The 816659-nt window shown below is 32.8% G+C and overlaps 9 protein-coding genes and 2 long non-coding RNA genes across 20 annotated transcripts in view; 7 read left to right on the top strand and 4 right to left on the bottom strand.

The window, feature by feature from the left end:
• Window positions 1-85194: 85194 nt before the first annotated feature.
• LOC145333544 (uncharacterized) lies at window positions 85195-86411 on the bottom strand. The gene is made up of 2 exons (XR_013884532.1): window positions 85956-86411; window positions 85195-85424 (listed from the first exon to the last, which is right to left on the bottom strand). It is a non-coding gene; the product is annotated as an uncharacterized LOC145333544 (long non-coding RNA).
• A 13859-nt stretch (window positions 86412-100270) lies between these two features.
• LOC145333029 (uncharacterized) lies at window positions 100271-343423 on the top strand. The gene is made up of 24 exons (XM_080178178.1): window positions 100271-100489; window positions 100808-100871; window positions 173429-173491; window positions 178527-178620; window positions 182733-182828; window positions 183421-183748; window positions 212765-212862; window positions 221074-221135; window positions 221780-221977; window positions 242272-242377; window positions 265534-265603; window positions 272841-272896; window positions 279222-279307; window positions 281598-281750; window positions 281888-282351; window positions 290352-290644; window positions 306261-306300; window positions 315332-315653; window positions 315885-316016; window positions 316715-316869; window positions 327869-327930; window positions 328286-328450; window positions 329169-329249; window positions 341620-343423. The coding sequence occupies exons 1-24, from the start codon at window positions 100381-100383 to the stop codon at window positions 341650-341652; spliced, it is 3330 nt and encodes a 1109-aa protein (XP_080034304.1). The 5' UTR covers window positions 100271-100380; the 3' UTR covers window positions 341653-343423.
• Window positions 343424-345783: 2360 nt separating this feature from the next.
• On the bottom strand, window positions 345784-395236 carry msps (msps cytoskeleton-associated protein 5). 3 transcript variants are annotated; one of them, XR_013884415.1, is made up of 53 exons: window positions 395135-395236; window positions 394751-394827; window positions 394363-394450; window positions 394123-394184; window positions 393741-393809; window positions 393121-393204; window positions 392314-392397; window positions 391544-391628; window positions 391302-391345; window positions 390797-391042; window positions 390390-390495; window positions 389780-389925; window positions 389208-389402; window positions 388740-388856; window positions 388490-388566; window positions 384716-384781; window positions 384341-384431; window positions 383811-383897; window positions 383383-383492; window positions 383038-383099; window positions 382763-382866; window positions 382117-382302; window positions 381416-381557; window positions 380936-381062; window positions 379902-380067; window positions 379206-379318; window positions 378691-378934; window positions 377764-377888; window positions 377062-377440; window positions 375929-376088; window positions 372459-372567; window positions 372122-372156; window positions 371524-371645; window positions 370787-370987; window positions 358184-358264; window positions 357598-357712; window positions 356981-357279; window positions 356573-356643; window positions 356293-356337; window positions 355746-355872; window positions 355099-355226; window positions 353417-353492; window positions 352799-352884; window positions 352117-352208; window positions 351706-351804; window positions 351164-351289; window positions 350532-350770; window positions 350148-350236; window positions 349716-349901; window positions 349165-349299; window positions 348623-348728; window positions 346870-347436; window positions 345784-346568 (listed from the first exon to the last, which is right to left on the bottom strand). XR_013884415.1 is itself a non-coding variant. In XM_080178179.1 (52 exons), exons 1-52 carry the CDS (start codon window positions 395169-395171, stop codon window positions 347290-347292), a joined length of 6393 nt encoding a protein of 2130 aa, XP_080034305.1. In that variant the 5' UTR covers window positions 395172-395236; the 3' UTR covers window positions 345784-347289. The 3 variants fall into 3 exon arrangements, 1 of the variants encoding a protein (XP_080034305.1); XR_013884414.1 differs by having other exon boundaries at window positions 346838-347436; XM_080178179.1 differs by having other exon boundaries at window positions 345784-347436.
• LOC145333034 (uncharacterized) lies at window positions 358469-369380 on the top strand. 2 transcript variants are annotated; one of them, XM_080178183.1, is made up of 3 exons: window positions 358469-358665; window positions 358811-358969; window positions 367592-369380. In XM_080178183.1, exon 3 carries the CDS (start codon window positions 367593-367595, stop codon window positions 368877-368879), a length of 1287 nt encoding a protein of 428 aa, XP_080034309.1. In that variant the 5' UTR covers window positions 358469-358665; window positions 358811-358969; window position 367592; the 3' UTR covers window positions 368880-369380. The 2 variants fall into 2 exon arrangements, with proteins under 2 accessions (XP_080034309.1, XP_080034308.1); XM_080178182.1 differs by having other exon boundaries at window positions 358469-358969.
• On the top strand, window positions 369716-370287 carry LOC145333038 (uncharacterized). Its single transcript, XR_013884421.1, has 2 exons — window positions 369716-370015; window positions 370161-370287. It is a non-coding gene; the product is annotated as an uncharacterized LOC145333038 (long non-coding RNA).
• Window positions 395227-555806, bottom strand: Ns4 (Nucleostemin 4). The gene is made up of 22 exons (XM_080178181.1): window positions 555779-555806; window positions 422277-422364; window positions 421893-421954; window positions 420586-420670; window positions 419603-419728; window positions 408071-408171; window positions 407201-407313; window positions 405706-405866; window positions 404932-405023; window positions 404472-404592; window positions 404096-404261; window positions 403577-403670; window positions 403129-403219; window positions 402467-402570; window positions 401493-401633; window positions 400850-401009; window positions 399950-400010; window positions 398417-398834; window positions 397962-398263; window positions 397404-397476; window positions 397177-397226; window positions 395227-395794 (listed from the first exon to the last, which is right to left on the bottom strand). The coding sequence occupies exons 2-18, from the start codon at window positions 422343-422345 to the stop codon at window positions 398716-398718; spliced, it is 1866 nt and encodes a 621-aa protein (XP_080034307.1). The 5' UTR covers window positions 422346-422364; window positions 555779-555806; the 3' UTR covers window positions 395227-395794; window positions 397177-397226; window positions 397404-397476; window positions 397962-398263; window positions 398417-398715.
• On the top strand, window positions 425584-432632 carry CHOp24 (transmembrane p24 trafficking protein CHOp24). Its single transcript, XM_080178186.1, has 9 exons — window positions 425584-425813; window positions 426428-426500; window positions 427052-427109; window positions 427646-427763; window positions 428175-428245; window positions 428970-429073; window positions 429600-429671; window positions 429860-429919; window positions 431141-432632. The coding sequence occupies exons 1-9, from the start codon at window positions 425776-425778 to the stop codon at window positions 431156-431158; spliced, it is 612 nt and encodes a 203-aa protein (XP_080034312.1). The 5' UTR covers window positions 425584-425775; the 3' UTR covers window positions 431159-432632.
• LOC145333035 (vesicle transport protein GOT1B) lies at window positions 432701-451525 on the top strand. 6 transcript variants are annotated; one of them, XM_080178184.1, is made up of 14 exons: window positions 432705-432841; window positions 435350-435425; window positions 435902-436006; window positions 436449-436525; window positions 437228-437351; window positions 438347-438423; window positions 440073-440110; window positions 440215-440272; window positions 441264-441330; window positions 441709-441758; window positions 442920-442997; window positions 443608-443695; window positions 443974-444043; window positions 444239-445745. In XM_080178184.1, exons 2-14 carry the CDS (start codon window positions 435372-435374, stop codon window positions 444334-444336), a joined length of 984 nt encoding a protein of 327 aa, XP_080034310.1. In that variant the 5' UTR covers window positions 432705-432841; window positions 435350-435371; the 3' UTR covers window positions 444337-445745. The 6 variants fall into 6 exon arrangements, 2 of the variants coding, with proteins under 2 accessions (XP_080034311.1, XP_080034310.1); XR_013884417.1 differs by lacking the exons at window positions 435350-435425; window positions 435902-436006; window positions 436449-436525; ... (7 more) ...; window positions 443608-443695; window positions 443974-444043 and adding exons at window positions 446199-446251; window positions 447674-447744; window positions 449317-449371; ... (2 more) ...; window positions 450788-450928; window positions 451244-451525 and having other exon boundaries at window positions 432701-432841; window positions 445745-445836; XR_013884418.1 differs by lacking the exons at window positions 435350-435425; window positions 435902-436006; window positions 436449-436525; ... (7 more) ...; window positions 443608-443695; window positions 443974-444043 and adding exons at window positions 446199-446251; window positions 447674-447744; window positions 449317-449371; ... (2 more) ...; window positions 450788-450923; window positions 451244-451525 and having other exon boundaries at window positions 432701-432841; window positions 445745-445836.
• Window positions 451703-454636, top strand: LOC145333039 (single-pass membrane and coiled-coil domain-containing protein 4). Its single transcript, XM_080178187.1, has 4 exons — window positions 451703-451808; window positions 452419-452487; window positions 452961-453021; window positions 453783-454636. Exons 1-4 carry the CDS (start codon window positions 451778-451780, stop codon window positions 453805-453807), a joined length of 186 nt encoding a protein of 61 aa, XP_080034313.1. The 5' UTR covers window positions 451703-451777; the 3' UTR covers window positions 453808-454636.
• Window positions 463381-720058, bottom strand: PAPLA1 (Phosphatidic Acid Phospholipase A1). Its single transcript, XM_080178180.1, has 33 exons — window positions 719972-720058; window positions 701267-701377; window positions 701017-701103; window positions 622482-622523; window positions 579121-579292; window positions 575154-575201; window positions 566522-566586; window positions 550753-550844; window positions 547964-548015; window positions 545028-545119; window positions 539413-539474; window positions 539051-539114; window positions 538408-538520; window positions 535833-535905; window positions 526799-526889; window positions 526467-526501; window positions 522153-522256; window positions 521276-521417; window positions 496929-496974; window positions 496271-496326; window positions 495788-495826; window positions 495241-495312; window positions 494487-494525; window positions 486301-486410; window positions 479195-479235; window positions 470662-470738; window positions 470375-470451; window positions 466651-466732; window positions 465710-465776; window positions 465085-465258; window positions 464684-464818; window positions 464279-464355; window positions 463381-463785 (listed from the first exon to the last, which is right to left on the bottom strand). The coding sequence occupies exons 3-33, from the start codon at window positions 701083-701085 to the stop codon at window positions 463632-463634; spliced, it is 2562 nt and encodes an 853-aa protein (XP_080034306.1). The 5' UTR covers window positions 701086-701103; window positions 701267-701377; window positions 719972-720058; the 3' UTR covers window positions 463381-463631.
• Window positions 720059-791560: 71502 nt separating this feature from the next.
• The window catches only part of LOC145334636 (uncharacterized), a 29768-nt gene continuing 4669 nt past the window's right edge, over window positions 791561-816659 (top strand). For both annotated transcript variants that reach the window (XM_080180170.1, XM_080180171.1), the window contains exons 1-19: window positions 791561-791722; window positions 792030-792096; window positions 793029-793103; window positions 799303-799388; window positions 799740-799821; window positions 800857-800927; window positions 801824-801914; window positions 802458-802507; window positions 803037-803088; window positions 807519-807569; window positions 807859-807934; window positions 808513-808570; window positions 810666-810767; window positions 812539-812668; window positions 813008-813075; window positions 814263-814348; window positions 814769-814835; window positions 815255-815327; window positions 816368-816433. In XM_080180170.1, coding sequence (XP_080036296.1) covers window positions 791685-791722; window positions 792030-792096; window positions 793029-793103; window positions 799303-799388; window positions 799740-799821; window positions 800857-800927; window positions 801824-801914; window positions 802458-802507; window positions 803037-803088; window positions 807519-807569; window positions 807859-807934; window positions 808513-808570; window positions 810666-810767; window positions 812539-812668; window positions 813008-813075; window positions 814263-814348; window positions 814769-814835; window positions 815255-815327; window positions 816368-816433 — 1389 coding nt within the window. In that variant the 5' untranslated portion in view covers window positions 791561-791684. The remainder of the gene's footprint in view (window positions 791723-792029; window positions 792097-793028; window positions 793104-799302; window positions 799389-799739; window positions 799822-800856; window positions 800928-801823; window positions 801915-802457; window positions 802508-803036; window positions 803089-807518; window positions 807570-807858; window positions 807935-808512; window positions 808571-810665; window positions 810768-812538; window positions 812669-813007; window positions 813076-814262; window positions 814349-814768; window positions 814836-815254; window positions 815328-816367; window positions 816434-816659) is intronic.

The following is an 816659-nucleotide window of genomic DNA, read 5'->3' on the forward strand; positions in this document are numbered from 1 at the left end:
ATTCGTTGGCTCAAAATTTTTAATTATTTTGTTCTTAACTAGTAGTGTCTTAACCAATAGATATTATACATGATTTTATGTCAAACGCTATCTTTGTCTTGAAGTCCTAACAGTGCATGGAAATGAGCTGCACCTATGTTGGGCCAAGGCATTTCCCCAACCCCGACTATTTATGGAAGCTAGTAAAAGTGGCGACACAGATTATGACGTCAAAAAAAAATAACCAATGAGAGGCCACTATAAATTTTAACATTGGTCAATTAAAGTGTATACTAGCCTCTCATTGGTTATTTTTTTTGACGTCATAATCTGTGCCGCAACTTTTACTAGCTTCTATTTATGTCGCGCACCTGACTTAGTATCAGTAGGAACCATCTTTAACGTCTGTAAGTATGACGCGGTGTTGTGCCAAGATTTGAAGCTATTACCTTCCCGACAACGTGGTATGCCTAAGTCGCGGATCTACAAATCTGTTTAAAACATATAAAGTGATCAAAATATTTGGACCAACTGCAGTTCACGGTAAAATATTCCTGGTAACGAATATTTCCAAATATCTATGAATTTTAAAGGCTGCTAGCTGCCAAACGGCTGAACGTACAGATCATGCCCGCATACTGTTTTAAGCGGCATAAGAAGGCCTACAAATAATCTTGAATAGCCATAAATCAATAATGCATAATTATCTCGCAGTGCAGAGAAAAAGGTGAAAAATACCTATTTTTTTCTTAAGTGAAGCTTTCCCTGTGCATTTTCATATATAAAAATCTGTATTTTAGATTTCACTGATTGAATAGTAAAATGTGGACTTAAAAAGACAATAGTGATGAAAAAAGTGGTATTTTTCATTTAAAATACATAAATTGTATTGTGTTTTCTAGCCCGTTCCAAAAATTCAATAAGATACATAAAGTGGACAAAACGCATATAAAAGCTTTTTAATAATTAGGGTCGGTCCGTCCGTAACGTTTAGCTATTTTTGTTTATTTAAATGTTGTAATTGTCCTATCGATTTCAAACTTGCATGATGATTCCTATAACAGTTAGGTATTTTTTAGAAAGCGCATCAACACTATAATCGTTACCAGAATGTTCGTACGTCTGTTAAAATAACCTTTTCTAACAACTTTTTTGTATGATATAATTATCCCGTTCATCTGATTTTTAAATACTGATTCTTATTACAACAAGTCACAATGTTATAAGCGAAGCATTTCTATAAAGAAGTCCTAAAAATGTAAACAGTAACCTCTATTTAAGCAGTTTTGCAACAAATATACTTACAATTTTGTTTATACTTCTACATTTATGTTATCCTTATTCAGTTCTGACACTCTACAGGTGTTAATGTTCGTTTGTCCTAATGTCTTAGAGCTTTCCTTTTATGGATGTTGTCATTCTTGTTTAAATATAAAAACTTCAAGCAAGCCATACTAAAAATGGTAAAAATTAAAGTAAAATAATCTTTTTTTTTGCACCAGTCTATTGGTCACACAAAATATGCATATTTTCAGACATAAAAGATCTCTCTTGGGTGCTCAAAAAAGTCAGGGGCTTGAAATAATTGTAGTTCTTTTACTATGGGCGATTTAATTAAATATTTTTTAAATTCTAGGTTTCTAAATGATAGAAAGCATTAATTAAAATTACTGTATCCATAATCAATGTACATACTTACATTTTGGGACTTAAATATAAAGATGCTTTGCTTATGATATTGTACCTTGTTGCTTAGGAATCAGATGAATAGGGTAATTATTTCATACAAAAAATTGTCAAAAAAGCTATAATCAGCATGTACGTACTGACCTCCTGGTAATGATTATACAGTTGCTACGCTTTCTAAATTTCACTAACTGTTACAGTAAACATCATACAAAGTTTGAAATCGATAGGACAATTTTAACATGCCTAAATTAATGAAAAGGTCTATATGTTACTGACTTTTGAAATTTTGGTTATTTTTCAGAAATGAATTCTTTTACATGAATTCAAAGGACTTACAGGTAACGGTTGTGCAATCAAAGCTTCAGTCCTCTTTAGAAAATTGGGCATCACGATCATTTTATTGAAAATATGATTGCCATGGTAACTTTTGCTGTTGTTTTAAGAAACCGATTGTATCTGCATTTTTATACACTCCAGTTTACAGAAATCAATTCTTGTGCCTCACCGTAAAACTTTTCCCTTGTGCTTAGTGTGACTAGTCATTTTCTTATGCAAATTTTTAGTTGTACAGCTTCTAGACAATTTACCTAGGGTGTAATAATTATTTATTGCACGGTGTTATAGACAGCTTCCCGAGGATATTAAAATGGAAAATCAAAAGATTAAACATAGTTTCGATGCCGCAGAAGATGGGCCGAAGGCCAGGATCCTAATAAACTAGAATCAATTTTGGTATTAAATAGGTAATCATAGTTATGTTAATATTTATGGAAAATTGTCTGTAATTCGTTGTGTTACATGATTGTTCAGTGTGGCAGAAAACCGGTTCTAATCCAGCGGATATTAATCAAAGCCATACTGGGAAATCATTTTCTCGTTTAGGTTTAATTTTCAGGTATGGAGAAGTCAATGGCGATATAATAAATTGGACTATTTATTACAAAGTCTTGTAATAATGTTTTCTTATTCGTTGGTCTAACCACTTAAGGGACTTTTGTTGGTTTTTGATTGGTTGGTTCATTAAGCCGAGCGTAAAAAATTTCAACAACTAAATTACAGATGGGGTAGTTTTGTATATCATCATTAGGGAATAACATCAATTTATCGGCCATTGTCTTATTCCTTTAGATTCATGTATTAATTCCCTCACTGTTTTTCTGTCAGCTATAAGATGGTTTAAAATAGGTTAGGTTAAGTGTCTACTCCGACGTTTGTCACATTATGCTACCTTTGACAATGTTTATCCTTGTGTACACACTTGTCTATATTTCTAGGGGGGTGTCATTAACCTCCGCATATCTTTAATACAAAGTAGAATGATGTCTGTCCGTCCGTCTGTCTGTCCGTCTGTCCCTTAAGATCTCGGTAACCACTGAACCGATCGGATTCTACTCTTCAGGAAATATATCTACTGGTCCTGTGGTGGTTTTAGGCTATTTTCTTGTTAGGTGGGTCACCCCACCCCCCCCCAAAAAAAATCTCCCCGCCATTTTTTAAAAATTAGAATAGTGGTGGAGTGGGGAATCTCCAGGTAATAAAAGATGTAATTATACATCTTGGGGCAAAGCCCCTAGAGGCTAGGGGCGAAGCTGCTAGTCCTATAATATAAAGTAGTAAGGTTTTTGTCTGAAGATTAGGATTTTCATAACTAATGATAGTGTTCTCTTTAGGGAACTTTACATTGATCCAGGGATGCCTATTTGATTTCTAGAATTAAGTCTTGAGATGGTTTTAGGCTATTTTTCAAACATTTCTAGGTGGTGGACAGCCTCTAGTCATCCATAGGTTATGAAACACACAAAAAATAATGGATTGTCAAACTTACAGAGTTAGTTTTATAGCAGATGTTCAGAGGAAAATCTCGAAAAGGGAAAACGATGGAAAGAGAATATGTAAAATTTAATCAATAGAAAATCACAAAACGTATTTTTTTGTTTTTTGTAATAGCATGGCTTTAATTCAGACCAATGAAACAGACCAAATTATTTGTATACTTTATGATTTCTTCACCAAAAATTATTAGTCTATCTTAAATAGCAGCCAAGAATATCACATTCCCCCCAATAGCATTGCAGACGGACTGACTGACATACTTCGTGCATAATAAAGCAGCTTCGTTAATAAAAAGGCCATAGTATATTGTCAGACTGAGCAAAGGGGAAGAGGTTATTTAGGTGTAGTAATAACATATCGAATCTAATGAAGATGATTAAAGTCCCTCCACAGATTATGACGCCATACGATAGAATAACCAATGAGAGGCGATTTTACCATTGGTCAATTACAGTGTATACTGGTCTCTCATTGGCTATTCTATCGTATGACATCATAATCTGTGGAGGGACTTTATTTATCTTTGAAGCTGATGATTTGATAATGTGATACACGTGCGGAAGTGAAGTCACATCTTTCTGGGTATATATAAGCACAGAGATGGGTTTTTGAAAGAAGAATGCCGCGTTTTATTATGAAATTATTATGAAAATGCCGCGTAGGATTTAAACAGAGTACACAACTATTTATTTGATTATTTCGCTTTTGTTGGTACGGCTTGTTTACAAGAAAAATAAATAATCTTAAATCCATTTTTTCTATATATTAATTAATGCATCTTTTTAGAGCTTTATTAGACACAGCTATCCTCAACAGTTTAGCGGATTTTTAAACAACACGCTCCAAGCGGTCAATGGATCCTAAAAATAGACATACTTGCTGAATCATACCTGGTTTTACCTAAATTATACCTGCTCCTTCTTCGGGACTATAGGCTTTTAAAGATTTTCACTTAAATTACCCTATTATTTGACTTAAAAATAGCGTTCGACAAGACATCCTGTCGCTGTTTATAAGATTTAATACAAAAAAGATGTTATTATTTTCTTTTAAGGCCATCCAAATGTTTTTTATTAGATTTAAATTTAACCGATATAATTATTATTGGTTCCCTCTACCGTTTCTATCCATATTTCATGAAATTAAAACCATGAGAAAGAGTTGACGAGAAAATAAGAAAAGTGTTGAGAGGATAAGTAAAAACTAAGTTAATGATAGAGGTATAGTATTAAGACTAAAGTAATTTTATCTAATATAAGGTTTAACAAGGTTAGCCTCAAGAAAAACGTAAATAAATAACGGTGGGACAAAGTAAATGATCAGTTAAGTTGTCATAATAAATAGGAAATAGAGGAATGGAAATAAAAGAAAAGAATGATAGGAGAATATATAAGAAAACCGAGAAACCCTTAAATATCAATATAAAAATGTAGCATGACCAACAGACTGACAGACAAAGTAAGTTGTATGCTGTTTTAAGGGATATCTTCACAAAAATTGACTTATCTATCTGAAATAGTATTGGTTAAAATTAAATTTTACCATATTGTTATGGACTGACAGACAAGATGAATTATAAAGTAGTTCTGCTACTAACCCGCAACTATGGCTCGTCATGTAGCGCATCCGCTCTTCGTTGGGGATGTGATAGGTTCTAGTACAATTAAAGAAGTTAAAAATTGTTCCTACTGTTACTATATTAGGTGCGCGGCATAAATAGTTAGAGTAGGGAGACAGGGATCTAAAGGGATAAGACAATGACTTATAAAGTGATGTAAATCCCCAATGATGAAACACAAATTTACCCCTTATTTAGCTTACACTTAGTGGTTGAAAAGCTTGGAAACTCAACTTAAATACCAATCAATCAAAACTTAATAAAAGTCTCTAAAGTTGTAAGCCAACAAAAAAGAAAACACTATTTTAAAACTTTTGCTACAGCCCAATGTCCCCTTTCCCTTCTCAGACAAAGTGTTGGTTGTCTGTTGAATGTTACTTAAATGAATATCCATCAGTCGGCGGTAGAGCGCGCGGATTTTGAAATCGAAGGATAAACTCACCCCTATTAGGTAATGTTTTCGCTATTAAAAACTTAAAACACATAGATGTATTTATGTTCAGTATACTCTGCTAACTTAATTTGAAGTCAAATAAGCTGATCATATTTCTACCATCCACTTTCTTATATTATGCCTGGAGTAAAACTTCAATTATATAGGTTAGTACTCTAGCCTATAACTTTTCCTCAAGATAAAAATACAGTTAATCTTTTAGATGATTGTAAATTTCTTTGCTATTAATTATAGCATACTATTGAAAATCGGTATGCAAAAGATAAATTTCTTGTCAAGTTTCACAATTATCATTTTTATCTTTTAATATGATAAAAAGTAATGCATAATTTAATTTTCTATTTTTATCATTGGTGTTGGGCGTTATATACCAAAAATATTTGATGCAGTTATCAGTAAGTATATAAACAGCAGGTCAACAGTCTTTAGATTTATGAAATAATATCAAATATGTATTAGATGGTAGTTCACAGCACAAAAAACGCGCGAACAGAGGTTAGTGGGTTAAACTAAGCACTACTTTTATTCCTCAAAAAATGTAAATCACCCTGTGATAAACATGCTGCTACTTTTGTTTTCCATAAATTGTTACATGTCTTTTATTACTATAAATAAACATATGGTTGCCCTTTAACATCCAGGGGATTTGTATTCAAAATGGAAGGAAAAGGCAGAAAAATAGCCTATATCCATTCTGAGACCGATTTAAATTTTCCATTATTTCGAGAATTCAATCAATTCATTAGTTGTTGAAATCTTAATCTAGCTACAAACAAAAAACCTCTTAAAACTTTGAAAAATAGAATAAGTATAATATACATTTTACATTTGTGCCAATAAAAAAATTTGATCCTAAATTCATATTAGTATATCATACTGTAATCTTAGGCAATATAATTATTTTTTAGGAACCGCTATTCTTGACTAGCTGGAGATTTAAATGCACACTAGATCATTTTCTGATAATATTTTTTTCTTATTGCCCTGTAATTTACTAATTACATTTCATATTTTGTTTTGATATCTATTTCAGCTTAAAACTGTAGTCATAATGTCACCAATCCTACTTTATAAAGAAGTAAGTTTTTTTTAGGTCATGTGAAGGAAACAAAGTTGCGGGTTTCGTAGTTTTTTAACAGTAGCTTTTGAAAGGTTATATTAGGTTAGGTTAGGCGATTGCCCCATAAGGTTAGGCAATTGGCCCCGCGGGGTTAGAGCACCAGCAGGAGCTAGAAATAAGATAAAAGCTAATGTGAAAATATGACGAAAACCGCAACTTTGTTTCCTTCCTATTAGCCAGTTTTTTGTATAAAGCTTAAGATCTGAAAAGTTGTTAGGTTGTACTTTTCAAGAAAGCAATAAATTTTTTTTTAGTTATTTTAGGCTATTTTCCTCCTCCCCCGCCTTCCCTAGAGGATCAGGTTGACCAATTAGTAATCTTATAATGTTAAGTAGTAAATTTTGTGAATGTATGAATTAACATTCTGATATTTGAATGGTAATTTTGTATAAAAACAAGTAATGTAAATAATGGTAGAAGCAAACGCTGTTAACAATTTTATCAATATATTAAATACAAATGACTCCTTTTTTGAAATAAAACTTTTAAACAGCGACAGGATGTCTTGTCGAACGCTATTTTTAAGTCAAATAATATGATAATTTAAGTGGAAATCTTTAAAAGCCTATAGTCCCGAAGAAGGAGCAGGTATAATTTAGGTAAAACCAGGTATGATTCAGCAAGTATGTCTATTTTTAGGATCCATTGACCGCTTAGAGCGTGTTGTTTATAAATCCGCTAAACTGTTGAGGATAGCTGTGTAGACATTATACAAATTGCTGAAATAATAATTTTAAAATTTTGAATTCCTAAGTTGTATACTCTGTTTAAATCCTACGAGGCATTTTCATAATAATATAACAATAAAACGCGGCATTCTTCTTTCAAAACCCACCTCTGTTTACTGTATAAATATACACGTATAGGGATAAGTACTCGCAAGGAAAACTATTTGCCTCAAAACTTTTGACAGTAAAAGAAATCATTATAACGAGATGTTTTGCAGTTATAAAATATTTTTTTACCATTGATAATTTGCTGGGAGGGAATGGAAATTAGGCTGTTTATTACACTAGTCCCCAAAGTTTTATGATAACGCTTTTTTATTGGTTTGCTTAACAACATTGGGGACTTCCGTGAATTTTGATTGTTTTTAAGTTGAGTGTTCAAACGTTTCAACCACTATTTTTAATCTACATAAGTGGTAATTTTGTGTATCATTACTTGGAATGTACATCAATTTATCGGCCATTGTCGTATCTGGTCCCCAAAGTTTTATAATCACTTTCTCTCATTCGTTGGCTGTAAAAACTTGATTGTGATGTTTAAATGAGTAGTTTTCGCTTTTTTAATCTAAGAATTTTAATCTACAAAAGATGGCCGTCACTTGCACTAGAAAAACCCTTCTAGTTAAAATGATCATTATTTTAAAAAGTTCTTGATTAAATTTAGAGATTTTTTAGTATTTTTACAGTTTGTTTTATCCAATGTATCCTTTAAACCAACATCATATTTCATGAAGTGGTAAGGTTTTTTTTGTCTTTAGCTTAATATCTCAATAACTAATACCGATTCATATATCAGTTTTAGGATAACTTCGTATTGGTCCAAGGAAGGTTTTAGGCTATTTATATGCCCTACCCCGACGAATACAGATCACCTGGACGGGAGGGGCGCATCAGCTAGTGTTTTTAAAGTTAGAGTTATCATGCATTTTTTGGGGGTATAATCGTCTTTGATTTTCTAAATGCATATTCCTTCTATCTTATTTACATTTTACTTTCTTAACCAGTTGTTGAAAGAAATCTTTATTTATGTTTACCATTTACTTTTATAAAAGTAACAGGATGTCTATGAGATTATCTGTCTATCTATCTGTTTGTATCGAAGGATCTTGAGAGCTGCTGAACCATTATCGTTCTTCTTTACCATGAAGCTTTTCATATGTTTCAGGTACCAACATTCTGCTAGGAAGAACCCCCCCCCCCCACCCCTTGGACGACTTTTTTGAATCCTTAACCTATGAAACAAAGGAATGAGAGAAAATAGATGTCTAATAGTGATGGTTTTCTTCTAGTGACATTTTAATTTTGACGATTTAATCATAGTCTTTGCAAAATAGCCTAAAACTTACCCTGGCCAAAAACTGTGATAGTTTATGATCCCTGTACCAATGAGTATACCGTATATGATTTACTTGGTACGTCGGACCGCCAGTCATGCTTTAAAAACATAAAAATATATTTCTTTTTATGCCAAATAAATATTGTTAGTTTGTTATTGCTACGCTACTTATTAATATAATCTTACTATTTTTCACCTAATTTGTTTTTTTTGCTGCACTAGTTTTAAACATTATTGTGTTTGTTTAAAACTGCTCATCATTTTCTTATTCAGTTTGAAAACAATGCTACTTATGTACTTTATCTTATGTTTTTGTATCCAACTGTAATTATTTTGATCTTGTTATAGCTGCGCTACTTATGTTTGTTTTAAAATACTCATCATAATTATCAAATTCTTGTACCAATTGAAAACTATGCGAATTTCTTGTTCCTGCGCTACTTATGGACCTACACCTGCGCACACGAACTACTTTGATCTTGTTATATAGCTGCTCTACTTATGAGCATAATTGTGTTTGTTTGCATATAGCCCGTGAGAACCATACGGATTTTGATTTCAATCTATTTGAGCATATTTAGGGGTCCAAACTTGCAGCGCCGTATCATGAAAAGGACAATTTTGTCCATAGGTAGCGCATTGATAATAAGATGACAAAATGTTTAAGTAAAAACAGTATATTTAATGCAGTTGAAATAAAATATGGCAAATTGCTAATTTTTTTACCCCCCCTCCAAATATTTACCCCGGTGTGGTAAAATTTTTTTGGGGGGTAATTTAATAAGGTAAGAAGGTACGTACCTCATAATGAAATACTATTGAATATTTAGGAGTAAAAATGCGCGCAAAGCGCACAAATTTTTTTTAATTCGCCTAGGGCACCCCCAAGGTAGAGGTAAATTTTAAATGGGGGGGGGGGGGTAAAATGAAAAATATTTTGGGGGAACCCCAAAATTCGTTGGGGGGGGGGGGGGGGGGTAATCACCACTTTTCAATGATATGTGTTGGAATGGAAATATAAATAATAAATATGCTTATAAACATCCAATAAGTACTATGTTCCACCTTCTAATGCTCTGTGTAGGAATGGAAAAAGATGCAAGTGCACTGCTAGAGTGTATAAGTCTTTGTGGGCAGGATATATAAATATTCAATAATCCCAATGCTACAATTTCCATGGTTCAGCAATGGAAAAATCTTTGTGGACAGGACATACAATATCCAATAATCCCAATGCTACAATTTCTGTGTAGGAAAGTTGCAACGGCACTGCTAGAATGTCTCTGTGGACAGAACATATAAACATCCAACAACCCCTGTGCTACACTTACAATTGCTCTGTGTAGGAATGGAAAAAGTTGCAACGGCGCTGCTAGAATGTCTGTGTGGACAGAACATATAAATATGCTTATCTTCATACGGAAATATACTTTGCGACACCGTACCAACATACGCTATGGTCCTTTTTTAAAAGTAGCTCAGCTACTCTATATATCAGGGGTAAGTCCAACCATTCATGAATGATGATTTCAAACACAAAATTTCGAGTGTTATTTACTCAACATAAGAATGAATTGATTTCATATTATAACAAGGATGACAACACATCCATAAAAACGAAGCACTGAAACGGTAGGACAAACGGACAGTAACACTTATATAGTAAAAAATCTACATGTTTAAAATGGACGTACGGACATTCTGGTAATGATTGTAGAGTTGCTACGCTTTCTAAATCGTACCTAACTACTAAAGGAATCACCATGCAAAGTTTGAAATCGATAGGACATGCCTAAATTAACGAAAAAAGCTATCCGTGTGTGACGGACGGACGTACCGACCCTAATTATAGAAAGGCTTCGCTTTTAATAACGTCATTTGATTTTATATCAGCTATGGGTACTTTTATTAGATGCAGTATTTAGCAGCTTACATAATCGATTTTAATCTATAATACAAAGTAGAACGATGTCTGTCCGACTCCGTCTAGCTGTCTGAAGCTTAAGATCTAAGTAACCATTTAACCGATTGGACTCTACTCTTTATACCTACTGGTCATGTGATGGTTTTAAGCTTTTTCTTTGAGGACAGGACACTTTTAAAAATACAAAAAATTGGTAGTCCCCCTAAGTGCCCTTAGATGCCTCTAAGGGCGTAGCCGTTAGTAGATTATACACTATTAAAATAAATGACTAATTAATTTTAGTTTTTTTTATTAATTCTGTTGTAGATATTACTGGTCATAAAAAGAAAATTTGTGATTATCAAAAAGTATAAAAATATTTTTTTTAATAAATAAATTTGACTTTTTTAGCTTGACCAACATACTGAGGGACAAAGGAAATTATTTCCTTGTATTCATTCGAATCCGGTGGATAGGAACCGGTTCTCATCCATACGAAAAAACTATGTCTAGCATCGTATTATATCCAGCTTTCTACGAATTTATAAAAATTTACAATCAAAAGATTAAAACCAGTTTTTTAGCCCGTGCCTTCGGCACCTCGGGGCTAAAAAACTGGTTTTAATCTTATAATTGTACATTCTATATCCGCGGAAAGCCGTTTATAATACGATGCGAGAAATAACTATACTGGATGCTTTTTATATTGGTATCTTTACCCCAAAAAATCATCGGCCTATCTTAAATAACAGCCAAGGAAATCACATTTCCCCCTTCACGATGCCGGCCGACGAACACAAAGTTAAATATAGGATAGCTTAGCCAATAATAAAAGATATTATCTGCAATTATTGTATTCCGTTATAGTTATCAACTAAGAAAAAAATTCTACTTCATGTAAAAGTTTTCTGATCCAAGAAATTTGAAATTCCATTGCTATTTACGGATTTTAAGACATTAACAATAGACGATAAATCGATAAATATCCCCAATGAAAATAAACAAAATTACTACTTCCATAAATTAAAATTGTTGGTTGAAAAGTTTGGATACTAACCAATCAAAATTTTAATAAAAATATCCAAAGTTTTCGAGCCAACTAATAAGATAACGATGATACAAAACTTTGGGTACTAGTGTAATTTACAGTCCTATGTATCCTCCCTCCCTGGTTGCCATATGTTAATGGCCGTATTTAGAGGGAGTTAACTATTTACATACAAAGAAACTTTTTGAAAGCGAAGCTTTTAAATAATTAGGGTCGGTCCGTACACAACGGATAGATCTTTCATTAATTTAGACATGACAAACTTGTCCTATCGATTCCTATAACAGTTAGGTACGATTTAGGTAGCGTTCAACTCTTTAATCGTTAACAAAAAACAACAACTTTTTTTATGATATAATAATACTATTCATCTGATTTTTTAATGATTATTCCTAGGACAACAAGGTTCAATATTATAAGCGAAGCATCTCTATAGTAAAATTCTGAAAATGAAAGTTTGTCCTTTTTTAGAAGCAAGACACATATTTTTTGTATTTATGGTATGACTGTCTTCTTATGTTTTTCATATTCAGTGATTTATTGACAATTCCTGTCTCTTAATGAGTGAAATAATTTGATTTGCTTTTTTTTTATAAATGTGGTTTGCCAAATAATTTCTCGCTTACCGCTGAACCGATATGGTTCTTCTTTACAGTGTACCTACTCAAAAGTTTTTTTTTGGCTAGATAACCAACACAATCACCCATAGAAAAAAAATGACTCCAGCCCTAAGTTTTGTTACTGTTACCTTATAAAACTAAATTGAAGAAGGGGAGGTCGCCTCCCCTATCCTACCTCAAGTGCCCTTAGAGGCCTCTAGGGGGCGTAACTGCTAGTGTTAAACATTATATTAGTTTAGTACCGTACACTGCAATTCAGAGCTGGATCTTTAAATCATTTTATTGGTGAGCCAGATCGGGGTGAGCCGAATTTCAGCCAATCACAGCGCGGCATTTCATAAAATGCTGTGCTCTCATTGGTGGCTCACCCCGATCTAGCTCATCACTAAAATGATTTAAAAATCCAGCTCAGGAGAGGGTTACGAGACTTTGGTGTTTCAAAAAGGGACTATTGAAGGTAGACAGCTGAAATTTTTAGTGAAGATTTCTATGAAATATGCGCATCTAATCTATACATTGTTTTGTCTGCATGTCTGTCGGTCAAGCTTCAAAAGATGTGAATGTTATTTTTTTTTAGGTTTCTTGATTTTCTTTGAGTTTTTGCATATGCTCTCTCATTTTATTATTGTTATTAGTCCTGAACATCTGCTTTATTGTCTGTTTTTCAATTCCAAGAATTTTTGTGCTTAGCTACTTATGGATGTTGTCATCCTTATTTTACCAGGTATTTACAAACTTTAGGGTTATTTTTGGGAGAAAAAATGAAATCTCCGTCTGTATGGAAGGGATGAAAAAATTGGCTAAAATGATGGGTATTTAAATGTACTGTTTGTATATGTTAAATATGTATGAATCATTGAATAAACAAGGATGACAACATCCATAAAAGCAAACTCTGAAAAGAAGGACAAACGAACATTAACACTTGTGGAATGTCAGAACTGAATAAACTTAATATTAAGTCTATACAATATTGTAAGAAAATTTGATTAAATACACAATACTGTTCAAGGACATACTGACGTTTTTAGGATTTGATTTATATAGAGATGCTTCGCTTATTACATTGTGCCTTGTTGTAATAGGAATCAGTATTAAAAAAATCAGATAATTGGGATAATTTTAACATATAAAATTTTTTTGTCAAAAAAGTAAAAAAATCATCTTGTTTTAAATGTACTTACGGACTTTCTGTTAATGATTATAGAGTTGCTTCGCTTTTTACGTCGTACTTAACTGTTACAGAAATCAGCAGACAAAGTTTGAAATCAATAGGACAATTCTAACCTGTTTAATTTTACGAAAAAAGCTAACCGTTCCGGACGTCCGGTTGTAAAAATTATAGAAAAGCTTCGCTTTTAACAGCTTGTAATCCTCAACTATGGGGTATTCTTTATTTCTTCTCTGAGTATTTGTATGCAGGGCGGGAGGGGACATTAGGCAATTTATTATACTAGTCCCCAAAGTTTTATGTTAACGTTTACTTTTTCGTTGGCTTGATAACTAAGGGGACTTTTATTGATATAATTAGTTGGTTCATTAGTGTCCAAACGTTTCAACCAATAATTGTAATCTTAAGAAGGGGTAATTTTGTGTATCATCAATGTGGTGTACATCAATTTATCGGCCATTGTCTTATCCCTTAAGATCCCTGATTTGTATGTGAAATTTTGAGGGGTAAAGGGATCAGCAAAAAAGTATTTTGTTTGAGGACAAATTACGATACAATATAAAACATTAAATTATTTAGGTCGACTGTATGGCATAAAAAAGTGTTAATGCTAATGTGGTATCCGCCTAGGGTAAATGGCAGACACCAGAGTTCGAATAAAGACTACGGCAGTGTGAACAGACGTGGACACCTTACTATAGAGAAGCTATGCTTCTCTAGCATTCACTAGACAAGAATCAACATCTATTTCAGTTGTCACTTTATTGAAGGTGTAAAGGATACTGAAGCTATATACAACAAACAATAACTACATGGATAGGAATAAATGATCATAACATAAAAGCATTATAATACATATACAATAGTCAGTTTGGGCAATCATGATTCCCCATCCCTGGAAAGGGTGGGGGGGATTAAGAATACAGTTAACCATAATATAAATACATATGGATTAGGAATAAAGATAGTTAAAGATAAATCATACAGTAAAACATAGATAATTGCAATGGTTAGGTAGATGGCTATCCCTGTCTGGGGCAGGCAGGATAGCCCATGGAGCAGCACAATAGGTAGATAAGCATAGAGGGGTTGAGTGGTAGGTCTGGGTACTAAAGAGGGAAGGTTTGATGATTACTTGTGACAACAACAGTCTGTGTGGGGGTGATTCTATCAGGTGAGGGCAGGTTTAGATCCTTTATCCTCAGGGTTGAGGTGGTGCTGATAACTTGGTGGTTGAAGGGGAAGGTTCCGGTGCTTAAGATGGGAGAGGGAGGGGTAACACCCCCTCCCTCCATTTGCAGGACAACTGAGAGATGAAACCAGTACCGTTATCTGACATATTTTCAGGTGGCCTTATAATTGTAGAATAACAGGATTTAGCTAGGTGCGTAGCATCACTATAATGTCCTAGTTTCTGCATGGTCCAGAGCTGCCGCATACCACAACTCTCCCCTCGGAAGGCTGGAGGGGTTGTCTGCACCGCCAGACTTCCGACAGTGGTTGCGGCCTTCAGTTTGTTGTCCTTGTGGAATGGGTCCGCCAGGATACCAGTTGCTGGACGGTGGTGGACTCCAGCCCTCCCCAGGTCTAACGGAATCGGCTATATCTGCTGGAGTAGCTGGTCCTGTTGGATATTCTGGCCGTTGGATGTGTACCTCTGAGGCCACCCTGTCAACCTCCAGGGGTGGCACAGCACATGAGGGGGCTTGGACCAACAGCCGCCTGGTATACACCTCTTCAGGTTTCTCCACTGGGCTGGTGGTCTCCATAGTGTTGGTCACCTTGCTGCTGGCAGGCTGGCTACTGGATGCAGGCGCAGTTTCTTCGCCCTCGGGGCTGGTCAGGTTCATTCGGCTTCCAGGGTCTCTGTCAACGCGGGCAGGTGGTGGTTGCCATACTGTAGGAGCGTTGCCTCCTTCAGGCTCATTCTGGACATTGGCAGGGTGGTGCATGGCAGTCCGACCTGCGGGGTAGGGAAAGGTAACAGTCCCTCCTTTATGCCGGCGGCTGTCTTGGATCTGCAAGGGTGGCTCCGCTCTAGTTGGCTGGGAGACAGGCCCATCCACGAACACTGCTGCTGGTGGACTGGAGGCACCAGGCTCCGTATTTCCTCCCCTAGCCTGAAGGGGTCCAGGCACATTGTCTCCATCTTGGGTAGACATAATTGTTGGAGATCCTCTACTTCTATGGTTAGGCTCGGCACTTGGCGCACCTAGTTGTGTTACTCCCCAGGCAGCGGTCAAAGCTTCTTCAGTTTGGCTGGTAATGGCTGATACCCTGGCTCCTGGGGCAGATGCAGGGGGCGCAGGCAAGTTTGGCCCAGCCCAAACTTCCTGGTACACCAGTGCAATACAATTACCCTGGCTTGGTTGAGGGAGGTAGACAGCTGGATGCAGTTGAGGGTGTGGGACGGCTGGACTCTCCCTGCTGGCTGGGGGCTCTGGCTGGCTGGGGGTGACGGGTGTCACCCCTTCCTCTGGGGCTGCGGGCTCCTTCCGGGGTCCAGGTATCTCGGTGGCGGCGACGGTTGTCGCCCCAGGCACCAGTGTGGGGACGCTGGATAGCACCCCCCAGTCTTCACAGGGGTCCAGGTCTCTCGGTGGCGGCGACGGTTGTCGCCCCAGGCACCAGCGTGGGGCGCTGGATAGCACCCCCCAGTCTTCACAGGTGGCGGCGACGGTTGTCGCCCCAGACATCATCTTGGTGGTGCAGGGAAGCACCTCTCGTTCCTTCCAGGTGGCGACGCCGGTTGGCGTCCCATACATCGACTCAGACTCGCTGGCTAGCGCCTCTTGCCTCTCCCACTCGGCGGCCGCCAGGGCCTCCTCGTCCACCGTCCCGGTGGCGCTGGGTAGCGCCCCTCGGCTCTTGCTGGGGGTGACAGGGGTTACGGACACCGGTCCCCTGTGGTTGCGGCTGCGGTCCAGGCCAACCCGGTTGGGTTCAGCCGCTCCTCCCAGCACGTTGATCCTGGCCACCATGGTCCCAATCTGAGACACAGACTCCTGGGTAGCCGCGGCCCCAGCGGCGGCAGCTAGTTGGGGTAACGGCTGGGCATCTCCCTCCAGGTGGACCTGGGTGGCAGACTGGTTGCATGCGGGTTGTTGGGCGGCCTGGTGTTTCTTCATTGCCCGGTCCCAACCGGTTCTACACTTGGCGGCTGTGTGGCCGTTGAAGCGGCAGCGCCCCTTCGTCCAGCTGAGTCCCATCAGGCCGGCTTCCCCAGGGTGTATCAACCTGCCAGGCCTCTCCTCCTCCAGTTGGGGCACCAGCTGACAAACAGGGTCTCCCCTACTAGGGGTCAGGCGGTGCCGGGCTGCTTGTGGTGGCTCCTTGGTTACATTCAGCCTCCTCCCCATACACACAGGTTCCTTCCATCCAACAGCGGCTCTCCTCCCCTGGGTGGCGAGGCCAGCCTCGGCCTTAGCTTCTGCAGGTGCTTCTCCACATGAGGGATCCTGCCTCTGGGTATGCCAGGTGGTTGGTAGCAAAGGCCGTTGATGGTGCCAGTCGGAAAGGGGGCTATGATCTCTGGGGGGTACCTGTGGCCAGTGTGTGGACAGGTACCCACAGGTGGACCAGCAAGGCCCAGAAGATGCCATACTGATGGTAGCCTGAACTGTATTCCGGACTGTCAGCAGACTGTTGGTAGCCACCTGAGTTGGGCCAGAGTTGCCAGCTGGTATGGCGTCCCTGCCAGGCTCCGTCAGTTGCTGGTGGGGAGCCCCTGCGGTGGTTCTGGTTTTGGCAAGGGGTGGCCTTCTTATTGACTTCCCTGGTTGGAGCTCTGCATCCTGGTGGGCCTCCATCTTCAGCAGCATGGGGGAACTTGGCTGGGACATGTGCAGTGGTTCAACAGAGTAGCGGCATCTGGTCTTGGAGTGTGGGGGAACAGCCTCACTGCTGCTGGTCAACCCTGCTCCCTCCGTGCTGGGTAAAGTCTTCCACTGCAGCAGGTCACCAGCCCCCATCCTTAGGCCGGTCCCCAGTCGTTCCATGCCTGGGGGCTCCCAGGGAGGCTTGGGTGGCGGCTCCCCATCCTCCAGCTTGGTGAGGCCAGCGCCAGGGAGGACCTTTCCACCCCAGAAACAGGTGGTACTGGCCCTAGGGCTGGGCCCCGTTGGAGTCTCAGTTCTGGTGGTAGTGTCCATCTTGGGGCTGGCCACTAAGTCTCTGAAGCTTGTCACCTTCTCATTAGGCCCAGTTGCATCGTTCAACACCCCCAGGAGGACACCTACAGGTTCAGCAATCCCCAGTCCAGTATTGCTATTTCTCGTGCGTGGAGCACCAACTGAACAGGAGCTGTGCAGCGGACATTCAGTCACCCTTCCAGACAAGGGCATCTCAGGGACCAGGGGTCTGTGACCTGGCATGTGTTTGATGTTCACTGTACTCAACACAGTAGGCCAAAGTAATAACAGAAGTAGTATCTTGTAGATATAGAAGCAGAGTAGAGTAGCCGCGCCGCAAGGAGGTTCGAGCCGGCTCACCCCTAGTATAAATACTATAGCTGTGTAATTAGGGTGGTAGTCCACGTAGCCGTAGGCTCGGTCCTCCTGGCTCAAGAGTTTCTGTGGCTGGCGCGCCCCCATGATAAGTAGCAGGGTGTTGGTCTGTTGGTGCCAGCGTCTTGTTTAACTGTTGAGCCTGAGTTGTTCTCCTTTCCAGTATAGCTCTTGATTTCTGTGGTAACCAGCGGATCTTAGCTATATTCGCCCTTTAAAGGTAACAGGGAATATGTTAGGCATCCACAGATGTCTCTAGGAGCGTATCCACTAGTAGATATATGGATAGGTAGGCTATCTATATATATACATGGCTACACGCCCATATATATATATATATACGTGTATAGGAATATCCCCAGAGCTAGCTAGCTTTTCCTCCTTGCTCCAAAAAAAATCACGCTTCCTCTGTATATAGTTCACAACTATGAGGGTCGATGGTCCAGGTACACACCACCACTGCCCAGTGTGGGGCAGCAAGTCAGGCTATGTCCACAGGGTGGGCGTACTTTCGTTCAGTTACCATATCAGTTTCCAGTGTTGTTTGGTGAGGTTAGTATTCACTTGATTGTACCCATGATACAAAAAAAACAACATTATTTATCACTTGGGTATTTATATATACATATATTTGTTTCACTAACCACTCAGCTTTGAAGTAGGGTTGGCAGAGCTAGGAGATGTTGAGGGTCTGAGCGGGTTCAAGGAACTGGTTTAGTTTTCCTTATCACACTGTAGACAGGGAGGGAGGAGCTTGCAAGTTTTTCTCCTAAAAAAATATCTCTGATGTATGCTATAGAATGGCCCCTCTCCTGTGTGGGTGTGTGCGTGAAATCTCCTGTCCTTGCAACGCGCGTCCGCACCGTCAAATCCGCGCACACGGGGAAAACGCGCTCTCACCCCTCAACTCGCTCTCTCATTGGTCAGCTTCGTCCGTTGGATTTATGATATTTTCCGCACTCTGTTGCGCTACCCGTGAATGGCGCTCTGTGTGTCCGATCGCTAGCCCCACACTACAGACGGACTTAGTCTAGTGTGGGTAGGAAGGGGGAAGCGCGTAAGGGGACGGGGGTAACTCCGTCCGTTCCCCCTGTGAGGGAGGGGGGTAACTGTGGGCTGGTGTAATATTGCCTTTTCTTCTTAATCCTAGGTTTATCTATTATATCACCCTGATTGTATTTGCCTTCAATGGAGAGGGGCTTCTCCCCTTCCCTTGGAATAAGGGGTGTATTGTTATTGTGCTGTGGGCTTGAGATGTTTTGATTGTATATCAGGATCTTTATTATATTACATCTAGATTCTATTTTTGTCCTTATCACAATTGCATAACAGATTTGTTTACCAACTCTGTTCTATTTTTAGCTGTTATCACAATACACAATAATCCAAGCCTGGTCTATTCTTAGATTTATCACAACACAACAATTTGTTTGCCAAGCTTTGCTCATAAATCTATTGTTTGGCCATCACATCAGGGTGGTAATCCCTGCAATGTAACATAATATCTGTTTTTCTAGATGGGTGGCTGCGTTGTAGCTTCTCAGGATACTTGGAGTTGACGTAGTTTTTCTCTGTTCTGGTGAACTACACTCGTATGTTGGCTCGCAGCTTGCAGCTATGTGGCGTGTTTCAGCCTATCGGCAGCAGGGAATGTCCCGTCCTGCTAGCGCCGCTTATCCAAATCCAGCTGATGGCGGCAGGGAATGTCCCGTCCTGCTAGCGCCACTGGTTCGGATCCTGCTATCTCTTGCAGTAAAATTGGCCTATTTCCAGCCGTTTACACTTATTTGGCTTGTTTCAGCCGGTCCGCAGGCCTGTTTCAGCCCTTTTGGCGCTCAATTCTCCGTTAGATATCAGCGCTGCTCGCGGTTATTCGTCAAATTTCGCTGTCTCGCTTCCACAACTGCCGGATGCAGAGTTAAACTTTGCTGTCCAGGGTGGGTAATTCAGGTTGCTTGCGTCAGTTTTGCCAGATTCACTGCTGGGAGTACCTTAGCCTCAGATACGCGTCTGCTCTACACTTGTGGTTCGCCGTAATCTCACACAGCTGTCACCAAAGTTGTGGTATCCGCCTAGGGTAAATGGCAGACACCAGAGTTCGAATAAAGACTACGGCAGTGTGAACAGACGTGGACACCTTACTATAGAGAAGCTATGCTTCTCTAGCATTCACTAGACAAGAATCAACATCTATTTCAGTTGTCACTTTATTGAAGGTGTAAAGGATACTGAAGCTATATACAACAAACAATAACTACATGGATAGGAATAAATGATCATAACATAAAAGCATTATAATACATATACAATAGTCAGTTTGGGCAATCATGATTCCCCATCCCTGGAAAGGGTGGGGGGGATTAAGAATACAGTTAACCATAATATAAATACATATGGATTAGGAATAAAGATAGTTAAAGATAAATCATACAGTAAAACATAGATAATTGCAATGGTTAGGTAGATGGCTATCCCTGTCTGGGGCAGGCAGGATAGCCCATGGAGCAGCACAATAGGTAGATAAGCATAGAGGGGTTGAGTGGTAGGTCTGGGTACTAAAGAGGGAAGGTTTGATGATTACTTGTGACAACAACAGTCTGTGTGGGGGTGATTCTATCAGGTGAGGGCAGGTTTAGATCCTTTATCCTCAGGGTTGAGGTGGTGCTGATAACTTGGTGGTTGAAGGGGAAGGTTCCGGTGCTTAAGATGGGAGAGGGAGGGGTAACACCCCCTCCCTCCATTTGCAGGACAACTGAGAGATGAAACCAGTACCGTTATCTGACATATTTTCAGGTGGCCTTATAATTGTAGAATAACAGGATTTAGCTAGGTGCGTAGCATCACTATAATGTCCTAGTTTCTGCATGGTCCAGAGCTGCCGCATACCACACTAACATATGTTCGACATCCTACTATATAAAGTAGTAGGTCTTTTATTGTCTGTAGCGAAGTATCTTGCTAACTGCTGAACCGATATGGTTTTCCTTTACAGTGAAGCCTCTCATAGGTCTAGGGGAGCTTTTTAACTATTATTTTAGTTGATATCTCCCCATCCTAATAAAAAATAACTCACCCTAAATTTTTATTTTTAAAACATAAATTAAAAAAGTGGTGGAAGCCGACTTCGTCCCAACCTCTTCCCACATTAAGGGCCGCTAGAGGCTTCTAGGGAATTAGTGTTCTAATAAAGCTATGCCTACAAAGTTTTGTAAATAATAGAATTAATACAAGGTTTTATTTGTAAGTAAACAGTTTAAAATCTTCCAAGGAGCTAAATATGTAAAGCTCTCCTAAAATGAAGAACTTTATTCGTTGAGTGGTTCAAATATATTGACGGACAGACTAAAAACCTCACATGTTATAAAGGACTAGCGACTACGCTCCCCTGAGGCCTCTAGGGACAATTGAGAGAAGGGAGGGGGTATTTTTACTAGGGGTTACTTTTCTTGTGAGGGTGGAAGTTACCTTCCACAAATAGTTCCTTTTTGGACCTACAAGAAGCTTCACTGTTAAGGAGAACCATAGCGGTCCAGTGGTTAGCAAGATCTTAAGCTACACACATCCTGTTACTTTAATGTAAGGATTGGCCTTCCTTATTTTAACTTACATATCCTCTTGTGCCTGGAAGTTGTATATTATTTAAAATCTATGAGGTATCCCGCCGTGATAGTGTCGTAAAAATAAAATTGAAACCTCTCTACTAGGATATATAAGTTGGAAGGAATTTTAATGTTAGGGGGAGATTTGAAAACTGCATCAAATTTTAAGGATATCTTATAAAATTCATTTTTCTGTATAATTCTTTATCTAAAAGCGGAAATATAATTTAAGTTAATTAATTTTGACATCTGTAATTGGTGGAATTAAAAAATCTGCGCTCTGATTGGAGAAGCTAAAGTGTCGTACATCATTTACCTAATTAGAGCGCAGGTAGTTTCCAATCCACCTATCCTATTGGTCAAAATTAATTAACTTAAATTGTATTTCCGCTTTTAGATAAAGAATTATACAAAAAACAAATTTTGTAAAAAATCCTAAAAATTTGATGCAGATTTCAAATCTCCCCCTAACATTAAAATTCCTTCCAACTTATATATCCTACTCTCTACCCCTAGTCGCATCTTCATGAAGCAAATTATTTTAAACATTTTTCTCCCAGCGTACCCTTTTTTACGTCGGTATATATGGGTAAAAGTCTGTTTATTTGTTGTGGCTAATTTTTCAATGCTCGCACAATGTGTTCCTTAAAGCTTAGATTCTTTATTCAACAAATAAATGTAACAAGATGTCTGGGTGTATCGAAGGATCTTGTTAACAGCTAGACCTATATGGTTCTTATTTTCAATGGAGCTTCTAATAAAACCTTGTATTTGGGGGGAGAGTTTCTCCGACCTCAAAAAAGAACTCTGCCTGTCAAAATTAATAGTTCTTAATACACTATCGGCTACGCCCCCTAGATGCATCTAGGGGCACATATTATATCGCCGCTAAATGGTGTTAGTTATTTTCTTTGCTTATGGCCAAAAATATCCGCAGGGTGGCGTTATTTTTTTTATTTTTGGTCATTTTTCTGGGGAGGGCTGTAAACCTTACCAGGACCTATGAGAAGCTATCCTGTAAAGGAGAACCATAATGGTTCAGCGGTTAGCGAGATCCTCCGGTACAGATAAACAGACATCCTGTTACTTTATTATAAGAATAATTTACAATTTTTCAAACTTGATGATATCTTATAATATGCAAGTAGAAAGGTTTTTTTGTATGAATCTATAGATTTATGAAAAAGTTGATTCGAATTGACTGTACCTATGATAAATGTCTTGCGTTGGTTTTAGGCTAGTTTTCTGACCTCCCACGACCTTCTCTAGAGGCCAGGGGCGAAGAAACTAGAGGCTTACATATAATGACATGAAATTTATACAGCTAAATTTCAAGATAAATGCTTTAATATAAATCAAAAGAAAATAGAACCTATTTTATGATAAAATGTTAATCTATAAATTAAATGATTAAGAACTTACATAGGCTTTACTTGATATAATAACGACGCCATAAAGATAAACCAATTTTTTTAACAGTTTAAATATAAATCTCAATAACTTCTTTGTATTATTTCTATTATAAAAGATTTTTTCTTGTTTCAAGTTTTGGAAATATTTATCCTTGTACCTATTTTCTTTTGGTTGATTTTTTTAAAAGGATATTGTTAATTTAATATTATGGTCTTTTGTTTCAAAACTATTCTCACTCTTTTAAAAAGTTATTTCTATTTATGAAATGTTTTTTTTCCAGCATGGCTTCGAAACCAATTAATATCCAGTGGATTAGAAACGGTTCTCAGCCATAATAATGAAAAATCATGCATACTGTCGTATTAAAGATATTTTTCCACGCAATATTACCCCTTATGTAGGTTAAAATTAATGGTTGAAACCTTTGGAAACTCAACTTAATGAACCAACCAATTATAATTTATGAAAGACCAAAAGTTTTTAAGCCAATGAAAGATTCGTCAAATGGGGTGCTAGATCGATTCATACATTTTTAAGTTTTCATAATTATCTCAACTCCTATTCAAGATAGACGGCTGAAACTTGTAGGGATTAAACACCTTAAAATGCTGCCTAAGTTTATCAAGTTTTACTGAGATTTGCTTATTGGTTGGGGTGCTAGTTCGATTCCTGGATATTTAAGTTTTTTTGATTTTCTTTACTCCTATTCAAGATAGACGGCTGATATATTTAGGGATTAAATAAGTTAACAGAATACATATCCCAACAAAGTTTCATTAGAATTTGTTTATTTGTTGAGGTGCCAGATCGATTCCTAGATTTCCACGTTATAAATCTTAAAAGGTTTCTTGACTTTTTAGTTAAATGTTTTTTTTTATGAAACTGTTCTATAGTTCATTTTTTTCTGGATATCCATCCATAATTTTTGAGCTTCGCTACTTATGGATGTTGTCATCCTTGTTTAATTTTCTATTCTAACTTTACCCCCTTTTTACTTGATTGAATCAGGGATACAAGGATAACTAACTTCCTCCTAAATATTTTTATGATAGATTTTTATGAATGAACCAGAACCGGTTCTATTCCAGTGGATATTAATCATATCCATTCTAGAAAAAATTTTTTTTTCATTTTCCCATCCCTATATCCTAGATAATTATTGTATGAGAGTTACTATCAATTAGTCCTATGATCAGTAGGAATACTCACGATGCCTCTGTCAGGGATATAGAGATAGTTACTATCAATTAGTCCTATGATCAGTAGGAATACTCAGGATACCTCTGTCAAGGATATAGGGATAGTTACTAACAATTAGTCGTATGATCAGTAGGAATACTCACGATGCCTCTGTCAGGGATATAGAGGTAGTTACTATCAATTAGTCCTATGATCAGTAGGAATACTCATGATACCTCTGTCAAGGATATAGGGATAGTTATTAACAATTAGTCCTATGATCAGTAGGAATACTCACGATGCCTCTGTCAGGGATATAGAGATAGTTACTATCAATTAGTCCTATGATCAGTAGGAATATTCATGATACCTCTGTCAAGGATATAGGGATAGTTACTAACAATTAGTCTTATGATCAGTAGGAATACTCATGATGCCTCTGTCAGGAATACAGGGATAGTTACTATCAATTAGTCCTATGATCAGTAGGAATACTCATGATACCTCTGTCAAGGATATAGGGATAGTTACTAACAATTAGTCTTATGATCAGTAGGAATACTCATGATGCCTCTGTCAGGGATATAGAGATAGTTAATATCAATTAGTCCTATGATCAGTAGGAATACTCATGATGTTTCTGTCAGGGATATAGGGATAGTTACTATCAATTAGTCCTATGATTGATCAGTAGGAATACTCATTATGTTTCTGTCAGGGATATAGAGATAGTTACTATCAATTAGTCCTATGATCAGTAGGAATACTCATGATGCCTCTGTCAGGGATATAGAGATAGTTACTATCATATAGTCCTATGATCAGTAGGAATACTCATGATGCCTCTGTCAGGGATATAGGGATAGTTACTATCAATTAGTCTTATGATCAGTAGGAATACTCATGATGCCTCTGTCAGGGATATAGGGATAGTTACTATCAATTAGTCTTATGATCAGTAGGAATACTCATGATGCCTCTGTCAGGGATATAGAGATAGTTACTATCATATAGTCCTATGATCAGTAGAAATACTCATGATGCCTCTGTCAGGGATATAGGGATAGTTACTATCAATTAGTCTTATGATCAGTAGGAATACTCATGATGCCTCTGTCAGGGATATAGAGATAGTTACTATCATATAGTCCTATGATCAGTAGAAATACTCATGATGCCTCTGTCAGGGATATAGGGATAGTTACTATCAATTAGTCTTATGATCAGTAGGAATACTCATGATGCCTCTGTCAGGGATATAGAGATAGTTACTATCATATAGTCCTATGATCAGTACAAATACTCATGATGCCTCTGTCAGGGATATAGGGATAGTTACTATCAATTAGTCCTATGATCAGTAGAAATACTCATGATGCCTCTGTCAGGGATATAGGGATAGTTACTATCAATTAGTCTTATGATCAGTAGAAATACTCATGATGCCTCTGTCAGGGATATAGAGATAGTTACTATCAATTAGTCCTATGATCAGTAGGAATACTCATGATGTGCAATTAGAGGGCATAGTAGTTGACAGCTTTTTCCAACAACGAAATTATTTCGGGGGATAATAAAAAATCCTTTACGCGATTTTCAGCTGTTGTTGGGGGACAAAATTGACGACCTTTTTACCCCCCAAAAAATATTATTTTAGATTTTTGGTTAAAAAATGTCATATAAATAAAGAAGATAAAAGACAAGGATGACAACATCCATAGCAACGAAGCTCTGAAATTATAGGACAAACGAACATTGACACTTGTAGAGTGTCAGAACTGATTCCTGAATAAGCACGATTTATAAGTAAATTTGTTTCAAAACTGCATAAATACAGATACTGGACATACCTACATTTTTAGGACTTCATTAGAGAGAAGCATCGTTTATAACATTGCACTATGTTGTCCTAGGAATCAATATTCCAAAAATCAGATAAATTTTCGCCAAAACATTTAAAGAGCAGCTTTGCTTCTTATAATTATTTTTAACTTTTTCCTTTATTTTTACAAATTGGGAAATAAAATAAAAGTTTACTTAATTAAAAGAAAAATTTAATTGTAAATCTGTTATTTTAGTTTCTATGCAGGTATGTAGGGATAAGACAATAATAATAAATTTTAATAAAGCAAAAGAAAAAAAAATATGTCAAATTAGTCATTCATTTAATACATATGAACTTTTGCGGATTAAATTAATAAGAATAAGCTGATTGAAATTTTTGGACCATAATTTAACCAAAAAGAGTATAATTTTTTTAACCCCCCCCCCCCCCCCTGTAAAAGTCCAGACACGAAAATGTTTTAAAGTCTTTTTATTCCTCCGTGCTATGGCGTTAAAATATGATGAGCGTCTTTTGCCCTCAAAGACTTTCTTTCCCCGACCCTCTCAATAATTCTTACCCCAATTTATTAATACCCCCCCCCCCCTCCCTTCCTTTTTTATATTTGACCACGGAAACGTCCGTGCTTTCCCGTCCCCGTTTGATTCCATTCAGACTCTGACCACATTCGTGTGGTATGGAGTCAACACATGTACACACACAAAAAAACACTAAAAAAAGCTGACTTTCAAGAATAAAACTCTTTTTAAAAAAATCAGCCTTTATACCTTATTTTAAGTTTTTTTTCACATAAATGTTTACAAAGTTAGCTCTAATGGTCAAGCCAAAACATGGCCGAAAAAATCCGTTTCACTGGGCCTATTTTCTGGACTTATAAGACCTGAATGTTGACTATTTGTAAAACCCTGCTTCTCCCTCCCCCCTCCTAATACTCCTACTACCCTTTTCAGTTAAAATTCATCATGCCATCAAAACTCACCACTCTTCCACTTTTAGTTTCATTTCAATTATTTTATGTTAAATTATGATTTTTTATCAAAAGCTGACTCTTAACCAAAAAGCTTACATTTTCATAATTTTATGTCTAAATCTAAAATTTTGAATTTGGAGAATTTATAATATTTTTGTAGAAATGTGAAAAAATCTCAGTTGAAACATTCTTGGCATGTTTGAAACCTGTTTGATTGCCCCTGGTGTCTTGACCGATAGTGAGTGCGCAGACGCGAAGCATGAAACGGGTGCGCCACACCGTCGGATGGTTACACAATTAGGATGGTTTTGCTTGGTAGCCATTTCCATAGTGTGTTTAGATATATAGAAGATCATATTGACTGCCATATAATTGGAATTTCCAGGTTTCAGCAGGAATAAGGCATAAGCCAACAAGCAAAATAAATCTGTAATAATTTTTTTTTTTTGGGGGGGGAAGATAAAAAAGTTTGTCAATTCTAATAAATGTTGCCCCCCAACGACAGCTGAAAATAATGTATTGGTTTCTTTATTTTTCTCTGAATTCATTTCATTGTTGGTATAAGATGAGTTTTAAGTAAGCACAGGTCTCCTTAACAAAACCTTAGATTTAAAAAAATCTCGAAAGAAACGGACAACAGGGCCTTCAAATAGGGTACAGTAGTGGTCAGAATCCGTTGGAGATTAAATCTTAGCTGCTCCTTCTTGCCAGATATTGCAATTTGATGTTTTGTGGTAAAAATGCCTACAATTACAAGAATTCCAAGGATATTTGCATAAGTAAACACCTTAATTCATCAAATAAAAAGGGTGAGTTTAACATTTGAGGAGTTTATATGTCTCTGCATATGTAAACTACACAGTCCCTCCCCATTTAGAAATTTTGTTTCTTTAAAGAAATTATTTAATGAAAAAGGTACATTGTTCTGTTTACAACTTTAATCTAGAGGCTGTTACCCTGGAACCAGTAAAGAAAACCTCAATTCTAGTTTACATATAGCTAAAGTTAATATTTAAAATACTCTAAACCCCCCCCCCCCCCTTTCAACCCCCTCTTGCAACCCATAAATTTTAGGGGGGAGGGCAAAGTAATAGTATTATGTTTTACTCAACCTACCTGAAATATTGAAAGAAAACATTATATATGTAAGATTCTTAGGCCCAAAGTTTCTGGAAATATTGTTGACTACACCTCCCCCCCCCCCCTTACCCCTAATAAAATCTAATTGGAAGTGGGTAAAGAGGCAGAAGAGTTCTTTAGATAGCACTAAAGATATATATAAGCTTTAGTACTTAAACTTTAGTAGGCATCAAAATCTCTTGCAAACATTGCTGCAACCAACCCACTCCCTCCTTCTTAGACCACAAATTATTAGGAGAAGGGCAGTGGATATGGAAAATATTCTTGTTTTACTTTGAAATCACTAAATTATATTAAGCAAACTTTGGATTTAAGCTTTTTTGGGATATTAGTTACTTTTACAAATATTGCTGAATTCCCCCCCCCCCCTCTCACCATCTGTTGGAAGTAGTGGCTAGTGGCATAGGTAAATAATATTGTATATTATTTAGAAACCTCTGGAGATATTCAGGGTTAATCTTTTAACTTATGTAGGCTATATTTAATTTTATAAATATCTATTTCAACTACAACCCTCCTAATCTGGTACAATTATTTTGCTATATAATCTCCTCCAGCCTATTGGACTAAAAAAAAATTATTGTCAACATTGAATAGGTAATACATATAAAGCAATTTGAAATCTAAAAGTTTTATTCCAATTTTTGCTCCTTATTGCTATAGTGGTTTCTGAGTAAAACACAGGTGGTGAGGTAGTAGCTGGAGAGGGAGGGCAAGCAATATTTTTTTTATGGGGGTGGAGGAAATTGCGCAGCAATATAATTTTTCTGGATGGGGTTGGTTGAGGTTGGGGAAAGGTCAGCAATATTTGTTCAATTATGAAGTAATTATGGACCTACTAAAGTTTAAATCCAAAAGTACTCTATATCTTGAGTAATCTCAAAGTAAATCAGAAGGGTATTGCTATACTCCCTTCTATTACTTATTTGGAGGGAGGGGTGGGGGGGAGATTGTAAAGCAATAGGGAGGGAAAGGGGGCTTGGAAGGAGGTTTCAGCAAAATTTGTTAAAATTACTTTTGACCTACCAAAGCATATTTGCTTTGCTGCTACAATTCTAGTGGTTCCTTAGTAACACACCATAGTAGTACCCTTTCAACTGCAACCCAACCATTCTCTCTTAACAAAATTTTATGATTTTGATTTATGAGGGGAGAGGAAGAGGTCAGCAATATATGTAAAAGTGCTTTGGGTCCCACAACAATACAAATCCAATAGCTTTATATGTATCTCAAATATTTTCTAAAACACATTGGAATGATCTTCTGCCACCCCCCCCCCTCAAGTATGTCAGGACGAGGGGGAGGGGGAGAGAAGGTGGTCAACATAATTTTAAAAACCTTACATAATAATTTTTCCCACTATACTTCAATTAGTTTTTGAGAAACACATAATAGTATTACTATGCTCCCCCCCCCCTCTACCCTAAAGTTTGTAGGTTGTGAGAGTATGGGGGGGGGGGAAGCAAAATAACTAAAAGTAAATTGGGCCATATAAAAACTTAAACTGAAATTTTTTCAGGGAAACAGCCTTTAGGATAAAGTTGTAAATTGGGCAAACCTCTTTAAAGTTAAAAACATCACTTATAGTAGTAAAAAAATGTTCTAAATGGGGAGGAAGTGTGTAGTTTACAAATGAAGAGATAGCTAAACTCCTCAAATGTTAGACTCGCCCTTTTTATTTGATGAATTAAGGTGTTCACTTATGCATATATCCTTGGAATTCTTGTAATTTTAGGCATTTTTACCACAAAACTTCAAATTGCAATATCTGGCAAGAAGGAGCAGCTAAGATTTAATCTCCAACGGATTCTGACCACCACTGTACCCTATTTGAAGGCCCTGTTGTCCGTTTCTTTCGAGATTTTTTTTAATCTAAGGTTTTGCTAAGGAGACCTGTGTAAGATTAGCATGGAAACAGCAAAAAAAATTCCTGGGACTAAAGCTTTATTGCTGTGGTAGGTATGTTAACTGTTAATCATTTCCACATTACTAATGCAAGAACTATAAACTTTGTTTCTTCTGAAAATAAAACATTTATTGTTAAAAATACAATACTTCTGAACCAATCAAGACTCTTCTCTTTATTAAGGCAACAATCCTAATCACCCTTGTCATAGGCAAGCAATCAATACATCAGTTGACTGCCCCTTCACCCTTCAGCCACACTGGTTCCTTTTTACTTAAATCGATATTGCTATTAAAGAAAGTCTGCCAGAAATACACCATTCTAACTGCTGAAAGACTGCCACAAGTAGAAACAATACCTCAAATTTTAAGCCTTTAGCTTTGATAACAAAGAAAGAGGAATAGTCCCTTTTGTGGCAACGTTCCTTAAGGGGTGATTTGTTGTATTTTTAAAATGGCTTTTGATAAGTTATTTTAGGTTATATTGGGTTAGGTGATTGCCCCAAAGGGTTAGGCAATAGGCCCTGCAGGGTTATAGCCCCCCACAGGGGCTAGAAATAGGAATAAAGCTACTGTGGAAAAAAACAAAAAACTGTCCCTTAAGGAGCGTTGCCACGAAAGGGACTATACCCCAAAAAAGTTGTAGGCATTGTAAAATGACATTTTATGTACAATGAATTTTTTAAAAGATTTTCATTGCTCATGATAAAAATTTAGAAATTAAATTACGTCGCCTAGACACAAAATTATAAGCTTATCTTTGGCCAAAACTTAAGTTGCTGGTAACTGATTACATTTTGACAATAAAAACACCACATTTCATAGTCAAAAAACAATTTGGTTTAATTTTTGTTTGTAAGCGTAAAATGATAGCAGAAAAAAATGAAACTAATACAAACTCAGCTGTGATTGGTTGTTGATCTTATTCAGGCTTCTTCTTATTGGCTGGAAATAATACAGTACTCTTGGTACAATGCAAGTTAAAATAAATTTTAAAAATGATTTTGACTATAAAAATGGGTATTTTTATCGTAAAAATATAATTAGTTACTGGCAAACTAAATTTATGACAAAAATAAGCTTATAATTTTGTTTCTAGGATACGTAGTTTAATTATTAAATTTTTATAATGAGCAATGAAAATCTGTCAAAATTTTCATTGTACATAAAATGTAATTTTAAAATGCTTATAACTTTATGTTAATAAAACTGAAGGCTTCATTTTTAGGGTATTGGGTCTACTTGTGGCAGTCTTTCAGCAGTTAGAATGGTAAATTTCTTGCAGGCTTCCTTTAACTATCCATAACTATCTATATCTGTAAGCTCTGCAGACCAGACTAAGCAATCCTAGAATATGTCATACTGAACAATAGCTTTCAATATGAAACTTGGCTTTCTATGTTAGATATGTCTTTCAAATAAATTATAAAAAAAAAACTATTAAATAAAAATAAGATCTGGTAAGCAAAGCAGTGTTTAAAAAAAAAAATTTGATATACAAAATAAAACAAGGAACTCAAGCAAAAGAATGTTGATTCTAAAGAAGAACAATGATACAATAAAATAAATTAGATATATATTATAAAATGTAAGGAAAGTTGGATAAAATTAAAATATTATCCTTAGTTTAACTTCAGTGCTATTTGACATTTTTAGTTATGTTTTTTTCCCCGAAACCATGAATAATAAATGTAGATAATAGGACAATCATACAAAAATAAATATACAAACATTGCTTTACAATTAATAGTTCTTTTGTGTCTAATTTAGTAGTCGTCTATTTCATGTTTTATAAATAATCTATAATGTTCAAGTCTTTGCCATCTGTCAAAATAAATGGCTGCACCAATAGCTACATAAAACTATACGCGGCATCCCTAGTCTTAATAGTGGAGCGCATGCGCGCCAGCACACTTGCAACCTATGCTTCGGGCACCTTAGTGGCCTAGTAAAGTATTGAGAAAACTTTCACTTCCAGAGTTGAGAGTCTGAATACAACACAAATATGCCTCTCATCATACAATATCATACACTAATATATTGGCTGCTAGCATCATGCAAAACTCTTTAAAAAATTCAATAAGAAACAGAAATTAAAATGTAGAATCTTAAAAAATGCAATTTAACAAAATTACATATTGTCCCTGAAACTTAAACTTTAATTTTTTACTGGAAGCTGTCCCATATAAAACATAACTAACCTAATTTTCAATTTTGTAAAGTTAAAAGAAATATGTAAAATAATATAATTTTTCATTTTACCAACTAATATAAGGATTATTTTAAAAAGTATTAAGTTATATTTCAACAAATGAATTTGCACATCAAGAAGCTTATTTCAATTGGCTATCCCATAAAAGACACAAACACATAATGCTCCAAATTAGCAAAATTTTTAAAATAAGATACCTCATATTGAAGGAAAAAGCGGAAAAAACTGTTATAATTCATGCATTAAAAACTTTTAAAATTAATTGTGATGATTTTTTAAGGATGTAACTTGTTTATTGTTTAAAGAGCCAAATTAAAAATCAAACATATTGGAAAGGGTAAAGAATTGTTTGGGTTTATTATTAATGTTCCCAATAAGTAATAGATATAAAAAGATTCAAATTTAAATATGGTTTGAAAAAAGACAACATGAATGGTAAAAAAATATTCGTAAATAAAATGATTTGAATAATATGTGATATAAGAGGGAATGGTACAGGAAGAGAGAGAGAGAGCGAGATGGAGAGTGAGAGAGGGAGATAGAGAGTGAGAGAGATATAGAAGGAAGAAGAAATATACGGACTTTTAACATATGTGGGGGAAGGACCACATATGGGTGAGGAAGGGGGGTAACAACCTGTGAAGGATGTAAATCGGGAGAATATGGGGGGATATGATATGTGGAGGTGGGTGGAGGGGGGCGCGGATTGTATTATCAGTATACACATGTATGATGTGAGCGCCGCACAGCGTCACAGAGGCAAATACGCGCATACAACATACATACATTTCATTTAAATAAAAAAAAACAATTGTAAAAAGTGACATATTCTGTTAAATATATAAATATAAAGTGAGTTAAAGTACTCAAATAGTTATAAAACATTAATTTTGTCTGTAAAGAGATTTGACAATTATTATTTTTTTCAGTGATCTAAACGGTATCCAGAAGGGTATCGCAAATGTTATATGTATATAGCAGATATATGCATTTTATATCAAAATTTATAACAGTGATGTTTTAAAGCAAGTTTGCGAATGTGAATAGAAAAATGACAATTTTAAAAGTGTTATGAGTTAATATTTGGTTTTAGTTAATTATTTTTTAAGGCTTTGATTTGAAGTATTAAGTATGTTAAAAAAATAATGTCTATCTATTTATCTCATTAATATAAAAGTTATTGCTAAAAAAACTAAGTTATAGGCAGTTTTAAGATAAAAAAATCAACTGTTAAAAAGTTGGATATGTGTAGCTACTAACCTTTCTACATCTTTAGAAGATATGTAATGTTAGACATAATATATATCCTATGATATATAGTCGTAAGGATATTTGTCTGAAGCTTAAAATTTCAATAAATACTGATCCTATTAATCTATCTATTCTATGAAAACTTTGCAAAGTTCCAGGGATGGTTTTAGGCTATTCAAATTTTGAGATTTGATTTCAGTCTTAGGATGGCTTTAGGCTTTTTTGCTGCAACCCTTACTATTCGAATACACAGCTTCTAGATCCTTGGGCGCAGCCGCTAGTAAATGAAACTGAAAATCATATAGCAACCTTTCTATTTAAAGTTTTAATTTTAATAATATAAAAAAATAATACAGAAAATATACAATTTAAATTTTCTTTGCACTTCCTATTTTTTAAATTCTGACTTTTCCAAATCATAAATTGGAGGGAAGATTGTATTGTAGATTATTTGTATCATCAATAATCTTATCTCTCCCTGCAATTGCTTACATATTTTGAAATATAAATTCAAGAATTTGAAAGCCGTTTTTCAAGAAATAGTTTTTAAATAGATAAATAAAAGCATATAAATCAATATTTATATTCATTTCTTTGAAATTGACATGAATATGGATATTATCAATCCAAATATTGAATGGCACAAATATATATCATGCAGAGTGTCCCAAGAAAAAATGCACAAGTTCCAAAAAATACAGGATGATTCACAAAAAAGAAAAATTTTAAGATATTCATAATTCATATATTTTTCTAATTTAAATCTTTTATCTATAAAAGAAGTACAATTAATTTGATATTCTTTTAAAAAAGAAAATTGCTGTTTTTTTACTTAAAAATCCTTATATTTTACAAAAGAGTTGTAAAAAACCATTCCTTTTTAATTTACAAAACCTTCTTTTACTTAAACTTGTCCTGAAGTAAAGGGTTTTATTTTATAAAAGGTTTTTTGCTTAAAAATCACTTATACTTAATCAAATTTGGCCTTTTATCTAATCTGCAAAGAACGTTTGAAAAAGAAAAAAATAATCTTAGACGCCCTGCAAAACATGAAGCTAACCTCAAATATTAAATACTCTAGAACACCCTGTATAACATGAAGCTAACCTCAATTATTAAATACTCTAGGACACCCTGTATAACATGAAGCTAACCTCAAATATTAAATATTCTAGGACACCCTGTATAACATGAAGCTAACCTCAAATATTAAATATTCTAGGACACCCTGTATAACATGAAGCTAACCTCAAATATTAAATATTCTAGGACACCCTGTATAACATGAAGCTAACCTCAAATAGAAAATCAATAATAGCTTAATCTAAATTCTGAAAACTAGGACACCCTGTATAACATGAAGCTAACCTCAAATATTAAATATTCTAGGACACCCTGTATAACATGAAGCTAACCTCAAATATTAAATATTCTAGGACACCCTGTATAACATGAAGCTAACCTCAAATATTAAATATTCTAGGACACCCTGTATAACATGAAGCTAACCTCAAATAGAAAATCAATAATAGCTTAATCTAAATTCTGAAAACTTTGCAAAGACTAAACAAACCTAAACGGATAGGTAAATAATTTCTTCTTAACTAGAAAAAAAAACTTAAACATTGACATAATTATAATTGAGACAAAAGTATTGTTGTGTTATTTTTATACTAAGCTTTTATAAAACAGTAAATATTTATTAGTTTTAAGCAAATCAAAATTAGATTAAAATTCTTTGAAGATGAAATAACTCGCCCAAACTTTGTTCTCCTTTTCTGCCTGTGAAAGATTGATTCCTTGGCCACGGGATTACACTTATTTTCAATTTTTTTCTTCAATGGCAAACACGCACACAAACATACACAGAAAACCCACACATACACACATAAACACACAAAGTTTGGTATCAATTTTGTTATGTCACGAAGCTACTCAATTTTGCTTTCATGTCCAAAAAAAACCATGCATCTTAAGGGATAAGACAATGGATGAAATATTATTGTACATTTACAATGATTCTAAACAAAATTGTCCTTCTGAGGATTGAATTATGATTTAAAAGATTGAAGATACTTGTTTAAACCAACCCAAAGTTTTTAGAGTCACCGAATGAGACAACATGTTTTTAAAACTTTGGGTACCTTTATAATTCAGAGTCCAATGTTCCCTCCCCCCCCCCCCCCCCCTCAGTATGATAGAATCAGTGGTGTCGAGTTTGTCAATTTTTTGGATTGAAAAAAAGTTGTATATACTTTTATTTTTTGAGTTTTGTCAAAAATAACTTTGTTAGTGTTTTTATTTTTAGATCACAATATATTTGAAAATAAATATTTGTCTCAATAATGACTGATGGAAAAGATAATGGGAAAGTAAATTTTTATTAATACATTTTGTCGTAATAATGTTCATTTTGAATTGCCAATAAAGTTGTTTTTATTTTAGTCAAATTTAAAATATGAAGCAAATTTCTGAATTATCATTTTTGTGATATTTTTGCCAAACTATTTATAAAATAATCTTTTAATGAAGCTTATAGATTTTACCCAGGCGTAAAAACTGTAAATCAGCCAAACAGAAAATCAGATTTTGGTGAAACTTAAGTATTATGGTTTTAAGGCTTTTACTTAAGTTCTAGTTTTTACCAGTCTATTTAAAGTATTTAGTTTACTTATTTAGGTACTATTGGCTGAGCCCTTAGCATCTAGAGGCTCTTTGATCAAAGGGGTAGGAAGGGGACAGACAAATAGCCTATAACCATCCCATAAGCTATGTGAAGCTTCTCTATAATGGAGAACTCAATCCGTTCAGTAGTCATAAAAAAATCTTAATAGAATATAATCTTTATATAATAGGTTATCTATAAATTATTAAATTAATATTTAGATAGATATACCTAAGTTCTTCGATTTTATAAAAAATTCAGCTTAAATTTGAAAATTATAAGGTTTATTTTTAGAGGTAATAAAATGGCCAAGTTAAAAGTAACCACAGTAATCTTATTTAGGCACAGTCAGTTTGTTTTTACACAATTTTACTATGTACAGTTAGGTACAGGAATAGATTTATTTGTATTAGGAGGGCATATGTAACTCTATGCTTTAGAGAACTTAGTTTTCTGCAAATTACTTGAACTTTTTCATATATGTGAAATGAAAATATTGTTTTGATTAAGTACCATCATCTGTGCCCCTAGAATCTAGGGCTTTGTATTCGAAAGAGTGAGAAAGAGGAGAAAAATATACTAAAACCATCCCTAAAGTCCTATTTTAAGCTTCTTTAAAAAGTAGAACTAAATCAGTTTAGAAGTGATTGAAATCTAAATCTTCATAAAAACCTTACTTCTTTAATAAGAAATTATTGTGAATTAAATGCATACAGTGACATCCATTTAATTATAACTAAAACATAGTAATCTATTTTAGTATCTAGCTGTAGTCTATTTTTACTTTTCTGCAATTTCATTCAAATAGACTTCGTGAATATTTAAGAATCCCGGTAGAGTGCATTTCCTGCCAGGGATTCTAAGGGTTAAGACAATGAAATGACCTCAATGGTGATGAACAAAATTACCCCACCTGTAGATTAAAATTATTGCTTGCAACTAAACTAAACCAACCAATTAAAATTTAATAAAAGTACCCAACGTTTTTGTCCTAACCTCTAATTCCTGAGTTCTTTTTATAATTCATTCAGAAGTAAAAGGTGTTTATTTGTACTTTTTAAAGAATTATGAAATTTTGTAACTAAAACTAAACTAAAAGTATTGTGTTGCTATTCATTTTAAGAAAGATTACTCTAAACACTTACAAAGTAACACTATTCTGATAATGACATTATTACCCAGAGATTTTAAGATATAAGACAATAAATGTACATCCCCAATGATGATAAACAAAACTCTCACTTATCTAGATCAAAGTAATAGTTTATACAAATTTTAAAAGCAAACTAAAAAGAAAATTTCAGTCCAATGTCCCCTATCTGTAAAAGCTGTATCAACCTTTCATTAATTTAAGGAGCTAAGATTCTAAGCTGTTGTGTTTTTTTGCATTTATGTAATAATTTCCTACTGTGATGTATACGAAATAGCGGACGCGTATTCACACCGGACACCGACTTAGCAGTACAACAAAAGTACAGAACCGCAAAATGACTTGTTTCAATAAATGCAGATTACTGCATGTATAGTTGCACTCTTCAGAATAGTTTTGGGAAATTAATATCTAGCTTGTAATATGGTACACAAACTTATTACCCCTTCTTTTTGATAGTTCAAGACTGTGCCTATCCTAACCTTTTCGGGCATTAATTTTAAAATACAGTAGGGGTAATTTTGTTTATCATTATTGAGAATGTACATAAATTCATCGTCCATTGTCATAATCCTTGAGATCCTTGAATTTCTTTGCCAAAAGTTTTAAAACAATTTGTTTATTTGTTTTAAAAAATAAAACCCATATTTGTGTGTTTATTTTTATAATTTATTTTAGAAAAGTACGAAAGGAAAGAAAACATTTACAAATATGTCCATAAGAAGCAGTGAGTCTCTAATTTAGAGCATACTAGTGGCTGCGCTCCTAGAATCTAGGGACTTCATGTACGAAGGGAGAGGATGGTTAGAAAAAATAGCCCAAAACCATACCAAGACTTGAAACTAAAAGTAAGTTAGTCTAAAGCCATTTTAGGACCTATATGAAGCCTGCCTAAAATGGAAAACTCAATTCATACAAAAAAAATATACTACTTTGTATAATTGGATAATTGAAGTGAATTTTAAATCTATTATTAGGATAAGGAAGAAATTGTCCTTTTTACATAACCTAAGCTACATTTTCTTAATGACGTACGTTAAGACAAACCCTAGTTATAGAGCAGCCGCGCTACTTACAAGAAAAAACAACAACCACGATTTAATTTAGTTAGCGGAAATTCTTAATTATTTCATAGACGACATAAATCATTTTAACTAATTCCTTTGTATGTGCCCCTGATTTCCGCAGAAACATGATCAAAATCTGCACAACTATTACAGTAAAACAATAATAACTGAATGCCCCCACCCCGTAGACCCTGTGCCGACTTTCAAGTGGGTCTTTGAATATCAACCAATAGCGTCGGGAATGATAACACATAATACTCGCTAAAAAAAAGAGCAGAAAGCAGTTTGTTAGCAGACGAAAAAGGTCCCTACCACTTGAGCCAGTTAGTTGTCTGGGTTATATATTTATACTTAATGCATTTAGTGCAGAAATGGATATTATTACAACAGCACAAACTACCCTTACCACTTTGCTTTGCTGTTATCAGAAAAAAGGGGACATTGGGCTGTTTATTATATTAGTCCCCTACTCTTTATAATAACGTTTTCTTATTCGTTGGCTTTAAAACTTTGGGGACTTTGATTGGTAAGTTCAATAAGTTAATTAAGCTAATTGTCTACAGAAGGGGTAGTTTTGTTTATCATCATTAAGAATGTGCATCAACTTTTCGGTCATTGTCTCATCCCTTTAGATACATGTAGCAAAAATCCCGTATGGTTTATTTCCTATTGTGTCTTTTGCGAATATAGAACCCTATGAATGATACTATGCGGAAGTGAATACACACTTTTTCTTATTTTGAGGCAAAACCATTTTTATCCTCATCTATTTTAATCTTTAAAGTTGTCGTTTTCTGTGCAAAATGTTCCTTTTTTTAAGACCTTTTTGGTCTGAAGCAAAAGATCTTCCAAATACCTGTACCTAAAATGTTTTGCTTTTATGTGATTTAAGGCTATTTTTAAAATGGCAGTATTGCTGGAGTAGCTTCTCTCCTGCTTTGTTGGGAGGGAGGGCACATTGGATTGTAAATTGTACTGGTTCCCAAAGTTGATCTTATTCGTTAGCGCAAAACATTGGGATACATTTATTGGTTGATTTTAAACTTTTTAACCAATGATTTAAATTTAGAGAGAGGTGAATTTGTTTATCATCATTGAGGATGTATATCAATTTATCATCCATTGTCTTATCCCTTAAGATCCCTGAATATTTTTGAGTAGCCCTGATCGTTTAGTAGATGATCTTTTGCCCGAGACAAATTTTTACAAAATAGAAAGGTCGTAAAAAATAAATTTCCTTAACGCTAAAAAATAAAGGGATGCTCTAATTTATTTTAAATTTTCACCCTTAAAATCTAAATTTTTCTTTATTGGTTACAATGACAGTAGGTATGTTTTTCAATAAAAATATAAAAAAAAATAATTTAAAAAAGTGGAAAATAATTTTCTTATAATAAAATTCCCCTTTCTGTCATTACTAGGGGGCTATGGGACATTGGACGGTAAATTATACTGGTACCTAAAGTATTTTCTCTCATTTATTGACGTGAAAACATTGAGTACTTCAATTAAAACTTGATTTGTTGCTTAAACAAGAAGTGTCCAAAGTTTTCAATGCAATATTTCAATTTACAGAAGAGGTAGTTTTGTTTATCATTATGGGGGAGGTTTTCAATTTATCCTCCATTGTCTTATCCCTTAGATCCCTGCCTTTCTGTATTATTTTGTATTTTTATTTTCAATTGCGCTATCCCTGTAAGGCTGGGGGAGGGTGATGGCGATGTATTATCTCTTTCTTTTACACAACAACAACAACTATAGTTAAGTAAGGTGATCGACAGGGGGGTGGGGGGTGTTGGTTGGGGTTTATCCAATGAGGGGGGGGGGATAAGAGAAAGGCAAATCGCCGACTTTCATTTTCTCGTAAACCTTAATGATTTTCATAATTGTAAACCATTTTTTAACTTAATCTATCAAAAGCAACTAGCGACTTCGCCCCCATATATAGGGGCTAGAAAAATAGCCCAAAACAATCACAAGACTTAAAACGGAAAACAATATAGCCTAAAATCATCAAAGGGTCAATGTGAATCTTATCTAAAATATATAACACAATCGGTTCTGTAGTTATTGAGATCTTAAGCTTCAGACAAAAATATTCAGACAATATTATCAAATAGGATAATGCTAGGTATTAAAACTTCTGTTTACCATTTTGTTTTATGAAAATCATTAAAGATACTAATATTTACTCAAAAAATTCTAAGAAGGTATGCCATATACACAGGTAGGTATTATATGTAAAACTATTAGATAGGTATACATTATTTACCTCTAAAATCCGACAAATAGCCTAAAACTATCCTAGTTATAAGTATTAACTATTCAGAAAATCTTCTATATATTTTATACTCTACTTATTTTTCCCATTAAAAAGCTTAACTCTTTCTAAAAAGCTCAATTTTTTGTTGAAAAATGAAGATATTTCTATTTTTATGGGAGGCTATGAATACAAAATTAAGTTAGCTAAGTTAATCTTAGAGGTTTATTATTGACATACTATTTTAATAGTTTATTGTAGATTCGATGAAAAAAATGTACAAAGCTTATATTTTTAACATGTAACGATATTTAAGTAATTAAATGCTGACCATTTTTTTTTGTAGATATAATAACAACACAAAAGTTTAATAAAGTACGTTAAACGTATCGAAATATATTAAATTTTTTTGAAAATTTTTCCTTTTTTGGGTCAATTTTCTTTATGATTTTAAAGTTTTAGTAATTTTAGTAATTATAAGGTTTTTTGTTTTCCAAAAATTGAAAATAATTTAATTTAATGTATCCAGATTTTTTAAGAATTACTTTTTAAAGTCCAAAATATTTTATAAATATACTTGAAACCTTAACCTATTTAAGACCTCAAACTATTATTAAAAATTAAGGTACCCAAAGTTTTATACCCACATTGACTTAAAAACTTTGGGTACTTTTATTAAATGATTGGTTGGTTCCAAACTAGTAGTGTCATATATTTTCAAACTACAATTTTAATCTATAGAGGGTTTATTTTGTTTATTATCATTGAGAACTTTTATCAATTTATCATCCATTGTCTTATTCCTTAGAATCACTACAAAAGATTCCTAAAAGCAAGTATGATTAGAAGATTTTAGTGTGCAGAAGGGGAGTGCTTTCCCTTTTTTTACCCCCCTACTGAATCGCTGTGCACGCCACTAGATGAAAGTAAAGCAAATGGAAAGGGACAGTTTGAGCTGTTGCAATAATAGCGGTTCAGCTGTAGCGCTGGAAAGTGTCATGTGTGACGTCATAAAAATACGTCAAAATCTATCTCTTTTTTAGGTGTTTTCTTTTCCACTTCTGCTCTCATCCCTCTTTTTAGACGTATTTTTTTGACGTCACACATAACACTTTCTAGCGCTACGTTCTCATGAATATATATATATATTTTTTTATGGGGGGGGGGGAGGGTGCCCTATCCCTGTGTGTATGTGTGTGTGGGCCAGATGGAATGAATGGTTGGCCCCCCGACTGATTTAGGGTGTAGATAGTTGCTTTTTATCCCTCCATAAAATTATTTTACACTCATATGTTATGTACTCTTTATCAGGGAGGAAGGGAGGGGACATTGGGCTGTTTATTTCATTAGTACCCAAAGTTTAATACTGATGTTATACATTGGCTTAAAAACTTTGGGAACTTTTATTTAATTTTAATTGATTGGTTCATTGAGTTGAGTGTCCAAACGTTTCAACCACTAATATGAGGGGTTAATTTTGAGTATAATCATTGGGGATGTACATCAATTTATCGGCAATTGTCTTATCCGTTTAGATCCCTGACTTTGAATATAGTGGGCTCCTGCCAACAAATTATATAATTACCCTCTTAAACCAACAAATAAACTGGCTTGGTTACACGTTAGTGCTGGTATTATATCGAAAATATATGAGGCAATGCAGGCTTTTAATCAATGATGATAAACAAAATTACCCCTCCTGTAGATTACAATTAGTGGTTGAAACGTTTAAACATTTAATTTAATTAACAAATCAATCAAATTTCAAGAAAAGTCCCCAAAGTTGTTAAGCCACTGAATAGGAAAACAGTTTTAGAAAACTTTGGGGACTAGTGTAATAAACAGCCTAAATTGTTCTTTTGATTCGCATTATCATTTTTATGATCTTTTTACAAATAATATAAAACAAACTTTCATTTTTATATATTTTCACAATACATGATTTCTAGGAATTAAAATGAATATTATCTAAAAGTCCAATTCATAAAATTTATCAATTTATATTTTTGGTATGAATAATAATGAAGATGAATTGATGTACATACTCGATGATAGTAAACAAATTACCCCTCTTTTACATTAAAACTATTGGTTGCAAAGTATAGACACAAATCAAGATTAAAAATAACGAAATTTCCTAAGTAAATAAAGGAACTAGTTTTTTTTTGCAATAAATAAAAGGACGTTTATAGAATATGGCCTGTTCAGTTTATGAATCATTTTGATACTTATAAAAGTTTAACACACAAAATTGTTTATATTTGTGTAAATTTAGGTGTGAGTTCACTTCCGCATATGTTATCACATCCAAGGCATCTAAAGGGATAAGACAATGACTGATAAATTTGAGGCGTGTCTTCAAAGATGACCTGTAGATTGAAATTATTGGTTGAAACGTTTGAACGCTTAACTTAATTAGCCAACCAATCAAAATTCTCTAAAGACCCAAAGTTGTTAGACAATCGATTAATAAAACTAAGAAATATTATAAAACTTTGGGGACTAAACAGGATGGAAAGACCAAATTGTGCTGTTGTAATAATTTGCGATTTTGCTATTTTGATATTGTTATACTCGTGCGAATGTGAATAAACACCGCAAATTTAACGTGTTTTACGAATGGTAAAAAAGGATTTAAAGCTCATGATTTTTATCTTTAAATATACATTTATGAACGTTCAAATTAAAGATTAAATTTTAGGTTATATTAGATAATAAAATTCCTGTTGGGATAACAGCTATTGTTGACAAACAATTATAATATAGTTTATTTCGACTTGTCTGGGAGGAAGGGGATTTAGCATATATTTTTCATCCATTGCATTGTCTTATCCCTTAAGATTTACGTCAATATTATTTCTTTAGCCCAAAATTAAGCATTGCTACAAGAAACCAATATCTACCTTACAACTTTAGTGTTTAATCTGTTTTAAACATTGTACTTTTCTAGATTTGAATTAACCTATTTTGAAATTAAAATTTTAAATTAGTTATGTGAGTGTGGGGGGGGGGGGGGAGAAAGTAAATTGGTAGGGGGAAATTTTAAAGTATTCATACAATGACTATATTATTCTTACTCAAAAAAGCAATTCTTAAAAATCTTCTAATTTATTTTTGTTAAATCCTCGAAAATTTAGTATTTTCCTATATATTTAATGGTCTTCAATTTGTTCTTTTTGAAATTTAAAGAGTTCATGGTTAACATATTATCGAAATACTGATGTCGAGGCTGATATTTCGTTGATATTATGAACAATATTACACAAAAGTACTTTATAACACTATTTTTTTAAGTACAAAAATAATACATCATTTAGATTTTGGCAAAGTTTTCCTAAAGTTTTAATGCAAGTCGATAAAATGTCAATAACGACCACTTTTCTGCAGTTTAGTAGGGAAACCATAACATTGGTTTCTTTCAGAGATAGAGGGGGTATTGGGCTGTTTATTACACCAGTCCCCAAAGTTTCACAATAACGTTTTCTTATTTGTTGGCTTACCAACTTTGGGGACTTCAGTGAATTTTGATTGGTTGATTCATAAAGTTGAGTTTTCAGACGTTCCAACCTTTAACTCTAACTTTTAGAAAGGGTAATTTTGTATTATTATTTGGAATGTAATTCAATTTATCGGCCATTGTCTTATCCCTATAGATCCCTGGATTTCTGTGCTCTATAGTGGTGAAGAGCTGCATAAATGAATAAAATATTAAACATATTCACAAAATTTCAAATCTGTCAATATTGGGTGTTTATTTGTTTCTACCAATAAAAATTTATAGGTATAGAACAATGGATGATAAATAGATCTACCCTTCAAATTTTTAATTAAGGGAAAAGAAGGGTTGTAAATTGATTAAACCTGAATTTGTCTATCTTTTACTATAAAACACAATAAAAGAATAATATTCTCTAGTAATAAGCGACGTCTTCAATCTTAATTTTTTTTTCATTTTTAAAAAGACAATTAAATTGTTACAAAAGCACTATTAGATAAGTAAAGCTTAAAGAATACAAAACATAATTTTCATTTCAAGCATGTAAACTTTGCTGTCAATAAATTTTCGCGTATATTTTGGGACACCATTTATTCATTTACGGATTTGAAACGTCAAATCTTGAGGAAAAATTTATACAAACACTTCTACATTTTAGATATTGAAAAAAATTCCACTTTTAAAAGGGTTTTAAAGATGTGTTTTTAAAAAAGGGAAAAATGTGTAATTGTAAAGAAAATACCGAGATTATAGTTTTTCCTTTAATCAAATTTTAATTGGTACCATCAAATCTTTTCTTTTCGGGTATACTTGACTAATTTTAGAAAGCTGCTAGATAATAAAATAGCTTTCAAAAGTTAAAGAAACTAATCACGGACGGTCGCACGAACATACACTAGTTATAGAGTATCTGCACTACCTTAAAAATGGGGGGGGGGCGGGGGGGTGTCAAACACCACCCTTAAAATCATAATTGCCATACCCTCCCTTTTTCAACTCTCAAAGTAAATACACCCCCTCGGAAAAACCTGTGAACGCCACTGCTGGTGCCAACACATTATTGTGAGTATGTCCACTTTGAAGATAACCTATTGATAGTTTAATATGATACCATTGTTATATTTTGCCACTTCATTCGCACCTCACACTGTGCTAATTGGTCTTAAAAAGTTTAAGAATCAGTCTGAGTTCTAAAAAATACATAGTCCTGCATTTTGTATTATAAATTTATATTATGTTACACAAATCTTAACTATTAAAAAAAATATGACTTTTAGCAAAAATGCACAAAAGCAAAGAAATAATTAGAAATACTTTTTTTTTCGTTGCGCTTCCACCAACTTTTTTGATGGCTAAGCCCAGAGTGACGTACGAACAAATTTAGCCAATATCATCCTTAGCCTTTTTACAAGGGAATAGTTCTCTAGCACGACTTTTTCAGGGATCTAAAGGGATAAGACAATGGCCGATAAATTGATGTACTTCGCCAAAATTAGGCCTTTGTGCTTATTACAATTAGTGGTTAAAACGTTTGGACAATCAATTGAATAAACCATACCAATCAAATTCATTGAATGTCCTCAATGTTTTTAAGCCAATGTATGATAAAACTTTGGGGACTAGTGTAATAAACAGCCAAAGTTTTTTTTTAGCAGCAGAGCCTCTCAATAACTTCATTTTTACATGTTAGTTTTAAAAGCTATTGATCCATCTTACATATTACATCTTCTTAATTAAAGGGATGGAGGGCATAAAAACTTTGGGTACTTTTACTGAGTTCTGATTAGGTTGGTCCAATCTTTAAGTTTTAATATACAAAAGTACAATTTTTCAACGATAATATAAATCACTTTATTGTCCATTGTCTTATCCCTGCAAGGTGGAAACCCTGTGTACATATTATGTATTGGTAATATAATATGATCTAAACCTTTAATTTGCTGTTATATCAGCTTTGGTTTCAAGCCAGCTTATCTTTTCCATAATTTGATACCTAATACTGGCGGGTGTCACCCTCATTTCCGCATATTTTCACATCTGGTTGATAATAGATCTATAGTATAGATGTACATACAGACAACTACCTCCCTTTCTGTTTCAAAGACCTCTTTCTTCTGTTTCTAAATTATTTAATGCTACTTGGCTGTGTTAATATAAGCGACACCATTAGTTGATTTTCAGTGACCTAATAAAAGGGTTGCACAAGGTGGTTGCGATGGGGAGATACAGTTATTTAACCCTTTCTCCTTCTAGTGTTTTACTCTAATGTATAATAGCAAATAGTGGGTTGTCTTGAAGCTAGAAGGAAAGAGCACTTAATACTGATATTATGTATATGCGGTTCTGAGGATTAAATAATGTGATATTTGTGCGGAAATGAATACACACCTCTTAAGATTGTGCATTAGTCAGGGAGGGAGGGGACATTGGACTGTAAATTATACTGGTGTCCAAAGTTTTATATACACATTTGGGTACTTTAATTAATTATTGGTTGGTTAAGTCAAAATTCTTTAAACAAATGATTTTAATTTAGATAGGTCAATTTTATTCGCATAAGAACACCTCAATTTATCTACATTGTCTTAGCCCTTAATGTAATATCCCTGAAAGTACATTAATTAAAAAAACATTTTTACTATTTTCTATTTAATTCTCATAATGATAAAACATAAATTTAAAATCAATGAAAACAATGTTTTATCCCCAAAAAACAAAATTTCCTATGTATTTCTAAATGGATATCGTGAGGAAAATAATTATCAAAAAACTTTTTAAGATCTTGTTTTAATTGTATAGCTCATAATAGGTATCACAACATAGATAGATAGATATCGTATCGCAGGGATTAAGGGGTATGTCAATAGAGGAATAAATCTACCCCCTTTAAATAACAAAAACTTAAAATATAAATGAACTACAAAAAAGTATCTTTTTTTATTCTTGCTTTTAGGTTAGGTAACAGGGTTTTAAGGTTGTCTTTAGGGGCTAGAATTAAATTCTTTTATAAAGACATGTAAACAAGGCAGGAAGGCATTAATTAATATCCATTGACCAATCCCTACTTTCCTTAATTATTTTAACATTTGTTAAGATATTTTAGGGAAGTGGGGAAGTTTTTGATGTTTTTTGGAGGGAATGTTGGGTATGAATTAGGGGTATTATTAAACAATAAATTCTTTTCAGGATTGTTATGTTTTTGGGAATGAGAAGATTATCCTGTTAGAAGTTGGGGCTGATATTATATCGACCTAAATTTGGTTTTATGATGTCATTAATTATAACACTTGTCCTCAAAAATTTATAATAACGTTTTCTTATTTGTTGACCTAACAACTTTAGTAAATTTTGATTGGTTGATTCATAATTTGAGTGTTCAAACGTTTCAACCACTAATTTTAATTTACAGAAGGGGCAATGTTGTGTATCCTCATTGGAGATGTTCATAAATTAACGGTCATTGTCTTATCCCTCAAGATCCCTGGCAATAACTATTATAATATTAAAAGCCTTTTTAATCGACATAAATAGTGTTAAGTTAGGTCAATTCAAGACTCCTAGGGTTAACAGGGAATGATTGCTTAACTTTTAGGCACACTGCCAATAATTATCAAGAAGCCTCAAATGTTGGATCAAAGTTTTTATTGTAGTAGAGTAGATACATTGGACTTAAATTACAGTGGTGGTACCCAAAGTTTTATAACCATGTTATCTTCTCAATTGGCTGAAAAACTTTGGGTATTTTTATTGAAATTTGATTAATTGGTTCCAAACTTGAAATGTCCAACCTTTTAGTCTACAGAATAACTAATTTTTTCTATCATCATTAGGAATGTACATCAATTTATCGTCCATTGTCTTATCCCTGCTTTAGAGCGTCATATTTCGTTTAAAGATCAAGTATAACATCATTGAGAAAAAACTAGGGGTAGCAATTAAAAAACTACAACAGGGGTAAAGGGATAGAACAATGGACAAAAAAAATATCTTCCATCTATTATTTGTGTTAATTTTTGCTTTTTGTCAGGTTTTTAAGGGATATGATAGTTTCTGTGGATTAAAATTATTGGTTGAAAAGTTTTTACACTTGACACCAACCATTCAAAATAAAAATACCCAAAGTTTTTAAGCCTTAGGCCTCCTTCACTTTAAGAAAGATTAATTTAAACGTCATTGTTCTCTCCCTCCCTGGATAAAACTAGGGGTAGCAATTAAAACTAGAATTAGTATTGTTTAATTGTCGCTGCTCCCTCAAAACAACCAATTTTTTCTTTGTGCAGCTATTCTTTAATTGCAGTATGTCCGTTTGTCTAACAGTTCTTCCAGAGGTCTTTCATTATAATCCGTTATAGACTGCTGCTTACATATTTTCTATACAATTACTGTAGTAAAGTTTACTTTTCTTTTTGGCGTGTTGTTGCTGCGCTGCTTTTTAAAAACACCTAATTGTCTGTCATATTCTTAAAGTAGGGATAACACAGGGATCTTAAGGGATAAGACACAAGAAGATAAATTAAGATGTATTGCTTAAAGATATACAAATTGCCCCTTCTGTATTATTGGTTGAAAATTAGCTACAAATTTCAACCAACCAATCAATTGTATTAAAGTGCCCAATGTTTTTGAGCCACCTTAAGACTTTTGGTACCAGTATTAGGGGATAATGACGTGTTAAATCTACAACCCTTCTTTCCTCTTTTTATTAAAAGCTACTTTATGTTGCTTACATAAGATTTGGGGGAGGATTAAATTATAATCCATTCTCCAATACCTAAATTCATGCTAGTAGGTACTATTATTGGTTTATAGCACTTTTTTAGAGGGATGTTTTAAGATTTATCTAGTGCTACTTTTTTCAGTCCTGTTAAACTTTGTTGCTGTTACTATATCGACATAAATTAAAATATTCACTCAAAATTAGGGATATTTTTATTAATTAAGTGAAGATTTGCATTTAAAGGAAAAGGTAGCAGGTAGAAAAATAGCCTAAAACCATCCAGGAACCTTTATGAAGCTTTCATTGATACATCGATCGGATCAGTGGTTAGTGAGATCTTCACGGGCTAACAAAAATCCTTGAAATTTTGTGTCATCAAAAAACTTCCTTGTTTAACACGGTATCATTCGGTAGATTGACCATACTATTTTGAATCCTAAATACCCAATTTACTAATTATTGGCTGATTTTAAACTCATTGTCCAAGTCCAATTTAAAAACTGTATATTTTAATTTGACTTTTTAATTGAAAATCATTGATTACAAATAATAAATTTAAACTAACTATTCTAAATTTTATAATTAAAGTAATCTTATATAACTTTTTTTTACAGCAATTGTTTAAAAATTTAAATTAGGAAAAGAAGAGTTTTTTTTACTGTTTTAAGGGGGAGGGAGGGTATTAATAGGGCAAAAAAAGTTTTCAAATGATAGGTATATAAGTACAAAATTGTAAACCATATAATTATATATAATATTTTCATTTTTAATAACATTTTTTATCCCCATTTATGTGTACCTGACTTGCTGGTTATTCTGTCTTATTTCTTGTCCATTGCCCTATCCCTCTATGCCATGAGCATACTTCCCTAATTAGATAATTAGATATAAAACAGTCGTAAAGCGGATTCATTTAATTTCATTGAGTTTCTGGGAATTTTTTCTCAACCTAAAAGTAGCGCAGCTACTCACTTGCTTTAAGGTGTCTGTACGTCCATTCGTTGCGTTACTTTATCAAAAAGTGTTCTGTAAAACGACTGCAATGTTCATTTTCTGATGTTCATTGGTGGGTAGATTGCTAGGATTAAAATGCAGGGATTCTAGGGGATAAGACATCCTCTTTTGTGTAACTTTTTATTGACAGCTTTTAAAATCTCATTTACTTGTCTTGTTATTTCTGCGCTACTTATGAATACAAATATCCTTGTTTTTTATGTAACACATAAAACATAGGATAATTTCTTCCTGGGAGTATAGTAAGTCATTTTACTTTTACTTTGAAATTTAAGTATTAAGAAAAGACGCAGCATATAGTACCTAATAAAAATTGACGTCACATAATACAAATGACCAATAATAGGCCGGTATACATTGTAATTAACCAATGATAAAATGTATACTGGTCTTTTATTGGTCATTTGTATTGTATGACGTCATTTTTTACTGGGCACTATAAGCTGCTTCTTTAGAAAAATCGTCAAATAAAACAGTTCTTTTTCGTCACTGTTAAGATTCCAATGAGCATCTATTTACAATTTTAATTTTGGAAAATGAGATTCTTAAAAAGATAAGCTTCTGAAATTTGTGTAGATTCGCATGAGCAATAAAAATCATATTTATAAGTACGTCCATTTTTGTATATAATATAATAAATTGCTACTTATAGATGTTGTCATCCTTGTTTTTTCTTTAAATTTTTTGAAAAAAACATTAAGAAATTTTTTTATTGGAATTGAAAAATTGATTTTCTAAACTATCCTATATGTCATAAATGTGGCTAGTTTAGACAAATTTTTTGGGTTGTCTAGAAACCATTAACGTCTCCCCCCTTCCCCTCCAATCCATCCCCAAATAGAAATGGACGGTGGGGTGACTTCACGTCCGCACATTATCATATTAACATTGTAATTTATATCAGCAAAAAGACAAAATAGCGAAGGATATGTGACAATGGCTGATAAATTTATGTACATCCCCAATTATGATACAAAAAATTACCCCTTCTGTAGATTATAATTAGTGGTTGAAACGTTTAAACACTCTACTAAATTAACCAACCATCAAACTTCAATAAAAATCACTAATGTTGTGAAACCTACGAATAAGAAAACGTCAGTATACAACTTTTGGGACTAGTGTAATAAACAGCCCAATGTCCCCTCTCTTCCCGCATAATAGTAAATTAATAATGAAAGGTCTTTTAGGTGTAGTTATACTATTTTAATTGCTGTTATAATGATCTGGTAATGTGATACATGAGCAGAAGTGATTGCACATTCATGGACGTCACACATAGAGACATTATTTTGTGCCGTGAATATTTTTACCATTAGCATTACACACACAGACACACTCACACACACTCACACACACACACAGACACACACACACACACACTCACACACACACACAAATACATACACTCACACACAGAACACACACACACACACACAAACACACACATACAGATTTGTTTGGCAATTTTACACAAATCACTAGGAATTTTGAGGGATTAGACAATGGACAATAAATTGATAAACAATTTTATCACAAGTTTGGTTCCTTATAGTTTGTAAACACCAAGTTTTCAAGCCAACAAATGTTTATAAAACTTTGGGTACTAATATAACTTACAGAACAAAGGTCCCTTCCTTCCTGAAATTATTTTCCAAAACCTTTTGAGATTCACAAAGTTTTTTTTTCAAAGTTAAGTTTTCATTTTTAATGAAATCGGTTATATATCAACCAAGGTATTTTAATAAAAAATATAATTTGTTTTTAATGACAAAATATACAAAAATTAAAGAACATATTTTCTCGTATTCATTCGAATCCGGTGGATAGGAACCGGTTCTCATCCATACGAAAAAACTATGTCTAGCATCGTATTATATACAGCTTCGTCACCTCGGGGCTAAAAAAACTAGTTTTAATCTCATAATTGTACATTCTATATCCGCGAAAAGCCGTTTATAATACGATGCGAGAAATAACTATTAATGTTCTATGAATCTTTTTAAATCAAAGAAAGTTTATTTTTAAGGCTTGTCCGTTCGACCCCCCTCCCCATCTTAAATTTTAAGAGTTAGAGCCTTTTCTTCCCCCCATAAAATTCCCCCCCCCCCCCAAAAAAAAAAGCGCGCGCCTATCTTGGAAGTCATAGAGCGACTAATTGATTTTTCTACAAATGGTTTTTGATAAATTTTCTGACTTTATCATCATTTTTGTCGGTCTGGCCCTGTTGGACTATTATGCTGTTGTTATATCAACATAATACTGTAGTAGATCATGGAGGGAGGGGACGTTGGACTGTTTATAAACTGTCCCCAAAGTTTTATAATTACGTTTTCATATAATTTGTTGAGGTAAGAACTTTGGGTTTTTTTTATTGAATTTTGATTGGTTGTTTCATCAAGTTGAGTGGTGAAACGTTTCAACCACTAATTGTATCTTACAGAAGGCGTAATTTTGTGCATCTTCATTGAGGATGAACATCAATTTGTCGGCCATTGTATTATCCCTTTAGATCCCTGGTAGTAAATATTATTATTATTGCTACAATTAAATCAGTTTTATAATAACATGTCTATAAGATGTGATGATGTCTTACTTTATTTAATAAAAGTCGACAAACTTGTGTATCAACTCAATATCACTAGGGCTAACAGGATATTGGGAGAAATGTAGTTAAGATAGTTAATGTTGTTAGTAAAAATAATAATTATTGTTTTTTCAGGTCATAATTTTTTTAGATAGAATATTTCAATGGTTTATTTCTACTATACTTAGCTTATTTAGAAGTGGTTTTAGATGATATAATATCGACATGAGTTTGAGTGCTAATTTGTCTAATAATTTCTTGCTTCAATTGGCTCTTTTATCAAAAGGGGAATTATAGGACGTAAAATAGCATAAAACCATTCCGGAACCTACGTAAAGCTTCCTAAAGTAGGGAACCAAAGAGGTTCAGTGGTTGGGTTAATTTTAACAGATAAATACAAAAAATAACTAACTCATATAACACGATAGTAATGTCTAAGCTATCACAAACGCAGTTATATTACCATTAAAACTCCACTAAAAATGATCTTTTTTGCGATTGGATCATTCAACACCCCAAATTTTCGCTAACACACAAACTCAATATGTAAGAGGACATTGTATGTAAAAGTGTGTTTCAAATACCACAAAATATATTTCCCATTCACGATTTGAATATTTATTACACTAGTACCCAAAGTTATATAATAATGTTTCTTATTCGTTGGCTCAACAACTTTGGAAAAACTTTAATAAATTTTAATTAGTTGATTCATTAGGTTGAGTTTTTTAACGTGTCAACGGCTAATTTTAATCTACAGAAGGGGTAATTTTGTGTATCATCATTGGGGATATACAATACTTCAATTAATCGGGCATTGTCTTATCCCTTTAGAACCCTGGATTTTAGTACGATGGTGATGACACCTCGTATGTGTGTACATGGCGTAATTTCCTGTTACTACTACCATGTGTTTGTGTGTGTGTGTGTGTGTGTGTGTGTGTGTGTGTGTGTGTGTGTGTGTGTATGTGTGTGTGTATATATGTGTGTGTGTATGAATCATGCTACCCTAATATTCTGTGTATGGATGTGTGTGTGTTTTAAAAGACATGCTTATAATTTGAAAAAAAAAGTCAAAAAGGATTAGCAATAAAAAAAAACTTACATACATATCCTAGTTATAGAGCAGCCTTGCGATAAAAAAAATTATTTCTCTAAAAAAATTAATTTTTGAAAAACCAAAATTACAAAAATTTAATTTCTTTTAGCATGTAAGTTTACTATTTTAAATATTGGTTAGAAAATACATTAAAAGATATGTAATATGTTGCAAAAAAAACAAGAATATTTTTTTCCAACTTGCGTGCACATTCCCTTAATTTAGCTTATTATTTTCTTTGTTAATACCAATTTTAGCATGGTATTTTTATTACATCTTGATTGGTTGGTTGAAACTAGCGGTGTCAAAAGTGAAACTATGAATTTTAATCTTCAGAAAGGGTAATTTTGTTTATCACAATGGGAGTTTTACAACGTCGTATCCCTGCTTTCAGGCATAAAAACAAAGCATTTAATTTTCTATAATCATCAATAGATTGACAGAAAAGTTATAGAGCATCTTCGTTCCCTAGATTAATGTTTTCCCATAGTTTTGCTAATTTAAACTGTTGAAATAATTGTAATTTGCAGGCTAGCACCTCGCTACCACCCCTGTTAAACTAGGAGATGTAACGTTGACATTCTATTTCCATAACTTATTTTATGACTATTTAGCAACCTAAATTGACGACAAAAAATCCCCTGTCACAATATACAAGAATTCTATATCCATTAGGCAATTACATACTAATCAATTTTACTACAATTTTATATTGATATAATAACAACACCAAAGATTAACAGGGTATAGTTTCAATTAAATTTAATGATCAGTTAAAGTGCAGCTAAAACAGATTTTATTTTCTTCTCTTTAAACTCTTTTGTGTGCTGCGTTCCATAGAAAAAAAGTTTTTAGAACTATAATGGAACCATAATAAAACTATTTTCATATACACTAACGAATGCGCCCCTAGTATATTAGAGGTGTTAATTCGAAAGGCCTGAAAAACATCTCTAGACGTTTTAAACAAAATATTCTAAAACTATCCTGGAACCTATATAAGCTTCATAAAAATTGAGATCTTAATAAACAAACAAACAAAAACCATACTACTTATCATATCAACAGGGGACTAAAATATGTCATTATTAGAATAGAGTCAAGTAAAAAATGTGACTTTTTATAGATACCATAGACTATTCCCACAGTTCTATTTAACTATTTTTCTCTGTGTACATTAAGCATTGGTTGTAGAATTGTAAAAATTGCAGGGGCCAATATTCAACAATTTTATTTAATTTTCTTGGTTGAATTTTTTATGTTTTCATTTATAAACCACATTGGGGAATACTTTTGGGTTACAAACAAGGCAAAGTAGGTTAGATGTAATCTAGCAACTCATTGAAATAGCCTAAAACCTGTCCCTTTCAGTGTTGAAATTGTAAAAATGCAGATGCTTTTTATTTCTTTTCCCCGTGGCCTACAAACTGTTAATTACTTAGCAGTGATAGATCATCTCAAGACAAGTTTTCTCCCAATTTTACAATAATCATTTGAAGATAAAATTTACTGTTTTCACTTCTTATATCTTTTTAAAATAGTAGTTTGAAGTAAAAAAATATCTAAAAAATCCAGAAAGTCAATCTTAGAAAATGATATATTTAAAATTACAAAACTTAGGCGTTAAATCTAACTTATAGAGTAGCTTCGCTAATAACATTTATTTTTATATTGCTAAAATTGTTTTTGATATAATAAATAAAAACTTTAATATCAATAGAATATATAAAATAGTCTCAGGGTATCATGGATAATACAATGGAAATTAAATTCCTCTTCTCCTATTTTAATTGTAAAATTCTGTCTTTGATAATTTTGGGAGAAGAAAGGGTTTTATCATTATTTTATTTTTATTTTATCGTTTATTGCCCCCCCCCCCCTCCATTTTGCCTGATATAATAAATAGAATATGTTATGGGTATTAATTTTTTACTTGCAAGCCCCAAGTACATTACAGTGTTCCCCTTTAATCAGGGGCTTGGGGATGGGCAGGTTTTGTGCTGTTATTTAATCAACATAAGACTGTAGTCATAATATCATTATTAGAATATTGGTTTTGTTTAAGTAACATGACGTGTAAAGGGAGGGAGAGGACTTTAAATTATACTGGTACCCAAAGTTTCAAAAATAGGTTCTCTAATTTGCTGGTTTGAAATTATTAAGGACTTTTTATTGAATCATGATTTGGTTGCACAATTTTTCTACAATAATTTAATCTAAAGAAGGGGTAGTTTTGTTTGTAATTATTGGGCGTTTACCTCAAATTATAGTCTATTGTCTTATCCCTGCTCAAACTATAAAAAATGTCTATCTATCTATACTTACATCCATGAAATTTAAAAGATTATATTAAATTTTACAAGGCTAGTGCTTACTACTGCTTGATAATAGTTTCGATAACTGTTTATCTCACCTTTTCCCCTGTTAGCCCAGAAGGCATTGTGTTGACTTACAGTTTTGTAGTTTAATTTCGACAATATGGCTTTTCATTTAAGTCGACATTATTAATACTAATTATCATATACTAATTTGAAGCAGAGATCTAAAGGGATAAGACAATGGCCGATAAATTGATGTACATCCCCAATGATGATACACAAAATTACCCATTCTTTAGATTAAAATTAGTGGTTGAAACGCTTAGACACTCAACTTAATGAATCAACCATTAAAAATTCAATATAATTCTCCAACGTTGTTGAGCCAACGAATAAGAAAACGTTACTATAAAACTTTTGGAACTAGTGTAATAAACAGCCCAATGTCCCCTCCATCCCTGCATTATTTTGTTGGTATAATAACAACACAAAAGTTAAACAGAGTAAGCTTTAAATGTTTAAAAACTTCTTTAAAATTGTTTGATATTATTTTTGATTAGCGAAAACCAATGTAGTTTTTTTAAAGATGTTATTAAATGTCTTTTCTAGATTCTTTTTGGTTGCAAAGGTGCTTATTTCATACTTGATTTGTTTGGAAAAATTGTAATTTTAATGGTAGTGCTTTTTTATAACACTTTGACCACCTTTATTGGTTTGAAAAAAAAAACAGTTTTAATGCTTTAGAAATATTTTTAATTATAAGGACGCAAGGAAAGTGTTTTTGATATTTTTATTTTGTTTTAAACTGGTTTTATTGGAAAGGATGGACGTACAATAAATATTTAATGATAGAGTAGATGCGCTACAAAAAAGCGATGATTTAAGCAAGAAACTTAAAAGATGCACGCGCCCATCTTCAATATAACGTGCGTGCGTATGTGTGTGAGGTGTGTCTGTGTGTATGTGTGTGCACGTTCATATAACCCATCTCTACTATTCGTTTTGGTCAATCAATACCTTCCTACACACACACACACACACACACTCACACACACTCACATACACACAAAATCTCAAAATCACATTCACTTTTGCTTCTACCTTATTCTTTCAATTCACCAAATAACTTAATATTATCACTAGCTTCTAGGCGAGGGCGAAGAGGCTAGGAAAATAGCCTAAAACCATCCAAATATATCTATAAAGCTTCTCTAAAAAGTGAAATTAATTCGGACCATCAGTTTTCGAGATAATTAGCTTTAGAAAAAAAACCATACAAATTTATATTATAGGATTAATTCAAGTATCTTGTACGATGACATAGACTAATATTTTATTAGGCATTGTCAATAAATAGCCCAATATGACATTTACATTTTTTTGCAAGCAATTTATGTTTTAATTCCGTGGTTCTATTATTAATGTACGCATATACCCAACTATTCTAGAGTAGCTTCGCTACTAAAAAATAAACTGTTATTTTGGTCTTTTATGATTTGATAGTTTTATTTAATGCGTTTTTTTCAAGAAGAGATGATTAAATTATGAGCCTTAAAAACTTATTTTAGTAGCGGAGCTACTCTACAAACGTATGTTAATATGTACGTTTTTACAAAGTACATCGCTCTTAGGCTTCATGTATCACTTGTATTATATGGTTATGATATTTATAAAAATTAAACTAGCTTCAAACCTGCCTAACTGTAAAAGCTTAATTAAAATTAAATACTCAATTGATTCGGTTGTTAGCAAGATATCAACTTCTGATTTATATATTGCTGCGCGAGTTATGAATATAATTTTTCAGTTTTTGATGGTAAGTCTAAAAAGAGCCATTCTTTCTTATTCATATAAGTCCAGACATATATTTATATATATACATATAAATGTGTTTTAAAGGGTTAAAGGGACTTTCCTATTGTATAAATTAGTAAGATTTTTTGTCCATAAAGATATCTGTAACTACTGAAATGATTGTGTATTCCATTTTAGGGATGTACCTATGTCCCGGGATAGTTTAAGGCTATTTTATTTAAAATTGAAATCTTATGGTGCTTCTATGTTATTTTTGCCAATTTTTTGTTTTGTATAGAGAGTGTTGTACTTCGTAAATCAATAAGATTCTGACGTACATACGTTTATGCAGACATGTTACAGTTATAGGGTTGCTTCGGTGCTAAAATGAAATTAAATTTTTTTGCCTTTTTTTGCCTATGCCTTTTCCCCCAGTTAAACGTATGTACATAGATTATTACATACAATACGTTCCATAAGCAATCGTGCTTACTTCTCATTCAATGCCTTTTCTCTTGCATTACCCTGCTAACATTTAGTGCTGTTGGTATGTCGAAACAGTCAAAATATTGGGAATTTAAAACATAAATATGATAACTTCTTATTAATTGATGCTATAAAGTCGATAGAAAACCTTTAAAATGTATGTCAACTTAATGATTCCAGGTCTAACAGGATATGCTGACTCGCTTACCAACAATAGGCCTAAACTCATCATGATGTAGGCCTACAAATAAAGGGTTGAGACAATCATTATATCATAAAAAGTGATTTACTTTCATAGATTTTACTGGAACTTATATTGGTAACCAAAGTTTAATAAATTTGATTTCTTAAATTGAAATTTGATTGGTTGATTCAAACTAGCAATTTTCAAACTTTTTAACAAAGAACTTTAATATACAATAGGTAAGATTTTTTTAGGGGTCGTACATCAAATACAGCGTCCATTGTCTTATCCCTTAAGATCCCGATGTATAGCATTCTTTTGCTTAATAATAAGTAGATAAACAATTAATTTTGTTGCAAAGATGATTATTTTAATGTTTTTCCTACCCCTCCATCCCTGAAACCTCACAATAGGCTAAAATTCTTCACGGCTTTCTGCCAGAGCTTTCTAGACAAGGAGGGGCGCATATTGCCCCCCCCCCCCCATATACCCCCAACTTCTATATAATTATGTTTATTCTATACCATACATTTTAGAGTTAAAGTAACTTTGTTTAATTAGAAAAACAATTTGCCTTCTATTAGAAGCATCTTATATAGTATCCAATTAAAATGACGTCATACATACAAATGGCCAATGATAGGCCAGTATACATTTTTTATTACCAATGCAAAAATGTATACTGGCCTATCATTGGGCATTTGTATTGTATGACTCCATTTTTATTAGGCATTATAAGCGGCTTCTCTTTAGAAGTACAGATACTCTACAACTAAAATTTTACTTGAAATATCTTGTCTATTGACTTTATATTTTGTGATTTATTGGCATTACCTGCCAAAGATTGTAAAAATCTAGAAAATTGTCTTTATTTTCTAAAAATATGTACTTTAACATTTTTTAGCTATAACAAAACAAGAAGTTTTGTTTGTTTTAAAGGCACACCATAACATATTCTTTGATGATTAGAATTGGAAGGATTTAATTTTTTATGCATACATCTTATTTGCAAGTTTGATTAGTTCAATTCTTTATTAATTTACTAGCGGCTACGCCCCTAGAGGCCTCTAGTGTCACTTTAAATGTTTGGTTTTGAAAAAAAATAATACGATACCTTGCAATGTTACGTAGGAGTCTCTATTCGAGAGAAAAACAATTCGATTTATTGTGATGTCTCTTGGGAGGGTGGTGATACCCTCCCCCAAAATAGTTATAAACCTTCCCGGGAACTATAGAGAAGCTACCCTGTTAAGGAGAACCCGATCGGTTCAGCGGTTAGCGAGATCCTTCGGTACCAACACACAAACACACAGACAGACAAACCGACAACCTGTTACTTTAGTATAAGGATATAAAAGCCAAATATACATAAACCTTAGAGAGAGGGGACAGTATTTATTACACTAGTCCTCAAAGTTTTCTATTAACGTTTTCTTATTCGTTGGCCTAACAACATAACATTTCAACCGTTAATTTTAAACTATAAAAGGGATAATTTTATCTATCATCCTTGGGGATGTTCATCAATTAATTGTTCAGTGTATTCCCCCCTAAGATTTCTTGAGGAGCTAACACCATCTAAATACAATGAATTAAGTCGACAAAAAACATATCAATAATAAAGATTTGTTTTCCTCTAAAATATAAAGTAAGGATAGGGGGTGGTTAGCAGATTTTTAAAAAGTATTCATTTAGGTTTTGTTATTTTTAAAAAAGGTTTCATTTTAGATTTATAAAACAGTTGAATTTACCATTATTTTCTCGATATTATGTCAAAATTGAAAATAGCTGGCGGCAATAAAAAAGAAATCGTTTACCGGTCAAAAAAAATAGAGAGAAAAACTACTAGCAAGATGAAATATCTACAATTAGGGGGAGATATCTCTAAAAAGGGTCCCTGGTATATCATCTATAGATGGACAATCTAATTGCTCTAAGTAGCGTAGTAAAAACAAGTTAAAAACCAATGAACCAATTGAGTTTTCCATTTTATGAAAGCCTTACCTACGTCTTGGGTTGGTATTGGGATATTTTTGTAATATTACAAAGTGTCTCAAAAATCAGCCATGTGACGTCATAAAAATAAGGGAGATGAGAGGAGAAGTGGTAATGACTGGTAATCCCTCATTTTTATGACGTCACATGGCTGATTTTTGAGACACTTTGTAAAGTTACCTACTTTAAAAATTCAAGTCATTGGATGGGTGGATTTATGCTATTTTTTTAGCCTTACTTCTTTGAACACAAAGACCCTAGATGCTATGGGCGCAACCAATAGTATATTATACAGTAATAATAATCTAATAATAAATTATTTGTAAGCAATGATGAACAAAATTATAAAATCTGCTAATAAAAAGGATTTATTGTCATTATAGAATAGCTGTTGAATTATTAGGGCTCCTTCAACTTGAGTTTATTTTTTCCATGGTCAAAAAATTTAGGATTTCTGATTTGAAACAATTTACAAAATTTTGTATCAAATTTGATAATTTAAACTGCACATATCCAATTTTTTTTAGCGAAGCTAAACTATATACTTTGGGTTTGTCTGTTTGTCACTCCGATACATTGAGTTCAGAAATTAATTATAAGACTTAAATTTTGAATTAGAATAGCCTTAAACCAACCCTAGACCTATGTGAGTCTTCCTTATAATGGATAAACCAATCACTTCGGTGTTTAGCGAGATCCTAATGGACAAACAAACACTAGCCTTACTACTTTATATAATAGGACTTAATAATTTCATTAATTTTGTAATTGAAGTGCTACTTATGGATATAGTATTTCTTGTTTTTAGTTGGAACTATAGATGAATAGATAGATAGGTAGTAAGAAGGTCCAAATTGCTTTGAGAAAATACATCAAAACAAGAAGAATTATGCCAAAAAGTAGCGGTAAATTTAGACTTTCATAAGGATAAACGTACTGACATATCTGTAATTTATAGAATAGCTTCGCTACCGACAAACTTACAAAAAAGAATCACTTTCATTTAAAAAGAACTGAGCTGGATCTTTAAATCATTTTAGTGGTGAGCCAGATCGGGGTGAGCCAACTTTCTTCCAATGAGAGCACAGCATTTTATGAATTTGCCGCGCTGTGATTGGCTGAAATTCGGCTCACCCCGATATGGCTCACCACTAAAATGATTTAAAGATCCAGCTCTGTTTATATAAATTTTGAGAGATTTAAAGAATTGAGGATTTAATTACAAGTCACGGGACTTATGATTTCCTCAACAATTAGTAGCGCAGCTACTCTATAACTATTGTAATTACCAGCGACCTTTAGGGATAAGAAAATGGACTATAAATTGATAATCAGCCGTTCTGTTGAATAGAATTTTTGGATTACATTTTAGAAACCAATTAAGATTTTATGAAAGTACCCAAAGGTTTAGAGTTAACGATAATGAGTGATTGGTTATACTTTGGGTACTAGTATAAATTACAGTCCATTGTCTCTCTCTCTCTCTCTCTCTCTCTCTCTCTCTCTCTCTCTCTCTCTCTCTCTCTCTCTCTCTCTCTCTCTCTCTCTCTCTCTCTCTCTCTCTCTCTCTCTCTCTCTCTCTCTCTCTCTCTCTCTCTCTCTCTCTCTCTCTCTCTCTCTCTCTCTCTCTCTCTCTCTCTCTCTCTCTCTCTCTCTCTCTCTCTCTCTCTCTCTCTCTCTCTCTCTCTCTTCCTGTGTTTAACTTATCATGGATCTTAAGGGATAAGACAATGCATGATAAATTTATTTAAACCCACAATTATGATAATCATAGTTACCCTGTCTGTAGAAAAACAATGCAATTAATGTAAAAGTATGGAAATAATTTTCTCGTATTCATTCGAATCCGGTGGATAGGAACCGGTTCTCATCCATACGAAAAAACTATGTCTAGCATCGTATTTTAAACGGCTTTCTACGAATATAAAAATGTACAATCATAAGATTAAAACCAGTTTTTTTAGCCGGTGCCTCCGGCACCTCGGGGCTAAAAACACTAGTTTTAATCTTATAATTGTACATTCTATATCCGCGGAAAGCCGTTTATAATACGATGCGAGAAATAACTATTCCTTGTTAACTATAATTGTATACATGCTTCCTGTAAATTTTTTAACATTGAAAAAATTTCATAATTTTGATACTTTAGAGACATCAATAGAAAGTAGACAAACATCGTTTTCTTGTCCATAGATGCGAAAATTAAAATTAGTAAATCTGGGAGGGAATTGACATTGGATTGTATTTTATTATAAAAGTTAAAAATATTCTCCCATTCGTTAGGTTAGAAACAAACTGTCAAACAAATCAAATTTGCCATGGATCTTAAGGGATGAGACAATGGAAAATATATTGATATACTTCCCAAATAGTGAAGAAAAAAACGTCATTTCTGTAGATTAGACATTTAAGATTCTCCGAAAGTTTCAAATGTTTGGAGGCCATGTTTGTTACTATTATAGTCTTATGTTGATATAAAAAAAGCAGAGAAGTTTTAAATGGCTGAAGCCGGCTAGCTTGGTCATTAGCAAAGGCACCGCTTAAACGATCTACTTACTATTTATCTATGGTGTCTTATCACTTCTGCATTTTGTCAAATAGAAAAGTGAGACAATGAGAGAAGGTGTGTGTGCGCGTGTGTGAGAGAGAGAGAGAGAGAGAGAGAGAGAGAGAGAGAGAGAGAGAGAGAGAGAGAGAGAGAGAGAGTAGGTTAAAGAGAGATTAAAAGGAAAGGTGATGTTTGTGCTGTAGTAATATATTTCGGTTCAAAAATGGCCATTAAGCGGGAGTAATCGCACACCTTTATCTATTTGCTTAAGCTGGCGTAGTAATTAAGGTAGATATATAATGTTAAACTTTACTTAAAAGGTCATTACAGCCCTGATAACAATACCAAAGAATTCACATTTTGCTCATAATTAAAAGAGAAATTTTTAATTTATTCCTTCATATTCTCATTTAAGTGGTTTAAGTAAATTTTGAGAAATAATATTAGGCCATAGCCACTTTTATTCGATATCATAAAGTCGATACAAAGCGTTAGGTATTACAGATTAAACGACCTTTGTCTATAAGTCCTAACTATGCATGTGTTACCCTCACTTAAAACAGGGCTCGGCAACCGCATGTAAGCCTCACTGAAATCGTCATATTATAACTTTACAGCTGGATGTATAAATCTGTTCCTAAACAGACAATCCATCTTTTCGAATTCTTTTTGCACACAAGCAGATTTAAATTTTAGGCTTAGGCGCGGCTGCCGAGCCCTCTTTAAATAAATATTAAAAATATGGCCATGATAAGAGATAAAAACTATTAGCGGAATTATCTTTTCTAAATAAACTTGAAAAAAAGACCATTAAGACCAACAGTAGATTTTTTTAGTAGGGAAGCTACTTTATTTTTGCAATTGTCTGTCAGTCAATGAGATAGAAAACCGTCAAATAAGCTAACATCAATTAATTAAAACACACTGTTTTAATGTGTTTTTTATTTACTAATGAGCTTTGCTTTTTATATATGTTAACACCCTTGTTTGAAATAAAAAATATTTAATGAATTTAAAAAAAATGTAAATTAAATAGGTACAAATTTGTTTAAACTATTTAAATTTTAAATGCCTAAAATTTTGGTTATCTTATTTGCAGCTATTTTATTTTACTTTTATTTCTAAATTTTAGCAATTCATCTTTTTGCCGCGTTAGACTTCGATGCTATTATTGAAAAAATATCGAAATATGATCATAATTATTATTTAAAAGCGTTTTATGAATATGTCAAAAATATGACAGCCAGAAAAAACCTTTATTTATGAAAATTACATATTAGTCGACAAAAAATAATATATTTTATGTCAACATATTACATCTATATTTAACATGGTAGTAAAACATTTAAAATAAGAATAATGGTCAAAAATGTAAAAATTTGTTTTATTTTTATCCTGAATTTTTCATAATAATTTGAATCGATATGAATATAATATATTCTGTTATTAACCTATTTTTTCTATTTCAGATAAAAATGAGTGGTTGTCTGTTAGAAAACAAGGATGACAACATCCATAAAAGCGAAGCACTGAAACGGTAGGACAAACGGACATTAATACTCTTATAGTGTAAGAACTGAATAATCAGAATATAAATGTACAAGAGTCGAAGCAAAGTTGTAAGTAAAATTGTTGAAAAACTGCTTAATACAGATTAATGTTTATGGACATACTTACATTTTTAGGACTTGATTATAGAGTTGCTGCGCTTATAACATTATACTTTGATGTCCCAGGAATCAATATACCAAAAATCAGGTAAATCGGATGATTAGATAACATAAAAATTTGTTCTTAAAAAAGTAAAAAAATCATCATGTTTAAAATGGACGTACGGACATTCTGGTAATGATTATAGAGTTGCTACGCTTTCTAAATCGTACCTAACTACTACAGGAATCATCATGCAAAGTTTGAAATCGATAGGACAATTCTAACATGCCTAAATTAACGAATAAAAGCTATCTATCTCGGACGGACGGACGTACGGACGGACGGACGGACGTACGGACGGACGGACGGACCGACCCTAATTATAGAAAAGCTTCGCTTTTAAAAATGGGTGTTGGATGAGACAAAGTGATTTAATATGTGACAATATATCGTGATTAAAATAATATTTGAATAGGACAATTTTGTCTATCATTATTGGGGTATATCTCCATAAATATTTCTGTCTAAAATGAAGAAAGAGGGAGGGGACATTAGACTGTAAACTATACTGGTACCAAATGTTTGTAAATGTGATTTCTCATTCGTTAACTAAAAATCTCAAGATTTTATGACCATATTATCATTACGTTGGAGACTTCTCAAAATTTTGATTGGTTGTTACAAAATAATAAGAGTCCATACTTCTCCGCCAATAATTCTAACCTACAGAAGAGATAATTATGACGAAAGAACTTTTATATAAAACTTTGGGTACCAGTACATAAAGAATGGGGGCGAAGTGTGTATATTCTTATACTAAAGTAACAGGATGTTTGTGTGTCTGTGTGTTTGTTTGTAACGAAGGATCTCGCTAACCGTTGAACCGATCGGGTTCTCCTTAATAGGGTAGCTTCTCATAGGTCCCGAGAAGGTTTATAACTATTTTGAGGGAGGGTACCATCACCCTCCCTAGAGAAATAATAATAGATCAGAATTTTTATTTGAAGTATAGAGACTCCTACGTAACATTGCGAGTTGTCGTATAAAGAGACTATTACGCAACATATCGTAGAAACTTCAACGCAACAAAAAAACAAACATTTAAAGTGCCACTAGAGGCTTTTAGGGGGCGTAGCCGCTAGTAAATTAGAAAGTGTGTATGTACCTAAAAATGTGAAAACACCCAGCATATGTTTTTTATTATCTATTTGTTTACAATTTATCATCAAAAAGTGTCAAAACATTTTCAAAGCTTTCAAAGGAATATTTTTTTAGTAGTGAAGCTACTCTCTGTCTGACATAAACATGGTCTTCTCGTTTGCTGTGAAAGATAGGTGTCTGAAATGATCAAGTTTAACATTATAGAAGAAAATTTTATTGTTTTGGCTGATGTTTATGATATAACATGCATGTTTTATACCAGGCCTAGGTGGCGGAGACCCATTTCGTCTGCTATCAAAATGCTTTTTGTTCATTTTTTGGACTCGGCTGTGTCTTTATAACAATTTTGGTTATTTTAGTAATTGTCAAAAATATGAGCTACGCAAACTCTATGTAATGTCATCCTTGTTGGATAAAATTTAAACGGTGGACAGTGTTTAAATATTTGCTTAATACATCAATTTATTCAAAAAACTTATTTTTTCAATAGTTTACATTTTTTAATGTTAAGAGTCATTTATTTATTTAGAAAATCACTTTTTCCTTTTGTTATAGATATTTACGTTAAAAATGGCCGTTATATCAACATAATATTTTATTAAAATAATTATGTTATGAATCCCAATGATGATAAACTAAATAACCTTTCTGAAGAGTAAAATTTTTGTTTTATAAGTTTGGACGCTTCAAGTTTGGAACCAGCAAAATTAAGTACCCAAAGTTTTTAGTCAACGAATAAGATAAAAAATACTTTGTGTTTCAGTGAAATTTATATTCAGTGTCCCCTCTCTCCCTGACACAATGCCATTATATAAATTCGAAAAAGAATAGTTATTTCTCGCATCGCATTATAAACAGCTTTCCGCGGATATAGAATGTACAATTAAAAGATTAAAACCATTTTTTTAGCCCCGAGTTACGGGCAACAAAAATTGGTTTTAATCTTATGATTGTACATTTTTATATTCGTAGAAAGCTGGATATATTACTATGCTAGACATAGTTTTTTCGTATGGATGAGAACCGATTCCTATCCACCGGATTCGAATGAATACGAGAAAAAAAATTGTTAAAATAAAGTAAATTTAAAACGCAAAAAAGCTAAAAATTTGATTGTTTTTAATAGAAAAATCACAAAAAGAGAATTTATTGTCTATTGTCAAATGCCTCAAAAAATTTGTAACCAAAAAAACTTTGGGAAAAAAGAAAAAAGTTAGATGTTATTGTGTTTTCTAAAAGCTTTTTTGTCACAATACATTTTTTTCTCAAAGACATTAAATTTGTTAGTGGAAAATTTTATAACTTAAGGTTTGTTTGTGTTTATAAAACATTATGAACCAGTATAATTTAACAATCAGTAAAAACTAAAACTTAAAGTTTAATAAATTTAAGATTTTTTTAAAACCCCCAGAAATCGGATGACTATTAAAGCTATTAGGTCACTTTATGACCATTTGTAGATTTTGATAACAACAAAAATTGAAAAACAGGATAGGTGGACTTTTTATTGTTCTAAGGCGGTGTTTTTAAAATACAACATTTATTTTGACACCATTGTTCTAAAAATGTCGAATTTATAGCAATTCAAAGTATTCATTGCTGACGTTTTTAAATCACTTTCTTTTATCATATGCCTTTTATAGTTAAGAGACTTTGATTAAATCTGATTGGTTGGTGTGCAATAGAAGTGTCAACTTTGTAACGCTTTTTTAATAATGTCAAAATAGGTTTATATTAAAACAGCAAAAAATAACATTTTTCATAAACATTTTAATGTATGGGGGTGTATTAGGGGGGTGGGGGGGGGGGGTCCTGATGAAAAATACCGCACAGATCTTATGATAAGATAGGAACCTTTACTACACAAACATGTAGCTTAACACACACACACACACATACATATAATAAACACACAACTTTTGACCATGTACTAGAATAGTTTTTTTTATGTCATTGTTTTACAGACAGCTTTCCGCAGATATTAAATTTAAACATTATAAGATTTAAACCAGTTTTGTCAGGCCACTCGTTGCTTGCAAACCTGGTTTAATTTTAAGATTTTATTTTAGTGGTTGTGGAAAATTGTTTGTAATACGTTGTTATTCACGATTTTTCAGTATGGCAGAGAACCCGTTCTATTTCAGCGTATATTAATCAATTCTGAAACCATACTTAAAGATTTTTGACCGATTTTGGATTTCATGCCTTATTGAAATAGGAATCTTATATCTACTTACTAAAATTATATAGTGAAGGACATTGGACTGTAAATTATTCTGGTACCCAATGTGTTACAAACGCGTTATTTTTTCATTCGTTGGCTGAACAATTTTGGTACTTTTATTGTATTTTTGTTGCTTCAAAGTTGTCTAATGTCCTCCAATAGTTTTAATCTACATTGTATCAGACGAAAGAATTGTAGATTATTTTTATTGTCCTCTTCCTCCCTGTATGGAAAAAGGTGCACTATGTTCCTGATAATGACAAAAAATCGATATTTACATTTTGGAAAATACACTTTTAAACAATTGTTTAGTAATATACACAAGTTTTTGGAAATAAAACCGAAAGAATTAACTCTTTACTATGAAAAATAAGAATTGTATGTGTAATTATACCAAAGGTTTCGAATTAAGTTCCTTTTCATCATAGTAGACAACTGTTTTTTTCGGTCAACTAAACTAAATTTCAAATCCGTGTGGACGGTTTATTTTTAAAGCTGTCGTTAAGTATTACACATTTTTGGATTCGATATGCAATGCTTTAAATGTTTAGCCTTTAAAAGAAGTCAAATCTCCATTTTTTGTTGCAGTTGTAGGTACTTTTCTAGACATACCTGTTTCTTGTAAGATAAACAATTTTCTTAAAATGAAAATTTTACGTTTGGGTCCAGAACTAAAAATGGCATAGGATGGCAATAAAATCCTCTCGTATGAGTAAATTAGAACTATGTATAATATCATAGAACCTCAGCCTAATCTCCCGAAATCTCCCGAAGTTTGGTTTTTTAAGCTCTTAAGTAACTAGGGTCAACCAAAAAAATAACAATTTTTTAAGACATAAAAGTAATGTATTTTTCTTATTATTTAAAACACATATTCAGTTAAACTTAAAGTAAAGAAAAATTTTAAAATAAAATAAAAGATTATCTACTATTGTCTTAGCTCTTATCTGAACTATCATACCTCTTATTAGGGGGGGGGGGGGGATTTGCTCGATTTATATAAATCTTAGATCCCATTAAAGCTAGAAGTCTAAAATTTTATATGTGTTTTCCTTGATCAACAAAAAATATTCTGATTTTATATGTTTAACATTATCTACTCCCTTTACCCTTTTATTGAGCAACCTTTCACAAAAGGTTCTTTCATACTTATTAACAAAGAAGAACAGAGTAGAATTTATGTTGAATAAGATAGAAAATGTTTCCTGTAAGATAAAATAAAAATAAAATTAAAGTCTTACATATCTATGATCTAAAGGGATAAGACAATGGCAGATAAATTAATGTACATCCCCAATGCTAATACACAAAATTGCCCATTGTGTATTCTATAAATTACATTTAGTTGTTGAAATGTTTGGACACTCAACTAATAAACCAACCAATCAGATTCAATAAAAGTCCAAAAAGTTGTTGTGCCTACAAATATGAAAACACTGTTATAAAACTTTGTGGACTAGTATTATAAACAGCTTATTGATCCCTCCCTCCTTGCTTAAATATACACATATATTTCATATTCGGATGTAGTAATATAGGATATTTTAGTATTTTGTTAAGAGGAAATGCTAAGTTTAAGTCTTAAAAAATTATATTTTTGTTCTTTACCTGTATGATATGCAAGGTATCCTGGCATCCTGTGCCCGCCAGGATAGAGATATTCAACTTTCAGTTATGTGTCCTACCCATTTAAAACAAGTCACTCAGTTATAGCTCTCTATCTTTCACACACAGAAAATGAGACAGAAAATACCAGAAGGGGTGGCAACCCTCCCCCCCCCCCAGACTATTAAGGGTTAACAAACATTTTTATTTGGGTTATACAATATCTTTTGATATAATTCCCGTCAATGTAGCTCAAAAACAAAGGAAGTTACAGCTTCTGAAATGTGCTTATTAGACTATCTTTACACCCCCCGTTGACGCCCCTTGTGTAAAACCCCTAATATAAGTATTTTTCACCATTTTTTAAAAGATATATGTATACTAATTGCTATTTAAAGAAAATTTCATCAACATTTTTACTTATACACTCTTTATGTTTTTTTGTCATTTTTCGGGATTTCTGGAACACAGTGAGGTGGTTGGAAAATGAATAATTTCTTTTGCCTAGTTTTCACTTGTCATCCCGAGTTCATCAGGGTTGCCGCATTTTTATTGTTTTTTTCCACTTTTTTTTGTTTTTAAAATTTTTTTCAATGTTCTTAGATAATAATATACAACAAATTAAGATCTGAGCTATATGTCACAAACGGACAGACTGACGTTCTTATTAAAAAAGTAGAAAGCCTTTATTTGAAAAAAAATATTAATTTTAATTTAAAGTAGATAACCATGATTTATTAAAATGAATTGATATTGGGATTATAGGAGATCATCACAGCGGGCGAAAATGGACTAATTATGCAACATACAAAAATATCATAAAATATGGATGAAAAAGCTTTCTGCGGATATTAAAATGAAAATCATAAGAATTTAACCAGTTTTGTTATTGCTAACAAACTTGTATTGTTTTATTTTATTATTTGTAGACAATTGTCTGTAATACGATGCTATACATGAGTTTTCAGTATGGCTGGGAGTCGGTTCTAATCAAGCGGATACTAATCGGTTTCGATTCCATACTGGAAATTTCATTATTTTTTTTTCTTAAAAAAATCCAAATAAGTATGAAATTATATGTTAAATATTATCCTATTGTCCGATGTAATTTGTCGAGTGAAAAAAAAGAAATGAAAAAACGAAAACTTTTGATAAAGTTGTTCGTTCACTTCCGTACATTTTCACATTATTATAGTGTTTTTTTTACTCGCACTAGCTGCTAGCATCTAGTATCTATGGGTCGAGAAAGGCTAAAAAAATAGCTTAAACCATCCTAAGAATTAAATCTGAAAATAAAATAGCCTGAAACCATCACAGGACCTTTGTAAAGATTACATAAAGTAAGTAACCAAATCAATTCATTAGTTATTGAGATCTTAAGCATCAGGCAAAATCCTTACTACTTACGATAAAAAGATACAATTTAAAAAATAAGAGGGTGTTTGATAATGAGAGTGAATCATACAGAAGTAGGGGGAGCGGGGATCGTTTACGTGCTGTTGTAATAAACTGGCGGCAATGTTGTTCTAGGGGATTTTTCGGACGTGATAACACATCATTTTATTTTCTGACCGTTGGTATCATGACAGGGATATAGGGAAAGTACAATGAACGAAAAAATCTTTATAAAAAATTGGTATATTCTACCTTTGGAAGCTTACAAAAACTGTGAGGGAAGAAAAGTTGTAATTAAATTTCTTGTATTCATTCGAATCCGGTGGATAGGAACCGGTTCTCATCCATACGAAAAAAACTATGTCTAGCATCGTATTATATCCAGTTTTCTACGAATATAGAAATGTACAATCAAAAGATTAAATCCAGTTTTTTTAGCCCGTGCCTTCGGCATCTCTGGTTTAAAAAAAACTGGTTTTAATCTTATAATTGTACATTCTATATCCGCGGAAAGCCGTTTATAATACGATGCGAGAAATAACTATTATCTATCTTTGTCCTAATAAAATTTAAGTTAGCTCTTTTGAGGAAAAAAATATTGTTGATTATTTCAATCTCTACAATCATCTCCCTCCCTGTATATTTAATACAAGTTACAATAATTTTTAAATCATTGTTATAGTAACAATTTAGGTTCATACATTACAACAGATTTTTTTTATTTCCAAAACTTCCATAAAGTTTATGCTTTTTCGTACGTCTAATATTATTTCTGTTGTAAATGAATGATAGTTTACTGTTCTTTTTTTATCTTAAATAATGTTAGTTTTTTTTTCATGTGCTACTTTTGTTTTTATTCAATGTAATAGTAACCTTAGCCATAGCATCTAGGGCACTTTAATATAAGGGAAGACAGAAAATAGCCTAAAACCATCTTGCAATCTTTGTGAAGCTTTCCTAAACTGTAAAACAGTTAGACAAAAAACATAACTACTTTACAAAAAAAGGATATTTTATATTAGCTAAAATGTGAGCTATTTCTTTAATGTCAAAAAGTCCCTATTTATTGGGAAATGGTGGGGGACAATCCCTATTATTAAAACCGGGGTGTAATACAAGCAGTCTTACCACCCAAGAAAGAACAAGGATGACAACATCCATAAAAGCAAATTTGTTGTTAAAAAAGTAAAAAATCAACATGTTTAAAATGGACGTACGGACATTCTGGTAGTGATTATAGAGTTGCTACGCTTTCTACATCGTGCCTAACTGTTATAGGAATCACTATACAAAGTTTGAAATCGATAAGATAATTCTAACATGCCTAAATTAACGAAAAAAGCTATCCGTTACAGACGTACGGACGTATGGACGGACCGACCCTGATTATAGAAAAGCTTCGCTTTTAAAAATAACAAGGACAAGTAGTGCATCAATATCTTAGCTAACAATAGCAATATCATAGCTTTTTGAACTCTTACTAACCGCTGAAGTATTTTAGTTCCATTTAGGGAATGTTTTCTTAGGATTGTTTTATGCTATCTCAATGCCCTTCTAGCCTTAGATGTTAGGGGCTCAGAAACTTATATTGTCATGGACACACGGACGAATGGACGTTATTTGTAGAGTAGCTGCGCTTTTGGAAAAGTAGCCCAAGTTTTCTTTTCATTTTTGTGGATTTTGATATGTCATTAATATTGTATTACAAAATTCTTAACAGTAGTTGCCACCGTTTTATTGTGTCAAAAGAAAAGAAAAACAGGGAGGGAGGGGACATTGGACTGTAAATTAGAGTGGTGTCCAATGTTTTATAACCATGTTATTTTATTTGTTGGCTAAAACTATGTTTTTTTTTTAATTTTGATTGCTTGGTATTTATCAACATTTATAGTAAATATTATGGCTTTTTTTAAAATTTGATATTTAAAGTTTTTTATAATCTTAGAAAACTATAGGTATTACTCTATTCCAAATAGGTATAACTTAAAACTTATACATACACATAATTTTATTTATTCCACCTCTAAATATAAATTTTAAGAAAGGAAATGAAAAAGTCCTCTGAAAACTTGTAATTCATTCCCTCAGATGACAAACATAAAGTTTTATGTAATTTTAAAAACCTTTATACAAGAAGCACGGCGATCAGGGAATAATAGAAACTTATATCTACAAAATATAAAAAAATTAATTCATTCTAAGTTTATACCTAACCTATTACAAAAAAATAATTTTAATACATTTTCCAGCACCGCTTCGAAACCGATTAATATCCGCTGGATTAGAACCGGTTCAAAGCAATACTGAAAAATCATTTATGGCATCGTTTACAGACAATCTACCACGAATATTAAAATGAAAATCATTAAATCAATAATAGTTTTCCTAGCCTGGGCCTTCGGAACAGGTTTAATATCTTATAATTTTTTATTTTGATATCTGCGCAAAGCTGTTTATAATACGATGCGATCACTAACTGTTATTGTTTATACCACACTCCCTGGTTAAGTAATAAAATGTAAGAGACGTACAGAAGACTGAAAAAGTCACCCTGTAAAACTTCGAGCCTCCTATTATATCGCCACTAGTGATAATATCCATATTTTAATAGAGTTATAAGTTTATTTAGGTTTAATCTTAATATTTTTCGATAAATTTAAAATTTATTGTCGACACATAAGCTAACTAAACCTGTAAGTCAACCCAATGTCATCCAGATCAACAGGGAAGTTGGTGTTGAGTGAAACCATGATTTGAGCAAATTTTCCGTTTTCCTGCAATTCATTTGGATTCAATTACGACACCCACTTTTTAACAGGGGACATTTTTGGATAATCCCAAAATATATTTTTTACTTTAGATAAATACTAGCGGTTTCAAATCTAGCATCTAAATTGGAAGGGTAGAAAAATAGCCTAAAACTACTCCAAGACATAAACCTTCCTTGGGCCTATGTGAAGCTTCCCTAAAATGGAAAACCTAGTCAAATTAGTTATAAAAATCTTCAGCTACAGACAAAAAAAACTTACTACTTTATATTATAGGATACTGTTGCATTTTTTATTGACGTCATATTTACATTGTCATTTAGAATCACCACAATAAACCTTTATCTACCATGCAACGTTATTGTGATTGTGAAATTATGCCTATACACTTATGATTGAAAAAAAAATACAAAGTGGTTTATCCTAAAAAGGGACTTTTTTAGTGGGGCCATTCTAGAGATGTGGTATATTAATCAAAAACTTCTCTTTTTCAATGCAAAACATAATTTTTTAACATTTCACTGATTAGCTTTTCACTTTTTATTAGAAATATAAAGCTTAAAATACTTTTTAAAAAGAATTTGTTGAAAATGTGGCAAAATAACCCTTATGTGTACTGTACATACAATTTAACTTCTTAATGTAAATTACCAATTTTGATAAACATAAATAACTGTAAACTAAATGTAATTATTAGTTTAAATGTTTGAACAATGCAACCAACTAATTAATATTTAATAACAATACCTGAAGTTTTTAAGCCAACGAATAAGTTAATGCTTTAATCAATCTTTGAGTACCAGTAAATAGTCCAGTCCAATGTCACATACCTCCCTAACGATATGAGAAATTGAAAAGCATTCATGGCTTCCATATTTTTCTGACATTTACGTCGAAATTATGGCCAAAATTAGGCTGTAATATTATGAAACACTATCTATCACCTGAAGATATTTCTTGACATATTAACAGCACAAACTTTTGACTAAGAAGTAAATTAACCCATAAAAGATACTTAATTGAAGTGGCTTTTTACTTCTAATGAAATCGTACTTTTATTTAATAATTTGTCCATTTGTTCTTACAAATGAGGCTATAAGACATAATAAAATAAAGTGTTGAAAATTAACTCTTTAAGTGGACAGGGTGTCTAAAAAATATTTTTAATTAAAAATTATTCTAATATTTGTCTAAAAGTCTGTTTATGTGTGTTTTAATTCATGGACGAAAGATAAAGGGCGCTAAAAATGGATTTTCATTTTAATCTAAAGATGGGGTAGTTTTGTTTATTATAATTGGGGACGTACATCAATTTACCGTCCATTGCGTTATACTTAAATAGACACACATTATTTTGAATTATTAAGCCATTGACCTATCCCTTACCCCGTGAATGAGATTATCGCCTAATTATAAGGCATTGTGCCAAAAATAAGCCCATAAAAATCAATGTTTCAGTCAGTCCCAGGCTAGCCAGTTCATTATTTATAGCATCAGCTACTCTACAACTATAGATCATGTCTGTACGTCCATCTGTCCCAAATCTATAGTAACTGTAAGATATTATTTTTTTGTTTAGTGACGGATTGTAGAATTAAAGATAGTAGCTTAAAATCAAATTAACTTTTGGACATTGTACTTTAAATAAATCTTGTATTCAAATTAATATAAACCACGTTCCACATAAACCAATGATTTTGGATGAATATCAATTTATCGTCCATTGTCTTATCCCTTAAGACCCCTGTTCTAATATCTTTTTATCAAATGTATTATTGCTGCGCTACTTTTGGATAATATTGGCCTTGCTGTATTATACTTGGATCATATAGGAATCTTGATATATAGATAGATAGATATATTTACATGTTAAACATTATGGTCTTGCGTTGCCTTTTGAAATTCAGTTTAGTTGTCTTTTGTTGATATAATTAAAGCACATAATAATTTTTGCCTTACATAGTTTATTAATTATATTTAAAAATATAAATTCAATTAATTTGTATAAATTATAAAAGAAGACGTCTATTTGTATTTTAGTTAAGAACCCCTTCGTGACATAATTTCCCAAGGAGGGGGGGGGGTGTATAGTAAGAATGTATAAGGGGCCAAGGGGGGGGGGGGGCATGTGCACTCCAGACTAATAAATCAACTAAAGTAATTTTTAAAAAGGAAGTGGGGGGGGGGGGAATAGTCAAGGAACAGTACTTGAAAAAAAAACAGGGAAATTAATAATGGCCGAAATAAATCTTTACCATAATTTAATATGAGAATCGCTGCCTTTGGTAGTTTAAATTATTTGGAGGAAGAAAGGGGTGTAAATTAAATTAAAGTAATAAACATCATCTTCGTTCTTGATTTCTAATAATTCTTTCTTTCTTGTGAAAATTAAAGGAATGCTTATTTGTTATTGTTCGTTTGCATGTCTGTCTGTCTGTCTGGCTTTCAGTATGAGTTACATGTTAAACTTTACTTCTGTCATTGTATCAACTTGTTCTTATTTATTAGTTTCTTAGAATAGTGTAATAGAATTTCTTTTAAAAATATTTTTTTTGTTGTCATTTCGAAGAGAAAATCATGAATATTAGCAATTTCATGTCATTCTAGCAGCTACCACCCTATCATTTTGGTTATTTTTTCGAATTGGCCAAGAAAATATCCAAAAACCAGCTATTTCTGAGATCTTTAGCTTCAACAAAAAACCTTACTACTTTATATTATAGATTAAAAATATGTCAGCCAAGAACACCGTACAAACATAACAGTCAGCATTATAGATTAATATTGTAAGTCAACCCAATTCCTCCCGGTTTAACAGAGTTGAAATGTTCAAGACAGATAGACTGAATAATATGAATTGACCTGGATGTTTTTATTGCAATCTCTATTAAATCAGGGATGGAGGGGACATTGGACTGTAAATTACACTGGTACCCAATGTTTTTAAACCACGTTGGGTCAAAATCTTTTGATACTTCAATCGAGTTTTGTGGGTTGATTCCAAACTAGAAGTGTCTTAACATTTCCACCAATAATATAAAAGGGGTTATTTTTTTGGGTATGTATACCAATTTATTTTCCATTGTCTTATCCCTTGAGATTCCTGGTATTAAATGGACACAAACAATTTTGGGTCCAATCCACCACCCCCTTCATAAATTACATTCTTTCGGTTTTATCCTTGGGTTGCCCCTGTTAGCTTTTAGTGATGTTATTATATCAACTGATAGCCATGAATGTCAGTCATTCATGAACACTTTTATTAAATTCCACAATGTCGACACAATATTAGGTTTGGAGCAGGGGACATTTGACTGTAAATTACACTGGTACCCAAGGTTTTAAAAGCACACTTTCACATTTTTTGATATTGATGTGTTGGTTTAAAAGAGTTGTGTCCAAACTTTTCAACAAATAGTTTTAAGCTACGGAAGGGTTAATTTAGTCAATTGTCTTATCCCTCAAGATCCCTGAAAACTACACATAAGACCTCCTATAGCTTCATTTTAAGATTTCTTCTACAAATATTCAAAAATAAACATTGAATAATATTAGATTTCACAAAATACAGTTTTTTCCAGCAATTTTCTTGGTATTTTAAATTTTAATACCTAAAAAAACTAAGAATAGTAATTTTTCATAATAACTAGTCATTCAAAGCATTAAATTTTATCATTTTAAGCATTAAACAACGTAAAAAAGGCATAAAAACAGACACTTAGATACACATATATATACAGTTAGAGCCATGAAAGTATTTTGCTACAGCAGATAATAAACTCTTCCAGGGATATTAATGGATAAGCCAATTGACGATAAATTAAAATATGTCCTAAATGGGGATAAATGAATGTACCCTTCTTGAGATAAAAAATATTAGGAATAGTCCCTTTCGTGGCAACGCCCCTTAAGGGGCGATTCGTCGCATTTTTAAATGGCTTTTTATATGTTATTTTAGGTTATGTTAGGTTAGGTGATTGCCCCACAGGGTTAGGCAATTGGCACCGCAGGGTTAGACCCTCCCGCAGGGGCTAGAAATATGAGAAAAGTTACTGTGAAAAATACGAAGAATCGCCCCTTAAGGTGCGTTGCAACAAAAGCCAACGAATAAACTGATATAATTTTTATAACTTTGGGTACCAGTGTAACTTTAATGAAATCATTTGTATGCTCAAAACTTTGGGTAATTTCATTAAATCTTCAAAGTTTTTACCTGATAATCAAAATGTACTAAAGGGGCAATTTTGTTTATCTTAATTTGGGGTGGAAAGAAGAAACAGTATTTTGTTCTCGGATCTAACTATATATAAGAATTACGAGGCTAAATTTAGTTGAAAAAAGTGAAATATTAACCAAAGTTGTTCAGTTATAGAAGTAAAGTATTACATTTCAATATAAAAAAATATATTTTGATAACAATTTTAGCATTGAAATTTGTAATTTTTAATAGCAAAAATGGCATTAAGTTGAAAATTTCGCAAACGAAAAAATTGACTTTGTAAAGGTCAGATCCAGGGTGGGCCCTAACTTCCGCATATGTATCATATTATTGATTTCACAAAATCGCATATTATTACAACAGCACAAACTGTCCCCTCCTCTAATATTTAACGCTGGCCCTTTATTAGTCTGTTTATTACACTAGTCCCCAAAGTTTTAAAATAACGTTTTCTTATTCGTTGGATCAACTACTTTGGGGACTACTATTGAATTTTGATTGATTTGTTCATAAGGTTAAGTGTCCAAACGTTTCAATCATTAATTGTGATCTGCAGAAGGGTTAATTTTGTGTATCATCATTGGGAATGTACACCAATTTATTGGCCATAATCTAATACCTGAGGCTGGCTATTTTGTCTTTTTGCGATAATAAATACTTTATATGTGATAATATTCGGAGGTGAATGCACCCCCAGATCCAAAATGGCAATCTTTCCATTTTTCACGGAGCCATTTTTTCCCAAAAGTTGCCTCGCGTCATACTGTGTGTTCCCAGGGATACAGGGACAGGCCAATTGTCGAGACATTAACATTTTCCCTAATTTGAAGGGTTAATATATGATTTAAAGCTGAATATTTAAGGGGAAGATAGAGGTGCTGATTAATTTTTATGCTATTGTCGTTTCTCTCCCTGCAATTAATGCACACTTGCAAATGCACTTACACATACACACACACACAAAACATATTATATAGGTCTAAATTTCTATCTATAAAAATTTATGTGTTTGTATATATGTTTCTTTCTGGGAAGGAAGGGGAAGGTACATTGAACTGTAAACTTTTTTTTATTAACATGTTCTTTTATTTGAGTGTAGGAATAATTACAATTAATATGAAATAATCTGTTTTTCTTAACTATTGATTTGGCTGACAGAAAAGTAAAATTTCTGTTGAAGCCTACAAATAAAAATGTATTTAACCTCATTTTTCAATTTCAGATTATACAATGATTGGATATCTATTAAAAATGGATGTTAAAATGATTTAGTGAACTATAACCTGCTTGATTGGTATAGTATAGTGATAGTAATATTTTAAGTAATTTTTTTGACAGTTGTTTTTATTAAATCACTTAATGAAACATTTTTTATGAATACTTCTTTACCTTTGGGCAATTTTAGTAAAATAGTTTTTAAATTTTATCAATAAACAAGAAAGCCACAGTCATTTTTATGTTATCGGACGTACAGACATGACCTTAGTATAGATTAGCTTGCTGCGCTACTAATAATTATATTATTTTTTTGCAGACTTGTGTTTTAGTTTTTACTCATGGTCTAGTTATCTGTCACGCCTCATTTCATACTTTCATCCCTGTTAAACGTTATGGCATTTTGTTGACACGCTGTCATTGGTTTAAACATTAGAGTGAAACACTAAAGGGAGAAAGGGTTATGTAACTGTCGCTTATATTAACACAGCCAAGTAGCAGAAAATAATTTAGAAGCAGAAGAAAGAGGTATTTGAAAAAGGAAGGGAGGTAGTTGTCTGTATATAAATCTATACTATAGATCTGTTGGCTAAACCACTTTGGGGACTTTTAATGCATTTTTATTGCTTGGTTTATTAAGTAATGTGTCCAAACGCTTTAACCACGAATTTTTATCCACAAAAGGGGTAATTTTGTATATTGAAATTGGGTATGTACATCAATTTATCGACTATTGTCTTATCCCTTTAAATTCCTGTATCAAAGTGCTTTTGTCGTCTGTATTTCAATTTAATGAAACTTCATTATTAATAGAATCATAAGCGATAATTGGCCTTAAATTGAAGTCGACCTAATGACCGACGTCAAAAGCCTAAGTTTAAGTTGATTTAAGGCATTATGTCGATATAATTACAGCAGATAAGTTTAATAAGACATAACTTAGAAGCCTACCACTTTTACATTTATTTTTCTTCCTACTTTGATTTTTCTCCTTAGTCCGTTATATTTTGACATTTTTACTTTTTTCTATAGAAAAAGTGTTAAAATAAAAAAAGACATGACAAATTTTCCTTATACAAATCAGATTTTTTTTGTATATTCTTTTCCAATAGTAATAGCGCAGCTACTCTATAATTATGTCTGTTTGTCTTTTGGTGCGCTGGAGTAGTACTTATATGGTTTGAAATTTCATCATTTTTTGTCAAAGCTGCTCTAGCTATGAACATAATTGTACTGATATTTTATATTTTTAATTTAGCTCCTATATTTTTTTATTTAAAAAATACTATATGAAATGAAACTACTTTAAATCAAGAAGGGAAGTCACAATGACGGATAATTCAACTCTTCCCTCCCAATATCTTACAGTTACCAAGGGTAGACTTTATCACACAAAAATATGGCCAGGGAATTAATTTTTACGCCTATTGTCTCTTCCCTGACTCTGATTAGTGAAATTAGATAAAGTTGTTTAAGTCTGGACCTTCGTGTACGGGAATAGATTTATTGCGCTAAATGCCCAATTAAATAAAAAATCCGTCAAACTATAAAAGAAATTTCCACCAACAGATATATAGTATAGATGTATTATACAGATGACTACCTGCCCACCTTTCCAAGGATCTTTTTCGTCTCCTAGCAAATTATTTTCTGCAACTTGGCTGTGTTAATATTTCCGACACTATTGGTTGATTTCCATAGACCCAATTGAGAGTCAGCATTAGGTCCTTGGGGTGGGGAAATACAGTTCTATATCCTCTTCCTCCTCTAGTGTTTTACTCTAATTTTCAAACCGTAAAAGGAATATCTAGCAAACTAAGATTTTTCTTTATATTTAGGTAGATCCTAAAAAGCAAATTTTAACATATAGATGAAATGAAAAAAAAACTTTCCTTTCGTAACAAAACTTGTACACGTTTTCACCAATAATATTGTCGGATTGATACCTAACTGTGTTTCTATTAGTCTAATTACACGAATGAGCATCTAGACGTTTTAAATTTATTAGCACGGGGCTAATCAATTAAATTGTTCTACTCCATTGGATCTTAAATTGATAGAATAAAATCGTGGATTTCCTGTTAGACGATGGAGCTGTTATTATATTAACAAAAGACTGTATTAAAATGTAAACAATTGATGCTATTTCCTTTAAAATTCTTTTGGCATTCCATTGATTTGCAATTTGAAGAATTTATGTCTACTATATGGCTTCAAATAAGAGTGGACATAGCTGACAAAATAAAGACATATCGTTATTTTAAAAACACAATTCCCCACTTATGTTGACATAAAAACGACACTTTTTTGAAGGGTTACTTTAAGGTTTCTTGTCGTAATATATTATTGATATAAAAACATCAAAATTATATGTCAACAAAATACTTTCAAGTCTGACACGTGTAAATTGGAATTGCTTGTTTTATTTTCATGGTAATAGACTTTTTATACATGTTTGTCATACAACATTAGTTTCTTTTTAGACATTTGATTTCTTTATTAAGATTTTTTTATAAGGAAAGCTTTTTCATTCAAAATTTTACTCTTCTTGGCTTTTGGCTGTCATAATATCGATCCAAGTTCTTAAAAAAGTGCTCGACATATCGATCTACATCCTTATGTAACATAATATTAACACAGCCAAGTTGCTAAAAGAGCAGAAAGCAATTTGCTAGCAGACGAAAAAAGGTCCTTAACAGGGGGATCCTGGTAGTTGTCTGGTTATACATCTATACTATTTATTTTTTGACCTTGTTTGAAAGATTTGTTTCTTGATTTTTTTTATCTGAAAGATATGTTTGCAATTGTCCTAAAAAAATGGCCATATCTGCCTGTTTATGAGTTTAGATGACTATAAAACATTTGGCCCTGTAAAACGTTATCGTCGATATTATATCGACATAAGATATAATAATAATAGCATTATTAGAATAGTGTTAATTTTGTATTCCCAGTTGCCTTGTGTTTTTAATGTTAGCCATTACAGGAATCTAAAGGGATAAGACAATGGCCGATAAATTGATGTATATCCACGATGATGATACTCAAAATTACTTCTTCTGTAAATTATCATTAGTGGTTGAAACGTTTGAACACTCATGAATCAACGGATCAAACTTATTAAGCTAACGAATAGGAAAACGTTATTAGAAAACTTTGGGGACTAATAAACATCCCAATGTCCCCTCTCTCCTGTAGCCATTACCACTTTTATAAAATGACGAATTGTCGACATGAATTATTGAAATATGTCACTGTTAAGTCTAGTCTAGGTTTTATCCATGTTTTATGAACAAGGCCTTTTGAAGGCCTAAAATTTATCCTAAAAAGATAGGATGCGCAGACAAGAGGCATCATACAAATTCCTAACATAAAATATCTGTCCGTCTGTATCTTTCTTTTTTCAGGGGTTAAGGAATACCTCACAGTTCTATAGTATAGATGTTTATACATGTAACTATCCCCCTCCCTTTTCCAATGACCTTTTTCGTCTGCTACCAAATTGTTTTCTGCTACTTGGCTATGTAAATGTAGCCAACACTGCAATGGGGAAATACAGTTATTTAACCCTGTCCCCCTCTAGTGTTTTACTCAAATGAATACATTATATTACCTCATTTTTTTCGGTCGACATACAATTGTAATGGTTTATATATTTTTTTTAAAACAAACTTATTTTTGATTTAGTAACAGTAGAAAATTACAACAAAATAAGAAATAATCTAATCTAATTTTTAGCCAATTTTACTATCTTTTGTATGAAAAAGTCTATATGAAACATACCACAAATGTTTTGACAAAATGATATCTACTCTTACAAAAAAACTGAACACTATAAAAAATCATAAATTTATTTGTGTAAAATTTTTTAGTCTTTTTGTCCATAGGGGGAAAAACAATTTTCTCGGCTCTATTCAAGATAAACTTTTGATTTTTTGTGAAGTACAAAATATTTCCTAGCAATGACTTTTTAGTGGATTCAAAAATGGTTTTTTTTACAGTGTTTAATCGTGCAATACTTCTGTCTGTGAATTTTGATCTTTTTTTGCCCAGTTTTCTGTGGAATGTAAATTCGTACATCCTTCGTGTAGGAGGATGAGGCTAAATATATTAATGTCTGTTCAGTTTTGACATTGCTATGCTGTAGCAGGCCTGTTTGTTGGCCAGAGATCTTCAGGGATAAGACAATGGTAGATTAATTAATGTTCATTCTCTAAATTTACTCCTTTTGTAAATTAAATCATCGGTCGAAAACTTTGGACTCTGTTAGTATGAAACAACCAATTAAAATTTGTTAAAACTACAAAAAGTTTTTAACACTTTTGGGGGCCCTTATTATTTACAGTCCAATGTCCCATCCCTCCCTGCCGATGACCTAGAGGTTTTTTTTTTGCTGACATTCTATCAAAAAGATATGGTGAGTGTGAGTCACAAACTTTTAGTAAAATGTCCGTTTGACTGTCATTGGAGTTAACATGGTATTTAATAAATTTCGCCAAAATGTCACATCTTAACTTGAGAGTTACACAGGTAGGGAAGGGACCTTGGATTGTAGATTACACTGGTACCCAAAGTTTTATAAACAGTTATTCGTGGTTCAAAATCTTTGGCTTCTTTGTTGAATATTGATTGGTTGGTTCCAAACTTTTGTATCAGTTTTTTTTCAACCACTAATCTTAATTTCTACAGGGTAATTTTTTTATCATCACTTGATATTTATATGGATTTATCTGCCATTGTTCTATCCCTTAAGATCACTGGAGTTACTTCTCCTTTCAGGGAAGCAGAAAGGCAAAACATTAATTAAGGTTTTATGCCATTTTATTTCACATTTCTATGTTTTGTTATGTAATGATAAACATTAAATTTGCCCACCCTTCCAATTATTATAAATTTCCAACAACCCCTTCTTTCTAGAAAATTTCTCTCTTTTAATCTTATTCTATAATCCCCTTTACACCCCCCACCCTACCCAACCCTTCTTATGTTAATGTTAATTTCTTCAGAGCTAGGGACACTAGTTCTATAAAATAGTAGAACATGATATGCAAAAATTTTATATGAAAAATTTGTTTTTGAGTTATCCTTATAATAAAATAACATGATGTGTGTTTGTCTGTATATCTGTCTGTCTGTCTCTCTGTCTGTTTGTACCTAATGATCTCGCTAACCGATGAACCGATCAGGTTTTCTTCAACAGGGTAGAGTACCATCTCCCTTTCAAGAGAAATCGCCCCCAGAAAAAATCCCCCCCCTCAAAAAAATTAAACAAACTTTTTTTAACTAAAATTAAAAATGTGGGTTGCTTTTCACTTTTTCCTTTTAAAAAAAAAAATTATTTTAAATTGGGTTATCAAACTCGACCCTCCCCTCCTCAAGTGCCCCTGGAGGCCTCTAAAATCAAAATACACAAAAGTCCCTAGAGTTGTTAAGGCAACGAATAAGAAAACGTTATCATAAAACTTTGGGGACTATTGTAATAAACACTAAACAGCCATTTGTCCCCTCTCTCTTTGATTTGTTTTACCTAAAACATGTCCGCTATATTTACTAGCATCCGAAGAATTGGCTGGTTTAAATTCCTATCAACTAAATCTCATCTTTATTTTACTCTCTCTCTCTTTCTCTCTCTCATACTACCTAGATCTAGGCCTGTGGAACTGGAAGTTGTTGTGTTGACATACAATATCAATGTATAAAAAGTCGTCATAGCTGACAAATCATCGAAAATATCATGATTATTATGTCTACGATAGAATTCCCAAAACAAAGTATTAATACTTTAGTATTTCCGCGGATATAGAATGTACAATTATAAGATTAAAACCAGTTTTTTAGCCCCGAGGTGCCGACGGCACAGGCTAAAAAATTGGTTTTAATCTTATGATTGCACATTTTTACATTCGTAGAAAGCTGGATATAATACGATGCTAGACATAGTTTTTTCGTATGGATGAGAACCGGTTCCTAACCACAGGATTCGAATGAATACGAGAAACATATTGTTACTGACATACAGGATGAATAAAATATTAAAATGATAAAAAACATATAAAAATTTAAAATCTAAGGTTTATTATAACAAATAGCATAAAAGAATGACATGATCAAAATGCGAGATATTTTACTGAACTTGACCTGCAAGCTGGAGGATCCTGATGGTCCTGCTGGCACAAAGGCTTCTCCTGCTGGCGGTCTGTACAAAGCTGCTGCACAATCTGCTGGCTCATGGGCGTCCTGGGCGCAGTCTGGCTGCAAACAACAGTCTGGCAGTTCCAAATCTCGATTCTTAAAAAGAAGGTATAAGAATGGATAAACAAATTGCAGCACAATGTTATAGTGCAGCTGAAACAGCTAAAGCGTTGCAGCTAAAGGACAGATATGAAAAAGATATGGCAGATCAGTAGTTAAGTGAAAGAAGTAAAGGTAAGTCGCGGCGGCGGCGAATAAAGGCGGCGGCGGCGGCGAATAAAGGCGGCGGCGGCGGCGAATAAAGGCGGCGGCGAATAACGGCAGCTCAGTACTTAAGCAAGTAATTAAATAGTTAGGTAGATAATATAAAGTATAGCATTTTAATTAAAGATAGATTATCATGAAATGTTACATTACTCTAGCCAAATTGGATGGCTGCAAATGGCGGCGGCGGATACCAGCGGCGGCGGCGAATAACGGCGGCGGCGGCTAATAACGGCGGCGGCGGCGAATAACGGCAGTTCAGTACTTAAGCAAAGTAATTAGATAGTTTAGCCATCTTAGGTAGTTAATATAAAGTATAGCATTTTTAATTAAAGATAGATTATCATGAAAATGTTACATTACTTTAGCTAAATTAGTGGATGGCTTTACGTGGCGGCGGCAGATAGCAGCGGCGGCGGCGGATAACAGCGGCGGCGGCGGATAACAGCGGCGACGGCGGATGATAGCGGCGGCGGCAATTTGGGGCGGTTAATGACAGCTGCGGGGGCAATTGGCGGCGGCGGACAATGATAGCGGCAGCAGCGGCAATTGGCGGCGGCAGCGGCGATAATTGGCGGCGGCGGACAATGACAGCTGCGATTGGCAGCGGCGGCGAATAGCAGCAGCATAAGCTGCAAATAAACAGCTAATTGGCTGCAAATTTATGGCAAGAATTAATATTTTATAAGCACAACAACTTTATACAATTAATAAAGGACAAGGATGAAAACATCCATAAAACGAAGATAATTTAAATTTAACAACCTGATCTATATGTATTCTTTCCCATTCGGCAGTCAGAGACCAAATGGCCAGAAAGGGAGCGACCAAGGTTGTTTTGGGGAGAAACCGGTTTTGTGGAGAGAAATAAGATGCCAACTCCAAGCTGGCAGAACACATATATCTACTACAATGATATCATTACTGTGGTATAACAACAGCATGCAATGTTAACTCTCTCTTCTTTAAATTTAAATCTTAAACTCTACCTTTCTCATATATCTCTCTCTCTCTCTTACTCTTTCTTTCTCTCTGATTTGTTATTCAACCCTTTATCATATATGTATGTATGTGTGTGTGTGTGTGTGTGTTTGTGTGCGTGTGTGTCTGTGTGTGTGTGTATCTGTTAGCCTGGGGTTATAGAAATATTTGTAGGTATTGTAAATCTAATCATATGGAGAGAATAAGTACATATAAGTTTCTACAGGGTCTCTCTTTAAATCTATGCTTTTAAACAGAGAGGGGGACAATGGGCTGTTTATTACACTAGTCCCCAAAGTTTTACAATAACGCTTTCTTATTCGTTGGCTTAACAACTTTGTGGATTTTTACTGAATTTTGATTGGTTGGTTTATTAAGTTAAGTATTTATACGTTTCAACCACTAATTTGAATCTACAAAAGTGGTAGTTTTGTGTGTCATCATTGGGGATGTAGATCAATTTATCGATCATTGTCTTATCCCTTTAGATCCCTGGCCGTTAATACTTGTTGAATTCTTAACAGGGTCTTTCTTCTGATTATAAGACTATAAAACACAAACCAAAACTAAACTTTACATATATAATGTAAAAACGTACAGGGTCTTTCTTTAACTATTATTTTTACTACTTATAAGTGTTTTTACATGGTCTTTATTTATCAATGTTAAAAATAGAAAGCAAAAAAAGCATTAAAACAGTATCTTTAAGTTTAATTCTATCATTTTTTACAACAATTTTAAAATTCAATATATTTATAATTTTAATAATTATCTTTGTAAAGACCCGGTAATTGATAAACCAAGCATAAAAGCAATGCAAAGATTTAAGGGGTTGAATTTAATATTTTTTAGGGGGTGGAATGGATTTAATTTGTCCCTAGGTGATCTGTGATTATAAGCTAACATACACACACAAGTGACAAATGTATTATTTAACACCCTCCACCCTCCCCTCCCCCGCCATTTTTTTTCGCGTAATCTTTCAAAATGAGCCATTACTACATCACTTTTTTGTTTCTGCTTATTTTCAATTCAAATTTTGTCTACCTTTCCTCCCTTCATAAAAAATTCGAATTATCAGGGATCTTTAGGGATAAGACAATGGATGGTAAATTGATATACATCCCCAATAACATTAAATTAAATTACCCTTTCTATAGATTACGTTCATTGGTTGAAAAGTTTGAACATTACTTGTTTTAAAGACAACGAATTAGGTAACATCACTATAAAACTTAAGGAACGAGTATAATTTACAGTCTGATGTCCCCTCCCTCCCTGCTAAATATACAAATATATAAACCAAACATACATACACACATACACACACACACACACACACACAAACACTAATTTTTTTACACCCACAACTAAACAAAAATATAATTTGATGAATATTTTAACTAATTCTTCAATTTATTCGGGACTTCAAAAAAAGCTTAAAATAGCAGGTTTTCATTTAAGAAAAGTCATACTTCATACTTAATAACACAGATGTCCAAGTGGGGGGGGGGGGGAGGTAGGGTGTAAAAAGATGTTTACCCCCTCATTTTACCCTCCTAAAATTATTTAAAAATTTGTTAGATTACCCCATGCATATCTTTTAAATCCCTTATTTACACTCATCAATAAAGCTTTTTTCAAGCTACCGAAAAAATGTTTTAAATGTGCATCAAAATTTATTTGAATGTATTACTTTTCTGTAGATTGTTATGCTGTGTTTGTAATCAATACAGAAAGTAGTTTCATATTTGCACAAAGTTAGAGGCAAGTTAGTTTTTTAGATGAAAATTACAATTTCTCTTTTATCATAATTCCAAAATATAAAAATTCGGTAAAAATTTAAACATTTTTTAAAAATTCGGTCTAAATAATAGTTATTTATCGTATCGTATTATAGACTACTTTCCGCGGTTATTAAAATGAAGAGTTATACAGGGAGTAAGGGAGGGGACAATGGATCGAATATTCAATTTTTAGGAGTCTCAGACTTTGGGGACTGGCTTAAAGGGAATGTGCAAGAATTTAGCAGTTTCTGACTGAGTTTGGGGACTTGCGCAAAGAATGCCGCTACTCGTTATGTATGTTTTGAATATTGCAGACGGGGAGAAGGGATAAGGGAAGTGGGGGGAAGGGAAATAAACACTCATTGTGTTAGTTTGGAATGTAGCAGACGGGGAGAAGGGAGGTGGGGGCAAGGGAAATAAACAGAATAAAAAGGGGCAGTCATATTCTTGCTAGCAGCTGGCCGGGTCCAATAATCTTTTAATATAAAAATCACACCAAAAAACCTCAATATATTTCATCAAAAACAAGTTGTGATTTCACTTTACATGACGCTATGGAAATCTAATATTCAATTAACAATCCCTTTATAATTTCCTACAAATTTATTGGATTAAACTGGATTTCATGGCCTTTCTTTGATAACTCTTATATTGAATTAATTGCCCATTGTCCCCTCCCTTACTCCCTGAGAGTTATAAGATTTAGGCCAGTTTTATTAGCACTAAGAGGCCAACAGCAATGGCTAACACAAAACTGATATTAATATTTTTATTTTAATATTCGTAGAAAATACATGATTTTTCAGTATGGCTTAGAACTGGTTCTAATCCAGTGGATATTAATCAGTTTCGAAGCCATACTGGGAAAAGTTTAACCTGTGTCGCATAGTTTCCCAAATACTCAGAAACTACTCGATAGAAACAAATTAGTGTGAGACACTAAAAATTGGAATTTAGAAAATTTTTGGCAGATTTTTAACGGCCTCCAAACTTTTCTACATTATCTGACTTTCATTTTTTTGTGATAAAATACTTCCTTGTTTATTATCGGATTAAAAAGATTTTAAAACATATTTTTTTAAAATCACAATATTGATATTGCTGTACTTCTTAAAGACATAAATATATTGTTTTCCATATTGATGTAAATAAACTAGGGGCGCGTATAGGTAGTATTAAGGGGGCACCGGTTTGGCGATGATAGACTAACTAAATATCTTTTTTTGTACAGTTTATGTTTTGTACATATGTTTTTTTAGTTTTACAAATAATAGGAAAGGTTTATTTGCTATGTAGATAAAAACAAAATATTAGTATCACTTTTGGAATCAGTTTTTAAGTAGTTATTTATCTTGTACATTTTAAACTTGTGTATATTCTCGGTCTGCTGGAAATCTGTCATCAATTTGAGTGACGGCTCACGAATGTACATGTCATATGTCCGGTGGTGTATTCTCCCCAGGGATCTGGGCGATCAGGCATCGGGTTCGAGCCCATTTTTTCAACTTAATTTCTCAAATAAAATATGCTTCAATTAGGAATATGGTAACGTTTAGTGGCTGTTATCATAAATATCAACATAAAACTATAGTTATCAACTTATCATACAATTATTAGTATTATTTCACATGGTAGATATTGGTATCGCGTAGTAATCCCTGTTATTCCTGACTCTAACTGAGAGAGTATTCTATGATTTAGACAAATTTTACTCATATCTTGTAACCATTGTATTATTTGTATTTGTGTGTGTGTGTTTGTGTGTGTGTGTGTGTGTGTGTGTGTGTGTGTGTGTCATGTATGTCTTACTGTTACAAAATTTCTGATTTTACACAAGAATTAGAGTTAGAAAATCTTTATTTTTCTTTAACTTTTCAGCCAGTCCAAAAATAATAACTTTTGTCTTTTGAATGACTCTATGATTCTATTGTAAAATAAATCAAAACTATTTTTGATATCTTTTCATGAAATACACCTTAACAAATTAGGAATTAGCATTAATTTTCTTATAATAAAAGCTTATCATTAAAAAAAATAATAATGTAAGCAAGGGTAATTTTGTCTATAATTTGCGCAGCTACAACTTTTATTCTGTAGATAAGATATTATTTAAGTACTCGCCTTTGTGTATTATTTTTATCTGCTTGATTTTACCAAATTTACTTTGGAAAATTGACTTTTGACAGACAGACGTTTAGACTAAATCTATAGATAGATCTTTGCTGCTTTAATAAACAATTAGCTAAATAATTAACTAACAGTTGAATAACATTCTTGGCATACTTGTAATTTTTTATAATTGTCTTTTTAAGTATCATTAGCTATTATGTTAAAAATCAGCCATTTTGAAAAAAGCATGGCTGCCAAGTTTAATTTGTTTACTTTCATTTTTTAAAGTTATTTCCTTAATTAAAAAAAAGACGTCCATAAGTAGCCAATAATATCTTTTATACATATATAAAAAATAGTAAATTATATTTCAGTAATATTTGTTTTAATTCATTTATTATAACCATTTTTTTTTATTTAAATTTAAACTTGGTAGCCCTAAATTTACTAATTACTTAGTTAATAGAAAGGCATTTTTCTTTCTTTTTAACTACCAAAATGCAACTTGGAAAATTCCAAAAACAAATCATTAGCCACAGTAAAAGCCCCTGTTAGACTGATAACATGTTTATGACTAGATTTTCAATGGTTTATATCGACATAATATAATAACAGCAAAATGTAAATTCAATATGAATGAAACTATTATATCTTTTTCCTTTTTTTAGAAACCCCTGGTATCTTAAGGGTTTGTACTTCAATAAAAATAGATTAAAACCACATCAAGAACCATGTGAAACTTTCCTAGACTAAATAACTCAATCGGTTCAGTAGTTATTGAGATCTTATGCTCTTGACAAAAAAAACTTACTTTTTGTTATTTGTTATCTTGTTATTACTTGTCCCTGTTTTTTTAATTGTTTCATAAAGTTAAATTTTATCTTTTATTACATCCAATTCTTTTCCTCTTTCTAATGACTTAAATGAATATTAAAGATTTAACAAAAGAAAAGAAAACTCAGTTTAAATCTTCCCCCAAAAACAACCAAAAATATCCGCCAACTTTTTGACATATGTATAAAAAAATGACTGATTTTCTAAAAAAATATAAATTTTTTTTTCTGAATTCAATAACAGCAAATTATTATATAATTATTATAAAGATTGTTTTACTTTTAACTTATGCCCTTTCTTTCAAAATGTATTTAATGATTGGGGGAAAAATGAAGTAATGATATTTTTATCGAAGCATTGTATTTGATGGTTTTATGCTGTTTTCTGGCGACATTTGAATGTTGAGAAACTGAGAATATTTGAACTGGCAAGTGCTAGGGATACAAAGTAACAAAAAAAGTACAATTCACCAAAAATATAAAGTTGAATTAAAATTTAATATAAAAATTTATATAATTGTATTGTTTCCAGACGGATTTTAAAAGCTTTCAAAAAGGTGCTTTTAGTCAACATACTTTATTGTCTAAGTAATCATTATTCAAGTAAAAAAATTGAAGTTTTAATGGACCTTTTTGTTTATTTTGTATTACCCCGGGTGGCTGGGGCTCATAATAACTTCCGGCGTAGCCTTCTAACCCAATACAAACCATATCAAACTATGGTCCATAACATGGCAAAGTTTAAACCACATGTTATGTCAACATAAAGTTCTTGTCATAATGTCATTATTAGACAGCGTTATATGTTTCGTACAAGTTTTCCCATTTTAAAAATTATTACAACAGCATTTATTGTAGATTTGAGGTGTAGTAGCAATTTGTCCAATTCTAGAGCATTGTGCAGTGGTCTGAATTCAAACTTTTAGGTTTTCATTTACATTGTTCTAGAGACATTCGGATCACACACACACACACATACACACACACACACACACATACATACACACTAACACACACACACATACACACACACTAACACACACACACACATACACACACACTAACACACACACACAAACACAGAAAAAAACACTGCAAAGACAAAAAGTAACACTCTCCTTTTCTCATGACGAGATTTTGTCAACCCAATAGCATTGATCTTAATAGAGTTTTAAGCTGTTTTCATTGGTCTGATAAATACATAGATATTTTGAACAACAATAAGCAATTAATTACTGCTAGGTACATATATCTCCATATTAAGCCTTGTGCTGTTATACTATCAACATAATACTAGAGGCATAATATATCCTTATACTAAAGTAACAGGATGTCTGTTTGTCTGTGTGTTTGTACCGAAGGATCTCGCTAACCGCTGAACCGATCGGGTTCTCCTTAACAGGGTAGCTTCTCATAGGTCCCGGGAAGGTTTATATCTATTTTGGGAGAGGTTACCACCACCCTCCCAAGAGAAATCGCTCTAGAAAAAAATTTCCCCATCCCCCCAAAAAATCTTTTAAAATCTAAAATAATAAACTGGGTTATAAAATTCGACTCTCCTCTCCTCAAGTGCCCCTAGAGGCCTCTAGGGGCGTAGCCGCTAGTTTTAAATAAAGCAATATCGTTTATATGTCAGCACAACTTTTCAATTGCATTTACATTGAATTTTTGTAATTTTTTATGTAACTTAAAGTTTAGTCTTAAGTTAATCTTATAATATAAAAGATATAAAAGATTAGAGATAAAAACATTTTAATTATTAAATACCTAAAAAGGCTTTATATCCAAATTAAAAACGTTTAGCAATATCAGAAAAATAAGAATAATTATATCCATAAGTAGCGCTGCTAAAATGAGGAAAATGAGAGGAGAAGTAGGAAAGAAAACCCCTAAAAAAGAGATGGATAATCCCTCATTTTTATGACGTCACATTGCTGATTTTTTAAGACATTTTGTCCCCCTACACTTTAAGTGTCCGTCAGAAAGACGTACGTACATGCCATAGACATATAATAGCTGCACTACTAAAAAAGAAAGGGGTTATTACATGTAAAATGATTAGAATAAGAGTATGGTTATGGGGGAGGGGGGGTTGGGAGAGGGGTAGATTTCTCGAATATAAAATACTCATACCAAAAATCATGCCAACCAATGAGGTGTCTTCAAATCAGAGCATTTTAAAAACATTTTAATAAAGTGTCTAAAAGTGCAATGATTGTAAGACAACGTGTGTGTGTGTGTGTGTGTGTGTGTGTGTGTGTGTGTGTGTGTGTGTGTGTGTGTGCGAATCCACTTCTTAAATGTAATAGGGCAAGAATTGGTCTTTTTGCTAGGGAAACTATATGGTGGATCTTCACCGACGCATCTGCATTGTGTTTTATATTCGCAAAAAAACACAATAGCAATTATGAATAAGTAATGGTGTTTGCTGATGAAATGCATATTGGGGGCAGGGAAAGTTGTGCTGTTTTAATAATTATGATGATTTGATAGCGGAAGTGAACGTCATCCCAGCCTATATAACTTTTTACTCCTGACAAAAAGGCTCGCAGTTTTCCATAAAGGGTTATCAACATAATATCTGAACAACAAGAAATATAACATGATAAAGCTGACACGTCGGCACTCAAGGGTTAGGCGCCTGTTAGTTATATAACCTTGGTTCTTATGGGATAAGACAATGGCTACCACTGAAATTTACCGTCCAAAGGCCCTTACCCAATTAACAATACCCTGTAAAATTTAGAAGCTGAGTGTTGACATACTATAAAATTGTTTAAGTCGATTTAATAAAAAAAATTATTACTGACATAATATATATTCATGTTCATTTTTTTGCCACTAAGTTTAGTGATAATGATATCGTAGATATAGGTTAATAGTAGTACTTTATATTAATATTAATCAAAACTAACAATTAATATATAAGATGCTGTCGGTAATATGTCAGATCTGACCACCTAAGGCTACTTACAGTGAGAGGGGGGACATTGAATAGTTTATCACACTTGTCCCCAAAGTTTTATAATAACGTTTTCTTATTCGTTGATTTCATAACTTTGGGGACTATTATTGAAACTTAATTAGATGCTTCATTAATTTGAGTGTATACGTTTCTACGACTAATTGTAATAAAAAATGGGATAATTTTGTTTATCATGATTGGGGTTGTACATCAATTTATCGGTCATTGTCCTATCCCTTTAGATACCTAGGCTACTTTTAATTTTATGTAGAGAAAAGAATGTTCCTATTTTATTGAAACTAATGTTTCTATCCTGTAAAGCCTCCTGTGCACTGTGCGCTTGTCGTGTAATTCCAGGGCGGAGTCTTTTCTGTAGATTAGATAATTAGTATCTAGACTTAACCATATGCTCATACACTGACTCACAAACACACACACACACACACACACAAACACACAAAGATTCTTCAAAATATGAAATTTCATTATAAAATCAGAAGGGAATATTTATTCTGCAGAAAACATTTTTTTCTTAAACTTTCTTTGTTGGCAACAATCGCAGCATGTTATTGTTTACTTCATTCATGCGCTGGTCATCAAAGTTTTGCCCAAATGATCTCTCATTCGCTGACTTAAATAATCTAATTAAATTTAGATTGGTTGATACAAACTAACAGTGTCCAAACTTTTCTACTATGATAATTCAATCAACAGATCTATAGTATAGATGTATATATAGACAACTACCTCCCTTCATTTTTCAAAGACCTCTTTCGTCTGCTTCTAAATAATTTTCTGCTACTTAGCTGTGTTAATATAAGCGATACCATTGGTTGATTTTCAATGACCCAATAGGAAGGTTGCACAAGGCGGTTGCGATAGGGAGATATAGTTATTTAACCTTTTCTCCCTCTAGTGTTTTACTCTAATATTCAATCAACAGAAGGGAAAATTTTGTTTATCATAATTGTACATAAATTTACAGTCAATTGGCCCTTAAGAACCATGTCATCCCATATATTACAATGTACTGAAACAAAATTATTTGGGCCGGATTAATTTATCTTCTATGGTTCTATCCTTGTATTGTTTCCTATGTACTGTAAATTTGGCCAAGAATATTATTTTTCTTCTGTTCTTCATATGGTGTGCGTTTACAGCCGCAAGTAGTACGTTTTTTGTTTGTTTATCCACTGAACCCACTGGACATTTAATTTCTAGTGAATCTTCACAAAAATCTGAGTTAGGTTTTTGGTTATTTAAATTTTGATTGGATGGTTTAAAGCCATTTAAAGACATTTTGTGCTGCTTTAACAATATGACTTTCTGCTAACTTTTCAAAGTGAAATTTTAGCGGGAGTGAATAGACACACAATTTTGCCCAATAGCATTATTTTTCTTTCTTAATATATATAGGTCATAATAGTTAGTAAGCATTAGTGTCAGGGATATAAAGGGATAAGACAATTGCCGATAATTTTATGATCACCCTTAATGATGATACACATATTTACCCCTTCTGTAGATTACAATTTTGGGTTGAAACGTTTGGAGACTGAACTAAATAAACCAACCAATTAAAATAAGTAAAATAAGTCCCCAAGGTTGTTAAACCAGCAAATAAGAAAACTTTATTATAAGACTTTGAGGACTGGTGTAATAATCAGTTCAATGTCCCATCCCTCCCTGATTTAGTAGCCCTTCCAAAACAAAAATAAAGGTATTATTTAATGTAAAAATTAATTTAATTTATTTTCATTGACCTATCCATGCCACCTGAAAAGTATAAAGTCAATTAAAACTAAGGCGTGTAGTTAGTAATATTATTACATGTGCGGGGTGGGAGGAAATCCCCCTAAAATCACATTTGGGCTATCCTCACAACCCCCCCCTGCCAAAACAATCCCTTTTACTACTAGATTTGTATTTTACAAACAATTTTAGTTATTCATGTTGACTTCATGGCATTAAATACAAGTAGCTATAGCTGACTTATAACGACATGACAGTTAATTTTTACGTCGACATTGTATTTTAACTATAAAGCATTTTTTGTGGGGGGGGGGGATTTGTTGTCCATTAACTACAAAAAGGGGATATTGCCGCAAAGGGGTAATGAATTATTATTTGCTTTTAACTACTTTTTTTTTCTTCCAATTTGCTATCAAAGTAAAAGATCTTACCCCAAGAAAATTGACCTAAAACACATTTGCGCGTTTATGATAGGGTAAGTTTAAAAGACTTTTAACTGTTTTATTCACAGGCATACTAAAGATGTTAAACGCATCTGAAAGGGAGGGAGGTTTTTTTGGACTCTAAATTATACTGGTACCCAAAGTTTTATAATCAAAATTTTTGGGTACTTTTATTGAATTTTTAATGTTTGGTTATCAACTAGTAGTGTCCAAATTTTTAATAAATATCATAAAGGATAGTTTTGTTTATCATCATTGGGGTTGTATAGTAATTTAAAATCCATGATCCATTTAAAACACTGCAGTTTCTTACTGTTGCGCTACCTATGAACACAAAAGTTCTTGTTGAGTGTATTATTTGATGTCTGATGCTAAAGTATTTCATTAAAACCCATTTATATATCTGAATGTCTGATTCGCGGAAAAAATGTTCATGTTTCGTCCTTGTTAGACGTGAAAACATTGCGTTGACTTTTAATTCAATTTATTTTTGTCGACTTTTATTGGCGTCAAGCCAGTGAGATGGGATAATTGGCTGTTTATTACACTAGTCCCCAAAGTTTTTTAAAACCGTTTTCTCATCTTTTGGATTAACAACTTTTGGTAGTGAATTCTTATTCGTTGGATCATTAAGTTGAGTGTCTAAACGTTTCAACTATTAATTGTAATCTATAGAAGGGGTAATTCTATGTATCATCATTGGGGATGTATATAAATTTATTGGCCATTATCTCATCCCTTTAGATTCCTGCTTTAATCACTGCTTGTACAAATCAATTTCAAGTATAAAATTCTTAAAAATCTCATGTCGATATAATAAGAGCACTTTAGTCTAACATGGATATTAAACATATAATATTTGTTTTTGTTTTATGTAGAATTTTGAACAGTAGGTAAAGACTTACAGAGGCTTGTAATTTTAAATTTTCAACATAACTTCAGGGACCGTAAGGGATAGGACAATTTAGGATAAATTGATGTACATCTCCAATGATAATGAACAAAATTACCTCTTCTGTAGATTAATATTATTTATTGAAAGGTTTAAACCAGTCAATCAAAATTTAATAAAGGTTTTTGATTAACCCAATGTGAGGGCTAGGATATATAAGTTGGAAGGAATTTTAAAGTTAGGGGGAGATTTGAAATCTGCATCAAATTTTAAGGATTCTTTTTAAAAAAATTCTTTTTTTGTATAATTCTTTATCTATAAGCGGAAATACAATTTAAGTTAATTAATTTTGGCCAATAGGATAGGTGGATTAGAAACTACTAGCGCTCTAATTGGGTGAATGATGTACGACACTTAAGCTTCTCCAATCAAAGCGCAGATAGTTTTCAATCCACCAATCACAGATGTCAAAATCAATAAACTTAAATTGTATTTCCGCTTTTAGATAAAGAATTATACAAAAAACGAATTTTATAAAAAAAAATCCTTAAAATTTGATGCAGTTTTCAAACCTTCCCCTAACATTAAAATTCCTTCCAGCTTATATATCCTAGTGAGGTTGTTTGTTTTTATAAAACTTTGGGTACAATGATATTTCACAATCCAATATCCCTTCCTCCCTGAGCATAACCTACTTACACATATTGACAGGGTTAGAGGTATATGACAATGAACGATAATATAATCTTTTCACTAAAAGTTTTTAGCATAATCTAATAATTCTTTTTTTACAGGAGAATACTTCATTTTAAAAATAAATATTGTCCTTCCAAATTTGTTTTCAGTCTAAAGTAACACAAACATTTGTTTTTTTTTCTGTTACTTTTTGTATTTTTTTTATCCTTTCCTTTACCCCTTACATATTGTCTGAGTATATTTTTTTAGACTAGCACCCCTCCCATCCTTCGTTCAACGACTTTTTGAGGAGGGGCTTTTATGTCTTATATGCAGGGAGGGGAGAGACATTTTTCTGATACCTTAAGTTTAATGTCATGTTTTTTTATTTATTGGCTTAAAAAAACATAAATCTCGATTGGTTTGTACATACTTTCCCACCAATAATACATTCCTTAAAAGAGTTAATTTTGTTGATCCTAATTGGAAATTTTTCGTAGATTGTCTTATCCCTTAAAATCCCTGCCTGCCTGTATGTGAGTTGCGTAGATTATAATTTGCACCATTTTTTGACCATTTTTTGCTGTTGCCTTCAACTGACGCTTTTTAGTCTTAAAATGGTCCTCAATTATAAGTAGCGCAGCTACTCTATATCTAGGATTCGCATTTTGTTCGCCACAAATTCTTATGTATTTCTTTCTATTTTTAGAACATAATGAAATACTCTGAGTTGTAAGTAAGAAATTCTTGTTGAAATTTTAGTTAATTTTTAGTATTTATTATTTATCTGTAAAAAAAAGAAACATAAATAATAAAAAATACTTTAAAATGTCTCAATTTTTATATAAAAAAGTCAACTTTGAATTATTTTTCCATTCAATTTACGCCAAATTGGTGGTAGTGATTTATTTCATAATTTTTACTGACACTTTTTTATATGACAGGAGACACTTTTAGAATTTTCATTTTAGTAATTACTAATTATTGTCAGGGAAGTATGGGACAATGGGTTGTTTTTTACACTATTCCCCAAAGCTTATTCGTTGGTTTAACAATTTTGGGGATTTAGATTTAATTTGGGTTGGTTGGTTCATTTTATTGAGTGTCCAAAAGTTTCAATCACCTTTTGTGATCTACCAAAGGGGTAATTTTGTGTATCTTTATCGGGGATGTACATCAATTTCTCGGCCATGTAGTCAGAACGTCATTAGAATCATGTAATTTGAATTAATTATAGAGTAGCTGCGCTACTTAAAATGTCTCCTGTATAAAAATGGTTGACAATATTTTTTCTCTATTTAATTACATAATTTGAGGAAATTACACTATTTTTATACGTTGGATCATGTGTAATATACGAAATATGCCTTGGGGAATGTATTGTGATTGGCTGGTCCTACACTAATAGTGTTCTATTTTTTCAACCCTTAATTTTAACATATATGAGAGGTAATTTTGTTTATCATCATTGGTAATGTAAATCAATTTATAATCTATTGTCTTATCCTTTTAAGAGAATGTTTTTTTCAGTATGGCATCCAAACCGATTAATATCTGCTGGATTAGAACCGGTTCTCAGCCATACTGAAAAATCATGCAAAGCATCGTATTATAGATAATTTTACACAGTTATTAATATAAAGATCATAAAATATTTATTTTATTATCCGCGGATTTTCTCATATTGAACTTGATGCTTTATTTTTCTACTCTACTGTAGGCATTATCTCTTAATTGTCTTTATTATATTTGTAGATTTTTCAGTGATTTATGGAAAATAATTATATTTATGTATTTATTTCATTAGAAATAAAGAAAAATTATGTTCATAGGTAGCATAAATGTAACATAAAGAAAAAGCGTTTTTGTAGCGAAGCTACTCTATAAATTCAATAGCTATTCTGTCCGTCCGTCTGTTGAAGAAATTTTCTAACTCCTTTGGTCAGTCAGTCTGTATGAAATGCTCTAGCGGACATCTAGTTTTTAAATTAAAAATTAATCTGTTTCTCGTTGGATTGTGAATATACTCTCCTAGAAAACTTTACTATAAAGGAGAACCATATATGTTCAGCGGTCAGCTAGATATTTTGCTGCAGCCCAGACGGACATCCTGTTACTTTTATATAAAGATAACTTTGCTACTTTTGTTTGTGATTAACTTTTCATATAAAGTGAAATTGCCATTCAGCTGTTAAAGCCTAAATGATTTCTACGATGTAACTAACTAAGCGAAAATTTTTCAGATATTAAAATGTGGTTCCAACACAGTGTGATAAAAAATGCAGTGAGATAGAAAAATAAGTGTCGCAAAAAAAGTGCTAAAAAATAATTTTTGTGCTGCATATAATAATATGCTCAGCAGTGTGAAAAGTTTAAGTGGAGTTTATAGAGAAAATATTAGAATGAGACTCGATCATCCACCCCCAGCCACGCAGGCGGGCATACCCCCGGTCCCTCCAGGTAGTGTATTTAGCCCTCTGGGGCTCTATTAATTCTTACTGAACCTAACCTAATTCAGTCTAGGATAAAAAGAAACATTTTTTGGCTGCTGACTTTTTCTTAGTTTTCTTCTTTAAATATGTTTACAATAGGAAACTGGTACTTAAAGTTTTATAACCATTTTATTCTAATTTTATGGGTTAATACAAACTCGTAGTTTCCAAACTTTTTAACCAATAATTTATTTTATAAAAATGGTAATTTTTGTCATTAGGGGGGTATACATCCATTGTCTTATCCCTTAAGATCCCTGCATTAATAAGTTATTTATCTTTTTAGAAATGGGGTGTGACTGCGCCAATCTTTTGGACCCCTACCCCAACTCAACAACCTACACATTACGGTAAGTCACAACATGTTAACCACTGAACCGTTTGGGTTTACTATTTTAGGACATTATGAAGTTTGTTTTTGTCCTTAAAGACCTCACTAACCACTGAACTGTTAGAGTTCTTAATCTTAAGTCTCGGGATTGATCCTATTTCTTTATTGGGATGGGATGGTTTTAGGCTGTTTTTGCTCTTAACCTTTTACTTTGTGATAACAGCCCATAAATGCTAGGGGCCAGGTATAAAGTCTGCTGGATGTCTGTATGTGTTTTGTATATAACCATTGGATCTATTGGTTTTATACGAAGCTTTTAATTGTCCATAGTTTTAGGCTATTTTGTTCTTTTAAAAAAGTAACTTCCATAAAAAATGGATCCTATGATGTTGAAACTTAAAATTCCCAATCATAATCTAATATGTCTAAAAGTACATTTTAAACAATTTACGTGCATGTTTAAAAGTGTGCATGTGTGTGTGTGTGAGAGTGTGTGTGATTGAATGTTTTAGCATAAAATTTTAAAAAAATTGAAATAATACGACAATGTATTGTTAAGAAATAATTGTTCTCTTTCTTTCTTTCCCTCCTCTCTCTCTCTCTCTCTCTCTCTCTCTCTCTCTCTCTCTCTCTCTCTCTCTCTCTCTCTCTCTCTCTCTCTCTCTCTCTCTCTCTCTCTCTCTCTCTCTCTCTCTCTCTCTCCTTCGCTCTTTTCTATATCTCTTTTTTCATATTCGTAAAAAATGAAATGATTTATTTCGCCTTGAATGTCAGAATTATGGCCAAAGTTATTACATTTTTGTTGGACCATTTTTTTCTGTGTGTAAATCTGGAATCCCTGTTTTAATATTTTTGTTATACCCATTCAAATCCTTAATAGAATAGCGTTAAATGGTTGTTAGAAGTTTCTAGTAGTTTTATTAGCATTTAAACAGTTAGTCGGCCATGACCACTTTGTTCAAATTAAAAACTTTGGGTACTTTTGTGAAAACTTGATTAATTTATTTAAAATAGCAGTGTACAAACTTTTCAACCAATAGGGCTAATTTTGTTTATAATCATTATAATCCATCTCTATTTTAAATAAAAATGTAGGGTTACTTATTTTCAAATTTGGCCTCCCTGTTTAAGTTGAATGAGTTGAAGTGAGATGGACAAGAATTGTTTTAATTACTCCTCCCAGGGTTAATGGATGGTGAAATACCCACCCCTCAAAAAAAATATTACTTTGTTACTCTATAATAGTAAGTCATATTGAGAAAAGCTTTAATACTTATTTTTGGAGGGGGGAAGGGGGATTTTTGTTCCATTGTCCTATCCATGATTCCCAGATTCTTCCTTCACTCTTACACACTCAATGAGTTTTCAAACATTTTTGCAGAAAAAAAGCTTCTCTGAAATCTGCTTTATACTATATTCTTGAAAAGAAGGTGTATCAACTTTTTTTTTATAGCTAGCCGGTTCTTTTAGTAAGTAGTAGATGTAAAATTTTTTATAGAATTCAGATATGCAATCGTTTTTTTTGTAGACCTCTTATTTTTTAAGTAATTTAAGTTTTTTAAAAAAATAATTAAGTCAGTTTTAAGGTACTAAAACACAACAAAATAAAAGAAGAAAATGGCCAGTAAGAACAAAAATAGTAAGATCTTTAATTTGACACCTTACTTTTAAAATTCTGTTGATTAATTATTGAAAAAATCTATTTTTTTAACCTCGGTTTAATAAAAACTTTAGACCTAAATATTTTCTCAAACAGACATAAAAAACATGGGTTCATATATACCTTTAGAATCAGAAAAATATTACGAATCCATTGTAAGCAAAATTGAAAAAAAGGAAAAAAATTAAAAATTAAACAAATGGCCAATTGTGTTTTTTGTTCAGGCAACACTATCGTCTTCCCTTTTTTACCCCCTCTTTACCCCCTCTATACCCCCTTCCCATTTTTATACTCAATTCAAGAATTAAGACATTGCCTGTACAATATAATATGATATTTTCATATAATTCCTTTTATTGTAGTTTATATACTATATTGTAAACTTTTTTTTCAATTTTGCTTACAATGGATTCGTAATATTTTTCTGATTCTAAAGGTATATATGAACCCATATTTTTTTACTTGTGAAATGATAAAATTGAGTTCAATGTTTTTATTCTCGTGGGTTTAAAAAAATCGATTTTTTCAATAATTACCTGACAGAATTGAAAAAGTAAGGTGTCAAATTAAAGATCTTACTATTTTTGTTCATAATGGCCATTTTCTTTCTTTTTTTTGTTGCATTTTAGTACCTTAAAATCGACTTATTTTTTTTTTTTAAAACTTAAATTCCTTAAAAAATAAAAGGTCTATAAAAAAACCGATTGCATATCTGAATTCTATGAAAAATTTTACATCTACTACTTACTAAAAATACCGGCTAGCTATAAAAAAAAAGTTGATACACCTTCTTTGAATATTTTAAATTTTTTAATATTTAATTTTGTACTATCAATAAAGAATCATTGTTTAGACAAAATTCATTATTTTTTTGGGTCTACTAAAAGTAGTATATTAATAACCTATATATTTGTATAGCATAAAAAAGTGTTAACGTTAATTAATCTCTTTTTTACATAAGTATATTAATTTCTATGGATATTGTCATCCTTGTTTGCTATGTTTTTTTTTCAAAACAATTAATTTTTTAGTAAAATATATAAATGACCATGAATAAGATTGAAAAGGAAAAATATTTTTTTACATTAAAAAAAGTGTCACTAATTTGTAATTTTTAAAATTTTTGAATCAAAAAAGGTATTAATATTTAATTTCTTTTATATACTAAACATTTTTTTTAATATACAATTTCAAATATATCGCCACCATAAAGAAAATTACTATAAAGTTTCTTAAGGGATAAGACAATAATATATTACATCCCCAATGGTTACAAACAATATTACCTATTCTGTAGATTAAAGTTATTAGTTGAAAATTCAAGCAATAAATCAAAAGTTGAAAAAATTAATCAAATTAATTATGCAAACAGATAAAAAACAAGTTTAAAAAACTTTGGGTACCAGTGAATTATACCAATGTACCCTCCCTCAATGTATTTATATGCTGTTTTGGAATATTAATTTAGAGCAACGTTATTTTAATAATGACAATCTTATATCGATATAATACCAGCTCTTAAGTAAAGCATAAGTTTCGCCCCAGTTGTTTAATTTTTGCAATATTTTGTTAAGCAATCTAGATTTATAAAAAATTTCAAAATTTAAGATGTCTGCCAATTTCTCCTCCCCCTTTTCTCTCATACAGCCCCTGTTAGTCCTAGAGGTATTATATTGACGTACAATTTCTGTGTCGTTAATGACATGTTATTGAGATTTTTTATCATGTACTATACACTGACATAAAAAAACTTACTACCTGAAAGAATTATGCTATTTTTATGTAAAAAACTACTTTGTACTTTTTAAAATTTGTTCATAATCAAGATATGGAAAAAAAAGAATCAAAGACCAGATTTATGCCTTAGGGGTTAGAAAAATAAGATGGTAAATTACTTTTTTTCGCCAATTTATCACTATAATAAGAACAGTCTAATGATACGGGCATTGTAGTTTGGTAGTTCACCCTTGCAGGGCTGTCGTGTCCCTTACTTAACCTGACCTAACCTTAAATAAGCACCAATAACGAATTTTAACTTTGGGGTTAGGGGTTAGGGGGGGGGAGGTATTAACCATCCACGTCAAAACAACGGATGTTTCCAAATGTATGATCTATATGTTGGTTTTGGCAAGGGGGTTAGAACACCACCTGACTGACACATATTAGCCAACCATCCACTAAAAGGGGGGTTGGGGATATATCTCTGAAAAAAAATTTTCCTACATTTTTTCGCATTGTATTATTTACAGCTTTCTACGGATATAAAAATGAAAAACGTTAAGATTAAAACCAGTTTTAAAGCCTAGGCCTTTTTATGATTTATTTTAGTTTTCGTGGAAAATTGTCAGTAATACGATGCTATACATGGATTTTAAGTATTGTTGAGAACCGGTTCTAATTTGGCGGATATCAATCGGTTTCGAAGCCATACTGGAAAATCTTTTCCAAGTTCCTATCCCTGTCTTGCTATTGGTCGCAACTCTATAATTTGCGGATTTTTCCCTAATTGTTTTAGCACAGTTTTTTTTCACGCTATTAATCCGCAAGGGATTTCGGGATAGAACAATTGACAGGAAATTTACTCCCCTCTTAATTTGTATGTGTAGCACTAATATGCCAAAAAGATTACATTTAAGCTTAATTTTTATCTAAGAGAGAAAAGAAGCTCAAAAATATCCTATAAAATAGCCTAAAACCATTCTGGGACCTCTATGAAGTTTTCTTATAATAGAGAATAATAAGCAAACGGGGACGTGCATTGGACTGTAAATTATACTGGCACCCAAAACAAGAATTTAGACTTTTATCAAATCTTGATTGAGTGGTACAATATAGCAGTATCCAAACTTTTCCACTGATTATTTTAATCTACAGATTGAGTAATCTTGTTTATTCTAATTGGGGTTGTACATTAAATTATTAACCTCCTGGTAATAAGAGATACAATTTTTACGACTGAAACCATTGCATTGTCAACACAAGGGCTTTTCATCTAACAGGGATGATTAGGATTAATTTACAGGGAGGGAAGGTACATTGGTCTGTTTATTACACTAGTCTCCAAAGTTTTATAAAACGTTTTTTTTATTCGTTGGCTTAACATATTTGGACACTTTTGTTGGATTTTGATTGGTTGGTTTATAAAGTTGAGTGTCCAAACGCTATAACTACCAATTGTAATCTACTTACGGGGTTATTTTGTGTATCGTCATTGGGTATGTACATCAATTTATCGGCCATTGTGCTATCCCTTTAGTTCTCTGATTAATTCAGATGATTGTTAAGTGCTTGAATTAAAGAACTGAATTTTTTTTTGTAAATCAGGTATACAGGGAAAAGACAATCGATGGTTTAATAATCTTTCCCCTGGTCCCATGTCTAAAGTAGAAATTAAGACTTTTGTAGATGATACATATTAAGAGGAATATATGGTTTATAGACCACTACCCAAGTTTTATAACCACGTTATCTTAATTGTTGGCCCAAAAACTTGGGTACTTTTCTTGAAATTTGATGGGTTGATTCCAAACCAGTAGTGTCAAAACATAAAGATTGGGGGATTACATCAACTTAACATCCATAGTCTTATCCATTTAGATCCCTGATTTTGAATTGATTTAAATTGCATTGTCCTCTCCCTCCCTGGTTTCAAAAATAAATTTTATGAAAAACCTTTGATGGTTGAGACTTTTAGCTAGCAGTTTTCAAACTTTTATACTGTTATTATATCAACACAGCAATGTAGTAGGGTAATATTTGGATATTAACTTTAGTTCGCTTTTCACACTTGGCTCAAAGTCATGGATCTTAAGGGATAAGACCATATTTGATGTACATTTTTAATAGGGTTGGGCCGGATACTTTTTGGCCGGATACCGGATACCGGATATCCGGTTAGTTTTAATATCCGGCCGGATATCTGACCAACGCTCGATATCCGGCCGGATAACCGGATATCAGCCGGATATCCGTTATCCGGATAGTTTTAATATCCGGTAACCGGCCGGATATCGAAAATGGTCGGATATCCGGCCCAACCCTAATTTTTAATGATATTAAACGAAATTTCCCTTCGTTTGAACAGTACTAGTTTGAAACCAACCAATCAAAGTACCCAGAGTTTTAACGTCTTCATATAACTTTGGGTTCCTATGTAAATTACGGACCAATATCCCCTCCCTTCCTGGTTTAGAGTACAAGAAGAAAATTATAATTCTTTATTCCTGTTAACCCTGAGGCTCTGTGTTGACTTTAATTTTTATTGTTTTTTATGTCGACTAAAAAGGATAAGGGATCTTAAGGGATAAGACAATAGACGATAAATTGATGTACATCCCCAATGATGATACACAAAAATACCACTTCTGTAGATTAAAATTAGTGGTTGAAACGTTTGAACACTCAAATTTATATAACAATAAATCAAAATTCTTAATAGTCCCCAAAGTTGTATAGCCAACGAATAAGAAAATGTCATTACAAACTTTGGGGACTAGTGTAATAAACAATCCATTGTCTCCTCTTTCTCTGATAAAGAATGGCTTGACCGATGAATAATCAACAATAAGTTAGTATAATGACTAGAGTCTTATGTCGATATAATAACAGCTCTTTAGTCTACCAGGGCCATGCCATGACAAACGACTGGCTGACAAGGGTAATTCTAATTTTCTCACTAGTCAAATGTAAAAAGACACATTTTTATGACACGGCTTTCTGTGCCAGCGGTATAGTGATAGGACAATGGAATAATAATATCAAATAAATTGATCATGTACAATTAATTATGTTCAAAACTACCGCAGATTAATCAAGTTCAAGAAAAAAGAACAATTAAGTTTTATACTATAAAAGGAAGGGAAAATTTAGTAAACTTTTAATAATTTCAGATACCCCCCCCCCCCATAAGTAGTTTTTAATCTTCTCTAAACCTGTGTAAAGGAGAACCATATCGGTCCAGCGGTTGGCGAGACCTTAAGATACACCCACACACACACACACCCATACATACATACACAGAGATATCCTCTTACTTTTTCCCCCAAGGATTTGCCTATCCCTTTATTGCCGAAGAGAAAGTATTTTAGATGAAGTTGGTGTAATTATATAAAATCATTGATGGTCAGGTGGATTTTAAGCAGGGAGTTTAAGGGATAAGATAATAAATGTATAAATATAGAAGTATAATACAGACACTTACTTGTTCCAAGTGGCGGAAACCCTTTTCGCTGCTATATTTTCGACGCTAATAGCTGATTTCAAAGACCCAATACGAAAATTAGACAGGGTCCCAGCCCTGTGGGTAGATGATATGACAATGGTTGAAAAATTTATGCACTTTCCCAATGGTAATTAGCAAAGTTACTTCTTTTGTAGAATATTTTAACACTGCTCGCTTGAATCTGAGTTTTTAACGCGTGATTTTGGTAGTAGGAGTTAATTTACAGTCCAATGTCCCCTTCCTCCCTGGTTTTAAGGGGTGTGTAGGGGGATGTTAGAGGGTGTTATGGGGTCAATTTAATTACTTCAAAGATCCAACTACCAATTACTATTAAACGAATCAAAATTTACGTTTTTTTATCCAATTTTTATATGTTTTCAGATTGTTTATGTGATCTTTAAGGGCATAACAATAAAATAAAAGTTTTCATAAAAGAATAAATAATATAAAATGCCTTTTTGGAGATTTTAAAGAACAATTTCATTTTTTCCTGATACATGAAATTTGATTTCAAATCTATAAAATTACGTGAGTGTGTGTGTTAAGTGTAAGTGTGTTTGTGTGTGTGTGTGTGTGTGTGTGTGTGTGTGTGTGTGTGTGTGTGTGTGTGTGTGTATGTGTGTGTGTGTGTGTGTGTGTGTGTGTGTGTATGCATAAAACCTGATAAAATTGCCATTTTTCAGTTTCTTTTTGAATGTTTGAGAAAATTGTCTTATTATTCTGCATTTGTGCTTCAGCCCTGTAAAACGTTAGAGTTGATATTATATCATCATAAGACTAAAGTAATAATGTCAATGGAAAAACATTAAGTCGATTATATGGCATTTATGACCATTTATTAATGTCTTATAGTCGATAAAATTCATTGATATAATGCGTCAATACAAAGCATATAAGATCAACAGTGATAGCTGAGTCCCAATAGCATGTGCTGCCATTTCAGACGTTTTCATAGTGAAACATTTAGATTATTAAGCCAATTTTTACTGAAATGTTCAAAATATAATTTCATTGGTTTATTGCGAAAATCAGGCCTTTTTCATTTATTTGATATATCATATTATGATTTTGAAGCTTATTTGTATACTATTTACATCCAGGTAGAGGGGACATTGAGCTGTTTATTACACTAGTCCCCAAAGTTTTATTATAATGTTTTCTTATTAATTGGCTAAACAACTTTAGGGACTTCTATTGAATTTTGATTCATTAACTTGAAGGTCCAAAAGTTTAAACCACTTATTATAATCTACAGAAGGGGTAATTTTGTGTTTCATCACTGAACATGAATTCATCGGCCATTGTCTTATCCCTTTAGATCTCTGTCCAAATGATTTGCTATATCAAAATATTTGCAGTTTTAAACAAACATTTGCAAAAGATAATTTTTGCCAGCTACTGAGTTCTGTAATTTCATAATTTCAATTAAATTCCAATCTACAATCCATTTTTTTCTTTTTCCTTTAACATGAAATATAAATTATTTCTATGGTTAGGGGGGGGGGGGGGTAGGAAACATGAAGAATAAATATTTTGCTTTAGTTTAAACAACCTAATCGGCAAACTATTGCAAATTTTTTTGCATAAAAGAAAATATTTAAAGTCATTTACTAAGATATCTTAAATGGCTACACCGATCGTTTAAAAAATGTCAAGGAATTTTTCGAGGGTAGGTTTTAGGCTATAATATATTTTGGGGAAATTAACCCCCTTCCAAAGTCTAGAGGCTAGGGGCAAAGCCACTTGTAGTACAAATAAATTTACAGTTATCATAAATTAATTTTAAAAATATTTATAAAAAGTCAAATTGATTTTGAAATTGTGACATAATGTAGAAAACCATGTTTTATATAGGCAATGGATTGGGATAATTATTATCAGAATAGCGTCCAGTAGTGAAAGTTTAATTGTTTCTGCTTAAGGGAGGGAGAGGACATTGGATTAGAAATAATACTGGTATCACAAGTTTTATAAACAGGATCTCTAATTTGTTGGCTAAAAAACTTGAGGGATTTGGGCCAGCATATCCGAACTTTTCACCAACAATTTTAATCTGCAGATGGGGTAATTTTGTTGATCATAATTGGGCTAATATATTAATTTATCGTTCATTATCTCATCCCTTACGATTTTTCGACATGTTTTTTTATTAAATGATAGTCTATGTCAATTAATACAACTTTATTCTCATATCAAAAAAACATTAATTTCATTTGACCAGAGCTTAATTTGAGAAAATCAATAATAAAAACTACACATTTTAAAAAACGAAGCTTTTCTATAATTATGGTCGGTTCGTACGGCCGTCCGGTACGGATAGCTCTTTTCGTTAATTTAGGCGTGTTAGAATTGTCCTATAGATTTCAAACTTTGCATGATGATTCCTGTAGAAGTTAGGTACGATTTATAAAGCGTAGCAACTCTATAATTGTTGCCAGAATATCCATACGTCCTTTTTAAACGTGTTGATTTTTTATGTGATTGATCTGAATTTTTTTGAATAATGATTCCTAGGACAACAAATTACATTGGTATAAGCGAAGTAGTTTTTCAACAAATTTACTAAATTTTTTTCCCAAAACTATACTATACTATACTGTTTATTCACTTCTGACACTTTGACAAGTTTTAATGTTCGTTTGTCCTACCGTTTCAGAGCTTCGCTTTTATGGATGTTGTCATATCGTTGCTTTTAATTGATTTATGTCGTTTCATTGGAAAAGAAAGTTAATTTCTATTTTAATTTTTGACATCTTATTTTGATGTCTCCTCACTTAGGGGTTAAAACAATGGACGATAAATTGATGGACAACCCAGATCATGACAAAAATTCCCCTTCTGTTGATTAAAACTATCGGTTTAAAAGTTTGGATACTCGTCCTTCGTTGGATTAAAAGCTTTCGGTACTTATAATAAAATTTTAATTGGTTGGTTCCATAAATTCCCATGATAAAATCTAGATGGGGTATTTTGGTTTGATATCATTGGGGATGTATATCAATTTATCGTCCATTGTCTTATCCCTCAAGATGGCTGAATTTCATCGACTAAAAGTGAGTAGAACTTAATCGTGATAAAGTCAACGAAGCATTACTTTATTTGAACTTCATACATTTTGTTTAATTGTCGATATATGATTACATGGATGTTGCACCAGATTTTCATATACTCTAATAAAGTGATACTTCCAAGTTGGCTAAAATAAAAATACCCTATTTACCCCATCCCCTCCCTTCATACTGAACTGACCAATAAATAAGGTCCATATTATTAACTTAAATTGACTAGAAAAGTTTCCCTGCCAATATATTCATGTATTATATATCCATTTATGAGTAAGAAATTACGTAACTATAGGTAGCGATAATACAACATGCTAAAAGTGTTCCGTCAAAAGCACAAAACATTGATATAATATTATTTTACTAATAAGTAAACATTTATTATAAGTTGTACAATGCATATCTTATTACATACCTATCGAAACTTAATGTGTAAATTAATATTTTTTGGAAGATTTTTTTATGGCAGTTTTGTAGGCGCATTTACGCACGTCTATAGTAAGGAAGTTGTCGCGTCATTAGGACCTCTTACGCAAGTTTTAGCGACATTACATAGCGATACAATCACATTAGATTTTAAGGTTATTTAGCTTTTAAATTCTGTTGTAATTTAGGTATTTTTACATAAATTAGAACCCTATTTTTGTAAAAGGTACCGGCATCTTGCTATAAAAGGTTTAGATATAAAGAAAAATAGATTTTAGAGGCTTTAAATTCAAAATAACACTATTCTAATGATTAAAATACACTTAAGTTTCGATTTAATGGTACAATGTACATGCTCAATTAAGATAAGCAAAATTACCCTATATGTAGATTAAAATTTCAATGTAAGTACCCAAAGTTTTTAAGATTGAGAGAGCATGTTTCTAAAACTTTGGGTACCAGCATAATTTACAGTCCAATGTCCCCTCCCTTCCTACAAATTACAAACAAACTAAATGTCAACTATTTACTAATAAGGGTAATTTTCATTTTTAGTTGGGGAAGGTCTTTTGTTTTGAAAAAAAAATTGTCACATCATATTTTGATTAGCAGAAAAGTTAAAGGCAAGATCAATTTTGAATGTTTTTTTCTTTCTAATAATAAGAACAATTTGTCAATATAAAACTATGTTTAATAAGGAAGCATTTGTTGACATATATTTTTAATAGATTTAGTTTGGAACCAACCAATCAATATTGGATAAAAGTACCCAAAAAGACATTGGGTACCAGTGTAATTAACAATCCATTATCCTCTACCTCCCTGCATAAGACATGTGTTGATATAATAACAGCACCCTTAATTTAGCAGGAAAAATCAACTTAAATATATTCATGAAGAAAGGTATTATCTAAAATTAACCCTTTTTAAAAATCATAACAGTCACTGTCTAAAAGCTTTAGAATTTTTTTAAGCGAAGCTACTCTACAAGTAGGGAAGGCTTATAAGTACGTTCGGCCACCACACGTCCTTGCACAGTTGCTTAGTCAAGGGGAGAGTACGGACATTGGACTGTAAATTAGTTCCCTAAGTTTTAAAAACATTCTTGTTTTCTTATTCGTTAGCCTACAAACTTTGTGTCGAAATCTTTTGATATTTGATATTTGAACTACAAAACTTTTTTGCTTGTTACTGCTGCCCTTCTTATGAGCATAATTGTCCTCGCTTTTAAATCGATTGATGAGTTAAAAAATAAAATTTGTAAAAATGATTTTTTGACTGATAATTTCCTCCCGGCTGATTTTTAGAGAACTTCATACTTAGAAATACAGGGATATTAAAATGGAAGATAAATTTATCCTCCCCCAAAAATTCTTATTTTAAAACATTTGCATTTGGTAGCATGTCATATTGATTTAGGGGGGAAAAAAGTGGTTGTAGAATAATTTATTCATCCCAGTAAATGCATCACCCTATCTCTTTAAAACATTGATTTACAAACAAATCAACAACCCTTTCTTCCCCCCCCCCCCCAGCATATACCAGCTACCACCAAAACAAAATATTTGTCTATTAACCCTTCCCTGTCATAAACTTGTTTTGAAATTTTCCTCATACCGACGAAGTGACAAAATTTATTTGAAGTTGGTTAAAAAGCGGCAAAAAAAAGTTTGAAAACAATCCAAATTTTTCTTCCTATTTTGGGCATCTTAAAGTATTTCATTGTTTACGTGTTTACTGCGTTTAAGTATTTTTTTAGTAGCGAAGCTACTCTATAAGTTATTTTGTCTGTCCGTTGTTCTATATGCCTGTAAGATTTTGTTCGCTTTTTCTCTTCTTCTATTTTATTCTCCCTTTTTTTTCCCTTCTCATTTTTCCCCATTTTCTTCTTATATACAAGGGGGAAAGTCGGAGGCAAAACAGATTTTCTTGAGATGTAACATCCCTCCTAGCTGAGTCTATAACGTCTCATTCAACTTTAGGTACGGTAGACAATAATATTTGAAAAACGGGGTATGGGGGGGGGGAAGGGGGGGGGAGGACGAGGTGCCCTGATTGTGAGGTTTTTGCGTGCTTTAGGTTTGCGCAACTGAAACTGGTGCTTTTGCAATACCACAAAAAAAATCTGAAAAATATTACATACCGACAAATTATTTTAATAATATATGTCTAACTTATGGATGATAATATTGATGACATATAATTGACCATAAGACCTAATTCGTTTTTTTTCTATAACTATAAGTCTAAGATTATTATAATGAAAACACCAAATATCTTACTGTTTTTTTAAGATTAACAGATTTTAAGAAACACTTTTGAATGTGAGCATTGTATTGTATTATGTCTCTTAATGTTTTCATTTTATATAACATTCGTGGCTTCGCCTTTAGCTTTAAGGGATTCATATATACTTATAAATAGCCTAAAACCACGCTAATATTGTCACTAATGTCATAAAATTTGATAGCTGTTATTATATCAATATAAGACAAAAAAGTATAATTCTATTAAAATTGCCGTATATTCAATTTTGGGTATATATAGGTCTTGATTATTAATGCCTAAGTTTTTTTGCTGTTAAAACGTTTAAAAGGGACGTTCGGGCACTGGTAACGATTATAGAGTTGCTACAATTTCTAAATCCTTCCTAACTACTACAGGAATAACCATGCAAAGTTTGAAATCGTTACGGACTGACGGACCGACCCTAATTATAAAAAAGCTTCGCTTTTAAAAACTACTTGGGAGATTTGAACTGTTACTGACAAAACATCGTAAACGGTGGCAGTGGGGTTATGTAGTCTTAGACCTTTCAAAGCCCAATCCTTACACAAATGTGTTGAGTTAAAAGCTTATAGGTTTGAGGCGACAATGTTTAAGTAAAAAATGTATATTTGTTATGTCAGAATAAGCATAATTTAACGCTTTTCTGATAATGATGTCACCATTGAATATATTAATAGTTATACAGCCAGGCAACTCGATTGTTGATTTTTTTAAGGATTGACGCCGGTTTGATTTTCATCACTTTTTTGCCCTAATTATTGGGGTTTAGGTTAACATTTTAAAGACAGGGAAGTCAGTCTGAATTTTGGTTCATATAGTCATAAACACTTTAACATTACTGTAGGTTTTATGCCTTCAACATTAATTTTTATGTTGTTAATCATATGAATATGCTATCTTTAGAACCTTTTTATGTTAGGTTAATATGTAATTTATATTGTTTGCTTTACAAGTAAGAAAAAAAAAGTTTGAAGTTATATAAAAAAGCTGTTAAGTAGCAGACAAACAGTGCCTAACAAAATTATCATATTATGTGATTATGTGAATAAACATTGGGCTATTTTCCAAAGTTTTATAATAAAGTTTTCTTATTCGTTGACTTAACATCTTAGTGTACTTATATTTAATTTTGATTGGTTGGTTCATTAATTGTGATCTTAAAGGGGTAATTTTGTGTAATATCATTAAGGATGTACATCAATTTATCGATCATAGTCTCATCTCTTTAGACCCCAGAGATAAAGGTTTTATAAACACGTTTTCTCATTTGTTAGCTCAGAGACTTTATGGTCTTTTATTTAATCTCAATCTGTTTGTAAAAACTAGCATTCTCTACTAGCATGGTAAGTGGCAATTTTGTTTATCATAAATGAGGTTTGTATACATTGATTAATCGTCCATTATCTTATCCCTTAAGATCCCTTTTTATTGCTTTGCTGCTTATGGCTATAATTGGTCTTGTTTGATATTATTTTCATAGATTTTTTGAGCTGCAAAATTCAACAATTAGTAACTTAATATTTTTACTAAGTACATATTTTAAGAACTTAAACCATTTTTTGAAGGCTTAAAAAGAGAGAGAGAAAAAAAGGCATAAAATGCTTTTAACTGCAATTTTAATGGGCATCCTTGTTAAACATTTATGCTGTTATTATATCAACATGTAAACGATATATTAGTTGTTATAACATTCCCAATGATGAGACAAAATTAACCCTTCTGTAAATAAAAATCATTGGTTGAATAAAAAATTTGAACAATCAAGTTTTGAAGCAACCAATCAAAATTCAGTGGTAATACCCAAAGATAACATTGTTATAAAACTTTGGGTACCAGTGTATTTCAAAGTTTCCTACCTTCCTAAATCGACAAGACCATTAAATTGTCTGTCAATAATATCATATAGTTTAGCATGGTGTATGTGTGTGTGTTTGTTAAAAATGGGTTAATCCGACTTTAAAAGCATTATTGGTTTATTTTTCTTAGGCCTTTCTCTCAGGCATAAAGGGTTAAATAAAATTTTTAAAAATTATTTGGTGCAAGAAGGTTTGATATCAGAGAGAGAGGGGACAATAGGCTGTTTATTATACTAGTCCCTAAATTTTTAAAGTAAATATTCTTTCTTATTCGTTGGCTTAACAACTCTGGGTACTTTTAATGAATTTTGCTTGGTTGGTACATTAAATTAAGTGTCAAAACGAATCAACTACCAATTGTAAACTACAGAAGCGGTAATTTGTGTGTTATTTTGGTGATTCAATTTATCAGCCATTGTCTTATCCCTTTAGATCTCTGAGTCGTATATTTTTTACTAACATGAATTTTAGGGGAAACAATTTTTTGTTTGATAAAAAAATCAGACTTTTTAAAGTTCTTGTTGGCTTTTCCTTTAACCCTCGAAAAAAATCTCCCAAGTCGACATAGAAAGAGAGAGAGCAAAAATTGAGTCTGAAAGAAATTTTAATCCTGCGGTTTTGTGGTTCTAGCTAATGATTAAACGGGTTGTCTGTCTGTTTGTGTTTGTATGTTCATGTGTGTGTATAGGAAAAACAACGGGGGGGGGGGGGGGAAGGATTCATCCAAGTCTAAAAGATGAGTAATTCATAGTCTAACAGTTCATGGACTATGGGAAAGGTAATTTTGACAGAAAAATGATTTTGTAAAAATTAGAAGGGGACATTGGAATATAAAATATACTGGATCCCAAATTTCATTGTCTTAAAAACTTAGGATATTTTTATTATTATTGATTGGTTGGTATCAGCCAAAAGTGTCCATTCTTTTGTTAATTTTTGTGTTAGATTAAGCAGCAAAATAATTTTTCAACAATTGAAATATCCCTCCCTTTATTCTTGGCTCTAGACAGTGTTTTGTTGTATACTAAAAGAGAGAGAGGAGGCCTAACTTAGAATCTTATATATGCAATTTTAGGTTTTATACCCTGTTAGACCTAGAATTATTGTGTTGAATTGAACTTATGTCGACACCATAGTCTACATTTACCAGGGAGGCAAAGAACATTGGACTGTATATTGATTTGTACCCAAAGTAATAAATATGATATCTTAAAAACTTTGGGTACTTCATCATAATTGGGATTTATGAACCTTCAGAGTATAAACTTTTCTGCCAATTACTTTACTCATTATTGTTAATGTACATCAATTTATTGTCTTATCTCTTAAGATTCCTATAGGTGACAATTTAACTATATGTCGATATAATTAAAGTTATAAAGTGTAACAGGATTCTATCAAAGATGTATGAAAAGGGGGGGGGGGGTATTACTATTGAAGAAGCTATGTTAGGCATTTTTGGGCATAGATACGAATGAGTGGAGGGGGGGGGGGGGTAAATTATGCCTCAAAACAGACGATATAAGGTGAAACATTGAGTAAATTGATGGCGGGTGGGTTGGGGGGGCTGGGGGGTGGGGGGTGCACACCGGAAGAAAAAGTGATATACAGACATAAACCAGAGAGAGAGAGAGAGAGAGAGAGATGATAATTTAACTTTTATAAACAATTCCAGGGAAAAAGGAACAATGACAGTTCAAATAATTTTCAACCCTTTCATTCTCTCAATATTTCCTGCTATAAAGGAAAACTTTTACACTTATAAAAGTCCATTGTCTAATCCCTGGTACAATTGTCAAATTTTCATGAAGATTATGGGTTTTTAAGATTGTGTGTGTATTTTATTGTGTGGGGGAGGGTAATAAAATAGCCCAAAACAATCATAGAATGGAAAAATCATTAGGTTTAGGGGTTAGCGAGAACTTGACATAGAAATTTTTTTTTTTAATTCTGACATTCCTTCAACAATTAGGTATAAATTAGCATGGATGAACCTACTGTTTTCCGGTTCCAGGACAAACGCAGGAGTCCCAAACGTCGGAGTGGACAAACGCAGGAGTGTTAAAATATTAATTTTATTAAGTATTTACAGATTAGGTTAGGTTAGGATATGAATGAATAAATAAGCCCCCCGCAGGCCCCAGGGGTTAGGCATTTAAAAAACCTATAAGATGGTCTAAAAAAGGTTAGGTTAGTTTAAGTGTCCACTCCGACGTTTGGGACTCCTGCGTTTGTCGTAGGACCTTTTTTCCCCATTTTAAAGCAGAATCTATAGTGAAAGAATCATCCTATCGATCTTAAACTTTGAAATAAAAACGTATAATTTAAGTACTTATAATTTGCGCAATTTTTATTGCAAAATTAATTTATATAATTATTTTGTTATAGGTATGTTGATATTACAAATTTTAAAATCAAAGTGTAAGAACTACATTAAATAATGAATAAAGTGACGTGTACATGTATTGGCCTGGGTGGTGTGATGGGTTAAAAGGGGGGGGGGGGGGGTAGATTCAAAGATTTCAAATTTAAGGGGAGTTTTGTCATGCAAAAATGAATATTAATCTGTATGTATTATTTTTCTGTATTTTAATGTACAATATTTTGCTATTATTCTTAAATTGAAAAATAAAATTCCCTTTTTACAAACATAAAAATTTTGTTGATGGTTTGGCAAAAATAAGCAATAATCATGTTTCTTTTTATATCAAATTATTTTGCAATTTTGCTAATTATACACAAATTAATCAATTTTACACTTAAAAACTAAACTTTTTTCATTTTTTGTAATCTGATTGATTTATGTAATTAACGAGGACATTTATATACACAAGTAACAATGTTTGAAAGATAAATCAATATACATCCCCAATGATAATGAACAAATTACACCACCGTCGATTAAAATCTTAATTTAAAAGTTTCGACCAACCAATCAAAATAAAACACCAATTTTTTTCATCTGTTAAATAAGAGAACATAATGATTTACAGCCCAATGTCTCCTCCCTCCCCCAGTAAAAAATCATATCCTAAGCACTGATTTCACGGTACGATGGACAAACAGTTTGATTTAATTAATGAGTAGCTATGCTCCTAGCATATAATAACAGTTTGCATAGTCTGATTGATACTAATAATATATGTATTAAAGGGGTAAGTTTATATCGATAATATGTCAGCTATTACAACTTTTATGTAACACCATTTAGTCGACATAAATCAGTATTCAAGGTTTAAAGAAGCAGAGATCTAAAGGGATAAGACTTTGGCTGATAAACTGGTGTACATGCCAAAGATGAATAACAAAATTAACCCTTCTGTAGATTAGAATTAGTGATTCAACTTAATGATCCAACTAATCAAAATTCACTAAAGTCCCCAAAGTTGTAAAGCCAACGAATAAGAAAACGGTATTATAAAACTTTGGGGACTATAATAATAAACATCCCATTGTTTCCTCTCTTTCTGAAATAGAAGGCTGTTTTGCTGCAGTTGTAATAATTTAGCTGTTTCTGAAAGCCTATGCAGAATTGATAAAACACCGTGTGTGACTAAACCATGGAATTAGATCACCTTACTCTATAAATATTGACAATTTAAGTCCAAGCTTCATTGATTTACAGGGATCTAAAGAGATAAGACAATGGTAGATAAATTTATGTCAAAGGGAAAAAGGATAAGAGGATGAATACTCACCCCTTTTTCATTGCAAAATATTACTTCCCCCCATATAAAATAATTCGACTGCTAACAAGTGAAACCACTAGCGGCTTTTTGCATTTTAATCATAACCTATTCTAGTCATATATAAAAAAAATTTAACGTAAAACTGTCGACTATTCAAATTAAAAAAAAGTGTCCGTTGCTGACATATTATTGAAATCTACTTAGCTACTAACAACAATGTTGATAAAATAACCACACAAAAGTTTAACAGGATTTTCATGTAAGCTTTAATTTAAGTCCAGGTGGCCTTTGAATATGTATATGTTTTAATTTGGAAAGCCAATAACTTCCTTTCAAGGAAATGAAATTCTTTGGGAAAATATTTATTTGTCACGCGACTGACTAAGTACCCGTTTGTGTACTAATCACAGTTATGGAGGGAGGGGACATTAGTCTGTAAATGGTAATGGTACCCAAACTTTTCAAAGCAAATTTTCGGGTAATTTTATTAAATCTTTTTTGAATGGTACATACTTAAAATTTTTCAAACTTTTGTGGACAAAATTTAACAATATATAAGTTTGTACATCAATTTATCATCCATTGTCTTATCCCTTGAGATCCCTGAGTGTAATTATAAGTCAGTCCTGACCACTTTTAATGCCATAAAGTCGACAAAAAAAAAGTACTGAATCAAATCAATATCTGAAAATTCATAACATATGAAGTAGCTGTAAAAATTGAAACAAATATACAGTTAATATGTCAAACATATCAATCTATTTCCTATCTATCTATCTGTCCGTCTGTCTGTCTGTCTATCTATCTATTCATCTTCAATGCAGCGTAAAAATGTTATACTCAATTAGTATCATTCTATCTCTTCCTTTCTTTCCTAGTTAAACATCAGTGCTGTTATTATATCAACACAAAATTGCAATTATAATGATATGTCGATAATTTGTCAGCAATGAACATCTTTACAAATTGCCATGCATTTCTCCAGGGATCTTAAGGGATAAGAAAATTGACATTCAATGTATTTACAATGATGATAAACAAAAGCAATCCTTTGGTAGATTTAAGAATATATTGGACACTGCTAGTTTGAACCAACCAATCTAGATTTGATAAAAGTAACCAAAGTTTTAAATATCAACAAGTTAGAAAAATCCTTTATAAAATATTGGGTACCAGAATAATTTACAGTCCAATGTGCCCTCCCCTCCCATATTGCATTTTTTACACTCTTTCTCTCTTTTTCTTTCTAAGCAAAATAGAGAAAGTAAATAAGCATATGTCATTTCTCCCATGTACCTCACCCCCCCCCCCCCCACCCCCAACATATGCAAACAAGGATGTGCCTTTTTTCCCGCATTTATAACATTATTTATATTATAACCGCATATTATTAAAACGGCAGTGCTTGAGGGGACATTGGGCTGTTTATTACACAAGTCTCTAAAGTTTTATCTTATTCGTTGGCTTAACAACTTTGGGGACTTTCATTGAATTTTAATTGGCTGCTTCATTAAGTTGAGTGTCCGAACATTTCAACCATTAATTGGGTAGCATCATTAGGGATGTAAATCCATTTACGACCTTTGTATTATCCTGCTTTTTGTGCGATTTTTAAACTTTATGCGTACGTGACAATATACGGAATTGACTGCACACCGTAAACAAGATATTGACTTTGACTACTAGCTTTCTCATCCTACTAAAAAAATGTCCATGTAAAACTTTGTGCTGGTATTATATCGACATAACATTGTAGTCATAATATTATCATAAGTTTTATTTATTGATATATACAGGGCAGGCTTAGAAAATTACTGTCGATGTTATTTCATTTAATGCTTTTATGCGATAAGTCGATGAAATGTCAGCCATCGCCACTAGCTTTTAAAATGCCATATTAACAGTGAGAGTGAGTACATTAGAATTTAATTTACATAGTTACCCCAATGTTTCATAATCACGAAGTAATTTTTGTTGGGGGAAAAACACTCTTATATTAGGTAACACTGTTTTTTTCTGTTTTTCAGTTAAGATATCGCTAACCACTGAATGAACCGATTGAGTTCTCCTTTTTTAGGGAAGCTTTGTATAGTTCCTGGGATGGTTTTAGACTATTTTATACGATTGAATGTTAAGGGAATAGATGCTGTTATACTTTATTTTACACACATTGGTTAAAGTAGACATATTTGTTTGTTTTTCAACTTACCTTTATTGATTTAGAAATTATTTATTGTCCGATTTTTATTTATTTTACACTCGAGTAACACGTTCTGATACATTATACTAACCACTTGAGAAATCCTCTTCAAATTTCCAATTTTATAGTCGTATTGAACGTGGAGGTATTACACTGACAAACATATATTGTTTGTCGATTATGTAAAGTGGCAATTGTTGAAATTTACGATGTCATGTTAGCCTTCGTTGTAGTCTCTCTGAAGAATGGATATAAGATATTCGTGGACATATTGAAAGCAGAAAATTTGTAGTCAATTTAGGTTGCTATTATGGACCTCATTTATTAGTCAGTTCATTCATCCAGTAGGAAGGAAGGGGATGGGATAAATGGGTTGGATGGGGAGTATCGTTAGTTTAACCAGCTGCAAGCATCACTTAATGGATGTACATGAAAATTTTGGGTTACATCTAAGAAATTATATTATAATTCTCTGAAGTCTAATCTGGTCGTCTAAATGACATTTAGTAAAAGTTGCCATAGCTGACTTTTTATTGTCATTATGGCCTGATCTCTACGCGTAATTGGTCGATTGTGGAGTCACATGATATGATGGTTAAATAGGGAGGTTTTATTGAGCTGTTTATTACACTAGTCCCCAAAGTTTTATACGAACGCTTTCATATTCGTAGGCTTAACAAATTTGGGGACTTTCGTGAATTTTAATTGGTTGGTTCATTAAGTTGTATGTCCAAAAGTTTCAACCTCTAATTTTAATCTACGGAAGGGGTAATTTTGTATATCATCATTAGGGATGTACATTAATTTATCGGCCTTTGTCTTATCCCTTCAGATCCCTAATCCTGCCGGTGTTGTATGGAGTAATCTGTATTATATGGCATGGAAAATGATGTTCAACATTTTTTCTTCTTGTGAGAATAGCTACTCTTTAAGACATATTTTAAGACCTTATAATTTTATAACCATAATGTTCTTAGTCAGATTTTTGTGCTGTATATTGTACTGGTACCCATTCTTTGGTTGAAAAAACTTTGGGTACTTTTATTAAAGTTGTTTTCATCCAATAGTCATAATCTATAGAAGGGGTAATTTTGTTTGTTATCATTGTGGATGTGATCGTCCTTTGTCTTATCCCTTAAGATCCCTGAGTTCTGAGTAATTTTTGATTATTGCCTCGATGGACAAAACTGTTCTTGTTTTTGTTCTTTCTTTTATTATATGCATATGTCAAAGTGAGAGAGAAAAAGAGAGAAAACAGATTTTTCAGGGATTTTAATGGATAAGACAATAGACGAAAAAATTATATATATTCCAACAATGACAAACAAAATTACCCCTTCTGTAGATTAAAATTGTAGGTTGAAAAAAATGGACATTACATACCAATCAAAATTCAATAAAAGTACTCAAAGATTTTGAGCGAACCAATACCAACTTTGGGTACCAGTATAATTTACAGTCCAATGTCCCCTCCCTTCCTGGATTTTATAAAGAGAAAGGGGGGGGGGGGAATATAATAGTTGATTACATAAATGGATTTCTATGTATTAGTAACAATGATTTATAAATTGATGTACATCCCCAATATACAAAATTACCATTCTTTACTTCATACTTTTTGTTGGACAGTTTGTACACTACAAGAATGTAACCAACCAATCAAATTTAATAAAAGTACCTAAAGTTTTTAAACCAACGAATAAGATACAAATGGTTGTAAAACTTTGGGTACTAGTGTAATTTATGTCTAATGTTCCCTCCCTCCCTGCATTTTATCAACACGTTTATTTGACTATGTTAAAGCGGTCAGTTTCTCTCTCAAAATACAAACATCCAAACATGCACCCAACTCTACAAAGGATTGAAAAAATTTGGAAATGAAAAGAATATAAAAAAAGTTAGGAATAATATCATGGTTCGTAAAACTTCAAGTATTTTAATCCTTGTCTTATACCTCGGGGATGGAGCAATAGAACACAGGATGATAAATTGATTCTACCCCCAAATTTTGAAATTCTGTCTTCTGTGTCTGTTAAGTATTGTTGAAGAATTGCTGTAGATTAATTAGTCTCCAAAGTTTTATTGTAAAGTTTTCTTTGGGGACTTTTGAATTTTGATAGGTTTGTTCACTAATTTAAGTAAACCAATCACTAATTGTAATCTACAGTAGGGCTATTTTACTCCGTCATTTTTATGACGTCACATACTGATTTTTTGAGCGACTTTCTCCACTCACGATGTATATCAATTTATCGTACATTATCTTATCCCTTTAGATACCTGAATTGGTCTGAGCTGGATCTTTAAATCATTTTAGTGGTGAGCCAGATCGGGGTGAGCCGAATTTCAGCCAATCACAGCGCGGAATTTCATAAAATGATGTGCTCTCATTGGTGGAAAGTTGGCTCACCCCGATCTGGCTTACCACTAAAATGATTTAAAGCTCTGAATTGGACTTATATTTTCCTTTCCATCCTTGGCTCTGTAGTGTTAAGCTTATTCCGCTTATTCCGCTCTGGCTAGCCTGTGCAAAAATGTTAAGGCATTAATTTGCTCATCTTACGTTTGTATGGCACACGAAGAAAAAAATGTTTAGCCTCCAACTTTTCCGCAAAAAAAAATTTTTCATTATTTTCTTTATTGATAACAAAAACACTATTCTATTGGCCAAGAAAATGCTGAAATGTTTACGTCAACGTTCTCTTAATCGTTGGAGTAAAAAACTTTGGATACTTTTATTAAACATTGAGTGGTTGAGACAAATCTTTTTAATCAATAATTGCAATATCATAATTGTGTATATAAATTTTTATTGTCCATTGTCTTATTCCTGAAAATGATGTGTAGACTGTAGTAGCATAGCTCGGCTGCCAATAAATGGAACGGTACAATAAATGAATCCGGATCCCTTATAAGATGGTTGATAAGAAATTGGTGTTAAGTAGTGACTTAACCATTTCTAATATCTATATCTGTCTATACATTCATAGAGGAAGGTGTCATTGGGCTGTTTAATATACTAGTCCCCAAAGTTTTATAATAGCTTCACAACTTTGGGGACTTTTAATGAATTTTGATTGGTTGGTTCATTATGTTGAGTGTCCTAACGTTTTAACCACTAATTATAATGTACAGAAGGGGTAATTTTTTGTATCGTCCTTGAGAATGTGCTTCAAATTTATCGGACATTGTCTTATCCCTTTACATACCTGTCTATAAATTCAGTGGTCATTCAAACTTAAATTAAAAAGACAAATCTCAAATAAGCTTTAGGTTTTAATTTTAAATACTAGTAGCTTAAAGGGAAATTAAAATGGAGGGGACATTGGACTGTAAATTATACTGGTACCCAAACTTTTCTATTTCGCTTGCTTAAATACTTTGGGTACATACTTTTCTATCAATGATTTTAATCCACAGAAGGAGTGTGCACTGTGCATCGTCTATTATCTTATCCCTTTAGATTCCTGACATTCTATAGACAGACGGAAAAAAGTAGTTTATAGTAGCTGCGCTATTGAAAACAAAGAAAATTTTCGATGCTTAAAAAGATAAGTTTAATTTTTACAACTTATTCGTTATCACTGCATAAAGATGTTAGGCTGACAGCTTTCAGGCGAGAAACAGGGAGGGAGGGGATAATGGACTGTTAATTACACTGGTACCCAAAGTTTTATGATTGTTGGCTCTTAAATATGACTTTGAGTTTTTTTATTGAATTGTGGTTGGTCAGTTCAAACTTTTCAACCAATAATTTTATTCCACAGAAAGGGTAGCTTTGTTCAATGTCATTAGGGATGTATTCATTGTCTTATCCCTTAAGATCACTGCAAGAGAGAAAGAGATTAACAAATAAAACTACTGAAAATGGCTTTGAAATTGCCCCAATAAATCACCCAATACAATTTTTTTTCAAAAAGAAAGGTTTGCTTTTTCACAAAGTTTGAAAGTTCTTTCCCCTACTTTTTTGACAGACTAAAAATATAGTAAATTAAACATATAGCATTATTTTATTTTTTGATAACAATTATAGGATATTCATGAATAGTATTATGTATATCCCCAATGAGAACAAACTAATTTCCCCCTTTCTCTAAGTAAAAAATATTGGCTGAAAATTTTAAACTTTGAAGTAACAAATCAATAAGAGTAACCAACGTTTCTAAGCCAACATATGAGAACAGTTCTTAAAACTTTGGGTACCTGTGTTATTAACATTCCAATGTCCCCTCCCTACCTGGGAAGCAATACTAAAAATATGATTATAATGTCGAAACAATATGTTTTGTGTCAATAATGATCATTTTAAACTTTTAAAAAACATTCAAGGACCATCCCTTTAAAGCAATATAAAGACGTCACCTAGAAAATGTTAGGTGAAAATTACTACAAAGGGATAGTAAATTTAAAAAAAAGCTATTCCTGAAACGATACTAAAGTCATTAGATGCAGACTTTTTACAGTACATTTTAGGCTAACGCTCTCGTATAACAGATGTTCAAATTCTGATTTTGGGCGATTTTTCATGAACTTTGCTAAAAGAAACAGTTATTGTCGATAAGGGCCTTTTTTAAAAGATGTGTCAATTTTGACCTAATTTTTAGAAAAAGAACAGTAATAATTAGTGCAGCATAAAAAAACAGTATAGCAACCTTTTAGCATGACTGTTAAATGGTCAAATATTGTACATAAACTTACAAACGAACAAAATGTTTTGTCCCATTAGTAATAAAGGTATAAGTATAAATGTATAACACAGACAACTAACTGACTTAAGTGGTGGGAACCTTTTTCATCTGCTATCAAGTTTATTTATGCTCTTTTGTAGCGACTTGACCATGTTAATATTTCTGACGATATTAGCCGATATTCAAAGACCCAATTGAACTTTGGCACATAATCGCGCTCGTGCCACCTCTATTATTTTACTTAAATCCAATAGTAATCATTATTTTAAAATTCTTTTTTCTTCAGATGAATAATCCTTGCTTAGTTGGGAGAAGCTAGCGAACAAATAGTAAATGTCAAAAAATACAAAATCTGTCCTCACCCCCTGCTAGTGTGTGTGTGTATGTGTGTGAGTGTGTGTGTGTATGTGTGTGTACCTATTTTGCTAATTTTCTGGCCAAAAACAAAAAAAATACAAAGAATGTTTAAAATAAGGGGGCAGGGATTAATCTTCTAAAGAAAATTATGGTTTTATTATTTTAATATTTAATACTGCTAAACTAGTCTATTATTATATCGACACTTAAGTCAATAATCATAATTTAAATAAAATGATTTTAATGCCATAATTGCATGTCGATGATATTTTGTTTTAATTAGTTTTTTTAGTATATTTATCTATATACTGGTTTACGCTAGCAGTGGCTAGCAAAAATTTGCTTTTTTACTACTTCTAATGCACTGTGCTCCGTTTTAAATAAAATTGGACAAAAAACAAACATTTTGTTGAGATACAATATAAATTTTTTTGTTAAATATAAGATCTAAACTAGTTCCCAAGTTTTATAAAGACGTTCCCTCGTTCATTAGCTTAAAACCTTTATTATATCTTAATTAATTGATTCATGCTTCCCATCCAATAGCTTTAATCTACAGAAGGGTTGATTTGTTTATCGTAATTGGGGATGTACATCGTCTTATTACCTAAGAACTAACTAATTTTAGATTTGATTGTTTTTTAGTCAATGTTAACCCATTGTGACATTTTGATATACATCTTTATAAGGTTGAATTTTTTTGTGTTGGAAGGTATGGAAGAGAAAAAAAGCATAGTGGGCATTCACGTCCGCATATTATTACAACATAACAAACTGTCCTCCATAGACGTCAAAGGGTGCGTGTAAAGGGGTGTTTACCCCCACAACTATTGAACCATTCCTTTTACACCCCTTAAAAATTTAAAAACATACATTAGATTACTCCCCTCATACATAAGAAACTCCTCATTTTACCCCCCCTCAAAATAAAAAGCTGGGACGTCCTAGCTTTTCCCTTTCCCTTTGCCTTACTCCCATTACTTATTACCCTTTTTTATATATTGAAATGAATTTATTATTACTTGGATCTTGCACAAGATTAGCATGTACTCTTGATAAAGTGAAACTTGTAGCTTGCTAATTATTCCGTTTTTTGATTATTGTACAATATGCTGAAGTGAATTCACACACAGAAAAACTTAAGTTTTACAATTTTCTCTAGTTTGAAAGCAGTTTAGAAATGGACAATTTTTATGAAAATCTATTCATCTTTGTCGAAGACTTCTAATCATATGACTATAGTCTTATGCTGATATAATAACAGCATTACGCTTTAACTTGGCATATATACCAGCCAAATATGAGATTTTTAGTAAAAATAAAAAAAATCATCTAACTTTTTAAAGCAGTTTTTTAGTATTTATAATTGCCCTTGTTTGTACTTTTTAAAATTGAGTATATTCTTGGATAATTAGGTTCCAGTCATCGTTTTTTTGTAGAATTATTATCATTCTCCCTGTAGTAGATAGCCATGTTTTTTTTAAAAAAGAAAGAAAAAATTAACTTGATTCTACTGACCTCAATTTACCCATTAACCAGTATAAAAATCCAGGAAATGATCAATTGCAGATAAATTAATCTTTGAGTTTAGAAGTAGAAATTTGAATATTATCCTTTATTGCAATTCTAATAATAAGATTATGGCTATATTATTTTATAGAACTATATAATGATGAAAAACAAAATAGCCCTTCTTTTAAACGAACTATTAATTTTTTTCATATTTTTCAAAGTTTTTAATTCAACAAATGAGAGAATGTGTTTTAAAAAAACTTTGGGTACCAGAACAATTTAAATTCCTGTGTCCCCTCCCTCCCTGACAAAATATACTCCTTCTTTGCTAAATATTTACATAATGACAAAAAATGCTAAGGTGGGACAAAATAAAAACAAAAATGCCAAAATTTTCTACAAACATTGCAAAATTTTTGCTAAACATAAATTGCATGAATGGCAGGGAGGGAGGGGACATTAGACTGTAAATTGTAAAGGTGTCCAAAGTTATATTTATAAATTTCTCTCATTCGTTCAAAACTTGATAAAACTATGATTTTACAAACTTTTCAATCAATAGTTGGATAATTAAAAGAAAAAAAAGTAGCGAGTTTTGTCTTATTTTCAAAGTAGTTTTGTCCTATTTCTAGCCCCTGCGGGTCAAGCATTAACATTTACCTAACCTAACCTAAAATAACCTATCAAAAGCGACTGAAAATACGACGAAACCCGCTAGTTTTTTTTCATGATCCCAATAATTCTAATCTATAGAAAATTACATTAATCTAACTATCCCTTTAGATCCCTTGATCAAAACAAATTAAGTTTTCTTAAATTGAAAAAAAAGAATCAAATTTTTTGTTGTGATTCTTACTTGGTAATTGGCCTTTGACTTTTGGACTAATTACCAGTCTACTTGTAATAGCAGCGTTAAACATAGTTGCTGTTATTATATCAACATAAGTATGTCAATATTATGTCAAAGGAGGGACTTGTACCCAAAGTTTTTAACTTCGTTATCTTATTAGTTGAATTAAACACTTTGGGTACTTTTATTTAATTAATTGGCTGTTTCTAAATTTGTAGTGTTCATACTTTTAATAGTTATTTCTCGCATCGCATTATAAACAGCTTTCCGCGGATATAGAATGTACAATGACATGATTAAAACCAGTTTTTTTAGCCCCGAGGTGCCGAAGGCACGGGCTGAAAAAAACTGGTTTTAATCTTATGATTGTACATTTTTATATTCGTAGAAAGCTGGATATAGTACGATGCTAGACATAGTTTTTTCATATGAATGAGAACCGGTTCTTATCCACCGGATTCGAATGAATACGAGAAAACATATTTAATTTTTAAAATTTGAGATTTATGTAGATTTTTCGTTCATTGTCTTATCCTTTACGATCCCTGAATTTGGTCGACATAAAAAATGTAAAACATCATTTTCTCGTATTTATTCGAATCCGGTGGATAGGAACCGGCCCTCATCCATACGAAAAAACTATGTCTAGCACCAAATTATATCCATCTTTCTACGAATATGAAAATGTTTTATTTTTAACCGGAGCCTTCGGCACCTCGGGGCTAAAAAAACTAGTTTTAATCTTATAATTGTACATTCTATAACCGCGGAAAGCCGTTTATAATACGATGCGAGAAATTGATATTAAATGTGTTAGTTAACCATGGCAACTTTTATCAAACACTATATAGTCGACGTATACATAATGTTAACAAAATGCTTCAAAGTCTAACAGAGAATTCTAGATATGGGGTCTGAACAAGATTGTCCTCTGTGATAGGAACAGGATACCAATATTGACACAACAACGATTTACTACCTTGTTAAACTTTGGCCTTGGTATTATGTCAATAATTACATAAGGTTATTGTCGTAGTGACATTATAACAGGGATCTTAAGTGATAAGACAATGGAAGATTAAGTGATGTATATCCCTAATTATGAAAAACAAAATTACCCCGTATGTAGATTAAAAGTAAAGGTAACGTAGTTAAACCAATCAAAGTTTTAAGCCAACGAATGGAAAACGTGTTTAAAAATACTTTGGGGAACGGCCTTCCTTAAAGTTTAGTAAACTGTTTTTATGCCAATCGAATATAAAGTCACATTTATTTATTTAGCAAGTCGTCCCTATCTATTTTAAAAAGTACACTATTTTACTTCTGTTTATTTATATAAATAGCTCAATGTTTATTTTAAATAAAAGGTAAATTTGGACTTATTTATGTTGAACGGTTAATATGGTCTTATGTCGTTATAATAACAGCATAAAAATTTTTTATATGTAAGAGTTGGAGAGGGAGGTGACATTTGACTGTAAATTCTCTTGGTACCCAAAGTTTTATGGCTCATAAACTACCTTGTGTACCTTTATTAAAATATGATTGGTTGCTTTAAAACTAGTAGTGTCCTGATTTTACAGTCAATAATTTAGCTAAGGAAGGGGTAAATTTGTTTATCATCAGTAGAGATGCATATCAATTTATCGTCCATTATCTTAACCCTTAAGACCCCTGATAGGCATATAAACCAAAATACAGCACTCTCCTTTTAGATACATTCACTTTATTATCTAGTTAGGCCAAAATAGGATTAAACTGCTAATTATCACGGTAATAAAGACATAGGTAGAGCTTCCTATCCAAAAGAAATCTTTTTTTAATAGTAGCACAGCTACTATATAATTAGGGTTTTAATGTTCGTTCGTCCCTATGTTAAAGTAAGCTTAGCATGTTATTTCTCTGTGAGGAAGGAGACATGAGACTTTAGATCATTCTGGTCTACAAAGTTTTACAAACACGTTTCTCATTCGTTGGCTTGGTTTTATATTTTTTGTTGGGGTTGTGTATCAATTTATCGCCCATTGTCTTATCCATTAAGATTCCTGTTAATTCTCCACTATTTATTGGAAATTACATTTTTATAAATCGTTTTTATTTTATTTTAGGTATGCACTGCAAATATTTGATGAAAAATACATTTTGTTTTAATAATGTAAAATACAGCGTTTTTAGGTTAATAGCCGTTTTTCAGGGTTTTAATGGCCAATAATTCGTAATCGAAGTGAAAAAATTTCAATTCTAAAATTCTGCAAAAAAAAACCTATTTGGCTGTCCTAATGGGAATTTAAATAACCTTTAACCTACATATTTGAAGTGTTTATTCATCTCCACAAATGTATCATTAAAAACAGCCAGAGGTCTTAACGGATAATACAGTGGGCGATAAATGGTGCAAATCCGCAATTAGGATATACAAAATTACCCCTTCTGTAGATTATAATTAGTTGAGGTAAACTTTTGCACCAACCAATCATGATTTAATCAAAGTACCCAAAGTTTTAGGACCCAACATATTTAATTTACAGTCCAATATCCCCTCTCTCCCACACACATAAAAAACTTCACATTACCCAATTTTTGCGGATTTGATAGTCCACCGCAAGATATTTTTGAATGAAATTAACCAGTTTTCTTTTTTTTTGTATCAATTCCTTCCATGAGGTCCAACCCTTTTTTGCTAATCTGGTCTATTTTCACCAGGTATATAGTGATAGGACAATGGACAATAAAAAAATCCCTTTCTCTTTCAATATTTTAACTAGCGGCTACGCCCCCTAGAGGCCTCTAGTGGCACTTTAAATGTTTTTTTTTATATTTAAAATATGTCTATGCTGCGTTTGACATTTTTGTTTGCGTTGAACTCTCTTTCTAAAATCAAGAAACGTAAAATTTTTTTTGATTTTTTTTATGATTTCTCTTGGGAGGGTGGTGGTGCCCTCCCCCAAAATAGTTAAAAACCTTTCCGGGACCTATGAGAATATACCCTGTTAAGAAGAACCCGATCGGTTCAGCGGTTAGCGAGATCCTTCGATACAGACACACAGACAAACAGACAAACATCCTGTTACTTTAGTATAAGGATATATGTAAGGAAAGAAGTTGTGTAGATAATTTTATTTGCCATTGTCTCCTCCCTCCCCAATTATTCTTAAACTTTCCCTGAAATGAATCATTCGATAAGATATAAAGGGTTTGATTGGGTTTAGATTCGCAACTACTCTACAAATGTGGTTTTCCGTGTATCCGTCGTTAGTTCTGATTGTCCATTTGACGGTCTGATGGTTATGAATATAGAAGCTGAAGAAAGTCTCTCAAAAAATCAGCATGTGACGTCATAAAAATGAGGGATTATCCATCTCATTGTTATGGGTTTTCTTTCCCACTCCTCCTATCCTTATCCCTCATTTTTATGACGTCAGAATTTTTTTTTGAGAGACTCTTATCGTCTTCTAAATAGACTGCAGTATCTTTTCTTTATTGGATTATTGTAATCATATAATAATATAGATTACTTTTTTAAACAGCAGTTGCTTGATTTTTAATGTATTATACTTTAACATTATCTTTATCTATCCATGAAATGTAGAATTTAAAGCATTAAATTTATGTCTTTGTCCGTGAAACGCCTATATATAAATTTTTTCAATGTCCCTCGTTGCAAAAAAAAAGTTTGAATGCCTATCTTATCTATCCAACGATACTTTTTATCCGCAGTGGCTATCTGCCCTAACTATCTGGCTATCTAACTATCTATCCTAACTATCAAACTCTGTTAAAATTCTTCAGCTAGGGAGGTCTCTCTAATCCCCAAGGTTTTGTATTAAAGTAGTAATTTTAGATTTCAGTGCAAAAAAAAAGAATTTTTTATGTTTTAGTATTTACTTTTATTTAGAGTAACTGGTTTATAAAAAATATGCTGTTATTGTTATCAAAAAGAGAATCGAATACAATTATAATTTTTTTTCAGTTTTTCAAAATTAGTGGTTGAACACTCAACTAAATAAACAAACCAATCAAAATTTGATAAAAGTCCATAAAATTGATAAGCCAACGAATAATAAGACGCTATTATAAGACTTAAGGGACTAGCGTAATAAACAGCCCGATGTCCCCTCCCACCCTGTTTTTTTCTCATTAATTAATAGTGGATATGACTCACATATTATTAAAATTTCCTTAATTTAACCTCAATATGACTACATAGTCTCGAATTCCTTAAATATTCTACTTTAATATAAAACCTTGGCATGTATTGACATAATATAGAAAAGGTTTAACAACAAATCTTATCCTGCCAGATTTTTTGCTCAAATTCCATACTCGTATCTTAGACATTTTCAAACTTTAAAAAAAGCTTTTTATTACTAAATGATTCATTCAAAAAAGGGTTTTTATCTGGAAGGAAGGAGACATTAGACTGTTTATAACACTAGTACCTAAAGTTTTACAATAACTTTTCTTATTCGTTGTATCAACAACTTTGTGGACTTTTACTAAATTTTCATTAAGTTGAGTGTCCAAAAGTTTTAATCTTTAATTTTAATCTACAGAAGGATAGTTTTGTGCATCATCATTGGGAATGAACATCAATTTATCGGCCATTGTCTTATCCCTAGATTTTTATCAATATAAATATTTATTTTCAAGTGAAACATCCCTGCGAAACAATAAAAACTATTTGGTTATGCATTTTATAATGGTTTAAAAAGTGTATCAATGTTTAGGGGTTGGTCTTCGATTCCACAAAAAAATAAACCGCGAAACTTTTTAGAAATAAAATAGAACAAAAGCCAAATAAAGCTTCCCTAAAATAGAAGGCTTTACCAGTATAGTGGTAATTGAGATCTATATGTACAAACAAACAAAAACTTACTACTTTATATGTCAACTAGTGGCTTATATCCTAGCCTCTAGGGGCCTTATATTAAGATTTTAAAAAAACCAATCGTTTTAGGGATTAATGTTATTTAAACAAACAAAAATATGCTTCTCTACAAGCAATAAGCAAGAGGGGTAAGGGGTAATTTTGCGCTGTTGTAATAATATGTAAATATAGTATAATATGTGAGGAATTGATAACTCACCTTATTTTTAGTTCGACTTTTTAAGGTTTATCTGCCCCCTTTATCAAAACTTAATGTTTATATCAGAGTGCTCTATCATTGCTGCTTAAATAACTTTACACTTTCGGCAACATCATGAGAATAGAAGTACTTTATCTTTAATATTCAGATATTTGACTATTATGACGAATGAATCAGGAAGGAAGAAGACATCGGACTGAAAATTACATTGGTATCCAAAGTTTTATAAACACGCCCTCTTATTTGTTGGAATAAAAAACTTTGGGTGCTTTTCATTCAGATTGGTTGGTTCAAACTAACAATGTCAAAATATTTAATCTACAGCAGGGGTTACTTTGTTAATAATAATTGGGGATGTATATGTATATCAATTTATAGAAAGCAAAATATTCTTTTTATTTTGCTAAAATTTAGAATATAAATGCGCGTAAACGATTTCACACCTTATATGATACACATAAGTTAACTGTGATACGCTTTAGATTCATATAAAGATGGTAGGAAGGGATAAGATAATGGTAGAAAATATGATTGTATCCATACATAAAAATTATGGATTGTAAAGGATAAGACAATTGATATAAATAACTATGGTAAACAATATTACCCTTTGTAGATTAAAATTCACAATGGAAAAGTTTGACACTGCTAATTTGAACAAATCAATCAAGATTTAGTAAAAGATTCGCTTAGTCCTACGAATAAGATAATGTGTTTGTATATTAGCTTTTTTCATTCCTCCAGTCATTGCTATCAACATAATTTCCAAATTTTATGTACATTTTTTATCTGTTTATTATTTCAAATTGTCATCAATAACTTAAAAATATATCATATCTAATATTAAACTGTAGATTTTTTCTTGTACCCCAAGGTTTTTATAATCATGTTCTCCAATTCTTTGGCTTAAAACATCTATCACGTTTAAAAAATCTTTAATTGGTTGGTACAAACTTTTCAACTAATGCATTAACATGGTGTGTAAACATATTTGTCCATTGGCTTGTCATTTAAGATTCCTGAGGTGGATTCTTAAAAAACGTTTGCCCCACTAATCGCTTAGTGGGGCAAAATTGTTGTCGTAATAAATCCACCAAAATCACATTAAAATCTACAAAAAATAAACATAGAAGGGTTATGAACATAAGATTTTATTCAATTTTTGTAGATTTTAGATGATTTTTAACGAAAACAATTTTGCCCCACTAAGCGATTAGTGGGGCAAATTTTTTTAGGAATCCACCTCTGATTAATTTAACTTGTACTTTAATTAACAAATTTTGAAAAAACACAGGGAGGGTGGAGTTAATAACAAGTAAATGAATCTACATTATTGATTCTACAACCCTTTCTCCCTTCCAATAATTACCATCGACAAAATATTACACATATTCATTTTTGGGGAAACTTATTTGATCGCCCATTGCCCTATCTTTATCTACCTGGGGGTAAAAGTAGATGTTTAAAGATTGAACACATAAATTTAACTTAATGTGGCCAAAAGTACATTTTTAAACAGATTTTTCAACCCCAAAAAAAAAGAAATTAGATGTTCAAAATAGAAAGGTATTTTTAGGTTAAATTAAGTCATTAAGGACTTGGTTTAAAAAAAAACTTACTTTACTTTTTTGCCTTTTAGTATATCTGTCAATTTTATTTTAAATCTCATTTTTGTATTTCAACCGATATGTACAAGAATTTGCTGTACAAAATTGGACCCTGAATTAGCCAACACCGTATTTTACAGTCATATGTTGATATAATAAGAGCTTAAAAGCCAGGGATCTAAAGGGATAAGACAATGGCCGTTAAATTGATATACATCCCCAATGATAATACACAAAATTACCCCTTCTGTAGATTAAAATCAGTGATTGAAACGTTTGAACATTTAACCTAATGAACTAACCAATCAAAATTCACTAGAGTCCCCAAACATGTTAAGCCAACGAATAAGAAAATATTATTATAAAACTTTGGAGACTATTGTAATAAACAGCCCATTTCCCCTCCCTCTCTCTGTTAAAAGTACTAAATAGTAAATTTGATTTTGGACAATATTAGTTTTGTACTTAGCTTACACCTTTTGTGGTTTTTTTAAAGCCATTTTTTTTCAATGGTAGTTATGGCCTTTTTTACCATAAATTTCCATTTAACTGGCTAATCACAGGGGTGTATCGGCAAGGGGGTTAATTTAGGGACCCGCCCCTAGATTTTTTAGCACCCCTTGACCCCTTTTCAACACCCTATTCAAGTTTTAGTGGGAGTACAGCTACTCTGAATATTATGTATATAGGATTTCGCGCCAAAATTGAAAGTATTGTACTTAAATTAAAATTACTTACATCGACTTACTATTAGTGTAGTCAGGAAGGGAGGGAACATTGGAATGTTAATTATAATAGTACCCAAGTTCTTTTATTTGTTCACTTAAAAACCTGGGGTATTTTTATTTCATTTTGATAAGTTCTTTTAACTAGCAATGTCTTAACTTATAAACCAATAATGTTGATCCCTAATAAATATAAGATTATGATCTTACATATCTACTCTTTAATGGATGCTCTAATCCTGGTTTTAATGGATAAAATGTTTAAACTTTATGTGATTTCTAGAAGGAGTATAATTGACTGTTCATGCTAATTTAGCCCTTTCTAAATAGATCAATAAAAAACGGTTTTTTGGCCATTTTAAAAATCTTGTAACAGTTGAATTTTGGCTAAACTTGCTTAATATTTTACTATAAAATTTCAAAGGAATTGGCCAAATCTTAAATTTTGAATTACCCCACTTTTTTCTTCAATTTCTTTTTTAACTATAGCGACGTGATTTTGGGTTTAATGCGTTTTATGCTGTTAAAATAGGACTTTTTCACGTTTTTCGTAAATTGCTATTTTTTTATTGGCGAAACTTTTCTTTAAGTTACGATCAGTTGAACAAAAAATGAGATTAATAAAAAAATAGTAAACTGTACAACAGTAATATTGATTCAGTGGTTATTTTGTTATTAAATCTTTATTTAAAAAATTTATAGAGATATAACAGGGATCTAAAGGGATAAGACAAAGAACGATAAATTTATATACATCCCCAATGATAAACAAAATTACCCCTACTGCAGATTAAAATTATTGGCTGAAAAGTTTGGACTCTAGAATGGAACCAACCAAAAAGAAACGTGGTTATAAAACTTTGGGTACCAGTGTAATTTACTGTCAAATGTCCCCTTCCACCCTGATAATGCGTTACTTAAAAATATTTAATTTTTTGTTATAAATTAACATACATTTTTGATGTAATTATAGCCAACAAAAAACTTAAGAGCATAAAATTACGTTTATTTTATCTATATAAGCACTAAAAATGGCTTTTTGACATAATTTTCCTCCCTATTAAACATTGTCGCTATCATTATATCGACATACTATGTTTGTCCAAAAATAATAGGCACAATTAGGAATCTAAAGGGATAAGACAATGGACGATAAATTTATGTAGACTTCCAATTATGACAAACAAAATTACTCCTTCGGTCGATTATGATTATTGTTGAAAGGGTCTGCTAGTATGAACCAACCAACCAAGAGTAATTGAAAGTCCCCAAAGTTTTGAAATCAAAAAAAACCTTGGGTACTAGTATTATTTACAGTCCAATGTCCCCTTCCATACCTGGCAAATTAGATAGTATACATGTCATAGCGTTAATAAACAATCAGTCGACATAAATAGTCTAAAATTAAAGTCACTTTTCTACACTTAGTTTAGCAGGGCTCGGCACACTTGATTTAATTTGATTAATAGTCACTTTTATAGGCAATTTTGCTGGAAAAACTGGCAAAAAAAACTTGTATTACATTGTAGGTACAGGGATGGAGGGACATTAGACTTAAAAATACATTATGTAATCTTATTCGTTGGCTCAAAAACTGTTGATATTCTGATTGGTTTGTTGATACCTAAAAGTGTAATCTAACAGAGTGGTAATTTTGTTTATTATTAGCTAGGATGTAGTTTTAATTATTGTTCATTGTCTTATCCCTTAGGATCCCTGCACATGTATGACTTTATTTATAGCATGGACCACGGAGCATAATTAATCATTTAATTCATGTTTAAAAATGGCATAAAAAACTTGAAAAAAATCAGGATTTTTAATGTAGCTTCTCTAAAACTAATGTATGTCCGTATGTCTGACGGTCGTTTGACCACTAGAAAGCTTTTAAGAAAAGCATTATTGGCCAATGTCCCTTAAATCTCAAAAAAAGAATTTATAGAGGGGGGGGGAGGGTGATAATTAATCGCCCATTGTCACTTCCTGTATCCCTATAAAGTATATTTAAAACTGTATACATAAATCTTTGTTTAAACAATTACTTTTCAAAAATTATATTCCGTTTTTCTTTGGTGGGCAGGAGCAATTTTTAGGATGTTGTAGGGGTTTCTTCCAAGGAGCATAGACGTCCAAGTGGGGGGGGGGGTTAAAGGGTGTTTAGTGTTTACCCCCCTGAAACCTTTTTTTACCCTCCTTAAAACAAAACAAAAATATTAGATTACCCCCCTCAAATTTTTGAAACTCCTAATTTTACCCCCTTAAAATGTAAAGCTTGGACGTCCCTTACAGGGAGGGAGTGTACAATAGCCCATTAAAATCTTCCAAAGGGTAGGAAGACTATTGATGGTCCAATTTCAAATTTAGAGATTTTCCCCCCCATTCATTATTTGTCAACAGTACACAAATAGTAAATTTATTTATTTTTAGTAAAATAAGATTTTTTAATGTTTCTTTTAAAACCACAAGTACATCAATAACTAAATATTTATTAGTAATATTTTCTTAATATTTAAGTTTTGTTTTTACAAAACAAGGTCTTTTGGGACTTTAATAGTATCAAATTTAGTACTGTAATTATGTTAGCCATGGTCAATTTTTATTTAAGCCACATAAACAATTCAAATTAATGATCTTGTAAATACTTTAATGCATATTATTTTCAAGATGTTATATTTTGTCTTATTCGTTGGCTTAACAACTTTGGGGACTTAAATTCATTTTGATTGGCTGATTCACCAAGTTGAGTGTTTAAACGTTTCAACCACTAATTGTAAAATACAGAAGAGGTAATTTTATGTATCATCATTGGGGATGTACATCAATTTATCGGCCATTGTCTTATCCCTTTAGATCCCTGTTTAATATTTCTTCATATTTGAAGTAACAGAGTAACAAAAATTAAATAAAAATGTAATACTGATTTCTAAGTCTATATATTATTTCATATAACAGTACAATATTTCATGCCATAGTAGCCCTTGAATTTACTGTAACAGTATGTAAATAGATATCTCTAAAACAGCTTAATAATTAAACATTCTTATGGCAGATTTTTAATTAAATTTGACCACACTAAGTCAATGCTATATATTAAGGTCGACACTTTTGTTTTTCAGAGAGGGAGTATTGATTTATTGGTATAAACTAGCAGTGTACACACTTTTTCACACAATAATTTTCAACTAGTGATAAATTATAGGTAAATTTGAAGGAGTTTCATTAGTTATATTTTTAATTTGTCTACGTTTAATATAAAACCTTGATCAAGCTAAAAGCCTTAAGATATAAGGAACCGTTTTAAATGGTGGGTTATTTTTGGACAAAAAAATATTGATCTCGTTATCAAATGAACCGATTGATTTCTCTACATTAGGTGAGCTTTACATAGGTCTTTGGATGGTTTTAGGCTATTTCTCATGAGCTTCTTTATCTAAGGACGCAGCAGCTAGTCCTATATTAAAAATCATAAAATTAATTTTAAAATGTTGCACATATTTTGACCATAGTTTGTACATCCATGGATTTTTATTCAGTACTTCCAAATATAGATATTATTATTTAAACATACATCAACCTAGGAATATATATGCAGGGATTTTTAGAGATAAGACAATGAAAGATAATTTGAAATTCACCCCCAATTACAACCTCTGTAAATTAAATCATTGGTAGAAAAGTTTGGGCACTTAATAATTATATCAACCAATCTATATTTCATAAATACCCAAAGTTTTTAAGCCAGCCAGTTGAATTAGGGGGAGGGGGAGTGCTCCATCCCTACCTGATATAAAACACATACAAAGTTATAAAAAGGGTGTGGCTAGGGGGGGGGGGGGGGTTACCTACACGCCCTTTACCTCAAAATGTTGGCCAATAAGTAAGAATTACTACAAGATGACCATAGCTATAGTCTATACTATTCCGATTATTAAAAGATTATGTATTAAGAGCTAATATTATTAAAGATTATGAAATACATTTACAATAAAGTAAAAAACTAAAACAAATCTACGAAATAAAAAATGAATTTTAAGTGGGTGTTTACTTTAAAATTTTGCAGTCTGTTGTTTTCTAATTTATATGTGTACCAAAACTTTTTAGGGGGTTCTACAAATTATTAACAACTTTTTTGCTTTAATTATATTAACTAAAGTCATTAGTAGAAAACGGTTTTATGATAGAAATTTGTAATTGTAGTTGAATATTATGTCGATGTTTCAGCTATAATAACATCATGTCAAAAATTTGTCATCCACGACCGCCTAACACGATAAATTTATATTAGACAAGGAGGGGGCAGTGATCTACAGAGATAAGAAAATTTGAGATAAGCTAATGTACATCCCCAATGATGATACACAAAATTACCCCTTCTGTAGATAACAATTAGTGGTTGAAATGTTTATAAACTTAACTTAATGAACTAACCAAAAAAAAGTCCCCAAAGTTATTTATCCAACGAATGAGGAAACGTTATTAAAAACTCTGAGGACTGGTGTAATAAATAGCCCATTGTCCTCTTCCTTTTTGGGTAGAGAGGAGCGGTGTAAATTTGACACTTTGTGTCACCTGCCGCCCAAAAGCAATTTTTGAAGAAGTTTTCTTGTGTCTGTAGTTTGTCACCGAAGGCAAGATTTTAAATTTCACTGCCTGAGTTAGGTTAGGTTTATTCAGGTTAGAAAATAAAGGTTGAAACATTCATTATATTTCTATATATCCTATTATATAAAGTATTAAGTTTTGTGTCTAAAGCTTAAGATTTTAATAACTTCTGAACCGATTAGGAAAGCATCAAATAGGATCTCGGGTTGGTTTTAGGCTATTTCTTTGCCATTTGAATACCGAGCCCCTAGATGCTAGCGGCGCGCTAGTAAATTTGATAAAATGTCTTTTGGCTATGTTTTGATGTAGCTTTCCTTTACAGTAAAGCTTTCTATATGTTAAGAGAACCTTTTAAATATCCACATTCGAGAGAGAAATCGACATAATTTTCTTCACTTTGTGTAAAGAGAATCTTGTAAATTTTCTCGCCCAAGATTTCTAGGTTCTAAAAATTAAATTTATTCCTAAAGACGTTTTCCCGTTGTATTAATTAGAAAAAAAAATGAAATTTGGACCGACATATATATTTCCTCTAACTTTTCTGCTATTTAAAAACAGTTTCGTGCACAGCAATTTACTTGGGGGGGGGGGGGGGGGTATGAAACCATTATGTGAACCCATTAGGGGTGAAAAAGGGGAAGGCAGGGTTTCCCAATTTCAAATTTAGAGGAGGGGTGGTGTAAATAAATTATACAGCAATAAAAAGAAACTGTTTTTACTTGTAGAAAAGTTAGAGGCAAAGAAACCTCAATAAAAAATGTAAAGAATATATAAGTATGTCCATAAATAGCGCAGCAATTAAAAGTTAACATACAAACAGCCGAGTTAATACTTGTTTAAATTATATGAAAGCCTTGCTGTAAAATATATATGGGTCAGACTTTTTAAACAACATTGGCGAACACGCATAACTTTTTAAACCATGCCTTTTTAGTAGCGCAGCTACTCTATAGCTAGGATATGTCCGTACGTCATTTAAGACCATTTTGGATTAATTGATATCTATCTCCATTTTGACATTGTTGGCTTGTAGCAACCAATCAGCTACTCTATAGATGGGTAATGTCCGTACGTCCTTTAAGATCATTTTGGATTAATTGATATCTATCTCCATTTTGACATTGTTGGCTTGTAGCAACCAATCAAGAATCAATAAAAGTACCCAAAGTTTTTAAAGCAACAAATGAGAGAGAACGTGTTATATGAAACTTTGGGAACTGGTTTTTTATTCATTCTAATGTTCTCTCTCCATCTACATTTAATGAATAATAGTATGATATTTATTACAAAATTAGCAAAATTGTTGTTGCTGCGCTCCTTATGGGTAACATTTTTCTTGTTAAACATGCTTTTTGGACGCTATGTGCCGTTTTAAAATAAAATATATACGCATATTTGCAAACGGGGTCGCCAACACAGAAAACTAAAATTTGGAGGATTTGGGTTATATTGTTAGGGATCTAAAGGGATAAGACAATGACCTATATATTATACACAAAATTATCCCTTCTGTAGATTACAATAAGTGGTTGAAACGTTTAGACACTCAAAATAATGAACCAACCAATCAAATTTCAAGAAAAGTCCCCGAAGTTGTTAAGCCAACGAATAAGAAAACGTTATAACTTTGGGGACTAGTGTAATAAACACAACCCAATGACCCTCCCTCCCATTTAGGGAGATTTAGGTTAATTTGTGCTGTTATTATATCAACATAAAACTGTGTAATCTAGTCATATGTAATCTATAGTCGACATCTTTTAAAATTAATGGTTTGTCGATAGTATGTCATCCATCATCACCTATATTTTATGTCATATAGGAGGCGACATAAACTATCAAAATTGAATGTCGACAAAAAAAATTTGTAGGGAAAATTTGACGAAAGTTGGCCAACGCTAACTTTTGGCCGCTAGCAAAATTATTTCACATATTCGCAAAAAAAGGTTAAAGGGAAAAGCAAAGATTGTGCGCCTGCTTAGAATACAACAGCCAGGGTTGGTCAGCCGCCGCAACCGCTGGTTCTAGCCGCCTAAAGCTGTTGCAGCTGCTATAATCTTACACATTATACACTCAATCGTTTTAGAAGTTGAACATTTAATTTCAATTGAGCATGGCTCTTATAATCAATAATAATCCCCAATAATGACAAACAAAATTACCCCTTCTATAGATAATAATTCATGGATGAAAAGTTTGAAAATTACTAGTTTTGATGTAACCAATCAAAACTCAAGGTTATAAAACTTGGATACCAGTGTAATTTTTTAACTACTTTAGAAGTTTGAATTGCTTAAAAACAAGGTTTTTTTTTGCAAATAATATGAAACTGAAACGCTCAAAAACGGCTACCAAACCCTTAACTTAAAAGGTATAGAAGATAGATAGATAGACATTAAAAGAGATAGAGAAAAATAAGAGAGAGAGAGAGAGAGTGAGAGAGAGAGAGAGAGAGAGAGAGAGAGAGAGAGAGAGAGAGAGAGAGAGAGAGAGAGAGAGAGAGAGAGCTTGTAAGCTTGTATAGCAAGTTATACCTGTTAAACTAAGAGACATAATGTTGACATAAATTGATAATGTGTTTCTGTCGAAATTATGGCCATATTGAAGCAAATAATAAGAAATTTATATTAGCAATAATAATTATTAGTAAAGTTCTATTTCGATATAATAACAGCATTAAAATTCAACAGAGGAGTCTAAAGTTTTTTGCGCTAAAAACTTAGCATAGGGTATTTTGGTGAAAACTAAATGACTATACAACTATATTTTTATGTTAAAAGCTTTTAAAATGAATTTAAAAGTATGTTAAGCATACTAAAAATTTATTGACAAAGGGAATTAAGCTCCCAATAAAAGAAAGAAAGCATTAATTTTAAAGTGTACCGTCCTTTTCAGCTTGGTCAGTATGTGTGTAACACACACACACACACGCACACACAAACACATACACACACACAAAGTCCATTTAGACTTTTGGGAGGTCGATATATGTAAGACATATAACTTAAGTGAGGGAGGGGGGGGGGTGGATAAGGGGAAATGGTTACAAATGAAAGGGAAATTATACTGAGAGGTGGGGGAAAATGGGGATGCGCTGGTTGTCTGAAAGCCAGAAAGGGGAGGCAGATTCACCTGTTGGCAAGCGAAATTAAACGAGGGAGGACGGGGGTAGAGAAGGCTATAAAAGGGAAGTGGGAAACTTTCACCAAGTGGAAACGATGTTTGATTACTTCTCCCCAAAATTTCAAATTTTCCAAAAAATCTAAATTATTACTAAAGCGGTATTTTATCCACCTCCTTTGCTTCAATTTCATCATTAAACGCTCCTGTATCATATTTGCAATTGTGCCTTTTGCGAATATGAAAAACTCCGTGGTTTTATGACGTGGTAGTGATAGAACACCTGTGGTAACATTTTTTCATAACACAACAAGTATTTCAAGTATATTTAAACATCTTGACAAATAAATTTGCATAAAAACTTTTTGAAACACAACTTTATTTTGTCTTCTCTTGAACTTTCCCTTCCACAAGAGAATTATTAAAAACAAATAAATCGAACACAGTAATAGTGTCTGACTGATTATGACGTAACAAAAAAAATTAGCTAATGAGAGGCCACTATAAATTTTACCATTGGTCAATAACGGCCTCTCATTGGCTAATTTTTTTTGTTACGTCATAATCAGTCAGACACTATTACTGTGTTCAAATAAATCTCTTAAACGGTTTCCCTGTAAAATTTTAATTAATTATTAGGAAAGTTTTCTGGTGATTTTTGTCAGGGTTCAGGCTATTTTTTAGGGAGGTAAAAGGTATTTAGATACATTCTGCCCTGTATCAACACTATTACGAGATTTTACTAAACATACAAACAAATAAACATCCCATTACTCTAGTATATGTAAAAGTCTAAAAAAAATATCATGCTTAATACTATTTTGATAACTAGCGGCTAAGCCCCTAGAGGCTTATTTTAGTCTTAAGCTTAAGATCTCAATAATTTCTGAACCGATTGAGTCCTCTTTTTTTTTAACCCCTCTCTTCGAATACAGAACCCCTCGATGCTAGAAAATTAGGTAGCCGCTAGTTTAAATTCTCATTATTCCTTCAAAGTAAGCAAATTTCTACTACTCCAATTAAAAACGATTATAAAACAAAGCAAAAATTAGTATTCTGTTGAATATATGTTCTGATATTATATCGACATAAGTGGTTTCAAAATTACAAAAAGTAAATAACACTGCAGTGGTACAACAAAAAGTTTTATAATCACGTTATCGTATTCGTTTGCGCAAAACTTTGGGTACTTTTATGAACATTGATTGGTTGGTTTCAAATTAGTAATGAAAAAACTTTTCATTTAATAATTTTAATATATATAGAAGTGATTTTGTTTACCATGATTGTGGAAGTATATTAATTTATCGTTCATTGTCTTATCCCTTAGGATCCCTGAGTGTAAATATCTGGAATTATTGCCAAAAATTTATCAATGAAAAAAGTTTGATAAAAGTACTCAAGGTTTTTAAGGCAATGAATGAGATAACTTACTTATAAAACTTTGGGTACCAGTGACATCTTTCAGTTTAATATTTACTTCCTTACTCTTTTATAGTCGACACATCTTACAATGTCAAGACAATATCTCCAAGCTCAACAGGGTCTACCCCATGTCGTTGTTGTTTTAAACACTGGAAATGATTAAAGACCCAAAAACATTAAAAAAACTGCCATTAATGAGAGTGGAGGGTTTATGCAGGGAGTGAGTGGACATTTGACTGTAAATTATACTGGTACCCAAAGTTTTATTAAATCTCAATAATTGACGTGAAAACTTTAGGAACTTTTAGTACACTGTAATTTTTTTTTTCATTTAGTATCAATTGATACGCTGGGGTTGTATTAGACCTGGACCCGTAAGTGTGCTGTATTAACAAAATGAATATATAACACCATGTAGTACACTAAGTAATACTCAATACAGTATTGGAATCTTCCTTATATCGTAATGAGGTTTTTTGCTAGAACGTATGGGATGATGCTATACAGTAATGAAATGAATATATAGTATTATCTGATGCTAATTTATTTTTTATTTTTAACAGTGTAGTTTCTTGCAACTGGCAATGTCCAAACCTAATTTTAGTTTACAGACAGGGAAATTTTGTTTTTCATAATTTGGGGATTTGCATCTATTTATCTTTCATAGTCTTATCCCTTAAGATCCCTGAAAGTTTTGTTCTGTAGAGAATGGGGAAAAGATAGTTTTGGGATAAAGTTTAACTTGAAGTCGAGAAGATAAAACATTATGATAACCGGTTCTACCCTTATTCTTATTCCCCACTTTCAGATCCCAGATTTGGCGATTTGAGAAAAATTAATCTTTATATTATAGCGAATTAGATAATCTAGCAAGCATCGCTTTTATCTTATAGAGAAAATAGTAAATCAAACGGCAAAAAAACGGATATCTGAAATTTGCGTCACCCTGCCAATATGACGCATTACGCATGACCGCTACGACCGTGGCATTATTTTAAACCCAATCAGTTTTGGGGGGCAAATTAAAGTATAACAACAACATTTAACTCATACAACATGTCTTGTTGGGGGGGGAGTGCAACCACTGCATCATATTGTCCAGAAAGAGAGAGAGAGGGGATAATGGATGTTTATTACACTAGTTCCCAAAGTTTTAATCGTTTATTCGTTAACAACTTTGGAGACTAAGTGAATTTTGATCGGTTGGCTCATTAAGTTGAGAGTACATACGTTTCAACCACTAATTTTAATCTACAGAAGGGGTAATTTTGTGTATCGTCATTGGGGATGTACATCAATTTATCGGCCATTGTCTTATCCCTTTAGATCCCTGTATATTGTCATATTAGCAAAGTGTTTTATATTTGCAAAAATAAAGACACTAAGGGGTACTTTTAATCTGAAGAATAACTTTATTGTATTCACATTTTTAAATTGCCAAAAAACATTTACACATAATTTTAACCCTTTAAAGCTCTTACTGTTTGCCCCTTTATGGACGAGATTCTTATCATATTTTATTGGCCAATAAAGTTTCTCTCAAATTATCTCTGATAATGTTACTCTTACTGTATAATACTTTACTGTGCTTATATTTCCTTTAAAAACGGAGGAGACATTTGACTGTTAATTGTACTGGTACCCAAAGTTTTATACTCACGACTTTTTTACAAACCTCTAGTGTGTTAACTTTTCCATCAATAATTTCAATTTACAGCAGAGGTTAATACGAATATACATTTTATCGTCCATTGTCTTATCCTTTATTACCCCTTAATTATGTTAAACTGCACTACCAACATACAGAAAAAGTATTTTTATATATATAGTGAAAGTGCTATTCATGGTTTTTGATGAATTATACAATTTTTTACCTTTTCCTGAAAGCAATGTAGTGTTAAAAAGCTAATTATAGGTGTCCAACCCCCGCTAACAAGAGTTAGGTCACCTGTTAAATATTTGGATAGTGTTGACATTAAATGGTTTTGTCAGGAATCTAAAGGGATAAGACAATGGCCGATTAATTGATGTACATTAACAATACATGATACACAAATCACCCCTACTGTAGATTACAATTAGTGGTTGAAGCGTTTGAAAACTCAACTTTATGAATCAACCAATCAAAATTCACGAAAGTCCCTAAAGTTGTTAAACTAAGGAATAAGAAAACGTTATGATAAAACTTTGGGGACTACCATGTGTTAAAGTAGACATTAAATCGTTGATTTTATCATAAAGTTTTCTCTTTTTAGTTGAATTGATTTTGTGGTTGAATTGAAACCAATATGATTTTATGATTATGTCGATATAATACCAGCACCATAGTCCAACACGAAGTATAGTACAAGTACTTATTAGTCATTTAAATATCACATATACATAAATAATTCTCATTTCCTGTGTGCCACGGTTCAAAGGGTTTCCCTTGGTTTTCAGCGAAGCTGATCTATAACTTTAGGCATGTAAGTACGTCAATCATTGATTGAGCATTACAAATACCAGGGAGGGAGGGGACAGTGGCCTGTTTATTACACTAGTCCCTAAAGTTTTATTATAATATTTTTTTATTCGTTGGTTTAACAACTTTAGGGACTTTTAATAAATTTTTATTGTTTGATTCATGAAGCTGAGTGTTCAAACGTTTCAACCACTAATTGTAATCTACAGAATGGGTAATTTTGTGTATTATCACTGGGGATGTACATTAATTTATCGGCACTTATCTTATCCCTTTTTCAAATACTAAGGAAGGGACATTACATTGGAATTGAAACTAATACTCAAATTTTTAGGAACACTTTATCTTATACGTTGGCTCAAAAATCTTGTTTGCAATTTTTTGATTTTGATTAGTTGGTTCTAAGCTGGTAATATCCATACTTATAAATTTACCCAACTACCCTTATAATGGACATAAATGTAAACAAAAATACAAATATCTTGAAAACATTGTTATATATGTGGCTAATTCAGACGTCTACAAATTTGGGATCGGGTCGGCCAAACGACAAACAGCACATATAATTTGGACAGTGAAGACATTGAACTATTAATCATTCTCTCATTTGTTGGTTTATACACTTTAAATACTTTTTATTTAATTTATCGTCCATTGTCTTATACTTAAAGATTTCTTTGAATTTCATTCACATTCACAGGAGCTTGTAGCAAACGTAAATGTGCGAAAAAAGTTTGGTTTTATACGACTCATAAATATTTGTCAAAAGCACTTTTCTTCTTATATCCAACATGATTTGAAGTTTTTAAAAGTTTTACCATATTTTACAAGAGTTAAGTGAACTAATTTTAGATATTTAAACAAATAAAAACAAGCCTTAAAAATTTCTAAATAGTTCCATTTTTAACTCTTTTTCCGCGGGGTTATTTTTCAAATTTTAACTTTATTTATTGTTTTGTGTTGTTATTATATAAACAAAAGACTAACGACTTTATGTCATTATGAAAATAGCGTTATACGTCAGCAATGTCCACTTTTACTATAACCATTAAGTTGAAGAGCACCATCAAAATTGTATGTCATTGCTCTTTCACCCCCCCCCCCCCCCACTAAAAAAGAGTTAAATTTGGACATGTAAAGTATTGTTTACAATTTCATTTTTCCTTATTTTGTGTGGCCCCCCTAAGTTTTCTTATGAAATAGGTGGGGAGGGAGGGGGGGTATTCACTTCCGAAAAATATTCTGAAAGGGAGGGGATATTAGACTGTAAATTACACTGGTACCCAAAGTTTTAAAACTACACATAAATATTCAGAGATAAGACAATAAATGATAAATTTGTAAATATCCCCAATGATGATAAACACAATTTTTTGTTTGGATCCTGCTAGAGGAACCTACAAAACAAAATTCAATAAAAAGTAAAAAAAAACTTTGGGAACTGATGTAATTTAGACTCAAAGAGCAATGTCCCCTCTCTTCCTGATTTAGTAATAATATGCAGTTATGATGATTTAATAATGCATTAAATGCGCGGAAATGAAGGTATACCCAAATAAGAGGCATAAAGATTTCAAACTAAAAAGTATTTTGACCCTGTGGTACTTTCGCGTAGGATAAACAAGATAGGTAAATAGGCCCATATTAATTACACTGGTACCCAAAGTTTTACTAATATATTATCCTTATATCCGTTGGCTGTAAAACTTTGGGTACTTTTTTATATAGATTGGTTGGTTTCAAACAAATATTGTCCAAACTTTTCATCCCTTAATTTTAATTAATAGAAAGGTAATTTTGTTTATCATTAAACAAAGCCATGTAATCGGTATAAACCAATGAAATTGTATACCTATATAATATTTCACTTAAAAGCCCTTTTCTACCAAATAACGCTATTCTAATTTTACATAATAACAAAAATACCATATTTTTAAATTTTTACCGATCCCCAAATTGCTGAAAATTTTGTGGCATGCGTGATTAGTTTTTAATAGGTATACATAGCTTATAATTGTCTTCTAATTATACCATTTGGAAACTTTTTACTAGAAAAAAGGATTTAATTATATTCGATTTTTTATATTTGTATGTCTGTCTGTCTGTCTCTCTCTGTCCATTCGTCCGTAACGTATAGGTATAATTGCTTATCATATTTATATTCTTACATGATGATTTCTTTGACGATAAAGTATAATTTAAAAACACTGATGTTCGTATGTACTGCTTCGAATTTATAGATATAGTAATCCCTATTTTTTTATAACTTTTTATGCGGTTTTCAATTGAATTAGAAATTAGATAATAAAATTAATAAGAAAAGTAAAATAAAAATAGTTCGATTCTTTTAAATCAATAAAAATATAAATTGTTGCTTAACTTTTTTTTACAATTATACGTTCCTGTTAAGCTTTAGCGTTCATATTATATCGGCATATATACTTCATTAATTTGGTGGTTATAGGTTTCTTTTATTATGTAATGTAGTAAAAACAACAGATCTATAGTATATATGTATATACAGACAACTACCTCCCTTCTTTTTTTCAAAGACCTCTTTCGTCTGCTTTAAATTATTTTCTGCTACTTGGCTGTGTTAATACAAGCGACACCATCAGTTGATTTTCAATACCCAATAGAAAGGTTGCACAAGGCGGTTGCGATTGGGAGAGACAGTTATTTAACCATTTCTCCCTCTAGTGTTTTACTCTAATGTAAAAACATTAAATTTTCGACATAAACCATTTATATTGAAAGTCAATATGATGCTACCTTGCTTAACAGAGATATTGTTTGTCCAAACATAAGGCCCCATATAAATAGATACGTAATTAATTACCCAATTTTTATGATTATGACTTTGTTATTTCCAGTGATATGAAGGGATTAGACAATGGACAATAAATTGATGTACATCCCCAATGATTATCCCACCTGTAGTTGGCATTGAAAAGTTTGAACACTTTTAGTAAAAAAGTGTCTGAGACAACGAATAAGATAACATGATTATATAAATTTTGGTTCTAGTATAATTTTCAATCCAATATCCCCTCCCTCCCTGGTTATTTATATCGACATATGGCACAAATTAAAAAAAAAGTTTATTACGTGTTTTTTTGGGCCCATTTTTTATGTCCTTATGTACGTCTGTCCTACTTTTTATTAATCAACCTTATTTCCCCTATTGTAAAGTAGCGAAGATACCACACAATTTGGACATGGACGTCCGTCCTTCCGCCCATTTGGTCTGGGAAAGAAAGAATCAACTTTCCATTATGCCTTCTAACCAGATTAATATCCACTGTGCTTGAACCGGTTCTTAGTCATACTGAAAATGATGTATCCTATCGTATTACAGACAATTTTCCACTAATTATGAACTAAGAATCATAAAATTTAATACCAGTTTTGTTAGCCCGGTCCTTCGTATCCAAATTATAATGATTTAATGACTCCACAGAAAGTAATTTGCTTGTTATTGCTGCGCTACTTATGAACGTATAACTTATAACGTCCTTGTTCTCCAAATGATTTGGGCCCTGTGTTTATGATTGGGGAAAACAAAGAGAAAAATTCATTAATTACAACTCATGTTAAAGTTTAATTTAAAGGCAGTTTTCCTTTAGGTAACATATAAACCATCTTAATCAACCCCCTCTACATTTTAACTTTTTTGATGATTTTATGTTAATTTGAATGTTTCATAAAAGTATATTAAAATATACAATTTGCTTATATGATATTAGATAAAAGTTTAATTTTTATTGTTTTTTTAGCTGTGGGGGGTATTTTAGTCCAAAAGTATTTTAAAGGGATGCTACCTTTAATTTTTATTAATGATGTAAAATTGTTGTAACATTATTTCTCTTCCTCTGTGCTTTTTAGGGAATCATATTAATAAAATCAAAATTTCATATTATAACAGATCTATAGTATAACTACCTGTCCCCCTTTCCAATGACCTTTTTCGTCTGCTAGCAAATTGTTTTCTGCTATTCGGCTGTGTTGATATTCCCGACACTATTGGTTGATTTTCAAAGTCTCAATTTAGAGTCGGTACAAGGTACTTGGGATGGGGATATACAGTTATTTAACCCATTCCCCGTCTATTATTTTACTCTAATAGTATTATATCAAAATAATACTTTAATTATGGGTTTTATAAGAATAGCGTTATGTCGATATTATGTTTGCTATGACAACTTTTAATTAATGTCAATCGAACAAAACATTTAAAATTTTACGATTTTGATTTTATTTTCTAAGAATCTTTTTCCTATTCTTTGATGATTTTTTGGGTCTTAATTGAAATATGTTTTGGTTTTATATGAAAAAATGTAAAATTTATATGAAATTTTTCATTATTTTTTTTTAATTTTAGGTATGTATTTTATTTTGAAAATGAGATATAGAGTAGCTTCGCAAAGGCGTAAAGAATAGGACGATGGGCGATAAATTAATGCTAGCCCCAATGGAAATAAAAATTACTACTTCTGTGTGAATCAACCTGTAAACATTGTAAACACAAAGTTTTAGTACTAGTATAATTTACAGTCCAATATCCCCTCCCTCCTTGACTACCGCCTCCCCCCCCCCCCCCTCCCCCTCCTAACCCTGAAATTAATATTATGTAAAGTCTTTAAATGAATTAATAAGACCATTGTTCTGTTAAAACAATTAAAATTGCACACCACCAAAATTGCAAATTTTAAAACCAGGCAAAAAATGTGTACACCGTAGGCTGTGTTAAACATGGAGGTTCTTCGTTGACTTATAATATTAAAAGTTATGTAAAATGTAAATTACACTGGTACCCAAAGATCTTTAACCGTTGGCTCAAAAACTTTGGGGTCATATAATGAATTTTCAGTTTTTGAATTTAAACTATTTTTTTTTGCAAATTTTTCAAATAATAAGTTAATCTACACTATATACATTTATCGTCCATTGTCTTATCCCTCAAAATCCCTGATTATTCGATATAATAAGAGTTCTAAGTCTAGCACGGCATGTACAGTCTGTTTTAATTTTTCAAACCAATATATAATAATTATTTTAAATCATTCATGTTTCAGTTTTAAAGGATTTTGTGAAATAATTTTCAAAGATTTTTTTTTATAGTTTGAAAATTAAATACTGTGTCGTTATCTTATTAACATAAGACTATAGTCAAATAAGATTGGATCTAAAGGAATAAGACAATTGCCATTAAATTGATGTACATCCCCATAATAATACACAAAATTACCCCTTTTGTATATTTCAATTAGTTGTTGAAATAATTTATACTCAACTTAATGAACCTTCTAATCAAAATTTAAAAAAGTACCTAAATTTGTCTAGCCAACGAATAAGAAAACGTTATTATAATACTTTGGGGACTAGCCCAATGTCCCTTTCCTCCCTGCAAATCAGCCAAAGTCAGACACTAACACCCACCCACCTACACACAGACATTGTGTGTGTGTATGTGTGTGTAAAAAGTGTTAAGATTAATAAGGTTGTAAAAGTTGTAGAATGGCTAGTGTGCTTAAGTCTTGACATAGGTTGCCAAATTAGTATTTTTAATGCCAAAATTTTATAACACCAAATGCCATTATTTCAAAAGTTAAGTAAAGTTTCTTATATTATGGATTTTAAGAGATAAGACAATGGATGATGGATTGATGTACATTCACATTTATGAGAAACTAAAATACACCTTTTGTAGATTCAAATTTGAATAAGGGTTTATACATCCCAATAAAGAATTTCAAGTTTTTAAGCCAAGGAACAAGAGAACGCATAAAACTTTGGGGACCGGTATACAGTTTTTATGTCGTACTTATTATACATATTCAAAATCCTAATTTTTATAGCTATCGTCTTCTTAAGTTTGATATAATAACGTCCCAAAAATTATAGATATAGATTAAGTTATAGCTGTTTCAAAGATTTAAAGTTGCAAAATTTTCATATTTTGCTGGTTATTTCTTTGTAAAAAATAGGCCTTGTACAATGGTTCTCCAATCTTCTTAGGATTTGGCCGATTTTAGGCATTGTTGAGAGATGAGAGTTTCTGCAAAAGTTTGGTGGTAACTAATTGCATAAATTTGGCAACGTGTTTGTGAGTCTGAAAATTGGCTAATATGACTCGGAGCTTATAATGCAAATCATTGGTACAACATTACTAGCACAAACTATAACTTGCACACGCGGACAGACAGATAGACAGACAGACAGACTGACTGAAAGTAATACTTAAAAACAGATAGACTGTAATAAAGTTACAATTAACTATACCTTACACACATGGACAGACAGACTTAAAGACAGACAGACAGACAGACAGACAGACAGATGGTTAGACAGAAAGATTAAAGTTACTATTAACAACATTAATTTATTTTAAAACCTTTAGAATAAGGCTTCAACCTTTTAATTGTCAATATCAATAACGGCTTATTATTAAGCAAAATAATATAATTTGTCTTAATTATCATTTTATTGACATACTAAAAAGTATTTGTAATATAATGTATGATTATTCATCTTTTTACGATAATTTTAACTGCTTATTGCAAAAGATAAGAAGTTTGCATAATTAGATCAAAATTTAACCCATAACAATTTAATAAAGGTTAATTTTGTTTTTCATCCTTTGGAATGTATATCAATTTATCGTCCATTGTCTTATCCCTTAAGATAAGATGCCTAATATTCCTGAAATTTACCTAACAATATTCTAATAATAACCCTATAACTATCGTCTTATGTTGATATAATACCAGCATAATAGTTTGTCAGGGGAAAAATGACCTCTAGACAATATTTTACAACACATAGAATTCTATTCTTTCAAATATTACCAATATCATTTAACAAATTTTTATGAGTTTTGAAAAAAATATAATGTTTCTATAGATTTTAAAAATTGGCTCGTTCATTAGGTGCTAACTACTTTCATTAGACTTTAAGTAAAAACTGGTACTCAAAGTTTTATAACCACATTATCTTATTCGTTGGCTTAAAAAACTTTGGGTACCTTTATCAAATTAAAGAGAGTGGTGGTTCCCTCCTCCCCAAAAAACTATTAACCTTTCCAGGACATATGAGAAGCTACACTATAAAGGAGAACTATATCGGTTCGGCGGTTAGCGAGATCCTTTGGTATAGACAGACAGACATCCTATTACTTTATTATAAGGAGTATCTTATCCCTTAAGATTTCTGAATATAACCTAACCTAATAAACTCTGCTGTGCAATGGTATTGTAAAACAAATGCCTATTGTTTTCATGTAATATTTTGCCATAAGCGAAGCTACTCTTCTATTTACTTGCGTCCGTTGGTCAGTGTGTCGGTTGACAAAGCTGTCTGACCGTCATTTACATACATAAGCTTCTACTAGGGACTTAAGGGATAAGACAATGGACAACAGATAGATATACAATACATCCTCCATGATTATAAACATAACTATGTTAAATAAAACCGACCAATCAAATTAAATAAAAGTTCAACAATTAAGTGTTTTTAAAACTTTAAATACCTTTCTATTCTACAGTCCAATGTCCCTTCCATAAAGGATTATATTAATCTAATTTCTTTCAAAAGCTTCGCTTCTATCTATTAAATACAATGTCATCGTCCTTGTTTTTTGTTTTTTTTTCTCCGCTAATATTTTCATAATTGAACAAAATTATTGCCAATCTCAATATTTCAAATTGTTTTGTTTGCAACTGGTTTACACACACACACACACACACACACAGAAAACTTTTTGACACACTTGCCAAAATCTGATGAAATCATAATGTTTCAACAATTGTGTGCTGTTTTTATATTTACATAATATAAGTTCTTATTTCATTATTAGAATAGTGTTATTAGGTAGATGTAGGTTTTTAGAAGTAATGCTCAATATTGAGCTGTATCCCCTTCTATCTTTTTAAATAGAGTAGTAATATTTTTTGTCTGTCCTTTAAAATCTCAAAATCCGCTGAACGGATAGAGTTCTTGATGTAAGGTTTTACGCTATCTTATTATAAAATAAAAGTATAGGGTTGGTTTTAGGCCACTAGAATAAAATAAATAATTAATAATAATAACCACGTGCATATCATATTTCTGTGTAAAAATCTGTGTATTTTGTGTGTGTGTGTGTGTGATTTTTGGAGTGGAACCATATGTCGATGATTCTTTAACTCCTTTACACTGAAAATCACACACACACACACACACAGGCCGGCTCCCATTCATTTTTTCCCGCAAACAGGGAAAAGGGGTTGATTTTCTGAAAATCAAATAGACTAAGAGAGAGAGAGGGAACATAGGAATACAAATTTTACTCTTTCCTAAAGTTTTATAAATACGTTCGTTAGCATAAAAACTTTGGGGACTTTTATTTTATCTCAATTTGTCTGTCTTATGTTGATATAATAATAACAAATAAGTTTGACAGGATGTACTTTGATTTTTTAAAGTTAAATAAATTAGTAATTTTTTAAAACTTTTTCGTACTGTAATCTTTAGAAAGAGATTTTTATCAAAGAAAAATTAATTTACATTATTTCATAAGCCGTTATGTTTTCTTGATTATAATTACAGAATATTTATATAACATTAAGCATGTTTGAAAATCTTTTTTTGCTTCAGTTAAAAATCCCCTTCCAGCAAAAAATTGTCATTGCTTGCAAAAATTGCAAAAAACATTTATTTTTCTATTAAAAGGGGAGAGAAAATGTGCAAGAATGGACAGTTTAACGTAAAAAAATACACCATTACGGTTAAGTACTTGTTTGGTATGTTGAGTTCTGGGATTGATGATAAAAAATCCCCTTTTAACATAAAATTATAATGGGTTTTGTTGACTTTACATTATTAAATTGAAGCAACTTAACGTCATTCTAATGACAGTATGGCTACATATTTTTGATGACGTCATAACAACACAATTACTATTATAAAGCATAGTAAGCTATTTATTTACCTACTTATATTAGTAATAGTAATATATCCTACGGGAAGGCTTAGAAATTATTACTTTTACTAATAGCTATAATATTAGGGGGATGGAAGGGGGGGGGGGTGCAATATGGCAAAATCTTATTTTTGTGTATATAAGTCACTGTTGATCTTTTGGTTCTGTTATTATATCAACAAACATGACAATATTGTCATCAGCAGTGTCCAATGTTTTAAACCAATCGAAATTTTGTTCATTATCATTTGAACATCCAAATGTATTAAACCATAGGAATTAAATTTTAACGCGATGTCTCCAAGTTTCACTGGGGTGTCTGAAAATTGTTTGAAATGTCTAAATTATTTTGTTGTTGCAATTTTAGACTAACATAGAAAAAGTACTTGTAACAAATGTTTCTGTACAATAAGTAACTGTTCTTTTCATTATAATTGAGTATTAAATTGTTATTTGGATATTATTGTTATTGTCCTTGTTAAAAGCTACATATTTAAAAAAATATCTTTTTATCTTTTCTTATATGGCAAATTCATTTCGAAGATTTTTTTGCCATTTTTTTGCGTTAGCAAATTGTCAATTGTTCTGTTGGAACAGGGACCTAAAGGGATAAGACAATGGATAATTAATTATTGATGTACCAATTACGACAGTTTCCAACAAAATTACCCCTCCTATAGATTCAAATTTAAAATAGAAAATTTGTACAACCCAGTGGTGATTTAAGGAAAGTCCCCAACGTTTTTAAGAAAATTAAATACCAGTATAATATACAGTCCAATGTCCCTTCCTTCTCAAGTGTAAAAGACACTTAAAGAAAAACAGTTCTACACATTTAGACATACTCAGGGCTAAAATTTCTATTTTTGACCAATTTTTGGTTTATGTCTGAAATTTATAACAATACAATATTAAATAACAACAAAGACTTACATAACCAGGGATCTAAGGGGATAAGACAATGGACGATAAATTCTAAACCCCCAATTAGGCTACATACTGAAATCAATTATTCTTATTAGCTACCCTAATATATTATAACTTAGAGAGAAAGGAGACAATGGGCTGTTTATTACACTAGTCCCCAAAGTTTTACAAAAACGTTTCCTTATTTGTCGGCTTAAAAACTTTAGGGACTTTAGTGGTTGGTTGGTTTTTGGGGACTTTTACTGAATTTTGTGACTTAGTGTTCAAACGTTTAAACCATTGATTTGAATCTACAGAAGGAGTAATTTTGAGTGTCATCATTGGGTATGTACATGAATTTATCGGCAATTGTCTTATCCCTTTAGATCCCTGATTATAACTACAGAAGTGTTATTTTGTATATAATCCTTGGGGACGTACATCTATTTATTGTCCATTGTCTTATCCCTTAAGATTCCTGCCCAACACTGTATTTTAATCTTTGTCAAATCCCAAAAAAATCTTGTCAAATTTGCTTTAAATAGGTGTTATATTTCAGGTGATAGATATATCAATATACCCTCAAAATTTGTCTTATAATATAATAGGGATGATGCCATGTTAATAAACAGCAAAAATACAACTTGATGTAATTTTGTCAAACTGTATTAAAACTCTGTCAAAACTACAGTTATAAGTAGCTGCCAAAAATACAACTAACACTGGCGCATTTATACATATAGAAATATTATGTCAAGTGTCAAAAATCCAACCAATTTTGTCAAAAATACAACAAATATTGCCAAAAATACACAAATTTATGCAAAAGTGTACAGCTCATATTAAATGGGAGAGAATGATTTTTTTTTAACTTAAAAGATACAATATTTTGCAGAATTATATAGTACTATTATTTAAAAGTATGAAGTTTATGTAAAGGTGAAAATTTAAGAGAAGAGAAAAAATATTTCCAGCTAATCTTGTTATTTATGTCAACTTTATATGATCTGCTATTCTGAGGTCTTATGTTGATATTATACCAGCAACAAATTCTAACAGGATAATTTTAAAGGGTCCGTAATCAGAGAGGTGACATAGCACTCTAAATTACACTGGTACCCAAAGTTTTATAATTAGTTTATCTTATTATCATAGGCTTAAAAACTTTGGGTACTTCTAAACTATTAGAATACAAACTTTTCAACAAACTATTTAAAACTATTTGAGTAATTTGGGATGTTTATTAATTTATCGTCCATTGTCTTATCCCTTCAGATCCCTGGTCAGTAATAGAAAGGTGTTAAGTAGCCCAGGAATTTGGAAAAGTTATTATCAGGGATTAAGGATATATAACCCCCCCCCCTAACAAAAAAATATGTTTGTTTTTCTTTATTTATAACAATAACAGCAAAATGGTCTACACTAAATTGCATATACAACGTGAAACTAAATCTTAAAATAAATCTTAGATGTATATAGATCTTTGAGTCAAAATATTTTTTTTTTATTTTTTCTTTGTTACCAATGCTTTAATGCCTGATTTTTAAAGCTGTTTTGATTTAAATAAAATCCTCCATACATTAATGGTGCAAGAATTTTTAGTAGCGCAGCTGCTCTATAACAGGGCATGGGTATGTCCGTCCGTTTGTCACTTATTCAGAGTATGCTACGTAAAACAACCTTCTTTTTAGATTATTGCTGGATTTTAAAAAGTTGCTTTAAATTAGATTAATTATCTAACGAGTTTGTTATCTTCTGATTTGATTGGCATCCGGAAGGATGGTGTTAAAAATTATTTACTTTTAAAACTTTCTAAAACTAAGAATAATATTAGATAGCTTATTATTGCTGCGCTACTTTTGGACAAAATATGTTCCTGTTGAACTAAGTACCCGTTGTTTACATACAATAAACTTGGAATGCAGTTTATAAATATTCATGGATGTAGGGATTTGTGAATCACCTCCCTTTAAAATGTTTAAACTCTTTAGGGATAAGACAATGGACGTTAAATTGATGTACAATCCCAATGATTGCAAACAAAACTACCCCTTCTATGGGTTACATTTGTTGGTTGATATGTTTAGAGACTGCCAGTTTTGAAATTAAAATCAACCAATCAAAATTAAATTAAAGTACCCAAAGTTTTTTAAGGCAACGAATAAGATAACATGGTTATAAAACTTTTGGTACCGGTGTAATTTACATTTTTTAATGTCTCTTATTTGAAATTAATAAAAGCATAAGAATAGGATTCTTTTATGCAGTGCGATTTCCTATTCCTTTACTCAAAAAAATTTAAATAAAAGTATAGAGAGATTAGGGTTAAAATGAAAGAAAAATTTGACCAAACTTTATATGTTTAAAACTGCCTATTGTTGTTAGGAAATTCTTGTAAAACCAGAATGACCAGGGGTAGCGCAGCAATGACAAGCTAACATTATATTTTTTAAGAAGGTAAATTACACTGATTCCCAAAGTTTTTTGGCCAAAAAACTTTGGGAACCTTTATTAATTTTTGATTGGTTGGTTATAAACTAGAAGTGTCCAAATATTTCAACTAATGATTTGAATCTACAGAAGGGGTAATTTTGTTAATCAGCATTGGAGATGTATATTTCATATCAGTTTGGATTTCTTAAGTCTTATGTATTCCTTTATATCTATCTAATACATTAAATTCAATGCTAACTTAAGATATTTCAGTTAAAGAGTAGCTTCAAAGAAAATGGTCCAAATCCACTTTTCTTAATGGGTCATGGTTTAGCTCGCTCTTATTGTCATTTGCCTTTTTTATTTCCAAACTATTGTGATATATGCATTTTTGGAATGCAGGTTTGAACATAAAAAGGTGCAAGCGAGAAAGGTCAAAAAAACTATCCAAAAAATGACTAAAAGCATGCCTTTTTAGATGCAATTTTAATTATTGTTTTGTTCGTTTTTCAATTGTTTTCTTTTAAGAGTTTTAAAAGTTTTATAAAAATAAAAAAGTAAATAAGAAAACATGATTTAAATCGATTAAAATGGCTGAATTAAAGTGTTCGTTCTTAATTTTAATGGGGAAAAAAAAAGTTAAATTCTTTCATTAAACTATCCTTTTTTCAGGGATCCTAAAGGATAAGACAATGCACGAAAATTCACTTTCTAAAAATATTGACACTGCTAGTTCTTGATGCTGTACGTGTTGGTGCAAAAAATGGGGACAAATTTCAAATTGTTTTGGCGTGTGACGTCATACCCCCATCTCTTTTCTAGGGGGTTTCTTTCCTCCTTCCCTTTTCTTTCCCCTCACTTGTGACGTAAATAAACAGCCCCGTCAAATCAATTTAAAAATTGTCCCCATTTTTTGCACCAATACGTACAGCATTCAGTTCTTACCTACCAATCAAAATTTATTAAAGTATTTGATTTTTTTTTACCAATGAAATAGAGAATGTAACTTTGGGTACCAGTATAATTAATTATCCAATGTCTCATCCCTCCCTGATTTTTGCTAACTGTTTGGACTCAGGGATCTAAAGGGATAAGACAATGGCCCAAAAATTGATGTACATCCCCAATGATTACAGACAAAATTCCCTCTTCTGTAGATAACAATTATTTATTGAAACGTTTAGACACTCAACTTAATGAATCAACCAATCAAAATTAATTGAAAGTCCCCAAAGTTGCTAAGGCAACGAATAAAAAAGCATTATTAAAAACTTTGGAGACTAGTGTAATAAAAAACCCATTGACCCCTCCCTGCCTGACTATGTGGACTAATCTAAATTAATGTGCCTGTAAATACCTAATTTGAACCCTGTGGGGGTGGGGGATTTTACAATTTATGGGGTCCACACATTCCCACATATAAAACCACTCAAGTTCACAGAAAATTAAGTAATTGCATTTATATTTAAAGACAGGAAGGTAGAGGGTTTTGGCTGTTTATTAGTCCCCAAAATTTATAACAATGTTATATTATTGGTTAACAACTTTGGGGACTTTTAATTTATTTTGATTGGTTGGTTCATAAAGTTGAGTGTCCAAACGTTTTAACCATTAATTCAAATCTAAAGAAGTGGTAATTTTGTGTATACCTATTATGAATATCGCCAATTTATTGATCATTGTCTTATCCCTTTAAAACCCTGATTTAAAGATAATCTAAAGCAAAGAGTGATCTGTTGAAATAATATTTAATTTTGATATTTGACATATGCGTAAATGAAATAACACCATATTACAATTACAATTTATTAAAAAGGGTTGCTAACACTATGGCCCAATTGGTTATTCCTTTGGACAAAATTAAAAATTTTAAAATGTAGAATCTAAGATCTAAGATATTAGTATTCTTAAAGTCAAACAGCTAATAAACAATCTCTTCATTGCACGAACCTTGTCTGGAAGTCCTTACTAATGAGTTACTCCTGTTCGCCTACCCCTTAGACAGAATCAAAAAGACATACCCAAGACAATCAACAAAGTCTCATTTTTAAAATGAATTTCAATGGTTTAAAGTATTAAAGTATTTAAGAATTAGGGCCTCAGAAAGTGTGCTATGACAACCGTCAAATTATCAGAAATATAAATTATTGCAACATCACAAAATGCCTCTTTTCCTTGATTTACTGCTATAATAAAAGGCTCTCCAATTATTTTGATTTTTTTCTTTTTGCGAATATTAAGCTCCTTGGGAACGTAATTGCACCCCCTGTTTAGGGGATGAAGAAAATTAAATTGGGGAGGGTGGGTTTTAATAAGCCTTAATGAAATAAAATTATCCCATGGTATTGTGTGCTTAACCCATTTAATAGTTAGGTAAATGAATGTATTCGTGTATTTTGGAAGTGTGGTTTTGTAAATGGTTTTCTTATTTGTATTTCCTTCTATAAAAGTAACCGAATGTCTCTTTATCTATGTGTGTGTAACGAAAGACTTCACTAACCACTGAACCGATATGGTTCTCCTTTACAATAAAGCTTCTTGTAGGTTTAGGGAAGGTTTTTAACTCTTTAGGGGAAGGGTACCTCCATCCAAAAAAATATTTCTTTAAAATACTAAAATTTCTCCTTAACTGCCTTTAGGGGCATAACTGCTAGTATATTAAAAAGTACAAGTACCCAAAGAATCAAAATACCTTTTTTTCCCAAACACAAGTCCCTAATTTTCCCGTCCTTGGCGCGGATGAATATTAAAAAGACAATTTTTGCTAGCGAAGCTACCTCCAAACTATTACAAATACATTAGTCCATTTCTATGCTTTTCAAATAGAGTGTACTGTTATTATACAATTAAAATAACGTTATTTTAAAATATGTAATCACTTACCATTTTTTGAGATGCCTTATACTAGACATAGATTTATTTTTATTTATCATAATGTCGCTAATATATCAGCTATTAGCACTTTTATTTGTTGTCACATTGAAGTTTCATGTCAACTTAATGTTTCTAGGTTTAACATAGTATTATTCAGGAATCTAAAGGGATAAGACAATAGACGATAAATTGATGTACACCCCCAATGATGATACACAAAACTACCCTTTCTTTGGATTAAAATTAGTGGTTGATACGTTTGAACTCTTAACTTAATAAATCAACCTATTAAAATTCACTAAAGTCCCCAAAGTTGTCAAGCCAATGAATAAGAAAACCTCATTTTAAAACTTTGGGGACTGGTGTAATAAACAGCCAACTGTCTAATCTCTCTCTCTCTCTCTCTCTCTTTCTCTCTCTCTCTCTTTCTCTCTTTCTCTCTCTCTCTCTCTCTCTCTCTCTCTCTCTCTCTCTCTCTCTCTCTCTCTCTCTCTCTCTCTCTGGGTGTTATTTCTGCGCTACTTTTGGACATTTTTATCCTAGTTCGCGGCATTTCTCTGAAGTGAGAAAAAAGAAGAAAAGAAGAAAAATATAATTTTCTTATTTTTGGCCATGATTTTTCAATATTCATACCCCCCAGGCAAAAAATCAGCATTTTCCTTTTTTGGGGTGTATAACCAGCCCCCTCCCTCCTTCCCTCTCTTTAAAACTGTTATTATTTCAATGTAAGACTGTAGTTATGACGTCATTTTCAAAACTTTGGGTACCAGAATATAATTTACAGTCCAATTTCCCCTCTCTACCTTTTTAAACAACAGGAAGGGAAAAGACATTTGAGTGTAAATTACACTGGTACCAAAAGATTTAAAACCATATAATCTTATTCGTTTGATAAGGAAAACTTTGGGTACCTTAAATAAATTCTGATTGGTTAGTTAAAAAGTCCCAAGTTTTTAAACTGATATTTTAATCTACAAAAGAGGATTTTTGTTACTTGTATAACATTATTGGGAATGCACATATTTATCCACATTTATCCACCATTGTCTTATCCCTTAAGATCCCTGGAAGGGTATGGAATAAATCTTTGTTAATTGACATAACAGAATAAAGACTCAAGATGCAGGGATAATAATGTCACATTGTGTAATCAGAGGAGGGAAGGGGGGTCGCCCCAACAATAAAAAAGATCAAATTTGTAAAAGGCTCTGTATTCTAAAATTTGATACAACATTCCCAATACTGAAATCAGCCTCAAAATAGCCTCAAACCTTTTGGGACCTATGTGAAGGTTCCCAAAAAATGAAGAACTTAATCGGTTCAGTAGTAATTGAAATCTTAAGCTTGAGACAAAGAAACCTTGCTACTTTACATAATAGGATAATAACTTAGTCAATGCTGCATACTAATAATATCAATAAATATTATGTAATGTCAATATTATTTAAAGCCATTTGGTCGACAATAATAATGTTATTAGGATAACAACATATCGATAATATGTCATTCATGGTCACTTATATATAAGGCCGTTTAGTCGATATAAATCATTGAAGTAGAAGTAAATAACCAAAAAAATTTATCATTTTGACCTTTTTCATTTGCGGCTTTTTTCATGTATCTTATGAAAACTCGTGTTTAAGACAAGCAAAAAAGAGAGATAGAAAAGAGGAAAACAAGAAAGACAACATCCATAAGTAGGGAAACTTCTTTAGATAAACATGTATTCTTTAGTGGCATGAACGACATACCGACGGACCAAGTAATTATATACTGGATGCTCATTTTGCACATACTAGTACAGGGAACCTTTAATAAAAGTTTCAACTATATATCTTAAATATCAGCTAAGAAATTCATGTTTTTTACAGACTTGCAGATAAATGGAAATTTCAAAATATATAGAATAGCTTTGCTAATAAAAAGAGAGATAATTGAGACTTAAAGATAGATAATCATAAACGAAAGTTACAGTACATTTAAAAATTGGAAGAATTACGTCGACAAACCGTTTATGTCGATTACCATAGTGGTCATCATAGCTGATATTTTATAATATTATTATTGGCTTTAGGTACAGAATAGCATTGGTCAAACTTTCCCTCCAATAAGAAGAAGAAGTTTGTTTCGCATAATTGAGGATGTACATCAATTTATCAGCCATTGTCTTATCCCTTAAGAGAGAGAGAGAGAGAGAGAGAGAGAGAGAGAGAGAGAGAGAGAGAGAGAGAGAGAGAGAGAGAGAGAGAGATGGGGGGGGGTTAGTCGGTTGATTAAAACGAATATCTAAATTTTATTATCACATGGCGTTTTGCATTTTTTCAGTGCAGTTTCCTAGACGCTATAAACAAACATTTAGAGTAAAATCAGGGATCTTAAGGGATAAGACAATGGATGATAAATTGTTCTAAATCTCCAATGATGATAAATAAAATGAGGTTATCTGTAGTTTACAATTATTGGTTAAAAAGTTTGGATACTGATAGTTTGAACTAACGAATTAAGTTTGTGAGAAACATGACTTTTGGTACCAGAATAATTTACAGCCCAATGTCCCCAACCTCCTTGGTACAGTCGCAATGTTACCCCCCCCCCCCCCCCCCCTGATAAATTGGATGTCGCCTAGGAGATAAGTTAATTTAACAAGCATTCCAAGTTACCATTTACAATTCAAATATAATTAAGTTCTCAGATAAAAACAAAATATAACAATCCTTTTTTTCAGGAGCGCAGCTATTATATTATTGCTCATTGTCTCTGTCCGTCTGTTTATTTCTTTGTCAAAATAGGAGATACGGAAAGTGTAGGGGTTTCATTTCCCACTTCTCCTCTCATTCTTCCTTTTTAGGCGTATTTTTATGACGTCACACATATCCGTCAAAATAAATACTGTTAAAAAAAATTCATTTTGCCTTAATAATGATTTTTTCTTCTTTTAAAGTTTATTTTCTATTGAAATTCAAACCATGACCATTTTTAAGAGGCGCAAAAACGTTTGTTTTATTACTAAAATGACATCTAAATTTATTTTCATTTTTACGCTACCGTTCTATACTTAGTTGAAGTCTCTTTATAACTGCAAAAAAGTACATTTCTTAAAAGTATTCACGGTTTATTTATTATCGGAATGATTTATAGTTAAAGCTATTTGGAATTCTATTAACATCGACATTTCTCCTGCTAGTTTAAACTAACCAATTAAGCTAACCAACTAATGAGCCAACGTTTTTATTAAACTTTGGGTACCTAATGCCCTCTCCCTCCCTAATTACTACATTTTTATGTTGATATAACAACAGTATCTACATTTTTTACAGTAAATTTTATATTTTTATTCTTTGCAATATATATTGTCAGTTTTTGCCACAATAACAAGGATGACAACATCCATAAAAGCGAAGCTCTGAAACGGTAGGACAAACGGACATTAACGCTTGTTTAATGTCAGAACTGAATAATCAGAATGCGAATGTATAAGAGTCAAAGCAAAATTGTAAGTAAATTTGTTGAAAAACTGCTTGATACAGGATATTGATTATGGACATACTTACATTTTTAGGACTTGATTATAGAGTTGCTTCGCTTATAATATTGTACTTTGTTGTCCCAGGAATCAGTATACCAAAAATCAGACCAATCGGATAATTAGGTCACATACAAATTTGTTGTTAAAAATGTAAAAAAAAATCAACATGTTTAAAATGGACGTACGGACATTCTGGTAATGATTATAGAGTTGCTACGCTTTCTAACTCGTACCTAACTATTATAGGAATCACCATGCAAAATTTGAAATCGATAGGACAATTCTAACACGCCTAAATTAACGAAAAAAGCTATTTAAAAAAGTAAAAAAATCAACATGTTTAAAATAGACGTACGGACATTTTGGTAGTGATTCTAGAGTTGCTACGCTTTCTAAATTGTACCTAACTACTAAAGGAATCACCATGCAAAATTTGAAATCGATAGGACAATTCTAACATGTCTAAATTAACGAAAAAAGCTATCCGTGACGGACGGACGGACGTACGGACGGACGGACGTACGGACGGACGGACGTACGGACGGACCGACCCTAATTATAGAAAAGCTTCGCTTTTAAAAAGGATAAAACATCTTGATAACTTTTTTGCACCGTTTTGTCAAGATTTTTATACGGAGTAAAAAAATGAGGGGATTTTATGTTTCTTTTGAAGTTATCACTTGAGATAAATTTACACCTGGTTGATATAACGTATGTTAAACGTTGAAGTTTATGGTTAACCAAGTTTTTATTCGACAAAATTACTTTTTAATCCTTCTATAAAGACCTAACGGCCGCGCCCATATCAATGGGAAGATAAAAAAGCATAAAACCATTTAAAGACTTAAATTTTAAGATAAAATAGATTAAAATAAGTCTGCGACCTATTTGGAGCTTCCCTAAAATTAAGAATTAAATCGGTTCTTCTATTGGTTAGTGAGATCTTAACGGGCAAACAAAAAATATCCTTACTACTTTGTTGAATAAAATTATTATTAAATTTTAAGTTCATTTTGGGGGGGGCAATTTGAAAAAATAACATCATATTATTACTTGGTTGAATATTAACTAGGTATTAATAATGAACACAGCATAAAAAAAAACTTTATTGGTCATAATTATGACTAGTTAACTGACTGTAAATATGGAGGCAAAACAGTTTACAGTGAAGCAAAAGAGAAGATTTATTTTGTTCTGTAGCAATGATAATTTAACATATTTAGCGGATGTTATTGAACACTAGCTAGAGATTCATGTCTATAAATTCAAATAATGTGTCCTCTATCTCTAACTTTTTTTTCATTCATGGGGGGAAAGAGATATGAATTGTTATACCTTTTTAATATTTCATGTTGACTTATGTTCTTAAATAAAATGTTCATTGATAATATAATATCGAAAAAATGTTATAATGTTAAGATTATGAATAACATTAGACATTACTGCTAGTAACCTATAGCTACTTAATAATTTTATTCTATTAAAGATTGTTTTTTCTTTCTTTTACAACAGCATGCTGTTTAGGTTATCAACAAAGAAAATTATACAATATTTTCAAGAAACAGTTACTGTTGATTGGTCTTAACGAGTCAAAGTCGGTAGGACTTTTGATTTAAGAATCTTTATTCCCCATCTTTTTGATCTCGTATGGACCATTTCAATTTAAAATATTGTAGCAAAAAATTACTACGATGAAATAAACCTAATTTTTTACCTTCTTCTGTTAAATTTCTTTTAGTTAGATTTTATTAGAAATTTTTGGAGGATTTCTAAAACGGCCGTTTATTTAAACTGAACTGATTCTTTAAAATAAAATGTCTTTTTTTGCTTAGTGATTTTAAATCTCGTCCAAAAAAAGTTTAGAATTTTTAAAATGAACAAAAAAAATGTATAAAAAATTCATTAAAATTCATTTCGGTGACAGAAATCACACGAATTTAATCTTTTATTATTCCAAAATTCTTTTTGGGTGTTTTTGTACCCTATTTTATTGTAATAAATTTATACAATTGAAAATATGTAATATTTTGACTGGTTGAAAAGCTTCGGGAACAGTTGTTAACTGTAAATTATACTGGTACCCAACGTATTATAATCTTGGTCTATCAATCGAGTTAAAAAACTTTGGGTATTTTTATTATATCTTAATTGGTTGGGTCAAACTTGTAACAAATTTAATCATCAGATTTGGTAATTTTGTTTTTCATCATTTGGAATCCCAAGATTCTAAAATTTATGACTTTAGGGGGAGGGTGTACTTTTTAACACCGCCATAAGGAAAATCCGTATTAATTTACACTTGTAATTACCAAGAAAAAAAGAAGGGGGGGGGAATGTTTAGAATGTCGGAATGTTGGTATTTAGAAGGGGGGCATTTATTACCCTCCCGATATAAGTTGTAATCTTGTTTATACATGTTTATATGCCTGTTAAACGTTAATGCTGGCATTATATCGACATTATATTAAAGTAAATTGTCCAGGGATCTAAAGGGATAAGATAATGGCTGATAAATTTATGTACATCCCCTATGATGATACAAAAAACTATCCCTTTGTAGTAATGAAAATATAAGTGGTTGATAAGATGAAACAAACAATCAAAATTCACTGAAGCTCCCAAAGTTGTTAAGCCAACGAATAGGAAAACATTATTATAAAACTTTGGAGACTAGTGTAATAAAAATCTCATCGTCCCCTCTCTCTCTGAAAATGTCATTATTAGAATATTGTTAAATGATATACATGTCTATAATCACTTTAATAAAAAGTCGACATAATCTAATAACGTTGTATGTCAACACTCGAGCTTTCAGTCTAACTAGGTAAAAGTAGTCACATTTAGCATGGCCTAAATTCTTTATCAATACCAAACATTGCATATAAATATATGGGCTCAAGGGATAAGTAAGTGGAAGAAAATTAAGCAATGAGATTAATATTTTTGACCTAAGAAAAAATTGAAAGAAACACAATTTTACAGGCATAAGACATTAAAGGATAAATTAATATAAATCACCAAATATGATAAACAATAATACCACGCTTTTGGGCACTACCAGTTTGAATCAACCAATCAAAACTTAATAAATCAACCCTCAATTTTAAGACATTATTTAAAGTACAATGTCTCCCTCCCCGCTTTAAGGCCCATTTAAATATCCCTATATTGAACCTAAAAAAGTATACATGTACCCTGTATAGATAAGTCTATTTATGTTTGCGTATGAAAACATAAAGAATTTAATTTAGTAGCTAAAGGTGGTCCATTGTCGCACATGCAAGGCTTAAGCTTTGATATTAGATCGACAGTTCAAAATATTTGTATTTCAAAACGATAGATATTAAAGAGACTGGATGTCCGACCGTCTGTCTGTTTGTTCTTTCGTACCAAAGGATCTTGCTTACCGCGCTAAACCGATATGGTTCTCCTTTACAGGAGAGCTTCTCATAGATCATGGGAAGGTTTATAACTCTTTTGGGGGAGGGTATACCCACCTTCCCAAGAGAAATGACCACTTAATATATTTGAGTAATGCCGATTGTGAGTCATTAATGACCTCGTTATCATAAAATGCCACAAAAATGTCAGTAGGATTAACTGGGGTTCGGTGCATTTAAAAGTACATTGTAATAGTTATGCAGTCGTTCAAAACTATTTTTAACAGCCGGGACAAGGGAAATAGTATTCAAATTATTGGTCAAAAAGTTTAGACAAATAGTTTGTACTTATAAGGGAGGGAAAGGGACTTTCAAATGTGAATTTCACTGGTGCCCAAAGTTTTATAATCCCTTTTTTTCGTTTGTTAAAACTTTGGGTACTTTTAATGTATTGTAATTGGTTAGTTTCAAATTTTTCAACCAACAATTTTCAGAATATATTTGGACGTATTTCATTTCATTGTACATTATCTTAAATTATTAATTTTGCTGTATATAGGAATTTTAAAAGCTTTTCAAATGTTTTATTATTAAGTTTTAATTGTTAAAAATTATATGTTTTGCTAACTATGGATGTTGTTGTTCTGTATTGTATGAATCATTAAAGATGCTGTGAGTATTGGTGCAAAAAATATGACGTAACAAAAAAAATTAGCCAATGAGAGGCCACTATAAATTTTACCATTGGTCAATAACGGCCTCTCATTGGCTAGTTTTTTTGTTACGTCATATTTTTTGCACCAATACTCACAGCATCATCATTAAAAATTCTTTGATATAATATTGTGTTCAAACATAAAAATTAAAAGAATGTTATGCTTATTAAAATCAATGAATAAAACATACACACACACAGAAATTTTGCATCAGGATTTAAAAGGTCACTCTATTATAAAGACAGCAATAACTATTTTATAATAATAATAATTTATTTCAGGTTAAGGTTTAATGGTACAATCTTGCATAGGATTAAATAGTCCACCGACTATTCGGATTGGTCAAAGACACACGTGTCGTTGGCCCATCCGGTTTACAATTGGTATAACATACATTCGGTTATTTATATTTAAGAAGTTGAACAATCCAATCATAATGCTGTACATCAACCAACCCTACAGATAATGTCATAGGAAAGCTTATAATATGAAGCTTCCCCAATCACATTTGCGATTGTGGCCGAGTTGGCCGACATACCGTATGCGTTAGTCCCCTCGGTTATCGTCCTTATCCTGAGCCAGTACATTGTATCTGGTCCAAACATCAAAGGATAACACGAGTTCCAATGGTTGTGAGGTGGGGGGTGTGGAAGGGCTGAACGCCCTTGGGTTATAGGTGGATTACTTTAAAATATTCAGATGAATTAAAAACTAATTTGTTAGCATAGAAAATTTGTGGTGCCTTTGTTTATTGGTTATGTTACTAGGTAGAATTTTTTGTGGAGATGATTTTGTTTATCATAATTGTAGATGTACATCAATTTATCTTCCATTGTCTTATCCCTTAAGATCCCTCGTTAATTTATAATTAGAACTAGCAACTAGCGCCTAGAAGCCCTTAGGAACACTTAAGGTGGGAGGGGGAAAAGTCAGAGTTTTTTTTAGTTTAAAAATAAATATTTGGGGTGGGGTAATTTTTTTTTGTAGGGGGGTGATATCCTAACCAAAAATAGCTAAAACCATCCCTGTACCTATAAGTAGCTTTACTGTAAAGGAAAACCATATCGGTTCAGCGGTTAGCGAGATCTTTAGCTACAAACAGAAAAAGCTTACTACTTTATATAATAGGATAAAAGCTAGGACTGTCCTTTTAAGATTGTTACTGATTCATTTTATTTTATTAGTCCTGTCATCATAGGAAATTCCAAACATTTTAGCGGATTTTTAAAATAAAAGTTCGAAAATTATTCTGTTTTGAGGACTGAATTTTGTGCTGGCCAAAAAAACGTCATCCGTTTAGCGATCTCAAGGGATAAGTCAATAAAAACCCCTATGATTTTTAACAAAATTACCCCTTCTGTACATTAAAACTAAAGTAAGAACATTGCAATTAATTTGTTTTGTAATATACAAACCTTTAGTTAAATTATCCTAATTCGACATTCTTGAAATTGACCTCTAAGAAATGTGTAATGTTTTTGCCATCACAATTCCATGGAAAATAGATAAAAAATCTTCCCAGGACCATAATAAAGCATCCCTATATATCAATCTTAATGGATAAGACAATGTACAATAAATTCGTGTAACCTTCAATTACGATTAATAAAATTACCTATTCTGTAAATATTAGTGGAAATGTTTGGAGCTTATAGTTTGGAACCAACCAATCAAAATGCAATAAAAGTAACCAAGGTTTTAGACAATTAGATAATGGGGGATATAGAACTTTGGGTACCAGTGTAATGCCCCCTCTCTCCTTGGTAATATTTATCCTTGCCAATACGTGTACTTTTGTCGGCATTTCTTTCTTTGTAGTGGTCGACAAGAATTACTATTTCTATTTATACAGCCTGTGCAGTAAGATATATAAGTTTTCCGGAATTTTAAAGTTAGGGGGTGATTTGAAATCTGCATCAAATTTTGAGGATTTTTTATAAATTCATTTTTTCTATAATTCTTTATCTAAAAGCGGAAATGCAATTTAAGTTAATTAATTTTGGCATCTGTGATTGGTGGATTTAAAAAATCTGCGCTCTGATTGGATGGCGTAAATCATTCAACCAATTAGAGCGCAGGTAGTTTAAAATCCACCTATCCTATTGGTCAAAATTAATTAACTTAAAATGCATTTCCGCTTTTAGATAAAGAATACAAAAAACGAATTTTATAAAAAATCCTTAAAATTTAATGCAGATTTCAAATCTCCCCCTAACATTAAAATTCCGGAAAACTTATATATCTTACTGTGCTGGGAGGAGGCTTGTGGTACTGGTACCCAAAGTACAGGTTCTCTCATTTGTACAGCCAGTACAGAGAGATGGACATTGGACTTTAAATGATATGGTACCCAAAGTTTTATAAACACATTGTTATTGTCTTATTATTTAAGATCCCCTTGGGTTTAACAAAGGTATAATCAACTGTACAAATATCGACATTAGTTGTAGACAACCGGCCTCATTGCTTCATTGATACGTGACTTTGACTTTAACAATTTTTATTGTTTCTATTAATTTTCATTGCCACTTTTTTGCATTAATAGTGAGTTTCAGTTTTTTTCCTTTTAATTAGATTAAGAATTTTTTCCCCCTGGAATTTGAAAAATTCCTTTCTGTCTTGTTTTTTGTTATGTCCAAAACAAATAAAAGAAAGTGTCAAAATAGTTTTTTTAACAAAATAAATATCCCTTTCTGTCTAATTTTGTCATTGATTATTCCTGTCGTTATTATGTCACTATAGCTTTGTAGTTGTAATTGTATTAGAATATCAATATTATGTCATATATGACCACTTTTTAAATTGTAATTGGTTGATTTCATGGCCAATTTTTTTAACCATTTATTTAAGCTACATAAGTGATATTTTATAACAAAAATAAATCATAAACACACCAAATGACTATGAAACCAGTGAATAATTATATTTTAAAAATATTTCAGGTATGGTCTGCAACATTACTGTAAAGTCTGCAATACACAACTCAACAGCTGTAAACAAACCAGGTAACATTTTGATGCTTTCCCTTACAGTGCCTATTGAGCACTTTTTCTCTTTTTTGATAAATATTTAATTTGTTTTATAGACAGCTTTCAGAGGATATTAAAATGGGGTATTCCTATCCAGTTTTTTGTTTAGGAATGAATATTTCTTACCCGAGGGAATAAATGATGGACCGATAGGTCATCATTTATTCACGAGGGTAAGAAATATTCATTCCTAAACAAAAAACTGGACAGGAATATCATTCTCATTTAAACAAAAACTCATTTTTATGCTAGTAAAATGTGGTTTAATTTTGGTTTTTAAATTTCATTTATTTCCCTGGTATAATTTTTCTTTCTTTTAGTAATTAATAAAAATTCTAAAATCTTCCAAAAAAAAATTAAAAATCTTCTAAAATCATACCAGGGATATAAATGAGATACCAGGGAAATAAATGAATATTTACATCCACTATTTAAGGGGTTGTTTATATGGGAATGGGAAATTATATGATGAAGACTAGTTTTGTTAGCCCCGAGGGTCCAAAGTCTTGGGCTAACAAAATTATAATTTAATTAATTTTATTTTGTTATTCGTGTAAATTTGTCAGTAATACGATGCTATACTTGATTTTTCAGTATGACTGAGAACTGGTTCCAATCCAGCGGAGAGTTATCGGTTTCCATACTGAAAAATCTTTAAATCTGAGATGATCAACATATTAGGGGGAAAATATTTGCACTATAAAAAAAGTTTTTGTATGTCCTATTTTTTACCTAATTGAATCACATTTTTGATGAGATATATAATTCTAAGAACAAGACGATTTTGCAAACATAAAAAAGTTTATTTGTAAGAAAGCTTTTCTACAGGCTATAGAGACACTACGCGCACAAGAATTAAATACCAATTATTAATAAAACTACATATTATGTCCAGGAAAAACACCCCCAAACTAAAAATGACCCATATATCTAGCACAGTCCTATACAAGAAAAGAATTTCTGTCATTGACATAGACCCGAGTTCTAAAAAATAATATTTTAAAAGCAATTTGTCGACTAAATTCTTGTAAAAGTTATCATAACTGACATATTATCGACATGTGACTACATCACTATAGTCTTTTATTGATATAAAAAAAGCTTAAAATTAATTTTTCTCGAAATATGTCCCTACCCCAAATTTCTGTGTATCCCCTGAAATTCCTATGAAAAAAATCACCCCCCTCCCCAAACTAAGTTCACAATCAATTTGTTTCCAAAGTTTTGGGTAATGAACGATAGAAAGTGTTTATAAAACTTTGGGTACCAGTGTAATTTTTTCGCCCAAAGTCACCCTGATAATCATTCAAAAATTCAAACATCTCTCCTTTACAATTAGTCTATGGGATATAGAAAACAGAAATTAGCCTAAAACTTGGATTTAAAGTCTATAAGTCATTAAACCTTTATTAGAATAACACAAATTTGTAGATATAGGATTCTAGTAGTAAATGATCTTAATAATATTTAAGCAAAGATCACTTTTGAAGGTCCAAAAATAGAAATAGAAAAATTTTTGCCTTAAAAATTATTCCTTTATCAAAGCACCTCCCCCCCCCCCCCCCATCGACAAAAAAAGCGCAAAGATGTCAAATATATGTAGGAAATTATATACCCAGTATGATAGACAAGGAGCTAGGGGGTCCATAGCGGCCAGCAGCACTTTATTAAGGAGCGCAGCTACTCTATAAGAATGGTTTTTCCTTATGTAAGTCCTAGTAATTTAGAAAATGTCGTAACTTCATTGTTTATTTTAAATTCTTAGACAGAAATTGTTTGATATTCAAAAAGCTTAGTGTGCTATTAAGTGATTACTTTACAATACCTGCAAAAAATCAACTATTTAGAACTTTAAAAGACCTACAAAGTTTTCTCTATTTTCCCTGTATAATACTTTATTGTTCCTTTCAATCAAAACTGTTGTTAACTTGTTATTGTTGCGCTACATATTGACATAATTGTCCTTGTTGGGTTCTGTGGCGCACGGTTTGAGTCTCGGGGCTATAATCTCTTTTTTTCAAAAGTACTACTATATATACGCCAGGGATACGACACCCATAAAGAAAAACTTTTCCAGTATGGCTCCGATCCGCTGGATCAGAACCGGTTCTCAGCCATACTGTGAAATCATGTTTAGCATCGTATTACAGACATTTTTCCACCAATATTAAAATAAAAATCATTAAATCAATTGTTAGCCCACGCCCTCGACACCTGAGGCTAACAAAAATGGTTTTAATCTTTTATTTTTTCATGTTAATATCCGCGGAAAGCTGTCTATAATACGATGCGATAAATAACTATTATTTAATGCTACATACTCCACAATATCCTATTTTTATATGGTTGTTAAAAGCTATCCCTCATTTCTGGATGTTAAGCTATCTATGTATCTTTTTTCTGAATAGGTCATTTTAGCACATAGTAGTTTTAATTCGCTCAATCAAGAAAACCCTCCTCCCCCTCCCCCCAAGGGATAAATAACTAAAAAATTTTAATCGGAGAAATAAATATAGAAAGTATAGATGTTTAATCCATGAAATTGACCAATAGGAACACATGTTTTTTTTAGCAGTTAATATATTCAATATAATATAGTATATACTTGGATGTTACACCAGACTTTCATGTACTCTAATAAATTGCTACTCACAACTGGCTAAAATAACGTTATCCCCCATCCACCCATTTTACCCCCTCCCCTCCTACTGGATGTACGAACTGACCAATAAATGAGGTCCATATTAGCAACCTAAGTTACGACAATTGTTTCCCTGTCAATATATCCACGTATTCTATATCTATTCCCTTTCCTCCCTGGCAAAGTTATCAATGCATAACACCAACCTACAAGACAATAATTCAAAAAACCGTTTGCAGTAGCGGTTCAGCTTCTTTATAACTAGGGCATGTCCGTTCGTCCACAACCGTAATTCAACAGATCAGCGCACTTACACACGGTCAAAGACGCAATCACGCTTGCAGCAAAAAATTATTTGACTAAGTATCATTTAGATTACTGTTTATATCATAAGATTTCATAGCTTATTGTTAGTTCATTGCCGCGCTACTTATGGACGTAATTTTTCCTGTTTATATGATTTCGTTAGCAGCATATTTGTTAACCAAATCATTTTTTTACTAAGTTTCAAAACTCGTGTAATAGACAGACTACAGCTTTATAACATGATTTTACTGTAAAAATTTACAAACAAATTTTAAACAACAAGGATGACAACATGTATATGTTGCGAAGCTCTTAATTATCTATTTTAAAAGCAATATTTTATATGGTATAACATATTAACATAATTTTGAATTATTAATTCATAGAACAATTAGAAATAACTTTAAAATCACAGCATCCCTATAATCAAGTCTTAAAATGTAAGTATGTCCATATAGAGCATCCTGTATTAAAGTATTATTCTGATATATTGAAAATGTTTACTTTTTTCAAAATTTTATTTGTTGTTTTATTTACTTTTTAGATAATCTTTTCCTTGGTTTTTTTTAATTTTTAAGCATGAATCCATAGGGATAAGACAATTGCCGATAAATTGATGTACATCCCCAATGACGATACACAAAATTACCCCTTCTGTAAATCAAAATTAGTTGATGAAACGTTTGAACACTCAACTTAATAAACCAACAAATCACAATTCATTAAAGTCCACAAAGTTAATAAGGCAACGAATAAGAAATGTTATTAAAGGACTTTGGGGACTAGAGTAATGAACAACTCATTGTCCCCTCTCTCTCTCTCTGATTTTTAAGAGTGAATTCATATACATTGTTACAATTGTTTGTCTGTATTTGATGCATTTTAAAGCAGGGATACAGGGATAAGACAAAGGATAATAAAATCAATCTCTCCCCCTCCTCCTTTCCCAGTTAATATGTTTACAAAACTACTATTGGTGTCTGGTAAATATTAGGTGGTAGAAAGGGTTGAAGATTATTTTAACCGTCATTCCCAATTCCCTTTCTCCCTGATTTTTCAAGTAAATAATCTTCAACTAGGGGTGTGCAATTACGTTCGCAAAAATCTCGCAAGTGATCAGCTATATTTTCTACGGAGGAAGGGGATATTTGACTGTAAATTACACTGGTACTTAAAGCTTTATAGTCACGGTATCGTATTTGTCGGCTTAAAAACTTTGGGTACTTAAAATCTTGATTGGGTGGTACAAACTTTTAATGTTCAAACTTTTCCACCATCAATTTTAATATTTTGGGTAGCATTGTTTATCTAAATAAGTGGAATGCATCATTATATCGTCCATTGTCTTATCCATATAGATCTCTGATATATATAGTTTCTAATAAAATAATTATGTTCATATGATAACAGCACAAAAAATTGTAAATAGGAGAAAAAATATAATTTTTGCGCTTGTGATTAAACATTTTTGACAAGTCTAGCCATAGTTTTCATTAAAATATCCAAGGATTTTTAGTACAACTCGAATTATATAATAATGATATTATTTTCTGTGCTTTATTGTTCTATTTCTTTAATTATTAATGATAATTTCAAAGAAAATTAAGTTTTTAAACTAATTAATGTTGTAACTAGTTTCCTATAGGGGCTTGGGATATCGGAAAAATAGCCTAAAACTAAATCAAGACACTAATAAAGCTTCCCTTAAAAGTACAACAAATTTGGACTAGTATTATTTGAGATCTTCAGTTTTAAACCAAAAAACTTTTTACTATATATTACAAGATAACAGGTATGTATAATAAACTATCTAACTTTCTAGTATGGCTTCGAAACCGATTAAAATCCGCGTGATTAGAACTGGTTCTTAGCCATACTGAAAAATCATATATAGCATCATATTACAGACAATTTTCCAAGAATATCAAAATAAAAATCGTAAAATTGATACCAGTTTGTTTATAATCTTATGACTTTTCATTTTAATATCCACGGAAAGCTGTCTATAATACGATGCGATAAATACTACAATTTTCCTCACTGACATATTATTTTATTTTTTAGGATCCATGTTGAGGGTAAAAAGCACGAGAAACGCCTGGTCCATCTCAAATTTAGCATAGAAAGTGCAGACCTCAGTAGCCCCTCTTTATACCAGGTACATCTCAAATTTAGCATAGAAAGTGCAGACCTCAGTAGCCCCTCTTTATACCAGGTACATCTCAAATTTAGCATAGAAAGTGCAGACCTCAGTAGCCCCTCTTTATACCAGGTACATCTCAAATTTAGCATAGAAAGTGCAGACCTCAGTAGTCCTTCTTTATACCAGGTACATCTCAAATTTAGCCTAGAAAGTGCAGACCTCAGTAGTCCTTCTTTATACCAGGTATATCCTAAATTTAGCATAGAAAATACAGAACTTAGTAGTCCTTCTTTAAGTTTTTTTTCTATTATTTTTCAATTTTAGCGCTTCATTTGGACATAATGGTCCTTTTGTGTTTCTTGCTAACATTTAGATTTGAAGGACATATTAGTAGTAAAACAAAACTCGTGCTGAAATCCATAGTAATTGAATTCCCAAGCAATTCAAATTTTTGGTCATTTTCAAAATCTGCAAAACTTTGAAATTAGCAAAAAAATTTAAATAACCTCATCTAATTTCAATTCAAAATTAAATAACTTAAAAAAAACTATTCATTTGTAGAACAAATAAAGTATTATTATTCTATAATTAGCCTTTTATCTCATAAAAATAATACTTTCTTTTTAGATATATTTATCTTTGCTGAAAAGGCAATGCCGATAGTGGTTTTGTGTGGCTTCCAAATATTTCACATCTCTAACAATAATCATAGCAGACAATTGTTCATGTTTTATGGATATTATTAGTTGAGGATCTCAACCAAAAAGACTTAAAATGACTAGGTTATATAAGATAAAAGTGCCTTAATAGCTGCTTAAAAGCAGTCCAACCTCTTAAGATATTTTATACTTTAATATGCTTCATATTATCGGGAATGTTAACAAGAAATTTCAGCAGTCTATCTTGAACAGATGCTGTGAAATTCAAGTTTCCCCATACCGTATCAATTCTAGTTTAACATCCAAACTTTGAGATAGTAAAAAGTTTGTACAATTGAATGATAGATATTAAGAGGTGCGAATTCACTTCTGCATCGCTTTATATATTCGTAAAAAAACATATAATAAATTGATAATAAATGATTCAAAAAGTTTTTATATGATAAGAGTTATGTTTGGGTTTTTGCCTTTGTAATAATATTTGCTTTTAATAATTTGCTAATTTGATACATGTGCGGCAGTGTAAGAACACCATTTTAAGGATATGTGTATTTGTATTAGTAAATGTATGTGTGTGTATGTGTGTGTGTGTGTGTGTGTGTGTGTGTGTGTTTGTGTGTGTCTGTGAGTATTTTTGTATTAATATCTATAACCAGAGGCGTTTTTTTATAAATATTTCTTTCCTTTTTCAAGAAATGAAATAAAGAAATAAATAATATATATATATAAAGACAATTATTCCAATAAGTTAAAAAGAAGATTTAATTATAATACAGTAATCATATTAAAGAGTAATGACATGTTTCGAAAATGATGTCAAGTAAAAGTAAAACTTGGGCAATAGTTTTTATAATTTTCATTGCACTAAATAGCACAAAACCGGCCAGGACTAGTATCAAGCTTTCTTATATTATTTCCTAGTAAAAGTGGCTGACTCAGATTATGACGTCAAAAATATAAACCAATGATAGGCCAGTATAGTCTGTAATTGACCAAAGGTAAAGTTTATAGTGGACTCTCATTGGTTAATTTTTTTGACGTCATAATCTGAGTCAGCCACTTTTACTAGCTTCTAATTTCCTTAAGATCTTAATAGACACACAAACAAACATCTTGTTACTTTATATTTACTGCCTACTAATTATTGAATTTTACTCATAGGATTTTAGTGGATTTTTTTTCTGGGGGAATTGGTATAATCTCTCGTCCATTGCCCTAACCCTATATCCCTGAGTAACTTTGTGGTGGGATTAATTTAAAGGCTATTGTCCTATCCCACTATTCCTTGGAATTTTGTGTAACTGTTTAAACTAAGAATTAGTATATTGTTACACTAAGAGGGAATGATGGACCAACTAAAAAAGGGCGACTTTCATATTGAAACCTTTTTTCAAGGCTTTAAAACTTTAACAGTTTTATTTCGGATGCAATATTCCCTCCTCCATATAGTATTTATTTATCGAACCGTTTTATAGACAGCTTTCCGCGGATATTCAAATAATATTAATACCAATTGCTATTTTTTATTTTAAAAATAGCGAAAAATTTTGTACTTTCATGCTATTTATGATTGTTAACATAAGTATGGCTGTGAACCGGTTCCTATCCTCCGGATATTAATCGGTTTCGTCGCCATACCGGATGAAATATTATTAGAAAGTGCAGCAAATCGGTCAAACAAAATTGCTATATTCATGAGAAACGGTCAAATTGTCAACAAGAAAAGTGCATGCGTTTTGCAGTATTACTGCCAAGGATTACTTGCTAGCAAGTTGTAAAATTAAGAACAACAAAGTACGGCAACATATCGAATAGTTATAGGATTTTTGTTTTAAATTTACAATCTCTTGATTTATATGTGTTTGTTAATTTTCATATAATAACACAAAAAATCAGCTTTTTAAATAATTACATTTTATTTTTGGCCTAATTTAAAAGATGTAAATATGTAACTATTTTTATCAAAGCAGAAATTACCTACTTTGATAGAATATTCCTTGCTAAGGCAAAACCTACTTACATTACATACATAAATGCATAATAAAAAGGATGATAACATCAATTATAGCGAAGAATAATTTTTATCTGCTAACAAATTAGAGAGATATATAGAGAGAGGAAAGAAGGTAGCCTAAAACTATCCCAAAACTGAAATCTAAAAATAACCTTAAGTCATCTCTGAAACGAAAATTAAACACTTCTAAGATTGAGACCGAAAGCCAATTCTTTAGTTAACGAGATCTTAAAGATCAAACAAAAAAAACCTACTACTTCCTTTCAAGATTTAACTAACGGACATACGGCCAAAGCAAGTTGATAATATAAAGTGTATGTTAACTTTTTAGTAAACGCTCCCGATATTCATAGTATCACTTCAGGCAGAGGGGGGGGGGGGGTAAAAAGGCATGGGTTTATCAGAGATAGAAGGGAGGTAAAACGACTTTGTGGAAAGTGGAAGAAAAATATTTTATTTGAAGCTCTTTATAGCGTCTATACAAAAAACGATACCATACAAAACAGGCCAATATACAGACTAAATTACCGATGGTAGACCAGTACAATTTTTATTCGCAATATAAAAAGTTTTATTTTTATTTTTAACCTTTCTTTAAATTCCTGATTAAGGTTCCATGCATAGAGAAAAATGATACTTTAAGATGATTGATTATTTTCTTAAAATTTAGCAATTAATCTTCCGAGGGGGTGTATGGAGGGTGGGGGGGGGGGAGGGGGGTGTAAAAACTCGGAAGTTTTGACCAAAATTATTTAAAACTGTAAAATATTATTTCTTAAATAATTGTAGATTTTTTGTTTTGTTGTAAAAATAGAAAATTAATGAATTTTATGATATAAACAATATTTTAGTATTTAAATGAATGAATGTAAACTTGTCTTTAAAAAAACATTCATTTATGATTTAGAAATAATAGACAAAACGTGCCGAGGACCTAAAAATTGCTCTAGGTTCAGTGGTTAGGGAGATTTTATTATTTACTATCAAACAAATAAAAAAAAGTATTACTTTTTATGAAAGAACTGATAGTTGTGCCTCTAGCATCAAGGGTTCTTCAATGAAATAGCCTAAAACCTGTTAGAAACTCAAATAGTCCACGAGTTAGCGAGTTCTTAATAAAAAAAACTTTGCTTCTTCATTTAAACTAGTGGCTTCGTCCCCAGCAATTATGATAGGAAGGTCAGTAAATAGCGTAAAACCATCCTTGGATCTATGTGAAGATTACTGAAAATGTAGAACACAGTCATTTCATTAGTTAGCGAGATCTTAATTATTAAACAAACAAAAAATACTTACCGCTTTATAAGGGTACATGGCGTTTTTACAATTGGCAGAAAAACAGCTGAATGTTTTTTTGTCAAACTGTAAAAAAAACTCTGCCCATAATACAGTCATACTTAAAGTAACTGCCATAAATACACAATTCTAAACTAATAATCTTTTCCTAATTTCAGTCTAGTCAATACCTTGCAAGCCCCGTAGGGATGGGAGGAGTGGCACCCGCCATGCACAACAATGTCTACAACTACCCCCCTCCACCCACATTCCAGGTAAAAAACGCTGACCGTCAGAGAGTAGCTGTGTTTAGTGCCCTAGAAAAATAAGGATATATGTCACCGCTTTTGGCCTACCTATTCTATTTACGTCATAGTAAAGTGAAAGAGAAATGGAGGGGAGAAAGAAACCCCCTAGAAAAGAGATGTTGTATAGGGTATTTCATAGGGTAAACAGAATAGGTAGACCTAAAGCAGTGACATCTATTTCCATTTTGCTGGGGCACTATAAACAGCCACCGTCAGAGTCGGAAGAATGGACGAACTTTTAGTGAGCTTAACGATTCATGTTTAAACAGCGTTTAGTTAAAAATTGTGTATTATAGCTACTGTAATCAAAAGTCAGATAGAATGTATTGTTTCCCTCTTAATGCTAGAGGCTGCGCCCCTAGCATCTAGGGACTCTGCCTTCAAAGGTAAGAAAAGGACAGAAAAATAGTATGAAACCAATAAATGACTTAAACAATCACGGGACCTATAAGGTGTACGTAATGAGTTCAGCAGTTATCGAAATTTTAAGCTTCACTCAAAAGAAACCATACTACTTTGTCAGATGTCTTTTTCTTTATTATAATATTTCTATTTTTAGGCTCCGGCCTATTATTACCCTTCTGCTAACGGCCTCCACCAGTATCCGCCCGACTACGCCTCATCGCAAGTTCAAGTGCCGCAAAATCCGCAGCTCACCGCCGCGCAGGGCCCCCCACCCCACATGGTGCAGACCCAGCTGATGGGCGGCGCGGGTACGATGGGCACGCCGCAGCGCGGCGCCTCGCACCACTCGGTCACCATGGTCGGGCAGAACGGGCAGGGTCACACAGTCGTGAACGGTCATGTGACCAACGGACACCTATCGCACCACCAGACTGTGACCAGCCCGCCACAACACGGAGTTATGTCCCCTAGTCTCACCTCAGGTAAGCCGAATTTTACATATAGCTTTCCCCAAAACTTTTTTTAGTAGCTCTTACACTAAATTATTTGTTATTGACGAATTTTAAATATTTGGATAATTTAAAATTCATTGACAATAACTACCATCATTATCTTTCTGTTCAATGTTTTGGTTATATTTGATTTTTTACTACGCTTTCTCTTATTATTATATTGGAAATAATCTTAGATTAAAATATGTGATATTGAATAAAATTACAGTATTATCATGCAAATTATATGTCTTTAGAAATTAATCAAAATTCCTGTCGCAAAAAGTCCTCCAAAGTTGCAACAAAAAATGTACGAACAAATAGATTATGCCCATGTTTGGCACAGCTGCTAGATTTTCTTTACATTTTTATATTCGAGTCCTTTAGTTATTTGCAATTCTAACTCTACAAAACCCTTTGATAAGGTTTGCTTATGGTCGTTTGTAGATTTCATTAAAATAATATCTGAATTCAAAAAGAAACTAAATAGTAGAAGTTGTCTTTTTGTTTAGATATTATAATTTAAAGCATAACTTTATTTTATATGAGACTTTCTTTAAATATATTTTCTACATTCCAAGAGCAGAAGGACAATTCTGGCAATTATCTATAAAGCTTAAACATCCCTCGCGCAACTTTAGTTTAAGGCAAAAAAAATTCGGTGTGCTGTAACTTTCGCTGAAGTTCCATAATTGCAAAGACATAAAAGTAAATTTTTTTATTGACAAAGTAGACGTTTTTGAGCTACTAACTAGATCCCTTTTTTACCCCCCCCCCCCCTAAATTAATTATGAACCATCCCAGGACCTATATGAAGCTATATTGTAAAGGAGAACCATATAGGTTCAGAGGTTAGCGCGATCCTTCAGTACAAACAGACAGACAAACTCAGTGTTACTTTTATATGAAGATTTGCAGAATTATGAAAAATAATTTATTGGGATGGGGGGGGGGGTGGAAGTGAGGTTACACCCCTCCCGAAAAATGCATCTCCCCTTTGCCGGTAATTTGGCGACCTTTTCTAGTACTAACTCAGGGAGGGAGGGAGGGGATATTGGACTGTAAATTACACTAGTAACCAAAGTTTTAAAACAATATTTGTTGGCTCAGAACTTTAAGTAGTTTTTTTTAATTTTGATTGGTTGGTAAAAAAATAATCTCATTTACAGAGGGTGTAATTTGTTGGTCATCATTGAGCATGTATATCATTCTATCGTCCATTGTCTTATCCCTATAGATTCCAGGCACAAAGTACAAATCTATATCATAGATTAATCCATGTAAAACTCAATTTTTGGAAAATTTTAAAAACTTAATTTTTCATACCTTTAATGATAATTAGGTGAAAATGTCATTATCAAAATTGCGTTACATGAAAAATAAGCAGGGAAAGGGGGGGGGGACATTTTTACAGGTCCTCAAAGTTTTATGAACTTTATTCGTTAGCTTGAGAAAAATGGGACTTTAATTTCGAATGATCAGGAATTGTCCAAACGTTTCCACCATTAACGATGACATACAGAAGGAGAAATTTGTTTATCGTAATTGGGGATGTACATAAATACATCGTTCATTGTCTTATCCCCTACGATCCCTTATATTCTTACTGTATGTCGATAATATGTCAGCCATAACCATCTTAGAAAATGCCATGGAGTCGACTAAAACCATTAAATAAAAAAAATTGGTTTGGCGTATATTTGCCTCTACTTTTTCCACCAATCAAAGATGCCTTGTTTCAGTTACTTTGTTTATAACAATTACTACATCATACATTTTGTCCCAGCAATGAATTTTTAATCAGCGGAAAAATGAACTGCTATAATAAACTTTATGTTATCTAATTGAGAATTATTTGTCTATGGTGTATGAATGGATGTAGAATATACGTGGATATTATGACAGGAGAAAAATTGTCGTCAATTTAGGTTGCAATATCCCCTTCGCATTTATTGGTCGGGCCGTTTGTCCAGTAGGAGAGTAATGGATGGGGTAAAGGAGAGGGATGGGAGAGATCGTTATTTTGGCCCGTTACAGAGTTCGCTTCATTCAAGAATGTGAAAATCTGGTGTACTATCCAAGTGTTAATAAATCCATTGGTGTATGCATGCCTCTAGGATGCAAACGGATAGATTGCTTTATAGTTTAACTATATACAATCATTTTACATCAAAAACAAAATCCCAGTCGAACTTTAGCTGTGTGTTGACCTAGAATTGTTAATCGACAATCCAACACTTACTATAGGTTGTTTTAGCATATATTAAACTTTTGAGAAAAAAAATTGTTTTTTTTTACATTTTTATTAAGTTTTATGTCGATATAATTACAGCAATAACGTTAAACAGGGAAGAGATAGGAAAGGAGTAAGATTAAAAAGTAGATTTTTTTTAAATAATTTGAAATCCAACTCAAAATTTTAAGATTCAACCTATTTTATATTATACCGTAATCCCTTTAAACTACATTTTTTTCTATCTCCCATTCCCTTTATGCTAGGGGTGAAAAAAGGTAATGGATTTGTAGTAAAGTAGTTTTATATGTTTGACCCCCCATTCCCCATTAATTTTTATCCCCCTCCCCCCCGTATCTCCAATATTTTTGACCCTCTCCCCTGTATTATTGTTTGACCCCTCCATGATGGGGGTAAAAAATGGCCTGTAATCGAAATTATCCCGTGACCTTTTTCTCTCTCTATCTCTTTTTGCTTGTTTTTTCCTTTTATTTATCCCCTCTTTATTTTTTTTCTTATTTTTTAGTCTTTCTATCTATCTTTTTTTTATCTATCTCTCTCTCTCTTTCTATCTATCTATATCTATCTTTATATCTACTTATCCTTCTACCTATCCTCTATATCTTTCTTTATCTATCATCTATCTATCATCTATCTATCTATCTATCTATCTATCTATCTATCTATCTATCTATCTATCTATCTATCTATCTATCTATCTATCTATCTATCTATCTATCTATCTATCTATCTATCTATCTATCTATCTATCTATCTATCTATCTATCTATCTATCTATCTTTCTATCTATCTATCTATCTGTCTATCTATCTATCTATCTATCTATCTATCTATCTATTTATCTATCTATCTATCTTACTATCTATCTATCTATCTATCTATCTATCTATCTATCTTACTATCTATCTCTGCTGTCTACCTTATAACTAGGTATATTGTTAAAATCTTAATTCTTATGTAAATAAGTTATCAAAGCTTTTCTTTGTATATAGACCCTGTAGAACTTTATTGATACTGTTATATCGGCAATAATGATTTCCATTATGCATTTCTTAATTTAAACATATCAAATGAAAGGTCATCAGTGATCACTTTTCTAGATGTAGTCGACAATTAGTATTATGTCACCAAATGCCTCCACGTTTAACAGGGTGACTGTGTGGGGGTGTAAGGGGCGTAAACAAAATTATTCAATTTACATATTTTCTTAAAAACTTACTTTAGATGGAAATCTGGGAGGTAGGGAGTGGACAATGGCATTTTAATTGTACATTTCTTTTTCCTTGCAAACACTAAAGCTACTTGATAAGATTTAAGGGAAGATTAGATTATCGTTCATTGTTCTATCCCCGTATGACCCTAAATGGAATTACATAATTGATTTTTTATAGTCTCTTTTTTACTCTTGTAAATTTAAGAAAAATAAAATGTTTAATTTTTTTCAATTTTGGAAGAAACTTCATAAATCTCCTATGCCCAAACTACCTTAAAGCAGTCTATTTTCAAATAATTTTCTTTCAAAAATACAATTTTCAGATAGATATTATTCATAAATTGTAAACATTTGATTGGTAGATAAATTCACGGCAAAATAGTTTTTTTATGTACTATGTTACATCAAAAAAGTGTATTTTAAGTATTTAAATCCTTATATTTACGCAGATTAACTCATTATTAAATTGATAAACACCTTTAGTGTCTAAACTTTTTAGCCAATGATCTTAAACTACAGAAGAATTAATTTTCTTTAACGTAATCGTGTAAGTATTGTACATCAATTTATCGTCCATTGACTTATCCCCTAATTTACGTGATTTATTCCCTGAAGGTTTTGCTTTTCATCATTCTAATTATCGGGCTTGCTGTGCAAAAAATATATAAAAATTGGCAATGCAAAAGATTTTGCATTTTTTTGTTTTTGGGTCAATTTAGACCCCTAAGTTTTAATTTTAATAGTTTAATGTTAATAAAACTATAAGACTGACATATGCCCAATATTATTACCAGCTTGAATTGAATTGAGAAAGCTTGAATAAAGCGGAATATATTTTCTACAAAGAAGTGTGTTCTTACTGTGTAGTTAGCTCTAGCCGCGCGTTTTTTGAGATTATTACCAGCAATTAGGGATGGAGGGGACATTGGGGTGTTTCTTACACTTGTCCCCAAAGTTTTATAATAATGTTCTTATACGTTGACTCAACATATTTAGGGGCTACTTTGAATTTTGATTGGTTGGTTGATTAAGTTGAGTGCCCAAACGTTTCAACAACTAATTATAATGTATAGAAGGGTTAATTTTGTGTATCATCATTAGGGGTGTACATCAAAATTTCTTATTCCTTCAGATCCCTGACTAGTAATGCTGTTCTAATGATGGCTCTACGACTATTATCTTATGTCGATATAATAAAAGGACCATAGTCTAATAGAGAATCAGTACATTTATGATGGTTAATATCAACATCAAATTGAAATTTATTAGCAGGGATGTAGGTGATATTGGACTGTAAATTGAACTGGTTAGTTGTTTTTACAAGTAGAAGTGTCTAAACTAATCAACCAATGATTTATTATTTAGAAGGGTAAATTTTGTTTATTGTCTTTAGGGATGTAAATCAATTTATCCTGCATCGTCTTTTCCCTTAATATCCCTGGTTGTAAGAAAGTCCAAGTCATTCATAACTCTTGTAATGTTAAATATAATCAAATGTTTAAATTGATTTCTGGTGTGTTTTCACTTCCGCATGTTTCATAATATTTCACAGTGTTTCATAATAACCGCAAAAATACACAATAACAAAGTTAGCAAATATGGAGAGTTGAGCATAGGGGAAGGAGAAGTTTGCGCTGTTGTAATAATTTTGTGGTCATGATTAAATTACCATGTGCGGAAGTGAATAGCACACTTTGATTTCTCCCCTCTCTTCTCTATATCAAAAGGGCTGTGCCTTCTCTCGCAGACAGGCATAGGTAGAAAAAAAAAGTTGAAAGAGATAGATTCATCTTGGAAAGTTTGACTACTTAAAATGGTTATCTTTTTATATTTCTCTATATAAAGTTAGGTCTATTTTTTTACATTTACATAGATGTCACAAGAACATTTTTCTGAATGATTTGTGATTTTTCAAGTTACCATTTGAGAAATAGTTTAAAACCATAAATTACAAGAGTATTGTGATATTTCATAAAAGTAATACCAAATATCAACATGCTGATTTTGTCAAAATTAGACAATTTTCAATGTTGCATAGGTTCTAAAAATGTAGGAATCTAAGGGATAAGACTATGGACGATATATTTCATTCATTCCTAATGAAGATAAACAAAATTTCACCTTCTGTAGATTAAGATTCTTAGATGAAAAGTTTAAAACAACCAAACACAATTTTACAAAAATACTCATAGTTTCAACTTTCAGAGCCAACGAATATGATAACTTGTGTATAAAGCTTTGGGTAACACTGAAATTTAGATTCCAATGACCCCTCCCTCCCTGTAAAATAATAGATAATCATGTTTTGCAAAATTGCACTTTGTTCTTTGTTTTTCAGGGAAGCAATCCCTGTCTTTTTGTAGAAAGGATATTTAAAATCCATTAGACATTGTATTATTACATTCTATGTGTCTAACACACACACACACACACACACACACACACCTATACAATCATATAAATAGTAAAGTTATTAAAAATGGAGATATAGTTAATACTTCTAAATACCTATACCTGTATATTGGGGAAAAAGTGGACTTTTGAATGTAAATTATACTGGTACCCAAAGTTTTATAAATACGTTGTTGCACTTGTTGGCTTAAAAACTTTGGGTCTTTTATAAATCTTGATTTATAAACTTTTCTAAAAACAATCGGATTGAAAGATTTTGTAACTTTATCGTCCTTTTTTATATCTATAGATCCCTAAAAAATCTACGAAATAAATAGTACTGCCACTCTATAATAATAGCTTCATTATTCCTTTATAACTACTTATGCATTACCCATAATGACAAACTAACACACACCCATACAAGGGTGACAGATACCCAGCAACAAAGTACTCAAGTTTAAAAAGTACAAAGGCAAATAAACACTGAAATACTGCTTGGCTTAACATTTTTAAAAATTGTGTAAAGTACATTTTTGTAATTAAACTTAACAAACTTAAACCCTTATGTACGGAATATTTACTGTACAAAAAAAACCTAAATTTCCCCATCATTCCATACATTACAGGTGTTCAAGCCTTTCTGCTAAATCTTTATCAAATTTAAAACTCTTTAAAAACATATAATTCATTTAAATATATACAATTATGTGTTAGTACCCCAAATCATTAAAAATTAGGCAAAATAAGAAAAGTTGCGTTGGTTTTACATAAAGTGTTCATGTCTGACATAATATGGACAAAATGACATAATAATGGCATTATGTTGACATAATACCTAAACAAAGTTTGAATATAGTCCCTTTCGTGGCAACGCCCCTTAAGGTGCGATTCGTCGTATTTTTAAAATGCCACGAAAGGGACTATGCCCCAAAGTTTTTTTATGCAAAATTGAATGAACACTTTCAAAGTTTGTCCTAGTATGAGAATCTTAAAATCAAAAGAATTTTTATCAGAAACACGCCCAGAGAATATTTAAACTTTTATTTCTTTTGAGGAGGTGGGTTCGCCCCCCTTCCCCCTCCAAATCGCTATTCTAAATCTTAGATAGTGTTTTGAATAGCTTTACATGGCATATATAAGTTTTTAAGGGATCTTAATGAAACAATTGATGTATATACTTAATGATGATAAACAAAATTACCACTTCTGTAGATTAAAATCATTGGTTGAAAGATTTAGACAGTTTTATAAGTTTGGAACTAAAGAATCACAGTTCAAAGAAAGTACTCAAAGTTTATGAGACAAACAACAAGATATAAAACTTTGGGTACTAGTTTAATTTACAGTTGAGTGTCCCCTCCCTTAATAATAATTTTATCCTATCTATTGTCGTATTAAATCATTGAAATTCTATGTCAACAATAAAAACACTCTTTGTCTAACAGGGTATGGACATAAATATGGCACCTGGGATGCGCTTTATTGTAATTACATACTTAAACCTCATCAAAGAATTGATACAGCCTTTAAAATCATACATTGGGCTTGGCAGAATCGCACCTCGTTTTCCAAACCTTAGTTTTCTTTATATGTTAGTACGTTTGTATGTCCATCAGACGTTCTGATTATGATTTTTGGACCGAAATCTCCTTGTTTATGGAAAGATTTTAAAATTTAAAATGCTTAAATTGAATGAGTTATGTATTATACGTATATAAAATGGGGGTGTCAAAAATAACCAAGGAGGCACTCAACCCCCACCCCAACACCTAGCATATTCCTGTGCACGCACCTATATAGCTATAAAGGTGTATACATGTAACATTATAGTTACCATAATATCCTCTCTCTCCAAATATGTAAACCTACTAATATCTAACCATTTATTGTTTCATATTGTCGTTCCCATATTAAATGTTGGTGCTGCTATTATATCAACATAATTCTAAGGAATGAGTTAACATGTTTATAAAACTTTGGGGACTAGTATAATTTACAGTCCCCTTCCTCCTTAATATAGATAAATAACACAGGGATCTAAAGGGATAAGACAATGACCGATAATTTGATGTACATCCCCAATTATGACACATAAAATTACTCTTTCTATAATTATGACTTCTAAAATTAAGGGTTGAAACGTTTGAACACTCAACTTAATAAACCAACCAATCAATATTCAGTCAGATCAAAAGTAATAAACAGACCATTGTTTCCTCTTTCTGTAAATAACATGTCATCGGCAGACCTCAGAGTAATTAAATGTCAGCACAATGCCTCTAAGGTTACCAGGGTTGTTTCATATTGTCACAATTTCAAGTCGACGTATTTGGGCATAGAAAAAAAACGTGCTACATTGTTTTAAGCATTTTTTAAGCGTGCAAAAAAAGATACTTATTAAAAGTGAAGCTGATTTTTTTAGCTTTCTTTTTTTAAAGAAATTTTAATATCTACTTTATCTTTTGTGCTGTTAATATATCAAAAACGGAAGATGAAGAAAGTCCCTGACGTCATAAAAATGAGGGATTAGGAGAGGAGGAGTGGGAAAGAAAACCCCTAAAAGAGAGATGGATAATCTCTCAATTTTATGACATCACATGCTGATTTTTTAAGGGAATTTCTTCGTTTTCCAAAAACGATTTATAAGAACTTAAAATAAAAGAAAAACTATTAGAAAAATAGTTTTACTGGTGGCATGTAAATAATTTGTCAGTCATGACCTTTTTTTAAAAGTCTGGTTATTTTAATTGGCAGATAAGTTTAGAGCAATTTCCCTTTTATTCCCAAGAATGAAGGAGAAATTGGACCAAAAATTAAACTAGTACCCAAAGTTTTAAAGAAATGCTTTCGTTGGCTCTAACAATCTTGACATTTTTATTAAACCTCAATTCAAACTTTTCAACCAATAATTTAATTTCAATTTGCGGATGATTTAAAAATCAGTGTCGCTGAAAGGGTTGTATATTAGTTTAAATACCATAAACTTCACCCTCCCTCTGGTGAAATTATCTATGATTTGTTATTCCAAGATGTTATCAATACACCCTTCCCCTAAATCAATACTTAGATCTGTGTTTGTACTTGTTAAACTCTTATGCTGTTATTATATCAACAAAAGAATCCATTAGGGATAAGACAATAGACAATAAATTGATGTACTTCCATACTGATGATGGTAATTAAAATTACCTCTTCCGGAGAATAGATTAGTGGTGGAAAAGTCTTGACACTTTTGATTTGAAACCAACCAATCCAAGTCACTAAAAGTACCCAAGGTCATTAAGCCAACGTTGATAATAAACTTTGGGTACTAGTGTAATTTATAATACTATCTCCCCCTCTCCTCTGATGTCCAAACCATGTTGATTTAATAACAGCAGAAAAGTTTGGCAGAAAATCAACAATAGTATACACTTGCGCCCCCCCCCCCCTCCCAACTTGAATCTTAAGAAGAATTGAATGATGGAAACGTACCAAGATCTTAAAACTGATAAAGTCAACTTCGATTAGCTTTTGCAGGAGAAAGAGAGAGAGAGAGAGTTTGTGTGTGTGTGTGTGTGTGTGTGTGTGTGTTGTGATTGTATACATACATGAATTTGGACAGATATTAAGCGATTGAAATTTATTAAAATTATGTAAAGTTTGATGAAATAAAAACTTCAGATAATAGTCTAAAACCATCTAAAAAGTATAAAAAGAAAATAGCCTAAAACCACCCCGAGGCTTATGTGAAGCTCTCTAAAATTGAGAACTAAATCGGTTCAGAAATTATCAACTTATTTTACTATGACTTTGTCTTTATTCTATTAAATAAAGTAGTAAGCTGTAGCAAAGGATCTCGCTAACTTCTAAACTTCTCCTTTACAGTAAAGCTTGTATGTTTATATAATAAAGACAATAAATTTAACAAAAATTTAACTTTTTTAAAAGCTGTTTCATGAAAACACTCGTGTTTTTCATTTTAGTTTGATGTGAGAATTATTCCTTTTTTCCCATCACTTATGATTTGGTCAAAATTGAAGGGACTCTGTTAAACGTTATGGTTAGTATTATGTCGACATATATAGTCTTAATTTGTTATTTTTTAAGTAATAAAACATGATGGATTTTAGTTTTATTAGTCCCCTATTTGTCGATCTAAATTATTTTTAACACATGTCAATAAAATGCTTCCAAGTCTAACTGGGTAGAGAGGGAGAGGAGGGTTTGTTGAGGGGGGATTATTATGTCATTTCCCCCCTTTTAATCTTCTGACCAGTTTTTATTAGTAATCTTTGCCTTCCCCCCTTTCAAAATAAGTATTTTTTTCATGGATCTAGGAACAATAATTATAAGAAAAAATATTTTGCGTACACCTTTTCGGCAACTTAATAATAAGAAAATAGTTTTTTGTTATTTTGACTAATAAATTAAACTAATCAATAAAAATTTAAAAGTTTCAAAACCAACAAATGTAGAACGTGTTAGTAAAACTTTGGTTATTCATATGATTCTCCTCTCTTTCAACAGATCTATAGTATAGATGTATATACAGACAACTACCTCCCTTTCTTTTTCAAAGACCTCTTTCGTCTGCTTCTAAAATATTTTGTGCTACTTGGCTGTGTTAACATAAGCGACACCATTGGTTAATTTTCAATGACCCAATAGAAGGGTTGCACAAGGTGGTTGCGATGGGAACATACAGTTAGTTAACCCTTTCTCCCTCTAGTGTTTTACTCTAACTCCCTTTTTAACTTAAGAGACAATTAAGTTTTTAAAAACTTTTTTTTATTCCTTTATCCCTGCTTAAGTGAAGGTCATTAGTAAAATCATCTCCTTACATAAATTAGAAAATTATAATTTCATCACAAAAATTAAATAACATTGTACTTACTTTTCCAGCATTTAAAAAAAAGAACCTTATAGCAATTTATATTGAAAAGGTAATTTTTGGCAGTTAGTGTCAATAAATCACAATATACGACATTGCTCTCAGTTGTCTTTAGAGATAAAAATGGATAAGACAAATGATGGCCCCAATGAAGAAAAACAAAAATATCCCTTCTATAGATTTTAATTATTGGTGTTATGTTGTGACGCTGTTAGTTTAAATCAACAAACTAAGTGCCCAAAGTTTTTAAGCCAACAAATACTAAAACGTGTTTACAAAATTATGGTAACCTGTATAATTTACAGTCCAATGTCCCCTCCCTCCCTGTGTGCCTTTTAATGTTATTCTAATAATGACTAATAAAATTTTTATGTTGATATAAGAACTGCAATAATGGTTTACAAAATGTATCAAAAAAATAGGGAAAAAGAATGAAGGGAAAGAACAATTGATGATAAATTTTCCTACCCTCCCCCCATTGTTCCCTGCCTCCGTGGGCAGAATTTTATTTTGGTCATAAGATTTGGGCTATTTTATACCCCCCCTCTCTAAACCAACCCACACCCTAAAGCCATCTTAGGAGACAAAATAATTACATATTAACAACTTTTTTTTTACGTGAAAACACATTATTTTTATCCCCCCCCCCCCTCTAAATCCCACCCACTCCCTCTACTTTCTAATAACTTTTAGCCGTCTATTAAGTCATAATGTCATTAAAATATTATTATGTTGATAAAATGTCAGCCGTGATCACTTTTATTTGATTCTATATAGTCGTCATAATTTAATTTCTCATAAAATGTCGTTAAATCATCAAATTTAGTCGACATAAACTATCAAAATTGTTCGTCAACATAACCGTTCGAAGTCTAACAGGGAAGAATAATTGAGAAAATCGTTGTTGTGTCAATTCTGAGCTGGATCTTTAAATCATTGCAATGGTGTGCCAAATTTCAGCCAATCACAGCGCGGCATTTCTTAAAATGCTGTGCTCTCATTGGTGGAAAGTTGGCTCACCCCGATTAGGCGCATCATTGAAATGATTTAAAGATCCAGCTCTGAATCTATCATCTTACCATGGAGTGAGAGGACATTGGACTGTAAATTATACTGGTACCCAAAGTTTTGTATACGAGTTCTCTTATGCGATGACTTAAATTTTGGGTGCTTTAATAAATCATAAATCTGATAGGTTCTAAACTTTTCAGATTAAATAAATTTCCAATTTGAGGATGTATATCAATTTATCATCCATTGTCTTATCCCTTTAGAGCCCTGCAAGTTACAAAAGTGCCTTTTGATTTACCCAAGTGATGTCGTTGATAATTTACTTTTAAGATCTTTTAAGATTATAACATTTTTGACCCCCAAGTGTATCATTATGGTTTATTTTTCTCAACCTTCGGATTCGCCCCCAGAGTAAAAAAAAAATAGTTTTGGACAATTTTTATGAACTTAAAAAATAAGATTTGAGATAAGTAAATTATTATATGTTTTATATTATCATTTCAAATTTTCTTTTAATGGCATTTTTAGATAAAAAAAAAGTCAAGTAGCACAGCAATAACAAGCTCAACTTTATGTCGATAATATGTCAGCCACGAACACTTTTTATTTAACTAAATTCAATCGAATTATTTAAATGCTGCGCTATTAAAACAGTACAGCGTTTTTCTTCCTTGTTTTTTATTTTATGCAGGGAGTGAGGAGACATTAAACTGTAAATTACACTGGTACCCAAAGTTTTATAACCATATTCTTTGGCTTATAACTTTGGGTACAATATAGATTGGTTGGTACAACCAATGATTTAAATTAACAGAGGGGGCAATCATCAATTTATTGTCCATTGTCTTATCCCTTAAGATCCCTGATGTTATGATTCTTATAATAGATGATATTAATAGGCTATTAAGCACAATCCATCTTTTACAAAGAATTCGACTCGATGATTAGTCAACAAGAATGAACTTTTACAAAAGTACAAAGACGAAGAAAGTCGCTCAAAAAAATTCTGACGTCGTAAAAATGAGGAATGAGGAGAGGAGGAGTGGGAAAGAAAACCCCTTAAAAAGATATGGATAATCTCTCATTTTTATGACGTCACATTGAGAGACTTTCTTCGACTTCAAAAGTACATTTTATGACATATTCAGTAATTTTGATGTCAAAACAACAATGATGCAAGGTTGTGTGTCTATATATTTGTCGTTTGATGGTTGAAACAAGGACGTACAGACCTTACATCCCCTTCTTATAGAGTAGCTGCGCTACTAAAAATTTGCAAATTTATATGATTAAAATTTTGACCCCTAGCGATAATTCTCTGAATTCATATTATCCATCAATCAAGTTAAAACCTCACAGTATAGATTGGCGTTAGACTGGCCCAATTTTTTTTATTTTCAAACATTTTGGGCCTGTAACGTTAAAAAAATCTATGATCTCAGCATTTTGTTAAAAATAAAAATTTGAGTCAGGCTTATAATCTTTTTAAAAAACCTTAAATCAAAGATTATTGTTAGACTGGCTTAAAATTTCAAACACGCTATCTAAGGAAAAAAACTCCCAAACTTTTAATACTATGTCTAAAATATGCATTTAAAAATTACTATTTTCGAAAATAATGAACCAGTCTAATAGTTATCAAATTAAAGAGATCCATGTTGACTATTTAGTCCAGGATAACGTGGGTCAGTTTTTAAAACAGGAATAAGGGAAAATATTCCCATTTTAATTTCGTTGATATACTCCTACTGCACGCTAATGCCTTTATCCCTTAAATTATATCTTAAATGAACACATAACGTTAATTTTATAATAGAAATTTATGTGATAACATTTTTAAAATGCAACTGTTTATTGCTTTTTTGAGCGAAGCTACTTTTTAACTAGGATTCGTAAGGCTGTATAGACAAAACTTAGGCTTTTAGGGGCACCTTGAAATAAGATAAAAGAAAACTCTTCCTAAAGATACCTAAAAGAAACTTTACCGAAACGAAGAGCAATATCGTAAAGACACACAGACAGGCATACTGTTACTTCTATATAAGAATTCTTGATAATTTAATAATACAATGTTCTTTTTTTATTAATATGATTTTAGCTTGTCATTGCTGCGCTGCTTATGGTTATTATCATATTTGTTCATATAATACCTATCTTTTAATTGAAAAGAAAATGCAACCCTTTATTAGACATTGATTAATGCAATCGGTGTAGTAATGGAATGTTTGTTTGTCTTTCTGTTTAACATCATAGCAGGGATCTTAGGGGATAAGACAATTACGGGTAAAATATTATTAGTTGAAATGTTTAGACATTGTTAAATTAAACCAAATAATCGAAACATTTAATAAAGTACCTAAAGTACAACGACATCAATAAATAAATTTTCTTATTATTGAAAAAAAAATAATCATTATTGATATAAATTGTTTTTAAAGATGGACGAATTTATTAATTATCCTGGGGCCAAATATCCTTATACATACAGAGAGTCAGGTCCATCAAAATATTGGTGGCCCCACACTGTACCTGTATTATCAAAACAGCTAATTCATTGTATATATTAAAAAAATCATAGTATAGGTGTAAAGCCAGACATTTACTTGGATCCCCCTTGTTAAGGACCTTTTTCGTCTGCTAGCAAATTGCCCTTTTATAGCAACTTGGCTGTGTTAATATTCTTGACACTATTGGTTGATTTTTTTAAAGATCCAATTGAAAGTCAGCACAGGGTCCTTGGGATGGGAAGATACAATTATTTAACCCCATCCCCCTCCAAGTGTTTTACTCTAATATATAAAGATAGGTTCATGGGGAAGAGGAAGTTTTGCCGCTGTAGTAACAATTCAGTGGTAGTGTGGGACCACCCATCAAAATATCTTGCGTAATAATTATCAACTTTCACAAAATTAAGTAAAGTTTTAATTTTTTGACGCCATTTTAAAAAAAAAGTTTTGTTATACCAATCCAATAAAAGGGTTTGCCTCTAAAATGTGAAAATATATTGTGCTGTTATTATATCAACACAAAATTGTCATACTGTCATTTAAACGGCATTATGTCGCTAATATATCATACGCGATCATTTTACAAATTATGATGAAAACGCTTTTTTGATATGTTTAACTTTTTTATAAAAAGAAGTTTGACTGAATTAATTCTAAAATAAAATGCGGGTGTAGGACCCAGGGATAAAAAGGAATAAGACAATGGACGATAAATTAATGTACATATCTTCCCTCATTATAATAAACAAAATTACCATAACATCAAAATAATTGGTTAAAAAATTAATACACTGCACTGGTAGTTTTAACCAACCAATCAAGATTTAAGACAATAAATAGTTACTTGGGTAAACCAGTATAATTTACAGTCCAGTGTATCCTACCTTCCTGGTAAGACCACTATGAGTTAGTGTGTGTTATCACTTTCGCTTATTATCATATTCTCTAATTACTTCATATTGGCATAAAAAATAAATAGCAATTTTAAAGAGTGCTTTAACTCAAATAGTATTCTGGACCATCAAATCTTAACCACCCCCAACCCTCTCCCAATAGTTTTAATTTTTGAAGAAAAAACTTAACTCTAGTGTCTGCATCGGGGAGGGGGGGGGGTCTAATGTTTCAGAGTCGTTTTCTTTCGGCTTACTGTCACTCTTGGGCTCCAATAACCTTTACTTAACCTAACCTAACTTAAATTAAGCTTGAGATTAAAGTGAAACAGTGTTCAAAGGTCTTTTTGTGCTAATTGCTACGATTAATTTTGCAGTGTTGATAACATAGTGGTTTAGTGGGTGTGAGGGGACACCCTGAGAGTGACCACTACTGCCAAAAAATATGACCCAAAAGATTTAATTTTTTGCCTTGCTTATTCGGTTTCAAGGCCAAAAACGAACGAATAAGTCACTTTTCCATAAACTTTTATATAAAATGCAAAATTTTTTAGTAAATATTTTGTTTTTTATAAACTCTCTTTTTTATAAAAAAAAACTTTATTAATACATATAGATAAAATCAGTAAGAGAGGTGACATTGCACTGTGAATTATAATGTTATTCATAGTTTTGGGGTTGTATATCAATTTATCATCCATTGTCTTATCCATTAGGATCCCAAATAATTTGTACTTTGAATGAAGATAATTATCTTTTTAAGGAAAATTACGGATAAAAAGTTGATTATCCAAAACCGAGGACCTAAAATAGCACCAAGTTTTTGTATTTAATGAAATTTTTTTATCAAAATGTACAAAACCGCCACTCATCGTTAATCAGCTACCTTTAGAATAAATGAAATTTCCTCTCATAATTTACAAAATTACTTGTATCTGTAACCACTTGGTCTGGTAAAAAAAAGTACAAAATCAAAGTTGCCTGTCTTGGTCATTCATAAATCTAAATATGTGTCATTGATTCTGCCCAGGGAGGGAGGGGACATTGGGATGTAAATTAATTTCGTAAATAAAAAGGTATATACGTAAAACTATCTGAGCTCAAAACTATTTTGTTTATCATCATTGAGTATGTACTTCAATTGACATTTTTTGTATTTTTATAGGTAAGTCGAACTGAACAAAACTTGTAGATAAAGCGGCGAGAAAGGGAACATTGAACTGTAAAATATTCTAGTCCACAATGTTTTATCAAATATTGAGTAATACTAATATACCGAAGGGTTCATTTGTTTACTAAAATTGGGGGTATACATTAATTACCGTCCATTGTCTTATCCCTGCAATTATCATTATATTTTTATTTTGATAAATAAGTAATTTTTAATATACTTCCCGTAGACTTATTATTTCATGTAGCCAAATAAATTTTCATAATTGGTGAAACTTTTTAAAAAATATTTGTGCTATTTTTTCATCAACATATTAGCATTTTCGTACAAAAATGTCAGTCAAGACAACTTTTTAAATGATGAAAATCTTTAAAATTGTTAGTCAACAAAATGTTCTGAGTTTTTTTGACCATTTCTATAGCAAAGTGCGCCAATCTGTTCATCCAAGTATAAAAAATGCTGTCTGACTAAATTACTTTTAAAAATCTGCAGAGACAGACTGGCAGACATACAGACAGACAGACAGACGGACAGACAGACAGTCTAATGTTTTTTGTCCAAAAGTCTAGAAAATTTTAATGAAGGAATTTTCAACACAAGAAAAAATTATTTGATTCATTCGAATATTTTCGACCAGTAAAAATTAAGAGTTCTTTTTGCTTATTTAAAAAATAAAATTATAAATATTTTGTTGGGCAAAATAGTTATCTTTAGTTGAAATATCCCTTCTTCTGTAACATGTGTCTTTTAAAACGTTTTTTCCCCTCCATTAGCTTAATTTTTGGGAGATTTTATTTATGAACAAATCAAATCTTGAAAAGGATCAATTTCCTCCTTTTATTGGAAAAACTACGTTGATATGATTTTTTTCTGCTAACCAAGGAAATTTTTGTTGTCAATTTAGGTTGCTAATATAGTCCTGATATATGATCAATATGTTTCCTCCAATGTCACAGGTAGGGAGGGTTAAAGTCATAAGTGCCGGGGGTATAGTTATATTAGCCTGCTAGGGGAAAAATTTTATCAGGGTAAGCGAGAATCTCACACAATATCCACCTATTATATATCCATTGCATTGGTTAAGCGAAACTATTTTCTTTAATTGTGAATAGCGACTAATAATATTTTTTGCCCAAATCATGTTATTACCATTTGGACTAAAAGGACAAATTTAAACGTCCCTGTTAAGCTTGGAGGCATTTGATTCACATACAATTTTAAGGCACCAAATTTAGTATTTGTATTATAAAAGAACATCTACTACATAATCATAGACGTCCAAGGGGTGGGGGGGTAAAGGGGTGATACCCCCCCCCAAATAAAAAAGCTTGGACGCCCCTGTACATAATACTATTTCGTTCTTATTATGTTGGCTTTACATGTATATTGGTATAGTACCAGCAAAAAGTCAAACTGGGAAGTCTCTGGAATGCGTGGCTGAGGCACCTTTTGTCAGAAATCAATACACTGTGTTAAATGGCTAACCTCAAAAAAAGGCTTTTTAAAAAATTATTAGCTATTAAGAGCACTATACTATACTTAGAAATCACCTTTTTAACAAAAAGTGCTCTTAAAATTATTTTGATTGAGCAACCTAAGCCGTTGTCAAAATCAATAGGACAATTCTAACATGCATAATTTCAATATAAGAGCTATCCGTCCGTCTTGCTGTTTAGGCAGACGGACAAAGCCTTAATATAGAAAAGCTACGCCTTAAAAAATTACATATAAATTTTATACCCTCTTAAAAACAATGGAAATTTATGATACATTGTTAATAATAGTGTTTAGTTATTTTCAGGGACTATGGGGATAGGACTAAGGACAATAATTCCATCGTGTGCAATTCTCTCATTTGAATCTTGGAAGTTTGTGGGGGGGAAATAAGGGTTGTAAATTAAATATACTAGTAATATTCCCCTCCTCCCTGAATATTTAATATCATATTTTCTTATTACAGAAAAATATCCCAATTTTGGGGATAAATTTGCCCAAAGCAAAAAATTAGATGTACTCTAATCAAATTTTTATGTATAAAATTATGTATAAAACAGAAGGAATGGTGGGGACATTGGACTGGTACTTAAAATTTACCCATTCGTTGGCTTTAAAACACTCTGGTGACCTCAATCAAATCTTAATGAATGGTCCAAACTTTTCAACCAATAATTTTAATCTTCAAAAGGATTTATTGTGATTATCATTATTGGGGGATGTACTTCGACTTATCTGCCATTGTCTTATCCCTTCAAATCCCTGAGTAATATTTTCAAAACAAATTAGCAGTCCATTCATAACGTTACGGACGGACTGACGGACTAACAGACATAGCGAATTATAGAGTAGCTGCGCTACTAAAAAATGAAATATAACTTAATTAGAATTCACAATATACACTGCGTCATAAAACAAAATTTCATATTATCGCTATGCAAATAATGGATTTTAAGGCAATGAATTTAGGATATAATTTCTATTTGGCTTAGGGTTGATACGCTAGAATAACAAGGAATATAATGTTCATAAGGTAGCGCAGCAATAACAAGCAATTAATGTTTAATAATACAATAAAGTACATTAATAGAGTAAAAAAGATTATTAGGTTGTTTTGTAGCTATTGTAGGTAAATCTCTTTTGCAGATATTCTTTTTTTTTCTATGACTAAATGACGTATGGAAAGGCCTTAATTATACCGTAGCTGCGCTACTTATAATGGTTGGGACATAACTATATAAAAGAAAACAAGAATTGCTTTTATTTTAAGTTATGACTTAAACAAAAAAGAAAAACTTACTTGAGTGATATTTTTTATGTCTTTATGACCAATTATAAACACTACTAGAAATCTCTATCTACAAAGTAATGATAACAGATAAGTATAGCTACTTGAAATTGTTATATTTATTTAATATATGAAATAATTTTTTTTTCAAAAAACATTGGAAAAGTTATTTATTGCATATTCCTCTTTAACAGTCTTTTGAAGTTAATTAGTTTTTAGCTGATATATGTTAATACAAAAATATCAAAAATATAACGCTGATAAAAAAATCATACAGAATTTCTATTTTATTTTATCCGATTTTTCAAAATTTCAAAAAGAGACAAAAATAGTTGGAAATTTAAAAATTGGTTGATTTTTTTGAGGACACACTTTTTAAGTGCATGAAAGAAAACGAGTATACAACTCAAATAATTAGTCCGTATTTAAAAAAAAAGCTACAATAATTGCAGTTTTTTCTGGGGTGAATATATAATAAATGCATGTGTTTTCTCTCAGTTGATAAATGCATAAACTTTTTGGGGCCTAGGGGTGCTTGTTTTGAGGCCCCAAGGGCCGCTTTAGTTTGGCCACCCAACTACACATTGTTTTGCAAATTGCTTGTTTCTCCCAGTTTTTCTTAATTAGTTAAACTAAATAGGTTTAAGTTAAGAGTACTTTGTTTTCAACTATGCATTGCACTGTACTGCATTCTTTAATTGTAAGGGCTCGGCAACTGCAGCCATTGAAAAAATCTAGGGATCTTAAGGGAAAATATAATAAACGATAAATTTATATACAGCCCCAATAATGATACACAAAACTACCCATTCTGTAGAACAAAATTAGTGGTTGTAAAGGTTGGACACTAATAGTCTGAAACCAACTAACAAACTCAATAAAAGTATCCAAAATATTTTATAGTTATAAAACTTTGGGTACCAGTGTAATAAACAGTCCAAACACCCCTTCCTTCCTGAAAAAAAACTTTAAAAATCAGTTGGATTTCTAAACATATACAAATATACACTTAAATGGCTTTTAATTGCCGAGCCCCTGTTAATTACAGTAATTTTCAGATGTAATTTTCAATTATGGCATCTCTAGATTTATTGATTGTTTAAAGGCAGAAATTAAACAAATTATTTGTTGCAACTTTTGGGTAGTCATTTTTTGCATCCATATATATTTATTTGTTATCTATAGTTTCTTCAAAATGTATTTCGCCATTTCGAACCATTAAGAAGCTTCCCAGATAAGCTGATGAAATTACATACGGACATTGTAACAACTTATATATTACTAGTGACTGTGTTCTAAACAACTAAGGGGTCTATATTCCAAAGAGTATTTAAAAAGGTCTTAAAATCAAAAATAAAATAACCTAAAACCATCCTGGGACATAATGTAAAGCTTCTCCTATAAGAAGAACTCAATCGGTTGAAATCATAAGCTTAAGACAAAAACACTCTACTACTTCATTCAATAGGAAATTTTCTGTTTAATTTTAGTATTTCACAAAACGAAATTTTTATTTGTTTTACCCCAATGTGCATTTTTTGGCAAAATTGTGCATTTTGTTCCTGTGCAACCCACTGTGAGTGTAGAATGGAAACATTTGCAAAAACATAATGAGCTGTGCCAATCTTAAGATGGATAATAGCCCTTGCCCCATTTACTCAGGGATATCAAGGGATAAGACAATGAATGTAAATTTTATTACATATCCAATGATGATAAGCTTAATTTTACCTTCTTTGGATGATTGAAATCTTGAAAAGTTGAAAAGTTTAGGCATTCAATTTTGTTTGGTTAGTTCTAAACTAGCATTGCATTGTCCAAAATTTTCAAGCAATGTTTTCAATCTACTGAAGGGGTAAATTTGTAATACATCATTGGGGATGTATATAAACTTTTTCTCTATTGTCTTCTGCCTTAAGATCCCTGTATTTCATTTTGTTTAAACTCACTCTTACCCCCCTCAAACTCTCTCAAAGCCAGGGAGGGGGGGGGGGCATTTAATCAACAGTCCTTTCTTTCCCCCATATTAACTAGCTACCAAAAATAGAATCTAATGATTTAGGGGAACATTTATTTATCGTCCATTTTCCTATCCCTGTATCCCTGCAGAAAGTAAAAATTCATTGACTCTCTAAAAGCAAATTAGAATTGAAGCCATAATTTTTAAATTAGAAAATAAAAGTTTGTTTTATTTTTTAAATGGTGATCATATAATAAAATCGTATTATAGACAGTAATCCGCGAATATTAAAATGAAAAATTAACAAAACTGGTATTATTTTATTACTTTTATTTTTAAATTCTTCGAAAATAGTTTGTAATATGATGATATGCAAAGTTGACACATTACAATCTTTCCCGATTTTGTATTACTTTTGCGGAACATGATTCCAGTTACGTCATATTTTTCTTTTCCGAAAAAGGGAAGGGGGGAAGACAAAAAGAGATGGGAGAAAAGGGGGTTTTCCCCATCTCTTTTGAAGAGATTTTCTTCCCCCCTTCCCTTTTTCGGGAAAGAAAAATATGAAGTAACTGGAATCATGTTCCGCAAAAGTAATACAAAATCAGGAAAGATTGTAATGTGTCTGCAAAGTTTTTCAGTATGGTGAAAACCGGTTCTAATCAAGCGGAATTAATCGGTTTCGAAGTCATACTGCTTTATTTTTATCCATAATCAGTGCTAAAAGTAAATACTAACATAATACATGTAAAACTCTGGTGCTGTCGTTATATCGACATACAAGTGTAAGTCATATCAGAAATATTAACTGATTAGACAATGAACAATAAATTGATGTAAAGGGATGTTCATGATAAACAAAATTGCCCCTTCTGTAGATTAAAATTATTGGTTAAATATTTGGACATTACTATTTTGAAAACAACCAATCAGGTTCATTTAAAGTACAATAAAAGTTTTTAAGTCAACGAATGAATGAACGTGGTTATAAAGCTCGGTAGATTTGGTTTTCTAGTAGTAATTACTTAAAATAATGTTGTACAACACTATAACCAACTTTATACAATACAAGCTATACATTGTCGACTAAAACTCATTGCAAGTAAATGTCACTACAATGTCATCAAGTCTAGCAGGGAATGATGGCAGGAATCTAAAGGGATAAGACAATGGCCGATTAATTGATGCACATCCCCAATGATGCACAAAATATTTTAGCACTTAACTTAAAAGTCCCCAAAGTTTTAAGCTCATCAATAAGTTAAAATTGTTAGAACACTTTGGGGACTAGTGTAATAAACAGCCCAATGTCCAATCCCTCTCTGCAATGATGGGGTCTTTGAAAGATAGTATGATATCTCTTTAGTACATAGATTAGTTAATAGGCTAAATTGATTTTGTACACATAGGAATGCGGAGTTTTTTTTTCTTCTCAGACTTTTTTATTTGCCTCTTTTTGAGACACGATTCAAAATTATTTAATATGTTATATCATTCTATTACATAAATAGCGGCTACGCCCTAGAGGCCTCTAGGGAGTGTGGTGTCGACCCTCCTCTGCTTTCAATTTTAGTATTAAAAGAAATAAATCTTTTTCTAGGGGCGATTTCTCTTGGGATGTTGGTGGTACCCTCTCCCAAAATTGTTATAAACCTTCCTAGGAGAAGCTACGCTGTAAAGGAGAATCATATCGGTTAAGTGGTTAGAGAAATCCTTCGGTACACACAAACTTACAAACTAATTAGGACATTATTAAATTTTGATTGGTTGTTACAAACCAACTAATTTAGTTCACAGAAAGGGTAATTTTGCTGTTCTAATTGGAGTGTCCATACATTTATCTTCCATTGTCTTATCCCTTACGGACGTTCAGGCGTATTCTCATACCAGAGTAGCTGCGCTTAGAGAAATAAAGTCTGTGCCATTAAAGCTTCTATTATGACAAGGAACACTAGTTCCGTGGGTGGAAAACTAATACAATAAAATGTGCCCAAAAAATGCATCCAATCTTTTGGAGGCATAGAAATTGTTGTACTATAAATATGTTGCCAGGGAGTTAGGGAGGGGGCATTGGACTGTAAATTAATAAGTTCTCTTTTTAGTTAGCTCAAAAACTATGGGTACTTTTAAAAAGGCTTGGTTTGTTCAAACTAGCAATGTTTAAACTTATCAACCAGTGTTTTTGATCAATAGAAGGGATAACTTTGTATATCACCATTGGGGATGTACATTTATTTATCAACTATTGTCTTATCCCTTAAGATCCCTGTATGTTGTAACATGCCTAATCAAAACAAGGAGTTTTTTAGTCTGGGCCTTCGGCCCTTTGAGACTAACATTTTATCTTAATATTCGCGGAAATCTGTCAATAATATGATGCGATAAATAACTATTTTTAGATTTAAATTTTTTATATACTTTTATGTAATTCAAATTCTATTTTTTTTGCTTTAGTTTATTTTCTTTAACCTTCTAAACTAATTCCCTCCCTCTTATGTTTTTTAAAAGTTTTTTTACTGTGGAAAATTTATGGAATTTTGAAAAATATAACTTTTCTAGTTTTTCATTATTTTACGGTGTAGTAGCACATCTTCTTATAAGGTATGTTAGAATTTGTATTTAAGTAAAATTAACTTCGAATTCCTTCAAATGGACAGTTTCAAAAGTAAAACAAGTATGACAACATTTATAGGACAAATTTACGTTAACACTTGTAGAGTGTCAAAACTTAATAAGCGATATATTCATTTAATGGACCTACAGACTTTCTGGATGCTACATAGAGTTGCTACATCTTTTTAATTATACCTAAATGTTACTTGAATCATCATTCAAAGTTTAAGATCGATAAGACAATTCTAACATGCCTTAACTAATTAAAACAGCTATCTGTTACTTACAGAAATGATTATAAAAACGCCTTACATTTGAAAACTTTTAAAATTACCGCACAATTTCACTGTGCAACTTGACTGCCAATTTCTTGTGCAAATTCTCACTTAGTTATTTTTTGCATGATTTTTGCATGTGCCAATGATTTCATACTTAAAAGCTCGGAAAGGGCACTATACAGAACTATAAGATATGAACTTAAAAAGGAAGAAAAAAAAATAAGATTCGTTTTAGTAATGACTGCAAAAAAATTAATATGCCTTATTTTGTCAATTATCTACCAATTTATAAAATTGAAACATCTTATAAGCTTATAAAAATTTCTCTAATTATCTTACTTGTATGTATGTAATCCCTGAAATATATAAACTTACATGCAAAGCAAATTTTGTTAGAAAATTAGCTACAAAAGTTTTACAAAATGTTAGACTTACATTAGAGTGCTCAAAATAAAACTTCTTTTTCGTTTATCAGTGTTGATACTCTACAATTAAGAAATTAATTAGGTATCCTGTCAGTATGTAAGTCCATTTACGCTTATTAACAGTTATTTCTCGCATCGTATTATAAACAGCTTTCCGCGGATATAGAATGTACAATTATGAGATTAAAACCAGTTTTTTTAGCCCCGAGGTGCCGAAGGCACGGGCTAAAAAAACTTGTTTTAATCTTATGATTGTACATTTTTATATTCGTAGAAAGCTGGATATAATACGATGTTAGACATAGTTTTTTCGTATGGATGAGAACCGGTTCTTATCCACCGGATTCGAATGAATACGAGAAAATTCTTTATACATATTATGGTTGATTTTCAAAATACTTAAATTTAGAAGATCAGGGCTCGGCAGCCATGCCTCAGCCGCGCATAAGCCTTTAATTGAAACCCGCTTATGTGCAAAAAAAAAATGAAAGATGTATTGTCTGTTTAGGAACAGGTTTAGACATACAGCTGAACTTTAAATTTTAAATATGACGCTTTCACTAAGTCTTACTCGCACCTAAGGGGCGGCTGCCGAGCCACGTAATTGACTTCCAACGAAAAGTCTAGTTGACTTTACAATTAATATTTCGTCTAAAACGTTACAATTTTGTAATTGCTGCGCCTATTGTAAAAAGCTCTTTTTTATCTCTAATATTAAATGTACTCTAAAATAGCTCATATCAATAAATTGTATAAAATTGACTTGATTTTTATAAACTTAAAAAGTATTGTATAAAAAAAAATACATAATGGTTTGTACTCAAGTAATTTTTAGAAAGGAAAAAAACTAGTTAACCTCCTACTTTTCCACTGGTTAAAATTCATATTGGAATAGTTATTTATCGCATTTTATTATAGATAGCTTTCCTCGGTTATTATAATAGAAAAAGTATAAGATTAAAACCAGTTTTGGTATTTTTATGTAAATATTTGTGGAAGATTGTTTGTAATACGATGCTAAACATGATATTTAAGTATGGCTAAGAACCGGATTTAATCCAGTGGGTAATAATCGTTATCAAACCATACTGGAAATTATATTCTTTAAAATAAAATTTACCTTTCCTCTGTCTTTTATATCATCTAGAAATTAAGTAATTTCAATGGGTTGTCTCTTTTTATGCATGTATGTTTGTCTGTCTGTCCGTCCGTCCGTCTGTCTGTCCGTCCGTCTGTCTGTTCAAGTATGAGCATTCAATCATTATGAGAGAGAAAAATCTAAAGACTTTTGTTTCATGCATCTTTACCCAGTATTTTCAGGGAAGCTAGGGACCACCTTTAAAATAATTGACTTTTTATTTTGATGGTTTACTTTGACTATAAACATGACCCTTTATTGCCATATATAAAGTAGTAAGGTTCTTAGATATGTAGTTTTAAGATTTCCATAACTACCGAACCGACTAAATTTTCTATTATAGAAAAGCATTACATAGGACCTACGGTGGTTTTAGGCTATTTTATTATTAGATTTAGTTTTAGGATAGTTTTAGGCTATTTTTATGTCCTTCCCTATAAATTTTTGATACAGAGCCTCTAGATGCTAGAGACGCAGTTGCTAGTATAAAGATAAAATGACATCTTTTTTTTATACCTTGTCCATGCAAAAAAGCTACTCATGTAATATTCATTTTCTTTCTGCCCTGTTAAACTTATTAGCTGTTAGTATATCAACATAATGTATTAATGGTCATAATGCTGACGTTAATATGAGTCAATGAAATCATGACTAATCTAAACAAATGCCGAATTGTCGACAAAAACTATGAAAATTAAAGGTCAACATAAAATCACCAAGCCTAACAGGGTAGTTGGGGCATGACTGATGTGCCCCCGCTCTCACAACTATCTGATTCTCCTTAATTAATGCATTTTATAATCAGGAATAAAGGTTGCTCAATAAAAAAAAGGTTGATATTAAATGTCACTGCTTAAAAGGTTTTTATGGTTTATATAATATAAATATAATATAAATTATACTGGTGCCCAAAACTTAGTGAACATTGTTTCTCTTAGCTGGCCTAAAAACTTTGGAGACTTTATTTTATTATTAAAATTTGATTGGGTTGTACAACCATGCAGTGTACCAGCTTTTTCACCAATAATTTTAATCTGAAGAAGATCTCCAATTTATAAACAGTTTTAAATATTCTACAATTCCAATTCTCTTTGCAAACTTTAATCTCTTATTTTTCAAATGATAATTAAATTTTGTTACAAGCAATTCTTTTATGCGCTTTGCCCTATTTATTCTCAGTGATCTTAAGGGATAAGACAGTGAATGATAAATTGATGTACATCCCAAGTGATGGTATACAATTCAAGATTTAAGTACCCAAAGTTTTACAGCCTGTATAATTTGCAGTCCAAGTCCCCTCTTTATTTATTTTTTCCTGCATTAAATTTTTTCCTAAAAGTAATATAGAATGAAAGATAAATAAAAGTAGTCATAGCTTATATATTACTGACTTAAAGTTATTCAAATGGCATTGATAACAACAGCGTTATTAATTAAAAGTCGCATGGACATGTCCATAATTATAGAGAAGCTACGCTTCTCTTGATTGGAAGTACGTAAGAAAAATTGACCCAATTATTAAGATTGAATAATTTTTTAATTCATGCAATACATGTGATTAATTTTCTTGATTAAAAAGTGCCCCTACCACCCATTTTCGGTGTGCAATCGCTTCCGCTAAAATTATTAATACTATAATAGCTGCAAATTATTACTACACTATAAAAGCCCCTAACACTTTACTCTACTCTCATAATTAAACATCAAACCCCTAATCTAAAATGTATGCAATTTTGTCTTTTCGCGAACTTAATACACTGTGTGCATTTGCGCATTTACTAATCTGCGGAAGGAAAGGTACACCATCCTATTTTATATTATTACATTTATTGTACTTTGTATAGGGTTAGGTTGATTTCTAAAAATAAATTATAACTGTTAATATTTTCTTACTGCATACTAAAAATTTATAAAAAATTGATTTTCTAAATAAGGAACATTTTGAAGAAGAAAAAATACATTGCGTCTAATTAATAAATATTTAACCAAGAAAAACAAATGCTTTCTTTAAACAAGTATTCTATACTTTGCATTACATTAGTCCCCAAAGTTTTATAAAAACGTTCTCTCATTTCTTTAAAATTTTGATTGACTTTTGGCATCAGGCACAGTCTCAAACTTTCCAACCAATAATTTAATCTAAATAAAGGGTAATTTTGTTTGTCATAATTGTAGTTAACCCTAGTTAAAATTGTCCATATATTGACAGGCTCACTCAAAACCGCCCAGCTACCGCGGCATTTCGCTATGGAGCAGTTTCTATAAGTCGACAAATTTCCGTGGTAATTTAAAAACATTCTGTTGACTTCAGGGATCTTAAGTGATAAGACAATAGTCCACAATCATCATAACAAATCTTTAGTATAGATGTATATAAAGACAACTACCTCCCTTCATTTTTCAAAGACCTCTTTCATCTGCTTCTAAAATATTTTCTGCTACTTGGGTGTGTAATAAGCGATACCATTGGTTGATTATCAATGACCCAATAGAAAGTTTGCACAAGACGTTTGCGATGGGGATACAGTCCTTTAACGCTTTCTCCCTCTAGTGTTTTACTCTAATATCATGATAAATTAACCCTTCTTTAGATTGTAATCATTGGTTGAAAAGTTTTGACACTACGAGTCTTTACCAACCAATCAAGGTTTGGAGTGTTTGTTAGCATATAATTGCTACTAAATTTACAGACTTAACGTACAGCATCCATTGACCCTGCAAAACATAAACATTGATTAATGAAACCCCATTTTAACATAAATTAATTACCAATTGTAGTTGTGCTATCAAAACTCCATATTATCATAACCGCGGAGTTTTATTTTCACAAAAAAAGATAGAATAGCTAATGATTGAGAAAGTTTGTTTAATGATAATTTTAGGGTAAGGAATCCAGGGATCTTTAGGGATAAGACAATAGTAGATAATTTGGTCTACGTTCCCATTGATGATACACAAATTATACCCCTTCTGTTGATATTTGTTGAAAAAATACAAGTTAAGAATTAACCAATCAATATTCAATAAAAGTACCCAAAGTTAACTTGGTAATTACCTTTGGGTACCACTGTCCCTCTCCTCCCTGGCCCTGGGATGGAACAGTTTGTGCTATAGAAATAATTTGCGTTCCTAACATTTTTGCCTTTTTTTGTGGAAGTTATAGGACTCCCCAATTGAATGAGTGAATGAGTGCCCATTCGATCAGGAAGGGATATATAAACAGAAGAAACAAAATATTTTAACATAAATGAACTACTAGTCATCCATAGCAATAAATTCTCAATAATACTGCAGCTTCTTCCAATTATAAACTAAATTACCCCTTTTTTAGATTACAATTTTGTTATCAACTAATAAAGATTTAATTTAAGTACCCAAAGTTTTTTTGTGTCAATCAATGATATATCATATTTATAAAATTTTGGGTACCAGTATAACTAACAGTTCAATGTAATCATGTAATATTTGTGCCAAATTTAATGATTTTTTCTATTTCAGGTTTCTCTGGAAGCGGAGACTGCAAGTCAACGGAAACCTGTTCCTTAGTTAGTGTGGCCTCCTATAATTCTGCTCTAGCTAATAACTTCCAACAACAGGTATTTCTTACTCTTGTGCGTGTGTGTGTGTGTGTGTGCGTGTGTGTATTGGAGTGTGTGTGTTCCTTAGTTAGTGTGGCCTCCTATAATTCTGCTCTAGCTAATAACTTCCAACAACAGGTATTTCTTACTCTTGTGCGTGTGTGTGTGTGTGTGTGTGTGTGATGAGTTGTTCAACAGCTAGGATGTGTGTTTGTGGGCTTCCAATCGACTCTTTATAGAAATTGTGTCGTTATTTTATCAACATGTTGTTATAATGTCATTAGGTTGTCGATATGTCAGCAGAGACCATTTTATTAAAGACATATATTTGATATATGAAATTGTATATCGATATAACTTTGTATTTTATATGTAATGTAACGGTTTTAAAATAATTAAGATTTAATGACAATACCTTCTAAAAACATAAATAAAATGCAAACAAACAGTACACACAAAAACAAAATGCATATCGCTAAGAAAAATCTTCATAACATTCTAAAAAGTATTCTTTATACATATATTACAGCGATAAAGGGATTGGTAACTGGGTGGTAAATTTATATTAACTCAATTCAGGGATCTATAGGGATAAGACAATGGCTGATAAATTGATGTACATTTACATCCCCAATGATGATACACAAAATTACTCCTTCTGTAGGTTAAGATTAGTTGTTAAAACGTTTGAAGACTCAGCTAAATGAATCAAGCAATCAAAATTCAATAAGAGCCCCTAAGGTTGTTAAGCAAACAAATTAGAAAACGTTATTATGAAACTTTGGGGACTAGAGTAATTAACAGCCCATTGTCCTCTCTCTCTCTCTCTCTCTCTCTCTCTCTCTCTCTCTCTCTCTCTCTCTCTCTCTCTCTCTCTCTCTCTCACTCTGAGTTCAAATACTTCAAAGCTACTAGAATCAGTCCTTTTAAATTATAATCAATTAACTTTTGCTGATATAATAAATACACAAAATTTTGACTGTGCTGATCAAATTTTAAAATGGGAGGGCCTGCCTCCCCATTTTTCTTCTTCTAAAGATCCCCCCCCCCGGAAAAAACCCGGAGTGTTGCCACTTTTACCACTAGCAAAAATACAACCCCTGTGTTTTTGACAAAAAATGGGTGTGTTTTGTCAATTCTTTTTAAGCTGTATTTTTGGCAATATTTTTTTATTCACTGTCAAAATTACACCTTTAATACTGTCATAAACACAGTTTTACAGTCATTTTCACACCCATGAAATTTAATGTGGCTGTCAAATTCACAGTTTTGATGACAAAAATACACCTAAAAAAACCCTGTACACACTACTGCACTAACTTATTTACCCCTTTACCTCTACATCTTCCTATTTAGTTTTTCCTTTTGAAGATTTGTTAAAAAATAGGATTTCTAAGAACTATTTCAAAATGTGTACTACCTTGTAAAACGCAACATGGTTTGTTGTTGACTAAATATACGTATCATTAATCGAAGAGGGGGGGGGGGGATTGGATTACAAAGTAAACTGGTACTCAAAGATTTACACCCTCGTTGGCTTAAAATTTTTTTTCCAATCTAATTCAAGGGTTGTTTTTATTTATGTACATCAATATATCGACCATTGTCTTATCCCTTAAGATCCCAGAATTTGCCTAATATTTACGTCGACATAATGTTATGCATTTATAACTGCTACTAAAAACTGATATCTACCATATACATACGGGTATTATAATAATGACATTATACCTATTGTTTTAAAATAGTACATTTTGAATGATGTACAAATCTAGTAACCACGCGTGGTATGCCCAAAATGAGTTGCACCCAAATGTGGCAGCAGGCTAAAAAGCTTCCCTGATTAGGGCACACGCTATTTAGCTCAGTTTTAACCTTATTCGTCAGTCATTTTGTTGTAATAAGAACCAGGGGTGTAGGTATAGGCAACAATTCCTTTTGCTGTTATTGCATCAACATAAGACTGTAGTCATAATGTCATTTGCAAAATGTGTCATAGTATATCAGATTTTATCACGGGAGAGGAGAATTAAAGTGTAAACTACACTGGTACACAAAGTTTTATAACCTTGACATTGTTTTCGTTGGCTCGAAAACTTAAGGTTCAACGAATTTTAATTGGTTCGTTCAAACTAGTTATAATAATTGCAATCTACAGAAGGGGTAAAATTGTTAATCATCATTAAAGATGTACATCAATTTATTGTCCATTGTCTTACATGTTTTTTTACAAAAATTTCTCGCATAAAATAATTAAGGAGTCTTTTTTATCCGTTTATCCCAAAAATGTAATAATAGTCGTGCACTTTTGGTTAGTCCTCGATTACGCATATCATCAATTGTAAATCAATTGTAACACATTGTAGGAACAATTTGGCTGTATTATTGGTTTAAAAGAGCAGTCATTTTTCTCACTTCATGAAACATAAAAAGTCAGCTATTTATAAATAGTTAATTTTCTTAGAAAAAATCTTGCTGAAAGAAATTATAATATTCCAAAATTGCGTGATAATAATTATGATAAATGCGCGGATTTGATAACTGACCGAATTTTTCAGTGGGCGAGAATTGCATTGTCGAAAAAATAATATGAATAATTATTTTTTTTTCTTTTTTGTTTTATAACCATTTAGTTGAATTAGAGAAAACGACCCCTTATTTTTTTTTAAATTTGTGTGAATATGTTGAGATTATTGCAATAATCTGAAGGGACAAGACAATGGACGATAAATTATAGATCAGCTGAAATAAATTTCCTATTTGAGCCCTAGTTTCCTAAAGTGTACAGCAGATAACCCAATTATTGCAGACCCTATTTTCAGCGACTCCGGTCAAATGGAAAAGCGATTTAATGTTTAAACGATTTATACATTATACATTAAAAAATTTTAATTTTTCAAATTTTGATTTTTTTTGAAGTTTGAAGCTTTTTTAGCTAGTAGCAAATATTGAGATAGTACGCGGAAGCTACGCACACTTTCGGAAACTAAATTCAGTTCATCAAATTATATGATTCCCCAATGATGATAACCTTTTCCTGTATATAAACTGTAACACTTTTTAATTAAAAGAAATAAAATTTAAGTATTAAAATTGTAGATAATTGTTGTGAACTAAATAAATTTAATCTCTATGACGTAAATAATAGATTTTAACCACACTTGTAAAAATGTGATGTATTATTGTAATATTTTATATTTGTGGAGTTAGATTATAACCATAAAACAGATTACACTGAAATATAATATAGAAGAAAATTATTTTTGTTACCTTCATTAGCGGACTTATTACAAAACACTAGCGGCTTCGCCCCTAGCCTCTATGGGCTTTGCCCCATGAGGTAGTTTTAAAAAAATTTGGTTCCGAACCATACTTTCCGCCAATTTTTTTTTTTGAAGGGGGTAAATTTCATTTGGGGGGGGGGTTGGAGGTGTCCCACCCCCCAAGAAAATAGCTTAAAACCACCACAGGACCAATAGGTATATACCCTGAAGAGTAGAATCCGATCGGTTTAGTTGTTACCGAGATCTTAAGCTTCAGACGGACAGACATCAAGCTACTTTGTATTATAGATTATTGGCGAAAAAGTTTTGACTGTAACAGTAGGTCATACTTTATTTTTTAACACCATGTTGTTTAAGATCTCCGAAACCTAAAGTATCACAGGAGGGAGGGGACTATGGACTGTAAATTATACTGGTACCCAAAGTTTTATAACTAAGTTATATATTTAAAAAAACATTGGGTATTTGAATTAGATTTTAATTGGTTGGTTCCAAACTTGTAATTTCCAAACTTTTTAACCGCTAAAGAATGGGTAATTGTGTTTAAGATCATTGGGGATGTATATATTAACTTAACACATATTGTCTTATCCCTTAAGATCCATGAGTAGTAACAGTTATGATAAGCGTAGGCGAGCCATTGTCAAAATAAAATATTGGGATGTCAACCCAATAAATTTTTTACATGCATTTTTATTAGGCGATACAACTTTTGTACGTGTTACACTTTTGGGCTGTTATTACGTCAATAAATTAATTTAATCCTATTATATAAAGTAGTAAGGTTTTTTAGTTATTCCGTTAAGAACTCGCACATTGCCGAACCAGTTTTCCTTTTTATGAAGGTCAATATATGTCCTATGGTGGTTTTAGTCTATTAAACATAACAATTTTGATGTCAACACTGCACTTCTATGCTTAACAGGGAAAATATATGAAAAATGCATTTTAAGAAAATGTTGTGTTGGCTATTTTGAAAGTTTTTAAACCGGTCATTTTTAATCCTGATAGAAATTAGAAATCTGAAAGTATTTTCATTAACATTTTAAGAAATGACGTTATAGTTATACATAGGGATCTGAAGGGATAAGACAACAGACGACAAATTAATGTACTTTACACCCTCAATTATGATCAACAGAATGTGGATTAATATTGTTGGTTGAAAAGTTTGAAACAAAATTAAGTAATTGATAAAAGTACTCAAAACTTCAAGGTAGTGTATGAGAGAACATGATTATAAAACCTTGGGTACCAGTCATATTTACAGTCCAATATTTCCTTTACAAAAAGAGCTAATTCGGGATGTAAATTAATCTTCCATTGTCTTATCCCTAAAGATCCCTGAAAGTGAGAATGTCCATTGTCTGCTGCTTAATACCATTATTTTATTTAAGGATTACATACTTAACATTGAAAAATTAAAAATGAGGTTCTATCCAGAGTTAAGACATTAGACGTTGATTTTTTACAAACAAAGTAATTTCTAAATTAATGGTTTAAAATTTTGTACCACCTAATCATGATAATTAAATGAAAGTCCTCAAAGTTTATAACTTACCTAATGAGCTTAATAAAACTTTGGGTACCAGTATCATTTAAGTCTACTACATCCCTCTTATTTTCAATTTATTTTTTTAAAAAGGGCGGGATTAAGTGCACGACAGACATTTTGAGCAAAAGCACGCCTAGTTTTCTAGTTTTTAAGTAACAAAACCCTTGTACATAAATACATTCTTATATGCGAATGCCATTTTTAGAAATAATCGTGGTGATGAAAATTATGAGTTTTGATACAAAAAAAATTTCGGCTGTTTCCCTCAATTTGCATATGGACTACAAACAAAACTTTTGAAAGGTTGGGTTAGGTAAACTCAAGGTTAGAAGAATCCCATAGGGTTAGGGTCAGTATATAATAAGAGATATAAGTTTTCCGGAATTTTAATGTAGGGAGTAGATTTGAAATCTGCATCAAATTTTAAGGATTTTTTATAAAATTCTTTTTTTGTGTAATTCTTTATCTAAAAGCGGAAATACAAATTAAGTTAATTAATTTTGGCATCCGTGATTGGTAAATTTAAAAAATCAGCGCTCTGATTGGATGTCGTACATCATTCAACCAATTAGAGCGCAGGTAGTTTAAAATCCACCTATCCTATTGGTCAAAATTAATTAACTTAATATGTATTTCCGCTTTTAGATAAAGAATTATACAAAAAACGAATTTTATAAAAAAAAATCCTTAAAATTTGATGCAGATTTCAAATCTCCTCCCTACATTAAAATTCCGGAAAACTTATATCTCTTAGTATATAATAAGCCCTTCTATCCCTCAAAAATGAAAATGAGGAGGGGGGTTTTTGTGGTCCATTGATAGGTATGAGTGAAAGCACCAAATTTTCTGTAACTTCTACCCTAGAATCTTAACACACACACACACATACTCACACACAGATTGCTACTGAATGTGTGTGTGTGTGTGAGTGATTTTCAGAAATAAAAGGCAATTTAACAAAATTAAAGTTTCTTATTTTAAAAAAAAAACATGGTCTTGTAAGTCCATAAGATAGCCCTAGAATTAGATAGAGTGGGGATAATGGACTCTAAATGATACTAATACCTAAAGCATCATGAAAAAAACATGCTCTCATTCGCAGGGTATTTTAATAAATCTTCATTAGCTTGTCTATGTCCAAACTGGGCAATCAATAGTTTTATTCTTAATACGGGTTTTATTTTGTTTATTGGAGTTATGCATTTATCGTTCACTGTTTTCATCCCTTAAAAGACAACAATATATTTTCAAACTAAATTGATTATCCCTTTCAACCCTGACATAAAAAAGTAGTGTAGAAGTGGGGAGGTTAGATAGCTGCGCATTTTTATCCATGGATGGTGGATAGGTAGATAGTTTTTAATTCAGGATTAGATATAATAATCCGCCAAAATTAAATAGTCCATCTGATTTAAAGTAATGAAAAATGTTTAGACAATATAATTTTACCAAACAAAGCTTTATTCTTAAAAATTAACCACAAAGCTGACTTTCTATATGGATTTTAAAAAATGTTTTTTGTACAAAATGTGTCAAACTAATAATGGTGTCGGATATTTCCTACACTGTGTTACTATTAGTCCATTTGAGAGATATTTATATTGGGATGGTTTAAGGCTATTTTCTACCTCACTTCAAATATAGATACTAGATGATATAGAACATCAACCATTAGAATTTTAGATTTTGAAGATCTTTTGATATTGCAACCTTTATCCCTGGTTTTTAAACAGGCAAAACTGTGCATTTTTCTTGAATTGCATAGAACTACAATTTTGCCAGAATTCGGTGGTGAGCGCCAGGGATAAATGGATAGGACAATGAACGTTGAATTATTCTTAAAACTGTACCATTCTGTCAACTATCTTTATGGTAGCAAACGAAAGTGGTCCTTTCTGATATTTATATTCGACTTACCGCTATTCTAATTATTATGTTGATATAATAACTTCACAAAGTAATGGGTGATGATTTTTTTATCTGCCATTGTCCTCTGCCTCCCTGGTGGATGGTAATTCTTGAAAAAAATGGAGGAGCTATGTGGTAGAGAGGGCGTTAACACATTTCAACAAAAAAATAGCTTAAAACCTGTAAAAAATATTATCCTTTAACTTTTGAGTCATTTTATTTTAGATTATATTCTTGTTGATAATAATTACATCATTCGTCATACGATATAGGCATAGCTTAAAACCTGTCTTTTTACAACTTACATAATCTCCAATACAACTTGAAGCCTTTTTCGAGATCTTAAGGAACAATAAGATAAACAGATAAGCTTTTTGTGTTTTGCTATGTTTTTATTATCATTTTTTTGGTAGATTTACAAGAGAACTACTAAAGGATTTTAAGTGAACACGAAAAAATGTTTCAATTTTTACAGGAGTCTATTATGGATATGCATATTTTGTATTTAAACAAGGACAATCATTACCATAAGTAGCACAGTAACAGCATTTGATGAACTTGTTAAGTCACAAAAGTTTTATAAAGACGTGTTCTTATTCGTTGGCCTAACAACTTTGGGAGCTTTTATTGATTTTTTTATTGGTTGGTTCATTAAGCTGAGTGTCCAAAAGTTTCATACACTTATTGTAGTGTACAGAGGTGGTAAATTTGTGTATTATCATTGGGGATATATATCAATTTATCGGCCATTGAATCATCCCTTTAGATCATTGAAAAAAATATACATTTTATAAATTCACTTTAACGTACTGGAAGGTTGTAAAGTGTCTATAACTTTGCTTTAGTATCTTAGTCGGACATACTGACATACCTTAGCAATATGTCTAAAACACTCCTTTTTAATTTTTTGATTTTTTCTTTGGTGTTTTGAAGCTCATATCACCTCTTTTACCCCTAGCTTATACTGAAACATGCAAGCATAGACTAATTTAAATAGATTAGGAAGAAAAGTCAAAGATTAAAAACTAGTATGGTTCAACAAATGCCAGTTATGGTAATGGATATAGAATACGTAGGTATATGTATTGGCAGGGGAAAATTTGTCGTCAATTTAGGTTGCTACAATGGTCCTCATTTATTGGTCGAATGTTCACCCATTAGAAGGATGGGGGTGAGGTACAAAGGGTAGATTTTATTTCAGCCAGCTGCGAGTGTAATTTTTAACAGTAAATAAAGATCTTTTATAACATCCTAGTAATAATATATTGTTTGTTATGGGAATATGTAAAAAAAACTCATTATTTGAGCTTTTCAATTAATCAAAAACAGTTAATTTAGGCATATTATCATAGTATGTCAGCCAAGACCACTTTTATTTAAAAGATTGTCAAAATGTCGACAGATTGGCAATCGCATATATGGACGTACGGCAAAACCCTAGTTATGTATTAGCTTCGCTATTAATGGATATTCTATTTTTAGTCTGGAGAATCCAGCGAAGGACAAACAGACGGGCTCTCCAGAAATCCTCCAACTTCATACAGGTATTAGATCCTTATAATAAAGTAACAGGATGTCTATCTTTCTATCTGTTTGTACCGAAGGATCTTGCTAACTGCTGAACTGATGTGGTTATCCTATACAGAGCTGGATCTTTAAATCATTTTAGTGGTGAGCCAGATCGGGGTGAGCAGAATTTCAGCCAATCACAGCGCGGCATTTCATAAAATGCTGTGCTCTCATTGGTGGAAAGAGTATAGGTCCTGGGAAGGTTTATAACTATTTTTGGGGGAGGATTCCACCACCCTCCCAAGAGCGTAGCCGCTAGTCTATGAATACAGTTGTATAACCCAGACAACTACATGGATCCAGTTATGGGGACCTTTTTTGTCTGCCTGCAAATTGATTTTTGCTTATTTGTAGCGACTTGGCCAAAGATCCAATCGAAACGGGGTCCACAGCATTAGGACGTGGAGTTATTTAACCCCTTCCCCCTCTATAGTTTTACTTTTATACACAGTTATACCTTAATCATTGTCTGTTCTATTATAGATATTTTTTCAAATTAAGGGGTGTTTGGGAAACCGTAAACCCTCCATTATTTGATTTATCATCATTTGGATCAACAGAAATCCATCCTTTAATGTCTTGTCCTTAAAGATTCCTATTAAAACCCCCAACGTTTTAGGTATAGCGGAGCCGACGGACCGGCAAGATACGGCGTAAACGGCGGTGCTGGCGGTAACGTTTGCTTCCAAACCGACCTCCAGGACACGGCGAATGTTGTGACCCGCTTCAACCTGCCGCCGGTCACGGCTGCTGTGCGAGGCGTTATGTTCCGCGATTCAACAGAAAACGGTCACTCCAGGTCTAGCGGTCAAACTAGGTAAGATTTTACTATAAAAGTCATATATTGGCACTAAACTAATTTAGAACGTTAAGAAAAATATTGTATACAAAAATATCATCAAATGACAGTTTTATCTTGATCATTTTGAAAGGCATCCATGTAGGTCTTTTAAACATGCTTTTTCGTCTTTAAAAATTATTAATAACTAGAACATCTTTAAGCAATCGAATTTCCTCTTTTTTTAGAGTCTTTCTTTTTTTAATTTCCCTCTCTCTCTCTCTCTCTCTCTCTCTCATCTAAGCATGCTTAAAGATCAGAACTTTTAGTGGGAATAGAAAAGGTGATTTTTCATTTCAGCGAAAAAGTAAATAAAAATAAAGAATTCGCGAATTTCACTTTAGTATTTTATTACATATCCATATGAATGGCGTTAATATGTCAGCGATGAGCACCTTAATTAAATGCCATTTAGTCGACTTAAACTGTTTAAAAGGAAATAAAAGAGTAAACAAATCTTGTAAAAATTATCGCACACCCTTTTATTGATAACTCTTTAGTCAAAGTCATAGAAAAGAGAAAGGTCATTCTATTTCTACTGAAACAGTTATATCAAGGTTTTAAAATTAAGGTAGTTCAATAACTTTTTACTTTCATTGATTTTTGATTGGTTGGTTTTAACTAGTAGGGTTAAAACTTTTTAACAAATGATATAATTCTACAGAGGGGATAATTATGTTCATCATTTTTGAGGACGTAAATCAGTTTATCGTCCATTGTCTTATAGCTTAAGATACTTGATATGTCTTATGTTGATTTAAAAAGAGCACAAATTTGAAACAGATTATGGGTTGGTTGTCCGCTGGTGTTAAAATGGATTCTGCCTTTTATACTTTGATCCTAACTAGACAAATCCCAAGAAAATTGAGGGAAACAAAATTTCATTTTAAGAACTTAATTCCATAGAAATGATTAAAGCTGAAACTTTCTTTACTTTTGATTTTAGGGACAATTTTTCTAGAAGAACATAAAAAAATTAATGAAAAAGATTTTTTCACTAAATCAAAGAATTTTTAAATAGTCTTCAATAAAGACAAAATTTTTGGTATTTTCGAAATTTTAAATTTTTCGAAAGACCATGGGCTATAAATAATGTACATTCCCGATTATTATGATAAACAAAATTTCCCCTTCGGTATATTAAAATAAACACTGTTTAATACTGACTAATCAAGATTTAATGAAAAAAACACAAATATTGTAAGACCAATAATAAAGGAGAAAATGTGTTTATAAAACTTTGGGTACCACTATAATTAACAGTCCATTGTCTCTTCCCCCCCCCCTGATTTCATCTTTTTTTTATTTCTGGAGGCAAAATAGTTTTGTTCCAATGAAATATCTCTTTCTAAAACAACCTGCTTTGATCTTTGAAAAAGTATTTTATTTCAAATGAAAAGGTCCTTCTAAAAAGGGATTGGTTATTTTAGGAATTATTTGGGTAAATTCCTTTTTTTGAAAGTGTGGAGCATCCCAGCCCCTCTTTCTTTTGATTACATCTAATTATATTTCATATTCTTGTGCAGGGAGGGAGGGGACATTGGTCTTTAAATTATACTGGTACCCAGAATTTTATAATCTCTCATTTGTTTATAAGATATTGATTGATTAATATTTCCACCAATAAACTACAGAAAGTTTTTTTTTGTTTATACATAGTATAATTAGAGGTTTACATCAATTTATCGTACATTGTCTTATCCCTTAATATCCCTGAATATGCGCTTGCTTTATTTTATTTTTAAGGTAGGCTATATGATGTGGGATGTCTAATTTAGATAAAATAATTTCTACGCCTTTTACATTTTACATGTTGAATACTGGTTTTCAATCTTAAAAATACGCTCCATCCCCATTTAATTTTGTGCTGTTATTATAACAACAAATAACTGATACCCAAAGTTTTCTAGCCACATTGACTTATTCGTTTTTGTTTGTTGCGAAGGATCCTTAACCACTTAACCGATATGATTCTCCTTTACGAAGTAGTTTTCTAGTGTATGCGGAATGTTTACAACTATTTAGGGTAGGGTAACTACACCGTCCCAAGAGAAATCGCCCCTAGACAATACTCAACCCATTCCCCCCCCCGCAATAAAAAAAATCTGTTTAAAATAAAATTTAAAATAAGTGGGTTCAATTTAAACCCCTCCCCCCAGCATGAAGTGCCCCTACGGCCTTTAGGGGCGTGTCTGTTAGTATGTAAATAAAAACTAAAACATGGCCTGTCCTTTTAAAAGAAGTGCAATTGGGTGTAAAATTAACTTAGAGTTAATCAATACCAATCAAACACAATAAAATTCAGCAGGAATGTAGGGATAAGAAAATGGACGATTGAATTCTTTTTAATAAAAGGAACTAGATGTATGTGTGTCTGTCTGTGTGTACTGAAGGATTTCGCAATCGCTAAACCAATATGATTCTCCGTTACATTTTAGCTTCTTATAGGTCCTTGGAAGGTTCCTAACTTTTTTTGAGCCCCTAGAGGTCTTATGGGGGCTACTCTTTAATAAATAGAGGGTTTTTCAAAATTTAAGGTCTTTTTCTACCATTTGTAAGCTTGGAACTTTGGGGTTATATCTGAATCATGATTGGTTTGGTCACAGTAACAGTGTATTTAACGTTAGGGGTAATTTTGTTGATCAATATCAAGTGGTACATTAATTTATCGTCCATTGTTATATCCCTTCTTCCCTGGATTAATGTAAATATATTTGTCAATTTGTATTGGTCGGAAATTATTTGTGTGGGCGAGAAAATGGAGGTACAGAGGGATAAGTCAATGACCGATAAATTGACGTACGTCCCCAATAATGACACACAAGGTTACCCCTTCTGTGTCATTACCTCTATAAACAAACCGATCAAAATTTAATTAAGATTTCCTAATTTGTTAATACAACAAATAAGAAAACGTTATTATAAAACTTTTGGGATTTTTGTGTAATAAAACAGCAAATTGTCCTCTTCCTTACTGGATAAAATGGAGAGAGGGGGTTAATTGAGCGCAGCTGCTCTATAATAAGTAACCCTCTGTCATACTTACATAAACTAACTGCATTTAGTTTTAATTGACTGATTTTTTAAAATCAAAACTAATTCACTTTTACTAGTCTCAGTTAATTTTTTCTAATTTTCCAAAAAATATTTAAGCTTTTAATTGCTGCGCTACTTGTGGACATAACTGTTTTTGTTTACATAAAGATTTGAAAATTAAAATGCTGTGATAAAAAACTTCTTTCGCGTATTTCTAAAAATATCAATTTAGTTTTTAAGAAACAGTAATGATTTTTTAAAAAATAATTATAAAAAGAACTTAATGAAAACATTACTTTTCTAACATTATAATAAGTCATTTATTTCAAGTCTAGACTGAAGGAAAATAAATGTTTAATTTTAGGGATAAAGGGATAAGACACAGGATAATAAAAGCATCTGGGTATAGTCCCGTTCGTGGCAACGCACCTTTAGGGGCGATTCTTGGTATTTTTCACAGTAGATTTTCTATTTCTAGCCCCTGCTGGGGGCTCTAACCCTGCGGAGCCAATTGCCTAACCCTGTGGGGCAATCACCTAACCCCATATAATCTAACCTAACCTAAAATAACATATAAAAAGCAATTTTAAAAATATGACGAATCGCCCCTTAAGGGGCGTTGCCACGAAAGGGACTATTCCCAAGCATCTTTTCTCGAGAACTAGTCTACATCAATTAAGTCTATCAAAGGCGAAAATTTGCACTTCAAAACTTTGGAGGAAAAATCATTTTTAGTCTAAAGTCTTATCCCCTTGTACCTGCAAAAAAAGGGAAAACATAGAGTGTCCAAAATTACCATACTTTTTTCATTCATTATACACTTCTGTAGTTCATACAATATTGTCAATATAAATTTTTAGCAAAAACATTTAATAACCAATAGCCTTGTTTTACAAACACTTTATCTTATTCGTTGGCCTTAAAACTTACTTTGATTGTTTAAATGAAACCAGGAAGATGATTAAAGTCCCTCCACAGATTATGACGTCATACGATAGAATAGCCAATGAGAGACCAGTAAACACTGTACTTGACCAATGGTAAAATTTATGCTGGCCTCTCATTGGTTATTTTATCGTATGACGTCATATCTGTGGAGGGAATTTAATTAATCTTCTGAAACCAGCAGTGTTCAAACTTTTCAACCAATAATCTAAATTTACAGAAGGGGTAATTTTAATTATCATCATTGAGAAAGTATATTATATATCGTCCATTGTATTATCCCTTCAGGTTCTTGGCTACATGGTATAATGACAATTATATGGTAAACTATTAACTATGGCTATGTGGTAGATATTGCTTTCTATTAGTAGTAATTTTAATCTACAGAAGGAGTAATTTTGATTATTATCATTGGAGATGTACATAAGTTTATCGACCATTGTCTTATCCCTTCAGATTCTTGGCTACATGGTATAATGACAATTATATGGTAACTATTAACTATGGCTATGTGGTATAGTAATTTAAATCTACAGAAGAGGTAATTTTGATTATCACCTTTGGGGTGATTTAGCGTCTATTGTCTTATCCCTTCAGGTTCTTGGCTACATGGTATAATGACAATTATATGGTAACTATTAACTATGGCTATGTAGATATAGGTTTCTACTAGTACTATTGTTGATAATTGATGCACACTACTGTGTACAGTATGGAGTAAACCTTGTATATTTCTCACGCGGTAGATATAGGTTTCTACTAGTACTATTGTTGATAATGGATGCACACTACTGTGTACAGTATGGAGTAAACCTTCTATATTTCTCACGTCTTCTATCCCATCCATCATTATATAGGTACACACCGGGGATCTAAAGGGATAAGACAATGGCCAATAAATGGATGTACATTGTACAATGTACATCCCCATTGATAAGAGACACCATCTGAAGATTACAATTAGTGGTTGAAATGTTTGGAAACTTAACTTGATGAAACAAATAACCGATCAAAATTCATTAGAGTCCCCAAAGTTGTTTAGCCAACTTATAAAACTTTTGGGACTAGTGTAAGAAACGACCAATGTCCCCTTTCTGCTTGGGTACACACACGAAGGGTGGGAGGGGACATCGGAATGTAAATTACTTTGCTACCCAAAGCTTTATAACCAATGTTTACATTGCTTTTTCAAGAATAGAAAAAATTGAAAAAATTAAAAAAGAAGGGGACATCCGACATTGGTCTGCAATTTACATTGGTATCCAAAGTTTTCAAAGACATAATCTTAAAATCTTTGGGTTCTTTTATTGAACTTCGATTGGTTGGTTCCAAACTTATTCTGAGGTGCAACATCCCTGATTATTATAATATTTGCTTGTGCAAAGTAGCAGACAAACTTTTAAAGCATAAGTTTATTTTGTTAGACAGTATTTCCCTATTAAACTTAGAAGTATTTAGTTGACATCTAAATTTTAGCAGTTTATGTCGACCATATGCCATTTAGGTTATACATTAATTCATCTTTTATTGTCTTATCCCTTATGGTCCCTGAAAATTTTGCAAAACCATCACAATTACATAAAGTGGTAATATAGTTCGCGAATTTAGTCTCAAATATCGCAATAACATACACACACGCGCAAACACACACACACACACACACACATACACAAACAAGTATAAAGTATGTATGTATACATATAAATGAAATTTTTTCGCGTCACTGTTAAATTTTAGCAAGCAACTTGAGTTTGGTTTAAAGACCATTTTTGGCACATTTTTGCATTGCAAAATTGGGTTTGCTATTGCAGAAATCTCAATGTGATTTTAGGATTTTTAAAAATTAAGAAATTGACCGTCAGACCAATCCTCCCCCCCCCCTTTCTCTCTCTCTCTCTTTCTCAATTTTTTTGCCTATTAGACTGGACTTTTACTTTGAGGGCATATTTTTTGCAAGCTAAGATTTTTAGTAAGATTTATGCCATTTTTTAAAGCATGAATAAAAAGGACAGTTATATCCATGAGAAGCACAGCAATTTGGTATCATTTTTGATAATTAAAGAACTTTAAACTCTAATACAGTAATAAAAAAGAGAAAATCTAGGAAAACAACGTGGAATATCTTTTTATTTAGCTAGTAATTTGTTAAAAATAAAAGTCAATCATCATTACTAAGAAACCGCACAGTGTTTATTCAGGGAGGGAGTGGACAATGGCAGTTAATTTAATGTACAACCTATTCTTTTCCCCAATATTTTCCAGCTGAAAAAGAGGGAGAATTTCATAAATCTTAATAGGGGGAAGGGGGGTGATTAATTTATCTACCATTGTCCTATATCCCTGGTATATGTGAAATGTTGTCTGAACAACCCACTCCCCCCCCCCCCTCCACTAAAACTCATGTTTGCTATCTTCAAAAATCTTAAAAGGGGGGGTAGTATCCCCCCTCCTTAGAGAATGTATGTCTGGAATTGATGCATTTTTTTGCAGGGATTGGGATTAATAAAAGGACCAAAAAAAATGTGTTTGGTTTTTTTTTTTGAGGGGGGGAGGGTGATGGTTTTAAAACGAAGATTATTTTTGATTAACAAAAAATAATTTTATATTTTTTACCATAAATCATAAACCTTTATCCATTATTTTTGTGGATATAGAGAGAGATTCAGAGAGAGGGAGATAGAGAGAGAGATTGAGAGAGAGTGGTTTGTTGAAATTATAATGCAGATAAAACGCAATAGGCCGGCGTAATATTTTATTATATACTTTGTTATTAACAAATTACAACTCAATTTACTCTTTTAGGAATAGGTTTTTTTGATAACAATAAAAGCAAAATAACGTTTAACGCAGAAAAACAAAACATTTTGGTTTAATAATAATGATTAATTTCTTCCAGAATTTTTATGTTAGTTGCTTAACTAATACTAAGGGGTAAGATAATGGCAAATTAATCAATCTACTACTCTTTATTCCCTCTAAGAATGTAATAAACATGATTGGGACATTGTTTTCAAAGTTTATGGACACGTTCTTTCATTCGTTGATTTTAATCCGTTGGATATTTATATGAAATATTGTTTGTTTGGTACAAATATCAATCTTTCTCGTATTCATTCGAATCCGGTTGATAGGAACCGGTTCTCATCCATACGAAAAAACTATGTCTAGCATCGTATTATATCCAGCTTTCTACGAATATAAAAATGTACAATCATAAGATTAAAACTAGTTTTTTTAGACTGTGCCTTCGGCACCTCGGGGCTAAAAAACTAGTTTTAATCTTATAATTGTACATTCTATATCCTTGGAAAGCCGTTTATAATACGATGCGAGAAATAACTATACTCTTTAATCATCATTTGGGATGTATATCAAATGATTGTCCATTGTCTTATCCCTTTAGATCCCTGTTTATAATTTAATAGTTTAAATAAACAGAAATTATAATTACAAATAAACTTATAATTGAGAAATATATTAGAAACTTATAGGGTGTTTAACAAATCTATAGATTTTAAAAGCGAAGCAACTATAAAACTTTACAATGAGAGAGGGGACAATGAACTGTTTATTACATTAGTCCCCAAAGTTTTATAATAACTTTTTATTATTGGCTGGCTTAACACTTTTGAATTGTTTTATTTATTGATAATAGTTATTGCTGCGCTAATAATGAAAAATTTCTTTTTGTGTCATTTTAAATGAAATGAATGACTTTTATGTAAGAGTTTTTTTTTTTAATCATCCTAATTTAGAGTGGAATAGGACAAAATCTGTGTGAAAAATAAGGGATAGAGGGATTGAACAAGGATAGAATTAATCTTATTTTAATTCTCATGTATAAATCCAGGGACGCGCAAGCTTTTTATTAAGCTCATTTTAACGGTGGAAAATGAGGGGTTTCAAATGTATTTTTAAAATTTTTAGGGGGGTAAAATAAGTGTTTTCAAAGTTTGGGGGGGGGGGGGTAAACAACACCCCTTATCTTTTATGTAGTTTTCAGAATAAAGCTTCTTCTTTTTACATGTATATGCATTTGATGTGATATTTTTGACATACTATGTCTGAAAAGGAAGTAATTGGGGTTTTAAAATAAGGTGTTCTTGCTCTCTACGAAGCTCTGTTCTGTGAGCTTTGCTCTAGAAAGACAAAATATTGTAAAATTTTGGCAGGGGCAATTTTAGATCAAATAGTTAGCACTTCCAGGCACAAGATTCATCATGCATTGAACCTTAATTCCTAAATATTTAAGTCAATGAATGATAAATAGATGTACACCACCAATTATGGTGTGAAAAATTACATTATTTTTAAATTAAAATCATTGGTGGAAAATTTTAGACACTGCTAGTACCGATCAAACAAGATTTAATTATAGTAATAAATTTTTAATCCATTGAATAAGAGGACGTGTTTTTAAAAACTTTGGTTACTAGTATAATTTACACGTCAATGTAATCACCCTTTTGTTCTTATAGTTTATTGGCTGGGAAGTTAGGACTTTAAGACAAAGAGCTTATGCCTAAAAAGAACCTTAATCTACAGCCCTTGCGTACGCCATGTACCACAATAGTATGTTATATTGGCTGGCCAAAATAATATCACTACACACTACTAAACATATGGCACTTGAATCTCATACAGACAGGATAAATCACATAAAAGTTGCAAAATGCAGGTAGAGAGGGGACATTGGACTGTAAATTCACTTGGTACCCAAAGTTTTATAATCAAGCTCTCTTATTGATTGATTGGTTGGTTCAAATTATCCTAGCTTTTCAACCTATGATTTTAATTTACAGAGGGGATAATTTTGTTTATCATTATTGGGAAAGTAACGTCCGTTGTCCTATCCATTAAGATCCATTGGTCAAAATTTCATTATTAGAATAGCGTTACAGTGTGGTCAGTTATGGTCAAATTTCTTTGGTTTCCATTTTTCTTGATTTTCTTAAGTTTTCTAACGCTAACTTTGTTATCCTTGTTTTACACTTACACATACACACATAAACACACACACACACACACACACACATATACACAACTAAACTTTCATAAAAATAAATTAACCCTTATTATTATATCGATAACATTTGTAGTATACTTTTTAAAAGCGAAGCTTTCCTATTATTAGGGATTGTCCGTATGTCTGTCTGTTTGAACAAATATATTTTGTTAGTAATACAGTCTCTATGCAGTAAGGAATGCGTACTCTACGCTATTTTGCTCATTAAATTTCTTCATTAAGCTGTGTTACATTTTACTGTACCTTTTTAAAATAAAAATGTTGCTAGCTTGTCATTACTGCGCTACTTATGGATAAAATCATCTATTCTTTAATTGATCCATAAGATTTTAATTATAATGGTTATTTAAGTTTTTTTGTATTAATTAAAAATAATCTTTTTGTGGGCTAATTATTTAATAGTTTTTACACTATTTAAATTCAAACAATTTATAATGATAGGGTTGTTACAGAAGATTTTTCTGTAGCTTTTCTGCCAGTTAAAACAACATTCTTTAAAACTTTTCCTCTGTTTTCTTTATTGACCGCAACAACAGCATCTTATTGTACAATAGATTCAGAAAAAAAACATTATATATTGGTAATGATGTAAAATAACAGAGATTTTTAAAATATAAAATGACGGCTAGAAAAATCAATAACCCTTTCTTTCCACAATATTTTCCAGCTAAGACATAATAAGAATATATTTACCGACCACTGTCCCATCCATTCATTCCTGAATTGAGATTTAAAAAGGTAAATCGTATCCCAAGATTGAGATAAAATCAATCATAACATTTTTTTCAATGGAACTTTTTAAACCCCTCAGCTGCATTTATTTTGGAGGATTTTTTCCAAAAGTTTAGAAAATTTAATATTTAAAGTGGAAAGAACATTTTTAAAAACTTTGTTAATAATGTGTCAAGACATTTAATACATATGGCCAATATCGCTGATATATTTTCGACATAATAAAATTCTAATGATATTTTGATTACATACTTTTGTTGATATAATAACAGCAAAAAAAATAAATATTGCTATGTTTAGAGGTCCACAAATTAAGCTTTTTATTTGTCTTGAGCTGGTTTTAGTCTATTTTCAACCATAAAATTTCATTTCTTAGCACTTTAGAAACAAGACCTTGAATATGTCAAAAATTTTGGATCTGTTTTGACTTTTGAATACATGTATTTGGTTTAGACAGGGAGGGAGGGGACAATGGATTGTAAGATATTGTAGTACCCAAAGCTTTAAAAACATTTGATAAAACTTCGATACTTTTATTAAATCTTGATTGGCAGTGTCTACTGTTTTTAACCAATAATCTTAATCTACAGAAGGGGTAATTTTGTTTATCTGCATTGGAGAGTTATCATCCATTGTCTTATCCCTTAAGATTCCTGTGTTTATAAGATAAAAATCATAGGCCCAAACTTATGTATCTTAATATTAAAGGATTTTTTAAGCCTTCACCATTTAAACTTTGAGGGTGGGGGGAGAGAAAATTCTTCAAAAGAAAATCTGCTTTGCTTTTAATTTTATCTAAAATGTAACTTTGATTTATCTTAATTTTTTAGGCTTGTTTCTTCTGCGCTACTTATAAACCTAACTATTCTGGTTGTTTACTAAAATTATGAATGTACACAATACATGAAGAAAAAAAAAACATTTTAAAGGCCTAAAATTGAACAACAAATTAAAACAAAAGATGTTTAGAAATTATTTTTAAAAATAAAATGCAACAAACGATCCTCTTTAGATGCATAATACTCAATAGAAACAAGGATAATAGCTTACATTTGTGGCGCAGCAATATTAAATCTTGTAATATTTGGCAGTGATCTAAAGGGATAACACAATGGCCGATTAATTGATGATCCTTATTAATGATACATAAAATTCTTCTTCTGTAGATTACAATTAGTAGTTGAAACCTTTGGACACTCAACACAACCAATCAAATTCAGTCCCCAAAGTTGTTTAGTCAACGAATAAGGGGGCTGTAACTAAAATAGTCTAAAACCATCACAGGCCTCAAATTTCAAAAAAACATTCTTTGTTAAGTTTCTTAAAGTTTAAAAACTGAATCGGTTCAATGGTTCCAAGATTTTAATACAATATGCATAAAAAATCTTACTTCTTTATATAGTATGATGGACGTTAGACCACTTGCAAGAAATGCATAGAGTAGCTTCGCGCCAAAACAAAAGGAACACCAAGAATAATAAAAACTCATGTAAAGAGTTAAAAATAATAGATTTTGTTTTCATAGATTGATGAAGATAGGGTTATAAAGATAAATGCAAGTAGGGGGTAATTTTGTTTTTATTGGGGGTTTACATCAATTTATCGTTCTTTGTCCTATCTCTTAAAATTCCTACATAATGCATGTAGTCGACAATAATAACGCAATGTTGATAATAAATCAGCTATGATCACTTAAATATCAATATTTTGACAGGTTGTGTACAATATAATGCTATAATCGTCATCAACAAAGAAATTTACTGTTATTTCAAAGAAACCAGGTTTCGACTGGCCAACAAGTTGATGGTCGGTCGGTCCAAAAAATTCTATTGCCTAAGTGCAGTACCTTTAAGATGCATAATACATCTGTGTGTTTGTATGTGTGTGTGTGTGTGTGAGTGTGTGTGTGCCCTTTGATCATCGCTTTCATGGCAATCAAGTAACAAGAAAAAAGTGTGTTCAACAAATTTGAATGGCCATAACATGCATGGCTTCCAAGGATAGGCAGTTAATCAAAAATAATCATTATTCTATGTTGATAACGATTCCAGCATACTATTGTCATATGTTTGGTAAAACACAGAGATCTGAAGGGAAACGACAATTGTCGATCAATTGATGTCCATCCCTAATGATAATAAATTAAATTGCCCCTTCTGTAGATTAAAAGTATTGAATGACAAGTTTTGACACTATTCGTTTGAAAACAACCAATTAAAATTTAATAATAGTGCATAAAGTTTTGACCCTACGAATAAGATAATGTGTTTTAAAACTTTGAATCAGCCAAATGCCTTGAAAAACACAGCAAAAGTTGTTCCTTTAAATATTTCTCTAAAATTGTTGAAAAACTAATCTTCCAATTTTTCTTGAGAAAATCTAGGAAAACGAATCGCACAAATACCTGGCTTATCCCAATTTCCTGGCAAATACCTGTACAGGATAATCCTACAATTAAAATATTTTCACCTTTCAATACTCTTGACACTTTTAGGACCTAAAGATAAATATTTTTGCTGTCAAATACTAAATTTACTTTACTATAACTCCATTTCATACAATTATGCCCAATATATGTGGATATTATGACAGACAGTGTAAAGATAGCTTGCTAACATGAAACTTGTTTATTGGTCAGTTCGTTCATCCAGTAGGAGGGACAAGGTGCCCAAAGTCCTTCCGTTCGATGACTTTATTTTTGGTTCAAACCAGCAGTATCTTTTCCAATTTCGTTTAAATCAAATAAAATCAAACAACAAAATTTCTAAATAATAATTTAATAAATTTAGCATATGCTGTTAGAATATGATAGATAAACGATGATTATAAATCTGTAATAGCCTAATATTATGTCACTTTTGCTAATTGTATCACTTCAGGCTAAAGCCCCCCCCCCCCCTCTTAATGTTATAAATGGTCAATTCCCCCCCCCCCCCCTCTTAAATTGTCCATTTTAATGTACTGTGCTTTGTTGTAACAAGGATGACAACTTCCAAAAATGTGCACAATTCTCTAATACATAGTGTTTGTTTTGTATGCCTTTACCCTTTCCACCAATTAAGAAATGATAGTGATGTGTCATCATTTATATGGTCCAAAGGCCCCCTAAAACAACGATCTCCAAAATGATACAACTTCTGTATACTAAAGGAAAGTAATCTTGTTTCCATTTCAAAAAGGCATAAGTTTTCATGAAAGCTAATCTTATGTCAATGATAATTTTAAGAATATAATTATGATAAAACTTACAGACAAAAAAAGGTATAGAGTAGCTTCGCTAATAATAAGTTTGTGTATGGTAAATCAAATATTTTTCCCATAATTTCAAACAATTTTCTTTTAGTTTCCTCTCCCCCCCTCACCTTCCCCATCTCTCTCTATCTCTCTCTCTCTCACTTTCGCTCTCATAGTAATGACCATTAAGTTCCGTTTTCTTAGGAGTACAGGGAAGGGGTTGTAGAAGATATATTGACTCCAATCCTGCCTTTGGTATCTTTTTTACAAGGGGGATTGATATTGTAGTCTCTAGATTAATTTTCCTGTCAATATCCTCTCCCTCCCTATTAGAGTAAAACACTAGAGGAAGAAAGGGTTAAATAACTGTATCTCCCCATCGCAACCGCCTTGTGCAACCTTTCTATTGGGTCATTGTAAATCAACCAATGGTGACGCTTATTATTAACACAGCCAAGTAGCAGAAAATAATTTAGAAGCAGACGAAAGAGGTCTTTGAAAAAGGAAGGGAGGCAGTTGTCTGTACATACATCTATACTACACATCTGTTCCCGCCCTGATTTTTCTCCCACTGTCTTATTGAAACAAATGTCCTTAATATGTTGAAAGATAGATAGATAAATAGATACACACACACACACTCACACACACTCACACACACTCACACACACTCACACATACACACACTCACACACACTCACACACACTCACACATACACACACATACAGGCCTAAATTTTAAATATCCCAATTGAAAGACAATTGTAAATTAAGGACCCCCCATTTAACCCTAATGTATTCCCCCTGGCACCCCCCGGCGCCCCCTCTCCACCCTTCCCCGCTCCACTATAGTTAATTTCAATCCTTTTATATTAGGTGTGGGTTTAAGGAAGCCAAAAGAAAAACAGCAAAAAGTATAATTACTATAGTTATTAGCATGATATACTAGTTATATAATAGCAAAAGAACGGTTAATTGTAATTTTAAAGATGTAATATTTAAAAATTTGCAGGGTACACCCAAAATAACTTACAGACAAACTTTAGAAGACGTTCGGACAATGTCTAATTGTAGAGTAGCTGCGCTACCAAAAAGCTGTACGTCTATCTAGCATCTAATGAGTAGATAATTAATGTAGCAATTGTTTCAATGATAGCATTCATTATATAAAGAAATAGCACACTCAATAAAACTCTGGATAAATGGATGGGACAATGTAAAATTAGTCTTCCCTCAGTTTAAAGTTAGCAGGGATATAGGAATAAGACAATGGACAATAAATATTATTGTGTGGAGTGTTTCAAGTGGAAAATTGGGGATATAACTAATAATAAAGATTACTTTATCAACCATTTTCCTATCCCTTTCCTCCTTGTAAATTAAAGGGGAAGGTTTAATAAGAAAAAAAACTTTTTGGTTTCTATTTTTTGTGTCCAAACTTTTAACATTCTATAGATTTGCCATTTTAAAGGCGATTTTTTGTTAGAATTTTTGCAAAAAAAAAACATTGCACAATTTTCCTTTTAATAATTTCCAATCAAATATTTATTTAAAAGAAGAATTGGAGAAAAAATGTCTTTTAAACACATTTCTTTTTAAGTCCGTTTTGCAAAATTGCCTTTGGAAATGAATATTTTTTTGCAATCCTTACATACATTGAATTAATAGAGATGTACCAGCACTCTTAAAAATGATTTAAATTTTCGGTAAAAATAAATACTGCGGGGCTTATCTTGTTCTCTATAAAACCTAACCTAAATTAAACAATAATACATGAAAACCAATCCCCAATTTTTGAAAAGCTTTATTTAGATTCATGGCCTATTTTTAACTATTTTATTTCTAATTAAAGATTCTTAAGAGTCATATAAGTATATACGCATATATTGTTATATATTGTGTATTGTGTTTAATCGTTCGAAGAATCAACAATTTAAAAAAGAAATGATTCTAATTTGCAAGGACGTCCAAGCTTTCTTATAAGGGTGTACAAAATTTAATGTAGTTCAATTTTTGGGGGTTGGAAAATACCCCTAACCCTCCCCCCCCCCCTTTAATGGTTAGGGGGGATGGAAATGGAAGGAAATTACCCCTGAAATTGTACCTGATACGCTAAACGGACATACGGACGGACACAACTTCAAAGTAGAAAAGCTTCGAATTAATCTTTTTTTTTTACCGTGAACGGGAGAATTGTCATTTTGAATGACACCCGCAATTTTATGAGAAAAAAAAATTGCAAAATGAAAAGATTTTAAAATCTTTTTTGCTGCTTCAAATTGATATGTTAAAAAAGATAAAAACTAAAAGGATACACGTGTTAGACCTAGTAGTATTATATTGACATACAATGTTAGGTCATAGATAAAATTTTATCGACATTATAACTGCATACTTAGGTTGCAGGGATCTAAAGGGATAAAGCAATAACTAATAAATTGATGTACATCCCCAATGGTGATACACAAAATTAACCCTGCTGGAGATTAAAATTAATGGTTGAAATACTCAACTAAATGAACAAACCAATCAAAATTATAAAAGTCCCAATAGTTGTGAAGCCAACGAATAAGATAACGTTATTATAAAACTTTGGGGACTAGTTTAATAAACAGCCCATTGTCCCCATTCGCTGTCTGCTTATGTTGACTTAAAAAGAATAATTTTTACAGAATATTTTTTTCTATGTCGATATAATAGCAGCATCAAAGTTCAACAGGGAATTATGAAAGCCCTGCAGCTATAGTGCAGTAATTTCCTTAAAAATCAAAATCTTATTAATTAATCAGTCCAGTCAAATTTTTTCATATGTCTTAATTAATTTTGACACTTTAGTCTTTTTATGAATAATATTAAAGAAATATGTCAATTTTTTTAATGACCATGAGAGTGAGAAAAATATGGCTTCAAAACTGATTAATTTCCACTGGCTTAGAACCGGTTCTCAGCTATACTTTAAAATCAATTATATAGATCTTGTTACAACATTATAACCAAGTTTTATATTAACGTTTTCTTATTCGTTAGCTTATCAACGTTTGGGGACTTTGATTTGTTGGTTCATTAAGATCAGTGTCCAAACGTTTCAAAAACTAATAGTATTCTACAGACGCAATAATTTTGTGTATCATCATTGGGGATGTACATTAATTTATCGTCCATTGTATTATCCCTTTAGGTCCCTGAGAAGAGTGTGATAAATTTATTATTTTTTTTTGGGGGGGGGGGGGTGTTACTGTAGGCCATTGTTAACCCAAATGGAAATTGCTCAAAATGCATTGGAATTAATTTGTCAAGTAGGAAAAATTTCACTTTTATGCATTCTCCATGGCTTAAATTGGCATGAGCCACCAGTTAATGGGGGGGGGGTGCTTCTTACCTCCCCCCCCCCCTTAAATTAACTAGTTTGTAGTAGGTTTGTCAGGGAGGAAGGGGAAGTATTTGACTCTCTTATTCGTTGGCTTTTAAATTTTGTGTAAAGGGTTAATTTTGTTAATTTTCATTAGGGATTTAAATGATTTTTTTGTACATTGTATTTGTCTTATTAATAGGTTCTTTCAAATAATGCTTTTTATCATTATTTTGAATGTAAATAAATTTTTCATCCATTGTCTTATCCCCTAAGATCCCTGAGTTTAGGGGGGGAGGGGGGGGGAAGATAATTAAGGGAAAAGGTTGAACGGAGGTTAAGAGCCAAAGTCATGTTCAACTTTATTGCTTTCATTTTATCGACAACTCAATATTTTCTATAAGTACATCGTAGACATTATTTTTATAATAATGGACTTTATGTCGACGTAAATATTAGCCTTTTTAATAGCATATCAATTATGAATACTTCATGCAATACTGGGATCTATAGGGATAAGATAATGGCTGATAAATTGATGAACATTCCTAATGATGATACACAAAATTACCTCATATGTAGATTTAAATTAGTGGTTGAAACGTTTGAACATTCAACTAAATTAACCAACCAATTAAAATATACAGAAGTCCCCAAAAAAGTTGTTAAGTCAACAAATAAGAAAACGTTATTACATGGCTTTGGGTAATAGTGTAAAAAACAGCCCATTGTCCACTCTCTCTCTCTTCATACAATACCATGTCAACAGTTTGCCTTCAAGTTCAACAGGGAAGAGCCAAGGGTCGTCGATTTAGTTTCTCTGAAATCAAGTTTTTTTAGTCAGCTCGAATGACGGGAGGCGGGAGTTGGGGGGGGGGGGGGGGGGGTAAATGGCGTTAGGAAAGAAAAAGGGAACCACTGATTAATTATTTTTCATTAAAAGAGAAATAGAAGGATAAAAAAAAGAAATTAATAGTTATTTCTCGCATCGTATAATAAACAGCTTTCCGCGGATATAGAATGTACAATTATAAGATTAAACCAGTTTTTTAGCCCCTAGGTTCCGAAGGCACGGGCTAAAAAACTGGTTTTAATCTTATGATTGTACATTTTTATATTTGTAGAAAGCTGGATATAATACGATGCTAGACATAGTTTTTTCGTATGGATGAGAACAGGTTCCTATCCACCGGATTCGAATGAATACGAGAATAGTAGTTACATTTTTTGCCTAAATACTATGGCAAAATAAAGTCTTGATTTTTAAAATCCGCATTTTTAAGCGCAGCTTCTTTACAATTGAGGTCTTTCTGTAAGTCGCTACTTTCTTAGTCATAAAAATAAACAGTATTTGACTTGTCTGATTATAAAATTAAAATGTATACACTGAACGTTTTTTATGTTATTTGTTTGAAATTTTGCACACGCAAATAAATTAGGTTGGCGCTGTAGTAAAAAATTGCAACCGGCATAAGGGGGGGGGGGGGTAATTAACAATCCTAACTAAGACATAAAAGTCAATGAATGTTTTTTGGGTTAAATTTCGCCGGGGGTGTAGGGAAATGTTTCTTGAAGAAAAAAAGATCGTATTTGTATCCAAGCTTCCAAAATACACCCCAATTTATGTTAAACAAAATTACCCCTTCTGTAGATTAAAATAGAAGAAACTTGCTAATTTACAGCCCCCCTCCCATTCCTGAATGTTTGAAAATTATATTTTTGGCCAATTAAATCTGATTCCAACCCACTGTATCCCAAAAGAATGTCAACCCAAGTTTTTTACAAAGTTCTATCCCTGTAAAACTTTAGTTTTGGTGTTTATTCACTTACGCACATGTATTACATTATCATATCATCATAACTGCGAATTATTACAACATCACATAATGCCCTTTCTCTTTGCTTTCAATCTACGGGCTCTGTATTGAAAGGGGATGGTAGGGTGAAAGAGAATAGCTCAAAACCAGCCAAAGTGTATGATTTTAAATAAAAACTACTCTGGGACTTGTGTCAAAAATCTCTAAAATGAAGAACTCAATCAGTTCATTGGTTAAATAGATCTTGACAGGCAAACTAAATAAACTTACTACTTTATATGTATATTAGGATATATAAGTTGGAAGGAATTTTAATGTTAGGGGAAGATTTGAAACCTGCATCAAATTTTAAGGATTTTTTTTATAAAATTCGTTTTTTGTATAATTCTTTATCTAAATGCGGAAATACAATTTAAGTGAATTAATTTCGACCAATAGGATAGGTGGATTAGAAACTACCTGCGCTTTAATTGCGTGAATGATGTACGACACTTAAGCTTCTCCATTCAGGGCGCAGATAGTTTTCAATCCACCAATCACAGATGTCAAAATTAACTTAAATTGTATTTTCCTACCTTAATTGCCCCTAGAGGCTTCTATGGGCGTATAGGATTATATTCCAGCTTGTATTGCAAATATGAAACACAATTTCAGATGTGATAATATGCGGAAATGAATACACACCACCCTTCTTAGTTTAGCTTCTAATTAAACATTTACAAACATTTTTTACACACAAATCTTTTGCAAAGACGGTTTCCTTCGGCTTTTTTTGTAAGTAGCGCAGCTACACTAAAGTTAGGGTTCTGGGACTTTAAAAGATCCACAACATGATTGTTTAAAATGAAGTAATTTTTATTAAACCTCCCAAAATCATTGGGACTTTAGACTGTAAATTATACTGGTACCCAAAGTTTTATAAACCCGTTCTCTTATTCCTTGAATTAAAAAAGTTCGGGATTTTATAAATATTTTGAAATCTCAAGATATTTCAATTAATATTTTAGATTTACAGAAGGGTTAATTTTGTGTATTATCATAATTCAAATATTATTAGCTTGTTTTCGCTGTGCTTCTTATAAACATAAAAGTCCCTGTTTTAATTTTTTTACCTTCAAATGTCCTATTTTTTCTTTTATTTTTGTTCCTTAGTAAAATTTTTATGAAGCATTTAAAATAGTTTTTTAAGGCAATAGAATTCTCAATGTTTTGTATATATTTAATGATGTTTTTCTACACTACATATAAATGTTTTATGCATTTTTAAGTCATCAACACGTTCCCTTTTTTTAGGCCATTAAAAGAAGTTTTTGACCCATTAATGACATCAACAAGTAGTGCAAAGAATCCTAATTGGAATATTTATACCCCCTGTTCACTTTTGGGCTATTGTTATATCGACATAGGACTATATATTATACTGGTACCCAAAGTTTTAAGAGCTCAAAACTTTGGGTACTTTAATTATATATTGATTTGTTTCATGTTGTTATTATATTAACAGCCAACTTTTTTAAAATACGACTGTCGACAGTAATAAAAACGCCATAAAATTACAATGTCAATAAAGATAACTTTTTAAAAATATCCTAATATCTAAATCAAATGTCAACACAAAGTCACACAGCTTAACTGGGTTTATACTTTCACGAACCAATAAAAATTTTATTTTCTAACCCATTTTTTTCTACTTTTTAGTTCAAAGTACAATATTTAAGATTTAAAAGTACAAAATCACCAAAAAAATATTACAATTATGATAACATCCATAAAAGCTAATATAAAAATTCAGACGATAGGACAAACGAACATTAAAACGTGAAGAGTGTCTGAAGTTAATAAATCAACATGTTTTATTGGGACGTACAGGACTTTCTGGTAACGATAATAGAATTGCTACGCTTTCTAAAGCAAACCCGACTGTTACAGGAATCACCAATGCAAAGTATAAAATCGATAAGAAAATTCTAACATGACAAAATTAATTAACTATAAGACCTACCCTAATTAAAAGTTCTAGCAAATAAGTTAGAACTGATATTTTGTAAATTAAAATATCTTATGCTTTATTTTTCTCTGTTTCTGAATGTTTTAATTTAATAGAACAATTTTAACACTATTTATCTATTTTCAGGGGCCTAGCCGCGAGGTTGCGTGTCCGTTGCGAGGTGTGCAACCTGTTGTTCCCATCACCCAGCGTTCTAGAACATCATCTTATTGGTACTAGGCACAGTAAAAAGGTGAGTTTGTTTAACCTAACCTAAACTTTAAAAAAAACTTGTGGATTTTTTCATTTTTTTTGCATCCAAACCGAAACTAGATGTGACATGATACCTCCATCCATTTGGAGTTTGATTTTAAAACTTTGGGGGTTGTACGAAGTAACAGTGTCCAAACTTTTCCTCCAATGAGTTTTTTCCCAATATATGTAAGTATGTATGATATTCAGGGATAAGACAATGGACGAAAACTTAATATGCACTTCCAATCATGATAAACAAAACTATTGGTTAAATTTTTTATCCCTTCCCAGTAATATTTAACTTTGCTTCTAACTATTGAGAAGCTAGTAAAAGTGGCGGCACAGATTATGACGTCAAAAAAAATTAATAAATGAGAGGGCACTATAAATTTTATTATTGGTCAATTACTGTGTATACAGGCCTCTCATTGGTTAATTTTTTTGACGTCATAATCTGTGCAGCCACTTTTACTAGCATCAACTATTGAGCTAAAGATTGAGGTGTAGATTACCATTTCTCCCATTGTCCTTCCCCTCCCCAACTTATAACTGGCAGTGTGAAAATTGTTTAACATAAATGACAAGAGAACTTTTCAGTTCTTTGCCCAGTTTTTTTTTATATAGGTGTTGGGGGTGCGATCATTTCCCCATATTATTAGGTATGTCAATGAAGTGTTTTATGTTCGCAAAAAGACACAATAGCAAGTCTGTAAATTGTAAAAATCAAAGAAGAGTTAACAATGTGAGACTGAAGATCTTAAGTGATGAGAAAATGGACAACATTACTATTTTTTTGTGGGTTAAAATTATCGGTTGAAAAATTAGCACACTGCTGAATAGAACCAACTAAAAAAAGAATGTATTATTAAGACTTCGGGGGCCACTTCCAATGAAATTTATAGTCCAATGTTCTTTCCCTTCTAAGCTTGAGTTATTGTATTTTTTTATAATTTGGGGGAACTGATCGGGTACAGTTTTTGTTCAATTACATTTGCAAGAGGTTTTCTTGCCAGAGTGTGGCATCATTTCCATTAAAAAAGGCCTTTCATTTAATGATATTTAATAATATTTGCTATTGAACCAGGGAGGGAGGGGACATTGGGCTGTTTATTAAACTAATCCCCAAAGTTTATGATAACATTTTCTTAATCGTTAGATCAAAAAATTGTGGACTTTTGTCGAATTTTATTTGGTTGGTTCATTCACTTGATTGTCTAAAGATGTTAACCCCTACTTATAATCTAAAGACGGGGTTGTTTGTGTATCATGATAAGAGATGTACATCAATTAATCGACCATAGTCTTATCGCCTTAGATAACTGCATTATACTTTTATGTGATTATGTAACAATTTGCGGAAACCATAAAACACCTTTCTTGTCTGATATAATCAGAGATTTAAGGACAGACTTATAAAAATTGGAAATATGGGGTGATATTTCATCTGAAAAAAAAACTATTTGGTCATTACTTTAACATATTATTAGGTCTTATAAATATATACTATTTGATTGGCTGATTAGTTTTAGGCAATATTTTTTATTCACATAAAAAATCTATATACTTATCCTTTTTTCCGTGGAAACGTAAATAAAAAGTAGCCTATCATCGTTTTACAAGTTAGCCTTTTCTCCCTTTCTTTTTATTATTAAAATACATATGTATTTTATGTATCTATCTATTCTTATAAGTAATTTTTATATATTTACTGTATAATCCAAAAAGGGAGGGGAATTTGGGAAGTAAATTATTCTGGTACCCAAAGTTTTATGACGAAGTTATCTTATTCGTTGGTTCAAAACCTTGGGTACTTTTATTAAATTTTGATTAAAAAATAATGATGTCATAAAGTTTTTAATAGTTTTAATCTTCAGTAGAGATAATCTTGTTTATCAACATTGTGTGCAAATATATCAATTTATCATCCATTGTCTGTTCCCTTAAGATCCCTGAGTGGAATTCCAATGAGTGCAAACAAAAGTTACCCTTCTGTAGATTAAAAATAGTGGTTGAAAAACTTGGGTAATGCCAGTATGAACCAACCAATAAAGTCCCAAAAATTTTAAATAAACGAATGTGAAAACTTTTTAATAAAACTTTGGGTACCAGTATACTTTTTATCTAAATGTATACAAGGACGTCCAAGGGGGGTTAAAGTGGTGATTACCCCTCTACCCCCCCCCCCCCCAAATAAAAAGCTTGGACGCCCCTGAATATAATTGTCCCCTTCCTACCTATTTTGTACCTTCAAAACTTTGAACTATATAACGGACATAAAAATAATAAAGTAAATTAAATCAATCTACCTAACCCCCCCCCCCCCCACCCTATCTCCCCCTACTTTTTTATCCTAGACCATAGTTTAGATTTAATCAAGGGGCAGGTTCTAGTATACTTAAAAAGAAATAGCAAGTAGAGATCTTAGGGGATAAAAAAAGGTGTGATAAATTGATATACAGAACCCCCAATTATGATTGAAAAAATTATCTCTTCTGTAATGATAGCGACATACTAAAGTCTTTAGTTGATATAATATAAGATTAATGAAAACGAAGAAAGTCGCTCAATGTGACGTCATATAAACGAAGGATTATACATTTTTTTTTAAAGTTTTCTTTCCAACTCCTCAACTCCTCATCCCTTATTATTTGACGTCAGAATTTTTTTTAGCGACTTTCTTCGTCTTCAGGATTAATTTTCTTTTTAAATATAAGTCCCCGCTCCTTTTGGTTAAGATTATATCTGTTGCTAAAAACAAAATGACCCATTAGCGCGCCCTTTAACATCTGAGGTCCACCTACCCTGTACAACGTTGGTCCTGATATTATATCGACATTAGTCTATCGTCAAAATGTAATTTTTAGAATAATGTTATGCTTGTTATTAAAAGATACAGTTCCTTATAGTCGAAATAAACATTGGAATTGCATGTTAATGAAAGACTCTAAGTCTAACAAGGTTATCCAGGGCTTTTTTGCCACTCTTATCCCCCTTTTGTCTCAACTTTTTAGGTCTTTTCTCTCTTTCTAATTGTTTTTCTCGCCTCAATATGAAGGAATTAAGTATAAAAACTAAAAATTAACACTCAATAATGCCAAGTATCTAAACGGATAAGGCAATGAGGATGATAATTTTATATTCAACTCCAATGATGATAAACAAAATTACCCCTTCTGTAGATTTAAATTATTGGTTGGAAAGTTTCCTGAGCCAACTAATAAAAGTTCAGTGAACGTATCCAAAGTTCTTATTCTTTGACTTGCACTTTGGGTACTTTCATTAAACTTGATTGATTGGTTAAAACTAAAAACTAATAAGGTTAAAACTTTTACCCTTTAATCTTATAATTTTATACTATTGAAGGGGTAATTTTGTTTGCTATGATTAGGAGGATTCATCAATTTTTTAATATTGTCAAAATCCTTGGTAACATCACAATGTTGAGTTAAAAAATGAATTTTAAAAGGAGTTTTATTTCCCATTTACCTATCACCAAAATGCCTGATTCAAAACAGCATAAAACCTACCAGAAAACTACTTTTTGTGGCCATTGATTTAAAAAGGAATTTGGTTTCTATAGCTGCGTCCAAATCGATTTACGACTGACCCGAGAGAACGACGCTTTTTTGGTCATTTGGAAATTGATAAGGGCGTTTTTTATATGTTCGTTTTTTTTACATAACATTATTTACATTTTATTACATTTATAAAAAAGTATTTCTTAAAATCCATGGATGTTAAGGGATAAGACAATGAACGATACATCGATTTACATCCCTAATGATAACAAACAAAGTTACCCCTTCTGTAGTTTTGACACTTTTAGTTTGGAACCAACCAATCAAAAATTTAATAAAAAGAACCCGACTTATGACATTTTAATTGGTTGATTTTTACTACCACTAGACTTTGCAACCAATAATTATAATCTACATACGAATTAGAAAAATGCACATCTATTTATCTGTCATTGTCGAAAACAGTAAAAGTGTCTGACTATGACGTCAGAAAAAAATTAACAATTAACCAATGTGAATACTGGCTTCTCATTGGTTAATTGTTAATTTTTTCTGACGTCATAGTCAGACACTTTTACTGTTTTCGTCATTGTCATATCCCCTGATATCCCTGTAGAGGGTCCTACTTGACACCCAACTAGCAGTGTCTAAACTTTTCAACCAATAATTGTAAACTACATATGAGGTACATCAATTTATCTGCCATTGTCTTATCCCTTGCTATCCCTGTTGGGTCCTACTTGACACCCAACAAGCAGTGTCTAAACTTTTCAACCAATAATTATGAACTACATATGAGGTACATCAATTTATCTGCCATTGTCTTATCCTTGCCATCCCTGTGGGTCCTACTTGACACCCAACTAATACCCGCAATCATGTATTGACACTAGGCTCTGCATACAAATGGCCACAAATGTCCCAACAACAAATTTAGGGGTTAACACCCTCCTTAGAATGGTTGAGGGAGATGGAGGGGGGGGGGCATACCCCTCTAGAAAATGGGTAAATAGATAGATATAAAGAAACGTTAGGAAAATGCCTAAAAGAAAAATGAAATAATAAAGGTATTACCAACAAAATACTTTTTATTTAACGTCAGTCTGTAAGTCATTATGGGTGTAAAACGTTTCTTTACTGCTAAAAAAGATAGATTTGTTTTAAAGATTCCTATGACAATTAGGCATCTATTTAATAATTTACTTTGTCCATCTATTAAAGAAAAATTAAAAGTCAATTCTAATTGTTCTTCGGATGGACGAACGCACAAACATTATCTAATTATAGAGTAGCTAGACTGCTAAGAATTATTTTTTTTAAATTTTAACATCCTATATTCCTGTTTTGTTGACCCATCGACGCCTTGAAACATGAATAACAATTATTTTCTAGGCATAACTTAAAAATAAACAAGGATGACAACATTCATAAGTAGCGAAGCAAAAAAATTATGAATTGACAAACGGACAATGTGAGTTATAGATCAGATGTTCAGTTGTCATAACAAAGAAAAGAAAGAGAGAAAATATGCAAAAACTTTCACAAATAAGAGTTTTTGTTTTTTAAGCTTAACCAGCAGACAGACAAACAAAACAATGTATAATGTATATAGACTAGATGTCATATGAATCATCACTAAAATTTTCTGCTGTCTAACTTCAAAAGTAGCCAAGAAAATCTTATTACGGATTGACTAACTGAATGACGGACAGACAAAGTAAATTTGTAGAGTAACTTCGCTCTTTTAAAATAAATAGACATTCATAGAAGAAAAAAAGAAATTTTCTGTCTCTCCAATACACATAAATAGCTTCAACATGTAGAAGACAAGATCAATAATGTCAATAAGTAGCGGAGTACTAACAAATATGTTTTTATGTCAATGAAAATTAATCACATAACCAAAACAAAAATCCTATTCTATTATAAAAATAGTAAAGTTTTTATTTTTTTCGTCTAACTGAACCGATCAAGTTCTCCAATTTTAGGAAGCTTTACAAGACTACATGGTGTTTTTTTTAGGCTACTTTATATTTTAATTTAAATTGAAATGTCCTCAGCCATTAATATGGTTTCATATATATTAAAAGAAGCAAAGCTGGCCGTTAAATTTGACGTACAAACAAAATATATTGAAGCGAGGCTGCGCTATAGCATAGGGCGTCGTTAACCATTTAGGTTGCCAATCAGATAGAACAAACTTTTGGAGACAATATTCAATAACAGAATTTATTAGAGGGCCCAAAAACCCAGGGAGGTAGGGGACATTGGACTGTTTATTACACTAGTCCCCAAAAGTTTAACAATAACGTTTTCTTATCAATTGGCTGAGCAACTTTGGGGACTTTCCATAAGTTTTGATTAGTTGGTCTATTTAAGTGTCCAAACGTTTTAACAAATAACTGTAATCTACAGAATGGGTAATTTTGTGTATCATCATTGGGGATGTACATCAATTTATCGGACATTGTCTTATCCCTTTATATCCCTGCATTAAAATATCAATGTGTCGTTATTATGTCAGCTATGGCCACCTTTATTTACTGCAATATCGTCGACAAAAACCATGGATTTAGTTAAAAATTGTACATAGATAGTTTAGTCATATTTCCAATTGTCAACCTTCTAATGATAAGAGAATCTATTATAAACATCTAGAAAAAGTTGGATACGTCTTTTTCCCCTCATTTTTAAATGGCCTTTCGCTTTTTATGCATATTTAAATTTCATTTGGTCACTTTGTTGGGGATAATGATGACTTTGGATCATTAACTTTTTTGCCAACAACTTTGCGACCCGTCAAAAATAAAATAAATGTTTTCGTTGTTTATATATGAACTAGTTGTGCTCTTATAAATTAGGGGGAAAAGGTCAATAAAATAGCTTAAAAACATCCCAGAGCTGGTCTTTAAATCATTTTAATGGTGATTTAGATCGGGGTGCGCCGAATTTCAGCCAATCACAGAGCGTCATTTTTAAAATGCCGCGCTGTGATTGGCTGAAATTCGGCGCACCCCGATCTGGTTCACCACTAAAATGATTTAAAGATCTAGCTCAGGACTCTTTTTAAATCCTAAAATCAAACGGGACCTATGTGAAGCTTTCGCAGTCTAAATCGGTTCAGCACGAAGAAAAACAGTTTGTCACTAAAATAACGCTATTTCGATAATGTATCAGTTATGATTATTCTATTTCATGCCATATATCATATCAAAACTAACTTTTAATTACCTTAATAATTAATTAAAAATTGTTTTTTCTTCTAAAGAAATATCCCTTTCTAATTGTCATCATGTAAAGAAATTTGAACTCCTAATATTAAAAAGAAAAATAGCTGGGAACCATTTACGGTTGTGCTGTTTAAAAAGTTAAAAGTAATCCCATTTATTCTTCTTATCTTTAGCATTTCCCTGTTAGGCGTGGAAGCTTGTATTGACATACAATCTTGATAATTTATGTCGAAATACCATCAAACTTTTTAAAATTATGCAATGCAATTTTTAAATTGAGAAAATTACAATTGTCCTTCGTTGATATAATAACAGAACCCAAGACTATCAGGGTGGGTATTTTTTTTTGGGGGGGGGGGTGTCCCACTCTCCAAGAAAATAGTTATAAACCTTCCCGGGACCTATGAGAAGCTACCCTGTAAAGGAGAACCCGATCAGTTCAGCGGTTAGCGAGAACCTTCACTACAAACAAACAGACAGACATCGTTCTACTTTGTATTATAGATATACTATTATGCTTGACATATTCCAACAAGACTTTTGAAGGTTTTAGGCTGTTTTACTGACCTCCTTACTTTTCTTTACCGAAGAAAAATATTTAAGAGTAGCATAGCTACTGAAAATCGCCCGCTACTTTAAAAATGACATTTATGGCAAGCATTACATTGAGAGATGGCAGTCCATGTTAGTCTTGGAAGTGTTGCGTTGACATTTAATTTTAATGGATTATGTCGACTGATGACATATTAACGACATGCTTTTATAGAGCACTGCCAAAACTGTTTAGATTTGTGTCGACTTTATGGTTTAATTACAGAGTGGTCTTGGCTGACATGATATCGACTTATCGATAGTCTATTGATATGTTAACATAGTAACTAGAAAATTTATTCATTATTCTTTCAGTCTTTCGAATATTAAGAGGATAATATTAAAGCAATATAGTCGAAATAGACCATTAAACCTGCATGTCGATAGTATCGATTGACAGGTAATAACAGCCCTAAGTTTAGCAGGGGGGCATCGAAGAATGGCTTGCGCGAGTACACAAAACATTTTGGGAGTCAACCAAACAACCAGGGGGGGAGGGATCATTGGACTGTTAATTACACTGGTACCCAAAGCTGTATATCCAGAGCTGGATCTTTAAATCATTTTAGTGATGAGCCAGATCGGGGTGAGCCAACTTTCCACCAATGAGAGCACAGCATTTTATAAAATGCCGCGCTGTGATTGGCTGAAATTTGGCGCACCCCTTCTGGCTCACCACAAAAATGATTTAAAGATCCAGCTCTGGTACCCAAAGTTTTATATCCAGGATATCCTATTCGTTGCCTTAAAAACTTTGTTTACTTTTATTGAATTTTGATTAGCTGGTTTTAAACCATTAGTGTTCAAACTTTTAGACCATAAATTGTAATCTACAGAAGGTGTAATGTACATCAATTTATCTTCCATTGTCTTGTCCCTTGATATCCCTGCAAACATCTCACAACTTCTTCAAGAATATTTAAAAACAGTTTAAAATTTTATAATTTTTGCCTCTAATTTTTCTGTCAATAATAGTTTTATTAAACTATTGGCTGCGCCCCTGCTAGGAAAGAGAGGAAGGTTTAGTAGCTTAAAACCATCCAAAGAATTTAATCTAAAAGTTTTTTTTTTAAGTTTTAAACCATCCGGGGACCTAATTAAAGCTCTTCTATAATGGAGAACTCAATTGGTTCAATGCCCAGCGAGATTTTATCGGACAAATAAAAACCTTACTATTTAATACAACAAGATTATGTATTTATTTACAACATATTATTGTACAGTAATGTTAAATTTTTTGTAACTCTAACTTTGGAACTTTTAGTAAATTAACTTGGTGAAGATTTTCCTATAAGCATTATCAAAATAGCTTGAGATGGGTCACAAGTTACCAGGGATCTGAAGGGATAAGACAACGAACGATAAATTGGTTTACATCCCCAATGACCACAAACAAAATTACTACGTCTTTAGATTGAAATTATTGGTAGAAAACCAATCAAACAAGTACCCAAAGTTTTTATGCTAAAGAATAAAAGATTGGGTACAATTACAGTCCAATGCCTTTGGTGGCTGGATAATATTTAGGGGGATGAAAGTTGTGTAGATTAATTATCCTTTACATCCGTGGAAAGAAATGAAAAGAAATGTCGGGGTTTAAATAGATTATCCATTTTGGGCATTTTAATCCGGCCTAAATAAGTTGTTGGAAATTCGAACATTACGGCGTCCTGTTAAGCTTGTGTGCTGTTATTATATCAATATGTATAACAGCTTGTCGTTAGAATATCAGTAATTAACACTTTTAATAACACCATATAGTCGACAATAACTTGTCAATTTATTGTTTCTGACAGACAGGAATTAAATGAGTTATGTAATCATTTTCCTCCAATAAATCAGTTAATTTCAGGGATTATAAGGGATAAGACAAAGGAGGTAAATTGTTGCACGTACATCCCCATTTATGATAAACATAATTGCCTCTTTTGTAGATTAAAATCATTGGTTGGAAAGCTTTGACACTGAAAATTTACAAATGAAAGTTCCCAAAGTTTCTAGGCCCACGAATGAGAGGTCATGTTAAATTAGAGTCCAATGTCCCCTCCCTTCCTCCCTGGTTATTTTAATCCCCCCCAATAGTTTGCCAAATAGAAACACCCAATTAAAGCACTTACCAAGGGCAATTATGTCCACAAGTAGCTTTATAATTAGCATCTTATAAAAGAAGAGTATATTTTTCTGTCTGTGTATACCTAATGAACTTGCTAACCCCTGGACCGATATGGTTCTCCTTTACAATGTACCTTCTAATAGGTCCTGGGAAGATTTACAACTATTTTGGGAGAGGTTACTATCATTGCACCCCTAAAAAATAGCCGATAGCAAATTTAGAATTTAAAGTAATTTGTTTAATATATATTTCAAATAGCTACCAAATGATGAATTTTACACTAAGAAACATCAATTTGTCGTTTATTGTCCTTTTTCCGTTATTAGTTTTGTTTATTACTTATTATTTACACTATTTATGACATTTTCAAAAGAAATTTACAATTCTTAAAAATGCCATTTGTCATAAAAATTCTCTTTACTAGAAGTTTAAATAATAAATAAGCAAGAACATTTATGTTTATAAGTAGCGCAGCATTTTTTTTAATGAAAAAACAATAGATTATCATACAGTATATATAGAGAAAGTGTAGGGGGATTAGACAATGAACAATAAGTTGATATACATCCACAATTACAATAAACAAAATTACCCCTTCTGAGATGTAAATAAATTCGAACTATTGGTGAATAAATTCGTACTACCCAATTTATAAGTACCAACCCAAAGTGTTTAACCAACGAACTAGATACATAAAACATTGGGTACCATCATATACAGAAAAATGATTTACCCCCCTTTATTAATCCTTTTTTTGGGATAAACGTGTTCTTGATTTACTTGCAAAGTCCCGAAATAATTTGTATTGCTAAATAAGGAGAGACATATTAATGTTTGTTTATGTCGTTATTTTTGCAGGGAATCAGGGGAAAAAATGCTTTAAGTTGATTAGTTGGTTCTTAACCATTAAAATGTGATCTTTCATCAAAATAAAAACTAATTGGACTGTAATTCTTCTATTAATATTTTTCTTGAACTAACAGCATTTTAAACTATTAACAGAATAAAACTATTTATATCTGCTGGATTAAAACCAGTTCTCAGCTATACTGAAAAATCATGTATAGCATCGTATATCCTTCAATTTTCCTCGAACATTAAAATGAAAATCTTAAATTAACACCAGTTTTTTTAGGCCAGGTTTTTAATTTTATGATTTTTTATTTTAATATCCACAGAAAGCTGTCTATAGTACGATGCAATAAATAACTAATCCTGAAATCCCTGCATAACTTTCCATAAAAGGGGACATTTTTTACTCCATAACAAATTATGAAAATTTTTAGAAATATTTCATTTGTTTATTTTGTCCATTTTACAATATTTTACCATTTTTATCATAAAAAAGGTTTATTTTCATTTTAAGTAATGAAGCTACTCTATATCTAAGGCTACTCCGTTCATACTTTACTATTGCAAAGAAAATTGATGTTATTGATCATCATAAATTTTGATCTAAATTGCTTGATCACATTACAATAGTCATTGATTTATTAAAAATTTAATACACAAATTATCTAAAACATTTTCATTCATTTAAGCTTCTAAATTAAAATTACAATACCCTTAGATAAAATTAATTCATTTGCTAAACTTGTTTAGTAAAAAAAAGTAAACGAGAACGCATTTCTATTATTAGAATAAAGTTACTTAGCCCTTTACTTTATGTCTAGGGATGGTTTTAGGCTGTTTTTATGCCCATCTCATTCATTTCAAAATACGGAGCCCATTGATGCATGGGGTGCAGCTGCTAATAGCAAACAAAACATTATTTTAAAAAATTAGCACAAATTTTATGGACAAGAAATAAATTAGCAAAAAAATTGCTTCTCTGGCTGATTGGCAATTTCTTTTTAGCGCACTGACCCATCAATTTATGTTGAAACAAATGGCCGCAATTTTATTGAAGAGCTCCACCCTATGGATTACAATAGAGTTAGTACACTAGAGTGCTCGCAGTAGGGTTTAAGGTGTACATTTTATATTACAAACATTTGACATAATGAAACTTGAAATCAATATTTACTAGTTAAATCTTTTTCAAAAAAATAATTTGGAAATTTACATTTTTGTTGAGGGGGGAGGGAGTAGGCTTTTGGACAATCTATATTATTTATAATCAATATATAAAACAAGTATCTATTTATATACATCCCTATCAACTTTTATGCTGTTATTATATCAACATAAAGAGATATTTTATTATTATTAGAATATGGTTGCTTTACATTTTTAATATTATGGACGCTAAATTGACATACATCCTAAATGATAATAATTTTTTTGAAAAACTTCTATAGAATGAGATTATTGGTTTAAAACTTGTTTTAAACTAACTAAAATCAAATTTAAGAAAAGTTTTTAATTTTTTTGAGCCATCACCAAAGATAACATGGTTATAAAACTTTGGGTACAAGTGTAATTAACATTCAATATCCCCTCCTTCCCTGACTAATGCTTAATGTTTCTCATAATGTCCTTATAAATATCAGAAAAAGTATGAATTGTCGACACAAACTATTAAAAATATAAGTCAACGGAAGAACTCTTTGTCTAACAGGGATTATTGTATATTGTATATCTATATTTTATCCTATTTGCACCTAAATTGATTATTCTTTTGTTCAACCCTATATGTTTTTTTAAACCCAGTAAATTTGTTTGCTGCAATTATATCAACATAAGGCTTTAGTCAATTTGTCACTAGAAGAAACCCCGATGATATTAAACAAAATTACTTCTTCTGTAGATTAAATTATTGGATAAAAAGTGTGGACACTACTAGTTTAAGCCAACCAATGAATGTCCTAAAAGTACCCAAAATGTAAAGCCATCAAATGCGAAATCGTGTTCACAAAACGTTGGGTACCTTTATAATTTACAGTCCAATATCCCCTCCCTCCCTCCCTGCATTGTGCTACTTTTAATAATTTGTAGGTTTTCTAAAACGCCTTGTTTATTATCTGATTTTAAAATAAATTCTTCCTCCCTTTAGAGATAAGAGAAAAAAGATTTAAAGAGTTTGTGGCCTTTAGAACATGGACAAAAGATAATATATTTTGTCTTTTTAATGATTTCTTTTATTGGCGGAAAACTTAAGATTGCTAAAAAATTTAAAGAGAAATTGTTCTAAGAAAAGTTTTTTGTCTCTGCGTGTTTTAGTGCATTTGTTGTGTGTGTGTGTGTGTGTCTGTATGTGTGTGTGTGTGTTTGTGTGTGTGTGTGTACTGATCAAAAATGATTGATATATGGTTGGCTGTGCCAAATAGAATTAAAAACTCACTTCAATTACTATAATAACCATCAAAATTATCCACAAAAACTTTCAGCTGATTGAAATATTGAAAAATAATTTTAACAAAGAAGTTGTATCAACTTTTTTGCTTTTTATTTAAGATAGCTAGCCGGTTCTTTCAGTAAGTAGTAGATGTAAAATTTTTCATAGAATTCAGATATGCAATCGGTTTTTTTGTAGACCTCTTATTTTTCAAGTAATTTAAGTTTTTTTAAAAAATAATTAAGTCGGTTTTAAGGTACTAAAACGCAACAAAATAAAAGAAGAAAATGGCCAGTATGAACAAAAATAGTAAGATCTTTAATTTGACACCTTATTTTTAAAATTCTGTTGAGTAATTATTGAAAAAATCTATTTTTTTAACCTCGGATTAATAAAAACTTTAGAACTAAATATTTTCTCAAACAGACATAAAAAACATGGGTTCATATATACCTTTAGAATCAGAAAAATATTACGAATCTATTCTAAGCAAAATTGAAAAAGTTTTATAAAACTATTATAAAAAAATAAGTTTATTTTAAGAATCATAATTTTCGGCTTTGAAGGGTTAGCTTGAACCAAACCTGAACAAAACCTAAACAAAAGACAATGCAATGTAGCAGATATTTTTTAAACACAAGAAACAATAATGTATTTTTAACTGCATTGTTTTGAAGTTTATAAACAGACTGATGCATATTTGTTCATAATTTTTCATTCTTTACATGTTCTTTAATATCACTATATTTATTGTAGTATCTATTGTATATATTGTATGAACGTTCTCCTTTTTTTCTGGCAATTCTATAGGTTAATTTTATAGATTAAGCTTCCCGATTCGTCAATTTTTGCGATTTGTGATTGGCTAGTTTAGTAGTTACAATTCTTAAAATAAACTTTTTATTTTTTCTATTTTTTATTACAATTTTTTAAAACTTTTTCAATTTCGCTTAGAATGGATTCATATTATTTTTCTCATTCTAATGGTATATATGAACCCATATTTTTTATGTCTGTATGAGAAAATATTTAGGTTTAATGTTTTGATTAAACCGAGGTTAAAAAAATAGATTTTTTCAACAATTACTCAACAGAGTTTTAAAAGTAAGGTGTCAAATTAAAGATCTTACTATTTTTGTTCATACTGGCTATTTTCTTCTTTTATTTTGTTGCGTTTTAGTACCCTAAAACCGACTTAATTATTTTTTTTAAAAACTTAAATTACTTAAAAAATAAGAGGTCTACAAAAAAACCGATTGCATATCTGAATTCTATGAAAAATCTTACATCTACTACTTACTGAAAGAACCGGCTAGCTATCTTAAATAAAAAGCAAAAAAGTTGATACAACTTCTTTATAAATATACACTTTTAATGGTTACATAGTAACTTTACTAAAATGAAAACCCCAAGTTTAAATAATGCTAGTTGAACCAACCTATCAAGATCTAATAAAAGTTCCCAAAGTTTTTATGCCTATGCACTAAAAGGAAAACCCCTAAGTTTTGATACTACAAGTTTAAATAAGCCAATCAAGTTTGAATAAAAGTACCCAAAGTTTTTAGTAAGATAAAATAACATGTTTATAAAACTTTGGTTACCAATAAAATGTACAGTCCAATATCCCCTCCCTCTTTGTACATCTATCATTTAACGCAAGTCTAATAATGATATTCCTATAATTAAAAAAGATTTAATTTGCCAAACTAGCAAAATAAGTTTAAATATATCATTATAGTAAAAATGTTGTGTATCGTTGTAATTTCTAAATATAGACTTTAACGCTAGGTAAACAGGTATCGTTAATAACGGTAAAGTAAAATTTAAAAATATTTTGCAAAAATTAAAAAAGATATTTTGTAAGAATAGTGTCTTTATTAACTTAACACAAGAATATATTTGTCGATATTATGTCACTCACGACCACAATTAAGTCGACATAAACCCTTGAAATTGCATATTCATAAATTTTATTTATATTAAACAAAATTTTAAAATGAAAAGACCTCGAAATCTAATTTAAATAAAAAATCTTTAACTTATAAAACTGTTTATATATTTATGTACAGTTTTTTTTTCATTAGAAAAGCTACTCAATAGTTAAGATCTTTATGTAAATCCGTCAGTCCGTCATAGCGACTAGCGTTAATTGACGTTTTCTTTTTTACTGATTTTAACTACCAATTTTCTATTGTTGTTAACATGTTTTTGCTGCGCTACTTATGGACATATTCTTTTTTTTTATAAAAATGATAAACATTTTTTCCATTGACTGATCTCTCTATACTGTTTTATACAAATTTTAAATTTTCTCCCTTTTATCTCACTTTGGTAGTTTCGGTGTATATTTTAAATTAATTAGGAGATTTTTAAAAAAATTTTATTGTAACTTTTTAGTCAGCCACAGCCACTTTTATTTAAAGCAATTTAGTCGACTTAAGAATTATACCTTATGACTGATTTTTACTGCCATGCAGTCGACATATGACATTGTAATTTAAACTGGTACCCAAAGTTTTTTAACCACGTTATCCTATTCGTTAGCTCCATAACTTTGGGTACTTTAATTGAATTTGAGGGGTTGGCTCCAATTTAGTAGTATTCATACTCTTCAACCAGTAATTTTAATCTACAGAAGGGATAACTTTTGTTTATCATTATTGGTATGTAAAACAAGTTTATCTTCCATTGTCTTATCGCTAAATTGTAAAATAAGCAAAATAATTTTAATTTTGTCCGATACTTGAGATTCGAAGCCAAAGTGAAGAGGAACCATGGTTTGTCACAGGTCCTATTCCTCAAGTAGATCCACCTCTAGTATAAAATCACAATGATAAGCTACTAGAGACCTATATCTACTGTAATACAGTGTAATTTAAAGACTGCAGAACTTGGCTAAAGTGAACTTTGTTGATTACAACTATTCATACATCTATACACATTCAAAGGATTACTTTTTAAAACCAGGCATAAAATGGTTCAGTAAATTTACCGAAAAACAGGATATTTTATAGCAGGAAAATGGCCTAAAACTAGCTCTGAATAAATAAAAATCATATATCAATCTTCAGTCTCGCTGTTTTAGAGATTTTTAGGAGGTAACATTGGACTGTAGAGTGTAGGTTATTCATGTCTTCAAAGTTTTATAAACTAGTTCTTTCATCTTTTGGTTTTAAGACTATGGAGACTTGATTGGATAGTACAAACTAGTAGTATTAATCTTATCTACAGTGGCTCTATATTTAAAGGGTTTTAAAAAGGGCAGAAAAAAGCCTAAAACCATCCAAAGACCTAAACCTGGAAATGAAATAACTTAAAACTAGCCCTTTGTCAAGCTTACCAAAAATTGGTTCAGGGGTTCATAGAAATCTTAAGCTTCAGACAAAAAAAAACATTACTTCTTTATATGATTTACTTAACCCTTTATACCCGAGAGATTAAGTTTTTATTGCATTATTTCTCTGGATCAAATATACAAGTACTGAAAGTTGTTGTGCATACAATTCCCCATTTTATCATAATCCCAAAGTGTTTCATAATCGCAAAAAGGGATGAACAAAATGGCCCCTTTTCTAGATTCAAATTATTGACACTACTAGTTTTGAACCGACCAATCACAACAATGGTACCCAAAGTTTTGAGCCAACAAATAAAGTATAATATCGTTTAGAACTATGAGTACCAGTATAATCTATAGTTCAATGTCCTCTTAAATAAGGATTCTGTATAAAAAAAATCCTCTTATAAAGAAGAATATTTAAATACATTTTTAACTTGGTTATAGTTAGAGAAGCTTGATTTTGTTTAAAAATACATTTAAAAGGGTTATTTCGCAATTTTATTTATAGATATGATATGCTTTTAAACATACACTATAAAAGATAAATTCCCCGTCAGAAAAGTTTTATTACAGTTTTTTATGAGGGCGTGGGGGGGGGGGGGGGCACCTTTTGAGATTTATGTTTTAAAATATAACTTACCTTAACAAAATAGATAAAAAAAACTGTCATTGATACAAACAAAACCCCTATGTAAAAAAAACTTTTTTGGGAACACACAAACATAATAAAAATAAAAAATAAAAAAGTGGAATGATTTTTTATAGTGTACTATTACGATTGGGTCCAATAATTTTCTTAAGAACATTTTAAAATTTTCTAATCTATTGAAATGTATTTTTCTAAAGATTTTTTTCTAAAATAATTTAGAAAGTAGATAGCTTCAATTAAACCAAATTTAATTGAACCTCCACTTTCCCTTCTTAGAAATAGGTATACCTGAGAAGTAGATAGGTCTACTTATTGACCGATTGCTCAATTCTATATATTTGTGAGGGTTGGGGTGGGGGGGAGGGGAGGTGATTGTGTAATAAGTATATGTTTTAGCAAAAATGTGGTTATTAGTGTTCATTTAATAAATCCAATTTTTAAAAAATAATACGAGATTTAATTAAAGAAGCTATTAGGATCGTCATAATGGATATAGGATATACGTGGATATACTGACAGGAGAAAATTAGTCGTCTATTTAGCTTGCTAATATGGACCTCATTTATTGGCCAGTTCGCGCATCCAGTAGGAGGAGAGGGGATCGGGTAAAGAGGGTGCATAGGGGGTATTGTTATTTTAGCCAGCCGCGAGTATCACTTTTTCAGAGCACATGAAAATCTCGTCCAACATCCAAGTTATGATATATTGATTATCGTCATACAGTCAAATTAGCTGAATAGATGTACATATAATGAAGCTAATAACAGCACTTATTTTTTATCTTGTAACGTATGGACATCCGCTAGTGGTTGACTATTGTGTATTGACATACAGCAAACTCCGTAATTTAGTGGTTAAATATATGGGGCAGAAAATAATACACAATAAAGCATAAAAAAAAGTTATATTAAGTAGCGAAGCTTCTCTAAAATACATTTGACAATCAGCATCCAGTATACAACTCATTTGGACCATCAGTCTATCGGTTATGCTACAAATAACATAATATATTTAATAATCTCTCTCTTTTATAACACAGAACAAATTCGCTTTTACTCCCGTTGTCCATTTGTTGACACAGACCTTTTTGGGTCTCCTGTACTTTTGGGTGTCGTCATCCTTGTTGATTTTCAATAGCGCAGCTACATAAAATAAGCAGCTTAAAAAGTGATATGTCAATATTGTTTCAAAAGGACTTTCAGCTATTACTAGCATCTGTGCCTCTAGTATTTATGGGAGGAGGGGTGATAAAAAAGACTAGAACCATCCCAGAACCAATATGAAGATTCTTTAAAAGGGATAACCCAATCATTTCTGTAATTAAAAATGTTTAAAATGTCGATACGAATTTTAGAACCAATAATAGCGCATTGATTGTATACATCAGTCTTAACAATTTTGTATAAGTCACATAATGTCGATGAAAATTATAAATTTCACAAAGTCAACATTAGGCCTCCACAATAACAGAGTGAATATGTGTGTAGCAGGAAGGAAAGGGACAATGGGCTGTTTATTACTAGTCCCCAAAGTTTATAATAACATTTTCTAATTCGTTAGCTTAACAACTTTAGCGACCTTTATTGAAATATGATTATTTGGTTCTATAAGTTGAGTGCCAAAACGTTTTAACCATTAATTATAATCTACAGATGGGGTAATTTTTGTATCATCATTGGAGATATACATAAATTTATCTGCCATTGTCTTATCCCTTGAAATCCCTGTGTGTGTAGACAATGTCTTACCAAAGTTTCCCTGTACCAATTTATTTATAAAAATTTACCAAGAAATTCCGCCCCATAAAAAATTAGATATTCAGTCGAAAAAAAGTCTAAATATTATATTACAAGTTTGTAGTTATAAGTTTGTCGATATTATGTCAGCCATTAACACTTTTACTTCAATATCCTATCATATAAAGATTTTTGTTTCTTTGTCCGTTGAGAATTCGCTAACCACTGAACCGATTGAGCTGCCCATTCTAGAGATACTTTACGTAGCCCCCAATATGGTTCTATGCTATTTATATATAAATCAATGTCTTGGGATGGTTTTATGATATTTTAAATTGCCCTCCCTCAACTAGAAACTAAAGGCGCATCTACCAATTATTGGCAATTGCCAATTATGGATATACTATAAAATAAATTATAACTACAATAATACAATTGTGATAATGTAGAAGCAAAAAAATAAAATGGTCGAAATGGGTGCAACTTTTAGGGAACCGGTTTTTTTGTGGCATTATTTATGGTTTAGAGGGTACGAGGCCGTAATTTATTATCAAGTTTCTCTATACACAACTTGTTGTCGCTGAATAACAGGCATAAGACAATGGCCGATAAATGTATATACCTTCCAAATGATTATTACACACATTTTAGGAATTAAAATTACAAACTATTCAAAATTCAATATAAGTACCCAAACTTATTGTGCCAACGAATTAGATAGCTAGATAATAAAACTTTGGGTACCAGTGTAATTTACTGTGCAATGTCCCCTCCCTCCCTGCTGAATAGCAAACAAACTTTGTCGACATACAATTTTATTGGTTTTTGTCGTTTATTTGTCATTAATTAAAGTAATCATGGCTGACATATTATTGACATAACATTAAGTTCTTATGACATTATGACTACAGGCTTATGTTTATAAAATAACAACACAAATATAAATTAACATGTAATATAAGAATTAAGAACTTATTTCTTTATTTATTAGCAAATTTTAAAAATAGTAAATCTCAAGAAAATGTCACATTTTGTGATTTATTAGCAAGATTTCCCAAAATCTACGTTTTTTCTTAATAAATTCTTACATTTCACTAAAGATATAAATGAGAATAAAATCATTAAAAGTCTCCGCCAAAATGAACCAAAAGAACTGCAGTAGTAACCAGGGAGGGAGGGGACATTGGACTATAAATTTTTCTGGTGCCCAAAGTTTTATAATCACGCTAAATTATTCCTAACTAAAAAGTTTACAAACTATTTAAACAATATATTTAATGTACAAAAGTGGTATTTATGCTCATCATCATTGGGAGTGTATATCAATTTATCGTCCATTGTCTTATCCCTTGAGATCCCTGGTTTAACCCCTTTTTATTTCCTTTCCTTGGTTTACTAATGGAGTTACCTCTTTTTTGGCGTTGTCATAAACAAACCTTATAAAAAGCAGGTTATCAAAATAATAATGTATATAAGTAGAGCAGCAATAACAAGCTAAATTAAATTTTTGACAGTTATTGTCCATGATTTGCGAAATAGGACAATATCGTTGAATATCTGATTTAATTGGAGTGTTTTAATGTTTTCGAATTATCAAAATGGACTAATAAACAAAGAAGTTACAGTGTTTTTTAGTACTAGCGGAGGCTAGGGGCCTCAAGAGGTTTGATCAAACCAATTTTTCTTATTTTAGTTTTTTTTTAATATTTTTGAGGGGGGGTGGGGTATTTTTCCTTCTTTGGAAGGGTTGGGTGTGTCCCACCCCCCTAGAAAATAGTTATAAACCTTCCCGGGACCTATTAGAAGCTACCCTGTAAAGGAGAACCCGATCGGTTCAGCGGTTAGCGAGATCCTTCGCTACAAACAAACAGACAGACAAATAGACAGACAAACAGACAGACAAACAGACAGACAAACAGACAGACAAACAGACAGACAAACAGACAGACAAACAGACAGACAAACAGACAGACAAACAGACAGACAAACAGACAGACAAACAGACAGACAAACAGACAGACAAACAGACAGACAAACAGACAGACAAACAGACAGACAAACAGACAGACAAACAGACAGACAAACAGACAGACAGACAAACAAACAGACAGACATACATCTTTCTACTTTGTATTATAGATATGGACGTACGGAGCTACTCTAGTTATAGAATAGCTGCGCTACTAAGATTATGTTTCATTATGGGAACGCTTTAGCTTTTGTGTTTGAATTCGATGTACTGAATTTTAGTTTCCGAAAGTGTACTTAGCATCCGCGTCCTATCTCAATATTTATTACTAGCTAAATAAGCTTCAAACTACCCCAAAAAAATCAAAATTTGAAAAATTAGAATTTTTGATGTATAATGTATAAATCGTGTATACATTATATCGCTTTTCCTTTTGACCGGAGTAGCTAAAAATAGCGTTTGCAATAATTGGATTTTTTGCTGTACATATTTGGAAATTAGTGAAGAAATAGGCAATCCATTTTCAGCACATCTTGAAATCTTAACTATATATTTGTATCGTGATCAGGGATCTTAATGGATAAGACAATAAACGATAAATTGATGTTAATCCTTAATTATGATAAACTAAATTACCCTGTAACTGTATTATTGGTTGAAAGATTTGGACACTACAAGGTTGAAATTAACCAATCAAAACTCATTAAAATCACCCAAAGTTTTTTTTAATCAACTCAGTTATAAAACTTTGGGTACCAGAGTGTAATTGATCCCTGGTTGCCCCATCCATATACACGTGATAGCGGTTGTTCGTAGACAAATTTATTTTTTTTAAATGAATTATTATCAAAAATATTTTAATTGTATGTTAGGGGATATAGTTTATATTAAATTTAGTATGAAATATGACACTTTTTGCGTTATTATATTCTGCCAGTTAAAAAGATCTTATACGAGAAGCAATAAGGTTTTAATCGACTACATAGCTCTACTTACCTAATATAATGGATATAGAAAACGTGGATATTTTGACAGGGGTATTTTTGACATCAATTTATATTGCTAATATAGTCCTCAGATATTGATTAATACGTTCTTCCATGTTCAGTGGAAGGGGTGGAGTAAATTCATGAAGGGTAGAGGGATGTGTAGTATTGTCATATTCGCCAACTGGGAGAAACATTTTTACATTTTCTTCAAGCTATTGCTATCAACAGAGAAAAAATGATATCATTATTTTTGACAAGGTTTTAAAAACCCTAAAATCTTATTCATTGGCTCAGAAACTTTGGTACTTTTAATAAATTTTGATTGGTTATTTTAAATTTGTAGTTCATTGTCCTATCTCTGGGTTTATGTGATTGATTTAAAACTATTAATCATTATTAGGCATTGCTATAAATAAGTTATAAATTGTGCATTGTTTTAAAAATATATTTTAAACAAGGACAATTATGTTTGTAATTAGCGCAGTAATAACAACTTTTTTCTTGTTATTGATGCGCTACTTATAAACATACTTGTACTTGTTTAAATTTTATATTATGGGTAAATTTTAGGGGTCTCCAAAGTTGTGTAAACCCAGTTTCTTTCATTTGTTTACTTAAAACTTGGGTACTTTTTAAAATTTTATTTGGTTCGTTAAATTTAACAGTGTTCATCCTTTTCAACCACTATTGTAAGTCTCCTAAAGGGGTAATATTGTTTATCCTTATTTAGTATGTACATCAATTTATCGTCCATTGTCTTATCCCATAAGATAATATCCAAAAAAAATGAAATTTTCGAAAGTTTGAATGAAAATTCACACCAGACTTTTATTGACTTTATTACATGATTTAAAAGATATAATAAAATAGCCACGGCTTAAAATGGATTCATTATCCAAATTAAAATTTACTTAAAATTTAACTTATCTAAGCCAACATACAGTCACAAAATCATTATTTTAACGACATTCTGACTGTAGTCTTATATTTATATTATTACAGCATAAAAGTTTAACATAGTATAGCAATTTTTATGTCGATATAATAACAGCAAAATGTTAAGCAAGGATTTTTTTAGATTTCAAATCCATTTTATACTAGAAAGAAAAAATCCACATTTATAATTGTATAATTTGATTAGTGAACAGTTATTGTAGGGTCTCATGCAATCCGAATAAAATTTCACTTTTATTTACAGTATTTTTCTATAAAAAAAACATGACTTTTCTAAACACTTGAATCAAAAATATTTTCAGTATGGCTTCGAAACCGATGTATATCCGCTGAATTGGAACCAGTTCTCAGCCATACTAAAAAATCATGTTTAGCATCGTATTACAGACAATTTTTAAATCGGGACTAACGATACTGGTTTTAATTTTACAATATTTCATATTGATATCTACGGAGAGCTGTCTATAAAACGATGCGATAAATAACTATTTTCCTCGAACTTTTCAATTAGACATAAACATATTCTTTAAGAATTTTATTTTTTTCTTATATTGTTGTAAAATGAGAAAACAATACTTAAAATGCCATCATGGTAGGTATAGGTTTGGGTTCTTCAATTCAATCCTGATTGGTTGATTCAAACTATCAAAGTTTAAAATTTTCAAATAATCTGTACCAATCTACAGATTGGTTAGATTTGTTTATCCTCACAGGGGATGCACATAAATTAATCGCGCATTGTCTGGTCATTTGAAATCTCCAAATATTAATTCATCTATGTTTTTCAGGTAAAGGCATTGACAGTCCTGCAGAAGCTTCAGCAGAATGGAGTTCAGTTTAGGGCACATCTACATACAGGTAAGGAGAAAAAATGAAAAGCGCAGCTACCTTATAATTAGGATATGTCAGAGACAAAGCAGTAGCACAGCTACTCTAGATTTTTCCCTCTCTCTTCGTTTTTCCTAGTCACGGCATTAGGTTATTTTACAGAAAGGCTTCATAACCGATTAATATTCGCCAAATCAAACCGTTCCTGAGCTATAGTTTATCTGAAACGAAGAACAGAAACACCATTGGTTGGCAAGACCATTGATTACAAATAGAAAGACATCCTACCTCTTTAATACAAGGGTATTACTGTGGTATCCGCCGAGGATCAATGGCAGACACCGGAGTTCAATTAGATTACGGCAGTGTGACAGACGTGGGCACCTTACTATAGAGAAGCTACGCTTCTCTAGCTTTCACTAGATAATGATCAACATCTACTTTCAGTTGTCACTTTATTGAAGGGTTAAGAGATACTGCAGTTATATACAACAAACAATAATTACATGGATAGGAATAAATAATCATAACATAAAAGCATAAATAATACATATACAATGGTCAGTTTGGGCAATAATGATTCCCCCATCCCTGGAAAGGGTGGGGGAGAATTAAGAATACAGTTAACCATAATAAACAAGACAGATTCAAATCATTAATTCTAAGCGTAGGGAGGGGGTCACTAGACCCCTTCCCCAGGACTCGGGGGAGGGCCATTGACCCTCCACCGAACCCCAGATCAGGGGTGCCATAGACATGGCTCACGGTTGCCGAATACCACAACTCTCCCCTCGGAAGGCTGGGAGATGGTTTCCCTACCAGACTTCCGACAGTGGTTGAGGCCTTCGGCCCGCTCCTTAGGGCTAAAAATATATACAAACGATAATGATTCAATGGAATCCTAGTGGTGAGTATCTTCTTAGGGTTGATGGGCTCCCAATGTGGGATAGAAGGCAGAGGCTGCCTTGGGTTGGATACGTTGGTCAGCGCCGGCAGGTATCAGGTTTGGTGGTGGCACATTTGTTGCTGGGACGGTCAGCAGTGGGACCTGCGGGTTGTTGTTGGCAGCGGCTGGGGCACTGGCTGCCAGGTTGAGTGTCTGAGCAGCGGCCTGTCCTCCTGAGGGGCCGCGGGGCCTGCCAGAAGGCTGTCCTGGTCTACCTGGGCGGTCATGCCCGCTGTCCGTTGATTTCATAGACACCATTTCCTCGGCTGCTTCCCTGCCGATGGGAATGGCATCCCAGTCCACTGAAAAGTCCCGGGACTTGGCATGGTTGAGCCTGGCTCTAGCCATCGCCTTCTTATACAAGGCTGGGTGGTACAGGAACACTTGTGATATCGCATTCAGGGCTGCCCGGACTCCTCCTTGTGCTGCTGCCAGAGAAATGATGGTGAGGTCCCCCAGCAGTTTGAGGATCAGCAGCAGCAAGCACAAGATGGCGGCGCCATCTCCCCACTCGTGGATGGCTTGTCTAAATCCTGCCCAGACATCCAGGGCTGCCTCTCCTTCCTCCGCCAGTCGGTCAATGTTGTAGGACACTATCCCATGGTCTCCTGTGGCCGAACAGCTGCCTTGCTGAACGCAGGAGCCATAGGATAGGCCGGTCAGCATGGCACTCTTGTATGCTGGGAACGCCAGCAGTTGTTGCCAGTCGTTCAACTCAGCCTGTGAATACAAACCACCTGAACTGAAGTCATCTAAGGGGTCCGTCAACAACTGCTTAGGCGTATCCAGCGGGGGTGGCCTTTTCTTGGGAGCAGGGGTTAACTCTATCCAGCCTTCCTCTGCGTGCACAGTCAGGGGGTAGGTGGAGGAACAGGGAATCTTGGTGGCGTGCTCACTGTATACCCGTGTCACGGCGTCTACAAAACCGGTGGGCTCCACTGGCACTTTGTCCCAACACTCCTTGTGTTCGCGGACAACATACTTGTGCCTTTGGCAGGTCAGCTGCAGCAGGATGTCTCCCCTCAGTACCGAGAACGTGCTCCCCTGGACACGCACCGGGTGGGCCGGATCTAGTTGCTGGAGCTTCCAGCAGTTGGCCGCTACTTCTTCTGCTGCAGTGCTCCTCATGCGGGTTTCCAGGGTGAATCCAATATAACCTGCATGGATCTGTGCTTGGAGGGGAACGTCAACATCCCTGGCCGACACTCGGGGCAGCGCAGCTGCGGCTGGGTCAGCTGCCACAAACAGCGCTGGATGGTTGGTGGCATGGGCCTCGAAGTCGCAGTTCACAATTGAGGTGGGGCTGGTCATGTTGATGAAAAACTGGGCCTGATGGTCAACCAGATATGCATCCCTCACCAGGCTGGGCTGGAGGCCGCGGATCAGCCTCAAGGGGCAATCTCTTCCCAGGTGGTCCCACACGTAGGTTGCTTCCCCAGTGATACAGGACAGCTCTGAATGGGGACAATCGAGGGTCAGGTGGTCAGACTGGGACTCCACCCGTCCATCCTCCACCACATAGGTCTCCTCCTTGACCAGCAGCCGCCGCTCCTGGAGCACTAATTCATTGCGGTAGAGCTGGCCCTCAAAGTGGACGTCCTCCCCCTCGCAACCCACCCCCTCGGGGCTGTTGACGAGGGCGCCCACTACATCAACGGTGAAGAACAGGGGGTGGTTCAGCTGGAACGTCAGTGGCTGGGTCTTGCCTGGCAACGTGTATACTCGGTTCCTGGCCAGGTCTCGGCACGCTTCTGGGTCTATCTTGGTTGGCCTCATGAGGGTGGGGACCGAGGTCACCTTGAGGTGACCCCATACCCCACACCTGAATGTCCACTGGGACACGGTGAGCTGACAGCTGAACCCAGTGGTTTCCCTCACCTTGACTTGCTGCAGGACGTGGATGTCGTGGCCCAGGGGCACCTCCTGGTGTAGGGGCTCCGTGTCACACATCTTTTCTTTGTTGTAAGACGTGACATGGGTGGGGTTGGCACAGTCCCACCCCACCAGGACGTAGCTGGTTGTAGGCCACACGGCTGCCAGCAGGAGGCCCCACAGGACCATCCACCAATGGGAGAGGCTTCCAGGTAACCATCTTCCTCGTGCACGCGGCTGGGGATCTCCGGCTCTGGTCACGGCTGCTTCTTGGGGCTGGACACGGCTGGGCTGCTCCTGGCTAGACACAAATTTCCATTGAGCGTTATCTGTATGCGGCCGAGGCACCCCGATACCCTCCCCAATGACAGACTGGCAAGCGACTGGCACTTGCCTGGGTGTCGGCTCCCCTAGCCCTAAATGCTCCCTTCCCTGGTCCAAGGCATGCCCAGTGCCATGGGGCTGAAGTGCATGTGGCACAGGCTCGCCCTTACTCAATGCCCTCCCCTGCCCTAGGAACTCAGGTGCATGTGGCACAGGCAAGCCCTTATTTTCCCAATTTTCAATCTCCCCAGCCTCAAGTGCAGGGGGCACAGGCAAGGCTGGGTGTTTACAAGGTTTTGGATTCAATACATTTAACAAATTCAACTTATCCTGATGGTGAGCCGCTGGGTTCCCTTGGCTGGTAGAGAGCTCTGGATGGCATGTAGCTGGACTCTCCCTGCAGGCTGGTGGCGCTGGCTGGCTTGTAGCTGGGCTCTCCCTGCAGGCTGGTGGCGCTGGCTGACTGGGGGTGACGGGTGTCACCCCTTCCTCTGGGACCGCTGGCTCGTTCCAGGACTCAGGTCTCTCGGTGGCGGCGACGGTTGTCGCCCCAGACATCAGGTTGGAGGCTGGCTCGTTCCAGGATCCAGGTATCTCGGTGGCGGCGATGGTTGTCGCCCCAGGCACACGGTGGGAGGCGCTGGATAGCACCCCCCCATCATCCCAGGTGGCGACGCCGGGTGGCGTCCCATACATCGATGCAGAGGTGCTGGCTAGCACCTCCTGCCTCTCTCGTTCAGCGGCTGCCAGGGCCTCCCCATACACCGTCTCAGGGACGCTGGGCAGCGCCCCTCCACTCTTGCTGGGTAGGCTCAGTCGGGCAGGTTCCATCATGTTGAGGCTGAAAGGCTGGGGCCTCAGCACCTCTGGCTCGGCTATGTTGTTGGGCTGTATCAGCTCTGGCCCCAGATGGTTAAGACTGAAGCCTAGGCCAACCCGGTTGGGTTCAGCCGCGCCGCCCAGTACGTTGATCCTAGCTGGGACAGTCCCGAACTGCGGCATCCCATCGGCTCGGTCCGCAGCTCTGGAGGCGGCTGCTTGCGATGGTGGTGCTGGGGGCGCGCTCCCTTCCATATGGGCCACTCTGCTGGGCTTCCCTGGAGGGGCACCTTTGTCGGCGGTGCGCCTGCGGCTGGCTACCTGGGCCCAGTCAGCTCTACACTCGGCCGCCGTGTGGCCGTCATAGTGGCAACGCTCACACTTGGCAGAACGGTCACGGCGTGGCTGGGTGCGCCTCTCCTCTAGGCTAACTTCCACAGGCGTTGGACAGTCTCGAGCTCGGTGGCCTCTCCCCTGGCAGCGGTAGCAGCGGCCTGGAACCTTGTCATCTGGAGCGACCTTCCCCATCTGGTGGAGACCCGGAGCCAAGGAGCCAATCTCCATTGGCTCCGACTCGTCATATTGGGGCAACTGGATGCAGGCAGATCCAGTCAGCCCGTCGGTCGAGTCCACTAAGCACACACCTTCCTTCAGCTGCTTAGTAACCATGGTCACGGTGAACATGGCCTTGCGAGTGTACTCAGGTACACTCGCAATTTCATGGTTCATCATGAGGCGTTTTACATTGGCGTTACGAATTCCACGGTTTAATTCGTCCACCAACAATTCAAGATCCTCATGATTGTAGGCGTCCCTATACAAGGCGCACTTTGTTGATATGTACGCCTGTATAGGTTCTGTCGAGTGTTGCTTGTAGTCCCTAAACGCTTGTTTAAGCGTTTGGGACTCAAAAGCAGGGCGAAATAACAATTCACACTCGGTCTTGACCTGCTCGTAGGTCAAGGCTTGGCCTGCCTCGCCAAACAGATGGGACGCCATTTCCGCCGCTTGCCCTACCAATGACAGTAGTAGGGCGTTGCGGCGGTTGAGGGAATCATGAGGTGGCACGCGGTAAGCCGCCCATGACATCTCCAGTCGGCGGATATGTGCCGACCAGGACTGCTTGGGCGGCCCTCTATACTCCGGCAGATTGCTCAGCATCAGCTTGCGGTACTCGGCTGGGGCCGGCTGAGGGTCATCCTGGAGCCATCCTGGGGCTTGGTCACCTCCTGGGACTTGATGCTGGTCCATTAGGTCAACGGTGAAACGGCGGGCACAAAGTTATACAGGACTACAATGAATGGGTTGTCACTTGAGGCTTCCTAGCCTAACAGCCAACACTGTTTGTATCACTAGGTTGGGAGTTTTAATTGCAAAGGTATAACTTAGCTGTACTTATCAATAGTTAGGTGTTGAGGTAGATAGATGTTGAGGGTCTGAACTGCTGTCAGGAACTGATTGGGTTTTCCCTTATCACACTAGAGCTAGGAGGAAAGAAACTTGCAATTCTTTATTTGCTAAAAATACCCCTGTTAGATGCTATGGAGTAGCTCTGCTCTGGTGTGAAAGTGTGTGTGTGTGTGTGTGTGTGTGTGTGTGTGCGTGGAATCTTCTGTCCTTGTAACGCGCGTTCGCGCCGTCAAATCCGCGCACACGGGGAAAACGCGCTCTCACCCCTCAGCTCGCTCCCTCATTGGTCCGCTTCGTCCGTTGGATTTATGATGTTTTCCGCACTTTGTTGCGCTACCCGTGAATGGCGCTCTGTATATCCGATCGCTAGCTCCACACTACAGACGGACTTAGCCTAGTGTGGGTAGGAAGGGGGAAGCGCGTGAGGGGACGGGGGTAACTCCGTCCGTTCCCACTGTGAGGGAGGGGGGTAACTGTGTGCTGGTGTAATGGGGCCCCTGCTTCTTAATCTTAGGCTTATCTGTTATATAACCCTGATTGTATTTGTCTTCAAATGGAGAGGGGCCCCCTCCCCTTCCCTTGGAATAAGGGGTGTATTTGTTATTGTGCTGTGGGCTTGAGATTGTTTTGATTATATTACATCTAACTTTTATTGCTGTCCTTATCACAATTGCATAACAGATTTGTTGACCAACTCTGTTCTATTTTTAGCTGTTATCACAACAAACAGTAATCCAAGCCTGTTCTATTCTTAGATTTATCACAACACAACAATTTGTTTGCCAAGCTTTGCTCATAAATCTATTGTTTGGTCATCACATTAGGGTGGTAATCCCTGCAAATGTGATATAATATCTGTCTTCTAGATGGGTGGCTGCGTTGTAGCTTCTCAGGATACTCGGGGTTGACGTAGTTTTTCTCTGTTCTGGTGCACTACACCCGTATGTTAGCTCGCAGCTTGCAGCTATGTGGCATGTTTCAGCCTATCGGCGGCAGGGAATGTCCCGTCCTGCTAGCGCCACTGGTTCGGATCCTGCTATTTCTTGCAGTAAAGTTGGCCTATTTTCAGCCGTCTACACGTATTTGGCTTGTTTCAGCCGGTCCGCAGGCCTGTTTCAGCCCTTTTGGCGCTCAATTCTCCGTTAGATATCAGCGCTGCTCGCGGTTATTCGTCAGATTTCGCTGTTTTGCTTCCACAACTGCCGGATGCAGAGTTAAACTTTGCTGTCCAGGGTGGGTAATTCAGGTTGCTTGCGTCAGTTTTGCCAGATTCACTGCTGGGAGTACCTTAGCCTCAGATGCGCGTCTGCTCTACACTTGTGGTTCGCCGTAATCTCACACAGCTGTCACCAAAGTTGTGGTATCCGCCGAGGATCAATGGCAGACACCGGAGTTCAATTAGATTACGGCAGTGTGACAGACGTGGGCACCTTACTATAGAGAAGCTACGCTTCTCTAGCTTTCACTAGATAATGATCAACATCTACTTTCAGTTGTCACTTTATTGAAGGGTTAAGAGATACTGCAGTTATATACAACAAACAATAATTACATGGATAGGAATAAATAATCATAACATAAAAGCATAAATAATACATATACAATGGTCAGTTTGGGCAATAATGATTCCCCCATCCCTGGAAAGGGTGGGGGAGAATTAAGAATACAGTTAACCATAATAAACAAGACAGATTCAAATCATTAATTCTAAGCGTAGGGAGGGGGTCACTAGACCCCTTCCCCAGGACTCGGGGGAGGGCCATTGACCCTCCACCGAACCCCAGATCAGGGGTGCCATAGACATGGCTCACGGTTGCCGAATACCACATTACAACAACAACAAAAATTGTTTATTTATAATTAAAGTTATGTTTTCAAATATCTTTCTTTTTCAAGGAGACATCAGATGCGAGGTTTGTGATGTTTCTGTAAATTCGTCACATCAACTTCAGGTCAGTTTTCACCACTTTTTAAGTAGCGCAGCTACTTTATAATTAGGATTTGTCTGTATGTCTAGCCCAATTCATTTATACCAATAATGAAAATAATTGTTTAAAATTTTTAAAAGCTATCTTAAGAAATTGGCATGTTTAGGGATTTTTTGCCATTAGCTGCCTGGATTTTTCCTTTAATTTACTGTATAATGCTTTATTGTTCAACCTTAAAAGGATGGTCTTAAAGAACAATCGTATGTTAATATAATAACAGCATAAAAGTATGTAGTTTATTTTCAATTATACATTTGCTGGTTTTATAATAAACAAGAGAGAAGAATAGAATGCTTACAGCAGATAGAAAAAAACATCCATGTAAAACCTAAATCATTGTATTGACTCCAGTTGGCAGTGGATATTAGGCTGTTCATTACATTATTCCCCAAAGTTTCATAATACTTAAATACTTTTCTTATTCGTTGGCTTAACCACTTTAAGGAATTTTTATTAATTGGTTCATTAAGTTGAGTGCCCATACGTTTCAACCAGTAATCTAAATCTACAGAAGATTTAAATTTGGTTTTTATTGTTAAAGATGTACATAAATTTATCACCCATAGTCTTATCCCTTTAGATCCTTGGTTCTGACTCATAATTTCATTTTTATACAGTCATTTCGACAATATGTCATCTAGGAACACCTTAAATTAAAGTCTACAAAAAAAAATTGGGGATGGGGTTGCTTTCCAAACAATTCTGTATATCCATCATACATAGTTAGACCTAACTTAACAGTAATTGATCTTTAATTACAAAATAATTACAACTTTCATAGGGAAAATAGGGCCAAATATGTGCTTATCACGGTTAGGTACATCAATTGATTCCAGTGTTTTAGGAGTGTCAATTTTTTCATAATTAAAAAGGCCTTACACTAATGAATTACTATGTTTTGGGACAGTCATTGTAATACTTTCTTTTATAGATCTTAGCTTAATAGTGAGGAATCTTAAGTTATAAGAAAATGGACGACAAACTTGTGTCTCCAGTGTAGATCTAAAGTTATTGGTTGAAAAGTTTAGGCACTGCTAGTTTGAACCAACCAATCTAGTTCTAGTAAAAGGCAATGAATGAGAGAATTTATTTACAAAAGTTTGGGTATCAGTGTAATTTTCAGTCTAATGTCCCTCTTTTAAGGATAGAATTATACAAGTCCTGGACTGGTTTCAAGCTAGTTTTTTTTTTAAATCTAAGATGGTCCTAGCTCTTACAAGATAATAGTATATTAGCTTTTAAAATCAATGTACAATAATCCATTCTTTTATCTAAGCATATTAACTATTTATGAAGATTCTCATTCACCCTACCATCTAAAATTCTATGTTTTACAGTAATAATTCTTAAAAGAATGAAGATAAAAAGTTCGGTAAGAAAGGGTTAAAAATCTAATTGGTCTTCTTGCACCTGGGTGAAAATTGTTATATATTGATTTTTTTATTGTGGGAGCTATCTCCGAATGTTTTGTGCTGTTATAACATCAATATAAGCAATATTAATGCCTGCTGGATTAGAACCGGTACTAAGCCATACTGAAATTCAAATATATCATCGTATGATAGACAATTTTCAACGAATAATGAAATAAAAATCATAGAATTAATACCAGTTTATTTTCTTACTTGTTGGCAAACAACTTTTCGTACCAAAATTTTGATTGGTTGATTCATTAATTTAAGTGTCCAAACGTTATAACAATAAATTGTAATCTAAAGAAATGGTAATTTTGTTTATCATCATTGGGGATGTACATCAATTTATCGATCATTGTCCTATTCCTTTAGACTCCTGCTTAAATGCACTTTACCAAAGCATGTATTTTTCTATCAATATATTATCTAAGTATTTATAATTAAAGAAAGATAGATAATTTAAAAATACATGAATCGCTTTCATATTTTACACCCTGTTAAACTTAGAGGTGCTTAGTTGACTTTTAATACCTACGCCTTATGTCGACAAGAATTGGGTTTTCCAATTTAATTTCTAATGATAATAAATAGTTATAACCTATAAGTAATTAGATTTTATTTGTTTGTCCGTAAAGATCTTGCTAACAACATCTTAACTGTTTAAATAATTTTCTCGTATTCATTCGAATCCGGTGGATAGGAACTGGTTCTCATCCATACGAAAAAAAAACTATGTCTAGCATCGTATTATATCTAGCTTTCTACGAATATAAAAATGTACAATCATAAGATTAAAACCAGTTTTTTAGCCGGTGCCTTCGGCACCTCCGGGCTAAAAAACTAGTTTTAATCTCATAATTGTACATTCTATACCCGCGGAAAGCCGTTTATAATACGATGCGAGAAATAACTATTATGCTGTCGAAATAATTAGATCTGCCAAGTCTAACAGTGTGTACAGAAAGACATGTAATAAGAATCACAATCATTCTTTTCACCGCAAATTAGAAAAAAATGTGAAAATTCTAGAAAATGTTCGTCAACAAACTTTGAAGTCAAAGTGGACAAAATTTTGCTGTTATTAGTATCAACATAATTGTCATTATTAGAATATTGTTTTATGGTAAAAGGATACAAAAAATATTAATTTAATTTCATGTACTATTATTGTATCACAATTCAATGTACTTTTTTCATTTAATTTTCTTTTATTGATTTTCAACCCATTGTGAAATCTTACGAAACCCTTTCTTTGAAGAAAAATATCGACAAGAAATGATTTATCATTATGTAGTTGATTCCAGACAAATTATATCGACACCGAAATCTCATTTGAAATGCTTTTGGACGTTTAGACAAACGATCATTGATAAATTTAGAGTTACGACGCATTTAGTATTCAGATATCAGCATGTTGACTTACGGACTTTTTGGTGACGATTAAAGAGTTTCTACGCTTTCCAGATCATACCTAATTATTACAGGAAACATCATCAAAGTTTGAAATCGATACGTCGATTCTAACATGTCTAAATTGACGAAAAGAGATAACAGTACGGAAGAATGTACAGATCCTAATAATAGAAAAGCTTGGGCTAAAAAAAATAACGAAACCGGGTTTATCTAGAATTTTTGTCATATTTTTCAATGTTGATTTATCGACACATTTGTCAAGCTAGATTATATCAGGGCTCGGTAGCCGCAACGCAAGCCGCGACCTAACCGCAGTTTTATAACCGCCTGGCCGCATTTTTGAACTGAATATAAATGCCGACATAAATGATGTAGATTATTGATTTTCAATAATGGCATGTTGAAAATATGTCAAAAATGAGCTGTTTTAGATCTATATAGTCGACACAAATCAATTTAATTCAGGTAAGGATGGGATATTGGGCTGTAAATTGTGGTGGAACCCAAAGTATTATATACAACACATTCTCTCATTGCTTATCTTCAAAACTATGGGCACTTTTTATATATCGTGATTGGTTGGTTAAAACTATCATTATTCAAACTTTTCAACCAATAATATTGTTCATCATCATTGGAAAATGTATTGTCCGATGTCTTATCCCCTAAGATCCCTGAGATTACGACTTTTTAGCGGCTGCCCATCCCTGTAATGTATTATATTTGTTTAACATTTAAGAAATAAAAACAGGAAAAAATCGTGTCTTGGTCTTAAAAGTACTTTGTTAACTTCAAACAGACTAGAATATATTATGTTCATAAGTAGCGCAGCAATAATAAGATAACAGCCAATTTTTTATGAATGATAAGACAATGGATGATAAATTAAAATACATTCCCAATGATGATAAACTTTATTAACCTTTTCTAGTTTAAAAGTTTAGACAATGAGAAATTTTTTAAAATCATTCATAAAATATGACGTAGTAACAGACGGACGTACGGAACTGCCATAGCTTTAGATTAGCTTCGCTATTAACAAGTACTTTTTGATTCCAATTTAAAAAGACTTATTTACCTTTTTTGACCACAATTTAAAGATAAATTAATTGTCTTATTATATGTCGACCAAAAAAAAGTTAACAATATTATTTAATTTATTACAAGATAGAAAGAAAAAGTTTTAAAATCTTAATTAAACATGAAGTTCTAGTTGACATAAATTATATATATTGATACTATATGTTTTTAAAAGTGGTAATAACAAGAAAGAGAGTGTACAATGTCTGTTTATTACACTAGTCCCCAAAGTTATTTAATAACGTTTTCTTATTCGTAGGCCTAACGACTTTGGGAACTTTTATTGAATTTTGATTGGTTGGGGTAAATTTGTGTATCATCATTGAGGATGTACATAACCTTTATATCGACAAGTGTATGTCAACATAACAACAGCAACTCTACAGTCTAACAGAGCACAGATTCAGGCATCTAAAGAGATAAGATAATGGCTGATAATTTGTTATAAATCCCCAATGATAATACACAAAATTATCCCCTCTGTAGATTACAATTAGTGGTTGAAACGTTTGGACACTAAACTTGATTATCCAACCAATCAAAATTTAATAAAAGTCCCCAGAGTTGTAAAGCCAACGAATACGAAAACGGTATAATAAAATTTTAGGGACTAGTGTAATAAACAGCCTAATCCCCCCCCCCCCTCCTTCCTGATACAGAACGCTTCAGGATGAAATATATTTTGAAAAGAAAATTCTAAAATTACAAGTCCAAATATTATTATAACAATTAGAATCTAAAAAAAGTATGACAACATCCATAAGTAGCGAAGCCCAAAATATCATGGTCAGACAAACGCACATAGTCAATTTTAGAGCTAATGTTCATTGTTCAGTGGTTCACGTTTACCCAAAGTTCTTTTAGACAGACAGACAGAGAAAATACATTTTAGAGTAGCTTCGCTACTTTAAAGAAGAAAAGTGAAAAACATCATTACTAACGGGTTTCCTAAACGTAGAGGATTTTTCGTTTTCCTTTTTTTATGTTATTTAGAGAAGAAGGAGACAATGGAAAAATTATTACACAAGTACCTAAAAATTTATGATTGAGTTTTCTTATTTGTTAGCTAAAAAACTTTGGGTACTTTAAATAAGTCTTAATTGATTGGTTCATTAGCAACCAGTGTCCAAGAGTTTCAACCATCATTGGGGAAGTAAAGCAATTTATCGTCCATTGTCTTATTACTTATGATCTTTGACTTCATCAACATAATGTGTATAATGTGTCAGCAAAGACCTCTTTTATTAATACCCTATAGACAACAATAATGTTAATCAATTATGTCGCTAAAATTTCACTCAATATAACTTTTATTTTTGGCTTTAAAATATCAACCAAAATATTTTTTGGGAATATGGTTGTTTAAACAATCTTTAAAGGGATTGAAAATAAATTGTATCACCAATTTTATCAAAAATTATAACTTAACCCTGTTAAACAAAGAAGTAATGTGTTTTTATTCAAAACATAAGGATTTCACAATTAGTTAAAGTGGTAATGGCTAACATATTATCGCGGAGGTAGACAACATTGGACTGTTAATTACACTGGTTCCCAAAGGTTTATAATCATATACGTTGGCTTAAAAACTTTGGGTACTTTTATTAAATTTTCATTATATGGTTCTGAACTAGTAGTGTCAATAATTTAGAAGGGATAGGGATATTTTTATTTATTATCATTGGGGGTCTATATTAATTTATCGTTCATTGTCTTATCCATTAAGATTTCTAAAATATTAAGAATATATGCTATTCTGATAATGGTATTATGTTGATATAATAACAGCTTCAAAGAAAAACAGGCGAAACATTGGGTTTGTGGTTTCATGTTATTTTAACACAGCCATGTCTAAAAAAAGGTGTTTTCGACAATTTATTAGATGAACAATAATTTCAAGCTGTTTTTACTTTATTTTCCTAGTTTAAATTTATTTATTTGATTTAAAACATGCTGATTTATGTACGTCAGACTAACGGCTACACCCCTAGCCTTCTTTGAAAAATGCAACCAAAAGAACATAGCTTTTTCGAGATTTTTTGCTTCACACAACAGTAGTACAGTAAACTCAATACTCAATAATTGCTATCATAATTTACCGTGTTTTTCTTATTTTTGAGGAAATGCTTTATGTATACTTAAAAACAGATACCATGTTTTAAAGCTCACCTCATTTCTGGGCGTAAATGTATTTAAATTTTTAGGTATACTCAAGAACTGTAAACACATTTTAATGTTAATCTCTTTCTATGGCGTATACACGTAGATCTACTCAAAAACTGCTACCACCATTAAATGCTCACCTTATATTAGGAAATATATGTACGGAAATGTTGTATACTCAAAACTGCAAACACATTTTAATGCTCACTTTGTTTTAGGCTCACATGTCGGGTCACAGACACAGAGTGAGATGCGCGCGCCAGGGAATCAAAGCAACTCAGACTATGCTGTCTCCTATTAACAGGTAATATTGAGTGATTGGTTGGTAGACATACAAACAAACAGATGGCCAATCAGACAGACAAAAAGTCAAACAGACAGACATACAGCCAAACAAACAGTCAGATTTTTATAAAGTTAAAAACAATAAGCCTTACATCCGGACAGATAGATAAACAGACAGACAGAGATATAGATAGTTAGATAGACAGAGAGAGACAGACAAGTAATTCTTATAGAGTAACTTAAATGTTAAAGTACGTTTTGTTTTCCCCCAATTCTTTTTTTTCAATAACAATAACTCTAGCTAGGATACATTTCACCTTCAGACAACAGGGAGAAGGGATACGGCACACGAGGAAAAAATATTTTCTTTCAACTTTTCAACCATTAGAAATTACAGTATTTTTAAGATGATTTCATAAATATTAAAAAGGTTGGAATTCTTAGACGTCCCAGGGTTGGGGTAAGGGGGTGTTTACCCCCATCAAACTTTGAAACCAATAATTCTACTTTCTCAAGTGCTCTATCCCTGGAGAAGTTAGACATTCATATGGTTTATTGTTTAGCTTTTCAATATATATAATACAGATAAAGTTGCCAGGAGATTGGGATAGATCAATTGCAGATAGTTATTTTCTTAAAATGTTTTAATCAATATTAGAGTACATATAATGTGTGGACAGAGACGTCCAAGCTTCTTATTTTGAGTGGTAAATGTAAAAAAGAATTGAAGGGGACGGGGGGGGGGTATATACCCCTTTACCCCCACTCTTGGACGTCTATATGGGAAGAAATAGTTTTCTATCCAATAAAAGAACGGGGTAATTTTAGAACTTCATAAAACTTGAAAAGAAAACCAGATAATTATTAATTTTAAAAAAAGAGAAAAAAAAGTCTAAAGAAAGTGTATTGAAAGGTGTGGAATCACTTCCCTGTGTCATTATTTTTGCAAAAAGTCACAATAGATGAAATATGTTTTTTCAGGGACGTCCAAACTTTTTATTTTGAGGGGGAACAAACACCCCTTTACCCGGTCCTTCATGGACGTCTATGTGTTTAATAATAGGGTTTAATCTCAAAGATTGGCTAGCTTTGTGCTGTAGCAATAATTTGCGGTTGTGATGACACCACATATTATGGAATGGACAGACTATTGAGTGTGCATTAGATTCCGCACATATCAATGTATCCAATCATATTATTACAATAGCACAAACTGCCAGAGAGAGAGAGAGGGGTTAATGAGCTGTTTATTACACTAGTCCCCAAAGTTTTATATTTGTTTTAGTTTTATTATTTGTTAGCCTAACAACTTTGGAAACTTTATTAACTTGATTGTCCAAACATTTTAAAACACTAATTGTAATATATACAAGGGTAATTTTGTGTATTTACATTGCGGATGTACATCAACTTATCAGCCACTGGCTTATCTTTTTAGATCCCTGACAAACTGTTCCTTCATCCTTATGCCATTTTCAATATTAAACAACCCTATATTGTACTTTTTGCGAGTATGAAATAGTATATGTTGATATGATTTCACACCCATAGACTTGTGAGAGGGTCATTTATCAAGAAAAACGACACAAAATTCATTTTAACAATTTCCACAAGACACAACAATAGTAGAAGACAAAATAAGGTGGCCCATCGATTCCGCCAAAAAAACACAGCTAAACTATTAATACAGCATCAAATTTTCATTTTATATTTCAATCCGTTACTCTTAGCAATAATACGACTAGTTTGCTTTCAATGTAAAATGTCATATTCAGTGATTTATATACAACTAGCGGCTTCGCCCCTAGCCTCTAGGGGCTTTGCCATAAGAGGTTTGATCAACTTAATTTTTCGTATTTTAGATTTAATTTTTTTTTTTTTTTGGGGGGGGGGGTTGGGGGTGTCCCACCCTTCAAGAAAATAGCTTAAAACCATCACAGGACCAGTAGGTATATTCCCTGAAGAGTAGAGCCCAATCGGTTCAGTGGTTACTGAGATCTTAAGCTTCAGACGGACAGACAGACGGACAGACATCGTTCTACTTTGTATTATAGATATCTGGTCATTTTAGCGGAAGCGTAGGAACACTCTAAAATAATAATAATAAATGTCGCAAACTTAATTTTATAATACAATAGTAGAAAACTATTGTATGAAAGATTTTGTGTGTTTGTGTGTGTTTGTGTGCGCGCCTGTGTGTGTGTTTTATGTCAATAATACTTTTAATTTTAGTGAAATTAAAGCTAGAAACCTAAACTTTAACGTTCATGTTAACGGATAAAAAATTATCAATACTGAATATTTTTAAGGTTGCTGACCCCCTCCTCTAGCACCGCCCCCTCGTCCACGCCCAGCGAGGCGAGTGCGCCGGTCAGAAGCCATTCTGTGCTCGTGGGCAGGCCCAAGTTCGGATCCCGGCCCAACCTCAACCAGTCGTCTGCCAGTAAATCCATTAATTCCAGGTATGATATATTTTAATCACGATATATTTTTTATTAAAAAAACATTATTTAAATGAGCCACTACATGATACCTTAAAGCTTTTTATTTTAAGTTTAAATTAAAAAGACTTCTTCATTTTATTTTTTTTTAAATTTAGATCAACCAGATGGTCCAAACTTACCTCTTCTGGCTGTAGCAGCAAACAGCAGCTGTCGAGTAGCAGCAGCAAGCAACAGCTTATCCGCAAGAACAGCAATAACAACAACAACAACAACAACAAAATGTCGTCGTCTTCTCAAAATGGCGGGAACGGCGGAACCAGTTGCACCGGAACAAATGCGGGAAACAGTAGCCCCCGCCTGCAGGGCAAGCTGACACACATGAAACTGCACAGCGGCCGGCTTCCAGGCAGCAGCTTTGGCAAGTCAAAGCTGTCGGCGAGCTCGCGAAGCAGCCGGGCAGCTGCTTTCAAGCTGGCGGCTGTAGGAGGTAAGGCAGGTGGGGTGGCGTCCAATGCATTCATCAAGACACGCAAGGCCATCCGCCAGGTGAGACAGCAGGCCGCAGCTGCTGTGTCAGCTGATTCTCAGCTCGAGTCTACAACTGAATCTGAAGAAACAGGTATGTAAATTTTTCTGGCGCTTCGGACAATAAAAAATTGTGATGCTATTTAATGATTGGAATTGACATACATGACGTTTATTTTTCTAAATTTCAGTGTAGATTTTTATGTGGGTGGGTGTGCTTGTTATTATAAGTGTGTGTGTGTGTGTGTGTGTGTGTGTGTGTGTGTGTGTGTGTGTGTGTGTGTGTGTGTGTGTGTGTAGGATAAAGGCCGCACAAAACATGGTTAGGACTGGACAAGAGCCCTGGGGCAAAAGTATGGCCCCCAGCTCACACATACACTCTAAAAAAAAATATTTAAAGAGTTTTTTAAAATTTTCAATTCTTAAATTGTTATTGGTTTATTTCGTCTACATTACACTAAATAAAACTTATCCTAGCTGACAGATTATTCAATGTTATGTTCTTTTTGCTTGTTATTTACGTCAATATCATGACAATTAATAAAGCATTAAACCTCACGGTTAACAAAATTGTTTTAAATTTATAATATTTTACTTTGTTATCAGCGGAAAGCTGTCTATAACACAATGCGATAAATTACTATTTTAATAGCAAACAAATATGAATTTTCTGTTAATGAAGTTCCATATAATTTTTTTAGAGTGCCTAATCCTTGCTAAAGCAGAGCAAATTGGGACGTATGCCAATTTTTTCACACGATTCTGTGGGATCAGTTCACAAATTGCAATAAGGTTTAACTCCGTGGTGTCCATGCGAAACCGGTTCAACGTGTTGGCTGTTATTCTATCGACATATTACTGTTGTAAAAATTTCTGTAAACACACTCTTATCCGCAAGAACAGCAATAACAACATTAAAATGTCGTCGTCTTCTCAAAATGGCGGGAACGGCGGAACTAGTTGCACCGGAACAAATGCTGGAAACAGTATCCCCCGCCTGCAGGGCAAGCTGACACACATGAAACTGCACAGCGGCCTTTTTGAGATTGATGTTAAACAAAATTACCCCTTCTGTAGATTGAAATCATTATTTTAAAAGTTTGAACACTGCTAGTTTGAACAAACCAATCAGGGTACCAAAAAATTTTAAGCCAAATAAAATTTGGGGTACCAGTACATATAGTTTAGTCAAGTGTCCCATCCCTCCCTTTCATAAATTATTGAAATAAAATTTTCTAAAAGATAATCAAAAATCTAGTATTGAAATAGTTAAAATTGGTCTTAATGTCGAAATAGATAACAGAATAACGATTATATGTCAATTAACATTAACACTATATTTCATGGATTTGCTTTATTATGATATACAAATTAGTAATATTGTTCTAACACCATTGTTTTAACTTATTAAAAAGTAGTTTTTGAAAAAGAGGGAAATTTTGAAATAATATTTTAAAATGTTAAATTATAATTTAAAATATAATGCTTATATAGAAAATGAAGTTTATCCTTAGATATTTTAGTAGCGCAGCTATTCATAAATAGCCTTTTTCTATAAATAGAATGACGGACGGATGTATAAACTCTAAAAAAATTGTAACTACGCTTTTAAAAAAAGGGGATTTTTTGTATTTCTAAAATTGATTTGAAACGCAGATTAAGGCTGTTTTATTTTGTATTTCCACATTTCCTGTACATATTTCTTTTGTCCTTGTTAAAGGCAAACCTTTTCTTTAAATAAGTCTTTTTTATCAAACAAGTATAGATCTTTGGTTCCCTCTTTAAATTTTGCTAAAAGTGAAGCGATTGAGTTATTCTTTCGGGATGGTTTTAGGCTATTTCTAAATTAAAGTCTTAGAATGAATTTCAGCTGGGGTTAATTTAGTTCATAATTTACATATTTTTTTCATAAATTTATGCGATTTGCTTTTTATAGATATTGTCATCCTTGTTATTTCCAAAAATACATTTGTCCCGATTTAAGCCAAAAAACACAAATACAAACAGAAACACACATATACAGGCAAAGCCAATTTTTTATGTCAATATTTGGCTTATCAAAGGAGGAATCTTTTTGAAAATATTTTTCGGATTTAAAGATTTCTCCTTGCTAGGCTTTATATCTGCTATTTCTGCCTTTGCAGGCGTACTATCCCTTCCGCTAAAAGAAATATAGTAAACAAAATAACAAAATAATATCATCTATAAAAGTAAAGCTTAATAGACAAACGAACATTATCAAATTAGAGCCATTTTAAGGTTGAATAAAATTTATTAAACTATTTGTATATTTTGTCTTATATATAGATGGTTTAATAAGAAAATGTAGTCAAAAAAAGCTAAAAAAAAATTCATGATGTTTAAACTGGAAATACGTACTTTCATGTAATGATTATAGAGTTGCTACGCTTTCTCAATTGTACCTAATTATATCAGGAATCATCATGCAAGGTTTAAATTCAATAGGATGATTCTAACATGTATAAAAGCTTTCAAAAACAAATTTATTTTGAATTGATTGTACACTGTATTTGAAAATACAAATTCTGTATACCAATAGGAAGCTACTCCCTAATTCAATTTTATTGTCGTTTTAAGGTATTTTGTCGACAATCTAGCATTTTCTAGATAGTCACAACTAACATTTTATTTATTAAGAAACTTATGTATATTTATGACTAATAATAAGTACCAGGGATCTAAAGGGATTAGACCACAAAAATTGATGTACATCCCCAATGATTATAGACAAAAAACCTTCTGTAGATTACAATTAGTGGCAGAAACGTTTGGACACTCAACTTTATGAACCAACTAATCAAAAATCAAAAAAATTCACCAATGTTGTTAGGCCAACAAATAATGAAATGTAATTATATAACTTTTGGGACTAGCGTAATAAAGAGCCCAATGTCCCCCCCCCCCTCCCTCCCAGAATTAAAATTTCATGACTAACTTTTTATTCTTCCCCCTAAAAATGATAAATTTATCACCTAAAAACAAATATTTGAATGATATAATAATTACTTACCCATAGAAATAATTATACCTTTATATTAACTTTAGGCTTTTAAAATTCAAAAGAGTAACTTTTATTCTTTTTTTACTTTTATTAACTAAAGTAGTTAAATGAGTTTATACATGTTCAGATATATCTCGTAAATGGCTAAGACGATATCTCGAAGAATACCTAAAAAAGAAGTAGTAGGGATTGGTTTTAAGCAAATTTCACAGTCACAAAAAAAAGTAGGACCTATAGACAAAATTATAGCACTTAAAGAGTGGGTTGCTTGTATTAGCCTTTAAAAATAGTACCGCCAGACCCAGTGACGTCCAAGCTTTTTTTCAGGAGGGGGGTGGGGTAAAATGATGGATTTCAATGTTTACAGAGAGGTAATCCAATGTACTTTTTAAATTTTGAGGGGGGGTAAAATGAGGAGTTTTAAAGTTTGACGGGGGGTGGTAAACAACATCCTCCCCCCCCCCCCCCTTGACGTCTCTGACCGGACCTAATACTGTTAATTATAAAATGCTAAACGAAGCTAATCGCAATATCTATTCATCTGCTTTTAAAATGTATGGAGTTATCTTACATAGGAATGGGCAGTTATTAGAGTTAGGTGCTGGCTTGGATTTTGTGTTTTGGTGACCATTTGTACTGTCAACAAATCCAGGGATCTAAAGTGTTAAGACAATGGCGATAAATTGAATTACATCCCCGTGCATGATTACCCCTTGTGTACATTAAAATTAGTGGTTGAAACGTTTGAACACTCAACTTAATGAAACAACCAATCAAAAATTAACCTAAGTTTCCCAATGTTGTTATGCCAACGAATAAGAAAACGTCATTATAAAACTTTAGGGACTAGTGTAATAAACATTATATTGTTCCCTTTCTCTCGGCATCAAATAATAATACCCTGTAAATCTTTTGTGTTGTTATTATATCAACATAAGAATGTAGTCATAACGTCATTAGAATAATGTTATGTTGATAATAAATCAGCCACAAACACTTATATATCAGGCTCTTCAGTAAACTTAAACAGTTATTATAGAGTAACTTCAATACTAAAAAGTATGTTGTACCAGTACACAATAATCTAAACATGCACCTAACCGCATAATCTTATACTAGTTATTAAACACACAGCCGCTTAAAACTAACAAGAAGGATTATTTCCATATAATAATATAGCGTAACTTTAAAAGTCCTTTGTACTTTATTAAACAACTAGCGGCTTCGCCCCTAGCCTCTAGGGGCTTTTTTTCCTAAAGGTTCAGGGGATAATTTTAAAAATTTTGTTTATATTTTTTTAGATATTTTCTGTATTTTATAACTTTTTTTTAACTTTTTATAACTCTTTAAACTTTTTATAACTCATTATAACTTTTTTTTATACCTTTTTATATTTATTTATATAGATTTATATTTTTTAAAACCTTCGAATTTTTTAACTTTTTGTATGTTTTTAAAAATGTCTTTGCCATTATTAAAACCACCACAGGACCAATAGGTATACACCCTGAAGAGAAGAATCTAATCGGTTCAGTGGTTACCAAAATCTTAAGCTTCAGACGGATGGACGGACGGACGAACAGACATCATTCTTATAGATAAGTTACCTTATTGCTTTTTATATTAAATCACATAAATTACAAAGTAAAAATGTCCAAACTTTACTACCAATAATTCTAATCTAAGGGATAGTTTTATTTATCATAATTGGGGGGTACTTATTATTATAGTTTTCATTCTTATATCCCCAAAGATCTCAAACTCCTTTTATGATAACTATAGGAGAAAGGTGGCAAAAATAGTCTAAAAACATACCAAGACTTTTGATTAAATATAAGATCGTCTAAAACATACATGTAACAATGCGAATTTTTAATCAGTTCGAAGGTGTGCAAGATCTTAAAGAACAGACAAAAGAAGTAAAATTAAGGAAAATACAACTTATAGAGATGCTATGGATTTTACAACGAGACACAACTAACTTATAATTACATTCTAACAGTAACAAGGTCAATAATGTTCATCAGTAGTGCGGTAACATTTGTTTGATTTAGCAAGAAGGGAGGGGATATTTACTGTAAAATGGTACCCAAAGTTTTATTTGGATTTGACACTTTAGTGATTTTTATTAAATCATGATTGGTTGGTACAAACAAGCATTGTTTTAACTTTTCAACCAATGATATTAATCTACAGAAGGGGTAATTTTGATTAGTATAAGAAAGAGTTTACATTAATTTATCGTCCATTGTCTTATTCCTAGAGATCCTAGTTGATTTAGTAAGACGTACGAGCATACCCTTAATTATAGAGTAGCTACGCTAAAAACAGTATGTAAAAATGTTAAAAAGTATGTTAAAATCCATAAGTAGCGAAGCATAAAGAAATCATGAATGGACAAACGGACAAAGTGAGTTATAGAGCAGTTGTTCAGTAGGGATGAAAGAGAAAGAGAGACGGATAAGAAGCAGCCAAAATAAAAATTTCTCCATACGGACTGAAGGACAGACAAAGTAAATTATGGAGTAGCTTCGCTACATAAAAAAATGAGTAATTATTAGTACGTCAGTACCTTGTCAATCCTTGTAACCCTGTTAAGCTCGGAACCACTTTGTTGACTTCAGTTGGGTTATGTCGACAATATTCAAAGCAGACATTCAGCTGTTTTTGTCTAATATTTACTACCATTATTTGACTTTCAAGAGATAAGACTATGGACGATAAAAATTGTTAACAACCCCAATAATGATAATATTTCTTTCTCGCATCGTATTATAAAAAGCTTTCCGCGGATATAGAATGTACAATTATAAGATTAAAACAAGTCTTTTTAGCCCCGAGGTGCCGGTGTCGTATAGAACCGGATTCTAATGAATTGTTAACAGCCCCAATAATGATAAATAAAATTACATTTTTTGTAGATTAAAATTATTGATAGAAAAGTTTGGACACTTCAATTTTGGAACCAACCAATCAAAATTTAATACCCAAAGTCTTTGAGCCAATGAGTAAGATAACGTGGTTATAAAACGTCTTATGTTTATATAATACCAACAACAAAACAAAAGATATTTCGATAGTAAGTCAGCTGTGATCATTTTTTTACAAATTGTAAATAATTCTTATCTAATATATGCAATACCTATCTTTCTAATTAGTACTGCAAGCAAAAACAAAGAAATTATTATTTAGTGTATTTATAATGTAACTAGCGGCTACGCCTCTAGAGGCTTCTAGGTGCCCTTGAGGCGGAGTGGGGGATAAGTCAACACCCTCCCCCCTCAAATACTCAATTTTAGTTTTTAAAATAAAAGAAAAAAAGGGGGGGTTGCTTTATTTATGAACTTTCCCAGGTCCTATGAGAAGCTACATTGCAAAGGAGAACCACATCGGTTCAAGCGTGATCCTTCGTGACAGACGGACATCGTGTTACTTTTATATAAGGAAGAAAAGTAACTATTAATACACTTTATTTGAAATTAAAAATATTTTTTTTTATCAAATAAAAATTTTATTAAATATCTTATGGTATGTTTAATCAAATTCTTGAGGCTTAAAAAGATGAAAGGTTTTTTCCAGAGTTAAAGAATGGTTATAGATAGCTTCTCGTGGGTAGTAAAATAAATAAATTATAAGTTTAATTCCAGTTTTGTTATTTTTTATTCGTGAATAATCGACTGTAATGCAACGCGATACATGATTTTTTTAGTTAGGCTCAGTCTTCAGAACCGGTTCTAATCCAGCAATTATTGATCGGTTTTAGAGTTATATAAGGAATACCTCTAGGCGCATTCTGTTTTAAACTTATTATTATTATTATTGGTTTATTTCTTCTAAGCTTCTAAAATTAGTTTTATTTGATGAAATAGCAAAAATTAACTAAAATAAATATTTTTTTAACCCCCCCCCTTAAACCCTGAAAATTTTTGGTTTTGGAATTACATGGGTGTGCCCAATTCTCCCCCCTCCCACTTTCCATTACTTTTCTCTTTTCCTCATACCTCCCTTTTTATATTGAAGACTGCCTTTTAGAGGTTCTTCAATAAAGCAAAAATTATATCCACGAAAAGCGCAGCAAAATTAACATGAAAATAACAGTAAAGTATTGTACAGTAAGTGTAGAGAAAACTAAAAATATTACATGAAGAACACTAAAGATACAAAGTCATTTTCAATTAATTTTTCAAAATTTAAAATCCAAAAGTTTTATTTTTAAAAAAATATTATTTTATTTTAATCTAATAGACATATGGACATATGGATAGCATATAATTACAGATTAGCTGCAACTCTTAAAACTGTAAAAAGTAATGTTTAAAGCTACACTTTTAAATTTCTGCTATTTTTAATTTTAATTATTTTTTTGTGTCAACCCACCTCTCTTAAATTTGCTTATGTCGTGTGTCAACAAAGCCACTATTTGTATTGATAAAACTACAAGGACAAATTTGTTCAAATTATTGAAAAACATAAAATAAGTTAAAATTAATAGTTATAATTCCTATATTAAAGTAACAGCCAAGAATCTCGCTTACAGCAGAACCTATATGGTTCTTCTTCTCAAGAGAAATCGCCACTTGAAAAAAAAACACCCACCTCGTCCAAAATGACTATTTCTTTTATAACTAAAATTAAAAGTGAAGGGTTAACTTTCTTCAAGTGCTCCTAACCTATCGGCATCTAGGGGCGTAGTTGCTCGTATGAAATAAAGTGTTTACAGCTCCCATTGATCAGCTTCGTTTTCAAGTGTAGGAATTCTAAGCTGTATAAAACACGAGTTGTGTGTGAGAAAAAAGGCAGTTCCCTATTATTTGAGTTGTATTCTGTCTCTAAAAATAGGAGCCATGATATTTCTCTTTTAATTCTCATGTATCAAGTTAGGAGGTGGCACACGCCAAAAATATATAATAAAAACTTTTGAAATTTAAGTAAAATTTTGTCCAATAACCTTACATCCGATTTGAGGGATAAGACAATGGACGATAACTTTATGTACGTCCTCAAAATAAAATGAAAAATTGCCCTTTCTGTAGATTATTAATTTATTATTTTAATCTTTTTAAATTTTTCAGGAGGCGAAACTTGCACAGTCGAACGCGACGCTTCCCTAGCTAGCCCGCAACCAACCGCAGAAGATGCGGCAGCTGACCCTACTGCCACCGCCGCCGCTGCTGCTAGCGCCGAGCCCTCTGCAGAACCTGATCATACCTCAACTTGTGAGAATGGCTCGGGCCACCCACCCCCCGAAGAAAACAGTGACAAGGGTGAAAAGGAAAAATCCGCAAATGCTAACACTGAAAATAAACTTGTTGTTGATGAAACGAATATCAATGGTGATTCTGAATCCTCCCCTATATACGTCAAGGTAAGGACAATTGTTTTATTTTTAGCGTAGCTAGCTATTCTATAACTTGGATTTGATATTACTTAAGTTTATAACATTCAGAGATTTTAAGGCATAAGATAATGGACAATAAACTATTTTTTTACATCGCCAATGATGATAAACAAAATTACCCCTTAAGTAGATTACAATTATTGGTTGAAAAGTTTGGACACTGCTAGTATGAACCAATCCAATCAAGATTTTAAAAAGATACCCAAAGTTTTGAGGCCACTGAATTAGAAAGCTTATATGTAAAACTTTGGGTACCATTTAGCTCTATATTTAAACTAACCTAAACTTTAAAAAAAAATAATAAGTTTTTCTCGGTTGAGGTTTAAACTATTAATTTGAGAGAAATTGTCGAAATTTCCAAATATAATTGATTACAGATTTCTGATTATTTGATTAATATATTCAAATTTTAACATTCATAAAATATAATATTTTCTGTGTATTTTTAAATAAACAACAAGGATCAGTAAGTTGATAAGTCGTACGTGTAACGTAATCTTTGTCTGTTTATCTGTACCAAAGGATCTTGTTGACCGCTGAACCGATATGGTTTTCCTTTACATTGAATCTTCTCATCGGTCCTGGGAAGGTTTATGTTTAGTTTGGGGGAGGGTTCCAACACACTCCCAAGAGAAATGATCTCTCATTTTTGGCTTAACACTTTGGATACTTTTATTTAATCCTTTTTGGGTCAAACAAATTTATCGTACATTGTATTATCCCTTTGATTTAATTTGCTTAATTAGTCGGATTGACTGACGGTCCAAACTGTATGGAGGCTACGTTTTAAAAAAATCCCCTTAAGGTGTAAAAACTAACTTTGCTTGCCCTAATAAGTTTTTTCATTCATGAAAATTTGAAAATTTATGAGTGATAGATCTATTTATGAATATGCCCTTAAAACATTTTTTTAAGAAAGAAAACTTTCTTTTTAAAGAAGATTCGACCGTTTAGATATTTTTAATACAATTAAATACACGAATAGATGAAAGTGTTCTGGGACTTTTTCAAAAATTGTGTAGTTATAATATCATTAGATGTGCGGGGAGAAAGTCACTCAAAATATATCAGCCACGTGACGCTATAAAAATGAGATGACAGGTGAAGTGGGAAAGAAAACCCCTAAAAAAGAGATGGATTTATCCATCATTTTTATGACGTCACGTGGCTGATTTTTGAGTGACTTTATCCCTCTACTCATTAGATAATAAATTTGTCGATATTATGTCAGCCTTAATCACTTTCATTTCTATATGTCATTAAATAAAGGTGATAATGACTGAAATATTATCGACATTTAATATTTAATGTTATATTAATCATGTCGACTTATTGGCTTTAAAGAAATTTAAATGGCCCTTCTAAAACACTGTAGTTCAATCATGTACCTAACTTTTTAAAGCTCTCTATTTCTTATTCGCATGGTTCGATAGTTTTGAGGGTCATTTTATACATTTTTCCACTTCCGTTTAATCAAAAAATAGTTTATTATGAAAAAAATCTTAGTAATTTCATTTAGAATAGAAAAATATTTTCTATAATCATGAAAGTTTAATTTAATAAGGGCATATATGTATTATGTAAATACTCTAATAACTTTTTTTCTATTTTTAAAATAAAATGTTTGATGATTAAGATCTTGGAAAATACTTGTCCGAATTGGTTGTTCTTTCTAGAACGCTTTATAAATGTCTTGGGTGGTTTTAGGCCTTTTTCCTGCCAAAGACACTAGTGTTGTAAGAAGGTATTAAATATTCATTTTAACGAATTTTAAAGATTTTAAAAGAATTTGTGCTGTTTTTATCAAATAAAGACTTAGAATAACATTCATGATATCGAAATTGGTTACAGCATTCTGTTATTGTTATCAACAAAAATAATTTTTTAATAAGCAACATAAACTGAAATGTTTGAGTCTCTCTTTAAGAAGCAGTTTTATAGTACTAGTAGTGCTTTTGTGTGTTGTACATATACTGTAAAAAAAGTTATAAAATGGCATAAATTAACATTTTCTGAAAGGTTTTTGTGATATTACCAGTGGTTTTACCTTTAGCACCTATGAGGAAGACGACATAAAAAGACTTCAATCCTAAACACTTCCAAAATGGACGAACCCCAATCTGTCCTACTTTGAGAAAGACGATTTCAGTGACGTCATATACGTTTTGGGAAAGAAAAAGGGAAGGGGGGAAGAAAATCTCTTTAAAAGAGATGGGAGAAAAGAGAAGAAATTTTCTTCCCCCCTTCCCTAAACGTTTATGACGTCACTGGAATCGTCTTTCTCAAAGTGGGACAGATTGGGGTTCGTCCCAAAATGCCTCGAAGGCTGAGAAAGCTTCACTAAAATGGAGAACTCATTTGGTTTAGTTGTAAGCGACTAAACTAAACTTTCTTTTAGGACAATTGACGGACATTCTTTGTTTATAGAGTAGCTGCACTGCTAAAGAACCCTTATTTGGGATTCTAAGGGATAAGACAATGGACAATAAATAGATGAAAAATTCCAAATGATGCAAAAGCAAATTAACTCTTCTGTATATAAAACTAGCGGCTTCGCCCCTAGCCTCTAGGGGCTTTGCTCCAAGAGGTGACAAAAAAATTAAGGCGAAATTCGTTAAAGGACCAAGGAAATCTTAAGCAAAAAAAAAAAAAAAAAAAAAAATGGGGGGGGATTTTTTGTTTTTGGGGGGTTGGGGGTGTCCCACCCCCCAAGAAAATAGCTTAAAACCACCACAGGACCAATAGGTATATACCCTGAAGAGTAGAATCTGATCGGTTCAGTGGTTACCGAGATCTTAAGGGACAGACAGACAGACGGACAGACGGACAGACAGACATCGTTCTACTTTGTATTATAGATTATTAGTTTAATAGATATTACACTTCTAGTTTGGAACCAACCAATCAAAATGCAATAAACGAAATAAGTTTTTGAGCCAAGTGTGGTTAGAAAACTTTGGGTACTAGTGTAATTTACAGTTCAATGTCTCCTCCCTCCCCTACCATAATAAACTTTTCGGATCATGGAAAGAATACAAAGTCATTCCTAATTAGGACAGAAGTCACTGGAAATTGATCTAAGGACGGCTACTTATGTCCTTCATCTAACAAAATCTAACTTAAGGGAGGTGACTTATGTCCTTTATCTGACAAATTCTTACATTAGGAAGGCTGCTTATGTCCTTCATCTTGGAAAACATAGCAAATTCTTGTAAAACATAGCAAATTCTTGGAAAACTTAGTTTTTCTGTCCTTCACATAGCTAATTCTTGCAAAACATAGCAAATTCTTACAAAACATAGCAAATTCTTGCAAAACATAGCAAATTCTTGCAAATGACTTTGTTTTCTTTCCATGATCCAACTTTTCATATTTTTTAATGATTTTTTATAGTGTATTCAAAATTTCTCCATTGAGGCTAAATTAAGATATAAATCTTCCTAAAGATATGTTCTCATCATTTAACCGAGTTCTTTAGGCTACAGGGGGGATATTGCAACCCAAGATAAACATTATTTGGCTCCAAATTTTCTACTCTTAATCCTTGATTCAAATCGACTTAATAGCATTTACCAAAGATGCTGTGAGTATTGGTGCAAAAAATATGACGTAACAAAAAAAAATAGCCAATGAGAGGCCGTTATTGACCAATGGTAAAATTTATAGTGGCCTCTCATTGGCTAATTTTTTTTGTTACGTCATATTTTTTGCACCAATACTCACAGCATCTTTACCAAAAGTTGTATAGACTGACTCATCAAGCTAAAATTTGAAAACTCCTACAAATAAGTACTTCTGTCTGTCGGTCTGTGTTTCAGTCTGTAAGTCCTAATGGAACAGTCTTTTGATTGGCGCAGCTGTGATTAATCCTATATTTCATTTAGTGTGCCATCAATCCCGCAAAATCAACTATATAGGCATCTAAAGGGATAAACAATGGATGATAAATTTAAATACATCTCCTATAATTATAATCAAAAGTACCCCATTTGTACATTAAGTCTATAAGTTAAAAAGATTGGACCAATTAATCAATAATAAATAACAGAACTTGCTAATGAAATTTTGGGGAACAGTATAATCTACAATATCACATTCATGCCTGTAAAAACCCACTGTATTGTGTCTTCAAACACACACACTTTGTGGATATAAAAAATATGCGGTAATAAAAGCACACCACTTCATTTCTTTCTTTTCAAAACTATTGGCTTAACTATAGGTATTTATTCAGAATAGTTTATCAATTATTTTCATTTGTTAAATATTTTTATTATTTGATTTGTTAGTAGCAAAGCTATTCTAGTTTAGGTATGTACGTCTCTACATTTGACTGAAGGTTTCGATGATTGAAAAAAAAATCATTAAAATCATGTTTGATAATATTCTCAAATTTTAATTTGCGGATTTAAAAGAAATGTAAATTATAAAAAATATCTTGGAACAATGATTACAATATTTTTAGTTAATTTCCTTTTCTTTCCTTTGTATTTTTACCACTTTAAAGTTATTCAGCTACTCTATAATTAGTGTTTTCTGTATGTCTGACTGGCTGTAGCATTCTTTATTCAACAGACCATGGTACATGCATGCAACAGAAATACTTTACAAATCATTATTAGTTTACTAATTGTTAGGGAAAAGGACATTGGACTGTAAATTACAATGGCACCACAAGTTTTATAATTTTTTTGGATAATAAAAAACCTTAGGGTTCTTCCGAACCTTGTAATTAGGTAATTTTCTTTATCATTATTGGGGATGTAAATATATCAAATTTTCATCCATTGTCTTATCCCTTAAGATCCTTTTTTAATTTTGTATTATACAGTTTTCAGTTAATGTATCATCACTGTTTATACTGTTTATATAAATATTTTATCTTGTTATTGCTGCGCAACCTGAGGACCAAGTTTTACTCGTTTTTATCTTGCATTGCATTATTACTCATTACTAATCAACAAAGATGCATTCGGTCGTTATCAAAACATAACAAGGATGACAACATCCATTAGTAGAGAAGAATGTAATTATTAAATAATATACTCAACTATATACAGACTATCAAAGTTAGTTACATAGATTAGATGCTTAAGCAGCTTTTAAATTCTCATATCTTGCATGCAATTGCCATCGCCAGTTTAACGGATTGACTGACGGACAAAATCATTTATTGTGAAAATGTTCAATTGTCATAGGAATCATCACATGAAATGTCAGACATCTATCTTTAATAGTATACGAGTAAGTCACATTTTTCCTTTTCAATCTCAAATACAAATGACAATTGATCTATAGACAGTGTAAATTATAGATTAGATGTTTGATTGTCATAGGAATCTTAACACAAAATATCAGACATCTATCTATAATCAATATTGCTTTAAATTGTTTCTGCAGACAAACAGACAGACATATGAAAATATATAGTAGCTTCGCTAATAATAGATGCATTCGGTCGTTATGAAGACATAAAAATTCAAAAAATTTATTCAAAGATAAATATAAATTATATTTTTAAGTATCATAGACTTTTTTGAGTAGATATATATGTCTTAATTTGACGTACTACTAGTAGCGCAGCTACTCTACAATTATTTTCAATAATTTGGTAAAAATTATTAATATAAAGTACTTGAACACGGAGGGAGAATACATTGGACCCGTAATTATACTGGTACCAAAAGTTCTGTTCTGTTCTCTGTTCTGACAAGGTTCCTTTATTAAACTTTGGTTGGTTAATTTAAATTAGCAGTTTCTAAACTTTTCTACCAATAATCGTATCTACTTTTGTCTATTATTTTAAAAGAAGAACATCAGTTTATCATCCATTGTCTTATCCCTTACGATTCCTATATTTTTCCTTCATACTACTAATATAAAATGTTTAATTTAGTTTTGTAAATTTAAGTGTAATATTATAATGATAATTAAAAGTAGCTTAAAAGTTAATTAAAAGAGGGCACTACCAGGGATCTACAGGGATAAGATAATAGCCGATAAATTGATGTATATCCCCAATTATAGTACACAAAATTACTCATAATGTAGTTTAAAATAATTGGTTGGAACCTTTGGACACAAAACTTAATTAACCAACTAATCCAAATTCGATAGAAGTCCCAAAAGTTATTAAGCTATATTAAGAAATCGTTATTATGAAACTTTGAGGACTAGTGTAGTTGTATCGGAAAGGGAGCATTCCTTGTTTCATTCATCGTGCTCTTTGTGAAAATTTTCTATGCCTTTCAAACCTTACTCCGAATCAGAAAAGACGACATTTCCTCTAATTTTACCTCCGATAGTGCGGCATTCGTGTGCGAGAGTTTGTTGTTGTCTCCGTGAGCGCGTTTTCTCCTTTGTTTGTCGGAGAATGCAAAAAACGGATGTAGTGGGTCGATCGTCTATTAGCAGTTTGACTGAACGTAAAAGATCTCAAGTTGAATTGCGGTGATACAGAAATAAAAAGCCCAATGTTCCCTCCCTCCCCGAGGAATTCCTCAGGGAGGGGTGGGACATGAGACTGTAAATTACACTGGTACCCATAGTTTTACATCTACGTTATTGTTGGCCAAAAAAAATTTTTGGTGTCCAAACTTTTCAACCAATATTTTTAATCTACTTTGTAATTACCATTGGGGATGTCTTTTAATTTATCGACCATTGTCTTATCCTTTAATATCCCTGGCATTACTGTGGGTCGTGGTCAAGAATATCCCTGTTAGACTTGGAAGTTTTTTTTGACATAAATCTATAATGGTTTATATCGACGTTATGGATTTAAATTAAAGTGTTCATTACTGATATATTGTCCACACATACTATGTTTATATATCTGTTGATATAATAACAGCACAAAAGTTAACAGGGAAGGTGTAACTAACAAACTCAATTTAAGGTTTTAGTCCATTTCTTCAGAAAATTAATTCTAAACTGTTCAACATAATTGTTAAAAGATTAGTCAACTTAATTTAAACTCATATAGAGCAAGAAAATTAAAAAAAGTTAAAACTATCAAAAAAATGTATTTTCAAATTACTAATTATGGATATTTAGATGTGACCTCTATTGACCCATAGTGCACTTTTCCTTGTTAAACGTGGAAGTTTTATGTTAACATGCATTATCAAATTTTTATGTCGACAATAAACTTCCCTTTTTCCAACATTAAAAATTCAGGGATCTAAAGGGATAAGACAATAGCCAATAAATTGATGAATATCCCCAATGATAAGAGTCAAATTTACCCCATCTGTAGGTTACAATTAGTGTTGAAACGTTTAGACATTCAACTAAATGAACCAACCAATCAAAATTCAATAAAAGTCCCAAAAATTGTTAGGCCAACTAATAATAAAATGTTAGTATAAAACTTTGGGGACTAGTGTAATAATCAGCCCAATGTCCCCTCCCTCCTTACCTGGAATAATATTGAATTAATGACTTATGTTGATATAATAACAGCTCAAAAGTTTGACAGCATACGTACAGGAGTTCAGTGAAAGTTTAAATAAATTGCGTAGGAGTGTGGGTGTGTTTTAGTGTGTGTGTGTGTGTGTGTTAAAATGGCCAAAAATATTCACAAAAAGAAGAATTTAACTAAATTTCCTATTCTCTCCCCCCCCCCCCCACTCTCTTTTACTTTCTAATTTTTGAATAAACAATAGTTACTTATGGACATTTAGGTTTGGCTTTTGAGTCATTGTTAGTACACGTAGCAACTCTATATAACTATGGTGTGTCCATCCACAATGTATGTACGTCCTTTTGTATACTGTATCTTTCTTTAATATTAAGGAGGGAGGGGACGCTGGACTATAAATGATACTGTTCCCCAAAGTCTTATAATCACGTTCTCTCATTCGTTGATTGTGTTGTACAAACGAGCAGTGTACCAAACATTTCCATCAATGATTTTAATCTATAGTTAACAAGGATGACAACATCCATAAAAGCGAAGCTCTGAAACGGTAAGACAGTCGAACATTAAGTCTAGTATAGTGTTTTGAGAAAATAATACGTAAATTTATTGAAAAACTTTTTAAATATAGAATACTGTTTAAGGTCATACTGATATTTTTAGGACTTTTAAAAAAGTAGAAAAATCAACATGTTTTAAAATGGACGTACGGAGATTCTGGTAATGATTATAGAGTTGCTATGCTTTGTAAATCGTACCTAATTACTACAGGAATCATAATGCAAAATTTGAAATCGATAGGACAATTCTAACCTGTTTTAATTAACGAAAAGAGCTAACTCTCTGTGACGGACTGACTGACCCTAATTATAGAAAAGCTTCGCTTTTAAAAACAGAATAGTTTTTTCTGTTTCTTTAAATTATAATAAAATCAAATGCAATTTTAGCAACATAATTAAAAGTATAATTGTTTTTTGATAAATTGTAACATTTAATTAGTTTTTAAAGCATTCATTGTAATTTAAATAAAAGAGATTAGGAATTTTTTTGTGATGAAAATTTTTACACCCCCTTCAACAAAATTTTTTACCTCGCACCCCCTTCTCTTGGCTGTTTTAAGTTGGCGTAGACCCTTGTCAATGGAGGAGGGGGGGGGGTATCAACCTTACTTAATTTTGCCAGTGGGGTGTATGTATACACCCCCTTTCTGAACGCATCTATATAGAACTATTTAGGTACATTATTTTTCAACAAAAGCATACAAAAAAATAATATTATTACTCATATTCAAATAATTTTATGCATAGTTTGGTACTTTCATAACCTGGGTTGGCCGTTGCAAAGGCCAGTAATATTTGGATATAAACATTTCTTGATTTATTTTTTATCAATTCCCTATCCCTCTATCTGTTCTCGAGGTATGAAAGAGCATTTTTATGGCTAAAGTTAAGCAAAAACAATGACGTAACTAAAGATAGAACAAGCATTATAATATTACAATGTAGCGAAGCACATATGTATAAATAAAAAATTTAAGCCAACTATTTTTACTAACAGCTAAGACAATCACATACTCCCCCCCCCCCCCCCAAAAAAAATAGACATATGTCTTTGATAGCATCCGAGAAAAATCGAATTTTCCGAAAACATTACAAACGAACAGACACATAATTTAAAATATAGAGTAGCTTCGCTACTAAACCGGAGAAGAAAAAGATATTTTCAATCTCGTAATCCAGTTTTTGTTGTAATGAATTTCAAGAGTTTCACAGGGAGGGAGGGAGGGGACATTGGACTGTTTTTTTTACACTAGTCCCCAAATATTTACGATAACGTTTTTTTAATAGTTGGCTTTATGCAGGGATAAGGGATGGGAAACGTAAGAGAATATTATTCCAGGCCTATTTTCCAACTAGGCCTAAAAAACTAGTTTCGGGATGACGCAGTAGTTAGATTTGAAAACTATGAACAATGATGAAATAGCTATTATATGAATGCAAAGAAAAAAAGTATAGTATAGAATTCAGGTAGTTGATTTCACCAATCATAAAATATAATAAAAACTTTCCAAAGAACCAATATGTTAGTGGCTTTAAGTAGAATCCCGTTATTATTCGCCAACCCCCCCCCCCCCATTTAAAAAAAAAGTTTTTTTTGAGATGGTTAAATCTGATTTATTTTCAAACATTTTAAGGTGGGATCTACTTCACCCCAAAATTTGTATTTAGAAATAAACACCGCTTTAGCCCCCCAGCTTTAATAAATAAATTAAGTAGATTTGAATAAGTACATGGGTAACATTCTATCAACTAATTTTTCCATAGCATACATATAAATTAAGAATTTTTAAAAAAATTTATTTTACGTTAAATATTAACAGAAAAGTTTAATTAAGTGTGCAATAATTTTTACCAAAATTAATGAAAATTTTTTTTAACAAAACACAGTACACTTTTATTTACATATTGAACTAGTTTTGTATTTGTAATCATTTAGGTGGGTTATCAATTCCACATGAAATGTAACTTTTAAATTGTCTAAAGACAATGAGTTTTTCACATTGTTCTAAAGTATAAAATGTTGAATCCTACTCAGTCTTCAAAAAACGATCTCTCAATTTATGTTTTGCTTTATGGACATTTATTAATGTGTAGATTTAATAATAAGTTGATGTGATTGAACGTCATATATATTGTTGTCCTTCTGATAGCAGAAACTTTCCATTGTTGTCTTTCTAATAGCAGAAATTTATGTTTGCTTGAATTAATTTAGCCAATAATGAACTGGGGGACGCGTTTGTTATTAATAATTGGTTAATGCTAAAAGCAAGTTTCAGGCTATTGGATATTAGCCTACAGCCAATAATGAACTGGCGAAAATGAGTTGATTTTATAGGCAAAAAAGAAAAGTTGCCCCATCACTTTAAAAAGGAGACTGAGACCTAATTTTCGGTCAGGTTTCCCATCCCTCATCCCTGGCTTTATGACATTGAATTTTGATTGGTTAGTTTATTAAGTTGAGTGTCCAAACGTTACTAAAGGGATAATTTTTCTGTGTCATCATTGGGGATGTACCTAAATGTTTCGGCTATTGTCTTATCCCTTATAGTTGGAAGTTTATAAGAATTAGCATGTTGCTCTAACTGGCACCCCCCCCCCCCCCCCGGCACCCCCCTGGCACCCCCCAGCACCCCCCCGGTACCCGACGGTACCTCCCGGCACCCTTAGGGACCTTGTGGGGCGGGGACCATCATTCTAGAATTATTTAATTAACCTATTTTTTACTTGTGGCGCAGCTACTGTATTATATAGAGAAAGCCGCTCAATGTGACGTCATAAAAATGAGGGAAATGGTATCCACGTTCTTTCACTCGTTTTGGAACTTGATATTAATTAGTTAGTTTAAACTGAAGTATCAAAACATATTAATATTTTATTTCATTTTATGTAAGAGTTAATTTTATTTATCATAATCGGGGATGTACATCAATTTATCGTCCATTGTCTTATCCCTTAAAATATCTGATTATTTTTGCTGCGCTACTTATGAACTTTTAAGAATCAAGTCCCCAAATTTTGCTCCCATCATCTTTTTTTTTGACTTGACCATATGAAATTGTGAAAATTCATAGTTTGTGTGTGTGTGTGTGAGCCCATTTCCTAAACTTTTTTTTGCTTCTGGCACTAGTTGTTAACCCCTCCCCCCCCCCCTCATCAACTCCCCGTGCCCACAAATAAAATTTTCCCCACCCTCAAAAGTTCATAATCCCCCCCCCCCTCATATTTATAGCTATTTTCTAACTATATGTCCAAGTCCATACGTTTATCTTATATAAAAAATGTCATTTTTCGTGATTTATTGACTATAAATATCTGTAACATTGGACTGTAAATTATACTGGTACCAAAAGTTTTATAAGCACAATCTCTCATTCGTCAGTCCAAAAAATGTTATTAAATCTAGATTGGGTTGTACAAACTTATATCAGTGTCCAAACTTTTCCACTTATCTGTGCAGAATTGAAGTGTTTTTTTTTCTTCAGATAGAATATCCCCGTCCCTCTCATTAACATTTTGAAACACTTTTCTTGTGTTAATTCCCATCAATTTTTAGTCACCAGTTTTTAGCTTGGGATAGGGTGTACATAATTCATCTAAGAAATATAGGTATAAGAATTAAAGCTCCTTTTCGAGCACATAAACAACCCCCCCCCCCCCCCACCTCTTTTGTGCGTTTGTGTTTTAGTTTAGTTCATATTAGGTACTGGTTAGAATCCCACAGGGTTAAGAACACCGCGTTTATACTCTAGAGGCCCTGTAGGGGTTGGGCATAGGAGAAAAAACTACCCTTTCAAAAAGAGGGAGGTGTTCAGTGCTTAATATACACTTCGAGGGAAAGCAATAAGTTGATATATCCATCTATCTATATACCATATAACTTTAGTCTTATGTTAATATATTAACAGCACAAACGTTTAGAAAGCATATGCCTTTTCCCCTGAAAATCTACAAGGAAAATTATTTTTGCTCCCTCTTTTTGCACCAGGTAAAAATTCTTAAGATAGAAAGTATTACTATTTAAATTTTCTTGTGACTTTTCCCCTAGCATCAAGTGGCTCAATATTCTAAAGGTGCTTCGGAGGGTTAGTGATAGAAAAATAGCCTAAAACATGCATTTCAAAGATTTTCAATTCAGAAACTTTACTATTTTCTCGGCTACTATTTAAGATACATTATGAAGATAATTTTCAAAAAGTATCTAGCATACTTTGTCTGTCGGTCCGTCGGGCATGATACAAAATACCTAAAAATATTTTTAGAAAGGTTTCGTGATTTTCCATTATTCTTCTTTTCATGAACAGTAGTTCTATAGTTTACTTTGTCCGTTTGTCATTCATAGTGTTTTTTTTGCTTCGCTGCTTTCATGTGTTTTATGCAGCAAATCATTCTTATTACATGTCCAGTCAGGAAGGGAGGGGACATTGGACTGTAAACTACACTGGTTCCCAAAGTTTTAAAACCACGTTATTGCATTCGTTAGATTAAAAACTTTGGTTACTTTTATTTGAATTTTCTTTAGTTGGTTCTAAACTACTAGTTTACTTTTTGCTAAAAAAGTGATAATTTTGTTTGTCATCATTAAAATTCATTGTCTTATCCCTTTAAATCCCTGAAGTGCAGTGCAATTATTATATCAAACAATGATATTAAATATGAAAAAATCTCGACTTTTGACTGACGAAAATTTCTCTTTTTACAAACAAATTTTGATATCTTTACTTATGGTTGATACACGAAATATTTACTGAAATGAAAAATGTAATGATTTTATCCATAAGTAGCGCAGCAATAACAAGATAACAATATTTTTAATTGAAAAAAAAACAGTATACTGTATACAGTATGCTTCAAAACAGGTAGACTTACAAAGAGTGCAAATGTATGTCGACTAAATGGCATTAAAAGTGGTAATAGCTGTCATATTATAAACAAAAATAAAATTTAATGTTTTCTTAATGAAATCATTTCCTATTTATTTTCGACAATACTTAATTTATAAAATAAAAACCGAGTCTAAAATTTGAAATTCTATAAATCAAAATATCCAAAAATTCGCCCCTTAGACATTAGAATAAATAATCCATCAAAAAAAAAGTACTGGTACTAAAAGTAAAATAATGAAAAATATTGCATCATTAAGCCACTAGAATATCAATACATATATAACATAGAGTGTTTAATGAAGTTGTAAAGAAGTTAAATATCAATATACTTTTCTACTAATAATTTTTGGTGGGAAAATAGGGCTGTAAATCATTTTAATGCATGGTCTTTTCCCTCCCTTGATAGGTTATTAATGAAATATGGAAGCTGGTATAAAAATCCTAGGTTCTAGGCCCTCTACGAAATTCTAATAAAATAACATTAAAGTTTTTGTAATATCTTCGTATGCAGTTATAAGATATTATTTTATTCTATTGTTTAACGTCATCCAGGGATTAAGGGGTATTACAACGAACGATAAATTAATCTTTCAATAGGCTATAATTTACACTAGTACCCAAAGTTTTTATAATCACACTATCGTATTCGTTATAACAAAAACTTTGGGTACCTTTATTGAATTCTGGTTGTTAGTTTCAAACTTTTCAACCAATGCAATGCTTGTTTGTCTACAGAACGGTTAGTTGTGTTTATCAGCATGGGGGATGTATATCAATTTATCATTCATTGTCTTATCCCTTAAGATCCATTGTCTTATCACTATAACCCTGAGGTTAAAAACATTCATTACAAGTGAAATATTATCATATAGGTTTACTGGTGACGAGGGCTTCTTTACAATTAGGATTTGTCCGTCCGTCTGACCTTAAGGGATAAGACAATGGACGATAAATAATATATCTACATTACCATCTGTTAACCCCTCTGTTAATCAAAATTAGTGGTTGAAAAATATTGACACTTCTTGTTTAAACTAACCAATCAGCAAAGTTTTTTGATCCAACAAATGCACCCTCAACCTCTCTATCTTGTGAAAATATCATATTTAGTGATTTATTAACATGACAATGCATACCAAAAAAGTTCTTAGATTGTTATTGCTGCACTAAGTAATAAGTATAATCTTTATTGTACTTGTTTTTGTTTCACTCTTTAAAAAAATAATGCAAATTTGTAGATTTAGAGGGTCATTAAATCTGGCCTAACTTAAATATTAGGGAAATTGATGAAAAAGTATCAATTAAGATTATTAGAAAATGTATGATTACGGCTAATATAACCAACCATGTTAGACTTAGGTGCTAATGTTATATCAAAATATTGTCGAAATAAAAAAAATCTGGTAAATTAAATTTTACAACAGAATATCAATAATAATCATATTTTTACTAAAATAATATTAAATGTGAACATTATGACTCCTAGTTTAACAGGGTAAGGGTGGTACACACAAAAATGATTATTTGACAGTAAAGAAACAGGGATGTAGGGGATATTGCATTGAAAATTATAAAGTTATTATATCCGTTGTCTTAAACTTTGAGTACTTTTATTGAATTTTGATTGGTTGATTCAAAATTAACAGTGTCTAAACTTGGTGTGGTGATTTTTATAACCTCTTTGGGAATTTATATACATTTATTGTCCATTGTATTGTCCCTTAAGATCCGTGGTAAAGAAATCATTAATACTTTGAAAAAATGGAAGAAAACCATACGAAATTGTTTATTCTAAAGTGTGTATTCACTTCCGCATATTATCACATTCGCTTAGCGCTATATATTCGCATAATAAGACACGATCCTAAATTATATAAAGTAGTAAGGTTTTTTGTCTGAAGTTTAAGATTTATCATCATCATCATCAAAGGCTTTCAGCTCCGTCATAGCTCCGCCTCTAAGTTTAAGATTTTAATATTTAATGAACTGATTGAGTTCTTCTTTCAAAGAAAGCTTCATATGGGACCTGGAATGGTTTTAAGCTATATTTACAGACATGTCTTACTCCTTTGAATACAGAGCCCCTAGATGCTATGGGAGTTGCCGCTCGTCGCAAAATAGATTTAGATTTAAATGAGAGTGTGGAAAAATGGGAAGGTTTGTGCTGTTGCAATAATGTGTTATTCTGATGATGATAATGTGGAAGTTAATACACACCTTTTTTCCCTAATGATCAATAATATTATAATCCTTTCTATGACAATAATTTAAGAAACGCAGTAACTCTATAACTAGGATGTAGTAGTAAGTACGGACGTCTGCCGTTCAATGTAAAAATAGCCTGTTTAATGTTTGATTTTTGGATTAAAGCATGAGTAAGCATTATAAAATACTATTTTTGCCTGTTATTGCTGCGCTACTTATGGTCTTAAATACCAGGGAGGGAGGGGACATTGGCCTGTTTATTTCATTAGTCCCCAAAGTTCTAAAATGACGTTTTCTTATTTGTTGGCTCAACAACGTTGGGGGCTTTTATTGAATTTTAATTGGTTAGTTTGTTAAGTCAAGTGTTCAAACGTTTCAACCACAAATTTTAATCTACAAAAGGGGTAATTTTGTGTATCATCATTGGGGATGTACTTCAATATATTGGCCACTGTCTTTAGATCCCTGCTTAAATATACATTTTATGATAATTAATTATTTTTCTATTTTTTCAGACTCCGGCAGAAGAATGCAATATTGTTCAAAATAAAGAAGGTAAGTTTTTTTGAAATTAGGGAGGGAGGGGACTTTGGAGCGAAGTTACACAGATACCCAAAGTTTTATTACTACGCCATCTTCATTCGTAGGATCACAACTTAATGTAGTTTTAATTCATTTTGATTCGTTGGTCCCAATAATCTTAATCTACATAAGGAATAATTTGAATTAATTAATTAGCGAGTTCTTTACTGGCATATTTATATATTTCTGTTCATCAATAAAATGTATATGTATATGTATGAAATGTAAGCCACACGAAAAAAAAAATGATTTAAAAATATTGAAAATCATTCCTAAAACATTTTGACTGTTTTATCCAGGGATCGGCATCCGCAAATTTTGATAATTTGGATGAAATTGATAAAATGACGGCTGCATAGAGCGGCTGTTATGGCTTTGCTGTCGACCGTTTTTAGGGCCAATACATAATATTAAAAAAATAGCAGACTAGTTATTTTTTGGCAACAAGCCGCAACCACTATGGCTGCGGTTTTCTTTTTTAAATGTTTTGCGGACAAATAAATGCGGCAAACCATTGTTGCTGTGGCTGTGGAACCCTCAACTTTTATCTGTAAATCTATTTAGCACCAAACCCATTTTTGATGGGTAGACAACGCGTAACATATAGAAATATTTATTGGACAAGAAAAATGAGAATATGTATTTTCATTTTTTATATCGTTTTTTTTTGTTGCGTCACGGTTCGAATCCCACAGGTTTCTAATCACTAGAACCCAGGGAGAAATGGAGCCAAATAAAAGTGTCCACTAGAAAGCTCTTTTAAGTGCTTATAAAAATTACTTCATACAATACTAATGACCAATGATAGGCCGATACACAGAATAAATTTCCAATGGTAGGCCAGTATACATTTTATTTGACCTATGGTAGGCTAGTATAATGTCATTTTGTATATAGGCACTTTGTAAAGCTTCGGCCACTAGATTACTTGTTTCGCCTCTAGCTTATTGGGATCATGTATTTGCCCGTGGTATCTCGAAACATCGAAAGATGGCAGAAAAATAGCCTAAAACCATTCTGGAAGCTATAAAAATGAAAATTTATCCCAAGAAAAAACTATATTACCTCTAACTTTTCCACTCGACAAAAACAAAAATTACTTGATATATTATTTCATAAAAATGTATTTTTTTGACTGACGGAAAATTTTTAGGAAAAAAACATTAAACTCTTTTTATCCCTTTAACTATACATTGAAAGCTGGCTATGTTTCAATTATGATGTCGTATTAATAATTTATCTATATCAATGTATAGATGGCAAGATAAATTGTTTAAACACTGAGGTTTTCCAAATTTGTAACAATCATTAATTTTTGATTGGAGCTTATTGCTTAAATTAACATTTTCATTTATTATGATCCATTCAAAAAATGTAAAATCATTTAGCTTCCTTAGTTTTTTTCCCCTCTCCTTTTTTAGGGTTTATGTAATTTTATCATGATAGAATTGTCCTTTATTTTTAAACTTTGTTTAATGGCATAGTTGAAAATCTATTATACTTTTCAATAAAAGGTTTATATATTTTGTTGGAACAAAGTTACTATATATAATCAAAACTATATGTGATTGGAACTTTTTTTTTAAACTCTTAGTGCGGCTTTTATTTTTTCAATTTTCTCTATGCTTATTAACAAGGATGACAACGTCCATCTACAGCAAAGTTTATCAAAATAAAATCCCTAAAATACAAACACAATCAAATAAACTTACAGAGTGAGTTAAAGTGTATAAGACGGTAGAATACTCACAAAAATACAGCAAGGTAAATCACATAACTCCCTTACGGTCAGACGGACGTACTGAAAAAGTAATTTAAAGAATAGATCCGTTCTTTAAAAATCCATTTTAACCTTGCTAATTAAGGTTAATATTTTTTATGGGGTTTAATCGTTGTCTTGTAATTTGAAACTAGACAAATTTTTTCCAGGGGTGAGGATCCATAGACGTCAAAATAATTAGATTTAAATGTAAAATACATCAGATAACCTCCCTCAAACCCTTGAAACCCCTCATTTATTCTCCTCAAAAGAAAAAGCTTGGATGTCCCTTTGGATCATCATATTTAAATTTCCATTTGGGGGGGGGGAGTATTTAACCCCATGAAACTCTATTTTGCACTATTTTTAGGGGGTTGTAAATCCCAGCAATGGGATTTTAGTAAGCTGGAACCCAGGGGGGTGTATTCACCAACACTTATTTTGCCAAAGGAATTGTTCACTTAAAGTACAATATTTACAAAGAAATAAAGAAAATTTGGCGAAAAGGGGGGTGTAGGGTAAGAGATATAAGTTTTCCCGAATTTTAATGTAGGGAGTAGATTTGAAATCTGCATCAAATTTTAAGGATTTTTTATAAAATTCGTTTTTTGTATAATTCTTTATCTAAAAGCGGAAATACAAATTAAGTTAATTAATTTTGGCATCTGTGATTGGTGGATTTAAAAAATCTGCGCTCTGATTGGATGTCGTACATCATTCAACCAATTAGAGCGCAGGTAGTTTAAAATCCACCTATCCTATTGGTCAAAATTAATTAACTTAAAATGTATTTTCGCTTTTAGATAAAGAATTTTACAAAAAACGAATTTTATAAAAAATCCTTAAAATTTGATGCAGATTTCAAATCTACTCCCTACATTAAAATTCCGGAAAACTTATATCTCTTAGTGTAGGGAGGGGGGCTGGGCTCGACCATCTGATAAATATGAACAAGAGAAAAATATTTAATATATATTGTTATTGAATTATTAGGAATGCGTTAATTAAAAGAAATGATTTTTAGCTATACCAATTCTGTTATAAGAAGTTTTTAGGCACTACATCCCCGGGTAAAAAAATGTACATGGTATAGCATAATGCTTGCATCTTGGGTCATAAAAATACCACTAGCTTGCATACTTGCTTAGACAAGGATATGCTTCCCTGTAAAGTATTCTAATTAAAATGGGTATACCTATATTCTTCATAGGTTTATCTAAAAGAAATGATATAGCCTAAAACCATCCTGGAAGCTTCAGGAGGCTTCCTAAAATGAAGAACTTGATCGGTTGATAACTTTAAAACCTTGTAAACATGGTTTTGTCAGAGGGTGTAAATTTGAGTAGGAGAAAAAAGGCGGGTGGGGGGGTTGACTCTCCCCTTTGAAACGCACATTATACATTATTTATAAAGAAAGGTTTTTTGATTATAAATCCATGTTGCTTGCATACCAAAAAAGGTTATACTACATTATAATGAAAAAGAAAGCTTATTATGATATGCAAAAACAAAAATAATTTCGGCCAAAAATAGCGCAGCAACATTTTAACGAAAAAAACACATTCCTCCATTTGATGACTTTTGTCCATTGTCTTATCCCTTCAGATCCCTAGACATAATGCTGACCCTATAAAAGGATGCAATGCCTGGGCGCCATAAAGGGCTGGTTGTCTGAAAATTATATGTTTCATAAAATCTAAATATTTTTTATGAAGGTTGATGATTTGCGAATTTTTTTGCATTGCGATATAGAAATAAAAATGTCAACTTGAAACAATTTCAAATTAAAATAAATACAACTGGCCTGTTGATCTCAAGTGCTGTTATTATATCGACAAATTAAGTATGTATTCCTTATGCTATTATTAAAATAGCGTTACTCAGTATATTATTGAGACTATTAACATAGAATCGATATGCATTTTAAGAGTTATTAATGGCCGACTTAATATCGACATTTTAACAGTTCAATGACACATTTTTTCACTGGTTGACTACTTTTACATCATGCAATATAGTCCACATAAAACTTATGTAAAAGAATAGAAGTGGCATGAGCTTTATGTAACTGTTCTCCGAGGGCGGGGACCCTGTCTTCATTTTTATATTGGGTCGTTGAAATCAGCAAATAGCGTCTGTAATATAAATACAGCCGAGTCCCTACAAAAGAACAGAAAGTAATTTGCTAGCAGGCGAAAAAGGTCTCCACCACTAGGGCCAAGTAATTGCCTGGGTTATTCATCTATACTTATACATGACAAACCTATATACTAGAATGTCAACACAAAACCTTCCTATTTAACAGGGAATAAGTACAACAAGTAGACATATAATAGTTCCTTTCTTTACTGCAAGTCATCGCGGTTTTAAATTTCTTATTGCTCTCTTTTATTAGTAGCGCAGCTACTCTATTAATTGGCAATATGTCTGTTCGTCGCTAATTGAGGAAATCGTGTTTTCTTCAATCTTTTGGAGCCAAACGTTTCCATTTCATTGAGATAAAATAGAGTTTTTGTTTGAAGTAGTACAATTCATGTTGAAACTTTTGGCATTCTGTAAATGTGCAATTTTTGTCGACCTTCCTTCCTTCAAAGTGGCCATTGCTGATGTAATATCGACACAGTGCATTGACACTGTTCCTATAAACATAATTTTCGACAATGAAGTATGCAGTTAAAGAGTTAATATTATGTCAGCAATGATCACTTTTTATCCAAGTTATTTAGTCGACATATAGATAAAATTCAAAAGTATTTACAGAGTAAATTTGTAAAATTAGGAAAATTGGATCCTTTTGTCTCAATAAAGATCATTTAACTGGGCGAAAAAGTTGGAGAAAATAGATTTTCTATATATAAAAAAAAGACCTGCTTGGATTAGCCTAGTGAGTGATTTTAGAAATGATTAATATCAGATAAGCTGCACTCCTGCGTACAGGGAATTAATATTCTAGTAAGGCTCTCAAACCGATTTATATCCGCTGGATTAGAACCGGTTCTCAGCAATACTGAAAAATCATGTATAGCATCGTATTTTATATGCATTAATATTAAATTAAAAAACCTAAAATTAATACCATTTTTTTAAAGGGGCCTTGGGTCTGTCCAAACTGGTTTTAATCTTATATTTTATTTTTTTTCATTTTTATATCCGCGGGAAGCTGTCTAAAATATGATAAGATACCTAACAACAATTACTAGAAATGTCGACATTCCGTGATAAACATAGTTTTTATTGTGTTGAAATAGCCTAAAACCATCCCTAGATCTATTATTATGTTCTCTAAAATCTTAACGGACAAACAAAAAGCATGAAGTACTAGAAACCTTTATCGACCATTAATCACATTTATTGGCACTAGAACATTGAATATAATTAAATTGAAAAGGCCATTTCAATATTTCTCAGAAAAAATAGGCTGATTTTAGGAAAAATTTACATACAAACAAATCTGTACTGTTCATAGATTTATTTTTGTTAAAAACTTTCCATAGCTGCTTCTTGCCGAAATTTTGAAAACTCATAACTGCACTTGTTCTCCAACCAACGGGGTTATTTCACCGGCTGCAGGGCATAGGGGGGGGGAGGGAAGGGGGGTTAGGTTCATAGAAGAATGGGGTCATTGATTAGGATTTTTTAAGGGGGTATAAGAAAGGGGGGAAATTGGAATTTGTTGCTTTCCCACAAAGTGACAATCGACCTTTAAAAATCCCCACCCTTAATCTTTTATAAATAAGGATTGGTATTTGGGGTCTAACCCTGCGGGGCTTATACCTGCGGTGCTTTGCGCCTGCGATGCTACCCAGTATATCCTAACCTAACCTGTCCTAAAGTAATAAACAACTAACGACCTCCCTCCCTCAGCCCTTTATTTTTAATTTAAATTTCAAATTAAGGGAGGGCGGGGGGGGGGTAACTGTGTACGCCAAAGCACTCAAGGGAAACTGCCTGGAATTCTTTACAGGGGCACCGGCGGAGGGTGAGGGGGGGGGGGATTAATAAATGAGGCAGAAATGTTGCAGGGTGAATTTTATTGATCTTGTCGCAAGATCCTGTCTAGTACACATCAGATATACAGGGATGGAACTTTGGAGGATGAATTAATCTCCCCTTAGTGGTTGAAACGTTTGGACACTCAGCTAAATGAACCATCCAATCAAGATTCAATAAAAGTTTTCAGGGTTGTTAAGCCAGCTAATACGAAAACGCCATTATAAGGGAACTTTTATTTAACATCCATTGTCCTATCCCTCACTCCCTGCACACTAGAAGCTGTACAGAAGCAAAACAAAGATTGCGAATTAAAGGTTGCGAATAGTAATGCAGTCATTCGTCCTACAAAACATGTTTTTTTTTAAATTTATATCTAAGTTTTTCAAATGCTAAAAGATCAAAAATTCTTTAGGATTCAATAATTGGCGTTAAATTATTTTTTCATTAAGGTGTTATGCGATTTTTTGAAAAAGATTGTTTTTCTCTCTAGGCATAAAGATTATTGATTTTTTTACAAATGGTTTTAAAACTTCTAATTGATTGACCTTACTTTTATACTCCTTGCGGGGGCTGATTGCAATTTTAACATACGTGACCCCCCACACACAACACCCCCCTGTGACCCCCCACATATAACACCCCCCTTAATAAATGTCACAGGACACCCCCCCCTTGATGTTTGTAGGACCCCCTAATATAATGCAAGACATATGTTAGGCTGGGGTGGGCATTGATTTCCGCACAAGTAATACATTCACTAATTATAATAACCGCATAATTATTACAACAGCACAAACTGCATTCTTTCCTTTTCTTTATTATCCAGGGATCTAAGGGGATAAGACAATGGCCGATAAATTGATGTACATCACCAATGATGATACTCAAAACTACTCCTTCAGTAGATTACAATTAGTGTTGAATGAACCAATCAAACATAATTCAATGAAAGTCTCCAAAGTTGATAAGACAACAAATAAGAAAACATTATTATAAAACATTGGGTACTAGTTTGGGGAAGTGAATGACCACCGTTATAATGTACCCACAAGCTTGCAATTTTTTTCATACCAGTTGCATAAAAAAATACAGCGATGCAGGGAATGGCAAATTTAAGAGTTGTTTTTGCTGTTACTATATCAACATAATAATTGACGTACATTCCCAATGATAATAGGCAAAATTACCCTTTCTGATGATTAGATTTATTGGTGGAACCAATCAAGAACTAATGAAAGTTCTCAAACTTTATAACTCAAGAAATGAAAGAACTTATTTTTAAAACTTTGAGTACCAGTATCATTTAAAACTTTCAATGTTCGAATATCCCTCCCTCCTTGCTTTATTTTTATAGCGTTTAAAAATGTAGATATAGCTTTTTAGTAGTGGTTAAAATAACTATTAAATCTTTGAAACCCTTTTTCTCTGCTAAAAGGTCTAAGAATGTCAAAATAGAAAGATTTTAAAAATTTAAAGTGATATTTGAATTGAAAACATTATCTAACATGAAAAAAATAAAGCTAGGTATCCTTATATAAACGTAAAAGGATTTCGCTAAACCGATATGGTTTTTCTTTACAGTGAAGCTTCTCATATGTTCTGGAATGGTTTTTACTCAAGAGAAATCGCCTCTAGAAAAAAAGTACTTTTCAAAAAAATGAACCCAGTAAAAGTGTCTGACTATGACGTCAGAAAAAATTAACAATTAACCAATGAGAGACCGCTGTAAATTTTACCATTGGTCAATTACAGTGAATACTGGCTTCTCATTGGTTAATTGTTATTTTTTCTGACGTCATAGTTCGACACTTTTACGAGGTTCAAAAAAATTTTAAATCAATACAATAAGGTCGGCGGCCCCTCCCTTTCCTTCAAGTGTCCCTAAAGGCCTCTAAGTGCGTAGCTGTTATCCTTATACTAAAGTAACAGGATGTTTGTCTGTGTGTCTGTACCGAAGGATCTCGCTAACCGCTGAACCGATCGGGTTTTCCTTAACAGGGTAGCTTCTTATGGGTCCCGGGAAGGTTTATAACTATTTTGGGGGAGAGTACCTCCACCCTCCCAAGATAAATCACAATAAAATCGAAAAAAATGGAAATATTCCCGCCGCATAGTGTCGCTAGCGTAGTGGCGCTGCGTAGAGACATGAATTTAACAGCTGATTGACCATAAACAAATTATTTCTCAAATTAGATATTTAAAATAAAAAAATAAATTTAAATGCCACTAGAGGCCTCTAGGGGTGTAGCCGCTAGTAAATAGTATAGTAGTAGTTTAAATTATGACAATGCAAGACATTTTAATAACTTTACAACACTATATTCTGGATGAATGAATGTATTAATGTATCCAGTAAGATATAAACGCCTTATAAACTATTTGCGGGGGGGGGGGGGGTTAGTCAACACCCCTACCTCCCCAAAAAAGAGTTAAATACCTCTGTAAACCCCACTGTAATAAATTTCAATGAGAGTGCTATGAAATTTTTATTATACATTAAGTCAGGGGGGAGGGAGAGAATACTGGCAGTTAAATTTAATTTTCACCCTTTCCTCCCCCATTATAAAAAATAAAGGCGTATCGTTAAGTATCGTAGGGATCTTAAGAGATAAGATAATGGACATTAAATTGATTTACTTCCCCAATGAGAATAAACAAATTCACCCCTTATGAAGATAAAACAAAAGATAAACAAACTAATAAGATGTAAAAAATAACTAAAGTATCGAAACCAACAATTGGGAGAACGTGTTAAAAAATAGTTTGCTGTCGAGTGTTTCCTCCCTCCCTCCCTTCCTGGGTATTTGGTGCTTGTGCAATTTAAATTTGCTAAGCATTATATGCACTCATCCAAAATTTGCGAGAAATTTGCGAATTATTCTCTGTTGAACTTGGTTGGTATAGAGTTAACAACGATTTTTCGATAACTATCTTACTATTTTAAGAGATAATATACCTCATATCTTATGTCGACATTATGACAATTATGACCATTATCTTATGTTGATATAACAACAGCAATACAGTTTATCAGGGGGATAAATGATAAAATGTGTGCAGTTTATAGATCATTTAGTAAATGACGATAATAAATAATAAATTAATCAACGGTGTACAAAAATTTTCACTGCAGTTTTTAAACAGTCACAGCCACTCTTTAAAACAATACTTAGTTTAAAAGTTTAGTTAAAATCAAGTATTTTTTTAATTTAGTACATTTCGCGCCAAAAATAATTTTATTTATTGTTTCAGAATCAGGTGTTGACAACCCTGAGAGTCAACACACTGAAGAGCTTCACCACCCAACCATAATCAACACAGCTGCCACAGCTGCTGAGCAGCTGGCCAAGGACTCGCAAGCTGCTACTCAAGACCTTCCAATTGATGATAGTGAAACCAGCCATGATCATCTTGCTAAAGCCAGTCAAACTGACCCTTTAGTTGAGCCAACTGGCAGCAGCCGGGCAGCTGGTGCTTCTCCTGCTGCCTCCAATAATGTTGTCAAGGCTGCTGCCGCCGCCGAGTCAAAACAGCATTCCAGCTGCCATCAGTCTAGCCCTGTGCACCAATACAGGTATACACTTTTGTTTCTTAAATGACTATTTAATTGCCAAACAGTTATGGAAACTTCTATTGGATTTTGATTAGTTAGTTTATTAAGTTGAGTGTCCAAACGTTTCAACACTAAGTGTAATCTGTATAAGGGGTAATTTTGTGCATGATCATTGGGTATGTACATCAATTTATCGGCCATTGTATTATCCCTTCAGATCTTTGAATGTAATCGACTTTTATTAAATTTCAGGTACAGTCAGCAACGCCGCGGGTCTGGCAGTAGCAAGTCCGAGTCACGTGCTAGCAAGTCAGAGCCACGTGGTAATCACGTGACCCAAGTGACGTCACCCTCCTCAACACAGAGCAGCGGCAGCTCGTCTAGGTAACAGATCTACAGTAACTCTCCCCACTTTTTTCAATGACCTTTTTTTGTCTGCTACAAAATTGTTTTCTGCTACTTGGCTGTGTTAATATTCCCGTTACCATTGGTTGATTTTTAAAGACCCAATTAAGATTAGGCACAATGCATGTCATTACGATATGGAATTTGTAGTTATTTAACCATTTCTCCCTCTAGTGTTTTATTCTCTTAATATCTAGGTACCCCTTTTTACATGTTTTGGTAGTGCAGCTATTCTAAAATTAAAATGTGTCCTTTCGTTTTCAGTATGTCCTTCAGAAACTAAAATATCAATCTGAATGCAGTTTTTATTTTGGCGTTATCCTCTTAGAAATTTTTTTTTAATTTTTTTCAATTTTGTACCCCCCCCCCCCCACCCCCCCCACCCCCCGACTACCGACGAACAACTATTTTAGGTTAGGTTAGGTTTTAGGCTAGGGAGCCGAGCGCTGCGGCTAGGCAGGCAAGGGGGCCGAGCGCTGCGGCTAGGCAGGCAAGGGGGCCGAGCGCTGCGGCTAGGCAGGCTAGGGAGCCGAGCGCTTCGGCCACGGTTCATAGTTCGTTGTCGGGGGGGGGGGGGGGGGGGGTACTCAAATTTTCAATATTGAAAAAAAAATTTCTAAGAGGATAATACCCAGATATGTTTTTTAAGCTTTACTAATTTGAATTAAAATTTTTAGGAGTAGCCAGCAGCATTCTGAAGGAGCCGTAGCCAGGCGGCTGATGCCCGGCACCAGCAGCGGACATTCCCAGGGTATGCTGCGCAGGTTCGAGTCCTGTTACACCCTCAGCAGGAGAGACGAGATGGATAGCTACACCAGAGCTAACTCATCAGGTAAAAATGCGCGCCATTTTAGGATTTGCTTTCATTGAGATTTCGCGCTGGAGTCGCATTTTTTAGAGGAAGCAATTTTTAAGATTTGTCATTTTAACTTTTTTTAATCTATTAAGAAAATAATAGCATGTTATATTTTAGTAGATTTTATCAATCTAATTTTAAAACTGCATTTTTTAATACAATATTTCAATTTATTCTATTACAATCTTATCTTTAATTACTGCAATATCATCATATTTTAAGTTTTGTAATCTATTCTAAACAAGGATGATAATATCCATGTAAGCAAAGATTAACTATTTTCAAGAAAACTACACTGAGGTCCTAGCCTATCCCTGGACGTACTTACCATTGCAGGTGTAGCTGTAGAGTTGCTGCGCTTATAACATTATGCCAAATCGGCCTTAGTATTGCCATTTCGATTGTTAGATCAAGTTATTTGTGTTGGTGAAAAATCTTTAAATAAAAATGTTAGAAATGGACGTACAGACCTTGTGATAATGACTAAAAAGTTGCTACGCTTGAAAAATGAGGAAAAAACATATTTATGACTGTACTAAGTTATGATCTTAAGGAAAAATAGTTTTAATTTGGATTAAATGGCAGGGCTACAGTAATAGTACAATAGACGATAAATTTAAGTTCCTAATAACATTTTTATTATTGTGTATAATAGAATAGAAAGATAATTATTCATTTGATTTGCATTAACCCTTCCCTCCTTGATTAAAAGAGTAAAGTAGCTTTTTACTTATACAGAGAACATGATATTAAGCTGAAGCTATTCTAATAATGTCTAAAGCTTAATTTTAATAACTGCCCTTTCTTTATCCATTTTGCGCATGTTTTCTCAGGGGGAGAGAGGGGACATAACGTTTTCTCATTCGATAGCTTAAAAACTTTGGAGACTTTAATCAGAAAAGAGTTTTTATCCTATTATATAAAGTAGTAAGCTTTTTTTTGTCTGTCCCAAAAGATCTTGCTAACCGCTAAACCGATATTGTTCTCCTTTACAGTGAAGCTTCTTATAGGTCCTGGGAAGGTTTTAAACTATTTTTGGGGAGGGTGTCTTCCCCTCCCTCCCCCCAAAAAATGTTTTTTTTTCTCTTTTAAAACTCAAATTTAAAATGGGATGAGGTCGACTTTTCCCCCTCCTACCTTAAGGGCCCCTAGAGGCTTCTAGGGGGCGAAGCCGCTAGTATTATAATATAGGGGTTACATTAATTTTTTGTAAAGGTCCTATCCCCTACGATCCCTGGCGTTACTTAATGAAATGACCGGGCAAAAATAAGCTTACGCCCACACGTTTCATTAAGGCAGTAAAAGGAGGGTTAAGCAATTTTAGAAATTCAACATTTCATATTAATCAGGGATCTTAGGGGTTAGGCAATGGATGATAAGTAATCTCCATTAATCTAAATCTAATTTATTTGTTTTACATCATTGGAGTTGTATCTTGATTATCGTTTAATGTCTTAAGATTTTTTTCAGAATAATGCGACCCTCCTTTTATTTAATTATCATAAATTTATTTGAAAAAAGTTATGAGGAAAGGGAAAAACTATTTCTAATAATTGTGTAATTAAGTAGCTGCAAAATTTAATTTTTTTTGTTGGTAGCGCAGCTACTCTTAACCTAAGACTGTATGTCCGTCTTAACGTATGTCCATCCAGTATAGACTATTACGATGTTTCTCTATGTGCAGTTTGTCTCTCTTTTTTTGTAAAACATTTTTATACGTAATTGTCCCTGTTAAGTTCTAAGACTTAAGAATATAATTAATAAATTAAGTTCAGGAATAGTTATTTCTCGCATCGTAGGCACGGGCTAAAAAAACTGGTTTTAATCTTATGATTGTACATTTTTATATTAGTAGAAAGCTGGATATAATACGATGCTAAACATAGTTTTTTCGTATGGATGAGAACCGGTTCCTATCCACCGGATTCGAATGAATACGAGAAAAATATTTAAAAATTACTAAAAGCTTTAACAATTGACCTTAAGGGATAAGAAATTGGACGATAAATTGATAAACATCTCATAATCTGTAGATTTGAATTATTTGTGGAAAAGTTTGAACACTATTCGTTTAGACCAACCAACTAAAATTTTATAAAAGAACCCAAAATTTGGGAGAAACTAATAAAATTACTTAATTTTGGTAGTTTTAGCGATTTTAAAAACTTTTTTTTTTACAAATTTGTAGCAACGCCAAACCGGCTTGACATTTTGAAATTACTCCGGGGGAGATAGATTTATCTTTTCACTTTTATCTCTCTCTCTCTCTCTCTCTCTCTCTCTCTCTCTCTCTCTCTCTCTCTCTCTCTCTCTCTCTCTCTCTCTCTCTCTCTCTCTCCATTTCTCTTTTTCTCTCTTTCTTTCTCTCTCTCACAATCTCTAAAACGCTCTCCTTTTTAAGTTGAGCAGCTACTCCAAAATTAGGGTATAACTATGGCGAATATAATTTTGATTGATTGATTCAAACTAGCAGTGTAATATTGAAAATAGCCTAAAACCACTCTGGGACCTATGTGAAGCTTTCCTAAATCGGAGAACTCAATCGGTTCAGTAGTGATCAAAATCTTAAGCTTCAGACACCAAAAAATTTAGGTTTGTTTATTATTTAATCTTCCCATTATTTTTCATTCTTTATCTAATATCCGGTTTCTAACCCACAGTTCATACAGGGAGGGAGGGGACATTGAGCTGAAAATTTAATGGTACCTAAAGTTTTACAAACAAAATCTCACATAATTTGGCTTAAATACTTTGGGTACTTTTCTTTAAATTTTAATTGGTTGGTTCAAAATATCTTTGTCTAAACTTTTGCACTAATTAAAAACTACAGAAGGGGTAGTTTTGTTAATCACATTGGAGATTATATAAATTTATTGTTCATTGTCATATCCCTTAAGATCACTGATTGCAGTTGATGCCAAATTTTGCAAGTTAGTTTAATGTGTTCGATCATTGCCACAAAAAAGTTCTATATGCAATTTTAATATGTTTAGTGGCTTTATGGCATTAAATAAAAGGGGGGGGGGGGGGTTCTAGGGGCGATTAATCTTTGAAGTGTGGTGGTGGTTTGCTCCCTGAAAGTAGTAAAAGGCCTACCCTGACCTACGAGAAGTTACATTGTTAAGGAGAACCATTTCGGTTCAATGGTTATGGAGATCCTTATGCACAGACAGAAATTTCGGGTATACTATACATAGTCCCTTTTGTAACATCGCACCTTACGGGGCGATTCTTCGTGCTTTTCACAGTAGCTTTTCTCCTATTTCTAGCCCCTGCGGGGGGCTCTAACCCTGTGGGGCAATCACCTAACCCAATATAACCTAACCTAACCTAAAATAACCTATAAAAAGCCATTTTAAAAATACGACGAATCGCCCCTTATTGGGTGATGTTACGAAAGGGACTATTCCCGAAATTGCTATATTTTTCTTGGACACGATACCACACCAAGTTTAATAAACAAAATTTAAAGACAATAAATTACTTTAGAAGACCAAAAAGACTTTATTTATGCTGTTATTATGTGTTCTTAAATATCTCAAGAACAGCCTGCAACCTCTTTTTGCGCACTATTTTTCCATCAGGTTTCTTAAAGACACTCTCACCGTTTTAGAGATTTTAAGCAGCATAGATACATCCTCCACCAACACAAAGGAAAGTGGGAGGGAGGGGACACTGGACTGTAAATTTTTAATTAGTTCACTTTCCTACTAATAATGATTTTAATGTGCAGACAGGGGTAGTTTTGTATTTTATAATCGGGGTTGTAAACCTATTTATCGTCCAATTGTCTTTTCCCTTGAAATTGCCTAATATATACTTGTGTCATGCTAGTATGCTATAAATTGATAAATTCTATTTATAAACTTCATAAAACTTTTTATATTAGCGGTGTGTTATTTCTTCCGCTTAATATCAAATCAGCAAAAAAATATATTGCTTCACATTCACAAATCAACATAGGGATCTAAAAGGATAAGACAATACTCGATGAAGTGATGTACATCTACAATGATAATACATAAAATTACCCCTTCTTAGATTACATATAGTGTTTGAAACGTTAAAACACTTAATGAACCAACACACCAAAATTCAGTAAAAGTCCCCAAAGTTGATAAGCCAACGAATAAGAAAACTTATTATAAAGCTGTAGGGACTAGTGAAACAAACAACCCAATGTCCCCTCCCTCCCTGGCTGTATGTGCTGTTGCAGTTTTGCAGATTTTCTGTGAAACATTTGCGGAGGTGAACGCACACTCTACAAAATAATAATAACACTTTACTCTAAATGCATCAGTCTAAAATGATATTTCTGTTAGTAGCGCAGCTACTCTATAACTTTAGTATGTTTGTCAGTCCATAAATCCATACATTGCATAGTCAAGAATAAAGTCTCTACACAGATTTTCTACAGGGAGTTAAGGGGGGGGGGGGACATTGGAATGTTTATCACACTAGTCCCAAAAGTTTTAAGATAACGTTTTCATATTGGTTACAATTTTGGTTGGTTGATTCATTAACCTGGGTGTCCAAACGTATCAACCACTAGTTATAATCAACAGAAGGGGTAATTTTGTGTATCATCATTTTGGGGATGTACAATTTATCGGTCATTGTCTTATGTTATGTCTGGGTTTTATGTAAATTAGTTTAGATTATTATACCGTAATTGTTATCACAAAAAAATAGCTTTATACTAAGATAGGTTTACAGAAGGGATAATTTTGTTTATCCTCATTTGGGCTGTACACACACATCAATTTATTATCCATTGACCTATCCATATTTAATTTCTAAAAGTAAATACGTGAAATATGGTTTAAAAATATTTTATGATGATATAAGTTTTGAAAAATTATTTGATAATATTTCCTTTATGATTAGAATAGCAGCATTCTAAATAGAGGTATAGGATTAAAGGTGAATGGATTTATCATTACTTGGATCTTACACCAGATTATAATGTACTTTAATAAATGGAAACTTGTTGTGGGCTAAACGATCCTTTCCAACCACCCCCCTTTACCCAATCCCCTCCCTTCCTACAGAATGAACTAACTGACCAATAAATGACAGGGGAAGTAGCAACCTAAACTGAGGACAATATATCCCCTGTCATAATATCCACTTATATTCTACATCCATTTTATGTGTAGATTTTATGTCATTTATTACCACTTTTATTCAATAAATAGTGAATAAATACCAGTGAAATTAAATAAAGTTGTTTATTTTGTTTGTTGATTAAAACCACTGAACCTATTGAGTTCTCCATTTTAGGGAAGCTTTAAAGAGATGCCGGGATGGTTTTATGCTATTTTATTTTATAAATTTAACCTTATATTATTTTTTTTAATTTGAACATCTATATCTAATAGCTGCCACGAAAACCCCCTTCCAATATATCTTGTATAAGTATGTTATTATTGTGCTAAAATGGCCTATTGTTTTAGCATAGAAGTAGTGAGCGAAAAAAACAAGGATGACAACACCCATAAGTAGCGAAGGACAAATAAATCATGGATTGAAATACGGTAAAGGGCAAATGTTTAAATCAATAATAAATTTATTAAGATTAACATGTATTTTTGTATTTTGTAGCGTAACTTATAGACCAATGGAAAAATTAGCCGAAATAAATCATATTTACCACATATCGTTACAGACCGACGGACCTATAGACAGACAGAATGAATTATAGAGTAGCTTCGCCACTTAAAAAAATTATTCAGCACCGAACAAGGCCAGTTTTACAGCTAAAGTAATTTTGCTGGTATTGCTAGATTTAATTAATTTTTTAAAGTTTTATAACCGCTAATAGACGTAGCCGCATATATAATGCTCTATGTAACCCTTCTCAAAAACGTATACTTAAATTTTTTATTGTCGTTTATTAACTGTGCAATATAAGAAATTTTACACTTACAAGATTTTTAAATTCGTATTTAAAAAGGTTGTCTTTAAGACTTTTGTTGTCCTTCAAAATATGATATTTTTGTGTTTTTTTTGGCAAATTAGTAGGCTTGCTATTGTGATACTATTTATCGAACATAAAACTGTAATATTACGGACATACTGTGTATAAAAAGAATCAGGGCCTATAACTGCGGTTCCCTAACTCTGCACCCCTAAAAAATCATCTTTCCTTGCTTCATTTTTATATGGTCTTTCGAATAATTCCAAATAGTTCAATCACTTCAGCAAAATGTAATTTAACAAGGATGACAACATCCATAAAAGCGAAGCACTGAAACGGTAGGACAAACGGACATTAACACTTGTATAGAGTCAGAACTGAATAATCAGAATATAAATGTCGAAGCAAAATTATAAGTAAATTTGTTGAAAAAATGCCAGATATGGACATACTTACATTTCTAGGACTTTATTATATAGATGCTTCGCTTATATTATTGTACTTTGTTGTCCTAGGAATCAGTAATTAAAAAATCAAATCAATTTTATCTGATACAAATTTGTTGTTAAAAAAGTTTAAAATTGGACGTACGGACATTCTAGTAACGATTATAGAGTTGCTACGCTTTCTAAATGGTACCTAACTACTACAGGAATCACCATGCAAAGTTTGAAATCGATAGGACAATTCTAACATGCCTAAATTAACGAAAAAAGCTACCCGTTACAGACGTAGAGACTGACGGACCGACCCTAACAATAGAAAAGCATCGCTTTTAATATCAAAGAACCCTAACTCTGGGATCTTAAAGGATAAGACAACGAATTCACATACCTACATGATGATTCACAAACGTTCCCCACCTACACCCCCCTAGTCTTACAGCCCCAATGCTTACACCCCTTGTCTTACACCCCCGAGGCTTTTTGAATCTTATATGCACGTGTTTGCAAAAAAGAACCCTTTTTGATTAATTATACATCTAAATATTTTTGAAATAATTATATGTAAATAACAAATTAGGTAGTGAAAAAATAATTAATTTATCATAAAATTAATGACTATATGTTTTTTTTGCATACGTTTCATGGATTTAGGGAGAGGACAATGAATTATAAATTAATTTTCCCCAAATAATTTACATGTAACTATACCTTTAGCAGGTTGCTTAGATTTATTCTTGAAAGAAAGGGTTACAAAAAATTTATTTACTGTTATCCTTTCCCCTCTGTAGATATACATAACATAATTTGCATTGTGTTTATACATTAAAGTTAAAAATAAAAATTAGCATTGCTGTTAAACTTTTGTGCTGTTATTATAGTAACACAGGACTGTTGTCGATACTTTGTCAGCTATACCACTTTTAAAGAATGTATACTTAAACTATGAAAACAAGTTTGGCAATCGCTAACGCGCTAATTTTAAGCGCCAAAGCAGAAACGCCAAAATTCATATTAGAGCAAAATTTATATTTGCGGTGTTTATGAAAATTTTTGTCTGTTTACACAAAAGTGTTATACAACTTTAACCAAAGCAGGGATAAAGGGATGATAGGACACTAGTTCCAAAAGTTTTATAATAATGTTTTCTTATTCGTTGGCTTTTCTTTGGTGACTTGTATTGAATTTTGATTAGTTGACACTCAACTAAATTAAACAACCAGTCAAAAACTAAAGACCCCAGAGTTGTTAAGCCAACGAATAAGAAAACAATATTATAAAACGGTGGGGACTAGTGATATAAACGGCCCAATGTCCCTTCCCTGCACTGCACCCCACACCCTGGAAGTATTTTTTTAATGACATTTATCGCTCCCTTATTCCCTGCTAGACTGAAAACTAAACAGTTACATTTTATGCCTTGAAGCAGTTCCTTAGACAGACAACATTCAAAATTTTAATAACATTAACTATTTTTTTTAATCAAGGATAATTATAAGACTAAGTAGCGCTGCACTATTTTTATTATGAAAAATAAATGAAAACTATTTGCTTTAATGTTTTCCGCCTATCAAAATTAACATTTTTTTCTTCATTTTTCTTCAAAAACATTCCCAATATATAAATTTATCAATAAAATAGTCTAAAACCATCCCAGGACCTTTGTGAAGATTCCTTAATTTTTAAATTAGTTATCGGTTGTAACAAACAAACATAAAAACCTTACTACTTCATATAGAACTAATGGATACGCCCCTAGAAGCCTCTAGGGGCACTTAATGTAGGAGGGGGAAAAGTCGACCTCGTCTCATTTTAAATTTGAATTTAAAATAGTAAAAAAATTTTTTTTTTGGAGGGATGGGGGTGATGACACCCTCCCCAAAAACCTTCCCAGGACCTATAAGAAGCTTCACTGTAAAGGAGAACAATATCAGTTCAGCGGTTAGCGAGATCCTTCGGGACAAACAAAAAACGCTTACTACTTCTTATAAAACTAATGGATACGCCCCTAGACACTTAAGGGAAGGGGGGAGTAATCGAACATACACTTCAAAAAGAAAAAGTAAAAAAATGGGGATATTAATTTCTAGGGTCAATTTATCTTAGAAAGGGTGGAGTTACCCTTCCCTAAAATAGCTTTAAATAGCTTCACTGTAAAGGAGAACCATATTTGTTCAGCGGTTAGTATTCTCTGTAACTTGAATATAAAGAAAGGGTATTACAAAATAAATTTAATTTAAAATTAGGACAATCCTAATAAAAATAAACAAATGTTATTTCTTTACAAAACCTAGATTTCCCTCATTTAAACGGTTGATAGCCAAAAAAAAGTAATGTTTTCACTTTTAAGACTGTATGTGTAATATAAGAAACCCTGTTAAACCTAGAGTCATTATACTGACACAAAATCTAAATCGTTAATGTCGACAATATGCTCTTATTCGTTGTCTTTAACAGGGAGGGAGGGGACATTGGACTGTAAATTACACGGGTACCCAAACTTTCATAATAAAAAACTTTGGGACTTTTGTTAAATCTTATTAGGATTGTTTAAGTTTATCTGTGTCCACGCTTTTTCACCAATAATTTTAATCCAAAGAAAGGAGTAATTTTGTGTATTATAATTGGGACTGTACATTAAATTGTCGATGCAATAAGAGCACAAAGTCTATCAGGGAAATAAGGGGAAATTATTTTTTTGGCAGTAAACTGTAACTGCGACAAATTGAAAGGTTTCCAAATTTTGATTTATCATAATTGGGAATTAGAAACACCCAGGGAATAAGGGATGGTACAATGGACAATAAATTAATCTTAACCCTAATATTCTTGAGTAATAATCTGTTTTTTGTATCTTAAATTATAGGGGTAAGGAAGAAATGTAGATTTTTTAAACTGCCATTTTACCCTCCCTCCTTGAAAACTCTTGATTTCAAATATGATAATAATATAAATTTTTAGGATGTTTTAATTTTTATATTTTTCATGTTTATAGTTGATTTTAAAACAGACCTCAAATGGGGTTAAAAAATGATTATGCAATGGACGATAAATTGATGTAATTCCTCATTGAGGATAAACAAAATTACCCCTTCTGAATATTAAAATCATTGGTTGAATTATGAATAGTTAAACCAGTCAAATCAAGATTACTACAGTGTTTAAGCCAACGAATTCAAGAATGTTTTTATAAAACTTTAGGTACCAGCATGATTTATAGTTCATTGTCCCCTCCCTACCTGGATATTATTCAGGCCGAAAACGTTGGACATACTGACACCAAAATAATGTGGAGTAGCTTTGCTGGAAAAAAATTTGCCTAAAGAAATCAGGCTTGACAAATTTGTTAAATTGGCTGGTCATGAATATTCGGGAGTAGCGCAGCTACTCTACAATTTGTCTGTCTGTACGTCCTATATGGACAAATTATAACATCAAATGTGTTATAGAAATATGTATTTAAAATCATAATTGATTGATAATACCCTACTTATAAAATGGATGGATGTTATAATCCTTGTTTTTAAATTGGTTTCTCTTTTGCTCAATTTATCCCTAGTTAAACTAAGTTTTGATATTATTATGTCGACATAAGACTAAGTCAATTTTTACTGGAAATGTTGACGTAAAAATCAGACAAAAAATTTATATCCTATTATAAAAAGTAGTATTGTTTTTTTTGTCTGAAGCTCAAGATCTGTATTTTGACTGAACTGTTTGAATTCTCCTTTTTAAGTAAAGCTTCATATGATTCCCTGGATGGTTCTAGGCTATTTTATTTTTAGATTCAAGTCTTGGAACGGTTTTAGCCTATTTTTCTGCCCCTTCTTTGCATCTTTGAACACTGAGCTCTTAGATGCTAGGAGCGTAGCAACAAGTAGTTTACAAAATATATAGTAAGCTAATGCACAAATAGTCGACATAAAAATTGATATTCAATGTCAACATAAAGCATCCAGATTAACATGGCTAGACTGGCAAACTTTCTTACCCAATAGTGTATGGTTCAGTGGTTACAAAAATAGATACATTAGATCTGTAAATAAAAATGAGTTGTAGCCATTATAAAGCAGGGAGGAAGGGGACAATAGAATGTTTATTACAATGGTCCCCAAAGTTTTATAATAACGTTTTCTCATTAATTGGCTTACAAATATGAGAACTTTTAATGGATTTTGATTGGTTGGTTTATTGAGTTGAGTGTCTAAACTTTTTTAACCACTAATTGTAATCTACAGGCAGGTTGTTATTTTGTGTATTAATATTTCGGATGTACATCAATTTATCGACCATTGTCTTATCCCTTTATATCCCTGGTTGTAGCCATTATAAAGTGTCTCGTCCGCTTTGTACTGTAATATTTATCACTAGTGGCTTCGCCCCTATGTACTCTTGTTAAAGAAATTGGATTCGTTAGTTTTTCTGGAGGGGGTGTCCCACCCTACTGGAAAATAGCTTTAAACCAGTAGGTATATTCCCTGAGAATCACAACATCATCGGTTGAGCGGTTACTAATATCTTATTCTTCAGACGGACATATTACACAAAATTGGATATAATCTTATTTTATTAAGGAGCCATCTTTCAATTGTAATAATTTATCTGTTTTTAGGAGAAATTTATTGGTGCGATGTTTGTCATATCCGACTCAACTCAAAGTCACAAATGTCCCAGGTAAGTCATAATTTTTTAATAAATTGTCATAATTTTGTGATAAATTGTCAAAATTTTGTTATAAATTGTCAAAATTTTGTCATAAATTGTCAAAATTTTGTCACAAATGGTCATAATTTTGTCATAAGTTTTCATAATAAAGGCCATAATAATCATATTTTTATGTCAAGTACATAATGTCCAAAAAGTCATATGTTAAATTTGTCATATTTTTCTTGTTTCTTGGCGTTTTAGGTACAAATTTCGAATCCTAGCAAAACATAAAAGGCCTAATTTCACTAGTTTTGAATGTTTGATCTGATTTTGTTGGATAGAGACCTATGTAAAAAAAATATTTTTATTTCTTCTTTTTCAGCACATCAGCTCGAGCAAGCATCGGAAGCGCGTAAATGCGACGAATGCCGCGCTCCGCAGCGAGTCTTATTATTCACCAGTGGGCAGTTCAGCAGGCACAGGGGCCGCTCAATGCTACCATGGGCCCAGCAATACACAAGATAGGCCCTGCCCTCACTACACAAAGGTAAAGATTTAGTTAGGTTAGGCAGAGAATGGTGTAGTAGAGCCCAATAGGATTTGAACCCAATAGGCGTTGAGCTTAGGAATAGAACATCATGACTATGCTGATTTCTTTACTTCTGGACGAACCCGGTATTAGTGTCGGACTGATTATGACGTAACAAAAAAAATTAGCCAATGAGAGGACATTATTGACCAATGGTAAAATTCATAGTAGCCTCTCATTGGCTAATTTTTTTTTGTTAAGTCATAACCAGTCCGACACTAATACCGGGTTCCTTCTGGACCTAAGGAGAGGGTGTAGGAGGCCAGGAAAATAGCATAAAACCACCTGAATACATTTATAAAACTTCCCTTAAAAAATAAAGCCATTCGGACCAGGAATTTTCGAGAATTTAAGCTTCATGCATAAAAACCTTACTAACAAGCATTCAAATGTCCAAACAGATATATAGAATAGTCTCATAGATAAATATTAAAATTAAAAGGTTTTGTGATTTTTCAATTTAGAAATAATACTGCTTTCTATAAATTTTAGAAAATGATTAGACAATGGACAAAAAGGCCTCATATTGTTTACAAACATAATTTGAAATGACATAAGGGATTAATTCATAAATTATTTTTTATTTGGATGGTGCAACTTTTAACATGTTGATATTTTAGGATCGAGTGTTACGACTTTATTGGATGGGGCAACTTTTAACATTTTGATATTTCAGGATCGAGTGTTAAGGGATATTCCAATGCTGAACATGTTTCTGCAACGCTTACAACAGCATCAATACTTCCCCCCCATCAGGGTAAGTCCATGTTTTCTTAACACTGTGGATCTTAAGGGATATCCGGTACTTGCTTACATGTGGTAGACTGGAGCACCGAAAACGCCCCCCCCCCCCCCGCTTAGTTTTGACAAAAATCAAAAATAAGGGGGGGGTAGTTTTTTAATGTCTGGAAAAGGCAAGGAGGAAAAGTGCTCAGCAAGGCAAAGACTTAACCCCCCCCTTAATTTTGAAGAAAATCAAAAATAAGGGGGGGGTAGTTTTTTCACTGTGCAACACGCCAGAAAGTTGAGTGAGGTAAATCAAGAAAATCCAGTATACCAGAGGGGAAACCTTATTACAGGGATATTCATGTTTTGGGGCATAATTTCCTTATTTATTGACTTTGGCCAGTAAAAGGTTTTAATTTTGCCCAAACTTTCTGGCGTGTTGTACAGTGAAAAAACTACCCCCCCCCCCTTATTTTAGATTTTCTTCAAAATTAAGGGGGGGGGTTAAAAACTACCCCCCCCCTTATTTTTGATTTTTGTCAAAACTAAGCGGGGGGGGGGTTTTCGGTGCTCCGGTCTTCACATGTAAGCAAGCACCGGATATCCCTTCTGTAGATTACAATTAGTTGTTGAAAAGTTTGAACGCTCAACTAAATGAACCAACCAATCAAAATTCCATAAAAGTCCCAAAAGTTGTTAAACCAATCAATAAGGAAACATTAACATAAAACTTTTGGGACTCTTAATAAACATTCCATTGCCCCTCACCTGGTGGTTTCACTCAAAGTGCCTAGTAGAGCACAGCCCCTATATCCTATTTTAATATAAACTGTAAATAGGAAGAATTGGTTTTATTGTGTTTGTTTATTACTTTAGGTCAGGTTAAGTTGGGTTCAGAGGTTAGCCTTCAGGGTTTGGGCCCCCTGTAAAAAAAAATACACGAAAAAATTCAAAAATAAGGTGGTCGGTTCTTTTATTGCTCGCCATGCACTTAAAGTGAAATACGGTTCCAGGACAAACGCAGTAGTCCCAAACGTCGGAGTGGATAAACGCAGGAGTGTTGAAATATTAATTTAATTAAGTATTTCTATACAGATTAGGTTAGGTTAAGATATAAATGTACAAAAAAAATCCCCCCCCCCCCCGGGGTTTGGCATTAAAAAATAGGTTGGGTTATGTTAAGTGTTTACTCCTACGTTTGTCCACTCCGACGTTTGGGACTCCTGCGTTTGTCCTAGGACCTGAAATACCTTCATATCCAAAGTTATTTGACACTAAAAATACGCCTTTAGTTTAATAAACTAAAAGAGCCGATAAAAAGAAAATAAAAATGTTATCTAAATTCTTTATTTTACAATAAGCCATAATTACTTTTACTAGAAGTAAAACATGCCTAGCTATGTAATCAAGACTTATTACATTTGTTATTTATACCAAGTTTCAAGTTTTGTGTGTGTGTGTGTGAGTATGTGTGTGTGTGTATGTGAGTGGGTGGTCATATATGTATTGTCCATCATATTACAATATTTGAAAACGTTGCAAAAAGTTGATTTAACTCTCCTTCCCCTCCCCCCTCCATCCCTCTTTCAATCCCTTTTATCTCCTTTCCCTTTTTGTCTATTGATCCCTTTGATATCTTTCCCTTTATCCTCAAGTTCTCCACATATTTTAGTCTTTCATGTCCCTCTAGTTTTTTTTCTCTGAAAATTCTATCTTTTGATATGGAATGTGCGTGTTTTTCCTCAATTTTTTTTTTTAAATTTTTCCCTCGTTTTTTATAAATATAAAAATATATTACTTTATTGATGACAATCAAAGCAAGCAGTTCTGCAGAAAATTTTACTTTATTAAAAATTAATTATTCAATAAAAGAATTTTTTGTATGGAGTATGTTAATATGTCCAAATAATGTGATTTATGCTAAAAAAAAATAATCAAAACTATTTGTTCTAAAATTTTCCCTATTTCTTCCCCTTGGGCCAAAAAATTCTTAAAATCTTTTTGCTAGAAATAGGTATAAGGCTGGATTAAGGTCATTTTTTTTCTTTAAGGCTCGGCAGCCGCACGTTAGCCTCAGGAAAATTGACGTTTTTAACTGATAAAATCAGCTAGATAAGATAAGATAAAAAAATTCAACACAAATATTTTGGAACGAACCAATTAAAATTACTACGAGCCTTATAACGATATTATAAAACTTTGGGTACTTGTGTAATTTACAGTCCAATGTCCCCTCCCTAACTAATGATATGGTAAACCGTTTTTTAAGCTTTTTAGCGGGTTTAAATCAGCGATCCCTAACTTTTTTCCCTACATCAAAGAATGTTTTTTTATTTAGAATATTGTTTGAAATTTTAAAATCAGGAAGTTTTAATCTAAAGTTTAGAAATTAACATTTTCTAGTTGGGCATGTTAATATTATATTAATTCAAAGAGCCATCCTGCATTACCCGATCTAAAAAGAATGATTATGTTCATTTCATAAAAAGCAAAATAAGATTTATTTTTTTAATTTTTAACATTTATGTAAATTCTCTTTGAAAAGGAGTGGGTTTGATACTACAGTTGGGGAAATTAGTAATGCTTTGTTTTTACAATAACTAACATAAATGTATACAGGGAGGGAGGGGACAATGGGGTGTAAATTATACCGGTAACCAAAGTTTTTTAAACATGTCTTCTCAGTACATGATTGTCCAACTTTTCATGTAAAAATTCTAATCTATAGAAAGGGGTAATTTTGTTTATCATAATAGAGATGTACATAAATTTATTGTCCAATGTCTTATTCCTGAAGAATTCCTGGTATAATATAAAAATATCTTAAATATTTACAAAATTTAGTATCATAATTTTAACAATACGTGTTAATTTCGCTGACATCCAACTTTTATGGGTTTTGTCGACTTAAATTCCGTTTTTTTGTCGATATAAATACAAGTCTTTAGTTTAACAGTGATTCTTTGGTGTATTTCGCAATTTAAAACATAATTACTAAATGAAATATATGAAAAACATTGGAATGAAACGTAACAGCTATAATTTTAATAAGTATGACAACATCCATAAAAGCGAAGGACAAACGAACATTAACACTTGTAGAGTGTCAGAACTGAATAATCAGAATATAAATGTATAAAAGTCGAACGAAACAAAATTTTAAATCTGTTGAAAACCTTATTAAATACAGGATATTGTTAAAGACATACAAACATTTTTAGGACTTGATTATAGAGATGCTTCGCTTATAACAATGTACTTTGTTGTCCTAGGAATAATTGTTTAAAAAATCAGACCAATCGGATAATTTCATCACATAAAAATGACTTTCTGGTAACGATTATAGAGTAACTACTACAGGAATCATTTTGAAATCGATATTCTAACATGCCTAATTACGTTACGGACGGACCTACCCCAATTATAGAAAAGCTTTTCTAAAGAGAAATTATGTTTAAAAGTATTTAAAAAGAACTTCTGCTATATGTATGTAAATATGGTCAAGAAGCAGAGAGGAATAGAAAAAGAGTATACTTTAAAAAAAATTTATTATATCAACAAAATTTGATTCATAATGTAATTATTAGAAGAGCGTTATATAGTAGAGATAATTTGAAAAGATTATTTAGTATCATGTCATAAATGACATTTGACTGTAAATTTTACTGGGACCCAAAGTTTTAAACACGTTTTCGTACTCGTACTCTCAAACACTTTGGGAACCTTTACCAAATCTTGATTGGGTTGTACAAACTAACAGTGCCTAAACTTTTCAACCGATTATTCTTAACTTTTGGAATTGGAAGGGTTAATTTTGTTTATCATCATTTGGGATGTACATCTTAATGTCGATATTGCAAACGATAATGAACCGAGCTGGATCTTTAAATCATTTTAGTGGTGAACCAAATCGGGGTGCGCCAAATTTCAGCCAATCACAGCGCACCCAGATCTAAATCACCATTAAAATGATTTAAAGATCCAGCTCAGAATTATCATTTCTGTAGCTGAAAATTAATGGTTGAAAAGTTTGAAAACTTTAAGTTCGGAGCAAACCAATCACATTTTAAAAATACCCAAATTTATGAAGCCAAGGGGTAGTATAACGGGGTTACAAAACTTTGGGTACTATTTTAATATACATATTATTTCCATAAAAATAAGGGATTTTTTTTACAGTGTGATGTAAAAAGACTTGGTTAGCTTATATACATAGAAGAAATGAAGTATGAGGAAAAGCTAACTTTCCACGGATAAGAATATGAATTAACAATTTTTATAATGGACGATAAATCACTCTACGTATCTAATGATAATAGACAAAATTACCACTTCTATATATAAAAATAGTTGGTTGAAAAGTTTGGACCAACAAATAAAATTCATAAAAATCACCCAAAGTTTTTTATCCAACGAATTAGATAACGTGCATATTCATAAAACTTTCTCCCCTGGATTCCTAGAGAAAACTTATCACAATTCGCGCACGCACCAAACATGAAACATCGCATGCACATCCACAAGATTTTTTGTGCCCCCCATCACCCCCCCCCCCCACGCCTTGAAAATTGGAAGAGGATGAGAGGGGTGTAAGCAAAGACAAAAAGTTTTGGCGGAAAGGTCAAACGAAATTGAAATATATGATATAATTGAGCACCCGGGCCAAAAAACACACTTTTAATTTTATCATGTAATAATAATATTATGTTTAACTATTGCACTATTACAATAACGTTTTCTTATTCGTTGGTTCAACAACTTCGTGGACTTTAGTGAATTTTGATTGGTTGTTTTATTTAGTTAAGTGTTCAAGCGTTTCAATCACTAATTTTGATCTACAGAAGTGGTAACTTTTAAGGAATAATTAGAGTTGCAACTTACTTTAAATTGAACCTTTTACAAGAATTATCATGTGAAGTTTGAAATCGACAGGACAATTCTAACATGCTTAAATCAACGAAAAGAGCTATCTATTACGCATGGGCCAGCTCTAATAAAGAAAAGCTTCGGTTTTTTTTAAAAATGACACTTATGTTAAAATATTATTATTTTCTTAATTATAAGTTATAATAAAAATAGAAATAATAAAAATTATTTAACTGCAAGAAAATTATTTCAAGCATATCAATTTCAAGCAACTCAGCAATAGATTTATAAAATTAAACCTTTTTCAGTATGGCGATGCTGTGAGTATTGGTGCAAATTTTAAATTGATTTGACGGGGCTGATATTTACGTCACAAGTGAGGGGAAAGAAAAGGGAAGGAGGAAAGAAACCCCCTAGAAAAGAGATGGGGGTATGACGTCACACGCCAAAACAATTTGAAATTTGTCCCCATTTTTTGCACCAATACTCACAGCATCAGTATGGCACCAAATCCATTTAATATTCTTTACATTAAAATCAATTCTAAGCCATACTGAAAACTCTTGTGTCGGATAATAGAGAATTGCCACTAAAAATAAATATAAAATCATGAATTTACTATCCTGTTTTGTTGGACTCGGGACCAATAAAACTCATCCATAAACTCGTTCTACCATTGGCTAGATTAAGAGGGAGTAATCTGGATCATGATTGGATTGTACAAAGTAACAGTGTTCAAACTTTTCCACCAAAGCTTGCAATGTACATATAAGGGGAGGGAGGAGTAAGAATAGACTAATAAATAGCACAAAGCCACCCATAATTAAAAATAAAGCTTCCTTTTAGTGGAGAATTTAATTGTTTCGAGATATTAACCGACAAAAAAAAACTTACTTCTTTATAAAGTAGGATAATAATAAGTCCATTATTTAAAGGGAAAATGACAATATTTTTTTGGCGAGTCTATAAATAATGCAAAATTTTTACGACATGCACAAAACTTTTATGCATTTTTTTTGAAGAAACTGCAAATAGATTTTGAAACGTTATGGCCTGTTTCCTCTAGGTGTCAATTTATTTAGACCTGCTTATACTCTAAAATATGCTATAGGCTTATGTCTTTCAGTTATTAAATTTATTTCTCGCATTCATTCGAATCCGGTGGATAGGAACCGGTTCTCATCCATACGAAAAAACTATGTCTAGCATCGTATTATATCCAGCTTTCTACGAATAAACAACTGGTTTTAATCTTATAATTGTACATTCTATATCCGCGGAAAGCTGTTTATAATACAATGCGAGAAATAACTATTATTTTTATTCCAACTGTATAATATGCTGTTATAAATTTGATATATTGTCTTGTTTTCTGGTTTAAAAAAATAAGTTTTGGATCAATTTTGTTCTTTAGGTAATATTCAAGAAAAAATATATATAATTTTTGGGGGTGTGGCTAACCCCTCTCAAGAGATATGTCCCTATTATCCCCCCAGGGACGTCCAAGCTTTTTTTTATTTTTAGGGGAGTAAAATAAGATGCTTCAAAGTTTGAGTGTGGCAAACACCCCTTCAGACGCCTATGGTCCCCTCCCCCCCTTCCTAACATTATGTTATCAAATAAATATAATAGGGGGATATTTAGGATTCTCTTCTCATAGGACTTACCCCTGGAAGCAAGGGGCTTAGCCATTAGTAGAAAAAATAGTAATTAAGTTCTCATTAGCGAAATAGTTTCCTTTGACAAATATCTGCAAAAACTTTCCATTTACAATTTGAGCATATAAGTAGCTTTGCCCAGCGATTTTGAGGGATAAGACAATGGACTAAAATTATATTTATATCCCTAATGATGATAGACAAAATTACCTCTTTTTTAGATCAGAATTATGGTTGAATTGTATGAACCTACCAATCAAGATTAAATAAAAGTACTCAAAGTTTTAAAGCAAACACATGAGAGGATATGTTTATAGAACTTTGGGTACAAGTGTTATTTACGATCCAATGCTCTCTCCCTTCCCAATATTAAACTTTACAGCTGTGATTATATCAATATAGTAGTTATAAGTTTACTAACGGCTACACCCCTAGCATCTAGGGATTTTGTAATCAAAATAGGAGTAGAGGGGCAGAAAAATTGCACTAAATCATCTCAATACTTAAACTTCAAAATAAAATAGCCCAAAACCAAACAATATGTTACAATGTGAAGTTTCCTTAAAATGAAGAAACAAATCGGTTCTGTGGTTAACGAGATCTTAAAAAACAAACTAAAAACTTACTGCATTTTTTTGATGTGTACATTATTTTTTATGTTCAGATTTAATGTGTAAGTTTATTTGAGAAAAAAAATGTATGAACAATAATGCACTTTTACTATACATTTAAAGCTGTAAAAATATTTGTAAACTGATGCACTGTTAAACGTAGAGGCATCGTGTTGACATACAATATCAATTTCATGGAATTTCTCAGCGATCTGAAGGGATAAGACAATGGCCGATAACTCAAGTACATCCCAAATGATGATACACAAAATTATCCCTTATGTAGATTACAATTAGTGGTTGAAATGTTTGGAAACTCTACTTAAAAAATCAACCAATCAAATTTGAATAAAAGTCCCCAAAGTTGTTCAGCCCACGAATTATAAAACGTTCTTATAAAACTTTGGGGTCTAGTATAATAAATGTTCTCTCCCTCCCTGGGTATTTATACATACTTTTCAAACCGACAACTATTAGAATCGCCTGAATATTAAGGACTTCCAAACAAAGATCATGCAATCAAAGGGTTTGCTCTTTGTAATAGTGCCCAAAGTTTTATAAATACTTTTGGGAGCTTTTTAAAATCTTGATTGGTTGGTTCAAACTAGCTGTAGCCAAACTTTAAACCAATAATTGTAATCTTTAAAGTGGATAATTTTATTTTAAATCATTGGTGAAGTAAATAAATACAGTTCATTATGATAACAATATTCTAATAATGATATTATGACTTTGTGTTATGTTGATATAATAACAGCATCAAAGTTTAACTTGGTAAAGATATGCAATTGTTAAGTATAGTTCGTAAACTATTGCAGTAATAAAAATTTTATTCTAAGATTAATAAATTATCAAATTCTTTGACAAAAAAAACAATAACGATATCGTACATAAATGATAATATACAACTGAAATAGAAACTAAAGAAAGGATTTTTCTTTGTTGATAACAATAACTGCAGAAAATTGTACTCCAATGATGAGACAATGGACGATAAATTGATATAAATCCACAATGATAATAAACAAAATTACCCCATCTGTAAATTAAAATTATCGGTTAGTAAGTTTGAACTCTATCATATTGTATTTAACAGTCAGAATTCAAAGAAGAACCCACAATTTTTACAAACTTTGGGTACCAGAATAATTTACAAACTTTGGGTACCAGTATAATTTACAAACTTTGGGTACCAGTATAATTTACAGTCCAATGTTACCTTTCTTCCTAGGATGTATGTTTTTGAGATGCTTAGATAATGCCTTTGGTAGTGCAGAAGCAGATAGACAAACAAACACAAATTAATTATGGAGCAGCTCCGTTAATTTTTTTTCTTAATTTATCCTTTGAACGTTTTTTCTTAAAGCTGCACTTCCCAGCGCATTCCTTTGCAGGAAGAAGGGATAGTTCATTCGAAGAAAAAAATATGGTACAAAAATATCAATACACAATATTTTCCTATATTTTCGGGGGACTGTTGAAAAGACATTTAATTTTTTTGCAGTGCCATATACTTATCTCTGATTCCTTTGTTGTTAATTAGAATAATGGATATATAATACGTGGATATTATGACAGGGAAATTTTTGCGTCAATTTAGGTTGCTAGTATAATGTTCATTTAATGGTCAGAGTAGATTCCTTCAGTAGAGGGGAAAAGGGGATTGATGGGGGTATTATTATATTAGCCAACTGGAAGAAACATTTTATAGTAGACGAAAATCTGGTGCAATATCCAAGTAATTATATATCAATTATTAGAATGCATATTGGGAGTTTCTTTATTCCAACAAACAGTTTTATTATGAAATTATAATATTGTTTTTAAAAAAATTGGTTTAAGTATATTGAAAATTTCCATTCAAATTTGATTGTATATTTAATATGTTTTTGGCTGATTTATGAAATAATATTTGGCGTCATTTTGTAAACGTTTTAAATGCATGTATTGGTCGGGTGCAAAGGGTTAAAGACCAAATAAACATTAATGTGCGTTCTCTTCTGCAAATTCTTTCAGAATCGCAATAGTGAATAGATTTATTAGTCAAAGATGACCAATAAGACACAATAAGTCATTCAAATTAAAATAATTTCTAGCAGAAGAAGATTTTCGTGCATATTTAGACATTTATTATAAAAAATCTGCCATGTACACTTACAATTTAATAATATGGTCAGATTATTCCTACTATGTGTTCATTAGTTCAATACTCAATTGTCCATTAATATGTATACTGTCAAAAGCATTATAGCAAACTATATTAATTTTATTTATGATAAGAATAAATGGTGTTTTGTTGTTTTAGCAATAAGTTGCGGATTTTGTGGCTTGCATTTTTGTGTAAATCATAGCACACCAAATATGTATTTGCACACAGCTTTTATTTCTCTTTATTTTCTATTGATAACAATCTATTATTTATCAGGGAGGGAAGGGGCAATGGTGGCGAAATTTCTTTCTCCAATATTTACAGTCGACTTTACCAGGGAGGTACGGAACAATGGGTTGTTTATTAGACTAGTCCTCAAAGTTTATAATAATCTTTTCTTATTCGTTGACTTAACAACTTTGAATTTTGATTGGTTGTTTCATTAAGTTAAGTGTCTAAACGTTTCAACCACTAATTGTAATGTATAGAAGGGGTAATTTTATGATGCATCATTGGGGATGAACTTGTATTTATCGTCCGTTGACTTATACCTTTAGATCCCTGCGATTTTACACAAACTTATGGCTAGAAAGATGAATTTTTCGTACATTGTCCCATCCCTTTCTATCTGTTTGATAAGAATCTATTATTTCTATTACAGATTGTAAAGTAATACGCAAAGTTTCTACACAAAAATCAAATCAAAATGGCGAGGCGAATTTTAGGCCTTTGTGGTTAGTATGTTGGTCATTTAAGTTTCATTTGAAGAAAATCTATTCTGCTTTAATAATATAACTAGCAACTACGCCCCTAGAGGCCTCTAGTGGCACTGTATATGTTTGTTTTTTATTTCAAATATCAAATTTAAAAAAAAATTATCTATGTTGCGTTAAAGTCTCTAAGGAAAGACGAGACTATTAAAAAATTCCTCTTAGAAGGGTGATGGTACCCTCCCCAAAAATAGTTATAAACCTTCCCAGGTCCTATGAGAAGCTATTTTAAGGAGAACCCAATCGGTTCAGCGGTTAGCGAGATCCTTCGGTAAAATCATACAAACAAAAAAACAAACAACCTGTTACTTTATTATAAGGTTATACATTCTGCATTGCTAATGATTTTAAAGCTTGATTTAAAATTGTTGAAATAGTCCAATTTAGTTTAAACTTTAAAATTTTATTAAAATTTAGGTTAGGTTAGAAAAGGGTTAGATGAGCCCCCTACAAATACAAAATTGCCGCAGACCCTGTGTTTTAATAAAAAAGAATTTTTTTGGGGGGGGGTTGGGCTATGGTCCATTAATATGCATGAGTGAAAGCACCTATTCTTATACTGTCCTCTTCCCTAGTCGATGGGCCGGATACTTTTTTGGCCGGATACCGGATACCAGATATTCGGTATCCGGATAGTTTCAATATCTGGTATCCGGTCGGATATCTGACCCACGCTGATATCCGGAAAATCACTGGATATGCGGTCGGATAACTGGATATACGGCAGTAAAAATCAGCCGGATATCCAATAATTCTTATGACACCTTGTCTTCAATATCCGGTAACCGGCCGGATATCCGGCCAAATCGGATATCCGGCTCAACCCGAATAATTAGTCTACTAAATGCAGGGATATTGAGGGATAAGACAATTGGCGATAATAAATTTCTATACATTCCAAAGGATGAAAATCAAAATTAAACCAAACATTCAATTAAAGTTCTTAAAGTTTCTGAACCAACCAATGAAAGGGCATATTTATAAGACTTTGGGTACCAGTGTAATTATTAGTATAATGTCCCCTCCCTCCCTGGTTGAAATCCAAACAAAAACTTTACAGGTCATTATGTAGTCTAAACAAGGATGATAACATCCATGAAAATCCATGACAATAAAAAGTCAATAAACCCCTAATTATTAAGTTTTGACGCATATACGTCCAAGGGTGTGGGGGTTAAGGGGTGTTTGGACCCCCCCCCTTTTTACCCCCCTCAAAATAAAAAGCTTGCACGTCCTTGATCTAACCTTCCTACATAGTTTGATTTAAATAGGATTATTCTTTCATATAATAGCTATTAATTAGAAAAAGCATGATGAAAGCATTGATAATTGTAGAGTTGCTGTGATTCCATTTTGTAGAAAATCTTCGCTTCAGTAGAGAGAGGACTTTTTATGCGCTGATTTAATCAATATTATAAACATAAACGACCGTTTTAGTTTACGATAATGGGACCAAAAAAAAGGGAAATTTTAGGTAATCAGTAGCGCAGCAACGATGGGTAATAAAAATAATTAAAAAAATGTAATGGCTGACATATCATCGAGAAGACGTTATTCTAATGACACTTTGTCTTATGTTGATATAAAAACAGTAAAAATTATTAGAAAGAAGGGGAAAATGGGCTGTTTAATACACTAGTCTCCAAGTTTTATGAGAACGTTTTCTTATTCGTTTTGATTGGTTGGTTAAATAAGTTGAGTGTTCGAACATTTCCACCAATAATTTTAATCTACAGAAGGTATAATAATGTGTATCATCCTTGGGAATGTACATCAATTTATCAGTAATTGTTTTATCCCTTTAGATCCATGAAAAATGTTATACGTCTAATAATTTTAAGCAACTTAAAGATGAGTTTATGATTTTAGAAATTTTTAAAAATCTTACGTTGCCCTATTCTTACTCCCTGGGTACGTGGCTACCATAAAAATGTTCTTATCAGTAAGTTTATGTAGCAAGGTTATGTCTAGATATGCATTTTATCTCATTCATAAAGGCTTATAACCAGGGATAAGACAAAAGCCGATAAAAAGATGTACTTCTCAAATGATGATACACAAAATTACCCCTTCAGTTGATTACAATTAGTATATGGAACGTTGGGTAACTCAACATAATTAACCATCTAATCAAAATTCAATGCAAGTCCCCAAAGTTGTTGAGCCAAAGAAAATGTTATTATAAAACTTTGGGGACTTGTGTAACAGCCCAATGTCCCCCGCCTCCCCATTATTTTTATTAACAGTGCAACTACTCTATAACTCTGGTATTCAAATTTTTATAACAACAATATCTTATTCGTTGGCTCAAAAACTTTATCATTAATTCTTATTTTTTTTATTTCAGGACGAAGAGGAGTTAGAAAATGGACGTTGTTAAACATACAAAAAAAAACGGTGAAAAGACGACAGAAAAAAAGTTTATTATCAAAAAGAAACTTAAAACCGAAAATCCGTGAAAAAATTTCGTGGATTTTTACAATACAAAAATCCGCAAAATAACAGAAAAATTATCTGCGGATTTTTCTTGAAACCTGCATTATTACAAACATTAAAAAATATGAGTTTATAAACAAGTTTTTTTTATATATTTATATTATATTTTAAATATATTATAATCAGTGAATATTATGTGGAAATTTAGCAAGCGTTTTAAATTATGCTATCCCCTTTATTTTATTTTATTATACTTTTATAACTATATATTATGAATTTTGTTTTTATATTGTTTTTTTTTGTAATTAATTTGTATATGCGGACACTTTGTTAAAGTCAAAACTGTAAAATGTCAAAATTTGAAGAACAGAATCTTATTTGATTGTCTAGTCCGGTCCTTAAACAAACAAAATGTTATAGATGCTCATTTTATTTATTTAGTTGCTCAAAACTGTTATAAATCTAACTAAACAATGATTATTGCGAGAAAAAAAAGTTACCATTATTTATTTATATCCTTAAAAGTGCTCTAATTTTACCCTGTTTTGTTAACCTAGTTCATTTAAGATTTGTAAGAATCTAGTCAAAATGAATTAAAAACCTTAATATAAAAATGTAAAATAACATATTTGTTAAAAAGTTATAAAAGTACTTATATATGTCCCCTATTTCTTATAAAGCATAATATAATAGCAATTATTGTTTTAACATATTTTTATATGCTCAGGAATATCAAAAATTATTATTTTTTTTATTAAAGTTATATTATTAACATTGGGAAATTTTGGCCCAATTTGTTTAAAAATTCTATTTTTATCCCACAGTAATTCCAAGTAGCAATATGTAGTAAAATTAACAATGAGAAAAAATTTAAATTATATGTAAATTATAAAAATTGATACAAAAACATGAAAAAATATAAATCTTTGGGCATGATTAGTTATTTAAAAATTTCAACAGGGCTAACTCGAAGTGATTTTGTATCAAAATCAATATTGTATGTAAAAAAATTAAATTTTGTCGTGTGTAAAAAGTAAAACATACAATTATTTTTCTCTGTCTATGCTTTTTTTAGTCTATTTGCAATATATATATTTAGTTTTGTATTTCTGTCTACTACAGGGTGTTCCATAAAAATGTTCTTTTCCATTTATGACCTTCTTCATTGTTCTATTTATTAAAAAAGAAGAATGTTTACTGTTGCTCTGTTCAAATTCCTCAAATATATAAAAAAAATCCGCCAAAAATAATATTTTTTAATAAGCTTATTTTGTTTTCTTGAATTTTGAAAATCATAATAAATGAAATGCTTATTAAAAAATTTGTAAAAATTTCTTTTTTTTAGATTTTACATATTATTTCGTTATTTTATTTTAAATTGACTTTTTGCTCTGAAAATTCTTTGTTTGCGGCAATTTTTTTATATACTTGTGTGGATATGTATAGAGTATCAGGATTTCTTCTTCTTTTTTGATAGATAGTGTGATAAGAAATTGTTACATTGTCCGAAAAGAAGTTTTTAAGGATCACCCTTAAATTTATAAATAAAAACTAGGAATCTAAAAATGAAAATTATTATCTTGGAAAAACTGTAGGGAAGACATATTGATAATCAAAATATTAGTTCTTTTTGTGTATTATTTTTAAGATGTCTTTTTTGCTACTTAATTATTTTGTATTATATTATATCTAATAAATAATTTAACTTAAAAAAATATTTTGAACTTTTTATTTAGTAGCGAAGCTGTTCTTTAACTTACTGTCCGTCCGTTTGTCAGACGCTAACACTAAAGAGAAAATGTTATTTGTCGGGCATGCAAGGTTGCTAATATGTTCATATCACATTTATTGGTCAGTTCGTTCCTCAAGTAGAAGGGAAATGGGTGGGATAAAGGAAGTGAAAAGGGGGTGACGTTTTTTTAGCCAGCTGTGAGTATCAAGTTGTTAATGTTAGGGTTTAATGCAACCATCTCGTAATTAGTGAGTAAATGGCAATTAACATTTGAATTTTGATCTGAAAGTTTGCATGAATTATCCTTGGTAGGTCTATTTTCCTTAAATCGAACAAAAAGTTGGAAAAAGTAGCAGTCAAGCCGGTTTTTGGCTATTTTTAGGACAAATCCATCATTGGAATCAACTTTTTGAATGATAGTTTTACATTATTTGGTCTATAAATGATATTCTTGGCATTTTATAGCTTCTAACAGCCTTTTTTAGTCGATTCTAGCTGTTAAACAGCTGGTACTAGAAATTTTTAAAAAGTTTTTGGGTGTTATTATCGATATTTTTTCCGTAAAAAAAAACCAAAACGGCTAAACGGCTGAGCCGGCAGCCGTTACTTTTCCAACTTTTTATTTGATTTAGGGAAAAAAGACCTACCTACTCATGCAAATTTTCAGATCAAAATTCGAATTCAAAGTGCCATTTATACATTGATTACGAGATGGTTGCATTAACCCCCCCCCCCCCCTATCGATTATAACAACTTAAATATTAAACTTTATTTTTTTCCCTCTAATCTTAAGAATAACCTTGAAATCGCATGTAAGGAAAAATAGAGAAAAACATGGCAATAACACGCAAATTTAAGGGGAAAAAGTACGTCAATGTTTGTCAAAATGTCGGGATTATATCGAAATGCAAAGGTTTCTGGCTTTAACATAATTGTGGTCGTGGCTGACATAATATCTGACATAATTCTTTAATAAGAGAGGTCTTAATAACAGATCTATCTATAATACAAAGTAGAACGATGTCTGTCTGTTTGTTTGTCTGTGGCGAAGGATCTCGCTAACCGCTGAACCGATCGGGTTCTCCTTTACAGGGTAGCTTCTCATAGGTCCCGGGAAAGTTTATAACTATTTTCTTGGGGGGTGGGACACCCCCAACCCCCCAAAAAATGAAAAATACCCCCCAAAAATAATTTTTTTTCTTTTAAAACTAAAATTAAAATAGTGGGGTCGACTAAACCCCCCCCCCCAAAAAAAAAAAAAAAATCCTCACCCCCCAAAATTTTTTTTTTATTTTAAATCTAAAATACGAAAAATTGGTTTGATCAAACCTCTTGGGGCAAAGCCCCTAGAGGCTAGGGGCGAAGCCGCTAGTAGTATTATATACTAACAACTACCTTCCTGAGAAGGTGAGAAGACTTGGCTGTGTTAACATAAGCGACACCATTGGTTAATTTTCAATGACCCAATAGAAGGGTTGCACAAGGTGGTTGCTATGGGAAGATACAGTTAGTTAACTCTTTCTCCCTCTAGTGTTTTACTCTAATGTCTTACTCTTAATAACTAAAGGCGTTAAGAATGGTTTGTACTGCTACTATATCAGGTGCGCAACACAAGTAGTAGGGGGGAATGCCTAGGCCCAGAACAGGCTCAATTCATTACCATACAAAGATAGGACTTGCGCAGTTTTTAATTCCTATCTTCGAATAAGTTGGGGGGGGGGGGGGGGAAGTTTTGAAACATTTGCGTAAACAGTGAGTATAGGCTTTATCTTTGGACTGAGAGGATAGGTTATTAGGGATAAAATCTTTCTTACATGATAAATTTTTCCCAAGTTTTAAGACTTTTTGGATAGGCCTCCAGGTTTAGGAGCTGCAGGCCTCCAGGTTTAGGATGCAGGCCTCCAATTGGTCACTGGACGGGTAAAAATTTTAAAAAGTTTGAGAGGTCAACTTAAAAAACAAAATATGCATCTTTTTAAATGTTATTTACATATTTGAAGGAAAAAGATGCATATATTTTTTAAAAGTTTACTCTATCTCTTTCAAAAATACTTTAATTCTTATCTTTACCTGTCCAGACACCACCTGGAGGCCTGCAGCTCCTAGACCTGGAGGCTTATCCAAAAAAGCTTAAAACTTGGGAAAATTCATCATATAAGAATGATTTTATCTTTTATAACCTATCCTCTCAAAGATAAAGCCTATACTCACTGTTTAAGCAAATGTGTCAACCCCCCCCCCCCCCCCCCATTTGAATGTACCAATAAAAATATAGCGTTGTAGACGAAAAAGGTTAATTATAGAGCAGATGCTCGCTTAATAGGAATATCAAAATACCAGGAATTAATTATAAAATACTGTTTATTGTTATATTAATAAAATCACTTAGGTTACATAATAATTATACTTTAGATTAAATCACATGGTTACTTATTACTTTAACATATGAAGCGGGGATTATTGAATACATCTCGTAATTAAAAGATTGGGGACTTTTTTTACGAGAACTTTACAATAATCATCGCTCCCATTTACATCATTTTATATTTGGCCGCTGAAATTTATTTTCAAGATTTTTATAACCTGTACTATTTGACATAGCAACTTTGTTCAAATCTGGAAATATTTCTTGGCGACCATTTGTACGGTTACCGTACATTGTTCAACTATTTTCCGGTATTTTTTATGAATTGAGACATTATTCATAGATTTTTGTCAAAAATTAAAAGATTTTTTTTAAATATAAAAAACTAAAATTCAAAGTTATCTTTTCATTAATTTTTTATGATAAATTATTAATAAAAGTTAAATAGGCGATATTATATAACACCAAAGTTCTTAAACTTTTTAATAAAATATAAATGCATAGAACAAATTAAGCATAATTTCATAATTTTAAAACTGGTTTTAGTCATAAATGGAGGGAAAATAATAGCACTTTTTATTTGAATTTAACTAAATCTGTAACATTTATACTACTTTTAGAGGTCCATGTAGTTATATTGAAACTATTTTATGCTATATTCAGGTTTTAATCTAATTTTGACAATGCTTTTTAAGACAGTAACATAATAACTTGGCAGTAATAAGATACAAGTGGTATAGTAGTAAGTCACAGAGTTGCTTCGCTATATAAAAAAAGTGAACGTTACAAGCACAGGGTCAGGGTTAATACTATTTTTTTTAGTTATTTTCGTGTGACCCTGAACATGTAACACTCACTATTTTAGAACGGGAGTTGGGACATTTATACCACCTTCGCCAAAATTAAGTATTGTTTGCTTTGAGACCTATTAAATCTATTGACCAAAATAAGTGATTTCAAATTTTTTGGGCATATGCTCATATGGAAAATTTTGGCAAAGGCAGTAAAAATGTCCAACACATTTTTTTCTACCAATATGGTTTAATCTAACTCTAGAGTAGTACCTAGTCTTTTATTTTTGCATGGGGGGGGGGGGGGGGTAGTTGGTTGGTTAACTGAGGGGTGTTAGAGGCATTTGTGGCTGATAAATTAATGTTAATAAGGTCAGGATAAAATGGCATTTTCGAGGATTTAAGTAACAATTTAATTTTGTCATGCCTAAACTAAGATTTTGGCAAGATGATTAAAGAAGCAATTTTTATAAATAAGAATATTTAACTAGAAAAAAAAATAATTTTTCTAAACTTTCTTGATTAATGGTACATTATAAAGAATTCAACAGAGGGTATTTGTTGATTTAAGTCTGTGTCCAAAGTTGATAGGACAATTCAACCAGAATTTTCATCAAAACATAAAAATCACAATTTAATTACTTTGTTGTTTGTATTAGTCACAGTTATAAAAAGTTTCAGCTAAGTTTTTTTTTAGTAAGCGGCTTGGTTTTTAATTCTTGCCAGTCGTTCTTTTAGGTCTTCAACGTCTGGCAGCTGCGGCCGCGGCTGTCCTGCAGCACCAGAGCTGCCAGAATTGCCGTTTCCAGATCCACCGTTCTCCAGCAGGGTAGTTGGGTTCTGAAAAACATTAAAATTTAATTAATTTATTTATTTATATTTTAAGAAACATAATAGTATACCATGCAGAAATAGGTTTTACACAAGTGTAAGTAAAGTTTAATGGACGACCACTCAAAAAAAGGAGGCAGGGGGGAGGCAGAAGTACAACTTAGTGAAACCAACCAAAAATCTAAAGGATTTTACTAATAAAAGGGATAACGCTTAGCACTCAAATTTATACCTAGTTGCCTTTTTGTCAGGGAGGAGTGGGACATTTGACTGTAAATTACATTAGTAATCGACTCATTAATTTAGTTCAATAATCATAATCTTCTAAAGGCGCTATTTATTTATAATTGCAGATGTATCTAATGTCCTTTGTCTTATCCCTAAAAATACAGCAAGGCCCTAGAATTTGCATAGTAGTTGTAGTAAATAGTAATCGAAACTGTTAAGCCCCTCTCATTCCACTAATAAAAATGGGGTACTGCCACTTTTACTACTAGCAAAAATACAGCCACTGTGTTTTTGCTGTATTTTTTGGCAATATTTTTTATCCATTGTCAAATTACACCTTTTACTGCTGTCATAAAAATGACATTTTGTGTACCTATTGTAAATTGTGCAAATATCTGTTTCTCGATATATTATTTCACTCAGTGCTTATACAGTATAAAACGACACAAAAGAATAAACTGTTAAGTAGGCAAATGAGAAATAGACGGCCAATTAAATATTATGACAATCTGCAGAACAGGCGCAGGTAAAACTGAATTTAACCGCAGACTCAAAGAATTCAACAATCAACAGCCTGGCAGTCGTTTTTTCAATGTTCCCCAATGGAAACAAGTTGCATATAACCCTTTAAAACTGCAGATAAGAAGCCCTTAAAATGATTGGCTGATCAACCTTTGGAAAATGTAAATATGTCCATACTCATTTACTTACTCCATTAATGTCTTGTCATTTTTTACCTGTAAACACACATATACAACAACATCTAGTGCAGAAGAAGAAGTACAGAAGGACATCTAGTGCTCAATATTACAACTAGATTTCTTACCCTAATTCTATAAGAACCATAAGCAGCCGCCGCAGAGGGATGTAACTGCAAGGAATGTCTTGTGATAGCACCACCACCAACTTGGGTTGAGTAGCCACAATTTTGGAGAAGCCTAGGTATGGATTTGTAAACTATATATACCTGATTTCTATCGGCACCGCCGCTACCGCCGTAGGCGGATGAATGACGGGTGTAGGCACTGTGAGCCCCGGAGGAGTAACCGCTGCTGGCTGTGGTTATGTTTTCCCTGAAAAACATTAAATTGTGTTTATATGGAAAATCTTCCTTTTACTTCTTCAATGTGGTTTCAAAGTGGCTTCGTTTACAAGGGTTCAATATTTTTTTGTTTGGGCGGTAGAGAATGAGATAGACATTTTCTAATGAAATATCTCTAAAAAGTTAAAAATGCTAGATTAGAAATCAATAATAATAAACAGATACTTAGATAGGATAGATAAAAAAAATAAGTAAAGAAAGGTCAGGCCAACTTTAACTATAACTAATAAAGTGAAAAATGATAAGAATAATTCCAGTTATGCTAGCCTCCGAGCCAACTACACTGGTACCGTTTCAATTTTATGTCCATAATACGATACGATGCATGATTTTTCAGAATGTACCAAAACCGGTTCTAATTTAGCGGATATTAATCGGTTTCAAAGCCATACTGGAAAGATAATTACCTATAGGCTTGGATACCAGTCGAGGAGCTGTACTCTTTGTACCTCGATTCCTGGGACGTGTATGAGGAGTGCTCCTGCAGGTTTGAGTCCCGGTTCTCCTGGTCTCCGGTATCCAGACCTCCAGCAGCGCGTAGTCTAAACAAGGACAATTGTGTCAGAGAAAGAGGGGACAATAGGCTGTTTAATACAATATTCCTTAAAGTTTCATAATCACGTTTTCTTATTTGGTTGTTTAACAACATTGTGGACGTTTTAATTTTTTTTTTGATAGGTTTGTTTATTAAGTGTCTAAATGTTTCAAACACTATGTGTGACATACAGAAGGGATAATTAAGTATATCATAATTGGGGATGTTCAAAAATTTATCGGCCATTGTCGAGGATCTCTGTCAGACTTCCCTGATTATGCTGAACCTCACTTAAATTTTAAACAAACAAATTGAAAAACTACTCCTCAATCCACATTTTATTTTTTTTTAAAGAGGGGTAGGTGACACTATCAGGGAAAAACGCAATGATTTTATATTCTAATTTAAAGCAAAAAAACTTACTTTTTTAGTCTTTCAAGGAAAACTAGATGGGTTGGTTGAGTATTGTTATCCTGCAGCACAGAACCGGTTCTTGCCTGTGTGCTCATAGTGTACTGTGCTGTACTCGACTGTTGTACAGTTGTACTGCTAATTCCACCGCGGGCCAATTCCTCCTCCACGTTTTTCAACCCACGATCAATGTAGTCCCTAAAACAAAACAAAAAAAGGTTAGGTATCACCTAAAAAAAAAATGTTTTGCCTATTTCTTGACATCAAAATTTAAGATATTCATATTGGGCAAACAAAAACATCAAGTAATACCTAAAAAAATCAAGTCATAAAATAAAAAATATGAGATACAAATACAATTAAAATAAGCAAAGTACACATTATCACACTCAATAAGATTTTGGTTTATATGCAATATGTGGGAAACCGCCGCAAAAAGTTTACCTGAAATAAGTGCTGGATTTAGCCAGGAAAGGTTCCAGATCAGCATGAGGATTGTCCTGCTTAAACTTGTACAGTTCTTTCAGGCCAATCTAAAGAGATAACTCTATCGGTAAAATAAAAATCATCAATTTTATGAATAATTTTTTATTTTGATATTCGTGGAAAATTGTCTGTAATACATAAATTTGCAGTGTGGGTGAGAACCGGTTCTAATCCAGCGGATATTACTCGGTTTCGAACCATACTGGATTTCTCTTTTTTAGCACATATATACTTACGTAGTACCCATTGAGTTATAGATTAGAAGCTTAATGGCGAGTAATATGTCTGGACAATATTACTCGAGTTTTATGTTTTGTCCGGGGCAGGTTTATGGCAATTTACCTTGCTAAGTTCCTTTTGTCCAATCTTCTTGAAAATATCCGCCAGTGCCTCGTGGTCAGAATTGGAAAATCGCGTCGATTTCTTTCTCGCCGATCCTTCTTCGGCCCCAGGAGCGGCGGCAGCAGATGATCCTTTCTTCGCCTTTGCCACGCCGTTGGCTAACAGCTTGCGGATGTAGGCAACTAGTTCGCTAGTGTCGGGGTTGGGGATGCGGTCGATGCTTTGCAGAATGTCTTCGCCTAAAAAAAACAAGGATTACAACATCCATTATTAGCGAAGCACAATAACTATAAGTATAAGGATTAAGTGAGTTATATAGCAGATGTTTAGTTGTCTATTATTATGTACTGTAAAAGCTTATCGGTAAAATCTTCACCAAAAATTAAGAAGCATATCTTTTTATCAGCCGAGAAAATCACATTTTTACTTTAGCGTTACGGACGAAAGGACGTACTAAGTGAGTTATAGAGTAGCTTAGTTTTCAAAAAGGGATACTTTCATGAAGTGTAATCTTACCTAATTCTTTATCGTTAATTGTCGTCATTGTCTTCCAGTAACTTTCTTAGACGGACTATCGGACATACCCTGCTTATAAAGTAGCCGCGATACTATAAATTACCACCAAATCTTACCTAATTCTTGGACTAAGGTATGAATAACTGTCTTGATGGTTCTGATGGGCGTGTCATCCGCCATTGTCTTGCTATAGGAGGCGGGGAAGGTCTCTAGGAACTGATGTAGGGCAACTAAAACTGGTCCTACAATATAAAATAATTGCTCTATCGATTTAAAATTTTGAACAAAGATTCCTGTTTCGTTTCAGAACAATTTATATTCGCAGAATAGTTATTTATCGCATCATATTATAAACAGCTTTCCGCGGATATAAAAATGTACAATTAGAAAAAAAAATACCTAATAAAACTGGTTTTAATCTTATGATAGTACATGCTTATATTTGTAAACAAAATGGCTAATGATATAGTATGATGCTCTACATGACTTTTCAGTTTGGCTAAGAACCGATTCTCATCTAACGCATATTGTCAGTTTCAAAGCCATTCTGAAAACTATTATCATTTCGAGAAATTCATTTCAGATAAGATGATTTTATAAGTGATTCCTAGGACGACAAAGAGCAGAGTAGCCGCGCTACTAATTAACAAGATCGCACCTGGTTCCATAGAGGGTAGCCAGGTGGGAAGGCCACGGATGACCTTCCAAAGACACTTCATGATATGGGTACAGTATTTCTCCGGCAGCTGGGTACTTCCTATACATTTTAGAACATTATTGTTAGAATTGTCCAATTGATTTAAAACTTTATATGCTTGTTATTGTGACAGTTAGGTACAATTTAGAAAGGGTAACAACTTAAAAATCATGACCAGAAAGTCAGTATGTCCATTTTTGATATGGATATAATGATCCTATTCACTAAAATTTTAGGATTATTGATTCATAGGCCGGACGACTTATCATTATGTTATAAGCAAAGCTAAAATTAAGTATCAAAATTATCGATTTAGTCTTAAGGGAAGCTTTACCTAGGCCCAGGGATGGTCTAATGCTATATTGTACTTACCAACGCATTCATGCAGAAGTTTAATAAGCGCCACTGTCACATTATTGTGGTTGGATTTATCCACAATCTTTACTGTCAACACATTCCACGCCCTAAAACAAAATAATACATTAGAACCGGTTCTAGGCCATACAAAAAATATTCATGTATTGTATTGAATCTATTATGGACCCATGTCTGATGATTTTCCATACTAATGGGATGAGCGAGTTGTGGACTGCAAGGTTAATGATGTTAGTAAGAACTGTATTTGGTTCTATATGTTTGATCATGATGGAAGAAATAACGTCCAGTCAAATTGAATTAGATTTTTAGACTGTTTGTTAGCCTCGGTAACTTCCTGGGTAGTTATCTTAACTAAGTTTTCTTCTAGTTGGCCTTGCTTACTTTTTAGGTTTTTTTCTCATCTGCTTGCAAATTGTTTTCTGCTACTTGGCTGTGTTACTATTCCCGTTACCATTAGATTTTTTTCAAAGACACAGTTGAGAGTCGGCACAATGTACAGTTATTAAAACCTTTCTCCTTAAACTGTTTTACTCTCAATCCCAAAACTTATTAAAACCACGAGAATACCTGCCCCCCCCCCCTTTTATTTACATATTTTCAAAAATAAGGGGTTGGTGCTTTTCTGTGCTCGACAAAGCAATTTGAGGGAAATTACTGACAAAATAATTGTAATCACCTGATAAGTTGGGCGCCTTGACTAAGATTAACAACTACGGGATCATTTAGAAGAAGGACTATTATGTTCATCAGATCATGTAACACCTAAACAATCATAGAAGTTTTTTTTATTTGAAACGCAAAAAAACCGGTTATGTTCTTTCATCCTATACAGACGAACAAATATTTTTAGTCGATGATTATTGATCATTCCTCTTTCAAGTTTGTTTTTAAATTGAAAAACTAGAATTTTGTTTTTCTAGGGGCGATTTCTCTTGGCAGGGTGGTGGTACCGGGCATCTCTCAAAATTGCTATAAATCTTCTCAGGTCCTATGCGAAAAATAGTCGCCAAGAGAATCGGGTCAAAATAGATCATGATTCGAAAACTAGATGATTGAATAGTTATTTCTTGCATCGTATTATAAACAGCTTTCCACAGATATAAAATATACATACGAATAAAACCAGTTTGAAAAGCTAACAAAAACTGGTTTCAATCGTATTATTGTACTTTCTTATATTCGTAGAAAACTGGATAAGATACGATGCTAGACTAAATTTTTCATTATGGCTGAGAACCGGTTCTAATCCACCGGATATTAATCGGTTTCGATTAAAAAGAGTGTCTGTACTAACCTGTGTACTAGCTTTCCTGACAAGTTCTCTGTTACCATACAGGGTCATCAGCACCATGGTCAGGTATTGGAGGGTTCTAAAAAGAAAATGGTAAATTAAGAAAGTTCTCTGTTACCATACAAGGTCATCAGCACCATGGACACTGTGGACAGATATTGGAGGATTCTAAAAAGAAAATGGTAAATTAAGAACGTTCTCTGTTACCATACAGGGTCATCAGCACCATGGTCAGGTATTGGAGGCTTCTAAAAAGGAAATGGTTAAGTCAAAATAATCAATAATAAAAAAAAAAATAATAAAAAGTAGCTCAAATACCGAAAGAAGTTATATGATCTATGTTTTGTAAAATAACAAAAAAGATAAGTCCCTGCACTAAAAACAGTTAAGATATTTAATTTCAAGTATTTCATATTCATTTTCATATTCAAAATTGTTTAGCTTAGTTGTGTCAAGCACATATTTGTTCTACCTCCTGATATTTCTAACTGTTATAAGAGATCTCAAGGTACAGACAGATAAACAGACATTCTATCGACATAGTATATCAAAATAAGGCTTTGTTGAAGTCCAACCTACCTTAAACTTTCATTTTCATAACTACAGTGTGTTTTTTTTATGAGAACTTTTTTGAAAGCAATTTTACCCCACTTATAGTTATCAGAATTTAATGATTAATGGCTTATTTTCTTCGTTTTTTAAGGCAATTATAAGGACAACAAAAAAATATTTCAGTTTATATTTTAAAAGTACAGTAAAATCTAAAATTCAAAACTTAGGTGTCAACATATAAAAATGGTTTTAGCGCATTTTTCTTTAAAAAATGGATTTTCTGTAGTCGACTTTGGGGGGCCAGTACTCCCTCCCTGGTTGAGATATGACCTTCAAACTTTGATATGTTATAGTACATGTCCTTAATAGTATCTGTATACATTTTTAGCTCTATATCTCAACTTTGAAGTGTTTAGCAGCCATTCTTGCAAAAGGTTGATTATTTGAGCATAAGAAAAATGCGCTAAAACCATTTTTAGATGTTGACACCTAAGTTTTGAATTTTAGATTTTACTGTACTTTTTAAATAAAAACTGAAATATTTTTTTGTTGTTCTATTAATTGCCTTTAAAAACGAAGAAAATAAGCCATTAGTCATTAAATTCTGATAACTATAAGTGGGGTAAAATTGCTTTCAAAAAAGTTCTCATAAAAAAAAACACACTGTAGTAGGATCTCTGAGCTTTTTGTTCAGCATATATTTGTATTTTCTACTGATAAAATCGGTCTAGTCGTCATAAATATTTTTAGGACAGACATACTTTCTACCTCTTGACAAATGCTTTGTTGAAGTCAAACCTACCTTAAACTTTCATTTTCATTGCTGGTAGGATCTTTGAGCTTGGTATCCAGGACATATTTGTACTGCTTACTTACACACTAAAAACCTTATTATTCCAGCCGTCATTAAGATCTTTAGGTACAGACAGACTTATTGCCTCTTGACAAATGCTTTGCTGAAGTCATACATACCTTAAACTTTCATTATCATTGCTAGTAGGATCTATAAGTATCCCTAGAACCGACTGATCTAATCACTCTAGCTATTCAAGTTACGGACAGAAACAGCACACAAAACAGACACACAACCTTTTAAATTACTATTACAAATGCTTTGCTGAAGTCAAACCTACCTTAAACTTTCATTTTCATTGCTGGTAGGATCTCTGAGCTTGGTATCCAGGACATATTTGTACTGCATACTGCACATGGACACTAGGTGGTCGATACACGGTCCAAACAGATCTGATTTGGTGTTGTCCTACAAATAAAAGATTATGCATATTTCTGTCCTTGTTTCATTTGTTTATTGTCATCAATTTCAATGATAACTGTATAACTTAAACTATAATTCCCTGCTGGGAAATTTGCCAATAAATGTGGGCGTTTTACCCAGGAAGGAAAAAAGACACTAGTCCCCAAAGTGTTATAATAACGTTATCTAATTTGTTGACTTGATAACCTTAGGGATTCTTTGAATTTTGATTGGTAGGTTCATTGAATGTCAAAAAATTTCAACCACTAACTGTAATCTATAGAAGGGGTAATCTTGAATATCATCATTAGGGATGTACATCAATTTATCAGTTAAAGTCTTATCCCCTTTTTTTCCCTGTTTTCACATTTTATTGTGTAAAGTCACTAAATACTAAATAACCCGTCACCCCTCTTATAAAAAATAAATAGATGTTCGTTTAATTTAAATATAGGGTGAAGGAAAAGACAAAAAAAAAAGAAATGAGATAATACTATTTAGCATAGCTACACTATATCTACTAACCTTAAGAAGTACGTCAATCTCTGCCAGGGCTCTGATACAAGACTGTGTGTCGGGATTTATGATCTGGGCTATGACCGTGGTCACGGCCTGGCGGTCCTCCTGTACCGTGCTGGTGTGACCGTTTCGACTGAAAAAATAAATAAAAAAACTATTGTATGTTTAATAGTGAATTCATACGAAAATACATTCTAAAAATCAGCTATCGCCAAGATTATTATTGGTAAAAAAATTATAACTAAAATCTTCCAACATTGAGAAAAATTTTGAGTTCATAAACCTACTATAATAAAATAAAACTAATAATATTCTGTGATTAATTTATAAAGACGCTATAAAAAAAAACCCATACATTTTCAAACAAGATTTAAATTTTTGAAGTCAAGTTGTTATAAATTCAGAAAAAAATAACATACCTATTTTGAGAGTAAATATGTTAAAATAAAAATATTTTTCTCTAAAGTGCGAATTTTCTTATAAGTTTCTGTTAATATAAATGTTTGTCTAGAAACAGGTTTTAAGCATTCATATAAAGATTTAATGATAATACCTGTGGTTAATATGTTCAGGTGACATCATTCTCTGAAGGCCAGTTCTAAAAAAAATTACAATTAAAATAAGATAATAAAGGTGAAAATTCACTTCAAGTCCACTTTTAATCCCATGTTTAAGAAGAAAAACAAACTTTTTCTAGGAGCAATTTCACTAGAGAGGGTTGAGGTACTCTCCCCAAAAATAGTTATCAACTTATCAGGGCCCAACGGTTCAGCGGTTAACGATACTTCGCTATAAACGGACAAACATCCTGTTACTTTTGTTTAAGGATTTACCTGGTTACAGGTAGGGCAATAGGTTCAGAGTTCATAATATCATCCAGGTTATGTTCTATCAACTTTGGACCCTGAACAAACAGTTTTATTTTAAAATTAAATAACTTTATTATCAAGAAAGGAGGGGACATAGATCTATAAATCATACTCCTGCCCATTTGTAAATTTTGGGTGTTTTTTCTATTATCCTTCAATATCTAAACTTATCCACCAATAATTTTTATCTACTGGAGGGGTAATTTTATTCATAATAATTGAGAATGTATACAAGTAAAGTTTATCGTCAATTGTCGTATATCTGGTTTTTAGATAAAATATGCAATAAAAAATACAATTGCTAACCATAATAACTAATAGCATGCGAGTTTTTAATTTTAATCACTTTTAAATTTTTGCTTATTTGCCTACCTCACTTAAACGTTCTTTATCTCCTTCAATCTTGGCCAAATCCAGGGAGAAGACCCCGGACACCGGCCGTGTCGCCGCCCCTCCCCCAATCCTTCCCCCCTCGGGAGGTGACCGCTGGTACCTTTGGCGCGGGTCAGAGGAGTCGGAGCCGTTAGAGGCAACTGACCCGGCCCGACCACCTGGCCCAACGTTGCCGCCAGCACCCGGTGGGCCTGGTCGTGCCTGTCCTGGGGCGCCGGGACGCGCCAAGCCCATTTTACTATGGCTGCTTGGCTTACGGCCGGACTCTTGAGGAGGTGCTGAAACAACAAAGATCAAATTACATAATTTAGTTTATTTTTGAAATTGAATAAAAATAATGCAAAAAAGCTTTTTTGATTACAACATTTCTGTCTGACAAAAACTGTTTTTTCTAATTTAATCTCTTTTTCATGAAAAAAGAGGTATAACAGTTCTCACTAAGATGAAATACCTATTCCTTTACGTTTTGATAATCTTCTTAAATTAAATAAGTGTACCTTATGTATTTTCAAATATGAAAGAAGCTTAATCATGAAGTACAAGATACAACAAAATTTAATCTAACAATAATTTGCCTCGCAAAATGTTTGTATTACCTTGTGGTTCTGGTTCTTTGGGCCTGTTCTTGGCAGATCTTTTTATTCTTTCTTCCAACATGGCCATATCCTTTTCAGGGATGTTGCCTATCATCTTATACAATCTCTCTCCCTCCTAAATAACACAAGATTAGTCTTCATGAAAACTGATGCCTTTTTGAATTAAAAGATAAGAGACATGTGAAGATATTCAAACTTCATAGAACGTCTAAAAATTATTTTATGAAACCATTCTTTTGGAGGTCCAAAAAGACAAGAAAGGTATATTAGTACAACTATATGCTTTCCCCCCAAAATTCATGAAAAAAACATCCAAAAATTCTCTATTAGTATTAAGTAATATGTAATTACACTAAAATGCACTATTACCTACTCTTATTTTGTTAATGTTATTTGTTGTGCTTTATCTTTTATAAATATTAATTCCCTCGAAGTGACTTTTTGAGCACAGAAAATCCTCTCCTCCTAATATTTTGTTAGTGAATTTTTTTCAATATTGATTGTTAGGTTAGGTATTATTCGGTACTTGATACCTCCGCTGTTATAGAACCCGCAGCGGTTAGGAAAAAAACAAACAATGTTTTACCTTAAAATAAGCTTCTGTTACGGCATTGAGTGCTGCATTTCTAACACTTGTATCTCTGTCTGCTATTTGCTTGGCTATTTCCTAAATATAAACATAATTTAGTGCTATGTTTCTAACACTTGTATCTCTATCTGCTATTTGCTTGGCTATTTCCTAAATATAAACATAATTTAGTGCTATGTTTCTTACACTTGCGTCTCAATCTGCTATTTGCTTGGCTATTTCCTAAATATAAACATAATTTAGTGCTATGTTTCTAACACTTGTATCTCTATCTGCTATTTGTGTCATGTACGCTAATGTATGTACACTTTCAGGCCACCAAATTTGGAGAAGAACAGAGGCTGCCTGCGGCTCACTGCGGCAGACATCATAATTTCGCGGTTGCAAATAGCAAATTACAGATTTTCATTTTTCAGACCGCTTAATTATAATGTCTGCCGGCTCTTTGGAAAACTAAGCTGTCCAGAATTAACATCCAGGTACAGCTTAGTTCTTCAAATCATTAACCTTTCCACCTTCCCTATTAACAAATAATGTAATTGGGGGGAGGATAGGACAATAGCTTAGGCCGGGTGAAGTTTAGGTTTCCACCAAATTTCCCAAAATATAACTCTATTTGTTTAGGCCTAACATCAAGATCTTCCAATATTTCCAGACTCCATTAAATGCCCTGAGGCCCCGCCTGGAGACCCTAACCGTACTCCCGTCCTGGCCCCCTGCACCCTTTGGATAACCTCTGGTGAGATTGTGATAATTTGATCCTTCCCTGCATTACAGACCCAGGTAGTTTATTATTGCAAAAGCTGCTCTATAACTAGCCAATCTGTAAGTCTTAAGCCTCAAGGGGGATATAGCATCCTTCCCGCACATTGATGTTTACAGACTGTTAATCCTGTACAGCTGCTGAGGTGCTTTACAACTAAGTGCCACCCACCCATAGGACAACTCCTTGTCCTCTTATTTAACAATAACTGTTAAGTAATCCAAACCTGTTTTTCTCCCTACCCATAGGACAACTCCTTGTCCTCTTATTTAACAATATAGCTGTTAAATAATCCGTACCTGTTTCCCCCCTACCCCTTTTCACCTCCCTGATAGCTTGCGGTCCCTGCCATACTGCGCCATATTAAAGACATCAAAAATTCGGTGAAGGTTCTCCCCTCATCATTTATTTGTTGTAAAAACACAAAAATATAAAAACACCAAAAAAAAAAAAATATAAGCTAAAGAGAGGTTATAATTTAAATAAATAAATTAACAATAGCATTCAGTGGTCAATGAAGGAGATTTTTCTCACTAAACCGCCCGGAGCAATTACACGCTCAAGGCATAACACCCTCTATCATCCATCTAACTCACACCCCACCCCTTCTCACACCAAACGTTCACAATCCGACTCTGCGACTGTTGCGAGCCGTCGGCCTAAAACCGTCAGAGTTTTAGCCAAAAAACATAAACTCAACACCCCGTTTGAATTACGCGCCAAAAAACTCCTTAAAACAAAAAAAGCGCTACTTCAACGGCAAAAACCGGTTGACCGCAACTCTAGGCCCGTCGTTTCCTCACGCAGGCCCAGCGTTAGTCGCACCCCCCCAGGCCAAAACAGCCACCACCGTAGCCCATCCCCGTCACCTATCCGAGGATTCCCTACACCCCCTGCAGCTCCCCAACTACTTGCAGCCCCCCACTTACCCTCCTCACCTGTTGATCCACTGGTAGCTTTTCCCGTTATACATCCGTATAACGGCCTTTCACCACAAACCCCCACAACCCCTACAGATACTGAAGAGTTTGAGCTAGCCCCACAGCAACTAGATTGGGACAATTATTCCCCCATACCATCCTTCCAAAAATCAGCTTCAATTCTTGAAGAAGCTTTGGAACAACTCTATTCTGAAGATTTACAGAAAGAGGTTCAGGACGAGGTTTTTTATAACCCTGAACAGTTCCCATTACACGACCACCTCCCAGGCTCCGCTTATAACGCTTCTACATCGACACACAATATTAGTGTCGATCTATCTGCGCTTGTTACAGCACAAACCCCAACCATGACTGATGAGGCAACCAAACTCATCATCGAATGCGATGAGTGCATGATGATAGACGAAGACTGTCAGAGCATCATAAATAACCCTGACAGGTTTAGCATTGAAAAGCTAGACAATAGTCTATCATTGTTGGAAGAAAAAGCCTCGTCAATTCGCCACATCATAGCTTTCTTTCGCAACAGCCCAGACCCAAGGGTCACCGAAGCTGACATGAACAAAGCGTTACAGCTACGTATAGCCATGCGCTCAAAAATCGAGTTCATTCATGAACATCGCACATCACGTTTGAAAGCTCAACCGATTACGACGACTGCTGCTCCAGCAGTACCTCTCTCTACTTGCTCTGACGACTCGACTACCACTTCAGCAGTCGGATCCGAGGCAGGTACCTTACCATGTGATGGCCAAGTAATTGTGCCTCCAGCAGTTACGACTCAGGCCACAGCTGTTCCTGCTGCAACTATGCTCCAGCAAACAGCTCCCATCCCCAACCGCATAAATCCTACGACATATGCGGTAAAACAAGCAAGGGTAAAACAAAAAAGGGACCCCTTGCTTGTTGAGCTCGACGATCTCTGCGAAAAGTTCGGCGACCTTAAAACGACCGAAGTTAAGCAGTTAGGTCAGTTCAATAAACTTAATGCTCAATTCAAAGAGCTACTCGAAAAGGCACAGCGTTCCTTACATAAAGCCAAAACGCTTTGTGAGGACGCGATGCTTACGGACATGGAGGAAGATGCGACAGCATTGGATGCCCAGTCCACCACGCTCGAAACTGAAATATCCAGCGTGGAATCATACGTTGAACGCTTGAGGGACCGTTTCGGAGTGCCTATCTCAGGACACTCTTTCAATCAGCGTTCTTCCAACATTCCTATCCCTCACTTTTCTGGGGCCAAAACAGATAAACTTGACCTCTTTACATTCCAAAAGAAGTTCCAGATATACATCGACTCAATGCCTTCCATAGCAGAAGTCGAAGCATTGGAGATACTGAAAGAGAAATGTCTCCAAGGCAATGCACAGATGTTGTGCTCTGCCGAAAAATCCATTAAGGCCTGTATGAAGCAGCTGTCGTTCCACTACGGCAGCAAAACCAGCATCATAGCTAAACGCAAGGCCAAAATCATGGAACTTGGACCATGCCCTAAATACAACTGGGAACAGCAGATCACATGGATGGTAAAACTCCGTTCACTGCTTGCTGACACCCAAGAATTTGCAAAAGAAAATGACGCGGAGCAAACCTTGTATCACGGCAAAACAGATATTGCCAACTCCGTGTTGAATCTTCTTAAAGGCGACTACTTTAAGGAGATGTCTAGAAAATTCATGTTGAGTGCAGATGAGCACGGGGAAGAAGACGGCCAGTATTGCTATGAACAACTTCTCCTCTTTCTTGACTCTGAGCTCCGCCAGCTACAGTATCAGCTCAATCAACATGAAGGGGCATCCCTCCACACTGGCACCGCAACTTCTATCGGCAACAATGCCAACACAAACAGCGGCAGTTCCAGTAACAAACAGTCCAATCATGCTGGTAACAACCCGGGTCATAAAAACTCGAACCGGAGTAAACCAGCCTCCCAAACCTACACAGCCTCCACCTTCTCGGCCTCGGAGGACCCAAAACATCGCCAAAAAGGCAGGTTAGCCGACAAGTCGACTAAGACGCCCACTCCGCTCTTAGCATACACAGGTGCTGCTTCTAAGCCTGTATCGACTGATTGCGCGCTTTGTCAGAACAAACACACATATTTGTTCCAATGCCAGGTGTACATCAATACACCACACAAGGAGAAACGCCAACTCCACGGCAAGACAAAAGCCTGTCATAGGTGTCTCAGAATGGACGCCAACGTCAATTTCGACAATATTGACGAATGGTGGAACAATCACAAAAACGATTGTCGCACCACCTTTTACTGCCAAGCTGACAATTGCCAGTACGCATCCTCACACCGCGTGCAAAAACACATCCCCGCCTGCTCAATTCATGTGGAGCAGAATAAAAAGAGGTTAGGCGATTTCCGCAAATCATTGCCCAAGGATGTCCCTATAACATCTGGCAACCTTCTGTTCATGGATAACATAACCATGAACCTCCAAACCGCCGACACCACACCCGACGTTTCCGACCCCAACACTTTCCCTGATGTTGCTGCTCCCGGCATCTTCATGTGCCAAAACGTCCCTGATCTCTCCGGCAACCCGTTGTTTGTATTCTATGACAGCGGTTGTGGTACAGCCGCAGTTTCAGCTTCTGCAGCGGCTAGACTAAATGCCACAGAACACAGACCTGGACCCACCCTCATGAACGTAGCAGGTGGTAAAGTCGTCCATCTTCCCTATGGCAGTGACAAGTTCACACTGCCATTAGTCGACAGTGCCATGTCCGCAACTATAATTGCTGCAAAAATGGACACGCTGACGGCTCCATTTCCTCGTTGGGACCTCAAGGAGCCTTATGGTGACCTTGCAAATCATTACAAAGGCCACGAGCTCCTCCCTACCGTACCAGATGTCATTGGCGGAGGCCAAGTCGACATAATCCTGGGAATCAAGTACAATTACTTGTTCCCAATGCGCATCTGCTCATTGCCCTGTGGTTTATCTTTATACAGAAGCCCACTTAAGGGTATCGACGGCCACACAGGTGTACTTGGTGGCCCCCACAAGGCTTGGGCTAAAACAGCCGAGACTGTAAACTTTGTTGGTGCTGCTCTCTTCTTCACCAACGAGCTGTCTGCCTACCGCTATACCACTGAAACACTTCTGAACAGTGGCAGGAATTGGTGCGCGGATGACTCCAAAACCGACACCTTTCCGTATCCCCGTCCAATCACTGTTGAGGAAACAACAGACGAGGACGCTTCGCTGGATGTTCATACATACAGCACCAATATTCAACACGTCAAACGACATGAACGCAAGTATCTTGAGAGTGAAGAAATAGGCACTCAAGCACCTTACCGTTGCATAGGATGCCGTGGCTGCAATGACTGCAAAAACGGAGACATTCTGGAGGCAACCTCTCTGAAAGAAGAGGCCGAACAACTCCTAATAAAAAAGTCCGTCAAGTTCTCACCTGACGAACGCCGGATCGTAGCATCTCTTCCCTTCATTGCTGATCCGGTTAAGGAGTTACAACCAAACAAAAACAGGGCCCTCAAAGTTCTGGAGTCCCAGCTGCGAAAATTGCAGAAGGATCCAGAGGCCAAACTACAAGTTATGGCGTCACATGACAAACTAGCATTGAATGGCTATTCATGTGACATTGATGACCTATCCCCTGAGGAACGCGCCCTTGTAGACAATCTGCCAGGAGAATACTACCTCCCTTGGCGATTCGTCACTAAAGAAAACTCTCTTTCCACTCCAGTCAGGGTTGTATTTGACGCTTCTGCAACAACCTCGTCAGGTAAAAGTCTGAACGATGTCCTAGCAAAGGGCACAAACAGACTTGAAAAAATCTTAGCTCTGGACATCAATTTCAGAGCAGGCCCACATGCTTTCGCATGCGACATACGGATGGCATACAATCAGATTAAGTTGGATCCATCTGATTTCCGCTGGCACAAGTACTTGTGGGTTGATAGCCTTGCCCCTGGTGGCACCATCAGAACGCGCATCATGCGCACCATCATTTATGGGGTTAAACCTTCTGGCAACCAAACGGCAGAAGGTCTTGAACAGGTAGCTCAGTATGTCATGGACAACCATCCTGAACATACTGCAGGTGCCCAGGTTCTCAAAACCAAAACTTATGTTGATGATACTTCTGATTCAACAGACTCCGCAATTGAACTAGACAAAATCATTGCGGGAGTTAAATTCACTCTTGACTTAGCAGGCATGAGCGTCAAAAGCTTTGTCAAATCTTCAGCTGTACCTGAAGACACTGTGTCGAATGATGGCACACATGTTAGCTACCTCGGCTATCGATGGGCTCCACTTGCTGACACTCTCAGTCTGGACGTCAAACCTCTCTCGTTCGGTAAAACAAAACGAGGTAAAAGACCTCCACCAGTAGAAGGAAGTCTTGAAGAGGCTCTCCTACACAATTTCACAAAAAGAACAATCTTGTCGCAAGTTGCCTCTAACTTCGACCTTCTCGGACTCTGCACCCCCGTGACTGCTAAATTCAAAGCAGACTATCACGACCTCCTCTCTCACGCCACTGGTTGGGACGACGGTCTCCCAACCAAGTTGCTTCCCACATGGGTGACGAACATTGAAACGATGCAACAACTTGCGTCAGTTTCGTGCCCACGGTCCGTAATTCCGGCAAATTCTGAGCCCAAAGTTGATCTGTTAGTATCTGTTGATGCTAGTCAAAACATGGCAATCGTATGCGTGCATGTTAGGTCAAGGTCTCTCACAGGCGAGGTCACTGTCCGACTAGCTGCTGCCAAATCAAAGATTGTAACCGGTAGCACAATTCCTCGAGCAGAGCTCAGGGCAGCTGTTGTAGGCACCATTCTCGCAACAACCGTTGCCAAAAATCTCAAAAACAAGGTAGAAAAAGTCACCTATTTCACGGACTCTTCCGTTGTGTTGTCTTGGCTTCATCAAGATGCACGCCCTCTTTCTCTTGGCGTACGCAGCTGCGTCATCGAAATTCGCCGATTCTCTTCCCCAGACCAATGGCGACATGTTGAATCTGAAAACAACATAGCCGACTTGGGTACTCGTTTCCTCGCCACTATCAAGGATATCGATGCTAATTCTGAATGGCAAAACGGCAAACCCTGGATGTATCTTGATTACCAGGACATGCCAGCCCAATCCTTCCAAGATCTTAAACTGTCAATGGAAGCGAAGCAGGCCGCTGCCCAAGAGGTCAGAATCCTCCACGGTGATACGAAATCACCTCAGGAAAGAACGGCAGAGATAACCAAGTTCTCGAATTATCTCTACGACCCGTGCAAACGGTCATGGCCCAAGTCTCTCCGTGTCATGGCCATTGTTCGAAAATTCTGCTTTTTCGACTTCAAATCGTACCGTAATTTGAAGGCCCCCCCTCATCCAAATCCTCAGGTCGTCCAACTTTCGGACGAAGAAATCCACAAGGCGGAGAATTACTACTTTAGACTCGCTACTAAAGAAGTGCTTAAGTTCTCCAACTCAAAGGCCCACGGCAACAATGTCGTCACTGACGATGGCATTATCAAATACAATGGTCGTATTGTCGAGGGCACTAACATAGAAGACGTTGACAATATCATGCCTGATTTGTCTCCCCTCCACTTCGTTAGACCGATAGTCGATCGGTATAGCTTAATAGCATACTCCGTTATGCTGTACGCCCATCAAGAGCTTGCACTACACAGAAATGTAAACGCAACACTCTTAGAATCCAGGCACATTGCCTACATTCTTAATGGCAGAGATCTCTCCAAAGAGATCAGAGCGGCTTGCCCACATTGTCGTAGGTTCAAGGCCAAGCTACTAGAAGCTGAAATGGGACCAATCCATCAAAACAGATTGACCATTGCTCCCCCGTTCTACTACTGCCAACTTGACCTAATGGGTCCGTTCTTAGCTCACTGTGAACATAACCACAGATCCACAGTCAAGGTTTGGGGTCTAGTCTGTAGAGACCCAGCCTCATCCGCAACGGCTTGTTATGCTATGACGAAGTATAACACAGACGCTTTTCTTCAAGCTTTCCAACGATTCGTTCATCGTTATTGCTACCCTAAAAAGGTCTTCATCGACCCAGGTGCACAGCTCATCAAGGGCGTAGCAAAATCAGAGTTTTCCATGGCTGACATCACTAAAACGCTCAATGGAAAAAGCTGCAGCATAGAGTACGAGATCGGTCCCACTGCTGCCCACAATTATCAAGGTTGCGTGGAACGCTCAATCAAAGAGATCAAAACTTTGTTCCATGCAACATTCAACGGTCTCAAGCTGGACGTCATGTCCTTTGAGACCGCCTTTTCATACATTGCCAATGAAATAAACAACATGCCAATCTGCACGGTATCCAGAACGGAGGATATAGGTCACGCAGACCTTATCACGCCTAACCGTCTGATACACGGCAGGAATAACAGGCGTGCACCCACTGGACCAATGAGGGTAGAGCAACCATCCCGCCTATTGGAACAGATGGAACGCCTCTATCAATCATGGTGGCAGATCTGGCTGTATGAACGCCTTCCAGATTACATTCCAAGACCAAAGAAATTTGGCAAAACAGGTCCACAACCAAAGGAGATGGATATCGTCGTTTTCCTCCGGTCCCCAGATGAGTTGATTGGCGATCAACTCTGGCGCCTTGGTCAGGTCCTACACCTCATCACTTCTGATGATGGTATTGTCCGTCAGGTAATTATCCGTTGGCGGAAACACTGGAAGGAAGAGTTTCATGAAACCAGAAGAAGTGTCCGGCACATTGCCATCCTGTTCTCCGAGGACGAGCTCGCGCTAATTGACCAGATCAGATCCGCGGCCTCCAAGTGTGACGAGTCTTACACTTCGGAGCAACGCAAACAAAAAACCTCCCATTAAAACCATTCCTGTAACGGGATAACACAATGCATTGCACATGAGTTACACCCGCTAAACGTTGGCTGAAATTGCCGAAGATAATAATTTTAACTTCATTTGATACGCATTTCCAAGATTTGCATTTCTAATTTTAAACCTACTAATAAAGGCTGTAGTTGCCGAAGATAGTAATTTTACCCTCATTGACACGCATTTCCATGATCTGCATGCTTCAATTTTAAACCTACTAATAAAGGCTGTAGTTGCCGAAGATAATAATTTTAACCTCACAGACACGCATTTCCATGATATGCATTTGTGATAAATTTCTCATTCAAATAAATAAAGGCTGTAAGTGCCGAAGACATAAAAAACCTACCTATTAAATAAAGGCTGAATTGGCCCACCTCCCTGAATACGGCTGTAATTGCCTTACAAACCAACAATTAATATTAATAATGTTATTATTAAATATTAAATTACAACAAAAGAAGAATCCTACTTACAGGTTCACACACCTGTTAATAACGTTAATAATCATATTATTAAATGTTAAATTATAACAAGTAAATGATGATTAATGCCCTTAATAATTTTATTATTAAATGATGAATTGCCTCTAGAAGTTTAACCCACCTACGAGGATGATGGTTCTACATCAATAACCGATAAATTGATTCCAGCCGAAGAAAACCTGGATTAGTGTTATCAAATATTAAATTTAAATGTTCTTATATAATAATCATTATTTGCCAATCTTCCTTTAGCTTTACGAATGTTATAAACCATTGTAAACAATACACCCCATAAAAGCCTTCTCTTTCTCTTTTATAAACAAAATCTTTTTTTATTCCAGGATGGATTCCAACATTTCCGCCATCTCCAACAACGGCCCCGTTCTCAGCGCCCCTCTAACCAAACCGCTAGCTGTTGTTGAAAAAGATCTAAAGGAGAAGAGAAAGGAGCTGCTAGATCGACTACACCCAGGCTCCGTTACCCGAATTGAACCCGCTCTGTTCCAAAATGTCAACAACCCGGATATACGGGAGATGCTTGAAGCTGAAAATACATTATTGGAAGCTACCTTGTGCGCTCAAGAAAATATCAAAACTCTTGAAGAAAAAATTAACCAGGAACTGCACAAGATAGACGTCACTGACAACCAGGGTGGAAACTTCCTACCTAACGAGGAAGAATACGTTCAAATCCCGGCTTGGACTCTAAAAGGCACCCACTGTTCAAGTACCCGCCAGGTTAGGGAAGAGGCTCAGAAGAGAGCCCGCCTCGAGATATTATACAAACAAAAATTTCCCGAGGAGCCTAAACCCCCCCCGTGTAACATGGACAGTGAATTGACAAAGAGTATTGATAATCTCTATCAAATATTCCATGCTAGCCCAATGCCCACCTTCTTCGACAGATGGCACCAACTTGATCTGATACATGAGCTGCTTGGAAAGGATGATGTATCCGCCCCCAGATTCCAAAAAATGTACTCCCTTTACGTACAGGCGGAATACCTCAGAGGCAAGGAAGCAGCGATGGAAACCACACTCGCCCGTTTAGAGTTCCACCGTGAACAGAAGTTCTACGAATACAGAAAAAAGACTTCTGACAACATGCAAAATTCCATCAGCCAGATTCCAAAGCATAATAGTAAAATGCTCTACTGTAGAAATCAAGCTTGCCCTGACTGTAAGCACACCACCAAACCTTCTTTGAAAACCCACGGTCTCCAGAATTCTGGTTCAAGAAGGAAAAAACAAAAAGTTTCCCAGGTCAAACAGCAGGAACCCTCCACCTCAAGACAGCGCTCACGCTCCCGCTCGTCTACAAAACGGCGCTCGCCATCTAGGCGCCGTTATTCTACACGACACTATTCCCCAAAACGCCGTTCTTATTCTAGAAGGCGTTCTCCCCCGAGACAACGTTCACCTACACGACAACGGTCACCATCACCTGCTGTACGTCAAGACTACCGCCGACCAGCAGACTATGATGATAGATATGCACACAACCATATCAACACACCACAGGGTAGATACGTTCGTCACTTCCAAAGTGAGAGTCATCATGATAACACCTATGAACCCTCACGCCAGGACGGTTACGGCTATATACCTGTAACAGACCGTCTCTATTAAATCTCTATCAAAATTTTCTATTAAAAGGAAAAATGTGTCGATAAATAAAATTATATTTTCTCTCATCCTGTTTGTGCCGCTACAAGTTTCGTTTTATCAATTTTATCAAATTTTATCTAATTTCAGATAAAACCCAAACCACAATGAGTCTGCCATTCGACTTGCTGGCTAAAATTGGCAAGCCCTATGACCACCACAAATACATCCTGTATGAAGTCAGAGACATCAAAGGTATGTTAGAGTCCATCCGGCGTGGTATTCATGACCACACCCGGCTGTTCCCGGAGGATGTGGTAAACCGCCGTTACCTGGACGGTTTTGCCAGGCATATCGAGTATCTCGAGGAAGAGATTGATTCGTGGAGGATGTGGGCATTTAGTATGCCCCCAGAATTGGCCAGGCGCGAAGTCAGCATCCTTCGCTATGAAGTGCTGCTTCTTGCGTCAAAAATGGGCCCGGCCGTGGAAGCCCAGCATTTTGCCCTCTTCCCCGTCTGGAGCCCCCCCAAAACTACAACCCCCTGGCGCCAAATTTCTCTAACCAAAGTTAGAAAATTTAAAAAAGCCTCCCAGCGTGCCCGGAAGCAAGCCCGTGAGGCCAACGCGGACCTCTCAGCCGCCAAAAAAGAACTGGAGACCATGGACCTTTGTCTCCAATTCCAAAAATTAAAATTGTAAATTCATTTTTTCCAATGTGTTTTCCTTTTCCCTTTCTTCCATTTTTTATTCAAATCCAAAACCAATATGTCTTTCAGAAAAGACATAATAATTCCAAAAAAAAATGTGATGACCAGCCACTCCGAATGCCACTTCCATTTTTTAAAGGTCCAGCGGTGACGGCTTCGGGGGTGTATTGTCATGTATTCTTTTTTCTCCACTTTATATTGTACATTGCAGTGATCAGCCCACAGCCCTATGTTCTTCTTTTTCTTGCCGGGAGTGTCATGTACGCTAATGTATGTACACTTTCAGGCCACCAAATTTGGAGAAGAACAGAGGCTGCCTGCGGCTCACTGCGGCAGACATCATAATTTCGCGGTTGCAAATAGCAAATTACAGATTTTCATTTTTCAGACCGCTTAATTATAATGTCTGCCGGCTCTTTGGAAAACTAAGCTGTCCAGAATTAACATCCAGGTACAGCTTAGTTCTTCAAATCATTAACCTTTCCACCTTCCCTATTAACAAATAATGTAATTGGGGGGAGGATAGGACAATAGCTTAGGCCGGGTGAAGTTTAGGTTTCCACCAAATTTCCCAAAATATAACTCTATTTGTTTAGGCCTAACATCAAGATCTTCCAATATTTCCAGACTCCATTAAATGCCCTGAGGCCCCGCCTGGAGACCCTAACCGTACTCCCGTCCTGGCCCCCTGCACCCTTTGGATAACCTCTGGTGAGATTGTGATAATTTGATCCTTCCCTGCATTACAGACCCAGGTAGTTTATTATTGCAAAAGCTGCTCTATAACTAGCCAATCTGTAAGTCTTAAGCCTCAAGGGGGATATAGCATCCTTCCCGCACAATTTGCTTGGCTATTTCCTAAATATAAACATAATTTAGTGCTATGTTTATAACACTTGTATCTCTGTCTGCTATTTGCTTGGCTATTTCCTAAATATAAACATAATTTAGTGCTATGTTTCTAACACTTGTATCTATGTTTCTAACAAAAGCATAACTCTTTTTTGTGAATATTTCCTGTACAAATGAGCATCATGTCGAAGGTCTTTAATATATCGCATAATTTTCTCTCTTTTTGTTTTCTAAGACAACTAAACATCTGCTCTATAACTCACTCTATATTTTCTTCATTCGTTATTTTTATGAGCTCGTGTTTTCAAGGAAACCAAAAATCAGAAGTTTCTTATCTTAATTGTCAATATTCATAAAATCTAGGTTTTACCTTCAAGGAGCTGGCTGGTTGGGGGCCACACACCTCGAGGCCAGAGCTCCTAATGTGGTTGCCCAACTCCTCCAGGCACTCCGCCCTCAGCTTGGCGTTCTTGTTGGCCAGCCCAGTCATCAGGTAGGGGAACAGCTTGGTGGGCGTGTACAGCCCGCAGATCAGGCGCATTATGGTACGGCAATAGTTGCGGATTTGATCCTAAAAAAAATAATTGATGAAAACCATATAAATAAACCCAATACCATAGAAATGACTAGAAATAGTAGAAAGTATTGAATTTTTTTTGAATTGGTGAAAGAAGTGAACACTAGATGCCTTTTTCAAAAAGGCATAAAAAATACACCAAAATACAAATGTATTTAATATTATCATGAAAAAACGATTTATTGCTTTGAACTTTAGAAGTATCAATAGCAGATGCGCCCCTAGAAGCTGAGCATAATGAATGGTTGGGAAAGCAGAGGAATGTCCTATAAACCCAAAAAAGAGTTAAATCTATAAAATCAAATATCCAAAAAACCATCCCAGAAGCTTCCATAAAATGTAAAAACTTAATAGGTTCAGCTTTTAAGCTGCAGACAAAATATCCTTACAACTTTGATAACGTAAAAAAGTTTTTGTCATTCTTAATAATGGCTAAAATGAACTTAATCTGCTATAAAATCCTTTTTAAGTTCAACGGATTACTTTATATGATTGATCTGGGGTAATAAATGTATGCTTGTTGTACACACCTTAGGATCTCCCATCTTGTTAACAAGATATGGGATGAATGCGGACGCCTCTAGTTCATGCAGTACATAACCATCCTCTGCTTCAGACAGAAGGGTAAATACTTGAATCAGATACTCCAATCCTGAACAAAAATAATATGTACTGATGGATTTACTATTAAAGGGAAACTTGCTGTATGACCCCAATCCACCCCCTTTACCCCATCCCCTCCTACTGGATGAAAGAACTGACCAATAAGTTATGTCCATATTAGCAACCTAAATTGACAAAAAAATTTCTCCTGTCATAATATCCACGTACTATGTTATATATCAATTAGAACTCATAATATTTTAATTTTAGTTAAGTGAAGGGGGAGGCGGGGGGATTCATCCTTCACATTAAATTTTAGTTCTATAAAGAAAAGAATTTTTTTTATATTGTAGGATTAGTTTTTCCAGACTCTACCATACCCCAAAATCTTCCATAGACCTATAAGAAGCTTCACAGTAAAGGAGAACCATATCGTTTCTGCTATTAGTGATATAATTCGCTACAGACATACATCCTGTTAATTTTATAAAAAGATAAACTTGATAAATAAATATAGATACGTACCTTTTAGATTGACACTTGGATTTGTCTCAAAAAATCTAAAACAATTAATAATCAAAATACTAGTAAAAATTTTTATCCCCAGAAAATAACGTCTAATGTTAAGAATGAAAATAAAGTCATTTTTTTCGAAACATTCCGTAAAATTTGGTGCAAGCTTCCAGTCAAATGCGCTTATAAGGTCAAACTGACCTTATTTATGCGTAATTAATTATAATATGCGTTAGGTCAAAATTAAGTGCAGTTTTACCTAATAAGCGCATTTTACTGGAAGCTTGCACCCAATTTTACGGAATATTGTGAAAAAATACGCTCTTGAAATAAAAAATCCTCCTACTACCTCAGTGTAATCCATTTAAGAATGAGGTCAAGATTGGCCATAAGAGCGTCCACATCAGATGCTGCGAATTCCAACAGTTGATCCAGGGCCTTCAAGTGCTGCTTAAAATCTAAAGTAAATCATAAAAATTTACAAACTTTAATAAATACATAATATTCATACAACTTTAAGCATGACTGAGAGACACACGGACCAAGTAAATTGTACAAAGTATGCTCAACAGTTTAGGGAATCTTAACTAAACCAAAACTTTCAGTTGGCTATCTTAAAATGCAGGAGAAAAAATTAAAGGGATAGTGTGGTATCCGCCTAGGATAAATGGCAGACACCAGAGTTCAAATGACTACGGCAGTGTGAACAGACGTGGACACCTATACTATAGAGAAGCTACGCTTCTCTAGCAATCACTAAATAATAAACAGAGTCTATTCAGTTGTTCCTTTATTCAGGGTCTAAGGTTTACTAAAGTTGTACAACATAATATAAATACATATGGATTAGGAATAAAGATAGTTAAAGGTAAATCATACAAGTAAAACATAGATAGTTGCAATGGTTAGGTAGATGGCTATCCCTGTCCGGGGGAGGCAGGATAGCCCATGGAACAGCACACTAGGTAGATAAGCATAGAGGGGTTGAGTGGTAGGTCTGGGTACTAAAAGGGAAGGTTTGATGATTACTGTGACAACAACAGTCTGTGTGGGGGTGATTCTATCAGGTGAGGGAAGGCTTAGATCCTTTATCCTCAGGGCTGAGGTGGTGCTGATAACTTGGTGGTTGAAGGGGAAGGTTCCGGTGCTTAAGAAGGGAGAGGGAGGGGTAACACCCCTCCCTCCACTTGCAGGACAACTGAGAGATGAAATCAATACCGTTATCTGACATATTTGCAGGTGGCTTTACAATTGTAGAATAACAGGATTTAGCTGGGTGCGTAGCATCACTATAATGTCTTGGTTTCTGCATGGCCCAGAGTTGCCGCATACCACAATAGTTTCACGAAGTGCATTTAAAAAAAAATAGTGAACTTTAAGTTTTTTCTATTTTAAATAACGTAGTAGTGCATAATATAAAGTTATTGATTAAAATTAAGAGATTTTACCAGGGATTTTCCTTAAAAAATGAGTTTTTCATTTTTATTTTCAACTTCGTTGCGTGTTATATATGGCAAAAACTTTTTTGTCATAAATACAACTTTAGATAGCATTTACTAGTTAATAGAACTTTAAACTTTTTATACAATAAAATACACATAACAACAAAGAATGACCAATAAAATATTCAGTATGGTACTTAGAGTAGTGATCTTTTTATATGTCTTAGTAGAATATATTAGGCATTTGATAGATATGATTGTGATAAAGAATTTGAACATTGACCTGACCAAACTTTTTTTATTTGACAATATCTAAAAGAGTTAGTGATTTGCAACATAAATTACATGAGAATGGTCTTTTTATATATATATATGTTGTATGGTTAGTTGGTATTTCCGCGTGAGATAATGTGTATATTGTAAGTAAACCGGACGGTTTTCTTTATTTTTTTAAAAAAGAATGTATAGAAAACCTGTCCTATAGTGAACCGGACGTTATTTTTTATGTTTTTTAAGTAACTTGTCCCAAGGGGAACCCCTGTTCAATTTTTTTATAACTCTTGTGAAACATGTTAAAAAAGATTATCTAAAATTGGTGTTTTGGCTATACATATTTGGAAAAAAATAGACCATTCTCATGTAATTTATGTGGCAAATCTCTTTAACTTTTTTCGATATTGTCAAATAAAAAAAGTTTGGTCTGGTCAATGTTAAAAATTCTTTAACATATAATCATATCTATCTAATGCCTAATATATTCTACTAAGACATATAAAAGTTCACTACTCTAAGTACCTTAACTCTTTAAGCCGCCACCAAAATAAATTTTTTTATTGCATTTCTCGCCGAATTAGGCAATTTGGAATCATTTGAGACCATGTTATTTTTTTCAAAAATTTTTCCCCTTACAAGCAACCCTGTGGGGGGACTTAGTCATTTTTTTCAAATTCTCGTTTATCAAGGTATATCTTAAATACAGTGCTACTCCTGTGATTTTAAAGATATTGAAACAAAATCTTTTTAGGTTGGTAAGTAAAAAGTATTTGAATTAAGAAAACGGCGGCGGGACCGCCGCTCCCGCCGTCCGCCGCCGTTTTCCGCCGCCACCAAAAAATTTTTTTTATTGCATTTCTTGCCGAATTAGGCAATTTGGAATCATTTGAGACCATATTATTTTTTTCAAAAATTTTTCCCCTTACAAGCAACCCTGCGGGGGGACATTTTTTTCAAATTCTCGTTTATCAAGGTATATCTTAAATACAGTGCTACTCCTGTGCTTTTAAAGATATTGAAACAAAATCTTTTTAGCTAGGTCAGTAAAAAATATTTAAATAAAAAATGGCAGAGGTACCACCGCGGAAAACGGCGGCGGGACCACCGCTCCCGCTGTCCTCCGCCGTTTTCCGCCGCCACCAGAAAAAAATTGCATTTCTCGCCGAATTAGGCGATTTAGAATCATTTGAGACCATGTTTTTTTACTTACCCACCCAACACCTTAAAAGATAAAAGATTATGTTTAAAAAAAAAAAATTTTGGTGGCGGCGGAAAACTGCGGCGGACGGCGGGAGCGGCGGTCCCGCCGCCGTTTTCTTAATTCAAATATTTTTTACTTACCAACCTAAAAAGATTTTGTTTCAATATCTTCAAAATCACAGGAAAATTACTGTATTTAAATATACCTTGATAAACGAGAATTTGAAAAAAATGACTAAGTCCCCCCGCAGGGTTCCATGTAAGGGGAAAAATTTTTGAAAAAAATAACATGGTCTCAAATGATTCCAAATTGCCTAATTCGGCGAGAAATGCAATAAAAAATTTTTTTTTGGTGGCGGCGGGCGGCGGGCGGCGGGAGCGGCGGTCCCGCCGCCGTTTTTTTTTAAAGATACCAATAGTTGGGGTAATTAGTGACCCAGCCCAAAAGATTTCATCCAATTATCTCTAAAACTAAGGGAGTAGCACCCAAAATAAAATTGCTGGTATGTCGTGTGACGAGTCACCACATTTTACCCCCCCCCCCCTTTAAAAATCATGAGGGAAGTGAAATATTTCAAGATTGTTTGTGTAACCATATCAAAATATCCAAGCTTAAAATAAAGAGTTGCTACGATTTCAAATTGTTACATAAAAGATCATGAACTATTTGAAATCAATAGGACGATTCTTACATACTTTCAAAACTACTAGTTGCTGTGCTCCTAGTTGTATTTGAAGATTGTAAAAATAGCCTAAAACCATTCCAATACTTAAAAATCTATAAATTAAAATAGCCTAACTTATGTGAAGCTTTTCTAAACTAGATAACTAATCAATTCCATAAACTATCGAGGTCTGAAGCTAGACAAAAAAACTCTTACTTCTTTATATAAAAGGATGATACCTGAATGAAACATCATGGTGAAGAGGGACCTATTGAAGCTGGCAGCGGTCATCTGCTCCTTCAGCTGGTCCACAAACTCAGCCCGCGGGGTGCTGAAGTTCCATTTCAGGATCTTTAACTTGCTCTCGTCCTTAAATCTCTGGCTTTTCAGTTTGTTAGCCTGAAATAACAAGAAACAAGATTACAGGGGTGTATATTCTGCACAAGATTTATTTTTTCCCCCTGCTATAATTTTTTAAAATTTTTTTCCACTAAAGGGGAAAAAATGGAAAAATATTTACAGAACTCTTAATTTTATTCATATTTTCCCCCCTCTTACATATTCTTTTAGTTTTTTTACACCAAAGAGGGGAGAAAAATGGAAAAAAATGTTTACAGTTTTCTAAATTTTTACATTCCAACCCCCCAAACCACATATTTTTTTACCCCCTATTTAGCAAGGTCAAATTTGCAGAATACACACCCCTGCAAGATTAGTAAGTAAGTATCCAACTACTTTGGCAGATAAACACCCAATTACTTTATAGAATGTCCAAAAATGATTTTCGAATGCTTTAAACCTAAAAATTTAAAACTGATGAAAATCGGCCAAAAAATGCCGAAATTAATGGAGTGTTATACACACACAGGCAGACAAACAGAAAACTTTTGGAGATTACTGTTTTAAAGGTCCTGAGAGCCATCAAAATAAAAAAAAATATTAAAAGGAGTAGTTTCACGAAATGCATTTTAACTTAATTTAGTTAACCGCATATTTTTTGCTAGTTAATGGGTTAAACTATATTTATTTGGCATATATTTGAAAGAATTTCAATTTTCTACCACGTAGTTTTGAAAATATCAAGACTTGAAAATCGTCTTTTTTTTGTGATATATGCAATTTATGTATGCGGTTCACTAAATCAAGTTCAAATGCCTTTCGTGAAACTACCCGTGAAAAAAGGCAAAAATATTTTTAAAAAGGGCATACATAATATAACAAGGAGAGGAACAAAAAGAATCTACAAACCTTTATCCTCCAATATTTATAAGCTATTAAAGCTACAATAAAAGATAAAAAATCAATACTTTTAACTACATTTATAATTTGACAATTTTGGACGTTATCGTACAAGTTATAAGAAAGCTTGTACCTGGTACAAGGGAGAAGTATCTAAATCTTCTGTCGCCTTTTTGGACGCGCTCGGTTTTGTTAGCCCCAGCTTGGATTTTGCTACAGTTTTACTACCAGCGGCAGATGCTGGCTTGCTGCCGCCGGTTTTGATCGCATCACTTGACGGCTCCCGAACTGGCTTAGCTTTGGATGGTACACCGCCCGCTGGTTTGCCAGCTGATTTTGGCGGCGGTGCAGCAACGGCGGGCAATTCGCCGCGGGCTTTTTCAAGCAGCGGCGTGATTGTGTTCTTCGATACGGGCGACAGTTTTTCGGTGGCCCTCCGCATGGCCTCGAACCCGATGTGCTTCATGATGGGTAGAACACAGTCCTGGGCTGGTTTACGCACATCAGCTGATCTAGAAAAATTATAATCCTTTATTAGACTTTCTATTTTCAAAAGGATTGAAAGTTCAGTCAGACAGAAGTAATAAGAAATAAACAGTATTTTTAAAAAAGTGAAATAAAGAAATCAGTAGCCAGTAAAATGCAATTTAACCCATATTGTTTTTAAAATGACATTTCCTAGCGATATAACAGAGAAGTAAATCATAAAGAAAATGTTTATATTTCCCTGTAATCTTAACAAAACTTTAACCGTATAATCATAATGGATAGCCGCCGAGATGAAAATGAATTTACCAGAAGGAAAAAATGACAAAACTAAGATAATAAAACCAACCTGTCTTCAACCCCAGCATATAAAGGTGTGAGGCAGGCGATTAATTCTTCTTTAGGTAATCCCTTTCCATCAGACAGAACCTCGCTAAGCCAGGTCCAGATTTCTTGCTTCACAAATGGATTTCCCTAAAAAATACAGTTTTTTAGTAGCGATGCTACAATATATCTAGGATTTATTCGTACGTTCGTACTACGATCCATCTGTGAATAACACTTTATCAGCCATTCTATGCAATATATTATTTAAGCATAAACATTTAGTACCATAATATTATTTGTATATTATAACTGTGTTTAACTGTTGTTTTTTTAATCTTCACTAAATCATAGTATCATTACAAATTCACTACCAATATACATTGTACTAACATCAATGCTTTCTCTCAAAGTGCCTAGTAAAGCAAAAAAATCCTCAATCCCTTATCTTTTATATAAATTAAAATAAGTGGGGGGATCATAGCTCAATAAGCACTTTGTGGAAAAGCAAAATTAGTCTAGGGTTGGCAATCCGGAATCCGCCCAATTTTTAGGCCAATTTTGGAATCCGAATCCGGAATCCGTTTTTTAATAGCGGATTCCGGATTCTGAATTTGTAGGCTAAAATTAGCGTCTTGAGTTTTTTCTTTCAACTTCCCCTGTTTAAAGGCAAAGATAATCATCATTATATATAATATCTTTTAAAATCTGGTTTAATTCTCGGAAGTGAATTACAGAAAAAAAACAAAAAAATGAATTTTTAGGACATACGTAGCACTTAAATTTTTTAATTTAAAAAAAAGCGTTTTAAAATATTGCTAGAATCCGGAATCCGTTAAAAATGAGAATCCGGAATCCGCAACTTTTTTTGACGGATTCTTTTAAGAATCCGAAATCCGAATCCGGCCCAAAAATTCGACGGATTGCCATCAAAAAAATTACATCAACTCACCTTGGCAACTGCTGTGCTAACAATCTCATTGACAAACATATCCTTCAACGAGGTCTCCTTCACCATCGTATTCAGGGTGGCCCTAGCCGCGGCCCGCACAGTATTCTTGCTGTCGGCCAACGCGGCCAGTACACACGGCAACAACTGCGGGATTTGAACTCGTGTCTGCGGGCCCATGGCAATGGCGAGCTCCCCGACTAATTCCAAGGCTTGGGTTGCCAAGATTTTGTTCATGTCTGTTGTTCTGAATAGAAAAAGTAGTAAGATTTTGTTTGTTTGTCCCTTAAGATCTCCCTTAACCACTGCACTGGAACGACAGAGTACTCCTTATAAGGATAGCTTTAAATTGGTACAGGGATAGTTTTAGGCTAGACTCTTGTTTTACCTTGCTACCTACCTTTAAAAAAAAAACCTAGATGATGGGGTCGTTACTGAAAAGATTACCACATAGGTACTAAAGTTTAATCTAAAGATTACATTTTTGTCCATAATCCTATCCCTTAAAAAAATCATACCTGGGACCCAAAGCGGATGGGAGGCCTCCTAGATCATTTGTAATAAACTTGGCTGTGTTGACAATCTCTTTCAGTTTGTCTAAACCTTCTTTGCGGATTTTCCAATTTTTATCCTAAATTATTTTTCAGTATTAATACAGGGGTGTATATTCTACATGGGATCCCCTGCTCAGGAGGGGGAAAAAAAATAAAAAATAAGTGGTTGGAGGGAAAAAAAATGTAAAAATTAAGAAAACTGAAAACATTTTTTCCATTTCCCCCCCTACTTGGTGAAAAAATGTGTGGTAGGAGGGATAAAATAAATAAAATATAGAGTTCTTTAAATATTTTTCCATTTTTCCCCTACTTGGTGAGAAAAAACTAGGGGGGGAAGAAAAATAAAAAAAAAATTGTAGTAGGGAAAAAAAAATAAATCTTGTGCAGAATATACACCCCTGTATTAATATCATCCTGTTTTGTTATCATATGCTAGAGGCTACGCCACTAAAGGCCTCTAGGGGCACTTAAAAATATTTCATTTCTAATTTTCTAGAAACAGAAAACAGAAAAAAATGCGGGATATTTTTTTTTCTAACGGCAATTCTTTTAAGAGGGTAGAAATCAAGCAATAGCGAGAACTTAAGGTACAGACTAACAAACATCCTGTAACTTTTTAATACGGATAAGGTCAAGATCCAACTAAGAAAAGAAATATACCTTAATCATATCTAACAATTCTGGGGTAAGTTGTGCAGCAATATTATTCCTAGGCACCAGATCTTCAATAACGGCTCCACTATCACCCCCGTCGTCTCCCCCGTCTCCATCCTCCTCACCTCCATCAATGCCCCCACCTCCACCTCCTCCACGTGACTTGGGGCCTCTGAAAATAAGGAGATAGTTACAAAACGTATATTAAAGTACTTAATATGAATGATACAGATCTGTTGTGAAAGCAATCAAAACAAGACCGAAAACGGTCATAGATGCGTAGATGGAAATATAACTTATATGCTTTATACAGCATAAATAAATAACAAATTTTATTTATAAAAAGAGATATATTAATTTATTTTTCGTAGTAAGCTTTATCAATACACGAAAAAAATAGCAAGCAAATTGTGATTGGTAAAGTTACCATGTAAGAATATGTTTTGTTACCATAAATCAATTTCTTTGTATTTTTAAAGAGACAAGTAGGTTGCGGGTAATTTCCGTAAAAATGTGAGTTTTATGTTTAAAAACAGAAGTAGAACGATAATATTCTCTAAATATGTGTATTCCTTATTGAATAGAACCAAAGACAGATACCTTAAAATTGTTTTAAATACCTGAAATTTTCACCGAATGCTTTGCTAATGTCAAGCTGACAAAAATTTATTTTTAACATAAAATACAAAGAATTACCATGGACAATCAAATAATGTTTTTAAAAATTAATATCTTTGAAATAATTGCCATTATTTGTAATTTTTTAAACCCTTTCCAATATTTTTTTTATAATTCAATTGTCTATTTTGTTCTCATTGTCAGTTTGACATTAGCGAAGCATTCGATGAATTTTCCATTTTTTAACAATTTTTTTAACTTAAATTTTTTTTTGTCTAAAGTTCTTTTCAATAAGGAATATACATTATTAGTGAATATTATCGTTCGACTACTTTTTTTAAGCCTTAAAACTCACACCTTTACGGAATTTACCCGCAACCTACTGGTCTCTTTTTAGTTCCCGAGGAAGAAAATTGTCAAACCTTGTAGGTGCAGGAGTGGGCTGACCAGCATACTTCTCTATCTCCGCGTCTATTTGACTCAACACTTGCGGTTTCTCATCCTCAAACATGCGGCGGGCCATGGCACCCACGAACCAATGCAAAACTCCTTTAAAAGTAAATGGATATGAGTTTCTGAAGGGAAGTTTCACATAATATTTTCAGGGAGAAAAATCAATATTTTAATTTTAACAATACAGATCTAACATTATAGGTTCTAGGAACTTCGCAAAGGTAAAAAAAAACTATCATAAGTCCTTTAAAAAACATGGGAAGAAAAGATTTTTTTTAGAAATATTCGCATTTTTTTTATGGAAGGGTTTATCCTTTCTCTCTCAAAAAAAGTTGTGATAATAAAATTATCTGAAAAACAAAACCAAATTGGTATAGAAGTTGCTGAGATTTTTTGCTACACACAAACATACAGAGCGAAATGATTCTACTATATATAGAAGAACCTACCTAATAATCCAATGGAAGCCGTCCTAACGCCAGGGTTGGTTTCAGACAGGCCCTTCTTAATCATGTCCAAAGCTATCTTAGGTTGGACTCCCGCAAGACCAAACAACTTTAAACCATCTGCCGCCCAATTTAGGGCTTCAACCTAAACCAACAAAAAAGTGAAAGATCACACACACGGGGTGGGGTGGAGGGTGGGTGTTAAAATTTAAGCAATTTGCGTCAAAAGTATGCTTTGGCCTTTTTAATATTTGCACATTAAATAAACCAAAATATATTACGTGCAAAAATGAATGAAGATCCACAACTGAAAATATAAATAAGCTTTAGGTAGTCAAAATAAAAAAATGAGCTTCCACTTCACACGGTGCAAGATATTTTTGATATCGTGATTTTCTTGCATGCAGGATATTTTCAAGAAGCTCTTTGTATTTCTAATTTTCAAAATCACTTAGGTATAAAAGCTTAAAATTCAACCTTTTGAAATATATGCATGTTCAAAATCAAAATATACGAAAAATATCACTTCTCTTAAATTCAATTTTTTTTAAATCTAAAATATTGCCAGTAATCGCCGCGCTACTAACATAAATTAAACAAAATTTGGTATGAAAATGAAGAATAGTCAGCTATCGCATCGTATTATAGACAGCTTTCTGGTTCTAATCCAGCGGATATTAATCGGTTTCGAAGCAATCCCTTACCTTAACCGCAGGATTCTTCTGATTAAACGCGCCCTCCAGCACCGCTGAGAAAATTGTGGGAAAATGTGAGGAATCCGCTATATCATACAGGGTGTTCCGAGTGTTCTCCAGGTTTTTCTTGTCAGAGAACTTGTCAATGATTTCTGGGTACAGGGTGTCCCAGCCTTGCTGAGTTATGCTACTTTTCTAAAACAAAAAGTTTATTTCGTATCTAATCTTAAAATTGTAAAGTAACAGGATGAGTGTTTGGTTGTCCCTGTATCTTTACCATTCTCCCATATTGCTAGGCCGATGCGGCTTTCTTTAACAGTGAAGATTTTATGGCTCTCTAGAAGATTTTTTTAAAAATCAAGAGAAATTGCTTAATGAAAAAAATAAACAAAAATACTCTTATAAATTTCACATAGAAGTCTCTAGGGGTGCAGCAGCTTGTGTATAATATGAAGCATCAAACTATCATACAATATTCTAATTCATGAAGTAGTATCTTACTGAAAAACAAGAAATTTCGTCTAAAGAAAATCATTTTTAACTTCAACTTTTTTTAAGTCAAAGCAAGTACATCGTAAATCAAGTACATCTATGGGGTAGGATCAACTAAATCTTATTTAAAATATATTGCTTTCAATAAAAATTAATCTTTTACCTTAGCAACCAGAGAGATGGCTTTCAGTTTTAATCCAAGAACTTGGAAATTGTTTTCTTTGAGACCAGGCTTCTTTGTTGATAACAACTTTAGCACAATCAACCCTGAAGTGAAAAAATTCTATGATAAAAGTTGTGTCAGTACAAAATTTTTTTTCCCTATATTAATGATATATCTGACTTTACAATTGAATTAAATGATATCAATAAATGTAAGCCCCTTCAAGTTCAAATTATATTTTATCTCCTACACCATTTTAAGTAATATAAATATACCTGTTTTTATTTTCTCTGGTGCAGAATCAAGGGTAGACACTACGGTTTCCATTGCCGCCAATCTGAAGACAAAATATTTAAAGATCAATTTGTATATCCAATAAATATAATCCTGTATCATGAAGTTGTAGGTTTATAAATATATTGTATAATGTATGACATTTAAATCTCAACAATGTGTACAGAAATAAAGTTCCAAGCTTTTTGAGAGACCATTGTTTTGGAGGTCCTTATAAGGTTGAAAGCATGAGAGAGTTGATATACTTTTAATTGGTGGAAAAGTTAAAAACTATATGCCTATCTTTCACAGAGGCCTCTAGAGGTATACAAACAAACAAAGCCAACCTGTTTTTCCAGTTAGAGTCTCCAAGCCCTGACAGTATATCAGTACTGAACACTTCCTCACACCGTTCCTCCGCATCCTCCAGTGATATGTCGGGCTCCAGACCAATACTCTGAAATTTTTATTTTATTATTAGTGGAAAATTGTCTGTAATACGATACAATACTTGATTTTTCATCCAGCAGATATTAATCGGTTTCGAAGCCTGGCGTTATCCACTTAAAAATATTTTTTCTAAGAGGAGGGAGGGGTTAATCTAATATTATGCCTGATAATACGAGTAGCTGGTCTATAGTCTATGTAATATTTTGTGTTTTAAGACACAGATATGCAACATGAATAAATATAACAAAATCAGAAAGGTAAAGTGGAATAAACTGTTTTTAAAAAAATTTACATGAAGAAATTTGGTTCGAAAAAAGTTGAATACCTGTGATGAATCTGCACCGCTACCGCCTCCGGATTTAGCTCCACCGCCACCAGGTCCCGCCTTTTTAGCACCACCACTTTTAACAACCTTAAAATACAAACAAAAATGTTTATTTTTGTGGCGTGACTTTAACCTTGGCAATCTTTGTCAGGGGGGATTTTGGACTGTTAATTAAACTAAAGTTTTATTTATAACCATATTATTTTATTCGTTGGTCAAAAACTTTGGGCACTTTCATTGACTTGGGATTGGTTGGTTCAAAACTAGTATCCAAACTTTTCAGCCATTAACATAATCTACAAAAGTAGTAGTTTTGTTTTGTTTATCATCAAATAGAAACTACCTACTATTAATTTCAAATTGTCTTATTCCTTAAGATCCCTGATATTTGGTAGAAAATTGAAGATTTACTCTAAATATAAAACTACCATTGAAGTCGAACGATTCATTGATACAAACACAAAAAAAATTTTACTTAGAGCAAACAATTCACATTTTTAGTAGAATTTTTAAAATAAAAACGGAATTACCTTTTTAGGTGGACCAGCTGCGGATGTTGGTTTGCTGGCAGCGGCTGGCTTTGATTCAGCGGCTGCTGCTTTAGCATCAGGCTTTACAACTCTACACAGTTTATCATTAATTTATAAGAAAATTATTATTAGGAGAGGGAGGGAAAATAAGTAAGCAAGGAGGGGTTAAATCAGAATAAAATATTGAAACTATTTTGTTACTAAGTTCTACATTAAATGCGTTAATGTTAAAATATTAACTAGCATAATTTTATTTTTTTCTCGAGAAATCTTGAGAAAAAAAACTATGTGTACGTGGTGATATGGGGCAAAAATCTCCCATCTTTTGGATGAATGAACAATAACAAAATTAAATATCAATTCTAATGATTATTCCTTGGGCCGCTTGGTTTAGCAGCTGGTTCTTTCTTGGGCGCTGCAGTCGGTTTAGCACCTTTTCCACTGAAAAAATGGATTAAGGGGGGGGTTTTTAATGCAACCATCTCGTAATCAGTGAGCAAATGGCACTTAGAATTCGAGTTTCGATCTGAAATTTTGCATGAGTAATCCTTGATAGGTCTATTTTCCCTAAATCGAACAAAAAGTTGGAAAAGTAACGGCTGGCGGCTGGCAGCTCAGCCGTTTAGCCGTTTTTTGCCTATTTTTAGGGCAAATTCATCATTAATTACGTAGGAATAAACTTTTTAAAACATATTTCTGGTTTAATTCATGTTAAATGATAACAATAACCATTTTTAAAATTTTTAGTACCAGCTGCTAAACGGCTAGAACCGGCTGAAAACGGCTGGGAGCCGCCAAGAGTATAAAGGGTAGATAGGGCTTGTGACATGTCTAGGGGTAGGTTTCTATGGGTGCTGAGCTCAAAAATGCTACTAAAGATAGTGACGACCAATCCATATGGCAGCTGGGTAACAGCTGCAGCTCAGCTGCGAGCCGCCAAGAGTAGAATGAGTAGATAGGGCTTGTGACGTGTCTAGGGGTAGGTTTTTATAGGTGCTGAGCTCAAAAATGCTAACAAAAATAGTGGAGGCCCATCCACATGGCAGCTGGGTAATGGACGCAGCTCAGCTGGGTAACGGCCGCAGCTCAGACAAGATAGGCCAAGAGTAGAATGAGTACATGAGGCATGTGACGTGTCCAGGATTAGGTTTTTATGGGTGCTGAACTCAAAAATGCTTCTAAAAATAGTTTCGGCCAATCCCTATGGCAGTTAAGTAATAGCTGCTGCTCAGCTGCGAGCGGCTAAGAATAGAATAATTAGATAGGGCTTGTGACGTGTCTAGAGGTAGGTTTTTATGGGTGCTGAGCTCAAAAATGGTACCAAAAATAGTGGCAGCCCATCCATATGGCAGCTGGGTAACGGCCGAAGCTCAGCTGGTAGAGGCCAAGAGTAGAATGAGTACATAGGGCATGTGATGTGTCTAGTGGAAGGTTTTCATGGGTGCTGAGCTCAAAAATGGTACCAAAAACAGTGGCGACCCATCCACATTGCAGCTGGGTAACAGATGCAGCTAAGCTGCACGCCACCAAGAGTATAATGAGTAGATAAAGCCGTTTTTAGCCTATTTTTTGGGCAAATTCATCATTATTTACGTAGGAATCAACTTTTTAAAAGATAGTTTTGGTTTAATTCATATTAAATGATAGCAATAACCATTTTTAAAATTTCTAGTACCAGCCGCTAAACAGCTAGAACCGGCTGAAAACGGCTGGGAGCGGCCAAGAGTATGAAGAGTAGATAGGGCTTGTGACATGTCTAGGGGTAGGTTTTTATGGGTGCTGAGCTCAAAATTGCTACCAAAAATAGTGGCGACCCATCCATATGGCAGCTGAGTAACAGCTGCAGCTCAGCTGCGCGCCACCAAGAGTATAATGAGTAGATAGAGCTTGTGACGTGTCTCGGGGTAGGTTTTTATGGGTGTTGAGCTCAAATATGCTACTAAAAATAGTGGTGACCAATCCATATATGGCAGCTGAGTAACAGCTGCAGCTCAGCTAGGAGCGGCCAAGAGTAGAATGAGTAGATAGGGCTTGTGATGTGTCTTAGGGTAGGTTTTTATGAGTGCTGAGCTCAAAATTCTACCAAAAGTAGTGGTGACCCATCCATGTGGCAGCTGGGTAACGGCGGCAGCTCAGCTGGGAGTGGCCGAAAGTAGAATGAGTACATAGGGCTTGTGACGTGTCCAGGGGTAGGTATTTATGAGTGCTGAGCTCAAAAATACTACCAATAATAGTTGCGGCTCATCCATATGGCAGCTGGGTAACAGCTACAGCCCACAAGCCCTATCTACTCATTCTACTCTTAGCCTCCCCCAGCTGAGCTGCAGCCGTTACCCAGCTGCCATATGGATGGGTCGCCACTATTATTGGGAGCATTTTTGAGCTCAGTACCCATAAAAACTTACCCCGTCACAAGCCCTTTGTACTCATTTTACTCTTGGCCGCTCCCATCTGAGCTGCAGCTGTTGCTCAGATGCCATATAGATTGGCCGCCACTATTTTTGGTACCATTTTTGAGCTCAGCACCCATTAAAACCTACCCCTAGACACGTCATAAGCCCTATCTACTCATTCTACTCTTGGCTGCTTGCAGCTGTGCAGCAGCTATTACTCAACTGCCACATGGATTGGCCATCACTATTTTTGGTAGTATTTTTGAGCTCAGCACCCATAAAAACCTATCTACTCATTCTACTCTTGGCCTCTCACAGCTGAGCTGCGGCCGTTACCCAGCTGCCATATGAATGGACCGCCACTATTTTTGGTAGCATTTTTGAGCTCAGCACCCATAAAAACCTACCCCTAGACACGTCATAAGCCCCATCTACTCATTCTACTCTTGACCGCTCGCAGCTAAGCAGCAGCTGTTACCCAGCTGCCATATGTATTGGCCGCCACTATTTTTGGTACCATTTTTGAGCTCAGCACCCATAAAAACCTACCCCTAGACACGTCACAAGCCCTATCTACTCATTCTACTCTTGGCCGCTTGCAGCTGAGCTGCAGCTGTTACTCAGCTGCCATATGGATGGGTCGCCACTATTTTTGGTAGCTTTTTGAGCTCAGCACCCATGAAAACCTACCCCTAAACACGTCACAAGCCCTATCTACTCATTCTACTCTTGGCCGCTCACAGCTGAGCTGAAGCTGTTACCCAGCTGCCATATGGATTGGCCTTCACTATTTTTAGTAGTATTTTTGAGCTCAGCACCCATAAAAACCTACCCCTAGACATGTCACAAGCCCTATCTACTCTTCATACTCTTGGCCGCTCCCAGCCGTTTTCAGCCGGTTCTAGCCGTTTAGCAGCTGGTACTAGAAATTTTTTAAATGGTTATTGCTATCATTTAATATGAATTAAATTAAAACTATCTTTTAAAAAGTTGATTCCTACGTAAATAATGATGAATTTGCCCAAAAAATAGGCTAAAAACGGCTAAACGGCTGAGCTGCAGCCGCCAGCCGTTACTTTTCCAACTTTTTGTTCGATTTAGGGAAAATAGACCTACCAAGGATTACCCATGCAAAATTTCAGCTCGAAATTCGAATTCTAAGTGCCATTTGCTCACTGATTACGAGATGGTTGCATTAAAACCCCCCCCCCTTATGTAAAAAATATTAAGAAATTAAATTCTCTATAGAATTTGCATGGACGTATGGACAAAACGAATACTAAAGTTGATGGTAATAGTCTGAGCAAGCTTCACAAAAAATTCTAGCTGTCTATCTTTAGTATCAGGTGAGATAATTCATCCAGAAGAAATCAAATCCCCTTCATAGTAAAAAAGGGCATCCAAACCAGCTTATCGACAACGAAATTAATTGGGAAGAAATCACAAAACCTATACGTGGTTTTCAGCTGTTCTTGGGGAGGGGGGGGGGGGTCAACATTTATTAAAATTTACGACCTCTCCATCTACCCCCAAAATATTATTTAGATTTATTTCGATTGTTGGTTATACCTTATACCTGAATCCGAACAACATGTGATAAACGGAGTATTTGCTTATTACAATAGTCAGAGGCATCTTCAAAAAAAATTTCAGACACTATCTATAGCATCAGATGAGAAAATATCATATGTGAGTTGGAAAAACAGACATTTACTTGTTATAGGGTATCTGTATCCAAATAAAGAAATATAATTACCTCAACTCAATTTTTTCCGCCTTTTCCTTGATCTTTTCTTGCTTGAGATTATCAATATCCGGCATCAGAGGGAACACCTGACAAATTGTCACAGTTTTAGTTTCATAAGGGCACCAGGGAAAGGACAATACAAGATATATTAAACTTTCTTAAAATTTAAAAATTCAGCTGTTTATCTGAAATAGCAACCGAGAATTCCGGACGAACGGACAAAAGGAATAGAGTAGCTATGATACTAAAAATTTCATACCTTTCCCTCTCCGAGGAATTTGGTAAGAGCTCCAAGGGCTTCGGCACTAGCCTCTCTTACCCCGGGGTCTGATTCATTTAGGGTATCCAGTAGGGCTGACACATACCCTTTCAGTACCTAGACAATATATAGTGAGCAAAACAAATCAAGAAAAATATATACCTAGCCGATAGAAATATTTGCCATGTATATTAAAGCTGATGTAATTTCAAAATTCTTTTATTTCAAGACATTTAACCCTGCCAAATTTTGACAAAAAAAGGAGGTGGTTGTTTTTTCCTCTACCTAACTTTGTAGGGTTAACCCGTTCCCTATATTACCTAACCTAACCTAACCTAACCTAACCTAACCTAACCTAAAAGTACTAAACAAACAAACTTTATCCAAATCTTATGTTTTCATTCCAAAAATAAGGGGAAGGAAGGAGGGGTTCTGTGTTGCTTAACAAGACACTTAAAGAAAAATTACCTTTTTATTTGTCTGAAGAACTGGTGGACAGGTAGCGAATCCTCTGGCCAGAAAGCTGGCAGTCTCTGACTTGACTGTGGGTGTCTTGTGCTTGAGGGCGGCCAGACAATCCTCCTGAATTGCTTCCACCCCCAGAATGGGGTAGATTGCATCGCAACATTCTCGCAATGCCGTTACCACGTTTATCTTCTTTTCCTGTAAAATAAAATAAAGAAGTAAGGATTTGTTTGTCCATTAGGATCTCGCTAAACACTAGGAAGATTGAGTTCTTCATTCAAGTCTTGTGAAAGTTTTAGGCTAATATATGGTATCTTCCAACCCTTGTGGATTCACAGCATCCCTATACATAATACAGGGATCTTATTTAATAAATGAACGATAAATTGATGAATATCCCCTAATATGATGAACAAAATCATTGGTTGAAGAGTAAACACTGCTAGTTTTAATCAGTAATGACAATTTTTTTAGGTCCACGAATACGAGAACAAGTCAATTAAATTTTGAGTACCGCTGTAATTTACAGTTCTGTATTCTCTCCCTCAACACAACGTCTAATAGAATTCAAATACCTTAAACTTTTCAAGGAGGGTTGAGAGTAGATTATTCGCTTGATTCTTGAAGTTGTTTCTGAGACCCTTGGCCAGCCCTGTCAGGATCTGAGTGGCCACAGCTACCAGCATTACGTTAGTGTCCTTCGCTACAACTTTTTTCAAGGCTAAAAAATGAAATAACAATATTAGTTTTATAAAACTGATGCAATGAAAGAAATATTACTATCCATTCTAGAAAAAAATAAAAATCCAAAGAAAAATGACGAAATTACAAATAAATCAAAAGGCAGATATACATACTACTTTAAGCAGGTAGACTGTTAATAAATATGTTATAACTGTCCCAAATGACTAGAAAATATCAACAATTCTTTTTAATTTGTGAAAGATGTAAAAACTAGGTATATGTCTTTTTATTACCTATATCTACATTTTAAACCTCATTAAACGTTTTAAAGTTAAATCTATTACTTATTTTCAAAAAAATTATACGAGAATCTGTGGGTAAAATAAATAGACATTCTCTATCTTTTGAAGTCAAGTAAAGGCATACAAATAATGTTATTTTAGAGTTACTTAAAAAACAAAATTCTCAGCTGTTCATGATGAAAAATGGATTAAAACATACCTTTAACAAGCTCATGATAATCACCAGGCTGAAGTTTAGGATTCTGGGACAATGGAAGAACTGCGTCGAGACTCTCCTTGCGTAACTGCCATTTCTTCTCTTCAATCTAAACAAGGATGACGACATTCATAAGTTGGAAAGCAAACATCATCATAAATTAACATGAGGATATAAAGAGGTTTAGAGATGTGGTTTAGTAATCGTACAGAAAAGAGGGTAGAATTATTTTCGTTATAGAAGATTTCTCTTATTTATTCTAGTGTTTATTCCCCGAAAAATAAAATGAACCTTCCCTGAACTAAAAAGCTTTATTGTGAGGAAGAACCATATCGGCTAAGTAGTTTGCGAGATCCTTTGCTATAAATACACACATCCTGTTACTTTTAAATAAGAATTAAGACACATACCTGTTCAAAAAAGTTTTTAGGCAACTTTGACAAAATCTCGACGGGGTCCATCATTTCATACGGGTCAAGTGCTTCATCTACTTCATCTCCGCCCTCCTCTCCTTCCCCTTCGTCTTCTCCGCCGCCCTCAGCAGCCCCACCTGTCCTCTCCACCTGGCGAGGCGGGCCAACAGAGCGTAGCCAGCGCGTAGCCTTGGGTTGACCGCTTCCCTCTAACTTCTCAAATTCAGCTTCGAATTCGGTCATCTAAAATTTTGAATTGATATATATTTAAAATTAAGAGAAAGGTGCTTTTTGGTACAATAATATAAGGGTGGGAGGGATCAACTTATACATACATAGCTTTCAATGTACAAGTAGGTATTGGCAAGGGCAGTTGACAATTTACTCGTAATGACGTTTAATTTTTAGCCTTCTTATTCTCTTATTATCATTTTTAATGGAAAAAAATTAATAATCAAAAACCTATCTATGAAAAATATTCAAAATAATAAATTAAATCTACCTGAATTGGCTTCACACCCGTCAACTGACTTTTCATCAATGGACCTAAAATTAAAGTTATAATTATTTTAAAATTCCAAACAACATATAATAAGCTTTAAACATTTTTTTTTACTTTTTCCGTTTAAAACTAATATCAATGAAAAGTATACCTAGGATCGTCTTTCCTCCTACCCTGAAGTAACCCTAAAAGTGCTCTAGGGGTGTGACCGCTTGTTAATACAGAATAATACAAGTTGTTACCTATCCATTTATAAGACTCAATGACAAGTTTCTTCGCTTGTTCTCTCACATCTTTGTCTCTGTGGTCCAACAAGGGAATCGCAGCCTATAAGCAAGTAAATAATACCACAAAGAAATAATGGTCTGTCTTTGCATCTACACCCTTTTTGGGGTAGCCTTAAAGAACCAAATAATATGATAATGGATGTAGAAATAAATATGTGGATATTATGACAGAGGTAGGTTGCTATTTCTTCTGTCATTTATTGGTCAGTTAGTTTATCCAATAGAAGGTTGGGTAAGGGAAAAGATTGGATAGTTTAAGACTGCAACAAGATACACTTGATCAAAAAAAAAGAAAATCTTGTGTAAGATCCAAGAAATATAAAGGGATTTTTGCATGAAGTGCATTTAACAATTTTGATTGCAAGCATAAGTTGCAAGAGTACCACCTAACATACATAATTTTGTATAAAAATAAATAGCAATCAATTAGGCAACACCATATAGTAATGTTTTTGTAAAAACAGGACAGCCATATAAGTTGCATATGGTCAAAAAATATGATTTTCAAGTCTTCATGCTTTTAAAACTACCTGGTAGAAAATTAAAATAATTTAAAATATATATCATAGGTATAGATGTAGTTTAAAACTATTGACCAGAAAATATATGCATTTCATTAAATTCAAGTTTAAATGCACTTCGTGCAACTACCCCTTTAATATGATAAAGACATTGAAATTGTTAGAGCCGGGGCCTTAAATACCTCTATTCTATATTTATAATACCTTAATTAGCGGTGAGACTTTAATATATTTGGCACCAAAAGCAGCAAGAATCTCTGTCATGTTGAAAACACATCCGTAAACAATCTAAAACAATAAATGTATAAGTATAGATATATAATCTTGATAACCAACGAGATCCAGTGTTGTGGACCTTTTTCGTCTGCTAGCAAATTGCTTTCTGCTCTTTTGTAGCGACTTGACTGGGTTAATTTTTCCGACGCTATTGAATAATATTTAAAGACCTAATTGAAAGTCGGCACAGGGTCCATGGGGTGGTGACATGCAGTTATTAACTCCTTCCCCCTCTTATTTTTTTTTACTTCAATTAAAAAAAATAGTTCATAGTCAATTTGATAATAACAAAGCATTTGATTGGATAATATGATATGGTATTTTGCGTACTACAAAGGGTATTAAGTGCCAGGTATAGGTACAACTTTTTAATGGAAATATAAGTAACACACAAACAGGCAGTCTTCAATTCTTCAAGGCAACGGAAATGCATTTTTTTTATTTATGGAAGAAGTACACACTAGATGCCTTTTTTCCCTCAAAATTGCATAAATTAAATATCATAATTATAAAATTAAATGTAAAAATTATACTTTTGTTTTGTCTAATTGATTGATTGATTAGCCATAGTTTATTAGAGTTTGTTGGACCTAAGTAGTAATGGAGTAGGCTGAGACACTTTTGTATAGCCATTAGGGCTATCAAGCTCCACGTTCAAGCACATTATTACTAATAGATATAGTCTTAATAATCAAGAAATAAATCTAGAAAACTATCCATTTAAAAAAAAGTTACCTTGGGATTTTTCTGAGCAAGTCCAGCTATCAAGGCCTCAATAACCTTTTCATGTGTTTCTATTTCAACATACATCAGAAAGATCTGGTTACAGTAAAGTTGTTTAGATTTAATATTTGTAAAACTTTGTGACTTTTCTCACTAAATAAAAGGTAAAATCATGGAGAAAGGGGTTGTTGAACCATAAATTACACTGGTACCCAAAATTTTGAAACAACTCTTATCTTACTTGATAAAAACATTGGATAGGTACTTTGATTACATTTTGATAATTATTAATTATGTTTATTATCATTGCGTTATCCCTTAAGATCCATAGGTAAAAAGTTTTTTTTTGTTGTTTCTTATTAAGGAGGCTTTACGTCAATATTAGTTGAAAAAGAAAGAATGCCTTAGCCTGAAATAGGCATAACAGTGCAATTTCAAGTGTTAAAATCCATTTATAGCTTCATAATGCCTATTCAAATGAAGCTCTATATTAATTCATTAGCTCTCTAGGGTATTTCGAGATGTGTTAAATCCTTGTTTCTACTGGACCTTGTTAAATTGCTACAAAATAATAAAGGCCCTCACTATTGAACACAATTGTTCTTGTATTATAAAATATCTAAATGACTCTCCTGTGTCGCCATGTCCTTTGTTTTCGCCTTAGGGGCAGCCACACATTTTAATACTAAACCTTCAGCAACCTAAAAACAACATCTTAGTTTTAAAAATATTAATAAAGTTTAAAAGTTTTCAAATATGTACTTATTCATACATTAAAGAAGAAGTTAAATTACAGCATTATAATTAATATTATTTTTAAGTTATATGTTGAAATGGGTACAGAAAAATTATTTTCGGGAAATTCATATGAGCTTAATAAGAAAAAGTAAAACATAGTGAATCTAGATAACTCTAATTTAGGTTTTGATATATTTCAAGAGCAATATAAAGTATAGGCAAACAATATAGAAAATCTAAAAAAAATAGGAGGTAATCTTCAAGTAATATGTTTACCTCTGATGCAGTTTTGTTGGCCATTTTACAGTTTTCTGCAAATAACAGGACACAGTCCAAACCTAAAATATTATAAAGTTTCAAAATTAAATCCAGTTAAAGGAATACCTACCTACATATCGAATTTAAGGAAAATCCAGGTAACCAAAAACATTTTAACATAACAGAAAATCACGAAACTTTTCAGAGTACATGATTATCTGGTGTAAGATCCAAAAGTAATAATAGATGCATTCCTACCTTTTTCCTGTGCGACTGCATTTGAGTCTGTGACCATTTTCTTGATAATCCCCAAATATTTCTTCCATTTCTCGTCGTCTTCGTCCCACTAAATTAAAACATATTAAAGACGTTGAAAGTTGTAGCTAATGCTGCTATGGACAGCTCCTGACGACATTAATATATAGAGGATCTAAAGGGATGAGTCAATGTACAGTACATCCTTCATGATTATACACAAATTTACCCCTTCTGTAGATTACAGTTAGTGTTAGGATACTGCTAGTTAATGAACCAACCAGTCAGAATTTAATAAAACTACCAATACATTAACACTTTTTACAAAACTAGTGTAATTAATACTCCAATGTTTCCTTCCTCCCTGATAATTACTGGTATGAGTTTATACCTGTACAAAAAGTTTCTTAGCTTCCTCATATCCAGATATACGGGCTTTCCAGGCTTTGTGGATACAACGCTCATCAACTATACAAACCAAATTTTATTAGAGAAAATCATGAAAATTTAATAAAAACCAACAAAATAGCACCAGAGAAACCCCGATCCCCCACATAGAATTACAGATAAACAAAGTAAACAAAGTAGTTTCGATTCAATGTTAAAAATAACATTATTATAAGTTTAAGTAGCTAAACAAAAAAATAGGACTAGTAAAGCAATAAAGTATTATACAGTAAGTATATTCCCAAAAATTTTTAAAACAGGCCAACAGTCAAGAGAACAAACATATCCTAGTTATAAAGGAGCTGCGTTACTTCTGAATGATTACTACCTGGAAGCTTAAGAAACTCTGATTCGTCTTCCGCCATGTTGAAATTGTTCCTATGGCTTTTAGTAAATTAACTAGATCTCTACATATATATCTCTGAAAAAATATGCAGTATATATATTTTATCTTTAAAAGCCTTAAAATAATCAGGAACAAGATAATTGCATTGGTGGATATCTTATCTTAAGAAAAACTGTTTTCCCAAATTTTTCGTCAGACAGTAATTTTTTTCTCATTATAAGCTGATATCAAATTTTAGTGTTATGTTAGCAGCAAAAATGTCTAGAATTACTGTTGGATAAATGTACAAGGAAAAACAGTTTTTCTTTTTAAAAATCCTCTCTATAAAAAAAGCATTAAACTTGTTTTTAGAAAACTTATCAAGTCCCTTAACAGATAAATATTTTCCAAAAATTAAATTTCTATCACAGAATTAACTGAATTTTTAAACATAAAATAAAACAAAATAAATGTTTATCTCCTAGCTTACAATAAAGTGCGACCGGCAATAGGATTATTCAGAAACAGATCTTCCTCTCAGCAGTCAAACAACTTTGAAACAATGTAAAATAAAAATTTGAAACATGGCACAGCCTCATATAAAAAAAAACTTTTCTTTTTTAACACAAGTGACATTTCATCCAAAGAAAAACTGTTTTATTCCTACTTTCCAAAGGGGGAGGTCATTTTCTAGTAAATTCCGTAAAGGTGTGTGTGTTATAAGGCCTAAAAATAGTAGTAGAACGATAAGGTGCTCTATATATTTGTATTCCCTATTGAATAGAACAATAGGGAGCACCTTATCGTTCTACTACTATTTTTAGGCCTTATACCACACACACCTTTACACACTTTTACGGAATTTACTAGAAAATGACCTCCCCCTTTTTGCATTATTTTCTTTTTAGTAGCGAAGCTACTCTATAATTCACTTTGTCCGTCCGTCCGTCCGTCCGTCCGTCAGTCAGTCCGTAACGCTATGGGGGAAATGGGATTTACTCAGCTCCTATAAAAGATAGAATTCTGAAATTGTTTGACAACATTCCCATCATTAGGGAGCACAATTGACTATAAAACATCATTGGCGGTCGGACCGATTTTTAGCAGGTTTTAGGCTATTTTTATATTTTTCACATTTTTCTCCATATCTTCAGTGTTTATGGTCCGATTTTCAAAATTTTTTCAGTTACAGACATCAAAATTAAATTTCCCGTCGTTTAAAGAAACAACCATGAAGGCCAGACTGCCATTTTAGCAGGTTTTAGGCTATTTTTATATTTTCACATTTTCCTCCATATCTTCAGTGTATGGTCCGATTTTCAAAATTTTTTCAGTTATAGATATCAAAATTTAATTCCCGTCTTTTAAAGAAAACAACCATGACGCCCAGACTGCCTTTTAGCAGGTTTTAGGCTGTTTTTTTTATATTCTTAACATTTTTCTCCATTTCTTCAGAGTTTATAGTCCGATTTTCAAATTTTTTTCAGTTATAGATATCAAAATTAAATTTCCCGTCTTTTAAAGAAAATAACCATGATGGCCAGACTGCCTTTTTAGCAGGTTTTAGGCTATTTTTATATATTTAACACTTTTCTCCATATCTTCAGTGTATATGGTCTGATTTTCTAATTTTTTTAAGTTAAGGATTTAAAAATTAATTTTTTTGTCGTTTTAAGAAACAACAATGGCGGCCAGACTGCCTTTTATCAGGTTTTTGGCTATTTTATATGTTTTACATATTTCCCCATATCTTTGTTTATTTTGATCCAATTTTCAAACTTTTTTGGGATATCAGTATCAAAATGATTTTTCTCATTGTTATGAACATCTTTAACATAATTTACTTTGACCATCGTCCTCATACAAAATAAAACAAGGTTTCATGTTTATTTTATCCAATAAATCTATTCTTGATTTTAGTAAAAACCTTTTAAATCTACTTGTACGTATTCCCATCTACGATTTTTTGTGCTTCGCTACTTATGGATGTTGTCATCCTTGTTTAGGTAATAAAAAGGAATTTTCTTTGAGTGAATTATCCCTACGTGATTTTGTACAAAGATAATGAAAAAATAGTTTTACATTATTTGTGTTCCTAAAGGGATAGTTGCATGAAGTGCATTTAACGAGTTTGATTGCAAGCAAAAGTTATAAAAATGCCACCGAACTTATATAATTTTGTATTACAACAACTAGCAATCAATTAGGCACCTCCAAAATAGTCATCATGCAGTTCACAAAATTCAAGTTTAAATACACTTCGTGCAACTACCCCTTTCATTTGTTATCATAGATTAAAAATGAATATGAGAATGATTATAACATTTCTTGAGTTACAAAATTGCCTTTTTAAAAGCGAAATGTTTCTATAATTAGGGTCGGTCCATCCGTACGTAACGGATAGCTCTTTTCGTTAATTTAGGCATGTTAGAATTGTCCTATCGATTTCAAACTTTGCATGATGATTCCTATAGGAGTTATGTACGAGTTAGAAAAAAAGCAACTCTATAATCAAATTTTTATGTGATCAGATTATCCGATTGGTCTGATTTTTGGAATACTGATTCCTAGGACAACAGAGTACATTGATGTAAGCGAATCATCTCTATAATCAAGTCCTAAAAATGTAAGTATTTCCTTACACAATATCCTGTATTTAAGCAGTTTCTCATCAGATTTACTTACAATTTTGTTTCGTTCGACTTTTATACATTTAAATTCTGATTGTTTAGTTCTGACACTATAAAAGCGTTAAGATTAGTTTGTCCTAACGTTTCAGAGCTTCGCTTTTATGGATGTTGTCATCCTTGTTTAAATATGAATTAACCACATTTAATTTACTTTAAAAAAGTAAAACACAAAAAAAAACTTTGAACTGAATGACCATAAAAGAAGAACTTTTCAGATGGTTATAATGAATAATTCATGTAACCAAAATTGGAAGATTTTTGCTTTTTTTGTGAATTCTAACACACTGGAATTTTTTTTAAAAAATCGAGTGGGTATGATATATAAAGATAATAACTAACAAAGTAAGACACATAAATAATAATTGCCTCTATATAATTGCAAAAAAAAATCATTTTTTGCACTTGTATAATTATTGATTTGTTTGCAGGATATAATATCCAACTAAAAAAAGTGACATGGCCCTTCTAAAAAAAACATTATGATTATGCTTTCAACTTTTCTGCCAATCAAATAAAATTCTGTTTTAATGCATCTTTCTGCGTACAATAGCTGTAAAAAGAAACTAAAGTAAAACTGCTTCAGGTGCTATATCACTTTTTTTTTATGATCATGTTTTAAAATAAATGTATGATATGATAAAATCGTTGAAATATATTTGAGCCTTTGGTAATAAAAAAAACACATAAACTTACAATAAAACAGTAAATGTTTAATATTTGTCGCTTTATAATAAACTTATTTTTTTCGAAGGATGTCTCAAAATAGGACAATGGACGACAAACTAATCTAATGTAAGTACCCAAAGTTATTAAGCCAACGAATCAGAGAACTTGTTTATAAAACTTTGGGTACAAGTGTACTTTACCATCCAGCGTCCTTCCCCTCCCTGGCTGTTATGGAGATTTGGCGGCTAGGGCTGCAAACGGGTTACTGCCAGGTCTAAGATCCCCAGTATCATCATCGCTCTCACTGTCTGGTTCACTATCTTCATCATTCTCACCTCCCTCGTCACCTTAATGGAAAAAACAAGGATGACAACATCCATAAAAATTGGGCAGTAGGACAAACGAACGTTAACACTTGTAGAATGTTAAAACTTAATACAGAAGTTATAAATCTAGACATAATTGCATGTATGTATATTTGTGGCAAAATCACTCAATTACAGATACTCCTTAAGGACATACATTCATGTTTAAGACTGGATTATAAAGATGCCTCGCGTAAAATATTGTACCATATTGTCCTAGGAATCATTATTCCAAAAATCAGATGAATAGGATAATCACGTAAAAATCAGTATTTAAATAGACCTACGGACTTTCTGTTGAATTAGAATTAATATGTTACATACCCAACTATTACAGGAATCACTATATCAAGTTTTAAAATGATAGAAAAAATTTAGGTAATATTTTAATTTAATTCAAAGGGATAGTTTCATTAAATGCATTTGAACTTAATTTAGTGAACCGCATATTTTATGCTTGTTAAAGGGTTAAACTATATTTATATGGCATATATTTGAAATAATTTCAATTTTCTACCACGTAGGTAGTTTTTAAAATATCAAGACTTGAAAATCGTCTTTTTGTGATATAAAGAGGGGGGCGAAAGTGACACTTTTTGAAACCAAAACTAAAAGTCAAAGGAACTCAACTAAAAAAAGAGTTACAGGTCTGACATTATGCATGGCAGTAGCTTTATAGGGGTACAATATGGAACTGTGAAGAAACGGCGTCGCAACCGCCGAAAACCGCCGAGAAAAGGCAAAACAAATTTCGGCGGGAAACGGCGGTTTTCGGCGGTTGCGCCGCCGTTTCTTCACAGTTCCATATTTTACCCCTATAAAGCAACTGCTATGCAAAATCTCAGACCTATAACTCTTTTTTTAGTTGAGTTCCTTTGTTGACTTTTAGTTTTGGTTTCAAAAAGTGTCACTTTCGCCCCCCCCCCCCCTAAAAAAGACGATTTTCAAGTCTTGATATTTTAAAAACTACGTGGTAGAAAATTGAAATTCTTTCTAACAAAAGTGTCTTGTCCTACTCCATGACTACATAGGTCCAAACACAAAGAAACTATGGCTACACACATACATACACACATACACACACACACACAACTCACCTCCTTCTTGACTGTCACCTTCTAGATCATTATCATCTCCGTCAAAATCATCATCAGAACCCTAAATAAAACAAGATTGTAGGCAGTTTCCCTGAAATCGCCTAGTCGAGCACCGAACACCAAGAAAAGGAGAAAGTTTTTCGTTACATTGTTTATTACTGTAGTTAAGGTTGTGTTAGATTATAATGGGAACTGGTAGGTCCCGCAAGGTCAGGCGCCCTCCTCCTCTGCAGGATGTAGGCACAGAAAAATACTAACCCCCCCCCCCCCGCATCAAAACTTAGTTTAAACAAGGATGACAACATCAATAAAAGCGAAGCACTGAAACGGTAGGACAAACGGACATTAACACTTGTATGTATAGTGTCTTAACTGAATAATCAGAATATAAAAGTATAAGAGTCGAAGCAAAAGTGTAAGTAATTTTTTTGCAAAAGTGCTTGATACAGGATAATGTTTATGGACATACTTACATTTTAGGACTTGATTATAGAGTTGCTTCGCTTATAAAATTGTTCTTTGTTGTCCCAGGAATCAACATACCAAAAATCAGATCAAACGGATAATTAGATCACATAAAATTTGCTGTTAAAAAAGTAGAAAAATCAACATGTTTAAAATGAACGTACGGACATTCTGGTAATGAGTATAGTGTTGCTAAGCTTTCTAAATCGTACCTAACTACTACTGGAATCACCATGCAAAGTTTGAAATCGATAGGACAATTCTAACATGCCTAAATTAACGAATAAAAGCTATCTATCTCGGACGGACGTACGGACCGACCCTAATTATAGAAAAGCTTCGCTTTAAAAAAAAAGGAAAGGGGATAAATTAATTTATTGTTTAAAAATATTGTATATAACGGCCTAATCGTTTTATAGATAAATTTACGTTTACCTGCGAGTCCGCATCGTAAGCACCACTAGCCGCGGCTTCAGCCTCTCTTTTGAAGGCCGTAATACTTTCCGCCAGCTTTGTATCTTTATGATCCTTCCAGTCTGATTCAACATAATTGGGCGGGGTCATACCAAGGCAGACACGCCCATCCAGAGCAAATCTAGATAGAACAAGCAAATAAGGGATCAAAAGGGATAAGACATTAGACAAAGGCAAATAAATTGATTTACATCCCCAATGATAGTACACAAAAATCCCTTTTGTATATTTCAATTAGTGGTTGAAACGCTTAAAGACTCAACTTAATGTCTTCATAAAAATTCAATATAAGTCACTAAAGTTGTTAGGCGTTATTATTAAACTTTGGAGACTAGTCAGTAGTCACAGTGTTATAAACAGCCAAATGTCCCCTCCCTTCCTCAGCAAATAATAATATGAAATTAAAATACAATCTCAATTTAATAAGGACTAGATGATAATAAGGATTGGATAATTACTGGATTTCCCTTCGTAAAGGGTGCCAAAACTTTTTTCTTAGAATACAATTTGAAATGCGGGAGGGGGGGGGGGTTCGGAGGGGGGTCGACTTCCCTCTACCCCCACATCAAGGGCCTAGAATGTGAGAAATATTTCAAATACCTACCTAAGAATCATGTTAGCAGCTCTGTACACATCAGGCCTACACGTCCTGGCCGTGACGAAACCTTTCATAATTGCAAACTGTTCACAGATGTGGAAAGCAGTCCATGTTTTCTCATCCGCATCCTTCTCGATGTTCAGGATACTGAAACACAGGGGGATCAATGGCCGGGTGGGTGGTTAGGGTTAAATGGGTATCAATGGTTCTAGTATAGACTTGAATAGCCTTTGAGGACGGGATACACCATGATACCTTATTTTAGTGTATCTCTCTGAACCTTGGGATCTACTGCAGTTTACGGTAAAATATTGCTGGTAACGCAATTTTCCCAAAAATCTATGAATTTTAAAGGCTGATAGGTGCCAAACGGCTGAACGTACAGATTTTGCCCGCACACTGTTTCAATCGGCATAAGAAGGCCTACAAATAATCTGGAATAGCCATAAATCAATAATGCATAATTATCTCGCAGTGCAGAGAAATGCTCGAAAAAGTTTTACGTGTTTTTTCTTCAGTGAAGATTTCCCTGTGCATCATTGGATCTTGGCTATTCTAGATTATTTGTAGGCCTTCTTATGCCGCTTAAAATGATGTGCGGGTATGATCTGTACGTTCAGCCGTTTGGCAGCTAGCAGCCTTTAAAATTCATAGATTTTTGGGAAATTGCGTTACCAGCAATATTTTACCGAGAACTGCAGTAGATCCGATCATTGTTTAATGTGATATGCATGTTTTTTTTTATGGCCAAATGTCCTTCAAACAACCAACACTTTGATGGCACAACTTTTTTCTGGAAGTCTTAGCTGTGCATATTAATGAGATGCATCTGTTTGGGCAAAGGCATTTTCCTTACTGTTTGTGTCATTCATTTGACATAGCGGCAGTAGAAACAATTTTTTACATTTGTAGTTATAACGCGTTGTTACTGTGATAGTTATTTTAGATTGCGGACTATTAATACAAAACTATCTAGGTACCTAGGTAAATCAATCCTCTCAGCAAGGAATTGAATAGCAGAATAGGGTTCTCTCAACTGTGCTATGGGGAAGCTTCCCATTAAAACTTGCAATTGCTTTGGCACCTAAACAGTTAATACATAAAAAAAAAAAAAAAAAATTTCATGACAAGGATCCTTAAGTTTAAAGCAGATTATTAATCCAAAAAAATAGCTGAAAGGTATATATCAGAACGATTAATCTAGACCCTTTCTCACCCTAAAACTCTTCCAATGCAGCAGACAGGATTTTACCCAGGGGAATTTTAGAGAAGATTCCCCTTTCAAGTTAAAATCTGAAATATAACTGGACCAACAAGCCACCCCACCCCCCTAAAAAAAAATATTTATTAATCTACAGTACTTTCTTCCCCACTCCCTTATTCACATCTACCAGGGAGGCCAGGGTTGGAGACATTGAACTGTAAATTACACTGATACCCGAAGATTATAACCACATAAACTTATTTGTTGGGTAAAACTTCGATGGATTTTTTTTATTGGTTGGTTCCAAACTAGTAGTTTTCAACTTTACAACCAATTATTTTGATCTACAGGTGTGATTTTGAATCATCAGCTCGATATATTATATATCAATTTATCGTCCAATGTCTTATCCCCTAAAATCCCTGACAAGCTGCCTACCTTGGATGGAAAGACAAGTCCAGGACAGTCACAGAGCTGTACGTTCTGGGTCAGGTGAATGGTTTGAAAATGTTTTGTGTGGCCAGGCGTTCTAGCAAATAAACAAAACTTTTTCACTATAACTTTCATGTATCAAGGTGTACCCAAACAGTGGCGTATATTTTCTTGGGGGAAAAATTCAACTAGGTTAGAAAATATATACCTCTGACTGAATGTAAACTAGATTTGGTGCTTTCCCTAAAAATGCCTAGAAAGCTTTGAAACACCCTTTCCTTTAATTTAGAAATAAATGGTTCATTTATCCATGTGTTTATTATAGTTAGTCTCCAAAATAACCTAATATAATTGATTAAAACTTATCTATTTCCATATCTTCTTATATTTCAACAATATTTCAATAATAATAAAATATTGGTATTCTATTTTTTTAAGTTTAAGTTTTGCTTTCCTTGATACACTGACAACTTTTTTTCCCATTAAAGAATTGATAAGGCTAGATTTTCCAACATTAGGGTGTCCAATTGTACCAATCACAAGCGTACCTGAAAATGAAAGTATTTAGCGCAGCAATAACAAGATTTTATATTACATACGCATGTATGTATATTATTGTCTGAACAACAGTTGGTCACCAAACAGACAACCAACCATTTGATTGCAATACATTTGTCTGAACGTCCTGGAACTGTTCATCGTGATAACTTAAACCTGTTGATTGGCCAAGACATTTTACATACACGTACTATTTACGTCACACAACTGACATGGCAGCAGTAATTACCACTTTTAACGTCTCTAGTATGAAGCAGTGTGGTAGGTAAACATTCTCAAACAGAGATAAGGCACCTTGTAGCAATTTTCTATTTTAAAAAAAATAACAATTCTTTCTTGATAAGTATATAAAGACAGACAAACAAGACACATTTTACTTAAAACTTAGCCGCACTACTAATAAAATTCTACTAACCATCAACAATTGCATCGCCAGCTGCATCCTTAGTATGATCATATGCTTCATGCACAATCTTTGTATTAGTGTCCTCATCACCAGATATCTTTCTCTTCCAAGAGGACAGGTCTATTTGTTTGCCATACAGCTGATTACAGATTTCCCAGATTTCTTCAGAGGCTTCCTAATTATATTATAGGATCTAAGCACGAATTTTCAAACTACTTAAAGTATCTGATTTCAGATTTTCTGTTCTATATATGAAAAAAAGTAATTTTTAGATTATATTGGTAAGAATCCTTACCTAAATAACAACCTGTCAAGTTGTATTAAGGTAAAGACCGGAAGGATATAGTTATAGCGCAGCCTCGCTCCTAATAATAGGTATCCTTACCTTAACTATTGTAAAATTTGTCTTTTTCTTTCTGATTTGCAGGCCACGTCCTGTCTCGTGTCTGCCCACCAAGTTGTAGGAGGGGAAGGAGGTAAAGAAGACAATATGGATTCCAGGATACCTTAAGAAACAATATTTTCTTGTCTTGTCTAAAGTAAGTGTAGAGATGTGTATATGCGTGTGTTTGAAAGAGCATCGCAGAACTAGATGTACTATTACTTGGATCTTACACCAGATTTTCAGGTTCTATGATAAAGTGTACTCTGTAGCGGATCCCCCCCACCCAAAGCCCTTTACCCCCTCCTCTTTCCTCCTACTGGATAATCGGCCCAACCAATAAAAGCGGGAGAAAATTGCAACCTAAATTGACGACCATTTACATTCGCAGATATTAAAATGCACTAAAAGAGTTTTGCCTTTAAATATCCTTGCAACTGAGGAAAAGGAAATATGTACCTACCTGGATTGAAAATAATTCTTCCAAGCTGCCGCGAGCTCGGCTTTGATTAAATCAATCTTGTTCAACACTATTATAATCTCTTTGCCTCTCTCCTAAACAAAATATAAAAAATATCAATTAAATCTTTAGGCATATTATTCACTTTCAGTTTAAGTCTAAATCCTATTCTATAAAATAATAAATTGCAGAGATCTAAAGGGATAGAGGACTATGGCCGATTATTGATATGCATCCCCAATGATTATACACAAAATTACCTCTTCTGAAGATTTCAATTAGTGGTTGACACGTTTAAGCACTCATCTTAATGAATTAACCAATCAAAATTCAAGAAAAGTCCCCAAAGTTGTTAGGAAAACGAGTAAGAAAACGTTATTTTAAAACTTTGGGAGTGGGGAGGTAAAACGACCTCACCAATTTTTAAAAATCACAAATAAAAGGTCAAATAGAAGATCTGATATCAATAGACCTATTGAAACATGTCTAAATTAATGTTCTAAGGACAGGTATATACGAACGTACGGAGACCTATTAAAATTGTAAAAAAAAGCTTAGGTAGCTATTAAAATCACCTTTATGTATTGATATAATGAGGGTAGGCAGGGGGTTTGACAAGGGGTGGGGAGGTTAAACGACCCCTCCAAGTTTTTTTTAAAAAAAATAAAAGTTCATCTACATGGTCTGAAACATTTTAACATGCCTAGTCTAATTTCTAAGATACATACGAACGTACGGACAGACTGCTATGTAAAAAAGCTTAGAAATCAAAATTACCTTAATGTATTGATATAGTGAGGGTGGGAAGGTGGCAGGAGCATATCTGACATCCAGGATGACCAGCAGGATGTTGCTCTTCTCCAGAACTCGCCACAGTTGCCTCCAGGTCTCCAGGTTAAGCTCGAAATGACTCAGCTCACTGCCAGCTGTGTCTGCCGGTCAAAAATCTAGTTTATATTTACATAAAACGAAAACATGTCCGGAACCCAATTAAACCTTTCCTGAAAAAGAACCCAAAACTAGTAAAGATAACCATCTACTAAAACAAAAAATAAGTTGATCTTGAATTTTAAGAAATACAGCATTAGACAAAGTTTATTATTTTTGTCACGCAACTGACAAAATAGCAGCAAGTACTGTTGTAAAAGACAACTTCCTCTTCTGTAACAGACTGAATTGTTATCCAGTAAAATTAAAAAGTGCACTTTTTCAAAATACTTAGGAAAGTATTTCTAGATATAAATCAATATGATAAAAATGTGAACTTTCTTAAATTTAATTATCAAATGTACTTATTTATAATTTCAATGCAAAACAAGGATGACAACATAAAAAACATCAAATTATATTAACTAAGTGACAAAATCTATTTGTCCTGTCACCTATAATTAGCGACAATTATTTTTTTGAAAATCTGACCAAAATCACCATATTTTAAAAATTAAGCTACTTGTTCTTTTATCTACTTATCGACTCAAAACAGATCTTGTAACGACCGAAAATTTAATTTTGATGCAGCACAAATATTTTTTTTTATAAATCAAAACATTTCCCCGTTATCGTTACGGACTGACTGACGGAGAAATTTAAATATCAACACAAAGAGTATTTTCGCTGAAAAAAAATCTTTGTATTTTGTATTGTATGAGAAAGCTGATATGATTTCCTACCTCAGATTAGTGCATTAAGTAGGAATTATTTATTAGTAGCGCAGCTACTTTCTATAATTAGGACATGAAACTGTCCGTACGTCCTTAAAATTAATAAATAAAGCAATAAATACTACTTTTACTGCGTTTTACACTAAATAATTTTTTAAAAATCAGTTCTTTATCATACATAGAAAAATTTTCCCTTGTTCATTAGAATATAAAACAGATATATGTATGTCCATAATACATACATAATACATATATTTTGTAAAAGATGGTTTAAACCAGAAATATTCAGAAAATATTAGTTCAGAAATTGTACTTTATCTTACTATATAAACAAGTTTTGCTTTTGTCTGTCCGTTAAGATATCGTAAGAAAAAGAGAGCAAAAGTTCAATGGTCATCAAAAAAAAAGAGAGGAAGAAAAAAGAAAGAAAAGGAGAAGAAAGCTCAAATGATGAAGAAAAACAGAAAACCCCCAAAAAATTCATAAATAATATGTAAATTGTATATTGAATGGTCTCTGGTATCGTCCCACAAATAATCAATTAACTTTTAAATGGCCGCCGAGAAAATCAACCATTTATGATTGAATTATTGAACTAGATTTTCCTCCAGAGTTTGAACTTTCAGCAGGTTTATCTTGAGCCTCCGTATGATCCCCGTCACTACCATCATCAGAGAACTCCTCGGTTTCACTTAAATTTTCGCTTTGCTCCTCGCGTTTAGCACCTGAGGGGACAGTCAATATCATTAAAAGCGTATCTTTTCTACTATTAGGGTAGGTCTGTCTGTCCGTAGCGGATAGCTCTTATAGTTCATTTAGACATATTATAAATGTCCTATCGATTTTAAACTTGACATGGTGATTCCTGTTGTAGTTAGGTACGATTTAGAAAGTGCAACAACTCTATAATTGTTACTAGAATGTTTGTACGTCTGATTTTTAAATACTGATTCCTATTACAACAACGTACAATGTTATAAGAAGTATCCTGTATTTTAGCAGTGTTATCGTTCGTTTGTCCTACCGTTTTAGAACTTCACTTTTATAGATATTGTCATCCTTATTTGTTTAGTAGTTCAGCTTTTCTACTAACAAGGATGACAACATCCATTTGTAGCAAAGCACAAATCATGGATAGTAATATGGACAAGGAGATTTTAAGAGCATTTGATGATTTGTTAATATCAAGAATATAAATATATTGGAGAAAGTAATTCATTTTCATATTTTTAGGCATGTTTCACAGACAGGCGGACAAAGTAAATTTCTTACTGGATGCTTATTGGTATAGGTAATCTAATATTAATCAGCAGTATATCTTGAAAAGTATCTGAGAAAATCACATTTCCCTTATAGCGTTACGGACTCGCTGACGGACGAACAAAGTAAATTTTGAGTAGCTTCACTACTATTAAAGTATGACAGTCTGTTCGTTCATCACTCTAAAATTTTCTGGTTAAAACAAATAAATATTGACCATTCCTTTGCCACGTTTTCTTCTCTGTTGGGGTGGAGGTTCGAGTTTCAGCAATTTTGTGACATATTGTCGGAATATACGTTGCTCGTTCTGTTCCAGTTTTTCCTGTTATTCAGTAGTTTAAGATGTGTGTCGTTTTTAAATTATTTAAATACAAGCCTATGTAAAAAAGGGGCTTTTAGATTTCTTCATATTGTAGAAGTTTCATATAGGTCATTGAATGGTTCTAGGCTATTTTAATTATAAATTGTTTTAGGATAATTTCCTAAAGGTTATGTATGTTGACCACAAATCAAAAGAATTACAACAAAAAATCTTCAAGACAAAAAAGTAACTTTTTCTTAAGGACAAGTACTTATCCGCTTAGTAAACAAAGGTGAGAGTAGCTAAACTCCAAAAAAGTGTCTTTTAAATACCATATCAACTGTTATGCCTACCTGCAAAAAGTTGTAACAAAACAATGCTTAAAATCTGCTTACTAGAAGTATCATTCACATAGAGTAAATAATTAAATAATAAAGGAGTTAAATATCAATGTAAATACACATTTGATTAAATTTCAATAGAAATGCCTTGGCCTATCAATATGAATTAATAATTCAAATTAACATGCTCAAAACCCATAAATTAAGAGCAATGCTTTCCCAATAGAGACTTTATACATTGTGCTAACCGCTGTTATATCCAACGCATGAAAACACTAAAAAGAAATCCTTTACTTAAAAATGGGAATATCAATAAATTGAAAACCGTACAACTAAGGCTACATGACAAAGTATCTGCAATTAAAGGAAGGTTTGTTTAGTTAAGTTATTGTAATCTATTGGATGGTTATAAGATTATATAAACAGGCAAAAAGTTGAACAATTTTTTGTGTGAAATAAATATTGATGAGGTAAAAAGTGGTGCAGATTTCAACAAGGATCAAAATATTTAAATGTAGCTCAGCTAATATAAAGTTTTAAAAATATTGCGCTTTCCCTTAAAGTATTTGGCGAGCTCAGAATCGCCTATTTTTAAACTAAATTGAAAATAAGGGAATGGATTATTTTTTTCTTTATAGTTAACCCTTGTGAGTGCCCTTACCGTACGGGGCTTTAATAACCTATTGAAGTGGAAAAGTGAAATATAAATATTTGGACAGACAAACTATTTTTATTAGGTAGTAACTCCGCTACTCAAATTATTGCATAAGATAGTTGAAGAATGATTTTGCCGCATTTACAACAATTTAGTCTCATTTAAACTAAAATAAATTAAGAAAAAAGATATTATAAATCTTTATATGTATAAGTTATAAATAGCCAAATATATAAATCTACGTTAAAAATTGATCTATTTACAAAATTTGCATATTTTTTAGAATAATTAAAATAAATCATCATTTTAGGATAATTAAAATAATCAAGCAATTAAGGGCCCCATAAATTGCAACGATAAGGGCATTTTGCAGGGAATCGAACTTGAGTTCTAAAAATAAGATATGGGAAAATAGTTTGATTTTTAATGTAATAGGTATAATCATCACATGATAAAAGATACCAAAAGTCGATTTTAATTATCGTTTTAAGTCAGATCTGTTATGCTTTGTTTTATAGATGTTGTCTGTCTTCCTTGTTATTTGTATCTTAATCTGTCTTATAGTTTCTTTAAAAACTTATCTTATCCTTCTGACTAATTGTCAAATTTCTTAGTTGCGCATTTCTATTCTTTAGGCGCATTTATTTTTTGCACGAAGTTTGCGCTTTTTTTGGGCGGACAGGCTTCTCTTAAATTAGGGTCCGTGCGTTAATGCGTCATGGAATGCCGTTTAAGGCATAAAAGAATGGTATGGTTGTAATTAAATCAGGCTTTATTGTAAAAAAAAAAGATGCCCAGAAGTATGACAAAAAGGACAATTTTCAGTAAACCACTTTGTGGTTGAAATATCTCTTACAAATCTTTCACTATTTTGCTAATAAGACTATTTTAATTAGTTGATAATAATAGCCCTATAAATAATTGTCAAAACCAATGACATAAATCAATAATTTGTACACTTGTAGGCTTCGCTTTTATGAATGTCGTCATCCTTGTTTGCAGAATGATTTAACGGGGATGGAGCACAACGTATTTGTCCCTATTGCAAAGAGGGGCCCTAAAGAAATCGAAAAAATTGGCCTTGCCAAAAAAAAATAAAAAATTCAAAAATATGAGTTTAATGCCTATTATTATGTTAAGGGGATTTGTCTAAAGCTTTCAATCTCGGAAATGGTTGGTTGGTCTGATCAGTTAATGCTTTTATATCCAGGGATCTAAAGAGATAAGACAATGGCCGATAAATTGATATACATCCCAATGATGATACACCAAATTTCTCCTTCTGTAGATTACAATTATTGGTTGAAACGCTTGGTTGAAACTTAATAAACCAATCAAAATTCATTTAAAGTCCCAAAAGTTGTTAAACCAACAAAAAGGAAAGATATTGTAAAACTTTTGGGACTAGTGTAATAAACAGCTCAACCTCTCTGCAAACTTTTCCCCATATTTCTCAATTATTACCACAAAATAGCACTTTAGATTTTAAAAGGGAAGCATTTTTTAACAAAAGGTTCTATTCAATGATTTGCTTAGGATCTTTTTTTTCTGATATTAAATTAGGGCCCCTTTTTCAACCCACACGCGTGGGTTATTTGCTTTATTATTAGGTGCAATTTATCATTTATTACATTAAAATAAAATAATCAAAAACAATTTATCGTAAAGCGAAAAGATCAAGGCTTTAATTTTGTGTTTGTATTAATCGCAGCTTCTCAATATCTTGGTTATGTCCGAATTTCCGTCCGCTCGAAAAAATTAGCAATACGATTAACGTTCTTGTTTATGGGCGAATTTGATAAACCTAAATGATGAATTAAGTGTTCTATTTAACAATATCTTACTTTGTAATTTACTAATTCCTTTCCCCCTAACCACTAAGGAAAGGAGTTGAAGGATATGAAATAGCAAAAAACAACCACAATAACTTTAAAAATCTTCCCATAAGGACCAGCAATTTCTGAGATCTTCAGCTTCGAGCCCAAAAAAAATATAAGAAATGCAAAATGAAAAGAAATCGATTACTATTAGGTAGAAGATTGATTTAATTTCAAAAGTCACCCTCTTTAAACTACATAACAATATTAAAGTTTTGAAGTTTTACTTTCACCCAGGAATCTTAATGGACGATAAATTGTAATCCCAATTGATAAACAACATTACCCCTTCTTTGTATGAAAACTATTGGTTAAAAAGTTTGGCCATCAATACTTTTAACCAACCTGTTAATATTTAATACAACAAACGAGAAAGCATGTTTATATATATATATAATTACAAGTGTAATTTACATTCCATTGTCCCCTTCCTCCCTGACTTTCACCTTATTATTTAACCTTGTAATATATCATTGGTAATATTGCAATTTGCCAAGTTAGAAATATTTTTGTCATTAAATATTTATAACTTTAAAACTATTTTCACTTAATAATTTTCCAACCAATTGACCTATTTTTTTATTGAAATCTTTGCGTTGTGTTTCGCATAAAATAGTTGCAGTATAACATCTAACTGTTTTAAAAGATCGTATCCCTATAGCAAATAAATTATAGAGCATCTACGCTTCTAAAGACACTAAGCTAACTAGCAAGTGAGGTACTTTAAAATCAGGGAGGGAGGTGACATAAGACTGTTAATTTAAGTAAAGTTTTATAACCATGTTATCTTATTCATTAGCTTAAAAACTTTGGGTACTTTTACTGAATTCTGATTGGTTGTTTCCACACTAGTACATAAGGCCTAAACTAACAAGATGCGCAATTTAGTTTATCATCAATGGGAATGTACATTTATTGTCCATTGCCATATCCCTTGAGATCCCTGCTTTAAAACTCAATGATTTAATTTGGTAGTGTTAGGTAACCAAAAAATACCAAAATTTTTCAAACAAAATTGGCAACAGTTTAAAACTTCAGCATTGTTTTTAAATAAAATAGGGATGGTTCAGATTTGTAACAAGGACAACTTTGGGCAAGGGAAGCGCAGCAATAACAAGCTAGAAAACTTTTATTAAGATTGAAGTTAATGGGTAAAAAATAATATTAAAAGGTAGGGATCTAAAGGGATAAGATAAAGGCCGATAAATTGATGTACATCCCATTGATTATACACATATTTACCCCTTCTGTAAATTAAAATTAATGGTTGAAACGTTTAAACATTAAGCTTAATTAACCAACCGAGCAAAATTCACTAAGGTCTTCAAAGTTGTTGAGCCAACGAATAAGAAAAGATTATATAACTTAACTTTGGGGACAAGTGTAATGAACAGCTTATTGTCCTCTCTCTCTCTTTGATCAAAAGGTTTGCATGCGTAGAATGCTTGCACAAACGTCCAGATATTAAATTTCAGTTAAAATCATTATATAAGTCTTTGGATTTCAATGAAATCATTTGCATGGAAAATCCCTTTAATTAGGGTTGGCAATCCGGAATCCGTGATCCGGAATCCGCCTAATTTTTGGGCCAATTTTGGAATCCGAATCCGGAATCCGTTTTTTATTAGCGGATTTCGGATTCTTAATTGGTATGCTAGAATTAGCGTCTTGAGTTTTTTCTTCCAACTATTACTTTTTGAAGGCAAAGATTATCATCATTACATATAAATTTTTTTTCAAAATCTGGTTCGATTCTCGGAAGTGAATTATAGAGAACACCAAGAACATTAATTTTTAGAACATATGTAGCACTTAATTTTTTTTATTTTTTTAAAAAGCCTTTAAAAATGCTGCTAGAATCCGGAATCCGAATCCGGAATCCGTCAAAAGTGAGAATCCGGAATCCGCAAGGAATCCGCCACTTTTTTGACGGATTCTTTTAAGAATCCAGAATCCGAATCCGGCCCAAAAATTCGACGGATTGCCATCACTACCTTTAATAGTTATGAAACCCTTCCTTAACAAGGCAATATTTCAAATATTAAACATGACAAGACGAGAATGACAACATCCATAGGACACAAAGCCAAAAAAATATAAATATAATTGCAAAAAAAATGGTTAATAAAGGCACTTCCCACTGAAGCACAGTCTGCCAAATCTACAAGAGAAAAATATCTTCAAAGGCACCCAAGAAAACAATATTTTTATAGAGAATTCGAATTTATACCAAACCGAAACTGACATACAAAAGACCCTGATGTTTATTATACAGAGGAATCCTCACAATAAATTATAATCTTCTATCTTTATATAGAGTAGCATAACTAGGTACTAAAAACGTATTCCTTATAAGGACACAAGATCTTAAAGGATGCTAAAATCATTTTAGGATTTAAGTATTGCAGTTTTAGAAAGGAAAGAAGTTTTTTTCCACAAGGAAGAACATTTCCAAAGCAATTATAATGTTTTTTTTGTATTATCTATGCCTAAAAAAGTAATTCTATGAATTGTATTGGACTGTAAATTACACTGGTACCCAAAGATCTATAACAACGTTATCTCATTCATTGGCTCAAAAACATTGGGTACTTTTTAAAAAAATTTGAATGAGTTGGCGCCAAACTAGTGTCCGAACTGTTCAACCAATAATTTTAATAAACTGAAGGAGTAATTTTGTTTATAATCATGAGAATGTACATCAAGGGGGGGGGGAAGTTTTGACACATTTGCGTAAACAGGGAGTATAGGCTTCATCTTTGGACTGAGAGGATAGGTTATTAGGGATAAAATCATTCTTATATGATGAATTTTCCCAAGTTTTAAGATTTTTTGGATAGGCCTCCAGGTTCCGGAGCTCCAGGCCTCCAGGTCCTCTCTGTACAGGTAAAAATAAAAAAATAATTTTTTTTTGAAGAGTTAGAAGTCAACCTATGAAACAAAATATGCATATTTTTGAATGTTATTCACATATTTGAAGAAAAAAAAATGCATATTTTGTTTCATAAGTTGACTTCTAACTCTTCAAAAAAATAATTTTTTTTTTCATTTTTACCTGTACAGAGAGGACCTGGAGGCCTGGAGCTCCGGAACCTGGGGGCCTATCCAAAAAATCTTAAAACTTGGGAAAATTCATCATATAAGAATGATTTTATCCCTAATAACCTATACTCTCAGTCCAAAGACAAAGCCTATACTCCCTGTTTACGCAAATGTGTCAAAACTTCCCCCCCCCCCTTATCGTCCATTGTCTTATCCATTAAGATCCCTGAAAAATATAGTAAGTTGTATTAAGTAAGTAGCTACTCTACTAGACAATATGTACGATAGATTAGTAGGTGTATAATAAGTGTATATCAACTATAAAGTCACCTACCTACTGAATTATTAAAAATATGGTTATTAATCAATGTATTGTCTCGTATGGTAAAAGAATATATGGAACAAGAATAAAAATAAACCAAGCAAACACTGGCATTTCTAATTATTGTATTAACAAGTTTGTGTTTTCGAAATTAGAAAGATTCTTTTGTTTGTTCGTTAAGATCTAGCTAACAAATGAACCGATTGAGTTCTTCATTTTTAAGAAGTTTGGAGATGGTTAAGAGCTATTTTCTGCCACTTCCCTTTCAAAGAAAAAGATTTAGGGCGCTGTAAACATTTCAAGTTATCTCAATCATAGCTGTTTTAATAGAAAAACAAATCCCATCATATCTAAAGGATCATCAAAAATCCTTTTCAAGTGCAAATATAAATCTATTATATATACACACACACACTCACACACACACACACACACTTACGGGTTGCGTGGGCCGTGATAAGATATTCAGATTCAGTTCGCTATCGCACACTGGGCTAAAACGGGGACAAAATAAAACATTGACTAAGCGAAGTTTGTCTAACTGTAGCGCAGCAATAAAAATATAACAAAAACTATTAAAACTTTAGTTAAGAAATAGCATAAATAACTTAATGAATACAGTATATTTATGTTTAACTACATATCTATTAAATAGAAGCAATTCGCACAATTCTAGCCCACCGCGAAACAACATGAACAAAGATTAGGAGTGGTGGTTAATGTAAATTCGTATTTCTGCACTCCCCCCCCCCTCCATCCCTCACCCCCCCCCCCCCCAACCAAAACTATCATTATAGCTTGTCTAATATTGGATCTGTCGCGCAGCTACTCCTATCATTTACTGCTGTGTCAAAAATTGTTATGGGATAAAAGGTTTTTATTTACGTAAGGGTGGGATTTGGTGTATATTCATGGATCTTAAGGGAAATGACAATTGACGATTGATTGATGTACATCCCATATTATGTTGAACAAAATTTACCAAACAAATTATTGGTGAAAAAGTTAATGTAGGTTTTGTATCAACCAATCAGGATTGAATAAAAGTACCCAAAGTTTAAGTCAACGAATGGGATGAAAGTTTGGGTATAAATATGTCCAATGTCCTCTCCCTCCCTGGTAAAGACCATAAACAATCTTCATTGAAAGTTTTAGACCCATCGGTTCTGCGATTTGAGAAATTTTGTAAATCACACATTCATATGTATAAACTAAAACACACACACACACACACACACACACACACAACTAGTCATTTTAGAAATAATAATAGCTGTGCTACTTAACATCAATGTCATCCTTGTATCTGGCTGATAAAGTTGTATTTTTTTCTTGTGCATTTTTCATATACCCTGCCAACTTTTAGTTCATAAGAGTGACCATACGTAGTAACTCAATTTTTCCGCGCTGAGACCAACAGATTTCAAAGTTTAATATTGACTCCCTATTTTCACCTTTACTTAAAGCCAATTAACAATCTCCCTCGTTTTTGTACTAAACCTTAAATTACTACCTATATAACATGTTGATTATATACTTTTCTCCTCCAAAATATTGTTGAGTTATTAAGCTTCGGTACTTGTGGAATAAAATGGTTTATTTATGAAGAATCCTTAATTATCTTAATAAGGGGGGTTAATGCAACCATCTCGTAATCAATGTATAAATGGCGCTTACAATAGACCTACCAAGGATTACTCATGCAAAATTTCAGATCTAAATTCGAATTCTAAATGCCATTTATACATTGATTACGAGATGGTTGCATTACCCCCCCCCCCCCCCTTTATTAGGTAAGCTTAGAAAAATAGTTTATACCAATTTCAGCAAGATGCAAAACTACAGAAAGAAAAACTATATTTTGTCTTAATAACGATTAATATTATTCAGATACCCCCCCCCCCTCCCAAAGAGTAATATCAAAGTTTCTTAAATGATTTTCATTTAATAACAAAACCTTTATCCTTGAGTTTATCTCAATATCAGGGCTAGCCTTTGCTAACAAGTTTTTCTACAAATAAAAATGAAAACAAATAAAATTGAAACAAGGATGGCGACATCCCTAAGAAGCAAAGATCAAATTAAAAATGGTACAACAGATAGACGGACGAAATGAGTTATGAAGGAGATTCCTATTGCATTCATCATAACAAAAAATCATTAAATCTTTCGAACAATCAGACTGAAGTGAGCTAAAGAGCAGACTCAAATCCTCGATATGTCAGCCGTCTATCTAGAATTTTAACTAAAGGAATTTATAATTCATAGAGTAGCTTCACTACCAAAAATAAATAATATTGAAAAAAGCGAATATTTAGAAAACTAATGAAGAAGAGGGTGTGTTGCCTTTGCGGGGGCGAGGGGTAAAAGGACAGTCCAATAGTTTAAAATATTTGCAAGCTTTTATTGTTTTTACTTGTGCTTGAAAGAAAATAAGAAGTTCTTTATTAACCAAGTACAAAAATGTCCTCGTGTAAGGCAGAAATATCAAGCAAATTATCTTTAACTTGAAACAAGAACAATAAAATACAACACAGTAAAATTCAAAATAGAAATTCTGGCTGGTCACTGGACATACGTCTTTTTATAAGTGTTTTTATTCTCAAAGCAAAATCAAAGGACACTTATTTTGAAAGCTCATCAAACATGAAAAACAAAATAAAGAATGATAACCTTAGTTATTGAAATATATATATGGCCTGTACAAAGATGTTAGTTTAATAAAGTAGTCTTGGGTTGAGATGGATCAATAGCTTTTAAAAATAAAGAAAGTCCTTTTACATGAGCCTTAAGACACTAAGATAAGAATGAAGAAAAAAGACGAATCTAGCAAGTAATAGGAACGTAAAGATGAAATCTATAAGTATATAGAGAAAAGTGTGAATATAAAACAAACAAGGATGACAATATTAAAAAAGTGAATCTTCTCATTGAAAAATTGGTTAAAACAGCAACAAAAGAATTATTTTCCCCAATGATTTTAAAGCGATAGGACAATTCTAGCAAGTCTTAGTTCTTTTAACTTTTCGTTAAGCAGTTTAATCAGCTAGACATTAGGGACATTTAAAATGTAATAAAAATCAAAGAGAGGGTGGACAATGGGCTGATTGTTACAAAGTTTTATAATTATGTTTTCTTATTCGTTGGTTTAACAACATTGGGAACTTAGTGAATTTTGATTGATTAGTTCATTAAGTTGAGTGTTTATCGATTCAACCACTAATCTAATCTACAGAAGAGGTAATTTTAGGGATGAACATCAATTTATCGGCTATTGCATTGTATTGATTTATCCCTTTAGATCCATGTGTAAAAAAATGCAAACTACATAAAGATTTAAAGGAACAAAAATCCACGAACCATATATTATAAAATCGTTGAAAAATAGCTGTTTTAGTTTATTAGTATTCTTGAATGATAAACCTATGGTTAATCTGAACGAATATGTCACGCAAACTTTTCTTTGTTTTTTATTTAACCCAGATTTCATGTTATTTTAAAGTAGTGCAGCTTCTTTAGATTTACACCAGTGGCTGCTCTACCATTTGGGGGTATATTTTTAAAGAAGCATAAGTATTGCCTGTAACAATTCCTGGACCTATGTTAAGCTTCCTTAAATGGATAACACAATCGGTTCATTGGTAAGAAATCTTAACGAACAAAAAAATCTAACAACTATATGTAAAAGTATAATTACAAACATGTTTGGTCCAATAATAACTACTTAAACAAGTTCTAAAATTTGTTGTTTTCAGTGACAAATAGACTACGTAAAATATGAGGAACTATTATTATATCTTGATATTTTACAATCTAAGTACATGGTTAAATATTTAGATTCTTTTTAATAAATACCACTGCTAAATAAAAGAAGTTTTTAATCTTACAACCAGGAAATATTAATAAGATTACCTACTAATTTTACATTCGCAAAAAGAGAATCTTATGTAAAGTAAATATTATTTCAACACTTTTCATATTAGCGTTGATAAATATAAGATAATATCATATGTTATCTAAAAATATTGCACAACTTGAGACATAGGTGTCGAGTTACAATGTAGTTATAATCTTAATTTTAAATAAAATTAGATCCTATAGAAAAATATTTATTTTATTAATAAAATACTACCTACTTAGTTGATTCATAACTAAATAGTCTTAAAGGGTAAGTTTCACGAAATACATTTGAACTTAATTTAGTGAACCGCATATTTTTCCTGATTAATTGGTTAAACTACATTTATATGGCATATATTTGAAAGAATTTCAATTTTCTACCACGTAGTTTTTAAAATACGACTTGAAAATTGTCTTTTTAAATTGCATATATCACAAAGACGATTTTCTCAAGTCTTGATATTTTCAAAACTACGTGGTAGAAAATTGAAATTCTTTTAAATATATGCCATATAAATATAGTTTAACCCATTAACTAGCAAAATATATGCGGTTCACTAAATTATGTTCAAATGTATTTCGTGAAACTACCCCTTTAATTGATAATAGAAGCGTGTCTAAAACATAAATAACATTTCAACCAATTTTAGACTAGGTAGGAGGGGTTTCTTAATAATTATGGAATGTTGTGGGATAGGGAGGGGACATTGGACTGTAAATTACATTGATGCCCAAAGTATTATGAACACATTAACTTATACGGTAGCTCCCATATCCGTGGTACTTTCATTGAATTTTGATTTTAAACTACAGTAGGGTTAAAACAGATCTAAAGATAGGTAATAAAGGGATAGATAAAAATAAAACATCGTCTATTCTCAAATCATGGCCTGGGTGAGTAAAAATAAGTTATGGCTAAGCTAGAACCCAACCCGCCCTTCTTCCCATTCTTGGTAGTATCTCATCTCTATACACAAGAATAGTAAAGTCTATACAACAGGAGAAAAAAAATCCAGACACATATCTTGCCCTTGTCCAAGAAAAGTACCTACCTAGACCTACCATGGCGGATGTTTAGGGAAAATTTAGAAATAAAGTGAAAGTCTAGAAATCGATCTAGCACCTAAACCAATAAGCATATCTTATTGAAACTTGATGGAGATATATAAAATATGAACTTTATTAATCCCTGAAAATTGCAGTAGTCTGTCTTAAATAGGAGCCGAGAAAATCACGTTTCAGGCGGACGGACATTCAAATTATTGAGCAGCTTCGCTTCTAAAATAAAAATAAAAATTCAAGACACATATCTTGCCCTTGTCCAGGAAGAGTCCCATGAAGGCCGTTTCGGGAAATCGTGGGCAGGTTCAAAATATTCTTCTGTAGAAACTGTCAAATCTTCAACACGAGTGTAGGGTTGCAATGCTCGCTCCTTGCTTGCCTAAAATAAATACAGGGAATAAGAGGTTATCATCATTAAATGCTTACTTTTAATAAAAAATACATCAAATTGTTCTTTGAACTAACGAAAGCTATCCTGTACATGCTAATGTCAATCCTAAATCATAAATTTTCAAAGAAATCCGCATATTGAAATAAATATTACCCCTAATGTGCGGTTCAAACCCGCACATTTTTAATATCAATGTGGAGTTCAAATCCGCACATTTTTAATATCAATGTGGAGTTCAAATCCGCATATTTTGGTTCCTTATTTACGGTTCAAATCCAATCCGCACTTTTGGTCCAAAAATGTACGGATTTAAACCGTACATTAAGGCCAAAAGTAAGCGGATTTGATCCGTACATTAGGACAACTTACAGACCCGACATTCCGCACAATCCGTATATAGTAGCCACCCTGCATGTAAAAAAATAACTTAATCTTACTATTCTGATTGATATTTTTCAGAGATGTCAAACAGAGGCACATCATGCAAAGTCGGATTCAAATTCGATGTAAATCTTGTCTTAAAATGAATCCATAACCGATTATGACTGTACACCCTGTTGACCAGCGATGCGGAGCTGTTTGATTTTGGTGCGGATCCGGCTCCGACCTAAAATCAAGTCTATTTTCGACTTTTGAAGGTTTTAAAAGTTCAATTTTTGATAAAGAAGAACTTGAAAAACTTAAAAAGGGGCGTTTGCACACGACACAACAGAGTAACCAAATTAAAATTAATAAAAAATCTCTGTTTTCAGCTAACCCGGAGCCGTTTTTTAAAAAAATTACGGCTCCAGCGGCTCCAGCAAAATATGGCGGCTCCACAACGCTGCTGTTGACAATATAAATACCTGCAATTCAGCCTGTGATTCTTTTCTAAATTCCAAGGCATAACGATTTCGTCCATCTTTTCTTGCATCCGCGAGCGTGAAAGCACTGGTTTAAAGAATTTAATCAAAACTAAACAGTATTTTTAAAGCAAATCTATTCTTTGATTATGGTTGGAACGTTCGTCGGTCCATGAAGTTCTCTGGTTAATTTAGGCATGTTAGATTGTCCTGTTGATTTCAAACTTTGAATGATGATTTCTGAAAAAAAAGACCTTAGAAAGTGTAGAAAAGAAATTCTATAAGCATGAATAGAAAATAAGTGGGTTCATTTAAAACATATTGATTTTAGATCCTTTGAAAACAATTTCTCATATGAAAGAATTTTTGCATTGATCTGATTTTTTGAATTATGATTCTTAGGACAACAGATAGAAGCATCTATATAATAATATCCAAATTTTGCTAGTAGGCCCAAAAACCTAGTATTCAGGGTTGGCAGATTTCTCTTAGGAGATTTGTGGTGCCATCCCCCAAAATTGGAATAAACCTTCCCTGGACTTATGAAAAGCTACCCTGTACAGGAGAAACATACCGATTCAGCGGTTAGCGAGATCCTATGGTACAGACAAACATCCTGTTACTTTATATAAATGATTTAACCTTATATCCTAAAATTCCTAGGTAATAATCTTTAGAAAACAATAAAACCCAAAAAAACCGGATTTTATTAGTAAAACCCGGGTTTTTACCATTCCTGCCTGTATTTAAGAAACTGTGAAACTTATTTACATACAATTTTGTTTAAGCTTATAAAGTGCTGACACTCTACAAGGGTTAATATTCGTTTGTCCGTTCGTCTGATTTTAAATTGTGGATCTCAAGACTGATTGACCTAACTATGGAAATGGACATAACAAAGTTAAAGAGCAGCTGCGCTTATCCTTTTATATAAAGTAGTAAGCGTTTTTTGTCTGTCCCGAAGGATCTCGCTAATCGCTGAATATCGTTTTATATAAAGTAGTAAGCGTTTTTTGTCTGTCCCGAAGGATCTCGCTAATCGCTGAACCGATATTGTTCTCCTTTACAGTGAAGCTTCTTATAGGTCCTGAGAAGGTTTTAAACTATTTTTGGGAGGGTTTCTTACATCCCCCCCCCCAAAAAAAAAAAAATATTTTTTTACTCTTTTTTAAACTCAAATTTCAAATGGGACTAAGTCGACTTTTTCCACTTTCACCTTTAGTGCCCCTAGAGGCTTATAGGGGGCGTAGCCGCTAGTTTGACATAAAATAAAATGGTAACATCTTGGATCGGTTGAATTAATTTTTTTCCTGTTTTCTTTTGAATGATCTTTCTTCTTAATCAGAACATTAAGGTTTCCGGATGCTTTGGCCTAAAAAATAGAAATACTTTCTAAGTAACCATGATGTGAATATTAAAATAAAAGAATAGAGGGATCATGAGGTTATGTAACTTTGGCCATAGGGTAGAGATCCTTTCCCGATTTTGTATTCTTTAAAATCAGATAATAGCGCCATAAATATAAACCCAGCCAAGTCATTAAGTAACAAAGAACAGAAAGCACTTTTTTTGTTACACGACGGAAAGGGTCTCCACCACTTTGGCCTGACCAAGTAATAATCTTGATTTTACGTCTTTAATTATAAATTTATCATGTGAATACCGTTAATACAAGTTAAACAAAATTTACAAACCTCTTTTTTTATCTTTTTGGCTTTCAGTTGTGCCTTCTTAGCTTTACCACTGAACGGTTTTCCAGGCATTTTTATAATATTAGCATCACTTGCAAATAAATTCACTTTAGGTATATAAATAATCACTAGTTATTAATAGGTACTTAGTTTTTACTAAGTAGGTACTTATTAGAAATAATCAATAAAAATAAAAATCCATGGCATTAGTGAAAATAAATACATATTAATATTTAGGCTTAAAATCATTTCAAAACAATAAAAAAAAAGATACCAATAACACTTCTCTTAAACAAAAAAAGACATAAAATGAGTCATTGGAGAAAAAAAACGTTAGAAACTTAATTTGAAATATAAATGATCTAAATAAACTAGTTATATAAAATCTTCATGAATATTTGATAATTTAGGTAGAATTTTATATAAAATTTGAATGTAGTTATTACCTACCTACATTAAAACAAAATCCATTATAAAAACTTTAAAAATCCTCAAAAGGCATGGAAGTTTTAATTTGATTCTCCTGTCTAAAATCAACGTCAATTTCACTAAAATCACTCTACATGTTTCACTTGATATAAATCATACTAAAGATGTTGATTAATTTGAAATTAAATAACAAACTATTAACTAAGAAATAAATAAACTCGTATTTTAGTTTCACCCTCTCTCTCTCTTCTAGTTTTCTGTTTCCCTCGTTAAGTCGGTTAAAAAATTGAATTGTGCTAAAATCTCAGCTGATGTTATTTCTCTCTCTCTCTCTCTCTCTCTCTCTCTCTCTCTCTCTCTCTCTCTCTCTCTCTCTCTCTCTCTCTCTCTCTCTCTCTCTCTCTCTCTCTCTCTCTCTCTCTATTTATCTCTTTTTCTCTCTCTTTCAAAGTGAATCCATCTCTTTTTTCCCTCCAAAAAGCCTCCTTTCCCTTTCTGCTAGGGCAGCTCCAAATATTGCACTAGTGCCAACACATACAAATGTTATACCAAAATGAATGTTTCATAATATACCTATAAAACAAACTTTTAAAACGCATACTAAAATGTCACGCATAGGACATAGGACTATAAATGTTCTGAACCCCAAAGTTTTATCGACCTCTCCGCGAATTCGTTGGTTATTTGATAGTGATTGGTTGGTACAAACTTAGTTTAGTCTTTTCAACCAATAAGTGTAAGTCTATTTTTCTTAATTTGGGTGTAGGTTAATTAATTGTCCATTATTTAATCCCTAATAACAGTAAAATATTGAAAAATCTTCGAATAGTAAATATTTCGCGCATTTCCCAACAGTTTTGGCGCAATTTTAAAAGATGGTTTGGCAGATTTATTTGTAACTGTCACTTTCAAAGTAGACTGACTAAACACACTCGCACACACTTTTTTGGCATACAAGACTCATAAATAATGCACATATGTTCATTTTTTACACACGACACGGCTTTTTAAATGCCAGGTGGCTTTGCAAAATGATTTTTTGAGTTTTTGAAACTAAACAGAGAGAAATTTTATGTTTTTTTCTTCATAAATTGAGTGTTTGTGCTTCCCCCTTTTTAAAATATACTTTTTCTGAATGATTGGTAAATGTAAAAATCACGTTCAGCAGAAATAAACTACGACTAATCGGTCAAAAAAGGGAATACAAGTCGCTAAAACAAAGGTTATCGATTAATCAAAATTAAATTACGTTTAGTCTTTCATTTATGATTGCAAAAGTTGCATAAATATTTGGTATTTGTTATGCAATATGGTGGAATTTCAAAAAATACATTAAACGTGTCTCTAGGAGCATTTTGGCAAGCGGCCCAGGTCGTTCGGAATAAAACGTGGAAAGACAAGGATAAAAAGTCGATATGAGAAGTCTAAAGTGACACAGTTTGAGAGATCTTAAGCGAATTATGTGAAAAAATTCGCTCGTAGTATTGAATAAAAAGTAAAAGGGCTGATATAGAAAGCCTGGAGAGTTAGCAGACAGAAAAAATTAAATTAACCTTAGTTGTCAGCTACGGCCGTTAGATGGCAGTAGAGAGACGTAATATAGAGGGAGTACCTCTTGCGGCGTATTCGTGCATTATAAATGATATACAGGCTATATGAAGCGGCAGGGGCCGACAATGATGTACAGGCACGTTTATATACTCTTAACTGAGTGGTAGTAGAGGAGGACTCTACGTATGGCGGTACAGGCCAGATAAGTTTCTCAATTGCGGTAGGCAGATTGTGAGACGGAACGGTACAAGTTTAGATTAAAACCACGAGGGGTGGTTGTTGTCAAGCTGAGCGCGAAAGCAAGTAGTCATACACACACACACGCACACACACACTTACACTCGGACTACAGGGGCCGAGAGAAAGCTCGCTGTTTTACTTCATTCTTTATCTGACCATTGAACGAACAACATCTAAATACAAAAGTGAAAGAATAAAGAATAAAGGATAGTTGAAACATAGATTTATGCTACAAAGTCGCTTGTGATATTAATCGTTTAAGTTTTTTCTAAAAATTTATTTTTTGTAGCATTAGTTTCGCAATCCTTTATGAAACGATAATATTAATTGTATATGTAAAGTGAATTAATCTTTTTAAATGAGAAAGTAGATTTAAGTTTCGAGAATGGTTTTTTATAAGGATAAAATATTTCAGTTTAGATAGTGGTATGTAAATCAGAATTACCTAAGATTCAAAATTAAGCACGTTTTCGTAAAAAATCGACAAACGAACGTTTCAATTGTACGAATAAGCGTTCAACTGTGAATTTTTATCGAAAATTTTCTATCGAAAATGTGCTTATTTAAGATTGATGAACGAAAATTTGTTAAACGATTCGAATGAAGCACATAAGACAAAGAACTTATTCTGTTCCTATAAATCCTTTAAATTTACCATTCTCGAAACTTCTGGGTTACTTTAGATGGAACAGATTTACTCGTTCCGAGTCTTTCCGCGTTTTATTTCGATCGAGCTTCGGACAATATGACAAAATTGAGTAGGTACACGTTCCAAACGGATTTTTCTGGAATTCAAGCTATGAAATAATAATGTGAGGTTTTCATTGAAGTATTTAAAACGAAAAAGAAAATAGCAAATACGACTTTAAATAAGGTGTACAACTTTTTATTTAAAATTTGTATTTTTTATTATTAAAAAATATAAATAACTAATCTGAAAAGGCAAATTAGAAGTGGTTTGAATTTTAAAAATATTGCAGAATAAAAAAGAAAACATGTTTTAAAAAGTTGTTATCCCTTACTTTTTAGTTTAAGGTTGACGTGTACACAAAAATTTTCGTCTGCTACAGTCAAACTTCCAACACCGCTTATGTTTGCATCTTTCTTTGCTTCAATTTTCTTGACAATTTTGTGTGATTTATTGACAATTCTAAGGTCACTCTAAGAAGTTAAGACCTTTCTTAATCGCTGAAATAATAAAAGATTGTCATAAATGTTATATTTATGAATTGATATTAATTTAGTTATGTTTTAGATTAAGATAATTAAAATTAAATAAAAAATGTTGATTTTGTTATATTCTGTTGGTCTTGTTTTAAGGTAAGATTAATTAAATAAAATAGGTAGTAAGGTTTCTGACTTAAAATTTTAGTAACTGCTGAACCGATTTAGTTCTCCAATAAAGAGTAATTTTACATTGATCCCAGGATGGTTTAAGGCTAATTTATTTTTAGATTTAAGTTTTGGGTAAGGTTTTAGGCTATTTTTATAACCTTTAAATACAAATCCCCTAAATGCTAGAGGCAAAGCTACAAGATTAAAAAAGTCGAATGTCATTTGTATCACTTTTTAAAGCCACGTCTTAATTCTGCAATGATTTCGTCATTTTCATCGACCATGTTACATATAAAAAGACTTAAAATATTGTTATTTGTGTACGTGTATATATAGCTATATTTGATGTTGTTTTATCATTTTTTTTTTATAAATTACAGAATCATCAGCAATAGTATTAATTTTCGATCTCTTAACTTAACTTTTTTCTTTGAATCTTATATAGCTAGATTTGCTTACATTTATCTCGTAGATCAATTTATCTGCCAATGACTTATCCGGCCCTAAAGATACTAGGCATTAGAAATGACTACTCTTAAAAGTAATTAATATGTTTTGTTAGGTACCTACTTATTTAATAAATTTTTTTATATTTTTAGTTGTTTAGTAAGTTCGACAACATCATATTTTGTAACAGTAGATGCACATGCGGAAGAATGTTTCTTTGATAAGGTAATAGTTATTTATCGTATCGTATTTTATAGGCAGCTTTCCACGGATATTAAAATGTAAAGTTAGAAGATTTAAACCAGTTTTTAGCCCCGATAGGTCGAATGTTTGGGTCAACAAAACTGGTATTGATAGTATGATTTTTATTTTAATATTCGTAGTAAACTGGCTATAGAACAATACAAAACATGAATTTTCAGTATGGCTAAGAACTAGTTCAAATCCAGCGTATATGAATCAGTTTCGAAGACACAAATTACAAGATTTGAAATTATTTTAGCAGGAACATTATTTTACTTTCATTTATTTGATTCGGTAAAACTGACAAAAAAATATTATAGGTTTCAAATGGTTTGAATATACTTTAAAACACTGTTAATACTTTCTAATGATTGTTTTTTTTTGTACGTATCCTTTTATATTTTTTATGCCTTTTAATAAAAAATTTAAGCCATTGTCTAGCTCCTTAAACCTCCAAACAATTTGATGTTTTGCTTATAGTATGCCTATATAGGCATAAGTTGTTATGAAAACTAATTTTTGTTATATTTTAGGTTAAAGCTGGCACAAAAATGGGTCTCATGTTTGAAGTTGCTGAAGGAGGATTTTTAGGTTTGTGTTTTTGTTCTTTTTCGTAACAAGAGAGGGGTAGGTTTCTGGTAAAATCCGTAAAGGTTATGTGTTATAAGTAAAAAACAGTAGTAGAACGATAAAAATTTATGTTAACTTAAAAAAAAAAAATTTTGTCTATAGTTCTTTTCAATAAGAAATACACATATTTATTAAATATTATTGTTGTAATACTATTTTAAGCCTTAAAACACACATCTTTACGGATTCTACCAGAAACCTACCCCTTTCTTTTTAAAAAAAACAAAATTTATCAAATACCTACCTATCACCTAGCAAACACCTATCAATTTTAGATTAAAAAATAGTTTAAATAACAAATACAAAAGATATCATTTTTCGTTCAATAAATTAAAGGTTTAGGCAATAATTCTAAACATTTGCATGTCCAGTTCATATGAATATTTTATACCTATGAATCGATTAGATGAGTGGAAAATGCCGTTTAGAGACTTTGAAACGCATATCCGTAAAAATGTGCCATTTTTGGGATACCTACTATAAATTGTTATGTTTAGATATTGATGTTCGAATTGTTGGCCCTGACGCCAAAACTATTCACCAGGGAGAGAGGGAGAGCAATGGAAAGTATACATTCGCAGCCCATATGGATGGCACTTATCAGTACTGCTTTAGGTAATAATTTCATCTTTATTATTTTATTCTAATACCAATAGTTACCTATTATTTAGTACATGTACTGGGAAAAGCCCGCTTGACGTCATCTCTTAGTCCAATTGAAATAGAACGCATTGTAACAGACAATCTATAATTATGGACTAATGATTCCCTCTACTCTAGCTCCTAATATATTTAGGACACACTGGAATTAGTAGTAGGTGCCATTTTAATTTTTGTAGTATACATGGCAGGATTCATGATCTTATAGCAATTTTAACCATAAAAATATTTGTACTTCTCAAAAGAAGCTCAAAATTACATATTATTTAACTAAAACATACCAACATTAACAACCCTATAGTAATATATTCATTCATATACAGATACAAAGAGTAGGGATAAAATTGATAAATGTATTTCTTTCAGCAATCAGATGTCAACGATGACCCCCAAAATTGTGATGTTCAACATGGACATTGGAGATGCACCAACAGAAGGTAAAAACATTTTCATATGAATAGACCTCGTTTATTGATCAGTTCGTCCATCCAGTAAGAGGGGAGGGGTGTGGATGTATCATCATTTTATCCAGGTGCAAGGTTCAATTTATTTGAGAACATTTAAATCTGCAGGAACATACAAGTAATATTTAACGGATGGGAAAATAATAGAGAAAATCCATTTTGCTTATGAATGTATACTTAATGGTCTTAGTCTAACAGGGAGGGAGGTAACATTGGACAGTAAATTTTAATGATACCCGAAAGTTTTCAAAAAAAAATTTCTCTCATTCGCTGGCCTTAATCTAGGTTACTTTTATAAAAATCTTGATAAGTAGATTGAAACTAGCAGTGTTCAAACTTTCCTACCTATAATTTAAATCTTCAGAAGTTGTAATTTTGTTTCTCTTCATTGCGATTGTACATTGATTTATCGTTTATTTTTTCTTCCTTCAAGATCTGAGCAAAATATTATAATCGTATAAATATAACTTGTATACGTACCTAGTTGGTGGTCTAACCATTTTTTCGCTTCTTCTAACATGGTATAAAGATATTCTAATTGTTAAGTATTAGATCGGCATGTCACGTGTCTTTCTGTATATTAATAAGTTTAGATGTTTCATATTTTAAACCACGAACTAACTGGACTAATAGTGTAAATCTAGTAATTTTCTCCTGTCCTAAATCACCCTGCATTACTAAGTTTCTTGATATTTAGGAGGAGCAGAGGGCGACGATGCGTCCAGCAACAAGCTTGAGGATATGATCAGGGAGCTGTCTGTTGCCCTCACTGGAGTCAAACATGAACAAGAATATATGCAGGTTAACTAACATTTGTTAATTCTTAATCTGTGACACCTGCCATTTTCATTTTTGAAAGGGTTATACGGTTAAAGGGGCAATCTTGGGTTAAACACGAGAAAGATTAAATGCAGTTTAACCAACATTTGTTACATCTTAATCTGGGACACCTGCCGTTTGAAGTGGACAATCTGGGACACCTAGCATTGTCATTTAAAGGGTTTTATGACAAAGGGGACAAACTGGGGCTAAACACGAACAAAAATACATGCTGGTTAGGTAATAAACATTTCTACATCTTAGTTATGTGTGAAATTATAATTTATTTTTTGTTTAACTGAAAAAACTGCATGGCAAAAGTTAATTTTTCTTTCGAGCATATTTAGTAATTTACTTTATCTATTCATTGTTTACTTTACAAGTACAATAACTCGTAAAATGCACTAGAACTATTTTGGAAATATTTTTGAGAACATTTTTGTCAGGTATTTATTTTGTATTTCATTTAGGTATATTTTAAAACATTTATAATAAAATGCATTTTTAGGTTAGAGACAGAATTCATCGTAGCATCAACGAGAGTACAAATTCCAGAGTTGTTATGTGGTCTTTCTTTGAGGTAATGATAAACTTTAAGTAGGTGATCGGAACAATAACATTCCCCTGAAATTTCAGATAAAACTGTTGTAGTTATAATATTTTATCCAAAAACAAAACTTATAAAATGTTTATTAGTTTTTCATCTATAATAATATTACATAATGAAATTCTTAACCCAAAACACATACTTTATTCTCTTATTTTTAGGCCCTTGTTTTAGTAGCTATGACCGTTGGTCAAATCTTCTACCTGAAAAGATTTTTTGAGGTAAGCTTGTTAATTCATTTAAATGTTATTTTTTTAATAAAATAAAGGGGGTCATTGATTCGGTGGTTTATTGATTTTTTGTGATGTGGGGGAGTGTTTTCAGTATATTTTATAATCTAATGTTCCCCCCCTTCCTGCAAGAAACAGAAATTGAGTTTTTACAATTACCTAAATGCTGTAAAAGTTTATTTAAAAGTAGGTATAACTTTAATTAGCGTAATATATATATATACTAGCGGCTCTGCTCCTAGCATTCACAGGGTGGGGAAAAACCCAGGGTTTTTTAAAAAAGCCCAACCCAACCCATAAAAACCCCTAAAACCCTGGGTTTTTATGGGTTTTTTAGGGTTTTATTGGGTTTTTTCATTTAGGAGTCAAATACATTTGATATATTGATGAAATATTAATGTTTATGTTGTTGTAGGTAAAAGGTAAGCAAGATTTCACAATAAACTAGATAGATAATGAAGAAAGCTGGCATTCCGATCAATTATAAACCCTTATTATCAATAGTGCACAAAATATTCTATTAAGGGGGAGGGGAGGTAAAAGCTTCAAAACATGGAACCTACTCCTCTTTTCTTAAGCTGTCAACACCCCTCCCCCCCTCCCAGAAATTATTAAGGTCTTTTCCTTTTTACTAACACTTAATAAAACCATCTGCACGCCACTGTAACTATTTCCTTTCATAAATTGTTATGTTTTAGTTTAAAAAATCAATTATGATTATGTAATTTACACAATTTATATATCATCAATTTAGTAGCAAAGCGTTTTCTGAAATTAAGCTTTGAGAGAAAGTAATTTCATACATTTGAACAATAAGTAGAGCATCATTTATACAATTACTTCATATTTTTTTATGTTTTTTTAGGTAAAATTTGCTTTAAAATGTTATTAACTTATTAGGTCCTAGTCTTTGAGTAAATAGAGGTTTAATTTGTAAATTTTAACGTGAAATTTCAATGTTTTTTTCAAAAACCCATAAAACCTTGGGTTTTTTTTCAATGGGTTTTTTAAAAAACCCTGGGTGGGTTTTTTTGGGTGGGTTTTTTGTATGCCCACCCTGAGCATTCACCATCCCGGTACCTATAAGAAGCTTCCCTTAATTGGAGAACTCCATTGATTCAGTAACTTATTGAAATCTCAAGCAACAAAAGAAAAAACCTTACTACTTGATATTTTAGGACATTTAATAATTTTATTTGTATATCTACCTAGGTAAGAAGAGTTGTATAAGAAGAAAGGACAACTTAGGAAAATTTCATCATACTTTCAACAAGAACAACCTTATTCACACACAGAACACGCCTAAATCACAATTAAATAATAAACAAGGACTTTTACCTATTCTTATTAATTTATGAGCTTTGTTAATTTTGTAAAGTGGAAGGTTTTTTTATTTTTATGAGTATCTAATGTGTATTGTTTCAATAACTAGGTACCTAATTGAAAAAAGGTTTTAATTCAAACATTAGAATTTAGATTTTTTAAAATTTTAAGTTATGCTCAAGTGCTATTTACAAATAAAAATTATCTATTGCATTTTTATTGGAAGATTTAATTTTAAATGAATAGATATTTGCTTGGTTAAATACATTGTTTTACGGCTTCCTATTTAAATAAATTAGGGAAACAGGGATAGAATATTGGAGGGTAAATTAATACCGACCGCCCCCCTCCCCTCACAAAAAAAATAATTCAAAATTTTAAAGTATAAAATTCTAAACTTCAGAATTCTGGAAAAGTTTAATTTTTACACTTTTATTCTTACTACTAAAATTTTAAAAGCTAGTAAACATATTGGGTAAGATTAATTTATCATTCATTTTCTTATCTCTTCATCCCTGAAAGATTATGTGAATTTGCACAATGACTTAAAAATTGGTAGATTTTTGTTATTTATATTTGTGTGTTGATTTTTTTATAAAGTTTTTTTTAATTTAAAAACCTTAATGGTATTTTTTTTCATGTGCTGTTATTAAATTAATTTAAAGAGCAGGCATTAAAAGTTTTATTTATGTATTAAAGTTTAATTTCAATAGGTGTATAAAAAATGATAATTGGAATTTAATGAAATTAGAATTTTTGGACAATCCTTTATTGAAGACAATTTTATTTGATATTAAATTCATTCTTAAAGGTGATATGAGGTTGTTTTTCTCACCTTGTATACAAGAATTGTTAGTGTTCATGTCAAAGGCTTCATTTTTATTTCTTATAATTTGAAACTAACCCTTGCAAAAATTGTGAAAAACACTCCTCTTCCCTTTATGATTTGTTTTTAAGTTGTGAGAATGCCAACATGTATTTTTTTGTCAGTGTTTGTAAATATTTTATTTAAAAGTGTAAATATTTTTAATTGACATTTTTTAAATCATTCCAAATTATAAATGTACAGGCTTAATATGAAGTAAAAACTAAAGGTATTTACACAGATTTCATTTTTTTTCTCACAAACAGAAAGTTAGTTATTTATCTTTATAAGATAAAGAAAGTTATTTTTCATATGTAGTGAACAGATCACAATAATAAAACGTATACTGTGTTCATCTACAGACGGACATACATTATTTATATAGCAGATCAGCCACTAAATATACTTTTTATTTCATAGCAAGCCTAAATTCTATAGAAAGAAGGATGATATATATATATATATATATAGAATTGTTATATTTGCATTTTTTCATTGTTGTGTTAATATTTCAGAGTTTATTCTAATGTGAAAAAAGGTGAAGAGGTTTATTTTAACCAAAATGAAGAGATAAAAAAGAACAAAAAATGTTAAATAATACACAAGTGATTAAAATGCTAAAGTAACTTGTGAAAAAAAGTTAATAAAGTAATAATAGGACAAATAGATAAACTAAAAAGTTCTCAAAAATAGTCTTAAAATGATGCAAATCACAGACCTGCAAAGTAAGTTTTTTTCTCGTTTTTTTTATGTTAATGCAAATATTCTTTAATTTGGTTATGTTCGTACATAATTATGCCATTTGTTATGAGAGGGGGGGGGGGGGCGAAAGTGACACTTTTTGAAACCAAAACTAAAAGTCAACAAAGGAACTCAACTAAAAAAAGAGTTACAGGTCTGAGATTTTGCATGGCATTTGCTTTATAGGGGTAAAATATGGAACTGTGAAGAAACGGCAGCGCAACCGCCGAAAACCGCCGTTTCCCGCCGAATTTTTTTTTGCCTTTTTTCGGCGGTTTTCGGCGGTTGCGACCTGTAACTCTTTTTTTAGTTAAGTTCCTTTGACTTTTAGTTTTGGTTTCAAAAAGTGTCACTTTCGCCCCCCCCCCCCTTTCTTAAGCTTAGATTAATATTGGCAGTCGAGCCCCTCACTTTCAATTGTCATTTTATTCCTCTTGTGATCTCTCTTGAAAGGATGGTGATTTCCCTCCCCCAAAAAAGTTATTAACCTTCTCAAGGCTTATGGGAAGCTAGGAGTGCCAAATCGGTTCAATGATTAGTGAGATCCTTCGTTACAGACAGACAGATACACAAAAACATAGATCCTGTTAATTTAATGAAAGGACAATATTTATTGTTTATGTTGCGCTAGCATGGACAAAATTTCCCTCGTTTTTTAGGTTATAGTCTATTTTAAATGTTCTTTTAGCTAGATTAAATCACAATGCCAATTTTAAATTGAAGTTAATATTATTATCAATGTATTTATTATTATTTAATTTATCTTTTATTATTGTTTTGTATAAGATTTAATTTTGCCTCAAAATTGTCCGCCAGTAATGTTAAACATTTCTTAAATCAATCAATATGTATTTTCTGTTTTATCTACAATACAAAGTATTGTATTAAAATGTATTTATTCAAATATAAACTACCTAATAATGATAAATTGTCATGTTAATGGATAAAAAGTTTTTTTCAATGAGCTAAAGGTACCTATTCATGTTTCTCTTTAAAATCTAAAATTCATTCAAGTATATTTTTCATTCATTGTCTGAATAAACCAGGGAGGGAGTGGACAATGATATATAAATTAAACCACATCACTTAATTCCCCTTTAATACTTATACAGGGGTGTATATTCTGCACAAGATTTATTTTTTTCCCCGGCTACAAAATTTTTTATTTCCCCCCTCCCCCCCCCCTAGTTTTTTCTCACCAAGTAGGGGGGAGGGGGGAAATGGAAAAATATTTTAAGAACTCTATAGGTATGTTATTTATTTTACCCCTCCAAGGAGGGGGTGGGGGGGAATGAAAAAAAATGTTTTCAGTTTTCTTAACTTTTACATTTTTTTTTCCCCTCCAACCACTTATTTTTTTTTTCCCCACTCTGAGTAGGGGATCCCATGTAAAATATACACCCCTGTACTTATATGGAAAATACATAGTGGATGAGGGAGATTATTTTTAGTCTATAAGGGTTAAGATAATGACCAATAAATTAATGTACATCCCCAGTGATGATAAACTAAAATTTCAATTCTGTAGATTAAAATTACCTAGTGGTTGAAACGTTTGGGCACTACTTAATGAACCATTTCTTCAAAATTCAATAAAAGGCTCCAAAGTTGTAAAGCCAACGCGTAAGACGTTATTATAAAACTTTGGGGACTAGTGTAATAAACAGCCCAATGTCTCCATCCTCCCTGGTTTGAATGAAATTCTAAACTTTATGTTAGCTAAGTAAATCTAATTTAGAATTTTCTTTTTAAGTTATTTACTTTTATAATGCAAATGTACTTGCATATAGTTAGGGATAAGACAATGGATAATAAATTGATATACATCCCCAATGATGATAAATCAAAATTATCAAATCTGCATATTTTAATTGTTAGTTAAAAAGTTTGGACACTGTTGGTTGGTTTGACCCAACCAATCAAGATTTAATATAAGTACCCAAAGTTTTCAAGCTAACTACAAATAAAGTGTTTAAAAAACTTTGGGTACCTGTGTTATTTACAGTCCAATGCCCCCTCCATCCCTGCAAAAGGTCTTAAGTAAACTATGAAGTACACAGTTTATTTGTCTTTTTAATAACTTATCTTCACGAATTATGATTAAAATTATATTTTAAAATTGTAATGTTAAAATATACAATCTTTGAGTAATGGGATGGAATTGACACTTTCTAAAATCCAACCCTAAAGAAGTCAGCATAGTAAAAAGAGTTACATCACTGTGACTTAGATGCATGGCAGTTGTCTTATTAAAGAATTGAATAAGGGAAAAAAATCAGTTAAAAAAAATTTTTTTAATTCTTTTTGCTGAGCTCATTTAGGTTGATTTTACAAAAATTTTCTAACCAATATTCCAAATCTAAAATAGAACAGAAAAAAGGCTTTTTTACAGAGGTCCTAAAGCGCAACTTATGTTTTGGTAGTTTAAAAAACAAAAAAATCTAAGGCTGAAAAAAGCAAAGCTTTTCTACAATTTTTCTGTTCTATTTCAGGTTTGTTGGTTGGTTGACGGTCATGAATTCCTCCCCCCTCAGCTTTATAAGAAATTTTGCACAAGTCCTGCTACCATTAGGAATATTATGTTGATTTTTCATTCTTGTTATGGCGGTTTCCCCTCAAAGTGCCTAGTCGAGCCCCCCCCCCCCCTCTATATTAGAATAAATTGAAATGTAGGGGATGTGGGGTTTAGGTCTGGTTAAGTTGGATTATATTGGGTAGTCCCGCATGGTTAGGAACTCACGCATATGAGATAAATTATTTTAAAATTAATTGCGTTGTGGGGCTGGTAAGTGCTCAAATGGCACTTTGAGGGAAAGTGTTCTTGTTATTTTCTTTTGACTTGAAATTTCTAATGAAGAACCTTGTTATGTAATACCTATCCAGAGAGGGAGAGGATAATGATAGTTAAATCAACCTTCAACAATTTCTACCACTTCATATTTACCAAAATACAATATGTATCACACTTTGGTTTCGTTGATGATTAATTTATTTTTTATTGTCCTTCCCTATATCCCTGTAATATAATCAACTTATATTGTAACTTAGTGTTATTTTGTTCTTTGCCCCATATACTGAATAATTTAACTGTGACTATGGCGGTCAGAAGGAATTATCGAAGCTCCTTGGTGGCTACTATTATCAACAAGGCCAGTTGGTGATATTTCAAAATATTTTAGGTTAAAAAATAATCTAAAAAATTTCACAAATCTTTTCCAGTATGGTTTCAAAACCGATAAATATCTGAGGGATTAGAACCGGTTATTAAGAAAAAGATCCATGTTTTTTTTTTGGGTTGATTAAATAGCTGTTTTTTTTGGATATATTCAGGGATCTAAAGGGATAAGACAATGGTGCATCCCAAATGATTATACACAAAATTACCCCATCTGTTGATTTAAATTATTGGTTGAAACGTTCGAACACTCAATTTAATTAACCAACCAATCAACATTTACCTAAGTCCCACAAGTTGTTAAGTCAACGAATAAGAAAACGTTATTATAAAACTTTGGGGACTAGTATATTAAACAGGCCATTGTCCCTTTTGTCTCTGGGATATATCACTAACAAAAATCCGCGCATGCACAGATATCTGAGGAAGAAGAACTTTCTAATCTAATCAAATCTGGAGTTTGGTATGCTGTTAAAAATCTCAAGAACATCTCAGGAATATAACATTTATAGAATAATATGGAGGGAAATGTTGGTTAAATTATCAGATCTACTGCAGTTCACGGTAAAATATTGCTGGTAACGAATATTGCCAAAAATCTATGAATTTTAAAGGCTGCTAGCTGCCAAACGGCTGAACGTACAGATCATGCTCGCACACTGTTTTAAGCGGCATAAGATGGCCTACAAATAATCTGGAATAGCCATAAATCAATAAAGCATAATTATCTCGCAGTGCAGAGAAATGCGCGAAAAAGGCCTATTTTACGCGTTTTTTCTTCAGTGAAGCTTTCCCTGTGCATCATTGGATTTTGGCTATTCCAGATTATTTGTAGGCCTTCTTATACCGCTTAAAATGGTGTGCGGGTATGATCTGTACGTTCAGCCGTTTGGCAGCTAGCAGCCTTTAAAATTCATAGATTTTTGGAAATATTGCTTACCAGCAATATTTTACCGTGAACTGCAGTAGATCCAAATTATCTACACCCAGTTACCATTGCATAGACATATTCTGGGGTAGGATGGGTTGCATTTTATGTATCTCAATTGTGAAATGATAGAATGATCCCATTAATTTAAAACTTGATATAGGGATTCCTAGAACGATAAATCATGAAATGATGATCGTGAGTGAAGAATTATTTCGTTTCCATTGTCCTATCCCTGGAATTCAAATATGTAATGAAATATATTAAAGATGAAGGAATCGTTGGAAAGTTTGAACAGCTGTCATTGGACGCTGAAACGGATATGTTTATCAAGCGGTCAATCGAGCGTTCTGATTGGTTGTTCACCCAGCTGTATCATAACTTTGCTAAGGTACTAAATATGAAAAGAAGTATCAATTTTAATGATATAATAATGCTTTACCTGTATAAAATTAAAAAGGTATTTTGTATAGGAATGGAAATAAATAAAAAAAAAACACTACATTGTGGTTTTGGCCATAGATAACTCTAGGGGCGCGTATGGGAAAGAGTAAAATCAAGCTTCTATTTTTTAGTTTTTAAAAAGTAAACAAGTTTTTTTTTATGTTTTTTCATGGTTTTTTTACCTCACCAAATCAGTATAAAACCTTCTTTGAACCTTTTAAAAGCTTCACTGTAAAAGAGAGCCATTTTGGTTTAGCGTTTAGCGAGATTCTTCGCTATAGACACAGACGGATAGACAGCCATGCTGTATTTAGTTTCAATAGTTATTCAATAAAAAAAAGGCTCAAACCATGAAAACACCAAGCAAGCGTCTAAATTATAAATCTATCCTGACCGTCTTAGTGTGTGAGTCTGTGTGTAGCTGAAGATCTCACTAACCGCTAAAATGTAAAGCTTCCTAGAGGTCCAGGAAAGATGAAACTATTTTTGAGGAGGGTAGCTCTCCTATTACTTTTACTTTTTAAAACACTAGCGTCTTTGCCCCTAGCCTCTAGGGGCTTTTCCCCAAGAGGTTTGATCAACCTATTTTTAAAATAAATTAAATAAATTTAAAAAGAAAAAATAAATTTTTTTTTTGAGGGGTTGGGGGTGGCCCACTCCCCAAGAAAATAGCTTAAAACCATCACAGGACCAGTAGGTATATTCCCTGAAGAGTAGATTCCAATCGGTTCAGTGGTTACTGAAATCTTAAGCTTCATACAGACAGACGGACAGACAGACAGACAGACAGACAGACAGACATCATAATTCTACTTTGTATTATAGAAGAACGCAAAGTGGAGGGTCGACTCCCCCCTTACCTTAAGTGCACTTAAAGGCTTCTAAAGGGTTTTGTTGCTATTTATGATTCTTTTATCTAACTCTTACTTATAATTCTGCTAGGCTGTTCTAAGTTGGTTTTACACCCAAACAGATATCAATGCAATCCTAAATCGTGGCACAATGTTTGTTCTTTCAAGGTTTGATACAAACTTTTATAAGGGATAGTCGCACGAAGTGCATTCCAGTAGGTAGTTTAAACTACATCTATAGGAAATATATTTGAAAAAAATTCAATTTTCTACCCGGTAGTTTAAAAAAATAGGGTGAGGCGGGGCATTACCGGTAATTTTTTTGGTTTTTTGAAAAAAAAATGGGGTAAATATTAATATTTTTAAATGGGACCAAGACCATTAGAAAGCTTACGGAAAGGACTATCAGGTCCTAATAGGACGTTATCCTAGGACTTTTAGAAGTTTGTCATAATTGGACTCAAAGAAATTACCGATAAATGCCCCACGGTGGGGCATTGTGGGTAACGTCTTTTCAACCTAAAAAAAATCGATGAAAAACGGCCAAATGGCCAGTCAAACATGAATAATCATAATTAGTATAGGTTATAGGGATTATCCACAAAAATTTTCATAAAGATCGGACTATTCCTTCTATGTCAAAAATCATTTTTTTTAAAAGACGAGAAATTTCGATTTTTTTCTCACAAAAATTTTCTTAAAAAATAAAATTTAATTTTTTTATATAAAAAAACCTGTTCTATTCACTTTTTGGCCTAATTCTTAAAAAGCCCATATTGAATTTTAGATTTTACAAAAGAAAACCTGAAAATTGATATTAAAAATCGAATTTGAATTTTTTTTTCGACGTTACCGAAAAATACCCCGCGCGAACTTTGGTCATTTTTGAAAAAAATATTAACTCTACATTTAAGCTCTCAACGGATTTGGAAAGAGCGGGCAATTCTTAGTTCAAAAGGTTTTTACGGATCAGTTCTAGGTCTTACCAATTTTTGTGTAGGTCGATCTTTATACACCTAGGTGAAAAAAATTTTGAAGAAAAAAATTTTTCGTCCGACTTTGAGACCCAAAAAGTACCCTTAAAATTCATCTCACAAAAATTTCATTTCATACTTTTTTGTAGGCAATTTAATTAGGAACAAATTTGCTTTTATGTTTTTTTCTGTCAGTCGACTAGAACATGGAGAAAAATGTCATTTTCTGAAGGTGGGTAAAAAATTACCGGTAATGCCCCTTACCGGTTAATGCCCCGCTTGACCCTAGCAAATCTTGAAAATCATAATTTTTGAATAAATGTAGCATAAATGGCTGTCCTGTTTTCACAAAAAAAGCATGATAACTATTTTAGTCGTGACTAATTGATTGCTATTTATTGTAACACAGAATTATATATGTTTGATGGTATTCTTGTAACTTATGCTTGCAATCAAACTTGTTAAATCCACTTCATGCAACTATCCCTTTTAATAGAGTAGTTACTCTATAGTTGTTGTATGTCCGAACATGTAAAACTCGTTTTTTTCTAGCAGATTTAATGGTTAATGCTTTAATATTGTTCTTGTTTAACGTAGTGAACCTACTCCGTATTTCACTTTGTTTTACTAAGATTTTCAATTTTTTTATTATATTATTTATTCATGACCAATGAAGATTTGCTTTTTAACTCTGTTTGTCCGTCCATAATTTTTTTGTGCCTCGCTACTTGTTTTTCTTCTATTTATTAAATATTACATCTTTAAATATGCTCGATTTTATTTCTTTACTTATGTAAATGATTTAGAAAAAAAAATAGTTTGGATATTTTTTTTCTTTTTTAGGGATCAGTTTATTCAAATGACCGATAATTTTACTGGTGGTAAGATTTTTAACTTCTTAATAAATAATATTTTCCAAAATTTTCTTATATAAAAAAAATTAAGAGATGAAATCTTTAAAGTTGAAGACCATTTTATGATTCAGAAAAATTAATTGATCTTGGAGCTGGTGATGGACGGCCAACTATGGCTATGTTTTCTAGGCACACATTCATATTTGTTAAAAGAGAAACTTTTCTATTAATAGGGTTGTTACGTCCGTCCGTCCGTTAAGGTTAGCTCTTTTTGTTAATTTAGACATGTAAAAATCAAGGGGGGAGGGGGAGTTTTGACACATTTGCGTAAACCTGGCACCTAGGCTTTACCTTTGGACTGAGAGGATAGGTTATTAATGGCAAAATCATTCTTATATGATGAATTTCACGAAGTTTTAAGATTTTTTGAATAGGCCTCCAGGTAAAAATGAAAAAAAAAAATTTAAAGTTATAAATCAACTCATAAAACAAAATATGCATCTTTTTTTCTTCAAATATTGAATAATATTAAAAAAGATGCATATTTTGTTTTATAAGTTGATTTAGGTATAACTTTAAAAAAAAATTTTTTTTCATTTTTACCTGTACAGAGACCACTTGGAGACCTGGAGCTCCGGAACCTGGAGGCCTATCCAAAAAAATCTTTAAACTTCGTGAAATTCATCATATAAGAATGATTTTATCGTTAATAACCTATCCTCTCAGTCCAAAGATAAAGCCTAGGTGCCAGGTTTACGCAAATGTGTCACCCCCCCCCCCCCCCCCTATATACTGAATAATCTTTGGCTGATACTATAAGAGAATGTTATGGATGTTGTCATCATTGTTTTTGTAAATCTTTGTTATATTTAACTATTATAGTCTTATAAATAAATGTTCTAATAGGTTCTTTTCCAAGCCCTAGCCGCGTTAAATTAAAGATGCAAAAAAATATCTCTGAAATTACATTGTTGAATCCAATATGAACTAGAAAATTTCATGAAATCTTTGGCTCAGAAACCGACTAAGCTCTTAACTTTAAATTTTTCAGTATGTCATTCCTTAGGACCATAAACGACACCCTCCAATTTTAAGTGCTGAAAGTGCCTTAAATGAAACTCTCGACCTTACCCCCGTTATAAGGCATAGCAACGAAAAGGTCAATGTGTTTTGTGATTAGTTTTGAGGAAGTATATGCTACGGAAACCTCAGCCCCAATGAGGAAAATTCTTAGTGCCAATAAAATCAAGGAAAACATATTTTTTTGCGGTCTTTACATGTAATATTTTGTTCTTGTTTAGAATTATTATCATTCAACATTTCTTGAATTACACTGAAAATCATACTGGTCCCAAATTATTCTCTAATTCTTTGGTTTATTGTGGTATGCAATCAAGTAGTGTCCAAACACTTCCACCAATAATTTAACCTACAAAAAAGGGGGAATTTTGTTTATTAAAATTAGAGGGTATTCATCAATTGTCACATTTATGAGTTTTCTTCCTTTTAGTTACAATTATTATGCTTTAATTAAAAAAAACAATCAAAAATGATTTTATTGACTGCTAGAAAAGTAAAATGCAAACTGTTCTCATTTTTGTACCGTAAAAAACATGTAATTTCAAAAGGTTCTTGAGATTGAAAAGTGGCAAAACTCTGGTCCTTATGACATGATCAGGGATCATTTTGAATAATATAACTAACAAACAGAACAGACGAACCATCATTATTATCTTTAAATTAATTATAGTATACTTTACAAATGGGATTTGTCTGTTTTACCAAACCTATAGGTATTACTAAAATTCATTATAGACTAGGTATCTAAATATAAACTTAGGTTCTTTTAGTTTCCTTATTTTTACATTTTCTGGAATCTTCTACCTATCTATTATATTATATAATCATCTTTTCTATAAATGTTCTTTTCTTTTAAAAAAGAAACCTGTTACTGCTTTGCTTTGTAAAATAATTTACTTGTTAGAAATGTACAGTAAAATATCACATTCGATCCGAGAAAAACATATTGTCCCTTTCCTCTGAAGAATTTAGTTTTATACCCTGTTGATAGATCCAACCAGCGTTTCGGAGCCGTTTGATTTTGGTGCAGCTCCGGATCCAGCTCCGGATCCGGCTCCGACCTAAAATAAGGAAAAACTTTCCCCGCAAAAAATATTTTTTATTTTTGACTTTTGAAGGTTTTAAAAGTTCAATTTTTGATAAAAATGGACTTGAAAAACTTAAAAAGGGCATTTGCACATGACAAAACAGAGTTACCAAATTATAAAAAATATCTTTATTTATCTAGTCCGGAGCCGGAGCCGTTTTTAACGAAAATTCCGGCTCCAGCTAAATATGGCGGCTCCCGGCTCCGGCTCCGAAACACTGGATCCAACCCTACCTAAACATTACATAATCTAAAATCTCAAAGTAGGAAGGAAGAGTACAATAGCTGTTAATTCAACTGGTACCCAAAGACTTGATAACAAGCTTTCTTATTCGTGGGGAACTTTAACTAAATCTTGGTTGGTTTACACTTACAGTGTCCAAAGATGGATAGATATCCTTTTACTTCTATATTAGAGTAGATGAAGGGTTTGTGGTGGTCCAGTACCTATTCTAGGGATATTACTAAATGTTCAATAGTGGTCCAGTACCTATTCAAGGGATATTTATAAATGTTCAATGGTGGTCCAGTACCTATTCTAGGGATATTACTAAATGTTCAATGGTGGTCCAGTACCTACTCTAGGGATATTTCTAAATGTTCAATCGTGGTCCAGTACCTATTCTAGGGATATTACTAAATGTTCAAAGTGATACCTTTTGTATTGTACAGCATGTTAAATCTGTTGGACCGAGCCAGCACTCCAATTACAATTCTCAATACAGCAAAGCAGGCGCTCAAACCTCAAGGAAAATTGATTCCCATTCAATCTGATTACAATTGTTGTACTCTAATAGGAAGTTAGGGTTTGGACACAGGGAGGGAGGAGACATTTGGATAGTTATTACACTAGTCCTCAAGTTTATATTAACGTTTCCTCATTTGTTGGCTCAACATCTTTGGGGACTTATATATTGTAGTTTGATGAATTGTTTCATTAAGTTGAGTGTCCAAACGTTTCAACCACTATTTGAAATCTACAGTAGTTGTAATTTTGTGTATCATCATTGGATATGTACATCAATTTATTGGCCATTTTCTTATCTCGTTAGATTCCTGGATTGGACAAATATTGACAATATCAAATCAATGGTTAATTCTCATTTCTGTATCATTTTATTTACCTGGTTATTAAAATTATTAACAATTTATGGACTCATTGATTTTGTCCCTACCCCCTAGAGTAGTTTCTTATATTTTTCTCCCACTCACATAAAAATTGCCTTTTGTTACTTTTTCACAAATACGATGTAATCTATTACCATAAGAATAATTCTTTATAGATCTAAATACCCTAATCTAGCGGCACATCCTTAATACCCTTTTTTTCGATTATATTGAATCAATAAACCATATTAGGATTATTACTAATCGCTCTGGTGCTGCCATTTAAACCTTACGTGGAAGCTTCCCCTACACATAGACCCACAGAGCTTATGGACATCAAGGAAATTTGACAGTCAAAAGTAACAAAAATTTTCTTTTAATAGAACTGTTCTTTCGACTTTCTCAAACTCTTATATGCCTTTTTGGAAAACAGTCCTATAGTTTTTACTTCGCCAATTAATTTTAATACTTTATCGTCACTTATATGGCCCTATGGACCTCAAAAGCAGTAATAAATATCATATTATGGCATTTATGCTACTTATTTGATCTGTTTTCACCAAAAATGTTGTAAACTTAATATTGCTGCACCACTTATTGACTTAACTGTCATTTGAAGGGCAAGACTGAAGAAGAACAGCTGGTTTCAGCTGTACAGGCAATACAAGCGCAAGGATTTAGGCAGGGTGGCCACAAATTATGATTTTAAGATTATGAAAAGAATATTTGAAAAAATGTTTTTGTTACTTACAGGCCTATTTCGCTGTATGATACCATCAAAATCTATCCATACAATAACATAAAGTTGAATAAATTTTCTATTTAATTTTTAAATAAAAGAAATTAAAACTTTTTGACAACTCTGAACCACACTAGGCTAGTGAAGTGGTCAAAACTTCCATACTTGTGCGAAGGAGACCTCTCCCAATCTGTGTATCATCTCACTGACTACATCATGGTTTTCAAACATCAAGATTAAACTCGAAGGCAGGATTATTAAATTGTGGGGGATGTGGGGGCGGGCATTGCTCACTAACTTGGTTAATATTACATATACTGTTTCATTCAGGAGACATTGAACTGTAAATTATACTCTCTTAAATTGTATCAAAATTGATTGGGTTGTACAAAATAGTAATGTCTAAAAATTTCCTCAAACAATTTTAATCTAATAAACTATAATAAACAGTTGTGCATTTAAAATAAAATTAAGTCTTAATTAAATAGTATTCTTTACATGAAAAAACTCCAATTACAACATTTCTCTAAGATAAACTCTTTTCTAAATTTTAACAAAGAAGATAAATAGTTAATTATCGTATTATAGACAGCTTTCCGCGGATATTAAATCGAAAAAGTATAAGATTGTTAGCTTGGACTTTAGCCTCTCATGGTTAACCTGTCTTGATTTTATAATTTTACATTTTCATATTAGTAGAAAATTGTCTGTAATATGATGTTTTTTCAGTATGAATGAGAAACAGTTTTATTCCAGCGGGTATTAATCGGTTTCTAAGTCATACTTGAAAATGTACTTAATAAATATTTTAAGATTCTGTGATGTTCTCAATTTGTATGTTAATTTTTATAGCTTTGTTAAAATGTGATATGTTCAATAATGAAGTGTATTAGTTATTTTATAAACACTTGTAATACTGTATCATATAATTTAGTATACAACATAGGTATATTATGTTAATGTTAACTGTTATGCATTTATTCATTTGGATCTAGTTGGATCTTCTTAAAAAGAAATCTTCTAACTTTGAACAGTTAGTAAGACGTACAATTAATCTTACTTTGTTATCCAGACTTGATCCTGTTTTTTAAATATTTAATGAAATATTTATCCAAATAATTATATTTACATTGGCATTGTGTTTTAATAATATTTCATCAATATTAATGTTTTAAAAAAAACTTTTAAAAAGATGTCTCGTAGTGATTTGGCTGAAGAAGTGCATATTTAGTACTTTTCTTGTGGTTCTTTTGTCAGTTTCTGAACAGAGAGAACAGAGTTAATGTAGATATCCCGTAAAACCCGTGGCTGAAAACACACTAACTTAGAAACATTATTAAAAGCTAAAATAAATCCCTTTTGAAAAGTTAAAAAATGGATTAAAATCAAAAACTTTTGTTAGTCTTAACTAACTCCTAATACATGTTTATACATACTGTTTATATGAGTTTTATTTAGCTTTTTATGATGTTTTAAAAGTAACTTTTTTACGGGATTTCTACATGAATCCTGTTAATGGGCCCCTTTGCGTCCAAATTATTACGAATCACAAGGGAATAAGCATAAAAACGATCTCACCAGATGTAAGATAGTTTTTGTAATTGATTGCATGTAACTAAAGTTTTATTTTAACCTTTTTATTTTTCAGAGATTGGAGTGGGGTTGGCAGGATTCGGCGTTGGATTTCTATTGCTGGGTATAATTCTGTTATTTGACAAAGGGCTACTGGCCATAGGAAATGTAAGTATTTTTTAAGTTGTTAATGTAAAGTTACACTTTTTAAATGGATTTATTATTAACTGGATCTTATACTAGATTATCATGTTCAGTTGAATCTTGCATCTGGCTAAAATAACGAATCATTCATCCACCCCCTATACCCCCTGATTGTGTACTTTGACTCTAACATTATTAATCGCAATATTTCTTAAAGTAAGTGTTATAGACTTATTTATTTATTTTTATGAAATCAAACATGTCTTGTAATGTGCACTTCTATTTTGAACTTTGTTTTTTAAAAATGTAATTCTGAACTGTTAATTTTATTGGTAAAAATTTTCTTATTGTTTCTTTTTATTATTTTTATCATATTATTTTTTTAGATTTTCTTCATTTCTGGTTTAGCCTGTGTCATAGGGCTTGAAAGAACTTTCAGGTAAAAATCATTTAGGTTCTTATTGTTTAATTTATGTTATTGTATAGACTGAAGTGATCTAATGATGATAGGGATTAGATTCAACCCTAAATATGATTTAATAGCTGGAGGAAAATAATTTGTATTCACTTCATATTTATTATAGCCAGTTTATAGCATGAAACAAAAAATCAATTTACCAACTACGACACCCCCTCCAAACCCCCAAAAATGATTCCAATTTCAAAACAATTATTAAACTAAGAAGAGGTCTAAACTCTAAACATCATCTAAATTATTTATGTTAATTGCCTAGAGCCAGAAATACTAAAACTGTATAAAATGCATCTTACTTTTCAACTCTTCACAGTTTTGAGTTCGCTCAGTATTCTGTCAGAAATTTCGAGAAGAAAACTTTTATCATGTTAATTGGAAATCTGAGGCAATTTCTTCAGACTTTTTTTTAGTTAGATACTTAGTTGGATTATTGTGTACTTGAAAATTTTTCAGTAGAATACATAGTTGGATTATTGTATTCTTGAAGCTTTTCAGTTAGGTACACAGTTGGATTATTGTGTACTTGGACATTTTACAGTTAGAAACTTAGTTGAATTATTGTGTACTTGGAAATTTTCAGTTAGATACATAGTTGGGTTATTTAGTACTTTAAGATTTTTCAGTTAGGTACACAGATTATTGTTTACGGGGAAATTTTTTAGTTAGATACACAGTTGGGTTTTTGTGTACTAGAAAATATATATATAAAGTTAGATAGAAAAAGTGATAAAAGTGTGATAGCAGAGATAATGTACAAACATTTTAATCCGTCTTAAAATCATAATAGGTATTAAATGAATTTTTGCTATTATTGTTCATATATTTTAGTTCTGTCAAAATATTACAATAGATTGAGAATTTTACCTTCCTTTAGAATTTTAAATTCGTTTGTGTACCTATCTGTTTTAATAATAGATCAAAACTTTTAAACTGATTCTTTCATAGCGGGCTTTTGTCATAAATAAAGGGATTAGGAAATAGAAAAACATTTAAGTAATTTTACCTTGATGGGACATATTTCCTGTTGATTTTTTTCAACATTTTATATAAAGTAGTGCTTTAGGTAGATTTAGATAGCTTCAGAGCATTTTTTTTTGATTTACTCACGAGATGGTTTTAGGTTATTTTAATGCCAGAGGAGTATCCTCTAGTATTAATTAAAACATTTAGAATTTGAAATACTTTTAAAACTGATACACGTTAGAAGAACCAAAAAAAGCTTGATTAGAAATCCATGAAGATATCTTACACCAAATCAACCCAGACCTTTGAAATGTTTGGTGAAGCTCTTCCTACCTTTTTTTTTGAGGAGACGAGATGGGGGCTGGGGTGTTGACTTGATACAATTTAAGATAACAAGAGATGATTTCTGAATTTTATGTTTAGATTTTTCTTCCAAGTTCACAAAGCCAAGGGAAGCGCAGCATTCTTTGGTGGAATACTCATTGTTCTCTTTGGTAAGTTTGTCTTTCAAAAGAGGACAATAATTTTTTTTTATTAAAGTTATACCTAAGTCAGTAGGTAATAATACAATGCATCTACTGAGCTGTGGTCGGAAAAGTAATAAGCAAGAATGTGTTTACCACTTTTTAGTAGCGAAGCTACTCTATAATTCACTTTGTCCGTCCGTCAGTCCGTCCGTAACGCTATGGGGGAAATGGGATTTACTCAGCTCCTATAAAAGATAGGATGCTGAAATTTTTTTTTATATTTTTCACATTTTTCTCCATATCTTCAGTATTTATGGTCCGAATTTCAAAATTTTTTCAGCTATAGATATCAAAATTAAATTTCCCGTCTTTTAAAGAAACCAACCATGACGGCCAGACTGCCTTTTAGCAGGTTTTAGGCTATTTTTATATTTTTCTATTTTTTCTCCATATCTTCAGTGTTTATGGTCCGATTTTCAAAATTTTTTCAATTATAGATATCAAAATTGAATTTCCCGTCTTTTAAAGAAACCAACCATGACGGCCAGACTGCCTTTTAGCAGGTTTTAGGCTATTTTTATATTTTTATATTTTTCACATTTTTCTCCATGTCTTCAGTGTTTATAGTCCGATTTTCAAAATGTTTTCAGTTATTGATATCAAAATGAAATTTCTCGTCTTTTTAAAGAAAACAACCATGACGACCAGACTGCCTTTTAGCAGGTTTTAGGCTATTTTTACATCTTTCACATCTTTCTCCATATTTTCAGTGTATCTGGTCCGATTTTCCTAATTTTTTAAGTTAAGGATATAAAAATTAAATTTTCTTTCTTTTCAAGAAACCAACCATGGCGGCCAGGGTTTTGGCTATTTTTATATGTTTTACATATTTCCCCATATCTTTGTTTTTTTTATCCAATTTTCAAACTTTTTTGGAATATCAGTATCAAAATTATTATGAGCATCTTTTATGTAATTTACTTTGACCATCGTCATCAAACAAAATAAAACAAGGTTTTGTGTTTATTTTAACCAATAAATCTATTCTTGATTTTAATAAATACCCTTTTCCCATCTACAATTTTTGGTGCTTCGCTACTGATGGATGTTGTCATCCTTGTTTACGCTGCTTTTATGTCAGGCATTTAATTTAAGAGTAAGGGTAGAAATAGTGCCTTGTTCCCAATTAGTACGTACACAGTTAAGAAGTAAGATATACTTAGATACAGGGGTGTATATTCTTCACAAGATTCATTTTTTTCCCTGATGCAAATTTTTTATTTTTTTTTCCCTCCTAGTTTTTTCCAGCAAGGAAGGGGATAAAATGGAAAAATATTTTCAGAACTCTTTATTTTATTCATATTATACCCCGGCTCCTTCCACATATTTTTTAGTTTTTTCACCTTTTTAGTTTTTTAAATTTTTTTTACCCCCCCCCCCCCCTCAGCCGGGTCAAATTTGCAGAATATACACCCCTGCTTGGATACTCAAAATGAGACATTATATAATATATCTATCCCTAGCTCAGTACTTAACTAGGTTATCAAATCCTAGTTTTCCCACTGCTTTGACTATCCATGATTTTGAATCTTTTTTCAGGGTGGCCATTGATTGGCATGTTAGTAGAGCTTTATGGATTTGTCCTCTTATTTAGGTAAGCTTTTAATATTTGTAATTAACCAATTAAAGCCCTTCACCCCTCTTATTTGTAATTTGAAAACAAAAACTTATTTTTAGCCCCTGTGGGGAGCTTTAACCCTTAGTTATAGACCATATCACTAATGGGAATTACCCTTATGGGACTTTTCTATACTTTAACCTAACCTAAAATAATCATTAATAATACATTTCTTCTCGCCTTAATGTTTGTTTTTTAAACAGCTGCAATATAAATGCCTTTGTCTATTTTCACTAAAATTAAAAATCCATGATTTAATACAACGGGCCGGGTTAGGTATAGAATCTGTTCAAGCTTGTTCATTTAATTTATCATTTTACCTACAATTTAATTTTTTTATCTTTTTCAATATTTTTTAGTGGATTTTTCCCAGTAGCAATCAATTTCCTGCGCCGTGTACCTGTTCTTGGTTCCATACTCAGCATGCCTCCCATTGGCACGGTAAGTTAATTCTTGTACAAAAGTAACAGAATGTCTGTTTCTTTTACTTAAGTTCTTGCTAACAGCTGAACTGACATGGTTCTCCTTTACAGTAAAGCTTCTTATAGGTCCAGATAAGGTTTATAATTCTTTTGGAATAGGGTACCACTACCCTCCTCAGAAAAATCATCCATAGAAAAAAATATTCCCCCGCATTAAAAATTTACTTTTTTATATATCTAAAATGTTAAGTTCAGGGTTGAATCCCCTCCCCTTCCTCAAGTGCTTCCAGAGGCCTTAGGGGCGTAACCGCTGGATAAGATTTTTGTCACATTTATACACCAAACAGCATATTACTCAAAACTCTGTAAAAGTATATTTATATTTTTACCTATGTCTTTAGTATATGAAGAGACTAATTAATAGACTTTTCTATTTCAAGTTAAGAGTTCTTGAAGTTAAAAATATTTTTTTTACTCTAAAATATTTCAGTATTTGGACAGTTTGGCGGGAAACGACCAATACAAGCAGATGATCTGACCAATAGGAGCCAACTAATTAGTGTACACTTAAGGAATGGAAGCCGACATTTATATCTAAAAAGATATTTCAATGCAATGGTTCTTATTTTAACTTTAAAGAACTATTTTGCCTTCAACTTTTTCTTTAATTAAAAACAAAAAGTTTTTTTTTCAAAATAATGTGATAAGGATACTATAGGCAACTAACTCGATCCTGTCTGTAAATTGATTTCTGTAAACTATTTTTTGTAGCGACTTGGTTGTGTTAATGTTGACGACGCTAGTTCAATGAAAGTTAATGAAGTTCAAAGACCCAATTGAACGTCGTCACAGGTTTCACGGGGTTAAAACATACAGTTATTTAACCCCTTCCAAGAAATTTATCTTCCGATTACCTTTCTCTACTCATTGTAATAAGTTTGAATGAAAGCTTCTTCATTTATGAAGGTATAGAGTATCTGTGATCCAAGAAAATATTTCCAAATCCCGTGACAAGCTTCACTCTGGTCCATTGCAGTCTCATCAGTTCATCAACATTATTTTAAAACCAGTGTATTTTACCCACCTAGTGAAGATAAAGCTTTATAGTTAGGTTTATTAATGGGTTAATGTGTACTGGAACGAATAATGTTTTACCTGTTAAAAGATCTTACATAGATTTCTAAAAAAAAGTTCTTTTTACCCTCTATATCTTCTATTTTTAACTATACTTCTAAACCTACATCAGCTTATTACAGTAAAACCTTCATTGGTTTACTTTTCATACTAGTTAACGAATCCTAAAATAATTAAATTAAGTTAGGTATTATATTTATTCTATTAATAATATGGTGTCCAAATTAAGATCTAGCAGTTCATTAGCTCTTCTAATACAAAAAATATCCATTTATATACCTAACTAATCCAGTGAAAGCATAGTTTTTTAATCAACTTATAGTAAACATTTTATTTATTTAATTTATATAGGGCCACGTCGTCTCAATTTAAAGATAAGAGAATTTAACTTCTATAAATTAGTTTAAATCAACACATATCTAACAAGTTTATCTTTACAAAACTTAAAAGTAAGAAATTTTAAAATCATGCCTATTTTTGTAATTTTTTTACTTAAAAAAGGAAATTTTAGAAAAGGGATAGTTCTACTAAGAAGTCCAAAATAAGTGAGAAAATACCAATCAAATAAGAATTACATCTGTAACTTCATTTTTTACTATGTAGTTTTAAAAATCATGCATTGTAAATTATACCATTGTGATTTTTAAAACTTGTAAAGGTATCTTTATAACTTTTTTAAGTAGCTGATCTTCCTAAATTCCCTTCTTGGAAATTAATTTTAATATGTGTTGTATAAAAATTAAAAAGATGTAGATTAATGCTATTATGTAAAATGTAATTTTTTAATTGGTGTTTTATAATTGTATTAAAGTTTTCAGATAAAAAAATGCGCCAATTGAAGGGTGGCAAAACAAAAGGTAGGCGTTACTTTATTGATTAACTTGGATGACCTCTAGAGGACGGAATACACCAGTATTTTTAGCTTATTTTTTAACCAAATCTTGTTAATAAATTTCATGATCTCATGACAAAACCTTTACAGACAACCAACCCATTAAAAGCACGACCTTTGTGAAGAAGTCTTAAATGTTCATGGTAATGAGTTATGCCTTTTTTGGGGCAAAGGCATTCCCCATAATCTACTAATGGCACGTACATTACATAGCGTCAGTATGAATTATTTTTATCTCTTTAGTTAAGAAGAGGTGTCGGGCCGAGATTCGAACCTAGTATATACCCGACTGTGTGCGGATGCGCGAAATGTTATGCCACAGCCGTGGGTTATTTTATTGATTAGGAAAGATGATTGATTAATTAATGTGGAGAATCTACATAATAAGAAAAGTGCTAATAATTCAGATCTTTCTCAAAGCACCAATTGAGCACTGAAAGGCAATCCTTAAATAATAGTTTTATTTCCCATGTCTAACACCTGCGGAAGGGCCCAACCCTTTTGAGTTCTTTACCTGTGACTCCACGTTTAAAATTGTGATTGAATTAATGTTTTATGTGTATTTTATTTTTTAGAGAATGCTAAGGAGAAGCGGGAGAGAAAGAAGGAATATATGGAAATCAAAGAGAAGACATTTTCTTTAGGTGACTTTTAGTGTTTATATATTTTCTATAGGTAAGTAAATGATTAGATACTTGGTTGATGTCTCTATCAAAGATATTATTCAAATAGTTATTATAGACAGATTTCCGCGGATATTATAATAAAAATTAATTTTTTTAAAAACCAGTTTTGTTAGCTCTAAGAGGCCGAAGACCTTTGCTATCAAAACTAATTTTGATTTTATTTTTTATTCTAAATATTCGTGAAAGATTGTCTGTAATATTATATGATTATATATTTGATTTGATTGCTTAGAACTGGTTTTAATCCAGCGGATAATGATCGGATTCGAAGCTATTCTCAAGTGACTAAACCAGTACAGCCTGTCATCTAAAGCAACTGATTTCCCGATATTTTGGATTTTTAACAATCAATATATTTTATACCTATGCTTCACGCTCTAATTCAATGTTGTAGTTTTGTTGGTTTCCAATCATTAGGTATTTTTATCTAGTTCTTCCAATTCTTGGCGTCGTTTCTGCGTTGGTTATCGTCCTTGTTTTCTTTGCTACAAGGTAAATATTTTTCTCGTATTCATTTGAATCCGGTGGATAGGAACCGGTTCTCATCCATACGAAAAAACTATGTCTAGCATCGTATTATATCCAGCTTTCTACGAATATAAAAATGTACAATCATAAGATTAAAACCAGTTTTTTTAGCCGGTGCCTTCGGCACCTCTGGGCTTATAATCTTATAATTGTACATTCTATATTCGCGGAAAGCCGTTTATAATACAATGCGAGAAATAACTATTCTGCATCATATTGTACAAGTACATACTTCATCCGATTTTTGAAGGGATAAGAAGGGAAAAAGACGATAAATTGTTGTACACAGTAATGATGATAAAAACAATTATCTCTTCTGTAGATCAGATTTATTGGTTGAAAAGTTTGGAAATTCCTGTTTAAAATCAATTTGATCAAAGTGCCTAAACAGTGTAATTTTCGACCCTGAAAGGATTCATAGAACTTTGTGCAAGTTTCGAATACCCTAATAAATAATTTTCTGTCCAAATCCCCTCCCCCCCACCCCATCAATTATTTTTACGTAATGACACCCATTAAAAATATGGAGAGGAGGGGGGGCAAAATATCTCTAATATGTTAATTCAGGAATAAGGTATTTTCAACAATAAAATAAATCTTAAAAGTTATTTTTGTGCAGATAAAAAGGTCGTCTTTACTACGAAAAATCTGCTGAAATTGTCAAATATTTTTTCGATTTAATTCAGTTGTTGGTTACAGCTGATGTTAATTAATCATTTTTTCAGGCCTAAGCAGATTGCTGAATTATAAAATCCAAACCAACCATCCATAAATAACACCATGCAATCCAGTAAAAAATCTGCCAACCAGGCGCAATCTATCCGCAACTATTATGCCTACAAACAAAGGCATTATGCCAAGTTTTATATGTGTGGCTTTTCATGACAAATGTCTATAGGGGGTATGTTTCAGTCTTTTTTAAATATGCTTTTGGTTTGAGCTTAAATATTATCTAAAAGGAACAAAAAATATTTATCTTTTATTGTTAAATAGTAAGACTGAAAAGACCCCTTAATTTCAATTATTTTTTATACAAAATTTTATGTATGATTTATGGTTTAAGTTTGATAAAAATTTATAATTTTATATATTTTTATTGCACAAAAAATATAAAAATGTTATCTATGTAACTTTACAGTATGATTCTTAAAAAAGCTTATAGGGATTTAAAACTTTATTAACAAATCAACAAAATTGTATAGCGTATTAAGTTTTTTTCATGGCCTTATTGAAAAAAGATAGTCCTTTACTAAGAGTCAAAATTTACTTTATGAAATACAGGGTGTTCTAAAATAATCTTTTTCTCGAGAGACTAAAAATTCGCATTAAATTTATAAACATTCTAGTAATTTATTATTTTGATACATTTTTCTTGTCTTTAGGTGGATTTATCATAAAATACATTACAAAGGGAAGTTTTATTTTGAACATTCTGTATAATTGTTACAACATATCAAGTTCATTATCAAATAAAAATTGCATTTATTTGAAGGTGTTCAATAAATATATTTAAACAAATTTTTTAAAATTGTTATTATTGTTTGTAATTTTATACGTTTCAATAAATGCCTGTTTTCAATTTTGTTTAATGATTTCATTAGCAAAGCTACTCTATGAATAATTTATGTACTTACATTAATCTATTACTGGAAAGAAGTTGCGCCATTTTTTATTATGGAAATCTTATCTGGATAGATAATGTAATTTATTACCTAAATTGGACGGGAATCCACGATTTCAAGTGATCATCTAGAGAACCCAAAGCCATCATCCGCTATTAATGGGATGCACTACTGGTGGATATTAGGTTAAGTAACATCTAACAGATAATATCCAACCCTTTGATTGCACGACCTTTGTCTGAGAACTGTTTATGGTAATGAGTTGCGCCCTTTTATGTGCCAAGGCATTCCCTCTACTCTAACTATTTCTGTCGCGCATATGACATAGCAGCAGTAGGAACCATTTTTAATGTCTTTAGTTATGACGCGATGTCAGGCCGAAATTCGAACCTTTCACCTCCCCGACGACGAGCGGATGCGCTACGTGTTGAGCCACAGTCGCGTGTTAAGATGTAATTACTTGAATAAACAAATAATGAAAAACAAATCTTCATATAAATCTAGAACTGCAGACGAACAAATTGAGGAAGGCTAAGATTAGTAGGAAACGAGTGGCTACGCTCCTAGATGTGGGTTATCCCCTATTTCATTGAACTAGAAGGGTGTTATACGCAGGGAGGGGACAATGGATCAAATATTCAATATTTTAGGGTTTCTAACCTTGGGGACCAGCTTAAAGTGTTCGCGAAGGATTTAGACTGAATTTGGGGACTTGTGCACAGTTGCCGCGGAATTTGTTATGAATGAAACAATCAACACAAATTCTAGCAGACAAAAAAAATTTTATTGTATAAAATTATTTTGGCTGGTTCTAACAAATATTTTTTTCCCAAGAAAATGTTATTTCATGTCCAGAAACTCTACTGTGATATTTGTGTAATAAACAATCAAAAAACCTCTTGAATTTTGGTGGTAGTTAATAATATCTAGGTAGGGGATAAAGATGTTCCATGGGCAATTTTTCATGTGATAAATTACAGACTGAATGTTTACTTCATTGTGATGTACTTGTAACCAATTTTATAAGTAGATTCTTTTCTTTTTAGAAATCTTTCTCATTTTGAGTTATCTAATGTATATAACCCTATACACTTTACAATTTTCTGGATAAATATGGTTTTCATGGCTTTTCAGCGAAAACTAAAAATTGAATTAATTGCCCATGGCCCCCTCCCTTCCCCCTGGGTATACGATACCATTTTAAAAGTTTTTCTCATTCCCCGGTTTAAAAACTTAAGGTGGATAGTGAAGAAAATCGTTTTGATAAGTATACAATTTATTCTATATTAATTTAATACAATTTATTTATCTTTTTTTTATTAATTATTATTATACTTTGAAAGCCAAAAATATATAATTCTTTCAAAGAGAAAGTCATTTCATTTGGAATTTTTATATATATACAAATAAATATGTACATCACACCTATCTTGAAATGTAACAAGGAAAAATTAATCAATTCCAACTAAGACCAACACAGAATGAAAAAGGTCCTAATTCAAATAAATGTGATGCTAGTTTGAAAAAAATTTGAATTAAAATTAAACCCACTTATAGTTGATGTACAAGAATAGTTATTTATTGCATTATAGACAGCTTTTTGCGGATGGTAAAATAAAAAATATATGATTTATACCAGTTTTGTTAGTCCTGAGGGACCTAAGCTCCGGGATAACACAATTGGTATTAATATTGTAATTTTTACTTTATATTCATAGAAAATTGTCTATATTACAATGAGATAAATGATTCTTCAGTATGACTCAGAACAGGTAATGATCCAGCAGATATTATTTGTTTTTGAAGCCATAGTGAAAAGGCAATTATCATCATTTAAATTCAAAGTAAGTTTCTTTTTGAAGAAAACAGATGTGAAATAATCAAAATAAGATTCAAACAATTCTTAGTGTTTTGTGATCTAAGCAAAGCATTACATATAGATGACAATTACTCCTTAAAGGCAAAACTTTTAAAAAGATTCTGCGCTTGTTTGTCAATTTCTTGTGGGTAAAAATTTGATCTTAAAAAACTTGTAATAACTCAACAAAAAAAACATTTATTTTGAAACCATGAAAGACAGAATTTGGCCTTTTTCCTACTGCTTTGGTTTTGTATGGTATCAATAAAGTTGGCCATAATTCAAATCAAGTTAGGCGCATTGTATATTCTATAATCTATTCTAAATGGCTGTCCCTTTCAACTGCAATATATTTATATTTGTTTAGTTAAGGTAGAAAAGCTATGCTAAATAATATAATATGTAGTTTTGTAACAATAGTTAAAATTTGTAATTTGACGTCCTATTTTGATTGTAATTTATAATCTATTATAGGCTTAAATTGGGATTTCATAGTAAATGTAAAAAGCTATTTTTTGGTCATTGTAAACTTTAGTGGTTCAGAGAAAATCCAGGAATTGATGGATTAGTAAAAGATCACATATTTGTTTTAAAGCCAATCTTTTAAAAAATACCCTATCTCCCTCCCCCTTTTAAAAACTTTCCATTTTTCTTCCCTAAAAATCCTAAATATTAGCCATTTTAGAGATCTTATACCCCTCCATATATCCTAGGAGAAAACACAAAGATTGCATCACATTCAAAAGTGTCTTGGTTTTTGGCACATCAAAGTTTATTAATAGACTAACTAAAATAGTTTTGCTATATTTATAACTAAATAATATCAGAATTTGTCTTGTAATTATTAAAACTTTAATAAAATGCAATCTTTGATAAAATTTTAGTCTTTTAAAAAAATCAAGGTTTGGTTTTATTGACATGTTAAAAAATATAAAATGCCACACACTGCTAGAATTCAAATTAGGTTGAAAGTATGATTTACACAACAAATAAAATTTTCTTTTTTTTCTTTTCATAAACAATTTTTTATCTCCTTATAGTTATCTCTAAAGCTAGAAAATGGCGATTAATTTATCAACATCTTCTAAAATTTGTCAACAAGAAATTTTGTGTATATTGTACTTTCAGCTCCTTTTGATTTTTAAGAGAGTGTAGGTTATTTTATGATATTAAGGAAGAAATCATTTGAATTTAATTCATAGTATCTTAAAAAGAGTTGATTTTGTCTAATTTGTAAATTTGATTAACATTGCCATTAAAAGGATAATTAAATTGACACTAAGTTTTGTAGAAAAAAGCTTGCATTCTGTCAATTTCATTATCCTTTATGATTCCATTTTATGTGATGTGCCTCAAAATCTTAAAATGTGATTTTTAACTGTCTTTTAGTGTGAAAGATAAGTGAAAATTTATTTAACAAACTTTATTAAAATTGGGGGGAGAGATTGTTAAAAAATATAACACTGTAGAGAGACACGCTAATGTGACAATTTTTAGATGAAATATAGATTTAAATACAAGGACAATTATGTCCATAAAATATAATATAATAATGACTTTCAAATACAAGCATACAGCTGTACACAGTAAGTTTAAGGTAAAAATGAGAATGTAAAATTCCCCAACTAGTTGACCTATTTGATATAAATCTTAATCTTTAAAAGAGCAGAAATTTTTTTTTTGAAAAATTTAAGTGATTGCGAATGCTAAATTTAGATTTTTAACAACAATTAAGGAAACCTTTTTCAAAATACATTTTATTATTTTAAAGACCTGAGTGGAAAGTTTTAAATTCTGTTTTTAAAAAAAATTAAGTTTTTTATATGAAGGTCAAAAAACATGAAAATTGTAACATACCTAATTATACCTCAAGCTGACTGTGGTTAGGTAAAACATATTTACATAAGAAAACGAAGTGATCAGCTTTTTACGCTAAACCTCGCTCCTTTACATTGCATTTGATTGTCAAAAATATCATTTTTCTGCATTGCATATAATAATTTATATGTGTATGTTTAATAATTGGATCCAAGTCAAGTAACCTTAAGTTTCCCATCATACGTTTTTTAAAACAAATACAGTAAAAACTAGAAAATAATGCATGAATTAAGTTAAATGTTTTTATTCGAGCATTTTTAAAGCTGCGGAACATTTGTACTAATAATCCCACAGTGCGTATGAAGGTGCTTTGACTTTTGTGTCAGAACCTAAATTGGGACATAGTTAGGTAACTTCATTTCACTTCAATAAAATCTAAAATGCAGTCGTTTTTGATAAAATTAGATTTGAAAATTTTAAGTTCAATTTTCACTTCAATTTTGAACAAGTTTGCTTTAATAAAGTTTTTCATAAAACCACTCCTGAAGTAAGTTAAGGGGGGGGGGGGGGAGTTCTGACACATTTGCGTAAACCTGGTGTATAGGCTTTATCTTTGGACTGAGAGGATAGGTTATTAGGGATAAAATCATTCTTATATGATGAATTTCCCCCAGATTTAAGATATTTTGGATAGGCCTCCAGGTTCCGGAGCTCCAGGCCTCCAGGTGGTCTCTGTACAGGTAAAAGTTAAAAATAAGATTTTTTTTTGAAGAGTTAGAGGTTAACTTACAAAACAAAATATGCTTCTTTTTGATTGTTATTCACATATTTGAAGAAAAAACATAGGGTAAGGGGGGGGAAGTTTCGGTAAGGGGCTATTCTCGGTAATTTCGACCTACCTTCATTAAATGACCTTTTTCTCCATGTTCCTTTCAAATGACAGAAAAAAACATAAAAGCAAATTTGTTCCTTATTAAATTGCCTACAAAAAAGTATAAAATGAATTTTTTGTGAGATGAATATTAAGGGTACTTATTGGGTCTCAAAGTCGGACGAAAAATTTTTTTTTCCAAAAATTTTTTAGTAGGTGTGTAAAGATCGACCTACACAAAAATTGATAAGACCTAGAGCTGATCTGAAAAACTTTTTGAACTAGAAATTGCCCGCTTTTTCCAAATCCGTTGAGAGCTTTAAAATCGGGTTAATATTTTTTTCAAAAATGACCAAAGTTGGCGCCGGGGGAAAAATCGGTAATTTCAAAAGAAATTAAAATTCAACTTTTAAGGTCATGTTTTCATGTTTTCTTTTGTCAAATCTATTATTCCATATGGACTTTTTAAGAATTAGGCCTAAAAATGAATAGAACAGATAAAAAACAAAAAAAAATTAATTTTATTTTTTGAATCAAAATTTTGCGAGGAAAAAATCAAAATTTCTGGTCCTTTGAAAAAAAAATATTTTTGACATAGGAGGAATAGTCCGATCTTTATGAATTTTTTTGTGGTTAATCCCAATCACCTATACTAATTATGATTTATTACGCTTGTTTGGTCGTTTGGCCTTTTTTCATCGATTTTTTTTAAGGTTAAAATGTAGTCAAGATTTTTTGCAAAGATGACACTTTTGCTTCAAATTCAATTTTTGAGGTCAATTTTTAATCAATTTTCATGTTTTTTGGGCTAAATCTATAGTTCAATGTGAGCTTTTTTAGGATCAGGCCTAAAAAGTAATAAAATACGTTTTTTTCTTATATTAATTTTAAGTTTTAAAAAAAAAATTTTCGAAAAAAAAAATCGAAAATTCGCGTCTTTCAAAAAAATTCATTTTTAACATAGAAGGAATAGTCCGATCATTATGAAACTTTTTGTGGATAATCCCTATAACCTATACTAATTATGATTATTTATGTTTGACTGGCCGTTTGGCCGTTTTTCATCGATTTTTTTTAGGTTGAAAAAAATTACCGATATTTCCCCCGGTGGTGGGGAAATATCGGTAACTTTTTTGCGGTCAATTTCGGCCAACTTCTAAAAGTCCTAGGATAATGTCCATTTAGGACCTGATAGTCCTTTCCGTAAGCTTTCTACTGGTCTTGGTTTCATTTGAAAATATTAATATTTACCCCATTTTTTTTCAAAAAAACCGAAAAAAAACCGAAATTTCCCCCCCCTTACCCTACATATTTTGTCTCTTAAGGTGACATCTAACTCTTTAAAAAAAATTTTTTTTTTCATTTTTACCTGTAGAGAGACCACCTGGAGGCCTGGAGCTCCGGAACCTGGAGGCCTATCCAAAAAATCTTAAATCTGGGGGAAATTCATCATATAAGAATGATTTTATCCCTAATAACCTATCCTCTCAGTCCAAAGATAAAGCCTATACACCAGGTTTACGCAAATGTGTCAGAACTTCCCCCCCCCTTAATGTCTTTTTTTATCAGTTGCTTTGCTAAGGTCACGGAAATTCAGCCCTAAATAAATCATATATAGAGAGGTTTTATGACAGACTTTATAAAAGCAAAGTTGTTCAAAAATTTAAATAAATAACCTTTGCTTTTCTTGTCATGATTATGCGGTAACTCCTAGTGGATGAAAATTGAACTTGAAATTTTAAAATCTAATTTTCTCAAAAACGGCTGCATTTTAGATTTTATTGAAAAGTGAAATGAAGTTACCTAACCTGGGTAATGAAATGCACTATGTCCCAATTTATGTTCTGACACAAAAGTCAAAGCACCTTCATACGCGCTGTGTTCCTGTTGTGTTGTTTTAAAATATCTGTATAATAGTTATTTGGTCATTAGCTGCCTTTAAAGTTATCGAGTAAAAAAATATAATGAGTTACCTCTGTTACTTAACCCAATTCTAATAATTTAATAATAATATCAATTTCATAATATATTAAAAATATTGAATTGAATAAAATCTAATTTGTAATCTATAAATAAAATTTAACATAGTCATAAATAAATTTTTAATAAAATAAACAATTTTTTATGTAACATAGTATATATAAAATCTTTGAAAATTACAGAAGAAATTAACTTAATATAAATTATGCTATGTAATTTTCTTAATCTTATGGACAGTAAAATTTAATTTGATTTAATGATTTAAAATTTTGATTTTAGTTTTTATGTGAAAGATTTTAAAATTTTAAAACATCTACATAGCAGATATAAATATGAAAATAAAAAAAGAACAGAAAGAAAAATTTCTTTTTTTTCAGAAAGTATTTTTTTATCCTATTGTCTAGTTCTTAAAACTCCCTCCAATTTTGAAATTCTATTTTGTTAAAAAAATCAAAACAAACAAGGATGACAAAATTCATAACAAGTGTATCTTTTCTTAATAAGATCACAAATTATTTGCTTGAAATAACAAGGACAATTCTCCCGAAAAGTAGCGCAGCTGTTAATAAGTTTTAAATAATAGAACATTCAAGTGTAATACATACAACAAAAAATGCTAGCAAAGTGTTGAAAAAAAATCAAAGGCATTTTTGTTAAATAGCTTTGTGTCTTTTTAAAAGCGAAGCTTTTCTATAATTAGGGTCGGTCCGTCCGTACGTCCGTAACGGATAGCTTTTTTCGTTAATTTAGGCATGTTAGAATTGTCCTATCGATTTCAAATTTTGCATGGTGATTCCTTTGTAGTTAGGTACGACTTAGAAAGCGTAGCAACTCTATAATAATCACCAAAATGTCCGTACGTCCATTTTAAACATGTTGATTTTTTTTACTTTTTTAACAACAAATTTTTATGTGATCTGATCATCCGATTGATCTAATTTTTCGTATATTGATTCCTGAGACAACAAAGTATAATGTAATCAGCGAAGCAACTCTGTAATCAAGTTCTAAAAATGTTCGTATGTCCATAAACATTATCCTGAATCAAGCAGTTTTTCAACAAATTTACTTACAATTTTGCTTTGACTCTTATACATTTACATTATGATTATTCAGTTCTGACACTGTACAAGTGTTAATGTCCGTTTGACCTACCGTTTCAGTGCTTCGCTTTTATGGATGTTGTCATCCTTGTTTTTATACATTCCAAACCCGTCAATGAACAAGAAAGCTACGTGAACATACAAATCCTTGTTATAGAGTAGTTTCCCTCCTTAAACTGCGTTGGTTGAGAAAAAATGAAACATCTGAAGAGTTTAATCACTAATTCTTGTATTTGAAGGTATTTTATTTGATGAAATACATCAAACACTTTACCAAAGTCTAAAGTACATAAATTGAACTCTCAAGATTTAAAGTATATTTTAATTATTTAATATGAAAAAATGAATCGGCAAAATCCCATAACTATTTTCTATGATAGGTAAACCTAAGTGATAGAGAGGAGTCTTAAATTTAAATATAGTAGGAATTAGTGATGGCAATCCGTCAAATTTTTAGGCCGGATTCGGATTCCGGATTCTTAAAAAAATTCGTCAAAAAAAATGGCGGATTTCGGATGATGTGAGTATTGGTGCAAAAAATATGACGTAACAAAAAAAATTAGCCAATGAGAGTCCACTATAAATTTTACCATAGGTCAATAACGGCCTCTCATTGGCTAATTTTTTTTGTTACGTCATATTTTTTGCACCAATACTCACAGCATCGGATTCCGGATTCTTATTTTTGGCGGATTCCGGATTCTAGCAGTATTTTAAAAGGATCTTTAAAAAAATTAAGTGCTACTTATGTCCTAAAAATTAATGTTCTTGGTGTTCTCTATAATTCACTTTCGATAATCGAACCAGATTTTAAAAGATTTTATATGTAATGATGATAATCTTTGCCTTGAAAAAGAGGCAGTTGAAAGAAAAAACTGAAGACGCTAATTTTAGCCTACCAATTAAGAATCCGGAATCCGCTATTAAAAAACGAATTCCGGATTCGGATTCCAAAATTGGGCGGATTCCGGATCCGGATTGCCAACCCTAGTAGGAATGTTCAGTAATTAAACTCTTCAAACTATGGAATATTTTACAAATTAGAGATTTTTTTACCTTTAGCCAGTGAAATTTTTTTTTTATAAAACATTTTGATACTTCGATAATCATAGAATAGAATAATTTGTGTTAAAATACAAATTTTTCCTCTAAAAGAAATTATTTCAAATTGCAGAAAAGTTTCAGGTAAAATAATTCTATTTTAGATGTCATATTCCTTACAAAAACATTAATATTGAAGTTGATACTAATTGGAAAATAACAAACGGACAAAAAAGTTAATCCTAGAGTAGCTTTGCAATACAAAAAATAAAAGTAAACTATTATTGTATATTTGGAGGTAGTTGAACATTTTCTAACTCCGGGAAGAGCTTGGTAAGAATGAAGAAAGCAATGTCCTTGTTGCACCAGTAGCTGGTGTGTGACGTCACAGCGGCTATGTACGAGTTCCCGGATTCCTTCACTACATAGTCCATCCTGAAAATTATACGCGGAATTAGTACATTTATTTGATTGATTGATTTATTCTTTCAAACCGCATGTTAATAATACGCGGCAATAATGATTATAAGCCGGTTTCCTACACTACATAGTCCATCCTAAAAATTGCACGCGGCATTAGTTAATTGATCGAATTTTTATTACAGTGTCCATCCTGAAAATTATTCGCGGCATTAGTTCATTTGTTTGATTGGTTGATTTTTTCTTTCAATACATCATGAAATAATTCGCGCATTAACGATTATTAGCTGGATTCTTTTACTACATAGTACAAACACAAAATGAAATGCGACAATATTCATATCACTGTTATAGATTTTTAGTTTGTATTGATTGATTGACTCCTCTACTGCATAGTCCATCTTTAAATTGTACATGAAGTTATTGATTGATTGTTCGACTTCTCAGCATCAAAAAAATATTTTTGAAATTTGTTTACCCCGCGATTAAATAGATTGACGTCATTTACCTGTACGCTAATCTCTTGCCATCTGGAAGTCTTAATTCTGGACCGTACCTCATCCCGTTCGTCATGTGACCATTCATCTACAAAATACACAGGCATATACATTTTGAATTTAATTACTTGTGTTTCGTTAAATTGGACAAAAGACTCTTCAACCAAGGACGTCTAAGCGTTTTATATTAAAATTACATTTTAAGGAGTGAAAAAGCTTTAACATTTTTCAGCCATATTCTCAGAAATTTTAAAATTAAATTACATCAGCTAGAAGCAAAATTATGCATCTGTTTTAAGCACAAAGTTAATTACATTTAACAATAAAAATACCACTTTTCATTGATAAAATTCGGTTTAGAGCGATGTATTTTCTGCAGGCTTCCTTTAATACTTTAACAATAAGAAAGTGATTACCTGATCCTGCATTCCTGCGCCAGCCTGTTGCTGTTGCTGGTGCACAGCCCCGGTGGCCGCGCTGCGCATCAGATTCCAGAATCCCTGGCTGTTCTGCTGTTGCTGGGCTGCCTGCTGCTGTTGTGCTGCCGGATCCTACAAAAAAAAACGAGGGATCTTATGGGATTTATAGAAAATGGCCGATAAATTGATGTACATCCCCGAATTTCACACTTCAATAGATTACAAATAGTGATACATGGATACATTTGGACACCTATTTAAATAAACCAACCAATCAAATTCAATAAAAGTCCCCAAAATTGTTAAGCCAATGAATAAGAAAATTTCACTATAAAACTTTGGGGACTAGTGCAATAGATAACCAAATGTCCTCTCCTTCCCTGAAAAATGTATAATACCTGAGTAGCCGGATTCTGGAGGCCTGCAGCCACGCCGCTGGCCATCCTGCCCATGTCAATGTTAATGGCACCGTTGGCAATGTTTACGGGCAGGCCGGTGGGCAGCCCCTCCTGCCCGGGAGGATCACGTTTCACTGGCTGCAGGGGCAAACTGTTGTACGGCATCTTATCCGTCTGTGAAATTAGAAATTGATAAAAGGCCAATCACTAAGATCACGTACAACTCTAAGACTTTAAAACAGGATTAGAAATTGAGAACGCCAAAATACTCTTCATGTTGTTTTTTATTGATTCACTAAAGCAACTATTTAAAAGTTTTCAAAAGATAACTTTACCGGATCAAAAATGTTCAAAAATGTGTTTATCAAAATTGTTATTTATAGCTTTTTTGTTGAAAGTCTATAATAAGAGTTTGGTGAAATTTAGGGCATATTTACTTTTATTTTTAATTTAAATTGATTTTATATTTTTAACCTTCATATCTTTTAATATCAATTAATTATAGTAAGAATTGACTCAATAAATTCAACAATTATTCAATATTCTTTTTAATGAAATTTAAGCTTGTTATTGCTTCGCTCTCTTTATATTATGTACATAATTGTCCTTGTTTAAAATATTTTACCTGGTTGAAATTATAAATATGTAAGGGTTCTATTTCAGAATATATCTTCATGAATATTGGCTCTATTCTGAAAATTTATAAATATTTATTAGTTATTTATTTAATACTAATGGATGCGCCCATAGTCTGTAAAGGTGGTGGTGGTCGGTCGCTCGACATTTATTTTTAGTTTGAAAAAGTGTGAGGGCTGGTTGTCTCAGTGGGGTGGTGAAGCTCTCTCTTAGTAAAAAAGTCTGGTATAGTCCCTTTCGTAACATCGCACCTTATGGGACGATTCTTCGTATTTTTCACAGTAGCTTTTCTCATATTTCTAGCCCCTGCGTGGGGCTCTAACCCTGTGGGGCCAATTACCTAACCCTGTGGGGCAATCACCTAACCCAATATTACCTAACCGAACCTAAAATAACCTATAAAAAGCCATTTTAAAAATACGACGAATCGCCCCTTATGGGGCGATGTTACGAAAGGGACTATTCACAAAAAGTCTAAAACCTTCCCCAATCCAATTCAACTCTCTACATTTTAAATTTGATTAAGATGACAGGGTAAGAAAATCAAAAGTAATGATCAATAATTATCTTGAGGTAAAACAAAACTTTCTTTAAATTACTTTACATTCTTTATATTGACATGCTCTAAAACATGAATCCTATCTAATCCTGCTCCTTCTTGATAAAGTTTAATTTTCAAGTCTTAATTGGTTTCTCCAAAATTTTCAATCAAGTTTGATTTTGTTTATTGTAATTAGGGATGTACAATATATCAATTGACCTTCTATTGTTCCTCAAAATGAATTAAATGAACATGCATACAATGAAAGTTTTCATCCTTTGCTTTTATTACATAAAAGAAAAGTTGCTAATAAAAGAAATTTTATTCAATAATTCTTTTGAATTCCATGGAAGAGAAATAATGAAAAAGTACCATAGTTCAACTCTTACCTGTACGCAACAGGATCACAGGGATGATAGATATTATAAAGGTACTTGACAAGGTGACGCGGCAAAATGTGCTCATGCAGCTCTGTAAAAACATTGTCAACTTATAGCATTCAATCAATAACATTAACACTTGTACAAATAACACCAGAACCTAAAACAACGAATAAATAAAAAAAATTCTAGTTATAAATCAATCAATCACATTTTACTATAGGCAAATAACTATAGCATAGCTGTAAATAATACTCATGAAAAATAAATCAATTAAGTTTAGAACCATGTTACAAATTATGATGTTATAAAAGCGTTTGACTGCATCAACTTTAATACTTTCTTCACAAAAGAGAGAAAATGTGAAGGAATTTGATGGAATCCATTCTTTACACTTTTATATTTTTCAGTTTTCCATTGGAGGAGTGCAGAAACCCAAAAGAACCTCCCTCCCCCATTTTCCATTTTTAAGTTGTACCTATGATCAAATATATAACCTAACCTAACTATACTGTTTTCATTTTATTATTTAATGTTTTAGTGTAAATAAAACAAGGATGACAACATCCATAAAAGCGAAGCCCTGAAACGGTAGAACAAACGAACATTAATACTTTTAGACAGTAGAGTGTCAGAACTGAAAAATGAGAACATAAATATATAAATGTCGAATCAAAATTGTAAGTAAATTTGTTGAAAAAATGCTTAAATACAGGATAATGTTTTAGGACATACTTACATTTTTAGGACTTGATTATAGAGATGCTTCGCTTATAACATTGTACTTTGTTGTCCTAGGAATAAGTATCCCGAACATCAGATCAATCGGATAATTTTATCACATACAAATTTGTTGTTAAAAAAGTTAAAAATCAACAGGTTTAAACTGGACATACAGACATTCTGGTAACGATTATAGAGTTGCTACGCTTTCTAAATAGTACCTAACTACTACAGGAATCACAATGCAAAGTTTGAATTCGATAGGACAATTTTAACATGCCTAAATTAACGAGCTATCCGTTCAAGACGGACGGACTGACCCTAATTATAGGAAAGCTTCGCTTTTAAAAATGCTAATAGCTTCATGAGGATCATAAATTCGACAAAAATATCAGACCAATCATTACTTCCATTTAATACCTTATTATGGTCCAAAGAGAGTGGAGAGGAGGGTGATTTATAATAATGAAAAGATTTTTTTCACTCATTCAGTGGGAAAAAATGCCTTTATTTTCTCATTTCTCAAAAAAGACAATCTAAGAAGTCCTTTAATGTAGGTGTATAGAACACAAACCAAAAAAAGATAATTATAAATCATATAAAAAATATTTCGCCTTTAACTTTAATGTCTAAATTTTAATAAGGTGGATAAAAACAAGGATGTCAACAATACATAAGTAGCACAAAAAATCATAGAGTCTAAATAGTTTCTTGAGATAAAGAACACATCTCTACATTCCACACTTTTATAAAATAAATTTAAAAATATTCGGGAGAGAAAGAACATTTGCGATAAAATAATCTACAAACATTTCTTCCCCCAGTATGGGGCTGTTTATGCTTTAGTCCCCAAAGCTTTGTAATAACGTTTCTTATTCAATAGTTTAACAACTTTGGGGACTTTTAATAAATCTATATTGGTTGGTTTATTAAATTGAGTGTCAAACGTTTCAACCACTAATCATAATCTACAAAAGGGGTAATTTTGTGCATTAACATTAGGGTTGTACATCAAATTAACGGCCATTGTCTTATCCCTTTAGATCAAACCACACTGCTTCTATGTCCGGCATTTACAATAAAAGATAGGGCAGGAATAGTGCCTTGATCCCAATTTTAAACATGCACAGTTAAGACTTTCAGTCCTTAAAAAGTAAGATATACTTGAATACTCAACATGAGACCTTGTATAGTGTATCCATACCTTACTTAGTGGTTATCAAATAATATTTGTGTATCATCATTGGTGATAGACATCATTTTATCGTCCATTGTCTAATCCCTTTAGATCCCGGAATTTTCAAATAAAAATATCTGCACTTAAAACATTGGAGGAAGATTAATATATTGTCATATCCTTGTATACCTGGAAAATGTTTATATGCAGGCTGCATTTTTATTTGACAGGAACAAAATGAGAGTGCCCCAGTACACCAGCCCCCCACTCCAAAGCATACACATTGTAACAGTAAGATACACGATAATAGATAAAAGCGAAGCTATGCAAGAAACCTGTAGAACAAAAAAACATGAACAAAACAAAACAAAAATTGCCAAAAAAGTAAAAAATTAGCATGTTTTAAAAGGACGTGCGTACTTTCCGGTAACTATTGTAGAATTGCAACGCTTTCTTAACGTACCAAATTGTTACAGGAATTATCATCCAAAGTTTAAAAGCTAAAAGTCATTTCTAACATGCTATTGCTTATATTAATGAAAAGAGCCAACTATATCTACTATAAATGTAATCAGATCAATATAAATCAGTCATGGAAGCTGATACTTATAGAAATGCCTCGCCTCTTAAAGACAAGATGATAAAGTCTAAACAAGAAAATAGTATGTTAGGAACCTATTACACAGTAATCTATTCGTGTATCTGACTATTTAAATTAAGTTATTTTAAACAAAACTAAAATAAACCCCCTTCCCTCAATTCAAGAATACCACTCAGAGATACACAGGGATACGACAATGTCCAATAAATCAGAGAGAGATGGCACAATTGGCTGTTTATTAAACTAGTCCTCAAAGTTTTATAATAACGTTTTTCTTACTCGTTTGCTTAACAATTTAGGGGACTAGTGAATTTTGATTAGTTGGTTCATTAAGTCGAGTGTCAAAATGTTTTAACAACTAATTGTAATCTGTAGAAGAGATAATTTAGTTTATCATCATCAGGATTGTTAATCAATTTATCAGCCATTGTTTATCCTTGCCAATAAATATATAATTCAACCTTTGGTAGCTAGTAAATTTAATAGAGTTGTATTTTTTATTCATGGCCATTGTTCCTCCCCATTCTCTGACAAAACTATTTCCCGCATTCTTTAGAAGAAGGCAACAAATCTCTATTCAGGTTATACAAGTATACAGGAATAGGGCATTGGTTCCTAATTCTATTTTACCTCACATTTATGAGTGCATATTATAAAATAATCACTGATATGTACCCAAGTTACTTATTCTACTTCCCAACCTCCCTTATCCCCTTCCCTCCTACTGGATGAAAGAATTGACCAATATATGACAGGGGAAATGGCAAGCTAAATTGACGAAAATTTTTCCTCTGTCTTAATATCTATATTCTACATCCATTGTCCTGCATTGAAGAAGAAAGTATCATGGATTAAATATACTAATAAGAATGAAAGTTTTAGGCAAGATTAGTTATGAAAATAATCAAAATAGTAAACTTTAACACATAATTTTAAGTGATACTAGCTTATGAGCGAGTATCAAAGTTATACTTTTAATAAATGATTGAATGCATAAGTTACAAGACAATCATTCAACTAAGGTTTGTCTTTCATGTAGTAACATCTAATAAAAACTGAACGCCATAAAATTTGGTAATTTGCAGATTTTTCTCATAAAAATGTTAAAGTTGTTTCAAATAACTAACTTCAAATTCAAATACCATTAAACTAACTATCCTAGCTATACATAATTAATTAACTAAAAAGTTGACTGCTCTGCTTATAATTATTTAATTAAAAAGTTGACAATCCTGTATTTGTGGGATCCCGCCATCTTAGACTGAGGAACACAGGCAGGGGAGATCCAAGGCAAAACAGGTTTTCAATCCTAAAGTAACAACAACATACATTTTTGGGATACAATTACTGATTTGGTTATTCTAAAACCAGAACATAATGTTTCCTTTTCTAGTATTAATGGTATAACAATTTGCATACAATTAAGAGTTTAATTGTAAGACCTTTATTTGAATTTTGAAATGAATTGAGTGCCTGGCAACAACAAACAAACGTCACGCGTCTGACTTGATAAACCTACCTAAACATGAGCCCTGAGTCCGAATCTGGTGGCTTCCTGGGCATGCGGGGGTTTATGGGCACCCCACCTGGTCCAACCTAAATAATAATAATGATTAGTAAAAAAAAGTTTTTTGTATCCTTTTAACTTTACAAGGACATCCTAGCTTTTTGTTAGTGGGGGGATGGTGTTATAAAATCTTCATAGGTTGGATAATTCAAGTTTTAGGGAGGGGTAAAATGACATGCCAAAAATTAGTTTTTAGTCCCCAAAGATTATTACCCCTAGGGTAAATTGACTTGGGTAATAACCTTGTCCCCTAATTTTTATGGAGGTTAATGGAGTAACAACTCACATTTCAGTGAATTAAATTTTTAAAAATGTACCTTATTTGGAAAAATAAGGCTTTGAACATTGCCAATTTTTTTTATAGCTTCATATTGCTTTTATGGCACTTTCAAGTTAGTGTTAAAATCTAATATATTATTTATATGGAAGATTTTCAACCTTTTACTTAAAACTAATTAAAACTACTTTTATCAACATATTATTGATGTCTATTTATGTAATGTTGACTCTTGTATCAACGTATTTGAAAATATGTTACTCTCATATAAATCATAGCCTTTAAGTAGACAAATATCCGTACACATAAAACAAGAATGACAACACACATATAAACACTAAAGAGCCAAGCATATAATGTTAACCCTTAACAGTCGGGCCCCTTGCCGCACCTTAATCAGTCGGGGGGGGGGAGTTCAACGCCCCCCCCCCTTATTATCTCAGTTCCTATTAGAGCTAGAGTGCTAAAAATGTTTGTGCAAGTCCCCTGTGTTATGATGAATTTCCGACCTTTTATAAGTCTAAGTCAATTTTCGCTTCCTTCACACTTTTATTTAACAACCTTTGTTTTTAGGTCCTTTTTTACTCAAAAATTTCAAACGGCTGTAATTTTTTATTTTTAAAGCTAGAAGAACAATTTTTTTGCAGAAAATGTTTATTTTTATGTAAATTTTATATTTGAAATATCAAAATATAAATTTCAGCGGCCGAAGCTGTACTTGGCAGCTGCCAGTCGGCGGTCAGCGGGAAAACGGCGGCGGATCTTTATGAAATTTTAATACATTATTTAGACATATAAGAAAAGCTTAAGTTTAAAATTTGAAGTCTCTAAGTCAAAAATTGCGGCCACAGGAGCCTTTTAAAGATTTCTGGAGACCTGGAGGATCAGGACCTGCAGGATCATACCTGGAACCTGAAATTGACTTGAACACCTGTATTTAAGATGAGGATGTACTACTAAAGGATATTTTAGTAATTTGGTAAGATAAAATGCTTTGTTTAAGTCAAAAAAATATTTTTGTTCTTTACCTGGATGACCCTGCCAGGTTTGCTGGCATCCTGTGTCCGCCAGGATGGAGATTTTCAAAAAATTCCAACTCCCAGTTATGTGTCATACCCATACTTAAAAAGTCAAGCAGTTTGGGCTCTTTATCTTTCACACACAGAAAATGAGATAGAAAAAACCGGATGGGGGGGCGTTCAACGCCCCCCCCCCCGACCGTTAAGGGTTAAAGTTAACTCTAAAGTATCTCTCTGTATGTGCATGTTCTATTTTTTCTCCTATTAATTTAGCCATATATTAAGCTTTTATGATTTCAAACAACTGGACGTCGAAAATGGCTGAAAACCATCCCTAGACTTCTGAAAGAAGTATCTTAAACCAGCCCGGACCTAGGAAAAAACTTCTCTAAAATGGAGAAATCAATCTGTTCTTTGATAAGTGACAACTTATAGAAAAAACAATACTATTTTCTTTAACAGTATAGAACAAATACTGACGGACAGACATAAGGACGGACGCAACAAAATATATAAAAGTTTCGCTTCTTAAAAAAATATCTCCCTGGGGGAAGGATTGCTATGTAAGAATTTGTGAATGGACGAGTAAATCATCTCATTTGTAGCAAATCTTCCAAACAACAAGGAAATGTTCGTTTGGACGTTTTTTCCCCAATTTGAAGAGTCTCAAAATGTTAATGGCTCTGCCATATAATCCCAAGATGTCACCCACCAAGCCTCTTGGGTTAATACTTAATCCATAAACAGAAAGAAAACTCTTTTTAGGTTAACGATTTTTTTTAGCTAAATGTTTTATGGAAGCTTTTTTTAGTGCCTTTAAAAAATGATGTCATACTGGCCTATCATTGGTCAATCATAATGCATACTGTCCTTCCATTGTTCGTTTATTCTGAGTATTGGCCTATCATTAGTCATTTGTATTAATAGGCACTATAAAAAGCTTCGTTTTATGGCAGTTTGCATCCTTGTTCTTTCTTCACAGCTTTGAGAATGTATATTGACCAAACCAGTCAAAATTTCAAAAACTTTGAAAGACTCACTTACACACACACATACACACACACACACACACATATATATATATATATATATATATATATATTATACACTTAGTCATGGTTCCCGTAATGTCAAAAAGTGATAGGATATTTGTATGTATGTCTATAGCTTGCTCAGGATCTTCCTCACCGCCAAGGCTTCTTATAGGCTAAGGCTCCTTAAGGGTAATAACTATTAAGGGATTTAGGGGAGGGTACCTCCATCCCCCCTAGGGAAATAACCCCTGGAAATAAATACCAAACCCCAAAAATTACTTTTCCTTCCAAAAAGTGTCCTAAATGACCCTAGAAGCCTCTAAAGGTGTAGCTGTTAGTTAATAATATATTAACAAGGATGACAACATCCATAAGTAGCGAAGCACAAAAAATCGTCGATTGGAATACGTAGATTTAAAAGGTTTTTACTAAAATCAAGAATAGATTTATTGGATAAAATAAACATGAAACCTTGTTTTATTTTGCATGATGACGATGGTCAAAGTAAATTATATTAAAGATGCTCATAACAATGGGAAAAATTATTTTGATACAGATATCCCATAAAAGTTTGAAAATTGCATCAAAATATACAAAGATATGGGGAAATATGTAAAACATATAAAAATAGCCAAAAACCTGATAAAAGGCAGTCTGGCCGTCATGGTTGTTTTATTAAAATGACAAAAAATTTAATTTTTAAATCCTTAACTTAAAAAATTTGGAAAATCGGACCATATACACTGAAGATATGGAAAAAAGTGTTAAACATATAAAAATAGCCTAAAACCTGCTAAAAAGGCAGTCTGGCCGTCATGGTTATTTTGTTTAAAAGACGGGAAATTTAATTTTCATATATAACTGAAAAATTTTGAAAATCGGACTATAAACACTGAAGATATGGAGAAAAATGTTAAATATATAAAAAACAGCCTAAAACCTGCTAAAAAGGCAGTCTGGCCGTCATGGTTGTTTTCTTTAAAGACGGAAAATTTAATTTTGATATCTATAACTGAAAAAATTTTGAAAATCGGACCATAAACACTGAAGATATGGAGAAAAATATGAAAAATATAAAAATAGCCTAAAACCTGCTGAAAAGGCAGTCTGGCCTTCATGGTTGTTCCTTTAAACGACGGGAAATTTAATTTTGATATCTGTAACTGAAAAAATTTTGAAAATCGGACCATAAACACTGAAGATATGGAGAAAAATGTGAAAAATATAAAAATAGCCTAAAACCTGCTAAAAATCGGTCCGAACGCCAATGATGTTTTATAGTCAATTGTGCTCCTTAATGATGGGAATGTTGTCAAAAAATTTCAGCATTCTATCTTTTATAGGAGCTGAGTAAATCCCATTTCCCCCATAGCGTTACGGACTGACGGACTGACTGACGGACTGACGGACGGACGGACAAAGTGAATTATAGAGTAGCTTCGCTACTAAAAATACAGAGTTATAATAGATAATTTAGGCATGTTAGAATCATTCAATCAATTCCAAATTTTGCATTAAGATTTCTTAAACTATGAGGTGAGATTTGTTATACATTACATCAAATTTTTACCAAATTTGGCATGTTAAAATTGTCCAACTGATTTCAATTTCAAAAAAAAAAATATTATTTAATTAATTCAATTAAAATGGCAACTCTGATTTTGATTGATCTGAATTTATCAGGGATATTTAGGGATAAGATAAAGGCGATAAAATGATATATCTCCAACGATGATAAACAAAATTACCCCTTCGGTATATTAAAGTTATTGGTTGAAAAGTTTGGACACTAGTAAATTGGATCCATCCAAATAAAATTCAATAAAAGCATGGTTATAAAACTATGGGTACTAGTGTAATTTACAATACAATGTCCCCTCCTTCCCTGTAATTCATGCATTTTCTATCACATTTCGCCAGGTCTAAATTGCATTTTACAAAAGTTTTACAATTTTGAGAAATGAGGTTATGGTTATGGTGTTACAGCCTTTCAGTTAGGATATTTACGTTGACATTATCATCAACAACAAACCCAAATATTAACGCTATCATTATAATGACAAAAGGTTTAATGTATTATGTTAATACTAGCGTCTACGCCCCTAGAGGCCTCTAGAGGCACTTGAGGAGTGGGAAGTCGAATTTGATAACCCAATTTCTTATTTTAGATTTTTTTTTTTTGGGGGGGGGTTAATTTTCATTTTTAAGGGGGTTGGGGGTGTCCCACCCCCCAAGAAAATAGTTTTAAACCTTCCCGGGACCTATGAGAAGCTACCCTGTTAAGGAGAACCCGATCGGTTCAGCGGTTAGCGAGATCCTTCGGTACAAACAAACACACGAACATCCTGTTACTTTAGTATAAGGATTATATTATCCAGTTTTCTTTTTTCGCCTCTAGAAGCTTAGAAGGAACGGCGCATGTCTCTACTTTCAATTTCAGTGTTAAAAAATATTTTTTTGGCTTGGGGAAGGGGGGAAAGGGGTTCTTAGTGCGATTTCTATTAAGAGGGTGTAAATAACCTTATTAGGCATATTAATAAACCTCCGATGGACATATGAGCAGTAATTAAAATTTGAGATTATGTTAAAAATATGTTTTTTAGCGAAATCAAATGACCATTTACAGTTATAAGCTCTCTCTCTCTCTCTCTTTGTGTGGTTTGCAGGGAAATGGCATTCAAATAATTCTAAAGCCATTTCTTTCGCATAATTACCAGTCACCAGAGGCAAAACTTATAAGAATTGATGAAAAGATTAATTTATCATATATGTCATATCCTTATATCCCTGTTTTTCATAGATTGATCTGTGTATCAATTCCAGGGAGGTATGGCTGGGTCACCTCTAGAGAAAAAATACCTGCAATGTATATCCGTCCGTCTGTCATGCATCTATGCTATAATTAAATTTCAGTGACGTGCGAAGCACTTTGTCTAGGGGGGGGGGCATTTTGAAGATTTTGCAAAATTTTGCCCCCCCCCTAACGTTTTGGTCGCTAGGGGGAGGGGGGGGGTGATTGCCCCAAATGCCCCCTTCGGTTCGCACGCCACTGTTAAATTTTTCATTTAGTCCATTACAAAATGGAGGTACTGTAATTTATAAATGAAAATTTATCTCCCAAGTTACCTATACCTATCAAGAATTTAAAGGGATGTGACACTGGCCGATAAATTGATGAAGATCCCAAATGATGATAAACAAAATAACCCCTACTTAAGACGGCTGGACATTAACTTATTAAACCATTAATCAAAATTCAATAAAAGTCCCCAAAGTCGTTATTATAAAACTTTGGGGACTAGTGTAATAGCCTAATTTCCCCTCCCTCCCTGGATACCTATCCATTATCAAATCTTCTTAAATGAAATATATTATTATGGAGAAACTTTGTTTCAAATTATGAAAGCTTAAAACATAGATCAATAATCCTATTACATAAGAAGTAAGGTTTATTAGTTTGTCCAATAAGATCTTGCTAAGAAATTCAAGTATATATTAATGATCTCATGTAAGTGTCATAGGATGCGATTGGCTATTCCGTCCTGTAAATAAGAAAAGTGCATTCTGAATTTTTAAAAATAGAATAGAATATACAATAGTATACACAAGTAAAATGAAATAGGGAAATAGGCTATATGTATCTCTGTATTGAGTCTTTGAATCCAGCTTATAGCGTCGGAAACACAAATGATTCGCTACAAAAGAACATAATGAAAATTTCTAGAATACGAAAAGGGTCTCCACCATTTGGGCCAGGTAGTTGTAGCTTGTTTATAATCTATTCTTATACATTAATCGACAGGACAATATACTTATCGACAGGACAATAAAATTACAATAATTCTCTGAGGTAGACCTTACACTTAGAATTTTGTAAATTTTTAACTTTTTGTACTTTATAGAATGCTTGTAGAATCAAATATATATACATTATATCCTTCATATTTCAAGATTTACTGACAATGTCAATTGAGTCCATAAGAAGCGCAGCAATAGTAAGCTAACAATGTTTAAAATGGCTAAAAAATATCAAGGAGGGAGGGGCCATTGGGCTGTTTATTACAATAGTCTCCAAAGTTTTATAATAACGTTTTTCTTATTTGTTGAATTAACAACTTTTAAAACTTTTATTCTTTATTGATTGGTTGGTTCATTAAGAGTCCAAACGTTTCAACCATTAATTGTTATCTACAGAAGGGATAATTTTTTGTATCATTATTAGAGATTCACATCAATTTATTGGCCATTGTCTTATCCCTTTAAATCCCTGAAACAATAAACTGTTATCCAGAAAAATATAAAACTTATTGTTTTTTTCAGGACTGACGGACGTACGGAAGGAACTGACAGACCCTTGTTATAGAAGAGCTGCGCTACTAAAACCGAATAAAAATAGGCTTTAAGAAATGGGAGAGGATATTCATGCGTTTTGTGCAAAGGTTTTGGCAATACTCATGGATTTAAGGTATGGACTATGGACGATTATTAATCTTTTATGTGTAAATTTCAGTCTTTGGTAACTGGTAATCTATAAAGGTGGAAAAAACGGTTCCAGGACAAACGCAGGAGTCCCAAACGTCGGAGTGGACAAACGCAGGAGTGTTAAAATGTTGATTTTATTTCTAAACAAATTAGGTTAGGTTAAGATATGAATGAACAAATAAGCTCCCCGCAGGGGTTAGGCATTTAAAATGTTCTAAAATAGGTTAGGTTTGGTTAATTGTCCACTCCGACGTTTGGGACTCCTGCGTTTGTACGATCTGTATGGATAAGACAATGGACGATGAATTGATAGGATAAAGAGATTAAAATTATTGCTGTAAAGTTTGTAAGTAAGAACCAACAATCAAAATTCAATTAGAGTACCCAAAGTTTTAGACCCAATATAAGATATTGTTTGGGTGACAATGTAGTTTTCAGTCCAATGTCCCCGCCTCCCTGTAGAAAACTGCATCTTTTTGTGGAAAGGGATATTTTACCTGAAGAAAAACTGTTATGCCTCTAACTTTTCCTCCTGTATTATTATTTTGATTGCAGAAGACTTTTCTTCTTTTAAATATAATCTGTATTTATTGCTTCTTATTTAAAATATAATAACGTTTTCTTATTTATTTGCTTAGGAATTTTGGTAATTGTAATCAACAGAAGGGGTATTTTTGTGTTTCATAAATTTGGATGTACATCAATTTATCGGCCATTGTCTTATCTCTTAACAAATATCTTTTACATAAAGTGCATTAATATACAAACAAAACTTTTTTTTAAATTGTAAGACGAAGAAAGTGATTGTTTCTCTTGAGATGAATTATCCCTTTCTGATTTATTTGCAGGGGTGTATATTCTGCACAAGATTTATTTTTTTTCCCCTGCTACAAAATTTTTTATTTTTTTTCCCCCCTAGATTTTTCTTTAAAAGTAGGGGGGGAAATAGAAAAATATTTAAAGAACTCTATATTTTATTTATTTTATCCCTCCTACCACACATTTTTTTAGTTTTTTTAACCAAGGAGGGGGGCGAAATGGAAAAAATGTTTTCAGTTTTCTTAATTTTTACATTTTTTTTCCCTCCAACCACTTATCTTTTATTTTTTTTCCCCCCCCCTGAGCCGGCGATCCCATGCAGAATATACACCCCTGTTTATTTGTGTGTGAAAAATGTGAAGTTTACAAACACATCATGTGAAGCATTTCATATTTAAGAATACTTTTTAAAGCATAGCTTTTTTATATATTTATATTGAGGTCTTTCTTGGTGATGACTTATAGTTTATGTTAGAATTGCCCTATCAATTTTCAAGCGTGATTGTTTTTATTTAGAAATACACGAAAAATAAGTTGTAAACTATAGTTATTATCTTTTATACACCATACTGTTATCAAGTAAATAACCTGTAAAAAAAAAGTTTAATGCTTTCCAAAGAAGTGCACTAAAATTAATGAAACTTAGCCCTAATTATTTAAGAAATAATTGAAATTAGAGGTGGTAGTTTCCCTATGCATTTGGTGCTATAACCCCCCTTTATAACATAACCCAACCTGACCTATAATAAAAAAAAACTAAAAACTTTCCTCTCTCTCTTTTTTAAAATTTATTAAAAAATAAAGGTTTCTATGTTCAACGAGAAACTATAAGTTAAACTACATAAATTTATTACCTGATGGGAGTACCAGGCATATTCTACATCCTGGGTCCAACCTGAAATATTATTTCATTTTACTATCTGCTGAAAACGATATAATAAATATATATCTAGCATCCCTAGGCTTAAACCTAGTGATAAAATAGCCTAAAACCATCCCGTGACCTAAATGAATTAGAGTATTAGGTGGGAGAGAGACAAAATAAAATAATATCAAAATATTCCTAAATTTTGAAGTATTAAAGTGTTACCTTATGATAAACTACCATTGGTTTGTTATCAAGATTTATAAAAGTGTTAAGACCAATGAATGAGAGAAAAAATTAGAAAATTTTTCCCCTTTCTTACTTGGATACTCTATACAAAGCAACGGCGGGCAGAGAGATTAAAAAGGGTAGTGTAAATTTATTAGGGGATAAAAAAGGGGAGGGCATGCCTTCACATTTTCAATTTTAAGGGAGGTGTCGTAAACCCTTCTACATCCCCTAACCACACGCCACTAGTTCAAAGCTATCATCCTCATCTTCAAAGTATGAAAGTTCAAGTTTATAAAATAATTGATTAAAGGACCAGTAAAAAACATCCCTGCCTAAGAGATCTCATTGGACAAATATAAAACTGCAATTAATTTTGGTTATAGAATAAAAAAAGTGCCCCAATTCATATTTTCAATCCTGTTAACTGAGGACAATAGGGCTATTGTGTGATATTAGAAAGGATTCTCATGTTAAAAGAGTGACCCTTTACTCTCTTGTTGTTCTATATACATGCATTAGAGTGCCTCTTAAATCGTAAACATTTAGAAAAACTGCTAATTCGTAATTGCTTTTCCTAATAATGATAAATCTGATATTCTAAGCATAATTCAAAAGACAAATTCAAGATATAAAATGATTTTTTTTAGTCTTAAATGTTACAAAAAATAGTGATTGGTTATTTGATACACATTTAAACTTAAAAATGAATTAAACTTGCTGATGCGCCCCTAGCATTTAGGGGTTCTTTAATTTACGAGGTAACGTTGAAAACTTATTTAGTTCAGCAGATATCAAGAAGACAACAAAACCTTTTTAATTAATATAACATTTCTAACAGCCATTAATTTACCATTTTAAGATATTTTGAAACCTCCTAATATACAAACTCAATAGTTTGACTTTGCAAAGGCTTTTGATACTGTTCCTCTTGTGTGCTTATTAGATCTTTTCATGAAAATACCCTTTTTCGAAATTCAATCTTCTGCTAACCTAAAAAGTTACTTTAGGGGCCTAGAAATATAAGTACAAAATTTCAGATCTCTATCTCTACTGGCGACCTAGCGCCAGGCATGTAAAATATCAACAGATAACGGTAGCACGGCGGTTTTAACAATATCTCAGTAATGTGCAGGTTTTTAGCTCTTCTGCATATTTCATTTTAAACACATAACGCCAAAGATATTTTATCCAAAAAATCTTTTGTCAAAGTCTACTCTAGACCTAGCGCCAGTCAGTTTTCTAAAATCATGCATTTTATACCTGTGAATAATGAAATCGCCAGCGCTAGGTGTAGAGTAGACTTTGAAAAAAGATTTTTGGGATATCATATCTTAGGCCTTATGTGTTTAAGTTGAAATATGCAGAACACCTAAATTCACCTTCCAAGCCATTCTCTAAGCATTTTAATTTTTTTTTGAAATAACGGGATTTTAAAACTGCCTTTTGAAAAGGCCTAAAAAATATCTTTTTTGTCCCTTTTTTCACTGTATATAGTTACAACTTATTAAGATATTATTCTCAGTTAAAAAAAAATTTGAGCTTCCAGCACCAAAACCGGCAAAAACAGGCAGTTAAACTTCTAAACCCCTACTTAACCCACTGACAGAACCCCCTCTATCTAGGCTCCTGTTATAGATAGAGACGTAAAACTTTTTTCTGGTTGTTCATGTGTATTTTTAGAGAATTGTTTTTTCTATTCATAGCGGTCAGACCGCTCATTATCCGCTTTTTAGCGGCCAGTCGCTAAATATTAAAACAGCTGTAGAGCGGCCAATTTTAAAGCTAAGAAAACCAAATTTTATGACAAACTATTATTTTTTTATAATAAAAAAATACCTTTTCTGACCATTGCCAAAAAACGAGAAATAACGGAAACCGCCAATTTTGGCGGTAAAACGTCGGTTGGCAGCGCTAAATAATATTTTTATCTGTTTATAGTTACAACTTATTAAGATATTATTCTCAGTTAAAAAAAATTGGCGCTTCCAGCACCCAAACCGGCAAAAACAGGCAGTTTAACTTCTGAACCCCTACTTACCCCCTGACAGACCCCCCCTCTATCTTGGCTCCTGTTACAGATAGAGACGTAAAACTTTTTTCTGGTTGTTCATGTGTATTTTTAGAGAATTACTTTTTCTAGTCATAGCGGTCAGACTGCTCCTTATCCGCTTTTTAGCGTCCAGCCGCTAAATATTAAAAAAGCTGTAGAGCGGCCAATTTTTTTTTTTTCTATCTCATTTTCTGTGTGTGAAAGATAAAGAGCCCAAACTGCTTGACTTTTTAAGTATGGGTATGACACATAACTAAGAGTTGGAATTTTTTGAATATCTCCATCCTGGCGGCCACAGGATGCCAGCAAACCTGGCAGGGTCATCCAGGTAAAGAGCAAAAATATTTTTTTGACTAAAACAAAGCATTTTATTATACCAAAATACTAAAAAATTCTCTAGTAGTACTTCATTATATGAAATACAGGTGTTCAAGTAACTTTCAGTTTCCAGGTATGATCCTGCAGGTCCTGATCCTCCAGGTCTCCAGAAATCTTTAAAAGGCTCCTGTGGCCGCAATTTTTGACTTAGAGACTTCAAATTTTAAACTTAAGCTTTTCTTACATGTCTACATAACGTATTAAAATTTCATGAAGATCCGCCGCCGTTTTCCCGCCGACCGCCGACTGCGGCGGCTGGCAGCTGCCAAGTACAGCTGCGGCCGCTGAAATTTATATTTTGATATTTCTAATGTAAAATTTACACAAAAATAAACATTTTCTGCAAAAAAAATTTCTTCTAGCTTTAAAAATAAAAAAATTACAGCCGTTTGAAATTTTTAAGTAAAAAAGGACCTAAAAACAAAGGTTGTTAGATAAAAGGGTGAAGGAAGCGAAAATTGACTTAGACTTATAAAAGGTCGGAAATTCATTATCAAACAGGGGACTTGCACAAAAAAATTTAGCCCTCTAGCTCTAATAGGAACTGAGATAATAAGGGGGGGGCGTTGAACGCCCCCCCCCCCCCCCGACTGATTAAGGTGCGGCAAGGGGCCCAACTGTAAAGGGTTAATCAGCCAATTTTTGTATGTAGTCTTTTATTGTGATGATAAACAGATAAAAATATTAATTGGTGCCGCCAACCGCCATTTTACCGCTGAAATTGGCGGTTTCCATTATTTGTCGTTTTTTGGCGATGGTCAGAAAAAGCAATTTTTTTTTGTTATAAAAAATAATTGCTCGTCATAAAATTTGATTTCCTAGCTTTAAAATTAGCCGCTCTACATCTGTTTTAATATTTAGCGGCTGGCTGCTAAAAAAGCGGATAAGGAGCAGTCTGACCGCAATGACTAGAAAAAGTAATTTTCTCTAAAAATACACATGAACCAACAGAAAAAAGTTTTACGTCTCTATCTGTAACAGGAGCCGAGATAGAGGGGGGTCTGTTATAAGGGTTAAGTAGGGATACAGAAGTTTAACTGCCTGTTTTTGCCGGTTTGGGTGCTGGAAGCGCCAATTTTTTTAAACTGAGAATAATATCTTAATAAGTTGTAACTATAAACAGATAAAAATATTATTTAGCGCTGCCAACTGCCGTTTTACCGCCAAAATTGGCGGTTTCCGTTATTTGTCGTTTTTTGGCAATGGTCAAAAAGGTATTTTTTTATTATAAAAAATAATAGTTTGTCATAAAATTTGGGTTTCTTAGCTTTAAAATTGGCCGTTAAAAAATAATAGTTTGTCATAAAATTTGGTTTTCTTAGCTTTAAAATTGGCCGTTTCACCGCCCAAATTGGCGGTTTCCGTTATTTCTCGGCGATGGTCAAAAAAGGTATTTTTTTATTATAAAAAATAATAGTTTGTCATAAAATTTGGTTTTCTTAGCTTTAAAATTGGCCGCTCTACAGCTGTTTTAATATTTAGCGGCTGGACGCTAAAAAGCGGATAAGGAGCGGTCTGACTGCTATGACTAGAAAAAGTAATTCTCTAAAAATACACATGAACAACCAGAAAAAAGTTTTACGTCTCTATCTGTAACAGGGGCCGAGATAGAGGGGGGGTCTGTCAGGGGGTTAAGTAGGGGTTCAGAAGTTTAACTGCCTATTTTTGCCGGTTTTGGTGCTGGAAGCTCAAATTTTTTTTTAACTGAGAATAATATCTTAATAAGTTGTAACTATATACAGTGAAAAAAGGGACAAAAAAAGATATTTTTTAGGCCTTTTCAAAAGGCAGTTTTAAAGTCCCGTTATTTCAAAAAAAAAAATTAAAATGCTTAGAGAATGGCTTGGAAGGTGAATTTAGGTGTTCTGCATATTTCAACTTAAACACATAAGGCCTAAGATATGATATCCCAAAAATCTTTTTTCAAAGTCTACTCTACACCTAGCGCTGGCGATTTCATTATTCACAGGTATAAAATGCATGATTTTAGAAAACTGACTGGCGCTAGGTCTAGAGTAGACTTTGACAAAAGATTTTTTGTATAAAATATCTTTGGCCTTATGTGTTTAAATTGAAATATGCAGAAGAGCTAAAAACCTGCACATTACTGAGATATTGTTAAAACCGCCGTGCTACCGTTATCTGTTGATATTTTACATGCCTGGCGCTAGGTCGCCAGTAGAGATAGAGAGCTGAAATTTTGTACATATATTTCTAGGCCCCTAAAGTAACTTTTTAGGTTAGCAGAAGATTGAAATTCGAAAAAGGGTATTTTCATGAAAAGATCTAGTGCTTATATTTGAAGTAGTGCTGGGCTGCTGCAAGGTCAATGTTTGTATTGCATTAAAACTTTTCACAGAGCATCTTGTTAAAAGCAAAGCTTTTCTAAAATTTAGATGTATTAATTTTATTAGGAAAGAAAGAATTGTCTTATGGTTTTTAACTCTATATGGTTGTTTATGTGAAGATGTTCCATGATAAAGTTTCACACTTTTCTATGAATTTACAAAATTTTATTGCATTTTTTGGGTGTTTCAATATTATCATCAAATTTAGAGTGAAGTTATTCTACTGCTTCATAGCAAATAATAAAAAGTCATTATTACAAGCTTGCACAATTTTTACATTATTTACATAATAAATTATAAGATTAGAATTTATTAAGGTTTATTTACATTTAAGATTGATTAGCCTTTTTTTCCCCGCAGGCTAAAAGAGCAACTATCATTGATTTGTAAGCATCCTTATGTTTATTACCATTGTCTTTAAAAGAGTGGATGCAAAGACCTCCTAATTATAGAAAAGCTTCACTTTTAAAACACTAATGAGTTAATTGACATTATTGATCTAGGTTGGTAAATGATTTTAAATTATAGTAATTTACAATTTCATTAAATATTTAAACAATATAAAATTAAATTCCTATTCTAATGTATAAATTCTAGTATTTTCAAGCTTAAGTGTGTATTTGTTTAATTTGAAAAATAAAGCTTTTAATGATAGGTATACCCAAAAACTTAATAATTCAAGTTTAAATTTTTTTTTACAAAAGAATGTTCTAAAAAAGAGTTAAATTTAATATCCAAGTAAATAGTCAAAAATGTTGAGGCAATCAAATTGACTGCTATTTTCATTGCCAAAAACTTTCCTACAAACTTTAGATTTACAATCACTGTATCTGTCAGGGAAACAGGTCAAAAGAAATCATTACATCTTCTCCTTAATTATTCTTCATTTTTAGTAAAATTCTTCCTTTTGTAGCTCAAATAAAATAATAAAATCCATATCATACTTTTTTAATAGAGATTTTTTGCATGCTAAACTTAAAGTAATGATGACAACTTTAATTATTACCTTTTCTTTAATATTTGATTATGTTAGTTATAATTCTTCTTTTATTATTATTCTATATTTCTGTTATTTGATTATGTGAGTTATATTTCTTCTTTTTATATTACTCTATGTTTCTAATATTTAATTATGTGAGTTATTCTTCTTCTTTTGATATTACTCTATGTTTCTATTATTTGATTGTGTGAGGTATACCCTTGGGTTTAAAACCTCAACCTTTCCTTTCAAATTCTCTTCACACTGAAAATGGGTTCTAGAGTTGCTTAATACTTTTAAATCACAATATAGTTTTAAATAGCACTACTACTTTATAACTAGAGTAAGTTATATTTGAGAGATAGAGAAGCAAATTTCTTGTTTATTAGCAAATTATGAAATAAACCTAGTATAGTCTAAAATGTAATGTTTAAATAAAAATTGATAATTTATACACTCATGAGGTAATAGATATAAAGAAGTGAGAGGAATTTCTTAAGCTTAAACAGTATAATTGTAAATAACCATTAAAATACTGTTTCTAAAGTTTTAATACTTTAGGATATTTTATTGACTATAGATCTATTTATTTTGGCTAATTTATGTAAGTTAGACCTCAGAAGCGCATTTGATACAACAAGATAAGGAAATCAAAAGTATTATATCATTATGAAAATCGAAATATAATGTACCCAATCTTTCCTTGTCCTCCATCATAGTTCATCCATGGAGAGTTGGGTATTTTATCTGTATTTTACAGGTTCGAGCCCACCCAAGAGGGTAAATAGTGATTCTACTGTACAACATAGCGCATCCATAGAGAGCTAGGTACTTTATTCGCAGCTTTTAGCTCATCCTTTTGAAATTATTGAAAATTGTTAGTTTCTGTGTAATAAAAGTTGTCACAAATATAGGTATTACATAATCCTATCATATAAAGTGGTAAGGTTTTTTTCGTCTAAAGCTTAGATCTCAATAACTACTAAAACGATTGGATTCTCTATATTAAGTATAGTATGCCACCTAGTCGTTATTATACATAGAAATGTATGTCAACACAATGATTTCTCGTTCAACAGGTTTAGAAGCAAATCAATTGTACAACTAACCTGATAAAACATCATATGTTATAACACAGCCAAGGGAATGAGAAACGATGGAAACTTTTCCACCATTGGTTTCAAAATTCGGATGTCTCTCCGTAAACATAACATACAGCCTAAATAGAAATAATATTCATTAGTAGAGAAGCTACAATTTAACTTCTAATGTCCGACTGTCTGTATATCAATAAAGATCGGGACAGTGAGATTTCTCAGATGTCTCTAAATGCATATAACCTAAATTTTATTTTCATGGGTAATATCAAAAAAGTCTGAAATTTTGGCGGTTTCCCTCAAAGTACCTAGTAGAAGAAACACAACCTCCTTGCATAGACGTCCAAGGGGGGGGGGGTAAAGGGGTGATTACCCCGCCCCCCCAAATAAAACAAATGCCACTATGAAAGAAAGATTACCCTCCCCCCAAAAATTTTTTTTTATTTTCAAAATGTTACCCCCCCCCCCCAAATAAAAAAAGCTTGGACGCCCCTGCCTCCTTGTTTTAAGTTAAAAATGAGAGGATTTTTGTATTTTTCCTTAGGTCAGGTTAGATTAGGTTAGATTAGGTACAGGGTAGCCACGCAGGCTTAAGGCACCGCAGGTATAAACAAGGAGGGGTTGCGCACTGGCATAAAGATAAGAACTACCATCATCCTAATTTATATTTTTTTTTAAATCAGAAAGGGAGTTCTTCACTCGCTAGGCACTTTGAAGAAAAGCGCTTAAAATACTTTTGAAGATTTACTAAACCATGATCATTAAACATCTACTTTTATGAATTATTTGAATGTTTTTGATTGAAATAGGGAGGTAGAGGTTAATGTATGATAAATCGATCAAATCTAACCATCCAGAATAATTATAAACGTTAAAATTGATGCAATATTATTTACTAGCGGATACGCCCCTAGAGGCCTCTAGTTGCATTTAAATGTTTTTTTTTTATATTTTAAATATATAATTTGAGAATAATTTGTCTATGGTCAATCAGCTGTTAAATTCATGTCTCTACGCAGCGCCACTACGCTAGCGACACTATGCGGCGCAAATATTTAATTTTTTTTCGATTTTATTGTGATTTCTCTTGGGAGGGTTATGGTACCCTTCCCCCAAAATAGTTATAAACCTTCCCGGGACCTGTGAGAAGCTACCCTGTTAAGGAGAACCCGATCGGTTCAGCGGTTAGCGAGATTCTTCGGTACAAACACACAGCCACAAAAACATCCTGTTACTTTAGTATAAGGATAATGTACTTTCATAAACAATTTCATAATAACTAACTTACATGTTATAAGTCAACTTTTTTCTTTAAAATAAAACTTTAAAATTAAAGTTTTATTTCACAATCCAAGAATATGTTATGAAATTTATAATTTGGAATACAAGAAATTTATTGTTTCTTGTTTTGTAAATTAAATTAAAGGGATAGTACTAGGGAAGAAATTAAATGAGTTTAGTTTTTAAGATTTCAAATTAATAATAATTATATGAAATATAATATGTATATCCATTAACGAGAGAGAGAGAGAAAGAAAGAGGGAGAGAATAAGAGGGAGAGAGAGAGAAAGAGGGAGAGAAAAAGAGGGAGAGAAAAAGAGGGAGAGAATAAGAGGGAGAGAGAGAGAGAGAGAATAAGTGAGAGAAAAGTAGAAAAGGAAAAAGAAAAATAATAGATAACTAAATGTTTTTTTTTTCTGTAAAAGACTGAAGGACATAATGGCAGGCCCTAGTTGAGAAGTAGCAACCCTACTAAATATACAAATCATACATTTCATGGAATAAACTCTCTACTTTATGCACAGAAGAAAGAATAGAACAGTTAGAAAACACTTTTAAAAGATATTTGCATAGATATTAAAATACTATTTTATTCCGGTGCAAGGATAATTATGTCCATAAGTAGCGCGGCAATAAAAAGCTATCAAAACATTATATCCAAACAGACTCTTTAGTCTACTTATGATAGGCATTGGCAATATATAAATCACTCAATATAACAATTTAATTATAAGACTTATCGAACTAAAGTTATGCATAAATATTTACAAGATCAGTCAATGAATAAATTATTTTTGTCAATGGCCTTCGGTGCTTTTCCTCAAAGCATACTTGAAGTAAATTGAAAATGAGAGGGGGGGGGGGGGGGGGTAGTGGCCTAATCCCGTCGTAATGTGAGGCCTGTAGCTACGGTGCCCTAACCCTTCAAGGCTATCTTTTCTGGACGGATATGCGGACACATAGGTATTACTTATAGAGTAGAACATTAAAGTATTATTAAGTAAATTTTTAGTAGATAAAAAGAATCTATAACATTATAATTATGACACTAACTAACTTTATCGGATAGACAGACATATACCCTAGTTATAAAGTAGCGTCGCTAGCATAAGATAAACACTAAGAACCTTTTTCTTTATTTTTCATTCCCAACAAGGTTGTTACTATAGGTAGATTTTTAAACCAATTCGTTCCAATTTTCATGGAACGTGGGGGTTAAGACATCCCCGATGGTGAAAAACAAAATAGACCCTTCGGAGATTAAAATAATTGTAAAAACTTTGAAACTGCTAAATTAAACCAACCAATCAAGATTTGATAGTTTTTAGACCAATGGGAAATGGGAAAGCTTGATAATAAAACTTTGGGTACCAGCATAATTTACAGTCCAATGTCCCGTACCTCCCTGATTTCTTATAGATCACTGGTCATCCTTTATTTAAAAGCTTGGGTTTTAGACATTATTATATACGCGTATTGTATGTACAATACATGGTCAGGGATCTAAAGAGATAAGACAATGGCCGATTAATTAATGTACATTCCCAATGATAATACACAAAATTACTCATTTAATAGATGACAATTAGTGGTTGCAAAGTTTGGACACTTCATGACCAACCAATGGAAATTCAATAAAAGTCCCCAAAGTTATAAAGACTACGAAAAAAGAAACAGTTTTTAGAAAACTTTGGGAACCAGTGCAGCAGTGTTCTAAAAAGCCCATTAACCCTTTCCTCCCTGGTACATTGTACTATGTATATTAGGATATATAAGTTGGAAGGAATTTTATTGTTAGGGGGATATTTTAAATCTGCATCAAATTTTAAGGATTTTTTTATAAAATTCTTTTTTTGTAAAATTCTTTATCTAAAAGCGGAAATACAATTTAAGTTATTTAATTCTGACATCTGTGATAGGTAGATTGAAAACTATCTGCGCTCTGATTGGAGAAGCTTAAGTGTCGTAAATCATTCACCCAATTAGAGCGCAGGTAGTTTCTAATCCACCTATCCTATTGGTCAAAATTAATTAACTTCAAACTTATATATCCTAATGTACATCCTTAAAATGTTAAAGAATTGGATATGGCTCTTGAAGAAAATCAATTTTGCTTTCAACCTACCAGAAAAGTACCGGTAGGGATGGTACAGTGGACTATAAATCATACTGGTCCCCTATATTTTATCAACACAGTCTCTCATTCGTTTTCATAAAAACTTTGGAGACCATTCTTTAATCTTATTTGGATGATGATATCTTATTTCATTTGATGATTTTTTCCCCAGTTGCAGTATCCCTTCCCAAAAATTTCTACATTTAAATATATTTGCATCTAAGTTCTTTCTTTTAGTTGAAAAATAAAGCAGTAAGCATTTTATAAGGAATAGTACAATGGATGTTTAAATTGATGTACACTCCCAATAAAATGATAATGATATGAAACATTGGCTATAGTACCTTTCGTGGCAATGATCCTTAAGGGGCGTTTCTTCGTATTTACACAGTAGCTTTTCTTCTATTTCTAGCCCCTGCGGGGGGCTCTAACCCTGCGGGGCAATCACCTAACCCAATATAACCTAACCTAACCTAAAATACCAATTAAAAGAAATTTAAATAGGTTATTTTAGGTTAAATACGACGAATCGCCCCTTAACGGGCGTTGCCACGAAAGGGACTATTTCCCAAATATTTACTCTACTCTATGTTGATTAAAAAGTTTGTTACTGGTTGAATTTAAAAAGTAAAATTTTAGTTGGTGGGCTGGATCCCCTTCCGCCCCCCCATTGACCATTTTCTCTAGAATCCTCTAAAAAACTTTAAGTAAAAATATATAGGAGAAAAGAAAATATAACAATAAAGAAATAGTTATTTCTCGCATCATATTATAAACAGCTTTCCGCGGATATAGAATGTACAATTATAAGATTAAAACCAGTTTTTTTAGGCCCGAGGTGCCGAAGAATGGATTTAAATCAAACCAAAGACTAAAAAGTTTGTTCATTATCGTTTGGGAAAAACAAATTCAATAAAAGTATCCAAAGTTTTTGAGCCAACCAATAAGTTAAAGTTCTTGTAAAACTTTGGGTACCACTGTCTCCCCTGTTCCAGCAAACTTAAGAGATGTACAGTCAAACAATCAAATCTTACTGCGCTACTAAAAATAGAAAATCAAAAGAATTGTGAAATAATTCTTGTGGTATTTTTATATTCATATAATTTTCATTTGCTGAAATCTTTATATTCTAATATAAATTCCTTAGGAAAATAGATACACATATCTAGAGTGTACAAGATTATCAATTTTAACTGTCCACTTCTTTTAAAATCTAATAACAATAACAATTATGTCCATAAGTAGTACAGCAACAATTAGCTAACTATTTCTTTAGACAAAGGAAAAACAGATTAAAGAAATTAAGTTAATCTTCTGTTTAACTTATAAAATAAGTAATTTTCATGTTATTATACTGTTTACAGGCTCCTTTTCCCTTAGAATATTGTTAGCTTGTAATTACAATCTACTTTGAGACAATCTTTTTCGCCAACTAACGACTTAGCCTTTTACTCCTAAGAATATTTCTTATATGGTGGGGGTTAGAGGATATCCCTTTTCATTTATTTATTATAAAAAAATAATTGAGGAGAAGGAAGTTTTTCGAGGTCAGATAAGGAACAGCCTAAAACCTGCCTTTTTCTACTTGTAAACATTCTTGGAACTTGTGTATCTATCGTTTAACTGTTTTAGAGATTCTAATGGACCCCCATACAAACAGATATACACATATTATTTAAAGGATATCGTCTTTCTAAATAAGAGATAATTTTTATTCCTTAGGGAGATATATAACATTAGAAAGAAAAGAACAAGGTCCTTTTTAATTTGAGTTGACCAACCCTCTTCCCTACTTGTTACAAGAGTCTAAAGGGAAAAGACAATAGCTGGTAAATTGATGTACATCTCCAATGATCATACACAAAATTATCCCTTCTGTAGATTACAATTAGTGGTTGTAACGTTAAGACACTCAGCTTAATGAACTAGCCCATAAAAATTTAATAAATTCCCCCAAATATTTAAGTCAACTAATAAGAAATTGAAGTAATAAAACTTTGGGGACTGTGAAATAAACAGCCCGATGTCCCCACCATCCCTAACTTGTAACACTGTAAAGAAATATTCCCGTATGTTAAACTTGTATTATTTAGAAAATAGAATAGAAAATATAAATTTTAATTAATCCCTCTTTAAAAAATCAATAGATTATTGTAGAAATGGGGGTTAAGAAAAAAACAATTTAATCAACTTGGATAGTACCAAAAAAAGTGCAAATCCTAAAGTTTTGTAATTCTTTTTGCATAAGTTTCTTTCTTTCTACTTCTTTTTAGCACTTTTTTTTATTTCATTCCATTTTTAACATAAAACTAGGTATTATGAAATTATTCAAAATTTTAGTTGCAAAGATATTCTACAATGTAAAGGGTAATGGAGTGCTTCAATATTCTAATCAGCCAAGACAAAATCTTTATCATGAGATTTGTTTTCTAGAAATCTACTATAAATCATTAAGCTCATCGTATTATAGACAAATTTACAAAACTGGTATTAATTTTATGATTTTTGTTTCAATATTCATTGAAATTTGCCTGTCATATGAGACTATATTCAGAATTTTCCGAATGGCTAAGAACCGGTTCTAATCCAACGGATATTAATTGGTTTCAAAGCCAAACTAAAAAAGATCTTTTTCTAATTGTCATACTTGTTTTGTTCTATAATTCTAAGTTGAAGAAAATGTAAATAGAAAAGTTATTGCAATTTTTCTTTTTCTTTTGTTTTTAATGTTGTTTTATATCTTTCTAATATATTTACAATTTAACCTAATGTTGATTGAACCCCCCCCCCCCCCACTCCCTCTCCACTAAAATTTACCACAGACAAACAGTGAGAGTAGGGGAAATGCCCATAACCTGAATAAATTATTGCAACCTTAAGTAAAAGTGCGACTCTCAAAGGCTTGGTTTATTTTTCTAATGCCTCGCCCTAAAGCGATTTTTTCAAATTATCTTGATAAAGAGCTATGACCTCATTCATTTGATGTCATATTGCCGACTAAAACCCTTAAAATTTGTGTGGGGTTGAGAGGGGGGGGGGGGGATGTTATGCACAATTGCTCAAACAGGAAACTGCTAATATATATATTTGATTGGGAACTAATTTTGTTGCACAAACATGATTACCAAAATATGTTGCACTAATTTATAACTCTTTTTCTTCTTTTATTGGTAGCTTCGCCTCTACCTTCTAGGGGATTGGCTTAAAAATGGGAGTTCTTGAAATTTTAAGACCCCCCACTTCGCATTTAATTAGTTAAGATCAAAACAGAAATGTAAGTGAGTATATGTTTTTAGTTTGGGGGTGGGAATAAACCTTAACCCTCCAAATGTCCACCTCATGTTTAGCTTAAAACATGCACTGAGCCAAAATAAATGAAAATTGTATGACAAATGTCAAAATGAGACTGTATGATGTAAAAACCATACAACTTGACAAACGGTCGGAGGGACATACAGATATACCTTATTTATATGAAAGCTTTCTTCATCCTCAAATGTGTTGCATGTTGAAAATGAAAAGAAATGAAGAAAGGAAAATGTATGAAAGTCCAGAGAAATTCAGCAATAACAAGTACAGGCAGTTTTACTATTACATTATAGTAGTTAGGTAGCAAGGGGAAACTGGACTGTAATTTATCATGGTACCTCTTTTTTGCTACCTTAAAACTTTGGGTACTTTTATAATACCTTGATTAGTTGGTGCAAATTAACTATTTAGACAATAATTTTTATTTTATTATGAACCTTGGGGATGTATTTGAATTTAGCATCCATTGTCTTATCCCTTAAAATCCCTGATAATTATAGAGTAGCTGCACATTACCAACTCACAAAAGAAAACCTAAGTTAGTCCAGCAGATGTTTTCCTTTATTAATTACATCTATTTCTCATCTGCAGCTAGCTGTGCAAAAATTAACAACAAGGATGATCCATAAGTGGCGAAGCACAGATACAACCAAAACAGAGGCGTGCAGAAGGGGGGTGTATATGCACCTCCCTTAATAAAAATAATAGAGGCGTCATGGTAAAAAAGTTACCCGCGTCAATTTACAAATTCAGGGACGCTATTGTTAGACACCTGGGGAGTGGGGGGGGGGGGTCTGTATCCACCCTGACACTAAAAATACACCCCTCTTATTGACTGTAATACCCCCCCTTGATTTGGGATCAAGGGGGGTGTCAATATTCTGCACGCCACTGCTACAAAATATACTAAAACGTTTTTTTCTTTTGTAGAGAAGATGATTAAGATGACCCCTCCCAACTGTTCTAAAGTGCCCCTAAAGGCCAGGGGCTTTGCATATAATGAAAAAATGGTATTTCAAAAAAAGGGTAAAGCATCTTTTTGTGCTGTGGTAACAATATCCAGTTTTGATGATTTGTTAATGGAATCACACGGTTTTTAACAATATGCAAGAAGAAAAAATTAAAGTTCATTAACATTTAATTTAGAGGATTTATAGAGAAAGTTAAATGAAAAGTGTAAAAGAACTATGAGCAGGCAGGGAGGAGACATTGGACTGTAAATTATACATGTTCCTAAGATTTTTTTAAGAACATTACCCATTTAGCTTACAAATACTTGTTGCTAAAATATTTCCAAAAAATGTTGATCTACAGAATGGGCATAATTTATATTCAATCATCTTAACCCTTATGATCCATGAAAAAAATACTTTTGTCAAAAGTTGTTGAGGTAATTGTTTTTAGGAGAGGGGATGAGTTACCCTCTATACCCCCTTTGGACTACAGACTAAGATGAGCAGCTGCTATAGTGTAAGAAATTATTTTTACTTACCTATTAAGCTCTGTTTGTAAGGCATTCCATATTTCCATCCTAAAAATTTAAATGTAAAAAGTTTTTTTTAACATAAGCTTTATATAGTTCCCGGGAAAGTTTTAGGCTATTTTTCTGTACCATTCTCACCCCTTTGAATACAATGCCTCTGAATTGTAGGGGCGTCTCCGCTAGTATATTACAAAGAAGTAGTATTTCTGTGTTTCTCTCAGTCAGACTGTCTGTCACAATGGACGTCTTTATGTTTTTCAAGTCGTCCATAAACTGCTAGACCTATCCTTGCACAATTTTTCAGGGAAATTTATTCGTTTTAGGCTGCAAAAAAAAAAACTATGGTCCCAAGAAAAGAGAGCAGTCTACATTTGAGCCTGGAAGGGGGGGGGGGATAATGGAATAGTTGTTTATCGCATCGTATTATAAACAGCTTTCCGCGAGTAAAAAATGTACAATTATAAGATTAAAACCAGGTTTTTAGCCCAGAGATGCTAATAAACTGGTTTTAAATTGTACATTTTTATATTAGTAGAAAACTGGATATAATACGATGATATACAAAATTTTTCAGTATGGCTGAGTTCCAGTTCTAATCCTCTGGATATAAATCGGTTTCTAAGCCATACTGAATTATAAATTACTTAAGGTGTTTAGATTAATTAATGATTATTTTATACATAAGAACACTATCCAAAAATAATATCAACGGGTAAAAATATTTATCATAATTATGGTAATAATTAAAATTTAATAACAATACCTGTATAACGGACTTGTATAATACATAATATCCATAGCAGTTGAATTTAGTAAACTTCTAAGCCCACCTATCCTATAAATAGAGAAAAAATATGATTAATAAGTATGTATCGTAATTCTAAATAATATACAAAATAATAATATGTATTTATAAATGAATCTTGATTTATTTACGTTTTCTTGTGTAATTGATAATGATAATAAAGTAGCGTAATGAAAATTTGCACATCCAACAGAAAATTTTATCATGTTATCAAATTGTTATTTGTTGCATTGTAATATAGATAGCTTTAGCGGCTATTAAAATGAAAAATTCTAAAATTAAGACCAGTTTTGATAGAGCCGAGTGATTGTCTTTAATAAGATGCCATACATGATATTTCAGTTTTACAGAGAACTGGTTCTAATTCAACTTACATTAAACGGCTTCGAAGACACACTAGAAAAGAATTTTTTTGGGAAAATATGACGTTAGATAGATTTTATGACCGACTGAAAAGCAAAGCCTAGACGGAGAGTAGCTGCGCCATTAAGAAGTTTAAGATTACCTTTGTGGAGTTATTGCATCTACCAAACCTTGGTCCAATCTGAAAAAATAGAAAATCATCCTATTCATTTTTTAAATTTTTGACTGGAGGAAATGTTTGCGGTAATATAGTTTATGTTACTTATAGCTGCTATATCAGATGGGTGACATCAAGGGTAAATTGAGGAATTAAGGACTGGCTTGCCTTGGTTGTCTGTTAGATGTTACTCACGATAATACTCAAGGACATAAAATTTACCCTTAATTATCCTTGATTGTTTGGCCTGACACTTTTATTATAGTATCTTGGACAGCAGCCCTTTGCGTACGAGGTAACATTGTGCTTTCCCCCAAAAGTGCTATAACTCTGCAGGGCCTATATACCTGCAGTGTCCTAACCCTGCGTGACAACTATTTACCCATTATAACCTTACCCAACCTGCCCTAAAGTAAAAACAACAACAACAAAGAAATACTCCCGGATAAAAATACTTAAAGTCCAAACCTTAGATGATTTCTCCATTCAACTGGAAAGAACTCCACCCTCTGGCCAGATTGTTCCTTAAAAATATGCATTGTTTTAAATAGAGTACCTACTTTCTAACTAAGGAATGTCCGTCCGTTATATCGACTCTCCCTTACAATTATAAGCGTACCACTTTTCCATCCAGGTAATCTTCTTACTCCTTTTACTCGGGAGGGAGGGGACATTAGATTATAAATCGTAATGAAACCCAAAATCTTATAAACTAAACATGTTAATTATTTTTTTGTCTTCAATACTTTGGGTACTTTGAAACTTTATTAATTGGTTCAATGTATTAGTATCCAAACTTTTTAACCAATAATTTAGTTTTCATAACGAGTAATTATGTTATCATCATTGGGAATGTATATATTAAAAATCTGTCTGTCTGTATGTAAGTCAGACATTCTGTATAAATGTATCATTTGACGTGTTTTTAGTAGCTAAAATATATCATTTATTAGTGCCTGTTAGTTAGTCCCTTAGACACTATTTTACTACACCCCAGCAAGTTAAGAAAATAGAAAATAAAATGAAAGATTTTTAAAAAGTAGAAATATCTAATTTTATGATAGCTTGTTGTTGCTGCGCTACTAATGGACATAATTGTCCTTGTTAAATTTGTTAAAAATCTTACCATAAATTTGGGGAAGCATTTTGACATTATTTGTGATATGTTATCTCTGAGTAGAATACATTATTCACATTTAAAAATAGTATTTTTAAAAGTATTATGTACAAAAAATCTTCCAAAATATTTGTAAAAATCCTTTAGATTTAATTTTATGCTCGAAAAATTTCTAAATAAATATTTAAAAATTATATTTTGTTTGTGAGTTAACCTCTTATAGCAACCAAATCACTTTTTTATTTGGACATTTTAGTTTTTTATTGACCTCAAGAAACATCTTAATTAATCTTTAAGTTTCATTAGTTTAACAGCTTTTCTCGTATTCATGAATCCGGTGGATCGGAACCGGTTTCCATCCATACGAAAAAACTATGTCTAGCATCGAATTATATCCAGCTTTCTGCGAATATAAAAATGTACAATCATAAGATTAAAACCAGTTTTTTTAACCCGTGTCTTCATCACCTCTGGGCTAAAAAAACTGGTTTTAATCTTATAATTGTACTTTCTATATCCGCGGAAAGCTGTTTATAATACTGCGAGAAATAAATATTCAAGTTTTCCTCTGAAACAGAATAATTCTTAAAATAGTTTCTGAGCAACACTGTAAAATAATATATTGTATAGTAATATGGAGAATTTTCCATAAAAAAATAAGATTTGTTGGACCCCAGGGGCCTAATGCACGGGTCAACATTCATTTCACTATTCTCGTAGAACTATGTACAATATAATGCGATAAATAAATGTGCTATTCCAATTCAGGGAACCTATTACATTGACGACTTACTCAAACAGCTAAAAGGATTATTTTAAGATTTGGGGTAAGGTTAAATTATCATCCATTGTCTAATCCTATGCTCGTTGGTTGTAAATATATTGGTATGCTTTAACTTCTACCAAATATATCATATTATCAAATCAGCAGAATCGCAAGTTATTACTACATCACAAAATACCCATTCCAACTTGAGTTTCAATCCAAATATAAATTTATTTTGCAATTGCGTCTTTTCGCGAATATAAAACGCTTTGCGCATGTCACAACATGCGGAAATAATGTGACTCTAGTTTAAGCCAGGAGGTCTAGACTGTATTCAGACACAATCTGAGGAAAAGGCATTATAGGTGCATTACAGGGATAGATGGAATGGAATCAGGGAGAGAGGGGATATTGGAATGAAAATTACACTAGTAACTATAATTTTATAACAACTTTTTATTATTGGTTTAATTTAGATTGGTTGGTTCCAGGCTAGTGGTGTCCAAATTGTTCAACCAATATTTAATCTACAAAAGGGGTACTTTTGTTTATCATAAATGGGGATGTTTATATATATATTGTCCATTGTTTTATCCCTTTAGCTCCCTGAATAGAACCTAGTTCGAAAAAAAAACAGAGATATGAAGATAGCTAAATTAGAACAAGAAATACAACATCCAAAAGGTACAAGATTTTTAAGAAAACACAATGACATGTCATTAATATTTGTACGCACACAAATACTTGTAGCTTGGTCACTATCGTCTAAGGCTTTGATCGTGAAGAATCATAAAGAAAATAGCATAAAACTATCACATACTTTTGATAAATAGAGTAAATAGCCTAAAACCAAGAACTGTGTTGTATAATTTCCCTGAACCAATTGTAGCCTCAACGTAAGTTTTTTGTCTATAGCTTAAGATTTCAACTTCTGAACAGAATGAGTTCTCTATTTTAGAATGCTTTACATTGGTCCCTTAGAGGTTTTAGGCTATTTATCTATTATTTATTAAAGCTTTGAGATAATCTCAGACAAATTTTTGCTCTCTTCCCTGCCCCTTCGAATATAGATCTCCTAAATACAAGGGGCGTACATCTTTTTTTATATATAGTTATGTACATATAATAACAAAAAGACTTTAGGTTTCTGATGAACAAAATTTCTTTATACCTTTATCCTCCAAAATAAAATGCATAAAAAGATGTGTTTGGCAGCCGACATAATAGATATTGCAGATTTATATCATGTCAACTATTTAGTTTACACAATTTTTCAGAAAAAAATAAGTTTATTTTTTGAAAATGGAGTAGAGGGGTTAGGTTGTTTGGTTAGGGGTATCCCTTTTTCAGTATGGCTTCGAAATCGATGAATATCCGCTGGATTAGAACTGGTTCTGAACCACACTGAAGAATTATGTAAAGCAACTTAACTCAACTTAATTAACCTACCAATCAAAAGTCACCACTAGAGAGTCACCAATGTTGAAAAGCCAAAAAATCGCTATAATAAAACTTTGGGAACTAGTGTAATAAACAGCCCATTGGCCTCTCTTTCTCTCTGGTAGCCAATAGCAATCTGGATATGATAGAACACTGTTTGTACATATAAAGTATAAGTATAGGCCCATTTTGTTAATTTCATTTTTTGTTCTTCACATTTTAGATATTGCCATCCTTGTTTGAAATCAGAGATCTAAAGGGATAAGATAATGACTGATAAATTGCTGTACATCCCCAAAGATGATACACAAAATTACCCCTTCTGTAGATTCAAATTAGTGATTGAAACTTGTAAACATTCAACTTAAAAACCAACCAATCAAATTCACGAAAGTCCCCAAAGTTGTTAAGCCAATAAATAAGAAACTTTGGGGACTAGTGTGTAATAAACAGCTCATTGTCTCCTCTCTCTCTCTGGTTTAAAATACTGTAGTATTGCATTGGTGTATAAGAAGTTTGCATATAAAGTTGTTGCAATAATTTCTGCGATAATTACAACTTAAATTATCAACAGTTTTCATATTATCCTATCATTAACAAAATAAGTGTTTTTATTACCTCCCCTAAAAAGTTAAGCTATTCTATATTTTGGATTTGTCCGTAGATACTTAAAATAAAGTTTTGATCGTAAATTTACGCGTATTAAAATCGTTTGACCGATTTTAAGCTTTTCATGAAGATACCTGTTACAATAAGGCATAGCATCATAAGTGTAGCAACTCAATAATCATTGCCAAGAAGTCTATTTGAAACAAGTAATTTTTGACACAATAATTTAGATTTTACAAGTATCATCAATTTTGATTTTTTTTAACAGTGATTCTTGTGACAATAAGGTAGTGTCAGTCATAGGCGTCCAAGGGGGGGGGGTAATGGGGCGATTACCCCCCCCAAACGATTTTGGGGGTGCCATAGGCACCCCCAAAATTTTTTTTATTTTACCCCCCCCATTCAAAATTTACCCCTACCCTGGGGGTGCCGTAGGCACCCCCAACCATTTAGGAGGGGGTATTTACCCCCCCAAACAATTTTGGGGGGGTAAATACCCCCCCCAAAATAAAAAATCTCTAATAAAAAAAATTTTTGAAAATTTAAATTACCCCCCCAAAAAATTTTACCCCGGGGGTTAATTTTGGGGGGGGTAAACTAAATTGTGTGTGCGAATGGGGCGTTTGTCCATAGTTAGGTATGGAGACCGCTCTTCTATGAGTACTACTAAAACCTAATTTTAATGCAATACACATAGACATTCTCATCGTCGGTTCGTTTGTTTAGAATGCTTAACCCTCTATTCCCACAAGTATAATACGAATTTGGTTGAGCTGGTGGAAGCTCAACAAAAGACCCACGCGAAGTATTATGTTGCTTTAACCTAAGAATAAATGGTTGGTTTTGATATTCGATCAGAATTATATAAGTATATTAAGTATTAAGGAAGGAAAATGTTTTTATAAAGTGTATTTATATTACAAGTGCATAAGTTAAGTATGAAAATATTTACAGGATAAGTGTTAAAATTATAAGTAGAGTAGGACAGAAATGTGCCCTAAGTCCCAAGCAGTGAATTGTGCTAAGTGTTAGAGTTCTAACATAAGGCCTGAGCTCAATTCATGCTAAGTACTAAGGGGCCTAAATTTAAACTACAATGCATGCCAAACAACTAAGTCATTACCTTTTAAAGCCAGAAAGAGAAGTTGATGGTAGGAGAGTTAATAAATAACTGAATAAATTCAAGAGGTACATGCTATAACATTAGCTCTGGACCAGGATTTTAGTGTTTGTCTGTGCAATTAAATATCTGTGTGTTAATATGTGACGTAAATCAGGCATGGTTGTAGGCATACATATTTGAACTGGTTGTTTATATGATTACATTAACTATAAACATAATATCTTTAATAAACATATACTATTAGCAAATCACATACAGATTACCATGAATAGGCTAGCGTTACCCATATATGGTGTCATATAGGTAAAGATAGGCCTATGAATGCATAAATTGATACAAATAATGCCTTGGGCCTAGCTAAAGTAATTGTGTCTTGCCCCTGAGTGCTACTAGTTAATTGCAGGGCACGTGTCAATCAAAGGTTCATAATATGATCTATAAAGTGTTGACTTTATATCAAGCATAGATAGATAGTTGTGGATGCGAAGCATTTCTGTAAAAGTCTCATATGTACGTTCAAAGAATTTGAAAATTGAGGATCGCATCTCCAATGGGGGTAAGTTGTTAAAAAAGAAAAAAGAGAAAAAGAAAAAGTTTAGTAGTCCCAGTATATAGGCATATATAATAAACTATAAATGTATTCCAAGCTAAGTTAAATACGCTTTCCATTAAGAAAGTATGCTTTGCGTATTTTCATAGCTGGGTATACAAGATGATAAACCTCCCAAATAGAATACATTCTTTTCTTGAGGGGTTTAGTTTTATCTAACATTGTCACATCAATAAATGTTTTTGCGTTGGTTGTTCTGGATAGTTCAGCTTCTTCTGATGATGAACTAGGTGGTGAAGTGCTCTCGTTCGAAGTGTAGGTTGAGGTTGGGGGTGAGGTAGATATGTAGCCAAGGGCGTCCACTTGTGCTACCTCGTTTCCATTCTCGTCCAAGGTGATTGAGTGATTTTCCAGGTCATAGTAGAGTTGGTTGAGGTCATTTGTAGAGAGGGATAGTGTGCTGCTGGAGCTAATGTCACTATCGGTCTCCACTCTACTATCTTCTGTGGTATTCAGGGCTGTATTTAACAAGAAATTCCTGATGGTGATGGACAGGTTCTCTGAGAATCCATCGTACTCTGGTGTGGTGATAATGTTGTTGTTCTCGTCTATAGTGTCAAGGTGTTGACAGGAACACAACCGCAATCCGTCCAAGGTAGGGTGGTGGTAGGGCTCCAATACTCCATGATCATCTAGGTTATCTCCAGGCTGGTCCATGGTAGATCCTAAAAAGAGTTAGTGCGCATGCTCCAACCGGTTCCTTGGGGTATCCTGGCTATGGTAATCTAAACAAAAGAAGTTTTAATAATCTTTTATTAATCCTTTTATCCCTGGGATATTCTAGAAATTCTTTTCGTTACAGATAGACCTATAATGGATTGGTTAGTTATCTCTATTTCTGTTAAATATAACTGTTTCCTGAATATAAACAATATTTTATATAAAATGTATAAGTACAATTAGTATTTACATATCGTATTAATTTCTTTGGTTACATTACTCGTATGTATGTAAAAATATAAGATTTTACTAACAATAGTTGGTAACCCTTTGTTTGTATATTTTGTATATGTACATATGGTTTATACCATTGTTGGCATTAGCTGTATTTATGTTATTTTTAACATGAATAAATTTTAATCATTTTAAAGACTAATATCTTACATTACGTTGCTGTCAAGTGTACCTTTTAGACTTAATATCTACAAAATATATCGTTCGACGTCCGTAATTAAATTTTACGTAACAATAAGTTGTCAACCCTTTGTTTATGTTTGGGCGGTCAAAAGTGATAGGGGTTGGATTTGAGCGAGGTTATAAAAAGCTGGCGGCCCAGTAATTATGCTCATTTTATTAATAATTGTCTTTGCGAGCAGAGCTTGCGTTCGAGTGTTTAATTTCACCGCTAAATTCCAAGAGAATTTATATAAAAGTGATAAAATATAGTAACCCGTTTGTTTTATATGAATGTTTTTATGTTATAGATTGTTGATATGCCCATTATTGCATTCGTTAGCCGCTATTTAAGACTCAAGAATCTTATTTTCTTCGTCGATAAGGCCTTTATCACTGTATTTTTGATCGAAAGTGGGTTAGAAGCAATATGGGTATATCTTCAATATATGACAATTTTGTTTTATATGATATTTGTAGTTTTGATAGGACATATCTGAGTCATCAGGTAAATTGACGTACCTTGTTTTGTTTACGTTTTCCGTCTGCAAAAGTTAAATTCGTTCATCGTAAACAAAACTTATATTGACACAGATATGTTCCATCATTCTATTCGTTTTAACTTTTGATTACAGCATCCCCTTTTTATAATCAAAATTTATGGAGTCCTGATTCAAATCTCCTAGGACAGTTTTACTATAGGTTTTAAAATAAGATTTTCTTTTTACTTAATTCAATTATAATGACGCTAATTGATAGGTTATTTTCGTTACGAGTAACTCAACCATATTTAAAAATGGTCGCTTACAAAAATTATATTTAGCTAGCTTTATCGAAAGTGTTTTTAAAACGTCATTGAAAATATTCAGATTTAGCTAGTACATAAGTTTTTAATTGCTTGATACATCATAAGGAATATGTTTTTGATAGCTCAGCGATAGCTATTTTTAAGCGTTGAATCATGTAAAATTAATTACATATTCTTTAACTTAATTGAATCTAATAAAACAAAGTTTTAATGTTTGAATAGCTTAACGATAGCTATTTTTAAGCGTTGAATCATGTAAGATTAATTACATATTCTTTAACTTAAAGAATTTTACTTTTAGATGATAAATCAAAGTTTTAATGGTTAGGAGGTTCAACCATAGTTGCTTAGAATACAAAAAAAAATATTCGTGTGTACAGTCTTTTTCATAAAATTAACTTTACTATATTGCCTTTCAGAATCACTAGTCCTCTATTTTAAATTTACATTCGCTCATAATGTATATACCTGACAGCCTGGACGCGCATCAGAATATTAAGGAAAGATTCGAGGAATCAATGAGAGCGGCTGCGGCCACTCTTGCCAATTCCTCGTTTCTTGAAAACTCCTTAGACGACTCGAGTTCAGTGTACAGCGACCAGTCCGGGATGCCAAGCCTTGCTGATGTCGATGACTATGGGAGTACAAGTACTTTTGATTCTGTAGAGTCCGAAAGGGATCAAGGGGAGATGTTTGGCAACGAGCATCTCTCACTGATGCTTAGTAGAACGATACAAATCATCTGGTCTCTCCTCAATTCGGTGATGCAGAACTCCTGCGGTGACATTGGTGACGATGTTGCCGGAGGTGATTCTGGGTCTGCCGAGTCGAGGAGAGACCAGAAGACGAGTCTGGACACATTCAACATGGATGGCTTAATTAACATGTTGTTGGGTTTAGGCTTGTTTTCATGTGCTCTCATAGTGGTCTTCTTCGGTGCTGTAGGGCTTGAGACTCTAACAAGATTAGACAACACCTCAGACAGGTCGCTGGCTCGCTGGATAAGAGATGTATGTACGCGCCTCCGAAACATAGGCGTCAGGACCATTGAGCTTCTTCACTGCGGTAACAGGACCAACAGGACTAGATCAGGGGTTATGTCGCCAACTGTGGAGCCGTCGGACACCATGTATGAAGCCGCGTCCTCTGTGATGGATGATATTCTGTCAGATACACAGGTGAGTTTTCTTCTGTTGTATATTTCTTTTCTGTTTTGTATAAATTTTTTTTCTAGCCACCCGTTTTGTCTAATAAAGCATCATGTTGTTGCAGGGTTGTTCTGTCCTATTCTCACTTCCTCAACGTTGACTTTCGGCTCTTCCATATATATCGCTCACCGTTTATCGTCGTTTTATGTCGCCAGAGAAATCCGCTCGGTTACCGCAATTAAATTGAGATACCAGTTAACCTTTACTAAAATCTTAATTAGCAACCTAATATTATTTCCCTCTGGGAAGGTTAAGAGTTTGCTCGTGCCGCACGTTTCTCATTGGGGGTTTAAATGTTAGATCAAGACTTTAATGTTTTCTTTTGTTTTAGGCTCCCTCTGCTAGTCCATCGACTCCAGCCGAAGTGAGATCCAGAGTTGGGCTGTTTGCCGTACACCGTCTGTCTGCCACTGAGGATCGAGTTACTGGAAGTAATGTGCCTGCGGGATTGGACACCTCGTCGGGAAGTCCTGGCTTCCGTCCGTTGATCTTTGATCAAACAGAGCGTCTACATGTAAGTATCCATGCTTTAGTTTTCTATTAATTTTCAGAAAGAGGCCGTACATTTGTACACGTATCTAGAGGTATTTGCAACTAAAATTCTTTTATTGGTAGAATATTAATCTTAAAATGTATGGTTGCATAAGCATTTTTGAACCGATCTAAGATTTTAATTCTGGTATAAAGTGGGTTGAATTGCTACCTAATCATATAGCTTTACAGGATTTTAGGCATTCTCATTTCCTGATTTTCCTAGATTCTTTGTTGGCGTTGCGATTAAACTAATAAGATCTATTATATTTTAGGCGACCAACTCCATCCCCCTGACGCAGTTTTACACCAATATGGGGAGGTGTAATCGGGTCAGTTCTGAGAGGACAGCTGAGGGATCCAGCGACAGCTCTTCCTTGAGCTCTATTATGTGCCTTAGTCGCATTGAATCTCCATCTGCAGCTGATTTGTCTGTGGTAAGTTTGATAAGTTCTTATAATATTTCTCCGTTGCAAAAATTACGTAACTTAGACTAGGCTGTTTAGCTCAGATAGCTATGCGTTTAGACAATAACTTTACTTTAACTATGGTGTAACTCCTTCCTAATAGTTAATATCAAGATTCTGGATAAAGTATTAGTGATGTATAAAAAAAATGACTCACAAACATATATGGATAAGCGTTGATACATTCTCTTGTGAACATTTATTAAAATGATTGTCTAATAATGTCCCCTTTCTTAATTTTAGGATGCGGCCAGTTTAATCCCACTGGTTGACGATATCGAGGACGCCGATCTCCCGCCCATTAGATTTAATGCGGTGACTGATGAGATCGAGTACCCCACACCACTGCGGGTTCTCAGTTTAGAACGTCTGCGCCGCTCCATGCGTACTCCAACTCCTGCCATCTTGGAAGAGATAACATCAGCGGAGAGTAGCTTCAATTCAGCTACGCGTTCCTCAGATAATAACAGAACAGAGGATTCCGTAAAGTGGCGCTGTTAGCTTGGTTGAACTATGACATAGAAATTTTAAGACAATGACCAGTTTTAGACAACATGTGACTAAATTTACAGATTTTCTAATTTTTTTTATGTAACTAGTCAAAATAGTAATCACTATGAAGTAAAGACTTTTGTTATTAGACATTATGACCTTTTATACTGTACAAAGCCAAACATTAATTTACACTTCTGCCATTATGTTATGTATATACATGTTTAGTCTGTAAGGATATTTAGTATGTAAGGAAATGATTATAAGGTTGTATTTTCTTTATGCCCATAATTTAAAACTTCATTCAATTCTTAATTACTTTCTTCGTAAGCGAACTAATCCTTTTCTTTTCTCAATAGTATATTAACAACTGTAATTACAGCCTTATGTCGCAGTTTATTCATTCTTGTTAGCTTGTAAGGGTCATGTATATATAGATATTTAATCGAACTCGCACCTCAGTACCTTTTCTCTAAATTTCATTGATATCCATCCCTGTGCATTAATCGTGAATTTTAATTGTGCTGTGATATAGAGAGGACTTGTAAATAGCATATATATTTTTTTTTTGTAACCAATATCTAAGTAGACCGAAAGACTGACGTTAGACAAAGTTATTTACATACGCTTATTCAAGTATTTTTAAGAAAACTCATGTAAAGACTGTTTGTGATTCAAGTAATTAAAGTAATATCATTGATTGGATGATCTCATTAAGGAAGCTTTATTTAATTAGAAAGGCTTAGAATAAATAGCGTTTCCCTTTTAAATTTCAATACAATAGTCATAAAGTTTAAAGTCTCAAGGTAAAGTGTTCTTATGTCCCTTTAGATTTAAAACTAAGTCTTATTTCCAACAAGTAGAGTTAAATTTTTGGCTCCCGTTGGCTTGTCATTAGGCTATGTGCTTTTTATATGTACAAATTCAACATTTAGCGTTCAATTAATCGTATTAGCAATCTCGAAGTTTTATTATGTGCCATTATACAGCTTATGTCCAAATTATATTAACTAAGATGTTAAATTGTCAGAAAACTTCTTACTATCATAATGTTTTTCAACTACTGTAAAAATAAAAGTTTATGTTCTGTTTTCAAAATTGATTTAATTTTAAGTTTTCACCAAAGAAAAATATTTGTCAAAAAAAATTTTATACCTTTTCTAAAGATTATTTACTTTTGTTAAAATAAATATAGCGATTTTAAGTAGCATATACACTGTTATTTACTGATTTAGTATTTGTTGTGTACAACTCCCGTTTACGTAGCTACTCTATAAGTATTATTGTCTGTTCCTTAATTTAGTTAGATACATAATTAAAGTTTATTTTTACAAGGTGCTTAGTCTAGCTTACATTCACTTGGTTTATGATAACTTTTATAAATAACAAAATTTCTTGCTATGTTCTTTTTGATATCTCAACTATGATTTATGCGATTAATTTCCTATCGTTTTCAATAATTACATAGAGATATATGAGAATATAAGTATTTTACATCAATACACATATGTACAAGAGGTTTTATCATATGCAAAACTTTTATATCGTTAGGATACGTCCGTACGTCATTGTTAGAAATCAGATTATAAGAATCAGTTTTAATCTAGTTTACTCTTCGTGGATAGTGGGGAGAGTACAATGTCCAGAAATGAGGAGGACTGTGTCTCTCAGATTCTCTATTTGGCGTGCTACTGCCCGTAATTCGTCTGTTATAGTCTGTCGGCTTCTATACTCCTGCTGTCTATTCCGTATAACCAAACGGTTGTATGCGTCTCTATAAGTGTTTCTAAGTATACGACAATGCAAGTATCGTACAATACGACTAGGTTGGCTGATTCCACAACTAATTTTAAACGATAACATTTCTTTAATCATCGTAAGCAAGTTATAACAATATTCTACTAGGTTTGCGAAGGTCTCATGTAGAATTCGTTGTGATCTAGGCATAGGCTTTCGGAATCTAGTTTGCATTTTATAACTTTTGTAAAATATTCTGTTAAGACTTACGTGTTATGTGATAACTGTAGTACTTCACAAGGTTGGTGATTTCCTCACTTGTGGATATGTTATAGTAAACTGACTCAATTTCAGGATAAAATTTAAGTTATCGTTATTGTTTACTACTACTAAAATTCTGAGTGGGCGTTTCCTGTCCGAAGTTATAATTAAAGTTTTTGACATATTTTTTGTATGTAGAGTGGTTATAGTTTCTAATAACTAATCAACTCATCACAATTCAAGGCGTATATATATAGGTTGCCTATTAGTACTGCTATGTTTGTACACTTTGTACAATTTGTATTAAATGTTTTAAATAGTTTTTGTGTATATTTTAGGGTGCATATTTAACATTTGTAACATTCGTATTTTTGTACAATCTGTATCAATCGTTTGACTCTGTTTGCCTATACAGAATCAAAACTCTCTATATGCAATTTTTTTTATGTAAGTGTTTTTGAAGGGATCGACTCTTTAGTCGACGTATATTGCATATAGTTGGTCTCCCCTGCTGAAGAGAAAAGATGTATATTTTACCACTGGATATATAACCTTGAGTGGGAAAATTTACATGAATATGATAACTTAGTTATCAGATTAGAATAACATATTATCATATTGTTCACAAGTTTACAGGGTAAATGTAAATGTAAATTATGGTTGTGAACTTGTGCCATTCCGAAATCTGACATGTCTATCATTTATTTTCCTAAGTCGTCGACCTCCGGTAATAAATACGGAATCGAGTGTCATGTCCTCATCGGCACTTGAGTCCTCTATGTCCGAATCAGAGTCTAATGGTTTCTTATTTTGTGACGCTTCTTTTCGTGTTTCTAAGGGTGAGTGTGCGCGTATTCCTGGTTGTGGATCCTTTGAATTAACCGGGAATATAAGCGGAAGTGTGTCATTTTTAACTAATGTGGCTATCTCTTGATTTGTGAGTTTATTATAAGGCTTTGTAATAATATCCCTTATTTCCTCTGGGAGGGTGTCAAAATGTTCGTCCATAGGCTTGAACTTTTTGATTTCGTTGAAAGAGTATTTAAATATTTCAGTTCTTTTGTCTGAAATTCTTTCAAGCTTGCAACTGTTAGGGCTTACATCCAAAACTCTATAGGGTGAAATATGATAGATAGGAGTAAGGTTGGGGTTAACACCAGGTGTAATAGTGTGATTTCTAACCAAGACAAGATCTCCTATATCAAATTGTTTGTGTATGCGGGTTTTGTTAATATACTTTAGTCTTGCCTCCCTTCCCTTTTCAATAGCTTTTGCTGAAATGTCCAAGTTTTCTTGTATACCGTCCGAGAGGTCTTGCACATAGGCTTCTGTGCGAGCTATTTCAGGGTGATATTCATCCGGTTTTATTGCTCCAAAGAACAATTTAGACAGGGAGCTACGTGTCCCGAATAATAATTCCATGGGTGAAAATCCAGTTTTTGGTATTTTAGTGCAATTATATTGTCGGACTATTAACGGTAGTAGATATACCCATGAGGTTTTTGAGTCTTGCGCCAAAATTTTAATGATTGGCCATTTTATTACTTTGTTGCTAGCTTCCACCAATCCTTTAGAGGGTGAAAAGTACGCAGTAGAATACAAAACTCGGATGCCAATAGAAGCAAAGAATATCAAATTTTGCTTTTCTAAAAATGATTTTGCATTGTCGCACAATATTTGTCTGGGGGAGAAATTAGGATAGAAATAAAACATGAATTTGTTTATAAATTCACGGGATGTGAGTGATTTCATGGGATATGCAAGAATCATTCCTGTTAGTTGGCAGACTATAGTGAGGATATGATTATAACTACGATATGGGGGCAAGGATTGTATATAGTCAATACTTACACATTCAAAAGGTCTTGAAATTGTACTATAAGTTCCTACTTGTTCTAATTTTGTAGATGAATTTTGAAGTTGACAATTTAAACAAGATCTAGTGTAATTTCTAACATATTTCTTAAGGTTAGGGTGGAAGAAATTTTGCATATTCAAAAGCATTTTAATTTCTCCACTATGTACTAACAAAAGATGAGTATAGCATACTAATACTGGTAATAGTTTGGTTGGGAGATAAACCTTTAAATCTCCTTTTATTTTTGTAAACAGAATCGTGTCTTTAAGTTCGTAGTTCTGTCTTTTATAAGTGTAGGTGTTTGATTTAGAGGTTAGACAACGTGTGTAAATGTTAGAGTATTCATCTTTTTGGTTTGCAATTATATTTTCTATGCTAATCCTTTCTTTTAGGATTTCCAAAGGTCTTAGTACTTTGCCTATAACTCTATGTTCTGCGGCAAGTGAATTTATGGTGATTTTGGGTTTTTGTTGCTTTGGCTGTGGGGGTTGTTCATCATAACCCAAATAGTCGGGGTTATCCATAATGAACTGTGTCCATTCTTCAATAGTTCAAACTTTATATTGGGGTAAGTTATCTTCAAACCCAGATTTAACAAATTTAGGTAGGGCTACCTTTTTAATGCTTGGTAAAGTAGCCTTATATGCCCTTGTTAAGAAATCTGCCAAATTGTCTTCTCCTCTCAAGAAAGACATTGTTAGCTTCGGTATTAGAGTTAACAGAGTGGTATTCCACCTTTTCAACTTATTAACGGCTGTTAATGCTTTAGGATTGAAGAGATAATAAGCACACTTTGCGTCTGTTAACAAAGTACATTCACAGCTTGGACCTATTAGAGTTCTAAACGAGTTTGCTGCATAAATAATTCCTAGGATTTCAATGTCTATGATATGTAATCTTGACTCAGCAACGGTAATTTTCTTTGAGGTATATGCGATAATTTCAAACATAGATGCTAAAGATTTTAAATTAAAGCTATTGGTTGATGAAACCATTGCGGGTCTTACTATGTGTTGCTCTTTGTGTCCATATAGTAAAAATACAAAAGGGGGTTTTGTTTTGTCTGAACAGTGTTGAGTGACAGGTTTGGCACCCTCTATATTTGTGATAACTATCACAGGACGGTACATAGCTACACTAAGAGCTTCAAATATGAGTTGTTGCTAGATATACATATCCATGCTCTAGTTTGCGAATAAATTCTAAGAATTTATCCCTATCATTATTAAATACAAATTGAATATACTTTTGTCTCAACATCGTAGAACGTATAATTTTTGATGCTCTTTGCAGGATGGTGGTCAAAGGTGTTTGAACTTTATTTAGTTCTAAAAGCAATTGTAAAGATATCCCGAGACTATTGTGTACAGTGTCTTCAGGATAGCCCAAAGTTTTACTAGCCAAATATTCAAACTCGGGTGGTCCATCTTCAGACATACGCTTAGCATAATCCTTAATGTTTTCACCTTCATTCTGCAAAGGTAGGGGTAAAATTGGTAACCTATTATCATAAATAACATGGTGTACAGGATCATCGAAGTTTAGCCCAGGGGGTAGGGTTTTAGCCTGTAATTCTGGTGTCACTATTTGCGCTAAGACTGCTGAATATGAGCCAGTTGAGGTGCCGGCTGCATCTGATAAGATAATCTTAGGTGCCGATAAGTTAACTAATTTGCTAAAAATTGGTCCTGAAGCTAAAGCTTTCTTAATGTCTTCGAATGCTTGTCTTTGTTCTGGAGTTGGGACAAAAGTTTTACCTAATCTAGTAGATGTAAGTGAAGTTAGAATATGTGTAGGAGCCATAATATCAAATCTTAAATGTTTATGCATACTTTGTAGTACTCCCATAAAAGATCTCATTATAGTAATATCAGTAGGCATGGGAATATTTAGAAGTTTTTGTACTCGCCTTTGATCTACACAGCAATAATTATGTGAAATGAAGAATCCAAAGAAATTTACCCTACTTTTAAAAAGTTGTGATTTCTTTAAACTAATCTTTCCTTTATGCGTGTGTATTCTCCCCATAACTTTCTTCAAAATCTTAAAATGTATATTCAATGATTCTGATCTAGTTTTAGCTAGTTCAGTTGAGACAATGAAATCATCATAAATGTGTTGGACTTCTGGGATAGGTGAGTATACCATTTTAGCTAAATCACCGTCCATTACAACATTACCATTATCATCATAAACCAGTTCCCAGTGTAATATCTTTTCCATAAAGCGTGATAGACTTTCAGGTGAAGTCTTAATGCCAGTGGGTAAGGATGCGTGTCTAAAAGCTCCTAATGGGGTTGCAAACAATGTTAGGTCTCTGCAAGAAGGTTCTAGCGTTATACTATGAAAAGCGTTAGCCATGTCACTACTACTATGCACAAATTTATCCCTTAGTGACTGAATCAAATTTTCTGCTGTGGGTAGTAGTGCAGGTTCAGACTGCAGACAAGGATTCAATTGTTGAAAATTTACAATTAAACGAGGACAGCTCCCCTGATCCGACTTTGGAATCAGATAAGCTGGGCTTGCATAGTTGTTATAGGAATCCCCATCCAAATTAGCTCTTTCAATGGTGCCGTTCTTTAACAAAAACTCTAAGATAGATTGCATTTGCATTTTCTCTACGGGTGATAAATAATATAATTTCTTATGCTGGGGTAAAGTTTGACCAGGTTTTAGTCTAATTGTATAATTGCCCAGATATTTACTCATGTTACCTCTATCAGTAGAATGTGTAGATATGATATCAGGGTAAGATTTTAGGAATATGTCTTCTATATAATGTCTTACCTCTGGTGGATAGTCTGACAGCACCACAAGATCCTCTGGTTTAACAAACTGGTCCTTTGGCACACTATAGCCAGTAGGTTCTGTTACATAGTCCATGAGGTTATCAGATTCAGCTATATGTTTTAAGCCAAGTTCAATAACGTCATCACTATTCTCAAAGAGTTTATTCTTTTCAGGATCTGGTGTAGTTAGAATTTCATCAATATTAGAACGGTAGTCAGATAAGGCTACTCCTGGTACTGGAGTGTCATTGTTTATAGCTGTAGGATTCGGTATATATCCATCAGCTAAAGGAAAAGATCGTTCTACCAGATTGATGGCGCTGTATTTTGGTAGCTATAAGAGTTGAACTGAGTGGTTTCTGGTGTCTAGTGAGATCTGATTGATGGCTGGAGCCGTAGCTTTTTCTGCGTGTCGCTCCAGGGCTTGTACAATCTCATCTAGCTCAGTTGTCACAGATACATTGTGTAGGAATGATTGCGTAAAATCAAAGTCTGTGGTGATCTCCTTGACTACAAATTGGTTGCTTGGTTCCAAGTATCCGGTGATAACAGTGTTAGTGATTGCATGTTCTCGGTTGTTGTCCTCGGTTGTTGACAGTCAGTTGCGTTTGTCCAGGTTGAATTTTAATTCCTCCATTTCTATCATTGGCAATGTGGTCATCGCTGAGAATGACTTTTGTTCCAGGAGCTAAGTTGAAGAAATGGTTGATGTTCATTTCTATAGTCTGAGTTTCATTAGGATCAATTTTGTCTATTGTCCCTGTGCAGAGTTGTAACTCATAATCAGAACAGAACAGGCTATCTAGTACTCTCCCAGGATGGAACATAGAGTATAGATATGGTGCTGGCGGGTGGTTGTCCGCAACGAAAGTCAACCCTAATTGGAGATCTCTAATGCCATTCATTCCGATGATCATAGGTGTGACATTCTTGTGTTCCTCAGGTACAATCATAAATGGTACTGGTCTATAGATGCCTGAGAATTGTGTGAGACGAATCATGAGAGTTATTTCTCCAGCTACTGGGATTTTGTGTCCAGAATAGCTGACAAGAACCATGTCACTCTTTTCCAGATGGTTCTTAACCTCATTTTGTTGTACTCCAAATAACATACCAAAATAGCTGGTTGACATGATATTTCTGTCTGCTGCTGAGTCAAACAAAGCTGTCATGTATACATCGTAGTTTCCATTTGACATACAGCCGGAACAGTTCAGGTACATTTTCCTATTTTCATCCATGATAGCTGCAGAACTATCTACCGCTAAAATCTTGGGGTCATTAGGATCCATTCGAACGGTGATAGCGTTAACCCTACTTGTTCTGCCACGCTCTTTGGATTGTCCATTGGCTTTGGCGTCAACCCATTCTTCATATGCCTGTTTAAACACACCACCAGGTCTTACTTTACCACTATGGTACAGTTCCATCATCGCTGGTCGTCCAGGGCATAGGTGTTGAGCGTGGTATAGGTCTTTGCCATACTTCTTGTGACAGCTTGGGCAGTATCCGGATGTTAGTGCTGTTTGATATTGTCGTCCTTGGTCATCGCACAGTAGTCTGCATCCATCTGATATTTTGTGTGAATTTTGACCACATGCACCACAGTAGCGCTTATTGGATGTTCCATAGGAGATATGATAATCTTGTTTGGTGTTCTTTTGTGGTTGTCTATCTCTATTATCCCTGTTTTCTCTGTTGTAGGTTTTAGGATAGGCTGGTTTAGCAGTAACTTCTCTAACTGTTGGCCTTTTATAATAGCTCGACGTAGCGGCAACTTTAGCAGGCTGTTTGTCTCTATTCATTCTTGTATCCCTGTCATGTGAGTAGTTGGTGTTGTTTGTCTTTTTATGAAGCGATAAATCTCCATTGTAACTGGCTGATACACCATTCTGCTGTAGGTCCAGATCTAGGTCTTCAGTTCTAGGATACATGGAAGCGGTCAACTCATGATATGTAGGGGATCTTCCAAGATCATGTGTGAGATTGTGATGGTTTTCAGATGCTATATTGCGGCTATTTGTTGGTAAGCTACGTTTGAGTGCCTCCACTGCAGTTATGTTGAATACATTCTGTCTTTCCTTCTTGTCTGTATAATGAACAGCGGCTCTGCTGGCAAGATTCTGAATTGTACTGACAAGCTTAGGGAATGACATGGCTTTGGTTCCCTTAAAGGCTATCAGCTTAGCTTGAGCTTCCTGTGGGCTGATGAGTATATCATACTGTAGCAGTAAGCTATTATAGACACTTTCAATAGATAGTCCAAGATTGAAACTCTGCTGGATAGTAGTATATGCTTCGCCAGTTGTGGTTCTAAGCATAAAGGTTTCAAATTCTGATCTTGAGAGGTTACATAACTCCTGAGCAGTGTTCATCTCTGATAGGTAATCAGTAATGTAGGGTGGTTTGCCGTCTCCTTTGAAGCAATGCTTGAGAGGGAAGGTTCCATTGGCTAACTTAAGCTTTTGATCGTTGCTTAGGGTGCTCTTGCTTGCATAGCTGCTTGGTGGTTTAATTCCAGTTTGGTTGGTGAAGGTACTGAAATGTCGTTGAGTGCGTTTGTCATTCTCCTCCTGTACAATACGCTGGGCCTCTAACTCAACTTCACGTCTTTGTTCCTCTTTGTATTCCCTCATACTCTGTGTGTAGTTGGTACAGAAGTTCCTCATCATTTCTGAGTCCACACGTAGGTTGGGGTTACAAAGTCTTATTGTATCCAGGAATTGTGGGAACAGGAAATTTCCCAGAGGATCTGATAGTGTTGCTCTAACATATCGATCTCTGATCAGTGCATCTGGTGAGTCCTCGCGCATGGGTATGGATCTTACAGATTCCGTGTCTGGTTCTGGCGTCTTGGTTCTCTCACCATTCTGTTCTGGTTCCTCCTGGTTGGGCATTGGTTCCTCTCTTCGTGTATCATCTCCTGCAGAAGCTGCATCAGCTGACGGAGTTCTTCTTCCAGGCGTCGTCGAGCGTCCTCGACGTGGAGTGTTCGCCTTTTCAGCGTTGTCATCTTTCTTACTTTTATTAAATAATGGCATTACAGCTAGCTTAAAGCTTTTAAGCTTTCTATGAGTTCTTTAAAGAAGCTTATGAGATGTTGTACTATTTTAGGATTTAAATAGCAAAGGTACAAGAAGAAACTGACTAATGTGCTTAACGTTAAAACAATCAAAAATTGTTTACAATAGCAAATTTTTCTTTTAAAGTTGTTAAATATAGATGAGTATGTATTGTCTACTTCACCTACAGTTGTTTCTATGTCGTGAATGCTTGCGTGTGAGCTTTGAATCTTATTCTGGAGTGTGCGCTAATGCACTCTTATCCTTAATTAAGCTCAACTGTAGAAACACTTTTACTTAGACTTATTCTATATTTGCCTATAAAGCTAATGTGGGTTGTTTAGCTGTACAAATTAGCTATAAAGTTAAATAGAATGTTAAGGTTTGCAGCGAAGTTAATTTGGGTATGCTAATATACTATCACAAATTAACTGTTATTTGCTTAGGCGTCGACTTTTCCTAGCAAATGTTATTGTTGAGAAAAACAGCAATTTATAATCCTTGTTGAATTCTTACTCCACTCTAAGGATATGTAGCTTACAATCTGCTTATTCCTGTAAGGCTTTATGAATATAACTTACTAAGGTTCACTCCCAAAGGATCGTCTATATTCTAATAGTATTGCAACGGTTTTGCCTGAATATCAAAGATCTCGCACCCAATACTTATAGTTGTATTAGGGTATGCCTACCAATCCTACTAAGTATTATTCGCGAATTATTATGGGGCTTCACTTGTGATTTCAATCCTTATAACTATATTATTGAGACTCAATTTAGATTGTTATATATATGAATATAATCAGTTTGTTTTCAAGGTTATTATAGACCGGATGTGCTCCACTTAATTAGTGAGAACACAAAATTCTATGTGTCTTACTGAAGTGTGATATCCTACGCAAGGTGATCAATCTATACGCTGGAAGTTGTCAATCAAACTCTTTAAAGTAGACTACAAGGTTGGTGTTATTGCTTGGTCAAATATTATTGAAAATCAAATTAGCTGAATTAGTGCACTTTTTTTTTCTAAAAAAGGTAACAATTTTAGATTATAAAGATTATGAACTATATGTACACACTTTATTTTACTTGGTTATAGACTTTATGCTAATAATCCTAAGTAAAATTAAATTTTCTCAATGGTATAAAAAGAAAATGTTCTTTCTTTGTTTTAATCCGGATTTTTATAAAGACAGTAGAGTACTTCCAATATTACTTGCTACTTCTTTTAGAGACGTCCCAAGACTCCCAAGATAGGCTGCTGCAACCTTTTGCTGCGTTTGGTTACTAGAACTTTGTCTCTTATAAGTGTGCTTTTAAATTACATATAGGGCTTAGGTTGTTGACTATACTTTTAAATCACTAATATTCACTATCACTAATGATTGATGGTTTATAACTCTTCTCAAGTTGTCTGTAGAATTCTGGCGGCACATGAAATAGAAAATTTTAGCATTAGCAAAGCAAGTAAAAATTTAGTTTTCATGTCCTACTTATTGTTGAGTGAACTGTGTATTGTATTTATGTATGTGTTTGTAAGGAACATACAAATAAAAAATTTTCTAAGTTAAGATTGAATTAAAAACTTTCTAAGTCAAAATAAAATAGAATCACTCTAAGTCCAAAGTTGGAAAATTTTGACTAAGTCCGAAAAGTTTCTAATGAAATTATTCTAAGTACAAAATCAATAAATTTTGGCTTAGAAAAAAAATCTAAAAATATCTTAAGTACAAAAATTAGCAAATTTTGACTAAGTCTAAAAAAAATTTTCTTATTGAAATTATCCTAAGTACAAAGTTAGTGAGTTTTGACTGAGAAAAAAAATTTCTTTTCAGTGAAATTATACTAAGTACAAAATTAGTGAATTTTGACTAAGTCCAAAACTTTTCAATGAAATTATGCTAAGTACAAAATTAGTGAATTTATCTTGAGACAAAAGAAATAGAATTACTCTAAGTCCAGACGTGGAATATTTTGTCCGAGAAGAAATTTCCTAACAGTTCATTCACAAAGCTACTTTAGAGATTGCCTATAAGTCAAAAGAAATAGAATCACTCTAAGTCCACTGTTGGAGTATTTTGACTAAATGCAAATCTCGCTAAGTTAAGGATTTTAAGATATAAAGTATTAGAGTGTTAGAATTATCCTTCACCAAAAGAAATAGAATCTCTCTAAGTCCATAATTGGAATATTTTGGCTAAGACAGAAATACTCTAAGACAAAATTTTCTTTTAAGTGTGGAAAATGAAATTTGTTAATCTAGTTGGAAAAATCGTAATTATTACAAGTCCGAATTTTGGTAAATTTCCAACCAAGTTCACAGTTTCATAAAAATTACTATAAGTCCAGAAATTCGAGATTCTCTCTGTAACAAAAGAAATAGAAACGGTGCTAAGTCCAAAAGTGGAATATTTTGCTCAGAGTCTCAGGAAGTCTCTGGAGTTATTTCTTTGATTGCATACAGCAATTTGTCTACACTTATATCATTCCAACCGATCGATGTTGAGAATATCTTTGAGACTTTGAAATATTTTGTTTAACTCAAAATTTTGGAGGCAATAGTTATTTTGATACATCCGCATATAAATCAGAATTGCATTAAGAATATAAGTCCTAGGCATGTATAAGTAAGTGCAAATCTCAGAAAATCGGTTCTAACGGCACCAAAGTATTAGTACAGTTTAACTTGAGTATAAATGCTACAAGTTTGTAATAATCTTTTGGCCCTTTACTACGACTCAAGAGTACTAACTGCTTTCGGCATATTGTTTCAGAAACATGGCTCCAAAGACAATATGTATCCCAACTAACAGCGTTTCCCGTGTTCTATAGGATTTGCTCCTAAGTTTTCATTTAATAAGACAGTTCAAAATGGTCCTTTACAAATAGTATTTTGATAGCTTATAAATGAAAAGTTACTCCATGCTTGATTCTTAATAAGTTCTGGTTTAAGTATCAAAGATTCAAGTATTTCAACACTTAGAGAATTTCCGAATAAGTAAAAATCATACTAAGTCCGAAGATTTATATATATACTCCGCCACCTAGCACAACTCCTAAATTTCAAAACTCTGACTAAGTCCAAAAATCAAAATTTTGCACATAGCTCAATCATAGATTGTTCCAACCCAAGTGTTTTACTAAAGAGAGGCGGACATGGAGGTGCCGGTGTGCTGGTATTCTCTAGGGCCTCTAGAGTGTCAACCAGTGCGAGTGTCCTTATAGGGCGGCGACCAATGGCCACAAATATGCTAGCATTCTCTAGGGCCTCTAGAGTCTCAGCTAGTGCAACTGCTCGTACACGAGGCTCTCAATTGCATTTGTGTCGTGCCTTTCAGTCCCTATCTCTTCAAACGCCTCATAGTCCTAACCTTGCTCTCAAATAGTATCACAGGTTTTGGTAAATCCGATTTTTGCCATAACTACAATTATTCGATTTTGGTAAAAATACCTGCCTTAGGCGGTTCGGGTACGGTAAGGAAAAAAAGAAAAAAAAATTTATGAAGTATAATTTTTCTAAGATACAACCGGTAAGTTGCACCATTGTGTGTGCAAATGGAGCGTTTGTCCATAGTTAGGTATGGAGACCGCTCTTCTATGAGTACTACTAAAACCTAATTTTAATGCAATACACATAGACATTCTCATCGTCGGTTCGTTTGTTTAGAATGCTTAACCCTCTATTCCCACAAGTATAATACGAATTTGGTTGAGCTGGTGGAAGCTCAACAAAAGACCCACGCGAAGTATTATGTTGCTTTAACCTAAGAATAAATGGTTGGTTTTGATATTCGATCAGAATTATATAAGTATATTAAGTATTAAGGAAGGAAAATGTTTTTATAAAGTGTATTTATATTACAAGTGCATAAGTTAAGTATGAAAATATTTACAGGATAAGTGTTAAAATTATAAGTAGAGTAGGACAGAAATGTGCCCTAAGTCCCAAGCAGTGAATTGTGCTAAGTGTTAGAGTTCTAACATAAGGCCTGAGCTCAATTCATGCTAAGTACTAAGGGGCCTAAATTTAAACTACAATGCATGCCAAACAACTAAGTCATTACCTTTTAAAGCCAGAAAGAGAAGTTGATGGTAGGAGAGTTAATAAATAACTGAATAAATTCAAGAGGTACATGCTATAACATTAGCTCTGGACCAGGATTTTAGTGTTTGTCTGTGCAATTAAATATCTGTGTGTTAATATGTGACGTAAATCAGGCATGGTTGTAGGCATACATATTTGAACTGGTTGTTTATATGATTACATTAACTATAAACATAATATCTTTAATAAACATATACTATTAGCAAATCACATACAGATTACCATGAATAGGCTAGCGTTACCCATATATGGTGTCATATAGGTAAAGATAGGCCTATGAATGCATAAATTGATACAAATAATGCCTTGGGCCTAGCTAAAGTAATTGTGTCTTGCCCCTGAGTGCTACTAGTTAATTGCAGGGCACGTGTCAATCAAAGGTTCATAATATGATCTATAAAGTGTTGACTTTATATCAAGCATAGATAGATAGTTGTGGATGCGAAGCATTTCTGTAAAAGTCTCATATGTACGTTCAAAGAATTTGAAAATTGAGGATCGCATCTCCAAAATTTACCCCTGCCAACAGATTTCAGGGGGGGTAATTACCCCCCCCAAGCAAATTTTACCCCCGGGGTAAAAAATTTTGGGGGGGGTAAAAAAAATTTTCGGCGCGCTTCGCGCGCCATTTTACCCCCCCCAAACACGAATTACCCCCCCCCCTACAAATTTTTTACCCCACCCAAAATAAAAAGCTTGGACGCCCCTGGTGTCAGTCAAGTTTTAATTAAACATATTCCAAAGAGAGGGAGGGCGGGTGAGGGTTTATAGACCATCCACGGTTATTTTGTCTTTCATTTTAGCTCTTTGTATATATCTTATTATGCGCGGAATAAGGATTTTTAAGAGGCACTGAATAGAGTTTAGCAATCGGCTATAAGCTTAAAAGACCAATCAAATGGGATAATGAATTCAATTTGGTAAAGTTTTTGGATAACAAGCATTAGATGTCCAACTAAGACAATGCAACCAAAATTAACTTTCTTTGTTTCACAGGGATATGAGGGACCTTTGAAATTATGAAAATAATCAATTCTAATGAATCTACCTTTAATACCTACTAAGAAGAACGAATAAGGCTATGCTTTTCAGGGTATATAACTACTGGTTATGTAATCTTTGGGTAGAAAAAAAGGATGTAGATTTATTTAGTTCTTGATCTCAATCAATTGGAGTTTGAAATTTAAAAAGTAATGGTTAGGTTTATAAGCTTGCTTGTGGTGTAGAGGTTTACCCCCCTACACCTCCGTTATATTGGTTTATCCACCCCAAAATTCCAGTGATATGAGTCTTGATTAATCTAAGAATAAAAATTACAACCCCTTTTAGATTAAAAGGGGTGTAATTCTTTTTAAATAAATGTCAATATATGTGCCTAAGTACTGAAGCATTTCTACAGATGGTGGACTCGTCCATGATGCCTCCGACCCCGTGCACCACAAACACCATGTGGGACACGTCGGGCAAACGTTCCGCGGCATTGCACACCTCGCGGTAACCACGGAATATTCGGTAGCCTAAAAACACAGGTAAATTGATTGATTGGCGTAAAATAAATTCATAGATAAGCATAGATAAATAAATGGATTGATTGATGAATTTTTAAAGATATCATGTTAATTGGGTTTATTTATACACGAAAGATTCTAAATCTCTTGATATCATTTGATAGATATTATCATATAGATAGATACAAAAAGAATATAGAAGTATACCTAGAGGAATGAATATGGAAAGGTAGATAGAATAAAAGAAAGATACCATTACCTAGGTACTTGGCGATTTATAAAATTTTCCACACGGCCAGTAGATAGATAGATATAATAAGAAGAAAGATAAAGATAGATAGATACCTGTAGATTTTTTACTGCCCAAAGTTTCCACAAGTCCAGAATCAGTAGATAGATAGAAATACAGATAGATAGATACATAGACTATTGTAGATAGATAGATAAATATAATGAGAAGGGAGATAGATAGATACCTGTAGATTTTTTACTGCCCAAAGTTTCCACAAGGCCTCTATAAATCTTATAATCAGTAGATAGATTGATATCAAGATAGATAGAATATTAAAGATAGATAGATATAATAAGAAGAAAGATAAAGATAGATAGATACCTGTAGATTTTTTACTGCCCAAAGTTTCCACAAGTCCAGAACCAGTAGATAGATAGAAATACAGATAGATAGATACATAGACTATTGTAGATAGATAGATAAATAGAATGAGAAGGGATATAGATAGATACCTGTAGATTTTTTACTGCCCAAAGTTTCCACAAGGCCTCTATAAATCTTGGATCCTGTAGATTCTAGATGCATGTATGTTTCCTCGGGGGACATCCACTCAACCCTGCGGGCAAAACAAACAATTTTTAAAATGTCATCATGCAGAGTTTTGCAGGGATAAGGGGAAAAGGACAATTGATAGAAAACGATTTTTCTAATTACCACCGACATATTCTCTTTATTTTTAGTCTTAGGAGTGTAACTTTTTAAACTGAATAACACTCTGCTTTTCCTGTATATAAAAAATGTTGTCAGCTTTTATGAATGTTATGGACATAATTATAACATACTTTTGAACCTAGTAATAGTGTCTAACTTTTTATCTTTGTGACGTAACAAAAATCCATCTCTTTTTTAGGGGTTTCCTTTCCCACCTCCTCTCTCATCCTTCGATTTTTGTTACGTCACAAAGATAAAAAGTTAGACACTATTACTAGGTTCTATACTTTTAAAGAGTAAAATAAGTAAGTTGAATATAATGATGGGGGTAGTTTTTCATTGTTTGCACCAGAGTAGGTTAGGTTATATTGGGTACTGGGTAGCCAAACAGGGTAATTAGGCCACTGCATGTCTATGGCTCGCACTGGTAGCAGGGATCACTGGTAGGGACCTCTTCAGGTGTTATGCAGGTAAAATAAATTCTATTCTCTTAATGTTATAATTTATTGAGGAAAACCTTACATTATGTTTTAGAGTAAAAGAGTAGTGTAGTGTAAAAGAAATGTCCACACAAAAATTGAAACAATTAGAATTTCCCAACAGAATATCCATCTCAAACACAGCATAACAGACAGACGGACATAACAAGTTGTAGAAACATATTCTAGAAAAGATATTGGCAGTTTTACAGGCACACTTCTCATTACTCCTTTTTTCCCATCCACTATATTGACAACATTTAACTAAGTTAGTGAATGATAGCCTGTTTATAAGTATTTTAGTGTGCAAGCACTTCCGCATATCATCACTTAAAGTGATCACGAAGCAATTTTTAAAAATTTGATATATATTCAGAATTACTTAGTCATTTATAATTTAGATGAAATGTCTCCTAAATTTGATATAAAAAGTGCTATAAAACTTTGACTTTTAAAGTTGCTGCAGTACTCATACAATTCATTGATAAAATCATGTGTTGAACAAACTTTTAAATATGTTGGCATTTCTCTTAACACAGATGGATTTATTAAATTTCATACTCCTAGAATAAAAATAAAGTTCTGTTTTTATACTGTTGTTATCAATTTTGCTTAAATACAACTGAAAAATTATTAAATTACTAAAACGATTTTAATCAGCTTATTTTAAAGAAATCAGAACAAGTCTAGGAGTGTCCTATGGTGTTCTCTGTATATCATTATTCATATAAATGTATGAAAATTTAAGTTTTAAACATGATTTAAAGTTTAGGAGTGTCCTATGATGTTTTCTATATATTAATCTATATTCTAATGTGTGAAAATTGGAGTTTTCAACATAATTCAAAGTCTAGGAGTTTCCTATGATGTTATCTATATATTAATCTATATTCTTATGTATGTAGATTGGGGTTTTAAACATAATTTAAAGTTTATAAGTTTTCTAAGATGTTCTATATATATTAATCTATATTCAAATGTGTGAAAATTTGAGTTTTAAACAAAATTCTAAGTCTAGGAGTGTCCTATGATGTTCTCTATATATTAATCTATATTCTAATGTGTGAAAATTGGGTTTTTACACATCTGCCTTCATATTAATGGCGCACCTACTCTATAACTAATTTAGCCTGTACTATTGACAATATGTCAATAAATATAGACAGGTTTTTATTTTGTTTTTAATTATTAGCAAGCAACATTAGTGTACCTATATTAAAAAGATAGATATGCCTACATAATTAAGTTGTCTTTAGTTGTCTATCAAGGATTTTAAAAGGGGATGGGAGTGTTACACCCCTCAACACCCCCAAAAGCTTATATTATCTTATTCATCACCCCAAATCCTTGAATTACCCTCCTTAATTTATTTTTACCTTCTCTCCCACCCAAAGAACCTTGGACGTCCTTGTAAAGCATGTAAATATCAGGAATAGGTATAACAAACAAGCAAAATAAATCTAAAATAATATTTGGGGGGCAAATGGAGAGGTCGTCAATTTTACACTGTGTTGCCCCCCAACGACAGCTGAAAAACACGTAGGTATAGGTTTCCTGATTCTTTTCTAAATTAATTTCGTTATTGGTAGAAGCTGTGTAAATATACATCAAAAGATAAACAACTTATCCCCGCAAATTTTTCAGCAGAAATCCTGCCCCTGGTAGTTCTAAATTAAAGTGGGAAAAGAATGGGGTGTAGATTAATTAAAGAAAACTTTAGGTATTACCAAATTTCATCTAAGTTATAGTAAAGTTCTTATATGGCTTGATTCATCAAAGATTTCTAAAGTTTTCAATAATGTGATTTTCTTCATATATTTTTTTGTGTGTATGTATGTGAGTGGTTAATATTGCTTTTTCTTTAACAATTTAGAAAATATAAGTACTTATTTTAGGATTATACAGGAATGTGTGTGTAGGTGTGCGTGTGTGAGTGTGAGTATGTGTGTGTGTGTGGCTAGTATTGGTATCTGATACTGATACACATTATTATTTATTGGAAAGACAGGAACTACCAGTAAAAACAACAGAGCTATATAATTAGAAACTTTCAAACCTTCAGGAATAAGAATATAAATAATTAGATTAAGTTAATGTCCATTCTTATCTTCTTTCTGCTAGTAAAAATATTAGTTTTTGAGACAAAATGTTTTGTTTTTCTTATTTTCTGCAATAGATAGTTAGCAGGACAGGAGTGAATATGCGTTTATTTGCCAGGGGAATTTTCATGCGGAATAGTTTTTCTAGTGTCCCTTAATTGAAAAATTGATGCGCGAATCGCGCAATTTTTTTTGTGTATTAGGGGGGGGGGGTGTAGTGGGTTGGACGCCAAGAGGGGAGTATATATCCTCCTTAATTTTGTAAGGGAGGGAGGATAGACCCCCCCTTTTGTATAAGTCTCTGGTTCTATGTATATGGTAGCTTCAAGTCGTAGCATATGCTTAATTTTCAAGCATATATACCAATATCATACATCAATATTTCCTTTTTTTAGTACCTAAGCTACCTTGTAACTCATTTTGTCTGTTCGTCTGTAGGTTTGTCCTTGGGGATAAAATTGATTTTCATCAGAGAAAAAAGGGCTAAATGTGTTTATATATCCATGGTCAGTTAACATATGTATTAAAATTTAGGCTAATTGTGAATTAGAATCTGTGTCGTGCATGCACAACCCGAAAATTTTGACATCGCCCTGAAATCAAAATCTAGGGGGTAGAAATTATTATTATTATTGAGAAATCAAAACAAGCATCTCTGAATTTTTAATTTAACGTGCAAAGCGTGCAAATTTTTTAACACCCACCAAGTTGGAGGGGAATATGACTTTTTTGCCTTGACACCCCCTTAGGCTGAATTATGGGGAGTATAAGGGGTGTAGATCCTTGTCAGGGGGGGGGGAGTATCCACACCCCTCAATTTTACCAGAGAAATATGTAAGTTTCTCAAGCTTTTTGTTCAGATTCACTTTATCAATGACTAATAAGAAATACTCCATAAACCACTTTGTCCATTCGTCTGTTCGCAAGTCACAGATGTTGTCATCCTTGTTTTTACCATAAACTATGCATACACAAATATATAAGCTTATTGGATAAGGCCAATTACCTATTACTTAGGCATTTCTCAAAAAGTAAATATATCAAGATAACAAGGACACTTAGTATTAGAGTAAAAAACTAGAAGGGGAAGGGGTTAAATAACTGTATGTGCCCATCTTAAGGACCTTGTGCCGCCTCTCAATTGACTCTTCCTCAACCAATAGTGTCGTGAATATTAACACTGCCAATTAGCAGAGCTGGATCTTTTAATCATTTTAGTTGTAGGCCAGATCGGGGTGAGCCGAATTTCAGCCAATCACAGCGCGGCATTTCATAAAATGCTGTGCTCTCATTGGTGGAAAGTTGGCTTCACCCCGATCTGGCCTACAACTAAAATGATTTAAAGATCCAGCTCAGAAAACAATTTGCTACCAGACGAAAAAACTCTCTGAAAAAGGAGTGTATACATATATCTTTAAATACATCTATACTATAGATCTGTTGTTTTTTGTACGTTGTGACTAAGTGACTTATGGAATACCCTAGTTAAAGCTGCAGTACTGTTCATAGGTAGCGCAGCAATGTCAATAAAAATTACCTATATTCTCCAGGAAATTGCATCACATGGTGGACCTGAACAATTACAAGATTAGTATTCATGAAATCTTATGCCTTCGGGTACTTTTATTCAATTTTCATTGGTTGATTCAAACTAGCAGTGTTCATACTTTTTATATAATAATTTTAATATACAGACGAAGTAATTTTATCAATCTTATCCTTAAAAATCCTCGCTTGCTCCTTCCAGGACTAATAGCAAGCTTCAATGTAAAGGAGAAACATATTGGTTTAGCTGTTAGCGAGATCCTTCGTTAAATACACAGATATCCTGTTACTTCTATATATAAGGATAACACGGACAAAACCTACCATAACATCTTTTCTGGTGGAGGTTCTGACATCCCAGACATAATCTGACATCTTGTGCCCGATAAACTTCTTGATGTGCTCGGCTTCGATTCTAAAATAAAGCACGCGGCATTATTTACCAATTTGCGCAATTTCACGAAATTTCAACAATTTTGATGCTAATGTGGTTTACTTAGGCTTTTAGGGTACATTAGACTGTGCATCATACTGGTCCCCAAAGTTTTATTAAAAACGCTTTTAACAGTTATAAATCTATCTCAACCAAACGCTTTTCCATCTGGGGGCTCAAATACTTATGGCTACTGTACACAAAGTATGCTTCAAACTTTTTCGTCATTAATCATTTTCAACAGCAGGATTAATTTTGTTAAAAGTCATTTGGGATCATGGGATGAACATCAATTTAGCGTCCAGTGTCTTATCCCTCAAGATCCCTGAATTCTTGACTGCTATCCTTTCTATTTCAGCTGATGATAAAGATAGACGGATAAATTGTTGCTATGCATTTCATCTACAGAATTTTTGAGTACAAATGAACGCAGGGATGTTAAAGAATAAGACAATGGACAAAAAATTGATATATGTACATCTCCAATGGTGATAAACAAAATTATCCCTACTGTAAATTAATTGATGGCTTAAAACTTTAAGCAATGCATGTTTGGAACCAGCCAATTAAAATTCAATAAAAGTTCTTAACGTTTTTATGCCAACAAATAAGATAATGTGTTTATAAAACGTTTGTTACCAGTGTAATTTACAGTCCAATATCTCCTCCCTCCCTTAAATCTACGTCATGGACAAGAGGAATGTAAAATAAGGAAAATACTGAAAACCTATAATTCTAAATTAATCTGGGAAAATATTGTATTTTCCGCAAAGCAAAGTTGTAATTTGAATCAAGCAGTGTAGGAGGACATCAATTAAATGGACATTCCAATGCTTTAATTTATGTTACTTAGGGATCTAACGGGATAAGACATTAGCTCATAAATTGATGTACATCCCCAATGAATTTTCCGGTATTATCCTCTTAAAAATATTTTCTTCAATTTTTAAAATTTGTATACCTCTAAAATCCCTAATTAACCTAACCTAAAAAAGTGATAACAAGCAGCTTCTTAGGGGCCTTTACATAATGAAGAGAAGGGTTAAATTTTATTTTTTAAGATAAATATTTCTTCACATGAAATAAAGCCAACTAAATGAGTGACCCATTAATGAAAACCTATATTCTGTTTAATGGAATTGAATTGGCTGATATTTAAAGTGCATTCTTCAAAAGAGAGAGGGGACAATGGGCTGTTTACACTAGACCCAAAGTTTTATAACTATGTTTTCTTATCTGTTGACTAAACAACTTTGAGGACTTTGTTGAATTTTGATTGGTTGGTTAATTAAGTTGAGTGTTCAAAAGGGATAATTTTGTGTATCATCATTTGGAATGTAAATTAATTTATCGGCCATTGTCCTATCCTTTAAATCCCTGGCATTCTTAATGTCTCCCTGCCCAGGGATAAATGGATGTTAAAAAAGGTACATTATGTCATTAAGTAGCACAGCAACAATAAGTTTATACTTGAAAAGTCAATATAATATCATTTAAGACTGTTTTCCTATCTAGCGGTGGCGATCCTAGCATCTCTGTACTGGAGGAAGAACAATAATAGTTATTTCTCGCATCGTATTATAAACAGCTTTCCGCGGGTAAAGAGAGTACAATTATGAGATTAAAACAAGTTTTTTAGACCCGAGGTGCCGAAGGCACTGGCTAAAAAAACTGGTTTTAATCTTATGATTGTACATTTACATATTCGTAGAAAGCTGGATATAATACGATGCTAGACATAGTTTTTTCGTATGGATGAGAACCGGTTCCTATCCACCGGATTCGAATGAATACGAGAAAATATATTAAAACCATCACAAGTGTGGTAATACGGCAGCAGACGGACGGGCATTTTACAGAGTTGCTACGCAGTGGCTTATCAAGTCAAGCCTTCTGCACTAATCCTATTATATCACCATTCACCTCATGACCGCAGATGACCCCATCGGCAGCGGTCAGATTGGACTGGCTAAATAGGGGAGGGGCACGGACAATTAGCAACCCCGCGCCCCTCAGGCAACTATTCTACCGGGAGATGGTGCCTTCCCCTTTACTGCAGCTTACCCCAAAGATGTCTACCGCCGCGGGCTACGCCCTTGTCTCCCACACCCCCTTCAAACCTAACTCATTGTTATAATCTATTTTGTATATATATAGTAACCACCCATTGTAAATGTATTCAGTTTAAATATAATTTCTGTATGAGTAAATCCTGCTAGTTTGTTTTGGTAGAATACTTCAAGGCTAGGGGCTCGTTGGATTCGAACTCGCAACCGGTGAGCTGAAACTTACCACAACTTGGTGTCAGCTGTGAGATCGAGCCCTGCAGAAACTAGCCAATTCTACCTCTGATTGGACCCTTTTGCAAGTAAGGGGACAGTCAGCTGCCAACTGAGAAGCCAACTGAACCGCGAGACGGCCTTTTTAGGTCGATTTTCCATCATTTTGAACGCATTATGTAGGCCTCTGGCCTACGGCAAGCAGATTTAGCCCAGTGCCCAAGGTGCCTCTGGAGAGCCTGCCAATGACGTTTCCCAAGATTTCCAGCCCTCCAGAGCCTATCTTCTCCGCCGATACCTTTATCAACGGCCAGCCGTGTCCACCTGGCCCCCTCTACCTGGGGCCCCCAGCAATCCAATCGGCCAGGTCCGAGTCCAGGCCCGTCAAGTCGCAGTCTGATGCGCTCGGAGCCGCGCCCAGCCCCCAGGATTCAGCCTCTCCCGGCGCCGTGCCCGTCAAGTCGTGGCCGGACGCCCTCGGAGCCACGCATGGCTCCGATGCCTCAGCCTCTCCCGGCGCCGAGCCCGTCAAGTCGTGGCCGAATGCCCCCGGAGCCAAGGCTGGCCCCGATAACCCGGCCTCTCCTAGCGCCGTGCCCGTCAAATCGTGGCCGAACGCCCTCGGAGCCATGCATGGCTCCGACACCTCAGCCCCTCCCGGCGCCGAGCCCGTCAAATCGCGGCCGGTTGCTCCCGGAGCCGAAGCTGACCCAGTGCCAGCCACTTACAGGCTAAGTGCTGTCACTCCAACAAATGGCCAACCACCCCAACTCCGTACGGCCAAGCGGGTGGTCCTGCCTGGACGCGGCGTCATGGCGGTCCCTGTTGAGCTAGTGGGACACCGCACCAAGGATGCCATCCAGCTGTCTGCCCCAGAACAGAGGTTTGGGGAGTATCTTGTCATCCCAGAAGGCCTGTATGCACACAGGCCTGGCTCCGCCAGCGTGTTCCGAGTACTGGTGGTAAATGAGGGGGAGATGCCTCTCCTGCTGAACGCCGGCCTCCCCGTGGCTGGGGAGCTGGTGAAGCCCGACATTCTGGAGGTCTCCGACCGGCCTCCCCCTCGCATCCATTTGTTCCAAGAGCCTGTTGAGCCCCCAGATATGCAGCAGCTGTGGGCAGCCCTTGAGATGGAGGAGAACGAATTTCTGCGCAAGGACCCCCTGCTCAAGAAGGAGGTCTGGACCCTGCTGTCAGAGTACAGGGACGTCTTCTCCAACTCTACCCCAGGCTGCACTGATGTAGTGGAGCTACAGCTGCGCCTCAAGCCAGGGACCCAGCCGATCTGCCAGAGATTTCGTGATCTGAACCCACGGCAGGAGGCTGAGTTGGAAAAACAACTGGACACATGGTTGCAAGAAGGAGTCATAGAGCCTTCGGACTCAGCCTGGAGCAGCCCCCTGGTGCCTATCAAGAAGAAGGACGGGAGCACCCGCTGGGCCGTCGACTACAGGGCCCTCAACAAGTGTCTTGAGCTGGACAGCTACCCCCTGCCCAGGATCCAGCAGCTGGTAGAACGAGCTGGGGGACACCGTGTCTACAGTGCCTTAGACGCGGTGGCTGCGTACTACACCATCCGCGTGTCCGAGGATAGCCGGCCCTGCACCGCCTTCACCACCCCCAGAGGCTTGTACCAATGGAAAAGGATGCCCTTTGGCCTAGCCACCGCACCATCTGTCTACTCCAGGTTTATTGCAGGGGTCCTGAACCCATTGGGCACGGCCAACCTCCAGTCATATCTTGATGACGTCCTGACCTTTCACCAAGACACCTGGGCCCACCTGGCTAGGCTCCGGGAAGTCTTGGAAGCCCACCGCAGGGGAGGAATCCGCCTCAAGCCAGCCAAGACCAAGCTGTTCCGAGCCAAGGTAGACTATCTGGGCCACACCCTCAGCCGTGAGGGAATAGCCATGCAAGAGGATTATATTGACCGCATCCTTGACTGGCCGGCCCCCATCACCCCCAAGGACCTGCTGGCGCTCCTGGGGTTCTTTGGCTATTACTGTTTGTTCATCCCCGAGTATGCCGACCTCACCTACGAGATGAATCGGCAGAAAACGGCCAGGACACTGACCTGGACAGCCGAGATGGAAGCCCAGCTGGTACAGCTCAAGGACAAGTTTCGCCAAGCCCCCATCCGAGCGCCACCCAGGTTTGACCTACCAGCCGTGTTCCAGCTCACCAGGGACTTCAGCAGCCGGGCCATCTCTGCCATACTCAGCCAATGGCAGGACGGCAAGGAGAGGCTCATTGCCGCCGTGGGGCGCAAGACAACCGACCCCGAGACCCGCTATCCGTCCTGGAAGGGAGAGATGGCCGCCATCATGTATGGGATCCGGAAATTTCACGGCATCTTGTCCTACCGTAGCTCCCAGATCAACACTGATTCCTCAGCCTTGCTACAGATGAAGTCACTGAACACATCCACAGGGATGGTGGCCCGCTGGCAGGAGGAGCTAGCGGCCCTAGACTTCACTGTCTGCCACCGTCCTGGCACCCAGAATACCAATGCTGACGCCCTCAGCCGCCGGGAGGATGACAATATGCCGGCAGCGTCCGCCGAAGAATTAGCAGAACAGGCTGAATACCTCCACCACCTTTGCCAGCTAGGGGAGCCCGCAGCTGGCAGACCCTCCGCAGCACGGCTGGATCCGGCCCGAGTCTTAGAAGCCCAGACCCAGGATCCTCTCCTGCTCCGTGTCCGCCAGTGGGTAGCCGACGGAAAGGCCCCAACTAAGGCTGAGCTACGAGGCAAGGACCGGAACGAGCAGCAGTACGCCAGCCGCTTCGCAGCCCTGGGACTCGACGAGCATGGCTGCCTCACCACCACCGACCAGACCCTGACAGGGGAGAGGACAAGATACCTGCTGCCTTCGGCCCTCCAGCAGGACGCGTTCTTCCTGGCCCATGGAGCCCCCATGGCTGGGCACTTTGGGATGGACGCCACTATCGCCCACGTCGCCATGCATTTCTGGTGGCCCAACCTGTCCCGTGACGTCCGCCTGATGGTCCAGACTTGCCCTGAGTGTGTACAGAAGGTCACCAAGGAGAGGCTGAAGTTAGGAATACACGTGCCCTCCCAGCAGGGGTATCCACAGCAAGTCCTGTTCATTGACCTGGTGGGGCCCCTACCAGAGACGCCAGCCGGCAACCGCTCAGGATGGGTTCAGCCGGTTTGTCAGCCTCTACGCCATCCCCAACAAGCGCACCCTCACGGTGCCCGAAACCCTACTGCACCGCCACCTGGCCACGTTCGGATGCCCTCTGAAGATCCACTCCGACAATGGGATGGAGTTCACTGGCCAGGTATTCAAGGAACTGGCCTCCAAGCTCGAGATTGGCCTGACACATCCACCGCCCTACAACCCGCAGTCCAACCGGGTTGAGAGGTTCCATCGGACGCTCAACATAGGCATGCGGCTGTTCCTGGATAGAGATGACAACAACTGGGAGCCACACTTGCCTGCTATCGCCTTCGCCTACAACACCAAGGCCTGCAGATCCACGGGCGTGACCCCTTTCCTGGCCTATTTTGGGAGAGAGGCCAAGCTCCCGGTGGACCTGGTACTCCGGCTGCCAGACACTGAATATGCCTCAGTCCCAGCCAACGTCCAAGCCCTCCTGCAACGATACCACGCCATGTACGACGCAATCCAGCAGCGAGAGGAGGGAACCATCCGAAGGAGCGCGGCCGCTTACGAGGGCACGGCCAAATACGAAGTTGGAGACCTGGTTTGGTATCTGGCCCCCCGCCTGGTGCCAGGGAAGTCAGCCAAGATTACCAAGAGATGGACTGGCCCCTGGAAGGTAGTGAGACGGGCCACGGACGTCCACTACGTCATCAGACCCGCCTCTCCAACAGCCAAGATCTCGGAAATTACCGCGCATGTCGGCCGACTGCGCAAATACACAGGAGATGTCACCGCCCAGCAGATTCCAACGGACATCCAAGACGACCTGGACGGCGACGAGGACGCCACTGAGCTGCCGGCCGGAGCTGCGGCGTTGCCAGCTAGTGAACCAGGACAGTTTCCAGTGAACCAGCCGGCAGCCGCCGCCCCACAGCTTAGCGGCCAGGATCGTGACCCGGTAGAAGAGAACCTGCAACACCAACCCAACGAACCACCGCTGGCGCCGCCGGCCCCAGAACCACCTAGGGATGCAGTCTGGAACCCTGATGCGGACATGGAGCCCCTGCCTGCCAGCAGTGAGCCTACAGGAGAAGAAGCGGCCACTGAGATGGAAGTGGCGGCCCCAGATGACAGCCATCCCCATCCGGGTGGGAGCTAAGAGGCCGAGCAACCTGGACAAGATGGGCGCCTTCTTCCATCGTTGTCCCCCCCTTGGGAGCCTCTAGAGTGAGCCTAGGCCTCCGTGTTCAGTTACCAGCCGAGACAGAGTTAGTCCTGCAAACAAGGCCGAATTTCCAACGCCGAGGCCTGGCCGTCGCCAACCCTCAGCTGGAAGCCAACCGGGAGTTGACAATGCTGATATCCAACCACAGCCAGACCGAGCAGCGAGTGTCCCGCGGAGCCTGTATAGCCAGGGCTGTCCTGCACCGAGCTGTGCCCCAGGAAGAGGCTGCCGTTCGCAGGCAGAGGCTGCCGTATCCCCAGGTTCAAGGCCTGGTGGCTCGGGAGCCCCGCAGCCCTTGAAGGGGAGGTTGTGGTAATACGGCAGCAGACGGACGGGCATTTTACAGAGTTGCTACGCAGTGGCTTATCAAGTCAAGCCTTCTGCACTAATCCTATTATATCACCATTCACCTCATGACCGCAGATGACCCCATCGGCAGCGGTCAGATTGGACTGGCTAAATAGGGGAGGGGCACGGACACTTAGCAACCCCGCGCCCCTCAGGCAACTATTCTACCGGGAGATGGTGCCTTCCCCTTTACTGCAGCTTACCCCACAGATGTCTACCGCCGCGGGCTACGCCCTTGTCTCCCACACCCCCTTCAAACCTAACTCATTGTTATAATCTATTTTGTATATATATAGTAACCACCCATTGTAAATGTATTCAGTTTAAATATAATTTCTGTATGAGTAAATCCTGCTAGTTTGTTTTGGTAGAATACTTCAAGGCTAGGGGCTCGTTGGATTCGAACTCGCAACCGGTGAGCTGAAACGCTTCGGCTTACCACACAAGAACTAAATATTGGCCTAAAACCATTTTGTGACCTTTATAAAGCTTTCCTGAAATAGAGAACCTTAGCGAGATATAAAGGGGAAAACAAAAACCTTACTACTTTATATAATAAAATGTCATTAAAAATAATGGAAAGTCGATAATATTTCAGTTTTGATCACTCGAATAAAATGTAAGAGTAACGCCATGTCGATAATATAGATAATTTAATTGTAAGTCAACAAAATGCCCAACAATGATTAGACGTACAGAATTTTTGGTATATATTATATAGATTGGTGACTCGTTCCAAATTGTTTTAGTAATCAACATGCAAAGTTTGATTACGATAGGACTATTTTAACATAAAGACACACGGCAGATGGACTGATCATAATTGTAGAAAAGCTTGGCTTTGAAAAAAGATGATGATGCTTATTTATAAATAGCATTTGCCTTAGAAATTTTGAAGCTTAGTTGAGCAGACACTTCCAGAAAAGTTTATAACCTACTTGAGACAAGTTTCAAGGGTGTCAGACAATTTCACCAACAAATATTATAGAATAGATTAAATGGCAATTTATTTGTTAAATATCCTCCCCTGAATCCACAAAAAATAATTGATTCAGAAAATTATCGTTAAAAACCCAATTAAACTTAGTTAAACCCATGTAGAACTTTTTTTTTATTTTATTGGCTTTTAAGCTAAACTTTAATAACAAAGTTCAAACACTGTTTTTTCAACCTTTCTAGTTATACATTGACAAATCAATAATTTAAAGTTAAAATATATTTAAATTTAAATGCATATAAAAATACATATTTTTGTTAAAAAAAAATTACATTCTTGTTTTGTAGATCTTTATTGACCAATTTAGGTTTATATATTTTTTTAAAATCTGTAAATAAATAAGGAAATGACAGGAGCTAAAAATGCGGAGGGTACAAATTGAGGAATTGTTGGACATTTATTATTTGCTAGTATTAAAATAGCTGTCCTGCTAAAATTTCTAATATGCTACACAGATGGAACACCTAGTTTAAGTGAAAGTTAGAATATAAGGTAAAAAGATAGATCATTCTCAAGGAGGGAGGGGACATTGGGCTGTTTATTACACTAGTCCCTAAAATTTTATATAAGGTTTTCTTATTCGTTGGTCTAACAACCCTAGGGACATTTATTGAATTTTGATTGGTTGGTTCATTAAGTTGATTGTCCTAACATTTCAACTACAAATTGTAATCTACAGAATGTGTAATTTTGTGCATCATCATTGGGGGTGTGTATCAATTTATCGGCCATTGTCTTATCCCTTTAGATCCCTGGATCATTTTAGATAGGGAGGAGGCTTTTCTTATTCATTAGCTAATATGTTAATGTGCGAAATTGGTATTTGGAGGAAGGGAGGTGCCATTGGGCTGTCAACAAATTCATATAATTGTAATAATAAGCCGAACCCTGCTATTTAGCCCCTGCGGGAATTACAAACCCTGAAATTACATTTAAAGAAACTACCTGTCTGCGTGTTCACAGTCCAGTGGCTGCCAGGATTCATCATGGAACCAAGTACCTCGCATTATTTCTAATCCTAAATAATAAAATGCGGCTGAAAAGCAGTCAAGTAGCATCCATTTTGGCTGACAATGTTTTGTGATAAAATATTCCTTTTGGTTATTTGCGTGTCGAAACAGAGTCGACCTATACTTTCAATTTTAGTTGTAAAAAGGTACATTCCTCTAAAATAGCCGTAAACCTTTCCTGGGCCTATATGAAGCTTCACTGTAAAGGAGAACCATATCAGTTCTGTGGTTTGTGAGATCCATCACTACACATACAAACTAACACACAAACAGACTCAAAGACATCTTGCTTATTTCATAAATATAAGAACATAATTCTTTTCATACTATTGGCAAGTAATGTAATAAAATAGGTTAACAGCAATGCAAAAATGTAAAAAAAGTAAAATTGAAAATCATTATAGCAACAATAAAACTAAATACACAAAAAGTAATAATAACTCTGTTTAGGTAAAATTAGGGTTAAAGGAATAAGTAAATGTATTTTCAAACAATGGTAGAAAAAAATAAATCCATTTCAAACGGCATGTATGTCTGAAGGTAAAAATTACCTCGAAGGATCTATACCTTGTGTAAGTAGCGAAGATATTCTTTCAATCGAAATGTTCGTCCGTCTGTCCGTCCGTTATAAATGGAATGGGGGAAACGTGATTTTCTCGGCTTCAAGCACTAATATCCAAACTAAAGGAGTCAAGAAACACTTGGTCCTAAAGTCCTAACTGTGCATGGAAATGAGTTGCGCCTTTATTGATAAGGCATTTTCCCTACTTTAACTATTATTGTCTCACATTATCATTATTTAGTTTAATTGACTTTTCCCTTAATCTACTTATAGTAAAAACTCACTGGAATTTCAAACAAAAAGTTTTAAAACAAAGATTTTAGTTGGGCAAAGGGTAAACAAACAATTCTTTTTTTTGGAAAAATTAAAACAAGCCTTTAATAGAAAAGTTTTTCTAATAACAAGGATGACAACATCCATAAAAGCGAAGCACTGAAACGGTAGGACAAACGGACATTAATACTTGTATAGTGTCTGAACTGAATAATCAGAATATAAAAGTACAAGATTCGAAGCAAAATTGTAAGTAAATTTGTTGAAAAACTGCTTGATACAGGATAATGTTTATGGACATACTTACATCTTTAGGGCTTGATTGTAGAGTTGCTTCGCTTAAAATATTGTTCTTTGTTGTCCCAGGAATCAATATACCAAATATCAGATCAAACGGATAATTAGATCATATAAAAATTCGTTGTTAAAAAAGTAGAAAAATCAACATGTTTAAAATGGACGTACGGACATTCTGGTAATGATTATAGAGTTGCTACGCTTTCTAAATCGTACCTAACTATTACAGGAATTACCATGCAAAATTTGAAATCGATAGGACAATTCTAACATGCTTAAATTAACGAATAAAAGCTATTTAAAAAAGTAAAAAAATCAACATGTTTAAAATGGACGTACGGACATTTGGGTAATTATTATAGAGTTGCTACGCTTTCTAAATCGTACCTAACTACTACAGAAATCACCATGCAAAGTTTGAAATCGATAGGACAATTCTAACATGCTTAAATTAACGAATAAAAGCTAACTATCTCGGACGGACGTACGGACGGACGGACGGACGGACGGACGTACGGACGGACGGACCGACCCTAATTATAGAAAAGCTTCGCTTTTAAAAAGACATGCACTAGTTTTTAAAAATATTCTCTTCGGCAATCTTTTTATAAATGCAACTGAATGTCATTGTCTATCTGTATATCTGTGTATGTAGCAAAGAATCACGATAAAGGCTAAACCAATATGGTTCTCCTTTACAGTGAAGCCTAATATAGTTCCAGGGATGGTTATAATTCTTTCGGTGGAGAGGGTACCTCCCCCCCCCCTCAAGAAAAAACCCTTTCTGAATTTTTATATTTTTTCTTTTAAAAATAAAAATGAGTGTAGGGTCGATTGACAAATTCAATTTTATAAACAAAAACGAAACCTATATTTTGAAGAAAAAACGAGAAATCTATATAAAAACTGAGTTTTATCTTGGAACTGGAGAAAAGTTTTGTCATTTGTTGTATTAGTTGTAACCAATGAATTATATACCTACTTTTAAATACTTTTAGATAAAACAGATTCATTTGTTATACACTATTTATAATACATTATGATGTGCATACTATCTTTGTCAAGGGCGTGTATAGGGTTTTCCAGTTGGATGAGCAAAGCGCATTAAAAAATTTTACACTGCACCCTTAAACCTAAATTTAGAGGTTGTGTGAGCTTTAAGGAGTGTAATAGAGAAACAAAGTGGGTGTTATTATCAGGTGGGTGGATATTATCACCTTGTTGTCCACCAAATAATGGACATACTCAAAAGTCTACTAGGCCAATTTTGGAGTTTTTTTTTCGATTTACATATAAATAAACAGACACAGGGATAGAAAATTTAAAAGACGGACAGACGGCGAGACTCAGTGAAAATTAGAAGATTTATTGACACTACCTGTACTTGGCCAATAAATGGAGTTGCACTTCCATTGATTAAGGTCCACCAGATAGATTCCTCCCCTCACAACTATTGTAAACTCTTTCTCTTCCCGTAAGATTTCATCAGTTCTAAAATAAGACATGGTAGATTTAGGTTTCATGTAGTAAAGACGATATAAATATCAGCTTTGTTTATTTTTTTAACTTTGTTTATTGCTTATAGCGACTTAAACTTCATTATCAACACTTTCAACAAAAATTTTAGTTAACACCCTTGTTAAACATTTTTGTTATTATTTCATCAACATAGACTGTGATAAACAATCTTTGAACAGGTCATCTTATTTCTATGTCAACCCAAGAATGTTGTACATAGAATGAGGGATATTGATAATGGATATAGAATATACTTAGATATTATGACAAGGGAAAAATTGTCGTCAATTTAACTTGCTAAAATGGACAAAATTTATTGGTCAGTTTATTTATTTATTAGGAGAGGAGGGGATGGTGTAAAGGGGATTATTACATGAGTACATGATTATCTACTATAAGATCCAGATTATAATAAATCCATTCATAATGTCAAGATAAATCTTATATTAACCTGTTACCTCCAAGTTTAACAGGAACTTGCCTTTAGTTTATAATTACTATACCTGTAATGTAACCGTTTAGACAATTTTCCATTCCTATGATTGTGGCGGCTAGGAACCCTTCGACCTAAATATGGATTTAGACTTGTAAAAGACGTTTGACACTATCTTTACTTATTCGTTAATGAAAACATGTCAAAAATAAGTTGTAGCAAATTATTTAGATATGATTTTAGACTTGAATAAGGCTTTTGATAGTAAACATACTTCTTTTCCACTTTCCATTGACTATAACTCCCTTTTTTTGTACCTTCTCTCTATATATTTAAATACATACTACCTCTTACTTATTACAGTGACATTTTGCAAGCTTGTTGTTGCTGCGCTACTTATGTTCTTTATTATGCTTGTTAAAATATCTATACCTGAAGGATCCGTATGAAAATAATCTCGATTTCTAAACTCATCCAAATATTGGGCAGAGTCACTGAAAACAAATATATCATTAAATTTTTAGTAGCACAGCTACTCTATAAGTAACAGTGTCTGTTTGTACCACATGGCGCTTATGGTAGCTTAAATTTCACCCTCTAGCTCAAAAACTAGAAATATAAAATGAAGATACTTGAAAATATATCTGAAGCTAGCTCCTAAGATACAGGATTTAAAAGATCTGACTCTAATCTGATTGTAAAAAAAGCATGATTCCATTTTCATTAATTTTGCTACTATAATATCTTTTCTCCAAACCAATAATTGTGTCTAAGAGTAAATCTGGAAATATTATATAAAATTACTATTTAATCTGTTTGCTGTTTGCACACAATCCCTTAATGGGATCAAGAATCTTGAAATTGACAACCCCCTTCAAAAATATGTATCCTTAGATAAAAGTAACAGGATCTATATCTGACTGTCTGTATGTCAGTCCCGAAGGATCTTGCTAACCACTGAAACTATATGGTTCTCCAAACAGTGAAGCTTCTCACATCCAAGAATGAATAATAACTATTTTAGGGGAGGTTACAACAAACCTATAACTAGACAAAATTACAGTGTTGGTATTGAAAGAACATTTTTAGATGAATGTTTTAAATATATCAAAAAACCTTTATCCCTGTGTATGTAGCTATTCTAACATAACCTTACCTAAAATAAGAATAGAAAAAGGTTTCCTTTCTTTAAAAAATTGTATGAAGTCCAGATGTAATAAGGGGAGAAACCACCAATTGTCTTGATAACATTAAGATACCGCGTGAGTGATATATAATATTGTACACTTACATAAATTTATATATTTCCTGTTGAGCAAAAAAGTCTTCCAAAGAAACTACTTTCTTTCTTTTTACTATTACAGAACACAATTTTAATGAAACATTTATTAATATTATCATAATAACATTTATCTAATTTTATTTAGTAAAAACAACGTTCTTTTTAATGATTTTTTTATTGATCTTTAACTTAAAGATTCATGATTTAGCAATCTTCAGGAAGATACTACTGATGTTCATAATACAAATTGGATGATTTTTTTTCAAAAATGTTAGGAGATTTTCGTAATATATTTAATTTTTCATAATGTGACATAAATTTTTTAATCATTGATTTTGTATTTTTTTTTATACCTTTTCAACTTTTAGTGATTTGATGATTTAGGTTGAGTGTCCAAACGTTTCAACCAGTAATTGTTATCTACAGAATGGGTAATTTTGTGTATTAACATTTAAAATATGTACATCAATCTATCGGCTACTGTCTTATCCATTTAGATCCCTGGCTATGATTCAATTAAAATAGAGAGTTTCCCTTAACCTTCCGGGGCCTTTTCCTTTTCCATGTCTTCTCTTTAAATATATATATATAGAGGAGCCACGGATTAATTCAAGATGGAATAACAAAACTGGATCCAAATTCCAAATTGAATTTAATAGTTGTAGTAGCACTAGTAGCACAAACCATCCGATAATACAACACCATGAAAACATTGATTTTTTTTTCTGAACAGATAAATTTCGAAAGTATAGTCTAATTTAGTAATTTATTAAAAATATTTGTCATAAAAATGCTTATTATACTCTCCTAAACATTTTGTATGGTTCTTATTTAATAATATTTTTCTTTATTTTCACTGTATTTTTTTTACTATCCTTTTTCCATTACTGAACTGAAAAAAAGAACCTATCATATTTTAGATACCCGTTTTAAAATTCCAACACGAACCAAACCAATGGAACCCTGGTAGATATTTTATATTTTTATCTATCCAAATATGATAAACTGACGTTGCCAATATATTTAGGTTTTATCAACATTTATAAACACATCAATAACCATTCAATACATGTCTCACATAATAGGTTTTTTTTCCATATTTATTTTATATCAAATCAGAATTTTTTTTCGTAATAAATATTGATATTGAACCTGGTGAAATATTATATTGCCACCAACTTTTTACCAATGGCAAAAACAGAAAAAAAGGAAAAAAATATTTGAAAACAGTCTATTAAGACCTTGGAAACAATCATGATACAAACATCAGGAAAGCTTATTATTTGTCACAGGAAGGTTTTGATATATTTTTCTCATTAAGAAAGGTTACTTTCAATGTTAGAGAAGTGTTTTTTAAAGAGAAGTACCTCACCTACAAATATAAAACAAGAATAACATAAGTAGCAAAAATCATTTATCGACAAACTGGTAAAGTCATATAGCTGATGTTCACTGGTAATAAAATTGAGGGAAAAAAAAAGAACATAAACAATATCAGAAAATCACGAAACCTTTATTAAAAATGAAAGTATGACTTGCATGATTTAATATCAATTTTATTAGCCCGGCCCTGCGGCCCTTCTGGGCCAATAAAACATAAATCGATCCTGTAGTTTTTCAGTTTAGTGTCCGTGGAAAAGTGTAACTATTTAAGAAATAAAATCTGTCATTAAGTAATTTAATTATAGCAACCTTACGTACATACGGACATTATAGTAAGTTGAAGAGTAGCTGCACTACTAGAAATTTAAATATTTTGAATATGTCAAAATAAAATTTAGCGGTCACTTTTTACATTTATAAATGTACAACATTGGCAAAAAATGTAAACAATAGATATCTTATATTAGAAGCCAAATACATTTTTGAACCATTAACAGTTGATCTCTTTTATTTGGTAACTAGCAGCTGCGCCCCTAGCATTTCAATTTAAGATAGAAGGATAATAATAGCCTAAAACTTCCCGAAACAAGAAGATCCCATAAATTGAGAACTCAATGGAATAATTGGCTATTAAAGTTAATGACTTTATATAAATATTATCAATTTAATATATTTGTCACAAAAGCAAATCGTCTTCAGTTAGGACAAAGTTTTAGTCGAGATTGAAAAGTAGAACAAAATTATGGTGGTAATTAAATATCTAAAATAACTTTTTATATCTATTGACTTGAGTTCAGTTTATATTGGAGAGAATTTGGGAAAGGAAATAGTTAGATACATATATGGATAAACCCATAAGTACCTCTGGAATTTATTATTTAAAATTGATTTTAATTTCGGTACTAACATTTTAAATCATTTAAGTTATAAATATGCTGCTTTTTTTTTATTTTCCTTTAAAATATATGATGCGTTTAAACTCCGTTTAAAGTTCTATGTCTTTAAGGCCTGTATTTTCGGTGCTATGACAGTGCGGGGCAACCCTGTACCAAATGTAACCTAAACTAATTTAGTGTAAAAAAAAACTAATATTGGGTAAAACAATAGAGGGGAAAGGGGTTAAATAACTGTATGCTCCCACCCCATGGGACATGTGCCGACTTTTCAATTGGGTCTTTGAAAATCAGCCAATAGCGAAGAAAATATTAACACAGCCAACTCGCTACAATAGAGCAGAAAGAAATTAGCTAGCAGACTACAAAAGTCCACAACACTGGATCCAGGTAGTTGTCTGGGCTATACATCTATACTTAAGACATTTATAGGGTAAACTTTTAACATTATTAATAAAAGATATACAACTCCTTCAATTTTATGAAAAATAAGGGGAGGGTGGGGGGGGGGGGATTCACTCGACAGGAGATATCGCATTCCTTAACTTTCCAAATACACGAAGATCCATACATGTATCTAACTAGAAAAAAGGCAAAGCTAGGAAGAAAAAGAAATATCTGAAAATGACAATTTTCATGGCTTATTGAATCTCTCCTATAAATTGTGATACAAATCTCACAATTTTTTTTATAAATCATGGTGCAAAAAAAGAATTTATAGAAGAGATATTTTAATTTTAATACAGTGGTAGTTATGCCACTCTATAAAAAAAGCCTGTCCGTATGTCTGTAAGTCGCAGCAGCCAGTCATATTTGGTCGTGACGCTCTTAAATATTTTTTTAGAATGATATTATAATTATATTATACACACCCCACCACTGGTTGATTTTCAATGACACAATTGAGAGTGGGCACAAGGACAATGCGATGGGGAGATACAGTTATTTAACCCTTTCTCCCTCTAGTGTTTTTTATTATTTTATGTTTATTATATGAAAATATATATTCTTTAAATTTTTATCTGAAATTTGATTTTTACTCAAAAAAAATCTATAGAAATGAAAAAAATTATTTAATTATTCTAATCAGTGGCGTACACAACGTTTTAACAGTTAACAATTATGGGAATGGAAGGTGTACAATTTTAAGGGGGATGTTGACACCCCCATATCACACGTCAACGATTTCAATCAGTAGTGCAGTAATTAAGATAAAAAAGAACAATAATATTTAAAAAAAGATATTTACTATTCCAATTTCTTTTCAACTTGAGATGAAAATATCCATTTTTAAAATCTTTTTTTTATTAATGATCAATGATATAATTCTAAAAAGCCAAGTGCTATGTTTATAAGCATGATTTTTCTTTTTTGAAGTATTTAAGTTATATTTATAAAAGCAAAAATTAAACAATTTCCAAGAAAGCAAATTTTAAGTATACAGACCTATTATGGTCGCTGCACTTGTTAAATTACAATCATTAATAGAATGAATGATTTTAACTTCATTTAGTTAATTTATTTTATCTATGGTCTATTTGTTTATATTTGTCAATACAATTACTGTATAATCTGTAACTATTTGTTATTCAGTTAGTCTGTCTGTTTTACTACCGCTCTATTTTTTCATCTTTTCATCTTTCTTTCTATCTTTTGTGGGTCCTTGTGTCTTTCTATCTAATTTCAATGTTTATCTATATGTCTGTCTGTCTATCTTCTTGTCTACACTCTGTCTGTCTGTATATCTTCTTGTTTACCAGTCTGTCTGTCTGTCTGAATTCTTGTCTACTAGTCTGTCTGTCTTTCAGTGTGTACCTATAGGCATATTCATAACTATCACCACAATAACTGTCTGTACCACTGCCATCATAGTATCTGTCTGTCTGTCTACCTACATGTCTGTCTGTCTGTTAGTGTGTACCTGAAGGCATATTCATCACTATCACCACTATAACTGTTTGTACCACTTCCATCATAAAATCTGTCTATCTGTCTGTCTGTCTGTCAGTCTGTTATTCTGTCTGTCATTCTGTCTGTCCATCTGTCTGTCTGTCCATCTGTCTGTTTGTCAGTGTGTACCTGAAGGCATATTCATCACTATCACCACTATAACTGTTTGTACCACTTCCATTATAAAATCTGTCTATCTGTCTGTCTGTCAGTCTGTCTGTCCATCTGTCTGTCTGTCAGTGTGTACCTGAAGGCATATTCATCACTATCACCACTGTAACTGTCTGTACCACTCCCATCATAGTATCTGTCTACCTGTCTGTCTGTCAGTCTGTCTGTCTGTCAGTCTGTCTGTCAGTCTGTCTGTTAGTCTGTCTGTCAGTCTGTCTGTCAGTCTGTCTGTCATTCTGTCTGTCAGTCTGTCTGTCCATCTGTCTGTCTGTAGGTGTGTACCCGAAGGCATATTCATCACTATCACCACTGTAACTGTATGTACCACTCCCATCATAGTATCTGTCTACCTGTCTGTCAGTGTGTACCTGAAGGCATATTCATCACTATCACCACTGTAACTGTCTGTACCACTCCCATCATAATATCTGTTCAGACTGCGGGCTCGTCGCTGCGTCACCTAAACAAGAAGAAATTTATGCATAAGTAACGCAGCAAACAACAAACAAAACAGGTCCCCTAGTTGGCTTAAAAACCTCGGGGACTTTATTGGGTTAGACAAATTATCATTGTACAAACTTTTGCAACAAAATCTTATTCTACAGATGGGGTAATTCTGTTTATCTTGACCACTTATCGCATTGTAATACAGACAGCTTTCCGCGGATATTAAAATCCAAAATTATAAGATAAAGAACAGTTTTGTTATACCCGAGGGGCCGAAGGTCAGGACTAACAAAACTAATTTTATGATTTTTACTTTAACATTCGTGAAAAATTGTCTGTAATACAATGCCATACTGGTAAAAATATATTCAATAATATACTAAATAAAAAATCCTATCCGAAAGACAAATAAACTAGAAGAGGAGCTTCACAAATATAAATAAGAATATTACACTTTTTGTAATAAATGTTAAAAAGAAATGTAGTACATATTTATACATTATGACATCTGCATAAACGAATAGGCGAAATGGTTAATGCATTTTGAAGATATGCTAAAACAACCAATATAAAGCTTCTATGAAAATCTTGTTTGTCAGTCTTTAAATTATAATCTTGATAACCACTGGACCGATATGGCTCTCCTTTACAGTGAAGCTTCTAATAAGTTCAGATAAGGTACCTATTTTTGGAGAGGGTACCCATAGACGTTCAAGGGGGGGGGGGGGTAATGGGATGATTACCCCCCCAAATGAATTTAAATTTTCAATTTTTACCCCCCCTCCCAAATAAAAAAAAATGCCTCTATGAAATAAAGATTACCCCCCCCCCAAAAAAAAAATTTTATTTTCAAAATTTTACCCCCCCCCCAAATAAAAAAGCTTGGACGCCCCTGAGGGTACCTCCACCCTACCAAGCGAACGCATTCCTATAAAAATACCCATCATTAAAAAAACTTCTTTTCCCTCTTTTGCCTCTAGGAGCGTAGCCGCTAGCGTGTTTTACAGAAACATACGACTATCTTTCAATTAATACCGTTCTTTGTATAATATGAGATAGATTAAACTTCTTCTAATATTTTTAATCTTATGATGTAATTAGAAAAAAAGAGAAAAGTTATATTATACAAATGAGAACGACGTCTGTCTTAAGCTTGTAATCTCGGAAAGTGCTGAACCAATTGGGCTCTACTATTCATAGAATATAACAACTTGTATGATTGTTTTAAGCTTTATTTTTACAAAATGGAATTAAAGTTTAAGGGCGAATAGTACCACATCCCATAAAGAAGAGGCCCCTAGAAACAAGGGAAAATATCTATTTTTTTCAATAGATTTATCCCTATCTCCATGGTAAACTATGAATATAAAGAAAGAAAGTGCACCCAAGATTTGTGCACATACAGAGTACAGCAACAAAATTTGTACACATATTAAACATTTAATTAGGTCGGTTCTTGAATTGCACACCTTAACCCTAACCAAAAAAGGATAAACAAAAATTACCAGCAAAACGGAAAATGAAACGTTCAAATAAGACCTAGTGCTTAGTATAATCCATTAAAAATTAAATCCTAGCTGCTCCTTCTTGGTAGATATTTCATTTTTAATATTTAAGGTGAAAAAACACATACAGGGTACAGTAAAAACCTTCAAGTGACCCTGAAGTTAATTTTTTTTTGATTTTACAAAAAATGATGAGAAATTACAGACAACAAAGTCTTATATTTGATTATTAAAGGTGTTTTTTAATAAATAGTTCTGTCTTTGAACACCACAAGTTAATTTCCCCCCATAAATTTGGCTCCGTCAAAATTAAGGTCAGAAGCCTCTGATTCTTGTGGATTTTTTTTAATAGGTCCAGGCAAGGTGGGGCGGGCGGTGGGAATGCAACATCATCTCAAGAAAAAAATTAATCTCACCCAAAACTATTTTTCAAATTAAACTAGATTTGGGCTTGGAATCTACACTGTAATGTTTTTAGAATTCTAAATTTTCATGTAATTTTTTTAATTTTCAATATTTTGACAATTTATATAGCTGAGAACCCTGTATTTCCCAAACGTACACATGCTTATATTCATATATACATCACTTTCAAACAAAGTATATTCAATCAAGTTGATTCTTTTATTTTCTCATTTTTCCTTTTGAAACCAAAATAAAAAAAATTGCTTTTCTTAATGCTAGTGGCTATGCTCTGAATTGCAATTACTATTTGGGTATGGAGGTACCCCTCCCCCCAAAAAGCTACAAACCATCCCTATCCTATATGAGGCTTCACTGTAAAGAAGAACCATACCGGGTTAGCGGTTAGCTAGATCCTTCGCAACACACACAAAACACCCACTCACACACAAGGTAAGTTTTTATAAAAACTGATGCCTTTTAAAAACTAATTTTATAATTTTTATTTTAGTATTTATGGAAAATTGTTTGTAAAACGATGCTATACATGCAATTTCAGTATGGCTGAGAATCATTTCTAATCCAGCGGCTATTAATTGGTTTAGAAACCATACTGTTACATTCTACTAGATATACTTTTGTCGGTAATGCATCATCTCGCTGCCATTTTAAAAAGAAAAGGAATTCCACAGAGTATAATCTCATAGAGAATTCAGGTATTTCAGGATATGTCAATAAAAGAAAAACTATTGGTTGAAAAGTTTGGACACTACTACAAACCAATGAAAAGTGCTTAAAGTTTTTAAGCCAAAGATAATAAGATTACCAGGCTATTCAGTTTTGGGTACCAGTGTAATTTACAGTCTAACACCCCACACCCCACCCCCCTCCTCTCTAAGAGTATAAATAAGTAAATCTTATAGAAGGCAACTCTACTCTACAATTGTTACCTTGTTTCCCGTCCATCTTGTTTGCCAGATATGACGGTACCGTATCTCTATCCTGAAAAATAAAACCATGAAAATTTTGTATAGTATCAAAATTGAAATAACTTAAACAAACCACAATTTTTAATCTATTCTTCGATTAGCGGCGAAGCCCAGGAATCCAGGGTATCCTTATACTAAAGTAACAGGATGTTTGTCTGTTTGTCTGTGTGTCTAAACCGGTCGGGTTCTCCTTAACAGGGTAGATTCTAATAGGTCCCGGGAAGGTTTATAACTATTTTGGGGGAGGGTACCACCACCCTCCCAAGAGAAATCACAGAAAATAAAATTTTCTCGATTTAACAAAGAGAGTTCAACGAAACTTAAACGTCAAACGCAACATAGACATATTTAAATATAAAAAAAACATTTAAATGCCACTAGAGGCCTCTAGGGGCGTAGCCGCTAGTCTTTACTTAAAGTAGCAGAAGAGGACTAATACAATAGCTGAAAACCATTCATAAACTTAAATCTGAAAATGAAATAGCCTATAAACATAACAGAGCTGGATCTTTAAATCATTTTAGTGTTGAGCCAGATCGGGGTGAGCTGAATTTCAGCTAATCACAGCGCGGCATTTCATAAAATGCTGTGCTCTCATTGGTGGAAAGTTGGCTCACCCCGATCTGGCTCACCACTAAAATGATTTAAAGATCCAGCCCTGGACCTATGTGAATCTCATCTAAAATTGAGAACCCATTAGTTATTGAGATCCTAAGCTTCAGACCAAAAACTTTACTACTTGTAGAGTAGTTTTTTACGTTTAACGTTTACATGGATTGATTTTTAATAATAAAATTTAAAAAAAAAGATTAATTGAAATTGCAAACTACGAACGTACAGGTGGACAAAGTTAGTTATAAAGAAGTTTTACAACTAAAACCCCACTAAAACAAAAATAAAAGTAAAAACAAAAGTATCGAAGAAATATAATTTTACTTCCATCATATTAATGCTTCTATGAGATACAGGGATAGATATATCCTATTATATAAAGTAGTAAGCGTTGTTTGTCTGTCCCGAAGGATCTTGCTAACCGCTGAACCGATATTGTTCTCCTTTACAGTGAAGCTTCTTATAGGTCCTGGGGAGGTTTTAAACTTTTTTTGGGAGAGCGTCTTCACCCCCCTCCCCCAAAAATATTCCTTTTACTTTTTTGAACACAAATTCAAAATGGGATGAGGTCGTATTTTCCCCCTCCTCCTTAAGTGCCCCTAGAGGCTAGGGGCGAAGCTACTAGTGACATATAAAATGGAAACAAGAAACTAAAAATTGTAAACGAAAATAATAAAAGAATTTTCAAAAATAACAATTATGATTAGCCTAGCAATTACAAGAAAAAACACACATAAAAATTAAGGGAAGTTTTAACTTTTCATAAGATATTCACGATACATAACTTTTTTTGAATAAACAAGATCACTTATTGGACGACTTATCGGCTATTTTACCCGGAAACTATCAAATCTATCAACTTCCATTTAAATTAGAAGGAGAACAGAATAGTGTAACAGACATAAGGACATTCAGACATAATATCTTATATGGTATTACAAATGTTCGATGGACCTTTTTTTTATTCGGGAACCATTAAATACACCGTCCCTGCTTTTTACCTCGGCACAAAACTTTTAATGAGTTTTTGCTTTTCTTGGCAGATTATACTCACATGTCAAACTGAAGGCTTATTTAAAGAGTGAAGTTAACCCCATAAATATGAAATGACCCCCCACCCACACCTAGGGGGATTGTAAAATAATAAACCCCTCCGTCCTGATAAACATAAATTTTTCCCCTTGAAGAAGTTTTGACTTTATCATATTTTTGACACAATGGCATCGATAAAAATACTAATGTTGATATATTTACTGCAAGTAATTTTGACTGGATAAATTCTAGGGATAATACAATGGACGATAAATTAATGGAAATCCAAAATGGTAATAAAAAAATCATTTTTTAGATCAAAATGACAGGTTGAAAAGTTTGGACACAGAAAAAGTTTTCATAAAACTTTGGGTACCTATAAATTTAAAGTCCAATGTCCCTTCCCTCCCAGATAAATTCTTATTGAAAGGGGGGTTAATTTCAGGGGTTTATTATTCTAAGAAACTACTTTATTTCAAGGCACACACAATCCCCCCCAAGGTTATTGGATGGAAAAATTAGGATGGGTTGATTTTATGGCCCTAGGGTGTTTAGGATTAGATTGCTTTACCTTTCAACAGTTGAATTGAATTTAGATCTTTATTTAATGCTTAATCATCCAAAACAATCTAGTTAAGATTTGTTTAAATTTTTGTATAAATCGTATAAATCTCAAAATATTTAACTAAATCCAGTGTTTGATATGAACCATTTAAAGACTTAGAGATATGCTTACCTTTATAACATTTTACCAAAATTACATATGAATCAATATAAAAAAAAAGATAATACTCGGTCAGAATTACTATGGATACTGATAAAAATATTTTCAGTATGGCTACGAAACTACGATTGATATCCGATGGATTAGAACCGGTTCTGAGCTATACAGAAAAATCATTTTCGCCAAATGTTCCTCGGGGCCAAAAAAACTGGAATTAATCGCATAAATTTATATTAAAAGTTGTCTATGATACGAGGGGATAACTAACCTGAGTGAATCACATCTATCGAATAATACCCAAACTTTTTATGAGGGTTTCACTAACCTGAGTGAATCATATCCATCGAAGGGTACTCAAACTTTTTTTCAGGGTTTCACTAACCTGAGTGAATCATATCCGTCAAAGGGTACCCAAACTTTTTCCGCCGGATTCTTGTAGAACCATCGAACTTCTTCAGCACTTAGTTCACCAACCTAGGAATTTAAATACATTATTAGATTTGCTGATTTTTAGTTATACAATTTAGGCATTAATGTACGTTTAAAAATCAGTTCATGGCCGTTTCAGAATACAGTTTATATCTTTTATTTTTAGCAAATGCACCCTTAGCATCTGAGGAAGAACGTTTAGTGAAATGGAATAGAAAAACTTAAATAAAGTAGCTTGAAACATTTCAGGGCTCTATTAAGAGCATGAAATTTCGCTTCAGTGATTAGAAAGATTATTGGGAGTTTGAACGAAACAAAGTGTGCAATATCTATTAAAATGAAGTGTATGTTAGAATATTATTTCTCGTATTCATTCGAATCCGGTGGATATGAACCGGTTCTCATCCATACGAAAAAACTATGTCTAGCATCGTATTATATCCAGATTTCTACGAATATAAAAATGTACAATCATAAGATAAAACCATATTGGACTGTAAATTAGACGCGTACAAAAGTAATTGTTGCCATCAATATTTTTAACTTTTTAAAAACAACTTTTTTAGGATATCACTATCCTATTCTTCTGATTTTTAGACAACAAAGAATGATATTTTAAGCGAGGCATCTCTATAATAAAGTTCTAAAAATATAAGTATGTCCCGAAACAGAATCCATTATTTTTGAAATGCAACAAATTTATATACCAGTTTACTTTTGAATTCATATTATGCTTATTAAGTTGTGACACTCTAAACATGTTTATATTCGTTTGTTATACCGTTTTTTTCAGAGCTTCACTTTTATGGATGTTGTCTTCCTTGTTTACCTAGGGGAACCATGCTAATAAAATTCATACAGGAAAAATTTCTTTTTTAATATTGTAGATTTTGTTAGTGTTCTTGACATGGATTTGGACAGGATTGGAAGATTTGGAGTAATTTCCCGTAAACTGAAAATGGACCACAATGATACTTTATTAATTTACTTATAATAATAATACTTATAAGTTTTCTAATAAACTCCTCCCACCATTCTCATTTACAACGGAATAAAAACTGTAACTTACCCTTTTACCCACTGGGTCCTAATCCTATTGTACACTATCCCTGTGGTTATGTTTATAACCCTATCTAACCTAATCTAACACAAAAAAGCATCAACATACGTTTAAAAGTAACTTTAGTTATAGTTCTAAGGCTTTACGAAGGTATATTGCCAAGGCTTGAAAAAAGTTAAGGGAGGGGTGGGGTATTGGTCCACTTTTCAGTTTAATGATTTGTGACGAATTTGTGCAGGATTAATGGCAGACTAAACATCAACTGGTTCGGTCACATTCTATGCAATAAAAGTCTACTTACATTTTCATAAAATTAAATATTTTGATTTTTCAGATCTGCATTTTACATTTTCATAAAATTAAATATTATGATTTTTCAAATCTGTATTTGAGTCTTTTGATCACCAAATAGCATGGGCGATATTTATTAGATGCTGGGCCAAATAATTACATGAGTAAGGGGTGGGGGTTAAGGAACATTGGACCAGTAAAATACACTGGTACCTAAAGTTTGATAACCCTATTTTTTCATACGTTGACTTAAAAACTTAATTTAAATTGAAGTGTCCAAGCTAATTAACCTTAAGAAGGGTCATTTTTATTCATCATTATTAGGAATGTACAGCAATTGAGAGTGCATTGTCTTTTTTTTTCTACCCCATGATTTATTATGAAAAAGTAAGAGATGTGCCTTGTTCCATACAAAAAAACCCGGCTTTTATAGTTTTTCTTATGTTACTATGTGTTTTATTTTACTGATTCAACACTTGCTTTCAGAGAGAGTAGGGTAGGGGTTTCAAAAATAGCATAAAATCACCCAAAGATATGAATTATGGTTCTCTGAAAAGAATTTTCATAGATCTATAGATACTGACAACAAAAACATACTACTTTATATTACAAGATTATTAATAAAGTTACAATAATAGTTATTTCTCGCATCGTATTATAAACGGCTTTCTGCGGATATAGAATGTACAATTATAAGATTAAAACTAGTTTTTTTAGCCCCGTGGTGCCGAATGCACCGGCTAAAAAACTAGTTTCAATCTTATGATTGTATATTTTTATATTCGTAGAAAGCTGGGTATAATACGACGCTAGACATAGTTTTTCGTATGGATGAGAACCGGTTCCTATCCACCGGATTCGAATAAATACGAGAAAATGTTTTAATTTGTTAATAGTTTGCATATAATCTGATAAAATAAGATGCATAATAATTCATCTTCAGGTAGAATATCCCTTTCGGTGTAGGTTTGTGTGAAAACTGTGGCAGTCAAAGTTTATCAGGGAATGGAAAGGGATAATAATGACCCTGTCATAAATTCACCTATTAAAAGAACGTCATGTCTAACATAAGCCAACTATGACCACTTTTCGTTTAATTCAATGTATCTACAAAAAATAATTTAGATAATGATTATTTTAACGGTTATACTTATTTAGGATAGGACAATCGGAAATAAAAAAACTTCTTCTGAAAAATTGTTGTTGTTTATCATTGCTAGGGGGGAAAGAAAGGGTTGTAAAATAATCCATGTTTCTACTTTCTTAACAAATTAACTAAGATAAACAATTTGCTATGGATGTTAAAGAAAAAATTTCATCAATTTTCTCACGTTTCGCCTCCCTTGTCCCTGAAGTTTTTTGAATTCTTTGTGACATTATGATCTGCTTGATATGCAGAGTGTGAACGCGGGAAGGACAGGCCGGTAATATTCTTTTATTTGCCAGTGGACCATCCATAATTACCCCTCTGATAAGTAGAGCAGCCAATCTTAATTTCGATAATATTTGTTCGTCTTTTCGTGTAGCTGTGTTCGGTGTCATAGGAAAATAGGAATAGATGTTACAACTTTTGGCCTACCTGTTCTATTTACGTCAAAGTAGAGGGGAAGGGAAAGGAGGGAAAAAGAACCCCCTAGGTAGGCCAAAAGCAGTGACATCAATCCCATTTTTGCTAGGGCACTATAGACAGCTACAAGGAAAGACAATGGACAATAAATTAATGTTCATCCCCAATCCTAAAGATTTAAAACAAAATTTCATCCTCTGTAGATTAGTAAAACTATTAGTTTTAAAGTTTGTACACTGCTACTTTGGAACCAACCAATCAAAATTATCCAAAGTTTCTAAGCCAACAAATAGTTAACTTGGTTATAAATCTTTGAAACAAGTATAATTAACGATCCAATGTCCCCTCCCTCACGGCAAAAGTCACTTTGTAAAATTATGTTGTTTAAGAGCTACCATATGTCATGACTCTGCGCAACGTTCGCTAATTTTTTTACTTTTTACAACTTACTGGTTTTTCAAGGAAATTAAACCGTAAGTTTATATTTTTTTGTCTAGGTTTATAGTTAACTAGGGTTTAAGTTAGATCTAACCCAAATGGACTCTAAGTTAGTTTGTAAAAAGATATAATTAAATAAGGGTATGTTATGTGTGATCCAAAGACGATTAGAGAAATTCTAACGGACAGGCCAACCAAAATATCAAGGTTACAAGTACAAGTAGAAAAGAGAAACTAAGATATCTAATATGCTTTTTCTTTGAACAGAAATATTTAGAAGTTGTAATATTTTTTAACTTATTAAAAGCGAAGCTTTTCTATAATTAGGGTCGGTCTGTCCGTAACGGATAGCTTTTTTCGCTAATTTAGGCATGTTAGAATTGTCCTATTAATTTCAAACTTTGCATGGTGATTCCTGTAGTAGTTAGGTACGATTTAGAAAGCGTAGCAACTCTATAATCATTACCAGAATGTCCGTACGTCCATTTTAAACATCTTGATTTTTTTACTTTTTTAACAACAAATTTTTATGTGATCTAATAATCCGATTTATCTGATTTTTGGTATACTGATTCCTGGGACAACAAAGTACAATATTATAAGCGAAGCAACTCTATAATCAAGTCCTAAAAATGTAAGTATGTCCATAAACATTATTCTGTATCAAGCAGTTTTTCAACAATTTTACTTACAATTTTGCTTCGACATTTATACATTTATATTCTGATTATTCAGTTCTGACACTATTTAAGTGTTAGTGTCCGTTTGTCCTTCCGTTTTAGTGCTTCGCTTTTGTCTCAACCATGACACTTTGGTTGAGTATGACTTCCGAATTAGCGGGAAGTTCTCGAGATCTGTTGGCGAACATACAAACCCCCAATACCAGGAACCATCAAGTTTCAACAGCAGGTTTGATTATAGATTTATTGATGAAATTATTTCAAAGTCCTGAAATTACAAAATCAATTAGTTCATAATTCCAGTTATTTATAACCACGTAATCTTAATTGCTTTTTAAAAATCATTTTTCTCTACGGTTAAGAATCTTTGGAAACTTTGGCTTTAAAGGAAAATTATTTGGTTTAATAAATCATTGTTAAATGCAAAAATAAAGGCACATAAAAAAATACTAAAACATATATTAATCATTATTAAGTTTCATGTTTAGCTGGCTAAAGCCTTTTTAAAACTACATATAATCGTCCTATACACCATTCTTCTTAATAAAATTAACAAATTCTACCTGAAGTTCTTATGGTTTCAGATCCCTGGTATACTAGGGTCGTTCACGCACTATGAGACCAATGATAGGCCCAATTTTGTTCTCCGAAATCTTCACACACTCATATCTCATTCAAAAGTAACGAACGTGCGCATCCAAATATATAAACAATCCATACCGCGTCACTTTATGAAAGGAAAGTCAAAAAAGACGACATTTGCGCTTAATTCTAGGATAATGATAAGGAATTAATTTCGAACTTGATAAACACAAAGCTTCCTCGAAAAGAGGTTAAGACAGCTTTTATGGATGTTGTCATCCTTGTTTTTAATAAAAATATACTATTCTAAGATATGAAGATATATATTTTGATTTTATCAATCATTTTTAATTCGTTTTGTCTCTTGTAGAAGTGAATCAAGCAATATAAGCTTGGTCGTTTTGTACAAAAAGACATATACAATTATTCAGGTAGTAAATTAATTTAGGGGTCTTAAAGGAATAGACAATAACATTTTTTCACCCCCAATTATAGTAAAAAAATTATCCCTTCTGTAATTTATGATTAGTGGTTAAAATTTGAAAACTATAAGTTTTCCCCTATGAGTACCCAACGTTTTTTGAAAGCTATTTTACTTACAGCCCAACGCCCAGGGATCTAAAGGGATAAGACAATGGCCGATAGATTGCTGTACATCCCCAATGTTCATACACAAAATACCCCTTCTGTAAATTACAATTAGTGGTTGAAACCTTTGGACACCCATATTAAATACGCCAACCAGACAAACTTTAGTAAAAGTCTCCAAAGTAGTTGAGCAAACGAATAAGAAAGCGTTATTTTAAATCTTTGGGGACCAGTGTAACAAACAACTCATTGTTTCCTTCCTTCCTGCTAACGTCCTCTTTCTATACTTCAACCTTTATATATGATTTTGAAAGACAAAGTTTGGAAGAAGATGGGATAAAAATTGTCGACGGTTGGTGAATTTTCGACATATTGCCACAAAATTTGGATGGATGGGGAGAGGGATGGCTGAATATTTGTTTTCTATTTCCATAAAAATAGCTTTAAACCTGCCCAAGACCCATAGAAAGCAATAGTTTGAGATTGAAAAATTGTTAATTCATTGAAATCAATTTTATTATTTTCGAACCATTGAAAGAATCATTATTATGTTAAACACTTCGCTTTAGTCTAACTTACATTGATTATTTTTTTTTCTTTAAAAAAATGGAAACCAGTAAAAAATCATGATTACTGCACTGTCTATATGTATGTATATATTAATGTCAGAAAAAACCCATTTACAAGTATAAAAAGCTGCATATTGGTCATGGGAGGTTTTAGGCTTCTTTGGGAAGGAGCGGGAGAAGCCCTAACATCTCCAAAGAGATTCACTTTAAAAAGGTTGGATGGGGGGGGGGGGAGGCGACACCACACATTTTCAAAGAATGAAAAACAAAGGCAAATATGCACACAAGTTACAATACAGCAATAAGGTAATAGTTTTGTTTGATAACATTTCAACATTTTTTCTCTTATTAAGAAACATATACAATAGTTTTTAATGAAAGTGTTAGCCGTGAGTTTGCAAAAAAGGAAAGGCAGACTTAGCACAAATATTACTTTTTATTTGGGTCGGGGGTTTGCTAACACCCCCTCACGCACGCCCCTGTTCTTGAAGTATTTGTTTGTTTTGTTTGGAAAGAAAGTGAATAATATAATTAGTGTCTTACTCTTACAGTTAGATACACAATCAAAACACAGTGTTTTAGGATAGGTAATATGCGAATATTTTCTTGAATAATAATTTGGTTTTTTGTACAAAATCGAATATGGACTTTTAGCGAGACTGCTCTAGAGTTGAAATGAAAAGTAAGTTGCTTTGATAAAAAAGGAAAAATGAGAGGTCTGTTCCAAAAAATAATTAGAAACAATTGTTAGGGAATAAAAGGTTTCAAAAAAGGAGGAGCATTTTCCATCAAAGATTTCATTTTATAGCGCAAATAGTTTTCAAGCTAATTTTTTCTAGTTTTTAAAAAAGTAATGCCTTTCTTCAATGAAAAAAGACTACTGTTAAAACATACAAACTTTAAACATTTAAACAACTCCTTAATTTGCAGAAACCTTACCCTCTAAAATGACATCAACATTAATAAAAACTAACTAACTAGTGTTTATTAGCTATTCCAATACACAACAAACCATTTATGCATCTAGATATCTTCACTATGAAAACATTTACTTGCTACAGCCAATGTAAGGTCAGAAAGGATATATTATCTCAAAAAAATTTATTATTTTTCCATCTTTTCTGAGGGTAACAAAAACAATTTTAGTTTAGTATTGTGTTACCTTCATTAATCAAATAATAAATGTATTAAGTGGTGCATTATTTGCCAAATGTACCACTTTTCTGCACTACCTCTCCGATTTTGTTAATACTCTATATTTTGGTCCGTTGGGTCATTCAAGGATGCTGGATGGCCAAAAAAAGTTTCAGAGTCCCTGGATGTCTAGATATCTAGCTATCTATGAAGGTAGGTAACAAAAATGTAAAAAACACCCATTTTTTCACAATTTTAAAAATTAATTTTTTCATCAATCTTACATCCAATCTATACATTTTATACACCAAAATGATCGTTTATTCATGTAAAAAGCGCACATAATGCTATTTTGGCCAAAACTCTAATTTTACAGGGTGTCCAACAAAAAGTGTATTTTGGATATCTAGCGTAATACCCAAAATACCTGTCCGAAAAAAATCATTTTTTTTTGCTTAAATCCCGTGTTTTATCTGTGTGCATATGTGGTATATAACGGTTCGGACCACCCGGGACTATGAGGTTGTCAAATTTCACTTTGGGACACCCTGTAAATGTGATTTTTGCGTCTGTAGATCTAAAACTTGGTCAAAATTGGCTATTTTTTTCAAATTACTCTAATATGTGTCTTAGTATGTTTGGCCATAGTGTTTTCTGACCAGATCAATATTTTCATATTTTTTGGACACCCTGTATTTTCAAAAAAAGAGAAAAAATTTTTTAATTTTTTTAAAATTTTTTTTCTATTTTTAAGTTACTTAAAACTGTCGTATAGATACAGATTTTGACTAATAACAATAATATTTGCCTATTTTACAATTTTTTACACTTTTGGGACACCCTGTGCATGTTTTTGAAAAATGATGGTTTTTGCCCATTTTTTGGGGGAAGGAGTCGTTTTAGGGCCATAGACTATTTCTTCATTTTTGTAGAACTTTTCAAGACACATCATTTGTTATTTATGCCAAAACCGCAAAAACCGAACCGTTTTGCCGTTATTCACCGCCAAAGGCGGAATTTTTTTACGTTTTTGCCGTTCCGGAGGTTGTAATGGGCATTTGTGGTAAGAAAACGTTGATTTATCAAGATTCCTCTTAAATACTTTTATTTAGGTAATTTAATTTACTAAATTTCATATTAAGTAAAATTTTTTGTGCAGCTAACCGTTTTTCGTCGAGATGGATTTCAATTGTTAAAACAAGAAAATTAAGTGAATATAACATAAATAATTGCTATAACATAAGTGATAAAAGAAACATAAATCATGTGCATTTGAAATTCCTTTTGACAAAAATCGGTTGGATATACAAAAAAATTTACTTCACATGAAATTTAGTAAATTAAAATGCCTAAATAAAAGTATTTCACAGTTATCTTGATAAATCAACGTCTTCTTACCACAAATGCCCATTAGAACCTCGGGAACGGCAAAAAACGTAAAATTTCTGCCTTTGGCGGTGAATAACGGCAAAACGGTTCGGTTTTTGCGGTTTTTGCATAAATAATAAATGATGTGTCTTGAAAAGTTCTACAAAAATGAAGAAATAGTCTATGGCCCTAAAACGACTCCTTCCCCCAAAAAATGGGCAAAAACCATCATTTTTCAAAAACATGCACAGGGTGTCCTAAAAGTGTAAAAAATTGTAAAATAGGCAAATATTATTGTTATTAGTCAAAATCTGTATCTATAGGACAGTTTTAAGTAACTTAAAAATAGAAAAAAAATTTAAAAAAAAACAAAAATTTTTTTTCTCTTTTTTTGAAAATACAGGGTGTCCAAAAAATATGAAAATATTGATCTGGTCAGAAAACACTATGGCCAAACATACTAAGACACATATTAGAGTAATTTGAAAAAAATAGCCAATTTGGACCAAGTTTTAGCTCTACAGACGCAAAAATCACATTTACAGGGTGTCCCAAAGTGAAATTTGACAACCTTATAGTCCCGGGTGGTCCGAACCGTTATATACCACATATGCACACAGATAAAACACAGGATTTAAGCCAAAAAAAATGATTTTTTTCGGACAGGTATTTTGGGTATTACGCTAGATATCCAAAATACACTTTTTGTTGGACACCCTGTAAAATTAGAGTTTTGGCCAAAATAGCATTATGTGCGCTTTTTACATGAATAAATGATCATTTTGGTGTATAAAATGTATAGATTGGATGTAAGATTGATGAAAAAATTAATTTTTAAAATTGTGAAAAAATGGGTGTTTTTTACATTTTTGTTACCTACCTTCATAGATAGCTAGATATCTAGACATCCAGGGACTCTGAAACTTTTTTTTGGCCATCCAGCATCCTTGAATGACCCAACGGACCAAAATATAGAGTATTAACAAAATCGGAGAGGTAGTGCAGAAAAGTGGTACATTTGGCAAATAATGCACCAAGTATAAATGTATAAATGTATAACCCAGATACCTACCTTGATCCAGTGTGGGGGACCTTTTCTGTCTGCTCGTAAATTGCTTTCTGCTCTTTTATAACCTTGGTTGTATTAATATTTTCGACGCAATTGGCTGATATTAAAACCACAATTGAAAGTCGCCACAGGGTACACGGGGTGGGGACATATCGTCATTTAACCCCTTCCCCCTATAGTTTTTTACAAATAAATTTTAGAATCATATATATTTTGGCTGACAGAAAAGGTAGCAATAGAAATAAAATCTTGAGAATGAATGATTAACTTAGATTTAATAAGTGTAAAAATCGTATAGAACGATTCTGTAACGCTAAATTGACATTATACAAAAGTATATAAAAGTAGATATCTTTTTAGAAGAAAAAGAAGGAGTAAGATTAGAACAGGAATAATCTATACTAAGATAAAGGAGTATTGAATTTACTGAAAAAGAATAATATTTGTTTAGCTAAATAAAAAAAGGCACCAAACTTAAATCAAATATTAATAAAATAATATACATCTCAAATGATGATAATTACCCATTCTGTAGATTAAAACTATTATTTAAACTTTTGGATCCTCCAAGTTTAGAACCAAATCAATCATAATTCATTAAAAGTACCAACCAAGTTTTTTTTAGCCAACGAATAACAAAACGTAGTTAGTAAACTTTAGTAACTAGTGTAATTTACAGTCTAATGTCCCCTCCCTCTCAGGAAAATGTAAAAAAAGAAAAAAATAAGGAAGGATCGAAGGAAAGACCACATTAAATGAAATATCTACAATACCTACTAAAATCTTTCAAAATTTCTAATGATTTTCTTTTCTTTATCATAATACCATTGGTTACATATAATTTACTTATCTCCTTACCCCAGAATAAGGGATTAGTTTAATGTAAATCTGATGTAAGACAAAGTTACACGGAATACGAGAGAAAAAGAATTAGACACCCATTTGAATATCCATGGGTAGCGCAGCAGTAACAAGTTAAAATATCTATGATACAAAGTAGCTTGATGTCTGTCCGTCCGTCCGTCCGTCCGTCTGAAGCTTACGATCTTGGTAACAACGGAACCGATCGGATTATACTCTTCAGGGTATATACATATTGGTCCTGTGTTGGTTTTAAGCTATTTTCTTGGGGGGTGGGACACCCCTAACCCCCCCAAAAAACAAAAAAATCCTCCCTCCCATTAAAAAGGAACAGTAGGTGGATAAGGCATTTATAGCCAATTTTACTAAAACAAGCATGACAACATACTGACTTTTTTAGGATTTAATTATAGAGATGCATCGCTTATAATATTGTACCTTATTGTAATAGGCATCAGTACTCCAAAAATCAGATAAATCGGATGATTATATCCCATAAAAAAATTGTTGTTATAAAAGTTAAAAAATCATCATATTTAAAATGGACGTACGGACATTTTGGTATCGATAGGACAATTCTAACATGCCTAAATTAACGAAAAAAGCTATCCGTTACGGATTATAGAAAAGCTTCGCTTTTAAAAATAATAAATTGTTGGCAGGTATCTTCAAAAAATATATAATGATTAACGTGATTATAAACTAAATAAAAATCACATAAATATTAAGAGGCGTTGACACGAAAGGGACTATACCCAATATTTTTGTAAAAAGGGTAGACGAACGACAGGAATCGTCTTGCTATGTTTGAAATCGATAGTACAATCAAAACAAAAGCTATTTCATACGGACGGACGGACTTACCCAAATGTAGAATAGCTGAGCTACTAAAAAGTTAGAGGATCAGGTTTCCTTGAATTCCTTTCAGCACACTAAGTTCAATTACAGCCGTTTTTATAACTTTTTAAAAGCGAAGCTTTTCTATAATTAGGGTCGGTCCGTACGTCCGTCCGTCACAGAGGGATAGCTTTTTTGTTAATTTAGGCATGTTAGAATTGTCCTATCGATTTCAAACTTTGTTAGGTGATTTCTTCGGTAGTTGGGTACGATTTAGAAAGCGTAGCAACTCTAGAATCATTACAAGAATGTTCGTACGTCCATTTTAAACATGTTGATTTTTTTACTTTTTAACACCAAATTTCTATGTGATATAATCATCCGATTGATCTAATTTTTGATATGTTGATTTCTGGGACAACAAAGTATAATGTTGTAAGCCAAGCAATTCTATAATCAAGTCCTAAAAATGAAAGTATGTCCATAAACATTATCCGGTATCAAACAGTTTTTTTAAAACAAATTTACTTACAATTTTGCTTTGACTCTAATACATTTATATTTTAATTATTCAGTTCTGACACTTTATAAGTGTTAATGGCCGTTTGTCCTACCGTTTCAGTGCTTCGCTTTTATGGATGTTGTCATCCTTGTTTTATCTGCAACTGGTTTTAAAACTATTTTGAGATTGGAATGTACCTCCACACCCATATGAAAAATCGCAGCTTAGAATAAAATGCACTTCTCCAAAATTACTCCACCCCATGTTCCCTCTAAAGCCTCTTAAAGACTTTAGGGGCGTAGCCGCTAGTATTCTAGTATCAGGGATCTAAAGGGATAAGAAAATGGCGGATAAATTGATGTACATCCCTTATGGTAATACTGATGCAGATTAAATTAGTGGTTGAAACGTTTGGACACTCAAATTAAAATTAAAAAAGTCCCCAAAGTTGTTAGCCAATAGTACAAGTGCAACAAACAACAAATTGTCCCTTTTCTCTCTCTGTCTATATTTCAATTGTCCAGATTTGTATAAATGTCAGATTTATAGTCAATATAGGCTGTTTGTGGCGAGAAAACTATTATTACAAAATTATATTAGAAAGTTGAAAACATGGCTAAAGGTTTAACATGTCAATGTAGTCAATGTACTTTTATATTTTCTATTTGATCAGAAGTTATATTTTGGTCTCTCTGTTAAGATCTCAATAACCACTAAAATGATAGTTCTCTGTTCTATGGAGTCTTATAACCCAGGATTTATTCATAAGTCTTAATAAAATAAATCTTATTTGTAGGTAAAACAGCAATTTAATGGCAATTTTTGGTATAAAGAAACAATATTTTCTACAGATAAAAGAACTGTCTTTTAAAACTCCAGGTGTCAGGTTTCAGTCACATGACCTTATTATAAACGCAGTGCAATCAAAAGGTTATTAATTTACCCCTAATACTTTTAAGTGGGTTTCCAGCCCTCTAGAAATCTCTATTTTTACGGGTATGTTGTGTAATAACTGACTGAAAAAGTAATTTTCTACATAAAATGGCACAAGTCGCTGAGCTACTAACGGCTTGAATATATTTACTGTGCAAATAGTAAAAAATTAGAGTGGTACTCAGGGATCTTTAGGGATAAGACAATAGACGATAGATTTATGTACATCCTCAATTATGATACACACAATAACCTTTCTTATAGAATAAACTTATAGGCTGAAGCATTTACAAAACAAGTTTGAAACAAACCAATTACAATTCAATAAAAGTACCCAAAGTTTTTAGGCCAATAAATAAGATAATAAGGTTTTAAAACTTTGAGTACACTTCAATGTAACAGTACAGCACGCAGCGACTAGTGAATTCAATTATGAACAAATTGGTTGGTGTAAAATATCTAAAAGAACCCACTGATAGTCTGCAAATTGTGAAATTTGTAAATATAACCTTCGAGCTACTGAGCGACTAGTGACTTCGAGTTGGAACACACTGGTCGCTGTAAAATATCTAGAACAGCCCAGTAATAGTCTGCAAATTGTGAAATTTTAAAATTTCACCCTAAAGCTACTCAGCGACTAGTGACTTCAAATATGAACATACTGGTTGGTGTAAATTTCCTATTCCAGGCTTAAACTAGATTTACAACTTAGACCTGTGGATTTTTAATAGTGTTTATACTTTAATTTTAAAAGAATTGAAACATTTTAAATAAGGAAGCTAGAACTTATTAGAAGGCAGTAGTTTTGACTTTAAAATATGTACGAACGTTTTTTCATTCGTTAAAAAATATCAGCGTGCAAACTTTTCCACAAATAATTTTAAAATAAAGAAGAAGCAATTTGTTTATTGTGTAGTAAGAGTATTAATTTTAGTTTTTAAAAAGCTTACTACTTTATATAATACTAGCGGCTACGCCCCTAGAGCTCTAGGGGCACTTAAGGTAGAAGGGGGAAAAATGAACCTCATCCCATTTTAAATTTGAGTTTCAAAAGAGTAAAAAAAATATTTTTTTGGGGGGAAAAGGTCAAGACACCCTCCTCAAAAATAGTTTAAAACCTTCTCGTGACCTATAAGAAGCTTCACTGCAAAGGAGATCAATATCGGTTCAGCGGTTAGCGAGATCCTTCGGTTAACTTTGGAAGGAATTGTAAATAAACCATTAAATATGATATCGTTTATAAGTTCTTAAAATACAATTATAAACAAGAAAGATACAGTTAATTTACAAAATCTATTTTGCATAAAAGGAACAGGGACGTTATGACAAACAGACAAAAAACTTTTATATAGAGTGGTCGCTATACTGAAAAGTAAGACCATTGGTTATTTTGTGGTATAACTTCACATTTTGGATTGACCAATATACACTAAAAAACAAGAACGCATTTGTTAGTGAAAATAAAGATCAAATAACCTTCTACATAAAAAGGTTATAATTTATTTCAAAAGACACAAAAAATATTTTATAGAGTAGCTATATAATGCAAATTTATATAAACATTCTTAGTAAATTGATATATTTGGCAATATTCTTTTAATTTGTTAATGTAGCACAATGTATTCCTTATTTTGAAAAAATTCTTATTTTTTTATGTTAGGTTAAGCGAGGTCAAAAGACCCCTAAGTGAAAAGAACGAGCCAAAAATGGACTAGAATATACATTTATTATAGACAGTTTTTGAGGCCCTTAGTGATTTGGAGGTATACTGGAGTAAAACTTAAAGATAAAAACTAGAATGTATGTGGGATAGAGGGGTTAAATAAGGTCCACTAAAAATAAAAGGATTTTACATATAATTTTCTTATAAGGAATGCCTAATGTTGAAATGATAATTAATTGGTTTTAGTTAAGTAGGAAGGGCATTCCATTAAAAAAGTGGGGATAAAAAAAGTTTGAAATTGATACTTTTTGTGCATTTAGGTGCAAATTGGAATTAGTTATGGGATAAAGTAATAGGTAGATGGATTTTTAACAATAACAATTATGTCCAAACTTTGCGTAGCAGGTATAAGCTGTAGATTTTTACAGTAAATACTATCAATAAATTACTAAATATCACTTATTCTTTAGAAATTAATCTAATATTTACTATTACAATTTTTTTAAATCCGTTAATAGACAATAAAAATGCAGTTTTTTTACCTAACCTAAAATTATACGAATAGATTTTGTGGTGAAGGGCCGTAAGAACGTGTCCAAAATAGGTATAAAACAGCTATGCAACTAAACACAAAAACTTTTCCCTTTTTTAAAAGCGAAGCTTTTCTATAATTAGGGTCGGTCCGTCCGTACGTCCGTCCGTAACGGATAGCTTTTCCCGTTAATTTAGGCATGTTAGAATTGTCCTATCGATTTCAAATTTTGCATGTTGATTCCTTTAGTAGTTAGGTACGATTTAGAAAGCGTAACAACTCTATAATCATTACAAGAATGTCCGTACGCACATTTTAAACATGTTGATTTTTTTACTTTTTTAACAACAAATTTTTATATGATCTAATCATCGGATTGATCTGATTTTTGGTATATTGATTCCTGGGACAACAAAGTATAATGTAATAAGCGAAGCAACTCTATAATCAAGTCCTAAAAATGTAAGTATGTGCATAAAAATTATCCTGTATCAAGCAGTTTTTCAACAAATTTACTTGCAATTTTGCTTTGACTCTTATAAAATTTATATTATGATAATTAAGTTCTAATACTATACAAGTGTTAATGTCCGTTTGTCCTACCGTTTCGGTGCTTCGCTTTTATGGATGTTGTCATTCTTGTTTCGAACACATTTACCCTTTGAATTTGAAACTTACAGAATAAATTTTTTTATAGAGAAATAGGTTTTATTTTATAAAACGGCATAGCAATTGGTCTTTTAGGTTAAGTATAAGGATATGAAGCGGTTTTCCTCGAGTTGATTTTTTACATTACGGTAGGTTTTATTGTGTACTTGGTAGTCCTGCTGTCTTTGGAAATTGCAGGTATACCCCGCGATGTTAAGAACACCGCAAAACTTCCCCTTGTTTTCAACTTTTTTTTTAAAGAGGAGGGGGGGGGGGGTGTTAGTAACTAAAAGCTCCAAAGCTTTTATTTCAAGCATTTCTTGAAATAAGTCTGTAGGCTAGGCTAGGTTAGATAAGGATTGGAATAGTCCCGCAGTCAACACAAATATTTATGACTAACCTCCTCATGTGATCTGACTTTTGGCATGGCTTGTGGATTTAATCCGGGGATACCAGGATGCTGACCTGAAAAATACAATAAATAAATAATCACTTTTCATGGAGGAAGATAATGTTTATTTACCTTTTTGATAGGGGGTAAACTGAGGTGTTTCAAAGGATTAAAGGATGAAATTCAGAAGAAAAAAAATGCGGGGGGTAAAATTAAGGGGTTTTAATGCTTTGGTAAACTCCAAACACCACTTCACCCACCACCCTTTGGACGTTTATATTTTTAAAGATGTAATCATTGCATATTGTAATTGAATGGTTAACCTCTGTTCTCAAAAAAGATAAAAAAAAATTGAAATCTTGATTTTTTTGAGTTTGCTTTGACTGATGGATCAGTTGTAGAAAGTATTAGTATAGTGAACACAGTAATAGTGTCTGACTGATTATGACGTAACAAAAAAAAATAGCCAATGAGAGGCCGTTATTGACCAATGGTAAAATTTATAGTGGCCTCTCATTGGCTAATTTTTTTTGTTACGTCATAATCAGTCAGACACTATTACTATGTTCAGTATAGTTATTTCTGCTAATTTGTGTTACTTTGACTTCACTAAAGCATTTGATTTGATTTTTTTAGATAATGTCTTCACGAAGAAAATTTTAAAAAAATTAATTTCCGTTTTGTTAGCTCTTAGGGACTGACCCAAAATCAGGAAATCAAATTGTTTCAGAAACAGTTTAATCCAGCGGAACTTAATTGTATAAAGCAATACTGAAATAAAAAAATATTAAATGTAATGTAATTTAGTAGAAAATGTCAAATACTGCTGTTATAGTTAGAAATAAAAAAAAATCATTAAACTTTTTATTTGGGGAAAACGAATTTAACACGAATTTCTTTTTGTTTAACATATTTTTTTTTATTGTGAAACATAAAACTAACGTATTTTGCTACAATAAAGGTAAATGAACAATATTGTGTAAATCCTAGTAGTATAGTAGTATATTTCTAGTTGGGATTTAGAATGGGATTATTATTCTTAAGCAGCTAAAACTATGTTTTCAACTCTTATAGATCATAGTTTTAAAATTTTTTATACATACTATAATGAAATATGAAATAGTAAGTTTCTTTGTCTGAAGCTTAAGATTTAAATAAGTACAGAACCAATTGAGTTTTTTATATGTAAGCTTCCCAAAGCTCATATGATTGTTTTAGGCAGTGTTGCGGAGCCGGAGCCGGGAGCTGTGGAGCCACCATATTTTGCTGGAGCCGGAGCCATAATTTTCGTTAAAAAACGGCTCCGGCTCCGGTCTAGATAAATAAAGAGATTTAATATAAATTATAATTTGGTAACTCTGTTTTGTCATGTGCAAATGCCCTTTTTAATTTTTTTTTTTAAAATTGAACTTTTAAAACCTTCAAAAGTCAAAAATAGACGTGGGTGAAAAAATATGTCGAGTTTTTCTTGATTTTAGGTCGGAGCCGGAGCTGGAGCCAGAGCCGCACCAAAATCAAACGGCTCCGCAACGCTGGTTTTAGGCATAAGATTTAAATAAGTACAGAACCAATTGAGTTTTTTTTATGTAAGCTTCCCAAAGCTCATATGATTGTTTTAGGCATACAATTTCGATAACCACAGACTAAGGGGGGGGGGGGGGTTAATGCAACCATCTCATAATCAGTGAGGAAATGGTACTTAGAATTCGAATTTTGATCTGAAATTTTGCATGAGTAATCCTTGGTAGGTCTATTTTCCCTAAATCGAACAAAAAGTTAGAAAAGTAACTGCTAACGGCTCAGCCGTTTAGCCGTTTTTTGGCTATTTTAGGGCAAATCTGCCATAAATTAGGTAGGGATCAACTTTTTGAAACATATTTTTGCTTTAAATCATGTGAAATGATACAAAAACATTTTTAGATTTCTAGTACTAGCAACTAGCGGCTAGAACCGTGTGAAAACGTTTTGGAGCATCAAAGAGTATTATGTGGAGATAGGTTTCGTGATGATTTGCCTTGAAAATAGTTATAAAAATGGCTAAACGGCTGATCCGCCAGCCGTTACTTTTCCAACTTTTTGTTCCATTTAGGGAAAATAGACCTACCAAGGATTACTCATGCAAAATTTCAGATCAAAATTCGAATTCTATGTGCCATTTGCTCACTGATTACGAGATGGTTGCATTACCCCCCCCCCCTCTTGTGTTCTCTTTTTTAGTCAAGCTTCCCAGAGCTGCCAGGATTGTTAAAGGCCATTCCATTTTTATAAGTCTTGAGCCCATCCGGATCGTTTAAAGATATTTTTGTAGTCCCTCTCTCCGTCTTAGAATAAAAAGCCCGTAGAGGCTAGAAGTGTAGCTGCTAGTATAGTATTAAGAAGCAAGATTTTTGTCTGCCGCTAAAAATTCTCGAGAGTTGTACTTTTGAAGGGAAGCTTTATAAGTGACTGAAGATGGTTTGAGGCTATTTTTCTGTCCTCCTACTGAGAGGCTAGAGGTAAAGCAACTAGTTCTTTTATATAAGTTCTGTTTATAGATTTCAATATTGTTAACTACTGAACCGATTTAGTTATTATTTTTAAGGAAGCTTCTCGGGATGGGTACTTTATTTCTAGTTATAAGTCCTATATGCTAGGGAAGCTTAATTTATGTCATAGAAAGATTTCTTCTTTTTTTAGAGAATGTTAGATCAATAAAGGTAAATAACTATCCTACCCTAAAAATCGAAGAGAATCATCTAGAAAATAAAATAGAAAGCAAATAATAGAATACCTGCTTTAATAGACATATATCAATTCAAACTCCACACTGTATTATAATCAGAGACTTGACTTAGTAGAGAATTATGGCGATAGGATTTAAGAGGATTACAAAAAGGGACACCACATATTTATATTCTTTTAACATTTTGTTTTATGATTTTTTCAGAAAAAAAGTTATGTGTACAACTGGTAAAATGATTCCCTATAAACTTATGCTATTTTTTAGATGTTTTGGTGCTACAAATCAATTACATGTTAGCGATGTTTATAGCAAATAAAAATTAATCTTTGCAGCTATCTTAGCTGATTTTTTTCTTTAAAAAAAAATCAACCAATAATTTTTTGACAATCATTAACCAGCTGTCTAAAGTGTTCATCTGCAGCTTGCTTACAACAAATATTTCTTTGTTTTGTAATGGCGTGCGTAAAGAAGGTGTGAGGGGTTATAAACATCCCCTATCCTGGATTTAATATTAGGTAGGATTATAACTTTCCATTTATTTCATTACCCAATATGTAACACTACCCCTTACTCTCCCTACCATGGGAAAAATACCTCTCCAAAAAAAGTTTTTACTTGTTATTTAAAACTAAATTTGAAAGTGACCCTTGAGGCCCCTAGGGGCGTAGCCGCTAGTTATTAATAAAGTCACATAAAATTCATTGGTTTTTAAACTTAAAAAAAATGAGTTGTGTCACTTTAAATTGAAATAGTTAATATTAGTGCCAAATATTGGATTTTGTCTACTCCAAGCTTAATAGCTTCCTATACTCACTCACACACACACACACACAAACACAAACACACCTGCATTTATTATAGTAGTATCGCAGCAACTTAATAATATAGTCGGCCTGTATGTTCGTCTGTTGGATTGTCCGTAACAAATGTAAAGTTTGTACTGTCAATAAACAGATTTGTTTTACTAGCGAAATGTTGGTTTGTTCTCTTACCGTCTGTCTGACTGTCTGTTGCCGATTCTAGTTTTTAAAATTAAATCATTTGCTTTTACTTCCTTACCATTATACAATATATTCATTTCTTGTGACTTTTTTTGTAACCCTTTGGTAAACCAGTAGACTGCGGACATGCATACATAATTAAAGAGTAGCTGTGTCCTAAATCCTTAAATAACAATTTATAAAAATAAGGCAATCGTTTCTCGCCTTATTGGCACGATAAAAGTATAAAAATGTAAGCAAGAAGATAATATTTATGTTTCATCAGGAATTTTAAGAATTTGTGTATGATAATAAAAATAGATTTCATAATAAGAAAAAATCAGCTCTACATTTTTAAATAATTATTTTTTCCTTCAATTCTAAAATTAATTTCTATTTACTAGTACTAGCGGCTACTAGAGATTCTTTGATACAGACAGACAAACACACACACTAATCCTGATACTTTTATATAAAGATACCCAAACTTTGACAACCCCGGTTAAATACCTATTTTCTAGCAGACAATAATTACAATTTGGATTGTTTATCCTTTAAAACCTGGAATATTAAAGCCTTGGAATTATATTGGTAATGGCAGATAATAAATTAGAGGACTAACTTTCAGGGAGGGAGGGGACATTGGACTGTAATTTTCACTGGTACCCAAAGTTTTAAAAACACATTTTCTCATTGATTGGCTTAATAAGTTTTATTAAATCTTAATTGGTTGGTTTAAACTAAAAGTGTCCAAACATTACAACAAACAATTTTAATCTACAGAAGGGATAATTTTGAATAATTTACTGGAATGTTTATCAATTTACTTTTCATTGTCTTTTCCCTTAAAAACCCTGACTCACTTTACCTAAATTTAGTACAGGAGACAAATTCAGTCTAAAAAACAGGATTTATGTGTTGTTAACTGAAGTAAATTTTGACTTTATTGTGTGTGTCTGTTTGTACCAAAAGATCTTATCAACCGCCGCGCTGGACTGATTAGGTTTCTTTAAAACTGCAACTACTTACTTTTATTTTTGTAAAAAATAAAAAAAAATATTTCTTTGTTGAAATGTTTATTCCAAATCTCGCCTGGATTCTATTGATATTAAAATGCGTATGTAAAATCTTATATACTATCTTTGGATACATGGATAGGCCAGGGGATGATAAATCTAGATGAAATCATGCATGAGATATCTATTGTAAGGTTAATTTTAAAATCAATTGATTAAACATTCTCACAGCCATCATTTAATAACGAAGTTCTGCATTTGGTACTTGCAGATATGTTCCTTGAGGCCTTAAAAATATTTTCTTTTCAATCTATGATATTATTTTTTTCGCCGCTAGATAGGTTTAGTTATGTTTTTCTTGTGAGGGTGGTGTTACCCTCCCCAAAATGGCTAAAAAACCTGCCGAGGACATGCTTCACTTAAAAAGATAACCATATCAGTTTAGCGGTTAGCGAGACAGACAGACAAACAGACAGAGATCAAGTTACTTTATTATAAGATTAAATATTTCTTTATTATACTCTTTAATCTTTTGTACTTTAAGAATGTATAACCAACCACAATCTCTAAGTATCTATACACAAGCATATTTTTATTATTGAAGAAAAGATGAATTTATTATCAATTGTCCTATACCTTTCTCCCTATAAATCTATCTATATATATACAATCTTTCTTAAGATGCAGTCAAATATAACAATTTCCCAATATGTTTCACACAGTGCAGTGGTTCAATCGAGGATCTAAACGAAAAAGACAATTGCCAATAAATTGATGTACATCCCAAACGAATAAGAAAATGTTATTATTAAACAGACTTTTGGGACAAGTGTTATGAACAGCCCAATGTCCCCTCCATTCCTGGGGTTCAATTGTCCGGATTTTTTTAAAAAGCTGCACAGGTTAAACCTTACACGTAAACTCGCAGCATTTGCTTAAATGATAGCATGCCTGCTGGCTTTCGGGGAGGTGTCGGAATCAAGACTTGTCATACAAGAGACGTTAAAAATATGACACTTACTGATGTGTCAGGCGCGTGACACCAATATTGAATGTAGGTGGGTATGCCTTAGCCATTAAACAGGCACAACAGTTATTCCTTCCATTTGACGTTATCCACGTGTACATAAAAACTAAAAAAATTACAATTTTTTCAAAAAGAGGGATCGAAAAAATGGTAAACCCACATTCTAAGGAAACTGCCAAAAATGTATCTGAAATCTGCCTATTTAAAATTGTGCGTATATTTGTGTGAATGTATTGGACCCAAGGATTTAGTTCGGTTGTAACACATAAACCAGATCCCATAAAATTAAATAATCTATTCGAAATTTGAATTGAATTGCAAGATTGTGTACAAGCTTTTTGGGAGACATAATATATAAGGCAGAGATTTCGTAGGTTTTCTTATCTAACTTTGTTCTACAAATTTTATTTTTAAATTGAAATATCTAATAATTCAACTGAACCCTTGTGAGTTTTATCAAAGTTTAAATATGTTTTCAACCTCAGGAAGCTAACTATGCTTTAGATTTTAAGTTACTTTTTATGACCTTTAAAATATGATGTCATTGCTAATAATCAAGAAACCTACTTTTTGAGTATTTTTCCTGTTCAAAGTACTTTAATTCTATCTATAATTTTGTCACCCCATTGTGTAAAATTATGTAAGGGCGTTTCAAACCATCCAAAAAACATCTGGTTCCTGTTATATTATATGGTTCGGTTTCTGTACAACAAATTTCCAAATTCCCAGGTCCTCTACATAGCGCAAGTATGTATGTATGGACGGATTTTAAGTTTCAATTTTGAATGAAATGCATGAAATTCAAAGTCAACTTTTACCATTTCCCATAACAATGGATATAAAATTACAAAGATTTATAGAAAGTACAGCCGTGTTGGACTAAGAGGCATTGGGATGAAATGAAATTTCAATGGTTTCACTTCGACGATGCGATTTAAGCCTTTTATTTTTGTATAGGTCCTATAGAGAGACAAAAAGTGTCATTTTTTTTGCGTATTTTCCGAAAAGTTATGTGATACCGTTTAGTCAAATGCGCTTATTATGTCTAAAATTATGTGATTAATGTTGACTAAATGTGTATATATGAAATGGTCACAATTAAGAACAGATTGACTTTATAAGCGCATTTGACTAAACGCTAGACAACTCTACGTCAAAAACGTGAAAAAATGCCCCCTTTACAATAGCTAATTTTAACATGCTAAGCATCTTCTATTAAGCTTAGGATCCCTCACACTGTCTGTCTGAAATGCATTACATGTAAAGCTTATTTATTTAGTCAATAGCTTTATAGTTCTTTATAAATGAACCTAGTAAAAGTGTCTGAATCTGATTATGACGTAAAAAAAATATAAATAAATACTTCGATTTAGTGCAGATAAAGCTTAAAGTCAGTTTTTTGTATCTCATCGTCAACGGTTCGAAATCATGCAAAAAAATTATTGTTCTGTAAAACAATAACACAATTAAAATTAACCCTCCTCCCTCAACCCCCCCTCTTTATTTTCAATTTATTATAAAATAAGGGGTCGTTTTTTTTTGCTCGACTAGGCACTTTGAAAAAACCAACAAAAACTACTTGCTACCTATTCTAATTGGCAGGGATTAAAATAGTCTAGTGTATTAAATCTATTATCCTACCCTCTTTAGCCTTTTCTATCATTAAATGAACATTTGAAGTGCACACACACACACACACACACACACACACACACACACACACACACACCTTCGATAGCTTGGCTTAAAATTAAACTTTTATTTAAAATATTTAGGGACTTCGTCCCCTCGGGGCAAACAACATTGATTTTAATCTTATGATTCTTTTAATATCCGCGGAGAACTGTCTATAATATGATACGATAGATAACTATTCTTTATTTTGAACCAGGCTATCCTACATTTAACCTTACACACATTCTGCTAAACTTTTGAAGCGGAGAAACATTTTTGAAGAGAATTATAATTAGGGGCAGTTTTCCAAAATTTAACATTTTCAACTTCACATGCTCTGTTAGATCTGGTACAATTTTGTTAACATAAAATTTTGATTATTTATGTCGACAATTACTTTATATGCATTGTTTTACTAACAGTGTAATGCAGATTAAATGTTCTTAAATATTAGAAAAAAATACAATCAGGGGCGTCCAAGCTTTTTCATTTGGGGGGGGGGGGGGGGGGTAAAAATTTGAAAATAAAAATTTTGGGGGTGCCAACGGGGGGGGGGGGGTAATCCTTATATCATAGAGGTAATTTTTTTATTTGGGGGGGGGAATTGAAAATCCAGAAAACCCCCCTTTTCATTTTGGGGGGGGGGGGGTATTCACCCCTTTACTCCCCCCCTTGGACGTCTTTGACTACAATGTATAAATAACGTGGATATTAAAAGAGATTCTCGCATATACTGAGTATAACGATAGGACTTTTCCCTATCCCTTTACTTTTGAGGAAGACATTGACCAATATCTGAGGACTCTAATATCAACCTAGTTGACGATAAAAAATTCCCTGTCACAATATCCATGTATTCTATGTATATTCAAATTCATTGACACAACTTGACGGTCTTTGGCTGGCTATCTTCGAGATCTTAAATGATATAGCTTTTACAAAAACATCTAGCTAGTAGGCAAAATAATGCTTTTTAAACTACACAACATTTAGAACATTTTTTCGGATAAGATTTATCTATAAATAAATTTCTAATATTTTTTTTGGAAGGGGGGGGGAGTTGTTAATTAGAGGTAAATTGAAAAAAAAGTCATCTGATTCGTAAAAAAGAGAATTAAAGTAGTTTTTTTGTTGTTGCAAAAGTGGTATTATGGAGGGCAATATTCCTCCACCCCTCCCTTCCTCTAAAACAACATTAAACGTATTTGCAAAAAAAGGTTACCTTGAAATTGTCCTATCATTGGTATACTTCCAGGTACTTGGGAACCTCCTAAAATAATCAAATATAAATATTGGACCAATCAGAGAGCAAGTTTAGAATTTAAACCAATGAGGGAACAGCAACATAAAAATTTACATATTGAACTAATCAGAGAGTGAGTTCAGAATTTAAGCCAATGATGGAACAGCATCATCAAAATTTACATATTGAACCAATCAGAGAGCAAGTTTAGATTTTAAACCAATGCAATGAGGGAACAGCAAATTCAACCAAAAAAAACATGAGTTTTAATGATGTTTCAACCAATGAAATACACCTATTTCATATTTACTTAGATAAAAGATGACTAATACAAAACACAAGTGTCTTCGATTCACAGAAAAAGTAAAAAGTTACCGGATGAATTCAATTATTACATTAATTAATATAATAAGGGAAATAAAAAGTTGAACAACAAGTAAATACTAATTTATATGTGTTTTTTTCCTTTTCTAGCTGTTGCATCTAAAGAATAAAAGGGAGTCAGCATAATAATTTTTAAGAAATAATACAAAAGGCTTGATTTCATCGTATATTATAAAATTGTTGTTTGAAAAACAGACACACAGATTTTTTGGCGACGATTATGTAATAGATTTCTTTCTAAATTGTACCCAACTATCATAGGAAACATCATGCAAAGTTTGAAATCAAAAAATTCTTCTATGTTCTAACAAAATTAAATAAACGATAGTGCTATCCGTTACGGACCATACATTAATGGAAAAATTTGCTTTTAAACATCCACCGAGGTTTAAATGATGGATTTACAGTTTTCAGGAAAGCCTTCTGCAGTTTAAGACCAACAGTAAGGAACTTTAAAACTAAAAATGACATAATGACTATGTTGATTTAAAAACAGCAAAAAATTGTGAAAAGAATACTCTTTATCCTAGTGATTGCACGAGTAAGATTGTGCAAAAAATTGGCAAATATTTGTACAGCTCATGGAAGAGGGATATTATTGAAAGAAATAAATTAACCTAATATGTTTGCGTTTTCCCTTAAAGTCCCTTGGTGAGCAGAGAACCGCCCCTACCCCTTAATTTTGTTAAAAATGAGGAAGGGTGGGTAGCTTTTTGTTTGTTTGTTGATTATTTTAGAATAGGATAGGTTAGGTTATATACGGTACAGGATAGCCCCTTGTAAACATTTGCTAAACAACTATTTAGATTTTTTTCCAGTCCCTCTTTCTTTTACATTTTTTGTTATTTCCATCTTAAATTTCAATGAGTAAAACAATGGTTGATAAATTAATGTACATCCTAAAATATCCTTTCTTAACATTTTGACACTCTAGTTCAAACCAACCAATCAATTTTTAGAGCCAATGTATGATTTAGTATGTTTATAAGTCTTTGAGTACAAGTATGATATACAGACCAATGTCCATTCCCTTCCTCCCTGAGGCTACTAAATAAGTGCAAGATATAATCAAATACAAAATGCGCTACTAGCTCATTTAGAAATAAAATCAAATGAAATTTTCTTTTTTTGGATAAAAATATTTCTATTGAAAAAATAATTAAGATGTATTATGTGTCAATAAAGTATCGCAGCAATAAAAAATATATTTTCTAAAAATAGAAAAGTATTATTCAGTGCTTCCAATGTCCGAACAAGATAATTTAAAAGTCAAAGCTTTGGAATCAACCGACCATAGCTGCAATTTTTTTTATTTTTTCTCCATAAATCACTTTGTCTGTCCGTGTAATGTGGGGGAAATGTAATTTGTTCGATCGCCATTAATGACATTTTCTTGCTTCGCTACTTAAAGATGTTGTAAATGTAATCCTTTGAAATTTAACTTTGAAATTTTTTCCTCATGGTTTACGTTATGTAAGCCTGTTATTGCTGTGCTACTTATGAACATAATTGTCCTTGTCCTCTGTGATAGAATTTACCTTCCATGTTTGCAATTAACAAAGAAACTTTGGTGCTAAGTGTAATTTAAAGGTAAAATGTAAAGTTTTCGAGTAAAGTTGAGGATAATTAACTTTAACTTTTATGTCCGGCCATTTAATTGACTGGAAACCGATTAGTGTTTCTTCATTGTCAGAAATGTATAGCCAATAAATAGCGAAGCTTCAATATTTTAGATTAAAACACAATACTAAACTGTAGCTTGTGACTTATTTAGTAAATGTAAATTTAAAATTAAGCAATAGCAAAATTGTGAAAGAATACGTGGATTAAATAATATGGGAAAATTTGTCGTTGATTTTGGTTGCTAATATGGACCTCATTTATTGGTTATTTCGCTTATCCAGTTGGAAGGGAGGGTATGGATGGAGGGTTATTAGAGTACATGAAAACTTGGTGAATCATCCAAGTAATTATATAGCGAGATTACCAAGTCTTAAAATACCATACCCATTTAATTTATATCTTTAGTAAAGGTATAAATAACAATCTAAGAAATTTTAATTTAAGATTTTGATTGAATATGCTTTTTTGAAAGAACTTTGATTTGAATCACCACAGTATAAAGGGGGTAGGGTATTAAATTTGGGTAGGTTAGGTATTTGAGAAGTTTCAATCAATTAATTTGTAATTAAGTCATTACACTTTGATTCACTAATTATTGGCTTGTAACTTGTCTATTTGTCTACATATTGTTTAGTCAGTCTGTCTGATATTCGCTGTATATCTATGGACATGTAGCATGTTTGTCTGTCTAAATGTTTGTCTGTTTGTCTGACCGTTTACATAAATATAAATTTGCATTATATAGTCCAATTAATAAATGTATAGAAATCCAGATAACTACCTAACATATTGCTTTCTGCTCTTTTGTAGCGACTTGGCTGTGTTAATATTTCCGACGCTATTGGCTTCAAAGACCTAATTGAAAGTCGGCACAGGGTCCACTTGGTGGGGACATATAGTTATTTAATTCCTTCGCCCTCTATTGTTTTACTTTAATATCAAATTATTTGAAATTTAAAATGCTAAATTAAATAAAGTTACACAATCAATCTTACATTTCAGTGATCTTAGGTTAGAGATAACATAATAAATATATAACTTGTAGAAATAACCAATGATAAGTAATAACATTGCAACTTATGTAAATTAAGATTAATGGTTGATAAGTTAGAATGCTACCACTTTCAACCGACCAATCAAGCTTTCATAAAAGATTTAAACCAACGAATGAGAGAGCGAGATTAAAAAACATTGGGTGCCATAATAATTTATAATCTTAATGTCCCCTGCCTCTCTGTAAAACACTTTTGAGAGCCTTTACTGTCAAAACACACACTTATTTATCCCTTGAACTCTGAAGAAAGCTGGCAATAGAACATACTTGATTTGTAATTAACATTTATAAGGTATTGTATATAATTACCATGCATATAAAGGGATAAGACAATGGACGTTTAATTAATGATTATCCCAAATGTAGATAATCAAAATTGCATCTTCTCTAAAGAGGTTATATAACTTTGGGTACCAGTGTAATTTATAGTCCAATATCCCCTCCCTCCATGCTAATTACATTTACATCAATGATTTATTCATAAAGGGTATTAAACCAAAGACTCTTTAATTATAAAACTAATTAATAAATAATAGATTATTGACAGTACTTTAGAAGGAAATTAAGATTTCTTTTGCATAAAAATGAAATTTTCTGGCCTCATTACTATTCAAAGTTATACACTTCTGAATATGCTCAAATGTCGTGAAATCAAAGGATTTCTTGTCATTAATGATAAAAAATGCTAAATAAACAAGTCACCTCAAACTAGTAATGTATAAACTATTTAACCAATAATTTACATAAGGGTTAATTTTGTTTACACTAATTAGAGGTGAATATCAATTTATCGTCCATTGTCTTATCCCTTAAGATATCCTTGAAACTTCAATCTATGTTACTAGATGACTCATCACACACCTACGCCAACACACACACACTCACCTGCCAGCGGGGGCATAGAGTAGGGAGGCTGGTGGTAAGGCAGACCGGTGGCAGGATTCAGCTGGCCGCCGCCGCCGGCAGTTGTGGCCGTCAGGATGCCGCCGGGCTGCACACACCCCACACCAGACTTGGCCAGATCTATGTGTCTAAGCTCCTGGATGAATGCGGGATCCTGAAAACAAAGGTTGGTCAATTATGGTTCCCTAATGTTTTTATTTTGTAATTTTCCTTAAAACAAGTATTATTTTGTTTAAAGTAAAACAACATAACAACGTTAATGCCAGTAGAACACATAATTTCACTTATTATATGTTCGATTATATAACATTATGTATCCCATTAATAAATATATAAGAAAGTTTAATTATACAAGAAAAGAAAAATTGTTAAAATCAATTCTCAATTTCTCATATATATTTACTACATACACTGTGATAAAATTATTCCTATGTATGAAATTAATTTAAAAATCTTCCTAAATTTTTGTTTGCTTGAACTCTTTCTGTAGGTAATACAATTGTGAAACGTTCTGGTGATTTGATACAAATCGTTTTTTTTTTAATGAAATTGTAATCGATAAATAAATATTAGGGGAGTGCCCTAGTCAAAATCAGTTACAACTAATGATCATGTTAAAACTTCCAGAAAAAGGGATTGCAATAGTTGGGATATTAGTGCCTTATGCCTACTTCAGAGATTAATCTGTAAGTTTTACAAAAAAAAAACACTTTTTACCGTGTATGAATTTTGAAATGTCATGTTTTAAAGACTAGGATTAAATAGATTAAACTTTATCATGAAACAAATAGATTTGGCAACATCCCCGTTTTTTGCTTTGTGGACAACAGAACCCCTCCCCTCAACTTAATTTACAGCCCTTAAAATTGTCCCTGTGGGTAGCTTGAACCCTAAGAGCTTTAACCCTGCGGAACCGTAGCCCATAGGGGCTCTCCTTATCTTAAACTAACATAATTTAAAGTAAACCCTTTTAATACGTTCTTTTTACAAAAAAAAAGTTTGTTTGTAGTCCACATTTAATAAAACGGATATTGTTTGAAACAATCTTTAACAATTTGTTCATTTTGTTGATTTTTCTTTTTCACTAGCACAGCTACTCTATATGTGTATCTAACCGTAGGTTTGTTTGATTAACAAAGATCCATAAGAATAATGTAATTAACAGGTGTAAGGTATAGCCGACAAGGGAAATAAATCTGAAATATTAGTTTGGGGGCAGATAAAAAGGTTCCTACAATATGTTACCACCAAAAATCACGGATCATAATTGACTTACATTTTTTTACTCTTGCTAGATATGTCAAAAGGTTATAAGATATATACAGAAATAATCTAGAATATTGTTAATTTGTTATAGCTGCCCTACTTATGAAAATAATTGTTCCTCTTTCTTAGTATTTAATTTATATATCATGAAAACTTTTGAATATTAATATATTAGTAGGTTTATTGAGTGACTCAATTAAAATATAAAACCTATTTATAAAAAATTAACTATAAAAGATTAGAGGGACATGCGCTATTTGTAACTCTGCCCACAGGTCGGGTACAATGTCCCGATTTTTTATTGGGTCTTTAAAATGAGCTTATAGCGTCGGAAACATAAACACAGCCGAGTTCCTACAAATAAACAAAAAGTAATTTGCTTGCAAATGAAGCGGGTTTCTGCCGCTTGGGAAGGTAGTTATCTGGATTATACATCTATACTTATACATTTATCACTAACAGCAAGGTTGGGAAAAATATCATTTGCTTTAGCTTTTCTTAACCACGTCCAAGTATCATTTTCTATGAATCAAGCAAAAATCAAGAATTTTTGCAAATTAAATTTGATTACCATGCATGATCAAAAGGGATTAAGCAAAGCGGTGTTCCTTCAATTACGTACGTATAATTTCTTCGCTATTTTTAGAATAAAATAAATTGGATAATTCTTTCATAACTGAAATGCTTAACCCCTGCCAAGTGCCTCATCCCTGCGGGGCTACCTAATATCCAATGTATCCTTACTTAACCTGACCTAAAGTATTTAAACAAACCATTCCCAGCCATTAATTTTTATCAAGAAGGAAAATTATAGTGTGATGTATAGTCCCTTTCTTCCTGATTTAAGAGCAATGTATGTATTTTGTATTTTAGCTTTTAGTTCTTGTGTCAACCGTTTCGGAGCAAGACATTGCTCTGCAACTCGGCACGAACATAAAAGTGAATACTTGCTATTATATTTAATATTATTATTGTATGTTTAACTTGTCTTGAATTAATACACTTTATTAGAATATTTAGCTGTTTGTTCTTGCTATTGCTACACGTCATTTTGGCGCAGTAGTGTAGTACGAATCTACGGCTCAGATTTTCTTTTAATTGTATTATTTCTTTTCTTTTTAGTTTGTTCAGGTTTTTTTGTATCGAAACAATGGGCTTGACCATTGATGAGTGGAGGAAGTTGTCTCAGGATGAGAAGGACATGTATTTGATTAATGAGGTCCATGCTCTTGGGACTAGAATTGATAATGTGGCGGCGGAGCTGGGTGGGCGTATGGCGCCGCTGGAGAAGAAAATTCAGGAGTTGACGGATAATGTTGATACTAATAGTGCTGCGGTTACTGGACTGGCTACTCGGATGGACGATTTGGAAGATCGTCTTAATAAGGTGGTAGTGCCTAGTGTTGATAATGATATCAAAACCGAGAATGTGACAGTTGTGGATGAGTTTATGACTGGTCAGCAGCGAATTCTGGAAAAGATTGCCCAGCAGAATAGTTTGAATGACCAGCAGAATGGTTTGAATAACCAGCAGAATGGTTTGAATAACCAGCAGAATGGTTTGAATAACTCTATGCCGTGGCAGAGGACGGCTGGAGGATCTGGAGGATCTGGAGAATCAGAGGAGAAGCCTAAATTGTTTGCTAGTGGTTCTCGAACTATTTTTGGTGGAATGCAAGATAATGAAGATAAGATCATTAAACTTTGGGAGTTGTCTAGGGTTGATGCTGTGGATAATATCTACAATGGAGTTCTCATGTGGTGGCCGGCTCTTTCTGAGGTTAAAGCGGAGGATTTTAATACGCTCAATTTTTTTGAAGCTGGACTGAGTGAATCGCAGGTTAGTTGGTGTAAATCTCTTGTTTATGTACCAGATAGATCTTTGTATGTTTCGCAGGGGGAGGAGAATGTTCATAGGTACAATGAAACGTGTGCTAAGCTTGATGATCAGTTCAGAAAAAATGCGCCTGAATTTTTGGTAGACGATGATGTGATTTTCTTTGATGATTATTTGGAGAGGTTTTGGATGACTACTAGACGGTACCATATGACTAATCATCAAGTGTGTAAGGAAATTCTGTTTGATAAGTGTGTGGGTGTGAGAACCGCTTGTGGTTATACGCTAAAACCTGCTGATATGGAGAATAGACGATTAACATTAAAGGGGTACTTGTGTAAGATGCGAGAGACATTTTTACCACCCGACATGAAAAATGTGTGTAAAGATGCGTATTTGTGTGTTAAGCAACATGAGAATGATAAGATTGATGCATTTTTTGATAAGATATTATCATTCTGGAAACGTGCGTATCCGAAACCAACTGATGATATGTTTATGGATTTCTATTCTCAAGTGTGTAATGTGATCTTATCTCCACTTTTGGCTAATCAGATGCGTCAATTTTCGTTGGATTTGGAGCGTGACGGACAAGTGCGAATTATAACGAAGTTTCGGACAGAGTTAATAGTTAAAGCACAACTGATTGTTAAAGGGCTACAATTTAACCAAATTTCAGGGTCAATGGCTAGAGGATGTACAACAAACCAGATGGCTTTGGCTAAAACGATGGTTGGTGGCGTTGGTTCCAAGTCAAATCCTGTAACTATTGATCAGGTTAGTGATGAAGATAATTTGTCATACGAAATAAATCAATGTGAAATTGATTTAGCTGATGAATTTGGCGGACCAGCTGAACTTATTCCTTTAATTGGCGCAATTCAAGGTGGTTTTATTTGTTATTATTGCAATAGAAAAGGTCACATGATGAGGGATTGTTTTGATATTAGAGATAAAAAGTTGCCTAATCCTAAAGGAAAATACTTTTTGCGGTGGGGAAACAAGCCTTTCGTTCCTTATAAGACGGGGCAAAAGAGTTTTAAAAAGAATGAAAATAGTATTGATAAAAAGAAATTGGTTGGTGAAATTGAAGGAGAGGTGAAAGAAGAGGACGATACGAAGGAAGTGGCGTACGTTGATGGTTTAGGGGCACGCGATTATGAAGATGATCTTGTAGCGGAAGTCGAGGCATGGAATAATGCTATTATAGATGACATTTTATGGTATTAATGTTTTGTATGTATTATGATCATTAAAACCTTATTCCATTTTCTACTTGTTACGCGGCATTGTTTTGATTTATGCGCATTGTAAATAAACAACAACAAAACAAAATTAATGATAAAGAGTGAACGAAGCAACTCTAATATTGTGATAATTTATTTTGATGGTTTATTTTGAATTATGAAAAGATAACATATTGTTTATAGACGTATATGAAATTATGAGATTATGTTATAATAGAAATCAAAATAATTAATTTAGTTTTTGATTATGTTTTGTTGAAATTAGAAAAATTCATTTTTGTTTCAGACTGTTGTGGAGTCTAACAGAGATAAGGATAATAAAAAAGTGAAAATGGAAAAACGAATTAGGAATACAATTTTGTAAAATTGCTATTGAAAGAATATTAATTTGAATTTAAAATTGAATTAAATTTGATAAAAATGTGAAATTAGATATTTGAAAAGTATTAAATTTTGATGAAATGTGGAAAATTGTTTTAAAAGTTGAGTCAGTTATTGTGGTTTTAAGTATTTAATTTTAAAACAATTATATTGCGATTTAGTAATGTTGATTCAGCAAAATTTTTTATGAAGCTTAGAATTTCATGAAGCAAAATTGTTATAATGCATTAGATATAATTGTGGACTAGTCTCTCTCTATGAAGGAAGGGAGGGGTTGTCTCTCGGAGTTGGTATGCGCAAATATGGTGGAGCTGTCTCTCTTGTTTGAGGAGAAAGGGGGAGTGAACATATTTGCAAAGAAGTTTGCACTATCTCTCAGAGCTGGTATGCGCAAAATGGGGTGGTGTAGAGAGGTAGCTGAAATGATTATCAGGCGTGGGGCGTTCCATGCGCAGAAAGTTGAGCTGCGCACAGAAGCTGAGCTGCGCAAGAAGGTGCTCTCAGGTATGGAAATATATAGTTAGTTGAGTTTCAACTTTCAAAACTTTCATACATCAAAGTAGTGTGCAGGAGATCAGTTATTAACCTGATAATAATAGTTTTATTAGGTAATATTTTATTGAATTATAAAAGAATTGAATTTATGGTATTTAGAAAGATTAATTTAGTTGCTTGGTGATTGATAATATTTGATTCATGTTATATTTCTTAATACAATTTCTTTTATTAAATGTGTTGCAAGTTTATTTGGTCAATGAAAACATTTAAATATGGCATCTAAAATAATTGTATTTTATTTTAGATTGGTCGAGAAGAGTATTTGTGGTGGTTGAGAGATACTGTTATCATTATTTATTTGACGGTGAGTTGTTAAGATTTTGTTTTATGCTGTTAATATTTGATTACTATATATACATTGCTGTTCGAAAATCAGTCTTGTAAACAATTAGTTATAGATATTAATACTGATATTAATTCTTATTTAAAGTGATTTATCTATTAATTGGCATCTAAAATGTTTGTGATATTTTAGATTGGCCGGAGAGAAGTTTTGTTGATTGTGGATTAAGAGATATTTTGGACGTTTCTGTTGGTGGAGGAAATTTTGTCGGTGAGTGATTTGTTTTATTCTGTTATTCTGTTATTTGTTGTAAACAGATAGACAGTTGTGGTGGTAGAAGTTTCAACTAAGGGAAATATGTCTGAAGGACAGTTGTGTTATATAGCTCCTAGACAAGGTTACTGTAGCCGGAATAACTTGTTGATAAATGAAGGAATTACGGAGGTGGGAAAAAACGGTAAAATTATGACTAAAATTACGAACTTTGAAACTGTTAAGAAATCTGTTCCTGCTGGTACTTTGGTTGGAAATTTGTTTTTAGCAGAGAAGATAGCGATGGTGCAAGAGAATAGAGTTAAAGAAGATGTGTCAACAACATTAAAGAAGATTCGTTTTATTAAAGATAAATTGAAGTTGGATAAAGTTCCGTTTTTAAAAGATAATGTCTCTTTAAAAGGTAGAATAGTTGGTTTGTTTTTAAAGAATTTTAAGGCATTATCGATTGACCCTACGGATATTGGATCTTGTACTTTGGAGGAGTATGACATTCAGTTAGTTCCTGGAGCTCAACCTTTCAAAAATAGAATGATTAGACTTAATCCTCATCATGCAGAGAAACTAAAAGAACAGATTGATTTATGGTTGGAAACAGATGTGATAGAAGAATGTAATTCACCGTTTAATTCTGGAATCTTTGCTGTTAAGAAGAAAGTGGGAAACACTAACGAGGTGAAAGTCAGGTTTGTCCTGGACTACCGCTCGTTAAATGAGATAACTGAGAAGATATGTTACCCTTTGCCTAACATTGGTGAGCTATTTGACAAACTTGGAGGAAAGAAGATTTTTACGTCTATTGACCTTACTTCGGCGTATAATTCAATGCACTTGAAGGAATCTGTCAGGAAATATACAGCATTTTGTTCTAATGGACGGCAGTATTGCTTCAAGAGGCTACCGTTCGGATTAACCAATGCTCCAAGTGCATTTGTAAAATTGATGGATAGAGTAATGGATTTGAGTCCTGAATTAAGAGCATTTTGTCTAGTTTATTTGGATGATGTTCTTGTGTATAGTATGAATGTGGAGGAACATCTGGAGCATCTGAATATACTACTACGAACATTCTGTGAAGCAGGCCTCAAGATTAATCTTGGAAAATGTACATTGTTTGCAGAGGAAGTGAAATTTCTGGGCCATATTATAAATGCAGAAGGCATATTCATGGACACAGCATATATTGAAAAAATTAGGAATTGGCCAGTACCTGAAACAGGTAAAGATATTCAAAGATTTACTGGTTTCATAAATTATTATGGTTCATATTTCAAGACTTTTTCTGATATTACGGCACCATTGAACAAATTCAGAAACAGTAGTAAAATAGAATGGGATGAAAAAAGTATGGAAGCTTTTACAAAGACTAGAGAATTGTTCTGTGAAGAAATAAGTAAATCATTTCCAGATTGGAGGATGGAGGCTGAACCATTTGTGTTGGATACAGATTGGTCATCTACAGCTATGTCTGCAGTGTTAAGTCAAAAACAAAATGGTCAAGAGAAAATGATATCGTGTTGGTCACGTGTTTGTTCAACTCATGAAGCCAATTATGCAGCGCATAAAGGAGAATTATGTGCATTAGTAAATGCTGTTGAAAGATTTGAATGTTATTTGAGACACAAGAAATTTATCGTGAGGACTGATTCAGCTGCACTGAAACATCTATCTACTTGGAGACAGAACGGATATTTTGTTGGCCTCACCATAAGGTGGATAAATTTTTTATCCACCTTCAGTTATGAGGTTGTACATAGGCAGGGCAAGATGCATACTAATGTTGATATATTGTCACGTACTGCATTAGAGGATAGTAAAGATAGGATATCTAGATTATCGACGGACGAACAAGGAGAGTTAATATTGGATACTGTATATCAATTAGAAGATCCTAAATTATGTCTTATTGCAGGAATTGGAGCAGAGACGGCCAGTCAAATAGCGTCCAGATTGAAGGCGAGAGAATTCAGTCGTAGTCTGGAGAAGGATCCTGTTCTAGTTGAGGTGAGGAAATTTATTGTAAATAATGTCAAACCCACGTCCAGAGAATTGTCTCAAATGCCTTATCGTGGTAAACAAATATTAAGGTTTTTCGAACATTTGAGTTTTAAAGATGGTTTAATTATTTTGACTTCACCTATGCGGCTCCAGAAGGAATTTCAATTTATAGAACGGGTAGTGGTACCTATTGGAATGTACAATAAAGTTTTTTTGTTAGCTCATGCAGATGTTACAGCGGGACATAGGGGTTATCTGGAGACTTTGAGCAGGATTAACCGTCACTTCATTTTTCCCTATGTGTCTAAATATGTAGCGGCGGCAGTTGCAAATTGTGTTATTTGTTTGAATAGACGTAAAAAACCAAAACATAATCATAATATAGAATTTTCTCCTTTGGCTGGGGAGGCTATGGCAGAGTTGGCCATAGATGCTATAGGTCCTTTGAATGAGTGTGAATATAATGGAGTCATTTGTAAGCATATTTTAATAGTAGTTGACAGTTGTACTAGATATGTGTGGTTGTTTGCTATTGAAGATGTTAAAGCTGAAACAATTATTGAATGTTTGAAGTTTAATTTATTTTCTGTTTGGGGATTGTGCGAGAGAATCAGGACTGACAATGCACAAAGTTTCAAATCGAAAGTTTTTAGGGAAGTTTGTTTAAGGTTGGGAATTGAACAAATTTTTATCCCTCCCAGATCAGCTAATTCGAATTTTAGTGAAAGATACAACCAATCGGTGTATTCGTTTCTTAAGACTGATTTACGTTTTCAAGATGGAGATTGGGCTCATAAACTTAAAGCTACACAATTTTGTATGAACACTTCTTTTAATCGGAGGTTAGGATGTTCCCCGTTTTTCAAGATGTTCCTAAGAAACCCTAAACTTCCGCTTGACGCATTTGATCCTTTAACACGCACGAAAATTAAACATATGAATTTTTCAGAGTTATTGGAGTGTCTTGATAGAAATTGGAGAACTGGACAAGAGAGGACTGAGAAGTATTTACAGGTAGAAAATACAGAAAGGATAGGTAGGCCGATAGCTATAAATTCCTATTGTTATATTTATTATGACGTCACAACGATTGGTGTAGCTCGTAAACTCTGTTCGTTATGGGTGGGTCCGTGTCTAGTGACAAAAGTAATTTCTGACAGTTTGTTTGAGGTTCAACCCCTAGAAAAGTGTAGATTGAAAGACAAAGGGGTAAGAATTGTGCCAAGGGATAAAATATATGTTATTGAGAGTACTCTAGACTTGACTCCAGATGAAAAGATTGACTTAGTGATTACAGATGAGTTTTTCTCTGTGGACAATAACTTGAAAATAAACTATGACTTTCCCAATACTTTAAGAAATTTATCTTGTTCAGGCGTTTCTGAAGAGGAGAATAGTTGTGGCGCTAGTCCAGAGGTGGTTGGAAGGCGGAAGGATGGACAGGTAACACCAGATTTTTTGGAGAAATCTTTTTTGGGTGTTGGGTTGTCACAGCAAAGGTCAAATGTATCTCAGGATAAAGAAAATTTAGATGATTTAGTTGAGGATCTTAGTGATACTTTGGAGAGTACTCATATTTCTGACAGTGTAGATACGAATGATACAACTGAAAAAACTAAGTTAGACTCTACATATTCTACTATTAGTAAAGATAGTGTTTTTCATGGAGATTATGCGTCTGATAATAGTTTAATTGACAACAGTTTGGGTGTAGAGGATATTAACATGGAATCTGCTAGAGAATTAGAGTCTCGAATGAGTATTTTAGAGGACACTTTTCCAAAACTTCAGAGTAAAATTGTAAACTTGGAGCAAAGAAGGGGAAGTGTTAAACGAGGTAGAGATGTTGAGGAGGATGAATTAGATAGATCGTTAGATAATGCCAAATCGCAAAAAATGTCTGAAACTATTCCTGTGAAAGGTCGTCCTAAAGGTTCTACAAATGAAGTACAATTACAAAAATTGGATGAGGATAGACAGAATAGAGATAAAGATAGATTAGAACGTTATTCTGTAGCAGATGTAGTAACTCGGAACCTCGCAAAATTGATTAAAAAATAATATTTGTAATAATTTGTATAATATTTGCAGGAGAAGAGATTACCATGATAACCGTCGGGAGCGTGACGACAAGCGAGGAGGCGGCGGTGGTGACAAACATGACCGGAATAGACGAGATGGAGATCGTGGTATGCGAAAGAGGTCACCTGACGCCTGTAGTTCAAAAAGTGGACGTTCTGGACCAATACCTGTGAAGAAATCCAAGGATGATAGAGGAGTCAGGTATTTGGATATTTTGTTATTTGTTGTTGTGATGCAAACCTATTGTTGTATTATTGTTGGTGGTATGTATACGTCACAGGATCCACGGTTAGCGGCTTATGATTGTTCTCAAATAAGTGATGTTGAACTTAGATCAGCTGCCTGTTTGCATGATAGGATGGAACCGGTCAGATTTGTGGAATTACTGGGGTTAGCAGAAACCGATTTTATACTGTCGGAGGCTATTAGTTGTGAGGTTAGGCTAAAATTGGAGCGCTGGTTTTGCGGCACTGCGAGTCATGTGCACTTATTAGACGTGCCACATGAAAAACAGGTAGAGTTGAGTATGGATGAATGTAGAAGGGTTTTCCATTCTGGCAAGTATCAGCATGATGGTATTAGTTTCAAAGTGAACATAGATTTGCCAACTGTTCACAGCTTTACGGTTAATGGAACATTGTCACCTTTCTGGGATGTTGGTGGTGAAAATATCCAATGCAAGACACTGGGAGTATACGCGCATAACATGTGGTTCAACTTAGGTTTTGCTATTGGGACTTTGCATATATTAGTAAAAAATACTCCAGTTTTGATCAAGGGAAATGTTGTTATGGATTATGATAAAAAGACGATTGTGGCGAACTTTGAAGAAAATCATTTGTGGGCAACATCAACTTCACCTTATTTTCCGTATGTAGTACGAAAACCGGCCAGTAATTTTAAGGTAGTTTTTCAAGATACATTCAATTTAACTATGTGGAATGATCAACTTTTTGTTTCTAACTCGGAAAGGAATATTTTAGTTAAAATTATGGGAACCGAGAAACTTACTTTGCAGCATCTGGATTTTAATATTTTTGTAACAGAATTGGAGGGTATCAAGTTTTTGGAGGAACCGAAGGCAGCTGTTAGAAGTTATTTTGGGGATTTGTTAAAACAGGAGGCCAGGTTTGATTTGAATGCTATGTTTTTAGCTAGTAGAGAAAGGAATGAGAGAATGATGGAATTTTTTAGTATTTCTAGATGTGCTCAAACAGAAGTTAGATCAAATGTACAGTTGCATCATGGGTTCAGAATTATATACCTAGGAGAGATTGCTAAGTATGAAAAATGTACAGCGGTTGAAATTCCAGTAAAGTTAGGTGTGGATTATGGATGTGCAGTAGGACATTTGTTGGTGGAATATAAAGGTGAGACAGTTGGGATACAAGAATATAGTAGAATGATTGTTACAGAAGAGGACGTAAAATTGTTGAATTGTTCGCAAAGTCCGGTATTTTTGAAGTTGACAGCTAATTTGTTCATTGGGAATCAGGGGCAGGGACTCGAAATTCTTCACATTGCCAATGAGAAATCTGAACATGTGGGACAAAAGATTTTTCTGAGTGATGAAAAGGTGTTTATTGCTGATTTTAATAAGACTATTAGATATCAGGGCTTAGAGGATTTTGAGGATTTTAATGGACAAGCTTCTAAGTTGGATTTTGTTGATCATAAGTTGTCAATTTTCGAACAGGTTACAGGTTCTTGGTTTGGTTTAGAACATTTGTTTAAAGATATACTACCATTGTTTGCTAAGTTTGTATTGATTGTTTTAATGTTGTTGTTGGGTATAATTCCCATGTTGGTAGTTTTGTATTGCTGTTGCTCATGGTGTTATAAAAAAAGATTTACTGAGGAAGAATTTAATGCTAGATTTTAAATTCTTATGCTGTAATTTAATTATATTGTATTTTTTTGCAGGTTGGTTACGGCGGCAACAATGAATCAAAAGTTATTGAGCAACGAAGAAAATGGTCGCCACAAACAATCTGCGAATGAAGGAAATCAAGTCAAACCTGGTCTACCGGTGTCTGCGTTGGTCAGCAACTCTGCATCCCGGCTGGTGTTGGTAATGTCGCGCGTCGAGCTGCCGACGTTGAGTGTGGGCAGATCGACGAGGAATGTGTTTTTGAGCAGTGAGGACATGCCACTTGCAGATTTAGCTCGTCTCATTGATAATGAACCAAGGTTTAAATTGAACTTAATAAACATGCTTTCGTTGCAGTTAGAGATGGGGAGATGCATTAACTCAATAGACTGGGCTGTGGACAGGATCCCTATCTTCACCAGCCAGAACTCAAGACACTTAAACCTGATGGCGGCTGGTGAGCATTCTAAAGCTATAAACAGAAAGTTGTCCTGGAATGAGACAACTAGTTTGAATAAATTGAGTGCAACTATATTTCTCTCTAAGCTTGTTTGCGAAATGTTACCAAGTTTGGTGTTGCTTGCCAAGATTGAATACCTGGATGGAGATGAGAGAAAAAGCTGCCAAACGTTGGGAGAATTGTTACCCATAATCAAACATATGGGGGAACTAGATGATTGGCATCAACTTTCAAAAATTGACGTCATACCTGCAGATGGTCGAATGAGTCTTCAGACGGTGCTGAGAACGGTGGGTAATAGCATTGATGCGCGGTTGAAAACGCAGGTTGTGTCAGCTATCCGGCTCCTGGCACATTGGAAAGACGTTGTGAATAAAGTCTCCTTTATTCTGAAACAGATGCCATAAACAACTTTGTTCGAGTTACAAAAAGATTGGCTTGAAGGAAAGTCTGAACAGGATTTGAGTGCTAAAGTGTTTATTGACTCTATTCAGGTGAATGAATACATGAACTTATCGGTTTTCATTCCCCGCATCGTTAACGTGAATTCGGTGAGTTTAATCACCAGTGGAGAGATGCCAGCTGAGATACGTTATGTTAGATTGGATGGACAAAGAGACATAATTGAAAATCTTGTGAGTGCTACATATACAGGTAGTTTGGTGAATGATAAAGTAGACGCCAGAGTTTTGACCTGGGAAATGCAGATGCGCTGCAAACGTCTCCGTCCGACTCTAGCCAAGCAGATATTGTTATGTGATCCAGATACTACTTTAGAGAATGTAGTAAAGGAACTTAGATTGGAGTTGGATGGAAAAGTTCATACAAGTTTGTTGACAACCAATCTTGAGTGGAAGTTTAATCCTGAACACAAAGTAAATGAGTGGTTTGAGGGTGATTTCAAGTTGGTTACTCGGTTTGGGGGTCCTGTTTGTGTTCAGCAGGATCAGCCTTTGGATCCGAACATTCCTGTTTGTCTGGACCTTGAATTGTCAGGTCAGCAATGGCGTGTTGATGAACAAGCGATGGAGGAAATGAGGTTGGAGCACACGCCTGGAATATTGATGATGCTTGATAAATTTGGGGAGGAGGTTAGTCGTAAGCATCAAAAGATTTTGGATAATCAGGAGGAGGTTGATAACGTTGCAACCTCGATTTCAGTTGCGGTTAATACCGGATTTGAAAGATGTTTACATATGCTTGGTGATACTGAGGCAAGGATGCCTCAAGACGGCTTGTGTGATGAGACCGCAAAACTTGGAGTGAATGATGATGAAGCTATCATGCCTATGGACATTGAAGAATCTGGCAAGAAAAGCAGAGCGTCTGGAAAAAGAAAGTAATAATTATAGTTTACTGTGTATTAATTCATATTTATTTTATTTTATGTATTAAATATTTGTTGAGGCAGTAGTAGTCTCGAAAAGGTTTAAAATTAATGCTTTATATTAATGCTCTATAATGCCATGTTTTAAATCTGATGGTTATATGTTAATCAGTGTTTTATAATAACTATGTTAATCAATGCATTCAATGTTTGTATGTTAATCAATGCATTATATGTTAATCAATGCATTTTCAATGATTATATGTTAATCAATGTTTTGTTTAAAAAAAAAATGTTAAAAAGAAAAAAAACACATAAAGAAAAAAGGAATATAAAAAAAACACAAAAGAGTTCTAAGGAACCAAAATACTAAAAAAATGATTATGAAGTGTTTAAAGATCTGGAAATAAAATAAAAAAAAAAAATAAATAAAAAAAAATATGGCAGGTGTCATACCAGATCAATTATTATCTATTTTAATAAGCATTCAATGCTACTTATAATATATATATGATAATTAACATGTAACAAACATATTGTTATATTCAATCTGAAATATTACAGTTTCGAAATCCATGTGCATGTTAAAGCCAGGGAGAAATGTGATGTATAGTCCCTTTCTTCCTGATTTAAGAGCAATGTATGTATTTTGTATTTTAGCTTTTAGTTCTTGTGTCAACCGTTTCGGAGCAAGACATTGCTCTGCAACTCGGCACGAACATAAAAGTGAATACTTGCTATTATATTTAATATTATTATTGTATGTTTAACTTGTCTTGAATTAATACACTTTATTAGAATATTTAGCTGTTTGTTCTTGCTATTGCTACACATCAATAGTTTTGCTGCTGTAGTAATAATTTTTACAATTCTGATGACCTTTGACCATGCACGTGAAAACAAGTCCGTTTGCGTGAAAGATCTGAGAGCTGATCTCGGATCATTATGACAATAACTAGTTTGCATCATAATGTAATAATCTAAAGGGAAAGATGCATCACAAATGCAAATTTATGAGAAACAGGTTAAAGGGAATAGGAATGAAAAAAAAATATTTTTGCTCTTTTTAGCCACATAATATTGTAATAAAATCTTTACTCTAACCTTTCTCCCTTGTTTGATGATTTCCCTCAAAATGCAAAGTCAAGCATGTTAAACCCCTACCTCCCCCACTTAGAGCACTAAAAGTATAGATTTCTAAGAGATAGGTGTTCGGCATATATATATATAAAAACTTAATCGGTGGCTTAACAACCTAGGGTTACATTTTGCATTTTGATTAGTTGGTTCATTCAGTCTAGTGTCCAAATGTTGCAACAACTATTGTAATCTATAGAAGGGGTAATTTTGTGTGTTATCATTGGAGATGTACACAATTTATCAGCCATTGTCTTATCCCTTTAGATCCCAGCTCCCTTATCCTCATTGAGCATATCTTTATTCCTGAATAAACTTTCATGTTTGATGGGAGATAAATCTTTGTGAACAAATATTCTTTAGATCAAGTATTCCTATAACTACCTACCTAGTTATATGTAGTTAGATACATCAATAGAATATCGTGAATTGGTATTTATAAATTGGGTTAAAAGAAAAGTGTACTTTAATATGTGTTTAAAGTAAAAACTAGACGATTAAAAGAACACAATAATAACACTTTTAATATTCTTTTTCTCTTGATAATTGGTATTAAAGTAAATTGTATATTGTCAATAGAGGAAGGCTAATTTCATAGATGTCTTTTATCTATTTTAATTATGATTTATACATCTGTCTAACTCTAACCCTCTCTTTCCCATTTATGAAAATAGGATCATTAATCGGAAAGAAACTGAAATGTTGGTGAGGGGGTTTATTTATTAAGCTTCTAACTTCAAAACCTAATTGATCAAGAATATTGTCTTAGTGATCTATTAATGTGTCTTACTACCAAACTAATTTGTCAATTTAATAGTGTCCTCTAATAAACAGTCGTTTTTTCATGTACCTATTCATATATTCAGCAAGATAACTTTTCAAATACACAACCTCTCTCTTATAATAAGATCCATTCATCTATCTAACTGCACAATCCACTTGGTCAAGGGTTTGTAGGCAAACAGTTCTACCAAGATCGTTCACACAAATTAAAGATTTTAAAAATTCTTTTTTGATTTTGTTGTAAGTAATTAAATTATATGAGTTTAGTTTAAATGCCAGTACAAAAAACTTTTTAAAATAAAGGTTATTAAAGCTAGATTTTAGATAGGTAAGGTTCAGTAATGGATATATTATCACTTGGATCACACACCAGATTTTCATGTTCTTTAAAAAGTGAAACTTGCAGTGGGCAAAAATAACAATTCTTCCCTTACACTTCTTTTAACCTATTCCTCCTTCTGGATGAACTGACCAATAAACGAGCTCCATATTAGCAAGCTTAAATGAAGACAATTTTTCCCCTGTCATAATATCTACTTATAGTATACATCCATTGGTTTAGTAGACTTTTTCTCTCTAGGGGGACAATCATATAAGGAACAAACCCTCTAGGGGGACAATCATATAAGGGACAAACCCTCTAGGGGGACAATCATATAAGGAACAAACCCTCTAGGGGGACAATCATATAAGGGACAAACCCTCTAGGGGGACAATCATATTAGGGACAAATCCTCTAGGGGGACAATCATATTAGGGACAAACCCTCTAGGGGGACAATCATATTAGGGACAAATCCTCTAGGGGGACTTTCATATTAGGGACAAACCTTCTAAGGGGACAATCATATTAGGGACAAAACCTCTAGGGGGACATTCATATTAGGGACAAATCCTCTAGGGGGACAACCATATTAGGGACAAAACCCTCTAGGGGAACATCTCTAAAGTAAAATGACCCAGTATTTTTTATCTAATTAGATCATATAATTTAGTGTGAGGTAAAAGTCGATTTTTGTAATGCAAGGTTGTTATAATAATTATTTTTGGCTGCTTTCCAGGGACGCTACCCCAATTAGAATGCAATTTGCTGTTAGGCCAAAGTTTGAGGTGTTCATTCAATTACGCATAATCCTATTAAATAAAGTAGTAAGGGTGTTTTGTCTGGAGCTTAAGATCTCATTAACTACTGAACTGATTGGGTTCTCTATTTTAGGTAAGATTTGGTTTTAGGCTAGTTTAGTTCAGATTTAAATCTTGGGATGGTTTTTAGCTATTTTTCTAATCCTTCTCTGTCCCTTCGAATATGAAGCCCCTGAATGCTGGAGGCATACCCGCTTTCGTAATATCTACAAGCAAAAACTAGAGTGTGTGTTTTATAATAACAGTGAAGTAAAAACTAAGGAGCAATTAGTGCTGTTGTAATAATATATGGTCTGATGATTTGATGCTCTGATGCAAGTGCAGAAATGAGTGGACACCTTAGTTTGATGATATGATCTAAAGGATTAGTAGCACCTTATACAAACAAGAATGAGAAAAAGTAGAAGAAACAAAGATGACAACATCAATAAAAGCGAAGCACTGAAACGGTAGGACAAACGGCAAATAACACTTTTAAAGTGTCAGAACTGATTAATCAGAATATAAATGTATTAGAGTCAAATCAAAATTGTAAGTAAATTTGTTGAAAAACTGTTTGATAAAGGATAATGTTTATGGACATACTTACATTTTTAGGAATTGATTATAGAGTTACTTCGCTTATAAAATTATACTTTGTTGTCCCAGGAATTAACATATCAAAAATCAGACCAATCGGATGATTAGATCACACAAAAATTTGTTGTTAAAAAAGTAAAAAATCAACATGTTTAAAATGGACGTACGGAATTCTTGTAATGATTATAGAGTTGCTACGCTTTCTAAATCGTACCTAACTACTAAAGGAATCACCATGCAAAGTTTGAAATTGATAGGACAATTCTAACATGCATAAAATAACGAAAAAAGCTATCCCTCTGTGACGGACATACGGACGGACAGACGGACCGACCTTAATTATAGAAAAGATTTGCTTTTACAAAAAAATATAAATTACAATTAGATATAAAAATAACAGCTATAGACAGTATATAAACGCATTTTTATGGCGTCAATCCTAGCCTGAAGTAACTATAATATAATATGGTGCTTTTACACAAAGTGCATGTTGAGTACCGATCATTACCCCTCCTGTATTTAAAATAACTTAAACATGTTGGGTGGGGGGTGGATATTTTTTTCCTATTCCTATCCACTGTGGGTGGCCCTTACCCAGCAATACCAATGGCTGTGTGGCTACCCAATAAAATCTAACCTAATCTAACGTGACCTTAAGTAATAGACAAACAGACGAAAAACTAACCCTTCTTATTTAAGGGGTAGTTTCACAAATGCATTTGAACTTAATTTAGTGAACCGCATGTTTTTTGCTAGTTAATGGGTTAAACTATATTTATATGGCATATATTTGAAAGATTTTCAATTTTCTACCACGTAGTCTTGATATTTGAAAAACTACGTAGTAGAAAATTGAAATTCTTTCAAATATATGCCATATAAATGTAGTTTAACCCATTAACCAGGAAAAAAATGTGGTTCACTAAATTAAGTTCAAATGCCTTTCGTAAAACTACCCCTTTAATTTTTAAAGACAAGGGGGGATTTAAGTGCACTTTAAAGAAAGCAACTATAAAAAAATGAGGGTTTTCTGAAAAGTAGAATCCTGTTGGTCCAATGGTTGCAAAGTTAATAACTTTAACCAGATAAACGTACAGACAGACTTCATTCTACTTTGTAATATAAATAGGTTTGTTAGCCTATTTATAAGTTTATGTGTGGTTGTTTTTGACACCAAACATCTTATGAAAGATTATTAGATGGCACTGGGAACTAATATTTAGTGCATATTGTACAAAGAACCACATTTTATCGTTTTTTTAAAGAAGTCATAATTTTTTTTTCATCAACAGAATTAAAGTAATATTTCTTATATAAATGATATAGGATGAATGTCTAACAAATGATCTTGCTACCCACTGAAGCGTTTTATACGTCTCGGAAGGTCTAAAAAATCTATTTTGGAGGATTCTTATCCCAATTTTGTAAAACCTAAAATCTTTTAGATGCCTCTAAGGGCTCCTCGGTCGTTAGTTCCTATGACAGTATATATATTATGACTCCTTTCAATTTTAGTTCCTATTTTAGTTCAAATGTCATGTCATTGCAAGCCTATAAGTTTTATGGTTTAGAGTGTATGATTAGTTATTGTTTTGTATTGGTCTTTATTTTATGCAATTTAGTAGACAGCTGAAGAATATATCAATATTCAGGGGTGAGGGGTCATTTAGCTAGTCCCCAAAGTTTTGTAATAACGATTTCTTATTCGTTAGCCTTAATTTGATTGGTTGGTCGATATAGTTGAGTGTCCACACATTTCAACCACTAATTTTAATCTAAAGAAGGGGTTATTTCATGTAGAATTATTTTGGATGTACATCAATTTATGGGCCATTGTCTTATCCCTTTAGATCCCTGATCAATATAACAACTTTATTAATCCTGTATTCTAAAGAAGATGGTTTCTGTGTGAGTGTCTATAAGTTTGTTACTTAATATCTTAAGAACATTTAGAAAGATAGATTAACAAATGCTGAAAATATGGATAGGTTCTTGGCTATTTTGCAGGGTTTAAGTTATCTTTAAGTTTATCTTTAAGAGATCTTTTATTACAGCTTTGTAACTTTAGTATATAGAAATTTTAATGTCAAATGTGCAAAACCATTCATACACACATCCACACACACAAACACAAGCACATACACATACATAATCATAGAAACCAAAGCTTAGTAGATTGAAACCAATATTATAGGTAAGCCCAAACCATATTATTATATTATAGGATTAGATTATGGTTTTATCAGATGCAAACTGACAACAATTATCATAGTTTCAGTGGCAGTTTCCCTAAAAATGTCTAGTCCTATATATCAAAGTAATTGGATGTTTGTCTATGTATGCCCTATCCCTACGGGTTACTATGCTTGCAAGGTATGTCCAACCATTTCCTCACCTAAACTAAAGTTTTATAAATACTGTTTCAAAAAAAAAATCTTTTGTGGTCCAGATGCAATATGAGAGAAACGTCTGAAAAACTTTTTTTTTGTTTGAAGCCTAAGATTGCGATAACTACAGAACTGAATGAGTTTTCAGGAAGTTTTACTTAAGTCCCGGGTTGGTTATAGGCTATTTAATTTTAGATTTAAGCCTTATGGCGGTTTTAGACTATTTTTTGGCCCCTTTTACCCTATGAAGATTTTTTTCTAAAGTTTAAGATAACCACTGAAATGATTGAGTTCTCCACTTTATGAAATCTTGACATAAAACCAGAGATGGTTTTAGGCTGTTTAAATTTAAGTCTTGGGGTGGTTTTTGAATAATTTTTAGTTATTATTAAAAATAATTCTGTATAAAAAGTACATTTAAATGAAACCTAACATAAATAAGATTTGAGCTCAAAATTTGCAAAGAAACAAGATGAAAGGAATAAACAAAGGTCTGGTTAAAATCATGGAGGCAGGGATACGAAAATGGAGGGTATATTAATTCTCCCCCCATTAGAAAATTTGCTTTGCCTATGCATTTCTTATTTACTAAGTATATTTGCGATTACTTTTATTTAATGAAATCGTCCAATTTTTAACATGTACAAAACGGCCTGCTTAATTGCTTCAAGATCCATGTAAGATCTATATAGGAAATAAATGTCTATAAACGAGCTCAAGTTTTCCAAGGAATATATGATTAAAACTCATAGTGCTCCAATAATCCATAATAAACTCTCATTGCCCAGAACGATAAGACCCATTATTTTACTTTATTAAAAATAAATTCATTTTTTTCATTTCATGTTGCTATTTACCTTATATTGGTGTATTTAATTTCTAATCATAAAAAAGAAAATTTAAATTTGTAATATGATAAATTTAAGAAAACTATGTTTTAAAAAAATTCGATTGTGGCGACATTTTGTGTGTTCAAATATTAAACTAAAATTGTAATCATCATCATTAACCCTTTGGTGACGGTAATGTAAAGAAAAAAATATAATTTAAAAAAATCTTTTAAAAATCATTTAAATTATTAAATATTTACTTTCTTTTAGATAGTAATGCCGGGTGAGGAAAATAGATTTATTGAGAAATAGATATGCATATAGAAAACTAGCCAATAGGGAGATAATTATATCGAGCCAACTCTAGTAATATAATATATGCAAAATAACACAATATTATATTAATAACTCAATATATAATTGCTTGGATGTTGCATCATATTTTTGCCTACTCTATTAAAATGGTCCTTCCAGCTGGCTAATATAATGATTCTCCCCATCCACCCCTTTTACCTAATCCTTTATTTTCCTACTGAAGGAAAGAACTGACCAGTAAATAAGTAGAAAGTAGCTACCTTAATTGACGACAAAATTTGTAATAATATCCACAAATATCATATCCATTATTAGAGGTCAGGTAAGATTAATTCATCATCCATTATCCTATCCCGCAAATCCCTGGATTAAAATATGGCGGCAAAGATGACAGAGACAGGAAGAGTTAGGAATTTAGAAATATGTAAAAATTATAACATTTCCCGGTATGTCGTAGAAACCGAAAAATATCTGCTGGATTAGAACCGGTTCTCAGCAATACCGAAAAATCTTGTATGGTATCTTTAGTGAATATGAAATTAAAAATATTTTACAAAACTGGTTTTAATCTTATAATTTTTCGTTTTAATATCCGCGTAAAGCTGTCTATTGCATCAATAGAAAACTATTTTGTCAACATAAGAGTACAAAAATTGGGAAGGCCGAGGGCTATTTTACTCTTTTTCAAATCTTCAAGAAATACACCTTTTTTATTAAACCCTGTGCCTTCTTGTGCCTGTAAAAAAAGCTCTGGTTATATGGACATAGTTTTATGTCAACAACATTTAATACAATTGTCATGATTGAAATTCATATAGCTTTAATGTCAAACAATAAAATTCACTACAACAAACCTATATCAACCATGTGACTCTATTTTGATGATGACACTATAAAGTTATTTTTATGTTGATAAAATAACAGCATCCTTAATTCCTGAGAAAAAAGGAAGAGGAAAACAGGAAAGATAAAAAGAGAGATTAGAGGTGGATGGGGGGGAGGGGGGGAGGAGATTACTAAGTCTGATATCATGAGATTTGTGACTTCTTTAGCTCTCTCAAGAGAATTCTAAATTGGCCTGTCAACACACATACAACACATCTGCACTATGGGTTAGAATTGGACATTTTAAAACATAAATTATGATTCACTATGGGTTTGAATGTGACATTTTCAAATTCTAAGAATGTGCTAAATGGTCCACAATAGAAAAAAAATGTACATACAAGTAATATACTTAATTTGTCAAGAAACAAGCAATACAACCTCACTAGGGGTTAGAATTGGACATTTATGAACAATTTGAATGGTTCAAAATGGAATAAAACTGTACAGACAAATAACAAACTTAATTTGTCAAGAAACAAGCAACACAATCTCACTAGGGGTTTATGAACAATTTGAATGGTTAACAATGAAATAAAACTGGATATAAAAGTAACATACTAAATTTGTTTGTCAACCTCACTAGGGGTTAAAATTGGGCATTTTTGAACAATTTAAATGGTTCACAATCGAATAAAACTGGATAAAAAAGTAAAATACTAAGTTTATTTGTCAATTCATATACAACACAACCTCACTTGGGGTTCAAATTGTACATTTTTTAATTCTATGATTAAAGGAATGGTTAAAAATTGAATAAAACTGGACATACAAGAAATATATTAAATTTGTTCACAATCGATTAAAACTGGAAATACTGTATCATAAAAAAATTATCAAGTTTCAACACACATCCAACACAACTTCACTAAGGGTTAAAATAGGACATTTTATTGGATCCTTATTGTTTATAATGGTTGTCACCATGGACAAAAGACAACTTTTCAAAGTGATAGATTAAACAACAAGTTTCCTGAAGTTCAATGATGCAACCATAACAGCCCAACCATTTGTGAGATTTTAATGGGTACACAGAGGGTTAGCAACATTAAAGTTTCAAGGATTTTTAAATGGAGGGAATGGAGGATCAGTAATATTTGACATAAGATCATTTGACATAAATTCATTTCACATAAAACATTTGGCATAAAATCACTTCACATAAAGGTACATTTGACATAAAAACATTTGCCATAAAGGTACATTTGCCATAAAGGTACAATTCACACAAAAACGTTTCACATAAAGATACATTTGACATAAAGGTACATATGATATAAAGGTACATTTGTCATAAAGGTACGTTTGACATAAAGGTACACTTGGCATGAAGGTACATTTGACATAAAGGTACACTTGGCATAAAACGTTTCACATAAAGATACATTTCAAAGTGTACCTGAGGTAGTCATTTTTTTCCCCGAGCATGGCAACCGGTGAACAGAATCTCAGTTCTGCACCACAAGCCTTGAACGACTGAAGTTCCCATGTCTATACAGTCATATTTATATGAAAATATTTTTAGAAGATTTTTGAATTTTTTTTTGAAGATTTTCCCCAAGGTAATTTTGCTTTCTTTTAATAATAAATAAAAATTTCTAAAATCTTCAAAAAAAAAATTCAAAAATCTTCTAAAAATATTTTCATATAAATATGACTGTATAGACATGGGAACTTCAGTCGTGCGAGGCTTGTGGTGCAGAACTGAGATTCTGTTCACCGGTTGCCATGCTCGGGGAAAAAAATAATACTAGGAAATAAATGAGATACCAGGGAAAAAAATGACTACCTCAGGGAGAAAAAAAGAATATTTACATCCACTATTTAACCCTTACAGCTCGGGCCCCAATTCCCACCTTAATAGATCGGGGGGGGGGGGGGGGGGGCTCCAAGAGCCCCCCCCTCTATCTCGGCTCCTGTTACACATAAAGACGTAAAATTTTTTTCTGGTGGTTCATATGTATTTTTAGAGAAAATTACTTTTTCTAGTCATAGCGGCCAGGCCGCTCCTTAGCCGCTTTTTAGCGGCCAGCCGCTAAATTTTAAAACAGCTGTAGAGCGGCCAGTTTTGCAGCTAGGATGACCAAATTTTAGGACGAACTTTTATTTTTCATAACAAAAATATTACTTTTTCTGATCATCGCCGAAAAACGGCAAATAACGGAAACCGCCATTTTCGGCGGTTACGGCGGTAAAACGGCGGTTGGCGGCGCCAATTAATATTTTTATCTGTTTGATGTTGCTCAAGGATTTACCAAAAAAATTTATAGGTCTCTAGCTGTAATAGAAGCCACGATATTCATGATATATGTCTGTAGTAAAAGCCGGACAAAAATCGGTCACAAAGTCGGTCAGGGAGCGGTCAAACGGTCATAACACAACTTTTCTCAGAAGGTCATTGATATCTAAGTATTCACCAAAAACATTTTAGGTTACTCCTTATACACAAAAGTCATAATGTAGAAATTAAGATTTATTTAGATTTTTTTTCTAATTTTTGTGCTACCCAACCGACTTTGACCGGACACCACGACCGACACAGACCAGATATCCTAATAAAATCAACTCTTGCTGACGTATAATTACTAAACTTAAAAGGTCATGAAGTCACAGCACTCCATCTTACCTACAAAAAAAATGAGATTGAAAAAACTAGAGGGGGGGGCTCTTGGAGCCCCCCCCCCCGATCTGTAAGGGTTAAGGGGTTATTTATATGGGAATGTACCTTTATGTCAAATGTACCTTTATGTCAAGTGTACCTTTATGTGAGATGTACCTTTATGTCAAATGTACCTTTATGTCAAGTGTAACTTTATGTGAAATGTACCTTTATGTCAAGTGTACCTTTATGTGAAATGTACCTTTATGCCAAATGTACCTTTATGTGAAATGATTTTATGTAAAACGTTTTTATGTCAAATGTACCTTTATGTCAAATGAGTTTATGTCAAATGATACTTTATGTGAAACGTTTTATGTGAAATGAATTTATGTGAAGTGATTTTATGTCAAATATTACTGATCCGGGAATGGACAATGACATTAGGATTAAAATCACACTGGTACCCAAAGTCTTACATCCTTATCTAATGTGCAGGCCCAAGAGCTTGGGTACTTGGGGATTCATATCAATTTATCGTTAATTGTCTTATACCTTAACATCCCTGGATTATACCACTGTGGTAAATAAAAAATTGTTAGAAAATATGGTGAAAATATTTTTAACAAGCTGCTAACAACCTAACAACTTGCAGACTTCGTTAGTTGGGGTAGAAATTAACATAAAATCTGACTTTTCAAAAGAAAAATCAAAAGAAGATTTATATTTTTACAATAGGACAGTCAATAATATATTATACAAAATTAATTATAACATTTTAGCAACATTAAAAAATAGGTATTTTAAGTAATATCTATATGTTACTCTACTCACAAGGCGGAGACCCTGTCCGTATTCTATATTGGGTCTTTGAAATAAGCTAATAACGTCGGAAGTATAAATAAAGTCACTACAAAAGAACAAAAAAGCGATTTGATAGCAGACGAAAAGGGTCTCCAACACTTGGGCAAAGTAGTTGTCTGGACTATAAATCTATACATTTTTCTGTTCATGAATTTTAATGGACGATATGTTTATGTACACCTTCAATTACATTAAACAAATATAAAGATTATTGGTGGAAAAGTTTGAACACTAAATGTATGAACCAACCAATCAAGATTTAATAAAAGTCATCAAAGATTTTAAGCCAATGTATGATGATTGCGATTATAAATCTTTTGGGACCAGTTGGATTTACAGTCTACTGTCCCCTCCCTCCCTGCATTATACCCAGGAAGAAGGTACAATGAAAGTAATGAACCTCTCTTGAATATCTAAAAATTTCAAATGCTAATAAAATATAACAATTTTGGGGAAGAATAATTTCTCATCCGATGTCCTATACCTCTCAAAACCCCCCAAGAATGACTAATTAATAAAATACAAAAAAAAATATCACAAAATTTCAATAATACTTTTTCTAATTTCTGTTTAATCTTATACATTTTTAGGAAGAAAATAATGCACTTTCAAATGTTAACAGGGAATAGAAACCGCACAAAAAAACTATGATTCCTACTATAGACATGAAAGAATTACCCCCTGGATTTTAAACCTTTTATAACAATTCCTGTGACAATGAGATTGTGTAGCAACTTTATAATCAAGACAAGAAGGTATGGTCAGCCATTTTAAATAGGGAAGGAGGGAACTTTGGACTGTAAATTGCACAGGCACCCAAAGTTTTATAAACCAACTTCCTAATTGTTATCTTAAAAACTTTAATTTTGATTGATTAGTTCACAGACATTATAATCAATAATTTTAATATACAACAGGGGTAATTTTATCTAACAATTTATCGTTCATTGTCTTATCCCTTAAAATACCTGGCTTCAAAAAGATGGCTTTTTAGCAATTTTTTACTTTTAGTGCCTAAATATTATCTATCCTGAATTTGAGCAATTTTGAGAAATCTCATATGCAATATCAGACTGGCAAAAAATTGGCGGCTTCGGAACCGGCAACTATTTCTATTTCTATAATGGCCGAGCTTAACTGCTTCCCATTTGATTTACCGTTCTGTTGTTTACTTAAAAGATGCACATTTTACAAGTTAAGCTATTCTACAATTATGGTCTATACGTCAATAGGTACTTTTGTTGTATTTTTAGGCGTGGAAGAATTGTCTAAGTGTTATAAATCTTGATTACATTAAAAATGCTATTGTTAATAGAACAGATTTATAGTATAGATATTCCCAACACTGTTGGTTGATTTAAAAAAAAAACAATTGAGGGTCGGCACAAGGTTCTTGGGATGGGGCCATCCAGTTATTTTATTCCTTCCTCCTCTTGTGTTTTACTCTAACGTTGATAGAATTTTGGTAAATTGTTTAATTGTCAGAATAAATTAATCAAGCTGAATTATAATAGTAGTTTTACAAGATTAAAAAAATTGTTTAGCCTGCTATTCTAGATGATGTCATTCTTGTTTTTCATATTGTTAATGTTATATTTATTCTATTTATTTTCAGGTTATAATTTAAGCGGGAAGCAGGTTTTGGTCTTTAACCAGTATAGGTTCCCTGCACAAGTATTCTTTATTTTCCTTTTTTTGGGAGTTTTTTCCAGAGGCGATCTCTCGTGAAATGGTGGTTATATCCTCCTACAAAACAGTCGAAAACCTTCCCTGGACCTTAATGAAGATTCACTGTAAGTAAAAATCATATAGGTTCATTTAACATAATTGTATACTATTACTGACAAATTTGTATAAAGAGAAGGTTCACTACCAAATAGGAATAGCTACAAGCAGATGTAGAATAACAAATATAAACTTAAATCAAAAGCATTTCAGGGATTTGGATAAAGCATATGAAAAAAAAACAATCCAATCCAACTTTTTAAAAGTTTAATTATCCTCATTATAGCTAATAGTCTTTAATTTGATTGTTAACCCAACAAATAAGAAAAAGTTATTATGAAACTTTGGTGACCAGTGTAATAAACAGCCCAATGTCCAGAAATAGACAGAATATTTTTAATTGATATGTTATTTTTATCTGACAGAAAAGTTATCTCTGTCCCAGCTAACAACCTTCCTCCTTTAAAATGTTCTTTGAACAATTCTGTTTGCAACCAAAGCATGGGGGAGAGGACAATTGGAATTAAACTAATCTCCACCCAACTAAGCATATACCACAAAAGGCATGATTGTATAATATAGAAGAAATAGAGTCAAAAATGAATTTATTCCCGATTTTCCTATCCCTGCATCCCTGGCTAGCAACCTTGAAACTAGAGAAATATAAACCCAAACTGGCTCCTGAACTAAAATAAAATATTGCTTTCAACAATTTATTCTTAGCTAAATCAAATACATATGTAAGGCTCGTCTAAAACTTACTTTAGACACTTAAGATATAAGGGGGTACGGAGGGGGGAAGGAGTAGAATGTTATTTCATGCTAATGTGCTAAACTATGTTTTTAAATGTTGGAATAGAACAATGAAAGTGAATTTAATCTACAACACATTTTCCCCCCCACCAATTAGTAACCAGCTGACAATGTCAAAATCTTACAAAGACTACTTTTTTGTCTATTGTCATGTCCCTGTATACTTAAAGGTCCAATAATGAGGAACCTTGAAAACATGTGAAAAAACAATATTCAATATGTAATAATAGTCTTCTAGCAAAATATCTCATATTTTCAAAATAATGTATACATTTCAAAGTTATATTAACCTATTGGACTATAAAATAATTGAAAGATACGTCACTTCATTTGTTTTAAAAAGTATACCAGTAATTTTATTGTTTCATAAAGGACTGTTCATATAATTCATACTTAAATTGCCTCCAATATTTTGTAAATATTGTGTCTTATTTCAGAATGATGACAATTTTTATATTTTGTGCCTAAATTTGTCTGTTTATTATTTCAATAAATATATTTTATAATGATCTTATTAAATACATTTATAATTTAGAATAAACTTATTATAAATATACATTTGAAAGATCAATAATTCAAGTGACTGAACATTGAAGCATTTACTCTTAAAAAGATTTCCAACACAAGCCTAACAAAGGAGATGTTTATCTGACCACTCCTCTTACAGACAATGAATTTACCAATAACCTGTTCTACATTTTAGCAGCAAAGCTTCTCTATGTTCTATCAAGAAAAATATTTGTTGAGCTGACTTATTTATATGACATTTTTCTCTAGGAATAAAGGGTTAAGATGGAATATCAATTTTAAGTAAGTCTTATGATAAAAATAGTTTATCAGTGGCTAGTAAATTTTAGTGTTTGTAAACTTAGTGTCTATTTTCAATATTAGAAGAGATAAAGTGTCAAATGCCTTGCTTGCATCCAAATAGAAATATAAAACATTAAATTTAAAAAGCCTTGATGATATAAAAAAAAAGTGTGAAACATACAGTGTCAAAGGCACTGCTAACATACCAATTTTAATATGAAACATAAAGGGTCAAAAGTCTTATTAATCTCCAAATAAACAAGGATGACAACATCCATAAGTAGCGAAGCACAAAAATTAAGTATAATAATTTAAAGATTAGTTGTCAAAAACATGAATATTGGGGAAAAATCACGAAATCTTACAACATTTTTTTATATTTCTTTTATACTTGTATATCAGTACTATGACTAACAGACTGACGGTCAAAGTAAATTACATACTTGATGCTCAAAACAACGGGAAATTTAATTTGGATATTTAAAACTAAAAAAATTTTAAATCAGACCATAAACACCAAAGATATGAGGAAAAATGTGAAAAATATAAAAATAGCCAAAAACCTGCAAGAAGGCAGCCTGGCCGCCATTGATGTTTTCTTGAAAAGACAGGAAATTTAATTTTGATATATATAACGTTAATATTTAGGAAATCAGACCATAAACACCAAAGGTATGGATAAAAATGTAAAAAATACAAAAATAGCCTAAAACCTGCTTAAAGGCAGTCTGACTGTCATAGATGATTTCTTGAAATGACAGGAAATTTTATTTTGATATCTAAAACTGAAAATTTTTGGAAATTACATACTTGATGCTCAAAACAACGGGAAATTTAATTTGGATATTTAAAACTAAAAAAATTTTAAATCAGACCATAAACACCAAAGATATGAGGAAAAATGTGAAAAATATAAAAATAGCCAAAAACCTGCAAGAAGGCAGCCTGGCCGCCATTGATGTTTTCTTGAAAAGACAGGAAATTTAATTTTGATATATATAATGTTAATATTTTGGAAATCAGACCATAAACACTAAAGATATGGAGAAAAATGTGAAAAATACAAAAATAGCCTAAAACCTGCTAAAAAGCGGTCCGAACGCCATTGATGTTTTATAGTTAATTGGGCTCCTTAATAATGGGAATGTTGTCAAAAAATTTCAGCCTTTTATCTTTTATAGGAGCCGAGAAAATCATGTTTCCCCCAAACTAAGACATACGGACATACGGACATATGAACAGACGGATAGACGGACATTTCAAATTATAGAGTAGCTTTGCTACTAAAAATATGAAGCTTACAGTGTCAAAAGCTTTGTTTACATAAAAACAACAAAGCCTTGTTGGTAACCAAATAAAAATATTAATGATAAAGTGTTCAAAGCTTTGCTAGCCTCCAAATAGAAATGTAAATCATATAGTGTCAAAAGCCTTGTTAACATCCAAACAAAAATATTCTATTTTCTCCTGCAGTAAAGAATAAGGTTTCAGCCTATTATAGATTTATTTGTTTCCAACATTACAGTTTTTAAATGAAAAATTTTTTAGTTCCTTATACTTCTTATCCGGATCATGGAAAGAAAACAAAGTCATTTCTAATTAGGACAGAAGTCACCGGAAATTTGTCTAAGAAAGGCTACTTATGTCCTTCATCTAACAAAAATTAAGGAATGACTTTCTATGATCCTATTATCCTTGTAAGTTTTTTTGGTCTGTGGCTTATGATCTCAAAAGTAGTGAACTGATTGAGATCTCCAATTTAGGGATTCTTCACTTCGGTCCCAAGATGGTTTTAGACTGTTTAGCTTTCAGATTTAGGTCTTCTGATGTTTTTTCCAGGCATTTTGTACATTGGAAATATATAACAAAAATTAGATAAATTATTTTAAAACTGATCTTAGCCACTTTCTTTCCTCAATTTACTTTTTTTCTTCCAGAAATGATTTTTGGTAGCACATATTCTCAATAATTATTTATTATCTGCCAAAAAAATCTATTTCATCACATAAATTTGGTACTTTTATAACCTGAGTTGGCCATTGCAAAAGCTGAAAACATCAATTTAGGGCAATAATTTTCAAATCAGGTTTCCAAGGGTTATAAAGGGTGTGCAAAAAAAATGCGGACATTTTTAAAATTGAAATTGCGCGGCTTGTGTTAATAGTAGAAAAATGTTACGCATAGCGTTAGAACCGCTAGGAAGTCTATTTTTTGGAAATATAAGAATGATTCCTCTGCTACGTAGTTACGGAGCTACGTGTTAAAATGTCCCAACTGATGTAAAACTTGACTTGCGAGTAAATCATTAAAGATTAAATTAAAGGGTATGCAAATAAAAATACGTACATTTTTAAAATTCCAATTGCTCGGCTTGTGTTAATGGTAGAAAAATGTTTTACATACCTATGAAATCGCTATAAACTCTATTTTTTGGAAATATAAGAACCATTTATGTGCTACGTATAATTTATGAGCTATGTGGTAGAATCTCCCAACTGACTTAAAACTAAAAAAAAAATTTCCACTTTTCTCACATTTATCAATACAGCTCCTAAACTAAAAATAGCACAAAAATCATACTAATATTTCCAAAAAATAGAGCTTATGACAGTTCTAACGTTATACATAGCATTTTTCTACTATTCACGCAAGCCAAGCAGTTTGAATTTTAAAAATGTCCACATTTTTGCACACCTTTTTTTATCTTTAATGATTTACTCGCAAGTCAAGTTTTAAGTCAGTTGGGACATTTTACAACATCTCTCCGTAATTATACGTAGCAGAGGAATCGTTCTTATATTTCCAAAAAATAGACTTCCTAACGGTTCTAACGATATGCGTAACATTTTTCTACAATTAACACAAGCCGGCAATTTGAATTTTAAAAAGGTACATATTTTTTTATATACTTTAATCTTTAATGATTTAGTCGCAAGTCAAGTTTTAAGGCAGTTGGAACATTTTACCACATCACTCCTAAACTATACGTAGCACAGGAATCATTTTTATATTTCCAAAAAATAGACTTCCTAACGGTTCTAACGATATGCGCAACATTTTTCTACTATTAACACAAGCCGCGCAATTTTAATTTTAAAAATATTGACAGAATAAAGTAAATAAGTAAGTAGTAATTTAACAATAATGTTATTTACCCTTGATAAACATGAAATACTTTATTTCCACTTACAAATCTTTTGTATATAATATTATTAATTACTACATATGGACACAGGTGTTCTGTTCTTGTGTCTGATCTTGCATCCATCCATTGTTGTTGGAGTGAAAGGAATTTTATTTGAGAATCCAGAAAAGATAAATAGAATATTTTAAAATTTCTACTTTGCCATTAGCTTAATTTCTAGGTTTTGAAACTAGAATTTTTCAATTATTTTGTATTATATTTTTAAGATGAGAGTTTCAACCCCAGAATGTCACCATCATAAAACACTTGATGATAACTTAATCTTCCTCCAAATCCTTTAAAAAATTTATTTTGTAATAAATAGAGTTGGGGGCTTAAAAAGCTATTTTATAAGTTATTGTCATTTCCTTCCCTTGCAAGTTGCAAGATAATGAGATGTAAACTTAAAATGATTAAATGTTGAAAATCTAGAGATTATAAGTTTGTCCAATGTAAAGAGGCTAGCTGCCACAGTGCTTTTGAAACAGTACTAGGAAAAATGTCAAATGTCTCAAAATATTTTTTTCCTGACAAAAAAATTTATGTATATGACAAATTCTTATCAATATTCTTAGTAACATCCTTGATCTTATACAGCAAAAAAAAAGGTTTGAGCTCAATCACATCAAGTTTAGTCTGTTTTGATTTTCAATTCTAGGTACCAAAGCCAAAACCATTGAAGTCCAATGATAAAAAATAATCCCTTTTTTATTTCAAACTATGTGTGGTATGTAAGCAAAATGCTAATTTATGTTTGTTATAATATTACAGGTAGAGAATTAAGTGTTTATCCAAGCATATTATACTTTACTCAAGTAAGTTTTAGAGTAAGAATTTAGTGAATGGAAAGGAAAGCATAAACTTGTTTAAAAGAATGTTTATATAGGAAAGTTACGAAAGCTGTGAATTGTGGAGTTTAGAGGAATTATGGTATGATTTAATTTGAATTAAGTAAGTTTATAATCTTTATAAATAAAAAGTTCTTATTGATTATGCTTTCCGAGTTACTAAGTGTAACAGTGGATAAAAGAATTGATTAAAAACCCCTAAGCCTAATAGTAATTCTGTACTGGAATTTCCCTAAAAATATAGTCAAGGGGCACCCTGTATTTTGCCTGGACATGCATACTTAGAAGCTCTGTTTGTATTAAAAATCTATTCCTGGAACTAAAAATCGATTCCTGGGACACCCTGCATTCTGCCTGAACATGCTTTCTCTAATATCCCAGTATTGAACTTGAAAGTTCTAGCACACCCTATATTCTGCCTGGACATGTATAATTTAACAGCCCTGTATTAAACTAAAACTCTAGTCTTGGGAGGACACCCTGTATTCTACCTGGCATACTTTAGCAGCTCTGTATTGGATTAGAATTCTAGTCCTAGGACACCCTGTATTTTGCCTGGGCGTGCATACTATAGAAGCTCTGTATTGCACCAAAAATCTATTCCTGGTACACCCTGTATTCTGCCTGGACATGCATACTCTAGCAGCTCTGTATTGCACCAGAAATCTAGGGCTGCCCTCTCAAGGCCTGACTCTGTGCAATTCAAGGCATACTAATGTTCTATAGAGCTTCATTCAAACAAATAGAGGATTTAAAATAGATAAACTAATTCCTTACTAAATTTTCTTTCAATATGCCTTTAGAATATTTTTTTCATTATGCAAAAAAGTGAAGAAAATTAAAATATTTGATTTAAATAATATTAATGTCAACTGTTTTATCAAATTTATTTTTTAAAAGCAAACAATTGATGCTAATTAATCATCCAGTTTTATTTTTATCTAATATTCTTGTTCATATCATAGCAGGAAGGAAAGGAATGACAATGACAGACAAATTTCTATTCAATGGAATAATTTCAATTAGGGGGAAATTTATGAAATTTATAAAGCTGCTATTTATTGTTCATGTTAAAGAATAGAAAAATTATTCATTAGTTTACTAACCTTAGTCTACAGCACTAATAAGCTAGGGAATCTAAGAATAATGGAGAGTATTGATACATATATATTATACAATTGTTCTATCCCTGTAACCCTGGTTTGAAACCACTGTGATATTAATTCTGATGGGCCCAGGGGCTTAAGAAGGGCATTAAAATGCCCTTTACTGGTTAGATACATAAATAGGTTTCTGTAAATTGGAATAGCTGTAGAATATCATTACACAAATGGATTGCTTTGAATCAGGATAGTTAATGATTAAGGATACGTGATTATATTGCTATGCAATGGAATATCCTATGCAATTATGTCTTTTATTAATAAATCTTTTTACTCTTTAAAAACCTTAAAAGGCCAGAAAAAGAATTTAGGTTTATATAAAATGTTGAATCTTTTCTATTTAAATTCTTTTTTTAGAACTAAAATGCAATATGATTGATCATAATTGCACGAAGTCTCCATAATATTCCTGACCAGTGAACATTGAATTATATTTATATTATTTCTTTATATCCATAAGATTACAAGTTTTTACTGAACACAAAATATATAAAATAACAAAGATTAATTAGCTATGCATTAACTCTCCTATTAAAGAGTGACCCAACTATGTATCTAACTATAAAATGCCCTTCACTATATAGCAGTGCATTTCATTAAGGAAGGATTAGCCATTGGATAATAGGAAATGAGAAACAGTTATTGAAATTGAAGCTTTTCTACATATAATATTTTTTCTTTTGTGTATCTGTACATCCTTCCATAATTGTTAGCTATGGTATTAAAGTAATGCAAGTAAAAAGCTCTCCACTAATCTTTTTCTCATACTTAGCATGAAGATTTTCCATACATCAAATTTTAACAGGTAGATTTTTTTTATAACATAATTGTCTGTTTTTACACTTTTATTTTAAACCCCCGAGATTATTTGATTTACACATAGAACAGAAACTAATGGGTACTTTCTTAATGAACAATGAAAGATCCATCTTGTAATGTAAAAATATGAACACAAAATATGAATTACTTGAATTTAATTATTTCACTTATTTCAAAGAGAGTCATGAAGATTCCTATACAAATTGCCATTACTAATACATACACTTAGAAACTCACATTGAATTTTAATATGTTTCTTTACATTTCAACAACTTACCTACCTACTGATATTGATATCCTTGTTTAAGTTTAATAATGAGTTTGACTATGTTAAAAGTTATGTAAATAAATGCATCAACATCCCACAAAAAGTAACAGACACACACATACACACAAAAAATTAAATCAAACACACACACTTACACACCAGGTTATTTAAAAAATTAATAGGTATACAGGGATTGGGCTATGAGTGAATTATTAAACTAAAGATTTGAAGAATGGACATTTGTTTGGGCTTATTTCCTCTTTCTTTTGGTAAAATAAGATAACACAAAAATGTAGTTTGAGGACTTTTTAGCATTTATAGTCATTCCTTTATCAGTAGTTTTGACTAGTTTGTTAATAATATGTGCATAAATTAAATGCTTTGGATCAAGGTTACAAAAAAGTTATAATTTTATGGATAGTAGGTTTCAATCTACAAAAGTTATATTTTTATTGTGATAAAACTTAAACATTTTTTATTTTGTCCTTAATGTGACTGTTATAGTTTGGTTACAGCTTTATGAAAAAACAGCTGTAAAATAATAGATTGCTGACAGCTACAACTACATCAATTAATATATGAAAAAATAATCTGTCTATTAAAATTATACAGAAAATTAAGTATATTCTTGAAACTATCATTTATGAAGTCCATAACCTTTTGTCTTTGATGTAAGGTTGTAACCCTTCTTTCAAGATTACCAAAAACATAATATCTGTATCTTAGCCTTTGTTTTTTAACCTGCTTTTAATGACTTTGGTTGGTTGATGCATGTTTGAAAAGAAAACCATCTAAAATAGATATAACAAACTTGAGGTTCAAACCTAATGAAAGATAGGTAGGTCTATGAATTTTTTCAGTTATTGATTCTTTTTGACCTAATGTAGCAAATCAAGAACTCTTCTTCTAACACCAATCAGACAACCAACTCTTCGATTGCACAACCATTGTTTGTAGGGGATAGAAGAAAGTGTCATGTGTGACATTTTAAAAATAAGTCTAAAAAGGATTAGGGAAGAAATGGGAAAGGAAACCCCTATAAAAAAGATGGCAATTAGGCATATTTTTAAGACGTCACACACAACACTTTTTGCTGTCCCGATTTTAGGAGTAAGCATGTCAATGACTTGCTCTGTGATCAACCAAGGTTTTCACAGCAACTTTTGATAAAAGGCAGCTTACATGATCTTAATGTGTTACATTGAATATGATACTAAAACAGGATCAATTCCATGTCAAATTTAACTCTTCATCTCTATGTTCTAATAGCTCTAACACATGTTATAAATCATATTTATGCAACAACCTTTTCAATGCCTCATTTAGATTATTTATTCACTCTAAAGTGAAGGTACAGGTACAGTTTGATACACATGTAGCTTTATGAGTATTGGGAGGGTTTGTTTACAGTATTATACATGAATATATAATTGTGTTTTGTGAAATGTAGACCTTTTGTAAATAAATGATTAATGAAAAGTTTTTGATTAATTGTGTGAAAAAATCTGTTTTGTACATTAAAAGAGAATTTATAATTTTTTTTGTAACTATCATAATTTTTTCAGTGGAAATTGGTATTAAGAGTCAAGTCTTACATGATACTTTGGTTATTTTGCATTTTAATAGCAAAAAGATAAAAACATCTTTACAAACAGATCAAAATGAAGTTATCTTTATGAAACATTTATATCTTAAAGTACCATTGCCTTTCCAATACTTAGTAATCCATTCATAAACACAACTTAATATTAACCTTTAAAGCAAAAGGTACATGTGTATAAATTTTTGACTAATGGAAAACCAAAATAATTAATTTATGTAAATAAATCAACAAATGTCTACAAATAAAACATTTAAGAAAATGATTACATTAATAATTATCTTCATGGTAAAATGCTCGTTTACTATTAATTTAAATTATAAAGTCCACCTCAATCCAAGAAAAACCATTTTACTTCAACTTTAATTTAAATAACAGTTGGTTTTAAATCTTTAAACGTCTACATGAATATCTTAAATTATAGAATGTATAAGAAAATGATATTTGTGTCTGAAAATTTATTACTTAAAGAAAAAAGAGACATATCCAGATGCACTATTCCTCCCTTGGTTGAAACGCTCTAGATATTCAACTCTACTATGTTACAACTTCATATAACATGTACTGTCAATCTTATATAAAGTTCTTTTATCCTTTCAATAGGTTTTAAAATTAGGGTTCACAGTAATTCTTATCGATAGTATTAAGAGCATTTTAACTTTATATAATGCTAGCGGCTACGCCTCTAGATGTCTCCAGGGACACTGAAGAAATGGTTTGGGGTGGTGAAAGTTCTTTTTCTTTTAGTATTGAAAAAGGGAATTTTATTTTTTTATAGGAGTCATTTTTCTAACCTGATTTCACTTGGTCGAGTGAAGATACCTTCCCCCAAAATAGGTAAAAACCTTCCTTTAGCCCATGAAAAGCTTAACTGTAAAAGATAACACTATCGGATCAGAGGTAAGCGAGATGCTTTGCTACAGGCAAAAATGCTTACTATTTATGTAATTGAGGGATAATAAGGATTAAAAATATACCAAAGAAAAGTACCTTTCATACAGTCATATTTCAAAAGAAAACACTGTCTTTTTCACATCATTTTCGCAACAATAGATAACAATAATTAGATTGAACTAACAATCACATGATATTGTTAAAAAATCTTCTAATTCTAAATCTCATTGGTTTAAACACTTTTTTTGTCACATTTTTCTTTCAGGAATATTTAAAGTCCAATTTTTTTCTTACTTTTCCACCACCCAAACTAATAATACATAGCTAAAAATGAACAAAAGTAATAATTTTTACTGGCAAAAATCTTCCTAAACTTGTCGACACTCTAAAAAAACTCTATTTTTCTTTTAACATAAAATTTGAAATGCTATGCTAAAGTCTAAACTGCCATAATGTTATACATAATGCATGTATTACTCATTGTAATATGCTTGATATGCCATGGGTAGGGGCTCTGCATTGCGACTGAATAATGCTGCTGCCCATCTTTATACACTCCATATGTACCACTGACAAAATATTACATAGATTCAAAGAGGTTTCATGACAAACGCAGGAGTGACCAACGTCGGAGTAAACAAACGCAGGAGTGTCAAAATATTAAGTTAATTAAGTATTTCTATACAGGTTAGGTTATGTTAAGATATGAATTTAAAAATAAGCAACCCACAGGGGTTAGACATTTAAAAAACTAAAAAGAATGTTTTAAAAAGGTTAGGTTAGGTTACGTGTCCACATCGACGTTTGTCCACTCTGACGTTTGACACTCCTACATTTGTCCTAGGACCTTCTAAGATAATTTTAAATCATCTTACCCTTACAGATCGGGCCCCAATTCGCACCTTAATAGATCATAAATATGTACTCATTAAAAATAAACACCTAATTGTAACTAAATGTTTAATTTTAGTTTAAACATTTTTTATTATTTTGGTGGAGGTTCTTTTTTCTAGAGGTGATTATCTTGGGAGAGTGATGGTACCCTTGCCCAAAAAACTATGAGAAGCTACATTGTAAAGGAGAAACCTATCGGTTTAGAGGTTAACGAGATACTTTGAACAGAAAGACACACAGACAGATATCCTGTTACTTTTATATAATATCAATTTGTAACCATTTTCTAAAATTTGTGCAATGATTCGTTTTAAGCATTATAGATCATACATGACAAGGAAACAAAACAGTTAAAGAATAGCTATGCATCCGAAACGGCTCTAGAAAAAAAGACGCATTTTGTCATAAGAATGTGATAATAAATAATTAAAGAGAACCCTTTCTGATCTATAACTTATATACATATCATAGATCTATGATAGTATTGCATATGAGTATATTTCTATTCACTTAAGTTGCTGCTATTCTAATTAAGAGTTACATGAATAGTTCCCTACTCTAAATTCCTTTTCAAAATCTTTAAAAATCATAATTAATCAAAACTTATCTTCTATTTAAATTTTCATTCAAGAATGCAATGTTCTATTGTATTCTCCAAATTAATGACACATCTATAGTATAGATGTACATACAGATAACTACCTGCCCCCCTTTTACAAGGACCTTTTTCATCTGCTAGCAAATTGTTTTATGCTACTTGGCTGTGTTAATTTTTCTGACACAATTGTTTAATTTTCAAAGACCCATTTGAGAAACAGTACAAGTTCGTGGGATCGGGACACACAGTTATTTATCCAATTACCCCTCTAGTGTTTTACTCTAAAAAGTTAATGATCCTCCACGCAACCTCCCCCATTAATTACTCAGCCTGGCTTTAGTAAACTGTAATTGAAACATAACCCCTACTCTGTGACTCTATCTTAGAAATTATTAATGTAAGAACAGATTTCATGATATACTGAATACTTCTTAAAACTTGTGTATACAGCGCAGCTACTCTATAATATATATCTATAAGAGAACCTAGAAATCACATAAGAGAAAGTAATAAAAATTTATCTTTATTACAAAGTAGTTTGATGTCTGCCCGTCTGCCCGTCTGTCTGTCTGTCCGTCTGCAGCTTAAGATCTCAGTAACCACTGAACCGACTGAGCTCTACTCTTCAGGGAATGTACCTACTAGTATATAATATAGGACAATTATATTATCCATATATAGCGTAGCAATCGTATCAAGCTAACAAACCGATAAAAAGTTAGCAAAATAAGGACGTACGGACCAAATTGCCAAGTTATAGAGTAGCAACTTTAGTATTAAAAATATGAATTTAATGAAATGACATTACAAAAATAACTTTACATCGCTATGACATTTAAAACAAAAAAATTTCTCTGTGACCTTTTAATTACCTATCAGATTGTTTTTAAGATGAAAATTTACTTTTTCTCTATATTTAGAAACAAAGCTACTCTAAAACTAGACTTATCATACCCTGTGTACGTCTTACCGACAGTCATTCAGTATGGCTTCAAAACCATTTAATATCCGCTGGATTAGAACCGGTTTTAAGCTATACTTAAAAACAATACATCATATCGTATTATATCCAGTTTACTACGAATATAATAATGAACAATCATAATATTAAAACCAGTTTTGCTAGCCTGTGACTTCAGCATCTCAGGGTGAACAAAACTGGATTATTTTTATTATTGTACATTTTTTTATCCACGGAAAGTTGTTTATAATACGATTCGATAAATAACTATTGTAGAAATGTAAAAGAAAAAGTCAAAATATAAGTTCAAATAAAAAAATGGGATTTAAAATTGTTAAAATCCTTTACTCTTATTTCTCATGCTAAGAGAAGGAAAATTGAAGAAATAAAATATTAAACAAAATCGTTTTCAACTTTTACAGTTGAGAAAATTTACCTATGATCATGTGAAATCGATAAAAAATCTTTGTTGAATCTTAAAGAAGTGTATATATGTTTGTATCGAAGGATCTCGATAACCGCTGAACCGATCGGGTTCTCCTTTGCAGGGTAGCTTCTCATAGGACTCAGGAAGCGTTGCAACTATTTTTGGGGAGGGTAACCTCTTAAGAAGAATCGCCCCTAGAAAAATTACCCCAACCCAAAAAAATCAACTTTAAAATGACTAAAATTGAAAATGGGGGGGGGGGGTTAATTCAGATCTACTTTTTCTTTTTGAATCTAAATTTTAAAAAAATGGGTTATCAAATTCAACTCCCCCTCTTCAAGTGCCCTTAGAGGCCTCTAGGGCCTTAGCAGATAGTACATAATATTTGAATAGTCTATTTCGAACTTTTTCTTTAAGAATCTAATTATGTACTATTAGAACTATTTACACTAGTCTAATAATGATAACTATGAATACGAAATATATGCTTTTATGGTTGATGTCAATAATTTCAGAGAGTTTATAAGGTCTAGTTCTTAAGGAATTTTGCGTTAGGATAGATAACCCTTTAGAAATATCTCCCCCTATCTTTATCATTACTAAATCGTAATCAAAATTTTACTGTATAAAGAAACTAGCGGCTTCGCCCCTAGAGGCCTAGGGGCACTTGATGAGGCGGGAGTTGAATCCCTAAACACATTTTTTAAATTTAATTTTATAAGAGTAAAAAAAAACATTTGTGAGGGGGGGTAATTTTTTTCTATGGGCGATAACTCTTGGGAGGGTGGTGGTACCCTCCCCCGAAATAGTTATAAACCTTCCCGGGACCTATGAGAAGCTACACTGTTAAGGATAACCCGATCGGTTCAGCAGTTAGCGAGATCAAGGACAAACGCAGGAGTCCCATACGCAGGAGTGTCAAAATATTAAAGGGTGAGCAAAAAAATTCGTAGATTTTTAAAATTCAAATTGCGCGGCTTGTGTTAATAGTAGGAAAATGTTACGCATACCATTAGAACCGATAAGAAGTCTATTTTTTGGAAATATAAGAACGATTCTTCTGCTACGCATAGTTAGGGAGATACATGTTAAAATGTCCCAACTGACTTAAAACTTCACTTGCGAGTAAATTTTGGGACATTTTACCACCTAGCTCCTAGATTATTTGTAGCACAGGAACCGTTCTTATATTTCCAAAAAATACAGTTCATAGCGGTTCTAACGGTATGCGTAACATTTTTCTACTATTAACACAAGCCACGCAATTTGAATTTTAAAAATGTACGCGTGTCTTTTTGCAAGAATTATTGTCTAATATTTACTAATATACCCGCAAGTCAAGTTTTAAGTCAGTTGGGACATTTTAACATGTAGCTCCCTAACTATACGTAGCAGAGGAATCGTTCTTATATTTCCAAAAAATAGACTTCTTATCGGTTCTAATGGTATGCCTAACATTTTTCTACTATTAACACAAGCCGCGCAATTTGAATTTTAAAAATCTACGCATTTTTTTTTTGCTCACCCTTTAATTTAATTAAGTATTTCTATACAGATTAGGTTAGGTTAAGATATGAATGTACAAATAAGCCCCCCACAAGAAGGTCTAAAATAGGTTAGGTTAGGTTAAGTGTCCACTCCTGCGTTTGGGACTCCTGCGTTTGTCATAGGACCTCCTTCGGTACAAACAAACATTCTACTTATATTCTAGTTATATTAGTTTAGATTAATATTAAAGGTTTTGGACCTTATCAAGATTTACAAAATTTGCTAATTTAATTACTAAAATGTATGCTATCAATATATTCTTATGCAGTTTTCATCAAATATATACAAAAACATACACACACACACACATACACACACACACACACACACACACACACACCCATACACACACAAACACAAAGAAAGTTTAACATGTATTGCCGCAGTGCTGAAAAGTTTTATCTCCAAAGCTTTTATTCTAATTTGTGCTTTGGCCAAGCAAAATTGTGTATACTCTGTAGGATAGACTGTCACAAAATTGTGTATACTCTGTAGGATAGAATGTCACAAAATTGTGTATACTCTGTAGGATAGACTGTCACAAAAATGTGTATACTCTGTAGGATAGACTGTCACAAAATTGTGTATACTCTGTAGGATAGACTGTCACAAAATTGTGTATACTCTGTAGGATAGACTGTCACAAAATTGTGTATACTCTGTAGGATAGACTGTCACAAAATTGTGTATACTCTGTAGGATAGACTGTCACAAAATTGTATATACTGAACTCTGTAGGATAGACTGTCACAAAATTATGCATACTCTCTAGGATAGACTGTCACAAAATTGTGTATACTCTGTAGAATAGACTGTCACAAAATTGTGTCTTCTCTGTAGGATAGACTGTCACAAAATAGTGTGTACTCTGTAGGATAGACTGTCACAAAATTGTGTATACTCTGTAGGATAGACTGTCACAAAATTGTGTATACTCTGTAGGATAGACTGTCACAAAATTGTGTATACTCTGTAGGATAGACTGTCACAAAATTGTATATACTGAACTCTGTAGGATAGACTGTCACAAAATTATGCATACTCTCTAGGATAGACTGTCACAAAATTGTGTATACTCTGTAGAATAGACTGTCACAAAATTGTGTCTTCTCTGTAGGATAGACTGTCACAAAATAGTGTGTACTCTGTAGGATAGACTGTCACAAAATTGTGTATACTCTGTAGAATAGACTGTCACAAAATTGTGTCTTCTCTGTAGGATAGACTGTCACAAAATAGTGTGTACTCTGTAGGATAGACTGTCACAAAATTGTGTATACTCTGTAGGATAGACTGTCACAAAATTGTGTATACTCTGTAGGATAGACTGTCACACAATTGTGTATACTTTGTAGGATAGACTGTCACAAAATTGTGTATACTTTGTGCAATCTTTTATTAGTGGATTTTAATTTTTTAAACCAGTCTATTTTGTATAAATATCACTAACTCATGTTAAATGATGTTTGCTTTGTATCCTCTAGGAGTTTATTTTGCATCAGTAAACAAACAATTTTAATAAATATTTTTTCAAAAATTGTTTTATGAAGATAATTTATACATTTTTAGGTGGGGGGGGGGGGGAATAATAAATAGAACCGTATAGGTTAAGCAGTTAGTGAGATCCTTTGCTTCAGACAGACAAATAAATACACATCCATCATATTACTTTCAAGGATAAATCCTACCTGTAAGGACATCTGTCCCATTTGTTGGCTCAGGCCTGGATCCTAGAACAGAAAATTATTATTAGCAAGATTGGTTTTAATGAGACCATTGTTTTAGAGGTCCTTCGACCAATACAAACGACAATGAATTAAAAAATAATTGGGTGAAAAAGTATAAACTATATGCAATTATTTTTAAAGCTAAAAAATATTGAATTTTATTCTTTAATTAATATGTCTTAATGCATTATGGACAGATATCCCCAGATAGAAAAGCTAAAAAAATTGGGATTTACAATAATTCATTAGCGTTTTCGTTGTGTGTAATCGGGCAGAAACCGCCATTTCAAATAAAATAATAATCGTAAAAAAGAGTTGAAATTCTTACTATTCTTCTAGCTTTGAAATGAACAATATTGTCCTTGTTCTTAGCATAAACCAATAATTTGTTGTATGATTTGTAGTATTATAAATAATGCCATGATTTATTCAGCAAGCTTTAGACAAACAAGGATGACAAAATACCAAGGAGGGAGGGGACATTGGAATTTGAATTATACTGGTACCAAAAGTTTCATAGCCAAGTTAATTATTTTTTGGCTCAAAAAGTTTGGGTACTTTAATTGAATTTTGAATCCTGATTATTATCATTGGAATGTTCATTGAATATTATCTTATCCCTTCAAATCCCTGCAACGTCCAGAAGTAGCAGAGCGCATAAAATTTTTATTATTTAATAAAAACCTTTCTAAGAAACTTCCGTAATTTTTATAAAGTGTGTTACTTTTTTATATGTTTCATCATTATTTTGCCACAACTCAGTCAAAAATGCTTACAAAACATACCTTTTTCAACCTAAAGTACTCAAATAGTTCCTTTACAAGCCCCATCAATCAGTTTTGAGATATCTCCATATTTCAAGGAAAATTGACAAAAAAGGCAAATTTGGGTGTTACCTTTTTATATGCTCAGATACCATAAAATCAATAAAAAAATACTTATTTATACTTTTCTCTCATTTTTAAAGTTTGATTCTGTTAAAGTAAATATTCTTGAAGGGATTTATGCATTAATTTATACAGAAACATAATATTGGGTGGAAATAAATTGTATCCAAAAGTATTCCATTTTGAAAATAAGAAATTCAACCAATATTGCCCTAGAGGACAGCTGCTGACCTCTAATGTTCATGGTTTTGTCAAATACATCTTAAAGAAAAAATTTAGCCAAAAAAGTACTTAAAAAAGTATTTTAATGTGTTAGAAAATTAAATTGTTTAACTTCAAATTTGGGGATGCTGACCTTAAAGATGCTCTTACTGGTGGTGATGGTGATCCGTAAGGCATTGAAGTACATGAACATTATGGCAACACAACTATTGATCTATGTTTTGATTTTTATATTCCTAGCAGCCTCCAATCAAGAGAAATTCCTAAATGTTTTTTTTATTCTCAAATTCATAAGGTAAATACTGTGATTTTGAAAAATTCTTGTTATATTTTTTCATTGGAGGCTGCTAGGAATATAAAAATCAGAACATAGATCAATAGTTGTGTTGCCATAATGCTCATGTACTTCAATGCCTTCCGGGTCACCATCACCACCAGTAAGAGCATCTTTAAGGTCAGCATCCCCAAATTTGAAGTTAAACAATTTAGTTTTCTAACACATTAAGATACTTTTTTATGTACTTTTTTGGCTATTTTTTTTCTTTAACATGTACTTGACAAAATCATGAACACTAGAGGTCAGCAGCTGTCCTCTAGGGCAATGGGGGTTGAATTTCTTATTTTCAAAAAAAAATTCTTTTGAAGATCATTTCCACCAAATATTATGTTTCTGTAAAATCAATGCATAAATCCCTTCAAGAATATTTACTTTAACAGAATCAAACTTTAAAAATGAGAGAAAAGTAAAAATAAGTATTTTTTTAATGATTTTATGGTATCTGAGCATATAAAAAGGTAACACCCAAAACTTTTTTAAAAATTTTCCTTGAAATATGGAGATATCTCAAAACTGATTGATGGGGCTTGTAAAGGAAGTATTTGAGCATCTTAGGTCGAAAAAGGTCTATTTTGTAAGGTTTTTTGACTGAGTTGTGGCCAAATATTGATGAAACATATAAAAAAGTAACACACTTTACAGCACATGGACAACATGGACAAACTGAAAAAGATAGTTATGGAGCAACTTAGCTACTAAGAAAAAAGACAACCTCTTGGTAATAAATTATTTAGGCGTACATAAAGGGTATGATTAGCTGCAGGTGCGTGCACAGGGTTTGGTAAAGGGGGTTGGGTAACCCCCTTATGATTTTAAGATCCCCTAACAAAAGATAAATTAATGGAAATCATAGGGGATATGACAATGTACGATAGATTAATGTATACCCTAATTAAATTAATTATGTAAGAGATGGAACTCTGATAAATACTTTGTACCAACTAATCAATATCAAATAAAAGTACCCAAATATTTAAGTTTATAAGCCAACAAATGAGTGAACTAATTTAAATTTTTGTTCAATGTCCTCTCCCTACCTTGGGGCTAAGATAGAGTTAAACCTGAATAATGTAGAGGGGAGTATAAACTTGTAACCCCCTCCCCTCCCCCCCCCCCCTCCAACACACGCCCCTGATTAGCTATTCCGCAGAAGTTTTGTCTCCATAAATATTTAATCAAGTGCTCTCTCTATGAATAAATCAAGTTTCTTTTCTAACAACATGAAAAGTGAAATCATTTCAAATTAAAATTTTAAAATCTCATAGTTGCTTTGCCTATAGTTGAATCGTCACAACAAGGAATTAGGATTTTTTGTCTATAAAGATTTGTGGATGGTAATATTCTTAGTGGATATTTTTTACGGGGGTTAAGTACAGGGATCTAAATGGATAAGACAATGGCCGATGAATTGGTGTATATTCCCAATAATGCTACACTAAATTTACCCTTCAGTAGATTGCATTTAGTGGTTGAAACGTTTGAAAATTAACTTAATAAACCCGCCAATAAGAATTCAATAAACCTTTGGGGACTAGTGTAATAACAGCCTATTGTCCCCTCCCTCCCTGCGTTATGTACCAAATAATTTCCCAAATCTAAAAATAATTAATAATATGCTGCTCTCTACTTTTGGAAAACTTTGTCCTTGTGTATAATCTTTTATTAATTAGCCTGGAATGATTAATATATTGCATAATGCCTTGTTAAGCATCAATGCATAATTTCACATTGTATTATCAACCAGGTGGGCTCTATACACTCACACACACACATACACCTACACGAACATACACTTTCAACACTAAAACACAAACACAAGCAAACTTTGATAAGAGGTAGAATATGCAAATTTAAATCAAAGGTTAATAAATGTCAGGGCTCGGCGGCCGCATGGTTCTAGGATGCCTGACTGCGGATTGTTGAAGATCTGTTCGGCTGCGGACTGTAGACTTAGCGGCGGCTTATAATAAAGAAAAAAGCAACTGAAAATAATAGGTTGGATGCTTTGTATTGTAATTATATTTCTAAATTTTAGCCACCATATACCACAATATTAGTGGCTTATAAACATAAATAGCTGTATATGCAGCTGCGACTGCCAAGCCCTGCTAAATGTAATTTGCAAGCCTCTTGCAAATATGTCAAGGTTCAAGTATACTTTGATCCAGCAGGTACCCAGGGAGTAAGGGATACGACAATGGACGATGCATAATTATACCTTGAATTCTTGTGTAAAATCTTTTAATTTGATAGATGGAATACTTTGGGGTAATGAAAGGTTTGTAGATTAATAAACCAATATTGTCTGCACCCGTTCTTTCCTGCGGAACCCTCTAAAATTTTGTAGGAATTATATCAAAATATAGGATTCTAGGCAGTTTCCGTTATAGTTTATTGTTATGTTTTTATTAATAGACCCCTATCCTTTTATAAATATCATAAAAGTAACAAAAATGGATTTTTGAAAGAGGCATCCTAAAAAAGGGCATCTATTTACACAATAAATGTATAAGTATAGATGTTTAACCCTAGCCCAAACAATTACCTTGCCGAAGTAGTGGGGACCTTATTTGTCTGCTTGCAAATTGCTTTTTTGATCTTTTGTAGCGACTTGGCTTTGTTTATATTTCTGACACTTTTGGCTGATATTCAAATACCCAATTAAAGGTCAGGGTCTCCACACCATGGGTATTGTTACATATATATCGTGCCCCCTCTATTCTTTTACTTTAATGTTTACTAAGATAAATCATAAATGCACTGTACAGAGCAAAAATCAAAGTAGGTAAGTAGATGAAATTGTTAAGGTTTCAGTCTAAAATTTGAACATTTTTACCAAATTTCATTAGGTTGTATTTTTTCACAATTGATGGGATATTGCAGGCTAAATTTTAGTGATACACACTATTTACTTTATATCAAATTCTAGTATTAACCAGAAATAAGGGATAAGTCTTTGACGAAAAAAAAATTTCCAACAATTCTTTTGCCTAAAATTCTGCCTTTGAAAGTTGTTAATTATTAGGGTTTAAAAAGTTGTTTATTTAATCATCATTGACTTCTCCCTCTCTGAGATTTTGCAAAGTTAAAGTAAAAACAAGGATGACAACATCCATAAGTAGCGAAGCTCAAAATTTATTGATAGACAGCAGGAAAAAATAATCTTTTGAGTATGTTAAAAAGACTTAAATGAAATAAATCACGAAACCTTTTAAAAATGTTTAATATCTTTTGAAGCATTAAGCTAAGAAGAAAAACGTAAAATCTAGGAATCGATCTAGCACCCCAACCAATAGCAATTCTTTAATAAACATATGTATAATGTTGAATTAATTAATCCCTAAAAATTACAGCTGTTTATCTTGAACAGGAGTCAAAAAAATCATGAAAACTTGAAAAACTAGGAATCAATCTAGCACCCCATCCAATTATCATATCTTAAAAAAACTTTATAGAAATGTGTAGAATTTTGACTTGATTAATACCTAAAAGTTCCAGCTGTTTATCTTGAACAGGAGTTGAGATAATCATGAAAACTTGAAAAAACTAGGAATCGATCTAGCACCCTAATTAATTTACAAATATTGATTAAACTTAGTAAAATAAGTCGAGAAAATTACAAAAACAAAAAAATCTAGGAATCGATCTAGCACCCCAATTAACAAACAGATGGACAAAACAATTTATAGATTAGATGCGCATATGTAATGGGAATCTGGGAAATTTCAGCTGTCTATCTTGAATAGGAGCCGAGAAAATCACGTTTCCCCCACTTTGTCTCAGACGGACGGACGGACGGACAGACGGACGGACGGACATTTCGAATTATACAGTAGCTTCGCTAATAAAAAATATATCATACTTTTTTATTCAGGGATAGGATATTGATGTCCAGGATGATTTCCTTCATATAATAAGCGCAGCATATAGCATAATAATCAAGTCGAAATACGTTAGTATGTGGATATCAAATATCCTGTGTTTATTAGGTATTTAACGAAGTATTTAAATCAAATATTTGTTCAGGTTTTGTTTCTTTAAAATTTTATGTGTAGTCACTCAAGAATAAGGTATAACCAAGAAGCAAAATAAATCTATAATAATTGGGGGTCAGGTGTAGAGGTCGTTCATTTTAAGATGTGTTGCCCCCCAATGAAAGCTGAAATTACGCATAGATTACGTGATTTAAAAAAATTTATTTCGTTGTTGGTATAAGATCTAGATTTGTAATCATTCATTTGTCCGTTGAAGTTGTCATGTCATCCTTGTTAATCTAAAAATTAGAATATTTGATTGATAATTACAAATTCAAATGATATAATTACATTACCATGAACTTAAACATTAAATTCAATTAGAATTAGAAAACTTTCTTTCTACTAATATTTGATTTTGTAATAAGTCCTAAGGGAGAAGACAATTAACGATAAATTGATGTGTACCCAAATAACGACAAACAAAATTTCCCCTTCTGAAGATTAAAATGATTTTTAAAAAAGTTTGCTTACTGTGGGTTCGTACAGCCCATTCAAGATTTAATAAACCGAATGTGAGATCGTATTTATAAAACTTTGGGTACCAGTATAATTTCCCCAGTAATTATTTAAAAAGAAAACCCAGTGTCAAGAATAAAACTGTGGACAGTCCAGCTATTTACGAGATCTTACTGAATGAATATACAAACGTATATCCAATTTTTAAGTTTATAGATTTCTAAATAAATCCAAATGAATAAAGAAGAAAGGTTTGTTTGTCCGTTAAGATCTTGCTAACTACTTATCCATTTATATAGGGAAGCTTTGCAGATGTCTTCGAAAGGGGTTTAGGCTATTTTTATTCCTACCCCCCAGCATGCTAGCCCGGCTTTTAGCGGTTTTGGAAAGTAATTTTAATAGCTATATTATTAAATGCAGCCTAATTTCCTTAGTGGACCAAGATACATTCCATTGACTATTAATTTCAATAATTAATAATAAACTAGATGTTAGCCTATACTCTCTAGAAGTGGGTGGCGGTTGTCAAAAAATAGCTTAAAACCACCCTAAGATATTTAAAAAGCTTAAAACCAATCCAGACCTAAAACTTCTGTAATCTTTAGTTTCAGACAAAAAACTTACTAAGGATAATCAAGTAAATAAACAACTGTGGAACGCTAGGCTATTTTAAGAAAGACAAAATATAGTTTTATGTAGATATAACAACAGCACTAAAATCTAACAGAGTGTTGTGGCACTCACATTATGCTGGAACAACAATGAAATACTCCAAGAAGCTTAGTTTCTATTGTATGTAGTCTTTGAATGGCACTCACTTTAAACCTTTTGTTTGAAGGGTCAAAAAGGGGTTAATTTATTACAAGTTAAAATTGAAAGAAAAAGGCATTAAACCATTTTAAGTTGCCAAATTTCAACAATTTTAATGTATTCTTGATAACTTGTAATATTTTTTTTCTATTTATGACTAAAGGTAGGTATATGTTATAGTTATAAACCTAAATATAAAGTACTAATAAATAAAGGGGGTAATTTTTTTCGCGCATTGTCCGTAAAGTTGCGTGTAACCGGTTAGTCAAATGCGCTTATTAAGTCAAACTGTTATTAAATGATGACCTTTTTTAAAATATGTATACATTTCAAAATAATAAAAATCATTACAATTGAATTTAAAAATGCTTTTAGGTAGGCATTAAAGGAAAAAAGATATACTTTACAGGATCTAAAGGGATAAGACAATGGCTTAAAAATCAATGTACATCCAGTTGATTCATATAAATTTGTAGATTAAAATTGTGTATATTTTAACTAAAAAATTGTAAACAATTGGAAAAATCCCCAAACGCCTCCTTTCTTTGTAAGAGTTGAAATTGCATGGAGTTGCACACAGTATTATAAGAAAACAAAAGGCACAACTAACACTAGAATACCATTGCACACCAGGGAGGGAGAGGATAATTGCATGGAGTTGCACACAGTATTATAAGAAAACAAAAGGCACAACTAACACTAGAATACCATTGCACGCCAGGGAGGGAGTGGATACTGGTAACCAAAATTACAGTATTATAAGAAAACAAAAGCCACAACTAACACTAGAATACCATTGCACGCCAGGGAGGGTGGGGATACTGGTAACCAAAATTGCATGGAGTTGCACACAGTATTATATGAAAACAAAAGGCACAACTAACACTAGAATACCATTGCACACCAGGAGGGAGGGGATACAGGTGACCAAAATTGCATGGAGTTGCACACAGAATTATATGAAAACAAAAACCACAACTAACACTAGAATACCATTGCACGCCAGGGAGGGAGGGGATACTGGTAACCAAAATTGCATGGAGTTGCACACAGTATTATATGAAAACAAAAGGCACAACTAACACTAAAATATCATTGCACGCCAGGGAGGGAGAGGATAATTGCATGGAGTTGCGCACACAGAATTATATGAAAACAAAAGGCACAACTAACACTAAAATACCATTGCATACCAGGGAGGGAGGGAGGGGACATTGGAATGTAAATTACACTTGTACCCAAAGATTTAAAGTTTTTCGTTGACTCAAAAAAATTGGATGCTTTTATCTTAATTTGATTGGTAAGATCAAAACTAGTAATTTACAAAGTTTTTGACAATAAATTTCAACAACAGAAGGATTAAATTGGTAAAATTTATTGTTCTTTGTCATATTACTTATTATATATACATTGCACACATCTACACATACATCTCGAAAATATATATATTGAAAGACAAAAAAGAACTATTAATTTAAACAAAAAAAAATTTGATATTCTTATTTTTTAAGGAACTTATAACAAGCTTAAGACAATTTTGACGAAAAACAACAGTAAATGGTTGTATAGTAAGAATCACCTTTTTATTTACTTCCTTTAACGAAATGACAAACAGCCACTTTAGTTTTAGAGAAGATTCGCAAGTAAAAATACCTTTCATATTACTCATTTAGTGCATTTTTATGATTCTAAACAATTCACTCATCAATAGATATATAATACGTAGATATATTGACAGAGGAAAATTTTTCGTCAACTTAAGTTGCTTATATGGGCCTCTTTTATTGGCCAGTTTAATCATTCAGTATGAGGGAAGGAGATAGAGTAAAAGGGGTTGGATTGTTTTAGCCAGCTAAAAGTACCACTTTATTAGAGTACATGAAAATCTGGTCCATCATAATTTATGTATTGATTCTCTGTAAATCTACTAAAGGATACTTGTGGATGTGTATCAATTTATATTCAATTGTCCTAACCCTTAAGATCACTGTTCAAAAGAAAATACACTCTACTCATTGCTAATATATTACTAATGACTGTTTGCTTTTTGATTTCTTTTACACTTGATACAGCCTAATTTGTCATTTTTTTATGTGTGTGTGTGGGTGTGTGTGAGTGTGTGTGTAAGTGTGTGCGTGTGTGTAAGTGAGTGTATCTTTATTTTATAAGGATTAGGGATAGGTAAAAATCCTAGCTTTAAATTGAATTGCCTAACCTATAAAAATATCGCATCCCGCCCCCTCTACTATCATTTCTACTTTTTCTTTTAAATTTCTCCTTTTCTCTCAAATAACTCTAATGGCCTCAAGGGGCGTAGCCGCTAGTTTGACTTAAAGCCTATTTATTGGTTTTTAACTTTAGTTTTAGAAAATTAAAAGATTGGTTAATCTACGCCCCTTTTTTCTCCCCTTATATATATATAAAAGCTTTTTGATAATCAATTTTTTAATAAAAATCATGAAAATATGAATTATCATTCATTCTCATATCCCTAGATTCCTAGTCAATACTTTTTTTGTTGGGTTGTCTGTGTGTGAGAATGTGTGTGTGTGTAGGTATGTCTGTATGTGTGTGTGAGTGTGTGTTTGTGTGTGTATGTGTGTGTGTGTGTGTATGTGAGTATGTGTGAGTGTGTGAGTATGTGTGATTGTGTGTGTATGTATGTATGTATGTGTGTGTATGTGTGTGTGTATGTGTGAGTTTGTGTGTATGTGTGAGTGTGAGTGTGTGTTTGTGTGTGTATGTGTGTGAGTGACTGTGGTTGACAACCAAGAAAAGGAAAGTTAAACTCTGAATAATCGATAAAAAATTAATTGGATGTTTTACCAGATTTTTATGTACTCTAATAAAGTAATACCCCAAACTGGCTAAAATAACGATACACACACCATCCACCCTTTTTACCCCATCCCCTCCCCTCCTAATGGATAAACGGACCAACCAATAAATAAGGTCCATATTAGCAACCTATAGTGACGACAAATTTACCCCTGTCAATATATCCACGTATTCTATATCCATTATCTAGCTGAAATATATTTGGACTGGACATTACGATGGTACCCAAAGTTTTATAAGAAATTTTACTATTGGTTTGCTTAAAAACTTTGGGTACTTTTTTTTAGTTAAAGTTTGGTTCAAACGTTTAGTAGAAATGAGTTATTGGTTCTGAAGTTTAGACGCAATTAATTTTACACTAACAAATCAAAATTCGACTACCCAAATTTTGAGAGCCTACGAAGAGGATAACGTGGTTTTAAAAGTTTGGGTACCAGTGTAATTTACAGTTCAATATACCCACCTTCCCTGTAATTAAGGAATAGGTGATGTTTGATATAAGTAAAAGCAAAAGCAAGGGGCAGTTATTATAATTAAATACATGTTAAAAATGTAAATTGCAATAGCGCCCATAAAGATGTACAACCACGTCATATTTTTTGTTGGCTCAAAAACTGTGGGCACTTTTATTAAATTTGATTGGTTTATTCAAACTAAAAGTTACACAATATTTAAACAAATTATTTAAGTTGCAGAAGTGCTTAATTTAATGTCTCATCATTGGGTTTGTAGATCAATTTATGGTTTTAGTGATTTCCAAAGGGATCATTGTGCGGAAATGAAGGCACACCAATATATTCTTCATTACAACTTTCCTTGCTTTCAGAGAAAAAGAACAATTTTGTCCATAAATAGCGAAGCCAAAACAAGATACCAGAGCTGGATTTTTAGATCGGGGTGCGCCAAAGGTGATCCGGAGGTGGGCCGAAGGTGAGCCACAGCCACTGCTAAAAAACATTGATCTTTAACAGAATTTCGGCTCGGTGTTGCCAGATCGCAAGCAACACTCAATAAAATAGCGATCTTTAAATACTTTTTTTGGCTCACCCCCAGTACCGCCAATACAACTTTATAACTTAAGCCGGGTCAGTATGGTATTTTATATAAAAACAATATATAATTTATTTTTTAAATAATTATAACAATGTTTTCACGATAGTTTTGCAATAAAATATTAAAACTAATTGAAAAAAATATTAAATAATGAAATACGGATCACCCCAATCCAATCCAAATGAGTGTAACTGGTGCGCCAGAGGTGCGCCACTTGGTGGGCAGGATCGCCAATGCAATTTTGATATAAAGGTTGATATAAGGTGGGCCAATCTGGACCTCCTCTGGCGCACCCCGATCCGGCCCACCACTAAATGATTTAAAGATCCAGCTCAGAATATATACAACTAGCGGCTACACCCCTAGAGGCCTCTAGGAGCACTTGGAGGCGGGAGGGTGAGCCCTTCAATTTTTATGGATCTAGTGCAGTTAACGGTTAAATGTTCCAAGTAAAGATTATCTCCAACTTTTAAGGTTGCTATCTGATCCAATTTTAGTTTAAAAAGAAAAATATTTTATTTGTTTCAATAGTAATACTAGTCGAGGTAAATTTTAAACTAAAAAAGCTAAAAATCGTTTTATTACAAAATTCATCAAAACTTTAAAATTTGCATATTTCTTTACCCCTGTGTATTTATAAGCAAAGAATTTCAACTTTTCGGGTAGGTCCGTTGGTAACGTAGAGCTTTTATTATAATCCAAGCATTTAAGTTTTTCAAGTCCATTTTTATCAAAAGTTGAACTTTTAAAACCTTCAAAAGTCAAAAATAGACGTGGGGAAAAAATATGTCGAGTTTTTCTTGAGTTTAGGTCGGAGCCGGAGCCGCACCAAAATCAAACGGCTCCGCAACGCTGCAAAAACCGTAAGGTTTTATTTCCTGTCCATTAAATTCTTTCTAAACTATGAACTGAACATTCCCTATATTTCAGGGTAGCTTCAAACAGGTCTCAGGATGGTTTTAAGCTATTTTTTCTTCTAAATTTAAATCTGTTTTAGAGCTGTTTTTAATGGCATCCCTCCATAAATGCCTGAAGCGAAGCCGCTAGTGAGAGAAAAAGTACAGTGTTATTTTAGCACCATTATTATATTGCCAGCTATCTAGTTAATTTTAAATCTATTGTTTTATCATAAAAGAGCATTTCTAATTCTTGGTTGCACATCTAAAGAAAATATACAAGAGAACCATTATGACCAATGCTAAAAATAATGATTCACGTTTAAGTCAGACGTACAGATGAAATTCCCTGACAAGTAAAACCAATCCACACCTACAACTTCTATAATCTTTAGCTTCAGACAAACGCTAAGCTGTGGAACGCTAAAGACAAAATATAGTTTTATGTAGATATAATAACAGCACTAAAATCTAACAGAGTGTTGTGGCACTCACATTATGCTGGAACAACAATGAAATACTCCAAGAAGCTTAGTTTCTATTGTATGTAGTCTTTGAATGGCACTCACTTTAAACCTTTTGTTTGAAGGGTCAAAAAGGGGTTAATTTATTACAAGTTAAAATTGAAAGAAAAAGGCATTAAACCATTTTAAGTTGCCAAATTTCAACAATTTTAATGTATTCTTGATAACTTGTAATATTTTTTTTCTATTTATGACTAAAGGTAGGTATATGTTATAGTTATAAACCTAAATATAAAGTACTAATAAATAAAGGGGGTAATTTTTTTCGCGCATTGTCCGTAAAGTTGCGTGTAACCGGTTAGTCAAATGCGCTTATTAAGTCAAACTGTTATTAAATGATGACCTTTTTTAAAATATGTATACATTTCAAAATAATAAAAATCATTACAATTGAATTTAAAAATGCTTTTAGGTAGGCATTAAAGGAAAAAAGATATACTTTACAGGATCTAAAGGGATAAGACAATGGCTTAAAAATCAATGTACATCCAGTTGATTCATATAAATTTGTAGATTAAAATTGTGTATATTTTAACTAAAAAATTGTAAACAATTGGAAAAATCCCCAAACGCCTCCTTTCTTTGTAAGAGTTGAAATTGCATGGAGTTGCACACAGTATTATAAGAAAACAAAAGGCACAACTAACACTAGAATACCATTGCACACCAGGGAGGGAGAGGATAATTGCATGGAGTTGCACACAGTATTATAAGAAAACAAAAGGCACAACTAACACTAGAATACCATTGCACGCCAGGGAGGGAGTGGATACTGGTAACCAAAATTACAGTATTATAAGAAAACAAAAGCCACAACTAACACTAGAATACCATTGCACGCCAGGGAGGGTGGGGATACTGGTAACCAAAATTGCATGGAGTTGCACACAGTATTATATGAAAACAAAAGGCACAACTAACACTAGAATACCATTGCACACCAGGAGGGAGGGGATACAGGTGACCAAAATTGCATGGAGTTGCACACAGAATTATATGAAAACAAAAACCACAACTAACACTAGAATACCATTGCACGCCAGGGAGGGAGGGGATACTGGTAACCAAAATTGCATGGAGTTGCACACAGTATTATATGAAAACAAAAGGCACAACTAACACTAAAATATCATTGCACGCCAGGGAGGGAGAGGATAATTGCATGGAGTTGCGCACACAGAATTATATGAAAACAAAAGGCACAACTAACACTAAAATACCATTGCATACCAGGGAGGGAGGGAGGGGACATTGGAATGTAAATTACACTTGTACCCAAAGATTTAAAGTTTTTCGTTGACTCAAAAAAATTGGATGCTTTTATCTTAATTTGATTGGTAAGATCAAAACTAGTAATTTACAAAGTTTTTGACAATAAATTTCAACAACAGAAGGATTAAATTGGTAAAATTTATTGTTCTTTGTCATATTACTTATTATATATACATTGCACACATCTACACATACATCTCGAAAATATATATATTGAAAGACAAAAAAGAACTATTAATTTAAACAAAAAAAAATTTGATATTCTTATTTTTTAAGGAACTTATAACAAGCTTAAGACAATTTTGACGAAAAACAACAGTAAATGGTTGTATAGTAAGAATCACCTTTTTATTTACTTCCTTTAACGAAATGACAAACAGCCACTTTAGTTTTAGAGAAGATTCGCAAGTAAAAATACCTTTCATATTACTCATTTAGTGCATTTTTATGATTCTAAACAATTCACTCATCAATAGATATATAATACGTAGATATATTGACAGAGGAAAATTTTTCGTCAACTTAAGTTGCTTATATGGGCCTCTTTTATTGGCCAGTTTAATCATTCAGTATGAGGGAAGGAGATAGAGTAAAAGGGGTTGGATTGTTTTAGCCAGCTAAAAGTACCACTTTATTAGAGTACATGAAAATCTGGTCCATCATAATTTATGTATTGATTCTCTGTAAATCTACTAAAGGATACTTGTGGATGTGTATCAATTTATATTCAATTGTCCTAACCCTTAAGATCACTGTTCAAAAGAAAATACACTCTACTCATTGCTAATATATTACTAATGACTGTTTGCTTTTTGATTTCTTTTACACTTGATACAGCCTAATTTGTCATTTTTTTATGTGTGTGTGTGGGTGTGTGTGAGTGTGTGTGTAAGTGTGTGCGTGTGTGTAAGTGAGTGTATCTTTATTTTATAAGGATTAGGGATAGGTAAAAATCCTAGCTTTAAATTGAATTGCCTAACCTATAAAAATATCGCATCCCGCCCCCTCTACTATCATTTCTACTTTTTCTTTTAAATTTCTCCTTTTCTCTCAAATAACTCTAATGGCCTCAAGGGGCGTAGCCGCTAGTTTGACTTAAAGCCTATTTATTGGTTTTTAACTTTAGTTTTAGAAAATTAAAAGATTGGTTAATCTACGCCCCTTTTTTCTCCCCTTATATATATATAAAAGCTTTTTGATAATCAATTTTTTAATAAAAATCATGAAAATATGAATTATCATTCATTCTCATATCCCTAGATTCCTAGTCAATACTTTTTTTGTTGGGTTGTCTGTGTGTGAGAATGTGTGTGTGTGTAGGTATGTCTGTATGTGTGTGTGAGTGTGTGTTTGTGTGTGTATGTGTGTGTGTGTGTGTATGTGAGTATGTGTGAGTGTGTGAGTATGTGTGATTGTGTGTGTATGTATGTATGTATGTGTGTGTATGTGTGTGTGTATGTGTGAGTTTGTGTGTATGTGTGAGTGTGAGTGTGTGTTTGTGTGTGTATGTGTGTGAGTGACTGTGGTTGACAACCAAGAAAAGGAAAGTTAAACTCTGAATAATCGATAAAAAATTAATTGGATGTTTTACCAGATTTTTATGTACTCTAATAAAGTAATACCCCAAACTGGCTAAAATAACGATACACACACCATCCACCCTTTTTACCCCATCCCCTCCCCTCCTAATGGATAAACGGACCAACCAATAAATAAGGTCCATATTAGCAACCTATAGTGACGACAAATTTACCCCTGTCAATATATCCACGTATTCTATATCCATTATCTAGCTGAAATATATTTGGACTGGACATTACGATGGTACCCAAAGTTTTATAAGAAATTTTACTATTGGTTTGCTTAAAAACTTTGGGTACTTTTTTTTAGTTAAAGTTTGGTTCAAACGTTTAGTAGAAATGAGTTATTGGTTCTGAAGTTTAGACGCAATTAATTTTACACTAACAAATCAAAATTCGACTACCCAAATTTTGAGAGCCTACGAAGAGGATAACGTGGTTTTAAAAGTTTGGGTACCAGTGTAATTTACAGTTCAATATACCCACCTTCCCTGTAATTAAGGAATAGGTGATGTTTGATATAAGTAAAAGCAAAAGCAAGGGGCAGTTATTATAATTAAATACATGTTAAAAATGTAAATTGCAATAGCGCCCATAAAGATGTACAACCACGTCATATTTTTTGTTGGCTCAAAAACTGTGGGCACTTTTATTAAATTTGATTGGTTTATTCAAACTAAAAGTTACACAATATTTAAACAAATTATTTAAGTTGCAGAAGTGCTTAATTTAATGTCTCATCATTGGGTTTGTAGATCAATTTATGGTTTTAGTGATTTCCAAAGGGATCATTGTGCGGAAATGAAGGCACACCAATATATTCTTCATTACAACTTTCCTTGCTTTCAGAGAAAAAGAACAATTTTGTCCATAAATAGCGAAGCCAAAACAAGATACCAGAGCTGGATTTTTAGATCGGGGTGCGCCAAAGGTGATCCGGAGGTGGGCCGAAGGTGAGCCACAGCCACTGCTAAAAAACATTGATCTTTAACAGAATTTCGGCTCGGTGTTGCCAGATCGCAAGCAACACTCAATAAAATAGCGATCTTTAAATACTTTTTTTGGCTCACCCCCAGTACCGCCAATACAACTTTATAACTTAAGCCGGGTCAGTATGGTATTTTATATAAAAACAATATATAATTTATTTTTTAAATAATTATAACAATGTTTTCACGATAGTTTTGCAATAAAATATTAAAACTAATTGAAAAAAATATTAAATAATGAAATACGGATCACCCCAATCCAATCCAAATGAGTGTAACTGGTGCGCCAGAGGTGCGCCACTTGGTGGGCAGGATCGCCAATGCAATTTTGATATAAAGGTTGATATAAGGTGGGCCAATCTGGACCTCCTCTGGCGCACCCCGATCCGGCCCACCACTAAATGATTTAAAGATCCAGCTCAGAATATATACAACTAGCGGCTACACCCCTAGAGGCCTCTAGGAGCACTTGGAGGCGGGAGGGTGAGCCCTTCAATTTTTATGGATCTAGTGCAGTTAACGGTTAAATGTTCCAAGTAAAGATTATCTCCAACTTTTAAGGTTGCTATCTGATCCAATTTTAGTTTAAAAAGAAAAATATTTTATTTGTTTCAATAGTAATACTAGTCGAGGTAAATTTTAAACTAAAAAAGCTAAAAATCGTTTTATTACAAAATTCATCAAAACTTTAAAATTTGCATATTTCTTTACCCCTGTGTATTTATAAGCAAAGAATTTCAACTTTTCGGGTAGGTCCGTTGGTAACGTAGAGCTTTTATTATAATCCAAGCATTTAAGTTTTTCAAGTCCATTTTTATCAAAAGTTGAACTTTTAAAACCTTCAAAAGTCAAAAATAGACGTGGGGAAAAAATATGTCGAGTTTTTCTTGAGTTTAGGTCGGAGCCGGAGCCGCACCAAAATCAAACGGCTCCGCAACGCTGCAAAAACCGTAAGGTTTTATTTCCTGTCCATTAAATTCTTTCTAAACTATGAACTGAACATTCCCTATATTTCAGGGTAGCTTCAAACAGGTCTCAGGATGGTTTTAAGCTATTTTTTCTTCTAAATTTAAATCTGTTTTAGAGCTGTTTTTAATGGCATCCCTCCATAAATGCCTGAAGCGAAGCCGCTAGTGAGAGAAAAAGTACAGTGTTATTTTAGCACCATTATTATATTGCCAGCTATCTAGTTAATTTTAAATCTATTGTTTTATCATAAAAGAGCATTTCTAATTCTTGGTTGCACATCTAAAGAAAATATACAAGAGAACCATTATGACCAATGCTAAAAATAATGATTCACGTTTAAGTCAGACGTACAGATGAAATTCCCTGACAAGTAAAACCAATCCACACCTACAACTTCTATAATCTTTAGCTTCAGACAAACGCTAAGCTGTGGAACGCTAAAGACAAAATATAGTTTTATGTAGATATAATAACAGCACTAAAATCTAACAGAGTGTTGTGGCACTCACATTATGCTGGAACAACAATGAAATACTCCAAGAAGCTTAGTTTCTATTGTATGTAGTCTTTGAATGGCACTCACTTTAAACCTTTTGTTTGAAGGGTCAAAAAGGGGTTAATTTATTACAAGTTAAAATTGAAAGAAAAAGGCATTAAACCATTTTAAGTTGCCAAATTTCAACAATTTTAATGTATTCTTGATAACTTGTAATATTTTTTTTCTATTTATGACTAAAGGTAGGTATATGTTATAGTTATAAACCTAAATATAAAGTACTAATAAATAAAGGGGGTAATTTTTTTCGCGCATTGTCCGTAAAGTTGCGTGTAACCGGTTAGTCAAATGCGCTTATTAAGTCAAACTGTTATTAAATGATGACCTTTTTTAAAATATGTATACATTTCAAAATAATAAAAATCATTACAATTGAATTTAAAAATGCTTTTAGGTAGGCATTAAAGGAAAAAAGATATACTTTACAGGATCTAAAGGGATAAGACAATGGCTTAAAAATCAATGTACATCCAGTTGATTCATATAAATTTGTAGATTAAAATTGTGTATATTTTAACTAAAAAATTGTAAACAATTGGAAAAATCCCCAAACGCCTCCTTTCTTTGTAAGAGTTGAAATTGCATGGAGTTGCACACAGTATTATAAGAAAACAAAAGGCACAACTAACACTAGAATACCATTGCACACCAGGGAGGGAGAGGATAATTGCATGGAGTTGCACACAGTATTATAAGAAAACAAAAGGCACAACTAACACTAGAATACCATTGCACGCCAGGGAGGGAGTGGATACTGGTAACCAAAATTACAGTATTATAAGAAAACAAAAGCCACAACTAACACTAGAATACCATTGCACGCCAGGGAGGGTGGGGATACTGGTAACCAAAATTGCATGGAGTTGCACACAGTATTATATGAAAACAAAAGGCACAACTAACACTAGAATACCATTGCACACCAGGAGGGAGGGGATACAGGTGACCAAAATTGCATGGAGTTGCACACAGAATTATATGAAAACAAAAACCACAACTAACACTAGAATACCATTGCACGCCAGGGAGGGAGGGGATACTGGTAACCAAAATTGCATGGAGTTGCACACAGTATTATATGAAAACAAAAGGCACAACTAACACTAAAATATCATTGCACGCCAGGGAGGGAGAGGATAATTGCATGGAGTTGCGCACACAGAATTATATGAAAACAAAAGGCACAACTAACACTAAAATACCATTGCATACCAGGGAGGGAGGGAGGGGACATTGGAATGTAAATTACACTTGTACCCAAAGATTTAAAGTTTTTCGTTGACTCAAAAAAATTGGATGCTTTTATCTTAATTTGATTGGTAAGATCAAAACTAGTAATTTACAAAGTTTTTGACAATAAATTTCAACAACAGAAGGATTAAATTGGTAAAATTTATTGTTCTTTGTCATATTACTTATTATATATACATTGCACACATCTACACATACATCTCGAAAATATATATATTGAAAGACAAAAAAGAACTATTAATTTAAACAAAAAAAAATTTGATATTCTTATTTTTTAAGGAACTTATAACAAGCTTAAGACAATTTTGACGAAAAACAACAGTAAATGGTTGTATAGTAAGAATCACCTTTTTATTTACTTCCTTTAACGAAATGACAAACAGCCACTTTAGTTTTAGAGAAGATTCGCAAGTAAAAATACCTTTCATATTACTCATTTAGTGCATTTTTATGATTCTAAACAATTCACTCATCAATAGATATATAATACGTAGATATATTGACAGAGGAAAATTTTTCGTCAACTTAAGTTGCTTATATGGGCCTCTTTTATTGGCCAGTTTAATCATTCAGTATGAGGGAAGGAGATAGAGTAAAAGGGGTTGGATTGTTTTAGCCAGCTAAAAGTACCACTTTATTAGAGTACATGAAAATCTGGTCCATCATAATTTATGTATTGATTCTCTGTAAATCTACTAAAGGATACTTGTGGATGTGTATCAATTTATATTCAATTGTCCTAACCCTTAAGATCACTGTTCAAAAGAAAATACACTCTACTCATTGCTAATATATTACTAATGACTGTTTGCTTTTTGATTTCTTTTACACTTGATACAGCCTAATTTGTCATTTTTTTATGTGTGTGTGTGGGTGTGTGTGAGTGTGTGTGTAAGTGTGTGCGTGTGTGTAAGTGAGTGTATCTTTATTTTATAAGGATTAGGGATAGGTAAAAATCCTAGCTTTAAATTGAATTGCCTAACCTATAAAAATATCGCATCCCGCCCCCTCTACTATCATTTCTACTTTTTCTTTTAAATTTCTCCTTTTCTCTCAAATAACTCTAATGGCCTCAAGGGGCGTAGCCGCTAGTTTGACTTAAAGCCTATTTATTGGTTTTTAACTTTAGTTTTAGAAAATTAAAAGATTGGTTAATCTACGCCCCTTTTTTCTCCCCTTATATATATATAAAAGCTTTTTGATAATCAATTTTTTAATAAAAATCATGAAAATATGAATTATCATTCATTCTCATATCCCTAGATTCCTAGTCAATACTTTTTTTGTTGGGTTGTCTGTGTGTGAGAATGTGTGTGTGTGTAGGTATGTCTGTATGTGTGTGTGAGTGTGTGTTTGTGTGTGTATGTGTGTGTGTGTGTGTATGTGAGTATGTGTGAGTGTGTGAGTATGTGTGATTGTGTGTGTATGTATGTATGTATGTGTGTGTATGTGTGTGTGTATGTGTGAGTTTGTGTGTATGTGTGAGTGTGAGTGTGTGTTTGTGTGTGTATGTGTGTGAGTGACTGTGGTTGACAACCAAGAAAAGGAAAGTTAAACTCTGAATAATCGATAAAAAATTAATTGGATGTTTTACCAGATTTTTATGTACTCTAATAAAGTAATACCCCAAACTGGCTAAAATAACGATACACACACCATCCACCCTTTTTACCCCATCCCCTCCCCTCCTAATGGATAAACGGACCAACCAATAAATAAGGTCCATATTAGCAACCTATAGTGACGACAAATTTACCCCTGTCAATATATCCACGTATTCTATATCCATTATCTAGCTGAAATATATTTGGACTGGACATTACGATGGTACCCAAAGTTTTATAAGAAATTTTACTATTGGTTTGCTTAAAAACTTTGGGTACTTTTTTTTAGTTAAAGTTTGGTTCAAACGTTTAGTAGAAATGAGTTATTGGTTCTGAAGTTTAGACGCAATTAATTTTACACTAACAAATCAAAATTCGACTACCCAAATTTTGAGAGCCTACGAAGAGGATAACGTGGTTTTAAAAGTTTGGGTACCAGTGTAATTTACAGTTCAATATACCCACCTTCCCTGTAATTAAGGAATAGGTGATGTTTGATATAAGTAAAAGCAAAAGCAAGGGGCAGTTATTATAATTAAATACATGTTAAAAATGTAAATTGCAATAGCGCCCATAAAGATGTACAACCACGTCATATTTTTTGTTGGCTCAAAAACTGTGGGCACTTTTATTAAATTTGATTGGTTTATTCAAACTAAAAGTTACACAATATTTAAACAAATTATTTAAGTTGCAGAAGTGCTTAATTTAATGTCTCATCATTGGGTTTGTAGATCAATTTATGGTTTTAGTGATTTCCAAAGGGATCATTGTGCGGAAATGAAGGCACACCAATATATTCTTCATTACAACTTTCCTTGCTTTCAGAGAAAAAGAACAATTTTGTCCATAAATAGCGAAGCCAAAACAAGATACCAGAGCTGGATTTTTAGATCGGGGTGCGCCAAAGGTGAACCGGAGGTGGGCCGAAGGTGAGCCACAGCCACTGCTAAAAAACATTGATCTTTAACAGAATTTCGGCTCGGTGTTGCCAGATCGCAAGCAACACTCAATAAAATAGCGATCTTTAAATACTTTTTTTGGCTCACCCCCAGTACCGCCAATACAACTTTATAACTTAAGCCGGGTCAGTATGGTATTTTATATAAAAACAATATATAATTTATTTTTTAAATAATTATAACAATGTTTTCACGATAGTTTTGCAATAAAATATTAAAACTAATTGAAAAAAATATTAAATAATGAAATACGGATCACCCCAATCCAATCCAAATGAGTGTAACTGGTGCGCCAGAGGTGCGCCACTTGGTGGGCAGGATCGCCAATGCAATTTTGATATAAAGGTTGATATAAGGTGGGCCAATCTGGACCTCCTCTGGCGCACCCCGATCCGGCCCACCACTAAATGATTTAAAGATCCAGCTCAGAATATATACAACTAGCGGCTACACCCCTAGAGGCCTCTAGGAGCACTTGGAGGCGGGAGGGTGAGCCCTTCAATTTTTATGGATCTAGTGCAGTTAACGGTTAAATGTTCCAAGTAAAGATTATCTCCAACTTTTAAGGTTGCTATCTGATCCAATTTTAGTTTAAAAAGAAAAATATTTTATTTGTTTCAATAGTAATACTAGTCGAGGTAAATTTTAAACTAAAAAAGCTAAAAATCGTTTTATTACAAAATTCATCAAAACTTTAAAATTTGCATATTTCTTTACCCCTGTGTATTTATAAGCAAAGAATTTCAACTTTTCGGGTAGGTCCGTTGGTAACGTAGAGCTTTTATTATAATCCAAGCATTTAAGTTTTTCAAGTCCATTTTTATCAAAAGTTGAACTTTTAAAACCTTCAAAAGTCAAAAATAGACGTGGGGAAAAAATATGTCGAGTTTTTCTTGAGTTTAGGTCGGAGCCGGAGCCGCACCAAAATCAAACGGCTCCGCAACGCTGCAAAAACCGTAAGGTTTTATTTCCTGTCCATTAAATTCTTTCTAAACTATGAACTGAACATTCCCTATATTTCAGGGTAGCTTCAAACAGGTCTCAGGATGGTTTTAAGCTATTTTTTCTTCTAAATTTAAATCTGTTTTAGAGCTGTTTTTAATGGCATCCCTCCATAAATGCCTGAAGCGAAGCCGCTAGTGAGAGAAAAAGTACAGTGTTATTTTAGCACCATTATTATATTGCCAGCTATCTAGTTAATTTTAAATCTATTGTTTTATCATAAAAGAGCATTTCTAATTCTTGGTTGCACATCTAAAGAAAATATACAAGAGAACCATTATGACCAATGCTAAAAATAATGATTCACGTTTAAGTCAGACGTACAGATGAAATTCCCTGACAAGTAAAACCAATCCACACCTACAACTTCTATAATCTTTAGCTTCAGACAAACGCTAAGCTGTGGAACGCTAAAGACAAAATATAGTTTTATGTAGATATAATAACAGCACTAAAATCTAACAGAGTGTTGTGGCACTCACATTATGCTGGAACAACAATGAAATACTCCAAGAAGCTTAGTTTCTATTGTATGTAGTCTTTGAATGGCACTCACTTTAAACCTTTTGTTTGAAGGGTCAAAAAGGGGTTAATTTATTACAAGTTAAAATTGAAAGAAAAAGGCATTAAACCATTTTAAGTTGCCAAATTTCAACAATTTTAATGTATTCTTGATAACTTGTAATATTTTTTTTCTATTTATGACTAAAGGTAGGTATATGTTATAGTTATAAACCTAAATATAAAGTACTAATAAATAAAGGGGGTAATTTTTTTCGCGCATTGTCCGTAAAGTTGCGTGTAACCGGTTAGTCAAATGCGCTTATTAAGTCAAACTGTTATTAAATGATGACCTTTTTTAAAATATGTATACATTTCAAAATAATAAAAATCATTACAATTGAATTTAAAAATGCTTTTAGGTAGGCATTAAAGGAAAAAAGATATACTTTACAGGATCTAAAGGGATAAGACAATGGCTTAAAAATCAATGTACATCCAGTTGATTCATATAAATTTGTAGATTAAAATTGTGTATATTTTAACTAAAAAATTGTAAACAATTGGAAAAATCCCCAAACGCCTCCTTTCTTTGTAAGAGTTGAAATTGCATGGAGTTGCACACAGTATTATAAGAAAACAAAAGGCACAACTAACACTAGAATACCATTGCACACCAGGGAGGGAGAGGATAATTGCATGGAGTTGCACACAGTATTATAAGAAAACAAAAGGCACAACTAACACTAGAATACCATTGCACGCCAGGGAGGGAGTGGATACTGGTAACCAAAATTACAGTATTATAAGAAAACAAAAGCCACAACTAACACTAGAATACCATTGCACGCCAGGGAGGGTGGGGATACTGGTAACCAAAATTGCATGGAGTTGCACACAGTATTATATGAAAACAAAAGGCACAACTAACACTAGAATACCATTGCACACCAGGAGGGAGGGGATACAGGTGACCAAAATTGCATGGAGTTGCACACAGAATTATATGAAAACAAAAACCACAACTAACACTAGAATACCATTGCACGCCAGGGAGGGAGGGGATACTGGTAACCAAAATTGCATGGAGTTGCACACAGTATTATATGAAAACAAAAGGCACAACTAACACTAAAATATCATTGCACGCCAGGGAGGGAGAGGATAATTGCATGGAGTTGCGCACACAGAATTATATGAAAACAAAAGGCACAACTAACACTAAAATACCATTGCATACCAGGGAGGGAGGGAGGGGACATTGGAATGTAAATTACACTTGTACCCAAAGATTTAAAGTTTTTCGTTGACTCAAAAAAATTGGATGCTTTTATCTTAATTTGATTGGTAAGATCAAAACTAGTAATTTACAAAGTTTTTGACAATAAATTTCAACAACAGAAGGATTAAATTGGTAAAATTTATTGTTCTTTGTCATATTACTTATTATATATACATTGCACACATCTACACATACATCTCGAAAATATATATATTGAAAGACAAAAAAGAACTATTAATTTAAACAAAAAAAAATTTGATATTCTTATTTTTTAAGGAACTTATAACAAGCTTAAGACAATTTTGACGAAAAACAACAGTAAATGGTTGTATAGTAAGAATCACCTTTTTATTTACTTCCTTTAACGAAATGACAAACAGCCACTTTAGTTTTAGAGAAGATTCGCAAGTAAAAATACCTTTCATATTACTCATTTAGTGCATTTTTATGATTCTAAACAATTCACTCATCAATAGATATATAATACGTAGATATATTGACAGAGGAAAATTTTTCGTCAACTTAAGTTGCTTATATGGGCCTCTTTTATTGGCCAGTTTAATCATTCAGTATGAGGGAAGGAGATAGAGTAAAAGGGGTTGGATTGTTTTAGCCAGCTAAAAGTACCACTTTATTAGAGTACATGAAAATCTGGTCCATCATAATTTATGTATTGATTCTCTGTAAATCTACTAAAGGATACTTGTGGATGTGTATCAATTTATATTCAATTGTCCTAACCCTTAAGATCACTGTTCAAAAGAAAATACACTCTACTCATTGCTAATATATTACTAATGACTGTTTGCTTTTTGATTTCTTTTACACTTGATACAGCCTAATTTGTCATTTTTTTATGTGTGTGTGTGGGTGTGTGTGAGTGTGTGTGTAAGTGTGTGCGTGTGTGTAAGTGAGTGTATCTTTATTTTATAAGGATTAGGGATAGGTAAAAATCCTAGCTTTAAATTGAATTGCCTAACCTATAAAAATATCGCATCCCGCCCCCTCTACTATCATTTCTACTTTTTCTTTTAAATTTCTCCTTTTCTCTCAAATAACTCTAATGGCCTCAAGGGGCGTAGCCGCTAGTTTGACTTAAAGCCTATTTATTGGTTTTTAACTTTAGTTTTAGAAAATTAAAAGATTGGTTAATCTACGCCCCTTTTTTCTCCCCTTATATATATATAAAAGCTTTTTGATAATCAATTTTTTAATAAAAATCATGAAAATATGAATTATCATTCATTCTCATATCCCTAGATTCCTGGTCAATACTTTTTTTGTTGGGTTGTCTGTGTGTGAGAATGTGTGTGTGTGTAGGTATGTCTGTATGTGTGTGTGAGTGTGTGTTTGTGTGTGTATGTGTGTGTGTGTGTGTATGTGAGTATGTGTGAGTGTGTGAGTATGTGTGATTGTGTGTGTATGTATGTATGTATGTGTGTGTATGTGTGTGTGTATGTGTGAGTTTGTGTGTATGTGTGAGTGTGAGTGTGTGTTTGTGTGTGTATGTGTGTGAGTGACTGTGGTTGACAACCAAGAAAAGGAAAGTTAAACTCTGAATAATCGATAAAAAATTAATTGGATGTTTTACCAGATTTTTATGTACTCTAATAAAGTAATACCCCAAACTGGCTAAAATAACGATACACACACCATCCACCCTTTTTACCCCATCCCCTCCCCTCCTAATGGATAAACGGACCAACCAATAAATAAGGTCCATATTAGCAACCTATAGTGACGACAAATTTACCCCTGTCAATATATCCACGTATTCTATATCCATTATCTAGCTGAAATATATTTGGACTGGACATTACGATGGTACCCAAAGTTTTATAAGAAATTTTACTATTGGTTTGCTTAAAAACTTTGGGTACTTTTTTTTAGTTAAAGTTTGGTTCAAACGTTTAGTAGAAATGAGTTATTGGTTCTGAAGTTTAGACGCAATTAATTTTACACTAACAAATCAAAATTCGACTACCCAAATTTTGAGAGCCTACGAAGAGGATAACGTGGTTTTAAAAGTTTGGGTACCAGTGTAATTTACAGTTCAATATACCCACCTTCCCTGTAATTAAGGAATAGGTGATGTTTGATATAAGTAAAAGCAAAAGCAAGGGGCAGTTATTATAATTAAATACATGTTAAAAATGTAAATTGCAATAGCGCCCATAAAGATGTACAACCACGTCATATTTTTTGTTGGCTCAAAAACTGTGGGCACTTTTATTAAATTTGATTGGTTTATTCAAACTAAAAGTTACACAATATTTAAACAAATTATTTAAGTTGCAGAAGTGCTTAATTTAATGTCTCATCATTGGGTTTGTAGATCAATTTATGGTTTTAGTGATTTCCAAAGGGATCATTGTGCGGAAATGAAGGCACACCAATATATTCTTCATTACAACTTTCCTTGCTTTCAGAGAAAAAGAACAATTTTGTCCATAAATAGCGAAGCCAAAACAAGATACCAGAGCTGGATTTTTAGATCGGGGTGCGCCAAAGGTGATCCGGAGGTGGGCCGAAGGTGAGCCACAGCCACTGCTAAAAAACATTGATCTTTAACAGAATTTCGGCTCGGTGTTGCCAGATCGCAAGCAACACTCAATAAAATAGCGATCTTTAAATACTTTTTTTGGCTCACCCCCAGTACCGCCAATACAACTTTATAACTTAAGCCGGGTCAGTATGGTATTTTATATAAAAACAATATATAATTTATTTTTTAAATAATTATAACAATGTTTTCACGATAGTTTTGCAATAAAATATTAAAACTAATTGAAAAAAATATTAAATAATGAAATACGGATCACCCCAATCCAATCCAAATGAGTGTAACTGGTGCGCCAGAGGTGCGCCACTTGGTGGGCAGGATCGCCAATGCAATTTTGATATAAAGGTTGATATAAGGTGGGCCAATCTGGACCTCCTCTGGCGCACCCCGATCCGGCCCACCACTAAATGATTTAAAGATCCAGCTCAGAATATATACAACTAGCGGCTACACCCCTAGAGGCCTCTAGGAGCACTTGGAGGCGGGAGGGTGAGCCCTTCAATTTTTATGGATCTAGTGCAGTTAACGGTTAAATGTTCCAAGTAAAGATTATCTCCAACTTTTAAGGTTGCTATCTGATCCAATTTTAGTTTAAAAAGAAAAATATTTTATTTGTTTCAATAGTAATACTAGTCGAGGTAAATTTTAAACTAAAAAAGCTAAAAATCGTTTTATTACAAAATTCATCAAAACTTTAAAATTTGCATATTTCTTTACCCCTGTGTATTTATAAGCAAAGAATTTCAACTTTTCGGGTAGGTCCGTTGGTAACGTAGAGCTTTTATTATAATCCAAGCATTTAAGTTTTTCAAGTCCATTTTGATCAAAAGTTGAACTTTTAAAACCTTCAAAAGTCAAAAATAGACGTGGGGAAAAAATATGTCGAGTTTTTCTTGAGTTTAGGTCGGAGCCGGAGCCGCACCAAAATCAAACGGCTCCGCAACGCTGCAAAAACCGTAAGGTTTTATTTCCTGTCCATTAAATTCTTTCTAAACTATGAACTGAACATTCCCTATATTTCAGGGTAGCTTCAAACAGGTCTCAGGATGGTTTTAAGCTATTTTTTCTTCTAAATTTAAATCTGTTTTAGAGCTGTTTTTAATGGCATCCCTCCATAAATGCCTGAAGCGAAGCCGCTAGTGAGAGAAAAAGTACAGTGTTATTTTAGCACCATTATTATATTGCCAGCTATCTAGTTAATTTTAAATCTATTGTTTTATCATAAAAGAGCATTTCTAATTCTTGGTTGCACATCTAAAGAAAATATACAAGAGAACCATTATGACCAATGCTAAAAATAATGATTCACGTTTAAGTCAGACGTACAGATGAAATTCCCTGACAAGTAAAACCAATCCACACCTACAACTTCTATAATCTTTAGCTTCAGACAAACGCTAAGCTGTGGAACGCTAAAGACAAAATATAGTTTTATGTAGATATAATAACAGCACTAAAATCTAACAGAGTGTTGTGGCACTCACATTATGCTGGAACAACAATGAAATACTCCAAGAAGCTTAGTTTCTATTGTATGTAGTCTTTGAATGGCACTCACTTTAAACCTTTTGTTTGAAGGGTCAAAAAGGGGTTAATTTATTACAAGTTAAAATTGAAAGAAAAAGGCATTAAACCATTTTAAGTTGCCAAATTTCAACAATTTTAATGTATTCTTGATAACTTGTAATATTTTTTTTCTATTTATGACTAAAGGTAGGTATATGTTATAGTTATAAACCTAAATATAAAGTACTAATAAATAAAGGGGGTAATTTTTTTCGCGCATTGTCCGTAAAGTTGCGTGTAACCGGTTAGTCAAATGCGCTTATTAAGTCAAACTGTTATTAAATGATGACCTTTTTTAAAATATGTATACATTTCAAAATAATAAAAATCATTACAATTGAATTTAAAAATGCTTTTAGGTAGGCATTAAAGGAAAAAAGATATACTTTACAGGATCTAAAGGGATAAGACAATGGCTTAAAAATCAATGTACATCCAGTTGATTCATATAAATTTGTAGATTAAAATTGTGTATATTTTAACTAAAAAATTGTAAACAATTGGAAAAATCCCCAAACGCCTCCTTTCTTTGTAAGAGTTGAAATTGCATGGAGTTGCACACAGTATTATAAGAAAACAAAAGGCACAACTAACACTAGAATACCATTGCACACCAGGGAGGGAGAGGATAATTGCATGGAGTTGCACACAGTATTATAAGAAAACAAAAGGCACAACTAACACTAGAATACCATTGCACGCCAGGGAGGGAGTGGATACTGGTAACCAAAATTACAGTATTATAAGAAAACAAAAGGCACAACTAACACTAGAATACCATTGCACGCCAGGGAGGGAGTGGATACTGGTAACCAAAATTACAGTATTATAAGAAAACAAAAGCCACAACTAACACTAGAATACCATTGCACGCCAGGGAGGGTGGGGATACTGGTAACCAAAATTGCATGGAGTTGCACACAGTATTATATGAAAACAAAAGGCACAACTAACACTAGAATACCATTGCACACCAGGAGGGAGGGGATACAGGTGACCAAAATTGCATGGAGTTGCACACAGAATTATATGAAAACAAAAACCACAACTAACACTAGAATACCATTGCACGCCAGGGAGGGAGGGGATACTGGTAACCAAAATTGCATGGAGTTGCACACAGTATTATATGAAAACAAAAGGCACAACTAACACTAAAATACCATTGCATACCAGGGAGGGAGGGAGGGGACATTGGAATGTAAATTACACTTGTACCCAAAGATTTAAAGTTTTTCGTTGACTCAAAAAAATTGGATGCTTTTATCTTAATTTGATTGGTAAGATCAAAACTAGTAATTTACAAAGTTTTTGACAATAAATTTCAACAACAGAAGGATTAAATTGGTAAAATTTATTGTTCTTTGTCATATTACTTATTATATATACATTGCACACATCTACACATACATCTCGAAAATATATATATTGAAAGACAAAAAAGAACTATTAATTTAAACAAAAAAAAATTTGATATTCTTATTTTTTAAGGAACTTATAACAAGCTTAAGACAATTTTGACGAAAAACAACAGTAAATGGTTGTATAGTAAGAATCACCTTTTTATTTACTTCCTTTAACGAAATGACAAACAGCCACTTTAGTTTTAGAGAAGATTCGCAAGTAAAAATACCTTTCATATTACTCATTTAGTGCATTTTTATGATTCTAAACAATTCACTCATCAATAGATATATAATACGTAGATATATTGACAGAGGAAAATTTTTCGTCAACTTAAGTTGCTTATATGGGCCTCTTTTATTGGCCAGTTTAATCATTCAGTATGAGGGAAGGAGATAGAGTAAAAGGGGTTGGATTGTTTTAGCCAGCTAAAAGTACCACTTTATTAGAGTACATGAAAATCTGGTCCATCATAATTTATGTATTGATTCTCTGTAAATCTACTAAAGGATACTTGTGGATGTGTATCAATTTATATTCAATTGTCCTAACCCTTAAGATCACTGTTCAAAAGAAAATACACTCTACTCATTGCTACCCCCAACACACACATAAACTAAACGCTATCGGAATAACCATAGTAAATATGGTAATTTTTTTCGCTTTAACGATAATATATTGTATATTACCTATTTTTATTTGTCCACTAATATCTACTGTGTTTCAGATGTCCATACTTGATGTTAAGACGATTCCTCCTGCGGTGCTCCTGGACCAGCTCTGCTATGACAAACCTCCCTAATGATCAGATTAACCAGGATTACGGTAACTTAAACGATAACATTGGTCTAAATCTTATGAATCCGATTTACGGCGACTACTTTAACGATTTTGAGAACGAATTCGGAATAAATTGCGTTTTTTCAAGTGAACAAGGTATCGTACAGAAACTGAAAACATTCAATGAAAACCTTCTCAATATTTTTAGTATTAATTGTCAGTCATTACATTCTAAATACAATGATATTGTCTCCACTGTAGACTTCTTTAGACAACATGATATCCACTTAAATGTTCTGTGTTTTCAAGAATTATGGCTGAATAAGGATGTAAATATGGATTGCTATGGAATTAATAATTACGATTGGCATGTTAAACTCCGCACAAAAAGTAGGGGGGGAGGGGTGGGTATTCTAGTAAGCAAATATTATAAAGTAGATAAACTATTTGATAAATTTTCATTTAAAGAAAATATTCTTGAATCTATTTGCTTAAAAATTTCCCACAATGGACTAAAGTTTTGCTTACTAAACTGTTATCGGCCACCCAATCAGAGTAGTGCTGAAATAGAAGAATTTTTTGAACTTTTTTTGGACCTGATTGATAGAATAGCAGCTTTAAGCATACCATACTTCATTGTAGGAGATTTCAATTTTGATCTTTTCAAAATAAATAATATAAATAGCAACTCCATGAGAATTATTGAGTCTTTTTCCTTTAACGGTATCATAAATACCGTTACCAGAGCTACTAGAGTAACTAGAACCACTGCAACCCTTCTTGATTTATTCGGGGTAGGTAACTTTATTCAAAACCTAATGTCTTCCTTTGTCTTAACTTCAAAAATCTCCGATCACTTGCCAATTATTAATTCATTCCGAATAGACAGAGTAAATAAACCCAAACCTCCAGATTTCTTTGAAAAAAGAGAATTGAATGATGAAAACTTTGATGCCTTAAACTATGCACTCTACCACACTAACTGGAATCACGTTTTAAACCAAGACAACACAAACATTGCTTATGATAACTTTATTTCAACCTTTTTGAGACTTTATAATGAAAAGTGTCCAGTTAGAAAAAAACGAAAAAACAAACGTACCCAGCCTCAGCAGCCTTTCATGTCAGACTTTTTATTGCGTTGTAGATTGCATAGAGATATTTTGTACAGCAACTTTTTAAAAGACAAAACAATTGAAAATGAAAGTATTTACAATGTCTATAGGAATAATTACAATAGGCAAGTGAGAAGAGCAAAGATTGAATATTACAGACAACAAATAAGAGATGCAAACGGGGATGGGAAAAAACTCTGGAAAACCCTAAAGGAAGTCATTGGGTTTAGTAAATCTTCCCCTGAGTGCACATACCTTCAAGTAGGCCCAAACAAAATTGAAAATGACCAAGAAATAGCTAATGAATTTAATCGTTATTTTAGTCAGATTGGGTCTTCCCTAAGGCCTGAAATTCCTTCCACCCCCAAAAATTTCTTTGAATATTTACCACCCCCATGTCAAGATTCCCTCTTCTTTGAGCCATTGTACCCCTTCAAGGTTATTAATATCATTCGTAGTATTAAACCTAAGCGTTCCACAGACATAAATGATGTCTCGATGTATGTTCTGTCTCGCTGTGCTGATACCATTGCCACTCCCTTAACACATGTTTATAATTTATCACTTCAAAATGGCACTTTTCCTGAAAAAATGAAAACTTCCAAAATAGTTGTCCTTCACAAATCAGGTTCACTCAGCGAGGCAGATAATCATCGAGGAATTTCACTCATTGACAACTTTTCCAAGCCCATTGAAAAATATGTCTGTGAAACGCTGGTTAAGTTCTTGGAAGATCGGTCTTTTTTTAGCAACCGCCAGTTTGGCTTCATGAAAGGAATCTCAACCTTTCACAATGTATTGAACTTAAGCACATTGATCACCCAAGCACTCAGTCGAGACACTTCCTGTATGGCCATATTTTTGGACATAAGGAAGTGTTTCGACATGATAAATAGGGACATCCTTTTTAGCAAACTGGAGAATTCAGGGATAAGGGGGGTTGCACTTGATTGGTTCCGTAGTTATTATGCAAATAGGAAACAGCGTGTATATTTTAAGGGCCTTTTCTCCTCCACAATTGAATTCATTATCATTGGCGTACTTCAGGGGTCAGTCCTGGGACCAATTCTTTTTTTGATTTTTATCAATGACCTTGTTTCATGCAGTGAAGAGATCCTAATCAATCTCTTTGCTGATGACGCAGTGGGCTTCATTGAAAAGCAGAATATTATACAATTGATCAACCTTGCAAAGGAGCTTGTCCCCAGACTGACCCAATGGTACAATGCCAATAAACTTCTTATTCACCCCCGCAAGACCAAATGTATGGTCTTTTCCTCCCCCCGTGAGATACTCACCCCCGCTGAGCTCGCCGCTAAGACCAACTTTGAAGTCTATGTAAACATGAATAATCATAACGAAAATGATGAGTCAAAAATCACTAAGTTGGATCTTGTGAGCGGTACCAATGAGGGTAGTATCAAACACTTGGGAATTCAATTGGACGAGAAAATGAAGTTTTCTTATCATCTTGAAAAAGTCTATAGCAAAGTCTCTAAAATAATTTATAGTATGAAAGTAATGCGTCATTTGTTGGACAAGAAACACTTAAAGCTACTCTATTCTTCTTATATTAAGTCGAATATCGAATATTGTTGTCTCCTGTTCACTGCCTGTCCTATGTATCTGTTAGCACCAATCATTAAGTTGCAGAAGCAAGCCATTAGAATAATCGAAAATTTACCTAGCAGAGCTCACACAGCTGAATTCTTTAAATCTAATGGCATACTTCCATTTAACCTGTTAATTGAATTCAATGTTTGTAAATTTATGCACGCCTATAAATTAGGCAATTTTCCCAAAATTTTCGAAAACACCTGGAATTTTGTTCAAGACAGACATACGTATGGCACTAGGAACAGGAACAACTTTGCTTACGAACCGGGCACCAATAGAAACTTTCTCCTGCACGCCCCTCTTAACTCTTTCCCAACTATATTCAACAACCTTCCACTTGAAATTAAACTAATTGATAATAAAAATATTTTTAAGAAAAAATGTTTTACTTATTACCTAAACAAGATTGAGTTTTAAAAAAGCAAATATTTTAAAAAAGCAAATATTTTATTTTTGAAATTAAACTGATTGATAATAAAATTATTCTCAAGAAAGATATTTTACTTACTTATTACTTACTTTCTTAAAAAAAAGCAAATACTTTATTTTTTCTCTTCCTCTATTTAACAATTTTTTGTTCTAACTAAGTTTCTATTCGTATCTTTAGCCCTCGACTTTTTGTAAGCACTTAATTTCTATACCAAAAAAATAATAAAACAGCATTTCTTTAACCTCAAATCTCAACGAGTAGGTTCCGTAGGAACCGACATACATACCTATGTATAGAGTAGCTTTAGCATAGTTTGTTTCTTATCCACTTTATTCATTTTACATTTTATATTTTGACTTTGACTTCTTCTATTATATTATATATTTTTTATCAAGCAACTAACGAATCGCGCAACCTCTACCTCTATTTTATCTAATAAAAAAATAACAAAGTTTTTTCATAATTTTGACCAAAAATATATTTATTTATTCAAATTTAGATATCGAAAATTTTGTTTAATATATGACTATCGCTGACTGGACTGGTTAAGCTCATGTAGTGGGCATAGCCATCTACTCGTCGTAGTCGCTGGAGTCATCGACGTCGTCGGGTTCCTGTTGGAGGAGCTCCTCCACAAGGTCCTGCTGGACGGTGACCAAGCGGTCCATGGTGGCGATGGAATCCATGTTGGCCTGGAAGGAGCGGGCGTACGTGGGCATTACTGAAATTAGCCTCACGACTAACCCATAGTTGGAGTACATCATGCGGAGGATCTCCTCATCGATGGCATCTTGGCGGAATCTCCTCCACATAAGTCTGTCGCCCTCGTACACGACGCCCATTAACCTCCTCTTGACCATAAACCAGAGGTCCAGACAGCGCCTGTCTACCCCCGGAAATGGGAGTAGATCAGGCACTGCCGCGAGGTTCAGCAGCTGCTGGACGCCGTGCACGGGTGCAGGATCATCGATTTCATCGCTTGAGTTCAACATGGCGATGAGCTCCTGCACCTGGTCTTGGAGGGGAACATCTTCTTCTCCTCCAGCCTCCTCCGGAACTTCCGGCGCCCCATCCGGTAAAGCACCTTGGCCTTGTCCAACTTCCTCTTCTTGATCTGACATTTCTGAGACAATTGAACTTTGACCCTACCCACCCCCATATTTATACCCCCCTTGTGTCTTAATACCATACATTATTCAATCTTAATTTAACTTATTAATTAATAAATAACTTTCCCTACTTCCGATTTCCCGCGTATTCCCCCTATGCTTTACAACCAATTGTCTCCCACTCTTCCCCCCTCCCCCTATTTTTCTCCCCCCCAGTATATACCAAACGATAGGCGCCGCTCCGTCTGTCTAGCTGGAAGTCACGGCCGCGCACAAACCACCCACCACTCCCCTTCTAGTTTTTTCCCCCCCTCCTCCCCCTAACCTGTTGAATTCCCTGACCCATCTCCCTTATTTTAACCAGTTTCTCACTTCACTTTTTTTTATGCTAATGAAAATTAATCCATAGCGAAATATTAACAGACATCCTATTACTCTATACATCCTTCATAAAAAATAAAAGTTCATAGCAAGATATCTAGGATTTATTAAACAAATCAATGAATTTATGATAATTTATGATATTTTAATACTTTTACTTTTTTGGATAAAACTAAACTGTATTATTCTTCAAAAACAATTTTATATTTCAATAGCCATATCAGTAACTTTTTGCAGTTTTTTTCTGTTGATTCATTGTTGATTTTTGTTGATTTTTGTGAACATCATGTGGACATTTCCGCGGGTGTTTTTGCGGATATTTTTGCGGATATCTTGTATATAAAGTCGTAGAGAACTTGACCGTAACTGGTTCAAACCGGAAATGGCCAACTTCTGGAACTATAGCTGGAGACAGGCCCCCTCTTGAGCAGTTATCCGCTCAGCAATTTCACCCAATTTAGCTTCATGAAACTCCATGTCCTTGTTTGGGTTGTATAGTGTGAGGGCCAACTCGGTTTCTAAATAACCCTGTTGGTATAGAAGACGGGCTACCTCACGACGTACTTCGTCACTGACATTGTCACCATTAACTATATTGAGAAGTCGTTCATATGTTATTGTCAATCTATTGCGTAGCGGCTGCCACATTTGTTGGTATTCTTCCTCTCCGAACATTTCGTGTCTAAACAATAGTAAGATTTAAACCTCACTAAAGCAAAGCTATAACCAAATTACGCGCGCAATAGCACGCCACAGTCTTTTTTAACATGACCCACTTTCACCCTTTTACCTTCAAAAAGGGGTGGAATCAATGGATTAATGATACGTTTTCGCCTTCCCTTAAAACCCCCTCCCCCCCCCCCTCTTCCTCTCCCATTTTGTTGCCCCATTCACAGCCATGCTGTGACCAGTTCTCAAAACACAAAAATCAGATTCCGGAGGAATCGAACCATACATATTTAGGGACACACTCCCATTATCAAAATACCAAAATCAGATTCCGTAGGAATCGCATATGACCTATTCTTAGGATTTTTTATATCCATTCTCAAAAATAAAAATCAGATTCCGTAGGAATCGAAACCAACCATTACACCTTGTTCACTTAAGTACACGATATGATTATTATTAGGGTATTCTTGTCCTTTTTTGGACTTTTCTTTGGTTTTTTTTTGGATTTTTTGGATTGGACCAAGTGTTATCGCGAAATTTGCCGTTATCCTGTAATTATTGGTGTGGAGATGTCCTTAAAACCCGGACAAAACTCCACTCTATAATGAAAATAATTTGATATAAAGGAAACTGTCTATTTGGAGCTGAAAAGGGATCTCAACGGGAATAGCGACTCCTTATGGAGGTTTTGGTTCCTTAATTGTTCCGAATTCACGCTTGGAGAAGTTGCAACTGATAGTAGGAGGATGTCTGAAATACACAGCAAGATATTGTTTCATTGTTAAGATTATTATTTATTTGCACATATAACATTGTATCGGCTTGGCAAGCGTCAAAGTACACCAGTGGCTCCACAACCCTTAAAGGGTTATGCCAACTATCTGGTACAATGTTGCATGGAATTTTTATTGTAAAATATTGTCTCCATTCAATTTAAACTGGCCTGGTAACTAGGTGGAGATGAAGTTCGGCCAATTCCATGCTAGGTACTTAATAATTGTTATTATGTATATTATTATCTAACCTGCACCAAACACAACAAACCAGATGAATCAAACAAATCAAGCATAGTAACATAATTTATAATATATATCTAATAAAATATGTTGTACCTTTGAGGAAAATAAATCTTATCTTATCTTATCTAATATATTACTAATGACTGTTTGCTTTTTGATTTCTTTTACACTTGATACAGCCTAATTTGTCATTTTTTTATGTGTGTGTGTGGGTGTGTGTGAGTGTGTGTGTAAGTGTGTGCGTGTGTGTAAGTGAGTGTATCTTTATTTTATAAGGATTAGGGATAGGTAAAAATCCTAGCTTTAAATTGAATTGCCTAACCTATAAAAATATCGCATCCCGCCCCCTCTACTATCATTTCTACTTTTTCTTTTAAATTTCTCCTTTTCTCTCAAATAACTCTAATGGCCTCAAGGGGCGTAGCCGCTAGTTTGACTTAAAGCCTATTTATTGGTTTTTAACTTTAGTTTTAGAAAATTAAAAGATTGGTTAATCTACGCCCCTTTTTTCTCCCCTTATATATATATAAAAGCTTTTTGATAATCAATTTTTTAATAAAAATCATGAAAATATGAATTATCATTCATTCTCATATCCCTAGATTCCTAGTCAATACTTTTTTTGTTGGGTTGTCTGTGTGTGAGAATGTGTGTGTGTGTAGGTATGTCTGTATGTGTGTGTGAGTGTGTGTTTGTGTGTGTATGTGTGTGTGTGTGTGTATGTGAGTATGTGTGAGTGTGTGAGTATGTGTGATTGTGTGTGTATGTATGTATGTATGTGTGTGTATGTGTGTGTGTATGTGTGAGTTTGTGTGTATGTGTGAGTGTGAGTGTGTGTTTGTGTGTGTATGTGTGTGAGTGACTGTGGTTGACAACCAAGAAAAGGAAAGTTAAACTCTGAATAATCGATAAAAAATTAATTGGATGTTTTACCAGATTTTTATGTACTCTAATAAAGTAATACCCCAAACTGGCTAAAATAACGATACACACACCATCCACCCTTTTTACCCCATCCCCTCCCCTCCTAATGGATAAACGGACCAACCAATAAATAAGGTCCATATTAGCAACCTATAGTGACGACAAATTTACCCCTGTCAATATATCCACGTATTCTATATCCATTATCTAGCTGAAATATATTTGGACTGGACATTACGATGGTACCCAAAGTTTTATAAGAAATTTTACTATTGGTTTGCTTAAAAACTTTGGGTACTTTTTTTTAGTTAAAGTTTGGTTCAAACGTTTAGTAGAAATGAGTTATTGGTTCTGAAGTTTAGACGCAATTAATTTTACACTAACAAATCAAAATTCGACTACCCAAATTTTGAGAGCCTACGAAGAGGATAACGTGGTTTTAAAAGTTTGGGTACCAGTGTAATTTACAGTTCAATATACCCACCTTCCCTGTAATTAAGGAATAGGTGATGTTTGATATAAGTAAAAGCAAAAGCAAGGGGCAGTTATTATAATTAAATACATGTTAAAAATGTAAATTGCAATAGCGCCCATAAAGATGTACAACCACGTCATATTTTTTGTTGGCTCAAAAACTGTGGGCACTTTTATTAAATTTGATTGGTTTATTCAAACTAAAAGTTACACAATATTTAAACAAATTATTTAAGTTGCAGAAGTGCTTAATTTAATGTCTCATCATTGGGTTTGTAGATCAATTTATGGTTTTAGTGATTTCCAAAGGGATCATTGTGCGGAAATGAAGGCACACCAATATATTCTTCATTACAACTTTCCTTGCTTTCAGAGAAAAAGAACAATTTTGTCCATAAATAGCGAAGCCAAAACAAGATACCAGAGCTGGATTTTTAGATCGGGGTGCGCCAAAGGTGATCCGGAGGTGGGCCGAAGGTGAGCCACAGCCACTGCTAAAAAACATTGATCTTTAACAGAATTTCGGCTCGGTGTTGCCAGATCGCAAGCAACACTCAATAAAATAGCGATCTTTAAATACTTTTTTTGGCTCACCCCCAGTACCGCCAATACAACTTTATAACTTAAGCCGGGTCAGTATGGTATTTTATATAAAAACAATATATAATTTATTTTTTAAATAATTATAACAATGTTTTCACGATAGTTTTGCAATAAAATATTAAAACTAATTGAAAAAAATATTAAATAATGAAATACGGATCACCCCAATCCAATCCAAATGAGTGTAACTGGTGCGCCAGAGGTGCGCCACTTGGTGGGCAGGATCGCCAATGCAATTTTGATATAAAGGTTGATATAAGGTGGGCCAATCTGGACCTCCTCTGGCGCACCCCGATCCGGCCCACCACTAAATGATTTAAAGATCCAGCTCAGAATATATACAACTAGCGGCTACACCCCTAGAGGCCTCTAGGAGCACTTGGAGGCGGGAGGGTGAGCCCTTCAATTTTTATGGATCTAGTGCAGTTAACGGTTAAATGTTCCAAGTAAAGATTATCTCCAACTTTTAAGGTTGCTATCTGATCCAATTTTAGTTTAAAAAGAAAAATATTTTATTTGTTTCAATAGTAATACTAGTCGAGGTAAATTTTAAACTAAAAAAGCTAAAAATCGTTTTATTACAAAATTCATCAAAACTTTAAAATTTGCATATTTCTTTACCCCTGTGTATTTATAAGCAAAGAATTTCAACTTTTCGGGTAGGTCCGTTGGTAACGTAGAGCTTTTATTATAATCCAAGCATTTAAGTTTTTCAAGTCCATTTTTATCAAAAGTTGAACTTTTAAAACCTTCAAAAGTCAAAAATAGACGTGGGGAAAAAATATGTCGAGTTTTTCTTGAGTTTAGGTCGGAGCCGGAGCCGCACCAAAATCAAACGGCTCCGCAACGCTGCAAAAACCGTAAGGTTTTATTTCCTGTCCATTAAATTCTTTCTAAACTATGAACTGAACATTCCCTATATTTCAGGGTAGCTTCAAACAGGTCTCAGGATGGTTTTAAGCTATTTTTTCTTCTAAATTTAAATCTGTTTTAGAGCTGTTTTTAATGGCATCCCTCCATAAATGCCTGAAGCGAAGCCGCTAGTGAGAGAAAAAGTACAGTGTTATTTTAGCACCATTATTATATTGCCAGCTATCTAGTTAATTTTAAATCTATTGTTTTATCATAAAAGAGCATTTCTAATTCTTGGTTGCACATCTAAAGAAAATATACAAGAGAACCATTATGACCAATGCTAAAAATAATGATTCACGTTTAAGTCAGACGTACAGATGAAATTCCCTGACAAGTAAAACCAATCCACACCTACAACTTCTATAATCTTTAGCTTCAGACAAACGCTAAGCTGTGGAACGCTAAAGACAAAATATAGTTTTATGTAGATATAATAACAGCACTAAAATCTAACAGAGTGTTGTGGCACTCACATTATGCTGGAACAACAATGAAATACTCCAAGAAGCTTAGTTTCTATTGTATGTAGTCTTTGAATGGCACTCACTTTAAACCTTTTGTTTGAAGGGTCAAAAAGGGGTTAATTTATTACAAGTTAAAATTGAAAGAAAAAGGCATTAAACCATTTTAAGTTGCCAAATTTCAACAATTTTAATGTATTCTTGATAACTTGTAATATTTTTTTTCTATTTATGACTAAAGGTAGGTATATGTTATAGTTATAAACCTAAATATAAAGTACTAATAAATAAAGGGGGTAATTTTTTTCGCGCATTGTCCGTAAAGTTGCGTGTAACCGGTTAGTCAAATGCGCTTATTAAGTCAAACTGTTATTAAATGATGACCTTTTTTAAAATATGTATACATTTCAAAATAATAAAAATCATTACAATTGAATTTAAAAATGCTTTTAGGTAGGCATTAAAGGAAAAAAGATATACTTTACAGGATCTAAAGGGATAAGACAATGGCTTAAAAATCAATGTACATCCAGTTGATTCATATAAATTTGTAGATTAAAATTGTGTATATTTTAACTAAAAAATTGTAAACAATTGGAAAAATCCCCAAACGCCTCCTTTCTTTGTAAGAGTTGAAATTGCATGGAGTTGCACACAGTATTATAAGAAAACAAAAGGCACAACTAACACTAGAATACCATTGCACACCAGGGAGGGAGAGGATAATTGCATGGAGTTGCACACAGTATTATAAGAAAACAAAAGGCACAACTAACACTAGAATACCATTGCACGCCAGGGAGGGAGTGGATACTGGTAACCAAAATTACAGTATTATAAGAAAACAAAAGCCACAACTAACACTAGAATACCATTGCACGCCAGGGAGGGTGGGGATACTGGTAACCAAAATTGCATGGAGTTGCACACAGTATTATATGAAAACAAAAGGCACAACTAACACTAGAATACCATTGCACACCAGGAGGGAGGGGATACAGGTGACCAAAATTGCATGGAGTTGCACACAGAATTATATGAAAACAAAAACCACAACTAACACTAGAATACCATTGCACGCCAGGGAGGGAGGGGATACTGGTAACCAAAATTGCATGGAGTTGCACACAGTATTATATGAAAACAAAAGGCACAACTAACACTAAAATATCATTGCACGCCAGGGAGGGAGAGGATAATTGCATGGAGTTGCGCACACAGAATTATATGAAAACAAAAGGCACAACTAACACTAAAATACCATTGCATACCAGGGAGGGAGGGAGGGGACATTGGAATGTAAATTACACTTGTACCCAAAGATTTAAAGTTTTTCGTTGACTCAAAAAAATTGGATGCTTTTATCTTAATTTGATTGGTAAGATCAAAACTAGTAATTTACAAAGTTTTTGACAATAAATTTCAACAACAGAAGGATTAAATTGGTAAAATTTATTGTTCTTTGTCATATTACTTATTATATATACATTGCACACATCTACACATACATCTCGAAAATATATATATTGAAAGACAAAAAAGAACTATTAATTTAAACAAAAAAAAATTTGATATTCTTATTTTTTAAGGAACTTATAACAAGCTTAAGACAATTTTGACGAAAAACAACAGTAAATGGTTGTATAGTAAGAATCACCTTTTTATTTACTTCCTTTAACGAAATGACAAACAGCCACTTTAGTTTTAGAGAAGATTCGCAAGTAAAAATACCTTTCATATTACTCATTTAGTGCATTTTTATGATTCTAAACAATTCACTCATCAATAGATATATAATACGTAGATATATTGACAGAGGAAAATTTTTCGTCAACTTAAGTTGCTTATATGGGCCTCTTTTATTGGCCAGTTTAATCATTCAGTATGAGGGAAGGAGATAGAGTAAAAGGGGTTGGATTGTTTTAGCCAGCTAAAAGTACCACTTTATTAGAGTACATGAAAATCTGGTCCATCATAATTTATGTATTGATTCTCTGTAAATCTACTAAAGGATACTTGTGGATGTGTATCAATTTATATTCAATTGTCCTAACCCTTAAGATCACTGTTCAAAAGAAAATACACTCTACTCATTGCTAATATATTACTAATGACTGTTTGCTTTTTGATTTCTTTTACACTTGATACAGCCTAATTTGTCATTTTTTTATGTGTGTGTGTGGGTGTGTGTGAGTGTGTGTGTAAGTGTGTGCGTGTGTGTAAGTGAGTGTATCTTTATTTTATAAGGATTAGGGATAGGTAAAAATCCTAGCTTTAAATTGAATTGCCTAACCTATAAAAATATCGCATCCCGCCCCCTCTACTATCATTTCTACTTTTTCTTTTAAATTTCTCCTTTTCTCTCAAATAACTCTAATGGCCTCAAGGGGCGTAGCCGCTAGTTTGACTTAAAGCCTATTTATTGGTTTTTAACTTTAGTTTTAGAAAATTAAAAGATTGGTTAATCTACGCCCCTTTTTTCTCCCCTTATATATATATAAAAGCTTTTTGATAATCAATTTTTTAATAAAAATCATGAAAATATGAATTATCATTCATTCTCATATCCCTAGATTCCTAGTCAATACTTTTTTTGTTGGGTTGTCTGTGTGTGAGAATGTGTGTGTGTGTAGGTATGTCTGTATGTGTGTGTGAGTGTGTGTTTGTGTGTGTATGTGTGTGTGTGTGTGTATGTGAGTATGTGTGAGTGTGTGAGTATGTGTGATTGTGTGTGTATGTATGTATGTATGTGTGTGTATGTGTGTGTGTATGTGTGAGTTTGTGTGTATGTGTGAGTGTGAGTGTGTGTTTGTGTGTGTATGTGTGTGAGTGACTGTGGTTGACAACCAAGAAAAGGAAAGTTAAACTCTGAATAATCGATAAAAAATTAATTGGATGTTTTACCAGATTTTTATGTACTCTAATAAAGTAATACCCCAAACTGGCTAAAATAACGATACACACACCATCCACCCTTTTTACCCCATCCCCTCCCCTCCTAATGGATAAACGGACCAACCAATAAATAAGGTCCATATTAGCAACCTATAGTGACGACAAATTTACCCCTGTCAATATATCCACGTATTCTATATCCATTATCTAGCTGAAATATATTTGGACTGGACATTACGATGGTACCCAAAGTTTTATAAGAAATTTTACTATTGGTTTGCTTAAAAACTTTGGGTACTTTTTTTTAGTTAAAGTTTGGTTCAAACGTTTAGTAGAAATGAGTTATTGGTTCTGAAGTTTAGACGCAATTAATTTTACACTAACAAATCAAAATTCGACTACCCAAATTTTGAGAGCCTACGAAGAGGATAACGTGGTTTTAAAAGTTTGGGTACCAGTGTAATTTACAGTTCAATATACCCACCTTCCCTGTAATTAAGGAATAGGTGATGTTTGATATAAGTAAAAGCAAAAGCAAGGGGCAGTTATTATAATTAAATACATGTTAAAAATGTAAATTGCAATAGCGCCCATAAAGATGTACAACCACGTCATATTTTTTGTTGGCTCAAAAACTGTGGGCACTTTTATTAAATTTGATTGGTTTATTCAAACTAAAAGTTACACAATATTTAAACAAATTATTTAAGTTGCAGAAGTGCTTAATTTAATGTCTCATCATTGGGTTTGTAGATCAATTTATGGTTTTAGTGATTTCCAAAGGGATCATTGTGCGGAAATGAAGGCACACCAATATATTCTTCATTACAACTTTCCTTGCTTTCAGAGAAAAAGAACAATTTTGTCCATAAATAGCGAAGCCAAAACAAGATACCAGAGCTGGATTTTTAGATCGGGGTGCGCCAAAGGTGATCCGGAGGTGGGCCGAAGGTGAGCCACAGCCACTGCTAAAAAACATTGATCTTTAACAGAATTTCGGCTCGGTGTTGCCAGATCGCAAGCAACACTCAATAAAATAGCGATCTTTAAATACTTTTTTTGGCTCACCCCCAGTACCGCCAATACAACTTTATAACTTAAGCCGGGTCAGTATGGTATTTTATATAAAAACAATATATAATTTATTTTTTAAATAATTATAACAATGTTTTCACGATAGTTTTGCAATAAAATATTAAAACTAATTGAAAAAAATATTAAATAATGAAATACGGATCACCCCAATCCAATCCAAATGAGTGTAACTGGTGCGCCAGAGGTGCGCCACTTGGTGGGCAGGATCGCCAATGCAATTTTGATATAAAGGTTGATATAAGGTGGGCCAATCTGGACCTCCTCTGGCGCACCCCGATCCGGCCCACCACTAAATGATTTAAAGATCCAGCTCAGAATATATACAACTAGCGGCTACACCCCTAGAGGCCTCTAGGAGCACTTGGAGGCGGGAGGGTGAGCCCTTCAATTTTTATGGATCTAGTGCAGTTAACGGTTAAATGTTCCAAGTAAAGATTATCTCCAACTTTTAAGGTTGCTATCTGATCCAATTTTAGTTTAAAAAGAAAAATATTTTATTTGTTTCAATAGTAATACTAGTCGAGGTAAATTTTAAACTAAAAAAGCTAAAAATCGTTTTATTACAAAATTCATCAAAACTTTAAAATTTGCATATTTCTTTACCCCTGTGTATTTATAAGCAAAGAATTTCAACTTTTCGGGTAGGTCCGTTGGTAACGTAGAGCTTTTATTATAATCCAAGCATTTAAGTTTTTCAAGTCCATTTTTATCAAAAGTTGAACTTTTAAAACCTTCAAAAGTCAAAAATAGACGTGGGGAAAAAATATGTCGAGTTTTTCTTGAGTTTAGGTCGGAGCCGGAGCCGCACCAAAATCAAACGGCTCCGCAACGCTGCAAAAACCGTAAGGTTTTATTTCCTGTCCATTAAATTCTTTCTAAACTATGAACTGAACATTCCCTATATTTCAGGGTAGCTTCAAACAGGTCTCAGGATGGTTTTAAGCTATTTTTTCTTCTAAATTTAAATCTGTTTTAGAGCTGTTTTTAATGGCATCCCTCCATAAATGCCTGAAGCGAAGCCGCTAGTGAGAGAAAAAGTACAGTGTTATTTTAGCACCATTATTATATTGCCAGCTATCTAGTTAATTTTAAATCTATTGTTTTATCATAAAAGAGCATTTCTAATTCTTGGTTGCACATCTAAAGAAAATATACAAGAGAACCATTATGACCAATGCTAAAAATAATGATTCACGTTTAAGTCAGACGTACAGATGAAATTCCCTGACAAGTAAAACCAATCCACACCTACAACTTCTATAATCTTTAGCTTCAGACAAACGCTAAGCTGTGGAACGCTAAAGACAAAATATAGTTTTATGTAGATATAATAACAGCACTAAAATCTAACAGAGTGTTGTGGCACTCACATTATGCTGGAACAACAATGAAATACTCCAAGAAGCTTAGTTTCTATTGTATGTAGTCTTTGAATGGCACTCACTTTAAACCTTTTGTTTGAAGGGTCAAAAAGGGGTTAATTTATTACAAGTTAAAATTGAAAGAAAAAGGCATTAAACCATTTTAAGTTGCCAAATTTCAACAATTTTAATGTATTCTTGATAACTTGTAATATTTTTTTTCTATTTATGACTAAAGGTAGGTATATGTTATAGTTATAAACCTAAATATAAAGTACTAATAAATAAAGGGGGTAATTTTTTTCGCGCATTGTCCGTAAAGTTGCGTGTAACCGGTTAGTCAAATGCGCTTATTAAGTCAAACTGTTATTAAATGATGACCTTTTTTAAAATATGTATACATTTCAAAATAATAAAAATCATTACAATTGAATTTAAAAATGCTTTTAGGTAGGCATTAAAGGAAAAAAGATATACTTTACAGGATCTAAAGGGATAAGACAATGGCTTAAAAATCAATGTACATCCAGTTGATTCATATAAATTTGTAGATTAAAATTGTGTATATTTTAACTAAAAAATTGTAAACAATTGGAAAAATCCCCAAACGCCTCCTTTCTTTGTAAGAGTTGAAATTGCATGGAGTTGCACACAGTATTATAAGAAAACAAAAGGCACAACTAACACTAGAATACCATTGCACACCAGGGAGGGAGAGGATAATTGCATGGAGTTGCACACAGTATTATAAGAAAACAAAAGGCACAACTAACACTAGAATACCATTGCACGCCAGGGAGGGAGTGGATACTGGTAACCAAAATTACAGTATTATAAGAAAACAAAAGCCACAACTAACACTAGAATACCATTGCACGCCAGGGAGGGTGGGGATACTGGTAACCAAAATTGCATGGAGTTGCACACAGTATTATATGAAAACAAAAGGCACAACTAACACTAGAATACCATTGCACACCAGGAGGGAGGGGATACAGGTGACCAAAATTGCATGGAGTTGCACACAGAATTATATGAAAACAAAAACCACAACTAACACTAGAATACCATTGCACGCCAGGGAGGGAGGGGATACTGGTAACCAAAATTGCATGGAGTTGCACACAGTATTATATGAAAACAAAAGGCACAACTAACACTAAAATATCATTGCACGCCAGGGAGGGAGAGGATAATTGCATGGAGTTGCGCACACAGAATTATATGAAAACAAAAGGCACAACTAACACTAAAATACCATTGCATACCAGGGAGGGAGGGAGGGGACATTGGAATGTAAATTACACTTGTACCCAAAGATTTAAAGTTTTTCGTTGACTCAAAAAAATTGGATGCTTTTATCTTAATTTGATTGGTAAGATCAAAACTAGTAATTTACAAAGTTTTTGACAATAAATTTCAACAACAGAAGGATTAAATTGGTAAAATTTATTGTTCTTTGTCATATTACTTATTATATATACATTGCACACATCTACACATACATCTCGAAAATATATATATTGAAAGACAAAAAAGAACTATTAATTTAAACAAAAAAAAATTTGATATTCTTATTTTTTAAGGAACTTATAACAAGCTTAAGACAATTTTGACGAAAAACAACAGTAAATGGTTGTATAGTAAGAATCACCTTTTTATTTACTTCCTTTAACGAAATGACAAACAGCCACTTTAGTTTTAGAGAAGATTCGCAAGTAAAAATACCTTTCATATTACTCATTTAGTGCATTTTTATGATTCTAAACAATTCACTCATCAATAGATATATAATACGTAGATATATTGACAGAGGAAAATTTTTCGTCAACTTAAGTTGCTTATATGGGCCTCTTTTATTGGCCAGTTTAATCATTCAGTATGAGGGAAGGAGATAGAGTAAAAGGGGTTGGATTGTTTTAGCCAGCTAAAAGTACCACTTTATTAGAGTACATGAAAATCTGGTCCATCATAATTTATGTATTGATTCTCTGTAAATCTACTAAAGGATACTTGTGGATGTGTATCAATTTATATTCAATTGTCCTAACCCTTAAGATCACTGTTCAAAAGAAAATACACTCTACTCATTGCTAATATATTACTAATGACTGTTTGCTTTTTGATTTCTTTTACACTTGATACAGCCTAATTTGTCATTTTTTTATGTGTGTGTGTGGGTGTGTGTGAGTGTGTGTGTAAGTGTGTGCGTGTGTGTAAGTGAGTGTATCTTTATTTTATAAGGATTAGGGATAGGTAAAAATCCTAGCTTTAAATTGAATTGCCTAACCTATAAAAATATCGCATCCCGCCCCCTCTACTATCATTTCTACTTTTTCTTTTAAATTTCTCCTTTTCTCTCAAATAACTCTAATGGCCTCAAGGGGCGTAGCCGCTAGTTTGACTTAAAGCCTATTTATTGGTTTTTAACTTTAGTTTTAGAAAATTAAAAGATTGGTTAATCTACGCCCCTTTTTTCTCCCCTTATATATATATAAAAGCTTTTTGATAATCAATTTTTTAATAAAAATCATGAAAATATGAATTATCATTCATTCTCATATCCCTAGATTCCTAGTCAATACTTTTTTTGTTGGGTTGTCTGTGTGTGAGAATGTGTGTGTGTGTAGGTATGTCTGTATGTGTGTGTGAGTGTGTGTTTGTGTGTGTATGTGTGTGTGTGTGTGTATGTGAGTATGTGTGAGTGTGTGAGTATGTGTGATTGTGTGTGTATGTATGTATGTATGTGTGTGTATGTGTGTGTGTATGTGTGAGTTTGTGTGTATGTGTGAGTGTGAGTGTGTGTTTGTGTGTGTATGTGTGTGAGTGACTGTGGTTGACAACCAAGAAAAGGAAAGTTAAACTCTGAATAATCGATAAAAAATTAATTGGATGTTTTACCAGATTTTTATGTACTCTAATAAAGTAATACCCCAAACTGGCTAAAATAACGATACACACACCATCCACCCTTTTTACCCCATCCCCTCCCCTCCTAATGGATAAACGGACCAACCAATAAATAAGGTCCATATTAGCAACCTATAGTGACGACAAATTTACCCCTGTCAATATATCCACGTATTCTATATCCATTATCTAGCTGAAATATATTTGGACTGGACATTACGATGGTACCCAAAGTTTTATAAGAAATTTTACTATTGGTTTGCTTAAAAACTTTGGGTACTTTTTTTTAGTTAAAGTTTGGTTCAAACGTTTAGTAGAAATGAGTTATTGGTTCTGAAGTTTAGACGCAATTAATTTTACACTAACAAATCAAAATTCGACTACCCAAATTTTGAGAGCCTACGAAGAGGATAACGTGGTTTTAAAAGTTTGGGTACCAGTGTAATTTACAGTTCAATATACCCACCTTCCCTGTAATTAAGGAATAGGTGATGTTTGATATAAGTAAAAGCAAAAGCAAGGGGCAGTTATTATAATTAAATACATGTTAAAAATGTAAATTGCAATAGCGCCCATAAAGATGTACAACCACGTCATATTTTTTGTTGGCTCAAAAACTGTGGGCACTTTTATTAAATTTGATTGGTTTATTCAAACTAAAAGTTACACAATATTTAAACAAATTATTTAAGTTGCAGAAGTGCTTAATTTAATGTCTCATCATTGGGTTTGTAGATCAATTTATGGTTTTAGTGATTTCCAAAGGGATCATTGTGCGGAAATGAAGGCACACCAATATATTCTTCATTACAACTTTCCTTGCTTTCAGAGAAAAAGAACAATTTTGTCCATAAATAGCGAAGCCAAAACAAGATACCAGAGCTGGATTTTTAGATCGGGGTGCGCCAAAGGTGAACCGGAGGTGGGCCGAAGGTGAGCCACAGCCACTGCTAAAAAACATTGATCTTTAACAGAATTTCGGCTCGGTGTTGCCAGATCGCAAGCAACACTCAATAAAATAGCGATCTTTAAATACTTTTTTTGGCTCACCCCCAGTACCGCCAATACAACTTTATAACTTAAGCCGGGTCAGTATGGTATTTTATATAAAAACAATATATAATTTATTTTTTAAATAATTATAACAATGTTTTCACGATAGTTTTGCAATAAAATATTAAAACTAATTGAAAAAAATATTAAATAATGAAATACGGATCACCCCAATCCAATCCAAATGAGTGTAACTGGTGCGCCAGAGGTGCGCCACTTGGTGGGCAGGATCGCCAATGCAATTTTGATATAAAGGTTGATATAAGGTGGGCCAATCTGGACCTCCTCTGGCGCACCCCGATCCGGCCCACCACTAAATGATTTAAAGATCCAGCTCAGAATATATACAACTAGCGGCTACACCCCTAGAGGCCTCTAGGAGCACTTGGAGGCGGGAGGGTGAGCCCTTCAATTTTTATGGATCTAGTGCAGTTAACGGTTAAATGTTCCAAGTAAAGATTATCTCCAACTTTTAAGGTTGCTATCTGATCCAATTTTAGTTTAAAAAGAAAAATATTTTATTTGTTTCAATAGTAATACTAGTCGAGGTAAATTTTAAACTAAAAAAGCTAAAAATCGTTTTATTACAAAATTCATCAAAACTTTAAAATTTGCATATTTCTTTACCCCTGTGTATTTATAAGCAAAGAATTTCAACTTTTCGGGTAGGTCCGTTGGTAACGTAGAGCTTTTATTATAATCCAAGCATTTAAGTTTTTCAAGTCCATTTTTATCAAAAGTTGAACTTTTAAAACCTTCAAAAGTCAAAAATAGACGTGGGGAAAAAATATGTCGAGTTTTTCTTGAGTTTAGGTCGGAGCCGGAGCCGCACCAAAATCAAACGGCTCCGCAACGCTGCAAAAACCGTAAGGTTTTATTTCCTGTCCATTAAATTCTTTCTAAACTATGAACTGAACATTCCCTATATTTCAGGGTAGCTTCAAACAGGTCTCAGGATGGTTTTAAGCTATTTTTTCTTCTAAATTTAAATCTGTTTTAGAGCTGTTTTTAATGGCATCCCTCCATAAATGCCTGAAGCGAAGCCGCTAGTGAGAGAAAAAGTACAGTGTTATTTTAGCACCATTATTATATTGCCAGCTATCTAGTTAATTTTAAATCTATTGTTTTATCATAAAAGAGCATTTCTAATTCTTGGTTGCACATCTAAAGAAAATATACAAGAGAACCATTATGACCAATGCTAAAAATAATGATTCACGTTTAAGTCAGACGTACAGATGAAATTCCCTGACAAGTAAAACCAATCCACACCTACAACTTCTATAATCTTTAGCTTCAGACAAACGCTAAGCTGTGGAACGCTAAAGACAAAATATAGTTTTATGTAGATATAATAACAGCACTAAAATCTAACAGAGTGTTGTGGCACTCACATTATGCTGGAACAACAATGAAATACTCCAAGAAGCTTAGTTTCTATTGTATGTAGTCTTTGAATGGCACTCACTTTAAACCTTTTGTTTGAAGGGTCAAAAAGGGGTTAATTTATTACAAGTTAAAATTGAAAGAAAAAGGCATTAAACCATTTTAAGTTGCCAAATTTCAACAATTTTAATGTATTCTTGATAACTTGTAATATTTTTTTTCTATTTATGACTAAAGGTAGGTATATGTTATAGTTATAAACCTAAATATAAAGTACTAATAAATAAAGGGGGTAATTTTTTTCGCGCATTGTCCGTAAAGTTGCGTGTAACCGGTTAGTCAAATGCGCTTATTAAGTCAAACTGTTATTAAATGATGACCTTTTTTAAAATATGTATACATTTCAAAATAATAAAAATCATTACAATTGAATTTAAAAATGCTTTTAGGTAGGCATTAAAGGAAAAAAGATATACTTTACAGGATCTAAAGGGATAAGACAATGGCTTAAAAATCAATGTACATCCAGTTGATTCATATAAATTTGTAGATTAAAATTGTGTATATTTTAACTAAAAAATTGTAAACAATTGGAAAAATCCCCAAACGCCTCCTTTCTTTGTAAGAGTTGAAATTGCATGGAGTTGCACACAGTATTATAAGAAAACAAAAGGCACAACTAACACTAGAATACCATTGCACACCAGGGAGGGAGAGGATAATTGCATGGAGTTGCACACAGTATTATAAGAAAACAAAAGGCACAACTAACACTAGAATACCATTGCACGCCAGGGAGGGAGTGGATACTGGTAACCAAAATTACAGTATTATAAGAAAACAAAAGCCACAACTAACACTAGAATACCATTGCACGCCAGGGAGGGTGGGGATACTGGTAACCAAAATTGCATGGAGTTGCACACAGTATTATATGAAAACAAAAGGCACAACTAACACTAGAATACCATTGCACACCAGGAGGGAGGGGATACAGGTGACCAAAATTGCATGGAGTTGCACACAGAATTATATGAAAACAAAAACCACAACTAACACTAGAATACCATTGCACGCCAGGGAGGGAGGGGATACTGGTAACCAAAATTGCATGGAGTTGCACACAGTATTATATGAAAACAAAAGGCACAACTAACACTAAAATATCATTGCACGCCAGGGAGGGAGAGGATAATTGCATGGAGTTGCGCACACAGAATTATATGAAAACAAAAGGCACAACTAACACTAAAATACCATTGCATACCAGGGAGGGAGGGAGGGGACATTGGAATGTAAATTACACTTGTACCCAAAGATTTAAAGTTTTTCGTTGACTCAAAAAAATTGGATGCTTTTATCTTAATTTGATTGGTAAGATCAAAACTAGTAATTTACAAAGTTTTTGACAATAAATTTCAACAACAGAAGGATTAAATTGGTAAAATTTATTGTTCTTTGTCATATTACTTATTATATATACATTGCACACATCTACACATACATCTCGAAAATATATATATTGAAAGACAAAAAAGAACTATTAATTTAAACAAAAAAAAATTTGATATTCTTATTTTTTAAGGAACTTATAACAAGCTTAAGACAATTTTGACGAAAAACAACAGTAAATGGTTGTATAGTAAGAATCACCTTTTTATTTACTTCCTTTAACGAAATGACAAACAGCCACTTTAGTTTTAGAGAAGATTCGCAAGTAAAAATACCTTTCATATTACTCATTTAGTGCATTTTTATGATTCTAAACAATTCACTCATCAATAGATATATAATACGTAGATATATTGACAGAGGAAAATTTTTCGTCAACTTAAGTTGCTTATATGGGCCTCTTTTATTGGCCAGTTTAATCATTCAGTATGAGGGAAGGAGATAGAGTAAAAGGGGTTGGATTGTTTTAGCCAGCTAAAAGTACCACTTTATTAGAGTACATGAAAATCTGGTCCATCATAATTTATGTATTGATTCTCTGTAAATCTACTAAAGGATACTTGTGGATGTGTATCAATTTATATTCAATTGTCCTAACCCTTAAGATCACTGTTCAAAAGAAAATACACTCTACTCATTGCTAATATATTACTAATGACTGTTTGCTTTTTGATTTCTTTTACACTTGATACAGCCTAATTTGTCATTTTTTTATGTGTGTGTGTGGGTGTGTGTGAGTGTGTGTGTAAGTGTGTGCGTGTGTGTAAGTGAGTGTATCTTTATTTTATAAGGATTAGGGATAGGTAAAAATCCTAGCTTTAAATTGAATTGCCTAACCTATAAAAATATCGCATCCCGCCCCCTCTACTATCATTTCTACTTTTTCTTTTAAATTTCTCCTTTTCTCTCAAATAACTCTAATGGCCTCAAGGGGCGTAGCCGCTAGTTTGACTTAAAGCCTATTTATTGGTTTTTAACTTTAGTTTTAGAAAATTAAAAGATTGGTTAATCTACGCCCCTTTTTTCTCCCCTTATATATATATAAAAGCTTTTTGATAATCAATTTTTTAATAAAAATCATGAAAATATGAATTATCATTCATTCTCATATCCCTAGATTCCTGGTCAATACTTTTTTTGTTGGGTTGTCTGTGTGTGAGAATGTGTGTGTGTGTAGGTATGTCTGTATGTGTGTGTGAGTGTGTGTTTGTGTGTGTATGTGTGTGTGTGTGTGTATGTGAGTATGTGTGAGTGTGTGAGTATGTGTGATTGTGTGTGTATGTATGTATGTATGTGTGTGTATGTGTGTGTGTATGTGTGAGTTTGTGTGTATGTGTGAGTGTGAGTGTGTGTTTGTGTGTGTATGTGTGTGAGTGACTGTGGTTGACAACCAAGAAAAGGAAAGTTAAACTCTGAATAATCGATAAAAAATTAATTGGATGTTTTACCAGATTTTTATGTACTCTAATAAAGTAATACCCCAAACTGGCTAAAATAACGATACACACACCATCCACCCTTTTTACCCCATCCCCTCCCCTCCTAATGGATAAACGGACCAACCAATAAATAAGGTCCATATTAGCAACCTATAGTGACGACAAATTTACCCCTGTCAATATATCCACGTATTCTATATCCATTATCTAGCTGAAATATATTTGGACTGGACATTACGATGGTACCCAAAGTTTTATAAGAAATTTTACTATTGGTTTGCTTAAAAACTTTGGGTACTTTTTTTTAGTTAAAGTTTGGTTCAAACGTTTAGTAGAAATGAGTTATTGGTTCTGAAGTTTAGACGCAATTAATTTTACACTAACAAATCAAAATTCGACTACCCAAATTTTGAGAGCCTACGAAGAGGATAACGTGGTTTTAAAAGTTTGGGTACCAGTGTAATTTACAGTTCAATATACCCACCTTCCCTGTAATTAAGGAATAGGTGATGTTTGATATAAGTAAAAGCAAAAGCAAGGGGCAGTTATTATAATTAAATACATGTTAAAAATGTAAATTGCAATAGCGCCCATAAAGATGTACAACCACGTCATATTTTTTGTTGGCTCAAAAACTGTGGGCACTTTTATTAAATTTGATTGGTTTATTCAAACTAAAAGTTACACAATATTTAAACAAATTATTTAAGTTGCAGAAGTGCTTAATTTAATGTCTCATCATTGGGTTTGTAGATCAATTTATGGTTTTAGTGATTTCCAAAGGGATCATTGTGCGGAAATGAAGGCACACCAATATATTCTTCATTACAACTTTCCTTGCTTTCAGAGAAAAAGAACAATTTTGTCCATAAATAGCGAAGCCAAAACAAGATACCAGAGCTGGATTTTTAGATCGGGGTGCGCCAAAGGTGATCCGGAGGTGGGCCGAAGGTGAGCCACAGCCACTGCTAAAAAACATTGATCTTTAACAGAATTTCGGCTCGGTGTTGCCAGATCGCAAGCAACACTCAATAAAATAGCGATCTTTAAATACTTTTTTTGGCTCACCCCCAGTACCGCCAATACAACTTTATAACTTAAGCCGGGTCAGTATGGTATTTTATATAAAAACAATATATAATTTATTTTTTAAATAATTATAACAATGTTTTCACGATAGTTTTGCAATAAAATATTAAAACTAATTGAAAAAAATATTAAATAATGAAATACGGATCACCCCAATCCAATCCAAATGAGTGTAACTGGTGCGCCAGAGGTGCGCCACTTGGTGGGCAGGATCGCCAATGCAATTTTGATATAAAGGTTGATATAAGGTGGGCCAATCTGGACCTCCTCTGGCGCACCCCGATCCGGCCCACCACTAAATGATTTAAAGATCCAGCTCAGAATATATACAACTAGCGGCTACACCCCTAGAGGCCTCTAGGAGCACTTGGAGGCGGGAGGGTGAGCCCTTCAATTTTTATGGATCTAGTGCAGTTAACGGTTAAATGTTCCAAGTAAAGATTATCTCCAACTTTTAAGGTTGCTATCTGATCCAATTTTAGTTTAAAAAGAAAAATATTTTATTTGTTTCAATAGTAATACTAGTCGAGGTAAATTTTAAACTAAAAAAGCTAAAAATCGTTTTATTACAAAATTCATCAAAACTTTAAAATTTGCATATTTCTTTACCCCTGTGTATTTATAAGCAAAGAATTTCAACTTTTCGGGTAGGTCCGTTGGTAACGTAGAGCTTTTATTATAATCCAAGCATTTAAGTTTTTCAAGTCCATTTTGATCAAAAGTTGAACTTTTAAAACCTTCAAAAGTCAAAAATAGACGTGGGGAAAAAATATGTCGAGTTTTTCTTGAGTTTAGGTCGGAGCCGGAGCCGCACCAAAATCAAACGGCTCCGCAACGCTGCAAAAACCGTAAGGTTTTATTTCCTGTCCATTAAATTCTTTCTAAACTATGAACTGAACATTCCCTATATTTCAGGGTAGCTTCAAACAGGTCTCAGGATGGTTTTAAGCTATTTTTTCTTCTAAATTTAAATCTGTTTTAGAGCTGTTTTTAATGGCATCCCTCCATAAATGCCTGAAGCGAAGCCGCTAGTGAGAGAAAAAGTACAGTGTTATTTTAGCACCATTATTATATTGCCAGCTATCTAGTTAATTTTAAATCTATTGTTTTATCATAAAAGAGCATTTCTAATTCTTGGTTGCACATCTAAAGAAAATATACAAGAGAACCATTATGACCAATGCTAAAAATAATGATTCACGTTTAAGTCAGACGTACAGATGAAATTCCCTGACAAGTAAAACCAATCCACACCTACAACTTCTATAATCTTTAGCTTCAGACAAACGCTAAGCTGTGGAACGCTAAAGACAAAATATAGTTTTATGTAGATATAATAACAGCACTAAAATCTAACAGAGTGTTGTGGCACTCACATTATGCTGGAACAACAATGAAATACTCCAAGAAGCTTAGTTTCTATTGTATGTAGTCTTTGAATGGCACTCACTTTAAACCTTTTGTTTGAAGGGTCAAAAAGGGGTTAATTTATTACAAGTTAAAATTGAAAGAAAAAGGCATTAAACCATTTTAAGTTGCCAAATTTCAACAATTTTAATGTATTCTTGATAACTTGTAATATTTTTTTTCTATTTATGACTAAAGGTAGGTATATGTTATAGTTATAAACCTAAATATAAAGTACTAATAAATAAAGGGGGTAATTTTTTTCGCGCATTGTCCGTAAAGTTGCGTGTAACCGGTTAGTCAAATGCGCTTATTAAGTCAAACTGTTATTAAATGATGACCTTTTTTAAAATATGTATACATTTCAAAATAATAAAAATCATTACAATTGAATTTAAAAATGCTTTTAGGTAGGCATTAAAGGAAAAAAGATATACTTTACAGGATCTAAAGGGATAAGACAATGGCTTAAAAATCAATGTACATCCAGTTGATTCATATAAATTTGTAGATTAAAATTGTGTATATTTTAACTAAAAAATTGTAAACAATTGGAAAAATCCCCAAACGCCTCCTTTCTTTGTAAGAGTTGAAATTGCATGGAGTTGCACACAGTATTATAAGAAAACAAAAGGCACAACTAACACTAGAATACCATTGCACACCAGGGAGGGAGAGGATAATTGCATGGAGTTGCACACAGTATTATAAGAAAACAAAAGGCACAACTAACACTAGAATACCATTGCACGCCAGGGAGGGAGTGGATACTGGTAACCAAAATTACAGTATTATAAGAAAACAAAAGGCACAACTAACACTAGAATACCATTGCACGCCAGGGAGGGAGTGGATACTGGTAACCAAAATTACAGTATTATAAGAAAACAAAAGCCACAACTAACACTAGAATACCATTGCACGCCAGGGAGGGTGGGGATACTGGTAACCAAAATTGCATGGAGTTGCACACAGTATTATATGAAAACAAAAGGCACAACTAACACTAGAATACCATTGCACACCAGGAGGGAGGGGATACAGGTGACCAAAATTGCATGGAGTTGCACACAGAATTATATGAAAACAAAAACCACAACTAACACTAGAATACCATTGCACGCCAGGGAGGGAGGGGATACTGGTAACCAAAATTGCATGGAGTTGCACACAGTATTATATGAAAACAAAAGGCACAACTAACACTAAAATACCATTGCATACCAGGGAGGGAGGGAGGGGACATTGGAATGTAAATTACACTTGTACCCAAAGATTTAAAGTTTTTCGTTGACTCAAAAAAATTGGATGCTTTTATCTTAATTTGATTGGTAAGATCAAAACTAGTAATTTACAAAGTTTTTGACAATAAATTTCAACAACAGAAGGATTAAATTGGTAAAATTTATTGTTCTTTGTCATATTACTTATTATATATACATTGCACACATCTACACATACATCTCGAAAATATATATATTGAAAGACAAAAAAGAACTATTAATTTAAACAAAAAAAAATTTGATATTCTTATTTTTTAAGGAACTTATAACAAGCTTAAGACAATTTTGACGAAAAACAACAGTAAATGGTTGTATAGTAAGAATCACCTTTTTATTTACTTCCTTTAACGAAATGACAAACAGCCACTTTAGTTTTAGAGAAGATTCGCAAGTAAAAATACCTTTCATATTACTCATTTAGTGCATTTTTATGATTCTAAACAATTCACTCATCAATAGATATATAATACGTAGATATATTGACAGAGGAAAATTTTTCGTCAACTTAAGTTGCTTATATGGGCCTCTTTTATTGGCCAGTTTAATCATTCAGTATGAGGGAAGGAGATAGAGTAAAAGGGGTTGGATTGTTTTAGCCAGCTAAAAGTACCACTTTATTAGAGTACATGAAAATCTGGTCCATCATAATTTATGTATTGATTCTCTGTAAATCTACTAAAGGATACTTGTGGATGTGTATCAATTTATATTCAATTGTCCTAACCCTTAAGATCACTGTTCAAAAGAAAATACACTCTACTCATTGCTAATATATTACTAATGACTGTTTGCTTTTTGATTTCTTTTACACTTGATACAGCCTAATTTGTCATTTTTTTATGTGTGTGTGTGGGTGTGTGTGAGTGTGTGTGTAAGTGTGTGCGTGTGTGTAAGTGAGTGTATCTTTATTTTATAAGGATTAGGGATAGGTAAAAATCCTAGCTTTAAATTGAATTGCCTAACCTATAAAAATATCGCATCCCGCCCCCTCTACTATCATTTCTACTTTTTCTTTTAAATTTCTCCTTTTCTCTCAAATAACTCTAATGGCCTCAAGGGGCGTAGCCGCTAGTTTGACTTAAAGCCTATTTATTGGTTTTTAACTTTAGTTTTAGAAAATTAAAAGATTGGTTAATCTACGCCCCTTTTTTCTCCCCTTATATATATATAAAAGCTTTTTGATAATCAATTTTTTAATAAAAATCATGAAAATATGAATTATCATTCATTCTCATATCCCTAGATTCCTAGTCAATACTTTTTTTGTTGGGTTGTCTGTGTGTGAGAATGTGTGTGTGTGTAGGTATGTCTGTATGTGTGTGTGAGTGTGTGTTTGTGTGTGTATGTGTGTGTGTGTGTGTATGTGAGTATGTGTGAGTGTGTGAGTATGTGTGATTGTGTGTGTATGTATGTATGTATGTGTGTGTATGTGTGTGTGTATGTGTGAGTTTGTGTGTATGTGTGAGTGTGAGTGTGTGTTTGTGTGTGTATGTGTGTGAGTGACTGTGGTTGACAACCAAGAAAAGGAAAGTTAAACTCTGAATAATCGATAAAAAATTAATTGGATGTTTTACCAGATTTTTATGTACTCTAATAAAGTAATACCCCAAACTGGCTAAAATAACGATACACACACCATCCACCCTTTTTACCCCATCCCCTCCCCTCCTAATGGATAAACGGACCAACCAATAAATAAGGTCCATATTAGCAACCTATAGTGACGACAAATTTACCCCTGTCAATATATCCACGTATTCTATATCCATTATCTAGCTGAAATATATTTGGACTGGACATTACGATGGTACCCAAAGTTTTATAAGAAATTTTACTATTGGTTTGCTTAAAAACTTTGGGTACTTTTTTTTAGTTAAAGTTTGGTTCAAACGTTTAGTAGAAATGAGTTATTGGTTCTGAAGTTTAGACGCAATTAATTTTACACTAACAAATCAAAATTCGACTACCCAAATTTTGAGAGCCTACGAAGAGGATAACGTGGTTTTAAAAGTTTGGGTACCAGTGTAATTTACAGTTCAATATACCCACCTTCCCTGTAATTAAGGAATAGGTGATGTTTGATATAAGTAAAAGCAAAAGCAAGGGGCAGTTATTATAATTAAATACATGTTAAAAATGTAAATTGCAATAGCGCCCATAAAGATGTACAACCACGTCATATTTTTTGTTGGCTCAAAAACTGTGGGCACTTTTATTAAATTTGATTGGTTTATTCAAACTAAAAGTTACACAATATTTAAACAAATTATTTAAGTTGCAGAAGTGCTTAATTTAATGTCTCATCATTGGGTTTGTAGATCAATTTATGGTTTTAGTGATTTCCAAAGGGATCATTGTGCGGAAATGAAGGCACACCAATATATTCTTCATTACAACTTTCCTTGCTTTCAGAGAAAAAGAACAATTTTGTCCATAAATAGCGAAGCCAAAACAAGATACCAGAGCTGGATTTTTAGATCGGGGTGCGCCAAAGGTGATCCGGAGGTGGGCCGAAGGTGAGCCACAGCCACTGCTAAAAAACATTGATCTTTAACAGAATTTCGGCTCGGTGTTGCCAGATCGCAAGCAACACTCAATAAAATAGCGATCTTTAAATACTTTTTTTGGCTCACCCCCAGTACCGCCAATACAACTTTATAACTTAAGCCGGGTCAGTATGGTATTTTATATAAAAACAATATATAATTTATTTTTTAAATAATTATAACAATGTTTTCACGATAGTTTTGCAATAAAATATTAAAACTAATTGAAAAAAATATTAAATAATGAAATACGGATCACCCCAATCCAATCCAAATGAGTGTAACTGGTGCGCCAGAGGTGCGCCACTTGGTGGGCAGGATCGCCAATGCAATTTTGATATAAAGGTTGATATAAGGTGGGCCAATCTGGACCTCCTCTGGCGCACCCCGATCCGGCCCACCACTAAATGATTTAAAGATCCAGCTCAGAATATATACAACTAGCGGCTACACCCCTAGAGGCCTCTAGGAGCACTTGGAGGCGGGAGGGTGAGCCCTTCAATTTTTATGGATCTAGTGCAGTTAACGGTTAAATGTTCCAAGTAAAGATTATCTCCAACTTTTAAGGTTGCTATCTGATCCAATTTTAGTTTAAAAAGAAAAATATTTTATTTGTTTCAATAGTAATACTAGTCGAGGTAAATTTTAAACTAAAAAAGCTAAAAATCGTTTTATTACAAAATTCATCAAAACTTTAAAATTTGCATATTTCTTTACCCCTGTGTATTTATAAGCAAAGAATTTCAACTTTTCGGGTAGGTCCGTTGGTAACGTAGAGCTTTTATTATAATCCAAGCATTTAAGTTTTTCAAGTCCATTTTTATCAAAAGTTGAACTTTTAAAACCTTCAAAAGTCAAAAATAGACGTGGGGAAAAAATATGTCGAGTTTTTCTTGAGTTTAGGTCGGAGCCGGAGCCGCACCAAAATCAAACGGCTCCGCAACGCTGCAAAAACCGTAAGGTTTTATTTCCTGTCCATTAAATTCTTTCTAAACTATGAACTGAACATTCCCTATATTTCAGGGTAGCTTCAAACAGGTCTCAGGATGGTTTTAAGCTATTTTTTCTTCTAAATTTAAATCTGTTTTAGAGCTGTTTTTAATGGCATCCCTCCATAAATGCCTGAAGCGAAGCCGCTAGTGAGAGAAAAAGTACAGTGTTATTTTAGCACCATTATTATATTGCCAGCTATCTAGTTAATTTTAAATCTATTGTTTTATCATAAAAGAGCATTTCTAATTCTTGGTTGCACATCTAAAGAAAATATACAAGAGAACCATTATGACCAATGCTAAAAATAATGATTCACGTTTAAGTCAGACGTACAGATGAAATTCCCTGACAAGTAAAACCAATCCACACCTACAACTTCTATAATCTTTAGCTTCAGACAAACGCTAAGCTGTGGAACGCTAAAGACAAAATATAGTTTTATGTAGATATAATAACAGCACTAAAATCTAACAGAGTGTTGTGGCACTCACATTATGCTGGAACAACAATGAAATACTCCAAGAAGCTTAGTTTCTATTGTATGTAGTCTTTGAATGGCACTCACTTTAAACCTTTTGTTTGAAGGGTCAAAAAGGGGTTAATTTATTACAAGTTAAAATTGAAAGAAAAAGGCATTAAACCATTTTAAGTTGCCAAATTTCAACAATTTTAATGTATTCTTGATAACTTGTAATATTTTTTTTCTATTTATGACTAAAGGTAGGTATATGTTATAGTTATAAACCTAAATATAAAGTACTAATAAATAAAGGGGGTAATTTTTTTCGCGCATTGTCCGTAAAGTTGCGTGTAACCGGTTAGTCAAATGCGCTTATTAAGTCAAACTGTTATTAAATGATGACCTTTTTTAAAATATGTATACATTTCAAAATAATAAAAATCATTACAATTGAATTTAAAAATGCTTTTAGGTAGGCATTAAAGGAAAAAAGATATACTTTACAGGATCTAAAGGGATAAGACAATGGCTTAAAAATCAATGTACATCCAGTTGATTCATATAAATTTGTAGATTAAAATTGTGTATATTTTAACTAAAAAATTGTAAACAATTGGAAAAATCCCCAAACGCCTCCTTTCTTTGTAAGAGTTGAAATTGCATGGAGTTGCACACAGTATTATAAGAAAACAAAAGGCACAACTAACACTAGAATACCATTGCACACCAGGGAGGGAGAGGATAATTGCATGGAGTTGCACACAGTATTATAAGAAAACAAAAGGCACAACTAACACTAGAATACCATTGCACGCCAGGGAGGGAGTGGATACTGGTAACCAAAATTACAGTATTATAAGAAAACAAAAGCCACAACTAACACTAGAATACCATTGCACGCCAGGGAGGGTGGGGATACTGGTAACCAAAATTGCATGGAGTTGCACACAGTATTATATGAAAACAAAAGGCACAACTAACACTAGAATACCATTGCACACCAGGAGGGAGGGGATACAGGTGACCAAAATTGCATGGAGTTGCACACAGAATTATATGAAAACAAAAACCACAACTAACACTAGAATACCATTGCACGCCAGGGAGGGAGGGGATACTGGTAACCAAAATTGCATGGAGTTGCACACAGTATTATATGAAAACAAAAGGCACAACTAACACTAAAATATCATTGCACGCCAGGGAGGGAGAGGATAATTGCATGGAGTTGCGCACACAGAATTATATGAAAACAAAAGGCACAACTAACACTAAAATACCATTGCATACCAGGGAGGGAGGGAGGGGACATTGGAATGTAAATTACACTTGTACCCAAAGATTTAAAGTTTTTCGTTGACTCAAAAAAATTGGATGCTTTTATCTTAATTTGATTGGTAAGATCAAAACTAGTAATTTACAAAGTTTTTGACAATAAATTTCAACAACAGAAGGATTAAATTGGTAAAATTTATTGTTCTTTGTCATATTACTTATTATATATACATTGCACACATCTACACATACATCTCGAAAATATATATATTGAAAGACAAAAAAGAACTATTAATTTAAACAAAAAAAAATTTGATATTCTTATTTTTTAAGGAACTTATAACAAGCTTAAGACAATTTTGACGAAAAACAACAGTAAATGGTTGTATAGTAAGAATCACCTTTTTATTTACTTCCTTTAACGAAATGACAAACAGCCACTTTAGTTTTAGAGAAGATTCGCAAGTAAAAATACCTTTCATATTACTCATTTAGTGCATTTTTATGATTCTAAACAATTCACTCATCAATAGATATATAATACGTAGATATATTGACAGAGGAAAATTTTTCGTCAACTTAAGTTGCTTATATGGGCCTCTTTTATTGGCCAGTTTAATCATTCAGTATGAGGGAAGGAGATAGAGTAAAAGGGGTTGGATTGTTTTAGCCAGCTAAAAGTACCACTTTATTAGAGTACATGAAAATCTGGTCCATCATAATTTATGTATTGATTCTCTGTAAATCTACTAAAGGATACTTGTGGATGTGTATCAATTTATATTCAATTGTCCTAACCCTTAAGATCACTGTTCAAAAGAAAATACACTCTACTCATTGCTAATATATTACTAATGACTGTTTGCTTTTTGATTTCTTTTACACTTGATACAGCCTAATTTGTCATTTTTTTATGTGTGTGTGTGGGTGTGTGTGAGTGTGTGTGTAAGTGTGTGCGTGTGTGTAAGTGAGTGTATCTTTATTTTATAAGGATTAGGGATAGGTAAAAATCCTAGCTTTAAATTGAATTGCCTAACCTATAAAAATATCGCATCCCGCCCCCTCTACTATCATTTCTACTTTTTCTTTTAAATTTCTCCTTTTCTCTCAAATAACTCTAATGGCCTCAAGGGGCGTAGCCGCTAGTTTGACTTAAAGCCTATTTATTGGTTTTTAACTTTAGTTTTAGAAAATTAAAAGATTGGTTAATCTACGCCCCTTTTTTCTCCCCTTATATATATATAAAAGCTTTTTGATAATCAATTTTTTAATAAAAATCATGAAAATATGAATTATCATTCATTCTCATATCCCTAGATTCCTAGTCAATACTTTTTTTGTTGGGTTGTCTGTGTGTGAGAATGTGTGTGTGTGTAGGTATGTCTGTATGTGTGTGTGAGTGTGTGTTTGTGTGTGTATGTGTGTGTGTGTGTGTATGTGAGTATGTGTGAGTGTGTGAGTATGTGTGATTGTGTGTGTATGTATGTATGTATGTGTGTGTATGTGTGTGTGTATGTGTGAGTTTGTGTGTATGTGTGAGTGTGAGTGTGTGTTTGTGTGTGTATGTGTGTGAGTGACTGTGGTTGACAACCAAGAAAAGGAAAGTTAAACTCTGAATAATCGATAAAAAATTAATTGGATGTTTTACCAGATTTTTATGTACTCTAATAAAGTAATACCCCAAACTGGCTAAAATAACGATACACACACCATCCACCCTTTTTACCCCATCCCCTCCCCTCCTAATGGATAAACGGACCAACCAATAAATAAGGTCCATATTAGCAACCTATAGTGACGACAAATTTACCCCTGTCAATATATCCACGTATTCTATATCCATTATCTAGCTGAAATATATTTGGACTGGACATTACGATGGTACCCAAAGTTTTATAAGAAATTTTACTATTGGTTTGCTTAAAAACTTTGGGTACTTTTTTTTAGTTAAAGTTTGGTTCAAACGTTTAGTAGAAATGAGTTATTGGTTCTGAAGTTTAGACGCAATTAATTTTACACTAACAAATCAAAATTCGACTACCCAAATTTTGAGAGCCTACGAAGAGGATAACGTGGTTTTAAAAGTTTGGGTACCAGTGTAATTTACAGTTCAATATACCCACCTTCCCTGTAATTAAGGAATAGGTGATGTTTGATATAAGTAAAAGCAAAAGCAAGGGGCAGTTATTATAATTAAATACATGTTAAAAATGTAAATTGCAATAGCGCCCATAAAGATGTACAACCACGTCATATTTTTTGTTGGCTCAAAAACTGTGGGCACTTTTATTAAATTTGATTGGTTTATTCAAACTAAAAGTTACACAATATTTAAACAAATTATTTAAGTTGCAGAAGTGCTTAATTTAATGTCTCATCATTGGGTTTGTAGATCAATTTATGGTTTTAGTGATTTCCAAAGGGATCATTGTGCGGAAATGAAGGCACACCAATATATTCTTCATTACAACTTTCCTTGCTTTCAGAGAAAAAGAACAATTTTGTCCATAAATAGCGAAGCCAAAACAAGATACCAGAGCTGGATTTTTAGATCGGGGTGCGCCAAAGGTGATCCGGAGGTGGGCCGAAGGTGAGCCACAGCCACTGCTAAAAAACATTGATCTTTAACAGAATTTCGGCTCGGTGTTGCCAGATCGCAAGCAACACTCAATAAAATAGCGATCTTTAAATACTTTTTTTGGCTCACCCCCAGTACCGCCAATACAACTTTATAACTTAAGCCGGGTCAGTATGGTATTTTATATAAAAACAATATATAATTTATTTTTTAAATAATTATAACAATGTTTTCACGATAGTTTTGCAATAAAATATTAAAACTAATTGAAAAAAATATTAAATAATGAAATACGGATCACCCCAATCCAATCCAAATGAGTGTAACTGGTGCGCCAGAGGTGCGCCACTTGGTGGGCAGGATCGCCAATGCAATTTTGATATAAAGGTTGATATAAGGTGGGCCAATCTGGACCTCCTCTGGCGCACCCCGATCCGGCCCACCACTAAATGATTTAAAGATCCAGCTCAGAATATATACAACTAGCGGCTACACCCCTAGAGGCCTCTAGGAGCACTTGGAGGCGGGAGGGTGAGCCCTTCAATTTTTATGGATCTAGTGCAGTTAACGGTTAAATGTTCCAAGTAAAGATTATCTCCAACTTTTAAGGTTGCTATCTGATCCAATTTTAGTTTAAAAAGAAAAATATTTTATTTGTTTCAATAGTAATACTAGTCGAGGTAAATTTTAAACTAAAAAAGCTAAAAATCGTTTTATTACAAAATTCATCAAAACTTTAAAATTTGCATATTTCTTTACCCCTGTGTATTTATAAGCAAAGAATTTCAACTTTTCGGGTAGGTCCGTTGGTAACGTAGAGCTTTTATTATAATCCAAGCATTTAAGTTTTTCAAGTCCATTTTTATCAAAAGTTGAACTTTTAAAACCTTCAAAAGTCAAAAATAGACGTGGGGAAAAAATATGTCGAGTTTTTCTTGAGTTTAGGTCGGAGCCGGAGCCGCACCAAAATCAAACGGCTCCGCAACGCTGCAAAAACCGTAAGGTTTTATTTCCTGTCCATTAAATTCTTTCTAAACTATGAACTGAACATTCCCTATATTTCAGGGTAGCTTCAAACAGGTCTCAGGATGGTTTTAAGCTATTTTTTCTTCTAAATTTAAATCTGTTTTAGAGCTGTTTTTAATGGCATCCCTCCATAAATGCCTGAAGCGAAGCCGCTAGTGAGAGAAAAAGTACAGTGTTATTTTAGCACCATTATTATATTGCCAGCTATCTAGTTAATTTTAAATCTATTGTTTTATCATAAAAGAGCATTTCTAATTCTTGGTTGCACATCTAAAGAAAATATACAAGAGAACCATTATGACCAATGCTAAAAATAATGATTCACGTTTAAGTCAGACGTACAGATGAAATTCCCTGACAAGTAAAACCAATCCACACCTACAACTTCTATAATCTTTAGCTTCAGACAAACGCTAAGCTGTGGAACGCTAAAGACAAAATATAGTTTTATGTAGATATAATAACAGCACTAAAATCTAACAGAGTGTTGTGGCACTCACATTATGCTGGAACAACAATGAAATACTCCAAGAAGCTTAGTTTCTATTGTATGTAGTCTTTGAATGGCACTCACTTTAAACCTTTTGTTTGAAGGGTCAAAAAGGGGTTAATTTATTACAAGTTAAAATTGAAAGAAAAAGGCATTAAACCATTTTAAGTTGCCAAATTTCAACAATTTTAATGTATTCTTGATAACTTGTAATATTTTTTTTCTATTTATGACTAAAGGTAGGTATATGTTATAGTTATAAACCTAAATATAAAGTACTAATAAATAAAGGGGGTAATTTTTTTCGCGCATTGTCCGTAAAGTTGCGTGTAACCGGTTAGTCAAATGCGCTTATTAAGTCAAACTGTTATTAAATGATGACCTTTTTTAAAATATGTATACATTTCAAAATAATAAAAATCATTACAATTGAATTTAAAAATGCTTTTAGGTAGGCATTAAAGGAAAAAAGATATACTTTACAGGATCTAAAGGGATAAGACAATGGCTTAAAAATCAATGTACATCCAGTTGATTCATATAAATTTGTAGATTAAAATTGTGTATATTTTAACTAAAAAATTGTAAACAATTGGAAAAATCCCCAAACGCCTCCTTTCTTTGTAAGAGTTGAAATTGCATGGAGTTGCACACAGTATTATAAGAAAACAAAAGGCACAACTAACACTAGAATACCATTGCACACCAGGGAGGGAGAGGATAATTGCATGGAGTTGCACACAGTATTATAAGAAAACAAAAGGCACAACTAACACTAGAATACCATTGCACGCCAGGGAGGGAGTGGATACTGGTAACCAAAATTACAGTATTATAAGAAAACAAAAGCCACAACTAACACTAGAATACCATTGCACGCCAGGGAGGGTGGGGATACTGGTAACCAAAATTGCATGGAGTTGCACACAGTATTATATGAAAACAAAAGGCACAACTAACACTAGAATACCATTGCACACCAGGAGGGAGGGGATACAGGTGACCAAAATTGCATGGAGTTGCACACAGAATTATATGAAAACAAAAACCACAACTAACACTAGAATACCATTGCACGCCAGGGAGGGAGGGGATACTGGTAACCAAAATTGCATGGAGTTGCACACAGTATTATATGAAAACAAAAGGCACAACTAACACTAAAATATCATTGCACGCCAGGGAGGGAGAGGATAATTGCATGGAGTTGCGCACACAGAATTATATGAAAACAAAAGGCACAACTAACACTAAAATACCATTGCATACCAGGGAGGGAGGGAGGGGACATTGGAATGTAAATTACACTTGTACCCAAAGATTTAAAGTTTTTCGTTGACTCAAAAAAATTGGATGCTTTTATCTTAATTTGATTGGTAAGATCAAAACTAGTAATTTACAAAGTTTTTGACAATAAATTTCAACAACAGAAGGATTAAATTGGTAAAATTTATTGTTCTTTGTCATATTACTTATTATATATACATTGCACACATCTACACATACATCTCGAAAATATATATATTGAAAGACAAAAAAGAACTATTAATTTAAACAAAAAAAAATTTGATATTCTTATTTTTTAAGGAACTTATAACAAGCTTAAGACAATTTTGACGAAAAACAACAGTAAATGGTTGTATAGTAAGAATCACCTTTTTATTTACTTCCTTTAACGAAATGACAAACAGCCACTTTAGTTTTAGAGAAGATTCGCAAGTAAAAATACCTTTCATATTACTCATTTAGTGCATTTTTATGATTCTAAACAATTCACTCATCAATAGATATATAATACGTAGATATATTGACAGAGGAAAATTTTTCGTCAACTTAAGTTGCTTATATGGGCCTCTTTTATTGGCCAGTTTAATCATTCAGTATGAGGGAAGGAGATAGAGTAAAAGGGGTTGGATTGTTTTAGCCAGCTAAAAGTACCACTTTATTAGAGTACATGAAAATCTGGTCCATCATAATTTATGTATTGATTCTCTGTAAATCTACTAAAGGATACTTGTGGATGTGTATCAATTTATATTCAATTGTCCTAACCCTTAAGATCACTGTTCAAAAGAAAATACACTCTACTCATTGCTAATATATTACTAATGACTGTTTGCTTTTTGATTTCTTTTACACTTGATACAGCCTAATTTGTCATTTTTTTATGTGTGTGTGTGGGTGTGTGTGAGTGTGTGTGTAAGTGTGTGCGTGTGTGTAAGTGAGTGTATCTTTATTTTATAAGGATTAGGGATAGGTAAAAATCCTAGCTTTAAATTGAATTGCCTAACCTATAAAAATATCGCATCCCGCCCCCTCTACTATCATTTCTACTTTTTCTTTTAAATTTCTCCTTTTCTCTCAAATAACTCTAATGGCCTCAAGGGGCGTAGCCGCTAGTTTGACTTAAAGCCTATTTATTGGTTTTTAACTTTAGTTTTAGAAAATTAAAAGATTGGTTAATCTACGCCCCTTTTTTCTCCCCTTATATATATATAAAAGCTTTTTGATAATCAATTTTTTAATAAAAATCATGAAAATATGAATTATCATTCATTCTCATATCCCTAGATTCCTGGTCAATACTTTTTTTGTTGGGTTGTCTGTGTGTGAGAATGTGTGTGTGTGTAGGTATGTCTGTATGTGTGTGTGAGTGTGTGTTTGTGTGTGTATGTGTGTGTGTGTGTGTATGTGAGTATGTGTGAGTGTGTGAGTATGTGTGATTGTGTGTGTATGTATGTATGTATGTGTGTGTATGTGTGTGTGTATGTGTGAGTTTGTGTGTATGTGTGAGTGTGAGTGTGTGTTTGTGTGTGTATGTGTGTGAGTGACTGTGGTTGACAACCAAGAAAAGGAAAGTTAAACTCTGAATAATCGATAAAAAATTAATTGGATGTTTTACCAGATTTTTATGTACTCTAATAAAGTAATACCCCAAACTGGCTAAAATAACGATACACACACCATCCACCCTTTTTACCCCATCCCCTCCCCTCCTAATGGATAAACGGACCAACCAATAAATAAGGTCCATATTAGCAACCTATAGTGACGACAAATTTACCCCTGTCAATATATCCACGTATTCTATATCCATTATCTAGCTGAAATATATTTGGACTGGACATTACGATGGTACCCAAAGTTTTATAAGAAATTTTACTATTGGTTTGCTTAAAAACTTTGGGTACTTTTTTTTAGTTAAAGTTTGGTTCAAACGTTTAGTAGAAATGAGTTATTGGTTCTGAAGTTTAGACGCAATTAATTTTACACTAACAAATCAAAATTCGACTACCCAAATTTTGAGAGCCTACGAAGAGGATAACGTGGTTTTAAAAGTTTGGGTACCAGTGTAATTTACAGTTCAATATACCCACCTTCCCTGTAATTAAGGAATAGGTGATGTTTGATATAAGTAAAAGCAAAAGCAAGGGGCAGTTATTATAATTAAATACATGTTAAAAATGTAAATTGCAATAGCGCCCATAAAGATGTACAACCACGTCATATTTTTTGTTGGCTCAAAAACTGTGGGCACTTTTATTAAATTTGATTGGTTTATTCAAACTAAAAGTTACACAATATTTAAACAAATTATTTAAGTTGCAGAAGTGCTTAATTTAATGTCTCATCATTGGGTTTGTAGATCAATTTATGGTTTTAGTGATTTCCAAAGGGATCATTGTGCGGAAATGAAGGCACACCAATATATTCTTCATTACAACTTTCCTTGCTTTCAGAGAAAAAGAACAATTTTGTCCATAAATAGCGAAGCCAAAACAAGATACCAGAGCTGGATTTTTAGATCGGGGTGCGCCAAAGGTGATCCGGAGGTGGGCCGAAGGTGAGCCACAGCCACTGCTAAAAAACATTGATCTTTAACAGAATTTCGGCTCGGTGTTGCCAGATCGCAAGCAACACTCAATAAAATAGCGATCTTTAAATACTTTTTTTGGCTCACCCCCAGTACCGCCAATACAACTTTATAACTTAAGCCGGGTCAGTATGGTATTTTATATAAAAACAATATATAATTTATTTTTTAAATAATTATAACAATGTTTTCACGATAGTTTTGCAATAAAATATTAAAACTAATTGAAAAAAATATTAAATAATGAAATACGGATCACCCCAATCCAATCCAAATGAGTGTAACTGGTGCGCCAGAGGTGCGCCACTTGGTGGGCAGGATCGCCAATGCAATTTTGATATAAAGGTTGATATAAGGTGGGCCAATCTGGACCTCCTCTGGCGCACCCCGATCCGGCCCACCACTAAATGATTTAAAGATCCAGCTCAGAATATATACAACTAGCGGCTACACCCCTAGAGGCCTCTAGGAGCACTTGGAGGCGGGAGGGTGAGCCCTTCAATTTTTATGGATCTAGTGCAGTTAACGGTTAAATGTTCCAAGTAAAGATTATCTCCAACTTTTAAGGTTGCTATCTGATCCAATTTTAGTTTAAAAAGAAAAATATTTTATTTGTTTCAATAGTAATACTAGTCGAGGTAAATTTTAAACTAAAAAAGCTAAAAATCGTTTTATTACAAAATTCATCAAAACTTTAAAATTTGCATATTTCTTTACCCCTGTGTATTTATAAGCAAAGAATTTCAACTTTTCGGGTAGGTCCGTTGGTAACGTAGAGCTTTTATTATAATCCAAGCATTTAAGTTTTTCAAGTCCATTTTGATCAAAAGTTGAACTTTTAAAACCTTCAAAAGTCAAAAATAGACGTGGGGAAAAAATATGTCGAGTTTTTCTTGAGTTTAGGTCGGAGCCGGAGCCGCACCAAAATCAAACGGCTCCGCAACGCTGCAAAAACCGTAAGGTTTTATTTCCTGTCCATTAAATTCTTTCTAAACTATGAACTGAACATTCCCTATATTTCAGGGTAGCTTCAAACAGGTCTCAGGATGGTTTTAAGCTATTTTTTCTTCTAAATTTAAATCTGTTTTAGAGCTGTTTTTAATGGCATCCCTCCATAAATGCCTGAAGCGAAGCCGCTAGTGAGAGAAAAAGTACAGTGTTATTTTAGCACCATTATTATATTGCCAGCTATCTAGTTAATTTTAAATCTATTGTTTTATCATAAAAGAGCATTTCTAATTCTTGGTTGCACATCTAAAGAAAATATACAAGAGAACCATTATGACCAATGCTAAAAATAATGATTCACGTTTAAGTCAGACGTACAGATGAAATTCCCTGACAAGTAAAACCAATCCACACCTACAACTTCTATAATCTTTAGCTTCAGACAAACGCTAAGCTGTGGAACGCTAAAGACAAAATATAGTTTTATGTAGATATAATAACAGCACTAAAATCTAACAGAGTGTTGTGGCACTCACATTATGCTGGAACAACAATGAAATACTCCAAGAAGCTTAGTTTCTATTGTATGTAGTCTTTGAATGGCACTCACTTTAAACCTTTTGTTTGAAGGGTCAAAAAGGGGTTAATTTATTACAAGTTAAAATTGAAAGAAAAAGGCATTAAACCATTTTAAGTTGCCAAATTTCAACAATTTTAATGTATTCTTGATAACTTGTAATATTTTTTTTCTATTTATGACTAAAGGTAGGTATATGTTATAGTTATAAACCTAAATATAAAGTACTAATAAATAAAGGGGGTAATTTTTTTCGCGCATTGTCCGTAAAGTTGCGTGTAACCGGTTAGTCAAATGCGCTTATTAAGTCAAACTGTTATTAAATGATGACCTTTTTTAAAATATGTATACATTTCAAAATAATAAAAATCATTACAATTGAATTTAAAAATGCTTTTAGGTAGGCATTAAAGGAAAAAAGATATACTTTACAGGATCTAAAGGGATAAGACAATGGCTTAAAAATCAATGTACATCCAGTTGATTCATATAAATTTGTAGATTAAAATTGTGTATATTTTAACTAAAAAATTGTAAACAATTGGAAAAATCCCCAAACGCCTCCTTTCTTTGTAAGAGTTGAAATTGCATGGAGTTGCACACAGTATTATAAGAAAACAAAAGGCACAACTAACACTAGAATACCATTGCACACCAGGGAGGGAGAGGATAATTGCATGGAGTTGCACACAGTATTATAAGAAAACAAAAGGCACAACTAACACTAGAATACCATTGCACGCCAGGGAGGGAGTGGATACTGGTAACCAAAATTACAGTATTATAAGAAAACAAAAGGCACAACTAACACTAGAATACCATTGCACGCCAGGGAGGGAGTGGATACTGGTAACCAAAATTACAGTATTATAAGAAAACAAAAGCCACAACTAACACTAGAATACCATTGCACGCCAGGGAGGGTGGGGATACTGGTAACCAAAATTGCATGGAGTTGCACACAGTATTATATGAAAACAAAAGGCACAACTAACACTAGAATACCATTGCACACCAGGAGGGAGGGGATACAGGTGACCAAAATTGCATGGAGTTGCACACAGAATTATATGAAAACAAAAACCACAACTAACACTAGAATACCATTGCACGCCAGGGAGGGAGGGGATACTGGTAACCAAAATTGCATGGAGTTGCACACAGTATTATATGAAAACAAAAGGCACAACTAACACTAAAATACCATTGCATACCAGGGAGGGAGGGAGGGGACATTGGAATGTAAATTACACTTGTACCCAAAGATTTAAAGTTTTTCGTTGACTCAAAAAAATTGGATGCTTTTATCTTAATTTGATTGGTAAGATCAAAACTAGTAATTTACAAAGTTTTTGACAATAAATTTCAACAACAGAAGGATTAAATTGGTAAAATTTATTGTTCTTTGTCATATTACTTATTATATATACATTGCACACATCTACACATACATCTCGAAAATATATATATTGAAAGACAAAAAAGAACTATTAATTTAAACAAAAAAAAATTTGATATTCTTATTTTTTAAGGAACTTATAACAAGCTTAAGACAATTTTGACGAAAAACAACAGTAAATGGTTGTATAGTAAGAATCACCTTTTTATTTACTTCCTTTAACGAAATGACAAACAGCCACTTTAGTTTTAGAGAAGATTCGCAAGTAAAAATACCTTTCATATTACTCATTTAGTGCATTTTTATGATTCTAAACAATTCACTCATCAATAGATATATAATACGTAGATATATTGACAGAGGAAAATTTTTCGTCAACTTAAGTTGCTTATATGGGCCTCTTTTATTGGCCAGTTTAATCATTCAGTATGAGGGAAGGAGATAGAGTAAAAGGGGTTGGATTGTTTTAGCCAGCTAAAAGTACCACTTTATTAGAGTACATGAAAATCTGGTCCATCATAATTTATGTATTGATTCTCTGTAAATCTACTAAAGGATACTTGTGGATGTGTATCAATTTATATTCAATTGTCCTAACCCTTAAGATCACTGTTCAAAAGAAAATACACTCTACTCATTGCTAATATATTACTAATGACTGTTTGCTTTTTGATTTCTTTTACACTTGATACAGCCTAATTTGTCATTTTTTTATGTGTGTGTGTGGGTGTGTGTGAGTGTGTGTGTAAGTGTGTGCGTGTGTGTAAGTGAGTGTATCTTTATTTTATAAGGATTAGGGATAGGTAAAAATCCTAGCTTTAAATTGAATTGCCTAACCTATAAAAATATCGCATCCCGCCCCCTCTACTATCATTTCTACTTTTTCTTTTAAATTTCTCCTTTTCTCTCAAATAACTCTAATGGCCTCAAGGGGCGTAGCCGCTAGTTTGACTTAAAGCCTATTTATTGGTTTTTAACTTTAGTTTTAGAAAATTAAAAGATTGGTTAATCTACGCCCCTTTTTTCTCCCCTTATATATATATAAAAGCTTTTTGATAATCAATTTTTTAATAAAAATCATGAAAATATGAATTATCATTCATTCTCATATCCCTAGATTCCTGGTCAATACTTTTTTTGTTGGGTTGTCTGTGTGTGAGAATGTGTGTGTGTGTAGGTATGTCTGTATGTGTGTGTGAGTGTGTGTTTGTGTGTGTATGTGTGTGTGTGTGTGTATGTGAGTATGTGTGAGTGTGTGAGTATGTGTGATTGTGTGTGTATGTATGTATGTATGTGTGTGTATGTGTGTGTGTATGTGTGAGTTTGTGTGTATGTGTGAGTGTGAGTGTGTGTTTGTGTGTGTATGTGTGTGAGTGACTGTGGTTGACAACCAAGAAAAGGAAAGTTAAACTCTGAATAATCGATAAAAAATTAATTGGATGTTTTACCAGATTTTTATGTACTCTAATAAAGTAATACCCCAAACTGGCTAAAATAACGATACACACACCATCCACCCTTTTTACCCCATCCCCTCCCCTCCTAATGGATAAACGGACCAACCAATAAATAAGGTCCATATTAGCAACCTATAGTGACGACAAATTTACCCCTGTCAATATATCCACGTATTCTATATCCATTATCTAGCTGAAATATATTTGGACTGGACATTACGATGGTACCCAAAGTTTTATAAGAAATTTTACTATTGGTTTGCTTAAAAACTTTGGGTACTTTTTTTTAGTTAAAGTTTGGTTCAAACGTTTAGTAGAAATGAGTTATTGGTTCTGAAGTTTAGACGCAATTAATTTTACACTAACAAATCAAAATTCGACTACCCAAATTTTGAGAGCCTACGAAGAGGATAACGTGGTTTTAAAAGTTTGGGTACCAGTGTAATTTACAGTTCAATATACCCACCTTCCCTGTAATTAAGGAATAGGTGATGTTTGATATAAGTAAAAGCAAAAGCAAGGGGCAGTTATTATAATTAAATACATGTTAAAAATGTAAATTGCAATAGCGCCCATAAAGATGTACAACCACGTCATATTTTTTGTTGGCTCAAAAACTGTGGGCACTTTTATTAAATTTGATTGGTTTATTCAAACTAAAAGTTACACAATATTTAAACAAATTATTTAAGTTGCAGAAGTGCTTAATTTAATGTCTCATCATTGGGTTTGTAGATCAATTTATGGTTTTAGTGATTTCCAAAGGGATCATTGTGCGGAAATGAAGGCACACCAATATATTCTTCATTACAACTTTCCTTGCTTTCAGAGAAAAAGAACAATTTTGTCCATAAATAGCGAAGCCAAAACAAGATACCAGAGCTGGATTTTTAGATCGGGGTGCGCCAAAGGTGATCCGGAGGTGGGCCGAAGGTGAGCCACAGCCACTGCTAAAAAACATTGATCTTTAACAGAATTTCGGCTCGGTGTTGCCAGATCGCAAGCAACACTCAATAAAATAGCGATCTTTAAATACTTTTTTTGGCTCACCCCCAGTACCGCCAATACAACTTTATAACTTAAGCCGGGTCAGTATGGTATTTTATATAAAAACAATATATAATTTATTTTTTAAATAATTATAACAATGTTTTCACGATAGTTTTGCAATAAAATATTAAAACTAATTGAAAAAAATATTAAATAATGAAATACGGATCACCCCAATCCAATCCAAATGAGTGTAACTGGTGCGCCAGAGGTGCGCCACTTGGTGGGCAGGATCGCCAATGCAATTTTGATATAAAGGTTGATATAAGGTGGGCCAATCTGGACCTCCTCTGGCGCACCCCGATCCGGCCCACCACTAAATGATTTAAAGATCCAGCTCAGAATATATACAACTAGCGGCTACACCCCTAGAGGCCTCTAGGAGCACTTGGAGGCGGGAGGGTGAGCCCTTCAATTTTTATGGATCTAGTGCAGTTAACGGTTAAATGTTCCAAGTAAAGATTATCTCCAACTTTTAAGGTTGCTATCTGATCCAATTTTAGTTTAAAAAGAAAAATATTTTATTTGTTTCAATAGTAATACTAGTCGAGGTAAATTTTAAACTAAAAAAGCTAAAAATCGTTTTATTACAAAATTCATCAAAACTTTAAAATTTGCATATTTCTTTACCCCTGTGTATTTATAAGCAAAGAATTTCAACTTTTCGGGTAGGTCCGTTGGTAACGTAGAGCTTTTATTATAATCCAAGCATTTAAGTTTTTCAAGTCCATTTTTATCAAAAGTTGAACTTTTAAAACCTTCAAAAGTCAAAAATAGACGTGGGGAAAAAATATGTCGAGTTTTTCTTGAGTTTAGGTCGGAGCCGGAGCCGCACCAAAATCAAACGGCTCCGCAACGCTGCAAAAACCGTAAGGTTTTATTTCCTGTCCATTAAATTCTTTCTAAACTATGAACTGAACATTCCCTATATTTCAGGGTAGCTTCAAACAGGTCTCAGGATGGTTTTAAGCTATTTTTTCTTCTAAATTTAAATCTGTTTTAGAGCTGTTTTTAATGGCATCCCTCCATAAATGCCTGAAGCGAAGCCGCTAGTGAGAGAAAAAGTACAGTGTTATTTTAGCACCATTATTATATTGCCAGCTATCTAGTTAATTTTAAATCTATTGTTTTATCATAAAAGAGCATTTCTAATTCTTGGTTGCACATCTAAAGAAAATATACAAGAGAACCATTATGACCAATGCTAAAAATAATGATTCACGTTTAAGTCAGACGTACAGATGAAAGATAGATCCTAGTTATTGAGAAGCCTTGCTGGTAAAAAGCACGCACGAAATCAAATTATTGTCCTGATTATCTCTTTATAAGAAGAACACAAAAGGTGGGTCAAATAAATGCATTTCAGTGGTAACAGTGTATTTATGAAACAGCCAAAAAAATGCTAAAATTGTAAAATTAGCAATGTCAAAAATCAAACAAAGACATATTTATGTGTAATCAACAACCTAACCCTTATTTTGTCCTAAAATTATTATGGCCATATACATCTGGAGGGGGGGGGGGTGTATAATGAAGGTAACCTCCAACCTCCCCCCCCCCCCCCATTAAAACAAAATTCAAGTAATAGGTTAAAGCTGTTATTTTATACAATCTATTTAAGTTTTAAACCTAGGCATATTCTTTTCGGTTTTAGCTTAAATTAGCTCACTATTGAAATTTTTCACCCTCAAATAAACAAAGCTTGTACTTCCTTGATTATGCAAAACATATTTTAAGATTAAGATTTCTAGCTATTTCGTTTAAATTTCGTAAGTTATCAAATAAACTTGGAAATTAAGTCTATCTGTAAAATTTCGATGTTCCGGCTAAGTATTGATAAATTGTCCTACTAGGTTTGGCTTTTGAGGGTTATGTATGGGTTTTAAATGAATTTAATGATCCAAATACCCCTCCATGAATTTTTTTAGCTTTTTCATTTTGTGTAGTTTTGTTATGGAACTTGTTTTGAGGTGCATCCAACACACAGAATATAATTCTAAATTTCTATGGCACACTAAATTAAATTTTAGACCAGTAGAAGTATCAATAATAATCTGATCTAGTAAAGTAGCCGGATGCATAGAAACTGGGAAGTAAGGGGTGTTTCACTGTTTACACCTAATTATTTTATTACCCATAGAATAAGAAAAACATAAATTAGATATCCCCTCAAACCTTTGAACTTCCCTACCCCTTCTTTTTTAAAATAAATTGAAAATAAAAGGGGATAGAATTATTTCTCTATTCATATTGCATAAACCATCCGGAGCAACCTTATTCCCAAAATAACCTAACCTGTTCTGACATAATCTAATGAACAAATGAAATTGAGGGATTCTATGCTGTTAACTAGAAACTGTTAGAGAAACCGCCGCAAAAAAATATTTCTTACCTGTACATATGCGTACTGATATTGTTGACCAGTGGAGGGGATCATCTTGGCACTGGGTATGATGCACATCCACAACAATACAGGGATCTGAGGGGATAAGACAATGGACGATAAATCTATTTACATCATTTACAAGATTAAAATTATAGTTTAAAAAATTAGGAAAAGCAGCTTAAGATTTTAAGCCTACGAGTATGTATATAAAACTTTGGGTACCAGTGTAATTTACTGTCCAATGTGCCCTCCCTCCCTGACAATGCGCAGGGGTACCACAGATCCACCCTCAAGCAACACCTCTCTCTCTCTCACTCTCTCACTCTCTCTCACTTGATTTCACTCTTACATTTTCAACTCACCATTTCTAAAATAAAAATAGATTACTAATTCAAATGTTTAATTGAAAAAAGCCTAGGACAGACAGTCATCTTCTATCTTGAAGTAATCGATAACCTTCGAAATTATAGCCATATAAGTCCTACAGGGTTAGGGCCGCCGCAGTACTTAGGCATAGAACCCCCCCCCCCCCCCTTTATTTTCAAATTATTTATAAAATAAGATAAAGTGTTTTAGTGCTCAATAGACACTCTAAGGGAAAGCATCTAAAACCAAATGAAAAGAAAATGAGTGTGTACTTTTAATAACAAATAAGTTTTAAGTAAAAGAATGTTTGGATCAAGTGCTGTTTAGTATAAATTATTCCTGGATTAATTATCTCCATTAATGTATGAACTTCAAAGGCTGCTAGCAGTAGCGGCCAAGAGTCTAAATAAGCGAAAAAATGCTAATTTACGTTTCTTTATTTACGTGTTGGATTTTAGCTTTTCCAGATTATTTATAGGCAATCTTTTGTGCAAGCATAACATATACGTTCAGCCGTTTGGCAGCTAGCAGCCTTTAAGTTTATAGATTTTTGGGATAATCGATCCCAGGAACATTTTAGCGTAAACTTCACAAGATCTTGATGTTTGTATTGGTTTGTATCTGCATAATTATCTACTGCATCACTCAAGTAGACACTCAACATTTACAATTAAAAGAATCCTTCAAGATCTTGACTAGGCCCCGATAGACGTGTGTGCTGTTATTGTATCAACATAACATAGCAAATTTTAGATGTTTTGTTTATAATAAAATAACTTTTTAGTTAAGTTTTAATAATTATACTGAAGCTCTACGTTTAAAGCTGTTTTAAATATCTTAAGCAACACATAAATAAACACAAAAAATCTTAATGAAGCTTTACAAAATGTCTAAAAAATCAGCTATGTGACGTCATAAAAATGATGGATTATCCATCTATTTTTAGGGGTTTTCTTTCCCACTTCTCCTCTTATCCCTCATTTTTATGATGTCACATGGCTGATTTTTAAGGCAATTTGTAAGGCGTCATCTTATTGCTATAGTATGTAAAATCTTTTAAGTGCTATGTTTTAATGGATATTACTTGTTATTTAATGAATGATCTACAGATAAACATAAGCATCTTTTTCCTACTCTTCTCTTTAAGTTAAGTAAATAATATGGGTAGATACACGAATGAATTTTATTGTTTTGGAATAGCTAATGTATTATTGTTTATAGACATTAATCAGGAATCTTAAAGGATTAGACAATAGATGATAAATTAATCCCTGTATAAAGGCAAAATTACTAGTTCTAAAGATTTAAATTATTGGTTGAAATATTATATGAGGTTTTTTAATAGTCTGGGTACATGTGTAATTTATAGTCAAATGTTCACTTGAAAAAAAACCTACTACTTGAAGAAAAAAATATTTTTGAACAAGAACAAAACTAGTTATTTTACTCTATTTCTACATAGTAATTTTTTTATGTATATATACACAGTTTACTTTTTGTAGAATAACTATATTAATACATTATAAACCATTTGTTAACTCTACTGCAATACCTAATATTCTTGGTATTCTAGTTTAAAATGGAACCTATAATAAGTATCACTGTAAAGGGGATCAAAGGTTAACGAGATGCCTTGCTATAACCAGAGATAAAGACAGACATTCTGCTACTAAAATAGAATAAACCATTTATGAACCTAACTAAGATACCTAATATGCATGCAGCGTGTATAAAAGCAATGCGGTATTTTTCAAGAAAGAAGGGGCGGGAGAGGGGTAAACTGCGTCTAGACTAATCTACAACCCTTTCTTTCCCTAATATTTACAACCTAACCATGTCAGATCTTGATTGAAAATTTTTGTTATCGATCATTGTCCTTTTCCTTTATCCCTGTTTATATTTTATACTTATCAGCATCTTTTAATTTAATAAGATTATAGGTAGTAGTCCAATTTAGTATCATAAGTTTTGTTAACACGGGTCTCGGCTCTTTGGGGCTAACAAAACTGGTTATAACTTTATAATTTTTCATTTTAATATCCACGGAAAGCTGTCTATAATACACGTTTTGTTAATACGGGTCTTGGCTCTTTGGGGCTAACAAAACTGGTTATAACTTTATAATTTTTCATTTTAATATCCACGGAAAGCTATCTATAATACGATGCAATAAACAACTACTATGCCATCCTTTTTTTCCTTCAATATAAATTTTATATTCACAAAGAAGCCATTGATACATATGGGTTGTTGAAAAACAAAGTCTTAGGCTTTTACCTATTAGCATCAGACTATAAAGATAATTCGATAAATAGCTACAAAGAATAAGTGGCTCAACTTATTAAAAAATCATAGATACGCCTTTTATTTTTCTCTTATCCATACATTTTATACATACTTAGGTAATTATGTAAAAGCATTAAAGCCCTCTTTTTACTTCTGTAACAAATTCATCTTTTTTTTCAAAGCAGGTACTTCATGATATACATTTTTTTAAAACCTAGCAATTTTAAAGAAACCCTATAATAAAGGACTGCCAATTGTACCTCCAGCAACTGCAAAAGTTAATTTGATGTATTTTCGCCAATGCAAATGAAAAGGTATGAATTTAGGACTTTCTAAGAAACATAATTTTTTCCAGTGTGACTTCTAAACCAATTAATATTTGCTAGACTAGAACAAGTTCTCAACCATAATGAAAATCATGTATAACATGGTATTACAGAATTTTCCACGAATATTAAGATAAAATAATAGAATTAATACCCTCAGGACTAACAACACATGTTTGAATCTCATATATTTTCATTATAATCCCGCGGAATGCTGTCTATTAAAAAAATCGTTGAACAACTTTTCTCATTTTATTTTTAAGTAATGTTACATTTTTTGAAAATGTAGAAGGCATTATTGGTTCAATTTATTTAGGCGTTGAGTTAACCTTCCTTGTAATAGTTCGTTTCTTTTAAAGGGTCTTAGAAAGCTTCTTTGTAAAGGAGAGTCAGATTTTCATTACAGACAGACAATCATTCCATTACTTTTACTTGAAGATTATATTTTTATGTTCATTATTTATTTAATAAAACTCTCATTTTATAGCTAGAAAAGAAAGTATGGCCTTTATGTGCTTAAAGGTACCTGGATCCAGTGTTTAAGACCTTTTTCGTCTGCTGGCAAATTGCTTTCTGCTCTTTTGTAGCGACTTATTAATGTTTGCCACACTATTGGCTGATATTAAAAGACCCAATTGAAAGTCGACACAGGTTCCACGGGGTGGGGACATACAGTTGTTTAACCACTTCCCTCTCTATTACTTTACTTAAGTATTTTATGCTCTAAAATTTGTTGGAGGGGGGGGGGGGTAATTACCCCCCTGAAATCTGTTAACAGGGATAAATCCCCCCCCCCAAAATTTACCCTTGGGGTAAAATTTTTGGGGGGAGTAATTTAATAATGTAAAAAGGTACCTACCTAATTATGAAATACCATTAAATATCTAGTAGTAAAATTGCGCGCGAAGCGCACCAAAATTTTTTTTGTTAGGGAATATTTATTTTGAGGGGGTATTTACCCCCCCAGAAAAATTTTTTGGAGGGTAAATACCCCCTCCTAAACGGTTGGGGGTGCCTACAGCACCCTCAAGGTAGGGGTAAATTTTAAATGGGGGGGGGGGGGGAGTAAAATGAAAACAATTTTGGAAGTGCCTACGGCACCCCCAAATTCGTTTGTGAGGGGGGGTAATCACCATTTTACCCCTCCCCCCTTGGACGTCCTTGGCTAGAAGAATAGCCTAAAATCATCTCAAGGGGTAAATCTGAAAATAAATTAGCCTAAAACTGTATCACAGGACCTATGTTAAATTTACTTAAAATATAGAACCCAGTTAGTCTACTAGTTATTGAGACAAGAAACCTTACTACTTTATATAATAGGATTATACAAATCAAATTTATATAAGAAAAGCAAAGGAATAGAAACGCCTAGAAACAGTTTGCGTATAGTTTGTTTAAGAACACACAATATCTGATATTGGTGTTTTCTTAAACAAACAAAAATTACTAGGATGTGATTTAGCAAACATACTGGTTATGTGTTTTTATGTTTCCATTAAGATTGCATCTCGATTGTTTTGTATGTATAAGGAATATTCATATTGCTCGTCATCGGCAGGGTAGAGGCTATTTAGTGAGAATAGATAAATTTATTAGAGAGTTCCCTGAGAAAAAAAGCTACACCCCTAAACTTTTCTTGAAAAAAAACCCAAGGTTCCATGATAAGAATGTATAAAAACAAGCTTACGACATTTAATAAACAATAAAATCTATTTGATAATAATCTAAAGTCAAATTATGTGATCAAATTTAAGTTTCGACATTATACAATAAAAATTTTAATTCTTTTTTTTTTGAGAAATGACTAATTTCATTTATCATTGAATTGGCATACTAAAGTTTAATGAGTTTTGTTTTATAGGAAAATGAAATTTGTAGGAATAGTCCCTTTCGTAACATCGCCCCATAAGGGGCTATTCGTCGTATTTTTTAAATGGCTTTTAAAGGTTATTTTAGGTTATATTGGGTTAGGTGATTGCCCCACAGGGGCCAGAAATAGGAGAAAAGCTACTGTGAAAAATATGAAGATTCGCCCCATAAGGCGCTATGTTACGAAAGGGACTATACCCAAACATTTTTAGTAGAGAAGCTACTCTTAAATTCTTTTTGACGGTTCATCTATTGTTAAGTCCACCAGTCTACTGAACTGTAAGAGATGTAATATACTCAGCTGCTATATTGTAAAGATTCCCTATACCAATAAGCATCCATTGTTTATATAATTTACTTGATCCGTTGGTCAGTCAGTGTTGATAACAAAAATATGAACATTAAAATATATTGATACTCATCTAAAATGCGTTTTTATTATCAATTGATTTTGTCCATTTGTGATTTTTATGTGCTCTGCTACTTTTGGATGTTGTGAACTAAGGTGTTTTGTATGAATTGGTTGGTTGTCTGATGGATGTGTCTGTGAAAGCCGGAAATGTATTCTTGTTATTGGATAGGAGTGTCCACAATATCTTGGTAACATTTTCTCTTTATGTGCATTTGGTGGTTTCCCTCAAAGTGCCTTCATTTCTTTGACGTCACATGGCTTATTTTTGAGACACTTCGTAAAGATTCGCAGGGTCATGGCACTGCAGGTATAGGCCCTGCTGGGAAAGACCATGAAAATCTTTCTCCCGTTATTTTTAAAATTTTGAGAAGCGGGACACTATCCATAAAATAAAAGGATGACTTATATTTAATCCATTACTTATAACTTTGTGACTAATAACTCTAAGATAATTTTATAATTATTAATTTTCATAATTAGAATTGTTAACAACTAAACTAAAACATCATGTTAAAATGGACATAAAAATTTTCTGTTTATGAATATAGAGTTGGTACTCTTTTTAAATTGTACCTAACTATACAAGGAATCATCATACAAAGTTTGAAATCGATAGGATGATTTTAACCTTCCTTGATTGCTTTCATCACGAAAAATTCCCTAAAATACTTCAAAGTTTGGCGTGATTGCTATATCTAAGGATAAAATTGGTTGGTTTTAATAAACTTCCTTATGGTTTTACTAAAGGATATGTAGTATGTCATATAATGTATAAATCTAATGCATTAAGTATAGATGGATTTTATTTTTTCTTGCATGGGAAATTTCTTATTTCTATGATGTTTTTAAACTATTTTTTGTGATTTACCTCTTAAGTAGATTAAAATTATTGGTCAAAAGTTTGAACATTATTTGTATGAGGTCAACCAATCAAAATTGAATAGAAGTACTCAAAGTGTTTAAGCCAATGAATAAGAAACTGTGGTTAAAAATCTTTGGGTACCAATATGTTTAACAGTTTAATTTCCCTCAATCTCTACATTTCACTACTTTTGATAATACAGAAAAATTTATAAAAGTGATAACTTTTTTTACATCAATTTGTTAAACATATTAAATGTCAATGACTAATACAATTTTGCTTTAAAAGATTACTTAATATCATATGGCTATTATTAGAACTAGCGTGTTTTGATTATATAGAATTGTATTAAGTGTATCAAATACTCGATTTATTTTTATACTCATAAATATAAGGGATAATATGTAGATCTTTTGCCCCTTTATGAAAAAGGTTTATAACCATTTTTCAAGATGTTCGAATGTTACTAATTTGTCTGGTGTTTACATAGATATTTGTACAACAAATCGACAAATATGTCTAAGGCTTTTCGAATCATGGAAAGAAAACGTAGTAGCGGGTTTTGCTGTATTTTCATAGTAGCGCTTGATAGGCTATTTTAGGTTGAGTAAGGTTAGGTAAATGTTCAAACTCCCAAAGGGGCTAGATATACATAGGAGAAAAGGTACTGTGAAAATACGATGATTCCAGCTACTTCGTTTCTTTCCATGTTCTGGCTTTTATGATTAAGACATTATTTCTGTAAATCATTTTAATTTAAGTCAATAAATATTTTTTTTTAATGTGAATCAAACGTTTTGTGAAAGTCAAAGAGACATAAATTACACTCTTAAAATCTAAATAAATTACACTTTTGAAATAGTTAATTCATCAATCAAATCAAAGGAGATTATCAAAAGTACTGATACCACGTCATATCTAAAGATGTTAAACTGATGTCTCCTGCTGCTATGTCAGATACAAGACATTAATATTAAAGGTAATGCCTTCGCCTGTAAGCAGGTACAATTAATTTAAAACTATTCTTATAATCCCCTTGTGACTACAATACAATAATAGCAATTTTAAAATTTTAGGTAGATGCCTATTCCTCTATATTCTTGTGTGTTGTAGCAGCTAGCACCTTAATCAAAACTTGTAAATAGTTTTAATCAAAGTATTTACAACAGTGGGGCTCTTCAGGAAATTTCTGGGAACTTGAGCAAGTACTACACTATATTTTTTTATGAAGTTATATCTTACTAGTTGCTACGCCCCTAGAGGCCTCCATAGGCATATGAAGGAAGAAGGGGGACTCCAATTTTAATTGTAATTTTAAAGAAAAAATAAAATATTTCTTTTTAGTCGAATAAGGGCATTTTAAAGTTGTTATTTTTTAGGGCGTGTTGTGGTACCCTCCCCTGAAATAGTTACATGTAAAGTAATGACTTTTTTTTGTGCTGGATTGTTTGCTTCAATTAAAAGAAATCGTCTCAAATGTCGTACTGAAGTATTTTACAACTATCAGAGTAAAATTGCAACCTTTCAACAACTGACATCACGAAAATCCTTGTTAAACTTCAGTGCTGTTGGTATATCAATAATCAAAATAGATGTTAGGTCTTTAATTATTATAATATCATTATATGGTAGATATAAATTTCTAACATTAATCTTTTAATAATGTACATAATGTCGACGTAGAAATCTGGTAAATTAGCTAAAACTACAGCAAATCAATAATATGTCGGCATTTAAACTATTTAAAATTGTGTGTCAACGAATAGTTCAAAGTTCTATCTATTTGATTCTTTTACTTAAAGTTAACAAGAATAAAACTATGCATATCTTTGATTTTAATCGATATACTATGGTAATTGGCATTATTTATATGTGCACTAACAAATTATTTCATCTCAATGTTCAATTGGATAATATAGATATATATAATTAGGATCGGTCTGAACGTCCGTCTGTCCGTCAGTCCATCCGTCCGTACATAACAGTTATCACATATTGTTAATTTAGAATCGTCCCATCGACTTTGAACTTTGCCTGATGATTCCTGTAACAGTTGAAAACTCTATAAATGTTACCAGAAAGTCCCTACGACATTTAAAACAAGCTGATTTTTTACCTTTTTTGACAACATTTTTCATATTAAACCTTTATCTTATTCATGTGTTTTCTTATCCTTTTAGATCCACAAGGACTCTGATAGGAAATTGACAACTTATTCATACGTACTGTACTAAATCAATCATTACTTGGACTAATTTAACTAAATTAGGTTTTTTTTAGGTTTTTGATAATTCATACAACCCCCTTAAGTAATTCATTACAATAAAATACAATTTTAAAATTTATTTACTGTGTAAATATGCATAAATATGACGTTTTTACTGACAATTATGTTGATTTTTACTCAAAGCATATTTCTTGTAGACAATAAAATGATTATAACTTTCATTCTATATAAGATAAATTGATGAAATAAAAAGTACATTCAATTTTATTAAGCTGAAAAGTCACTTATTGATTTTAAGAAATAATATACCCCTTTGAGTTGGAGAGGGGGGGGGCGTTGAGTATTGAAATAAGAAACTAATGTAAATTTCTTTTCTACAGTGGGTTTTAATGATTCATATAGCAGCCAAACTGTTTTAGGCAATACCCATTTGTCTGTCTGTCCCTCTGTCTGTCTGTCCTTTTGTCTGTCTGTCCCACCACATGTCTGTCTATCTGTCTAACTGCCTCTCTTTTGGATTTCAATGAATCATCTAGCATAGCCTAATTGTAATTTGTTAATGCCTCAAAGACTGTCTGTTACTATTTACCTGTTCCTCTGTCTGTCTGTCTGTCCCTCTGTCTGTCTGATCATTCACAGGTTCTCTATTGGATTTTATCTAATTAATTGTCTATTTTAGTAAAACTATGATAATTCTTCTTGCCCGTCTGTCTGTCTATCTGCTGAGTTTCTACCCTCCTTGGTCTAACAGACTTATTCACTTAATTTATAAAAAATTAGATTTAACTAATAATAATATGGTGGTATCTTGAACCAAGAGATACACAAATAACCTTGTGTTGAAAAAAAAACAAATAAAAAATGATTCAATTTCTTCTATGAAGAAAAGTGTAATACATGTTCTTTTAATCTCTTTGTACATCAAAAATATGTTTCAAATTTATAATATCAGGTTATATTCCATTAATTTATTAACAACTAAATTTTTTGACACCCCACTTATGACTTTTAACAGCCCCTTTAACTAAAATCAAGGGTGATTTTATTAAGATTTTACCAAAACTACTTTAGGTAAGAAATTTACTACATTTTAAAATTTTTTTTATAAAAAGAGGATTGGGATATATCTCCCTCCCAACATTAACTTTAAAAACTATTGTAAAATATATTAAAAGTTATAAACATATATCTATCAAGACCATTAAAGGAATTAACTCAAGTTTAAGGGGGGGGGGGGCTTAATGCAACCATCTCGTAATCAATGCACAAATTGCACTTAGAATTCGAATTTCGTTACAAAACTTGGCATGAGTAATCCTTGGTACATCTATTTTCCCAAAATGGAACAAAAAGTTGGAAAAGTGACGGCTAACAGCTGGCGGCTCAGTCATTTAGCCGTTTTTGGGCTATAATCAGGGCGAAACTATCATTAATTGCATAGGAATCAACTTTTTGAAACATATTTTTGCTTTAAATATCCATTTTTAAAATTTCTTGTACCAGCTGCTAGAACTGGCTGAAAATGGCTGGGAGCGGCTAAGAGTATGAAGAGTATACAGGGCTTGTGACATGTCTAGGGGTAGGTTTTTATTGGTACTGAGCTCAAAAATACTACTATAAATAGTGGGGGTCCATCCATTTGGCAGCTGGGGCTGTTACACAGACTGTTAAAAACCTATCTAAAATTTAAAATTGCATACATAAATAATGCAATATTTGAGGCCATAATTTACTATAAATATGAACACTATCTGTGTAAAAACTTTGAGGGAAACCCCAAATAAAATTAATGGTCTTCTTATCAATAAAGGGGGGTTTGGTGCTGGAAGGTGAGCAAAATTGATATATATTGAGCTAAAATTTTGTAACTGCCTGGTCCAGTAGTTACTGCATCTAAAAGAAAAACAAAATTAAAATTTTTTTTTAAGTTAGGTAAGAAAAACTGCAAAAATGGAATTTGACTTTGCAGATTTCTTGCTACACCTTCATATGTTATAATTGAGACTGCTCCATTTTTTTGGTAAATTTCAGGTTTATATTTACATACTAGAATTGAAATTTTGTAAAAATCTTTAAAATTTAGATCACACAAAAGAACTAAAACAACATTCTTTTTGCAGATTTCAAAAACTTTGAAGTGCTCGTGAGGTCACAATTATTGCATCACAGAAAAAAATATTTAGCATGGGTCATTTTTTTGCTTAACCCATTAGTGCCGAACCTGGCATTAAAACCCGGTTCCAAAAAATGGAAACAAAACCGGTTTCCGGCTTCATAATTGCATCATTCTCAGTAGGAATCCCCCCTCTACTACCCTGGCTTTCATTTCCCCCTGGAGCAGGCAGTTTAGCTTACTTCCGTTTTCCGGTATAGCTCAACAAAATTTGAAAATCATGAAAATTCAAAATACCCCTTCTAACTTTTTTGTTTTTATAGTAAAGTCGCTGATTTTTTTCATGAAATCTAATGTTTTTTGGCAGTTTTCAGCTGTTATGACAGCGAAATCTAGAAATTAAAAAAGTGTTTTTAGTAATATGTCCATGACATAAAGTTATAATGTTAATTAAGAAAAGTTTAATTCCATGGAAATGTTCAATTTTTTATATCCTTATAAGCCATTACCCATTTCCTACGTAATTATTCCTGGATTTGCCCTGAAAATAGCCCAAAAATGGCTAAACAGCCATTAGCCATTAGTTTTCCAACTTTTTGTTCCATTTTGGGAAAAAAGATCTACCAAGGATTACTCATGCCAAGTTTTGTAATGAAACTCGAATTCTAGGTGCCATTTGTGCATTGATTACGTGATGGTTGCCTTAACCCCCCCCCCCCTAAGCTTAACTTTTTGTTAAACTTTGAAAAATAGACCTACTAAGGATTACACATGCCAATTTTCATAACAAAATTTGGATTAATTGATTATGGGATGGTTGCATTAACTCCCCCCCCCCCCTACATATGTATGAGAGTTTCCTCATGTCTCAATTTACTAATTAAAAGTTGTACAGTACAGTTGTACAGAATATTGCAAGATTTTTTTAGTAAAGTCTGGTAATTAATTTACCTAAAAATAGATAGCATAGAATTATCTGAATCAGTGACTTGCTTAAATACACCCTCCTTAAACACCCCCATCCCCACTTTATTTTAAGGGGTGTAAATTTATTTCCTTTACACCCCCTTGGAATTTATCGAGGGATGTATCTGAGGGTGTAGGCTCTTGTCAAGAGGGTGGACATGGGTGGACACCTAGGGAGGTGTATCCATCCCCCTTAATTTTACAAGGGTGGTGTAAACAACCCCTATACCAACCTTTTGCACGCCTTTGATCTTAACTATACTTTCACAGTACATAAAGTTGTAAATTCAGTAACTATTCTACAAAAATTATCTTCCTAAATTGATATATGATTTTCAGGGTAATCTCCGGTGGACTAAACATTAAAATTTTATGGAAAAAAAGATATCTTTGGAACATGCATGTCTTGAAATTATCCCCCCTTTGTACTCAATACGCATTATTAATTCTAAGTGCGTCAATTTTGCGTTTAAAGATACCCTTAGTTTAAGCATTAATTTCTCCAAAAAATGATGAAAAAAGATAAATTTTTTTTGATAAAATGATAAAAGTATATGTAAAATGAAATAACCAGCAAAAAAAATTACAAAATTACGTTAAATAGAATGAAAATTAGAGCGTTTTGTATGCCTTATAAAATGCGTATTTCTCATGAAAATTGTAATGATTTAGTGTATTGAGTAAAATATTTACAAACTTCCCGCTTTTATAAGTAGCTAGAGTCTTTGTGGATCCAAAGCGTTATCTACTGTTATTAATTGAAAAAAATCTTTGCTATATTATGTAAAATATTTCTGACAATATAATAAAATATTAACTTTATTAATTTCTGTCACTGTGAAAAGCAGAAAAAGCATAATTTATTTAACTATTAGTAGCGCAGCTACTCTTTATCTAGGGTTGTCCTTATGTCTGTTCGTCACAAAATAAGTAAGTTTAGGTAAATGACCATACCTGCCTTGTTTTGAATATATTAATTTTCTGTTTACTTGACATAAACATTATCTATTTATATTTTTTTTGGATTTAGAGTTTATTTTTGACGAAGACCAAAATACATAACTTTTGCACCATTTTTTACGTCATATTATCCATCTCTTTTTAGGGGTTTTATTTCCCACTTCTCCACTCATCTTCCTCATTATATGACGTCACAGGAATCAAAAGTGACACAAAATTTATGTATTTTGGTCTTCGTCTTTATGTTTGTAATCAAACAGGAAATAGCGTAAAGTGTCACCAAATATAACGTCAAACAATAAAATGACCAATGAGAGGCCAGTATGAATAACATTAGTCAATTACAATATACACTGGCCTATCATTGGTCATTTAATTGTATGACGTATGACACTTTACGCTGTTTCTTAAAACAGCATTAATTCTGTCACGAAAAGTAGAAATATGAATAATTTTTTATGTTTTTTTTCTTTGTTAAAAGTTTAGTCTTAAACTTTACAAAGATGGCAATAACTATAAATTTTTTTCTTCAAAAGATCTAGTAATGTTAGAAAAAGTAATTGGATAAAAAAATAAAAATTTGACCTCTCTCTGTAGTTATTCTAATCTGTTGGTATTCTATGCAAAAGGCAGTTCTATCAATAAATGGTAAAATTATCTTTAATTTCAAGGTGTTATAAAAGGTTAAAAGAAGGTGTATCAACTATTTTTTTTATAGCTAGCCGGTTCTTTTAGTAAGTAGTAGATGTAAAATTTTTCATAGAATTCAGATATGCAATCGGTTTTTTTGTAGACCTCTTATTTTTTAAGTAATTTAAGTTTAAAAAAAAAATTAAGTCGATTTTAAGGTACTAAAATGCAACAAAAAAAAAGAAAGAAAATGGTCATTATGAACAAAAATAGTAAGATCTTTAATTTGACACCTTACTTTTTCAATTCGGTCAGGTAATTATTGAAAAAAATCGATTTTTTAAACCCACGAGAATAAAAACTTTGAACTTACTTTTATTATTTCACAGGTAAAAAAATATGGGTTCATATATACCTTTAGAATCAGAAAAATATTACGAATCCATTGTAAGCAAAATTGAAAAAAAAAGTTTACAATATAGTATATAAACTACAATAAAAGGAATTATATGAAAATATCATATTATATTGTACAGGCAACGTCTTAATTCTTGAATTGAGTATAAAAATGGGAAGGGGGTAAAGAGGGGGTTAAGAGGGGGTAAAAAAGGGAAGACGATAGTGTTGCCTGAACAAAAAATATAATTGGCCATTTTTTAATTTTTTTATTTTTTTACTTTTTTTCAATTTTGCTTACAATGGATTCGTAATATTTTTCTGATTCTAAAGGTATATATGAACCCATGTTTTTTATGTCTGTTTGAGAAAATATTTAGGTCTAAAGTTTTTATTAAACCGAGGTTAAAAAAATAGATTTTTTCAATAATTACTCAACAGAATTTTAAAAGTAAGGTGTCAAATTAAAGATCTTACTATTTTTGTTCTTACTGGCCATTTTCTTCTTTTATTTTGTTGCGTTTTAGTACCTTAAAACCGACTTAATTATTTTTTAAAAAAACTTAAATTACTTAAAAAATAAGAGGTCTACATAAAAACCGATTGCATATCTGAATTCTATGAAAAATTTTACATCTACTTCTTACTAAAAGAACCGGCTAGCTATAAAAAAAGTTGATACACCTTCTTTGAAAATTTTGTTTTTGTTCTTGTGTAGTTTGCCATAGATTTTTGGGGATAAGACAATAAACAATACATTGATGTCTGTATATTACCTCTTCTAAAAACTGTCAGCAACCTTAATTATTGCAACCCAACTAAAAAAGTATTTTTTTGGAAGCTCCCGTCGCTTTGTCAAATACTCTAATATAACAAAGATTTTCAATTGGTGGTTGAAAGTTCAATGGCGGCTGCAATCATAGTACATCTGTATTAGAAAAGGGAGGAAGGGGACAGAGAAACAGCTTTCAACCTTCCAAATTTGCATGATATAAGAAAAAAAGCCAAAAACTGTCATATGACATCACTATGCCAAGATCTTAACATACAAACAAAACTACTTTATATAACTAGGATAATTCAAGTGGATTATTTCATATCCTGTTAAATGATGCGCTTGTTTGGGATAACCTTGGCCCATATTCAAATCTACTTACAGAAGAAAGTGAAAAGGATGCATTTTTTGAGTGTGTCATTCCATCCACAAAAAAAAACATTTTCTGCCAAAAGCTATAGAATTGAGAATTGGAGAAATCACTGAATTATTCTGGTTCCCAATATTTTGATAAAACTTTGGATACCTTTATCATAGCTTGATTGGTTGGTAAAAAACTAGCAGTCTTTAATCCCATCTACCTAATTTTTTAATCTAGAGAAGTATTAATTTTATTTTCCTAAATGGGAATGTTCCAAATTTTTTTAATGAACGCTTTCATTCTTTTAAACGTTATTTGATTGGTTAGTGTAAACAAGAAGTTTTTAATCCCTTCTATTTATATTTTTTATCTACAGAACAATTAATTTTGTTTTTCATAATTGGATGGGTATGTTTATCGACACATTAAAATCTTTCCCGATTTTGTATTACTTTTGCGGAACATGATTCCAGTTACGTCATATTTTTCTTTCCCAAAAAAAGGGAAGGGGGGAAGAAAATCTCTTCAAAAGATTTCTCCCATCTCTTTTTTTCTTCCCCCCTTCCCTTTTTCGGGAAAGAAAAATATGACGTAACTGGAATCATGTTCCGCAAAAGTAATACAAAATCGGGAAAGATTGTAATGTGTCATGTTTATCAATTTCTCGTCCATTATCTTATCCCTAAAAATACCTTTAATTTCATTTGTTATTATGTTTTTAGCGAATTTGCAACATTTTACAGAAATGACATCTAAGGGGAAATGATGGATCACCCCTTTTTTACTTTGCACCTGTAATAGAATTACTTAGATTGTTCAACACTGATAATAATGTTTATTTCTTAAGTATAAAACAGTAATAATTAGACATATAGTAGTATTTTAAATTTTAAATTATGTTGAAATAAAACTAGCTTAAAGATTGTAATTACTTTTTTGTAACCGAAATGATTTATTATTTAAGTACTTTTCATGGTTGGTGTACATCAATATTTCCAACTTAATTTCATTTTAGCATTCTATAGTTATTGGAATCTATTTTGGAAGCTGTACCTTAAAAAAGAAGGAGCTAGCAACAACCATTATAGGCTTCTAAAATAGCAAATTCGTTTGAAACGATAAAATATTCTTCCCCCCAAAAAACTAAAGTGATAATTTGACATTTGTGACTTAAAAACTGTTAATTAAAACATAATTTTCTTTACGTTAGACGGGGCTTATATGTTTAGCTTTCCCTTGTGTAGATATGTCATCCTTGTTTTGTTGCATTTAAGTTTTTATTTAAATTATGCGAAACTGGCCCAAGAATTTTACTTTTTTACTCCTACCTAACTTTTACAATTTTTTTTGCAAATTTATTGAAAACTTATTGGAATAAAAAAGTAATTTCTAAAGATATTTTTCTAATGGCTTATGTACATGTATCATTTTATCAAATAGCTAGAACAGCGAATTATTATAACAGCACAAATTATTACCTAGCATTTCCCATAATAAATTTGCCATTGTGTCATTTTGCGAAAATGAAATGCAATACCATTGTGAAGATTTAAAAAAAACAGGGATGGCAATATCCAACATGAGAAACGAAGCCCAGTCATATATGGACAAACGGACAAATTAAGGTATTGATCAGATGTGGTTGGTGGTCATAGATAATATATAGAAAATCACGAAACCTTATATAAAGATATAAATATATTATGTCTGTTGTAACATGACACACATACAGACCAACGTACCAAGTAAGTTTAATACTGGATGCCCTTTGGTAAGTAAAATTGTTACACAAACAATCAGCAGTATATCTTAAATATCAGCAGAGAAAGTTACATTTTCCCTATAAAATTACGGTCAAACTGACCGACAGACAAAGTGCATTATAGAGCTTAAAAGTTATGTTTTATACTGCAAATAAAGATAAATATACAATACATACATAAGGTATACAGATAATTGTTTTTTTCTGACTCTAATTGTTTGTTTCTAGTGGGGCGGAATAAGTTTACATCAAAAACTCATAACATTCGAAACAATACAATACTCTTGTTAGACATGGAGGTATAAAATTGACATACAATTTCAATTATTTTCGGTCTAGTACCCAAAGTTTTATAAACTTGTTATTTTATTCGTTGCCCCAAATACTTAAATTTTATTAATTAGTTCTAAACTTTTAAAACAACAATTTTAATTTACGGAAGTGGTAATTTAGTTTATCATTATTGGGAATGTATATCAATTTATCATCCATAGTCTTATCCTTGCATTTAATAAAAGGATATGTTGTTTCAAAAGATAATTTATCTGATATTTACATTGACATTATATTTTACAAAACCAGTAATTGCTTCAAACTAAAATATTAAATAAGTATTAAGGGTTTTCTCGTATTCATTCGAATCCGGTGGATAGGAACCGGTTCTCATCCATACGAAAAAACTATGTCTAGCACCGTATTATATCCAGCTTTCTGCAAATATAAAAATGTACAATTATAAGAATAAAACTAGTTTTTTTAGCCCCGTGGTGCCGAAGGCACCGGCTAAAAAAACTGGTTTTAATCTTTTAATCTTCTAATTCTATATCCGCAGAAAGCCGTTTATAATACGATGCGAGAAATAACTATTATTTTATTTTTGTTGTTTTATTTTAGGTAAGTTCACATTGATCCTAAGATGGTTTTTGGTTATTAATTTCTAGATCCAAGTCTTATGCGTTTTTACAGAAGCTAGCGCTGCAGCTGCTAGTGATAGATGTATATACAGACAACTACTTCCCTTCATTTTTCTAAGACCTCTTTTGTCTGCTTCTAAATAATTTCCTGCTACTTAGCTGTGTTAATATAAGCGATACCATTGGTTGATTTTCGATGACCCAATAGGAAGGTTGCACAAGACGATTGCGATGGGGATATACAGTCATTTAACCCTTTCTCCATCTAGTGTTTTACTCTAATACTCTTCCAATACCTTGCTGGTGCGCCTCTAAATCCGTATAAAATCCAACTAGCAAATAATTAATTTTCGCAAAAAGATACGTGAGCACATAAATAAGATGATTTATGTGAATATTGATAGTAAACTAATTATAGGATAGTTTGTGCTATTGTAATAATTTGTAGTTGATACTTTATCTTAAGGGATAAGACACTGGACGATTAATTGATAATTGATAATAGTGATTATTGACAATAAACAAAATTAACCCTTCTGAAAATTGAAATTGTTGGTTAAAGGGTTTTAGAACCATTAGTTTGAAACTTACCAATAAAAATACAATGCGACATTCATAGTTTTAATTTTATAAAATGTCCCCTTTCTCTATCGATAAATATGGGGAAGTGAATTCACCCCCCTTCCTTGTTGTTGTATACACTTTTAATAAAGTGTTTGTATACGATTATATTACACATTATATACAACACATACAAAAATATCTCTATAAAATAACAAGCTAAAACATACTTATAAAGAGGATTCAAGGACGTTCAAGCTTTTTATTTTAGGTGGTTGGGTAAAAAGACTTAATAAGGGGGTTAACATAGAGTCCAAGGGGGGGGGGTAATGAGGCGATTACCCCCCCCCCCCCAAACGAAAAAAAAACTTGGACGTCTATGGGGGTTAAATCAAGTTTTTTTGTGGGTAAAATGAGGGGCTAAAATTAGTTTACATCACCCTATTCCCGCTATAACAAGGATGACAACATCCATAAAAGCAAAGCTCTGAAACGGTAGGACAAGCAGACATTAACACTTGTATAAAGTCAGAACTGAATAATCAGAATGTAAATGTAAAAGAGTCAAAGCAAAATTGTAAGTAAATTTGTTGAAAAACGGCTTGATACAGGATAATGTTTATGGACATACTTACATTTTTAGGACTTGATTATAGAGTTGCTTCGCTTATAATATTGTACTTTGTTGTCCCAGGAATCAGTATACCAAAAATCAAACCATTCGGATAATTAGATCACATGCAAATTTGTTGCTAAAAATGTAAAAAGAAATCAACATGTTTAAAATGGACGTACGGACATTCTGGTAATGATTATAGAGTTGCTACGCTTTCTAACTCGTACCTAACTTCTACAGAAATCACCATGCAAAGTTTGAAATCGATAGGACAATTTTAACATGCCTAAATTTACGAAAAAAAGCTATCCGTTACGGACGGACATACGGACGGACGGACCGACCCTAATTATAGAAAAGTTTCGATTTTTAAAAGTACTTTAAGCAACTTTATCTTATTCGTTGACTCAAAAACTTTGCATACGTTTATTGAATTTTGATTGGTTGTTTTCAAACTAGTAGTGTTCATACTTTTTAGCCAATAGTTTTAATGAACAAAAAGGGTCCATCATCTTATCCCTTAGGGTCCATGAAGCTTTAATAAACAAATAAATCTTACCTTCGAGAATGTCCGAAAATTGGTTCCTGAGAAAAATGACTCTTTGCGCACAACGCTACATTTTATACGGTCAAGTCATTATTTTCTGAAATTTTAAACATTTTAAATTGATATCATATCAGTATATGTAATTGTAGCATTGAGGGATAAACCAATTGCGGTGATTATACTTTTAAAGACATATTTTTTTTACAAATTATTATATTATCCTTGTACCTTTAAGATGGGTTTTTGCCTGTTTTATTTTCAAATTTGAAACTTAACTTTTTTATATTTGGTTATTTTGTAGTTACACCCATAATAAATCACGGAGCAGCCCAATGCAACTTGTGCTAAGTTACTTGAAACCAGGGAGAAAGGATTACATTAAATCTTTAGTTGCTCTTAACTCACATTTTTTCAAAATACAAGTTTGATTTTATATATCTGTTAGTTTAGGTTAAATAGGAGATTGAAAACAATTGATAACGAGTAAAAGAGGCAGTGGTCAAAATTAAGTTGACTTAAAATAGACGTATGGACTTTACAATTTTAGTTATAGAATTGGAAAATCATCACCTAAGTCATAAAACAGCTGTTTTTTTTATATAAAAATAAGAGGATGTTGGTCAGGAGGTTTGTACCAAAATATCTCACTAACAGCTGAATCATTTAAGCTCTCCTTTACAGGGAAGCTGGTCATAGGTCCTGGGAATGTATGTTGGGTTTTCACCTTTAACAATTTACATGCTCATTAAATTATCCGTTTATCCGTGGTAAAAATGAACATTAGTGATAAAGTTTTGGACACTTTTCATAAAACTTTAACATTACACATTTATAGATTAGCACTGCAATGGACTTTGACGTTCTGGCAAAACAGATAAAAATATATTTAAAAATAGCTCAAAACCTGTTATAGGTAAGAATTTATCTACTTTTTCTTTTATACTTTTGTATTTTTATTCCTAATGTCTAACATCGTTCAAGTTAGAGCTCTTGAATTTTAGCTCTCTTAAAAATTTGTAAGTATATAAGACAACTCTAACTAATACTATTTATAATACATAGTTTTACTAGTTTAATGCATTTTGGATCTTCTACAAAATGCGCCAAAAAATATGATAAAATTGAAGTAACCTACATAAAGCATTATTGTTATACACATACAAATTCTTTGTTTTAAAAAGAATAAATATTCATTTATAGGCAAGAACCTCAAACAATTTACATACAACGTACATGCATGAATAGGGTTAGTTCAAATTGAATTTAATTATCGATAATTTTAGCATTAAAGTAACAGTAGAGGGGGCATAAGCTATATTTAACTCTGCCCAAAGGGCGGAGATTGTCCTGATTGTATATCTAAGATCTTTAAGATCAGCTAATAGCCAATTCCTTACAAAAGAACACAAAGCCATTTGCTAGCAGACGAAAAGGGTCTCCAGCACTTGGGCCAGGTATTTGTCTGGATTATATTTACCCTGTCAAACAATTTTTTGTTGGAGCACAAAAACATAACAGAAACTATTTATATTTGCAGTGCATTGTGTAAATTTATTAATAAAACTTACAGAATATGATAAAAGAATTTTTATGGGATTGGTTAATTGTCATCATAAGTATATAATTAAACTTTTACAAAAGAAAAAAAACCTTTTCAAATACAAATAAAGTAACCTAAAAATTTTAAAACTTGATTTTGATTTTCTAATTTTTTTTTCTTCAGGAAAGCTTTATAAATATCTTTTGGTGATTTAGGCTTTTCGTCACTCTTATTTTATGATTTTGACGAGAGACATAAAGTAGATTTACATCAGATGTGCTTTAAAGATATAATATTATTAATATTAAAATAGTATAGAATAGAATAGATGTATTGTATACAATATTTTAAGCACAGTTATTAGTGTTCAACCATTGCAACTAAAATTAATCTTATTTTAACAACTATGTCTTAATATTAAAATCTTTTCTCGTATTCATTCGAATCCGGTGGATAGGAACCGGTTCTCATCCATACGAAAAAACTATGTCTAGCATCATATTATATCCAGCTTTCTATGAATTTAAAAATGTACAATCATAAGATTAAAAACCAGTTTTTTAGCCCGTGCCTTCGGCACCTCAAAGCTAAAAAAGTGGTTTTAATCTTATAATTGTACGTGTTATTTCATTTTATGTTATAAAACCTTGAGGACTTAATAAACCTTGATTGGATGGTACAAACAAACAATATTGAAATTTTTTTCCCCTATTTTATAAAAGGCCAATTTAACGTCAATTGCCTTATCTATTAAAAGAACAGTAAACTTTAATACAGCCAAAAATATGAGATCTTGTAAAACTGTAATTTTATGATGATGAGTTAATTAGTATGTAATATATGCTTGCTTGTAATGTATAACCATAAAATGGCCGCCATAAATCCTAAATTATAGAACAGTTGCGCTACTAGAAAAATACTTTTTTGCGGACATGAATAATTGTCCAATTATTGGGAATAAGAAATTGTATACTGTGTAAATATACATGTTTCTATGTATCTATAGAGGTGCTTCTGTCTTACCGTAAATATTACTTAAACTAGACAAATTAAATCCATAAATAATGTAGCAATAACAATGTGATAACATAAAATTGTAATTTGATAGTTATAGAGTTATTGTTATGTTAGAGTAAAACACTAGAGGGAGAAAGGGTTAAATAACTGTATCTACCCATCGCAACCGCCTTGGGCAACCTTTCTATTGGGTCATTGAAAATCAAGCAATGGTGTCGCTTATATTAACACAGCCAAGTAGCAGAAAATAATTTATAAGCAAACTAAAGAGGTCTTTGAAAAAGAAAGGGAGGAAGTTGTCTGTATATACAGCTATAATATAGATCTATTATTGTTATAAAAAGCAGAAATTTTTAATAAAATTTAAAAATACTATGATCAACTAAAGCGTATTTCAAATGTTGACAAAGAAACAAACGGACATTCTTTGTAAAAGTGATCTAAAAGAATAATACTTAATTTTTCATTAGGTATCTTTCTATCAGTTTTAATAGATTCGATTAAACTAATGATTTTGTGAATAGTTTTCATTGCCAAAAAATGCTTTGACTGTATTGATGTTAAAATATATAGATACAGACGCATAAAAACGTTGGGTATGATAAAAAGAAAATGTTTGGAATAAAGAAATCAATGAATGTTTGTGACAATAATCGTAGTTACAAAAAGCACAGATTCTCTATAAGCAGGGATAAAGGAATAAAACAATGGCCGATAAATTGATGTACATCCCCACTGTTAATACACAAAATTACCTCTTTGTAGATTACAAATAATAGTTGAAACGTTTGGTCAATCAACTTAATAAACCAACCAATTAAAATCCATTAAAAGTCCCCAAAGTTGATATCTATAAGAAAACGTTTTTTTATAAATCGTTGGAGACTAGTGTAATAAACAGCCCATTGTACTCTCTCTCTCTCTCTCTCTGTGTCTAGAAGTCATTGTATGTGAAAAACACAGAATTATCTTCCAATTTAAATATTACTTCCTTGGTTTATAAAGTACACTCCTCTATATTTAAATGTATAATAGATTACTGTTATATTTTCATTTAAACTTTATTATTACTGTTTACTGCTTTCAACAAATCTATATCTATATTCATAAGCTGCGCTGTATATGGACAGTACCCTGTCCCGTTTTAGAAAAATTTTGTTAAAATTTTTGCCCCCAGCCATAATATGGTTGATTTATGCAAAATAATGACCCATGCAAAATATTTTTTCTGTAATGCAAAAATTGCGATGGTACAAGCACTGCAAAATTTTTTTAATTTGCAAAAAGACCTGTTTTTAAAGCTCTTGTACCATCTCAATTTTAAAGATTTTTTAAAAATTTCAATTCTAGTGTGTCAAAATAAACCTGAAATTTACCCAAAAAAATGGGGGCAGTCTCAATTCTAACATATGAAGGACAAAGGTGTAGCAAGTAATCTTTCAAAGTAAAAATTGCCAGATTTAATACACAAATAATAGGGTTAGGCCGGATTGGATGGATACAGATATCCGGCTGATCTATAATTCTGGATATCAAGTATTTAGGTTTATATTGACACACTAGAATTGAAATTTCATAAAAATCTTTAAAATTGAGATGAAACAAAAGCTTTAAAAACGGTCTTTTTGCAGATTTTAAAAAGTTTGTACCATCTCAATTTTAAAGATTTTTACGAAATTTCAATTCTAGTGTGTCAATATAACCCCAAATACTTGATATCCAGAATTATGAATCAGCCAGATATCTGTATCTATCGATTCCAGCCCAACCCCATTATTTATGTATGAAATCTGGCAATTTTTACTTTGGAAAATTACTTGCTACACCTTCTTCCATTATATGTTAGAATTGAGACTGCCCCCATTTTTTTTGGTAAATTTCAGGTTTATATAGACACACTAGAATTGAAATTTTGTAAAAAAAATCTTTAAAATTGAGATGGTACGAGAGCTTTAAAAACAGGTCTTTTTTGCAAATTTTAAAAACTTTGCAGTGCTTGTACCATCGCAATTTTTGCATTACAGAAAAAAATATTTTGCATGGGTCAATATTTTGCATAAATCAACTATATTATGGCTGGGGGCAAAAATTTTAACAAAATTTTTCAAATCCGGGACAGGCTAATGGACAGGCATAGTTGTCCTTGTTAAAAGCCAACCATTTATTTATTTAAGGTCGGTCCGTATATCCTTACTACCAAAGTCCATATTTTTGTTCAAACTTCTAAATAATGTTGTGTATTAAATGTTTTTGGTGATGCCCGTTTGTCTTACATTCTCATTTGGTAATCTCCGCCGTTAAGGATGTTATCATTCTTGTTATTATGTGTTTATTGCCAGAAAAATGGAAGTGATAACAAATAACTGAGTCAATGTTATTATTATATACAGCGAAGCTTTTCTACATGTAGGACCAAACGTCAGTTTTTCCGTTCCTGATGAAACAGCGTATAGTATCCAATAAAAATGACGTCATGCAGTACAAATGACCAATGATGGGCCAATATACAATTTACCATTGGTCAATTACAATGTATACTGGTCTACCATTGGTCAATTGTTTGTTATGACGTCATTTTTCATTGGACAGTATACGCTGTTTTGTCCTTGACGGATGGCTATGATCATAAATTTAAGTATAATAAGATTATATTATCGATTTAAACATTAAAAAAGGATTCCTATATAAGATAGGTATAATTTTGAAATCAAAGCAACTCGACAACCATGACAATAAGGTCAGTTAATTATGTTAATGTTCGTATGTCCGGTTGTCTGCTTTGTTGAGCTACGCTTTTATGGATGTTGTCGTTGTCGTCTTTGTCTATTATTTTCATTATTGCTTACCACGCATTAATACAACGTTTACAATAATATTATTAGAAAATACAGATTAATAGAGCTACTAGAACGTCCAATAGCAGGGGCGTTCAAGCTTTTTTTTTGGGGGGGGGGGTACTCCCCACTTTACCCCCCCCCCCCTTGGACGTCTATATCCAAGGGGTTACTTAACCGTAAAAAAATGGAAAAAAGGGATGTAGAAATACGTGGATATTATGAAATATTGTCGTCAATTTAGCTTACTAACACGGAACTCAGTCAGTTGGTCAATTTGATCACCCAGTAATAAGGGTTGGGGATGGATTAAAGAGGGTGGAGGGGTTCTATCTTATTTTTGTCCGCTGCAATTTTCCCTTTATTACTAATAATCTTGTGTAAGATCCAAGTAATTTTATTTTTTAAAAACAATGATAAAAATCAAACGTCTTTTTAAAGTCAAAGCTACACAAATATACATTTTTTTCAAGGGCTATGTTATGTCCATGTAAATAGCCTTAAACGTTATATTTACGAAGCTTTCCCGATAATGTGAACCAAGCCTTATCAAAATCTTGCTGTACAGTACACAGCTATTTGGACTTAATTTGATCCAAAGCAATAATTAGAAGAAAAAAATATATTAAAGATATTAATGATTATGTTTTTCATACGTCATATGTAATTAAGAGTACATAACATACAAAAAATAGTCAACATATTATTTTTTATCTTAATCATTAATTTTGGCATTTATTCTTTTCCTTATTGCTTCAAAACCGATTAATATCCGCTGGATTAGAACCGCTTCTCCATACCTAAAAATCATCGTATCGTATAATAGTGAATTTTCTAAGAATAGTAAAATGAAAAATCATAATATTAATTACAAAACCAGATTTAATCTTATAATTTATTGCTCTGTAGCTACTTTTCCGAAGCTATTTAATAATATTCAAAGACTCAATTGAAAGTCGGGACCTGTTGGTAGGGTTCATTTAGCTCATGCCCCCTCTATTCTTTTTAAAAGCGAAGCTTTTCTATAATTAGGTTAGGTCCGTCCGTCCGTCTGAGACAGATAGCTTTTTTCGTTAATTTTGGCATGTTAGAATTGTCCTATCAAATTCAAACTTTGTATGGTGATTCCTGTAGTAGTTAGGTACGATTTAAAAAGCGTAGCAACTCGTTATTCATTACCAGAATGTCCGTACGTCTATTTAAAACATGTTGATTTTTTACTTTTTTTACAACAAATTTTTGTATGTTAATATTACCGATTCATCTAATTTTTTGGTATACTGATTTCTATTACAACAAGGTATTAAAGTGTTTTAAGCAAAGCATCTCTATAATCAAGTCCTAAAAACGTCAGTATGTCATTAAACAGTAACATGTATTTAGTCAGTTTTGCAACAAATTTACTTATAATTTTGTATAGAAATGTGCATTAATATTCCGTTTATTCAGTTCTGACCTTCAACAAGTGTTAATGTTCGTTTGTCCTTCCATTTCAGATATTCGCTTTTATGGATGTTGTCATCCTTGTTTTTAATGTAAAGAGAAAAAACATCCATAGCATAAAACATAAGATTAAATATTTGCTATATTTTAGTATGAACATTAAAGATGAACATAATGTGGGAGGGGGCAATGGGCTGTTTATTACACTAGTCCCCAAAGTTTTACAATAACGTTTTCTTAGTCGTTGGCTTAACAACTTTAGGTACTTCAACTAAAGTTTAAATAGTTGGTTTTTAATCTAATAATTTTAATCTACAGAAGGGGTATTGTTGTGTGTCATCAATATGGATGTTCATCAATTTATTGGCCATTGTCTTATCCCTTTAGAACCCTGAGATGAACATATCGAATGTAAAAATATTACTGTTGTTGTGTCTCCTGAATGTATAAATATTAGGTCACACCAGGGAGGGAGGGGACATGAGGTTCTTTATTACACTAGTCCCCACTAGTTTTATATTAAACTTTTTTATTCGTTTACTTAACAATTTTGGGGACTTTAAACTAATTTTGATTGGTTGGTTTATTAAGTTAAGGTCCAAACGTTTCAACCACTACAGAAGGGATAATTTGGTGTTTTATAATTGGGTATGTACATCAATATATCGGCCATCGTCTTATCCCTTTAGATCCCTGAGGTCACACAGCCACACCAGATCAACTTTGGACCCCTGAAAACAATTATGTCCATAAATACAGCCACTGAAAGAAGCAGCTAAAAGTTCTTGTCATTCAATACAAATGACCAATGATCGGCCAGCATGCATTTATATTGGCCAATGATAAAATGTCAACTGGCCTATCTTTGGCCATTTGTATTGTATGACGTCATTTCTATTAGCCACTGTAAGCTGTTTCCAACTGAAAATGTTTTATATAAGGAAATTATTCTAAATTGTGCCACAGAAATGATAAAAAAAGTTTTCTAAAATACTTTTCAACTGTAATTATTTGATTATATTTTTTAATAAATTATTGCAATATTATTTGATTTACAACTTTAAATTTCACAATTTTCAGAGAAACTTAATATGACAATTAGAGTCATTGACCTCTCTTATAGCCCAGAATGGTTTATATCCCTGGCTATTAATTAATAAGACAAAGAATGATAAATTGATATGGATCCTAAATAAATAAATTACCCCTTCTGTCGATTAGAATTATTTATTCAAAAATTTTTGACTAACGAATTAAGATTTAATAAAAGTACCCAAAGTTTTTAGCCGACTGGTGTAATTTACACTCCAAAGTCCCCTCCCTCCCTGACAGTAGGGAAGACACACTGGTTATTTATAAATGGGGGACACGACATTATTTATTCAATGTACAAGAAAACATGAATAATTTTCGCTTTAACGTCACCAACACTTATATTAGTAGCGCAGATACTATACAACTAAGTTCTAGAATATGTCTGTATGTATGAAAACAAAATTAAGTTCTTCTTCCTTACTCATTGAAAAATAATTATTTTATAGAAAATATTACTTTGGAAATTTATTGACAACAACTGCCAAATTTGTCTAAACTGTACAATACTTTACTGTGTTATTGTGTATATATGACTCCTAGATACTATTCATATGGTCGACATACATTTGAAATAGTTCCATGTCGATATCGTCCTGACCAACTTTGTTAAATACCTTATCAGGGAGGGAGGAGACAATAGGCTGTTTATTACACTAGTCCCCAAAGCTTTTAATAACAATTTTAATCTACAACAGTGGTAATTTTGTGTATAATCATTGGAAATGTGCATAAATTTATCGGCCATTGTCTTACCTTATAGTCGACGACAACAACTATATGACATTTTCCATAAAAATTTTTAAAAATTGCTGTCCTACTAATGTACATAAACACTATTGTTTTAATATATATGAGCAAAAATAAGTTTTTGTATTCATCATGGTTATTAATACCCTTAATAGACTTTTAACATAAAAAATACACTTTTTTAGCATTGCAACATTGCTACTAAATTTCTAAATTTAGTTTATTCATTGAATTTATTTATTTTTGCTGTTCTTACTTAATCATAAGATTATTATTTCTTCTTCCTTCTTGATTATATAATCCTTATATTAAAGTAACAGGATGTGTATCTGTCAGTGGCTTAAGATATTGCTAACCGCTCAACCGATAAGGTTCTACTTTAGAGTGAAGTTGCTTTTAGGTTCAGGGAAGAATTATAACTTTCAGGGAGGATGCTACCACCATTCCCAGAGAAATCGCCCCTGGCCAAAAAAAATCCCCAATTTCACATTTTTGTTTTCTTTTTTTCAACTTACTCCCCCCCCCCCTCCCCTGCCCCAAGACGCCTCTAGGGACGTAGCTTCTATTTTAGAATATTGTACTTGCTTATATGATTAAAAACCTTTTCCCCTTAAAGATACGAGCTACCAATAGATTTTGGGTGTAAGATTGATATACACTATATTCCATTGTCACATCCTTGAATCCGTAAAGCGCCTGACCAAAGTATCCTAATAGAGAAGTATATATTGGGCAAACTTTATACATTTATATAGTCATCATACAAAAAACACAATACATTTTCTATACTGCTTATAGATATTATATCTAACTATTTTATCGGCCCCTAACCTCTAGAGAGTGTGAGCGCGTTAAGGAAATTGGCCTAAAACCATTCCAGGACATTTATAAAGCTTCCCTTTAAAGTACAACCCATTCTGATAAGTAATTTCAGAGATCCTTGGCTTCAGACTAAAATCTATAAAATTATTTTATGGGATTGCATTATGTTAATTTTATTTTATAAACTAGAAAGATAGTTGTATTTTTAAGAACGGATGGACGTATATAAACAGAATCCTCTAGTAAGTTATTGAGAAGCTGCACTTTTAGAAGTAAAACCAATGTTTTATTAATCCTATTTTATAAAGTAGTAAGATTTATTTGACAGTCTCCTAAGATAGTAAAAACCATTGCACCGATTGAGAATTTGCATGTAAGTCATATTTTATAACAATCATATAGCCATTTTGACAGTCATAAAGTAGCTGCGCTACAAAAAGATAAAATTATGCTAAAATGTATACACACCCATTTAGTTCCCAATAATGGTTGCTTAGAACAATAGAATCGAGCTGTGTTTGTTCTTAGGATAAATCTATTAACTCTGTCAAGTGATACCAGTCTACCCAGAGAGAGTGGGAACAATGGGCTGTTTATTACACTAGTCCCCAATGTTTTATAATAACGTTTTCTTATTCATTTGCTTAACAACTTTGAGGACTTTGATTGGTAGATTATTAAGTTAAGTGTACAAACGTTTCAACCACTAATTTGATCTACATTAGGAGTAATTTTATGTATATTCATTTGCGATTTATATCAATTTATCTGTAAATGTCTTATCCCTTTAGATTCCTGCAGTCTAACATTCAACCCTAAGTATTTATAATATACATAAGTGAAACAGTTAAGAATTTAGAAAAAAAAGGTTATTTAATATGTTCTATTAAAGGCTTGGCAAAAAGTGGAATTTGAGTGTCTAGTTCCTTAATTTAATCTTCACCAGATAGGATATCAATATCTGTAAATTTAAGAAATTTTGTAATTTTTCAACGTGTTTAAAACAATTCTGTAGAAAGAAGAAAATCTAAAAGTAAGTACAGTGCTAACAATTGCAAAAAAAATAAGTTGATAATCATTATCAATTGATAAATAGATTGCATTTTCTGCCATCAATGTGTAAAATAGTCCAAGAACATTCATGCCAATGAGTAGCGCAGCAATATTTATTTGAACAGAAAAAAAATCGTAGCAAGTCTGTGAAAATAAAAGCAAAAGTTTTTGCAGGTATTGTTGAATATTAATATTTATTTTACAGACTTATAGTATAGATGTATATACAGACAACTACCCCCCTTCCCTTTTCAAAGACCTCTTCCGTCTGCTTCTAAATTATTTTCTGCTACTTGGCTGAGTTAATATAAGCGACACCATTGGTTGATTTTCAATGACCCATTAGAAAGGTTGCACAAGGCAGGCGGTTGCGATGGGGAGATACACAATTATTTCACCCTTTCTCCCTCTAATGTTTTACTCTAATCAGGGGAGCAAAGTAGGAATGTATCAACAAACTTTTAAGCTGACTTACACCTATTTTACAATTTCTTAGCATGTTACTGTTTAAATTAGCTAAATATTTTTTACATTTTTAAAAATATGATAGACAAGATAGATAGAGAAGCTGTGCTGATAAAAAGTGCAACAGCTGGGTGCAGCAGTGGCAGAAAATGTCCAACATATATTTATATTTATATTTTCTTCCTTCCTAAACATAGGGAAACAATAGATTATAGAAAGGATTGATAAACCAGAGTTAATTTTTTTCTTTTTATGGAATTAAACTACTGATTATTAAATATGGTTATAAGATATTTTTGAAAGAGATTGAATTCCTTCCTCTTAAAATAGTTGTTGTAAAATGTCCATGGTCTTCTATAGTTTAATATCTTCTTGTGGGTATTTCGCATCTATTATATATTCATCAGTTTCTAGAAGCTAGTGGTCAAGTAAGAACACAGTAATAGTGTCTGACTGATTATGACGTAACAAAAAAAATTAGCCAATGAGAGGCCACTATAAATTTTACCATTGGTCAATAACGGCCTCTCATTAGCTAATTTTTTTTTGTTACGTCATTATCAGTCAGACACTATTACTGTGTTCGTCAAGTAACTATAAAGTTTTAAAGTAAAATGTCTGTTTGTCCAAAAGACAGATCTCTATCTTAGCTTATTTCTGTTTCCAGATAATCTTTCTACTGCCTTTTAACTTTTCATTGGAGGTGGCCTACTGTTCTTTGTGATATAGCCCTTTTATTAGAATTTTTAAAAAAATAGGAGCAACACATAGAGAACAATTGTATCTCTATTTTTAATATCCATTATATGCCGAGAGAGAGGGGACAATTGGCTGTTTTTTACACTAGTCCCCAAAGTTTTATAATAACACTTTTTTATTTGTAAGCTTTTCAACTTTTAGGACTTTTTGATTGGTTGGTTAATTAAGTTGAGTGCTCAAACGTTTTAACCATTAATTTTAATCTACAGAAGGGGTAGATTTTTTATATCATGATTGAGGTTGTACATCAATTTATCGGCCATTTTCTTATACCATTAGATCCCTGACTATATGGAGCAAATGCTCACACTTGCAAGTAGAATATAGAAAATTATTAGTAAATTTGTACAAATGGAAATAGGTGTTGCACAAAAGGTAAAATGTCAAAGAATAAGGTGATAGGTATATTTGTACTTATAAAAATTGCAAAAAAATGTATTTGCATGATACTTTGAAATGCAAATTTTGAAATAATAATTAATATTACAAAGAGTATAATTGTACAAATAAAAATAGGTTTTTCAAAAAGTATTTTCTAGTATAATTTACATGAATACTTTGATAGCTAAATTTTTATTATGGGAATAAATGTTGCAAAGAGTTTATTTGTAAAATTAAAATAGGTGTTGCAAATAGTATGATTATATAAGAATTAAGTAGCTACTAGATTAGAGTAAAACACTAGAGGGAGAAAGGGTTAAATAACTGTATTTCCGCATCGCAACCGTCTTGTGCAACATTTCAATTGGGTCATTGAAAATCAACCAATGGTATCGCTTATATTACACAGCCAAGAAGCAGAAAATAATTTAGAAGCAGACGAAAGAGGTCTTTGAAAAATAAAGGGAGGTAGTTGTCTGTATATACATCTATACTATAGATCTGTTGCTACTAGTATCACTTGCATGAAATGCTGCAAAGAGTATATTTCTACTAATAGAAATATATGTTGCACTGTGCATCATTAAATAAGAATTTACTTTGACGGAGAAATGTTTCTTAAAAGTATTTAAAAATTTTTCTCTATATTCCTGAATATTGCATCTTTTATTGCAACAATAAGAATGAAATTATTAAATCAAAGTGACAAATGAAATTATCAATGTGTGTACTTTTAGATCTTTTGAGAGTGCAGCTAATAAATAAGTAAGTCTGACTGTAAGACCGGAATTTTAAAGATTTAACAGAAAGGTATTGAAGTAAATGTAGAGTTTGAAATAATCAGAGGACGGTATCAAGACATTGATCATCAAGAAGAAAACTTTATTGATTAGTTCATTGAAATCGCAGAATCTGGTTCCTTGCCCATGGGAAGGAATAGAAAATCCCCCATCCTATTTTATAAAGTAGTAAGGTTTTTATTTTGTCTGAACTACTGTACTGATTGAGTTCTCTATTTTTAAAAGCTTCTTATAGGTCCCTGGATGGTTTTGGGCTATAATTCTTTTATCTAAGTTTGGATTACTTTACTTACTCCTTGGATGCTTCCTAGATGCTAGGAGCGCATTAACTATTATAGAAATTAAGTAAAGAGTAATAAAGTATCTTTCTTTAGTAAATAATAAGATAAGTGAAAGTTGTTAAAATCATCATTTACAAAGATAAGACAAGCTTTAATAATTTCTTTTACCCTTTTTGTCCTTAGTAAGGCAAACAAAAAAGTTAAAAAAGTTTTGATAAGCACAGCAAATCTGTACATAGTTATGTTCGTACATCCGTTCAGCAATCCGTTAGTTAGCTTACAAAAAGTCTAAACTAAATTTAACAGTGAAATAGGGACTTCCAAACATAGATTATGTCACTAAAAATTTTGGTAGTGTGTATGCTTTTATTGACTGTTTCGTATAACAACAAATTCTACTGCTGCAAACTATTTGCCTAGAGGCTAAAAAAGAAAAATAATCTACTTTAAAATTGAAAAAATATTTAGCTGTAGGTAAATTAAATGTAGATAACATAAAATTACTCTTTAATAGTTATAAACCTTCCTGGACCTATAAAAGCTTCACTGTAAAGAAGAACCATAAACAAAAATAATAATAAAAAGAAATAAAAAAGAAGCAAGGTTTTTGGTTTTTCTGTATCTAATTATCAGTTAGAATAGATTAATACATTTAATGGAAACTCTTTGTTTTTATTTTTTTTTGTTAAAAATCCTTTCAGTGCTTTTATAGTGAGTGTTGAGCTACTTCAAATTATTTCAAGAGCTATGTCTAACAGGGATCTAAATGGTTAAGACATTAGCCGATAAATTTTTGTACATTCCCAATGACGATACACAAAATTACCCGATCTGTAGATTAAATTTAGTAAGTGAAACGTTTGGACATTCATCTAAATGAACCAACCAATCAAAATTCAAGTCCACAAGGTTGTTAAGACAAGGAATAAGAAAAGGTTATTATAAAACTTTTGAGACTGGTGTAAAAAAACAGCCCATTGTCCTCTCTCTCTCTATCTCTATGATACCTAATGCTGCTTTGTAAGTTATATGACATTAGATATCAGACAAAAATAATACTTGTATGTAAAGTCATGAATTAAAAAGTTAATGAATCACCAAAATAAATTTTTCTTTAAAAAAACATATTAACTATATTAAGAAGTTAAGTCTTGCAGTGCCCTTTTAAGAATCACATTTATATCCTTGTAATAATAAACAGTTTGTTTGTCTGTACCAAAGGATCTCACTAACCGGTGAAACCTTTACAGTGTGGCTTGTCACAGGTCCTGGGAAGGTAACTATTTTGGGGGAGGGTACTACCACCCTCCCGATATAAACCCCCCCGTGGAAAAAAAATCTCTCTACTCTACATGAAAGAACAGAACAGAAAGTAACTCCAAAGTTGATTAGCAAATAAAGGAAATTATTGGAGTGCCCCATCAAGTACATATATAACTCCTAACTAATCAAATACTCTTATGTATAAAAGTAATCTTATTACTATCAAGCAAATTAAAATAACTCTACTCTTTATTTACTTATCTAACCTAGCCTAGACAAATAGTATGCTAATATTATATTTAAAAAGCTATGTGCACATACATGTTACTTAAAATCTCTGTAACTGCTGCCATTAGATGACTTTCAGGCAAGCTTTGTATTTGATTACGTTATTTCATTATTCAGCCTTGATAACTTTAATACTATTAATGAGTAGGGTTTTCCCTTTTTTTAGCGAAGCTACTTTATAATTAAAAATATCTGTATGTCTGTCTTTCCTTTAGAAACATTATGGGGAAGGGTGACTGATAGAATGATAGTTTAATGAATTTTCTGTTGAGATATTTTTAAGTGCCAATTTTGTAAATAGTGTCTTTATCAAGTCTTTAAAGTGCTTTTTAGTTCCATCCTTCCTTTGAATTACTCGAAAAATATGAAATATTTGATGGTCAATATGGATCAATATTGCCCAAATATATATTTCCGTAGCAAATATAGCTTAATCTTGCTCTATTTTCTATTATATTCAGGGGTAATGGGATTACTTTTAAAAAAAGGAAAATCAATATATTTTTCGTATGAAAGAGATAATGTGCACTTTGTCATGTGAAATATGTTTGATAGAAATATGATAGAAATATATTAGGATTTCATAGATATGTAGTTTATAGCAAAGGAATATAGAATGAATTTATTTTTAGGGGCACTTACAAATAACCAATGATAGACCAGTATACATTTTACCACTGGTCAATTACAATGCATACTGGCTGGCCTATCATTGGTAATTTGAATTGTATGACGTCATTTTTCAGGCACTATAAACTGCTACTTAATAATACAGCATTAAATCAAATTTGGCTAATTATCTCTAAAAACATTTTAAGGGCGTTTCAAAAATGTTTTACTTTTTTCAGCTTTATTTTGTCAGTTAGCTTTATTTTGTCAGTTAGCTTTATTTTGTCAGTTAGCTTTATTTTGTCAGTTAGCTTTATTTTGTCACAGTTAGCTTTATTTTGTCAGTTAGCTTGATTTTGTCACCGAGAAAGGACACACCATTTTTTTTACTCCCCAATATCCTACAACTTAAAGTGAAAAATGTCTAACAAAGTGCTTTTTAAATCAAAATCTGATATTACTAATTTTTTCAATAGTGAAGCTAACCAATCTCGCGAAATCAAGGATGGTGACCTAACAAATATTAAGCAGTTAAAGCTTAATAATCTTGAAGAAACATTACTTAATTTCTGTTTGAAAGCAAATCAAAAAATCTTTGAATTGGGTAAGTCTATGGAAAACCTAAAAAAGCATAATGGCTTGAGAGAAGGAGAGGAGGGCGTGGGAGGAGGTGCAAATGCTTCTGGTAACGGAGGAGGAGAGAGGAGCTCTAACCCTCAACAAGAGAGAGGTAGGGCAAGGGAGAGAGAGAAGAGGGGGCGTGAGGAGTGGGATGTCACCAACAACTTCAAGCACAAATTTAATAGACTTAACAATAGATTAGACTACTTAGAGAGTCAAGTCGATGAAAACGCAACTCGCCTTAGAAAAGGAACACTGATTTGTTCCTCCTCTAGCAAAGAGGGACATAGCCTACTACAACCTATTATGGCCAGGAGTAATGGTGCAAATGTTAGTACCAACAACAAATGCACAGAGGACGAACTTGTTCAAGTCTTGGAGCTAATACAGAAGAAATATAGGGTACAACTTGTACCCTCCAATATATCAGCCTCTCATTGGCTTCCCAATGGTTCCTTTATTATAAGATTTAATGATAGAGGAATTAATTCACCATGGCAGAAGCTGGTGGAGGCCATGGCTGAAGGAGGAGACAGGAATATCAACTTATTCCTAAACTTCAACCTCACCAGGAAGAGGTTGTCTTTACTGGCTGAAGTGCGAAGATTCAAAAAGGAGAAGAAAATAGAAAAATATGAGGTCAATGAAAATGGCCAAATATCCATCAGAGTGAGGAGAAATGGATGAAAGTAACTCAACATTATTCAAAAAAGTCTGACATTCAACCAAGTGAAATGATTTACACATACTCTAATTATAAACTTCAAACAACTGTAGAGGATTTGTATTCTCGCTCGTAAATTGGTATGTAGTTATAAAGTTATGTAGATACTACTGACACTCTAAATTATTTTCTCTGTTATTTGTTTTACAATATAACACACACACACACTCACGCGAGCGTCTCCTCAACATAATCACATTACACTTCCCCTTACACTTTTTTTTACTCAAACGCACACACACATAAAATTCCTCTTTTCTTTACCACACGCACGCACACGCACGCACACATACATTTATAATTATATACTCACACTTACATTTATTTGTATTTCTAATTTTTTTATCATTTATAATTTTATTACAATGTTTTTGTCAATCACTAAAAGTTTATTTTTTCTTTGTAAAATGGCTTATATTCTACTTTTCGTTTTGTTAATCCTTAATGGTTTTTTTCAAACATTTATTCTACTTATTGTTTTTATTCATTTTCATAAGTTTAATTTTCTTTTTCTTAACCCTTACTTTAAAATACATTTTTTTGGATTTCTTTTGCTTAAAATGTTTTATAAATGGAGCAAAATAGGATTCTGAATTTTGAATTAAACAGTAACTTTTTCTCAATTTTAAAAAATGAAACGATAAATGAAGATTTATTATTTAATCCATATGAAAATATTGATATAAAATGCCAATACTTTGATATTTGTAAAGTTATAAACCACTTAAAATCAAAGAAAGGTTTAAAAATTATAGGTTTAAATATTCAAAGCCTTCAATCAAAATTTATTGATTTTCAAGAATTTGTTGATGAATTCTTGAGGCAAGGTTGTTATCTTGACATTATATGCTTAGGGGAAATCTGGAATATAAAAAATGATGATTATGTTAAACTAAAGGGGTATGATTTTATATACAAATGTCGATCTCAATCTAATGGAGGTGGGGTTGGTATATATATAAAAAAAGGTATTGCATTCAAGGAAATAAAAGCTTTATCTAGATTTGAGGAAAAAATAATTGAAAGTTTAACCTTAGAGATTAGTATTGGGAAAAATGATAAACTTTTCTAACAAACGTCTATAGATCAAATTGTAAACATCCTAATCTAACTGAAAGTGAGCAGTTAGACAGGTTTATCAACTTGTTCTCTGACTTACAAGCAGATCTAAATAGCCGCAGATACCCTTCCTATATTATTGGGGATTTAAATTTTGATCTATTAAAATTTGAACAACATGATAAAACTAGATCACTACTTGAAAATAGCTTTGCAAATGGTTTCTTAGAATTAATCTCATTGCCAACTAGGATCACTCATACAAGTGCTACTCTCATAGATCATATTTATACCAATGATAATAAAAATAAGTTTGAGTCATTTATTATTACAGCAGATATTTCTGATCATTTCCCTACTTGCACTATTATTCTCGACAAAGTTAAAGAGTCTGGTCCTGTTTTTATTCAAACTCAAAATTTTAGTGAGGAAAATATTTCCTCTTTTAAATATGATATGTTAAATGCTGATTGGAGTTCTGTGTCTAATAATTACAGTGCTCAAGATGCATATAATAAATTCTATAGTATTTTTAATGAGTCATACTCAAGACATTTCCCATTTAAAAAAGTTAAACTAAATAAAAATATTCATAAAGTTGAACCTTTTATGACAAATGCTTTGCTTAAATCTAGAAAGACAAAATTTGAGTTATATGACATTAAACTTAGAGAACCAACTCAAGAAAACATTTCTAAATACAATGAATATAGAAAATGCTATAGTAAAGCAATTAAAACAGGGAAAAAATTGTATTTTCAAAAATCTTTTGAAGAAAATAGGAATGATTTGAGAAAAACATGGTCAATATTAAGGGAAGCAATAAGGAAGCAAAATGACAAAAGTTCAGTCATAACTGAAATTTTTAGTGATGGGGTTTGCTATAAGGAGGGGAAAGATATTTCTAACAAATTTAATGAATTTTTTACAACCATTGCAGATGATATTACAACTAAAATAAATCCATCAGATAGAGACTGCACTTATTATACCACTGCATCTGACTCCATATTTTCATTTACTCATATTCAGCCCAAAGATATAGTAACAATTGTAAATGGTCTAGAGTCTAAATCAAGCCAAGACATGCTAGGTGTTTCTAATAAACTTATGAAAAAAATCATTGAAAATATTGCTATTCCTCTCACTCACATTATAAATTTATCCTTACAGTCAGGCAACATTCCAAATGAGCTCAAAATAGCCAAAGTTTTGCCAATTTTCAAACTTAAAACAAAAGAATCGGATCTATTAAGTAACATGTCTAATTATAGACCAATAAGTCTTTTGCCAATCTTCTCAAAAATTCTTGAAAAAATAGTTGCAAATAAACTTACTGCATATCTTGATGAAAATAACCTTATTTACAAACATCAATATGGCTTTCAGAAAAAAAAGTCAACCATACAGCCCATTTTTCATCTAATAAATGAAATTGTAAAGAATAGTAATGATAAAAAGTATACAGTTGGAGTCTTTTGTGATTTACAAAAAGCTTTTGATTGCTGTTCTCATAGAATCTTGCTGGACAAACTTTCTAAGCTTGGAATCAATGGTACAGAATTGACATGGTTTAAAAATTACTTAGCAAATAGACAACAATTTGTTTACATCAACAATGATAAGTCTGATATGAAATATATTAACAAAGGTGTACCTCAAGGTTCTATTTTAGGACCCTTACTATTTTTAATTTATATCAATGACTTAGCTAAATGTACTACTCTATTTACATTACTTTTTGCTGATGATACCAGTTTTTTAATTTCGGGTAAAAACCTTCATGATATTATTGATATTCTTAATATTGAATTAAGAAAAATAACTTATTGGTTTAGAACTAATGAGTTAAGTCTACATCCATCAAAAACTAAATTTATGATATTTACAAAAGATGAATCAACAATTGACTTTGATAGCATTAGTATTAATCTTGATCACAATAATGATAACCAAAATGATCCAAATTTGGTACACAAACTTTCATATGTCAACTCAAGGAGTGAAACTCCTGCAATTAAATTTCTAGGTGTTTATCTAGATCCTAAATTAAACTTTAAATATCATATTGATATGATAAATAAAAAGATTTCACGCTCATTATTTGCTATAAATGCTGCAAAACATATTATTGGTGGAAAAGCATTGCAAACTCTATACAATTCACTTGTCCATAGCCATCTTACATATTGTGCCCCAATTTGGGGAAGTGCAGCAGCATCAACTCTTGATAAAATTGTAAAACAGCAAAAAAAAGCACTGAGAATAATCACCAACTCAAAATATAATGCACATACTACAATTTTATTTAAAAATTTAGAAATTCTTCCTGTAACTCAACAAATTGTCTATTCTAAATTACAATTTATGTTTGATTACGTTAATCATAGGCTTCCATGTTCTTTTGATAACTTATGGATTAGAAATAGCACAAGAACAACAAGAGTCCTTAGAAATAATCAACAGTACAATGTTCCATTTGTTAGACTTGAGACATTTAAAAAATTCCCTTACTCTGATCTACCAAAGTTATGGAATGAAATCATTATTCCTAATACTAATCCTAATCCTGAAAATGAAAATGATAATAATAATGACGAGGTTATTTATACTTTTAGCACTGTTATGTCAAGAAAACAATTTTGTATGAAACTCAAAGATTTTTTGTTGGAAAAACTTAATTTTATATGTAATAGAGAAAACTGTTCTGAGTGCATAAACAGATCTTGAAAATTGATTTCATAAAAAACCTAGTGATTTTTTTAAGTAGGGGGGGGGGTTGTCTTTTGGCGGGGAGGGGAGTGTTGTTTTTTGGCGGGGAGGGGAGGGTTGAATATAGGGCAAAGCTCAAAGTGGCATTCTATAAAAAATATTATTTTGAATTGAGAAATTTCTGGTTTTTTTTTTTAAATAATACAATGACAAAGGCTTGAAGTATTGCTTTTTTTCCTTTTTATGTTTTTTTTTCTTTCTCCTTTCTTTTTATAAAAACTTTACTTATTAATCTTCAATGATATTTAAAAACTTGAAATATGGTATTAAAATTATATACAACAATGATCTATCTTATTATTTTTCCTTTTTATTCTCTTTACTTTCATATTAATTTTGTTTTATTTTTCTCTAAATTCCTTCATATATTTTTTTTTTCATTTTTCTTATTATTTACTGATTTCTCTAACATAATATAAATGTTTATTTGTGTTTTTTTTTACTTTTTTTACCATCCTCACAACTCAATTTAACTAAATTAAAGTTTCAATTTTCCCTTTCACATTTAATTTGTTTTATATTCTTTTTTTTCTTTTCGTCTCCTTTAAAAAGGGGCTTCAGGAATCAAATACACTATCCCCATTTTGGTCAAGATAGTACTCCTGTAGCTCCTGGTGCATATCCTGAAAATTTTACTTCTTTTCCACCAATTTATATTTAGTTAATAATTAATCTCTTAGTATATATTATTTTATTTTGTATGAGACTAAACATCATAATGTAAACTCTAAATTGTCGATAGATAGCAGCAATTTAGAGTATTGTATGTGCTATCTCCTAAGCTAGGGGGTACCTGGCAGCACCAAATAAACATTATTATTATTATTATTATTATTACATATCCTTTTAGCCCAGATTATTGACAACACAAGAGAACATGTAGTTATAAATTATGTGGGATAAAATGTGCCTATATTTAGCTTCACTTACCATTCCTAGACACAAGTTGGCCTCGCAAATTAGCTCACCAGTTTTAGAGAACTTTTTTAAAGCGAAAACTAATCCCTTTAAAGTTTAGCTCTGTTTAATTTAGTCATATTTCCAAAACCTGCCTTAGTTCAATCTTTTCATTGTTAGTTGCAAATCAAAATGTGCCTTGCAAAAGTTGTATCTTTTTTAATTAAGCTAATGGATTAGATTTATTAATTTTATCAAATCATCAGTGGCAACAGAGCTCTTTAAAAATACTAAATCCAAAGCCAAAGATTATCTATTTCTACTTTTAATTCATAAACATTGAAGCCATAGTTATCAACTTATTATTTAACACTTGTTTCTTAGTTTACAATCTAAAATAAAGCTCTCTTATTTATTGATCTAAAAGACATTTCATTTGTATATGCAAAAAATATAGCACAACAATCCTTCGACAACAACTTTTCCAATGGCAGGAGAATTTGAATTTGGTGCCTGCTCCCTTTAATATTGAATATAAGATTGTGCAAGTATGAGAGTATTACTATCTAGATTAAAGCTCGTCTATCTAATTAATAATACTTTTAATTCTATTGATATATTTCTGTTTACTGGAAGAGTAAGAATATGAGAGTATTACTTTCTAGATTAAAACTCCTCTATCTAATTAATAATGAATCATCTTCCATTTATATTTCTTAGTATGCAAAAATTAACTGTTACTACATTTTTTTGCTGCTTACTCCCTTTAATATTAAATATAAGAGAATTGTGCAAGTATGAGAGTATTACTATCTAGATTAAAGCTCCTCTATCCAATTAATATTTCATTCTACATTTGCAAATGTATGCAAGCACTACATTTATGCATTTCAAGGAGGTAGGAGTCTGAAAATGGAATGAAAAATGGATTAAAAACCTGTTTTATGGATAAAACTTCTTAGACTCATAATTACTAAAATGTATTATACATTAAGATAATCAAAGTCTAAATTACATGTAAGCAATCACCCCGTGTCCTATTGTCCTACAGGAAATAGCCCATTAAATCTTTTTAAAAAAAATTTGGTTTTTGTTCCCTCAAAATATTTCTTGATACTTCTTTCCCTGATTTATATCCTTCTACTTTATTTCATATATCTTGGGATAAAGGGAATGCTAACAAAATAATTTTAATTTTTTTAAAATTTAAGTAAAGCTTTCTACTAGTTTTATAATCATTTTCTGGGGAAGGATAATTCCCTTATGTCACCCCTTCCCTGCAAAAATATATTCCTAAATTTTCTTTCTTCAAAAACTACAATTTTTAAAAGGCAAAAAAATCAATTAAAAAAACTTTTTCAGCAACCCTTTATTTTACAAATGGATAAAAATAATATTGAGACCTTGTGCTTATGCAATGTGTACATATAACTATTGATACTATGTTAAATAATATTATCTTTGATGCTACCATCTATTTAGCCAATTTGATGTATATTACCTTTTATTACCCTGGAGACTTTTTGGGGGACGGTTAGTTAGGTTAAATGATTGTTCTGAAGTGCTTTCATCCCTTACTCTGAGCCTCTATAAAGTTACTAGTATTTGTAGGGAGGGAGGGGATATTGAAATGTAAACTACACTAGTATCGAAAGTTTTTTAAACCTGTTCAATGGCTCAAAAATTAACTTTATTGAATCGTTGCTTTAAAATTAGTAGTTTTAAAACTTTTCAACAACGAATTTTAATCTACAGAATTGTTAATTGTGTTTATCATTAGTTGGAATATATATTAGTTTCTCCTCCGTTGTCTTATCTCTTTAGATTTCAAAGTATTTGATATAGCTTTTTTTACAATTAAATACCTTAAAAATTCAAAAAAAAATGTATTAATCTTATTGATTCGAAATATATTCTCTACTTACAATTAAAATAAGCATGAAATTTTTGCAAAAAAAATGTGTATCATTCTCATAAATTGCAGTTGTTGTCAGGGAGGAAGGGTACATTAAACATTAAATTACAAAGGAATCCCATTGTTTTATAAACATGATCTCATATTTGTTGGCTTAAAAACTATGGTATATTTTAATTTGGTATACTATACAGAATAGGGTAGTTTTATTTACCGTAATTGAGGGTTGTACATCAATATAGTGTCCATTGTCTTATCCCTTTAGAACCCTGGTTATCCCAACAGTTTGAAACAAAACAGAAATAATTTCAACATTATGAGATTAATGTAAGCTAAAATAAAAATATTTTTAGTAGTGTGGCTGCTCTATAACTATATGGTATATTCGACAGTGTGGCTACTCTATAACTATATGGTATATTTGACAGTGTGGCTACTCTATAACTATATGGTATATTCGACAGTGTGGCTACTCTATAACTATATGGTATATTCGACAGTGTGGCTACTCTATAACTATATGGTATAAATTTGACAGTGTGGCTACTCTATAACTATATGGTATATTCGACAGTGTGGCTACTCTATAACTATATGGTATATTCGACAGTGTGGCTACTCTATAACTATATGGTATATTCGACAGTGTGGCTACTCTATAACTATATGGTATATTCGACGGACTAAAAAATACAAATGTTTATAACATAAACTTAGAAATGCGGCGGTTTCCCTCATTAAGTACATGGACCACTTGAAACATATGTCGAGGGGATAGAGGCCTTAAGAGTTCCTGGAGGGGTTAGAAACATGTTTTAAATAAATTAATCTATCTCTCACTGACCTATCCCTGTAAAACTATCCTATTATATAAAGTAGTAAGCGTTTTTTGTCTGTCCCGAAGGATCTCGCTAACCGCTGAATCGATATTGTTCTCTTTTACAGTGAAGCTTCTTATAGGTCCTGGGAAGGTTTAAAACTGTTTGGGGAGGGTGTCTTCAACTCAAATTTAAAATGTGATGGATTCAACTTTTCCCCCCCCCCTACCTTAAGTGCCCCTAGAGGCTTCTAGGGGCGTAGCCGCTAGTTTTATACAAAGAACTAGGGAGGTCATTGGATTGTAAAAAATACTGCTACCCTAAGTTTTAAAACCACGTTATCTTATTTGTTGGCACAAAAACTGGTAGTGTCCAGACTTTTCAACCAATAATTTTTATCTACATAGGGGATAATAGTCTTTACCATTATTGCGAATGTATATCAACTTTTTTGTTCATTGTCTTATCCCTTAAGGTCCCTGATTAAGAACACAACTTGGACAAACATAATTAGTATCATTTGTGACAAAAAAATTACCAAGAAACAAGGATGACAACATCCATAAAAGCGAAGCACTGAAACGGTAGGACAAACGGACAATAACACTTGTATAGTGTCTAAACTGAATTATCAGAATATAAAAGTATAAGAGTCGTAGCAAAATTGTAAGTAAATTTGTTGAAAAACTTCTTGATACAGGATAATGTTTATTGAGTTTATGGACATACTAACATTTTTAGGATTTGATTATAGAGTTGCTTCGCTTAAAATATTGTTCTTTGTTGTCCCAGGAATCAATATACCAAAAATCAGAAGATCAAACGGATAATTAGATCACATAAAAATTTGCTGTTAAAAAATTAGAAAAATCAACATGTTTAAAATGGACGTACGGACATTCTGGTAATGATTAAAGAGTTGCTACGCTTTCTAAATCGTACCTAACTACTACAGGAATCATCATGCAAAGTTTAAAATCGATAGGACAATTCTAACATGCCTAAATTAACGAATAAAAGCTATCTATCTCGGACGGACGGACGTACGGACAGACGGACGGACGGACGGACGGACCGACCCTAATTATAGAAAAGCTTCGCTTTTAAAAAGTGTTCATGCACTGTTCGTGAGATCTTAAGCTACAAGAATTGAAGCGCAGATGCTTAATAACCCAAGATTGGATTAATAAAAAAGACCCAACAAACGTGTTTGGTTGCCTGGTAATATTTTACACTTTGTTTTTCATAAAAAAAAATAAAGTAAAAAGGACCTAAAAACAAAGGTTATTCAATAAATAATAACAAAGATAAAAAATATTCAATAAATACTCTTGACTATTTTTTACTTTACACAAAAATTTCTATGTCTCTAACTTTATTGAAAGCTGAGATAATAGGAATGTTATGGGTTATTAACATAATTAACATTAAAGTCTTAATACAAGTTATTTGGATTATAACAATTGGCATTTGAAAATCTACCAAAACTCTTTTATTACAGTTTATCTTTTATTAAACCACACACACACACACACATACACACATAAAAAGAGAAATAATATGTTGTATACACATAAAACTACACACAAAGATACAAAGACATGTGCAACTCAAATAATGCCACACAAACATCAGGGAGGGTATGGACAATGGAAAAAAAACTATTCTATGCCCCTTTTTTTCACCAAATAATTACAAACTATTAAAGTAACAGATCTATAGTATAGATGTATATACAGACAACTACCTCCCTTCCTTTTTCGAAGACCTCTTTCGTCTGCTTCTAAATTATTTTCTGCTACTTGGCTGTGTAATATAAGCGATACCATTGGTTGATTTTTAATGACCCAATAGAAAGGTTGCACAAGACGGTTGCGATTGGGAGATACAGTTATTTAACCCTTTCTCCCTCTTGTGTTTTACTCTAATATTAAAGTCAAGATTTAACACATGATAAGTGAGAGAAGATTAATTTTTATCCATTGTCACGTCCCTGTAATAATAAATTAAAGAATCCAGGAGGGAGGGGACATTGGACAGTAAATTACACTGGTACCCAAAGTTTTTTATCCACGTTATCTTACTTGTTTCTAATGAATTTTTGTTCCAAAGTAGTAGTGTTCAAACTTTTCAGCTAATAATTTTCATCTACAGAAAGGGTAATTATGTTGATCAACATTAGAGATTTTAATGAATTTCTCGTTCATTGCCACATCACTATATCCCTTCAACAACATAGAGAAACATAAGTTTTCCAAAACAAAAACTAACACATTGATATTAAAACCCATAAAGTTATAAGAACCACAACACACACACACACATACACATACACACACACACACCCTCTCTTTTGCACACACACACACACACACCCACATAGACATACATAATATATATATACACAAACCAACAAACATCAGCCACCAAGAAACACAGAAACAAAAGACCAATACTGTGGAGTGTCCTCTAAAAATGTTATTTTCTAAGCAAAGCTTTAATTCCGAATGTACTTCTGTCCGTAAGCCTATACTAATGGAAAACGAAATGCTATTAGATTTTTCTTGTTAGGAACTGTCATAACAAATAGGCTTCTTAGTTTTCTTTTGGAGATTCCTAACTTAGAGTTTGCTCTTTACCATCTTTTATTAATTGTTTTTAGCATGTCCGACAGTCCAAAGCAAGTTATATACTGAGGATGATTGGTAAGGGGTATCTTCACAAAAAACAAGAATGACAACATCCATAAAAGCGAAGCTCTGAAACCCTAGGACAAACGAACATTATTACTTGTAGAGTGTCAGAACTGAATAATCAGAATATAAATGTAAAAAATTCGAAACAAAATTGAAAGTAAATTTGTTGAAAAACTGCATATATTTTTGAAAATGTTTAAGGACATACTTTCATTTTTAGGACTTAATTATAGAGATGATTCGCTTATAACATGGTACATCAGATTAATTGGATAATTATAATGCATAAAAATTTGATGTTTAAAAAGTTAAAATTCAACATGTTTAAAGTGGACATACAGACATTCTGGTTACGAGTATAGAGTTACTACGCTTTCTAATTCGTACCTAACTAACACAAGAATCACCATGCAAAGTTTGAAATCGAGCTAACCGTTACGGACGTACGGGCCGATCCTAATTATAGAAAAGCTTCTCTTTTAAAATAAGAATCTATATAGCGTTAAGGACTTGTAGAGGGACTAACTGACAGACGAACGGGCGAACAGACAGATATAAATTGAATTATACAAAAGCTTTGATGCTAAAATAAGTATTTTATAAGACACACTCTGAAGAAACAAACACTCTAAGACGATGGCCAAAGACATTAAATATGGTTTTAAAAAACATGTTGTTATCATAATATTACATCAGAATAATAAAAACTAAAGGAATAAAGATTATTGTCATATTGGAGTATTATATAACAACGGACACTATTTATACTCGTGGAAACTGGACGTATTTTATTGACATACAATTGTATATGTGTCAACGTATTATGTCGTTATACAAGGGATCTAAAGGGATAAGACAATTGTTAATAAATTGATGTACATCCCCATTGTAATTCACAAAATTACCCCTTATGATTACAAGAAGTGGTTGAAACATTTAAAGACTCAATTTAATAAAGCAACCAATCAAAATTCATTAAAAGTCCCGAAAGTTGTTAAGCCAACGAATAATAAAACTTTGGGGACTAGTGTTATGAATGGGTTTCTCTCTCTGCTTTAATGCTTATCTACTAAAAAGCTAACCCATCAATAAGTGTTATAGTTATTATGTCAATTTAAGTATATAGTTATTATGCCAGTTGACTATCGATATATGGAGAGTATATTTTTCTTTTTATTTGTATCGATATAATGTAAACAGCTTTGTAAAGTGCTTATATAATATGCATTAGTTTGTGTATTGGCCTAACATTGGTCATCTGTATTGTATGACGTCATCTTATATAGGCACTCTAAAGAGGTTCATTTTTTTGTAAATTGAGATTTTTTAAAATTAGTATTTTGACATTGTCGTTTTTTATTTTGATTACTTATAATTAAATATATAGAGTAACTAATCATGAATTTAAAACGACTTGCCCTTTGTCGATTGGAATAACAACACAACTCGATCTTATGTTGATATAACACTAGCACAAAAGATTAGCAGGATATGGCCATTAGACTGGATTATGACAGTGTTTTTTCTATTTAAAACTAGCTCAAACTAACTTTTATCATCCAATACTTCTGTCCAATGCGATGGTTACAGATGATATATCGGCCATACGCATTACCAATCGCAATTTTCATATCTCAATTTTGGCGTTTATAAGGGAGTTTTTAGGGCTGAATTTTATAAGGAGGAGTTTGTTAAATATCACAAAACTATCTGAAATTGTGATCTGAAAATTGCGTCACCCCTATTTTATTGCGTATAACAGGTTATTAATAGATAACAAGTAATTTTAAGGAATAAGACAGTGAAAGATATATTGTTGTACATATCCCCAATGATGATAAACATATGCAATATTTTAAACCAACAAACCTAGATCTAATAAAAGTAAGCCACTAAGGAGCCCTATCACTTCGGAGTTTTATTCCTTCGTAAATCTAAACCCCAACTTATGAGCATTCTATATTTATTTCTGAATTATTTTTTCTAGACCATTGAAATCCAATCAAGTATCCAACTAGTTTGGGATAATTTATATATCCTGGGCAACTGTCTTCATATTAGTTTCAGGCATAAAGGAAATTTAAATTGGCAAATGGGCAATTTTGATACAAGCAGCGCGGCAATACTAAGGTTCTCAAATAGGATACAAGCATACAATAAGCTTTCATTAAGATAGCTTTACTCTAGGAAAGCCTAATATAGGTCCCAGCAAGAGATTAAGTTTAAATTTAAGTCTTGGTATAGTGCTATGGAAGCTAGAAACCTAGATTTCCAATCAATTAAAAAATCAGGGGGGTTGGAGGGGTTCTGTGCGCGACAAGACCAATATACTTCTCCTTTTATAATTGGTTGACACTACGCGCAAAAACCAGGATAAATTAGAAACAACAAAGCTTGGTGTTTTATCATGTACACAACAATATCATATTATATCGAAAGTAACTAGATGAGAAAATCCTTATATTAAAGTTAAGGATCTGTTTGCGTGTTTCTTTGTATAGAAGATCTTGCTAACCACTAATATGTCTCTCCTTGCTTCTCATCAGTACTTGGAAGGTTTATAATTTTTTTGGGGGGGAGGGTACCACTCACGAGATATTACTTCTTACAAAGGTGCCAAAACTTTTTCTTTTTTAAACTCCTAGGCACTAGCGATTGAAACAGTGGCAAGACTTTTTATTTAAATTTAACCACCGAAAGAAAAAAGTATTCTTTTTTGTTATAGTATTTTTTTCATTTGAATATGTATAACACATTTCAGGTATAGCACTTTTACGGCAGTGATTGAACACCCAACAAAGCTACCAGCTTCGCGTGTACACTAACTTATAATCAAAACAAGAATTTAAAAAATCAAGACCATTTATGATTTATGTTTTAAAAAATGTTAAGAAAAAGAATTTAAAATCTTATCTTCATCCCGGGACCTATGAAAAGCTTCTCAAATCAGTACAGCAGTTAGCAAAATCGAAAATGATAATAAAAAAATCTATCAAAATTAAATTAAAATTCTTTCTCATTTTTTATTATATGTAATTTCTATACATTGTTGACTATAGAGAAGCTAATCTCCTATAAATTAATATAAGACAGTTAGGGAGTTTTTTTATCCATTTTTATAGAAGCAGAAATATAATCTATGATTATGGTTTGGACCCTCTAAAACTGTAATCTACCCTTTCACTTTCCCCTCTCTTGGTGAAGATATCTTCAACGCCGATACGATTTTTGAAATATAAGATTCCACTTTTGTCTCTCTTGTTAAAGATATCTTCACCAAGAGAGGCAAAAGTGGAATCTTAAATTTCAAAAATCGTATCGGCGTTGAAGATATCTTCACCAAGAGAGGGGAAAGTGGAATCTTACATTTCAAAAATCGTATCGGCGTTGAAGATATCTTCACCAAGAGAGGGGAAAGTGGAATCTTACATTTCAAAAATCGTATCGGCGTTGAAGATATCTTCACCAAGAGAGGGGAAAGTAGAATCTTACATTTCAAAAATCGTATCGGCGTTGAAGATATCTTCACCAAGAGAGGGGAAAGTGGAAGGGTAGATTACAGTTTTAGAGGGTCCAAACCATAATCATAGATTATATTTCTGCTTCTATAAAATTGATTCAACTCCCTAACTGTAAGAATTACAGCTAGGAAAAGTAAGAGAGAAAAGAGACATTGGTACTGCAAGTGTAAAAAGTGTTTTTTATGCAAGGAGGGAAGGGACATTGGACTGGAAATTATACTGGTAACCAAATTGAATAAAATCTTGACTAGTTGGTAACACCAAGAATTTTAATTTACAAAGGTATAATTTTGTTTTTCATAATTGGAGACATAATAGTTTTTTTTCATGTCCCTTATCCTACACGTTAACCTTTTATGAAAGGTGTACTTTGACTTCCGCTGTTAATTCTCAAAAAGGCCAGAGAGAGTGGGGACAATGGGTTGTTTATTACACTAGTCTCCAAAGTTATTAAATGAAAAATGAATTTTGATGGTTGATTCATTTAGTTGAGTGTCTAAACGCTTCAGCTAAAGAAGGGGTAATTTTGTGTATCATCATTTGACATGTACATTAATTTATATGACATTTTCTTATCCTTTCAGAGTTTGTAAGTTTGTGCTGTTGTAATAATTTGTAGCTCTGATGACGTGATACGTGAGCGGAAGTAAATGGACCACTAAAACTAAAGATGTCAACGTTTGTACCATAATATCAATCTTCTGCACTCCATTTATTAACCTTTGCACCAGTTCTAAGGAAATATTACATGTCAATATAACTGTTGGTATTCTATCATCGATGTCAGGGAGGGAGGGGACATAAGACTGTAAATAACACTGGTACCCAATGTTATATAAGTGCTTTTTTTATTCGTTGCTTCCAAAGTTTTGGGTGTTTTTATTGAGTTTTGATTGGTTGGTTTAAAACTAGTAATTTACAAACATATCAACCAATAGTTTTGTTCTGCAGCTTAGTTTAGGGGAAGCTTAGTTTATCATCATTGGGGATGTATATCAAATTATCATCAATTAGCTTATCTCTTAAGATACTTGTATCAATATGCAATTATAATAAAAAGTTGTCATGGATGACATAATATCGACATATAGATTAAAATATAACACAACTGACAGGGTAAATTTGCCAATCGGGCATTTTATTCAGTCGGTCAAAAGGGAATCTTAAGGGGAAAGACAATTTTGCAACCTCAATGATGATAGATCAAATTACCCTTATCTATAGATCAAACCTAATTGGTGGAAAAGTTTGAACACGTCTTGTTTGTAATCGCGCGACATTTAATATAATCCAAAGTCCCGTCACTTCAACTGAATTATAGAAAAAGTTTTGCTTTAAAAACTTATGTTTTGGGAATTCCCCTAGTTTATAAAATTGTATGTTATTTTCTATATAATTTATAACCATTTAATATCATTAAGCATAAGGTGTTATAAAGTATTACTTAATATTATAGAGTTGCAAAAATATAGGGGAGATTAACAACAGATCTATAGTATAGATGTATATACAGACAACTACCTCCCTTTCTTTTTCAAAGACCTCTTTCGTCTGCTTCTAAATTATTTTCTGCTACTTGGTTGTGATAATATAAGCGACACCAGTGGTTGATTTTCAATGACCCAACAGAAGGGTTGCACAAGGTGGTTGCGATGGGGAGATACAGTTATTTAATCATTTCTCCCTCTAGTGTTTTACTCTAATAGATTAACTTATAAATTATACTGGTACCCAAAGTTTTATAATCATATCATCTTATTTTTCGGCTTAAAACGTTGAGTACTTTTAACTCATTTTAGTTCAAAATTAGTTTTCTCAAACACAACAACCAATAATCTTAATCTACATGAGGGGTAATTTGGATTATTATGTACTGAACATCAATTTTATTTTTTTATTTTTATAAGCACAGATACAACTAGGGTATGATTGTAAGTTTATCCGTTTGAACGTTACTTTGACTAGTCTTCTTATTATTCATAATCATATTTTTTTATGATTGCAGTTGCATATAAATGTAAAGCATTAATGTTTTAAAATTTATTTGTTAAAGATAGCTTTTGTTTATGAAATATATAGAATAAATTATCATATATTAGGTTATAGCCCTAGGACAATAAGACACAGTGGAAAAAATTAAAGAGTTCTTGAAGCTAGAACTTTCATCAAACTTAAAAGAAAGGTTTATTTCATGGGCTCGGCAGCCGTGTAACAGCCGCCCCGAAGCTTAAAATTTAAAGCCGATGATTAAAATTTTTTAAGGAGGGATTGTCATATTTGGGTAAGGTTTTGACTTCCAGCTGATTTTAAAAATTGTTAATTGTTAACTGCAGACGTAATTAATGTAATCATTTTAGCCCTTGTAAAAGGATATCAAGCAATGTGGACGTTTTATAAATCAAGCAACATTTATAAATTAATAAATACAAAATATTCATAACTTGCAAAAGGGTACAAGGAAAAATTTGGTATTTGTTGTGTTTTACTGTTTTACTTTAGGTTAGGTTAGATTATCCTTCATTGAGGGTTTCTATGCTCGCTAGGCACTCTGAGGGAAAGCACCTAAAATTATGTTTATATGTGTATAATTTTTCCACAGTGATTGTTGTTGGCGGAAAAAGCTGAAACCAAAAACCAATCTGAAGGAGAGAGAGAATTGTTTGTCAGCATTTTCATTTTCAGGAATTGAAGGATAATAGGGTGGTTATTTTTTTGGGGGGTACAAATGAAGATTGATTTACACCCCATCCCCCTACCTCTGAGTAGCCTAAAAGCTATTCATAATAAACCCTTCTGATAATTGTTCGGTCCAACAATTTACGAGGATTGCTGGACATACTCAAAATATACTTGTTTAGTTTAATATTTTACAGCTCAAATAAAGGGTTGTTTTTTTCTCTAACATTATTTTTTCTGTTTCGAATAAAGTTTTCTAAAGTTTAATGCCATTTTTTAAAGTGTCTATGTTTACTGAAATTATGTTTGAATGCTTTAAATTATGTCATTCATGACCCCTTGATCTCTGGTGTTGAATAGCTGCTTAGTTTCACAGCTTAAGATCAAAATTTATATTCTATTTATTATTATCAATGAAAATGCATTTTTCTTAAAAATAAAATTTTCATTGATTTGAAAAATATCTCCAAGTATGCACGTCTTGCCAAATGGATTAAAACCTGCCTTTCATAAATAAAAACTGTAAAATATTAGTAAACTGTAAAGGTTGTTAAAAAACCAATTCCTTTACATTTTGCAATATTACCCTACAGTTTTAAGTAATAAAAATTCATCCAATTCAGGCTAAAAAACTGACAATAATGAATTAATTTGAATGGTGAATCTACTTATATCCCCAAAACACCACAGCTAAAGTTCCAGACCTATTTTGCTATAAAATTATTTATTATTAAAAAATATAGAAAATATCATAAATATTGCAGTATCTAAAAACAAATGATATTTTTGAGGAATAAAAGAAAATTAAAAATAATTTTATTCTTTTTTGTTATATTTCAGTAATAAAACAATAGTATTTAATTATTAAAGAACTGAATAAATATTGAATGAAAACCAATATGTTAAATAGGAATAATAATGGCAATAATTTGGTGAACATCACTTCCTCATAGGGTCTTTTTTATTAATTTGTCAATTTCAAGGGAGAAAATTATTTTGGTGCCCAAAGTTATTATATCTCTATCTCATTGACTGGCGACGTTTTATCAAATCTTGATTGGATTATAGAAATAAAAATCATATAAACTAATAATTTTAATCTAAATCTAGAAGTTATTTTGTTTAGTGTGTTCTTCTATCAATTAGTATTAATAAATCACGATTTAACCCTTCCCATTTCCGTCATCACATCATAAAATATCCACATTTACATTTCTTTTGGCCAATGCAAAAAAAAGTTACAGAAATCACACTTTTTCGGAATTTAATGCACACTCAATAATTTGGATATTAATAAATGATCAGCAAACTCATGAATGAGGTTTTACAATTAATTGGTTTTCTAGGGTGTGTGTGTGTGTATGTGTTTGTTTGGGTAAAAATATAGGTACAACTCAAAAACCTGGGGGATAAGACAATAGACATCAATTTGATATTCATTCCCAAGGATAATAGAGAAAAGTACCCCTTCTGTAGATTGAAATTATTGGTTAAAAAGTATAGACGCATAAAGTTGGAAAATACAATCAAAATTTAATAAAAGTATTTAAAGTTTCTAGTGTAACGGTATAAAACTTTGGGTACTTACTAGTGCAATTTACAATCAAATGTCCCCTCCCTACTTATGAGTAAAGTTCATTTCAACTTTATTAGCAATTTAAAAAAAAATAACTAATCAATCAATAATTTTAATCTACAAATAGGCAAATTTGGTTATCATCGTTTTGAATGTATGTTTTGATTAGTGTTCAATGTCTTATCCCTTCAGATTTCTGCATTTCTTTAAACTGCTTCTCCAAATATATAAAGGGTGGTTGTACAAATTTTGTTAATTTATTTTCATATACCAAAAATGATGTGAGTTCACTTCCACAAATGTATCACATTTGCATATCATTAGAACCTCTCACTATTGCGATAACTTAAACTCAAGATAATAGCCAGAAAATTGATATACATCCCCAATTATAATAAACAAATTACCCCTTCTGTAGATTACAATTAGTGGTTGAAACGTTTGGACACGCATCCTCTAAGAATCAACTAATCAAAATTTCAGAAAAGTCCCCAAAATTGTCAAGCCAACGTATAAGAAAATGTTACTATAAAACTTTGGGGACTAGTGTAATAAACAGCCCAATGTCCACTACCTTCCTGCCCAAACTGCCGTTTCTACTTGCTATTGTATCTATTTACTATTATGAAAATATGTGGAAGTTTATGCACACCACAATAAATATTTCATGAGCAAGAACCATTAAGCAAAATTGGCGCAAAACTGAATTAAGCGTGTGTGTGTGTATATGTGGGTGTTTCAATGTTTAAAAGCGCAGCTACCATATAATTTGTGTTTGTCTGTAAGTTTCTCTATTCTAATAACTTAGAAACATAGTTTTGCTTTACGTTGTATAGCAGTCTAACGCCAAACAGCTTAAAACCTGACCTTGAACAATACTACACATTTCTGGAAATTGTTAGAATCTTGGAGAACAAGCAATTAAACACACACATAAAAACATAACTTACTACTTTTGTTATAGCCTACCTACAATTACATTTAAAGTAATTTATTTTTTTGCTGTGCTACTTATTGTTATAATTGTCCTAGTTAATTTCCACCCATTCATTACATTGGTATCAAGGAAAGGATAAAATTAGAGGTTTGGAAAATCAGCCTCAATAAAAAAAACTATAATTTTTGGCTTCCCTAATTTAAATACTTATAGTAAAGTAAATGGATCTCTGTCTGTCTGTCTATACCGAAGGATTCCTCTTGTATAATGTAACTTCTCTTTGATCTTGAGAAGGTTTATGATTATTTTGGGGAATGTACCCACCACCTTCAAAAAAGAAATCGCCCCCAAAAAGGAAATAAATCTCCAATGGCGTAGAATAGTTATTTCTCGCATCGTATTATAAACGGCTTTCCGCGGATATAGAATGTACCTCGGGGCTAAAAAAAACTAGTTTTAATCTTATTATTGTACATTTTTATATTCGTAGAAAGCTGGATATAATACGATGTTAGACATAGTTTTTTGGTATGGATGAGAACCGGTTCCTATCCACCGGATTTAAATGAATACGAGAAAATATTTTGTGCAACTAGATACCTCTAGGGAAATAGCCGCCAGTTGTTAATAATAATCTAAATCATTTTAAACAGAAATAGAACAACAGAGAATAATTAGGTATAGATGGAGGGATAAAAAATAGACAAACCATCCCAAGATTAAACTTCAAAAACACAAAGGCCTAAAATAAATCTTGTCTCATACATACATGAAGCTTCTCTAAAATGATAAACTCCACATCTGTTAATTGGTTAATAAGATCTTTAATATTTTTTTACTTTATATAATTTTATATGTTTCTGAAATTACTTTACCTTATTTAGTTTTTGAGTTATGTTACTTATGGATGTTGTCATCCTTGTTAACTATGAAAACTAAAATTTGCAATTCAAAAAGTTTTTACAAAAAATAAACCTAATTACTAATTCTCATCTCGCCTTAAAAAACGTTTCTAATGTTAAGTAAAGGTAGTAATCATAATATTTTTACAGAAAAGCTAAAGAATGATTCAACTGTAATACCCCTGCATAAGAAATTCTTTAGGAATAAACCCTTGTCTTTGATCCGAACTATCAAAAGTAAAAGAACAGAGGGGGCAGTGGTTAAATAACTGTATGTTTACAGGCTGGGGACCATGTGTCGACATTCAATTAGGTCTTTAAATATCAGCTAATAGCGTTGAACATATTAACACAGCTAAAAAAGAGCAAAAAGCAATTTGTTAGCAGACGAAAAAGTTACCCTTCACTGGGGTCAGGTAGTTGTCTGGGTTATACATCTATACTCATACATTTATTGTTGAACTAATAGTGAATACATGTTAAAAAAACGAGGATGACAACATCCATATAAAAAAAACCTCTGAAACGGTAGAACTTAATAAGCATAATATAATTAAATGTATAAGTTTTGACAAAACTGAACATAAAATTGGTTCACACTGTTAAATACAGGATACTGTTTAAAAGACATACTTAGGACTTAATTATAGGGATGCTTCGCTTATAATATTGTAATTTGATAATATTTGTTGTCCTTGGAAATTGAATCAGTATCCCAAAAATTTGCTACGATTTCTAAATTATACCTAACTATTATAGGAATCATAAAACTAACGTACAGAGCTAACGGTGACCTAACCGTTACTGATGGTCGGACCGACCATAATTATAGAAAAGCTTTGCATTAAAACGGAACATTTACTTATATAGAAGCTGCACATCTAAAAATAACATTAGGTCGGAGTAATATTAAAGTAAGAATATTTATGAGTCTCTTTTCTGTATAGTTACTCAAGAGGGAACCAGGGACTTTAAGGGATAAGACAATGGATTATAAATTGATGTACATCCCCAATGATGATAAAAAGATCCCTTATATAGTTTTAAATTATTGGTTTAGACACCAATCAAGATATATTAAAAGTACCCAAAGTTTATTAGCTAAAGAATAAGAAACCGTGATTATAAAACTTTGGGTACCAGTGTAATTTACAGACCAATGTCCCCTTCCTCCCTGGTTATATTATAGAGAACAGATATATAATGTATTGTGTAACATGGGCAATTATATCCATATGAAGCGAGCGATATATAATTACTTTACATCAAAACTTTACCTTTTTAAAATGAAATAATAGTTATTTCTTGCATCGTATTATAAACAGCTTTCCGCGGATATAGAATGTACAATTATAAGATTAAAACCAGTTTTTTAGCCCCGAGGTGCCAAAGGCAACGGCTTGATTGTACATTTTCATATTCGTATAAAGCTGGATATAATACGATGCTAGACATAGTTTTTTCGTATGGATGAGAAACGGTTCCTTTCCACCGGATTCGAATGAATACGAGAAAAAAATATCAATGTCCTTTCGTGTACAGATATACCAAATTGAACGTCTAGAAATTATTTTATGAAACTTACCATCTAAAGACATCTGATTTTTTTCAAAATAAGCACTGGAGTTAGACAGGAATGCATTTTATCACCTATTCTATTTATATTGGTCATTGACTGGGTGATGAAGAAAACCACCGAGGACAAAAAACGTGATCTCCAGCTGGGCATACTAGGACACATAGAAGATCTGGACTTTGCTGATGACCTGGCGCTGATTTCAGAAACAATCAACCATCTACAAGTTAAGACAGATAGACTAGTCAAATATGCAGGACAAGTCGGGCTCTTTGTTAATGTCAAGAAGACCAAAATTATGAATATACCTACAAACCCTGATCAAAGTATAACAATAAATGGTGAACAATTGTAACAAAGTAACAAATTCACCTATCTGGGGAGTGTTATCAGCAGTGAAGATGGCTCAAAAGCTGATATTAAAAACAGGATTGATAAGGCTAGGGTTGCTTTCAACAGCCTACACAAGGTTTGGAATTCAAAGAAACTTGCTCTGAAAACAAAAATCAGACTTTACAATAGTAATGTGAAATCAGTTCTTCTTTATAGGGCTGAATGCTGGAGAACTATGAAAACTGAAACAAAACAACTTAATGCATTTCATAATAGCTGCCTAAGAAGAATTTGCAAAATATTTTGGCCAAACAAAATATCAAACATTTAACTGTATGCCAAGACCAAGTGCAATAGTATTGAAGCAGAAGTGAAATATAAAAGACTAAGATGGCTAGGACATGTGCTCAGAATGGAACATAGCAGGATTCAAAAAAGGTGCTTAAAATGGAACCCTAGCACTGGTAAACGTAAACAGGGACGACCAAAAATGACCTGGAGGCAGAGCACTGAAAAAGACCTCTTTAAAAGGACTCTCCATAGAAAAAACAACTTTGGATTTTTGATAATCTAACCTGAAACTATTATTCTCTGTTCAATTTTAGGCATTTTTTGTTTTTGTGGCATCGCGATCGAAGCCCTTTGAAAATTTTGACCGCCCTTAAGTGAATCCTCCCGCCATTCAATTTGTGCTGCTTTAGTGATTTTTAGCTTCTATGTTGCCGCATTCATCGCCCTTCTCCGCCGCTACTCCGCTATTCATTGCTGCAAGTCGCGGTTCAATACATGCTCCCCTCTCCCTTGTTCAGAAATTAAGTGGAGGCTGGGGGATTTTGTGTATAGCGATGTAAGCGGTGTATAGCATTGTATAGCGGAGTAGTGGCGGAGAAGGGCGATGAATGCGGCAACTGCGATTTTATTGGGCGGAGGCGAACACAAAAAAGTGGCGGCAATATTGTCCAGCAGTTAGGAAGCATGAGTAGAGTGGAGGCAAAATTTATAAACCTTAGATAGTGTATGGTCTGTATATGACGTGGTTAATATATCCGCGGTGTCCGCGGAAACGCGGTTTTGTTTTTTAGCGGTCCATGGCGCACACTAACAAATTCTCGTTGTGTGTGTGTGTAGTTTTTTTGGAGTAAAGATACAGGTTGACATAGGAAAGGGAAGGCAGGAATGTGATAGGTGGGAGGGAAGGGGAGGGGGGCACCAGGTATTTGCAGACCTGTGAGATAGAAAATATACAGAGATTTGACAATGGAGATTAAATTGATTATCCCCCATGGTTAGAGACAAAATTATTCCCCATGGTTAGAAACAAAATTATTCCATCTATAGATTTAGATCATCAGTGCATGAAAAACTAAGTGGTAGTTTATACCAACCAATCATGATTTTTTAGTTTTTGAGAAATAGTGTTTGTAAAACTTAGGGTATTACAGTTGCTAGATACTAAATTACCCCATCTGTTTTTGGTATGAAACCAACCAATCAAATTTCAGGTAAAGTTTTGGGCCAATTAATAAGATAATGTGGCAATACAACTCCCTGAAAATATTATAGAAATTTTAGATGATGTAAAAAAACCAGATAAATAGGATGATTATATAACATAAAAATTGTTGCAAAAAAGTGGAAAATCAAAATTACCATTTCTGTAGATCAAAAATAGTGGTTGAAATAATCAAACACTCAACTTAAGGAATCAACCAATCAAAATTCATTGAAGTCCCAAAAGTAATTAATCCAACGAATAAGAAAACATTGCTGGGGATAGTGTAATAAACAGCCCATTGTCCCATCTCTCTCTGCATTTCTTATCTATCCCATGTAAACATTTTTCGTCAATTGTGCTATCCCTGTAGACAACTCTTCTATACCCAGGGAGGAGATAACATTGAACTGTAAATTAAAATTATACCCAGGGAGTGAGGAGACATTATTAGTCTTTACAGTTGTATATCACAATTGGTAATCTTGAAAACTTTGGGTTATTGAATTTTGATTGGTTCAAATTCAACCAATAATATTGATCCACATTAGGGGTAATTTTAATTATCATCATTGTGGATGTAAACGTTCATTATCTTATCCCTGAATTATATAAAAAGTTCCATTTTTATTTGTTACAATATAAATTTCATTTCTTTATTGAAGTTACTAACTACCAGGGATCTAAAGGGATAGGTAAGATAATAGCCGATAAATTTATGTTCATCCATTTGATTCTACACAAAATTTCCCGTTTGTAGATTACAGTTAGTGGTTGATGGACACTAGGTATACTTAATGAACTATCCTTTCAAAATTTAATTAAATTTCTCAAAGTCTAAAGTTGTTCTGCTAACAAATAAGAAAACGTTATCAAACTTTGGGTATTAGTGTAATAGACAACCCAATGTCCCCTCTCTCGTTATCAAAGTCCAATTGATCAATAATTTTGATTTATTTCTTTTGTCATAATTAGGAAATTTATTGTCCATTTTCTTATTACTGCTAAAAATTTAAAATACTAAATTAAAGTAAAACAGAATCATAGAATCCAAGAAAGTTGAGTACTGAAACCCTACCACACCCCAATATTTTGATTCAATTTGAGAATGCTGTGATGGAGGTAGCTTATTCTTTGTTTGTTTATTATTTTAATATTCATATTTTTTATCGTTCATTGTCTTATCCCTTGTGATTCCTTAATCAAAGTATTTGAAGGAATTCTCTAATATCATGGAAAAATGCATGTCGATAATATATCAGCCTTTAACATCTTATTGTAATTTTAAGGAAATTAAAGGGGGAGGAGGGGGTATTTTTTTCTATATGGGACTTATGGGAAGCTACACTGTAAAGGAGAACCATATAAGTTCAGCGGTTAGCAAGGCAGTACAGAGAAACAGACATATAATGATTCCTCTTATTGGGTTATAAAATAAATATTTTTCCAGTATGGCTTCGACACCGATTAATATCAGAAGGATAAGATTAGGTTCTCATCCAATCATGTATAGCATCATATTCCAGATAATTTTCCACGGGGCTAGCAAATCTGGTATTTATCTTATAAATTTTCATTTAAATCCACGGAAAGCTGTCAATGAATAGCTATTCCAGTATTAAAGTAATTTCTGCGGTTTCACAAATAACAAAACGAAGCATAAAGGGGAGGGGGTTAATGCAACAACTTCGTAATCAATGAGTAAATTGCACTTAGAATTCGAATTTTGATCTGAAATTTTGCATGAGTAATCCTTGGTAGGTCTATTTTCCCTAAATTGAACAAAAATTTGGAAAAGTAACAACTTGGTTTAATTCATGGTAAATTGTAGATGCCGCATCTAAGTTTCAAATAAATTGAACATGTAAACGCTACTTTTAAAGAAAAGCTTCCCTCCCAATTAAATTAAGTAAGTCATAATTATGTATATGAATAATTTGATAAACACGCTGACCTTGACAGACACACTTCCTTTAATTGGAGCAGAGCTTGCCCTCTGACTTTCAAGGCGAAAGTCATAGCTATCACAGCTCAGAATTAGGCAACCTTTATGCACTATTTGGCCTGTTTCTTATCAATATACACATATATATGGACCAAGTAGGCACACCTATTGTAATTTATCAATGTTGTATGTTTATATCCAACCATATACCTATTGTTAATTATCTATTTAACTATTTCTGTATATAAGCCATACCTAAGCCTTTTTCTCAGATAACTTTCTTATCCAAAGTATCATGAACAATTTTACGCTCACGCTAACTTACAAACACAGTCTAGAGACAGACAACACTCTAAATCCAAGTATTTAGTTTTCTTTATAGCTTGCAAACACTTTAAAACTCAGTTATCATTTAACTCGCAAACCAACTGGTTCTCCCTCTTCTCTCCTGGCTTAAGAAGGTAAATGGCTTAGTTTATTTAGCATGCATTGTTTAGTTTGAATTTAGGTTCCTTTGTACTTGGCATGTATTGTGCATATGACTTATGTTAGAGGCCTAACTATATGCACAATCATGACTTGGACTTAGGCACTTCTCATCCTACACTACTTACACTAACTATAAGTATTATGTAACATTAATATCTGACTGATCTATATGTAAATACAATTAACCTAATTAAACTGTTTTCTTTCCTTTTTATACTTTACTATACTTATCTTATATTGATTTAACATCAAAAACCAACCTTTACTCTTAGGTTAAAGCACTGTAATACCATGCTTGGGTATTTATGAATTGCCACAGATTCAATAAATTCTTATTATAATTGTGGGAGTAAAAGGACAAAGCATTCTATACTGACACTGATGTTGAGAATACTTATGGGTATTTTATTTAAATTCTATTTTTAAGCAGTACTCATGAGAGAGCATTTCCCACATTCAAACCCATGGGCAAGCGCCCCATTCACAATACCAAAATAATAGTGTATCGCTGCGATATGACTTAAGATCTTGTACATTCAGTCAAAGGGCCGGTCGGATCGCCGCCAGCCGTACATCCGCTGAACCGCCTGTGGATGAGCTACAAAAAAGTGGTAATACATGTGGCTGAGCCACAAACACACAGATCATTCCCTTTTTATGTCAAATCATCTAGGATTAAGCTAAAAAGGTGTTTAAGGTGTCTATAGAAAGCTCTTTGCATGCCCTAACAAAAACTGTACAGGATATTGGTTCTATCTCCAATATTTAAAATACATCTTCAAGATTTTGTATTTTTTAAAATTCCTGTTGCATAAAATGTGTTGTAATATTAGAGACCCCATATCATTTCGAGTTTATTGTCAGGCAATAATTCTGCATCTTCAGACACCTTAACCACCCTTGTAGGTCAATCCTAGCCAATTTGAGACAAGAAAAAATGTATTGAGAACTGGTTCAAAAACTGGCAGGATTTTTAAAATTAAAGATTTTAGGGAAAAAAATCACTTTTGTCAAAAAATTCCAATACCTGCGAATCAGAAATTACCTCTAATTTATGAATAAAGCTTAAAAAAAAACATAACAATATGATAAGAAGTATGATTTTAAAAAAAAGTTTGGATGAAAAAAAGGATCTTCTTTAGACTGATTTTTAACCAAATTCTAGTTGCGAGATCTTAATGGAACCAAGACGGGCATCATCATCATTGCCATATCATTCATTAGCGATCAAAATAAAAAGTTTTTTGGAAGTATGTTTTGTTTGGGTAGAAATAAAAAATTGACCAGAATGACCCCACGCTACCCTAGTTGATTCTTACATAATTAATGATAAATTTATCCTGAAAAAAAGAAAAAAAACAGCTAAAAGGCTGAGCTGCCAGCTGCCAGCCATTAGCCATTACTTTTTCAACTTTTTGTTCAATTTAGGAAAATAGACCTACCAAGGATTACTCATGCAAATTTTCAGAACAAAATTTCAATTCTAAGTGCCATTTACACATTGATTACGAGATGGTTGCATTAATCCCCCCCCCCCCCTTTGTACAAATGTTGTATTAGCCAACAAGTCTGGAAATAATCTAATAATATATTTTTTTTTAAAGCAAAGCCATTCTATAATTAGGGTCGGTCAGTCCGTCCGTCAGTCCATAACGGTTAGCTCTTTTCGTTAACTTAGGCATGTTAGTTGTCCTATCAATTTCAAACTCTGCATGGTGATTCCTGTAGTAGTTAGGTACAATTTAGAAAGCGTAACAACTCTATCGTTACCAGAAAGTCCGTACGTCCATTTTAAACATGTTGATTTAACTTTTTTAACAACAAGTTTTTATATGATAAAATCATTCGATTGATCTGATTTATCGAATACTGATTTCTAGGACAACAAAGCATCTCTATACTTAAGTCCTAAAAATGTAAGTATTACAGACAATTTTCCACGAATATCAAATTAATATCATAAAAATAATACCCGTATTGTTAGGACGGACCTTTTAATATCCACGGAAAGCTGTCTATAATACGACGCGATAAATAACTATTTTTGTATAATAAAGATGGTTGCGTCTAGCAGTAGCGATAAACTGTTTATTTTATGACTATTAGCCAACTATGTTTTTTTAAGCGAAGCTTTTCTATAATTAGTGTCGGTCCGTCCGTCCGTCTGGCATGTCCTATCGATTTGCATGATGAATCCTGTAGTAGTTAGGTACGATAGTTAGTAGTATATAGTTACGTAGCAACTCTATAATCGTTAGATTGTCCGTACGTCCATTTTAAACAAGTTGAATTTTAACTTTTTTTAACAACAAGTTTTTATATGATAGAATCATTCGATTGATCTAATTTTTGGAATACTGATTCCTTGGACAACAAAGTACATTGTTATAAGCAAAGCATCTCTATACTCAATTCCTAAAAATGTATGTTATCCTGTATTAGCGTAGTTTTTCAACAAATTTGTTTAAATTTTGTTTATAATTTTATACATTTATATTCTGATTATTCAGTTATGGCACTCTACAAGTGTTAATGTTCGTTTGTCCTACCGTTTCAGAGCTTCGCTTTTATGGATGTTGTCATCCTTGTTGTTTTATTGTCATTGAAAACGGGACTGAGAAATTTTTCAACCAACAATTAATCTTTGGAAGGAGTAATCTTATTTAATATCATTAGGGATGTAATACATTTTTCGTCCATTATCTTATCCCATTAGATCCCTGTTCAAACTCTTCAATTTATTTCTACAAAAATATTAGTATTGTTTACAAGTTTAATCATTGTTGGATATTATTTAATTATTAAAAAAGACATGTTAGAATAGTCCTATCGATTTTGCCTGGTGATTCCTCTAACAGTTGGGTATCATTTAGAAAGCAGAGAAACTCGATAATCATTACCAGAAAGTCTGTACGTCCATTTAAAATCTGCTGATTTTTTAACATTTTGACATTTTTTTATATAGTATGATTATCCTATTCATCTGGTTTTTGGAATAATAACAACAAGGCACAGTATTATAAGCGAGGTGTCTCTATAATCAAATCTTATAAATGAAAGAATGTCCCTACTGTTTCCTAAATTTACGCAGTTTTGCATCAAATTTATGTACAATTGTGTTTAGACTTAGAAATCAATGTCCTGCTGTTCAAGTTCTAACACTCTACAAGTGTTATTGCTCTTTTGACCTTCCATCCTTTTGCTTTTCGATCTTCACTTTTATGGATGTTGTCATCCTTGATATGATGAGTAGATTTAATAGCATTGTAAACTTCTATCCTTTTATAAAAGTAGCAGGTTGTTTGTCTGTGCAATGTGTAATAAAGTATCTTACTAATAATTGAACCAATATGGTTACCCTTTGCAGTGAAGCTTCTTACAGGTTCTAGGCCTTTTCTCTGCTTCTCCAAGCTACGTTGTCTTATTTTTTCATTTGTAGCATGAATTGTAATGAGGGGAGAGAATATTGCGTATGAAAATGAATAGGGGTCGGCGAGTTAAATCTCTGGAATGGAGAAAATGTTCTTTAGCGGCGAACATATATTGAGTGGAGGTAAAGTGTAGAATATATTGTTATAGCGGTAGTACAAATAGGCGGCGGACAAAATTTTCAAAGGGCTTCGATCGCGATGCCACAAAAACAAAAAATGCCTAAAATTGAACAGAGAATAATAGTTTCAGGTTAGATTTTCAAAAATCCAAAGTTGTTTTTTCTATGGAGAGTCCTTTTAACTTAGAATTAACATGGGGAGAAGCTGAAAATCATGCCAAGGACAGGACATCATGGAGGAACAGGGTGACCGTATTCTCTGGACTACAGAGTCCAAAAGAGAGACGCGCCTGATGATGATGATGACCATCTAAAAAAACTTCAAGAAAAAAGCCAAGCCGAAGATATGAAAATATATTTTGTCAGACATAATGGCTTCGAAACCGATTAATATCCAGTGGATTAGAACCGGTTATAATTCATATTTAATCATATACTTTTCATTTCAATATTCGCGAAAAGCTGAATAATATAATACGATGCGATAAATAACTATTCTAATAATTTTAGCAAAAAAACTGATAAAAAATGGAACGAAAATGCTCTATTTTTAGAAAAGTTTTTCTTGTGAAAAAAAATAATAATAATAATATGTAGTATGTAGTTCTATTCATTGTTAATAGTATAGAAGCATAACATTGTATTTTTTCTAGTAGCAAAGCAACTCTATAATTTACAATAGTCAGTCCGTCTGCCTGTTTGTTCTTTTGCAGTGTTTTTTTTTTGAAATATTTTTCTAAATATACAATCTACCACCAACTTTATCAATATGTCTTTCAAGATAGAAGATTTGTTAATTTGTAAACTGCTATAAGAGATAGAAGGCTGATTTTTTTGTTCTTCACGTAACTAGTGTTTCAAGCAGGGATCCAAAGGGATAAGACAATGGCTGATATATCTATGTTCATCCCCGATGATACACAAATTACCCCTTCTGTAGATTCTAATTAGTGTTTGAAACGAACCTAGTAATAGTGTCTAACTTTTTATCTTTGTGACGTAACAAAAATCGAAGGATGAGAGGGGAGGTGGGAAAGGAAACCCCTAAAAAAGAGATGGATTTTTGTTACGTCACAAAGATAAAAAGTTAGACACTATTACTGGGTTCGTTTGAAACGTTTGAACAATTAACTTAAAGTACGAACCAATAAAAATTCAAAGAAGTCCCCAAAGTTGTTGAGCCAACGATTAAAATAACGTTATTATGAAACTTTGGGGATTAGTGCATTAAACAGCCTATTGTCCCCTCTCTCTCTCTGGTTATTAGTATCTACTTTATAACTTACTTAGGCTGTGATTTTTATTGTTTTATGTTATTATGATATTTTTGTTACCTATGGATGTTGCCATCCTTGTTTTCTTTTGATTCTGTACATGATTGGATTATAAGGAGAATAGTAGTATGACTGACCTTCAGTTTAGGAGCGCAGCTTTTTTTTATAACTATATAGTATATAGTATATGTCAGTAAGTTAGTTTTTTCTAGCTTTTGGCAAAGTAATAAATAAAATATTCTAGGTTTTTAAAATAAATTCCAGTTAATATAAATATTAATTTATAAATCTAATAATTGATGAAAATTGAAATTGAAATTTGAAAGTTAACTACTAATGCAAAAACTAAACTTTAAAGAATTGCGATTCGTCAGATATCTAATCCAAAAAAATTATATCCTAAATATTAAATAAGAGAGAGAGAGAGAGAGAGAGAGAGAGAGAGGGACAATTTATAGTTAACTTATTCTACACTTCTCCCGTCCCAAATATTGCCAAGCTTCCAAAGGCAGTATTTACGCAAGCTATAAGAAAGAAATTTAACTTTCTAAGAACTTCAATTCATTTCATATTATTAAAAAAATGGATATAGAATACCTGGATATGTTGACAGGGGTAAATTTGTTGTCAATTTAGGTTGCTAATATGCACCTCGTTTATTGGTCACTTTGTCCATGCAGTAGGAGGGGAGGGAATGGGGTGGATGAAGGTTATTTGAACCAACTGTATGCATCACTTTATTAGAGTACATGAAAATTTGGTGCAACATCCAAGTAGTAATATATATCGATTAATAAAAAATTACAATAATCAAATGCGTTGTTTAAGTCAAGCTGCATAAAATTAATCGATTTTATTTCTAATGAAATTAAAGTTCAATAAGGAACGTAATATTACAGTAAATCCAACTTCCCCCATTTCATTGTTAAAATTATTGGTTGAAAAAATATTATTTTGTGTTCTTTGCCATCTTACAACTACCTCTTCTGGTATACCAATTCAAGCTACCCCAAGTCGAACCTAATTGTTTGCAGTAAATAGTGAAGATTCCATATTCCATTGTCCTATTATTATAATTGCATAAAAAAATCCTAGTCACTTCCACAGTTTTTAATTTCCAAAATATTCGGTCCCCCTATCATTAGTAATATGTTTCAGAACATTTTAGTTCTTATTTAAGATACATTTATTTGTATTGTATATATTTGTTTGTAATACGCTCAGAAAAACTTGTCAAATCAGACTAACTTTTATTGTAAAAACTTTAAAAAGAAAGTTTGTCCCTTTAAATCTCGCTAACTACTGAACCATTTAAATTTCCTTATTTAGGGAAGTTTTTTCATTACTGAATAAACTTTTTTTTCGGTCCCCTTTCTCTTCCTCAAATACAAAGCCCCTAGATGCTGGTGTCGAAGCTAATAATTTAGTATACAATGCTATATTTTATTGATCCTTATCAATTTTGTTGCGCTTTTTATGAACAAAATTGAACTTGTTATACTTGCTTTTTTTCTGCAATCCATAAAAATATGCAAATAGAGAAATAAAAAGGCGTACTGCATTGGAAAAATACAAATTATGGATAATATCCTTTTTTGGAGGAATTGGACCACTCTCTTGGTTTTAAAAAATATATTTTTATACTTCCCTTTCCTTTCTTTCATTAACCGAACATACCCAGGGTGGTTCAGAAACAGTTTTAGGTCCTTTTTTTTCTGTAAAATTATAGATCTTCTATTTAAAATTTCGTAGTAATTATGATAATGCATTATTTTAAAAAATTATGTCAATTTAAGGACAAATTAGTAGAAAAATAGCGCAGCAATAACAATTAATTATTTCAAAAATATATATTATCACAAATTAGGTTTAAACATAATTAGAAAATGTCACTATTCTATACTATGTTGAAAAAAGTGCCCAAGATTGTAAGCCAAAAAAATAGCCAATAATCATGTTTCTAAAAACTTTGGATACCAACTTTGATTAACAGCCCAATGTCCCCTCCCTTCCTGTAAATACCCGAAAGTATCGTAGCAGCTCCGCTACTAAATAAATTATCTTTTCTGTTGATAAAGACGATTGTTTGTAACCAGTTGTAAACTTTTACCTTTTCCTTTTCACTTGACCTAATACAAAGTTTGGATCCAGCGGGAAATATGAAATAGAGCCTTTTCTTTTCAACCTATCCTTTTTCGCGCATTTTTTGTTAGATGCAAGCCAACCATTAAATTTTGCAGCTTTACCAGGGATCTAAGGGATAAGATAATGGATGATAAATTGATGGACATTTCCACTGCGTATACACAAAATTACCGCTTCTGTAAATTACAATTAGTGGTTGAAACGTGAAGACAATAAACTTAATGAACCAACCAATTAAAATGCAATAAAAGTCTTCAAAGTTGTTAAGTTAATGAATAAGACTTTGGGGATTATTGTAATAAACAGTCCAATGTCCCCTTCCTCCCCGAGTTTTACAGAATACAGGAATGATGATAACATCTAAATTCACAGAGGTTAACACATAATAAACTGCTGGACAAAAGAATGTTAACAAGTCCAAAAAAAAATTTCGTAAATATTTTAAAAATTTCTTGAATTGGACATACTTACATTTAAAGGCTTATTTATAAAGTTGCATTGCTGTAAAAATTTGTGTCTAATTGTCATAGGAACCCCTATTTTAAATATCATATCTTCAGGATATTATCAATCTGCATTCAAAAACATTAATTTCAAATGAACATATTGACTTTATGGGTCGTACCTACCTGTTACAGAAATCATAAAACAAGGTTTGAAAGCAATAGGACGTATCTGAAATGCCTTAATTAACGATAATTGCAATCAGTTACAACATACGCAAGTACGTATGAACCTATTCAAAAGTATAAAAGCTTCTCTTGTTAACAGGCCTATCTTCTTATTTCCAACTTGATCTAAAAGTTTTTTCAGAGTTGTGGTATACTTTCATGTAGCATTAATAATTGAAGATAGTTATTATAAAAAAGCACATATATTTTTGGTGGCTTTTGAATTACTCATTCTTCAAAGAGGCCCTAAAATAGTTTATATCTATTCCAATTTAATCATTTTTTTTATATATTTTATTATATCATATCATATTATATTATATTATATTTAGAAACTATTATCTAGTATTGCTTTAAAAAGATAATTAATATTCGCTGGATTATAACCAGTTAATTTTTTTATTATTTTAATTTTACTATCTGTTTATAAAACGATACAGTGAATAAATAGCCTATTGATTGTGTCTTTAAAAAATTAAAATTTTCTTCTTAAAAAGTGTAAGAATTGAAAATTACAACGGAAACAGGAAATTGAAGTTTACAGGAGTGTCAATAATTCCACTTTTTAAAGCGAAGTTTTTCTATTATTAAGGTAGGTCTGTTAATACGTCTGTCAATATTGGTTAGCTCTTTCGTTAATTTAGACCTGTTAGATTTGTACTTTCGAGTTCAAACTTTGCATAATGATTCCTTAAACAATTAGGTACGGTTTGGGAAGCGACTTTATAATAGTTACCGGCAAGTACGTTTATTTAAAACATACTAAAACATACTTTATTTAGGTACTAGCGGCTACGCCCCTAGAGGCCTCTAGGGGCACTTGAGGAGGGGGAATTTGATAACCCAATTTCTTCTTTTAGATTTGAAAAGAAAAATTTAAAAAAATATTTTGGGGGTTTGAAATTTTTTTTGTCATTTTTAATTTTAGTTAAAAAATTTTTTTTTTTTGGGGGGGGGTATTTTTCATTTTTTGGGGGGATTGGGGTGTCCCACCCCCCCCCCCCCCCCCCCCAAGAAAATAGTTATAAACCTTCTCGGGACTTATGAGAAGCTACCCTGTTAAGGAGAACCCGATCGGTTCAGCGGTTAGCGAGATCCTTCGGTACAGACACACAGACAGACACACAGACAAACATCCTGTTACTTTAGTATAAGGATGATATGTATATCTTTCTGCGTGTCTGTCTGTGTAATTGTACTGAAAGCCCTCGCCAACCGCTGAACCCATAAGCCTCTTCTTTACATTTTAGCTTCTCCTAGGTCCAGAGAAGGATTTTAACTATTTTGTAGATGGTAACATCCCCCTCCCCGCCTCTCAAGTGCCTCAAGAGACCTCTAGAGGCGTATCCGGTACTGTGTATATATAAAGCACATATGTTCTACTTTCGACGATTTTGCAAAGCAAAGCTGCTATGTAAATTTGCAATTATATTTGACAATAATTGTTACATAGATCATAATTTTCCCAGACTTTGAAGTTTTATCTTGGGCAAGGATGAAAACATCCTAAAAGCAGAACAGAACTTATCAAACCCCTCTTACCTTTACAAATATAGAAAATCGACGCATTGTTTAGAAATATGAACAAAATTTCTGCTATACTTTCTTTTTTTTAATAAATTCTTTTCTTAAAAATATTTGTTCACTGTTCATTTATATTCGTTAGCTATTGTAAATTTGCAAAGCTGCGCTACTTATGAACAATGACATAATTATTCTTGTTAATTGTAAAATTTAGCAATAAATATGGATATTATGTGGCATGGATTTGCAAAGGGTTAGCAATCCATTCCGCAAAATTAATGAAAATGAAAGTAACAGACTGTTTGTCTGTCTTTGTGTCTGTTTGTAGCTTAAAATCTCGCTAACCGCTAAACTTATATGTTTCTCCTTTACAGTAAATCCTCTAATATGTCCAGAGAAGGGAACACAGTAATAGTGTCTGACTGATTATGACGTAACAAAAAAAATAGCCAATGAGAGGCCGTTATTGACCAATGGTAAAATTTATAGTGGCCTCTCATTTGCTAATTTTTTTTGTTACGTCATAATCAGTCAGACACTATTACTGTGTTCCAGAGAAGGTTAATATCTATTTTTGAAAGGGTGCCTCATCCTTCCAAAGAGAAATCGCCAATCGAATCTAAAATTGGCACAGGATGATTGACTTATCCTCCCCACATTTGCTATTATGCAGATTTGCGTATATGCAATACTTTGCGCAAATGATAACTCACTATTCGCAAAGAGCTTTCACATATATTTGCAAGACTCTATATATATCCAGGGATAAAGGGAATTTCTCCCCAATTCTTATGTGTGTCATTACGTCTTTTGTAGATTGGAAACATAATTAATTTATTTGCTATTGTTCCCTCCCGCCATATGATATTAACAAGGAGGAAGGGGATATGGGACAGTAAACCATACTTTTCCACAAAGTTTTATAAACATAATCTTTTATTTTATGTCTTGAAAAAAATTTGGAACTAAATAATTTAATAAGAATTGAATTGGACAACCTAGAGGTGTCTAAACTTTTCCACCAACAATTTTAATTTAAAGAATTAGTATTTTATTTATCAAAATAAGGACTGTATATTAATTTATTATTAATTGCCAATCCCTTTAAATCCCTGGATATTAGATTCAAATTGGAGAAAATTAATTTGTATTTTATTTGGTCTATTTTGGCTTTCATTGCAAAACTACCCTACAAGTCTATGTTAAGCTGATTTTGTCAGTCTAACTATTATAAGGCCTGTATATGTCATGTAATTTGGAAGCGTAAGCAATAAATGTATAAGTATAGATGTATAATCTAGACAACTACCTTGCCCAAGTGGTGGAGACGCTTTTTGTCTGTCTACAAATTGCTTTTTTTGTGTAGAGACTCGGCTGTGTTTAGTTGGGCAGAATTACATATACCTCATGTCGCCTCTATTCTTTTACTTTAATATTTGGGAAGTGTAAGCTGCTTAATGCATGTGAAAAATGTACTAGATGAGGCATCTAGGGGCTTTGTATTCAAAGGGGAAAAGATAGAAATAAACCAAACCTACCCCAAGACTTTCATCAAATTTTAAAATCCGTTCAAATATCATTTTCTAAAGTTTCGTAAAAATTTTGTTTTTCCTTAAGGAAAAATCAAAACGTAATGGGTAAGTGTGATGTAATGAGTTTTCTAATCATTAATAATTAATCATTATGTAAGGGTAATTAATATGATTAATATCTTTAAATAGTGAGTGCTTTAAGTTTACTTCTATATACCATAATTAGGAAAATTTAGAGATCTAAATGTATAGGACAATGGCTATAAAATGATGTACATCCTAAATTATGATACACAAAAATATCCCTTTTGTAGATCACAACTAGTGATTGAAACGTTTGGACACTCAACTTTATAAAACAACCAATCAAAATTCGATAAAAACCCAAAAGCCCACGAATAAGTAAACATTACTATAAAACTTTGGAGACTAGTGTAATAAAGAGACATGTCCCATGAGTAACGCTTGAAAAAATTATCATAATATAACATTAAACAGAATTGTATTTTTTTTTGAAGCAAAATTAAGACAAATTACAACTATTGAAATATAATAAACTATGAGATAGGCCCTAAACTCAAAACAAAATAAAATTTTTTTTATTTACAAGCATTATTTTCTCCCAAAATTAAAAGAAAGCTTAAAGGGGAAGATGATTTTATTGTGGATTCAATAAAATCTGAAGAAAAAAAAATAAGAAAATGCTTACAAGAGAACTTTATTATCAATACAAATGCCTAACTTTCTAAGATAAATTATATTACAATCTTTAATTAATTAATCATAATCAATTTATCAGAACAGAACTTTTATACTGTAGGAAAATGTTTTCCAGTATCGCTTCGAATCCGGTGGATGAGAACCGATTTTCAGCCATACTGAAAATTTATGTATAGCATCGTATTATATCCAGTTTTCTACGAATATAGGAATGTACAATCATAAAAAAAACTGGTTTTGCCTTCAGCATCTCGGGGCTAAAATACTAGTTTTAATATTATTTTTATATCCAAGGAAAGCTGTTTATAATAAATACTATGCGATACATAACTATTATCTTATATTATGTATCCTGAATGTCATTATCAGAATAGCAAGAATATTTGTATAAATGCTACGCATCTTAGAAGAATAAAGTGTTTTTCTGTAATAATGAGATAGCTGAATTTATCCTAAAAATTTTTAATCATCAGAAGGATAATTAAATTTATCATTATTAGGGATGTAAGGAAATAAATTTATCGTTCATTTACATTTTGAAGTTGCCTTCCATTGAAAAAGGTGTAAAAAGTTAGGACTTTTTTAGGGGGGAAGGGAGGGGTCCAGCCTTTGATTAAATGGTTTATATATTATCTAATAATAAGAAAATATAACCAGAAAATACTAGTTTATCTTTATATTCTTGCATGTCTTACAAGTTCAAATAATTCAAAGGTCAACAGTGTCTAAAAGTAGCGCAGCAATACCCAGGTATAATCATTTTCTGTAGGTGAATGATTTACTATTTCAAAACTGTTATAGCTAAATTATTCAAGTACATTAAACAGAAATATACTTTAAAATAACCTCCCACAAAATTGTCTAGCTTTCTGTTTTTAAAATTAAAAGTAAAAAATTAAAACTATTGGCAGAAAAGTTGGACACTGCTAGTTTGAACCTTCCAACCAATATTAAATTTCCTACAAAAATAAGACATGCTTTAAAAACTTTGGGGACCAGTAAAATGTACAGTAAGCTTTCTCTTTTGTAAGTAATTTTACATATAAGCATTTGGGGGGAAAATTAATTTATTCTCCATTATCTTATCCCTGTAAATTATGAATAACTCAGAGTTTGCTCACATCGGAAATGCAATCTATGTTTGAGTTAGGTGCACAAACGGATTAGTTTGTAGTGGAAAAGGAACTGCTATAGTCAGATACACAAACGGATTTTTTCTTTAGTGGGCAATAGAATCTAAGTTAGATACACAAATAGATTATTTTGTAGTGGGTAAGGCAATACATGTCAGAGTTAGATACAAAATCATATTATTCTTTAGTTGTTAACTGGTATGGTAAGGTTTAACTCCGTAAGTTATTGCAAGAATATCAAAGATATACAATTCTTATTTGTATATTGAATAAAGAAAAAGTTAAGACATATCAGATGTATGTGCTGTTATTATATCAATCTAGGTCTGTAATAGTTATTTATCGCATCGGATTATAGACAGCTTTCCGCGGGTATTAAAATGAAATACTATTAGATTAAAACCAGTTTTGTTGGCCACGAGAAATAATATTTTTGATTTTTAAGTATGTCTAAGAACTGGTTCTAATCCACCCGATATTTATTGGTTTTGAAGTCATTCTGTATAGATTATCATAAATCAGCCCTTCCAAAACACGATACTCTTTCTATGTAACTGACTGCGTTAGCTTCATTGGGCAAATATAAAAAGAAAATATTATCTAATTGTATATTTGTTATTCAATAATAATCATTAGTGTGCCTTCCCTTCCGCCAAGTGTGTTACAATATCATATCATCAGAACTGCATATTATACAGCACAAACTGCCAGGTAGGAAGGGGACATTCGGCAGTTTATTACACTTGCCCCCGAAGTTTTCTTATTTGTTGGCAAAACAACTTTGGGGATTTTTATTGAATTAGCTGGTACATTTAGTTGAGTGTTCAAACGTTTCAACCACTAATTGTAATCTACATAAACTGCCCCCTTCGTTGACTTCACTCATTATTTAATACGGCGCTTATAATAAAAGTACCTAATTGAGCACTAACACCCCCTCCCCCCCCCCCTTATATTTGAAATAATTTGAAATTAACTGCGATAGGTGGGGTAAATTTTCTTTTGTTCGTTTATTTCTTTAGTTCAGGGGGGATTTTTAAAAATCAGGGGGGAGGTATCAGTGTTCAGCAATCACTTTGTGTAAAAGCACCATTCTTATTTATTTATGACTTTATGTTTTTGCGATTATTACTTTGTGGATAATGATATGGGGAAATGATACTGCACCAATAATCATCAATAAACTTTTGATGAAAGGGAAAACTTATTACTCATACTTTTCATTTATAACTCAGCTTTTTTAGTGGCAAAGCTCAGACAGGGTGGAGACATTAGACTGTAAATTATATTGATACCCAAAATTTTCTAATTCTTTATTTGTTGGCTTAAAAACTTGTAGTACTTTTATTAAATTTGATTGTGTTCAAATTCAACAACTAATTTTAATATTCAAAGAGAGTAAATTTCTTTATAATCATTGGGTAGTTACGTAAATTTACCTACATTGTCTTATCCCTTAACATATTATTAGATTATCACCGTATGAGTTTTTGTTTAGTTGTGGGCCTTCAAAAAATTGAAAAACTACTAATGCTTATTGGAATGTTTTAAATTTTCAATACACAGTCCTTTAAACTATTATTTGGTGTCTTAAGGGATAAGACAATTGGCGGTAAATTGATGTACATCCTTATTTATGATAACAAATTAAACCCAATGAGTACCAGTATAAATTACATTCTAATCCATACCTCTCTCCCTAGCATCGCCTTGTTAAACAAACGAAGGTAGAGCGTGTTCAAATACAGGTTCATGCATAGAAATTTGCTAATGTAAAGCGCGAAGCGTGCATAGAAAAAATGACTTCTTCCGATGTTTTGGACCCCTCTTTAATATGTAATTGAAGGAGATTTAGGAACAAAACTTCACCCCATACTCTCCCCTTCCTAGTACTTCTAGGGTGGGGTATACCCCACATTTTTTTCCTCTGGCGGATAATTACACCCCTTCCAAGGGGTAGAAATACGCCTCTACACCCCCTTCCGCACGTTCCTTTGTGCAAATATGTATATTTGAAGTTCATGAAATGTAGGTCAAAAACGAGAAACTCAGAAATCAAAATCAAGTCTTCAAACTTTACATGGACAGGACAATGGACTTAAATTACTCTTCTCCTCTGTTCTTTTTGTGGGAGTAAGGGTTGTAGATTAAATTGCATTCTTTTGTCTCTATTTCCCTACTACTTCCTTAAAAATTTAACATCCTTCATACTTTTAAAAGTTTAATATTGATATCCTTATAAGAAGTAACATGATGTTTGTTTGTAGCGAAGGATTTCGCTTACCGCAGATCAATATGGTTCTACTTTTCCTTTAAGTAAAGCTTCTTACATGTTCATAACTCTTTGAGGGGAGGTTACATTCACTCCTCCCTCTTTCAAATGCCCCTAGAGGCCTATAGGGGCGTAGCCGCCAGTATATATAAAGTGTGGCTATGCCTCTAGCCTTTTATATCAACTTTAATAAAACTGTTAGACTTATGAATACTAATTTTGAAAATGAAGCTAAAGTTTTAATTTATTCCAGCCCTAATACTTTAGCACATATTTCCAGATTAGAGAGGTGAAACTGGAATGAATAAGGGATCATAAAGGATAAGACAATGGTCGATAAATTGATGTATAGTTATACCACCAATGATGATACACAAAATTATCCTTCTGTAGGTTACAATAAGTGGTTGAAACGAATGGACATTCAACTTGATAACAAACAAATCAAAATTCAATCAAAGTGCCAAAGTTGTTAAGCAAATGAATAAGAAAACGTTAGTATAAAACTTTGGAGACTAGTGTAATAAACAGTACAATGTCTCATCCCTACCTGGGTAAAACTAGAATGACTCAGGGATCCCAAAGGGATAAGACAATGGACGATAAATTGATATACATCAAAATAATTTGTTTGTACTCTTCTAGTTTAAATCAACCAATCAAGATCTAATAAGAGTATCCATAGTTTTTAGCCAACGAATGAGAGAACGTAGTTTAAGAACTTTTGGTACATTAAATAGTCTAAAACCGATCAACCATTTTCCACTTAATAATTTTCTGTTTTACTAGTATAGGTTTTAAATTATAAACACTAGGTGGGAAGGTTAAAGAAAATAGCCTAAAACTTTTACTAAGACACTTAGAAATCTTCCAAAAGAAATATTTAGCTTCAGTAAAAAAGAATCAATAGATATATAAGTATAAATGTGTCTGCTTTGCACTGAGAGAAAGTCTAGAAAACTTAAACAACTGATAAAACATTCAAGTCTTTTACATTAGTTATTTTCTTTTCATGAATTTTTTTAATTTTTTAATTTTTTTAAATAAACGCTAGTATAACAAGAACGTATTGATATACCAAAGTTATAGAGTAGCTACGCTACAAAAAAACATCCCAGCTTAAATTCATACACGATAAAAATTTAGGTCATACGAGTGTCTGTTTGATCCTTAATAAAACAAAAATATGCATAAAACGTCAGAAAAAAATGGAATGTAAGCCTGAATGATGTAAAATAATAATTTTTATGCACGGCATGCATAGTTACATATATACATCTAAGTATGAACAAGTATGAAAATAAAAACATAGAGCTATAACAATTCTATGTATCACTACTACTATGTATATATATACCATTCACTAAAATATCTGCAATATACAATTCTTTCACCCACTTTAAGCAAATATTTACTTTATTTCTCACCGAAAAGCACTAAATATCACTTGGTATGTATAGATTTTAATCAAAATTATTATTTTTATGCAATTTTCACTTTTAGTTGTACTTTAAAGGCTTGTTATTTATGTATAGTAGAATAGATAAATGTTGGAGCCCGGGACTAGTTCGCTGGCAGTATCTGAAACTTATACTAAACCATGCACAACTTTAGTAATAGAAAGAGAGAGGATATAGAGGTTACAATGTAGGGCGAGTGAGAGAGAGAGAGAGAGAGGGGTGAGATGGATGGTTTGAAAAGGGGTGGGTGAAATAGAATTATTGAGAGATGGGGGGAGGTGTAGAGGGGTGTAAAAGCTGCCTGGATCGGGGGGCACTGTGGAAATTTATTAGAAGTTCAAAACAAATCAGTAACAAATGTTTTATCAGAAAAAGTTAATAATTTTCTTCTTAAAAATTCAATATCATATTTTTTTTAAAAAATTTATAAATTAGTTTTTAGACGGTTAGACTAAAACAACGCAGTTGATAGTTTTTTTTAAATATTTTAAAATACTTTAAAATGAAAATAGGAAAAAAAGAACATTAGAATTAAGTATGAAACCCATTCCTTCCTTTTTTTGTTAAACTTGATGATTTTCAAATAGTTATAAACTTTCTTTTTATTGTTTTTTTTACACTGTGTAAGAAAGATAGTTTAAGAAGAAATATTGTGGGAGGGAGAGGGAGGGGTTGGTTTAAGTTAACGGAGTATCCCGGAGTAATTCAGAGCCTCCTTGCTCTGGGATAAACAATATACACTCCCATTCCCTTTTTTTAAAAAAAAATAGCATCCCTATAAGTATCCGTTTTTCTCACTGACTAAACGACCGAATGACATTAAAGAATTAAAAAAGAGAGGGCAAGAGATATATGTAATTCTACCCACTGATTTTGTATTGTAATCAGCTAATATCGTCAAAAATATAAACACAGCCGAGCACCTAAAATAACAAAAAACAATATGCTAACAGACGAAAAGGATCTCTGCCACTTAGGCTAGGTATTTGTCTGGAATGTACATCTATATTTATACATATTTTGACTGACTATGAAATGTTGTATACCGCTATTAGAATAAATACTATTAGAGTGCCCTTTTAATAGATAGTACACTATACCATTTTTAGCCTTGTTTTAAAGAAAGTAAAATCCCTACAACTATCTCTTTCCCTCTATGACAAGACCTTGCATATAGTATTTTAATGTTTAATTGTATGAAGAAGATATCTTATAGGATAAGACAATAGAAGAAAATTTTATTTGCATCCCCAATGAGAATAAACACTTCTTTAGAAAACACTAATATATCAAAAAGTTTAATTACTGCTGGTTTGAACTATCTAATCAGGATTTGATAAAAAAAAAACATTATGTTTTTTTAGGCTAACAAATGAGAAAAGTTGATGATACAGCTTTGGGTAACAGTATAATTTTCACTCCATTGACAATATCAAATTTTCTCATTGGCATACTCCGTAAAAAGTGTAACAATTTGTTTTAAAAACTTGAAAAAAGTATTCTAATTTTCTAATTCTTTTTAAATTGTTTATTGTCTATATATCCTTACTATTTAGTTACTTACAAAATACCTAAAATCTTTAAAATGCAAAGGGTTCGCAAACAATGCAGTATACATTTTAAAATTTACAAACAATTAGCTCTATGATTTTGAAATATAAATAACTTTTTGTGCCATTCATATTTTATGGATTTTCCAATGTTTCTGACACTTTCAAAATAGATATGAACTCATTAAAGCCGTAAAATAATATTACTTACATTTTCATAAAAAAACTCACAGCATTTCGAATTAATTTTCTCTCTCAACAACTTTTACTTATATTTTTCATACTTTTATCATATTTCTAACATTCTGTCTACGCTGCTATGAATGTTTTGCATAATCTTATCCTTGTATTTACATACATATTACCCCTCCCCCCCCTCCCTCTCTCTCTGCTATACCCCCTGTGTCTCTCATTAATTCTCCCATCCATTTATCTCTCTAGTGTTCTATTTCTAACATTGTAAGTTACATCCCTGAGTTTTATGTTGCCAGATTTTTTTATGATAAAAAGGACCATTTTATTTTATTACAAAAAAAAGGAGATTGTTGATGATCTCATCCTTGTATTTACATACATATTACCCCCCCCCCCTCTCTCTCTCTCTCTCTCTCTCTCTGCTATACCCCTCCTGTGTCTCTCATTAATTCTCCCATCCATTTACCTCTCTAGTGTTCTATTTCTAACATTGTAAGTTACATCCCTGAGTTTTATGTTGCCAGATTTTTTATTTCAAAAAGAGCCATTTTTTTAAAAGGAGGTGGAGACATTTTTAAAAACTAATCTACGACCCTCCCCATCCATAATTCTAACCAAAGTATGCATAAGAATGGAGGAATGATTACTTTAGCAACCATTATTATATCTCTACTGAAAAAATGATTAAATAAAACAATAAAAATTTGTAAACTTCTGGCAATACTGTTTGAGAAACTAAGTATTGAAGTATCATTAGAGATATATAATACTATTTACATGTGTATATGCTTTACTTACACACACACCCACACACACACACACATACACACACACGCCCTCAAACACTCAACACCAACTAAATATCAATTAATTACACATACACACATACTTACAAAAACAAACACATAATAAATGTTTCCGCCCCGCCCCCTACCCCCTTTAACTTATAGTATTATTGTCTTTCTAAAAATCATTTTTGTCCGGCAAAAAAACGTTTTTATCATTATAGTTAACCAAAAGTTGCTTAAACAAAATGAGAAGTTTGGCTTTTTCTTGTTTATTAGCGGACTTTAAATATATAAGAGAAAAAATACTCCAAATTAATGGGGCTACATAACAAAAAATCCAAAAGTTAGTAATGGGGTATGTTTTGCGTATTTTCCGTAAAGATATGTGTTACAGTTTATTCAAATGCGCGTATAAGGAACAGTTTGACTTAATAAGCGCATTTGACAAAACGGAAACACACAACTTTATGGAAAATACAGGAAAAAAATGATCCACTTTATCAAAAAAAACCTGTTAATAATTAAAAATTCTGTTCTTCAAATCAAATATTCATAGCTTCTTATTGCTGAGCTACTAAATTTATCTAATACAATAAAATAAAGTAAAAAAGAAAATGAAATATTTTGTCTGCTTGTAATTTTGTTATATTGATGAAGATCATTTGTTTTGTTCAATTAAACCATCGCAGACTGTTAGATTTACAGAAGAAAGGGCTGCCTTTTTTAGAAACAAAGCTACTCTTTAATTGTTAAAGATATCTCTTAATATAAGTTCACCCATAATAGGTTGTTTTGTAATAAGGATGACAACATCCATAAAAGCGAAGCTCTAAATTCAGAAACGAATGAACCTTTTTTACTTGTAGAGTGTAAGAACTTAGTAAGAAGCTTGAGCGTTAATTTGTAAATCTAAACAAAATTGTGCATAAAACGGGATACTTATAAGAACTTACTTTTGTAGAAAGGACGGGCTGTCCATAGTTATAGAATAACTTTGCTTTTACAACTGTTGTTATCTATAAAATGTTGAAAACCAAATTAAGATGTTAGTTTCTATTGGTTTATGTGCAATTTTCTTATGTCGCATTTACTCTTAATTGAGGTAAAATTGATTAAAATACTAAAAAAATCAATAAAATCATGAAATTGTTCTCTTTACAGCCCTAATGAAAGCTTTGTAACATATATTATAAACATTTGGGATCTACTGCAGTTCACGGTAAAATATTGCTGGTAACGAATATTGCCAAATATTTATAAATTTAAAAGGCTGCTAGCTGCCAAACGGCTGAACGTACAGACCATCCCGCACACTGTTTTAAGCAGCATAAGAAGGCCTACAAATTATCTGAAATAGCCATAAATCAATAATGCATAATTATCTCGCAGTGAAGAGAAATGCGCAAAAAATGCCTATTTTACGCGTTTTTTCTTTAGTGAAGCTTTCCCTGTGCATCATTGGATCTTGGCTATTCCAGATTATTTGTAGGCCTTCTTATACCGCTTAAAATGGTGTGCGGGTATGATCTGTACGTTCATCCGTTTGGCAGCTAGCAGCCTTTAAAATTCATAGATTTTTGGCAATATTCGTTACCAGCAATATTTTACCGTGAACTGCAGTAGATCCAACATTTGGGTTATTATCAAAAATAAATACACAATAGATCTCCCAGTTAAAGAGATCTTATGCTTCATCCAGACTTCAACGTCTTACATTTTTACAAACTATCGGCTACGCCCTGAGAGGCCTCTAGTCAATTGTTCTTTTAAGTATCGGCTAGGGGTGATATTTCTCCAGGGACCCTCCCCTAAAATGGTTTAAACCTTCCCTGGACATATAAAGGAAAACCATGGTTCAGAAAGTAGTAAGGAAAGTAAGAAAATAACCTAAATCCAAACTTAGATATAAGAATTAAATAGTATAAAACCAACCAGGGACCTATAAAAAGTTTTAATGAAATGGAGAACTCAATCGGTTCAGTAGTTATCAAAATCTTAAGCTGCAGACCCCAAAAAAAATTTGTATAATAGGATAATCCCTAGTTGTATAAAACGTTAAGGGGTAAATATTAATTGAGGAGATGCTACTCATCTCAAACAAGGGGGAATATAAACTCTATCTACTTTTGACATAAATTACAAATAAATGCGTAAACAATGTTATTCTTGTTAGAAGCGAAGCTTCTATATAGCCGAGTTTGTATGTAAGATCAAAATAGATAATGCCTTTCTTGTTTATTATTATACGTATTTTTAAATTAAATACTTACTATATTTCTTTTAATAACTTTTCTTAGACCTTTTCAAAATAAATATTATAATTTTAAGATTTTTTTATACAAAATAGATGAGTTATTTTAATTTTTCCTGATCAACATTTTTCTCTTAAAGCATTTTTTGACACCATACACCTATCATAGAGGCCGCATTTTTAGAGATAATGAAAAACACCTTTTACAAGTTTGATGTGCTTTTGTACAGAGAACAAGGACATATAATTATTTTTTCTGTATTCCTTAGGTTGTCTCTAAAAATCGAAAAACTCAGTTTTTTTCTGACTCACCCTGTACATATAAATTAAGAATGTTTAAAAAAATAATTTTACGTTAAAAATTAACAGAACAGTTCAATTAAGTGTGCAATAATTTTTACCAAAATTAATGAAAAATTTTTTTTAACAAAACACAGTACACTTTTATTTACATATTGAACTACTTTTGTATTTGTAATCATTTAGGTGGGTTATCAATTTCACATGAAATATTTCTTTTAAATTGTCTAAAGACATGAGTTTTTCACATTGTTCTAAAGTATAAAATGTTGAATCCTACTCAGTCTTCAAAAAACAATCTCTCCGTTTATGTTTTGCTATATGGACATTTATTAATGTGTAGATTTAATAATAAGTTAATGTGATTGAACGTCATATACATTGTTTTCATTCTCATAGCAGAAAATTTCCATTGTTGTCAATCTAATAGCAGAAATTTATGTTTGCTTTAATTAATTTAGCCAATAAGGAACTGGAGGCAGCGTTGGTTATTAATTAATTGGTTAATGCTAAAAGCAAGTTTCAGGCTATTGGATATTGGCATACAGCCAATAAGGAACTGGAGGCAATGAGTTAATTTTATAGGCAAAAAAGAAAAGTTGCTCCATCACTTTAAAAAGGAGGCTTAACCTAATTTTCGGTCAGGATTCCCATCCCTTATCCCTGGTACCAGTAAAGTTTACAGTCAAATGCTCCTCCCTCCCTTAGATTATTTAAACATATGATTACATAACTATTATTATTCTAAGAAATCTGTATTTTGTTATAATATATTATTACTAGCGGCTTCGCCCCGAGCCTCTAAAAAATAAAGTACTACTGGAACTGCCACTACTAATTTCAAATATTTTAAATATTGGGGGGGATTTTTTATTTTGGGGTGTTTGGGGGTGTCCCACCCCCTAAAGAAAATAGCATGAAACCACCACAGGACCAGTAGGTATATTCCCTGAAGAGTAGAATCAGTGGTTACCGAGATCTTAAGGGACGGACAGACAGACAGACATCAAGCTTCTTTGTATTATAGATTGCCGCGCTATTTTAGGACATATTTGTGCTTGTTGTTGATAAGAATAAGCATAAAATAATAATTATAATCTGCAAGGGTATGAATCTGGTATAAAGGAATAAATAAAATGGAACTTTAGAATCTTTATAAAAAAAATGTGTATACTATTAGTTTGGAAACCAACCAATCAATATTCGCTAAAAGCACCCAGAGTTTTTTGAGCCATCTAATAAAGGAAACATGGTTATAACTTTTTTGAATAGGTTCCTCAGTTTGACTGCTTGATTACAGGAAGTGAAAGGACAATTGCCTGTAAATCACACTGGAATCAAAAGTTATATAACCACCTAATCTTATTCATTAGATCAAAAACGTGGAATAGTTTTATTGTACTGTGATTGGTTGGTTCCAATAAGTTAATCATCAGAATGCTTATCTCATTGGGAATATATATCAATTAATCATCCATTGTCTTATCCCTTAAGATACTTTTAAAAGTTTTTTTTACTATTCCCTATTCCTCTGATATGACCCTTTCTTATGTTATTGACTTTCTATGTTTGTATTTGACAGATATTTATCCATTTCTTTACTTTATCATACACAATACCAGCGTTGCGGAGCCGTTTGACTTTGGTGCGGCTCCGGTTCCGGCTCCGGCTCCGCTGAGCCGTCTGTGATGATGGCGGCTCCGGCTCTGACCTAAAATCATTAAAAACTCGAAAAAAAAATTTCTATCCGTCTATTTTTGAATTTTGAAGGTTTTAACAGTTTAATTTTTGATAAAAATGGACTTGAAAAACTTAAAAGGGGCATTTGCACATGACAAAACAGAGTAACTAAATTATAATTTATAAAAAAAATCTCTTTATTTATATAGTCCGGAGCCGGAGCCGTTTTTTAACGAAAATTACTGCTACAGTTCCGGCTCCACGGCTCCCGGCTTCGGCTCCGCAACACTGCACAATACAATCCTTTTTATTTGGGTATATTTTTAATTAGCATATCATATCTTTAAGTGTTCTTCTCATTAAATATTATTGATCTAGTGTAGTTTACGGTAAAATGTTATTAGGAACAACTATCTCTAAAAATCCATAAACGCTAAAGGCTACTAGCTGATTAACGACTTGATATACATGTGATTCCCGTGCATCGTTATGAGCTGCATTATGAGTCCTACAAATAAACTGTGTAATAGCCAAGATCCGATGATATACAGGGATAGCTTGATGGAGGCTAGGGGCGAAGCCGCTAGTATATTCTGTAGAATGGGCATTATCATTGGAGACGTCTATCAATTTATCGTCCAATGTCTTATCCCCTATGATATCAAAATTTAAAAACTAAGTATATCCTGATAAAATAGATGTATCTTTATTGTTTTTATTTATGTGTCAACAATTCAAACATTTTTTGCATAACTCAAAAGTACATTCTGCAATTCATTTTATTTTCCTTAAATAACACAAAGTAGAATGATGTTTGTCCGTACGTCTTTTCGTTTGTATGATGCTTAAGATCTCATTTATCATCAAAAAAATGAGCTCTACTCTTCAGAGAATATAGATATTGGTCCTGTGGTGGTTTTACGCTATTTGTGTTAGTGGAAAATACCCTCTCAAATTTGTTTTTTTCCTTTTTAAAAAGATTTTTATTTTTTTGGCGCATGAGTGTTGGTTTTAAATGTGTCAAGAAATTAAATTTAACGCAACAAAATATTTAATAAGCTAGTCGTCCATTTCCATGACTAGAATGCTTAATTATAGAAAAGATTTACACAGAGTGTACCTTTAAAGCACTGAAAAGTATGTAAAACATTCGAGGAAAAAGGTAAATGTTATGTTCTGTTGCTATTTCAATCTCACATTTTTTTAAACACTTTATTTTTTGCCTAGTTTAAAAAAAATTGTAAGCGAAGCTCTCATATAAATAGCACCTTTACGTTGCTTTGTAGGGGTTAGTAATAGGATAAACATTTTTAAAATAATGGTGGGAGGTGGTTTCATCGTTGACTTTTAGATTAGCTTCGATACTAAATCTGTTATAATTATTAGCAAAAAGATTTGACCCAGGCCGATGTAGATAATTAATTAATTTCAACTCTTATTTATGTGTAATCACCTTATTTAAAAAGTTACTTAGTAATAGCAATCTATCTTTTACACACAGAAAATGTGATGGAAAAAAAACGGAGGTAGGGCCTTCAACGTATTTAACATTACGTAAATAATGTATTTTTTGTTTATCCTGATTAATTCACTATTGTTACTTTTCAGAGTATTGTGGGATTTGTTTGTGATGTTCATGGGGTTAAAAATATATAACAACAAGATTTCTGTAACATACTTATATCTTGTGTTAATCATTAATAAAAAAAATTGTAGATATGTCTTGTTTTTTTTATTTTATTTTATTCAGCTGAGATTTTCTACAATTTCTACAGCATGATCTGTCTGTTAGTACGTAATACATAGCTCTGGTCGTTAAATAATCGTTCTTATGTTTTCAAACATTTCATGATTATTTCATAACAAATTTTTTCTAGATATTTTCTAAGCAAACTTTGTTTGTTAATATTATTTGTACGGGCTGATTTATGAATGTAGTCATCCTTGTTTTTGTTTAAAATATTGAACACAAGCCTGTCCAAATTTGTAAAGTTTTTGACCTAAAATATATTTAGACTGTACGCTTCAATAGTAAACAAGGATGACAACATCCATAAAAGCGAAGCTCTAATATCAGAAAGTAGGACAAATGAACTAAACAAGATCTTAACAAGAAAAAAAAAATGTTTGTAAGAATAGACAATATAATACACAAATTAATTATATACAGGATACATTACAAAGAGATACTTTCTTTATTAGGGTTCGCTTGTACCTTGTTGTTCTAGGAATCATTAGATGAATAGGATAACTAATAACAATAAACTAGTTAAAATTTTGTTTAATAAAAAACAGCAGACTGTTAAACAGTGATAAATAACATATTTTATGACGCATTCAATTTTAGTATCGTGTTTTTTGTTGTAACTCTTGTTCTAGACAGACGTACCGACGACGATTAAATAGAAGCTTCACAAATAGCAAATGTCTGTACATTGTAGTATTGTTAGAATTGATATATTTTTAGTTTGTCTCATTTTTACCATGTGAATTTAAAATATTAGCTTAATATAGTTTAATTATCATAGAAATATACACAGGTATACCTATTTAAATACTAAGACTCTTCGTGTAAATATATGATTGATTTTCATACATTACATACATTTTCATTCTATCATATAATAATAAATCAGTAAGTTTTTTATCTAAAGCTTAAGACTACGATATATAATGGTCCAATTGAGTTCTCCCTATAAGTGAAGCTTCACATACATATGTAGTTTCCAGGGTGGTTTTAGATTAGATTGTTTTATTTTCAGGTTTAGGTTTTGGTCTGCCATTCCCTTCTCCCCTGATTACATAGCCCCTCGAAGCCAGGGGAACAGCAGCTAGTACAACTATAAAGTAGTAGGTTATTTTTCTGTCTGAAGCTCTGATATATATATTCTATTGTAAATGTCGTCGACTGCTATGTTAAAGTCAAAGAAACACAAATTATCCTCTTTTTTTTCTTTTCGATACTTTAAATATCTGAGTTGCATTTTGTTTTTAAAAAACAAAAGACAACTCAATTTAATTTACTGAATCTGTCTGTTCGTTCGTTCGTCTGAAAGTATATAGCAGTATGAGGGTAATATAATTTTTTCGGTTGCTGTTTAATTTTAAGATTGACTTAGGTTTTTTTTGTGAAGATACCCCATTATTTTTCTCCCTCTCTTTTTCATAACCACTGTTTCCATAACTTACTTTTGCCGTTTGTCAATTAAAGATTTTTTGTTATTCTATTAAAGATTGGCTGCTTAATAAATTCAATTTTATCCCTTTATTAGGAATAAATTCCCTTTTTGTATTAAGTTACTTGTAGTATTTTTTTTATTCGTTTTAAATGAAATAATAACAAAGCAGAACATGTTTTTTATATTATAGTATACAATAATAGTATTTTTATCATTTATAGAAAAATATAACAACATGTTTTCTACGGAACAGAATTATCATAGGACAACGAGAGAAAGGTTGAAATAATGAATTTATTATTACTTGGATATTACACCAGATTCCCATATTTTATATTAAGTGAACTCTGTAGCGGGTTAAAATAACGATCCCCCCATCCTCGTCCTTTACTCCATCCCCTCCACTCCTACTGGATAAACGGCCCAACCAATTAATGCGTGGGGATATTGCAACCTAAATGGACGAAAAATTTTCTCCTGTCATAATAAATATCCACGTATATTCTAAATCCATTGTTGCACTGGAAAGTTAACTGAGGAAAGGAATGGGGGGAATATTCATTTTGTAGATTTATTTTATAATAACAAAAATAATCCAAATAACCTACAGTCTTTCTAAAATGTTGATTTTTTTTTCTTGAAAATTTTGTTTTGTAGATTTTTATTTTAAGAAACTCTTTTCTGTTTTGAATGTGTAAAGAATATAGATAAAATAGAGTTTACTAGAAAGCTAAAAAATATATTGATCTGTATATATAATATCCATGTTCCCCTTACTCGATATAATTATTTTAAAGAATATACGTTTGTTTTAATGTAAAATTATGGGGTATTGTCGGTTTCGTGACAACGCCTCTTAAGGGGCATTTCGTCGTATTTTCACAGTAGCTTTTCTCCAATTTCTAGCCCCTGTGGAGGTTCTGACCCTGCGGGACAATCACCTAACCAAACTTAACCTAGCCTAACTTAAAATAACCTATCAAAAGCTACTAAGAAAATACGACGAAACGCCCCTTAAGAGGCGTTGTCACGAAAGGGACTATATAACCGAAATTTGAACCGAGGGATGTTAGTATATCTAGGAAACTCTATGTATACTAGAGGATAAGGATAGAAGAGAACATACATACATATATATACATGAACATACAATATTCTGTATTTAGTCATAGTTAGAGAGTGACAGAGCATGTAGCTACATTATATTTACTTTCAATAAAAGTCCAAGGACAAAATAAGAGAAAAACAAACATAATTTAAAGTGGCATCATATGTTATGGAATAACAATCAAGTGTTTTAGTGAAAAATCAATAGTGAAATTACGTCTTTATGATTCTGAATGTTGAAATACATGATTTTTTTAAAAAATAAAGTTTTGGGTAAACCCATGAAATTAAAAGGACTGCAACAAAAAATGTGTTAGAATGAAAAAATTGTATTTTTTAACATGATTTATAGAAATAAATTTTTTTAGGTATTATATCTAAATTATTATTTTAAATTTGAATTTAAATTAAATTTTATAATATAATTTAAAAATATAAATCTTTGAAATACCCTTACTTGAAAACCTTTTTAATAGAATTATGATGAATATTACTCGTTTGTATTTTATTTTATTAAATGTGAAACGTTTTAAAAGCATATTGGAATAGGTACCAAAATTTATCTTTATTTCATATATGAGTTAGGCAGTGAAGTTTCTCTATAAAATGGGTATGTATGTATAATAATAACCTACGGTTTTTTTTCTACGTAGACTCTTTTTTGCGCATTCAAAAAAACCTAAAAGATTAATTTTATATTTTTTGGTTGAATTAGTGTTTAAATTTAGTCAGAAAGTTTCAATGTTGTATAAGTTTTCTGTTCTTTTTTTTATTTGTTTACAATTGCTTCGTTTTTATGAACAAATAATCATTTGTTTATTTTTCTAAATCTTTATTAATTTAAATTATCATTTCTTACAAAAACTTTATTACAAATCCTTTCGAAATTCTGACCAATTTGAATTATAATTGAGAAGCCATTTAACTATTGAATTCTATCTAAATAACTTAAATGTCAAGGAATTGTAATTGTAACACTTTGTAATGTTTGCAATATTAAAGTAAAACAATAGAGGGGGAAGAGGTTAAAGAAGAGATCCCCCCCCCCCCCTCCTTGGACCCTGTACCGATATTTAATTGGATTTTTGAATATCAACCAATATCGTCGTAAAGATTAACACTGCCAAGTCGATAAAACGAGTAGAGAGCAATTTGCTTTTAGACGAAAAAGGTCCTCAACACTAGATCAATGTAGTTTTCTTGATTATAGATTATACATCTACACTTACAGATTTAATTTTGTAATATGCAAAATAGTTTTGATTATTAGATTTTTAGTTATTCCGATGTAAAATCCTGTAAAATATACTAGTACCCAAAATTTTTAACATATTATCTCATATGTTGGCCTAAATCTATTTTGGTATTTTTAAGTTAAATTTTGGTTGCTCGCTTCAAAATAGCAGTCTCCAAACTTTTTAACCAATAATTGTTATCTTTAATTTTGTTAAGTATGAAAGGGGATGTATATCAAATATCGTTTATTGCATTATGCATAACTTGGTCCAATTTCCTCTAGAAGATCTCAACTAGAATATAAGAAAGTTTTCACAGGTTTAAAAAATTGAAATATAAATAGTAAATATTTCATAAAATATGATACTATTCAATTTATTCTTTTTAAACTTTTGATTAATGATTGTAGTTTTTCTTTGAAAAAGGAGAAAATTTCAATACACGTAAATATAAAAATAATTTAAAGAAAAAAATTATTCTAGTAAGAATATTTTACCTATTCAATACTAACAATTACTGTGATTAATCTGGTCATTTTCTATGTGATAACAATAACAGAATGAAATTCTTTAAAATAGTATAGTGATATTTTTTCAATGTGTAGAATGGTTAATTTTTATTATTAGAAATATACACATCAATCGTATTGTATTAGGATACCTGTTTAAATGTAATACATTTCAGAAATACTAAAAATGAATTAGCTTAGTAAATATACCATTTCTTATGCCTATTCACTATGGGTTGAATAGGGACAAAATATGATCATTTTTTCATTCCCTTTTAAAAATACAAAATTTGAAAAATAAGATATGAGGCTACAAGTCTTAGTTTTATTCCTCACTTTTTCAGGAATGATTATACTTTTAAATTATTAACAAAACCACTTTTCATAAAAAATATTTCTAAAATATTTTTTTCTCTTTATAATAATGTTGCAGTTACTAGAATATATTCAAAATTAGCTACTTTAAATTTCTCCAAAAGTTTTTTGCGGTTTCAATCAGGGGTTTAGCCCCTAGCATCAAAACCAACGCTGTCCTAAATAAGGTTTTTTGACATAGAGTTAAAATTCGTTTGCCATGGAGGTTTTGATAGTTCAGGTCCATGAGCGAAGCTACTAGTTAATCAGTTAAAAAAGTATAATTTTTAAACATAGTGAACCCCAATTTTGGCTCCGACAAAGACTTTGATCTGGATTTTGTACACACATTTTTTATTCAGGTAATATTTCATTTTTAGTTACTCTGTAATATACTTTGTCCGTCTGTCCGTCAGTCCGTCGATCTGTAACACTAATAAAATAACTTATACCATCCAGTAAATAATTTAATTGTTTCGTTTGTATTTAAACAATTCTTCAAAATATTGAAAATTTAATTAAATAAAATAAAAATAAATCTTAAAAGTCACAGCTTTCGGGATGTGTTTCTATAAAAATATAAAAATTATAGGCACTAAACAACTTCTCTTTAAATCACTTTGACTTTCCATCCATAACTTTTTGTGCTTCGCTACTTATGGATGTAGTCATTCTTCTTATTTTATGTCTGTTATATTTCTACTATCGTGATTTCTTGAAATGGAAAGTTTTTACGAAATTCAATATTTATAATGTCTAGACCGTCTTATAATTTTTGTTTTCATTTTGAAAAACGAAGTTAAAGTTTCGTTCGACACTAAATTTCATGAATTCTAACAGCTTTGAAAAAACAAGGATTACAACATCCATAAAAGAAACTCTGAAATGATAGTACTAACTAACATTAACACTTGTAGAGAGTTAAAACTCAACAAGCAGAATATAAATGTATAAATATAAACAAAATCTTAAGTGCATTTTTTGCAAAACTACTTAAATATAGGATATTATTTAAGGACGTACTTACTACATATTTAGGACTTGATTATAAAGATGTTTCGCCTATTACATAAAAATAAAGAAATTAATAGAAGCGAAGCCATGCTATAATTTGAAATGTCTGTCTGTAACATTTGGGGGGAAACGTGATTTTCTCGGCTCTTATAAAAGATAGACTGATATCAAAATAAAATTTCCCTTTAAATGCTTTTAAAATCTCCGTGTTGGTATTCTTATTTATGCTTCTCTACTTATGGAATATGGATGTTATCATTTTTGTTTTAACACATTTTAGAAGGGAAAGTTGCGCGTAACTGACAGATTATCAAGTCTAGGAGATCAAGACTGGGTGCAAAGATCTGCATTTGAGGTTAGTCAATTAATTATTCAGTGAGGGAGGGGACATTGGATTGTAAATTAGAGTGGTAACCAAAGTTCTATAAGTTGTTATATTTTTCTTTGGCTAAAAACTTTGGGTACTTAAATTGAATTTTTCCACGAATTGAGAAGAAAAAACAGTACTGAAATATAGCCGTACCTGACATAATGCTTCTAACACACCTTGACTAAAGGATAAATTAGAGGTCAAGTTTAAGTTATGTCAGCATTGGAGTACATTCACTTCCGCATTTGTGTCCAATTAAAGGATCATCAGGATTCAGAACTCTAAATATTTATATAAACTAACATTAAGTCTGTACTAAAGCATCTTTTTAACCGCGAAACAGATATAGTTCTCCTTTTCAGCTTTTCATGTTCCACCAACCTCCCAAAAGAAATAGCTCCTAGAAAATAAATATTCCACAAAAAAAAATATTTCACTTCTTAAAAAAAATTGAAAATGAGGAACAGTCGACTTCCCAACCCATTTCTAGGTTTCTAGGGAGGTAGCCGCTAGTTATAAATAAAACAAAATTTCCCCAATGTCTTGGTTTTTAACACTTAACCTTATTTATTTGTTTAAAAAACTAGTGATTATATGCGGAAGTGTATACCCAACTAAATTTGAATACGTCATCAAAATATCTGAATTTGAAACCTGAAAGTGAAATTTATTGGAGCGAAGCTACTGTTAAAGGTATTTGTGTATTTTAGGTCATGTTAGGTTAGGTTATTTTGGTTACAGGGTAGACCTGCAAGTTTAGGGCACCATAAAGAAAGGCCCTGTAGGATAATGGCCTCCCTGTGGGATTAAATGAAAGACACTGCACTGTAAGGGAAAGCACCATTTATGTAGCTTCTGTAACGTCTGCATATTCATAATAAAATTATAACCTATTAGTTTTGTTATTGCTGCGCTATATTTGGATACACTAACACTTTATGACACGTTGTCTGCATGTGAGAGATAAAATCATAAATTGCTAACGTAGACGCAGCCACTTAGCCACAGTTGAAAGGAAAAGTTTATCAGGGATTTAGGATGATAGTTAAACAAAAAATATAATTTTTAATTGTTAGGGTTACAGATATAGGGCAAGAAATGTTAAACTATTTCCCACAAAACATAAGTATATATATAAATATATGTATGTGAAAAATTCTGACTTACAGTGAAGATTAGACTGAAGATTAATTTGTAAGCAATTTAACTTTCCTTCTCTATATAGCTATTTAGTGTGCTGTATATTTCCTCCCCCGTAAAATATGTCCAGGGCTAATTTAAAGCTTTCCTAAAAAAAGGAGAACCAAATCAGACAATCTGTTTGTCAGATCTTTTTGGATCAAAATAATGTTTTTTTCTCTCTTTGATATAAGAACTAGCGCCTGCGCCACAAAACTCTAGGGCTTTGTATTCGGAGAGTGAGAAGGGTTAGAAAATAGTCTTAGTGCATTGAAATAATTAAATTTGAAAATGAAATAACCTAAAACCATCCTGGGACCTAGGTAATGCCTTCACGAAATGAAAAACTTTATCGGTTAAATTGTTAATGAGATCTTAACGGACAAACAAAAAATCTTACCATTGATAGGATTATCAAATTTGAAAAAATAATAAACTGAGGTTGTTTTATTTGTAAATTGAAGGACAAAAATGCATTCCTGTGTCTGTTTTAGTTGGGAGCACAAACTCACATTTTAGTACGTAAAAATATCATTACTTGCTACATGAAAAGGAAGAACAATATTTACTTACTAGGCTCTCACTTACTGTCTTTAAAAAATAAATGTGTTGCCACATCTATTTAAAAATATTTAGGCTTATCTAAACCGTTTTTTCATTTGTAAATATCAATGTCTTTATATCAAAAATGTATGAAATTATAATGGGAGGAGTGTAGGCCATAATTACCATAACCAACAATTTGTTGTATAAATTTACCTTTGTACGAAATTTTGGTATTTAGATGTTTCAGGTAATCTCACCACACCCCCAAACAAAAAAAAAAGAATTAGGTAGAGGGGGTAACGTACTATAATTTTAAAATTTGATGTTTTCCAGTGTACACAAAAAAAATTTGTTCGGTGGTTATTACTCCACTCCCTTCCTTAACCTTCATAAAAAAGAAAATAGTAAACTTAAAAATGAGTATTTTTCTGTTAAAACTTAGTTTCGTGGTCTCGATTTTTCTTTATGTGACTGTCAATGTTAATTCTTAGGTCAGCTAAAGCTTTGTTAAATTCATTTTTACATTCATGGGTGCAAATTGCATTACTCTTTAAAACTATATTTTCTACAAAAGTAAAAAAAAATGTATTACATTTTGTCCCCTAGAATCTCTAAAACGACATTACTGCTAGATTATAATAAAACATTTGAGGGTGAAGAGGTTAAATAACTTTATTTCCCATGCCAATTACCATGTGCTGACTCTCAATTGGATCTTTGAAAATCAACCAATGGTGTCTGTAATATGAACACAGCCAAGTAGCAGAAAACAATTTGCTAGTAGACGAAAAAGGTCAATGCAAAAGGGAGGGAGATAGTTATCTGTATATAAATCGTCGCTAGATGGGGTAGTTATGTTTGCGATTTCTCCTGGGAGGTTGGTGGTACCCTCTCCCCAAAAAAAACCTCCAATGACCTATGAAGAAATAAACTGTAGAGGAGAACCATATCGGTTCAGCGGTCAGCGAGATTCTTCGGTACACACACTGTGTATATAGTTTTTAGTAGCGAAGCTACTCTATAATTCACTTTGTCCGTCCGTCAGTCCGTCAGTCCGTCAGTCCGTCAGTCCGTCAGTCCGTAACGCTATGGGGGAAATGGGATTTACTCAGCTCCTATAAAAGGTAGAATGCTGAAATTTTTTGACAACGTTCCCATTATTAAGGAGCACAATTGATTATAAAACATCAATGACGATGGGACCGCTTTTTAGCAGGTTTTAGGCTATTTTTGTATTTTTCACATTTTTCTCCATATCTTCAGTGTTTATGTTGCGATTTTCAAAATTTTTTCAGTTATATATATCAAAATTAAATTTCCAGTTGTTTAAAGAAAACAACTATGAAGGTTAGACTGCCTTTAAGCAGGTTTTAGGCTATTTTTGTATTTTTCACATTTTTCTCCATATCTTTGGTGTTTATGGTCCGATTTCCAAAATTTTTTTACTTATAGATATCAAAATTAAATTTCCTGTCCTTTAAAGAAAACAACTATGACAGCCAGACTACCTTTCAGCAGGTTTTAGGCTATTTTTGTATTTTTTTTATATTTTTCTCCATATCTTTGGTGTTTATGGTACGATTTTCAAAAAATTTTCAGTTATACATATCAAAATTAAATTTCCTGTTGTTTAAAGCAAACAACCATGACGGTTAGACTTCCTTTTTGCAGGTTTTTGGCTATTTTTAAATTGTTCTATATCTTTGATGTATATAGTCCGATTTTCCAAATTTTATTAAGTCAGACTGTCTTTTAGCAGGTTTTTGCTATTTTTATATTTGCTATTTTGCATATTTCCAATCCCCATATCTTTGGTGTTTTTGGTCCAATTTATAACTTTTTTGGGATTTCAGTATCAAAATAATTTTTTTCCATTGTTATGAGCATCTTTTATGTAATTTACTTTGACCGTCATCATTATACAAAATAAAACAGGGTTTCGTGTTTATTTTCTCCAATAAATCAATTAATGAATACACTTTAAATCTACGTATTACCATCCATGATTTTATTTTTGTGCTTCGCTACTTATGGATGTTGTCATCCTTGTTTTTCTATGGAAGCATAAACCCTATCCTTATTTTATTGCAAATGTTACTTTATTTGTCAAGCGAAAAACAATATAAATGTTATAAAATACAAAAAGTAATGGAAATTTATTGGTATACAAAATAAGAAATCAATAGGTATAATATCGGCTAGAGTAGTAGAAATGAAAAAATCAGATACTTTTTGTGATAGAAGCTTAAAAGAAAAAGTATATCCAACTTCTTTAGTGCAATTTTTTTTCTAAACAATACTACAAAAATATTCTTAGAGATGCAGCTACTCCAGGGATCTTAAGGGATATGATAATAAAAATTGATGCATACCCCAAACCATGATAAACAAAACTACCCACCGTAGATTTTGGACACCAAGATTTGATAAATGTCACCAAAGTTTTGAAGCTAACGAAAAAGAGAACTTGACGAACCAGTATCAAAAAATTATAATGCCGCCCTCCTCCCTGACAAAACCCAAAATTTCGCAGACAATTAAATTTTTAATCTGTAATGTTGTCAGCATTTTGTGCAACTTATTAATAGTATATTCCTTGTTAATTAGATGATAATTACCAATGTAAATAATGTTCATAATGATAAAAAGGTGCATAATTACTATACGGATTAAACATATTTGTGTGCCTTGCGCTGATTTATTAAGCAGATATGCAAACAATTTGCAAAATCTATAAAAACAAGGATGACAACATCCATAAAAGCGAAGCTCTGAAACGGTAGGACAAACAGACATTAACACTTGTAGAGTTTCAGACTGAAGTGGCAGAATATAAATACTATAGTAATCACCATGCCAATTTTGAAATTTGATAGGACAATTCTAACATGCTTAAATTAACGATAAGAGCTATCCGTTACATACAGACGTACGGAACTATCTTATTATAAAAAAGCTTCGCCTTTAAAAATCAAGAAAATTAAATATGTATTTATATCTTATCTATAATGTTTATCTAAAGTTCACTATAGAGTAGCCTCACTCTACCACAAGACAATGCAAGTTTTGTCTTATTTCAGCTTACTTTTACAATATGAATTACTTTGTTTATTTATTTGAGTTCAAACAGTAAGATAAACAAATGAACTACTATTGTATTTAACTAGACGGGAGGGGGAACCTGAACTCTGAATTACACTAGTTCCCAAAGTTTTATAATGGAGATCTGAGGAGTTAAGAGGGGATATCTACATCACCTTTAAAATAGACAATCGAATTGACTGCTATCCCCTTTTTTATCCCTTTATGGTTTTACATCCCTCTAGTGAATCACTGACCAAGATATCCAATTGATTCTGAAGTTTCATAGGCTGGTTCAAAAAAGTGGATATTATGCTTATTATCATTTATCATTGGGAAAGTTTATAAAATTATCGTCAATTGTCTTATCTCTTTTTACACAGGTGAAAGTAAATTTACAAAAGTGCATTGTTGTATCTAACTGTGGAAAGGTCAAGAAAAGATTTGATGAAATTTAATCTCCTAATCCAATCTAAAAACACTTGTCCCTCCACAACTATTTCTACATTTATAAACTAAACAGTTTTGTCATGAAGAAAGAATGTTTTGTTTAATAGATTGTATACTAGCTAACTTTTAAACAAGGGAGTGAGATTTTATCGAAGCAGCTTATAGTGCCTAATAAAAATTGACGTCATACAATACAAATGACCAATGATAGGCTTGTATACATTTAACCATTGGTCAATTACAATGTATCCTGGCCTATCAATGGTCAATTTAATTGTATGACGTCACTAGGCACTATAAGATTCTTCATTTTAACCCTCAATACTCAAACCCACCCTATCCCTAAGGCAAATAAGTGCACGCACTTGCTTGAGTACATGAAAATATCTTGCCATAACTTTTTGTAATTTTACATAAATATGTGAAATAATAATTTGTCAAAAAAATAGGAAATGCCATCTTTTCTAGGAGAGTTTTCTTTTTGGAGGATGAATGTTAAAATAATTTAAAAGCCCTTCTAGGAACCTGTAAGAAGCTTCATTACAAAGGAAATCAATATTGGTTTAGTGATTAACAAGATCTTTTGGTACAATTGACAAACACACAGACAGACTCAGAAAGAGAAGGACAACATTCATGTTACTTTTAAATCAGGATGGTGTTTTTTATGCTTCTTATGAATGTGTAAGCTTGTTCTTTATAAAATTGTATTTTTGGCTTTAAAAAAAAATATTTAGGGAGCTGTAGGCTTAACAAACGAGAATTGGACAAATCAGAACTTGACAATAGAAAATTGGACCAATCAGAAGTTGATAATAGAGTATTAAACCAATCGGAACTTAACAAAATATTGGACCAATCAAAATTATTGTTTAGGGTACTGTAGGCTTAATAATAGAGAAATGGACCAATCAGAATTATTGTTTAGGGTGCTGTAGGCTTAACAATAGAGAATTGGACCAATCAGAAGCTAGAATTTCCAGAATTAAGCATTAGTGAAGGAGCATTGGACAGGTAAAAATAATTTCACGTCTCATTCTTCATACAGATTGTTCCTTTTAAATATTGGATGAGAATATTTATCCTTATAGGTTAAGTACTATATCATATCCATTGATTTTTTTAATTGTTTCGAATATGGAGGGGTTAGCTTTCCCAATGGCGCAGTCTTTTGTAGCACTTTTAGAGATAGTAATAGTCTGTAAACAGAATAAGATATACCATTAAATATTATTGCTAAAAGTTATTCTTCAAATTTAGGACATATTTAGTAAATATATAAAGTTAATTGATGAAAATAAGGGGTTGAAAATGTTTTCTATATAAATGATATATGTATACGTATAATGATCTTTTTTTTATTAGATGGTTAAAACCAGTCACAGTTCTGCCCCATACCAGAGATGTTGTCCTGCTGGGAATTACAGGCAGAGGACATTCTACCAAGGTATTATTGTCCTAATTCAATTTGTTACAAAACTCAGGGAGTAAGGGAGGGGACAATGGATCGAATATTCAATTTTTAGGAGTCTTAGACTTTGGGTACTGGCTTAAAGGGAATGTGCAAGAGTTTAGCAGTTTATGACTGAGTTTGGGTACTTGCGCAAGAAAGGCCGCTACTCGCTGTGTTAGTTTTGAATATATATAGTTTTGCAGACAGAGAGTAGTTTAAATATAAATACACGGCCCCCTCACATACTCTATTTCCCTCCCTTCTCCCCCACCTCCTTAGACGTAGTAGTAGATGAGAAAGGGAAATGGAGAAGGGAGAAATAAACAGGATAAAAAGGGGCAGGAAGGCGTGCCAGTCAGCTAGCAGTTACCCTACAGCCTGCATGCCCCTTTTTTCCGTGTTCACATCACTTGCCCCCAAATCTCTTTTCTCTTTCCCTGTCATCTGGAGAGTTGCACGGAGATTTTTCTAGTAATTAATTACAGAATGGTTATGTCAGTCTGTAATACTGATAATCTAATTTTCAAATGATTGCTTTTTTTATTGGAACTTTTTTCTTAGTTTATGGTTTTCTAGATTTAATCAACAATCACTTTACATTTTCCACCAAATTTTCTGGATTATTCTGGATTTCATGGCCTTTCTTCAAAAACTCTTAAATTGAATTAATTGCCCATTGTTCCCTCCCTTACTGTACAAAACTGCATAAATACAGGATACTGTTTAAAGACATGCTGACATTATTAGTACTTTATTATAGAGATGCTTCGCTTATAACATTGTACCTTGTTGTTATAGAAATCGGTATTTATTACAAAAATCAGATGAATCGGATTTTAACATTTAAAAAATTTGTCAAAAAAGTAAAAATCAACATGTTTTAAATGGACGTACGGACTTTCTGGAATCGATTATAGAGTTACAACACTTTCTAAATCGTACATATCTGTAAAAGGAATCAACATGCAATGTTTGAAATCGATAGGATAATTCTAACTTGTCGAGGAAATGATTATTATATTTATGTAGGGATCTGTGTCTTACCTGATTGAAGATAGCTGGCCTCGCCTATGGGTCAGCCTGGGGTGGCATGCTACTAAGTAAGTACATTAATTAAGGGTATACTTATTTGATATGATAGGTATACCTATGTGGAAGATAGCTGGCCTCGCCTATGGGTCAGCCTAGGGTGGCATGCTACTAAGTAAGTATATTAATCTAGGGTATAACTCTCTAGCTAATGTTTTTTTACCCCAAGGTTGAAGATTTCCTTACATATTCTTGATATTTTAGAGGTCTTTAGTAAAATATAAAGACACACACACCCAACTATTTGTTTATATCCGGTGTGGGCGTAGTGCTAGCTCTAAGGAAGATAAACCTTGACATTCGAGAGGTCTTAAGTAACCTACAAAGACAGACAGTCACACGTCCATCTACTATCTGGAATCGGAGTGGACAGACAGACACACACCCAACTACTTATCTAGGTCCGGAGCTCTAGGGAAGACAAGCCATGACACCCTAGAGATCTTAAGTAACATAATAAAATAGAGAGACACACACTCAACTATTTGTTTAGATCCGGAGTGGACGTAGTGCTAGCTCTAGGGAAGAAAAACCTTGACATTTTAGAGGTCTTAAGTAACAAAAAAACAGACAGACACACACCCAACTATTTGTTTAGATCCGGAATAGACGTAGTGCTAGCTCTAATGAAGATAAAACTTGACATTTTAGAGGTCTTAAGTAACATACAAAGACACACACACACACAACTACTTGTTTATTTCTTATGTGGACGTAGAACTAGCTCTAAGGAAGATAAACCTAGACATTTTAGAGGTCTTAAAGTAACATATAAAGATAGACACACACACACAACTATTTGTTTAGATCCGGAGTGGACGTAGTGCTAGCTCTATGGAAAACAAACCTTGACATTTTAGAGGTCTTAGAGTAAAATACAAAGAGACACATCCATCTACTTATCTAGGTCCGGAGTGGATGTAGTGCTAGCTCTAGGGAAGACCAATCTTGATTATGATGATCTGTTACAGCACGAATCAATAGCACAAAGCTTTAAGGTAGGTTTCACACTTTTTTAGTCGCGTAGCTACTCTGTAAGAGTTTGGGTCTTTTTTTGTCCGGTATAAATATTTAATTTTAAAACTATTCTCAGACTTTTAAATTTAAGAATCTCTATCTTTATGTTCACCTCGTTTACTCTCTATCATTCCCCCTTACATTTTCTCTCTATTTATCTATCTCTCTCTTATCCTCCCTCTTTCCTCACATAGTCAGGTTATGTGCACACCTATCTATTTCAAATGACTATAACTTTCTTGTGTTTAAAACAAATTTTGAAATATAAAATATTAAACTTAATATTAAAATTTTGGTAACCCCTCTAAAAACTGTTTCTTAATCATCTATTTTTTGGGGATTTGTCATCTAAAATATTTGTAATTCTCCTCCCAAAAGACTTATGGGGGTAATTAAAAATTCCCACTCCCCTCTATTCAAATTTTGCACCCTGGGGTAAAAACTTTAGGGAAGGTAAAAAAAAATTATCCCCCTTCCCCAAATGAAGATTTGTTTATGAAAGATTAATTAAAGTTTGTTGTTAGGATGGAATGAGATTCTATAAAGCAACTGAAAAATATATTCTTACTGTCAGGTACAGATATTACTTAGATAGATAGATAGATAGATAATATAAATGTTGGTGAATTTCATTAAAAAGTTTTCCGCTTGAAACTTTTATTTTGAATATTGATTCTTCTCTAACGGATAAAGCAGCAACATTTTTCTTTTTGTTATTGAAGAACTTCCCATCCCCCAATTATTTAAATTTTTTGAAATTTATTTTCAGGGCAGGTTAGGTTTATTTAGGATAATATGTAGAACCAGTCCTATAATGTAAAAGCTTGCATTGGACGGTGATGTGTTGGAGGGGGGGGGGGGGGGCGGGGTATCTATTAAACTGTAGTTTACCAATAAAACATGAATATCTGATATATTCTTGTGTTGAAGAGGGTGCGGAGTCCCCCCGACTTCCCATCAACTGTAACTGCACCAAAATCACTCTGTGATAAAAAGTAAAGTTTTTTATTCCATACAAATTACAATTTAAGATTTTCATGATTTTGCAAATGGCGATTCCGATGACGATTAGACACATTGGCATTAACATATTTTGTTTGTAGATGTGACAAGGAGGGGGCGAATTATCATTTAACAATGTCCTTATTACCGCAGGTAAGTTTTTATGTATTCTAAAGTAGCGGGATGTGTTTGTGTGTGTTTTAAGCGAAATGATCACAATGAAATTATCAAACTTCATGTTAAAGTGTGTGAAATCAAAAGTTTTTTTTTCTTGATATTTTAGTAACAAGTTACACTAAGGAAATCTAATTTTGTCCCTAAAACAAGGATTATTATGTACTAAATTAGCGCAGCAATAACTCTCCAACAACATTTTTGTTAAAAAAATTCAGAGATCTTAAGAGTGAATGATAAAATGATATACATCCACAGCGTTATTGAGCCAACGAACATGATATCGGGGTTTTAAAAACTTTGGTTCCAGTGTCCCTTCCCACCCAGGAAATACTGCAGACAGACATTATATAGTAGGCTCGCAACTAAAAATGTATTTTCACGTACTACCATAATATAGTTTTGTTTGGATAAATCAAAAAATGTTTCTTGCCAAATTAATCCTAAAGCATTATTATTTTCATATTGTGAGCCTTATTTTTTCTTATCATAAAGAAATGAAAATCATATATTATTATTAAGGTTCTTTTGTTTGTGCGTTAAGATCCCGTAAACAACTGAATTGATAGAGCACTCCAGTTTAGGGATGCTTTAAATAGATTCCTGGATGTTTTTAGGATAACTAGATTTCTAGGGCTTAAAATGCTGGATATCTGAATACTAATGGATCTTTAATAACCTTTTTATGGCAGCTTGACTTTTGTAAAGTGTTTGATTTTTAAAACTTTACAATAAAAAGTTACTTTAACAGACACCCTGTTACTATTTTGTAAAAGTATTATTCTCGCAAATGGTGATATTGCTGCGCTATTTTAGGACATCCAGGGTGAAAATTAATCTGCCAGAGAGACCTTTTTTTAAACAAATATTGATATTTTTTGTACAAAATGAAAGAGTTATCTTAATTCTTCTTGCACTACTTAATACACGGTGGCATAGAGCATTTTTTATGCTTTGTACCTATCATTGCGGCTACATATTTTTGAAATAATAAAAATTACTTCAATATATTTGATGTATTTTTTACAGAGAACAAGGTCATATAATAGTTTTTGAAATAATAAAAATTACTTCAATATATTTGATGTATTTTTTACAGAGAACAAGGTCATATAATAGTTTTTTCTTTATTCCTTTTGGTTGTGTCAGAAAAACGGAAGACACGGTTTTATTTGATTCACCGTGCACATATTCTTGTTAGACCTACAGCTGTAATGGGCAATGATTATATTACAAACTAATTCCGTGTGATTGGTCAAGAACAATAATTTTCATAATTAGTGCATCAATATTTTGATGAACCCAGAAAGAAGAGTAGAGTGTTAAACAGTTAAAATTGGGGAACATTATATTCTCAATGTAATAAAAAAAACTTGAGTTGCCATTTTCGTTAATTAGTGTTAAATTTTAGGCGTTTTAACGCACTTTAACGGATCGATGTAGAAATAGACGGACATACCCAAATTCAAAAAGTAGCTACGCTACTGAAAATCTAATAAAGCCCTCGGGGTGTAAGATGCCCACCATCCCACTAGGGCTAATCCTATTTATATTAATTGTTTATTATATGTTTATTCCCCCTCATAGGGGTGAAGAAATAGGAAAATGGGCAATATAAAGTAATAACTAATATGAATTGAACATTTCTTTAAAATAAGAAAGTATGCACATAATACATAAAATTCCCTTTTTATAGATTAAAATTAGTGGTTGAAACGTTTAAACACTAGCTTGATGAAACAACCAATGAAAATTCATTATAGTTTCCAAAGTTGTATATTCAACTTTATGATAAAACTTTAGGGACTAGTGTAATAAACAGCCTATTATCCCCTCTCTCTCTGGGGAAAAAGAAAGTACATTTCATTAAAACTAATTATGAATTTTGTTCATTTAAGAAATTTATATATATATTTATTCCTGGTGTTTTTAATTCATAATACATTAGTAAAACTAATGCGTATTGTATTTGTATTTGTACAAAATCCCAAACTAATTTTCTATAACTTGTTGTGTTATATTATACTAGCGGCTTCGCCCCTAGCGTCTAGGGGCTTTGCCCCAAGAGGTAATTAAAAAAATAAGGTAGTACATGTGGTGGATCTTCATCTTCATCATATTATAATTATACATCAAAAAAAAAAATTTGGATCCTCATCTTCTTCAAACTATATATCAATTATACATAAAAAAAAAAAAATTTGGATCCTCATCTTCTTCAAACTGTATATCATCAAAAAAAAAAAAAAAAAAAATGGGGGGGATTTTTTTTGTTTTGGGGGGGGTTGGGGGTGTCCCACCCCCCAAGAAAATAGCTTAAAACCACCACAGGACCAATAGGTATATACCCTGAAGAGTAGAATCCAATCAGTTCAGTGGTTACCGAGATCTTAAGGGACGGACGGACAGACAGACGGACAGACGGACAGACAGACATCGTTCTACTTTGTATTATAGATACAAATTCGGAGATTCTATCAGGGAGCTAAAGGGATAAGACAATGGAGATGAATTGATAATCATACCCACTACTGTAAATTAATATAATTGGTGGAAAAGTTTAGTCATTACAAGTTTGTCAACAAGTTTTTTAAAAAGTACCTAAAGTTTGTAAGCCAACGTGTTTTAAAACTTTGGGTACCAGTAACGTATTGTCCAATGTCCCCCTACCTACCTGGATATAATGGTCAATTTTACCAATAACAATTAAGCAAAATAAGATTTGTTGTATTTGTAAAATAGATATTTTCTTTCTATTAAGAATAGATTCCCTTGCAGTGTGTTTGTTAGTAGCGAACCTACTTTATAACTCACTTTGTCTGTCCGTCAGTCTGTATTTCTATGGGGAAAATGTGATTTACTTATCTACTATTAAAAATAGACACCTGAAATTTTCAGTAAAGATTCCTAAAACATGCACATCTAGTCTATACATTATTTTGACCGTCTGTCTGTCGATCATGCTTCAAAAGACATAAACCTTGTCTTCTTTACAGGTTTCGTGAACATGTGCTCTATAACTCACTTTGTCCGTTTTATATTCCATGATTCTTTTTTGCTCCGCTACTTATAGATGTTTTTGAATGTAACTCTAGTTTTCGTAAGATTTTTTTTATTTATTAGGTCAGGTATTAGATTCAGCCATTCCAAAAACCTTTAAACCTCTGTAGGCATAAAATTTTTTTTTTTTATTTTTCAAGATAATTTTGTATCTTATCAATAGTTTTCTTTACATGAAATCACAATTTATTTGATCTATGATGCTAAGAGTTCGAAAATTAGATTATAAAAAACATTTAACTTACTATCAAAGGGCAATAAAGCTAAAAAATTTATCAAAAAACGTAAACCAGGAAGAAAAGAAATCCAAATTTACCAAAATCAACAAGGATAACAACATTCACAAAAAAACAGAGAGAGAGGGGACACTGGTCCTCAAAATCTTACATTGGCGTTTTCTTATTCGTTGGTTCCACAACTTTGGGGACTTATTTATAAATTAATTTTATTTGGTTGGTACATTAATTTGAGCGTTCAAACGCTTCAACCATTAATTGTAATGTACAGAAGGGATAATTTTATGTATAATCTTTGGGGATGTACATCAATTTATCGGCCATTGCATGTCCTATCCCTTTAGATCCCTGCATGAAAGCAAAGCTTATCAAGAACAAACATTATAAAGCAAAAATTTGAACACAGCAACAGTGTCTGACTGATTATGACGTAACAAAAAAAAATTAGCCAATGAGAGGCCGTTATTGACCAATGGTAAAATTTATAGTGGCCTCTCATTGGCTATTTTTTTGTTACGTCATAATCAGTCAGACACTATTACTGTGTTCCAAAAATTTTCAAAATATTCAAGATTTCAATAGGATAATTTTTGCTAGCAATTTTGCCCCAAAAATACGAGACTTACTGACTTATTATAGAATTAAAGAAAAGCTTGGCTGTTAATAATTGATTAGAATCTGGAAATAAACAGATTAGAACGTCTGAAAAAAAAAATAATTTATTTGTAATATAATTATTTACAATTTGGTTCGTTTTACAATTTTGTAATAAGATTACTCAAAATTAAACACATATATTTTGTATTTTCATTTACAAGGATAACAGCATCCATAAGTAGTGTAGTATAAACTAATTATGGATAGACAAACAGGCAAAGTTAGTTATAGAACAGGTGTACAGTTGTCATATTAAGAAAGAAAGTGAGACCGATAAACTGGCGGACTAAGTAAGTCGTAGGTCGAATGGTCTTTGGTTAATTAAATTAGCAGTCTATCTTAAATAATCATAAAAACACACTTCATAAATAGCGTTACGGACGAATGAATAGACAGACAAACATATAAAGTTGATTATTCCGTAGCTGCGCTACCATTGATATGTATTTATTTTAGAATATGGACTTCTGGGCCTGGGAGAAATATTATAAACAAAACGTAGATCAGGTGATTTTAATGTATTTTCCAGTATGGCTTCGAAACCGATTAATATCCGGTAGATTTGAACCGGTTCTAAGTCATACTAAAAAATCATGTATCGTATCATATCATATCCAGTTTTCTACGAATATAAAAATGTACAATACTAATATTAAAAGTTAAAACCATTTTTGTCAGCCCTTGCCTTCAGCATCTCGGGGCTAAGAAAACTGGTTTTAATCTTATAATTGTACATTTCTATATCCGCGGAAAGCTGTTTATACTACGATGCAATAAATAACTATTTCTATTTTAGTCTGCCTCTGTACAAAAAGTAGATTTTAAACCAACCAACACAAACAATGGAGAGAATGAATTCAAAGAAACGTCAGGTAATTTACCCAAGGAACTAAACGGATAAGATAATTGCCGATAAATTGATGTACATCCCCAATTATGATACACAAAATTACCCCTTCTGTAGATGTAAATTTTGAACACTCAACTTAATGAAGCAACCAAACAAAAGTTTTTAAGTCAATAAATAAGAGAACGTTATAACTTTTGGACTACCGTAATGTCCCCTACCTTCCTGTACTATTGAAACTTAAGTATCATGTCGTGATGATATTCTCGTATACAAGCACGATTGATTGATTTATGCAAAAGGTCTGTCAAAAGCTGATCGATGAAACGAACCTTAAAAACAAAAGTTTATGCAGCGAAGGTACTTCATAATTTGAAATGTACGCCTATCCGTCCGTCAGTCCGTCTGAAACGTTTTGGGGTAAATGTGATTTCTCGGCTCTTTTTCAAGTTAAATACTTGAAATTTTCAGGGATTAAATAAGTAATCACTCTTTATATTTTCATTAAGAGATTTTTTTCATGATTTTCTTGACTCTTATTCAAGATAGACGACTGAAATTTTCAGGAATTGAATGCATCTTATGTTGTCATCCTTGTTTTAGTTCCCTTTGATGATGAATTCAATCCAAATCTTGATAATGAACAGGGCATTTTTGAAAGGTAATCATTTTTTTTATTATTGATGAAACTTTATTTTTTGTAAACTAGCTGCTGCGCTCTAGCATCTAGGAGCTCTGCATTCGAAGGTGTAAGGAAAATAAAAACCTATAAACAGCTTTCATAAAATGGAGAACTCAATCGGTTCAGCAGTTATCAAAATCTCAAGCTGCAGACAAAAAACCTTACTACTTTATATAATAGAATGTTTGATAAAGTATAAAAATCAAAAGGAAACTCATTTGTACAGTGTGTTTTTTTTATGAGAACTTTTTTGAAAGCAATTTTACCCCACTTATAGTTATCAGAATTTAATGATTAATGGCTTATTTTCTTCGTTTTTTAAGGGAAATTATGAAACAACCAAAAAAAATTACAGTTTTTGTTGAAAAAGTACAGTAAAGTTGAAAATTAAAAACTTAGGTGACAACATCTTAAAATGGTTTTAGCGCATTTTTCTTATGCTCAAAATTGGATTTTCAGTAGTCGACTTTGGGGGGCCAGTACTTTCTCCCTGATTGAGATATGGCCTTCAAACTTTGACCTATTCTAGTACATGTCCCCAATAGTATCTGTATAAATTTATAGCTCTATATCTCAACTTTAAAGCGTTTTGCAGCCATTCTTGCAAAAGGTAGAATATTTGAACATAAGAAAAATGCGCTAAAACCATTTTTAGATATTGACACCTAAGTTTTTAATTTTCAACTTTACTGTACTTTTTCAACAAAAACTGTAATTTTTTTGGTTGTTTCATAATTTCTCTTAAAAAACGAAGAAAATAAGCCATTAATCATTAAATTCTGATAACTATAAGTGGGGTAAAATTGCTTTCAAAAAAGTTCTCATAAAAAAAAAAACACTGTATTTTAGCCTTCTCTATTTTACTAGCAGCTAAGAGCGTTTCTTTAATATCATAAAAGACTTACATTAAAGGATATTAAATCCACTCATCGTTGGGAAGGCAATGGGTTAAAATCTCGGCCAAGCAGTGTCATAACTAAGGACGTTAAATCTTGGAATAACCTTGACCTATTAGCTTTGAAAGTTATGCTATTTTATACATAATTCTTCTTTAGATTAAAGTTTCTCAATCTTTTCCTTAAAACTAAGGGATAGATATCCGACAAAATAATTTGAACTTCTATCACCCAAATTGAGGACCCAAATCTGAGTAATCTTACTAAATATACTTTCAATACTATAAATACATAAAATACTGGCAATTGTCTCATTTGTAGATGATTTTATATTATATAAAAAAAACTTCAACTTGATGTTTAGAAACATGACAAAATGTAATGAAGCATCTTTATAATCAAGTCTGCCTGCCCGCTTCGCTTTTATGGCTGTTGTTATCCTTGCTGATAATAAAAACTACTCTATTTTTGTTAATGTTAACTTGTCTAATATTTTAAGCTTCGCTTTTATTGGATGTTTTCATCCTTGTTATCTTTTAAAAGAAGCCATATTAGAAAAGAATCTGACATTAGCATGCAAATTTTATAACAAGGTTGCAAAAATTATCCTCGGCTATTTTTGCATAAATTCTTAGAAACATAATCTTGTCTTTTCTTAGCGAAGCTACTCCACAAGTCACAACTTTTGATTTTTATTAATTTAGCGGTCTACCTTAATATGTTTAGTGGAGCATAGAATCCTCCTTAATTTAAAATAATTTAAATATAGGGTGTTTTTCGTATGTTTGTTTTTGAGGTTAGTTAAAACTACCCCCCTTACATTAAATTTATCTCAAAAAGCTCTTTGATGGAAAGTTTGATGTTTTCCCAAATTAAATCACTATTTATTCATTTCTATTATTTTAAGCGCGTTGCTCGTATTTTATGGTTCTTGTTATTTTTCCTTTTTTGTTTTTTTTGAACTATTTTATTCATCAAATTCAGTTGATATTGAGAGTATTTTTGCTATCTCTATCTAACTTTTAATTATAAAACCCCTAGATGCTTGTGGTACAGCATTATTATATTTCACTTACATATACCTTATTATAATGGTCAAAGTTTCTTTGGTTTCTTGGTTTTTTTGCACTGCACATATACTTGTTGGAAATTAATTAATTTTGAGTATTTTTTTTTAGGAAAAATCTGTTGACCCAAGGGAAGTCCTATACCCTGAAGGGAAACAGAACTGAAAGAGAATTGTTGGCCAAGGAATCTTCTTCAGTTGGTACTCTTATTAGGTATTTACATTTGCATTTCTTCTATAAAAAAGGAATGTCCGTCAGTCTATCTGTCGTTCTGTTGTCTGGATTGATAAATACAACAGTACTGTAAGAGAATTGTTAGCTAAAGCAACCGCTTCTGTTGGTAATCTTATTAGGTATTTACTTTGAGATAGTGCATCTCTTCTATAAAAAAGGAATGTCCGTCTGTCTATCTGTCGTTCTGTTGTCTGGATTGATAAAGTCAACAGAACTGTAAGAGAATTGTTAGCTAAAGCAACCGCTTCTGTTGGTAATCTTATTAGGTATTCATATTTTGGTAGTGCATCTACTCTAGAAAAAGGGCATGTCCGTCTGTATGTCGTTTTGTTGTCTGGATTGATAAACTCAACAGAACTGAAAGAGAATTGTTAGCCAAAGAATCTGCTTCAGTTGGTAATCTTATTAGGTATTTACTTTGAGATAGTGCATCTCTTCTATAAAAAAGGAATGTCCGTCTGTCTATCTGTCGTTCTGTTGTCTGGATTGATAAAAACAACAGTATATACTGTAAGAGAATTGATGCCTAAAGAATCCGCTTCAGTTGGTACTCTTATTAGGTATTTATATTATTGTAGTGCATCTACTCTTATGAAGCAGGGTTCTAAAGGGATAAGACATTGGCTAATATTGAATATTGAAATAAATTATCCCTTCTCTAGATTAGATTTAGGGGTTGAAAATTTAAACACTTAACTTAATGATCCAACCAATCAAATCTCAAAGTTGTTAAAAGTCAACGAATAAGAAAATGTTAATGAAAACACTGGAGACAGACAGACAGACATACTGTTATTTTATTATAAGGGTATGATAAAAAAATAAATTAACATAGTTGTTATGTGACCTACATTACTATTAACATATAAGATAAAAAGCAGGAACTATGTGTATAACGAAGTTAATTTGTGTTATGACAGAATTACCCTTTTTTGCATAAATAGATTAAGAAGCCCTCTTTATCCACATTGCTATCTATAATACAAAGTAGCTTGATGTCTATCCGTTCATCCGTCCGTATGTTCCTTAAGATCTCGGTAACCACTAAACTGATTGGATTCTACTCTTCAGGGAATAATCTATTGTTTTTGTGGTTGTTTTAAGCAATTTTTTTTGGAGGTTGGGACACCCCAAACCTACCCCAAAATTTTTTTTTATTATTTTAAAATCTTTAACCCTGAGGTAAACGAACAATGCAGTGCTACCTATTAACTCAATATAACCTTACCTGACCTAGAGTAATAAACATTAAACAAACAAAAGTAAAATAACATAAAAAATATTTTCAAAAATATGGAGGTTTGTGTGTAAGGTAATTTGTGTGAAAGCACCTATAAATAAAAATGGCACGAGTCATCTTGGCAACTTATTATTAGTAGCGAAGCTACTCTACATATATTTTCAAATGTCCGTCTGTCCATGATAGACAGAAAGGGGAAAACGTGATTTTCGCAGCTTCTATTTAAGATATATAGCTAAAACTTTTTCTTATTATTAATATTCTTATCATTAAGGAGCATAATTAACTTTAAAACATTTATGTCGGTCTGACTGCTTTTAACTGGTTTTTGGCTAGTTTTATATTTATAGATATAAAAAAGGATATATGAGGAAGGTTTTATAACTTTTTCACCGACAGTCCATTCTTGATTTTAACAAATGCTCTTTAAATTCTCTTGTTCGTAATTCATTCCATGATTTTTTTTGTTCTTCGCTACTTATGGATTTTTTATTCTTGTATTTGTTTTAGGTTAGAAAATTGGAGCAAGGAACCCGTAGGGGCGCCAAGCTACGCCGAGTTTAACTATGGACAACCTTCAAACTTGTTTCCCTTTGTCTCTGTGAGACCAGGGCACATGGAAATCAGTATTTTAAAACAGGTAGCAAAAGTAGTTTTCCCCTCGTTTCATAACAATTTGTCGTAGGCATTAAGGAAGATGGCATATTGCCTTCACAGTTCTAGCTGTCTTAGATATAATATATATTTATACTTTATATAATAGCATATTAGTGGATGCTCCACTAGCATCTAGTGGCTTAAACTATCCCAAGCTTTAAATTAAATGACAAAATAGCCGTATCCTAGTGGACCTGGCAAGAAAATATCCTAAAATAAAATATAAAAAAATTCCCTGAAATATGTAGAAATGTTTTCGTAGTTATCAATTTCTTAAGCTACAGACAAAAAAAACCTACACAACAGAATGTATATATTTTAGAGTAGTCAACTGACTGGCATTTCTGGTGTTATAAGATGGCCTGTCGGTGATGGCTCTACAATTATTAGGTGAGTCTTCAAATGTAAACCCGCGACCGTGATTCAACACGTAACGCATCTGCTCGTCGTTGGGGAGTTGATAGGTTTGAATCTCTGCGTCATATCTAAAGACGTTAAAATGTTTTCTACTGCTGCTATATCAGGTGCGCTACATTAATAGTTAGAGTAGAAGGAATGCCTTGGCCCAAACCGGCGCAACTCATTACCATGCACAGTTGGATGTCACATAGTGTAGTGGTTAGCGCACTACGCTGTGGTTGGGAGAAACCGAGTTCAAGTCCCCACATAGACTTTGCACTTGGTTGACAAATAATGTCGCAATTTGTGAGATTATGATCACGCAACCTTCCCTAAGATGCCCTAGGGTTGTAAGGGGGGAGATTTGTAGGAAGTTAGGATTCTACAAATCAAGCAGCTCTAACCATGCTTTCCCTCATCCATGCTCCTCGTATGAAAGTGCCATTAATTAGGGTGGCTTAATATGAAACACCTGCCAAAACTCTAGGCCAGGGTGATGTAATAATTGAGTAGCATCCACTAGAATTTCGGTTCAGCTTGTAATGTACCATAGAATACAATCAGCTGTGCGCGAAGCTTACCAATCTAAGATTGGCCATAGGATTCTCACTTCCAGTCTCCGTGTGCATCTGAGTCCTAACTTCAGAGAATCATGGCTACAACAACAACAACCATGCACAGTTAGGACTTCCAGACAATCGTGCAATCAAAGAGTTGTTTGTCTGATGGGTGTTACTTAACCAAAAACTCCGGGTGTTTGGACAGAAATGTAGATACTGGTTATTTTTAATCTTCTGACGGTGTAATTTTGTTTCTTACTAATGTACATAATGGATATATTGTGTCTTATACCTTAAAATCCCTGAAACCGGCTCGACTGTAAAGGTTGACTAGGTATTATGTAGATTCAGGGATCTAAAGGGATAAGACAATGGTAGACAAGTTGGTGTAAATCCCTAATGTTGATACAAAAATACCCCTTCTGTAGATTACAATAAGTGGTTAAAACGTTTAGACACAACTAAATGAACCAACCAATAAAATTTCAATACATGTCTCCAAGGTTGTTAAGCTAACAAAAAAGATAACGTTATTATAAGACTTTGGGGACTAGTGTAAACAGCCCAATGTCCCCTCTGTCCCTGTGTAGATTAATCTAATATTTTTATTTCCTTCAGTTTGATGGTGTCCGTTCCGTACAACCCCCATGTTTGGTCAACCTGGGTGGCCATTGGAATATTTACCATCAAAGAGCAAAGTCCAGGTACAATATTAGTTACAGGGTACGATAAATAACTATACCAACAGAGGAACACACAGATGTACAGACAGATAAACAGACAGATAACACTTGTATAGAAACTATTTAGGAATGCGAATGCAACCAGGTTTTTATGCCATGTATTCTGGTTCCCCTTTTAGACAGACAGACAACACTTATTGAGTAATTATTTAGGAATGCGAATGCTACCAGGTTTTGATGCCATGTATTCCGGTAACCCTTTTAGACAGACAGACATGCAGACAGACAGACAAACAGACAGATAACAATTATATAGAAATTATTTAGGAATGCGGATGCTACCTGGTTTTGATACCATATATTCTGGTACACCTGATAGACGGACAGACAGACAGACAGATAGACAAACAGATAGACATAACTTACTGATAAACTATTTAGGAATGCGAATGCTACCAGGTTTTGATGCCATGTATTCCGGTACCCCTGATAGTGAGTGGTTTGTAAGGTAAACAGTTTATTTTCTAACTAGCGGCTACGACATTAGAGCCATCTAGGGGCATGTAAGATCTAGCGGCAAAACCCTAGAGCCTCTAGGGGCACTTGAGGATGGTGTTGTTGAATCCGATAACCCAAGACCCTAGCCATAGGGTTTCTACGTTTGTACAATAAATGTATAAGAAAAGATGTATGACCCAGACAACTACATGGGACCTTTTTCGTTCGCTAGCAAATTAATTTCTGCGCCTTTGCTGTATTTCCGACGCTTATGGCTAATATTCAAATACCTAATTGAAAGTCGACACAAGGTCCCCATCCCGTGGGTAGAGTTGCCTAATAGCTCGTGTCCCATCTTTTCTTTTACTTAAGTGTTTAGACATAAGGAAACAAAATTTTTGAAATAATTGATGTTTTTTTATTGTTCAGAAGTGAAATTGGGCGAAGATTAGAATTTGCGAATGATCAGTATATCCTGATTCTTGACAGTGACACTAGTCTAAGGAACATTTTTATGATATTTAAGGCAGGGATCTAAAGGGATAAGGCAATGGCTGATAATTTGATGTACATCCCCAATGATAATACACAAAATTACCCCTTATGTGGTTGAAACGTTTGAACAATCAATTTCATGAAAAAAATCAATTTAATTAAAGTCCACAAAATTGTTGAGCCAGCAAATAAGAAAACGTTATTATAAGACTTTGGGGACTAGCGTAATAAACGGCCCAATGTCCCCTCCCTCCTTATATCAAGGTCATGCAGTTGTAAAAAATAGGTTCACATTATTTCATATTCTTACTTGACAAAAATACATTTCAAAATACATTAGCAAATTAAATTGGAGTGGATGGAGGGTATCGTTATGTTAGCCAGCTGCGAGTAACACTTTATTAGAGTATATAAAACATCCAAGTAATAATATATCGATGAATGTTGCAGGGTTTTCATCAATCACATTTTTAATTTTCTTATCTTTCATCAATGTAATGAAGTCTTTTCAATACATTGCATCGGACAAGAAGAATTACTAGATAAGTTTACAAAATTGCAAAATATATTTAACATTGCAAGTTTAAACAGGGATCTAAAGGATATGACAATGGCTGATAAATTGATGTATATCCCCAATAATTCTACACAAAATTACATCTTCTTTAGATTACAATTAGTGATTGAAACGTGTGTACATTCAACTATTTGGACCAACCATTTAAATTCAATGAAAGTACCCAAAATTGTTAAGCCAACGAATAAGAAAGCGTTGTTATAATAATATGGGGACATATGTAATAAACGACTTTAATCATGAAAAGAAAACGAAGAAGAGGGTTACGTGTTAGTTAATGATTGCCCCACATGGTTAGAGCCTCCCGAGGAGGCTAGAAAGAGGAGAAAGGCTACTGTGAAAATACGTCAAAACCCCCTACTTTTTTTTTCATGATCCAACAGCTTAATGTCATCTTACTCCATGAATGTTACATATACATATATAAATAGAATTTTTAGCATGATCAATAAAAATGTTCCACACTTTTCAGTAAACCTGTGATACACCTAGCCTTGCTTCCAGTAAATCCGGATGATGGAGCTGAGTCGGTTCAGGTATTCAATGATTTATTGACAATTCCTGCTGAAAAGGGGAAAAATTGACTCCTGATAAGAGGCTTATCCAGGTTGCTATTTATAACTGAAATCAAATCTGTTATCAATTACTCATAATTTCCGCGGATAGAAAAATGTTATTAAAATCATTAATATCTATTTTGTTGGCTCAAACTAGAAAGGGTAACTTTTAAAATTTTCTTTTGGGGAATATTTAATGAAATGA

The sequence above is a fragment of the Acartia tonsa genome, chromosome 12 (assembly GCF_053477335.1).
Source record: "Acartia tonsa isolate MP-2025a chromosome 12, ASM5347733v1, whole genome shotgun sequence".
NCBI classification, from domain to species: Eukaryota; Metazoa; Arthropoda; class Copepoda; order Calanoida; family Acartiidae; genus Acartia; species Acartia tonsa.

Coding starts and splice junctions, on each gene's coding strand:
- PAPLA1 (XM_080178180.1), bottom strand. CDS start 701,085: ATGTGCATCATACCCAGTGCCAAGATGATCCCCTCCACTGGTCAACAA. Junction 526,890..535,832: donor GACTGTGAACACGCAGACAG/GTAGTTTCTTTA, acceptor GCTTTATTTTAG/AATCGAAGCCGAGCACATCA. Junction 522,257..526,466: donor CAATTTCCTGGAGAATATAG/GTAATTTTTATT, acceptor TTTTGCCCGCAG/GGTTGAGTGGATGTCCCCCG.
- LOC145333039 (XM_080178187.1), top strand. CDS start 451,778: ATGCGCCAATTGAAGGGTGGCAAAACAAAAG. Junction 452,488..452,960: donor AGAGAAGACATTTTCTTTAG/GTGACTTTTAGT, acceptor ATTTTTATCTAG/TTCTTCCAATTCTTGGCGTC. Junction 453,022..453,782: donor CTTGTTTTCTTTGCTACAAG/GTAAATATTTTT, acceptor TCATTTTTTCAG/GCCTAAGCAGATTGCTGAAT.
- msps (XM_080178179.1), bottom strand. CDS start 395,171: ATGGCGGAAGACGAATCAGAGTTTCTTAAGCTTCCAG. Junction 391,346..391,543: donor TGAGTCTTATAAATGGATAG/GTAACAACTTGT, acceptor CTTTAATTTTAG/GTCCATTGATGAAAAGTCAG. Junction 389,926..390,389: donor TTATCATGAGCTTGTTAAAG/GTATGTTTTAAT, acceptor TTCATTTTTTAG/CCTTGAAAAAAGTTGTAGCG.
- Ns4 (XM_080178181.1), bottom strand. CDS start 422,345: ATGCCTGGAAAACCGTTCAGTGGTAAAGCTAAGAAGGCACAACTGAAA. Junction 405,024..405,705: donor CACTATATCAATACATTAAG/GTAATTTTGATT, acceptor TATTTTGTTTAG/GAGAGAGGCAAAGAGATTAT. Junction 404,593..404,931: donor AAGAATTATTTTCAATCCAG/GTAGGTACATAT, acceptor TTGTTTCTTAAG/GTATCCTGGAATCCATATTG.
- LOC145333035 (XM_080178184.1), top strand. CDS start 435,372: ATGAATTCCTCCCCCCTCAGCTTTATAAGAAATTTTGCACAAGTCCTG. Junction 437,352..438,346: donor TGTATCATAACTTTGCTAAG/GTACTAAATATG, acceptor TAATTCTGCTAG/GCTGTTCTAAGTTGGTTTTA. Junction 438,424..440,072: donor ACAATGTTTGTTCTTTCAAG/GTTTGATACAAA, acceptor TTTCTTTTTTAG/GGATCAGTTTATTCAAATGA.
- LOC145333034 (XM_080178182.1), top strand. CDS start 367,593: ATGGATTCCAACATTTCCGCCATCTCCAACAACGGCCCCGTTCTCAGC.
- LOC145333029 (XM_080178178.1), top strand. CDS start 100,381: ATGCTCAGCAGTGTGAAAAGTTTAAGTGGAGTTTATAGAGAAAATATT. Junction 173,492..178,526: donor AACAGCTGTAAACAAACCAG/GTAACATTTTGA, acceptor TTTATTTTTTAG/GATCCATGTTGAGGGTAAAA. Junction 327,931..328,285: donor CAAAGTCACAAATGTCCCAG/GTAAGTCATAAT, acceptor CTTCTTTTTCAG/CACATCAGCTCGAGCAAGCA.
- CHOp24 (XM_080178186.1), top strand. CDS start 425,776: ATGTTGATTTTGTTATATTCTGTTGGTCTTGTTTTAAG. Junction 425,814..426,427: donor TCTGTTGGTCTTGTTTTAAG/GTAAGATTAATT, acceptor TTATATTTTTAG/TTGTTTAGTAAGTTCGACAA. Junction 427,110..427,645: donor TGCTGAAGGAGGATTTTTAG/GTTTGTGTTTTT, acceptor TGTTATGTTTAG/ATATTGATGTTCGAATTGTT.